The 1,153,433-nt window shown below is 47.9% G+C and overlaps 1 protein-coding gene and 3 long non-coding RNA genes across 7 annotated transcripts; 1 reads left to right on the top strand and 3 right to left on the bottom strand.

The window, feature by feature from the left end:
- Window positions 1-237,503: 237,503 nt before the first annotated feature.
- Window positions 237,504-240,067, top strand: LOC120968543 (uncharacterized). Its single transcript, XR_005763085.3, has 3 exons — window positions 237,504-237,745; window positions 238,572-238,617; window positions 239,789-240,067. It is a non-coding gene; the product is annotated as an uncharacterized lncRNA (long non-coding RNA).
- Window positions 240,068-264,537: 24,470 nt separating this feature from the next.
- LOC141028014 (uncharacterized) lies at window positions 264,538-268,319 on the bottom strand. The gene is made up of 3 exons (XR_012190130.1): window positions 267,961-268,319; window positions 267,515-267,681; window positions 264,538-264,917 (listed from the first exon to the last, which is right to left on the bottom strand). It is a non-coding gene; the product is annotated as an uncharacterized lncRNA (long non-coding RNA).
- Window positions 268,320-300,514: 32,195 nt separating this feature from the next.
- Window positions 300,515-303,810, bottom strand: LOC141026515 (uncharacterized). The gene is made up of 3 exons (XR_012188731.1): window positions 302,847-303,810; window positions 302,023-302,111; window positions 300,515-300,768 (listed from the first exon to the last, which is right to left on the bottom strand). It is a non-coding gene; the product is annotated as an uncharacterized lncRNA (long non-coding RNA).
- Window positions 303,811-1,004,069: 700,259 nt separating this feature from the next.
- LOC109770370 (uncharacterized) lies at window positions 1,004,070-1,024,082 on the bottom strand. Of its 4 annotated transcripts, none has more exons than XM_020329072.4 (15): window positions 1,023,928-1,024,081; window positions 1,023,786-1,023,832; window positions 1,023,552-1,023,669; window positions 1,022,730-1,022,827; window positions 1,006,436-1,006,532; window positions 1,006,263-1,006,352; window positions 1,006,047-1,006,109; window positions 1,005,871-1,005,948; window positions 1,005,725-1,005,790; window positions 1,005,570-1,005,647; window positions 1,005,301-1,005,411; window positions 1,004,995-1,005,072; window positions 1,004,775-1,004,894; window positions 1,004,620-1,004,663; window positions 1,004,070-1,004,543 (listed from the first exon to the last, which is right to left on the bottom strand). In XM_020329072.4, the coding sequence occupies exons 1-15, from the start codon at window positions 1,023,955-1,023,957 to the stop codon at window positions 1,004,480-1,004,482; spliced, it is 1,182 nt and encodes a 393-aa protein (XP_020184661.1). In that variant the 5' UTR covers window positions 1,023,958-1,024,081; the 3' UTR covers window positions 1,004,070-1,004,479. The 4 variants fall into 4 exon arrangements, with proteins under 4 accessions (XP_020184661.1, XP_020184662.1, XP_040252704.1 ...); XM_020329073.4 differs by having other exon boundaries at window positions 1,004,070-1,004,540; XM_040396770.3 differs by lacking the exon at window positions 1,004,995-1,005,072 and having other exon boundaries at window positions 1,023,928-1,024,082.
- Window positions 1,024,083-1,153,433: the final 129,351 nt, after the last annotated feature.

The raw sequence follows: 1,153,433 nt of genomic DNA, 5'->3' as shown, positions 1-1,153,433 counted from the left end.
CGGATGCATGAGACGAACAGGTATGAAAATGCAATGCACATGATGACATGATATGAGATGCATGACATGAACAAAATGCAAAACGAAAAACAAAAATCCGACCACGGAGGGAATATCATAACACATAGCCGAAAATGGCAAGAGTTGGAGTTACAAATATGGAAAGTTACATCCGGGGTGTTACACCCTCCTGCTCTGAATGTTGAAGATCAATCTGCTGTTACTGTCACAGTGGCTATGCACAATCAGGGCCTCCACTTTGGTCTGTCTACCCAAGGCAACGATTCGATCAACCTCTTGTTAGCGAACCCCATTCCAAGGCAGCAGCTCAACTCCACGATCTTCCATGCTTTACGCCCTGCGCTTGCTACTATTGGCCCCTGGCAATCTGGTTTCGGGTTCAGAGATAATGTCACCCAGGTGTCCATCACTGTGTCTACTGATACCCGCGGGCTCCACTTTACACAACCTGCTCTGCCCTCTTCCTCAGTGGTGCTCGAAGAAATCGAGGATAGCCCTCCTTCTCCAGTTGTGGTTCAGAACTTGGACTCCTCTGTCCCTCACACTGCCATCGAGCCTGTGTTACCACTGCAAGTCTTGGAGCCACAAAACTCTGACGATAATCTGCTGCTCGGCTCTGCTACTTTACCTTCTGATGCACCCTCGCCCAGGCTGGTAAGAGACAACCTCGGTCTAGCTGCTGTCAATGCCACTGAGAACTCTTCAGGCCCGCTTCTGACTCGTGGTCGTCGAGCTCGTGCTCCTGTTCCGGTCTCTACTGCTGAAGTTCGCCGCAGCAACCGTTCTACCAAGTATAATGGTTTCAGGGTGCCTCCGGTGTCTGATGCTCGTCCTGCCACTTCCAGGGTTAAACCAAGAATGATCCCCTCCATTGGCACATCTTCATCTGCTAGCGCTTCTGGGCATCAGTTCGAGGTGATTCCTCCAACTCCTATCAGCATCATACAAGATACTGCTGTTAACAGATGTGCTGTACCCGCTGAAGAGGTCACTGATGCACTCCTACTTGCTGAAGATACTGCTGCGCCATCCACGAACGCAGGCACTCCACCACCTGAAGATCATGTGGGCACTCCAGCTTCGCCCGCTGCTTAATTATTCTGCTCTTAATGGCTCTTTTGCGCAGTTGGAATGTTCTGTGTTGGAACATTCGGGGGCTTAATTCTGAAGACAAATAGTTTGCCCTTAATAATGCTCTTCACTCTAGTGGTTGCTCCATTGTCTGTCTGCAGGAGACGAAAAATACTTCTTTTGATTTGCATTTTATTAAGTTTTGTTGTCCTAGACAATTCGATCAGTTTGCCTTTGTTCCCTCGAATGGTGCGTCCGGGGGATTAATTACCATTTGGGAAAAGTTCTATTTTCTCTGGTTCTGTGGTGTCTTCTGAATCATACGCTCTGGTGATTGATTTTATTAGCACGCCATTTGCACAGAAATGGACGTTAGCTAATATTTATGGACCTTGCTCTGGTGATGCACGTACCAATTTCACTAATTGGTTATATGCTCTTGACATCCCAAGCGATCAAGATTGGCTCTTACTCGGGGATTTTAACTATATTCATGCCCCTGATAATCGAAACAAACCTGGGGGCTGCCCTAATGATATGATCACCTTCAATGATATTATCCGCACGCAAAATATCATTGAGCTCCCCATTAAAGGACGTTTGTTCACATGGAGCAACATGCAACAGGAACCCCTTTTGGAACAGCTCGACTGGTTTCTTACCTCACTTCACTGGACTAATGTTTACCCTAACACTACTGTCAAACCCTTGGGTAAGCCTGTTTCAGACCATGTGCCCTGCTCGGTATCCATCCAAACCTCTATCCCTCGTTGCAAGATGTTCCGTTTTGAACCACACTGGATTTTACACCCCGGTTTTTTTGACCTTGTTCAAGAGATGTGGAATAGACCTGTCCGATCCAACAATGCTGCCACCGTTCTCTCCCGTAAATTCAAAACGCTCAGACATGCCCTCAAAATTTGGAGCAAGAACATCTCTCGTCTCTCTGTGGCAATTGCTAACTATAATAAAACCTTAGCAGACTTGGATGAACTTGAAAACAATAGATTCCTCACCACACCAGAAACAAACTTCAGAAAGATCCTGAAAAAGCATCTACTACGGCTACTTAACTATCAGAAGCAGTATTGGAAAAAGCGATGCACCATTCGTTGGATCAAGTTCGGGGATGAAAATACCAAATTCTTTCAAGCAGTGGCCACGGAACGTTACAGAAAAAATAATATTGCCAATTTCCGAACTGAGGATGGCACGATCATGGAAGATCATCCAAGCAAGGAAGCCCTTCTGTTCCAAACTTATAAAGATCGCTTGGGTACTTCTACCCCGTTTGAAATGAAATTCAATCTCCAGGAAATAATCCATCACAATGGCAACCTTGATCACATGACATACCCCTTTACTCACGCTGAGATTGACGCCATTGTCAAAGAAATGCCGGCTGATCGCGCACCGGGTCCGGATGGTTTTAGTGGGGCTTTCTTAAAAGCTTGTTGGCCCATCATCAAACATGATTTCTATGCCCTCTGTGACCAGTTTCATGCTGGAGACCTTGATCTCACAAGTATAAATGATGGCCTCATCATACTCATTCCCAAGACAAACTCTCCGGAGACAGTCAATGATTATAGGCCGATCACATTGCTCAATTGCTGCCTCAAACTTATCACCAAGCTCCTTGCTAATCGCCTTCAACGTGTCATTCTCAAGCTCATTCACAGGAATCAGTATGGTTTCATCAAGGGGCGCACGATCCAAGATTGCCTTGCGTGGGCATTCCAATACATCCACCAATGCCATGCATCCAAACGAGCAATCATTCTCTTGAAACTCGATTTCGCGAAGGCCTTTGATACCATCGAGCATGCTCCTATGATCACTATCATGAAGCACATGGGGTTTAATGACAAGTGGCTCTCCTGGATCAAGTCCATCTTCTCCACTGGTCGCTCTTCTGTTCTCCTTAATGGCGTTCCCGGTCGACAATTCCACTGTCGTAGTGGCGTCCGGCAAGGTGACCCTCTATCGCCTCTAATATTTGTTCTTGCCGCCGATCTCCTACAAGCTGCCGTTAATGAGGCGTTCAGACAAGGCCGAATCCATCTACCCTTTCCATGTGCTGGGCAGACAGATTATCCGGTTATCCAGTACGCCGATGATACCATCTTAGTCTTACCCGCCTGTCCTCAGCAGGCTGCCACCGTCAAAGGGATTCTGACGGATTACGCGTCGTCCATCGGTTTGAAAATCAATTTCCATAAGTCTACTCTGGTACCGATCAACACACCTCTTGACGTGACTGCTGACCTGGCACGTGTTCTTGGTTGTTCTGTGGGCCAAATGCCTTTCACATACCTCGGCCTACCTCTTGGCACGTGTAAACCAACGATTCTGGATCTTATGCCGCTGGTTTGCTCTGTTGAAAGGCGCCTCACTTCGACGATAGCCATGATGTCTTATGGAGGCAAACTTTCCTGGCTCAACGCCACGGTCACTTCCCTCCTCATATATGCCATGTGTACATTGAAATTCCCTCCAAAATTGATTGAGCTGCTCGACAGGATAAGAAGAAGATGTCTTTGGACTAAAAAGACTGAACAAGGTGACAGGTGCATCTCTTTGGCTGCGTGGGAGATGGTTTGCAAGCCTAAAAAACACGGTGGTCTTGGGGTGATCAACATTAAGCTCTAGAACGAGGTGCTCATTTTGAAATTCTTACACAAATTTTATAACAGGATGGACGTCCCCTGGGTAAGCCTTCTTTGGGACAACTACTACACGGACAAAATCCCACACGCAGTTGAACCACTGGGCTCATTCTGGTGGCATGACATACTCAAACTCACGCCCATTTATAGAGGAGTCTCACATGTCCGGATAGTTACTGGCTCCACGGCCCTTTTTTGGAAAGACCTATGGAATGATAATGTGCTTGAGATCACCCACCCCCGTGCCTTCTCCTTTGCCACCAAAGAAGACGTGTCTATTGAAGATTTCTTGGGCAGCACGACACTGGATGAAAATTTCTATCTGCCCTTATCTCCACAAGCGTTGGATGAAGTCCACGATCTCCAGGAAATATCCATGCACTTGCAACCCTCCACCTCCCCGAACGATGTTTGGTCGTATGCGTGGGGAAAAACTGAATTCAAGGCATCAGATTATTATAAGTTCTGCTTCAGAGAGGCTGATGCACATCCTACCTTCTCGCACTTGTGGAAATCGCACTGCATTATGCGTATCAAAGTCTTCGGGTGGCTTCTCATTCATGATCGACTAAACACTAGGAATATGTTGAAAAGAAGGCATTTCAACATTGGCGATGATCACACGTGCCTACTTTGTGGGTTGCAAGTTGAGGAGACACTTGATCACATGATCTTCTCGTGTTCGTTTAGCCAAGCCTGTTGGAGCAAACTGGGTGTTGTTTGGCCCTCATATTCATGCAGACTACAACTCCTTCATGGGATGCACCAAACCTGGGATGGACCGTTATTCTTCTTCGATATATTTTTGACCGCTGCTTGGAGCCTATGGAAAGAAAGGAACAATAAACACTTCAGAGGCACCATACCCAGTATTGACACTTGGCTCAATAGGTTCATCCAGGATTTTAGCTTGCTGCAGCATAGAACCAAAGAGGCCCTTAGTGCCTCCATCGCCTCATTTGTACACTCTTTAGCCTAGCGTTTTTTCTCACTTTTTGATTGCTCACCCCACACTAGGGGATGGAGGTTGGCAACCTCCCCATTTGTACATGAATTGTGACTATGTAACACCCCCCATATATATATATATGAAAAAACAGTAGGAGCCTCTCCTACTGTCCAATTCTTCAAAAAAAGTTGATTTGCGTAGTGGGTACCATCAAATTCGTATGAAATTGGGGGATGAATGGAAAGCAGCATTTAAAACTAAGTTTGGATTATATGAGTGGTTAGTCATGCCTTTTGGGTTAACTAATGCACCTAATACTTTCATGAGATTAATGAACGAAGTTTTACGTGCTTTCATCGGACGATTTGTGGTAGTTTATTTTGATGATATACTGATTTATAGCAGATCTTTGGATGAACATTTGGAACATTTACGTGTTGTTTTTATTGCTTTACGTGATGCACGTTTGTTTGGTAACCTTGGGAAGTGCACCTTTTGCACCAACCGAGTATCTTTTCTTGGCTATGTTGTTACTCCACAGGGAATTGAAGTTGATAAAGCCAAGATTGAAGCTATTGAGAGTTGGCCGCAGCCCAAAACGGTCACACAAGTGAGGAGTTTTCTTGGACTCGCTGGTTTCTATAGGCGTTTTGTGAGAGATTTCAGCACCATTGCTGCACCTCTCAATGAGCTTACAAAGAAGGATGTGGCTTTTGTTTGGGGTACCGCACAGGAAGAAGCCTTCACGGTATTGAATGATAAGTTGACACATGCTCCTTTACTCCAACTTCCTGATTTTAATAAGACTTTTGAGCTTGAATGTGATGCTAGTAGAATTGGATTAGGAGGTGTGTTATTACAAGATGGCAAACCTGTTGCATACTTTCCTGAAAAATTGAGTGGGCCTAGTCTGAACTATTCTACTTATGATAAAGAATTATATGCTCTTGTTCGGACCTTAGAAACATGGCAACATTATTTATGGCCCAAAGAATTTGTTATACATTCTGATCATGAATCTTTGAAACATATTAAAAGTCAAGCAAAACTGAACCATAGACATGCTAAATGGGTTGAATTCATTGAGACTTTCCCTTATGTCATTAAACACAAGAAGGGTAAAGAAAATGTTATTGCTGATACATTGTCTCGTCGTTATACTATGCTTTCACAACTTGACTTTAAAATATTTGGTTTGGAGACCATCAAAGATCAATATGTGCATGATGCTGAATTTAAAGATGTATTGCAGAATTGTAAGGAAGGGAGAACATGGAACAAGTTCGTCGTTAACGATGGATTTGTGTTTCGTCCTAACATGCCATGCATTCCAACTAGCTCCATTCGTCTTTTGTTGTTGCAGGAGGCGCATGGAGGAGGATTAATGGGACACTTTGGCGTGAAGAAGACGGAGGATATACTTGCTACACATTTCTTTTAGCCAAAGATGAGACAGGATGTTGAGCTTTTTGTTGCTCGCTGCACTACATGTCAAAAAGCTAAGTCACGACTCAATCCTCATGGTTTATATATGCCTTTGCCTGTACCTAGTGTTCCTTGGGAGGATATATCTATGGACTTTTTTTAGGGTTACCTCGAACAAAGAAGGGGAGAGATAGCATATTTGTTGTCGTGGATAGGTTCTCGAAAATGGCACACTTTATACCATGTCATAAAAGCGATGATGCTGTCAATGTTGCTGATTTGTTCTTTCATGAAATTATTCGCTTGCATGGTGTGCCAAATACTATTGTTTCAGACCGTGATACTAAATTTCTTAGCCACTTCTAGAGATGTTTATGGGCTAAGTTGGGGACCAAACTGCTTTTTAGTACTACATGTCACCCCCAAACTGATGGACAAACTGAAGTTGTCAATAGAACATTGTCTACTATGCTTAGGGCTGTTTTGAAGAATAACAAGAAAATGTGGGAAGAATGCTTGCCTCATATTGAATTTGCTTATAATCGTTCATTGCATTCTACTACTAAGATGTGCCCTTTTGAAATTATGTATGGTTTCCTTCCTCGTGCACCTATTGATTTGTTGCCTCTTCCATCTTCAGAGAAGGTTAATTTTGACGCTAAACAACGTGCTGAATTGATCTTAAAAATGCATGAGTTAACTAAGGAGAACATTGAGCATATGAATGCTAAATATAAACTTGCTGGAGATAAGGGTAGAAAACGTGTTGTCTTTGCACCTGGAGATCTTGTTTGGTTACATTTGCGTAAGGATAGATTTCCGTATTTGCGCAAATAAAACCTAATGCCACATGCTGATGGTCCATTTAAGGTGTTAGAGAAAATAAATGATAATGCATATAGACTTGAGCTGCCTGCAGATTTTGGGGTTAGTCCCACTTTTAACATTGCAGATTTGAAGCCTTATTTGGGTAAGGAAGATGAGCTTCCATCGAGGACGACTTCATTTCAAGAAGGGGAGGATGATGAGGACATCAATACCATTGTTACACCCACAGTCCCTACTACTACATATACTGGACCAATTACTAGAGCTCGCGCACGCCAATTAAATTATCAGGTACTTTCGTTTCTTGGTAATGATTCTAATATTCATGAGAATATGATGCTGTCTAAATTGGATACATTTGTTTTGCTTACAAATGAAGGGCCTGGCATGGATAAGAGGGATGAACACTGGAGCAAGACCAAGCATGGAGATGATGGCATGCGCAAGGGGAAGAAGAACGGAGTTACAAGTGATGATTTCAGGACTTTGAAGCCACCATAATGAGTGCATGAAGCCTTGGACAAAATATACAAGATGCCACTTCATAAATTTTGTCCAGAGGCTATTCTAGGTGCTGCATCACCTTATTATTGGGCCAGGCCCATGTAATTTCGAAATACTGAAGTATAGGCTATTTTTGGAGTCCGTATGTGTGGGGAAACAAGAGTTCGGGTTGGTTTCGGACCCCTCTCCAAGGGCCACGAAATTCCCCCCTCTTCCTCCATATATACAACCCTTAGGGCATCGTTTAGACTTTGGGGGTTTTGTTTAGATTAGAAGTTCACCATAGCTGCAACTTCGCGTACTTCGTTTGTGTTCAACGACCAGACCAAGACGTCACAGAACCCCACCTTGATCAATAAAGCTGTCCTCTTATATTCGCAAAATCCTGATTGCAATCTTAGTTTCTTGCTTGTTCTTTGTTTGCTTGCAGGAAATAGACCCTCGTGGTCAGGTTGATCGTGCTCCGGTGTGGTCAGTAACCTCTCGGAGTTTGTTTAGCGATTGCTAAGGCGCGACGTCCTCGCACATTCGTAGTCGGATCGTCAAAGTCTACTCCCTCAAAAACGATAGCCACCATCTCATCGAAAGACGGGACACCTTTGCCTCTATCACTATATGATGCTCTCTTTGTGCTTCAGTTCTTGTCTTTCATGTGAGCATCATCGAAATTATCAATGCCTAGCTAAAAGGCTTTAAAGAAAAGCGCTTGTTGGGAGTCAACCCAATATTTTTATTTTCTAATTTTGAATAAATAATTCATCTAGCCTACGGTTAGATGTGGTTTTGTGTTTTAATTAGTGTTTGTGCCAAGTAAGACCTTTGGGATGGCTTACGGTGATAGTTGATTTGATCTTGCTGAAAAACAGAAACTTTTGCGCTCAGGAAAACAATTCTCATTTTTAACAGAAGCGTGATAAAAAACTGATTCTTTTTGCAGAAGATTAATAAACAAATTGCTCAGGTTGTGCTAATTTTTCGGAACTTTTGAAGTTACAGAAGTATTCGTGAGTTACATATTGCTACAGACTGTTCTGTTTTTGACAGATTTTGTTTTCTATGTGTTGTTTGCTTATTTTGATGAATCTATGGGTAGTATCGGGGTGTATGAACTATGGAAAAGTTGGAATACAGTAGATATTACACCAATATAAATAAATAATGAGTTCGCAACAGTACCAAAGGTGGTGATTTATTTTCTTATACTAACGGAGCTTATGAGATTTTCTGTTGAGTTTTGTGTTGTGAAGTTTTCAAGTTTTGGGTAAGGATTTGATGGACTCTGGAATAAGGAGTGGCAAGAGCCTAAGCTTGGGGATGCCCAAGGCAACCCAAGGTGATATTCAAGGACAACCAAGAGCCTAAGCTTGGGGATGCCCCGGAAGGCATCCCCTCTTTTATCTTCGTCTATCGGTAACTTTACTCGAGGCTATATTTTTATTCACCACATGATATGTGTTTTGCTTGGAGCGTATTGTATGATATGAGTCTTTGCTTTTTAGTTTGCCACAATCATCCTTGTTGTACACACCTTTTGAGAGGGACACGCATGAATCGTGATATATTAGAATACTCTATGTGCTTTGACGATGACATGTACCTAGGTTAGGGTCATAGGCCTGACCTAGACACCCTACCCAAGGACACTGCCCTAGAGTCAAAGACATACGAAGTTCTACAGAAGATACTGACTGAAATCACCCTGACGTGTAATCCACTCATCGAAAGATTCCACTCAGATATCCCAATTCCACTCGGCCTACTAATTAGACTCGACCATACAAAGAATCACTCGGAATGCAGAAGGCCTACAGTCACCCCGGGATGGCAACGGTCAGGCATTCACTCCGTTGTCTTAAAGATCATTAATAGCAAGCATTACCAGTAATGCCCCTGTCTTAACTCATATTGAACCCTGTGTAACCGAGGGCTGGAGGGGCTTGGCACAGTCTATATAAGCCACCCCCTCCTCCGGCACAAGGGGGCGCTATCGGTGTCAAAACCGGCGGATCTCGGGTAGGGGGTCCCGAACTGTGCGTCTAAGGTCGATGGTAACAGGAGACGGGGACACGATGTTTACCCAGGTTCGGGCCCTCTTGATGGAGGTAATACCCTACTTCCTGCTTGATTGATCTTGACGAATATGAGGATTACAAGAGTTGATCTACCACGAGATCGTAATGGCTAAACCCTAGAAGTCTAGCCTGTATGATTATGATTGCCTCTATGGACTAAACCCTCGGTTTATATAGACGCCGGAGGGGCCTAGGGTTGTACAGAGTCGGTTTATAGAGGAAGGAATCTTCATATCTGAACGCCAATCTTGCCATCCACGCAAAGGAGAGTCCCATCCAGACACGGGAGGAAGTCTTCTGTCTTGTATCTTCATGGCCCATCAGTCCGGCCCACGTCATATAGCCCGGACGCCCGAGGAACCCTTAATCCAGGACTCCCTCAGTAGCCCCTAAACCAGGCTTCAATGACGATGTGCCCGACGCGCAGATTGTCTTCAGAATTGCAAGGCGGGTTCCTCCTCCAAATATTTCAAAATAGTCCTCGAACATAGAGAACGTGTCCGGCTCTGCAAAACAAGCTTCATAAAGAGTATAACATTTATCAAGTCCCATCTACTGACATCTTCTGTAGTGGGACGCCACGTCTCCGCCCGGTCATTATTTCGAATCGTTTTTTAGCCTCCCGCTCCATGTTTTGAGATGCGGTTTCCATTGGCACGTCTTGTCGAAGAAGAGATCGTGTCCCCTTATCACAGGATTCTCATCAATACAGGCGTGGGTAATCCAACCACGCCGTCTGCACGACCCTTGGGGAATAGGCGAGTTTTAAGGCGAATGGGGAGGCGCTTGATATTCTTTGCCTTTATAAAGAGATAAGGATTCAACCCTTTCACCCACGCCTTCTTTCTCTCTGCCCACCCATTCTCGAGCTCCAGCGCCCAAGCTTCCATCCTTTCCGCCTCAAAAAAGCACTCCGGCCATGTCCGGATCTGGAGTGTAGGGCAAGTGGATGGCCTCCTCCGTCACGAAGAAGGACATTGCAAAGCTCCGGGAGGCGGGGTACTTGGCCCAGGAAATCGCCCACCGGCTACCGGCGAAGGGACAGATCGTCCCCACCCGAAGCCCCATGAGAGGGTGGTGTTCATTCCCCACTTTGTCTGCGGGTTAGGGTTTCCACTCCACCCATTCGTCCGCGGACTTATGTTCTACTACGAGCTAGATTTCCATGATCTGGCCCCAAATTCCTTCCTCAACATCTCAGCATTCATTGTCCTGTGCGAGGCCTTCCTCCGCATCCCACCCCACTTCGGATTGTGGCTGAAGATCTTTAATGTAAAGCCGAAAGTGGTGGGTGGTCAACACGCGGAGTGCCGAGGCGCTATGGTGAGCAAGCTGTCCAATGTCCCATGGCCCAAAGGTACCTTCGTGGAGACCGTCAAAGGGTGGCAGAAGTAGTGGTTTTATGTCACAAAGCCCCGCGACACCACCTGGGCCGCGGCCCCCGAATTCAAGTCCGGGGCCCCAATGCGGCTCACCTCCTGGCTAGAGAAGGGACTGGACTGGGCTTCGTCGGACAAGCTGACAGCGCTGCAGACGCGCATCAAGAGCATGGTGGACAAGAACATCAAGCTTGTCAATGTGATCCAGGTGATGCTTTTTCGCCGGATCCTTCCTTGCCAAAGCCGGACTTGCTATTTGTGGGAGTTCGATCCGGCCAAGCACCAGACCTTGCAACAGTTCTTCGTCGCTACACACGAAGGCATCTGGAAGGTGCTTTTTAAGGCCAATGAGACGTGGCCGAAGACGACCGAGGACTATGGGTACAACCTGACCCATCCCGCCAGTCCGGTAAGTTTTTCGTATTTCAAGGTGTATCCCTCACCCGTACATTCAAGGAAGGTGTCTAAGCTTCCCTATCTGTCTTTTCAGGGTTGGACAATGAAGGCGGAGTGGATCCAGTGTCCAGCTCCCCTGCCCGAAAACCCAGCAATCCCACTTCTGACGAAGATGCTAGTTCCGGTGCCCTACCAGGCGCCGGAGAAGAAGGCCAAGAAGAAGGTGAAGGAGACCAGAAGTGGCCTCCATCGTAAAGGCACATCGGACGCGACGTCTGAAGACACCGAAACCCGCTCCTCCCCCGCCACCGAGGACGACGAGGAGGAGGAGGAAAGCAACTCTTCCCCCGAGGGGGAAGAAAGAAAAGGGCGGCCTCCACAAATCTGGAGACAGAGGCGTCCAAGAGCGGGAGGGTCTCCCCCGTGGATAATCCCGCGCTGGATACTCATAGCAGCTCCGAGTGGCGTCCCAGGGATACGCCCCTGGCCGAATCGTAAGTACTCAAATGCACTCATACACACATATATCCAACTTCTTTACTTTGTGGTTTTAATATCTCGAATCATGCGCTGCTGTCCGGCCCACGCCCGCCCCCAGCGATCCTCATCTTCGTTGAATTCGCTGGATCCAAATGTGATGGACAGCGGGTCGCTTCCAACGGCCTCCTCTCCCAAGGCCACAGATGACGCCGGGGTGTTGTCCCGAAGGACCTTCCCAGGCCAGGGAGAGGTACATGAGGCCGTCAGGGTGGCGCCAGAGGGTGATACCTCGGCCGCCGGACACATGGGGGAGCAGACCCTCCTGGCAACTGGCGATGGGGGCCATATCCAATTCGGCCCCCAGCCGAATACTATTCCGAAGGCCCATACGGCTCTGGAATGAGGCAAGCATCCTCCTTCGAAAGAAGGAGGTGCACCTATTCCGCCGGTGACCTCTGTCCATCCAGAGGCACCGGATACTCTACTGGAAGCACTTCAAAGTGCTTCCATCGTTGAGGAACACCGTATCCTTATTGGTACGGTGGTTGAGAGGGTTCAGTCTGCTAAGAGCGGACTGACCGAAGCCTGCACTAGCCTTCTAACAGACTTTGAGGTATGCGATGTAATTATGCAAAAAGGAATGTCATAGTATAGATAGTAGCCCCTGAGACTCTGTCCAGTGTTCGAAAAGAAAAGCCGGACAGAGGATCAAATAATTTTCGGAGGAGACTAACCATACTTGTCTATGTGAATAAGCAGGCATCAATGCTGGCTGCGACCTCCCATTCTGCCGAAGTCTCCAAACTGAAGCAGAGTCTGGAGCGGGCCGAGGAAGAGCTCGGCCGTGTGAAAAAACAACTAGAGGACAAGCAAGGTATGCAATGACCTATTCAGATCTAGAAAGATATGAATTGCTTGTGTTGATCATGTTATCATGATATTTCGTAGGAGCTGCGACCGAGGTGGAGTCCCTCAAGAACGCGCTGGCCGAGGCCCAGAAGAGAGCGGCGAAGGAACAAGCCGCCCGCGAAAAACACGAGGCAAGGGTCGGGGGTCCAGTAGGAGCTTCAAGACGCCGTAAAGAAATGCGAGTCCTTGGAGCGCAAGATTTCGGACCAAGAGTCCGAACTTGCTAAGGCCCACGAAAGCGCACAAGAGGCCCGGGTTGAAGCCCAGGGCGCCCTCCAGGAAATCCAGGAGGCCAGGAAAATCGTGGCGGGTAAGGCCTTTATTATGCAGAGCAAATATGTGAGGAAAAGGTACCTCTTACTGACCCGGATTTGGAGTTCTCCAGGAGCGTTTGCGGATCTGCCGCGCAGTGTTGCTGATGCTGCGGAGTTCTTCCAAGCTGAAGAGGGGAGCTCAACGGAGAAGCTGTTCTGGTCGCAATACCTTACGCCAGAGCATCCGACGCCCTTTAGCGATCAGCTAAAACAGCTGACCGAACTGGATAGGGTGGCCATTGGCCATGAAGGATTTGATAATCCATCTATGGCCTGTCGAAGCCATTCCCAGCAGCTACTTCGGGCTCGTGAAGCGGCTGGTCGATGCCTGCCCTCGGCGTGATGCCATCAAGCGGTCGGTCTGCATCGAAGGTGCGTGGATGGCCTTCGCCCGTGTCAAGGTGCAGTGGGCGAAGATGAAAGCCATTAAGCTCGCGACCGAGGGACCGCCCGCGGGCAAGGAGCACCGTACGCCCGAGCGGTATTTTGATGATGTCCTGGAGGGATCCCGCATTGTAGAGGGCCAGTGCGCAAAAGCATTATCTTTGAATTAATACATTCATGTTATCCCGTCCAGTATTATGAAACAAAGCCGATATGTAATATAATGCTTGTTGTTTATTTAAAATTTCGCCTCCTGTGCAGCCGTTTTATTAAATCTAAGAGTTGGCCAGTCGTCGGCTTCAGCCCCCACGTAGGTAGTACGGGGGTGTTCGGTTTAAAACCTAAACACTCTTGATCCAAGAGTTTGGTCCTTGAAGGAGGTGTTTAGCGCAACGAACCAGGCAATCGGACTATGTGGCTTTATCACCCTCACTTAGCCATAGGAGTTTGACAATAGAAATGTAGGCGCAGCTCCTGGTTAGGATATGTTAATCCGGACTAGGGTGCTGTAGACACCTGATCGGGTGGAGGCCGATCCATCGCATAATGCGAGAAAAAGTCGCAAGAGATTTTAACCTCCGAATAGCTGACCAGCTCTCGCGCATCATGACAGTCAGTTTTTGGCTTTCTCTACTGAGGTGTTTACCCGGATAAACCAGAAACACAATCGTAGTAGTTCTCCCTTTACTACCCTAGCCGATAGGACGGAACGTAAGGTAGTAAGCTCAGGAGCTGGGAAACCCAACTATTGACGAAAGACATGATTCGGAGCCTATGCATATAATGCTAAATTCGGGGTGCTGAACTATACTATAAAAAGTGTTCAGACTTTGTTGCCGTAGTGCGGAGCGCAATGAAGCCCCTGGCGAATTAAAGCGTACCAAAGTGTATGGGTGCAATTGATAAGAATAGCGAAATAAAATGAAGTCGTAAGCCAGTGCCACATAAGTTGGGCCGCAAACTGTTTCCATTATAATTTGATGAATATGTCAAAGCGTATTTGTACAAATAGTGCGATAGGCAACATGGCTATTTAACATGCCGAGACCAAGGGGGAGCTGTGTGCGGGTCCTGAAAACAGGTAGAGTGATCATCAAGAAGACCACCTAGAGATTCCCCCACACGTCTATGCTGCTTGCCGCCTTGGTATATCCATCCTTCGAAAGGGTCAATGATCAGGCCGTCGTGAGGGGCCTGTGGAAAGGAAACCTAAAAAGGATAAAAAGAAAATGGAAAGTAAGTGTGCCCGAGGAAGGTCGAGTCGTATTATGGACCACAATCAAGTTGTGCCTCCGTCTTTGCCCATGGTATTCTGAGTGTGTAGTTATGTATGCGCGGTACGTACGCCGCCATTTGGTCAGGACTGAGACGGAGGCTGAATTGCTAGTCGAACTCCTGACGAGCTGGACTGTCAAGATGCGGAGTAGGCCGGACTCGGTTGACAGTGTCTGGGAGCTTGGTCGCTGAATTGATATTCTGCTTGATAAGGCCGCTCTGTACTTCCGCTGCCAGGGCTGCGGTGTGCTCCTCGGTACGGAGGGAGCGTTCTGTGTTTCCATTGACTGTTATGACACCGCGTGGTTCGGGCATCTTGAGTTTGAGATAACACTACTGGAATTAGCTAATTTGCCGTCTGCAAAGTCTTGCCGTCCGCTAGCTGACGGCAAAGAAGGTCTTTGCCGTCCGCTTGCAGAAAACGGACGGCAAAGAGTAGGCAGATGGCAAAGAACGGTCTTTGCCATCTGCCTACTCTTTGCCGTCAGCTAGCGGACGGCAAAGAATCTTTGCCGTCAGCTAGCAGATGACAAAGAGGGTGGTGGTCCCCACTAATGAGCTGATTAAAAAAAACTTAACGTCCCCCCTCTTTGCCGTCAGCTAGCGGACGGCAAAGAGGAAAAAAAAAGCTGACGACAAAGGTTTGGCGGACGGCAAAGAACTAACCTACCTAACAGCGAGACCCACCCTGCCCTGGATCCATCTCTCTGTTTCTCTCCTCTCTCCTCCCCGAGCCACCACGCCGCCGCCCCGCCGCCCCCACCCCGTGCTGCCGCTCCTGCCACCCGCCGCCACCCCCACCAGCCGCCCCCACCGCCTGCCGCCGCCCCTGCCACCCACCAGCCGCCCCCGCCACCCGCCGCCACCCCCACCACCCGCCGCCCCCGCCACCCGCCGCCGCCCCCACCCCGTGCCGCCGCCCCCGCCACCCGCCGCCACCCCCACCAGCCGCCCGCACCACCTGCCGCCGCCCCCGCCACCCACCAGCCGCCGCCGCCACCCGCCGCCACCCCCACCACCCACCGCCCCTGCCACCCGCCGGTGCCCCCACCCCGTGCCGTCGCCCCACCACCCCGCCGCCCCGGCGCCCCACCACCCCGGCGTCGCCGCCGCCCCCGCCACCCGCCACCGCGGTCCGGTGAGTTATTTTTTTCTTTTTTGCTGTTTAATTGTTAGTGTTAGGTTTAGTGCTAGATATATATGTGTTAGTGTTAGATTTAGTGCATGGGTTTTAGATAATTAGTCATATAATTAAAAGAAGTAGAAAAAAGATGAAAAAAGAAGAAGAAGAAAAGAAGAATATGTAGAAGGGGAAGAAGAAGAAGAAGAAGAAGAAGAAGAAGAGGAGGGGAGAAGAAGAAGAAGAAAGTGTAGGAGAAGAAGAGGAGGGGAGACGAAGAAGAAGAAAGTGTAGGAGAAGAAGAGGAGGGGAGAAGAAGAAGAAGAAGAAAGTGTAGGTGTAGGAGAAGAAGAGGAGGGAGAAGAAGAAGAAGAAAAGAAGAAAAGAAGAATATGTAGAAGGTGCTCTTTGGACCGCCACCCGCCGCCGCCCCCGCCACCAGCCACCCGCCGCCACCCCCACCACCCGCCGCCACCACCCGCCCACCCACCGCCTCTCGCCCCGTCGCCCCCCTTTCCCCGTCGCCCCACCACCCACCGCCGGCCCCTCGCCCCGTCGCCCCGCACCCCTCCCCTGTGGCGCCCCTTCCACGCCGGCCAGCCGCCCCTCCCCTCCCCTGCGTGGCCATCCCCGCCCCATCCCGCCGCGGCCTCCCCCTCCACTGGGCTGCCGCGGGGCGGGGACGGCCGCCGCGGTATTCAATTTTTTTATGTTGTACTTGATGATGATACATAAGTGATATACATATTATTATTCATGTCGGTATTTTTTTTATGTTGTACTAATTTCGTTTACTCTTTGTCATGGCAGGTGTTGAAAGATGATGGGTGCTGGTCGGGCGCGCTCCGAGGCCCCTTCTTCGTCGGCGCGTGGTGGGAGGTCTTCCATTCCACACGCACCTCTCCGCCGAGCGTTGTTGGACAGTATGGCGACACCGCCGGGCCCTTCTTCGTCGACATCGGTGCCCAGCAGGGGACGAGGTAAGGGAGGGAAGAAGAGAGGAGTTGGAGCACGTGGTCGCGGGAGAGGAGGTAGGGTGACTGCTAGGGCGCCTTCCTCGCCGCCACCCCCAGCTGTTTCACCCGAGCACGTGACTGCTAGGGTGGACTCGTCCGAGGAGGAGGCTACACGAACTCCGGTCCACGAGCCTTCGGCCCACGAGCCTCGGGTCGACGGGCCTTTGGGCCACGAGCCTTGGGTCGACGCGCCTTCAGCCCATGAGACCCCGGAGGAGCACACGTCTGGATGGGGTACCTGGCCGGATGAGCCTGAGGGGCCGAGTGGCCATGCTGATGATGGCGGGGAGCCGACTGATATTGAGGAGGAGGGGGGCACCGTCTACCAGCGTGGTTGTACACGGCTCCCATCCGTGCCGGTGACCCGCGAACAGAGGTGGTTGATTTTCCCTGATGGGGAGAGGTAAGTGCATTTAATCCTTTTGTACCTTATGCATTCACGTTTCTTCAAATATCTAATGCGTTGGCCTTGTCATGCTGTAGGGGTTGGGACCACCATCATAGTGTCCGCCGGCCCAACTCCGTCCTTGGAGTGCTTTGCCGGCAAAACTTCCCGGGGTTTGTCACGTTGCCTGGTGAGGGTCGGCTTCCAGAGCTTGGATTGAGCTGGGAGCACTACTTGGCTGCCCGGACCCGCCGGGTGAGATTATCGACGGTGTCTTGTGCGACACGAGGGAAGATGTGGTGATCAGAAAGTTCTGAGTAATTTCTCCTTTACACATTTAAAAATCTTCAACTAGCTAGTTATTAATTGTACCAATCAATATTGTCTCATTTGATTGCAGACATTCTACAGGTGTGAGGAGGGATACGAGGAGGAGGCGGCAAATGTTATCGAGAACGTGTGCAAGCGCCTACTACAGAACTTACGGCACGAGGCTCAGGTGCAGGCTGTTCGAGACTACTACGCCTTGCGTGGTATCAAGAAGCCCAAGCCGGCGTGCCGCGATAAGTTCCTGAGTAAGGAGCAGTACATGAAGGTTATTCTTAAGGCCTTGTACTTACTTCCTTCATTTAGTAATTCATAGCCGTAGCGCTCAAGTTTCTATTTGCTAACTTAGGCGCCTCGAGATGGTGTGCGGATCCGATGGATTGTTGGGAGGTGTTGGTCAATGAGTGGTGCTCAAAAGAATGGCTAGCCGTCCACAACGCGACCAAGGACAAATGTGCCCAAATGGAAGGTGTGCCACACCATCAAGGCAGCTCCAACTTATATCAGTTCGGGCGGAACTGGGTATGTGGTTTGCTTCATGATTCATGCAATTCATTCATCATGCTAGCTTGAGCCCTTTAATTACTAATTTACTTTGTTTCTCTCTTTCAGGCACGCTACAATAAGGCGGATAAGGTGCCAGAGGTGTACGACCTGTATGCCATGGCCCACACTGCCTCTTTCAAGAAAGTCAAGGCATTCTCTCCATCTGACCTTGATGATGCAAACAACTTCACCAACATCTCCTCCCACGACAAGCTCGTGAAATATAGAGATGAGGGGAAGGCGAGGAAAGGGGAGGACTTTAACCCGAGCCACGGTGCCATTGATCCAGAGCTGGTGATGATATCTGGTGGCGGGAGGTCCCATGGCTCCATAGCCATTGGAGATGGACTTATCCGTTGTCCTAGCACTCTCCCGGAGATCAAGGCGCGCCAGTCGAGCTCCGCTCCTGAGATAAGGCCTCGTGAACGGCCAGTCCAACTCGCCATCAAGGTTAGTTATACGTACTCAGTTATCTTTCTCCATTACATTGTCTGTGCTTCCATCAATGATTACAAATGGTAACGAGGAGTGGTGTTGCAGGCTGCTATACAGAGTGAGAGAGATAGAACGGAGAAACTTCTGGCGGAGGCGGCGGAGAGGCAGTGGGAGTTGGAGGAGAGGACGACAAGATGTTGGAGGAGGAGAGGGCACGAAATGACATGCAGGCAAGGGCCATGTACGAGCTCCTTGTGGTAAGTTTCTTCTGCAGATTAGCCAAAACATTCATGTAGTGTTTGTCTCATTACTAACTAGTATGACTGAGTCATCAAAGCCAAATGTGCAGTCTGTGTGCGAGAAGACCGGTCAGACCGCTTCGCCGATGCCAGTGATTGCTCCTGGGACCACGGTGAGTTTAATTTGAATGGACATTACTTGCCAGTCTTAACATTTGAGTGTCATCATGCTAACGAGACATTGGAAATGATCTTTGGTGCAGCGTAACTCCAGACAAGCATCGCACGATCCTTCTCCAGCTACCGGCACGAGCCTGCCCGCTCCTACACCTCCATGATCATGGTAAGTTTCTCTAGTGTTTTGCTTAACAAATGCCTAAAGACCTAGAATTAGCCTTATTTCCTCCAAAATGCTTACCACAATGACCTAGACTTAGCTTTATTTCCTCCAAAATGACTTAATAAGCTTACTAACCTCCAAAACCATCCATTTTACCTAAGTTAGCTCTAAAACGATCTATACTTAGCTTTGTTTCCTCCAAAATGAACAAAGTTAGCTCTAATATGCTTAGTTAACTAGGTTTGCCCAATAATGACATGTACTTAGCTTACTTATGTCAAAAATGGCATAATTAGCTTAGTTAGCTCATAAACGATCCATTTTACCTAAGTTAGTTCTAAAATGATCCATTTTACCTTAGTTAGCTCATAAACGATCCATTTTACCCAAGTTAGCTCTAAAATGACCCATTTTACCTTACTTAGCTCATAAATGATCCATTTTACCCAAGTTAGCTCTAAAATGACCCATTTTACCTTACTTAGCTCATAAATGATCCATCTTACCTAGGTTAGATCTAAAATGATGCATTTTACCTAAGTTAGCTCATAAGCGATCCATTTCACCTAGGTTAGCTCATAAACGATCCATTTCACCTAAGTTAGCTCACAAACGATCAATTTCACCTAAATTAGCTCATAAATGTCATATATTCTTCTTCTTCTTCTTCTTCTTCTTCTTCTTCTAATCTTCTTCTTCTAACTTTCTTATTTCCCATTTTGCAGAATTCATTCGCTTCACGGAAGCTAGCATAGATGGAGTGCTTGTTTGGATGAACTATGTTTCTTTTGTATCGATGAACTATGCATGTATGGTAGGATGACACTATTGTAATATGTATGGTTGGCTGCATGTATGTGGAACTTGCTATGTATGGTTGATGGAACTATGCATGTATGATGAAATTATATGTGTTGGATATCTCATATGTTTGCTGTGAACTTGCCAGGTGAAAAAATATATGTATCATCTATTTGCTGTGAAAATGGTTGGGTATAAGAAAAAACAAAAAAAAGAGGCAATGCAGGCTCTTTGCCGTCTGCCACCGACGGCAACGGGCTCTTTGCCGTCCGCGGCGGACGGCAAAGAAGCCACGTGGCAACCACCTGTGCTTCCTGGCAGCTGACCCATTTGGTCAGTTTGCCTACAGTGGCAGACGGCAAAGGCTTGAGGCTCTTTGCCGTCAGCCACGGACGGCAAAGACTGTCGTTAGCCACCTAATGGACTAACAACGAATTTATTGCCGTCCGCCGCTGATGGCAAAGGCCCCTTTGCCGTCCGCTTCAAAAAGCAGACGACAAAGAAGCTCTTTACTGTAGCCTACATTGCCGGAGCCTTTTGCCGTCTGCGGTAGATGGCAAAGGCCTTTGCCGTCCGCCATCCTTGCCTTTGCCGTCTGCCGTGGCAGACGGCGAAGTAGCTAATTCCTGTAGTGTAAGCATAGTGTGGCACCGCATTGAATCGAGCAAATGCAGTTCGTCTGAGCAGTGCATGATAGCCACTGCGGAAGGGGATGATATCGAAGATCAAGTCTTCGCTTCGGAAGTTGTCCGGGGATCCGAAGATGACTTCCAATGTGATTGAGCCCGTGCAGCGGGCCTCTACACCTGGTATAACTCCTTTAAATGTAGTTTTTGTGGGCTTGATCCTTGATGGATCGATGCGCATCTTGCGGACTGTATCCTGGTAGAGCAGGTTGAGGCAGCTGCCGCCGTCCATGAGGACTCGTGTGAGGTGGAATCCATCAATGATTGGGTTGAGGACCAGTGCAGCTGAACCGCCATGACGGATACTGGTCGGGTGGTCCCTGCGATCAAAGGTGATCGGCCAGGACGACCATGGGTTGGATTTTGGGGCGACTGGCTCTATCGCATAGACGTCCCTGAGCGCGCGTTTGCGCTCCCTCTTAGGAATGTGGGTAACGTATATCATGCTCACCATTTTAACCTGGGGGGACTTCTTCTGTCCCCCTGTGTTCGGCGGACGAGGCTCCTCGTCGTCGTCCTCACTTTGCGACCCCTTCTCCTTATTCTCGGTATTTAACTTGCCGGCCTGTTTAAAGACCCAACAGCTTCTGTTGTTATGATTGGCTGGCTTATCTGGGGTGCCGTGGATCTGACATGGACGATCGAGTATGCGGTCCAAGCTGGACAAGCCCGGATTGTTTCTTTTGAATGGCTTCTTCCGCTGGCCGGACTTGGAGCCACTGAATCCGGCGTTGACTGTCGTGTCATCGGTATTGTCACCGTTGCTTCGACGCTTGTGCCTGTTGCATCGGGGCTTGCCGTTGCTATTTCTGGCTTCAGAGGTGCCAGGTTCGCTTGCGGTGTTATTGCTATGGGCTAGCCAACTATCTTCGCCCACGCAAAAGCGGGTCATTAGTGCGGTGAGAGCTGCCATGGACTTGGGCTTTTCTTGGCCGAGGTGGCGAGCGAGCCACTCGTCGCGGATGCTATGTTTAAAGGCCGTGAGTGCTTCGGCATCCGGACAGTCAACAATTTGGTTCTTTTTAATTAGGAACGTAGTCCAGAGTTTCCTGGATGACTCTCTGGGCTGTTGAACTATGTGACTTAAGTCATCGGCATCCGGAGGTTGGACGTATGTACCTTGGAAGTTGTCGCGGAAGGCGTCTTCCAAGTCCTCCCAGCTGCCAATAGAGTTTTCTGGCAGGCTGTTTAACCAGTGTCGAGCTGGTCCCTTGAGTTTTAGTAGGAGGTATTTGATGGCATGAAGATCTTCACCGCGGGCCATATGAATATGGAGAAGAAAGTCCTCAATCCATACCGCGGGATCTGTTGTTCCATCATATGATTCAATATTCACGGGTTTAAACCCTTCTGGGAATTCGTGCTCCATTACTTCATCAGTGAAGCAGAGGGAGTGTGCGGCGCCTCTATATCGGGCCAAGTCGCGACATAGCTCGGATGGAGTCCGTCTACGGTTTTCGGTGCGGACGTGGTTATACTTGTCATGTCCGGCTAGATATCCGTCGTCGCGCGTCGGGGCACGCCCCCGCGATCCGTAGATCGATCTGGTCTGACCTGCCCTATTTTCCATGTCCTGCCGCAGGTCATATGTATATCCTCGAGCTATTGTGTCTCTACCTTTACGGCGAGGTGGTATGGGCTGGTGTTTGGCTTGAGTTGCCGTTTTGTCCCGGCCACGTGGTGGTCGGCCAGCCGTGTTACATGCTGATGGTACGGGCTCCAGTGCCTCGTCATCGAATTGAGGTAGCAGTTTACGCTTCGGGTAACTTTTGGTTGGGCACTCGAGGCCATATTCCTCGGCTGCCAGGACATTAGTCCACCTGTTGTTGAGTAGATCTTGATCAGCTTGAAGCTGCTGCTGCTGCTTCTTTTTCAGGCTCCTTGCAGTGGCTATTAGCCGGCGCTTAAAAGCGCTCCTGGTCGAGAGGTTCCTCCGGCACGATAAAGTCTTCGTACCGAGGCTCATCTCATCCTCGGAGAGTGGAAGATAATTGCTGTCCTCCGAGTCTTCGTTTACAGCCTGTTCATCAGGGCTAACTTGCCCATCTTCCCGATCGTCCTATTCGGAGGTTGGCTCGACGGGTTTTTCTTGGTCTTCGGCGTTGTCCAGAGTATTGTTATCTCTTGTGCCGGTATTGCTGTCTTTTCCATGGCATGATTTAGAGCGGCGCCGCTGACGTCGGTGATTTGGTTGTATTTCAGGAGGTTTATCCTCTACTGGATTTTTCTCGTTGTCACCATTACCCTCTTTGGGTGTATCCACCATGTACACGTCATACGAAGAGGTGGCCGTCCAACGTCCGGTAAACGGCGGGTTTTGGGCCTGCTCTTCTCCGGCATCGTCGTCCATACTATCGTGAATTTGTCACGGCAGATGTCCTGGTGTGAGGACTTAGTCGTGAGGCTAACGCATCTATGTGGTAGCTTGAGAGGAGTTGATCGGGATGAGAGACGCGAGACGGATCAACACACAAGACAAGGGTTTAGACAGCTTCGGGCCCCGGGAAACATCATCCGGTAATAGCCCTACATGTTGTTTGTGGCTAGTTCTCATTATGCTCATGAGGGAGTCGCCGCAGAAACCGGCTCTCCTCTAGTTGTGTCTAGCCTTAGAGATTATTTCTTCTCCTCTTAGGGTGCCCTGCCCCTCCTTATATAAGTTGAAGGGGCGGGTTACATGACTAGTCCTAGTAGGATTAGGATTACTCTATTACAAGTGGAGTCCTAGTCTTGCTTCCTTTGTAGGGGAATACTCCTTACGCTTTCCTCTTAAGCCAGCCCACCATAACATGAGCCGGCCTTCTGGGCCTTGGGCCTAGTCCTCTATCTAACCCGCCGTCGGGGTCATCCGTGAGTCGCCAGGCTCGTGAGTTGTCAGACCAGTGAGCCGCCAGACTCGTAAGTCACCAATCCTCCGGCGGCTTACCAATGAAACACCAAGTCCTAGCTAGGTCATATATCCGGCCGGGTCATACCGCGAGGTATATCCCCGACATTATCCCCCAGTTTAGCTTGGATTTATCCATGGTAAACTTATCCTGCAAAACAAGACCAACTTTGATAGATTATACGCCGGGTCAAAGGTTCTTCTGAGCCGGCACTTGATCATCATTAAGTCCTTGTCATTTCCTTGTTGATATACACATGTCCATGATCTCATAGCAAATCTTCCTTAGCAGATATGTTTCAAATTTGTCAATGCAAAAAATCCGAGCACTTCTTCTGAAAAATCCGGGTCAACAGGCCAGCTTCATAACCAATTTGCTGACATTGGTTTCTTGTAGATAAATATTACATGAAATAATCCATTTGAGTCCGTTTCCAAAGCTCCGGCTTAATGAAAATATTGGACTCAAGATATTCATCTGGTGATCCGCCGGCTTGAGGATGTAGAGGCTGGCGAGTTATAATTGCCAAAACTGCCGGCTTTTAAATATTGATAACACTGGGTCATAACTGTTGCTAACACCAAGCTTGAAAGTGTACCTCCCTTATATGCATATCACCTGTAGCCCCCAAGTCTTAAGAAGGGACCGTAGTAACAGCTTAAGACTTGCTTCAATATAAATGTTGCAACCTTTGAAGAAATCTAGGTTGTTCATCTCAATCACTAGTCAAAACTGAATATTCCACATATGTAGCCCCCAAGTGCCAGGTTGTCATGCTTGCAGCAACCTAAGACTTGTAATTGCTTTATGCTCATAAAAACTTCAACCAGTGTAGCCCCCAAGGGCCGGGTCATTATGCAATAATGAGCAGGGACTTTGTAGATATGATCATGTAGACTTGAACAACAACGTATAGCCCCTAAGGGCCGGCTCAGCAAGACAATACTGAGCTGGGACTTTGTAGATACTTCATTGAAAATAACATCATATGATGTAACCCCCACCATGGGGCTTGAACCCACGTCCACAAGGTTAAGAGCCTTGCGCTCTACCAACTGAGCAATGGACCCTTCAATATAATGGATTAAGGCTTATGTACTTTGAATTTTTGACAGGAGCAATTGGTAGCCCACAAGGGCCGGCTCATTATAATGCGATGAGTCGGGTCTTCAATAAGGCAAGTAAAAATGACCTTGCATTAGCCCCCAAGTGTCATGGTGCATGCTTGCAGCGACATGAGACTTGCATATTTGATGTAATCTCAACTTGAATAATGTAGCCCCCAAGTGTCGGGTCGTAAGCCTGCAGCGACTCGGGACTATTCCTTCCATTGTAGAATAAATTATATCCATTGATAAAATAATATCCATTCCGCTGAAGCGACTTTGAAAACCTCAATCATAATATTGGTTATTGATAACCATAATAAAAATCCAGCCATGTTGGCTATTTAAAGACTTGAATAATATAACCTGGTTTGAAAACCGGTTCCTGTGATATTTGATCATACTGCCGGTTTATCAAACCAATGCAGTAAGGGTGATAACCCAAAATTTTGAGCACTCTGATGCTCTGTAGAATTGCCAAAGCCGGGCCGGGTCAATAAACACCGGATATTAACTTATCATATACTGACGACTTATAGTCGAAAGCCAAGCCGGGTTAATAAACACCGGAATTTATCTTATCTCATACTGTCGACTTATAGTCAAAAACCAGGCCGGGTTAATAAACACCGGTGAATTATAATCATAAAACTTTATAAGCTTTCTCAAATAAACCTCAAAAGAAAGAATCCGTTGAATACAAAACAAACGAGAAGCGAGGCTTTTCATGGGCTGCCAGGCCGAAAAAACGAGGCTTTTCACGGGCTGCCAGGCCACTGAGTTAAACCGTTGTACAAACCTTATAAGATGGACCTCACATTAACCAATCATCGTTTTAACTTTGACAAGTTCAGGGTCTGTATAAGATTGACTTGTCAAACGTTCGGCGGGTCATTCCAGGAATACCTGGGCGGAGTGGCTTACTTAAAAAGGCAGGATAACCCGGGGTTTTACGTGAATACACCTGGCTTCCAAGCCTGGCTTTTAAGCCTATCACAAGGGTTATAACAACTCTTGTTCTTTAGAACAAAAGAGCCCCCAAGCAATATTTTGAGCTGTGTTCAAGGGGGATCTATGTTTGAGTTGTGCTTTCGCAACAGATTCTCTTTGGTCCCTTTAACTTGGGTATAAGCCCCCAAGCTTATTTTTTATTTTTTTATTTTTTCATGGCCTATAAGCCGGATCAAAGGGTAATCATAACTTCGCTCAATAAGCCGGAAGCCCCCCAAGTGATATATTTCTGAGCTGTGCTCGCCGGGTGCCTATGTTTGAGTTGTGCTGTGCAACAAACTCTCTTTGGTCCCTTGAGCCGGATTGTAGACCGGATATTGAGAGCTTCAGCGCTTTGTGGGAGACAGATTTCCCTTGAACCGGATTTTGAACCGGAATCCTTCTTTTTAAGCCGGAAATTTTCTGACGGCCTTTAAATATTCGCCAATAAGGCAGTAGCCTCCAGGGCCGAGTTACTTCTCCTCCAATGACTTGGAGTTATTGAATTCACTAAAACCGGCCAATTCTGCTGAGTTGTATTATTGTAGCCCCCGAGTCTCAAGGCGACTCGAGGAGTTGTCTTGAGATTCTCCATATTTGACCATAATATAAACCGGTATGAGTCAATCAATAGCTCAGTGATATAACTTGTCCTGCATTGGAGAACTGCTATCTTAAGCCAGAAATTATCCTCCGCGAGGTTGATGATTACCATGGTGAAGCTGAAATCAATGACGGATGAGTCGGCCGCGGGATCAGACAGATGAGTCGGTCGCGGCGTTATAAGCCATCACGGACGAGCGAGTTAAAATGAGTCAGTCGAGTGTGTTGATGTAGCAGGGGCGGCAACTTGCTCACGTATCCGTCCAGAAGCACGGCACGGACAAACGCTAATGCAAAAATAATATTGGCGCACCCCCCTTGCGACACCCTTTTTAACAAATAATGGTCCTGCGAAAAAATACCACAGACCAGAGTAATTGTTCTCAAACTATTTAATACGTGCTGATAAAATACACAGAAAGGATTGCACCTGATTTTTATTTGGCGAACGCGGATGTTGGTACTGCATAATGCTGGACTTACTCGGATCAAAAGATAGCCGGATAGGTGCATGTCTGATGTAGCACTAAGCACCCATGTGGGTCTTCGTTTGTCTTTTCCTCAAAGTGTTGAGAAAATTCCTTTGAAGTAAACACCATCAACACGTGCCAGGTTAGCATCAACCTGTTGGAGCTCATCCTCATTGTCAAATTTTGTCTGCACCTCTGTTCCTTTTAACAGCACAGGATTGATCTGCCTGTCCTCCCACCAAGCAGGTGCAACAAGGCGGAGGTGGCGGCTCACGGCAAGCACGGGTCAGCGAGCCACGACAGTGGCAGAGTTGAGGTCGCTCGGGGCATTCAGTGACCCGGAGCAGAGGCGGTCGGCAGCGTCCGGCGACTCAGCGTGCGGCAGCTGAGGCGGCCCGCGGCACCAAGACCCGGCAGGGCCACCGCCACGTGACGAAGCCAGCTCAGCCCAGCAAGTAGGCGACTCAGTAGGGCCGAAGCAGTGCATTTGACAATTTCTGACTGACATGGTTTGATGTCCATGGGCTAGATTCCATCGTCTGACTTTGCTAATCCCTGTCTTTTTTTCTTTTGACCACTTGCGTACTAGCCATCACATCTAGTACCAAGATGGACTTTTTGACCACGTGAGAGCTTTTCAGTCTTCCTGGTAGTATATACTCTGTGTATGAATTTTGCAAAGGCCGCTCCAATCTGGTCGCTTCCTCATGTAGCAGTTTTGGCCAATAATTTTTTTTTGAGTTGTAGATCAACCTGACCATCACGTGGCAGCGTACTAATTGAAGTAATACAATCGCTGTTGTTGTCTCGTACGAACAGAGGTGTCTTCCCATTGTTTTGCAGGCTTCACGTGAGGACACTGCAGGACCGATCCTCCTTGCATGTGCGTATATATGCTTGATCCATTGGAGGAAAACAAGGAACTATGGCGACTTAACCATGGTGTGGGGTTGCTTCGCGTCGGTTTCGGTGTATCCGTGATGACTCGAGGCTGATTAATTGTAGTCCTAAAACCAGATCGATCCGTTTGCTGCGCAGGAGTACTTGGCAGAAAATATCGGTGGTGCATGGGCCCATCCAATAGCTATACGGAATCGATCTGACGACCACTGTCCGGACTGATTTTTATAGCGACCACCTAACAGCGATCGGACCCGGCTATCGAATCCGTAGCAAAACTCATCAACAACCTCAATGGATTCCTGCAGTATACTTTGTGTGCGGCGGAAACACTCTGCCAATCTCGGCGACTTACGTCAGCGACCGCGCGCCTTCGAGATAATGCAAATCCTTCCACAATGAATCTTCTTAATCCGGCCGATCACAAGTTTCTCGATCCTTTGGAAATCTCCCTCCAAGAACTCAACACCACCGTGCGCAAGCCCCACGGTGGGCGCCAACTGTCGTGGATTTGTCACGGCAGATGTCCTGGTGTGAGGACTTAGTCATGAGGCCAACACATCTATGTGGTAGCTTGGGAGGAGTTGATCGGGATGAGAGACGCGAGACGGATCAACACACAAGACAAGGGTTTAGACAGCTTCGGGCCCCGGGAAACATCATCCGGTAATAGCCCTACATGATGTTTGTGGCTAGGTCTCATTATGCTCATGAGGGGGTCGCCGCATAAACCGGCTCTCCTCTAGTTGTGTCTAGCCTTAGAGATTATTTCTTCTCCTCTTAGGGTGCCCTGCCCCTCCTTATATAAGTTGAAGGGGCGGGTTACATGACCAGTCCTAGTAGGATTAGGATTACTCTATTACAAGTGGAGTCCTAGTCTTGCTTCCTTTGTAAGGGAATACTCCTTACGCTTTCCTCTTAAGTCGGCCCGCCATAACATGAGCAGGCCTTCTGGGCCTTGGGCCTAGTCCTCTATCTAACCCGCCGTCGGGGCCATCCGTGAGTCGCTAGGCTCGTGAGTCGTCAGACCAGTGAGCCGCCAGACTCGTAAGTCACCAATCCTCCAGCTTGTTACCAATGAAACGCCAAGTCCCAGCCGGGTCATATATCCGGCCGGGTCATACCGTGAGGTATATCCCCAACACATATCGTCGATGTCTTCGGAGCCGTAATCGAGCATGTCAGTTAAGTCCTCGACAATGGCTATGAAGTGGGTGGTGGGTGGGACGTGAAATTCCCTGCTCTCAGCCCCTAGTCTGGGTTGGGCGTAGTTCGGACGTTGCTCCTCTGTAATGACGAGGGATCGCATCAAGTCCAGAGCCTCGCTTAAAGGCGAGGTTTGGCCAGGGAGAAAAGAGTCCGTGAAGTACGGCGGGGAGGAGACTTCTTGGCCGAGCTCACACGATGCTGACTCCGAGGGTTCGGAGCCAGTGTCCGGAGAAGAGTCCGACTTCCTGATGGTTGCCAGCGACACTACTTCCTCCGGCTCTCCCATACTGGGCCTAGTGGCCGCAGATAGTCCGGCGGGCTTAGGAATCCCGTCTTCGGACCTGGCAATGCGCTCCGGGTCTAAGGCCAGAGCGGAGATTGGGGTCGTGAACCCTTGGAAGATCAAGTCTCCTCGGATATCAGCGACATAGTCCAAATTTCTAAAACTAATCTGGTGACCTAGGGTGTAGCTGTTGATCTGCTCTAGATGGCCAAGCGAGTTGGCCCGCAGTGCGAAGCCGCCGAATACGAAGATCTGGCCGGGGAGAAAAACCTCCCTCAGGGCAGCATCGTTGTAGATGGTTAACGGAGCCATCGAGCCTTCTGATGACGACACAGTGGAACTCTCAATAAAAGCACCAATGTCGGTGTCAAAACCGGCAGATCTCGGGTAGGGGGTCCCGAACTATGCGTCTAAGGTCGATGGTAACAGGAGACGGGGGACACGATGTTTACCCAGGTTCGGGCCCTCTTGATGGAGGTAATACCCTACTTCCTGCTTGATTGATCTTGACGAATATGAGGATTACAAGAGTTGATCTACCACGAGATCGTAATGGCTAAACCCTAGAAGTCTAGCATGTATGATTATGATTGCCTCTGCGGACTAAACCCTCCGGTTTATATAGACACTGGAGGGGCCTAGGGTTGTACATAGTCGGTTTACAGAGGAATGAATCTTCATATCCGGATGCCAAGCTTGCCATCCACGCAAAGGAGAGTCCCATCCGGACACGGGAGGAAGTCTTCTGTCTTGTATCTTCATGGCCCATCAGTCTGGCCCACGTCATATAGCTCGGACGCCCGAGGACCCCTTAATCCAGGACTCCCTCAGGCGCACCCCCTGTAACTTCAACACACATCAAGTTGACCAGCCTCAGCGACACCGAGACATAGGGCTTTTACCTCCTCCAAGAGGGGCCTGAACTCGTAAATCTGTGTGTACATCCTCGCCGTAGCTAGGATCCTGCCTCCTCTTTCGTACCCCCTACTCTTACTGTCAGACTCATTCCCACGACAGTTGGCTCCCACCGTGGGGTAGGCGTCTTAGTGACTTCCGGTGAGGTTGCAGTTTTTCAGTCTCCATCAACATGGTTTCTGGCGGTGGTTTGTCCCTGGGCCACGAGGTCCACCTCGGAGCGCTCGTTTTCATCGCCGACGACTCCGCCCGGCTCCAAGAAGTCCCCCTCGACGTCAAGACTCTCCCCGTCTGCGGGGCGACGCAATTTTGCGCGTGCGCTCGCGGCGTCCTCCTACGGGAGCCGTCGACCCAGTATCGGTCGGCTCCCGCGGCATCCTCGCTCCCCGCTGTTCGCCGTCGCAAGTGATCTGGTCGATCGCGGCTCCAGCGGTGGGTGAAGCATGCGGTGGCTCGACAGTCGACCACCCCTCAAGTCGCGGCAATCGAGCCCGACAAATCTCTTTACGGATTGTTCGATCTGCCAACTGGTCACTCGGACACTCTTTCCGAGTGCGAGAGCAATGACCCAGCGACGAAAGTTCTCATGGTCGACTCCCCGCGGAGCCCGCTCGGATTTCATCGCGGTGGCGGCGACGACCTGGCACACGATCATGACGAATACTATCCCCAAGCCCTCACTGCGGAGCAGAGGGAGGAGCTGCATCGCCACAACGTCCAGGCGCTCTAGACCCCAATCGTTGGGGAGACCTCCGAGGCTTGGGCCTTGGAGGCTGTGCGCTTAGCTACCTTGGTTGAGCATACGGGTCTGGAGAATCTCTAACACTCACTCGACGAACGCGCCCGTTAGTAGATCCCTGGATCCAGTCGACGACCACGACAACTGTTTCCGCCTGAACCTCAGGTATACCGTACTCTGATTCAGAATGTCGTAGGAGCGGCACGTATAGTAGAGTCAATTCAGCCGTCTCGTTCAGCAGTTGGTAGAGGTTTGTTGCAGATCCGAGCGCTGCTCCGGGCAGCAGGAGAACATAACTCGGCTGTTTCTCAGTCGCGTAACAGAATCCATAGCAGATCTGTGGTTGCAGACACAGTTCAGTCGGCGCATAGCCCGAGATCGCCTCCGCGGCATGAAGATCATGGTTACCGCCAAGATCAGTACCTTGGTCGGGGCCACAGACAGTTTGATCCTCGCGATGACCGCTGTCGAGTGCCTACGCCCCCTCCGAGGGGTGGGTCGTACGCGCCCCGGCGGTATGACGACAGGCGCCCATATGGTGACGAGCGGAGAGCTCCAGTTGACCCGAGAGAGCCCGGGTTCGATGCGAGGTCACTCCTCGTGCAAGGTTTGGTGGACAGAGGCTGAGCTAACAGAGAAGGACTTGATAAAGGTCGTCCAACTAGACGCAGACCTTCATTTCTGGTCCCGAGTGTTTCAGCGGAACCATCTGAGCCGTTGAGATCCATCCCAACTTCAGATTAGCCGCTGGTGTGAGCAAGTTTACCGGCGAGTTGAAGCTAGACACTTGGCTAGAAGATTACCGAGTGGCAGTACAGATTGGCGGAGGCAACGATGATGTGGCCATGAAGCATATCCCCTTGATGCTTGAAGGTTCGGCCAGAGCTTGGTTGAATCAGTTGGCTCCTGGAAGCATTTTCTGTTGGGAAGATTTGGCCCGAGTGTTCATCAAAACATTCGAGGGCACTTGCAAGCGACCAGCTGGGCTGACTGAATTACAGCACTGTGTTCAGAAGCCGAATGAGACTTTGAGAGACTTCATCCAGAGATGGACTACCCTTCACCATGTGGTGGAAAATGTGTCAGAGCACGAGGCAGTTTGCGCCTTCAAGGAGCGCGTCCGATACAGAGAGCTCATCCTGAAGTTCGTTTGTTTCGGAGACATGTCTCTGAGTCGAATGATGGAAATAGCCACTCGGTATGCAAACGGTGAAGAGGAAGACAGACTCCATAATGGTAAAGGGAAACCAGTCGACCAGGACACTGGAGGTGGAAACACCAGTCGGAAACAAAAACATAAAGCCGAAGTTGCAGGTCCCGCCGAGGCCGCAGTTCTGAATCAAGGAAAGTTCAAGGGAAAACCTAAGGGGCCGTGGGTGCCCAAAAAGGTGAAGGATCAGTCAGGCCAGGACATCCTGGATTTGCCGTGTCACATCCACACGAAAAAGGATGAAGAGGGTAACTTGATTCTGCCCAAGCATACCACTCGACAATGTCGACTCCTGATTTAGCAGTTCCGAGAGGGTCAGCCCACTGAGAAGGACTTTGATAAGGATGAAGAGAAAGAAGAAGACGATGGTTACCCCAATATCAACGCTACTTTGGTGATTTTTGCCTATGTCGAGAGTAAAAGTCGATTGAAGGTCATCAACAGAGAAGTGAATATGGTTGCTCCGACAACTACGACGTACTTGAAGTGGTAAAAGACTCCCATTATGTTTGACCAGTCTGATCACCCAGCGCACGTTGCTACCCCCGGGTGGCAAGTGTTAGTGGTCGACCCAGTCATTGGGGGCACCCGACTGACTAAAGTCCTTATGGATGGTGGCAGTGGTTTGAACATTCTGTACGCTGAGACCCTCCAAGGGATGGGCATTCCGATGTCCAAACTCAGTGAGAGCAACATGCAGTTCCACGGTGTCATCCCCGGAAAAAGGCAAATTCACTCGGACAGATTGCTCTTGATGTAGTTTTTGGTGATTCCAAGAATTACTGCAAGGAGAAGTTGATGTTTGAGGTGGTGGATTTCCTAGTGCCTTCACGCTATTCTGGGCAGGCCCGCCTATGCTCGTTTCATCTCGACCATGTTATGTATATCTCAAGTTGAAGATGCCTGGGACCAGAGGTGTGATCACAGTCACACGGAGTCGGCAGAGAGCAGAAGAGTGCCTCCAGAAAGGCTCAAAAATTGCTGACGAGCAGATGGAAGCATTAGAGATGGAAGAATACAAGAAGAATGCAGATCCGAGAGATTAGTTGTGAGCTAAGAAGCCAGCCTTGGAGTCTGCGTTTCAGTCGGCTGGAGAGACAAAACCTGTCCATATTCACCCGGAAGACCCCAATGCTGCTCCGACCCACATCTCAACAACACTCGATAGTAAATAGGAAGAAGCGCTCATCCAGTTCCTTCGTGAGAACTGGGACATCTTCGCATGGAAACCATTAGACATGCCGGGTGTACCCATGGGACTGGCTGAGCACCATTTACGTGTCGACCCAAAAGCAAACCTGTCAAAGAGCATCTCCATTGGTCCGCCGTGGAAAAGAGGAAGGTGATTGGCGAGGAAGTGGCTCGGCTCCTGTCAACTGAGTTCATCCGCGAGATATACCACTCTGAGTGGCTCGCCAACATCGTCATGGTCCCCAAGAAAGATGACTCACTTCGTATGTGCATTGACTTCAAGCATATCAATCGGGCCGGCCCGAAGGATCACTTTCCTCTCCCCCGCATCGATCAGATTGTCGACTCGACTGCGGGGTGTGAGCGTTTGTCCTTTTTGGAGGCATATTCCGGGTACCATCAGATCCGACTGTATGGGCCCGATGAAGTAAAAAACGACCTTCATCACTCCATTTCGGTGTTTTTGCTATGTTACCATGCCTTTTGGTCTCAAGAATGCCGGTGCCACGTTCATGAGCATGATTTAGAAGTGCCTGCTCACTCAAATCAGTCGAAACGTGGAAGCATACATGGATGATATCGTGGTCAAGTCGCGCAAGAGTTCGGACCTGCTGACTGACCTAGCCGAAACCTTTGCCAACCTAAGAAGATATGATATCAAGATCAATTCGTCGAAATGCACATTCGGAGTCCCAGGAGGAAAGTTACTCGGTTTTCTCGTTTCTAAACGAGGGATCGACGCAAACTCGGAAAAGATTGGAGCAATTCTCCAAATGAAACACCCTGTGTGTGTGCATGATGTTCGGAAGCTTACTGGTTGTTTGGCTGCATTGAGTCGATTCATTTCCCGTCGGTGAAAAGGCATAGCCTCTTTACCGACTGATGAAAAAATCTGATACATTCGAGTGGACTCCTGCAGCTGAAGCAGCGTTTGTTGAGCTCAAAGCCCTGCTTTCCACCTAACCGGTGCTTGCTGCCCAAGTCAGCAAAGAGCCTCTATTGTTGTATATGCAGCCACTGGACGGGTTGTCAGCACAGTGCTCATAGTCGAGCGGGAGGAAGAAGGTATAGCCTACAAAGTTCAACGCCTAGTGTATTACATTTCTGAAGTCTCGAGTCCGTCCAAGCAAAGGTATCCGCATTACCAGAAGCTTGTCTACGGAATTTATGCGACCACGAAGAAAGTTGCACATTACTTTGCGACCACTCGGTTTCAGTCGTCAGCGACGCTCCATTGTCAGAAACTTTGAACAATCGAGATGCAACCGGTCGAGTGGCTAAGTGGGCGATTGAACTTCTCCCTTTGGATATCAAGTTCAAAAAAGGCAATTAAATCTCAAGCAACCGCAAATTTCCTGGCCAAGTGGATTGAGCAACAGCAGCCGACTCAAGTTCACTCGGAACATTGGACCATGTTCTTTGATGGATCCAAGATGTTAAACGGTTCTGGTGCTGGAGTAGTTCTAGTATCCCCAAGAGGTGACAAGCTCAGTTATGTTCTCCAGATTCAGTTTGATTCCTCCAACAATGAAGCTGAGTACGAAGCACTTCTCTACGGGTTGCGTAAGGCCATTTCACTCGGCGTCCGTCGCCTGATGGTATACGGCGACTCAGATTTGGTGGCCAATCAAGTGATGAAAGAATGGGATGTCCGAAGCCCTGCCATGACCGGGTACTGCAATGCAGTAAGGAAGTTGGAAAAGAAGCTTAAAGGGTTAGAACTCCACCACGTTCCTCGACTCAAAAATTAAGCAGCTGATGATCTTACGAAAATAGGTTCCACTCGGAAGCCTATTCCCAGTAATGTGTTCTTGGAGCATCTCCGCACCCCATCAGTGCAAGAAGATCCCTTTACAGAGGAGCCCCCGCAACCAATAAGTGCTACAATTCCGACTGAACTTGAAGTACTAGCAGTAGTCGACTTAATCATGGAGGTTCTAGTAATCACTCCCGACTGGACAGTGCCATATATTGCATATCTGCTCAAGCAGGAGCTCCTAGAGGATGAGGATGAGGCCCATCAGATCGTCCGCAGATCCAAAGCCTTCACGGTAATAAGTGGACAGCTTTTCAGAGAGAGTGTTACTGGAGTAGCTCAGTGATGTATTTCTCCAGAAGAAGGTCAACTGATCTTAAATGAGATCCACTCAGGGACCTGTGGTCACGATGCGTCCTCTCGGACCATCGTGGCCAAAGCATATCGAGCGGGATTCTACTGGCCGTGAGCAAATGAAATGGCTAAGGAGATAGTCGAGAAGTGCGAAGGTTGCCAGTTTTACTCGAACATGTCCCACAAGCCCGCATCGGCCTTGAAGACTATTCCACTCGTCTGGCCATTTGCTGTTTGGGGACTGGACATGGTTGGGCCCCTGAGGACCGGCAGAAGTGGCTTCACCCATCTGCTCGTGGCAGTCGACAAGTTCACTAAGTGGATTGAAGCTAAACCCATCAAGAACCTCGACTCAAGCACAGCCATCAGTTTCATCAGAGAGTTAATATTCAGATATGGAGTTCCGCACATCATCATCACAGACAACGACTCAAACTTTGATTTCGACGAGTTCAGAGCTTTCTGCGCTTCCCAAGGCACTCGGGTCAACTACGCATCCGTCGCGCACCCGCACTCGAATGGGCAAGCTGAAAGAGCAAATGGTTTGATCCTCCAAGGGCTGAAACCCCGATTGATGCGCGACCTCAAGCATGCAGCAAGTGCTTGGGTGAGTGAGTTGTTGTCCGTTCTATGGGGATTGAGGACAACTCCCCACCGATCTACTGGTCGAACTCCTTTCTTCATGGTATATGGGGCTGAAGCTGTGCTTCTGAGTGACTTGCTCCACAATGCGCCCCGAGTAGAACTCTTTTGAGAAGCCGAAGCAGAGCAAGCACGTCAAGACGCTGTTGATCTTATGGAGAAAGAGAGAGAGAGAGATGGCTTTGATCTGGTCGACCATCTATCAGCAAGATCTTCGTCGATTCCACGCCCGAAACGTCAAAGGTCGAGCATTTCAAGAAGGGGACCTTGTGCTCCGAGTGGATCAGCAACGGCCTCATAAGCTCGCCCCTGCCTGGGAAGGCCCCTTCATCGTCACTAAGGTGCTCCACAACGGGGCATATCACCTTTACAACGTGGCCAAGAAGAAAGACGAGCTGCGCTCCTGGAACGCGGATCTGCTCTGCCGCTTTTACACCTAAACACTCGGATCGTCGAGATGTAATAAGAATAGTTTCAGATTGTTTATCAAAGACATGATTTCTGTAGTCTCCTAAATGGTTGTTATCGCATAAACGTGTGTTCAAATCCCCTAGTGGGTGGCTTAGCTGCGAACCTGATTCGCCTAAGTTTCAAAAAACACTCTGAGTGAAGAGCAACCCTCTCACTCGGGGGCTTAGCTACGAACCTGTTTCGCCTAAGTTAGAAAAAACATTATGAGTGGAGAAAAATCCTCCCACTCGGGGGCTTAGCTGCGATCCCGTACTCGCCTAAGTTTCAAAAACACTCCGAGTGAAGAGCAACCCTCTCACTCAGGGGCTTAGCTGCGATCCCGTACTCGCCTAAGTTTCAAAAACACTCCGAGTGAAGAGCAACCCTCTCACTCGGGGGCTTAGCTACGATCCCGTACTCGCCTAAGTTTCAAAACACTCCGAGTGAAGAGCAACCCTCTCACTCAGGGGCTTAGCTGCGATCCCGTACTCGCCTAAGTTTTAAAAACATTCTGAGTGAAGAGCAACCCTCTCACTCGGGGCCTTAGCTGCGATCCCGTACTCGCCTAAGTTTCAAAAACACTCCGAGTGAAGAGCAACCCTCTCACTCGGGGGCTTAGCTGTGATCCCATATTTGCCTAAGTTTTCGAAAACACTCCGAGTAAAGAGCAACCCTCTCACTCGGGGGCTTAGCTGCGATCCTGTACTCGCTTAAGTTTCAAAAACAAACTCCGAGTGGAGAGCAATCCTCCTACTCGGGGGCTTAGCTGCGATCCCGTACTCGCCGAAGTTCCAAAAACAATCTCCAAGTGGAGAGCAATCCTCCCACTCGGGGGCTTAGCTGCGATCCCGTACTCGCCTAAGTTCCAAAAACACTGAAGAGCAACCCTCTCACTCGGGGGCTTAGCTGTGATCCCGCATTCGTCTAAGTTTCACAAACACTCCGAGTGAAGAGCAACCCTCTCACTCGGGGACTTAGCTGCGAACCAGATTCGCCTAAGTTATAAACTACTCTGAGTGAAGAATGATCCTTTCACTCAGGGGCTTAGCTGCGACCCCATACCCGCCTAAGTTGTCAAAAAACATTCCGAGTGAAGAGCAACCCTCTCACTCGGAGACTTAGCTGTGAACCAGATTTGCCTAAGTTATAAAACACTCTGAGTGAAGAGCAACCCTCTCACTCGGGGGCTTAGCTGCGATCCCGTACTCGCCTAAGTTTCAAAAATACGCTGAGTGTAGAGCAATCCTCCCACTCGGAAGGAGGAATCCGCAAATACAACAGGGTGCACTACAAAAAAAATACACTTCCGTGATGATACGTGTTTGTCACAGTAGGTCGCATTTTTTGTCATGCATGTACATCCATGACAATTTTATGACAGAATCAAGATAGTCATACCTGTGCTGTCGTAGAAGTGTTCCATGACATTACCAAAATTATCATCACGGAAGTGTCCACTTCCATGACGATAAATGGGGATCCGATAACCCGTTAACAGCCCCGACCAATGGGGATTTTCCACGTGTAAAATCATCATTGGCTGGAGGAAACACGTGTCAGCTCACCGTTGGGACAGATGTCATCCACACATTGGACACAAAGCGCCTACGATACGTCGACACATGGCACGGCCCAACAGAGGCCCATTCCTGTGAAAAGGCCGGCCCATTTGACTTGGTGAAAAGGTGGCAGGCCGGCCCACCGCAAGCCTGTTAACGGCCTGTTCGCATATAGCCCATTTACAGCCCGCTAACCTAGGGCACATTTACGGCCTAACCGAATTAGGCCCAGTAGCGTCATCTGGGCCGTCAAATATAATTCCAGCCCATTTTAACTTCTGGCATGTATGGCCCATGACGTCTTTTGGCCCATATGAGGCCCTTATTACTCTCGGCCCATTAACGGCCCGTGGTAAAACTGGCCCGTAATAAAGAGTGTATCACTTTATACCCATTAACGGCCCATTATTCCGTTGGGCCGTTTCCAGCCCATGTTATCTTTCAGCCTTCTTAGGGCCCATTTATTCTTGGGCTCATTTCCAACATTCGTTTACTTTCGGCCCGTTACTATCATTTTCAGCTTGTGGGCCAAATACAGCCCGTGGTTACAGTCGGCCCATTTGTGGCCTGTTAATACGTTGGGCCGTTTTCATAGCATCATCAAATACGGCCTATTAACGATGGCCCGTTATGGTTGGCCCATGAACGGACGATTTCAACTGTAGCCCATTTACGGCCATAATGTGGTCTGTTATTGGCCCATGTTTGGCCAACCGATCATACGGCCCGTAGAAGGCCCATTGATGATATGGCCCGTAGAAGGCCCATTGTGTCTACGCCCCGTAGAAGGCCCATTGTGTCTACGGCCCTTAGAAGGCCCATTGTTTCTACGGCCCGTAGGAGGCCTACAGTAAATATGTAGCCCATTGTTAATGTGGCCTAGTTTAAAAAAATAGGTTATTCCGGCCACTAGCAAACCGCGGAAAAAGAACTGCACTGACTACAAGAAAACAAATAAACAAGACAACGGAAATAAATAAGCAAGTAACGTACGCTAGGCTATCAGGCTATTACACATATTACATCCACTGGGCATCAAAGTTCGCCACCAGTGCAAATATAGGGAACAAAGCAGCATATAAACGCCATAGCAAAACAAGTCCAGAACTGAAACCACTTCAGAAGAGCTCAAGAAACAATATCCTGGGTACCCATAATGCTGGCAAGATGCTTAGCAAGCTTATTAACTTTCTCTTGTTTGGCGCTTAAATCCTCCAGCACTTGTTGTTGCACCAGAAAGTATGCATCTGAATTCTGCAGGGACTTCCTCAGTCCTTTGGCTTCCTGTCGCATAACATCTGATCGATGTCTTTCAACTTGAAGTTGAGACTCAAGAAGCCGAACTGATTCAGGCAGCGAGTACGAAGAGCTGGTGCCAGCAGTAGTAGCCAGTAACTCGAACACTACATCAAGACATGACTTTGGGGTTGTCTCAGTGTCTTCAATATAATTTTATCAGCTTTCTTGGAGAACAACAGGGATGTCTCACTATCTTGAACCTGATCTGCATTACTTCCTTTACCATTGCATAACGGGGTACTCTTCTCCAATATTTTATCCGCGTTCTAAAGGAGAAACAAACAAACACATCACAGGTTTACAATGTAGTATATGAAACTCATTTTGGTAAACCAGTTCAGTAGTAAGGTGGACAGGATAACATCATGAAACAAACATATATCTATGTAGTATGGTCACTGTATGGTCTATATCATTCTAGTTTATGTTGCCAAATCAAGATAGATACAGTTCGAATCATATCTATTTAAGACAAAGCAGCATAGACAGAATATAAGTGTGGGAAACTACACAGCAATAACAACACTTGTAATGTGCATGGCATGAGAACATAACTGTTTATTCAATTGAAACTGAAATCAACATAGAGCAAGTTACAACAGCAAACACGTTAAAGAAACAGGTTTAAAACATACCTGTTGCACCATTGGAGTTTCAATTGCATCCTTCAAATTTGAAATTAGTTGGTATGAGTAAATACAATGATGCAAGAGCAAAGTAGTATGATCCATAGCTACGGAACCTGACCTGAGAACAATTCTTCTTCTGCTTTAAGCGTTGACTTGGGGTTTGGAGTGGTGGTCCTCGTGCTTTGGGCACTGCAGTTGCCTTACTAACTACTCGTGTTTGGGTGCTCTGTGGTGGAGATGGTGCTGTGTCAACGGGAACTGGGTTACTATCTGCTGGGGTTGGGGTTAGAAGGGGTGTAGCTGGTTCTCTGTCCAACTGGGTAGGGGTACAATCTGCGTGAGTCTGGGTTATGTGTGGTGGGGCTGGTTCTTGGGCAAGTACAACCGTGGTTCTATCTCCATCAACAGGTAGCACGATCTTTTCTGAAGACCGTGTTTTTACTCCCACAGATACTGCCATCACCCCCTCCAATTGAAATGGCTGATAAAAAAGAAAAGTAGTTGAATGTACATACATTGTAAGATAGACAGGTGCAATGGATAGTAGGGAAGAAAACATGGCATGAAATAATTCACATTTATGTTGTCTAACCAAACAGAATAGCAGGGCATAATTTCAAATATATGATGGCTAATTAAACAGGATAGCATGACACAATTTCACATGTATGATGGCTAACTAAACATGATAGAATGACATACTTCAAAATATGATGACTATGTAAACAGGATGACATGATATAACTATACGATGTGTCTATTAAAGTGGTTGGCATGCCATAAATCACAAACATGCCGTCGATGGAAACATGATGGCATGATATAATTCACGGATAGAATGACATAATTCAAAATATGATGACTATGTGAACAGGATGCGATGATATAACTATATTATGTCTTTAGAAAATGGGTTGGCATGCCATAATTCAGATACATGCTGTCTATGTAAACATCATGGCATGATATAATTCAAATATATGATTTATATACTAAGGAAGTGAGCAGAGGGCAATCGCATATATGATGTGTCAACTAAGGAGATGGCATTCAACATCGTGTATATGATGTAAAAACTAAGCATTGCAATACAACATATGCATGATATGAGTAATATAACCCTGCCAAGTTTGAGCATACACCTCAGGGGGATAATAGGACTGGCCATCTGCCTTTGAATCCTCCTCTGAAGAGCTATCTGTAAGCAGCAACATATCTGCTTCACCAGGTAGCATTGTCTGCTCTGAAGACCTTGTTTTCACTCCAGATTTCTCCATCACCAATTCAAATGGCTGATGCACAAGAAGAGCAGTTGAATATACAAACATTGTCGACAAAAGCAATGAGAAATACAAAAAAAGGACGGCATGATATAATTCAGATATATGACGCTTGGCTAAACAGCATGGCATTGCATAATTCACATATATAATGCCTTGCAACAAGATAGCATTGCATAATTCACATATATAATGTCTTGCAAAAAGATGACATTGCATAATTCACATATATGGTAATTAGACACTAAACAGGTGGCATTCACACAAATCATGTCTAAACTAAGCAAATGAAATAGCAATGCAAGATACCATACGCACGATATGAGCAACATAACCCTGCCAAGTTAGAGCATGCACCTCGGGGGGGGGGGATAGGACTGGTCATCTGTCTCTGAATCCTCCTCTGAGGAGCTATCCATAACCAGCGAGATATGCGCTTCGTCAGATAGCATAGTCTGCTCTGAAGACCTTGTTTTCACTCCAGAATTTTCCATCACCGTGTCAAATGGCTGATGCACACGAAGAGTAGTTGAATGTACTAACATTGTTGACAAATGTAATACGTAACGAAAAAAAGGATGGCCTAATATAATTCACATATAAGATGACTGGCTAAGCAGGATGGCATTGCAAAATTCACATATATGATGCCTGGATAAACAAGATGGCATTGCATAATTCACATAAACGATGAATAAACTAAACAGATGGCATTCACACAAAGCATGTCTAAACTAAGCAGTTGACATATTTGATGTATAAAGTAAGCAATGCAAGGCACCATATGCATGATATAACCAACATCAGCATGCCAAGTTAGAGCGAAGACCTCATGGGGTAAGTAGGAGTGGTCTTCTGCTTCTGAATCCCCCTCAGAACAGTTATCTTCCTCTTGATTACGATCCGAAATGGGTGGAGGGGGGCTGCCTTTGCGCCCACCATGGAGCGACGTCTGCATGAAATTTTATTGCCACGCAAGGCTCGTCTCTTTTGCTCTACATGTTCAGTTCCATTGTGTACAATAACTGTCATGCATAGGAATAAAACATAGCTAGAGTGATGGTAGCAAACTATGGATAGACCCAAAACCAATGATAGCAGGCAGATAATAGCTTTAGTTAAAAAATACAGATAATGGCTCCTTTAATGTTTGTTTGCACCCAACATGAAACTCATAGTAGACACCCGAGATTAACCAGATAGTAGATAGATAGTACTGATTGCTGCCCCAATATGTACCCCACAACCATTTAAAAACTCAAGTTTCAACATAAGTTTGGACCTGAGTTGGAGTCTAATAGGTGAACACAACGATAAAGTAGCATGTCATCATATTAAGCGATGCATAACATAAGTAGACACGAAAGAGTGCGACCTCTCTTGCGGACCCGTGTAGTCCTCAAGGTCATCTGCTCAGTTGATGATGGTAATGCAGTTGTCGTGGCTGCCGGCGGCGGGGAAGAAGATCTGAGGCGGCGAAAGACAGTCTGGAGAGCAGATCCCTGCTGTGGTGAACCCTTCCATCGTTGGAGCAGCTGAGCTGGGGTGGAACACAGCACCGCAGGAGCAGGACAAACCACACAAGGTTTTCTTTGACACATATCTGTAACAGAAGTAATTGTGTAAGGGCTTGTTTGAATTTGAGGATTCTAACAATGCAGGGATAGGAAATAGACATGAATAGGATAGGAATACACATGCAAAATAGAGAATTAAAAAACACAGGATTTCTGCCAATCTGGGTGTTTGGTTCACAAGAATTGGAAGATCACAGGATGCAAAGAATTATGGTGAGATTAAGTCAAACCACAAGAAGTGTACAACCTCTTTGGCGAAGCCATGTCGATCTCAGCGTGATTGGGTTGCCCGGTGAGGATGCTCCAGCTGACTTGGCTGTCGGAGGAGGGGAAGAAGATCTTAGGCGTCTGGAGATGGAGCCCGAGGTACTGCTACACTGTGATGGAGGGTTTCGTTGTTGGAGCAGCTCCGGTGAGTTGTACGACGCCGAGGCTGAAGCAGGACAAGAGAGACAACGTTAACCTGAGTGGAATTCTAATAGCATCTCCAATAGATGACGTAAAATACATAACCACAAAGTGCTAGATGTATACATCAGCCGCTCATCTCTGAACTTAACTGTCGAAACTGAATTTTACTATCAAAATTGAATGCACTAGAGGTGAGGCTACACGTCAGTCGACTGACTTTTTCATCTCTGGTCAGTCGATTTTGCAGCCGTTGGATACGAAATCAAGGGTCTGCAGTTCATCTTCAACCTCCACCCCCCTGAGCCGCCAGCCACCACCGGCCAAACAGCCGCCCCGCCCGCCCCGAAAACACTCCCCACCGCCGGTTCGCCGCCGCCCCGGCCATCCCTCTAGGCCCCCCCGTGCCGAGCTTTTTCTCCGGCGATCCCCACGCCACCGCCCCACCACCGCCGGTGACCACCAGCCCCACCTTGAACCCTAAGATAGATAGTGGGGTACTTCTCCGGTAAGCCCCCCTCCCCATCGCGACTAGTTCTTCCTTAACTCCGGCGAGCCCCCCACCCCCTGAAAATCGACTGACCCAAAAGTCGATTTAGTCGACTGAAGTGTAGCTAAATCGGAGCATCATCGCAAGCAAGAGCAAGAGTGAGAGCAGCAGCACGAGCAAGAGCAAGAGCAAGAGCAGACCCGGCAGGGGACAGAGAGCAAGAGCAGAGCAGCAGCGCGAGCGAGAGCTAAAGCAGCAGCATCTCCTACTGATGTGGACGTCGCTGCCGAGGGAGCGACACCGTGGAGGAAGTGGCCAGCGATGCCGCGGTGGATGGAGTCGCGCCGTGTCGGCTCGGGACCGAGCGCCGGCAGCACCGTGAGATCGAATCAAGAAGAAAATACGGTGATTAGTGTACAACCTCTTTGGTGGCGCCAATTAGGCCGCAACTTTATCCGAGGAAACGGTGATGCTGATGCTCTTCCTGTGGTGTAGGTGAAGACGGCGGTGTGGGAATGGAGGTGGCGTGAAAGACAAGGGGAACGTCGGGGCAGCTCCTTGGAGGTGGACGACGGGGTGGCTGAACCGGCGGGACGACCAGATCGACGACGGATCCTCATCCGGTACGGTGGATGAGGGACGTCAAGGTGTTGCTGTGGACGACGTCGTCGGGGAAGAGGCTCCGGCTGGGTGGCAGACGGAGGAGGGTGTGGGGCTTCGCGGGTTTTCCCGGCCTCGGTGTACGAATGGGTGGGCGGATGGGATGGGAGTGGGGAACCATGGCTTAGGGACGCGCTTGTCCGAAATGTGGGGTAAGTTACGAAAGTACCCCCACCGATTTGGGGCGGTTCTTTCGGTTCAGGGGTATCACGGGCATTTCGCGTGTCGGGATTTCACAGGAGGTGGGAGTTTTCGCACGCGTTGTAATTTTGGAATAGCAAGGCGCGGGTTGAGATGGAGGGAGTTGTCGGAGCACAACGAGACAAAGATATATCTTAAATATTTCGGGCTAACAAGGCGCAGGTTGAAATTTCCGGACAAGCCTAGCGTGTACTGTACCAAATCAATTCGCACTACAAATGTCATTCAAAACTTTGAATTCATGTTATGTTCAGTTAAAATATTTTGCTACGTGTATAATGCATGCAACCTAGTACTCAAATGAACGTTTTAGTGCATTCCAAACGTATATACTACTGCGTCAATATGAACTAAATTTGAATTCGTTTCTCTATTTGAATAAGATCTACAATAATGATTGTTGTGAAGTCAAAGCATTTGAATTCGTTTCTCTGTTTTAATAAGATCTACAATCGTCCTTATTGTCAAGTTAAACCATCGTTTGTGTATTATCTTCACAGCACACCACATGATTAGTCTCGAGTTACATATGAACTATGTGTACTATATGAACTCGAACTCGATTTTTTGAATCCACTTTATGTTTATTTCAAATCATAGTACATTTCAAGCTCTAGCTAGATCTTCACAAACTAAACCATGTCTCATATGTATAATGTGTTTATCACATTATGTATGGTGCCCCGCCCCTACGCCTACAAGTATTTAGATGTGAGTTGCAAACACCACACATTACCACAAATTCAAATAAAATGTGAGAATGTTCGATATATAGTATTGTTTAGATTGTTCAATATTTAGTTGTAAGTTGCAAACGCCACACATTATCACAAATTCAAATAAAATGTGAGATTGTTCGATGTATAGTATGGTTTAGATTGTTCGACATTTAGCTGTGAGTTGCAAACGCCATGCATTATCACATTATGGTATAACATGTGCAAAACCACAACACGCGTATCACCGCTATATTCATGCATGCATATGTTTAAAACACTATGATCTCCTATTCAAATATATGAATCCACTTTCATATCAAATTATGATCTTTGTTAGTCTCTTACATCCACACAATCCTCTAACCTTTGTAGCTACCACTAACTTTCTCTCGTGCATGCACACGCCCTCCTCGCCCTCCCCCTCCCTCAGCATTCTATCCATCGCGCACATTCATTTTCTTCTTCTTTAGGTCGTTCTCCCACAGTCTCCACAACTCCTTTCCGACACACACGGATCGATAAACCTCTCCAGCGATGTCTGCCTACAACATACACACGCACCTTCAATCTCCTCCTTTATGTGTCCTTGCCTCGTGTCTCTCATACAGTCCCACTCACGTGTAAAGTCTCGCCCCTCTTTTCATCGATCTCACAACCGCACATTCCTCCCCCTATCTAGCTAGTAGCTGGGCCTCTCACACCACCTCCTAGCTCCATTCTCTCTGTCTATCCGTTTCGTCAGGCCTTATTTGCCTCTAACAAATGGACGTACACCGACCGATCTCCCGCTATACATATAGCTAGCTAGGTCCTTATAACTCGTTTTTCCCACGCGCCGATCGATCTACCTCATTAGTTATGTCTCTCCCTTCCTCCGACAAACAACAATTGATCTACCGATCTAGTTAGGTTTGCTTACCAAACACATGGTTCCCCTTCATCATCCATGGATGTGTTCCGACAGATCTATCACACATAGGCACACACAAAAACACATCCACACTCTTATTGATAATATTGCAGTTCCACCCTCAGTTTGTCTAGTAGGCCTCTCCCACCATCTTCGAGAAGCAACTCCATCACCCATCCAACACTCTACCCCTCTCCCTCCCTCCCTCTCTATCCCATCCTATTTCCCGTCCTTCAGATATGTATGGATGTCGACCGATCTCCCTCAAGACATAGCTGGGTCTCTCCTTCTCAACACATATATGAGTCGTTCTACCTCTATAGTTAGGCCTCTGCCTACCCCTCCCCCCACCCCCTCGCACACACACACACACACACACACACACACACACCGATACATCGAGCGCTCTAGTCATGTCTCCCTGCCACACACAAACTTGACCTGTGCCCTCTGACATTCCGGTAGCTAGGTCAGTTGCCCTATATCTTTGACTTGCACACACACACACACAATTTCGATGGCTCTCTTCATCGATCTCGCACCCACCCACTTGATCCTCTCTTCGACTCTATTGATATCTATGACCCCTCCCTCTCTTCTCGTGGATCGCCCGACCCTCTATATATGATATGGATAGGCCTCCATTTCACACACATTGCATGCAAAATTTTGTTTGATATGTCATCGACACATATTCCCACAAATACATTCACGAAATCAACCTCCCCCCCCCAAAAAAACAAAAAACACTCACGAACGCACAAGCCATTTGTGTAGGTTTGTATCTCTCACACACACCCACGTAGGTGGGGGACGTGCACGAAGAGAAGAGGTGCACGCACGGCGCACGTACTCCCGTCTCTTTCCCAACAACACCCGCGCGGGTACACGGTGGAGCTCATTTCTGTACGAAAAGGCAGCCCACGTGGTAACTTGACACGTGTACTGGTTGTCCACTAGATGGAGGGAGGATCGTCTACCACGGTTGAACAAACAAATTGCGACTTGACGCGTTATGTTAAAAAAGAGGCAAACCATGTGGGGCCTACCTTAGAGGCAAGGCTCTATACACTGGAGAACTTTTGATGTGTCCCGTCAACACGCAGAACGAGGAGAAGCTTGCTTAGTATGCCGTCTCCCCCACCCACGGGCACGGTGGCTCGCAGGATGAGGTGAGGCTTGCTTACTACGCCTTACGCCCGCTCCCTCGCCCACGCGCACGGTGGCTCGCAGGACGAGGAGAAATTTTTACTAGTACTCCCTCCGTTTACTCCTCGTCCCTACTACCTTGGTTAGAGAGATTATCATATTGTTTGGAATATATGTCCTTTAGTAGATTTCAATATGAACTACTAGTACATACTCCAAACACTGATGTATATAGACGTATTTTAGAGTGTACATTCACTCATTTTGCTCCGTATGTAGTCCATATTGAAACGGACGTAATAGTATGCACTCTCCCTCGCCCCTCGACCCTCGCCACGTGGTGGACGTGTAGCAATTCATTCGGTCTCATATAGCCAGAACGATATATACTACAATACCATTATTGCTCGACTTCCCGAAGAGGCGAAGAGCCAATCGCAAGGTTAATAGTTTGGAGATGCCAAGCCCAAGGTTTATAGGAGAACGAGTAGTAGGTGCCGCGTCATTTATAAATAAAGTTTTTTTCTTCAGTGGCATGTACGCAATATAAATAGGTTCATATGGAGAGAAAAGGAAACCACTCCACTATATACATAGGCAGGACGAGCCTACATGGTTGCTTGCTGGGGTTGCTCTCTTCAGTTTTCACACTCTCTCACACAAAACCACTGTGGCCACATCTCTAACATCCCGGCGGATCACGTCCGCCGGGGGAAGGGGTGGATGCTTAGTGTAGATGCGGTCGCCGTCGGCGAAAACCCACTGTCGGCACGTCCCGATCAGGGGTCCCCGCCATTCTCTCACAAAGCCGGTGAGTTTGCCTTCGTCCATTGCTCACTACCGCGACGTGGGTAGTTGCCTCCTCCCGCCGCCCTCCTCTAGCTTGAGCTACGTCCCGACATCCCTCAGGTACAACTCCCTTTACAGCCGTCTTGCACCACTGCTCCAGCTGCCCACATCACTCCATGTGGATATTTATCTACTTCTTTGCCCCGCACATACCTCTACTGGCTTCTACGTACTGTATTTGTGATGAGTTTATGTCTCATCAACTAGTCCCAGTAATCTTATTCTAATCACGCATCTTCAATTTCTTTGCCACACGGATGCTCATCTCGATTTTGGTGAAACTGCACAAAATGATCCGATGGTCAAAGGGTTGCAAACTTCATTTCTTAGGAAGCGCCGACGTTGCCAGCAAATGAAAGCCTGGTTAGGGTTTACGGTTCAAGGGCTACGGACTGCATGGATCGTTTTTTTCTTTAGCTGTCTCTGTTTCAATGGCTAGGGACTGCATGAGTAGTAGTAGTACTGTACGCCTTACGCCCGCTCCCTCGCCCACGCGCGCGGTGGCTCGCAGGACGAGGAGAAAATTTTACTACTCACTCCGTTTACTCCTTGTCCCTACTACCTTGGTTAGAGAGATTATCATATTGTTTGGAATATATATGTCCTTTAGTAGATTTCAATATGAACTACTAGTACATACTCCAAACACTGATGTATATAGATGTATTTTAGAGTGTAGATTCACTCATTTTGCTCCGTATGTAGCATAAAGTTGAGACACTTATTTTGGAACGGAGGGAGTACATATTTGCTATGATCTGTCAATCATTGAGATGCAATAGCATGCATGTTAGTCTCCTTTGTATTTGATGAAATGTTGCAACGGGCAACCTTGGATGCAAGATACATGTAACAGAAGCTGGAAGCTTCATAGCATTGTACTATCTCGCTGATAAATTATAGTACGTACTATACAAGTAGTACCATGTAAAGAGTTAGGTGTCGCACGGTGTCCAGAAAATATGGTGATAGTGTGAGGTGGGCCATGTAATCACTGAGCCTGCGTGTTTTCACTCCTCTTGCACTCCTCCGCCGCAAGAATGGAGAAAATTGTAATCTAGTAGTACCTCCTTTCGCCGAAAGCGTGGGACATCCAGCAGTCCTACCACCTCAGTAATAATGACCAATGAGCCGTCAAATCACATAGACCCAGCAATAAGTTGGACGGACGAAGCAACCATCACTATTGAATCCGCTTCTCCCTTCAACGCAGGCGCCAGTGAGAGGTCGCGTCTGCTCTGCCCGGGCATGAATGCGGCACCGATTCTTTGGAGCGGCGCTGACCGTTTCGGGCGGGAAGCACGCACGGGCGATGGAGGGGCTTTGGGTGGGCCAGGCTGGTCAGGAGCGGGCATGGCAGCTGTCCGCCTGTCCCTACCGGACGCCCGGAAACGAGAGGATGCACCAAATCTCGTGGCTAAAATCATACACTACACACTATCTCTCTGTAGGAGTAGGTCGATCTGTCACTCTCTCTAACACACACATGTTGTTAAACACACACACGCACACGCACACGCACACACAGGTTCACAGAAAAGGAAAATCGTGTGAGTGCGAAGCCACAGGAAGTGAGATACAAATGGAGTACGTACAAGAAGAGAAGAGGCATCTCTTAGTTGTTTGGATTAATTGTTGCGTTTAGAGACAGAAAGCAGGGCTTTGATTGGAGGAATGACCAGTCAAGTTTCTCCTTCTCCTCCAATCTGCTTGCACCTTGGTCCCGTTGCACCTTCTAACGTGACTTATTACACCTAGATGGAGGGAGTCGTACGAGATACGGTGGCACACTAACTTAGGTCGAATACAAGTGCCCAAAATTGTGTGCATGTTATAATAAGGATTCACTTAAAATAGTACGTGAGTGAACAGAGGGATCAATTGGGCAGTGTTCCCGAGCAGTAGCGAGATGTGTGAGGTAAGATACACCGCTGGCGCTTTTAATTTTTCTTATTAATTTGTTTGTTTCACCCTCTGACTGGTGGGACCCAACGTACTACGTGGAGAGAGGTAAGGTGACTAAGGTTGCATTATTTCTGCACCACTGTGGATAGTCTTACCACCAAAGCCACATGACACGATTATGATTTAAATCCCAATGACTCCCACACACAAAAAACACGGCATGCTTGTCACACGAATGCAGGAATGTATAAAAGGTTATTTTACTCTCGTTGAACATAATGGGAGGGTTGTGTAGCTGGTTAGCCTGTTCGCTCATCAAACTTGAGGTCTCGGGTTCGATAACTACACTTGAGCATAATTTGTGCCAGGAGGATTCTTTGACTGGTCAAAATGGATGGATACAGAGCTATACGATCTCGTAATGACCGTATAATCACCTCATCACGTATAAGCTGCAGCCTCGGCGCTTGTTTTCTAGGGTTTGCACTCTTCACACTCTCTCCAGTATATATATACACGCTGGAGCATCGGCGCTTGTAGTTGCTCTCTTCACACTCTCTCACCCTCTCCAGATCTAAACAAGACTTCGTTGGCCTCTCTCTCTTCCCTCACTGCTGGTCTGCTTGTAGTTGCTTTCTTCACACTCTCTCACCCTCTCCAGATCTAAACAAGACTTCGCTGGCCTCTCTCTCTCCCCTCACTGCTGGTCAAAGAGCCATACACCAGGAAGGGAAGGAGGCTTAACGCTGTCGCCATCAGCGAGGGAGGGAATCCACTACCGGCGCAACCGTTCACTTTCACCTAGCGGCGGCGCGGGAGGGCCTCCGACCGCTTCTTCTTCGCCGCCGTACATAGTGTGGGTCGAACGGCCTCCGGTCGCCCATCGAACCACACCCCAAGAACCTTAAGGTATAATTTACTTATTCCACATGCATTGCTCTAGCTGCATGTGGGCTTTTTCCGCTTCTACACTCGAATCTAGGTGTTGGATCAAACAGGAAAGTAGTGGGGAAAGTTGTATACCATGAATCTAGGACGTGGTTCAAAGAGGAAAGGAATGGGGGAAAGTAGTGGGAAAAGTTGTATAGCATGAATCTAGGACATGGTTCAAAAAGGAAAGGAAGGGGGAAAGTAGTGGGGAAAGTTGTATCGCATGAATCTAAGACGTGGTTCAAAGAGGACAGGAATGGGGGAAAGTAGTGGGGAAAGTTGTATAGCATAAATCTAGGACATGGTTCACAGAGGAAAGGAAGTGGGGAAAGTACTAGTACAGACTGGCTATCCAGCACCTACGTTGGTTGAAAAGGGAAAACAATGACAAACGCAGTACGCACATCTGTAACGAACTGATCTTTTGTTTTGGGGGACAAGGCTGTAGAGTTTGAGCAGGACTAGATTTGTTGCGCTCACATAGGGAAAGGTGTCTAAAGATAACAAAACTGGGACCAACACAAATATGCTCCTTGGTTGTTTGTTCTTTGTTGCAACAGACTGTGCATCACCCCAGTACACCGGTAGATGCACATGGTGCTGGTGCGTCCACTGTCCCGTGCAACTCTTTAGCTGTTGTTAATCTAAGGCCCTGTTTGGTTAAAAACTCCCTAGTCCCTACCTGCTTGGTTCCAGGGACTAAACATGGACTAGAGGTTATTAAATGACTTGCTAAAAGACCATGTTACCCTTAGTAGTGAACTAATAGAGACAAGGTGCGATGCGTGGCAGGGGCAACTGTTGGAAAAAGTCCCAAAAAGACTCCCTTGGGGTCTTCTTTCTTTAGTCCCAAATGCCCACTTTTAGTCCCTAAAAGTCCCTCTTGTTTGGTTTAGATGGGTCTGACACGGAGTTTTTTTAGTCCCTCCACCAAAATGTCCCTGTAAACAAACACCCTCTAATAATGCCGCTGGAAAATTGATGCAATGCCACAGTTAAAAGCAAATTACATGTTTAATGAATTTTATTGTTAATATAATCTCTCTGTTAATATTAATCAATGCCACCGTTTGAGAAATGCTACTGTCTTGCTTTCTTTCCCGTTTAGATAAGGTAGATGCTTCTTTTTGTTGGCTTCTGTGTCATCCACCGTTATTGACCACTAATTGTTTCCTTTGCACCTCTGTGTAAACAAGGTTATCTACTTCACCTCGTTTCCATTGTGACCTTTTGTTGCACTGCACAAAACACTTTTGTTTTAAGAGTGTTATGTGCAGTTCAACCAAAATGTTACACCGACAACGTTGCTTGATTGCTTGATCTTAGTGGAACTGCACAAGAGGAGATCTTACTTCCTATCCGTGTTGGCAAATTTGGTTCAGATCTTCTTCTTGTGAGTTGTTTGAATTCCACGTCATGAGAGGTCAGTACTAGCCTTCTTTCACATGATTCTGCAGTGTGCTTTCATATGTTGTGCTACTTGTACGGTAATGTTGCTTGATTTTAGTGAACTGCACAAATGGAGACAAGACTTCCAATCTGTATGTGCACCGTAATATCCCATTGAGGTAAGATAAGGGTATTTCACAACTGTTGGCCTGTATTTTGCCACTTTCATCAGAAAATTAATGTCATTGTTTAGTGCTATACTTGTGCAACCTAATTGACATGCCAAATCTTAAATTGAAGGCGAAGCTTGTCTGTTATTGAACCAAGTGATGAAGGGGAAGAACAAGCGGAAGAAAAACAAAAATCAACTCCTGGTGCTGTAATGAAGCACTGGAACTGTGATGACACAAGTAATGATATAGTTTTGCATCTTAATTTATTGCTATGGCTGGAAAGAGCAATTTTTTTGCCACTGATTTGATGCCACTCTTAATGTAATACGTAATTATCTCTACTTGTGCAAATAGGGATCTTCTTTGAAGATACCATATATTTTAGTCGAACTACACAAGATGTTGGAAACATTAATCTAATCGAGGAGTATATAGTAAGCATGGCCACCACAGTAGATAGCAACTGATGGTTCCAGAGAAGTGCTTCATCTGTATGCTCTACACAATAAGCCTCCTGACAAAGGTTGGTACTCGCCCACTGATTTCATCCATACGATTGAGCTTTGTCATCTCTATTGGTGTTGTGCTACTGTTTAGATGCTGTCATCAAAAAGTGGTATTGTCCTTGAGAAGTGCTTCATCTGTGCTGTTTTAAATATTTCCTTTCCTTTTTTTCGAGCAAACAGGGATGCTAGCATTTAGTTATCCTCTTGTCTTTGCACAACAGGATCATCCTCCTCTGAAGAAGAATATGGAGTACGTGAAGTGACTAGTTCCGATTATGCCAGGATGAAGAAGCCCTGTCTATCTTCCCATCAGAAGGAGAAGTTGAAGGATGGTTACATTACCCCCCACAAGACCAAACTAACTTCAGCTCAGAAGGACTGAAAAATCTCCATTTTCTTGCTGTGATGCGCGAGTACAATGTTGTTCTAGGATTCTTTCCGGTGAGTTCCATTTTTGTAAAAGTGTGCTCTACATGGACCATAGGTGCCTGTTTAAACTATCAATTCATAGTACATTTTGCTTTATACTAATCACTTTTTTTGTATTTGTGCAAACAGGGGTGCTCAGCTTGATTTCAATGGGAACTGCACAAAATGTTCATGAATCCATCGAATCATTCATTTCCACCACAAGAAAGGAGGTGCCGATAAGTTCAAGGCGTTGCAACATATAAGGGCGAAATCATACAAGCTACGCGCGAATTTGGTTGATTTTGGTGGAACTGCACAAAAAGAACAGCTGGTTTATTTAGCACGAGGTGCCATGTCAATGTCCGAACTGATGGCAAACCCTGCCCATTCCACAATCGTAGGCATTTGATATTTTGGAATGGGAAAACCTTGTAAAATTTTGCTCATTGATTTTAGCAAGAAGACATGTGTTTGATATTTTCGAATGGGACGCCCTTTGCTGTCAGCAGCGTCGATCCATTTTTTCTTTATTCTTTAGTTGTGAAGTAAATATTGGCTCTGACATGTGAATCGCTGAGATGCATAATCATCGATTGTTTTGAATGTTCTCTATGACATGTGAATCGCTGTGATTGCAATGTACAGGAACACTAAAAAGCTGCTCAAACTCTTTGTACTCCTTCTGTTCCTTTTTACTTCGCACATTGTCCGGTAGCAAACAACTGAAGTGCTCAAGTTCTCTAGCAAATGACTGTATCTCATGAGCTTGCTCAACCACGGAGCACTCTTCAATCAGCCTGTAATCATAGAATTGCTCCATGATGTACAACTTAGTGCCAGCAACCGGAGGGTAGCAGCGGTGGCCTTACTTGGACCCGAGCGGCGGCGACCTACCGTGTTCTACTCTTCCTCGTTTTCTGTGTGGCGTGGCCTCGTTGGCAGCGGGGTGGGGCCTCGGTGGAGCTGGCGATGTCCTCTGTCACGTTGCCGGCGGGCGGCGCCTCGGTGGACCGGGGGAAAATCCTCCCCCTCGTTGCCGGCAGGGTGGGGCCTCGGCGGAGCCGGCGGTGTCCTCTGCCTCGTTGTTGGCGCCGCGGGGCCTCGGCAGAGCAGGGCCTCGTCGACACCAACGGAGCGGGGACTTGTCGGAGCCGGCATTGTCCTCTGCCTCGTCCTCGGTCTCGCCAAACAGAGCCTCGGCCGCTTCATCGCCCTCTTTGTAGGCGGCCGCAGCCTCCGCCACCCGCATGCGGTACCGCCAGCGCTCGAGGCGGCCCTCGCGGGCGGAGCGATATGAGTCGAGCAGCGCCTCCTGCTCCGCCCGCTCCGTGGCGATCTGCTCCTTCGCCTGCAGGTGCTCCTGGAGGAGATGGTGGTTGTAGGCGGCGTCAGCCTACGCCTCCCGGAACTGCTCCTCATGCTTCTGCCTCACCGTGTCCATATATTGGGCACGGGCCTCGCCGATGGTCATGGTGCAATGCACCGGCGAGGATGGCGCGGAGGAGGGGGTTCGCGCCGGATCGTCGACTACCATGTTCTCCATTGGGATGTCGTCGTCCTCCGGCTGCCTGCCGGCCAGCCAGTCGGTAGCAATGGCTACCATCTCCTTGTGGTCCGTCGTCTGCCCGTCCCGAAGAGCGCTGGAGCACGAGGAAGCCATGGTGGGCAATAGTGGTGTGGACAGGAGAATAGGAACGGATGCGGATGACTGCGGCTATGGCCGGCGCAGCAGTTTATATAGCAATGGTGGGCGGCGGAGGGACGGACGTGTGGCGCCGGAGTAGCCGCCTCGGCAACCGCGTATCATTAATGTGGGCGGCAGAAGGACGGACGGACGACACTTGTGTCGTTTGAAGGCGGAGCAATCGCATGCACCGGGAAGCGGGGCGGGCGGCGCTGACCGTTTCGGGAGGAAAGCGCGCGCGGGCGAGGGAGGCGGTCTGGGTGGGCCAGGGCAGTCAGACTCGTGCTTGGCAGCAGGTCGGTCCAGCAGCCGGACATGCTGGCTCGCCAGCTACCTCGCCGAGCTGAGCGATGACAATCAGACGATGGACGTAGCTTCTGACCAGGAGCCGGCGCCACTGTCCAAGCCGGTTCATGTCGTGTTCACCATAGAGCAGGTGCGGCCGCACTTCGACGCCCTAATGGCGGAAGAGCTACCAGCGCAGAAGGACCTGTGCTGCAATCTCCGTCTCCTCAACGAGCACCGGTGAACAAGCGAACGACAATGCCATCGCGGACATGTGGCCCTATGATCCTGGCTTCCCGAATGAGCAGCGGGCGCTGTATCAGACCATCCATAGGGCCCGCGAGGCCCTCTCCGTCGTGGCGCCGCCGTCTTGCGTTGTCAACATGGTCAACGGACATGAAGATGAGGAGATGATTTTACTTGGAGAGGATGACAGCAAGTGCCTCCTTATTAGTATATAAAACTATATTTTTTTGCTTCCTCCTGGTTTCCTGACATCACGGTCCCACAACATTGTGAACCTATGTAGTCAATAAACGAGAGAATTGCACAAGAAGCGGCCGACAGCTGGGACCAAGCAGCTCGAGCAGTATTTGTGTTTTTGAGGTGTGAGCACTGCAAGTTTTTCTTGAGTGATGTTTAGCCCAGATATTAATTTTTCTCCTCTGAACAACAACGAAAACATCGCTGCAGCTATTAACTGGGCGGGCTGTGGCCCGTCTAGCCCAGGCCAGATATCCAGCCCAGATATTAATTTTTTTCAAGCTGAAAATGGCTAGCCCAGCTATACTTTTTTTAGGAATACCCAGGCAAGGTCAAGTTGTTATTCGCCGCCCCGCTGGGCTGCAAATCTTTCCTAGGAGGGATGCATTAGGCTTAACAAGAAAATGGGCTTTAAGAAATAATAAATGGGATGTAATTATAAAAACTAGGCAGTAACTATAAAAAATGCACCAAAACGTAATTACTTTATAAAATATTATTTTTGGATATTGAAAATTTTAATTTCATTAATTGTTGCGTGCGCAATGTTTCATTGGATTTTTATGTAATATAAATTTATATTGAAATTGTATTTAATCTGACTAGAAATTTCGGGGTAAAAATATTTCGAATCCCATCAAAATGTGGGAAATTTTATTGAATTCTGTTTTGAATGGTTGGTTGAAATGGGCTGTAGTAAATTCCATTAGAATTCAAAAATTGGCTGCACATTCTTACAAATCACAAATGGGCTATAAGTTCTCTGCCACACACTTGTGGCCTTACTAAGTTGATGCGTCCCCTAAAAAAAGAGAGTTGACGCGTATGCAAGGCTTTGTCAACTTATAGTCAACACACGGTTCTAGCAGCAGTGGTCGTTAGATGTCCATCCAACGGATGCCGTGCTTCTTCTTCAATCTCGGATATTCTAGCTTCACCCGCCCAAAAAATGATTCCTCCCCCTGACATTTGGGGCGCACCGTTTCGGAAGCTGACCTGTGGGCCTACTAAGTTGACGGGGAGGGAGTGCTTTGTCAACTTAGTCAATATGAACGATTCTAGCTCCAGCGACCGTACGATGTCCATCCAACGGCCGTAGTGCTTCTTCAACCTCTGGTCTTGTTGCTCCAGCCGCCCAAAGCAACGCCGGTCGTGCCGCATGCTCCTGCCTCCCGTGGCCGGCTGTGCTGCCGCGGAGGCCTCACCACCCCCTACTATTCCCACCGCTGGCCAGGCCCTGCGGCGACGGCAACCTCACACCGCAGCCGAACCAGTGAACCCTCATACTCCTCTCGGTGCGGGCTTCCACTGCCGCGTCTTCCCCAGCTCCGCGACGTCCCCTTCCTAGGCCTCGCCAACGTCCACCGCTCTGATGCTCTTGGCGCGGCGTGGTCAATGTGGTCAAGGAACGACTTCCATCGGAAGAGTACTGTACGTGGAGAGGCTGACAGCTGGGTCCACGACGGCCGCAAGGAAGTGCCTCCTTATTACGCGCAAATTATTCCTCCACCTGACAGCAGGGACCCACCAGACGGGCAACTGCATTTCAGGAAAAAAACATTTCCCCCTGACTGCTGGGACCTACCAGCTACATCTTCGCACGCAAGGAAGTGCCTGACAGTCGGGACCCACCTGGTCGAAGCGTACGTAGCGTTGTCATTCTGGTCGCGAACGTGTACGTACATACTGGTCGATGTAGAGGCGCGCACGTAGCATGTACATATACGTACAGCGGCCAGTGTGCAAGAAAGAAAATACGGCCACATACGTACATACGGGCAAGGTCTCGAACGCCTACTCGCGCATACGTACGGCCAGGGCTCGTGTACATGGCTGGGTCGAAACGGAGAAACAACGTCGTCGTCGTGTTCATGGGGAGCCACCCGGCTGGGTCGGAACGGAATGCGTCGTCGTGTTCATCGGGAGGGCTTGGACGGAACAGCCGATGGAAACGAGGCCTGACGTACCGCAGAACGGAGGAAACGGCCTTGTGTTCGACCGGCCACGTTCGAAACGGGATCCTGTTCATTGGGAGGGGTCTGGCGTACCGCAAAATGGAGGAAACAGACCTCCTACGGTCGAAACGGGGGTCCTATTGATCGGGAGGGCTGTGGCGTACCGCAAAATGGAGGAAACAGACTTGTGTTGGAGCGCTACGGTCGAAACGGGGGTCCTATTCATCGGGAGGGGTGTGGCGTACCGCAAAACAGGACTCCACGGGATACTATTCATCTCCACCATCGACCCCCTCCAGCCTCCACGGGCTACTGTTCATCCACCGTCGACCTCCTCCAGCCTCCACCTGCGACTGTTCATCCCCGGGCTCCTGTTCATCCAGCCTCCACCGCCCGCTACTCCACCGGCTACTGTTCAACCAGCCCTCTCCACGGGCTCCTGTTCAACCACCCCTCCACGGGCTACTGTTCATCCTGCCCTCCATGGGGTGGTCCTGTTCATCCTGCCCTCCACGGGGTGGTCCTGTTCATCCTGCCCTCCACGGGGTGGTCCTGTTCATCCTGCCCCAACCGGCTCAAACGATCGGGGTCCTGTTCATCCAGAGGCAATGCCACGGGGTCCTGTTCATCCACCCCCACCGGGAACTGTTCATCCAAACCCCCCCAGCAACGCTCACTGTTCATCCAGAGGCAGCATCGATCGGCTTCAGTTAGCAGCAGTAGCGAAGGAATCGCTCGATCGGGTTCAGTTAACAGCCATCGATCGATCGCTCGGGTTCAGTAACGCGTAGCCTGCAGTGCAATCGCTCGGGTTCAGTTAGAGCCCAACGCCTCGCACACACGCGCGTACGTACGAGAGAAACGCGCATCGCTCGGCCCCGACCACCCACCATAACTGGGGACTCCCCGATATTTTCCGCGCCCTCGCTTCTACCACGATTTTCTCCGTCATGGACGGCCCAAAGAATGTCATGCAGCTGCGTCTCCGGCCCGTCCAGGACGAAAAGCCCATTTTCTGTCATGATTTTTTGTCATAGAAGTAGGACCCCACCACATCTATGATGATACCGTGTTTTGTCACAATTATCGTCATAGAAGTGTCATAAGTATGACAGAATTTTTTTCGTTTGGCCCAAAATGTCACGGATGTGTCTTTTTTTGTAGTGGTGCACCCTGAGCTGCGCCACAAGTACAACGTCTGGTTGCACTCTGAGCTGCGCCACAAGTACAACGTCTGGTTGCGCTCTGAGCTGTGCCGCAAGCACAACGTCTACTCAGTGGGAAGAGCAATCCTCTCACTCGGAGACTTAGCTGCGACCTCAGATTCGCCTAAGTCAAAAAATTCGAAAACATTGGAGACAAAGCAATTGCATTCAAATAAAACAACCAAGTTCGGATAAATCCAACGAGGTACAGAACCACGAGCAGAAGTACTCGGGCATCAGGCCCGAAAGAGTTTAACGATTACAAAATCACTCGGCATTCCGATGCAAATAAAGTCAAGTTATCAAGTTTTTCACTCGGCAGGAGGAGGACTTGCTGGCTCGATGAAAGTGTCCAGGTCGATGCCATCTGCAATGCGAGTGGCTGCGTCAATGAAGGTCTCCATAGAAGATTGAAATTGAAGCTTCTTGGTGTTGGCCACCTGAAGGGCTTTCAGCTTCTCTTCCTTGGCGTCCTTGCAATGAAAACGGACGAGTGATAGATCCACATCGGCGCCACAATGAGCAGCCGACTTCTTCCATGCCTGCACTCGGTCCGGGATGTCGTTGAGTCGAGTCATCAGTGACTCGAGGTCATTCAGAAGCACATCTTTCGGCCACAGCTCCTTGTCTATCCTCGTTAATGCAACTTTTAGTTGAGCGACATAGTCCAGGACACTGGCAAGGCGAGATTCCAGTCGCAACACGTTCATGGCAGCTTCATCCTTGATGGGAGAGTTGATGGGGTCCAGTCCTGTCTTGATTCGCCCAGTTTCCTCCTCAAAATTCTGGCAGAACTCTGCATGAAGAGAAAATGGTAAACTAATAGCAATATTGTGGGAGAGTTCTTTGAATCCAGTCGGACGAGGAGAAATACCTTCAAGCATGAGGAACATCTTCTTGGCAAGACCACCTAGATAAGCTTCCAATTCATCTCTCTTCCGAGTGAGAACATCCACTTTGTCAGCCAAGGCCACCTTCTCCTCCTTCAGCTGCATAACTTGTTTCTTCGCCTCGTCAAGAGAAGTTTTCAGCTTGGCGTTCTCCTCTTCCAACTTTCCGACTGAAGCCAGCTTCCTGTCAGCAAGTTTAGTCTTCTCACACGCTATCTTCTGCGCCCCCGCAAGATCAAGGTCCTTCTGCTCCAAAGCCTGCTTCATTTTGTCTAAAGAAATAACATTCCTCAGACGAGCTTGGAGTTGACGGTTTTCACTGCACATATGTTCGAGTGGAATCACTCGGTTCAAAGGATAGAAAGGAAAAAATGACAAGGCGAGTAGTCAGGAAGTTGTTACCTCACATGACAGCTACTTCATCTTGGGCTTTCTTCAGATTCTCCTTGGCAAGATCCAGGTCGAGCTTGAGTTGGATCTTCTCCTTCTCCAAATTAGCATACTGGGTCCCAAGTTCACAAGATTTCTGCAGATAAATCATTCGATGGAAACAAAGATCAGTTATTTCCGAATGGAAAAGTGCAAGATCATATTGTTATCACAAAAGAGTTCTAAGACTATCGCCGAATCTAACATTCAACAGTAGTATCGGGGACTACACCCAGTGGGTGCACTTAGCGTGCCCCCACTGGTTCAATTCCCCACTTAGCATGGTCCGCCCAGCCCGAGTGGAAGGAGTAAAAAGATCAGTTACTTCCGAGTGAAAAGGCGCAAGGTCAGATTGCTATGACAAAAGAGTTCTAAGACTGCAGCCGAATCTAATATTCAACAGCAGTCTCGGGGACTACACCAAGTGGGTGCACTCAGCGTGCCCCCATTGGTTCGATTTCCCACTTGGCGTGGTCAGCCCAGCCAGAGTGGAAGGAGTAAAAAAACCACATTTGTTCTAAGACCACAGTCGACTGCACGCAGTCGACTACGGTCTCGGGGACTACACCCAGTGGGTGCACTCGGCATGCCCCCACTAGACCAAGAACTCACTCGACACGACCTATCTAATTCAAGTGAAAGAGCTACACAGCTACAAGTGAAAGACCTACACAGCTACAAATAACACCCAGTGGGTGTGCAGATGCAAGGTTCAGACTGACATCTTACGAATAATAAAGCAGTAGTTTCCAGATAGCATATCCTAACAGAGCAAGAATCGAGCTGGAAAACCAATCAGAAATCAACTTACAATCCCACTTACTCGTACATTGGCTTGGAGGGCAGAGCTGGCGTCATAGGTGGCCTTGCTGGTGTCATACACCACCTTCATTCGATCCATCATCAGACCTGCCTGGATCATGGCCTCCTTGGCAGCTCCTACTTGGTCCTCCGGGACGTGATGCACAACAAATGAAAGAGATGACGGAACAAATGATGTGGCCAGTGGAGTTGAAGCTTGAGGTTGTGCAATCGGGTCAGGAGCCTGAGCAGTCAACGCTGTGGGTTGGTCAGTCGACACAGGATCAACAAAAGAGACTGTAGTCCGTACTGGATCATCAAGTTGTTGAACTACAGGTTCAGATGCCGAGCAAGGCGTTCTGTTGGCAGGCGCCCTTTTTCTCAAAGCTCTGCCTCTCCTCCCGGTATTCCTTGGAGGCACATCCTCATCGTCATCGTTAGGAAGCTGGAACATTTGTCGGTACTGCAAACACTTGACAGTGAGATTTTAGTCGACCAGAAAGTCAATTGACAGAGCATGAAAGCGGCTATGGTATCATACCTGCCCGAGAGGTGGCCGCATCCGCGGTCTCCGCATCACCACGCTCCTCGTCGATATCCATGGATGTTGCAGAAGTAGCAGCACTGAAAGTTCCAAAATTCACTCGGTCAAGCAAGCGAACGAGTCCACAATAACACAGAAGAACAAAGGAAAGAAACTCTTACGCTGAAGCAGCAGGCGCGGCCACCTTGATCCTGGGCAGAGCCTTTCGAGGTTTCGGTGGAACAACTTTGGCCTGCTCGCGGCCTTCTCTGATGGATCTGGGTCTGAAGTCCGAGTGCGCTTCAGGAATTTTGCACTCAGTGGGACTGCTTTGCCACGTCCTCCCGCAGGGTCCCGCAACTGCTTGGAACGCCGTTCAGAGCGGGGCGGCGAGTCGACTTCCTCGTTGCTGCCAGAGTCCTCACTGTCATCTTCACTATCATCTGTATACTCGTAATCAGTGCTCTCTCCATCACTCTCTACTCCTTCTTGGAGCTGCTCCCTGTTCGGCATCGAGTACATCCTGGTGAAAACCTACAAGACACAGGTTACAAGTATCAGTCGGATTTCAAGACAGTTGCATATCAAAGAAGTTATAAACACTCGACTAAAAATGCCTAACCTCTCCGGGTGCGTTCTGGGCGTCGAATGGCAAAATCCTCTTGGAACCCCTGGGGTTATCCTTGTTGCCAGTGATGCTCTTGAGCCACTTGGCCACCGTCTCCTCATCAACCTCCTCCAGGTGGGTTCGAGCGGTGTCTTCTGGACCCGAATACATCCACATAGGATGGTCACGGGCTTGCAAGGGCTGGATGCATCGACTGAGGAATACCTCCAACAGATCCATACCCATCACTCTGCGTTGAACCAATGCAACGATGGTGTCAACTAGCATGGACACTTCACCCTTCTCAGTCGCGGTTACTTTCAGTGAACAGGGCTGACGGAGTCTAGCTAGAGCAAAAGGAGGGAGGCCGGTCGACTGACCAGGAGTCGGGATGTCTTTGCAGTAAAACTATGTCGACTGCCATCCTCTAACTGACTCGGGAAAAGTCATGGGCGGAAAAGTACTCCTACCCCTCATTTGGATCCCTAACCCCCCGCACATTTGTATCACGTGCGTCTTTTCATCATCGGGGTTAGCCTTCTTCACGACTGAGAATGACAGGTGAAGATGTGTTTGAACAGACCCTAGTGCGGCTGGCACACAAAGAAGTTCTCGCACATTTAAATGAGAGCGACAAGATACGAGATTGTGTTGGGAGGAAAGTGGTGGATCTGAGCACTGAAGAAGTTTAAAAACCCCGAAAGAACGGATGTGGAGGAAAGGAAAAACCTCGCTCGACGTGGGTGGTGAAGAGAACACGCTCACTCTCGCGTGACTGGGGCTCGGATTCCCCCTCCGGCAATCTCCAGGACCCGTGAGCAATCAGGCCGTCATGGGTGATATTCTCCAAGTCCTCCTTCACGACACTGGTGCGGATCCAGTCCCCCTGGATCCAACCAGGCGACTGACTGGACCGAGACGATGAACCCCGAGCCATCTTCTTGCCTTCGCCATTGCCTTCTTCGCGCGCTCCAGTGTCGCGGTCTTCTCCTTCACCATGGTGGCGGAGCTCGAGAGGAACAGGCGAGGGCGTGGCGAGCAGGAGGAGACGAGGCGGAGAAGTGGAGCGAAAGGGGATCGAATGGGATGCACAACGCCTCGCATCGGCCTCGGTGCTTTTTATGGTCCCGCTTCCGAGTAGCTTACCCGTGGGCCCGAGTGATCCTATGTAGCGACCCGACCTCAGACGGTCAAGTCTCTGTGCTTAAGTGTCATCCCTGGATCGGTATGCTGACACACACAGTACTCGAGGATTTATAACAGAGGTAAATCACATGTATAAAATAATGTAAATACTATTACCTCAATCCAAATAGCGGAAGTATCCCATCAACACCAACGGCAAAGTTGAGTGTAGAAATCATAACCCTAACGTATCACTTACTCGTCGTAAGAAGTCCTGCAACATGAGACGTTGCAACCACAAAGGGTCAGTACATTGAATGTACTGGCAAATTCACACTGTAGAGCAATGATGAATAATGGCTATCACTACATGCATATATGGCTGGTGGAAAAGCTCTATGGTTATAATGTTTTTGCGAAAAGCCAATTTTTCCCTACTGCAAAGGAATATATTTTATTTAACTACAAAGTTTGTTGAAAACATTGAGAAGGTAAACCCCCTCTCAATCCCAATTAAATAGTTAACAACCCAACAAATTATTTAAGTAACGTGATGAGATCAATATGATAATCCAAGAACCAGATACTCAAGATGTCCATAACCGGGGACACGGCTAACCATGATTAGTTGTACACTCTGCAGAGGTTTGTGCACTTTTCCTCACAAGACTCGATCTCCTCCGTTGGATTTCTCGCACTACAAAATGTTTGAGAAACGGATGACTGAGACACAGTCTTTCAGAAGCGTTAGCACCTTACGATGGGGAGACCGGTACACCTACATCCCCTACATATGCTAGTCTACCACTGTAAGAGTTCACACAACTTAATCAACTATGCTAGAGCCCATAATAGCTTGTGGCTGCACACGGAAGTTTCTAGCATGAATAATCTTATGATCCCTTGAGCCTGGGTGGCAGTCCATAGGAGAATCACACGGTACCCCGGGATTTCCAAAAATACAGGCAATCACTGGAATTCCCCAGGTGCCTCAATCCACCCAGATGTGTATTAAAGTTGCCACCCTAAGTTGAACCATTAGTTAACAATACTCACATCTGTCATGAATACACTCAAACCCAATCCACGTCTACGAGCATAGCATGGCAATATAAACATAACGTAATAGTAACTCCCAAGGTTTGAATGCAGGGCAATAGGTTCCTACCTCATCAACTACTTTCCAGTACCCACATGTTATCAATCCTACTCATGTAATGTTTCAGGGTGAAACTAATGCATAAAAACTGGGTAGTAAAAGGGATATGATCAAAGTGTGAACTTGCGTGCAATGTTGATGAAGATGATTCGCACTCAAAACTCTTGATAGTTCTACTCGTCACACTCCAGTCAATCTATCGTAAGCAAGCAATACTAACCACACATAAGCAATCACTCAAAAGATCCGAAAGAACGAAGAAGACACTTCGGAAAACATCAAAACCAAGCAAATAACTCTTGCAACATAAAACAATTTCTAACAGTACCAAAATTATGTGAATTTAGTCTTATCAGAAATTTTAGGTCAAGAGCTTCGGTTTGCAAAAAGAATCGACTCAAACGGAGCTACGAAACTCAAGTTACGATCAAACGAAGTTTGAATATGAATCTGAACAAATTTTGAAATTTGAAAATTTCAAAAAGCTGATGTGACAGGTTCACTGGATAGGTGAAAACAAGACGAAGCTATAGGCCTGGTTTCATCTAATTTGGATAAACGAGTGAAAAGTTATGGCTATTCGAAAAATCAGGCCCAAGCTGTTTTACGGAAGAAAAATAGCTACGGCTAAGGTCTAATGTATAAATACGTAGACTAATTGATAATATAATTATTCTATCGTATTAGTCTAGAAATAATGAACTACGGAAGTATAAAAAGAAAAAAAACAAAGAAAGATACCTTTATAAGGGAGAGAAAAGATGACTTCGGAGAGAGGAGACAATTCCCAAAAGTCGCGCCGGAGAGGAAAAAAATATTTTTCTTTAAGGAATCTAGTCAAACCAAAATATTGATTTAACCCGAATCAGATGATTTTTGGAGGCTCTATGGGTCTATATTAATAGGTGGAAAAGAGGTTTAGGGGTCAAAGGCTAGGCAATGTGGGACTAAACATATATGTACATAGATGAAAAGAAAACGAAATAGAGAAGGCGCGTCGCATGGGCCCAAACGCGTAAGGCGGTTCGGCCGACCGCGCAGCTGCAGTTTTTTTTAAACAAAATTCGGCCAAAGAAAAAAAATGAAAACGCTGGCTGGGCCTGGCCCATATACGAAAAGAAAAAAAAAGATGGGGCGCCCGCTGGTACTATGATGTGCACCTGGGCGGCAGTTAGTGATGGGCCACATGTACAGTTTTTCTTATTTGTTTTTAAATAGAAACGGAAGGAAAACCGAATAAAGAAAAAATAAAATAAAATATTTATATAGGCATATTATATATCAAAATTTTCAAAAAAAGATTTCTACAACATGAACATTTTTCTAGCGTAAAATAAAATATAAAAAATTCAAATAAAGCAAAGAGTGCTACTGCTGCAATAAAACCTCATAAAAATCATTTTAAAAATACCAAAATGATTTCAAATTAAATTTTCTCCAATTTTCTATTGTAGGGAATCATGTTACCCTATTTTCCATATATTTTTATTTTAGAGAAAAATAATTTGAATAAAACCCAAATACTCCAAATTGAAAATAATTTCCAAAAGGACTTTAAATTAGATCCTTTTAAACTTCCAACTCATATTTCATATGTTTTGAAGAAGTCATTTTATCTTTTCTCATGAAAATCATTGAGTTGCTTGAAGTTTCTGAATTGGAAATATTTTCAAATGATATTCAAATATTTTCAACACCCCTTTTCATTTAAATAAATGGAAGAAGTCATGTCATCTTCTCTCCAGGGTTTTGTGATGAAAAGAATTTGAATTCATGGAGATCATAAAAGCAAAATGAAAGTTTGGGAAAGTCCTTTTATTCCCTCTCATTTAACTTTCAAAAGATTTCGAATTTACTCACTTTCAGTCAATCAATCAAACAATCAATCCAATCAATCTGTTTATTATAACATTTCAAAATTTAGAATTTTGGGATGTTACAAACCTACCACCCTTAAAATGAATCTCGTCCTCGAGATTCGGAGAGGCTAGCAAGAAATAGGTTAGGTTTGGGGTCTTCTCAAAATCCATCGATCATAACAGGGGGGTCTGGGGTGCTACCACCCTTAGAAACATGGTTACGGTTCTATCAAAACTTATATACTCCATCCTTTTTGTTGACGGGGTCGGTCTTATCAGATTCTCGGGAAAATTCCTTCTCTGGCCCTTCCGGTAGCGGCATAACCTTTTCCTCAATTCTTCTGTATCCTTTCTTTTTGGTAAGGTTATTCCGAGACTGGGTCTTCTGAGCTGACGAGTCTGACGCCCATACTAAACAACTATCGACATCTCATGGTGGTCAACAATTTATGGTTTCTCCTGCAGGAAAATGGGTCTCGCTGAACCTGACCATATATCCTACGATTGGCACAACTGCCTTGTACAAGGGAAAAATACTTATACCATTCTAAGGTTTAAACAAGGTTTAATATCATCGTCTCTCTACTATAGGTAAGTCACTCAGATTTACCATCCCATATAGCAAGGCGAACAATAAGAGTAAGTCGGTATGGTGATCAATCCATCCCGCACCCAAATCATTACCTTGTATATGGTTTAGCGAATCTCGTATTCTAACACTCGGTCATCCTCACAAGCATTGCAGAATTTCTCTTGTCGACGAACCAAGTTCGGATAAATCCATGGATTCTGCAAGCCAAACAAACATCTATCGTTCCTTCCCAACCCTCAGGTTTTGCGTAACTCCTATAAGATCGTCTGTCGATAAAATCGTGACTTCTTCCAGGGTTTTTCCTTCAGCAAGAATGTGCTTGCTTCTTGGCAGGTCCTGGGGCCGGCGGGTTATGGACCATCTCATCACTTGTAGTCCTTGAACTTATCCTCGGGCAACTGATCATTATTCCAACTTCCAACTTCCTAGTATTCTTAAATCCATCCAATTGTACCGTCTTCCTTCCTTCTATTGGAACCAAACTAGGACATGATTACTCAGACTCATCATGGAATTTCCATTGATCCATATTTCCAACATCATACCTCCTTTATATCCAATAGTAATTCATCTCTTCATCCTCGTGGGATATCTCACCTACCGAGATAAAAACTTATACTTATGAGTCCATACTCCACTTCGTGGAACATCATTATCCTTTCCAGGGTCAAGCGTCCTTATAGGGGAATATTGGCCATCTATGCATGGCACTTCTTCAACTGGGAAACGTGAAACACATCATGAACTCCTGACAGTCCTTCGGGTGACTCCAACTTGTTGGCCACTTCTCCCATACGCTCCAAAACTCGGTATGGTCCTACAAATCTCGGGGCTAACTTTCCCTTAACTCCAAATCGTTTAACTCCTCGCAGAGGGGACACACGAAGACATGCTCTGTCTCCAATTTCATAGACTACCTCCTTGCGTTTTTTAGTCTGCATAACTCTTCTGCCTGGACTAAGCTACCTTCAGTCTATCTCGAATCAACTTAACATTCTCTTCTGACTCCTTGATCACATTTGGTCCAAACAACTGACGGTCTCCAACTTCATCCCACATCAACGGTGTCTGGCTCCTTCTCCCATACAAAGCTTCAAAAGGGGCCATCTTCAAAATGGCTTGGTAACTGTTGTTGTATGAGAACTCCGCGTAAGGTAGATTATCATCCCTACTAGATCCATAATCTAGCGCACATGCTCTCAACATGTCCTCCAGAATCTGATTGACTCTCTCGGTCTATCCATCTGTCTGCGGATGGAAGGCTATACTAAACTCTAGCCTACTACCCAAAGTCTGGTGCAGCTAATTCCAAAACTTTGAGGTAAACTGTGTTCCTCTATCTGATACGATGGTCCTCGGAACTCCATGCAGACATACGGTCCTGGTCATATATATCTTGGCCAACTTCGCACTTGTATAGGTGGTTTTCACTCGGATAAAGTGAGCCACTTTGGTCAAGTGAATCAACTACTACCCAGATAGAATCATATCCCGATCGGGTTCTGGGAAATCCGGTAATGGAATCCATGCCAAGCTTATCCTACTTCCATTCGAGTATCGGCATAGGCTATGGTAATCCGGCTGGCTTCTGATACTCTGCCTTTACTCTCTGGCATACATCACCTACGACTACATACTATCCTTCTTCATACCAGTCCACCAGAAATGCTCCTTCAAATCCAAATACATCTTGGTGTTTCCAGGGCGAATCGAGTATGGTGAGTCATGAGCCTCCTGAAGTATTAACTTCCTGATCATTGCATTATTGGGCACATATACACGGTCCTCGAACCATAAGGTGTCGTGCTCATCCTTACAAAAACCTTTGGCCTTTCCTTTGCTCATCCTCTCTTTTACCTCAGTAATCTCTTTGTCATTCTTCTGAGCTTCACGGATCTTTCCCAACAATGTAGACTGAACTTCCATTGCTGCAACAAAACCCTTGGGAACAATCTCCAACCGAAGGTCCCTAAGATCCTCGGCTCACTCCTTTGGCAATCCTCCGCTTATGAGGGTATTCGTCCTTGTTTTCTTTATGGTTGTGTCCTATTTCTCCACAAAGCTTGTATGCACAAGGTTTCTTCATATCCTTTCCATAAGGCCTCAATTTCTGGGACACAAGCCAAGACTTTGGCAAAAGTCAACTTAAATTCTTTCCAAGTGGTTACTCCTTGCCATCCGTTGATGGTTTGGTACATCCTCCACCAAGTAGCAGCACCTCTTTCAAAACACTGAAGAGCATGCTGGGCCATATCTTTTCCGGCTATAGGGTTATTCTTCATGTGATCCTCCATGTTCTGAATCCATTGGTCCGTCTCCAATTGACTCATCAGTCCACAAAATATAAGCTCATCTCTATTCGTCCTCTATTGGGTCCATGGGTTTGGGGTGGGATAAGAGAGATAGAGAGAGATACACACAATACAAACAATAGTTTTGAAAAGTCAGGTTTTATTTTTTGGCTGTCGGAAAAACATCAAACAAATGATAGCTCACAAATGTCGCATCTAACGTAAGTGTATAACAGGGGTTTGGTCTTCTAAAGGTCAATAAATCTTCAAAGTCGCCAAACTCTTCGATTCTTATTCATGTCTCCGATGGCTTCTTCCGATCGTGCTTGTCCTTCTCAAGCTCTTTTGCCATATCATCTCTGTTGACGAGAATTCTCTCGTGACGTCCTTCAATATTTTGGAGTTGCATTCCAAACTTCCGGGTTTCAACATCCTTGGCATGAACCATGGTCCTACTGTCCTTTAGTTCCTGACGAATCTCCGGTATCTCGAAATTTTGCTCCTCCAGCTTGGCTACTTTCAGCTTCTAGGTCCTGAGTTCTTCATGAAATGCTTCCTTTCAAATACGGCTTCTTGTAGCTCCATCTTTACTTCTTGATGTAACACTCCAGATCCTGGTGATACACCGGCTAAGGTTAAAACTTCATCTTGCTGATAGGTGCTCCATCAGCCTTCTACCATCCAATCCTTCCATGCATATGCATGCTTAACTCAGCACGGTGACAATAGCATAAGCGGGCGATAACATCATGGATAGCCGTGTTTCTGCTCTTGTCATATCCATGAGCTATCTCTCCATAGTTGATATCTCCTGCCTTAGGGTTTTCCTTGACAGAACTTTGAGTTTTTTTAACTCTCCATGCTCCGGTCTTTCTCCGATACACCTTGATCTCGGGTATTGACAACTTCCATAGTCTGCCAAGTTCCATAAGGGTAGCCTTCATAGGTCATAAAAAATCTGGGAATTCTTTAGAGCCTTCAAATTCTCCTAGTCTTCGGAGTCTTCAACTGTTGTAGTTTCCATTATTCAGATGCACGGTAAAATCTCCTTCATTCCGTAATGGTCGTGGTTGTCCGATATCTTGTACTTCTTGGAGTGGTCTCGTCAGCCGAATCTTCGAGTGGTCAAAAGGGAAAAGGGGTATGGTCTCACTAAAATTGAATATTTGAATAAGCTCAAAAGAGAAGAGAGGTAAACGATCTTTTGAAAAAGAAAGTTTTAGAGAAAATCCTTCTTATGGGTTTGCCAGTTTCTAGGGGTCACGTCCTACAGTCAACATGTGCTCTGATACCATCTTGTAGCGACCCGACCTCAGACGGTCAAGTCTCTGTGCTTAAGTGTCATCCCTGGATCGGTATGCTGACACACACAGTACTCGAGGATTTATAACAGAGGTAAATCACATGTATAAAATAATGTAAATACTATTACCTCAATCCAAATAGCGGAAGTATCCCATCAACACCAACGGCAAAGTTGAGTGTAGAAATTGTAACCCTAATGTATCACTTACTCGTCGTAAGAAGTCCTGCAACATGAGACGTTGCAGCCACAAAGGGTCAGTACATTGAATGTACTGTCGAATTCACACTTTAGAGCAATGATGAATAATGGCTATCAATACATGCATGTATGGCTGGTGGAAAAGCTCTATGGTTATAATGTTTTTGCGAAAAGCCAATTTTCCCTACTGCAAAGGAATATATTTTATTTAACTACAAAGTTTGTTGAAAACATTGAGAAGGTAAACCCCCTCTCAATCCCAATTAAACAGTTAACAACCCAACAAATTATTTAAGTAACGTGATGAGATCAATATGATAATCCAAGAACCAGATACTCAAGATGTCCATAACCGGGGACACGGCTAACCATGATTAGTTTGTACACTCTGCAGAGGTTTGTGCACTTTTCCCCACAAGACTCGATCTCCTCCGTTGGATTTCTCGCACTACAAAATGTTTGAGAAACGGATGACCGAGACATAGTCTTTCAGAAGCGTTAGCACCTTACGATGGGGAGACCGGTACACCTACATCCCCTACATATGCTAGTCTACCACTGTAAGAGTTCACACAACTTAATCAACTATGCTAGAGCCCATAATAGCTTGTGGCTCCACACAGAAGTTTCTAGCATGAATAATCTTATGATCCCTTTGAGCCTGGGTGGCAGTCCATAGGAGAATCACACGGTACCCCGGGATTTCCAAAAATACAGGCAATCACTGGAATTCCCCAGGTGCCTCAATCCACCTAGATGTGTATTAAAGTTGCCACCTTAAGTTGAACCATTAATTAACAATACTCACATCTGTCATGAATACACTCAAACCCAATCCACGTCTACGAGCATAGCATGGCAATATAAACATAACGTAATAGTAACTCCCAAGGTTTGAATGCAGGGCAATAGGTTCCTACCTCATCAACTACTTTCCAGTACCCACATGTTATCAATCCTACTCATGTAATGTTTCAGGGTGAAACTAATGCATAAAAACTGGGTAGTAAAAGGGATATGATCAAAGTGTGAACTTGCGTGCAATGTTGATGAAGATGATTCGCACTCAAAACTCTTGATAGTTCTACTCGTCACACTCCAGTCAATCTATCGTAAGCAAGCAATAGTAACCACACATAAGCAATCACTCAAAAGATCCGAAAGAACGAAGAAGACACTTCGGAAAACATCAAAACCAAGAAAATAACTCTTGCAACATAAAACAATTTCTAACAGTACCAAAATTATGTGAATTTAGCCTTATCAGAAAGTTTAGGTCAAGAGCTTCGGTTTGCAAAAAGAATCAACTCAAACGGAGCTACGAAACTCAAGTTACGATCAAACGAAGTTTGAATATGAATCTGAACAAATTTCGAAATTTGAAAATTTCAAAAAGTTGATGTGACAGGTTCACTGGATAGGTGAAAACAAGACGAAGCTATAGGCCTGGTTTCATCTAATTTGGATAAACGAGTGAAAAGTTATGGCTATTCGAAAAATCAGGCCCAAGCTGTTTTACGGAAGAAAAATAGCTACGGCTAAGGTCTAATGTATAAATACGTAGACTAATTGATAATCTAATTATTCTATCATATTAGTCTAGAAATAATAAACTACGGAAGTATAAAAAGGAAAAAAACAAAGAAAGATACCAAGATGACTTCGGAGAGAGGAGACAATTCCCAAAAGTCGCGCCGGAGAGGAAAAAAAATATTTTTCTTTAAGGAATTTAGTCAAACCAAAATATTGATTTAACAAGAATCGGATGATTTTTGGAGGCTCTATGGGTCTATATTTATAGATGGAAAAGAGGTTTAGGGGTCAAAGGCTAGGCAATGTGGGACTAAAAATATATGTACGTAGATGAAAAGTAAACGAAATAGAGAAGGCGCGTCGCATGGGCCTAAACGCGTAAGGCGGTTCGGCCGGCCGCGGAGCTGCAATTTTTTTTAAACAAAATTCGGCCGAAGAAAAAAAATGAAAACGCTGGCTGGGCCTGCCCCATATAGGAAAAGAAAAAAAAGATGGGGCGCCCGCTGGTACTATGATGTGCACCTGGGCGGCAGTTAGTGATGGGCCACATGTACAGTTTTTCTTATTTGTTTTTAAATAGAAACAGAAGGAAAACCGAATAAAGGAAAAATAAAATAAAATATTTATATAGGCATATTATATATCAAAATTTTCCGAAAAAGATTTTCTACAACATGAACATTTTTCTAGCATCAAATAAAATATACAAAAATTCAAATAAAGCAAAGAGTGCTACTGCTGCAATAAAACCTCATAAAAATCATTTTAAAAATACCAAAATGATTTCAAATTAATTTTTCTCCAATTTTCTATTGTAGGGAATCATGTTACCCTATTTTCCATATATTTTGATTTTGGAGAAAAATAATTTGAATAAAACCCAAATACTCCAAATTGAAAATAATTTCCAAAAGGACTTTAAATTAGATCCTTTTAAACTTCCAACTCATATTTCATATGTTTTGAAGAAGTCATTTTATCTTTTCTTATGAAAATCATTGAGTTGCTTGAAGTTTCTGAATTGAAAATATTTTCAAATGATATTCAAATATTTTCAACACCCCTTTTCATTTAAATAAATGAAAGAAGTCATGTCATCTTCTCCCCAGGGTTTTGTGATGAAAAGAATTTGAATTCATGGAGATCATAAAAGCAAAATGAAAGTTTGGGAAAGTCCTTTTATTCCCTCTCATTTAACTTTCAAAAGATTTCGAATTCACTCACTTTCAGTCAATCAATCAAACAATCAATCCAATCTATCTGTTTATTATAACATTTCAAAATTTAGAATTTTGGGATGTTACATCCTATCGCATCCTGTAACAGGCGCTAGCCCGATACGTGGCGAAAAAGGCGGCACGGAAATTGAGGAGCCCCTGTCTACTCGTTCCGTTTACTGCGCCACGCCCCGTCCCGTGCGCTTCTCCTAAATTTTGAATCCCGTGAGATCCGGAGACCGTGGAGAAGTCAATCGCATCGAAGATATCGCATTACAATTCACTCAAAGATTTACAGCATAATTCACTCGATGATCTTAGAGGCCAGAACCGATCGAGGCGACTGACGCAAGGTTAAAGTACCAGCACGCTTTCAAGACATTGATGAAATGCCTCTGAAGGATTGAATTGATTCGGAGCCAACTTCAACCCTTCTTCACTCGGACCTCAATCCATTCGGGGGTTAATGATGATGACATGTACATAGGGTAGGGTCATAGGCCTGACCTAGACACCCTACCCAAGGACACTACCCTAGAGTCAAAGACATACGAAGTTCCACAGAAGATACCAACTGAAATCACCCTGACGTGTAATCCACTCGACGAAAGATTCCACTCGGATATCCCAATTCCACTCGACCTGCTAATTACACTCGACCATACAAAGAATCACTCGGAATGCAGAAGGCCTACAGTCACCCCAGGATGGCAACAGTCAGGCATTCACTCAGTAGTCTTAAAGATTATTAATAGCAGGCGTTACCAGTAACGCCCTTGTCTTAACTCACATTGAACCATGTGTAACCGAGGGCTGGAGGGGCCTGACGCACTCTATATAAGCCACCCCCTCCTCTGGCATAAGGGGGCACACCCCCTGTAGCTTCAACACACATCTAGTCGACCAGCCTCAGCGGCACCGAGACGTAGGGCTTTTACCTCCTCCGAGAGGGGCCTGAACTCGTAAATCTGTGTGTACATCCTCGCCGTAGCTAGGATCCTGCCTCCTCTTTCGTACCCCCTACTCTTACTGTTAGACTTGTTCCCATGACATGCTTCACTTATATCTTTTGAGCTAGGCAATTTTGCTCTAGTGCTTCACTTATATCTTTTTAGAGCACGGCGGTAGCTTTATTTTATAGAAATTATTGAACTCTCATGCTTCACTTATATTATTTTGAGAGTCCTTAAACAGCATGGTAATTTTCTTTGGTTATAAATTTAGTCCTAATATGATAGGCATCCAAGAGGGGTATAATAAAAACTTTCATATAAAGTGCATTGAATACTATGAGATGTTTGATTCCTTATGATTGTTTTGAGATATAAAGATGGTGATATTAGAGTCATGCTAGTGAGTAATTGTGAATTGTAGAAATACTTGTGTTAAAGTTTGTGATTCCCGTAGCATGCACGTATGGTGAACCATTATGTAACGGAGTTGGAGCATGAGCTATTTTTTGATTGTCTTCCTTATGAGTGCCGGTCGGGGACGAGCGATGGTCTTTTCCTACCAATCTATCCCCCTAGGAGCATGCATGTAGTACTTCATTTCAATAACTAATGGATTTTTGCAATAAGAATGTGAGTTCTTTATGACTAATGTTGAGTCGATGGATTATACGCACTCTCACCCTTCCACCATTGCTGGCCTCTCTAGTACCGCGCAACTTTCGTAGGTACCATACACCCACCATATACCTTCCTCAAAATAGCCACCACCTACCTATTATGGCATTTCCATAGCCATTCCGAGATATATTGCCATGCAAGTTTCCACCGTTCCATTTATTATGACATGTTCCATCATTGTCATATTGCTTTGCATGATCATGTAGTTGACATCGTATTTGTGGCAAAGCCACCATTCATAATTCTTTCATACATGTCACTCTTGATTCATTGCACATCCGGTACACCGCCGGAGGCATTCATATAGAGTCATACTTTGTTCGAAGTATCGAGTTGTAATTTTCGAGTTGTAAGTAAATAAAAGTGTGATGATCTTCATTATTAGAGCATTGGCCCATGTGAGGAAAAAAAGGGGAGGCCAAAGAATCCAAACAAAAAAATGAGAGAAAAGAGGGAAGGGGCAATGTTACTATCCTTTTTTCCACACTTGTGCTTCAAAGTAGCACCATGATCTTCATGATAGAGAGTCTCCTCTGTTGTCACTTTCATATACTAGTGGGAATTTTTCATTATAGAACTTGGCCTGTATATTCCAACGATGGGCTTCCTCAAATTGCCATAGGTCTTCATGAGCAAGCAAGTTGGATGCACACCCACTTAGTTTTCTTTTGAGCTTTCATAAACTTATAGCTCTAGTGCATCCGTTGCATGGCAATCCCTACTCACTCACATTGATATCTATTGATGGGCATCTCCATAGCCCGTTGATACACCTAGTTGATGTGAGACTATATCCTTCTTTTTGTCTTCTCCACAACCACCATATTCTATTCCACCTATAGTGCTATGTCCATGGCTCACGCTCATGTATTGCCTGAAAGTTGAAAAAGTTTGAGAACATCAAAAGTATGAAACAATTGCTTGGCTTGTCATCAGGGTTGTGGATTGTATGATGTGTGAATTGCACGATGTATTACCCAGGTGCAAACACACGTATATATGATGTACAAAGGTGGGCCACGACCTCAACTATACAAGGCAACTAGGAGGTGGGCCCAATACACAGATATGCACAACACATATACTCAACACCCCCCCCCCCCCCGCAGTCGAAGTGGCACCACTATTGACGCAAAGACTGGACCGGAACTCCTCAAATGACGCCGTAGGCAAGCCCTTGGTCATGATATCTGCAAATTGTTGGGAAGTAGGAACGTGTAGAACACGAATATAGCCAAGAGCCACCTGTTCCCGAACAAAATGAATATCTAACTCAATATGCTTGGTTAGATGATGATGTACCGGGTTAGCAGAGAGGTAGACCGCCGAGACGTTGTCGCAGTAGACCACCGTGGCATGATCCACAGGGCAAGAGAGCTCCTGAAGCAGCTGGCGAAGCCATGAACACTCGGCGACGACATTGGCCACAACAGGATACTCAGCCTCAGCACTGGAGCGAGAGACCGTAGGCTGCCGCTTGGACGACCACGAGATGAGCGAGGGTCCCAGGAAGACGCAGTAGCCCGAGGTGGAGCGACGAGTGTCAGGGCAGCCCGTCCAGTCTGCATCGGAGTAGGTGGTGACGGCGGTGTCGGCGGAGGCGTGGAGCGTGACGCCGAGGTCCATAGTGCCACAGACATAGCGGAGAATCCGCTTGACAATGGCCCAGTGGATGTCCCGAGGAGCATGCATATGAAGACACACCTGTTGGACGGCATACTGGATCTCCGGTCAAGTCAGAATGAGGTACTGAAGAGCACCATCGATAGACCGGTAGAAGGCAGCATCCGAAGCAGGAGAACCATCTGTGGCAGAGAGCTTGGCCTTCGTATCAATAGGCGTAGCAGTGGGCTTGCAGTTAAGCATGCCAGCACGATCCAGGAGCTCATGAGTGTACTTCCGCTGATGAAGGAAGAAGCCATCCGGACGTCGCACCACCTCAACACCGAGGAAGTAGTGCAAAGGACCCAAGTCCTTGATGGCGAACTCAGCGCGAAGATGAGTAGTGAGCTGACTGAGAAGACTAGCCGTACATGCCGTCAGGATGATGTCGTCGACATAAAGCAGCAAGTAAGCCATGTCAGAGCCCTGGTGATAGACGAAGAGCGATGCGTCCGAGCGGGTGGAGCGAAACCCGAGCTGGTGCAGAAATGCCGCGATGCGCTGGTACCAAGCGCGAGGAGCCTGCTTGAGTCCGTACAAGGACCGCGAAAGCAGGCACACGTGGTCGGGAAGTGCTGGATCAACAAACCCCATGGGCTGCTGATAGAAGACCTGCTACTCGAGGTGACCATAAAGGAAGGAAAGTGCTGGATCAACAAACCCCACTGGCCAAGCACGAGAGACCGCAAGGTGGAGAACCGTGCGAATCATGTCGGGCTTAACAACTGGAGCGAAGGTGTCGGTGAAGTCAACGCCAGCACGTTGTCGGAAACCACGGACAACCCAGCGCGCTTTATAGCGATCAAGGGTGCCATCAAGATGGAGCTTGTGTTTGAAGACCCACTTCCCGGTAATCACATTGGCTTGCCGGGGACGGGGAACAAGCTGCCATGTCCGGTTGCCCAGCAGGGCATCAAACTCCTCTTGCATCGCAGCCATCTAGAGTGGGTCACGAAGAGCGGCTCGAATGGAGGACATCAACGGCGATGGCGTAGAGGTGGATGCCACGTGGACGTACTCATCCGAGGCATAGCGCGCGCTCGGACGAAAAACACCCGTATGGGCGCGGGTGACCGGACCGACTGCGGATGGCTCGGCCGCAGGCGCCGGAGCCACAGGCGCCGAGGCCGCAGTCGAGGGGAGCGTCGGGGCTGAGGGAGCTAGTGCCGCGGGCGCTGGGGCCACGGGCGTCGAGGCCGCGGGCGCGGGAGGCGCAGGAGCCGCGGCTGCGGGAGCCGCGGGAATAGGGGGCGCGAGGGCACCAAGGCCGCGGGCACCTTGGCCCGGTTAGGGGAGGCGCTGCAGGCGGGGGCGCCGAGCCGAAAGGCGCCGGCGGGTGATGCGCCTCAAAGCCAGGGGACGGGCCAAGAGCGGCACACGAGCGCCCTGGGAGAGGCGTCGAGGTTCCCGCGTCATCAGTGGCGGGAGGAACAGCCGGGGGTACCTGCTGAAACAAAAACACATGCTCATCCAAGTAAACGTGACGGGAAGTGAACACACGGTGGGAGATGGGATCATAGCGCCGATAGCCCTTGGGGTTAGAAGGGTAGCCAATGAAGATGCATGCAACAGAACATGGTGCAAGTTTATGAGGAGCAGTGTCGGCAGTGCTAGGATAACAGAGGCACCCAAAAATACGCAAACCATCATAAGACGGTGGTGTACCAAAGAGAAGGTGATGAGGTGCGTAGTTCCACCGTGGGCGGCAGGGTCGAAGGTTAAGGAGAAGGGAAGCGGTAGCAAGTGCGTCGGGCCAGAAGCGGGCGGCACGTTAGCATGGAACAGGAGCGTGCGAACGCAGTCGTTCAGAGTGCGAAGGACACGTTTGGCTCGACCGTTCTGCTGTGAAGTATACGGGCATGTGAGACGAAAAACTGTGCCATGGTGCGACAAAAAAGTGCGGAAAGCAAGGTTGTCGAACTCTTTTCCATTGTTAGTCTGAAGAGCCAGAATGGGACTCTCAAACTGCATGCTGGCATACGAGTAAAAAGCCATCAAAGTGGAGAGTGCATCCGACTTTCGTCGCAAAGGAAAGGTCCACACATAATGAGAATAATCATCAAGAATAACCAGATAATATAAGTAGCCCGAATTACTAGGAACCGGAGAGGTTGACACATCGCTATGAATCAACTAAAAGGGAAAAGAAGCAATGGTGGTGGAGTTATTAAACGGAAGGCGAACATGTTTACTGACACGACATGCATGACAAGTGTGATCCTCTATCTTATTACAACTGAAACTGAAACTCCTAAGAATATGACGAAGTGTGATGGGGTTGGGATGACCCAAACGAGCGTGCCAGATATTGAAGCCAGCGGAGAGAGCAACCGATGCGGTGGTGGCGGATGAAGGCGAATGCACCGGATAGAGCTCGTTGGGGCTGTCACATCGGTGGAGTACCATCCTGGTTCGAGCGTCCTTAACACAAAAACCAAGCTAGTCAAATTCAACAGTGAAGGGATTTTCACGAGTAAAACAACGAATGGAAATAAGATTCTTAATAAGATGAGGAGACACAATTATGTTAGACAAAGATAAAGGCGTGTCATTAGAAGGAAAAGAAGTGTGCCCGACATGTGTGATAGGAAGTGTGGAACCGTCGCCGACAATGATGCGGCGGTCGTTGGTGGGAATGAAGGAGGCAAGATTACCAGGATGAGCAAACATGTGAGCCGTGGCCCCGGTGTCCATGTACTAATCATCGCCGCCAGTGTAGTTGTTCGGCGTAGGGGCGGTGTGCAGCGCGGCGAGGAGCACCGGATCCTAAGGCGTCGGCGGCAGTGCCGGCGAGGGGGACGAAGACGCCATCGGGAAGCCGTAACTGCCGCTCAGCTGCGGCGATGGGTACCCTCCATAGGGCTGCGGAGCCGCGTAGTACGCCTGATGTGCCGGCGGACGCAGCACAGGGAGGGTCGGCGCAAGGGGCCGTGGGATCGGCATGGTCTATGCATGAACGACACCGGTCCACGGGTTATATCCGGCCGCCCATGGAGGAGGCACTTGGAGTTGCTGCTGCTGCTGCTGACGAGGTGCGCCAGCGCCCTGCTGCTACTGCTGCTGACCGCCGCACCGGCCATCGTGCCGGCCCCCGCGGCGCTGTTCAGCGGGAGGGGCGGGAGGCCCGTACGGGAGGGGAAGCAGCCCCTGGTACGACGCGTGATGGCGCTGCGGAGGCGGCGCGGCCGGGGCAGCGGGGGCGGTTGAAGGAAATATGCCCTAGAGTAAATAATATAGTTGTTATTTACATTTTCTTATATCATGATAAATGTTTATCATTCATGCTAGAAATGTAGTAACTGGAAACTTAGTACATGTGTGAATACATAGACAAATAGAGTGTCCCTAGTATGCCTCTACTTGACTAGCTTGTTTATCAAAGATGGTTATGTTTCCTAGCCATAGACATGTGTTGTGATTTGATGAACGGGATCACATCATTAGAGAATGATGTGATGGACAAGACCCATCCATTAGCTTAGCACTATGAACGTTTAGTTTGTTGCTATTGCTTTCATCATGACTTATACATGTTCCTCTGACTATGAGATTATGCAACTCCCGAATACCGGAGGAACACTTAGTGTACTATCAAACGTCACAACGTAACTAGGTGATTATAAAGATGCTCTACAGGTGTCTCCGATGGTGTTTGTTGAGTTGGCATAGATCGAGATTAGGATTTGTCACTCCGATAGTCGCAGAGGTATCTCTGGGCCCTCTCGGTAATGCACATCACTATAAGCCTTGCAAGCAATGTGACTAATGAGTTAGTTGCGAGATGATGCATTACGGAATGAGTAAAGAGACTTGCCGGTAACGAGATTGAACTAGGTATGGTGATACCGACGATCGAATCTAGGACAAGTAACATACCGATGACAAAGGGAACAATGTATGTTGTTGTGTGGTTTGACCGATAAAGATCTTCGTAGAATATGTAGGAGCCAATATGAGCATCCAGGTTCGTGTATTGGTTATTGACTGGAGAGGTGTCTCGGTCATGTCTACATAGTTCTCGAACTCGTAGGGTCCGCACGCTTAATGTTCGATGACGATTGGTATTATGAGTTTATGTGATTTGATGTACCGAAGGTTGTTCGGAGTCCCGGATGTGATCACGGACATGACGAGGAGTCTCGAAATTGTCGAGACATAAAGATTGATATATTGGACCCTGATACTCGAACACCGGAAGTGTTCCTGATAGTTTCGGATAAAACCAGAGTGCTGGAGGGTTAGCAGAACCCCCCGGGAAGTTATGGGCCTTAGTGGGCCTTAGGGGAGAGAGAGGGCCGCAGCCAAGAGGTGGCGCCCCCCAAGGGGAGTCCGAATAGGACTAGGGGAGGGGGCGTGGCCCCTCTTTCCCTCTCCCTCTCCCTCTCCTTCCTTCTTCTCCTAGTTGGACTAGGAAGGGGGGAACCTATTCCTACTTGGAGTAGGATTCCCCACTTTGGGCGCGCCCCTTGTGGCCGGCCGACCTCCTCCTCCCCTCCTTTATATACGGGGGAGGGGGGCACCCCATAGACACACAAGTTGATCTTTTAGCCGTGTGCGATGCCCCCTCCACAGAAACACACCTCGGTCATATCGTCGTAGTGCTTAGGCGAAGCCCTGCGCCTGTAACTTCATCATCACCGTCACCACGCCGTCCTGCTGACGAAACTCTCCCTCGGCCTCAACTGGATCAAGATTTCGAGGGACGTCGCCGAGCTGAACGTGTGCAGATCGTGGAGGTGCCGTACGTTCGGTACTTGGATCGGTTGGATCGCGAAGACGTTCGACTACATCAGCCGCGTTACTAAATGCTTCCGCTTTCGGTCTATGAGGGTACATGGACACACTCTCCTTGCTCGTTTCTATGCTTCTCCTAGATAGATCTTGCGTGATCATAGGAACTTTTTTGAAATACTACGTTCCCCCAACAGTGGCATTCGAGCCAGTTCTTTGCGTAGATGTTATATGCACGAGTAGAACACAAAGAGTTGTGGGCGATAATAGTCATACTGCTTACCAGCATGTCATACTTTGATTCGCCGGTATTGTTGGATGAAGCGGCCCAGACCAATATTACATGACCGCGTTCATGAGACTGGTTCTGCCGCCGTGCTTCACACACAGGTGGCTAGTGGGTGTCTGTTTCTCCAACTTTAGTTGAATCGAGTGTGACTACGCCCGGTCCTTGTTGAAGGTTAAAACAACACACTTGACAAAAAAATCGTTGTGGTTTTGATGCGTAGGTAAGAACAGTTCTTGCTAGAAGCCCATAGCAGCCACGTAAAACTTGCAACAACAAAGTAGAGGACGTCTAGCTTGTTTTTGCAGGGCTTGCTGTGATGTGATATGGTCAAGACGTGATGATATATAATTTTTTGTATGAGATGATCATGTTTTGTAATAGTTATCAGCAACTGGCAGGAGCCATATGGTTGTCGCTTTATTGTATGAAATGCAATCGCCATGTAATTGCTTTACTTTATCACTAAGCGGTAGCGATAGTCGTAGAAGCAATAGTTGGCGAGACGACAACGATGCTTCGATGGAGATCAAGGTATCAAGCCGGTGACGATGGTGATCATGACGGCGCTTTGGAGATGGAGATCAAAGGCACAAGATGATGATGGCCATATCATATCACTTATTTGATTGCATGTGATGTTTATCTTTTTATGCATCTTATTTTGCTTAGTACGGTGGTAGCATTATAAGATGATCTCTCACTAAATTTACAGGTACAAGTGTTCTCCCAGGGTATGCACCGTTGCAACAGTTCGTCTTGCGAGAAACCACGTGATGATCGGGTGTGATAAGATCTACGTTCACATACAACGGCTGCAAGCCAGTTTTGCACACGCAGAATACTCGGGTTAAACTTGAAGAGCCTAGCATATGCAGATATGGCCTCGGAACACTGAGACCGAAAGGTCGAGCAGGAATCATATAGTAGATATGATCAACATAGTGATGTTCACCATTGAAAACTATTCCATCTCACGTGATGATCGGACATGGTTTACTTGATATGGATCATGTGATCACTTAGATGATTAGAGGGATGCTATCTAAGTGGGAGTCCTTAAGTAATATGATTAATTGAACTTTAATTTATCATGAACTTAGTACCTGATAGTATTTTTCATGTCTATGTTGTTGTAGATAAATGGCCCGTGCTACTGTTCCGTTGAATTTTAATCCGTTCCTAGAGAAAGCTAAGTTGAAAGATGATGGTAGCAACTACACAGACTGGGTCCGTAACTTGAGGATTATCCTCATTGCTGCACAGAAGAATTACGTCCTGGAAGCACCGCTAGATGTACCACCCGCGCCGGCAACTGCAGACATTGTGAATGCCTGACAGTCGCGTGTTGATGACTACTCGATAGTTCAGTGTGCCATGCTTTACGGCTTAGAACCGGGACTTCAACGACATTTTGAATGTCATGGAGCATATCAGATGTTCTAGGAGTTGAAGTTAATATTTCAAGCAAATGCCCGGATTGAGAGATATGGAGTCTCCAATATGTTCTACAGCTGCAAAATGGAGGAGAATAGTTTTGTCAGTGAACATATACTCAGAATGTCTGGGTACCGCAACCACTTGACTCAATTGGGAGTTAATCTTCCTGATGATAGTGTCATTGATAGAGTTCTTCAGTCACTGCCACCAAGCTACAAAAGGTTCGTGATGAACTATAATATGCAAGGGATGGATAAGACAATTCCCGAGCTCTTCGCAATGCTTAAGGCTGCGGAGGTAGAAATCAAGAAGGAGCATCAAGTGTTTATGGTCAACAAGACCACTAGTTTCAAGAAAAAGGATAAATGGAAGAAGGGGAACTTCAAGAAGAACGGCAAGCAAGTTGCTGCTCAAGTGAAGAAGCCCAAGTCTGGACCTAAGCCTGAAACCGAGTGCTTCTACTTCAAAGGGATTGGTCACTGGAAGCGGAACTGCCCCAAGTATTTGGCGGATAAGAAGGATGGCAAAGTGAAAGGTATATTTGATACACATGTTATTGATGTGTACCTTACCAATGCTCGCAGTAGTGCTTGGGTATTTGATACTGTTTATGTTGCTCATATTTGCAACTCGAAACAGGGGCTACAGATTAAGCGAAGATTGGCTAAGGACAAGGTGACGATGCGCGTGTGAAATGGTTCCAAAGTCGATGTGATCACCGTCGGCACGCTACCTCTACATCTACCTTCGGGATTAGTTTTAGACCTAAATAATTGTTATTTGGTGCCAGCGTTAAGCATGAACATTATATCTAGATCTTGTTTGATGCGAGACGGTTATTCATTTAAATCAGAGAATAATGGTTGTTCTATTTATATGAGTATCTTTTATGGTCATGCACCCTTGATGAGTGGTCTATTTTTATTGAATCTCGATAGTAGTGATACACATATTCATAGTGTTGAAGCCAAAAGATATAAGTTTAATAATGATAGTGCAACTTATTTGTGGCACTGCCGTCTAGGTCATATTGGTGTAAAGCACATGAAGAAACTCCATGCCGATGGGCTTTTGGAATCACTTGATTCTTGCGAACCATGCCTCATGGGCAAGATGACTAAGACTCCGTTCTCCGGAACAATGGAGCGAGCTACAGACTTGTTGGAAATAATACATACTGATGTATGCGGTCCAATGAGTGTTGAGGTTCGCGGCGGGTATTGTTATTTTCTGACCTTCACAGATGATTTGAGCAGAGATGGGTATATCTACTTGATGAAACATAAGTCTGAAACATTTGAAAAGTTCAAAGAATTTCAGAGTGAAGTGGAAAATCATCGTAACAAGAAAATAAAGTTTCTACGATCTGATCCTGGAGGTGAATATATGAGTTACGAGTTTGGTCTTCATTTGAAACAATGTGGAATAGTTTTGCAACTCACGCCACCCGGAACACCACAAAGTAATGGTGTGTCCAAACGTCGTAACCTCACTTTATTAGATATGGTGCGATCTATGATGTCTCTTACTGATTTACCGCTATCGTTTTGGGGTTATGCTTTAGAGATGGCTGCATTCACCTTAAATAGGGCACCATCTAAATCCGTTGAGACGACACCATATGAACTGTGGTTTGGCAAGAAACCCAAGTTGTCGTTTCTTAAAGTTTGGGGCTGCGATGCTTATGTGAAAAGCTTCAACCTGATAAGCTCGAACCCAAATCAAAGAAATGTGTCTTTGTAGGATACCCAAAGGAGACTATTGGGTACACATTCTATCACAGATCCAAAGGAAAAATATTCCTTGCTAAGAATGGATCCTTTCTAGAGAAGGAGTTTCTCTCGAAAGAAGTGAGTGGGAGGAAAGTAGAACTTGATGAGGTAATTGTAACTGCTCCCTCATTGGAAAGTAGTTCATCACAGAAATCGGTTCCAGTGATTCCTACACCAATTAGTGAGGAGGATAATGATGATGATCATGAAGGTTCTGATCAAGTTACTACCAAACCTCGTAGGTCAACCAGAGTAAGATCCGCACCAGAGTGGTACGGTAATCCGGTTCTGGACGTCATGTTACTTGACCATGACGAACCTACGAACTATGAGGAAGCGATGATGAGCCTAGATTCCGCGAAATGGCTTGATGCCATGAAATCTGAGATGGGATCCATGTATGAGAACAAAGTGTGGACTTTGGTTGACTTGCCCGATGATCAGCAAGCCATAGAGAATAAATGGATCTTCAAGAAGAAGACTCACGCTGACGGTAATGTTACTGTCTACAAAGCTCGACTTGTTGCGAAAGGTTTTTGACAAGTTCAAGGAGTTGACTATGATGAGACTTTCTCACCCGTAGCGATGCTTAAGTCTGTCCGAATCATGTTAGCAATTGCCGCATTTTATGATTATGAAATTTGGCAAATGGAAGTCAAAACTACATTCCTGAATGGATTTCTGGAAGAAGAGTTGTATATGATGCAACCAGAAGGTTTTATCGATCCAAAGGGTGCTAACAAAGTGTGCAAGCTCTAGCGATCCATTTATGGACTAGTGCAAGCCTCTCGGAGTTGGAATAAACGTTTTGATAGTGTGATCAAAGCATATGGTTTTATACAGACTTTTGGAGAAGCCAGTATTTACAAGAAAGTGAGTGGGAGCTCTGTAGCATTTCTAATATTATATGTGGATGACATATTGTTGATTGGAAATGATACCGAATTTCTGGATAGCATAAAAGGATACTTGAACAAGAGTTTTTCTATGAAAGACCTCGGTGAAGCTGCTTAAATATTGGGCATCAAGATCTATAGAGATAGATCAAGACGCTTAATTAGACTTTCACAAAGCACATACCTTGATAAGATTTTGAAGAAGTTCAAAATGGATCAGTCAAAGAAAGGGTTCTTGCCTGTGTTACAAGGTGTGAAGTTGAGTGAGACTCAATGCCCGACCACTGCAGAAGATAGAGACAAAATGAAAGTCATTCCCTATGCCTCAGCCATAGGTTCTATCATGTATGCAATGCTGTGTACCAGACCTGATGTGTGCCTTGCTATAAGTATAGTAGGGAGGTACCAAAGTAATCCAGGAGTGGATCACTGGACAGCGGTCAAGAACATCCTGACATACCTGAAAAGGACTAAGGATATGTTTCTTGTTTATGGAGGTGACAAAGAGCTCTTTGTAAATGGTTACGTCGGTGCAAGCTTTGCACTGATCCATATGACTCTAAGTCACAAACCGGATACGTATTTATATTGAATGGTGGAGCTGTCAGTTGGTGCAGTTCCAAACAGAGCGTCGTGGCGGGATCTACGTGTGAAGCGGAGTACATAGCTGCTTCGGAAGCAACAAATGAAGGAGTCTGGATGAAGGAGTTCATATCCGATCTAGGTGTCATACCTAGTGCATCGGGTCCAATGAAAATCTTTTGTGACAATACTGGTGCAATTGCCTTGGTAAAGGAATCCAGATTTCACAAGAAGACAAAGCACATCAAGAGACACTTCAATTCCATCCGTCATCAAGTGTGGGAAGGGGACATAGAGATTTGCAAGATACATACGGATCTGAATGTTGCAGACCCGTTGACTAAGCCTCTCTCACGAGCAAAACATGATCAGCACCAAGACTCCATGGGTGTTAGAATCATTACTATGTAATCTAGATTATTGACTCTAGTGCAAGTGGGAGACTGAAGGAAATGTGCCCTAGAGGCAATAATAAAGTTGTTATTTACATTTCCTTATATCATGATAAATGTTTATTATTCATGCTAGAATTGTATTAACTAGAGACTTAGTACATGTGTGAATACATAGACAAACAGAGTGTCCCTAGTATGCCTCTATTTGACTAGCTTGTTTATCAAAGATGGTTATGTTTCCTAGCCATAGACGTGTGTTGTCATTTGATGAATGGGATCACATCATTAGAGAATGATGTGATGGACAAGACCCATCCGTTAGCTTAGCACTATGATCATTTAGTTTGTTGCTATTGCTTTCATCATGACTTATACATGTTCCTCTGACTATGAGATTATGCAACTCCCGAATACCGGATGAGCACTTAGTGTGCTATCAAACGTCACAACGTAACTGGGTGATTATAAAGATGCTCTACAGGTGTCTCCGATGGTGTTTGTTGAGTTGGCATAGATCGAGATTAGGATTTGTCACTCCGATAGTCGAAGAGGTATCTCTGGGCCCTCTCGGTAATGCACATCACTATAAGCCTTGCAAGCAGTGTGACTAATGAGTTAGTTGCGAGATGATGCATTACAGAACGAGTAAAGAGACTTGCCGGTAACGAGATTGAACTAGGTATGGTGATACTGACGATTGAATCTCGGGCAAGTAACATACTGATGACAAAGGGAACAACGTATGTTGTTGTGCGGTTTGACCGATAAAGATCTTCGTATAATATGTAGGAGCCAATATGAGCATCCAGGTTCTGCTATTGGTTATTGACCGGAGAGGTGTCTCGGTCATGTCTACATAGTTCTCGAACCCGTAGGGTCCACACGCTTAACGTTCGATGACGATTGGTATTATGAGTTTATGTGATTTGATGTACCGAAGGTTGTTCGGAGTCCCGGATGTGATCACGGACATGATGAGGAGTCTCGAAATGGTCGAGACATAAATATTGATATATTGGACCATGTTATTCGGACACCGGAATTGTTCCGGATAGTTTCGGATAAAACAGGAGTGCCGAAGGGTTACCAGAGCCCCCCGGGAAGTTATGGGCCTTAGTGGGCCTTAGGGGAGAGAGAAGGCCGCAACCAAGAGGTGGCGCGCCCCCTAAGGGGAGTCCGAATAGGACTAGGGGAGGGGGGCGCGACCCCTCTCTCCCTCTCCCTCTCCCTCTCCTTCCTTCTTCTCCTAGTTGGACTAGGAAGGGGGGGAACCTATTCCTACTTGGAGTAGGATTCCCCCCTTTGGGCATGCCCCTTGTGGCCGGCTGGCCTCCTCCCCTCATTTATATACAGGGGAGGGGGGAACCCCATAGACACACAAGTTGATCTTTTAGCCATGTGCGGTGCCCCCTCCACAGAAACACACCTCGGTCATATCGTCGTAGTGCTTAGGAGAAGCCCTACCCCAGTAACTTCATCATAACCGTCACCACGCCGTCGTGCTGACGAAACTCTCCCTCGGCTTCAACTGGATTTAGAGTTAGAGGGATGTCACCGAGCTGAACGTGTGCAGATCGCGGAGGTGCCGTATGTTCGGTACTTGGATCAGTTGGATCGCGAAGACGTTTGACTACATCAACCGTGTTACTAAATGCTTCCACTTTCGGTCTACGAGGGTACGTGGACACACTCTGCCCGCTGGTTGCTATGCTTCTCCTAGATAGATCTTGCATGATCATAGGATTTTTTTTTTGAAATACAACGTTCCCCAACAGCGGTGGGGGCCCGCCGCGGGTGGTGCCGGCGGTGAGGGCGGTGTGGATGGCCTGCGCCTTCACCTGCTTCATTCGCCGCTCCTCCAGCAGGAGGTACGCAAAGAACTTGGAGAAGGAGGGCTCGGGGATGAGGGTGAGGTTCGCCGCGGCGTTGCCGAAGTCCTCGTTGAGCACGGCGATGAGCGTGCTGAGGAGGAGGTCATCATCGATCTTCGCGCCAATATCACGGAGCTCGTCAGCAAGAGTCTTGAGGCGGCGACAATAGTCGTCAACTGGGGAGTTGTCCAGGTGGCACCCAAAAAACTCTTGCCGCAAAAAAAACACGACGTTGGAGTTGATTGTCGGTGAAGAGCCCGTTCAACTTGGTCCACACGGTGTGGGCGTCATCACCGTCCTGCACGACCTTGTGAAAGAGGTCCGGCAAGATGGTGAGGAAGAACCACCGGATGATTGTGGTGTCGATGGTGGACCAGTCATGGAACTCAGGGACGAGGCTGGAGTCGACGGAGCCATCCACATGATCAATGAGGTGGTACTCCCGGAACACGAGGGAGAAGTACATCTTCCACGTGTAGTAGGAGGAGTCCGTCTAGGAGAGACGAACCGGCACCCGCTCGTAGATGTTGAGGTTGCGGATGTCGTTGACGTCGGGAGGGTTGACGTCGGCGAACGGGTTGGAGTTGGTGGACGCGGATGAAGTGACGAACGACATGGCGGCTAGGGTTCGGTTCCGGGTGGCGGGGGCGGATCGGCTAGGGGTGGGGCTCGGCTCAGGAGGGTTCGGACGGGGAGAGCCGGGGGCAGCAACGGCTGAAAGGAGCGGCAGTTGGGAGGGAGGTGGATGGCAGCGGCACTCGGGGTTGCTGCGGGTGGCGTGGCGGCAGCAGAGGGATGGCGACGCGCGGGCAGCGAGGGGGTGGAGCACGGTGGCCAGGAGGAGGGAGGAGCGGCGGCAGCGGGCGTAGGAGATGCACGGGCGGCGGGGCTGGGTAGCGGCAGTGGTGGCGACGCGGTGAAGGTAGGCGGCGGCGTAAGCTAGGCTTGAACCTAGGAAACTGATACCATGTATGATGTGTGAATTGCATGATGTATTACTCAGGTGCAAACGCACATATATATGATGTACAAAGGTGGGCCACGACCTCAACTATACAAGGCAACTAGGAGGTGGGCCCAATACACAGATATGCACAACACATATACTCAACATGGATGATTTGAATATTTTGTGTGATGAAGATGGAGCATACCCAGACTATATGATTTTGTAGGGTAAGCTTCCTTTGGCCATGTTATTTTGAGAAGACATAATTGCCTTGTTAGCATGCTTGAAGTATTATTGTTTTTATGCCAATATTATACTTTTGTTTTGAATCTTATAGATCTGAACATTCATGCCACAATAAAGAAAAATTACATGGATAAATATGTTAGGTAGCATTCCACATAAAAATTCTGTTTTTATCATTTACCCACTTGAGGACGAGCAGGAATTAAGCTTGGGGATGCTTGATACGTCTCCAACGTATCTATAATTTTTTATTGTTCTATGCTATTATATTATCTGTTTTGGATGTTTTATATACATTAATATGCTATTTTATATTATTTTTGGGACTAACCTATTAACCTAGAGCCCAGTGCCAGTTTCTGTTTTTTCCTTGTTTTTGAGTTTCGCAGAAAAGGAATACCAAACATAGTCCAAATGGAATAAAACCTTCGCGATGATTTTTCTTGGACCAGAAGGCACCCAGGAGACTTGGAGTGCAAGTCAGAAAATCCACGAGGCGACCACAAGGGTGGAGGGCGCGCCCATGGGGGTAGGGTGCTCCCCCTGCCTTGTGGGCCCTCATGACTCCCCTGACCTAATTCTTTTGCCTATATATTAACATATATATTCCCAAACCACCAGAAGTATCCACGAAAACACTCTTCCACTGCCGTAACCTTCTGTACCCGTGAGATCCCATCTAGGGGCCTTTTCCGGCATCCTGCCGAAGGGGGATTCGATCACGGAGGGCTTCTACATCAACTCTATTGCCCTTCCGATGAAGTGTGAGTAGTTTACCTCAGACCTACGGGTCCATAACTAGTAGCTAGATGGTTTCTTCTCTCTCTTTGATTCTCAATACCATGTTCTCCTTGATGTTCTTGGAGATCTATCCGATGTAATCTTCTTTTGCAGTGTGTTTGTCGAGATCCGATGAATTGTGGATTTATGATCATCTTATCTATGAATATTATTTGAATCTTCTCTGAATTCTTTATGCATGATTTGGTATCTTTGTAATTATCTTCGAACTATCGGTTTGGTTTGGCCAACTAGATTGGTTTTTCTTGCAATGGGAGAAGTGCTTAGCTTTTGGTTCAATATTGCGGTGTCCTTTCCCAGTGACAGTAGGGGCAGCAAGGCACGTATTGTATTGTTGCCATCGAGGATAAAAAGATGGGGTTTACATCATATTGCTTGAGTTTATTCCACTACATCATGTCATCTTACTTAATGCGTTACTCTGTTCTTCATGAACTTAATACTCTTGATGCAGGCAGGAGTTTGTCGATGTGTGGAGTAATAGTAGTAGATGCAGAATCATTTCGGTCTACTTGACACGGACGTGATGCCTATATTTCATAATCATTGCCTTAGATATCGTCATAACTTTGCGCTTTTCTATCAATTGCTCGACAGTATTATTTGCTATCTTGAGAGAAGCCTCTAGTGAAACCTGTGGCCCCCGGTCTATTTTTCATCATATAAGTTTCCGATCTACTATTTTGCAATCTTTTACTTTCCGATCTATAAACCGAAAATACCAAAAAAAATTACTTTATCGTTTGTTTAGTTTCATCTATCTCTATCAGATCTCACTTTTGCAAGTAACCGTGAAGGGATTGACAACCCCTTTATCGCGTTTGGTGCAAGTTGTTTGATTGTTTGTGCAGGTATTGGTGATTTGTGCGTTGTCTCCTACTGTATTGATACCTTGGTTCTCTAACCGAGGGAAATACTTATCTCTACTTTGCTGCATCACCCTTTCCTCTTCAAGGGAAAAACCAACGCAAGCTCAAGAAGTAGCACACCGCGTGACATTTCCTATAGGGATAGACACATGAGCAAATAAGGACATATGCCGGTCAATCCATGTGTTCTGGAGCAGTACCGAACTACCATGGCTCAGTGGACGCACCAGGAGGCATTTCCCCATAAGGAAGGCTACCAAGAATAAACAACTAGGTGTCGAATCCCACACATACCAAGCATGTTGATAACATGCACACAATATGCTTGATATGTGTAGATACAACATGGCATCACAACATAACTCTATGACCCAGGTATTTATTTAAAAGGCTCTAAGGAGCCATACATAACATGATATTTCAAACAGGGATCTCATGACCCGGCATACAAAGTCATACAAGCAACAAGCACATGCGGAAGCTTATCCTGTCTGAGTACAGACAGCTGGAAAGAAAGAAGGCTAGAAAGCCTGTCTATCTACAAGACCCTCCAAAGGAGTCGGACCTCTACCAAGGAATCCCAAGTTACTCATCGAAGCCCACGTGGAACTACCAGTGAGACTGAAGTCTCCTCAACAAAACATAAATTAAGCAAACGTGGGTACAAATGTACTCGGCAAGACTTACATCAGAATTAACTACTTATGCATCAGTATCAATAAGGGGGGGTGTGGAGTTTAATTGCAGCAAGCCAACTTTGACTCAGTGGCTATCCTGTACCACGACTACCGGTATTTTCTTTGAGGTGAGAAAGCGCACACAAATCCACATATTCACCACCTCAATACGCCACTATGGATCCGCTCTTGTCCCCCTATGAGAAGGCCATCCATAGCACTCACGATTATCTTGCGCGTTTTAGAGTATCCACTTCCAGTTATCTATGAACCATATAAGCTTTCCATGTAGCCCATATCCGCAAACGCAACTATTCAAATAGTTTAATAACCCTGCAGGAGTGTACTTCTTCACACATGCTCTCACCACTTATCGCCGTTTACACGACATGTACTCGCCAACCTTCAAGCGGAAGCCCAGCAAGGGTGTCGGCCACGACCTGACTAACCACACAAGTCTCTAGTCTATTGCCTATTTGAGTTCCATCCGCAAGGGAGTCTAGCCGGGTTTCCACTACGGCGCCAAACAATGTGTGCAGGGTTCCCAAGCCCACAAAACGGGTGCCTTGGTACACTGTGCCATGGTGTATCTACCGCATCATAGCCCATCCCTAGGCTCAGCTCTACGCACGGCCTCCAACACATATCCTACAAACACCAGAAACTAGTTGCAACTCCTAGACAAAGATCAAGGCGATTAATAAGCCGAGAGTCAATTAAGGATCCTAATGTGTGGTAGTAACTGATATGTCTCTGTCGTATCTATGATATTTTATTGTTCCATGTATTATACAAATTTTATATACTTTTGGCAACATTTTACATTATGTTTTTGGACTAACACATTGATCCAGTGCTCGTGCCAGTTCCTGTTTGTTGCATGTTTTTTTGTTTCATAGAATATCCATACCAAACGAAGTCCAAACGCGATAAAAATTTACGGAGATTTATTTTGGAATATATGTGATTTTTGGGAGGTGGAATCAACGCAGACGGAGGCCCACAACCTCCACTACCTACCAGGGCGCGACCCACACCCCCTGGCACGCGGTGGTGCCTAGTGGGCACCCTATAAGTCAGTTAGGGCCCTTCTTTCGCCGCAATAAATATAATTTGTGGAAAAAAATCGTGTTAAAATTCCAGCGCAATCGGAGTTATTGATCTTCGAGAATTTAAGAAACGGTGAAGGGCCAGAAAACTGGAGCGCGAAATAGAAGAGAATAGAGGGATAGATCCAATCTAGGAGGGGCTCCTGCCCTCTGCCGCCATGGAGGCCATGGACCAGAGGAGGGACTCTCCTCCCATCTAGGGGGAGGCCAAGGAAGAAGAAGACGGAGGGGGGATCTCTCCCCCTCTCTCCCGGTGGCGCCGGAGTGCCGCCGGGGCAAGGATCGTGACGGCGATCTACATCAACAACCTTGCTACCGTCAACACCAACTTTCTCCCCCTCTATGCAGCGGTGTAACCTCTCTATTCCCGTTGCAATTCCCTACTTAAACATGGTGCTCAACACTTATTATCCAATGATATGTGGTTATCATATGATGTTTGAGTATATCTTTTTTGTCCTATGGGTTGATTGATGACCATGATTGGTTTGAGTTGTATATTTTATTTTGGTGTTTTCCTATGGTGCGCCCTCTGTGTTGCGCAAACATGAAGGATCCCCGCTGTAGGGTGTTGCAATATGTTCATGATTCTTTTATGTTGTGTGGCTAGAGTGACAGAAGCTTACACCGGAGTAAGGGGGTTGTCGCGTATGGGACTAAAGAGGACTTGATACTTAATGTTGTGGTTGGGTTTTACCTTAATGATCTTTGGTAGTCGCGGATGCTTGCTAGAGTTCCAATCATAAGTGCATATGATCCAAGTATGGAAAGTATGTTAGCTCATGCCTCTCCCTCATATAAAATTGCAATAATAATTACCGGTTTAGTTATTGATTGCCTAGGTACAAATAACTTTCTTGTGTGACAAAAGCTTTCTACTAAATGACTAAATTTATTATGTTGCAATTTATTGGTAGTTTTATTCTTGTTCTAGGTAAAGCAAACGTTAAGTGTGCGTAGAGTTGTATCGGTGGTCGATAGAACTTGAGGGAATATTTGTTCTACCTTTAGCTCCTCGTTGGGTTCAACGCTCTTATTTATCGAAAAAGGCTACAAACGATCCCCTATACTTGTGGGTTATTAAGACCTTTTTCTGGCGCCGTTGCCGAGGAGCAATAGCGCGGGGTGAATATTCTCGTGTGTGTGCTTGTTTGCTTTATCACTAAGTAGTCTTTATTTTCTGTTCTAAGTTATATATATATATATATATATATATTTAGTTATGGATATGGAACACAAAATACCAAAAAAATCAGTTGTACTTGCTATTCATGGAGATGGGGAACCTCCTAAAACCCTCGATGCTTGTTATGTAAAAAATATTAAACACTACTTTGATAATCCTGAGAAAACCCCATTCAACTTGATAATGGGAGACACGTTGGATCAACATGAATACTTTAGGGATTACCGCTTTACTCAAAAAGGAAAACTGTTATGGGATCAAATTCATATGTTGCATTGGTATGCTCAGGATCTATGCTTGAGATATGATTATACTTGTTGCTCTAGCATGAAGGCTCGACACCTTCCTTTTTGCGATATAGAGTTGTGTGCTTTTATAAAGTTTATAAACAAAAAAATAGAGGGGAACCTATAAGTTTTTCAAAAAGAAAAGTGAAAGTGAGAGAGACGAGCATTGTTAAAGTGGGAGCTAGCCTTGAACTTTGTTCATGCCCATGGAAACTTTGTGAATCTTAATTAGAGAAAAATTCAAAAAAAATAATTATCCCCTTGTAAAAATCCATTGTATTATAAAAATAATGTGCCAAGATTTGCCTTTAGGATGATTAGATTGTTCGTTTGGTATGTGCGGTGCAAAAACAGACACATTTGCCGTAGTGCGTGAATTTAAATTTTTTATCGGAACGTGCAAAAATTCTGAAATTTTTACATAGTACTGCCATGATTTTCTTTATTTTTTCCTATTTTTTCTGGATTTTTAGAGTTATAGAAGTATAGTCAAAGTTCAGATTGCTACACACTGTTCTGCTTTTGACAGATTCTGTTTTTGATGCATTGTTTTGCTTGTTTTGATGGAACTATGGACTTTATCGGTGGTATAAGCCATGGAGAAGTTAGGATGCAGTAGAGATATTGAAAAATAAATAAATATGAATGGGTTTGCAACAACACTTAAAGTAGTAATTTGCTTTATTATACTAACAGATCTCACGAGGGTTTTGTTAAGTTTTGTTTGGATGAAGTGTTCGAGGATCGAGGAGGTCTCGGTATGACGAGAAGGAGGAGAGGCAAGAGTTCAAGCCTGGGGATGACTAAGGCACCACAAGTAAATATTCAAGGAGACTGAAGCGTCTAAGCTTGGTGATGCCCCGGAAGGCATCCCATCTTTCTTCAACAAGTATCGGTATGTCTCGGTTTTTGTTTTGTTCACATGATATGTGTAAATCTTGGAGCGTCGTGTGCTTTTTATTTTTCTTTTAATGCACCATGTTGGTATGACATAGTCCTTGGTTGATTTATAGAATGCTTATTGTACTTCACTTATATCTTTTGAGTATGGCTTTATAGAATGCCTCATGTGCTTCACTTATATCATTTGAAGTTTGGATTGCCTGTTTCTCTTCACATGGAAAACGTTATTTGTAGAATGCTCCTTTGCTTCACTTATATTTATTAGAGCGTGTGCAAGTCTTTTTTAGATGGAATTAAACTCTCATGCTTCACTTATATCTATTTAGAGAGTCAACACGAATTGGTCATTCACATGGTTAGTCAGAAAATCCTACATGAAACTTGAAGATCACTGAATATGATATGTTTGATTCCCTACAATAGTTTTGTGATATAGAGTTGATAATATGTGGGAGGTACTAGTAAATGGTTGTGGTCAGTAGGAATATTGGTGTTAAGGGTTTGTGATTCCCGAAGCATGCATGTATAGTCTCTCGTTATGCTATGAATTGGAGTATGATTTATTATTGATTGTCTTCCTTATGAGTGGCGGTCGAGGACGAGCAATGGTCTTTTCCTACCAATCTATCCCCCTAGGGGCATGCATAGTAGTACTTTTCTTTGAGGGCTACTAAAATTTTGCAATAAGTATGTATGTTTTTTTGACTAATGTGAGTGCATGGATTATACACACTCTCACCTTTCCGCAATTTGCTAGCCTCTTCGGTACCGTGCATTGCCCTTTCTCACCTCGAGAGTCGGTGGAAACTTTGCCGGTGCATCCAAACCCCGTGATATGATACACTCTGTCACACATAAGCCTTATTATATGTTCCTCAAAACAACCATCATACCTACCTATTATGGCATTTCCATAGCCATTCCGAGATATATTGCCCTGCAACTTCCACCTTTCCGTTTTTATGACCTGAGCTTTCATTGTGATATTGCTTTTCATGATCTTAAGATATCTAGCATGATATTTCCATGGCTTGTCCATTTTTTGATATCGTTGCTACACTAGATCATTGCACATCCTGGTACCCAGCCACAGGCATTCATATAGAGTCATACTTTGTTCTAGGTATCGAGTTGTAAGTAAATAAAGTGTGATGATCATCATTATTCATTATTAAAGCATGTCCCAGTGAGGAAAGGATGATGGAGACTATGATTACCCCACAAGTCGGGATGAGACTCCGGACAAAAAAAAAGGAAAAAAGGAAAAGAAAAAAAGTGAGGCCAAAAAGAGCCCAACAAAAAAATAAAAAGAGAAAAAGAAAGAAAAAATGAGAGAAAAAGAGAGAAGGGGCATGCTAATTCCACAATTGTGCTTCAAATTAGCATCATGTTTTTCATATAGAGAGTCTCCTATGTTGTCACTTTCATATACTAGTGGGAATTTTTCATTATAGAGTTAGATGCACACCCACTTAGTTTCCATGTTGAGCTTTCATACACTTATAGTTCTTAGTGCATCTGTTTCATGGCAATCCCTACTCCTCGCATTGATATCAATTGATGGGCATCTCCATAGCCCATTGATTAGCCGCATCGATGTGAGACTTTCTTACTTTTTTGTCTTCTCTATGTTTACCCCTATCATCATACTCTATTCCACCCATAGTGCTATGCACATGGCTTGCTCTCATGTATTGCGTGGAGGTTGAAAAAGCTGAAGCACGTTAAAAAGTATGAACCATTTGCTCGGCTTGTCATCGGGGTTGTGTATGATAAATACTTTGTGTTAAGAAGATGGAGCATGACAAGACTATATGATTTTGTAGGGATAGTGTTCTTTAGCATTGATATTCTGAAAGACATGATTGTTTGTTGGGATGCATGAGTATTGATGTCTTTATGTCAAATTATAGACTATTGCTTTGAATCACTCGTGTCTTAATATTCATGACATGACTAGATTATATGATCAAGAATATGCTAGGTAGCATTCCACATGAAAAATTATCTTTTCATCATTTACCTACTCGAGGACGAGCAGAAATTAAGCTTGGGGATGCTGATACGTCTCTTCGTATCTATAATTTTTTATTGTTCCATGCCAATATTATATAACTTTTATATACTTTTGGCCACATTTATATATTTTTTGGACTAACACATCGATCCAGTGCCCAGTGCCAGTTCCTGTTTGTTGCATGTTTTTTGTTTCGCAGAATATCCATATCAAATGAAGTCCAAACACGATAAAAATTTATGGAGATTTATTTTGGAATATATGTGATTTTTGGGAGGTGGAATCAAGGCAAACGGAGGCCCACGGCCTCCACTACCCGCCAGGGCGCGACCCACACCCCCTGGCGCGTGGTGGTGCCTAGTGGGCACCCCGTAAGTTGGTTGGGGCCCTTCTTTTGCCACAAGAAAGATAATTTATGGAAAAAAATCATGTTAAAATTTAAGCGCAATCAGAGTTACGAATCTCGGGGAATTTAGGAAACGGTGGAGGGCCAGAAAAAAGGAGCGCGAAACAGAAGAGAACAGAGGAATAGATCCAATCTAGGAGGGTCTCCTACCCCTCCGCCACCATGGAGGCCATGGACCAGAGGGGGAACACTGCTCCCATCTAGGGGGAGGCCAAGGAAGAAGGAGAAGGAGGGGGGCTCTCCCCCTCTCTCCCTGTGGCGCCGGAGTGCCGTCGGGGCAAGGATCATGACGACGATCGACATCAACAACCTTGCTACCGTCAACTCCAACTTTCTCCCCCTCTATGCAGCGGTGTAACCTCCCTATTCCCGCTGCAATTCTCTACTTAAACATGGTGTTCAACACTATATATTATCCAATGATATGTGGTTATCCTATGATGTTTGAGTAGATCTGTTTTGTCCCATGGGTTGATTGATGATCATGATTGGTTTGAGTTGTATATTTTATTTTGGTGTTGTCCTACGGTGCCCTCCATGTTGCGCAAACCCGAGGGATCCCCGCTGAAGGGTGTTGCAATATATTCATGATTCTTTTATGGTGGGTGGCTAGAGTGACAGAAGCTTACATCTGAGTAAGGGGGTTGTTGCGTATGGGAGTAAAGAGGACTTGATACTTAATGATATGGTTGGGTTTTACCTTAATGATCTTTGGTAGTTGCGGATGCTTGCTAGAGTTCCAATCATAAGTGCATATGATCCAAGTATGGAAAGCATGTTAACTCATGCCTCTCCCTCATATAAAATTGCAATAATGATTACCGATTTAGATATCGATCGCCTAGGGACAAATAACTTTCTTATGTGACAAAAGATTTCTACTAAACTACTAAATTTATTATCTTGCAAATTATTCAAAGTTTTATTCTCGCAAAGTACTTCTAGTTTTATTCTTGTTCTAGGTAAAGGAAACGTTAAGTTTGCGTAGAGTTGTATCAGTAGTCGATAGAACTTGAGGGAATATTTGTTCTACCTTTTGCTCCTCGTTGGGTTCGACACTCTTATTTATCAAAAAAAAACTACAAACGATCCCCTATACTCGTGGGTTATCAGTAACCGTCTTGGATCACAAACATAGAACTCAGTTCCTGAGGACGATCCCAATGAGACAACCCACCATGTACTCTGATACTTCTCCAACGTATCTATAATTTTTTATTGTTCCATGATGTTATATTATCATTCTTGGATGTTTTACAATCATTTTATAGCAACTTATATCATTTTTTGGGACTAACCTATTGACATAGTGCCCAGTGCCAGTTGCAGTTTTTTTCTTTCTTTTTTACTTCGTAGAAAATCAATACCAAACGGAGTCCAAACACAGCGAAACTTTTTGGAGATTTTTTCTAGACCAAAAGACACAAGTTGGGCCAAGGAAGTACCAGAGGGGGGCTCCGAGGGGAGCACAACCCACCTGGGCGCGCCTGAGGGCCCAGGCGCGCCATGGTGGGTTGTGCCCACCTCGGCCGCCTCCCGCACCGCCTCTTTGCTCTATAAATACCCCAATACTCCAAAAACCCTGGGGGAGTCGACGAAACACAATTCCAGCCGCCGCAAGTTCTAGAAACCACAGATCCAATCTAGACACCATCATGGAGGGGTTCATCATCCTCATTGGTGCCTCTCCGATGATGCGTGAGTAGTTCATTGTAGACCTACGGGTCTGTAGTGAGTAGCTAGATGGCTTCCTCTCTCTCTCTTTTGATTCTCAATACAATGGTCTCTTGGAGATCTATTTGATGTAACTCTTTTTGCGGTGTGTTTGCTGGGATCCGATGAACTTTGAGTTCATGATCAGATCTATTTTATCCATGAAAGTTATTTGTGTTTTGATCTCTTATATGCATGATTGCTTATAGCCTCGTATTTCTTCTTCTAATCTTTGGTTTAGTTAGGCTGACTAGATCGATTTTTCTTGCCATGGGAAGAGGTGCTTTGTGATGGGTTCGATCTTACGGTGCTCAATCCCAGTGACAGAAGGGGACATGACACGTATGTATCGTTGCTATTAAGGATAACAAGATGGGGTCTATTCCTACATGAATAGATCTTGTCTACATCATGTCATCGTTCTTATTGCATTACTCTATTTTTCCATGAACTTAATACACTAGATGCATGCTGGATAGTGGTCGATGTGTGGAGTAATAGTAGTATATGCAGGCAGGAGTTGGTCTACTAATCTTGAACGTGATGCCTATATAATGATCATTGCCCGGATATCGTCATAATTATTTGAAGTTCTATCAATTGCCCAACAGTAATTTGTTTACCCACCGTATGCTATTTTTCTCGAGAGAAGCCACTAGTGAAATCTACGGCCCCCGGGTCTGTTCTTTTTCATAATTGCCTTCAAGATATATTTTTATTCGCTTTTATTTTCAGATCTATTAATCCAAAAACCCAAAAATACCTTGCTGCATTTTTTTGTTATTTATTTTATCTCGCGTTCCCGCGAGATCTATTTATCCAATCTACTACAATTTTATCTGTCTTTTTATCCGGGAGGGATTGACAACCCTTCTTTCACATCGGATTGCAAGTATTTGTTCTTTGTGTGCAGGTACCGTTTACATAGTGTTGCGTGGTTCTCCTACTGGTTCGATAACCTTGATCTCATCACTGAGGGAAATACCTACCATAGCTATGCTGCATCATCCCTTCCTCTTTGGGAAAATACCGACGTAGTTCAAGCCGCATCATACTCCTACATGGCCTCTCATCGCTACCTTTACCAAATCGTGTTGACACACTTAGCTCTCAACAGTAGGGCATGTTCACCACCATCCCAATCCATCCCAGATGAATCAGACTTGACACAAATTCTAAGCAGAGCAGGCATAACAAGCAAGCATGAATGAGTAGGCGCATCATGGCTCAAACAACTCCTACTCATGCTAGTGGGTTTTACTAATTACTGTGGCGAAGACAGGTCATGCAGAGGAATGGGTTCAACTACCGCAACATGTAACAGTTGAATTGTTGTTGTCCTAATTCACTAAAAGAGAGCAAGAGTGAGAGAGTGGGATTGTATCAGAATGCTCAAAGGGGGTTTGCTTGCCTGACACTTCTGAAGATAGTATAGCTCTTCATCGGTGTCAACGATCACAACGTCGGAATCTTCTTCTACCGACAGGGGACAAACACCGACAAACAAGAAGGAACACAATCAATGCAATGCACAACCAACTGTATGCCATGACATTTTAAGGAACATAATTCACCTAATGTAATATTTAGCCAAGTTAATTGAAGTGGAATTCAAACAAGATCAAATTCCAACTTCAAATGTTATTTCATAAATTTCCCTAACCATGAATTGTCCTAGTGGGTGATGTTAACTTGTTCAAACATGCATGATTATGGTATAAACATATTCTTCATATTTGTCTGATCATTTTTCATATATAAATTATTTTCATCTGAGTGATGGCTGAATTTCTATGAATTTTCAAAGTATTAAACATTTTCTAGAATTTATTAAATAATTCCTGATTTATAAAAACCAAGAAAAGTGCTTATGATGTCAGTCTTACGTCAGCACTACATCAGCAGTCAAGATAGTGAAATCTGACCAGTGCCCCACTGGTCAGTAACTCATTTAACTGACAGGGTTAATTAGCATTAATTTTGAACCTAAACTAAAAACTGTCAGCAACCGGGCCCACATGTCATAGACTCACAGGAGTCTAATGGTGGTCAAACCCACCAGATTTAACCGGCGGTTGTCCGTCGGCGACAACAGTCATGGCGGAGGAGCACGGAAAACCTCCTCTGGTGACCAAACGAGCGGCGGTTTGGCTTTGCAAGACGCTGGTGCTCGTCCGCATCCAACGGAGCCACCAGGTCGTGCCGGGGTGGACCAGAACGGAGGCAGCGATGGCAAGTGCGGCGGCTGGAGCTCGGACCTCAACGAGAACGGCGATAGGGAGCATGTGGGGAGGAGCTGGTGCTAGGGTTAGGCACCTAGGAGCATGCTAAGCACGGGGCAACGCTCAGGCACAAGCTTCAGTGGCTGCAGCGACGGCAGTGACATGGCCGGCGGTGATGCGCCCTTGGGCTCGGCGGTGAAGCTAGCTAGGGCGCGTGAACGACAGCGAGAAGAGAGGGGGAAGAAGAGGTAGGCGCGGGGCGGGTCAGCGGGCTCGGGGACGCATGAACAGCGACGGAGCCATGGTGGCAATCTTGGCGGCCGAAGGAAGAAGACGAGGCCAAGGCGGTCGATGTAGGGCATTTTTGATCGCATGGCCCGGTGAGGTCGACGTGGAGGACTACGCGGAGCTCAGAGACAACACGGGGAGACAAGAGAGGCTCGATCGGCGCGGTGGTTACGGGGGAACGGCCATGGCGGCTTCGGCCATGAGGGGGAGAGCGAGGGAGCGAGAAGGAGAGTGAGCGAGGGAGTCAGCGGGATTCAGACAACAACGGGGAGGCGATCCCCAGCGTCGCCCTGGCCAGGGAGGGCCAGGCAGGCAGCTGCATGCCGGCACGCGCGGGCGCCGTGCTTAGCCTTGCCTGTGCCAGTAGGAAGAGGTCGAAGATAAGGTTGCCCCTGGTGGGATGGGCCTCCAGGAACAGTGCTGGGCCACGAGGTGGCTGCACAGGTATTCCTCTCTCTCTCTCTCTCTCTCTCTCTGTCCTTTTCTAATTTCTTTCTGTTTTGATTTAATTCTCTTTGTTTTGATTTGTTTAAAGTACACATCATTTTTAAAACTTCATGAAAATAATTGTGTGGGCTAATTGGGTCTGTCGAGAGCAACACAACATTTTTCAGAATTATTGGATTTATAAACTAACTATTATATATATATCTCCAACTCAAATAATATATGGATTGATTCAAAGGTCCAAGAAAATTGCTTTTAAGCCTCCAGAAATATTGGGTTGAATTATTCCTATTGCCAATATTTCCAAAGTTAAAAAGGAATATTTCCTTGGACTTGTTTGAAGAAATTTTTAGTGTTGATCATAAGGCTTTGAGAACTCCCTCAATTCGATTTCCTTGAATTTAAAATGATGCATGGATGCTTCTGATGCAACTAATTACAAGCAAATTCTAGGGTTGTGACACTTCACCATTTGACACCCCGACCATAAAGAAGGATGATAACTTTGTTGACATCTTAGTCCACTCCCTGGCCATTGCATTGTTAACCCCAAGCCTTTTGCATCACTTGCCTACCGAGACTAGACATTTGAGTATTGTCGGGCAATGCTACTTGTGCACTTCAGTGATAAATATTCGGCATAGCTTTCATTGTGTGCATATATCATCGTATCAGCTCTTGTGTCATCATTTGTTCCCACATATACATAATTGCTATCTTGGTTCGAGCATTTTGCATAGTGGCAAAAGAAAATATATGTAAAAAAAGAATAGAGCAAAGCTTTTAAGCAAAAAGGAAACAAAGAGCTTGTAAGCAATAGCAATAACATCACGCCACATTGCATCACATATTGACATCTTGATCATCTTGGATCATCGTGTGCGAGTTCATCAGGAATCATACATACATAGCATACTCGGAATAGAAAGATGACACACTTTTTTTCTAATAGGTTGTGCACAAGCTCGTATCTAGCCCTTTGAGCAATCGTGCTAGCGGCCCTCTAGCATTGTACAACACAAGCTTTTTCGTGGATAACACATTTTTTGCTCATTCCTTGGTTGCACAACCCCACTTGTCTATCTGTGTGTGTGTGTGTGTGTGTTTCCGTGTAACTCTTTGCTATTGGTCTATTTGCTTCACTTGTGAATATTTCTCAATATTGTTGATATCTTACTAACAAGTGCATCAATTTTGTGCCACTTATCCTCACCAACTACTCGAAAAGATTTATTTGTGTAGGTGTGAGATTGACAAGATCCGGTACCAATTGCCCTACTTCCATAATACCACATTGAGTGATCATTGATCCACTTCAACATTGGGAAACGTAAATTTGGTAGAGTTCTTATCTTTCTTCACTCACATTTTCTTGGGCATGATGGATAGGCCAATCACATCCAACCCACTCCCCGATGAGCAAGACGAACCGAACGACTATGTCACCAAGGTTCACCTCTTCGGCATTCAATGAGCTTTGCATCAAGAAAATGAAGCTTTCGGCGACCGCATCCAGCAACTCACCACCGACTTGCGCCAATCCGAAGCAAGAACACGGGACTACCTTGACGCCAAGCTATCCACCCAAATGTAATAGTTTCATGCCATGATGGTCAACCACGCTTCTTCCACATCTTCCTCATCAAGACGGTGACACTTGAGCCAACACTCTTCAGACACCTGTCCCGACGCAAGTCTTCCATGACCTTGTTCTCATCTTTGAGACGGCCATCAAGATCATCAAGCTTCACAAAAACCATTCCATGGAAATGGTTTGCAAGACTGCCTTCGGGATCACAAACAACATCATCACCAAGAACAAGATTCCATGGACCAAGAGCAAGCTCGACGACGCCAATGCCAAGAAGAGCAAGACGGCAAAGCCCTATGGCAAGAAAAACAACGTCATGAGGAGGAAGCGCTTGAAGCACAACGATCCCTACGTGAAGCCACTCGCATCGTCCCAGAGCGTAATCGACGCATGCAAGGAAGAAGAAGCACTCCAGCAAGAGCGGCAAGATGAAGATGTGCGCCTTGAGGAGCGCCAAGAAAGGAGGAACAGAGCGAGAATCCCTCACCCTCAATGTCAAGTTAATCATGAGGAGCAAGCGGTTGAGGATCCCCCTCCAAGACAAGAGCGACATCGCCATCACAACCATTATAGTGAAGAGTAATGCTACGACAAGATCAAGTTCAACATGCCTAAGTTCGCTGGTAGCACCGATCTAGAAGATTACCTCTCATGGGCCTTAAAAGTCGACAAGATATTCCGTCTTCACAACCACGAAGAGGAAAAGAAGATCGCAATGGCCTCCCTCGAATTCCAAGAATGTCCTCATTTGGTGGGAACAAGTGATAGCGACGAAGGGAAAAAGGCGAGCCATGGATCACGACTTGGAACCAAATGAAGGAAATTATGAGAGCTCGCTTCGTGCCTACCCACTACAACCGTGATCTCTTAAAGAAGCTACAACTCCAAAAACAAGGCACAAAGTCGGTTGAGGACTACTACCAAGAAATGGAGATTGCCATGATATGAGCGCGTCAAGGAAGATGAGGAGCAATGTATGACACACTTCTTGAACGGCCTCAACCACCAAATCAAGAAGATTGCAGATTTCTAACCCTTCTCCAACCTCTTCGAGCTAGTGCACCAAGCAACCAAAACGAAGCGACAAGTGCAAGATGACTTCAAGTACTCCACTCCTCCAAGACCTATGGCTCAACTACTCAAATCGATTACAACTTCGACGAACACTACTCGAGCTACACCCACTACCGATGAAACAACAAGCTCCAAGCAACCTACGGCATCTTCGAGTCGTCCTCCTACAAGAAAATACAGGCCAAGAGCCTCATCATCAACTCCTACAATGGATGCTACCGCCAAGACAATTTCAATCCAATATTTCACTTGCAAGGGCCGTGGCCATAAGACATTCGAGTGCGCCACACAGTGTACCATGATTGCAAATTATGACGGCACCTACGACTCCATGAGAGATGAAGAAATGGAAGCCTTCGAACATGTGGCCATGCATTGCCAAGTGAATGAAGATGAAGATGCACAAATCTTTTGTGACCATGATCCGAGCCCCGCTCTCATTGTCTCCAAGATCTTGACACTTCAACAACAACAAGATGAAGACTAACATTGTCATATCTTCCACACCAAAGCGGGCATCTAAGGACGTTTCATCAAGGTGATCATCAACGCGGAAGTTGCCACAATTTGGCAAGTGAAGAACTTTGCTCCAAGCTACAATTGGTCAAGAAGAAGCACCCACACCCTTAAAAAGTCCAATGGCTAAGCGACTCCAACACCATTCAAGTGCAGCACACCATTCAAGAGTCATTCAAGATTGGGGCATATGAGGACACCTTGGAGTGTGATGTAGGACATGGTCCATGTGCCATATCTTCTTAGGACAACTGATACGTCTCTGTCGTATCTACTTGTCGAACATTTTTGCTCTTGTTTTGGACTCTAATTTGCATGATTTGAATGAAACTAACCCAGACTGACGATGTTTTCAGCAAAACTACCATGGTGTTGTTTTTTGTGCAAAAATATAAGTTCTCGGAGTTGGACGAAACTTTTTGGAGATTTTTTGATGGAATATATAAAAAATACTAGAGCAAAGACCCACTAGGGGGCCACCTGCTGCCCACCCCCTGGCGCACCCTGGTGGCTTGTGGGGCACACGAGGGTCGGCTGCCGACCCTAATCTCAAGCCTATAAATTGCTATTTCCCAATAAAAAATTAAGAAAAGAAGTTTCGTCGCGTTTTATGATGCGGAGCCGCCACCACCTCATGTTCTTCATCGGAGGCTAGATCTGGAGGTCGGTTGGGGCTCCGGAGAGGAGGATCCATCAGCATCATCATCACCAACCCTTCTTCATCACCAATTTCATGATGCTCACTGCCGAGAGTGAGTAATTCCTTCGTAGGCTTGATGGACGGTGATGGGTTGGATGAGATTTATCATGTAATCAAGCTAGTTTTGTAAGGGCTTGATCCCTAGTATCCACTATGTTCTGAGATTGATGTTGCTATGACTTTGCTATGCTTAATGCTTGTCACTAGGGCCCGTGTGCCATGATCTCAGATCTGAACCCTTTATGTTTTCATGAATATATTTGTGTTCTTGATCCTATCTTGCAAGTTATATGCACCTATTACGTGTTATGATCCGCATACCCCAAGGTGACAATAATTGGGATTCTTTCTGGTGATTACCGTAGTTTGAGGAGTTCATCTATTCACTATGTGTTAATGCTTTGTTCCGGTTCTCTATTAAAAGGATACCTTAATATCCCTTAGTTTCCTTATGGACCCCGCAGCCATGGGAGGGTGGGACAAAAGATGTCATGCAAGTTCTTTTCCATAAGCACATATGAATATATATGAAATACATGCCTACATTACATTGATGAATTGGAGCTAGTTTTGTGGCGCCCTAGGTTATAACTGTTACATGATGAATGTCATCCAACATAATTATCCATCACCGATCCAATGCCTACGAGCTTTCCACAGATTGATCTTTGCTAAGTTACTGCGTCCGCTGCTGCTGTTACAATTGCTACAAAACCATTACTGCTACTGTTATCGTTAGTGTTGCTATCGTTGCTACCGCTATCAAACTATCATATTAAGGTGCTACTAATCACTCTGCTGCAAATATTTAGTTCTCCGGGTGTGTTTGAATCGACAACTCAACTGCTACACTATAAACAAAACACTTCCATGATGATACGTGTTTGTCACAGTAGGTCACGTTTCCTATCATCCGTGTACATCCATGACAATTTTATGACAGAATCAAGATAGTCATACATGTGCTGTCATAGAAGTGTTCCATGAGAAAACTCAAATTATCATCATGGAAGTGTCCACCTCCATTGAAGGAAATATGCCCTAGAGGCAATAATAAAGTTGTTATTTTATATTTCCTTATTCATGATAAATGTTTATTATTCATGCTAGAATTGTATTGATCGTAAACCTAAATACATGTGTGAATACATAAACAAACACCGTGTCCCTAGTGAGCCTCTACTTGACTAGCTCGTTGATCAAAGATGGTTAAGGTTTCCTAGCCATGGACATGAGTTGTCATTTGATAACGGGATCACATAACTAGGAGAATGATGTGATGGACAAGACCCATCCGTTAGCCTAGCATAATGATCATTCAGTTTTATTGCTATTGCTTTCTTCATGTCAAATACATATTCCTTCGACTATGACATTATGCAACTCCCGGATACCGGAGGAATGCCTTGTGTGCTATCAAACATCACAACGTAAATGGGTGATTATAAAGATACTCTACAGGTATCTCCAAAGGTATTTGTTGTGTTGGCATAGATCGAGATTAGGATTTGTCACTCTGAGTATCGAAGAGGTATCTCTGGGTCCTCTCAGTAATACACATCATAAGCTGGCAAGCAAATGACTAAGGAGTTAGTTACAACGTGATGTATTACGGAATGAGTAAAGAGATTTGCCGGTAACGAGATTGAACTAGGTATGAAGATACCGATGATCGAATCTCGGGCAAGTAACATACCGATGGACAAAGGGAATTACATATGTTTTCATAACGGTTCGACTGATAAAGATCTTTGTAGAATATGTAGAAGCCAATATGGGCATCCAGGTTCCGCTATTGTTTATTGACCAGAGAGGTGTCTTGGTCATGTCTACATAGTTCTCGAACACGCAGGGTCCGCACGCTTAACGTTTGATGACGATACAATGTTATATGAGTTATGTGATTTGGTGACCAAATGTTGTTCGGAGTCCTGGATGATATCACGAACATGACGAGGAGTCTCGAAATGGTCGAGAGGTAAAGATTGATATATAGGACGATGGTATTCAGACACCGGAAGTGTTTCGGGGAGTACCGGGTACTTATCGGGTCACCGAAAGGGGTTCTGGGCACCCCCGACAAAAGATATGGGCCTTATGGGCCAAGAGGGGAAATGCACCAGCCACAAGGGGATGGTGTGCCCCCCATATGGGCTGGCCTAAGGAAGAGAAGGAATGGGGAGAAGGGAAAGGAAGGTGTGGATTAGGATTCCCACTTCCTTCCCTCTCCCCCCTCTTTCCTTCACCGTCCGACAAACATGGCAGGGGGGCGGCCAAGGGCAGGAGCCCAATTAGGATTCAGACCTACTTGGGGCGCCCCTTGGCCTCTCCCCTCTCCCTCCCACCTATATATATGAGGAGGGGGGCTCCTAGCACACAACAGACAATTGCCTAGCCGTGTGTGGTGCCCCCCTCCACTGTTTACACCCCCAGTCATATTTTTGTAGTGCTTAGGCGAAGCCCTGCAGAGAGCACTTCACCATCACCGTCACCACGCCATCATGCTGCCGAACTCATCTACTACCTCGCCGTCTTGCTGGATCAAGAAGGCGGAGGACATCACCGAGCTGAACGTGTGCAGAACGCGGAGGTGTCGTGCGTTCGGTACTTGATCGGTTGGAGCGTGAAGAAGTTCGACTACATCAACCGCGTTGTTAAACACTTCCGATTACGGTCTACGAGGGTACGTAGACATACTCTCCCCTTCGTTGCTATGCATCTCCATGGATAGATCATTGCGTGTGCGTAGAAAATTCTTGTTTGCCATGCAACGTTTGCCAACAGTGGCATCATGAGCCAGGTCTATGCGTAGATGATATGCACGAGTAGAACACAAAGAGTTGTGGCCGGTGATAGTCATACTGCTTACCACCAATGTTTTTTTTTGATTTAGTGGTATTGTGGGATGAAGCGGCCTGGACCAACCTTACATGTCCACGCACATGAGACCAGTTCCACCGACAGACATGCAACTAGTTTTGCATAAAGGTGGCTGGCGGGTGTTTGTTTCTCCTACTTTAGTTGAATCGAATTTGACTATGGCCGGTCCTTGAAGAAGGTTAAAACAACAAACTTGATGAAACACCATTGTGGTTTTTTGCGTAGGTAAGAACGGTTCTTGCTAGAAGCCCGTAGCAGCCACGTAAAACTTGCGACAACAAAGTAGAGGACGTCTAACTTGTTTTTGCAGGGCATGCTGTGATGTGATATGGTCAAGAAATGATGTGATATACGTTATTGTATGAGATAATCATGTTTTGTAAGTTATCGGCAACCAGCAGGAGCCTTATGGGATTCTCTTTATTGTATGAAATGCAAACGCCATGTAATTGCTTTACTTTATCGCTATGTGTTAGCAATAGTTGGCGAGACGACCACGATGCAACGATGGAGATCAAGGTGCCGAGCCGGTGACGATGGAGATCATGACGATGCTTTGGAGATGGCGATCAAAAGCACAAGATGATGATGGCCACATCATGTCACATATTTTTGATCGAATGTGATGTTAATCTTTTATGCATCTTATTTTGCTTAGTATGGCGGTAGCATTATAAGATGACCCTTCACTAAATTTCAAGGGTAAAAGTGTTCTCCCTGAGTATGCACCGTTGCTACAGTTCATTGTTTCGAGACACCATGTGATGATCGGGTGTGATAGACTCTACGTTCACATACAACGGGTGTAAGACAGTTTTGCACATGCAGAATACTTGGGTTAAACTTGACGAGCCTAGCATGTATAGACATGGCCTTGGAACACTCGAGACCGAAAGGCCGAACATGAGTCATATAGTAAATATGATCAACATAGAGATGTTCACCATTGATGACTACCCCATCTCACGTGATGATCAGACATGGGTTAGTTGATTTGGATCATGTATCACTTAGATAAACTTGAGGGATGTTTATTTAAGTGGGAGTTCATTAGTAATTTGATTAATTGAACTTAATTTATCATGAACTTAGTCTTGATAGTTTTGCACATCTATGTTGTAGGTCAATAGCTTGTGATATTGCTCCTATATATTTTTGATATGTTCCTAGAGAAAACTAAGTTGAAAGATGATAGTAGCAATGATACGGACTGGGTCCGTGATCTGAGGATTATCCTCATTGCTACACAGAAGAATTATGTCCTTGATGCACCACTAGGTGACAAACCTGTTGCAGAAGCAGATGCAGACGTTATGAACATTTTGCAAGCTCGATATGATGACTACTTGATAGTCTAGTGCACCATGCTTTACGGCTTAGAACCAGGACTTCAAAAATGTTTTGAACACCACGGGGCATATGAGATGTTCTAAGAGCTGAAAATTGGTATTTCAGATTCATGCCCGTGTCAAGAGGTATGAGACCTCTGACAAGTACTTTGCCTACTAGATGGAGGAGAATAGCTCAGCCAGTGAGCATGTACTCAGAATGTCTGGGTACTACAATCGCTTGAATCAAGTGGGATTTAATCTTCCATATAAGATAGTGATTGATAGAGTTCTCTAGTCACTATCACCAAGCTACTAGAACTTCGTGATGAACTATAATATGCAAGGGATGACAAAAATGATTCCCAAGATCTTCGCGATGCTGAAATCGGCGAAGGTAGAAACCAAGAAAGAGCATCAAGTGTTGATGGTTAACAAGACCACTAGTTTCAAGAAAAAGGGTGTCGGTGTCAAAACCGGCGGATCTCGGGTAGGGGGTCCCGAACTGTGCATCTAAGGCTAATGGTAACAGGAGGCAGGGGACACAATGTTTACCCAGGTTCGGGCCCTCTCGATGGAGGTAATACCCTACTTCCTGCCTGATTGATCTTGATGATATGAGTATTACAAGAGTTGATCTACCACGAGATCGTAGAGGCTAAACCCTAGAAGCTAGCCTATGATTATGATTGTTGTTGTCCTACGGACTAAACCCTCCAGTTTATATAAACACCGGAGGGGGCTAGGGTTACACAGCGTCAGTTACAGAGAAGGAGATCTACATATCCGAATCGCCAAGCTTGCCTTCCACGCAAAGGAGAGTCCCACCCAGACACGGGACGAAGTCTTCAATCTTGTATCTCCATTGTCCAACAGTCCGGCCAAAGTATATAGTCCGGCTGTCCGAGGACCCCTTAATCCAGGACTCCCTCAGTAGCCCCTGAACCAGGTTTCAATGACGATGAGTCCGGCGCGCAGATTGTCTTCGACATTGCAAGGCGGGTTCCTTCTCCGAATACTCCATAGAAGATTTTGAACGCTAGGATCGTGTCCGGCTCTGTAAAACAAATTCCACATACCACCGTAGAGAGTATAATATTCCACAAATCTAATCTGCTGACAACTTTTCATAACGTGACATCCTGCCATGGTCCGGTCATTACGAACCATTTTTCCCAGCCTGCCACTGCACGTGTTGCGAGGCGGTTTTATTGGCACGTCTTGTCGAAGCAGAGATCGTGTTCCCCTTGTCACGGGATTTCTCATCAATACGGGTGTGGGTAACCCAATCGTGCTTGTTAGTATGACTCATCGATTTTAGGCAAGTTCCAAACGGTCACGCGGAGGGCGCTTGGTATTCACCCTCTTTATAAAGGGGCCAAGGCCTGTCCTTTTCTTCTCACGCCCGGTCCTTCCCTTCCCCCACCTCGAGTTCCAACACCCAAGGCTCAGGCTAAGCGCTTCGAATCTTCAACCATGTCCGGATCCAACCTTCAGGGTCGGTGGATGGCCTCCTCTGTCACAGAGGAGGACATCAAGAAGCTAAGGGAAGCTAGGTATCTGACCGCCGAAATCCCGCACAGGCTGCCCGCCCAAGGGCAAGTCATCCCCACTCCCGAACCCAACGAGAGCGTCGTATTTGTTTCCCACTTCCTTCGGGGGCTAGGATTTAGTCTTGATCCCTTTGTTAGAGGGCTTATGTTCTATTACGGGCTCGATTTCCACGATCTAGCTCCAGATTCCATCCTTCACATCTCGTTGTTTATCGTCGTGTGTGAGGCCTTCCTCCGCATCACCCCGCACTTCGGCCTATGGCTCAAGACCTTCAATGTGAAGCCGAAGACGATCGATGGGCGACACGCAGAATGCGGAGGTGCCATAATAAGCAAAGGCGTCGATGCTCTATGGCCAAAGGGTTCCTTCCCGGAGGTGTCCAACTTATGGCAGCGGGAGTTGTTTTACATCACAGCTCCCCGAGGTACAAAGTGGGCAGCTGCCCCCACCTTCCGCTCGGGCCCTCCGCCGCAACTGGCGTCATGGGTCAACAAGGGGCTGGACTGGGGGCCAGTTAATGACGTGCTGACATTGCAAAGCCGCATCCGAGATCTCTTCAAGAGGGATGTCAGTCTTGTCAAGGTAATGCAAGTTATGCTAGTTCGTCGGGTCCTGCCATGCCAACGTCGATCTCTTCGTATGTGGGAGTTCCACCCGGAAGGTCCGCGAACTATTCAGCAATTCTTCGGCATGACGCTCGAAGAGATGTATGGATTGTTCTTCGGATCACGAATAAAGTGTCCGGACACCACCGAGGATGCGGATCTCAACTGCAACCGTCTAGATACCCACGTAAGTAATTCTATGGCCGAACATGCTGTCTTTTTATTTGTCACAACATCGTTCTGAAAAAATCGCTCTCGGCCAGGACTGGATAAGAAAGGTGGAGAGGATCAGGTGTTCGTCCCCCCTTCCCGAAGGCTCACTGGATCCTGTACTAGCCAGGATGCTTGAGCACGCACCTTATCAAGTGCCATCAGGGGAAGATAAAGGGAGGAATAAAGAAGCCGAAAGCGGGCTTCACACATTATACATCCAAACTGGAGGAATTAGTGTCTCCATGAAGGAGGATAATCGGGGAGAAGAGTCAAGAATACCCTCCCCCAAGGAAGGAAAAGGACCGCCTCTGAAGACTTGGAAACGAAGGTTTCCAAACGAGGGAAGAAACCTTCGCCAGGGGGCCCTGCCCCGGAGGGCGTCCTTACCGCACAGCGCCCGCAAGGGGGCCAGCCCTCCACCGAGCTGTAAGTGAACAAGAGTACTTTGGTAAATATAACCCGCTTTCCCTCCGAGGACAATAACCGAGACATATATCTTGCAGTCCGGCTCGTAGCCCTTCTCGACAGAGCTCGTCTTCAGGGGATCTTCTTCCGGAGATGATGGAGAGCGAAACGCCTCCCCCTGTGTCCCCGCCTCATGTAGCGGACGACCCTGAGGTGTCATCACGGAGGATTTCTCCTGATCCGCCAAGGCCAGAAGGTAACCCTTCAGCCACCCGAAGCCCGGAGTATTCGGCTCCTAAGGAGAGCAACAGAAGGAGTCCAGGACTGCCCGGTGCACAACCGGACGCACTGATGGGTCTACTGGAGCAAGCGGCTATCTCAGAGGCGCATCATACTTTAATGGGTACGGTGGTTGAGAGGATTTCATCTGCCAAAAGCGGGTTGCATGAAGCTTTTACGAGTCTGCTAAGAGGCTTTGAGGTACGCAAAGTAATATATATATTTTGGACGGTACCGCACACGCTAGGTGTGCTCTATACAGATAGTAGCCCATGAGACTCTGGTTGCTGTCCAAAGGCGGCAAACAGAGGATCATAGTCCCAGGTAATGATCGTGCTGCTTTCATGTGCAGCCGGCTGCAGGTCCGGTGGCTGGCCGGACTGCTGAGTTTGCCGAACTGAGGCGGCAGCTTGACGCGGCAGATGCTGATATCTATAATTTTTGATTGCTCCATGCTATATTATATTCTGTTTGGACATTAATGGGCTGTATTATACACTTTTATATTATTTTTGGGACTAACCTATTAACCGGAGGCCCAGCCCAGAATTGCTGTTTTTTGCCTATTTCAGAGTTTCACAGAAAAAGAATATCAAACGGAGTCCAAACGGAATGAAACCTTCGGGAACGTGATTTTCGGAACGAACGTGATCCAGAGGACTTGGACCCTACATCAAGACATCAACCAGGAGGGCACGAGGTAGGGGGGCGCGCCTACCCCCCTGGGCGCGCCCTCCACCCTCGTGGGCCCCATGTTGCTCCACCGACGTACTTCTTCCTCCTATATATACCTACGTACCCCCAAACTACCAGATACGGAGCCAAAAACCTAATTCCAATGCCGAAACCTTCTGTACCCGTGAGATCCCATCCTGGGGCCTTTTCCGGAGCTCCGCCGGAGGGGGCATCGATCACGGAGGGCTTCTACATCAACACCATAGCCTCTCCGGTGATGTGTGAGTAGTTTACCTCAGACCTTCGGGTCCATAGTTATTAGCTAGATGGCTTCTTCTCTCTTTTTGGATCTCAATACAATGTTCTCCCCCTCTCTTGTGGAGATCTATTCGACGTAATCTTCTTTTGCGGTGTGTTTGTTGAGACCGATGAATTGTGGGTTTACGATCAAGTTTATCTATGAACAATATTTGAATCTTCTCTAAATTCTTTTATGTATGATTGGTTATCTTTGCAAGTCTCTTCGAATTATCAGTTTGGTTTGGCCTACTAGATTGATCTTCCTTGCAATGGGAGAAGTGCTTAGCTTTGCGTTCAATCTTGCGGTGTCCTATCCCAGTGACAGTAGGGGCAGCAAGGTACGTATTGTATTGTTGCCATCGAGGATAACAAGATGGGGTTTATATCATATTGCATGAGTTTATCCCTCTACATCATGTCATCTTGCTTAAAGCGTTACTCTGTTCTTATGAACTTAATACTCTAGATGCATGCTGGATAGCGGTCGATGTGTGGAGTAATAGTAGTAGATGTGGGCAGGAGTCGGTCTACTTGTCTCGGACGTGATGCCTATATACATGATCATACCTAGATATTCTCATAACTATGCTCAATTCTGTCAATTGCTCAACAGTAATTTGTTCACCCACCGTAATACTTATGCTCTCGAGAGAAGCCTCTAGTGAAACCTATGGCCCCCGGGTCTATTTTCTATCATATTAATCTTCCAACACTTAGCTATTTTTATTACCTTTTATTTTACTTTGCATCTTTATCATAAAAATACCAAAAATATTATCCTATCATATCTATCAGATCTCACTCTCGTAAGTGACTGTGAAGGGATTGACAACCCCTTTATTGTGTTGGTTGCGAGGATTTATTTGTTTGTGTAGGTGCGAGGGAATCGTGCGTGGTCTCCTACTGGATTGATACCTTGGTTCTCAAAAACTGAGGGAAATACTTACGCTACTTTGCTGCATCACCCTTTCCTCTTCAAGGAAAAACCAACGCAGTGCTCAAGAGGTAGCAAGAAGGATTTCTGGCGCCGTTGCCGGGGAGTCTACGCAAAAGTCAATATACCAAGTACCCATCACAAACCCTTATCTCCCGCATTACATTATTTTCCATTTGCCTCTCGTTTTCCTCTCCCCCACTTCACCCTTGTCGTTTTATTCGCCTCCCTCTTTCTTTTTGCTCCTCGCACTTTCTGCCGTTATGTCTGAAATTGGGGAAACTATTGTCGATATGGACAATAGTAATAACATGGAAAATTCTGATGCTCCTGCTGAAGAATCCCTACCTTACACACAAAAAATTCCGAATTGGTAGTGGTAATATTATTGGAAAAGGGGTTATTCAAGATTTCTTTACTTGTGCCGGTGCTTTGCCTTCTATGGGTAGTTCTATTCTTCATAAAACTAGTAGTCTTGCGGACGCTATTGCCATGCTTGTAGTTGAACTTGAAAGGCAATTTATGCTCATGCACCCTTGCATACAAAGGATTTTTCTAGAGTTTTCTAATATTGAGCATTCTTCTGTTAAGCATGCCGCTACTATGTTTTTGGCTCATGAGTTCAGATTTATAATAAAAGAGGCCAAAGAAATCTTTGCGCATTATAGGGTGGACGCTGGCCGTCCTCCCATAGAAACTATCTTATTTGGTCAAGAGGAAATAATGCGTTTTCAATCTCTAGATTATGTTGCTTTTAATGAATACCTTAGAAAAAAGGTTCCTACCAATGTTCTAGTTGATATAATTTCTGAACTTAATAATGATTTTGCTATTCGGAATGATGAGCTAGGATATTCTCTCGAATATAGGCTCACAAAGTTCTGTCAAAAGAATGCTTATAATGATGAATTGGTTGTGCAATACGAAGGGCCGAAGGAGGAACCTATACCTCCTAAAGTTGATCATGGGGACTTTTGTCCCATTAAATTTAGCCCTTTTGATTACTTTTGCTTGCCTCAAAGAAAACTTGCTGCTGAACGTAGAGAATACGAAATGAGTTTTAATGATCTATCCTATTATTATGGAAATACCTAGATCTATCCTTGCTTTTTAGGAATAAAACTTTGATCTAGCCTCAGGTTAGATGTGTTTTATGTTTTAATTAGTGTTTGTTCCACGTTAAACCTATAGGATCTTCTTGGATGATAGTTATTTGATCTTGCTGAAAATTGCAGAAACTTTCTGTTCACGAAAATAATTGTTAAAAATCACCAGAACGTGATAAAATATTGATTCCAATTGCTGCTGATCAATAAACAAATTTTCTAGGTCGTCCTATTTTCGCTGAATTTTTGGTGTTCCAGAAGTTTGCGTTAGTTACAGATTACTACAGACTGTTCTGTTTTTGACAGATTCTGTTTTTCGTGTGTTGTTTGCTTATTTTGATGAATCTATGGCTAATAAAATAGTTTATAAACCATAGAGAAGTTTGAATACAGTAGGTTTAACAACAATATAAATAAAGAATGAGTTCATTACAGTACCTTGAAGTGGTGTTTTGTCTTCTTTTGCTAACGGAGCTCACGAGATTTTCTGTTATGTTTTGTGTAGTGAAGTTTTCAAGTTTTGGGTGAAAGATTTGATGGATTATGGAACAAGGAGTGGCAAGAGCCTAAGCTTGGGGATGCCCATGGCACCCCAAGATAATTTAAGGACACCTAAAAGCCAAAGATTGGGGATGCCCCCGAAGGCATCCCCTCTTTCGTCTACTTCCATCAGTAACTTTACTTGGAGCTATATTTTTATTCACCACATGATATGTGTTTTGCTTGGAGCGTCTTTTATTATTTGAGTCTTTGCTTTTTAGTTTACCACAATCATCCTTGCTGTACACACCTTTTTAGAGACACACACTTGGTTCGGAAATTGTTAGAATACTCTATGTGCTTCACTTATATCTTTTGAGTTATATAGTTTTGGCTGTAGTGCTTCACTTATATTCTTTTAGAGCACGGTGGTGGATTTGTTTTATAGAAAATATTGTTCTCTCATGCTTCACTTAGATTATTTTGAGAGTACTACAAAACAGCATGGTAGTTTGCTTTAACAATGATAGGCATTCAAGATTAGATTTTTTTCTTATGAGTGTGTTGAATATTATGAGAAGTTTGATACTAGATAATTGTTTTGAGATATGGAGATGGTGATATTAGATTCATGCTAGTTGATTAGTTTTGAATTTGAGAAATACTTGTGTTAAAGTTTTTGATTCCCGTAGCATGCATGTATGGTGAACCGTTATGCGATGAAGTCGGAGCATGATTTATTTATTGATTGTCCTCCTTATGAGTGGCGGTCGGGGACGAGCGATGGTCTTTTCCTACCAATCTACCCCCCTAGGAGCATGCGCGTAATACTTTTCTTTGATAACTTGTAGATTTTTGCAATAAGTATATGAGTTCTTTATGACTAATGTTGAGTCCATGGATTATACGCACTCTCTTCCTTCCACCATTGCTAGCCTCTCTAATACCGCGCACTTTTCGCCGGTATCATACACCCACCATATACCTTCCTCAAAACAGCCACCATACCTACCTATCATGGCATTTCCATAGACATTCCGAGATATATTGCCATGCAACTTACCACCGTTTCGTTTACTATGACGCGCTCCATCATTGTCATATTGCCTTGCATGATCATGTAGTTGACATTGTATTTGTGGCAAAGCCACCGTTCATAATTCTTTCATACATGTCACTCTTGATTCATTGCATATCCCGGTATACCGCCGGAGGCATTCACATAGAGTCATATTTTGTTCTAAGTATTGAGTTGTAATTGTTGAGTTGTAAGTAAATAAAAGTGTGATGATCATCATTTTTAGAGCATTGTCCCAAGTGAGGAAAGGATGATGGAGACTATGATTCCCCCACAAGTCGGGATGAGACTCCGGACGAAAAAAAGGAGGCCATAAAAAAGAAGAAGAAAAGGCCCAAATAAAAAAAGAGAGAAAAAGAGAGAAGGGACAATGTTACTATCCTTATACCACACTTGTGCTTCAAAGTAGCACCATGATCTTCATGATAGAGTCTCTTATGATATCACTTTCATATACTAGTGGGAAACTTTTCATTATAGAACTTGGCTTGTATATTCCAATGATGGGCTTCCTCAAAATGCCCTAGGTCTTCGTGAGCAAGCGATTTGGATGCACACCCACTTAGTTCCTTTTGTTGAGCTTTCATATACTTATAGCTCTAGTGCATCTGTTGCATGGCAATCCCTACTCACTCACATTGATATCTATTGATCATCGCCATAGCCCGTTGGTACGCCTAGTTGATGTGAGACTATCTTCTCCCTTTTTTGTCTTCTCCACAACCACCATTCTATTCCACATATAGTGCTATGTCCATGGCTCACGCTCATGTATTGCGTGAAGATTGAAAAAGTTTTAGAACGTCAAAAGTATGAAACAATTGCTTGGCTTGTCATCGGGGTTGTGCATGACTTAAATATTTTGTGTGGTGAAGATAGAGCATAGCCAGACTATATGATTTTGTAGGGATAACTTTCTTTGGCCATGTTATTTTCAGAAGACATGATTGCTTAGTTAGTATGCTTGAAGTATTATTATTTTTATGTCAATATTAAACTTTTGTCTTGAATCTTTTGGATTTTAATATTCATACTATAATTAAGAGAATTACATTGAAATTATGCCAAGTAGCATTACACATCGAAATTTTTGTTTTTATCATTTACCTACTCGAGGACGAGCAGGAATTAAGCTTGGGGATGCTTGATACGTCTCCAACGATTCTATAATTTTTGATTGCTCCATGCTATATTATATTCTGTTTTGGGAATTAATGGGCTTTATTATACACTTTTATATTATTTTTGGGACTAACCTATTAACCGGAGGCCCAGCCCAGAATTGTTGTTTTTTGCCTATTTCAGAGTTTCACAGAAAAATAATATCAAACGGAGTCCAAACGGAATGAAACCTTCGGGAACGTGATTTTTGGAACGAACGTGATCCAGAGGACTTGGACCCTACGTCAAGACATCAACCAGGAGGGCACGAGGTAGGGGGCGCGCCTACCCCCCTGGGCGCGCCCTCCACCCTCGTGGGCCCCACGTTGCTCCACCGACGTACTCCTTCCTCCTATATATACCTACGTACCCCCAAACTACCAGATACGGAGCCAAAAACCTAATTCCACCGCCCCAACCTTCTGTACCCGTGAGATCCCATCTTGGGGCCTTTTCCGGAGCTCCGCCGGAGGGGGCATCGATCACGGAGGGCTTCTACATCAACACCATAGCCTCTCCGATGATGTGTGACTAGTTTACCTCAGACCCTCGGGTCCATAGTTATTAGCTAGATGGCTTCTTCTCTCTTTTTGGATCTCAATACAATGTTCTCCCCCTCTCTTGTGGAGATCTATTCGATGTAATCTTCTTTTGCGGTGTGTTTGTTGAGACCGATGAATTGTGGGTTTATGATCAAGTTTATCTATGAACGATATTTGAATCTTCTCTGAATTTTTTTATGTATGATTGGTTATCTTTGCAAGTCTCTTCGAATTATCAGTTTGGTTTGGCCTACTAAGTGCTTAGCTTTGGGTTCAATCTTGCGATGTCCTTTCCCAGTGACAGTAGGGGCAGCAAGGCACGTACTGTATTGTTGCCATCGAGGATAACAAGATGGGGTTTATATCATATTGCATGAGTTTATCCCTCTACATCATGCCATCTTGCTTAAAGTGTTACTCTGTTCTTATGAACTTAATACTCTAGATGCATGCTGGATAACGGTCGATGTGTGGAGTAATAGTAGTAGATGCAGGCGGGAGTCGGTCTACTTGTTTCGGACGTGATGCCTATATACATGATCATACCTAGATATTCTCATAACTATGCTCAATTCTGTCAATTGCTCAACAGTAATTTGTTCACCCACCGTAATACTTATGCTCTCGAGAGAAGCCTCTAGTGAAACCTATGGCCCCCGGGTCTATTTTCTATCATATTAATCTTCCAACACTTAGCTATTTTTATTACCTTTTATTTTACTTTGCATCTTTATCATAAAAATACCAAAAATATTATCCTATCATATCTATCAGATCTCACTCTCGTAAGTGACCGTGAAGGGATTGACAACCCCTTTATTGCGTTGGTTGCGAGGATTTATTTGTTTGTGTAGGTTCGAGGGACTCGTGCGTGGTCTCCTACTGAATTGATACCTTGGTTCTCAAAAACTGAGGGAAATACTTACGCTACATTGTTGCATCACCCTTTCCTCTTCAAGGGAAAACCAACGCAGTGCTCAAGAGGTAGCAAGAAGGATTTCTGGCGCCGTTGCCGGGGAGTCTACGCAAAAGTCAATATACCAAGTACCCATCACAAACCCTTATCTCCCGCATTACATTATTTTCCATTTGCCTCTCATTTTCCTCTCCCCCACTTCACCCTTGCCGTTTTATTGGCCTCCCTCTTTCTTTTTGCTCCTCGCACTTTCTGCCGTTATGTCTGAAATTGGGGAAACTATTGTCGATATGGACAATAGTAATAACATGGAAAATTCTGATGCTCCTGCTGAAGAACCCCCTACCTTACATACAAAAAAATTCCGAATTGGTAGTGGTAATATTATTGGAAAAGGGGTTATTCAAGATTTCTTTACTTGTGCCGGTGCTTTGCCTTCTATGGGTAGTTCTATTCTTCATAAAACTAGTAGTCTTGCGGACGCTATTGCCATGCTTGTAGTTGAACTTGAAAGGCAATTTATGCACATGCACCCTTGCATACAAAGGATTTTTCTTGAGTTTTCTAATATTGAGCATTCTTCTGTTAAGCGTGCCGCTACTATCTTTTTGGCTCATGAGTTCAGATTTATAATAAAAGAGGCCAAAGAAATCTTTGCGCATTATAGGGTGGACGCTGGCCGTCCTCCCATAGAAACTATCTTATTTGATCAAGACCAAATAATGTGTTTTCAATCTCTAGATTATGTTGCTTTTAATGAAAACCTTAGAAAAAAGGTTCCTACCAATGTTCTCGTTGATATAATTTCTGAACTTAACAATGATTTTGCTATTCGGAATGATGAGCTAGGATATTCTCTCGAATATAGGCTCACAAAGTTCTGTCAAAAGAATGCTTATAATGATGAATTGGTTGTGCAATACGAAGGGCCGAAGGAGGAACCTATACCTCCTAAAGTTGATCTTGGGGACTTTTGTCCCATTAAATTTAGCCCTTTTGATTACTTTTGCTTGCCTCAAAGAAAACTTGCTGCATGATACGTCTCCAACGTATCTATAATTTTTGATTGCTCCATGCTATATTATCTACTGTTTTGGACATTATTGGGCTTCATTATTCACTTTTATATTATTTTTGGGACTAACCTATTAACCGGAGGCCCAGCCCAGAATTGCTGTTTTTTGCCTATTTCAGAGTTTCGCAGAAAAGGAATATCAAACAGAGTCCAAACAGAATGAAACCTTCGGGAACGTGATTTTCATAATGAATATGATCTAGGAGACTTGGACCCTACGTCAAGAAACAAAAGAGGAGGCCACGAGGTAGGGGGCGTGCCTACCCCCCAGGGCGTGCCGTCCACCCTCGTGGGCCCCCTGTTGCTCCACCGATGTACTTCTTCCTCCTATATATACCTACGTACCCCCAAACGATCAGATACGGAGCAAAAAACCTAATTCCACCACCGCAACCTTCTATACCCACGAGATCCCATCTTGGGGCCTGTTCTAGAGCTTCGCCGGAGGGGGCATCGATCACGGAGGGCTTCTACATCAACACCATAGCCCCTCCGATGAAGTGTGAGTAGTTTACCTCAGACCTTCGGGTCCATAGTTAGTAGCTAGATGGCTTCTTCTCTCTTTTTGGATCTCAATACAATGTTCTCCCCCTCTCTCGTGGAGATCTATTCGATGTAATCTTCTTTTGCGGTGTGTTTGTTGAGACCGATGAATTGTGGGTTTATGATCAAGTTTATCTATGAACAATATTTGAATCTTCTGAATTCTTTTATGTATGATTGGTTATCTTTGCAAGTCTCTTCGAATTATCAGTTTGGTTTGGCCTACTAGATTGATCTTTCTTGCAATGGGAGAAGTGCTTAGCTTTGGGTTCAATCTTGCGGTGTCCTTTCCCAGTGACAGTAGGGGCAGAAAGGCACGTATTGTATTGTTGCCATCGAGGATAACAAGATGGGGTTTTTATCATATTGCATGAATTTATCCCTCTACATCATGTCATCTTGCTTAAGGCATTACTCTGTTTTTATGAACTTAATACTCAAGATGCATGCTGGATAGCGGTCGATGAGTGGAGTAATAGTAGTAGATGCAGGCAGGAGTCGGTCTACTTGTCTCGGACGTGATGCCTATATACATGATCATACCTAGATATTCTCATAACTATGCTCAATTTTGTCAATTGCTCAACAGTAATTCGTTCACCCACCGTAAAATACTTATGCTCTTGAGAGAAGCCACTAGTGAAACCTATGGCCCCCGGGTCTATCTTCATCATATTAATCTTCCAACACTTAGTTATTTCCTTTGCTTTTTTACTTTGCTTTTGTTTTGCTTTGCATGTTTATCATAAAATACCAAAAAATATTATCCTATCATATCTATGAGATCTCACTCTCGTAAGTGACCGTGAAGGGATTGACAACCCGTTATCGCGTTGGTTGCGAGGATTTATTTGTTTTGTGTAGGTGCGAGGGACTCGCGCGTAGCCTCCTACTGGATTGATACCTTGGTTCTAAAAAACTGAGGGAAATACTTACGCTACTTTGCTGCATCACCCTTTCCTCTTCAAGGGAAAACCAACGCAGTGCTCAAGAGGTGGCAAGAAGGATTTCTGGCGCCGTTGCCGGGAGGCTTACGCAAGGTCAAGTCAAGATTTGGACTCCCGACAACGAGCCATCTCTGGCGCCGTTGCCGGGGAGGTCTACGCAAAAGTCAACATACCAAGTACCCATCACAAACCCTTATCTCCCGCATTACATTATTTGCCATTTGCCTCTCGTTTTCCTCTCCCCCACTTCACCTTTGCCGTTTTTATTCGCCCTCCTTCCGTTCGATCTTGTGTTACCATGTGCCTTCTTTTTGCTTGCATCTTTGCTTGCTAAGAGTTTATGGATCCACATCCACTTGCTAATCTCTTTAAGAGATCCAATTATGATGAACCTATTGCTAGTGAGTTAAGTGCACTAGATTATCTTTATGAGGTTTTGCTTGAAATTCGTGAATCTGAAAATTGTGATGAAGTACTTTATGAAGCGATTCACGATAGATCTTTGAATAAAAAGAATGATTGCAATGATTTTACTATAAATTCTCTTGATGTTAATTGTGCTAATAATATGCAAAACCCTAACGTTGGGGATGCTAGTTTTGCTATGTCTACTAGTTGTTGCAATGATCATGATTGGGGTGATTCTTCATATGATCTTGAAAATTTATTTAAGCCCCATGATGAATATGAGATTAATAATAGTGTTTGCAATAATATTGAAAGTGGGTTTGGAAGAGTGTCAACTTTATATCCCACATATTTGGAGCATGTTCAATCTTATGAATTTTTTGATAAAAGTGGGTTTGGAGAGGTCATGACTTTATTTTATGATAATCCCACTATTTTGGAAGAGTGTCAACTTTGCATGCATGTCAATCATGAAGAGAAAATTTTATGTGATAGCTATTTTGTTGAATTTTCTTATGATCCCACATGTATTTATTATGAGAGAGTAAAATATGGTTGTAGAAATTTTCATGTTACAAAATTACCTCTCGTTATGTTGAGATTGCAATTGTTTCTTTCCACTTCCTTGCATATGCTAGTTTTTGCGTGCTATAATAATTTATTTGCCTATAAGATGCCTATGCATAGGAAGTATGTTAGACTTAGATGTGTTTGTCACGTGTTTCATGATGCTCTCTTTGTGCTTCAATTCTTGTCTTTCATGTGAGCATCATTAAAATTATAGATGCCTAGCTAGGGGCGTTAAACGATATCGCTTGTTGGGAGGCAACCCAATTTTATTTTTAGTTTTTTGCTTTTTGCTTCTGTTTAGGAATAAATATTTGATCTAGCCTCTGGTTAGATATGTTTTTATGTTTTAATTAGTGTTTGTGCCAAGTTAAACCTATAGGATCTTCTTGGATGATAGTTATTTGATCTTGCAGAAAATTCCAGAAACTTTCTTTTCACGAAAATAATTGTTAAAAATCACCAGAACGTGATAAAATATTGATTCCAATTGCTGCTGATCAATAAACAAATTGTCTAGGTCGTCCTATTTTGGCTGAGTTTTTGGAGTTCCAGAAGTTTGCGTTAGTTACAGATTACTACAGACTGTTCTGTTTTTGACAGATTCTGTTTTTCGTGTGTTGTTTGCTTATTTTGATGAACCTATGGCTAGTAAAATAGTTTATAAACCATAGAGAAGTTGGAATACAGTAGGTTTAACACCAATATAAATAAAGAATGAGTTCATTACAGTACCTTGAAGTGGTCTTTTGTTTTCTTTCGCTAACGGAGCTCACGAGATTTTCTGTTAAGTTTTGTGTTGTGAAGTTTTCAAGTTTTGGGTAAAAGATTTGATGGATTATGGAACAAGGAGTGGAAAGAGCCTAAGCTTGGGGATGCCAATGGCACCCCCAAGATAATCTAAGGACACATAAAAGCCAAAGCTTGGCGATGCCCCGGAAGGCATCCCCTCTTTCGTCTACTTCCATCGGTAACTTTACTTGGAGCTATATTTTTGTTCACCACATGATATGTGTTTTGCTTGGAGCGTCTTGTATGATTTGAGTCTTTGCGTTTTAGTTTACCACAATCATCCTTTCTGTACACACCTTTTGAGAGAGCCACACATGATTTGGAATTTGTTTGAATACTCTATGTGCTTCGCTTATATCTTTTGAGTTATATAGTTTTGCTCTAGTACTTCACTTATATCTTTTAGAGCACGGTGGTGGATTTGTTTTATAGAAACTATTGATCTCTCATGCTTCACTTAGATTATTTTGAGAGTCTTAAATAGCATGGTAATTTGCTTAAATAATCCTAATATGCTTGGTATTCAAGATTAGTAAAAACTTTCTTATGAGTGTGTTGAATACTAAGAAAAGTTTGATGCTTGATAATTGTTTTGAGATATAAAGATGGTGATATTAGAGTCATGCTAGTTGAGTAGTTGTGAATTTGAGAAATACTTGTGTTAAAGTTTGTGATTCCCGTAGCATGCACGTATGGTGAACTGTTATGTGATGAAGTCGGAGCATGATTTATTTATTGATTGTCTTCCTTATGAGTGGCGGTCGGGGACGAGCGATGGTCTTCTCCTACCAATCTATCCCCCTAGGAGCATGCGCGTAATACTTTGCTTTGATAACTTGTAGATCTTTGCAATAAGTATATGAGTTCTTTATGACTAATGTTGAGTCCATGGATTATACGCACTTTTCTTCCTCCCACCATTGCTAGCCTCTCTAATACCGCGCACTTTTCGCCAGTATCATACACCCACCATAAACCTTCCTCAAAGCAGCCACCATACCTACCTATCATGGCATTTCCATAGCCATTCCGAGATATATTTCCATGCAACTTTCCACCGTTCCATTTATTATGACACGCTCCATCATTGTCATATTGCTTTGCATGATCATGTAGTTGACATCGTATTTGTGGCAAAGCCACCGTTCATAATTCTTTCATACATGTCGCTCTTGATTCATTGCATATCCCGGTACAACGCCAGAGGCATTCATATAGAGTCATATTTTGTTCTAAGTATCGAGTTGTAATTGTTGAGTTGTAAGAAAATAAAAGTTTGGTGATCTTCATTTTTAGAGCATTGTCCCAAGTGAGGAAAAGGATGATGGAGACTATGATTCCCCCACAAGTCGGGATGAGACTCTGGACGAAAAATAAAAAAATAAAAAAAGAGGCCATAAAAAAAAGAGAAGGCCCAAATAAAAAAATGAGAGAAAAAGAGAGAAGGGACAATGTTACTATCCGTTTACCACACTTGTGCTTTAAAGTAGCACCATGATTTTCATGATAGAGAGTCTCTCATTTGGTCACTTTCATATACTAGTGGGAATTTTTCATTATAGAACTTGGCTTGTATATTCCAATGATGGGCTTCCTCAAAATGCCCTAGGTCTTCGTGATCAAGCGAGTTGGATGCACACCCACTTAGTTTGTTTTGTTGAGCTTTCATATACTTATAGCTCTAGTGCATCCGTTGCATGGCAATCCCTACTCCCTCACATTGATATCTATTGATGGGCATCTCCATAGCCCGTTGATATGCCTAGTTGATGTGAGACTATCTTCTCCTTTTTGTCTTCTCCACAACCACCATTCTATTCCACATATAGTGCTATGTCCATGGCTCACGCTCATGTATTGCGTGAAGATTGAAAAAGTTTTAGAACGTCAAAAGTATGAAAGAATTGTTTGGCTTGTCATCGGGGTTGTGCATGATTTAAATACTTTGTGTGGTGAAGAAAGAGCATAGCCAGACTATATGATTTTGTAGGGATAACTTTCTTTGGCCATGTTATTTTGAGAAGACATGATTGCTTAGTTAGTATGCTTGAAGTATTATTATTTTTATGTCAATATTAAACTTTTGTCTTGAATCTTTCGGATCTGAATATTCATACCACAATTAAGAAGAATTACATTGAAATTATGCCAAGTAGCACTCCGCATCAAAAAATTCTGTTTTTATCATTTACCAACTCGAGGACGAGCAGGAATTAAGCTTGGGGATGCTTGATACGTCTCCAACGTATCTATAATTTTTGATTGCTCCATGCTATATTATCTACTGTTTTGGACATTATTGGGCTTTATTATTCACTTTTATATTATTTTTGGGACTAACCTATTAACCGGAGGCCCAGCCCAGAATTGCTGTTTTTTTGCCTATTTCAGAGTTTCGCAGAAAAGGAATATCAAACGGAGTCCAAACGGAATGAAACCTTCGGGATCGTGATTTTCAGAGCGAATATGATCCACGAGACTTGGACCCTACGTCAAGAAACAAAAGAGGAGGCCACAAGGTAGGGGGGCGCGCCTACCCCCCCAGGGCGCGCCCTCCACCCTCGCGGGCCCCCTGTTGCTCCACCGACGTACTCCTTCCTCCTATATATACCTACGTACCCCCAAACGATCAGATACGGAGCCAAAAACCTAATTCCACCGCCACAACCTTCTGTACCCACGAGATCCCATCTTGGGGCCTGTTCCGGAGCTCCGCCAGAGGGGGCATCGATCACGGAGGGCTTCTACATCAACACCATAGCCCCTTCGATGAAGTGTGAGTAGTTTACCTCAGACCTTCGGGTCCATAGTTAGTAGCAAGATGGCTTCTTCTCTCTTTTTGGATCTCAATACAATGTTCTCCCCCTTTCTCGTGGAGATCTATTCGATGTAATCTTCTTTTGCAGTGTGTTTGTTGAGACCGATGAATTGTGGGTTTATGATCAAGTTTATCTATGAACAATATTTGAATCTTCTGAATTCTTTTATGTATGATTGGTTATCTTTGCAAGTCTCTTCGAATTATCAGTTTGGTTTGGCCTACTAGATTGATCTTTCTTGCAATGGGAGAAGTGCTTAGCTTTGGGTTCAATCTTGCGGTGTCCTTTCCAAGTGACAGTAGGGGCAGCAAGGCACGTATTGTATTGTTGCCATCGAGGATAACAAGATGGGGTTTTTATCATATTGCATGAATTTATCCCTCTACATCATGTCATATTGCTTAAGGCGTTACTCTGTTTTTATGAACTTAATACTCTAGATGCATGCTGGATAGCAGTTGATGAGTGGAGTAATAGTAGTAGATGCAGGCAGGAGTCGGCCTACTTGTCTCGGACGTGATGCCTATATACATGATCATACCTAGATATTCTCATAACTATGCTCAATTCTATCAATTGCTCAACAGTATTTCTTTCACCCACCGTGAAATACTTATGCTCTTGAGAGAAGCCACTAGTGAGACCTATGGCCCCCAGGTCTATCTTCATCATATTAATCTTCCAACACTTAGTTATTTCCTTTGCTTTTTACTTTGCTTTTATTTTACTTTGCATCTTTATCATAAAATACCAAAAAATATTATCCTATCATATCTACCAGATCTCACTCTCGTAAGTGACCGTGAAGGGATTGACAATCCCTTATCACGTTGGTTTGTAGGATTTATTTGTTTTGTGTAGGTGCGAGGGACTCGCGCGTAGCCTCCTACTGGATTGATACCTTGGTTCTCAAAAACTGAGGGAAATACTTACGCTACTTTGCTGCATCACCCTTCCCTCTTCAAGGGAAAACCAACACAGTGCTCAAGAGGTAGCACTGCTGAACGTAGAGAATACGAAATGAGTTTTAATGATCTATCCTATTATTATGGCAATACCTAGATCTATCCTTGCTTTTATGCCTAGCTAGGGGCGTTAAATGATAGCGCTTGTTGGGAGGCAACCAAATTTTTTTTAGTGTTTTTTTGCTTTTTGCTTCTGTTTAGGAATAAATCTTTGATCTAGCCTCTGGGTAGATGTGTTTTTATGTTTTAATTAGTGTTTGTGCCAAGTTAAACCTATAGGATCTTCTTGGATGATAGTTATTTGATCTTGCTGAAAATTGCAGAAACATTCTGTTCGCGAAAATAATTGTTAAAAATCACCAGAACGTGATAAAATATTGATTCCAATTGCTGCTGATCAATAAACAAATTGTCTAGGTCGTCCTACTAAGGTGCTCATCCAGATGAACCAGGGCACAATCGCAGTAGTTCTCCCGGTGCCACCTTAGCCGATAGAGCGAAACATAAGGTAGCAAAACACGGGAGCCGGGCAAACCCAACTATTGACCAAAGACATGATTCGGAGCTGATGCATATAAGGCCAAACTCACGACGCCGAACACTCCCTAAGGTATTCGGACTTTACAACATATGCTGGGCTGAGCAACGCCCTCGATAATGAACCCTGAATTGCCAGGTACGTGCATTAGTCTGACGTGACGAAATTCCAATAATGCCAGCATCCCTATCGGTTGTGTTGAGTATCCGGAGGGTGTGAAGCAACAAGAGACAGTAAAAAAGGTTTAGGCAGGGTCTTAATCTAAAAAGAAACCTTTGAGCGGGGCCCTGCTGCACGTCTGCGCCCATGTCTCCGTTTTGCCGTATCCTGGGAGGGTGTAGCACGATGATCATCTGTAAAAGAGAAAAACCCAGGTGAAAGTCTCCGTGCGAAAATTGGTTATTCTTAATGAACCATTAAAATGCAATCTAAATAGGGTCCAGCCGAACTGTAGCCTTTTTTACATGCGGGAAGCCCCTAGCACCACCTATGGGGGTATATCCATCGACCCAATCTCAGGTTTATCTGAGCTGTTACAGCTAGTGGTGCATCGGACTCGTCTAACCGTGTCCGCGGTCTTGACGACCGAGCATTTATTCTGGTTGGAGAGGCCATTCAGTGTTCGGCTGCTAGAGCCGCCACATATTCCTCCGCACGTAAGGAACACTCTGTGTTTCCGCTAACTATGATGATGCCACGTGGACCGGGCATCTTAAGCTTAAGATATGCGTAATGCGGTACTGCATTAAAACAAGCGAAGGCCGTTCTTCCAAGTAGTGCGTGATAGCCGCTTCGGAATGGAGCGATGTCGAAGGTTAATTCTTCGCTTCGGAAGTTGTCGGGAGAACCGAATACAACCTCTAGTACTAGAGAGCCCGTATAACGGGCCTCTGGGCCTGGTATTACTCCTTCAAAGGTAGTATTGCTTTGGCTGATTCTTGTCGGGTCTATCCCCATTTTGCGGACGGTGTCCTGATATATCAGATTAAGACTACTGCCGCCGTCCATAAGGACTCGGGTGAGATGGTATCCGTCGATTATTGAGTCTAGCACCAAGGCGGCCGATCCTCCATGCCGGATACTAGTCGGGTGATCCCTGCAATCAAAGGTGATCAGGTAGGCCGACCAAGGGCTGAACTTGGGGGTGACGGGCTCCACGGCGTATACGTCTCAGAGTGCGCGTTTGCGCCTCCTCTTCGGTATGTGAGTTGTGTAAATCATGTTCACTGTTTTGACCTCTGGTGGGAATTTTTTCTGTCTCCCAGTGTTCGGCTGGCGAGGCTCATCCTCGTCTTCGCTTGGTGTCTCCCTCCCCTTGTGTTCAACGTTTAGCTTGCCGGCCTACATGAAGATCCAGCATTCTCTGTTGGTGTGATTTGCAGGTTTGTCGGAGGTGCCATGAATCTGACATAATCTGTCTAGAATCTTGTTTAGGCTGGACGGTCCATCTCTGTTGCCTTTAAATGGCTTTTTCCATTGACCGGGTCGAGAGCCCTTGAATCCGGCGTTTACCGCCATGTTGTCTGGGCTGTCTTCATTGTTTTGATGCTTGCTTTTATTGCGTCGCGGTTTCCCGTTGCCATCCCTGACTTCAGATGTGCCAGGGTCGCTAGTGCCGCTACGGGCCAGCCAACTGTCTTCGCCCGCGCAAAAGCGGGTCATAAGGCTTGTTAGGGCTGTCATTGTCCTCGGTTTTTCCTGGCCGAGGTGTCTGGCGAGCCATTCGTCCTGGACACTGTGTTTGAAAGCCGCTAAGGCTTCGGCATCCGGGCAGTCGATGATTTGATTCTTCTTCGTGAGAAATCTGTTCCAAAGCTTTCGGGCTGACTCTCCGGGCTGTTGAATTATGTGACTTAAATCGTCTGCATCCGGAGGTCGGACATAGGTCCCTTGAAAATTAGCCTAAAAGCATCCTCAAGCTCTTCCCAACTTCCAATTGAGTTTTCAGGGAGGCTTTTCAGCCAGTGCCGAGCTGGTCCTTTCAACTTGAGGGGCAGGTATTTGATGGCGTGGAGGTCATCTCCGCGAGCCATGTGAATGTGAAGGATAAAGTCCTCAATCCAGACCCCAGGGTCTGTTGTTCCGTCGTATGCCTCTATGTTTACGGGTTTGAATCCTTCTGGAAATTCATGATCTAGCACCTCATCGGTGAAGCATAGGGGGTGCGCGGCACCCCTGTATTTGGATGTGTCATGGCATTCTTCTGACGGTTGTAGTGTTCGGTTTTGATTCTGAGCTGTTATTCGGTCAGTGTGGTCGTTTAGTCGGCCATGATTCCGTGCCAGAGCGCGCTTCCTAGATCCATAGATGGACCTGGCCATACCGGCTTTTTTGCGCGGGTCCTCGCGTAAATCGTGCGCTGACTTGTGTGCGACGTCGTTAGCTGCTCTGTCGCGGCCACGGGGTGGTCGATCCGGCTGATCGGCCATTTTATTTTTCGGCTCAATGGGCTCTAAAGCCTCCTCGTCGAATTCAGGCAGCAGCTTGCGCTTTATATAGCTCTTTGTGTGGCGACTGCCACCGTACTTTTCTTCAGTGTCAAGCACTTTGTTCCATCTGCTGTTGAGCGTATTCTGCGCGGCCTTAAGTCTTTGCTTCTGCTTCTTCAGGCTCCTCGCGGTGGCAATAAGCCTTCTATGGAGGTTCTCTTGTTCCGAGTGCCTTTTCGGGATGATGTGTGGATCGTCGTCTGGATTGTTCTCCTCTCCGGAGACAGGTTGATGAGCTTTACCCTCAGCGTCACCGTGATCGGACAGCGGCTCCGTACTATGTTCGCCATCCGCTGGCTCATCCTACTCTACCGCTGGGTCCATGTGGTCATCGTTTCCTTTGCAGTCGACCGGGGTATTGTTCTTTATTGCGCTGTTATCGCCCTTTTTGGTGAGGCGGGATTTGGAGCGGCGCCTGCGTCGTCGCTTTGGTTGCTTCTCGAGGGGGTTATCCTTTGCTGCATCCTTCCCTTCCTCGTCGTTGTTTTCTTTGGGTATGTCCACCATGTATATATCATATGATGAAGTGGCTGCCCAGCGCCCTGTGGGCGGTGGTTCCTGTTCCTCTCCTACATCGTCGTCCATACCGTCGATGTCTTTGGAGCCGAAATCAAGCATGTCGGTTAAGTCGTCGACAGTGGCTATTAAGTGGGTGGTGGGTAGGGAACGAATTTTTTCGTCGTCCGCTTCCCACTCGAGCCGGACATAGTTCGGCCCGAGGTCTCCTAACAAGGAGAGAGACCTTAATGAATTTAGCACGTCGCCCAAGGGCGAGTGCTGAAAGATATTTGCGGAGATAAACTCCGTGATCGGTGCCCAATCAGATTTGATAGGCACGGACGCAAGCGGTTTGGAGCCTGTGGCTGGGGATGAATCCAAGGGTCCGATGACACAGGTCTCATAGGAGGTGAAATCAGTATTCGGCTCTACCGCCGATGAGTGTGCGGCCTCCGTGGCGGGGTCCATCCACCCGTCCTTGGATGGCACGATCTGCTTCGGATTGAGGGCCGGAGTAGCCGCAGGTGTGGTCTCCAGAACACCGTCCGACGGCAGAGCTAAGTCATGCTCGTCGTGACTGTGCGGTGCACCTGACATGGGCTCGAGTCCGTCAAAGATCAAGTCCCTGCGGATGTCGGCAGTATAGTTCAAGCTTCCAAACCTGACCTAGTGGCCAGGGGCGTAGCTGTCGATTTGCTCCAGATGGCCAAGCGAGTTGGCCCGCAGTACGAAGCCGCCGAATACAAAGATCTGTCTGGGGAGAAAAACCTCACCCTGGATCGCATCGTTGCTGATGATCGAAGGAGCCATCAAGCCTTTACTGTGACGGCACAGTGGAACTCTCAATGAAAGCACCAATGTCGGTGTCAAAACCGGCTGATCTCGGGTAGGGGGTCCCAAACTATGCGTCTAAGGCTAATGGTAACAGGAGGCGGGGGACACAATGTTTACCCAGGTTCGGGCCCTCTCGATGGAGGTAATACCATACTTCCTGCTTGATTGATGTTGATGATATGAGTATTACAAGAGTTGATCTACCACGAGATCGTAGAGGCTAAACCCTAGAAGCTAGCCTATGATTATGATTGTTGTTGTCCTACGGACTAAACCCTCTAGTTTATATAGACACCGGAGGGGGCTAGGGTTACATAGAGTTGGTTACAGAGAAGGAGATCTACATATCCGAATCGCCAAGCTTGCCTTCCACGCAAAGGAGAGTCCCACCCGGACACGGGACGAAGTCTTCAATCTTGTATCTTCATAGTCCAACAGTCAGGCCAAAGTATATAGTCCGGCTGTCCGAGGACCCCTTAATCCAGGACTCCCTCAAAGGGCGAGGGAAAGAAAGGGAACTTCAAGAAGAATGGCAAGAAAGTTTCCACTCCCGTGAAGAAGCCCAAAGCTGGACCCAAGTCTGAAACTGACTGCTTCTACTGCGAAGAAAATGGTCATTGGAAGTGGAACTGCCCCAAATAGGCGGATAAGAAGGATGGCAAAGTGAACAAAGGTATATTTGATATACATGTTATTGATGTGTATTTTACTAGTGTTCGTAGTAACCCCTGGGTATATACCGGTTTCAGTTGCTAAGATTAGTAACTCGAAACAAGAGTTGCAAAATGAACAGACACTAGTTAAGGGCGAGGTGACGATGTGTGCTGGAAGTGATTCCAAGGTTGATAAGATCACCATCGCATACTCCCTCTACCTTTGGGATTAATGTTGAACCTAAATAAATGTTATTTGGTGTTTGCGTTGAGCATAAATATGATTGGATCATGTTTATTACAATACGGTTATTCATTTAAGTCAGAGAATAATTGTTGATCGGTTTACATGAATAAAACCTTCTATGGTCATACACCCAATGTAAATGGTTTATTGAATCTCGATCGTAGTGATACGCATATTCATAATATTGATGCCAAAAGATGCAAAGTTGATAATGATAGTGCAACATACTTGTGGCACTGCCGTTTTGGTCATATTGGTGTAAAGCGCATGAAGAAACTCCATGCAGATGGACTTTTGGAATCACTTGATTATGAATCATTTGATACTTGCGAATCATGCCTCATGGGCAAGATGACTAAAAACTCGGTTCTCCGGAACAATGGAGTGAGCTGATGACTTACTGGATATAATACATATCGATGTATGCGGTCCGATGAGTGTTGAAGCACGCGGCGGGTATCGTTATTTTCTGACATTCACAGATGATTTGAGTAGGTATGGGTATATCTACTTGATGAAACATGAGTCTGAAACATTTGAAAGGTTCAAAGAATTTCAGAGTGAAGTGGAGAATCATCGTAACAAGAAAATAAAGTTTCTACGATCTGATCACGGAGGCGAATATTAGAGTTACGAGTTTGGCCTTCATTTAAAACAAGGTGGAATCGTTTTACAACTCACGCCACCTGGAACACCACAGCGTAATGGTGTGTCCGAACGTCGTTACCATACTTTATTGGATATGGTGCGTTGCATGATGTCTCTTACCGATTTACCACTATCGTTTTGGGGTTATGCATTAGAGACAACCGCATTCGCGTTAAATAGGGCACCATCTAAATCCGTTGAGACAACACCATATGAACTATGGTTTGGCAAGAAACCTAAGCTGTCGTTTCTTAAAATTTGGATTGCAATACTTATGCCAAAAGGCTTCAGCCTGATAAGCTCGAACCCAAATCGGAGAAGTGTGTCTTCATAGGATACCCTAAGGAAACAAATGGGCACACCTTCTACCACAGATCCGAAAGGTAAGATCTTTGTTGCCAGAAATGGATCCTTTCTAGTGAAGGAGTTTCTCTCGAAAGAAGTGAGTGGGAGGAAAGTAGAACTTGATGAGGAAATTGTACCTTCTCTCGAATTGGAAAGTAGCACATCAAAGAAACCCGTTCCCGTGATGCCTACAACAACTAGAGAGGAAGCTAATGATGATGATCATGAAACTTCATATCAAGTTACTACTGAACCTCGTAGGTCGACCAGAGCACGATCCGCACCAGAGTGGTACGGTAATCCTGTCCTGGAAGTCATGTTACTAGACCAAGGCGAACCTACGAACTATGAAGAAGCTATGATAAGCCCAGATTCTGATAGATGGCTTGAGGCCATGAAATCTGAGATAGGATGCATGTATGAGAAGAAAGTGTGGACTTTGGTGGACTTGCCCGATGATCGGCAAGCCATAGAAAATAAATGGATCTTCAAGAAGAAAACTGATGCTAATGGTAATGTTACTGTCTACAAAGCTCGACTTGTCGTGAAACGTTTTCGACAAGTTCAAGGGATTGACTACGATGAGACTTTCTCACTCATAGCGATGCTTAAGTCCGTCCGAATCATGTTAGCAATTGCCGCATTTTATGATTATGAAATATGGCAAATGGACGTCAAAACTGCATTCCTTAATGGATTTCTTAAAGAAGAGTTGTATATGATGCAACCAGAAGGTTTTGTCGATCCTAAAGGTGGTAAAAAGTGTGCAAGCTCCAGCGATCCATCTATGGACTGGTGCAAGCATCTCGGAGTTGGAATATATGCTTTGATGAGGTGATCAAAGCATATGGTTTTATACAGACTTACAATGAAGCCTGTATTTACAAGAAAGTGAGTGGGATCTCTGTAGCATTTCTTATATTTTATGTGGATGACATATTGTTGATTGGAAATGATATAGAATTTCTGGATAGCATAAAAGGATACTTGAATAAGAATTTTTCAATGAAAGACCTCGATGAAGCTACTTATATATCGGGCATCAAGATCTATAGGGATAGATCGAGACGCTTAATAGGACTTTCACGAAGTACATACCGTGGCAAAATTTTGAAGAAGTTCAAAATAGATCAGTCAAAGAAAGGGTTCTTGCCTGTTTTGCAAGCTGTGAAGTTGAGTAAGACTCAAAAACCCGACCACAACAGAAGATAGAGAGATAATGAAAGTCATTCCCTATGCCTCAGCCATATGTTCTATAAAGTATGCCATGCTGTGTACCAAACCTGTTGTGTACCTTGCCATGTTTTTGGCAAGGGTGTACAATAGTGATCCAGGAGTAGATCACTGAACAGCGGTCACAATTATCCTTAGTTACCTAAGACGACTAAGGAAATATTTCTCGGTTATGGAGGTGATAAAGAGTTTGTCATAAAGGGTTACGTCGATGCAAGCTTTAACACTGATCCAGATGACTCTGAGTCTCAATCTGGATACGTATTGAAAGTGTGAGCAATTAGCTAGAGTAGCTCCATGCAAAGCATTGTAGACATAGAAATTTGCAAAATACATACGGATCTGAATGTGGCAGACCCATTGACTAAACTTCTCTCACAAGCAAAACATGATCACACCTTAGTACTCTTTGGGTGTTAATCACATGGCATTGTGAACTAGATTATTGACTCTAGTAAACTCCCTGGGTGTTGGTCACATGGCGACGTGAACTATGGGTGTTAATCACATGGTGATGTGAACTAGATTGTTGAATTTAGTGCAAGTGGGAGACTGAAGGAAATACTCCCTAGAGGCAATAATAAAGTTGTTATTTTATATTTCCTTATTCATGATAAAGGTTTATTATTCATGCTATAATTGTATTGATCGGAAACCTAAATACATGTGTGAATACATAAACAAACACCATGTCCCTAGTGAGCCTCTACTTGACTAGCTCGTTGATCAAAGATGGTTAAGGTTTCCTAGCCATGGACATGAGTTGTCATTAGATAACGGGACGACATCATTAGGAGAATGATGTGATGGACAAGACCCATCCGTTAGCTTAGCATAATGATTGTTCAGTTTTATTGCTATTGCTTTCTTCATGTCAAATACATATTCCTTTGACTATGAGATTATGCAACTCCCGGATACCGGAGGAATGCCTTGTGTGCTATCAAACATTACAACATAAATGGGTGATTATAAAGATGCTCTACATGTATCTCCAAAGGTATTTGTTGAGTTGGCATAGATCGAGATTAGGATTTGTCACTCCGAGTATCAGAGAGGTATCTCTAGGCCCTCTCGGTAATACACACCATAAGCTTGCAAGCAAATGATTAAGGAGTTAGTTATGAGGTGATGTATTACAGAATGAGTAAAGAGACTTGCCGGTAATGAGATTGAACTAGGTATGAAGATACCGACGATCGAATCTCGGGCAAGTAACATACCGATTGACAAAGGGAATTACATATGTTGTCAGAATGGTTCGACCAATAAAGATCTTTGTATAATATGTAGGAGCCAATATGGGCATCCAGGTTCCGCTATTGGTTATTGATCGGAGAGGTGTCTTAGTCATGTCTACATAGTTCTCAAACCCGTAGGGTCCGCACGCTTAACGTTCGATGACGATACAATGTTTTATGAGTTATGTGATTTGGTGACTGAATGTTGTTGGGAGTCCCGGATGAGATCACGGACATGACGAGGAGTCTTGAAATGGTCGAGAGGTAAAGATTGATATATAGGATGATGGTATTCGGACACCGGAAGTGTTTCGGGGGGTACCGGGTACTTATCGGGTCACTGGAAGGGGTTCCGGGCACCCCCGACAAAAGATATGGGCCTTACGGGCCAAGAGGGGAAATGCACCAGCCACAAGGGGCTGGTGCGCCCCCCATATGGGCCGGCGTAAGGAAGAGAAGGAAAGGGGAGAAGGGAAAGGAAGGTGTGGATTAGGATTCCCACTTCCTTCCCTCTCCCCCTCTTTCCTTCCCCCTTCGACGAACATGGCAGGGGGGGCAACGGCAGTAGCCCAAGTAGGATTCAGACCTACTTGGGGCGCCCCTTGGCCTCTCCCCTCTACCTCCCACCTATATATATGAGGAGGGGGGCGCCTAGCACACAACAGACAATTGCCTAGCCGTGTGCGGCGCCCCCCCTCCACCGTTTATACCCCCGGTCATATTTTTCGTACTGCTTAGGCGAAGCCCTGCGGAGATCACTTCACCATCACCGTCACAACACCGTCGTGCTGCCGGAACTCATCTACTACCTCGCCGTTTTGCTGGATCAAGAAGGCGGAGGACGTCACCGAGTTGAACGTGTGCAGAACGCGGAGGTGCCGTACGTTCGGTACTTGATCGGTTGGAGCGCGAAGAAGTTCGACTACATCAACCGTGTTGTTAAACGCTTCTGCTTACGGTCTATGAGGGTACGTAGACATACCCCCCCCCCCCTCATTGCTATACATCTCCATGGATAGATCGTTGCGTGTGCGTAGATTTTTTTATATTTTCCTTGCAACGTTTCCCAACATCCATGACGATAAATGGCGCGTCATGGAAGTGCTTTCGTCAAGGGTAACCGACACATGGCATCCATCATTATGAGTCACCGTTAAGCTATCGGGTCCAGTTTTGGATCCGATGACCCGTTAACAACCACGACCAATGGCAATTTCCACATGTAAAATTCTCATTGGCTGAAGGAACCACATGTCAGCTCCACATTGGGACAGATGTCAACCGTCCAATGGACAGGAGGCACCTATGATTCAAAGACACGTGGCATGGCCCAAAAGTGGCCCATTTAGGTTAAAAAGGCCGACCCATTTGACTTGGTCAAAAGTAAACGAGCCGGCCCATGTTGACGGCCTGTGCGCGTATAGCCCATTTGCGGCCCGTTATGGCCTTTTCCAATTTGGCCCATTAGCGTCAAGTGGATAATCCAATATAATTCGAGCATGTTGTCACTTTCGGCCCGTGTACGGACCATGACGTCTTTCGGCCCATATGAGGCCTTTTGTTTCTTTTGGCCCTTTAACGGCTCATGGTGACTCTGGCCCATAATAAACAGTAAATTGCTTTATACCATTAACGACCCATGATTCAGTTGGGCCGTTTCCAGCCCGTGTTATCTTTCGGCCTTCTAAGGCCCATATATTCTCGGGCTCATTTTCGACTTTCGATTACTCGTCTTCCGTTACTGGCCTGTTCCGCTAATGGGCCAAATTCGGCCCGTGGTTAGATCGGCCCGTCGGTGGCCCATTAACACTTGGGCCTTATTCTTCTTGTCATGTATTACGGCCCATTAACGACCCGTTAAGCCTATGCTGCTATATGACCTGTTAATGGTTCCAATTATTTCCGGAGCCCACATACGGTTCCAATTCGAACCCATTTACGACCCAAATTGCAATCAAACAGTGGTACACGATCAGTATGGCCCATGGATCCTGCGGCCCATAATAGGCCCATGGATCCTACGGCTCGTAAGAGGCCCATGGATCCTATGGCCCGTAGGAGGCCCATGGATCCTAAGGCCTGTAGGAGGCCCATGGATTCTAAGACCCGTAGGAGGCCCAAGGATCCTACGGCCGGTAGGAGGGCCATGGTTACAATGGCCCATATGTGGACCATTGTTATTTCGGCCACTAGGAAACCGAGGAAAAAGACCTATAGAACTACAAGTAAAACAAATAAATAAGACTACAAGAAAATAAATACGCAAGCAACTAACGCTAGGATATTATGACGATTACACAGATTACATCCACTGGGCATCAAAGTTCGCCACCAGTGCAAAGTACACTGGTTGTCAAAGTTGGCGACCAATGCAAATAAACGCAGCAGCAAAACAAGTCCATAACTGAAACCACTTCGGAAGAGCTCAAGAAACAATATCCTGGGTATCCACCATGCTGGCAAGAAACTTAGCAAGCTTATTAGAGCTTTCTCTTGTTTGGCGCTTAAACCCTCCAGCGCTTGCTATTGCACCAAAAAGCGTGCTGAATTCTATAGGGACTTCCTCAATCCTTCGGCTTCATGTCGCAGCACATCTGATCGATGTCTTTCAACTTGAAGTTGAGACTCAAGAAGCCGAACTGATTCAGGCAGCGAGTTTGAAGAGCTTGTGCCAGTAGTAGTGGCCAGTAACTCGAACACTACATCAAGACAGGACTTTGGGGTTGTCTCACTATCTTGAAATTAGTTTTTTATCAGCTTTCTTGGAGACCAACAGGGATGTCTCACTATCTTGAACCTTATCTACTTTACTTCCTTTACCATTGCATAATGGGGTACTCTTCTCCTATATTTTGTCGGCATTCTAAAAAATAAACAAGCGAACGCATCACAGGTTTTGCATGTTGTATATGAAACTCATTTTGGTAAACCAGTTTAGTAGTAAAATGGACAGGATAACATCATGAAACAAACATATATCTATGTACTATGGTCACTGTATGGTATATATCATTCGGAAACTACACAACACTAACAACACTTGTAATGTGCATGACATGAGAACATCACTATTTATACAATTGAAACTGAAATCAACATCGAGCAAGTAACAGAAGCAAACCAGTTAAAGAAATAGGTTTAAAACATACCTGTTGCGCCATTGGAGTTTGAATTGCATCCTTCAAATTTGAAATTAGTTGGTATGAGTAAATACAGTGATGCAAGAGCAAAGGAGTACGAGCCATAGCTACCGAACCTGACCTGAGAACAATTCTTATTCTGCTTAAGCATTGAGTTGGGGTTCGGAGTGGTGGTCCTTGTGCCTTGGGCACTACAGTTGCCTTACTAACTACTCGTGTTTGGGTGCTCTATGGTGGAGGCTGTGCTGTGTCAACTAGAACAGGGTTACTATCTGTTGGGGTTGGGGTTAGAAGGGGTGTAGCTGGCTCTCTGTCCAACTGGGTAGGGGTACAATATCCGAGAGTCTGGGTTATGTGTGGTGGGGCTGGTTCTTGGGCAAGTACAACCATGGTTCTATCTAGATCGATTTGTATCACTATAGTTTCTAAAGACCTTGATTTTACTCCCTTAGATACTGCCATCACCCCCTTCAATGTGAATGGCTGATAAACAAGAAAAGTAACTGAATGTACAAACATTGTATGATAGGCAGGTGCAATGGATAGTGGGGAATAAAAGAGGGCATGAAATAATTCACATTTATGTTGCCTAACCAAACAGGAGAGCTTGACACAATTTCACATATATGATGGCTAACTAAACAGGATAGCATGACACAATTTCACATACATGATAGCTAGCTAAACAGAATGACATAATTCAGAATATGATGACTATGTAAACATGATGACATGATATAACTATATGATGTGTTTATTAAATAGGTTGGCACGCCATAATTCACATACATGTCATCTATGGAAACATGATGGTATGATATAATTCATGGATAGAATGACATGATTCAAAATATGATGACTATGTAAACAAGATGAGATGATATAGCTATATGATGTCTTTATTAAATGGGTTGGCATGCCATAATTCAGATACGTGCTGTCTATGTAAACATGATGGCATTATATAATTCAAAATATGATTTATATACTAAGCAAGTAAGCAGACGACAATCACATATATGATGTCTAAACCAAGCATATGGCATTCAATACTGAGTATATGATGTAAAAACTAAGCAATGCAAGACAACATATGCATGATATGAATAATATAACCCTGCCAAGTTTGAGCATACACCTCAGGGGGGAATAGGACTGGTCATGTTTCTCTGAATCCTCCTCCGAGGAGCTATATGTAACCAGTAAGATATCTGCTTCAGCATGTAGCATTGTCTGCTCAGAAGACCTTCTTTTCACTCCAGATTTTTCCATCACCGATTCAAATGGCTGATGCAGAGGAAGAGTAGTTGAATATACAAACATTGTCGCCAAATACGTAATACAAAAAAAGATCGCATTATATAATTCACATATATGATGCTTGGCTAAACAACATGGCATTGCATAATTCACATATATAATGCCTTGCAACAAGATGTCATTGCATAATTCACATCGAAGAAGAAGAAACAAAGCACCCACCGAGCTCTCTCAGAGTTTAGCGACTCTCAGCCGTCGGATCTGTTTCTTGATGCGATTTCGGCCGACGGATCTCGCCCCCGATAGATCTCCGCCGTCAGATCGAAACTGAGACTGCTGCAATGAATAGTTTGCGCCCCGGTCGTGCATAACTATCCTGCCCAGCTGAGGGCATTCTCATCATTGCACCCATAGGCGTATAAACGTAGCACGCCCATGGTGAACCCTAGCCGCCCCCTCCTCTCCCCTCCCACCCGCCTCCTCTACCTCTCTCTTGTTCCCCTTCCCTCCTGCGCCCCTCCTCTCCTCCCGCCCACATCATCGCCGCCGCTGCCGCCGCCACCCGCCGCCTCGAACCACGCCGTCGGCATCCATCCACTGCTCCAACGGCAACCAGATGCATCACAACAGAGCCCCCCAGCCCTCTCTCTCTCCCACACGTCTGCTCCATGTACGCCACCTGATTCAGGTGAGCCCTGACATCTCCGCCACTGCGCAACACAGTGCGGAGCTCGCCTTGCTCCGCTGCGTCCTCTCCTCCTGCCAGATTCGCCGCTCACGGCCACCACCGTTCACCCGCGACCCTGCCCCGTGGTTAGGGTTTCGGGTGCTCGTCACTGGTGGCCATGGGGCTGTGCCTCCTCCTTGCCTCTGGTCAGTTCATCCCCTGCCCCTCCTTCCTCCTCCTCCTCCTCCTCATCCTCGTTATCTCTTTCTAATCTCTCTCTTCTTTTGTAGCAGCAGAGGGGAGGAGCGGGGACGAGCCTCCTCCCATTTACTCTATACGTGTGTGTGTGTTCATCCGCTCGAGAACTGGATCCTGAGGGGCAGAGGTGCAACCCTGCAGAGCTGCTGGATCCCAAAATTAAAGGTAATTTAAGGCATGCTTTGGGTCATTTCTGTTGCGTCTCAGATTCGTTTGCCATTTTCAGTTTCAGTTACTATTGTTTAGATGTGATTGGCATGGCAGTAGCTCTGGCCTGCTAAAGAACGAAGACGCAACAACAGGGGGAGGGAGAGGGAGACGGGGAAGACCATGTGCCGGTGTCAGCAACGGTTCACCAACAAGCTGGTTGTTCATCGCCTCTGACTCGGAGGATGGCAGAGGCGGGGTCGTTTTTCATACGTCACCACCAAGCTGCTGTAAGTAAGGAATTTTTTTTGGGTGGTGGTGGATGAGTATCCCCCATGATAGTGATGTATGCATATGTGTAAATATTTTGGTGGCCTTTGTTTGCTTCTTCCATCCATTCTACAAGATAATAAAAAGTACTGGCAGGTGAACCAGTGTGTTATATGTGCTCATGCTTGCCCATGCTAAATGCTCTCCTCTCGGTAATACTATGATTGCTTTATTCTTAGGTATCATGGTTAGCATCACTAGTACTTTCAGAATTCATAGTGCATGATGGATGCCAAGTTTTTTTGCTCTGTTTTTTATTATAAGTAATGGGGTTACTACGACTACCTTGCTACTTGAATATTCACTGTGTATTAGATGTGAGTGATCGCGCCCTTTTTTATTCTCCTTTTCATGTTTTTATCCCTAACTTTGTTTTGGTACACCTCAGCCTACTCACTCATCTTTCTGTTGTTGTCTTCCTGATCCAGATTATGCCCAGATCTCTACTGCCATCGGTGCTCCATCTCCGGAGTCATCCTGGTATTTTACTTTGCATGCTTCTTTTCTATGGCTCTGTTCTGTGCTTGGATTAATGCTAATTATGTTGTGCATTTTTGCATATCTAGCTCCTAATGGGAGCCACATTTTATTCCCTTTCAGTATTGTGAATGCTTGTGGTTGTAGATTGACATTATTGAAGCAAGGACCCTGTGTAAATAAATGTTACAAGTGACCACATGTGGGTAGGCTTGTTGGTTAGGAATTATGTAGCCTTAGTACCCTAGACCAATATATTCAATTAATCGATTTTTAATCTAGATACACCAAGCAAAATTATATATGCTAGCTCAGTTGTGTATAAATTTGTTTTTATAATAGTCAGATTTTTAATCGATTTTTAACCTTTGTATTTGCTTTGCTTGTTGTGCTTTGGTTAGAAGCAAATAATGTGATGTTGTCCTGTTGTGACATTCACACTATCAATATCAAAGTGTACATGTCTATTCCTTTTTTATCATTTTCACTTAATCTTCCCTACCCTGTTCAATTTTTAAACTGAGTATTGTATGGGGTTCGACACTCTTCCAGCTTGCTATATATTTTAAACACATACTGCAATGGTGGGTGTTTCTGTATTGTTGTTTAGTGCAGCAGCAACACTGATGGCAGTTCTACCAAACAATGTGTAGTAGTGTACTCATTAGTTAGCCCACTTGTGCCGGATAGTTTCTTGTTTTATTGCTTCTGCACTATCCTTGACAAATGAAATGTGCAGGAGGCTTTTGATATTTCAGTCCTCTGGCCTTGTATGGAGTACTTGGCTAGACTATTGCAGACAAATTGAAAGAACTGCAAATGTGTAGCTCCAGAATTAGGAGACTATAAATAATTGAGCTTTTTTGCCAAAAAACTAGGATTTTACATCACTAATTAGCCCTTCATTCTTATATGCTTTTGCATTTGCTGCATTCCCGCTTTCAGGTCTTTTCATTGTTTTCACACGTTAGCTCTAGGATGCCAAGTGTAATTCAATTCATATGTACATGTACTGTTTTCAGGTCGTTTCTTTGTCCTATTTGGTGCATGTTTTGTTTGGTTACCCTCTGTATACCAGTCATTTTAGAATGATGCAGGTTTTGTTCTTACAGAAATAGACATCACGAGTGGATTTCCTTTTACCTGAACACTTACAAAATTCAGTGCTCGGAGAAGTCTGCTATGCCAACTTGTGGGTTCAGAACTTCAGATCCTTATTATTAGATCATGTCACTCTTTCCAGTCCAAAACTGATGAGCTCTGGAAAACAGTATATCTCTACAGTCTCCTGTTCCTAGCACTACTCATTTATGAAACAATTCATTCCCTATACCGCATTTAAATATCTTGCATTTGCACACAATTTGTATTAGTAATTCGTGGCTTTTATGTAATAAGGTGAAACCTACTCTTGCAGGCTCCTGATTGTGTGTGTGTATTTCGTAGCTTCAGAATTATTTTATTTTTTGACTTATGGCAACAAGATGCAGCTACTCATATGATTTCATAGTTTGGCAAGTACCCCAGAATTTGTGGTTAACTGCTTACATACAAATTGGGGAATGTAGTATTTCAAAAAAAAATCCCACGATCACGCAAGATCTATCTAGGAGAAGCATAGCAACAAGCGGGGAGAGTGTGTCCACGTACCGTCGTAGAACGAAAGCGGAAGCGTTTAGTAACGCGGTTGATGTAGTCGAACGTCTTCGCTATCCAACCGATCCAAGCACCAAACGTACGACACCTCCGCGTTCAGCACATGTTCAGCTCGATGACGTCCCTCGAGCTCTTGATCCAGTTGAGGACGAGGGAGAGTTCCGTCAGCACGACGACGTGGTGACGGTGATGACGAAGTTACCGACGCAGGGCTTCGCCTAAGCACTACGACGATATGGCCGAGGTGTGTAACTGTGGAGGGGGGCACCGCACACGGTTAAGAGAAAACTTGTGTGTTCTGTATATAAAGGAGGGGAGGGGGAGGCCGGCCAGCCCCTGTCGGGCGCGCCAGGAGAGAGGAGTCCTACTAGGACTCCAAGTCCTAGTAGGATTCCACCTGGAGGAAGGGGGAAGAAGGAAGGGAGAGGGGGATGGGAAGGAAAGGGGGGTGCTGCCCCCTTCCCCTAGTCCAATTTGGACCCAAGGGGGGCGGGGGGCCCAGCCAGCCCCTTGTGGCCTTTCCTCTCTCCCCACTAAGGCCCATTAAGGCCCATTAGTTCCCTCGGGGGTTCCGATAACCCTCCAGCACTCCGATAATTATCCGGTACCTCTCGGAACACATCCGGTGTCCGAATAACATCGTCCAATATATCAATCTTTATGTATCGACCATTTCGAGACTCCTCGTCATGTCCGTGATCTCATCCGGGACTCCAAACAATCTTCGGTCATCAAATCATATAACTCAAAATACAAATCGTCATCGAACGTTAAGCGTGCGGACCCTACGGGTTCGAGAACTATGTAGACATGACCGAGACACATCTCCGGTCAATAACCAATAGCGGAACCTGGATGCTCATATTGGCTCCTACATATTCTATGAAGATCTTTATCGGTCAAACCGCATAACAACATACGTTGTTCCCTTTGTCATCGGTATGTTACTTGCCCGAGATTCGATCATCGGTATCATCATACCTAGTTCAATCTCGTTACCGGCAAGTCTCTTTACTCGTTCCATAATGCATTATCCTGCAACTAACTCATTCGTCACATTGCTTGCAAGTCTTATAGTGATGTGCATTACCGAGAGGGTCCAGAGATACCTCTCCGATACACAGAGTGAGAAATCCTAATCTCGATCTATGCCAACTCAACAAACACCATTGGAGACACATGTAGAGCATCTTTATAATCACCCAGTTACGTTGTGAAGTTTGATAGCACACAAGGTGTTCCTCTGGTATTCGGGAGTTGCATAATCTCATAGTCAGAGGAACATGTATAAGTCATGATGAAAGCAATAGCAATAAAACTAAACGATCATTAATGCTAAGCTAACGGATGGGTCTTGTCCATCACATCATTCTCTAATGATGTGATATCGTTCATCAAATGACAACACATGTCTATGGTTAGGAAACTTAACCATCTTTGATTAACGAGCTAGTCTAGTAGAGGCATACTAGGGACACTCTGTTTGTCTATGTATCCACAGATGTACTAAGTTTCCGGTTAATACAATTCTAGCATGAATAATAAACATTTATAATGATATAAGGAAATATAAATAACAACTCTATTATTTCCTCTAGGGCATATTTCCTTCAGTCTCCCACTTGCACTAGAGTCAATAATCTAGATTACATAGTAATGATTCTAACACCCATGGAGTCTTGGTGCTAATCATGTTATGCTCGTGAGAGAGGCTTAGTCAACGGGTCTGCAACATTCAGATCTGTATGTATCTTGCAAATCTCTATGTTTCCCTCCTTGACTTGATTGCAGATGGAATTGAAGCGTCTCTTGATGTGTTTGATTCTCTTGTGAAATCTGGATTCCTTCGCCAAGGCAATTGCTCCAGTATTGTCACAAAAGATTTTCATTGGACCCGATGCACTAGTTATTACACCTAGATCAGATATGAACTCCTTCATCCAGACTCCTTCATTTGCTGCTTCCGAAGCAGCTATGTACTCCGCTTCACACGTAGATCCCGCCACGATGCTCTGCTTGGAACTGCACCAACTGACAGCTCCACCATTCAATATAAATACGTATCCGGTTTGTGACTTAGAGTCATCCAGATCAGTGTCAAAGCTTGCATCGACGTAACCATTTACGACGAGCTCTTTGTCACCTCCATAAACGAGAAACATATCCTTAGTCCTTTTCAGGTATTTCAGGATGTTCTTGACCGCTGTCCAGTGATCCACTCCTGGATTACTTTGGTACCTCCCTACTAAACTAATAGCAAGGCACACATTAGGTCTGGTACACAGCGTTGCATACATGATAGAACCTATGGGTGAGGCATAGGGAATGACTTTCATTTTCTCTCTATCTTCTGCAGTGGTCGGGCATTGAGTCTGACTCAACTTCACACCTTGTAACACAGGCAAGAACCCTTTCTTTGACTGGTCCATTTTGAACTTCTTCAAAACTTTATCAAGGTATGTGCTTTGTGAAAGTCCAATTAAGCGTCTTGGTCTATCTCTATAGATCTTGATGCCCAAAATAAAACCAGCTTCACCGGGGTCTTTCATTGAAAAATTCTTATTTAAGTATCCTTTATGCTATTCAGAAATTCAGTATCATTTCCGATCAACAATATCTCATCCACATATAATATCAGAAATGCTACAGAGCTCCCACTCACTTTCTTGTAAATACAGGCTTCTCCAAAAGTCTATATAAAACCATATGCTTTGATCACACTATCAAAGCGTATATTCCAACTCCGAGAGGCTTGCACCAGTCCATAAATGGATCGCTGGAGCTTGCACACTTTGTTAGCACCTTTTGGATCGACAAAACCTTCTGGTTGCATCATATACAACTCTTCTTTAAAATATCCATTAAGGAATGCAGTTTTGACATCCATTTGCCAAATTTCATAATCATAAAATGCGGCAATTGCTAACATGGTTCGGACAGACTTAAGCATCGCTAAGGGTGAGAAGGTCTCATCGTAGTCAACTCCTTGAACTTGTCGAAAACCTTTCGCAACAAGTCGAGCTTTGTAGACAGTAACATTACCGTTAGCGTCAGTCTTCTTCTTGAAGATCCATTTATTCTCTATGGCTTGCCGATCATCGGGCAAGTCAACCAAAGTCCATACTTTGTTCTCATACATGGATCCCATCTCAGATTTCATGGCTCAAGCCATTTCACGGAATCTGGGCTCATCATCACTTCCTCATAGTTCGTAGGTTCATCATGGTCAAGTAACATGACCTCCAGAACAGGATTACCGTACCACTCTGGTGCGGATCTTACTCTGGTTGACCTACGAGGTTCAGTAGTAACTTGATTAGAAGTTTCATGATCATTATCATTAGCTTCCTCACTAATTGGTGTAGGAATCATTGGAACTGACTTCTGTGATGAACTACTTTCCAATTCCGGAGCAGGTACAATTACCTCATCAAGTTCTACTTTCCTCCCACTCACTTCTTTCGCGGGAAACTCCTTATCTAGAAAGGATCCATTCTTAGCAACAAATATCTTTCCTTCAGATATGTGATAGAAGGTGTACCCAACAGTTTCCTTTGGGTATCCTATGAAGACACATTTCTCCGATTTGGGTTCGAGCTTATCAGGTTGAAGCTTTTTCACATAAGCATCGCAGCCCCAAACTTTAAGAAACGACAACTTAGGTTTCTTGCCAAACCATAGTTCATATGGTGTCGTGTCAACGGATTTAGATGGTGCCCTATTTAACGTGAATGCAGTCGTCTCTAAAGCATAACCCCAAAACGATAGCGGTAAATCAGTAAGAGACATCATAGATCTCACCATATCTAATAAAGTGCAGTTACGACGTTCGGACACACCATTACGCTATGGTGTTCCAGGTGGCGTGAGTTGCGAAACTATTCCGCACTGTTTCAAATGAAGACTAAACTCATAACTCAAATATTCTCCTCCACGATCAGATCGTAGAAACTTCATTTTCTTGTTATGATGATTTTCCACTTCACTCTGAAATTCTTTGAACTTTTCAAATGTTTTAGACTTATGTTTCATTAAGTAGATATACCCATATCTGCTCAAACCATTTGTGAAGGTCAGAAAATAATGATACCCGCCGCGAGCCTCAACACTCATTGGACCGCATACATTCGTATGTACTATTTCCAACAAGTCTGTTGCTCGCTCCATTGTTCCGGAGAACTGAGTTCTAGTAATCTTGCCCATGAGGCATGGTTCGCAAGCATCAAGTGATTCATAATCAAGTGATTCCAAAAGCCCATCAACATGGAGTTTCTTCATGCGCTTTACACAAATATGACCTAAACGGCGGTGCCACAAATAAGTTGCACTATCATTATTAAACTTATATCTTTTGGCTTCAATACTATGAATATGTGTATCACTACTATCGAGATTCAACAAAAATAGACCACTCATCAAGGGTGCATGACCATAAAAGATATTACTCATATAAATAGAACAACCATTATTTGCTGATTTAAATGAATAACCGTCTCACATCAAACAAGATCCAGATATAATGTTCATGCTTAACGCTGGCACCAAATAACAATTATTCGGGTCTAAAACTAACCCTGAAGGTAGATGTAGAGGTAGCGTGCCGACGACGATCACATCGACTTTGGAACCATTTCCCACGTGCATCGTCACCTCGTCCTTAGCCAATCTTCGTTTAATCCATAGCCCCTGTTTCGAGTTGCAAATATGAGCAACAGAACCAGTATCAAATACCCAGGCGATTTCCGATCTGTTTTTCGTTTTAGTATAACTTTTCGCTCGTTTATCAGAATCAGGCGATTCAAGCGCCTAGAGTTTCATCTCGAAACCCTCTTTCTGTTGAACCAACTCAAACAAGTTATTGCTACTGTAAAATATGACTTAGGTCCAGATTAGTAAACGAAGCTTGTTTCTTTCACCGTTTGAGTTTCGTTGCTTCGTTCGATTTGATTCTTTTGCAAACCGGAGTTCTAAAGTTGAACTTTCTGGTTAGATCTCTTATTTTGAGTTTTATTCGTGCACCCTTGCTTGATTTCTTATGCATGTATTGTTTGTTTGCGATAGAGTACCCAGAGTGCGAAGCGTGCTACTACGAGTCTCTTGGTTTCATGGATCATCAGCAAGGCAAGTAACACTTTGATCATACCTCTTTACCACCCAGTTTTATTGCATTAGATCAATCCTCAAACTATTTCATGATTAGGACCTGAATAATATGTGGGCTTTGGGAAGTAGATGAGGTAGTACCTATTGCCCTGTTTACTATCAAACCTTTGGGAGTTACTTCTACGTTTGCTTATATTGCTATGCTATGCTGGTAGACGTGGATTGGGTTTGAGTGTATTTCATGACAGATGTGAGATTTTTAATTAATGGATCTTAAGATGGCTACTTTAATTTACATCTGGGTGGATTGAGGCACCTGGAGAACCCAGTGTAGCCTGTATTTTCGGATATCCCAGAGTACCCGTGTGATCATCCTATGGACCGCCACCCAGGCTCAAAGGGATCATGAGATTATTCATGATAGAAACTTCCGTGTGCAGCCACAAGCTATTATGGGCTCTAGCATAGTTGAGTAGGTTACATGATCTCTTGAAGAGGTGGGCTAGCAGATGTAGGGGAAAGTAGGTGTAACTGTCCACCCGGAGTAAAGAGTATTGTTTCTGAAAGACTGTGTCTCAGTCATCCGTTTCTCAAACACCATGTAGTGCGAGAAATCAAGCAGAGGCGATCGAGTCTTGTGGGGAAAAGTGCACAAACCTCTGCAGAGTGTACAATCTAATCATGGTTAGTCGTGTCCCCGGTTATGGACATCTTGAGTATCTAGTTCTTGGATTATCATGTGAATCTCATCATCATGTTACTTAATTTAATTTTATTGGGTTAATCACGTTCTTAATTGGGATTGAGTTGGAGGTACCTTCTCAATGTTTAACAACCACCATGATAGTTAAATAAAATTTATTCCTTTGTGGTAGGGAAAATTTGGCTTTTCGCAAAACTGTAACCATAGAGCTTTCCACCAGCCAAATATGCATGTAGTGATAGCATTATTCTGTTCATTACTCTCTATGTGTTACATTGCCAGATTATTCCATGTGCTGACCCATTTTCGGGCTGCAACGTATCATGTTGCAGACTTTTCAGACGACGAGTAAGGAGCCTTAGGTCGTGGTCCTATACTCAGTGATGCCGTTGGAGTTGATGGACTCACTTTATCTTCCAAGCCTTCCGCTGATCGTTTTTAGATGGCCTTAAGCCATATTTATTTGTATTGAGTTCTCTTGAACTATTCGATGTAATAAGTGTGTGATTGCTACTTTTTATAAATCCTTCAAAGTACTGTGCGTGTCAGCATTACCGATCCAGGGATGACACTGATGCACGGAGACTAGACTATTTGAGGTCTGGTCACTACACATGCTTTAGTATTCTCAAACTTTTTCAATCTTCATGCAATACATGAGCGTGAGCCATGTATATAGCACTATGGTGGAATAGAAGGGTGGTTGTGGAGAAGACAAAAAGGAGAAGATAGTCTCACATCAACTAGGCGTATCAACGAGCTATGGAGATGCCCATCAATAGATATCAATGTGAGTGAGTAGGGATTGCCATGCAACGGATGCACTAGAGCTTTAAGTTTATGAAAGCTCAAAAAGAAACTAAGTGGCTATGCATCCAAGTTGCTTGCTCATGAAGACCTAGGGCATTTGAGGAAGCCCATCATTGGAATATACAAGCCAAGTTCAATGATGAAAAATTCCCACTAGTATATGAAAGTGACAACATAGGAGACTCTCTATCATGAATATCATGGTGCTACTTTGAAGCACAAGTGTGGTAAAAGGATAGTAGCATTGCCCCTTCTCTCTTTTTCTCTCATTTTTTCTGTTTGTTTTTTTGGGCCTTCTCTTTTTTTGGCCTCTTTTATTTTTTTATTTTTCATTTTTCGTCCGGAGTCTCATCACGACTTGTGGGGGAATCATAGTCTCCATCATCCTTTCCTCACATGGGACAATGCTCTAATAATGAAGATCATCACACTTTTATTTACTTACAACTCAAGAATTACAACTCGATACTTAGAACAAAATATGACTCTATATGAATGCCTCCGGCGGTGTACCAAGAAGTGCAATGAATCAAGAGTGACATGTATGAAAGAATTATGAACGGTGGCTTTGCCACAAATACGATGTCAACTACATGATCATGCAAAGCAATATGACAATAATGATGCGTGTCATAATAAACTGAACGGCGGAAAGTTGCATGGCAATATATCTCGGAATGGCTATGGAAATTCCATAATAGGTAGGTATGGTGGCTGTTTTGAGGAAGGTATATGGTGGGTGTATAGTACCGGCGAAAGTTGCGCGATACTAGAGAGGCTAGCAATGGTGGAAGGGTGAGAGTGCGTATAATCCATGGACTCAATGTTAGTCATAAAGAACTCACATACTTATTGCAAAAATCTATTAGTCATTGAAACAAAGTACTACGTACATGCTCCTAGGGGAAGGGTTGGTAGTAGTTAACCATCGCTCGATCCCGACCTCCACTCATAAGGAAGACAATCAATAAATAAATCATGCTCCAACTTCATCACATAACGGTTCACCATACGTGCATGCTATGGGAATCACAAACTTTAACATAAGTATCTGTCAAATTCACAATTACTCCACTAGCATGACTCTAATATCACCATCTTCATATCTCAAAACAATCATAAAGAATCAAACTTCTCATAGTATTCAATGCACTTTATATGAAAGTTTTTATTATATCCCTCTTGGATGCCTATCATATTAGGACTAAATTTATAACCCAAGCAAATTACCATGCTGTTCTAAAGACTCTCAAAATAATATAAGTGAAGCATGAGATTTCATCAATTTCTTCAAAATAAAACCACCACCGTGCTCTAAAAAGATATAAGTGAAGCACTAGAGCAAACGACAAACTACTCCAAAAGATATAAGTGAAGATCAATGAGTAGTTGAATAATTATGCAACTATGTGAAGACTCTCTGAGATTTAAGAATTTCAGATCTTAATATTTTATTCAAACAACAAGCAAAACAAAATAAAATAAAATGATGCTCCAAGCAAAACACATATCATGTGGTGAATAAAAATATAGCTCCAAGTAAAGTTACCGATGAATGAAGACGAAAGAGGGGATGCCTTTCGGGGCATCCCCAAGCTTAGGATCTTGGTTGTCCTTGAATATTACCTTGGGGTGCATTGGGAATCCCCAAGATTAGGCTCTTGCCATTCCTGATTCCATACTCCATCGAATCTTTACCCAAAACTTGAAAACTTCACAACACAAAACTCAACAGAAAACTCGTAAGCTCCGTTAGTATAAGAAAATAAATCACCACTTAGGTACTGTTGTGAACTCATTATAAATTCATATTGGTGTAATATCTACTGTATTTCAACTTCTCTATGGTTCATACCCTCCAATACTACTCATAGATTCATCAAAATAACCACACAACACATAGAAAACAGAATCTGTCAAAAATAGAACAATCTGTGGTAATCTGTAACTCTCGAATACTTCTTTAACTCGATTTTTTTAAATAAATTGGTGGACGTGAGGAATTTGTCTATTAATCTTCTGCAAAAAGAATCAACTTAAAAGGACTCTTCTGTAAAAAATAACAGCTAATCTCGTGAGCACAAAGTTTCTGTTTTTACAGCAAGATCACATTAACTTTCACCCAAGTCTTCCCAAAGGTTCTACTTGGCACTTTATTGAAACAAAAGCTATAAAACATGATTACTACAGTAGCTTAATCATGTGAACACACAAAAACAGTAGGGGTAAATATTGGGTTGTTTCCCAACAAGCGCTTTTCTTTAATGCCTTTTTAGCTAGGCATAATGATTTCAATGATGCTCACATAAAAGATAAGAATTGAAACATAACGGGAGCATCATGAAGAATATGACTAGCACATTTAAGTCTAACCCACTTCCTATGCATAGGGATTTTTTTTAGCAAACAACTTATGGCAAGAATCAACTAGCATAGGAAAGCAAAACAAGCATAGCTTCAAGATTTTCAACACATAGAGAGGAAACTTGATATTATTGCAATTCCTACAAGCATATGTTCCTCCCTCATAATAATTTTCAGTAGCATCATGAATGAATTCAACAATATAACCATCACATAAATCATTATTTTCATGATCTACAAGCATAGAAATTTTGCTACTCTCCACATAAGCAAATTTCTTCCCATGAATAGAAGTGGGAGCAAACTCAACAAAATAACTATCATGCGAGGCATAATCCAATCAAAAATTAAAATCATGATGACAAGCTTCATGGTTATCATTATTCTTTATAGCATACATGTCATCACAATAATCATCATAAATAGGAGGCATGCTTTCATCATAATAAATTTTCTCATCAAGACATGGGGGACAAAAAATATCATCTTCATCAAACATAGCATCTCCAAGCTTATGGCTTTGCATATCATTAGCATCATGGATATTCAAATAATTCATACTAACAACATTGCAATCATTCTCATCATACAAAGATTTAGTGCCAAACATTTTAATACATTCTTCTTCTTAAACCAAATAACAAAGAGTCTCTTGTGTCCCCAACACACCCAATGCAATGGTAAATTGTCTAGGTGCACTAGTTTGGCGAAGAGATGGTGATACAAGTGCAATATGGATGGTAGATATAGGTTTTTGTAATCTGAAAATATAAAAACAGCAAGGTAACTAATGATAAAAGTGAGCACAAACGTATTGCAATGCTTCGAAACAAGGCCTAGGGTTCATACTTTCACTAGTGCAAGTTCTCTCAACAATAATAACATAATTGGATCATATAACAATCCCTCAACGTGCAACAAAGAGTCACTCCAAAGTCACAAATACTGGAGAACAAACAAAGAGATTATTGTAGGGTACGAAACCACCTCAAAATTATTCTTTCTTATCAATCCATTGGGCTATTCCTATAAGTGTCACAAACAGCCCTAGAGTTCGTAGTAAAATAACACCTTAAGACACAAATCAACCAAAACCCTAATGTCACCTAGATACTCCAATGTCACCTCAAGTATCCGTGGGTATGATTATACGATATGCATCACACAATCTCAGATTCATCTATTCAACCAACACAAAGAACTTCAAAGAGTGCCCCAAAGTTTCTACCGGAGAGTCAAGACGAAAACGTGTGCCAACCCCTATGCATAGATTCCAAGGTCACGGAACCCGCAAGTTGATCACCAAAACATACATCAAGTGAATCAATAGAATACCACATTGTCACCACGGGTATCCCATGCAAGACATACATCAAGTGTTCTCAAATCCTTAAAGACTCAATCTGATAAGATAACTTCAAAGGGAAAGTTCAATCCATTACAAGAAGATAGAGGGGGAGAAGCATCATAAGATCCAACTATAATAGAAAAGCTCGCAATACATCAAGATCGTGACATATCAAGAACACGAGAGAGAGAGAGAGAGAGAGAGAGAGAGAGAGAGATCAAACACATAGCTACTGGTACATACCCTCAGCCCCGAGGGTGAACTACTCCCTCCTCATCATGGAGAGCGCCGGGATGATGAAGATGGCCACTGATGATGGATCCCCCCTCCGGCAGGGTGCCGGAAGAGGGTCCCAATTGGTTTTTGGTGGCTACAGAGGCTTGCGGCGGCGGAACTCCTGATCTAGGTTATTTTCTGGAGGTTTGGGGATTTATAGGAGAGGTTGGCGTCGAGAACTAGTCAGGGGCCCCACGGAGAGTCCACGAGGCAGGGGGCGTGCCCTAGGGGGTGGGAGCACCCTCCACCCCCGTGGGGCCCACAGGACTCCCCTCTGGTAACTCTTCGTTCCAGTATTTTTTATATTTTCCAGAAAAATCTCCGTTGATTTTCAGCGCATTCCGAGAACTTTTATTTCTGCACAAAAACAACACCACGGTAGTTCTGCTGAAAACAGCGTCAGTCCGGGTTAGTTCTAATCAAATCATACCAAAATCATGTAAAAATATTGTAAACATGGCATGAATACATCAAAAATTACAGATACGTTGGAGACGTATCACGTACTAAGCAAAATAAGATGCATAAAAGATAAACATCACATGCAATCAAAATAAGTGATATGATATGGCCATCATCATCTTGTGCCTTTAATCTCCATCTCCAAAGCACCGTCATGATCACCATCGTCACCGGCTTGACACCTTGATCTCCATCGAAGCATCGTTGTCGTCTTGCCAACTATTGCTTCTACGACTATCGCTACCTCTTAGTGATAAATTAAAGCAATTGCATGGCAATTGCATTTCATACAATAAATCGACAACCATATGGCTCCTGCCAGTTGTCGATAACTATTACAAAACATGATTATCTCATACAAAAATTTATATCTCATCACGTCTTGACCATATCACATCACAGCAAGCCCTGCAAAAACAAGGTAGACGTCCTCTACTTTGCTGTTGCAAGTTTTACCTGGCTGCTACGGGCTTCTAGCAAGAACCGTTCTTACCTACGCATCAAAACCACAATGATTTTTCGTCAAGTGTGCTGTTTTAACCTTCAACAAGGACCGAGCGTAGTCAAACTCGATTCAACTAAAGTTGGAGAAACAGACACCCGCTAGCCACCTGTGTGTGAAGCACGTCGGTAGAACCAGTCTCATGAACGTTGTCATGTAATGTCGGTCCGGGCCGCTTCATCCAACAATACCACCGAATCAAAGTAAGACGTTGCTGGTAAGCAGTATGACTATTATCGCCCACAACTCTTTGTGTTCTACTCGTGCATATAACATCCACGCATAGACCTGGCTCGGATGCCACTATTGGGGAACATAGTATTTCAAAAAATTTCCTACGATCACGCAAGATCTATCTAGGAGAAGCATAGCAACGAGCAGGGAGAGTGTGTCCACGTACCCTCGTAGGCCGAAAGCGGAAGCGTTTAGTAACGCGGTTGATGTAGTCGAACGTCTTCGCTATCTAACCGATCTAAGCACCGAACGTACGGCACCTCCGCGTTCAGCACACGTTCAGCTCGATGACGTCCCTCGAGCTCTTGATCCAGTTGAGGACGAGGGAGAGCTCCTTCAGCACGATGGCGTCGCGACGGTGATGATGAAGTTACCGGCGAGGGCTTCGCCTAAGCACTATGATGATATGACCGAGGTGTGTAACTGTGGAGGGGGGCACCGCACACAGTTAAGAGAAAACTTGTGTGTTCTAGGGTGCCCCCTTGCCCCCGTATGTAAAGGAGGGGAGGGGGGCCGGCCGGCCCCTGTAGGGCGCGCCAGGAGAGAGGAGTCCTACTAGGACTCCAAGTCCTAGTAGGATTCCACCTGGAGGAAGGGGAAGAAGGAAGGGAGAGGGGGAAGGGAAGGAAAGGGGGACGCCGCCCCCTTCCCCTAGTCCAACTCAGACCCAGGGGGACGGCCAGCCCCTTGTGGCCGTTCCTCTCTCCCCAGTAAGGCCCATTAAAGCCCATTAGTTCCCCCGGGGGTTCCGATAACCCTCCGGAACTCCGATAATTATCCGGTACCTCTTGGAACTCATCCGGTGTCCGAATAACATCGTCCAATATATCAATCTTTATGTCTCGACCATTTCGAGACTCCTCATCATGTCCGTGATCTCATCCAGGACTCCGAACAATCTTCGGTCATCAAATCATATAACTCATAATGCAAATCATCATCGAACGTTAAGCGTGCGGACCCTATGGGTTCAAGAACTATGTAGACATGACCGAGACACATCTCCGGTCAATAACCAATAGCGGAACCTGGGTGCTCATATTGGCTCCTGCATATTCTACGAAGATCTTTATCGGTCAAACCGCATAACAACATACGTTGTTCCCTTTGTCATCGGTATGTTACTTGCGCGAGATTCGATCATCGGTATCATCATACCTAGTTCAATCTCATTACCAGCAAGTCTCTTTACTTGTTCCGTAATGTATTATCCCGCAACTAACTCATTAGTCACATTGCTTGCAAGGCTTATAGTGATGTGCATTACCGAGAGGGCCCAGAGATACCTCTCCGATACACGGAGTGACAAATCCTAATCTCGAGCTATGCCAACTCAACAAACACCATTGGAGACACCTGTAGAGCATATTTATAATCACCCAGTTACGTTGTGACATTTGATAGCACACAAGGTGTTCCTCCAGTATTCGGGAGTTGCATAATCTCATAGTCAGAGGAACATGTATAAGTCATAATGAAAGCAATAGCAATAAAACTAAATGATCATTAATGCTAAGCTAACAGATGGGTCTTGTCCATCACATCATTCTCTAATGATGTGATATCATTCATCAAATGGCAACACACGTCTATGGTTAGGAAACTTAACCATCTTTAATTAACGAGCTAGTCTAGTAGAGGCATACTAGGGACACTCTGTTTGTCTATGTATCCACACTTGTACTAAGTTTCCGGTTAATACAATTATAGCATGAATAATAAACATTTATCATGATATAAGGAAATATAAATAACAACTTTATTATTGCCTCTAGGGCATATTTCCTCCAACAAAATCATCATGTTAGTACTTAGTACTTGTTAAGAAAGCAACTTAATTTTATTGAAGGCACAAGGGGCATATATATATTACACATGACTTGAGGTTCAAGGAAACTAAACATAGACTAATAAGGACTCCTAGACTAATACTAATACTCCTTAACACCCCCCTCAAATGAAAAGCGTATGCAATAGCATTACATTTGAAGAAGTGTAATACTAAAAAAAATGATAATCCAAATGCGCGTCTTGAGAGTGTCGTCGTAGCATGAAGAGTCTTCAAAACCTGTCGAGTCGCCAAAGGGGATAACGAAGAGATGACACATCAGAGGATGACACCACATCAATAGAAGATACAAGAGAAGTATCAAGAGAAGATGGGTTGTCAAAAGAAGATGGCACATCAAGAGAATGAAGCATTTCTTAAAGAATCATGGCCCATGAAAACCGACGGTGAAAGAAGCACGGCGGCAAGAGAATGGGCGTAGATCAACAATTAAAAAAATGCCACAAAAATCCTAGTGAGAGGACAATGACCAGAAAAAGGTTGACGGACAAAAATTTAATGGACTCGCATGGCATGAGAAACACAAAATATCAATGAATTTGGTGGATGTAGCAGAAAATATAGAGAAGTAGAAGCCAGACTAATGCAATGACTAAAAGACTAGCGTCGGCAGCTAGCAATCAGGCTAGCAGGAACGCATCAACTAGCAAGTAGGCTAGCAGAACGCATCAGCTGAGCAGAGCAGCGGAATAGCAGCAGTACGCAGATGGACGTGCGGGAGCAGAGCAGGAGCCAGCCAACAGGGGCACACACGGTCTTGAGCTAGACGAGGCAACCCAAATTGCAATGGAGTAACCCGATCTGGTGCACGGGTTTGAACACGGCGCGGTAGGCAACCAGGTCGAGGCAGGGCTTTGACCCATCGGACGGATCGGGTCGGTAGCCTTCGTTCATAGCCCAGGGTTGACCCATCCGAAGAAGGCAGCAAGCAGCCCGAACGGAGCGGCGACCTGTAGCGAATGGCAATGGCGGCAGCCTTGAGGGCGGGACGGCTACGAGAGCCACGATCCAGACGTTGTCGAGCAGCCGGACGTGAGGTGGCCAGGGACGGTGGTCCGTGAACCTGCCTGCTGGAGACGGGCGGCGGAGAGCAGCGGGCGCATGCCAGGCGTCGGCTTGAACAGGCCCAGCCTGGGAGATCTTCCATAGGCATCCGCCGACCAGGCCTGACCCAACCATGGACGTGCTAGCGATCAGAGGCGCTAGCAACGAGATGAAGAATCGATCTGTTCGATCGAAGGGAGGTGGGGACCGAGAAAATAAAATTCGATCATGAGGATGAGTTGCAGCATCTGAAGGAGACCTCTATAATACCATGTTAGGAAAGCAACTTAACTTTATTGAAGGCCCAAGGGGCATATATATATTACACATCACTTGAGGTACAAGGAAACTAAACATAGGTTAATAAGGACTCCTATACCAATACTCCTATACTCCTTACTAAACACATGACTTGAGGTATAAGGACTCCTATACTCCTTAACAGTACTGAAGTTAATTTCTACATTGTTATTAGAGTTGCCTTGATGTTTCCCGTACTATAAAGATCTATCTATGCTCTATTTTTTAACCATCTAAAACTGTAGTCATTTATAATCCATGCAGCAACAATATATGTTGTTGTCGGTTTGCTGATCCATATTTATCTCTCCCAATTTGGTTTTACGTCTCTGCTCAAATTGCACAAGAAGCTGACATGTAAATATGGATCATGTAGCTTTATGGGCATGCATGAGATTCATATTATAATAAAGTTTTGCCTTCATACTATAAATCCATTAATTGGAGCTATTTATCATATGTCGTACCATTTAGTCTGGTTCATGAGTAAAATGGTGTTTCAATAAATTTAAGATCATTCTTTGTTTGCTTGTTGTTTGCTAGCACTAATGCTGATGTATGAACAAATATAGAGCTTCAGAAGAAAAGAAAGTATAGTTCATATTTTTTATCATTTATGTCCATATCATGTGATGCTAATGTATCGACTTTATATGGTTTGGTTTAAACGATATCAAATAAAAGAATATACATTCTGGAAATTAAATAAACCCTACAAATCAAATTAGGAAACTATTATTACTGGCAAAATGAATTTATAGAATTAGGGATTTGCAAGGCTTTCGTCTGCGCTGGAAATACTTTCACTAAGCGCTATATGAGTATTTTGATTTTTGTGCATTTCCTGATATTTGTAGGAATTGGCGATGATCAATTTACAGTCAATTATCAATTTGTGTTGTTCATTAAATAATCAAGATAACACATGGAGGCCCATTCTTCTTTGGGCCAGCAACCTTCTCGACAACGAAGGCATTTCTACTCGGTCCTTATCTTTTAGCCTGCTGCAGGGACCAAACACTATACGTTCTTCTTCGGTGAGCTCTTCTTCTCTTGCCTTTCTCCCTGCGCTGCTTATTCGGTCATGGTTGATCTCTCATTCGACCCTTTCTCTTTTGCCTAACTATTCTAACCTTTCCTAGGTCTTCAGCCTGTTTTCTTCCTCAATGAAGCTGACCACGACATCCTGCACATACTGCACCGTTCCCAGAGGTATCTTTCTCTCTTCCAGATCCAGTTCATTTTGCTCTGAGTTTAGTTATGCTTATGATTGTCTGTTGTGCCTATATTCGCTCGCCATCAGATGCCCGTGGTGCATGTCAGTGTTAATTATATTTGCACAATCAGATAGGAGTAGATGGCTTCCTGCCCTTGGTTGCTTCCCCTCCGCTTACTAACATACATGTACAGTTCTTATATTTTATATTTACAATCAGCGAAATTAATAGCCGTGATTCATTTAAGCTACTGTAGTCCATTTGATTTTGTGTATCTATAGATGTGTTTATATTCCTGAATCCATTTGATTTTATGCCTCCGTAGACATATTTATGTTCTTGTCAGCTCATGCTGACAGTTTGCAACATATTTACGGTCATGTCAGCTCATGCTGACAGTTTGCTCACATGGATTAATAGATTATCGATGTGTGTGCACGCATGCTAAGACTTTGTTACACATGAATTTTATTTTGTGCTTGCTTTATAGCTTGTGCTTAACCTTTAGATTTGTTTATCTTTTCATAGTGATCCCCATGGAGTTGGTTGAGTTGTTCCACAAGTTTCTGGCCGAGTTAATGTTTGGAAAGCTTGGCCTCCCTAAACCAGTCTACTTCATATGTAGGCCTGCACAGGGCATATATATATATATATATATATATATATATATATATATATATATATATATATATATATATATATATATATATATCAGTAGTTGAGTTTTACCCCACAAAAGCACTTCACCGATGGCCAAGTGATTTGTTCCCCTGCCTAGAGGTGCTGGTGTTTTCCTTTAGTTCTAGGTTTTCATGTTTTCATTGATTGTGCGTCAGATTTTTTTTCATAGGATTGTTGCTGTCTCGAGTTACGGACATGCCAGCGTCCGATTTATGTTTGTGGCCGCCTTCCTGCCATAGCTATGTCCACGAATCTGCAGGTTTAGCCCTCCTCTTTTTAATCCTCCTTTCTTTAACCCTTGATTCTTTCGGTCTATTCGATTCCTCAACAATATTTGTATGCATGCGTAGGGTTCTTTATTAAAGGCTAGACGATTTTCCGGTGTCTTGGTTGGTGGTCTATCTTGTTTTGGTTTCTTGTGTTGTTCCTGAGAGACCAAGCCTGCTGTTCTCTTTGGAGGAGAGGCTTTTGTTGCCTTGCTTAATTTTGTTTGGTAGTTCCCTTTGTGTTTGGTAGTGGGACATGTGTTGGTCTACACAGGTATTTCTTTTGTCAGTCAAATGCTACCGAACAAACCAGTGCCATGGTGACTAGGATGGGTCCTCTTAGATGTCCCTTTGGATTACAAATTGTGGAGGCACTGGTCAACATTTTTAGTCTTTTACTACATGGCTGCTAAATAATACATAGATTTAGGAAAACTACCTACGGTAATTTCTGCTCTGGCATGCGTTTCTCTTATGCATGTATGTATAGCTTATGAAAGGCATACATATAGTCATACTCTTGTAGGGTTGCTGCGTGCTAAAACATGGGATTGTTACTCATATTATCTTTACACACCTCATGGTAATTTTATATAGTACTCTGCGCAGGGTCATTATGATTTGATCATTTATTTGAGCAATCCCTCTTTCTCTATGTGCTGGAGTTCTCGATTTAGGCAATGAACTAGAATACTGTGTGTATTTTAGCTTAAGCAATGTTGGATTCAATAATGGATGTTAGAGTAACATCTTTGAGAAAGTAATTAATTTATTTTACTTCTCATGAAGAATATTTCGTTTGTTCCAATAAAAATTATGCACAACTCGATATTTAAAGGTGCATTTGTCTAAGTTTCTTTATTTCAAAACTGCATATGTAGGAGAGGCTCGCACCGAGGGAGGGCTAAATTGTGAGATATCCTTGTTTGGTCCTTCCATATACATACAAGAGTCGGTGTTCTGGGAACGGGGGTACCCAGACTTGACTGCCTGCGACCCACGGCGTGGCTCCATCGATGACCTGGTACAGCCCAGCTTCAACATCAACAGCTCAAGACCCTCGCGAGGCAGACGACATCAAGACCTCCACGAGGGGCGGCCTTCTCAGGCTGGCTCCCGAGGAGCAGAGATCTCTATGCAAGGCTCACCTCGTGAGGTCCAGATGACGTGAGCCATGACGACCAAGGCCAGGCGGGCGCGAGCGGGCGCAGTGTACCAGTTTCCTCTTTGGTGCTAAGGAGGCAAGCGCAGGCGCGGAGTCCTGAGGAATCAACCAATGGTTTCCATTCCGGTGCAACAGGACCAAGACCGCCCGGACGGAGGTCATCGCCGAGCCCACCACGGCATCACGACCAGAGGCTTTTGCAGGCGAAGACTACTTTTGTCAGGATAGCGTGTACTAGCTGTCCCCTTTCGAATTTGGCCGTTGTGGGATCCCTTCCCGCCTACATTTGGGAAGAGGACCAAGGCAACTATAAATAGGACCTAGCCACCACCATGGAGAAGGACGGATCATTCAGATCATCCTCACACCCACCAGCTCATCGAGCACAAGAACAGCTCTCCTCCTGAGGTTGTTCTCCCACTGTACTAGTTCACCCTCAGCCCCTCGAGGCCAATCCACCACAAAGCAGGAGTGGGGTTTTACACCGCAAGGTGGCCCAAACCTGGGTAAACTATTGTGTCCCTTTTCCATTCAGTTCGTTGAGCTAGGCCGTGAGATTAGCGAGCGGGCAGTCTGGGGAGGACGATTTCTTCGCACGCACCCTAGAGTTCGAACCTCTCAAGGGTCTGCGGAACTCGAAATCCGACATTTGGCGTGCCAGATAGGTGGTGCGTCAGAGCCTCTCTTCTGCGGTCGACTCGCCACCGTTCCACCGCTTCCATGGCCGACGCCCATCGAGCCCGTGCTGAGCGTCAGGCCGCCCTCGCCGCTCGCATCGCCTAGACGGTGCCTGCTGGCGGGCCTCTCCGTCGTTCTCCATCGCCTGCCGCCAACGCCGCTGCCGGCCTGGCGGGGCACGAACAGCAAACTTCGTCGCTGCACCCCTCTGTGCGGCGTGATGGGCGCACCGCCACGCCGTCGCTGACTCCGGCTGGTTTATCGTCCTATGCTCGTCAAGGCCCGGTGAACGCGCAGGCTGCGCTGCTCATGGCACGCGAGCTCCTGCGCTATCGCCCCATCGACGACCTCTACGAAGACTGGTTGGACCGCATCGCCGAGCTCGTTAGCGCCACCGGGGGATCTCCTACACCGTCTCTCTCGCTGCCTCGCCCGCCAACTGCTGCGGGTGAGGTAGCCCATGGAGCACCGCGTTCGCCTCCCCGTCAAGACGTCGCCCTCAGGCCGAGGCGCGAGGCCCCGCGGCGCGACCCGCCGTACAGGGTGCCGACGCATGAGGAAGAAAGATGCCAGGGGGTCCAGTGGCCGCAAGAAGATGCTCGTGCACTCCTAGCACCGTCACGTCAAGATCGTGCGCCGCCTGCAGCGGTGGCACGCGAGCTCCAGGATCAGGGTCCACCTCCACGATGGACTCGTGTGACCACAGCGGGTTGCCGCGCCTTCACCCCGAGCTACGCAGCGTCGTGTGGCCGGGGAAGTTCAAGCCTGACCTGCCTCCACGCTACGACGGCACCCCCTGACCCTACTGAGTTCCTGCAGCTCTACAAGCTGAGCATCGAGCCAGCCAACGGCGACGAGAAGGTTATGGCGAACTTGTTTCCCATGGCCCTCAAGGATGGAGCGCGTTCGTGCCTCCTGAACCTGCCCGTGGGATCGATCTCCTGCTGGGGCGGAATGTGAGAGCGTTTCATCTCCAACTTCCAGGGCACCCGCGACCGACCGCCGGCTGCGGGTGACCTGCTGCGCATCAAGCAGCAGCCAGGGAGACCTTGCAGACGTACATCCAGCGCTTCAACAGTGTTTTCCTCAAGATCCCCAAGGTATCGGACAAGGCCATCATCTCGGCATTCACTGATGGCGTCCATGACGTCAAGATGAAGGAGGATCTCATGATACACGAGGACCTATGCACGGCTCTGGAGATGTTCAACAAGGCAACAAAGTGTGCGAGAGCTGAGGAGGGTCGCCTCTCCCTCCTGGAGCTCCCGGGGGCTGACCCAAAAGCCAAGAAGGCCAAAGCCAAGGACGTGAAGCGCAAGGGACCGGCCGTGCTCGCGGCCGAACCAGAGATGCAGCGCGGCTGCGATCACCCGGAGTCATCCAAGGGCAGCCGCCCGTTCTGCGTCTTCCACAACATGCACAACCACAACACCAACGACTGTCGGGAGCTTAGGGCCATCCGCGACGGGCGCCCCGGTCGTCGCCCCGGGCGCAACGGTCGAGGCTACGGCAGCGGAGGAGGCCTGTAACACCCCAAAAATTCAACCATAATTTTATTAAGTAAAATTGGCCAGAAATAAAGTTTTGAATTATACTAGGTCATTTATTAATTTCACAGCCTTTTCTATTTTCTGTTTTACAAAATTCTCCCCTCTATAAAAGATTATTTCATAGAATGTTGTGGTCCTTGGTTGTTTTATAAACCTTTCCATTTGTATTATAAATAACAGTAGGAACTACTTTCATAATAAAATTTGCAACAAAATAATTCTTTTACTAACACTTTCAATATTTGAAATGGTTCTGTTGCACTACAGTTATTTTAAATAATTGTTTTAAAATCCCACAAAAATTATGAGAGGTCAGGTGATGCCTATATGTCACTTTTTTGCAAAAACCTAACTATGTCTTTTGAATATTTTGAGTGAAACATCCTCTTTTCATTTCTGCCCCATTCTTGAGTTATAACTGCAACCCCAATTTTCCTAGCTCCATTAATTATGAAACTTTGCCACCTTGTAGTCCTTCCAACCAAAACCTTAACTCCAGGAGATCAGCTCTATTTTCATCTTTCAAGTCCACCAAACATGCCATTGAAGTTTCTATCCAGAACTGAATTTTGGTAAAACTTGCACTAGCAAGTTTCTCATCTTGACAAACTAACTCCACCAACATCTCTAACATCCAAAGAGACCTCATCCTGCCAACTTTCATCATCAACATAATCTCCTAGCTAGCCCTAGCATTTTGTCAAACACCTTGTGGGCATGACAGAAATGTTGCCACTTTCTAACTTACACTGGACACTTGGTCATTTGGCCAAACCAGCATGTCCATCACTCCTCTCATACCTAGAAGCACCATCCTATTGATTTGTAGGTCATGCGTGTCCCTGTAGATGCCACTGGCAATTTGACAAACACCTAACGTGCGTGCACCAGGCGCGGCTAGAGCGTGTGTTTTGCACGTGTCGGCACCGAGCTCCTGCCGTGTCTCTGTTGCCTCCCCCTCTCATTCTGATCCTCCTCTGGATCAGCCCGACCACCAGGAACCTCACCGACACCCTCGCTTGGCCCCTAGCTGCCGTCCATGACGACCAGGACCGCCGCCCGACGAGTCCCGCACGACCACGTCTCTGCCCGAGCCCCTCTCACTTAATTGCCAACGGCTCGAGCTCATCCGCAGCTCACCGGCCACACTAGCGACACACCGCCTCGCCACCACCCACTCGCTCACCTTGAATGGCCGTCGCCGCCGTCAGCTCGGGCACGGCACCGCCCAGGCCACCCGAGCCCGCCAGCGTGACCCCGCGGTAAATACGGACAACCACCGTCTGTACCTAACCACGCCGGCCACGCATACCTCTCCACCGCCCACGCTTCTGTTAGGGATCGTAGCAGAATTTTCAAATTTTCCTATGCTCACCAAGATCCATCTATGGAGTATAAGCAACGAGGGGAAAGGAGTGCATCTACATACCCTTGTAGATCGCGAGCGGAAGCGTTCCAATGAACGTTGTTGACGGAGTCATACTCGTCGTGATTCAAATCACCGATGACCGAGTGCCGAACGGACGGCACCTCCGCGTTCAACACACGTACGGTGCAGCGACGTCTCCTCCTTCTTGATCCAGCAAGGGGGAAGGAGAGGTTGATGGAGATCCAGCAGCACGACGGCGTGGTGATGGACGTAGCGGGTCTCGGCAGGGCTTCGCCGAGCTTCTGCGAGAGGGAGAGGTGTAGCAGGGGAGGAGGGAGGCGCCCAAGGCTGTAATTACTACTGCCCTCCCTCCCCCCTTTATATAGGCCCCCTGGGAGCGGGGGCGCCGGCCAGGAGCCCATCTGGATGGGGGGGGCGGCGGCCAGGGGGGTAACTTACCACCCAAGTCAAGTGGGGCGCCCCCCCACCCTAGGGTTTCCAACCCTAGGCGCAGGGGGGAGGCCCATGGGGGGCGCCCCAGCCCACTATGGGCTGGTTCCCTTCCCACTTCAGCCCATGGGGCCCTCTGGGACAGGTGGCCCCACCCGGTGGACCCCCGGGACCCTTCCGGTGGTCCCGGTACAATACCGATAACCCCCGAAACTTTCCCGGTGGCCGAAACTGGACTTCCTATATATAATTCTTCACCTCCGGACCATTCCGGAACTCCTCGTGACGTCCGGGATCTCATCCGGGACTCCGAACAACTTTCGGGTTTCCACATACTCATATCTCTTCAACCCTAGCGTCACCGAACCTTAAGTGTGTAGACCCTACGGGTTCGGGAGACATGCAGACATGACCGAGACGCCTCTCCGGTCAATAACCAACAGCGGGATCTGGATACCCATGTTGGCTCCCACATGTTCCACGATGATCTCATCGGATGAACCATGATGTCGAGGATTCAATCAATCCCGTATACAATTCCCTTTGTCAATCGGTATGTTACTTGCCCGAGATTCGATCGTCGGTATCCCAATACCTTGTTCAATCTCGTTACCGGCAAGTCTCTTTACTCGTACCGCAATGCATGATCCCGTGACTAACGCCTTAGTCACATTGAGCTCATTATGATGATGCATTACCGAGTGGGCCCAGAGATACCTCTCCGTCATACGGAGTGACAAATCCCAGTCTCGATCCGTGCCAACCCAACAGACACTTTCAGAGATACCCATAGTGTACCTTTATAGTCACCCAGTTACGTTGTGACGTTTGGTGCACCCAAAGCACTCCTACGGTATCCGGGAGTTGCACGATCTCATGGTCTAAGGAAAAGATACTTGACATTGGAAAAGCTCTAGCAAACGAAACTACACGATCTTTTATGCTATGCTTAGGATTGGGTCTTGTCCATCACATCATTCTCCTAATGATGTGATCCCGTTATCAACGACATCCAATGTCCATAGTCAGGAAACCATGACTATCGGTTGATCAACGAGCTAGTCAACTAGAGGCTTACTAGGGACACGTTGTGGTCTATATATTCACACATGTATTACGATTTCCGGATAACACAATTATAGCATGAACAATAGACAATTATCATGAACAAAGAAATATAATAATAACCATTTATTATTGCCTCTAGGGCATATTTCCAACAGTCTCCCACTTGCACTAGAGTCAATAATCTAGTTACATTGTGATGAATCGAACACCCATTCCGTCCTGGTGTTGATCATGTTTTGCTCTAGGGAGAGGTTTAGTCAACGGATCTGCTACATTCAGGTCCGTATGTACTTTACAAATATCTATGTCTCCATTTTGAACACTTTCACGAATGGAGTTGAAGCGACGCTTGATATGCCTGGTCTTCCTGTGAAATCTGGGCTCCTTCGCAAGGGCAATAGCTCCAGTGTTGTCACAGAAGAGAGTCATCGGGCCCAACGCATTGGGAATCACCCCTAGGTCGATAATGAACTCCTTCATCCAGACTGCTTCCTGTGCTGCCTCCGAGGCCGCCATGTACTCCGCTTCACATGTAGATCCCGCCACGATGCTTTGCTTGCAACTGCACCAGCTTACTGCTCCTCCATTCAAAATATACACGTATCCGGTTTGTGACTTCGAGTCATCCAGATCTGTGTCGAAGCTAGCGTCGACGTAACCCTTTACAACGAGCTCTTCGTCACCTCCATAAACGAGAAACATATCCTTAGTCCTCTTCAGGTACTTCAGGATATTCTTGACCACTGTCCAGTGTTCCATGCCGGGATTACTTTGGTACCTTCCTACCAAACTCACGGCAAGGTTTACATCAGGTCTGGTACATAGCATGGCATACATAATAGACCCTATGGCCGAGGCATAGGGGATGACACTCATCTTTTCTCTATCTTCTGCTGTGGTCGGGCATTGAGCCGTGCTCAATTGCACATCTTGCAATACAGGCAAGAACCCCTTCTTGGACTGATCCATATTGAACTTCTTCAATATCTTGTCAAGGTATGTACTCTGTGAAAGACCAACGAGGCGTCTTGATCTATCTCTATAGATCTTGATGCCTAATATAGAAGCAGCTTCTCCAAGGTCCTTCATTGAAAAACACTTATTCAAATAGGCCTTTATACTTTCCAAGAATTCTATATCATTTCCCATTAATAGTATGTCATCCACATATAATATGAGAAATGCTACAGAGCTCCCACTCACTTTCTTGTAAACACAGGCTTCTCCATAAGTCTGTGTAAACCCAAACGCTTTGATCATCTCATCAAAGCGAATGTTCCAACTCCGAGATGCTTGCACCAGCCCATAGATTGAGCGCTGGAGCTTGCATACTTTGTTAGCATTCTTAGGATCGACAAAACCTTCCGGCTGCATCATATACAACTCTTCCTTAAGGAAGCCGTTAAGGAATGCCGTTTTGACGTCCATCTGCCATATCTCATAATCATAGTATGCGGCAATTGCTAACATGATTCGGACGGACTTCAGCTTCGCTACGGGTGAGAAAGTCTCATTGTAGTCAACCCCTTGAACTTGTCGATAACCCTTAGCGACAAGTCGAGCCTTATAGATGGTCACATTACCATCCGCGTATGTCTTCTTCTTAAAGATCCATTTGTTTTCTATGGCTCGCTGATCATCGGGCAAGTCAGTCAAAGTCCATACTTCGTTTTCATACATGGATCCTATCTCGGATTTCATGGCTTCTAGCCATTTGTCGGAATCCGGGCCCGCCATCGCTTCTTCATAGTTCGAAGGTTCACCGTTGTCTAACAACATGATTTCCAGGACAGGATTGCCGTACCACTCTGGTGCGGAACGTGTCCTTGTGGACCTACGAAGTTCAGTAACTTGATCCGAAGCTTCATGATCATCATCATTAACTTCCTCCCCAGTCGGTGTAGGCACCACAGGAACATCTTCCCGCGCTGTGCTACTTTCCGGTTCGGAAGGGGTGACTATCACCTCATCAAGTTCCACTTTCCTCCCACTCAATTCTTTCAAGAGAAACTCCTTCTCCAGAAAGGACCCGTTCTTGGCAAAGAAGATCTTGCCTTCGGATCTGAGGTAGAAGGTATACCCAATAGTTTCCTTAGGGTATCCTATGAAGACGCATTTTTCCGACTTGGGTTCGAGCTTTTCAGGTTGAAGTTTCTTGACATAAGCATCGCATCCCCAAACTTTTAGAAACGACAGCTTAGGTTTCTTCCCAAACCATAATTCATACGGTGCCGTCTCAACGGATTTTGACGAAGCCCTATTTAAAGTGAATGCGGCAGTCTCTAAAGCATAGCCCCAAAATGAGAGCGGTAAATCGGTAAGAGACATCATAGATCGCACCATATCCAATAGAGTGCGATTACGACGTTCGGACACACCATTTCGCTGAGGTGTTCCAGGCGGCGTGAGTTGTGAAACGATTCCACATTTCCTTAAGTGCGCACCAAATTCGTGACTTAAATATTCTCCACCACGATCTAATCGTAAGAATTTTATTCTCCTGTCACGTTGATTCTCAACCTCACTCTGAAATTCCTTGAACTTTTCAAAGGTTTCAGACTTGTGTTTCATTAGGTAGACATAGCCATATCTACTTAACTCATCAGTGAGAGTGAGAACATAACGATATCCTCCGCGAGCCTCAACACTCATTGGACCGCACACATCGGTATGTATGATTTCCAATAAGTTGGTTGCTCGTTCCATTGTTCCGGAGAACGGAGTCTTGGTCATCTTACCCATGAGGCATGGTTCGCACGTGTCAAATGATTCGTAATCAAGAGACTCCAAAAGTCCATCTGCATGGAGCTTCTTCATGCGCTTGACACCAATGTGACCAAGGCGGCAGTGCCACAAGTATGTGGGACTATCGTTATCAACTTTACATCTTTTGGTATTCACACTATGAATATGTGTAACATCACGTTCGAGATTCATCAAGAATAAACCATTAACCAGCGGGGCATGACCATAAAACATATCTCTCATATAAATAGAACAACCATTATTCTCGGATTTAAATGAGTAGCCATCTCGAATTAAACGAGATCCAGATACAATGTTCATGCTCAAAGCTGGCACTAAATAACAATTATTGAGGTTTAAGACTAATCCCGTAGGTAGATGCAGAGGTAGCGTGCCGACGGCGATCACATCGACCTTGGAACCATTCCCGACGCGCATCGTCACCTCGTCCTTCGCCAGTCTCCGTTTATTCCGTAGTTCATGTTTTGAGTTACAAATATGAGCAACCGCACCGGTATCAAATACCCAGGAGCTACTACGAGTACTGGTAAGGTACACATCAATTACATGTATATCACATATACCTTTGGTGTTGCCGGCCTTCTTGTCCGCTAAGTATTTGGGGCAGTTCCGCTTCCAGTGACCACTTCCCTTGCAATAAAAGCACTCAGTCTCAGGCTTGGGTCCATTCTTCGACTTCTTCCCAGTAACTAGCTTACCGGGCGCGGCAACTCCCTTGCCGTCCTTCTTGAAGTTCTTCTTACCCTTGCCCTTCTTGAACTTAGTGGTTTTATTCACCATCAACACTTGATGTTCTTTTCTGATCTCCACCTCCGCTGATTTCAGCATTGAATATACCTCAGGAATGGTCTTTTCCATCCCCTGCATATTGAAGTTCATCACAAAGCTCTTGTAGCTTGGTGGAAGCGACTGGAGGATTCTGTCAATGACCGCATCATCCGGGAGATTAACTCCCAGCTGAGACAAGCGGTTGTGCAACCCAGACATTCTGAGTATGTGCTCACTAACAAAACTATTCTCCTCCATTTTACAGCTGAAGAACTTGTCGGAGACTTCATATCTCTCGACCCGGGCATGAGCTTGGAAAACCATTTTCAGCTCCTCGAACATCTCATATGCTCCATGTTTCTCAAAACGCTTTTGGAGACCCGGTTCTAAGCTGTAAAGCATGCCGCACTGAACGAGGGAGTAATCATCAGCACGCTGCTGCCAAGCGTTCATAACGTCTTGGTTCTCTGGGATTGGTGCTTCACCTGGCGGTGCTTCTAAGACATAATCTTTCTTGGCTGCTATGAGGATGATCCTCAGGTTCCGGACCCAGTCCGTATAGTTGCTGTCATCATCTTTCAGCTTGGTTTTCTCTAGGAACGCGTTGAAATTGAGGACAACGTGGGCCATTTGATCTACAAGACATAGTGTAAAGATTTTAGACTAAGTTCATGATAATTAAGTTCATCTAATCAAATTACTCAATGAACTCCCACTCAGATAGACATCCCTCTAGTCATCTAAGTGAAACATGATCCGAGTTAACTAGGCCGTGTCCGATCATCACGTGAGACGGACTAGTCAAGATCGGTGAACATCTCCATGTTGATCGTATCTTCTATACGACTCATGCTCGACCTTTCGGTCCTCCGTGTTCCGAGGCCATGTCTGTACATGCTAGGCTCGTCAAGTCAACCTAAGTGTATTGCGTGTGTTCCGAGGCCATGTCTGTACATGCTAGGCTCGTCAACACCCGTTGTATGCGAACGTTAGAATCTATCACACCCGATCATCACGTGGTGCTTCGAAACAACGAACCTTCGCAACGGTGCACAGTTAGGGGGAACACTTTCTTGAAATTATCATAAGGGATCATCTTACTTACTACCGTCGTTCTAAGCAAATAAGATGCAAAAACATGATAAACATCACATGCAATCAAATAGTGACATGATATGGCCAATATCATTATGCTCCTTTGATCTCCATCTTCGGGGCACCATGATCATCTTCGTCACCGGCATGACACCATGATCTCCATCATCATGATCTCCATCATTGTGTCTTCATGAAGTCGTCACGCCAACGATTACTTCTACTTCTATGGCTAACGCGTTTAGCAACAAAGTAAAGTAATTTACATGGAGTTATTCAATGACACGCAGGTCATACAAAATAATAAAGACAACTCCTATGGCGCCTGCCGGTTGTCATACTCATCGACATGCAAGTCGTGATTCCTATTACAAGAATATGATCAATCTCATACATCACATATATCATTCATCACATCTTCTGGCCATATCACATCACATAGCACTTGCTGCAAAAACAAGTTAGACGTCCTCTAATTGTTGTTGCAAGTTTTTACGTGGCTTGTATAGGTTTCTAGCAAGAACGTTTCTTACCTACGTAAAACCACAACGTGATTTGCCAATTTCTATTTACCCTTCATAAGGACCCTTTTCATCGAGTCCGTTCCGACTAAAGTAGGAGAGACAGACACCCGCTAGCCACCTTATGCAACTAGTGCATGTCAGTCGGTGGAACCTGTCTCACGTAAGCGTAAGTGTAAGGTCGGTCCGGGCCGCTTCATCCCACAATACCGCCGAAACAAGACAAGACTAGTAGCGGCAAGAAGAATTGGCAACATCAACGCCCACAACTGCTTTGTGTTCTACTCGTGCATAGTAACTACGCATAGGCCTGGCTCATGATGCCACTGTTGGGGATCGTAGCAGAATTTTAAAATTTTCCTACGCTCACCAAGATCCATCTATGGAGTATACTAGCAACGAGGGGAAAGGAGTGCATCTACATACCCTTGTAGATCGTGAGCAGAAGCGTTCCAATGAACGTTGTTGACGGAGTCGTACTCGTCGTGATTCAAATCACCGATGACCGAGTGCCGAACGGACGGCACCTCCGCGTTCAACACACGTACGGTGCAGCGACGTCTCCTCCTTCTTGATCCAGCAAGGGGGAAGGAGAGGTTGATGGAGATCCAGCAGCACAACGGCGTGGTGATGGACGTAGCGGGTCTCGGCAGGGCTTCGCCGAGCTTCTGCGAGAGGGAGAGGTGTAGCAGGGAGGAGGGAGGCGCCCAAGGCTGTAATTACTACTGCCCTCCCTCCCCCCCCTTTATATAGGCCCCCTGGGAGGGGGGGCGCCGGCCAGGAGCCCATCTGGATGGGGGGGCGGCGGCCAGGGGGGTAACTTACCCCCCAAGTCAAGTGGGGCGCCCCCCCCACCCTAGGGTTTCCAACCCTAGGCGCAGGGGGGAGGCCCATGGGGGGCGCCCCAGCCCACTATGGTCTGGTTCCCTTCCCACTTCAGCCCATGGGGCCCTCCGGGACAGGTGGCCCAACCCGGTGGACCCCCGGGACCCTTCCGGTGGTCCCGGTACAATACCGATAACCCAGAAACTTTCCCGGTGGCCGAAACTGGACTTCCTATATATAATTCTTCACCTCCGGACCATTTCGGAACTCCTCGTGACGTCCGGGATCTCATCCGGGACTCCGAACAACTTTCGGGTTTCCGCATACTCATATCTCTTCAACCCTAGCGTCACCGAACCTTAAGTGTGTAGACCCTACGGGTTCGGGAGACATGCAGACATGACCGAGATGCCTCTCCGGTCAATAACCAACAGCGGGATCTGGATACCCATGTTGGCTCCCACATGTTCCACGATGATCTCATCGGATGAACCACGATGTCGAGGATTCAATCAATCCCGTATACAATTCCCTTTGTCAATCGGTATGTTACTTGCCCGAGATTCGATCGTCGGTATCCCAATACCTTGTTCAATCTCGTTACCGGCAAGTCTCTTTACTCGTACCGCAATGCATGATCTCGTGACTAACGCCTTAGTCACATTGAGATCATTATGATGATGCATTACCGAGTGGGCCCAGAGATACCTCTCCGTCATACGGAGTGACAAATCCCAGTCTCGATCCGTGCCAACCCAACAGACACTTTCAGAGATACCCGTAGTGTACCTTTATAGTCACCCAGTTACGTTGTGACGTTTGGTGCACCCAAAGCACTCCTACGGTATCCGGGAGTTGCACGATCTCATGGTCTAAGGAAAAGATACTTGACATTGGAAAAGCTCTAGCAAACGAAACTACACGATCTTTTATGCTATGCTTAGGATTGGGTCTTGTCCATCACATCATTCTCCTAATGATGTCATCCCGTTATCAACGACATCCAATGTCCATAGTCAGGAAACCATGACTATCGGTTGATCAACGAGCTAGTCAACTAGAGGCTTACTAGGGACACGTTGTGGTCTATATATTCACACATGTATTACGATTTCCGGATAACACAATTATAGCATGAACAATAGACAATTATCATGAACAAATAAATATAATAATAACCACTTATTCTTGCCTCTAGGGCATATTTCCAACAGCTTCGCCATTAATGTCCGTCGCCGATGTGTTCATCTCTGGAACCCGCAGGACTGCCCTCCCCTCGCGCTATAAAAGCTCACCCCGAGCCCTCTCAGTCCATCACCAGTCCTCTCCTCACTCTCTGAGCTCTCTCAACAGAAGAATGACCGGAAGCGGTCGTCTCCCTCACCTCCGATCGAGGTGGCCGCCGCCGCTGTTCGGTCGATTCCGACGCCACCAGAGCTTCCCCTCCTTCACTCTCCTCACCACACACCCCCTCCTCGCCCCACGAGTCCATCCCCACCTTAAATTAGCCCCGCGAGCCGCCGTAGGCGGAGCACCCCTTTCGCCCGATGCCGCCGTCCGCCGGAGAGCTCGCCGTCGGCGACTCCGTCCACTTCGGCGACCATGGCGGGTACCCACGGGACCGCCTCGACCTCCCTAGCTCGTGGGTGGCCTTGGTTTCCCGAACGGTGCTGCCGTTCGCCGGCGAGCCTCACCAAAGCCCCGCCTCTGTTCTACCGAGGTGGGAGGCGCGCGCCGCGATTGGTCAAACCTGACCAGTCGGCCAGACGGGCCCACTGTCAGTGTCCCAGCACCGCTGACCCGCCCGTAAGTGGAGGCGAACTCCGCTGTAGCCGCCTCCACGCGAGGAAGACGTACTAGGAGAATACGCCTTCGATGCCATCAGCCCTTCCTCGCCGCTGAGCAACTGGGCTCGGCACAGTAACGCCAGACGAGTAAAATGTTGCCCAACGTACATCTTGGTACTTTCACATTTTTCCTTTCCAGCGGATTTCAAATAAATCCACAGAAGACATTTCACATCCAAATTTGATGATTCAAATTTCTACATACTTCTAAATTCAAGCTCCATTTATCCAGATAGGGTGAACATTTTTCCTAAGCCTGGTTTTCGCTGGATCTAATAAATAGTCCATTTCCTTGATTATTCCAGCTTAGTAAATCCATAGGAAAATCATATGAACTCCAAATGACTTGATTCTTTTTTTGTTATTTCTCAAATTTCATCTAGTTTATTTTCGTATTTATTTCACAAATTTCCAAACAAATTTTATGTACTGTTTTAGAATTGTGTGGTAATTAAAATATTTTAAATGATAGGAAATGGAGGGGATATATAATTTTCAAAGTTTTGGAATGCACCCAACATTTCTGCATGCTCAAGGCAAGCATCTTGAACACATGATATGGTGAATGCATAGTGTTTGTTTGCATGTAGAATTGAATTACGAATATATTGAACTCATATGAAATTTGCATGCTATTGGTCATACATGCATGATTCCCCTTGGATGATATTTTATCTTCACTTAAACATGAAGTATAAGTGAGTACGGTTATTTTCATGTGCCATATGTGCCTGTGTTGGTCCAGGCTAATTTGCAGGAAGAATCAGTCATGAGAAAAGTGACCGTGAGACTGAAATCTCATTGTGACGAGAGTGATCAGTGAGGGTATGTTGGTACATACCAGGTGGTGACCCTGTTGGGTACCGCCAAGGATTTATATTGTGCTGACCACTGCAAGAAAACTTAAACCTCCTGAGTTGACCATAGATCGAGTCTTGTTCCGGTAACCCCCATACTGGTTTCGTGCTACCACTTGTCCCTGCCACAGGCAAGGTACGATTCAGTAAGTTGTTAACCCTTTCCTTGCACACACACCATATAGAGAGGCCACGATGAGGGTTTCCATGTACCGGCTGCAATGCCAGTCATTGGGCCAGGGGGCCTGGGTGTATCCGGCTGGGCCGAGAGGGGGGGCACCCCTTGTAATCCGCATGTGTTAATAGTGATCCCATGCTACTCGAGACAATGGTCTCCCCGCCTTAGAGTTTCTCTTGAACGATGCTTTGGGTGATTCCTGGCATCCGGAAAGTTAATCTGGTGTGTTTTCAATCCAAAGGCCGTAACGTGAATTAGTCAGCGTCTCGGTGCTGGCTAAAGAAATCCTATACTTGTGGGTAAAGAGTACACCCTCTGCAGAGTTATATCTATTCGAATAGTCGTGTCCATGGTTAAGACTACAGTCTGGGTTGGTCAAGTGTCAGTCTTCGGAGGAAATAACTAAATTGATCATGGATCGTTCTGCAGGGTAATTATTGTCACTACTGCTGCCATTTTGAATATTATTGCTGATATGAATATTGTTATGGACTAATCTTTTCCTCTTATGTTTAACCTTGAGTATCTCTTGGGATGGCTAGACTACTTGGATACTCAATTTTTTTTATTTCTGAGTATCACTTGGGATGGCTAGTCCACCTGGATACTCATGTTATTATTTTCTTATAAGCCCTTTATGAGGCGTCGCTCACACACCCGATTGTGGCATTTATGGCATTTCTTTTCAAGACCTCTCGTGGCGTCGCTTGAGTTCTCAGGCAGTCTTGTCTCGCCCGATTCTCTTTTAGACACCCGTTTGGCATTTCTCTTGGAATTTCACGGGTGGTCCAATGCCCAACGTTCCATTTCATTTCTTTGATTTACTAATAACATGACTTATTTTCTGTATGAATATTTGTCATGCCATGCTTTAATACTCAGTCTGCACATGCATGTAATTTAATTCATCATGAGCATATGCATCCGGTATATCTTTTGTTCTTGATGTTTGCGAGTACATTCAAATGTACTCACTGGCTTGTCCCTGGCTATTGTCTTGGCCAGATCATGATTCAGATAGGAGTACTACGACGACATCCCGCAACCTAGGATTCGGAGATAGCAGCCACGCGAGATAGGAGTTATCCAGGTCAGCTATTCCCGTGGGAATGGAGTTCCATCAACGTTGGAGATCCACGAGTCGCTTCCATCCTCTGCCACTAGAAATCATTGTTGTACTCAATGGACCTATAAGGTCTTGTAATCAAATCCTTGTAATTGCTTGGAATTCTGTATCAAGGAAATGTCCACCAGCAACAGTAATCCTAGGGCTGGTGGTGACATAAGGGTCATTTGCTGGGAATTTATGTCCCGGAAATCCGGCCCCAACAACCTTGGTATCAGAGCCAGGCTGACCACCGGCTAATCCTATCTTAGCCTGGTCACTATCCCTAGGTTTCCACACCGTCCATACCCTTTCTTATCCACCGTCAAGCCCATCCTATCCGATAGCCTGCACAGTGGTGAGCCGACATCTTTTTGACAGTCGGTGCCCAACCTATCGTCCTAGGCCATAGGCCATGCGCCCGTGGCTGACACCTGAGTTGTCCCATCCGCAAGCGTGTGATGGAAGACTCCGCTGGCTTATAAAGGAAGCCTTGCCCGAACTCAGCACATCACAACCCTCACTCGCATCCTGAGTTCCAAACCACCAAGATGCCTGGTCCCATCGTCCGCAACGAGACCACCGCATCCGAGCTTGGAGATTTAGTAGCAATCCTCGCCAATCTCACTCGTCGTGCTTTTTGCATAGACGAACCCCCAGAGTATGTTGTGTACCAGGAACACACAAGTGATTCCATCCATCACTTCTGGGCCACGGTACAAATCTACGGGAGGGGCACCACATCAGAGTGTCCCTACCGGTTCATCAGGAGGACGACCTCTGACGAGCCCCAAGCCATCCAACTTGCAGCCCGAGAAGGAATAGTTCATCTCAGGCATTTGTCGCCGAGGGTTAACACTCGCCCTTTCTTCTACTACCCTAGTCGTGAAGGCTATGGTAGCCCGACCCAGGTCGCCAACGGAGACCATGAGTCGGATCCTGCTTTAGTGCATCTGGTGCGCTACCTGAGGGCGCAAGAGGCACTATTCGATCAGGTCACTAATGACCTGATTGCGACCCGCAGGACGCTTGCTCTCCTGACACCGGTGAGAAGTGAAGCTACAACCGACACTGACGCCCCGATAATGCTGCTTGGGAGGCCAGTTGAGCCCCCAAGGTCTGCTCCTGTCATCTATCCGGGCAATGCCTTTGCCTCCCCAGGAGAACTCCGTCGTCTCTTGGAGACCTACTCAAATGGAATTGTGACCACGAGACCCCACGAGGGGTATCATCGCTATCCCAACACTGTAGCTCCCCATCCTACCCCGAACAACTCCAACACTGAAGCTCACGGAGAAGCCTCAACATCTACAAGACACGCCCGACTAGATGTCAACAAGGTGGACTGAGTCCACCAGGAGTGTTATCAAATCTTAGTAGTCCTGTTGTCTTGTATTTTCAAGGTAGCAATCATATGGCGTAGTGAGCTTGTCAACTACTTGTGTGCCATTGATGTAATGGTACTATGCGTGATCTAGCGTAAATTATTGGTGTATTGCGATAGAGTAAATGCTAGACGTGACTGCCGACACGCATAGTAATACGTCACACTCCTTTTGAGAAGTGGTGTCCGAGAATTTGACTTGGACAACCCTATGTCGGAGCCGATGCACAATTCGTACCAGCGCGGCATCGTGTTTCCTGACCGAGGCACCTTATAAGGGGCTGTATCCATGCACCACACCAGCCACCACCACACTTGAGCACCACTCTTCTGCATTCATTCTTCCATGTCTCACCCCGGAGCCTAACTACGAACTCCAGATGCAAGCCCTGGTAGTTTCGTTAAGGTTTTGTGGGATCTGACCCGCAATACACTTGGTTCCAGCCACCCACCCCAGTATGAGTTGTTCAAAATGAGGATCACCCCTGATTCCTCGAAATACTGGGTAGTTGTGCACATCCCACGAGAGGATTTAAATCAAAACTCTCCATATGTTGTCTTCATCGGGAGATCCATGCCAACCTCAGGCATGGCTATTGAGGCTGCTGCTTATGAAACAGTTACCCATCTTCGATTCACTGTACCCGCTGCCAGTGAAAGGAAATACTACTATTTCACGAGCCGCGTAGCTTCTGGAGCAGAAGCCACGTTCCGTTGTGAACATATAGAAAGAGATCCAGCTATGGCCAACCTCATTCAGTATGTGATGGCCCAGGAGCATCTAACCCAACAACTAATGGATTACCTCCATTATCTTGCTGTCCTGAATCCCCACATCGCCATTGGTGGACCACCATGGCCAACTCCGGAAGGGCGTGTTCTTCGTTTAGTTCCTTCACTTCCCCCGGAAATAGAAGAATGTGCTCCAGCACCGGGAACCCTTCCACAAGACCCGGTAGATCTCACCTTCGGACCGTAGACGGTCATTGTTGCTGTACCTAACACTAGTTTACGTGTTGCAACCGTTGTATTGTAATTTAGGGCGTATGTCATAAGTGCATTGCCATGACTGCATTCTGCATATGATAATTTTTGTGATTTGCATTCAGTTCTTCTGCCCTTAACAAATCTCGAGGACGAGATTTTTCTTAAGGGGGGTAGAGTTTGTAACACCCCAAAAATTCAACCATAGTTTTATTAAGTAAAATTGGCCAGAAATAAAATTTTGAATTATACTAGGTCATTTATTAATTTCACAGCCTTTTCTATTTTCTGTTTTACAAAATTCTCCCATCTATAGAAGATTATTTCGTAGAATGTTGTGGTCCTTGGTTGTTTTATAAACCTTTCCATTTGTATTATAAATAACAGTAGGAACTACTTTCATAATAAAATTTGCAACAAAATAATTCTTTTACTAGCATTTTCAATCTCTAAATGCTTCTGTTGCACGACAGTTATTTTAAATAATTGTTTTAAAATCCCACAAAAATTATGAGAGGTCAGGTGAAGCCTATATGTCACTTTTTTGCAAAAACCTAACTATGTCTTTTGAAAATTTTGAGTGAAACATCCTCTTTTCATTTCCGCCCCATTCTTGAGTTATTACTGCAACCCCAATTTTCCTAGCTCCATTAATTATGAAACTTTGCCACCTTGTAGTCCTTCCAACCAAAACCTTAACTCCAGGAGATCAGCTCTATTTTCATCTTTCAAGTCCACCAAACATGCCATTGAAGTTTCTGTTCAGAACTGAATTCTGGTAAAACTTGCACTAGCAAGTTTCCCATCTTGACAAACTAACTCCACCAACATCTCTAACATCCAAAGCGACCTCATCTTGCCAAATTTCATCATCAACAGAATCTCCTAGCTAGCCCTAGCATTTGTCATACACCTTGTGGGCATGACAGAAATGTTGCCACTTTCTAATTTACACTGGACACTTGGTCATTTGGCCAAACCGGCATGTCCATCACTCCTCTCATACCTAGAAGCACCATCCTGTTGATTTGTAGCTCGTGTGTGTCCCTGTAGATGCCACCAGCAACTTGACAAACACCTAACATTCGTGCACCGGGCACTGCCAGAGCGTGTGTTTTGCACGCATCGGCACCGAGCTGTTGCCGTGTCTCTGCTGCCTCCCCCTCTCATCCTGATCCTCCTCTGGATCAGCCCGACCACCAGGAACCTTGCCGACACCCTCGCTTGGCCCCTAGCACCGTCCACCGCCGTCCACGACGACCAGGACCGCCACCCGACGAGTCCCGCACGGCCACATCTCTGCCCGAGCCCCTCTCGCTTAATTGCCAATGGCTCGAGCTCATCCGCAGCTCACCGGCCACACTAGCGACACACCGGCCTCGCCACCACCCAGTCGTTCGCCTTGAATGGCCGCCACCGCGGTCAGCTCGGGCACGACACCGCCCAGGCCACCCGAGCCAGCCAGCATGACCCCGCGGTAAATACGGACGGCCACTATCCGTACCTAACCACGCCGGCCACGCCTACCTCGCCACCGCCCGCGCTTCGCCATGAATGTCCGCCGCCGACGTGTTCATCTCTAGAACCCGCGGCACTGCCCTCCCCTCGCGCTATAAAAGCTCACCCCGAGCCCTCTCAGTCCATCACCAGTCCTCTCCTTCCTCTTTGAGCTCTCTCAAACAGAAGAACGACCGGAAGCGGTCGTCTTCCTCACCTCCGACCGAGGTGGCCGCCACCGCTGTTCGGTCGATTCCGACGCCACCAGAGCTCCCCCTCCTCCACTCTCCTCACTGCACAGCCCCTCCTTGCCCTACGAGTCCATCCCCACCTTAAATTAGCACATGGAGCCGCCGTAGGCGGAGCACCCCTTTCACTCGATGCCGCCGTCCGATGGAGAGCTCGCCGTCGGCGACTCCGTCCACTTCGGCGACCATGGTGGGCACCCACGGGACCGCCTGGACCTCCCTAGCTCGTGGGTGGCCTCGGTTTCTCGAACGGTGTTGCCGTTCGCGGGCGAGCCTCACCGGAGCCCCGCCTCTGTTCTACCGAGGAGGGAGGCACGCGCGGCGACTGGTCAAACTTGACCAGTCGGCCAGACGGGCCCACTGTCAGTGTCCCAGCGCCGCTGACCTGCCCGTAAGTGGAGGCGAACTCCGCTGTAGCCGCCTCCGCGCGAGGAAGACGTACCAGGCGAATACGCCTTCGACGTCATCAGCCCTTCCTCATGGTTGAGCCGCTGGGCTCGGCCCAGTAACGCCAGACGGCTAAAATGTTGCCCAGGGTACATCTTGGCACTTTCACATTTTTCCTTTCCAGTGGATTTCAAATAAATCCACAGCAGCAATTTCACATCCAAATTCGATGATTCAAATTCCTACGTACTTCTAAATTCAAGCTCCATTTATCCAGACAGGGTGAACATTTTTCCTAAGCCTGGTTTTTGCTGGATCTAATAAATAGTCCATTTCCTTGATTATTCCAGCTTAGTAAATCCATAGGAAAATCATATGAACTCCAAATGACTTGATTCTTTTTCTGTTATTTCTTAAATTTCATCTAGTTTATTTTAATATTTATTTCACAAATTTCCAAACAACTTTTATGTACTGTTTTGGAATTGTCTGGTAATTAAAATATTTTGAAAAATAGGAAATGGAGGGGAGATATAATTTCAAAGTTTTGGAATGCACCCAACATTTTTGCATGCTCAAGGCAAGCATCTTGAACACATGATATGGTGAATGCATAGTGTTTGTTTGCATGTAGAATTGAATTATGAATATATTGAACTCATATGAAATTTGCATACTATTGGTCATACATGCATGATTCCCCTTTGATGATATTTTATCTTCACTTAAACATGAAGTATAAGTGAGTACGGTTATTTTCATGTGCCATATGTGCCTGTGTTGGTCCAGGCTAATTTGCGGGAAGAATCAGCACGAGAAAAGTGACCGCGAGACTGAAATCTCGTTGTGACGAGAGTGATCAGTGAGGGTATGTTGGGACATACCAGGTGGTGACCCTGTTGGGTACTGCCAAGGATTTATATTGTGCTGACCACTGCAGGAAAACTTAAACCTCCTGAGTTGACCGTAGATCGAGTCTTGTTCGAGTAACCCCCATACTGGTTTCATGCTACCACTTGTCCCTGCCACAGGCAGGGTACGGTTCAGTAAGTTGCTAACCCCTTTCCCTCCACACACCGTACAGAGAGGACACGATGAGGGTTTCCAGGTACCGGCTGCAATGCCAGTCATCGGGCCAGGGGGCATGGGTGTATCCGGCTGGGCCGAGAGGGGGGCACCCCTTGTAATCCGCGCGTGTTAATAGTGATCCCATGCTACTCGAGACGATGGTCTCCCCGCCTTAGAGTTTCTCTTGAATGATGCTTTGGGGGATTCCTTGCATCCGGGAAGTTAATCTGGTGTGTGCTGGTCACGTGTGTTTTCAATCCAAAGGCCGTAACGAGAATTAGTCAGTGTCTCGATGCTGGCTAAAGAAATCCTATACACGTTGGTAAAGAGTACACCCTCTGCAGAGTTATATCTATTCGAATAGCCGTGTCCATGGTTAAGACTACACTCTGGGTTGGTCAAGTGTCGGTCTTAGTGTCAGTCTCTAGAGGAAATAACTAAATTGATCATGGATTGTTCTGCAGGGTAATTATTGTCACTACTAGTGCCATTTTGAATATTATTGCTGATATGCATATTGTTGTGGACTAACCTTTTCCTCTTATGTTTAACCTTGTGTATCTCTTGGGATGGCTAGACTACCTGGGATACTCAAGTTTATTTTTATTTCTGAGTATCACTTGGGATGGCTAGTCCACCTGGATACTCATGTTATTATTTTCTTATAAGCCCATTATGAGGCGTCGCTCAGACACCCGACCGTGGCATTTATTTTCAAGACCTCTCGAGGCGTCGCTTTTAGACACCCGTTTGGCATTTCTTTTCAAGACCTCTCGCGGCGTCGCTTAAGTTCTCGGGCGGTCTTGTCTCGCCCGATTCTCTTTTAGACACCCGTTTGGCATTTCTCTTGGAATTTCTCGGGCGGTCCAACGCCCAACGTTCCATTTCATTTCTTTGATTTACTAATAACATGACTTATTTTCTGTATGAATATTTGTCACGCCATGCTTTAATACTCAGTCAGCACATGCATGTAATTTAATTCATCATGAGCATATGCATCCGGTATATCTTTTGTTCTTGATGTTTGCGAGTAGATTCAAACGTACTCAGTGGCTTGTCCCTGGCTATTGTCTTGGCCATATCATGATTCAGAGAGGAGTACTACGACGACATCCCGCAACCTAGGATTCGGAGATAGCAGCCACGCGAGATAGGAGTTATCCAAGTCAGCTTTTCCCGTGGGAATGGAGTTCCATCAACGTTGGAGATCCACGAGTCTCTTCCATCATCTGCCACTAGAAATCATTGTTGTACTCAATGGACCTATAAGGTCTTGTACTCAAATCCTTGTAATTGCTTGGAATTCTATATCAAGGAAATGTCCACCAGCAACAGTAATCCTAGGGCTGGTGGTGACATAAGGGTCGTTTGCTGGGAATTTATGTCCCGGAAATCTGGCCCCGACAAGGCCGAAGTGGAGGACGCTGGGATGACCATGGCCCCCGCCAGGAGTGGCGCGATCAGCCTCGTGAGGAATGCTGGCAGGGCCAGCCTCCCGAGGGTCCCTGGAGGGATCAGCGTCGTGAGGACCGTCCTCAGGGCAACGCTGGCCTCCCTCCGCTGCCACCACCACCAAGAAGGAACCACGACCACCACCAGGACGAGGGGCCTGGGGGCTTCCAGGATCCTCGTGCCATCGCGTGTATCCTGGGTGGCGCTCAGGCCCCTACCTCTCATCGCATCTTCAAGCAGTTTGCCTGTGAGGTGAATGCGGCCCTCCCGAAGCTCGAGGCTACGTGTCCGCTCAGGTGGTCCAAGTGCACCATCACCTTTAGCTCGTCCGACCAGCTCAAGTGCGCGGCAACTGCCGGTGCCCTCCCGATGCTCTGCTCGACCGTCATCAGCAGCGTCCTCGTCACCAAGACCCTCATCGATGGTGGTGCAGGGCTCAATGTTCTGTCCATCGAGACGTTCGACCGCCTCCAAGTGCCCTATGACCAGTTGCAGCCCACCAAGCCTTTCTCAGGGGGTACCGACGGCTCCACCACCCCGATAGGGCAGATCCGCCTCCCCGTCACCTTCGGCACCCGCGACAACTACCGCACCGAGCTATCGACTTCGACATCGCCCGCATCAGCCTCCCGTAAAATGCCATCCTCGGGTACCCAGCCCTGGCCAAGTTCATGGCAGCAACTCATCCTGCCTACAATCTCATGAAGATGCAGGGGAGCAGCGGCGTCCTCACTGTGGCTGGAGACACCAAGGAAGCCTTGTGGCCCTCAAGCTCGCCTTCAGGGCCGCGGCTGTCGCGCGGTCAAGTGAGGAAGGGGCCCAGAGGCTCCGGGGGCTGCGCCAGCAAAGAAGAGGCAACTGTTCTCCCAAGATCGTGCCGAGACGAAGCAGGTGCCGGTCGATGAAGATGGGGCATCAGGTGCCACCTTCACCATAGGCGCCAACCTCTCTCCAGATCAAGAAAAGGCGCTGGCCGACTTCCTACATGCGAACAAGGAAGTGTTCGCATGGGAGCCCAAGGATCTAGTTGGGATCCCGAGGGGAATAATCGAGCACCACCTAAGGGTGTGCCCTAATGCACGACCGGTGAAGCAGAAGGCGCGGCGGCAGTCCACGGAGAAGCAGCCGTTCATCGTCCAAGAGACCCGCAAGCTGCAAGATGCTGGTGTCATTCGGGAGGTGTGGTACCCAGAATGGTTGGCGAACCTGGTCATCGTCCCCAAGAAAGGCGGGAAGGAACGCATGTGCGTCGACTTCACCAACCTCAATAAGGCTTGCCCTCAAGACCCTTTCCCACTTCCGCGCATTGATCAGATCGTCGACTCCACCGCAGAGTGCGACCTACTGTGCTTTCTGGACGCCTTCACAGGTTACCACCAGATCAAGATGGTGGTGCAGGACGTCAAGAAGACAGCCTTCTTGACCCCATGCGGGGTGTATTGCTACACCTGCATGCCGTTTGGGCTGCGCAACGCCGCAGCGACTTTCCAGCGGCTGATGCACATCGCCCTGGGCCAGCAGCTCGGGAGGAATGCCGAGGCCTACGTCGACAACATAGTGGTGAAGTCTCGGGGGGCAAGGACCCTTATCGAAGACCTGGAAGAAACACTTGCCAGTCCGCGCAAAGTGGATCTGCGGCTCAACCCGGAGAAATCTGTGTTTGGCATCCCCTCCAGCAAGCTGCTAGGCTTTCTGGTGTCGCACAGAGGAATCGAGGCAACCCCAGAGAAGGTCAAGGCAATAGAAAGAATGAACCCGCCACAAACTCTCAAGGAAATGCAAAAGCTGGCGGGTTGTGTGACCTCGCTTGGGCGCTTCTGTAACGCCAACGATGCGGCTATATCTCCCACGTGTCGAGGCATGACTTAGACGCATAACTTCATGGTGGTTTGTCGCAAGAAGGGTCATCTTCACACAATCCCATGTAATGAACATGAATGGGATAAAGAGTTGGCTTACAATCGCCACTTCACACAATACATTAATTAAACATACATCATTCAGAGTACAATCAAGGTCCGACTAGGGAACTAAAATAAAAGAAGACAACCCCAAATGCTAGATCCCTGATCGTCCCAAATGGGCTCCACTACTGATCATCAGGAAACGAAACATAGTAACGACCAAGGTCCTCGTCGAACTCCCACTTGAGTTCGGTAGCATCATCTGCTCTGGTGTCATCGGCACCTGCAACTGTTTTGGTAGTATCTGTGAGTCACGAGGACTCAGCAATCTCAAAACCTGCTAGATCAAGACTATTTAAGCTTATGGGTAGGATAAGGTGATGAGGTGGAGCTGCAGCAAGCGCTAAGCAAATATGGTGGCTAACATACGCAAATATGACTAAGATGAGAAGCTACGCAACGGTCGAGAAGCTAGAAGTGATCAAGAAGTGATCCTGAGACTACTTACATTCGAACATAACCCAAACCGTGTTCACTTCCCGGACACCGCCGAAAAGAGACCATCACGGCTACACACGCGGTTGATGCATTTTAATTAAGTCAAGCGTCAAGTTCTCTACAACCGGATATTAACAAATTCCCATCTGCCACATAACCGTGGGCACGGCTTTCGAAAGTTTATACCCTGCAGGGGTGTCCCAACTTAGCCCATCACAAGCTCTCACGATCAACGAAGGATATTTCTTCTCCCGGAAAGACCCGATCAGTCTCGGAATCCCGGTTACAAGACATTTCGACAATAGTAAAACAAGACCAGCAAGACCACCCGACTGTGCCGACAAATCCCGATAGGAGCTGCACATATCTCGTTCTCAGGGCACACCAGATGAGCAATCTGTACAACTAAAACCAGCCCTCAAGTTTCCCCGAGGTGGCGCTGCAAAGGGCTCTAGTTTGGACCAACACTCAGAGGAGCACTGGCCCAGGGGGTAAATAAAGATGACCCTCGGGCTCGCGAAAACCCAAGGGAAAGGCTTAGGTGAGGCAAATGTAAAACCAAGGTTGGGCCTTGCTGGAGGAGTTTTATTCAAAGCGAACTGTCAAGGGGGTCCCATAACCCCAACTGCGTAAGGAACGCAAAATCAAGGAAGATAACACCGATATGACGGAAACTAGGGTGACAAGAGTGGAACAAAACACCAGGCAAAAGGCCGAGCCTTCCACCCTTTACCAAGTATATAGGTGCATTAATTAAATAAGAGATATTGTGATATCCCAACATATCCATGTTCCAACATGGAACCAGCTTCAACTTCACCTGCAACTAGCAATGCTATAAGAAGGGCTGAGCAAAAGCGGTAACTTAGCCAAACAACGGTTTGCTAGGAAGGATGATTAGAGGCTTGGCATGGCAATATGGGAAGCATGATAAACAAGTGGTAGGTAGCGCAACATAGCGATAGAGCGAACAACTAGCAAAGCAAAGATAGAAGTGATATCGAGGTTAATGGTCATCTTGCCTGAGATCCCGCAAGGAAGAAGAACGAGTCCATGAAGAAGACAAACGGACGTAGTCGAACGAATCCTCACATTCGCAACATAACCGGAACTATCAAGGAGAAGCGCAACCGGAAAGAAGCAAACAACATGGTAAACAACCATCACAAGCATAAAAATGGCATGATGCATAATCAAGTATGATGCATGTCCGGTTTAAAAGCATGGCAAAGTGCAACAAACAATACTACAAGTTAAGTGGAGCTCAATATGCAACAAGTTGCATATTGACGAAACACCACATTAGATTATTTAGTTTGCTCTTGTTTATGTACCCAACAATATTAAATGTTATTAAACATGGCAAGGGGGGAAACATATGAAAACTACCTATCTAGGCAAGTTTAAATGAGGCCGAAACAACAAACAACAATTCCGAAAAATCCTCATATGCATATTTCGAATTTGGTACTGTTCTGCCCTAAACCATATTTTAATGTTGTTAAACAGCAAAATAAAGTGCACCATGTTAAACTAGGCATTTTTCTACCCCATTTACATATAAAGTTTATTAAATTCGGAGCTATGGTTAATTTGTTATGAAATAAATCATTTTAACATGGCATTTAAGCAAATTAAAGCAAACAACAAGTTAAACATTTTAAACATGGATGAAAGTGGCATAATGTGAAACTAGAAGAAATTCTAAGCATTTGCATATATAAATCATTTTAATCTGATGCACAGTTTGTGAGATATTAAATGCATGAAGTGCAAGGGGTTTTCTATAAAACTGGCAGTCTCTGGATAATTAGCAAATTCACAGAACAGGGAAAAACCCTGACATGGGCCAAATCTGGAACAGGAAGCCCAACAGAGGAAAGGCCAGGGGGCTGCTCACATTGGGCCTAAAGGCCAAGGCAGAGGTGAAGCTGGGGCCGACAGGAGGGAGGCTAGCGCGCTGGGCCTTGGCGCGGGATGCAGCCAACGCGGGTCAACGCGCGGCGGCAGCGTGCGCTCGTTACTGAAGAACAGCAGCAGCAACAGGTTCAGGGTGACGGATGGCGGGAACGGCTGCCGGCGACGTGGGACTTGGCGCGACACTGGAGAGGAGGCAGGCTGCGGACGCGGCAGGAGGTGGGGCCCCGGGCTGACAGGGCGCAGACGCGGTCAACGCAGGCAGACGTTGTCGAAGCAGCGCCGGCGACAGAAACTTGGCGCGAGGCGAGGGACTTGGGCAAGGGAACTGGTTGCGCTGGTCACGTCGGACCAGAGCGACGGCGGCGGCCTTCGACGGGGAAGAGACTGATGGTGGCCGGGGTCGCCGGAGTGGTGGCCGGACGGCGCGACGGCTCCCACGGCGGCTACTGTTGCCTGAAGAAGGAGAGGACGGAGAGAATTGAGAGAAGAACAGGGGAATGAAAGCTGAGAGAGAGACAGCGGGGAAGTAGAAGGGGGCGAGGGGTCCCTGGAGGAGGTCATGGGGTCGAGGACGACGGATCCATCCGTTCCCGTGGTGGATCCGGCGCGAAACGACGGCTGTTGATGCCTGAACCTCCCTGGATGCCATGGCAGACTGCCTGGGAGGTCCCTGCGAGGAGAGGCTGGGATGGATCGGCACTGGGGCTTGCGGCTCGGCGCTCCTCTCGATCCAGATCGAGGCAGGGAGGAGCTACGTTCTTCATTGGCCGGGCACGGAAAACCGAGTGGAGTTGGGTGGGGGTGACGGCGCTGCGAGGGGATTTGCGCAGGTGGATGGCTGCAGTGATCTGGTCGACTGGAGATGAATCGGGAGGGATCCCGAGGTGGGAGATGAGTGCGGCGGCGGCGGCAGGGACAACTCCCCTAGAATTTAGGGTTGGTCTGTTTAAATAGGTAGGGGATTAGGGTAGGGATTAACTCGGTCCGTTCGATCGTAATCGGGCGGTCGAGAAAAAATAGGTTAGGTAGCCCAAATAAGAAAACGAAGATGTTTTAGGGATTTTAGGGGATGATCCGGACCCAACGGTAACGATAGTCCGGTTTGGGTTCGGGAAAGTTTCGGACACGGGCGAGGGGTCGATGCACTGTGCAAAGAGGGGTTAGGCGAACAAGGTCAAGTGTGTGGTTGGACTGAGAATGGTCAAGGAAGACAAGCGGTCTGACCACATGCCACGGAGACAAGGAGAAGCGGCAACTACGAACGACTACGAGTTTTTATGAAAACATGCGGATGCAATGCGTATGATGACATGATGAATGCAACAAACAAATAAAACACACACGACGAACTCGGAAAACATTGAAGGCGTCTAGAGCATCGGTCTCGGGGCGTCACAGGTTCATCTCCAAGCTGGGGGAACTCGCCCTCCCGTTCTTCAAGCTGATGAAAAAGAAGGGGCCGTTCGAGTGGACTCCGGAGGCTGATGCGGCATTCCAAGACCTGAAGAGATACCTCACCAGCCTACCAGTGATGGTGGCGCCGCGTCCTCTTGAGCCCCTGGTGCTTTACCTGGCCGCCACACCTCACTCTGCCAGCGCAGCGCTGGTGGCCGTCCGGGAGGAGCGCCAAGCCAAGGGCCTATCACGCGACGCCTCGCACCCGGTCAAGACGGCGCAGCTTCAGGACAACGCTCCTGAGGCCTTGGCGGCACCAACAGATGACCAGGCTCCTCAGGACGACACTCCTATGGCTCTGGCTGCCCCAACAAACGGCCAAGCTCCTTGATGTGAACTGGGGACCCGATCTTTCGATGAGAAGGAGATAACTACGATTTTGGGTGGGACTTGACCCTCACGATCCGGTTACCAACCGTACAGGGAGAACCGTACACGATTGATATCCACGGCAATCGCTGAACCAACTCCATGGTGTTATCGACCGAGCCAACGGCACGATCGACCTATCCACGAAGGATTTTTCCTGCAAGCAAATCGAAGAACATGCAAGAAAATAATAGCCAAGCAATCTGAAATTACAAATATGCTAGATGGAATAATCTCACAAGATGGGGTTCCGATAGGATGTCTTGATGGTCGCACTAGCCGCTACGAGCGAAGACAAATAAAAATAGCAATATAGCTAAACTTATTCTAAACAAAACCCGAGTCTAAATCCTAATAGATAGACTAATATTTATTAACAGAGACAACGACGAGGCGTAAATAGATGACCCGGCGGCAGCATCGGAATACTCGTGCTTGATGGCCTGCACACGGCCCAACTCCTTGTTGAGCCCACGCATGCAGTAGGGCCCATTAGATGGTTGACCGGCTGGGTGTCTTGATTGTACATGGCGTGCACAATTCCAGCGAGCATGCATACACGCCAACATGCATGCATGTGCATGGCTGGACTCCAATTTTTTGATGGACGTGCTGATCCATGATAACCATTTGACTTTCTTCAAAGAACTATGCTTTTCCTTAACTTTCTTTCTTGCCATGAACATCATTTTTTTATCAATTCTGTACAAAAGAAAACATGGGGTCGTAATTTTGTCCTGGACAACAAAATAATATATTGTGTACTCTTTAATTGAGATCACCTGAAAATATATCGTGTAATATTTGTAGATGTAACTATGATGCCTATGTCCACATCATCCTCCCTTCCTTGAAAACAAAGTCGTCCTCGACTTTTGTCTACCTGAAATGTGTCATAGTGCAAGGCAAAAATAGGTGCAGCATGTATATGTTCTCTCATAGGTGTTGGCTCATGAGGGGCAGGCAAAAGTTTAACACCGTAACAAATATCATGATAAATTCTCTCATGAGGCAACATAAAAATACCAAGTAAACAAGTCATTTTATCCCACACAGAGTGTATATATGAATTACGGGGATGCAAACAAACTATCTGAGCATGCGGTATGTCCAGTTTAGAAGTTGGAACACTCAACGGAAAAATTTCAGAATTGATAGGAAGCATATTATGCGTAGTATGATCCGTTGATTTAGTTTTCCCATCAATTATTATTTCATCGGGAGTCGTGGGAAGCAAGTTAATGGTTTTTCCTTCAAACACGAGAGTATATGAATTTGTTCTTCCATGGTGGATGACACTATTATCATATTGCCAAGGTCGCCCTAACAATAAAGAACAAGCTTCCATAGGTACAACGTCATAGTCAACGTAATCATGATATGAACCAAGTGTAAATTGTACTCGCAGACGACATGTTACCTTCAACTTACCACAGTCGTTGAGCCATTGGATGTAATATGGATGGAGGTGTCTCGTAGTGGTGAGGCAAAGTTTCTCGACCATTGATACGTCCATCTTGCATCATGCTTTTATATCGATATTTATTGCATTATGGGTTGTTATTACACGTTATGTCACAATTCTTATGTCTATTCTCTCTTATTTTACAAGGTTTACATAAGGAGGGAGAATGCCGGCAGCTGGAATTCTGGGCTGGAAAAGGAGCAAATATTAGAGACCTATTCTGCACAACTCCAAAAGTCCTGAAACTCCACGAAAGATATTTTTGAAAATAATAAAAAATACTGCGGAAGAAATACGTCAGGGGGCCACCACCTATCCACGAGGGTGGGGGCGCGCCCTACCTCCCAGGGCGCGCCCCCTACCTCATGGGCCCCCTGTTGGCTCTCCGGTGGCCATCTTCTGCTATATGAAGTCTTTCGTCCAGGGAAAATTCATAAGAAACCTTTCGGGACGAGACTCCGCCGCCACGAGGCGGAACCTTGGCGGAACCAATCTAGGGCTCCGGCATAGCTGTTCTGCCGGGGACACTTCCCTCTGGGAGGGGGAAATCATCGCCATCGTCATCACCAACGCTCCTCTCATCGGGAGAGGGCAATCTCCATCAACATCTTCACCAGCACCATCTCCTCTCAAAACCCTAGTTCATCTCTTGTATCCAATTCTTGTCTCCAAGTCCGGGATTGGTACTAGTAGGTTGCTAGTAGTGTTGATTACTCCTTGTAGTTGATGCTAGTTGGTTTATTTGGTGGAAGATCATATGTTCAGATCCTATATGCATATTAATACCCCTCTGATTATGAACATGAAAATGCTTTGTGAGTAGTTACATTTGTTCCTGAGGACATGGGAGAAGTCTTGCTATTAGTAGTCATGTGAATTTGGTATTCGTTCGATTTTTTGATGAGATGTATGTTGTCTATCCTCTAGTGGTGTTATGTGAACGTCGACTACATAACACTTCACCATTATTTGGGCCTAGAGGAAGGCATTGGGAAGTAATAAGTAGATGATGGGTTGCTAGAGTGACAGAAGCTTAAACCCTAGTTTATGCGTTGCTTCATAAGGGGCTGATTTGGATCCATATATTTCATGATATGGTTAGGTTTACCTTAATACTTTTGTTCTAGTTGCGGATGCTTGCAATAGAGGTTAATCATAAGTGGGATGCTTGTTCAAGTAAGAACAACACCCAAGCACCGGTCCACCCACATATCAAATTATCAAAGTACCGAACGCGAGTCATATGAACGTGATGAAAACTAGCTTGACGATAATTCCCATGTGTCCTCGGGAGCGCTTTTCTCTATATAAGAGTTTGTTCATGCTTGTCCTTTGCTACAAAAAGGATTGGGCCACCTTGCTGCACTTTATTTACTTTTGTTACTTGTTGCTCGTTACAAATTATCCTATCACAAAACTATCTATTACCACTTATTTCAGTACTTGCAGAGAATACCTTGCTGAAAACCGCTTATCATTTCTTTCTGCTCCTCGTTGGGTTCGACACTCTTACTTATCGAAAGTACTATGATAGATCCCCTATACTTGTGGGTCATCAAGACTCTTTTCTGGCGCCGTTGCCGGGGAGTGAAGCGCCTTTGGTAGGTGAAATTTGGTAAGGAAAATTTATATAGTGTTCTGAAATTTACTGTCACTTGTTACTATGGAAAGTAATCCTCTGAGGGGCTTGTACGGGGTATCTTCACCTCGACCAGTAGAGCAAAGAGTTTCTCCTCAACCCACTGAACCTACTGAAAATGAAAATGTCCCCTTTGAAGTTCCTTTGGGTATGTTAGAAAAACTGCTAGCTAATCCTTTTGCAGGAGATGGAACAAAGCATCCTGATGAGCACCTAATCTATGTGGATGAAGTTTGTGGATTATTTAAGCTTGCAGGTATACCCGGTGATGTTATTAAGAAGAAGGTCTTCCCTTTATATTTGAAGGGAGATGCATCGACATGGTATAGGCTATGTGATGATACGGGTCATGGAACTATAAACGATTGAAATTGGGATTTCATCAGAAACTTTATCCTATGCATCTTGTTCATCGTGATCGCAATTATATATATATAATTTTTGGCCTCGCGAAGGAGAAAGCATCGCTCAAGCTTGGGGGAGGCTTAAATCAATGTTATATTCATGCCCCAATCATGAGCTCTCAAGAGAAATAATTATTCAAAGTTTTTATGTTCGGCTTTCTGATAACAATCGCACCATGCTCGATACTTCTTGTGCTGGCTCTTTTATGATGAAGACTATTGAATTCAAATGGAATTTATTGGATAGAATTAAACGCAACTCTGAAGATTGGGATCTCGACAAAGGTAAGGAGTCAGGTATGACACCTAAGTTTGATTGTGTTAAATCCTTTATGGATACCGATGTTTTCCGTAAATTTAGCACTAAATATGGACTTGACTCTGAGATAGTAGCTTCATTCTATGAATCTTTTGCTACTTAGGTTGATCTCCCCAAGGAGAAGTGGTTTAAATATCATCCCCCTATAGAAGTAAAAGTAGCTGCACCTACCAAAGTTGAAGAAAAGACTATCACTTATAATGATCTTGTTGTTCCTACTTCTTATGTTGAGAAACCACCTTTCCCTATTAGGAGAAAGGATCATGCTAAAGCTTCAATTGTGGTTCGTAAAAGCAATATTAGACCTTATACACCTCCCGAGCAGATTAAAGTTGAACCTAATATTGCTATTGTTAAAGATCTCTTGTCTGATAATATTGATGGGCATGTTATTCATTTCTGTGATGAAACTGCTAGAATTGCCAAACCCTGTGCTAAAGATAAACATAGACATGTGGTAGGCATGCCTGTTATTTCTGTTAAAATAGCAGATCATTGTTATCATGGCTTATGTGATATGGGTGCTAGTGGTAGTGCCATACCTATTGGCTTATACAAAGAAATTAAGCATGATATTGCACCTGCTGAGTTAGAAGATATTGATGTCACAATTAAACTTGCTAATAGAGATATTATTTCACCAATGGGAATTGTTAGAGATGTCGAAGTCTTGTGTGGGAAAACCAAATATCCTGCTGATTTTCTTGTTCTTGGTTCCCCACAAGATAGCTTTTGTCCCATTATATTTGGTAGACCCTTCTTGAACACCGTTAATGCTCAGATAGACGGCGAAAAGGATGTTGTTACTATTGGTTTGGGTGATATGTCTCATGAGTTTAATTTCTCTAAATTTATAGACAACACCGTGAAGAGGAATTACATAGTAAGAATGAAATTATTGGTCTTGCTTCTATTGCCGTACCTCCTAGTGATCCTTTAGAACAATATTTGCTAGACCATGAAAATGATATGTTTATGAGTGAAAGAAGGGAAATAGATGAAGTATTCTTTAAACAGGAACCCATTCTGAAACACAATTTGCCTGTTGAAATCCTAGGGGATCCTCCTCCACCCAAGGGTGATCCCGTGTTTGAGCTTAAACCGTTGCCTGATACTCTTAAATATGCTTATCTTGATGAAAAGAAGATATATCCTGTTATTATTAGTGCTAACCTTTCAGAGCATGAAGAAGAGAGATTATTGAAAACTCTGAAGAAGCACCGTGCTGCTATTGGATATACTCTTGATGATCTTAAGGGCATTAGTCTCACTCTATGTCAACATAAAATAAATTTGGAAGAAGATGCCAAACCAGTTCGTGATCATCAACGAAGGCTGAATCCTAAGATGAAAGAAGTGGTAAGAAAGGAAATACTAAAGCTCCTTGAGGCAGGTATAATTTATCCCGTTGCTGATAGTCAGTGGGTAAGTCATGTCCATTGTGTCCCTAAGAAGGGAGGTATTACCGTCGTTCCTAATGATAAAGATGAATTGATTCCGCAAAGAATTATTACAGGTTATAGGATGGTAATTGATTTTCGCAAATTAAATAAGGCTACTAAGAAAGATCATTACCCCTTACCTTTTATCGATCAAATGCTAGAAAGATTATCCAAACATACACATTTTTGCTTTCTAGATGGTTATTCTGGTTTCTCTCAAATACCTGTGTCAGCCAATGATCAATCGAAAACTACTTTTACTTGCCCTTTTGGTACTTTTGCTTATAGACGTATGCCTTTTGGTTTATGTAATGCACCTGCTACCTTTCAAAGATGCATGATGGCTATATTCTCTGACTTTTGTGAAAAGATTTGTGAGGTTTTCATGGACGATTTTTCCATCTATGGATCCTTTTTTGATGATTGCTTGAGCAACCTTGATCGAGTTTTGCAGAGATGTGAAGAAACTAATCTTGTCTTGAATTGGGAAAAGTGTCACTTTATGGTTAATGAAGGTATTGTCTTGGGGCATAAAGTTTCTGAAAGAGGTATTGAAGTTGATAAAGCCAAGATTGATGCTATTGAAAAGATGCCATGTCCCAAGGACATCAAAGGTATAAGAAGTTTCCTTGGTCACGCCAGTTTTTATAGGAGGTTCATTAAGGACTTCTCAAAAATTTCTCGGCCTCTGACTAATTTATTACAAAAAGATATACCATTTGTCTTTGATGATGATTGTGTAGAAGCATTTGAAATACTTAAGAAAGCATTGATCTCTGCACCTATCATTCAGGCACCTGATTGGAATTTACCCTTTGAAATTATGTGTGATGCTAGTGATTATGCTGTAGGTGCTGTTCTAGGGCAAAGAGTTGATAAGAAATTAAATGTTATTCAATATGCTAGTAAAACTCTAGACAATGCTCAAAGAAATTATGCTACTACTGAAAAAGAATTTTTAGCAGTCGTATTTGCTTGTGATAAGTTCAGACCTTATATTGTTGATTCTAAAGTAACTATTCACACGGATCATGCTGCTATTAAATATCTTATGGAAAAGAAAGATGCTAAACCTAGACTTATTAGATGGGTTCTCTTGCTACAAGAATTTGGCTTGTATATTATTGATAGAAAGGGAGCTGAGAACCCCGTTGCAGACAACTTGTCTAGGTTAGAAAATGTTCTTGATGACCCACCGCCTATTGATGATAGATTTCCTGATGAACAATTAAATGTCATAAATGCTTCTCGTACTGCTCCATGGTATGCTGATTATGCTAATTACATTGTTGCCAAATTTATACCACCTAGTTTCACATACGAGCAAAAGAAAAAGTTTTTCTATGATTTGAGACATTACTTTTGGGATGACCCACATCTTTATAAAGAAGGAGTAGATGGTGTTATTAGACGTTGTGTACCTGAGCATGAACAGGAACAGATCCTACGCAAGTGTCACTCCGAAGCTTATGGAGGACACCACGCTGGAGATAGAACTGCACATAAGGTATTGCAATCCGGTTTTTATTGGCCTACTCTCTTCAAGGATGCCCGTAAGTTTGTCTTATCTTGTGATGAATGTCGAAGAATTGGTAATATTAGTAGACGTCAAGAAATGCCTATGAATTATTCACTTGTTATTGAACCATTTGATGTTTGGGGCTTTGATTATATGGGACCTTTTCCTACCTCTAATGGTTATACACATATTTTAGTTGCTATTGATTACGTTACTAAGTGGGTAGAAGCTATTCCAACTAGTAGTGCTGATCATAACACCTCTATTAAGATGCTTAAAGAAGTTATTTTTCCAAGGTTTGGAGTCCCTAGATATTTAATGACTGATGGTGGTTCACATTTTATTCATGGTGCTTTCCGTAAAATGCTTGCTAAGTATGATGTTAATCATAGAATTGCATCTCCTTATCACCCACAATCTAGTGGTCAAGTAGAATTGAGTAATAGAGAGCTCAAATTAATTTTGCAAAAGACTGTCAATAGATCTAGAAAGAATTGGTCCAAGAAATTTGATGATGCATTATGGGCCTATAGAACTGCATATAAAAATCCTATGGGTATGTCTCCGTATAAAATGGTTTATGAAAAAGCATGTCACTTACCTCTCGAACTAGAACATAAGGCATATTGGGCTATTAAAGAGCTCAATTATGATTTCAAACTTGCCGGTGAGAAGAGGTTATTTGATATTAGCTCACTTGATGAATGGAGAACCCAAGCTTATGAAAATGCCAAGTTGTTCAAGGAAAAAGTTAAAAGATGGCATGACAAAAGGATACAAAAGCGCGAGTTTAATGTAGGTGATTATGTATTGCTATACAACTCTCGTTTACGATTTTTTGCAGGAAAACTTCTCTCTAAATGGGAAGGCACCTACGTTATCGAGGAGGTCTATAGTTCCGGTGCCATAAAAATCAACAACTTTGAAGGCACAAATCCGAAGGTGGTGAACGGTCAAAGAATCAAACATTATATCTCAGGTAATCCCATAAATGTTGAAACCAATGTCATTGAAACCGTAACCCCGGAGGAATACATAAGGGACACTTTCCGGAACGCTTCAGACTCCGAAAAGGAATAGGTATGTGGTACGGTAAGTAAACCGACTCCAAAACTATTTTTATGGCAATATTTCTCCGTTTTGGAATATTTAGAAAATAGAAAAATAAGAAGCAGTCCCGGAAGGACACGAGGCCTCCACGAGGGTGGAGGGCGCGCCCTACCCTACTGGGCGCGCCCCCTACCTCGTGGGCACCTCGTGTGCTCTCCGGACTCCGTTTTCTTGCACGATATGTATTTTGGTCGGTAAAAATTCATTATATAGTCTCCCGAAGGTTTTGACCACCGTATCACGCAATTATCCTCTGTTCTTGTTTCGAGTTGTCCTGCTGCAGATTAGAGCAACATGTCGTCCCAGGATTCGGAAGGAGAAAGCTATGTGGACGATTACCTTGCAGATCCTAAGGTCTATGGAGATGTGGAGCATTGTGGTTGGACTACGGAGGAAGAAGAGGACTATGAACCCAAGAGGAAGGAGGAGACGAGCTCAGATGAAGATGAAGCCCCATTACCTCAACCTGGGGACATGCATGTGGAGTTCAAAAAGTCAAGCCTCCCTGATAGAGCAAAGAAACCTAAGATCGAGTTTATCCCTTTTCGTCTCTTGCAGGAAAACAAGCAGGAACTATGCAAAAAGATATTAATCCTGGAGCAGGAGATTGACGACTTGAGGGATCAAAATTCTGTCCTCAAGCGCAAATTAAGGAAGAAGCCTAGGCCATCAACCAAATCATCATCTTCTTCACCAACAAAGAAGGAGACATAATCACATGGGTATGGGCACTCCCCTTGGCAACTACCAAGCTTGGGGGAGGTGCCCCGGTATCGTATCACCATCACACTCCTATCCTTACCGTTTTTCTTAGTTCGATCCTATTAGTAGTATCTTGATCTAGTAGAATAAAGTTTATGGCATGATCTAGTTTTGAGTTTTGCTTTATGATCTCTCTATGTAATCAAGTCCATGAGCTATATAATAAAGATTAGTGTTGAGTCAAGGGCTTGATTATTTTGCTATGATCTTGAGTGAATAAAAGAAAAGAGAATAAAAGGAAATAAAGAGTTCATATTGATCTTATTGAGAGTAATGACTTCACATAGAAAGAGTATGATGATTAAAAGTTGTTGGGAGTTGGCAAACATAGTTTTGGTCATCGTTGCAATTAATAGGAAGTAATAAAGAAAGAGAGGTTTCACATATAAATATACTATCTTTGACATCTTTTATGATTGGGAGCACTCATTAAAATATGACATGCTAAAGAGTTGATGTTGGACAAGGAAGACAACGTAATGGGTTATGTTTTCTTATATCCGAGATAAAGTATATTGTCACGGATCATCCAACATGTTGAGCTTGCCTTTCCCCCTCATGCTAGCCAAATTCTTAGCATTAAGTAGAGATACTACTTGTGCTTCCGAAAACCCTTAAACCAGTTTTGCCATGAGAGTCCACCATATCTACCTATGGATTGAGTAAGATACTTCAAGTAAGTTGTCATCGGTGCAAGCAATAAAAATTGCTCTCTAAATATGTATGATTGATTGGTGTGGAGGAAATAAGCTTTATACGATCTTGTGATGTGGAAGAAATAAAAGTGACGGACTGCATAATAAAGGTTCATATCACAAGTGGCAATATAAAGTGACATTCTTTCGCATTAAGATTTTGTGCATCCAACCATAAAAGCGCATGGCAACCTCTGCTCCCCTCTGCGAAGGGCCTATCTTTTAGTATTATCTTCTACCTTATGCAAGAGTCATGGTGATCTTCACCTCTCCTTTTTACATGTTATCCTTTGGCAAGCACAGTGTGTTGGAAAGATCCTGATAGATATATCTAATTGGATGTAAGTTAGCATGAACTATTATTGTTGACATTACCCTTGATGTAAAAGGTTGGGAGGCGAAACTATAAGCCCCTATCTTTCTCTGTGTCCGATTAAAACTCCATAACCACAAGTATTGCGTGAGTGTTAGCAATTATGAAAGACTAAATGATAGTTGAGTATGTGGGCTTTCTAGAAAGCTCTGACATAGACTCTTTCTGATGTTATGATAAATTGCAATTGCTTCAATGACTAAGATTATAGTTTGTTAGTTCTCAATAAAATTTCTGATTCGTACCTTTGCATTGTGAATAGATTATTACTTGAGCATAAGAAATCATATGACAATATCTATATATGTTGTTGTTATGAGAATAATCATGATGCCCTCATGTCCGTATTTTATTTTATCGACCCCTCTACCTCTAAACATGTGGACATATTTATCGTTATCGGCTTCCGCTTGAGGACAAGCGAGGTCTAAGCTTGGGGGAGTTGATACGTCCATTTTGCATCATCCTTTCATATCGATATTTATTGCATTATGGGTTGTTATTACACGTTATGTCACAATACTTCTGTCTATTCTCTCTTATTTTACAAGGTTTACATAAGGAGGGAGAATGCCGACAGCTGGAATTCTGGGCTGGAAAAGGAGCAAATATTAGAGACCTATTCTGCACAACTCCAAAAGTCCTGAAACTCCACGAAAGTTATTTTTGGAAATAATAAAAAATACTGAGCGGAAGAAATACTTCAGGGGGGCCACCACCTGTCCACGAGGGTGGGGGGCGCGCGCGCCCCCTGCCTCGTGGGCCCCCTGTTGGCTCTCCGGTGGCCACCTTCTGCTATATGAAGTCTTTCGTCCAGGGAAAAATCATAAGTAACCTTTCGGGACGACACTCCGCCGCCACGAGGCAGAACCCTGGCGGAACCAATCTAGGGCTCCGGCAGAGCTGTTCTGCCGGGGACACTTCCCTCCGGGAGGGGGAAATCATCGCCATCGTCATCACCAACGCTCCTCTCATCGGGAGAGGGCAATCTCCATCAACATATTCACCAGCACCATCTCCTCTCAAAACCCTAGTTCATCTCTTGTATCCAATTCTTGTCTCCAAGTCCGGGATTGGTACTAGTAGGTTGCTAGTAGTGTTGATTACTCCTTGTAGTTGATGCTAGTTGGTTTATTTGGTGGAAGATCATATGTTCAGATCCTATATGCATATTAATACCCCTCTGATTATGAACATGAAAATACTTTGTGAGTATTTACGTTTGTTCTTGAGGACATGGGAGAAGTCTTGCTATTAGTAGTTATGTGAATTTGGTATTCGTTCGATATTTTGATGAGATGTATGTTGTCTATCCTCTAGTGGTGTTATGTGAACGTCGACTACATAACACTTCACCATTATTTGGGCCTAGAGGAAGGCATTGGGAAGTAATAAGTAGATGATGGGTTGCTAGAGTGACAGAAGCTTAAACCCTAGTTTATGCGTTGCTTCGTAAGGGGCTGATTTGGATCCATATGTTTCATGCTATGGTTAGGTTTACTTTAATACTTTTGTTGTAGTTGCGGATGCTTGCAATAGAGGTTAATCATAAGTGGGATGCTTGTTCAAGTAAGAACAACATCCAAGGACCGGTCCACCCACATATCAAATTATCAAAGTACCGAACGCGAGTCATATGAACGTGATGAAAACTAGCTTGACGAAAATTCCCATGTGTCCCCGGGAGCGCTTTTCTCTATATAAGAGTTTGTTCAGGCTTGTCCTTTGCTACAAAAAGGATTGGGCCACCTTGCTGCACTTTATTTACTTTTGTTACTTGTTGCTCGTTACAAATTATCCTATCACAAAACTATCTGTTACCACTTATTTCAGTACTTGCAGAGAATACCTTACTGAAAACCGCTTATCATTTCCTTCTGCTCCTCGTTGGGTTCGACACTCTTACTTATCGAAAGGACTACGATAGATCCCCTATACTTGTGGGTCATCAACCATCTCCATGCTCGCCAAATTATTGCAGCTTCCACCATCGATTATCACACGAACAGAATGCCCTTTGACAACAAACTTAGTTTGAAAAAGATTATGGCGTTGAGGCATCTCAGCATGCCGAACCTGGGCACTAAGTACTCGCATGGTGACAAGGCTTGGGTATTGATCTGCCATCGCAGCATTAACATGTATCGCCTCCATGTCATTCTTCTCAGTGTCACCTACATTATTAGCGGCAAGCATAGCACGTGTATCTTCATCCAAATCACTAGCAGAAGAGTACTCACCATCTTCCCGCACAATGAACGTACGTTTATTTGGGCAGTCCTTCATCAAGTGCCTGCCACCTTTGCATATATGACACTTCATGTCCCTTGTGCGTCCAGACGAAGTGGTGGGTTCTTGAGAAATTGCTTTCGAAGCTGCAGAGGATTGTGGAGCTGATTTTGAACTTGTTGGGAGTGCACCATTGTTCGAGATATGTGGTGTTTTCTTGGTAGTGGGTGGGACATTTGGAGAGCGTGTCCATGATGAATGTCGACCTGCAGAAAAGTTGCCTCATCTCTTGCTGTGTCGTCGTTGTACTTCCCTTTCAGCTTTACAAGCAAAATGAAACAAACGAGTAATAGAATTGTACTCCTTATAGTCCAATATATACTGAACATCACGATTCAAACCACCTAAAAATCTAGTCATCATAGCATCTTGGGTTTCAACTAATCCACATCGCACTAAGCCAGTTCGCAATTCTTGATAATAATCCTCTACAGAACTGCTACCTTGTTTTAAACGTTGCAATTCATTTAGTTTATCACGAGCATAATATGAAGGAACATAACGTTGTCGCATAGCTCGTTTTAAAGCATCCCAAGTAGCAGGTATATTATTCACATTAATACGACAATATTCACTCCACCACATAGAAGCAAAGTTTGTAAATTCACTAGTGGCTGCCCTAACTCTTTGGTTCTCAGGAATATCATGACATGCAAATTTTTGTTCAACGGAAAGTTCCCAGTCAAGATAAACATCTGGATAATACTTACCATTGAAAGCAGGCATAGTAAATTTAATTCTAGCACTTGAGTGGTCGTAGTCTCCAACATCATACCTATGCGGACCTCGTGCCATACCTTGACGGTTGAAACGCAGTTGCTGATGAGCACGGTCATTGTGGTGGTCGACCTCGGTGTCACCAGAATAATCCTCGTAATTGTCCCCATGTTCGTCAGTGATGTGGGGAGGAATTTGTTGGTACTAGTTTATGGTGGCAGCATCAGTGGCAGTAGCTGGGTGTTGTGGATGACCCATGCGCACACATCGAGCGCGTGAAATAGCGGCGCCTCCCGTGGAGTTGCGAGGATCAACGTTGTTGTTGACGGGGGTGCAGTCCGCAACTCGTCCAGACGTGACAAGATGTCCTTTAGCTGTGTGTTCGCAACACCCTGTGCATCCTCGACGGCCTTGAGCCTCTCTTCGGCCACAATCTGAGCACCCTCAAGTTGGGCGAGACGCTCGCTAGTGACTTTAACATCCGCGGTGAGGCCCTCAAGTGTGGGTTGATCCTGTGCCATTGTTAGCGAAAGAGAAAAAAACATAATGTATAATCCCTATCAACTAAAAGGATATGGTGGACAAAATTCGCTCACACTCAAACTTAGTATCAAATTCTTACTTGTTCTTACCAATGCAACAGGTGGTGATCGGCGCGTTGGTGTTGGCTTCAAATTGCCGATGAAGATTAGATGGAGCGATAACCAGGAATCAGTAGAGCCGGAACATGTACTTATTGGTAGAAAAAGAGTAGCTTGGCAAAGGCTTCTCAACTCACAATATTAGTGGCACAATTTAGCAAAAAACAATGCAAGTTGAATAATTGCTCAAACTCCTAACTAGTGCTGGCAGTCGATTAGTTAGAGATAAAACAACCTAAGCCCAGATACTGAATGAGGGGAGTGAAAACCGATGAAAATATGATAGCTCCAAATAGCTAGATATAAGTGAAGTATAAACACAGTGTATAACAAAGCTCAAAAATAGATGATATATGGAGTGGTGATCATGTAGGTACAGAAGTCTTTGTCCTGAAAAACAAACCGAAAAAATGGCATAAAACATATGCTTGCCGGCCTGAACTATGCAAATTTTTTAATCTTTTTTTCTTTTCTTTCTTTACTTTTCTCTCTTTTTTTGCTCTTTTTCGTCTTTGTTTTTTTCTTTTGATCAAGCCGGTAACAAGAACTCACGTATACGAAAGAGCCTAGCACAAAAAAACGTGAGGACACTTGTTGGAACTTGTGTGCTACTAGAGGTAAAAGTAATCACGTGCTGATGGTTGACCTGATGGAATTGGGATGCTCCCTCACTAGCGGCTGGAAGCTGGGACGTGCGCGCGGCAGCACCGGAACAATTTTGTAGGGCGGATGCGACGTGGGGTACAGGTGCAGCTGGGGCAAGCGCGTGTGCGAAACTGAACACACACGAAAAGCGGCAGATGAGTTACGCGGTGCGTGGAAGACGCGGCCGGCGGATGTGGAATTGTGTGGTGCGCAAGCGAACAGAGAAAGATTTGTCTTGTGTTTATCTTTCAACGAACTTGCGGCGAAAAATATGGTGGACAAAACAAAGTTCGATCTAGTAGATGATTTTCTCTCGGACTAATCTAGACCAGCACTAACTTTAGGATGAATGCAACCAAAAATTCAACAAAGCAAAAACTAGATGCAAAATTGCTAAAGGCTAAAAAGATAGGTGCAGCGGATGAACTAATCTAATGTTTTTTTGGTTTTTTGTGGGTTATAGGACAGAAAAAGATCTAATCTAATAAAACTATAAATCTCTCACCGATGAACCTGAAAACTGATACCACTTGATGTGAACTAGGGACCCGATCTTTCGATGAGAGGGAGATAACTACGATTTTGGGTGGGACTTGATCCTCACAATCCGGCTACCAACCGTACACGACTGATATCCACGACAATCGCTGAACCAACTCCATGGCGTCATCGACCGAGCCAACGGCATGATCGACCTATCTACGAATGATTTTTCCCGCAAGCAAATCGAATAACATGCAAGAAAATAATAGCCAAGCAATCTGACATTGCAAATATGCTAGATGGAATAATCTCACAAGATGGGGTTCCGATAGGATGACTTGATGGTCGCACAAGCCTCTACGAGCGAAGACAAATAAAAATAGCAATATAGCTAAACTTCTTCTAAACAAAACCCAAGTCTAAACCCTAATAGATAGACTGCTATTTATTAACGGAGACAACGACGAGGCGTGAACAGATGACCCGGCGGCAGCATCGGAATACTCGTGGCCTGCACACGGCCCAACTCCTTGTTGAGCCCACGCATGCAGTAGGGCCCACTAGATGGTTGACCGGCTGGGTGTCTTGTTGTACATGGCGTGCACAATTCCAGCGAGCATGCATACACGCCAACATGCATGCATGTGCATGGCTGGACTCCGATTTTTTGATGGACGTGCTGATGCATGATTACCATTTGACTTTCTTCAAAGAGCTATGCTTTTCCTTAACTTTCTTTCTTGCCGTGAACATCATTTTTTATTAAATTCTGTACAAAAGAAAACATGGTGTCGTAATTTTGTCCCGGACAACAAAATAATATATCGTGTAATCTTTAATTGAGATCATGTGAAAAATATATCGTGTAATATTTGTAGATGTAACTATGGTGCCTATGTCCACATCATTCTCCCTTCGTTGAAAACAAAGTCATCCTTGACTTTTGTCTACCTGACGCGGGGGGGGGGGGGGGGGGGGGGGGGGTGCAGTCCGCAACTCGTCCAGACGTGACAAGATGTCCTTTAGCTGTGTGTTCTCAACACCCTGTGCATCCTCGATGGCCTTGAGCCTCTCTTCGGCCACAATCTGAGTACTCTCAAGTTGGGCGAGACGCTCGTTCGTGAATTTCACATCCGCGGTGAGGCCCTCAAGTGTGGGTTGATCCTGTGCCATTGTTAGAGAAAGAGAAAAAACACAATGTATAATCCCTATCAACTAAAAGGATATGGTGGACAAAATTCGCTCACACCAAGTTAGTATCAAATTCTTACTTGTTCTTACCAATGCAACAGGTGGTGATCGGCGCATTGGTGTTGGCTTCAAACTGCCGACGAAGATTGGATGGAGCGATAATCAGGAATCAGTAGAGCCGGAACCTGTCCTTATTGGTAGAAAAAGTGTAGCTTGGCAAAGGCTTCTCAACTCACAATATTAGTGGCACAATTTAGCAAAAAGCAATGCAAGTTGAATAATTGCTCAAACTCCTAACTAGTGATGGCAGTCGACTAGTTAAAGATAAAACAACCTCAGCCCAAATACTGAATGAGGGGAGTGAAAACCGATGAAAATATGATAGCTCCAAATAGCTAGATATAAGTGAAGTATAAACATAGTGTATAACAAAGCTCAAAAATAGATGATATACGGAGTGGTGATCACGTAGGTACAGAAGTCTTTGTCCCCAAAAACAAACCGAACAAACCGGCTTAAAACATATGCTTGCCGGCCTGAACTATGCACTTTTTTTCTCTTTTTTTCTTCTTTTTCTTTTCTTTTCTCTCTTTTCTTTTGCTCTTTTTCGTCTCTGTTCTTTTTTCTTTTGATCAAGCCGGTAACAAGCAAGAACTCACGTATACGAAAGATGAGCCTGGCAAAAAAACGTGAGGACACTTGTTGGAACTTGTGTGCTACTAGAAGTAAAAGTAATCATGTGCTGATGGTTGACCTGATGGAACTGGGATGCTCCCTCGCTAGCGGCTGGAAGCTGGGAAGTGCGCGCGGCAACACCGGAACAATTTTGTAGGGCGGATGCGACGTGGGGTACAGGTGCAGCTGGGGCAAGCGCGTGTGCGAAACTGAACACACACGAAAAGCGGCGGATGAGTTACGCGGTGCGTGGAAGACGCGGCCGGCGGATGTGGACTTGTGTGGTGCGCAACCGAACATAGAAAGATTTGTCTTGTGTTTATCTTTCCAGATCACGAACGAACTTGCGGCAAAAAATATGGTGGACGAAACAAAGTTCGATCTAGTAGATGATTTTCTCTCGGACTAATCTAGACAAGCACTAACTTTAGGATAAATGCAACCAAAAATTCAACAAAGCAAAAACTAGATGCAAAATTGCTAAAGGCTAAAAAGGTAGGTGCAGCGGATGAACTAATATAATGTTTTTTGGTTTTTTTTGGGTTATAGGACAGAAAAAGATCTAATCTAATAAAACTATAAATCTCTCACCGATGAACCTGAAAACTGATACCACTTGATGTGAACTGGGGATCCGATCTTTTGATGAGTGGGAGATAACTATGATTTTGGGTGGGACTTGACCCTCACGATCCGGCTACCAACCGTACAGGAAGAACCGTACACGACTGATATCCACGGCAATTGCTGAACCAACTCCACGGCGTTATCGACCGTGCCAACGGATTTTTCCTGCAAGCAAATCGAAGAACATGCAAGAAAATAATAGCCAAGCAATCCGAAATTGCAAATATACTAGATGGAATAATCTCACAAAATGGGGTTCCGATAGGATGTGTTGATGGTCGCACTAGCCGCTACGAGCGAGGACAAATAAAAGTAGCAATATAGCTAAACTTTTTCTAAACAAAACACAAGTCTAAACCCTAATAGATAGACTCCTATTTATTAACGGAGACAACGACGAGGCGTGAACAGATGACCCGGCGGCAGCATCGGAATACTCGTGCTTGATGGCCTGCACACAGCCTAATTCCTTGTTGAGCCCACACATGCAGTAGGGCCCACTAGATGGTTGACCGGCTGGGTGTCTTGTTGTACATGGCGTGCACAATTCCAGCGAGCAAGCATACACGCCAACATGCATGCATGTGCATGGCTGGACTCCAATTTTTTGATGGACATGCTGATGCATGATAACCATTTGACTTTCTTCAAAGAGCTATGCTTTTCCTTAACTTTCTTTCTTGCCATGAACACAATTTTTTTATTAATTCTGTACAAAAGAAAACATGGTGTCGTAATTTTGTCCTGGACAACAAAATAATATATTGTGTAATCTTTAATTGAGATCACCTGAAAAATATATCGTGTAATATTTGTACATGTAACTATGATGCCTATGTCCACATCACTCTTGAGGTCCTCCAGCCCCAGGAGGTACAAGACCCCACCAGCACTTCTGCCCTCATCAAGCACCCGGTGTACTTCGTCAGCACGGTAATGCGTGACACGCGTGCACACTACCCCATGCCGCAAAAGCTCTTCCTCGCGCTCCTTGTCGCCTCCCGCAAGCTGCGTCACTACTTCCAAGGCCACCCCATCAAAGTCGTCTCGGCTTACCCACTGGAGAGAGTGCTCCGGAGCCCCAATGCTGCGGGAAGAGTCGCCAAATGGAACATTGAATTGCAGGCATTCCAGTTGGAGTTCAGCACCACCAAGGTCATCAAGGGTGCTGCACTCGCCGACTTCGTGGCGGAATGGACCAACGTTCCCAACCCCGAAGCAGGCGAGGACCGACCCCTCTCACCAGGAAGCGAGGCACCAGACGGCTGGGTCATGTACTTCGACGGCGCCTTCGCGCGTCAGGGCGCGGGGGCTGGAGCCGTGCTCATCTCGCCCACCCAGGACAAGCTCTACTACGCCGTGCAGCTCTGTTTCCAGCAGGGCGAAAAGGTCTCCAACAACATTGCGGAGTACGAAGGCTTGATCACCGGTCTCAAGGCTGCGGCAGGCTTGGGAGTGAAGCGCCTCACCATCAAGGGCGACTCCCAGCCCCTCGTCAACTTCTCCAACAAAGTATACGAGCCGAAGGACGAACACATGGAGGCATACCTTGCGGAGGTACGAAAAATTGAGAAACAATTCTTGGGCCTGGAACTGCAACATGTGCTGCACGGCACGAACAAGGAAGCAGAAAACATCGCCAAGAGGGCGTCCCGACGCCTGCCTCAGGAGCCTGGCGTCTTTGAGGAGTGGCTCTTCAAGCCTTCAGCAGCCCCTCCTGCTGCGGAACCAGCATCGCTTCAGGAGGAGCTCCCCCAGCACCCCCCTTGGGAGCCCCCGCTTGCGGGCCAACCTCGGGAGCGCGTCTACTCCTCGCACTCGAGCCTCAGGAGGGGTGCTGGACCGAAGAGTTCAAGGCGTACCTACTGTCGTGGAATTAACACGTCAGATGTCCTTAGTGTCAGGAATTAGTCGTGAGGCCAATGCATCTATGTGGTAGCTTGAGAGGGGTTGAGCGGAATTGAGAGACGCAACACAAGACAAGGATTTAGACAGCTTCGGGCCCCGGGAAACATCATCCGGTAACAACCCTACATGCTGTTTGAGGCTAGGTCTCATTATGATCACGGGAGAGTCGCCGGGAACCGGCTCTCGGTGTTTAGCCCTATCGATTGTTTTTCGTCCCCTCTTGGGGTGCCCTGCCCCTCCTTATATAAGTTAGAGGGGCGGGTTACATGTGGAGTCCTAGTAGGACTAGGACTAGTCTATCTTCTCTTACAAGTTAATTACAAGTCCGGGTCTTGCTTCCTCATAAAGGAAATATTCGTCATCCCTTTCTTCTTAAGCCGGCCCATCATAAACGTGAGCCGGCCTTCTGGGCCTTGGGCCTTGTCTTCTATCTGACCCGCCGTTGAGGTTATCAGTAAGTCACCAAATACTCGCCGGGTCTCTGTGAGCCGCCAAGTTCGGCCGGGTCATACCGCATGGTATATCCCCGACATTAGCCCCCAGTTTAATTTGGATTTATCCGTGTTAAACTGATCCTGCAATATAAACACAAGAACAAATTTGACAGGTTGTGCTCCGGGTTAAATATTCTTGTAAACCGGCACCTGATCATCCTTGAGTCCTTGACATTTTCTCCTGGAATATCCGGGTCAATCGGCCAGCTTCAGAGTCAATTTATTCACATCAGTCTCTTGTAGAGAAATATTGTAAAAAATAACCCACTTGAATCGGCTTCCAGAACGCCGGCTTAAAACATATTGGTCTTCAAATACCCATCTGACTTTCAGTCGGCTTGAAGAGGTAAAACTTGCCGGTTTATCGTAACCAAAATTGTCGGCTTGTAAATATTGATAGCACCGGGTCATAACTGTTGCCGACACCGGGTCATGATTATTGATGTCGCCGGGTTGTAGACACAGGGTCATAATGATTGGTGACGCCGGGTCAATCTGGTTTGCTCAAAACAAAGAATTTAAAAATATTTCTCCCTTATATCCATATTACCTGTAGCCCCCAAGGGCTGGTTTAATCAGCATGAATAAGCCGGGACTTATCACCATGGCTTTAAATAAAATCCAGTTGTGTAGCCCCCATGAATCGGCTATAGTCATAGTAGTGTAGCCGGGTCATCCTAGAATTGTCTTGAATTGTTGCCAGGAGCAATTGGTAGCCCCCAAGGGCCGGCTCATTTAGAATGTGATGAGTCGGGTCTTCAATGAAGTGAGCAAAAAATGACTTTGCATTAGCCCCCAAGTGCCATGGTGCCTGCTGGCAGTGACATGGGACTTGCATATTTGATGTAATCTCAACTTGAATAATGTAGCCCCCAAGTGCCGGGTTGTAAGCTTGCAGCGACTCGGGACTATTCCTTTCATTGTAGAATAAATCATATCCATTGATAAAATAATAGCCATTGCGCCAAAGCGACTTTGAAAACCTCAATCATAATATTAGTTACTGATAACCATAATAAAAATCCAGCCATGCTGGTTATTAAACATTTGAATAACCCGGTTTGAAACCTCAGTCATTCAATATCATAGTGAAAATCCAGCCAAGTTTGGCTATTTAAGGATTCAAATACCTTATCTGTTGACAAGTAAATCCGGAGGTTAAATACCCGGCGACTCTTGGCTGATGGCAATTTATTACGCCTCCATTGTAAGCCGGAAATTTTATAACCCGGCGGCTTATAACCTTTGAGAAAACCAAGAATTGACAACCCTTTTGAGACACCAATTTCAATCTTTGATGATGGGCTTGAATCTTAATCATTTATGTAAGTCATAGCCCTGTAAATCATATAACCACTGTGATATTGAATTTGTACTGCCGGTTTACATGACCTGTGCAGTAAGGGTGATAACCCAATCCTTAGAAGCCAATGCTTCCACATAGATGATGATTGTCATAAGCTGGCGATTTACCATTGAAAATCAAGCCGGGTTAAATAACAACCACTCATATACACTTTAGATATGAAAAAGAGCTTCAAATAAAATCCAAAAATTGTTTGCAAAAAGAGACTTCAAAATTTTTGAGGCTTCTGATTCGAATACGATCAGAAAACCGTCCCAAAGGGGTTAAGCTAAGATTCGAATACGATCATATAGCCCCCAGTGGCCTTGGCGTTGCCGATCAAGAGGGTACCGACAGCTATGTTCTCTTTGGTTCGAATACGACCTATGTTTGAACAGGAAGCCCCCAAATGACCTTGAGAGTTGTTTAACGACGCTGATTCGAATACGATCCACGTCGGTTCCCAAAGGGGGTTGAGCTACGGTTCAAATATGACCAAGAAACTCCCCAATGAGCTCAGCAGTGCGCCGATCAAAAGGGTATCGACAGCTATGTTCTCTTTGGTTCGAATACGACCTATGTTTGAACAGGAAGCCCCCTAGTGATCATGAGAATATTTAACGACTCTGATTCGAATACAATCAGGGTCATACCAAAAGGGTTAAGCTAAATTCGAATACGATCAGCTCCCAATGGTCATTAAAGCAGGGTACCTTGAGCCGGATGTTTGAACCGGATATAAAAGCTTCAAAACCTTGCGGGAGAGAGAAATCTCTTGAACCGGATTTTAAACCGGAATCATTATTTTGAACCGGCAATTTTCTGACGGCCTTTAAATTTTCATCAATATGGTAGCAGCCTCCGGAACCGGGTTATCATTCCCTCCAACGACCCGGGGTTCCCGAGTCATGCCATTGTAGCCCCCGAGTCTTAAGTCAACTCAAGGAGTTGGCTTAAGATTCTCCGTAGTTGACCGTGATATAGACCGGTTTGAGTCCTACATGGGAGAACTTGCAAGCCAAAGTAATTGCTCTTTTTAAAGAAAATAATATGCAATATAACATATACTGGATGGATTTCACCTGATATGCCAGGCTAGTGATTTATCCACCGCGGAATTGTAAGCCAGCGTGGACGGGAGAGTCGGCCGCAGAAGCGGACTGGTGAGTTATCTGTGGTATTGTAAACCGGCACAAATGGGAGAGCCGGCGCGGTGTTGTTGTTGCAGACTGAGCGGACGACAGATGATTTGGTCCACGCGCAGTCTGGCGCAGATACATGTACTTTGAACTCCGTACATTGTAATTAGTAGTATGTATCGAGGTATTTTTGTGTTGACCTGTGAGAATCCTGGCAGATACTGCCACAACTGACCAGCCACTGATTTTTGTCCTCATTAGAGCCAATGAACAATTTAATATTGTGCCCTTCGATGAAAACCTTATAGGGCCCGCCTTGTCTGGTGATATGCTAACAGTATTGTTACCAACAGCAAGCAGAATCTCCAATATATCCCTTGACTTCTTTTTCTCCTAACCCACCCCTCCTGTCCCTACCTTAATTCAGCAGAGGAGTGGGCGAGAGCAGGGACAAGCAGTTAAGCCGGCGGTGAGGGCGGTGACCAGGCGGAGGCAAAGCAGCGCAGCTGGACTCGGTGAGTTAGCAAGCACGGGCCCCGGTAGGTACAAGAGCCGGCGCTGGGAGGCAGTTCGGAAGCGCTGGCGACGTGAGGCCACATCGGTGAGACGGGGCCACAATCGCGACGGGTCACAGCGGCGGCAGATGTGGTTCAGTGGCCCGGGTCGCAGCGGGATGGCGGCTCAGATGGGCCATGGGATCAGCGGCTCGTCGGCAGCCGGCGACGGGTCGACGGAGTGATGACTGGTCAACAGAAACACAGCAGCAGCTCGGCGCCGGGGGGCGAGCTTAACGGCAGACAGGTCGGGTCACGGTGCAGCAACTTGATGGCGACTTAGAGACCGACAAGGCGGCTTACAGCAGGGGCTTGATCCGGCGGCGGTTCAAGGGAGCATGCGGCCGGAGTGGAGGTGGCAACGGGGAAGCCGGAGCCGGCCAATCAGGGGCGCGAGCCAGTGCGGTGATCCGGCGATGCGAAGATGGCAAATTAGCGGCAACGCGGCTGACAGGTGACGCAGGGCGTGCGGTAGCTGCAGCAACACCTCGCCTCCTCGCCTGGCAGCGCAACACGGCGGGTTAGTACGCCGGTGAAGGGGACTCCTGGTGCGGCACGAGGCCTTGGCGAATCGAAGACGGGTTGAGCTTTTGAACCGGCGGGTGCGGTTGACGGAGTGAGGCGGCGCTTGGCAGCTCGTCTCACAGTGGTAATTGCAGTAGAGGGCCGGCTCGGGGCTCAACAGCCGGCGGCGACGATGTAGGCGACTCTCCGGCGGTGGCGACTCGCGTCCAAAACCGAGGCGGTGACTCGGCGAAGGCAGGCGAGCGGCGGAAAGCCATGGCGGCTCAACCGCGGTGGAGATCAGGAGGCGACTCAATGGAGGCGGACGAGACGGAGATGGCGGAGATGAGCCGATGCGACGGCTCATAGTAGTTCTGCGAGGACGGCGACTTGAGGCCGGCGGTCTGAGGTTGTGGCGACTTGCGACACAAGCAGGCGGGTCGTGGCACTTGGCGGTTTGGGGACGCATCCAGGATGGCCCCGCGCCAGTTCATTGGCAGCGAGACGAGCAGGGCCGGCTCACGGGGCTCGGGAGCCGGGTCGCCTGAATGGAGGCGCGGCGCAGAGGACCACGGCGGTCTGCGCGTCGAGGGTTAAGAAGCCGGTGCAGAGCAAACCGGCGCCGTGGCAGAACAACAGAGGTCGGCGGCGGTTCAAGGGCGGTTCGTCCGGCCTGCAGGTGACGGCCGGGGCACGTGCACGACCCGCCGGTGTGGTGAAGCGGAGGCGATTCAAGCGCGGAGACCCGGCAGGATGCTGGAGGTCGAGCGCGGAGGCGATTCAGGCGCGGAGACCCGGCAGGGCGCTGGAGGTCGAGCGCGGGGCGGAGGCGCGAGGCCAGCCGCGGCCAGAGACGGCTGCGCGACCGGGCGGCTCACCGGCGGAACGGCTCAGGCGCGGAGAACCGGCAGGGCGCTGGAGGCCGAGCGCGGAGGCGGAGGCGCGAGGCCAGCCGCGGCCAGAGACGGCTGCGCGACCGGGCGGCTCACCGGCGGAACGGCTCAGGCGCGGAGAACCGGCAGGGCGCTGGAGGCCGAGCGCGGAGGCGGAGGCGCGAGGCCAGCCGCGGCCAAAGACGGCTGCGCGACCGGGCGGCTCACCGGCGGAACGGCTCAGGCGCGGAGAACCGGCGACTCACGGCGGCTCACTTGCGGTGGAGACAAGGCCGTCCGACGGCGGGCGGGTCAAGGCGACCCCAGCAGAGGCAAAGCAGCGGCGCAGCAACGACCCGGCGGGTTGGATGCGCGAACCGGCGACGGCGGGGGCGCAGTGGGTCGATGAGCCTGATGTTGGAGGAGTCCAAGCCCGTGGATCACCCGGGTCCGGGTCGCTGACTGATTTTGTTAATAGAGATGATGGTTACTGCCCATAAAATTTCTGATCTCAATCCAGTGAACTCGAAGTTGATGCAGATCCCTCCAAAAAATTGGTCTTTTCTTTATCCAGACGCGAACTTCTCAATCCCTAAGATGAAATCCCTTCAAGGACTCAACACCACCGTGCGCGAGCCCCACGGTGGGCGCCAACTGTCGTGGAATTAACACGTCAGATGTCCTTAGTGTCAGGAATTAGTCGTGAGGCCAATGCATCTATGTGGTAGCTTGAGAGGGGTTGAGCGGAATTGAGAGACGCAACACAAGACAAGGATTTAGACAGCTTCGGGCCCCGGGAAACATCATCCGGTAACAACCCTACATGCTGTTTGAGGCTAGGTCTCATTATGATCACGGGAGAGTCGCCGGGAACCGGCTCTCGGTGTTTAGCCCTATCGATTGTTTTTCGTCCCCTCTTGGGGTGCCCTGCCCCTCCTTATATAAGTTAGAGGGGCGGGTTACATGTGGAGTCCTAGTAGGACTAGGACTAGTCTATCTTCTCTTACAAGTTAATTACAAGTCCGGGTCTTGCTTCCTCATAAAGGAAATATTCGTCATCCCTTTCTTCTTAAGCCGGCCCATCATAAACGTGAGCCGGCCTTCTGGGCCTTGGGCCTTGTCTTCTATCTGACCCGCCGTTGAGGTTATCAGTAAGTCACCAAATACTCGCCGGGTCTCTGTGAGCCGCCAAGTTCGGCCGGGTCATACCGCATGGTATATCCCTGACACCTACTTCAGGGGACCTTGCCAGGCAAGGAGGAAGACACGGAGCGCGTGGCTCGACAGGCCACTGCCTACTGCATTTAGGATAGTGAGCTTTATCGAAAACGGCAAAACGATGTTTCTCTGCGATGCATCTCCAGGGAGGAGGGATACGAGCTGTTAGCCGACGTACACGGCCGGGAGTGCGGGCATCACTCGTCATCGTGCACCCTCGCGGGCAAGGCGTTCCGCAGTGGATTCTACTGGCCCACGGCGCTCAACGATGCCACCGAGCTGATGAGATCCTGTGAAGCCTGCCAGTACCATGCCAAGCAAATCCACCAGCCCGCTCAGGGTCTCTAGACCATCCCGCTCTCATGGCCATTCGCGGTCTGGGGGCTGGACATCTTGGGCCCATTCCTCGAGCGCCCGGGTGTCAGTGTCAAAACCGGCCGATCTCGGGTAGGGTGTCCCGAACTGTGCGTCTGAGGATCGAAGGTATCAAGAGACAATGGGGACACGATGTTTACCCAGGTTTGGGCCCTCTTAATGGAGGTAAAACCCTACTTCTTGCTTGATTGTCTTTGATGAATATAGGGGTTACAAGAGTTGATCTACCTCGAGACCGTAATGGCTAAACCCTAGAAGTCTAGCCTATATGAATTCTGATAGCCTCTAGTTTATATAGACAATGGAGGGGCCTAGGGTTGTACAGAGTCGGCTTGCAGAAGAAGGAAATTACATATCCGGACGCCAATCTTGCCATCTGTGACGCCCGGGTAATTAGGCTACAGTAATCCCACGCTAATGATGCCACATCACCACGGTTACTGTTGTTAACCTCACGATGATTCAGAACCGTTTAAAAATTCAAATTTAAAATCAAACAAACAATAGAAATTTTTAATTATTAAAACTAAAATGTTCGGAGAGAACCAAATATCCCATAGGTAATTATGGTGGAGAAACGACACTTTTATAGGATGCTTAAATACTCTAAGATGAATAAAACAGAAGAAAAAACTATTATTTAAATACTTTTAAATAATAATTAATTACAAACCTATTTTTCTTTGGGTAGAAAAATAAATGTGGCAATGGCATAATTGGTGACATCCATTTAGGTGCCACTTTGGTATATGGTTAACACTAGAATAAACAACAACTAAAGGAAACAGAAAAGGAATAAAACAAACAAAAGGAAAACGAAAAGGTTAAAAAAGGAAAAGGAGACATTGTGCACTAGGCCCAGCTGGCCCAACCCCGGGCCATCCCCTTCCTCCCCCTGTTCACCGTCACAGTGGACGCCGCACCCGCATCCATGGCGCGGATGGCCACACGTCGGCCATCCCGCGGTCGTCCCCGTCACCCCCGTCGACCTACAAGGGCACCCATGCCTTGGTTGAACTTAGCTGCCCTCCAGATCCCCCCTTTCTTCGCCCTTCTCCCACATGCCCGAGCTCGTCGGCGCTGCCGTCGCCATACCGCCGATGTAGGCGCGGCCACCGGCCTCTCGGCACCATCGGAGAATGCCCAGGAGCTCCGCCAGCCACGCCTTCTTCTACCTCGCCACTGGATCGGGGTCGGGGAGCTACAACCACGACAACCCCTTCGTCTCCGTCTCCATCGGCCGCCGTGAGCTCCGCCCGGTCCGCCGCCGTTCTGCAGCTTCTAAGCCATCGACGGGCCTCCGTGCGCCTGCTAGGTGAGCCCCGCGCCTTCCCTTCCCTCTCCGGCAACGCTTCCCCCGTAGCTCGCTCGCCGCTGCTGCCGAAGCTTGGCCCGCCGCGGAGCCCTTCTTCATCGCAACCGACGTCGTCGAGCTCAACCGAGCCTCGCGTCGCAGTCAGGGCCTCGCGGCAAAGCCGCCCGCGCCCTTAAATGTCTTGCCGCGCGCTGCGTCGTTGACCCCGTTGAACGGCCGAAGGCGCCGCCGCTGCAGCTAGTCGCCGGCGCCCTTCCCCGCCTCTCCAGCTGCCGCCGCGGCCATCCCTAGACGCAGCTCGTCGCCCCCTTTCGAACGCGCCCTTCCGCGCGTCAGATGGACGCTGGGGGGACGAATCCCGCCCGGCTCCGTCGTAGATCCGCCGCGGAAGAGGCTCACCGGAGCTCTCTCCGGCGCCACGCCGACGTGGCACCTGGGGCCACCCCACTGGGTCACTGACCAGTGGGCCCGGCCCTCCTGTTGACCAGTTGACTAAGTCAACTATGATGACTGGGCGGGCCCTGTCTATGACATGTGGGTCCCGCCTATTAAAATGATTTTTCATAAATAACTAAATCTGTTAATTAATTAAATTAATTAGTTGAAACACTTATTACCCACTGACCAGTAGGCCACCCCACTAATTAGATTAATTAGATTAAACTAACTCAGCTAATTAAACCACTGCCAATGACATGTGGGTCCCACTGGACCCACGGGTCAGTTTTGACTCTGGTCAGCGGACTGTTGACCGCTGATGTAACCTCTATGTCATGCTGACGTCACCAGACACTGTTCTGGATAATGCTGATTTGAAATAAATAAATAAATTCCAGAAATGTTTAAAATCTTTAGAAATTAATATAAAATAATCTATAACTCGGATGAAAATGTTCTATACATGAAAGTTGCTCAGAAAAATCCAACGAATCCGAATACGCGGTCTGTTCATCTATCACATGTCCCTAGCATGCTGAACATGGAACCGTCCCCTCTCTTTCGTTTGTCCGGAATCCGTCTAACGTGGGGAAATCATCCTCGGATGTTTCCCCCCTCCATCTACAACGTGTAGCACTACGTTAGGGCACACCCAGCACCGCGTATTGCCATGTTGCTTTGTGATGCTTTGATTGCTCTGTTATTTATTGTGTTCCCCCTCCGTTATTCCTTTCCGGTAGACCCCGATGCTGCCGACGATCCCCAGTTCGACTACGGTGTTGACGACCCGTCCTTCTTGCCAGAGCAACCAGGCAAGCCTATTCCTTCTCTATACTGCTTGCATTAGAGTAGCGTAGCATGTTACTGCTTTCCGTTAATCCTATTCTGCTGCATAGCCTGTGATTGTTGCTACAGTTGTTACCCTTACCTGCAATCCTAAATGCTTAGTATAGGATGTTAGTATTCCATCAGTGGCCCTACACTCTTGTCCATCTGCCATGCTATACTACTGGGCCGTGATCACTTCGGGAGGTGATCATGGGCATATGATATATACTTTATACTGTTACATTACTTATGATACTGTTCGGAGATGGGGGCTGAAGGGGCAGGTGGTTCCATCCCGGTAGAGGTGGGCCTGGATTCCCGACGGCCCCCGACTGTTACTTTGTGGCGGAGCGACAGGGCAGGTTGAGACCACCTAGGAGAGAGGTGGGCCTGGCCCTGGTCGGCGTCCGCGGATACATAAAAATAACACGCTTAACGACTTCTTGGTATTTGATCTGAGTCTGGCCATTTGGTCTATACACACTAACCAACTACGTGGGAAAGATATGGGAACTCGACGTCGTGGTATCAGCCGAAGCCTTTGTGACGTCAGCGAGTGAGCGGCGCGCGCCAGATTGGACCACGTAACGTGACTTCCTTTGTAATGGAGGTTGTTAGGTCTACTTCCGGCCGCCCACGCAACATGCAGGTGTGCAATGGGCGATGGGCCCAGACCCCTGCGCGCTTAGGATTAGACCGGCGTGCTGACCTCTCCGTTGTGCCTAGGTAGGGCTGCGACGTGTTGATCTTCCGAGGCCGGGCATGACCCAGAAAAGTGTGTCCGGCCAAATGGGATCGAGCGTGTTGGGTTATGTGGTGCACCCCTGCAGGGAAGTTTATCTATTCGAATAGCCGTGTCCCTCGGTAAAAGGACGACCCGGAGTTGTACCTTGACCTTATGACAACTAGAACCGGATACTTAATAAAACACACCCTTCCAAGTGCCAGATATAACCCGGTGATCGCTCTCTAACAGGGCGGCGAGGAGGGGATCGCCGGGTAGGATTATGCTATGCGATGCTACTTGGTGAACTTACCATGTACTCTCTTCTACATGCTGCAAGATGGAGGTGGCCAGAAGCGTAGTCTTCGACAGGACTAGCTATCCCCGTCTTATTCTGGCATTCTGCAGTTCAGTCCACCGATATTGCCCCTTTACACAGATACCCATGCATATGTAGTGTAGCTCCTTGCTTGCGAGTACTTTGGATGAGTACTCACGGTTGCTTTTCTCCCTCTTTTCCCCCTTTCCCTTCTACCTGGTTGTCGCAACCAGATGCTGGAGCCCAGGAGCCAGACGCCACCGTCGACGACGACTCCTACTACACCGGAGGTGCCTACTACTACGTTCAGGCCGCTGACGACGACCAAGAGTAGTTTAGGAGGATCCAAGGCAGGAGGCCTGCGCCTCTTTCGATCGGTATCCCAGTTTGTGCTAGCCATCTTATGGCAACTTGTTTAACTTATGTCTGTACTCAGATATTGTTGCTTCTGCTGACTCGTCTATGATCGAGCACTTGTATTCGAGCCCTCGAGGCCCCTGGCTTGTATTATGATGCTTGTATGACTTATTTATGTTTTAGAGTTGTGTTGTGATATCTTCCCGTGAGTCCCTGATCTTGATCGTACACGTTTGCATGCATGATTAGTGTACGATTGAATCGGGGGCGCCACAAGTTGGTATGAGAGCCGACTGCCTGTAGGAATCCCCCTTCCACACTCCTTGGCCGAAGTTGAGTCTAGACATTGAAAAACTTTTACCAACATGGCTGTGCGGCTTATGGGCCCACGTCGCCATTGCGTGGTATTAGGATCTTTTATTCCTTATCTATACTCTTTGACTCTTATCTCTCTTCTACTCGGGTTAAATGACTTTGCTAACTCTAACTCTAGGTTCTCGTAAATATTTTCTGCCGGAGAGCCCCCTTATTACAGATGATCGCCTGCTGCACCAGAAGATTCCGAAGATACTCTCCGATGTTTTCCCGAGACCCTTGTGCCCTTCGCCCTTGCAATCCCTTCCATCGATAAATCCTTATGGATAAATACTTACACCTGTCCTTCTTACTTTCATTCCCAGCTGCTCTTGTTATTACAAGATGCATCGGATTATTCTTCGACTTTTAATAATCTCTTCAGCCACCGCCTTACAGATCTTTCCACATGAATACCCCTACGGATAAATTCCTCGCATTTATCGAGTATTCGCTCATTCCCAGTTGTTCAGGTGTTTCACAAAAGTCTTCGAAATACTACCCGATCTTCCGGTAGTCCTTCTGCAAATACTTGTCTGCTTGCAGTTTGGACAATTCCATTTGACTAACAATAACCATTAAAATCCTTGTGATTGACATTCTGATCGTGTTGATTCAACATGTGTGTAAATGCACACAATCATCAGTTATTCCCTGGAAATTTCCTTCCAGCTCAGACATCATTTTAAACGTGAGCTGGTTCTCAAGCAATCCAATTGCCGTCGATTGTACCCTAAGCCTACTCAACTTATCCATCCTTAATCAGAGTTTTTGCCTCTGAGCCCTTGATTTGGAAATTATGATTCTTTGCCTTTGAGCTTTGAGTTAGTCAGTTGTTTCTATAATCTAAGGCCCTTGCCTTGATTCTTCCTCTGGTTGTGTGCCGATGCTCACATCAGCTCCGTTATGAACCATCAAGTCCTTTGTTGAATTATCATCTGACAGTGTCCTTCGTATACAAAAACCTCGAGAAGTTCTTTTCGGGATACATAACACCATTGGTAAATCCCGTTCTATGATTTGGCCAACCATGCTCTACTTTCGAGCTGGTGTTATTTACTATTGAAGCTTGTGGTATATGTTTCCATGATACCCTGACGGGTTGAACCTATGCCTTCCTTAATATGTGTGAACCGGAAAGTTTTCACAGGTTATACTCCTCTGGTAATTCACCAGGTAGGTTTTGACACTGAAATCATCTTTATCTAGAGCAGTGAATGAAAGGTTATGCATTGAAGAAGTGGGAGTCGACCTTGAACTTTGTGTTCATGCCCATGGACACGATGTAGATCTTATCATGAAAGCTTCTCTTAAATTAATTATTCCCTTGGTATAAGTTCATCTTATATCTGGGATCTGGCCTTTTGCAATAGTGGTTCCGACCATGTTCTCCTTTAAATACCATTTCTCGTGCAAGTGTAAGCACTTGTCTTCTATAGAGCAATACCCCAGTCCAACCTCTACTTTGATCTATCGTCGAGTATTACCCCCTGGTATCTCGAGGTTATCACGGAACATCATATCTTCTTATGAGTTCTTCATCAAGCACTACATTCTCACCAATTTCAATTTTTCCTGGGTTCTGAGTGGTTAGTCACTCGAGTACACCGATAACTAAATTGAGTCCGCATCGCGATTAGACAACTCTTAGTAATCTTCTTTACTTATGAGTTTGTACACGATCATGTTATTCCTAGCCGGATCGGCTATATCATTATCGTGCTGATTTTAACTCTGCTACCTGGTCCTTATTCCCGGAGCATAACTTTCTACGCTGAGCTAAGCTTACGTCGATCTTCCTCGCCTTATCATTCACCTCGAACATCAAGCTTGATTTCGAGTTGGTGTCATATCCATGGATCCAATAATCTATCACTGCATCAGTCCTTAAACTTGATGCCATCGCCGATCGATTACATCTTCATGAAATCTCTCGACAAATGTGTCGTGATCATCTTCAGCATTCGGAGTTCTTCCAGGACACCAATTGAATTCATGAAGAGAAATACCATCCTTGCCCTCGATGAGTTGTCTTATCATCGTCCACTTTATTGCCTTCCCTCCAACACAAAATTGTTTGTGTTTTGTGTTATACCTTGAGTTCCTTGCTACCCAACATTGTTCTTCTTTACCTTGGAGTATTACCACCTTTTATGTCAAGAATGTCATGGGAATTTCACCACCTCTTAAGAATTCTTGGTATAGTGATACTTCTCACCATCACCATTCTTTCTTGGTCCTCGTGTTGATTCCAACCGGGGTACCAACAAGTGAACGATGCTGTTTGGATTTTGCCCTTCTAGCAACCTTATTGCTTTGAAGTTAATGGTCGACATTCCATTCTTAGACCATCGGTTATCAAATCACCATTCTAACATCGGTGATGCTACCTGAGCCCATATTTCGGGTGCACCTTTCAACCAATGTTTAACTGTGTATGTTTTCCTCGAGCATACATCATCATATCATTTGATCTGACTAATGTTATCTCCTTGTTCACATAACTGTGGAAACCCATCTTTTGAAGTCTCGATGAATTGTCGCTGAGTTCATCAGCTACCTCCTTATCTCTTCATTGTTTTAATGATGAGCTTTTGTTTCGGAACTCGCTTCCGTAGTAAATTTCCCGAGAATCTTACAATGTCGTCTCGTCAATTTGTTTTGCACCTTTTCTTCTTAGGCATCCTGAGTCTGAGGTATCCAAACACCGACCAGATCTGAATCTCGGTCATATATGATGGTTGGAACATTTTTCCAAGAGTTATAACACTGATCTTTTATGACCCGGTAAGGTGATGGCATGCCCAGCACACCTGGCGGGATGACCTGTTGTTATAGTTTCCTTATTAGCAAGGTTATCCATTCTTCCATGGGAAAATTGTAAGACTTATTCTACAAGTTTTTCCTGATGGATCCTTCCTGTATCCAAAGTCTCATCTTTGCTTGAAGACCATGTCAATGCTATCTCGAAGCATGTCTGTGGTACTCCGATTTTCAATAAGAGCATTTGAAGAACAATGCTAAATTTTCTTTGTCCATTATCCAAACACCGTTGTATGGGTGATGTCATGAAATTTCTCTCCCCTTACCTAAAGGGTTTTCTACTTCTATCCAATCATGGATATGATGCTCTGCTTACTCTTGGGAAGGACATACCCCTGAAATATGTGTTTAAACACATTTCCTTTCCATTGTTCTATTAATTTGATAAACACCTTTTCCTTTCCATTGTTTTCTTTAACCTTTCTGGTGATCATTATGATCTAAGCAGTATTAATTCCCTCCTTATGTGAACACCTCGGTGTACAACCCTGTCAGTAAGACCCCGTTACTTTTGTTGATGACATTTCGGTAACCGCCGATGGACGAGAACTTTGCCTACTGGTCCGCCTCGTTTCAACGAGCAGGAAAATGGTTCTCTTCGTCCCTCGCCCTTGGTACCGACATTGTTGCCGACATAACTGATAGGCTACCCTCTGACATGTCTTGCTGTCATGACCGTGCAAGATGTCAATGCCCTTCCTACTTTTAACCACATGGTGGGCCCATAACCCACAGTTCCACAGGGTCGAATCCTGACTCTCCTGTACACCCCTGTTCCCAAAGTTATTCCTCCCGCGTGGCCTCGTATGTAATTCACGAGCCACCTTCCGATAAGATCATCAATTCTGGTATTAGACACAACACTTATTTCCATTACTCTGAACCCCTTCACGCCCTTTTTCAGGCATCGAACGATTGCCTATGCGCTTGAAACTTCTACTTTGCACCTTCTTACTTTGCTCCCGATAATTTCTTAAGTTTCAATCCGAGAGTTCCTTTTCGCCACGTTCCCTAATGATTATCTACTGGATAAGCAACCACGTAGAGTTCCATTCTTCCGGTATACCCCCTTATTCTTTCGTAAGTACGATGGAGTTTCCAAAGAGAGGATGCCAACTTCATCATGAGAACCTGAAGTAGAGAAATGAAGACATCAAGGTTATGGATCGGCCTTTTCGAGAAGAGCAACCAAGACCGGGAACACTCACTAGAAATTCGTAACCAGAACCTTCTCCCTCTACTCCGCCTCTTAAATCTCGGGACGAGATTTCTTGTAGTGGAGGAGATTTGTGACGCCCGGGTAATTAAGCTACAGTAATCCCACGCTAATGATGCCACGTCACCACGGTTACTGTTGTCAACCTTGCGATGATTCAGAACCGTTTCAAAATTCAAATTCAAAATCAAGCAAACAATAGAAGTTTTTAAATATTAAAACTAAAATGTTCGGAGAGAACCAAATATCCCATAGGTAATTATGGTGGAGAAACAACACTTTTATAGGATGCTTAAATACTCTAAGATGAATAAAACAGTAGCAAAAACTATTATTTAAATACTTTTAAAAAATAATTAATTACAAAACTATTTTTCTTTGGGTAGAAAAATAAATGTGGCAGTGGCATAATTGGTGACATCCATTTAGGTGCCACTTTGGTATATGGTTAACACTAGAATAAACAGCAACTAAAGGTAACAGAAAAGGAATAAAACAAACAAAGGGAAAACGAAAAGGTTAAAAAAAGGAAAAGGGGACATTGTGCACTAGGCCTAGTGCACAGTGCCGGCCCAACTGGCCCAGCTGGCCCAACCCTGGGCCATCCCCTTCCTCCCCCTGTTCACCGTCGCGGTGGACGCCGCACCCGCGTCCATGGCGCGAATGGCCGCGCGTCGGCCATCCCGCGGCTGTCCACGTCGCCCCCGTCGACCTACAAGGGCACCCATGCCCTGGTTGAACCCTAGCTGCCCTCCAGATCCCCCCTCTCTTCGCCCCTCTCCCACACGCCCGAGCTCGTCGGCGCTGCCGTCGCCATACCGCCGACGTTGGCGCGGCCACCGGCCTCTCGGCACCATCGGAGAATGCCTAGGAGCTCCGCCAGCCATGCCTTCTTCTACCTCGCCACTTGATCGGGGTCGGGGAGCTACAACCACGACAACCCCTTCGTCTCCGTCTCCGTCGGCCGCCGCGAGCTCCGCCCGGTCCGCCGCCGTTCTGCAGCTTCTAAGCCATCGATGGGCCTCCGTGCGCCTGCTAGGTGAGCCCCGCGCCTTCCCTTCCCTCTCCGGCAACGCTTCCCCCGTAGCTCGCTCGCCGCTGCTGCCGAAGCTTGGCCCCGCCGCGGAGCCCCTCTTCATCGCTACCGACGTCGTCGAGCTCAACCGAGTCTCGCGTCGCACACAGGGCCTCGTGGCGAAGCCCCCCGCGCCCTTAAATGTCTTGCCGCACGCTGCGACGTCGACCCCGTCAAACGGCCGAAGGCGCCGCCGCTGCAGCTAGTCGCCGGCGCCCTTCCCCGCCTCTCCAGCTCCTGCCGCGGCCATCCCTAGACGCGGCTCGTCGCCCCCTTTCGAATGCGCCCTTCCGCGCATTAGATGGACGCTGGGGGGACGAATCCCGCCCGGCTCCGTCGTAGATCCGCCGCAGAAGAGGCTCGCCGGAGCTCTCTCCGGCGCCACGCCGACGTGACCACCTGGGGCCACCCCACTGGATCACTGACCAGTGGGCCCGGCCCCCCTGTTGACCAGTTGACTAAGTCAACTATGATGACTGGGCGGGCCCTGTCTATGACATGTGGGTCCCGCCTGTTAAAATGATTTTTTCATAAATAACTAAATCTGTTAATTAATTAAATTAATTAGTTGAAACACTAATTACCCACTGACCAGTAGGCCACCCCACTAATTAGATTAATTAGATTAAACTAACTCAGCTAATTAAACCACTGTCAATGACATATGGGTCCCACTGGACCCACGGGTCAGTTTTGACTCCGGTCAGCGGACTGTTGACCGCTGACGTCTCCTCTATGTCATGCTGACGTCACCAGACACTGTTCTGGATAATGCTGATTTGAAATAAATAAATAAATTCTAGAAATGTTTAAAATCTTTAGAAATTAATCCGTATACGCGGTCCGTTCATCTGTCACATGTCCCTAGCATGCTGAACATGGAACCGTCCCCTCTCTTTCGTCTGTCCGGAATCCGTCTAACATGGGGAAATCATCCTCGGATATTTCCCCCCTCCATCTACAACGTGTAGCACTACGTTAGGGCACACGTAGCACCGCGTATTGCCATGTTATGCTTTGTGATGCTTTGATTGCTCTGTTATTTATTGTGTTCCCCCTCCGTTACTTCTTTCCGGTAGACCCCGAGGCTGCTGACGACCCCCAGTTCGACTACGGTGTTGACGACCCGTCCTTCTTGCCAGAGCTACCAGGCAAGCCCCCCCCCCTTGATCACCAGATATCGCCTATTCCTTCTCTATAATGCTTGCATTAGAGTAGCGTAGCATGTTACTGCTTTTCGTTAATCCTATTATGCTGCATAGCCTGTCATTGTTGCTACAGTTGTTACCCTTACCTGCAACCTTAAATGCTTAGTATAGGACGCTAGTATTCCATCAGTGGCCCTACACTCTTGTCCATCTGCCATGCTATACTACTGGGCCGTGATCACTTCGGGAGGTGATCACGTGCATATGATATATACTTTATACTGTTACATTACTTATGATACTGTTCGGTGATGGGGACTGAAGGGGCAGGTGGATCCGTCCCTGTAGAGGTGGGCCTGGGTTCCCGACGCCCCCCGACTGTTACTTTGTGGCGGAACGGCAGGGCAGGTTGAGACCACCTAGGAGAGAGGTGGGCCTGGCCCTGGTCGGCGTCCGCGAATACTTAAAAATAACACGCTTAACGAGTTCTTGGTATTTGATCTGAGTCTGGCCATTTGGTCTATACGCACTAACCAACTACGTGGGAAAGATATGGGCACTCGACGTCGTGGTATCAGCCGAAGCCTTCGTGACGTCAGCGACTGAGCGGCGCGCGCCATATTGGACCGCGTAACGTGACTTCCTTTGTAATGGAGGTTGTTAGGTCTGCTTCCGGCCGCCCACGCAATGTGCAGGTGAGCAATGGGCGATGGGCCTAGACCCCTGCGTGCTTAGGGTTAGACCGGCGTGCTATCCTCTCTGTTGTGCCTAGGTAGGGCTGCGACGTGTTGATCTTCCGAGGCCGGGCATGACCCAGAAAAGTGTGTTCGGCCAAATGGGATCGAGCGTGTTGGGTTATGTGGTGCACCCCTGCAGGGAAGTTTATCTATTCGAATAGCCGTGTCCCTCGGTAAAAGGACGACCCGGAGTTGTACCTTGACCTTATGACAACTAGAACCGGATACTTAATAAAACACACCCTTCCAAGTGCCAGATATAACCCGGTGATCGCTCTCTAACAGGGCGACGAGGAGGGGATCGCCGGGTAGGATTATGCTATGCGATGCTACTTGGTGAACTTACCATCTACTCTCTTCTACATGCTGCAAGATGGAGGTGGCCAGAAGTGTAGTCTTCGGCATGACTAGCTATCCCCCTCTTATTCTGGCATTCTGTAGTTCAGTCCACCGATATTGCCCCTTTACACAGATACCCATGCATATGTAGTGTAGCTCCTTGCTTGCGAGTACTTTGGATGAGTACTCACGGTTGCTTTTCTCCCTCTTTTCCCCCTTTCCCTTCTACCTGGTTGTCGCAACCAGATGCTGGAGCCCAGGAGCCAGACGCCACCGTCGATGACGACTCCTACTACACCGGAGGTGCCTACTACTACGTTCAGGCCGCTGACGACGACCAGGAGTAGTTTAGGAGGATCCCAGGCAGGAGGCCTGCGCCTCTTTCGATCGGTATCCCAGTTTGTGCTAGCCATCTTATGGCAACTTGTTGAACTTATGTCTGTACTCAGATATTGTTGCTTCCGCTGACTCGCCTATGATCGAGCACTTGTATTCGAGCCCTCGAGGCCCCTGGCTTGTATTATGATGCTTGTATGACTTATTTATGTTTTAGAGTTGTGTTGTGATATCTTCCCGTGAGTCCCTGATTTTGATCGTACACATTTGCGTGCATGATTATTGTACGATTGAATCGGGGGCGCCACACCATCCACGCATAGGAGAGTCCTATCCGGACACGGGAAAAGGTCTTCTACCTTGTATCTTCATGGCCCATCAGTCCGGCCCATATCACATAGCCCAGACACCCGAGGACCCCCTAATCTAGGACTCCCTCACCGGGGGCTACCGCTACCTCTACGTCGCCATCGACAAGTTCACCAAGTGGGCGGAGGTGGAGGCTGTCTGCACCATCCCAGCCGGCTCGGCAGTCAAGTTCATCAAGGGCCTTGTTAGCCGGTTCGGGGTCCCTAATCGTATCATCACCGACAACGGCTCGCAGTTCACTAGCAACCTCTTCAAAACATATTGTGCTAACCTTGGAACGCAGATATGCTACGCCTCAGTGGCACACCCTAGGAGCAATGGCCAGGCCGAGTGCACCAACGCGGAGGTCCTTTGAGGCCTCAAGACAAGAACCTTCAAGAAGAAGCTCGAGGCCTGCGGCAGGGGCTGGCTCGATGAGCTCCAGTCTATGCTGTGGTTCATCCGCACCACCACGACCAAGCCGATGGGCGAGACTCCATTCTTCCTCTTCTACGGAGCCGAAGCGGTTCTCCCTCACGAGGTCAAGCATCGCTCCACGCGGGTCTTCGCGTTTGACGAGGCATGCCAGGATGCCACACGGGGGATGGACCTCGTGCTGGGTGAGGAACGCTGCTGTCAAGCCTCGCTCCGAGCGGCAAGGTACGAGCAGGTGCTGCGGCGGTACCACTTCCGCAACATCCGCTCCAGGACGCTCGAGGTGAGTGATCTCGTCCTGAGGTGGGTGCTCTCTAGGGAGGGGCTGCATAAGCTCTCACCCATGTGGGAGGGCCCATTCAGGATAGCCCGTGTCTCCAAGCCCGCGCCGCACGCCTGGAGACGCAGGACGGGGTCCCCATCCAGAACGCCTGGAACATCCAGCACCTCCGGAAGTTCTACCCATGAAGCAAGGCTCCGTGCCTGTGAAGGTCTCCGCTCGTGACACTCTCACGTAATAATGAGTGGGGTTGTACACGCCCCGGAGTCACCTGAGTGTCGCCCGCGGGCCTCACGGGGGCTCCCTCCCATGTCCTAGTGGCAGCACTTAGCTCCACGCTGGTGAGAAGACTAGACTAGGTGCCGGACGCGGCTGTTCATTTGCTTGCTTTCTGTAGCTGGTTTGCAACTTCTTAATGGAATTTGGAGTTCTAGCGTTTCTCGATTGCCAAGTTGGATTTTCTCTTTTTGCTTCGCTCGCCTTTTTGTCCTGGCTCAGGGAGAGCAGTAGTTGCCCGTCGCTCCTCGTCGCGCGCCTCATGCGAGGGCTGGGCAGGTGTGCATGTGTTGGGCTTGCCCGCGCCGCGAACACACCTCGCCAAAGCCCTGTCGCCCTAGAGCTTCGGCTTCCTTGATCTTCGTGAGGCGCCCTCTGAGTCTAATGAGCTCGTGGATATGCGCACCCTCTGAAGTCCGTGCCCCCCGGGTAGCGCAACGCGGTGCACTAAGCCACGACTAGCCCATGCCTGAGGGCTCGCACAAGGAAGAACAAGGCACCCGTCAAGTTTTCTAACAACTCTGCAGCTTTACGATGTATCCTGAGGCTAATGGCTCCTAAGTCGGCAGCAAGGGGGCTTCACCAGATGCCGAGGGGCGCGCCCTCGCAAGGTGGGAAACTACCGCGAGCGTATCAAGCTAAGTTATCCTACCGCACCTACTCGGAACATGGATATCACGACATAACATCAGAACAATAAGCATAGCATGGTGGCATAAGTACCATGGTTCATTACACGCCCCTGCAGGGCCCTCTACTTTTTTCAAAATGCAGGAGAAAGGAAAGGTTAAACAAAATCAGCCCGCACGACCACAGCAGCTCCCGAGGCCTGGCTCCGGTAGCCCCTGGGCTCAGCCCGAGCCTTCCTCCCGCTTCACTGAAGCGCGGCGACGGGACAACCCGCCACCTTCCCCGATGCGAGCCTGGCGTTGTGGCGGCTGGTCGTAGCCCTTGCTGCTCGTGCTCTCGCCGGAGGAGGAGCCGCCACTGTTGGAGGAAGCGCGACCGTCGCCAAGGGCAACCTCACCCTCGGCGTCGTCGCAATTGTCGTCAAGGCCAAGCTCATCGTCGCCGCTGCCGTCTTCGGGGTAGCATCCTGCATGGCGGCCGTCTTCCCCTAACACCCTCACATAGAGAGTCACGAGGCCATCATACTTGAAGTGGAGGGTGCACCTCCTGCTCAGGCCACACGCGCGGGCAAACGCCAGCCAGCCACAGGCCAAGGACACGTTTCCGGCGGTGGCAACCTTGACCCCAACCCATGAAGCCTTGCTGCAGCAGCCGTCAGCCTGAAGCCAGAGTCCGTTAAGCCCCGCGGCCAGCAGCTCACCAACAAAGAAGAGCGGGAGCGGGGGCCAGGTGCCGGCCGGCCTCTCCGACCACACGACGAACTCCGGGAGCACCTCCGCCGAGTGGAAGCACGACAGGGGAGGCCGGGCAACCATGGCATGCCTCCCCTCGTCGTAGGAGCTGCCTCGCCCTTGGCGGCTCCCACCTCGAGAAGAAGCACCACCGCGGCCGCCCAAAGCGATGCCGCCCCCCAAAGGATTGCGCCCGCGCCCCTGAGGAGCCACCGCAGGGGTCGCAGCGTGCTTGCGGGGGCGGCCTCGCCCTCTCTTGGGCGCGGCAAGCCGGGTCCCTCCTTGGGGTGATAACCCACAAGTATAGGGGATCGCAACAGTTTTTGAGGGTAGAGTATTCAACCCAAATTTATTGATTCGACACAAGGGGAGCCAAAGAATATTCTCAAGTATTAGCAGTTGAGTTGTCAATTCAACCACACCTGGATAACTTAATATCTGCAGCAAAATATTTAGTAGCAAAGTAGTATGATATCAGCTAAGCATTGACTAGCAAACTTAGTAGGAGGGATTTCAGCTTTATCATATCTATAGAGAGAATTTACCTTTACTACCTGTGTCGGGTTATCAAGACCATGTGTTTCTTCAATAGGTGATAAATTAAGACCATGTATTTCTTCAACAGGAGGTAAATTCTTAACATCTTCCGCTTTTATACCCTTTTCTTTCATAGATTTCTTTGCCTCTTGCATATCTTCAGGACTGAGAAATAGAACATCCCTTTTCTTCGGAGTTGGCTTAGGAGTTGGTTCAGGAAGTGTCCAATTATTTTCATTTGTCAACATATTATTCAATAGAATTTCAGCTTCATCAGCTGTTCTTTCCCTGAAAACACAACCAGCACAACTATCTAGGTGGTCTCTGGAAGCATCGGTTAGTCCATTATAAAAGATATCAAGTACTTCATTTTTCTTGAGAGGATGATTAGGAAAAGCATTAAGTAATTGGAGAAGCCTCCCCCAAGCTTGTGGGAGACTCTCTTCTTTAATTTGCACAAAATTATATATTTCCTTTAAAGCAGCTTGTTTCTTATGAGCGGGGAAATATTTAGCAGAGAAGTAATAAATCATATCCTGGGGACTACGCACACAACCAGGATCAAGAGAATTAAGCCATATCTTAGCATCACCCTTTAATGAGAACGGAAATAATTTAAGGATATAATAGTAGCGAGTTTTCTCATCATTAGTGAACAGGGTGTCTATGTCATTTAATTTAGTAAGATGTGCCACAACAGTTTCAGATTCATAGCCATAAAAAGGATCAGATTCAACCAAAGTAATTATCTCAGTATCAACAGAGAAATCAAAATCGTTATCAGTAACAAAAATAGGTGAAGTAGCATAAGCAGGGTCATATTCATTCTAGCATTCAGAGATTTTTCTTTCAGCTTAGCTAATAATTTCTTAAGATCACTTCTATCATTGCAAGCAAGAAAGTCTCTAGCAGTTTCTTCATCCATAACATAACCCTCAGGCACAACAGGCAATTCATATCTAGGGGGAGAATCTTCATCATCACTTTCATCAATATTATCAGTTTCAATAATTTCATTCTCTCTAGCCCTAGCAAGTTGTTCATCAAGAAATTCACCAAGTGGCACAGCAGTATCAAGCATAGAAGTAGTTTCATCATAAGTATCATGCATAGCAGAAGTGGCATCATCAATAACATGCGACATATCAGAATTAATAGCAGAAGCAGGTTTAGGTGTCGCAAGCTTACTCAAAACAGAAGGTGAATCAAGTGGCGAGCTAGATGGAAGTTCCTTACCTCCCCTCGTAGTTGAGGATAAATTTTGGTTTTCTCGTCTTTCAAGTTCCTCATAGTGACCAGCAGATATAAATCCCAAGTGACTCAAAGAATAGAGCTATGCTCCCCGACAACGGCGCCAGAAAATAGTCTTGATAACCCACAAGTATAGGGGATCGCAACAGTTTTCGAGGGTAGAGTATTCAACCCAAATTTATTGATTCGACACAAGGGGAGCCAAAGAATATTCTCAAGTATTAGCAGTTGAGTTGTCAATTCAACCACAACTGGATAACTTAATATCTGCAGCAAAATATTTAGTAGCAAAGTAGTATGACAGTAGCGTAACGGTGACAAAAGTAACAGTGATAGTTTTGTAGTGATTGTAACAGTAGCAACGGTAAAGTAACTAAGCGAAGAACAATATGTGAAAAGCTTGTAGGCATTGGATTGGTGATGGAGAATTATGTCGGATACGATTATTCATGCAACAGTTATAACATAGGGTGACACAGAACTAGCTCCAATTCATCAATGTAATGTAGGCATGTATTCCGAATATAGTCATACGTGCTTATGGAAAAGAACTTGCATGACATCTTTTATCCTACCCCCCCCCCCCCCCCGGTGGCACCGGGGTCCTATTGGAAACGAAGGGATATTAAGGCCTCCTTTTAATAGAGTACCGGACCAAAGCATTAACACTTAGTGAATACATGAACTCCTCAAACTACGGTCATCACCGGGAGTGGTCCCGATTATTGTCACTTCGGGGTTGCCAGATCATAACACATAGTAGGTGACTATTGACTTGCAAGATATGATCAAGAACTCACATATATTCATGAAAACATAATAGGTTCAGATCTGAAATCATGGCACTCAGGCCCTAGTGACAAGCATTAAGCATGGCAAAGTCATAGCAACATCAATCTCAGAACATAGTGGATACAAGGGATCAAACCCTAACAAAACTAACTCGATTACATGATAAATCTCATCCAACCCATCACCGTCCAGCAAGCCTATGATGGAATTACTCACACACAGCGTGAGCATCATGAAATTGGTGATGGAGGATGGTTGATGATGACGACGGCGACGGATTCCCCTCTCCGGAGCCCCGAACGAGCTCCAGATCAGCGCTCCCGAGAGAGTTTAGGGCTTGGCGGCGGCTCCGTATCGTAAAACGTGATGGATCCTTCCCTCTGATTTTTTCTCCCTGAACGTGAATATAGAGTTGGAGTTGAGGTCGGTGGAGCACCAGGGGGCCCATGAGGTAGGGGACGCGCCTAGGGGGGTAGGCGCGCCCCCACCCTCGTGGACAGGGTGTGGGCCCCCTGGCCTTGATTCTTTCACCAGTATTTTTTATTATTTCCAAAAATAATCTCCATGAAGTTTCAGGTCATTCAGAGAACTTTTGTTTCTGCACAAAAATAACACCATGGCAATTCTGCTGAAAACAGCGTCAGTCCGGGTTAGTTCCATTCAAATCATGCAAGTTAGAGTCCAAAACAAGGGCAAAAGTGTTTGGAAAAGAAGATACGATGGAGACGTATCAGGGGGCCTTCCCCTTCTCGGCGGTGGAGAACTTTCTCGTCGGCGCCATGAGAACTACAACAAGATGGCAAGGCAAAGAGGAAGAAGAAGGAGCGGGTGGCGAGAAGATACAGATGAGCGAAGGGGGCTCCGCCCCTCTCCTCATTTATAGCCGGAGGGAGGCCAACCGCCGGCCTCCATGACCCCGCACAATGATGGTTTTCTTCTGCATGCAGCAGAGTCTCGTCAAGTCAAACAGATGCCGAGGCAGCGTGGGAAAGCGGAGACACCCATGTCCCATCGATCACCACACGTCGACCGAGGCTGCGGGCGATTAGGACTCGCGGCGCTCCGCACTTGCCCTTTGGTTTGCCTCGAAGCGAAGTCCGAGCGCGCCTTGGGCCCGGGGGCTACTGTCGGCCTTCTGGGAACGGGGGTACCCAGACTTGCCTGCCTGCGGCCCACGGCGTGGCTCCATCGACGGCTTGGTACGGCCCAGCTTCAACATCAACAGCTCAAGACCCTCGCAAGGGGCCAAGCCTCGCGAGGCGGACGACATCAAGACCTCCACGAGGGGCGGCCTACTTAGGCTGGCTCTCGAGTATCGGAGATCTCTATGCAAGGCTCACCTCGTGAGGTCCAGATGACATGAGCCATGACGACCAAGGCTAGGCGGGCACCAGCGAGCGCAGTGTACCAGTTTCCTCTTTGGTGGTAAGGAGGCAAGCGCAGGCGCGGAGTCCCGAGGAATCAGCCAAAGGTTTCCATTCTGGTGCAACAAGACCAAGACCGCCAGGACGGCAGGACGGAGGTCATCGCCGAGCCGACCATGGCGTCACGACCAGAGGCTTTTGTAGGTGAAGACTACTTTTGTCAGGATAGCATGTACTAGCTGTCCCCCTTCGAATTTGGTCGTTGTGGGATCCCTTCCCGTCTACATTTGGGAAGAGGACCAAGGCGACTATAAATAGGACGTAGCCACCACCATGGAGAAGGACGGATCATTCAGATCATCCTCGCACCCACCAGCTCATCCATCACAAGAACACCTCTCCTCCTGAGGTTGTTCTCCCACTGTACTAGTTCACCCTCAGCCCCTCGAGGCCAATCCACCACAAAGCAGGAGTAGGGTTTTACACTGCAAGGTGGGCCGAACTTGGGTAAACTGATGTGTCCCTTTTCCATTCAGTTCGTTGAGCTAGGCCGTGAGATTAGCGAGCAGGCAGACTGGGGACGATGAGTTCTTCGCACGCACCCTAGAGTTCGAACCTCTCAAGGGTCTGCGGAACCCGAAATCCGACAACAAGGCCTGAATCAAGATGGCATGGTTTATCACTGAACTGAATGCTTCAATGGAACTTTGATTCCAGGTGATAACATGAATAAATACTTTTTATGGTTTGGCTAGATGGTCCGTCTAGATTTTGTTTGATTGTGTATAAATAGTTGGGCTATGATTACCAAATTCTTATATTTTCGACCGTGGAAGTTACTACCTTAAACAAAGCTGATTTTTTATAGTACTACAGGTGTTGCCTACTGCCGCCGCGTCCGTTAAGCTAGTGCATCACATCTGCCACTTCTCCTCCATGGTGCTTAGCATAGGTAGCACGGGGGTTGTGCCTACGTGAGCCACGACGGCGCTGCTCACACCCCTGCCTCATTCGTGAGCATTACCTCACCCCTGCCCAATTTGCAAGGTAGACACTTTGTGGGAGGAAGGAGAGCTCTTCCGCTGTGGGAGCCATCGGGAATTGTTCGCTTGCCGGGTGTTGGCCACTTACCCGGTGGCTCCAACTAAGTTGAGGTGAGCAGACTAATCGAGGTTTTCTTCCACTTTTGGCGCATCGGATCTAGAGTCTTCCTTTCCTATTTCAGTTTTCTTGGATGGTAAGATGTCATGCTCGGATTTGAAGAGACTTACCTCCAAAGATTTGAGATCTTATAGAAATTAGAACCGAGGGTCTTTTAAAATGAATTATGCATAATAGTATTGCTCGGTGATGCATAATTTGTTGTTTGTCTCATAAGCTATAGTGCTAATTTACATATTGATTTCATCGTGATATGACTTGATTCTTAGACTAATTTGTTTTGTTTCAGCTGCAGAATATACCATATAGTTACATACAAATGGTTGGTTTAATTCTGGTTAAAAGTGTGAGGCTTTGGTGAAATTTTGGTTCCACCACTAGATGATTTTATTGTTAAGGTAGTGGTGGCCCTGATTATTTTAGCGGCACATGATGTTGTACTTGCTATTCCCTACGAGTTGTTGTTATTGTGTACACTTACAGGCTTCCAGACGCAAGTAACTACAATTCATATAGGAAATTATAGTTGTTGACGCAGTTGGAGCGCTTGGTGCCACGTCGAGTTCATCTTATTATGTATAATTGTTGGCATGCTTAGTTGATCCTATTGTGGTTACCCGATTGTTTTGGGTTGTGGACCCGGAACAAAGTGGAGTTATATTCTGTTTTTTTCCTACAACTCACATGAAAAATTGGAGTTTTGTTCATTTTCTGGATTTTGTTTCCCCATGTTATTTTTCTTACTCTTCTTTCTTTTGTTTTTCTTTGCTTCGCCTTCACCTGATTTATAATGTTGTTTATCTGTTTATTGTTTTGCAGGTGCTGGTTTTCATGTGAGCTGCTGGTGGTGGTTGCGCATTGATAGGTGGATGATCTTTTTGTTCATGCACAACCTTTGTGCCTACTTCCGCTGGTTACGATTTATGTGCCTATTTTGTGTATTTTTGTTTCTAGTAGTAATTATTCAAGTGGAGGTCAGATGTAGTGACATAGATGGCTGAGCAATATACGTGTTGCGCTGCTGCTGAATTAGGAGAAAAATAAATGTTGCTGGTAGTGGAATTATTTGTTTTGCTTTTGGCAACATATCCGATAGTCCCGTGTCCAGGCTATTCATAGAGTGTGGTCTAGGTGGTCTTCTGGGTGCATTTAGAAAGGTGCTCTATCTAAAAATAGGGAATGGTATCTAGATAAGTGTTTCCATAAATAATGTCACATTTCTTTTGCTAAAACACATATAAGAACATATTCACTGTCACATCTTTATAGCATCGATGTTCGTTCGTTAACACAAGTCCTTATTGTCAAATTTGTTGCTTAGTGTAATATTAATCAGATTTTGAATCTCGTGAAGCAAGAAGAGTATTTTGGTGGAGCACAATTTATGAAGGTATTTGTGTGATTAAAAAACCTGAAACTTCTTAATAGTTACTCCCTCTGTAAATTAATATAAGATCACCTAAATCATTACTTTAGTGATATAAAAGATTTTATATTAGCTTACAGAGGGAGTACTCAATTATTATGTAACACTTGATTTTCTCCATCTACGACTCTGTTCTGTTTTCTAACACCAGTGTAGTTTTTTTCTTATTCATCCTTGCACAAAATTTAGTCTTTAATGATTTGGTATAACCAATGTGCATACTATTCGATGTAGGCATTTAATTCGTTTTATTTTTTGTTCCATGATGAGATGATGGATTGTAACAGGGTAGCCATTTCCTTCTCTTTATAACTCTTCGAAAACAAAATGGTCTTGGTTATGTGGTTTATATCGATGCACTCTCGAGGATTAAGGATCTTTGCAATGCCAGCCTTTTGAATTCTTGTCTTAGTTTGATATAATTTAATTGCAATTATGTACAGATGTTTCATTTGGTCTGATATAAAAAGTACAATATGAGTGTCCATTGAACAATCCGAACTTAGATATGAGCATTGAGTTGCTGAATATGTCTATCTGAACTATACTTCTATTAAAATTAGAGTACTCTTAAATTATCTCAATGTTTCGTTTGGGTGTTTTTCTTCAGGAGCAACCTGGTTGGGTGGTGACGTTTCTGAGTGGCCAAGCAATAGCTACTTTTTGTCTACTACCTCTGCAGTGGCTACTTCTGCTATAATGCGCATCAACACCAGAACCACGTTTCCTATCATGGTATGAGGCTTAGCATCATCATCTGCTTCCAAAAGTTTGTGTTTTCAAATGCTACCTCATTTTGGGCTGAACGGCTTTCGATCTTCGGAATGCATCACTTTCTATGTACATGACTTGCTCTAATCTTGATCTATTAAACGTTTCTTTTGGTCTATTCCTTTGTGCCGAGCTTGATGTGAGTCAATTGTATTCTGTGATATTTATTTTGATTGGAAAATTCATGAGGTTAAAGATTTGGTGCATTGTTTTTGGTGTTGAACCGTGCATTGATTGCATACTACACTGAGTTGAATTTTACGTCTGGACCAGACAATGCGGCGCACGCTTCCTATCTATGTCTACAATTTTGGTTTCAAAGTTCCTATCGAATGGCTGCAATTTTGGTTTAGAAATTCCTGTCGAGTGGCTATTTTTTGTGGTCTTATAAACACATTGAAAGTGATTATGCCTTATAGCCTCATACGGGTATTAAATATCATGATGTCATACTTGTATCACAATTGAATGTTTCTTCTTCATTGTACTATTATTCTGTATGAATGCATATGGAAAACCTGGATTAACACTGACTTAGCATTATTTGCTTTACCAACGTTTGGACCGGCACCCCGCGTGAAGGCGCGATCCTGATCTAGTATATAATGTCTTGCAACAAGATGGCATTGCATCATTCACGTATAGGGTAATTAGACACTAAACAGGTGGCATTCACACAAAGCATGTCTAAACTAAGCAAATGACATAACAATGCAAGACACCATACGCACGATATGAGCAACATAACCCTGCCAAGTTAGAGCATACACCTCGGGGGGGGGGGGGGGGGTAGGACTGGTCATCTGTCTCTGAATCCTTCTCTGAGGAGCTATCCGTAACCAGCAAGATATCCGCTTCGTCAGATAGCATTGTCTGCTCTAGAGACCTTGTTTTCACTCCAGATTTTTCCATCACCGTGTCAAATGGCTAATGCACAGGAAGAGTAGTTGAATGTACTAACATTGTTGACAAATGTAATTTTTAATGAAAAACTGATGGCGTGATATAATTCACATATAAGATGACTGGATAAGCAGGATGGCATTGCAAAATTCACATATATGATGCCTGGCTAAACAAGATGGCATTGCATAATTCACATATACGATATAGAAACTAAACAGATGGCATTCACACGAAGCATGTCTAAACTAACCAGATGACATATTTCATGTATAAAGTAAGGAATATAAGGCACCATATGCATGATATGACCAACATCAACATGCCAAGTTAGAGCAAAGAGCTCAGGGGGTAAATAGGAGTGGCCTGCTCATTCTGAATACCCCTCTGAACAGTTATCTTCCTCTTGATTACAATCTGGAATGGGGGGAGGGGGGCTGCCTTTGCGCACACCATGGAGCGACGTCTGCATGAAATTTTATTGCCACGCAAGGCTCGTCTCTTTTGCTCTACATGTTCAGTACCATTGTGTACAATAACTGACATGCATAGGAATAAAACATAGTGAGATTATGTAAGGAGTGCATACAGAAATCCAAAGTGATGGTAGCAACCTGTGGATAGACCCAAAACCAATGATATCAGGCAGATAATAGCTTCAGTGAAAAAATACAGATAATGGCTCCTTTACTGTTTGTTTCCCACCCACCCGAGATTAACCAGATAGTAGACATGTATTATTCATTGCTTCCCCGTTATGTACCCCACAACCATTTAACATAATCAAGTTTGAGCATTAGTTTGGACCAAACTCAGAGTATAAGAGGTGAACACGACGATAAAGTAGCAGGTAATATTAAGCAATGCATAACGTAAGCAGACACGAAAGAGTGTGTCCTCTCTTGCGGAACCGTGTAGTCCTCAAGGTCATCTGCGCAGTTGATGATGGTAATGCAATTGTGGTGGTTGCCGGCAGCGGGGAAGAAGATCTGAGGCAACAAAAGACAGTCTGGAGGGCGGATCCCTGCAGTGGTGGACCCTTCCGTCATTGGAGCAGCTGAGCTGGGGTGAACGACGGCGCGGCAGGAGCGGGACAAATCACACAAGGTTTTCTTTGACACCTATCTGTAACAGAAGAATTCTGTAAGGGCTCGTTTGAATTGGAGGATTCTAACAACACAGGGATAGGAAATACACAGTAATAGGATAGGAATGCACGTGCAAAACAGAGAATTTAGCAAAACAGAGAATTTATAAAAATGAGATTTCTGTAAATCAGGGTGTTTGGTTCCCAGGAATTGGAAGATCACAGGAATGCAAAGAAGCATAGTGAAGAAAATGTACATTTATAATGCTATTATGCTACTATCACTTAGTCTTGTTCTTCATGAATAGGAATTTGAAAAGGAGGGCCAAGTGGATATTAGAATTCCTACATTTTTTCTTTGAAAGAGACACTAAAGAAACAAATCTTACAGTTTTGCTTTGCTCCTTTCCTTTGAACCAAATGCATGAATAGTAGTACCATAGGAAAGTTTACAATTCCTATGTTTTTCCTTCACTATTCCTTTCAACAAATGGCGATTCTAGTAGGCGGGCTTGAATAGGCAAAAGCCTACACTCCAAAATATTTTTGTGCTACTTCTAATACTTTGGGCCCATGCCACTGCCCTACTAGCTCAACTTCCAGGCCCATCTACACATGCACAGCTCCAACACGTAGAAATAAATAATGATGGCTTTCGAGAGAGTCCATCAGGATAGCTAACTTGCCCAGTACCTCACTGCTTGTCATATAGGAGAAACTAATCGTATTTCTCATTACTACGCGTGCTTAGTGGACAATATATATAACATGTAGAGTAAAAAGTGATGAAGCAAGTGTACAACCTCTTTGGTGAAGCCATGTCGATATCAACATCATTGGGTTGGTCGCTGAGGATGTTGCGGTTGATGTGGCTGTCGGAGGAGGGGAAGAAGATCCTAGGCATCTGGAGATGGAGCCAAGGGTACTGCTCCACTGTCATGGATGGTTTGGTCGTTGGAGCAGCTTCGGTGAGGTGTACGACGGTGAGGCTGAAGCGGGACAAGAGAGACAACGTTAAGCTCATCTCTAAACTTAACTGTCGAAACAGAATTTTACTGTCGAAACTCAATTTTGCTATCGTAACTGAATTTTTCTATCAAAACTGAACGCACTAGTAGCAGAAAAGCAATGCACTAATAGTTTTGGCTGCTCGAGCAATAGTGGCAGAGTAACAGTGATCTAAATCTGTAGCCGCTCCAGCAGGGAACGTACTACCAGAGAGCAGTCGGGGCAGCTAGTCATGCAACAGCAGCTGCGCCCGGAGCAACAACGCGTGCGAGAGCCGGGGCAGCTGGTCGTGTAGCAGCATCTCGGGTAGCAGCAGCAGGGGCTCAAGCGAGAGACGAAGCTGCTACTCGTGCAGCAGTAGGGGCTCGAGCGAGAGCCAGAGCTGCTGCTCATGCAGCAGCAGCGGGAGCAAGAGTAGAGCAGCAGCGCAAGCAAGAGCAAGAGCAAGAGCAAGAGCAGCAGCACGAGCAAGAGCAAGAGCAGACGATGCAGGGGACCGAGAGCAAGAGGAGAGAAGCAGCATGAGCGAGAGCCGAAGCAGCAGCAGGGAAAGCGAGAGCCGGAGCAGCAGCAACGACTCCTACTGATGTGGACGTCGCCGCTGGGGGAGCGACGTCATGAAGGAAGTGGCCTGCCACGCTGCCGTAGATGGAGCCGCGCCATGCCAGCTCGGGACTTAGCGCTGATACATCCATTTTGCATCATGCTTTTATATTGATATTTATTGCATTATGGGCTGTTATTACACATTATGGTACAATACTTATGCCTTTTCTCACTTACTTTACAAGATTTACATGAAGAGGGAGAATGACGGTAGGTGGAATTCTGGACCAGAAAGGAGCAAATCTGAGAGACCTATTCTGCACAACTCCAAAAGTCCTAAAAATTTACGGAGAATTATTTTGGAATAAATAAGAAATATTGGGCGAAGAAGTTACCAGAGGGGACCCACTAGGAGGCCACAAGCCTGGGGGGCACCCTATCCCGTGGGCGTGCCCCTAGGGCTTGTGGGCCCCTTGGCTGGCCTCCGGTGCCCATCTTCTGCTATTGACCTGGAAAAAATCATAAGAAAGCTTTCGGGATGAAGCGCCGCCGTCTCGAGGCGGAACCTGAGCAGAAGCAATCTAGGGCCTTGTTTGGTTATAGGGACTAGACTAGAAAAAGTCCCTTTTAGTCCCTATGTAACCAAACAGGAGGGCTTTTTTAGGGACTAGAAAAAGACTCTACTGGAGGGTCTTTTTCTTTAGTCCGTGGGACTAAAAAAAAGTCTAGTCCCTTGTAACCAAACACCCCCTAGGGCTCCGGCGGAGCTGTTCTGCCGGGGAAACTTCCCTCCTGGAAATGGAAATCGAAGCCATCGTCATCGCCAACGATCCTCTCATCGAGAGGGGGTCAATATCCATCAACATCTTCACCAACACCATCTCCTCTCAAACCCTAGTTCATATCTTGTATCCGATCTTTGTCTCAAAACCTCAGATTGGTATCCGTGGGTTGCTAGTAGTGTTGATTACTCCTTGTAGTTGATGCTAGTTAGTTTATTCGATGGAAGATCATATGTTCAGATCTTTAATGCTATTTAATACCCCCTCTGATAATGAATATGAATATGCTTTGTGAGTAGTTATGTTTGTTCCTGGGGACATGGGAGAAGTCTTGTTATAAGTAATCATGTGAATTTGTTATTCGTTCGATATCTTGATGAGATGCATGTTGTCTTTCCTCTAGTGGTGTTATGTGAATGTCAACTACATGAAACTTCACCATGATTTGGGCCTAGGGGAAGGCATTGGGAAGTAATAAGTTGATGATGGGTTGCTAGAGTGACAGAATCTTAAACCCTAGTTTATGTGTTGCTTCGCAAGGGCTGATTTGGATCCACATGTTTAATGCCATGGTTAGATTTATCTTAATTCTTCTTTCATAGTTGCGGATGCTCGCGAGAGGGGTTAATCATAAGTGGGAGGCTTGTCCAAGTAAGGACATCACCCAAGCACTGGTCCACCAACATATCAAATTATCAAAGTAACGAACGTGAATCATATGAGCATGATGAAAACTAACTTGACAATAATTCACACGTGTCCTCGGGAGCGCTTTGCTTTATATAAGAATTTGTCCAGGCCTGTCCTTTGCTACAAAAAGGATTAGGCAACCTTGCTGCACCGTAGTTACATTTGTTACTTGTTACCCGTTATGAATTATCTTATCACACAACTATCTGTTACCGATAATTTCAGTGCTTGCACAGAATACCATGCCGAAAACCGCTTGTCATTTCCTTCTGCTCCTCGTTGGGTTCGACACTTTTACTTATCGAAAGGACTATGATAGATCCCCTATACTCGTGGGTCATCAAGACTCTTTTCTGGTGCTGTTGCCAGGGAGTGAAGCGCCTTTGGTGAATGGAATTTGGTAAGGAAACATTAATATTACGTGTTGAAATTTACTGTCACTATGGAAAATAATCCTTTGAGGGGCTTGTTCGGGGTATCTTCACCCCGACTAGTAGAGCAAGAAGTTGCTCCTCAACCTACTGAACCTACTGAAAATATTTATTATGAAATTCCTTCGGGTATGATAGAGAAACTGCTAGCTAATCCTTATGCAGGAGATGGAACATTACATCCTGATATGCATCTAATCTATGTGGATGAAGTTTGTGGATTATTTAAGCTTGCAGGTTTGCCCGAGGATGAAGTCAAGAAGAAGGCCTTCCCTTTATCTTTGTAGGAGAAGGCATTGACATGGTATAGGCTATGCGATGATATTGGGACTTGGAATTACAACCGATTGAAATTGGAATTTCATCAGAAGTTTTATCCTATGCATCTGGTTCATCATGATCGGAATTATATATATAAGTTTGGGGGAGGCTTAAGTCAATGCTATATTCATGCCCCAATCATGAGCTCTCAAGATAAATTATTGTTCAGATTTTTTACGCTCGGCTTTCTCGTAATGATCAATCCATGCTCGATACTTCTTGTACTGGTTCTTTTATGAAGAAGACTATTGAATTTAATGGGATTTATTGGAAAGAATTAAATGCAACTCTAAAGGTTGGGAACTCGACGAAGGTAAGGAGTCAGGTATAAACCTTAAGTTTGACTGTGTTAAATCTTTTATGGACACCGATGCTTTTCGTGAATTTAGCATGAAATATGGGCTTGACTCTGAGATAGTAGCTTCTTTCTTTGCTACTCACGTTGATATCCCTAAGGAGAAGTGGTTTAAATATCATCCTCCCATTGAAGTGAAAGTAGTTGAACCTATTAAAGTTTAAGAAGAAACTATCACTTATAATGTTGATCCTGTTATCCCTACTGCTTACATTGAGAAACCACCATTTCCTGTTAGGATAAAAGATCATGCTAAAGCTTCAACTGTTTTTCGTAAGAGTTATACTAGAACACCTACACCCCTTGAACAAATTTGAGTTGAACCTAGTATTGCTATGGTTAAAGATCTCTTGGTCGATGGGCATGTTATTTATTTCTATGATGAGGCTGCTAGAATTGCTAGACCCGATAATAAAGATAAACATAGACATGTTGTTGGCATGCCTGTTGTTTCCGTTAAAATAGGAGATCTTTGTTATCATGGCTTATGTTATTTGGGTGCTAGTGTGAGTGCAATTCCCTTTACCTTATACCAATAAATTATGAATGATATTGCACCTGCTGAAATAGAATATATTGATGTTATTATTAAGCTTACCAATAGAGATACTATATCACCAATTGGGATTGTTAGAGATGTTGAAGTCTTGTGTGGGAAAATAAAATACCGTACTGATTTTCTTGTTCTTGGTTCCCCACAAGATGATTTTTGTCCCATTATATTTGGTAGACCTTTCTTGAACACTCTAAATGCTAAGATAGATTGCGAGAAAGAAATTGTTAGTGTAAGTTTTGGGGATGTGTCTCATGAGTTTAATTTCTCCAATTTTCGTAGACAACCCCACGATAAAGAATTGCCTAGTAAAGATGACATTATTGGTCTTGCTTCTATTGTCGTGCCTCCTATTGATCCTTTAGAACAATATTCACTAGACCATGAAAACGATATGTTCATGAATGAAAGAAGGGAATTAGATGAAATATTCTTTAAACAAATGCCTGTCTTGAAACACAATTTGCCTGTTGAGACTCTTGGAGATCCTCAAACACTCAAGAGTGATGTTGTGTTTGATCTTAAGCAATTACCCGATACTTTGAAATATGCTTATCTTGATGAAAAGAAGATATATCCTGTTATTATTAGTGCTAACCTTTCAGAGCATGAAGAAAAGAAATTATTGAAAACTCTGAAGAAGCACCATGCCGCTATTGGATATACTCTTGATGATCTGAAGGGCATTAGTCCCACTCTATGTCAGCACAAAATTAATATGGATCCTGATGCTAAACCGGCTGTTGATCATCAGCGACGGTTAAATCCTAAGATGAAGGAAGTGGTAAGAAATGAAATATTAAAGCTTCTGGAAGCAGGTATAATTTATCCTATTGCTGATAGTAGATGGGTAAGTCCTGTTCATTGTGTCCCTAAGAAGGGAGGTATTACTGTTGTTCCTAATGATAAGAATGAATTAATCCCACAAAGAATTGTTACAGGTTATAAAATGGTAATTGATTTTCGCAAATTAAACAAAGCTACTAGGAAAGATCATTACCCTCTACCTTATATTGATCAAATGCTAGAAAGACTATCAAAACATACACACTTTTGCTTTCTAGATGCTTATTCTGTTTTTTGTTCAAATACCTGTGTCATAAGAGGATCAAGAACAGACTACCTTTACTTGCCCTTTTGGTACTTTTGCTTATAGACGTATGCCTTTTGGTTTATGCAATGCACCTGCTACCTTTCAAAGATGTATGACTGCTATATTCTCTGACTTCTGTGAAAAGATTGTTGAGGTTTTCATGGATGATTTCTTCGTTTACGAAACTTCTTTTGACGATTGCTTAAGCAACCTTGATCGAGTTTTGCAGAGATGTGAGGAAACTAATCTTGTCTTGAATTGGGAGAAGTGCCACTTTATGGTTAATGAAGGTATTGTCTTGGGGCATAAAATTTCGGAAAGAGGTATTGGAGTTGATAAAGCTAAAGTTGATGCTATTGAAAAGATGTTGTGCCCTTAAGAAATCACACTAGAAAAAATACACTTCCGTGATGATACGTGTTTGTCACAGTAGGTCACTTTTTTTGTCATGCATGTACATCCATGATGATTTTATGATAGAATCAAGATAGTCATACCTATGCTGTCGTAGAAGTGTTCCATGACAATACCAAAATTATCATCATGGAAGTGTCCACTTCCATGATGATACATGGCGCGTCATGGAAGTGCTTTCATCAAGGGTAACCGGCATGTGGGATCCACCGTAACGGGTCGCTATTAGGCTATCGGGTCTAGTTTTGGATCCGATAACCCGTTAACAGCCCGGACCAAAGGGGATTTTCCACGTGTAAAATTTTCATTGGCCGAAGGAAACATGTGTCAGCTCATCATTGGGTCAGATAGGCACCTATGATATGTCGACACATGCGACGGCCCAACACTGGCCCATTTAGCTTACAAAGGCAGGCCCATTTGACTTGGTCAAAAACCAGTGGGCCGGCCCATGAAAAGCCTGTTAACGGTCTGTTCGCATATAGCCCATTTTACGGCCCGGTAACTCACGACCTGTTAGGGCCTTCCCGAAATCGGCCCAACAACATCATGTGAGCCCTTGAATATAACACCAGCCCATTCACTTTTCGCCCATTTATGGCCCATGACATCTTCCGGCCCATATGAGGCCTCTCGTATCTTTAGGCCCTTTAGTGGCCCACGGTGACTCTGGCCCGTAATGAATAGTAAATTTCTTTGTACCCGTTAACGGCCCATGATTCACATGGGCCATTTCCAGCCCGTGTTAGCTTTCGGCCTATTGACGACCAATACATTCTTGGTCTCCTTTCCGGCCCTCGATTACTTCTGGCCCGTTACTAGCCTATTCCCCTAATGGGCCAAATTAGGCTCGTGGTTAGAATCGGCCCATTTGTGGCTTCTTAACCCGTTGTGCCGTTTCCAGCCCGTCCTATATTCTGGCCCATTAACGACCCATTATGCCTGTGATAGAATTAAGCCTTTGCTGTCTTCTGGCCTGTTAACGCCCGTTACCGTGCTAGCCCGATACTAATTACTCTCGTTTATGGCCCATGTGGGCCCATTTATCCGACGACCCGAGACTGATTCTACGGCCCGTTGGAGGCCCATTTATCTGATGGCTCGTAGGAGGCCCATGGATCCTACGGCCTATAGCAGGCTCAAGGTTACCATGGTCCGTATATGGCCCATGGTTGTTGCGACCACTAGCAAACCAAGGAAAAAGAAGACTAGGAAATAAATAAGCCAGAAACTAACGCTAGGCTATTAAGGCGATTGCACAGATTACATTCACTGGGCATCAAAGTGCACCACCAGTGCAAATATAGGGAACACCCTACACTATACAAAAATGGCTTGCTGTTTTCTTCATCCGGTGGCTGCACGTTAAGAACAAATTTTGTATCGAAACAAAACAAATTACAACCATAAAACAAATGGAAGGTTGGCATAAAAGTTAAAAGTCTGGTAGATAAATGCACCACCAGAAGTTCAGAAGCTCAGTTCATTTGACCTGACTATTATCTTTTCATGTTGTACTGTCTGATGGAGCACCGTAACCTTCGCCTTCATTTCTCCTAGGCTTCTGAACAACACAACAAATGTCTAATAGTCTGGTTTCAAAACCATGCATATCTTGACGACATCGAACAATGGCTGTCCTTGTTTCACAAAGGGTCTCTGTTAGGGAATGGACTTGTGTCTGAGCGCAAATATAACATTGTTTTGAGCTTGCATATCTTGATCATGAGGCAGTTTTGACAAGATTGCCTTAACAACCAACCCAGTATTATGCAGAAATGTGCTTTTGGCACTATTAGTGGACAGGTACTGACCCACTGCAGCAAGAGGTGACATTGCGGTTATAGTTGCCTCCTCACCTTCAGAAGCTGGCGGTTCCACCATTTGTTCCATAGCTTGCTGAAAAGTTGAGCTTTTACATTAGTAGTACCAAAACAGAAGATATTAAGGAGGCAGCAAAACCAAACAAAATAGCTTTGGTCTATATACAGAACTTATTCTGGTGAACCCGTGTAAAATATTAGTTGTATTTTACTGCAAAGTACATAATAAAACCAGGTTCCAAACATATGACCATGTACCATGGCTAATGTATTGTCTATTTCTTCACATTGTATTGACAACTAAGGATAAAGAGACAAAGTTTATAATACGGTAAGCATAGTATGACATCATTCATATCACAAAACAACTGAGAATAGACAAACATGCAATTGTAACATTGTGTGGGCAAGTCCAACACGGAACTAGATTACAGATCAAGATCAAGGAACACCACTCCTCTCTTTTAAACCTTGTAAGGTGCAATGATACGCTAAGAATATTGTGTATAAAATTGAAAAGAGTAATAGACATTGGCTGCAAACCATGTAGTTCAATGCACAAGTCAGAGTAAGTAGTAGTTAAAAGGCATGAGGATTAAGGACTTACAACAGAGGCTTTTACTGGTGTAGCCATGCCCTTCGTCTTGCTGGTGTGACAGTCCTTGAAGATTTCCACATCATTTGGTTCAGGTACTTTTTGGTCCTTGCGGGCTTTCCTCTGCATTTGGAACAAGTCAATATAGATCTGATAATATGGCACAACAAAAAGAGTGCAAAAGTAGCTAACTACAAGAGCCTCACGGTGTGCAATATAGCTACGAGATCCCGTCGTCTGTTGGAATTTCACTTTCGTACGGTTGGCATTGTTCTTTGAATGATTCACCTACAAGAAGATAGATTTGTGAGGCACTTGCGTAAATAGGAGTTCAACATGTGATCTGATCAGACCAATGTTTAACGAGGCCTCTCCGGTCTTCATCCGATATATTTCCCACTGGAGATGTTTGGGCAAGTTCACTGTTAGGCTTGCCTTCAAAGTGAGTTTTCCTCAAGTTATACCGATACTGTCGCAGAGCAGACTTGAAAACATGGGTGCAAGCTTGTCTGGTTGCATCATCTTGGCTATCCAACTTGAACCTCATCTGTTGAAAATTATGGGAGTCTCATTATCAACAACCTAGAAAGTATGGGACAGAGCAAGACGATATTACTAGTTTCCATACATAACCATACTTATAGATAAATGGTTGAGCAAGGTGTTGAACTGGGTTTCATCTTTGTCATTCCTGTACTGAATCCATGTTGGGAGGATACGTGCATGACACCTAACGGCAACCGCCGCCTCTAATACTAACTTGGCTCACTCTGTAGCATCACGTGGCCTTTTTAATCCTGCCTCAAAACGGATCTTCATTGTTCCTCCTCTAGATTTAGTTAACCTATTGAGCATTATCCCTGATGTTTGTTTCCTCTTGCGCCTAGGTGCTAGTCCAACAACGAACATAGGAAGTGTTAGTGCACATCAAACTGTGAGACTACATATACATCAGCATGCAACTGTAACTTGACTCCAGCAACTACCTTCTTGCTGTTGAATCTCACAAGGTTCATCTGATCTTGCCAACTCGTCTTGTGTCAAGAGTGCTTCAGAAGTAGTGTCTGGTGGCAAGGGAGCTTGGGAACGTGCTACTAGCTGAGTTGACAAACGAGTAACTCATGCAGCTGGTGGTACTGTGGAAGGTGTTGCAACAACTAGGGCTGTCGCTGCTTGTTTGGTGGCAGCTATTAGTTTCTGTTTGGCTTGTTTTGCAACTCGTGTAGCACGGGATACCGCGTTTGTACAATTTCCCGGTGGACTTTGACCTTCTGTTGCACCATCAGTACCAGCAGAATCTGCATAATTCTTTCGTTTCCATTTCTGTGTGTCCTTGGTACGAACACCATCCCCTGCCATTCTGTGTTCCTTCCTCTTTCTTTGTGTCATGTCAAGTCAAGCCGACAAGAAAAAGGAATAAAAATTTAGTTCTTCAGAACAAATTGATCCGTGATACAGACGTACTGAACTTTGATGTTAGACAACCACATGGTAGGAGGATGTAATATGTACAAAAAACAGGACGGCATGAGATAATCAGAACTATGATGTGTAAACTAAGCAGAAGGCATTTCAATGAATTAGAAGCAATGCAATGGAAGGTAGAAACCATATGAAAGATGCTACAAATATCGCTCTGCCAAGTTAACAGTGTCTCGTCATAGCTGGCATTTAAACAAATGTGAAGCAGTACAAGAAATAAATCATATGCAAGATGCAAACAACATCACACTACCAAGTTAAAGGTCTCTCGTCATTAGTTCCATTGCATATTCACAGCTTTGCATATTCACAGCTTATGATGTGTAAACTAAGCAGAAGGCATTTCAACAAATTAGAAGCAATTAAAGCTAGACACCTGTAACATCCCAAAATTCTAAATTTTGGAATGTTATAATAAATAGATAGATTTGATTGATTGCTGAAAGTGAGTAAATTCGAAACTTTTTGAAAGTTAAATGAGAGGGAATAAAAGGACTTTCCCAAACTTTCATCTTTGCTTTCTGATCTCCATGAATTCAAATTCTTTTCATCACAAAACCCTGGAGAGAAGATGACATGACTTCTTCCATTTATTTAAATGAAAAGGGGTGTTGAAAATATTTGAATATCAGTTGAAAATATTTCCAATTCAGAAACTTCAAGCAACTCAATGATTTTCATGAGAGAAGATAAAATGACTTCTTCAAAACATATGAAATATGAGTTGGAAGTTTAAAAGGATCAAATTTAAAATCCTTTTGAAATTATTTTCAATCTGGAGTTATTTCTTTTTATTCAAATTATTTTTCTCCAAAAATAAAATATATGGAAAATAGGGTAACATGATTCCCTACAATAGAAAATTGGAGATAAATAAATTTGACATCATTTTGGTATTTTTTAAATGATTTTTACTTGATTTTAGTAGGGCAGTAGCACTCTTTGAATTATTTGAATTTTTCTCGATTTTATTTGACTTCACAAAAATGTCCACGTTGTAGAAAATCTTTTTCAGAAGATTTTGATATATTATATACCTATATAATATTTTGTTTTAATTTTCCTTTGTTTTTACTGTGTTTGTCTGTGTTTTAAAAACACAAAAAAAATCTCTCTTCCGCCGACTGGGCCGGCCCAGCTCCAATCGGGCCAGGCCAAGGCCCAGCCCAGCCGCGCCGCTCGTCCGCGAGCTCGGGACGGAGTCCCGAGCCGCCACGCCGCCGCGCCGCCATGAGAGGCCGTGCCGCCTCCGGCCTCCTCCTGTCCCCTTCTTCAAGCCTCGCGCAGGCCCCCCTCATAAAGCCGTCGCCCGGGACCCCCCTCTACTTTTCGCATCTCCGCCGCGCTCGCCGGAAGCCGCCGCCGCCGGCGAGATCCGTTGCCCTGCCCCGCACTCCACCGCCGCCGGCGCCACCATCGACTCCGCCGCACCGCGCCGCCCCTCCCCGACTGCTCCGCTGCCCTCCTCGACCACCGAAGCCGCCTCCCCGCACGCAGCCCACGCTGTCGCCGCCATCTTCCACGTCGCCGGCGATCGCCGTGGTAACCGCCGCCTCCCGTCCGTTGGATCTGGATCGAACGATCCAGATTTCGTTTTGTTTTTTAAACGTTTTTTTATTTGATGAATGTTCGTTAGTTAGGGTTTGCACCGAACGGTTTTTCGTTCGTTAGCGTTCTTTAGCAAACGTTTGTTAGATAGCCTTTTCGTTTTATTTTATTTCTGCCAGGGACCCATCTATGAATAATTTATTTACAGATTAGCCCCTGATCTTCAAACGTCTACAACTTTTTACTCGTTTATCCAAATCCAACGAAACCAATGCCCACTTCTCCATTATGATCTCCTCTATCCAGTAATCCAACTCAAACATGTTTTTGAAATTTTAAAATTTGAATTAGATCAGATTTGAATTTTAATCTTCTTTTGATCGTAACTTGAGTTTCGTAACTCCGATTTAGTTGATTCTTTTTGCAAATTAAAGATCTTGACCTAAACTTGACAAATTCACATAATTTTGGTACTGTTAGAAATTGTTTTATGTTGCAAGAGTTATTTTCTTGGTTTTGATGTTTTCCGAAGTATCTTCTTTCTGATCTTTTGAGTGATTGCTTATGTGTGGTTACTATTGCTTGCTCATGATAGATTGAACGGAGTGTGACGAGTAGAACTATCAAGAATCATCTTCATCAACATTGCAGGCAAGTTCACACTTTGATCATACCTCTTTACCACCCAGTTTTATTGCATTAGATCAATCCTCAAACAATTGCATGATTAGGATCTGATTAATATGTGGGTTTTGGGAAGTAGATGAGGTAGTACCTATTACCCTGTTTATTATCAAACCTTTGGGAGTTACTTCTACGTTTGCTTATATTGCTATGCTATGCTCGTAGACGTGGATTGGGTTTGAGTGAATTTCCATGACAGATGTGAGATTGTTAATTAATAGTTCAACTTAAGGTGGCTACTTAAATAAACATCTGGGTGGATTGAGGCACCTGGAGAACCCAGTGTTGCCTGTATTTTTGGATATCCAAGAGTACCCGTGTGATCATCCTATGGACCGCCACCCAGACTCAAAGGGATCATAAGATTATTCATGCTAGAAACTTCCGTGTGCAGCCACAAGCCATTATGGGCTCTGGCATAGTTGAGTAAGTTGTGTGAGCTCTTGAAGAGGTGGACTAGCAGATGTAGGGGGATTGTAGGTGTAACGGTCTGCCCGGAGTAGAGAGTAAATTCTTCTGAAAGACTGTGTCTCGATCATCCGTTTCTCAAACACCAAGTAGTGCGAGAAATCCAACGGAGGAGATCGAGTCTTGTGGGGAAAAGTGCGCAAACCTCTGCAGAGTGTACAAACTAATCATGATTAGCCGTGTCCCCGGTTATGGACATCTTGAGTATCTAGTTCTTGGATTATCATGTGAATCTCATCATCATGTTACTTTAATTAATTTTGTTGGGTTAATGATGATACTTAATTGGGATTGAGATGCTGTCAACCATCTCAATGTTTCACAACCACCATGATAGTTAAATAAAATTTATTCCTTTGCAGTAGGGAAAAATTGGCTTTTCGCAAAAACATTATAACCATAGAGCTTTTCCACCAGCCATATATGCATGTAGTGATAGCCTTTGTTCATCATTTCTCTATGGTGTGAATTTGCCAGTACATTCAATGTACTGACCCTTTGTGGCTGCAACGTCTCATGTTGCAGGATATCTTACGACGAGTAAGTGATACGTTAGGGTTACGATTTCTACACTCAACTTTGCCGTTGGTGTTGATGGGAATCCACAACCTTGTTACTTCCGCTATTTGGATTGAGGTAATAGTATTTACGTTACTTTATACATGTAATTTACCTCTATTATAAATCCTCGAGTACTGTGTGTGTCAGCATATCGATCCAGGGATGACACTTAAGCATAGAGACTTGACCGTCTGAGGTCGGGTCGCTACAAGATGGTATCAGAGCACATGTTGACTGTAGGACGTGACCCTAGAAACTGGCAAGCCCATAGGAAGGATTTTCTCTAAAACCTTCTTTTTCAAAAAGATCTTTTACCTCTTTTCTTTTCTGAGCTTATTCAAACATTCCCTTTAGTGAGACCATATCCCTTTCCCCTTTTGACCACTCGAAGATTCGACTGATGAGACCACTCCAAGAAGTACAAGATATCGGACAACTAAGATCACTTCGGAATGAAGAGGATTTTACCGTGTATTCTAATAATGGGAACTACAACTGTTGAAGACTCTGAAGACTAGGAGAATTGGAGACTCTGAAGAATTCCCAGATTTTTATGACCTAGGAAGGCTACCCTTATGGAACTTGGCAGACTATGGAAGATGTCAATACCCTAGATCAAGTTGTATCGGAGAAAGACCGGAGCATGGAGAGTTAAAAACTCAAAGTTCTGTCAAGGAAAACCCAAAGGCAGGAGATATCAACTATGGAGAGATATCTCATGGAAATGACAAGAGCAGAAACACAGCTATCCATGATGTTATCGCCCGCTTATGCTATTGCCACCGTGCTGAGTTAAGCATGCAGTTCGTCGTAAGGATTGGATGGTAGAGGGCTGATGGAGCACCTATCAGCAAGATGAAGTTTTAACCTTAGCCGGTGTATCACCAGGATCTGGAGTATTACATCAAGAAGTTAAGATGGACCTGCAGGAAACAGTATTTGATAAGGAAGTGTTTCGTGAAGAACTCAGGACCCAGAAGCTGAAAGTAGCCAAGCTAGAGGAGCAAAACCTTGAGACATCAAAGACTCGTCAGGAACTGAAGGACAGTAGTACCATGGTTCATGCCAAGGATGTTGAGACCCAGAAGTTTGGAACACAATTATTAAAGGACGTCACGAGAGACTTCGCGTCAACAGAGATGATCTGGCAAAAGAACTTGGGAAAGACAAGCATGATCGGAAGAAGCCATCGGAGACATGAACAAGACTTGAAGAGTTTGACGATTTTGAAGATTTATTGACCTTTAGAAGACCAAACCCCTGTTATATACCTACGTTAGATGCGACGATTGTGAGCTGTCACTTGTTTGATGTTTTTCCGACAGCCACAAATAAAACCTGTCTTTTCAAAACTATTGTTTGTATTGTGTGCATCCCTCTCTATCTCTCTTATCCCACCCCAAACCCATGGACCCAATAGAGGATGAATGGAGATGAGCTTATATTTTCTGGACCAATGACTCAATTGGAGACGGACTGATGGATTCAGAACATGGTGGATCACATGGAGAATAACCCTATAGCCGGGAAGGATATGACCCAGCATGCTCTTGAGTGCTTTGAAAGAGGTGCCACTACCTGGTAGAGGATGTACCAAACCATCAATGGATGGCAAGGAGTAACCACTTGGAAAGAATTTAAGTTGAATTTACCAAAGTCTCGAGTTGTGCCCCAGAAATTGAAGCCTTATGGAAGTTCAGTCTAGATTGTTGGGAAAGATCCGTGAAGCTCAGAAGGATGACAAAGAGATTGCTGAGATAAAAGTAAAAATGAGCAAAGGAAAGGCCAATGGTTTTCGTAAGGATGAGCACGACACCTTATGGTTCGAGGACCGTGTATATGTTCCCAATAATGCAAAGATCAGGAAGTAAATACTTCAGGAGGCTCATGACTCACCATACTCGATTCGCCCTGGAAACACCAAGATGTATTTGGATTTGAAGGAGCGTGTCTGGTGGACTGGTATGAAGAAGGATATTGCGGAGTATGTAGTCGTAGGTGATGTATGCCAGAGAGTAAAGGCAGAGTATCAGAAGCCAGCCGGATTACTACAGCCTATGCCGATACCCGAATGGAAGTAGGATAAGCTTGGCATGGATTCCATTACCGGATTTTCCAGAACCCGACCGGGATATGATTTTATCTGGGTAGTAGTTGATTCGCTTGACCAAAGTGGCTCCCTTTATCCCAGTGAAAACCACATATACAAGTGCGAAGTTGGCCAAGATATATATGACCAGGACCGTATGTCTGCATGGAGTTCTGAGGACCATCGTATCAGATAGAGGAACACAGTTACCTCAAAGTTTTGGAATTAGCTGCACCAGACTTTGGGTACTAGGCTAGAGTTCAGTACAGCCTTTCATCCGCAGACAGATGGATAGACCGAGAGAGTCAATCAGATTCTGGAGGACATGTTGAGAGCGTGTGCGCTAGATTATGGATCTAGTAGGGATGATAATCCACCTTACGCGGAGTTCTCATACAACAACAGTTACCAAGCCAGTTTGAAGATGGCCCCTTTTGAAGCTTTGTATGGGAGAAGGAGCCAGACACCGTTGATGTGGGATGAGGTTGGAGACCATCAGTTGTTTGGACCAAATGTGATCAAGGAGTCATAAGAGAATGTTAAGTTGATTCAAGATAGACTGAAGGTAGCTCAGTCCAGGCAGAAGAGTTATGCAGACTCAAAAACGCAAGGAGGTAGTCTATGAAATTGGAGACAGAGCATGTCTTCGTGTGTCCCCTCTGCGAGGAATTAAACGATTTGGAGTTAAGGGAAAGTTAGCCCCGAGATTTGTAGGACCATACCGAGTTTTGGAGCGTATGGGAGAAGTGGCCAACAAGTTGGAGTCACCCGAAGGACTGTCAGGAGTTCATGATGTGTTTCATGTTTCCCAGTTGAAGAAGTGCCATGCAGAGATGACCAATATTCCCCTATAAGGACGCTTGACCCTGGAAAGGATAATGATGTTCCACGAAGTGGAGTATGGACTTCATAAGTATAAGTTTTTTATCTCGGTATGTGGGATATTCCCCGAGGATGAAGAGATGAATTACTATTCGATATAAAGGAGGTATGATGTTGGAAATATGGATCAATGGAAATTCCATAATGAGTCTGAGTAATCATGTCCTAGTTTGGTGCCAATAGAAGGAAGGAAGACAGTACAATTGGATGGATTTAAGAATACTAGGAAGTTGGATGTAGGATTAAGGATCAGTTTCCCCAATGATGAGTTCAAGGTTTACCAGTGATGAGATGGGCCATAACCCACAGGCCCCAGGACCTGCCAGGAAGCAAGCACCCTCTTGCTAAAGGAGAAACCTTGGAAGAAGATACGACTTTATCAGCAGACGATTTCATAGGAGTAACGCAAAACCTGAGAGTTGTGAAGGAACGATAGATGTTTGTTTGGCTTGCAGAATCCACGGATTATCCGAACTTGGTTCGTCGACAAGAGAAATTCTGCAATGCTTGTGAGGATGACCGAGTGTTAGAATGCGAGATTCGCTAAACCATATACAAGGTAATGATTTGGGTGCGGGATGGATTGATCACCATACCGACTTACTCTTATTGTTCACCTTGCTATACGGGATGGTAAATCTGAGTGACTTGCCTATAGTGGAGAGACAATGATCAAAACCTTGTTTGAACCTTAGAATGGTATAAGTATTTTTCCCTTGTACAAGGCAGTTTTTGCCAACCGTAGGTTATACGGTGAGGATCAACCAGACCCATTTCCTACAGGAGAAACCATAAATCGTTGACCACCATGAGATATCGATAGTTGTTTAGTTTTGGCGCCAGACCCGTCAGCTATGAAGACCCAGTCTTGGAATAACCTTACCAAGATGAAAGGACAGAAGAATTGAGAAAAAGGTTATGCCACTACCTGAAGAGCAAGAGAAGGAATTATCTCAAGAATCTGAGAAGACCGGCCCTGTCAAGAATCAGGATGGAGTATATGAGTATTGATGGGACCGTAACGATGTTTCTAAGGGTGGTAGCACCCCAGACCCCCTGGGATGATCGATGGATTTTGAGGAGACCCCAAACCTAACCGATTTCTTGCTAGCCTCTCCGAATCTCGAGGACGAGATTCATTTTAAGGGTGGTAGGTTTGTAACATCCCAAAATTCTAAATTTTGGAATGTTATAATAAATAGATAGATTTGATTGATTGTTTGATTGATTGTCTGAAAGTGAGTAAATTCGAAACTTTTTGAAAGTTAAATGAGAGGGAATAAAAGGACTTTCCCAAACTTTCATCTTTGCTTTCTGATATCCATGAATTCAAATTCTTTTCATCACAAAACCCTGGAGAGAAGATGACATGACTTCTTCCATTTATTTAAATGAAAACGGGTGTTGAAAATATTTGTATATCATTTGAAAATATTTCGAACTCAGAAACTTCAAGCAACTCAATGATTTTCATGAGAGAAGATAAAATGACTTCTTCAAAACATATGAAATATGAGTTGGAAGTTAAAAGGATCAAATTTAAAATCCTTTTGAAATTATTTTCAATCTGGAGTTATTTGATTTTTATTCAAATTAGTTTTCTCCAAAAATAAAATATATGGAAAATAGGGTAACATGATTCCCTACAATAGAAAATTGGAGATAAATAAATTTGACATAATTTTGGTATTTTTTAAAAATGATTTTTACTGGATTTTAGTAGGGCAGTAGCACTCTTTGAATTATTTGAATTTTTCTCGATTTTATTTGACTTCACAGAATGTCCACGTTGTAGAAAATCTTTTTCTGAAGATTTTGATATATTATATACCTATATAATATTTTGTTTTAATTTTCCTTTGTTTTTACTGTGTTTGTTTGTGTTTTAGAAAAAAATCTCTCTTCCGCCGACTGGGCCGGCCCAGCTCCAATCGGGCCAGGCCAAGGCCCAGCCCAGCCGCGCCGCTCGTCCCCGAACTCGGGACGGAGTCCCGAGCCGCCACGCCGCCGCGCCGCCATGGGAGGCCGTGCCGCCTCCTCCTGTCCCCTTCTCCAAGCCTCGCGCAGGCCCCCCTCTCCTTTTCACATCTCCGCCACGCTCGTCGGAAGCCGCCGCCGCCGGCGAGATCCGTTGCCCTGCCCCGCACTCCACCGCCGCCGCCGACCGCCGCCGACCGCCGCCGGTGCCACCATCGACTCCGCCGCACCGCGCCGCCCCTTCCCGACTGCTCCGCTGCCCTCCTCGACTACCGGAGCCGCCTCCCCGCGCGCAGCCGACGTTGTCGCCGCCATCTTCCACGTCGCCGGTGATCGCCGTGGTAACCGCCGCTTCCCGTCCGTTGGATCTGGATCGAACGATCCAGATTTCGTTTTGTTTTTTTAAACGTTTTTTTATTTGATGAACGTTCATTAGTTAGGGTTTGCACCGAACGGTTTTTCATTCGTTTAGATAGCCTTTTCGTTTTATTTTATTTCTGCCAGGGACCCATCTGTGAATAATTTATTTACAGATTAGCCCCTGATCTTCAAACGTCTACAACTTTTTACTCGTTTATCCAAATCCAACGAAACCAACGCCCGCTTCTTCGTTATGATCTCCTCTATCCAGTAATCCAACTCAAACATGTTTTTGAAATTTTAAAATTAGAATTAGATCAGATTTTAATTTGAATCTTCTTTTGATCGTAACTTGAGTTTCGTAACTCCGATTTAGTTGATTCTTTTTGCAAATTAAAGCTCTTGACCTAAACTTTCTGATAAAGCAAAATTCACATAATTTTGGTACTGTTAGAAATTGTTTTATGTTGCAGGAGTTATTTTCTTGGTTTTGATGTTTTGCGAAGTATCTTCTTCATTCTTTCTGATCTTTTGAGTGATTGCTTATGTGTGGTTACTATTGCTTGCTCACGATAGATTGAACGGAGTGTGACGAGTAGAACTATCAAGAGTTTTGAGTGCGAATCATCTTCATCAACATTGCAGGCAAGTTCACACTTTGATCATACCTCTTTACCACCCAGTTTTATTGCATTAGATCAATCCTCAAACAATTGCATGATTAGGATCTGATTAATACGTGGGTTTTGGGAAGTAGATGAGGTAGTACCTATTGCCCTGTTTATTATCAAACCTTTGGGAGTTACTTCTACGTTTGCTTATATTGCTATGCTATGCTCGTAGACGTGGATTGGGTTTGAGTGAATTTCCATGACAGATGTGAGATTGTTAATTAATGGTTCAACTTAAGGTGGCTACTTAAATAAACATCTGGGTGGATTGAGGCACCTGGAGAACCCAGTGTTGCCTGTATTTTTGGATATCCCGGAGTACCCGTGTGATCATCCTATGGACCGCCACCCAGACTATAAGGGATCATAAGATTATTCATGCTAGAAACTTCCGTGCACAGCCACAAGCCATTATGGGCTCTGGCATAGTTGAGTAAGTTGTGTGAGCTCTTGAAGAGGTGGACTAGCAGATGTAGGGGGATTGTAGGTGTAACGGTCTGCCCGGAGTAGAGAGTAAATGCTTCTAAAAGACTGTGTCTCGATCATCCGTTTCTCAAACACCAAGTAGTGCGAGAAATCCAACGGAGGAGATCGAGTCTTGTGGGGAAAAGTGCGCAAACCTCTACAGAGTGTACAAACTAGTCATGATTAGCCGTGTCCCCGGTTATGGACATCTTGAGTATCTAGTTCTTGGATTATCATGTGAATCTCATCATCATGTTACTTTAATTAATTTTGTTGGGTTAATGATGATACTTAATTGGGATTGAGATGCTGTCAACCATCTCAATGTTTCACAACCACCATGATAGTTAAATAAAATTTATTCCTTTGCAGTAGGGAAAAATTGGCTTTTCGCAAAAACATTATAACCATAGAGCTTTTCCACCAGCCATATATGCATGTAGCACTACAGGAAACAGCTACTTTGCCGTCTGCCACGGCGGACGGCAAAGGCTCGAAAGGCGGACGGCAAAGACCTTTGCCGTCAGCCGCGGACGGCAAAAGGCTCCGGCAAAGAAGGCTCCGTCATGTCGGTCTCGGGGTGCCGTGTCGGGGTCGGGGTCTCGGGGTCGGGGTGTCGGGTCGGGGTGCCGGGTCGGGGTCGGGGTGCCGTGTCGGTGTCGGGGTCGGGGTGTCGGGTCAGGCTCGGGGTCGGGGTGTCGGGGTCGGGGTCGGGGTCGGGGTCGGGGTCTCGGGGTCGGGGTGCCGTGTCGGTGTCGGGGTCGGGGTGTCGGGTCAGGCTCGGGGTCGGGGTGTCGGGGTCGGGGTCGGGGTCGGGGTCTCGGGGTCGGTGTGTCGGGGTGTCGGGGGTGTCGTGTCGGGGGTCGGGGTGTCGTGTCGGTCTCGGGGTGCCGTGTCGGGGTCGGGGTGTCGTGTCGGTCTCGGGGTGCCTTGTCGGGGTCGGGGTCTCGGGGCCGGGGTGTCGGGTCGGGGTGCCGGGTCGGGGTCGGGGTGCCGTGTCGGTGTCGGGGTCGGGGTGTCGGGGTCGGGGTGTCGGGGTCGGGGTCGGGGTGTCGGGGGTGTCGTGTCGGGGGTCGGGGTGTCGTGTCGGTGTCGGGGTGCCGTGTCGGTGTCGGGGTGCCGTGTCGGGGTCGGGGTGCTGTTTCGGGGTCGGGGCTTCGGGGTGTCGTGTCGGGGTCAGGAGGTTAGGGGGTCGGGGGGTCGGGGTGTCGTGTCGGGGTCAGGGGGTTAGGGGGTCGGGTGTCGGGGTGGAGTCGGGGTCTTCTTCTTCTTCTTCTCCTCCTCCTCCTCCTCCTCTTCTTCTTCTTCTTCTTCCCCCTTCTACTTAACCTAAACCTAAACTAAAAACCTAAACTAATTAAAACCAAACTATTTAAACTAATTAAACCTAAACTAATTAAACTAAATAACCTACACTAATTAATTCTAAACTGAAAAAACTTAAACTAAAAAACCTTATCTAAACAGAAAAAAAACAAAAAAACAGGAAAAAAATGGGATCGAGGGGCTCACCGTGGGGGGCGGCGACGGGTCGGGGAGGGGCCGGCGACGGGGGGCCGGGGCGGGGCGGTGGAGGAGGCGGGGCGGCGGGGGCCCGGGCGGCGGGGGGCCGGGGCGGCGGGGGGCCGGGGCGGGGCGGTGGAGGAGGCGGGGCGGCAGGGGCCCGGCCGGCGGGGGGCCGGGGCGGCGGGGGGCCGGGGCGGGGCGGTAGAGGAGGCGGCGGGGGGCGCGGGGCGGCTGTGGGCCGGGGCGGCGGTGGGGCGCGGGGCGGCGGGGGGCCGGGGCAGGGGGGCGACGGGGCGGTGGGGCGGTGGGGCGGCGGGGAGCCGGGGCGGCGGGGCGACGGGGCGGCGGGGGCGACGGGGTGGCGGGCGGCGGCGGGGTCGGAGGAGAAGGGCGCGCGAGGACGAAGTGAGTAACGGGCGGGGGGGTACTTGCCGTTAGTCAAGTGCCCTCTTTGCCGTCCGCCAGCCTTTGCCGTCCGCCTTTTTGCCTCTTTGTCGTCTGCTAGCGGACGGCAAAGAGGTGGGCCGTTAACATTTTTTCAAATGAGCGGGGGTGGGGGCCACCACACTCTTTGCCGTCTGCCAGCGGACGGCAAAGATTCTTTGCCGTCTGCTGGCAGACGGCAAAGAGCTGGCAGATGGCAAAGAGCTTCTTTGCCGTCAGCCTTTTCTTTGCCGTCTGCTTATGCGTAGCTGATGGCAAAGAGCTGCTTTGCCGTCAGCTAGCAGACGGCAAAGAGCTGGCAGATGGCAAATTAGCTGATTCCAGTAGTGTAGTGATAGCCTTTGTTCATCATTTCTCTATGGTGTGAATTTGCCAGTACATTCAATGTACTGACCCTTTGTGGCTGCAACGTCTCATGTTGCAGGATATCTTACGACGAGTAAGTGATACGTTAGGGTTACGATTTCTATACTCAACTTTGCCGTTGGTGTTGATGGGAATCCACAACCTTGTTACTTCCGTTATTTGGATTGAGGTAATAGTATTTACGTTACTTTATACATGTGATTTACCTCTGTTATAAATCCTCGAGTACTGTGTGTGTCAGCATACCGATCCAGGGATGACACTTAAGCACAGAGACTTACCGTCTGAGGTCGGGTCGCTACAACACCATATGTAAGACGCAACGAATATCACTCTACCAAGTTAAAACTGGCTCGTCATTAGTGCCATTTCAACAAATTAGTAGTACAAGCTAGAAAATAATGCGAGATGTAAATTATATCAGACTCCCAAGTTAAAGGTGTCTTGTGAAAAGTGATTGTTGCAGGTTACACAATAGTAGTACTTTGATGTAAGAACATGGTGTGATAGATAGATATTGTATGTTCTAGAAACAGGAACACGTGTCTTATTCACAAGTATAATGTGTAAAGTAAGTAGATGGAATTCAACAAAATTAGAAGGCATACAAGCTAGACATCATACATAACATGCAACCACATATAACAGTGCCATGTTAGTGGGAGCACATGTGATGGTGGACAAGGGGGGACATGCTCATCATCAACACAACTACGTTGAGTGTCTATGCATGTGTTGTCTTCCAAATCTTGTTGGGGGATGGCAGAGTAGAATGTGTAGAGGCCCTCCGTTTAGAAGAAGCACCTTTATCCACTGCCTTGCTAATTTCCTTCTGCTTTATTGATTTTTCATTGTCAAGTAAAACTGACAAGAAAAAGCAATAAAATTCACTCTTCAGAACTCATTCATGCATGATACTGACAATCACTACCTTGATGTGAGGCAAACACATGATACGAGGATGGAATATGTACGAAAAACTGGACGACATGGCATATTCACAACTATTTGTGTAAACTAAGCAGAAGTAATTTAATCAAATTACAAGCAATACAAGCTAGACACCGTATGCAACATGCAAGATGATACGTCTCCAACGTATCTATAATTTTTGATTGTTCCATGCTATTATATTATCCATCTAGGATGTTTTATATGCATTTATATGCTATTATATATTATTTTTGGGACTAACCTATTAACCTAGAGCCCAGTGCCAGTTTCTGTTTTTTCCTTGTTTTTGAGTTTTACATAAAAGGAATACCAAACGGAGTCCAATTGACGTGCCAATTTTTGATGATTTTTTATGGACCAAAAGAAGCCCCCGGAGTAAAAGAGTTGGGCTAGAAGAGTCCCGAGCCGTCCACGAGAGTGGGGGGCGCGCCCTACCCCCCTGGGCGCGTCCCCCTATCTCGTGGACGACTCAGAGACCCCCCTGATGTGAGACCTACGCCAAAAATTCCTATAAATACAGAAACCTCCAGAAAATAATCTAGATCGGGAGTTCCGCCGCCGCAAGCCTCTATAGCCACCAAAACCAATCGGGACCCTGTTCCGGCACCCTGCCGGAGGGGGGATCCATCACCGGTGGCCATCTTCATCATCCCGACGCTCTCCATGATGAGGAGGGAGTAGTTCACCCTCGGGGCTGAGGGTATGTACCATTAGCTATGGGTTTGATCTCTCTCTCCCGCGTTCTTGATTCGGCACAATCTTGATGTGTCGCGAGCTTTGCTATTATAGTTGGATCTTATGATGTTTCTCCCCCTCTACTCTCTTGTAATGGATTGAGTTGTCCCTTTGAATTATCTTATCGGATTGAGTCTTTAAGGATTTGAGAACACTTGATGTATGTCTTGCATGTGCTTATCTGTGGTACAATGGGATATTCACGTGATCTACTTGATGTATGTTTTGGTGATCAACTTGCGGGTTCAGTGACCTTGTGAACTTATGCATGGGGGTTGGCACACGTTTTCGTCTTGACTCTCCGGTAGAAACTTTGGGGCACTCTTTGAAGTTCTTTGTGTTGGTTGAATAGATGAATCTGAGATTGTGTGATGCATATCGTATAATCATACCCACGGATACTTGAGGTGACATTGGAGTATCTAGGTGACATTAGGGTTTTGGTTGATTTGTGTCTTAAGGTGTTATTCTAGTACGAACTCTAGGATAGATCAAATGGAAAGAATAGCTTCGTGTTATTTTACTACGGACTCTTGAATAGATCGATCAGAAAGAATAACTTTGAGGTGGTTTCGTACCCTACAATAATTTCTTCGTTTGTTCTCCGCTATTAGTGACTTTGGAGTGACTCTTTGTTGCATGTTGAGGGATAGTTATATGATCCAATTATGTTATTATTGTTGAGAGAACTTGCACTAGTGAAAGTATGAACCCTAGGCCTTGTTTCAACTCATTGCAATACCATTTACGCTCACTTTTACCACTTGCTACCTTGCTATTTTTATATTTTCAGATTACACTTACCCATATCTATCATCCATATTGCACTTGTATCACCATCTCTTCGCCGAACTAGTGCACCTATACAATTTACCATTGTATTGGGTGTGTTGGGGAGACAAGAGACTCTTTGTTATTTGGTTGCAGGGTTGTTTGAGAGATACCATCTTCATCCTACGCCTCCCACGGATTGATAAACCTTAGGTCATCCACTTGAGGGAAATTTGCTACTGTCCTACAAACCTCTGCACTTGGAGGCCCAATAACGTCTATAAGAAGAAGGTTGCGTAGTAGACATCACAAGACAATATCACACGGCTAAGCTAGAGAAAGCACATGGGATGCCGGTTTCGCTGAAAGACCGCCATCAGTCCCTGCCATATTTTTCCTTACTCTTTCTTAATTGTATTGCCTTGTCAAGTCAAACCCATAAGAAAAATGAATAAAAATTCGTTTTTCAGAACTCCTTGATGCAGGATGCTGACGAGCACTACTTTAATGTAAGGCGACCACATGATAGGACGATTGACTGTGTAAGAAAAAAGGACAGCACTGCATATTCACATCTATGATGTGTAAACTAAGCAGAAGGCATTTCAACAAATTAGAAGCAATGAAAGCTAGACACCATATGGAAGATGCAACGAATATCACTCTACCAAGTTAAAACTGTCTCGTCATAAGTGCCATTTCAACAAATTAGAAGTAGTGCAAGCTAGAAAAGAATGCGAGATGTAACCTATATCACACTCCCAAGTTAAATGTGTCTTATGGTAAGTGATTGTTGCAGGTTACACAACAGTAGTACTTTGATGTAAGAACATGGTGCGATAGACAGATAGTGTATGTTCTAGAAACAGGAACACATGTCTTATTCACAAGTATAATGTGTAAATTAAGAAGATGGAATTCAACAAAATTAGAAGCAATACAAGCTAGACATCATACATAACATGCAACCACATATAAAAGTGCCAAGTTAGAGGGAGCACCTGTGATGGTGCACTAGGGGAGACGTGCTCATCATCAACACAACTACGTTGAGTGTCTATGCATGTGTTGTCTTCCAAATCTTCTTAGGGGGTGGCAGAGTAAAATCTGTAGAGGCCCTCCGTTTGAAAGGAGCACCTTTATCCACTGCCTTGCTAATTTCCTTCCGCTTTATTGATTTTGAATTATCAAGTAAAACCAACAAGAAAAAGCAATAAAATTCACTCTTCAGAACTCATTCATGCATGATACTGACAATCACTACCTTGATGTAAGGCAAACACATGATACGAGGATGGAATATGTATGAAAAACAGGATTGCATGGCATATTCACAACTATTTGTGTAAACTAAGTAGAAGTAATTTAATCAAATTATAAGCAATACAAGCTAGACACCTTATGCAACATGCAAGACAATATCACACTGCTAAGCTAGAAAAAGCACCTTGGATGCCGGTTTCGCCGGAAGACCGCCATCAGTCCCTGCCTTATCTTTTTCCTTCCTCTTTCTTAATTGTATTTCCATGTCAAGTGAAACCCACAAGAAAAATGAAAAAGTTTCGCTTTTCAGAACTCATTGATGTAGGATGCTGACGAGCACTACTTTAATGTAAGGCGACCGCATGATAGGACGATTGAATGTGTAAGAAAAAAGGACAACATTGCATATTCACAACTATGATGTGTAAACTAAGCAGAAGGCATTTCAACAAATTAGAAGCAATGAAAGCTAGACACCATATGAAAGATGCAACGAATATCACTCTACCAAGTTAAAACTGTCGGCGTCCTGGGAACGGAGGTCCCCAGACTTGCCTGCCTATGGCCCACGACGCGGCTCCATCAACGGCCTGGTACGGCCCATCTTCATCGGCAACCACTCAAGACCCTCGCTAGGGGCCAAGCCTCGCAAGGCGGACGACACCAAGACCTCCTGGGGGGCGGCCTCACTAGGCTGGCTCCCGAGGAGCGGAGATATCTATGCAAGGGGCACCTCATGAGGTGCGCGTGACGTGAGCCGTGATGATCAAGGCCAGGTGGGCGCCAGCGGGCGCAGAGTAATAGTTGCCTCTTTGGTGCTAAAGGGGCAAGCGCAGGCGAGGAGTCTCGTGGCATCCGGCAAAGGTTTCCATATCGGTGCAACAAGACCAAGACCAGCAGGACGGCAGGACGGAGGTCACCGCGGAGCCCACGACGGCGTCACCACCAGAGCCTTTGGCAGGCGAAGACCACCTTTTGTGAGGATAGCTTGTACTAGTTGTCTCCCTTCAAACTTGGCCATTGTGGGATCCCTTCCCGCCTAACATTTGGGAAGAGGACCAGGGCCTCTACAAATAGGACTAGCCACCGCCATGGGGAGGCACCTTATCTTGGATTGGACTCATTCCGCCAAGGCCAACTCAGCAGCTCACCGAGCTCTAGAACACCTCTCCTCAGGAGGCTGTGCTTAGCTTGTACTGTTCATCCTCAGCCTACAAGGCAATTGACCACACCACACTGGAGTAGGGTATTACACCGCAACGGTGGCCTGAACCAGTATAAACCCTCGTGTCTCTTGTTCTTTGGGTTCGTCGAGCTAGGCCTTGAGATTGTTGCGAGAGCGAGCTAGGGAGAGAGAGATCTTCGTGCACACCCCTTTGTTCGAACCTCAAGGGTTTGCCGGAACCCGTAATCCAACATTTGGCGCGCCAGGTAGGGGTGCGCTGAAGCCTTTCTTCCGTCAACTGACCCACCAACACCCCGTGGTTCCGATGTCTGGTGACCCAAGGACCAACGGCGACCATTGGGCTGCTTGGCCCATCAGGACGGCACCATCTGCCCAAGGAGACCTCAACTCTGCACTCTAGGTGGTCCGCACACCGCCGAACGCCGCAGGACACGGGCGGCGCGGACCGACGCCTTCCACCCTCACACCGCGGCGCGTGCGGGCCACCGCAAGATCCTCAAGCTACATAGCGGCGACGGCGCCGCACACCCGACGGGAACAAATGAACATGCGAGTCGCGCTCATAGTGGCGCGGGAGCTGCTGCGGTGCCGGCTGGCGGAGAGCGGCCGCGACGCGTTGCTGGAGCGTGTCACTGAGCTGTTGGAAGCTGCATCCAGGGGTATGCCGCCTTTCTGCTCCTTACCTACGTCTCAAGTTGTGGAATGATCGCACGGCGGGCCTCGTCGCACCCGTGTGCTCCCAGGCGCACCAGGAGGGTTCATCGGCGTCAGCACGGCCAACGGTGCCGAACATCGGGCCGTGCCTGCGCTTCCCCCGGGTGGCGCAGGTACGGGCGTTGCCCCATGTGGCCATAATGGGGCGCCACCCTACAGCCACCAGGGGGACGCGCTGGGCCCGGCGGCGCGGGGTGCAGGGCGCCTCGGCGGGGGTTCCGGAGCGACGACTCCGGAAGCCTATGTGCCCCGCATGGTGGATCGGGAGTACACGCCGGAGGATGGCCCCTACTCGTTTCTCGAGCCGGGCTGGGAAGAAGAGATGCTGGAAGTTGAGGCCTTCCACGAGCCACCCAGGAGCCTCGCCGACCCCGCCAACGAAAACAACCGCAGGGTACCACGGATATCTCAGGAGTAGGCTTACGCTAACCATGGGTCGCAGGTGGACCAGGCCACAGCGATGGACGAAGACCCCAGCGCGGCAGCCCTGCTCCAACCAGGGGTAGTGCACTGGGGGCTGCACAGGAGGGGTCTGGAGCTAGGCCCTCCCCCGTGTCACACAGAACAAGGCGTCGTCCGGAAGTCGGTCCTCTGCCGGGGAGACGCCGGCAAGCCCTCCCCCCGGCAGAGGGCCCGTGCGCCGAGGGTGCCGCTAGTGTCCCCTTTGCCCCTTGGCACCGTCCTGGTTTCCGGACGCCCCAATGGTGGTCGAGGGTGGCGCAGGGCGGACCCCTCGTTTGGCGATATGAAGCAAGGCTCACGTCTGTGAAGGTCTCCGCCCGTGACCCTCTCGCGTAACAATGAGTGGGGCTGTACACGCCCCGGAGTCTCCGGAGAGCCGCCCTCGGGCCTCGGGGGCTCCCGCCCACGTCCTAGTGGAAGCACCATGCTCCACGCTGGCCGTCGACACTGTCCCCCAATCTATGCTCACAGCCAGTGAAAGCACTTAGCTCCGCGCTGGTGGGAAGACAAGAAGCCTAGCTAGGTGCTGGACGCGGCCATTTGCCTTCAACCCCTTTTCTGTAGCTCGATTTGCCGCCTTTTGGATTTGAACTTGAAGTTGCATTTTTGTTGGCAAGTGTGGGGGGCATCTTTTCTCGTTCGTGTCAATTTTTCGAGTTTTCTGGTTCCGTGCCTTACTACAAGGCCCACGCCTGCTACCCCTTCCCTTGCGATCACCTCACGAGCAGGGGCTGGGCGTGGTATGTGCGCGCTACGCGCACATCCTGCCATGATCTGGCGCTCGCTTCTCGCGAGGCCCTCTCGAGTGGACTAGCAGGCTCCTCAGAAGCCCAAAACCTCGCGAGCCCGCAAAGGGCTCCCCTCGAGAGAAATGCACATCGGCGACTACAAGACCAGTTCGAGGCCTGCCTGGACTAAGGTAAGTTACAGCAGCAAGCCCGCGAAAGAGCTTGTGGGCTCGCAAAAGTGCGTTTCAAGTATGGCTTGAGGAATAAAACAGTAGTCTGATTACATGAGGGGCTCCCCCTCCCAAAACTGCTCTTACACCTTGAGGGACCGTGCCCAAGCTTTTGCGTGTAGGTTCAAAGCAAAGGAGTGTGGGCTCAATCGGACATGTCACTCGCAGCATCTTCTGAATCACTCCCAGACATGCTGCTGGCGCTGTCACCGGCGTCGTCTTCACCGTCATCAGTCGCGCCGCCTTCATCCGCCACGACCACCACCGCGTCGTCCTCGGAAGCGAAAGCCCTGACCAGAGCATCTACATTATCGTCCACCCAGCGCGCCAGGTTGTCCTCGATGGCTCCGGGCACTGGGGCGATGGCAGCGTCGAAGTTGAAGTGGGGATCAATGTTCTGAAGATGATTGAAGACACGGGAAAACGCGTGCCCAAGGAGGCCTCGGCTCTTTTCTTCAACAAGCTCGCGAGCCCTCTCGGCCCGGTCCTCCAGGCGCGTCACGACATCGGTGAAGAAGCGGAGATGGCTGGCATAGTCTTCTGCGTGGGGATGAGGGGCGTGTTCGTCGCAGATGGCACCCAGCGCCTGGTTGGCCCTCACCCTAAGGGCCCGGAGCATGGGAGTGTGCTCGCGTAGTAACGTCTGCCGGCGGAGCGCTTCCTCCCTGCTCCGCTGCGCGAGGGACTCAGCATCGGTGACCCGCCGCTAAAGCGGGAGCAATTCGGCATGGGCGGAGGCCAACTCGGCCTGGACAGAGATCAGGGCCACCGCAGCGGCCTTCTCGCACTGCTCCGCTTCATCCAGTCTTGACCTGAGGGCGGTGGTTCTACCCTCAGCTTCGGCTTCCATGAGCTTCAGCTTCAGGTCATGCCTGTTGGCGAGATCTGCACGAGCCTCCACCACTCTGCGGTCAACTTCCTCCTCGATCCTGGCCTCGCGCGCACTGGCGGCATCCTCCACCTAGGCGACCTAACGCTCCCTCGTTTCCAACCGTTCAAGATCGAGGCTGCGCTCCGTGGCCTCCAGCATCAGCACCTCCTCGCGCTTCAAGATCTCCCCCTCTTCGGAAGGCGCCCCCTTCATCGACGCCAAGGCAGCCCTGCGCGCCTCGACCTGCCGCTCCAGGGAGGCGTTCAGAGCTAGGAGCTCCCCTTCGCGCTTCTCTACGGCCTCGTGGCAGTGGTCAGCCTACCTGGCCTCCTCCAAGGCCTGGGCTGGCCTCGCGTGAGGTAGCAAGGGATGCCTCGGCCTTCGTGCTGGCGCGTTCGCGCTAGAGACGCCTGAATTCGATGGCCACCTTTAGCTGATGCCATTCGTCCGCCAGCCAAAGGCCTTCGGTTTCAAGGTGGGCGTCAACATCCACGAGCTTTTCCCCGAGCCGGCTCAGCGCGCCCATCGCCTCCCGAAAGAGCTCATGGCGGACGGCGCCGCACTCGCGTGCAAGCTTGAACGCGCGGCCATGTCCGTCCTCCGCACCAAGGGTTGTTGGAGAAGTTCGAAGTGGCGCGCCCGCTCTCGGCAGGGGGCTGGAGGCCGGCGCCTTTCCGGCCACCCTTCGGGCATCGGCGGAGGCCCGGTGGGGCGGGGCCTTGTTGCTCGAAGGAGAGGCCAGGGCCGAGGTCGCCCAGCCGCGGGCAAGGACCAGTGGTGGGGCCCTTGGCACACTCTCCGCACCCTAGGCAGGACCACGAACGAGGGATGACAAGAGCGCAGGTTCAAGACGCCAGGCCGGCGCGTCCGCCTCCCCGGCAGGCCTTGCACTGCGCGCGACAGGTCGACATGAGGCGCTCAGGGTCAGCGGAGAGCCCGAAGCAGGCGGAGGTTGCTTCTCGGGAGACTTCATCGCCCTAGCGGAAAGGACCCTAAGGAACTGCGGTAAGGAGGAGAAGCTGTGCTCAATAAATTACAAAGATAAGGTACTCACTCGTCAATAGCGATGTACTTCCTCTGCTTCAATGGCCGGAAGGCGTCGCCGCTGTAGCTTGGAGACCCCTTCCTCTTGCGAAGCGCTTCGAAGTTCGGTCAGAGCCGACCGAAGCCCTGGGTGCGGTCACCAATGCCGGGCGCGGCTGGTGTGGGTCCTGAGGAGGCAACCTCAGGGGTGCTGGGCTGCGTGGAGTCCTCGGTCTCCGCCTCGTGGCGACTCACCGGGGCCTCGGGGGCTTCAGCCTCAGGAGTATCGGACTGTGTCGTCCCCCCAGCCGCTTCCTCAGGACGGCTCTCTCGGGCCCCGGCGGACGACACTTCAGGAGCCCCGAGTGACGCCGGTTCGTCAGCAGCAGCGCCTCCATTGTTCGACAGCGACCGCCCCCTGCGCCCACTTCTGGGACGAGCATCGCGCTGGCGGCGGGCAAGGGGCCACAAAGACAAGGCCCTCACGAGGCCCTTCAAGGCCAACCGGGCGCAGTCCCCATTCGTCAAAGGGGGGCATCTGCTTCGCAAACTCCACCTTGTTCGAGCAGCAGTACAGAAGGCAGCCCTCCTCTGGCAGGTTGGCTGGCATCGGGTCGCCCGTCAGGAGCTCGAGCACCGTGCGCTGCGCCTCAGGGGGAAGAGCCGGCACCTGAAGCCTCATGCGGTCCCCGTAGCCAGAGAAGGTCCACATCGGCCGGGAGTGGCGCTGAAGCGGAGCAATGCGACACCGGATGTACTCCTTCACCACCTTAGGCGCCGTCACCCCGAGGCCCTTCAGCCTGGCCAGCCGGTGCCAGACATGGGCGAGCCACCGGTCGGTGAGCTTTGCGTGCCCCCAGCCAGAGCTTAGGGCAGCCGGAATCCGCGGGAGCAGCAGCAGGGGGCTATGCACACCAACATCCACAAACACCCACCGCTTCCGAAAATCTCCGACGACCAACGAGAGCTCGAAATCGATCCCCGAGCCGGCCGTCACCGCAACAGCCTGAAGGGATACACACCCAGAGCGCTGGAGAGCATCTGTCAGATGCAGCGAGAAGAAGTGGCGAAGCAAGGCCACGGAAGGAGCAATTCCCACCATGGCTTCGTAGACGAAGGCAAAGACAGCAAGGAGGATGATGGATTGGGGATCGAGGTGCAGTGCATTGATCTGATAATGCGAGAGCAACGCATTGAAGAAGTCGGATAAGGGAGGAATAGGACCAGCCCAGAGGGCATGAAGATGGATGGGGACCTCAGTGGCCGTCCTGTCAATTGCAGTGCGGGAAGCAGGCCAAGCCATGGTCGCCCCCCACTCATTGGAATCAAGGGAGAGCGCTGGGCTCACCTTGCCCATAGCTTCCTAGTTGAGCACCACCGACCGCTTGATGGCGGGCTAGAAGACCGATAGCGTGGGGGCCGAGGTACGAGACTCCTTCTTCCCCTTCTTCTTCTTCTTCCGGCTTGGTGCCATCACGGCGGGGAGAGTTGGTGTCAGATCGGACCGGGGGAAGGGATCCGCTGTCTTCCGAAAGATGAGGGAGCTATGGAGCGCGTTGCCTGTAATGGAGGCATAGCTGTGTAGACGACAGTGGCTGCCTAGCCAGGTGGAAATAGAGGCTGCGTGGGGAAGTGGAGGCGCCCACGTCCCGTCAACCGCCACACGTCAATCAAGGCCGCAGGCTGTTGGGGCCCGTGGCCCTCCGCACATGCCCTTCGGCTTCGCCTCGAAGCCAAGTCCGAGCGCACCTTGGGCCCAGGGGCTACTATCGGTGTCCTGGGAACGGGAGTCCCCAGACTTGCCTGCCTGTGGCCCACGACGCGGCTCCATCAATGGCCTGGTACGGCCCATCTTCATCAGCAACCACTCAAGACCCTCGCGAGGGGCCAAGCCTCACAGGGCGGACAACACCAAGACCTCCTGGGGGGGCTCACTAGGCTGGCTCCCGAGGAGCAGAGATATCTATGCAAGGGGCACCTCGTGAGGTGCGCGTGACGTGAGCCGTGACGACCAAGGCCAGGCGGGCGCCAGCGGGCGCAGAGTACCAGTTGCCTCTTTGGTGATAAAGGGGCAAGCGCAGGCGAGGAGTCCCGAGGCATCAGGCAAAGGTTTCCATATCGGTGCAACGAGACCAAGACCAGCAGGACGGCAGGACGGAGGTCACCGCGGAGCCCACGGCGGTGTCACCACGAGATCCTTTGACAGGCGAAGACCACCTTTTGTCAGGACAGCTTGTACTAGTTGTCTGCCTTCAAACTTGGCCGTTGTGGGATCCCTTCCCGCCTAACATTTGGGAAGAGGACCAGGGCCTCCATAAATAGGACTAGCCACCGCCATGGGGAGGCACCTTATCTTGGATTGGACTTATTCCGCCAAGGCCAACTCAGCAGCTCACCGAGCTCTAGAACACCTCTCCTCAGGAGGCTGTTCTTACCTTGTACTGTTCATCCTCAGCCTACAAGGCAATCCGCCACACCACACGGGAGTAGGGTATTACACCGCAACGGTGGCCCGAACTAGTATAAACCCTTGTGTCTCTTGTTCTTTGGATTCGTCGAGCTAGGACTTGAAATCGTTGCGAGAGCGAGCTAGGGAGAGAGAGAGATCTTCGTGCGCACCCCAGTGTTCGAACCTCAAGGGTTTGCCGAAACCCGTAATCCGACAAAAACTGTCTCGTCATAAGTGCTATTTCAACAAATTAGAAGTAGTGCAAGCTAGAAAAGAATGTGAGATGTAACCTATATCACACTCCCAAGTTAAATGTGTCTTATGATAATTGATTGTTGCAGGTTACACAATAGTAGTACTGTCGGCGTCCTGGGAACAGGGGTACCCAGACTTGCCTGCCTGCGGCACAGGGCGTGGCTCCACCAACAGCCTGGTACGGCCCATCTTCATCAACAACCACTCAAGACCCTCGTGAGGGGCCAAGCCTCGCGAGGCGGACGATGCAAGACCGCCTCAGGGGCGGCCTCCCTAGGCTGGCTCCCGAGGAGCGGAGATATCTATGCAAGGGGCACCTCGCAAGGGTCGCATGACGTGAGCCATGACGACCAAGGCCAGGCGGGCACCAGCGGGCGCAGTGTACTGGTTGCTCTTTGGTGCTAAAGGGGCAAGCACAAGCGAGGAGTCTCGAGGCATCAGGAAAAGGTTTCCGTATTGGTGCAACGAGACCGAGACCAGCAGGACAGCAGGATGGAGGTCATCACGGAGCCCACGACGGCGTCACCACCAGAGTCTTTGGCAGGCGAAGACCACCTTTTGTCAGGATAACTTGTACTAGTTGTCCCCCTTCAAATTGGCCGTTGTGGGATCCCTTCCCGCCTAATATTTGGGAAGAGGACCCGGGCCTCTATAAATAGGACTAGCCACCACAGTGGGCATCTCATCTTGGACCGGATCCATTCCACCAAGGCTAGCTCATAGGCTCCCTGCTCAAGAACACCTCTCCTCGGGAGGCTGTTCTTCCCTTGTACTTGTTCATCCTCAGCCTACAAGGCAATCCACCACACCACACTGGAGTAGGGTATTACACCACAACGGTGGCCCGAACCAGTATAAACCCTTGTGTCACTTGTTCTTTGGGTTCGGCGAGTTAGGCCTTGAGATCATTGCAAGAGAGAGATAGAGAGAGATATCTTCATGCGCACCCCAGTGTTCGAACCTCAAGGGTTTGCCGGAACCCATAATCCAACATTTGGCGCGCCAGGTAGGGGTGCGCTGAAGCCTTTCTTCTGTCGATCCGCGCTCCGCTGCTCCGCCGGATCCGTGGCTGACGCTCACCGAGTTCGTGCCGAGCGCCGCGGTGCCCTTGCGCCCGCGTCGCTCAGACGGCTCCCGTCGGCGGGCCTCCCCGACGTTCTCCATCACCTGCTACCAACGCCGCTACTGGCTCGACAGGGAATGAGCAGCAAGCTTCATCGCTGCACCCTTCAGTGCGGCGGGATAGACGCACCGCCACCCCGTTCCTGACTCCGGCCGGCTCGTCGTACCACACTCGTCGCGCGCCCACTGACGCGCAGGCTACTCTGCTCATGTCATCGTTGGTTCAGCAAGACCGAAGAAGAGTTCCTCTTAAATCTTACCCGTTCTTCCAAAGATTCATAGTTCTAGCTTATGCCATCCTCTCATAATTATTTTCGATTGTGAGAATTCCTTTCATACCCACCCGAAGCATTTCATGAGTTGTTTTCATTTCTAGATCATCCAAAGGCCATCATTTCAGAAGATTTCTTTGTTCTAAGTTTTCAGCCTCGTTCTCCAATTATTCTAAATTGATGTCTCTTCGTGCATCTCCATATTCTTATCGGTGCATCGTTCAAATATCCTCTAATCAATTCACGATCTCTTCGTTCTCATGTATCTAAATCCCCTCAAGTATCTTCATTCGTTTTCTAATTCTTCCCGGTGTTTCTTTATCTTTTCTTCGTTCATTTTCAATTCTTACGATGGTTCGTTCAAGAGTTCTCTTCCTTGGTTATCATATCAATTCATTCGTTCTTTCCAATCCTACCGGTGGATCGTTGAAGAATTTTCTCAAGTTTGCGCTATATCTCTCTTAATCCTTTCTACGAGAATAAGTAGTATGCAAAATCCGTTGCTTGTCATCAATCTAAATTGGTGAAGGCTAAGCATAATGTAATTCTTATTCTTGTTTCATCCAAGTGATTAATTCCTTATTCCGGAGATTCATCAAAAGTCTTGATCTCATTTGTTCATTTTTCTTTCCGGAGCTCCAAGTTATTTCAATTATATCATTTCAAAGCTTCATCTAATCATTGCAAGGCTTCTCCCGGAGTTCTTTTCAACTTTCCCTTTCGTTTGATCATTCTTTTATTATCAGAGTTCTTCATGGAGGATCAACATGGTGGCTCATCAAGGATTCCTTTCATTCTTCAATTGTTCTTCAAGAATTCTCTCGAAGTTATGATCCGCCAAGCTATACTCAAAGATAAACATGGTGTTCTACACATGTTTTGTTTTGAGGAGTTCAAGCATTCTTCATCTTGCATTCCGAAGTGCAATTCTTCCTACCTTATCTTTTGAGGTGGTGTTATGTCCTTCTTGACAATTTCCATCCATGTTCCATGTTTCACATGTTGTCAAGAATGAGGTATATTAAATCCTTTAATCTCTTTGTTGGAGTTATGTTGTGTCATATTTCACCTAAAGCCTTCCCTAAGGAATGTTGCTATTATGGTGCTTATCAATGATCCAAGTTTTCTCATAACCTCTTGGTGAAAGAAGTTTTTCATCTCGTAGGTGTTATCAGTTATATTAGTTGTTTCCGTAGTGGCAGAATTTCGCCTCTATCTTGAGAAGTTTTCCATGAGCCCACTACAAGCTTATTCGTTTCGTTGTTGGTTTTCCAACAACTCCGTTCTAACCTTCTTGGAAGGGTGCTTTCCAAGCGCATTTGTGGCAGAATTTGGCATTTTCTTCTCCATTCCTTTATTCCAATGATCTATCTTATATTTTCTTCCGGAGGCATGGTGATGTTGCTATCTTCACTCATCATCTCGATTTGTGAGGATCGTTTTCTTTTCATGCTTACCATTTAACCGGAGTGTTGTGTCATCTCTTCAAGTTCTTTTCATCTTATCAAGTTTTCCTTCTTCTTTCAGTCGGAATGCTGCCCAAATTATATCAATCTTATTCCTTCTCTACCTAATTTTAACTGGAGTCTCATCCAAGTGCTTTCATTTTGCCAAATTCAAATTCTATTCTTTTCATTTCCAATCGGAGCGTTATCGTAATTGATCCTTATCGTTCCTTGTAAATCTCGTTTCAACCGGAGTGCTTGCATGTACTTCTCGTCCATTGTTCTCGTCATTCATAGCTTTGCAAACTCCAAGGTTCACATGGTGTTCCTTGTTTCTCTTTTCTACCCGTGTGCTTTCATATTCCTTTTGATCCGTTAAGCTCTTGTTCCATATTCTTCAACCTACAAAGGTTCTCGCAATGTTCCTTGTTCCTCTTTGATAACGGAGTGTTTTCAACTTTGTTCGTCTTTGTTGTATTCTTTCTTTCAATCTGTTCAATCTCTCAAGGTTCGTGGTTTCACTCGTTTGTCGAAGAAGCAACTTTGTTTTACCTCTTCCTCTTCCGCTTTTCTCCGGTGCCATCCTAGATCTCGGGACGAGATCCTCTTGTAGTGGTGGAGTGTTGTAACGCTCCGAGACCGACGCTCCAGAAGCCTTCAATGTTCTACGTTGTTGCCGTGTATTTTATTTTATTTGTTGCATTCATCATTGCATCATCCGCATTGCATCCGCATGTTTTCTTAAAACTCTTAGTTCGTTCGTAGTTGCCGCGTCTCTCTGTTGTCCGTTCCGAGACCAACCGGGTTTTTCGAGTCCCTCTTGTTTGGCCGCTTAATCTCTTTGCTCAGTGCTCAAACCCCTCGCGTGCGCGTCCGAAACTTCTCCGAACCCGACCCGAGCTGTCGTTACCGATGTGTCCGGATCATCCCCAAACATCTATAAAACATCTCTGGTTTCTTATTTGAACTCCCTAGCCTATTTTATCTCGAACATCCGATTTCGATCGGATGATCCAAACCCCCTCTCTTTTCCCTATATATAGTCAAACCTTAATACATTTGAGACCAAACCCTAAAATCTAGGGGAGCTGTCCCATCTTCCCCGTCGTCCGCCGCCACCCCTGTCCAAATCCTCCTCGGAGTCCACATCGAGCCAACCATAGCCACCAACCTTCCTCCTCGTCCAGCCACCACCCAACCTCCAGAACCATCCATCTGGACCCTTGGATAGAGATACAACGTCCAGGAGGTGCTCCCTGCAACTCCCGCAAGCCCCCTCCTTCCATGGTTCCGCTCCACGCCCGAGCTCGTCCTCGAGCACGACGCCGCCCTTGCCGACCCCCGTCGACCAGGCCAGTGCTCCGCCGTCCTGCGCCCTTCCCTCTCCTTCCTTTTCCCCATCTTGTTTCTTCTCCCCCTCTCATGGTCTCTCTCCCGTGGATCACAGGGACCCTGCCGCCACCGTTCGAGCTCTCCCGCCGGATCTCCCTCTCTGCCGCCGGGAACGAGCTCCCCACGCCCGGATTCGCTCCTCCTTCGCCGCGCCAAGTACTGGAGCTGCACGTTGCCACCAGGGAGCTGTCGCCCCGCCAAGTTCGCTGCCGTCCTCTGCTTCGCCCGCACGATCCCGCTGTTGCCTGCTTTGCTCCATCGAGCAGTGCCACCACCGGAGTTCCTCGTCGCCGGGAACCGCCTCCCCGACCCTCGGACTGCCCGGATCCGCCGCGCCCGTGGGTCCCCTGCCTCTGCATCGCGCCTCTGCCCGTCTTTTGCATCGCCGTGTTCTGCTGCTGCTTCAGTTGGAAACGAGCAGTGCCAGCTCGCACGTTCGCCCGCGCTTTGCGTTGACCGCGACCACCTCCGCGCGCCTGGGCCATCTCCGCTTCACCCGGCCCCTCCAGCCTCTGCACCGAACTGGGCCTGGCCCATGGTGAGCGCCCCAGCAACCTGCAGATTCGGCCCGATGCATTTTTTTCCTCTGGACGATTTTAGCTATTAATCCAGAGAACGTCGGTTTTACAGAAAAGTCCCTAGTCTTCATGCATATAATAACTCATTAACCATGCATCGGTTTGAAAAACTTCATATATGAAAAATGTTAAGAAATCTGTCTTTTCATAATATGCTGCTTGCATCCTTGTTTAAAATGTTTAAATTGCTGCTTGCATTTAATTTGCTAAATGCCATGTTAAAATGATTTATTTCTTAACTAAATAACCGTAGCTCGGATTTAAATGAACTTTAGATGTAAATGGGGTGGAAAAATGCATAGATTAACATGGTGCGCTTTCTTATACTGTTTAATAACATTAAAATTGTGTTTATGGCAGAACAGTACCAAATCTAAAATATGCACATGGGGATTTCCCGGAATTGTCGCTTGTTGTTTCCGGCCTCATTTAAACTTGCATAGATAGATAGTTTATATATGTTTCACCTCTTGCCATGTTAATCAACATTTAATATTGTTGGGTACATAACCGAGAGAGAACTAAATAATTGATGTGGTGTCTCGTCAATATGCAACTCGTTGCATATTGAGCTCCATTTAATTTGTAGTGTTGTTTGTTGCACTTTGCCATGCCATGCTCATTAAAACGGACATGCATCATACTTGTTTGTGCATCATGCCATGTGTATGTGATGGTTGTTTACTATGTAGTTTGTTTCTTTCCGGGTTGCTTCTCTCATTAGCTTCGGTTTCGTTCCGGAGTTGTGAGGATTCGTTCGACTACATCCGTTTGTCTTCTTCATGGACTCGTTCTTCTTCCTTGCGGGATCTCAGGCAAGATGATCATACCCTCGAAATCACTTCTATCTTTTCTTGCTAGTTGTTCGCTCTGTCACTATGCTTGCGCTACCTACCACTTGTTTATCAAGCCTCCCAAATTGCCATGATAGCCTCTAACCTTTTTCACCCTTCCTAGCAAACCGTTGTTTGGCTATGTTACCGCTTTTGCTCAGCCCCTCTTATAGCGTTGCTAGTTGCAGGTGAAGATGAAGTTTGTTCCATGTTGGAACATGGATATGTTGGGATATCACAATATCTCTTATTTAATTAATGCATCTATATACTTGGAAAAGGGTGGAAGGCTCGGCCTTATGCCTGGTGTTTTGTTCCACTCTTGCCGCCCTAGTTTCCATCATACCGGTGTTATGTTCCTTGATTTTGCATTCCTTACGCGGTTGGGTGATTTATGGGACCCCCTTGACAGTTCGCTTTGAATAAAACTCCTCCAGCAAGGCCCAACCTTGGTTTTAACATTTGCCACCTAAGCCTTTTTCCCTTGGGTTCTGCAGACTCAAGGGTCATCTTTATTTTAAACCCCCGGGCCAGTGCTCCTTCGAGTGTTGGTCCAACCTGTCAGCCGCCGGTGGCCACCAGGGGCAACTCTGGGCTCGCCTATCGGAAGTTTGGACAATCCGATGTGCCCTGAGAACGAGATATGTGCAGCTCCTATCAGGATTTGTCGGCACATTCGGGCGGCTTTGTTGGTCTTGTTTTACCATTGTCGAAATGTCTTGTAAACCGGGATTCCAAGACTGATCGGGTCTTCCCGGGAGAAGGAATATCCTTCGTTGACCGTGAGAGCTTATAATGGGCTAAGTTGGGACACCCCTGCAAGGTATAAACTTTCGAGAGCCGTGCCCGCGGTTATGTGGTAGATGGGAATTTGTTAATATCCGGTTGTAGAGAACTTGACACTTGACTTAATTAAAATACATCAACCGCGTGTGTAGCCGTGATGGTCTCTTTTCGGCGGAGTCCGGGAAGAGAACACGGCTTTTGGGTTATGTTTGACGTAAGTAGGAGTTCAGGATCACTTCTTGATCATTACTAGTTGACGATCGTTCCGTTGCTCCTCTTCTCGCTCTTATTTGCGTATGTTAGCCACCATATATGCTAGTGCTTGCTGCAGCTCCAATACTTGGCGCGGCGAAGGAGGAGCGGATCCGGGCGTGGGGAGCTCGTTCCCGGCGGCAGAGAGGGAGATCCGGCGGGAGAGCTCGAACGGTGGCGGCGGGGTCCCTGTGATCCACGGGAAAGAGACCATGAGAGGGGGAGAAGAAACGAGATGGGGAAAAGGAAGGAGAGGGAAGGGCGCGGGACGGCGGAGCACTGGACTAGTCGACGGGGGTCGGCAAGGGCGGCGTCGTGCTCGAGGACGAGCTCGGGCGTGGAGCGGAACCATGGAAGGAGGGGGCTTGCGGGAGTTGCAGGGAGCACCTCCTGGACGTTGGATCTCTATCCAAGGGTCCAGATGGATGGATCTGGAGGTTGGGTGGTGGCTGGACGAGGAGGAAGGTTGGTGGCTGTGGTTGGCTCGATGTGGACTCCGAGGAGGATTTGGATAGGGGTGGCGGCGGACGACGGGGAAGATGGGACAGCTCCCCTAGATTTTAGGGTTTGGTCTCAAATGGATTAAGGTTTGACTATATGTAGGGAAAAGAGAGGGGGTTTGGATCATCCGATCGAAATCGGATGTTCGAGATAAAATAGGCTAGGGAGTTCAAATAAGAAACCGGAGATGTTTTATAGATGTTTGGGGATGATCCGGACACATCGATAACGACAGCTCGGGTCGGGTTCGGAGAAGTTTCGGACGCGCACGCGAGGGGTTTGAGCACTGAGAAAAGAGATTAAGCGGCCAAACAAGAGGGACTCGAAAAACCCGGTTGGTCTCGGAACGGACAACAGAGAGACGCGACAACTACGAACGAACTAAGAGTTTTAAGAAAACATGCGGATGCAATGCGGATGATGCAATGATGAATGCAACAAATAAAATAAAACACACGGCGACAACGAAGAACATTGAAGGCTTCTGGAGCGTCGGTCTCGGGGCGTTACACGCAGTGTCGTCTGGCCCGGCAAGTTCAAGCCGGACCTGCCTCCGCACTACGACGGCACCCCCGACCCCACAGAGTTCCTACAGCTCTATGAGCTAAGTATCGAGGCGGCCAATGACGGCGAGAAGGTCATGGCGAATTGGTTCCCTATGGCCCTCAAGGATGGCGCGCACTCGTGGCTCCTGAACCTGCCTGCGGGATCGATCTCCTCCTAGGGCGAGATGCACGAGCATTTCGTCGCCAACTTCCAGGGCACTCGCGACCGCCCGCCAGCCGCGGGTGACTTGCTGCGCATCAAGCAGCAGCCAGGGGAAACCCTGCAGAAGTACATCCAACGCTTCAACAATGTCCGCCTCAAGATCCCCAAGGTGACGGACGAAGCAATCATCTCCGCGTTCTTCGATGGCGTCCGCGACGTCAAGATGAAGGAGGAGCTCGCCATCCACGAGGAGCTATGCACGGCCCTGGAAATGTTTAACATGGCGACCAAGTGCGCGAGAGCTGAGGAGGGGCGCCTTTCCCTCCTCGAGCTCCCAGCTACCGACTAGGAGGACAAGAAGGCCAAGATCAAGGATGTGAAGCGCAAGGGGGTTGCCGTGCTTACGGAAGAGCCAAAGATGAAGCGCGACGGCGACCACCCCGAGTCGTCCAAGACCAACTGTGACAGCCTGGTTTTTGCCCTCTCTTCTTTTCCTGATTTTATTTGGTTTTGATTTGAATTTGGAGTTTTGAATCTCTTCAGTTGGACTTAAACACTTGGGCACCAACTTGACTTTCACCCAAGTGACTCATTTCTCTCTCTAGCCATCATTTCTTCTCTGTTCAACCTCAAAATAATATTATGAATATATTTCTTAAATGGAGAATATTCATTTTTCCCCTCTAAAACCCTAACCAGCCACTTGTGCTCCAAAGCAACCCCAATTTTTCTTGCCCACAAAAATCTGGGAAAATTCCCAAATATTCTTTGAACCCTAGGACACCTTCCTGAGCAAAAATATTGCATCACTTTTTGGAATATTTTTGGTACAGAAAATATTTTCTGTTCTGGACTGAAATGGTAGTTTCTACAGCAACTACCATTTTACTTGCTCCAATGCTGCTGAATTTTCTTGTGCATCACTACTCTCCTAGATGATTGCTAACCTCCAAAGCTCAGCTCCCAACTCTTAGTATTTTGACCACAGTAAGCTCTCAAACTTACTGTCGAGAAACTTACCTTGTAGTGAAACTCCATCTTACTGCACCTGAGCTCGACTCCAAGCATTGGCTCTACCCAAAATACTAAGGACTACACGCCAGACATGAAATTAGGGCCAGTCGTGGCTCTATGCCGAAGTTCATGCGGTGACCACGCGTGTGCACGGTGCCAACCTGCTTGTCGCCATGCTCTGGGTGCCGCCGAGCGCCCTGTTCGGTGCATGCTCGCTTCCCCGCCTGCCGCACCTCGCCAAACCTCGCCACCATCCCCGTCTCTACTCACTTGACTCTCTCCTAGCGCTCGCTGATGCCGGAGCACGCTGCAACGAGCACGGGTGCGGTCCGGCCAACCCAACAGTGCGCCGCGCACTATGTTCGTCGCCACCCTCTCGCTCCTGTGCTCGTCTCCGCCCGCCCACAGTGCTTGCGTGAGCTGCGCCGCCTTCCCCCTCGCTCACTGACGCCGTTCGTCGCCGGGCGCCGTGTCCAGGTGTCCTCCGGCGGAGCCCGAACCCCTCACCTCGCTCGGCTATAAATACAGCCCTCCCCAGCCCTCTCGAGCATCACCAAGCCCTCTCGCGCACTCCACAAACTAGTAGGAAGCCGTAGCCCAGCCGGGCAGGCGTCGGGCCACCGTCCCCGAGCTCGAGCTCGCCGGTGATCCCCTCGGGTTGTCCCCGCAGCTCTAGCCCTTCCCAAGCTCGGGCCACTCTTCCAGAGCCTTTGTCGTGTGTTAGTGGTACTGTCCGACCCGGTTGGGGCCACTGGTGCAGCCTCTGGTCGCCGTCATCTCCAACTCCGGCGACCTTCGCCCTCTGTCACCGCTAGAGAGGCCCGTTCTGACGCCGTCCGACCACCCCTAGCTAATCTACGGGTACGGGTAGGTGCGCCTTCATCTTCTCTTTCGATCCATCCCTTTAGCTTGGGCCAAGACGCCCTCCTCGCCGGCGTGAGCTCCGGAGAAGCTCCGCCAAGCGATATTTCGCTCTCACCTGACTAGCAGGGCCCGCTAGTCAGCCACTCTAGCCGCGCCCGAAGCGGTACGAGTGGAGGCGCCCCGCGGGTTGATGCCTTCGACGTCACCCCCCCAGTTCTTGTGACCGTTATACAAGAAGTATTATCGGATCCCTTCGTCAGAATTAGTGGAGCTAAAGAAACAGCTTGATGAGATGCTCCAGAAAGGGTATATCCGTCCCAGCTCTTCACCATGGGGATCACCTGCTATATTCGTGGATAAGAAAGATGGTAGTCTCCGTATGTGTGTGGATTACCGTCAGCTGAATGATGTCACCATCAAAAACAAATATCCACCGCCCAGGATCGATGACTTATTTGATCAACTCAGTGGGGCAAAGGTATTCTCCAAAATTGACTTAAGGACAGGGTACCACCAACTCAAAATTAAAAAGGAGGATATTCCTAAGACCGCGTTCACTACCCGGTACGGTCTTTATGAATATACCGTTATGTCCTTCGGCCTCACCAATGCCCCTGCTTTCTTCATGCATATGATGAACAAGGTGTTCATGGACTTCCTAGATAAATTTGTGGTGGTCTTCATCGATGACATTCTCATATACTCAAAAGGTGAAGAAGAGCACAAAGGACACCTCAGAGCTATACTGCAACGACTCTGCGACCATCAGCTGTACGCCAAATTCAGTAAATGCGAGTTCTGCATCAAGCGAGTTGGATTTCTTGGGCATGTGCTGTCCGCAGAAGGCATAGCCGTGGACCCGAGCAAAGTAAAGGACGTGCTCGATTGGTTGGCACCCACAACAGTACCCAATTCCAGAGTTTCCTTGGATTAGCTGGATACTACTGTCGTTTCATTGAAGGTTTCTCAAAGATTGCCAAACCAATGACGGAATTTCTCAAGAAAGATAAGAAGTTTGAATGGACTGAGGACTGTGAGAAAAATTTCAATGAGCTAAAAATCCGGCTGACAACAACACCTATGTTGACTCTTCCAGACATCTACCGCGGCTTTGATGTGTATTGTGACGCTTCCAGACAGGGCCTTGGATGCGTACTTATGCAAGATGGCAAGGTGGTAGCATATGCATCGTGACAGCTACGACCCCACGAAGGAAACTATCATACTCATGATCTAGAGTTAGCCGCGGTGGTTCATGCTCAAAAAATTTGGAGGCACTACCTCATTGGGAAGAGGTGCCAAATATTTACTGACCACAAAAGTCTCAAGTACATATTTACTCAGCCAGATTTAAATCTCCGCCAACGAAGATGGCTTGAGTTAGTCAAGGACTATGATCTTGGAATTAATTACCACCCGGGTAAGGCCAACATGGTTGCCGATGCACTCAGCCGAAAGCCTGTCAGCCTGAATATATTAATGGAATCCTTGCCTCCTGAACTTCAAGAAGAGATTGCTCAGCTCAACCTGGTCATAGTTGGTGCTGGTCTTGCTAATATTATTGAAGTTACTCCTACCCTCGAGGAAGAGATCCGCAAGGCCCAGCCACATGACACAGTCCTACAGAAACATGCCAGGAGTATGTTAGCAGGACAGACCTCAGATTTTTCTAAGGATCAACAAGGTACACTGCGATTCCGTGGAAGGATTTGTGTACCCAGGCAAGAATATTTAAGGAAGAGAATACTGTCAGAAGTACATGAATCTTCATATTCTATTCACCCCGGAGGTACTAAAATGTACGAAGACCTTCGACAAATATTCTAGTGGGATGGAATGAAGAAGGACATTGCCTCCTTTGTGGCCTGTTGCGACATATGCAACAAAGTGAAGGCAGAACACCAGAAACCAGCCGGACTCCTCCAACCATTGCTTGTTCCACAATGGAAGTGGGATGATGTTTGCATGGATTTTGTCACAGGGCTACCAAAGACTCAGCGAGGCAATGACGCAGTATGGGTCATAGTGGACACCTTAACCAAGGTAGCTCACTTTAGCCCCATCAAAACCACATACCGATCCGATCAGCTCACACAACTGTATGTGTCCAGAATAGTCAGTCTGCATGGAGTACCACGAACAATCACTTCCGACCGGGGGTCACTTTTTACCTCCACTTTCTGGTCACATCTCCACCAAGCCTTGGGGACATCACTAAAATATAGTAGCGCTTATCATCCTCAGAACGATGGACAGACTGAGCATGTAAACCAAATACTCGAATATATGCTTCGGGCATGTGCCTTGGCCCAAGGACCTAAATGGGAAGACTGTCTGCCGTATGCCGAGTTCTCCTACAACAACAGTTTCCAGACCAGTCTAAAGATGTCACCCTATGAGGCTTTGTATGGCCGTAAGTGCCGCACTCCGTTGAATTGGTCTCAAACTGGAGATAGCCGTATTTTCGGAACGGATCTCATGATGGAAGCTGAAAAGCAAGCCAAGGAAATCCGAGACAGATTGCAATTGGCTAAATCTCGACAGAAGAGTTATTATGATGCAAAGCACCGACAGATCGGTTTTGAACCCGGAGAACATGTATACCTGCGAGTCACTCCTGTGAAAGGAGTCAAGAGATTCCAAACTCGCGGAAAATTGGCACCCAGGTTTATTGGTCCATTCCTAGTTATGTCCAGGGTGGGTACTGTTGCATATTAGTTGGAACTGCCCCCAGAATTGTCAGAAGTGCACAATGTGTTCCATGTCTCACAGTTGAGGCGATGTATATCGCCGCCCGAGAAAAAGACTGCTATGACAGAAATAGAGTTGGCTAAGGATTTAACATATGAAGAGAGACCGTTCAGAATTTTGGATGTGATGGAAAGGGTCACTCGTAGTAAAACAAGAAAGTTTTACAAGGTTCAGTGGGGGCATCACACACAGGCAGAAGCCACTTGGGAACGAGAAGAATTTCTAAAGGCACATTATCCAGAATTGTTTTCCCGAGCAACCGAATCTCGAGGACGAGATTCATCCTAAGTGGGGGAGGTTTGTGATAGCCTGGTTTTTGCCCTCTCTTCTTTTTCTGATTTTATTTGGTTTTGATTTGAATTTGGAGTTTTGAATCTCTTCAGTTGGACTTAAACACTTGGGCACCACCTTGACTTTCACCCAAGTGACTCATTTCTCTCAGTAGCCACCATTTCTTCTCTGTTCAACCTCAAAATAATATTATGAATATTTTTCTTAAATGGAAAATATTCATTTTCCCCTCTAAAACCCTAACCAGCCACTTGTGTTCCAAAGCAACCCCAATTTTTCCTGCCCACAAAAATCTGGGAAAATTCCCAAATATTCTTTGAACCCTAGGACACCTTCCTGCGCAAAAATATTGCATCACTTTTTGGAATATTTTTTCTACAGAAAATATTTTATGTTCTTGACAGAAATGGTAGTTTCTACAGCAACTACCATTTTACTTGCTCCAATGCTGCTGAATTTTCTTGTGCATCACGACCCTCCTAGATGATTGCTAACCTCCAAAGCTCAACTCCCAACTCTTAGTATTTTGACCATAGTAAGCTCTCAAAGTTACTGTCCAGAAACTTACCATGTAGTGAAACTCCATCTTACTGCACCTGAGCTCGACTCCATGCATTGGCTCTACCCAAAACACTAAGGACTACACGCCAGACATGAAATTAGGGCCAGCCGTGGCTCTATGCCGAAGTTCACGTGGTGACCACGCGTGTGCACGGTGCGAACCTGCTTGTCGCCGCGCTCTGAGTGCCGCCGAGCGCTCTGTTCGGTGCGTGCTCGCTTCCCCGCCTGCCACACCTCGCCACCATCCCCGTCTCTACTCACTTAACTCTCTCCTGGTGCTCGCCGACGCCGGAGCTCGCCGCAGCGAGCGCAGGCGCGGTCCGGCCAACCCAACAGTGCGCCGCGCACTGTGTTCGTCGCCACCCCCTCGCTCCTGTGCTCGTCTCCGCCCGCCCATAGTGCTCGAGTGAGCTGCGTCGCCTTCCCCCTCGCTCACTGACGCCGTTCGTCGCTGGGCGCCGTGTCCAGGTGTCCTCCGGCGGAGCCCGAACCCCTCACCTCGCTCTACTATAAATACAGCCCTCCCCAGCCCTCTCGAGCATCACCAAGCCTTCTCGCACACTCCACAGACCAGTAGGAAGCCGCAGCCCGGCCGGGTAGGCCTCGGGCCGCCGTCACCGAGCTCGAGCTCGCCGGCGATCCCATCGGGTCGTCCCCGCAACTCCAGCCCTTTCCAAGCTCGGGCCACTCTTCCAGAGCCTCTGCCGTGTGTTAGTGGTGTCGTCCGACCCGGTTGGGGCCACTGGTGCAGCCTCTGGTCGCCGTCATCTCCAACTCCGGCAACCTCCGGCCCCTGTCGCCACTAGAGAGGCTCGTTCCGACGCCGTCCGACCACCCCTAGCTAATCTACGGGTACGGGCAGGTGCGCCTTCGTCTTCTCTTTTGATCCATCCCTTTAGCTCGGGCCAAGACGCGCTCCTCGCCGGCGTGAGCTCCGGCGAAGCTCCGCCATGCTCTGTTTCCCTCTCCCCCTCCCTCTCACCTGACTAGCGGGGCCCGCTAGTCAACCACTCTGGCCGCGCCCGAAGCGGTACGAGTGGAGGCGCCCCGCGGGTTGACGCCTTCGACGTCACCCCCCCAGTTCTGTTTTTTTATTTAATTCAAATTCAAATTATTCAGAGAGCTTCAAACAATCACAACTTTTTAACCATAAGTCCAAATGAATTGATTCTTTTTGCATTGTGTTCTTAATGAAAAGATCCAGCAGCTCACCAAAACTGAGATTTTTCTATGATGTCTAGATTTTCTGGTGAATTTTAGAGTGGTTCTTGATATTTTCTTTTTGTATTTATAATTGTTTTCAGAAGATGAAGCTTGTCTTGAGGATCACCAGGAGGAGTGTGAACCTCATCTGCACTAAGGCAAGCTAAAGGAACATTTTCGTGGTGTCATTGCAATAATTGTGATTTTTCAACTTGAAAAAATGATTTAATACATGCATTTAAATCACTAAAATATATATATATATTCTGTTGGATGCTTGTTTAAGTTGAAATGGTTAGGTTACAGAAGTGTAAAACTAACTAAGCTAGTTTAAGACATTAGAAGTAATATTTGCTTATGAAGAAGTAATTTGTTTATGAAAAAGAATTAGTTGGCTTAATATTTTCTTGAGTAAGGAAAGAATTTTGCTAAGATATTGTCATGGTTAATTTGCTAAGTAAACATAACCAGAGAGGTGTTATGAGTTATTGATATCTATGCTTAGTACTTGATGAGGTTGACCCAGTTATTTCCGATGATGTGTGGTGCATATTTTGTTAGTGTTGCATTCTCATGGCATATCATGACACCGATTACTTTCACTTTAAGTTGAACGTGACATTAACTCAACTTGAACATATCGTTGATCGGGTCATGGTGCCACTGAATCGAGTTTTCCCCCAGTGCAACCACATTTGCCTTTGTGGGAAGGCCTTTATTCGGTCCGTTGTCATGCCTCTGGTCGGTGCCTCCAACGAGGGAAGGTTATGGGCGTGCGTTACCCTGGCCCGATAAGCAGACATAACCTTGTGTGCCCGTTGTTGTTATGGTACCTTATCCCCGTTTGGGACGGTTTATGTTTTGCCATGACGATGGCCGTTGGTGTCTTTGGTAGGCACGGGGCCACCTAGGACTTAGCCCAGTGGGGAGTGAGTCGGAGTGGCCGGGAGAGTGTCATGGCAATGGAGGGGTTCTGTCGGAATGCCGTTGGTCCACCCAAATGGGAGTGCGAGGCCGTGGGTTCCATGGTGTGGGTACCGTGCGCTACCTCTGCAGAGTGTATTAAATCTATCGATAGCCGAGTCCACGGTTACGGACACACTCGAAATTAGGTCACACCATGGGTCAACATTTAAATAAATTTTGCACACTAAGATAATAACTTTGCACTGTTGGAAGGGATGGTTGAGAAATCATCTTGAAGTTGGAGGCCAAGTTTTTTGTCAGATTGTGATCCAAGTAAGATCACCGTTTGGTTACGAGGTAACCCGATTAAAGACCAAGATGTTGGTCCGTTTGTGATCAAAGAGAGATCACCATTTGGTAAGCAAGTCCGAGAGACTTAAGGCACGAGATTATGAGCACTGCATCCCTAGTATGATTTTGCATTAATGAGTTAATTGGTTAATTATCATGATATTGTTTGTCATTATGTTTATGCTTGTTGTGAGCTTGCAAGTACATTCAATGTACTGACCTGGCGTGTCATGCCAGCTTTCAGGAAAGTCTCGTTGGAAAGGAGTGCTGTCCGAGTCTAGATCGTGTCCACATCGGTGTCCCTGTGCTATGGAGTTCCGCTTCGTCGCCGTTCCGCTGCCGCGTAGTTGTCACGATCGAGGCCCCTTTATGTTCACTAAATAATGTACATATTGTTCACCCGCACCTTGTGTGCCGCTTGGCCTTGCAACTCGTTGTAATATGAACCATGTTCCGCTAGTATCAATAAAGCGGTTGCTTTCTGTACCAAGATGTTGTGTGTTGCCAGAAGACATGGTCTCTGGGCTGGCAATACAAGGTAAACCGGTTGCTCTGAGCCGGGGTGCCACACCAACCGCCCGTTCTGCGCCTTCCACAATGTTCACAGCCACAACACCAGCGACTGTCAGGAGCTCAGGGCCATTCGTGATGGACGCTTCGGTCGACGCCCTGAGCACAACGACCGGGGCTACGACCGGGAGGAGGACGAAGTGGGGGACGCTAGGACGACCGCGGCCCTCACCAAGAATGGCGCGACCGGCATCGTGAGGACCACTGGCAGGACCAGCCTCACGAGGGCGCCTGGAGAGACCAGCCTCGTGAGGACCGCCCTCAGGGCAACACCGGGCTCCCTCCACTGCCGCCACCGCCAAGGAGGAACGACGACCATCACCAGGGCGAGGGGGCTGGGGGCTTCCAAGAGCCTCGTGCCATCGCATGCATCTTGGGTGGCGCACAAGCCCCAGCCTCTCAGCGTATCTTCAAGCAGTTTGCTCGAGCGGTGAACGCGGCCATTCCCAGGCTCGAAGCCACGCGCCCACTCAGGTGGTCCAAATGCGCCATCACCTTCAGCTCATCAGAGCAGCTCAAGTGCGTGGCAACAGCTGGCGCCCTCCCGATGCTCTGCTCACCCGTCATCAGCAACGTCCAAGTCACCAAGACCCTCATCGACGGCGGCACAGGGATCAATGTCCTATTCGTCGAGACATTCGACAGTCTTCAAGTGCCATACGATCAACTGCAGCCTACCAAGCCCTTCTCAGGAGTGACCGATGGCTCCACCACCCCAATAGGGCGGGTCCGCCTCCCTGTCACCTTCGGCCAGCGTGACAACTACCGCACCGAACTCATCGACTTCGACGTCGCCCACATCCGCCTGCCGTACAACGCCATCCTTGGGTATCCAGCCTTGGCCAAGTTTATGGCAGTGAACCACCACGCTACAACGTCCTCAAGATGCCTGGTAGTGGCGGCATCATCACGGTTCCATGTGAAGAAAGAGATGTGGTGTGCTCCCTTGCGCGCGCCTACCAGGCTGCGGCATTCGAAAACCCCGACAACGAAGACATCATGTACCCTCCTGAGGCCATTCCCAAGAAGAAGAAGAAGTTGTTCCACCCAGGACCTCATGAGAATGGCGTTTCCAGCGGCACCATCTCAGGATCTGCGCCTGCTGCCTGGGCGCCTCCCTCCCTCGCATAGGAAGGCGCGCCCAGCGCCCTCCTCAGGCTGGGATCGGGGGCTCTCTTCTGGAGGGCCTCAGACCTAGCCAACGTCACGAGGGAGGCGCTCAGGCACCACGTGGAGGCGTGCTTCGCTGCACGTTTCCCTCAATAGGGCACGAGGCGTGGAGCGCCTAGTGCTTGGGAGTTCATCACCAAGGCGATCCAGGAGCTTCAAGAAGCAAGGACCATACGCAGCGACCGCCGCCCACCACCCGGTGCAGCTCCCCATCCTGACAATGACGGCGGGCTGCGCGTCTACATCGATATTCCAGGGCTCAACAGGGTCGCATCTCAGGGACGTTTCTGGCCTTCGCGCATTGGACGGTGCGTGGGTCCACCTCACAACTATGGTCGCATGCCATTCGACTTGCCGAACCCGACTGTCACCTTCCAGCGCCATCTGCGGAGCATCCTAGCGGCTCAGGAGGCCAGACATCACGCCATCCTGGAGGAGATCATGACGGTTCTCCAGGAGCCACCAGGGTCCGCGGAGCCTCCCGAGGCTCAGGACCCTGGTAGCTCGTGAGGAACAACTCTTCGGCATGCATCTTCGGCTACTCCAACGTCGATTCGGCTACGGTATCAGGTGACTCTTTCCAGTTCATTCAGTTGGGGGCGCCCCTCGGGCAACATTATCCCCAAGTCGCACGGGTCTGTCCCTGCAACGTGTATCCTTTTGCATCTTTAGCTTATTCTGCTGGGAGCGCCCCTCGGGCTGCATCTTCCCCAAGCCGGTCGGGTCCGTCCCAGTGGCATATATCGTTCTTGCATCTATCTGAGCTAACCTGCCTCTTTGCTTAAGTCATTTCACGGTTGTCACCTGCTTGATTGTTACCCATCACGGCCACCCGCGTTGCCGATCGGCCTCCTGCTCATCCCGCAACGAGGGCTACTCATGCTGGCACGGCGCTTGTGCTCGGGTCCATCCCCGCAACACTGACAAATCTAAGCGGTCGAGCTCTGGCTCGCGGCACGCCCCGCGCACGTCACCTCACCAGGCCCTTAGTGCCATCATCTTCTTGCGGAACGACCAACAGCACACCGGCAAGTGCGGTGGAGACCCGCATTTCTCCCTCGCGCTAACCTGCAGGAACCTTTGGAGGCTGGTGACGGGCGGCACCGCAGGCTCCTTATTTTTTCACGCAATTCGCTTGCGCGTTAAAGGGGGGCTCCTGAGCATCGCGACTCAGGAGATCTTACTGGCTCTCCAGCCCTCACCCCTTGGCCTTGACCATGGCATCGCGACCTGGCATACCAGCGGCGGCTGAGCTCGCTTAGGGGCCAGGACCCGAGGACGTAGAGGACACAGAAGAGCGTGAAGAAGAGGGGGAGGCTCACCTGGGCCTAACCCGGCTACGCCATGGCTATTGGCGCGCGAATCTGGCGCTGCACAAGGGATCGACTCAGGATCGCTAAGATAAGTCTCGCACTCGAATCGGCCAAGCGCTGCGACAGCACAGGATTCCCATCTCTTGCAGCCTTGCCACGGCGATGCCACCTTCCTTTCCTAGCTTCAGGTAGTTGCTTGCACGCTAAAGGGGACCTCTTGAGCATCGTGCCTCAGGAGCTCTTACTGGAACACGGGCCGCTCACCTCCAGGCCTTGACCATGGCATCGCGACGTGGCATACTAGCAACGGCCGCAGCCTGCCTGGGGACCGGGACCTGTGGGCGTAGAGCACCAAGCTACCGCGAGGTTGGAAAGGGGGGACTGAGCCGAAGCAAGACACACAATCGTAAATCTTCTTAATAAGGATAATATTAACAAAATACACTACAGATCCTTTACACGCCCCCACAGGGTTCATCTCGACTCCTCGCGGGGAACGAAAGAAGAAGGTTTCTAGGAGCCTTATCTACAAGCATCACTGCCGGCGCCATCATCAACAGTGGGCCACCGAGGGCCGGCGCCAACCCCATCGAGATCAACGGCGGCGACGGGTGGGCGCCGCTTCTACGCTCCGGGCACGGCGAGAGCTCGGGGGCACGTAGCTGTCGTCGCTCGTCTCCGGAGTCTCGTAGGGCTTGGGAGAGTCGTTGGACTCCCAAGCGCCGTCGCTGTTGTCGGTGGAGCTGCCAACGAAGCCAGTGGCGGGCCCGGCTCCTGCCGCTGCACCGTCCCGACGGCCCTTCCAGGGCAGCACGCCAGGCGGCGGCCTTCCCCGTCGAAGGCCTTGAAGAACATCGTGGAGGCGCCGTCGTATTCGAAGTGGATGGCGAGGGCACCCTCCGTGCGGCAAGCTCGGGCGACCTCGCCCCATCCGCGGGTCATGAAGATCTTGCCCGGGGAGACGACCTCAACCTCCACCCATGTTGCCTGAGCGTCACACTCGGCGTGCTGCAGCTACAGCTCGAGTGGCCCCCTCGGCAGCATCTCGGCGGAGAAGAACTGCGGGAAGCGGATCCAAGAGCGTGGTGGCATCGCCGCCCACACCACAAGCTCACGAGAAGAGCCCTCGGCGTGGGTTCCCGGGGCGGCAACGTGCACCGCCGCGGCACGGCCACCGCGGCCACGGCGTGGTCGGCGCCGGTTGTCGCCTCCTCCTCCGGAGCCCTCTGCCTGGGCGTACAGAGGCAGCGGATAGCCGGGGGGAGGCTGTTCATGCCAAGGCCTTGTCACCTCCTGCCTCACGACGACATCGCGGGAGCGGGCCAGCCTCTTCTTCGGCGGGAGTGGCACCGGCTCTTCGCGGGGGGCTTTCCCCTTTTCAGCGGCAGAGAACCTCCGTATCGGCACCATGAGTGTCGTGGCAAGAACGAAGAAGAAGCAGGTGGAATGGAGGAAGAGATGAGCGACGGGGGCTCTGCCCCTCTCCTCATTTATAGCCACAGGGAGGCCAACCGCCGGCCTCCACGATCGCAGGTAATGATGGTTTTTCTACATGCAGCAGGGACTCATCAAGTCGGGCAGTTGCCGAGGCAGCGTGGGGAAGCGGAGACGCCAACTTCCTGTTGATTGCCACGTGTCAATCAAGGCCACGGGCTATTGGGGCCCGCGGCGCTCCGCACCTGACCTTTGGCTTCGCCTCGAAGCCAAGTCTGAGCGCGCCTTGGGCCCGGGGGCTACTGTTGGCGTCCTGGGAATGGGGGTAGCCAGACTTTCCTGCCTGTGGCCCAGGGCATAGCTCCACCAGCGGCCTGGTACGGCCCATCTTCATCAACAACCACTCAAGACCCTCGCAAGGGGCCAAGCCTCGCGAGGCGGACGACACAAGACCCCCTCAGGGGCGGCCTCCCTAGGCTGGCTCCCGAGGAGCGAAGATATCTATGCAAGGGGCACCTCGCGAGGCTCGCGTGACGTGAGCCATGCGACCAAGGCCAGGCGGGCGCCAGTGGGCACAGTGTACTGGTTGCCTCTTTGGTGCTAAACGGGCAAGCGCAGGTGACGAGTCCCGAGGCATCAGGCAAAGGTTTCCATATTGGTGCAACGAGACCGAGACCAGCAGGACGGCAGGACAGAGGTCATCACGGAGCCCACGACGGCGTCACCACCAGAGTCTTTGCAGGCGAAGACCACCTTTTGTCGGGATAACTTGTACTAGTTGTGCCCCTTCAAATTGGCCATTGCGGGATCACTTCCCGCCTAATATTTGGGAAGAGGACCCGGGCCTCTATAAATAGGACTAGCCACCACCCAGTGGGCATCTCATCTTGGACCGGATCCATTCCACCAAGGCTAGCTCATAGGCTCCCCGAGCTCAAGAACACCTCTCCTCGGGAGGTTGTTCTTCCCTTGTACTTGTTCATCCTCAGCATACAAGGCAATCCACCACACCACACTGGAGTAGGGTATTACACCACAACAGTGGCCCGAACCAGTATAAACCCTTGTGTCACTTATTCTTTGGGTTCGGCGAGTTAGGCATTGGGATCATTGCGAGAGCGAGCTAGAGAGAGAGATCTTCATGCGCACCCCAGTGTTCGAACCTCAAGGGTTTGCCGGAACCCATAATCCGACAAGTACTTTGATGTAAGAACATGGTGTGATAGACATATACTGTATGTTCTAGAAACAGGAACACGTGTCTTATTCACAAGTATAATGTGTAAATTAAGCAGATGGAATTCAACAAAATTAGAAGCAATAGAAGCTATACATCATACATAACATGCAACCGCATATAACAGTGCCAAGTTAGAGGGAGCACCTGTGATGGTGCATTAGGGAAGACGTGCTCATCATCAACACAGCTACATTGAGTGTCTATGCATGTGTTTTCCTGCAAATCTTCTTGGGGTGGTGGAGTAGAATCTGCAGAGGCCCTCCGTTCGGAAGGAGCACCTTTATCCACTGCCTTGCTAATTTCCTTCTGCTTTATTGATTTTGAATTGTCAAGTAAAACCGACAAGAAAAAGCAATAAAATTCACTCTTCAGAACTCATTCATGCATGATATTGACAATCACTACTTTTATGTAAGGCAAACACATGATACCATGATGGAATATGTACGAAAAACAGGACATCATGGCATATTCACAACTATTTGTGTAAACTAAGCAGAAGCCATTTCAACAAATAAGAAGAATGCAAGCTAGACACCACATGAAAGATGCAACCAATATGACTCTGCCAAGTTAAAAGCGTCCCAACATAAATGGCGTTTCAACAAATTAGAAGTTGCGCATGCTATAAATCATATGAAAGATGCAACCAATATCACACAGCATACACTAAAGGTGTCTCGTCATATTGATTGATGCGGGATACAAAAATAGTAGTTTTATGTAAGGACATGCTTAATAGACAGATGTACTATGTACTAAAAACAGGAAAGCATGTCACGTTAACAGGTATAATGTATAAACTAAGCAGAATAGCACATGCTATTTGACCAGATTGGAAGAATTACAATCTACACACCATATGCAACATGCAACCACATATGACGCTGCCAAGTTAGAGCAAGAACCTGCGATGGTGGTGTAGGGGAAATGCGGTCATCAACTATAGAGCTACATTCACTATCTTAATCTAGCCTTGCTGATTCTTGAGAATCATGTGGGGAGGCTGACACGGCATTCTTTAAAAGAGGATCTTTTCTCACAGTAACCCACTGGGTGACTGTCTCATCATAAGTGATTGATGTGGGATACACAAGAACATTAGTTTGATGTAAGAACATGGTTAATAGACAGATGTACTAGTATGTACCAAAAACATGAAGGCATATAATATTCGAAAGTATAATGTGTAAGCTAAGCAGATGCAATTTAACCAAATTGGAAGCAATACAAGCTAGACATCCAGCTGGAGTGGGGAGCATGATCATCGAGGACCTAAGAGCCTGGTGGGAGGCGGGCTGCTTCACCACCATCGTGGCTTTTTAGTTGGCTTCCAGGTGATGCCTGTCTGTGCTGGGCTTGTCACTAGCTCGGCCAGTCCACTGACTAGCTATTTGTCTTCTGGTGCTCCCGGGATGGAGGTTCATGTAAAAAATATCTTTCCTTATCTTAATAAAGACCGACTTTGGCCTTTCGAATATAAGATAGACACCATATGCAGCATGCAACCACATATGACATCGCAAAGTTAAAGCAAGCACCTGGGATGGTGGTTCATGGCGAGCGAGATCATCAACTCTAGAGCTAACTTTACCATCTCCATCTGCTGACACTGCACCCTTTATAGCAAAGAAATGTGTCTTGCCTAAGCCCAAAGAAAGCTGGAGCTGCTTCTCTCTTTTATTTTGTGCTTCTATCAACCGGTTGGCAGAGGCTGAAACAACTATGCATAAAAAACAATAGTGAGAGTATGAGTGAAGTGTGTGCAGAACTAGTGCGCTGTAAAAGTAGCAGATAGCAGGTGGCTGAAAAATAAATGACAGGAGACATATGATAGCTATACAACATTACATGGCAAACAAAATTAGATTCTACTCCGCATGATTTCGTAATATATGAGCACAGGGATGGCTGGGAAATGCAGGTACTCCTCCAGCACACCACCACATGTGGTCCTATCAAAATAACAGTCGACTGAAAATAAATAGGCCAGTCAATTTTTTTTATGAACCGTCCGATCTACAAGGAATGGGCAGATGGCCTTCGTCTACCTCCCGCCAGTCACTGTTGACGATCTTCCTCGAACCACCAATGACCACCGGCCCAGACCCCTGCCTCCGCCACCCCGCCCTCCCCTCGACCTCACACCACCGCCGTGCTTGGCAGCGCCCCCCGACCATCCCTTTAAGCCCGGCCGACATCCAAATCGGGCGCCAGCAGCCCCTAGGCCCCACACACCCCTAAGATAAACACCGAGGTGTTGCTTCCCTGGCGTAATAGGTGGACTAGCGCCTGTTATGCTGGGGAATGCTTCCTTTAATTGGCAATCAACTGACCAGGAATTGAAATCCAAGGAGGCGACAAACCTCTAGTTAAGGTGAAATAGTATATGAGGAGAAACCTTGTGCATCCTGAGTTACTAAGAACATCTAATATCAGGAAGAAGGTGTAGGAAGAAGTGGTCAACTAGTGGCTTCTGTGGGATGAATACCGTGCAAGCAGACACGTAAGATTTGCACGAATAATGGAATAGGAGTACCATTTCCGGTTGCTAGTGCTGTGTCCTCATGATATCGCGGCGATGTTCTTCTTTTTATCGGGGGAACCAATGTTTTGGAGGAGGGTGGAGCCTTGGATGAACCCATGGCCAAATTGTTGACTGTGTTGCGGTGGCCGTCTGTTGGCGGAGGGGAAGCAGATCCGAGGTGGCGAAGGACGGCGTAGCAGGAACAACTCTGGTGCGGTGGACGGTGGCGACGTTGGAGCGGCAGCGGTGAGGTGCAGGACGGCATGGTGGAACTGGCTCGGGTATGGCGCACGTCGGCGTCCTGGAGGTAGCTCGGCCTCGACTTCAACTACTAGCAGTGGAGGGCGTTGTGGTTGCGGTTGTGGTGGACAACGACGTCGGGGTATCGGCTCCGGCGTGATGGAGGAGGGCGGCGGTTGATGGGTGGGATGGGGTGGCGGACGGAGGACGCCGGGGTTTCACGGCTGGTGTTGAGGTAGTTTTGGCGCCCACGGAGTACGAATGGGGAATCGGACGGGGGGGAGCTAAGGGGGAACCATGTTTCGGTCTAGGACGCGCTTGTTTTTTTTCAACAGATGGGACGCGCTTGTTTGAAATTTGGGGAAAGTACAAACTTTGCCCCCTCTTAAATTTCGGACCTACTGCGTGTCATGCCCAATATGCGATACTATCCTAAAGAGACTCGAAGGTCCCACCAAGGATAGAACCGCATATTGACATGCTTTTGCGAGGTGGATATCATTACATTGATCCATTACATAAATAGTTGGGGATACATACAAGGCATACGAATGCCGCAAGAATACATCAATACATCATACATAGAACAACATCCGGCTACGGATGAAACACAAACAGAAACTCAAACGACATCCACCCTGCTAGCCCAGGCTGCCGACCAGGAACCTAATCCAAGATCGACGAAGAAGGACTCCAAAACAATTAAACATCGCCCTCACGTCATGACCATCACATTACCTGTACCTGCAACTGTTGTTGTAGTAATCTGTGAGCCACGAGGGCTCAGCAATCCCATTACCATGGGTATCAAGACTAGCAAAGCTTAATGGGTATGGAAAGGATAAGTGGTGAGGTTGGAGCAACGGCTAAGCAAAGTATGATGGCTAACTTACGAGTACAAGAGTAAGATGAGAATCTACGCAAGCGGTCCCAGTCTAGTAATGATCACTAAGTGACCCTGAACTACTTACGTTCAAACATAACCCGACTGTGTTCTCCTCTCGAACTTCCCCGAAAAGAGACAATCACTGCTACGCAACGCGGTTGGTGTATTTTAATTAAGTTTACTTCAAGTCCTCTACAACCGGATATTAACAAATTCCCATCTGCCACATAACCGTGGGCACGGCTTTCGAAAGATTAAACCCTGCAGGGGTGTCCCAACTTAGCCCATGACAAGCTCACGATCCGCGGAGACAATCCTCCATCGCGGGAACCTCCGATCATACTCGGAATCCCGGTGCACAAGACATTTCGACAATGGTAAAACAAGTCCAACAAGACCTTCTGGCGTGCCGACACCCTGATAGTAGCCGCGCGTATCTCGTCTCAGGCCACGACCGGATGAGCACAGCGTACAGCAACTGAGACCCGAGTTTCCCCGGGGGAAGCCACACACGACTCTAGTTTGGACCAGCACCATCAGCACTGCCCCCCTGTATGTAGAAAAGAAACCTCGGGGACGCGACCCCCTATGCTAATTAATTAATTATCAGGTTTAGTTATTATGTTGAGCAAATGGTAAAACAAATGTTGGGCCTTGCTGGAAAAGTTTGATTCAAAGCGAAATGTCGAGAGGGTCCCATACCCCTCATCGTGTTAGGGACGCAAAATCAAGGAACATAACACTGGTATGATGGAAACTAGGGCGGCAAGTGGAACAAAACACCAGGCGTCAGGCCGAGCCTTCCACCCTTTACCAAATATATATGATGCATTAATTAAATAAAAGATATTGTGATATCCCATGATATCCATGAAATCCATGTCCCAACATGGAACAACCTGCAACCGCACCTGCAACTAGCAATGCTATAAGAGGGGCTGAGCAAAGCGGTAACATAGCCAAACAATGGTTTGCTATGAAGTGTGAAAAGGTTAGAGGCTATCATGGCAATTTGGGAGGCTTGATAAACAAGTGGTAGGTAGCGTGACATAGCGATAGCATCGAGACAACTAGCATAGCAATGATAGTAGTGAGATCCAAGGTGACGGTCATCTTGCCTGAAATCCCGCTATGAAGAAGATCGGGTCCTTGAAGAAGACGAACCAACATAGTCGAACGAATCCTCACAATCGCAACGTTACCGGAACTATCCAGAAGAAGCAACACCGGAAAGAAGCAAACAACATGGTAAACAACCATCACATAAACATGGCATGATGCACAATCAAGTATGATGCATGTCCGGTTCAATGATTCATGGCATGGCAAAGTGCAACAAACAATACTACAAAATAAGTGGAGCTCAATATGCAATGAGTTGCATATCGACGGAACCCCACATTCCAAATATTTATTTCTCTCCCATTTATGTACCCAACAATATTAAATGTTGTTAACCATGGCAAGAGGTGAAACATAAGTAAACTAACTATTTAGGCAAGTTTAAATGAGGCTGGAACAACAACAACAATCCGGAAAATCCCCATATGAAATTTAGCAATTTTAATGCAACCAACAATTTTAAACATTTTAAATGTTGTTATCATGATGCGGATGCCATACACAAGTTTTATGCAATATTTATGAAAATGTTGACATGAGCATGATATGAGTCATTCGTCGCCATGGCGGAAGGAAAAAGGGTGCCACAGCAACATATTAGTTCCGATAACTCGATTGAGATACCGATGCAAAAGAGAAGTGTGCGGATGTGCGGAACATGCTAGAAATGGTGGGGTGATCCCGGTTACCGGGTGTCCCACATGACGGTGGCAAGGAAACGAGTGACAACGTGCAACGAACAAGTCGGGCACGGTGCAAACGCGAGCAACTCATACAACACATGCATTCGTTCACGGGCGGTCGTTCTCGACCGTTATACCTTTGAAGTGTGCATTTTGGGGGGAGGGGGGTCGAGTTCGGCGGTAGAGGTACACGTGTCGAAGGGGAAGTAGTTGTTCACAGGGTCGTCGTGGGAAGTAGTCGTTCTTGCGACGGTAGTGGTACACGGTCGTCGTGGAAGTAGTTGTACACATTGTCTTGTCGAATCCACGGCGACGGTAGTGGTTCACTCGACGGTCTTTGGCAACGGCCGCCGTACACGGTTCGTAGACGTTCGGGTGACGCATCCCGGATGTGTAGTCGTACACGCGCGTAGATGAATTTGACGGCTCCCGTGAGTAGTCATACTCGGCGAATCCGCGTAGTTATACATATCTTTGTGTTGTTGCCGACTTTATGAAAAACCCACGACGACGGTAGATGTACACGGTCGGCTTGATGGAGCTTGGCGAAACCAAAACGTTTGGTCTTGGCGTACAGTGGCAGCAGCAGGCATCCCAGGAGTCAACGGGCGCGGTCGTCACTGGACTTGCGAAACAGGGAAGGAGCTGGGGGCTGCAGCGGGAGCGGCTGAAGATGGTTGCGGGTGCGGGTGCTCGCGGAGGACGGGGCGACGCTTGGGGCTCGAGGTGGCGCTGGGAACGGACCCGAAGAGGAGAAGGGAGGGGCGGAGCAGAGCAGCTCGGACGCGGAGGCAGCGCACGCCGGAGTTGATGGCCAGCGCGGCGGCAAGTGAAGGAGGAGTGGGAGAGGAGGTGGCTGTGGTGTGGAGGAGGAGCAGCGACTCGGGGCTGGAGGAAGGCCATGGCAGAGGCGGTCCGGCGAAGTAGGCATGGCTCCGGCGGAGCTGCTCGCTGGCGGCGGTCGGAGGCAGAGGCGGGGGCGATCCAGCGATGGGGTGCAGGAGAGGGAGGCGCGAGGAAGGAGGGGCCGGCGCGGGATCCGGGCAGCAGAGGGAGGAGGGCCATGGAGGAGGCACAGGGGTCCTACCAGCGAGGAGAAGCAGAGGCGGCAAGGCGACGCAAGGGGGCCATGGATCGGGAGGCGCGGGCGTGCGGTCCTCTTCGTCTCTCCTCCTGGCGGCGCGAGGAGGAACGAGAGGATAGAGACGAGGGGGGTGGAGAGGCTGCAAGGTTTGCTAGGGTTAGAATATGAGGGGGGGTCGGCTGGGCCTTGGCCTTGGGTCGTGAAGAAAGATGGGCCGGCCTGGCTGTTGGCCTTTCTACTCTTCTAAAAACCTCTTCCAAAAACAGAAAAACAAAGAAAGAAAAGAGAGAGAAAGAAATGAGTGGACAAGAATTTGGGCATGGGGATGATTTTCCCAGACTCAGAAAAATATGAGGAATTTGACAAAATGGCCTGAGGACTTTTAGAGGAAGTAAAATCCACACGCATTGGATTTAACTCGGCAAGTTTGAATTTTGAAACCCATTCAAATGAGCTCTAAATGGGTTGAAACTATAGGAGGTGACCCTACACAGCAGATGTGATTTATGGGAAGATTTGGAACATTTATGGAGAAGTAAAATTGCAACTCAATTTTACTAAAAAGGCCCCAAAGGAAGAATTGAAGTTGAGTTGGATAATGAAATTTGAAGAACAGAGCAAATGTGTTATGGGTGATTCCAAGCCAATGGAATGGTTTAGTATAGCTCCCTAAGTATTGGGAGGATATGTAATAAAGAGAAATCACCATGTGAATTCCCTCGATTTAAATGGATCGAAGATCCATACGGTTTATTTAGTTGAGCTTTCAAAAGGGGTTGCATGATGGCATGATGCAATGCAAATGATGCAATGATGAAAGCAACGAACAAAACAAATCACACGACGAATCTCGGAATCCATGGAAGGCATCTGGAGCGCCGGTCTTGGGGCGTCACAACTCTCCTCCACTTATAAGAGATCCCGACCTGAGATCTTAAGATGGCACCGGGGAGAAACGGAAGAGGAAGAGGTAAGACAAAGTTGCTTCTTTGACAAACAAGTGAAACCAATGAACCTTGAGAGGTTGAAAACTTGAAAGAAGAACACAACAGAGTTGAACGCAATTGAGAGCACTCCGGTAGAAAAGAGAAACAAGGAACAAATGTTATTCACAATGCCTCCGGAACAAATGTTAGATTGGAATCAAAAGAATGGAGAAGAAAACAACATGTTCTTCCTCAGATAAATTTGAGAGAGCATCCTTAAAAAGAAGGATTGAACGGAGTTGTTTGAAGATCAATACGAAAGGATATGATCCTCGTGGGCTTATGGAGACATCTCAAAATTTATGAGGTGACAACCAGCCACTACCAAAAGATTGATTAGCTGAGAGGAACGAAGAGATGGAGAAACTTCTTTCAGCGCGAGAATAGGAGGAAACTTGGATCATTGATAAACACCATAAATAGCAACATTCCCAATGGAAGGCTTTAGGTGAAATCTATACCAAGATAGCTCCAAGGAAGAAAATGATGGGTCTAAATATCTCATTCCTGACAACTTTTGAAATCATGAAACATGAAGGAAATTGTCAAAAATGACATAACACCACCTCCAAAGATAATGTAAAAGAATTGCACTTTGGAATGCAAGTTGAAGAATGCTTGAACTCCTCAAAACAAAACATGTGTTGAACACCATGTTTATTTTTTTAGTATAGCTTGGCGGTTCTTAACTCCGAGAGAAATCTTGAAGAACAATTGAAGAATGAAATGAATCTTGACGAACCACCATGTTGAGCCTTCGTGAGAACTCCGGTAATAAAAGAATGATAGAAAGGAAGAGAAGTTGAAAGAACAAGGTGAGCCTTGCAATGATTTAGATGGAGCTTCGCGCGAGTTAAGTGAGAGAGATTGGAACCCCGGAAACAAAAGATGAACAACCTAGCACTGACAAATTGATATCACGAATGAACTCCAAAAGAGGGGATTAAACACTTGGATGAAAGAAGAAATAAGAATTATGTTATGCTTATCCTTGATCAACTTAAATTGATGACTAATAATGGATTTTTGCACACCACTTATTCTCGTCGAAAAGGGTTAAGGAGAGATATAGCGCGAACTTGGGAAGGTCTTCAACAAACCACCGGTAGGATTTGGAAACAACGAATGAATGAATTGATATGAAAACAAAGGAATAGGAATCTTGAACGAACCACCGTAAGAATTAAAAAGAACGGACGAATATCCATAAGGGAATTCAGATACGGGAGAACGAAGAGATCATGAACTGATTAGAGGATACTTGAGCGAAGCAAGAGGCATCAATTTCGAATAATTGGAGAACGAAGCCGAATGAGAAGGGAGAGAAATCTTAAATGCAACACTAGAAGAATTGGAGAACAAGAGCTAAAAGCTGAGAATGGGTAATATTCAGAAATGATGGCCTTCGGATGATCGAGAAAGGAAAGCAACTCCTGAAATGCGTCGGATGGGTGAAAATAATTCTCACAATCGAAAACAATTATGAGAGGATGGCATCAATCTTGAACTACGCATCTTTGGAAGAACGGGTAAGGATTTAAGAGGAACTCTTCTTCGGTCTTCAAAATCCGAGAATGACGACGAGAAACACCACCATGATTTATTGAGACACTCCGGAATGAAGAATAGAAAGGTTGAACCAACGATGAAAAGAATTTGGAAGCGATCTTGGAGAAGGCATATGACTGATGGAATCCATTCTTACGTCACATTTTTTAAAAGAATTTGGGAATCGCTCCGGATAAATTAGAAGAGTCAGGTAAGATCCTGGAAAAGACCTGTGGGTTAGGGCCCACACAAGAGAAACAGCGTTGAAATTATTTTGAAAAGAGATGCACCGGTTGAATTAAGTGACTTGAATGAGATAATAATCTCCAAATGGCTTGAACGGATTAAGAATGGAAACGCGAATCTTCTGAGATATCTTGAGCACTCCGGAATAATTGAATAGCAAGCGGGAAATGATTAAGAGGTGCACCAGCATGAAAAAGCATTTGAAACGATGAAAGGAATGTGATCAACACTGAAGGCTTGAATTTGAATCCGCCGAAGAAGAAACAAGAACGAAGGACGATGAACTTGAAACTGTTGCGCATCTTCACGAGAAATCACCGGATAAGAGCATTGAAAGAAAAGAATGAAGAGACTTCTCACAAATAAAAGGATACATGATTAAGAAATCTGAGTCCTTGAAGAAAAAGGGTGGGAGGGCAGGAAAAACAAAGGCAACTTGGGGCGGATGAAACAGACCACGTTGAGAAAACTTAAAATTGATCTTGCAGATGTTGAAATGATCAGATCCACTTGAAGAGAAGCACGCCGATTGGAAAAGAATTAACATGACCATTCTGCATGATCAAAAGGATTAGTATTCCCATAGAAATATGGGAACACCGCTTAGGAAAAGTATGGATTCAACACTTGACATCAAAGCAACTCGAATACCACAACAAAAACAAAACAAGGATTTGGCTTGCAGAATAAGCGGGAAACAAACATATGATAGAGATTTCGCCCAAAGTGTTCCGATGAGGCCCCATGGGCACGACGTACAGCGGACGTCACGAATGACAAACAAGACGTCCCCGAATCAGCATAGCCAAGGATTCTTTAAGACGCCTCGTGACCACTGTAAATCGACCGTGAAAAACTAACCACTAGACGTTGGACCCCAATCTCAAATCATGCATCTGTCGGAAAGATATCCTAGGTAACTACTTGAATTCTCACCTATTAACTCATGAAACTTTCTGGTTATGCAATCTGGTGTTGGGGATACAGGGGAAGCACAATATCTCACCCAACTAACAATCCCTACATCCAGCTGTATCCATCCGTCAACACATAACCAAGAAAACTCCGAAAATCATGTACCTCAACCTTCGAAAAGCATCCGATATACGAGTTGTGGCAATACCCCCGAACTCCCGCCCCAGCACTGGGTGGCGTCGAGGTTATCTCACCACTAACTGCATATAAGAGATTTTCGATGTCGGTAAAAGCTCAGGTATACCGGAACTGCAACGATAAAATTGTGACGACAATACCTCGGAGCTCAACTCCCGGGGACACTGCCACAACCCCTAAATGTCAGGGGGCACCAAGAACAATGTTCTCTTTACAAGAATATCGGAATGATCCCAAGATACCCGCGTGATCCTAATTTTTTTTAGTGAAAATGAGGAGAGGAAAGAATAAACATCTACGTGAGGAGACCTCACCAGAGCGACGAAGGGGACTGAGGAGTAAAAAGAATCCTACTCTCCGATATATATATTCCTAAGACTCAAAATAGTTTTGTTCTAGACTCAACAACGCCAGCGATCAATCAAGGGGGCTCCTATGGTCAGTCGAGGCTCTGATACCAACTTGTCACGTCCAATATGCGATACTATCCTAAAGAGACTCGAAGGTCCCACCAAGGATAGAACCGCATATTGACACGCTTTTGCAAGGTGGATATCATTACATCGATTCATTATATAAATAGTTGGGGATACATACAAGGCATACAAATGCCGCAAGAATACATCAATACATCATACATGGAAAAACATCCGGCTACGTATGAAACACAAACATAAACTCAAACGACATCCACCCTGCTAGCCCAGGCTGCTGACCAGGAACCTAACCCAAGATCGACGACGAAGAAGGACTCCAAAACAAGTAAACATCACCCTCACGTCATGATCATCACATTACCTGTACCTGCAACTGTTGTTGTAGTAATCTGTGAGCCACGAGGACTCAGCAATCCCATTACCATGGGTATCAAGACTAACAAAGCTTAATGGGTATGGAAAGGATAAGTGGTGAGGTTGCAGCAGCGGCTAAGCAAAGTATGATGGCTAACTTACGAGTACAAGAGTAAGATGAGAATCTATGCAAGCGGTCGCAGTCTAGTAATTATCACTAAGTGACCCTGAACTACTTACGTTCAAACATAACCCAATCGTGTTCTCCTCTTGAACTTCCCCGAAAAGAGACAATCATGGCTACGCAACGCGGTTGGTGTATTTTAATTAAGTTTACTTCAAGTCCTCTACAACCAGATATTAACAAATTCCCATGTGCCACATAACCGCGGGCACGGCTTTCGAAAGATTAAACCCTGCAGGGGTGTCCCAACTTAGCCCATGACAAGCTCACGATCCGCGGAGACAATCCTCCATCGCGGGAATCTCCACTCAGACTCGGAATCTCGGTGCACAAGACATTTCGACAATGGTAAAACAAGTCCAGCAAGACCTCCCGGCGTGCCAACACCCTGATAGTAGCCGCGCGTATCTCGTCTCAGGCCACGACCGGATGAGCACAGCGTACAGCAACTGAGACCCGAGTTTCCCCGGGGGAAGCTGCACACGACTCTAGTTTGGACCAGCACTGGCCCCCCTGTATGTAGAAAAGAAACCTCGGGGACGCGACCCCCTATTCTAATTAATTAATTATCAGGTTTAGTTATTATGTTGAGCAAATGGTAAAACCAATGTTGGGCCTTGCTGGAAAAGTTTTATTCAAAGCGAAACGTCAAGAGGCTCCCATACCCCTCATCGTGTTAGGGACGCAAAATCAAGGAACATAACACCGGTATGACGAAAACTAGGGCGACAAGAGTGGAACAAAACACCAGGCATAAGGCCGAGCCTTCCACCCTTTGCCAAGTATATATGATGTATTAATTAAATAAGAGATATTGTGATATCCCATGATATCCATGAAATCCATGTCCCAACATGGAACAACCTGCAACTGCACCTGCAACTAGCAATGCTATAAGAGGGGCTGAGCAAACCGGTAACATAGCCAAACAACGGTTTGCTAGGAAATGTGAAAAGGTTAGAGGCTATCTGTAACGCCCGGATAATCATGCTACAGTAATCTCACGTTAATGATGGCACGTCACCTCTGTCACTGAAATTAATCTCGGGTTAATTCAAAACCGTTTCAAATTTAAATCCTAAATAAGTCAAACGACAAAAGTTTTCAAATATTATAATAAAAATGTTCGGGCCATGTCAATTATTGCATCGGTAATTATGGTGAAGTAATCACATTTTTATAAAATGCCTAAATGCTTTTAAATGAATTAAAACAGAAAAGAAAATAAATAAATAAAGAGAAAACAGAACAAAAAGAAAAAGAAAACAAACAAGAAAAGGAACCCCCCCTTCCCCCACTGGACCCTGGCCCAACTGGGCCGACCCCAGGCCCAGCCGGCCTGGCCCACCTCGCTCGACCGTGCCCTCCCCTTCCCTGTTCCCCCGACCGGGGTCGGAACAGGGGCAGGTCCCCGCCGCACCCCCTCGCCGGCGACGGGGGAGGATAAGGCCGCCCCGACGCCTCGGCCTCCGCCCATCCCTCCCACTTGCCCCTCTCGCTCGCCTCTGCGCCTCCCCTCCCCCAGATCCACCTCTCCCCTCACCCTCTCCTTCGTTCTGGAGAGGAGACCGACGCGGTCGCCGCCGTTCTCCGTCGTTCACGCGACCACCGTGCTTTCCTCGCGACCGCGACGTGTCCACGAGCTCCGCCGCGTCGAGCCCGTCCTCCCCGACCACCTGCTCGAGCCGGGACCCCCTACATCACCCCCAACGCCGTCGCCTTCTTCCTCGGGTCGCCGCCGTCTTCTTCGACTCCGGCGACTGCTGCTGCTACTAAGCCTCCCACGGGCCTTTCTTGCGCTGCGCGGTGAGCCCCTCATCCTCTCCCCTCGCTCTCCTGGCCTCTTGAGCTCTCGTAGCCGCCGCTCTGCTTGCGTCTGAACGCGTTGCCGCGGAGCTCGCCGCCGGCAAGGCTCCGGTGACCTTTTGGTCACGGGCTCAAGCCCGTTGCACTCCCCACAGCGCGTAGATACTCCCCAGCCCCTCCGTTTGCTCGATAGCACGCCGTAGCTCCGTTTTCGTCGAGCACCCGTGCACGCCGCCACCTCCGCCGCTCGCCGGCGCCGATTCCGGCCAAGTCCGGCGAAGCTACGGCCACCACTGGATGCGGCGCTGCGAGCTCGTTCGAATGAGACTAGCCCCGCTCCTCCCCGAGCCCCGTAGGCGAAATCTGGCGAGATCCGAGCCGCGCCGCCGCGTTTGGCGTCGCCGGCGTTGAGCCGCCGGCCGCGCTGAGCTGGCACACCTGGGGCCACCCCCTGGGTCGCTGCCAGTGGGTCCTGGTGGCCCAGTTGACTGGGTTGACCCTAGTCAACTGCTGACTGGGCAGGCCCCAGCCACTGACATGCGGGCCCCGCCGCATAATTAACAAAAAAAATGTTTTTATAAATAAAACTAATTAATTAATCTAAATAGGCACTGACAGGTGGGGCCTACCTGCTAATAACCTTATTTAAGTTAATTATAAAACTCTGTTAGTGCCCTGTCAATGACATGTGGGTCCCACTGGACCCACCTGTCTGGTTTGACTGGTCAGCCGACCTGTTGACCTGCTGACGTCAGCATTACCTCATGCTGACGTCATAATTCATTCTTGCTTAATTCAAATAATTCCAGAAATTCAAATAATCTTTGAAAATTCATATCTTTTAAACCGTAACTCGGATGAAAATGTTTTCTACATGAAAGTTGCTCAGAACGACGAGACGAATCCAAATACGCAGTCCGTTCGTCCACCACACCTCCCTAACCTATTGAACTAGCAACTTTCCCCCTCCGGTCCGTCTGTCCAAAAACGCGAAACATCGGGAATACTTCCCGGATGTTCCCCCCCTTCGCCGGTACCACCTACTGTCGCGTTAGGACACACCTAGCACTGCTCAGTGTCATGTCACGCATCGTCATGTTTATGTTTGCATTGTATTTACTGTTTCTTCCCCCTCTTCTCTCCGGTAGACTACGAGACCGACACTGCTGCTGCCCAGTTCGACTACGGAGTTGACGGCCCCTCCTACTTGCCAGAGCAACCAGGCAAGCCCCCCCTTGATCACCAGATATCGCCTATTCTTCTCTATACTGCTTGCATTAGAGTAGTGTAGCATGTTACTGCTTTCGATATCCTATCCTGATGCATAGCCTATCCTTGCTACTACTGTTGTTACCTTTACCTGCAATCCTACATGCTTAGTATAGGATGCTAGTTTTCCATCAGTGGCCCTACATTCTTGTCCGTCTGCTGTGCTATACTATCGGGCCGTGATCACCTGGGCGGTGATCATGGGTATATACTTATATACTATATACATGACACATGTGATGACTAAAGTCGGGTCGGCTCGTAGGAGTACCCGCGAGTGGATCTTTGTGGCGGAGCGACAGGGCAGGATGAGACCGCCTAGGTGAGAGGTGGGCCTGGCCCTGGTCGGCGTTCGCGGTTACTTAACACGCTTAACGAGATCTTGGTATTTGATCTGAGTCTGGCCATTTGGTCTATACGCACTAACCATCTACGTGGGAGTAGTTATGGGTATCCCGACATCGTGGTATCAGCCGAAGCTCTTTTGACGTCAGCAACTGAGTGGCGCGCGCCGCATTGGACCGTAAGCTCGCGCTTGTATTAAGGGGGCTAGGTCTGCTTCCGGCCGCGTACGCAACGTGCAGGTGTGCATAGGGCGATGGGCCCAGACCCCTGCGCGCATAGGTTTAGACCGGCGTGCTGACCTCTCTGTTGAGCCTAGGTGGGGCTGCGACGTGTTGATCTTACGAGGCCGGGCATGACCCAGAAAAGTGTGTCCGGCCAAATGGGATCGAGCGTGTTGGGTTATGTGGTGCACCCCTGCAGGGAAGTTTATCTATTCGAATAGCCGTGTCCCTCGGAAAAGGACGACCCGGAGTTGTACCTGGACCTTATGACAACTAGAACTGGATACTGAATAAAATACACCCTTCCAAGTGCCAGATACAACCCGGTGATCGCTCTCTAACAGGGCGACGAGGAGGGGATCGCCGGGTAGGATTATGCTATGCGATGCTACTTGGAGGACTTCAATCTACTCTCTTCTACATGCTGCAAGATGGAGATGGCCAGAAGCGTAGTCTTCGACAGGACTAGCTATCCCCCTTTTATTCTGGCATTCTGCAGTTCAGTCCACTGATATGCCCCTTTACACATATACCCATGCATATGTAGTATAGCTCCTTGCTTGCGAGTACTTTGGATGAGTACTCAGGGTTGCTTCTCTCCCTCTTTTCCCCCTTTCCTTTCTATCTGGTTGTCGTAATCAGATGTTGGAGTCCAGGAGCTAGACGCCACCATCGACGACAACACCTACGACACTGGAGGTGCCTACTACTATGTGCAGGCCGCTGACGACGACCAGGAGTAGTTAGGAGGATCCCAGGCAGGAGGCCTGCGCCTCGTTCGATCTGTATCCCAGTTTGTGCTAGCCTTCTTAAGGCAAACTTGTTTAACTTATTTCTGTACTCAGATATTGTTGCTTCCGCTGACTCGTCTGTGATCGAGCACTTGTATTCGAGCCCTCGAGGCCCCTAGCTTGTATTATGATGCTTGTATGACTTATTTATGTTTTAGAGTTGTGTTGTGATATCTTCCCGTGAGTCCCTGATCTTGATCGTACACATTTGCGTGCATGATTAGTGTACAGTCAAAATGGGGGCGTCACAAGTTGGTATCAGAGCCGACTGCCTGTAGGAATCCCCCCTTTCCACACTCCTTGGCCGAAGTCGAGTCTAGACATTACAAAACTTTTACTAACATGGCTGTGTGTCTTACGGGCCCACGTCGCCATTGGGTGGTACTAGGATCTTTTACTCCTCGACCTTTACTCTGGGACTCTGAACTCTCTTCTACTCGGGTTAAACGAATTTACTAACTCTAACACTAGGATCCCGTGACCGCATTCACCCCAAAGTTGGATAAGCCATAGTTGTTTCTTAGAATAGTATTTTGAACAATTCACACACTGTCATTTGACTCCTTTGAAACGTCTTTGCTTTCAGATGGAACCCACGAGGCAGGTCGTGCGCCACACGACGGCCATTGGTGCCTCGGGATCACCTGCGGTGCTAGCTGAGATGATGACCTATCTGGGTTATCGCTGGCACCCTGAGTACACCGTCTACGAGGAGTACCAGGACTTTAACGAGGAGCAGTACCATGCCATCGTCCACCTCTACTCGCGGGAGTATGACTCCACTACTGTGCTGCACACCGCACATGGTGTTGGTGTGACCATCGATATGGCTGTCCACGATGCTGCCTATGCTGCTCTGACACGTCTTCGTGGAGAGTATCGGGAGTTGGACACCTCCCCTTTCAGGCACATTGCTATCGCATCTGATGTTGGTGCGGAGGGATACTATACTGCTGCCTACTCCACTGTCACCCGAGAGCCCTTCTACCATCAGAACCTGGTTCTGCATGCTGATGGGCTGGATCGAGCTAACCGAGCTCTTCGCCACGAGATGTACACCACCCGTCAGCACCTTTACCGTGCTCTGACGCTGCTGCACCCCTTTGTCCGATCTGGACAGCTACCGCGTACTGCGATCTACCCAGCCAGGACCGTGATGCCCCACGGTGTCGGTTGGCCAGAGGTGGGAGGCTACTCCCCCGCACTTGGTCCTCTTCTGCCACCTGAGCGTCGGGCTCTACACCTGAGTATCCGCGGCCCCCAGTCTGCTGACGTGGAGGGCTATCCGTTGCCTCACTACCAGCTGTCGGGCTACGATTACCTCCACAGTACCTCTTGGGACTGATGTAGGCTTGCTTGTAGTGTTAGATGCATTCGCCGCGAGCCTGTGTGCCGCCTATGTTGTTTTAGTCCATGTACTGAACTCTGTGTACTGAACTCTATGCATGACCCCTTTGTAAGTTATGCCTACTACTATGTAGTAGCTATCGTGCTCCTTTCATTATGCATGTTTCATCATGAATGATTCTTGTCTTTGCAAATTTCTTAATGCTGAACTACCCCTGTTATATATAAGCAGGATGGTTAGACCAGGTGGTCGTGGTCGTGGTGGCGATGCCCCACCACCACCTGAGTACATGGCTGGTATAATCCAACAGTTTGAACTGAACCGCCAGTTCATGGAAAATATGATGGCTCAGTTTCCTCGCCCCAATATGAACCAGCAGCCAGCCCAAGTGACTCTTCAAGATTTCATACGCCTCAACCCAACCATCTACCGCAGCTCAACTCAGCCTCTGGATGCTGATGACTGGCTCCGTGACATCACCTATGAGATGGAGTCTGCTGATGTAGCCCCTGCCAGCTATGTCACCTTTGCTTCCTTCTTCTTGAAGGGACCCGCAGCTCAATGGTGGGACAGCCACAGGCGTACTCTGCCAGCTGGAACAATCATCACATGGCCAGACTTCCAAGCAGCTTTCCGTGCCTGCTTCATTCCTCAGGGAGTCATGGACCGGAAGAAGCGTGAGTTCCGCAACCTCACTCAAGGCAACAAAACTGTTGAAGCTTATCAGCGGGAGTTTCTGGACTTGTCTCGCTATGCTGAAGAGAACATTGCAACTGATGCACGCAGACAGGAGAAGTTCCGTGATGGCCTTCAAGCTGACATCAAGCTCGCACTTCTAGTGCATGACTTTGCTGATTTCGCCACCTTGGTGAACAAGGCCATCAATGTCGAAACTGGTCTGCAGGAATACCAGAGCTCTCACAGGCGCAACCGTGACACGGGCTCATCTTCGGGCTCGCCCTCACAGAAGCGTAAGATATGGATCCCGAACAGCATGTATCGTCCAAATGCATCTGCCCCAAGGCAGACCTATGCTGCACCGCGTCTGCCTCCTCCACCATCTAGGCAGTCAAAGCTACCAGCTCCCCCACCTAGGGCTCCTGTTCCCACTCCCAATAATGGCTTGTGCTTCAGGTGTGGTCAACCAGGACACCGTGCTAGAGAATGCAACCAGAACCAGAATCAACTGGCCCTTCCAGCAACTGGCCGTGGTAACAATCAGCCCCGCAACAACAATGCTAAGTCTTATGGTCGTGCTCATGCCAACCACGTTGATCTCAACGAAGCTCAAGACCAGCCTGCTACTGTGATGGGTACACTCCTCGTAAATTCAGTACCAGCATCCGTTTTATTTGATACAGGTGCATCGCATTCATTCATGTCAGAAGATTTTGCATACAAGCACGACGTTAAATGTGAGGAGATGAACACCTCTGTATTGGTCAAAACCCCCGCGGGACAGTGTCAAACCTCCTTGGTTGGCATCGATGTCCCCGTGAAAATCGAAGGGCTGGAATTCTATGCCTCTCCCATTATCCTGAAGTCGTCTAACATCGACCTCATTTTGGGTATGGATTGGTTGAAAGCGCATACTGCTTCTATAGTTTGCGCCACTAAGACCGTCCATCTGCTACACCCTTCAGATGAGATAGTTACTTACCAAGCCCATTTGGTGCAAAATGCCGAGGCAAGGCTCTAGCATTGAATGCATTGAATGCTGCACCACTCGAGGGCATTGAAAACATTCCCGTCGTGCGTGAATTCCTCGACGTCTTCCCTGAAGAACTTCCAGGGATTCCCCCTGCTAGAGCTGTCGAATTCATCATCGACTTGAAACCAGGCACCACTCCTATAGCCAAGCGACCCTACAAAATGCCGCCGCATGAACTCCTTGAGCTTAAGGAAGAAATCAACAAATCTCTTCGCAAAGGATTCATTCGCCCAAGTTGCTCTCCTTGGGGAGCACCTTCTCTCTTTGTCAAGAAGAAGGATGGGACAAACCGGTTAGTTCAAGACTACCGTCCTATAAACCAAGCTACCATTCAGAATAAATACCCTATTCCTCGGATCAATGATCTGTATGATCAACTGGCGGGTTCGTCAGTGTTCTCTAAGCTCGACTTGAGGTTGAGTTACCACCAGATCCATGTTCGCGAAGAGGATATCCTAAAGACCGCCTTCATGACTCGCTATGGTTCATACGAGTACACCGTCATGTCTTTCGGTTTAACCAATGCTCCAGCCACCTTCTCTCGACTGATGAACTATATATTCATGGATTACCTCGACAAGTTCTTGTGGTTTATCTGGATGATATCCTGGTATTTTCCAAGAACGAAGAAGAACATGCTGAACATCTTCGACTTGTGCTGGAAAAGCTACGAGAACATCAACTATATGCCAAGTTCTCCAAATGTGAATTCTGGCTACCGGAAGTAACCTATCTTGGGCATGTCATCTCTAAGGATGGTATTGCCGTCAACCCCGAGCGAGTTCAGGCTATTCTTGATTGGACCCCTCCCAAGAACGTTAAGCAAGTCAGAAGTTTTCTCGGTCTCGCCAACTATTGCCGTCGATTCGTCGAGAACTTCTCCAAGATCGCCAGACCTCTGACTAACCTGTTGCATAAGGGCGTCAAGTTCCAATGGACAGACAAATGTCAGGAAAGTTTCCAGGCACTCAAAGACAAGTTGACTTCTGCCCCAGTTCTAGCTCCACCGGATACTAAGAAGGACTTTGTCATTTACTGCGACGCTTCCCGTCAAGGATTAGGCTGTGTCCTAATGCAAGACCGCAAAGTGATTGCTTATGCCTCTCGGCAATTGCGCCCTCACGAAGAGAACTACCCAGTTCACGACCTCAAACTTGCTGCTGTCATTCATGCGCTGAAGCAGTGGCGACATTACCTTCTCGGTAATCGTTGCGAGATCTTCCCTGACCACCAAAGTCTGAAGTGTCTGTTTACTCAGCCAGATCTGAACCTCCGTCAACAGAGATGGATGGAGCTTGTTGCAGACTTTGACTTGGGTATTTCCTATACGCCAGGCAAGGCTAATGTAATGGCTGATGCCTTGAGCCGCAAGTCTTACTGCAACCACCTCCAGGTTCACAAAGTTCAGCCCTCGCTTGTTGAAGAATTCAGGAAGCTGAACCTCCATATTGTCCCTCCGGGTGCACTCGCTCCCCCTCCTAAGGAGTTTCGCAAGATGAACCTCCGTGTTTTTCCCCAGGGTTCCCTCAACACCCTGGCCGTCGAACCAGATCACCTGGACTCCATCAAGAGAATACAGGGATATGACTCTGAAGCCCACAAGATTAAGTGCTATCTCGCAGAAGGAAAGCCCTCATTCTTCACTATTGCTGAAGATGGCACCTTATACTTCAAGGGCCGCCTAGTGGTGCCATGTGCAGAGAAAAACCTGGATATGACACAGGAAGTTATGAAAGAAGCTCATGATACGCCTCTATGTATCCATCCTGGTAGTACAAAGATGTACCAAGATATCCGTCAGAGATTCTGGTGGTCTAATATGAAGCAAGACATTGCTCGTTATGTTGCTGAGTGTGACGTTTGCCGTCGTATCAAAGCAGAACATCAATGGCCTGCTGGAACTCTGCAACCTATCTCTATTCCTGAATGGAAATGGGACCATGTTGAGATGGACTTCGTCACTGGATTTCCCAAATCACAGAAAGGTAATGATGCTATTCTTGTCGTCATTGACCGGCTTTCCAAAGTTGCACATTTTCTGGCAGTCAAAGAAACAATCACTGCTAGTCAGCTGGCAACGCTCTATATGTCCAGGATTGTTTCACTCCACGGTATTCCATTGCTTATCAGCTCAGACCGTGGTAGCTTATTCACTTCAAGATTCTGGGCAAGTTTCCAAGAAGCCATGGGAACTCATCTGTCATTCAGTACTGTGTTTCATCCTCAGTCGCAAGGGCAAGTCGAACGCGTCAACCAAGTTCTCGAAGATATGCTTCGAGCTTGTGTTATTTCCTTCGGCAAGAAATGGGAGGAATCTCTCCCGTATGCTGAGTTCTCTTATAATAATAGCTATCAAGCTAGTCTGAAGATGGCCCCCTTCGAAGTGTTATATGGACGAATGTGCCGAACCCCTCTGAACTGGTCAGAAACTAGGGAACGTCCACTCTTTAGTCCGGATATTATCCATCATGCCAAAGAACAAGTCCGCATTATTCGCGAGAATCTCAAGACTGCTCAGTCACGTCAGAAGAGTCAGTATGACCGTCATCATAAAGACATGGTCTATCAACCAGGCGAAAAGGCTTATCTTCGAGTCACACCAATGAAGGGTGCTCACCGCTTCGGAATCAAGGGCAAACTAGCTCCTCGCTATATTGGCCCATTCACTATTCTCGAAAGGCCGCCGAACCTTTCTCAGGTACACGATGTGTTCCATGTGTCACAGCTCCGCCGTTGCTTCAAGGACCCAATCCGAGCTGTGGATCATGAAGTGCTTGAATTGCAGCAAGACCTCTCCTATAAGGAGCATCCAGTCCGCATTCTCGACCAAGCTGAACGCCGCACACGTCAGAAAGCGATCAAGTTTCTCAAAGTCCAGTGGTCGCACCATTCTGAAGATGAGGCCACTTGGGAACGAGAGGATCGTCTGCGCGAAGAATACCCCGCACTGTTTCCTTCTACCTCCTAAATCTCGGGACGAGATTTCTTGTAGTGGAGGAGATTTGTAACGCCCGGATAATCATGCTACAGTAATCTCACGTTAATGATGGCACGTCACCTCTGTCACTGAAATTAATCTCGGGTTAATTCAAAACCGTTTCAAATTTAAATCCTAAATAAGTCAAACGACAAAAGTTTTCAAATATTATAATAAAAATGTTCGGGCCATGTCAATTATTGCATCGGTAATTATGGTGAAGTAATCACATTTTTATAAAATGCCTAAATGCTTTTAAATGAATTAAAACAGAAAAGAAATAAATAAATAAAGAGAAAACAGAACAAAAAGAAAAAGAAAACAAACAAGAAAAGGAACCCCCCCTTCCGCCACTGGACCCTGGCCCAACTGGGCCGACCCCAGGCCCAGCCGGCCTGGCCCACCTCGCTCGACCGTGCCCTCCCCTTCCCTGTTCCCCCGACCGGGGTCGGAACAGGGGCAGGTCCCCGCCGCACCCCCTCGCCGGCGACGGGGGAGGATAAGGCCGCCCGACGCCCCGGCCTCCGCCCATCCCTCCCACTTGCCCCTCTCGCTCGCCTCTGCGCCTCCCCTCCCCCAGATCCACCTCTCCCCTCACCCTCTCCTTCGTTCTGGAGAGGAGACCGACGCGGTCGCCGCCGTTCTCCGTCGTTCACGCGACCACCGTGCTTTCCTCGTGACCTCGACGTGTCCACGAGCTCCGCCGCGTCGAGCCCGTCCTCCCCGACCACCTGCTCGAGCCGGGACCCCCTACATCACCCCCAACGCCATCGCCTTCTTCCCGTGGTCGCCGCCGTCTTCTTCGACTCCGGCGACTGCTGCTGCTACTAAGCCTCCCACGGGCCTTTCTTGCGCCGCGCGGTGAGCCCCTCATCCTCTCCCCTCGCTCTCCTGGCCTCTTGAGCTCTCGTAGCCGCCGCTCTGCTTGCGTCTGAACGCGTCGCCGCGGAGCTCGCCGCCGGCAAGGCTCCGGTGACCTTTTGGTCACGGGCTCAAGCCCGTTGCACTCCCCACAACGCGTAGATACTCCCCAGCCCCTCCGTTTGCTCGATAGCACGCCGTAGCTCCGTTTTCGTCGAGCACCCGTGCACGCCGCCACCTCCGCCGCTCGCCGGCGCCGATTCCGGCCAAGTCCGGCGAAGCTACGGCCACCACTGGATGCGGCGCTGCGAGCTCGTTCGAATGAGACTAGCCCCGCTCCTCCCCGAGCCCCGTAGGCGAAATCTGGCGAGATCCGAGCCGCGCCGCCGCGTTTGGCGTCGCCGGCGTTGAGCCGCCGGCCGCGCTGAGCTGGCACACCTGGGGCCACCCCCTGGGTCGCTGCCAGTGGGTCCTGGTGGCCCAGTTGACTGGGTTGACCCCAGTCAACTGCTGACTGGGCAGGCCCCAGCCACTGCAGGCCCCGCCGCATAATTAACAAAAAAATGTTTTTATAAATAAAACTAATTAATTAATCTAAATAGGCACTGACAGGTGGGGCCTACCTGCTAATAACCTTGTTTAAGTTAATTATAAAACTCTGTTAGTGCCCTGTCAATGACATGTGGGTCCCACTGGACCCACCTGTCTGGTTTGACTGGTCAGCCGACCCGTTGACCTGCTGACGTCAGCATTACCTCATGCTGACGTCATAATTCATTTTTGCTTAATTCAAATAATTCCAGAAATTCAAATAATCTTTGAAAATTCATATCTTTTAAACCGTAACTCGGATGAAAATGTTTTCTACATGAAAGTTGCTCAGAACGACGAGACAAATCCGAATACGCAGTCCGTTCGTCCACCACACCTCCCTAACCTATCGAACTAGCAACTTTCCCCCTCCGGTTCGTCTGTCCGAAAACGCGAAACATCGGGAATACTTACCGGATGTTCCCCCCTTCACCGGTACCACCTACTGTCGCGTTAGGACACACCTAGCACTGCTCAGTGTCATGTCACGCATCGTCATGTTTATGTTTGCATTGTATTTACTGTTTCTTCCCCCTCTTCTCTCCGGTAGACTACGAGACCGACACTGCTGCTGCCCAGTTCGACTACGGAGTTGACGACCCCTCCTACTTGCCAGAGCAACCAGGCAAGCCCCCCCCCCCCTTGATCACCAGATATCGCCTATTCTTCTCTATACTGCTTGCATTAGAGTAGTGTAGCATGTTACTGCTTTCGATATCCTATCCTGATGCATAGCCTATCCTTGCTACTACTGTTGTTACCTTTACCTGCAATCCTACATGCTTAGTATAGGATGCTAGTTTTCCATCAGTGGCCCTACATTCTTGTCCGTTTTCTGTGGTATACTATCGGGCCGTGATCACCTGGGCGGTGATCACGGGTATATACTTATATACTATATACATGACACATGTGATGACTAAAGTCGGGTCGGCTCGTAGGAGTACCCGCGAGTGGATCTTTGTGGCGGAGCGACAAGGCAGGATGAGACCGCCTAGGTGAGAGGTGGGCCTGGCCCTGGTCGGCGTTCGTGGTTACTTAACACGCTTAACGACATCTTGGTATTTGATCTGAGTCTGGCCATTTGGTCTATACGCACTAACCATCTACGTGGGAGTAGTTATGGGTATCCCGACATCGTGGTACCAGCCGAAGCTCTTTTGACGTCAGCAACTGAGTGGCGCGCGCCGCATTGGACCGTAAGCTCGCGCTTGTATTAAGGGGGCTAGGTCTGCTTCCGGCCGCGTACGCAACGTGCAGGTGTGCATAGGGCGATGGGCCCAGACCCCTGCGCGCATAGGTTTAGACCGGCGTGCTGACCTCTCTGTTGAGCCTAGGTGGGGCTGCGACGTGTTGATCTTACGAGGCCGGGCATGACCCAGAAAAGTGTGTCCGGCCAAATGGGATCGAGCGTGTTGGGTTATGTGGTGCACCCCTGCAGGGAAGTTTATCTATTCGAATAGCCGTGTCCCTCGGTAAAAGGACGGCCCGGAGTTGTACCTGGACCTTATGACAACTAGAACTGGATACTGAATAAAATACACTCTTCCAAGTGCCAGATACAACCCTGTGATCGCTCTCTAACAGGGCGACGAGGAGGGGATCGCCGGGTAGGATTATGCTATGCGATGCTACTTGGAGGACTTCAATCTACTCTCTTCTACATGCTGCAAAATGGAGATGGCCAGAAGCGTAGTCTTCGACAGGACTAGCTATCCCCCTTTTATTCTGGCATTCTGCAGTTCAGTCCACTGATATGCCCCTTTACACATATACCCATGCATATGTAGTATAGCTCCTTGCTTGCGAGTACTTTGGATGAGTACTCACGGTTGCTTCTCTCCCTCTTTTCCCCCTTTCCTTTCTATCTGGTTGTCGTAATCAGATGTTGGAGTCCAGGAGCCAGACGCCACCGTCGACGACGACACCTACGACACTGGAGGTGCCTACTACTACGTGCAGGCCGCTGACGACGACCAGGAGTAGTTAGGGGGATCCCAGGCAGGAGGCCTGCGCCTCGTTCGATCTGTATCCCAGTTTGTGCTAGTCTTCTTAAGGCAAACTTGTTTAACTTATTTCTGTACTCAGATATTGTTGCTTCCGCTGACTCGTCTGTGATCGAGCACTTGTATTCGAGCCCTCGAGTCCCCTGGCTTGTATTATGATGCTTGTATGACTTATTTATGTTTTAGAGTTGTGTTGTGATATCTTCCCGTGAGTCCCTGATCTTGATCGTACACATTTGCGTGCATGATTAGTGTACGGTCAAAATGGGGGCGTCACACTATCATGGCAATTTGGGAGGCTTGATAAACAAGTGGTAGTTAGCACGACATAGCGATAGCATCGAGACAACTAGCATAGCAATGATAGTAGTGAGATCCAAGGTGACGGTCATCTTGCCTGAAATCTCGCTAGGAAGAAGATCGGGTCCTTGAAAAAGACGAACCAACATAGTCGAACGAATCCTCACAATCGCAACGTTAACGGAACTATCAAGAAGAAGCAACACCAGAAAGAAGCAAACAACATGGTAAACAACCATCACATAAACATGGCATGATGCACAATCAAGTATGATGCATGTCCGGTTCAATGATTCATGGCATGGCAAAGTGCAACAAACAATACTACAAATTAAGTGGAGCTCAATATGCAATGAGTTGCATATCGATGGAACCCCACATTCCAAATATTTAGTTCTCTCTCGTTTATGTACCCAACAATATTAAATGTTGTTAAACATGGCAAGAGGTGAAACATAAGTAAACTAACTATTTAGGCAAGTTTAAATGAGGCCGGAACAACAACAACAATCCGGAAAATCCCCATATGAAATTTAGCAATTTTAATGCAAGCAACAATTTTAAACATTTTAAATGTTGTTATCATGCGGATGACATACACAAGTTTTATGCAATTTTTATGAAAATGTTGACATGAGCATGATATGAGGCATTCGTCGCCATGGCGGAAGGAAAAAGGGTGCCACGGCAACATATCGGTTCCGGTAACTCGACTGAGATACCGATGCAAAAGAGAAGTGTGCGTATGTGCGGAATATGCTAGAGATGGTGGGGTGATCCCGATTACCGGGTGTCCCACATGACGGTGGCAAGGAAACGAGTGACAACGTGCGACGAACAAGTCGGGCACGGTGCAAACGCGAGCAACTCTTACAACAGACATGCATTCGTTCACGGGCGGTCATTCTCGGCAGTTATACCTTTGAAGCATGCATTTCGGGGGGATGGGGGTTGAGTTCAGCGGTGGAGGTACACGTGTCGAAGGGGAAGTAGTTGTTCAAAGGGTCATCGTGGGAAGTAGTCGTTCTCGCGACGGTAGTGGTACACGGTCATTGTGGAAGTAGTTGTACACATTGTCTTGTCGAATCCACGGCGACGGTAGTGGTTCACTCGACGGTCTTTGGCAACGGTCGCCGTACACGGTTCCTAGACATTCGGGTCTTCTGTAGGGGAACTTGACGCATCCCGGATGTGTAGTCGTACACGCGCGTAGATGAACTTAACGGGTCCCGTGAGTAGTCATACTCGGCGAATCCGCATAGTTATACATATCTTTGTGTTGTAGCTGAACTTGATGAAAAACCCACGACGATGGTAGACGTACACGGTCGGCTTGATGGAGCTTGGCGAAACCAAAACGTTTGGTCTTGGCGTACAGTGGCAGCAGCAGGCATCCCAGGAGTCAACGGGCGCGGTCGTCGCTGGACTTCAAAACAGGGGAGGAGCTGGGGCTGCAGCGGGAGCGGCTGAAGATGGTTGCGGGCGCGGGTGCTCGCGGAGGACGGGGCGACGCTTGGGGCTCGAGGTGGCGATGGGAACGAACCCGAAGAGGAGAAGGGAGATGCGGAGCAGAGCAGCTCGGATGCGGAGGCAGCGCACGCCGGAGTTGATGGCCAGCGCGGCGACAAGCGAAGGAGGAGCGGGAGAGGAGGTGGCTGTGGCGTGGAGGAGGAGCAGCGACTCGGGGCTGGAGGAAGGCCATGGCAGAGGCGGTCCGGCGAGTAGGCATGGCTCTGGCGGAGCTGCTCGCTGGCGGTGGCCGGAGGCAGAGGCGGGGGCGATCCAGCGATGGGGTGCAGGAGAGGGAGGCGCGAGGAAGGAGGGGCTGGCGCGGGATCCAGGCAGCAGAGGGAGGAGGGCCATGGAGGAGGCACAGGGGTCCTGCCGGCGAGGAGAAGCAGAGGCGGCAATGCGACGCAAGGGGGCCACGGATGGGGAGGCGCGGGCGTGCGCTCCTCTCCGGCATTTCCTATTTAGCACCACAGGCGCCGGTGTTAGTTCATTCCGCAAAACCGCGGCTGCAGCGGTGCTAGGCAGGCCACCCCGTTTAGAATCTGATTCGCCCCCGTCCCGTGGTCGTCTAAGTCTTTCCCCCGACCCCCTGTTTCTTCTGTTTTCCCGTGGCGTCCTCTGTTTCCTCCTCTGCTTCTCCATCGACGACTTCTCTTCTTCCCCGAAGACTGAGTTCGAATCTCAGGCGAATCAGGCGGATCGACGAGGGAGCGCATCGACGAACCCTAATCCGTCTGCTTCGTTTGTGTTCTTCTTCCTCCGTCGCGTGATGGATTCATCTGGTTCGTTCTTCTTCTAACCCTAATCCCCCTCAAGTCTTTGGTTAGGGTTTGTGTTTTTCATGGTGCTCGTTCTTTCTGTTGCTGTTTGTTTAAGCATGGATCTGGACGTGTGCAATGATGGATGGTGTGTGTGGTATCTAGGGTTTGGGGTAGAAAATTTCGCCCCTTATTTTAGATCTTCTGTTTGCATGTGTATAAATGTATCCTGTTCATGCGTGTAAATCCATCTCATGTGACGGATGGCATCTCCCGTGTGTTGGTGCGTGTCCCTCTGCCATCTGTGTAACTGAATCTGTTGTATGATTTTATTGTCTTGTTGCGTCTGAATTCATCTCCCCTTTTGTTGTTCTGTCTGTTTTTGTGCCCATCGGCATGCATAACACAGTTGAAATTTACTAGGGGTTTTGTGATTATTAGGAAGATGTTGGCTCTGAGTATTAATCTTGTGGGATTGGAGAGTGGTTCTACATGTATTGGAGTATAAATCAATAGTAGATTGTGGAGTGTATTGTAATAATTTCGAGGGTATAGTGCATTTGTTTTTAGTTAGTGAACTTCAACTTGAGACATTTAGTTTGTCATGGTTTGTTGAAAAATTCTCCTTAGCACGTTTCTATTTGTTAGTTCACGTTTATGTCTGGTTCTAATCCTAGTTTTAGCACATCTGTATGCGACAGTCTCCTATATTTTCATTCATTCTTTTTGTTGACACTTGTCCAGTAATATTTCATATGTTCCCCATTCTGTCATAAGTTAGTTTATTCACATAGTCCATACCATGAGGTATTTGGTAATGCCCATAGCTATGTCTTCATCTAATACTAATAAGCTATGCCTAATTTAACTGGACATATATCCCATTGTGAATGCCTAGGTGCTGTACTTGGCGTGATTTTGTTTAGTCAAGTTATGATGTTTGATTGTTCCAGAAAGGGTTCTTGTATAATAATATAATGTTTTATAGTACTATATATATATATACCAATTTGTAGTTAGTGCATGGTGCGTGTAAAGTTGTCAAGTTGCAACATGTTAGGTTACGAGAGAATGATCAGCTAATTTCTAGAAGAAGCAATTGTCAATTTCAATTTCTGTAGTGGTACTATAGTACCTTATATAGCAAAAAGAACATAGAAAAAGATAACATAAACTGCCCGCTCAAATCTTCACATATAGAATCAGTGACCTAGGAATTAGAATGTGCTGTAGTTATGGCACATGTAGATGAGCTTTAACACAAATATTTTTGTTTTTCAACTAGGTTATTGAATTTGAAGGAAATTTCCTCTTAGTATTTTATGGTTTTCTTGTCCAATCCCTTTAGTATGTTATGGTTTTTTATATTATCTGCAATGTCATATATTCATAAGTAGTGCTCATTTGTTAATAGTTGTTGTTAATCTGTATTTGCAGCACACGAAGGAGGTGGGGTTGGCCAAGTTCATGAACCAGAAGGGGACAAACCAACTGAATACCCTCCACGAGATCTCCGAAATGTCTCAGGTGGTATGTTAGTTCTTCTCTTTTCAGTTTGTAGCTTTCAAATTTGCTATAGTACAAAACTAGATCAAATTGCTGGAAAAATTATTCTTATGTCAGCTTTTGGTCTTACCAGATGTTTTTGGCTATTTTACTTGTTAGTTTGTGCTGTTTGAATGTTAAGTCTGTGCCTTCTCTTAATTTATCTGTGGATCACATATTTTTCCTATGTAGTAACATGGTTTCTTTTCATATTTTTCTTGAAGTACATGCTCAACTAATCATTTTTATGTAAGTGCTTTTTTCGTGTGTGTACTCAAATCTAAGGCTAGAGGGTAGGGACATATTTATACTCAGTTTCCTGAAAATTCAAATATGTATCCGGATAGAATTCAGTTAGACTCCTAAACGAATTAACCAACCACAATCATAACCGACTAGTTTCGGAGTCAAATTCCTTCTTATCCCTTTGCACGTATGTGTGAGTCATACGCCATGTTTAAACTGTATCAATACATGTTCAAACATTTAGGCTTCTCAATACGTAGAGCTGATCCTACGCATAGCCCAGCTTCCCCAGTTTATACTGTTCCCGCGAATATTCCAACATGTATAAGAACATGAAGTGTTCCAGTATAACCGTGACCAGCACCTTGAGTTTAATTCCTCAAGTACAACAAATGAATGCAAACCCTTGATCAATTCCAATCAAACATAATTTCCACAATGAGGTATTGATAAAAATAAAACTGTAGTATCATGTTTGAAAGACACATAAATTCCTACAGATTTTGCTTTTCAAAGCTACTAAGTACACCACACGTGCACTATCTAATTCTAATCTCCTTTTTGTGTTCTTTGATTTGATTTATTCATGCTAACTAATCGCTTGTCCATCCAAATAGTGATGCCTCCCGCATCTAGCTACACGGAGATCTAATTCATGTGATAGTTTATTAGGCTACGCTTTTTTCATATTCCATCTTTATTGGTTAATTCTCTAGTTTTTCCACCGTCTTATCTGCTGTTATATTTTTTTTGTAGCCTGAGTGTTCCCTAGGAAATTATGCAAGCCAACATACATTACCAGACTGTCTTTCAAGCGTTGGAACAAAACTGTGAAGAAGTTTAGTGATATTCAGTTAGGCCATCTGAGAAAGTACAAATTGGAACCTCTGCTTCATATGCCAGAGAAACTTAAAATACCAATGAATCTGCTTGAATGGATAGATCAACATATGTTTGGAAGTAAAGAGCCATGTTTCAAGCACAAGAATAAAACTATCAAGATTACTAAAGATATGGTCAACAAAATCTTTGATTTTCCTGGTGGCACCGAGCCTTTTGTATTCAGTAGCGATGATCCCCAAGTGAAGGCAGAGGTTACAGAGTTAAGGAACAAGTATGTAGATTATCGGAACAAAATGCCGATCAACAAAATAGAGGAGGTGATGCTTAGTGACGAGACAAAAGATGGATTTATCAGGAGCTTTGCATTTTATTTCCTATCATCTATTCTGTGCACTGCCTCATACTGCTTTGGTAACATGAAGTTCTTATACTCTCTAAGAGATGTTTCTGTTATACCTTCACTTGACTTTGGGCAATTGGCACTGGATTTCATGCGTGAGGAGTCAGAGCGTCATTTTGAAATGATTATGAACAGACCAAGTGTTGAGGAAATGAACAAGCCTTCATATATTGGTGGATGTCTTCCTATTTGGGGAGTAAGTTCAATCTTCACTTCCAGTATTTTTTTATCTCTCTACTTTTTACTTTACTGACCTGATTATTTTTAAATGGAAGATCATTTATCTAGATTTTGTTGATTTTGATTTTATTGATAATCATCAGTGAACTGTGGATTATTCTCTTCCTCGGATATCTCATGTTAAGACTGAAGATTTCAAGTATCTCGCATTAGTTGATAGGAATTATGAGTCTAGGAAAGTTTTTGGGGTTTTACCAGTAAGCATCATATACTGTATATCGTTTCTTGAGTTATCTTCTTAGTTCCAGTAGTTTGTTTTCATCATTTGTTTAACTGTAATTTGTAGCTCCGAGACATATCATGCACACCATATTCCAATGTGGTCCCAGTTAACAGTGCTCCTGATGCTCCTGGTGTGTTTAATTCAGTTCCTTCTGTGGAGGTATTTCTTATGAGTAGAATCATTCATTTCTATTTGTTTTATTCTTTGTTGTCATTTTTTATCTTATATAGATAAACATTTATTCGTAATGTCAATTGTAGGTCAACAATGGTAATACTGTTCCTGAAGCTCTCAATGAAAACAAGTCAATTGATTCAAAAAGTCCAGATATCATTTCGGCAGTTACCAGTTGCAGTGCAAAAGTTGAACCAGATATAAAATTTAAACCAGAGTCACATTTGAAATCAGAGGTATTTTTTTTTGTGTTGTGCCTTTTTGTAGTTCCTATCTAAGTGTTTTCTTGAAAGGAGTGTCCTGTTAGTAATTTTTTTTATAATCCAGGCCCCCTCCAATGATGTAGTTAAGAACGAGCCAATCAGACCAAAATATGAGGTTTGCAAACGCACTTCAGAGCTTACATATTTGTCTCCTTTTCTTCATCTTGACTTCAGAGCTTAACAGTAACTCTAGTGCTTAGCATATTGTGTGATATGGATATTCAGTCAAGTAGCGATGTTTCTAAGTCTATTATATTCGCTCATCATTCGCAGTGCGTTTTCTAAATGGCCATTTTGAATGCAGCAGGAGTAATTTGATAATACCATTCAATTTTGTTTGTTATCACTTATCACGAGCAGCACTTATAATACTGGTTTTGCAAGTAAACTTAAGTGCAACATTTCTATTTTTGAGACAAATATTCCATGTAGCTTACTTTCGTTTGCTTTGTTGTTTGCCTGAATTCTGTGTGCTTCCTTTTCTCCAGAACATTTCTGTCCTGAATTCAGTGTACCAAACACCAATTTTTCCAGTCAAGGGTACACCTCTGAACACCAACCCTGTTGAGCATCCTACCACTTCACTACCTAAGGTCTGCTTGAAGTTTTTCAATTTTTTTTCCAATCATAATTTTGATTGAACTTACAACATCATTTCAATTTCCTTTCTCAGGATGAAGAAATTTTTCTATCGACTAAAGCACCTGATATCAATTTTTCTAGTGGAGTTGATGCAAAAAGAAGTTTTATATTGATTAGTTCTGCTTCTCCAAACGAAAGAGTGAAACACTTCGAAGGTAGTCCAATCATTATTCACGATGATTCCCCTATCACTCCTGCTGGTGTGACTAATGAAGACATACCAGCCTCTCACTGTGATACAAGTGTAGGAATGTCAATGAACATGGACTTTGCTGTCCAACAAGGCTATAATTCTTGCCTATTATGTTGTTTTCCCTTTATATGTTCGCCATTTTCTTGTATTATGAGTCTAGGCGCATTGCAACATTTAATGTTCAAACTTTTTACATATGTCTATATGGAGACTTTTCTACAATGAGTAATGCAGAAGCTGGACCGAGTACAGGAACTAACACAATGGAAAAGAAGAACAGAAAGAAAAAAGAAGCTAAAGTTCAATCCCCCGAACCACCAAAGAAACTCAAAATCTCTCACGAAGTGGATATCTTCTTTTCCAAATATCTGAGGAAGCCTATATTCCAAGAATAGTTAATTCGCTTATTCCTTTAGTTAGTTTATCATTTCTTTTTTCATTAAATTATGAGAACTTTTTTAGTCTACACATCTACCTAGAAAAATAATTGTAGGCATTTTCTAATCTGCAAGCAATTTTATGGACTAAATTGGTTGATAGACATTTTTCATCATATTTGTATTATGAAATCCGAACAAATTTATGGATCACCTCAAAGGTAGTTCAGATCAAAAACTTTGTAGTTCATACAATTTTAGACTAAAAAGAAATCATATGGATACCAAACTAATTTAGTTTACAGCTCAATGTTCATACCCCTATAAAAGGATGTTTAACTTTTTGTTTTGACCACCATAGCATTGAACTATATTTTTTTAATTGTTAAACTATATTTTTTAAGATCCTTTTTCTCAATTTAACGTTAGTTATGCTTGTTTATTCTGTCCAGCACTCTTTTTGTTGACATAGAGGGTTTTCCTGTAAGCTATGAGAATTACTTAAATTCATTTAAAAAGAGGGGTGAGATTGGAGATGAAGTGATGAACTCATTTATTCAAGTTCTTAACTATGAATCAAAGATGTCATCTGAAGTAAAGCCTTACGTGAAGAAGTACTGTTTCACTTCGTACTTCAGTGTGAGTTTTCCTTCTAACCTGCCTATTTGGTTCTCTTTTGACCAAATTTTCTTTTTACTTACATTCAATGTGAGATATTTACTAATTTTCATTTTGTTGTTCACAGAATAAATTGTTGGTTCCCCCTGAGTTATTTGATCCAGTTTTGTGCATACGAGATTTGACAGGATTAATTCAGAAGAAAGCCTTTGGAAGCCAGACTTGGTAAATCTTTTTCAACGCATCCAATATTAACCGAGATCTATTCTATTTGTTTTTTATACTCATTCTGGTTTTTCTTGTTGAACAGTTATACTTCCCTACTATAAAATCAAATCACTGGGTTGTACTTTCCATCATCTCTCTCTTTGAGATATCTCACTTTTTTGATCCCTGTGACACCATTCTGGGAACTACCCAGCAAGAACTTGTCTACAACTTGGTAAGTAATTATTGAGTCATAATATCCTTTGTTTTCAATGCAAACAAAATTCTTTTCTGATCTACCATTTGTGAATCTCTTTAACTGTGTTTATATTTATATTAAACAACTTTCCAACTACAACATGCTTTGCAAGCTGAGTAAAAAGCCATTCAAGAATGTATTCTCTTTCAAGCTTGAACCTGTGGAACCTTACCCAACAAACTGTCTAATGTAAGTCCTTTCTTCTTCTTTGTTTTTGTATATTTATTCAATTTTTCCAATTGCAACTTTATTCAACATACTTTTCTATAGTTATTACATTTTTTTCATCCTACTTGTTTGTTATCACAGTCGATACTCATTCTCATTTATTCCCATATTTGTTTTTCTTTATGCAGGCATGACTCAGGCCACTATCTGCCTCTGTACATCGAAAATTTCGAAGGCAAAGCTATGAAGACTTTCAGTGCGGTATATCTTGAAAAGTCTTTGCCTTATTATTATTTTTTCTGTTTATGCAAAACTGAATCCAAAGCAAACTAGTGAGCTAGGCCATTTGATATGTTCAAAGCCGGAAACAGCTGTTGGTTCTTTTTTTCTGCCAAATGAACACCATGAAGTCCGTTAAATTTCATGTGCTTTCTCCTTTTAGCTTACTAGGGAATGACCTGACTTATTGCATGCATGGTTGGAATTGATATTTATTCATTTTTTAAAGTGTTAGTTCGTTTTCTATCGATACTTCTTTTGCCGACAATATTTTAGGTCTTGTTATGCTCATATGACTTAGTCAAGCTTTTTTCAGCGTTTACTATCTCTGCAGCTTCCTGTAATAAATCAGTGATCTAGTACTGTATAGTACTTTTTTTCTAGTACTTTAAAAAGTTTTCTCAAGTTCTGTACTTCTATCTCTCACATTTTGTCTATATTGTCTTTATACCCAGGTGAACATTCCGAAGTACAGAATGATATCTGCGTTCAAGTTATTCAAAAGCACTTTGACCAAGCTCAAGGAAGAAGATCTGCCAATAGGAAATTGAGTTTCCCGCAACATCCATCTGCAAACATTTTGAATGTGTAATTGATCGGGAGAAAAGGATGCATTTTCATGTCTACAATAGTTTCATCTGTAATCATATGGTAGTACATAGTACTACTAGTTTAAACATATGTCACCCTTGAGCAACTGCTATACTCTTGGATATGTACTTTTTCTTTGAATCCAGATGGCGTACTATATTTTCCATGAACTATATAGTATCTATGTTGGTGTACTGAGCATATTTTTTTTCTAAAAGTGCAACTATAGTTTCTTCGTGACCTATAGTATCTTTGTCGCAATCTCTGTTTATACTAAGGGCCATTTCTTTTGGGCGGCTTAAGCTACCGCTCCCCGTCTTAAAAAATAAGCCGCCCTTTAAATTTGTTGAGACTTCTAAATTAGTTATCCCATAACTAGTTTAGAAGCCCCAATGAACAAAAGAGGAGGTTTATGGGAAAAGTTGGGGAGAAGGCGGCTTATTTTTTAAGCTGCCAAAAGAACTGGCTGAGTATCTCTGCGATGATACAGGAACTATATTTCCTGTATTAAAATTAGTTCACATGGATTCAAGTTTTTAGTTCACGCAAATCTAATTCAGTTCATGATTTCTGTATTGAAAACCAGGCCAGTTGTTTTTTTAATTTTAGTTAACTTTTTTAAAAATCCACTTTATAGTTCATGGAAAATAAAATTAGTTCAATCGAATTCAAAAATAGTTCATCAACAGTCAAGTTATAATGTACAAAAATCCATATTCGGTTCTACAACATTCAAAGTCCAGTTCACCAAGTTCAAATTCGGTTCATCAAATCACAATTCTAGTTCAGTAGATACATATATAGTTCACTTGAATACTCATCATAATCTCAAAGTTTAGTTCACTAAAAAACACCATCTAATTCAGTACATTAAAATTAGTTCACCTGGATTCAAGTTTTCAATTCACGCAAACCTAATTCAGTTCATGAATTCTGCAATGAAAACCAGGTCAGATGTTTTTTATTTTAGTTAACTTTTAAAAAAAATCCAAATTATAGTTGATGGAAAATACAATTAGTTCATTTGAATTCAAAAATAGTTCATCAACAACCAAATTATAATGAACCAAAATCCTTATTCAGTTCTCCAACATTCAAAGTCTAGTTCAACAAGTTCAAATTCGGTTCATCAAATCATAATTTTAATTCACTAGATTCACATTCAGTTCACTTCAATACTCATCATAATCTCAAAGATTAGTTCACTGAATTCAAATTCAGGTCATTATAATTAGTTCACTTGGATTCAAGTTGTTTTTTGTATTCAGTTCACTTGAATACTCATGATAATCTCAAAGTTTAGTTCAATGAATTCAAATTCATCTAAATTAGTTCATGGAAAATAAAATTAGTTCAATTGAATTCAAAAATAGTTCATCAACAGTGAAATTATAATGAACCAAAATCCTTATTAAGTTCTCCAACAAGCAAAGTCTACTTCACCTAGTTAAAAATCGATTCATCAAATCGTAATTTTAGTTCACAAGATTCACATTCAGTTCACTTCAATACTCATCATAATCTCAAAGTTTAGTTCACTGAATTCAAATTCCGTTCATTAAAATTAGGTCACCTGGATTCAAGTTTTTAGTTCACACAAACCTAATTCAGTTCATGATTTCTGTATTGAAAACCAGGTCAGTTGTTTTTTATTTTAGTCAACTTTTTTTAAAAATCCAAAATATAGTTCATGGAAAATAAAATTAGTTCAATCGAATTCAAAAATAGTTCATCAATAGTCAAATTATAATGTACCAAAATCCATATTCGGTTCTACAACATTCAAAGTCCAGTTCACCAAGTTCAAATTCTGTTCATCAAATCACAATTTTAGTTCAGTAGATTCATATTCAGTTCACTTGAATACTCATCATAATCTCGAAGTTTAGTTCCCTAAAAAACACCATCTAATTTAGTTCATTAAAATTAGTTCATCTGGATTCAAGTTTTTAGTTCACGCAAATCTAACTCAGTTCATGAAAATTGCAACGAAAACCATGTAAGTTGTTTTTTATTTTAATTAGATTTTTTTAAAATACAAATTATAGTTCATGGGAAATAAAAGTTGTTCAATCGAATTAAAAAATAGTTCATCAATAGTCAAATTATAATAAACCAAAATCCATATTCGGTTCTACAACACTGATAATCTAGTCCGGCAAGTTCAAATTCGGTTCATCAAATCATAATTTTAGCTCACTAGACTCATATTTAGTTCACTACAATACTCATCATAATCTCAAAGTTCAGTTCACTGAATTCAAATTCAGTTCATTAAAATTAGTTCACCTGGATTCAAGTTTTTAGTTCACGCAAGTTTTCAGTTCATGATTTCTGCAATGAAAACCAGGCCAGTTGTTTTTTTATTTTAGTTAGCTTTTTTAAAAAATCCAAATTATACATAGATAATCTAGTTCAGTTCATGATTTCTGTATTGAAAACCAGGTCAGTTGTTTTTTATTTTAGTTAACTTTTTTAAAAATCCAAATTATACTTCATCAAAAATAAAATTAGTTCAATCGAAATCAAAAATAGTTCATCAACAGTAAAATTATAATGTACCAAAATCCATATTCGGTTCTACAACATTCAAAGTCCTGTTCACAAGTTCAAATTTGGGTCATAAAATCACAAGTATAGTTCACTAGATTCATATTCAATTCAATTGAATACTCATCATAATTTCAAAATTTATTTCACTGAATTCAAATTCAGTTCATCAAACCTAGTTCATTTAGATTCAAATTTTTAGGTCACGCAATTCTAATTCAGTTCATGATATATACAATGAAAACCAGGCCAGTTGTTTTTCATTTTAGTGAAATTTTTTAAAAAATCCAAATTATACATTGATAATCTAGTTCACCAAGTTCAAATTCGATTCATTAAATCATAATTTTAGTTCACTAGATTCACATTCAGTTCACTTCAATACTCATCATAATCTCAAAGTCTAGTTCACTGAATTCAAATTCAGTTCATTAAAATTAGTTCACCTGGATTCAAGTTTTCAATTCACGCAAACCTAATTCAGTTCATGAATTCTGCAATGAAAACCAGGTCAGTTGTTTTTTTATATTTTAGTTAACTTTTTTAAAAATCCAAATTATAGTTCATGGAAAATACAATTAGTTCATTTGAATTCAAAGTCTACTTCACCAAGTTCAAATTCGTTTCATCAAATCATAATTTTAGTTCACTAGATTCACATTTAATTCACTTCAATACTCATCATAATCTCAAAGTTTAGTTCACTGAATTCAAATTCAGTTCATTAAAATTAGTTCACCTGGATTCAAGTTTTGAGTTCACGCAAATCTAATTCAGTTCATGATTTCTATATTGAAAACCAGGTAAGTTGTTTTTTATTTTAGTTAACTTTTTTTAAAATCGAAATTATACATTGATAATCTAGTTCACCATGTTCAAATTCAGTTCATTAAATCATAATTTTAGTTCACTAGATTCACATTCAGTTCAGTTCAATACTCATTATAATCTCAAAGTTTAGTTCACTGAATTCAAATTCAGTTCATTAAAATTAGTTCACCTGGATTCAAGTTTTTAGTTCACGCAAATCTAATTCAGTTCATGATTTCTATATTGAAAACCAGGTAAGTTGTTTTTTATTTTAGTTAAATTTTTTTAAAATCGAAATTATACATTGATAATCTAGTTCACCATGTTCAAATTCAGTTCATTAAATCATAATTTTAGTTCACTAGATTCACATTCAGTTCAGTTCAATACTCATCATAATCTCAAAGTTTAGTTCACTGAATTCAAATTCAGTTCATTAAAATTAGTTCACCTGGATTCAAGTTTTTAGTTCACGCAAATCTAATTCAATTCATGATTTCCGTATTCAAAACCAGGCCAGTTGTTTTTTTATTTTAGTTAACTTTTTAAAAATCCAAATTATATATTGATAATCTAGTTCAACAAGTTCAAATTCGGTTCATTAAATCATAATTTTAGTTCACTAGATTCACATTCAGTTCACTTCAATACTCATCATAATCTCAAAGTTTAGTTCACTGATTTCAAATTCAGTTCATTAAAATTAGTTCACCTGGATTCAAGTTTTTAGTTCACGCAAACCTTATTCAGTTCATGAATTCTGCAATGAAAACCAGGTCAGTTGTTTTTTATTTTAGTTAACTTTTTAAAAAATCCAAATTATAGTTCATGGAAAATACAATTAGTTCATTTGTATTCAAAGTCTACTTCACCAAGTTCAAATTCGGTTCATCAAATCACAAATATAGTTCACGAGATTTATATTCAATTCAATTGAATACTCATCATAACTTCAAAATTTATTTCACTAAATTCAAATTCAGTTCATTAAAATTAGTTCACGTGGATTCAAGTTTTTAGTTCACGCAAACCTAATTCAGTTCATGATATCTACAATGAAAACCAGGCCAGTTGTTTTTTTATTTTAGTTAACTTTTTTAAAAAATCCAAATTATACATTGATAATCTAGTTCACCAAGTTCAAATTTGGTTCATTAAATCATAATTTTAGTTTACTAGATTCACATTCAGTTCACTTCAATACTCATCATAATCTCAAAGTTTAGTTCACTAAATTCAAATTCAGTTCATTAAAATTAGTTCACCTGGATTCAAGTTTTCAATTCACGCAAACCTAATTGAGTTCATGGACTCTGCAATGAAAACCAGGTCAGTTGTTTTTTATTTTAGTTAACTTTTTAAAAAATTCAAATTATACATTCATAATCTAGTTCACCAAGTTCAAATTCGGTTCATTAAATCATAATTTTAGTTCACTAGATTCACATTCAGTTCACTTCATTACTCGTCATAATCTCAAAGTTTAGTTCACTGAATTCAAATTCAGTTCATTAAAATTAGTTCACCTAGATTCAAGTTTTTAGTTCACGCAAACCTTATTCAGTTCATGTTTTCTGTATTGAAAACCAGGTCAGTTGTTTTTATTTTAGTTAACTTTTTAAAAAATCCAAATTATACATTGATAATCTAGTTCACCAAGTTCGAATTCGGTTCATTAAATCATAATTTTAGTTCACTAGATTCACATTCAGTTCACTTCAATACTCATCATAATGTCAAAGTTTAGTTCACTGAATTCAAATTCAGTTCATTAAAATTAGTTCACCTAGATTCAAGTTTTTTGTTCACGCAAACCTTATTCAGTTCATGTTTTCTGTATTGAAAACCAGCTCAATTGTTTTTTATTTTAGTTCATCTGGATTCAAGTTTTTAGTTCACGCAAATCTAACTCAGTTCATGAAATTTGCAATGAAAACCTTGTCAGTTGTTTTTTATTTTAGTTAACTTTTTAAAAAATCCATTTTATATTTCATGGAAAATAATAGTTGAACAATCGAATTCTAAAATAGTTCATCAAGAGTCAAATTATAATGAACCAAAATCCATATTCGGTTCTACAACACTCATAATCTAGTTCACCAAGTTCAAATTTGGGTCATCAAATCACAAGTTTAGTTCACAAGATTCACATTCAATTCAATTGAATACTCATCATAATTTCATAATTTATTTCACTGAATTCAAATTCAGTTCATTAAAATTAGTTCATCTGGATTCAAGTTTTTAGTTCACGCAAATCTAACTCAGTTCATGAAATTTGCGATGAAAACCATGTCGGTTGTTTTTTATTTTAGTTCACTATTTTAAAAATCCATTTTGTAGTTCATGGAAAATAAAAGTTGTACAATAGAATTCAAAAATAGTTCATCAATAGTCAAATTACAATGAACTAAAATCCATATTCGGTTCTACAACACTGATAATCTAGTTCAGAAAGTTCAAATTTGGTTCATCAAATCATAATTTTAGTTCACTAGACTCATATTTAGTTCACTTCAATACTCATCATAATCTCAAAGTTTAGTTCACTGAAATCAAATTCAGTTCATTAAAATTAGTTCACCTGGATTCAAGTTTTCAGTTCACGCAAACCTAATTCAGTTCATGAATTTTGCAATGAAAACCAGGTCAGATGTTTTTTATTTTAGTTAATTTTTTTAAAAATCCAAATTATAGTTCATGGAAAATACAATTAGTTCATTTGAATTCAAAAATAGTTCATCAACAACCAAATTATAATGAACCAAAATCCTTATTCAGCTCTCCAACATTCAAAGTCTAGTTCAACAAGTTCAAATTCGGTTCATCAAATCATAATTTTAGTTCACTAGATTCACATTCAGTTCACTTCAATACTCATCGTAATCTCAAAGTTTAGTTCACTGAATTCAAATTCAGTTCATTATGATTAGTTCACCTGGATTCAAGTTTTTAGTTCATGCAAATCTATTTCAGTTCATGATTTTCTGTATTGAAAACCAGGTCAGCTGTTTTTTATTTTAGTTAATTTTTAAAAAAAATCCAAATTATAGTTCATGGAAAATAAAATTAGTTCAATCGAATTCAAAAATAGTTCATCAACAGTCAAATTATAATGTACCAAAATGCATATTCGGTTCTACAACATTCAAAGTCGAATTCACCAAGTTCAAATTCGGTTCATCAAAGCACAATTTTAGTTCGCTACATTCATATTCAATTCACTTGAATACTCATCATAATCTCAAAGTTTAGTTCACTAAAGAGCACCATGTAATTCAGTTCATTAAAATTAGTTCATCTAGATTCAAATTTTTAGTTCACGCAATTCTAATTCAGTTCATGATTTTTGCAATGAAAACCAGGTCAGTTGCTTTTTATTTTAGCTATTTTTTTAAAATCCAAATTATAGTTCATGGAAAATAAAAGTTGTACAATCGAATTCAATACTCATCATAATCTCAAAGTTTAGTTCACTGAATCCAAATTCATCTAAATTAGTTCATGGACAATAAAATTAGTTCAATCGAATCCAAAAATTGTTCATCAATAGTCAAATTATAATGAACGAAATACATATTCATTTCTCCAACATTCAAAGTCTAGTTCCCCAAGTTCAAATTTGGGTCGCCAAATCACAAGTTTAGTTCACTAGATTCATAATACAAGCCAGGGGCCTCGAGGGCTCAAATACAAGTGCTCGATCATAGACGAGTCAGCGGAAGCAATAATATCTGAGTACAGACATAAGTTAAACAAGTTTGCCTTAAGAATGCTAGCACAAACTGGGATACAGATCGAAAGAGGCGCAGGCCTACTGCCTGGGATCCTCCTAACTACTCCTGGTCGTCGTCAGCGGGCTGCACGTAGTAGTAGGCACCTCCGGTGTAGTAGGAGTCGTCGCGGACGGTGGCGTCTGGCTCCTGGGCTCCGACAACTGGTTGCGAGAACCAGGTAGAAGGGAAAGGGGGAAAAGAGGGAGAAAAGCAACCCTGAGTACTCATCCAAAGTACTCGCAAGCAAGGAGCTACACTACATATGCAAGGGTATATGTGTAAAGGGCCATATCGGTGGACTGAACTGCAGAATGCCAGAATAAGAGGGGGATAGCTAATCCTGTCGAAGACTACGCTTCTGGCCACCTCCATCTTGCAGCATGTAGGAGAGAGTAGATGGTAAGTTCACCAAGTAGCATCGTATAGCATAATCCTACCCGGCGATCCCCTCCTCGTCGCCCTGTTAGAGAGCGATCACCGGGTTATATCTCGGACTTGGAAGGGTGTGTTTTATTAAGTATCCAGTTCTAGTTGTCATAAGGTCAAAGTACAACTCCGGGTCGTCCTTTTACCGAGGGACACGGCTATTCGAATAGATAAACTTCACTGCAGGGGTGCACGACATAACCCAACACGCTCGATCCCATTCGGCCGGACACACTTTTCTGGGTCATGCCTGGCCTCGGAAGATCAACACGTCGCAGCCCCACCTAGGTTCAACAGAGAGGTCAGCACGCCGGTCTAAATCCTATGCGCGCAGAGGTCTGGGCCCATCGCCCATTGCACACCTGCACGTTGCGTACGCGGCCGGAAGCAGACCTAGCCCCTTAATACAAGCGCGAGCTTACGGTCCAATGCGGCGCGCGCCACTCAGTCGCTGACGTCAAAAAGAGCTTCGGCTGATACCACGACGCCGAGTGCCCATAACTCTTCCCGCGTAGTTGGTTAGTGCGTATAGACCAAATGGCCAGACTCAGATCAAATACCAAGAACTCGTTAAGCGTGTTATTTTTGAGTATCCGCGGACGCCGACCAGGGCCAGGCCCACCTCTCTCCTAGGTGGTCTCAACCTGCCCTGTCGCTCCGCCACAAAGTAACAGTCGGGGGCCGTCAGGAACCCAGGCCAACCTCTACCGGGATGGAGCCACCTGTCCTTTCAGCCCCCTCATCAGAATCACTTGCGGGTACTCAACGAGCTGACCCGACTTTAGTCACCACATGTGTCATGTATATAAAGTATATAGTATATACCCGCGATCACCTCCCGAAGTGATCACGGCCCAGTAGTATAGCATGGCAGACGGACAAGGGTGTAGGGCCACTGATTGAACACTAGCATCCTATACTAAGCAGTAGGATAGCAGGTAAGGGTAACAACTGTAGAAACAATGACAGGCTATGCAACAGAATAGGATTTACCGAAATCAGTAACATGCTACACTACTCTAATGCAAGCAGTATAGAGAAGAATAGGCGATATCTGGTGATCAAGGGGGGGCTTGCCTGGTTGCTCTGGCAAGGAGGGGTCGTCGACACCGTAATCGAACTGGGGGTCGCCGGCAGTCTTGGGTCTACCGGAAAGAAGTAACGGAGGGGGAACACAATAAATAACAAAGCAATCAGAGCATCACAAAACGTAACATGGCAATACGCGGTGCTAGAGGTGACCTAACGCAGTAGGAGGTGATACCGGCAAGCGGGGGAAACAGCCGGGAAAGTATCCCCGGTGTTCCGCGTTTTCGGGTAGATGAACCGGAGGAAGAAAGTTGTGTGTTTGCTATGCTAGGAATGTGTGGCGGACGAACGGGCTGCGTATTCGGATTCGTCTCGTCGTTCTGAGCAACTTTCATGTACAAAGTATTTTCATCCGAGTTATGGATTATTTTATATTAATTTTTTGAAGTTTTAATTCACTTTCTAAACTCCCTGAATTAACTTAAATCCAAAATAAAATGTGTAAAATGCTATGGGTACACAAAGAGTGTACCCAGAAGTTCATCTATGAGGCTGACTGGTGGGGTCTAGTTGACTGCCTAGTCAGCAGTCAACATGGACCAGTTGACTAGTCAATGGTCCTGCTAGGACCCACACGTCATACACTGATTGTCTAATAGTATTTAAATTAACCTAATTAAGTTTAATTAGGATGCGGGCCTGCAGTGACTTAGTTTAGTTAACAATTTTAATTAACAGGTTAATTATTTATAAAAACATTTTATTCGTGTGGTGTCCACATGTCAGTGGCTGGGGCTGCCCAGTCAGCTTAGTTGACTGGGTCAACTCAGTCAACTGGGGCCAGGGGACCCACTGGCAGCGACCTAGGGTGGGCCCCAGGGCCAGCCACGTCAGCGGCGTCGGCGTTTAGCCGCCGGCGGCCACAAACGCAGCGGCGGCGCACGGGAGGCCGCGGGATTTGGCTACAGGCCACCAAATTTGACGCAGGGGGTCATGTTCGAATGGGGAGTCGATGCCGCGTCGAGTGGTGCTGCCGGCCGGAGTTGGGGCCAACGGAGACGGCGTCGGCAATGAGCCCAGGCAACGGCCGAAGCACGGGCAGGTCGGAGCCGGTGCTAGGAGGCACGGGAGGGGAGCTGGGGGTCGCGTTGAGCTCCGGTGAGGCCCGGAAGCTCGAGGCACTGCTCGGGCGCGAGCTTGGAGGCCATTGGCCGCGATGGCGAGGCAAGCGACGGCGGTGAGGTTCGGCTACGATGGCTTGGGCGTCTAGGGGTGATTAGGAGGGGAGGAGCGCAACTGGCGCGTCGGCTCACAGTGGGGGTCGAGGAGCAGCTCGGGGAGGCCGGGGAGGTCGCGGTGGCGCGGATCGACGGCGACTCAGGGGAGGAGCGGCGATGGTGTCCGACGTGGTCATCCCGGTTGGCGGCGACGGTCGATCCGGGCGGCGTGGCTTGACGTAGGCCGACGAGGGAGAGGCGGGGACGGAGGAGCACGGCGTCGGGGGCGGCGGCCGATGACGGGGCTTGAGGCGGCGGTGGCGTCCGGCGAGGGCCACAGGAGACGACGGTGGGGCGGGCGTGAGCACCCCGATCCCGATCTGGATCGGGGGAGGGAGGGAGAGAGAAATGGGAGAGAGTGGGGGGATCGTGCGGAGTGAGTGGGGGCTGTGCGCTAGGGTTCCTGGGGATGGGGGCATGTAGGCCAGGCGCGGGGTGGGCCGGCTGGTCAGTTGGGCCGGCCGACTGGGCCGAGGTCCAGTTGACCATAGGGGGTTGTTGTTTCTTTCCTTTTTTTACTTTGCTTTTACTTTTCAATTTACTTTTCCTTATTTTCCTTTTACTGGTTTAATTTTATTTTGGTTTAGTAAAATATGATGATAGCTCCTAGAATAATGTTTCAGAATAACCCACTACCTTAAAACGTTTTACCCCGATATAAAACAATTTAGTATTTTATAAAATACCAAAGGCGTTTAAATAGTTGTTTTGCTACTGTTCAAATCATACTAGTGCATTTAAATATTTTATTTAAATGTGGGTTCTTCACCATAATTCTTTATGCATTATTTTTCACCTCTAGAACATTTTAGTTTTAAAGTTCGAAAACCTCTATCGTTAGACTTGATTTTGAATTTGGATTTGAATCGGTTTTGAACTAATGCGAGATTAGCAATAGTAATCGAGGTGACGTGGCATCATTAGTAGAGGGTTACTGTAGCTTAATTATCCGGGCGTCACAATTCTCCTCCACTACAAGAAATCTCGTCCCGAGATTTAAGAGGGGTGCAAGGGGGAAAGTTCTGGTTACGAAATTCTAATGGATCTTCTCGTCTTTGGTTGCTCTTCTCGAAGAGGTCGATCCATTACATTGACATCTTCATTTCTCTGCTTCAGGTCATCGTGGTGAAGTCGTGCTTTCCTTCGGGAACTCCATCGTACTTACTAATAGGTAAGGGGCAACATGACAATGATAGAATGCTATAGGGGTAATCATCTGTGGTTATCCCATGAATGAACACATGAGTATCTCTCGAGTTGAACAAATAAAACAAATCGAGAGCAAGGTAAGAAGGTGCAACAAGAATTTTCAAGTGGATAGGCAATCGTTCGTTGCCTGAAACAGAGTGTGAAAGGGGTACAGGGCAACGAGAATAAGTATTGCATCTAATACCAGAATAGATCACTAGGAAGGTGGCTCGCGAATTACACATGAAGCCAAGCGTGAGGATTAACCTTGGAAACGGGGTGTACACGAGAGTCAGGTTTCGATCCTGTGGAACTGTGGGTTATGGGCCCACCATGTGGTTAAAAGTAGGAAGGGCGTTGACACCTTGCACGGTCATGATAGCAAGACATGTCAGAGGCTAGCCTATCAGTTATGTCGGCAACAATGTTGGTACCAAGGGCGAGGGACGAAGAGAACCATTTTCCTGCTCGTTGAACGAGGCGGACCAATAGGCAAAGTTCTCGTCCATCGGTGGTTACCGGAATGTCATCAACAATAGTAACAGGATCTTACAGACAGAATGGTACAACAAGGTGCCTACCTAAGTAGGGAATTATCTCCGCTAGTTAAGTCAGATTCAGGAAAGGTTAAACAAAAGAATGGAAAGGAAAACGCGATTACCAGATTAAACAGAACAATGGAAAGGAAAATTGTGATTACACACAATTATTAGGAGTATATCCTTCCCATGTACAAGCAGAACATGGCATACAGGGTAGGAGAGCAAGTACCAAACCATTCAGATAAGAGGCAAGGATTAATCAAGATGTTACACATACAACGGTGTTTGGATAACTGACCAAGAAACATTTAGCATCGCACCTCCAATGTTCTTGTTGAAGAGCGGGGGGTATCATAGTCATGCTTCGAGGTAGCAATGATATGGTGTTTCAATCAAGGGCCAGACTTTGGATACACAAATGATCCATTAGGAGCAACTTATAAAATAAGTCTTACAATTTCCTCCAGGAAGAATGGTTATCCTTGCAAAAGAAATTATAATGATAGGTCCTCCAGCTAGGGGGGGGGGTGCTAGGCATGACATCATATTACCGGGTCATCTAAGAACCAACATCATAACTCCTGGAAAGTTGTCCCAACCAATATATCTGACCGAGATTCAGATCCGATTGGTGTCATGATACCTCAGACTCAGGATGTCCGAGAAGAAAAGGTGCAACACAAACAAACGAAATGACATTATAAGATTCTCGGGAAATGAACTATGGGAGCGGGTTCCTGAAACAATAGTTCATCATTAAACCAAGGAGAGGATGAGGAAGTGGTTGATGGACTCAGCGATAATTCAACGAGGTATCCAAAAAGATGCATCTCCACAATTATGTGGATAAGGAGATAGCATTTGTCAGATCAAATGATATAATGATGTATGCTCGAGGAAAACATACACAATTAAACATTGGTTGAAAGGTGCGCCCAAAATATGGGTTGGGTTGCACAGCCAATGTTAGAATGGTGACTTAATGAACAAAAGAATTAGAAGGAAACTATCGACCATTCACTTCAAAGCAATAGGGTTGCTAGAAGTTTTGAACTCACACATCAAAGTTCAATTGCCGGTATTCCGATTAGAAACAACACGGGGACTAAGAAATGAACAGAGATGGCGAGAAGTATTACTATATCAAGTATTCTTAAGAGGTGGTGAAATTCCCATGACATTCTTGACATAAAAGATGGTAATACTCCAAGGTAAAGAAGAACAGATGCTGGGTAGCAAGGAACTCAAGGTATAACACAAAACACGAACAAGTTTGTGTTGGAGGGAAGTCAATAAGTGGTCGATGACAACACAAATCATCGAGGGCAAGGATGGTATTTCTCATCATGAACTCAATTGATATACAGGAAGAGCTCCGAATGCCGATGATGATCACGACACATTTGTCGAGAGATTTCATGAAGATGTAATCGATTGGCGCTCACATCAAGTCAAAGGAATGATGAAGCGAAAGGATATTGGAACCACGGGTATGACAGAAATTCGAAATCAAGCTTGCTGCTCAAGGTGAAATGGTATTATGGGGAAGATCAACGTAAGCTTTGCTCACCGTCGAAAGTTGTGCTCCGGGAAGAAGGACCGGGTGGCACAGTTTAAAATTTAGCACGATAATGATATAGCCAATCTGGCTAGGAATGACGTGTTTGGGTACAAACTCGTAAGTAAAGAATATTACTAAAGTTGTTGAACCATAGTGCGGACTCGGTTCAGTTATCGGTGTCCTTGAGTGTTTAATAACTGAGAGCCTGTGAAAAATTGGAATCAGTGAGAATGTAGTACTTGATGAAGAACTCATAAGAAGTTATGATGTTTTGTGTTTATCTCGAGATACCAGGGGGTAATACTCGATGATAGATCAAAGTAAAGGTTGGAAAGGTGCAATGATCTGCAGAGGACAAGTGGTTTAACTTGTCTGAGAAATTGAATCAAGGGGAACAGTATGGTCAGAACCACATTTGTAAATTATCAAACCACGGATACAAGAACTTATAACAAGGGGGTAACTATTTTACGAGAAGCTTCCATGATAAGATTCGTGTCCATTGGCATGAATACAAAGTTCAAGGTCGACTCCCACTTCTTTAATGCATAACCTTTCATTCACTTCTCGCCTTCAACGAAGTTGTGTGTTGAAATTTTATCTGACATAACACCAGTAGAGTATGACCCGTAGTAGTTTCCGGGTTCACACAGATTAGAGAAAGCATATGTCCAACCCATCGGGGCCTCTTAGGAACATATACCACAAACTTCGAGAGTAATATAACTCAAGCTTGAATGCAGAGCATGGTTAACAAAAACAGAGGATACAATTTACAAAAGGCATTATATACCAGGGGAAGAACAGACAAGGTTATTGGATATGAAGGACACCGTCGGATAATAACCAAGCAATTGGTCTCGCGGACCACAAGGAATCTGATGTGAGTATCGATACTCAATCAGAAGGAATTAACAATGCAAAGGCATTGGATTATAGAAACAACTGACTAATCCAGAGCTCAAATGCAAAGGAATTATGATTTTCAAATCAAGGGATCAGAAGCAATGTTCTGATTAGGGATGGATAAGTTGAATAGTCTTAGGGGTACAATCAACGGTAATTGGATTGGTTGAGAACCAGCTCATGTTCAAAATGACATCTGAGCCGGATAGATAATTTAAAAGGATCAACCGATGATTGCGTGCATTCGCACTCATGTTTAATCAACAGGATCAAAATGACGGTGTCAAAGGAGACTAATGAATATTGCCAGATATATGGGAAGCATCCATAATGCAAGTAGACAAGTATTTGCAGAGCAATAAAGCTGCTAAGGATTTTTTGGAGGATTGAATAGTATTTCAAAGACTTTTGTGAAACACCTGAACAACTGGGGATGAGCGGATACTCGGAAGTGCGAGAAATTATTCTTAGGGGTATTCAGGTGGCAAAAACTGCAAGGCAGTAGGCACAAAATATTCTCGGGGTATCTTGTAATAACAAGATCGACTGGGAATAAAAGTAAGCACGACAGGTGTAAGTATTTATCCATAGGGATATTTCGGTGGAAGGGAATTGCAAAAGCAACGGGCACAAGGTCTCGAGAGAATATCACAGAGTATCTTCGAAATCTTCTGGTGCAGCCGGCGATCATCTGGACTGAAGGGGCTCTCCGGGAGAAAGTATTTTCGAGAACCTAAAGTTAGATTTTAGTAAAAATCATTTAACCCGAATAGAAGAGAGTTCAGAATCCCAGAGTAAAGATCGAGGAGTAAAAGATCCTAATACCACCCAATGGCGACGTGGGCCCATGGGCCGCACAGCCATGTTAGTAAAAGTTTTGCAATGTCTAGACTCGACTTCGGCCAAGGAGTATGGAAGGGGGATTCCTACAGGCAGTCGGCTCTGATACCAACTTGTGACGCCCCCGATTCAATCATACACTAATCATGCACGCAAATGTGTACGATCAAGATCTGGGACTCACGGGAAGATATCACAACACAACTCTAAAACATAAATAAGTCATACAAGCATCATAATACAAGCCAAGGGCCTCGAGGGCTCGAATACAAGTGCTCGATCATAGACGAGTCAGCGGAAGCAACAATATCTGAGTATAGACATAAGTTAAACAAGTTTGCCTTAAGAAGGCTAGCACAAACTGGGATACAGATCGAAAGAGGCACAAGCCTCCTGCCTGGGATCCTCCTAACTACTCCTGGTCGTCGTCAGCATGCTGCACGTAGTAGTAGGCACCTCCGGTGTAGTAGGAGTCGTCGTCAACGGTGGCGTCTGGCTCCTGGGCTCCGACATCTGGTTGCGACAACCAGGTAGAAGGGAAAGGGGGAAAAGAGGGAGAAAATCAACCATGAATACTCATCCAAAGTACTCGCAAGCAAGGAGCTACACTACATATGCAAGGGTATATGTGTAAAGGGCCATATCGGTGGACTGAACTATAGAATGCCAGAATAAGAGGGGGATAGCTAATCCTGTCGAAGACTATGCTTCTGGCCACCTCCATCTTGCAGCGTGTAGGAGAGAGTAGATGGTAAGTTCACCAAGTAGCATGGTATAGCATAATCCTACCCGGCGATCCCCTCCTCGTCGCCCTGTTAGAGAGCGATCACCGGGTTATATCTCGGACTTGGAAGGGTGTGTTTTATTAAGTATCCAGTTCTAGTTGTCATAAGGTCAAGGTACAACTCCGGGTCGTCCTTTTACCGAGGGACACGTCTATTCGAATAGATAAACTTCCCTGCAGGGGTGCACCACATAACCCAACACGCTCGATCCCATTTGGCCGGACACACTTTTCTGGGTCATGCCCAGCCTCGGAAGATCAACACGTCGCAGCCCCACCTAGGCTCAACAGAGAGGTCAGCACGCCGGTCTAAATCCTATGCGCGCAGGGGTTTGGGCCCATCGCCCATTGCACACCTGCACGTTGCGTACGCGGCCGGAAGCAGACCTAGCCCCCTTAATACAAGCGCGAGCTTACGGTCCAATGCGGCACGCGCCACTCAATCGCTGACGTCAAAAAGAGCTTCGGCTGATACCACGATGCTGAGTGCCCATAACTATTCCCCCGTAGTTGGTTAGTGCGTATAGACCAAATGGCCAGACTCAGATCAAATACCAAGAACTCGTTAAGCGTGTTATTTTTAAGTATCCGCGGACACCGACCAGGGCCAGGCCCACCTCTCTCCTAGGTGGTCTCAACCTGCCCTGTCGTTCCGCCACAAAGTAACAGTCGGGGGCCGTCAGGAACCCAGGCCACCTCTACTGGGATGGAGCCACCTGTCCTTTCAGCCCCCTCAGCAGAATCACTTGCGGGTACTCAACGAGCTGACCCGACTTTAGTCACCACATGTATCATGTATATAAAGTATATAGTATATACCCGTGATCACCTCCCGAAGTGATCACGGCCTAGTAGTATAGCAGGGCAGATGGACAAGAGTGTAGGGCCACTGATGGAACGCTAGCGTCCTATACTAAGCAGTTGGATAGCAGGTAAGGGTAACAACTATAGCAACAATGACATGCTATGCAACAAAATAGGATTAACCGAAATCAGTAACATGCTACACTACTCTAATGCAAGCAGTATAGAGAAGAATAGGCGATATCTGGTGATCAAGGGGGGGGCTTGCCTGGTTGCTCTGGCAAGAAGGAGGGGTCGTCGACACCGTAGTCGAACTGGGGGTCGCCGGCAGTCTTGGGGTCTATCGGAAAGAAGTAACGGAGGGGGAACACAATAAATAACAAAGCAATCAAAGCATCACAAAACGTAACATCGCAATACGCGGGGCTAGAGGTGACCTAACACAGTAGGAGGTGATACCGGCGAAGGGGGGGGAAACATCCGGGAAAGTATCCCCGGTGTTCCGCGTTTTCGGATAGATGAACCGGAGGAAGAAAGTTGCGTGTTTGCTATGCTAGGAATGTGTGGTGGACGAACGGGCTGCATATTTGCTATGCTAGGAATGTTTTATTAAGTATTTTCATCCGAGTTATGGATTATTTTATATTAATTTTTTGAAGTTTTAATTCACTTTCTAAACTCCCTGAATTAACTTAAATCCAAAATAAAATGTGTAAAATGCTATGGGTACACAGAGAGTGTACCCAGAAGTTCATCTATGAGGCTGACTGATGGGGTCTAGTTGACTGCCTAGTCAGCAGTCAACATGGACCAGTTGACTAGTCAATGGTCCTGCTGGGATGTGACACCCAAAATTTTGGCCTTGTTTTATTTATTTATTAAAATGTTGCCAGGAAATAAAACTTTTCCATTTGTCCAGTTTTATCTTTTATGATTTTTGGATTTTTGCTTCAAGTGGGAAAAAACCTTCAAAGAGTATTTTTGGACTTGTGTGCCCTCTTTATAAAATCCATCCTTTATCAGTGGATTTATTTGCATAATTATTTTTCATGAGTTTTAATTCTTTTAAAATGATCTTTCATAAATTTGGAGCTCCTTTTTGCACGGCAACCATTTGATAAATGCTTCTAAAAATTTCACCAAAATTTGGGGATGTCATGTGAGTTTTCCCCATCACTTTTATGCAAAAACATTTTTTTGGTCATTGGAGATTTTGAGCTCTACATCAATTTTTTCAAATCTGGTCCAGTAGGTATTTTACACTACAACCCATTTAAATATTTCTTTAAAATTTCTTCCAAGGGTTTGAAGATGTCAATGGATGCATACAATTCATCTTCAAGCAAAAACCCAGTAATGTTCTTTGAAAAATTTAAGTGAATCATCTTCATTTCCATTCTGGTCCAGTTTGGTGATTTGTACTGCAACCCATTTTTTATTTTGCTCTAATACCTTTGAGCTTTTTCCTACCTATAGTCCTCCCTACCAAACTCTTAAGTCCAGGAGATTGGACCCTTTGGCATATTTTTGGTGCATGCAATGTCAGCCTTTAGTTTCTGCCCAAAACTGGTTTTCTAAAATTCTTGCACTATCAACTTTCCGTTTTTGCCAAACTAATCTTACCACCATCTCCTGCATCTAAAGAGACACTGATCTGGAGATTTTGGCCACTCCAAGAGTTGCCGAAGTGCATATGACATTCTGTCGAACACCTGGTGTGCACAGTCATTTTTGGCAAGCTCTCGGGTTTGCATTGTGGACTTGAACCCCTGACCTACCCACCTTGTCCACTGAGTGCCTTGTTACCCCTACCTCCATCCTGTGCAGTGCCAGCTCCACCCTCGAGCTCTAGAGCGCGCTGGCATTTCGTCGAGCGGGTGCCGTGCGTGCTCTGGGCGCGCCCAGAGCGCACGTTTTGCACGCGCGCGCACTACGCCGACACGCCGCACTGCCGCCCTCGTCGCGTCCCATCTCTGACCCCTGCTCGCCTGCCGAACCCCGCCAGGCACTCGCCCTCTCTCCAGTACCCTCCAAGCTCCCCCTGGCACTCTGCAGCGCCGCCTTGGCAGCACGCCGGCGTCGGCAGCGGATTCCGCCGCGGGCGGCGCCGCCCAAACCACCAGCGCACGCCAGCTGCCCCGGAGCACAGGCCGTGCTTATCCTCCCGCTCGCCGGAATGCGTTCGTCGCCGCCACGATACCCTGCAACTACAGGAAAGTGGTCGCCGGCGATCTTATCTTCTGCCGCCGCGGAGCCAGCCTCGTCACGTTATAAAAGGGAACCCCGAGCTCGTTCAAGGCTTCAGGCGACATCAGACACTCCCCGTAGAGCTTCCCACGCAGTAGATCGACCCGTAGTGGCCATCTTCCTCAACTCCGGCAAGTTCGGTCGCCGCTGCAATCCAGTGCCGTTCGTCGCAGCCAAGCCCTCCCCCACCAATCCAACACCACCAGTCGCTCCCTCTGGTCCTTGCGGAGCTGCCCAGCTACTCAACTTCGATCGGAGACCACCGGAGCACCAAAGTCACTTCACCACCGTAGCTTTTCTCCGCCGCGGAGCTCGCCGCCGGCGATTCCTTCCACCTCCGACGACCCATCAACTACCCAAAGGACCGCCTCGGTCTAGCCATTCCATCCCCGCCCTTGGATGCCCGTGAGGCGCTGCCGTTCGTCGACGACGATCGCCGGAGCCCCGCTCCCGTCGGGCAGAAGAGAGGAGGAGGGAAGAAACGGTCAAAACTGACCAGTGGGCCCTCTAGACCCACTGTCAGCGACCCGCATGACTGCTCCCTCTGTCTAAGTGAAGGCGCAAACTCCCGAGTGCGTCTCCTCTACTGCGAAAGCGTATTTTCTTCTGAATCGTTTTCTTTTCTGGTTTTATTTAAAAACAGAGATTTGACCAAACTTTGACTGGCTATAACTTTTAAAATAAAACTCCAAATGAGTTGATTCTTTTTCCTACCTCTCTCAATTTTCATCTAGTTTATTTTAAGATTTATTTCAAAAATATTTGAGACAACTTTTGGTACTGTGTTTGAAATATTTGTTATTTGTATATTTGCAAAATAGGATTTTGGAGGAAAAGGGAAGCTTCCAAAAAGTGCATCCTATGCATACTCTTGAAGGCAAGCATTTCTGAACTCTGGCATAATATTTTGTTGTGGTGTTTGGATGCGATCACAACACCTTTTGACTTGGAGTATGTGATAGCTTTATGTATCGATATGGTCTCGTGCAGGAGTGCACTTTGGAGTTGTTTTGTGGTCAGCAATGGATACACTAGTGATTTGGGTCATCCTCGTGAGCTTCTCTTGCACACCGGTAGGAAGCCGGGAAAGTCGTGGTCTTGGGTAGACACGAGCTTGTCCCTAATCCCTCGTCGAGACGAGTATGCCCGGCATAGCATGGTGAGGCTCGAGGAGTGGTGATTTATTTCACTAGTGGTAATATTGTTGGTGGATACTTGGACCACCTGAGTCGGTTGTAGACCGAGTCTTGATCAATAGCTTCCTTCTTTGTCGGTACCCCACTTGTCCCTGCAGGGGACAGGGTATGGTTCAGTAGGTTGTCAACCCCTTTCCAAAGCACACACCGTACAGAGAGGCCGTGATGAGGGTCCCATGGCCATGGATTAAAGCCAGTCATCCGGTCCGGGGGCATGGGTGTTTCGGTTGTAGCCGAAGGGGTAGCTCCCCAGTTTGCGCGCGGTATAAATTTTGTGATCCCATGCTACGTCGAGGTTGTAGCCTCCCCACTTAGAGTTTTGCGTGGCAGGTGTCGTGGGTGATTCCAGACACTGGTGAGTTAAGCTGGTGTGTGCAGGTCAGGCGTGTTTTCAATCAAAAGACCGTAGACGGAATTAGTCCTAAGGGACTGAGTAATCCCGTTACTCGTGGAAAATGGTACTCCCTCTGCAGAGGATATATCCTGTTGGATAGTCATGTCCTTGAGTAAAAACCACAGTCTGAGTTGAGTCTCAGTAACGGTATTCGGATGGAGAACGATTTAACTATAACTCAGTAACGGTATTCGGATGGAGAACGATTTAACTGGAACGTAGTAACGGTGTTCGGATGGAGATACGGCTTGACTAAATTGTCGGTTTTTTTTGGATGGAGAAACGACTCTACTATATATTGTTTATGATTGTGGCACATGTGGATTTTGATCCTTATTTATTTTTGGACTAACCATTTATATTACGTATATTATTGAGTATCCCTGGGATGGTTCTACCTCCTGGATATTCACTGTGATTATTCTCTTATAAGCCCTTTATGTGGTGTCGCCCCGACGCCCGACTGCGGCATTATTATTTCTGCATTTTCCGCTCGAGGAGTCATTCAGACACTCGTTTGGCACTAGTATTACTATTCTGCATTTTCCGCTCGAGGAGTCATTCAGACACTCGTTTGGCACCCAGTATTTTGTTTTGGTATATTTTTAACCATATGTGTGCATCTTGGTCTTCCGTATATTTCGTGACAGACGTGTGATCATCTAATTAACCCGGAGCATGTTTGATATATTATACCCGTGTTCTTAATGTTTGCGAGTACATTCAAACGTACTCACTGGCTTGTCCCTGGCTATTGTCTTGGCCAGATTCCTTGCTTGGAGATGAGCATCGCGGTGACAACCTCGGAACCTACGCGTTGACGTTTGCAGCCTCGCGAAGATAGGAGTTATCCTGGTCAGCTGTTCTTGTGGGAAATGGAGTCCCATAGACGCAGATGTATCCAACCGCTTCCGCCCTCAACCACTAGTAACCAAGTGTTGTACTCTTAAGCCTAAATGGTCTTGTACTACATATTTTTTGTACTTGCTTGGAATTCTTGTATCAAGTTGGTACCTCATCAGCTAACAGTAATTTTAGGGCTGATGAGCGCACAGGCCGTTTTTCTGGGAATTTATATCCCAAAAATCCGGTCGTGACATGGGACCCACACATCATACACTGATTGTCTAACAGTATTTAAATTAACCTAATTAAGTTTAATTAGGATGCGGGCCTGGGCTATCAGTGACTTAGTTTAGTTATCAATTTTAATTAACAGGTTAATTATTTATAAAAACATTTTATTCGTGTGGTGTCCACATGTCAGTGGCTGGGGCTGCCCAGTCAGCTTAGTTGACTGGGTCAACTCAGTCAACTGGGCCAGGGGACCCACTGGCAGCGACCCAGGGTGGGTCCCAGGGCCAGCCATGTAAGCGGCGTCGGCGTTTAGCCGCCGGCGGCCACAAACGCGGCGGCGATGCACGGGAGGCCGCGGGATTTGGCTACAGGCCACCAAATTTGACGCGGGGGGTCGTGTTCGAATGGGGAGTCGATGCCGCGTCGAGTGGTGCTGCCGGCCGGAGTTGGGGCCACCAGAGACGGCGTCGGCAATGAGCCCAAGCACGGGCAGGTCGGAGCCGGCGCTAGGAGGCACGGGAGGGGAGCTGGGGGTCGCGTTGAGCTCCGGTGAGGCCCGGAAGCTCGAGGAACTGCTCGGGCGCGAGCTCGGAGGTCAGTGGCCGCTATGGCGAGGCAAGCGACGGCGGTGAGGTTCGGCTACGATGGCTTGGGCGTCTAGGGGCGATTAAGAGGGGAGAAGCGCAACCGGCGCGGCGGCTCACAGTGGGGGTCGAGGAGCAGCTCGGGGAGGCCGGGGAGGTCGCGGTGGCGCGGATCGATGGTGAGGCAGGGGAGGAGCGGCGATGGCGTCCGGCGTGGTCGTCCCGGTCGGCGGCGACGATCGATCCGGGCGGCGTGGCTTGACGTAGGCCGACGAGGGAGAGGCGGGGACGGAGGAGCGCGGCGGACGATGACGGGGCTCGAGGCGGCGGTGGCGTCCGGCGAGGGCCATGGGAGACGACGGTGGGGCGGGCGTGAGCACCCCGATCCCGATCTGGATCGGGGGAGGGAGGGAGAGAGACGTGGGAGAGAGTGGGGGGATCGTGCGGAGTGAGTGGGGGGTGTGCGCTAGGGTTCCTGGGGGTGGAGGGCATGTAGGCCAGGCGCTGGGTGGGCCGGCTGGTCAGTTGGGCCGCCGACTGGGCCGAGGTCCAGTTGACCATAGGCCGCCGACTGTTGTTTCTTTCCTTTTTTTACTTTGCTTTTACTTTTCAATTTACTTTTCCTTATTTTCCTTTTACTGGTTTAATTTTATTTTGGTTTAGTAAAATATGATGATAGCTCCTAGAATAATGTTTCAGAATAACCCACTACCTTAAAACGTTTTACCCCGATATAAATTTTTTTAGTATTTTATAAAATACCAAAGGCGTTTAAATAATTGTTTTGCTACTGTTCAAATCATACTAGTGCATTTAAATATTTTATTTAAATGTGGGTTCTTCACCATAATTCTTTATGCATTATTTTTCACCTCTAGAACATTTTAGTTTTAAAGTTCGAAAACCTTTATCGTTAGACTTGATTTTGAATTTGGATTTGAATCGGCTTTGAACTAACGCGAGATTAGCAATAGTAATCGAGGTGACGTGGCATCATTAGTAGAGGGTTACTATAGCTTAATTATCCGGGCGTCACTTCATATTCAATTCAATTGAATACTCATCATAATTTCAAAATTTATTTTACTGAATTTAAATTCAGTTCATCAAAATTAGTTCATCTAGATTCAAGTTTTCAGTTAAATATTTAGTTAAATTTTTGTGAAATCCAAATTATACATTGATAATCTAGTTCAACAAGTTCAAATTCGGTTCATTAAATCATAATTTTAGTTTACTAGATTCACATTCAGTTCACTTCAATACTCATCATAATCTCAAAGTTTAGTTCACTGAATTCGAATTCAGTTCATTAAAATTAGTTCACCTGGATTCAAGTTTTTAGTTCACGCAAATCAAATTCCATTCATGATTTCTGTATTCAAAACCAGGCCAGTTGTTTTTTATTTTAGTTAACTTTTTTAAAAATCCAAATTATACATTGATAATCTAGTTCACCAAGGTCAAATTCGGTTCATTAAATCATAATTTTAGTTCACTAGATTCACATTCAGTTCACTTCAATACTCATCATAATCTTAAAGTTTAGTTCACTGAATTCAAATTCAGTTCATTAAAATTAGTTCACCTGGATTCAAGTTTTCAGTTCACGCAAACCTAATTCAGTTCATGATTTCTGCAATGAAAACCAGGTCAGTTGTTTTTATTTTATTTTGGTTAACTTTTTAAAAAATCCAAATTATAGTTCATGGAAAATACAACTTGTTCAATCGAATTCAAAAATAGTTCATCAACAGTCAAGTTATAATGTACCAAAATCCATATTCGGTTCTACAAATTCAAAGTAGAGTTCACCAAGTTCAAATTCGGTTAATCAAATCACAAGTATAGTTCACTAGATTCGTATTCAATTCAATTGAATACTCATCATAATTTCAAAATTTATTTCACTGAATTCAAATTCAGTTCATTAAATTAGTTCACCTGGATTCAAGCTTTTAGTTCACGCTAACCTAATTCAGTTCATGATATCTACAATGAGAACCAGGCCAGTTGTTTTTTATTTTAGTTAACTTTTTAAAAAAATCCAAATTATACATTGATAATCTAGTTCACCAAGTTCAAATTCGGTTCATTAAATCATAATTTTTGTTTACTAGATTCACATTTAGTTCACTTCAATACGCATCATAATCTCAAAGTTTAGTTCACTGAATTCAAATTCAGTTCATTAAAATTAGTTCACCTGGATTCAAGTTTTCAGTTCACGCAAACCTAATTCAGTTCATGAATTCTGCAATGAAAACCAGGTCAGTTGTTTTTTATTTTAGTTAAGTTTTTTAAAAATCCAAATTATACATTGATAATCTAGTTCACCAAGTTCAAATTCGGTTCCTTAAATCATAATTTTAGTTCACTAGATTCACATTCAGTTCACTTCAATACTCATCATAATTTCAAAGTTTAGTTCACTGAATTCAAATTTAGTTCATTAAAATTAGTTCACCTAGATTCAAGTTTTTAGTTCACACAAACCTCATTCAGTTCATGTTTTCTGTATTGAAAACCAGGTCAGTTGTTTTTTATTTTAGTTAACTTTTAAAAAAATCCAAATTATACATTGATAATCTAGTTCACCAAGTTCAAATTCGGTTCATTAAATCGTAATTTTAGTTCACTAGATTCACATTCAGTTCACTTCAATACTCATCATAATCTCAAAGTTTAGTTCACTGAATTCAAATTCAGTTCATTAAAATTAGTTCACCTAGATTCAAGTTTTTAGTTCACGCAAACCTTATTCAGTTCATGTTTTCTGTACTGAAAACCAGGTCAATTGTTTTTTATATTAGTTCATCTGGATTCAAGTTTTTGGTTCACGTAAATCTAACTCAGTTCATGAAATTTGCAATGAAAACCTTGTCAGTTGTTTTTTATTTTAGTTAACTTTTATAGCACTTTTTTGCTCATGAAATTTACTCAGCTGAAAATCCACTTTCATATTTTTCCTCCAAACAAAAACAGATGAAGCACATAACAGCAACTCCATTCGCTGATTCCATCAATGAGTCACCTATGCAATTACCTGAATCAATTTTGCACTACATCAATAGCAAACTGCCATCGATTCACAACATACAGGTTTGCATATCTAATTCAGAAGCAAGAATACTTGTCTTTTACATACAAACTAGTAGGTTCATCTATTTTTTTTATGGTTTCTTTGAGCTCATTTTATTCTTTTTCAATTCTCATTTTCTTCAAATCAGTAAAGGATTAAGCTTCAGAGTTCCAGTCAGAAACTTTGGCAGACAGTTTTAACAAACTTTATTCCAACGCTGCAATCTTATGTTGACGATGTTCTCAGTTTATTATCCTCAAGTTATCCTTCTAAAGATCAACCTCAGTATCAACCTTCTACAGTTACAGCTCTTTCAAGAGTGCACTTGGGTAATGTTGTATCTAATGTTGATTCAACTCATTCCCTGATACCCATTAGTGTAATGCAGAAACATCCACACTTGGACTCATTCATGTATTCAATTGATTTCTTGGATTTTCCTGGCCCTCATTCATTTCCTCCAAGATTTGATTCAGAAAATACTTGAGAACTAATTGATTCAATGATTCTAAATTTCTCTGAACGCCTGCTTATTGATGAGCAAATAAATTTCGCTCCTCCAATATCTATTGGATCTCCAAGTTCCACAGATTTAGCGCTTCTAGAAGTTTTCAGCAGAGATGAAATTAATGAAAACTTTACCTATACAGTCATTTCTCCTAAAGAAGGTAATACAAACTTTTTATACAATAAAGCTTTTGTTCTGTCCAATTTTTCTTTATTTTGCAGTCCATAAATATTTTTCTTCATATTTAAACTACTTACAATATCTCCATTACTTTCTTATTATTAGTCAATAAATTTTCCTTTTTCTTTTTATTCGTTGTATAAATACCAGTTATTCTGGATTCGCTTAGAAACAAACCAACATGGGAAGACTTGAATTCAACAGTAAATCATAATTGGAGGCAAGAGAAATTTAGCTCTACTCACTGGAACTTTATCTCTGCTCATTCATCTGCCACAGGTACTTTCAATTTATTTTTCGTCTTCCTTAATTTTTATTTTCTCTTCCTTTTTATATTTTAATGTTCATACTAACATAATTTTTTTTCATCTTGTCTTAATGCCAGGAGACTCTTTTTACTGTGCACCAGATCATGTCAAACTAGAAGCATTAGAAGACAAGTCAATTATAATTAATTCACATCCCTACCATGAAACACTTCCAGAAAAATTTGAAACCAATCTACTGTCTCAACCAGCACCTCCACCTAATTCTTTCCCAGCAAACTACACTGAAGATGACATACCAAGTTTCAATGCAATAACCGATGCACTACAAGATACAGTCCCACCCTGTATGACTTCTTATCAAACAAGCATCTACTCTCATTTGGGTTCTTTGTCCAAACTTGACAAACCTGAGACTCATACATATCCTAGGTTCTTCAATGCTAATACTCCATTCTTGTATAGCAATAGTCCACTAAGGCCTTTCAAGATTAATTCTCCGCAGCAAGAAATTTCCTTTGGAACTCAACTTAACAATCTAGCATTGCTCAAACTGATGGAAGAATTTGAAGCTAAATCCAAAAGGAATCAGATAGAGGCAGGAAAGAAGTAGTTTCAAAACTTCTCTTCTGCAAAAATTATTCAGCAGCCCAACTTTTTGCAGTTCCAACAAGTTATCTTCTCAACACCAGTGCAAGTAGAATTCTACAAGACAATGAATGCAGCTCTTCCAGTTCTGGACTCAAGGTAATTTCTTTCCTAAGTCCATTCCTTTTAGTTGTACAAAACAGTCATAGTTTTCATCAAACTATACCATACAAACCATTTCTTCATTCGCACTTTTTTTACAAACTTATAGTTGAAAGTTTCTAACATTAATTCCAAAAAAATAGCCAAAGAATATTCCAAGTGAATGAAGTTTGGGTTGACCAGAAAACCTTAACTATTTCCTTAAGACCTGGTTGCTGGATGAATCCGCACTCTCTGGATTGTTACCCAAAGATGCTCAATACTGACCAACTAATCCGCGGTAGGCAAGGCCTAATACCAAATACTGATGTTATTAGGCACATTCTGCAAAGAGAAGATATGGTATGACACATTTAATTCTTTTTCTTTCTCTGTCTTCGAATGTTCTTCTGTGGTAACATATGCTAGTTTCACCAACCAAAAATTTCTCTTGTCTGTATTTATCAGGCAATACTCATGAGGCCTATGGTTGATCATTCAGACCCAATATGGAGAGACATTTTAAGTGAAGCAAGAGTTGGCTTCAGATTGGAAATAGCAAATTTTGTTACTACCTTTTCTTTTAAGCAAATTTTCTCTTACTGAGTTCTTCAACTGGAAAGTTGTGACAAGAACTAACCTACTATGAATTTTCACAGGTCCACTTGCCTTGCTTCAATGATAAGCAATGGATTCTAATAACAGCAAACCTACAGAGTGGAAGATTTTTTGATATTATGAATCCCGATGGGCCTGGACAAGACAGATTCACAACTATAATAAGCATTGTCTGTTACAACTTCAAGTCACTGTTTGCACTCACCTACCCTAACTGCAATGCATTCAGCATCAAAGACTTTGACTACATATTCATTGCAGTTCCTAGGACTCATTTCAGGTTAAGCAGTTTTACTTCCTACGTCATTAACTGTTTTTCCTCCATTTCATCCACATCAGTGCAACATAAATTTTGAAGTTATGGATTATTTGTTTTTTTTTTCTATCTGGATTTGATTCTAACATGCTAGTTAACCTGATTTCATTAATGCAGGTACGACACGGGTGTTTTCCTTCTTCAAATACTAAAAACATATCGTGGCATGGGAGTTCTTGGATTCTCTACTGTAAGAGTTTCTTATCTTCTAAACAACATATTCTAATTGCAATTCTTTCATCTCATAGAAGAAAAAATATTCAGATGATAATCACAACTATGCAAAATAGGTTGATCTCCAAGCTACGCGCGAAATATTTTTGTATGAGATTGCAAGCTACCAAACCAGCGAGGTCCAACTACCAGTCGTGAGGTCATTTCTTCAAAACCACGTAAGTTATAAACACCTCCTTGAATTTCATATTTGTCTTAAAGCAACTTTGTTATTAAGGGAAGTATATACCCAAAAATTCAATGAATCTTTTCTGCTTTTATTCTTCAGGGTTTCCGGTCTTTCAAATAAAAGGACTTCGCACAATCAAGAGAATGAACAGCTGAAAGGTACACTCTAGAAGAAGTGTGTAACTCAAAAGTAGTACACTTTTTTCACATGATCCAGTCCATATTTTATTAAAGAGAAAATGTACATACTAATTTATATTTATATTAAGAAACTAAATGTATTCTATTTTTGAATTTTTCAGGACCACTTGAGGGTGTAAAATGGATGAGATCATATTTTCGGCGAGCTTCACATTTCAATATCGAAACAAGGGTCAAGACCAACCATTCTTAAGTTGTTTCTGGCTTACACTAGTGTAGTTGTTCTAAGTAATACACCCCCTGCCAGTAGGAATTTACTTATGGAGAAGTGACTGTATTTTTTTTAAATTCAGTTGTACTACCTAGAATAAAATTCCCTTTCAAACAACTAAACTAGTGGAAGCCACTAACAAATTCTGAAAGAATTCATTCAGCAGCTTTTCTGTGATTTTATGGAGATTTTATATTGTTATGAAAATTCATACCATTTTTGGTTCATGCATTTTCTCCTATCAAACATAATCTGAGAGAAATTTCCAGTTCAAACTATATTGGCGAAACAGTAGAAGGAAACAGTGAACTAGCGCTGAAACAGTCCAAACAGTACAAACTATATTGGCGAAACAGTTGAAAGAAACAGTCCAAACCATGAACTAGCACTGAAACAGTCCAAATGCGCTAGAATTTGGGCCGAACAAAGAATCAGCCCAACAATTGGCTTCTACAGGCGCCAGTTATGCTAATCGGTGCAGAAGGCGCCGACTAGGAGCTCCCCTCCTCTCCGTCTCTCCTCCTAGCGGCGCGAGGAGGAACGAGAGGAGAGGGAGGCGCGAGGAAGGAGGGGTCGGCTGGGCCTTGGCCTTGGGACGTGAAGCAAGATGGGCCGGCCTGGCTGATGGGCTTTCTACTCTTCTACGAACCTTTTCCAAAAACAGAAAAACAAAGAAAGAAAAGAGAGAAAAAGAAATGAGTGGACAAGAATTTGGGCATGTGGATGATTTTCCCAGACTCACAAAAATATGAGGAATTTGACAACAATGGCCTGAGGACTTTTAGAGGAAGTAAAATCCACACGCATTGGATTTAACTCGGCAAGTTTGAATTTTGAAACCCATTCAAATGAGCTCTAAATGGGTTGAAACTATAGGAGGTGACCCTACACAGCAGATGTGATTTATGGGCAGATTTGGAACATTTATGGAGAAGTAAAATTGCAACTCAATTTTACTAAAAAGGCCCCAAAGGAAGAATTGAAGTTGAGTTGGATAATGAAATTTGAAGAACAGAGCAAATGTGTTATGGGTGATTCCAAGCCAATGGAATGGTTTAGTATAGCTCCCTAAGTATTGGGAGGATATGTTATAAAGAGAAATCACCATGTGAATTCCCTCGATTTAAATGGATCGAAGATCCATACGGTTTATGAAGTTGAGCTTTTAAAAGGGATTGCATGATGGCATGATGCAATGCAAATGATGCAATGATGAAAGCAATGAACAAAACAAATCACACGACGAATCTCGGAATCCATGGAAGGCATCTGGAGCGCCGGTCTTGGGGCGTCACACTGCGGGTCCGGGGTAGGATGGTAATCCGAGGTGTCCCAAATAGTGGACGGGAGCGATTTCGGCTGAGCGAATGTGTGTTTAGGCGGCCATGGTGTATGAATGTTTTTCGGAGGCGGTTTCGTGGCGTCTAGATGAAGTTACAAACCTACCACGGTTTAGACCTATAGACATCGGGCCGGTAGGCTTCATGGGTCGGAGTTAGAAAAGTAATTTCCTTCTACCAAACACTGGTCTCACGCGGTTTCGGGTGAGTAGAGGCTCTTTTGGCGCTTTGTTTGAAATTTTGAAACAGAAGCATTCACGTTTAGAGTACTGTTGAACTTTGAGGATTGACCTAAACAGACAACGTTAAATTTGACCTTGTATGCTTGAAAACCTCATTAAATTATGCGCATCTTTTTGAAATTTTGACACTTGAAAATCCTATAACTACGATTATTTTGGAATGGAGGAGGTAAATTTGAATCTATTTTGCACACGACTATATATGCTATTATGTACAAAAGCAGAGCAAAGGTTGGTGTCCCCATATTTTAGGTATTATTTACAAATGCCATGATCTCGAATTCAAATAATTGAATGGACTTCACGTTGAATTCAATTTTTTAAACCACCTTAAGTTGAATTCAAATGTATGCTAGTTCATAGCTAGCTATTTAGAATGTTCATTGTGTAACTTTTGTATGTATAATGTGCTTTACACAGACAACATGAACTATACTCATGTTTATATTCGATTGCTAAAGCGATGCATTGTCTGGAGTTCAAAATACTAATTTTGTGGATCAATTATGTCGAATTATAACATAGACATGCTCAAATTCGATAGAATATAGATGTCTGATGGATCAATGACCGTTCCTTACGCGAATTGCAAATATCATGATCCCATCCTAATATTTGGATACAATTTATATTTTTAATCAATGTGTACATCGGTCTTTTACATGTAGTTTCACTCTCCATAGGCCCCTCCTCACACACACGCTGACTTTCTCTCACACACATATGTGCACACGGTGCATATCCATCGGTGGTCTCTTACACATGCTCACACACTCTCTCCCAAGGTGTCTTTCTCGCAGACATGCACTCGATATAACCCTCCCTCCCTCTCGCAACCATTTATGACTGGTTTCACTAACCTTTATCAGAAGCACTCTTCCTCTCACAAGCATGCACACGCACAATCCCCATCGACCCTTTTTATATACTAGACCTGCCTACGTGTCTCCCGCACGCACATTATCTTTAGGCTTGTCTCGCACGCATTGTCTCCACCTCTCTTCCTAATTGACGAGTATGATTCTAGCAGAGGATTCTGTAGGAAGCCCCTTAAAGTTAGGTTGGGTGAATGGTAATATCAGAGATAAGGGGTTACCTTAGTCTGAAGATCTAGGGTTACAAATCCTAGCCGGCTTTGTCAGTGGACAAATAGTCCTTCATGACTCTGGTATCTTTGTCTTGTACGACTAGACCTTCATGGATCTCCCTAAATGCGTCATGGGCCGACCAATGTGGCGCAGGATGGAACCGAACCAAGGGCCTCACCTCGAACCACCGGACCTCACGCAGTGACACACCCTTTGCCCCTAGGGCTCGTTATCTTCTCACACCCACACATACGAACACAGACACCACACAAAATATTTTCTCCTCATGCCTCTATCCCCCCCTTGCATATACACACTCAAGGGCATCTCTTGCCATGACATCCTATTCGTCTCTCTCTCTAGACCTCTCTCATTCCTCGTGCTATCTCTCCCACGCCCACCCCCCCCGCCGGCCCGTTTATCCATGCCTCTCTCGAATACGTAATACATATACATACCTCTCTAGGCCCTGCCAAATACGTCAACTACACATTCACACATGTTACATCACGTACCCCATTGATCTAAAAAGCCCTGTCTTCACGGTTATTTTGCATACAACATTCCTTTTGAATAAAACCACACAAAGTGTGGCCAATTTTTTTAGAATTTCTACATATATACAATACAAAGTTATATGGAGGAGTATGAACGTTAATTTGCATTACATGGTGCATCCAATGATATTTATTCTGCACTTTGAATTTTTATATTTTTATACTATATATAAAGTTAGTCATAATAAAGAGAAACGAAGAGCATCTCTCTCTCCATCGGATACACCCCCTCTACGCCCCTTTCACGTACGCACACAAACTATATCCAGGTTCTTCCAATGATATTTATTCTGCTTTACGCTTGCCGCCGTTTCCATGACCCGCCGGGTTGTGGTGCTGCCCCTTGGCGTTGCCGCTCTTCTTTCCCTTCCCTGTCTTGTCATCGTCAGACTCGGGATCCTTGGTACTATCAGAGTCGGCATACTTCACCAGTGCAGCCATGAGGGTTCCCATGTCATTACAATGACGTTTGAGCCGTCCCAACTTCAACTTCAAGGGTTGAAACCGGCAATTGCCTTCCAATGTTAAAACTGCGGTGTCAGCGTTGATGCGGTCTGATGAATGTAAAATCTCCGAAACCCGGCGCACCCAATGGGTTGTTGACTCTCCTTCCTCCTGGACACAGGCAGCTAAGTCCACAATTGACATGGGCTGCTTGCATGTATCCTTGAAATTCTGAACAAACCGGGCTCTCAACTCAGCCCATGACCTGATAGAATTAGCCGGAAAACTCTTTAGCCAAGTGCGGGCCGTTCCTTCTAGCATCATGGTGAAGTACTTCGCACATGCCGCATCATCCACGTCCAGCATCTCCATGCCCATCTCGTAGCTTTCAACCCATGTTTCAGGGGATAAATCAGCGTTATAATTCGACACCTTGCGCGGGCCCTTGAAATCTTTGGGCAGGCGCACATTGCGCAACGCCGGGACAAGACATGGCACTCCCAAGGAACTAGAGGTAACTCCTGGTTCCACCGATGTGGTTGGACGAACCGGAGTAAGCTGACGGGCCTCATGCTGCGCCGCTAACTCGGCCTCTCTGCGTGCCCGAGCCCGGTCCACCACATCCTGAGCATCATCGGCACCACCCGCCGGGTTATGGCCATGGGGCGGATCACGGTTCCACGCATTGCTTGACACTGCCGGTTCATCCATACGCCTGCTGTAACTCCGGCTTGGATGGGAGTGGAATGAATCCGATCACGACTATATGAATAAGCCTCATGTTGAATCAAGGCTGTCTGAAGAAGCTCCTTGGCCCGACGCGTCTCGACCGCTGCTGGAGAATCGCCTTCGATCGGGATGGCCGCCAGCCGTGAAGCGGCAGCGACAATGTTGTCCATTGGGTTAGAGTAATGACCTGGTGGTGTGGGGACATGAGGTACCACAACGTTGTTCTGACGAGGCGGATCCGCCAAACATGGCTGAACCGGCGCTCCTGCTCCGGGTGCCTCTGCCTGGTTTACCACCGGCGGATTGCTGGTTCCTGCTCCTGGGGTGTTAAAGAGATTTCTAGCTTCATAAACCGGCGACAGGCGAGATCGGTGCCTCCTCTTCAGGACTTCGTTCGACGCACTCTGATCCAGCATAATCCGGTAAGCTTGTGCATCCAAAGCGGCCCGCTCCGCGGCTATCCTAGTATCCTCAGCTGCTAAGTCGGCTTTTGCCTGGGTGATCTGATCTTTCACTTTCACGATTTCCGCACTGTGTGTATCCTGATCCGCCGGGTTAACCTCCGCCATTAGCGTTGCCAACATATCAAACAAATCAGATAGAACCTGAGCCGGCGGTCGCACAGGGCCTCCTGCCCCAGCCGCTGCCGCCGCTGCTGATCCGGAAATCATCGCCGCTGCGGTTGAAGAGTGGAGCGCTGGTTGCGTGCCGGCCATGAAGATCGCCACCCGGTTTGGCAGATTAAAGGGGTCCGGAATACTGTCGCCATCGGAACAGCCCCCAATCCGGCCATCTTGTAATTGATATAACGAGTCGGTCTCTCCAGTCGATAACTCGTCGCTGGAATAAACGACGGTCTCACCACCAGATTCCGATCTATCCTCAGATTCACCTCCATGGATAACTCCCACGAAGGCACGCTTCATGATAGGCTTGACCCGGGCAGATCTTGCACGCTGAGCCATTTCGACGAGGTCGGTGCAGATGTCCGGCTCAGGGCCCGGTTCACCGATCTTGCCAATGAAAACGTGTATGCCACCAAAGGGGACCCGGTACCCGTACTCGATTGAGCCGGCCTCGGGGCCCCAGCCTGCATCGTCGATGTAGAGCTTGCCGCGATGACTCTTGGTCATCCGGCCCACAGCGTAACCCTTGAGTCCTTCGAAGCTGCCCTCCAAGAACTTGAAACCATCATGCGATAGCCCCACGGTGGGCGCCAACTGTCGTGGTTTTGTCACGGCAGATGTCCTAGAGAAAGGACTTAGTCGTGGAGCCATCGCTACGGGTTAGCTCGAAGGGGTTAAAGCGGACAAGGGACGCAAGAGAGTTTTATACTAGTTCGGCCCCTTCGATGAAGGTAAAAGCCTACGTCTAGTTGTGATGGAATTGATGGGGTTTCGATGACCAGGGAGCGAATACGATTTGCCTGAGTCTCGAGTTGTTGTCTGTTGTCCCTGAACCGCCGCCGGGTCATCCCCTTATATACATGGGTTGATGCCCGTCAGTTTACAGACTCCGAGGCCGGCTCATAATCGTGTCCGGCCCGGTCTCTGCTACGCATATCTTACAACACAAGTTTACATCTCAATGCCGATTTGTGTCTACATGCCTTAAACCGGCTTTGGGCCCTGGGCCTTCATGAAGCGTCACCGTCTGTCTTCATGGGCTTCAGATACAGATGAACTACTTATGAAGTTAACCCGGCCTCTCCTGGACGGTTTATGCCCAGTGGTAATATCCCCAACACCCCCAGCACATTCACACATGTTTCATCTTTCTCTCGCGATATATACAGTGACGACTTCAGAATCAACTCATTATGGTCACCATTTATGTTTTGTGGTTATTATACAGTCACGGGCTCACCGTACAACTCTATATTTGCCCAAGACATGACTAGTTGACCAGTTAAACGCTGAACATGGCACCTCTGGTGTTGCATCACATTATCTCACTACCATTGGGCCCACCTGTCAGCGTGTATAAGAATGAAAACAAATGATAAAAAATATTGGACGGTGGTTCAAAGCCATGACCGCGGGCACAACGGACAAGGTGGCCTTGTATTGGTATGCCGAGCCATCTGTTTTAACACAAATGAGCTAGTGTGGTGATTATACACACATGCACGCATGCACACGAACTGCATGCACGCAACACTCACATGAACACACGCAACCATGCATGCACGCAACACTCACACGTACACACATAGCCACGCACGCACACAACACTCACACGCACGCATGCATGCACACACCACACGACCAACACACACACTCATGCTCAAGTGTTCAACCTACACGTGCATGCGCACACATCAGGCCCTGACAGACACATACACAACCAGGTGGTTCCCGTGCACGGGTTGGAGTCTTGTCGCGCTTGCGTAAATTTGTGTTTATCTTACCTTTTTCCTATGCGAACTGAGAAGTGGGACCCACAAGGAAAATGGTCAATTTGAACCAGTCAACATAGTGCCACCCAGACTATTTGGCCGGTCAACAGAGTGCAATCTGATGCTGAACGATGAGCAAGTGACTGTATAATCACCGTAAAACATATATAGTGACCGCAATGAGCGTATTCTGAAGTCCGGTGACCGTATTACGCTTTTCGCTCGAAATACACTGACCGCCCATGCATTTATATCTTCTCTCGCTCTCTCTGTGGAGCCGAGTAGGCCAACGTGCCAGTGCCTAAATTGGCGCACGCCACCCATTATTGCTGTACTGGTTTTGTAAGAGCGAACAAGCATTCACATCTACTGTACAAACTGTAGATATGAGTTAAAAATGCTATGAAGACGAATACAAATATTTGAATCCACTTTATGTCCAATTTCTCTCTGTAGGCCCTCCAAAAGTACATCTCTACACGTTCTCGCATGTTACATCAAACAACTATGCAATACATCATTACTACTACACTCTAACACAATAAATCATATGTGTTTTTAGTTTTACTAGATCTCATATTGTTACTTAATTATTCAGTTTGCATACATTAAAATTGCGTTTGAAATGTATGGCTACTATCATATACCGCGCGGGAAAAATCCCTCCCTTGCCTATTTAATCGGGTTTGTATCGATGGATCATGCAAAACAGCAAAACTATAGTAGTACTACAATACAAGTAACGGTTCACTGGGCCGTCGTGTCGTGTACTCCTCCGTCGTAAGAGTGGAGCGCTCGCTTTCATAAATATTCTAGTCCCTTTCGCTGACATGTGGGACATCAAGCAACTAGGTCCACGTGCCATACTGAAATAACATCGCAGAGCAGCAAGGGTGAAGCACCCCAGTCATGGCGCCGGCGTAGTAATGAGCAAGGAGGCGTCAAATCACAAAGCTGCACCTTTCCTGCAGTTAAGTTGGAGGGACGAAGTAATGCTAAAAAAGGAAGTTGGAGGGACAAAGCAACCATCATTTCACTCGTTGCTGAATCCGCTTCTCCCTCATCTTCTTCAAGTTAACCACATGTTGCTTCTGCTATTGTTCTGCCTCATGTGGGACGCATATCAGCTTGGTAAAGCACTGACACATGTGGGACCACATGTTAGCAAACCGCCAGGCCAACGTCCTCCAAAAATAAGAAACCTCCCCCGCCTTCCGCGCGGCAAAATCACCTCCTTTTTACTAATCTTGATACTGTAAATTTTCAGATCAATATGATCGAGATTTGTATAGATAGCACACATGAGCAAAACCAAGTGGTACGGTTAAGGGCATCCACAATGTGTAGCCAAATGTGAAAATAGCTTTTGGCATCGATGGGAACCATTGTGGACGGTGCTGCCAAAGCGAAAAACATGGAACTAAAGCTCCCTAATTGATTGATTGAAGGAATAGAAAAATGCAACCTCTCTCCTCTTTCTCCTGTGCTTGGACGCATGTATAGTATAGATCATAGAGTCTACTCCCATGTCCCTTCTATCACAAATCACAAAGCAGTGAGGCGTCAAATCACAAAGCACAGACGAAGCAACCATCATTTCACTCTTCGCTGACTCCGCTTCTCCATTGTCTTCTTCGAGAAACCACCTTACCGCACTAAGCTGGACGGACGATGCTATTGTGTAGTACTAGAACATTTACGTGTCCTTTGGTTCAATGGACTTCCAACATGCAAAGAAGGCGGTTGTTACTCCTCAAAAAAAGAGAAGGCGGTTGACTCGGCTTGCAGGCGGCACTTGCGAACGACTTACCATGGTCCCCCTCAATGGTGTTCTCCGTCGAACGCACTTCGCCAAACCACAACGTTCGAGATATTGTCGATGTCACCGCAATGGGGAAGGAAGTCAAATAGTTACTACCTCCATTTTTTGTATACAAGACCAGTATCAAAATTACAATTTGTAGAAGGCCACTAATACTAATCGAGGCAAAATTGATGGGGTTGCCTCGTACTAGCAACCAAGGACATTAATATACCCTTGCATGCATGCGGAAGTGAGAAGGTTGGTTTGCATATCGCTGCATTAATCAAGCGATGAGGAGTGAGATGGTTAGCTCTTTGGGCGTTGGAGAAAAAATACGCATTAATTAACACGTCAAACGAGGATTTGTATCGATCAATCCTGCGAAGGAAAACCCTGCCTTTCTTTTTAACACAAGTAATATGTACGTACTTGTATCCTATTTGGGTCTAGGCCTTGCATTGCCATACTTCGCCACACATTTTGCCAAGCTTGCCTAAAGTTTTCAAAATGAAAATGAGGTACACTTGTGCACAGCTGTCGTGGTCGCGCCGCACCCTCACACAGTCGCTCCTGCACTCCGCAAACCCAACCAAGGGAATGCACCCTCACTGACACGTGCTACCGCATGTGATCAAACCAAACTTAGCCATCCTACCACTGACACATAATTTTCGTTCATACAGTATGTTTATCCAACCGCATGTTGGGGAAGATACGTACGGCCCGTGCGGTGGTGTGTTGGGGAAGAAGAAGAGGTGATGAAGAAGAAGGGTTAGCAGACGTAGGATATTCATCCAACCGCCTGAAATGACCGACTGACCCAAATGATGAAAGTCAGGTGACTTGCATAAATATATGTTTTTACACATCAAAAGATCCCTAAAAACAACAACATAAAGAAAAACTATCACTGCTCGCGGAACGAGACGGCCTCGTCGTCTTTGGCTGCCGGCACGAACCACCCGTAGTTGCCGACATGTGTCTCCGCACCGTGGTTGTCCTCGGCCTCCAGCTACTCGTTCACGTGGAGCGTGCGGGCACTCTTCACGGATGTGAGCACCGCCCGGTTCAAGTCCAGGACGTCTGGTTCCGCCTGCAGGAGGGCCTCGATGGCAGCTACATCCGCGCGCTCCGCGCCGAGTTGAGCCTCCACCGCCCGGTTCAAGTCTAGGACGTCCGGTTCCGCGTGCAGGAGGGCCTCGATGGCAGCGGTATCCGCGTGCTCCGTGTCAAGTTGAGCCTCCACTGCTCAGTTCACATCCACGACATCCGATTCCGCCTGCAGGAGGGCCTCGATAGCAGCGGCATCCGCACTCCCCACGTCGAGTTGAGCTTCCGCCTCCCGGTCCTCCTTTAGGATCACTAGGTTGAACTGTTGGTCCGCCTGCACCATGGGGGACCCGGACGCCAGCACGAAGTTGACGTCCATCGTCTCATACGCATCGGAGGCCTTCTGCGCCGCGACCTCCGCCATGAACATTGGATCGGCTTCCTCCTCCTCGGAGCTTGGCTCCAGAGAACTCGGTGATTTGCCCGCCGCAAAGCGATCTTGGGAACGGAGGTCTGTGGCGCCGACAGCCGCCGCGATTTCTGCGTGGCGCTGATACGTCTCGAACGTATCTATAATTTATGAAGTATTCATGCTATTATATTATCCTTCTAGGATTATTATACACTTTTATATGATTTTTGGGACTAACCTATTAACCCAGAGCCCAGTGCCAGTTTATGTTTTTTCCTTGTTTTTGAGTTTCGCAGAAAAGGAATATCAAACGGAGTCCAAACGGAATGAAACCTTCGGGAGAGTTATTTTTGGAACGGAAGCAATCCATGAGACTTGGAGTAGACGTCAGGGAAGCTTCGAGGAAGCCACGAGGCAGGGAGGCGCGCCCTACCCCCTGGGTGCGCCCCCCACCCTCGTGGGCCCCTCGTGGCTCCCCTGACCGACTTCTTTCGCCTATATATATATATATCCATATACCCTAAAAACATCGGGGAGCAGAATAGATCGGGAGTTCCGCCGCCGCAAGCCTCTGTAGCCACCAAAAACCAGTCGGGACCCTGTTCCGGCACCCTACCGGAGGGGGAATCCCTCACCGGTGGCCATCTTCATCATCCCGGCGGTCTCCATGATGAGGATGGAGTAGTTCATCCTCGGGGCTGAGGGTATGTACTAGTAGCTATGTGTTTGATCTCTCTCTCGTGTTCTTGATTTGGCACGATCTTGATGTATCGCGAGCTTTGCTATTATAGTTGGATCTTATGATGTTTCTCCCCTCTACTCTCTTGTAATGGATTGAGTTTTCCCTTCGAAGTTATCTTATTGGATTGAGTCTTTAAGGATTTGAGAACACTTGATGTATGTCTTGCATGTGCTTATCTGTGGTGACAATGGGATATGACGTGATTCACTTGATGTATGTTTTGGTGATCAACTTGCAGGTTCCGTGACCTCGTGAACTTATGCATAGGGATTGGCACACGTTTTCGTCTTGACTCTCCGGTAGAAACATTGGGGAACTCTTTGAAGTACTTTGTGTTGGTTGAATAGATGAATTTGAGATTGTTTGATGCATATCGTATAATCATACCCACGGATACTTGAGGTGACATTGGAGTATCTAGTTGACATTAGGGTTTTGGTTGATTTGTGTTTTAAGGTGTTATTCTAGTACGAACTCTATGACAGATCGATCCGAAAGAATAACTTTGAGGTGGTTTCGTACCCTACAATAATCTCTTCGTTTGGTCTCCGCTATTAGTGACTTTGGAGTGACTCTTTGTTGCATGTTGAGGGATAGTTATATGATCCAATTATGTTATTATTGTTGAGAGAACTTGCACTAGTGAAAGTATGAACCCTAGGCCTTGTTTCAATGCATTGCAATACCGTTTACGCTCACTTTTATCATTAGTTACCTTGCTGTTTTTATATTTTCAGATTACAAAAACCTATATCTACCATCCATATTGCACTTGTATCACCATCTCTTCGCCGAACTAGTGCACCTATACAATTTACCATTGTATTGGGTGTGTTGGGGACACAAGAGACTCTTTGTTATTTGGTTGCAGGGTTGTTTGAGAGAGACCATCTTCATCCTACGCCTCCCACGGATTGATAAACCTTAGGTCATCCACTTGAGGGAAATTTGCTACTATCCTACAAACCTCTGCACTTGGAGGCCCAACAACGTCTACAAGAAGAAGGTTGCGTAGTAGACATCAAGATCTTTTCTGGCGCCGTTGCCGGGGAGGTGAGTGATTGAAGGTATATCTTTAGATCTTATAATCGAATCTTTTAGTTTCTTGTTTTATCACTAGTTTAGTTTATAAAAGAAAACTACAAAAGAATGGAATTAAGTTTGCCTCATACGCTTCATCTTTTTAATATATTTCGTGAGAATGATGGAAAGAAAAATTATGCTCAAGTGCTAGAAGAAGAAGTCTATAAATTTTTTGGCACCAAATCTTTGAATGATGAGCATGATTGCAATGTTGTTAGTATGAACTCTTTGAATATCCATGGTTCTAATGATGATTGCACTAGTCATGATGAAAATGTCTCTTATAAGCATGTCAATTTTTGTGGAGTGCATAGAGTTTGCAAGTACACACCAAATAGGGAAGATTGATTTTGCAAGAGGCATAAGTATTTAGAAACCAAATGGTTGCAAGAAAGGCTAGATGCTTGTGCTGAAAATTGAAAATATCTTTGCCACACTTGTGAACTTTGCAATGAACATGGTCATTCAAATCTCCAATGCAAATTGTTTCATGATCGAATCGTGTCCAAAAATTGTGATGACTTGATTTCCCTTGCACATTATAATGAACTTAGTTTGCTTTTGGGTTATGAAGTAATGAAACGTATAACTAAGCATATTCCAAAATATAACCTTGAAAAATTCCTTGATATTGATCTAGAGGAAATTTATATGTATTGTGCGGTGAATTGCATTGAAAATCCTTACATTGACAATCACATAAAGAAAAGAAAGCAAATAGAAAATGAAGAGAATACTAATGAAAGGGAAGAGACTTCCCGATATACTCCTATTATTTCTTATGATGAATCAGGTAACGAGGAGGAGCCTTCTATTCAACCAATCTCATTAATAAGGTGCTCAAAAGAGAGGGTTAAACCCACACATGAAATGAAGAAGAAAATGAAAAGACAAAGAAGCAAAGGTAGAAAGGTATCCCTCCCAAATGATGTTGCTCCCACTACTCATTGTGATGATGATAATTGCTATACTATTGGTGCTATCCAAACTATTAATGATGAGAGTGATTATGCTTATGATGTGAAAAGGCCCAAGCTTGGGGATGCCATGTTTGATGAGAATGACATGTTTGAGAATATATTTGCTGCAATTAATGTTTGTCCCAAGCTTGGGGTGCTATGTTTAATGAAGATGGTATTTTTAGTCTCCTAAGTTTTGATTATGCAAATTTATTATGATGATAGCATGCCTCCTACTTATGATGATTATATTGATGAAAGTGGGTTTGGAAGAGTGTCAACTTTAGGAAGTAATGATCCCACTATTTTGGAGGGTGTTGAATCTTGTTGTGACAATTATGAAAGTGGATTTGGAGTGGTCATGACTTTATTTAGTAATGATTCCACTATCTTGGAAGAGGTTTCAATTGATTATGATGAGAACAAAGTTGCTACCTATGATGATTATTGTGATGATACTTATGCTATAAAGAGTAGTGATGATTATGTTTATAAAACTTGTCATGATTATGATTACCCTTTTTCTTAACACTACTCTTTTAACGTGGAAACAGTTTATAGTATTCAAGTTTCTTATGATACTCCCACTATTCCGAATGAGAAGAATTTTGCTTATGTGGAGAGTAGTAAATTTTCTATGCTTGTAGATTATGAAAGGAATGCTTTAGGTGCTGGTTATATTATTGAATTCATTCATGATGCTACTAAAAATTATTATGAGGGAGGAATATATGCTTGTAGGAATTGCAATAATATCAAGTTTCCTCTCTATGTGCTTAAAGTTTTGAAGTTATGCTTGTTTCGCCTTCCTATGCTAGTTGATTATTGTTCCCATAAGTTGTTTGCTCATAAAATCCCTATGCATAGGAAGTGGGTTAGACTTAAATGTGCTAGTCATATTCCTCACGATGCTCTCTTTATGTTTCAATTCTTATCTTTTATGAGAGCATCATTGAAATCATCATGCCTAGCTAGGGGCGTTAAACGTTAGCGCTTGTTGGGAGGCAACCCAATTTTATTTTTGTTTCTTGCTTTTTGGTTCTGTTTAGTAATAAATATTTGATCTAGCCTCTGGTTAGATGTGGTTTTATGTTTTAATTAGTGTTTGTGCCAAGTAAAACCTATAGTATGTTCTTGGATGATAGTTATTTGATCTTGCTGGAAAAATCAGAAACTTTCTGCTCACGAAAACAATGTTAAAAATCACCAGAATGTGATAAAATACTGATTCCAATTGCAGTAGATCAATAAAAACATTATCTAGGTCGTCCTATTTTGGTAGAAGTTGTTACAGAAAGTTTGCGTTTGATACAGATTACTACAGACTGTTCTGTTTTTGACAGATTCTATTTTTCTTGTGTTGTTTGCTTATTTTGATGAATCTATGGCTAGTATCGGAGGTTATGAACCATAGAGAAGTTAGAATACAGTAGGTTTAACATCAATATACATAAAGAATGAGTTCATTACAGTACCTTGAAGTGGTGTTTTGTTTTCTTTCGCTAATGGAACTCATGAGATTTTTCTGTTAAGTTTTGTGTTGTGAAGTTTTCAAGTTTTGGGTAAAGATTTGATGGATTACGGAACAAGGAGTGGCAAGAGCCTAAGCTTGGGGATGCCCAAGGCATCCCAAGGTAAAATCTCAGGACAACCAAGAGCCTAACCTTGGGGATGCCCTGGATGGCATCCCCTCTTTCGTCTTCGTTCATCGGTAACTTTACTTGGAGCTATATTTTTATTCACCACATAATATGTGTTTTGCTTGGAGCGTCATTTTATTTTCTTTTGTTTTGCTTGATGTATGAATAAAATACCAAGATCTGAAATTCTTAAATGGGAGAGAGTCTTCACATAGCTACATAATTATTTAACTACTCATTGATCTTCACTTATATCTTTTTGGAGTAGTTTGTCATTTACTCGTGTGCTTCACTAATATCCTATGAGTAAATGGTTGAATGATTTGAATGTCATAAATCTGAAATTATATATGTTTCATATGCCTTTTCCATGGGGAGTAATGCATTCACATATAAGAAGTAGAGGTGGTAAATGTTTTGAAGGTTAGCAAACATTGTACTGGTCACTTGAACAATTCATGAAATAGTATTGAAGGAAGAGAGATTTCACATATAAATATACTATCTTGGACATCTTTTGCAATTGTGAGCACTCATTAAAATATGACATGCTAAAAGGTTGATGTTGGACAAGGAAGACAACGTAATGGGTTATGTTTTCTTATATCCGAAGTAAAGTATATTGTCATGGATTATCCAACATGCTGAGCTTGCCTTTCCCCCTCATGCTAGCCAAACTCTTTGCACCAAGTAGAGATACTACTTGTGCTTCCAAACATCCCTTAAAACAATATTGCCATGAGAGTCCACCATACCTACCTATGGATTAAGTAAGATCCTTCAAGTAAGTTGTCATCGGTGCATGCAATAAAAAATTGCTCTCTAAATATGTATGATCTATTAGTGTGGAGAAAATAAGCTTTATACAATCTTGTCATGTGGAAGCAATAAAAGTGACGGACTGCATAATAAAGGCCCCTCTTTGGTCAAGGGCCGAAAAGTGTTATGTACTCCACCTGTCGAGAATATCGATGGTGTTTCCGATAACCAGGCAATCAGGCCATAAGGCTGTAACATACAAAGCGCGCTCAGGGAACTTATGCTATATTACTAACGAAGTGTAAGAAGCATCTTAGTAGAAAATAGTACCCCCACCGACACCTTTCTTTGGTTTCTCATTGTTACTATGAGACTTGTGCAATAGATTTTTTGTACTCATGAGTTCCGTTGTGTGCCGACCATGATTGAAAACAATAAGAGCGCTAGCTTCCGGCTTCACCCAGTCTGAGGTCCGAGCTCGGATGACCCGATCGTGACAATCGCAGAGGTGCTCCCTTTACACCCTAGCCGAACAATTGGGAACGTAGGGGTAAACACAGGAGCAAGGCAACCCAGCTTGCGGAACACTTAAGTTAACATGGTGCATATTGTGGCATAATACACGAACAAGGAACGAAGCCATACAAGTATAATCATATGCAAGAGGAAAAGCTTCATAAAGGAAGCCCCCAAATAAACGGGGTATTTGAATTTCTGTGTCACAAACAAAGTTTTGACAAGGAACTTTTTCATAAACAACTTTTTGCCAAAAAGTATAATGCTCGGTCGAACCGAACAAAATTTAAAACTGAAAGTTTTTGAGCATGAAAGCAACTTAGCTGGTTAATGTGCTCGGTGTTGATGACGCGATTCAGGCTTGTGGCGGGATGAAGACGCCCATTGATCTGTGATAGATCCAATAAGGTTCGCAGTCCTCGGCATGGCCGAGGTCCCAGCCACCAAGCCCGAGGTGGCCGAGCGAAGAGCTCAGCATTCCAAAGAGGTGAAACCCCCAGTCCGACCGCGGTGATAGAGCAGGTCGGCGGGTGACACCGGAGTTTACGACCGAGCGTGTTGATGAAGTGACGACGCGGGGTTGCCAACACAGGGCAGCATGTCAAGGTGACAACACAATTTGGTCGACGAAGGTGACAGCGTGTCCCGGTCTAAGTAAATTGACTGCACAGATAAAATAGTGCAAACCAAAAATGATAACAATAAAAAAATTGCATAGTTTATTTATGCAAAGTTGATAATTCAACGAATATAGCCTGGGTGCCGAGAACGTCCCGACAAAGTTGCCGCGAAGATGCTGACACGGGGACGCACGCTAAGGCGACGCCAGAACTTGATTGATGCAGGCAGGACGACGAAGTCGGGCCACACAGTTGACCACGTGACGCAGTCGAAGTTGATTTCCAGCACTCATAAAATAGTGCAAGCAAGAAATAGTAATTAAAGAAAGAAAGAAAAAAATTGCGTAATTAATTTATGCGAAGTGAATAATCCGATAAATATGGCCTCATCGCCAAGGTTCGACGAAGTTCCGACGCATAGGTTGGACATTTCCTGGTGATGTTGTGGCACGGGGATGTCAACACAGGTCGGCTAGACGAGGTGACGGCAAGAGGCTGGCCAGGTGTCGAACATCGGTAGAATATTTCTGCAAAAATAATGTAGTGCAACCCAGCAGAAAATATTCTGCATAATAATTTTAAGTACTAAACCAATAGTTTAGGAAAAATGAAACCTATTTGGTGGTGACGACCACCGCAGAAAAAAGCAAGCATAACTGATCCGTATTTTGAGTAATACCGAGAATCAGGTAGCTTCGATCTTTACAATAGGATTCACCAAAACGCGCGGCACTAGCACTAGTTGAATTACTAGTATTGGCCAACTAGATTAGGGAGACCGTGCTCGAGAGGGGTGCTTCCAATTAGTATTAGTACTAGTGGTAGCATTGTATGTATTCCAGCGGCCGTCACGGGAGACAACGCCAAGCTCCAAACCTTGGGTTACTTTAATCTGCAATGCACACGCATAGTAGCAACAATAGTATATTAGCAGTTTTGAGGAAATCCGTCAAGTGTAAAGGTTGATCTGATCTGCCCCGATTTGACAGGATGACGCCTGCTGCCCATGTTTGGCGTGCTGCCCTTGTACACATGCCCTAGCGCGTGGGTCCTCGGCCAGGAAGGCTGCTTCCTTTACGCCGGCCTTGCCCATGATCTACGCACTCGCATTGCCGCGTACGGAGACCGCCGCATAATTTTTCTTTCCGAGCTCAAATTCTGCAAGCAAAAATTGCACAAGCCGGCAGCAACAAATCTAGAAGAAAATAATTCACATAGAATAGATCTTGACAGAAAAAATATAACCTGATAATCCATCGATCCGTGGTGATCACCCAGCAGGCTCTCAATGAAAGCACCAATGTCAGTTCTATATCCGGTGTATCTCGTAGTAGGGGTCCTAAGCTAGGCGTCTTGGAGCGATGGTAACATGGACATGGGATTTTACCCAACTTCGGGATCTCTCGAAGAGATAATACCATACATGCTGCTTTTGATTGTGTTCATATGGTGTGTAGTACAGAGTACATGTATCTACCATGAGATTATAGTAATGAATATGAGATCGTACATTGACTAGCCTGGCCTCGGTTTATATATGCACCGTAGGCCTAGGGTTTAGGGGAGTCCTTGTCTTGCCCGCCAAGTCTTGTGGAATCCTCCTTGTATTCGACATGGGCTGCCCGAAGTGGCCCATTAGTGAATCATCATGGGGGTCCTCGGCCCGATCCAGCTGGTGGGAGACAACATGGTGAGTACCCCCTAGTCCAGGACACCGTCAATGACCCACACCTTTATAAAGAAGGAGTAGATGGTGTTATTAGACGTTGTGTACCTGAGCATGAACCGGGGCATATCTTACACAAGTGTCACTCTGAGGCCTACGGAGGACATCATGCTGGAGATAGAACTGGACACAAGGTATTATAATCTGGTTTTTATTGGCCTACTCTCTTCAAAGATGCTCGTAAGTATGTCTTGTCTTATGGTGAATATCAAAGGATTGGTAATATTAGTAGACGTCAGGAAATGCCGATGAATTATTCACTTGTTATTGAACCATTTGATGTTTGGGGCTTTGATTACATGGGACCTTTTCCTTCCTCTAACTGGTGTACACATATTTTAGTTGATGCTAATTACGTTACTAAGTAGGTAGAAGCTATTCCAACTAGTAGTGTTGATCATCACACTTCTATTAAAATGCTTAAAGAAGTTATTTTTTCGAGGTTTGGAGTCCCTAGATATTTGATGACTAATGGTGGTTCACACTTTATTCATGGTGCTTTCCGTAAATTTCTTGCTAAATATGATGTCAACCATAGAATTATATCACCTTATCATCCTCAGTCTACTGGTCGAGTAGAATTGAGCAATAGAGAGATTAAATTGATCTGGCAAAAGGCTGTCAATAGATCTAGAAAGAATTGGTCTAAGAAACTTGATGATGCATTATGGGCTTATAGAACTGCTAATAAAAACCCTATGGGTATATCTCCATATAAAATGGTTTATGGAAAGGCATGTCACTTACCTCTAGAACTAGAACATAAATCTTATTGGGAAATTCAAGAGCTCAACTATGATTTCAAACTTGCCGGTGAAAAGCGGTTATTTGACATAAGCTCACTTCATGAATGGAGAACCCAAGCCTACGAAAATGCCAAGTTGTTTAAAGAAAAAGTTAAAAGATGGCATGACAAAAGGATACAAAAGCGTGAATTTAATGCAGGTCACCATGTCTTGCTATACAACTCTCATTTAAGATTTTTTGCAGGAAAGCTTATCCCTAAATGGGAAGGTCCTTATATTATTGAGGAGGTTTACCATTCTGGTGCCATCGAGATCTACAACGCCGAAGGCACTAACCGGAAGGTGGTAAACGGGAAAAGAATCAAACATTATATCTCAGGTACTCCCATAAATGTTGAGACCAATATTATTAATACCATAACAACGGAGGAGTACATAAGGGAGACCTACCAAATCCTTTCAAACTCCAAAAAGGAATAGGTATGTGGTACGGTAAGTAAACCGACTCCAAAAATTTTCTAATGGCAATTTTAATCTGTTTTGGAATATTTAAAAAATTAGGAAAATAAAAAGTAGTCCGAAAAGTGCACGAGGAGGCGACAAGCCCTGGGGGCACGCCCCACCCCCTGGGCATGCCTCCTTCGCTTGTGGCCACCTCGTGTGCCCTCCGGACTCCGTTTTCTTGCACAACACTTCTTTTGGTCGGTAAAAATTCATTATATAATCTTCCGAAGGTTTTGACCATCGTACCGCGACAAAATCCTCTGTTTTAGTTTCGAGCTATTTCTGCAGCAGATTTAGAGCAAGATGTCTTCACGAGAGTCGGTCGGGGAGAGTCGTGTCTCTCACCCAGCACAGGACCCAAGGGCTTACAGTGAAGGTGAACCCTTTGGGTGGTCAACAGAGGAAGAGATGGAGGCTGACCTAAAAAGAGTAGATGCCATGGAGGAGGACCAAGAAGTCACTTCTCGCCCTCAACCTGGATTTATACTGGAGGAACTCCAGAGCTCAGCAATACCGAATTCGCTCATACCTCCGAATGCTAGATTTCTCTCTTATGATAACATGAAAAGGAGTGTTGCTTTTTCTCTCGCAGCCAAGAAGCATCCATGGGTGATCGGAGCCCTGGCCGTCATAGACAAACTCCGTAAGGAAATAATGGATCTCAAACAGCAAATTAATAGGCTCGAGGAAGAAAATCGCGTCCTGAAGGGTATTATTGCCAAGAACATTGCACCATCACCTCCAAAGAAGCAAAATAGAGTACATGGGTATGGGCACTCCCCTTGGAAACTGCCAAGCTTGGGGGAGGGGCCCCGGTATCGCATCACCACCACATCTTTACCTTTATCATTTTTCTTAGTTCAATCCTTTTGGTTACATCTTGATCTAGTAGAGTAAAAGTTTTAGTATGATTTAGTCTTTGAGTTTTGCTTTGTGATCTATCTATGTAATCGAGTCCGTGAGTTATATAATAAAGAGTAGTTTTGAGTTGACGGCTTTTCTTTCTTAATATGATCTTGAGAAAAAGAAAAGAATAAAAGAAGTAAAAAATTATATAATGATCTTATGGAGAGTGATGACTTAACATATAAAGAGTATGATGAATAATATTTGTTGGGAGTTGACAAACATAGTCTTGGTCATTGTTGCAATTAATAGGAAGTCATAAAGAAAGAGATGTTTCACATATAAATATATTATCTTGGACTTCTTTTGTGATTGTGACCACTCATTAAAATATTACATGCTAAAAAGTTGATATTGGGCAAGGAAGACAACATAATGGGTTATGTTTTCTTATATCCGAATAGAAGTTATGTCATGGATCCTCCAACATGTTGAGCTTGCTTCTCACCCCATGCTAGCCAAATCTTTCGCACCAAGTAGAGATACTACTTGCACATCTAGACATCCCTTAAACCAGTTTTGCCATGAGAGACCACTATATATACCTACCTATGGATTGAGTAGGATCCTTCAAGTAAGTTGTCATCGGGGCACACAATACAAATTTCTCTCTAAATATGTATGATCTTTTAGTGTAAAGAAAATAATCTTTATACAAACTTGTGATATGGAAGAAATAAAAGCGATGGACTGCATAATAAAGTTCTTTATCACAAGCGGCAATATAAAGTGACGTTCTTTTGCATTAAGATTTTGTGCACCCAACCATAAAAGCGCATGACAACCTCTGTTTCCCTTGCGAAGGGCCTATCTTTTACTTTTTACCTTCTACCCTTATACAAGAGTCATGGTGATCTTCACCTTTCGTTTTTACACTTTTTCTTTTTGGCAAGCACTATGTGTTGGAGAAAAATCTAGATATATATATCCACTTGGATGTAGGTTATCATAAAGTATTATTGTTGACATTATCCTTGAGGTAAGAGGTTGGGAGGTAAAATTATAAGCCCCTATCTTTATCTGTTTCCGATTGAGGCTTTGAACTCATAAGTATCGCGTGAGTGTTAGCAATTGTAAAAGACTAAAAGATGGTTGAGTATGTGGACTTGCTATACAAAAGCTCTTACATGGACTCTTTCTGATATTATGATAAATTGCAATTGCTTCAATGACTGAGATCATAGTTTGTTAGTTTTCAATGAAATTTTTGAGTCATACTTTACCTTGTGAATGAATTGTCACTTTAGCATAAGGAATTATATGTCATTATATATTGCTATTCTAAAGATGATCATGATCCCCTCATGTCCGTATTTTATTTTATCGACACCTCTATCTCTAAACATGTGGACATATTTTTTGATTTTGGCTTCCGCTTGAAGACAAGCTATGTCTAAGCTTGGGGGAATTGATACGTCCATTTTGCATCATGCTTTTACATTGATATTTATTGCATTATGGGCTGTTATTACACATTATGCTACAATACTTATGCCTTTTCTCTCTTATTTTACAAGATTTACATGAAGAGGGAGAATGCCGACACTGGAATTCTGGACCGGAAAGGAGCAAATCTGAGACACCTATTCTGCACAACTCCAAAAGTCCTGAAAATTTATGGAGAATTATTTTGGAATATATAAAAAATATTGGGCGAATAAGTTACCAGAGGGGTCCCACCAGGAGGCCAGAAGCCTGGGGGGCGCGCCCCTAGCGCTTGTAGGCCCCCTGGCTAGCCTCCGGTGCCCATCTTCTGCTATATGATGTTTTTTGACCTGGAAAAAATCATAAGAAAGCTTTCGGTATGAAGCGTTGCCATCTCGAGGCGGAACCTGGGCAGAAGCAATCTAGGGCTCTGGCAGAGCTGTTCGGCCGAGGAAACTTCCCCCCTAGAGGGGGAATCCAAGCCATCGTCATCACCAATGGTCCTCTCATCGAGAGGGGGTCAATCTCCATCAACATCTTTACCAGCACCATCTCCTCTAAAACCCTAGTTCATATCTTGTATCCGATCTTTGTCTCAAAACCTCAGATTGGTACCCGTGGGTTGCTAGTAGTGTTGATTACTCCTTGTAGTTGATGCTAGTTGGTTTATTTGGTGGAAGATCAGATGTTCAGATCCTTAATGCTATTTAATACCCCTCTGATTATGAACATGAATATGCTTTGTGAGTAGTTACGTTTGTTCCTGAGGACATGGGAGAAGTCTTGTTATAAGTAATCATGTGAATTTGGTATTCGTTCGATATTTTGATGAGATGTATGTTGTCTTTCCTCTAGTGGTGTTATGTGAACGTCGACTACATGACGCTCACCATGATTTGGGCCTAGGGGAAGGCATTGGGAAGTAATAAGTAGATGATGGGTTGCTAGAGTGATAGAAGCTTAAACCCTAGTTTATGCATTACTTCGTAAGGGGCTGATTTGGATCCACGTGTTTAATGCTATGGTTAGATTTATCTTAATTCTTCTTTTGTAGTTGCGCATGCTTGCGAGAGGGGTTAATCATAAGTGGGAGGCTTGTCCAAATATGGACATCACCCAAGCACCGCGAATCATATGAGCATGATGAAAACTAACTTGACAATAATTCCCATGTGTCCTCAGGAGCGCTTTGCTTTATATAACAGTTTGTCCAGGCCTGTCCTTTGCTACAAAAAGGATTGGGCCACCTTGCTGCACCTTAGTTAGATTTGTTACTTGTTACCCGTTACAAATTATATTATCACACAACTATCTGTTACCGATAATTTCAGTGCTTGTAGAGAATACCTTGCTGAAAACCGCTTGTCATTTCCTTCCGCTCCTCGTTGGGTGGACTATGATAAATCCCCTATATTTGTGGGTCATCAGCGCCAACAGCACCATGAGATCGAATCAAGAAAATGCAGCAATTAGTATAGAACCTCTTTGGTGGCGCCAATTAGGCTTCAACTTCATCCAAGGAATCGGTGATGGTGCTCCTCTTCCGCTGGTGCAGGTGAAGACGGTGATGTCAGAATGGAGGTTGCATGATAGACAAGGCAAACGTTGGGGAAGCTCCTTGGAGGTGCAGGACGGGGTGGCTGAACCGGCGGCACGATGATATGGACGACGGATCCTCATCCGGTGTGGTGCATGAGGGACGTTGAGCTGTTGGGGTGGACGATGTCGTCGGGGAAGAGGCTCCAGCTGGGCGGCGGTCGGGTGGCGGACGAAGGAGGGTGTGGGGCTTCGCGGGTTTTGGCGGCCTCGGTGTACGAATTGGGGGGGGGGGATGGGAGGGGGAACCATGGCTTAGTGAGCTCTTGTCTGAAATGTGGGTTGAGTTACGAAAGTACCCCCACCAATTTGAACTAGACGGTTCTTTCGGTTCAGGGGGTATAACAGGAATGTTGCATGTCAGGATTTCGCAGGATCTGGGAGTTTTCACGCGCATTGTAATTTTGGGATAGTAATGCGCGGGTTGAGATGGAGGGAGTTTTTGGAGCACAACGAGACAAAGAGATATCTTAAAATTTTGGGATAACAAGGCGGGTTGAAGAGGTGGGACAAGCCTAATGTCTGGTGTAGCAAATCAATTCGCACTTCCGTCGACGAAAAAACAAAAAAAATCAATTCGCACCACACAAGAGAGTCTAGTCCCGTTTTACTGTATGAGTTACTACAAATGCCATTCAAAACTTTGAATACATGTTATGTTCAATTAAAATATTTCGCTAGATGTATAATGCATGTAACCTACTACTCAAATGAACATTTTATTGCATTCCAAACGTATATACTACCGCTTCAATATGAACTACATTTGAATTTGTTTCTCTATTTGAATAAGATCTACAATCATGATCATTGTCAAGTTAAACCATCGTTAGTATATTATCTTCACAACACACCACATGATTATTGTCGAGTTAGATATGAACTATGTGTACTATGTGAACTCGAACTCAAATTTTTGAATCCACTTTATGGTGATTTCAAATCATAGTACATTTCAAGCTCTAGCTAGATCTTCATAATCTAAACCATGTCTCATATGTATAATGTGTTTATCACATAATGTATGGTGCCCCGCACCCTACGCCTAGAAGTATTTAGTTGTGAGTTGCAAACGCCACACATTATCACAAATTCAAATAAAATGTGAGATTGTTCGATATATGGTATGGTTTAGATTGTTCGATATTTAGCTGTGAGTTGCAAATGCCACGCATTATCACATTATAGTATAACATGTCCAAAACAACACCACGCGTATCACCGCTATATTCATGCATGCATAGGTTTAAAATACTATGATCTCTTATTCAAATATATGAATCAACTTTTATAAGGAATTATGATCTCTGTTAGTCTTCTACATACACAATCCTCATATCTTTGTAGCTAGCACTAACATGTCTCGTGCATGCACACACCCTCATCGCCCTCCCCCTCCTTCAACATTCTATTCATTAGCTCCATCCCTCTCTCTCTATCCGTCTCTCTGGGCCTTATTTACCTCTAACAAATGGATATACACCGACCGATCTCTCTCTATACATATAGCTAGCTAGGTCGTCTATAACTCATTTTCCCCACGTGCCGATCGACCTACCTCATTATTATGTCTCTCCCTTCCACCGACACACAACAATTGATCTACCGATCTAGTTAGGCCTGCTTACCAAACACATATGGTTCCCCCTTCATCATCCATTCATGCCTCCCGACACGTCTATCACGCATACGCACACGCACGCACGCACACACACACACACACACAGAAACACATCCCCTCTCTTCTTGATACCACAGTTGTACCCTCCGTTTGTCTAGTAGACCTATCCCACCATCTCCGAGAAGCAACTCCACCACCATCCCTCCGGCACTCTACCCCTCTCTCTCTCTCGCAACCTATTTCCAGTCCTACGCTTCTGTATGGATGTTCATCGATCTCCCTCAAGACATAGCTAGGTCTCTCCTTCTCCACACATATACGAGTCGATCTACCTCTCTAGTTAGGTCTCTGCCTCCCCCCACCCCACACACACTGATAGATCGAACACTCTAGTCATGTCTCCATGCCACACACAAACACTACTGCAGGATGCTGCTAACGCGACACTACAATCAGAGACCCTTCAACGAAACTGTGTGCGATGCATTAATCGCAAACGGTGATGTAAAAAACCATCAAAAAAAGATGCAAAACGTTTGCAATGGCGGATACATCAAACATGGTTCAGATTTTAGTTGCGTGTGTGATGCGGGGCATACGGTTCAGTTCAATGAACTATTTGCGATGAGGCAGAAGAACAGAAACGGGCAGCCAAATGAAGGCGTGTGCGATATACGACAGACAGTTCAGTCGAATTAACTATTGGTGATGAGGCGGAACAACAAAAGCGTGCAACCAGATAAAGGTGTGTGCAATTGAGGGCATACACTTCAGACGGATGAACTGTTTGCGATGAGGCAACACAACAGAAACGGTCAGCCAGATCAATGTGTCTCCGCTTGACAGCATACACTTCACACGAATGAACTATTTGCGATTAGCTACAACAAACAGAAACAGCTAGACATTTCAACGTGTGTGTGCTAGATGGGCACACATTCTAATTAAAAGAAGCGTGCGTGATGGTAATAACGAGCGCGCATGGTTGTTGGAACAAGACGTGTGCTGACATCGCCTATTGCGGTACACCCTATGGTGCAAACACCACGTACGCGGCCGAGAAAGTGTGCCCATGTTACGCCGTCCGAGAATAGTGCCACACTAAGAAATTATAGAACCGCCAATAAATTTTGTGCCTGCGTCCCGTCACATTCCAAATTACTACCAAGCTATATTTAATTCCACACCTATTCACATCGATCAAAACCTAAACGGTTTCCCACTTAGGAGCGTATTAGTACTCGGTTATAAATACTACTACTCCAAGATGACTGCACATTCCTCCTCAACTCCTCATCCACAAAAACAAACAAGTCATTCATCGTCGTTCCCTTGCGTCTGCCATGGCCTGCATGAGTTCTGGGTCGTGAGATTTCTACCAGGGAGAGGCGAGCATGGAAGCGGAAGCACGAGAGATGTCCCGCCTCGCCGCGAAAGCAGCTGACATGTCCCACCACGCGGCCGTAGCAGCACAAAGGTCGCGCCGCGCCACCGAAGTAGCACAGAGGTCCCGCCACGCCGTCGATGCAGCAGACTCTGACCAATTGAGAGGAGTACGGCACTTTCTGCCATAGAGAATCTCGAATGGGGCCTTGCCCGAACTCGCTTGGAAGCTGTTGTTGTAGGAGAACTCGGCATATGGAAGACAATCTTCCCACTTCATGCCAAAGGAAATGACACAGGCCCTGAGCATATCTTCAAGGATTTGTTGACTCGCTCGACTTGGCCACTAGTTTGAGGATGGAAAGCTGTGCTGAAGCGAATGTTGGTGCCCATGGCCTTCTGGAAGGAGTCCCAGAACTTAGAAGTGAAGATGCTTCCACGATCTGAAGATATCAATTGTGGAATGCCGTGCAAGGAGACAATCCTGGATGTGTATAGCTCTGCCAACTGAGCTGCTGTGATAGATTCTTTGATTGGAAGGAAATGAGCCACTTTAGTAAGCTTGTCGATGACAACGAAGATAGCATCATTTCCGCGCTTGGACTTAGGAAATCCAGTCACGAAGTCCATTTCGATATGATCAAACTTCCATTCTGGGATCGCAAGAGGTTGGAGGAGGCCAGCTGGTCGTTGGTGCTCTTCTTTCACCCTTCGACAGACATCACATTCATTCACGAATTGCGCGATTTCTCGCTTCATTCGAGTCCACCAATACGATTGCTTGAGGTCATGGTACATCTTCGTACTTCCAGGATGAATGGAAAGAAGAGAATTGTGTGCCTCGTTCATAATGACTTTCCTTAGATCACCTTTAGGAACCACAATCCGGTCCTCGAAGAATAAAGTGTCTCCGTCATCAATGCGATAGCACTTGTATTTGGAAAGACCCTTGTCGATACCACGTTTCACCTTCTTCACCATGACATCAAGAAGTTGTGCCTCATGAATTTGATATTCCAAAGTAGGAGAGACTAGGAGGTTGGCAATAAAGCCTTGAGGAACAACTTGGAGATTGAGTTTGCAGAAAGCTTCACAAAGGTCCGGTTGGAATGGCTTGAGAATTAGGCTGTTGCAATAAGCCTTCCTGCTCAAAGCATCTGCAATGACATTGGCTTTGCCTGGAGTATATTCAATACTCGGATTGTACTCTTGAATCATTTCGACCCATCGAGTTTGCCTGAGGTTGAGGTTGGGCTGAGTGAAGATGTACTTGAGACTCTTGTGATCGGTGAATATGTCCACTTTTCTTCCCAACAAGAGATGTCTCCATGTGATTAATGCATGGACAACTGCCGCCAACTCAAGATCGTGAGTGGGGTAGTTCTTTTCGTTGGGCTTCAACTGACGAGAGGTATAGGCCACAACTTTATTCTCTTCCATTAACACAGCATCGAGACCTTGAAGAGAAGCATCACAGAAAACTTCAAATGGCTTGGATTCGTCAGGAGGAGTTAAGACATGAGCTGTGACGAGTTTCTCTTTGAGAGTGTTGAAAGCAACGTCACACTCAGGAGACCAGACATACTTCACATGCTTCTGGAGGAGGTTGGAAAGAGGCTTTGCAAATCTTAGAGAAATTCTCCATGAATCTTCGGCAATAGCTTGCGAGACCAAGAAAACTGTGAAGCTGCTTGACATTCTGAGGAGGTTCCCAATTCACAATTGCAGGCACCTTCTCGGGATTAACAGCGATGGCCTTGGCAAAGATGATATGACCAAGGTAAAGAACTTCATCAAGCCAAAACTCACATTTGGAAAACTTTGCATAGAATTGATACTTCTGAGCTTGTCGAGCACCAATCGCAAATGTTTGGCATGATCCTTCTTATTCTTGGAGAAGACCAAGATATCATCGAGATACACCAAGACGAATTCATTGGTATAGGGGTTGAAGATGAAATTCATCATCCGAGAGAATGTTGGAGGAGCATTGACAAGGCCGAAAGACATGACAGTATATTCATAAGAACCAAAGCTTGTTCTGAATGCTGTCTTGGGAATATCTTCTTCACGAATGCGAATCTGATGGTAACCCATTCGAAGGTCAAGCTTGGAGAATACTTTAGCACCCTTGAGTTGCTCGAATAGCTCATTGATGTTGGGAAGTGGATACTTGTTCTTGATTGTCTTCTTGTTCAATGGACGGTAGTCGACACAAAGTCGGTCCGTACAATCCTTCTTTTGGACAAAAAGAACACCACAACCCCACGGAGATGAACTCGGTCTGATCAAACCCATACGCTCTTGTTCATCGAGCTGTTTCTTCAATTCCTTTAGCTCCTTGGGTCCAAGCTTGTAAGGACGCTTGCAAACGGGTTCAGTGCCGGGCTCAAGATCGATAACGAACTCAACTGGCCGGTGAGGAGGCATACCCGGAAGCTCTTCTGGAAAGACATCTTGATACTCACAAACGACTGGAATTTGAGAAATAGCATCCAAATCGCCCTTCTCATTGAGAGAAAACAACCGAATTGTTTCATCATGAGCGGCATAGATGATAACATCCTCAGATGAGTGTGTCAATTGAATTTCCCTGGCAGCACAATCAAGTTGAGCCTCGTGCTTAGAAAGCCAGTCCATCCCGAGAATTAGATCAATATCCGAGTCACCAAGAACAATTGGTTTAGACAGAAATTTATAGCTCCCCATGTTGATGGAAACATCCGGAACCATGTAGCTTGCGTTCATGCATTTGCCCGGAGAGACAACTGCTAACGTTCTAGGCAATTCTTGGAAATGCAACTCATGCTTAGATGCAAATGGTCTTGAGATGAAACTAAGCGATGCACCAGTGTCAAAAAGAACTTTTGCAGGAAAATCATTAACTGAGAGATTACCCATTATCACATCAGTTGATTCCTCCGCTTGATCTGCGTTCATCATGTTGACCTTTGCAAACTTGGGATTATGCTTGACCTCTTCATTGCTGGAAGATCTCACAGGAGGAGGAGGCGGAAGGCGCCTTTGATTGAAGCACTTGTTAGCATAGTGACCTTTCTGCTGACACTTGTTGCAAGTCACCTCCGAGAGCGGACGATGATAAGGAGCATTCGACTTTGGAGCTTGATTCTGAGACTTGTTATGATAGCCAGGGTTGGGTGGGTGGGAAGATCCATGGCCACCTTTGCTCTTCTGCTGGAAAGGCTGAACGGAGGAGGAGGAGGCAACCAGAACTTCTGTTGCTTAGCAACCATTAGTGAGGAAGAAGAAGACTGAACTGCATCCCTGACTCTCTTCTTAGAAGCCTCACACTTGAGCTGAGCAGCCTCTTGCTTCAGAGCCATATTGTAGAAATCATCATAGTTGGTCGGCTCAAAAAGCACGAGAGGTAATTGCAGATGTTCTCTAAGGCCACCTCTGAATTGATAGATCATGCTCTTCTCACCAGGAACGTCTTGCTTAGCGAAGCGAGCGAGTTTCTGAAACTGAGTATTGTATTGATACACGGACATGATGCCTTGCTTGAGATTGCGGAACTCCTCACGCTTGCTCTCAACAACACTTTGTGGAATGTGGTGAGCTTTGAAGTCTCGGCGGAAATCATCCCAGGTAATCACACGACCTCCTCTGGAATCTTTGTATTGTTGATACCACTCGGCAGCTTGATCCTTGAGTTGAAAAGAAGCGAACTTGACAAAGTCCTCAGGCCTGACATTGCTACATTCAAAATGCTTGTTGATGTCCACGAGCCAATCATCGGCGTCTGTGGCCTCCACACAGCAGCTGAAAGACTTCGACTGATTTGCGAGGAACTGGTTGAGGGTAGCAAAGTGAGGCTGATTGTTGCCTTGGCCTTGATTTCCTTGATTGCCTTGCCCCTGGGTGCGTTCTTGCAAGAGTTGCAAAATCATCTGAGCATTGGCATTGGTGGCTGCCATGATAGCTTGCCATGCCTCCAGAGGCGGAGGTGGTGGCGGAGGGTTCGCCTGACTCCCCTCATTGTGTTCCGGATTCTGACGCATTGGTGGAGCCATCCTGAAGAGGGTGACATCCGTTAGCATCTTGATAGACAAATAGACAAGTTGAATCGACGGATAGAAATTGCAACATATAGTCTTCACAATAAACATTCGAACAAGGATGAACGAATGAATTCCATAGTAAATCATCACACTTCCATAAGGTGAGAAGCCACTTGATAAGAGATTGGTGAATAAAATAACAAGGTGCAACTGGAACAAATAAGTGGTAAGGATTAGCCAATCACAAACCAAATATCTGCGGGAAGAAATGCTAAGAGCTACTTGAATCCCACCTATAAACTCCCAAAACTTTCTGGTTATGCAATCTGGTGTTGGGGATACAGGGGACACAAAATATATGACCCAAACTAGCAATCCCTAGATCCAGCTGTATCCATCCGTCAACACATAACCAAGAAACCTTCAGAAATCGTGTACCTCAACCTTCGAAAAGCATCCATTATACGGGTTATGGCAATACTCCCGAACTCCCGCCCCAGTACTGGGTGGCGTCGAGGTGATCTCACCAACAACTGCATAAGAGATTTTCGATGTTGGCGAAACTCAGGTATTCCAGAACTGCAACGATAAAATTGTGACGACAACACCTCGGAGCTCAACTCCCCGGGACACTGCCACAACCCCTAAATGTCAGGAGGCACCAAGAACAATGTTCTTGTCACAAAACCATCGGAACGATTCCAAGATACCCGCGTGATCCTCAATTTTTTTAGTGAAATTTGAGGAGAGAAGAGTCAAAACTTCTACGTCAGGAGGCCTCACCAGAGCGACAAAGGGACTGAGGAGTAAAAAGAATCCTACTCTCCGATATATATAATCCTAAGACTCAAAACATTTTGTTCTAGACTCAACAACGCCAGCGATTCGATCAAGCAGGGGGCTCCTAAGTCGGGGAAGGCTCTGATTACCAACTTGTAACGCCCATGATGCGGCTATGTCTCCCACGTGTCGAGGCACGACTTAGAGGCATAACCTCATTGTAGGTATTGTCGCAAGAAGGGTCATCTTCACACAATCCCATGTAATGAACAAGAATGGGATAACGAGAGTTGGCTTACCATCGCCACTTCACACAATACATAAATTATTTCATACATGATCCAAAATCCACACATAGACCGACTACGGTCAAATCCAAATGGAAATAAGATAACCCCAAATGCTAGATCCCCGATTGTCGTGGAATTGTCACGGTAGATGACCTTAGTGTCAGGACTTAGTCGCGAGGCCAATGCATCTATGTGGTAGCTTGAGAGGGGTTGAGCGGAATCGAGAGACGCAACACAAGACAAGGATTTAGACAACTTCGGGCCCCGGGAAACATCATCCAGTAACAACCCTACATACTGTTTGAGGCTAGATCTCATTATGATCACGGGAGAGTCGTCGGGAACCGGCTCTCGGTGTTTAACCCTAGAGATTGTTTCTTGTCTGTCTCTCTTTGGGGTGCCCTACCCCTCCTTATATAAGTTAGAGGGGCGGGTTACATGCGGAGTCCTAGTAGGACTAAGACTAGTCTATCTTTTCTTACAAGTTGAATACAAGTCCGGGTCTTGCTTCCTTGGTAGGAGAATATTCCTTATGCCTTTCCTCATAAATCGGCCCACCATAACATGAGCCGGCCTTCTGGGCCTTGGGCCTACTCTTCTATCTGACCCGCCGTCGGGGCCATCATTAAGTCGCCAGGCTCATGAGTCGCCAATTCTCCTTCAGGTTACGATGAAGCGCCAAGTCCGGCCGGATCATACTCCCGGCCGGGTCATACCGCGGGGTATATGCCCGACATTAGCCCCCAGTTTAATTTGGATTCATCCATGTTAAACTGATCCTGTAAAATAAACACAAGAACAAACTTGATAGGTTGTGCTCCGGGTTAAATATTTTCCTGAACCGGCACCTTATCATCTTTAAGTCCTTGTCATTTTCCTCCTGGATGCATACTCAAGATCTTATAGCAAATCTCTTTTAACAGATATGTCCAAACCTTGCCAATGCAAAAAAATCCAGGCACTTCTTCTAAAAAATCCGGGTCAATAGGCCAGCTTCATAACCAATCTGCTAACATTGGCTCTTGTAGAGAAATATTATAAGAAATAATCCATTTGATTCGGCCTTCAATGCTCTGACTTGACAAAAATATTGGTCTTGAAATATTCAACTGATATTCAGCCGGCTTAAAGATGTAGATCTTGCCGATGATTGCCAAAATTGCCGGGTTATAAATAACTGATGCCGGGTCATGATTGTTGCAGACACCGGGTTAATCTGGTCTACTCCAAACTGAGAGTTAGTCATAAACTGAATATTCCACATATGTAGCCCCCAAGTGCCGGGTTGTCATGCTTGCAGCAACCTAGGACATGTAATTGCCTTATGCTCATAAAAACTTCAACCGGTGTAGCCCCCAAGGGCCGGGTCATTATGCAATAATGAGCAGGGACTTCGTAGATATAACCATGTAAACTTGAATTTTTGACAGGAGCAATTGGTAGCCCCCAAGGGCCGGCTTAGTAAGATAATACTGAGCTGGGACTTTGTATAATTTATTGATAATAACATCATATAATATAATCTCCACCATGGGGCTTGAACCCACGTCCACAAGGTTAAGAGCTTTGTACTCTACCAACTGAATAGTGGACCGTTCAATATAACAGATTAATGCTTGTGTACCTTGAACTTTTGACAGGACCAATTGGTAGCCCCCAAGGGCCGGCTCATTTAGAATGTGATGAATCGGGTCTTCAATAAGTTGAGCAAAAAATGACTTTGCATTAGCCCCCAAGTGCCATGGTACATGCTGGCAGTGACATGGGACTTGCATATTCGATGTAATATCAATTTGAATAATGTAGCCCCCAAGTGCCGGGTCGTAAGCCTGCAGCGACTCGGGACTATTCTTTCCATTGTAGAATAAATCATATCCATTGATAAAATAATAGCCATTGCGCCAAAGCGACTTTGAATACCTCATCTGTTGATAATTAAATCCGGAGTTTAAATATCCGGCGACTCTTGGCCGGCGGCTTATAGCCTTTGAGAAAAACAAGAATTGATAACCATTTTGAGACACCAATTTCAATCTTTCATGATGGGCTTGAACTTAATCATTTATGTAAGTCATAGCTCTGTAAATCCTGCAGAGTTTAAACAACATAGGCCCTGGCGACTTAACGTCAAAAGCCAGGGCGGGTAACCACCCAAATGTAGTCTTATCCTGCACACAAGTAGATCACAAGATCCCTTGGCGGTTTACCACAGGGCGGGTCATAATATCTCACATATAACCACTGTGGAATTTGTACTGCCGGTTTACATGACCTGTGCAGTAAGGGTGATAACCCAATCCTTAGAAGCCAAACCTTCCAAGTATTAATATTGTCATATGCTGGCGACTTGTTCATCAAAAGCCAGGGCGGGTTAATAGAAACCACATATATATATATATGCTTCAGATATGAGCAAAAAGTCTCAAAACCCAAAAGATTGTGTTCAAAGAACTTAATCCAGACAAAAGAAAATCAAGGCTTCTGATTCGAATACGATCAGTAAACCGTTCCAAAGGGGTTAAGCTAGGATTCGAATACGATCATGTAGCCCCCAGTGGCTTCGGTGTTGCCGATCAAGAGGGTACCGACAGCTATGTTCTCTCTGGTTCGAATACGACCTATGTTTGAACAGGAAGCCCCCAAATGACCTTGAGAGTTGTTTAACAACGCTGATTCGAATACGATCCATGTCGGACCAAAAGGGGTTGAGCTATGATTCGAATACAATCAAGAAGCACCCTAGTGAGTTTGGCAGTGTGCCGATCAAAAGGGTACCGACAGCTATGTTCTCTTTGGTTCGAATACGACCTATGTTTGAACAGGAAGCCCCCTAGTGATCATGAGAATATTTAACGACTTTGATTCGAATACGATCAGGGTCACACCAAAAGGGTTAAGCTAAATTCGAATACGATCAGCTCCCAATGGTCATTAAAGCAGGGTACCTATGTTTGAGTTGTGCTTTGTAACATACTCTCTCTTGTCCCTTTAATTTTTTCCTGAGAACTCGAACTTTGCGAGAGATAAATTCTTTTTGAACCGGAAATTATTAAACCGGATACTGAAAGTTTCAAAGTTTTTGTAATAGACAAATTCACCTTGAACCGGATTTTGAACCGTACTTGAGAGCTTCAAAGCTTTGTGGCAGATAAATTTCCCTTGAACCGGATTTCAAATGGGATACTAAGAGCTTCAGTACCTTGTGGGAGATGTCAAGTCTCTTGAGCCGAATTTAAACCGGAATCCTTCTTTTTAAGCCGGAAATTTTTCTGACGGCCTTTAAATTTTCACCAATATGGCGGTAGCCTCCGGGACCGGGTTATTTTTTCCTCCAATGACCCAGAGTTCTTTGAATGCATTGAAACTGGCCAATGCTGCCGAGTCATATCATTGTAGCCCCCGAGTCTCAAGACGACTCGAGGAGTTGGCTTTGAGATTCTACATATTGACCATAGCATAAGGCGTATATCATTGGTGTTGATATCGCGATGTGAATCCACAGAAGGTTGAGGTGACTACGGCGGGTTTATAAATGATCCCGTAGAGCCGTGTCAGCAACTCGGCCAATGGTTCCTTCCAACTGGCTGTTTGATATTTAACCGAACTGTAGTGGCGGCGACTTGTGCGCCTGCCCATTGAGCCATCCAGTGCAGACGGCGGTTGATAATACATGATAATTTGCCTCCAATTTGTTGGAAGAAAACTGGGCTTCCTAAGCAGTGACTTGCTCATACTCAATAAACAACTCATGCAGACATGTGCGGCCCGGTGTATTGATGTAGACCAGGCCGCGAGAGACGGACGGTAAAGATGACCGCAACTTCTGAGGCGGCACAGACAGATGAACCGGCCGTGGCGTTGTAGGCCAGTGCGGACGGATAAGGTAGCCGCATCGACACATATATTCGTCAAGCATCTTGGTACAACCATTGCTCTTGCAATGAACAACTGTCCTGCATAAACAATATTGCATACCAAGGCAAAGATAAACTGCTCTTTTACAAAAATAATATGTGTTTAAGAAAATATATTTTAGATGGATATCACCTGATGTCCTAGGCCGGAAATTATCCGCCGTGGAGTTGATGGTTACCACAGTGATGCTAAAATTAATCACGGCCGAGTTAACCGTAGGAGCAGACAGATGAGTCGGCCCGGCGTTGTAAGCCGGTGCGGCCGAGCAAGTTGTCCTCCATGTTGTAAGCCGGCGCGTGAACCGGCCGCGAGGGCGGACAGACGAGTCGTTCGTGGCGTTGTAAGGCGGTGCGGACGGGCGAGTCAGCCGGTACGTTGACGTAAACCGGACTGCGACACCCTGTCCGTGAAGCCGTGTGATACAGCCGAACGTGCATCCGCGGTATAACACCACCCCTTTTTCTTTTAATAGTTGCCCTGCGTAAAAATATTACAGGCCAGAGTAATTGTTGTCGGATGAATTAACATGTACTGATAAAATACATAGAAAGGATAGCACCTGGTATTTTTTGCCGGATGCTGGCGCTGGATAATGCATAGTGCTGTTTTTGTTTTTGACAAAAGAGTTGATTGGTTCTGTGTCTTCTAGTGCCTGAACTCTCCACATAACCCGGCCGGTAGTTTTTGAGCCGGAATTTCTAGAACCAGGACCTCTTGATAATCCGGCCGGAACTTTTGATAATCCGGAACTTTTGAACCGGAACTTCTTGATAATCCGGCCAGAACTTTTTTTTAGGTTAGAACTCTTTGTTGATTCGGACGGAACCTTATGGTGATTCGGCTGGAGCCCTTTGACGATTCGGATAGAACTTTTCGTCGAGGCGATCGGAACCTTTTGGTGATTCAGACGGAACCTTGCATTTAGGCGGTCAGAACTTTCCAATGATCCGGCCTGAACTTTTCGACGAACCGGTGGAACCTCTCGATGAGCCTGACGGAACTTTTTCCGTCAGCCAGCTAGAACTCTCCGACGAACCGGCCGGAACTTCTTCATTGAGCCGGACGGAGCTTCTCGATCCCTGGGATAGCGCCCTCCAAGAAGTCAACACCACCGTGCGCAGGCCCCACGGTGGGCGCCAACTGTCATGGAATTGAGCGGAATCGAGAGACGCAACACAAGACAAGGATTTAGACAGCTTCCGGCCCCGGGAAACATCATCCGGTAACAACCCTACATGCTGTTTGAGGCTAGATCTCATTATGATCATGGGAGAGTCGCCGAGAACCGGCTCTCGGTGTTTAACCCTAGAGATTGTTTCTTGTCTGTCTCTCTTTGGGGTGCCCTGCCCCTCCTTATATAAGTTAGAGGGCCGGGTTACATGCGGAGTCCTAGTAGGACTAAGACTAGTCTATCTTTTCTTACAAGTTGAATACAAGTCCGGGTCTTGCTTCCTTGGTAGGAGAATATTCCTTAGGCCTTTCCTCGTAAACCGGCCCACCATAACATGAGCCGGCCTTCTGGGCCTTGGGCCTACTCTTCTTTCTGACCCGCCGTCGGGGCAATCATTAAGTCGCCAGGCTCATGAGTCGCCAATCCTCCGTCGGGTTACGATGAAGCGCCAAGTCCGGCCGGGTCATACTCCCGACAGGGTCATACCGCGGGGTATATCCCCGACACCGATCGTCCCAACTGGGCTCCTTTACTGATCATCAGGAAAAGAAACATAGTAACGACCATGTTCCTCGTCGAACTCCCACTTGAGCTCGGTTGCGTCATCCGCACTGGCATCGTCGGCACCTGCAGCTGTTTTGGTAGAAACTGTGAGTCACGAGGACTCAGCAATCTCACACCCGCGAGATCAAGACTATTTAAGCTTATAGGAAAGGATGGTGTAATGAGGTGGAGCTGTAGCAGGCACTAAGCATATATGGTGGCTAACATACGCAAATGAGAGCGAGAAGAGAAGCAACGCAACGGTCGCGAAGCTAGAAATGATCAAGAAGTGATCCTGAAAAAACTACTTACGTTCATGCATAACTCAAACCGTGTTCACTTCCCGGGCTCCGCCGAGAAGAGACCATCATGGCTACACACACGGTAGATGTATTTTAATTAAGTCAAGTGACAAGTTCTCTACAACTGGACATTAACAAATTCCCATCTGCCTCATAATCACGGGCACGGCTTTCGAAAGATAATACCCTACAGGGGTGTCCCAACTTAGCCCATTATAAGCTCTCACGGTCAACGAAGGATAAACCTTCTCCCGGAAAGACCCGATCAGTCTCGGAATCCCGGTTTACAAGACATTTCGACAATGGTAAAACAAGTCCAGCAAAGCCGCCCGATGTGCCGACAAATCCCAATAGGAGCTGCACATATCTCGTTCTCAGGCACAACGGATGAGACATCCTACGAGTAAAACCAGGCCTCAAGTTTCCCCGAGGTGGCCCCGCAGTCTACTCGGTTCGGACCAACACTTGAAGGAGCACTGGCCCGAGGGGGGGGGTTAAAATAAAGATGACCCTCGGGCTCGCGAAAACCCAAGGGAAAAAGGCTTAGGTGGCAAATGGTAAAACCAAGGTTGGGCCTTGCTGGAGTAGTTTTATTCAAGGCGAACTGTCAAGGGGGTCCCATAAATCACCCAACCGCGTAAGGAACGCAAACTCAAGGAACATAATACCGGTATGACGGAAACTAGGGCAGCAAGAGTGGAACAAAACACCAGGCATAAGGCCGAGCCTTCCACCCTTTACCAAATATATAGATGCATTAATTAAATAAGAGATATTGTGATATTCCAAAAATATCCATGTTCCAACATGGAACCAACTTCACTTCACCTGCAACTAGCAACGCTATAAGAAGGGCTGAGCAAAAGCGGTAACTTAGCCAAACAACGGTTTGCTAGGAAAGGATGGTTAGAGGCTGGACATGGCAATATGGGAGGCATGATATAGCAAGTGGTAGGTAGCGCAACATGGAAAATAGAGCGAACAACTAGCAAAGCAAAGATAGATGTGATTTCGAGGGTATGGTCATCTTGCCTGCAAGGTTCTCAGAGTTGTCGAAAGCTTGATCCTCGTAAGCGTACTCAACAGGTTCCTCGTTCACGAACTCGTCCCCCGGCTCTGCCCATAGCAAGAACACAAGCAATGGAACCACAATCAATCACGGGAAATGCACAAGCAACATGATGCAATACATGCATGATATGCGAGATATGATATGCGATGCGTATGCGTGCTCCGGAAGAAAAAGGATGAACAAGGTAGTAACTTGGCAAACCAAGTATGCCACTAGAAAGATGAGATGATTTCGGTCGAAATGGATATAAAGATCACCGGAAACGGATGCACGGTTTGCAAATGGCAAGCAAAACAAGAATGACACGAATCTACGATTTACAGCATGATAGCACTTACAATACATCAAGTAACTATGCTACAGCACCCTAACATAGCAAAAAAGCATATGGCAATAATCTACAGGAGATGCTTGACAAAAGATGAACACTAAGCTACGGCTAGATCACAATACAACAGGTTCAAACAAGCATGGCCAAAATGCAAAAGATATCAGGTTCACAGACTTGTGAAATTACTGAACATGGCTGAAACAACATCAGGTAGCAATGTTCAAAGCAAGCAAAACACATGCTACATGAACTTATCATAGCAAAACAAGGCATGGCATGAATGTACTAAATGCATAGAACAAAAGTCCCTTACTGACCATGAGTCAAAAAAGATCAGAAGATATGATGGCACTCATGTAAACATAGCAAGTTTCGTTAACAGGTTTCAGACTGGAGAAAACAGAACATGGCATTAACAGAGTTATGAAGGCTTGTTGGTGAGCTTGATTCACTCATCACAAAGCAATGCATGACAAAACAAGCATACCTACAGCAAGGTGGCATGTTTATGAAGCTAACCATGGCAAGAACAAATACATTGCATGAAAGGATCAACTACAACAACCTTGGAAAAATTGAATATCATGTTAACATTCTGCCAGAAACATTTTATAGCAAAAGTAGAGCAAGATTAAGACATGCTAGGGCACTCCATAATTGCGAACAGGGGCATGGATGGATCGAGCACAACTATATCTACAATACATCCTCTCTGAACATTCTCAAAATAAGCATGGATCTCACTGTAGCCACATGGATACATGGCAACAAAATAACAGCAGTCACAGACAGCAAAATTTTAAGTCCCTGGAAACAGAAACATCACACAGCCTAGTTTGCATGCTTGTGCTAGTCACCACATACATCACAAAAATACATGGCATACACCTCTGTAAATATGGCATGGCATAGATCAAAACACCTGTAGAACTCATGCCCATAAGATGCACCCATCAAATGCAACAAAAATAACAAAACCTCAAGTTCTGATAAGTAACAGCAGTAAACATCATATAGCACTCTTGCACCAGAGATTTGGGCATCAAGATGAACTCAAACGAGCATGGCACAATGGAACAAAATGAAGAGCATCTCAAGACGAACATTTCTATATATCATGCGCGCAAAACGGAGCAGTATGCAATGAGATACGATGCGATGAACCGAGCAATATTATGCAAAAACTTCGAGACTTGAGAATATTTCGCGGGGGGGGGGGGGGGGAGTCAACCCTCGGATCCAGCCCGATCTAGGGTTTGCCGGCGCGGTTGAGCTGGCCGTAGTCGGGGCGCGCGGCGACCGGAGCTAGAGAGGAGAGGGAGATGGTGGCCGGAGGAGCTCGAGGGAGGAGGCCGCCGGGGTCGGGCCGACCGGATCCGGCGAGGGGACGCCGGGCGCGCGGGCACGGGCGGCGACGAGGTCGAGGCGACGGGGCGGCGAGGTGGTCGGAGCGGCGGGCGGCGGCAGACGGTGGCGCGCAGCGCCCGGGCGGCGGGAGGCGACGGCTCCGGGCCGCGGGGGCCGAGGACGGGCGGAGCGGGCCGGCGGCGCGGGGAACGGCGGCGCGACACGTGTCGCCTCCCGGTTGTCTGCGGGCGGCGGCGGCTTTCGTCCGGCGCCGGGCGGACGTGTCCGGCGCGCGGAGGGAGCGGGGCTAGGGTTTCGGGACCCGGATTTTGGACGGGGAGGGTGTTTATATAGGCATAGGGAGCTAGGAGACTCCAAATGGAGTGCGGTTTTCGCCCACACGGTTGTGATAGAACGACCGAGAGCATGGAAGGGGCTTAGATGGGTTATTGGGCTGTTTGGAATGGGTTTTGCTGCAACACACAAAAGGACTTTGCGGTTACCCGGTTAACTGTTGGAGCATCAAACGACCTCCAAATGGAACGAAACTTGACAGATGGTCTACCGGTGGTATACCAAGGCTACTTGGCAAGACTCGGTCCATTCCGAGAACGTTCAACACCCGCTCACGAAAAGAAACAAGAGGGGTGCGCCGGTGCATGTGGGATTGCCGGATTGCAAAACGGACAACGGGGAAAATGCTCAGATGCATGAGACGCACGCGTATGCAAATGAGATGCACATGATGACATGATATGAGATGCATGACATGAACAAAATGCAAAACGAAAGACAAAACCCGACCACGAAGGGAATATCATAACACATAGCCGAAAATGGCAAGAGTTGGAGTTACAAATATGGAAAGTTACATCCGGGGTGTTACAGGGGGGGTTGTATTTGGTCAAAGCTACCAATGGCGCACCACCTACCAGTGCGCCATTAGTAACCCTGGTTACTAATGGCGCACCTGTTACGTGGTGCGCCATTACTAGTTTTGCAAAAAAAAATTAAAAAAAAATTGTTAGTAGTGGCGCACCGTGGTTGTGGTGCGCCATTACTAGTTTGAACTAGTAATGGCGCACTATACCCTGGTGCGCCATTACTAGTTTTGAAAAAAAAGTAAAAACAAAATTTGTTAGTAGTGGCGCACAGAGTGTGTGGTGCGCCATTACTAGTTAAAAAAATTAGTAGTGGCGCATCGTGGGTGTGGTGCGCCATTAGTGATATGGACACTAATGGCATACCTACACATGATGCGCCACTGCTATATAGCAGTGGCGCACCACATATGTGGTGCGCCATTAATGTCCATATTAGCTATAGCCCTTTTCCTAGTAGTGGAAAGAGCGGAGGCATTCATCCTCATATCCTTTCTCCTCCATCTTCTACTTTCTGCTGGTTATGCCGAAGAGGAGAGCCTGGGGCCAGGCCCCATGCACTAGTTTGAGGTTGGCGCCGCCAAATGTTTGTGTTGGTGCTTGGGGAGTGAGTCTGGTCCATGCTTGGAGAAGACGCGGCGGACGAGCCGCCCATGATGCGGGAGGTATCAAGCTTCCCCATTGTAGGGAAATGCTTGTCTCTTCTACAACGGTAGGTCGTCTGTCAGGTACGGTGGCATCTTGCCTGGTGCTGCTGCCGCTTGTTGGCTCGGCGACCAGGTTCTTGGCGCTTTCGATTCTCGCCTGGGAGGTAGGGCTAGGGAGCATCTGTAAGTTCAGTACTGCCCCTTCTGGAGAGCCCGGTGCTGATGCTGAAGGGAGGCACACCTTCCGGCCCGCCAAGGTGGGGAGCGGAGCGCCCCGAGCCCCCTGGTCGTCTTGGCCTTCGGCTGCTTCTCCGGGGAATGCAAGATCTCATTTGCCTCTGTTGCACATCCCAGAAGCAATGGACAAGATGAGAGGGAGAACACTGAAGTGCTGCAAGGACTCAAGCCAAGAACCTTTGATACGCTGCTGAAGCACGATAGGCAGTGGATCGATGAGCTGCCGGTAGTTCTCTGGTCCCTCAGAATGACACCAAATCGAGCTACCAGGCAGACTCCCTTCTCCCTGGTCTATGGGGCAGAAGTAGTTATCCCCACGGAACTCATTTACGGGTCGCCTCGGGTGCTTGCCTACGATGAAGTAGCGCAAGTTTAGCACCAACGTGACGACTCTGTGCTACTCGAGGAGAACCGTCTCCGAGCTGCGATGCGTGCTGCATGCTATCAGCAAGCCCAACATCACTATCATAGCCGCAGAGTTCATGCCCGGTATTTTGAGGAAGGCGACCTTGTCCTTAGGCGTGTTTAGTCCGCCAAGGGTACAAACAAGTTGACGCCGAAGTGGGAAGGTCCTTACCGGGTAGTACGAGTCTCCAGACCTGGCGTAGTCCGTCTGGAGATCAGAGATGGCATTGAGTTGCAAAACTCATGGAATATTGGGCATCTCCGCAAGTTCTACCCATAAGGCGCGGCCGTTGGGCCCTACCCGGCAGCCACCCTTTTGTACAGGCCTTGCCTCAGCTGCATGTAACCCCTTGTATGAAGCCAGGGCGATGACCCTATGCAAGAGAAAAATAAACGAAGCACTGTGGGGGGGCCCCGACCAATTTGCATGCATGCATGAGCATTCCAAGATCACTGCATAAGCATTTCATGAGCATTTGCATATCCATATAGATAGGATCACATCTTGCATCATTCTCATCTGCATGAAGCTGCATGTTCCTGCCGTGAACTTGGCCTCTACAAGGAGTTGGGAAGATGAACCAACGTTGCAATCTTCGGCAAGCCAAACATATAAGTTCTACGTCTTGTCCATTATTGTTCTGTAAGCAATAACTTGTGCATGAGAAAACATCACCACTCTTTTGAGACATAGGTGCTTCCATCCTTGACTCGCTTCGGCCTGGATGGTCGCAGTGGCCTTTGGTAAAAAGGAGTTGGCGGGGGGCTGGTCCCTTTATTTTTTGCCCGGTAGACACAGTTCTCCGGCAAACAAAAGGGTCTCGGCGGGATAGCCTGCTGTGGAAAACTCGTTTATTTACACCAAGGAGGCATCCCAACTCTGCATGGACATATACATGCACGGGTTCCCGGCAAGGTTCATCTTTTTCATTAATATGCAGATAATACAAGTACAAGCATTACAGAACACAAACATGGACTCGAGAGATTACATCATTTGAATTAAAATTTGGCAAGTGCCGGTAGGTTTAAGATTGAAAAAAAGATAAGTGCTCCGTAAACTCCTCTCCCTGTCCCTCTTGTCCCAGGTAGTGCGGTGGGAAGAGAAGAGGGCAGGGTGCACACCGGCACAACGCCACCCCGATCCCGTTAGGGCCTGCTGAACGCAGCCTGAAAAGATTGGGAGAGGCGAGGCTACGAAGGAGGAGGACGGGACGAGCACCACAGCGACCCCCTAGTCACCACCTCCCGGACCAGTCGGAAGACTCTAGCACAAGCTCCAGCGGACGAAGACGTCGAAGCCCAGCTGGAAGACCAGTGGAGGAAGCAGAAGCACCAGAGGGGCAAGCCTTTCCCCGACAGCTGGGAAAACAATGATGAAGGTGCCAGGGAAAGAGGGGGAGAGCCAGACAGATGGGCAACAGGTCGCCAGTACGAGACGAACGCGTAGGTGCTAGCGTACTCCGACTGGACCGCCTGTCTCCCACCTTCTCCCTCTCCCCTGGCTTCATATTCGTCAACACCATCCCTGGGGAGTGCCGGCCTCGCGGTCCGGCACCTTCTCCGGGGAGACGGCGAGCGACCAATACGACCAGGGGGCTCGAGGCGCACCGCTCCCTGCCTCGGCAGGCAGGAAGGTGCGCCTCTTGTCGACATCAGCCTCAAGACCTCCGGGAGGGGCAGTGCTGGGATTACCAATGATCTCCAACCCTGCCTCCCGTGCGAGCCCCGAAGACGTCAAGAGATTCACCGCAGCAAGGACCAGGCTCACTCCCCGAGCGCCAGTACCATTATTTGGCAACAAGCCTCAACCGAGAGCCCGGGGGCTGGCCCAGGCTCTCCCCTTCGACATAACCAGCAAGAAGCAGAAATCAGAAGAGGGGGAGTGCAAGGATGGATGGATCCAACCTCCCTTCGCCCCTCCTTTTATAAGCAGGCCGGGGAGGGGAGCCGCTCCCTCAATGGGCGACCATCGTCCTCCTCCGCCAATTCAAGAAGGCCGGGCCCTCGCCTTGACGCTCTCCCGCGCCACGTGCCTCCGTTACCTACCCCGCACGATGCATGCCGCATACGTGGCTGAGCATAAGGGCGTGGTGGGAAGAGTGAATTGGAAGTTTCCACCCCGTGCGTTCAAGTCATTCACGGGCCATTACAAGGGCGGCCCCACCACTATTGGCTTTACACGGTGCGCGGGGAAACCAGAAACTGGCCTAGACCCAAGATTAATGAAGAAGCAAGGAAGACCTCAAGAGACCAGCCTCTTCAGCACCCTAGCCTGTGCACTTATTAGGCCCTACCCCGACGACGCTCGGCAGCATGTTCGGGGCAGGCCCGGGGCTTTTGTCGGTGCAACAAACCCTGGGTCTGTTGCCCAGACTGTGGACATCACGGGAACAGGATTGAGGCACCGACCGAAGTCAGAGTACAAGAGACCAAGAGCTTTGAAGGACCAACATGCAGATCAAGAGGACCAAAGTCAAGCGATAGAAGCAAGATGCTGTCAAAAGAAGAGCCTCCCTTGCCGGGCAGGCAAGCTCGGCAGGGGCGAGGCCACCCCCAGAAGAAGGCGCCCAAGATGTCCCGACAGGGCCTGCCGGGACTCACGAGGACAAATCCACCTCATCCAACCACTCCACCACGACCCGCGTTGTCAATCAGTGCGGTGTCAAGCCACAAAGTGACTAAGTGGCAGCCATTCGCCACATGGCGGCTTTTCTCTACAGAAGACGCCTACAGACGACACCCGTCATGCGACATGTCAAGCGAGCAGGCGTGGAGCAGGTGAAACAGCCCGGCAAGGCTTGCCGGGCAACCAACGATGTGACGTTAAGTGGTGCATTTAATGCACCCTGTCAGCATGTAGAGTTAGGTATGATAGCATTGTTTGCTATCTTATGAGTGCATAATGACTACTTTGCCATTGTGGTAACCCCTTAATCTATAAATGGAGGCCCATGGCAACTGTAGAAAGGGATTGAAGGTTGGACAACTCACACGCATGCGTGCGTAGCCACTGCCGCCCTGGCCGGGCAAGTGTACTACGCTCCACCACCACTCTTCCACCATCAATCCGCCAAAGCAGGAGTAGGGTTTTACGCCTCACGGCGGCCCGAACCTGGGTAAAATTGCCTACCCGATCTCTGCCGTGCTGCGCCACGCTCGTCTGCTCTTTGTGCAACGCGACGTTCCCCTGCCGAACCAGCAAGGGACCCTCTGGTCCCATAGGTGCCGTGGTTTCCCACGACAGTGCGTGTTCCGCGCACACCCAACAGGGACGCCACACGCACTACACGAGGCCGGGGTCTGCGCTGCCGCCGCGGTGTAGCCTCCCAGCTGGAGCTGTCCTCTGATGACGGCGGAGTGGCTAAGCGACGACGACGGACCGGTTCCATTGGCGATTGTGGGAGAAGCAGACAAGATAAGCTACAGGGAAGGATGGGAAAATGCAACGCATGACTCGCCGACCGGAGGGTTTATATAGCAGGCCAGTAAGCATTGGGATTTTGGGGCATTTCACCGAGTCGGGTGGGAATCTTGCGTGGGAACCTGCGAGGTTGCACGGGAACGGGCTCACCGACTATTCATTGGCGCCACTTCGAGCCACCGTTTAGCCAAATGAACGCCCCCGCGCGCTGCGCAAGCTTGCGCTGTAAGCCGTCTGCGGCAGCAGGGTGACAAGTCGTGCGAGAGGAGGACAAAAGGCCATGTACACATATGGTTAATAACAAAAAACGTCTGCGGTTTAATTATCTACTATACCCCCATCTTGTTTTATAAGTAGGATTTAACTAATAAAATACGAATGCATTTCGCCAAAGATTATATAGTTGGATTCGTATTTGAACATAGTTTCCAATTATATAATTTTTATAACATGCATCAAAATTTGTCGGATTTCGGGTTCCGGCAAAACCCTCGAGGTTCGAACACTGGGGTGCGCATGAAGATCTCTCCTCCCCAAGCACTCTCCCTCACCGCAATCTCAAGGCTCAGCGCGTCGAACTCGCAGAACAAAGGGACACAAGATTTATACAGGTTCTGGCCACCGATGTGGTGTAATACCCTACTCCAGTGTGGTGTGGTGGATTGCCTCTTGGGCTGAGGATGAACAGTTACAAGGGAAGAACAACCTCCTGAGGAGAGGTGCTCTTGTGCTTGGTGGTTTTGCGTGGATGAGGATGATCTGAATGGTCCCCGGATCCGTTGCCTCCTACTGTGGTGGCTAGTCCTATTTATAGAGGCCTTGGTCCTCTTCCCAAATGCTAGCGAGAAGGGATGCCACAACGGCCAAATTTGAAGGGAGACAACTAGTACAAGTTATGATGACTAAAGGTGGTCTTCGCCTGCCAAAGGCCCTGGTGGTGACGCCGTCCTGGGCTCCACGGTGACCTCCGTCCCGCCGTCCTGCTGGTCTTGGTCTCGTTGCATTGATATGGAATCCTTTGCCTGATGCCTCGGGACTCCTTGCCTGCGCTTGCCTCTTTAGAAGCAAAGAGGTAACAAGGACACTGTGCGCGCTGGCGCCCGCGTGGCCCCGGTCGTCATGGCTTGCATCACAGGAACCTCGCGAGGTGCCCCTTGCCTTGATCTCTCGGGCCCTCGCGAACCGGCCTGGTGAGGCTGCCCCCGAGGAGGTCTTGCGTCGTTCGCCTCGCGAGGGTCTTGAGTGTTTGCCGGTGAAGATGGGCCGTACAGGGCCGCTGAAGGAGCCACGCTGTGGGCCGTAGGCAGGCAAGTCTAGGGAACCCCGTTCCCAGGATGCCGACCATAGCCCCCGGGCCCAAGGCGTGCTCGAACTTAGCTTCAAGGCAAAGCCAAGGGGCAAGTGCGGAGCGCCGCAGGCCCCAACAGCCTGCGGCCTCGGTTGACGCGTGGCGATTGACGGGACGTGGCGGCTCCGCTTCCCCATGCAACCTTGATATCTGCCTAGCTAGGCGGCCACCGTGACTTACACAGTTGTCGGATTTTGGGTTCCGACAAAACCCTTGAGGTTCGAACACTGGGGTGCGCACGAAGATCTCTCCTCCCCCTAGCTCACGCCCGCACTGCGATCTCAAAGCTCAGCGCGTCGAACTCATAGAACAAGAGACACAAGGTTTATACTGGTTCGGGCCACCGATGTGGTGTAATACCCTACTCCAGTGTGGTGTGGTGGATTGCCTCTTTGGCTGCAGAAGAACTAGTACAGGGGAACAACAGCCTCCTGAGGAGAGGTGCTCTTGTGCTCGGTGAGCTTGTGTGGTTGAGGGTGATCTGAATGACCCGTCCCTTGCTACTGTGGTGGCTAGCCCTATTTATAGAGGCCCTGGTCCTCTTCCCAAATGTAGGCGGGAAGGGATGCCAGAACGATCAAATTTGAAGGGAGACAACTAGTACAAGTTATCCTGACTAAAGGTCGTCTTCACCTGCCAAAGGCTCTAGTGGTGATGCCGTCTTGGGCTCCACAATGACCTCCGTCCTGCCGTCCTGCTGGTCTTGGTCTCGTTGCACTGATATGGAAACCTTTGCCTGATGCCACGGGACTCCTCGCCCGCGCTTGCCTCTTTAGCATCAAAGAGGAAACGAGGACACTGCGCGTGCGGGCGCTCGCCTGGCCCCGGTTGTCATGGCTTACATCACAGGAACCTCTCGAGGTGCCCCTTGCCTTGATCTCTCCACCCCTCGCGAGCCAGCCAGGTGAGGCCGCCCCCGAGGAGGTCTTGCGGCATCCGCCTCGCGAGGCTTGGCCCCTCGCGAGGGTCTTGAGTGTTTGCTGGTGAAGATGGGATGTACAGGGCTGCTGGTGGAGCCACGCCGTGGGCCGCAGGCAGGCAAGTCTGCGGACCCCCATTCCCAGGACACGAATAGTAGCCCCGGGCCCAAGGCACGCTCGGACTTAGCTTCGAGGCGAAGCCAAGGGGCAAGTGCGGAGCGCCACGAGCCCCAACAGCCCGCGGCCTCGCTTGACGCATGGTGATTGATTGGATGTGGGCGTCTCCTCTTCCCCACGCTGCCTTGGCAACTGCCCAACTTGACGAGTCCCTGCTGCATGCGGAGAAAAATCATCATTACCGGTGATCGTGGGGATCGCCGGTTGGCCTTCTCCCGCTATAAATAAGGAGGGGGGCGTAGCCCCCGTCGCTCATCTCTTCCTGCTCCGCTCGCTTCTTCTCCCTTGCTTCATTGCTAGTAATGACACTCATGGCGCCGATACGGAGGTTCTCGGCCGTAGAGAAGGGAAAAACCCCCGTGACGAGCCAGGGCCACTTCCGCTGAAGAAGAGGCTGGCCCACCGCCGTGACGTAGTTGTGAGGCCGGAGGTGTAGAGGCCTTGGTGCGAGCAGCCACCTCCCGAGTACCCGCTGCCTCTGTACGCCCAAGCCGAGGGCTCCGGAGGGAGAGGCGGCGAGCGGCGCTGCCCACGTCGTGGCCGTGGTCGCCGCGCCGTGGTAACGCACGCCGTCGCCCCAGGAGCCCACGCCGCGGACTCCTCGCGCGAACTCGTGATGTGGGCGGCGATGGCTCCGCGCACTTGGATTCGCTTTTCGCAGTTCTTCTCCGGCGAGATGCCGCCGAGATGTCCTCTCGAGCTTTGGCTGCAACACACCAACTGCGACGCCCCGGCGACTGGAGCAGAGGTTGAAGCCGTTTCCTCGGGCAAGATCTTCTTGACCCGTGGCTGGGGCGAGGTTGCTCGAGTCTGCCGTGCGGAAGGCGCCCTCGCCATCCATTTTGAGTACGACGGCGCCTCCATGATGCTCTTCAAAGTCTTCGACGAGGAAGGCCGCCGCCTGGAGTGCTGCCCCGGAGGGGGTCGTCGGGGCGGTGCAGCGGCCATCGACGAGCCTGCCGCTGACTTTGCCAGCAGCTCCTCCAGCAGTAGCGGCGGTGCTTGGGAGTCCAGCGAGTCTCCTGAGCCCTATGAGACCCCGGAAACGAGCGACGACAGCTACGTGCCCCCGAGCTCTCGCTGCGCCCGGAGCAAGGCCGCAGCGTCTGGCCGTCACCGTCGCTGATCTGGATGGGGTTGGCGCCGGCCTCCCATGTCCCACTGTTGATGATGGCGTCGGCCACGCTGGCGTGTGTAGATGGGGCTCCTAGAAACTCCCTTCTTTTGTTCCCTGCGAGGAATCGAGATGGACCCCGTGGGGGCGTGTAAAGGGTATGTAATGTCTTTTGTTGATATTATCCTTATAATGAAAATTTGCGAACGCATGTCTTGTTTCGGGTCGGTCTCCCCTTTCCAACCACGCGGAAACTTGCTGCTCTACGCCAACACGTCCCGGTCCCCAGGCAGGCTGCAGCCGTCGCTGGTATGCCAGGTCGCAATGCCGTGGTCAAGGCCAGGAGGTGAGCGGCCCGAGGTCCAGTAAGAGCTCCTGAGGCGCAATGCTAAAGAGGTCCCCTTTAGCGCGCAAGCAGCCGCCGAGAGGTAGGAAAGGGAGGCGTCATTGCCGTAACAAGGCTGCATGAGTGAGAATCCTATGCCGTAGCGCTTGGTCGACCCGGGCGCGAAACTTATCTTGGCAGTCCACAGTCGGTTCCTTGTGTTGCGCCAGACTCGTGCGTCGGCGGCCGTAGCGTAGCTAGGTTGGGCCCGTGCGAGCCTCCCCCTCTTCTCCACGCTCTTCTATGTGCTCTACATCCTCAGGTCCCGGCCCTCGAGCTAGCTCAGAGCCGCTGGTATGCCAGGTCGCGATGACGTGGTCAAGGCCAGGGGGTGAGGGTTGGATAGCCAGTAAGAGCTCCCGAGTCGCGATGCTCAGGAGCCCCCCTTTTAACGTGCAAGCAAATCACATGGGAGAAGAGGGAGCCCGCGGTACCGCCTGCTGTTGTCCTCGGGAGGTTCCTGCAGGTTAGCGCGAGGAGGGACACAAATTGCCACTACGATTGCTGATCTGCCACTGGTCGCTCCGCAAGAAGATGAAGGCACTGAGGGCCTGGTGAGGTGACGTGCGCGGGGCGAGCCGCGAGCCAGAGCTCGACCGCTCAGATTTGTCGGCGTTGCAGGGACGGACCCGAGCACAAGCGTCGTGCCAGCGTGAGTAGCTCCTGTTGCGGGATGAGCATGGGGCAGACCGGCGACGCGGGCGGTCATGATGGGTGACAATCAAGCAGGTGATAACCATAAATAACTCGTGCATGGGAAACAAACTAGCTTAGGTAAATGCAAGAACGATACATGCCACTGGGTCAGACCCGAGCGGCCTGGGGATGATGCAGCCCGTGGGGTGCCCCCAGCAGAGTAAGCTAAAGACGTAAAAGGATACATGCCGCAGGGATAGGCCCACGCGGCCTGGGAATGATGCAGCCCTGGGGGCGCTCCCAGCTAAATAAACTTGGAAAATGTCACCTGGTTCCGTTGTCGAAGGGATGTTGGGCTAGCTGAAGATGCGTGGCGTAGGGGTTGCTCCTCTTGAGCTACCGGGGCCCTGATCCTCGGGAGGCTCTGGGGGTGCAGGCGGTTCCTTGAGGACCGCCTCCATCTCCGCCAGGACCGACGCCTGGCCTCCTGGGTCGCCAGGATACTCCGCAGGTTGCGCTGTTAGGCGGCCGTCATGCTCGGCAGGCCGAATGGCATGCGAACATAGCTGTGAGGTGGGCCCTCGCAACGTCCCACGCGTGAAGGCCAGAAGCGCTCCTGAGATGCGGCCCTGTTGAGCCCTGGGATGTCGATGCATACGCGCAGCCTGCCATCCTCGCCTGGTGGGGAGCTGCGCCAGGTGGGCGGCGGTCGCCGCGCATGGCCCTTGCATCCTGCAGCTCCTGAATGGTCTTGGCGATGAACTCCTGAGCGCCGGGCACTCCTCGCCCGGTGTCCTCCTGAGGGAAACGTGCCGCAAAGCACGCCTCCACGTGGTGCCCGAGCGCCTCCCTCGTGATGTTGGATAGGTCTGAGGCCCTCCAGAAGAGAGCCCCCGAGCCCTGCCCGAGGATGGCGCCGGGCACGCCTTCCTATGCGAGGGAGGGAGGCGCCCCAGGTGCTGGCGCTGATCCTGATGTGGCACCGTTAGAGGCGCCGCTCCCCTGAGGCCCTGCACGGAGTAGTTGCTTCTTCTTCTTGGGGATGGCCTCAGGAGGGTATATGGTGCCTTGGTTGTCGGGGTCTTCGATTGCAGCGGCTTGGAAGGCGCGTTCGAGGGAACACACCGCATCTCTTTCTTCGCAGAGGACTGTGATGATCCCGCCGCTTCCTGGCATCTTGAGGATGTTGTAGCCGTGGTGGGTTACCGCCATGAACTTGGCCAGCGCTGGGTACTAGAGGATGGCATTGTATGGCTGATGGATGTGGGCGACGTCGAAGTCGATGAGCTCGTTGCGGTAGTTGTCGCGCTGTGCGAAGGTGACAAGGAGGCGGACCTGCCCTATCGGGGTGGTGGAGCCGTCGGTCACTCCTGAGAAGGGCTTAGTAGGCTGAAGCTGATCGTATGGCACTTGGAGGCCGTCGAATGTCTCGATGGACATGACGTTAAGCCCTGCGCCACCGTCAATGAGGGTCTTGGTGACTTGTACATTGCTGATGACGGGTGAGCAGAGCATCGGGAGGGCGCCAGCAGTGGCCGTGCACATGAGCTGGTCCGCCGAGCTGAAAGTGATGGCGCACTTGGACCACCTGAGCGGGCGCGTGGCCTCAAACCTGGGAAGGGTTGCGTTCACCTCGCGAGCAAACTGCTTGAAGATACGCTGAGATGCCGGGGCCTGAGCTCCGCCCAAGATGCAATCGATGGCACGATGTTCCTGGAAGCCCCCAGCCCCCTCGTCCTGATGGTGGTCGTTGTTCCTTCTTGGTGGTGGCGGCAGCGGAGGAAGACCAGCGTTGCCCTGAGGGCGGTCCTCGCGAGGCTGATCCCTGCAGGCGCCCTCCCGAGGCTGGTCCTGCCAGCGGTCCTCGCGAGGCCAGTCACGCCACTCCTGGCGAGGGCCGCGATTGTCCCAGCGTCCTCCGCCTCGTCCTCTTCCTCGGCCATAGCCCCGGTCGTTGCGCTCGGGGCGTCGACCGAAGCGTCCATCTCGAATGGCCCTGAGCTCTTGACAGTCGTTGGTGTTGTGGCTGTGTACGTTGTGGAAGGCGCAGAACGGTCGGCTGCTTTTGGACGACTCGGGATGGTCCCGGCCGCGCTTCGTATCTGGCTCTGCTGCGAGCACGGCCACTCCCTTGCGCTTCACGTCCTTGGCCTTAGCTTTCTTCTACTCCGGGTCGGTAGCTGGGTGCTCGAGGAGGGAAAAGCGCCTCTCCTCGGCACTCACGCACTTGGTCGCCATGTTGAACAGCTCCAGAGCCGTGCATAACTCCTCGTGGATGGCGAGCTCCTCCTTCATCTTTATGTCGCGGACGCCATCAGAAAACACGGAAATGATGGCCTCATCCGTCACCTTGGGGATCTTGAGATGAATGCTGTTGAAGCGCTGGATGTACTTCTGCAGGGTCTCTCCTGGCTGTTGCTTGATGCGGAGCAGGTCACCCGCGGCCGGAGGGCAGTCGCGAGTGCCCTGGAAACTGGTGACGAAGCGGTCACGCATCTCATCCCAGGAGGAGATCGAGCCCGGGGGCAGGTTCAGGAGCCACGAGCGAGCACCATCCTTGAGAGCCATGGGGAACCAGTTTGCCATGACTTTCTCATCGCCGTTGGCCGCCTCGATGCTCAGCTCGTAGAGCTGCAAGAACTCCGCAGGGTCGGGGGTGCCGTCGTGGCAAGGAGGCAAGTCCGGCTTGAACTTGCCCGGCCAGACGACGCTACGCAGGTCAGGAGTGAAGGCGCGGCAGCCTGCCGTGGCCACTGGGGCCCTTTGCAGAGGTGGGGCCTGCCCTTGGTGTCCGCGCACCGCCACCGCAGGCGGCAGACGGTCTTGTCGCGGTGGCGCTGGGAGCGCGGGAGCATTCTCTTATTGCCGGGGAACTTCTTGGCAACTTCCTTCTCCTCGCGTGGGCGCCCGACGCGGTGGGTCATGCCGGGGGACCGCGCGCCTTGGCGCGAGAGTGCCGTCTTGGTGCGGAGGTGGTGGAGGTGCTCTGCGAGCTACGTCGCCCGCAGCTAGTGGAGGGTGAGGCAACGAGAGGGAGGGTGCGGGGGAACCCCAGCGGCGCTGACGAGCTCGGCGATGCGGTCCAACAAGTCCTCATAGAGATCGTCGACCGGGCGGTAGCGCAGGAGCTCGCGTGCCATGAGCAGCGCGGCCTGCGCTTCCGTGGGAGCGCGACAAGCTTGAGACGATGAGCCAACTCTGGTCAGCGACGAAGTGGCGGTGCGGCCATCCCGCCGCACAGAAGGATGCAGCGAGGACACTTGATGCTCATTTCCCACCGGACCGGTGGCGGCTTTGGCGGTGGGCAATGGGGAACGACGGGGAGGCCTGCCGACAGGGGCTGTCTGAGTGACACGGGCGGCGAGGGCGGGCGGCGCTCAGCGCGGGCTTGACGCGCGTCTGCCATGGATGCGGTGGAGCGAAGGAAGCGGATCGGCGAAAGAAAAGCTTCGGCGCACCCCTACCTAGCGCGCCAAATGTCGGATTTCGGGTTCCGGCAAAACCCTTGAGGTTCGAACACTGGGGTGCACACGAAGATCTCTCCTCCCCTTAGCTCACGCCCTCACCGCAATCTCAAAGCTCAGCGCATCGAACTCACAGAACAAGCGACACAAGGATTATACTGGTTCGGGCCACCGATGTGGTGTAATACCCTACTCCAGTGTGGTGTGGTGGATTGCCTCTTGGGCTGAGGAAGAACTAGTACGGGGGAAGAACAACCTCCTGAGGAGAGGTGCTCTTGTGCTCAGTGAGCTTGTGTGTTTGAGGGTGATATGAATGATCCGTCCCTTGCTACTGTGGTGGCTAGCCCTTTTTATAGAGGCCTTGGTCCTCTTCCCAAATGTAGGCGGGAAGGGATGCCACAACAGCCAAATTTGAAGGGAGACAACTAGCACAAGTTATCCTGACTAAAGGTGGTCTTCGCCAGCCAAAGGCTCTGGTGGTGATGTCGTCTTGGGCTCCACGGTGACCTCCGTCCTGCCGTCCTGCTAGGCTTGGTCTCGTTGCACTGATATGGAAACCTTTGCCTCATGCCTCGAGACTCCTCGCCTGCGCTTGCCTCTTTAGCACCAAAGAGGAAACGAGGACACTGCGCGCTGGCGCCCGCCTGGCCCCGGTCGTCATGGCTTACATCATAGGAACCTCGCGAGGTGCCCCTTGCCTTGATCTCTCCGCCCCTCGCGAGCCAGCCTGGTGAGGCCGCCCCCGAGGAGGTCTTGCGTCTTCCGCCTCGTGAGGCTTGGCCCCTCGCGAGGGTCTTGAGTGTTTGCTGGTGAAGATGGGCCGTACAGGGCCGCTGGTGGAGCCACGCCGTGGGCCACAGGGAGGCAAGTCTGGGGACCCCCGTTCCCAGGATGCCGACAACAGTTATTCCCCAATTGCCGCTGACGCGCCCCTCCAACTCTCCTGCCTTTCCGAAACAAAAACCTCCTCTTCCAATCTGTCCCGAGCTTAGCCCTCCTTTTGGTCATGGCGCCCCGGCGTACGGATAAGGGGAAGAAGAAGTCTCAGTCTTCAGCCGGGCCACCCCCCGGCCATCGAACCCGCCTTGGGCAGGTCATTGGTGCTCAACCAGGAAGCCATGGACAAGGTGCGCCCTGCGCTCGCCACTGACTTCCATGAATGGGGGAGGACAGCGGCCTGGCCCGCATCCCGCGCCTCCGTCGACAGGACAGCCACCGAGGTCTAATTCTTCACCGATGCCCTATGGGCAGGCCTGGTTCCTCCCTTCTCCGCCTTCTTCAACGCCATGCTCTCCCACTATCAGATCCATATGCTGCACCTGGATCCCCAATCAGTCCCCCTTCTTGCCGTTTTTGCTTTCGTCTGCGAGGCCATGGTGAGCATTCCCCCTTCCGTGGCCCTATTGCGCCATTTCTTCTCGTTGCACCTGGCTGGCCCTCGGCAATGCTCGGGATGCTTGAGCTTCCAAGCCGTGGCTGCGACGGCCGGCTCAGGGATTGATTTTGAGCTTCCACCAACCACAAGCAAGTTTCGGACACGGTGGGTGTTTGTGGACGTCGGTGTGCTCAGCCCCCTGCTCTCGCCCCCTTTGGCGCCCGCCGCTCCCAGCTCCGGCTGGGGCCACAAGAAGCTCGCGGACCCACGCCTTGCCTTCGTCTGGCTCCGATTGAAGAGGCTGAAAGATCTCGGCGTGACTGCGCCCATGGTGATGAACGAGTTCCTCCGGCACCGGGTCGCCCCACTCCAGCGCCATTCCCGACCGATGTGGGCCCTGTCCAGCGACCAGGATCGCATGAGGCTCTAGGAGTCGGGGCTTCCGCACGAGGCGCGAAGAACAGACCTCGAGGTCCTGACGGGTGACCCCTCGCCAGGTGATATGCCGCAGGAGGGCTATCTTTTGTACTGCTGCTCAAACATGGTGGAGTTCGCGGGGCAAATGCCCCCCTTCAATGAATGGGGCTGCGTCCAGTCGGCCTTGAAGGGCCCCGTGAGAACCCTGTCTCCGTGGTTCCCCTCTTCGCCGTCAGCGCCGAACTCACCCCAAGAGTGGATGCAGGGGGCGAGCACTGCTGGAGACCGGAGGCGCGGGTGCTGAGGCGTCGACACCGCTCGAGGCTCCCGAGGTGCCATCCCCGGGAGCCTGTGACTCTTGCCCTAGGGTGACCGCTGAGGGGGCTAGGCGATCCGCTGCTCCCGAGGCCGAAGCCTCCGAGGGCTCAGCAGGCCATCACGAGGCGGAGCCCGACGGCTCCCCTCCGCCCAGCACTCCCGAGGTCGTCTCCTCGGGCGCCTCACCAGCCGCGCCCTGCGCTGTTCCCGCATCCAAGGCTTCGGCCGGCTACGCCTGGAATTCAATGCGCTCTGCAAGAGGAAAGGGTCTCCAAGCTGCAACAGTGATTCCCTTCGGCCGTTGAAGCAGAGGAAGTACATTGCCATAGACGAGTGAGCACCTTATCTTTGTAATGTCTTGAGTGCTGCTTCCCCTCCTGACTGTGTCTCCTCAGGGTCCCTTCTGCTAAGGCGGCGAAGTCTCTCGGGAGTCAACCTCCTCCGGCCTCGAATCCCCCGCTGGCCATGAGCGCCCTAAGCCGGCATGCCGCACCTGGCGCGAGGTCGGTCGGAGAGGCGAACACGTTAGCCCGGCGCCTCGAGCCCACGCCTTTGCCGTCTCTCCTTCGTGGCCTCGCCTGGGGTGCGGCAAGTGTGCCAAGGGCTCCTCCTCTGGTTATGGACGGTGGCTGGATGACTTCGATCCTGGCTTCTTCTTCGAACAACGGGCCTCAACCCATCTGGGCCCCTGCCGAAGCCTGGTCGGCGACCCGGAAGGTACCAGCCCCCAGCCCCCTGCCTAAAGGGGGTGAGCCGCTTCGGATCCCGTTGGCAACCCCCGCTGTGTGGGACGGACCCGGTCGCACGCTTAAGTTTGCGCACGAGCGGAGTGTCGTCCGCCACAAGCTCTTTCAGGAGGCAATGGGCGCGATGAGCCGGCTCGGCGGAGAACTCGTGGATGTTGACGTGCGCCTTGAAGCCGAGGGTCTCGGGCTGGTGGAGGAGTGGCATCAACTAAAGGTGGCCATCAATCTCGGGTGCCTCCAACGTGAGCACGCCAATGCGAAGGCCGAGTTATCCCTGGCAACCTCGCGCGAGGCCAGTGCCCGAGCCTTGGAGGAGGCCAGGGAGGCAGACTGTCGCCGTGCGATTGCCGAGGAGCGCAGGCCCGATCTCCAGGCCTTGAACGCCTCCTTGGAGCAGTAGGTGGAGGCGCGCAAAGCCGCCTTAGCGCCGATGAAGGGCACACCGTCCGACGAGGGGGAGATCTTGAAGCGCTAAGAAGCACTGCTGCTGGAGGCCACGAAGCGCAGCCCCTCGAGCTCGAGCGGTTGGAGACGAGGGAGCGCCAGGTCGCCCAAGGAGAGGATGTCGTCGGTGCGTGTGAGGCCAAGGCTCAGGAGGAGGTCGACCGCCGGGTGGCCGAGGCTCGCGCGGTCCTTGTTGGTAGGTACGACTTGAAGCTGGTGCTTGTGGGAGCCGAAGCTGTGGGCAGGACCACTGCCCTCAAGTCAGCGCCGGCTGAAGCAGAACAGCGCAAGAAAGCCGCCTCGGCCGCCCTGACCTCTGTGCAGGCCGAGCCGGCCTCCGCACGTGCTGAGCTGCTCTCTCTTCAGCAGCGGGTTGCCAGCGCCGAGTCCTTCACACAGCAGAGCAGGGAGGAGGCACTTCGCCGGCAGACAGCTACTGCGCGAGCACGCTCCCATGCTTCGAGACCTCGGGACGAAGGCCAACCAGGCGCTTGGTACCATCTGCGATGAGCATGCCCCTCATCCCCATGCCGAGGATTACGCCTGCCATCTCCGCTTCTTCACTGATGTTGTGACGTGCCTGGAGAGCCGTGCTGAGGGGGCTCGCGAGCTTGTGGACAAAAAGAGCCGAGGCCTTCTCGGGCGCGCATTCTCCCGCGTCTTCAGCCATCTCCTGAACACCAATCCTGACTTTGACTTTGACGCCGCTATTGCCCCAGTGCCTGAGGCCATGCGGGGCAACCTAGCCCGCTGGGTGAACGACAAGGTGGACGCTCTAGTTAGGGCCTTTGCTTCTGACAACGAAGCGGTGGTGGTTGCGGCAAACGAGGGCGCCGTGGTTAATGACGGCGAAGATAATGTCAGCAACGGCACCAACAGTCTATCCGGGAGCGGTTCGGGAGATGAGGTGGGCGCCATGTCCGACTGAGCCCGCGCTCCTTCGTTTTGAACCTGCACGCAATAGCTTGGGTCCGGCCCTTCACATTGTAAGAGCATTTTGGAAAGGGGGAGCCCCTTATGTAAAATAGACTACCATTTTATTCCTTAGGCCAGGTTAAAAAACATGCTCTTGTGTGCCTGCGAGCCCCTTGCGGGGTCGCTGCCATAACTTACTTTGGTTCGGTCGGGCTTCAAACTGATTTGGTGGCTGCAGATGTGCATTCCTTCTGAGGGGAGCCCCTCATGAGCTCGCGAGGTTTTGGTTGCCTGAGGGGTCCGCCGGTCCACCCGAGAGGGCCTCGCGAGGAGCAAGCACCAGTAATAGGGAGGTGCGCGCGTAGTGTGCGTGCGCCGCTACTAGCCCCCATTCGCGAGGTGCTCGGAGGGGCGGGGGAGATAGCGGACGCAAATCCCAAACGAAACGCGAATCGAGAAACTCACAAAATCAACACAAACGAAAAAGGATCCCCCCATGATTGCCAACCAAAAATACAAATTCAAATTCAAGATCAAAGGCTGCAAGTCTGAGCTACAGAAAAGAGGTCAAAAGCAAATGGCCGTGTCCGGCACCTAGCTAGTCTTCTTGTCTTCCCACCAGCACGGAGCTAAGTGCTTTCACTGGCTTTGACCATAGTCATTGGGGGACAGTGTCGACGGCCAGCGCGGAGCATGGTGCTTCCACTAGGACGTGGGCGGGAGCCCCCGAGGCCCGAGGGCGGCACTCCGGAGACTCCGGGGCATGTACAGCCCCACTCATTATTACGTGAGGGTGTCACGAGCGGAGACCTTCACAGGCGTGAGCATTGCTTCAGATCACCAGACGAGGGCCCTGCCTTGTGCCACCCTCGACCAGCGTTGGGACGTCCGGAAACTAGGACGATGCCAAGGGGCAAAGGGGACGCTAGCAGCGCCCTCGGCGACCACGCGCCCTCTGCCGGGGGGAAGGCTCGCCAGTGCCTCCCCGGCAGAGGACCTACCTCCGGGCGACGCCTTGCTCCGTGCGACGCGGGGAGGGGCCTTGCTCCTGGCTCCTCCCACGCAGCCCCTAGTGCACCTCCCCTGGTGAAAGGGGGGCTGCCATGCTCGGGCCGTCGTCCACCGCTCTGACCTGATTCACTGGAGACCCATGGTTAGCGTAAGCCTGCTCCTGGGAGATTAGTGGTACCAAGTAGCTGTTGTCATCGGCATGGTCGGCGAGGTTCCCGAGTAGCTCCTGGAAGGCCTCAACTTCTAGCGTCTCCTCTTCTCAACACGGCTCAAGGAACGTGCCGGGGTCATCTTCCGGCGTGTACTCCTGGTCCATCATACGGAGCACATAGGCCTCCGGAGCTGTCGCCCCGGAAACCTCCCTGAAGTGCCCCGCGCTACATGTCGCCTAGCCCGGCGCGCCGCTCTGAGGATGGTAGGGCGGGATCCTGCCGGGACCGTGGGTGGCAACACTCACGCCTGCGCCCATCGGGGGAGGCACAGGTGCGGTTGGGTGTCCGGTGCCACTGGTCGCGTTGATGCCGACCAAACCTCCTGGTGCACCCGGGAGCACGCGGGTGCGACGAGGCCCACCATGCAGTCTGGTCGTGACCTGAGGCGTAAGCAAGGAGCAGAAAGGCGACGTACCCCTGGCTGCGGCGTCCAACAGCTCAGCAACGTGCCCCAGCAGCGCATCTCGGCCACTCTTCATCAGTCGGCATCGCAGCAGCTCCCGCGCCGCAGTGAGAGCGGCCCTCATGTTTGCTTGTTCATGTCGGGTGTGCGGCACCGTCGCCACAGCGTAGCTTGAGGCCCTTGCGGTGGCCCGCGCGTGCCGCGGAGTAAGGGTGGACGACGTCGGACTGCGCCGCCCGCGCCCCGCAGCGTTTGCCAGTGCGCGTGCCGCCTGGAGCGCAGGGTTGAGGTCTTCTTGGGCGGACGACGCCGCCCGGGCTGGCCAAGCTGCCCAATGGCCGGCGTCGTCCCTCGGGTCGCCGGCATCGGTGCTGCAGAGTGCTGGTGGGTCTACTATGGAAGAGAGGCTTCAGCGCACCCCTACCTCGCGCGCCAAATGTTGGATTTCGGGTTCCGGCAAAACCCTCGAGGTTCGAACACTGGGGTGCGCATGAAGATCTCTCCTCCCCCAAGCACTCCCCCTCACCGCAATCTCAAGGCTCAGCGCGTCGAACTCGCAGAAAAAAGGGACATAAGATTTATACTGGTTCGGGCCACTGAAGTGGGGTAATACCCTACTCCAGTGTGGTGTGGTGGATTGCCTCTTGGGCTGAGGATGAACAGTTACAAGGGAAGAACAGCCTCCAGAGGAGTGGTGCTCTTGTGGTTGGTGAGTTTGTGTGGATGAGGATGATCTGAATGGTCATCGGATCCGTTGCCTCCTACTGTGCTGGCTAGTCCTATTTATAGAGGCCCTGGTCCTCTTCCCAAATACTGGTGGGAAGGGATGTCACAACAGCCAAATTTGAAGGGAGACAACTAGTACAAGTTATCCTGACTAAAGGTGGTCTTCGCCTGCCAAAGGCCCTGGTGGTGACGCCGTCCTGGGCTCCATGGTGACCTCCATCCTGCCGTCCTGCTGGTCTTGGTCTCGTTGCATTGATATGGAAACCTTTGCCTGATGCCTCGGGACTCCTCGCATGTGCTTGCCTGATTAGCACCAAAGAGGAAACGAGGACACTGTGCGCGCTGGCGCCCGCCTGGCCCCGGTCGCCATGGCTTGCGTCACAGGAACCTCGCGAGGTGCCCCTTTCCTTGATCTCTCCGCCCCTCGCCAGCCGGCCTGGTGAGGCCGCCCCCGAGGAGGTCTTGCGTCGTTCGCCTCGCGAGACTTGGCCCCTCGCGAGGGTCTTGAGTGTTTGCCGGTGACGATGGGCCGTACAGGGCCGCTGGTGGAGCCACGCCGTGGACCGCTGGCAGGCAAGTCTGGGGACCCCCATTCCCAGGATGCCGACAAATTTTGGTTGGTTAAATTTAAGGGCAAAGTATGGCACATAATATAAAGGGGACTATAGACCAAGACGGAGGTAGTAGCACACGGCCGCTCTCTACGCAGCGACGCAACTGTCAGCCGGCTTGTAGGCGACCATTTCCTGCGTGTTCAGCTGCTCTATGCGTGTGGTTACTTGCGGTTGAGGGGGCCGCGGCGCGCTCTGCTCGCATCCCGTCGCGCGCGCTCTGCTCTCGCGTCCCTCCGAGTGCTCTGCCGTCGTCCCTCCACCCGCGCTGCCAGTGTTTGGGGCCGGCTCATGATCATGCACATTCGTGTGCATGCGATTGCACCGGGCGCGGCGCGACGATGCAGTTACCCGCTGCAAAAAACTACATGCGGACGCGCCGAGAATCCAGGCCGTCCAGCCCCCTTTTATTCCTGCGGCCATTTACCTTCATCTCTCGTGTCAAACGACACAATAAGCACACCCATGACAACACATACAGAGAGGACATCCAGCGGGTCCAATGGCACTCCCTGTGGCTCCAATGGCGCTCCCAGGGGCCAACGACAACAACGGCGGGTAGTTCACCATGCATCACGTAGTGGACACCCACATGTGTCGGATTTCATGTTCCGCGGACCCTTGAGAGGTTCGAACTCTGGGGTGCGCGTGAAGAACTCGTCCTCCCCAATCTGCCTGCTCGCTAACCTCCTGGGCTAGCTCGACGAACTAAATGGAAAAGAGGCACAACAGTTTACCTAGGTTTGGGCCACCTTGCGGTGTAAAACCCTACTCCTGCTTTGTGGTGGATTGGCCTCGAGGGGCTGATGATGAACTAGTACAGTTGGAGAACAACCTCAGGAGGATAGGTGTTCTGGGGCTCAAGCCAGCTGGTGGGTGAGAGGATGATCTGAATGATCCGTCCCCTTCTATGGCGGTGGCTTAGTCCTATTTATAGTGGCCTTGGTCCTCTTCCCAAATGTAGGCGGGAAGGGATCCCACAACGGCGAAATTAAAAGGGGGACAACCAGTACATGCTATCCTGAAAAAAGTAGTCTTTGCCTGCAAAGGCCTCTGGTCGTGACACCATGGTGGGCTCGGCGATGACCTCCATCCTGCCGTCCTTGCGGTCTTGGTCTTGTTGCACCGGAATGGAAACCTTTGGCTGATGCCTCGGGACTCCGCGCTTGCGCTTGCCTCCTTAGCACCAAGGAGGAAACTGGTACACTGCGCCCGCTGGCGACCGCCTGGCCTTGGTCGTTATGGCTCACGTCATCTGGACCTCATAAGGTGAGCCTTGCATAGAGATCTCCGCTCCTCGGGAGCCATCATGAGGAAGCCGCCCCTCGTGGAGGTCTTGGTGTCGTCCGCCTCGCGAGGCTTGGCCCCTCGCGAGGATCTTGAGTTGTTGATGTCGAAGCTGGGCCGTACCAGGCCTTCGATGGAGCCACGCCGTGGGCTGCAGGCAGGCAAGTCTGGGTACCCCCGTTGTCAGAACGCCGACAGTATCCCCCGGGCCCAAGGCGCGCTCGGACTTGGCTTCAAGGCAAAGCCAAAGGGCAAGTGCGGAGCACCGTGGGCCCTAACCGCCTGTGGCATCGGTCGACGCATGGCGATTGATGGGACATGGGTGTCTCCACTTCCCCATGCTGCCTCGGCAACCGTTCGACTTGACGAGACTCAGCTGCATGCAGAGAAAAACCATCATTGCGCGGGGTCGTGGAGGCCGGCTGTTGGCCTCCTTCCGGCTATAAATGAGTAGAGGGGCGGAGCCCCCTCTGCTCATCAACATCTTCTTGCCACCCGCTCCTTCTTCTTCTTCAATGTCCCATCATATTGCTGCAGTATCCATGGCGCCGATCAGGAGATTCTTCGCAGCAGAGAAGGCAAAAACGCCCCGGCAGGAGCTGGGGCCGCTCCCACCAAAGAAGAGGCTCAGTCGCCCTCGTGATGCCTGCGAGAAGCCAGAGGTGACGCAACCTTGGTATGAGTGGCCTCCGCCTGGCTTCCCACTCCCTCTATATGCTCGCGCGCAAGGCTTCGGTGAGGGCAGCGGTGCCCAGCGCCGCGCGGGCCATGGCCTTGGTGGCCAGGCTGAGGCTGCACAGGCAGCCAGCCTGCGAACCCAGACCAAAGGCTCCTCGCGCGAATTCATGGTGTGGGCGGTGATGCCACTGCGCACGTGGATCCAGTTCCCGTGGTTCTTTGTCGAGGAGATGCCGCCGAGAGGGCCACTTGAGCTATGGCTGCAGCAAGCCGGGTACTGCAGTTTGGCCACGGGGGCGGAGGTCGAGGTTGTCCCCCCGGGAAAAATCTTCATGACCAGAGGATGGGGCGAGGTCGCCCGCGCTTGTCGTGCAGAGGGGCCCCTCTCCATCCACTTCGAGTACGATGGCGCCTCCACGTTCTTCTTCGAGGTCTTCGACGAGGAGGGCCGTCACCTGGAGTGCTGCCCTGGGGGAAGCAGCCTGCATGGAGCGGCTGCGGGCGTCGAGCCCGCCTTTGGTCTCGCCGATAGCTCCTCCAGCAGCAGTGACGACTCCTGGGAGTCCAGCGACTCTCCCGAGCCTAGAGATTCTCTAGAGTTGAGTGACGACAACTACGTGCCACCGAGCTCTCGCCGTGCCCAGAGCACGGCAGCGGCGTCCACTCAGCATCATCGGTGATACCCAGCAGCCGGGGTTCCTTGAAGCTTCCTTCTTTTGTTTCCCTGTGAGGAATTGAGACAAACCCCGTGGGGGTATGTATAGAAAAGTGTAATGCTTTTGCTCCGATGTTTACTACTCCTAGTATAGGGTTGCAGCTATGTGTCTCGCTTCGGCATTGTTCACCCTTTTCGTTCTCGTGGCAGCTTAGCGCTCTAGGCCGGCAGGTCCCAGTCCCCATGTAGGCTTCAGCCTTCGCTGGTATGCTAGGTCGCGATGCCGTGGTCAAGGCCAGGAGGTGGGCGGCCCAAGGTCCGGTAAGAGCTCTTGAGGCGCGATGTTCAAGAGGTCCCCTTTGGCGTGCAAGCAGCTCCCTAAAGGCCCAAAAGGAAAGTGGCATTGCCGGAGCGAGATTGCGAGAGTCGAAATTCCGGACAGCGGGTTCACGCTGATATGTATATGTGACTTATCTTAATGAGCCTGCGGTGATGCCCTTGCGCGACGCCTGATTGTGCTTTAGCGGTGATGCTTCCAGGTAGGGTTCACGCCGGCCTTCACTTTCCCCACTCATCTAAGTGCTCTACATCCTCGGGTCCTCACCCTCGAGCGAGGCTCAGCTGCCGCTGGTATGCCAGGTCGCTATGCCGTGGTCAAGGCCAGGGAGCGAGGGCTTGAGAGTCAGTAGGAGCTCCTGAGGCGTGGTGCTCAGGAGCCCCCCCTTTAACATGCGAGCGAATTGCGTGAAAAAGGGACGGCCGGCGGGGCCGCCTGCAGCCAAACTCCAGGGATTCCTGTGGGTTAGTCCGACAGGAGAGCATAACTAGTAAGCGTGCTTGCTGCCCTGCCGCTGATATTTCCGCAAGAAGATGAAGGCATTGAGGATCTGGTGAGGTGACGTGCGCGGGGCAGGCCGCGAGCCAGAGCTTCATCTCTCAGATTTGCCAGCGTTGCAGGGACACACCCGAGCACAAGCGCTGTGCCAGCATGTCTAGCCTCCGTTGCGGGATGAGCAAGAGGCTGGTCAGCAACGCGGGAGGCCGCGAAGGGCGATAAACACCAGGCAAGTGGGCGATAACATAAATCATCTCATGGATAGAGTAGAGCTAGTTTTGATAGACGCAAAACGATACATGCCGTAGGGACGGGCCCACGCGGCTTGGGAATAATGCAGCCCGAGGGCGCCCCCAACTGAATAAACCAGAAAATGTCACCTGGCACCATTGCTGAAGAGATGTTGAACTAGCTGAAGACACGTGCTGAAGAAGTCGCTCCTCATGAGTCGTCTAGGTCCTGAACCTCGGGAGGCTCTGGAGGCCGGGGAGGCTCGTGAAGAACCGTCACCATTTCCGTCAGGACCGCCTGGTCCCTGGCCTCCTGAGCCGCCAGGATGCTCCGCATGTGGCGCTGGAATGTAACAGCCACGTTCGGCAAGCCAAAAGGCATGCAAACGTAGCTGTGAGGGGGACCCTCACACCGGCTAGCACGTGATGGCCAGAAGCGCTCTTGAGATGCGGCCCTGTTGAGCCCAGGGATGTAGACACAGGCGCGCAGCTCGCTGTCCTTGCCAGGACAAGGAGTCGTGCCGGGTGGTGGGAGGCGGTCGCCGCGCATGGCTCTCGCCTCTGAAGCTCCTCGGTCGCCTTGGTGATGAACTCCTGAGCACCTGACACCCGTTGCCTTGTGCCCTCCTGGCAGAAGCGCGCGCTGAAGCATGCCTCCACATGGTGCCCGAGGGCCTCCCTCGTGACGTTGGCTAGGTCAGAGGCCCTCCAGAGGAGAGCCCCTGAGCTCAGCCTGAGAGGGGCGCCGGGCGCGCCTTCCTATGTGATAGAGGGAGGCGCCCTGTCCGTGGGCGCAGGTACTGAGGTGGTTCCACAGGACACCCCATTCTCTTGAGGCTCTTGGCGGAGCAGCTGCTTCTTCTTCTTGGGGACAGCCTCAGGAGGGTAGATGGCACCTTCATCATCTAGGTTTTCGACTGCCACATCCTGGTAGCCGCGCTCGAGAGAGCACACTCATCCTTCTCCTTGCAGGCGACCGTCATGACGTCGCGGCTTCCTGGCATCTTGAGGACATTGTAACCATAATGAGTCACTACCATGAACTTGGCCAGGGCCGGATAACCAAGGATGGCATTGTATGGAAGATGGATGTGGGCGACGTCGAAGTCGATGAGCTCCCTGCGGTAGTTGTCGCGCTTGCCGAAGGTGACAGGGAGGCGGATCTGCCCTATCGGGGTGGTGGAGCCGTGGGTTACCCCTGAGAAAGGCTTGGTGGGCTGCATCTGGTCATAGGGCACTTGGAGGCGGTCAAACATCTCCAAGTGCCCTATGACCGCTTCGCCATCGATGAGGGTCTTGGTGATGAGGACGTTGCTGATGACGGGTGAGCAGAGCATCGGGAGGGCACCAGCAGTTGCCGCACAGTTGAGCTGGTCGGATGAGCTGAATGTGATGGTGCACTTGGACCACCTGAGCGGATGCATAGCCTGGAGCTTGGGGAGGGCCTTCACCTCATGGGCAAACTGCTTGAAGATACGATGAGAGGCAGGGGCCTGAGCGCAGCCCAGGATGTAGGCGATGGCACAAGGCTCCTGGAAGCCCCCAGCCCCCTCGTCCTGGTGGTGGTCGTCGTTCCTTCTTGGTGGTGGTCGCAGCGGAGGGAGGCCATCGTTGCCCTGGGGACGGTCCTCATGAGGCTGGTCCCTCCAGGGGCCCTCGCGAGGCTGGCCCTACCAGCGTTCCTCACGAGGCTGATCGCGCCACTCCTAGGGAGGGCCGCGGTCATCCCAGCGTCCTCCACTTCGGCCTCCTCCACGGCCGTAGCCTCGATCGTTGTGCTCGGGGCGACGACCGAGGCACCCGTCGCAGATGGCCCTGAGCTCCTGACAGTTGTTGGTGTTTTGGCTGTGCATGTTGTGGAAGACGCGGAATGGGCGGCTGCCCTTGTATGGTTCCGGGTGGTCGCAGCCGCGCTTCATCTCTGGTTCGGATGCAAGCACGACCGGTCCCTTGCACTTCACGTCCTTGACTTTGGCATTCTTGTCTTCTGGGTCAGCCCCCAAGAGCTCCAGGAGGTAGAGGCGACCCTCCTCAGCTCTCGCACACTAGGTTGCCATGTTGAACATCTCTAGGGCCGTCCATATGTCCTCGTGTATGGCGAGCTCCTCCTTCATCTTGACATCGTGGACGCCATTAGTGAATGCCGAGATGATGGCCTCATCCGATACCTTGGGGATCTTGAGGTGAACACTGTTGAAGCGCTAGATGTACTTCTGCAAGGTCTCCCCTGGCTATTGCTTGATGCGCGGCAGGTCACCCGCAGCCGGCAGCCGGTCGCGGGTGCCCTAGAAGTTGGCGACGAAACGCTCTTGCATTTCACCCCCAGAGGAGATCGAGCAGGTTCAGGAGTCACGAGCGCGCGCCATCCTTAAGGGCCATGGGAAACCAGCTCGCCATAAACTTCTCATCACCGTTGGCCGCCTCGATGCTCAGCTCGTAGAGCTGCAGGAACTTAGCAGGTTCGGGGGTGCCATCGTAGCATGGAGGCAGGTCGGGCTTGAACTTCCCCGTCCAGATGATGTTGCGTAGCTCGGGAGTGAAGGCACGACAACCTACTGTTGTCACAGGAGTTCGTCGTGGAGGTGGAGCCTAATCCTGGCGCTCATGTGCCACCACTGCAAGCGGCGCACAGTCTTGACGTGGTGGTGCTGGGAGAGCACGAGCATCTTCTTGCGGCTGCTGGACCACCTGGAAGCTTTCTTCCTCACGCGCCGGTGCTCTGCGCGGCGGGTCGTGCCGCGGGGCCTCGCGCCTCGGCTCGAGGGCGACGTCTTGACGGGTAGGTGGAGGAGGTGCTCCGTGGGCCACGTCACCTGCAGCAGGCGGCGGGCGAGGCAGCGAGAGAGACGGTGAAAAAGAGCCCCCGGCGACGCTGACAAGCTCCGCGATGCGGTCCAGCCAGTCTTCGTAGAGGTCATCGACGAGGCGATAGTGCATGAGCTCGCACGCCATGAGCAATGCAGCCTGCGCGTCTGCCGGGCCACGACGAGCATGGGATGATGAATCAGCCGGAGTCATCGATGGGGTGGTGGTGCGGCCATCACACCGCACAGAGGGGTGCAGCGACGAAGCTTGCTGTTCGTGCCTCGCCGGGCCGGTAGCGGCGTTGGCGGCACGCGATGGAGAACAGCGGGGAGGCCCGCAAGTAGGCGCTGTCTGGGCGACGCGAGCTGCAAGGGTGGCCCGATGCTCAGCCATGGAAGCGGTGGAGCGGTGGCGAGTCGACCAGCGGAAGAGAGGCTCCGACGCACCCCTACCTGGCGCGCCAAATGTCAGATTTTGGGTTCCGCAGACCCTTGAGAGGTTCGAACGCTGGGGTTCTTGCGAAGAACTCATCCTCCCCAGTCTGCGTTCTCACTAATCTCCCGGCCTAGCTCGACGAATTGAATGGAAAAGAGACACAACAATTTACCCAGGTTCGGTCCACCTTGCGATGTAAAACCCTACTCCTGCATTGTGGTGGATTGGCCTCGAGGGGCCGAGGATGAACTAGTACAGTGGGAGAACAACCTCAAGAGGAGAGGTGTTCTTGGGCTCGAGCGAGGTTGTGGGTGAGAGGATGATCTGAACGATCTGCCCCCTTCTATGGTGGTGGCTAGGTCCTATTTATACTGGCCTTGGTCCTCTTCCCAAATGTAGGCGGGAAGGGATCCCACAATGGCCAAATTCAAAGGGGGACAGCCAGTACATGCTATCCTGACAAAAGTAGTCTTAGCCTGTAAAGGCCTCTGGTCATGACGCCGTGGTGGGCTCGGCGATGACCTCCGTCCTGCCGTCCTGGTGGTCTTGGTCTTGTTGCACCAGAATGGAAACCTTTGTCTGATTCCTCGGGACTCCGCTCCTGCGCTTGCCTCCTTAGCACCAAAGAGGAAACTGGTACACTACACCCGCTGGCGCCCGCCTGGCCTTGGTCGTCATGGCTCACGTCATCTGGACCTCACAAGGTGATCCTTACATTGAGATCTCCACTCCTCGGGAGTCAGCCTGAGGAGGCGGCCCCTCCTGGAGGTCTTGGTGTCATCCGCCTTGCGAGGCATGGCACCTCGCGAGGGTCTTGAGTTGTTGATGTCGAAGCTGGGCCGTACCAAGCCGTTGATGGAGCCACGCCGTGGGCCGCAGGTAGGCAAGTCTGGGTACCGCATTCCCAGAACGCCGACAACGTGAGGGGGGAAGGCCCTCTCTGTGGTTTACATGAACGATCTGATGTCGGTGGAGAGCTCCATCCAAACTATGGAGCAGTTCCTTGTCGAGGACAAGTACGAAGTGGTTGGCTTCGACCTCGAGTACACCATCGGTCGTGCCGGGCACGATCAAAAAGTTGACGTCGCCCAGTTGTGTGTGCGACATGATGTCCTCATCTACCACTACCACCTGGCCACAAGGCCTTGTGAGCATTTCTTCAGGTTTATCAACAGCTCCGACTATAGTTTCGCTATGGTGGACACCACCAACGATCTAAAAGCGCTCAAGGTTTCGGGCTTGAAATGCCCGAATCTTGTCAACATCCAGCACCACTACAAGATGTGGGGCAGCGACAATAACAAATTGAACTCGCTGGTTGACCTCGCCTCGGTCATCATCAACCCCTACTACATGAAGATGAAGGATGAGGGCAAGAAGGACGAGATCGCCTGGCACAGTGTTTGACATGAGAGACTGGATGAACAACATGTCAAGTACGCGGCCAAGGACGCGTACACAAGCAACGAGATGTACAGGAGGATCGTTGACATGAGGAAGTGTCTTGTTCCTGCCCCAGACGAGGGATCGAGCCACAGAGCAGTGGCGGGAGCGTCACAAGAAGTAGATAACTAGACGATCGTTTCTCCTACTTTAGAATGCATGCAATTTATTGAGGTGTGTGCAAATGATCTGTATAGTGACTTATGTAATTAGATGTTTATTTCAGTTATATATATACATGTTATTCTTCTGTAGACAAAGCAAATCACACGGCTTACTAGCAGCAATCGTCTGTGTTATTATATGTCTTCGCACACATTTCTGATTACAGACCTGTTTGCCGCGTATCACACACATCTTGTTCAGTTGAACTGTTTCCACTGTGTTGCCTAATCACACATAGTTCATCCTAGTGAACTGTATGCCATATATCGCACACAACCTCATCTGGCTGCCCGTTTCTGTTGTTCCGCATCATCGTAAACAGTTCTTCTGGATTAACCATTTGCCACTCATCACACATGCAAACCTAATATGAACCGTGTTTGATGTCGCTGCCATCGCAAACGTTTTGCACCTTTTTTGATGGTTTTTTACACCACCGTTTGCGATTATTGCATCGCACACAGTTTCGTCGAAGGGTCTCTGGTTCGACTGTCGCATTTGGACCATCCTGCAGTAGTGCTATATGCATATGCAATGCTCATGAAATGCTTATGCATGCATGCAACTTGTCAGGGGCCCCTAGCGCTTCATTTATTTCTCTGTTGCTCAGGGTCTGCACCTAGGTTTGTACAAGGGGTTACATGCAACTGAGGCAAGGCCTATACAAAAGGGTGGCTGCCAGGCAGGGCTCGACAGCCGCGCCTTACGGGTAGAACTTGTTGAAAGCACAAGTGCTCCCTTTGTGATTTTGGTAATTAATGTCAACATATCTCTTGTTGGACTAATACCTATATCTAGTATATTTCAGATGAGTTCAAAATTTGAGTGGCAGGACAAGAGGTTGTGGAACCCCTCAATGATGCTAAGGAAAAACATTGGCAAAAGCTCAAGACCCTACATTTTCATTTTAATGATCCAAGATCACATTGAGTCCATAGGAAAGCCAATACTATTAAAAGTGGATGAGGTGTTGCATAATGGCTTGCTTGCTCAAAGTGCTTAGTGATATGCTCCAAAGACCTCAACCACTTTCTCATTTCCACATATGTCCTAAACCTAAACTGAAACTCGGCCCCACCGATTTGATCTATCCACCGCCACCGAGTTCACTTGACATAGCCACTGCCAGAAACCCTAATTAGTTCGGTCTCACCGATGGGATCTCGGTCTCACCGAGATGGGCTTGCAAACTCTCTGTTGCCTGTTGCAACTATTTCGGTCTCACGGAGATATGCAGTCGGTCCCACCGAGTTTGCTTGACCAACTCTCTGTTTTGCTCATTACCAAAATCGGTCTCACCGAGTTTGTGTAATCGGTCAAACCGAGTTGAGGTTTTACCCTAACCCAAGCACATCGGTCCCACCGAGTTGATCATGTCGGTCCCACCGAAAACTCTAAAGTTCACATTTTGAACCATATCAGTCTGACCGAGTTTCTCGATTCGGTCCCACCGAGTTTGGTGAATTGTGTGTAACGGCTAGATTTTGTGTGCAGGCTATATATACCCCTCCACCCATCCTCCATCCATGGAGAGAGCCATCAGAACATGCCTACACTTCCACTACTCATTTTCTGGGAGAGAACCACTGTCGGCGTTCTGGGAACGGGGGTCCCTAGACTTGCCTGCCTGCGGCCCACGCCGTGGCTCCACCAGCGGACCCGTACGGCCCATCTTCACTAGCAAACACTCAAGACCCTCGCGAGGGGCCAAGCCTTGCGAGGCGGATGACACAAGACCTCCTCGGGGTAGCCTCACTAGGGTGGCACGCGAGGGGCGGCGAGATCAAGGCAAGGGGAACCTCGCGAGGTTCCTATGACATAAGCCATGACGACCAAGGCCAGGAGAGCGCCAGGAGGGCGCCAGCACGCACAGTGTCCTTGTTTCCTCTTTGGTGCTAAAGGGGAAAGCGGAGGCGAGGAGTCCCGAGGCATCAAGCAAAGGTTTCCATATCGGTGAAACAAGACCAAGACCAGAAGGACGGCAAGATGGAGGTCATTGTGGAGCCCAAGATGACGTCACCACCAGAGCCTTTGGCAGGCGAAGACTACTTTTGTCAGGATAACTTGTACTAGTTGTCCCCCATCAAACTTGGCTGTTGTGGGATCCCTTCCCGCTCAATATTTGGGAAGACGACCAGGGCCTCTATAAATAGTGCTAGCCACCACCGTAGCTAGCAACTGACCTGGGAGAGGAGTCGAACTGATTCAGATCATCTTCAGCCACACCAGCTCACCAAGCACAAGAACGCCTCTCCTCAGGAGGCTGTTCTTCCCTTGTAACTGTTCATCCATAGCCCAAGAGGCAATCCACCACACCACACTGGAGTAGGGTATTACACGACAATGGTGCCCCGAACCAGTATAAATCTTGTGTCCCCTTGTTCTTTGGGTTCGTCGAGCTAGGCCGTGAGATCATGATGCGTGCGAGCTAGAGGGAGGAGAGATCTTAGTGCGCACCCCAGTGTTCGAACCTCAAGGGTTTTGCCGGAACCCGTAATCCGATATTTGGCGCGCTAGGTAGGGGTGCGCCGAAGCTTCGCCCCCCCCGACGGCTTCGCTTCACCGACCCGCTCTCATGGATGCTGCCGCTTCTCCGACTGGATCGACGGGCGCCCTCAGCAGCGCCGTGGGGCTCCGAGCCTTCACCCCCGCCCTGCGGCGGGTGCGGTGGCCGCACAAGTTCAAGCCGGAGATGCTGCCGCGCTACGATGGTGCGGTGGATCCGGCGGCCTTCCTGCATGCGTACGAGGAGGCCGTCCTAGAGGCCGGGGGCAGTGATAATGCCATGGCCAACTGGCTCCCCATGGCCCTCGCTGGCGTGCCGCGCGCCTGGCTCCTCCATCTACCGAGATCTTCTGTGCCCTCCTCGGGGGAGATGCGCGACCTCTTCATCGCGCGCTTCGGGGGACCTGCACCCCTCGTCGCCGCGGATCTCCTCGGCGGCTCGCAAGCTCCGCCTCGGACCGTCACGCCAAGCCGTTCTTTCGCTAGATTGGCGCCGCCTCCATGCAGTAGGGGGCTCCCCCGGGTTGGGCGGCGCCCATGGCCGACCTGACCTTCGACTCGGAGGATCACCCAGCCACCACCGTCGGCTCGGGTGTGCTCCCAATGCTTTGCACGCCCACCGTCTACAGCGTAGCCGTTACCAAGACCCAGATCGATAGCGGCGCCGGCCTCAACGTGCTCTCTGTGGAGGCTTTTAGCCTCCTTCACGTACCACTTGAGCGGCTCCGCCCCAGCAATCCTTCTCCGAGGTCGGCGGCGGCTCCTCCAACCCCCTGGGGCAGATCCGTCTCCCCGTGACCTTCGGCACACGCGACAACTACCGCACCAATCTAATCGACTTTGACATCGCCCGCATCGACTTATTGTACAACGCCATCCTCGGGTACCCGGCGCTGGCCCAATTCATGGCAGCTACTTATCCTGCCTACAACCTCATGAAGATGCCAGGGAGGAAGGGTGTCCACACCGTGGCCGGAGACACCAAGGAAGCCTTGGCGGCGCTCAAACTCGCTTTCAGGGCCACGGCGGCAGCTTGCCCGGCCGACAAGGCCGTACCCAGGGCCAAGGGGGATGCGCCGACCAAGAAGAAGCAACTATTCACTCAAGGTAAAGCCAAGACGAAGCAAATACCGGTCGACGAGGACGGGGCCTCAGGCGCCACCTTTACTATAGGCGCTGACCTCGCCCCAGATCAAGAAAGGGAGTTGGTGGACTTCCTGCGGGCGAACAAGGAAGTGTTCGCCTGGGAGCCCAAGCAGCTAGTTGGGGTCCCGAGAGGAGTGATTGAGCATCATCTGAAGGTATGCCCTAACGTGCGCCCTGTGAAGCAGAGGGCGAGACGACAGTCCGCGAAGAAGCAGTCTTTCATCGTTCAGGAAACCTGCAAGCTGGAGGGAGCAGGTGTCATTCGCGAGGTCCGGTACCCAGGGTGGCTGGCGAACCCGGTCGTTGTGCCGAAGAAAGGTGGGAAGGAGCGCATGTGTTTCGACTTCACCAACCTCAACAAGGCCTGCCCTCAAGACTTATTCCCACTGCCGTGCATCGACCAGATTGTCGACTCCACCGCCAAGTGCAACCTGCTATGTTTCCTCGATGCGTTCTCAGGCTACCACCAGATCAAGATGGCAGTGGAAGATGTGGAGAAAACGGCCTTCTTGACCCCGTGCGGGGTATACTGCTACACTTGCATGCCATTCGGACTGCGCAACGCAGGAGCAACCTTCCAGCGGCTGATGCGCATTGCCTTGGGGCGGCAGCTCGGGAGAAATGCTGAGGCCTAACGACGACATTGTGGTGAAGTCTCGGGAGGCGAGAACTTTGATTCAGGACCTGGAGGAGACCTTCGCGAGCCTGCGCCAGGTGCACTTGCGGCTCAACCCGGATAAATGTGTGTTTGGTGTCCCTTCCGGCAAGCTGCTGGGCTTCCTCGTGTCCCACAGGGGGATCGAGGCCAACCCAGAGAAGGTCAAGGCAATCGAAGACCTGAGCCCACCAATAACCCTCAAGGAGATGCAGAAGCTTGCAGGCTGCGTGACATGACTAGGGCGCTTCATCTCCAGGCTGGGGGAGCGCGCCGTGCCGTTCTTAAAGCTGATGAAGAAGAAGGGTTCATTCGAGTGGACCCCCGAGGCCGACCTAGCATTTCAAGACCACAAGAGATATTTGACCAGACCGCCGGAGATGGTGGCGCCTCGTCCTCTCGAGCCCTTGGTACTCTACCTGTCTGCCACACCCCACTCCACCAGCGCGGCACTGGTGGCCCTCAGAGAGGAGCGCCAGGTCAAGGGCCCGCCAGGTGGAGCCGCCAAGCCGGACGAGGATGCACAACACCAATGCAATGCTCCTGAGACAGCGGCTGCCCCGGCAAGTCATCAAGCCCCTGAAGCTGGAGATCCATAGGAAACACCTCAGCCCCCGAGAGCCAAAGACTCCGCCAGCTCTCCCGCCCTCGTCGAGCACCCGGTGTACTTCGTCAGCACAGTGCTACGGGATGCGAGAGCACGATACCCCATGCCTCAGAAGCTCTGGCTCGCGCTCCTGGTAGCCTCGCGTAAGCTGTGCCACTACTTCTAGGGTCACCCCATCAAGGTCATCTCAGCTTACCCGTTGGAGAGAGTACCCAGGAGCCCCAATGCCGCGGGAAGGGCTGCCGAATTGAACATCGAGTTGCAAGCGTTTGACTTGGAGTTCAGCACAACCAGGGTCATCAAGGGGGCTGCACTCGCCGACTTTGTGGCAGAATGGACCGACACCCCGAAACTCAAAGCCGGCGAGAACCGATCCCTCTCGCTAGGGAGTGAAGCGCCGGATAGCTGGGTCGTGTACTTCGATGGCGCGTTCGCACAACAGGGCGCGGGGGCTGGAGCTGTGCTCATCTCGCCCACTCAGGACAAGCTTTACTACTCCGTGCAGCTCTGCTTCCAGCAGGGCGAGAAGGTCTCCATCAACATCGCAGAGTACGAAGGCCTCATCACCGGCCTCAGGGCTGTGGTGGCCGTGGGGGTGAAATGCCTCACCATCAAGGGAGACTCGCAGCTCCTCGTCAACTTCTCCAACAAGGTGTATGAGCCAAAGGATGAGCACATGGAGGCATACCTTGCGGAGGTACGCAAAATGGAGAAGCAGTTCCTGGGCCTGGAGCTACAACATTTGCCTCGTGGCACCAACAAGGAGGCCGATGACATCGCCAAAAGAGCATCCAAGCGGTTACCCCAAGAGCCCGGCGTCTTCGAGGAGCGGCTCTTCAAGCCTTCGGCAGCACCTCCGCCTGCGGAACGGGCGCCACCTCAGGGGGAACTCCCCCAGCCACCAGCCTCGGGAGCACTCGCTGGCGGCCCGACCTCAGCCTCAGGAGGGGTGCTGGATCGAGGAGTTAAGGGCATACCTGACGCAAGGCACGTTGTCGGAGAAGGAAGAAGATGCGGAGCGTATCCGGCAGGCTACGGCGTACTTCATCCAGGACGGTGAGCTATACAGAAAGCGGCCAAATGTTGTTTCTCTATGATGCATCTCCAGGGAACAGGGGAATGAGCTGCTAGCTGACATACATGGCGGAGACTGCGGGCACCACTCGTTGTCGCGCACCCTAGTCGGCAAGGATTTTCGCAGCGGGTTCTACTGGCCTACGGCACTCAACGACACGGCCGAGCTGGTGAAATCCTGCGAGGCCTGCCAATTCCATGCCAAGAAGATCCACCAGCCAGCTCAGGGCCTCCAGACTATCCCGCTCTCATGGCCGTTCGCGGTCTGGGGGCTGGATATCCTAGGCCCATTCCCTCGAGCGCCTGGAGGTTACCGCTACCTCTACGTCGCCATCCACAAATTCAGCAAGTTGGCTGAAGTGGAAGCCGTCCGCACCATCCCAGCCGGGTCGGTAGTCAAGTTCATCAAGGGCCTCGTAAGCCTATTTGGGGTTCCTAACCGCATCGTCATGGACAATGGCTCTCAGTTCACTAGCAATCTCTTCAAAACATATTGTGCTAACCTTGGAATGCAGATCTGCTATGCCTCCGTGGCGCACCCCAGGAGCAACGGCCAGGCCGAACGCGCCAACGCGAAAGTCCTGAGGGGTCTCAAGACCAGGACCTTCAAGAAGAAGCTCGAGGCCTGTGCCAGGGGCTGGCACAACGAGCTCCAGTCCGTGTTGTGGTCCATCCGCACCACCGCCACCAAGCCAAGAGGCGAGACCCCGTTCTACCTCATCTACGGAGCAGAAGCGGTTCTCCCACATGAGGTCGGGTATCGCTCCACGCGGGTCCTAGCGTTTGATGAAACGCAGCAGGACGCCATGCGGGGGATGGACCTCATGCTGGAGGAGGAAATCCGCTGTGAAGCCTCGCCCCAAGCTGCAAGGTACTAGGAGGCGCTGCGGCGGTACCACTGCCGCAGCGTCCGCTCCAGGACGCTCGAGGTGGGTGATCTCGTCCTGAGGCGGGTGCTCTCCAGGGAAGGGCTGCACAAGCTCTCACCCATGTGGGAGGGCCCGTTTCGGGTCGCCCATGTCTCCAGGCCTGGCGCCGCGCGCCTGGAGACGCAGGACAGGATCCCCATACAGAACGCCTGGAATATCCAGCACCTCCAGAAGTTCTACCCGTGAAGCAAGGCCCGACGCCTGTGAAGAAGGCCCAGTGCCTGTGAAGGTCTCCGCTCGTGACACTCTCACATAATAATGAGTGGGGTTGTACATGCCCCGGGGTCTTAGGAGTGCCGCCCTCGGGCCTCGAGGGCTCCCTCCCACGTCCTAGTGGCAGCACTTAGCTCCGCGCTGGTGAGAAGACAAGAAGACTAGACTAGGTGCCGGACGTGGCTTTTCATTTGCTTTCCACAGTTGGCTTGCCCCTCTTTAATGAGAATTTGCTTTCTGGTGTTCCTTGCTGGCTTGGTTCCCTTGCCTTTTTACCCCCTTTTCTGCCCTCGGTTCCTCGTTTTTGACCCATTCTCTCTCTCGCGTGCCTCGCGAGGGGGCTGGACAGGTGCCTCGTGAGCATTTTCTTGTTCTTTGCAAGGCACCCTCGCTCGAGCTCGCAAGCTGGTGCACCTCTCTCAATCCGTGCCCCTGAGTACCGCGATGCGGAGCGCTGGGTCATGGCCGGCCGCGCTGCGACCGAGGCTCGGAAGAACAAGAGTTTCCTAACGAATTTTTGCAGTTCCTAGACTCCTCCTATGCCAAGGAGGCCTCGCCAGATGCTGCGAAGTACACGCCTCACGAGGCGAAGACTACTTCAAGCGCATCAAGCTAAGTTATTCGTACGCGCCTACATAAAACATTGACGCTGCAACACGACATAGGAACGATAAACATAGCATAGCCACATGGAAATCATAGTTGTTGCACGCCCAGCGGGGCCCCATACTTGACTCTCTCTTAATGCAGGAAGGAACGGAAAAACGAAAAAAAAGTGGCACGTGCTCCCGCGGCAGTTCGCGAGGATGGGCCCATGGCGCTCTCCTGAGCTCAGCCAGACCCCTCCTTGCGCTTCACTGGAGCGCGGCGATGAGACAACCCGCTGCCACCTTCAAAGCGGGCGCGTCGGTGTGGTGGCTGGTCGTAGTCGCCGCTGCTGGAGCTGTCGCCGAAAGAAGAGCCATCGTAGCTGGACGAATCATGGCTGGCGTCGAGGGCAAGCTCGCCTTCACCCTCGTCGCGGCTGCCGCCGAGACTGAGCACATTGCCGCCATCGTTGTCCTCAGGGCAACACCCAACGCGGTGGCCATCTTCCCCGAACACCCTCACATAGAGGGTCGCGTTGCCATCGTACTTGAAGTGGAGGGAGCACCGCCGACCCAGGCCACGCATGGGCGAACGTCTGCCAGCCGCGGGCCAGGGCTGCGTTGCCTGCGACGGAGACCTCGACCGTGACCCACGACGCCTTGCTGCAGTAGCCGTCCGCCTGCAGCCAGAGATCGCTTGGACTCGTGGCTGGCAGCTCGCCGGCAAAGAAGCGCGGGAGCTAAAGCCAAGTACCGGCCGGGTTCTCCGACCGCACGACGAACTCCGGCAGCACCTCCGCCGAGTGGAAGCGCGGCCTGGGAAGCCGCACGACCATGGCGCGCCTCCCTTCATCGACGGGGCTGCCACGACCTGGGCGATTGCCACCATGCGAAGAGGCGCCGCGGCGGCCGTGAGAGGCCGTGGCGGGGGTCACGGTGTGCTTGCGGGGACGGCCGTGCCCCCCTTGGGCGGTGGTGAGCTAGGCCCCTCCTGGCGAGCCTTCCCTTTCTCTGCGGCCGAGAATCTCTTCGCAGGTGCCATGGGTGTCACTACCGGCGGCGAAGCAAGGGAGAAGAAACGAGCGGAGCAGGAAGAGATGAGCGACGGGGGCTCTACCCCCCTCCTCATTTATAGCAGGAGGAGGCCAACCTGCGATCCCCACGATCACGGGTAATGATGATTTTTCTCTGCATGCAGCAGGGACTCGTCAAGTCGGGCAGTTGCCGAGGCAGCGTGGGGAAGCGGAGACGCCCACGTCCAATCAGTCGCCACGTGTCAAGCGGGCCCGCAGGATGTTGGGGCCCGCGGCGCTCCGCACTTGCCCCTTGGTTTCGCCTCGAAGCCAAGTCCGAGCCCCCCTTGGGCCGGGGGGCTACTATCGGCGTTCTGGGGACGGGGGTCCCCAGACTTGCCTGCCTGCGGCCCACGGGGGTCCCCAGACTTGCCTGCCAGCGGCCTCGTACGGCCCATCTTCACCAGCAAACACTCAAGACCCTCGCGAGGGGCCATGCCTCGCGAGGCGGACGACAGAAGACCTCCTCGGGGGCAGCCTCATCAGGCTGGCTCGCGAGGGGCAGAGAGATCAACACAAGGGGAACCTCGCGAGGTTCCTATGACATAAGCCATGACGACCAAGGCCAGGCGAGCGCCAGCGCGCACAGTGTCCTCGTTTCCTCTTTGGTGCTAAAGGGGCAAGCGGAGACGAGGAGTCCCGAGGCATCAAGCAAAGGTTTCCATATCGGTGCAACAAGACCAAGACCAGAAGGACGGCAGGACGGAGGTCATCGTGGATCCCAAGACGGCGTCACCACCAGAGCCTTTGGCAGGCGAAGACTACTTTTGTTAGGATAACTTGTACTAGTTGTCCCCCTTCAAACTTGGCCGCTGTGGGATCCCTTCCCGCTCAATATTTGGGAAGAGGACCAGGGCCTCTATAAATAGGGCTAGCCACCACCGTAGCTGGTAACTGACCTAGGAGAGGACTCGAACGGATTCAGATCATCCTCAGCCACACCAGCTCACCAAGCACAACAATGCCTCTCCTCAGGAGGCTGTTCTTCCCTTGTAACTGTTCATCCTCAGCCCAAGAGGCAATCCACCACACCCCACTGGAGTAGGGTATTATACCACAACGGTGGCCTGAACCAGTATAAACCTTGTGTCCCCTTGTTCTTTGGGTTTGTCGAGCTAGGCCGTAAGATCATGATGCGTGCGAGCTAGAGGGAGGAGAGATCTTCGTGCGCACCCCAGTGTTTGAACCTCAAGGGTTTTGCCGGAACCCGTAATCCGACAACCACCTACTCATGTGTTGAGACCAAGATATTCCAATACAACCACAAGAATCTTGATCTCTAGCTTTCCCCAAGTTGCTTTCCACTCAAATCATCTTTCCACCAAATCCAAATCTGTGAGAGAGAGTTGAGAGTTGGGGACTCTATCATTTGAAGCACAAGAGCAAGGAGTTCATCATCAACACACCATCTATTACCTTTTGGAGAGTGGTGTCTCCTAGATTGGTTAGGTGTCACTTGGGAGCGTCCATCAAGATTGTGGAGTTGAACCAAGGAGTTTGTACGGTCAAGTAGATCGCCTACTTCATGAAGATCTACCCTAGTGAGGCAAGTCCTTCGTGGGCGATGGCCATGGTGGGATAGACAAGGTTGCTTCTTCATGGACCCTTCGTGGGCGGAGCCCTCCGTGGACTCGCGCAACCCTTACCCTTCGTGGGTTGAAGTCTCCACCAACGTGGATGTACGATAGCACCACCTATCGGAACCACTCAAAATCTCCGTGTCTATAATTGCGTTTGCACACTCCAATTCCATCCCTTTACTTTCTTGCAACTTGCATGCTTTACTTTCCGCTGCTCATATACTCTTGCCATGCTTGCTTGAAATGTATTGTGAATGTTTAAACTTGTGCTAAAACTCCACCTTAACTTGAAGAACTTAAAAACTGCTACCTTTCTTTGTTGAGGGTCTAATCACCCCCCTCTAGACACCTCTTCTCGATCCTTTAAATTGGTATCAGAGCCTTGGTCTCCATTGCTTTGGTTTAATCACCATTGGAGGAAGATGGATGAGTCTACGTTGGGGAGTCTTAGACGTAGAGTGCCTACACTTGATGGAGAGTTGTTTCATGTGTGGAAAAATGAGATGCTTGAGATTTTCAATGAATATCATTTGAAAAAGTACATTACTAGCCCTTGTGTGCCTCTTGTTGATCCTTTGCATCCTACTCCCGATGAGTCTCTTGACATGATCCGTAATCTTAGAACTGTCAATCTTATCACTAGAGGTTTGCCTAGAAATTTGATTGTTTGCTTGCCTACTCATGATTGTGCTTACACCATATGGAGATTTCTTGAGGAATGATTTCCAAACTATTCCTTGCAAAATGTAGATGTGATTCTTCATAAGTCTATTGCCTTAAGTAAGATGAGTTCCAATGATCCTAAGTTTGGTGATTATTTGTTTGAGCTTCGTGACCTTATAGCGAAAGGAGATGTTGGAATCATTAGCAACATTATTTCCGAAGTCATTAGAATTCATAAAGATAAATATTGTGATGATCACTTATCTAATGAATCACTCTCTCTAGGAAATGATCAATCACAAGACAATGTTGAACATGGATACTATGATGAGGATGATGATAGTGACTTTGATCTCGATGATTCTATGAGACACTTTGGTCTTATGGCTAATCTTCGCGGCTACATGGCTGGAGGAAAGGAATGGGTTCTTGACAGTGGATGTACCGATCACATGACTAGAGACAAGGATATGTTTCGTGAGCTTGCTGAAAATGACAGCCCTCGAAAGTATGTCACTTTTGGTGATAACTCAAAGGGTAAGGTGGTTGGCCTTGGTAAGGTGGCCATCTCACATGATAGCTCCATACAAAATGTCAAGCTCGTTGAATCTCTTGGCTACAATTTACTTTCCGTATCTAGACTAGCTGATTTCGGCTTCAATGTCCTATTTACTGAAGTAGATTGCCAAGTGTTTCGAAGAGATAATCACAATATGGTCTTTACCGATATACGTAGTGGTGATATATACATTGTTGACTTCACTAAAAAGGCTCAAACTAGAACTTGCTTAATTGCTAAATCTTCTAAAGGTTGGTTGTGGCATAGAAGGTTAGGTCATGTGGGCATGCGAAATCTTGATAAGCTTAGTAAAGGTGATCATATCCTTGGAGTGAAAGATGTTATATTTGACAAGGATTGATTGAGCAGTGCTTGCCAACCAGGAAAACAAGTTGGAGGAAGCCACCCCGTGAAGAACATCATGACCACGAGAAGACCGCTCGAGCTACTTCATATGGATCTCTTTGGTCCAAACGCCTATAAAAGTCTTGGTGGAAACTTGTTTGGTTTAGTCATAGTCAATGATTTTTCAAGATTTACGTGGGTGTTCTTTCTTGATGATAAATCGCAGGTCCAAAAGATCTTCACGAACTTCGCTAGGAAGGCCCAAAATCAATTTTAAGTAAAGATCAAGAAGGTTCGCAGCGATAATGAAACGGAGTTCAAGAACGCAAATGTGGATACCTTTCTTGACGCCATGGCCGAGGCGGGCACGACGGCCAATCAAGATAAATCAGTACCACCTGTGAGCAGTCAGATCCCGTCAGGAGAATGTCCATGATTCTCAGCATTTATTGAAACCGGAGGACATGCATTTGTTTGAGCAAACCCCTGGCAGAAGTAAAAAGGTTTTCGTGACAAAAGGAAAATTTATGCTTAGATCCATTGAATATCACCGCAGATATGGGAGAATCAATGTCAGCAAGTGGAATTAGAATATGAGCAAAAATCTGACACCATTTGGGAAAGGTGAAGCAAACCACCCCAGAGCAAGGTAAGTTGATCATCTGAAATTCTCGGGGGAACAATAAATAAAGGAAATGGATACCCAAGTTGGAAACGGTGTCCTCAAGTCATACTTGTTCCCTGAGCAACCAAATCTCGAGGACGAGATTTCTTTAAGGGGGGAAGGTTTGTAACACCCGGTTTTTGGCCCTTTTATTTTTCATTTGATTTATTTGATTTTTGCTCTGATTTTCTTTTTGGAGTGGATCTGTGGCCTTGCAACCTGGGAGATCATCATCATCTCTTATCCCAAGTGACTCATCACCCTCAAATCTTTCCCAAGATCATGTCATTTCCATTCTAGCCAAACCCAAAAATTCTATTTCTCGGGAATATTCCTTTTTCTATTAAGGGAATAGTCCTGTTTGCCCTAGGTTGTGAAGCAACCTATATTTCCGTCACTCCTAAAATTCCCAAATAATTCTCATAATTCCTTTGGGTCATATATTGCTCAAATATGCCCAAACTTTCCTGTCCTAGCCCAATAATTATTCTTCATTACTGTCCACTGTGCCTTTTTGTGAAGGAAGTGCCACCTATCTTTCCTTGTTTGCTCCCAAACTTTTTGGGCATTCTTTTATGTCCAAATTATTGCCTCATGAAAAAATTCAACTTCATTTGCCGCCTAGCCAATCTTCCTCTGTGAATTTTCAAAGTTTCTGTCAGACAAAAGGCATTGTGAATGAAGTACTAGCTAGGGCTATCCAAATGAGTTGAAATTTTGCACACCTCTTCATGTGCTCATATAATAATCCTCCTCCAATTTTCAGCTTCATCCAATCATCTGTGCGAGCATAGCTTCAAATCTTTGTTTCTGTCAATATTCTCAGGTTGTGAAGCAAGTATATTTTGTATTGCTTCATTTTGGCTGAAAATTTACCAGAGAACTGTCATGACCATAAAAGCTCTCTCCACCAAATTTGGGATCAATTCATCAAGCAAATATTTCTCTAGAATGTTCCCAACTTTCTGGACAGAGAGGATATTTGTTAAGCAAGTACCATTTTGGCTTGTCCATTTGGTATGAAAATTTTACAGCATCTTCGTATGCCAAAATCATGAGGCTTTGCCAAGTTTCGTTCCATTTCATCACTCCATGTGAGTGCATCATCCAAATCAAGCTTCTGGACCAAGTTTGAAGTTAAAAAGCAACTATGTTGTTTTGTGGTCCATTTCTCCTAAAACTCTCCAGGATCGTAGTACTTCCATAGATAATCACCCCAGACAACACCATTTACCCCAATCAACTCCCTGTTGATCACCAGTGCACAGCCAAGTTTGCTGCAGCAAACTTTCCTCGAATCCTCACGCCTCTCCTTGGCTCCTTGTCTTCATATTTAACTTCTGGGATGCCTTGGGGATCAAGGAGTAGCCACGAGACAAGGTTTGCAATCCTCTCGTGACCTCCCTGTGCACTGTCTCGTGGTGACCGCATGTATTTTTGCCCGTGCACGCGCTCTGGCTGCAGCAAGCGCGCTCTGGCGCCTCGGCCTCTTCCTCCCTACCAGTGCACTCGATCCCTCGTGCCCTAGCCATGTCCAGCATCTTCCTCTCATCGTCATCACCTCCCGGGACCCCTCTCCCCCTCCAGAAACTTCCTCGTCGGCGCTTGCCGCTACACACCCACGACAGCACAGTAGCTAAACGAGCATTAATGTCATCTGGCTTCTTCCTCCCAGTGGTCCCTTGGCCTACTCTGCCCTGTGAGACCGTCCACTGCTCCTTCCCCGTCGTCTACCAGCGAGCTCTGGTGCGTGCACATGCGTTCGCGGCGCCGGCCACGCATCTGCGGCGACGGCCAGCTCGGCCTCCTCGTCCCCGCATATTTAAAGGCCACCCGAGCCTCTCCCGAGCATCTCATCGTCATCCCCGCACTCCCCTAGCCCTCCCTAGCGACTCATTTGAGCTCGAGCGCCTCCCTTTCCTCCTCATTGGCCGCCATGCCTGCCTAGGCCTCGGCCTAAATTCGCTCAACGCCGAGCTCGTCCACCCCTCCCACCACCATCATCGTCTTCCTCGTGCTCCTGCGAGCCTCCCCAACCCCACGCCTTGCCGCCGGAGCAACAACATCTCCATGCCCGCATCTGCTCGAACCACCATCCGTCGGAGTTCATGCCGTCGTCACCTCGGTCCACCCCAAAGCCCGTGACCTCCACCGTCATGTGCGGCTCCTCCTGCTGAGCTCGTCCATAGGTCGAGGGAGGCGAGGGATGGCCGGAGCTGGCTGGACGAGCCCCCCCACCAGCGACCTCCCTCTGCTCCGCGGGCGAGCGCGAGAATAAGAAGGAGATGCCGACCCCTCCTTACCAGCTGGCCAGTGGGCCCCGAGGACCCCACAAGTCAGCCCCTCAGCCATTGACCCCACCTCGCCACGTCATCTAAGTGGAGATGTAATCCACCGAAATACGCTTTCCAGGTTACAAAGCGTACTTTTGTGCTTCTTTAGATCAAAATACGTTTTCTCTATATGAAGGTGTATTTCTGAAAAGGCGTTTTCCTTTTTCCAGCCGCCGGCCGAAACCCCTATTTGGTGAACGTTCGTCTATTTAGGGCACGAATGAATAATTTTTTTGTTTTCTGCCTAACGAACGAACGGCCGTATCGTTTCAACCATGACTCCAGATGAGGTGATCCCAAATCCCACTTCTTCGTATCGTCGAGACCATTCTATTTTTTTCATTTTCACTATGTGACAACATTCTGAAAATGACAATTATGCCCTTGCTCTTAATCAGCCCCCTACGAGAGAGAACTATTTCCGGCGATTCTTTCTGCGAGCTTCTTGCACTTTCTCCCGGTGAATCCATCCACCCAGGCAAGCCACACCCTCCATTTGCATGATTGAAATGCAATGACATGGTTTACTTATTTAAACTTATTTAAAATATTGCTTTTGCTACATATGATTTGTTCGTGGCATTTCTTGGAGTTATTTTGATCTTGCTATTGCCATGATATTGTTTGGAGTTCTAGGTTTAGTATTTTGCATTTTATGTGGATGACATGTTGCCTTTGGATTATTAGTGGCTTATATGTTGATTATTTTCATGATGGTATTTCATATTATGCTTTGGAGTATTACTTTGGATATCATGTTGCCTTTGGATTATTAGTGGCTAGAATTATTTCCATCATGATGCTAGTTGATATTATGTTTTCGAGTATGATTTCGGAGATGATGCTTGCATGTGGATCTTAGTTGGATAGCTTGTTCTTGCTATTGGAGTAGTAGTATTATCGTTCTTGGATTCATCATGATAGTAGTGCTATCCTCGGAGTAGTTTGATATGACGATATTATGCCTTGGATTAGTTGTTGGATATTGCTATCACTTGGATTACAGGTTGATAGATGATATCGGAGTATTAGTTATCGCAGAGATACTTTTGGGATAAATTCCATCATTTAGTTGGTCAGGTGCCACCAAACTGGGCTTTTCCAGTGCAACCACATTTGCCTTTTATGTGAAAGGCCCTAATGTGGTCTATTGTCATGTCTCTCACTGGTGCCTCCAATGAGGGAAGGTTATGGGCGCGCACTACCCTGATCAGGTAGGCGGACATAAGCCTTGTGTGCCCATTGTTGTTGTTGTACCCGGGTTGTCCCCATTTGGGACCGTTTTTTTGCCACGACGGTGGTTGTTGATGCCTTTGGTAGGCACGGGGCCACCCATGACTTAGCCCAGAAGGGAGTTGGTCGGAGTGGCCGGGAGAGTGTCATGGCGGTAGATCGGTTTTGTCGGAACACTGTTGGTCCACCCGAATGGGGGTGCGAGGCCTTGGGTTCTGTGGTGTGGGTAAAGTGTGCTACCTCTACAGAGTGTGTGTTTAATCTATCGATAGCCGCGTCCTCGGTCATGGGCACAAGTTCGTACTAGGTCACACCGATCGATCAACACTCACATGACGGAATGACTTATAGGTGATTTATATGTTGATATATTGTGAGAAGTAACAGTTTGGCCGGATGTTGATGATGATATTGGGATTATCTCGAGGATGATCATTCAGTTTGTGATGTGGTCATGAGGTGATCATGTGGATGTGATCAGGTGGATCGCGAGGTGATCGAGATGGTGTATTGCTTGGCCGGACAACCAAGAGTGAGATGTTTATTGAGATCTGAGACAGTGGTTTATCAGTAGTGTAGTAGTTTCATATCATGTTTAGTAGTTTCTTTCGGATCATAGTTGTTGTTAATTAATTAACCTGTTTAATGCTATGTTGTGCGAGCTTGCGAGTACATTCAATGTACTGACATGGCGTGTCATGCCAGATTGTAGGTGATGCCATGATTGATCGATTGCTTATCGAGGTTACCGTGCGTGCGAGCTAGATCATGTCCCAGCCAGAGTCCCTGCGGAGGGGAGTTCACCACCTTCGTCGTTGTTCCGCTACTAGAAGTATTCCGTTGCTACGTGTTTTTCCGCAGCTAGCATAGAGAAAGTGTAGTATCGCAGGCGTAGTGCCGCCATGCTGATGTGATTCGTTGTAACATCAGACTTGTGTATTTATTATCCTTTGTAATAAGAGCTGATTTGTTCTATGCCAAGCAGTGTCATATACCAGAAGAATTCATCTCGATCTCTGGGCTGGAATACGGGGCGTTCCGGTTTCTCTGGGCCGGGGAGCCACAGAAGTGCATCTGGACGTACTTCAAGTGCTCCCCTGTTGGAGCAACGAGAAACACGCCAGCCCCTGCACCTTGTAGGGAGAAGGCACCATCGAAATACATGATCCATTCTTGGGGCGCTTCCTTGCCGAGGACAACTGTTTCCAGCAGTTCTTCATCACGGGTTGGCGTCCATTCTACAATAAACTCTGCCAATGCCCTGCTCTGGATTGTTGATGTGCTCTCAAACTTCAGGCCAAGGCTCGATAACTCCAAAATCCACTCCACTATTCTGCAGGTAGCCTCAGGGGTTGCCCCTACTGTCGTGCTCTTCACTGTCTTGATCCTCAACCGACCCTGCCGGGCCTTGTTCACTCTCTGCTTCCTCTACTTCCCGCTGCGCTACTAAGGCTGCACTGACCACTTGATTGGTTGCCGCTAAGTATAGCAGCAACGACTCTCGTGGTTTGGGGGCAACCAAAGTGGGCACAGAGGACAAGTAGGCCTTCAACTCTTGTAAAGCTCTATCTGTTTCCGGGGTCCACTTCATGGGCCCTGGCTTCTTCAAAATTTTGAAGAACTATAGGGCGCGCTTGACAGACTTGGAGATGAATCTACTAAGCGCGGCAACGCACCCTATCAGACACCTCACATCCTTGACTATCTTGGGTTCCTGTATCTGCTCCATAGCCTTGATCTTGTCAGGGTTGGCTTCGATCCCCCGATGGGACACGAAGAACCCAAGTAGCTTGCTGGAGGGAATGCCAAACACAGACTTCTCCAGATTTAGCTTCAAGTTGATCTTGCGCAAATTAGCAAATGTCTCCTCCAAATCTCGAATGAGGGTTTGATCTGTCCTTGGTTTTGACCACAATATCATCCATATAAGCTTCAATGTTTCTGTGCAACTGTGGTTCAAAACCAATCTGGACTGCTGTTGCAAAAGTGGACCCGACACTTTTTAACCCGAAAGGTGTGCGCACAAAGCAGTACGTACCACATGGGGTGATGAACGAGGTCTTCTCTTCGTCTTCCTTGGACATGAAGATCAGATGATACCGAGAGTATGCATCCAAAAAGGAGAGCAAATCACAAACTAAAGTGGAGTCCACAATCTGGTTGATGCACGGCAAGGGAAATGGGTCCTTCGGGCAAACCTTGTTTAGATCTGTGAAATCTATGCAAAGCCTCCATTTCCCGTTAGCCTTGCGCACGACCACTAGGTTTGCTAACCATGTCGGATGCAATAGTCCTCTGACCAGACCAGCAGCTTCAAGCTTCTTGATCTCTTCTGCAATGAACTGCTGCCTCTCCAAGGTCTGCTTCCAAACCTTCTAGTTGACGGGTCGGGCATGTGGGCAGACATCAAGGTGGTGCGCGATTACCTCCCTGGGAACACCGGGGATATCAGATGGTTGCCAAGCAAACACATCGATATTCACCTGCAGGAAGGCAACGAGCGCGCTTTCCTATTTTTCATCAAGGGTGGCGCTGATAGTGAAGGTACCATCAACGCCATTCAGCCCTGTCGGGACCTTCTTCACATGTGGTGCAGGAACCTTGGATCTCTTGCTGTTAAAACTTTCTGGCAAATCATCAACAGGCGCAACACACTCCGAAGAGGTACGCTTCCCTGATTCCTTGCCGGTGTGCCCGCTATCCTTCTTCTTTCCTTTGTTTTCCTTGGTGGGAACTGCCGCTACCGTGGCCTCTGTCGCAACTGCGTCCCAGTACATCTTATCCACGCAAATGATTGCATCCTTCTCGTCTGATGGGATGGAAATGGCTCCTACCGGCCCTGGCATCTTCAAGGTGTTGTAGGCATAGTGAGATGCCGCCATGAATTTTGCCAGAGCTGGGCGTCCAAGGATCCCATTGTATGGCAGAGGGAGGTCGACCACATCAAACACAACCTTCTCAATCCGATAGTTTAGTTCTCCCCCAAATGTCACTGGCAACGTGATCTTTCCCTTAGGATGACTCCAGCCGGGATTAACTCCTTGAAACATGCATGTGATCTTTAGCTCTTCCTCTGCTATCTGAAGTTTGCTGATAACCTTTGGGGAAATCAGATTCAACCTGGCCCCGCCGTCAACCAACATCTTTGTGTCCTTGAGGTTGCGAATTGTTGGAGAGACCAACAATGGCAAACATCCTACCGCAATGGTGCGGTCAGGATTGTCCTCTTCGTCAAAGATGATGGGCGTGCGTGGCCATTTGAGCGGCTTCCGAGACTCTGCTGCCGACTCCATGACATTGGCCTCACGTGCCCACCGTTTAAGTTGGCGGTGAGAGGAGTGCAAAGACGCACCCCCATCAATGCACAGGGCGTCAGTGGCCTTCTGGAACTCCTGTTCACTGGTTTCCTCTTCATCCCCTCCATCACTCTCATCATTGCAAACTTCCTTTTCTCGGCCCCTGGTGGGTTTTCCCTGGTTCCGAAAAGCCTTTCCGGGATGATTCGCTTCACTGCACCGGCCCTTACCGCCAGTACCATTCTGACATTTTTCCTTGTCGCGCTTCTCATAATCAGCTCTCTGCCTCTTGACTAGCTGCTCGACCTGATGACACGCTTGGAGATCGTGGCCTTTGGTCCGATGGATCTTGCAGTATGGCCCATCGCCTTTCCCAGCCTCCTCGACAGCCGCAACCTCCCAGCAGTCAGCGCATGTGGCAGCTTCCTTGCCGGGGGCTTCGGCCCTGGCCTTCTTGCCGGTACCGAGCATGCCCGATCCCTCGACGGTCATCACTGCCTTATCTTTGCACCTCTTGTTGCGCTTCTTGATCTTCTTCTTCTGACTGATGGATTCATCGTCGTCCTCTGAGTCGATGTCAATGCAATCTTCCTCTCCAGGGAGTTTCCTTCCCTCCTCCATCCGCGCACACTTGTCCACCAAGGTGTAAAGCTCCTTCACAGTCTTGGGCAACCGTACATTCATCTTGGAACGTATCCTGTGGTTGCGCACATTGGACTGGAAGGCAGCTATCACAGCCGCTGGATGGATATTTTGGATATTCCCATGGACTCCAATGAATCTCTGTAAAAACTTGCGGAGGGTTTCTCCTTCATTCTGTTGGAGAAGCTGCAAGTTGCTGGGCCGTCCTGGTTCTTGATGGCCGCCTGTGAAGGCTCCAATGAACTCATGGCACAGGAAATGGAGTTCTCCGGCAGGTGCATCAGCCAAGACCTCAAATTGCACTTGAGTGCCAAAGGGAAGTAGTTGGCAAACATCTTCTCATCTCTTCCCCCGGTAGCCTAAACAACGATGGTGTAGATGCTCAGGAACTCTGTCAGGTTCAGCCTCCCATCATACTTCTCTGGTATCTCTGGCTTGAACGTACGAGCGGATGGCCAACGGACTTGCCGAAGCTCACAAGTAAAGGCAGGGCACCCAACCTCGAAAGGCAGGTACCCGCTGTCCTCAAGCGTAGGCTCGTCGACGTTGGGACCATCGCACCCACTGGTCTGGCAGCGGTCGTCGCGGCGCTGCTCGATGACCACGCACTCGTCTCCCCTCCGCATGTCCTCCAGGGCTTGCTGTAGGCCCGTACGTGCTCGAGGGTAGGAAGAGGCCATCAAAATGTCGTCGTGCTCTTGATTCTGTTGCGCCCGCGCTAGCTGCCGTGTTGGGAATTGCACCGTGGGGGTGGCTCCTTCCATACGGCCAGCAGCGTGAGCCGTTGTCGTCGCTTGGGGAGGCCACGACGGACCAGCTCGCTGTGAGCCCCCAGCCTCGGCGAAGCCAATCAGACTCTGAATGGTGACTCTACATTCATCCATCTGATCGACCGCCGGGGAAACCTCAACAGCAGCTGGGCACGTGCCATGGCCTCCGTAGCGGTGCTCGGCATTGGTGATGACGATGTAGACCGCACCTTCGCCTGGCTCGTGACGGTGTCGGTGGCAACGGCGTCGCACCCTTGCTGTTGGGAGCCAGCCACTTGGAGGGCATGGTGCCGCGGCGAAGGCGCTTGGGGGCCAGTGGCTCCATTGGGCGCAACGGTTGGGTCAGCCCGTCCCGGGGGAGGCGCGCGCCCTGCGGTTGCGCCCGTGGTGGGGGAGGCCGGAAGGTGGCGATTCGCCCCAGTCCGGGTGCCACCACTATGGTTTTGCCCTTCAGCGAGGGGAAGAGGGGCAGATGGAATAAACCCTTCACTCGTACCTCATGGAGCATGGCTGCTGGCATGATGCTGATGTTGCTCTCCTTCGGAGCCTCCCGCTCCCGTTTCGGCCGCGGGGGAGGTGGTGACGATGCCGCCTACGCCAACCGCGTCCATCGCGGCGCCCACATCCTCGTGCGCCTCCGCGCCCCCCATGGTGTTGGTGGCTGCGGGCGGTCGAGCCTTCGAGGTGGACATGTGAGCTGAAGCACCAGGCTTCTTCTTGGGCGCCATGGTCGATGGAGCCGCAAGATGACGAAGATGGTGATGAAGATGACGCGCTGCTCACGTCTCCAGGTTCACGCAAGGGATCCCCCTACCTGGCGAGCCCAAGATGTCATGGGAAACCACGACCACCTATGGGACCAAGAGTCCCTTGCTGGTTCGGCGGGGGGATGTCACGCTACACAAAGAGCAGAGGGGCGTCGAGCAGCACAACAAGGAACACACGGGCAATCTTTACCCAGGTTTGGGCCACTGCGACGTGTAAAATCCTACTCCTGCCTTGGTGGATTAATGATGGAAAAATGGTGGTGAACGCAACACACTTGCCTGGCAGGGTTGCCTCGGGGCAGAACGGCTACGCGCTGTCGGTGTACAAAAGTAGGGGCCTTCTGTACCCCTTTACTTGTGCACGGGCAGTTGTAGCTGCACCTGCGGCCACGCTTGGCGGGGTAGAGGAAGCAAAGATGCAAGACTACCAGAGTAGCGCTCGAGCCAGGGGCGCGAAGATTAAAGGGACAAGGTGGGCTTCCCCCGGCAAGAGCCTTGCCGGGGTGGCTTTGCCAGGGCAACTTGCCCAACAGCAGCAAGGCCGCCACCCTTGAGCCTAAGGGTTCCAACACCATCGACAACATTGGGACCAAGGCTCGGGAGGCGCCTACATGGTGGCATGCAGATCTTTGTGAAGACCGAAGGCCTGCAAGACTAGATGAGAACCAGAAGATGAAGGCCCCCGGCAAGATCCTTGCCGGGGACGACCACAAGAGCCCGGCGAGACCCTTGTCGGGACCCGGCAAGACACTTGCCGAGAACATCTGCAGGGCCGCAGCCAGGCCCACACCTACCAATGCTCTGCCGCCCCGCGGCCGTTCCAACATGGCGAGCGCCTGCGTGGCAGCATGCAGCTTCCAGGCCAACTAGGCATGCCCCTACGTGCTAGCAAGCCACCTCTAGGCCAAATAGCCAAGCACCTACGTGGTGGCATGCAGATCTTCGTGAAGGCTCTGCCACCGCACCAGCTCAGCAGCCAGCCAGCCAGCGTGGCGGAGCTCACCTTGTCAGCATGGACGCGCATCAGAGCGAGGCGAAGCGGCGAAAGACAGGACGAGCTTCTTTGCCATCCCCAATAAAGCAAGAGGGCACGTAGGCACCGCATTTAAGGCGTTTGTCCTACGGTTCCTGGAGATAAACTTGTAGACTGTACCCACTTTCCACCTCCTGTGTGCCACTTGGCAACCCCTTTGGCTATAAAAGGAGGCCCAAGGCGTACGAAGGAAGGATTCGGACTTTTTGGACTAGGCATGCACCGCAGCTAGTTCGAGAGCTCAAGAACACCAAATATACACCAAAGCAGGATTAGGGTATTACGCACAGATCGCGGCCCGAACCTGGATAAAATTCCTCCATGTTGGTCTTCTAAACCCGCTCTTTCCACAGCCCCGCGCCCTGTCAACTGAAGTAGGGATTCCCTGTGATCCCATAGGCGTCATTTCCCCGACATCTTTGGCGCACCAGGTAGGGGGAAGCGATGCTGTGAGAAATCCGGTTTTGGAGCCAACTCATCAATCTCCTCGTCGCGATGGCTCGAGAGAAGAAGGCGGCGTCGATCAGCCATGCTCCAGTGCCATCAGCTAGGCAAAGCGGTGTTGTCCGCAGCCGCAACAACCATCCGCGTGGCGACGAAAAAGGTAAGTCAAGCAAAACTTTGAGCAGTTCCTTTTTAATATAAGGCTATTCTCCTCGAAAGATCTAGCTCCTTGTATGGGAAACCTGCACGCGAGGAACCCTTCCGCTATTGGCAACGCCCTTGTCCTGTTTCGAGTCCGCTCAACAGTTCCAGCGGCCGCGCTAAGAACGGCAAGGGACCTTTCCATTATTGGCAACGCCCTTGTTCTGTTTTGAGTCCGCTCAACAGTTCAAGCGGCTGCGCTAAGAACGGCAAGGTGGCTTGCCCGGCAGCACTCCCCCGGCAGGGTGCTGAGGATCCGTCCTCAAGGCGCCATAGCATGGGTTTATGCGCCGGCGAGCCTATCCAACTAAGCGTAGGGTGTGTACATACAAGGAAAGATCGAATAGGAGAATAGCATGCATCATTTGAAAAGTACTGCAGAGTTATATTGCATCAATAATTGTTGCGGTTCTAACTTAAGATAAAATTGTCTTGGTCATGAACTCGCAGAGGCAATGAGAAACGGGGTGCCTAGTCCCGGCGCTGGCCCTCCACCCTCTTGACTCCGTCGACGCAGCTGATGATGGGCTCAATATGCTCCTCGAGCGCCGTGAGGTCCGCATCCTCCGGCAAGATCTCCAGCGCGTCGGCGAAGTCGATGCTGGGGTTCCAGAATGCCACCTTGGTGAGCACCTTGGTCAGGGCGCACTGGCAGAGCCTCCGGGACTCATTGGCCAGATAAACTGCTTGGTTGGAGCGGAGACGCTCCAGGGCTTCGAGGACGCCCTCGAAGAACAAGGTCAGCCTGGCATTGGGGCTCACATTCGGCTCTTGGGAGTACCTGACATCCGGCAGGCCCATGGCGGCTAGCTGCGCGGTGAGCCTCCCTGCAACGTCAACGAGACGGCTGATCCAGAGATTGACGCTGCCCACATACTCCTTGTGGGCGGTGGCGTTATCACTCCACAGCCGCTTTTCGGTCTCGAGGGCCTTGGTCAGGGTCCCTTCCCGGGCCCTGACCTCTGAGAGCGTCCCCTCCAAGCCGTCCACCTTTAGCTTCAGATCGTTAGTGGAGTCATTGGCCTCGGAGAGCAGCTTGGCCTTGTCGGAGACCGCGGCCCGCGCATCCGCCAAAGCGTGGTTGGCCGTGTCCCTCCCCTCCATCAGCTCCAAGACCTCCTTGTTCAGCCCATCCCGCTCCAGCTCCATCTCCTTCACCTTGCCGAGGGCCAGAGCATTGAGTGCATCCTTGTGCTTCTGCTCCAGCTCCTGGGTCCGCTGCACAACGATCTTCTCGATTTCCTCGTCCTTGCCATGGAGCATGGCGGTGAGCTCCTGCTCGCGAGCAACGACGTCCTCCTCCTGGGAATCTAGCAGGGCCTGCTGCTGCTGCCGAGCGGCTTCAACCTTGGTGGCCTGGTCCTTCGCCACCTCCCGGGCCTTCTCGATATCAGCCTGCTTCAGGATGAGCTCTCGCTTGCTCTCCTCCAGCTCACCCTGGGCAGCCCTCAATTCGTCCCGGGCCTCGCCAAACCAGACTTGCATCTGAGTGACGCGCTCCTCAAAATCTGCCTCCGCCTTGTCCACCGCCGCCATCCTGGATTTCGCCTTGTCTTGGCGGGCACGGTGGAGCGCCTGAAGCTTCTGGAAGTTGTCGCTCATGGCTCAGAGGAGTTACTCCTCCTGGGAACCGCCGCCGCCCGCGCTCGGCTCATCAACAACCTGGAGCCTGGCGGTGGCAAGCGCCTGATCATCAAACACCTCCCCTTCGGGCGGCGCTCTGGTGCTCGCCGTCCCTGGAAGGTGGACGAACAGGTCGTCACCCACTTTTAGGTACTTGCCCGGGGTAGGGGCTGCGGGGGAGGAAGGCTGGTCATTGTCCACCTCCTCCTCGGTGGGCCCCTTGGTGGCCTCCTCGGCAGCTGCCTCGCCAGACTCCCCGACAGGCCCCTTGGCGGCCTCCTCGGTGGCAGACTTGGTGGCTTCATCAGCCGCGATCTTGGTGGCCTCGGCTTTGGCATCCTTGGCGACCTCCCCGATGACGGTGTCGATATCCTCCTGGTCCATCAAGGGAGGGTGTGGAAACTATAAAAGAGAATGCAACAAGGCCAAGATCAAGGTTCAGAACAAAGAAAAGAAAGAAGACAGATACAAGAGGCAGGTCGCTTACCCATGCCGAGTTGGGAAAAGTGGTTCCCTCCACGCCAACGTCCGTTGCCGGGACGGAGCCGCCGACGCCCAAGCTCGCCTCCTCCTCCTCCATGCGCATGGGCTCGCCGGTGGTTGTCCTTGCCGGGGACGCCCCTCTGGGCGGCGTGGTCAATGGGGGCGGCGTGTCAGCGGTGGCCCTCAGCGGCTCCTCCTGTTGCTACTCCCCTCCTGCAAATCTGGCAAGGTCAGCACCAAGATTCATGCCCCAACGCCCATCGATGAGGAGTGAGTAATGAGCTCACGCTGGGGGTGGGGCTGCGTCGAGGGCTATTGTCCGGGCTGATCTTCACCACCACCGGCGTGCGCGGAGTGCTCGTCAGAGGCTTGTCTCCCGTTGAAGCCTCCCTCTTCGCCGCCCTCTGGGACAGTGTCTTCATGTCCCTTCAAAGAGGAGGTCAGGTCAGGGAAGATGGCGCAAGCTGAGAGTCAGAAATGACAAAGGCCGAGATGATCACTCATCCTCCTCCACCGGCCTCCTCTTCCTCTTCGGGCTGAAGGTCCCAAGGTCGAAGTCGGCGTTCGGGCCGCTGTCCGAAGTAGGAGGGGAAGGGGAAGGCGTCCTGCGCCGCTTGGACGAGAAAGAAATGGCGGCCGCTGCCTTCTTCTTCACTGCCGGGACCCTCATCTGGCGCACGGGCTGCGCCTGGGCCTGCTGCCGCTACGTGGTCCTGCCAGTCCGGACCGGCTCACCGGAGCTGGCCCGCCGTAAGACGCGTCTCCTCCCCGGGACCGAGGAGTCATCCGCCTCGGTCTCCTCTTCGGTCGACTCCTTAGCCACGTCTTCGACAAGGGGAGCCCCGGCGCCGACGCCGCTGGCCTCCCCGGCAGACCCCGCCCACTCGGTGAGCTCTCTCTCCTCTGCGGCCGCGCCGGCCTCGTCCTCCATGGTGCCGACGATGCCGGCCTCCTGGGCAAGTTCCGCCTCCTCCACCCTGGCAGCAATATATGCCAGCTCTTCCTTGGTGGTGTCCTGGACGAGCAGGGGTTCATCACGAATGTACCTCTCCGACAGGTTGTCGAAGAACTCCTGCACCAGCTCTGCTTCTGGCTTATCCCACGTTGGGTCGAGGCCATGCGCGTTGAAGTCCGGCATCATGGTGATGATGTCGGTCTGGCGAGAATTGTTGCTCAACGGGACCACCCCCACTGGCTACCCAAACAGAGACCCGCCGGCCTTGACGGCCTTGCTGGCCTTCTTGGCCTTGCCGGTCCTCTCGATCCCGCCGTCCTCATTCACCTTGATCTGAAAGAGCCTCTGGCAAAAATGGGCATGCCCCAACACCATGAAATTGTGCTTCAAGATAGGGCGGAGCCTCATGATGTCGTCCGCGTTCCTGAAGTCCCAGGCTGGCCTCCCCTTATTGTGCAGTGGGGCAATCCGGCGGCGGATGAAGTTGGCCCCAATCATCTCGATGGTGAGCCCGGCCGAGGTGAGGTGATGGATCCTGGTGGTGGCAACCGTGAGCTTCTTGTCGTTGGCGTCAACATCACCCCAGTCTTTCCTGTGGACCAGCGGCGCCCGACGGACCCAGTAGAACTCCTACGGATCTGCCTCCTCAATCCAGCACCACCGGCCCCGCCAATCTTCCCACCTCTCCTTCTGGGCACCCTCCGGGTATGTACCCTTCTCTTGGGTCCTCGAGATCCAGGTGATGCACCAAGAGACAGCGCCCCCTGGCTTGTTGCGAGGGTAGAAGTAATGGCGGAAGAGCACCGTGTTGGGGAGCACTCCGGCAAAGCCCTCGCAGAGATGGGCGAAGAAGGCCATGCACGCCACGGCATTCGGCGTGAGGTCTAGAAGACGGAAGTCGTAGGTGTGCATGACGTCGTTGAAGAAATTAGAGAAAGGGGGCAGAGCCCGCAAGAGAAGTAATCAACGAAGAAGGGGTACTGATTTGGACCAGCCTCAGCGAAATCGGCGGGGATGATGCACGTGGCAGGGTGCCCCGATGTCTCCCTCCCCCACAGAGGCCTGAAGTAGTCCATGAGGGTGACCACATCGACCGTCGAGGGGAAGAGGGCGTGGTGCGTCCGAAGCATCACCAACTCGCTCTCCGGCGCCTCCTTCTCCACCGCGTCCATGGCCGCTCCCTTACCCTTGCCTGTCTTGGGTGCCATGGTAGCTGAGAGGAGATAAGGGATCGATGGCAATGGGGGAGCGGCGGCGGTGAGCAGAGGCAAGAGCTTCGGCTTGCGCTTGAGGAGGAAGAGGAGGGGAATGGTGGTTCCGAGACTGGAAAAGCCACAGAGGGTAAATCAGCAGCGCGCCTGCGGTTTTGCCTCTTTACCATTTACAACAACGTGACACAAGCTGGTAGCAACAGCTCCGCGCACGACCCCCACGTCACGCATTCAACGCATGTCATGGGGAAGCGCAACTGGTGGAGGAGTTACCGCAATAAAGACTCTGCCACGCATGCCCGCGCACTATTCTGGGCCTGGCCCAACAACACTCTACACTTATGTGTGACCCAGGCCCGGGGGCTCCTGTCGGTGTACAAAAGTAGGGGCTTTCTGTACCCCTTTACTTGTGCACGGGTAGTTGTAGCCGCACCTGCGGCCACGCTTGGCGGGGCAGAGGAAGCGTAGACGCAAGACTACCAGAGATGCGCTCGAGCTAGGGGCACGAAGAGTAAAAGGGACAAGGTGGGCTTCCCCCGGCAAGAGCCTTGCCGGGGTGGCTTACAGCTCTTGACGGGGCAACTTGCCCAACACCAGCAAGGCCGCCACCCTTGAGCCTAAGGGTTCCAACACCATCGACAACATTGGAACCAAGGCTCGGGAGGCGCCTACATGGTGGCATGGAGATCTTTGTGAAGATCGAAGGCCTGGAAGACTAGATGAGAACCAGAAGACGAAGGCCCCCGGCAAGATCCTTGCCGGGGATGACCACAAGACCCCAGCGAGACCCTTGTTGGGACCCCGGCAAGGCCCTTGCCGGGAACATCTGCAGGGCCGCAGCCAGGCCCACACCTATCAAGGCTCCGCCGCCCCGCAGCCGTTCCAACATGGCGAGCGCTTGCGTGGCAGCATGCAGCTTCCAGGCCAACTAGGCAGGCCCCTACGTGCCAGCAAGCCACCTCTAGGCCAAATAGCCAAGCACCTGCGTGGTGGCATGCAGATCTTCCTGAAGGCTCTACCACCGCACCAGCTCAACAGCCAGCCAGCCAACGTGGCGCAGCACGCCTCGTCAGCATGGACGCGCGTCGGAGCGAGGCGAAGCGGCGACAGACAGGACGAGCTTCTTTGGCATCCCCGATAAAGCAAGAGGGCACGTCAGCAGCGCATTTAAGGCGTTTGTCCTACGATTCCTGTAGATAAACTTGTACACTGTACCCACTTTCCACCTCCTGTGTGCCAATCTGGCAACCCCTTTGACTATAAAAGGAGGCCCGAGGCGTACTGAGGAAGGATTCGGACCTTTTTGTACTAGGCATGCACCGCAGCTAGTCCGAGAGCTCAAGAACACCAAATATACACCAAAGCAGGATTAGGATATTACGTACCGATCGTGGCCCGAACATGGAGAAAATTCCTCCGTGTTGATCTTCTAATCCCGCTCTTTCCATAGCCCCATGCCCTGTCAACCGTAGTAGGGATTCCCTGTGATCCCATAGGTGTCGTTTCCCTGACACGTGCGTATGAATCTGTGAGGGGGGGGGGGTTTGCTAACCTTTTCTAAGGTTGCCTTGGGCCTCCGTTTATAGACAAAGGGGTCACCACACTGGAAAATCAGTCATTATGCACTGCTAAGATAGCAAACAGTGCTATCATACCTAACTCTGCGGGCTGACAGAGCGCATTAAATGTGTCACTCTACGTCACATCGTAGCTTGCCCGGCAGGCCTTGCCGGGCTGTTTTGCCAGCTTCGTACCTACTCACTCGACACGTTACAAGACGAGTGTCACATGTAGGTATTCCCTGCAGAAAGTGGCTACCATGTGGTGAATAACAACCACTTAGTCATCTTGGAGCTTGATACCGCACCGATTGACGACGTGCGTCGTGGCGAGGTGGTGTGGTGAGGTGGTTTTGCCTCCGTGAGTCCCGACAGGCCCTGCCGGGGTGTCTTGGAGGCTTGTTTCCGGGGGTGACCCCGCCCTTGTCTGGCTCACCTGCCCAGCAAGGGAAGTTTTTCCGTTAGCAGTATCCTGCTTCTCTGGCTAGTCTTGGTCTTCTGGTGTTGCACGTTGGTCCTTTTAAGAACAGATTCCTTGAGCTCCACTCCGATCGTGGTGCCGTAATCTTGGTCTCGTGCCTTTGCACAATCTAGGTAACATACCCAGGGTTTGTTGCACCGACAATGTATCAACGGGCTATGTGGATTCCCATCAATAGATATCAATGTGCGTGAGTAGGGATTGCCATGCAATGGATGCACTAGAGCTATAAGTTTATGAAAGCTCAAAAAGAAACTAAGTGGGTGTGCATCCAACTCGCTTGCTCATGAAGACCTAGGACAATTTGAGGAAGCCCGTCATTGGAATATACAAGCCAAGTTGTATAATGAAAAATTCCCACTAGTATATGAAAGTGACAACATATGAGACTCTCTATCATGAAGATCATGGTGCTACTTTGAAGCACAAGTGTGGAAAAAGGATAGTAACATTGTCCCTTCTCTCTTTTCTCTCATTTTTTTGGTGGACTTCTTTGGCCTCTTTTATTTTTTTGAAGTCCGGAGACTCATCCCAACTTGTGAGGGAATCATATCTTCCATCATCCTTTCCTCACATGGGACAATGCTCTAATAATGAAGATCATCACACTTTTATTTACTTACAACTCAAGAATTACAACTCGATACCTAGAACAAAATATGACTATATATGAATGCCTCCGGCGGTGTATTGGGATGTTTAATGATCTAGCGTAGCAAATGACATCAAAAAACAGACAAGCCATGAAAACATCATGCTAGCTATCTTACGATCATGCAAAGTAGTATGACAATGATGGTACGTGTCATAATAAAACGGAACGGTGGAAGTTGCATGGCAATATATCTCGGAATGGCTATGGAAATGCCATAATAGGTAGGTATGGTGGCTGTTTTGAGGAAGGTATATAGTGGGTGTAAGGCACCGACAAAAGTTGCGCGGCACTAGAGAGGCTAGCAATGGTGGAAGGGTGAGAGTGCATATAATCCATGGACTCAACATTAGTTATAAAGAACTCACATACTTATTGCAAAAATCTATTAGTCATTGAAACAAAGTACTACGCGCATGCTCCTAGGGGGATAGATTGATAGTAAAAGACAATCGCTCATCCTCGACCGCCAGTCATAAGGAAGACAATCAATAAATAAATCATGCTCCGACTTCATCACATAACGGTTCACCATACGTGCATGCTACGGGAATCACAAACTTTAACACAAGTATTTCTACAATCCACAATTACTCACTAGCATGACTCTAATATCACCATCTCTATATCTCAAAACAATCATAAGGAATCAAACTTCACATAATATTCAACACACTTGATATGAAAGTTTTTATTATATCCCTCTTGGATTCCCATCATATTAGGACTAAATTCGTAACCAAAGCAAATTACCATGCTGTTTAGGGAGACTCTCAAAATAATATAAGTGAAGCATGAGAGTTCGATAATTTTTATAAAATAAAGCCACCGCCGTGCTCTAAAAAGATATAAGTGAAGCACTAGAGCAAAATTGCCTAGCTCAAAAGATATAAGTGAAGCACATAGAGTATTCTAATAAATTCACGATTTATGCGTGCCCCTCTCAAAAGGAGTGTACAGCAAGGATCATTGTGGAAAACTAAAAAGCAAAGACTCATATCATACGAGATGCTCCAAGCAAAACACATATCATGTGGTGAATAAAAATATAGCCTCAAGTAAATTTACTGATAGATAAAGACGAAAGAGGGGATGCCATCTGGAGCATCCCCAAGCTTAGATCCTAGGTTGTCCTCGAATATGACCTTGGGGTGCCTTGGGCATGCCCAAGCTTAGGATCTTGCCACTCTTTATTCCGTAGTCCATCAAATCTTTACCCAAAACTTGAAAACTTCACAACACAAAACTCAACATAGAACTCATGAGATCCGTTAGTATAAGAAAATAAATCACCACTTTTTGGTACTGTTCTGAACTCATTATTTATTTATATTGGTGTAATATCTACTGTATTCCAACTTCTCCATGGTTCATACCTGTGGCACCTCGGCTCAGAGCAACCGGTTTACCTTGCTTTGCCAGCCCAGAGATCAAGTCTTCTGCCAACACACAACATCTTGGTATAGAAAACAACCACTTTATTGATGCTAGTGGAAACATAGTTCGATGTTACACCAAGTAGCGAGGCATAGCGGCACACACGGTGCGGCTGAACAATATGTACATTATTTAGTGAACATAAAGGGGCCTCGATCACGACAACTACACGGCAGCGGAACGACGACGAAGCGGAACTCCATGGCACAAGGACACCTATGTGGACACGATCTAGACACGGACAACACTTCGATCCAGTAAGACTTTCCTGAAATCTGGCATGACATGCCAGGTCAGTACATTGAATGTACTTGCAAGCTCACAAAAAGCATAAATATAATGGCAAACAATACCATGATATTTAATCAAGTTAAATGCAATACAATAACACACTACTGATGCAGTGAGAACAAACTTGTGCACCGAGTCCCTCGGACTCTCTTACCAACGGTTTACCTCGTAACCGAACGGTGATCATACCTGGATCAGAAACGAAAGCAAGACTTTGGTTCCCACAACAATCATTTTCACTTAACCAGTGCCAAGTATATAAATTTAGTGTGCAGGATTACTTATTAATGTTGATCCATGGTGTGACTTACTCACAAGTCATGTCTGTAACCGAGGACGCGGCTATCGATAGATTAAGTAACACTCTGCAGAGGTTAGCACACTGTACCCACATCACGCAATCCATGGCCTTGCACTCCCATTCGGGTGGACCAACGGCATTCCGACAGAACCCTCCCATTGTCATGACACTCTCCCGACCACTCTGACTAACTCCCCACTGGGCTAAGTCATGGGTGGCCCCGTTCCTACCAAAGGCATCAACGACCACCGTCGTGGCAAAACAAAAACGGTCCCAAACGGGGACAAGGTACTATAACAACAAACGGGAACACAAGGTTATGTCTGCTTACCGGGCCAGGGTACCGCACGCCCATAACCTTCCCTCGTTGGAGGTACCGACCAGAGGCATGACAACGGACCGAATAAAGGCCTTCCCATAAAGGCAAATGTGGTTGCACTGGGAAAAACTTGATTCAGTGGCACCATGACTCGATCAATGTTATGTTCAAGTGTAATTAACATCAGTTTTAACTTGAAATAAAATAACTTGAGTCAAGATATGCCATGAATATGGAACCATCCGACAAGCATCACATCACACTAAGAGTAAACAGATCAACATCATCAAATTTTCTACTTGCACTAGTCATCACCAACTTTACTGATTCTACTGCACTGTTTTTTAACTCGTCATTTTTAATTATGAAAATAACTTATTAAAATCAATTCCTCGCAAATGAAAATAATACGGATGCTAGTCATATCATAACCATATCATAATCACACAATCACAACTACTTCTACTACCTCATACTAGTCTAGATATTCAAACTCTACTGTAACTAAACATTTCAACCATAACAAAGTAACTAGCATAAGCAATATTTGTTTAAATAATTAAATGCATGAAATAACTCATATTCAAGTTGGAAAATCATAAATATTTAAATGACACCATGCAAATGTTGGTGTGGCTTGCCTTACTGCAGAGGAGGTTCACGCTCCTCCTGGTTATCTTCAAGACAAGCTTATCCCTCTGAAAATATTTAAAAACAGAAAAAGAAAATATCAAGAATCATTCTGAAAATCACCAGAAATTCTAGATAGCAGAGAAAAATCTCCATTTTCCAGTGCTGCTAGAACTTTTCAAAACAAACACGATGCAAAAAGAATCAATTCATTTGAACTTATAGTATAAAAGTTATGGCTGGTCAAAGTTTCTGGTCAAGATTTGAATTAAATTTGAATAAAAAGAAAATCAGAGGGGGGTGATGTCGATGGCGCATTCCTGGAATATGCCTCCACTAGTACCGCTCCGGGCGCGAGTGGTGAGGCTGTCAACAGGCCCCACATGTCAGGTCGGGGGGAGAGAAAACAGAGACGGGCAGCGCTTCGCCGGCGCTTTCCCCGTCGAGGAGAGTTCGGTGGCCAGATCGAGAGGGATGGTTGGATAGAGGAGACGCTCGCGCACATGCCTGTACCCGAGGCGTGGCTAGAGGTGGACGAACGAGGTTAGAAAGCGCTTCTCCAGCGGCTGCAGAAGGCGGAGCTCGTCGGGGTTGAAGAGGACGGCGACGTGGGGATGCACCAGGGGCTCCTACAGGTTTGGCCGGCACTAGAGGGCCACTAGTGAGTCGCCTGAGGAGTTGATTGAGCTCGCGGGGCACTGGAGTGAGGAGGAGGAGCTGAGGAGATCGCCGGCGAGCTCGGGTCGGGGACGGCAGCCAGAGGCCTGCCTGGCCGAGCTGCGGCTATCTACGGGGTCGTGGCAAGTGTGGGAGTGAGAGACGATGCACGGAAGGTCTGGGGAGGGGTCCAATTTATAGGCGAGGGAGGAGCGGGCTCTGGGCTCCGCCGGAGTTCTCTCGAGAGACGGCGCCCGACGATGAACGGCGTCAGTGAGAGGGGGAGAAGCATCCATGGCTCACATGGCCACTGTGGTCGAGCGAGGACGAGCACAGGAGGTGGGTGGCGACGAGAGCAGGGGCACAGGCGCACTGTACGCTTGGCCCCGTCGTACCTGTGCTCGCTGCAGCGACCTCCGGCATCAGCGAGCGCCAGGGGCGGAGTTAAGTGCATCAAGATGATGATGGTGGTGCAGTTTGGCAAGGAACGGCGAGCTGGGAAGCGAGCACGCGCGAAACAGGAACGTCGGTGGCATCTAGAGCGCATCGACAAGCAAGTTGGCACCGTGCACACGTGTGGTCACCACGTGAACTCTGGCATAGAGCCACGCCGTGCATTGAATTCATGTCTGGCGTGTAGTCCTTGATGGTTTGGGTTGCTCCATGGCTCTGAGTTGATCACAAGTGAGCTGCGCGAGTGGGTTTCTTCCTGGCATGTTTCTGGACAGAAACTTGTGAGGTTAACTGAGAGACATATAGGAGGAGTTTAGGGCTGATCTTTTGTGGTTAGTAGTTTCTTAGGACGGTAATGAAGCCCTAAAAATTTCAGCTCCATTGGATCAAAGAAAAATGCACTTCCTGTAGAAACTGCATTTTCTGACCAGAACAGAAATGATTTTCTGTGGCAAGAATATTCCAAAAACATATGCAATATTTTTGCTCAGCAAGGTGTGCCAAGGTTCAAAGAATATTTGGGAATTTTCTCAAATTTTTGTGGGCAAGAAAAATGAGGGTCGCTTTGGAGCATATGTTGCTGAAGTGAGGTTTTGAAGGGAAATATGAAAAATATTCCTATGGACATTTTGGGATATTTTAGGGAGTGATGGTTTTGAGAGGGAGATGCGTCACTTGGGTGAAAATCAAGGATATGCCCAAGTGTTTAAGTCCAAGTGAGTTGATTCAGAAACTCAAATTCAAATCAAATGGCAAGAAAATCCAGAAAAAGGAAGAGGGCAAAACCAGGTTGTCACAAACCTCCCCCACTTAGGATGAATATCGTCCTCGAGATTCGGTTGCTTGGGAAAACAACTCAGGATAGGCTGCCCTTAAAAATTCCTCTCTTTCCCAAGTTGCTTCTTCCTCAGTGTGGTGCTCCCTGATGTCGGCTAGGACTACGTCGGTATTTCCCCAAAGAGGAAGGGATGATGCAGCACAGCGACGGTAGGTATTTCCCTCAGTGATGAAACCAAGGTTATCGAACCAGTAGGAGAACCAAGCAACACAACGTAAACAGCCCCTGCACACAAATAACAACCACTCGCAACCCAGCGTGTTAAAGGGGTTGTCAATCCCTTTTGGGTAATGGCGCCACAAATTGATGCGTGGACGGAAGAAAGTTGTAATAGATTGAATAAATAGATCGCAAATAAAATAAAGTGCAGCAAAGTATTTTTGTATTTTTTGTTTAATAGATCTGAAAATAAATGCAAAGGAAAAGTAGATCGCAAAGGTAAATATATGAGAAAGAGACCCTGGGGCCGTAGGTTTTACTAGTGGCTTCTCTCGAGAAAAAAAGCAAATGGTGGGTGAACAAATTACTGTTGGGCAATTGATAGAACTTGAAATAATCATGATGATATCCAGGTAATGATCATTATATAGGCATAACGTCCAAGATTAGTAGACCGACTCCTGCCTGCATCTACTACTATTGCCTCACACATCGACCGCTATCCAGCATGCATCTAGTGTATTAAGTTCATGGAGAAACGGAGTAATGAAATAAGAACGATGACATGATGTAGACAAGATCTATCTATGTAGAGAAAGACCCCATCGTTTTATCCTTAGTAGCAATGATACATACGTGTCGGTTCCCCTTCTGTCACTGGGATCAAGCACCGTAAGATCGAACCCACTACAAAGCACCTCTTCCCATTGCAAGATAAATAGATCAAGTTGGCCAAACAAAACCCAAATATCAGAGAAGAAATACGAGGCTATAAGAGGTCATGCATAAAAGAGATCAAAGAAACTCAAATACTTTCATGGATATAAAAAGATATAACTGATCATAAATGCAAAGTTCATCAGATCCCAACAAACACACCGCAAAAAGAGTTACATCATATGGATCTCCAAGAGACCATTATATTGAGAATTCAACGAGAGAGAGGAAGCCATCTAGCTACTAACTACGGACCCGAAGGTCTAAAAAGAACTACTCACGCATCATCGGAGAGGCACCAATCCGAGATGGTGTCTAGATTGGATCTGGTGGTTCTGGACACTGCGGTGGCTGGATCAATATTTCGTCGACTCCCCTAGGGTTTTGGGAATATTGGGGTATTTATAGAGCAAAGAGGCGGTCCGCGGGGCACCCGAGGTGGGCACAACCCACCAGAGGGCGCCTGGGCCTCCTGGCGCGCCCTGGTGGGTTGTGCTCTCCTCGGAGCACCCCCCCATGTGCAGCCAGGGCCCATTAGGTGTCTTCTGGTCCCAAAAAAATCTCTGTGAAGTTTCGTTGCATTTGAACTCCGTTTGGTATTGATTTCCTGCAATGTAAAAAACATGCAGAAAACAGCAACTCGCACTTAGCACTATGTCAATTGGTTAGTACCAAAAAATGATATAAAATGACTATAAAATGATTATAAAACATCCAAGATTGATAATATAACAGCATGGAACAATCAAAGATTATAGATACGTTGGGGACATATCAGCATCCCCAGGCTTAACTCCTACTCGTCCTCGAGTAGGTAAGTGATAAAAACAGAATTTTTGATGTGGAATGCTGCCTATCATGTCATATCATAATCTTTTCTTTATAGCATGGACATTTGGATTTTTATGTGATTCAAAGCAATAGTCTAGTTTTGACATGATAATTTAAATACTCAAGCATATCAACAAGCAACCATTTCTTTCAAAATATCAATGCTAAAATAAGTTATCCCTAGCCCATCATGCTTAACCATCGATCCATTCATGAAACACACTCGCATATTAACTAGACCCAATACTCAAGTACGATAATATTGCCTCCTAGTTGGTGCTTTTATAAGAGAAGATGGAGACTCAAATTCAAAAATAAAAATTGCATAAAGTAAAAGAAAGGCCCTTCACAGAGGGAAGTAGGGATTTGTAGAGGTGTTAGAGCTCAAAGCGAAAAATTTAGAGATAAAAACATTTTGGGAGGTGTATCCTTCCCACCATCGAAAATGACTTAGAGTTCCCAACACTTTCCATGCTAGATATATCATAGGCGGTTCCCAAACAGAAAATAAAGTTTATTCCTTTTTCAACCATACATTCACTTTCCATGGCTAGCCGTATCCACGGTTGCCCTCCATACCAACACTTTCCAAGGAATTTATTATTTGACAACATAAAGTAAATTCATTTTTCATTTCGGGACTGGGCATCCCTAATACCTTTGCCTTACTCTCGTGCAATGACAAGTGAATAAACACTCATCGTGAGAATAACACATCTAGCATGGAAAATATTAGCCACCCCTCACTGCTCCGCGAGCGGAACGAACACACAAAAGAGAAGTTTATTTTGAAAATTAGAGATGGCACATACAAATTTGCTTAGAACGGTAGAGAATACCGCATATAGGTAGATATAGTGGACTGATGTGGCAAAACTGGTTTAAAGGATTTTGGATGCAAAAGTAGAGATCATACTTGGTGCAAAATGGAGGCTAGCAAAAGATTGAGAAGCGGCCAACCAAGAAACGAATAATCTCATAAGCGAGCATTAAGCATAATTAACACCGAATAATGCACCACAAGTAGGATATAATTTCATTGTATAATTATTGACTTTCGTGTTTGCATAGGGAATCCAAACCTTAACACCAATATTCTTACTAAAGCATAATTACTCATCAACATAACTCACATATCACATCATCATATCTCAAAACTATTACTAGGAATCAATTTTATTTTGTCCAATGATCTTCGTGAAAGTTTTTATTATATCTTTCTTGGATATCTATCACTTTGGAACTAATTTTCATATGTTGCTTTTGACAAGCTCAAACAAATATAAGTGAAGATCATGAGCATAATTTTTCTTTCTCTCAAAATAATTTAAGTGAAGCAAGAGAGAAATTCATGAAAATTTTATTAACTCTCAAATTAATCTAAGTGAAGCAAGAGAGCATTTCTTCAAAAATACAAAAGAACACCGTGCTCAAAAAGATATAGGTGAAGCACTAGAGCAAGTCCATAGCTCATAAAAGATTTAAGTGAAGCATAGAGAGCAATTCTAACAAGTTATGACATAATTTTGGCTCTCTCAAATAGGTGTGTCCAGCAAGGAATCAAGACATAAAACACAAAATAAAACAAGCAACGACTCATATCATACAAGACGCTCCAAGCAAAACACATAGTATGTGACAAATAAGAATATAGCTTCGAGTAAAATACCGATGGTCGTTAGAAGAAAGAGGGGATGCCACTCGGGGGCATCCCCAAGCTTAGTTGTTTGCTCATTTTTGGATAGCTTGGGATGCCGGGGCATCCCCAAGCTTAGGCTCTTCTTACTCCTTATTCCTTCATCCATCGTAAGATAACCCAAAACTTGAAAACTTCAATCACACAACACTCAACAAAACCTTCATGAGATCCGTTAGTGTAAGAAAAATAAATCACTACTATAAGTACTGTATCAAACCAATTCATATATTATTTATGCATTATATCTAATTTATTCCAACTTTTCTATGGCGAAAACTCATCAAAGAAAACCATAGAGCCATCAAAATAAGCACACAATGCAAAGAAAACAGAATCTGTCAAAACAGAACAGTCTGTAGCAATCTGATTTGTTCGAATACTTCTGGAACTCCAAAAATTCTGAAAAAATTAGGACGACCTGGGTAATTTGTGTATTAATCTATTGCGAAAACAGTTGGTATTTTATCATGCTCTGGTTAAAAATAAGAATTGTTTTCGTGAGCGCAAAAGTTTCTGTTTTCAGCAAGATCAAACAACTATCACCCAAGAAGATCCTAAAGGCTTTACTTGGCACAAACACTAATTAAAACACACAAAAACAATCATAACAGTAGCATAATTGTGTAAACACTCAAGAACATAAAGCAAAAAGCAAAAATAAATTTTATTCATTGGGTTGTCTCCCAACAAGCGCTATAGTTTTACGCCCTTAGCTAGGCATAAAGCAAGGATCTAAGTTTTGTCACCTTTGTCCAACTCCTCAATTAAACACTTAGGATCCTTCAGAGATTTAGCATAAAGATTTTCAATGATAATACTTCTAGGGACAACTTTAAAGAATTCATTTTTTCCAAAGGGATCCCTTATAACTTCAACCAAATCCGAGTGAATGCTAATCATCTTAAGTCTACATTATGATTACTAGAGGTTGCACCCTTCTTGGTAACTTGGGTCTTACCAATTTTTACGGGAGTTTTTTCAATAGTTTTAGCGGAAGAAAAAGCCGTGCTCAAATTACTAAAGATTTCTTCCAGTTTATCAATCTGAGACGGACTTTCTTCAATTCTTTCATGCATTACGGTTCCCTTTTCTTTTAACAACTTAAAAACTTCTCCCGTCTTTGACCAAATTTTAGTGGCAAGATTATGCATCTTTTTATCCAAATTTTCAATATGCTCTTCAGTAAGCATTTTCTTTTCAATAGCATCTAATCTTTCCATAACATGCTCAAGAGTCAAAGTTGTTTCATTAATGATAAGAGGTGGTGAGCCCACTAAATTTCCCATAGCATTAAAAGCGTCAAGAGAGGGACACATCAAGAAATTTCCACCGGTAATTGTATCAAGGACGAATCGATACCAAGTGGTGATGCCCACATAAAAGCAATGAAGAAGAACAATGGTAGATTGCTTATGGATAGATCTATCATGAGCATTGCAAATTCTATAACAAGCATCTTTCAGATTTTCTCCTCCCCTTTGTTTAAAGTTGAGAACGTCGTTCTCGGGAGTGCACACAATAGAGGAAGACTATCCATGATAATAACGGCAAGCAAGATTGCACACAAAACAGATCCGAAAAGAAGACGGCGAACGGGAACAGAGGGGTGAATAAAACTGCAAATTTTTGTGAAGTGGGGGAGAGGAAAACGAGAGGCAAATGGCAAATAATGTAAATTGCGAGGAGATGAGATTTGTGATTAGGAACCTGGTATATGTTGAAGATCCTCCCTGGCAATGGCGCCAGAAATTCCTTTTGATGTCGGCTAGGACTACGTGGTATTTCCCCAAAGAGGAAGGGATGATGCAGCACAGTGACGGTAGGTATTTCCCTCAGTGATGAAACCAAGGTTATCGAACTAGTAGGAGAACCAAGCAACACAACGTAAACAACCCCTGCACATAAATAACAACCACTCGCAACCCGGCATGTTAAAGGGGTTGTCAATCCCTTTCGGGTAACAGCGCCAAAAATTGGTGCGTGGACGGAAGAAAGTTGTAATAGATTGAATAAATATATCGCAAATAAAATAAAGTGCAGCAAAGTATTTTTTTTGTTTAATAGATCTGAAAATAAATGCAAAGAAAAAGTAGATCGCAAAGGCAAATATATGAGAAAAAGACCCGGGGGCCGTAGGTTTTACTAGTGGCTTCTCTCGAGAAAAAATAGCAAACGGTGGGTGAAGAAATTACTGTTGGGCAATTGATAGAACTTGAAATAATCATGACGATATCCAGGCAATGATCATTATATAGGCATCACATCCAAGATTAGTAGACCGACTCCTGCCTGCATCTACTACTATTACTTCACACATCGACCGCTATCCAGCATGCATCTAGTGTATTAAGTTCATGGAGAAATGGAGTAATGCTATAAGAACGATGACATGATGTAGATAAGATCTATGTATGTAGAGATAGACCCCATTGTTTTATCCTTAGTAGCAATGGTACATACATGTCGGTTCCCCTTCTGTCACTGGGATCAAGCACCGTAAGATCGAACCCACTACAAAGCACCTCTTCCCTTTGCAAGATAAATAGATCAAGTTGGCCAAACAAAACCCAAATATCGGAGTAGAAATACGAGGCTATAAGAGAGCATGCATAAAAGAGATCAAGGAAAGTCAAATACTTTCATGGATATAAAAAGATATAACTGATCATAAACTCAAAGTTCATCAGATCCCAACAAACACACCGCAAAAAGAGTTACATCATACGAATCTCCAAGAGACCATTGTATTGAGAATTCAGCGAGAGAGAGGAAGCCATCTAGCTACTAACTACTCATGCATCATCGGAGAGGCACCAATGGAGGTGGTGAACCCCATCTAAGATGGTGTCTAGATTGGATCTGGTGGTTCTGGACACTGCGGTGGCTGGATCAATATTTTGTCGACCCTCCTAGGGTTTTGGGAATATTGGGGTATTTATAGAGCCAAGAGGCGGTCCGCGGGGCACCCGAGGTGGGCACAACCCACCAGGGCACGCCTAGGCCTCCTGGCACACCCTGTTGGTTGTGCTCTCCTCGGAGCACCCCCAGGCGCAGCCAGGGCCCATTAGGTGTCTTCTGGTCCAAATAAATTCTCCGTGAAGTTTCGTTGCATTTGAACTCCGTTTGGTATTGATTTCCTGCGATGTAAAAAACATGCAGAAAACAGCAACTGGCACTTGGCACTATGTCAATAGGTTAGTACGAAAAAAGATATAAAATGACTATAAAATGATTATAAAACATCCAAGATTGATAATATAACAGCATGGAACAATCAAAAATTATAGATACGTTGGAGACGTATCACTCCCACTGAACCTTATAAAACTTTATCACTTTACTGCGAGTGACTCTTTCTATTTCATCCAAGATTCTGAACGGTTTCTCCTCATAGGTTAAATCCTTAGCAAGCTCTATCTCTGCCATATCAGTCCTTTTCTCCGGCAGCGAGATACACCTTCTTAGCTGTGAGACATGAAACACATTGTGCACTTCTGACAATTCCGGTGGCAATTCCAATTGATAAGCAACAGTACCAACTCTATACATAACTGGGAACGGACCAATATATCTAGGTGCCAATTTTCCGCGAGTCTGAAATCTCTTGACTCCTTTCATGGGTGTGACTCGGAGGTACACCTGCTCTTCGGGTTCAAACTGATCTGACGGTGCTTTCCATCATAATAACTCTTCTGTCAGGACTTAGCCAACTGTAGTCTATCTCGGATCTCCTTGACTTGCTTTTCGGCCTCCATCATTAAATCAGTTCCGAAAATGCGGCTATCTCCGGTTTGAGACAAGTTTAGCAGAGTGCGGCAATTATGGCCATACAGAGCTTCATAAGGTGACATCTTCAGGCTGGTCTGGAAGCTGTTGTTGTAAGAGAACTCGGCATACAGCAGACAATCTTCCCATTTGGGTCCTTGGACCAGAGCACATGCTCGAAGCATATCTTCAAGTATTTGATTTACTCACTCAGTCTGCCCGTCTGTCTGAGGATGATACGTTGGGCTGTATTTTAGCGCAGTCCCTAAAGCTTGATGGAGACATGACCAAAAAGCGGAGGTAAAGAGTGACCCTCTGTCGAAAGTGATAGTTCTTGGCACTCCATGCAAACTGACTATTATGGACACATATAACTGTGCGAGTTGATTGGCTCAGTAGGTGGTTCGGATGGGAATGAAGTGAGATACCTTGGTCAGCGTGTCCACCACGACCCATACTACATCATTGCCTCGGTGAGTCCTTGGTAGACCTGTGATGAAATCCATGCAGACATCATCCCACTTCCATTGCGGAATGGGTAGAGGTTGGAGAAGTCCGGCGGGTTTCTGGTGTTCCGCCTTCACTTTGTTGCATACATCGCAAGACAAAGTATGCGATGTCCTTCTTCATTCCATCCCACCAAAATATCTGCCGAAGGTCTTCGTTCATTTTGGTACCTCCTGGGTGAATTGAATATGAAGATTCATGCACTTCTGCCAGGATCTTCTTTCTCAGGTCTCCTTGCTCGGGTACGCAAATTCGTCCTCTAAACCTTAACATACCTTGTTGATCCTTACACAAATCATGGGTCTTTCCTTCTAGCATACGCTTGACATGGTGTTGTAGAGCTGAATCATCTGGCTGGGCCCTGTGGATCTCATCCTCAAGGGTAGGGGTAACTTCCAACATATTGGCAGGCCGGCATCAACAATAACGAAATTGAGCTGAGTGATCTCTTCCTGAAGTTCGGGAGGCAAGGCCTCCATGGCATTCAGACTGGCAGGCTTGCGACTGAGGGCATCGGCAACTACGTTGGCCTTACCCGGATGATAATTAATTCCAAGGTCATAATCCTTGACCAACTCGAGCCATCTTCGCTGTCGAAGGTTTAAGTCCGGTTGAGCGAATATATACTTGAGACTCTTGTGGTCGGTAAAAATCTGACACCTTTTTCCAATGAGGTAGTGTCTCCAAATTTTCAAAGCATGCACAACTTTGGCCAACTCCAAACCATGTGTAGGATAGTTCCCTTCGTGGGGTCGTAGCTGGCGGGATGCATATGCTACAACCTTGCCATCTTGCATGAGTACACACCCAATACCTCTCCTGGATGCTTCACAGTATACATCAAAGTTGCGGTATATGTCTGGAAGGGTCAACACAGGTGCTGTTGTCAGTCTAGTCTTCAACTCATTGAAACTTTTCTCGCAGTCCTCAGTCCATTCAAATTTCTTATCTTTCTTGAGGAGCTCTGTCATTGGCTTGGCAATCTTAGAGAAACCTTCGATGAAACAGTGGTAGTATCCGGCTAATCCAAGGAAACTCCGGATCTCGGATACTGTCATGGGTGCCGTCAATCAAGCACGTCCTTCACCTTACTTGGATCCACGGCTATCCCTTCCGCTGAAAGAACATGCCCTAAAAATTTAACTTGCTTGAGCCAAAACTCGCATTTGCTGAATTTTGCGTATAACTGAGGTGTCCCTTGTGCTTTTCTTCAACTTTTGAGTATATGAGGATGTCATCGATGAAGACCAGCACAAACTTATCCAAGAAATCCATGAATAATTTATTCATCATATGCATGAAGAAAGCAGGGGCATTGGTGAGGCCAAAAGACATAATTGTACATTCGTAAAGACCGTATCGGGTAGTGAACACGGTCTTAGGAATATCTTCCTTCTTGATCTTAAGCTGGTGGTATCCGATCCTTAAATCAATCTTGGAGAATACTTTTGCCCCACTGAGTTGATCAAACAAATCATCAATCCTCGGTAGTGGATATTTGTTCTTGATAGTGACATCATTCAGCTGACGGTAATCCATACACATCCGGAGACTGCCGTCTTTCTTGTCCACAAATATTGCGGGTGATCCCCATGGTGAAGAGCTCGGATGGATATAGCCTTTCTGAAGCATCTCATCAAGCTGTTTCTTTAATTCCACTAATTGTGACGAAGGCATCCGATAATACTTCTTGTATAACGGTGCGGTCCTGGGCACAAGATCAATTGCAAACTCAAGCTCCCGGTCTGGCGGCATTCCTGGTGATTCCTCAGGGAATACATCTGGAAACTCACTGACCATAGGAATTAATTCCAATTCTTCAGCTACAGCTGTGAAGACCATTTCTTTCTTGGGTATGTTTCTGCGGGCATAGAATTTTGTGGTTCAACCTTCCTGACTTGTCAAGGTGACTTCTCTGGTCACACAGTTGATGCATACTTGATATTGGGTCAACCATAATATCCAACTTGGCAGACTCGATGACTATCAAGGAAGTTGGGAAGCGGACTCCCTTGATATCAATTTCCAAATTACGGCAGACCAGATTGTTTCCGAGCACGGATCCCAGGGATTGTACCATCATACTTTTTCCAAAAATCAAGCAAGGAAATTTGTTTTGGGCAACAAAACTCCGCGAAATAAAAGAGTGGGAAACCCCAGAGTCAAATAAAATTATTGCAGGTAGGCTATTAACAGGAAACATACCAATGACGACTTCTGGGTCCTCTTTGGCTTCATCTGCGGAGTGGTGGTGAACTTTCCCTTGGGTGGTCCTCTGGATAGGGTATGGCTCCATGTGGTTGACTTGCTCCCTGAATGGAGCATTTGCCTTGCCGTTCTTGGGGCACTATCTGGCATAATGTCCGGTTTGTCCACAGTTGAAACACGAATTGTTGCACTGACATTCTTTGCGCACCGGGCTGGTCATGACATTTTGACTTGAGTAGTGGTCTTGTTAACATTCTGCTGCCAATTGGGTTTGTACTCAACCTGAGTCTGCTGTCAAGTACGAGCCTTCTGCATTGGCTATCCATCCTTCTTAGGCTCAAACTTGCGCTTGTGGTCATTATTAGCGGGTTTATTGTTGTGCACGAGCTTGTGTTCCCTTTCTGCAATGAGGGCCTTGTTTACCAGAGTTTGGAAATCCGGGAAATCAAACATACTGAGAGTGCATCTGAGGTGTTGGTTTAGTCCTCGAAGAAATCTGTCGATATTTCTTTCTTCTGTGGCCACATCATAGAGAGAATAACGGGCCAAATGGTTGAACTTATGCAGATACTCACTGATTGAAAGGCTTCCTTGGGTGAGAGCAAGGAATTCACGCTGCTTGACCTTCATAATACCAACAGGAATATGATATTTGCGGAAATGGTCCTTGAATTTAGTCCAAGTGATTTCTTCATCCGTAGGCCACATGGCTTTAGCATTATCCCACCATATAGCGGTAGCTCCTTCAAGATAATGCTTAGCGAATGGAACCTTGTCAGCTTCTTCAGTTTGAGCAATCTCAAGCTTTTTCTCAATAGTCCTTAACCAATCATCGGCTTCCAAAGGATCGATAACTTGACTGAAGCTGGGAGGCTTGGTACTTTGAAAATCTGACAGCTTGGAGTGATGACCATTCTGATTTCCATTCTGCCCAACCATAGCTTGCACACTTTTCAACAGCTCAATCAGAGCATTGTTCCTTCTTTCTTCAAACATGCGCATAATTTGTTCAGTGGAGGGCGAATGTGGCGGTGGAGGCGGTGGTGGAGGATATGGTTCGGGGAAATGTCCTTCCTATCTTGCTGAGTGACGAACAGGGACATCCTCACAAGCGTGACTACTGCTGCCTCCTCGCATCATCCTATTGTTTGTTTTTCCCAATATAAGCAACCGTGATCAGCAACATCAAAAAATGGGAAGAAAGCCAGCGACAAACCTGAAAGAAAAACAACGAGAAACAAAGAGAATAAAAAGTTCCAACATAATTATACATAGACTCATACATGAAAGATAAACATCTTGACGGGTTCGAATACTCTCATACATGAAATGAAACATCATGACTCGTATGAATACATCGGTACATCAACATGACAACTGTGGATAGTCAGACGCTCTAGTGCTCTGCCGGTCCTGCTGTGTCCTCTCCTGAAGTGGACTTGGATCCCGAACAGACGACGTTAACCGAGACCTCCGGCTTAAAGGTAACACGGCGGCACTGCCTCGAGGGCTCTCCCTCAGGAGCAGGTGCGGGATAGACGCTGTAGCATAGGGGCTGCGGGGGTAGCAAGAAGGGAAGCCCACTCAGCAGGGGCTCTATGGGGAGTCACGGTCGAGGTGCCCGAGCTACTCGGAGGAGTAACCGGGGGAATAGGAGAGCTAGAACCAGGTGCAATATAAGGAGTAAATCCCATGGAAGGGGGAGTGGGATAGGACCTAGCGGCTACTAAAGCAGTGCGAGCACGAGTCAGCTCTCGAGCCAGCTCATGAATCAGAAGATAACTAGCAGTGATGTATCGAGAAAGGTGGCTAGTAGCACTATTGGCCGCCGGATCAATGATAGGAAAATGGACATGACCATCGTCGTGCAGGGATGGATAGTAGTAAAAACCTGGGTGGGTCTGCATCTGGATCTCGTTATAGCCTAGCTCAACAAGGACAAGCAAACTGGACAACCTGAGCGGCGGTGGAAGCGAAACCACTCTTAGAGGTACGAGTGTAAGAGCCTGATGCTGAACGGGCGCGCAGAGTAACCACTGCATAATACTCGTATACTGAGTCTGCTAGACGCTCCCGGTACACCTGATACACTGGGTCGTCATCGTGAGGGTAGAGTCGATGCCATACATTCTGAAGAAGGTGCGGCGAAGTGTACGGTAGCAGCTCCAACTGTCACACATACGACACTGGAGCCATCTACACTCACAACCATTAGTCGGTTTGAAATAATAACAAACCAAGTGCATGCAATGCAACAATCAGATGCAAACACTACCGGCACGCAATTTATAACATAAGTAACGTTCAACTAACGCGTCGGTGGTCTAGCATGCCCTACAGTCAGCGTGGCTCTGATACCAAGCGTTGTGGCACCCCGGCTCAGAGCAACTGGTTTACCTTGCATTGCCAGCCTAGAGATCAAGTCTTCTGGCAACACACAACATCTTGGTATAGAAAACAACCGCTTTATTGATGCTAGCGGAAACATAGTTCGATGTCATCAGGTAGCGAGGCCAAGCGGCACACACGGTGCGGCTGAACAATATGTACATTTTTTAGTGAACATAAAGGGGCCTCGATCACGACAACTACGCGACAGCGGAACGACGAAGAAGCGGAACTCCATGGCACAGGCACACCGATGTGGACACGATCTAGACACACACAACACTTCAATCCAGTAAGACTTTCCTGAAATCTAGCTTGACATGCCAGGTCAGTACATTGAATGTACTTGCAAGCTCGCAAAAAGCATAAACATAATGGCAAACAATATCATGATATTTAATCAAGTTAAATGCAATGCAATAACACACTACTGATGCAGTGAGAACAAACTTGTGCACCGAGTCCCTCAGACTCTCTTACCAATGGGTTACCTCCTAACCGAACGGTGATCATACCTGGATCACAAATGAAATCAACACTTTGGTTCCCACAACAATCATTTTCATGATCTCACAAACGTCATCACTTAACCAGTGCCAAGTATATAAATTTAGTGTGCAGGATTACTTATTAATGTTGATCCATGGTGTGACTTACTCACGAGTTATGTCCGTAACCGAGGACGCGGCTATCGATAGATTAAATAACACTCTGCAGAGCTTAGCACACTGTACCCACATCACGGAATCCATGGCCTCGCACTCCCATTCGGGTGGACCAACGACATTCCGACAGAACCCTCCCATTGTCATGGAACTTGCCCAGCCACTCTGACTAACTGTAACACCCCGAATGTAACTTTCCATATTTGTAACTCCAACTCTTGCCATTTTCGGATATGTGTTATGATATTCCCTCTGTGGTCGGGTTTTGTTTTTCGTCTTGCATTTTGTTCATGTCATGCATCCCATATCATGTCATCATGTGCATCTCATTTGCATACGTGTCCGTCTCATGCATCCGAGCATTTTCCCCGTTGTCCGTTTTGCAATCCGACACTCCCACGTGCACCGGCGCACCCCTCTTGTTTCTTTTCGTGAGCGGGTGTTGAACGTTCTCGGAATGGACCGAGTCTTGTCAAGTGGCCTTGGTATACCATCGGTAGACCACCTGTCAGGTTTCGTTCCATTTGGAGGTCGATTGATGCTCCAACGGTTAACCGGGTAACCGCAAAGTCCTTTTGTGTGTTGCAGCTAAACCCCCCTCCAAACAGCCAAAAACCCACCTAAGTCACTTCCATGCTCTAGATCGTTCGATCACGATCGTGTGGGCGAAAATCGCACTCCATTTGGAGTCTCCTAGCTCCCTATGCCTATATAAACACCTCCCCCTCCGAAATTGCGGGCAAAACCACCCCTAACCATAGATCAAATCGTCCTCCGCGCTGCCGGACACGTCCACTCCGCGCCGGACGGAATCCCGCCGCCGCGCCCGGCCTATCCCGCGCTGACACGTGGCAGCCGCCGCCCGCAGCCCGCCCGGGCCCGTGGCCGGCCCCCGCGGCCCGCGCCTCGCCCGAGCCGCCGCCGCCCCGCGCGCGCCTCGTCCCCGCGGCGCCCCGCCGCCTCGCCGTGCTCCCGCGCCGGCGCCGCCGCGCCCCGCCACCGGCCGCCGCCGCCAGCGCCTGAGCGTGCGCCCCGCCGCCTCGCCGTCCTCGCCGCGCCTCCCTCCGGCGAGCTCCGCGCCTCCCCCGACCCGCGGCCCCTCTCCCCTGAGCTCCTCTCCGCTGGCCGCCGTCCCCTCCTTCTTCCCCAGCTCCGGCAGCCCGAGCCCGAGCCGCGCCAGATCCGATCTGGATCCACCACGGTTGACTTCCTCTTCTTCCCCCCGAAATTCTTCTAAGTCCTGATAATTTTTACATTATATGCTCCTGTTCATTGCATCATAACTCTCTGCTTATAGCTCCGTTTCGTGCGTGTAATATATCGAAATGTTCGCCTCGAGATGCTCTTCACTTTGTTCCATTATACCATATTCATTTGAGTCCAACTTGATGCCCAAATCTCTGGTGCAAGAGTGCTATATGCTGTTACCTGCTGTTACTTATCAGAACTTGAGGATTTGTTATTTTTGTTGCATTTAATGTGTGCATCTTATGAGTATGAGATCTACATGTGTTTTGATCTATGCCATGCCATCTTTACAGAGGTGTATGCCATGTATTTTTGTGATCTTTGTGGTGACTAGCACAAGCATGCAAACTAGGCTTCGTGATGTTTCTGTTTTTCAGAGACTTGGTAATTCCACCAAGTCTTTGTCTGCTGTTATTTTGTTACCATGTATCCATGTGTCTACAGAGAGATCGATGCTCCTTTTGGATATGTTCAGTAAGGATGTTTTGTAGATATAGTTGTGCTCTATCCATCCGTGCCCCCTGTTTGCAATTATGGAATGCCATAGCATGTCTTAATCTTGCTCTACTTTTGCTATAAAATATTTCTGGCAGATTGTTAACATGATATTCAATTTTGCCAAGGTTGGTGTAGTTGTTTCTTACATGCTATGAAATTTCTCTTGCCATGGATAGCTTCATAAACATGCTATCTTGCTGTATGTATGCTTGTTTTGTCATGCATTGCTTTGTGATGAGTGCATCAAGCTCACAAAGATGCCTTCATAATATTGTTTCTGCCATGCTCTGTTTTCTGCTAAGTCTGAAACCTGTTAACGAAACTTGCTATGTTTACATGGTTGCCATCATATCTTCTGATCCTTTTTGGCTTATGGTCAGTAAGGGACTTTTGTTCTATGCATTTAGTAGATACATTCCATGCCTTGTTTTGCTATGTTAAATTCTTGTAGCATGTTGACTGCTTGCTCTAAACATTGCTACCTGATGCTGTTTATGCCATGTCCAGTAATTTCACCAAGTCTGTGAACCTGATATTTTGTTGTTGCACTATTGTCGTGCTTGTTTGAACGTGTTATTGTGTGATCTAGCCATAGCTCAGTGTTCATATTTTGTCAAACATCTCCTGTAGATTACTTGCATATGCTTTGTTGCTATGTTGTGGTGCTGTAGCATAGTTACCTGTTGCATTCTAAGTGCTATCATGCTGTTAATCGCAGAATCGTGTCATTCTTGTTTTGCTTGCCATTTGCAAACCGTGCATCCGATTCCGGTGATCTTTATATCAATTTCGACCAAAATCATCTCGTCTTTCCAGTGGCATACTTGGTTTGCCAAGTTACTGCCTTGTTCATCCATTTTTCTTCCGGAGCACGCATACGCATCGCATATCATATCTCGCATATCATGCATGTATTGCATCATGTTGCTTATGCATTTCCCGTGATTGATTGTGGTTCCATTGCTTGTGTTCTTGCAGTGGTAGAGCCGGGTGACGAGTTCGTGAACGAGGAACCTATTGAGTATGCTTACGAGGATCAAGCTTTCGACAACTCTGAGAACCTTGCAGGCAAGATGATCATACCCTCGAAATCACTTCTATCTTTGCTTTGCTAGTTGTTCGTTCTATTGCCATGCTGCGCTACCTACCACTCGCTATATCATGCCTCCCATATTGCCATGTCAAGCTTCTAACCATCCTTTCCTAGCAAACCGTTGTTTGGCTAAGTTACCGCTTTTGCTCAGCCCTTCTTATAGCATTGCTAGTTGCAGGTGAAGTTGAAGTTGGTTCCATGTTGGAACATGGATATTTTGGAATATCACAATATCTCTTATTTAATTAATGCATCTATATATTTGGTAAAGGGTGGAAGGCTCGGCCTTATGCCTGGTGTTTTGTTCCACTCTTGCCGCCCTAGTTTCCGTCATACCGGTATTATGTTCCTTGAGTTTGCGTTCCTTACGCGGTTGGGTGATTTATGGGACCCCCTTGACAGTTCGCCTTGAATAAAACTCCTCCAGCAAGGCCCAACCTTGGTTTTACCATTTGCCACCTAAGCCTTTTCCCTTGGGTTTTCGCGAGCCCGAGGGTCATCTTTATTTAAACCCCCGGGCCAGTGTTCCTCTGAGTGCTGGTCCAAACTAGAGCCACTTGCAGCGCCACCTTGGGGAAACTCGAGGGCTGGTTCTAGTTGTACGTAGTGTTCATCCGGTGTGCCCTGAGAACGAGATATGTGCAGCTCCTATCAGGATTTGTCGGCACATTCGGGCGGCTTTGTTGGTCTTGTTTTACCATTGTCGAAATGTCTTGTAAACCGGGATTTCGAGACTGATCGGGTCTTCCCGGGAGAAAGTTTATCCTTCGTTGACCGTGAGAGCTTATAATGGGCTATGTTGGGACACTCCTGCAGGGTATTATCTTTCGAAAGCCGTGCCCGCGGTTATGAGGCAGATGGGAATTTGTTAATGTCCGGTTGTAGAGAACTTGTCACTTGACTTAATTAAAATACATCAACCGTGTGTGTAGCCGTGATGGTCTCTTCTCGTCGGAGTCCGGGAAGTGAACACGGTTTGAGTTATGCATGAACGTAAGTAGTTTCAAGATCACTTCTTGATCATTTCTAGCTTCGCGACCGTTGCGTTGCTTCTCTTCTCGCTCTCACTTGCGTATGTTAGCCACCATATATGCTTAGTGCCTGCTGCAGCTCCACCTCATTACACCATTCTTTCCTATAAGCTTAAATAGTCTTGATCTCGCGGGTGTGAGATTGCTGAGTCCTCGTGACTCACAGATTCTACCAAAACAGTTGCAGGTGCCGACGATGCCAATGCAGATGACGCAACCGAGCTCAAGTGGGAGTTCAACGAGGAACGTGGTTGTTACTATGTTTCTTTTCCTGATGATCAGTAGTGGAGCCCAGTTGGGACGATCGGGGATCTAGCATTTGGGGTTATCTTATTTTCATTTGGATTTTGACCGTAGTCGGTCTATGTGTGGATTTTGGATTATGTATGAATTATATTTATGTATTGTGTGAAGTGGCGATTGTAAGCCAACTCTCGTTATCCCATTCTTGTTCATTACATGGGATTGTGTGAAGATAACCCTTCTTGTGATAATACCACAATGCGGTTATGCCTCTAAGTCGTGCCTCGACACATGGGAGATATAGCCGCATCGTGGGCGTTACACTAACTCCCCACTGGGCTAAGTCATGGGTGGCCCCGTGCCTACCAAACGCATCAACGGCCACCGTCGTGGCAAAACATAAACGGTCCCAAACGGGGACAAGGTACCATAACAACAAACGGGCACACAAGTTTATGTATGCTTACTGGGCCAGGGTACCGCATGCCGATAACCTTTCCTCTTTGGAGGTACTGACCAGAGGCATGACAACAGACCGAATAAAGGCCTTCCCATAAAGGCAAATGTGGTTGCACTAGGAAAAACTCAATTCAGTGGCACCATGACTCGATCAACGTTATGTTCAAGTTGAATTAACATCAGTTTTAACTTGAAATAAAAATAACTTGAGTCATGATATGCTATGAATATGCAACCATCTGACATGCATCACATAACACTAAGAGTAAACGGATCAACGTCATCAAATTTTCTACTTGCAGTAGTCATCACCAACTTTACTGATTCTACTGCACTGTTTTTTAACACTCATCATTTATAGTTATGACAATAACTTACCGAAGTCAATTCCTCCAAATGAAAATACTGATGCTAGTCATATCATAACCATATCATAATCACACAATCACAACTACTTCTACTACCTCATACTAGTCTAGATATTCAAACTCTACTGTAAACTAAACATTTCAACAATAACAAAGTAACTAGCATAAGCAATACATTTAAATAATTAAATGCATGAAATAACTCATATTAAAGTTGGAAATCATAAATATTGAAATGACACCATGCAAATGTTGGTGTGGCTTGTCTTAGTGCTGAGGAGGTTCACACTCCTCCTGGTTATCTTCAAGACAAGCTTCTTCCTACGAAAATATTTAAAAACAGAAAAAGAAAATATCAAGAATCATTCTGAAAGTCACCAGAAATTCTAGACAGCAGAGAAAAATCTCCATTTTGCAGTGCTGCTAGAATTTTCAAAATAAACACAATGCAAAAAGAATCAATTCATTTGGACTTATAGTTTAAAAGTTATGGCTGGTCAAAGTTTCTGGTCAAGATTTGAATTAAATTTGAATAAAAAGAAAATCAGAGGGGGGGTGACGTCAAGATCCTTGAATATGCCTCCACTCATACCGCTTCGTGCGCGAGTGGTGAGGCTGACAACGGGCCCCACATGTCAGGTCGGGGGAGAGAGAGAGAAAACAGAGACGGGCGGTGCTTCGCCGGCGCTTTCTCCAGCGAGGAGAGCTCGGTGGCCAGATCGAGAGGGATGGCTGGATAGAGGAGACGCTCGCGCACCTACCTATACCAGAGGCGTGGCTGGAGCTTGACGGATGGGGTAGGAAAGGGCTTCTCCAGCGGCTGCAGAAGGCAGAGCTCGCCGGAGTTGAAGAAGATGGCGACGTGGTGCTGCACCGGGGGCTCCTACTGGTTTGGCCGGCACCAGACGGCCAGTAGTGAGTCGCCTGAGGAGTTGATTGAGCTCGCGGGTCATTGGAGTGAGGAGGAGGAGCTGAGGGGATCGCCGGCGAGCTCGGGTCCGGGACGGCGGCCAGAGGCCTGCCTGACGGTGGAAACGACACCTATGGGATCACTGGAATCCCTTCTACGGTTGGTGGGCGTGGGGTTGTAAGAAGAGCAGGTTTAGGAGCCAGCGCAAAGATCCTTTACCCAGGTTCGGGCCGCGAGGATGCGTAATACCCTAGTCCTGCTTTGGTGGATGTATTTCAGAGTGTTCCTGAGCTCTCGAACTAGCTACGGCGGCTGTGTAGTTCCAAAGAGCCGAATCCCTCTCCAGTATGCCTTGGGCCTCCTTTTATAGTCGAAAAGGTGTTGCCACAGTGGCACACAGGAGGTGGAAAGGCGTACAGTGCGCGAGCTTATCGCTCGGCATTACGGGACAAAGCACATTAAATGCGCTACGTAGGTGGCCATTAGCTTTATCGGGGACGGGAACGAGGCCCGTCCCGTCCTTCGCCGCTCCGCCTCGCTTCGACACGCGCCCAGGCCAGCAATGTGCGCGGCGCCATGTAGGCAGGCAGGCTGCTGAGGTGGCATGGTGGTGGAGCCTTCACGAAGATCTGTATGCCACCATGCATGTGCTTGCTGAGTTGGCCTGGAAGCCGCATGTTGCCACGCATGTGCCTGCCCAGCTGGTTGGGCTGGCATCTGCATGCGAACGGCGGCGGAGTCTTGGTTGATGCGGGCCTGGCCGTGGTCCCGCTAATGCCTTCGGCAAGGGTCTTGCCGGTGCCCCGGCAAGGGTCTTGCTGCGGCGTCGCAGTCGTCCCCGGCAAGGCGCTTGACGGGGGTCTTCTGCATTTCCTCGGCTAGGATCCCGCCGAGGGTCGCCATCTTCTGGTCCTCATCTGATCTGACATGTTTATGATCTTGACGAAGATCGGCATGCCACCACAGAGGCGCCTCCCGAGCCCTAGTTCCAGTGTAATTGTTGGCGGCGTTCGGAACCTTTGGGCTCAAGGGTGGCTCGCTCTGCTGGTGTTGGGCAAGCTGCCCCGGCAAGGCCCTTGCCGGGGCCGCAGAGGCCGCCCCGGAAAGGGTCTTGCCGGGGGGGGAGTCCACCTCGCCCCTTTGTCTTGTGTTTCTGGTCCTGGCGTTGTCTTGTTTATCTTGTGCTTTGGCTTCTCTCTGGCTTCCCTCCTCTGTCATGCTAAGTGTGGCCGTGGCGCGCGGCTCTGACTGCCCGTGCACAAGTAAAGGGGTCAAAAGGAGAGCCCCTACTTTTGTACACCGACAGGAGCCCCCGGGTCTGGGCCACACATAAGCGTGATGCATTGTTGGGCCAGGCCCAGAACGGTGCGCGGGCAGGCGGGGCGGATTTTTACTACAGTAACTTTTCGTCCGCTGCGCTTCCCCACGACCCGCGTTGAACGAGCGACATGGAGGGTCATGCGTGGGGCGGTTCGCGCACGCATGCGTCACATCGTGGTCAATGGGAAAAGAGGCGGGCTGCGCCTTCCCCGCCGCCTTCGCCGAAGCCGGCCCGAATCGGTACCCATTCTTCATCGATTACTTCTCATGTGAGCTCTGTTCCCCTTTCTCCGATTTCTTCAGCGACATCATGCACACCTATGGCTTCCACCTTCTGGATTTTACTCCGAATGATGTGGCGTGCATGGCCCTTTTCGCTCATCGAGGGAGAGCGCCCAGAAGGAGAGGTGGGAGGAGTGGCGAGGCTGGTGGTGCTGGATTGAAGAGGAGGATCAGCGGGACTTTTGCTGGGTCTGCCACGCACCGCCAGTCCGCAGGAGCGACTGGAGTGATGTTGACGTCAACGACAAGAAGCTCACGGTCCCCACCACCAGGATTCTTCGTCTCACCGAGGCCGGGCTCACCCTTGAGATCATCGGGGAGGATTTCATCCGCCGCCGAATCGCTCCGCTGCACAACAAGGGGAGGCCCGCCTGGCTCTTTACGAACACCGCCGACATCATGAGGCTCCGCCCCGGCCTGGACCACAACCTCATGGTGATGGGGCACGCCCACTTCTGCCAGCGGCTCTTCCAGCTCGACGTGAACCGCGACGGCGAGGTCGAGCAGTCCGGCAAGGCCGCGAAGGCCGCTGCGAAGGCCGGCAAGGTTGCCAAGGGGCCCTTGCTTAAGTTGACGGCGGGGGTGGTCCCGCTGAGCAACAACTCGCGTTGAAACGACATCATCGCCACGATGCCGGAGTTCAACACGCACGGCCTCGTCCCAAATTGGGCCGAGCCGCCGGAGGATCAGGTGCAGGAGTTTTTTGACACCCTGGAGGAGAAGTACGTCAGCGCCGAGCCGCGGCTCGTCCAGGACACCACCCAGGCAGAGCTGGACTACATCACCGCCAGGGCGGCGGAGGCGGAGTTTGCCAGGGAGGCCGGGATTGCCGGCAGCGTGGAGGACAAGGCCGCGGCGGAGGCGGAGGAAAAGGAGCTCACCCAGTTGGCGGAGTCCGCTGGAGAGGCCAGCAGCGCCGGCATCGGGCCCCTCTCGTCAAATATGTGGTCGACGAGTCTTCATCGGAGGAGGCCGAGGCCGTCGACCCTTCGGTCATGGGGAGAGGGCGAGTCCTGCGGCGGACCACCTATGGCGAGCATGTCCGGCCCGGCAGGGCCGTACAACCGCGGCAAGCCCAGGATGGGTCCGGGCGCCAGACAAGGGCCGTGGCAGCGAAGAAGTTGGTGAAGGCCGCGACGGCGAGGAAGAAAGCAACTGCCTCTTCTTCATCCAAGCGCCCTCGGACTCCATCAGCTTCCCCTCCTCCGGCAGACGTTGACGCGGAGGTCATCGTCGACTTCGGGTCCCGCAGCCCAAGGAGGAAGAGGAAGGCAGCAGAGGAGGAGGTGGAGGACGAGTAAGTATCTTGTCCCTTTCTGTCATCTCCATCCCCTCAGGCCGTGCCACATATCTTGATTCATTTTCATCTTTGCAAGGATGTGGAGACGCTAGCCCAGAGGGTAAAGAGGGCCAGGTCCTCGGCGGGTGGCCAGCCCCCGGCAGGCGCTGCCGACACACCACTGGTGGTGTTGAGCAGTCTGGACAGCAGCCCCCGGCACAGCCCCCAGCGTAAGTTCATCACTCGCCCCTTGTCAACGTGTGTTGGGGCTATGATTCCTTGGTGCTGACATTGCCGTGACTGTAGGAGGAGGACAGTAGCAGGAGGAGCCACAGATGGCTACTCCCAACACGCCGCCACCATCGACCACGCCGCCCTGAGGGGCGTCTCCGGCAAGGGCGCCAAGCACTGAGCCCATGCACACGGAGGAGGAGGAGGCGAACTAGGGCTCTGGTGGCTTCGCCTCGGTGCCAAACATTGGTGGGGAGGGGCCTCTTCTTCCCATCCCGGCACAGGTAAGTCGCTCGCCTTCCGTCCCTGTTCACTTTTTCTTCTTTCTGAATCCTGGTTTTGGCCTCGCCACATCCCCTTCTCGGTATCCAGATCTCCCCTCGGCGGACCCAGACGACATCGACACCGTCATCGAGGATGTCGCCAAGGCCGCCGAGGCGGAGGCCGAGAAGATCGCCGCCGAGGAGGCCGCCAAGGGCGCTGCTGAAGACGCCACCTAGGGGCCCGCCGGGGAGCCCGGCAAGGCTGCTGCCGAGGAGGCCGGCAAGGGGCCTGCCTAGGAGGCTGGCAAGGCCGCTGCCGAGGAGGAGGTGGTCGATGACCAGCCTTCCTCCTCCGCTACCTCTGGCTCCGGCAAGTATCTGAGGGTGAGCGACGACCTTTTCGTCCACCTTCCAGGGACGTCGAGCTCCAGGGCACCCATCGAGGGGGAGGTGTTCGACGAGGAGGTGCTTGCCACCGCCGGGCTCGAGGTTGTTGACGAGCCGAGCGCCGGTGGCAACGGTTCCCGGGAGGAGTGTCTTCTCCAAGCCATGGGCACCAACTTTCGGAAGCTCCAGGCGCTCAACCGCGCCCGGCTGGACAAGGCCAAGTCCAGGATGGCAACGGTGGACAAGGCAGAGGCGGACCTCAAGGGACGCGTCGCCAAGATGCAAACTTGGTTCCGCCAAGCTTGTGAGCAGCTAAAGGCCGCCAGGACGAGCTGGCCAAGCGCGAGGTGGAGCTCACCGTGAAGCGGGCCGACATCGAGAAGGCCTAGGAGACGGCGAAGAACCTGGCCGCCGAAGCCGAGGCTGCTCGAACCTAGCACCAGGCCATGCTGAACTCCGAGGAGGAGGACCTTGCCGCTCGCGAGGAGAAGCTTGCCGCAACGCTCCACTGCAAGGATGAGGAAGTGGAGAAGCTCGTCGTGCAGCGGACCCAGGAGCTGGAGCAGAGGCACAGGGAGGCACTCGATGCCCAGGCTCTGGTTCACGCCGACAAGGTGAAGTAGCTGGAGGTGGAGCCGGACGGGCTGAAAGACCAGGTCCTGAAGCTGTCCAAGGAGAAGGACACGCTCAACAGCGCTCTGCTTGAGGCGGAGGGCACGGCCCTCAGGAGGGCTGGGGAGCTCTCCGAGGCCAACAACTCCATCAAAGACCTCAAGCTGAAGCTGGAGGGTCTCGAGGGGATGTTGTCGGAGGGCAAGGCCCGAGAGGGGACCCTGGCCAAGGACCTGGAGACCAAGAAGCAGCTGCGGAAGAACGAGACCGGCAACCACAAAGACTTTGTGGAGGGTGAGAATCGCTGGATCGGGCGCCTCGAAGGCGTCGCCGGCAGGATCACCATGTAGCTGGCTACCATGGGGATGCCAAATGTGAGGTATACCTCGGAGCGCAACGTGAGCCCCAACACCAAGCTGACTGTCTTCTTCGAGGGCGTCCTCGGGGCCCTGGAGCAGCTCTACTCCAATCGGGCGGCCTCCCTGGCCGATGAGGCCATGACCAAGGTCCTCACCAAGGTGGCGCACTGGAATTCTGACCTCTACTTCGACGCCGCGCCGGAGAGCTTGCCGGAGGATGCGGACATCGCGACACTCAAGGAGCGTATCAAGCCCATCATCAACCGCATCGATGGAATCCAGAGGGTGCAGGGCCAGCGCCGGGATTATGCACCCCGTTTCTCATTGCCGCTGCAGGTTCATGACCAAGACAATTTCTATCTTTAGTTAGAACCATGGCAACAACTGATGTAATATAACTCTGCAGTACTTTTGATACAATGTATGTTATTTTCCTGTTCGATCTTCCTTTGTATGTCCACCCTACGTTAACCGGGTAGGCTTGCCGGCGCGTAAACCCAGGGCGGCATCTTGAGGACGGATCCCCAATGGCCTGCCGGGTGTGCTTGCTGCCGGGCGCGCCACATAACCGCTCTCAACGCGGCCGCTCGAACTGTCGAGCTTGACTCGAGTCAGAATCGAGAGCGTTGCCAATTGCGGAAGGCTACCCTGCCACTCTCGACGTGGCCGCTTGAGTTGTTGAGAGGACTCGAAATAGAACAAGGGCGTTGCCAATTGCGGAAGGGCCCCTTTGCGTGCAGGTTTTCCATACACAGGGCACGACCTTCGAGGATAATAACTATATATATAAAGAAATTGCCCAAAGTTTCACATGACTTAGCTTTTCTGTCGTTGCACTGGCGCCCTTCGCGCTTGCAGGCGGCGCCGTTCTCTTGGCCGTCTTCTTCTTTAGAAACCACGGCCGTGAGGAACTGCTAAGCTGGCTGCTAAAACAGATTCTCACAACTGCGCGCCCCTACCTGGCGAGCCAAAGATGTCGGTGGAAACGACACCTATGGGATCACTGGAATCACTTCTACGGCTTGCGGGCGCGGGGTTGTGAGAAGAGCAAGTTTAGGAGCTAGCACAAAGATCGTTTACCCAGGTTCGGGCCGCGAGGATGCGTAATACCCTAGTCCTGCTTTGGTGGATGTATTTCAGAGTGTTCCTGAGCTCTCGAACTAGCTACGGTGGCTGCGTAGTTCAAAAGAGCCGAATCCCTCTCCAGTATGCCTTGGGCCTCCTTTTATAGTCGAAAAGTGGTTGCTACAGTGGCACACAGGAGGTGGAAAGGTGTATAGTGCGCGAGCTTATCGCTCGGCATTACGGGACAAAGCACATTAAATGCGCTACTTAGGTGTCCATTAGCTTTATCGGGGACGGGAACGAGGCCCGTCCCGTCCGTTGCCGCTCCGCCTCGCTTCGACACGCGCCCAGGCCAGCGATGTGCACGGTGCCATGTAGGCAGGCAGGCTGCTGAGGTGGCGCGATGGTGGAGCCTTCATGAAGATATGTATGGCACCACGCAGGTGCTTGCTGAGTTGGCCTGGACGCCGCATGTTGCCATGCGGGTGCCTGCCCAGCTGGTTGGGCTGGCAGCTGCATGCAAACGGCGGCGGAGTCTTGGTTCATGCGGGCCTGGCTATGGCCCCGCTGATGCCTTCGGCAAGGGTCTTGCCGTGTCGTCGCAGTCGTCCCCGGCAAGGCGCTTGCCGGGGGTCTTGTGGATTTCCTCGGCTAGGATCCTGCTGAGGGTCTCATCTGATCTCACATGTTTATGATCTTGATGAAGATCTTCATGCCACCACAAAGGCGCCTCCTGAGCCCTAGTTCCAGTGAAGTTGTTGGTGGCGTTCGGAACTTTGGGCTCAAGGGTGGCTCGCTCTGCTCGTGTTGGGCAAGCTGCCCCGGCAAGGCCCTTGCCGGGGCCGCGGAGGCCGCCCCGGCAAGGGTCTTGCGGGGGGGGGGGGGGGGAGTCCACCTCGCCCCTTTGTCTTGTGTTTCTGGTCCTGGCGTTGTCTTGTTTGTCTTGTGCTTTGGCTTCTCTCTGGCTTCCCTCCCCTGCCATGCTAAGTGTGGACGTGGCGCACGGCTCTGACTGCCCGTGCACAAGTAAAGGGGTCAAAAGGAGAGCCCCTACTTTTGTACACCGACACTGCCCGGCCGGGCTGCGGCTATCTACGGGGTCACGGCAAGTGCGGGAGTGAGAGGCGATGCTCGGAAGGGCTGGGGAGGGGTCCTATTTAGAGGCGAGGGAGGAGCAGGCTCGGGGCTCCGCCAGAGTTCTCTGGAGATGGCGCCCAGCGACGAATGGCATCAGTGAGAGGGGGAGAAGCATCCATGGTTCACAAGGCCACTATGGGCGAGCGAGGATGAGCATAGGACGCGGGTGGCAACGAGAGTAGGGGTGCGGGCGCACTGTACGCTTGGCCGCTTCATGCCTGTGCTCGCTGCGGCTTGCTCCGGCGTCGGCGAGCGCCAGGGCGGAGTTAAGTGCATCAAGACGATGTTGGTGGCATAGTTTGGCAAGGCACGGCGAGCTAGGAAGCGAGCACGCGCGAAACAGGAGCGTCGGCGGCATCCAGAGCGCGTCCACAAGCAGGTTGGCACGATGCACACGCATGGTCACCGCTTGAACTCTGGCATAGAGCCTCTCCGTGCATTGAATTCATGTCAGGCGTGTAGTCCTTATTGGTTTGGGTTGCTCCATGGCTCTGAGTTGATCACAAGTGAGCTGTGCGAGTGGGTTTCTTCTTGGCAAGTTTCTGGACAGAAACTTGTGAGGTTAACTGAGAGAGATCTAGAGGAGTTTAGGGCTGATCTTTGGTGGTTAGTACTTTCTTAGGAGGGTAATGAAGCCCTAAAAATTTCAGCTACATTGGATCAAGGAAAAATGCACTTCCTGTAGAAACTGCATTTTTTGACCAGAACAGAAATGATTTTCTGTAGCAAAAATATTCCAAAAACCTATGCAATATTTTTTCTCAGGGAGGTGTGCCAAGGTTTAAAGAATATTTGGGAATTTTCTCAAATTTTTGTGGGCAATCTGAAACATCATGTAGCATGTGAAAAACAAGTTTAAGTCTAACTCCAAAAACAGAACAGTCTGTAGCAATCTGAAAACTTCGTATACTTATGTAACTCGAAAAATTCTGAAAAATTAGGACAACAGAGGAAATTTGGATATCAATCTTGTGTAAAAAATTCAGAGTTTTTCCGTGCTTTTGTGATTTTTAAAATTTCTGTGACTGGGCGCAAATATTTCTGTTTTTCAGCAAGATCAAATCAACTATCACCATAGAGCATCCCATAGGTCTTGCTTGGCTCAAACAGTAAATTAAAACACCAAAACACATCTAACCAGAGGCTATATGACAAAATTATTCAAAAATAGGAATAAAAAAGCAAGAACAAAAATAAAATTGGGTTGCCTCCCAACAAGCGCTATTGTTTAACACCCCGAGCTTGGCATTGACATTTCAATGACACTCACATGAAAGATAGCAATTGAAACACGACGAGAGCATCATGTAGCATGTGAAAAACAAGTTTAAGTCTAACATAATTCCTATGCATAGGCATTTTATAGGCAAACAAAATATCAAGGCAAGCAAAAACTAGCATTTGCAAAGAAGAAAAAAGAAACAATAGCAATCTCAACATAATGAGAGGTAATTTAGTAGCATGAGGATTTCTACAACCATATTTCCCTCTCTCATAATAATTACATGTAGGATCATAATCAAATTAACATTATAGCTATCACATAAAATTTTCTCTTTATGATCCTCATGCATGCAAAGTTGACACTCTTCCAAAATAGTGGGATCATCGTCAAATAAAGTCATGACTTCTCCAAGCCCACTCTTATCAAAAAATTCATAAGATTGATCAAACTCCAAAGTAGTGGGATCATTATTTCCTAAAGTTGACACTCTTCCAAACCCAGTTTGAATATTATAGCAAAAAATATTCATCATGAGGCTTGATTAAATTTTCAAGATCATAAGAAGCATTATCACCCCAATCATGATCATTACAATAAGTAGTGGACATAGCAAAATTAGCATCCCCAATCTTAGGGTTTTTCATATGATTAGCACAATTGACATTAATAGAATTTACAATAACATCATTGCAATCATGCTTTTGATTCAAGGAACTATCAAGTATGGGTGCAATAGCAACAATCTCATGTTTAACATAAGGGACTATAGCAAATTCATCTCCATAAGCATAATCAATATTGGCATCATGGCCATAAAAGTAGCAAGCATCATGTTCATCAAGGGAAGATATCTCAATCAAATCAACAGAATCATAATTATCTATAGATTCATGCATATCATTATTTTCTTCCAAAGCAACGGTCATTCTCTCAATAAATTCTTTGACATAGGCATTATGAGCATAGTTTTCATAGCAATATTTAAGTATGTAAAAAGTTTCATATTTGTAGAGAGTAATATCATACTTTTCAATCAAAGAAGCAACTTCATAAGCACCCTTAAAAGAAACAAATTCTTCAATTTGTTCGATATCATAGTAACTATAAACACCCTTTTCATAAGAAGATAAGATTTCATTATCATTGAACTCACATAGGTAGGGAAGTTATTTCTTAGGGTTCTTAGAGCAACAAGTAAAATCACAAAGTTCACAAAGATTCCAAGCATAACATAGCAAGCAATTTATTTGATTCCATAAGAGTCTCCCTTTTTCAGACAAACGGTGACGTACAAAATGAGCATGCTCATCTAAAGATTTTCCCTCAACTAAACTAGTTGGGTTTCAGCACGAGCACAAATGGACCGAAGATGATCCAAGTAGAAAACTTAAGTGGATCCGTACCAATAGATTTTTAGCAAGAAAATAGAAGGCACATGGCAACACAAGCAAATATAGCAAATGAGCAAAAAGGAATACGGAAAGAAGGTGAAAGGCAAATATTTTGTGTTTTTCTGAAAACGCTTTAGAAGTGGGGGAGAGGAAAACGAGAGGCAAATGGCAAATAATGTAATGCAAGAGATGAGAGTTTATGGTGGGTACTTGGTAGGCTTGCGTTGCTTTTTCCCATGAAGATGAAAGGGTGATGCAGCAAAGTAGAGATAAGTATTTCCCTCAGTTAAGAACCAAGGTATCAATCCAGTAGGAGAAACACGCAAGTCCCCAATATATGCACCTACACAAACAATCAAACACTTGCACCCAACACCAAAAAGGGTTGTCAAACCCTTCATGGTCACTTGCAAAGGTGAGATCTGATAGAGATAGATATAAAAGATTACTAAACATAAAAGAAAATAAAAATAACTAAATTGCAGCAAAGTACTTTTGGTATTTTTAGTATATAGATCTGAAAATATATGAAGGAAATCAGACCCGGGGGCCATAGGTTTCACTAGAGGCTTCTCTCTTGAAGGCAAATAATACGGTGGGTGAAGAAAGTACTATCGAGCAATTGATAGAAAAGCGCAAAGTTATGACGATATCTTAGGAAATGATTATGAATATATGCATCATGTCTGTGTCAAGTAGAAGGACTCCTGCCTGCATCTACTACTATTACTCCACACATTGACCGCTATCCAGCCCGCATCTAGAGTATTAAGTCCATAAAGAATGGAGTAACGCCTTAAGTAAGATGACATGATGTAGAGGAATAAACTAAAGCAATATGACGAAAACCCCATCTTTTTATCCTTGATGGCAACAATACAATGTGTGTCTCCCTACCCGTACTTTGTCACTGGGTGAAATCACGCAAGATTGAATCCAAAACTAAGCACCTCTCCCATTGCAAGAAAAACCAATCTAGTTGGCCAAACCAAACCGATAATTTGAAGAGAAATACAAAGATATCAGACCATGCATCTAAGAATTCAGAGAAGATTCAAATAATATTCATAGATAAGCTAATCATAAATCCACAATTCATCGATCTTGACAAACACACCTCAAAAGAAGATTAAATCGGATAGATCTCCATGAACATCGTGGAGAACATGGTATTGAGAATCAAAGAGAGAGAAGAAGCCATCTAGCTACTAGCTATGCACCCATAGGTCTGTGGTAAACTACTCACGCTTCATCGGAAGGGCAATAGGGTTGATGTAGATGCCCTCCATGATCGAATCTCCCTCGGGCAGGATGCAAGAAAAGGCCCCAAGATGGGATCTCACGGGAATAGAAGGTTACGGCGGCGGGAAATTATTTTGGTGGATGCTTCTGGTGGTTTGGGAATATTTGGGAATTTATAGGCCGGAGAATAGGGTTAAAGGAGCTCCGAGGGACCCACAAGGCAGGGGCACGCCCTGCACGCTTGTCGTCGCCTCGGGACTCTTCTGACTTGGTTTCCAAGTCCTACGTGTGTCTTCTAGTCCAAGAAAAATCATCGTAAAGTTTTATTCTGTTTGGACTCCGTTTGTTATTCCTTTTCTGCGAAAATCAAAAACAAGGAAAAAACTTAAACTGGCACTGGGCTCTAGGTTAATAAGTTAGTCCCAAAAATAATATAAAATAGCATATTAATGCATATAAAACATCCAAAACAAACAATATAATAGCATGGAACATTAAAAAAATTATAGATACGTTGGAGACGTGTCATGAACTCAAACAACCCACACAGTTTCTAGAAAGTAGGTGTGTTGGATCAACTAACAATCACACACGGCTTCCCGTAGAGAACTGTTTGCATTAGGACACCTTGCACAAAAGTTTCCACACAAAAAATTGTGTGTGACACTACGGGAATCAGGATCTTTGCCGTCAGCCAGTTCTGTGCAGTCTGCTAGCTGACAGCAAAGAAGGTCTCAGCCGTCAGCTTACAGAAAACAAACGGCAAAGAATTGGCTGATGGCAAAGGTCATATTTGCCGTCAGCCAGTTATTTGTCGTCTGCTAGAAGACGATAAAGCTTCTATGTCGTCTGCTAGCAGATGGCAAAAAAAATTGACCTAGCTAACGGTCGTTCCCCCCGGCCCCACCCCACTAGCTAGGCTCTTTTCCGTCCGTGAGCAAACGACAAAGCTAATATGCTGTCTGCTAGTAGACGGCAAAGAAATTTTACCTCGCTAAAATGGTCAGCGCCCCGCCCCACCCCTCTCTCTCTCTCTCTCCCTCTCTCTCTGCCCTCCCCTCACTAGCGCCGCCCCCATAGCCCGAGCCGCCGCTGGCCCGTGCCAACCCAGGAGCCCGAGGCGCCGCCGGCCAGCCCCGCCGCCCGGAGCCCGCCCCGTCGCCTGTCGGCCGGCCCGCCCCGCCCAGCGGACCCAGGCCGCGGCGACCGCCCTGCCCCGCCCCATCGTCGGAGCCGCGTCGCGCCGCCCCGCTCCCGGAGCCGCACCGCGCCCCGTCGCCCTTCCCCGCGGCCTTCCTCAACCCGCGCCCCCTCCTTGTGGCCTGCCTCCACGGGCCAACCTCGCGTGGAGGTGAGTCCTTGTGTTTTTTTTCTTCTGTTTTTTTAGATTTAGTTTAGGTTAGTTTAGTTTAGTTTAGGTTTAGGTATATATTTTGTTTAGTTTAGGTTTAGTTCAGTTTTTTCTATTTTTTAGGAATAAACAAGAAAGATGAAAAAAGAAGTAAAATAATAAGAGGAAGAAGAAGAAAAAGATGAAAAAAAGAACAATAAGTAGAAGAAGAGTAAAAAGGAGAAGGAGAAGAAGAAGAACAAAGAAGAAGATGAAAAAAGAAGTAGAAGAAGAAGATGAAAAAGTAGAAAAACAGGGTCGCTAAGGGTCGAGGGTCGCCGAGGGGTTGAGGGTCGCCGAGTGGTCGAGGGGTCGAGGATCGAGGGGAAAAGGCATCGAGGATCAAGGTGTCGAGGGTCGAGGGGAAAAGGGTTCGTTGGTCGAGGGGTCGAGGATCGAGGGTCGCCGAGGGGTCGAGGGGTCAAGGATTTGCCATCCCGACCCCGACACCCCGACCGCCTGACACCGACACCTCGAACCTGACACCCCGACCCCGACACGACACCCCGACACCCCGACCCCGACACAGCACCCCGACCCCGACACGGCACCTCCGACCCCGACACAGCACCCCGACCCCGAAACGACACCCCGACACCCGACCCCGACATTGGACCCCCGACCCCGACACAACACCCCGACCCCGACACCACACCCCCAACACCCTACACCATACACCTCCCGAAAACGTGCTCTTCGGCCTTCCAGAGGCCGACGGGGTCATATATTTGTGAATTATGAGTTAGGTCATATATATTTCGATTTTGTTATAAAAAACATCATATTTGTGTTGATCGGGTGGTTTTAAATGTGCAGTTGTTTCGTCGTTGCGAGGGTCTGGTGTTCGACGACCTCCCCGTGCGTTCGACGATCTCTGCCCCTACGTTCGTGGGTGAGTACAAATGACATCTCCTCCCCCCTTCATTTGCTCTGTTCCGGTCTTCGTGCTGATGAAGCTTGCTAGCTATAGGTGTCTTCAATCATCAGTATGCGTGACCACTATGCGTCTCCCGTTCGAAAGGGTTACATCTATAAATATGCATGCATTTGCATATTTATAACCGTGATTCTTTCGAATTGTCCAACTTTATCCATGGACAACCCGAGTATGTGTAGATTGGGTTCGTTTCCCATATGCTCTGCTCCGGATCTGATGCAGAATTTTGTCAGTGCCTCCCTATTGTTCTCTGGGTACAGATCCTCTCTTCTTATTGTCGAGACGTGTATCAGGAGAACAGCGGGGAGGTGCTTCCAAAATTTTGCGTTGGATCCGCAGTAGAGCATGCGAAAACGAACCCAATCTACACATACTCGGGTGGGATTAGGACATATCTTTACCTATTAGCTTCTAGGTTGCATGGATGTAATAAAATTGACAAACTCCATTAACTGATGGATATGGTTTGCTGAATTATGTATATATTTCTCGTGTGTCCAGTAGCTACGCAATATGAGTGATCGTGCGTGGATGTACACCGGTCACACTAGTTAGGAAGACATGACCGATGAATGGTTAACAAAAACCAAGGGGTTTGTGAGAGCTGCATTTGCAAATGGCCAGAGAAAAAGCTGGTGCCCCTGTGTCCGGTGCGACAACTATCATAGGAGGAATGAGCTTGAAATGAGTAAACACTTGCAGTAGTTTGGTTTTACGCCTGGTTATACTGGACATTTCATCGTGAGTCTGCCCAACGTGCCAAAGCCGAGGTGGTTCGTCGTCGCACCGACGGGCATGGTACCGGGATGGAAGTCACAGTGCAAAACTTTGATGATGCTCGGGACTTGGACAATGAGATGGAGGAATCTGCAAAGGCCTTCAATGAAATGTTGGAGTCTTCCAAACATCCTCTCCACGAGCACACTGAGCTTTGTCAGCTGGATGCCATCTCACAAATAATGGCTCTCAAGGCTCAATTCAACTTGGGCAGAGAATGCTACGATGCGATGATGACAGTATTTGGACGTTTTCTACCCAAAGGCCACGTACTACCTGCAAACCTGCACCAGACAGACAAAATCCTCCATGCTCTTAAGATGCCCTATGAGAAGATACATGTCTGTGAGAAAGGATGTGCCTTATTTAGGCTTCAGTATGCGGACTTGAACTATTGTCCCATTTGCAAGTCATCCAGGTATGTTGTGGTAGACAACTGTATGGGTGAGAAGACGTAGACCAACATCCCAGTTAATGTTCTTCGGTATATGCCTGTCGTACCAAGACTTCAATGTCTTTTCATGGTCAAAGAGACGGCCAGGCAGATGACATGGCAGAAAATGGGCAAAAGAACCCAACTAGATGCAGATGGGAAGCTGATGATGGTGCAAACATCGGATGGTGAAGCGTGGAAGCGCTTCGATGCATTACAAGCAGAAAAACGGCAGATCCAAGGCATCTGCAAGTCGCATCAACACGGATGGGTTTAGTGTGTTTGGTCTGACGGCAGCCCAATGGAGTTGTTGGCCCGTATTTGTCATTCCACTCAATCTCCCCCCGGACAGATTATGCAAAGAAAGAACATTTTCCTGACGTTGATAATTCCAGTGCCCAACTATCCGGGGAAGAATCTGAATGTGTACATGCAGCCGCTTAAGGACGAATTGCAAGAAGCCTGAGATAGTATGTTCAAGACATACGATGCCTTTAGCAAACAGAACTTCATAATGCGTGTCTGGTACATGTACCCGACACATGACTTGCCGGTGGATGCGCTATTCGTTGGCTGGTGTGTGCATGGAAGGTTCCCGTGCCCCACATGCAAGGGAGCTCTTGAGTTTCATTTGCTTCAGGCCAGTCGCAAGTTTTCTTGCTTCGACTTGCATAGATAGTTCCTGGATCCTCACCATAAGTTCTGGAAAGACAAGAAGAACTTCATCAAAGGTAGAGTTGTCAAAAACTCTACACCACCTGCGTTGACAGGCCAAGAGACCATGGATTAGTTAAATGCTCTCGAGCCAGATCCATAGCGTCCAGGGTATTTCAAGGGGTATAATTCAAAACATGCCTGGACTCACAAGACATGATTGTGGGATCTGCCTTACTTCAAAGACCTCCTTTGCCCACACAACATCGACGTGATGCACACTGAAAAGAATGTCACCGAGGCACTTTTTGGTACATTGTTCGGCATAGAGGGGAAGTCAAAGGATAATACTAAGGCCAGAGTCGATCAGGAGGCGCTATGTGATAAACCGTTACAAAACATGCAACCACCAAAAGGAAAGCAGAACTGGACAAAGCCAAAGCCATGGTTCAATCTTGGGAGGCCAGCTATGAGGGAAATTATCTTGTGGGTGAAAATGCAGTTGATATTCCCCGATGGGTATGCAGCGAATCTAAAGAGGGGACTGAATCTTGAAATATTAAAAATATTTGGTCTCAAGAGTCATGATTGGCACATATATATTGAGCGGGTAATGCCGGTGATGTTGCGTGGCATCATCCCTAAGGATGAATGGCTAGTACTGGCAGAGTTGAGCTATTTCTTCCGTGTTCTTTGTGCGAAAGAAATATCGCCTGGCCAGCTAGAAGAAATGAAAGAGTTGGAGCCGGAGTTGATCCGCAAGTTAGAGAAGATCTTTCCGTCGTGCTTCTTTAATCCAATGCAGCACTTGATTTTGCATCTCCAGACTGAGGCAAGATTGGGGGGCCCGTGCAAAATCGTTGGTGCTATGCAACTAAGAGGATGAAGAAGATGTTTTCAGGAAAATGTAAAAATAAACATAGAATTGAAGCATCGATGAAGATAAACATAGGATGAAGAAGATACTACAGGGGTTGGAAACACGCCCCTAGTGTCCATAGGCCCAACCATGTCCTTGGTGTGCTTTGCCGGCAGAACTTCCCGGGGTGGGTGAGGAGTCCTAGATTAGGGGGTCCTCGGGCGTCTGGGCTATGTGACATGGGCCGGAGTCATGGGCCATGAAGATACAAGATGGAAGGCTTTCCCCCGTGTCCGGATGGGACTCTCCTTGCCGTGGAAGGCAAGCTTGGCGTGCGGATATGAAGATTCCTTTCTCTGTAAACCGACTCTGTACAACCCTAGCCCCCTCTAGTGTCTATATAAACCGGAGGGTTTAGTCCGTAGAGGCAATCGTAATCATACATGCTAGAAATCTAGGGTTTAGCTACTACGATCTCGAGGTAGATCAACTCTTGTAACTCCTATACTCATCAAATCAATCGAGCAGGAAGTAGGGTATTACCTCCATCTAGAGGGCCCGAACCTGGGTCAACATTGTGTCCCCTACCTCCTGTTACCTTCGATCCTTAGACGCACATTTCGGGACCCCCTACCCGAGACCTGCCGGTTTTGACACCGACATTGGTGCTTTCATTGAGAGTTCTGCTGTGTCGTCGTCAAAAGGCTCGATGGCTCCATCGATCATCTACAGCAATGCTGCCGGGAGCGAGATTTTTCTCCCCAGACAGATCTTCGTATTCGGCGGCTTCGCACTGCGTGCCAACTCCGTTGGCCACCTGGAGCAGATCAACGCCCCTGGTTATCAGATCAGTTTCGGAAATCTTAATTATGTCGCTGATATCCGAGGAGACTTGATCTTCCAAGGGTTCGCGGCTACAACCACCACTCCGGCCTTAGATCCGGAGCGCGTCATCAGGTCCGAAGATGGGAGACTAGAGCCCGCCGGACTCTCTGCGGCTTCAGAGCTCAACATGGGAGAACCGGAGGGAATAGTGTCACCAACACTCATCATAAAGCCAGACTCTTTTCCAAACACTAGCCCTAGACCCTCGCAGCCCGCATCATGCGGGCTCGGCCAGGGAACTCCAGTCCCACCCAAACCTCTCTCTTGAACGAGGCTCTAGACTTAATGCGGTCGCTCGCCATCACAGAGGAACCGCTTCCAAATTGCACCTAGCCTGGAGTAGGGGCTGGAAATAGGGAACCTTACTTCCCACCCACACCCCACTTCATAGCCACTGTCGAAGATCTAACCAACATGCTCGACTATGCCTCCAAAGACATCGACGGTATGGACGACGATGCCGGAGAGGAGCAGGCCCAAAACCCGCCGTTCATCGGACGCTGGACGACCACTTCCTCATACGATGTATACATGGTGGACACACCTAATGCAGGCGACGGTGATGAGGGGAAGGAACCAATTGAGGATGAACTTCCTGATACCACCCAAGCGTCAACGTCACCGGCGCCGCTCTAAATCGCATCGCGGAAAAGACATCAATACCGGTACCGGACACAATGATACTTTGGAGAAAGACGAAGACCAAGAAGACCCCATCGAACCGATATCCGAACATGATGATCGGGAGGACGGGCAAATTAGCCCTGACGAGCAAAGACTCGGAGGATAGTAACTATCTACCACTCTCCGAGGATAAGCTGCTACCCCAATTCGACGACGAGGCGCTGGAGCCCATACCACCTGCGCGTAACGCGGCTGATGGACCTGACCGACCATCACCTGGCCTGGACTGAACGGCAACTCAAGCTGAACACCAGCCCGTGCCACCTCGCCGAAAAAGCAGAGAAACAACAGCTCGGGGATACAAATACGACCTACGACAGGACCTGGAAAATAGAGCAGGTCAGACAAGATCAATCTACGGATCACGGGGGCGTGCTGATACGTCTCCGTCGTATCTACTTCTCCAAACACTTTTGCCCTTGTTTTGGACTCTAACTTGCATGATTTGAATGGAACTAACCCGGACTGGCGTTGTTTTCAGCAGAAATGCCATGGTGTTATTTATGTGCCGAAACAAAAGTTCTCGGATTGACCTGAAACTCCACGGAACTAATTTTTGGAAAATATTAAAAATATTGGCGAAAGAATCAAGGCCAGGGGCCCACCACCTGTCCACGAGGGTGGGTGGCGCGTCCCCTGCCTCGTGGGCCCCTGTTGCTCCACCGACCTCAACTCCAACTTCATATATTCGTGTTCGGGGAGAAAAAAATCAGAGAGAAGGATTCATCGCGTTTTACGATATGGAGCCGCCGCCAAGCCCTAAACTCTCTTAGGAGGGCTAATCTAGAGTCCGTTCGGGGCTCCGGAGAGGGGAATCCATCGCCGTCGTCATCATCAACCATCCTCCATCACCAATTTCATGATGCTCACTGCCGTGCGTGAGTAATTCCATCGTAGGCTTGTTGGACGGTGATGGGTTGGATGAGATTTATCATGTAATCGAGTTAGTTTTGTTAGGCTTTGATCCCTAGTATCCAGTATGTTCTGAGATTGATGTTGCTATGACTTTGCTATGCTTAATGCTTGTCACTAGGGCCCGAGTGCCATGATTTCAGATCTGAACCTATTATGTTTTCATGAATATATGTGAGTTCTTGATCCTATCTTGCAAGTCTATAGTCACCTACTATGTGTTCTTTTCTATAAGCACGTATGACTATATTCGGAATACATGCCTACATTACATTGATGAATTGGAGCTAGTTCTATGTCACCCTATGTTATGATTGTTACATGATGAACCGCATCCGGCATAATTCTCCATCACCGATCCAATGCCTACGAGCTTTTCACATATTGGTCTTTGCTTATTTACTTTTCCGTTGCTACTGTTACAATCACTACAAAACCCAAAAATATAAATTTTGCTATCGTTTCCGTTACTTCCATATTACTTTGCTACTAATTATTTTGCTACAGATACTAAGTTATCCAGGTGTGGTTGAATTGACAACTCAACTGCTAATACTTGAGAATATTCTTTGGCTCCCCTTGTGTCGAATCAATAAATTTGGGTTGAATACTCTACCCTCGAAAACTGTTGCGATCCCATATACTTGTGGGTTATCAAGACTATTTTCTGGCGCCGTTGCCGGGGAGCATAGCTCTATTCTTTGAGTCACTTGGGATTTCTATCTGCTGGTCACTATGAAGAACTTGAAAGATGTGAAAACAACAATTTTTCCCTCAACTACGAGGGGAGGTAAGGAACTGCCATCTAGCTCTGCACTTGATTCACCTTCTGTTTTGAGTAAGCTTGCGACACCTAAACCTGCTTCTGCTATTAATTCTGATATGTCGCATGGTATTGATGTTGCCACTTCTGCTATGCATGATACTTATGATTAAACTACTTCTATGCTTGATACTACTGTGCCACTTGGTGAATTTCTTGATGAACAACTTGCTAGGGCTAGAGAGAATGAAATTATTGAAACTAATAATATTGAAGATAGTGATGATGAAGACTCTCCCCCTAATAAATATGAATTTCCTGTTGTGCCCGAGGGCTATGTTATGGATGAAGAAACTAAAAGAGACTTTCTTGCTTGCAATGATAGAAGTGATCTTAAGAAATTATTAGCTAAGCTGAAACAAAAAACTCTGAATGCTAGAATGAAATATGATCCTGCTTATGCTACTTCACCTATCTTTGTTACTGATAAGGATTATGAATTCTCTGTTGATCCTGATATAATTACTTTGGTTGAATCTGATCCTTTGATGGCTATGAATCTGAAACTATTGTGGCACATCTTACTAAATTAAATGATATAGCCACCCTGTTCACTAATGATGAGAGAACTCGCTACTTTTATATCCTTAAAATATTTCTGTTCTCATTAAAGGGTGATGCTAAGATATGGTTTAATTCTCTTGATCCTGGTTGTGTGCGTAGTCACCAGGATATGATTTATTACTTCTCTGCCAAATATTTCCCTGCTCATAATAAACAAGCTGCCTTAAGGGATATATATAATTTTGTGCAAATTAAAGAAGAGAGTCTCCCACAAGCTTGGGGGAGGCTTCTCCAATTACTTAATGCTTTGCCTGATCATCCTAAGAAAAATGAAATAGTTGATATCTTTTATAATGGACTAACCGATGCTTCTAGAGGCCACCTGGATAGTTGTGTTGGTTCTGTTTTCAGGGAAAGAACACCGGATGAAGCTGAAATTCTATTAAACAATATGTTGACCAATGAAAATAATTGGACACTTCCTGAGCCAGCTCTTGAGCCAACTCCTGAGCCTATTCCTAAACCAACTCCGAAGAAGAGGGGTGTTCTATTTCTCAATCCTGAAGATATGCTAGACGCAAAGAAATCTATGAAAGAAAAGGGTATTAAAGTTGAAGATGTTAAGAATTTACCTCCTATTGAAGAAATACATGGTCTTAATTTACCGTCTGTTGAAGAAATATATGATCTTAATTCATCACCTATTGAAGAAACTCATGGTCTTGATAACCCGACACAGGTAGTAAAGGCAAATTCTTTCTATAGATATGACAAAGTTGAAATACCTCCTACTAAGTTTGCTAGCCAATGTTTGGATGAGTTTGATAACTTTATTATTAAGCAAGAAGATTTTAATTCTTATTTTGGTAGACAATTAAAACAAAATGCTTATATGATTGAACACTTGGGTGATTATATGTCTAGAGTTAAAGGTGAACTTAAACTGATTAGTAAACATGCTTCTATGGTTACCACTCAACTAGAACAAGTACTTAAAGCTCAGAATGATTTGCTCAATGAATTGAATAATAAGAATAATGTCTATGCTGTTCGAGTGGCTACTAGAACTGGTAGAATGACTCAGGAACCTCTGTATCCTGAAGGCCATCCTAAGAGAATTGAGCAAGATTCTGAGAGAAATAATATAGATACACCTAGTCCTTCTAAAAAGAAGGAGAAGAAAAATGATAGGACTTTGCATGCTTCTAGTGAACCTATTGCCGAACCACCTGAGAATCCCAATGATATTTCTATTTCTGATGCTGAAACACAATCTGGAAATGAACATGAAACTACTGAAAATGTTAATGATAATGTTCATGATGATGCTCAACCTAGTAATGATAATGATGTAGAAATTGAACCTGTTGTTGATCTTGATAACCCACAATCAAAGAATCAACGTTATGATAAGAGAGACTTTGTTGCTAGGAAACACGGTAAAGAAAGGGAGCCATGGGTTCAGAAACCCATGCCTTTTCCTCCTAAACCATCCAAGAAAAAGGATGATGAGGATTTTGAGCACTTTGCTGAAATGATTAGACCTATCTTTTTGCGTATGCGATTGACTGATATGCTCAAAATGAATCCTTATGCTAAATATATGAAAGAAATTGTTACTAATAAAAGAAAGATACCGGAAGCTGAAATTTCCACCATGCTCGCTAATTACACTTTCAAGGGTGGAATACCTAAAAAGTTAGGAGATCTGGGAGCCGGTGTTAGTGTTATGCCTCTCTCTTTATATCGTAGACTTGACTTGAATAAGTTGACACCTACTGAAATATCTTTGCAAATGGCTGATAAATCAACTGCTATACCTGTCGGTATTTGTGAGGATGTGCCTATTGTGGTTGCAAATGTTACTATTTTAACGGACTTTGTTATTCTTGATATTCCCGAGGACGATAGTATGTCTATTATTCTTGGAAGACCCTTTTTGAATACTGCAGGGGCTGTTATTGATTGCAACAAAGGCAATGTCACTTTTCATGTTAATGGCAATGAGCATACGGTACACTTTCCGAGGAAACAACCTCAAGTTCATAGTATCAATTCTATTAGAAAAATTCCATCGATTATTTTTGGAGGTTTTGAATTTCCTCTTCCTACTGTCAAGAAGAAATATGATATTCTTATTATTGGGGATGTGCATATCCCCGTTGAGGTAACATAGTGTTATTCGAAATTTCTCCGGTTCAATGTTATTCAGAATGAGTTTGTTAACAAGACTTGATCAACCTTGTTAGTGGATTCCTTTCGATGAGCATGAGATGGATGAAGTTAGAAGGCACAACCTTCTGTGCCCTCCTTTTACTTTCTGTTATTTAGTTGAAATAAAGTAGAAATAGTATTTTTTTGGTCTATTTTCTTAATTATCGATGCAATATAAAAATACCCCGAAAATAAAAGTTCTCTTAATGCCCTGAAATTGAAATATGATTTTCTCTGGAATATTTGAGAATATCTGGCACTGAGAACACAGCAGGGGGAGCAAGCACCTGGCCACGAGGGTCCGGGGCGCGCCCCCTGCCTTGTGGGCCCATGGTGGCTCCCCTCCACTTATTCCTGCACCCACAGACTTCTTCTTCCTCCCAAAAAAATCACCATCCAGCTCAAGCACGAGTTCTAGCTCATTTTGCTGTGATTTTCGATCTCCTTGCTAAAAGCACCTCTCACAAAACTGCTTTGGGGGATTGTTCCTTGGTATGTGACTCCTCCATTGGTCCAATTAGTTTTTGTTCTAGTGCTTTATTCATTGCAAATTTGTGCTGCCTAGGTGACCATGTTCTTGAGATTGCATGTTAAATTTATATGGTTCTAAGTAGTTCTAATGCATGATATAGGCTCTAGGCACTTGTAGGAGTAGTTGCTATCAATTTTGTTGAGCTTGGTTGACTTTTATTGGAAGTTACTAAAAATTTCAGAAATTTTGCAGAGGAAGAAATATGTTTAGGAAAATGTACCAAGGTGGTCCTTCAAGGAAGCAAGGACCCAGGCTCGCAATGCGCGATGCCGATGATGAGCCACCAAGGAACGCTCCAGTGCGGCCTTGTGAATGGCCTTCAGAAGACTTTATGGATCAAGCGGGAATCAAGGAATAATTTAACGCATATTTGCGTAACGCTGATCTTGTGAGCTTTGAGGCAGAAAAGTGCCGCGAGTGCCACTATCTCACTAGTTCCGTTGTGAGGAGGTTCGAATTTTCATCTTCACGCAATTCTCAAACTGTCCTGTTTGATCTTTATGAAAATTCTTATACTATGGACTTAGAGGATTTTACCACTGCTTGCAAACTTCCACAATGGGGTAGTACTAGTGAACCTCACAAATCTGAATTTAGAGATTTTCTTGCTAGTATAACTATGGGGGAATCTAGAGATATAGCACAAGCTAACATAGGGAGCATTCATTTTCCTGCTATACATTATTTTCCTCTCTTCATAGGTAGGTGCACAAATGGTAAAGATGAAGCATGTCATATGTGTGTCCCTGACCTCAGTGTTCTCAGGAGCGCTGTGTTAGGAGATAAACGTTATAATTTGGGAGCCATTGTTGCACGTAGGTTGCATAATAATAGATTTAATGGAGATTTCTTTGGTGGAATTTATGCAACCCTCTTAGCTGATTTTCTTGGTGTAACCATACGCGATGATGATATTGAATTGCCTCCTGCTTATCTAGACTTTAATGCTTTGGTTCACCATCAGTTTGTCGAGAGGAATGAACCACCTCTCCAGTACCGACTAATCTTTGACAGGCGTCGCGCCGTCAATATTGTTCTCCCTGCCCCTACTCTCTTTGACTTTCAGGCAAAGGGGAGACATTTTATAACCAGGGAGGAGGCAAATGAGTACAAAAGGAGGACGAGGGCAGCTCGCCTCCAAGCTGCAGCCCACGATGCAATAGCCACTGCATCTCAGTACGACCCCAACTACAACTTTGGATATCCGCCAGGCCATCCGTGGCAATAAACCAACTTAGGCCAAAAGCCTAAGCTTGGGGGAGTACGTATTTCCCACCGACATTACATTTATGTTTACACACTCATTGCTAGTTGTCGGTGCTCATACTCTTTCATTGTAATATCCATGATAGTTTATTTTCTTTTTCTTGCTTTCTTCTTGTGTGTTTGATAAACCTTAAGAAAAACCAAAAAAATTAGTTGTAGCTTTTAGTTAGTTTACTTTCTTGCTGTAATAGTAATAATTAAAAAGAAACCCAAAAAGATTTCTTGTTCTTCTTTTTCTTGTTGGGAGCTTTCCCGTGTAAATAGTTTTATTTCTTTTCTTTTCTTTGGGGGTCGATAGGAGAAGACCATGATTAAATTGTTAAAGCGGCTCTTATATGCATTATTGTTGATTTAACAAAGAGCCCATATTGCCTTGTCTTCTCCTGTTTATTGAATGCTCGTAGATTCCAGCTTAGTCCAATGCACGTGCACTCTTACTATTATTCACATCATTCAGTCGTGCAAGTGAAAGGCAATTATGACGATATATGATGGACTGATCGAGATGAGAGAAGCTGGTATGAACTCGACCTCTCTTGTTTTTGTAAATATGATTAGTTCATCGTTCCTGATTCAGCTTATTATGAATAAACATGTTTGCAATGACAATTAGAGATTATAGTTGCTCATGCCATGCTTGATTAGCTATGAGTTATAATGGTTTACCTTGCATGCCAACATGCTATTAAAATGGTTGTGATGTGGTATAATAGGGTGGTATCCTCCTCTGAATGATTTAAGTGACTTGTCTTGGCACATGTTCACGCATGTAGTTGAAACAAATCAACATAGCCTTCACGATATTTATGTTCATGGTGGATTATATCCTACTCATGCTTGCACTCAATGTTTATTAATTTTAATGCATGTTCATGACTGTTGTCGCTCTCTAGTTGGTCGCTTCCCAGTCTTTTGCTAGCCTTCACTTGTACTAAGCGGGAATACTGCTTGTGCATCCAATCCCTTAAACCCCAAAGTTATTCCATATGAGTCCACTATACCTTCCTATATGCGGTATCTACCTACCGTTCCAAGTAAATTTATATGTGCCAAACTCTAAACCTTCAAATGAAATTTTGTTTTGTATGCTCGAATAGCTCATGTATCAACTAGGGCTATCTGTATCTTCCATGATAGGTGGGTTATTCTCAAGAGGAGTGGACTCCGTTCCTCACTCACGAGAAAATGGCTGGTCACCGGGATGCCCAGTCCCATGCTTTATGCAAATCAAATCAAAATAATTGCAAACAAAACTCCCCCTGGGACTGCTGTTTGTTGGAGGCACTCGTTGTTTCGAGCAAGCCATGGATTGATGCTTGTTGGTGGAGGGGGAGTATAAACATTACCATTCTGTTTGGGAACCGCCTATAATGTGTGTAGCATGGAAGATATCGCCATCTCTTGGTTGTTATCTTGACAATGAAAGTATGCCTCTCAAAATATTATTTATCCCTGCTTTAAAATCGAGCTCTGGCACCTCTACGAATCCCTGCTTCCCTCTGCGAAGGGCCTATCTATTTACTTTTATGTTGAGTCATCATCCTCTTATTAAAAAGTACTAGCTGGAGAGCGTTGCTGTCATTTGCATCCATTACTATTAATTTATATTGGGTGTGACTATGACTGGATCTCTTTTACCATGAATTACGATGTTTAGTCACTCCTTGATCTTTAAAGGTGCTTTGCATTTATGTTTTGCGGTCTCAGAAAGGGCTACCGAGATACCATCTTGTTATATCATATCATGATTGTTTTGAGAAAGTGTTGTCATCCGAGATTTATTATTATTGCTCGCTAGTTGATTCTGCCATTGACATGAGTAAACATGAGACCTAAATGTTATTGTGAATATGGTTAGTCATAATCTTTGCTGAAAACTTGAATGCCGGCTTTACATATTTACAACAACAAGAGCAAACAGAGTTTGTAAAAGTTTTTCTTTATCACTTTCAGTTTATCAACTGAATTGCTTGAGGACAAGCAAAGGTTTAAGCTTGGGGGAGTTGATACGTTTCCGTCGTATCTACATTTCCAAACACTATTGCCCTTGTTTTGGACTCTAACTTGCATGATTTGAATGGATCTAACCCGGATTGACGCTGTTTTCAGCAGAACTGCCATGGTGTTATTTATGTGCCGAAACAAAAGTTCTCGGAATGACCTGAAACTCCACGGAACTTATTTTTGGAAAATATTAAAATATTGGCGAAAGAATCAAGGCCAGGGGGCCCACCACCTGTCCACGAGGGTGGGGGGCGCGCCCCCTGCCTCGTGGGCCCCCCGTTGCTCCACCGACCTCAACTCCAACTCCATATATTCGTGTTCGGGGAGAAAAAAATCAGAGAGAAGGATTCATCTCGTTTTACGATACGGAGCCGCCGCCAAGCCCTAAACTCTCTCGGGAGGGCTGATCTGGAGTCCGTTCGGGGCTCCGGAGAGGGGAATCCGTCGCCGTCGTCATCATCAACCATCCTCCATCACCAATTTCATGATGCTCACCGGCGTGTGTCGTGGAATTGTCACGGCAGATGTCCTTGGGCTAGGACTTAGTCGTGGAGCCATCGCAACTAGGAAGCTTGAAGGGGTTATGCGGGACAAGGGACACGAGGGTTTATACTGGTTCGGCCCCTTACGGTGAAGGTAAAAGCCTACGTCCAGTTCGAGGTGTTATTGATTAGGGTTACGATCGCCAGGGAGCTAAACAGCTATGCCCGGCTCTCGGAGAGATCGTTGTCGCCCTTCAACCGCTGCCGGGTCGTCCCTTTATATAGGGAGGCTGACGCCCAGCAGCCCTTAGAGTCCTGGCCGGCTCATAAGAGTGTCCGGCTCGGACTCTAAACAATACTTGCCTTACACTACAAGCCTACTATAACAATGATTGTAACTACGGGCTTTAAGCCATATCCGGGTCTCAGCCCATCTCTGGCCCATTATCCTGAAACTTAGCTCCGGGCTTCTGGTAATGATCCTTGGAGTAACCCGGCCCTCCTGGCGGGTGACCCCCAGGTCTATATCCTCAACATTAGGCCCCAGATTGACTTGAGCCGGCTCGTGTCAATCTTCAGCTCTGCAGACAGAAAAATTCTCCGGCTTACCATTCATGTGAAGGTCATAACCCGGAGTGACGTCATCCTCCGGACTCCGGATAATCCGCCGTGACGTCATCCTCCATTAAGTCCGTTTTTTACTCCGCCAGATCCGCAACGGATCTTTGCTTTTACTGTCTTTGCAAAAATCGAGGCGCCGTGAGGGGGAGATAACCATGCCGTGGCTTCCTTGAATCCCGCGCCCACTTATGACTCGGCCTTATAAATAGGCCGGCCCGGCACTCTCTTCTCACACTCTCCTTCTTCTTCCTCGCGCTGCCGTTCCTCTGCCCGAGCTTCTGCCGCCGCCGCTGCCGTCGCGCCCCTGATCTTCACCGAGCCGGCCGCTGCATCACCCTGACCCGGACCAGATAACGGCGGCGACCTTCGCTCTTCCTCAACTCCGGTGAGTCTTCCCTGCCTTGCTAGAACAAATCTGTGGTAGGGTTCATCTTGTGTTCTTCGCGTTCTTCACCATTGCCGCAAGTTTCGGTAACCCCTGTAGCCACTGCCCCCGTTGATCTTAACTCCTCATAGACCCTTTGCGGTAACTGTTCGAGATCCATTCTATCTGCAAAAAATCCTCCTTTCACTGCTTAAAAACCATGTTCCACCTTAAGAACTTCTCCTGTTTCTGTTTCTTTAGGTCTAGAAAATTTTCATCTTGCCCGATCATTTTGATCCGAAAAAATTACTGTAATGTATGAAATCTGTTTTACCACACTTAGTAAAAACTGCAACCCTTGAATCTTGGCGGCTTATATTTCCGACTTAAAGAAAACACGCGCCGTAGAACTTTTCCGGTTTAAAGAGAACCATGCTCTGTAGTATATTCCGACTTAACCGCAGTAAGCCGCAGATGACCAACTCATCCTGAATGCTCTGACGGCTTAAATAACCCACCATGTCAATACATACCATTAGTCCCCTTCATAAGCCGTCATTGTAACTTGAATGATAAACCCCGGCTTATAATTAACCCGGACACTTTCCTCTTTATCATAGATCACCAACTGTCACCATGCCTCCCAAAGCTCCCATCACTTGCAACTGGATGAGATCCAACATCACTGATGAGACCCTGGCCAACTTTGTTAAGTCCGGATATCTGCCCGGGAAGGAACTGATGTCCTACCGTGCCCCTGACCCGTCCGAAGAGAGACCTCAGCCGAGGGATGGGGAGGTAGTGATCTTTGCAGACCATATGAGCCGGGGCTTTGCACCGCCCGGCTCAAAATTCTTCCGGGACGTGCTCAACTTCTTTGACCTTCGGCCTCAGGATATAGGACCCAATTCCGTATCCAATATCTGCAACTTTCAAGTTTTTTGTGAAGTATATCTTGGAGAAGAGCCGAGTCTGCTGCTCTTCAGAGAGATGTTTTATTTGAACCGCCAAACCGAGTGCACAAACGGCCAAGTCTGGAGTTAGGCGGCATCTCCATCAACGGCGCAGGGACTGCCTATTTCCTTACGCAGAACCGCCAAGTCACCCCAAGGACTGGAACATGACTTGGTTCTACTGCCAAGACACGTCCCCGGCTGATGAAAGCCCGCTGCCCGGCTTTCGCCCAACGCGCCTGGAGCTGACTCATCCGCTATCCGACAAGCTGTCTGCCGCGGAACGCCAGCCTCTGCTTCCAACGATCAATAAGATCAAGGCCCTGCTAGGAAACGGTCTGAACGGAATAGACCTGGTCCGGGTCTGGATCTCTTGGCGGGTGATCCCGCTGAGCCGCCGCCCCGGCTTAATGTGTGAATACACCGGGCGAAAGGATGACCCGCAGAGGCACAGTCGCAATGATCTTCCAGAAGACGTTGCTGAAGAAGAGACCAAGGCTCTGCTAAACGAGAGCCTGGCAGACTGTGGAAGAACCGGGCTAGCCCCGTTCTGCAAGACCAATCCAGCCCCAGCGGTAAGCCGCTGACTTTAACCTTTCCATTTTGTTTTACCTGTCCTTTTACTAAGAGCTCATTACTGTATTTCGCAGGCTGATGATAAATTCTGGCGGGTCAAGTATGACCACGAGGTGGCCAAGAAGGCCAGGAAAGCGAAGAAAGCCGCCAAGAGAGCCGCCCCTCGCAAAAAGGGAAACAGACCCACTGCTTCGGAGCTGCTGCAATTAAGCGATAGCTCCGAGTCAGAGGTAACCCTTAAACCGTTTAAATTCTTGCAGTATATGTTGTCTTATGCTGTCCGCCTTATCAACACTTGCTTATTGACAGGACGACACCGACGCCAGTAACCCGGTGGTCGAAGAGGTAACATCACTTTCCTCCGGCTCGGAGCTTTTGCCACAGCTGAAAGTCCGAAGGGTAACCCGGAAAGTAAGCTTTTCCCATCCATTAGCTCACCGAGACCCTCAATTTCTTTTGAAGCAGCAGGTTCACGAGAGCCGGCGTCACACCCGGGCCCGCAAGGACACCGACCTCTCCACCGGGTTACCCGACGCAACGAGGAAACGCCGCACAGAGGTTTTTTCTCACCTGTACCCTTTTCATCCGTTGGCGGGTGTCGTCCGTCAGCCACTCAACTCTTCTGACTCCAATTACCAGGAGACCTCCCCCTCTTCGGGTGACTCCATGCAGTCAAGTCTGCCGGCCTTCAAGACTGCCCCCGGGTAATAACTATCCCTTTACATTATCTATCTGTACTTACCCTTTGAATGCCTAACACTTCTGCCTTTTCAGTGCCCAGGCAAAGCTCACCAAAAGAGCAAAGAAGACAAGGTCAGCCGGAGTGCCAGACTTGCCTGAGCCGGAGACGACGGCTCAAGAGCCGCCAGCCGCCTCCGCCCCCGAAGCCACCATTCCCATGGACACGCCACCTGAAGCCCCTGCCCCGAGCACCAAGAGAACAACCGAAGCATCAGCTAACCCGGAGGCGTCCGGCTCAGCCCCACCAGCTAACGACCCGGACGTGGTAATTACCCGGACGGAGTATGTTGAGCCGGGGAGGCCGACCGCACTGGCCAAATGCTCCGCGAAGGGGGAGTTGCTGCAACCCCATCGGGTGAATCTGGATCTCTCCAGCTACACCGAGTTAAGCATTGGAGAGCTTGTCTCAGGCTATATCAGCCAGGTTCACAAGAGCCGAGACGCCGAGATCGCCATGGTCAACCAGATCCAACAGAAATCTGAGGTAACCTTCTGCTGTTTTCTTATTTCTGCATAGTGATCCTTGTCATTCTAGCCCCCAAGTCTAGGACTTATACTTGAACATGTTGTAGATTTTAAATTCCGGCTTACTGAACTGAGTCGGCCGTACATAGATAGATACGTTCAATACGCATTAGCCCCCAAGTGCAAAGTGCCTTTGCTTGGAAAGTGCTTGGGACTTTATAGAATGACTGTTAATAACCCGGAAATATATGCAGGCTGTTGGCAAGAAATTAGAGTCGGACCTGGCGGATCTCAAGAGCCGGCTGAAGGCACAAGAGATGGAGACCCGGAAGGCAAACGCCAAGTTTGTCTCCAGCATCGCCGCTCAGGAGAAATTGAAGACTGAATTCGACGCTGAGCGGAAGGCCTGGGCTGAGGAGAAAGCTGCACTGGTGACCCGGGCAGAACAGGCGGAGAAGGCCCTCACTGAGAAGACCGCTGAGCTCTCCGGTCTAAAACGCCAAGTGTCCCAAATGGTAGCTGCCATCTTCGGTAAGTCGCCTCACCGGCTTTCATTCACGTTGGAATGTTTACATCTCTTAACTCATCCTTATCACCGGGTCATTTGATGTTGTTAAACAGGTTCCAGAAGCGCCAACTTGAACCAGAGCGTGGTCACCAAGTTAAAGGCCGTGTACACCCAGGTGGAACAGCTCTACACCGGGTCACAGCGGGCCTTAGCTGTGGTGGCCCTGTCGAATGAAGTGCCGACTCATCTGGCCGAAGTCCTGCGCCGGCTCGCAGTTCTGCTGCAGCGGATCCAGGAGCTACGACGAGCATCCGCGAGATCCGGAGCCATTGCCGCACTGAGCCGGGCCAAAGCCTTCTTGCCGGAGCTAGACCCGGCAGACATCGCCCTGGGTTACCCCAGCCTGGAAGAAGACGGCTCAGAGTTCGACCAGAAGGACTTCGCGGCTTGTGTGAAGGCTGTGCGCCCGGTGGCCACCATCATCGGGAACGACACCGATTTAACGAAGTATCAGCCGGGATACAACGCGGAGAATCAGAGGATTCCAACCCCTCGCTATGAAGCTATCAATCTGATTCCCCCGGCTCGCCAGCACACCTTCGCCCCGGAGATTAACCCGGCCGGGTTAATTGACGAAGAAGCTCAGTTCGAAGCTCTCAGTGGCATCAACTGGAAGTCGTCGACCTTCGAAGCCTTGGGATCAGCCGAAGCAGAAGATGAGCCGGGGACTTCGACTCAGCAGGCGTCATAAACCGGCTAGCGGCTCACCAAACAACACTCCACCCTTGAAACTTTGAAAGATTTTTGTAATAGAATAGGTGCAACAATTTATCTCTGCCGTGCCATCGTGCACGTAATGAATGCTGAAACCCTTTGAAGTCATTCTTTTTGATGCCCCTCCGGGTTATAACTATCCTTCGTGCTTCTCAACCTTTTAAAAAGGTACCTTTAAATATCTGCATAAGAAGGCAAATCACAAGTCACAAGGCAGCTTACCGCCCTGAGAATCAGGTGTCTGAGACGGATAACCCGGAAATTCAAACCAAAAAGACTGATCCTTAACTATATTCCGAACATAGTCGTGATAACACACTCAACAGCTTGTAAGCATACTTCCGAGTTAAATAACCCGGGTAGCACGGTTAGTATCTGAACTCGAATTTGCTTGTCTTGATAACATCCATGATGCTCAACTAACAAGATAAACCAAAATTAAGCCGGCAAGTGAAACCCGGCAGTACATACTTTGACATGATCAGAGTAAACTTGTGGTAAAATGTAAAAATTTAAGGGCTTCCGGTTCGAATACGACCAGAACCTCGGTCCAAAGGGGTTAAGCTAAGATTCGGATACGATCATATAGCCCCCAGTGGGTTCGGCGATGCCAATCAAGAGGGTATCGACAGCTATGTTCTCTTGGGTTCGAATACGACCCATGTTTGAACAGGAAGCCCCCAAGTGATTCTGAAAATTGTTTAACGACGCTGATTCGAATACGATCCACGTCGGTTCTCAGAGGGGTTAAGCTATGATTCAAATATGACCAAAGGCAACCTCCCAATGAGCTCGGCACGTTGCCAATCAAATGGGTATCGACAGCTATGTTCTCTTTGGTTCGAATACGACCCATGTGTGAACAGGAAGCCCCCAAGTGACTTTATTGCTTACAGCTAGATTTGAAGCTGATCATAAGCCGGATCTTCTGTAAGTCAGCATGTAAAAAAACACACATACTTGGGAGAGAGCAAAGGACAGAGGTCCTGCTTTATTGCTTTATCATAATATATACATGGCTGAGATAAATATGTACATCACAAGAGCCGGTAGCTCAAGTGTAGTAAGGCCGAAGCTGAGCTATGTTCCACGGCCGACGGGTCTCCTCCTCAGATTTACGCGAGTCCTTATGCTCCCGGATATCAATGAGGTAATATGACCCGTTGTGCAAGTTCTTACTGACCACAAAAGGCCCTTCCCAAGGTGGGGATAACTTGTGTGCATCCGTTTGATCCTGGATGAGCCGGAGCACCAGGTCGCCTTCCTGAAAGACCCGTGACTTGACCCGGCGGCTATGATAACGGCGCAGGTCTTGTTGGTAAATCGCTGAACGGGCGGCTACCACATCACGCTGTTCGTCCAACAAGTCCAGAGCATCTTGGCGTGCCTGTTCATTATCCGTTGCAACATAAGCCGCCACACGAGGTGAATCATGACGGATGTCGCTGGGGAGAACGGCTTCTGCTCCATAAACCATGAAGAAAGGCGTGAAGCCTGTAGACCTGTTAGGAGTAGTGTTGATGCTCCATAAAACGGAGGGCAACTCCTCCACCCAACAACCCGGCGTCCGTTGCAAAGGGACCAAGAGCCGGGGTTTAATGCCCTTCAGAATCTCCTGGTTAGCTCTCTCAGCTTGACCATTGGATTGGGGGTGTGCCACTGAAGAGACATCAAGCCGGATATGCTCTCTTTGACAAAACTCCTCCATAGCGCCTTTGGACAGATTAGTGCCATTGTCTGTTATGATGCTATGTGGAAAGCCGAAGCGGAAGACCACCTTTTTCATAAATTGAACCGCCGTGGCTGCATCACACCTGCTAACTGGCTCAGCTTCCACCCACTTCATGAATTTGTCCACTGCCACCAAGAGGTGGGTCTTCTTATCCTCGGATCGTTTAAAAGGCCCGACCATATCAAGCCCCCAGACCGCAAAGGGCCAAGTGATCGGGATCATCCTCAATTCCTGAGCCGGCACATGAGCCCGTCGGGAGAACCTTTGGCAGCCATCACATTTGCTGACCAAGTCCTCTGCATCAGCGTGAGCCGTCAGCCAATAAAAACCATGACGGAAAGCCTTGGCCACAAGAGATTTTGAACCGGCATGATGGCCACAATCCCCTTCATGGATCTCACGCAAGATCTCTTGACCTTCCTCAGGGGAGATACAACGCTGGAATGCCCCTGAAACACTGCGATGATGCAACTCGCCATCGATAACAATCATTGACTTAGCCCGCCGGGTTATTTGCCTGGCCAGAATTTCATCCTCAGGCAACTCTCCCCGGGTTATATAAGCCAGATATGGCATTGTCCAGTCTGGTATGATATGAAGAGCCACCACCAGTCGTGCCTCCGGTCAGGGATAGCCAAGTCCTCCTCTGAAGGCAACTTGACCGAAGGGTTGTACAGGACATCCAGGAAGGTGTTAGGCGGCACCGGCTTTCGCTGAGAGCCTAGTCGGCTTAACGCGTCAGCCGCCTCGTTCCGCCTGCGATCAATATGCTCGACTTGGTATCCCTGGAAGTGCCCGGCAATGGCATCAACCTCGCGGAGATAAGCCGCCATTAGAGGATCCTTAGAATCCCAGGTGCCAGATACTTGTTGAGCCACCAAGTCCGAGTCACCAAAGCACCTCACCCGGCTTAAGCTCATCTCCTTAGCCACCCGAAGACCGTGGAGCAAAGCCTCGTATTCTGCCGCATTGTTAGTGCAAGGAAACATCAACCGTAGCACATAATGAAATTTGTCACCTTTAGGGGAAGCCAAGACAACACCAGCCCCCGAGCCCTCCAGCTGCCTGGACCCATCAAAGTGAATAGTCCAATAAGTGTTATCCGGCTTTTGCTCGGGTACTTGTGACTCTGTCCAATCATTGATGAAATCCACCAAGGCCTGAGACTTGACAGCAGTGCGTGGCACATATTTAAGGTCATGAGGTCCAAGTTCTATAGCCCACTTAGCGATTCTCCCTGTAGCCTCTCTGTTTTGGATAATATCACCAAGAGGGGCGGAACTGACCACAGTGATGGGATGACCCTGAAAATAATGCTTAAGCTTCCGGCTCGCCATAAACACCCCATACACAAGCTTCTGCCAATGTGGATACCTCTGCTTGGACTCAATGAGCACCTCACTGATATAATAAACCAGCCGCTGAACCGGATGCTCCTTACCCGCCTCCTTGCGCTCCGCCACAATAGCCACGCTGACGGCTCGTGCGTTTGCTGCCACATACAGTAGCAAGGGCTCCTTATCAACCGGAGCAGCAAGGACAGGGGGCTCTGCCAGTTGCTTTTTCAAATCCTCAAAAGCGGTATTAGCTGCATCATTCCAGATGAAGTTGTCAGTTTTCTTCATCAACTGATATAAGGGCATAGCCTTCTCACCCAAACGACTTATAAACCGGCTTAAAGCAGCGATGCGACCCGCCAAACGCTGAACGTCATTTACGCACGCCGGCCTAGCCAAGGAAGTGATGGCCTTGATCTTCTCCGGGTTAGCCTCAATGCCTCTGTCAGAAACCAAGAAACCCAATAGTTTGCCTGCCGGAACACCAAAAACACATTTGGCCGGGTTAAGCATCATCTTGTAGACCCGGAGATTGTCGAAGGTTTCCCTTAAGTCATCTATCAGGGTTTCCTCCTTGATGGATTTAACCACAATGTCGTCCACATAAGCGTGAACATTGCGCCCGATCTGTTTATGAAGACAATTCTGCACACAACGCTGGTAAGTCGCCTGTGCACACTTGAGTCCAAAGGGCATAGACACATAGCAGAAGGCTCCAAAGGGAGTGATGAACGCCGTCTTCTCCTGGTCCTTAACTGCCATCTTAATCTGATGATACCCGGAATAAGCATCCAAGAAACTTAAGCGTGCACAACCTGCCGTAGCATCAATGATTTGATCGATACGGGGGAGAGCAAAAGGATCAGCCGGACACGCCTTGTTCAAGTCCGTGTAATCCACACACATCCACCAGGTGCCGTTCTTTTTAAGTACAAGCACCGGGTTAGCCAACCACTCTGGGTGAAACACCTCAACAATGAACCCGGCCGCCAAAAGCCGGGCCACTTCTTCACCAATAGCCTTCCGCCTTTCTTCATTAAACCGTCGAAGGAACTGTCTGACCGGCTTAAATTTTGGATCAACATTGAGAGTGTGCTCAGCGAGTTCTCTAGGTACACCTGGCATGTCAGAAGGTTTCCATGCAAAGATGTCCCTGTTCTCACGGATGAACTCGATGAGCGCGCCTTCCTATTTCGGGTCCAGATTTGCACTGATGTTGAACTGCTGAGACGAGTCACCTGGAACAAAATCAACAAGTTTAGTCTCATCAGCTGATTTAAACTTCATTGCTGGTTCATTCTCTGTGGTTGGCTTTTTCAGAGAGGTCATATCTGTTGGGTCAACATTGTCTTTATAAAATTTCAACTCTTCTGTGGCACAAACAGACTCTGCATAAGCCGCGTCACCTTCCTCACACTCCAGAGCCACTTTCCGGCTGCCGTGAACCGTAATGGTCCCGTTGTGACCCGGCATCTTGAGTTGTAAGTACACATAACACGGCCGTGCCATGAACATGGCGTAAGCCGGCCGTCCGAATATAGCATGGTATGGACTTCTTATCTTGACCACCTCAAAGGTCAACTTTTCCACCCTGTAGTTGTTATCATCACCGAAGGCCACTTCCAATTCGATCTTGCCGACTGGATAAGCCGATTTGACTGGCTGAGGTTCTTATCAACTAGCCCCATACGACGGAAAGTCTCATAATAGAGGATGTTGATGCTGCTGCCTCCATCCATGAGTACCGTTGTGAACTTATAGCCTCCCACTTGAGGAGCCACCACTAAGGCCAGGTGGCCCGGGTTATCCACCCGGGGAGGGTGATCCTCCCTACTCCACACTATGGGCTGCTCCGACCACCGTAAGTAGCGTGGAACTGCCGGCGCGACAGCATTAACAACCCTCTTGTGAAGCTTTTCGTCTCGTTTGCACAAACTAGTGGTGAACACGTGATACTGTCCACCGCTAAGCTGCTTTGGGTTGGTCTGATAGCCCCCCTGTTGCTGTTGATGACCCTGACCAGACTGTTGATTAAAGCCCCCTTGGCCGTTCTGAGGATCGGAGTTTGACCCGCCGCCCGGGCCATGAAAGCCGCCAGCGCCTGAGCCGCCGCCCGGGCCATTGTAGTTTTTAAATGCCTTCATGATAGCACAATCCTTCCACAAGTGAGTCGTGTCTCAGACAAGATTCATTCAACAGCTGCTCCAGAGAAGGTCCTGACCCGCCGCCTCGGGGAGGGGGCCTCCCCTTGCGTCGCTGGTTGTTGCCTTGGGCGTTGGCTACGAACTCCAGGCTGCCATCGGCCTTACGCTTGCCTCCTCCTTGATTCCCTGGGTTAAACTGAGGACTCTTGCCATTGTCGTTCTTTTTTCCCTTCCCTATCCTTTCATCGTCTGAAGGGGGATCCTTGGTACCATCAGAATCGGCGTACTTGACAAGAGCCGCCATTAGTGTACCCATATCCGTGCAGTCGCGTTTAAGCCGCCCAAGCTTCATCTTTAGGGGCACAAAACGACAGTTCTGTTCTAACATCAAGACTGCAGAGCCGGCGTCCATCTTATCTGATGAATGTATGATCTCCTTGACCCGGCGAACCCAATGGGTCGTGGATTCACCCTCCTGCTGCTTACAGTTAGTCAAATCCACAATTGACATAGACTGCCTACAGGTATCCTTGAAGTTTTGAATGAACCGGGCCTTCAGCTCAGCCCAAGACCCAATGGAGTTCGGTGGCAGCCCTTTTAACCACGTGCGGGTAGTTCCATCTAACATCATGGTGAAATATTTGGCCATGGCCGCCTCGCTGACCTCTAGCAGTTCCATAGCCATCTCATAACTCTCAATCCAGGCCGCAGGCTGTAAGTCAGCTGTATAATTAGGCACCTTCCTAGGGCCCTTGAAATCCTTAGGTAGACGTTCATTACGGATGGCCGGCACCAAACAAGGGACACCCCCGGTCCTGGTAAAAATACCCACATCACCGGACGCCGTCGGATAAGCCGGGGGGGGGTCTGATAAGCCGTCAATTGCGGCACCTACTACGCCTCTTGCCGTGCTTGGTCTGCTGCGTAGAAGGCTCCAACATGAGCCGGGCCATGGCCAGGGGGTGGGTCATGGCGTCGGACATTACTTGAGCCGGTCGCTGAGACCATGTGCCGGCTGTAACTCGGGCTCTGGCCTGGGCGAGGAGTTGAGTGGATCCTGTCTCGGCTGTAGGAGTACGCCTCTTGCTGTGCTAGAGCCGTCTGCAGGAGTTCCCTGACCCGGCGGGTCTCGACGGCTGCCGGAGAATTGCCGTCAACGGGAAGAACCGCCAGTCGTGCTGCCGCAGCTACCATGTTCTCCAGCGGGTTATCGTAATGACCCGGGGGTATTGGCACATACTGAGGCGGGGCAGGGGGCACCTGAGGAGGCCCCATTACTAGTGGCTGAATAAGGGGTCCCGACCCGGGCGCAATGACCCCTGGTGGGTTACTGGATCCCGTACCCGGCGTGTTGAAGAGATTGCGCGGATCGTAAACCGGTGGGAGTCGAGACTGGGCCTTTTGATGCCTCCTTCTCATGACCTCGTTGGCCGCGTTCTGATCCATCGTGAGTTGGAAGGACTGCGCCTGAATCAACTGAGTCCGGGCGTCGAGAGCCGCCCGCTCTGCCGCCAGCCTGATCCCTTCTGCTGCAAGATCCTCTTTAGCTTTCATCAGATCCAATTTTAACTGTGCCACCTCCGCGTCATGCTGGGCTTGATCTGCCGGGTCAACCGTGGCAGTTAACAGGGCCGTCATCTTATCTGTGAGATCCATCAGCACCTGAGCCGGGGAAGGCTCCGGGTTTTCCGATCCGGTAGCGGGGTTCTGAACAGGCTGCGCACCAGCCATAAAAACTCCGACCTGACTTGGCGGCTCAAAAAGGTCCGGAATACTGTTGCCATCGGAATAACTCATGAGCCTGCCATCTTGAAGTTGGTACAACGAGTTTGACTCATCAGCGGCCGACTCGCCGTCAGAGCCGGCGGCCGCCTCATCCCCAGACCCAGATGGATCGGAGGGCCTTCCATGGATGCATCCCACAAAAGCGCGCTTTAAGGCAGGCCGGGCCCGGGCGGGTCGTGCGCGCTGAGCCGTTTCGATGAGATTGGCGCAGAGATCCGGCTCGGGGCCCGGCTCACCAACCTTGCCAATAAAGACATGAATTCCGCCAAAGGGGACCCGGTACCCGTACTCCACTGAGCCGGCGTCGGGGCCCCAGTCCGCATCGTCGATGTAGAGCTTGCCGCGACGACTCTTGGTCATCCGGCCCACAGCGTATCCCTTGAGCCCTTCGAAGCTGCCCTTCAAGAACTCAAATCCACCGTGCGCGAGCCCCACGGTGGGCGCCAACTGTCGTGGAATTGTCACGGCAGATGTCCTTGGGATAGGACTTAGTCGTGGAGCCATCGCAACTAGGAAGCTTGAAGGGGTTATGCGGGACAAGGGACACGAGGGTTTATACTGGTTCGGCCCCTTACGGTGAAGGTAAAAGCCTATGTCCAGTTCGAGGTGTTATTGATTAGGGTTACGATCGCCAGGGAGCTAAACAGCTATGCCCGGCTCTCGGAGAGATCGTTGTCGCCCTTCAACCGCTGCCGGGTCGTCCCTTTATATAGGGAGGCTGACGCCCAGCAGCCCTTAGAGTCCCGGCCGGCTCATAAGAGTGTCCGGCTCGGACTCTAAACAATACTTGCCTTACACTACAAGCCTACTATAACAATGATTGTAACTACGGGCTTTAAGCCATATCCGGGTCTCAGCCTATCTCTGGCCCATTATCCTGAAACTTAGCTCCAGGCTTCTGGTAATGATCCTTGGAGTAACCCGGCCCTCCTGGCGGGTGACCCCCAGGTCTATATCCTCAACAGCGTGCGTGAGAAATTCCACTGTAGGCTTGCTGGACGGTGATGGGTTGGATGAGATTTATCAAGTAATCGAGTTAGTTTTGTTAGGCTTTGATCCCTAGTATCCACTATGTTCTAAGATTGATGTTGCTATGACTTTGCTATGCTTAATGCTTGTCACTAGGGCCCGAGTGCCATGATTTCAGATCTGAACCTATTATGTTTTCATGAATATATGTGAGTTCTTGATCCTATCTTGCAAGTCTATAGTCACCTACTATGTGTTATGATCCGGCAACCCCGAAGTGACAATAATCGGGAAACTCCAGGTGATGAACATAGTTTGAGCAGTTCATGTATTCACTATGTGTTAATGCTTTGTTCCGGTACTCTATTAAAAGGAGGCCTTAATATCCCTTAGTTTCCATTAGGACCCCACTGCCATGGGAGGGTAGGACAAAAGATGTCATGGAAGTTCTTTTCCATAAGCACGCATGACTATATTCGGAATGCATGCCTACATTACGTTGATGAATTGGAGCTAGTTCTATGTCACCCTATGTTATGATTGTTACATGATGAACCGCACCCGGCATAATTCTCCATCAACGATCCAATGCCTACGAGCTTTTCACATATTGTTCTTTGCTTATTTACTTTTCCGTTGCTACTGTTACAATCACTACAAAACCCAAAAATATAACTTTTGCTATTGTTACCGTTACTTCCAAATTACTTTGCTACTAAATATTTTGCTGCAGATACTAACTTATCCAGGTGTGGTTGAATTGACAACTCAACTGCTAATACTTGAGAATATTCTTTGGCTCCCCTTGTGTCGAATCAATAAATTTGGGTTGAATACTCTACCCTCGAAAACTGTTGCGATCCCCTATACTTGTGGGTTATCACGTGCCCTGGCGCGTGAGGACAGCTATCAAGCCTAGCGCGACAAGCAACACCATGCCCGGGACGAAAACAGCATACGGACTTCGTCCGAACTGTGCCGTGATGTTGCCCGATACAGGGGCGTTGCACACCCCCTATGCTTCACCGATGAGGTACTGGAGCACGACTTCCCAGAAGGGTTTAAACCCGTGAATATTGAATCATACAATGGAACAACAGATCCCGTAGTATGGATTGAGGACTTCCTTCTCCATATTCACATGGCCCGCACTGACGATCTTCATGCCATCAAATATCTCCCAGCAAAATTAAAGAGACCAGCTCGGCACTGGCTAAATAGCCTACCAGAAAACTCCATTTGCAGCTGGGAGGACTTGGAAGATGCCTTCCGTGATAACTTCCAAGGTACATACGTCCGACCCCCGGACGCCGATGACTTGAGTCATATAGTCCAGCAGCCCGGAGAGTCGGCCAGGAAATTCTGGACTCGGTTCCTAATTAAAAAGAACCAGATTATCGATTGTCCGGATGCCGAAGCCCTAGCGGCCTTTAAACGTAGCATCCGCGATGAATGGCTCGCCCGACACCATGGCCAAGAGAAGCCGAAGTCCATGGCAGCCCTCACATCACTCATGACCCGCTTTTGCGCGGGCGAAGACAGCTGGCTAGCCCGTAGCAGCAACGATGCAAGCGAGCCTGGCACTTCCGAAGCCAGGAATAGCAACGGCAGGCCCCGACGCAAAAAACACAAGCGTCGCAGCAATAACGACAATACCGAGGACACGGTGGTTACCACCGGATTCAGTGGCCCCAAGCCCGGTCAGCGGAAGAAGCCACTCAAAAGGAACAAAGAGGGCTCATCCAGCTTGGACCGGATACTCGATCGACCCTGCCAGATTCATGGCACCCCGAACAAGCCTGCTAATCATACCAAGCGAAGTTGTTGGGTCTTCAAATAGGCCGGCAAATTAAATACCGAACATAAGGAGAAAGGGTCGCCCAACGAGGACAATGACGAGGAGCCTCGTCCACCAAACACAGGGGGTCAGAAGATATTTACCCCCGAGGTCAAAATGGTGAATATGATATACGTCACCCATATTGTAACGCCCATGATGCGGCTATATCTCCCACGTGTCGAGGCACGACTTAGAGGCATAACCGCATTGTGGTATTGTCGCAAGAAGGGTTATCTTCACACAATCCCATGTAATGAACAAGAATGGGATAACGAGAGTTGGCTTACAATCGCCACTTCACACAATACATAAATATAATTCATACATCATCCAAAATCCACACATAGACCGACTACGGTCAAATCCAAATGAAAATAAGATAACCCCAAATGCTAGATCCCCGATCGTCCCAACTGGGCTCCACTACTGATCATCAGGAAAAGACATAGTAACGACCACGTTCCTCATCGAACTCCCACTTGAGCTCGGTTGCGTCATCTGCAATGGCATCGTCGGTACCTGCAACTGTTTTGGTAGAATCTGTGAGTCACGAGGACTCAGCAATCTCACACCCGCGAGATCAAGACTATTTAAGCTTATAGGAAAGGATGGTGTAATGAGGTGGAGCTGCAGCAAGCACTAAGCATATATGGTGGCTAACATACGCAAATAAGAGCGAGAAGAGAAGCAACGGAACGGTCGTGAAGCTAGCAATGATCAAGAAGTGATCCTGAACTCCTACTTACGTCAAACATAACCCAAAAGCCGTGTTCACTTCCCGGACTCCGCCGAAAAGAGACCATCACGGCTACACACACGGTTGATGTATTTTAATTAAGTCAACTTTCAAGTTCTCTACAACCGGACATTAACAAATTCCCATCTGCCTCATAACCGCGGGCACGGCTTTCGAAAGATAGTACCCTGCAGGGGTGTCCCAACTTAGCCCATTATAGTATAAACCTTCTCCCAGGAAGACCCGATCAGTCTCGGAATCCCGGTTTACAAGACATTTCGACAATGGTAAAACAAGACCAGCAAAGCCACCGGAATGTGCCAACAAATCCCGATAGGAGTTGCACATATCTCGTTCTCAGGGCACACCGGATGATCAGTCCATACAACTAAAACCAGGCCTCAAGTTTCCCCGAGGTGGCACTGCAAAGGGCTCTAGTATGGACCAGCACTCAGAGGAACACTGGCCCGGGGGTTTAATACCCGGGGGAAAAGGCTTAGGTGGAAAATGGTAAAACCAAAGTTGGGCCTTGCTGGAGGAGTTTTATTCAAGGCGAACTGTCAAGGGGTTCCCATAAATCACCCAACCGCGTAAGGAACGCAAACTCAAGGAACATAATACCGGTATGACGGAAACTAGGGCGGCAAGAGTGGAACAAAACACCAAGCATAAGGCCGAGCCTTCCACCCTTTACCAAATATATATAGATGCATTAATTAAATAAGAGATATTGTGATATCCCAAAATATCGATGTTCCAACATGGAACCAACTTCAACTTCACCTGCAACTAGCAACAATATAAGAAGGGCTGAGCAAAAGCGGTAACTTAGCCAAACAACGGTTTGCTAGGAAAGGATGGTTAGAGGCTTGACATGGAAATATGGGAGGCATGATATAGCAAGTGGTAGGTAGCGCAGCATGGCAAATAGAGCGAACAACTAGCAAAGCAAAGATAGAAGTGATTTCGAGGGTATGGTCATCTTGCTTGCAAGGTTCTCGGAGTTGTCGAAAGCTTGATCTTCGTAAGCGTACTCAACATGTTCCTCATTCACGAACTCAAAACGGATACAAGTGAACGCAGAGATCCCGAGCTGACTAGATAATACTTGAATGATGCACTGGAAGAATTCGAGAACGAGAGCTGAAAGCTGAGAATGAATAATTCTGAGATGATGAGTTCCAGAGAATCAAACTGAAAAGACTCCTGAATTAACAAGGCAGTAACTTGGAAAACCAAGCATGCCACTGGAAGGATGAGATGATTTCGGTCGAAATCGATATAAAGATCACCGGAAACGGATGCACGGTTTGCAAATGGCAAGCAAAACAAGAATGACACGGATCTGTGATTAACAGCATGATAACACTTGGAATACATCCAGTAACTATGCTACAGCACACCAACATAGCAACAAAGCATATGGATGTAATATACAGGAGATGCTTGACAAAAGATGAACACTGAGCTACGACTAGATCACAGCATAACATGTTCAAACAAGCATGGCAAAAGTGCAAAAGATATCAGGTTCACAGACTTAGTGAAATTACTGGACATGGCAGAAACAGCATCAGGTAGCAATGTTCAGAGCAAGACAAACACATGCTACAGGAATCTAACATAGCAAAACAAGGCATGGCATGAATCTACTAAATTCATAGAACAAAAGTTCCTTACTGACCATAAACCAAAAAGGACCAGAAGATATGATGGTAACCATGTAAACATAGCAAGTTTCGTTACCAGCTTTCAGACAGCAGAAAACAGAGAATGACAGAAACAGACATTATGAGGGCATCTTTGTGAGCTTGATGCACTCATCACAAAGCAATGCATGACCAAACAAGCACACCTACAGCACTATGGCATGTTTATGAAGCTATCCATGGCAAGAGCAAATACATAGCATGTATGAAACAACTACAACAAGCTTGGCAAAATTGCATAACACGTAAACAATCTGCCAGAAACATTTTATAGCAAAAGTAGAGTAAGATTGAGTCATGCTATAGCACTCCATAATTGCAAACAGGGGCATGAATGGATAGAGCACAACTATATCTACAAAACATCCTTACTGAACATCTCCAAAAGGAGCATGTATCTCTCTATAGCCATATGGATACATAGCAATAAAATAACAGCAGGCACAGACTTAGTAAATTAGTAAGTCCCTGAAATCAGAAACATCACGAAGCCTAGTTTGCATGCTTGTCCTAGTCGCGACATAGATCAAAAAAATACATGGCATACACCTCTGTAAAGATGACATGGCATACATCAAAACACATATAGAGCTAATGCCCATCAGATGCACACATTAAATGCAACAAAAATAACAAATCCTCAAGTTCTGATAAGTAACAGCAGTTAACAGAAAATAGCACTCTTGCACCAGAGATTTAGGCATCAAGATGGACTCAAATGAACATGGCACAATGAAACAAAATGAAGAGCATCTCGAGACAAACATTTCAATATACTACACGCACGAAACGGAGCTATATGCAGAGAGTTATTATGCAATGAACAGAGCAAGATAATATAAAAACTTCAGGACTTGGAGATTACGGGGGAGGAGGAGAAAAGTCAACCGAGGCGTTTTAGATCAGATCGGGCCGAGGCTCGGGCTCGGGCTCGCCGGGCTGCTCGCCGGAGCCGAGGACGGGGACGCCGGTGGGGCGGCGTGCGGCGGCGGGGGGAGGCGCGGACGGCGAGGGAGAGGGACGGCGACCGGCGGGGAAGAGGAGGCGGCAGCGCGGCGACGCCGGAGGAAGGACGGCGGCGGCGCCGGCGAACGGGCGGTGGGGCGGCGCGAGGAGGTGGTGGCTAGGCAACGGGGAGCCGCGCGGCGTACGGGACGGCGGGCGCGGCGGCGCTGGCGAGGCGGCGGGGAGGCGCACGGGCTCGGGGCGCTCGGGAGGAGGAGGCGGAGGCGCGCGGGCTCCGCGGGCCAGGCGTGGGCTCGCGGGCCGCGGGCGTACGGGCGGCGGTGGAGGGACACGTGGCAGGCGGTGAGTGGGCGAGGGCGGCGGTGCAGTTCGTCCGGCTTGGGCCGGACGTGTCCGGCGGCACGAGGGGAGCGGGCTAGGGTTTGGAATGCGCGAAAACTTCGGGAGAGACACATATTTATAGGTAGAGGGAGCTAGGAGGCTCCAAATGGAGTGCGGTTTTCGCCCACACGATTGTGATCAAACGACCTAGAGCATGGAAGAGCCTTAGAGGGGTTTTTGGGCTGTTTGGAGGGGGGTTTCCTGCAACACACTAAAGGACTTTGCGGTTACCCGGTTAACCGTTGGAGCATCAAACGACCTCCAAATGGCACGAAACTTGACAGGTGGTCTACCGGTGGTATACCAAGGCCACTTGGCAAGCCTCGGTCCATTCTGAGAACGTTTAACACCCGCTCATGAAAAGAAACAAGAGGGGTGCGCCGGAGCATGTGGGAGTGTCGGATTGCAAAACGGACAACGGGGAAAATGCTCGGACGCATGAGACGAACACGTATGCAAATGAGATGAACATGATGACATGATATGAGATGCATGACATGAACAAAAATGCAAAATGAAAAACAACACCCGTCCACGGAGGGAAAATCATAACACATAGCCGAAAATGGCAAGAGTTGGAGTTACAATTATGGAAAGTTACATCCGGGGTGTTACAACACTCCACCACTACGAGGGGATCTCGTCCTGAGATCTAGGATGGCACCGGAGGGAAACGGAAGAGGAAAAGGTAAAACAAAGTTGCTTCTTTGACAAATGAGTGAAACCAAAGAACCTTGAGAGGTTAAACAATTTTTAGAAAAGAATACAACGGAGATGAACAAGATTACAAGCACTCCGTTAGAAAAGGAGAATAAGGAACATTATGAGAACCTTGTGGGTTGAAAGACATGAAACAAGGGCTTAAAGAACCAAAAGAATATGAAACCACACCGATATAACAAGATAGCCAAGGAACAAGAATGACATAATTTTGACAGCACTCCGGTTGAAAAAGAGAAGGAAACTTGATAAGATGAAAAGAAATTGAAGAGATGACACCACACTCCGGTTAAATGGATAAGCAAGGAAAGAAGATGATCTTGACAAAACGAGAAGATGGGTCGAAGAGAGCGATATCACAAAGCCTCTGGTAGAAATGAAAGAATGCAATGAAAAGAACGGGGAAGAGCGGAGTTGTTGAAAAATCAACAAAGAAAGGATATGATCTTCGTGGGCTTATGGAGATATCTCAAAGCTTGAGGTGAACTTATGCCACTAACGAAAAAAATTGCTTGCATGAGATCAACGAAGAGATGAAAACTTCTCTCGCCGAGAGGATAGGAGAAAACTTGGATCATTGATGAGCACGACAATAGAAACATTCCTTAGGGAAAGTTTTAGGTGAAATATAACCCAAGATAACTCCAATGAAGAAACGATGGGTTTAAATATCTCATTCTTGATAACTTATGAATCATGAAACATGAAGAAAAATTATCAAGAATGACATAACACCACCTCAAAAGATAAGAGAGAAAGAATTGCACTTTGGAATGCAGGAAGAAAAAATATTTGAGCTCTTCCAACAAGAATCTTGAGAACACTTCGAGAATGAATTAAATCCTTGATGAACCACTATGTAGAGCCTCCATGAAGAACTCCGATAATGAAAGGATGATAAAAAGAAAGAGAAGTTGCGAACACAAGGTGAAGCCTTGCAATGGTTTAGATGGAGCTTCGCGACGAGGTAATGCGGAAAACTTGGAACTCCGGAAGAAAGATGAACAACAAATAACTGAGAAATTTATCTCATGGACAAACTCCGGAAGAAGGAATTGAATTCACTTGGATGAAGCTGTTGGAAATATGCCCTAGAGGCAATAATAAAATGGTTATTATTATATTTCCTTGTTCATGATAATTGTCTATTGTTCATGCTATAATTGTGTTATCCGGAAATCATAATACATGTGTGAATACATAGACCACAACATGTCCCTAGTGAGCCTCTAGTTGACTAGCTCGTTGATCAACAGATAGTCATGGTTTCCTGACCATGGACATTGGATGTCATTGATAACGGGATCACATCATTAGGAGAATGATGTGATGGACAAGACCCAATCCTAAGCATAGCACAAGATCGTGTAGTTCGTTTGCCAGAGCTTTTCCAAATGTCAAGTATCATTTCCTTAGACCATGAGATTGTGCAATTCCCGGATACCATAGGAGTGCTTTGGGTGTGCCAAACGTCACAACGTAACTGGGTGGCTATAAAGGTGCACTACGGGTATCTCCGAAAGTGTCTGTTGGGTTGGCACGAATCGAGACTGGGATTTGTCACTCCGTATGACGGAGAGGTATCTCTGGGCCCACTCGGTAATGCATCATCATAATGAGCTCAATGTGACCAAGTGTTTGGTCATGGGATCATGCATTACGGTACGAGTAAAGTGACTTGCCGGTAACGAGATTGAACAAGGTATTGGGATACCGACGATCGAATCTCGGGCAAGTAACGTACCGATTGACAAAGGGAATTGTATACGGGATTGATTGAATCCTCGACATCGTGGTTCATCCGATGAGATCATCGTGGAACATGTGGGAGCCAACATGGGTATCCAGATCCCGTTGTTGGTTATTGACCGGAGAGTCGTCTCGGTCATGTCTGCATGTCTCCCGAACCCGTAGGGTTTACACACTTAAGGTTCGGTGACGCTAGGGTTGTAGAGATACTAGTATGCGGTAACACGAAAGTTGTTCGGAGTCCCGGATGAGATCCCGGACGTCACGAGGAGTTCCGGAATGGTCCGGAGGTGAAGAATTATATATAGGAAGTCCAGTTTCGGCCACCGGGAAAGTTTCGGGGGTCACCGGTATTGTACCGGGACCAGCGGAAGGGTCCCGGGGGTCCACCGGGTGGGGCCACATATCCTGGAGGGCCCCATGCGCTGAAGTGGGGAAGCGAACCAGCCCCTGGTGGGCTGGTGCGCCCCCCTTGGGCCTCCCCTGCGCCTAGGGTTGGAAACCCTAGGGGTGGGGGGCGCCCCACTTGACTTGGGGGGCAAGTCCCCCCCCCCTTGGCCGCCCCCCTTGAGATGGGATCTCTGGGGGCGGCGCCCCCCCTGAACCCCTATATAAAGAGGGGGGAGGGAGGGAAGCCGCACCCAAGCCCCTGGCGCTTCCCTCTCCCTCCCGTGACACCTCTCCCTCTCGCTGAGCTTGGCGAAGCCCTGCCGAGATCCCCGCTGCTTCCACCACCACGCCGTCGTGCTGCTGGATCTCCATCAACCTCTCCCTCCCCTTGTTGGATCAAGAAGGAGGAGACGTCTTCCCCAACCGTACGTGTGTTGAACGCGGAGGTGTCGTCCGTTCGGCGCTCGGTCATCGGTGATTTGGATCACGACGAGTACGACTCCATCAACCCCGTTCACTTGAACGCTTCCGCTCGCGATCTACAAGGGTATGTAGATGCACTCTTTTCCCTCTCATTGCTAGAAGACTCCATAGATTGTTCTTGGTGATGCATAGAAATTTTTTAATTTCTGCAACGATCTCCAACAGTGGCATCATGAGCTAGGTCTATGCGTAGTTTCTATGCACGAGTAGAACACAAACTTGTTGTGGGCGTAGATGTTGTCAATTTTCTTGCCACTACTAGTCTTATCTTGTTTCGGCGGCGTCATGGGATGAAGCGGCCCGGACCGACCTTACACGTACGCTTACGTTAGACAGGTTCCACCGACTGACATGCACTAGTTGCATAAGGTGGCTAGCAGGTGTCTGTCTCTCCCACTTTAGTCGGATCGGATTCGATGAAAAGGGTCCTTATGAAGGGTAAATGGAAATTGGCATATCACGTTGTGGTTTTGGCATAGGTAAGAAACGTTCTTATTAAGAAACCTATAGCAGCCACGTAAAAAACTTGCAACAACAATTAGAGGACGTCTAACTTGTTTTTGCAGCATATGCCGTGCGATGTTATATGGCCAAAAGGATGTGATGAATGATATATGTGATGTATGAGATTGATCATGTTCTTGTAATAGGAATCACGACTTGCATTTCAATGAGCATGACAACCGGCAGGAGCCATAGGAGTTGTCTTAATTTATTTAAGACCTGCGTGTCAACATATAACGTCATGTAAATTACTTTACTTTATTGCTAAACCGTTAGCCATAGTAGTAGAAGTAATAAATGACGAGACAACTTCATGAAGACACGATGATGGAGATCATGATGATGGAGATCATGGTGTCATGCCGGTGACGACGATGATCATGGCACCCCGAAGATGGAGATCAAAAGGAGCAAAATGATATTGGCCATATCATGTCACTATTTGATTGCATGTGATGTTTATCATGTTTTACATCTTATTTGCTGAGAACGACGGTAGCTTAAATAAGATGATCCCTCGCAACAATTTCAAGAAAGTGTTCCCCCTAACTGTGCACCGTTGCGAAGGTTCGTTGTTTCGAAGCACCACGTGATGATCGGGTGTGATAGATTCTAACGTTCGAATACAACGGGTGTAAGCCAGATTTACACACGCAATACACTTAGGTTGACTTGACGAACCTAGCATGTACAGACATGGCCTCGGAACACGAAAGACCGAAAGGTCGAGCATGAGTCGTATAGAAGATACGATCAACATGAAGATGTTCACCGATGTTGACTAGTCCGTCTCACGTGATGATCGGACACGGCCTAGTTGACTCGGATCATGTTTCACTTAGATGACTAGAGGGATGTCTATCTGAGTGGGAGTTCATTGAATAATTTGATTAGATGAACTTAATTATCATGAACTTAGTCTAAAATCTTTACAATATGTCTTGTAGATCAAATGGCCCATGCTAATGTTGCCCTCAACTTCAACGCGTTCCTAGAGAAAACCAAGCTGAAAGATGATGGCAGCAACTATACGGACTGGGTCCAGAACCTGAGGATCATCCTCATAGCTGCCAAGAAAGATTATGTCCTAGAAGCACCGCTAGGTGACGCACCCATCCCAGAGAACCAAGACATTATGAATGCTTGGCAGCAGCGTGCTGATGATTACTCCCTCGTTCAGTGCGGCATTCTTTACAGCTTAGAACCGGGGCTCCAAAAGCGTTTTGAGCAACACGGAGCATATGAGATGTTCGAAGAGCTGAAAATGGTTTTCCAAGCTCATGCCCGGGTCGAGAGATATGAAGTCTCCGACAAGTTCTTCAGTTGTAAGATGGAGGAAAATAGTTCTTTCAGTGAGCACATACTCAAAATTTCTGGGTTACACAACCGCTTGACTCAGCTGGGAGTTAATCTCCCGGATGACGCGGTCATTGACAGAATCCTTCAGTCGCTTCCACCGAGCTACAAGAGCTTTGTGATGAACTTCAATATGCAGGGAATGGAAAAGACCATTCCTGAGGTATATTCAATGCTGAAATCAGCGGAGGTGGAGATCAAAAAGGAACATCAAGTGTTGATGATTAATAAAACCACTAAGTTCAAGAAAGGCAAGGGTAAGAAGAACTTCAAGAAGGACAGCAAGGGAGTTGCCGCGCCCGGTAAGCCAGTTGCCGGGAAGAAGCCAAAGAATGGACCCAAGCCTGAGACTGAGTGCTTTTATTGCAAGGGAAGTGGTCACTGGAAGCGGAACTGCCCCAAGTATTTAGCGGACAAGAAGGCCGGCAACACCAAAGGTATATGTGATATACATGTTATTGATGTGTACCTTACCAGCACTCGTAGTAGCTCCTGGGTATTTGATACCGGTGCGGTTGCTCATATTTGTAACTCAAAGTAGGAGCTGCGGAATAAACGGAGACTGGCAAAGGACGAGGTGACGATGCGCGTCGGGAATGGTTCCAAGGTCGATGTGATCGCCGTCGGCACGCTACCTCTACATTTACCTACGGGATTAGTTTTAAACCTCAATAATTGTTATTTAGTGCCAGCTTTGAGCATGAACATTGTATCTGGATCTCGTTTAATGCGAGATGGCTACTCATTTAAATCCGAGAATAATGGTTGTTCTATTTAAATGAGAGATATGTTTTATGGTCATGCCCCGCTGGTCAATGGTTTATTCTTAATGAATCTTGAACGTGATGTTACACATATTCATAGTGTGAATACCAAAAGATGTAAAGTTGATAACGATAATCCCACATACTTGTGGCACTGCCGCCTTGGTCACATTGGTGTCAAGCGCATGAAGAAGCTCCTTGCTGATGGACTTTTAGAGTCTCTCGATTATGAATCATTTGACACATGTGAACCATGCCTCATGGGCAAAATGACCAAGACTCCGTTCTCCGGAACAATGGAGTGAGCAACCAACTTATTAGAAATCATACATACTGATGTGTGCGGTCCAATGAGTGTTGAGGCTCGCGGAGGCTATCGTTATGTTCTCACTCTCACTGATGACTTGAGTAGATATGGGTATGTCTACCTAATGAAACACGAGTCTGAGACCTTTGAAAAGTTCAAGTAATTTCAGAGTGAGGTTGAGAATCAACGTGACAGGAAAATAAAATTCTTACGATCAGATCGTGGAGGGGAATATTTGAGTCACGAATTTGGCACACACTTAAGGAAATGTGGGATAGTTTCACAACTCACGCCGCCTGGAACACCTCAGCGAAATGGTGTGTCCGAACGTCGTAATCGCACTCTATTGGATATGGTGTGATCTATGATGTCTCTTACCGATCTACCGCTCTCATTTTGGGGCTATGCTTTAGAGACTGCCGCATTCACTTTAAATAGGGCTCCGTCAAAATCCGTTGAGACGATACCGTATGAATTATGGTTTGGGAAGAAACCTAAGCTGTCGTTTCTAAAAGTTTGGGGATGCGATGCTTACGTCAAGAAACTTCAACCTGAAAAGCTCGAACCCAAGTCGGAAAAATCCGTCTTCATAGGATACCCTAAGGAAACCATTGGGTATATGTTGTGGAATTGTCACAGCAGATGTCCTCGGGTTAGGACTTAGTCGTGGAGCCATCGCAATTGGGAAGCTTGAAGGGGTTAAGTGGGACAAGAAACACGAGGGTTTATACTGGTTCGGCCCCTTACGGTGAAGGTAAAAGCCTACGTCCAGTTCAGGTGGTATTAATTAGGGTTTCGATAACCAAGGAGCTAAACAGCTATGCCTGGCTCTCGATCAGATTGTTGTCGCCCCTAAACCGCTACCGGGTCGTCCCTTTATATAGGGAGGTTGGCACCCAGCGGCCCTTAGAGTCCCGGCCGGCTCATAAGAGTGTCCGGCTCGGACTCTAAACAATACTTGCCTTACACTACAAGTCTACTATAACAATGATGATAACTATGGGCCTTAAGCCATCGCCGGGTCTCAGCCCATCTCTGGCCCATTATCTTGAAACTTAGCTCCGGGCTTCTGGCAATGACCCTTAGTGTAACCCGGCCCTCCTGGCGGGTGACTCCCAGGTCTATATCCTCAACATTAGGCCCCAGATTGACTTGAGCCGGCTTGTGTCAATCTTCAACTCTGCCGACAGAAAAATCTCCGGCTTACCGTTCGTGTGAAGGCCATAACCCGGAGTGACGTCATTCTCCGGACACCGGATAATCCGCCGTGACGTCATCCTCCATTAAGTCCGTTTTTTACTCCGCCAGATCCACAACGGATCTCTGCTTTTACTGTCTTTGCGAAAATCGAGGCATCGTGAGGGGGAGATAACCACGCCGTGGTCTCCTTGAATCTCGTGCCCACTTATGACTTACCTTATTAATAGGCCGGCCTGGCACTCTCTTCTCACACTCTCCTTCTTCTTCCTCGTGCTGTCGTTCCTCTGCCCGAGCTTCTGCCGCCGCCGCCGCCGCCGCCGTCGCGCCCCTGATCTTCATCGACCCGGCCGCTGCATCACCCTAACCCGGACCAGATAACGGCGGCGACCTTCGCTCTTCCTCAACTCCGGTGAGTCTTCTCTTCCTTGCTAGAACAGATCTGTGGTAGGTTTCCTCCCGTTCTTCGTGTTCGTCACCTTTGCCCAGAAACTCGGCAGTCCTCGTCACCACTGTAGTCGGTTGATCTTTATCCTTGCGTAAAACCACTGCGGTAGACGTTCGGAACTCATTTCATCTGCAAGAAATCCTCTTTTTACTGCATAAGAACTGTGTTCAACCTCAAGAACTTCTCCTGCCTCTGTTTTTTAGGTCTAGAAAATTTTCTCTGCTCCGACTATTTTGATCCAAAAAAAGTTACGGTAGTATGTGAAACCTGTTTACCACACTTAGTAAAAACGCAACCATTGAATCTCGGCGGCTTACATGTCCGGTTTAAAGAGAACCATGCTCTGTAAAATCCTCCAACTTAACTGCAGTAAGCCGTAGATGACCAACTTAACCTGAAAGCCCCGACAGCTTAGATAACCCACCATATCAATATATATCATTAGTCCCCTTCATAAGCCGTCACTGTAGTTTGAATGATAATCCCCGGCTTATAATTAACCCGGACACTTTTCTCTTCCTCATAGACCACCAACCGTCACCATGCCTCCCAAGGCTCCCATCACTTGCAACTGGATGAAATCCAACGTCACTGAAGAGACCCTGGCCAACTTTGTTAAGTCCGGATATCTGCCCAAGAAGGAAGTGATGTCCTACCGTGCCCCTGACCCGTCCGAAGAAAGACCTCAGCCGAGGGACGGGGAGGTAGTGATCTTTGCAGACCATATGAGCCGGGGCTTCGCACCGCCCGGCTCAAAATTCTTCCGGGACGTGCTCAACTTCTTGACCTTCGGCCTCAGGATATAGGACCCAATTCCATATCCAACATCTGCAACTTCCAAGTTTTTTGTGAAGTATATCTTGGAGAAGAGCCGAGTCTGCTGCTCTTCAGAGAGCTGTTTTATTTGAACCGCCAAACCGAGTGCCCAAACGGTCCAAGTCTAGAGTTAGGCGGCATCTCCATCCAACGGCGCAGGGACTGTCTATTTCCTTACGCAGAACCGCCAAGTCACCCCAAGGACTGGAACATGACTTGGTTCTACTGCCAAGACACGTCCCCGGCTGATGAGAGCCCGCTGCCCGGCTTTCGCCCAACGCGCCTGGAGCCGACTCATCCGCTATCTGACAAGCTGACTGCCGCGGAACGCCAGCCTCTGCTCCCAACGATCAACAAGATCAAGGCCCTGCTAGGCAACGGTCTGAACGGAATAGACCTGGTCGGGGTCTGGATCTCATGGCGGGTGATCCCATTGAGCCGCCGCCCCGGCTTAATGTGTGAGTACACCGGGCGAAAGGATGACCCGCAGAGGCACAGTCGCAATGATCTTCCAGAAGACGTTGCTGAAGAAGAGACCAAGGCTCTGTTAAACGAGAGCCTGGCAGACTGTGGAAGAACCGGGCTAGCCCCGTTCTGCAAGACCAATCCAGCCCCAGCGGTACGCCGCTGACTTTAACCTTTCCATTTTTTTACCTGTCATCTTACTAAGAACTCATTACTGTATTTCTCAGGCTGATGATAAATTCTGGCGGGTCAAGTATGACCATGAGGCGGCCAAGAAGGCCAGGAAGGCGAAGAATGCCGCCAAGAGAGCCGCCCCTCGCAAAAAGGGAAACAGACCCACTGCTTTGGAGCTGCTGCAATTAAGCGATAGCTCCGAGTCAGAGGTAACCCTTAAACCTTTAAACTCTTGCCATATTTGTTGTTTGTTGCTGTCCACTTTACCATCATTTTGTTTATTGACAGGATGACACCGGCGCCAGTAACCCGGTGATTGAAGAGGTAACATTACTCTCCTCCGACTCGGAGCCTTTGCCACAGCTGAAAGTCCGAAGGGTAACCCGGAAAGTAAGCTTTTCTAATCCATTAGCTCATCAAGACCCTCAATTTCTTTTGAAGCAGCAGGTTCACGAAAGCCGGCGTCTCACCTGGGCCCGCAAGGACATCGACCTCTCCGCCGGGTTACCCGACGCGACAAGGAAGCGTCGCACCGAGGTCTTTTCTCACTTGTACCCTATACATCCATTGGCGGGTGTTATCCGTCAACCACTTAATTCTTCTGACTCCAATTACCAGGAGACCTCCCCCTCTTCGGGTGACTCCATGCAGTCAAGTCTGCCGGCCTTCAAGACTGCACCCGGGTAATAACAATCACCTTACATTATCTGTCTGTATTTACTCTTTGTATGCCTAACACTTCTGTCTTTTCAGTGCCCAGGCAAAGCTCACCAAAAGAGCAAAGAAGACCAGGTCAGCCGGAGTGCCGGACTTGCCTGAGCCGGAGACGACGGCTCAAGATCCGCCAGCCGCCTCCGAGGCCACCATTCCCATGGATACGGCGCCTGAAGCCCCTGCCCCGAGCACCAAAACAACGACCGAAGCGTCAGCTAATCCGGAGGCCTCCGGCTCAACCCCACCGGCTAACGACCCGGACGTGGTAATTACTCGGAGTATGTTGAGCCGGGGAGGCCGACCGCACTGGCCCAATGCTCCGCGAAGGGGGAGCTGCTGCGACCCCACCGGGCGAATCTGGATCTCTCGGGCTACCCCGATTTGAGCATTGGAGAGCTCGTTTCTGGCTACATCAGCCAGGTTCACAAGAGCCGGGACGCGAAGATCGCCATGGTCAATCAGATCCAACAAAAGTCTGAGGTAACCTTCTGCTGTATTCTTACTTTCCGCATAGTGATCCTTGTCATGCTAGCCCCCAAGTCTATAACTTATACTTGGCATATGTTGTAGACTTAGAGTCCAGCTTACTTAATTGAACCAGCAGTACGTAGATAGACACGTTCAATATGCATTAGCCCCCAAGTGCCAAGTGTCTTTGCTTGGAAAGTGCTTGGGACTTATATAATGACTGTTTAATAACCCGGAAATATATACAGGCTACTGGCAAGAAATTTGAGTCGGACCTTGCGGATCTCAAGAACCGGTTAAAAACTCAAGAGATGGAGACCCGGAAGGCGAATGCCAAGTTTGTCTCCAGCATCGCCGCTCAGGAGAAATTGAAGACTGAATTCGACGCTGAGCGGAAGGCCTGGGCTGAGGAGAAAGCCGCACTGGTGACCCGGGCAGAACAGGCGGAGAAGGCCCTCACTGAGAAGACCGCTGAGCTCTCCGGTCTAAAGCACCAGGTTTCCCAAATGGTGGCTGCTATCTTCGGTAAGTCGCCTCACCGGCTTTCATCAAGTCTGCACATGTTACGATTCACCCTTGTCACCGGCTTACCTGACCTTTATTAAACAGGTCCCAGGAGTGCCAACCTCAACCAGAGCGTGGTCACCAAGCTAAAGGCCGTGTACACCCTGGTGGAACAACTCTACACCGGGTCACAGCGCGCCTTAGCTGTGGTGGCCCTATCCAATGAGGTGCCAACCCATCTGGCTGAAGTCCTGCGCCGGCTCGTAGTTTTGCCACAGCGAATCCAAGAGCTACGTCGAGCCTCCGCAAGATCCGGAGCAATTGCCGCGCTGAGCCGGGCCAAAGCCTTCTTGCCGGAGCTAGACCCGGCAGACATCGCCCTGGGTTACCCCAGCCTGAAGGAAGACGGCTCCACCTTCGACCAGAAGGATTTCGCGGCATGCGTGAAGGCTGTACGCCCGGTGGCCACCATCATCGGGAATGACACCGACTTAACCAAGTATCAGCCGAGGTACAACGCGGAGAATCAGAGGATTCCAACCCCTCGCTATGAAGCTCTTAGTCTGATTCCTCCGGCTCGCCAACACACCTACGCCCCCGAGATCGACCTGGCCGGGTTAATTGACGAAGAAGCTCAGTTCGAAGCCCTCAGCGGCATCAACTGGAAATCGTCGACCTTCGAAGCCTTGGGATTAGCCGGAGCAGAAGATGAGCCGGGGACTTCGACTCAGCAGGCGTCATAAACCGGCTAGCGGCTCACCAAACAACGCTCCACCCTTGAAACTTTGAAAGATTTTTGTAATAGAATAAGTGCAACAATTTATCTCTGCCGTGCCATCGTGCACATAATGAATGCTGAAATCCTTTTGAAATCATTCTTTTGATGCTCCTCCGGGTCATAATTATCCTTCGTGCTTCTCAACCTTTAAAAAAGTACCTTCAAGCATCTGCATAGAAAGGTAAATCACAAGTCTCAAGACGGCTTACCACCCTCCGGATTAAATGACCCGGGTAGCATGGTTGGTATCTTAACTCTAATGGACTTGTCTTGATGACATCCAGGATGTTCAATTAACAAGATAACTCCAAAATTAAGCCGGTCAAGCAAAACCCGGCCATGCACACGTTGTCATAATCAGAGTAGACTTTGCGATAAATCGGAACTTAGGGGCTTCCAGTTCGAATACGACCAGAGACCCGGCCCGAAAGGGGTTTAAGCCAAGATTCGGATACGATCATATAGCCCCCAATGGGTGTGGCGATGCCAATCAAGAGGGTACCGACAGCTATGTTCTCTTGGGTTCGAATACGACCCATGTTTGAATAGGAAGCCCCCAAGTGATTCTGAAAATTGTTTAACGACGCTGATTCGAATACGATCCACGTCGGTTCTCAGAGGGGTTACACTATGATTCAAATATGACCAAAGGCAACCTCCCAATGAGCTCGGCACTTTGCCAATCAAATGGGTATCGACAGCTATGTTCTCTTTGGTTCGAATACGACCCATGTTTGAACAGGAAGCCCCCAAGTGATCTTACTGCTTACGGCTAGACTCAAATGCGATCATAAGCCGGATCCTCCTTTCAAATTAGTATGACACGTATATTTGGAGGAGAAAAAAGGATAGAGGTCCTGCTTTATTGCTTATCATAATATATATATGTCTGAGATAAATATGTGCACCACAAGAGCCGGTAGCTCAAGTGTAATAAGGCCGAAGCTGAGCGATATTCCACGGCCGACGGGTCTCCTCCTCAGATTTACGCGAATCTTTACGCTCCCGAACATCAATGAGGTAATATGACCCGTTGTTCAAGTTCTTACTGACCACAAAGGGCCCTTCCCAAGGTGGGGATAATTTGTGTGCATCTGTTTGATCCTGGATGAGCCGGAGCACAAGGTCGCCTTCCTGGAAGACCCGGGTTTTGACCCGGCGGCTATGATAACGGCGCAGGTCTTGTTGGTAAATCGCTGAACGGGCTGCTGCCACATCACGCTGTTCATCCAACAAGTCCAAAGCAACTTGGCGCGCCTGTTCATTGTCCGTCTCAACATAAGCCGCCACACGAGGTGAATCGTGATGGATGTCGCTAGGGAGGACCGCTTCTGCCCCATAAACCATGAAGAAAGGCGTGAAGCCAGTAGACCTGTTAGGAGTAGTGTTGATGCTCCATAAGACGGAGGGCAACTCCTCCACCCAACAACCCGGCGTCCGTTGCAAAGGGACCAAAAGCCGGGGTTTGATGCCCTTCAGAATCTCCTGGTTAGCTCTCTCAGCTTGACCATTGGACTGGGGATGAGCCACTGAAGAAACATCAAGCCGGATATGCTCTCGTTGACAAAACTCCTCCATAGCGCCTTTGGACAGATTAGTGCCATTGTCTGTTATGATGCTGTGCGGAAAGCCGAAGCGGAAGATCACCTTTTTCATAAATTGAACCGCCGTGGCTGCATCACACTTGCTAACTGGCTCAGCTTCCACCCACTTCGTGAATTTGTCCACTGCCACCAAGAGGTGGGTCTTCTTATCCTTGGACCGTTTAAAAGGCCCGACCATATCAAGCCCCCAGACCGCAAAGGGCCAAGTGATCGGGATCATCCTCAATTCCTGAGCCGGCACATGAGCCCATCGGGAGAACCTCTGACAACCATCACACTTACTGACCAAGTCCTCCGCATCAGCGTGAGCCGTCAACCAATAAAAACCATGACGGAATGCCTTGGCCACAAGGGATTTTGAGCCGGCATGATGGCCGCAATCCCCTTCATGGATCTCGCGCAAGATCTCTTGACCTTCCTCAGGGGAAATACAACGCTGAAATACCCCTGAAACACTGCGATGATGCAACTCGCCGTTGATAACAATCATTGACTTGGCCCGCCGGATTATTTGCCTGGCCAAAGTTTCATCCTCAGGCAACTCTCCCCGGGTTATATAAACCAAGTACGGCATTGTCCAGTCTGGTATGACATGAAGAGCCGCCACCAGTCGTGCCTCCGGGTCAGGGATAGCCAAGTCCTCCTCTGTAGGCAACTTAACCGAAGGGTTATATAGGACATCCAGGAAAGTGTTAGGCGGCACCGGCTTTCGCTGAGAGCCGAGCCGGCTTAAAGCATCAGCCGCCTCGTTCTTCCTGCGATCAATGTGCTCCACTTGATATCCCTGAAAGTGCCCAGCAATGGCATCAACCTCGCGGCGATAAGCCGCCATGAGGGGATCCTTAGAATCCCAAGTGCCTGATACTTGTTGAACCACCAAATCTGAGTCCCCAAAGCACCGTACCCGGCTTAAACTCATCTCCTTAGCCACCCGAAGACCGTGGAGTAAGGCCTCGTATTCAGCCGCATTGTTAGTGCAAGGAAACATCAATTGTAGCACATACTGGAACTTGTCACCCCTAGGGGAAGCCAATACAACACCAGCCCCCGAGCCCTCCAGCTGCCTGGACCCATCAAAGTGAATAGTCCAATAGGTGTTATCCGGCTTCTGCTCGGGCACTTGCGACTCTGTCCAATCATTAATAAAATCCACCAAAGCCTGAGACTTAACAGCAGTGCGTGGCACATATTTGAGGCCATGAGGCCCAAGCTCAATAGCCCACTTAGCAATTCTCCCTGTAGCCTCTCGGTTCTGGATAATATCCCCAAGAGGGGCAGAACTGACCACAGTGATGGGATGACCCTGAAAATAATGCTTGAGTTTCCGGCTTGCCATGAACACACCATATACAAGCTTCTGCCAGTGCGGGTATCGCTGCTTGGACTCAATAAGCACCTCACTGACATAATAAACCGGCCGCTGAACCGAATGCTCCTTACCCGTCTCCTTACGCTCCACCACCATAGCCACACTGACGGCTCGTGTGTTTGCCGCCACATACAGTAGCAAGGGCTCCTTATCAACCGGAGCAGCAAGGACGGGGGGCTCTGCCAGTTGCTTTTTCAAATCCTCGAAGGCGGTATTAGCTGCATCATTCCAGACAAAGTTATCCGCTTTCTTCATCAACTGATATAAGGGCATAGCCTTCTCACCCAAGCGGCTTATGAACCGGCTTAAAGCAGCGATGCGACCTGCCAAACGCTGAACATCATTTATACATGCCGGCTTAGCTAGAGAAGTGATAGCTTTGATCTTCTCCGGGTTAGCTTCAATTCCTCTGTCAGAAACCAAGAAGCCCAATAGCTTGCCCGCAGGAACACCAAAAACACATTTGGCCGGGTTAAGCATCATCTTGTAGACCCGGAGATTATCGAAGGTTTCCCTTAAGTCATCTATCAGGGTTTCCTCCTTGATGGACTTAACCACAATATCGTCCACGTAAGCGTGAACATTGCGCCCGATCTGTTTATGGAGACAATTCTGTACACAACGCTGGTAAGTCGCCTGCGCACACTTTAGCCCAAAGGGCATAGAGACATAGCAGAAGGCTCCAAAGGGAGTGATGAACGCCGTCTTCTCCTGGTCCTTAACTGCCATCTTAATCTGATGATACCCGGAATAGGCATCCAAGAAACTTAAGCGTGCACAACCTGCCGTAGCATCAATGATCTGATCAATACGGGGGAGAGCAAAAGGATCAGCCGGACACGCCTTGTTCAAGTCCGTGTAGTCCATACACATCCGCCAGGTGCCATTCTTCTTAAGTACAAGCACCGGGTTAGCCAACCACTCTGGGTGAAAAACCTCAACAATGAACCCGGCCGCCAAAAGCCGGGCCACTTCTTCACCAATAGCCTTCCGCCTCTCTTCGTTAAACCGTCGAAGGAACTGTCTGACCGGCTTAAATTTTGGATCAACATTGAGAGTGTGCTCAGCGAGTTCTCTAGGTACACCTGGCATGTCAGAAGGTTTCCATGCGAAGATGTCCCTATTCTCACGGATGAACTCGATGAGCGCGCCTTCCTATTTCGGGTCCAGATTTGCACTAATGCTGAACTGCTGAGACGATTCACCTGGAACAAAATCAACAAGTTTACTCTCATCAGCTGATTTAAACTTCATTGCTGGTTCATTCTCCGTGGTTGGCTTTTTCAGAGAGGCCATATCTGTTGGGTCAACATTGTCTTTGTAAAATTTCAACTCTTCTGTGGCACAAACAGACTCTGCATAAGCCGCGTCACCTTCCTCACACTCCAGAGCCACTTTCCGGCTGCCGTGAACCGTAATGGTCCCGTTGTGACCCGGCATCTTGAGTTGTAAGTACACATAACACGGCCGTGCCATGAACTTGGCGTAAGCCGGCGGTCCAAATATGGCGTGGTAAGGACTTCTTATCTTGACCACCTCAAAGGTCAACTTCTCCACCCTGTAGTTGTTCTCATCACCGAAGGCCACTTCCAGTTCGATCTTGCCGACTGGATAAGCCGATTTACCGGGTACCACACCATGGAAGATAGTATTTGACTGGCTGAGGTTCTTATCAACTAGCCCCATACGACGGAAAGTCTCATAATAGAGGATGTTGATGCTGCTGCCTCCATCCATGAGTACCTTTGTGAACTTATAGCCAACCACTTGAGGAGCCACCACTAAGGCCAGGTGGCCCGGGTTATCCACCCGGGGAGGGTGATCCTCCCTACTCCACACTATGGGCTGCTCCGACCACCGTAAGTAGCGTGGAACCGCCGGCTCAACAGCATTAACAGCCCTCTTGTGAAGCTTCTCGTCTCGTTTGCACAAACTAGTGGTGAACACGTGATACTGTCCACCGCTAAGCTGCTTTGGGTTGGTCTGATAGCCCACCTGTTGCTGTTGATGACCCTGACCAGACTGTTGATTAAAGCCCCCTTGACCGTTCTGAGGACCGGAATTTGACCCGCCGCCCGGGCCATGAAAACCGCCGGCGCCTGAGCCGCCACCCGGACCATTGTAGTTTTTAAAGGCCTTCATGATAGCACAATCCTTCCACAGATGAGTCGCCGGCTTCTCTCTAGAACCGTGTCCCGGACAAGGTTCATTCAACAGCTGTTCCAGAGAAGGTCCTGACCCGCCGCCTCGGGGAGGGGGCCTCCCCTTGCGTCGCTGGTTATTACCTTGAGAGTTGGTGTTGGCTACAAACTCTAGGCTGCCATCGGCCTTGCGCTTGCCTCCTCCTTGGTTCCCCGGGCTAAACTGAGGACCCTTGCCGTTGCCGTTCTTCTTTCCCTTCCCTGCCCTTTCATCATCTGAAGGGGGATCCTTGGTACCATCGGAATCGGCGTACTTGACAAGAGCGGCCATCAGTGTACCCATATCAGTACAGTCACGCTTAAGCCGCCCGAGCTTCATCTTTAGGGGCACAAAGCGACATTTTTGTTCCAACATTAAGACTGCAGAGCCGGCATCCATCTTATCCGATGAATGTATGATCTCCTTGACCCGGCGAACCCAATGGGTCGTGGATTCACCCTCCTGCTGCTTACAGTTAGTCAGATCCACGATTGACATAGATTGCCTGCAGGTATCTTTGAAGTTTTGAATGAACCGGGCTTTCAGCTCAGCTCAAGACCCGATGGAGTTCGGCGGTAACCCTTTCAACCACGTGCGGGCAGTTCCATCTAACATCATGGTGAAATATTTGGCCATGGCCGCCTCGCTGACTTCCAGCAATTCCATAGCCATCTCATAACTCTCGATCCAGGCTGCCGGCGGTAAGTCTGCTGTATAGTTAGGCACCTTCCTAGGTCCTTTGAAGTCCTTGGGTAGACGTTCATTACGGATAGCTGGCATCAAACACGGGACACCCCCGGTTCTAGTAGGGATACCCGCATCAACGGACATCGTCGGATAAGCCGGGGGGGGGGGGGGGTCTAGTAAGCCATCACTTGAGGCGCCTGCTCCGCCTCCTGGCGTGCTTGGTCTGCTACGTAGAAGGCTCCATTATGAGCCGGGCCATGACCAGGGGGCGGGTCATGGCGTCGGACATTACTTGAGCCGGTCGCCGAGACCATGTGCCGGCTATAACTTGGGCTCTGCCCTGGACGAGGGGTTGAATGGATCCTATCCCGGCTATAGGAGTACGCCTCTTGCTGCGCCAGCGCTGTCTGGAGGAGTTCTCTGACCCGGCGGGTCTCAATAGCCGTCGGAGAGTCGCCATCTACGGGCAGAGCCGCCAGCCGTGCCGCTGCGGCGACCATGTTCTCCAGCGGGTTATTATAATGGCCGGGGGTATTGGCACATACTGAGGCGGGGCGGGGGGCCCCTGGGGAGGCCCCATCACTCGTGGTTGAATAAGGGGTCCAGATCCGGGTGCTACGACCCCCGGCGGGTGACTGGACCCTGCACCCGGTGTGTTGAAGAGGTTGCGCGGATCGTAAACCGGCGGGAGTCGAGATTGAGCCTTTTGATGCCTCCTTCTCATGACCTCATTGGCCGCGTTCTGATCCATCGTGAGTTGGAAGGACTGCGCCTGAATCAGCTGGGTCTGGGCATCGAGAGCCGCCCGCTCTGCAACCAGCCTGATCCCTTCCGCTGCAAGGTCCTCTTTAGCTTTTATCAGATCCAATTTTAGCTGTGCCACCGCCGCATCATGCTGAACTTGATCCGCCGGGTCGACCGTGGCGGTTAACAGGGCCATCATCTTACCCGTGAGATCCATCAGCACCTGAGCCGGGGAAGGCACCGGGTTTTCCGATCCGGCAGCGGGGTTCTGAACAGGCTGCGTACCAGCCATAAAAACTCCAACCTGACTTGGCGGCTCAAAAAGGTCCGGAATACTGCTGCCATCGGAATAACTCATGAGCCTGCTATCTTGAAGTTGGTACAACGAGTTTGACTCATCAGCGGCCGACTCGCCGTCAGAGCCGGCGGCCGCCTCATCCCCAGACCCAGATGGATCAGAGGGCCCTCCGTGGATGCATCCCACAAAAGCGCGCTTTAAGGCAGGCCGGGCCCGGGCGGGTCGTGCGCGCTGAGCCGTTTCGATGAGACCGGCGTGGAGATCCGGCTCGGGGCCCGGCTCTCCAATTTTGCCGATGAAGACATGAATTCCACCGAAGGGGACCCGGTACCCGTACTCCACCGAGCCGGCGTCGGGGCCCCAGTCCGCATCGTCGATGTAGAGCTTGCCGCGACGACTCTTGGTCATCTGGCCCACAGCGTATCCCTTGAGCCCTTCGAAGCTGCCCTTCAAGAACTCAAATCCACCGTGCGCCAGCCCCACGGTGGGCGCCAACTGTCGTGGAATTGTCACGGCAGATGTCCTCGGGTTAGGACTTAGTCGTGGAGCCATCGCAATTGGGAAGCTTGAAGGGGTTAAGTGGGACAAGGAACACGAGGGTTTATACTGGTTCGGCCCCTTACGGTGAAGGTAAAAGCCTACGTCCAGTTGAGGTGGTATTAATCAGGGTTTCGATAACCAGGGAGCTAAACAGCTATGCCTGGCTCTCGATCAGATTGTTGTCGCCCCTAAACCGCTGCCGGCTCGTCCCTTTATATAGGGAGGTTGGCACCCAGCGGCCCTTAGAGTCCCGGCCGGCTCATAAGAGTGTCCGGCTCGGACTCTAAACAATACTTGCCTTACACTACAAGTCTACTATAACAATGATGATAACTATGGGCCTTAAGCCATCGCCGGGTCTCAGCCCATCTCTGGCCCATTATCTTGAAACTTAGCTCCGGGCTTCTGGCAATGACCCTTAGTGTAACCCGGCCCTCCTGGCGGGTGACTCCCAGGTCTATATCCTCAACAGTATACCTTCTACCTCAGATCCGAAGGCAAGATCTTTGTTGCCAAGAACGGGTCCTTTCTGGAGAAAGAGTTTCTCTCGAAAGAAGTAAGTGGGAGGAAAGTGGAACTTGATGAAGTACTACCTCTTGAACTGGAAAGTAGCGCAGCTCAGGAAGATGTTCCTGTGGTGCCTGCACTGACTAGAGAGGAAGCTAATGATGATGATCAAGGTACTTCGGATCAAGTTACTACTGAACTTCGTAGGTCCACGAGGACACGTTCCACACCAGAGTGGTATGGCAACCCTGTCCTGGAATTCATGTTGTTAGACAACGGTGAACCTTCAAACTATGAAGAAGCAATGGCAGGCCCAGATTCCGACAAATGGCTAGAAGCCATGAAATCCGAGATAGGATCCATGCATGAAAACGAAGTATGGACTTTGACTGACTTGCCCGATGATCGGTGAGCCATAGAAAATAAATGGATCTTTAAGAAGAAGACAGACGCGGATGGTAATGTGACCATCTATAAGGCTCGACTTGTCGCTAAGGGTTATCGACAAGTTCAAGGGGTTGACTACAATGAGACTTTCTCACCCGTAGCGAAGCTGAAGTCCATCCGAATCATGTTAGCAATTGCCGCATTCTATGATTATGAGATATGGCAAATGGACGTCCAAACGGCATTCCTTAACGGCTTTCTTAAGGAAGAATTGTATATGATGCAGCCGGAAGGTTTTGTCGATCCTAAGAATGCTAACAAGGTATGCAAGCTCCAGTGCTCCATCTATGGGCTGGTGCAAGCATCTCAGAGTTGGAACATTCGATTTGATGAGATGATCAAAGCGTTTGGGTTTACACAGACTTATGGAGAAGCTTGTGTTTACAAGAAAGTGAGTGGGAGCTCTGTAGCATTTCTCATATTATATGTGGATGACATACTGTTGATGGGAAATGATATAGAATTCTTGGGAAGCATAAAGGCCTACTTGAACAAGTGTTTTACAATGAAGGACCTTGGAGAAGCTGCTTATATATTAGGCATCAAGATCTATAGAGATAGATCAAGACGCCTCATTGGTCTTTCACAAAGTACGTACCTTGACAAGATATTGAAGAAGTTCAATATGAATCAGTCCAAGAAGGGGTTCTTGCCTGTATTGCAAGGTGTGCAATTGAGCACGGCTCAATGCCCGACCACGGCGGAAGATAGAGAAAATATGAGTGTCGTCCCCTATGCCTCGGCCATAGGGTCTATTATGTATGCCATGCTGTGTACCAGACGTGATGTAAACCTTGCCGTAAGTTTGGTAGGAAGGTACCAAAGTAATCCCGGCATGGAACACTGGGCAGCGGTCAAGAATATCCTGAAGTACCTGAAGAGGACTAAGGATATGTTTCTCGTTTATGGAGGTGACGAAGAGCTTGTCGTAAAGGGTTACGTCAATGCTAGCTTCGACACAGATCTGGATGACTCTAAGTCACAAACCGGATACGTGTATATTTTGAATGGTGGGGCAGTAAGCTGGTGCAGTTGCAAGCAAAGCGTTGTGGCGGGATCTACATGTGAAGCGGAATACATGGCGGCCTCAGAGGCAGCACAAGAAGCAATCTGGGTGAAGGAGTTCATTACCGACCTAGGAGTTATTCCCAATGCGTCGGGCCCGATGACTCTCTTCTGTGACAACACTGGAGCTATTGCCCTTGCCAAGGAGCCCAGGTTTCACAGTAAGACCAGGCATATCAAGCGTCGCTTCAACTCCATTCGTGAAAATGTTCAAAATGGAGACATAGATATTTGTAAAGTACATACGGACCTGAATGTAGCAGATCCGTTGACTAAACCTCTCCCTAGGGCAAAACATGATCAACACCAGAACTCTATGGGTGTTCGATTCATCACAATGTAACTAGATTATTGACTCTAGTGCAAGTGGGAGACTGTTGGAAATATGCTCTAGAGGCAATAATAAAATGGTTATTATTATATTTCCTTGTTCATGATAATTGTCTATTGTTCATGCTATAATTGTGTTATCCGGAAATCGTAATACATGTGTGAATACATAGACCACAATATGTCCCTAGTGAGCCTCTAGTTGACTAGCTCATTGATCAACAGATAGTCATGGTTTCCTGACTATGGACATTGGATGTCATTGATAACGGGATCACATCATTGGGAGAATGATGTGATGGACAAGACGCATAGCACAAGATCGTGTAGTTCGTTTGCTAGAGCTTTTCCAAATGTCAAGTATCATTTCCTTAGACCATGAGATTGTGCAACTCCCGGATACCATAGGAGTGCTTTGGGTGTGCCAAACGTCACAACGTAACTGGGTGGCTATAAAGGTACACTACGGGTATCTCCGAAAGTGTCTGTTGGGTTGGCACGAATCGAGACTGGGATTTGTCACTCCGTATGACGGAGAGGTATCTCTGGGCCCACTCGGTAATGCATCATCATAATGAGCTCAATGTGACCAAGTGTTTGGTCACGGGATCATGCATTACGGTACGAGTAAGGTGACTTGCCGGTAACGAGATTGAACAAGGTATTGGGATACCGACGATCGAATCTCGGGCAAGTAACGTACCGATTGACAAAGGGAATTGTATACGGGATTGATTGAATCCTCGACATCGTGGTTCATCCGATGAGATCATCGTGGAACATGTGGGAGCCAACATGGGTATCCAGATCCCGTTGTTGGTTATTGACCGGAGAGTCGTCTCGGTCATGTCTGCATGTCTCCCGAACCCGTAGGGTCTACACACTTAAGGTTCGGTGACGCTAGGGTTGTAGAGATACTAGTATGCGGTAACACGAAAGTTGTTCGGAGTCCCGGATGAGATCCCGGACGTCACGAGGAGTTCCGGAATGGTCCGGAGGTGAAGAATTATATATAGGAAGTCCAGTTTCGGCCACCGGGAAAGTTTCGGGGGTCACCGGTATTGTAGCGGGACCAGCGGAAGGGTCCCGGGGGTCCACCGGGTGGGGCCACATATCCCGGAGGCCCCCATGGGCTGAAGTGGGGAAGCGAACCAGCCCCTGGTGGGCTGGTGCGCCCCCCTTGGGCCTCCCCCGTGCCTAGGGTTGGAAACCTTAGGGGTGGGGGCGCCCCACTTGACTTGGGGGGCAAGTCCCCCCCCCCTTGGCCGCCCCCCCTTGAGATGGGATCTCTGGGGGGCGGCGCCCCCCCTGAACCCCTATATAAAGAGGGGGGAGGGAGGGAAGCCGCACCCAAGCCCCTGGCGCTTCCCTCTCCCTCCCGTGACACCTCTCCCTCTCGCTGAGCTTGGCGAAGCCCTGCCGAGATCCCCGCTGTTTCCACCACCACGCCGTCGTGCTGTTGGATCTCCATCAACCTCTCCCTCCCCTTGCTGGATCAAGAAGGAGGAGACGTCTTCCCCAACCGTACGTGTGTTGAACGCGGAGGTGCCGTCCGTTCGGCGCTCGGTCATCGGTGATTTGGATCATGACGAGTACGACTCCATCAACCCCGTTCACTTGAACGCTTCCGCTCGCGATCTACAAGGGTATGTAGATGCACTCTTTTCCCTCTCGTTGCTAGAAGACTCCATAGATTGTTCTTGGTGATGCGTAGAAATTTTTTAATTTCTGCAACGATCTCCAACAGAAGCAAGAACAAGAATTATGTAATGCGTATCCTTCACCAATATAAAATTGATGACAAGCAACGGATTTTGCATACTACTTATTCTCGTAGAAAGGATTAAGATAGATATTGCGCAAACTTGGGAAGGTCTTCATCGAACCACCGGTAGGATTGAAACAACGAATAAATTGATATGATAACGAAGGAAGAGAAATCTTGAACGAACCACCGTAAGAATTGAAAATGAACGAAGAAAAGATAAGGAAACATCGGGGAGAATTAGAAAATGAACGAAGATACTTGAGAGGAAGGGTCGCCCAACGAGGACAATGACGAGGAGCATCGTCCACCAAACACAGGGGGTCAGAAGATATTTACCCCCGAGGTCAAAATGGTGAATACGATATACGTCACCCATATTGTAACGCCCATGATGCGGCTATATCTCCCACGTGTCGAGGCACGACTTAGAGGCATAACCGCATTGTGGTATTGTCGCAAGAAGGGTTATCTTCACACAATCCCATGTAATGAACAAGAATGGGATAATGAGAGTTGGCTTACAATCGCCACTTCACACAATACATAAATATAATTCATACATCATCCAAAATCCACACATAGACCGACTACGGTCAAATCCAAATGAAAATAAGATAACCCCAAATGCTAGATCCCCGATCGTCCCAACTGGGCTCCACTACTGATCATCAGGAAAAGACATAGTAACGACCACGTTCCTCATCGAACTCCCACTTGAGCTCGGTTGCGTCATCTGCACTGGCATCGTCGGTACCTGCAACTGTTTTGGTAGAATCTGTGAGTCACGAGGACTCAGCAATCTCACACCCGCGAGATCAAGACTATTTAAGCTTATAGGAAAGGATGGTGTAATGAGGTGGAGCTGCAGCAAGCACTAAGCATATATGGTGGCTAACATACGCAAATAAGAGCGAGAAGAGAAGCAACGGAACGGTCGTGAAGCTAGCAATGATCAAGAAGTGATCCTGAACTCCTACTTACGTCAAACATAAGCCAAAAGCCGTGTTCACTTCCCGGACTCCGCCGAAAAGAGACCATCACGGCTACACACACGGTTGATGTATTTTAATTAAGTCAACTTTCAAGTTCTCTACAACCGGACATTAACAAATTCCCATCTGCCTCATAACCGCGAGCACGGCTTTCGAAAGATAGTACCCTGCAGGGGTGTCCCAACTTAGCCCATTATAGTATAAACCTTCTCCCAGGAAGACCCGATCAGTCTCGGAATCCCGGTTTACAAGACATTTCGACAATGGTAAAACAAGACCAGCAAAGCCACCGGAATGTGCCAACAAATCCCGATAGGAGTTGCACATATCTCGTTCTCAGGGCACACCGGATGATCAGTCCATACAACTAAAACCAGGCCTCAAGTTTCCCCGAGGTGGCGCTGCAAAGGGCTCTAGTATGGACCAGCACTCAGAGGAACACTGGCCCGGGGGTTTAATACCCGGGGGAAAAGGCTTAGGTGGAAAATGGTAAAACCAAAGTTGGGCCTTGCTAGAGGAGTTTTATTCAAGGCGAACTGTCAAGGGGGTCCCATAAATCACCCAACCGCGTAAGGAACGCAAACTCAAGGAACATAATACCGGTATGACGGAAACTAGGGCGGCAAGAGTGGAACAAAACACCAAGCATAAGGCCGAGCCTTCCACCCTTTACCAAATATATATAGATGCATTAATTAAATAAGAGATATTGTGATATCCCAAAATATCGATGTTCCAACATGGAACCAACTTCAACTTCACCTGCAACTAGCAACAATATAAGAAGGGCTGAGCAAAAGCGGTAACTTAGCCAAACAACGGTTTGCTAGGAAAGGATGGTTAGAGGCTTGACATGGAAATATGGGAGGCATGATATAGCAAGTGGTAGGTAGCGCAGCATGGCAAATAGAGCGAACAACTAACAAAGCAAAGATAGAAGTGATTTCGAGGGTATGGTCATCTTGCTTGCAAGGTTCTCAGAGTTGTCGAAAGCTTGATCTTCGTAAGCGTACTCAACAGGTTCCTCGTTCACGAACTCAAAACGGATACAAGTGAACGCAGAGATCCCGAGCTGACTAGATAATACTTGAATGATGCAGTGGAAGAATTCGAGAACGAGAGCTGAAAGCTGAGAATGAATAATTCAGAGATGATGAGTTCCAGAGAATCAAACTGAAAGGACTCCTGAATTGCTCTGGATAGGTGAAAAGAATTCTCACACTCAAAACAATTATGAGAGGACGGCAACAAGTTAGAACCATGAATCTTCAAGAGAATGGACAAGATTTAGGAGAAATCCTTCTTCCGTCTTCAAGTGTTGAGAATGACGATGAGAAACACCACCATGAATTGTTAAGATACTCCGGGATGAACATTAGATAGGTTGAACAAAAAATGAAAAGAATTTGAAAGATCTGGAGAAAGACATTTGACTGATGATAATTCATTCTTACGACTAACTTTGAAATGAATTTGAGAATAACTCCAGAAAAATTAGAAGAGTCAGGTAAGATCCTGAGAAAAGACCTGTGGGTTAGGGCCCACTCAAAAGAAACACCGTTGGAATGATTTTTAAGAGAGACTGCACCGGTTGAATTAAGTGGCTTGAATGAGGTAACAACCTCGAAATAGTTAGAAAGGATTAATAATGGAGACACAAATCTTCTGAGATATCTTCGGCACTCCAGAACAAATGAATAGCGAGAAGTGGATGATTAAGAGGTACACCGGCATCAGAAAGCATTTGAAACGAGGAAAATATATGATCGAGAAAGCTTGAATTGAATCCACCGGAGAAGAAAAGAATGAAGAATGATAAACTTGAAGAACATCTTCATGAGAACCACCGGGTAAGAACATTGATTGATAAGAATGAAGGGACTTCACATAAATAAAATGGATACTTGATTAAGAAATCTGAGACCTTGAAGAAAAGGGTGGGAGGGTGGTAAAACAAAGGCAACTTGGGTCGGATGAAAAGAACACCGTTGGGAAAAGCTTATAATTGATCTTCCGGATGGGAAGAATGATGGGATCATCTCGAAGTGAAACGCACCGTTTGGAAATAGAATTAAGATGGCAAACTCGATGATCAAGAAGGATTAGTATCCACATAGGAATATGAGAACACCGCTTAGAATAAGGTATGGAATCAACATTTGACTTCGAAGCAACTCAAATACCACAACTTAAAACAAAACAAACGATTTGGCTTGCAGAATAAGCCGGAACAAACATATGATAGAGATTTCATCCGAAGTTTTCGTGGTGGGGCCCACACGGGCTCGATCATATAGCACCATCATGTACAAGGCAGTGCACATGACATACGAAGCGTCCCCGAGTCGGCATAGCCAAGGACTCTTTAAGACACTACGAGACCACTGTAAAACCAACCGTGGAAAGGCGGACCACTAGACGTCGAACCCCAATCTCATATCATGCATCTGTCGGAAAGATATCCTAGGAGCTACTTGAATCCCCACTTATAAACTCCTGAAACTTTCTGGTTATGCAATCTGGTGTTGGGGATACAGGGGACACAAAATATATCACCCAAACTAGCAATCCCTAGATCCAGCTGTATCCATCCGTCAACACATAACCAAGAAACCTTCGGAAATCGTGTACCTCAACCTTCGAAAAGCATCCGTTATACTAGTTATGGAAATACTCCCGAACTCCCGCCCCAGTACTGGGTGGCGTCGAGGTGATCTCACCAACAACTGCATAAAAGAGATTTCGATGTCGGCGAAACACAGGTATTCCAGAACTACAACGATAAAATTGTGACGACAACACCTCGGAGCTCAACTCCCCGGGACACTGCCACAACCCCTAAATGTCAGGAGGCACCAAGAACAATGTTCTCGTCACAAAACCATCGGAACGGTTCTATGATACCCGCGTGATCCTAAAAAAAATTTAGTGAAATTTGAGGAGAGAAAAGTCAAAACTTCTACGTCAGGAGTCCTCACCAGAGCGACGAAGGGAATGAGGAGTAAAAAGAATCCTACTCTCCGATATATATAATCCTAAGACTCAAAACAATTTTGTTCTAGACTCAACAACGCCAGCGATTCGATCAAGCAGGGGGCTCCTAAGTCGGGGATGGCTCTGATTACCAACTTGTAATGCCCGCGATGCGGCTATATCTCCCACGTGTCGAGGCACAACTTAGAGGCATAACCGCATTGTGGTATTGTCGCAAGAAGGGTTATCTTCACACAATCCCATGTAATGAACAAGAATGGGATAACGAGAGTTGGATTACAATCACCACTTCACACAATACATAAATATAATTCATACATCATCCAAAATCCACACATAGACCAACTACGGTCAAATCGAAATGAAAATAAGATAACCCCAAATGCTAGATCCCCGATCGTCCCAACTGGGCTCCACTACTGATCATCAGGAAAAGACACATAGTAACGACCACGTTCCTCATCGAACTCCCACTTGAGCTCGGTTGCGTCATCTGCACTGGCATCGTCGGTACCTGCAACTGTTTTGGTAGAATATGTGAGTCACGAGGACTCAGCAATCTCACACCCGCGAGATCAAGACTATTTAAGCTTATAGGAAAGGATGGTGTAATGAGGTGGAGCTGCAGCAAGCACTAAGCATATATGGTGGCTAACATACACAAATAAGAGCGAGAAGAGAAGAAACAGAACGGTCGTGAAGCTAGCAATGATCAAGAAGTAATCCTGAACTCCTACTTACGTCAAACATAACCCAAAAGCCGTGTTCACTTCCCGGACTCCACCGAAAGGAGACCATCACGGCTACACACACGGTTGATGTATTTTAATTAAGTCCAGTGTCAAGTTCTCTACAACCGGACATTAACAAATTCCCATCTGCCTCATAACCGCGGGCACGGCTTTCGAAAGATAATACCCTGCAGGGGTGTCCCAACTTAGCCCATTATAAACTCTCACGGTCAACGAAGGATAAACCTTCTCCCAGGAAGACCCGATCAGTCTCGGAATCCCGGTTTACAAGACATTTCGACAATGGTAAAACAAGACCAGCAAAGCCACCCGAATGTGCCGACAAATCCAGATAGGAGCTGCACATATCTCGTTCTCAGGGCACACCGGATGAGCAGTCCGTACAACTAAAACCAGGCCTCAAGTTTCCCCGAGGTGGCACTGCAAAGGGCTCTAGTTTGGTCCAGCACTCAGAGGAACACTGGCCCGGGGGTTTCAATAAAGATGACTCTCGGGCTCGCGAAAACCCGGGAGAAAAGGCTTAGGTGGCAAATGGTAAAACCAAAGTTGGGCCTTGCTGGAGGAGTTTTATTCAAGGCGAGCTGTCAAGGGGGTCCCATAAATCACCCAACCGCGTAAGGAACGCAAACTCAAGGAACATAATACCGGTATGACGGAAACTAGGGCGGCAAGAGTGGAACAAAACACCAGGCATAAGGCCGAGCCTTCCACCCTTTACCAAATATATATAGATGCATTAATTAAATAAAAGATATTGTGATATCCCAAAATATCCATGTTCCAACATGGAACCAACTTCAACTTCACCTGCAACTAGCAACGCTATAAGAAGGGCTGAGCAAAAGCGGTAACTTAGCCAAACAACGGTTTGCTAGGAAAGGATGGTTAGAGGCTTGACATGGCAATATGAGAGGCATGATATAGCAAGTGGTAGGTAGCGCAGCATGGAAAATAGAGCGAACAACTAGCAAAGCAAAGATAGAAGTGATTTCGAGGGTATGGTCATCTTGCCTGCAAAGGTTCTCGGAGTTGTCGAAAGCTTGATCCTCGTAAGCGTACTCAACAGGTTCCTCGTTCACGAACTCGTCTCCCGGCTCTACCCAAAACAAGAACACAAGCAACAGAACCACAATCAATCACGGGAAATGCACTAGCAACATGATGCAAAACATGAATGTTATGCAAGATATGATATGCGATGCATATGCGTGCTCCGGAAGAAAAATGATTAACAAGGCAGTAACTTGGAAAACCAAGCATGCCACTGGAAAGATGAGATGATTTCGGTCGAAATCGATATAAAGATCACCGGAAACGGATGCACGGTTTGCAAATGGCAAGCAAAACAAGAATGACACGAATCTGTGATTAACAGCATGATAACACTTGGAATACATCCAGTAACTATGCTACAGCACACCAACATAGCAACAAAGCATATGGAAGTAATCTACAGGAGATGCTTGACAAAAGATCAACACTGAGCTATGACTAGATCACAGCATAACAGGTTCAAACAAGCATGGCAAAAGTGCAAAAGATATCAGGTTCACAGACTTGGTGAAATTACTGGACATGGCAGAAACAGCATCAGGTAGCAATGTTCGGAGCAAGAAAAACACATGCTACCGGAACCTAACATAGCAAAACAAGGCATGGCATGAATCTACTAAATGCATAGAACAAAAGTCCCTTACTGACCATAAGCCAAAAAGGACCATAAGATATGATGGAAACCATGTAAACATAGTAAGTTTCGTTAACAGGTTTCAGACTTAGCAGAAAACAGAGAATGACAGAAACAGACATTATGAGGGCATCTTCGTGAGCTTGATGCACTCACCACAAAGCAATGCATGACAAAACAAGCACACCTACAGCAAGATGGCATGGTTATGAAGCTATCCATGGAAAGAGCAAATACATAGCATGTATGAAACAACTACAACAAGCTTGGCAAAATTGCAGAACACGTAAACAATCTGCCAGAAACATTTTATAGCAAAAGTTGAGCAAGATTGACTCATGCTATGGAGCTCCATATTTGCAAAAAGGGGCATGAATGAATAGAGCACAACTATATCTACAAAACATCCTTAATGAACATCTCGAAAAGGAGCATGGATCTCTCTGTAGCCACATGGATACATAGCAATAAAATAACAGCAGGCACAGACTTAGTAAATTACCGTCCCTGAAATCAGAAACATCACGAAGCCTAGTTTGCATGCTTGTGCTAGTCACCACATATATCAAAGAAATACAGGGCATACACCTCTGTAAGGATGACATGGTATACATCAAAACACATGTAGAACTCATGCCCATAAGATGCACACATTAAATACAACAAAAATAACAAATCCTCAAGTTCTGATAAGTAACAGCAGTTCACAGCAACTAGCACTCTTGCACCAGAGATTTGGGCATCAAGATGGACTCAAATGAACATGGCACACTGGAACAAAATGAAGAGCATCTTGAGACAAACACTTCGATATACTACACGCACGAAATGGAGTTATATCAAGAGAGTTATGATGCAATGAACAGAGCAAGATAATATAAAAACTTCAGGACTTGGAGATTTCGGGGGAGGAGGAGAAAAGTCAACCGAGGCGTTTCAGATCGGATCGGGCCGAGGCTCGGGCTCGGGCTCGCCGGGCTGCTCGGCGGAGCTGAGGACGGGGACGCCGGTGGGGCGGCGTGCGGCGGTGGGTGGAGGCGCGGCCGGCCGCGGACGGCGAGGGAGAGGCGCGGCGACCGGCGGGGAAGAGGAGGTGGCGGCGCGGCGGCACCGGAGGAAGGACGGCGGCAGCGCCGGCAAACGGGCGGTGGGGCGACGCGAGGAGGCGGTGGCTAGGTAGCGGGGAGCCGCGCGGCGTACGGGACGGCGGGCGCGGCGGTGCCGCCGAGGCGGCGGGGAGGCGCACGGGCTCGGGGCGCTTGGGAGGAGGAGGCGAAGGCGCGCGGGCTCGCGGGCCGCGGGCGTACGGGCGGCGGCGGAGGGACAAGTGGCAGGCGGTGAGTGGGCGAGGGTGGCGGCGCAGTTCGTCCGGCTCGGGCCGGACGTGTCCGGCGGCGCGAGGGGAGCGGGCTAGGGTTTGGACTGCGCGAAAACTTCGGGAGAGACACATATTTATAGGTAGAGAGAGCTAGGAGGCTCCAAATGGAGTGCGGTTTAAGCCCACACGATCGTGATCGAACGACCTAGAGTATGGAAGAGACTTAGAGGGGTTTTTGGGCTGTTTGGAAGGGGGTTTCCTGCAACACACAAAAGGACTTTGCGGTTACCCGGTTAACCGTTGGAGCATCAAACGACCTCCAAATGGCACGAAACTTGACAGGTGGTCTACCGGTGGTATACCAAGGCCACTTGGCAAGCCTCGGTCCATTCCGAGAACGTTTAACACCCGCTCACGAAAAGAAACAAGAGGGGTGCGCCGGAGCATGTGGGAGTGTCAGATTGCAAAACGGACAACGGGGAAAATGCTCGGACGCATGAGACGAACACGTATGCAAATGAGATGCACATGATGACATGATATGAGATGCATGACATGAACAAAAATGCAAAACGAAAAACAACACCCGACCACGGAGGGAAAATCATAACACATAGCCGAAAATGGCAAGAGTTGGAGTTACAATTATGGAAAGTTACATCCAGGGTGTTACACATATCCCCAAGCGGGAACGCAAGTGCGCGCTAAGGGACGTCTACGCGATAACTTTTGATCGTAGAGACCATCCGACCAGTATCCGTCACGGAGGTTCGGCCGCACTAGTCCTTGACCCAATCATCAATGGATTCTGCCTTACGTGAGTCCTCATGGACGGCGACAGCAGCCTTAACCTGATTTATCAGGACACAGTCCGCAAAATGGGTATTGATCCATCAAGGATCAAGCCCACCAAAACTACCTTTAAGGGAGTAATACCTGGCGTAGAGGCCCGCTGCACGGGCTCAATCACATTGGAGGTCATCTTCGGTTCACCGGACAACTTCCGAAGTGAAGACTTGATCTTCGACATCGTCCCGTTCCGTAGTGGCTATCACGCACTGCTCGAACGAACCGCCTTTGCTCGCTTCAATGCAGTCCCGCATTATGCTTATCTCAAACTCAAGATGCCTAGACCACACGGTGTTATAACAGTCAATGGAAACATGGAACACTCCCTCCATACTGAGGAGCACACCGCGGCCTTGGTAGCGGAAGTACAGGGCGGCCTTATCTTGCCAAATACTACGTCGGTGGCCAAGCCCCCGGACACTGTCAAACGAGTCCGGACTACACCGCAGGGCGGCAGCCCAGCTCGTCAGGAGCTCGATTAGCAATCCGGCCTCCATCTTAGCTCCAACCAAACTACGGACCATGCGCCACGCATACGTAACTATGCACTAAAGATACCATGGGAAAGGACGGAGGCATCATACAACTAAAGTTCACAATATGGCTCCACCATATCCGGACACTTATATTTTCTTTTTTACTTTTCTTTTTATTTCCTTCCAGTTTCCTTACAACCTACGTCACCTTTTCAACGGTGCCTAGACCCCTTTGCGAGGCCCATCATATCAACACTGAGCGATGATCCTCTCGAAGGACGATACACCCAGGAGAAAAGCAGTGCATAAGCATGGTAGAGTATTTAAACGGTCTTTAAAGACTACCTCGTCTGCTTATAGGACCTGGACGCAGCTTTCCCTCGTACCTGGCATGTAAAATAGCCTTGTTGCTTATTGCACTAGTTGTACCAATACATTTGGACGTATCAATTAGACTATAATGGGAACAGTTTCTAGCCCAGCCAATATGGGATTGGCTTACCTCTTAATCTGCGTTTCCCTCCTTTTTTATTATGTACACCTTGGTACGACTTAAATCGCCAGGGGCTCTATTGAGCCACGTACATTTTTCAAAATACCAAACAAAGTCCGAACAGTTTCACAATGTAATCCGCGTCCCGAATATAGCATTATATGAATCGGCTCAGAATCATGTCTTTGGTCAAAAGTTGGGTTGCCCGGCTCCTGTGGTTACTACCTTACGTTTTGTCTGTTCGGCTAAGTTAGTAAAGGGAGAACTACTGCAATCGTGTTTCTGGTTTACCCGGACAAACACCTCAGTAGAGAAAGCCGAAAACTAACTATCATGATGCGGCGAGAGCTGGTCAGCTATTCGGCGACTACATACACATCTCTTGCGATTTCTTTTCCGCATTACGCGGTAGGCCTTAACCCGGCCTGACACGCACAACACCCAACTATGGATAATCCAAAAAAACTAGGGGCTGCGCCTAATATAAAACTCCTATGGCTAATTAGAGAGATAAAGCCACATAGTCCGATTGCCTAGTTCGCCGTACTAACACCTCCTTCACGGACCAAATTGCTAGGTCAAGTGTGTTTAGGTACTATCCCGAACACCCCCGTACTACCTACGTGGGGGCTGAAGCCGACAACTGGCCAACTCTCAAATATCATAAACGGCCGCACAGGAGGAAATATTTTAATAAAAATAAGCAATATATCATACATAAGCCTGGTTTCATAACACAGGATCGGACAACATAGATACGTTCATTCAAAGATGATGTCCTTTGAGCACTGGCCCTCTACCATACGGGATCCTTCCAGGACATCATCGAAATACCGCTCCGGTGTACGATGCTCTTTGCCTGCAGGGGTCCCTCGGCCGCGAGCTTGACGGCGTTCATCTTTGCCCACTGCACCTTGACGCGGGCGAAGGCCATCCGCACCTTCGATGCAGGCCGATCGCTTCACGGCGTCAAGTCGAGGGCAGGCATTGATCAGCCGCTTCACAAGCCCGAAGTAGCTGCTAGGTATGGATTCGGCAGGCCATAGACGGATTATAAAATCCTTCATAGCCAGCTTGGCCATCCTATGCAGTTCGATCAGCTGTTTCAACTCATCACTGAGGGGCACTAGATGCTCTGGCGCAAGGTATTGCGACCAGAACAGTTTCTCTGTTGAGCTCCCCTCTTCGGCTCAGAAGAACTCCGCAGCATCAGCAACACTCCGGGGCAGATCTGCAAACACTCCTGGAGAACTCCAAACCCGGGTCAGTAAGATGTATTTCTCCCTCACAAATCTGCTCTGCATATTAAAGGCCTTACCAGCCGCAATTTTCTTCGCCTCTTGGATTTCTCGGCAGGTGTTTTGGGCTTCAGTCCGAGCCTCTTGAGCACTTTGGAGGGCCTTGGCAAGTTTCGATTTTTGATCCGAAACTTGGTGCTCTAAGGACTCACATTTGCTTATAGCATCCTTAAGCTCTTGCTAGGCTTCAGACACCCTTGACTCATGTTTTAGGCGGGCGGCTCGTTCCTCCTCCGCCTCTTTCTTGGCCTTGGCCAGTGCGCTCTTGAGGGCCTCGACCTCAGACACGGTAGCTGTGAGCAAAGTCAGAACACTTATTCAGCTGGAAAATTCTTGCTGATATTATTCTCAAAAGCATTTTCAGTATCACATACCTCGCTTTTCCGCTAACTTCCGCCTTAGCTCAGATGCCTCGGCGGCACAGGTAGCCGATGCATCCATTGCAGCCTGTTCGGCTCAAATAGATACGTATGTTAATACCCTGTATGAGTCATTAGATCCTCTTTTCGGCCTTTCCTTGTGCATACCGAATAGAGTCTCAGGGGCTACTATCTATACATAGATATTTTTCTTATATAACCAAAAGGCACTCTACATACCTCAAAGCCTCTTAGAAGGCTAGTGTAGGCCTTGTTCAATCCGCTTTTAGCGGATCGAACCCTTTCAACCACCGTAGCCATAAGGGTACGATGTTCTTCTACAATGATGGCGCTCTGAAGTGCTTCCATCAGAGTATCCGGCGCCTCTGGATTGATAGAGGTCATCGGGGGAATTTGCGCATCCCCTTCTTTTGAAGGAGGCTGCTCAGCTGATCCCGGAGCCATATGGGTCTTCGGAATAATATTCGGTCGGGGGCCGAATTGGACATGGCCCCCGTCGTCAGTCTCCATGGGGATCGATGCCCCCATGTTGTCGGCACCAGGGATATCGCCCTCTGGCGCCGCCTTGGCGGCTCCCCGCACCTCTCCCTGGCCCGGGAGGGCCTTTCAGGACAGCACTTCGGCAATGTCCGTAGCATGGGGGGAGGAGGCTGGTGGAGGTGACCCGCTGTCCGTCCCGTTTAGATCCAGCGAATTCCCCGAAGATGAGGATCGCTGGTGGTGGGTGTGAGTCGGACTGTAGCACGAAATTCGGTATATCAAAATCACAAGGCAGAGGGCCGGATAGATATGTATGAACATGTGCCATCGAGGGTACTTACGATCCGACCAGGGGCTTCGGCCTGGGGCGCCACTCATCGGCGTCCGATCCGGAGTCATCCGTGAGGGAGATTCTCCCCTTCTTGGACGCTTCCGCCTCCAGATCTGCGGAAGCCCCCCTCTTCTTCTTTCCCCCCTTAAGGGGGGAGTTACTCTCTTCCTCCTCCCCTTCGTCTTTGTCAGGGGAGGAGTGAGTCTCGGTGTCTGAAGCACCTCTACGTTGGAGGCCGCTTTTGGCCTCCTTGCCCTTCTTCTTGGCTTTCTTTTCCGGCGCCTGCTATGGTGCCGGAACCAGCATCCTCGTTAACAAAGGGATGGCTGGGTCTTCGGGTAGTAGAGCCGGACAGTGAATCCGCTCCGCCTTCTTCGTCTAGCCCTGTGAGAAGAATGGAAAGCTTAAGCATACCCCGTGGATTTGCAAGTAATAAAGTTATCATAAAAACTTACGGGAGACGCTGTGTCGGTACAGTTGAGACCGATGTTGTTGGTCGTTTTCGGCCACCTGTTTTGGGTCTTGAACAGCAGCTTCCACATCTCTTCATGCTTCGTACCGAAGAATCGCTGTAGGGTCCGGGGACCGGCCGGTTCGAACTCCCACATGTGCTGAGTCTGGCTTGGGCAGGGGAGAATCCGGCGAAAGAGCATCACCTCGATCACGCTGGCGAGACTTGTGTTCTTGTCCACCATACTCTTGATGCGCCTCTATAGCATCATCACCTCGTCGGACGATGCCCAGTCTAAGCCCTTATTGATCTAGGATGTAAGCTGCACTGCAGGCCCGGACTTGAACTCGGGGGAAGTGGCCCATGTGGAGGCGCGAGGTTCCGTGACATAGAACCACTCCTGCTGCCACCCCTTCTGAAGGAAATATGCCCTAGAGGAAATAATAAAGTTATTATTTATTTCCTTATATCATGATAAATGTTTATTATTCATGCTAGAATTGTATTAACCGGAAACATAATACATGTGTGAATACATAGACAAACAGAGTGTCACTAGTATGCCTCTACTTGACTAGCTCGTTGATCAAAGATGGTTAAGTTTCCTAGCCATTGACATGGGTTGTCATTTGATTAACGAGATCACATCATTAGGAGAATGATGTGATTGACTTGACCCATTCCGTTAGCTTAGCACTCGATCGTTTAGTATGTTGCTATTGCTTTCTTCATGACTTATACATGTTCCTATGACTATGAGATTATGCAACTCCCGTTTACCGGAGGAACACTTTGTGTGCTACCAAACGTCACAACGTAACTGGGTGATTATAAAGGTGCTCTACAGGTGCTTCCAAAGGTACTTGTTGGGTTGGCGTATTTCGAGATTAGGATTTGTCACTCCGATTGTCGGAGAGGTATCTCTGGGCCCACTCAGTAATGCACATCACTATAAGCCTTGCAAGCATTGTAACTAATGAGTTAGTTGCGGGATGATGTATTACGGAACGAGTAAAGAGACGCCGGTAACGCGATTGAACTAGGTATCGAGATACCGACGATCGAATCTCGGGCAAGTAACATACCGATGACAAAGGGAACAACGTATGTTGTTATGCGGTCTGACCGATAAAGATCTTCGTAGAATATGTGGGAACCAATATGAGCATCCAGGTTCCGCTATTGGTTATTGACCGGAGAGGTGTCTCGGTCATGTCTACATAGTTCTCGAACCCGTAGGGTCCGCACGCTTAACGTTACGATGACAGTTATATTATGAGTTTATATGTTTTGATGTACCGAAGGAGTTCGGAGTCCTGGATGAGATCAGGGACTTGACGAGGAGTCTCGAAATGGTCGAGATGTAAAGATCGATATATTGGACGACTATATTCGGACATCGGAAAGGTTCCGAGTGATTCGGGTATTTTTCGGAGTACCGGAGAGTTACGGGAATTCGTATTCGGCCTTAATGGGCCACACGGGAAAGGAGAGAAATGCCCCAAAGGGTGGCCGCACCCCTCCTCATGGACTAGTCCGAATTGGACTAGGGAGGGGGGGCGCCCCCTTCCTTCTTTCTCCTTCTCCCTTCCCTTTTCCTACTCCAACAAGGAAAGGAGGAGTCCTACTCCCGGTGGGAGTAGGACTCCCCCCTTGGCGCGCCCTCCTCCTAGGCCGGCCGCCTCCCCCTTGCTCCTTTATATACGGGGGCAGGGGGCACCCCATAGACACAACAATTGATCATTGATCTCTTAGCCGTGTGCGGTGCCCCCTCCACCATATTACACCTCGATAATATCGTAGCGGTGCTTAGGCGAAGCCCTGCGACGGTTGAACATCATCATTGTCACCACGCCGTTGTGCTGATGAAACTCTCCCTCAACACTCGGCTGGATCGGAGTTCGAGGGACGTCATCGAGCTGAACGTGTGCTGAACTCGGAGGTGCCGTGCGTTCGGTACTTGATCGGTCGGATCGTGAAGACGTACGACCACATTAACCGCGTTGTGTTAACGCTTCCGCTTTCGGTCTACGAGGGTACGTGGACAACACTCTCCCGTCTCGTTGCTATGCATCACCATGATCTTGCGTGTGCGTAGGAATTTTTTTGAAATTACTACGTTCCCCAACAGTGGTATCAGAGCCAGGTTTTATGTGTTGATGTTATATGCACGAGTAGAACACAAGTGAGTTGTGGGCGATATAAGTCATACTGCTTACCAGCATGTCATACTTTGGTTCGGCGGTATTGTGAGATGAAGCGGCCCGGACCGACATTACGCGAGACTGGTTTCACCGTTGCGAGCACTCGTTGCTTAAAGGTGACTGGCGGGTGTTTGTCTCTCTCACTTTAGTTGAACCGAGCGTGGCTACGCCTGGTCCTTGCGAAGGTTAAAACAACACCAACTTGACAAACTATCGTGGTGGTTTTGATGCGTAGGTAAGGACGGTTCTTGCTAAGCCTGTAGCAGCCACGTAAAACTTGCAACAACAAAGTAGAGGACGTCTAACTTGTTTTTGCAGGGCATGTTGTGATGTGATATGGTCAAGACATGATGCTGAATTTTATTGTATGAGATGATCATATTTTGTAACCGAGTTATCGGCAACTGGCAGGAGCCATATGGTTATCACTTTATTGTATGCAATGCAATCGCCATGTAATTGTTTTACTTTATCACTAAGCGGTAGCGATAGTCGTAGAAGCAATAGTTGGCGAGACGACAACGATGCTACGATGGAGATCAAGGTGTCGCGCCGGTGACGATGGTGATCATGACGGTGCTTCGGAGATGGAGATCAGAAGCACAAGATGATGATGGCCATATCATATCACTTATATTGATTGCATGTGATGTTTATCTTTTATGCATCTTATCTTGCTTTGATTGACGGTAGCATTACAAGATGATCTCTCACTAAATTTCAAGATAAAAGTGTTCTCCCTGAGTATGCACCGTTGCCAAAGTTCGTCGTGCCCAGACACCACGTGATGATCAGGTGTGATAAGCTCTACGTCCATCTACAACGGGTGCAAGCCAGTTTTGCACACGCAGAATACTCAGGTTAAACTTGACGAGCCTAGCATATGCAGATATGGCCTCGGAACACTGAGACCGAAAGGTCGAGCGTGAATCATATAGTAGATATGATCAACATAGTGATGTTCACCATTGAAAGCTACTCCATTTCACGTGATGATCGGTTATGGTTTAGTTGATATGGATCACGTGATCACTTAGAGGATTAGAGGGATGTCTATCTAAGTGGGAGTTCTTAAGTAATATGATTAATTGAACTTAAATTTATCATGAACTTAGTCCTGATAGTATTTTGCAAATTATATTGTAGATCAATAGCTCGTGTTGTTGCTTCCCTGTGTTTATTTTTGATATGTTCCTAGAGAAAAATTATGTTGAAAGATGTTAGTAGCAAAGATGCGGATTGGATCCGTGATCTGAGGATTATCCTCATTGCTGCACAGAAGAATTATGTCCTTGATGCACCGCTAGGTGACAGACCTATTATAGGAGCAGATGCAGACGTTATGAACGTTTGGCTAGCTCAGTATGATGACTACTTGATAGTTTAGTGCACCATGCTTAGCGGCTTAGAATCGGGACTTCAAAGACGTTTTGAACGTCATGGACCATATGAGATGTTCCAGGAGTTGAAGCTAATATTTCAAGAAAATACCCGAGTTGAGAGATATGAAGTCTCCAACAAGTTCTATAGCTAAAAGATGGAGGAGAATAGCTCAAGCAGTGAGCATGTGCTCAGATTGTCTGGGTACTACAATCGCTTGAATCAAGTGGGAGTTAATCTTCCAGATAAAATAGTGATTGACAGAATTCTCTAGTCACCATCACCAAGTTAGTAGAACTTCGTGATGAACTATAGTATGCAAGGGATGACGAAAGTAATTCCCGAGCTCTTCGTGATGTTGAAATCGACGAAGGTAGAAATCAAGAAAAACATCAAGTGTTGATGGTTGACGAGACCACTAGTTTCAAGAAAAGGGCAAAGGGAAGAACAGGAACTTCAAGAAGAACGGCAAGCAAGTTGCTGCTCAAGTGAAGAAGCCTAAGTCTGGTCCTAAGCCTGAGACTAAGTGCTTCTACTGCAAAGGGACTGGTCACTGGAAGCGGAACTACCCCAACTATTTGGTGGATAAGAAGGATGGCAAAGTGAACAAAGGTATATTGGATATACATGTTATTGATGTGTACTTTACTAGTGTTTATAGAAACCCCTCGGTATTTGATACTGGTTCAGTTGCTAAGAGTAGTAACTCGAAACGGGAGTTGCAGAATAAACAGAGACTAGTAAAAGGCGAGGTGACGATGTGTGTTGGAAGTAGTTCCAAGATTGATATGATCATCATCGCACACTCCCTATACTTTCGGGATTAGTGTTGAAACTAAATAAGTGTTATTTGGTGTTTGCGTTGAGCATGAATATGATTTGATCATGTTTGTTGCAATACGGTTATTCATTTAAATTAGAGAATAATTGTTGTTCTGTTTACATGAATAAAACCTTCTATGGTCATACACCCAATAAAATGGTTTGTTGGATCTCGATCGTAGTGATACACATATTCATAATAATGAAGCCAAAAGATGCAAAGTTAATAATGATAGTGCAACTTATTTGTGGCACTGCCGTTTAGGTCATATTGGTGTAAAGCGCATGAAGAAACTCCATACTGATGGGATTTTGGAATCACTTGATGCTTGCGAACCGTGCCTCATGGGCAAGATGACTAAAACGCCGTTCTCCGAAACTATGAAGAGAGCAACAGATTTGATGAAATCATACATACAAATGTATGTGGTCCGATGAATATTGAGGCTCGTAGCAGGTATCATTATTTTCTGACCTTCACAGATGATTTGAACAGATATGGGTATATCTACTTAATGAAATAGAAGTCTGAAACATTTGAAAAGTTCATAAAATTTCAGAGTGAAGCGGAAAATCATCGTAACAAGAAAATAAAGTTTCTACGATCTGATCGTGAAGAAGAGTATTTGAGTTACGAGTTTGGCCTTCAGTTAAAACAATGTGAAATAGTTTCACTACTCACGCCACCTGGAACACCACGTGTAATGGTGTGTCCGAACATCGTAACCGTACTTTATTAGATATGGTGCGATATATGATGTCTCTTACCGATCTACCACTATCGCTTTGGGGTTATGCATTAGAGACAGCTGCATTCACGTTAAATAGGGTACCATCTAAATCCGTTGAGACGACATCTTATGAACTGTGGTTTGGCAAGAAACCAAAGTTGTCGTTTCTTAAAGTTTGGGGTTGTGATGCTTATGTGAAAAGGTTTCATCCTGATAAGCTCAAACCCAAATCGGAGAAATGTGTCTTCATAGGATACCCAAAGGAGACAGTTGGGTACACCTTCTATCACAGATCCGAAGGCAAGACATTCGTTGCTAAGAATGGATCCTTTCTAGAGAAGGAGTTTCTCTCGAAAGAAGTGAGTGGGAGGAAAGTAGAACTTGATGAGGTAACTGTACCTGCTCCCTTATTGGAAAGTAGTTCATCACAGAAATCTGTTCCTGTGACTCCTACACCAATTAGTGAGGAAGTTAATGATGATGATCATGTAACTTCAGATCAAGTTACTACCAAACCTCGTAGGTAAACCAGAGTGAGATCCACACCAGAGTGGTACGGTAATCCTGTTCTGGAGGTCATGTTATTTGACCATGACGAACCTACGAACTATGAGGAAGCGATGATGAGCCAAGATTCCGCCGAATGGCTTGAGGCCATGAAATCTGAGATGAGATCCATATATGAGAACAAAGTATGGACTTTGATTGACTTGCCCAATGATCGGCGATCCATTGAGATTAAATGGATCTTCAAGAGGAAGACAGACAGTGATAGTAGTGTTACTGTCTACAAAGCTAGAATTATCGCAAAAAGGTTTTCGACAAGTTCAAAGTGTTGAATACGATGAGATTTTCTCACTCGCAGCGATGCTTAAGTCTGTCCGAATCATGTTAGCAATTGCCACATTTTATGAAATCTGGCAAATGGATAAACAAAACTGCATTCCTTAATGGATTCATTAAAGAAGAGTTGTATATGATGCAACCAGAAGGTTTTTTCAATCCTAAAGGTGCTAACAAAATATGCAAACTCCAGCGATCCATCTATGGACTGGTGCAAGCATCTCGGAGTTGGAATATACGCTTTGATAAGTTGATCAAAGCATATAGTTTTATACAGACTTGCGGTGAAGCCTGTATTTACAAGAAAGTGAGTGGGGGCACTAGAGCATTTTCTGATAAGTATATGTGAATGACATATTGTTGATCGGAAATAATGTAGAATTATTCTGCAAAGCATAAAGGAGTGTTTGAAAGGAGTTTTTCAAAGAAAGACCTCGGTGAAGCTGCTTACATATTGAGCATCAAGATCTATAGAGATAGATCAAGACGCTTGATAAGTTTTTTCAATGAGTACATACCTTAACAAGATTTTGAAGTAGTTCAAAATAGAACAGTCAAAGAAAGAGTTCTTGCCTGTGTTACAAGGTGTGAAATTGAGTAAGACTCAAAGCCCGACCACGGCAGAAGATAGAAAGAGAATGAAAGTCATTCCATATGCCTTGGCCATAGGTTCTATAAAGTATGCCATGCTGTGTACCAGATCTATTGTATACCCTACACTGATTTTGGCAAGGGAGTACAATAGTGATCTAGGAGTAGATCACTGGACAGCGGTCAAAATTATCCTTAGTGGAATAAGGATATGTTTCTCGATTATGGAAGTGACAAAAGGTTCGTCGTAAAGGGTTACGTCGATGCAAGTTTTGACACTAATCTAGATGACTCTAAGTCTTAGTCTAGATACATATTGAAAGTGGGAGCAATTAGCTAGATTAGCTCCGTGCAGAGCATTGTAGACATAGAAATTTGCAAAATACTTACGGATCTGAATGTGACAGACCCGTTGACTAAAATTATCTCACAATCAAAACATGATCACACCTTAGTACTCTTTGGGTGTTAATCACATAGCGATGTGAACTAGATTATTGACTCTAGTAAACCCTTTGGGTGTTGGTCACATGACAATGTGAACTATGGGTGTTAATCACATGGTGATGTGAATTATTGATGTTAAATCACATGGCGATGTGAACTAGATTATTGACTCTAGTGCAAGTGAGAGACTGAAGGAAATATGCCCTAGAGGCAATAATAAAGTTATTATTTATTTCCTTATATCATGATAAATGTTTATTATTCATGCTAGAATTGTATTAACCGGAAACATAATACATGTGTGAATACATAGACAAACAGAGTGTCACTAGTATGCCTCTACTTGACTAGCTCGTTGATCAAAGATGGTTAAGTTTCCTAGCCATTGACATGGGTTGTCATTTGATTAACGAGATCACATCATTAGGAGAATGATGTGATTGACTTGACCCATTCCGTTAGCTTAGCACTCGATCGTTTAGTATGTTGCTATTGCTTTCTTCATGACTTATACATGTTCCTATGACTATGAGATTATGCAACTCCCGTTTACCGGAGGAACACTTTGTGTGCTACCAAACGTCGCAACGTAACTGGGTGATTATAAAGGTGCTCTACAGGTGCTTCCAAAGGTACTTGTTGGGTTGGCGTATTTCGAGATTAGGATTTGTCACTCCGATTGTCGGAGAGGTATCTCTGGGCCCACTCAGTAATGCACATCACTATAAGCCTTGCAAGCATTGTAACTAATGAGTTAGTTGCGGGATGATGTATTACGGAACGAGTAAAGAGACGCCGGTAACGCGATTGAACTAGGTATCGAGATACCGACGATCGAATCTCGGGCAAGTAACATACCGATGACAAAGGGAACAACGTATGTTGTTATGCGGTCTGACCGATAAAGATCTTCGTAGAATATGTGGGAACCAATATGAGCATCCAGGTTCCGCTATTGGTTATTGACCGGAGAGGTGTCTCGGTCATGTCTACATAGTTCTCGAACCCGTAGGGTCCGCACGCTTAACGTTACGATGACAGTTATATTATGAGTTTATATGTTTTGATGTACCGAAGGAGTTCGGAGTCCCGGATGAGATCAGGGACTTGATGAGGAGTCTCGAAATGGTCGAGACGTAAAGATCAATATATTGGACGACTATATTCGGACATTGGAAAGGTTCCGAGTGATTCGGGTATTTTTTGGAGTACCGGAGAGTTACGGGAATTCGTATTCGGCCTTAATGGGCCATACGGGAAAGGAGAGAAAGGCCCCAAAGGGTGGCCGCACCCCTCCTCATGGACTAGTCCGAATTGGACTAGGGAGGGGGGCGCCCCTTTCCTTCTTTCTCCTTCTCCCTTCCCTTTTCCTACTCCAACAAGGAAAGGAGGAGTCCTACTCCCGGTGGGAGTAGGACTCCCCCCTTGGCGCGCCCTCCTCCTAGGCCGGCCGCCTCCCCCTTGCTCCTTTATATACGGGGGCAGGGGGCACCCCATAGACACAACAATTGATCATTGATCTCTTAGCCGTGTGCGGTGCCCCCTCCACCATATTACACCTCGATAATATCGTAGCGGTGCTTAGGCGAAGCCCTGCGACGGTTGAACATCATCATTGTCACCACGCCGTCGTGCTGATGAAACTCTCCCTCAACACTCGGCTGGATCGGAGTTCGAGGGACGTCATCGAGCTGAATGTGTGCTGAACTTGGAGGTGCCGTGCGTTCGGTACTTGATCGGTCGGATTGTGAAGACGTACGACTACATCAACCGCGTTGTGTTAACGTTTCCGCTTTCGGTCTACGAGGGTACGTGGACAACACTCTCCCCTCTCGTTGCTATGCATCACCATGATCTTGCGTGTGCGTAGGATTTTTTTTGAAATTACTACGTTCCCCAACACCTTCATGTTCTCCACAAAGGTGCCTTTGGGCCAAGTGACGTTGGGGAGCTTACTCACCATGGTGCCGCCGCACTCGGCATGTTAACCATCCACCACTTTTGGCTTCACATTGAAGACCTTGAGCCATAGGCCGAAGTGGGGAGGGATGCGGAGGAATGCCTCGCACACGACGATGAATGCCGAGATATTGAGGAAGGAATTTGGGGCTAGATCATGGAAGTCTAGCCCGTAGTAAAACATAAGGCCACGGACGAAAGGATGAAGGGTAAACCCTAATCCGCGGAGGAAATGGGGAATAAAAACTACCCTCTTGTGGGGCTTTGGAGTTGGGACGATCTGCTTCTTGGCCGGAAGCCGGTGGGCGATCTCATTGGCTAAGTACCCCGCTTCCCGGAGCTCCTTGATGTTTCCCTCCGTGACGGAGGAGGCCATCTACCTACCCTGCGCTCCAAATCCGGAAATGGCTGAAGTGCTTTCTGGGGATGAAAAGGATTGGACCTACGGCTCTAGAGCTCAAAGGCGGATGGGCTGAGGAGGAAGAAAGCATGGGGTGAAAAGGTGGATTCTTATCCCTTTATAAAGGCAGTGAATATAAAAATCCCCCCCACGAGCATTAAAACTGTCCTATTCCCAAGGGGGCGTGCGAACGGCACGGTTGGATTACCCAAACCTGTATTGATGGGAATCCCGTAATAAGGTTACACGATCTTTTGCTTTCACAAGACGTGTCACCGGAAACTGCATCTTGAAACGCGAAATGGGAGAAATAGTTCGGAATGATGGGGAGGCTGGTTGTGACATCTTGCCCGTGGAATTGTCAATAAAAGATGTGTCATGCTTTTTATTAAGTATTGTGCCCTAACAGTGAAGGGTTGTGGTTATTGTGCAATGCCGGATATAGTACTTGTAATCTACTGCTTTGAAGTGTTCGGAGGAGGAACCCGCCTTGCAATGTGGAAGACAGTCTGCACGCCGGATACATCATCATTGAAGCCAGGTTCAGGGGCTACTGAGGGAGTCCTGGATTAGGGGGTCCTCAGGCGTCCGGGCTATGTGACATGGGCCGGACTCATGGGCCGTGAAGATACAAGATGGAAGGCTTTCCCCCGTGTCCGGATGGGACTCTCCTTGGTGTGGAAGGCAAGCTTGGCGTGCAGATATGAAGATTCCTTTCTCTATAAACCGACTCTGTACAACCCTAGCCCCCTCTGGTGTCTATATAAGCCGGAGGGTTTAGTCCGTAGAGGCAATCGTAATCATACAGGCTAGACATCTAGGGTTTAGCTACTACGATCTCGAGGTAGATCAACTCTTGTAACCCCTATACTCATCAAAGTCAATCAAGCAGGCAGTAGGGTATTACCTCCATCAAGAGGGCCTGAACCTGGGTGAACATTGTGTCCCCTGCCTCCTATTACCTTCGATCCTTAGACGCATAGTTCGGGACCCCCTACCCGAGATCTGCCGGTTTTGACACCGAGAGTGGGTCACGTTGCCTGGTGAGGATCAGGTTCCACAGCTAGCACTGAGTTGGGAGCTGTAATTGGCAACCCCGGCCCCGCCGGAGGAGAAGGTCGACGGTGTCTTGTGCGAGTCGGTGCCCGACATTGTGATCCGCACGTTTTGGGTAATTTCTCCTTTACATAATTAAAAAACAACAGTACCTAGTGATTGTACTAATCAGTGTTGTCTTGTTTGATTGCAGACCTTCTACAGGTGCCTTCAGGAATAGGAGGAGGCCGCGTCTATGGTTGTCGAAGCCGAGTGCAAGCGCCTACTTCGAAACTTACGGCACGAGGCTCGGGTGCAGGCTATTTTCAAGACTACTACGCCTCGACTGGTATTGAGAGGTCCAAGACAAAGTGTCGCGTCAAGTTTCTGAGTAAGGAGAAGTACATGAAGGTAATTACCTATTCTTAAGTCCATGTACTTAGTTTTCTTTATTTGATTCATTGGCGTAGCGCTGAAATTTCTCTTGACTAACTTAGGTGCCCCCGAGATGGTGTGCGGATAGGATGGACTATTGGGAGGCGTTGGTGGATCAGTGGTGCTCTCCCCAATGGCTAGCCGTCCAGAACAAGGTCAAGGACAAGCATGCCTAAATGCAAGGTGTGCCACACCATCAAGGGAGCTCCAACCAGTTTGAGTATGGGGATAACTGGGTATGTGGTTTGCTTCATGATTCATGCAATTTCATTCTTCATGCTAGCTTGAGCCCTTAACTAATATTTTGTTCCTCTCTTTTAGGCACGACACAACAAGAAGGAGGTGCCAAGGGTGTTCGACCTCTATGCCATGACCCATACTGCCCCGTACAAGAAGGCCAAGGCATTCTCTGAGTGTCACCTCAATCATCCAGAGAGCTTCACCAACATCTCCTCCCACTACAAGCTCGTGAGGTACAGAGACGGGGGGAAGACAAGGAAATGGGAGGACTTCAACCCAAGCCAGAGTCCTTTTGATCCAGAGCTGGTGATGATATCTGGTGGCGGGAGGTCCCATGGCTCGGTAGCCATTGGGGATGGACTGATACATTCTCCTAGAACTCCCCCAGAGATCAAGAAGCGCCAGACGAGCTCCGATCCTGAGATAAGGCCTCGTCCACGGCCAATGGAGCTCGCCATCGAGGCTAGGGCCAAGGAGCTTCTGGCGGAGGAAATCAGGCAGGCAGAGCAGAGGGAAAGGGACATGGAGGAGAGGACGACTAGGCTGTTTGAGGAGGAGAGGAACCGGAACGACGCATCTCACCGGGCCCTATACGAGCTCCTCATGGTAAGTTTCTCCTACATATTAGCCAAACCATGCATGTAATGTTGGTTTCATTACTAACTAATATGACTGACTCATGAAAACCAATTGTGCAGTCCATGTGCCAGAGCAACGGTCAGACCCCTCCGCCGATGCCCCAGATTGGTATAGCGACCACGGTGAGTTTCATTTGAATGGTCATTAGTTACTAGTATTCACATTTGAGTTGCATCATGCTAACGAGACATTGCAAATGATCTTTGGTGCACCATGCCTCCCGATAAGCATCGACCGATCCTTCTCTGTCTGCCACTTGTGCAACCCCGACTGGTCCTTCACCTCCATGATGATGGTAAGTTTTCCCAAGTGTTTTTCTTAACCAATGCATACTTAGCTTAAGAAATGACCTATTTAGCTCCAAAATGACCTATACTTAGCTTATTTTCCTCGAAAATGACATAATAACCTTACTTAGCTCCAAAATGACATATTTTTCCTAGGATAGCTATAAAATGACCTATACTTAGCATTTTTTTCCTCCAATTAATATGCTTAGTTAACTAAAAATGGCACAACTACATAGGATAGCTCAATGATGATCTATACTTAGCTTAGCTAGTTCCTTTATGACATAATTAGCTTAATTAGGTCAAAATGGCATAATAACCTTGGTTTAGCTCCAAACTGTCATATAATTAGTTTATTTTCCTCCAAAATGACAAAATAACCTTACCTAGCTCCAAAATGACAGATTTTAACTAGGATAGCTCTAAAATGGCCTACACTTACCATTTTTTCCTCCAAAATGAATAAATATGCTTAGTTCGCTCAAAATGGCATAACTACCTAGGTTAGCTAAAAAATGACCTATACTTAGCTTCTTTAGTTCATTTATGACATACTTAGCATACTTAGGTAAAAATGGCATTATAAACTTGGTTTAACTCCAAACTATCATATCATTAGTTCATTTTCCTCCAAAATGACAAAATAACCTTACCTAGCTCCAAAATGACCGATTTTAACTAGGATAGCTCTAAAATGACCTACACTTACCATTTTGTCCTCCAAAATGAAAAATATGCTTAGTTAGCACAAAAATGGCATAACTACCTAGGTTAGCTAAAAAATGACCTATACTTAGCTTCTTTAGTTCATTTATGACATACTTAGCATAGTTAGGTAAAAATGGCATAATAATCTTGGTTACCTCCAAAATGACATATACTTAGCTTATTTTCCTCGAAAATGACATAATAACCTTACTAAGCTCCAAAATGACCTATTTACCTAGCTTAGCTCTAAAATGACCTACACTTAACATTTTTCCTCCAAAATGACTTAATATGCTTAGTCGGCTAAAAATGGCATAATTACCTAGGTTATCTTAGTTAGAAGAAGAAGAAGATAAAGAAGAGGAGAAAAGAAAGAGAAGAAAAATGCTTCTTCTTCTTCTTCTAGTCTTCTTCTTCTTCTAGTCTTCTTCTTCTTCTAACTTTCTTCTTTCCCAAATTGTAGATTTGCTTTAGATCACAAAAGCTTGCATTGGTGGAGTCTATTCTTCTCTTGTCCTTCCTTTTTGTTTTGATTTTGTAGGATGAACAATGTGAAACTTGCTACCTATATATGTATGTATGGATGAAACCATTGTATGCTTGTTGTTGGATGTATGTTGGCTATATATATGTTGGATATGGACTTTTGAGTTGGTATGTATATGTGTTGGATGATCATATCCATATGGAATTGATTGAATTTAAGAAAAAAACAGGGGCAATACAGGCGCTTTGCCTTCCGCTGGCAGACGGCAAAGAGGTTTGCTGTCTACCAGCAGACAGCAAAGTTGCCATGTGCCAGCTACCAATGCAACCTGGGGGCACTAGGCTGGCCTATTTGGTTGCTCTGCCGTCTGCTGGCAGACGACAAAGACCTTTGCATCTTTGCCATCTACCAGCAGACTGCATAGCATGCCATGTGGCAGCTACTTGGGGGTGCACCTGGGCTGGCCTATTTGGGCACTTCGCCGCTTGCTGGCAAACGACAAAGATGCAAAGGCCTTTATCGTCCACCAGCAGACGACAAAGCACGCCGTTAACCCCTTAACAGACCTAACCCTAACCTGTGCCGTCCATGCCCTTTGCCATCTACTGGCAGACGACAAAGTCCTTCGCATCTTTGCCGTCTGCTAGCAGATGGCAAAGTGCCCTTTGTCGTAGTTCGTTCAGCCAGACGTGGTGCTGTCTGCTGGCTGACGGCAAAGGCCTTTGCCGTCCGCCAGGAAGCCTTTGCCGTCAGCCATGGCAGACGGCAAATTGCCTGATTCCTGTAGTGTGATATACATACGAACAGAAACGTTTTTCTGGGATTCACTATGTGGGATGTACATATGAATGGAAACGATTGGGATTCGATGCCTCACCCAATCGCACACGAGCTCATTTTGTCCCTTCCTGTGTGGCCGGAGGGCCTATCCTTGACGGTTTCTGGGTTGTGTGGGAAGGACCCCCCTATCGCAGACACTCACTAGGCGACGGTTTAAAACTCCATCGCGGAAAGGGGGTAAAAACTGTTTGTATAGAAAATCTTTGCACCACTGAAACTTTCCCTCTCCCCTCTGACGTTCCGGTAGGTCAGTCGCCCTTCATCGATCTCACACCCACACACTTGATCCTCTCTTTGATTCTATCAATATCTCACGCCGATGATCCCTCCCTCTCTTCTCGTGGATCGGCCCCCTCTATATATGATATAGCTAGGCCTCTATTTCACACACATTGCATGTGTCACAATTTTTTGAGATATCATCGACACATATTCCCACAAATACACTCACGAAATCACCCCCCGCCCCACAAAAAACACTCAGGAACGCACACACCATTTTTTCGCAATTCCGCACACACCATCTCTCTCTAGGTTTGTATCTCTCTCACACACACCCACGTACATGGGGTACATGCACGAAGAGAAGAGGTGCACACACGATGCACATACTCCTGTCTCTTTCCCAACCACACCCACGCGGGTACATGGTCGAGCTCATTTCTGTACGAAAAGGCAGCCCACGTGGTAATTTGACACGTGTTGTGGTTGTCGACTTGATGGAGGATCGTGTACCACGCGTGAAGAAACAAAGTGCGACTTGATGCGTTGGTGCGTTATTTAAATAAGGTTGTATTCATCAATGGCACATGTACAGAATATAAACCAATTGTTATCGAGAGAAAAAAGAAAATCGCTCCACTATACTATTCTATATAATATAGGCAGGATCCTCAATGCTTGCATGCCGGGGTCGGTCTCTTCTACTCTCTCACACAAGATGCCAGTGGCCTCTCTCTCTCTCTCTCGCCCCGCTGGTACCTGATCCGACCGGATTTAGTCCACCGGCGGAAAGGGAGGATGTACAATGTTGCTCCGGTCGCCGGTGTCGACACAGAAAACCTACTGCTGGCGCATCGCGTTCTGCGGTACCCGCCATTCTCTCTAAGCAAGCTCCAGCGTGGTAGTGCCTTTGCACCTTGCTCGCTGCCATAGTATGGGAAGATCCCGCCTGCTGCCGCCCTCCTGGTTATATCCCGACTACCCTCAGGTATAGCTTCCATTGGAACCGACCTTGCTCCACCACCAGTCTTCCCATGTCACTGCATGTGGATGTTCTCTAGTTCTTTGCCTAAAATGTATTATAGCTCAGCCGGTGTACTTTCCATGTTACATCAATAGTGCCACTATTATTGTAATCACACTTATTCAATATCCTTGTCAACAAGGATGCTCAGCTCCATTTGAGCGGAACTGCACAAAATGATGGGATGGTGCATGCATCCAAGTGCTACATGTCTTGGCGAGCATCAATGAGCCGCGTGAAAGTGGCTACCAACATGTCCATCATGCCCAGTAAATGAAAGCATGCTTAGGGACCTGATCGATCATTTTTTCTTTATGTGTACACCTCACAACTTTGTCTTAAGTTGTGAAGTCAATATTGGGTCTGATATGTGAATCATTGATATGCATTAACATGCATGTTAGTTTCCTTTGTATTTGATGGAATGTTTTAACAAGAAAACCTTCAAGGCAAGACACATGAAAGAAAGTTGAAAGCTTCGTAGCATTGTACTGGTATAATTTTATCTCGCTGAGAAATTATATTTACTAGCACAGTATATATAAACAAATGCTGAAAGGTCGATAGCATTACGAGAAACAATTATAGGAGCACATAACTTCCTTTCCTCGACATGTGGGACATCCAGCATCTGGGTGCATGTGTCATGCACCAAATTATGAGTGCACAACCGCAAGGAATACTACTAATTGGCCGTCAAATCTCAAAGACACACCTTTCCAATAGTAAGTTGGACGCACAAACAACACATCATTTCACACATCATAGAATCCTCTCGTAATAATTTTCTAAGAAAAACACCACACATGAAGATTGGACGGTGTCGCTGCAGCAAAGGATATAACCCTTCTCCGAAACATCACGTATGGATGGTTCCAGAAAATAATATTCCCTCCCTTCTGGTTTATGGTCCTCAATTCCAAATAGAAACCAAGCAATAAACTAGTACTACTAGGTAGTGAGTGTTTACTATTGTATCATGTACGTACTAATTGCAACGCATGATGTGTTAGCAGTACAATGACCATGTGAATGGGCAGGACTACTACAACCCTTCCAAAAGAACTTTAGTACTAATGGTGTCCTACTCTCTCCGCTCACCGTCACATGTTCAGTACTTTTGCGAACTATGGTAGTAACAAATTTATTCCACCACTCATCATCTATTTTGGCCAGAGAGATTTCAGATCGAGCCATATAGACCGGAAAGTAGGAACTTATGTAGTACTTTTGATGTGTCCTGTCAACTCAAAAAACGAGGAGAAGCTTGCTTAGTACGCCCTCTACCCCGCCCACGGGCATGGTGGCTCACAGAGTCGCAGGACAAGGAGAATCTTGCTTACTACACGTATGCCCTCTCCCCCGCCCATGCGCGCGGTGGCTTACAGGGGGAGGAGAAAATTTCACTAATCCCTTCGTTAGACATATACTCCTCGTCCCTACCTTGGTTAGAGAGTTTATCATATTGTTTGAACTATATGTCTTTTAGTAGAATTTAGTATGAACTACATACTCCAAGTACTGATGTATATAGACATATTTTCGAGTGTAGATTCACTCATTTTGCTCCATATGTAGTCCATATTGAAACTGACGCAGTAGTACACACTCTCCCTGGCCCCTCACTAATGACCCACAAGTATAGGGGATCAATCTAGTCCTTTCGATAAGTAATAGTGTTGAACCCAACAAGGTGTACAAGGAAATGACTAGTGGTTTTCAGCAAGGAAATATCTGCGAGCAATGAAATTGTCAGTAACAGGTAGTTTGATAGCAAGATAATTTGTAACAAGTAACAAGTAACAATAGTAACAATAAGTGCAACAAGGTAGCCCAATCCTTTTTGTAGCAAAGGACAGGCCGAAACGATCTCAGATAATAAGTTAATCGTTCTTGAGGACACACGGGAATTTCATCTAGCCACTTTCATCATGTTGGTTTGATTCGCGTTTGCTACGTTGATAATTTGATATGTGGGTGGACCGGTGCTTGGATGTTGTTATTACTTGAACAAGCCTCCCACTTATGATTAACCCCCTCGCAAGCATCTGCAACTATGAAAGAACAATTAAGATAACAATCTAACAATAGCATTAAGCATATGGATCCAAGTCAGCCCCTTACGGAATAGCACATAAACTAGGGTTTAAGCTTCTGTCACTCTAGCAACCCATCACCTAATAACTACTCAACAATGCATCCCCTTAGGCCCAAAGATGGTGAAGTGTAATGTAGTCGACGTTCACATAACACCACTAGGGGAATCACAACATACATATCATCAAAATACTGAAGGAATACCAAATTCACATGATTACTTGGAACATGACTTCTCCTAAGGCCTCAAGAACAAGGGAACCTACTCAAAAATAATATTCATGCTCAAGATCAGAGGAGTAATAAATAGCATAATGGATCTTAGCATATGATCTTCCACCAAATAAACCATCTAGCATCAACTACAAGATGTAATCTGTTTGATTCAGGGTTCTGCAGACGCTTGAAAGGTTCAAACTCTGGGGTGCGTGCGAAGAAATCGTCCTCCCCAGTCCGCCTGCTCATCGAACCGACGGCCTAGCTCGACGAACCCATTGAACAAGAGACACAAAAATTTACCCAGGTTCGGGCCACCTTGCGGTGTAAAACCCTACTCCTGCTTTGTGGTGGATTATCCTCGAGGGGCAGTGGTTGAACTAGTACAATGGCCGAACAACCTCAGGAGGTGAGGTGTTCTTGTGCTCAATGAGCTGGCGAGCTGGTTAGGGTAAAATGGATCCGATCCCCTCTCGTCACCCCTCTATGGTGGTGGCTAGGTCCTATTTATAGTGGCCTTGGTCCTCTTCCCAAATGTAGGCGGGAAGGGATCCCACAACGGCCAATTTCAAAGGAGACAACTTTTACAAGTTATCCTGAAAAAAGAAGTCTTCGCCTCCAAAAGCATCTAGCGGTGACGCTGCAGTGGGTTCCGTGATGACCTCTGTCCTGCCGTCCTGGCGGTCTTGGTCTTGTTGCACCGAAATGGAAACCTTTGCTTGATTCCTCAGGACTCCGCTTCTACGCTTGCCTCCTTAGCACCAAAGAGGAAACGGGTACACTGCGCCCGCTGGCGCCCGCCTGGCCTTGGTCGTCACGGCTCACGTCATATGAACCTCGCAAGGTGTAGCTTGCATAGATATCTCTGCTCCTCAGGAGCCATCCTGGGGTGGCCGCCCCCAGGGAGGTCTTGGTGTCGCCCGCCTCGCGAGGCTTGGCCCCTCGCGAGGGTCTTGGGTTGTTGTTGCTGAAGTTGGGCCGTACCGGGCCATTGACGGAGCCATTGCGTGGGCCGCAAGCAGGCAAGTTTGGGTACCCCTGTTCCCAGAACGCCGACAGTAGCCCCCGGGCCCAAGGTGTGCTCGAACTTGGCTTCGAGGCGAAGCCAAAGGGCAAGTGCGGAGCGCCGCGGGCCCCAACCGCCTGCGGCCTTGGTTGACACGTGGTGATTGATGGGACTTGGGCGCCTCCGCTTCCCCGCGCTGCCTCGACAATGGTTCGACTTGACGAGACTCTGCTGCACGCAGAAGAAAATCATCATTGCGTGTGATCGTGGAGGCCGGCGGTTAGCCTTCCTCTGGCTATAAATGAGGAGAGAGGCAGAGCCCCCTTGCTCATCTTCGTCTTCTCGTCGCCCTCTCCTTCTTCCTTCTTGCCTCGCCATCTCGTTGTAGCACCCATGGCACCGATCAGGAGGTTCTCCGTAGCGTAGAAGGGGAAAGCCCCTCGTGATGAGCAGGGGCCACTTCCACCGAACAAGAGGCTCAGCCGTCCCCGCGACGCCGGCGAAAGGCCAGAGGTGACGCGGCCTTGGTGCACGCGGCCTCCACCTAGCTTCCCGCTCCCTCTGTGCGCCCGCGCACAAGCCTCTAGAGAAGGCGGCAGTGCCCAGCGCTGCGTGAGCCATGACCATGGTGGCGAAGCTGAGGCCGTGCAGCCTGTGAGTTTGCGAACACACGCCGAGGGTACCTCACGCGAGTTCGAGGTGTGGGAGGTGTTTCCACCAAGGATGTGGATCTAGTTCCCGCAGTTTTTTGCCGAGGATATGCCACCGAGGGGGCCACTTGAGCTGTGGCTGCAGCACGCCGGGCGCTGCAGTTTGGCCACGGGGGCGGAGGTCGAGGTCGTCCCCCCGGGCAAAATCTTCATGACCCGAGGATGGGGCGAGGTCACCCACGCCTGCCGCGCGGAGGGGGCCCTCGCCATCCATTTCGAGTACGACGGCGCCTCCACCTTGTTCTTCAAGGTCTTCGACGAGCAGGGCCGCCGCTTGGAGTGTTGCCCTGGAGGAAGCGGCCTACGTGGCGCGGCTGCGGGCACCGAGCCCGCCTCCGGTCCTGCCGACAGCTCCTCCAGCGACGACTCCTGGGAGTCCAGCAACTCTCCCAAGCCCAGCGATTCTCCGGAGTCAAGTGACGACAACTACGTGCCACTGAGCTCTCGCCGTGCCCGGAGCGCGGCAGCGGCGTCCGCCTGGCATCGTCGGTGATGCACAGTAGCCAGGGCTCCTAGAAGTTTTCTTTTTTTGTTTCCCTGCACGGAATCGTGACAAACCCCGTGGGTGTCGGCGTCCTGTGAATGGGGGTGCCCAGACTTGCTTGCCTGCGGCCCATGGCGTGGATCCACCAACGGCCTGGTACGACCCAGCTTCAGCAGCAACCACCCAAGACCCTCGCGAGGGGCCAAGCCTCGCGAGGCGGACGACACCAAGACCTCCCTGGGGGCGGCCTCGCTAGGCCTGCTCTCGAGGAGCGGAGATATCTATGCAGGGGGCACCTCGTGAGGTTCACCTGACATGAGCCGTGACGACAAAGGCAAGGCGGGCGGCAGCGGGCGCAGTGCACCAGTTTCCTCTTTTGTGCTAAAGACGCAAGCGCAGGCGAGGAGTGTCGGCCTTCTGGGAATGGGGGTCCCCAAACTTGCCTGCCTGCGGCCCACGGCGTGGCTAAGTCAGCAGGCCGTACGGCCCATCTTCATTAACGAGGCATCCAAGACCCTCGCGAGGGGCCAAGCCTCGCGAGGCGGACGACGCAAGACCTCCTCAGGAGCGGCCCCTTTAGGCGGGCTCACGAGGAGCGGAGATATCAAGGCAGGGCAAACCTCACGAGGCTCTCGTGACGTGAGCCATGACGACCGGCACCAGGCAGGCGCCAGCGCGCGCAGCGTCCTTGCTTCCTCTTTGGTGCTAAGGAGGCAAGTGCAGGCGAGGAGTACCGAGGCATCAGGCAAAGGTTGCCATATCGGTGCAACGAGACCAAGACCAAAAGGACGGCAGGACGGAGGTCATCGTGGAGCCCAAGACGGCGTCACCACCAGAGCCTTTAGCAGGCGAAGACCACTTTTGTCAGGATAGCTTGTACCAGCTGTCCCCCTTCAAATTTTCCCGCCGTTGTTGGCTCCCTTCCCGCTCAATATTTGGGGAGAGGACCAGGGCCTATATAAGTAGAACTAGCCACCACAGTAAGGGCGGCTCAACTTGATTCAATCTGATTGAGAGCCTACCCTAGCCACAAAAACGACTCAACCTCAGGAGGCTGTTCTTCCCCTTGTATTGTTCATCATCAGCCCAAGAGGCAATTCACCACACACACTGGAGTAGGGTATTACACCACAACGGTGGCCCGAACCAGCATAAATCTCGTGTCTTTCTGTGTATCGAGTTCGTCGAGTTCGTCCGCGAGGTCTTAGTGAGCTAGGGCGTGTTTAGGTAGGAGGGAAAGACTTCGCGCGCACCCCAGAGTTTGAACCTTAAGGGTTTGTCGTAACGCCACATCCGACATTTGGCGCGCCAGGTAGGGGTGCGCTGTAGCTCCTCTCCACCAGCCTACGCCCCGCGCCGCCGCACTTCGCCCCCATGGCAGGTGCCCCGCCATCCACCACGGCGGCCGACATCAACAGCGGAGCATCTGGGTACCGAGCCCTGGCCCCCGCCCTACGGCGGGTGCGGTGGCCGACCAAGTTCAAGCCCGAGATGCCGCCATGTTACGATGGCGCGGCAGACCCATCGCCGTTCCTGCTGGCGTACGAGGAGGCTGTCCTCGAGGCCGGAGGCGACAACAAGATCATGGCCAACTGGTTCCCCATGGCCCTCGCTGGCGAGCCACGCGCCTGGCTGCTCAACCTCCCTGGATCCACGGTGGCATCCTAGGGGGAGCTCCGCGACCTCTTCGCTGCCCGCTACGCGGTGCCAGCGCACCACACAGTCGCGGCCCTGCTGGGCGGCTCTCAAGCACCGCCTTCAGATCGCCATGTCAAACCGTTCCTCCATCAGATTGGGGCCACCTCCAGGCGCCCGGGGGCTCCGCCGGGTTGGGCTGCGCCAGAGGCCGACCTCACTTTCGCCTCAGAAGACCACCCCGACTCCACCGCCGGCTCGGGCATGCTCCCAATGCTCTGCACGCCCACCATCCGCAACATGGCTATTACCAAGACCCTCATCGACGGCGGTGCCGGCCTCAACTTGCACTCTGTAGAAGCCTTCAGCCTTCTTCACGTGTCGCTCGAGCGGCTCAGCCTCAGCAAGCCCTTCTCAGGAGTTGGTGGTGGAGCTGCCCACTCTCTGGGGCAGATCCGCCTCCCCATCACCTTCGGCACACGCGACAACTACCGCACCGAGCTGGTAGACTTCAACATCGCACGCATCGGTCTCCCGTACAAGGCCATCCTCGGGTACCCAGCTCTCGCTCAGTTCATGGCAGCGACTCACCCGGCCTACAACCTCATGAAGATGCCTGGGAGCAAAGGCGTCCTCACCATCAAGGGGGACACTAAGGAGGCCGTGACAGCATTCAGGCTTGCCTTCAAGACCGCGGCGGCAGCACAGCCCGCCGGCGCCGGTACCCCCGAGGCCATGGAGGCCGCACCTACCAAGAAGAAGCAGCTGTTCACCCAAGGCAAGGCGGAGACCAAGCAAGTGCCTCTCAACGAGGATGGGTCTTCGGGAGCCACCTTTACCATAGGCGCCGGCCTTGAACCGGGTCAGGAGGAGGCCTTGGTGAGGTTCTTGCGCGCAAACAAGGAGATATTCGCGTGGGAGCCCAATCAGCTGGTAGGGGTCCCGAGGGAGGTGATTCAGCATCATCTAAGGGTATGCCCCAACATACGCCCCGTGAAGCAGCGAGCGAGGCGGCAGTCCACTGAGAAGCGGGCCTTCATTGTCCAAGAGACCCGCAAGCTGGAGGCGGCGGGTGCCATTCGCGAAGTTCGATATCCCGAGTGGCTGGCGAACCCCGTCATAGTGCCAAAGAAAGGTGGGAAGGAACGGATGTGCGTCGACTTCACCAACCTTAATAAAGCCTGGGCCCAAGATCCGTTCCCGCTCCCGCGCATCGACCAGATCGTCGACTCCACCGCCGAGTGCGACCTGGTGTGCTTCCCGGAGGCGTTCTCAGGGTATCATCAGATCAAGATGGCGGTGCAAGATGTGGAGAAGACAGCCTTCCTGACACCATGTGGGGTGTACTTCTACACCTGCATGCCCTTCGGGCTGCGCAACGTGGGCGCGACTTTTCAGCGGCTGATGCACATCGCCCTGGGGCGGCAGCTCGGGAGAAACACAGAGGCCTACGTCGATGACATAGTGGTAAAGTCTCGCGAGGCGAGGACATTGATTCAAGACTTGGAGGAGACCTTCAAGAGCCTGCGCCAAGTGAACTTGAGGCTTAACCCGGAGAAGTGCGTGTTCGGCGTCCCCTCCGCCAAGCTGCTGGGATTCCTCGTGTCCCACAGGGGGATCGAGGCGAACCCGGAGAAGATCAAGGACATCAAGGACATGAGCCCTCCACAGACCCTCAAAGAGATGCAGAAGCTAGCAGGGCGGGTGACCGCATTGGGGCGTTCCATCTCCAAGCTGGGAGAGCGCGTGTTGAGGATATAAACCTTAGAGTCACCCGCCAGGAGGGGCCGGGTTACTCATAATGGTCATCGTACGAAGCCCGGCGCCAAGCATGAAGACGGCGGGCCAAAGATGGGCTTAAGACCCAGAGGTGGCCTAAGGCTCGTAGTTACAACCGCCATTATGGTAGAACTTGTAGTGTAAGACAAGAATAGTTGAGAGTCCGAGCCGGACGCTCTTATGAGCCGGCCGGGACTCTGAGAGCCGCTGGGCGTCAGCCTCTCTATATAAAGGGACGACCCGGCGGCGGTTCAGGACAAGTAAGATCTCATCGAGAGCCAGGCATGGCAATCAAGCTCCCTGCTCATGGAAACCCTAATCAATACCACCTCAACTGGACGTAGGCTTTTACCTTCACCGTAAGGGGCCGAACCAGTATAACCCTCGTGTTCCTTGTCCCGCTTAACCCCTTTAAGCTTCCTAGTTGCGATGGCCCCACGACTAAGTCCTAGCTCGAGGACATCTGCCGTGACAATTCCACGACAGTTGGCGCCCACCGTGGGGCCAGCGCACGGTGGATTTGAGTTCTTGAAGGGCAGCTTCGAATGGCTCAAGGGATACGCTGTGGGCCGGATGACCAAGAGTCGTCGTGGCAAGCTCTACATCGACGATGCAAACTGGGGCCCCGACGCCGGCTCAATTGAGTACGGGTACCGGGTCCCCTTCGGCGGAATTCATGTCTTCATTGGCAAGATTGGTGAGCCGGGCCCTGAGCCGGATCTCTGCGCCGATCTCATCGAGACGGCTCAACGTGCACGACCTGCCCGGGCTCTACCTGCCTTGAGGCATGCTTTTGTGGGATGTGTTCATGGAGGACTCTCTGTAGGGTCTGGATCTGGTGATGAGACGGCCGCCGGTTCTGACGGCGAGTCGTCCACAGATGAGTCAAACTCGTTGTATCAACTTCAAGATGGCAGGCTCAGGGGTTGTTCCGATGGTGACAGTATTCTGGATCCTTTTGAGCCGCCGAGCCGGGTTGGGATCTTCATGGCCGGTGCGCAGCCTGTTCAAAACCCTGCCGCTGGGTCAGGAAACCCGGTACCCTCGCCGGCTCAGGTGCTGATGGATCTCACGGACAAGATGACGGCCCTGTTGACCTCCACGGTTGACCCGGCGGATCAAGCTCAGCATGACGCGGAGGTGGCGCAGTTAAAGTTAGATCTAGTGAAGGCCAAGGAGGATCTGGAGGCGGAAGGGATCAGGATGGCCGCGGAGAGGGCGGCTCTCGACGCCCAGACTGAGTTGATTCAGGCGTAGTCCTTCCGGCTCACGATGGATCAGAACACGTCCAACGAGGTCATGAGAAGGAGGCATCAAAAGGCCCAGTCGCGACTCCCTCCGGTCTACGATCCTCGAAACCTCTTTAACACGCCAGGTGCAGGGTCTAGTAACCCGCCGGGGGTCATGGTGCCCGGGGCTGGGACACCTGTTCAGCCACAAGTGATGGGGCCTCCCCGGGTGAACCCTGCCCCACCTCAGTATGTGCCAATACCACCGGGTCATTATGCTAACCCGCTGGAAAACATGGTCGCCGCAGCAGCACGGCTGGTGGCTCTCCCAATTGACGGCGACTCTCCAACGGCTGTTGAAACCCGCCGGGTCAGAGAACTCCTTCAGACAGCGCTGGCGCAGCAAGAGGCGTACTCTTACAGCCGGGACAAGATACATTCAACCCCTCGTCCGGGCCGGAGCCCGAGTTATAGCAGACACATGGTTTCAGCGACCGGCTCAAGTAATGTCCGACGACATGACTTGCCCCCTGGCCATGGCCCGGCTCATAACGGGGCCTTTCACGCAACAGACCAAGACAAAGCGCGGCAAGAGGCGGAGCAGGTGCCTCAGTTGACGGCTTACCAGACACCCCCGGCTTATCCGACGACTTCCGTCGATGTGGGTATCCCTACGAGGACTGGAGGTGTCCCTTGCTTAGTGCCGGCTCTCCGCAATGAACGTCTACCCAAGGACTTCAAAGGGCCTAGGAAGGTGCCTAATTACACGGCTGATTTGCAACCCGGAGCCTGGATCGAGAGTTACGAGATGGCCATGGAATTGCTGGAGGTCAGTGAAGCGGCGCTGGCCAAGTACTTCACCATGATGTTAGATGGGACTGCCCACACTTGGTTGAAAGGGCTGCCGCCGAATTCCATCGGGTCTTGGGCTGAGCTGAAAGCCCGATTCATGCAAAACTTCAAAGATACCTGTAGACAGTCTATGTCAATTGTGGATTTGACTAACTGTAAGCAGCAGGAGGGTGAATCTACGACACATTGGGTTCGCCGGGTCAAAGAGATAATACATTCATCTGATAAGATGGATGCCGGCTAGTCTTAATGTTGGAGCAGAATTGTCGCTTCCTGCCCCTGAAGATGAAACTCGGGCGGCTTAAGCGCGGCTGCAATGATATGGGTACGCTGATGGCGGCTCTCGTCAAGTACGCTGACTCTGATAGTACCAAGGACCCCGCTTCAGATGATGAAAGGGCAGGGAAGGCAAAGAAGAACGGCAATGGCAAGGGTCCTCAGCATAACCCGGGGAACCAAGGAGGTGGCAAGCGTAAAGCCGATGGCAGCCTAGAGTTCATGGCCAACGCCAGCTCACAGGGTAATAACCAGCGACGCAAGGGGAGGCCACCTCCCCGAGCCGGCGGGTCAGGCCCGACACTGGAACGGCTGTTGAATGAGCCTTGTCCAAGGCATGGCTCTAGGGAGAAGCCAGCTACTCATCTATGGAAGGATTGTGCAATCATGAAGGCCTTTAAGAATTCCAATGCCTTTAATGGCAACAATGGCCCGGGCGGCGGCTCAGGCGCTGGCGGTTTTCATGGCCCGGGCGGCGGCTCAAATTCTAATCCACAGAACGGTCAAGGGGGCTTTAATCAGCAGTCTGGCCAGGGTCATCAACAGCAGCAGGGGGGTTATCAGACCAATCCAAAGCAGCTTAATGGTGGACAGTATCATGTATTTACCACCAGTCTGTGTAAGCGAGATCAGAAGCTTCATAAGAGGGTTGTGAATGCTGTTGAGCCGGCGGTTCCACGCTATTTAAGATGGTCTGAGCAGCCTATTGTGTGGAGTAGGGAGGATCACCCTCCCCGGGTTGATAATCCGGGTCACTTGGCCTTGGTGGTGGCTCCGCAGGTGGGAGGATATAAGTTCACCAAGGTGCTCATGGATGGAGGCAGCAGCATCAACATCCTCTATTATGAGACTTTCCGACGTATGGGGTTGATTGATAAGAACCTCAGCCAGTCCAACACTATTTTCCATGGTGTGGTGCCTGGTAAGTTGGCTTATCCAGTTGGCAAGATCGAGTTGGAAGTAGCCTTTGGAGACGAATACAACTACAGGGTGGAAAAATTGACCTTTGAGGTGGTCAAGATAAGGAGTCTGTATCATGCCATATTTGGGCGGCCGGCTTACGCCAAGTTCATGGCACGGCCATGTTACGTGTATTTACAGCTCAAGATGCCGGGTCACAATGGGACCATTACGGTTCATGGCAGCCGGAAGGTGGCCTTGGAGTGTGAGGAAGGCGATGCAGCTTATGCAGAATCTGTTTGTGCAGCAGAGGAGTTGAAATTTTACAAGGACAATGTTGACCCAACAGATATGACCTCTCTAAAAAAGCCGACTACGGAGAATGAGCCGGCAATAAAATTTAAGTCGGCTGATGAGACTAAACTTGTTGATTTCGTTCCAGGTGATTCATCTCAGCAGTTTAGCATCAGTGCCAATCTGGATCCAAAATAAGAAAGCGCGCTCATCGAGTTCATCCGTGAGAATAGGGACTTTTTTGCATGGAAACCTTCTGACATGCCAGGTGTACCTAGAGAACTCGCTGAGCACACTCTCAATGTTGATCCGAAATTTAAGCCGGTCAGGCAATTCCTTCGGCGGTTTAATGAAGAGAGGCGGAAAGCCATTGGTGAAGAGGTGGCCCGGCTCTTGGCGGCCGGGTTTATTGTTGAAGTCTTTCACCCAGAGTGGTTAGCTAACCTGGTGCTCGTGCTCAAGAAGAATGGCACCTGGCAGATGTGTGTGGACTACACGGACTTAAACAAGGCATGTCCGGCTGATCCTTTTGCCCTTCCCCGTATTGATCAAATCATTGATGCTACGGCGGGTTGCGAGCGCTTAAGTTTCTTGGATGCTTATTCTGGATACCATCAGATTAAAATGGCAGTTAAGGACCAGGAGAAGACGGCGTTTATCACTCCCTTTGGAGCCTTCTGTTATGTGTCTATGCCTTTTGGACTCAAGAGTGCACAGGCGACTTATCAGCGTTGCGTACAGAACTGTCTTCATAACCAGATTGAGCGCAATGTTCATGCCTATGTGGATGATATTGTGGTTAAGTCCAGGGAGAAGGAAACCTTGATAGATGATCTGAGGGAAACCTTTGATAATCTCCGGGTCTACAAGATGATGCTTAACCCGGCCAAGTGTGTTTTTGGTGTTCCTGCAGGCAAGCTCTTGGGTTTTCTGGAGAAGATCAAGGCAATCACCTCTCTGGCTAAGCCGGCGGGTATAAACGACGTCCAGCGCCTGGCGGGTCGTATTGCTGCTTTAAGCCGGTTTATAAGCCGATTGGGTGAGAAGGCCATGCCATTGTACCAGTTGATGAAGAAAACTGATGACTTTGTCTGGAATGATGCTGCTAATACTGCTTTTGAGGATTTGAAGAGATAGCTGGCAGAGCCCCCAGTCCTTGCTGCTCCGGTTGACAAGGAGCCTTTATTGCTGTATGTAGCTGCTAACACACGGGCCGTCAGTGTGGCTGTGGTGGTGGAGCGCAAGGAAGAGGGTAAGGAGCATCCGGTTTAGCGGCCGGTTTATTATGTCAGCGAAGTGCTCATCGAGTCCAAACAGCGGTATCCACATTGGCAGAAGCTTGTTTATGGTGTGTTCATGGCAAGCCAGAAGCTTAAGCATTATTTCCAGGGTCACCCTATCACTGTGGTTAGTTCTGCTCCCCTTGGAGATATCATCCAAAACAGAGAAGCCACAGGGAGAGTGGCTAAGTGGGCTATAGAGCTCGGGCCTCATGGTCTAAAATACGTACCACGCACTGCTGTAAAATCTCAAGCTTTGGTGGATTTCATCAATGATTGGACAGAGCTACAAGTGCCCGAAGAAAAGCCGGATAACACATATTGGACTATTCACTTCGATGGGTCCAGGCAATTGGAGGGCTCGGGGGCTGGAGTTGTATTGGCTTCCCCTAAAGGTGACAAGTTCCATTATGTGCTACGGTTGATGTTTCCTTGCACTAACAATGCGGCTGAGTACGAGGCTTTGCTCCATGGTCTTCGGATGGCTAAGGAGATGAGCTTGAGCCAGGTAAGGTGCTTCGGCGACTCAGACTTAGTGGCTCAACAAGTATCAGGCAAGTGGGATTCCAAGGACCCTCTCATGGTGGCTTATCAACGTGAAGTTGATGCCATTGCTGGACACTTTCAGGGTTACCAGGTAGAGCACATCGATCGCAGGAAGAACGAGGCGGCTGATGCTTTAAGCCGGCTGGGCTCTCAGCGAAAACCGGTGCCACCCAATACTTTCCTGGACGTCTTGCATAACCCTTCTGTTAAGTTGCCTACAGAGGAAGACTTGGCTGTCCCTGACCCGGAGGCACAATTGGTGGCGGCTCTCCACATCATCCCGGACTGGACAGTGCCCTATCTGGCTTACATGACCCGGGGAGATTTGCCTGAGGATGAAACTTTGGCCAGACAAATAACCCGGCGGTCTAAGTCAATGGTTGTTATCAATGGTGAGCTGCATCGCCGCAGTGTTACGGGAGCGTTCCAACGTTGTGTCTCCCCTGAGGAAGGTCAAGAAATCCTGCATGAGATTCACGAAGGGGATTGTGGCCATCATGCCGGCTCAAAATCCCTTGTGGCCAAGGCTTTTCGTCATGATTTTTATTGGCTGACGGCTCATGCTGATGCGGAGGACTTGGTCAGTAAATGTGATGGTTGCCAGAGGTTCTCGCGACGGGCTCATGTGCCGGCTCAGGAGCTGAGGATGATACCAATCACTTGGCCATTTGCGGTCTGGGGGCTTGATATGGTTGGGCCTTTTAAAAGGTCCAAGGACAAGAAGACCCACCTCTTGGTGGCAGTTGACAAGTTCACAAAGTGGGTTGAGGCAGAGCCCGTTAGCAAGTGTGACGCAGCCACGGCAGTTCAGTTCATGAAAAAGGTGATATTTCGCTTTGGCTTTCCACACAGCATTATAACTGACAACAGCACCAATCTATCTAAGGGTGCTATGGAGGAGTTTTGTCAACGAGAGCATATTCGACTTGATGTTTCATCAGTGGCTCACCCTTAATCCAAAGGTCAAGCTGAGAGAGCTAATCAGGAGATTCTGAAAGGCATCAAGCCCCGGCTTTTGGTCCCTTTGCAACGGACGCCGGGTTGTTGGGTGGAGGAGTTACCCTCAGTGTTATGGAGCATCAATACTACTCCTAACAGGTCTACGGGTTATACGCCTTTCTTCATGGTTTATGGAGCGGAAGCAGTCCTCCCCAGTGACATCCGTCATGACTCGCCTCGAGTGGCGGCTTATGTTGAGGCGGATAATGAACAGGCGCGCCAAGATGCTCTTGACTTGTTGGACGAACAGCGTGATGTGGCAGCAGCTCGCTCAGCGATTTACCAACAAGACCTGCGCCGTTATCACAGTCGCTGGGTTAAGTCCCGGGTCTTCTAGGAAGGTGATCTGGTGCTCCGGCTCATCCAAGATCAAACAGATGCGCACAAGTTATCCCCGCCTTGGTAAGGGCCCTTTGTGGTCAGCAAGAACTTGCACAACGGGTCATACTACCTTATTGACGTTCGAGAGCATAAAGATTCACGTAAGTCGGAGGAAGAGACCCGTCAGCCGTGGAACATAGCTCAGCTTCGGCCTTATTACACTTGAGCCACTGGCTCTCATAATGTATATATTTCTATAAGCCATGTATATATGATGATAAGCAATAAAGCAGGACCTCTGTCCTTTTTTCTCCTCCAAAGGTAAATGTGTTGTTTCCATTACAAGATCACATGGTAACTTGGGGGTGGATCCGGCTTATGATCGTATTCGGATCTAGCCGTACGCAATATAATCACTTGGGGGCTTCCTGTTCAAACATAGGTCGTATTCGAACCAAAGAGAACATAGCTGTCGATACCCATTTGATTGGCAAAGTGCCAAGCTCATTGGGGAATTTTCTTTGATCATATTTGAATCATAGCTCAACCCCCTTTGGGAACCGACGTGGATCGTATTCGAATCATCGTCGTTAAACAACTCTTAAGGTCATTTTGGGGCTTCCTATTCAAACATGGGTCGTATTCGAACCAAAGAGAACATAGCTGTCGGTACCCTCTTGATCGGCATCGCCAAACCCACTGGGGGCTGTATGATCGCGCTCGAATCTTAGCTTAACCCCTTTGGGACGGGTCTCTGGTCGTATTTGAACCGGAAGCCCCTAAGTTTTGATTTTCTGATTTACAACAAGTTCTTCTGGTTGTATCAACAGTGTACACGGCGGTTCTTATTCCGCCGGCTTAATTTTGATTCACAGTGCTAGTCGCGCACAATCAGCATTGTCAAGACTAGTAAGCCGGAGTTGAGGTACCAACCTTGTTATCTGGGTTAAATAAACCGGAAGTGTACTTGAAGGCCTGTAAGTGTGTTATTACGGTTATATCAAGGACATAATTGAGGACCAGTCTTTCGTGACTTAGATTCATATTCCGGGTTATATGTATGAGACTATGATTCTCAGTGCGGCAAGCCGCCTAGAGACTTGTGATTTGTTTTTCTATACAGGATAGTTAAAGACAGCTATTTGAGCTTAAGGAAAATGAATGATCAATTATGACCCGGAAGAATATAAGGATGCAACTTCAATGGACTTAAGCATTCAACACGTGCACGATGGCACGGCAAAGTTAAAATGTTGGTCCTATTCTATTACAAGACTCCCCGAGTCCAAAAGGGTGAAGCATTGTTTAACAAGCCGCCTAAAGAGTCAAGATGCTTGCCGGGTCGAAGCTTCCGGCTCATCCCTCTCCGCTCCTCCGGCTGTTCCCAAGACCTGGAAGGTTGACGATTTCTAGTCAATGCCGCTCAAAGCTTCAAATTGAGCTTCCTCGTCAATTAACCCGGCCGGGTCAATTTCCGGAGCAAAGGTGTGCTTACGAGTCGACGGGACTAAGCTGATGGCTTCATAACGCGGAGTGGGGATCCTCTGATTTTCTGCATCGTAGCCCGGCTAATACTTGGTCAGATCGGTGTCATTCCCAATCAGGGTGGCCACCGGGCGCACGATCTTCACGCAGGCAGCAAAGTCCTTTTGGTCGAAGGGGGTGCCGTCTTCCTTCAAGCTGGGGTAACCAAGTGCAATGTCAGCCGGGTCTAGCTCTGGAAGGAAAGCCTTGGCCCGGCTCAAAGCAGCTATGGCTCCGGCTCTTGCAGAGGCCCGTCGCAGCTCTTGGACACGTTGAGGAAGAACGGCAAGCCGGCGAAGTACTTCCGCCAGGTGAGTCGGAACCTCATTGGATAGGGCCACCACGGCCAAAGCGCGCTGTGACCCGGTGTAGAGTTTCTCCACCAGGGTGTACACGGCCTTCAGCTTGGTCAGCACATTCTGATTGAGGTTGGCGCTTCTGGGACCTGTTTAACAAAGTAAGATAAGCCGTTCTCAATGATGGGAGTTATGAGACATAAAGACTGTAAACTTGTTCAAAGCCTGCAGACGAACTTACCGAAGATTGCGGCGACCATTTGTGACACATGGCGTTTTAAGCCAGAGAGTTCGGCGGTTCTCTCCGTCAGAGCTTTCTCCGCCTGTTCGGCCCGGCTTACCAGAGCAGCCTTCTCTTCGGCCCAAGTTTTCCTCTCAACTTCAAACTTCTTCTTCAGCTTCTCTTGAGCAGCAATGCTGGATTCAAATTTGGCGTTGGCCTTCCGGGTCTCAGTTTCCTGAGTCTTCAGGCGGTTCTTAAGCTCTGAGATGTCAGCCTCGAATTTCTTGCAAGCAGCCTGCACAATTTCCGGGTTATAGTATGAACGATTATTATGCAACTTTAAAGTCCCAAGCACTTTCCAAGCAAAGACACTTGGCACTTGGGGGCTAATGCGTGTCGAAAGTTTCTATCTACAAATTACCGGTTCATGGAAGTAAGCCGGAAATTAAGTCTACAACATATTCTATCATAAGTCGTAGACTTGGGGGCTAGTATGGTAAAGATGATTATGCAGTAAGCAATAGAGTGGTACCTCAGACTTCTGTTGTATCTGCTTCACCATGTCAATCTCCAAGTCCCGGCTGCTGTGCACTTGATTGACATAGCCAGAGATGATGTCTCCAATGCTCAGGTTGGCGTAGTTGGTGATGTCCAGCTTGGCCCGGTGGCGCTCTAGCAACTCTTCCTTCGCAGAGCACTTAGCCAGCACAGTGGGTCTCCCCGGCTCGACAAACTCCGTCCGGGTGATTACCATGTCCGGGTCATCGGCCGGCTGAGCCGGGCTGGAGATATCCGGGTTGGTGGAAGTCTCCATGGCTGGTTCATCAGTTGGAGCGGTGGCTTCAGGAGCAGAGGCAGCTGGCGGCTCTTGAGCTGAAACCTCCGGATCAGGAAAGACCGGCTCTTCGACCGGCTTCTTCTTCTTTGCTCTTTTACTGAGCTTTGCTTGAGCACTGAAAGGACACAAGGTTAGTACAAAAGTATGAGTGAAGATAAGCACAACAAGAGATGATCATCATTACCCGGGTACGGTCTTGAAAGCCGGCAGGTTCGATTGCATAGAGTCGCCAGAGGAGGGTGAAGTTTCCTGATAATTCGAATCAGAAGAATTGAGCGGTTGATGTATAACACCCGCCAAAGGATGAAAAGGATATAAGTTGAAGATAACCTCGGTCTGGCGCTTCCTTGACGCCTCAGGTAAACTGGAGGAGAGGTCAGCATCCTTGTTGGTCCGGGTGTGCCGCCGGCTCTCATGAATCTGTTGCTTCAAAAGAAATTGAGGATCTTGATAAGCTAAAGGATGTGAAAATCTTACTTTCCGGGTTACTCTTCGGACTTTCAGCCTTGGCAAGGGCTCCGAGTCGGAGGAAAGTGTCATTACCTCTTCAGTCACCGGGTTACTTGCTCCGGTGTCATCCTGCTGATGATCAGTATCAATAAGGCAGACAAGAATAAACAAGAAATGCAACAAGAGCTTACAGGTTCAGGGGTTACCTCCGACTCGGAGCTGTCACTTAGTTGAAGCAGCTCTGAGGCAGTAGGCCTGCTTCCCTTCTTGCGGGGAGCGGCTCTCCTGGCGGCTTTCTTAGCCTTCCGGGCCTTCTTGGCCGCCTCATGGTCATACTTGACCTTCCAGAATTTATCATCAGCCTGAAAAATACAATGAAGATTTCTTAAGGTTCAGATGAAAACTATCTAAAGGAGAAAATATGATGTTCAGATCAGTGGCTTACCGCTGGGGCCGGGTTGGTCTTGCAGAAAGGGCTTAAACTGGTCCTCCCGCAGTCTGCCAAGCTCTCATTCAAGAGGGCCTTGGTCATATCTTCAACAACGTCTTTAGGAAGATCGTTGCGGCTATGTCGCAGGGGGTCATCTTTCCGGCCCGTGTAATCACACATTAAGCCGGGGCGGCGGCTCAAGGGGATCACCCGCCAGGAGATCCAAACCCGGACCAGATCAATGCTGTTGAGGCCGTTGCCCAGGAGAGCCTTGATCTTGTTGATGGTGGGGATCAGAGGTTGACGCTCCGCCTGAGATAGTTTGTCGGGCAGAGGGTGGTTTGGTTCCAAGCGCACGGCACGAAAGCCGGGCAGAGGGCTCTCGTCAGCCGGAGACGTGTCCTGGCAGTAAAACCACGTCTGGTTCCAGTCCTTTGGATGGCTGGGCGGCTCAGCGTAAGGAAAGAGGCAGTCTCTCCGGCGTTGAATGGAGATTCCACCAAGTTCCAGGATCGGTCCGTTGGCGCACTCATTCTGGCGGTTCAAATAGAATAGCTCTCTGAAGAGCAGAAGGCTGGGCTCTTCTCCAAGGTAGACTTCGCAGAACACTTGGAAGTTGCATATATTTGACACAGAGTTGGGTCCTATGTCTTGTGGCCGCAGATCAGAGAAACTCAGCATGTCTCTAAAGAATTTTGAGCCGGGCGGTGCAAAGCCCCGGCTCATGTGATCAGCAAAAATCACTACCTCACCCTCCCTTGGTTGCGGTCTCTCCTCTGATGGGTCAGGGGCACGGTAAGACATGACATCCTTTTTGGGCGGGTAGCCCGTCTTCACAAAGTCCGCTAAGGTTTCATCAGTGACGTTGGACCACAGCCAGTTGCACGTGATGGGTGCTTCGGGAGCTTTGGGAGGCATGGTGAAAGTCGAAAGCCTATGATAAAAGGAAATGTCCGGTTCAATTATAAGCTGGAGGAAGTTTTACAGTTCAATGCTTAAAATGGCGGCCTATGAAGGGGCCTAATGACATATGGCTAAGTGCATCGGGTTATGTAAGCCGCTGAAGGTAGCGAGAGTAATTCAAATTGTCTACAGCCTTATCATAAATGAGCCGGCAAATTTTACGGCGCGTGGCTTCTTTTGAGCCGGAAAGTTTTACGGCGCGTGGCTTCTTTGAGCCGGAAATGTAAGCCGCCATAGCTCAGCAGATGCAGTTTTTTTACTAAGTGTGGTGAAAACGAGTTTCACAGATCGCAGTGAATATTTTGGATCAAAATGGTCGACTAAAAGGAAAAGTTTCTAGACCTAAAACAGACGCAGAAGAAGTTCATAAGTTCGAGCGGAGCCTTTATGCAATGAGAAAGGATCTATGTACAATGGAAACGGGCGTGAAACAACTACCGCAACAGTTCTATACAGCCTAAAGATCAAGAAAGGTGGTAAAAATGAAATCTACCGAGAACTCGCAAGGCAGGGCGAAGAACACGGGAAGAACAGCCAAGAACCTAATGTGGATCTACTCTATGGAGTGGCGAGGGCTTACGGGTGCTGGTGAGTCGCGGAGGTCGCCGCCGTTTTCTCTGGACACGACAGGTTGATGCAGCAGCCGGAGTTGGTGAGGACGAGGAGATCCGCGGCGGCGGCGGCGGAGCTCGGGCAACAGCACAGTAGGCGAGAGGAGGAAGAAGATAGAGGCGACAAGTGACCAGAGGCTCATGGGCCGGGCTACTTATAAGGGGAAGCTCATAAGTGGACGCGAGAAACGAGGAGGCCACGGCGTGGTTATCTCGCCATTAAAACGCCTCGATTTTCAGGACGGCAGTTAAAGATAAGATCCGTTGCGGATATGGTGGAGTAAAAATGGACTTAATGGAAGATGACGTCACGGCGGGTTACCCGGAATCCAGAAGATGACGTCAGGACGGGTTATAGCCTTTACACAAATTGTAAGCCGGATATTTTCTATCAAAAGGATTGAAGATTGACATGAGCCGGCTCAAATCAATCTGGGGCCTAATGTTGAGGATATAAACCTTAGAGTCACCCGCCAGGAGGGGCCGGGTTACTCATAATGGTCATCGTACGAAGCCCGGCGCCAAGCATGAAGACGGCGGGCCAAAGATGGGCTTAAGACCCGGAGGTGGCCTAAGGCCCGTAGTTACAACCGCCATTATGGTAGAACTTGTAGTCTAAGACAAGAATAGTTGAGAGTCCGAGCCGGACGCTCTTATGAGCCGGCCGGGACTCTGAGAGCCGCTGGGCGTCAGCCTCTCTATATAAAGGGACGACCCGGCGGCGGTTCAGGACAAGTAAGATCTCATCGAGAGCCAGGCATAGCAATCAAGCTCCCTGCTCATCGAAACCCTAATCAATACCACCTCAACTGGACGTAGGCTTTTACCTTCACCGTAAGGGGCCGAACCAGTATAACCCTCGTGTTCCTTGTCCCGCTTAACCCCTTTAAGCTTCCTAGTTGCGATGGCTCCACGACTAAGTCCTAGCTCGAGGACATCTGCCGTGACAATTCCACGACAGCGCGCCTTACCCTTCTTCAAGCTCATGAAGAATAAGGGCCCGTTCGAGTGGACCCCGGAGGCCGACCAAGACTTCCAAGACCTCAAGAAATACCTTACCAGCCCTCCGGTGATGGTGGCACCACGGCCTCTCGAGCCCCTAGTACTCTACCTTGCCGCCACCCCGTACTCCGCCAGCGCGACGCTGGTGGCGGTTCGGGAGGAGCGCCAAGCCAAGGGTGCGCTGCGCCAGGCCGGAGCCAAAGTGGTCCAGGGTCAGGAAGGCATAACAAAGGCCTCGGCAGCAGAAGGCCAAGCTCGGCAGGGCGACGTCGCAGAAACTCCTGAAGACAGTCAGGTCTCAGGAACCCCTCCACCTCAGGAGATGCCCCAATCTCCGCAGGATCCGGGCCTCGACAGTGTGCCAGCCCTCGTCGAACACCCGGTGTACTTCGTCAGCACCATGCTGCGGGACGCGAGGGCACGCTACCCCATGCCTCAGAAACTCCTGCTCGCACTCTTGGTGGCCTCACACAAGCTGCGGCACTACTTCCAGGGCCACCCCATCAAGGTCGTCTCAGCCTACCCATTGGAGAGGGTGCTTAGGAGGCCCAACTCAGCTGGAAGGGTCGCTGAGTGGAACATTGAGCTGCAAGCATTCCAGTTGGAGTTCAACTCTACCAGGGTCATCCAGGGGGCTGCGCTCGCTGATTTTGTGGCAGAATGGACGGATGCCCCGACGCTTGAGGAAGGCGAAGATCGGTCCACCTCACCAGGGAGCGAGGCTCCAGATGGGTGGGTCATGTATTTCGATGGCGCCTTCGCGCACCAGGGCGCGGGGGCTGGAGCAGTGCTCATCTCGCCCACTCAGGACAAGCTCTACTACGCCGTGCAACTCTGCTTTCAGCACGGCGAGAAGGTGTCCAACAATATCGCAGAATATGAAGGCCTCATAGCTGGCCTGAAGGCTGCGGCAGCTCTAGGGGTGAAGCGCCTTACCGTCAGAGGCGACTCGCAACTCCTCGTCAATTTCTCCAACAAGGTATACGAGCCAAAGGACGAGCATATGGAGGCATACCTCGCGGACGTGCGCAAGATGGAAAAGCAGTTCTCGGGCCTGGAGCTGCAGCACGTGCCCTGGGGCACCAACAAGGAAGCCGACGACATCGCCAGGAGAGCATCCAAGCGGCAACCGCAAGATCCCGGTGTCTTTGAGGAGCGGCTCTTCAAGCCATCAGCTACACCACCACTTTCAAGCACGACTCAGCCTCGGGAGGAGCTCCCACAGCCTCCGGCCACGGGAGCCCCAGCCTGCTGCCCGACCTCAGGAGCTCGGCTGCTCTTGGCGTTCGAGCCCCAGGAGGAATGCTGGATCAATGAATTCAAGGAGTACCTGATGCAAGGGACGCTGCCGGAGAAGGAAGAGGACGCAGAGCGCGTGGCCCGGCAGGCCACGGCATACTGAATCCAAGACGGCGAGTTGTACATGAAACGACCGAACGATGTCACGCTGCGCTGCATCTCCAGTGATCAAGGGAGGGACTTGCTGGTTGACGTACACGGCGGGGACTGCGGGAACCATTCGTCGTCGCGGACCCTCGTCGGCAAGGTGTTCCGCGGCGGATTCTACTGGCCTATGGCACTCAACGACACAGCCGAGCTGGTGAAGTCTTGCGAGGCTTGCCAATTCCACGCCAAGCAAATTCACCAGCCAGCTCAGGGCCTCCAGACCATCCCGCTCACGTGGCCGTTCATGGTCTGGGGGCTGGACATCTTAGGCCCGTTCCCTCGGGCGCCAGGGGGCTACCGCTATCTCTACGTCGCCATCGACAAGTTCACCAAGTGGGCGGAAGTGGAAGTCGTCTGTACCATCCCGGTCGGCTCGGCTGTCAAGTTCATCAAGGGCCTCGTGAGCCGCTTTGGGGTCCCCAACCGCATCATCACAGATAACGGCTCGCAGTTTACTAGTAACCTCTTCAAAACCTACTGCGCTAACCTTGGAACGCGGATCTGCTACGCTTCAGTGACGCACCCCAGGAGCAATGGTCAGGCCGAACGTGCCAACGCGGAGGTCCTGAGGGGCCTCAAGACCAGAACCTTCAAGAAGAAGCTGGAGGCCTGCGGCAGGGGCTGGCACGACGAGCTCCAGTCCGTGCTATGGTCCATCCGCACCATCGCCACCAAGCCAACGGGCGAGACTCCATTCTTCCTCGTCTACGGAGCTAAAGCAGTCTGTAACGCCCACGATGCGGCTATATCTCCCAAGTGTCGAGACACGACTTAGAGGCATAACCGCATAGTGGTTTTGTCGCAAGAAGGGTCATCTTCACACAATCCCATGTAATGAACAAGCATGGGATAAAGAGTTAGCTTACAATCGCCACTTCACACAATACATAAATATAATTCATACATCAACCAAAATACAAACATATAGACCAACTACGGTCAAAATCCAGATGAAAATAAGATAACCCCAAATGCTAGATCCCCGATCGTCCCAACTGGGCTCCACTACTGATCATCAGGAAAAGACACATAGTAACGACCACGTTCCTCATCGAACTCCCACTTGAGATCGATCCCATCATCTGCACTGGCATCGTCGGCACCTGCAACTGTTTTGGTAGAATCTGTGAGTCACGAGGACTCAGCAATCTCACACCCGCGAGATCAAAACTATTTAAGCTTATAGGAGAGGATGGTGCAATGAGGTGGAGCTGCAGCGGCAATAAGCATATATGGTGGCTAACATACGCAAAAGAGAGCGAGAAGAGAAGCAACGGAATGGTCGTCAACTAGCAATGACCAAGAAGTGATCCTGAACTCCTACTTACGTCATCCATAACTCAGACTGTGTTCACCTCCCGGACTCCGCCGAGAAGAGACCATCACGGCTACACTCGCAGTTGATGTATTTTAATTGGGTCAAGTGACGAGTTCTCTACAACCGGACATTAACAAACTCCCATCTGCCTCATAACCGCGGGCACGGCTTTCGAAAGATAATACCCTGCAGGGGTGTCCCAACTTAGCCCATCATAAGCTCTCACGGTCAACGAAGGATAAACCTTCTCCCGGAAAGACCCGATCAGTCTCGGAATGCCGGTTTACAAGACATCTCGACAATGGTAAAACAAGACCAACAAAGCCCCCGAATGTGCCGACAAATCCCGATAGGAGCTGCACATATCTCGTTCTCAGGGCACAACGGATGAGCCAGACGTCGGGTTGGCATAGACCCTGGTTGCCCAGGGGGCGCCGGACATCGCTCGGTTTGGGCCAGCACTCGAAGGAGCACTGGTCCGGGGGTTTAAAATAAAGATGACCCTCGGGCTCGCGAAAACCCGGGGGAAAAGGCTTAAGTGGCAAATGGTAAAACCAAGGTTGGGCCTTGCTGGAGGAGTTTTATTCAAGGCGAACTGTCAAGGGGGTCCCATAAATCACCCGACCGCGTAAGGAACGCAAACTCATGGAACATAATACCGGTATGACAGAAACTAGGGCGGCAAAGGGTGGAACAAAACACCAGGCATAAGGCCGAGCCTTCCACCCTTTACCAAAATATATAGATGCATTAATTAAATAAGAGATATTGTGATATCCCAACATATCCATGTTCCGACAAGGAACAAACTTCAACTTCACCTACAACTAGCAACGCTATAAGAGGGGCTGAGCAAAAGCGGTAACATAGCCAAACAACGATTTGCTAGGAAAGGATGGTTAGGGGCTGACATGGCAATATGGGAGGCATGATATAGCAAGTGATAGGTAGCGCAGCATGGCAATAGAGCGAACAACTAGCAAAGCAAAGATAGAAGTGATTTCGAGGGGTGGTCATCTTGCCTGCAAGGTTCTCAGAGTTGTCGAAAGCTTGATCCTCGTAAGCGTAATCAATAGGTTCCTCATTCACGAACTCGTCTCCCGGATCTACCCAAGACAAGAACACAAGCAAACGGAACCACAATCAATCACGAGAAATGCACAAGCAACATGATGCAAAACATGTATGATATGCGAGATATGATATGCGATGCATATGCGTGCTCTGGGAGGAAAATGATGAACAAGGCAGTAACTTGGCAACCCAAGCATGCCACTGGAAAGATGAGATGATTTCGATCGAAATCGATATAAAGATCACCGGAAACGGATGCACGGTTTGCAAATGGCAAGCAAAACAAGAATGACACGAATCTGCGATTAACAGCATGATAGCACTTAGAGTGCAACAAGCAACAATGCTACAGCACTCCAACATAGCAACAAACCATATGGTAGTAATCTACAGGAGATGCTTGACAAAATATGAACACTGAGCTACGGCTAGATCACAACATATCAAGCTCAAATAAGCATGGCAAAAGTGCAAAAGATAACAGGTTCACAGACTTGGTGAAATTACTGGACATGGCAGAAAACAGCATCAGGTAGCAATGTTCAGAGCATGAAATCAACATGCTACAGGAACTTAACATAGAAAAACAAGGCATGGCAGTGTTCTACTAAATGCACAGGACAAAAGTCCCTTACTGACCATAAGCCAAAAAGGACAATAAGATATGATGGCAAGCATGTGAACATGGCAAGTTTCGTTATCAGGTTTCAGACTTAGCAGAAAACAGAGCATGGCAGAAATAATAATATGAAGGCATGCTTGTGACCTCGATGCACTCACTACAGAGCAATGCATGACATAACAAGCATATCTACAGTAAGATGGCATGTCTATGAAGCTATCCATGGCAAGAACAATTGCATAGCATGTGTGGATCAACTACAATAAGCTTGGCAAAATTGCATATCATGTTAAGAATCTGCCAGAAATATTTTATAGCAAAAGTAGAGCAAGATTAAATCATGCTATGTTACTCCATAATTGCAAACAATTGCAGTAATGGATCAATTACAACAATATCTACAAAACATCCCTACTGAACATCTCCAAAATATGCATGGATCTCTCTGTAGCATCAAGTTTACATGGCAACAAAATAACAGCAGACAAGGACTTAGAGAAATCACTAAGTCCCTGAAATCAGAAACATTACGGAGCCTACTTTGCATGCTTATGCTAGTCACCAAATAGATCACAAAAATACATGGCATACACCCTTGGAAAGATGGCATGGCATACAACAAAACACATGTAGAGCTCATGCCCATAAGATGCACAGATTAAATGATACAAAAATGACAAATCTCCAAGTTCTGTTAAGAACCAGGAGATAACAGCAACTAGCACTCTTGCAACAGAGATTTGGGCACCAAGATGGCCTCTAATGAACATGGTGCAATTGAACAACATGTAGAGCATCACGAGGCGAACAATTTGACATATTACACGCGTGAAAAGGAGCTACATGCAGAGAGTTATGCCATGATGAACAAATGCACATACCGTAAAAATTCACAGACTTAGGAATTACGGGGGGTGAGGAAAAAAGTCAACCTAGGTACTGTTGCTCCAGATCCGATCGGGGTGGTTGCCGGAGCTGCTCCTCGAGCTCGCCGGAGCTCGGGTGAGGGAGGTGGAGGAGAGGAGAGGGAGGCCGCGGGCGAGGGAGACCGGAGGGAGGAGGAGGCGGCGGACCTCGGGGCCGGCGACGGCGCCGGCCGGCGGCGGCGGAGGCAAGGCGGCGGCGCGGGTGGCCGCGGCGGCGGCGGCGGCGCTGCCCGGCGCGGCGGCGGCGCGGGTGGCCGGGACCGGCGGACGGGAGGCGAGGTGCGGCGGCGGAGCACGCGGGCCGGGAGGGCCCCGTACGGCCTCGCGGGCCGGCGGTGGCGGCGAGCGGTGGCGCGACACGTGGCGGCGGCGGTGGAGTCGGACGTGTCCGTCGGTGGCGAATTTGTCCGGCGGCGCGCGGTGGAGAATTTTAGGGTTTCGTCTGCGTGCGTTTTCGGGAGGGCTCACATATAAATAGGTAGAGGGAGCTAGGAGGCTCCAAATGAGGTGCGGTTTTCGCCCACACGGTCGTGATCGAACGACCTAGAGCATAGAAGAGAGTTTGGTGGGTTTTGGGCTGGTTTTGAGAGGGGGTTTTGCTGCAACACACAGAAGGCATCTGCGGTTACCCGGTTAACCGTTGGAGTACCAAACGACCTCCAAATGGAACGAAACTTGACCGGTGGTCTACCGGTAGTATACCAAGGCCACTTGACAAGCCTCGGTCCATTCCGAGAACGTTTGACACCCGCTCACAAAAGAAAACAAGAGGGGAACGCCGGAGGAGATAGGAGCGCCGGATTGCAAAACGGACAACGGGGAAAATGCTCGGATGCACGAGACGAACACGTATGCAAATGCAATGCACATGATGACATGATATGAAATGCATGACATGAACAAAATGCAAAACGAAAGACAAAACCCGACCACGGAGGGACTACCATAACACATAGCCGAAAATGGCAAGAGTCGGAGTTACAAATATGGCAAGTTACATGCGGGGTGTTACACAGTCCTTCCTCACGAGGTCAAGCATCACTCCGCACGGGTCCTGGCGTTTGACAAAACGCAGAAGGACGCAACGCGGGGGATGGATCTCGTGTTGGGGGAGGAACGCCGTCGCGAAGCTGCATTGAGGGCGGCAAGGTACCAACAAGTGATGTGGCGATACCACTGCCGCAACGTCCGCTCCAGGACGCTCGAGGTGGGCGACCTCGTCCTGAGACGGGTCCTCTCCAGGGAAGGGCTGCACAAGCTTTCGCCCATGTGGGAGGGCCCGCTCAAGGTCGTCCATGTCTCCAGGCCTAGTGCAGCACGCCTGGCGACACAGGAACGGATGCCCATCCAGAACGCATGGAACATCCTGCACCTCCGGAAGTTCTACCCATGAAGCAAGGCCCAGAGCTTGTGAAGAAAGGCCCAGAGCCTGTGAAGAAGGCCCGGTGCCTGTGAAGAATCGCCGCCCGTGACACTCTCACGTAATAATGAGTGGGGCCGTACACGCCCCGAAGTCTCAGGAGTGCCGGCCTCAGGCCCTGGGGCTCCCGCCCACGCCTAGTGGCAGCACTTAGCTCCGCGCTGGTGAGAAGACTTGAAGACTAGACTAGGTGCCGGACGCAGCTTTTCATTTTCTTTCCGTGGTTGGCTCACTTTTTCTTAAATCGAAGTTCGCCCTTGGTGTTCCTTGCTAATTCGGTTCCCTCGCCTCTTACTACATTTTCCGGCTCTGGTTCGCTTGTGTTCTTTCTCTCACATACCTCGCGAGGGGGCTAGGCAGGTGCCCTCGTGAGCATTTCTCTCCTCTCTGCCTTCTCGCGAGCCACCCTCATGCGAATCCAAAAACTAGCACATCCCTCCTAGTCCGTGCCCCTCGGGTACCGCGATGCAAAGCGCCAGGTCAAGGCACGGGTGAACGGAAAATCTTTCAGCGCACCTCCTAACGAATTTTCGCAGTTCCTGAGCAAACAGGTCAAGATGGGCACGAGGAAGTAAACGCCTCACAAGGAGGAGGGCGCCCCGAACGCACTAGGTTAAGTTATCTTTGCGCAGAATGGCCACACAACACTGAAACAACAAGCGTAGCATAATGGTTGATAGGTTATGATTCGATACATGCCCCTCTGGGCCCATGCCAGTTTCATTTCGATGCAGGAAGGAAAACGTAAACATAATAAAAGCGGCGCTCGCCCCTGCAGCGGCCGACGGGGGCAGGGTCACAGCGACGTCTCTAGTCCAGTCGGACCCCTATTCGCGCTTCGCCGATGCGCGGCGATGAGACAACCCGCTACCACCTTCGAGGCGGGCGCGGTGGCGTGGCGGCTGATCAAGGCCACCGCTGCTGGAACTGTCGCTAAGGGAGGAGTCACCATAGCCAGACGAGGCGCGGTCGGCAGGTTCGTCCTCCTCCTCGTCCCGACCATCGCCAAGGCCGAGCACCTCCTCGCCGTCATTCACCTCGGGGCAGCATCCGACGCGACGACCGTCTTCCCCGAACACCCTCACGAAGAGGGTCGCCTCGCTGTCGAACTTGAAGTGGAGGGTGCACCGCCTGCCCAGGCCGCGCGCGCACGCAAAGGTCTGCCAACCGCGGGCCAGAGCTATGTTGCCCGCGATGGAGACCTCGACCGCGACCCAAGAAGCCTGGCTGCAGCAACCGTCCGCCTGCAACCAAAGCCCGCCGGGGCCGGAGGCCGGCAGCTCGTCATCGAAGAAGCGAGGGAGCTGGAGCCAGTTGCCGGCCGGATTCTCCGACCAGACAACGAACTCCGGCAACACCTCTGGCGCATGGAACCGCGGTCGGGGGGTCGCGCAACCACAGCGTGCCTCCTTTTGTCGATAGAACTACCGCGACCAAAGCGAATCCTGCCACGCACTGCGGCGCCGCCCCGGGAGGCGGGAGCCACGGCGGGGGCGGGGCATGCTTGCAGGGATGGCCACGCCCTCGCTTGGGCGCCGGGGAGCCGGGCCCCTCCCGAGGGGCCTTGCCCTTCTCCGCAGCAGAGAAGCTCTTCGACGGCGCCATTGCAACTGGCGGTGGAGCGAGGTGGAAGAAGCAAGCAAGCAAGGAAGAGATGGGCGACGGGGGCTCCACCCCCCTTCCCGTTTATAGCAAAGGAAGGCCAACCGGCGCCTCGCACGATCACAGGTAATGATGGTTTTCCTTGCATGACGCAGGGACTTGTCAAGTCGTGCAGTTGCCAATGCAGCATGGGGAAGCAGAGACGCCCACGTCCAATCAACCGTCACGCGTCAACCGAGGCCGCAGGCTTTGGGGGCCCGCGGCGCTCCGTACTTGACCCTTGGCTTCGCCGCGAAGCCAAGCCCGAGCGCACTTTGGGCCCGGGGGCTACTGTCGGCATTCTGGGAACGGGGGTCCCCAGACTTGCCTACCTGCGGCCCGCGGCGTGGCTAAGTCGGCAGGCCGTACGGCCCATCTTCATCAACGAGGCATCCAAGACCCTCGCGAGGCGGATGACGTAAGACCTCCTCAGGAGTGGCCCCTTTAGGCGGGCTCAAGAGGAGCGGAGATATCAAGGCGGGGCAAACCTCACGAGGCTCTCGTGACGTGGCACGAGGCGGGCGCCAGCGCGCGCAGCGTCCTTGCTTCCTCTTTGGTGCTAAGGAGGCAAGCGCAGGCGAGGAGTACCGAGGCATTAGGCAAAGGTTGCCATATTGGTGCAACGAGACCAAGACCAGAAGGACGGCAGGACGGAGGTCATCGTGGAGCCCAAGATGGCGTCACCACCAGAGCCTTTAGCAGGCGAAGACCACTTTTGTCAGGATAGCTTGTACCAGCTGTCCCCCTTCAAATTTGCCCGCCGTTGTTGGCTCCCTTCCCGCTCAATATCTGGGGAGAGGACCAGAGCCCATATAAGTAGAACTAGCCACCACAGTAAGGGCGGCTCAACTTGATCCAATCTGATCGAGAGCCTACCGTTATTTTACTATTTTATTTAAAGGCTTTTTCTTAAGGCCAGAAATGGTCTTTAATAGGTTAAAATTATTTAAAAGCTTCAAATATATTTGAGAAAAATCAGGGAAACTCAGTGGACATATATTTACCATATATATGAGTTTCAACACATGGTCATGTTCAAAATATTGGACAAACCCCTCCAAAACCATTTCTGCTCATTTCAAGTATTTGAAATATTTCTGTGAGAAATATATTCAAATAAATCCAGGAAAATTCTAGCAAGTTACACATTGTTAATGTGATGATCTTGACAAGTTTCATTGCCATCCAAATAGTTTTGGTACACAAAAGTGCCCCAAAACCCTCTCTAACCAGATCCAAGTTTGAACAACTCTACATTGTAAAATGTCTTCTTTTGATCTATATTTTTGTGGACATTCTCAAATCTACAAATTATGACACTACACCAAGTGGTGAATCAAGGAGAAAAGATTTACATGACTAAATCTGGGAAAACCCCTTTCTGTTGATTTCTAGGGTTTGCCAAAGTTACATTGGCAACTTTATTCAAATGGACTAAAACATGGTGACCAACATAAATCCTATATACCATTTGATCCTGTTAAATATCATGTCAATGGAAATCTTTTGATTGCCCAAAACACCATCAAACACCTTTTGACATTTTACAAAAACCACTGTTTTGACCCCTTCCACTATTCTCCATGAGCTCAACTTTTTACCAGAGCTTCATCTAGTCACCTTCTACCTCCAGTAATTTCCCCCCTTCAACAGCTCAACTATTGGGGGGTGAAACCCTCACTTTCTCTCTCTGGACAACCTCTTTCTCTCTCTCTCCCTCAACCTCTCTCCTCTCCTTGTGGCTCTCCAAGGCATCCAAAGCTCCTTCCCACTTTTTTACTCCCCCTAGAGCTTCTGGACACTATTGGCCACGCCCAAGGCAACAAAATAATGGCCATGCCGACCAAAAACGCGCTCTGGAGCGTGCTACAGTGCGCCCTAGCACTGTAGCCGCTCTCTGCCGAGCCACCCGACCACCTAGGGCCTCCCCCTCGTGTCCCCCAAGGTCGCCTTGGCGTCTAGTACAGGGCTCGTTGCCGGCCCCCTCCAGAACCTCTCTCCTGTCCCCTCTGTAAGCTCGCCCGAGCGCGTCCGTGGACGCCGCCCACGGTGCACCACGGCCACGCCCATTTAAACCACCCCGACTCTCTCTCTCAAGTCGATCCAAACCTCCTCTCTTCCGTGAACCTCTCTGACACCCCCTCTCTCCCCCTCGTGCCCTCTTGCCCTCTCCATGGCCGCCACGGTCGCCGTCGGCCTCCACCCGGTTACGGCAAACCAGGGCCTCCCCTTCCATCCTTTGGCCACTAGGAGGACCGCAGCAGACCGTCGGAGCTCTCCCGCTCATTTTCTCCTACTCTGGTGCCCCGTGCCGCCGCAACCATCTTCTCCTGAAGCCTCGTCCGCCGGTGTCAGGTCGTCGTCGCCCTGGACCTCCCCAGCCTGCGTGGGGCCCATGGATGGGCGCGGCTCGGCTTCCCGAGTCCGCCGGTACGCCGTACCCGTCGGGGACGGCTGGAACCACCGGGGAGCGCGCCGGCGCCCCGCTCGGTCGACCTCCTCTGCTCTTGGCGCGAGGAAGAAGACAACCGGCGGGCGGGGCCTGCTCGTCAGCGGCCAGCCTCTAGGCTATGCTGGCAAGTGGAGACGGTTTCGGGAGTACCCGCGTGAAGGCATAATTCTGTCAAGCTGCCTCCGACGTGGCCCCTGCGCGCGTGCGGCCGAGCCGCTGGGCCGGCCCAGTGGCGCCCTACTGCTAAACCTCGCCCAGTGCGCGCTGCCACCGCCCAGATCCGGCCCATTTAGGTAAATCATTTGTCTTTTTCTTTTTCGGTAAACTTCAAAAATCCATAAACAATTCAAAGGATATCCAAATTGATGATTCAAATTTCTAGTAACTCCATAAATCTTTCCCTATCACATGGTGCTATTTACATATTTTTACAACAACATTTTCTTCACAAATATTTATCAAATCCTATTTTTCCATTTTTGTGATGAACCTTAGGAAATCACAGAGAGCCCATTTTTGATCCAAATGCCATGATTTGAATTCCTAGATACTTATAAGTTTAAAACTTAGTTTCTGAACATTTTTACCAATACTTTATATGCCACATGTAATATTGGTCCATTTCTCAATATATTGCCAACTTTGCAAATTCATAGGAAAATCATTTGAACTCCAAATCTATTAAAACCAACTCCTAAATGCTTCTAAAATCATTCCTTGTTAAATGGGTGCCTTTGCTCATTTTCAAAATAATTTTCCTGTACACTTCTTGCAAATCCATTAATCCCTTGATTCCATCATATTGAAATGTTCAGAGATATCCATTGATCAAATCCCAATGAAACCACCTTGGTCATTCCTCCTATGACCAAAGGAATCCTAGAAAAGTCCAACTCACATTTTTAGAGCACTTTTATTTTTGCCTTTTTGTGTTGCTTATTGTGACTGTTTCCGACGTTAGTTGATGAAGTAGACGGAATACTCGGAGATGGACCAGAAGGATCGAAAACTTTGCTGAGCCAGGCAAGCAGCCCTTTGACCATGTCTATGAAACCCCTTTTTATGCATGTCATATAGCACTTTATTATTGTTGCGTCGGAATCATGATGAGATGGTAGCCACTTTGGTGGGTTACCTTCATTTCCTCCTTGTTGATACTTGCATTGTGCATGACCCTACCTTCCTATGAGGGTTATGCCAGTGGGAGTAGATAGAATGCTAAGTAGAGCTACACAAAAAGGGGATGGGTATGTGCATGGTGATGGAAGCAAGATTGTTTTCAAAAACTTTTCGAAACCCCATCGGGTGCCACTTATGCCTGAGGGAGATAATGAGTTGGTTAACCACTTGATGACGAAGTGGTGTACCGAGGCAAGTGTGTGTGTTGTTTTCAAAATGGATTGGTTTAAGTTGCGACCGTTATTCCAACCTTACACGCGCAACCACTCTACCCTTATATGGGAAAGGGCATTATTGATTACCTAGGTCGATACTAGCATGGTGCCCACATTACTAGTGACGGGGGTGACATGAGGTCACTCTCAGGACGGGGTCGTGCCAGGTAGGGCGGCCATGACTATTTTTACAGGGCACCGGACACACCATTGGTACCTCGTGCTTGTGGTATGTGATGAATATGGGAGCGAGGCTCCACAATTTTAAGATGTGAAATGTTGGGCACGGGGGTTACTACAATCGAGTGGACTCTATGTTAGTGTCGTCTAGGGAAAGATAGTGATCGGGTGCTTACCCCGGGTACTTGAGGTACCGCGGGTCGTGGATGACACGGAAGTTCCCCGGATCTTGTGGGTAAAGTGTGCAACCTCTGCAGAGTGTAAAACTATTCGAATAGCCGTGTCCACGGTCAAGGACAATTGGGTAACCACTCTTAGGCTACGTCCACTTGTTTACAAACCAGTGTGTGTGTTTGGATAAGTGGGAAGAACTACTTGGGTCAAGTCAAAGGACTTGACATGATTGAGTTGGGTTGAAGCCCACCCCCTTTATGTTGATATCTGTAACCAGTCCCTATGGTTACTTGAATTCATATGATGCATGATTTAACAGTTGTTGAACGTGTCATCGCACAATAAAATTAGCTTTCTGCAACAATTTACCTATGTCATGCATTGTTGTATCTTGAGCCAAAACATGGGTTGCTTGCGAGTACATTCAAAGTACTCATTGGCTTGCACTGGTTATTTTATTGGTCAGGTTTGAAAGAACATGATATGATGAAGAATACGTCGGTGACGAACATGCGAGCTAGGACGCTTCCTAGTCAGAATGCCTGTAGGGTTAAGGCAGATGGCATGGGTCCATGTTGTCGACGAAGATTTCCGCTGCGATGATATACTCAAGACTTGACCATAGTGGTCCTACTTGTGTAATACGGTATGTATGGATGTAAGACTCTTGTTATTCAGCTTCTATGTGTTCAGTGAGCATTGATCTCTGGGATCACTATACACGTGCATTCGGTGATCACGACTTATGAGTCGGGGTCCCCACAGAGCTGGCATCAGAGCCATCCTGACTGTAGGAAGCCTTAGTTAGCATGGTAGGTAGTTAGGGTAAAACTATTTCCAAAACTATCACTAATTAAAAAAACTAAGGTATATTTTCCCTATCGATCTCTTCCCCTTCAAAACTATTGCAAACGGTTGCTAGCACCCTCAAGCCCCTGACCACGGAATTCCTTATAATCCTCGTGGATAGCCTAGATGGATTACGCCTTGCCAAACACTCACCCACCTCTTCTGAACACAAGATTGGCGACACCACAGCAAGACGATGCCAATAGAAGATATTCCTTCGAGGAATGAGGACATGAAGACCCAGAGGATGGTGACACCTTTGAATTTGCCCCAGGATGATGCAACCTTGTCCTATGACGATCAAGGTGTAAGACATGCAAGATCATGATATACATTGCTAATAGAGCAACCATGTCCTTATCGTTGTTGTATCGGCAACCACCAGTGGATGAGAACCTCGCCATTTGGTCTGCCTCACTATAGTGAGCAGGAAAGCGGTTCTCTTCATCCCCGCTCTTGGTGTCCATGTTGTCATCAACGTAACCGACATGTTGGACCTCTACTAAGCCTTGTTAATGTCATTGCATAAAGGATTACCTACCTGGTACCATCGACGCCTTAGAAGAAAAAAAGGGATCGTCATGATTAAGAAGACAACAGAAGCCCGAGTCAATGCCTGCTACGAGGAGCCACCTTCACCCCATCACTTCAACGGGCGAGAAGTTGTTGAAGAATCTTCAGGCCCAACCTTGATCGTTTCATCGAACAACTACAAGAGACGTAGCGACACCTGAGGAAAACCCAGATAACTGCACGAGGCACGGAGCAAAGCACGACTACTAAATCCGAGAACCCCTAGGTTAGGATGAGTCGTGTACCCCCTATGCGCAGTCGAGTCCGTATGATGGTTCGAATAGAACCATGATTCTGTGTTGCTTGTTTTTATTTGTTTGTGTTTTGATATAGGTCGCACTTTTGCCCTAGGCAACAAGTACGCGACTATACCACCTTCCTTACCTTGTTTCTTTTGTTTGGCCCTTTTTGGCACCCGTTTGTTTGCACCTGCACTATAGAACCCCCTTTAGGAATTCCCCTCCTCTATGCTACTTTTCCCTCTCCTCTCTTTCATCAACTAAAGACCAGCAAGACAGGATGCACAAAGGATTCCACCTCGGCAACCACCCAATACTAAACACTTTTGCTATGGCCTCCTCGACCAAGTGCAACCCCGTAGAGTTATGTTTACTCCTCCAGATTGGAAACCCATCCCTAGACCCTTCAAGACTTCACCGTGTGCTTAACCCACGGAATTGCAAGAGAACCTGTTAAGCCTCCATAACCGTGCGCGACACTGGGTTCATTATGGAACTAGTGGACATAGTGAACGAGCACATTGTCATTCTAATATAGCACAAGAACTGACGATCCCATAGGGAAGACCATGTTGAGGATATAGGAACAGAGGACGAATGACTTGATGAGTTTATATCAGTGACCTTGAGGAATTGTCTGAGACTTCTGGATTATGAGGCTTTCATATTGGTAAATGAACTTGGTGGGATCATGTTAATAGAGTAGCATAACTTTCATTACCCCTGAGTAAATTGGATTTAGTAGGACAATTATGATCGCAAGATGAAATTCTTGGAGGTATAAGGATTTGACTTAGCTAGGGGATATTGATAGAAGATAGTTGGCAATACGATAATGACTTGGAAGAATGGTAGGAATTCTCACAGGACATGAGATTTGGATTAAATAGGTTACCCTAGTGGAGTATGGATGCAGAGTAATTTTACATGGTTCGGAGTAAATTGGATTTAGACTGATGATCTTGATCATGATACCATGTTTCTCGGTGGACGATAAACTAGGAGATTGGATTAATTAAGAGTTTATTTAGGGATCTGTATGAGCTTCAGATTGAAGTTTATCAGATCATGATAATGGGAAATTGGTGGACTGACTATAGTAAGGACAACCCTTTCAAGTACTTGGGGATTATAGAGACTTTAGGAGATCATGTGGAACACCATAGGCATTGGATTTGTAGGATAAATGGATCATGTAGTGACTAATGGAAGTTAATGGGTTGTTGGAGTTGATTAATAGGAAGGAAACAAGATCTTGGAGTGGCTTACGACGTGTTTCCTTAGGATAGACATGCACTATCTTGGACCTTGGGAGAATAGGCTGAGCACTTGGATTGTCATGTTTAATTCAAGCTTGGAAGCTTGTATGCTCTACCCATGGATTTTTACATAGGGATAGCCATGCCTATGAGTTTGGGTATAGTTGAAATGTATGATTTTGTTAGATCCCCTCTCGGGAGCCATGAGTATATGAATAGCATGAGTGATGATTGGAGTTGACCTATACGAGGTGATTCTTTCGGTAATATGATGTGATTTGTTTGAAGGACAAGGTAGAACAATTGGCATCTCAGAAACCATGCTTAAGGATAAGATGATAAACGTTCACACGCACACTAGAATCCTTGAAACCCTTAAGCCCTACCAAGCCACAACATGGTCGGATCATGACCACAGGCTTTGGCTCTAGGACGAGAAGACCTTTGCCAATGCTCAACCGAGACCACCACCAATACCCCAACCTACTTTGCGTACCCCATAGACTTCATGGAGTACTTGGACAAGTTAGTTGTCATCTTTATTTGGCGACATACTTGTCTGCCCGAAAATGGAAGAAGAGTCGTTCAGCTGGATCGAAGACATTTTAAGACCGCCATGTACAGAAGGAAGAACTACACCAACCACCGTCATCAAGAAGTAAACCTCCGCGTCAAAGACTAGGTGTATGTAACACCCCGCATGTAACTTGCCATATTTGTAACTCCGACTCTTGCCATTTTCGGCTATGTGTTATGATATTCCCTTCGTGGTCAGGTTTTGTTTTTTTCGTTTTGTATTTTGTCATGTCATGCATTTTCATATCATGTCATCATGTGCATTGCATTTGCATACGTGTTCGTCTCATGCATCCGAGTATTTTCCCCGTTGTCCATTTTGCAATCCGGTGCTCCTATCTCCTCCGATGCACCCCTCTTGTTTTCTTTTGTGTGCGGGTGTCAAACTTTCTCGGAATGGACCGAGGCTTGTCAAGTGGCCTTAATACACCACCCGGAGACCACCGGTCAAGTTTCGTTCCATTTGGAGGTCGTTTGGTACTCCAACGGTTAAGCGGGCATCCGCAAAGTCCATTTGAGTGTCCAGCAAAACCCCGCTCAAAAACCTGCCCAAAACCCACAAAACTCTCTTCCATGCTCTAGGTCGTTCGATCACGATCGTGTGGGCGAAAACCGCACCTCATTTGGAGCCTCCTAGCTCCCTCTACCTATAAATATGTGGGCATCCCGAAATAACATTCGCAGTCTCCCGTAACCCTAAAAAATCCCTCCGCGCCGCGCCGGACGCGTCCGCTCCGGCCGGACAAGTCGCCGCCGCCCCCGCGGCCAACCCGCGGCTGCCACGTGGCAAGCCCGCCGCCGCCTCCGGAGCCCACCGGCCCAACGCCGGCCCCCGCGAGCCCGCTCGCCGCCCACGCCTCCGCCCGCCGCCGCCCGCCCGCACCGCCGCCGGCTCGGCCCCGCCTCGCCCCGCCGCCTCCGCACCGGCGCCGCGCCGCCCCGCCGCCGGCCGGCCACGCCGCTCGCCGCCGCCGACCCCGCGCCCGCCGGCGCCCCTCGCCGCCTCCCTCCACCAGCGCCGCCTCCCTCCGGCCGCCGCCTCCTCTTCCTCCCGTCGCCGGCGAGCAGTGCCACCGGAGCACGAGCACTCCCCGATGCAGATCCGGTCAACGCGCAGGTTGACCCCGAGCCCCCCTAATTTTCTCCAAGTCCTGGAGTTTGTACAGCATATGCCTATGTTCAATAGTGCATAACTCCTTGCATGTAGCTCCGATTCACGCGTGCAATATGTCAAATTGTTCAACTCGTGATGCTCTACATTTTATTCAATTGCACCATGTTCATTAGAGGTCATATTGATGCCCAAATATCTGTTGGAAGAGGGCTAGTTGCTGTTATCCTCTGGTTCTTAGCAGAACTTGGAGATTTGTCATTTTTGTATCATTTATTCTGTGCATCTTATGGGCATGAGCTCTACATGTGTTTTGAAGTATGCCATGCAATCTTTCCAAGGGTGTATGCCATGTATTTTTATGATCTCTGTGGTGACTAGCACAAGCATGCAAAGTAGGCCCCGTAATATTTCTGATTTCAGGGACTTGGTGATTTCTCGAAAGTCCTTGTCTGCTGTTATTTTGTTGCCATGTAAACTTGATGCTACAGAGAGATCCATGCATATTTTGGAGATGTTCAGTAAGGTTGTTTTGTAGCTATTGGTGTAATCGATCCATTCCTGCAATTGTTTGCAATTATGGAGTAGCATAGCATGACTCAATCTTGCTCTACTTTTGCTATAAAATATTTCTGGCAGCTTCTTAACATGATATGCAATTTTGCCAAGCTTATTGTAGTTGATCCACACATGCTATGCAATTGTTCTTGCCATGGATACCTTCATCAACATGCCATCGTACCGTAGGTATGCTTGTTTTGTCATGCATTGCTCTGTAGTGAGTGCATCGAGCTCACAAGCATGCCTTCATATTATTATTTCTGCCATGCTCTGTTTTCTGCTAAGTCTGAAACCTGATAACGAAACTTGCTATGTTTATATGCTTGCCACCATATCTTCTGGTCCTTTTTGGCTTATGGTCAGTAAGGGACTTTTGTCATATGCATTTAGTAGAATACTTCCATGCCTTGTTTTGCCATGTTAAGTTCTTGTAGCTTGTTGATTTCGTGCTCTGAACATTGCTACCTGATGCTGTTTTCTGCCATGTCCAGTAATTTCACCAAGTCTGTGAACCTGATATCTTTTGCACTTTTGCCATGCTTGTTTGAGCTTGATATGTTGCGATCTAGCCGTAGCTCAGTGTTCATCTTTTGTCAAGCATCTCCGGTAGATTACTGCCATATGGTTTGTTGCTATGTTGGAGTGCTTTAGCATTGCTACTTGTTGCATTTTAAGTGCTATCATGCTGTTAATCGCAGATTCGTGTCATTCTTGTTTTGCTTGCCATTTGCAAACCGTGCATCTGTTTCCGGTGATCTTTATATCGATTTCGACCGAAATCATCTCATCTTTCCAGTGGCATGCTTGGTTTGCCAAGTTAATGCCATGTTCATCATTTTCCTTACGGAGCACGCATATGCATCGCATATCATATCTTGCATATCATACATGTTTTGCATCATGTTGCTTGTGCATTTCTCGTGATTGATTGTGGTTCCGTTTGCTTGTGTTCTTGTCTTGGGTAGATCCGGGAGACGAGTTCGTGAACGAGGAACCTGTCGAGTACGCTTACGAGGGTCAAGCTTTCGACAACTCTGAGAACCTTGCAGGCAAGATGACCACCCCTCGAAATCACTTCTATCTTTGCTTTGCTAGTTGTTCGCTCTATTGCCATGCTCCGCTACCTATCAATTGCTATATCATGTCTCCCATTTTGCCATGTCAGCCTCTAACCATCCTTTTCTAGAAAACCGTTGTTTGGCTAAGTTACCGCTTTTGCTCAGCCCCTCTTATAGCGTTGCTAGTTGCAGGTGAAGTTGAAGTTTGTTCCATGTTGGAACATGGATATGTTGGGATATCACAATATCTCTTATTTAATTAATGCATCTATATATTTGGTAAAGGGTGGAAGGCTCGGCCTTATGCCTAGTGTTTTGTTCCCCTCTTGCCGCCCTAGTTACTGTTATACCGGGATTATGTTCCTTGAGTTTGCGTTCCTTACGCGGTCGGGTGATTTATGGGACCCCCTTGACAGTTCGCCTTGAATAAAACTCCTCCAGCAAGGCCCAACCTTGGTTTTACCATTTGCCGCCTAAGCCTTTTCCCCCGGGTTTTCGCGAGCCCGAGGGTCATCTTTATTTAAACCCCCGGGCCAGCGTTCCTCTGAGTGCTGGTCCAAACTAGAGCCACTTGCAGCGCCACCTTGGAGAAACTCGAGGATTGGTTTTAGCTGTACGTAGTGTTCATCCGGTGTGCCCTGAGAACGAGATATGTGCAGCTCCTATCGGGATTTGTCGGCACATTCGGGCGGCTTTCCTGGTCTTGTTTTACCATTGTCGAAATGTCTTGTAAACCGGGATTCCGAGACTGATCGGGTCTTTCCGGGAGAAGGTTTATCCTTCGTTGACCGTGAGAGCTTATGATGGGCTAAGTTGGGACACCCCTGCAGGGTATTATCTTTCGAAAGCCGTGCCCGCGGTTATGAGGCAGATGGGAATTTGTTAATATCCGGTTGTAGAGAACTTGTCACTTGACCCAATTAAAATACATCAACTGCGTGTGTAGCCGTGATGGTCTCTTCTCGGCGTAGTCCGGGAAGTGAACACGGTCTGAGTTATGTATGACGTAAGTAGGAGTTCAGGATCACTTCTTGGTCATTGCTAGATGACGACCGTTCCATTGCTTCTCTTCTCGCTCTCTCTTGCGTATGTTAGCCACCACATATGCTTATTGCCGCTGCAGCTCCACCTCTTTACACCATCCTTTCCTATAAGCTTAAATAGTCTTGATCTCGCGGGTGTGAGATTGCTGAGTCCCCGTGACTCACAGATTCTACCAAAACAGTTGCAGGTGCCGACAATGCCAGTGCAGATGATGGGGTCGATCTCAAGTGGGAGTTCGACGAGGAACGTGGTCGTTACTATGTGTCTTTTCCTGATGATCAGTTGTGGAGCCCAGTTGGGACGATCGGGGATCTAGCATTTGGGGTTGTCTTATTTTCATCTGGATCTTGACCGTAGTCGGTCTATATGTTTGTATTTTGGATGATGTATGAATTATATTGATGTATTGTGTGAAGTGGCGATTGTAAGCCAACTCTTTATCCCATTCTTGTTCATTACATGGGATTGTGTGAAGATGACCCTTCTTGCGACAAAACCACTATGCGGTTATGCCTCTAAGTCGTGCCTCGACACGTGGGAGATATAGCCGCATCGTGGGCGTTACAAGTTGGTAATCAGAGCCATCCCCGACTTAGGAGCCCCCTGCTTGATCGAATCGCCGGCGTTGTTGAGTCTAGAACAAAAATGTTTTGAGTCTTAGGATTATATATATCGGAGAGTAGGATTCTTTTTACTCCTCAGTCCCTTCGTCGCTCTGGTGAGGTCTCCTGACGTAGAAGTTTTGACTAATTCTCTCCTCAAATTTCACTAAAAAAAAATTTTAGGATCACGCGGGTATCTTGGAATCGTTCCGATGGTTTTGTGATGAGAACATTGTTCTTGGTGCCTCCTGACATTTAGGGGTTGTGGCAGTGTCCCGGGGAGTTGAGCTCCGAGGTGTTGTCGTCACAATTTTATCGTTGCAGTTCTGGAATACCTGAGTTTCGCCGACATCGAAATCTCTTTTATGCAGTTGTTGGTGAGATCACCTCGACGCCACCCAGTACTGGGGCGGGAGTTTGGGAGTATTGCCATAACTTGTATAACGGATGTTTTTCGAAGGTTGAGGTAAACGATTTCCGAAGGTTTCTTGGTTATGTGTTGACGGATGGATACAGCTGGATCTAGGGATTAATAGTTTGGGTGATATATTTTGTGTCCCTGTATCCCCAACACCAGATTGCATAACCAGAAAGTTTCGGGAGTTTATAAGTGGGAATTCTAGTAGCCTTAGGATATCTTTCCGACAGACGCATGATATGAGATTGGGGTTCGACGTGTAGTGGTCCGCCTGTACACGGTTGGTTTTACAGTGGTCTCGTAGTGTCTTAAAGAGTCCATGGCTATGCCGACTCGGGGACGCTTCGTATGTCATGTGCACAGCCTTGTACATGATGGTGCTGTACGATTGAGCCCGTGTGGGCCCCACCACGAAAACTTCGGACGAAATCTCTATCATATATGTGTTCCGGCTTATTATGCAAGCCAATACTTTGTTTTATTTTGTATTGTGGTATTCGAGTTGCTTCGAAGTCATATGTTGATTCCATATCTTTTTCAAGTGGCTTCTCAACTTATGGAAGTGTGATGATTTACTACGGATTTCATTCGTTCATCTTCGTTCGAATGTTATTGTGAAGACTATATGTCGCAATTTCTATCCGTTGATTCTACTTATCTATTTGTCTATCAAGATGCTAACGGATGTCACCCTCTTCAGGATGGCTCCACCAACGCGTCAGAATCCGGATCGCAATGAAGGGAGTCAAGCGAACCCTCCGCCACCACCTCCGCCTCCGGAGGCATGGCAGGCTATCATGGCAGCCACCAACGCCAATGCTCAGATGATTCTGCAACTCTTGCAAGAACGTACTCAAGGGCAAGGCAATCAAGGTCAAGGCAACAATCAGCTTCACTTCGCTACACTCAACCAGTTTCTCGCAAATCAGCCCAAGTCTTTCAGCTACTGTGCCGAGGCCACGGATGCCGATGATTGGCTCGTGGACATCAACAAGCATTTCGAATGTAGCAATGTCAGGCCTGAGGACTATGTCAAGTTCGCTTCTTTCCAGCTCAAGGACCAAGCTGCTGATTGGTATCAACAATACAAAGATTCCAGAGGAGGTCGTGTGATCACTTGGACTGACTTCTGTCGGGACTTCAAAGCGCACCACATTCCACAAAGTGTTGTTGAGAGCAAGCGTGAGGAGTTCCGCAATCTCAAGTAAGGCAACATGTCTGTGTATCAATACAACATCCAGTTTCAGAAACTTGCTCGCTTCGCTAAACAAGACGTTCCTGATGAAAAGAGCATGATCTATCACTTCAGAGGTGGCCTTAAAGAGGATCTACAGTTAGCTCTCGTTCTTGTTGAGCCTACTCAGTTTGATCAATTCTATAATATGGCACTGAAGCAAGAGGCTGCTCAACCAAGTGTGAGGCTTCTAAGAAGAGAGTCAGAGACGCAGTTCAGTCTTCTTCTTCCTCACTTGTGACAGCTAAGCAACAGATGTTCTGGTTGCCTCCTCCTCCTCCGTTTCGTCAGCCTTACCAGCAGAAGAACAAAGGTGGCCATGGTTCTTCCAACTCTTCCAACTCTGGCTATCAGAACAAGTCTCAGAATCAAGCTCCAAAGTCCAATGCTCCTTATCACCGTCCACTCTCAGAGGTGACTTGCAACAAGTGTCAGCAGAAAGGTCACTATGCTAACAAGTGCTTCAACCAAAGGCGCCTGCCTCCTCCTCCTCATGTCAGATCTTCTAGCAATGCAATGGTCAAGCATAATCCAAAGTCTGCAAAGGTGAACATGATGAATGCAGCTCAAGCAGAGGAGTCTACTGATGTGATAATGGGTAATCTTCCTGTTAATGATATTCCTGCAAAAGTTCTTTTTGATACTGGTGCATCTCTTTCTTTCATTTCAAGACCTTTTGTTGCCAAGCATGAATTTGTGACGGAAAAGATCCCTATCCCGTTGAAGGTTGTGTCTCCGGGCAAGCAAATGACATCTAATAATTGTGTCCCGGATGTTTCCATCAAGATGGGCGACTATAAATTTCTGTCTAAACCAGTTGTTCTTGGTGACTCGGATATTGATCTAATTCTCGGGATGGACTGGCTTTCTAAGCACAAGGCTCAACTCGATTGTGCTGCCAGGGAAATTCAATTGACACACTCGTCTGAGGATGTGATTATTTATGCCGCTCGTGATGAAACCATTCGGTTTTTCTCTCTCAATGAGAAGGGTGAATTGAATGCCATCTCTCAAATTCCAGTCGTTTGTGAGTACCAAGATGTCTTTCCAGAAGAGCTTTCGGGTATGCCTCCTCATCGGCCAGTTGAGTTCGTTATCGAACTAGAGCCAGGCACTGAACCCGTTTGCAAGCGTCCATAAGAGCTTGGACCCAACGAGCTGAAGGAATTGAAGAAACAGCTCGATGAACAAGAGCGTCTGGGTTTGATCAGACCGAGTTCTTCTCCATGGGGTTGTGGTGTTCTTTTTGTCAAGAAGAAGGATGGCACGGACCGACTTTGTGTCGACTACCGTCCATTGAACAAGAAGACAATCAAGAAAAAGTATCCACTTCCCAACATCAATGAGCTATTTGAGCAACTCAAAGGTGCTAAAGTATTCTCGAAGCTTGACCTTCGTATGGGTTATCATCAGATTCGCATTCGTGAAGAAGATATTCCCAAGACAGCATTCAGAACAAGCTTTGGTTCTTATGAATATACTGTCGTGTCTTTCGGCCTTGTCAATGCTCCTCCAGTTTTCTCTCGGATGATGAATTTCATCTTCAACCCCTATACCAATGAATTCGTCCTGGTGTATCTCGATGATATCTTGGTCTTCTCCAAGAATAAGCAGGATCATGCCAAACATTTGCGATTGGTGCTCGACAAGCTCAGAGAGTATCAATTCTATGCGAAGTTCTCCAAGTGTGAGTTTTGGCTTGATGAAGTTCTTTTCCGTGGTCACATCATCTCTGCCAAGGGCATCGCTGTTAACCTCGAGAAGGTGTCCGCAATTGTGAATTGGGAACCTCCTCAGAATGTCAAGCAGCTCCGCAGTTTTCTTGGTCTTGCAAGCTATTGCCGAAGATTCGTTGAGAATTTCTGGAAGATTGCAAAGCCTCTTTCCAACCTCCTCCAGAAGCATGCGAACTATGTCTGGTCTCCTGAGTGTGACGTTGCTTTCAACACTCTCAAAGAGAAACTTGTCACAGCTCCTGTCTTGACTCCTCCTGATGAATCCAAGCCGTTTGAAGTTTTCTGTGATGCTTCTCTCCAAGGTCTCGGTGCTGTGTTAATGCAAGAGAAGAAAGTTGTGGCCTATACCTCTCGTCAGTTGAAGCCCAACGAGAAGAACTACCCCACTCACGATCTTGAGTTGGCGGCAGTTGTCCATGCATTAATAACGTGGAGACATCTCTTGTTGGGAAGACAAGTGGACATTTTCACCGATCACAAGAGTCTCAAGTACATCTTCACTCAGCCCAACCTCAACCTCAGGCAGACTCGATGGGTCGAAATGATTCAAGAGTACAATCCGAGTATCGAATATACTCCAGGCAAGGCAAATGTCATTGCAGATGCTTTAAGCAGGAAGGCTTATTGCAACAGCTTAATTCTCAAGCCTTTCCAACCGGATCTTTATGAAGCTTTCCGCAAGATGAATCTCCAAGTTGTTCCTCAAGGCTTTCTTGCCAACCTCATAGTCTCTCCTACTTTGGAAGATCAAATTCGTGAGGCACAACTCCTTGATGCCATGGTGAAGAAGGTGAAACGTGGTATCGACAAGGGTCTTCCCAAATACAAGTGCTATCGCATTAGAGACACTTTGTTCTTCGAGGACCGGATCGTGGTTCCTAAAGGTGATCTAAGGAAAGTCATTATGAACGAGGCGCACAATTCTCTCCTATCCATTCATCCTGGAAGTACGAAGATGTATCATGACCTCAAGCAGTCGTATTGGTGGACTCGAATGAAGCGAGAAATTGCTAAATTCGTGAATGAATGTGATGTCTGTCGAAGAGTGAAAGCAGAACACCAACGACCAGCTGGTCTCCTCCAACCTCTTGCTATCCCAGAATGGAAGTTTGATCATATCGAAATGGACTTCGTGACTGGTTTTCCAAAGCCCAAGCGCGGAAATGATGATATCTTCGTTGTCATTGACAAGCTTTCTAAAGTGGCTCATTTCCTTCCAATCAAAGAATCCATCACAGCAGCTCAGCTGGCAGAGCTTTACACCTCCAGAATTGTCTCCTTGCACGGCGTTCCACAATTGATTTCTTCACATCGTGGAAGCATCTTCACCTCTAAGTTCTGGGACTCCTTCCAGAAGGCCATGGGCACTAACATTCGCTTCAGCACAGCTTTCCATCCTCAAACTAGTGGCCAAGTCGAGCGAGTCAATCAAATTCTTGAAGATATGCTCAGGGCTTGTGTCATTTCCTTTGGCATGAAATGGGAAAATTGTCTTCCATATGCTGAATTCTCCTACAACAACAGCTTTCAAGCGAGTTCGGGCAAGGCCCCATTCGAGATTCTCTATGGCAGAAAGTGCCGTACTCCTCTCAACTGGTCAGAGACTGGTGAACGCCAACTTCTTGGCAATGACTTAATCACTGAAGCTGAAGAAATGTGTAAAGTCATCCGTGATAATCTCAAAGCCGCGTAATCGCGCCAGAAGAGTTACTATGATAGTAAGCATCGTGATTTGGCCTTCGAGATCGGAGACCATGTCTACCTCCGCGTCTCTCCAATGAAAGGCACTCGTCGCTTCGGTATCAAAGGGAAGCTTGCCCCTAGATACGTGGGTCCTTTCAAGATCGTTGGCAAAAGAGGCGACCTCGCCTATCAACTTGAGCTTCCTTCCAACTTCGCGAACGTGCACGATGTGTTCCACGTGTCACAGCTCCGCAAGTGCTTCAAGACGCCTGAGCGCACCATCAAATTCGAAGAGATTGACCTCCAAGAAGATTTGTCTTATCATGAGCACCCCGTTGCTATTCTTGAAGAAACTGAGCGCAAGACTCGCAACAAGTCAATCAAATTCCTGAAAGTGAAGTGGTCGCACCATTCCGACCGGGAAGCCACCAGGGAACGCGAGGACCATCTCCGTTCCGAATACCCGGAGTTCTTTCAGTCCTAGATCTCGGGACGAGATCCTCTCGTAGTGGTGGAGTGTTGTAACACCCCGCATGTAACTTGCCATATTTGTAACTCCGACTCTTGCCATTTTCGGCTATGTGTTATGATATTCCCTTCGTGGTCGGGTTTGTTTTTTTCGTTTTGTATTTTGTCATGTCATGCATTTTCATATCATGTCATCATGTGCATTACATTTGCATACGTGTTCGTCTCATGCATCCGAGCATTTTCCCCGTTGTCCGTTTTGCAATCCGGCGCTCCTATCTCCTCCGGTGCACCCCTCTTGTTTTCTTTCGTGTGCGGGTGTCAAACTTTCTCAGAATGGACCGAGGCTTGTCAAGTGGCCTTAATACACCACCCGGAGACCACCGGTCAAGTTTCGTTCCATTTGGAGGTCGTTTGGTACTCCAACGGTTAAGCGGGCATCCGCAAAGTCCATTTGATTGTCCAGCAAAACCCCCCTCAAAAACCAGCCCAAAACCCACCAAACTCTCTTCCATGCTCTAGGTCGTTCGATCACGATCGTGTGGGCGAAAACCGCACCTCATTTGGAGCCTCCTAGCTCCCTCTACCTATAAATATGTGGGCATCCCGAAATAACATTCGCATTCTCCCGTAACCCTAAAATCCCTCCGCGCCGCGCCGGACGCGTCCGCTCCGGCCGGACAAGTCGCCGCCGCCCCGCGGCCAACCCGCGGCTGCCACGTGGCAAGCCCGTCGCCGCAGCCGCCGGAGCCCGCGGGCCCAACGCCGGCCCCCGCGAGCCCGCTCGCCGCCCACGCCTCCGCCCGCCGGCGCCGCCGCCGGCTCGGCCCCGCCTCGCCCCGCCGCCTCCGCACCGGCGCCGCGCCGCCCCGCCGCCGGCCGGCCCCGCCGCGGCTCGCCGCCGCCGACCCCGCGCCCGTCGGCGCCCCTAGCCGCCTCCGGCGCGCCACCGCCGCCTCCCCCCACCGGCGCCGCCTTCCTCCGGCCGCCGCCTCCTCTTCCTACCGTCGCCGGCGAGCAGTGCCACCGGAGCCCGAGCACGAGCACTCCCCGATGCAGATCCGGTCAACGCGGAGGTTGACCCCGAGCCCCCTAATTTTCTCCAAGTCCTGGATTTTGTACAGCATATGCCTATGTTCAATAGTGGATAACTCCTTGCATGTAGCTCCGATTCACGCGTGCAATATGTCAAATTGTTCGACTCGTGATGCTCTACATTTTATTCAATTGCACCATGTTCATTAGAGGTCATATTGATGCCCAAATATCTGTTGAAAGAGGGCTAGTTCCTGTTATCCTCTGATTCTTAGCAGAACTTGGAGATTTGTCATTTTTGTATCATTTATTCTGTGCATCTTATGGGCATGAGCTCTACATGTGTTTTGAAGTATGCCATGCAATCTTTCCAAGGGTGTATGCCATGTATTTTTATGATCTCTGTGGTGACTAGCACAAGCATGCAAAGTAGGCCCCGTAATATTTCTGATTTCATGGACTTGGTGATTTCTCTAAGTCCTTGTCTGCTGTTATTTTGTTGCCATGTAAACTTGATGCTACAGAGAGATCCATGCATATTTTCGAGATGTTCAGTAAGAATGTTTTGTAGATATTGTTGCAATTGATCCATTCCTGCAATTTTCGTAATTATGGAGTAGCATAGCATGACTCAATCTTGCTCTACTTTTGCTATAAAATATTTCTGGCAGATTCTTAACATGATATGCAATTTTGCCAAGCTTATTGTAGTTGATCCACACATGCTATGCAATGGTTCTTGCCATGGATAGCTTCATCAACATGCCATCTTACTGTAGGTATGCTTGTTTTGTCATGCATTGCTCTGTAGTGAGTGCATCGAGCTCACAAGCATGCCTTCATATTATTATTTCTGCCATGCTCTGTTTTCTGCTAAGTCTGAAACCTGATAACGAAACTTGCTATGTTTATATGCTTTCCACCATATCTTCTGGTCCTTTTTGGCTTATGGTCAGTAAGGGACTTTTGTCATATGCATACTGCCATGCCTTGTTTTGCCATGTTAAGTTCTTGTAGCTTGTTGATTTCGTGCTCTGAACATTGCTACCTGATGCTGTTTTCTGCCATGTCCAGTAATTTCACCAAGTCTGTGAACCTGATATCTTTTGCACTTTTGCCATGCTTGTTTGAGCTTGATATGTTGTGATCTAGCCGTATCTCAGTGTTCATCTTTTGTCAAGCATCTCCGGTAGATTACTACCATATGGTTTGTTGCTATGTTGGAGTGCTTTAGCATTGCTACTTGTTGCATTTTAAGTGCTATCATGCTGTTAATCGCAGATTCGTGTCATTCTTGTTTTGCTTGCCATTTGCAAACCGTGCATCCGTTTCCGGTGATCTTTATATCGATTTCGACCGAAATCATCTCATCTTTCCAGTGGCATACTTGGTTTGCCAAGTTACTGCCATGTTCATCATTTTCCTTACGGAGCACGCATATGCATCGCATATCATATATTGCATATCATACATGTTTTGCATCATGTTGCTTGTGCATTTCTCGTGATTGATTGTGGTTCCGTTTGCTTGTGTTCTTGTCTTGGGTAGATCCGGGAGACGAGTTCGTGAACGAGGAACCTGTCGAGTACGCTTACGAGGATCAAGCTTTCGACAACTCTGAGAACCTTGCAGGCAAGATGACCACCCCTCGAAATCACTTCTATCTTTGCTTTGCTAGTTGTTCGCTCTATTTCCATGCTCCGCTACCTATCACTTGCTATATCATGTCTCCCATTTTGCCATGTCAGCCTCTAACCATCCTTTCCTAGCAAACCGTTGTTTGGCTAAGTTACCGCTTTTGCTCAGCCCCTCTTATAGCGTTGCTAGTTGCTAGTTGCAGGTGAAGTTGAAGTTTGTTCCATGTTGGAACATGGATATGTTGGGATATCACTATATCTCTTATTTAATTAATGCATCTATATATTTGGTAAAGGGTGGAAGGCTCGGCCTTATGCCTGGTGTTTTGTTCCACTCTTGCCGCCCTAGTTACTGTTATACCGGGATTATGTTCCTTGAGTTTGCGTTCCTTACGCGGTCGGGTGATTTATGGGACCCCCTTGACAGTTCGCCTTGAATAAAACTCCTCCAGCAAGGCCCAACCTTGGTTTTACCATTTGCCGCCTAAGCCTTTTAACCCCGGGTTTTCGCGAGCCCGAGGGTCATCTTTATTTAAACCCCCGGGCCAGTGTTCCTCTGAGTGCTGGTCCAAACTAGAGCCACTTGCAGCGCCACCTTGGGGAAACTCGAGGATTGGTTTTAGCTGTACGTAGTGTTCATCCGGTGTGCCCTGAGAACGAGATATGTGCAGCTCCTATCGGGATTTGTCGGCACATTCGGGCGGCTTTCCTGGTCTTGTTTTACCATTGTCGAAATGTCTTGTAAACCGGGATTCCGAGACTGATCGGGTCTTTCCGGGAGAAGGTTTATCCTTCGTTGACCGTGAGAGCTTATGATGGGCTAAGTTGGGACACCCCTGCAGGGTATTATCTTTCGAAAGCCGTGCCCGTGGTTATGAGGCAGATGGGAATTTGTTAATGTCCGGTTGTAGAGAACTTGTCACTTGACCCAATTAAAATACATCAACTGCGTGTGTAGCCGTGATGGTCTCTTCTCGGCGGAGTCCGGGAAGTGAACACGGTCTGAGTTATGTATGACGTAAGTAGGAGTTCAGGATCACTTCTTGGTCATTGCTAGATGACGACCGTTCCATTGCTTCTCTTCTCGCTCTCTCTTGCGTATGTTAGCCACCACATATGCTTATTGCCGCTGCAGCTCCACCTCTTTACACCATCCTTTCCTATAAGCTTAAATAGTCTTGATCTCGCGGGTGTGAGATTGCTGAGTCCCTGTGACTCACAGATTCTACCAAAACAGTTGCAGGTGCCGACGATGCCAGTGCAGATGATGGGGTCGATCTCAAGTGGGAGTTCGACGAGGAACATGGTCGTTACTATGTGTCTTTTCATGATGATCAGTAGTGGAGCCCAGTTGGGACGATCGGGGATCTAGCATTTGGGGTTGTCTTATTTTCATCTGGATCTTGACCGTAGTCGGTCTATATGTTTGTATTTTGGATGATGTATGAATTATATTCATGTATTGTGTGAAGTGGCGATTGTAAGCCAACTCTTTATCCCATTCTTGTTCATTACATGGGATTGTGTGAAGATGACCCTTCTTGCGACAAAACCACTATGCGGTTATGCCTCTAAGTCGTGCCTCGACACGTGGGAGATATAGCCGCATCGTGGGCGTTACAGTGTATCTGCAAGCCACTTCTCTCAATGGAACCAAGCATTTCCATGTCAAAGGGAAGCTCACACCAAGATTTATCGGCCCTCTCCAAGGTCACTGCAAGACGAAGAATAGACGGCTACTAGCTAGAGTTACCACCTGAGTCACCCACTGTGCACAACGTTCTTCCACACGACACCACTCCGGAAACGTTTTCAACTTCCTAACAAGCACGATCTCTACAAGGACATCGAACAGCGAGCCATCGACCCCTAGCTTAGCCTGACCCACCATGAGAGACCCATTAGCAACCTAGATCAAGCAGAACGTTATATACGAAGCCACGCCATAGAGTACTTCAAGGTTCAATGGAGCACCACTCGGAAGCAGAAGCAGTATGAGGACGTGAAGACTACCCCAAACCTAAGTTTCCATATTCCCTTCCGCGCCTAGTTTGGGAATCTCGGGGACGAGATTCTTGTAAGGGGGTAGGTCTGTCACACCCTGATTTTCATGCCACAACACTTAAGCTAATAAATCATGATAAAGTGTGGTTTGACAAAAACTTTTGCATTATTTGGCTTTTTATGTGAGTTGGTTTTCTCTCTGTGATTTTCAAGTGCTCTTTAGGGTCAACACAACTCCACCTTCTATACTTCATATCCTTGCCCCAAACTTCTGCCCAATGATCATGCCATGTGTATAGTGCAATATAGTATTTTCTTAAAAAAATAATTTGGCCAAAAAGTATTTTCTAAAATTAGTTTTCCAAAAACCCCTGAATTGAGGTTTGCACTATAAGTACTTGATTTGGGGTATGCAAAATCTTTCAAAAAGTATATTTGACCCCTATTAGGTATAGGATTCCAATAAACCACAAAAATATAATTTTAAAAGTTATTTTCCTATTTTATTTAAAGGCTTTATCTTAAGGCCAGAAATGGTCTTTAATAGGTTAAAATTATTTAAAAGCTTCAAAAATATTTGAGAAAAATCAGGGAAACTCAGTGGATATATATTTACCATATATATGAGTTTCAACACATGGTCATGTTCAAAATATTGGACAAAACCCTCCAAAACCATTTCTGCTCATTTCAAGTATTTGAAATATTTTTGTGAGAAATATATTCAAATAAATCCAGGAAAATTCTGGCAAGTCACACATTCCTAATGTGATCATCTTGACAAGTTCCATTCCCATAAAAATAGTTTTGGTACACAAAAGTGCCCCAAAACCCTCTCTGACCAGATCCAAGTTTGAACAACTCTACATTTTAAACTATCTTATTTTGATCTATATTTTTGTGGACATTCCCAAATCTACAAATTATGACACTACACCAAGTGGTGAATCAAGGAGAAAATATTTACATCACTAAATCTTAGAAAACCCCTTTCTGTTGATTTCTAGGGTTTGCCAAAGTTACATTGGCAACTTTATTCAAATGGACTAAAACTTAGTGACCAACATAAATCCTATATACCATTTGATCATGTTAAATATCATGTCAAATGGAAATCTTTTGATTGCCCAAAACACCATCAAACACCTTCTGACATTTTACAAAAACCACTGTTTTGACCCCTTCCACTATTCTCCATGAGCTCAACTTTTTACCAGAGCTTCATCTAGTCACCTTCTACCTCCAGTAATTTCCCCCCTTCAACAGCTCAACTATTTGGGGGTGAAACCCTCACTTTCTCTTTCTGGACAGCCTCTTTCTCTCTCTCCCTCAACCTCTCTCCTCTCCTAGTGGCTCTCCAAGGCATCCAAAGCTCCTCCCCACTTGTTTACTCCCCCTAGAGCTGCTGGACACTATTGGCCACGCCCAAGGCGCCAAAAAAATGGCTATGCCGGCCAAAGACGCGCTCTGGGGCGCGCTACAGTGCGCCCTAGCACTGTAGCGGCTCTCTGCGCGAGCCACCCGACCACCTAGGGCCTCTCCCTCGTGTCCCCCGAGGTCGCCTCGGCGTCTAGTACAAGGCACGCTGCCGCCCGCTCCAGAACCTCTCTCCTCTCCCCTTTGTAGGCTCGCCCGAACGTGTCCGTTTAAACCACCCCGGCCATGCCCATTTAAACCACCCCGACTCTCTCTCTCGAGTCGATCCAAACCTCCTCTCTCCCGTGAACCTCTCTGACACCCCCTCTCTACCCCTCGTGCCCTCTTGCCCTCTCCATGGCCGCCATGGTCGCCGTCGGCCTCCAACCGGCTCCGGCAAACCAAGGCCTCCCCTTCCATCCTTTGGCCACCAGGAGGACCGCAGCAGACCGTCGGAGCTCTCCCGCTCATTTTCTCCTGCTCTTGTGCCCTGTGCCGCCGCAACCATCTTCTCCTGAAGCCTCATTCGCCGGCGTCAGGGTCGCCGTCGCCCTGGACCTCCCCAGCCTGCGTGGGGCCCATGGATGGGCGAGGCTCGGCCTCCCGAGTCCGCCGGTACGCCGGACGCCGTCGGGGACGGCCGGAGCCGCCGGCGCCCCGCTCGATCGACCTCCTCTGCTCCTGGCGGGAGGAAGGAGACAACCTGCGGGCGGGGCCTGCTCGTCAGCGGCCAGCCTCCAGGCCACGCTGGCAAGTGGAGACGGTTTCGGGAGTACCCGTCTCCCCCGCGTGAAGGCGGAATTATGTTACGCCGCCTCCGACGTGGCCCCTGCGCGCGTGCGGCCGAGCCGCTGGGCCGGCCCAGTGGCGCCCTACTGCTAAACCTCGCCCAATGCGCGCTGCCACCGCCCATATCCGGCCCATTTAGGTAATTCCTTTGTCTTTTTCTTTTTCGGTAAAATTCAAAAATCCATAAACAATTCAGAGGATATCCAAATTGATGATTCAAATTTCTAGTAACTCCATAAATCATTCCCTATCACATGGTGCTATTTACATATTTTTACAGAAGCATTTCCTTCACAAAAATTTATCAAATCCTATTTTTTCATTTCTGTGATGAACCTTAGGAAATCACAGAGAGCCCATTTTTGATCCAAATGCCATGATTCGAATTCCTAGATACTTATAAGTTTAAAACTTAGTTTCTGAACATTTTTACCAATTCTTTATATGCCACATGTAATATTGGTCCATTTCTCCATATATATTTCCAACTTTGCAAATTCATAGGAAATTCATTTGAACTCCAAATCCATTAAAACCAACTCCTAAATACTTCTAAAATAATTCCTTGTTAAATGGGTGCCTTTGCTCATTTTCAAAATAATTTTTCTGTACACTTCTTGCAAATCCATTAATCCCTTGATTCCATCATATTGAAATGTTCAGAGATATCCATTGATCAAATCCCAATGAAACCATTTTGGTCATTCCTCCTATGACCAAAGGAATCCTAGAAAAGTCCAACTCACATTTTTAGAGCACTTTTAGTTTTTCCTTGTTGTGTTGCTTATTGTGACTGTTTCCGACGTTAGTTCACGAAGTAGACTGAATATAGCACTTTGACCATGTCTATGAGACCCCTTTTTATGCATGTCATATAGCACTTTATTATTGTTGCATCGGAATCATGATGAGATGGTTGCCACTTTGGTGGGTTTCCTTCATTTCCTCCTTGTTGATACTTGCATTGTGCATGACCCTACCTTCCTATGAGGGTTATGCCTGTGGGAGTAGATAGGATGCTAAGTAGAGCTACGCAAAAAGGGGATGGGTATGTGCATGGTGATGGAAGCAAGATTGTTTTCAAAAACTTTTCGAAACCCCATCGGGTGCCACTTATGCCCGAGGGAGATAATGAGTTGGGTAACCACTTGATGATGAAGTGGTGTACTGAGGCAAGTGTGTGTGTTGTTTTCAAAACGGATTGGTTTAAGTTGCGACCGTTATTCGAACCTTACATGCGCAACCACTCTACCCTTATATGGGAAGGGGCATTATTAATTACCTAGGTCGATACTAGCATGGTGCCCACATTACTAGTGACGGGGGTGACATGAGGTCACTCTCGGTACGGGGTCGTGCCAGGTAGGGCGGCCATGACTATTTTTACAGGGCACCGGACACACCATTGGTTCCCCGTGCTTGTGGTATGTGATGAATATGGGAGCGAGGCTCCACAATTTGAAGATGTGAAATGTTGGGCACGGTGGTTACTACCAATCGAGTGGACTCTATGTTACTGTCTCCTAGGGAAAGATAGTGATCGGCTGCTTACCCCGGGTACTTGAGGTACCGCGGGTCGTGGATGACACGGAAGTTCCCCGGATCTTGTGGGTAAAGTGTGCAACCTCTGCAGAGTGTAAAACTATTCGAATAGCCATGTCCACGGTCAAGGACAATTGGGTAATTGCTCTTGGGCTACGTCCACTTGTTTACAAACCAGTGTGTGTTTGGATAAGTGGGAAGAACTACTCGGGTCCGTCGCTGCAACACTGATAAACCTGAGAGTTCGAGCTATGGCTCGCGGCTCGCCCCACGCACGTCACCTCACTAGACCCTCAGTGCCTTCATCTTCTTGCGAAAAGACCACCGGCAGGGCAGCAAGCGCGATTACAAGCTGTATTCTCCCCTCGCACTAACCCGCAGGAATCTCCGGAGCCTAACTACGAGTGGCCCCGCCAGCTCCTTCCTTTTCTCATGTAATTCGCTTGTGCATTAAAGGGGGAGCTCCTAAGCATCGCGCCTCAGGAGCTCTTACTGACTCTCCAGCCCTCACCCCTTGGCCTTGACCATGGCATCGCGACCTGGCATACCAGCGCGGCTGAGCTTCGCTCGAGGGTCGGGACCCGAGGACGTAGAGCACTTAGAAGAGCGTGAAACGGGGGGGGGGGAGCGGGCCTAACCTAGCCATACCACCGCCGTTGACGCGCAAATCGGGAGCTGCACAAGGAATCACCTCCGGCTCGCTAAGATAAGTCACGCATTCAAGCTAGCCCAGCACTGTGACTCGGGATTTTCGACCCTTGCAAACTTGCTCCGGCAATGCCGCCTTCCTTTTCTACCTTCAGGGAGCTTCTTTCATGCTAAAGGGGAACTCTTGAGAATCGCGCCTCAGGAGCTCTTACCGGACCTTGGGCCGCTCACCTCCTGGCCTTGACCACGACATCGCGACCTGGCATACCAGCGACGACTGAAGCCTGCTTGGGGACTGGGACCTGGCAGCGTAGAGCACTAAGCTACCGCGAGGACGAAAATGGAGGACAATGCCGCAGCAAGATGCGCAACCGCGAACATCATAATGGGAATTATATCGGTGCAAAAGCACTACAGATTATCTACACACCTCCACAGGGTTCATCTCGATTCCTCGCAGGGAACAAATGAAGAAGGCTTCCAGGAGTCATGTCTAAAGACGTCGCCGCCGACGCCATCTTCAATAGTGGGCCACGAGGGGCGGACGCCAACCCCATCCAGATCATCGACGACAGTGAGCAGATGCCTTCGCCACGGTCCGAGGACAGCAAGAGCTCGGGGGCACGTAGCTATCGTCAAGCTGAGGCGAGTTGTTGGACTCCCAGGAGTCGTCGCTGCTGCTGAGGAGCTGCCGGCAGGGCTGGGGGTGGGCTCGGCGCGTACCGCCGCATCGTCCTGGTGGCCCCCTCCAGGGCAGCACTCCAGGCGACGGCCACCCTTGTCGAAGTCCTTGAAGAACATCATGGAGGTGCCTTTGTACTCAAAGTGGATGGCGAGGGCCCCCTCCGCGCGGCAAGCACGGGCGACCTCGCCCCATCCACGAGTCATGAAGATCTTGCCTGGGGAGACAACCTCAACCTCCGCCCCCGTTGCCGGAGAGCTGCACTCGGCTTGCTGCAACCACAGCTCGAGCGGCCCTATCCGCGGCATCTCTTAGGCAAAGAACCACGCAAGCTTGATCCACTTGCGAGGCGGTATCGCCGCCCATACCATGAACTCGCGCGAGGAGCCCTCGGCATGGGTTTGTGGGCTGGCAGCTCGTGCGACCTCGGCATGGCCACCACGGCCGTAGCGTGGGCGACGAGGGGCGCTGCCTCCTCCTCTGGAGCCTGGCGCTTGGGCGTACAAGGGCAGCGGGTATCCAGGAGGAGGCCGCTCATACCAAGGCCTCGTCACCTCTAGCCTCACGCCGGCGTCGCGGGAGGTGCCAAGCCTCTTCTTCGGCGGAAGTGGCCCCTGCTCCTCGCGGGGAGCCTTGCCCTTCTCAGCAGCGGAGAATCTCCTTATCGGCGCCATGGGTGTCGCGGCAATACGACTAAGCAAGGAGGAGGAAGAAGGAGCGGGCAGCATGAAGAAGGAGATAAGCAACGGGGGCTCTTCCCCTCTCCCCATTTATAGCCCGAAGGAGGCCAAACGTCGACCTCCACGATCACACACAATGACGGTTTTCTTCTGCATGCAGCAGGGTCTTGTAAAGTCGAGGACGGTTGTCGAGGCAGTGTGGGGAAGCAGAGGCACCCGCGTGTCAGGACCCGAATCCTAAGTCACACCGATCTAGCATGTAACACATCATATCACTTTGCGGCCTCACGCATGGTATTCCCATGGGTGCCACCTTACCTGGCCCAGGACCGTTTGCGCCTTTTGGCTCACGTATATGATAGTGTTGCTAGCATCCATATGACAGAGAACCCGGGCCGACATGACTAGTCGTGAACCCAAAGTGGCACTAACTTATGGGGACAGGCATACATGAACCAACATCGAACGTGTCGGTCATCAGCGTGTGCATCCGGGCTGTAGCAACTGGGCTAACAGGACTCCGGGAACCCGGGCTGTAGCAGGCTAGCAGGACTCCGGAGGTCATCGCGTGACATTTCCTCGAAGGGACAAACACAGGAACGAAGTGGATCACAATTCGGCCAGTCTAAGTGTTCCAGAGCAGTAGCAACTGGGCTAGCAGGACTCCGGTAAACCGGGCTATAGCAGACTACCATGGCTCAGTGGAAGCACTAGACTACATTTCCCCATAAGAGATTCTACCAAGGATAGACAACTAGGTTGTCGGATCTCACACATACCAAGCATTTCAATCATACACACAATATGCTCGATATGTGCAAATACAACATGGCATCACAACATGACTCTACAACTCAAGTATTTATTCAATAGGCTCCGAGGAGCGAGATATTACAAACATGGGTCTCATGACCCAACATTCAGAGCATACAAGTCAAAGCACATGCGGAAGCTTAACATGTCTGAGTACAGACATCTAAAAATAAAAAGGCTGAGAAGCCTGACTATCTACCAGATCCTGCCGAGGGCACAAGATCATAGCTGAGGTATCAAGCTAAACGTCGAAGTCCACACGGAACTACTAGCGAGACTGAAGTCTCTATGCAAAAACATAAATTAAGCAAACGTGAGTACAAATGTACCCAACAAGACTTACATCAGAACTAACTACATATGCACAATTATCAACAAAGGGATGTTGGGGTTTAACTGCAGCAAGCTAGCTTAGACTCAGTGGCTAACCTGAAATACTACTGCAAGTAACTCTTTTGAGGTGGCGCACACGAGTCCACATATTCATTGTTTCAATACACCACTATGGATCCGCTCCCGTCTCCCTACGAGAACGCCATCCATAGCACTCACGCTTATCTTGCGCATTTTAGAGTATCCACTTTCACTTGTCTATGAACTGTACAGGCAACCCAGAAGTCCTTCACCGCGGACACGGCTATTTGAATAGATGATGTAAACCTTGCAGGGGTGTACTTCTTCACACACGCTCTCGCCACTTACCACCATGTACACGTCATGTATCTCGGCAACCTTCAAGCGGAAGCCTGGCGAGGGAGTCGGCCACGACCTAACTAACCACACAAGTCTCTAGTCCAGGTTTATCACCTATTCGGGTTCCATCCGCGAGGAGATCCGGCCGGGGTTTCGCTCACAGCCCCAATCGATGTGTGCAGGGTTCCTGAGACACCAAACGGGCGCCCGGTACACCGTGCCACGGTGTATCTACCTCATCATAGCCCAACCCTAGGGTTAGCGCTACGCATGGCCTCCGACACATATCCTACAAACACCAGAAACTAGTTGCAACTCCTGGACAGAGATCAAGGCGGTTAATAAGTCGAGAGGGTCCATTGGTTTCGGGCCCAACACGTGGTAGTAGCTGTTCATGGATCACAAACATAGAACTTAGTTCCTAAGGACGGTTTCAATGAGACAACCCACCATGTACTCATACATGGCCTCTCACCGCTACCTTTACCAAATCGTGTTCACACAGTTAGCTCACACAGTAGGACATGTTCATCACCATTCCAATTCATTCCCGATGAATCAGACCTGACTCAACTCTAAGCAGTAGCAGGCATGACAAACAAGCATGAATGAGTAGGCACATCTGGGCTCAAACAACTCCTACTCATGCTAGTGGGTTTCATCTTTTTACTGTGGCAATTGCAGGTCATGCAGAGGAAAAGGGGTTCAGCTACCGCAAGATGTAACAGTTGAATCGATGTTGTCCTAATGCAATAATAGAGAGCAAGAGCGAGAGAGTGGGATTGTATCGGAATGAACAAGGGGGTTTTCCTTGCCTGGCACTTCTGAAGATAGTATAACTCTTCATCGGTGTCATCGAACTCATCGTCGAAACCACGTCTACTGAGAGGGGACAAACACCGGCAATAGAGAAAGAACACAATCAATGCAATGCGACAATATGCTGCATGATCATGACATGGCAATATGATGTGATTTGAGCTAATGCATCTAGCAACCAGATTAAATGAAGTTGGTTTGAATCAAAGATTCAAATTCAACTCCATATGTGAAGATTAAAATGACATTTATTTCATTTGCCCTAAAGAGTAGTCATAAGTTATTCTAACATGCATGCAAATGGTACATATGGATAGATTGGATTTTTATGATAATTTTTCATATATAAATTATTTCATTTGGAGTTACGGTTGATTTTCTAAGATTTTTAGAAGTTTAAACATTTTTCTGGCTTTTATAATTCATTTTGGAAATTTTAAAATCGCCAGAAAATGATTATGAGGTCAGCATGATGTAAGCCTGGCATCAACAGGTCAACTGGGCTGCCCCTGGTCAAACCTGACCAGGGGGCCCAACTGGTCAGTGACTAACTAACTAACACAGTTAGTTAGTGCTAAGTTAAATACTAACCTGAGTTAGTGAGAGCCTAGGCCCACATGTTAGTGGCTCATCTAGTTAACTAGGTTAATTAACACTAATTAAGTCTAACACTAATTAAGTAGGGGCCTGGCCCACTTGTCTATGACCCAGGGGAGGTCAAATCCCTGGTCAGCGGGGTCAAACCCACCGGACCTGGTCCACGGCTCGTCGCCGGCGAAGCACGAGTCGGCGGAGGCGCTCGGGTTTTGCCCATGGTCGACCAAATCGACCGCGGTTTGGTCCTACGCATAGCTGGGGCTCGCGCCCATCTAGTAGGGCAAGCGGGAGGCACTGGGGTGGAGTGGGCTCGCCGGAGTCGAGCTCGTGGCGGCGGCCGGACTTCGGTTGCGCGCGGGATCACGTTTCAGTGCGTAGAAGAGCGGGGCAAGAGGCTAGGAGGGCGCTACGCATTGCGGGGAGTAGGTTGGACACTCCAGGGTGACCATTTGGTCACCGGAGCATCATCGACGGCGAGCTCAGGCGGCGGTGCATTTCGGTCATCAAGGGGCCGACGGCTACGGCGATCAAACTAAGCGGGGAAGAGGGGGAAACGGTGGCGGAGCTCACAGCGGTGCCGTAGGGATGGTTAGCGGGCTCGGGGACGTCCTGCGTGCGGCGGATCGATGATGATGGTGGCCGGAGCCCGAGGTGGAAGACGATGGCGATGGCAATGTTGCTGGCCTCCCGGGGTCGCGTGCTTTGGCGTGCGGCTCTATGGCGTCGAGGCGGAGCTCGTGGGGGCGCTGGCCGGGCGTGGGGATGCTGGTGACCACGGTAACGATGAGCGGCGGCGATGGCTCCACTCGGCTCCGGGAGAGAGAGCGAGAGAGGCGAGGCAGGGAGAGAGGGGAGCGCTCGAGGGGGTCCAGGGGTCTGTGTGGCAACGCCAGAGGCGTCCAGGGCGTCGAGGCAGCGGCGGGAAGTAGGAGGTAGCTCGGCGCGTGGCCAGCGCGCGACGAGCACGCGCTCGTCCTCCTGGCAGAGGAGGAAGACGACAGGGGAGGAGGCGGTGGTGGGCTAGGCCGGCCAGCTATAGTGCTAGGCCGGTTGGTGGGCTGCACAGGTGAGGCCAGGTAAGATTCTCTCTCTCTCTCTTTTATTTTCCGCTTTTATATTTCTTCTGTAACTTGGTGGCTTTTCTAAAAACACTAAAACTAACTCAAAAATCATGAAACTGCTCATGCCCAGTTTTTGGAATATTTCCAACACTAAACATTCTAGTTTATGATTATTTGGACATTTAATATATTTTATAGCATTTTAAATGCCCAAATGCAAATACCATATGATTTAATTCAGTGATCCAAGTTGTCCTAGAAAAATGTGCAATATTTTTGGCAGAGGTTCAAGACCAATCCAAAAATGATGAACATTTTGTGAAGGCTATTTTGGGTTCATTGAGGCAATTTTCAGTTGAAACTGTTATTACCAGAGAGGGTGCTGGGGTTTTGTTAATTCCCATTTCAAATTCATTTGAAATTAAACATGATGCACACCTAAAGCTGGCCTAGCCAGAACTAGGGATGTGACAACTCACCCCCACTAAACAGGAATCTTGTCCCGAGATTCAAGAGTAGGGTAAGAAGAAGTGGGGGACGCAGACTAACACAATCTTCACGATCTAGGTTGCACTTTGTAAGAACCTTGATTCGTCACCATCTTTGTCTTGACGTCTTGCTTCGGAAACTTCAACCAACACGACAACGGGAGAGAAAAAACGAAAACTCTAGAAGAATCGATCTTCTCGAGGATCGAACAATCAGGATCAACTCGAAATGAGATGTAGAAACATCTCTTGAGCTGAGAGACAAAACACATATGAGGTGCGATGGGAATAAGCGGATGACGAAGGTTCAAATTGGTAGGCAACAATTCCATGCTTAGGTAGGATGGTGAATGGTTTCAAGATAGCGATGAAATAATTGCCATGATTCCATTACGGGACACCTCGGGGGAGGTGACTCATAGAATTATTCCCTTAAGTGGCAAAAAGAATTACTTTTGATACAGAGATCATTGAAACACCCTATACCAGCCTAAGGAAAATCACAATTGATCGTTTCAAAGAGTTCGAAGAAAGGACATACTCAAACTAGAATGGATGATGTGGACTACCTTGTTGAAGACAACGCAATGGATGATTTTTGCTTATCATTGAAAATGGATGGGACCCATGGTAGGACCACTTTTGAAGATGATCCTGAATAACAGTTACTGAGAAGGCAGACCGTAGAAAAATGGCACAATGGCGGTGCAAGCTGGGAACAAAATGCAAAAGCTGGGAATGTTCCAACCATCATATCTGCCTGAGATTCAGATCTGGTTGGTAACAGAATATTTCAGACGTCATTTCTGGAAAAGAAAGTTTGCAACACAAACCAACGAGGTGACGTTGTGAGATTCTCGGGAAATGAACTACGATAGCAAGCTCCAAAACATGAGCTGGTTCTGCTACATACATGTGAGCATGTTGTCCAAGACAAGCTTGACCACATAGTAGTCTTATAATAAAACACTATCGAGTTCAGGTGGGGAACCATCATCAAGGATTTCGAAGTCTTTACGCAAGTCCATGGATTAGATCCCAAGCATAGACTTCTTTTCCTTGAACAAGTCAACTAGTGGCTTGGTGTGCTAGGGATTCATATAGAATGAAGGTTGCAAGTCTCGAGACCACAGAATACTTCGCACATGTGCATGACTGACTTGGGATGATTCCAGAGGAAGCGAAACAAACTTTCTCAAATTTATGGCGGCAAATTGCACCTAAAGCACGTGAACTTGGAGAAAATCACTTCTTACACCAAGCATATACTTCATGAACGGGACATGAAGATAATGCTTACAAAAGTTTCCAACACTAGCTTTAATGTTCAACATAATCATGGAGATGATAAATATGCTGCTGATGGGCTCAACAACAATTCATCGAGATATCCATATAGATGGAATCCCAATACTATGTGAGCAAAGTGATAGCATTGGTCAGACCAAAAGATATAATGATGTATGCTCGAGGGGTCAACCACGAGTAAGACAACATTATGGACATCATTGGTTCTGATTTGATTTGACGATAGCCCATACTCAAATCAAAGATTGGGTAAGACAATAGGTCTAACAACTGATCACGAGGACCAATTGATGGAGATATCATCTTTCTTCAACACACACACAGAAGATATCCCTTAGAGATGAACTAAGTTAAGCAAAGCTTTTACCTTCCAACTCTCCAAGTTGTTGTCTAGCTCAACCAACTAGCTCAGGGATATCCAACACAGATTCTTGGAGAAGGGGTGATTTATAAGAAAACCAACTTGATCACGAACTCAACATAGCGGTCAGGTGACAACCAGGTAATACCTCCGAGAAGATCTTCGGAAAATCACGAACCACCGATATGTCACTAAGGTTGAGAACAATCTTGCTTCTCAGGGCAAGACGATATGATCAAATAAGCAAGGATTGACACTATCCTAACTCATTGATCGAAAAGTGCACCGGAAATAAGGACTAGGTAGCACGATCAACCTTAGGGTGATGATTCAATAATCAACACGCTAAGGATAAGATTATTGTCCATTAACTACCAAGCAACACAGTTGCTAGGAGTATTGATTTCACACATCACGGTTCACTTGTCGGCATTCCGGTTGCGACAACACAGGGCCGAGGAATGAATAATGATGGCGAGAGGTATCATTGCATCAAGAATTCATAAGAGCTTGTGCAATTCCCATGACATTCTTGACATAAGATGGTAATACTCCAGGTAGAACAGAACAAAAGCTGGACTGGCATTTTGATCTATGGGGCACAACTGCTTTGACCCAATCTTAGATATGGATGAGGTGCTGAAGTTTGTTTCTCCTAGTCATTCCGGAATAGAATGGCTTGACGGACCTCAAGAGTAAAAGGCAACGATGAACATGAATGCACATCTACTCCTGACTATCAATTGATAGACGAGGGTCGGATAACAACTAAAGAGGGACAACTCAAAGGAACATATAACTTTATGAGTTGCGGATGCATAGACTAGTATGTCGAACCAAGTTCAACATGTTTCTTCCGGATAACCCATGCAGAAAAGGAAGGACTGGCAGATTCACAATGTAGAATGGAGAACTCATTAGGAGCGCTCTGGTTGTGATCCTTTGGTTCAAGAGAACTTCTGCCATATTGGTTCATGGTATTGGAAGAACGATGTACCACAGACCTCGAGGACTATCGCAAAGGTTACTAATATCCTAAAGGAACTAGCAAACACTATCAACACGAGGTAAGTAGAGTGAATCTCGGGTTCAAAAACCCAGGAATAGAATGCCTACTAACTAAATGGCATCACGAGATGCTTTCGAGAATAATGGCCAGAATAATCACACTGAGAATACAAAACATGGCTAGATTACTATGTGATCCTGTAAGACACCTAGGGTCATCATAATAGCTCCAACATATATACTGAGGCAATGAAGCACCTCAACTCACCGATTAGTGTGGTTAAACTGGCCCAAAGGGACATCGGGAATGGGAGGAAAGGATTTGCAAATGCATCAAACTATTTAGAAACCTGGGATGACTCGGACAGCATAACGACTGTAAATGCTCAAAAAGAGTTGAGACATCCTGAAAAATAGTGGCATGACCACTCAACATCACAATATCAAGGTTCCGAGATCAACTGTCAACACACGGAAGTAGTAGGAACAGAACTGAGGCTTGAGACCAACAATCCTAAGAGTCTACAGATTGGTAACACATGATCCTGATAGAAAGACGAGAAGCCTAGTTCTTAACCCCCGTAGAAAAGAAGAGGCTGACTCAAATCAGAAGGGCATAAGGTATAAGGAGTAAAAAGAGCCTTACGTTCCCTTCCACAAACAATTCCCTTATATAACTAAAGCATTTCTAGACTCAACTTCGACCAGTTTGGCTTGGTAATCCAACAGGCAGTCAGGCTCTGATACCAAAGCTGTCAGGACCCCGATCCTAAGTCACACCGATCTAGCATGTAACACATCATATCACTTTACGGCCTCACGCACGGTATTCCCACGGGTGCCACCTTACCTGGCCCGGGACCATTTGCGCCTTTTGGCTCACGTATATGATAGTGTCGCTAGCATCCATATGACACAGAACCCGGGCTGACATGACTAGTCGTGAACCCAAAGTGGCACTAACTTACGGGGACAGGCATACATGAACCAACATCGAACGTGTCGGTCATCAGCGTGTGAATTCGGGCTGTAGCAACTGGGCTAACAGGACTCCGGGAACTCGGGCTGTAGCAGGCTAGCAGGACTCCGGAGGTCACCGCGTGACATTTCCCCAAAGGGATAGACACAGGAACGAAGTGGATCACATGCCGGCCAGTCTAAGTGTTCTGGAGCAGTAGCAACTGGGCTAGAAGGACTCCGGTAAACCAGGCTATAGCAGACTACCATGGCTCAGTGGAAGCACTAGACTACATTTCCCCATAAGAGAGACTACCGAGGATAGACAACTAGGTTTTCGGATCCCACACATACCAAGCATTTCAATCATACACACAATATGCTCGATATGTGCAAATACAACATGGCATCACAACATGACTCTACAACTCAAGTATTTATTCAATAGGCTCCGAGGAGCGAGATATTACAAACATGGGTCTCATGACCCAACATTCAGAGCATACAAGTCAAAGCACATGCGGAAGCTTAACATGTCTGAGTACAGACATCTACAAATAAAAAGGCTGAGAAGCCTGACTATCTACCAGATCCTGCCGAGGGCACAAGATCATAGCTGAGGTATCAAGCTAAATGTCGAAGTCCACACGGAACTACTAGCGAGACTGAAGTCTCTATGCAAAAACATAAATTAAGCAAACGTGAGTACAAATGTACCCAGCAAGACTTACATCAGAACTAACTACATATGCATCATTATCAACAAAGGGATGTTGGGGTTTAACTGCAGCAAGCCAGCTTAGACTCAGTGGCTAACCTGAAATACTACTGCAAGTAACTCTTTTGAGGTGGCGCAGACGAGTCCACATATTCATCGTTTCAATACACCACTATGGATCCGCTCCCGTCTCCCTACGAGAACGCCATCCATAGCACTCACGCTTATCTTGCGCATTTTAGAGTATCCACTTTCACTTGTCTATGAACTGTACAGGCAACCCAGAAGTCCTTCACCGCGGACACGGCTATTTGAATAGATGATGTAAACCTTGCAGGGGTGTACTTCTTCACACACGCTCTCGCCACTTACCACCATGTACACGTCATGTATCTCGGCAACCTTCAAGCGGAAGCCTGGCGAGGGAGTCGGCCACGACCTAACTAACCACACAAGTCTCTAGTCCAGGTTTATCACCTATTCGGGTTCCATCCGCGAGGAGATCCGGCCGGGGTTTCGCTCACAGCCCCAATCGATGTGTGCAGGGTTCCCGAGACACCAAACGGGCGCCCGGTACACCGTGCCACGGTGTATCTACCTCATCATAGCCCAACCCTAGGGTTAGCGCTACGCATGGCCTCCGACACATATCCTACAAACACCAGAAACTAGTTGCAACTCCTGGACAGAGATCAAGGCGGTTAATAAGTCGAGAGGGTCCATTGGTTTCGGGCCCAACACGTGGTAGTAGCTGTTCATGGATCACAAACATAGAACTTAGTTCCTAAGGACGGTTTCAATGAGACAACCCACCATGTACTCCTACATGGCCTCTCACCGCTACCTTTACCAAATCGTGTTCACACAGTTAGCTCACACAGTAGGACGTGTTCATCACCATTCCAATTCATTCCCGATGAATCAGACCTGACTCAATTCTAAGCAGTAGCGGGCATGACAAACAAGCATGAATGAGTAGGCACATCTTGGCTCAAACAACTCCTACTCATGCTAGTGGGTTTCATCTTTTTACTGTGGCAATTGCAGGTCATGCAGAGGAAAAGGGGTTCAGCTACCGCAAGATGTAACAGTTGAATCGATGTTGTCCTAATGCAATAATAGAGAGCAAGAGCGAGAGAGTGGGATTGTATCGGAATGAACAAGGGGGTTTTCCTTGCCTGGCACTTCTGAAGATAGTATAACTCTTCATCGGTGTCATCGAACTCATCGTCGAAACCACGTCTACTGAGAGGGGACAAACACCGGCAACAGAGAAAGAACACAATCAATGCAATGCGACAATATGCTGCATGATCATGACATGGCAATATGATGTGATTTGAGCTAATGCATCTAGCAACCAGAATAAATGAAGTTGGTTTGAATCAAAGATTCAAATTCAACTCCATATGTGAAGATTAAAATGACATTTATTTCATTTGCCCTAAAGAGTAGTCATAAGTTATTCTAACATGCATGCAAATGGTACATATGGATAGATTGGATTTTTATGATAATTTTTCATATATAAATTATTTCATTTGGAGTTACGGTTGATTTTCTAAGATTTTTAGAAGTTTAAACATTTTTCTGGATTTTATAATTCACTTTGGAAATTTTAAAATCGCCAGAAAATGATTATGAGGTCAGCATGATGTAAGCCTGGCATCAACAGGTCAACTGGGCTGCCCCTGGTCAAACCTGACCAGGGGGGCCAACTGGTCAGTGACTAACTAACTAACAGAGTTAGTTAGTGCTAAGTTAAATACTAACCTGAGTTAGTGAGAGCCTAGGCCCACATGTTAGTGGCTCATCTAGTTAACTAGGTTAATTAACACTAATTAAGTCTAACACTAATTAAGTAGGGGCCTGGCCCACTTGTCTATGACCCAGGGGAGGTCAAACCCCTGGTCAGCGGGGTCAAACCCGCCGGACCTGGTCCACGGCTCGTCGCCGGTGAAGCACGAGACGGCGGAGGCGCTCGGGTTTTGCCCACGGTTGACCAAATCGACCGCGGTTTGGTCCTACGCGTAGCTGGGGCTCGCGCGCATCTAGTAGGGCAAGCGGGAGGCGCTGGAGTGGTGTGGGCTCGCCGGAGTCGAGCTCGTGGCGGCGGCCGGAGTTCGGTTGCACGCGGGATCGCGTTTCAGTACGTAGAAGAGTGGGGCAAGAGGTTAGGAGGGTGCTACACATTGCGGGGAGTAGGTTGGACACTCCAGGGTGACCATTTGGTCACCGAAGCATCGTCGACGGCGAGCTCAGGCGGCGGTGCATTTCGGTCATCAAGGGGGCGACGGCTACGGCGATCACACGAAGTGGGGAAGAGGGGGAAACGGTGGCGGAGCTCACAACGGTGTCGTAGGGATGGTTAGCGGGCTCGGGGACGTCCTGCGTGTGGCGGATCGACGACGATGGTGGCCGGAGCCCGAGGTGGAAGATGACGGCGATGGCGACGTTGCTGGCCTCCCAGGGTCGCGTGCTTTGGCGTGCGGCTCTACGGCGTCGAGGCGGAGCTCGTGGGGGTGTTGGCCGGGCGTGGGGATGCTGGTGGCCACGGTAACGACGAGCGGCGGCGACGGCTCCGCTTAGCTTCAGCAGCAACGACGAGCGAGAGAGGTGAGGCAGGGAGAGAGGGGAGCGCTCGAGGGGGTCCAGGGGTCTGTGTGGCAACGCCAGAGGCGTCTAGGGTGTCGAGGCAGCGGCGGGAAGCAGGAGGTGGCTTGGCACGTGGCCAGCGCGCGACGAGCACGCGCCCATCCTCCTGGAAGAGGAAGACGACAGGGGAGGAGGCGGTGGTGGGCTGGGCCGACCAGCTACAGTGCTGGGCCGGTTGGTGGGCTGCACACGTGAGGCCAGGTAAGATTCTCTCTCTCTCTCTCTCTTTTATTTTCCGCTTTTATATTTCTTCTGTAACTTTGTGGCTTTTCTAAAAACACTAAAACTAAGTCAAAAATCATGAAACTGCTCATGCCCACTTTTTGGAATATTTCCAATAGTAAACATTTTAGTTTATGATTATTTGGACATTTAAAATATTTTACAGCATTTTAAATGCCCAAATGCAAATACCATATGATTTAATTCAGTGATCCAAGTTGTCCTAGAAAAATGTGCAATATTTTTGGCAGAGGTTCAAGACCAATTCAAAAATGATGAACATTTTGTGAAGGCCATTTTGGGTTCATTGAGGCAATTTTCAGTTGAAACTGTTATTACCAGAGGGGGTGCTAGGGTTTTGTTAATCCCCATTTCAAATTCATTTGAAATTAAACATGATGCATACGTAACGCTGGCCTAGCTAGAACTAGGGATGTGACAACGCGTCCCGTCAATCACCATGCGTCGACCAAGGCTGTAGGCGGTTGGGGCCTGTGGTGCTCCGCACCTGCCCTTTGGCTTCATCTCGAAGCCAAGTTCAAGTGCGCCTTGGGCCCGGGGGCTACTGTCGGCGTCCTGGGAACGGCGGTACCCCGACTTGCCTGCCTTCGGCCAACGGCGTGGCTCAACCAATGGCCTGGTATGGCCCAGCTTCAGCAGCAACCACCCAAGACCCTCGGGTGGAGCCAATCCTCGCGAGCCGGATGACACCAAGACCTCCCTGGGGGCGGCCTCGCTAGGCCGGCTCCCGAGGAGCGGAGATATCTATGCAGGGGGCACCTCGCGAGCTTTACATGACATGAGCCGTGAAGACCAGGGCCAGGCGGGCGCCAGCGGCCGCAGTGCACCAGTTTCCTCTTTGGTGCTAAAGAGGCAAGCGCAGGCGAGGAGTCCCGAGGCATCAGGCAAAGGTTTCCTTATCGGTGCAACAAGATCAAGGCCAGCAGGACGGAGGTCATTGCGGAGCCCCTTCACCACTAGAGCCTTTTGCAGGTGAAGACTACCTTTTGTCAGGATAGCTTGTACTAGTTGTATCCCTTCAAAATTGGCCGTTCTGGGATCCCTTCCCGCCTAACATTTGGGAAGAGGACCGAGGCCACTATAAATAGGACCTAGTCACCACCATAGCGGAGGACGGATCATTCGGACCACCCTCGCACTCACCAGCTCATCGAGCTCAAGAACACCTCTCCTCCTAAGGCTGTTCATCCACTGTACTAGTTCATCCTCAGCCCCTTGAGGCAATCTACCACCACACTGGAGTAGGGTATTACACCACGCGGTGGCTCGAACCAGTATAAACCTCTGTGTCTCTTGTTCTTTGGGTTCATAGAGCTAGGCCGTGGGATCGTTGAGCGAGTGATCTAGGAAGAGAGAGTCCTTCATACGCACCCCAGAGGTCAAACCTCTCAAGGGTTTGCCGGAACCCGTAATCCGACAGTGGGGGTATGTAAAAAAACTGTAATGTTTTTAATGTGTACTACTCCTAGTATGAGGTTGCAGCTATGTGTCTCACTTCGGCATTGTTCCCCCTTTTCGTTCTCGCGGTAGCTTTGCGCTCTATGCCGGCAGGTCCTAGTCCCCAGTTAGGCTTCGACCATCGCTGGAATGCCAGGTCACGATGCCTTGGTCAAGGCCAGGAGGTGAGCGGCTCGAGGTCCGGTAAGAGCTCCTGAGGCGCGATGCTCAGGAGGTCCCCTTTGGCGTGCAAGCAGCTTCCTGGAGGCCGAAAAGGGAAGCAGCATTGCTAGAGCAAGATTGCGGATTCACACTGATATGCACCAGTGACTTATCTTTTAGCAGGCCTGAGGTGATTCCTTCGCGAGGCGCCTGGCAGTATCTAAGCGGCGATGCTTCAAGTAGGGCTCCTGCCGGCCTTCACTTTCCCGCTCTATGTGCTCGGGTCCCGACCCTCGAGCGAGGCTCAGCCGCCGCTGGTATGACAGGTCGCGATGTCGTGGTCAAGGCCAGGGGGTGAGGGCTGGAGAGTTAGTAGGAGCTCCTAAGTCGCGATGCTTAGGAGCCCCCCTTTAACGTGCAAGCGAATTGCGTGAAAAATGGATGGCCGGCAGGGCCGCCTGCAGCCAAACTCGGGGGCTCCTGTGGGTCAATCCAAGAAGAGAGCATAACTCCTAAGCGCACTTGCTATCCTGCTGCTAATCTTTCCACAAGAAGATGAAGGCACTGAGGATCTGGTGACGTGACGTGCGCGGGGCAGGCCGCAAGCCAGAGCTCGATCCCTCAGATTTGTAAGCGTTGTAGGTAAGGACCTGAGCACAAGCGTCGTGCCAGCATGTGTAGCCCCTATTGCGAGATGAGCAAGAGGCCGGTCAGCAGCGCGGGAGGCCACGAAGGGCGACAAGACATCAGGCAAGCAGGTGATAAACATTCAGCAATTCGTGGAAGCTGGTAAGCTAGCTCTAATAGATGCAAAGAACGATACATGCCACAGGGACAGACCCATGCGACCTGGGGATGATGCAGCCCGAGGGGTGCCCCAACAGAGTGAATCAAAGATGCGAAAGGATACATGTCGCAGGGACAGGCACATGCGATCTGGGGTTAATGCAGCCCGAGGGGCGCCCCCAACTGAATAAACCGGAAAATGTCACCTGGCACCATTGTTGAAGAGATGTTGAAGTAGCTGAAGACGCACGCTGAAGAAGTCGCTCCTCACGAGCCGCATGGGTCCTGAACCTCGGGGGGCCCTGGAGGCTCAGGGGGATCGTGAAGAACCGTCGCCATCTCCGCCAAGACCGCCTGGTACATGGCCTCCTGAGCTGCCACGATGCTCCACATGTGGCACTGAGATGCAACAGCCACGTTCGACAAGCCAAAGGGCATGCAACGTAGCTGTGAGGGGGGCCTTCACACCGGCCGACACGCGACGGCCAGTAGAGCCATTGAGAGGCAACCCTGTTGAGTCCTAGGAAGTTGATGCAGACGCGCAACTCACTGTCCTCGCCAGGACAAGGAGCCGCGCCAGGTGGTGGGCGGCGGTCGCCGCGCATGGCTCTCATCTCTTGAAGCTCCTCGGTTGCCTTGGTGATGAACTCCTGAGCACCTGGCGTCCCATGCCTCGTGCCCTCCTGGTGCAAATGTGCGATGAAGCATGCCTCCATGTGGTGCCCGAGCGCCTCCGTCGTGACATTGGTTAAGTCAGAGGCCCTCTAGAAGAGAGCCCCCGGGCCCAGCCTAAGGGGGGCGCCGAGCGCGCCTTCCTATGCAAGGGAGGGAGGCGCCCCATCCGTGGGCGCAGGTGCTGAGGTCGTGCCGCTGGACGCCTTGCTCCCCTGAGGTTCCTGGTGGAGCAGCTGCTTCTTCTTCTTGGGGACAACCTCAGGAGGGTATATGGCGCCTTCGTCATCGGGGTTCTCGACTGCTGCAGCCTGGTAGGCGCACCGAGGGAGCACACTGCATCCTTCTCCTCGCAAGCGACCGTGATGACGTCGTGGCTCCCTGGCATCTTGAGGACATTGTAACCATGATGAGTCACTGCCATGAACTTGGCCAGGGCTGGGTACCCAAGGATGGCGTTGTATGGAAGACGGATGTGGGTAACGTCGAAGTCGTTGAGCTCTGTGTGGTAGTTGTCGCGCTGGTCGAAGGTGACAGGGAGGTGAATCTGCCCTATCGGGGTGGTGGAGCCGTCGATCACTCCTGAGAAGGGTTTGGTGGGCTGTAGCTGGTCATAGGGCACCTGGAGTCGGTCAAATGTTTCGATGGACAGAACATTGAGACCCGCACCACCATCGAGGAGGGTTTTGGTGAATAGGACATTGCTAATGACGGGTGAGCAGAGCATTGGGAGGGCGCCGGCAGTTGCCGCGCACTTGAGCTGGTCGGCCGAGCTGAAGGTGATGGTGCACTTGGACCACCTGAGCGGACGCGTAGCCTTGAGCTTGGGAAGGGCTGCATTTACCTCGTGGGCAAACTGCTTGAAGATGCGATGAGAGGCTGGGGCCTGGGCGCCACCCAGCATGCAGGCTACGACACAAGGCTCCTAGAAGCCCCCAGGCCCCTCGTCTTGGTGGTGCTCGTCATTCCTCCTCAGCGCTGGTGGCAGCGGCAGGAGGCCAGCGTAGCCCTGTGGACGGTCCTCACGAGACTGGTCCCTCCAGGGACCCTCACGAGGCTAGCCCTACCAGCGTTCCTCACGAGGCTGATCGCGCCACTCCTGGCGGGGACCGCGGTCATCCCAGTGTCCTCCATTTCGGCCTCCTCTGCGGCCGTAGCCTCGATCGCTGCGCTCGGCGCGATGACCGAGGCGCCCGTCGCGGATGGCCCTGAGCTCCTGACAGTCATTGGTGTTGTGGTTGTGTACGTTGTGGAAGACGCAGAATGGACGAGTGCCCTTGGATGACTTCGGGTGGTCACAGCCGCGTTTCATTTCTTGTTCAGCCGCGAGCACGGCCGCCCCCTTGCGCTTCACATCCTTGGCCTTGGCCTTCTTGTCCTCTGGGTCGGTCTCTGGGAGCTCGAGGAGGGAGAGGCGTCCTTCCTCAGCTCTCGCGCACTTGGTTGCCATGTTGAACATCTCCAGAGCCATGCACATGTCCTCATGTATGGCGAGCTCTTCCTTCATCTTGACGTCACGGACACCATCAGAGAATGCGGAGATGATGGCCTCGTCCGACACCTTGGGGATGTTGAGACGAACGCTGTTGAAGCGCTGGATGTACTTTTGCAGGGTCTCCCCTAGCTGCTGCTTGATGCACCGCAGGTCACCCGCAGCAGGCGGGCGGTCGCCAGTGCCCTGGAAGTTGTCGACGAAATGCTCGCGCATATCGCCCCAGTAGGAGATCGATCCCACGGGCAGGTCCAGGAGCCACGAGCGCGCGCCTTCTTTGAGGGCCATGGGAAACCAGTTTGCCATGACCTTCTCATCGTCGTTGGCCGCCTCGATGCTCAGCTCGTAGAGCTGTTGGAACTTAGCAGGGTTGGTGGTGCCATCGTAGCGTGGAGGCAGGTCGTGCTTGAACTTCCCCGTCCAGATGACGCTGCATAGCTGTGGAGTGAAGGCGCGGCAACCCGCTGTGGTCAGCGTAGCCTGTCGTGGAGGTGGAACCTGATCTTGGCGCTCACATGCCACCACCGCAGGCGGCGCGCAATCTTGACGTGGTGGTGCTGGGAGCGTTGGTGCGTCTTCTTGCGGCCACTGGACCTCGTGGCAGCTTTCTTCTTCACGTGCGGGTACCCTGCGTGGCGGGTCACGCCGCGGGGCCGCGCGCCTTGGTCCGAGGGCGAGGTCTTGAGGGGGAGGTGGCGGAGGTGCTCAATGGGCTATGTCGCTCGCGGCAGGTGGCGGGCGAGGCAGCGAGAGAGATGGTGCAGGAGAGCCCCCAGCGGCGCTGACGAGCTCGGCGGTGCGATCCAGCCAGTCTTCGTAGAAGTCGCCGGCAGGGCGGTAGCGCAGGAGCTCGCACGCCATGAGCAGCGCAGCTTGCACGTCCGCCGGCCCGCGATGAGCGTGACATGACGAACCAGCCGGAGTCAGCGACGGGGTGGCTGTGCGTCCATCACGCTGCATGGAGGGGTGCAGTGATGAAGCTTGCTGCTCGTGCCACGCTGGGCCGGTGGCGGCGTTGGCGGGAGGCGATGGAGAGCGACGGGGAGGCCTGCCGGCAGGCGCCGTCTGGGCGACGCGGGCAGCGAGGGTGTCCCGACGCTCAGCACGGGCTCGACGGGCATCAGCCATGGAAGCTGTGGAGCGGTGGCGAGTCGACCGGCGGAAGAGAGGCTCCGACGCACCCCTACCTCGCGTGCCAAATGTCGGATTCAGGGTTCCGCAGACCCTTGAGAGGTTTGAACTCTGGGCTGCGTGCGAAGAACTCGTCCTCCCAGTCTGCCTGCTCACCGAACCCACGGCCTAGCTCGACGAACCCAATGAACAAGAGACACAACAATTTACCCAGTTTCGGGCCACGTTGCGGTGTAAAACCCTACTCCTGCTTTGTGGTGGATTGGCCTCGAGGGGCAGTGGATGAACTAGTACAATGGTCGAACAGCCTCAGGAGGTGAGCTGTTCTTGTGCTCAGTGAGCTGGTAAGCTGGTTAGGGTGGAATGGATCTGATCCCCTCTCGTCCCCCCTCTATGGTGGTAGCTAGGTCCTATTTATAGTGGCCTTGGTCCTCTTCCCAAATTTGGACGAGAAGGATCCCACAATGGCCAAATTCAAAGGGAGACAACTAGTACAAGTTATCCTGACAAAAGTAGTCTTCGCCTGCAAAAGCATCTAGTGGTGACGCCGCGGTGGGCTCCGCGATGACCTCCGTCCTGCCGTCCTGGCGGTCTTGGTCTTGTTGCACCGAAATGGAAGCCTTTGCTTGATTCCTCGGGACTCCGCGCCTGCGCTTGCCTCCTTAGAACCAAAGAGGAAACTGGTACACTGCGCCCGCTGGCGCCCGCCTGGCCTTAGTCGTCACGGCTCATGTCATATGAACCTCGCGATGTGCAGCTTGCCTATATATCTCCGCTCCTCGGGAGCCAGCCTGGGGAGTCTTCCCCCCCAGGGAGGTCTTGGTGTCGCCCGCCTTGCGAGGCTGGGCACCTCGCGAGGGTCTTGGGTTGTTGTTGCTGAAGCTGGGCCATACCGGGCCGTTGACGGAGCCACGCCGTGGGCCGCAGGCAGGAAAGTCTGGGTACCCCCATTCCCAGAACGCTGACATAATCAACACTACTAGCCACCACAGGTACCAATCTGAGGTTTTGATACAGAGATTGAACACAAGAGATGAACTAGGGTTTGAGATGAGATGGTGATGTTGATGATGATTGGCCTCCCAAAGATGAGAGGTTTGTTGGTGATGACGATGGCTTCGATTTCCCCCTCCCGAAGGGAATTTCCCCCGACGGAATCGCTCCGCCAGAGGGCAAAGTGCTCCTGCCCAAGTTCCGCTTCGAGACGGCGGCGCTCCGTCCCGAAAGTCCTCTCCGTATTTTTTGCTAGGTCAAAAGACCTTATGTACCAAAAAATGGGCATTGGAGGTGGGCTGAGGAGCCCGCTACCCATCAGGGCGCGCCAAGGGGGCAGGCGTACCCTGGTGCCTTGTGGGCACCTGGGTGGGCCCGTATGGTATTTATTTTCTCCAATATTTATTATATATTCCAAAATAATTCTCCATAAAATTTCAGCTCATTTGGAGTTGTGCAGAATAGGTAGCTGTGACATAGCTTTTTCAGGTCGAGAATTCCAGCTGCCAGTATTCTCCTTCTTTGTGTAAACCTTGCATATTATGAGAGAAAAGACATTAGAATTACTCCACAAAGTGTTATGATGCATAAAAACACTATAAATAACATTAGGAAAACCTGATGCAAAATGGACGCATCAACTCCCCCAACCTTAGACCTCGCTTGTCCTCAAGCAAAAGCCGATATAGAAGATCATGTCGACATGTTTAGAGAGAGAGGTGTCGATAAAAACAAATACGTACATAGTAGCATCATGCTTATTATTATAACAACAACAAACTTTATCATAAAACTTTATCATATAGCTTCTCATGAACAAGTAACAATTCATCACAACATCAAGGTAGAAAGCATAAACTTCATTGAAAACTAACAAACTATGTTCTCAGACAACTTTGCAACTCCAATTCATCATATTTTCAGGAAGGGCCTTGCATCGGAGCCTTTTGGCAAGTCAACATACTCAAACATCATTGAATCTTGTATGATTCTAACACTCACAACATGTATATGAGCAAAAAGTTTCAACCGGACACATAGAAAGATAGGGTTTTATAGTTTCACCTCCCAACTTATTCACCTCAAGGGTGATGTCAACAATAATAACTCATGATCACTGATATCCTACTAGATATATGTGCCTAGATCTTTCCCCACCACATGATGCTTGCCAAAGAGAAAATAAAAAGGAATACAGGAAACTACTTTGACTCTTACATAAAAGGTAAATACATAAAAGTAAAAGATAGGCCCTTCACAGAGGGAAGCAGAGGTTGTCATGCGCTTTTTGGTTTTGTATGCATCATCTTTTAATGCAAAAGAACGTCACGTCATATTTCCCCTTATGATACAACCTTTATTATGCAGTTTGTCGCTTTGATTACTTTTCCATCACAAGTTCGTACAACGCTTATTTTCCCTTACACTAAAAAATCAAACACATTTAGAAGCAAATTTTATTGCTCTTTTTGCACCGATGACAACTTACTTAAAGGATCTTACTCAATCCATAGGTAGGTATGGTGGACTCTCAAAACATGGATTTGGGTTTAAGGGTTTTGGATGCACAAGTAGTATCTCTACTTAGTGCAGATTTTTGGCTAGCAAAGGTATTGAGCAAGCACCACATGTTGAAGGATCTATGACAATATAACTTCTATCTGAATATGAACAAACATAAATCATTACGTTGTCTTCCTTGTCGAACATCAACAATTTGGCATAAGATATTTAATGGGGGCTCACAATCATAAAATATGTCCAAGATAGTGTATTTGCATGTGAATCTTCTCTTCCCTTATTAATTCTTTCATGAATTGCATCATTGACCAATGCCATGTTTGTCAACTTTCAATAAATTTTACCACTTACACTCTTCCTTATGTGATGTCATTACTTACCATAAGATTAGTATATGATATTTGTCATTATGTTCCTTTATTTTGATTGGAACATAAACATGAAGAAGCAAAAACTCAAACTAAACTTTATTATATAACTCTCACTCGATTACATAGATAGATAGATCGCGAAACTAGCACTCGAAAATAGATCATACTAAACTTTTATTAATCTAAGTCATGAAATAGCTAAGGATTGAACTAAGATAGGTAAAGGTAATAAAAGTGATGGTGATACGATACCGGCATCTCCCCAAGCTTGGCACAAGACAAGGGGAGTTCCCATACCCGTGTACTCAAGTGTCCTTATTTGGTGATGAAGATGATGGTGGTGGTGATGAGGCAGTGACCCGTCTTTTTCTCCAGCTTGCGTTTGAGGCTAAATTTTTCCTCCGTTAGATCATCATTCTCTAGCTCGACCTTTAATACCCTTTTGCATAATGTCGTGTTGCTCTCCTGCAGAAAACGATATGGGATAAATTGAACCTTAGGTTTGTTTGCTTTGTTAGGAAGGCTTGACTTCTTGAATCCCACATGCATATCTCCAGGTTGAGGTAGTGGATCTTCATCTTCATCAGAGCTATCATCCCTTGTTTTCTCCATGTTGACGTCTTCCTTCTCATCCGTGGTCCAACCGTATTGATCCACCTCCCCATAGACCTTAGGGTTTTTGATATAATCTGTCGTGGGAAACCATGGCCACCTATAGGACAAAGAGTCCCTTGCTGGTTCGGCGGGGGGATGACACGTTGCACAAAGAGCAGAGGGGCATCGAGCAGCACGGCCGGGATCAAGCAGGCAATCTTTACCCAGGTTCAGGCGGCACCGTGAGGCGTAAAACCCTACTCCTGCTTTGGTGGATTAATGGTGGAAAAATGGTGGTGAACGCAACACGCTTACCTAGCAGGGTTGCCTCGGGGCAGAACGGCTACACATGTATGAATCTGTGGGGGGGTGGATTCGCTAACCCTTTCTATGGTTGCATTGGGCCTCCTTTTAAAGAAAAGGGGTCACCACAGTGGCAAATCAGTCATTATGCACTGATAAGATAGCAAACAGTGCTACCATACCTAACTCTGCGGGCTGATAGAGCGCATTAAATGCGCCGCTCTATGTCACAACGTAGCTTGCCCGGAAGGCCTTGCCTTGCTGTTTTGGCAGCCTCGCAGCTGCTTGCTCGACACGTCGCAGGACTGGTGTCACCTGTAGGTATTCCCTGTTGAATGTGGCTGCCATGTGGCGAATAAAAGCCGCTTAGTCATCTTGGAGCTTGACACCACACCGATCGATGACGCGCGTCATGGTGAGGTGGTTTTGCCTCCGCGAGTCCCGGCAGGCCCTGCCAAGGTGTCTTGGAGGCTTGCTTCCGGGGGTGACCCCGCCCTTGCCTGGCTTGCCTGCCAGGCAAGGGAGGTTTTTCCCGGAGCAGTATCCTCCTTCTCTGGCTAGTCTTGGTCTTGTGGTGTTGCATGTTGGTCCTTTGAAAAACTGATTCCTTGTGCTCCACTCCGATCTTGGTGCCGTAATCTTGCTCTCGTGCCTGTGCACAGTCTGGGCAACAAACCCAGGGTTTGTTGCACTGACATAATCCCCAAGGCCTGGCCCGAACGCGTTGTCGGGCATCATCGGGGTAGGCCCTAAAAACTGTATAGGCAGGGCCGTGGGAGTGGTTGGCCCCTTGAGATCTTCTTGGCTTCTTCATTAATCTTGTGCCCGAGCCAGTTTCCGATTTTCCCGCGCGTCGTGCACAATGTTACGGAAAAACCCAGATCGTGGCCCATGGGTCTCCCACTGTCAGGACCCCGATCCTAAGTCACACCTATCTAGCATGTAACACATCATATCACTTTGTGGCCTCACGCACGGTATCCCCACGGGTGCCACCTTACCTGGCCCGGGACCGTTTGCGCCGTTTGGCTCACGTATACGATAGTGTTGCTAGCATCCATATGACAGAGAACCCGGGCCGACAAGACTAGTCGTGAACCCAAAGTGGCACTAACTTACCAAGACAGGCATCCATGACCCAGCAACTAACGTGTCGGTCATCAGCGAGTGAATCCGGGCTGTAGCAAGCTAACAGGACTCCGGTAGACACCGCGTGACATTTCCCTGTAGGAACAGACACATGAACGTACAAGGACACATGCCGGCCAACCTAAGTGTTCCGGAGCAGTAACAAGCTACCATGGCTCAATGGAAGCACTAGGAGACATTTCCTGGTAAGAGAGGCTACCAAGCATAAACAACTAGGTTGTCGGATCCCACACATACCAAGCATTTCAAATCATACAAACAATATTCTCGATATGTGCAAATACAACATGGCATCACAACAAAACTCTACAACTCAAAGTATTTATTCATTAGGCTACGAAGAGCCAGATATTACAAACATGGGTCTGATGACCTAGCATTCAAGTCATACAAGCAACAAGCACATGCAGAAGCTTAACTTCTCTGAGTACAGACAACTAGGCTAAGAAGCCTGACTATCTACAAGACCCTGCCGAGGGCACAAGATCGTAGCTGAGGTAACAAGCTAAACGTCGAAGTCCACGCGGAACTACTAGCGATACTGAAGCCTCTCTGCAAAAAAATAAATTAAGCAGACGTGAGTACAAATGTACCCAGCAAGACTTACATCAGAACTAACTACATATGCATCGGTATCAACAAAGGGGTGGTGGAGTTTAACTACAGCAAGCTAGCTTTGACTCAGTGGCTATCCTGAACTACGACTGCAAGTAACACTTTGAGGTGGCGCACACGAGTCCACATATTCACCATATCAATACACCACTATGGATCCGCTCCCGTCTCCCTACGAGAAGGCCATCCATAGCACTCACGCTTATCTTGCGCATTTTAGAGTATCCACTTTCACTTGTCTATGAACTGTATAGGCAACCCAGAGGTCCTTTAGCGCAGACGCGGCTATTGGAATAGATGATCTTAACCCTGCAGGGGTGTACTTCTTCACACACGCTCTCACCACTTACCGCCATGTACACGTTATGTATTTCGGCAACCTTCAAGCAGAAGCCTGGCGAGGGTGTCGGCCACGACCTGACTAACCACACAAGTCCCTAGTCCAGGTTTATCGCCTATTCAGGTTCCATCCGCAGGGAGTCCGGCCGAGGTTTCTACATACGGCCCCAAACGATGTGTGCAGGGTTCCCGAGTCACCAAACGGGCGTCTCGGTACACCGTGCCACGTGCCTACCGCATCACAACCCACCCCTCGGGTCAGTGCTGCGCACGGCCTCCAGCATATTACAAACACCAGAAACTACTTGCAACTCCCGGACAGAGGACAGGGGCGGTTAATAAGTCGAGAGGGTCCATTTGTTTCGGGCCCAACGCGTGGTAGTAGCTGTTCATGGATCACAAACACAGAACTCAGTTCCTGAGGATGGTTTCAATGAAACAACCCTCCATGTACTCCTACATGACTTTCACCGCTACCTTTACCAAATCATGTTCACAGACTTAGCTCACACACAGTAGGACATGTTCGTCACCATTCCAATTCATCCCCGATGAATCAGACCTGACTCAACTCTAAGCAGTAGCAGGCATGACAAACAAACATGAATGAGTAGGCACATCAGGGCTCAAACATCTCCTACTCATGCTAGTGGGTTTCATCTATTTACTGTAGCAATGACAGGTCATGCAGAGGAAAAGGGGTTCAACTACCGCAACATGTAACAGATGAATCGTTGTGTCCTAATGCAATAAAAGAGAGCAGGAGCAAGAGAGTGGGATTGTATCGGAATGAACAAGGGGGTTTGCTTGCGTGGCACTTCTGAAGATAGTATAGCTCTTCATCGGTGTCATCGAACTTATCGTCGAAACTACGTCCACTAAGAGGGAACAAATACCGACAAACAGAGAAAGAACACAATCAATGCAATGCCACAATATGATGCATGATCATGACATGGCAATATGCTATGATTTGAGCTAATGCAGCTAGCAGCGATTTAAATGGAGTTGGTTTGAACACTAGATTCAAATTCAAACTCCACATAAGGCATTTCAAATGCCATTAATTCAAATTTTTCATAAACAGTAGCTTTAAGTTGCGCAAACATGCATGAAAATGCCGTAAACAGATTCTTTGGATTTTTCTGATAATATTTCATATATAAATTATTTCAATCTGAGCTACGGTTGAATTTCCATGATTTTTTGAAGTTTATACCATTTTCTATAATTAATAAATCATTTCTGATTTATTCAAAACCCCATAAATTAGTTATGATGTCAGCCTTGCGTCATCACTGCATCAGCAGGTCAACGGGGTCAAACTGGTCAAACCTGACCAGTGGGGCCCACTGGTCAGTGACCCACTGGCTAATCCTTGTCAAATCTAGAGTTGACGGGGTTTGACCCTGCGATAGGGCCCGCTGTCAGTGACTGTGGGTGGTCTAGCTGGCGGGGATTAACACTAATCATGGCGCCATGTCGGCAGTCGCCGGAGTTAGGCCCGCGACGACCAACTGAGCGGCGGAGACGCGTCGGGTTCGTGCTACACTGCACGGTTTAGGCCGCGGTTGGGTTCTACGGCGAGCTGGGGCTCGTGCGCATCTAGCGGTTATGGTGGCTGGCGCTAGTGCGGGCTGTGGTGGCGGCGGTGGCGAGTTGGGCGGCGGCCGGAGTTGGATGCTGCACGGGTGCGGAGTTAGAGCGAGCGGGCGAGCAAAGGAGGCAGCGGGGAAGCAACTACGATGCTCCAGGAGCACGAAGAACAGCAGCACGGGTCGAGGGGGGCTCAGCAGCAGCAGGTCCAACAGCCATGGCTGATGGCGAGCTACGGCCATGGTGGAATCGGTGTTAGAGGACGCGCTAGAGGAAGGGGACAGGGGGGAAATGGAAAGGAGCTCACAGAGAACTCGCAGAGAAACCCAGCGTGCTTGGGAAGCGTCGGAGGCGACGGATTGACGATGGCGATCTCGGGCGCCCGTCAGCATAGATGATGACGATGGCGTCGCTGCGGTGCTTCCTGGCTTGCTTGGTTTGGTGGAGGTGAGGAGGACGACGGCGCGGAGCTCATGGGCACGTCGGAGGGGCGAGTGGGTGGCTGTGGGCATGGCAACGGCGAGCGGCGCGATGGGTGTGTTCGGGTGGCTGCGCGTGAGAGAGACACAGGAGGGGAGAGAGGGCAACGAGTGAGGGAGATGAGAGAGAGGGAGCCAGGGGGTATCGTGGCGTCATCCAGGGAGAGCCAGGGCAAGCAGGCACAGAAGAGGTGGCCGAGCGTGTGCGTGCGCGCCGCGGGCACACGCCCAGCGTCCTCCTGGCGCTGGGTTGAAGACGACTGGCAGCGCCAAGTGGGCTGGGCCGGCCAACTGGGCCACCAGGTAAGTCGGGCCATGTTGGGCAGTTAAGTTTCTTCTTTTTCACATTTTTTTGTTTCTCTTTTCTATTTTTTGTAGTTTGTTTGCGATTTATTTTTAACACCAAATCAACTTTAAACTTCATGAAAATAATTGTGCTAACTCAGTGGACTTATCCAAAGCCATACAACAATTTACAGAATTATTGAACATATATTTATTATATAATAAATTGAAGGAAATATGCCCTAGTGGCAATAATAAAGTTATTATTTATTTCCTTATTTCATGATAAATGTTTATTATTCATGCTAGAATTGTATTAACCGAAAACTTAGTACATGTGTGAATACATAGACAAACAAAGTGTCACTAGTATGCCTCTACTTCACTAGCTCGTTGAATCAAAGATGGTTAAGTTTCCTAGCCATAGACATGAGTTGTCATTTGATTAATCGGATCACATCATTAGAGAATGATGTCATTGACTTGATGCATTCCAATAGCTTAGCACTTGATCGTTTAGTATGTTGCTATCGCTTTCTTCATGACTTATACATGTTCCTATGACTATGAGATTATGCAACTCCCGAATACCGGAGGAACACTTTGTCTGCTATCAAACATCACAACATAACTGGGTGATTATAAAGATGCTCTACAGGTGTATCCAGTGGTGTTTGTTGAGTTGGCATAGATCGAGATTAGGATTTGTCACTCCGTGTATCGGAGAGGTATCTCTGGGCCCTCTCGGTAATGCACATCACTATAAGCCTTGCAAGCAATGTGACTAATGAGTTAGTTGCGGGATGATGCATTACGGAATGAGTAAAGAGACTTGCCGGTAACGAGATTGAAGTAGGTATTGAGATACCGACGATCGAATCTCAGGCAAGTAACATACCGATGACAAAGGGAACAACGTATGTTGTTATGCGGTTTGACCGATAAAGATCTTCGTAGAATATGTAGAAACCAATATGAGCATCCAGGTTCCGCTATTGGTTATTGACCGGAGGTGAGTCTCGATCATGTCTACATACTTCTCAAATCCGTAGGGTTCGCACGCTTAACGTTCTGTGATGATTTGTATTATGAGTTATGTGATTTGATGACCGAAGTTTGTTCGGAGTCCCGGATGAGATCGGAGACATGACGAGGAGTCTCGAAATGGTCGAGACGTAAAGATCGATATATTGGAAGCCTATATTCAGACATCGGAAAGGTTCCGAGTGATTCGGCTATTTTTCGGAGTACCGGAGAGTTACGGGAATTCATATTGGGCCTTAATGGGCCATACGGGAAAGGAGAGAAAGGCCTCAAGGGTGGCCGCGCCCCTTCCCCATGGACTGGTCCGAATTGGACTAGGGAAAGGGGGCGCCCCCTTCCTTCCTTCTCCTTCTCCCTTCCCTTTTTCCTATTCCATGTGGGAGGTGGAATCCTACTAGGACTAGGGAGTCCTAGTAGGACTCCACACTTTGGGCGCGCCCTAGAAGGGCCGGGCTCCTCCTCCCTCCATCCTTTATATACGTGGCCAAGGGGCACCCTATAGACACACAAGTTGATCATTGATCTCTTAGCTGTGTGCGGTTCCCCCCTCCACCATAATCCACCTCGGTCATATCGTTGCAGTGCTTAGGCGAAGCCCTGTGCCGGTAACTTCATCATCACCGTCATCACGCCGTCGTGCTGACGAAACTCTCCCTCGACACTCTGCTGGACCGTGAGTTCGTGGGACGTCACCGAGCCGAACGTGTGCAGATCGCAAAGGTGCCGTACTTTCGGTACTAGGATCGGTCGATCGTGAATACGTATGACTACATCAACCACGTTGTCATAACGCTTCCGCTTACGGTCTACGAGGGTACGTGGACAACACTCTCCCCTCTCATTGCTATGCATCACCATGATCTTGCATGTGTGTAGGAATTTTTTTGGAATTACTACGTTCCCCAACATAAATATAGAACCAATTCAAATAGTTATTGAATTAATTTTCAAATGCCCAAAATAAATATTTCTGAGTCTCCAAAAATATTGGTTTGAATTTTACCTCTTGCCATTAGTTTTATAGAATAACAGGAGCATTTTCTTGGACTCATTTGAAAAGATTTTAATGTTGATTATTTCTGAAGTGATTTCTAAGGGTTTCAACTAACCTCAATTCAACTTTCAGAATTTAGAAATGATGCATGATGCTCTCAAATGCAACTAATTACAAACAAATTCTAGGGCTGTGACACCCACGCCCCACGATCACGGGGCGGAAACTGCTATCCCACTTGCTCCCCGCTTCATGCAAACCTGCCACGTGTACTTCATTCTCTGGGTAGAGTAGGTGGTGGATGCGAGGAGCGCGGGGACGAGTGCCATGGCAGAAAACCAGGCATCGTCGGTTGGAGTAGAGGGTCGGCTCTGATTCCCCGAGTCACTGAAGGCGCAGGGAGACCGTATTGGGGGAGTGGGGTGGCCGATCCCTGAGTGAGAGGCCAGTCCGCTGCTTCGTCCCTCTATAAAAGGGGGCTGGAGTGGTGCATTTGCTTACATGTACTTCTCCCTTTCCCTTCTCAATCTTTCTTTGCTAGCCATGGTGAGAGGACGAGGGCGCGGTGGCACTCCAGCGGTGGCAACGAGAGCTTCTTGTAACACCCCGCATGTAACTTTCCATAATTGTAACTCCAACTCTTGCCATTTTCGGCTATGTGTTATGATATTCCCTTCGCGGTCGGGTTTTGTTTTTCGTTTTGCATTTTGTTCATGTCATGCATTTCATATCATGTCATCATGTACATTGCATTTGCATCCGTGTTCGTCTCATGCATCCGAGCATTTTCCCCGTTGTCCGTTTTGCAATCCGGCGCTCCTATCTCCTCCGGTGCACCCCTCTTGTTTTCTTTCGTGAGCGGGTGTCAAACATTCTCGGAATGGACCGAGGCTTGTCAAGTGGCCTTGGTATACTACCGGGAGACCACCGGTCAAGTTTCGTTCCATTTGGAGGTCGTTTGGTACTCCAACGGTTAACCGGGCATCCGCAAAGTCCATTTGTGTGTTCCAGCAAAACCCCATCTCTAAACAGCCCCAAACCCACCAAACTCTCTTCCATGCTGTAGGACGTTCGATCACGATCGTGTGGGCAAAAACCGCACCTCATTTGGAGCCTCCTAGCTCCCTCTACCTATTTATATGCCTCCCCTCCCGAAATCAATCGCACATGAAACCCTAAAATTCTCCCCGCCGCCGCCGGACAGATTCTCCACCGACGGACACGTTCATTTTTCCACCGCCGCCGTCACGTGTCGCCGCCGCCCGCGCCCGTACGCCGCGGCCCGCCGCGGGCCCGCGAGCCCGAGCCGCCGTCGCCTGTCTCCGCCCGCTCCCGCGAGCCGCCGCCGCCTGCGCGCCTCCCTCCGCCGCTCCCGCGCCTCCACCGCGCGCCGGCCGGCCCGCCGCCTCGCCGTCGCCCGCCGGTGCAACGCCGCCGCCGCCGCTCCACCGCGTCTGCTCCCGCCGGTCGCCGCCACCGCACCGTCCTCCTCCGGCGCCCTGCCGGCTCCGCCCGATGCCCGCCTCCTCCTCGCCGTCGCCTCCCCGCAGCTCCGGCGAGCTCCAACTCCGGCGGCCCCGGCCAGATCTGGATCGACAGTAATCCTAGGTTGACTTTTCCCGTTTACCCGAATTCCACGGTCTTTTATTTTTACAATATGCACCCCTGTTTATCATGGCATAACTCTCTACATGTAGCACCGTTTCGCGCGTGTAATATGTCAAATTATTCGACTCGTGATGCTCTACATTTTGTTCAATTGCACCATGTTCATTAGAGGCCATCTTGATGCCCAAATCTCTGGTGCAAAAGTGCTACTTGCTGTTATCTGCTGGTTCTTAACAGAACTTGGAGATTTGTCATTTTTGTATCATTTAATCTGTGCATCTTATGGGCATGAGCTTTACATGTGTTTTGTTGTATGCCATGCTATCTTTCCAGTGGTGTATGCCATGTATTTTTGTGATCTCTGTGGTGACTAGCACAAGCATGCAAACTAGGCTCCGTAATGTTTCTGATTTCAGAGACTTGGTAATTTCTCAGTCTTTGTCTGCTGTTATTTTGTTGGCATGTAAACTTGATGCTACAGAGATCCATGCATATTTTGGAGATGTTCATTAAGGATGTTTTGTAGATATTTTTGTAATTGATCCATTCCTGCCTTTGTTTGCAATTATGGAGTGCCATAGCATGACTCAATCTTGCTCTACTTTTGCTACAAAACATTTCTGGCAGATTCTTAACATGATATTCATTTTTGCCAAGCTTATTGTAGTTGATACATATATGCTATGTATTTGCTCTTGCCATGGATATCTAAATAAACATGCCATCTTGCTGTAGGTATGCTTGTTATGTCATGCATTGCCTTGTGGTGAGTGACTCAAGCTCACCAAAAGGCCCTCATATTATTATTTCTGCCATGCTCTGTTTTCTGCTAAGTCTGAAACCTGATAACGAAACTTGCTATGTTTACATGGTTGCCATCATATCTTCTGGTCCTTTTTGGCTTATGGTAAGTAAGGGCCTTTTGTCATATGCATTTATTAGAATACTGCCATGCCTTGTTTTGCCATGTTAATTTCTTGTAGCATGTTGATTTCGTGCTCTGAACATTGCTACGTGATGCTGTTTCAGCCATGTCCAGTAATTTCACCAAGTCTGTGAACCTGTTATCTTTTGCACTTTTGCCATGCTTGTTTGAGCTTGTTATGTTGTGATATAGCCATAGCTCAGTGTTCATATTTTGTCAAGCATCTCCTGTAGATTACTGCCATGTGCTTCGTTGCTATGTTGGAGTGCTGTAGAATTGTGACTTGTTGCATTCTAAGTGCTATCATGCTGTTAATCGCAGATTCGTGTCATTCTTATTTTGCTTGCCATTTGCAAACCGTGCATCCGTTTCCGGTGATCTTTATATCGATTTCGACCAAAATCATCTCATCTTTCCAGTGGCATGCTTGTTTTGCCAAGTTACTGCCTTGTTCATCATTTTCCTTCCGGAGCACGCATATGCATCGCATATCATATCTCGCATATCATACATGTTTTGCATCATGTTGCTTGTGCATTTCTCGTGATTGATTGTGGTTCCGTTGCTTGTGTTCTTGTCTTGGGTAGAGCCGGGAGACGAGTTCGTGAACGAGGAACCTGTTGAGTACGCTTACGAGGATCAAGCTTTCGACAACTCTGAGAACCTTGCAGGCAAGATGACCACCCCTCGAAATCACTTCTATCTTTGCTTTGCTAGTTGTTCGTTCTATTGCCATGCTACGCTACCTATCACTTGCTATATCATGCCTCCCATATTTCCATGTCAGCCTCTAACCATCCTTTCCTAGCAAACCGTTGTTTGGCTTTGTTACTGCTCTTGCTCAGCCCTTCTTATAGCGTTGCTAGTTGCAGGTGAAGTTGAAGTTTGTTCCATGTTGGAACATGGATATGTTGGGATATCACAATATATATTATTTAATTAATGCATCTATATATCTTGGTAAAGGGTGGAAGGCTCGGCCTTATGCCTGGTGTTTTGTTCCACTCTTGCCGCCCTAGTTTCTGTCTTACCGGTATTATGTTCCTTGTGTTTGTGTTCCTTACGCGGTTGGGTGATTTATGGGACCCCCTTGACAGTTCGCCTTGAATAAAACTCCTCCAGCAAGGCCCAACTTTGGTTTTACCATTTTCCACCTAAGCCTTTCCACCGGGTTTTCGCGAGCCCGAGGATCATCTTATTTTAACCCCCCCGAGCCAGTGCTCCTTCGAGTGTTGGTCCGAACTGAGTACACTGCGGGGCCCCCTCTTGGAAACTCGAGGTCTGGTTTTACTCATAGGATGTCTCATCCGGTGTGCCCTGAGAACAAGATATGTGCAGCTCCTATCGGGATTTGTCGGCACATTCGGGTGGCTTTGCTGGTCTTGTTTTACCATTGTCGAAATGTCTTGTAAACCGGGATTCCGAGACTGATCGGGTCTTTCCGGGAGAAGGTTTATCCTTCGTTGACCGTGAGAGCTTATGATGGGCTAAGTTGGGACACCCCTGCAGGGTATTATCTTTCGGAAGCCATGCCCGCGGTTATGAGGCAGATGGGAATTTGTTAATGGCCGGTTGTAGAGAACTTGTCACTTGACCCAATTAAAATACATCAACTGTGTGTGTAGCCGTGATGGTCTCTTCTCGGCGGAGTCCGGGAAGTGAACACGGTCTGAGTTATGAATGACGTAAGTAGGAGTTCAGGATCACTTCTTGGTCATTACTAGATGACGACCGTTCCGTTGCGTCTCTTCTCGCTCTCATTTGCGCAAGTTAGCCACTATATATGCTTATTGCCTGCTGCAGCTCCACCTCATTACACCATCCTTTCCTATAAGCTTAAATAGTCTTGATCTCGCGGGTGTGAGATTGCTGAGTCCTCGTGACTCACAGATTCTACCAAAACAGTTGCAGGTGCCGACGATGCCAATGCAGATGATGAGATCGATCTCAAGTGGGAGTTCGATGAGGAACGTGGTCGTTACTATGTGTCTTTTCCTGATGATCAGTAGTGGAGCCCAGTTGGGACGATCGGGGATCTAGCATTTGGAGTTATCTTATTTTCATTTGGATCTTGACCGTAGTCGGTCTATGTGTGTATTTTGGATGATGTATGAATTATATTTATGTATTGTGTGAAGTGGCGATTGTAAGCCAACTCTTTATCCCATTCTTGTTCATTACATGGGATTGTGTGAAGATGACCCTTCTTGCGACAAAACCACTATGCGGTTATGCCTCTAAGTCGTGCCTCGACACGTGGGAGATATAGCCGCATCGTGGGCGTTACACTTCTGCTCGACAGCGCATCCCTTCTCCTCCAGACCATGCGGTGGTGGAGCCCGCCATGAGAGAAGGAGGGAGAGGGTGAGGCCGAGGTCACCGCAGCGCCCGAGGAGGAAGAGGGCGGGGCGGCACTCTGGCCGCGCCCCCACTGGAGGCTCCTCCTCCTATGGAAGGCCACGTTGGGGACCAACCACGGGATTTTGTCGTCAGGCTATACAAACCTCTGTGCCGCTGAAAGTGCGTTATATCGACTAGTGGGGGTGAATAGGCGACCTTTTACAAATTTGTCACTCAGGAATTTCAAGGTGAGGAAATTTCTAAGTCACGAACAACTAGCAGTGGAATAAGTACTCAGATGCAAGCGTAACAGAGCAATAGCACAGTCATCATGATGAAATGAAAACAAGCATAGAGTACAAGTAGCGTGAACACAGGATAAGCAGGCTGAAGACAAAGTGACTGAAGAAATTGGATTGAGGAAATTGAGAAAGTCTTCAGTCAAAGTCTTCAAACAGTAACGATCAAGTATTTCAACACAAGAATGAGGAAATGAAAGGGTTGAGGAAATAGAACTAGTAGCTCGATGAAGACAGTGATTTGGTAGACTAGTTTCAACTGTTGTGACTGTTGTACGTCTGGTTAGAGCGGCTAGGTATTTAAACCCGAGGACACACAGTCCCGGACACATAGTCCTCACCGTATTCTCCTTGAGCTAAGATCACACAGACCTCGCCCAATCACTCGTGGTAAGTCCTCAAGTGACTTCCAAACCTTCACAGACTCAGTCACTCGGCGATCCACAATTTCCTCTTGGATGCTCTAGATCATGACGCCTAACAGTCTGGAGGATGCACAGTCCTTAAAGGTAACAAGCGTCGGTTCCACACAGGAACAATCTCTTCAATGATGCTCAATCACTTTGGGTTTGTAGGTGTTTGGGATTGGGTTTTCCTCGCTTAATGATTTTCGCTCAAAGTCCTCGGAGGATGGGATGCTCTCAATGACAAGTGTTAGTTTCTCTCGGAGCAGCCAACCAACTAGTGGTTGTAGGGGGCGGCTATTTATTGCCTAGGGAGCAGCCCGACATGATAAGACATAAATGCCCTTTAATGATATGATCGTTAGGTGGGTAGATATTTTGGGACAGCTGGCGCGTAGCACAACAACGGTCGGATATTTGAGTATCAAATTCCCCCGGGCTATCATGTTCCTCACTTGTAGGCAATCCGCACTGGCGAATTCCTAACTCCTCAGTCAGAACAAATTCCTCAGAGACCAGAAGATCTTCGTCTCTGTTACTGAAGAAATTGACTGAACTGTATGAGATTTCCAATGGGTTCACTCTAAAGGATTGGGTAGGTGTAGGATTTTGAGATGAGCATCACTTGGAAACTTTTCCTTAGTTTTACCTCGACCCCCTTTAACAGTACGGTGTTTCCTATGACTCAAGAAAGAGAAAATGAAACTACGAAAAGAAAAGTCATCACGCTTCATAATCCTCACATGAATATCTAGTCTTCACGGTCACACCAATTTCTTCACTTTCAAAGTCTTCAAGAAAACCAAAGTCTTCAGCTGAAGACGTCCATTTTTAGTGGTCGACTTTCATCGTAAATATCAAAATACTCATAGACTTATAGACCTGTGTACACTCACAAACTCATTAGTCCCTTAACCTATAAGTCTTCAATACACCAAAATCACTAAGGGGCACTAGATGCACTTACAATCTCCCCCTTTTTGGTGATTGATGACAATATAGGTTAAGTTTTCAACAGGGATAAACATATGAAATGTAAGTACTGATATTGAGGAATTTGATTGCAAGATATAGAAGAACTCCCCCTGAAGATGTGCATATTGAGGAATTTGCTTTGAATAGCAAATGCACATTGTAGAGTAGAATCATGGAGATCCCCCTATATCTTCTAATTCATACACGCACTTAACATATGATATGAAGAATTTGAAATGCATGATGGAATATGGTGTAATTCAGCATGCGTGCATTAACATACTTGAGGAAATAGCATGTAGAAAAACAGAGAAAAAGTATCGGACCACCATAGGACTTAAGTTTACAACTCGATCCAACAAAAATCTTCAGAAGAGCAAGAGTTTCAACTTAAAAAAACGCCCATATAAGAGACCCGCTTGAAGACTAACTCAAATTCCCCCCCCCCCTTTGTCATTGAATGACCAAAAGGGACGAAAAATGAGGACTAACGCCCGTGAAGAATATGATCAAGAAGTCGATGGAGGAGCGCCAGTGTTGTTCGGGTTGTTTGTTGGAGTAGGGCCTACCTCGGTGTCGTTCAAGTCTCCGGCTTCATCCATCTCGCATGATGAGGAATATGAACTCGCCACCAAGTGAGGAACTTTAACCTTCTTGAATTTCGTCGAAGGTGGCTGAAACCAGTCAAAGTCCTGTTGGAAGCCCATCTGCTTGAGATCTTCATCACCGTAGAGGTGAGACAATACATCCTAGGTGCGATCAAAAACTTCATGTAGGTAGTAATGGTTCTTCTTCATAGTGTTTTGCGTGATTGTCATATTCTGAAGAATTGAACCAAACTGTCACTTGACCCACTTGTGGTTGCGATCGACCTTCTGATGAAGACTGAGGAGAAGCTCACGATTAGTCATGACACGCGGAGCAGTGGCTTGAGGAAATTGCTTTGAAGTATTTGCGGCAGAATCATGTGTGGCAGAGTCATCATTGGTGGAATAGGGTGCAGCTTTGCGAAACTTTCCATCCAATGGACGAGTGCCTTCATCAATAACAGCGGTCTTGACCTTCTCATCAGCTGAGGAAATAGTCCGTTTGAGGACTTCTATTGGTGGCAAGTAGCTGAGATGATTTTGAAAGTCAGTCTTGTAATGAATTGAAGACCTTATTCTGATGAATCTCATAATCCAGGGAGCATAAGGCTTCAACTCAAACGGTGACAAAGCAGCATTGGCCAAAGTCCTCATGAAGAAATTGTGATAGTTGATAGGAATACCAAAGATGATATTGAATAGCAGATTCTTCATTATGCCAACAACCTCCTCTTCATCAGAGTTGTGGCCCTTAATCGGACTGAGGGTTTTGGTCAATATTCGGTAGATCGTCCTGGGCACATAATGCAATTCCTTTACTAGGAATGTGGTCCTTAGAGCTTGGCCTGGCTTCAAAGGCTTCATCAGCACTTGCGTCAGATGGTTGGAGAGCTCATGTTCAGCATAGATGAGCCTTGCACCTTCAGTGGGAGGACTGACTGGGATGGCATGAAGCAATTCAGAGGCCGGAGCTTTGTAGTGAGTGTTTTCAGTCATCCAGTCCGGCACCCATGAATTGACCTCTTCAACATTTACAGTAATGTGCAGCGTGGTGAAGAATTGAAGAATGAGTTCTTCATTCCAATCGCAGATGTCGGTGCAGAAGTTGAGCAGCCCAGCGTCATGAAGAACACTGAGGACTGGGGTGAAGCACGATAGAGACTCCGTATCCACATGAGGAAGTTGCTCATGGTCAAAAACTTTGTCCTTATCAAACAGCTATGAGGAATAGAAATTCATCTGGCTGCAGTCCAAAAACGCTTGCGTCGAAGACGAGCAGAGTCATATGGATTGTATTCAGAGAAGAAATGATGCTCAACAAAAGTCCACAGCCTTGAACTTCTGCTTCTTGGTGTGAGGATTCTGTGGCTTGGGCTGAAGATTTGCAGTAGAAGTCTTCACAGCCTCTTGAAGCACAACCTCTCGAGACACAGGCTGAGGAATTTCTGGAGCTGTATCATCAGCAGCCTTGGCCTCCATTTCTTCAGCAACATTTGCATCAGCGCTAGTGGCTGGAAATTCTTCTAGAACATAGAGAAGAGAAGCTTGACGTTCTTTAGAGCCCGTATGAATTTCTTCTGTTTGGATTGGGGACTGAGGAGGTTGATGCAGAGGAGTGGTCAGTGGTGAATTGGGGTGATGACTTTCCCAGTAGTCATCATTCTAAATAGGAGTTGTAGACCCAATATACACATCCTCGTCTTGTTCATCAATTTCTTCAACGCCTGCCTCTTTAGCTGTGAACTGAGGCATGGGCGATGATACCAGCGGAGTTGAAGGGGCATTATCCACTTCAATTTTTTCATCCAACTGTTCTGACGTAGCATCAGAAGGATCTTCTTCATTTGATTCACTAGGAATCACATATTCCTCACCAAACGGAACAATCTCCTTTGATGGCATGCTTGATATTGGAACAACATCGATTGGGTTTGCATAAGAGCTCGTCAATGTCTTCACTTTCTTTGGTGCTGAAGACTCTAAGGATGCAGATGCTTTCCTTTTCTTCACAGTTGGCGTGTCTGCAGCCTTGGTCTTCTTCGCTTCTGATGCAGAAGGAAGGTTAGAACTTGTCGTTTGTGTAGGAGGAGCAGAGGAAATTGGTGCAATTTCTTCAGGCACAACTGATGCAGTTCCCCTGGCATGTTCAGTTTCCTCAGGCTCACTAGCATATGCTTCAACTGTTCTGGTTTGTTCATCAGGTGAAATAGTGGAGGTTGCCCTGGCAATGTCTTCAGCGGCTGGAATTTCTTCATCAGCCCTGGTGCTTTCATTTTCTTCAACAACCTGATTTTCATCAGCTATGCTTGCATGTTCTTCAGTAGGCTGAGCAGATGCCTCAGCCTGAGGAATTTCATGCTGCGTTGAAGCTACAACATTTGAGGTAAATCCTGTTGCCATTCTGACGAATTTGACTTTGGCTCCTAGCCAATCTCCACGGTATGCGTCAACTTCATCACTGAGTGCTTTGATCTTAGTTTGCATGGCCACAAGTTCATCAGGAGTCATAGTGACAACATTCTTCTTCAGAAAACGCTCCTTCTTGTACTGAGCTTTCTTCAATTGCCTGGCCTTTTCAAACTTCCATTTTTCTTCGCCAATAAAGGCCTTCAACATATGACTTTGGCCAGGTGTGAGATTGAAATCAGGCATAGGAGTGTTAGGGTCCTTGTGCCAGAGATCTATGAACTCAAGGATCAACTTGGGATCCAGCAGAAGAGGCACATTATTGCCTTTGGCTCTAGCGGCCTTTTGCTATCTGTCTTTGATGATTTCAGCCAATTCATCATCATCAGCTTCGTCTTCAGTAGACGGTTCATGAAAGGCGACATGCTTCTTGTGAGGGCTTGGCCTCGAGCCTCGTCCAGCAATGGCCTTTGTCTTCAGCAAGGTCAGAGTTGTTGAAGACTGTGGAGGAGCTGAAGAACTTGCAGAAACTCCCGAAGCAATTGATATTCCCGTGGTCCTTTGGCAAGAGGCGAGATGCACAGGTGCCGAGGACTTTGCATCAGCAGCTGAGGATTTTTCCGTTGGGACTGGAGCTGCTTTGGAGGAAGTGGCATGAGGCATTGGCCGTGAGGGCTTTGAGGAACTTGGCCGTGAGGGCATTGCTGAGGAACTAGGCTTGTGAGCAGGCTTCTTGGGCATAGCCTTCTTGGGCTTGCTAGCAGAGGCCTCAGCAGCGGCAGCAGCAGAATCTTCATTGAATATGTTCACTGCTTCTTTGGCCATTTTGGCCAACTTGGCTTGCCGCTTTGCCTGTTCTTTTGGGAGTCCTCACCATGCCTTATGCTAGTGGGATCAGCTTCTTGGCCTGGTGCCAAAGGAGGTCTTGGGCATGGAGGGTGTACTGCGAATTTCTTCATGTACTTGGTAGTCACATATCTGTACTCCCTCCATTCTCTGGCCTATCTCCTCTCTATCCTTTGAATGCGGACTTTGTGCTCATTCTTTGCCTCGTTGCCATGAATTGCTTCATCAGGAGTGCAATACCCTGCATAGATATCATCAGGGATCTCAAAAGCAGTATTCACTTATGGTCTCTTGCCTCCCTTCTGTGGTCTTTTGCCATCAGCCATTTTCTTCAACCGAGGATTTTGAACAATAGAATTCTCTGATGAGGTATGCAATTTGTCTTCAAGGAACACTGCAAATGAGTTAAGTTGATGAGAACCTAGAGATTCAGCAGCGGACATGTGTACCTGTGAACAGAGTATAGGTGCGAAGAATTTGGAGAGGTCATATGCGTTCTCAAAAGTTTTTCAAAAGAATCAAGTTTGAGGAATTTGACAAGGAGTGTCTTGAGGAATTTGACTAAGCGGTCTTTGACTTAGGTTCCAGAGTTGTATACATTGAAAATCCACACAATTGAGGAATCTTGAAGAAAAACGTTGCTTAGAGAAACAAATCAAGAACAGATGCATGTGTGGTGTTTGAGAGTGTTGCAGTTGAAGAATAAACACCTTTTGAAGATTTTGTGGAAATCATCAGCGTCAACAAGGGCAGTAAAAATAGATTTTATTTACCCTTGACAAAGAACACGATGAACTGGGAGTAGAAGTTGAGAAGTTCGTTCGTTCAGATCTTCCACGCCCTAACTTGGTGACGGAAGATAGCTACGGCGACGGCGGAGTCAAGATTTTCGAAGCCGGCGCGAGTACGATGGCGACGAGGTTGAGGTAGTGAAGATCTTCCTCACTGGCGATGATGGAAAGTAGCGGCGGGGCTAGGTCAGAGAGCTCGAGCGAGGGGAGTGAGATCGAGCGAAGTAGATGAGGTCGGAGGAGGGTGAGGGGTATTTATAGCCGAGGTGAAAACCCGCTCGTCTGAGGAAAATGGACGAACGTGCCCCTGACCCTTCTCATCCTAGCGACATCTGTCACCCACGTACTGTGAAGTGGAGATCGCGTTAGATCCTGGGTGAATAGAATAATCTCATAGTGGGATGTGGAACGGTTTGAGCGGCAAAAACCAAAAATTCAGATAAGAATATTTTAAAGTTTTGTCCGCAAATTCTTCAGCTGACAAGGTCACAGTGAAGATTTTGAACGGGTTTCAAATAGAACGCACATGAAGAATTTGTGAACAGACTGGGTTGAGTTTAGCATAGAGGGGGACGGGTCCGATCACATTCACTTAGGAAAAAGTAAACTTGAAGAATTAGCAATAAGTGAATGCTGTAGAGGACAGAAAAACTCATATATATATATATGTATATATATATATGTATATATATAGTCAATGAAGAACACAGTCGGAAAGAGTGAAGACTGAACAAAGTTGAAGAATTCGAGCAATAGAGGAATTTCAAAAACTGAAGAAAAACTCAAATTGAAGATTTTCAACTTTTGTTGGTGGCGTGACCCACCGTATAATAATGATGATTTCAGACGCTGTGTACAATTGTCGTAGGGCTCTGAGAATCAAATTCTTCGTTAATTTCTTCACACTTAGAGGGTTAGTGTTCATTGATTGAAGAAAAACGTTACTTCGTGTGTTGCACATATAAGTCATCAATTTTGCGTAAGTGTTAGGATGTGTGTCCTTTTTCAAAGGACATTCGAAGATTCTAAGATATTTAGCTCACACGACAACTTGCTAAATCTCTTCTCATCCAAGGGGTTTGTGAAGATATCGGCTAGATGTTCTTCAGTCTTCACATGCTCGATAGATATGTTGTCCTTCAACACATGATCTCAAAGAAAATGATGACGAATGTGGATGTGCTTTGTCTTCGAGTGCTGAACTGGGTTGTGAGCAATCGTGATGGCACTCTCATTGTCACAGAAGAGTGGCACATTCTTCATATTGATGCCGTAGTCCTTGAGGGTTTGCTTCATCCATAGCAATTGAGCACATCACGAACCAACAACAATGTACTCAGCTTCAGCAGTAGAGAGTGATACACAGTTCTGCTTCTTCGAGGACCAACATACTAAGGATCGTCCGAGGAAATGGCATGTGCCTGATGTTCACTTGCGGTCCACACGATCACCAACATAGTCAGAGTCAGAATATCCAATGAGATCAAAAGCTGAGCCCTTGGGATACCATAATCCAAGTGTTGGAGTGTGAGCTAGATATCGAAGAATATGCTTCGCAGCCTTATGGTGTGATTCCTTCGGTGTAGCTTGAAAACGGGCACACATGCAAACACTAACCATAATATCTGGCCTAGATGCACACAGATACAATAAAGAGCCAATCATGGAGAGGTATACCATTTGATCGAAGTCTATACCATTTTAATCAGTGCATAGATGGCCATTTGTGGGAATAGGGATTTTGACGCCTTTGCAATCTTGCATGCCGAATTTCCTCAACACATCCTTGAGATATTTATCTTGAGATATGAAGATGTCGTTGCGCTATTGACGAATTTGAAGACCTAAGAAGAATTTCAATTCTCCCATCATAGACATTTGATATTCCACACTCATCATATAGGAAAATTCATCACTGTAACGTTGGTTAGTACAGCCAAAGATAATATCATCAACATATATTTGGCACAAGAATAATTCATCATCATAGGTTTTGGTGAAAAGAGTTGGGTCAAGTGAACCGGGTTTGAAGCCTCTCTTCATGAGGAATTCCTTCAAAGTATCATACCACGCCAGAGGGCCTGCTTGAGGCCATAGAGGGCCTTATTGAGTCTGAAGACTTTGTCAGGATGCTTTGGACTTCAAAACCTGGGGGTTGAGCAACATATACCTCTTCCTCAAGCTTACCATTGAGGAATTGACTTTTCACATCCATTTGATATAAGATGATATTATGATGGTTAGCATAAGCAAGCAATACGTGAATAACTTCAAGTCTAGCAACATGTGCAAAAGTTTCATCAAAATCAATTCCTTCAACCTGTGTGTAGCCTTGAGCTACTAGATGTGCCTTATTCCTCACCACAAGGCCATTTTCATGCGGTAGATCCATTTGGTGCCGATGATATTGTACTTGCATGGGTCTGGTCGCTTGACAAGTTCCCAGACATTGTTGAGCTTGAATTGATGTAATTCCTCTTGCATCGCTTGAATCCACTCAGGCTCCAGAAATGCCTCATCTACTTTGGTGGGCTCTATGATAGAGACAAAAGAAAAGTGCCCACAAAAGTTAGACAAATGTGAAGCCTTTGAGCGTGTGAGAGGACCTGGTGCTTTGATGTCGTCGATGATTCTCTCTATCTGCACTTCATTTGCAACACGAGGATGAGCGGGTTGACGACGTTGAGTGGGCTCAACATTTTCTTTAGAGCCATTTTCCTCAGGTGCACCGGCATGATGTTCGTTCTGGAATGACTTCTTCAGCAGATTCTTCGGTAGGAATGGCATCCTCAGTAGCCTTGAACTTAATGGATTCCTCAGGTGGCATTTCATCTAGCATAGGAGGTAGGTGCTCTCTTTGCGAGCCATTAGTTTCATCAAACCGCACATCTACAGTTTCAACAACCTTGTGGTGAACGGTGTTGAAGACTCTGTAGGTCTGCGAGTCCTTTCTATGACCAAGCATAAAACCTTCATGTGCTTTCGGTGCAAATTTAGAATTGTGATGAGGATCCCTAATCCAACATTTAGCACCGAAGACTTTGAAATAACGCACATTGGGTTTCTTGTCAGTGAGGGAGTTCATATGAGGTCTTTTTGAAGAATTTGTGAACATATACCCTGTTGATGATGTGGCACACAGTATCAATTGCCTCAGGCCAGAAGCAAGGAGGCGTCTTGTATTCATCAAGCATAGTGCGAGCCATCTCAACAAGAATCCTGTTCTTGCGCTCCACGACGCCATTCTGCTACGGAGTATAAGGAGCAGATAACTCGTGAGTAATACCAAGTTCATCAAGATGTCATCAAGACCAGTATTCTTGAACTCCGTCCCATTGTAACTTCTAATGTGCTTGATCTTCACACCGAAGTTTGTTGAATCCTCGAGGAAAATCGTTTGAAGACTTCCTGCACTTCAGTTTATTATGTGATGATATGCACCCATGTGTAACGAGAATAGTCATCAACAATAACAAAGCCATATAAAGATGCAGCATTTGTGAATGTGGCATAATGAGTAGGGCCAAAGAGATCCATGTGAAGCAATTCAAATGGACGAGTGGTAGTCATGATAGTCTTTGAGGGATGCTTGGCCTTGGTCATCTTTCCAGCTTCACAAGCTCCACACAGGTGATCCTTGAGGAATTTGACACCCTCGATGTCAATGACATGCTTCTTCTTCGTGAGCATGTGCAAGTTCCTCATGCCAGCATGACCTAGTCGTCGATGCCATAACCAGCCTTCTGAAGCTTTTGCATGTAGACACATGGCAGGTTGTGCTCCTGTAGAGAAATCAACAATATACAAGTCTTCTCTCCTAAAGCCTTCGAAGACTTTGGAATGGTCAGCTTCCATGATCACAACACAACGATACTTGCCAAAGACAACAACCATATCAAGATCACAAAGCATTGATACAGACATGAGGTTGTATCCTAAGGACTCGACAAGCATGACTTTGTCCATGTGTCGATCCTTTGAGATTGCAACCCTACCTAGACCCAATACCTTGCTTTTGCCTTTGTCAGCGTAGGTGATATGCTTTAGATGTGATGGAGATAAAGCAGTGTCCATCAATAGGTTCCTGTCACCAGTCATGTGATTTGTACATCCACTGTCGAGGACCCACTCAGTAGCTTTGGGTTGATCATCCTGCAGATGAATTAGGGCATCTTACGAACTCATATACTTCATGAGTGAAGAATATGACATCAAATTCATCAGATCAATTTCATCAAGCAATACAACAGATAAAGCAGTATAAGGACGTGAGAAATGAAAATACATTTCTTCATGATTAGCCCGCGTCCTCTCAAGCATATTCAGGTCTACAACAAATTCTTCAGACGTTTAAGTTTGTTTGGAGACCTGACCCTGCACAAGAGATTCATTCTTTTTCTTAACCACCCACATCTGGAGGGGTGGCAAAGAGTTCATCATTCTGCGAGCTCCATATGAGAAAGGGTGGCATAGAAGCTAGTCCACTTCGTTTCACATAAGAGGGGTTAGAGTAAGCATATGAATAAGCAGAGAAATTCTTCGAGGACTTATAAACATAATGATTTGAAGAATAATGCACATATTCATAGCCCTTAGATCTTCCCTGCAAAACAGAAGTGTTAGCACGATGATGTTCATATGAGGATTTTGATCCATATGAGGATTTTGATCCATGTGAGGAATTTGGTCCATATGAGGACTTGGATCCATATGAAGAATTTGATCTGGGGTTCCTATTCTTCACAGGTGGTGTCATGATGACATTCACCTGAAGACTTTCAAGGCACCTTTTGGGAACCCAGATTTTCTTCATAGGGGAATGTTCCTGCAATTAGTGCCAACATATCTAGCAAATACTTCACCATTCTGATTTTTGAACAGTTTATAGTTGGAGTCAAATGACTCATCAGAAGAATATGAAGATTCACATGTAAATCCAGATAAAGTGGATGGATCTACGGGAGGTCCCTTTGCAGCAACCCATGAGGTTTTGGGATACTGCTCAGGTTTCTAGTAGGTCCCCTCAACATTGACTTTCCTCTAAAGGCAATACCCTCTTTCCTAGGGGTCCTGTTGAGGATCTGCTTTTTAAGCACATCACAAAGAGCCTGATGCCCTTTGAGGCTTTTGTACATGCCTATCACATACAATTCCTTCAGCCCTGCATTGCCAGTGATACCAGTAGCATCCTTAGATGAGGAATTTGTGATAACAGAGACAGTTGAAGAATTTGCAGCAATAGAAGCATTTGAACTTTCAGGTGAAGAATTAGCAGATTCTCGTTCAATGCATTTCAAACATGGTGGAACGAATTCATCCTGAGCGGCACTGATATGTTGAGCAAGCAGTGAATCACGCTCCTTCTGAAGATCTTTATAGCTCACCCTTAGCTTCTCAAGATCTTGATTTCTTTGAAGGAATTCATAAGAAAGCTTCTCATGATCGGCTAAGAGAGTGTTATGATGATTTTGAAGTTTATCAAACTTAGACTAAAGTCTTTGAAGATTATCAGTCAGAGTTTGAGTACGATCCATTTCTTCACCCAACAGGTCATCGCTTTTGTCTAGCAAAATTTGAACCTTTTCAAAAGCCTTTCGTTGTTTCACAGCAATCTTAGCAAGTTTAGAATAACTAGGCTTGTGGTTTCCATCAGATTCATCCTCACTTGATTCAGAGGAGGGATATTTGAGTACCTTGGCACCTTTTGCCATGAAGCAATAGGTGGGAGCGTAGTCCTCATCGTCGTCGTCAGCAGTGTTGGGGAAGTCATTTTCCTCAGAGTTGAAGACGGACTTGCTGACAAAAGCAGTAGCGAGAGCTAGGCTCGCCACACCAGAGTCTGACTCCTCAGATGCCTCCTCTTCCTCTTTTTCCTTAGATTCAGCTTCAGAGTCCATTTCCTTGCCAATGAATGCCCGAGCCTTTTTCGAGCTTCTCTTCTTGTGAGATGAAGACTTTGAAGATTTTGACGATGAGGACTTTGAAGATTTCTTCTTCTTCTTTGAGTCATCGAAACTCTCATCCTTGTATTTCTTCTTCTTTGATTCCTTTTCCCACTGAGGACAGTCAGTAATGTAGAGACCAAGTTTCTTGCATTTGTGGCAATTTCTCTTCTTGTAGTCACGGGATGAGGAATCTGTCTCATGTCATCACCTCATGAGGATTTACCAAAGCGACCACGTCTTGAGAACTTCTGGAATTTCCTCACGAGCATTGCTAGCTGCTGACTTAGTTCTTCAGGATCACCAAGTCTGCTACCAGATTCCTCTTCTTCAGATTCAGAGACTACCTTGGCCTTCAGTGCGCGAGATCTACCATAGCTCGGTCCATAGAGATCTCTCTTCTCAACAAGTTGAAACTCATGAGTATTTAGCCTCTCGAGGATATCGGCAGGATCAAGTGACTTGTAGTCTCCACGCTCTTGAATCATCAGTGCAAGAGTGTCAAATGAGGAATCAAGCGATCTCAACAATTTCTTCACCACCTCATGGTCGGTGATGTCAGTGGCACCAAGTGCTTGAAGCTCATTTGAGATGTCAGTGGGGCGATCGAAGGTTTGCTGAACATTTTCATTGTCGAGTCTTTTGAAGCGGTTGAAGAGATTGCGAAGAACGTCAACTCGAGAGTCATGTTGTGTTGAGACTCCTTCGTTGACCTTGGATAGCCTATCCTAGTTAAGCTTTGTTGTCTCCAAAGCACTCACTCTGCCATACTGCCCTTTGCTCAGATGGCCACATATGATATTCTTCGCTTCAAAGTCGAGTTGCTTGAATCTCTTCACATCAGCAGCGTTCACGGAAGGAGTGATGCAGGGAATGCCATTTTCCACAACGTACCAGAGATCATTGTCAATTGCCTCAAGATGCATGCGCATCTTATTCTTCCAGTAGGGGTTGTCCATCCAATCGAAGGTAGGACACCCAGCAGAGACCTTGATCATGCCTGCGGTCGACATAACTAAATCTCTAGGTGGTTTAACCAAAATCACACAGAACAAGGGAGTACCTTGTCTGATACCAATTGAAAATGCGTTATATCGACTAGAGGGGGGTGAATAGGCGATTTTTACAAATTCTTCACTGAGGAATTTCAAGGTGAGGAAATTCCTAAGTGACGAACAACTAGCAGTGGAATAAGTACCCGGATGCAAGCGTAACAAAGCAATAGCACAGTCATCATGATGAAATGAAAACAAGCAAAGAGTACAAGTAGCGTGAACACATGATAAGCAGGCTGAAGACAAAGTGACTGAAGAAATTGGATTGAGGAAATAGAGAAAGTCTTCAGTCAAAGTCTTCAAACAGTAACGATCAAGTATTTCAACACAATAATGAGGAAATGAAAAGGTTGAGCAAATAGAACCAGTAGCTCGGTGAAGACAGTGATTTGGTAGACTAGTTCCAACTGCTATGACAGTTGTACGTCTGGTTGGAGCGGCTAGGTATTTAAACCTGAGGACACACAGTCCCGGACACACAGTCCTCACCGTATTCTCCTTGAGCTAAGATCACACATACCTCGCCCAATCACTCGTGGTAAGTCTTCAGGTGACTTCCAAACCTTCACAGACTCGGTCACTCGACGATCCACAATTTCCTCTTGGATGCTCTAGACCATGATGCCTAAACGTCTGGAGGATGCACAGTCCTCAAAGGTAACAAGCATTGGTTCCACACAGGAACAATCTCTTCAGTGATGATCAATCACTTTGGGTTTGTAGGTGTTTGGGATTGGGTTTTCCTCACTTGATCATTTTCGCTCAAAGTCCTTGGAGGATGGGATGCTCTGAATGACAACTGTCAGTTTCTCTCGGAGCAGCCAACCAACTAGTGGTTGTAGGGGGTGGCTATTTATAGCCTAGGGAGTAACCCGACATGATAAGACATGAATGCCCTTTAATGATATGACCGTTAGGTGGGTAGATATTTTGGGACAGCTGGCGCGTAGCACAGCAACCGTCGGATATTTGAGTATCAAATTCCCCAGGGCTATCATGTTCCTCACTTGTAGGCAATCCGCACTGGCGAATTCCTAACTCCTTAGTCAGAACAAATTCCTCAGAGACCAGAAGATCTTCGTCTCTTTTACTGAAGAAATTGACTGAATTGTATGAGATTTCCTATGGGTTCACTCGAAAGGATTGGGTTGGTGTAGGATTTTGAGATGAGCATCACTTGGAAACTTTTCCTTAGTTTTACCTCGACCCCCTTTAACAGTATGGTGTTTTCTATGACTCAAGAAAGAGAAAATGAAACTACGAAAACAAAAGTCTTCACGCTTCATAATCCTTGCATGAATATCAAGTCTTCACGGTCACACCAATTTCTTCACTTTCAAAGTCTTCAAGAAAACCAAAGTCTTCAGCTGAAGACATTCATTTTTAGGGGTCGACTTTCATCATAAATATCAAACTCCTCATAGACTTATAGACCTGTGTACACTCACAAACTCATTAGTCCCTTCACCTATAAGTCTTCAATACACCAAAATCACTAAGGGGCACTAGATGCACTTACAGCGGCCATATCCGCCTCCCCACTCCATTTGGACGGGTAATGATGCCCATACAGCCGCGTGCACAGAGGCTGCACATGAGGGGCTGTGGGAACGGCGGCATGTGGGTGGATGTCGACTTCCCTGCTCCTCATGTTATGTACCTTCGCTGTGGCTGGAAGACCTTTGCTCGAGCTCATAGCTTGTCGGAGGGGCACAGTCTCCAGTTTAAATTAATTGTGAGCGGCCTGCTTTCCGTCAAGATTTTTGGGCGCTCGGGAGCTCATTTAGGGTGCCGCGCGGAGAGCTCGACCGACGTCGAAAGCTCCTCCTCGAGCGATAGTGACGAGGAGGACAGTGACGGTGATGACGACGGCACCGACCGGCAGGGCGAGGCCTCTGACTCCAGTTGATCATCCGCCGCACCATCTTCATCAGGCGATGGCAGCACCATCTGCATCTCCATCTCCTCTCCGGCAAGGCAATTTGCCAGGGAGTTGGGAGCAGATGTGTGGGTGGTGTCTCCGGCTTCGTCCAGCAGCCTTCCAGCTGGACCCCGGCAGGCTTCCTCGCGGGCTGCAGCTCCATTAGCCCTGCCGCGTCCTGCTGGCCCTGGTGGTGGCGGTTGACGGGCTGCCTCCGCCATGCTCTCCATCAACACGTTCACCGTGCCCTCCCCCCCTGCCAGGCTACCTCTTCTGGAGCCTGACAGGGTTAGGCTGGGCTTCTGCCCAGGCGCCCCTTTTGCCCTCTTCACCTTCTGCCGCAGTGCCTAGGAGGATAGGGACAAGAAAGGGCATTACGGGGCACTTATCTTTTTTCAATCTTAAATCTGTAGGTACTTGCCAAATTTTAGTTCAAAAAATGTAACCTCTTGAGTCCATGTTTGTGACCTGTAAGGTCTGTACTTGTTTGATCAGCATATTAATGAAGAAGATGAACCTTGCCAGGGACTCGTGCATGTATATGTCCACGCAGAGGTGAAGTGCCTCTTTATTTATACATAAACAAGTTTCCCCTGGCAGGCTATCCTGCCGGTACCCTCTATTTTGCTGCCGGGGACCAAGCCTACCGGGCGAAAATTGTGATGAGGGACCAGCCCCCCGCCAATCTCTTTTCATCAAAGGCCACTGCGACCATCCTGATCGAAGCAACGTTCGTGTCAAGGGATGGGAGCACCTAGGTTTCAAAAAGTGGCGAGGTTTTCTTATGCACAAGTATTTACTTACAGAACACGTATGGACAAGAGAACTTATCTGTTTGGCTTGCCGGAGACCGCAGCGCTGGTTTATCTTTCCAGCTTTCTGTAGAGGCCAAGCTCACGGCAGGAACCTGCAGTTTTATGCAGATGGAAATGATGCAAGATGCGATCTTATCTATATGCTTATGCAATGCTCATGAAATGCTTATGCATGCCTGCAACTTGTCGGGGGGCCCCAGCGCTTCATTTATTCCACTGTTGCTCAGAGTCTGCACCTGGCTTTGTACAAGGGGTTACATGCAACTGAGGCAAGGCCTGTAAAAAAAGGTGGCTGCCGGGCAGGGCCCGACAGCCGCGCCTTATGGGTAGAACTTGCGGAGATGCTCAATATTCCATGAGTTTTTCAATTTAATGCCATCTCCGGTCTCTAGACGGACTGCGCTAGGTCTGGTGACTCGAACTACCCGGTAAAGGCCTTCCCACTTCAGCGTCAACTTTTTTGTACCCTTGGCGGACCGAACGCGCCTAAGGACAAGGTCGCCTTCCTCAAAACACCAGGCATGAACCCTGCGGCTGTGATAGCGACGAAGGGCTCACTAATAGCGTGCAGCACGCATAGCAGCCCGGAGACGGTTCTCATCGAGAAGCACATCATCGTCACGCCGGTGCTGATCTTGCGCTACTTCATCGTAGGCAAGAACTCGAGGTGAAATGAGTTCCGTGGGGATAGCTGCTTCCGCCCCATAGACTAGGGAGAAGGGAGTCTGCCCGGTAGCCTGGTTCAGTGTCGTTCTAAAGGACCAAAGGACTACCGGCAGCCCATCGATCCATCGCCTGCCGCACTTCTGCAGCGTATCAAAGGTTCTCGTCTTGAGTCCTTGCAGCACTTCAGTATTCACCCTCTCAGCTTGTCCATTGCTTCTAGGATGTGCAATAGAGGCAAATGAGATTTTGCTTCTGAGGGCATGGACATATTGCATGAAGGCGCGGCTCGTGAACTGGGTGCCGTTGTCGGTGATGATCCGGGCAGGGACCCCGAAGCGGCACACCAATTCTTTCAAGAACTTGATAGCTGACTGAGCTGTCACCTTTCTCACGGCAGCTACATCCGGCCTCTTTGTAAACTTGTCGATAGCAACAAACAAGAATTCAAAGTCCCCCGGCAGCTCAGGAGAAAGGGCTGAGGATATCAAGCCCCTAGACCGAAGAAGACCATGACAAAGGGATTGTCTGAAGTGCTTATGTAGGCAGATGTATGTTCTTGGAATGGAACTAGCACGCTTCACACTTGGTGACTAGCTCAACCGTATCTTGGAGGGCTGTGGGCCAATAGAATCCTTGTCAGAATGCTTTCCCAACTAATGCTCTTGATCCAATGTGGGAGCCGCACATGCCTTTGTGTATTTTCGCCAACAGTTCCTTCCCTTCTTCCCAGTAGATGCACTTCAATTTCACACCATTGGGCCTCCTTCTGTATAGAGTGTCATCGATAAACTGATAGATACTGGCCCTCCGGGCTACTCTTTCAGCTTCCTCTTACTCATCGGGAAGTTCTCCAGTTTGGAGGATATGGACTATGTGCCTTGCCCAAGATGGAGCCTAAGGCTCGGCAACGAGGACTAGCGGCACCTCCTCATCTGCGGGAGCGCGTACCTCGTCCACGGGGACCAGTGGACCGGCAGGAGAGCCCAGCCCGGCAGGCGACGAGGAGTTTCCGGCAGGGTCCCGACCAAGAGCCCCGGAAGGCTATACTAGGAGAGGCTTACCCGAGTCCAACTTCCTCCTCTTTCTGGCCATTGTTGCCGGGGATACGGAGGGCTGAGTAAGATGAAGAACAAAAGTTCCTGGTTCCACAGGAAGTTTTTGCGCAGCACACTTTGACAGATGATCAACTATGATGTTTTCTGCACGGGGTACGTGCTCTGTTTGCAATCCATCAAAGCACTCCTTCAATCTTCTCGCTTCCTCAACGTATGCCTCGATCAATGGACTTTGGTAAGCCTTGTTGACTTGTCTCACCAGAAGTTGTGAATCTCCTCGAATGATCAGCTTCTTGATTCCCAATTCTCTTACAATCCTGAGCCCGGCAAGGAGCCCTTCATACTTTGTTGTATTGTTGGTTGCCTCCTCTCGAGGGAAGTGCATCTGGGCGACGTACTTCAAGTGCTCCCCTATGGGAGCAACGAGAAGCACGCCAGCCCCTGCACCTTGTAGGGAGAAGGCACCATCGAAATACATGATGTATTCTTGGGGCGCTTCCTTGCCGGGGATAATTGTTTCCGACACTTCTTCATCAGGGGTTGGCATCCATTGTGCAATAAACTCTTGCCAATGCCCTGCTCTGGATTGTTGATGTGCTCTCAAACTTTAGGCCAAAGCTGGATAAATCAAAAGCCCATGTAACACCCCGCATGTAACTTTCCATATTTGTAACTCCAACTCTTGCCATTTCCGGCGATGTGTTATGATATTCCCTCCGTGGTCGGGTTTTGTCTTTCGCTTTGCATTTTGTTCTTGTCATGCATTTCATATCATGTCATCATGTGCATTGCATTTGCATACGTGTTCGTCTCATGCATCCGAGCATTTTCCCCGTTGTCCGTTTTGCAATCCGGCGCTCCCATCTCCTCCGGTGCACCCCTCTTGTTTTCTTTCGTGAGTGGGTGTCAAACGTTCTCGGAATGGACCGAGGCTTGTCAAGTGGCCTTGGTATACCACCGGGAGACCACCGGTCAAGTTTCGTTCCATTTGGAGGTCGTTTGGTACTCCAACGGTTAACCGGGCATCCGCAAAGTTTATTTGTGTTGCAGCAAAACCCCCCTAAAAACTAGCCCAAAACCCACCAAACTCTCTTCCATGCTATAGGTCGTTCGATCACGATCGTGTGGGCGAAAACCGCACCTCATTTGGACTCTCCTAGCTCCCTCTAGCTATATAAGTGCATCTCTCCCGAAAAACGAACGCAGACGAAACCCTAACCCACTCCTCGCGCCGCGCCGGACACGTCTGCCGCCGGCCGGACGCACCGGCCGCAACAAACCGGCGCTTGCCACGTGTCGCCCGCCGCCGGCCCGCGAAGCCCGCCGCGGGCCCTCCCGTGCCCCGACCCGGGCCGCGCCCGCGCGCCTCCCCGCCGCCGGCCTGCTCGCCTCCGACCGCCGCCCCGCCGCCTGCCGGACTTCGCCGCTCGCCGCCGGCGTCGCCGGCGCCTCGGCCGTCGCCGCCCGCAGGAGGCCGTGCGCCGCCGCCTCCCTCTGCCGGCGCCGCCCCGCCTCCGGCCTCCTCCTCCGGCGCCCCCGGCCTCCCTCCTCCTCTCCTCTGGCCACCGCCTCGCCTTCCCTCCATCGCCGCCGACGAGCACGAGCACGAGCTCGCCAGATCTCGATCCAGTACCGTACGTTGACTTTTCCCCGAGACCCCGAAATTTCACTCTTGATGATTTCACATTATATGCCCCTGTTCATCAGTGCATAACTCTCTGCATATAGCTCCGTTTCGTGCGTGTAATATGTCAAATTGTTTGCCTCCTGATGCTCTACATTTCGTTCAATTGCACCATGTTCATTAGAGGCCATCTTGATGCCCAAATCTCTGGTGCAAGAGTGCTAGTTGCTGTTATCTTCCGGTTCTTAGCAGAACTTGGAGATTTGTCATTTTTTTATCATTTAATTTGTGCATCTTATGGGCATGAGCTCTACATGTGTTTTGTTGTATGCCATGCCATCTTTCTAGTGGTGTATGCCTTGTATTTTTGTGATCTCTGTGGTGACTAGCACAACCATGCAAACTAGGCCCCATAATGTTCCTCATTTCAGGGACTTAGTGATTTCTCAATCTTGCTCTACTTTTGCTAAAAAATATTTCTGCCTTTGTTTGCAATTATGGAGTGCCATAGCATGACTCAATCTTGCTCTACTTTTGCTATAAAATATTTCTGGCAGATTCTTAACATGATATGCAATTTTGGCAAGCTTATTGTAGTTGATCCATACATGCTATGCTCTTGTTCTTGCCATGGATAGCTTCATAAGCTTTTCGTCTTGCTTTAGGAATGCTTGTTTTGTCATGCATTGCCTTGTGGTGAGTGCATCAAGCTCACCAAGATGCCTTCATATCATTATTTCTGCCATGCTCTGTTTTCTGCTAAGTCTAAAACCTGATAACGAAACTTGCTATGTTTACATGCTTGCCATCATATCTTCTGGTCCTTTTTGGCTTATGGTCAGTAAGGGCCTTTTGTCATATGCATTTAGTAGAACAATTCCATGGCTTGTTGTGCTATGTTAAGTTCTTATAGCTTGTTGTTTTCGTGCTCTGAACATTGCTACCTGATGCTGTTTCAGTCATGTCCAGTAATTTCACCAAGTCTGTGAACCTGATATCTTTTGCACTTTTGCCATGCTTGTTTGAGCTTGATATATTCTGATCTAGCCGTAGCTCAGTGTTCTTCTTTTGTCAAGCTTCTCTTGTAGATTACTTTCATATGCTTTGTTGCTATGTTGGAGTGCTGTAGCATTGTTGCTTGTTGCATTTTAAGTGCTATCATGCTGTTAATCGCAGATTCGTGTCATTCTTGTTTTGCTTGCCATTTGCAAACCGTGCATCCGTTTCCGGTGATCTTTATATTGTTTTCGACCGAAATCATCTCATCTTTCCAGTGGCATGCTTGATTTGCCAAGTTACTTCCTTGTTCATCATTTTCCTTCCGGAGCACGCATATGCATCGCATATCATATCTCGCATATCATACATGTTTTGCATCATGTTGTCGTGCATTTCTCGTGATTGATTGTGGTTCCGTTGCTTGTGTTCTTGTCTTGGGTAGAGCTGGGAGACGAGTTCGTGAACAAGGAACCTGTTGAGTACGCTTACGAGGATCAAGCTTTCGACAACTCTGAGAACCTTGCAGGCAAGATGGCCACCCCTCGAAATCACTTCTATCTTTGCTTTGCTAGTTGTTCGCTCTATTGCCATGCTGCGTTACCTATCACTTGCTATATCATGTCTCCCATATTGCCCTATCAGCCCCTAACCATCCTTTCCTAGCAAACCGTTGTTTGGCTAAGTTACCGCTTTTGCTCAGCCCTTCTTATAGCGTTGCTAGTTGCAGGTGAAGTTGAAGTTGGTTCCATGTTGGAGCATGGATATTTTGGGATATCACAATATCTTTTATTTAATTAATGCATCTATATATATATTTGGTAAAGGGTGGAAGGCTCGGCCTTATGCCTGGTGTTTTGTTCCACTCTTGCCGCCCTAGTTTCCGTCATACCGGGATTATGTTCCTTGAGTTTGCGTTCCTTACGCGGTTGGGTGATTTATGGGACCCCCTTGACAGTTCGCCTTGAATAAAACTCCTCCAGCAAGGCCCAACCTTGGTTTTACCATTTGCAACCTAAGCCTTTTCCCCCGGGTTTTCGCGAGCCCGAGGGTCATCTTTATTTTAACCCCCCCGGGCCAGTGCTCCTTCGAGGGTTGGTCCGAACCAAGCAGCCTGCGGGGCCACCTCGGGGAAAACCGAGGTATGGTTTTACTCGTAGCTTGACTTATCCGGTGTGACCTGAGAACGAGATAGGTGCAGCTCCTATCGGGATTTTGTCGGCACATTCGGGCGGCTTTGCTGGTCTTGTTTTACCATTGTCGAAATGTCTTGTAAACCGGGATTCCGAGACTGATCGGGTCTTTCCGGGAGAAGGTTTATCCTTCGTTGAACGTGAGAGCTTATGATGCGCTAAGTTGGGACACCCCTGCAGGGTATTATCTTTCGAAAGCCGTGCCCGTGGTTTTGAGGCAAATGGGAATTTGTTAATGTCCGGTTGTAGAGAACTTGTCACTTGACCCAATTAAAATACGTCAACTGCGTGTGTAGCCGTGATGGTCTCTTCTCGGCGGAGTCCGGGAAGTGAACACGGTCTGAGTTATGAATGATGTAAGTAGGAGTTCAGGATCACTTCTTGATCATTTCTAGATGACGACCGTTCCGTTGCTTCTCTTCTCGCTCTCTTTTGCGTATGTTAGCCACCATATATGCTTATTGCCGCTGCAGCTCCACCTCATTGCACCATCCTTTCCTAAGCTTAAATAGTATTGATCTCGCGGGTGTGAGATTGCTGAGTCCTCGCGACTCACAGATTCTACCAAAATATTTGCAGGTGCCGACGATGCCAGTGCAGATGATGGGATCGATCTCAAGTGGGAGTTCGATGAGGAACGTGGTCGTTACTATGTGTCTTTTCCTGATGATCAGTAGTGGAGCCCAGTTGGGATGATCGGGGATCTAGCATTTGGGGTTGTCTTATTTTCATCTGGATTTTGACCGTAGTCGGTCTATATGTTTGTATTTTGGATGATGTATGAATTATATTCATGTATTGTGTGAAGTGTCGATTGTAAGCCAACTCTTTATCCCATTCTTGTTCATTACATGGGATCGTGTGAAGATGACCCTCCTTGCGACAAAACCACTATGCGGTTATGCCTCTAAGTCGTGCCTCGACACGTGGGAGATATAGCCGCATCGTGGGCGTTACAGCCCACTCCACTATTCTGTCGGTAGCCTCAGGGTTTTGGAGTATCCTTTGCGACGGAAAACGGATGAAAATCGTGATCTCATGGGCTTGGAAATAGTGGCGCAGTTTCCTTGAGGCCATGATGAGGCCAAAAATCAACTTTTGCACGCTAGAGTACCTCAACCTAGCCCCTGTAACATGGAGCTAGCGAAGTACATTGGGCGCTGCACCACTTTCTTCCTTGTCGTGTCCTTGGGGTTGCCCCTACTACCATGCTCTTGTCTATCCTTATCCTCAACGACCCTGCTAGGCCTTGTTCACTCTCTGCTTCCTCTACTTCCCGCTGTGCTACTAAGGCTGCACTAACCACTTGATTGGTTGCCGCTAAGTATAGCAGCTACGACTCTCGTTTTTTGGGGGCAACCAATGTCGGATTTCGGGTTCCGGCAAAACCCTTGAGGTTCGAACACTGGGGTGCGCACAAAGATCTCTCCTCCCCCTAGCTCACGCCCTCACCGCAGTCTCAAGGCTCAGCACGTCGAACTCACAGAAAAAGGGATACAAGTGTTTATACTGGTTCGGGCCACCGATGTGGTGTAATATCCTACTCCAGCGTGGTGTGGTCGATTGCCTCTTGGTCTGAGGAAGAACTAGTACAGGGGAAGAATAGCCTCCTGAGGAGAGGTGCTCTTGTGCTCGGTGAGCTAGTGTGGTGGCTGGTGATCCGAATGATCCCTCCTTTGCTAAGGTGGTGGCTAGTCCTATTTATAGAGGCCCTGGTCCTCTTCCCAAATGTTTAGGCGGGAAGGGATCCCACAATGGCCATATTTGAAGGGAGACAACTAGTACAAGTTATCCTGACTAAAGGTGGTCTTCGCCTGCCAAAGGCTCTGGTGGTGACGCCGTCCTGGGCTCCACGGTGACCTCCATCCTGCCGTCCTACTGGTCTCGGTCTCGTTGCACTGATATGGAAACCTTTTCCTGATGCCTCGGGACTCCTCGCCTGCACTTGCCTCTTTAGCACCAAAGAGGAAACGAGGACACTGCGCGCTGGCGCCCGCCTGGCCCCGGTCGTCATGGCTTATGTCAGAAGAACCTCGCGAGGTGCCCCTTGCTTTGATCTCTCTGCCCCTCGCGAGCCAGCCTGGTGAGGCCGCCCCCGAGGAGGTCTTGCATCGTCCGCCTCGTGAGGCTTGGCCCCTCCTGAGGGTCTTGAGTGTTTGCTGGCGAAGATGGGCCGTACAGGGCCGCTGGTGGAGCCACGCCGAGGGCCGCAAGCAGGCAAGTCTGGGGACCCCCGTTCCAAGGACGCCGACAGTAGCCCCCGGGCCCAATGCGCGCTCGGACTTGGCTTCAAGGCGAAGCCAAGCAGCAAGTGCGGAGCGCCGCGGGCCCCAACAACTTGCGGCCTCGCTTGATGCGTGGCAATTGATTGGAGATGGGCGTCTCCGCTTCCCCACGTTGCCTCGACAACTGCCCGACTGAAAAAAGACTGGCGCGGGCTGTATTTGCCTTCATTGCCTTCCTTCGTCTTGCTCCAGATCCCCTTTCTTGCCCTTCGCTTCCAGAGACTCCAGATCTGCCCAGATCCTCCTTCGAGCTTGCCATCGATGGCGCCCAAGAAAGCTCGGGCTACTCCTCCGCCATCCTGGTACGAGCCCACGCTCGACGCGCCGAGCGTGTCAGAAAAGAACCTTTCCGCCGTGCGCCTGATGACGGCGGAGGGTGACGAGAAGAGGAAGACTGTGCTCCGGGTCGGCTCCGCCGAGCCTGAGGCCTCTGGCAGCACTTCCTACCCCTTCTTCATGAGCAGCATCATCGCCGGGTTGGTTCCCCCTTTGTCCGACTTCTTCTACTCCGTCCTCAGTCATTATAAGATCCATACCCTCCATCTTCATCCCAATTCCGTCCTCCCCTTGTCGATCTTCACCTTCTACTGCGAGGCGTATGTCGGTGTGATGCCGTCGGTGGCGCTGCTGCGCCACTTCTTCTTCCTTCGGATCAAGGAGGGCTACCATTCCGGGTGCGTTGGCTTTGTCGCGGCCAATAAGACCAATGCCATCATGAAGGCCGGGAAGAAGGCCGAGGGCTTTAGGAGCAAGTGAGTCCTGATGGATGCCAAGTGCTCCCACACCCGGCTGGTGCTGCCGACAGAGATGCCTATGTCCCAAGAGGGATGGCTTCGCACGAAGCTCACCGACCCTCGGGCGACGCAGGTGTTGGAGAGGATGACCGCCGACCTGAGGCCTGGTGACTCAAGGGCGGCGAAGCTGATAGGGGCCATGATCGTCAAAGAATTCATGGCGCAGCGCGTGGCTCCCCTCCAAGCGCGCCCGCGCCCACTTTGGAAGCTTGGAGACGAAGGGGATGACCTCCGCCTATGCCCGGAGCCCCTTTCTGATGAGGAATTGCGCTTGACTCTTCACTCCTTGGTTGGAGACGACCAAGGGTACCCACCTGATTGCTTTGTTCCCTTGTTCCGTCGCCCAGACGGGGCAGAGGATGCCGCCGCCATGCCCGTCTTTGACGGGCGCGGGCTTGTGCCGCCTGCGCCCTTGAGTGCTCCGGTGACGACGACCCCGGAGGACGTGTCTTCCGGCGAGTCTCGCGAGGAGGAAGAGGAGGAGGAGGAGGAGGAGCGCGACTCGGAGGCGACTCTCGAAGGGGCGGGCGAAACCTCCCCTTTTCGCAAGGCCGACATCCTCTGCACCCTGCCTGATGACGATGACGAGGCCGATGTATCCCTGGAGAGAGGGGAGCTGCCAGTGGCTGGAGGGTCCACAAGGTCCAAGGTCAGTCCCCGGAGGAGGCCACCGGCCGAGGTCCCGACGAGGGGTAGGTCAGCACTGATCTCCCGAGACGATGCCCCTGCTCTGACGCTGCCTGGAGCTGCTTCCAACTTGCCTGCTGTCCTCTCTTCTGTGCCTAGAGCCCTTGCGCCTGCGCCTCAGGTTGCGAGGCTCTCGGGCTTCAAGCTCAGGAAGCAGAGGGACTATGCCGCGGTGGACCAGTAAGTATTCTTGTCTTACCTTGTTCCTGCTTCTGCTGCTGATTCTTGACGCTTTCCGTTGCTTGACTAGGCCGACGCCCGCGGCGAAGAGGAGGAAGGAGGATACAACGGTACTGCTCGGGACCAAATCGCCTGCAGCGGCCGCACCCTCCTCCGCAGGGAAGGGCGGTGACGGTGCCCGCGCTTCCCCGGCCCGATCGTCCTCACGAAACTTGGGGGAGCATCCTCTGGAGGAGGCAGCCCCCATGGCCCTGCTGGCACCAAAGGCGCCGGCGTCCGGCTCGGCTGCTGAGGTCCCCAAAGCTCAGGCGCCCTCGGCCTCCCAGTCCATCGTGACGATGTTGCCTCTTCCTTCCTCCGCTGCTCTGCTGACCCCGGATCCTTCCGCCTCCCCCGACGTCCTGGAGCGCGCTCTTTCTGTACCGACCTTGCTATGGGAGGAGCTTCATGGCACCGACCGTCGCCTGGTGGCCGGGCGCCTGGAGCTGATCTCTGGCTGGCTCCACTCCGACGTGGCCGTTCGGGCGGCGCTGAGCCAGGCTGTGGTGGACTCCGAGAAGGACAAGCAGGCTGTCGCCCAAGCTATGGCTGCCCGCGAAGCTGCGCTGAAGGATGCCGGAGCCGCCCAAGATCGTTGCCAGTCACTAGAGGCCGAGCTGGAGACAATGCGCAATGAGCGGGCGGCCGAGGCGCGAGGCCACAAGGCGGAGGAGGAGAATATGAAGGCCCGGGAGGATGCCGTCAGGGGTCGCGATGCCGAGCTGGAGCAGTTGGGGAAGGCGCAGGCCACGGAGCACAGCCGGCTGGAGAAGCTGAAGCGGAAGATGGAAGCGGAGAAAGCCGAGCTTGACGCCAAGGCGAAGGTCCGGGTCGAAGACCACGTGGCCTTCAAGTCCCTCGAGGAGAGGTCTCGCAAGGCACTACGGTCACTCTACGAGAAGGAATTGGAGGAGCCGCTGGCTACCGATAACGAGGGCCCCACCCAGCTGCTTCCTTATCTGGTCGCAGCGCTTGAGGTAGTTGTGAGCGGTATCGGCCCCTTGGGAGAGGGAGAAGCCCGCATTCTTTCCTCAGCCGCATTGAGGCACGTCTTCAGCCACCTCCATCTTCGCGATCCTGCCGCCCACTTTGAGGAGCTGCTGGAGCCCGTGGACGTCGAGCACTGTGCAGCTGCTGCCAAAGCTGTGAAGGGTCAGATGGAGGCCCTGCTGAAGAGGTTCCGCGCCTTAGATCCCGCGCCGTCAATTGGCGGTGCTGCTGATCCTGCAACTCCGGTGGGTGGTGTAGGTGAGGGCAACACCGCTATGGAAGAAGCATCCCTAGCGAGCGACGGCGGCGTCCGGGGATGACGAGATGACTTGCTGGCGGCTCCATTCCTATTTAGCTTTTGCAATATGCACCATGCCTCGTGGAGGCATTTAAACTTGCGTTTGGTATCGGGAGAACAATATGTCTTGTAATATTTGCTTGACATTTTGCGATTTCCTTCCCATTTGCTTTACGTTCTACGTCGGCAGGGCCCGACCCCGCACATACCTCAGCCTCCGTTGGGTCGTCCGGATCACCAGGACAAGACCAAGGGGTGAGGGGCTACGTGGCTAGTTAGGATCCTGAGTCGCGATGCTCAGGTGTCCCCCTTGACGCGCAAACAGCTTATAGAAAGGAGACGCAGGAATAGGGCTAGTGTTCTACGTCTGCAGAGCCCGACCCCGCGCATACCTCAGCCGCCGTTGGGTCGTCCGGATCACCAGGACGAGACCAAGGGGTGAGGGGCTATGTGGCCAGTTAGGCTCCTGAGTCGCGATGCTCAGGAGTCCCCCTTGACGCTCAACAGACCTTCATACCTTTTCCCTCGCCGAGGCTCCGCTCAGGAGGGCGAGCGACGACCAGGCCTGAGGGACCTGGCGTGGTGGCGTACACTTGGGCGTGACCCGAGCGTAGCCCCCGTGCCCAGCCCCCTCGCGCGACTCTCCCGAGGGGAGGTGTTGCGATGAGGCCAGACACTGAGCTCGGAGGCTCCCTGAGGCTGATACAGCCATGGGGCCGCCCTCAGTTATTTATCACCAGCGCGGAGCATAGCGCTTCCGCACTTGCACGAGCATAGCCGCTCCTCGGCAGTGTCAACTACCAGGGTGGAGCATGGTGCTTCCACTGGTGCGTGGGTGAGGGCTCCCTCTGAGTGGAGCCCCCGGGGCGTGTACAGCCCCGCCCTGACACGTGGCTTGCACGACAGGGCTAGACGAGGTGTGTCTGGGCACTCGTGAGCCAGCACGGGACTCACGAGGCCCTACCTCAAGGCGGGTTGCGCCTGGTCTTGGTTCTTGTTGACTGCGGTGGTCCTGCAAGATGGTTAGGCAACCTGCGCCGAATGAATCTCCTGAGGTTATCGCATGAGAAGGCCAAGCACCAACGACTCCAGGAGGTGACGTGAACGGGACCAGCCCGCCAAACAGAGCTCAGCCGTTGGATTTATCGACGTTGCAGGGACGGACCCGAGCACAGACGCCGTGCCTAGCCTTCTTATGCGAAGGATCCTGAAGAAAGATGATCGGCGCGCGACTCCCGTGGTGGGTGATAATGAAGCAGGTGATAACCATAGATAGATTATGCATGGAAAGCGAATTAGCTTAGGTAAATGCAAGAACGATACATGCCACTGGGTCGGACCCGAGCGGCATGGGGATGATGCAGCCCGAGGGGAGCCCCCAACAGAGTAAGCTAAAGATGTAAAAGGATACATGCCGCAGGGACAGGCCCATGCGGCCTGGGAATGATGTAGCCCGATGGGCACTCCCAGCTAAATAAACTTGGAAAATGTCACCTGGTTCCGTTGTCGAAAGGATGTTGGGGTAGCTGAAGATGCGTGGCGAAGGGGTTGCTCCTCATGAGCCACCGGGGCCCTTAGCCTCGAGAGGCTCTGGGGGTCCAGGCCGTTCCTTGAGGACCATCTCCATGTCCGCCAGGACCGCGTGATGCCTGGCCTCCTGGGTCGCCAGGACGCTCAGCAGGTTGTGCTGGAAGGCGGCCGCCATGTTCGGCAGGCCGAATGGCAAGCGAACATAGCTGTGAGGTGGGCCCTTGCAACGTCCCATGCGCGAAGGCCAGAAGCGCTCCTGAGATGCGGCCCTATTGAGCCCTGGGATGTCGATGTAGACGTGCAACCCACCATCCACGCTAGGATGGGGAGCTGCGCCAGGTGGGCGGCGATCGCCGCACATGGCCCTTGCATCCTGCAGCTCCTGAGTGGTCTTGGCGATGAACTCCTGAGCGTCGGGCACTCCTCGCCCAGTGTCCTCCTGAGGGAAACGTGCCGCAAAGCACGCCTCCACGTGGTGCCCGAGCGCCTCCCTCGTGATGTTGGCTAGGTCTGAGGCCCTCCAGAAGAGAGCCCCCGAGCCTTGCCTGAGGAGGGCGTCGGGCGTGCCTTCTTATGCGAGGGAGGGAGGTGCCCCAGGTGCGGACGCCGATCCTGGTGTGGCACCGCTAGAGGCGCCGCTCCCCTGAGGCCCTGCATGGAGTAGTTGCTTCTTCTTCTTGGGGATGGCCTCCGGAGGGTATATGGTGCCTTGGTTGTCGGGGTCTTTGATTGCTGCGGCTTGGAAGGCGTGCGCGAGGGAACACACCGCATCCCTTTGTTTGCAGGGGACGTGATGATCCCGCCGCTTCCTGGCATCTTGAGGACGTTGTAGCCATGGTGGGTCACTGCCATGAACTTGGCCAGCGTTGGGTACCCGAGGATGGCATTGTATGGCAGGCGGATGTGGGCGACATCGAAGTCGATGAGCTCGGTGCGGTAGTTGTCGCGCTGTCCGAAGGTCATAGGGACGCGGACCTACCCTATCGGGGTGGTGGAGCCGTCAATCACTCCTGAGAAGGGCTTGGTGGGCTGAAGCTGATCGTACGACACTTGAAGGCTATCGAATGTCTCGACGGACATGATGTTAAGCCCTGTGCCAGCGTCGATGAGTGTCTTGGTGACTTGTACGTTGCTGATGACGGGTGAGTAGAGCATCGGGAGGGCGCCAGCAGTGGCCGCGCACTTGAGCTGGTCCGCCCAGCTGAAGGTGATCGCGCACTTGGACCACCTGAGCGGGCGCGTGGCCTCAAGCCTGGGAAGGGTTGCGTTCACCTCGCGAGCAAACTGCTTGAAGATACGCTGATATGCTGGGGCCTGAGCTCCGCCCAAGATGCAGGCGATAGCACGCGGTTCCTGGAAGCCCCCAGTCCCCTCGTCCTGATGGGGGTCGTCGTTCCTTCTTAGTGGTGGCGGCAGCGGAGGAAGACCAGCGTTGCCTGAGGATGGTCCTCGCAAGGATGATCCCTCCAGGCGCCCTCACGAGGCTGGTCCTGCCACCGGTCCTCGCGAGGCCGGTTGCGCCACTCCTGGCGGGGGCCGCGATCGTCCCAGTGTCCTCCACCTTGTCCTCCTCCTCGGTCGTAGCCCCGGTCATTGCGCTTGGGGCGTCGGCCGAAGCGTCCATCTCGCATGGCCCTGAGCTCTTGACAGTCCTTGGTGTTGTGGCTGTGTACATTGTGGAAGGCGCAAAACGGACGGCTGCTCTTGGATGACTCGGGGTGGTCCCGGCCGCGCTTCGTGTCAGGCTCCACCGCGAGCACCGCCACTCCTTGCGCTTCACGTCCTTGGCCTTCGCTTTCTTCTCCTCCGAGTCGGTAGCTGGGAGCTCGAGGAGGGAAAGGCGCCCTTCCTCAGCTCTAGCGCACTTGGTCGCCATGTTGAACAGCTCCAGAGCCGTGCATAACTCCTCGTGGATGCCGAGCTCCTCCTTCATCTTGACGTCGCGGACGCCATCGGAAAACGCGGAAATGATGGCCTCATCCATCACGTTGGGGATCTTGAGACGAACGTTGTTGAAGCGCTGGATGTACTTCTGCAGGGTCTCTCCTGGCTGCTGCTTAATGCGGCGCAGGTCACCTGCGGCCGGAGGGCGGTCGCGAGTGCCTTGGAAGTTGGCGACGAAGCGGTCGCGCATCTCATCCCAGGAGGAGATCAAGCCCGGGGGCAGGTTCAGGAGCCACGAGCGCGCACCATCCTCGAGAGTCATGGGGAACCAGTTCGCCATGACTTTCTCGTCGCCATTGGCCGCCTCGATGCTCAGCTCGTAGAGCTGCAAGAACTCCGTAGGGTCAGGGGTGCCGTCGTAGCGAGGAGGCAGGTCTGTCTTGAACTTGCCCGACCAGACAACACTACGCAGCTCCGAAGTGAAGGCGCGGCAGCCTGCTGTGGCCACCGGGGCCCTTTGCTGATGCGGAGCATGCCCCTGATGTCCGCGCGCCTCCACTTCAGGTGGCACGCGGTCTTGTCGCGGTGGCGCTGGGAGCGCGAGAGCATTCTCTTGCGGCCAGGGAACTTCTTGGCAGCTCCCTTCTTCTCGTGCGGGTGCCTGACGCGGTGGGTCACGCCGGGGGGCCGTGCGCCTTGGCGCCAGAGCGCTGTGTTGGTGCGGAGGTGGTGGAGGTGCTCCATGAGCTACGTCGCCCACAGCTGGCGGAGGGCGAGGCAGCAAGAGGGAGGGTACGGGGGAGCCCCTAGCGGCGCTGACGAGCTCGGCGATGTGGTCCAACCAGTCCTCGTAGAGGTCGTCGACCGTTCGGTAGTGCAGGAGCTCGCGTGCCATGAGCAGCACGGCCTGCGCGTCCGTGGGAGCGCGACGAGCGTGAGAGGAGGAGCCGGCTGGGGTCAGCGATGGTGTGGCGGTACGGCCATCCCGCCGCACCGAGGGGTGCAGCGAGGACGCCTGTTGCTTGTTTCCCGCCGGACCGGTGGCGGCGTTGGAGGCGGGCGACGGGGAACAACGTGGAGGCCCGCCGACAGGGGCTGTCTGAGCGACACGGGCAGCGAGGGCGGCCCGGCGCTCAGCGCGGGCTTGACGTGCTTCCGCATGGATGCGATGGAGCGATGGAATGCGGATCGGCGAATGGAAAGCTTCGGCGCACCCTTACCTGGCGCGCCAAATGTCGGATTTCGGGTTCTGGCAAAACCCTTGAGGTTCGAACACTGGGGTGCGCACGAAGATCTCTCCTCCCCCCTAGCTCACGCCCTCACCGTGGTCTCAAGGCTCAGCATGTCGAACTCACAGAACAAGGGACACAAGCGTTTATACTGGTTCGGGCAACCGATGTGGTGTAATACCCTACTCCAGTGTGGTGTGGTGGATTGCCTCTTGGGCTGAGGAAGAACTAGTACAGGGGAAGAACAGCCTCCTGAGGAGAGGTGCTCTTGTGCTTGGTGAGCTAGTGTGGTGGCTCATGATCCGAATGATCCCTCCTTTGCTAAGGTGGTGGCTAGTCCTATTTATAGAGGCCCTGGTCCTCTTCCCAAATGTTTAGGCAGGAAGGGATCCCACAATGGCCAAATTTGAAGGGAGACAACTACTACAAGTTATCCTGACAAAAGGTGGTATTCGCCTGCCAAACGCTCTGGTGGTGACGCCGTCTTGGGCTCCACGGTGACCTCCGTCCGGCTGTCCTGCTGGTCTCGGTCTCGTTGCACTGATATGGAAACCTTTGCCTGATGGTGTCGGCGTTCTGGGAACGGGGGTCCCCAGACTTGCCTGCCTGCAGCCCACGGCGTGGCTCCATAAGCGGGCCCGTACGGCCTTTCTTCGCCACCAAGCACTCAAGACCCTCGCGAGGGGCCAAGCCTCGCGAGGCGGACGAGACAAGACCTCCTCGGGAGCGGCCTCACTAGGCTGGCTCGCGAGGGGTGGGGAGATCAAGGCAAGGGGTACCTCGCGAGGTTTCCCGTGACGTAAGCCATGACGACCAAGGCCAGGTGTAACGCCCACGATGCGGCTATATCTCCCACGTGTCGAGGCACGACTTAGAGGCATAACCGCATAGTGGTTTTGTCGCAAGAAGGGTCATCTTCACACAATCCCATGTAATGAACAAGAATGGGATAAAGAGTTGGCTTACAATCGCCACTTCACACAATACATAAATATAATTCATACATCATTCAAAATACAAACATATAGACCGACTACGGCCAAAATCCAGATGAAAATAAGACAACCCCAAATGCTAGATCCCCGATCGTCCCGACTGGGCTCCACTACTGATCATCAGGAAAAGACACATAGTAACGACCACGTTCCTCATCGAACTCCCACTTGAGATCGATCCCATCATCTGCACTGGCATCGTCGGCACCTGCAACTGTTTTGGTAGAATCTGTGAGTCACGAGGACTCAGCAATCTCACACCCGCGAGATCAAGACTATTTATGCTTATAGGAAAGGATGGTGTAATGAGGTGGAGCTGCAGCAGGCAATAAGCATATATGGTGGCTAACATACGCAAAATAGAGCGAGAAGAGAGGCAACGGAACAGTCGTCAACTAGCAATGACCAAGAAGTGATCCTGAACTCCTACTTACGTCATACATAACTCAGACCGTGTTCACTTCCCGGACTCCGCCGAGAAGAGACCATCACGGCTACACACACAATTGATTATTTTAATTGGGTCAAGTGACAATTTCTCTACAGCCGGACATTAACAAATTCCCATCTGCCTCATAACCGCGGGCACGGCTTTCCAAAGATAATACCCTACAGGGGTGTCCCAACTTAGCCCATCATAAGCTCTCACGGTCAACGAAGGATAAACCTTCTCCCGGAAAGACCCGATCAGTCTCGGAATCCCGGTTTACAAGACATTTCGACAATGGTAAAACAAGACCAGCAAAGCCACCCGAATGTGCCGACAAATCTCGATAGGAGTTGCACATATCTCGTTCTCAGGGCACACCGGATGAGCAGTCCGTACAACTAAAACCAATCCTCGAGTTTCCCCAAGGCGGCGCTTCAAAGGGCTCTAGTTTGGACCAGCACTCAGAGGAACACTGGCCCGGGGGTTTAAAATAAAGATGACCCTCGGGCTCTAGAAAACCCGGGGAAAAAGGCTTAGGTGGCAAATGGTAAAACCAAGGTTGGGCCTTGCTGGAGGAGTTTTATGCAAGGCGAACTATCAAGGGGGTCCCATAAATCACCCGACCGCGTAAGGAATGCAAACTCAAGGAACATAATCCCGGTATAACAGAAACTAGGGCGGCAAGAGTGGAACAAAACACCAGGCATAAGGCCGAGCCTTCCACCCTTTACCAAAATATATAGATGCATTAATTAAATAAGAGATATTGTGATATCCCAACATATCCATGTTCCGACATGGAACAAACTTCAACTTCACCTGCAACTAGCAACGCTATAAGAAGGGCTGAGCAAAAGCGGTAACTTAGCCAAACAACGGTTTGCTAGGAAAGGATGGTTAGAGGCTAGCATGGCAATATGGGAGGCAGGATATAGCAAGTGATAGGTAGCGCAACATGGCAATAGAGCGAACAACTAGCAAAGCAAAGATAGAAGTGATTGCGAGGGGTGGTCATCTTGCCTGCAAGGTTCTCAGAGTTGTCGAAAGCTTGATCCTCGTAAGCGTACTCAACAGGTTCCTCATTCACAAACTCGTCTCCCGGCCTACCCAAGACAAGAACACAAGCAATGGAACCACAATCAATCACGAGAAGTGCACAAGCAACAGGATGCAAAACATGTATGATATGCGAGATATGATATGCTATGCATATGCGTGCTCCGGAAGGAAAATGATGAACAAGACAGTAACTTGGCAAACTAAGCATGCCACGGGAAAGATGAGATGATTTCGGTCGAAATCGATATAAAGATCTCCGGAAACGGATGCACGGTTTGCAAATGGCAAGCAAAACAACAATGACACGGATCTGCGATTAACAGCATGATAGCACTTAAAATGCAACAAATAACAATGCTACAGCACTCCAACATAGCAACAAAGCATATGGCAGTAATCTACAGGAGATGCTTGACAAAAGATGAACACTGAGTTACGGCTAGATCACAACATATGAAGCTCAAACAAGCATGGCAAAAGTGCAAAAGATATCAGATTCACAGACTTGGTGAAATTACTGGACATGGCTGAAACAGCATCACGTAGCAATGTTCAGAGCATGAAATCAACATGCTACAGGAACTTAACATGGCAAAACAAGGCATGGCAGTATTCTACTAAATGCATATGACAAAAGTCCCTTACTTACCATAAGCCCAAAAGGACCAGAAGATATGATGGAAACCATGTAAACATAGCAAGTTTCGTTATCAGGTTTCAGACTTAGCAGAAAACAGAGCATGGCAGAAATAATAATATGAGGGCCTTTTGGTGAGCTTGAGTCACTCACCACAAGGCAATGCATGACATAACAAGCATACCTACAGCAAGATGGCATGTTTATTTAGCTATCCATGGCAAGAGCAAATACATAGCATATATGGATCAACTACAATAAGCTTGGCAAAAATGAACATCATGTTAAGAATCTGCCGGAAATGTTTTGTAGCAAAAGTAGAGCAAGATTGAGTCATGCTATGGCACTCCATAATTGCAAACAAGGGCAGGAATGGATCAATTACAACAATATCTACAAAACATCCTTAATGAACATCTCCAAAATATGCATGGATCTCTCTGTAGCATCAAGTTTACATGCCAACAAAATAACAGCAGATGCTTGACAAAAGATGAACACTGAGCTACAGCTAGATCACAACATATCAAGCTCAAACAAGCATGGCAAAAGTGCAAAAGATATCAGGTTCACAGACTTGGTGAAATTACTGGACATGGCAGAAAACAGTATCGGGTAGCAATGTTCAGAGCACGAAATCAACAAGCTACAGGAACTTAACATGGCAAAACAAGTCATGGAAGTATTCTACTAAATGCGTATGACAAAAGTCCCTTACTGACCATAAGCCAAAAAGGACCAGAAGATATGGTGGCAAGCATGTAAACATAGCAAGTTTCGTTATCAGGTTTCAGACTTGGCAGAAAACAGAGCATGGCAGAAACAATAATATGAGGACATGTTGGTGAGCTTGATGCACTCACTAAAGAGCAATGCATGACAAAACAAGCATACCTACAGCAAGATGGCATGTTTATGAAGCTAACGATGGCAAGAACAAAAGCATAGCATGTATGGAACAACTACAACAAGCTTGGCAAAAATGAATATCACGTAAACAATCTGCCAGAAATATTTTATAGCAAAAGTAGAGCAGATTCAGTCATCCTATGGCACTCCATCATTGCAAACAAGGGAAGGAACGGATCAATTACAACAATATCTACAAAACATCCTTACTGAACATCTCCAAAATATGCATAGATCTCTCTGTAGCATCAAGTTTACATGACAACAAAATAACAGCAGACAAAGACAGAGAAATCACCAAGTCCCTGAAATCAGAAACATTACGGGGCCTAGTTTGCATGCTTGTGCTAGTCACCAAATAGATCACAAAAATACATGGCATACACCACTGGAAAGATGGCCTGGCATACCACAAAACCCATGTAGAGCTCATGCCCATAAGATGCACAGATTAAATGATACAAAAATGACAAATCTCCAAGTTCTGTTAAGAAACAGCAGATAACAGCAACTAGCACTCTTGCAACAGAGATTTGGGCATCAAGATGGCCTCTAATGAACATGGTGCAATTGAACAAAATGTAGAGCATCACGAGGCAAACAATTTGACATATTACACGCGCGAAACAGAGCTACATGGAAGGAGTTATGCACTGATGAACATGGGCACATGCTGTAGCAGAAAAAGACTTGGAAGAATTCTAGGGTTCGGGAAAGTCAACCTGCTACAGTAATGGATCGAGATCTGGCGATGGAGGCTCGAGCTACACGGGGCTTCGGCCCGAGCTGCTCGCCGGAGAAGGTGACGCCGGCGGGGAGAGGAGGGGGAGCGCCGGCGACGAGGGTTGGCGGCGACGGGCGGCGGGTGGCGGCGCGCGCCGGCAGCGGAGCGGCGGCGGGGCCCTGCGGTGGAGCGGCAGCGCGAGCGCGGCGCGGGTGATGATGGCCGGCCGCGGCGGCAGCGGGCGAGCGGCGGCGGAGGGAGGAGGCCGGCGAGGAGCGGGGAGCCTCGGGTGCGGGGCGGCGGCGATGCGGGCTCGGGCGGGCCCTCCTCGGGCTCGCCGGGCCGGCGGCGGTGGGAGGCCGGAGGCGCGACACGTGGCGGCGGCGGTGGAGTCGGACGTGTCCGTCGGTGGCAAATTTGTCCGGCGGCGCGCGGTGGAGAATTTTAGGTTTTCGTCTGCGTTCGTTTTTCGAGAGGGTCACATATAAATAGGTAGAGGGAGCTAGGAGGCTCAAAATGAGGTGCGGTTTTCGCCCACACGATCGTGATCGAACGACCTAGACCATAGAAGAGAGTTTGGTGGGTTTTGGGCTGGTTTTTTAGGGGGTTTTTGCTGCACACTCAAATGGCCTTTGCGGATGCCCGGTTAACCGTTGGAGTACCAAACGACCTCCAAATGGAACGAAAATTGACCGGTGGTCTCCCGGTGGTATACTAGGGCCACTTGACAAGCCTCGGTCCATTCCGAGAATGTTTGACACCCGCTCACGAAAGAAAACAAGAGGGGTGCACCGGATGAGATAGGAGCGCCGGATTGCAAAACGGACAACTGGGAAAATGCTCGGATGCATGAGACGAACACGTATGCAAATGCAATGCACATGATGACATGATATGAAATGCATGACATGAACAAAATGCAAAACAAAATACTAAAACCCGACCACGGAGGGAATATCATAACACAAAGCCGAAAATGGCAAGAGTCGGAGTTACAAATATGGAAAGTTACATGCGGGGTGTTACAACACTCCACCACTACGAGAGGATCTCGTCCCGAGATCTAGGACTGAAAGAACTCCGGATATTCGGAACGGAGATGGTCCTCGCGTTCCCAGGTGGCTTCCCGGTCGGAATGGTGCGACCACTTCACTTTCAGGAATTTGATTGACTTGTTGCAAGTCTTGCGCTCAGTTTCTTCAAGAATAGCAACGGGGTGCTCATGATAAGACAAATCTTCTTGGAGGTCAATCTCTTCGAAGTTGATAGTGCGCTCGGGCGTCTTGAAGCACTTGCGGAGCTGTGACACGTGAAACACATCGTGCACGTTCGCGAAGTTGGAAGGAAGCTCAAGTTGGTAGGCGAGGTCGCCTCTTTTGCCAGTGATCTTGAAAGGACCCACGTATCTAGGGGCAAGCTTCCCTTTGATACCGAAGCGACGAGTGCCTTTCATTGGAGAGACGTGGAGGTAGACATGGTCTCCGATATCGAAAGCCACATCACGATGCTTACTATCATAGTAACTCTTCTGACGCGATTGCGCGGCTTTGAGATTATCACGGATGACTTTACACATTTCTTCAGCTTCAGTGATTAAGTCATTTCCAAGAAGTTGGCGTTCACCTCTGACCAATTGAGAGGAGTACGACACTTTCTGCCATAGAGAATCTCGAATGGGGCCTTGCCCGAACTCGCTTGGAAGCTGTTGTTGTAGGAGTATTCGGCATATGGAAGACAATCTTCCCATTTCATGCCAAAGGAAATGACACAAGCCCTGAGCATATCTTCAAGAATTTGATTGACTTGCTCGACTTGGCCACTAGTTTGAGGATGGAAAGCTGTGCTGAAGCGAATGTTTGTGCCCATGGCCTTCTGGAAGGAGTCCCAGAACTTAGAGGTGAAGATGCTTCCACGATCAGAAGAAATCAATTGTGGAATGTCGTGCAAGGAGACAATTCTGGAGGAGTAAAGCTCTGCCAGCTGAGCTGCTGTGATGGATTCTTTGATTGGAAGGAAATGAACCACTTTAGAAAGCTTGTCGATGACAACGAAGATAGCATCATTTCCACGCTTGGACTTTGGAAAACCAGTCACGAAGTCCATTTCGATATGATCAAACTTCCATTCTGGGATAGCAAGAGGTTGGAGGAGACCAGCTGGTCGTTGGTGTTCTGCTTTCACTCTTCGACAGACATCACATTCATTCACGAATTGAGCAATTTCTCGCTTCATTCGAGTCCACCAATACGACTGCTTGAGGTCATGGTACATCTTCGTACTTCCAGGATGAATGGAAAGAAGAGAATTGTGTACCTCGTTCATAATGACTTTCCTTAGATCACCTTTAGGAACCACAATCCGGTCCTCGAAGAACAAAGTGTCTCTGTCATCAATGCGATAGCACTTGTATTTGGAAAGACCCTTGACGATACCACGTTTTACCTTCTTCACCATGGCATCAAGGAGTTGAGCCTCACGAATTTGATCTTCCAAAGTAGGAGAGACTAAGAGGTTGGCAAGAAAGCCTTGAGGAACAACTTGGAGATTCAGCTTACGGAAAGCTTCACAAAGATCCGGTTGGAAAGGCTTGAGAATTAAGCTGTTGCAATAAGCCTTCCTGCTTAAGGCATCTGCAATGACATTGGCCTTGCCTGGAGTATATTAAATACTTGGATTGTACTCTTGAATCATTTTGACCCATCGAGTCTGCCTGAGGTTGAGGTTGGGCTGAGTGAAGATGTACTTGAGACTCTTGTGATTGGTGAATATGTCCACTTGTCTTCCCAACAAGAGATGTCTCCACGTTATTAATGCATGGACAACTGCCGCCAACTCAAGATCGTGAGTGGGGTAGTTCTTCTCATTGGGCTTCAAGTGACGAGAGGTATAGGCCACAACTTTCTTCTCTTGCATTAACACAGCACCGAGACCTTGGAGAGAAGCATCACAGAAAACTTCAAATGGCTTGGATTCATCAGGAGGAGTCAAGACAGGAGCTGTGACTAGTTTCTCTTTGAGAGTGTTGAAAGCAACGTCACACTCAGGAGACCAGACATACTTCACATGCTTCTGGAGGAGGTTGGAAAGAGGCTTTGCAATCTTGGAGAAATTCTCAACGAATCTTCGGCAATAGCTTGCAAGACCGAGAAAACTGCGGAGCTGCTTGACATTCTGAGGAGGTTCCCAATTCACAATTGCGGACACCTTCTCGGGGTTAACAGCGATGCCCTTGGCAGAGATGATGTGACCAAGGAAAAGAACTTCATCGAGCCAAAACTCACATTTTGAGAACTTCGCATAGAATTGATACTCTCTGAGCTTGTCGAGCACCAATCGCAAATGTTTGGCATGGTCCTTCTTATTCTTGGAGAAGACCAAGATATCATCGAGATACACCAGAACGAATTCAATTGTATAGGGGTTGAAGATGAAATTCATCATCCGAGAGAATACTGGAGGAGCATTGACAAGGCCGAAAGACACGACTGTATATTCGTAAGAACCAAAGCTTGTTCTGAATGCTGTCTTGGGAATATCTTCTTCACGAATGCGAATCTGATGATAACCCATACGAAGGTCAAGCTTGGAGAATACTTTAGCACCCTTGAGTTGCTCGAATAGCTCATTGATGTTGGGAAGTGGATACTTGTTCTTGATTGTCTTCTTGTTCAATGGGCGGTAGTCGACACAAAGTCGGTCCGTGCCATCCTTCTTCTTGACAAAAAGAACACCACAACCCCATGGAGTTGAACTCGGTCTGATCAAACCCAGACGCTCTTGTTCATCGAGCTGTTTCTTCAATTCCTTAAGCTCGTTGGGTCCAAGCTTGTATGGACGCTTGGAAACGGGTTCAGTGCCAGGCTCTAGTTCGATAACGAACTCAACTGGCCGGTGAGGAGGCATACCCGGAAGCTCTTCTGGAAAAACATCTTGATACTCGCAAACGACTGGAATCTGAGAGATGGCATTCAATTCGCCCTTCTCATTGAGAGAAAATAACCGAATGGTTTCATCACGAGCGGCATAAATAATCACATCCTCAGAAGAGTGTGTCAATTGAATTTCCCTGGCAGCACAATCAAGTTGAGCCTTGTGCTTAGAAAGCCAGTCCATTCCGAGAATTAGATCAATATCCGAGTCACCAAGAACAATTGGAGAAGACAGAAATTCATAGTCGCCCATCTTGATTGCGGAATCTCGAACGAATGCTCGAGAAGTCAGTTGTCGAGCCGGAGAAACAATAGACAGAGGACTCGGCAATACTTCAGTAACCAGATCATGCATAGCCACAAAAGGTCTAGAAATGAAAGAATGCGATGCACCAGTATCAAAAATAACTTTTGCAGGAATATCATTAACAGGAAGATTACCCATTATCACATCAGTAGATTCCTCTGTTTGAGCTGCATTCATCATGTTCACCTTTGCAGACTTTGGATTATGCTTGACCACCGCATTGCTGGAAGATCTGACAGGAGGAGGAGGAGGCAGACGCCTTTGGTTGAAGCACTTGTTAGCATAGTGACCTTTCTGCTGACACTTGTTGCAAGTCACCTCTGAGAGTGGACGGTGATAAGGAGCATTGGACTTTGGAGCTTGATTCTGAGACTTGTTCTGATAGCCAGAGTTGGAAGAGTTGGAAGAACCATGGCCACCTTTGTTCTTCTGCTGGTAAGGCCGGCGAAACGGAGGAGGAGGCAACCAGAAGTTCTGTTGCTTAGCTGTCACAAGTGAGGAAGAAGAAGACTGAACTGCGTCTCTGACTCTCTTCTTAGAAGCCACACACTAGAGCTGAGCAGCCTCTTGCTTTAGTGCCATATTATAGAATTGATCAAACTAAGTAGGCTCAACAAGAATGAGAGCTAACTGCAGATCCTCTCTAAGGCCACCTCTGAAGTGATAGATCATGCTCTTTTCATCAGGAACGTCTTGTTTAGCGAAGCGAGCAAGTTTCTGAAACTGAATGTTGAATTGATACACAGACATGTTGCCTTGCTTGAGATTGCGGAATTCCTCACGCTTGCTCTCAACAACACTTTGTGGAATGTGGTGTGCTTTGAAATCCCGACAGAAGTCAGTCCAAGTGATCACACGACCTCCTCTGGAATCTTTGTATTGTTGATACCAATCAGCAGCTTGGTCCTTGAGCTGGAAAGAAGCGAACTTGACATAGTCCTCAGGCCCGACATTGCTACATTCAAAATGCTTGTTGATGTCCACGAGCCAATCATCGGCATCCGTGGCCTCGGCACAGTAGCTGAAAGACTTGGGCTGATTTGCGAGAAACTGGTTGAGTGTAGCGAAGTGAGGCTGATTGTTGCCTTGACCTTGATTGCCTTGATTGCCTTGCCCTTGGGTGCGTTCTTGCAAGAGTTGCAGAATCATCTGAGCATTGGCGTTGGTGGCTGCCATGATAGCTTGCCATGCCTCCGGAGGCGGAGGTGGTGGCGGAGGGTTCGCTTGACTCCCTTCATTGCGATCCGGATTCTGACGCGTTGGCGGAGCCATCCTGAAGAGGGTGACATCCGTTAGCATCTTGATAGACAAATAGATAAGTAGAATCAACGGATAGAAATTGCAACATATAGTCTTCACAATAAACATTCGAACGAGGATGAACGAATGAATTCCATAGTAAATCATCACACTTCCATAAGTTGAGAAGCCACTTAGAAAAATATATGGAATCAATAATTGATTTCGAAGCAACTCGAATACCACAATTTAAAACAAAACAAAGTATTGGCTTGCAGAATAAGCCGGAACAAACATATGATAGAGATTTCGTCCGAAGTTTTCGTGGTGGGGCCCACACGGGCTCAATCGTACAGCACCATCATGTACAAGGCTGTGCACATGACATACGAAGCGTCCCCGAGTCGGCATAGCCAAGGACTCTTTAAGACACTACGAGACCACTGTAAAACCAACCGTGTACAGGCGGACCACTAGACGTCGAACCCCAATCTCATATCATGCGTCTGTCGGAAAGATATCCTAAGGCTACTTGAATCCCACTTATAAACTCCCGAAACTTTCTGGTTATGCAATCTGGTGTTGGGGATACAGGGGACACAAAATATATCACCCAAACTAGCAATCCCTAGATCTAGCTGTATCCATCCGTCAACACATAACCAAGAAACCTTCGGAAATCGTTTACCTCAACCTTCGAAAAGCATCCGTTATACAAGTTATGGCAATACTCCCGAACTCCCGCCCTAGTACTGGGTGGCGTCGAGGTGATCTCACCAACAACTGCATAAAAGAGATTTTGATGTCGGCGAAACTCAGGTATTCCAGAACTGCAACGATAAAATTGTGACGACAACACCTCGGAGGTCAACTCCCCGGGACACTGCCACAACCCCTAAATGTCTGGAGGCACCAAGAACAATGTTCTCGTCAGAAAACCATCGGAACGATTCCAAGATACCCGCGTGATCCTAAATTTTTTTTTGTGAAATTTGAGGAGAGAATAGTCAAAACTTCTACGTCAGGAGACCTCACAAGAGCAACGAAGGGACTGAGGAGTAAAAAGAATCCTACTCTCCGATATATATAATCCTAAGACTCAAAACATTTTTGTTCTAGACTCAACAACGCTAGCGATTCGATCAAGCAGGGGGCTCCTAAGTCGGGGATGGCTTTGTTTACCAACTTGTAACGCCCACGATGCGGCTATATCTCCCACGTGTCGAGGCACGACTTAGAGGCATAACCGCATAGTGGTTTTGTCGCAAGAAGGGTCATCTTCACACAATCCCATGTAATGAATAAGAATGGGATAAAGAGTTGGCTTACAATCGCCACTTCACACAATACATAAATATAATTCATACATCATTCAAAATACAAACATATAGACCGACTACGGCCAAAATCCAGATGAAAATAAGACAACCCCAAATGCTAGATCCCCGATCGTCCCGACTGGGCTCCACTAATGATCATCAGGAAAAGACACATAGTAACGACCACGTTCCTCATCGAACTCCCACTTGAGATCGATCCCATCATCTGCACTGGCATCGTCGGCACCTGCAACTGTTTTGGTAGAATCTGTGAGTCACGAGGACTCAGCAATCTCACACCCGCGAGATCAAGACTATTTATGCTTATAGGAAAGGATGGTGTAATGAGGTGGAGCTGCAGCAGGCAATAAGCATATATGGTGGCTAACATACGCAAAAGAGAGCGAGAAGAGAAGTAACGGAACGGTCGTCAACTAGCAATGACCAAGAAGTGATCCTGAACTCCTACTTACGTCATACATAACTCAGACCGTGTTCACTTCCCGGACTCCGCCGAGAAGAGACCATCACGGCTACACACACAGTTGATGTATTTTAATTGGGTCAAGTGACAATTTCTCTACAACCAGACATTAATAAATTCCCATCTGCCTCATAACCGCGGGCACGGCTTTCGAAAGTTAATACCCTGCAGGGGTGTCCCAATTTAGCCCATCATAAGCTCTCACGGTCAACGAAGGATAAACCTTCTCCCGGAAAGACCCGATCAGTCTCGGAATCCTGGTTTACAAGACATTTCGACAATGGTAAAACAAGACCAGCAAAGCCGCCCGAATGTGCCGACAAATCCCGATAGGAGCTGCACATATCTCGGTCTCAGGGCACACCGGATGAGGAGTCCGTACAACTAAAACCAATCCTCGAGTTTCCACAAGGTGGTGCTGCAAAGGGCTCTAGTTTGGACCAGCACTCAGAGGAACACTGGCCCGGGGGTTTAAAATAAAGATGACCCTCGGGCTCTAGAAAACCCGGGGGAAAAAGGCTTAGGTGGCAAATGGTAAAACCAAGGTTGGGCCTTGCTGGAGGAGTTTTATTCAAGGCGAACTTTCAAGGGGTCCCATAAATCACCCGACCGTGTAAGGAACGCAAACTCAAGGAACATAATCCCGGTATAACAGAAACTAGGGCGGCAAGAGTGGAACAAAACACCAGTCATAAGGCCGAGCCTTCCACCCTTTACCAAAATATATAGATGCATTAATTAAATAAGAGATATTGTGATATCCCAACATATCCATGTTCCGACATGGAACAAACTTCAACTTCACCTGCAACTAGCAACGCTATAAGAAGGGCTGAGCAAAAGCGGTAACTTAGCCAAACAACGGTTTGCTAGGAAAGGATGGTTAGAGGCTGGCATGGCAATATGGGAGGCATGATATAGCAAGTGATAGGTAGCGCAACATGGCAATAGAGCGAACAACTAGCAAAGCAAAGATAGAAGTGATTTCGAGGGGTGGTCATCTTGCCTGCAAGGTTCTCAGAGTTGTCGAAAGCTTGATCCTCGTAAGCGTACTCAACAGGTTCCTCATTCACGAACTCGTCTCCCGGCTCTACCCAAGACAAGAACACAAGCAATGGAACCACAATCAATCACGAGAAATGCACAAGCAACATGATGCAAAACATGTATGATATGCGAGATATGGTATGCGATGCATATGCGTGCTCCGGAAAGAAAATGATGAACAAGGCAGTAACTTGGCAAACCAAGCATGCCACTGGAAAGATGAGATGATTTCGGTCGAAATCGATATAAAGATCACCGGAAACAGATGCACGGTTTGCAAATGGCAAGCAAAACAAGAATGACACGAATCTGCGATTAACAGCATGATAGCACTTAAAATGCAACAAGTAGCAATGCTGCAGCACTCCAACATAGCAACAAAGCATACGGCAGTAATCTACCGGAGATGCTTGACAAAAGATGAACAATGAGCTACGGCTAGATCACAACATATCAAGCTCAAACAAGCATGGCAAAAGTGCAAAAGATATCAGGTTCACAGACATGGTGAAATTACTGGACATGGCAGAAAACAGTATCAGGTAGCAATGTTCAGAGCACGAAATCAACAAGCTACAGGAACTTAACATGGCAAAACAAGGCATGGCAGTATTTTACTAAATGCATATGACAAACGTTCCTTAATGACCATAAGCCAAAAAGGACCAGAAGATATGGTGGCAAGCATATAAACATAGCAAGTTTCGTTATCAGGTTCCAGACTTGGCAGAAAACAGAGCATGGCAGAAACAATAATATGAGGAGATGTTGGTGAGCTTGATGCACTCACTACAGAGCAATTCATGACAAAACAAGCATACCTACAGCAAGATGGCATGTTTATGAAGCTAACGATGGTAAGAACAAAAGCATAGCATGTATGGAACAACTACAAAAAGCTTGGCAAAAATGAATATCACGTAAACAATCTGCCACAAATATTTTATAGCAAAAGTAGAGCAATATTAAGTCATCCTATGTCACTCCATAATTCCATACAAGGGCAGGTATGGATCAATTACAACAATAGCTACAAAACATCCTTACTGAACATCTCGAAAATATGCATAGATCTCTCTGTAGCATCAAGTTTACATGGCAACAAAATAACAGCAGACAAAGACTTAGAGAAATCACCAAGTCCCTGAAATCAGAAACATTACGGGGCCTAGTTTGCATGCTTGTGCTAGTCACCAAAGAGATCACGAAAATACATGGCATACACCACTTGAAATATGGCATGGCATACAACAAAACCCATGTAGAGCTCATGCCCATAAGATGCACAGATTAAATGACACAAAAATGACAAATCTCCAAGTTCTGTTAAGAACCAGCAGATAACAGCAACTAGCTCTCTTGCAACAGAGATTTGGGCATCAAGATGGCCTCTAATGAACATGGTGCAATTGAACAAAATGTAGAGCATCACGAGACGAACAATTTGACATATTACACGCGCGAAACGGAGGTAAATGCAAGGAGTTATGCACTCATGAACATGGGCACATGCTGTAGCAGAAAAAGACTTGGAAGAATTCTAGGGTTCGGGAAAGTCAACCTGCTACAGTAGTGGATCGAGATCTGGCGATGGAGGCTCGAGCTTGACGGGGCTTCGTCCCGAGCTGCTCGCCGGAGAGGGTGACGCCGGCGGGGAGAGGAGGGGGAGCGCCGGCGGCGAGGGTTGGCGGCGATGGGCGGCGGGTGGCGGCGCGCGCCGGCGGCGGAGCGGCGACGAGAGCGCGGCGTGGGTGACGATGGCTGGCGGCGGCGGCAGCGGGCGAGCGGCGGCGGAGGGAGGAGGCCGGCGAGAAGCGGGGAGCCTCGCGCGCGGGGCGGCGGCGATGCGTGCTCGGGCGGGCCCTCCTCGGGCTCGCCGGGCCGGCGGCGGTGGGAGGCGGGAGGCGCGACACGTGGCGGCGGCGGTGGAGTCGGACGTGTCCGTCCGTGGCAAATTTGTCCGGTGGCGCGCGGTGGAGAATTTTAGGGTTTCGTCTGCGTTCGTTTTTCGGGAGGGTCACATATAAATAGGTAGAGGGAGCTACGAGGCTCCAAATGAGGTGCGGTTTTCGCCCACACGATCGTGATCGAACGGCCTAGAGAATGGAAGAGAGTTTGGTGGGTTTTGGGCTGTTTTTTTGAGGGGGGTTTTGCTGCACACTTAAATGGCCTTTGCGGATGCCCGGTTAACCGTTGGAGTACCAAAGGACCTCCAAATGGAACGAAACTTGACTAGTGGTCTCCCGGTGGTATACTAGGGCCACTTGACAAGCCTCGGTCCATTCAGAGAATGTTTGACACCCGCTCACGAAAGAAACCAAGAGGGGTGCACCAGATGAGATAGGAGCGCCGAATTGCAAAACGGACAACGGGGAAAATGCTCGGATGCATGAGACGAACACGTATGCAAATGCAATGCACATGATGACATGATATGAAATGCATGACAAAAACAAAATGCAAAACGAAAGACTAAAACCCGACCACGGAGGGAATATCATAACACAAAGCCGAAAATGGCAAGAGTCGGAGTTACAAATATGGAAAGTTACATGCGGGGTGTTACACCAGGCGGGCGCCAGCGATCGCACCGTCCTCGTTTCCTCTTTGGTGCTAAGGAGGCAAGCGCAGGCGCAGAGTACCGAGGCATCAGGCAAAGGCTTCCATATCGGTGCAACGAGACCAAGACCAGCAGGACGGCAGGACGGAGGTCACCGTGCAGCCCAAGACGGCGTCACCACCAGAGCCTTTGGCAGGCGAAGCTACTTTTGTCAGGATAAGCTGTACTAGTTGTCCCCCTTCAAGCTTGGCCGTTGTGGCATCCCTTCCCGCTCAATATTTGGGAAGAGGACCAGGGCCTCTATAAATAGGACTAGCCACTACAGTAGGTGGGGATCGGTTCCATCTTCCATCCTCACACCCACATGTTCACCGAGCACAAGAACACCTCTCCACAGGAGGCTGTTCTTCCCTTGTACTGTTCATCCTCAGGCCAAGAGGCAATCCACCACCACCACACTGGAGTAGGGTATTACACCGCAACGGTGGCCCAAACCAGTATAAATCTTGTGTCCTCGTGCTCTTTGGGTTCGGCGAGCTAGTCCGTGAGATCGTGGAGTGCGAGAGTTTGGGAGGAGAGATCTTCGTGCGCACCCCAGTGTTCGAACCTCAAGGGTTTTGCCGGAACCCGAAATCCGACATTTGGCGCGCCAGGTAGGGGGTGCGCCGAAGCCTCTCTTCTGCCAGTTGATCCACTGACGCTCCGCGGTTCCGATGTCCGGTGACCCAAGAACCAATGCCGACCACTGGGCAGCTTGACCAGCCCGGGCGGCGTCGTCCACCCAGGAAGACCTCAACCCCGCACTCCAGGCGGCACGAGCGCCACCTAACGCTGCGGGGCGCGGGCGGCGCGGCCAGGCGCCGTCAACCCTTACTCCGCGACAGGCGCGAGCTGCTGCAAGGGCCGCAAGCCATGTCGCGGTGATGGCGCTGTACACCCAGCGGGAGCAGGCTAACATGCGAGCTGCACTCACGGTGGCACGGGAGCTGCTGCGGTGCTGACTCATGGAGAGTGGCCGGGATGCACTGCTGGAACGCGTCGCCGAGCTACTGGACGCGGCGGCCACGGGAGCGCCGCCCTTCTGCTACCAGCTCATGCCCCAGGTAGCGGTCGGATCCCACAGCGGGCCTCGCCGCGCCCGCGTGCCGCCGAGTCCGCCCGGGGGTCTCATCGACATCTGCGCGATCCACTGCGCCGGGCGCCCCATCGCACCCGCACCACCCGCGATGGGTGCGGGCACGAGCGTTGCCGCACACGGCCCCAGCAGGGCGCTACCCTACCATCCTCAGGACAGCGTGATGGGTCGGGCGACATGGAGCGTTGGGCACTTCAGCGAGGTCTTCGGGACAACGGCCTTGGAGGCCTACGTGCCCCGCATGATGAACCAGGAGTACACGCCGGAAGATGACCCCGACTCGTTCCTCGAGCCAGGCTGGGAAGAGGAGGCGCTAGGAGCTGAGGCCTTCCAGGAGCCGCCCGAGAGCCCCGCCAACCAGGCCGTCGACAACAGCTACAGGGTACCATTAATTTCCCAGGGGCAGGCTTACGCTAACCATGAATCGCAAGTGAATCTGGTCACAACGCCAGGCGATGGTTCCGGCACGGCGGTATCCGTCCCACCATGAGAGGCTCACTGGGGGCTACGTGGGAGGAGCCAAGAGCAAGGCCCCTCCCCTAGTCGCACGGAGCAAGGCGTTGCCCGGAGGTAGGCCCTCTGTCGAGGAGGTGCCAGCGAGCCTTCCCCCGGCAGAGGACCCGTGGTCGTCGAGGGCGCCGCTGGCGTCCCCTTTGCCCCCTTTGGCGCCGTCCTTGTTTTCGGTCGTCCCAACGGTGGTAGAGGGTGGCGCAAGGTGGGGCCCTCGTCTGGCGATATGAAGTAAGGCTCACGCCTGTGAAGGTCTCCGCTTGTGACACTCTCACGTAATAATGAGTGGGGCTATACACGCCCCGGAGCCTCAGGAGCGCCGCCCTCGGGCCTCGGGGGCTCCCTCCCATGTCCTAGTGGCAGCACTTAGCTCCGCGCTGGTGAGAAGAATCGAAGACAAGAAGAATAGAGTAGGCACCGGACGCGGCCATTGGCTTTTAACCTCTTTTCTGTAGCCCTGCTTTCTAGCTTTGGATTTAAGTTGGAGTTGAGTTTTCATTGATGCGCGCGGGGGGTGCCTTTTCTCGTTCATGCTATTTCTTACAATCTGGTTCTTGCCTTATTTCGGAGCTCGTGCTTACTGCCTCCCCCTTGTGAGCCCCTCGTGAGCGGGGCTGGGCATAACGCACGCGCACCACACGCGGGTCATGCCACGGCTGGCGCATGCCTCTTGCGAGGCCCTCTCAGGTGGATCATAAGGCTCCTCAGGAACTCACAACCTCATGAGTCAGTTCGGAACCTGCCCAGATTAAGGTAAATTACAACAGCAAACTCGCCACGGGACTCGTGAGCTCATGAAGGCACATATTCGGCTTGGCCCAAAAAGAATAGGGACACTAATCTGTTTACATGAGGGGCTCCCCCTCCCAAAATGCTCTTACAACCTCTGGGACCTCGCCCGAGCTTTTGCGTGCAGGATAAACAGCAGGGAAACACGGGATCAATCGGACATGTCGCTCACCGCGTCCCCTGGGTCGTCTTCGGACGCGTCGCTGGCGTCGTCGTCACCGTCGCTGGCATCACCATGACCTTCGACGGTGCCGCCATCACCATCGTCGACCACGCCGCCTTCGTCTGCCGCGACCACCACCGCGTCGTCCTCGGAAGCGAAGGCCCTGACTAGTGCGTCTACATTGTCTTCCACCCATCGCGCCAGGTCGCCCCGGATGGCCTCCGGTACTGGGGCGATGGCAGCGTCAAAGTCGAAGTTGGGGTAGGCGTTCTAGAGATGGCTGAAGATGCGGGAGAACGCGCGCCCGAGCTGACTGCGGCTCCTCTCTTCAACAAGCTGGCGAGCTCTCTTAGATCGGTTCTCCAGGCGCGTCACCACCTCGGTGAAGAAGCGGAGGTGACTGGCATACTCGTCCACGTGGGGATGAGGGGCATTTTCATCGCAGATGTGGCCCAGCGCAATGTTGGCCTTGTTCCTGAGGCCCTGGAGCATGGGGGCGCCCACGCGCTCCAGTGTTCGCCGCTGAAGCACTTCATCCCTGTTCTGTCGCGCGACGGACTCGGCGTCGGCAACCCGCTGCTAAAGAGGGACCAGGTCGGCGCGGGCGGAGGCTAGTTCAGCCTACGCCGAGACCAGGGCAGCTGCAGTGGCCTCCTCGTGCCGCTCCGCCTCAGCCAGCTTAGACTTGAGGGCAGCAGTCCTGCCCACAGCCTCGGCTTCAACGCGCTTCAGCTTCAAGTCGTACCTGCCCGCAAGATCTGCGCGAGCCTCGGCCACGCGGCGGTCGACCTCCCCCTGGACGCGAGCCTCGCGCGCGCCAACAGCGTCCTTCACTTGGGCGACTTGGCTCTCTCTCGTCTCCAACCGCTCAAGCTCAAGGCCGCGCTCCATGGCTTCTAGCACTAGCGCTTCCTCACGCTTCAGGATTTCTTCCTCCTCGGCAGGCGTCCCCCTCATTGATGCAAGGGTGGCTTGGCGCCCCTCCACCTGCTGCTCCAAGGAGGTGCTCCAGGCTTGGAGCACTCACAAGCGTTTCTCTGTGATCTCGCGGCGGTGGTTAGCTTCCCGGGCTTCTTCCAAGGCTTGGGAGCAGGCCTCGCGCGAGGTCGCGAGGGATGCCTTGGCCTTCGCATTGTCAAGCTCGCGCTGGTGGCACCCGAGGTTGATAGCCACTTTCAACTTGTGCTGCTCCTCCATCAGCCGAAGACCTTCGGCCACAAGGCGCGCGTCTACGTCTGCGAGTTCTTCACCGAGCTGGTTCATTGCGCCCATTGCAACCCAAAAGGGCTTGTGGCGGATGACACTCCGCTCGTGCACCGAGCTAAGCACGCTGCCGACTCCGTCCTCCACTGCGGGGGACGCGGACGGGGCCTGAAGCGGCTCGCCCCCTTTCAGCAGGGGGCTGGGGGCTGGCGCCCGCCCGGCTGCCGGCCAAGCCTCGTGAGGGGCCCAGATGAGCAGAGACTCGCTGCTTGAAGAGGATCCCAGGATCGAACCCAACCAGCCGCCGCCCAAGATCAGAGGAGGGGCCCTCGGCACACTGGCCGCGCTCTAAGCAAGGCCGCAAAGGGGAGACGGCGAAGGCACGAGCTCAAGGCGCACCGCTGGCAGGCTTGCTCCTCCGGCGGACCCCATGCCAGGGGCGGCGTGCAGACTTGGGGCGCTCAAAGCTGGCAGGGAGACGAAGCGAGGGGAGGATACCCCTCGGGAGGCCCCGCGGCCTTGGCGGAAGGGACCCTGGAGAACCACCGTAAGGAAGGGAGGTGGCACACAAGGAATGACAGAGATAAGGTACTTACCCATCAATGGCGATGTACTTCCTCCGCTTCAGCGGCCCGAAGGCGCCACTGCTGCAGCTTGGAGATCCCTTCCTCTTGCGGAGTTCCTCAAACTCCACGCAGAGCTGGCTGAAGCATTGGACGTGGCAACCATCGCGGGGGGCAACTGGAGAGGCACTCAAGAAGACCACCTCAGGTGCGCCAAGCTGGGGGGGGGGGGGAAGCTATCGGACTCCGCCTCGCGACGACCCGCTGAGGCCTCAGGAGCCTCGACCTCAGGAGTAGCAGACTGCGACGCCCCTTCAGCTGTCGCCCCAGCATGGGAATCGCGGGTTCCCGAGGATGAAGCCTCGGGAGCCTCAGGCAGCATCGACACCTCGGCACCCGCGTCCCCGCCTCCGACGGTGCTTGCCTCCCAGCGTCCACTCTTAGGGCAAGATCGGGGCTGGTGGCAAGGAGAGGAACCACGATGATGGGGTTCTCACGAGGCCCCACAAGGCCGACTGGACGCAGCCCCCACTCATCGAAGGAGGGCATCTGCTCCACAAATTCCACCTTGTTCAAGCAGCGGTATGAAAGACAACTCTTCCCTGGCATGTCATCTGGCAACGGGACGCCCGTCAGGACCTCGAGCACTGTTCGCCGTGCCTCAAGAGGGAGCACGGACTCCTGAAGTCTCATATGGCCCTTGCTGCTGAGCAAGGCCCACATCGGTCGAGAATGGCGCTGAAGCGGAGCGACTCGGCGCCAGACGAACTCCTTCACCACCATAGGCGCAGTCACGCCAAGGTCTTTCAGCCTCTTCAGCCTGAGCCAGACAGAGACAAGGCGCGAATCGGCGAGCCTTTGGTGGCACCAACCGGAGTAGGGAATGGCGCGCGCCAACAGAGAAGAGAGCAGGGGGCTGAGCACTCCGACATCAACAAATACCCACCGTGTCCGAAACTCGCTCGTGGATTGTGGAAGCTCGAAGTCAATCCCCGCGCCGGCCGTCGCCGCCACGGCCTAGAAGCTCAGGCATCCCGAGCTCTGCCGGGGATCAATCAGGTGCAACGAGAAGATGTGGCGGAGAAGGGCCATGGAAGGAGCAATACCCACCATGGCCTCGCAAACAAAGGCGAAGACGGCGAGAAGGGTCACGGATTGGGGATCGAGATGCAGCATGTGGATCTGATAATGGGCAAGCACTGCGTTGAAGAAGGCGGAGAAAGGAGGAACCAGGCCAGCCCAAAGGGTGTCGATGATGAATGGGACCTTGGTGGCTGTCATGTCGACGCGAGCTCGAGACGCAGGCCAGGCCACCGTCCCTCCCCACTCATTGAAGCTGTAGGTGAGCATGGGGCGCACCTTGTCCATGGCTTCTTGGTTGAGCACCAGCGACCTGCCAACGACAGGCTCAATGGACGGAGGTAGTTCGGCGGAGGATAGGGGATTCTTCCCTTTCTTCGTTCGATCCGGCGCCATGGCTATGGCAGGACTGAGCTCAGATCAGATTGGGAGAAGGGGCCGAGCTTCGAGGAAGCGGAAGAATTGGGGGAGTGCGCTGCAACAATGAGAGGGAAATCGTGTAGACCGTGGTGGCTGCCTAGCGAGGCGGGTATCAAGGCTGCATGGGGAAGCGGAGACGCCCAAGTCCAATCAACCGCCACGCGTCGACCAAGGCCGCAGGCTATTGGGGCCCGCGGCGCTCCGCACTTGCCCTTTGGCTTCGCCTCGAAGCCAAGTCCGAGCGCGCCTTGGGCCCGGGGGCTACTGTCGGCGTTCTGGGAACGGGGGTCCCCAGACTTGCCTGCCTGCGGCCCACGGCGTGGCTCCACAAGCGGGCCCGTACGGCCCATCTTCGCCAGCAAGCACTCAAGACCCTCGCGAGGGGCCAAGCCTCGCGAGGCGGACGACACAAGACCTCCTCGGGAGCGGCCTCACCAGGCTGGCTTGCGAGGGGCGAAGAGATCAAGGCAAGGGGTACCTCATGTGGTTTCCCATGACGTAAGCCATGACAACCAAGGCCAGGCGGGCGCCAGTGATCGTAGCGTCCTTGTTTCCTCTTTGGTGCTAAGGAGGCAAGCGCAGGCGAAGAGTACCGAGGCATCAGGCAAGGAGACCAAGATCAGCAGGACGGCAGGATGGAGGTCACCGTGGAGCCCAAGACGGCGTCACCACCAGAGCCTTTGGCAGGCGAAGACTACTTTTGTCAGGATAAGTTGTACTAGCTGTCCCCCTTCAAACATGGCCGTTGTGGCATCCCTTCCCGCTCAATATTTGGGAAGAGGACCAGGGCCTCTATAAATAGGACTAGCCACTACAGTAGGAGGGGATCGGTTCCATCTTCCATCCTCACACCCACAAGTTCACCGAGCACAAGAACACCTCTCCTTAGGAGGCTGTTCTTCCCTTGTACCGTTCATCGTCAGCCCAAGAGGCAATCCACCACCACCACACTGGAGTAGGGTATTACACCGCAACGGTGGCCCGAACCAGTATAAATCTTGTGTCCTCATGCTCTTTGGGTTCGGCGAGCTAGTCCGTGAGATCGTGGAGTGCGAGAGCTTGGGGGGAGAGCTCTTCGTGCGCACCCCAGTGTTCGAACCTCAAGGGTATTGCCAGAACCCGAAATCCGACAGTTGCATCGAGACTCCGCGCCTGCATTTGCCTCTTTAGCACCAAAGAGGAAACGGGGACACTCCGCACTGGTGCCCGCCTGGCCCCGGTCATCATGGCTTACGTCATAGGAACCTTGCGAGGTGCCCCTTGCCTTGATCTCTCCGGCCCTCGCGAGCCAGCCTGGTGAGGCTGTCCTCGGGGAGGTCTTGCATCGTCCGCCTCGCGAGGCTTGGCCCCTCGTGAGGGTCTTGAGTGTTTGCTGGCAAAGATGGGCCGTACAGGGCCGCTGGTGGAGCCACGCCGAGGGCTGCAGGCAGGCAAGTCTGGGGACCCCGTTCCAAGGACGCCGGCAACCAAAGTGCGTATAGAGGACAAGTAGGCCTTCAAATCTTGTAAAGATGTCTTTGCTTCCGGGGTCCGCTTCATGGGCCCTGCCTTTTTCAAAATTTTGAAGAATGGTAGGGAGCGCTCGACAGACTTGGAGATGAATTTGCTAAGTGCGGCAACGAACCCTGTCAGACGCTTCACATCCTTGACTATCTTGGGTGCCTGTATCTGCTTGATAGCCTTGATCTTGTCGAGGTTGGCTTCGATCCCCCGATGGGACACGAAGAACCCAAGTAGCTTGTCGGAGGGAACACCAAACACACACTTCTCTGGACTGAGCTTCAAGTTGGTCTTGCGCAAATTAGCAAATGTCTCCTCCAAATCTCGGATGAGGGTTGATCTGTCCTTGGTTTTGGCCACAATATCATCCATATAAGCTTCAATGTTTCTGTGCAACTGTGGTTCAAAACCAATCTGGGCTGCTCTTGCAAAAGTGGACCCGACACTTTTTAACCCGAAAGGCATGCACACAAAGCAGTACGTACCACATGGGGTGATGAATGAGGTCTTCTCTTCGTCTTCCTTGGACATGAAGATCTGATGATACCCAGAGTATGCATCCAAAAAGGAGAGCAAATACCAACCTAAACTGGAGTCCACAATCTGGTCGATGCGTGACAAGGGAAATGGGTCCTTTGGGCATGCCTTGTTGAGATCTGTGAAATCTATGCAAAGCCTCCATTTCCCGTTAGCCTTGCGCACGACCACTGGGTTTGCTAACCATGTTGAATGCAGTACTCCTCTTACGAGACTAGTTCCTTCAAGCTTCTTGATCTCTTCTGCAATGAACTGCTGCCTCTCCAAGGCCTGCTTCCGAACCTTCAACATGACGGGTCGGGCATGTGGGTAGGCGGCAAGGTGGTGCTCGATTACCTCCCTGGGAACACTGGGGATATTAGATGGTTGCCAAGCAAACACATTGATATTCGCCTGCAGGAAGGCAACGAGCACGCTTTCCTATTTGTCATCAAGGGTGGCGCTAATAGTGAAGGTACCATCAACGCCAGGCAGCCCTGCCGGGACCTTCTTTACATGTGGTGCAGCAACCTTAGATCTCTTGTTGTTGGAACTTTTCGGCAAATCATCAATAGGCGCAACGCACTCCGAAGAGGTATGCTTCACAGATTCCTTGCCTGTGTCCCTGCTATCCTTCTTGTTTCCTTTGTTTTCCTTGGCGAGAACTGCCGCTGCCACGGCCTCTCCCGCGACTTCGTCCCGGTAGATCGTATCCACAGAAATGAATGCGTCCTTGTCGTGTGATGGGATGCAAATGACTCCTACCGGCCCTGGCATCTTCATGGTGTTTTAGGCATAGTGATATGCCGCCATGAATTTTGCCAGAGCTGGCCGTCCAAGGATCCCATTGTATGGCAGGGGGAGGTCGACCGCATCAAACAAAAACTTCTCAGTCCGATAGTTCAGTTCTCCCCCAAATGTCACTGGCAACGTGATATTTCCCTTAGGATGACTCCGGCCGGGATTAATTCCTTGAAATGTGCCTATGACCTTTAGCTCTTCCTCTGCTATCTGAAGTTTGCTGACAACCTTTGGGGAAATTAGATTCAACCCAGCCCCACCGTCAACCAACATCTTTGTGACCTTGAGGTTGTGAATTGTTGGAGAGACCAACAATGGCAAACATCCTACCGCAGTGGTGCGTTCAGGATGGTCATCTTTGTCAAAGACGATGGGCGTGCGTGACCATTTGAGCGGCTTCCGAGACTCTGCTGCCAGCTCCACGGCATTGGCCTCACGCGCCCACTGTTTGAGTTGGCAGTGAGAGGAGTGCAAAGACGCACCCCCACCAATGCACAGGGCGTCGGTGGCCTTTTGGAACTCCTGCTCACTAGTTTCCTCTTCATCCCCTCCATCACTCTCATCATTGCAAACTTCCTTTTCTCAGCCCCTGGCGGGTTTCCCCTGGTTCCGAAAAGCCTTGCCTGGACGATTCGCTTCACCGCCCCGGCCCTTACCGCCAGTACCATTCTGACATGTTTCCTTGTCGCGCTTCTCATACTCAGCTCTTTGCCTCTTGACTAGCTGCTCGACCTGATGACACTCTTGGAGATTGTGGGCTTTGGTCTGATGGATCTTGCAGTACGGCCCATCGCCTTTCCCAGCCTTCTCGGCAGCCGCAGCCTCCCGGCAGTCAGCGCACGCGGCAGCTTCCTTACCGGGGGCTTCGGCCCTGGCCTTCTGGCCGGTACTAAGCATGCTCGATCCCTCGATGGTCATCACTGCCTTCTCTTTGCGCCTCTTGTTGCGCTTCTTGCTCCTCTTCTTCTGACTGGTGGATTCATCGTCGTCCTCTAAGTCGAGGGCGATGCAATCTTCCTCTCCAGGGAGTTTCCTTCCCTCCTCCATCCATGCACACTTGTCCACCAAGGTGTAAAGCTCCTTCACACTCTTGGGAAACTGTACAGTCATCTTGCAACATATCATGCGGTTGCGCACATTGAACTGGAAGGCAGCTATCACAGCCGATGGATGGATATTAGGGATATTCCCGTGGACTCTGCTGAATCTCTATAAATACTTGCAGAGGGTTTCTCCTTCTTTCTATTAGAGAAGCTGCAAGTCGCTGGGCCGTCTTGGTTCTTGATGGCCGCCTGTGAAGGCGCCAATGAACTCATGGCATAGGTCAGCCCATGAGGAAATGGAGTTCTCCAGCAGGTGCATCAGCCAAGACCTCACATTGGACATGAGTTCCAAAGGGAAGTAGTTGGAAAACACCTTCTCATCTCCTCCCCCGGCACCCTGAACAGCCATGGTGTAGATGCTCAGGAATTCTGCCAGGTTCTGCCTCCCATCATACTTCTCTGGTATCTCTAGCTTGAAGGTACGAGCGGATGGCCAACGGACTTGCCGCAGCTCACGAGTAAAGGCAGGGCACCCAACCTGGAAAGGCAGGTACCCGCTGTCCTCAAGCGCAGGCTCGTCGACACTGGGACCATCGCAACCATTGGGCTGGAGGCGCTCGTCGCAGCACTGCTCGATGACGATGGGTGCGTCTCCACTCTGCCTGTCCTCCGGGGCTCGCCGTAGGCCTGGACATGCTCGAGGGTCGGAAGAGGCCATCGAAACATCGTCGTGCTCTTGATTCTGCCGTGCCCGCCCTGGCTGCCGTAGTGAGGATTGCACCGTGGGGGTGGCCCCTTCCGTATGGCCAGCAGCGCGAGCCGTTGTCGTCGCTTGGGGAGGCAGCGACGGACCAGCTCGCTGTGAGACCCCAGCCTCGAGGAAGCCAATCAGACTGTGAATGGTGGCTCTCCATTCATCCATCTGATCGGCCATCGGGGGAAACCTCAACAGCAGCTGGGCCCGTGCCATGGCCTCCGTTGCGGTGCTCGGCACTGGTGATGATGATGTAGACTGCACAGTCGCCCGGTTCTTGACAGTGTCGGCGGCAACGATGTCGCGCCCTCGCTGTTGCGAGCCAGCCACTTGGAGGGCATGGTGCCACGGCGAAGGCGTTTGGGGGCCAGTCGCTCCATTGGGCGCAACGGTTGGGTCAGCCTGTCCCGGGGTAGGCGCGCGCCCTGCGGTCGCACCCATGGTGGGGGCGGCCGGAGGGTGGCGATTCGCCCCAGTCCAGGTGCCACCACTGTGGTTGTGCCCTTCAGCGAGGGGAAGAGGGGCAGATGGAATAGCCCCTTCACTCGTACGTCGTATGGCCACTGGAATGATGCTGATGTTGCTCTCCTCTGGTGCCTCCCGCTTCCGTTTTAGCTGCGGGGGAGGTGGTGACGATGCCGCCTGCGTCGACCACGTCCCCTGCGGCGTCCACATCCTCGTGCGCCTCCACGGGCCCCGCGACATTGGTTGCTGCGGGCAGCGGAGCCTTTGAGGTGGACGGGTGAGCTGAAGCACCGGGCTTCTTCTTGGGTGCCATGGTCGATGGAGCCGCAAGATGACGAAGATGGCGATGAAGATGACGCACTACTCATGCCTTCAGGTTCGCGCAGGGGATCCCCCTACCTGGCGCGCCAAAGATGTTGTGGGAAACCACGGCCACCTATGGGACCAAGAGTCCCTTGCTGGTTCGGCGGGGGGATGGCACGTTGCACAAAGAGCAGAGGGCGTCGAGCAGCATTGCAGGGATCATGCAGGCAATCTTTACCCAGGTTCAGGCTGCCGCGAGGCGTAAAACCCTACTCCTGCTTTGGTGGATTAATGGTGGAAAAATGGTGGTGAACGCAACACGCTTGCCCGACAGGGTTGCCTCGGGGCAGAACGGCTACGCGCGTATGAATCTGTGAGGGGGTGGATTCGCTAACCCTTTCTATGGTTGCCTTGGGCCTCCTTTTATAGAAAAATGAGTAACCAAATTGGCAAATCAGTCATTATGCACTGATAAGATAGCAAACAGTGCTACCATACCTAACTCTATGGGCTGACAGAGCGCAGTAAATGCGCCGCTTTATGTCACATCGTAGCTTGCCCGGCAGTCATTGATGGGCTGTTTTGCCAGCTTCGCACCTGCTCGCTCGACACATCGCAGGACGGGTGTCGCCTGTTGGTATTCCCTGTAGAAAGTGGCTGCCATGTGGCGAATAACAGCCACTTAGTTATCTTGGAGCTCTACACCGCACCGATCGACGACGTGCGTCGTGGTGAGGTGGTGTGGTGAGGTGGTTTGGCCTCCGCGAGTCCCGGCAGGCCCTGCCGGGGTGGCTTGGAGGCTTGCTTTCGGGGGTGATCCTGCCCTTGCCTGGCTCGCCTGCCCGACAAGGGAGGTTTTTCCCTTAGCAGTATCCTACTTCTCTGGCTAGTTTTGGTCTTCTGGTGTTGCATGTTGGTCCTTTGAAGAACTGATTCCTTGTGCTCCACTCCGATCCTGGTGTCGTAATCCTGCTCTCGTGCCTGGGCACAGTCTGGGCAACAAACCTAGGGTTTGTTGCACCGACATAATCAGCGACATAACTCTCTCCCCCTGAATCTTGAGACGACATATTTTCAGATCTGCCAGAAAAATAGCACGAAACAAGAACATAAGATTTCTCCGTGATACGGTGGTCAAATCATCCGGGGGTATATATAAAGAATTTTTATCTTGGGAAACAAGTATACGAAAGGAAAACAGAGTCAGGGAGGTGCCCGAGGGGCCCACTACCCACCAGGGTGCGCTAGGTGGGGCAGACGCGCCATGGTGCCTTGTGGGCACCTGGGTTGCCTTCCCGGTTGTTTCTTATTATTTTTTATTTTTTCTAATATTCCAAAACTGACAGAAAATATTTTTGCGGATTTTTTGGAGTCTGTTTACTTACTGTATCACATACCTCTTCCTTTTCATGGTTCTGGAGTGTTCTGGATGGTTTCTTTTATGTGATCCTCCGGTGTCATGGTTTGGATAATGTTAGTTTCAACATTAATAGGCGTACCTGAAATATAGTGCTTAATTCTTTGTCCAATGACCACCTTCGGATTGGTTCCTTCGACATTATTAATCTTGATAGATCCAGACCGATAAACTTCTTCGATGATGTATGGTCCTTCCCATTTGGAGAGAAGTTTTCTTGCAAAAAATCTAAAACGAGAATTGTATAATAGAACATATTCACCAACTTTGAATTCCCGCTTTTGGATTCTTTGTCGTGCCATCTTTTAACTTTTTCTTTGAATAGTTTGGCATTTTCATAAGCTTGGGTTCTCCATTCATCTAGTGAGCTAATACCAAATAACCTCTTTGCACCGGCAAGTTTGAAGTCATAATTGAGTTCTTTAATTGCCCAATATGCTTTATGTTCTAACTCAAGAGGCAAATGACAAGCTTTTCCATAAACCATTCTATATGGAGACATGCCCATAGGATTTTTATAAGCTGTTCTATAGGCCCAAAGTGCATCATCAAGTTTCTTAAACCAATTCTTTCGGGTCCTATTGACAATTTTTTGTAATATTAATCTTATTTCTCTATTTCTAAGTTCAACTTGACCACTAGATTGATGATTATAGGGTGATGCAATTCTATGGTTGACATCATATTTAGCAAGCAATTTGCGGAAAGCACCATGAATAAAATGTGAACCAACATCAGTCATTAAATATCTAGGGACTCCAAACCTTGGGAAGATAACTTCTTCAAGCATTTTGATGGAGGTGTTATGATCAACACTGCTAGTTGGAATAGCTTCTACCCACTTAGTGACATAATCAACAGAATATGTGTATACCCATTAGAGGAAGAAAAAAGTCCCATATAATCAAAGCCCCAAACATCAAATTGTTCAATAACAAGTGAATAATTCATAGGCATTTCCTGACGCTTACCAATATTACCAATTCTTTGGCCTTCATCACAAGATAAGACAAACTTACGGACATCTTTGAAAAGAGTAGGCCAATAAAAACCAGATTGTAATACCTTGTGCGTAGTTCTATCTCCCGCATGATGCCCTCCATAAGCTTCAGAGTGACATTTCCGTAGGATTTGTTCCAGTTCATGCTCAGGTATAGAACGTCTAATAATACCATATACTCCTTCTTTATAAAGATGTGGGTCATCCCAAAAGTAATGTCTTAAGTCATAGAAGATTTTTTCTTTTGTTGGTATGTGAGACTAGGTGGTATAAATTTAGCAACGATATAATTAACATAGTCATCATACCAAGGTTTATTATGAGAAGCATCTACTACAGCTAGTTGTTCATCAGGAAAGCTGCTGTCATCAATAGGTAGTGGGTCATCAAGAATATTTTCTAACCTAGACAAGTTATCAGCTACGGGGTTCTCACCTCCTTTCCTATCAGTAATATGCAAGTCAAATTCTTGTAGCAAGAGAACCCACCTAATGAGTCTAGGTTTAGCATCTTTCTTTTCCATAAGATATTTTATAGCAGCATGATCGGTGTGAATGATTACTTTGGAATCAACAATGTAAGATATGAACTTATCACAAGCAAACACAACTACTAAAAATTCTTTCTCAGTAGTAGCATAATTTCTTTTGGCACAGTCTAGAGTTTTACTAGCATAATGGATAACATTTAATTTCTTGTCAACTCTTTGTCCTAGAACAGCACCGAAAGCAAAATCACTAGCATTACGCATAATTCCAAAAGGCAAGTTCCAATCAGGTGGTTGAATAATAGGTTCAGAAGTTAAGGCTTTCTTAAGTGTTTAAAGGCTTCTACACAATCATCATAAAAAACAAATGAAACATCCTTCTGCAAAAGATTAGTAAGAGGCCTAGAAATATTAGAGAAATATTTAATAAACCTCCTATAGAAACCAGCATGACCCAGGAAACTAAAAATACCTTTAATGTCTTTAGAACATGGCATTTTCTGAATTGCATCAACTTTAGCTTTATCCACCTCAATACCTCGCTCTGAAATTTTATGCCCCAAGACAATACCTTCATTCACCATGAAGTGCCACTTCTCCCAATTCAAGACACAATTAGTTTGTTCACATCTCCGCAAAACTCAGTCAAGGTTGCTTAAGCAATCGTCAAAAGAAGTTCCGTAAACAGAGAAATCATCAATGAAAACCTCAACAATCTTTTCACAAAAGTCCGAGAATATAATAGTCATACATCTTTGAAAGGTAGCAGGTGCATTACGTAAACCAAAGGGCATATGTCTATAAGCATAATTTCAAAAAGGGCAAGTAAAGGTGGTTTTCTCTTCATCAGGTTGTGAAACAGGTATTTGAGAGAACCAGAATATCCATCAAGAAATCAAAAGTGTGTGTGCTTTGACAATATTTCTAGCATTTGATCAACAAAAGGCAGCGGGTAATGATCTTTTCTAGTAGCTTTGTTTAATTTTCTATAATCAATTACCATTCTATAACCAATCACTATTCTTTGTTGGATAATTTCATTTTTATTATTAGGAACAATAGTAATACCTCCTTTCTTAGGGACACAATGAACAGGACTTACCCGTCTACTATCAGCTATCAGAAAGATTATACCTGCTTCCAGAAGTTTTGGTATTTCAGTTCTTTACCACTTCTTTCATCTTAGGATTCAAACGTCGTTAATGATCAACAATGGGTTTAGCATCGGGCTCCATATTAATCTTGTGCTGACAAAGAGTGGGACTAATGCCCTTAAGATCATCAAGAGTATATCCAATAGCGGCATGGTGCTTCCTCAGAATTTTTAATAATATCTCTTCTTCATGTTCTGAAAGGTTAGCACTAATAATAACAGGATATATATTTTTCTCATCAAGATAAGCATTCTTTAGAGTGTCAGGAAATTGCTTTAATTTAAACACATGATCACCTTTAGGTGGAGGAGGACCTCCTATATTTTCAATAGGCAAATTGTGTTCAAGGATAGGTTGTTGTTCAAAGAATATTTTATCTATTTCATTTCTTTCACGAAAGTGCATATCATTTTCATTGTCTAGCAAATATTGTTCTAGTGGATCAGTAGGAGGTACAGCAACAGAAGCAAGACCAATTACTTCATCCTTAGTAGGTAATTCTTTATCATGAGGTTGTCTATGAAACTTAGAGAAATTAAATTCATGAGACACATAACCAAAATTGACACTGACTGTTTCTTTACGGCAATCTATCTTAGCATTGACAGTGTTCAAGAAAGGCCTACAAAAAATTATGGGACAAAAATCATCGTTTGGGGAACCAGGAACTAGAAAATAAGTAGGGTGTTTGATTTTCCCACATAAGAGTTCAACATCTCTAACAATCCCAAGTGGTATGATGGTATCTCTATTAGCGAGTTTAATAGTGACATCTATCTCTTCTATTTCAGCGGGTGCTATATCATTCATAATTTCTTGGTATAAGGTAAAAGGAATATATTTCACACTAGCACCCAAATCACATAAACCATGATAGCAATGATCTCCTATTTTAACTGAGACAAGAGGCATGTCAACAATAGGCTTGTTCTTATCTTTATTGTCGGGTTTGGCAATTCTAGCAGCTTCATCACAGAAGTAAATAACATGCCCATCAATATTTTTGACCAAGAGATCTTTAACCATAGCAACACTAGGTTCTACTTTAATTTGTTCAGAGGGTTTAGGTGCTTTAATATTACTTTTGCGAGCCACTGTTGACACCTTAGCATGTTCCTTTATCCTAACAAGGAAAGGTGGTTTTTGAATATAAGCAGTAGGAACTATTGGATTAACATTGTAAATGATAGTTTCATCTTTAACTATAACCGGTTCCTTAAATTCTTATTTAATAGGGGGATGATATTCAAACCACTTCTCCTTAGGGAGATCAACATTCGTAGCAAATGATTCACAAAAAGAGGCTACGATCTCAGAGTCAAGTCCATATTTAGTGATAAACTTGTGAAAAGCATCGGTATTCATAAAAGATTTAACACAATCAAACTCAAGCTTAATACCTGACTCTTTACCTTCGTCGAGTTCCTAATCTTTAGAGTTGCATTTAATTCTTTCTAAAAGATCCCACCTGAATTCAATAGTCTTCTTCATAAAAGAACCATTACAAGAAGTATCGAGAATGGATTGATCATTACGAGAAAGCCGAGCATAGAAATTCTGAATAATAATTTCTGTTGAGAGCTCATGATTGCGGCATGAATATAACATTGACTTAAGCCTCCCCCAAGCTAGAGCGATACTTTCTCCTTCACGTGGCCAAAAATTATATATATAATTCCAATCACGATGAACTACATGCATAGGATAAAACTTTTGGTGAAATTCCAATTTCAATCGATTCCAACTCCAAGCTCCAATATCATCGCGTAGCCTATACCATGATGATACGTCTCTAATGTATCTATATTTTTTATTGTTCCACGCTGTTATGTTATCATTGTTGGATGTTTTACAATCATTTTATAGCAACTTTATTTCATTTTTTGGGACTAACGTATTGACATAGTGCCAAGTGGCAGTTGCTATTTTTGCTTGTTTTTTACTTCGTAGAATATACCTACCAAATGTGCCAAATGCAAGGAAACTTTTTGGAGATTTTTTGGACCAAAAGACAACTTGGGAGCCAAGGAAGCACCTGGGGGGAGGCCCGTGGGGCCCACAAGACATCAGGGCGCGCCCTGATGGGTTGTGGGGCCCACGGGTGTCCCCTGCACCGCTTCTCAGCTCCATAAATACCCAAATATTCTAGAAACCCTAGGGGAGTTGACGAAACACAATTCCAGCGGCCACAAGTTCCGGAACCACGAGATCCAATCTAGAGTGCCGGAGGGGAACACGATCACGGAGGGGTACATCTTCCTCATTGGTGCTCCTCCGATGATGCGTGAGTAGTTCACCATAGACCTACGAATCCATAGGAAGTATCTATATGGCTTCTCTCTTTTTGATTCTCAGTACAATGGTCTCTTGGAGATCTATTTGATGTAATGACTTTTTGTGGTGTGTTTGTTGGGATCTGACGAAGTTCGAGTTTATGATCAGATTTTTATGCATGAATATTATTTGAGTCTTCTTTGATCTCTAATATGCATGATTATTTGTAGACTCACATTTCTTCTACGTATCTTTGGTTTAGTTAGGCCGACTAGATCAATTTTTCTTGCCATGGGAAGAGGTGCTTTGTGATGGGTTCGATCTTGCGGTGTCCTGTCCCAGTGACAAAAGGGGCAGCAAGGCACGCATGTATCGTTGCTATTAAGGATAACAAGATGGGTGCCATTCCTACATGAATATATCTTGCCTACATCGTGTCATTATTCTTATTGCATTACTCTATTTCAACATGAACTTAATACCACTACAAAAAAAAGATACATATGTGACATTTTGGGCCGAACGATTTTTTCCTGTCATGCTTATGACACTTCTATGAAGATAATTGTGAAAAAACCCGGTATCATCATAAATGTGGTGGGCTCCTACTTCTATCACAAAAAATCATGACAGAAAACGGGCTTTTCATCCTGGGCGGGCCGGAGACGCAGTTGCATGACATTCTTTGGGCCGTCCATGACGGAAAAAACCGTGGTATAAGCGAGGGCGAGGAATATATCGTTGAGTTCCCAGTTACGGTGGGTGGTCGGGGACGAGCGATGCATGGAGGAATTATGCATTTATCTCGTACACGTACGCGCGTGTGTGCGAGGCGTTGGGCTCTAACTGAACCCGAGCGAGGTGTTTGCCTACTGAACCCGAGCGATTGCACTGGCTGCGCGTTACTGAACCCGAGCGACTGATCGATCCCTGGCTGTAAACTAAACCCGATCGAGCGATTCCTTTGCTACTGCTGCTAACTGAAGCCGATCGAACCTGGTGCCTCTTGGTGAACAGTGAGCGTTGTTGGGGGTTGGATGAACAGTTCCTGGTGAGGGTTGGGTGAACATGACCCCGTGGTAGTAGAGGTCGTTGCCGCTAGATGAACAGGACCCCGATCGAGATGAGGTTGCCACACACCCGAGCCGGTTGGGGCTGGATGAACAGGACCCCGTGGAGGGCTGGTTGAGCAGGACCCCGTGTGGAGGGCTCGTTGAACATTAGCCGGTGGAGGCTGGTGTCAGATTACGGGTTCCGGCAAACCCTTGAGGTTCGAACACTGGAGTGTGCACGAAGATCTCTCTCTCTCTCTAGCTTTCTCTCGCAACGATCTCAAGGCCTAACTCGCCGAACCAAAAGAACAAGTGACACAATGGTTTATAATGGTTCGGGCCACCATTGTGGTGTAATACCCTACTCCAGTGTGGTGTGGTGGATTGCCTTGTAGGCTGAGGATGAACAAGTACAAGGGAAGAACAACCTCCTGGGGAGAGGTGTTCTTGAGCTCGGGGAGCTTATGAGCTAGCCTTGGTGGAATGGATCCGGTCCAAGATCCGATGCCCACTGTGGTGGTGGCTAGTCCTATTTATAGAGAAAGTATGTTAGCTTATGCCTCTCCCTCATATGAAATTGCAATGATGACTACCGGTCTTTTTAACGATTGCCTAGGATAATTTCGCACACCGACCCATCATTATCCCACACTCACTATTTATAATATTTAGTAATATATTCTAACTTTATGATAACAGCACCTACTTTTATATTTTAGCTCTCCAATACCATGCAAAGTTATCCTCTTCATACCCACAATGTAGTTTTATTTCTCGTTTCTAGTTGGAAGCAAACGTTCGGTGTACGTAGAGTCGTATCAGTGGCAGATAGGACTTGAGAGAATATTGATCTTACCTTTAGCTCCTTGTGGGTTCGACACTCCATACTTATCACTTCCACCTTTGGGAATTGCTATGATGATTCCCTGCACTTGGGGATTATCAGGACCCCACAACGGCCAATTTGAAGGGGGACAACTAGTACAAGTTATCCTGACAAAAGGTGGTCTTTGCCTGCCAAAGACTCCAGTGGTGACGCCGTCGTGGGCTCCGTGACGACCTCCGTCCTGCTGTCCTGCTGTTCTCAGTCTCATTGCACCAATATGGAAACCTTTGCCTGATGCGTCGAGACTCCTCGCCCGCGCTTTCCCCTTTAGCACCAAAGAGGCAACCAGTACACTGCACCCGCGGGCGCCCACCTGGCCTTGGTCGTCATGGCTCACATCACGCGAACCTCGCAAGGTGCCCCTTGCATAGATATCTCCGCTCCTCGGGAGCCAGCCTAGGGAGGCCGCCCCTGAGGAGGTCTTGCATCGTCCGCCTCATGAGGCTTGGCCCCTCGCGAGGGTCTTGAGTGGTTGTTGATGAAGATGGGCCATACCAGGCCGCTGGTGGAGCCACGCCCTGGGCCACAGGCAGGCAAGTCTGGGTAACCCCATTCCCAGGACACCGACAGTAGCCCCCGGGCCCAAGGCGCGCTCGAACTTGGCTTCGAGACAAAGCCAAAGGTCAAGTGCGGAGCGCCGCGGGCCCCAATAGCCTGCGGCCTTGATTGACGCGTGGCGATCGACATGACGTGGGCGTCTCCGCTTCCCCATGCTGCCTCGGCAACTGCCCGACCTGACGAGTCCCTGCTGCATGCAGAAAAACCATCATTACCTGTGATCATGGAGGCCGGCGGTTGGCCTCCTCTTGCTATAAATGAGGAGAGGGGCAGAGCCCCCGTTGCTCATCTCTTCCTCCATTCCGCCAGCTTCTTCTTCCTCCTCCTTGCCGCGACACTCATGGCGCCAGTGAAAAGGTTCTCGGCCGCCGAGAAGGGGAAAGCTCTCCAGGAGGGGCCTGGCTCGCCACCACCTAAGAGGGGGCGTGGTCGCCCCCGCAAGCATGCCGCAACCCCCGCTGTGGTCCCTCGTGGGCGTGGGCGAACTTCCTCGGGGTCCGGCGCCGTCGTTGGTGACCGCGGTGGCACCTCTTCACGCGGCGGGAGCCGCCTAGGTCGTGGCAGCCCCGTCAATGAAGGGAGGCGCGCCATTGTCGCTCGGCCTCCCCGGCCACGCTCCCACTCAGCGGAGGTGCTGCCGGAGTTCATCGTGTGGTCGGAGAACCCGACCGGCACCTGGCTTCAGCTTCCGCGCTCCTTTGCTCGCGAGCTGCCGGCCCCCGGTCCTGGCGGCCTCTAGCTGCAGGCCAACGGCTGCTGTAGCAAGGCTTCATGGGTCGCGGTGGAGGTCTCCGTTGCAGGCAACGTAGCCCTGGCCCGTGGCTGGAACACATTCTCCCACGCGCGTGGCCCAACCAGGCGGTGCCCCCTCCACTTCAAGTATGACGGCGCAGCGACCCTCTTCGTGAGGGTGTTCAGGGAAGACGGTCGCTGCACTGGATGCTGCCCTGAAGAAAACGACGGTGAAGAAGTGCTCGGCCTTGGCGACGGCTGTGACGAGGACGAGGGTGAACTCTCCCTTGACGAGGACCACGGCTCGTCCGGCGACGACGGCTCCTCCTCCGGTGGAATCCCCAGCAGCAGCGGCTACGACCAGCCGCCACGTCGTCGGGCTCACTTCGAGGACGGTGGCGGATCGTCCCGTTGCCGCGCCCCAGTGAGGCACGAGGAGGTCTCCGTCTGAGTCCGAGGGGCTGATCCTCGTGAGCAGCCGCGTTGTGGGAGCCACTTTTGCTTGTCCTTTCCTTCCCTTTCCTCCTGCATTGTCAGAAACGAGTATGGGCCCTGCGGGGGCGTGTGATGGACCATGGTGATTATGTTGCTTTTGTGGCGTGTTTATTGTTTCCGGGTTGTGTCGTGAGATCAGTGCCTTATACAGGTTTAGAGGGGTAACTTAGCTCTATGCATCCGGGGTAGCTTTGACCTCATGAGGGTGCGCGCCTCTGGGCACCTGGTGAGGTTTCCCCGCTGCTGATTCGGGCGATATCGCGAAGCTGCAAAAATTCGTTAAGAAATCCTTATCCCTTCTCGTGCGAGGCCTCAGGCATGGGCTGGTCATGGCCAAATGCTCCACATCGCGGTACCCGTGGGGCACGGACTAGAAAGGGATGTGTCGATCACAAGCCCAAACGAGGGCGCCTCGTGGAGACCAGGGGAGTGCGCATGCGCGTGTGCCTATCCAGCCCCCTCGCGAGGCGCAAGAGGGAGGGCGTCTGGCAACTGCCGCCCTCCCAGGCGCAAAACAAAGAATCGAGGGAAGAATCAGAGAGAAGAGGGGGTTCAACCAAACCATCGAGAAACACCAAAACCTCAAATTTCATTAAAAGAAAAAAAGGGGCACGCCAACTACAGAAAGCAAATGAACATCCGCGTCCGACACCTAGTCTAGTCTTAACACCAGCGCGGAGCTAAGTGCTGCCACTAGGACATGGGAGGGAGCCCCCGAGGCCCGAGGGCGGCACTCCGGAGACTCCGGCGTGTGTACAGCCCCACTCATTATTACGTGGGAGTGTCACGAGAAGAGACCTTCACAAGCACTGGGCCTCGCTTCATGGGTAGAACTTCCGAAGGTGCTGGATGTTCCAGGCGTTCTGGATGGGGATCCCGTCCTGTGTCTCCAGGCGCGCGGCGCCAGGCCTGGAGACGCGAGCGATGCTAAACGGGCCCTCCCACATGGGTGAGAGCTTATGCAGCTCTTCCCTGGAGAGCACCCGCCTCAGGACGAGATCACCCACCTCGAGCGTCTTGGAGCGGACACTGCGATAGTGGTACCATCGCAGCGCCTACTGGTATCTTGCCGCTTGGAGCGAGGCTTCACGGCGGTGTTCCTCCCCCAGCACAAGGTCCATCCCCCGCATGGCGTCCTGCTGCGTCTCATCAAACGCCAGGACCCGCGCGGAGCGATGCCTGACCTCGTGAAGGAGAACCGCTTCTGCTCCGTAGACGAGGAAGAACGGGGTCTCGCCTGTTGGCTTGGTGGCGATGGTGCGGATGGACCACAGCACAGACTGGAGCTCGTTGTGCCAGCCCCTGCCGCAGGCTTCAAGCTTCTTCTTGAAGGTCCGGGTCTTGAGGCCTCTCAAGACCTCGGCGTTGGCGCGCTCAGCTCGGCCATTGCTCCTGGGGTGTGCCACCGAAGCGTAGCAAATCTATGAGCCGTTGTTGGTGATGAGGCAGTTAGGGACCCCGAACCAGCTTACGAGGCCCTTGATGAACTTAACTGCCGACCCGGCTGGGATGGTGCGGACGGTTTCCACCTCTGCCCATTTGGTGAATTGTCGATGGCGACCTAGAGGTAGCGATAGCCCCCAGGCGCTCGCCGGAACGGACCCAGGATATGCAGCCCCCAGACCGTGAATGGCCATGAAAGTGGGATAGTCTGGAGGCCCTGGGCAAGCTGGTGGATTTGCTTGGCATGGAATTGGCAGGCCTCGCAGGACCTCACCAGCTCGGTCGCGTCGTTGTGTGCCGTGGGCCAGTAGAACCCGTTGTGGAACGCCTTGCCGACCAGGGTACGTGATGACGGGTGGTGCCTGCAGTCCCCGCCGTGTATGTCAGCCAGCACCTCGTTCCCTTGCTCCCTGGAGATGCATCGCAAGGAAACATCATTTGGTCATCTTCTGTACAGCTCACCGTCCTGGATGCAATATGTCGTAGCCTGCCGGGCCACACGCTCCGCGTCCTCCACTTTCTCCGGCAGCGTCCCTCGCACCAGGTATGCCTTGAACTCCTCGGTCCAGCACCCCTCCCGAGGCTCGAGTGCCAGGAGCAGACGTGCTCCTGAGGTCGGACCGCAAGCGGGGGCTCCCGAGGTTGGTGGCTGGGGGAGTTCCTCTCGAGATGGTGTAGTCTCCACGGCCGCGGGGGTCGCCGAAGGCTTGAAGGGTCACTCTTCGAAGACACCAGGTTCTTGGGGTAGACGCCTTGACGCCCTCTTGGCGATCTCGTCGGCCTCCTTGTTGGTGCCGCGTGGCACATGCTGTAGCTCTAGGCCTAAGAATTGCTTCACCATTCTTACGCACCTCCGCGAGGTACGCCTCCATGTGCTCGTCACTCGGTCCATATACCTTGTTGGACAAGTTGACGAGGAGCTGCGAGTCACCCTTGATGGTGAGATACTTCACCCCCAAGACTGCGGCGGCCTTGAGGCCGGCGATCAACCCTTCGTATTCCGCGATGTTGTTGGAGACCTTCTCACCCCTCTGGAAGCAGAGCTGCACGACGTAATATAGCTTGTCTTGGGTGGGCGAGATGAGCACAGCGCTAGCCCCCGCACCTTGTCGTGCGAAAGCGCCATCGAAGTACATGACCCAGCCATCCGATGCTTTATCTCCTAGCAAGAGGGATCGGCTCTCGCCCGCTTCGGGCTCCGAAGCGTCGGTCCATTCCGCAACGAAGTCAGCGAGCGCGGCTCCCTTGATGACCCTGGTCGTGCTGAACTCCAACTGAAACGCTTGCAGTTCAATGTTTTCAGCAACTCTCCCCGCGGCATTGGGGCTCCCGAGCACCCTCTCCAGGGGGTAGGCTGAGACAACCTTGATTGGGTGGTGTTGTAAATAATGGCATAGCTTGCGTGAGGCCACCAGGAGTGCGAGTAAGAGCTTCTGCGGCATGGGATACCGTGCTCTTGCGTCCCGTAATACTGTGCTGATCAAGTATACTGGGTGCTCGACGAGTGCGGGAGCGTCGATGGGGCCAGTGTCCTCCGGAGGTTGTGGTGCATCCTAAGGTGGGGGGACCTCAGGAGCCTGGTCGCCCATCGGGGCCTCCGCAGGCCCGGGAGCGCCATCTTGCAAGGCCTGACCATCAGCTGATGTCGTTGTGGCTTCGGTGGCGCTATCTTGATGCCGCACCATCCCTGCCGAGGGTGCGACGTTGCTCTGCAGGCTCTTGGCCTGGCGCTCCTCCCGTACAGCCACCAGCGCTGCACTGGCGGAGTGAGGTGTGGGAGCCAGATAGAGCACCAGAGGCTCGAGGGGACGCGGCGCTACCATCACTGGAGGGCTGGTCAAGTATCTCTTGAGGTCTTGGAACGCCAGGTCGGCTTCGGGGGTCCACTCGAACGGGCCCTTCTTCTTCATCAGCCTGAAGAACGGCAGGGTGTGCTCCCCTAGCTTGGAGATGAAGTGCCCCAACGAGGTCACGCAGCCTGCGAGCTTCTGCATTTCCTTGAGAGTTTGTGGTAGGCTCATGTCGTCTATCGCCTTGACCTTCTCTGGATTTGCCTCGATCCCCCTGTGCGACACGAGGAAGCCCAGCAGCTTGCGTGAGGGGACCCCAAATACACACTTCTCTGGGTTGAGCCGCAGGTCCACCTGGCCCAGGCTGGTGAAGGTCGCCTCCAGATCCTGAATGAGGGTCCTTGCCTCCCGAGATTTTACCACGACGTCGTCGACGTAGGCTTCGGCATTCCTCCCCAGCTGCTGGCCTAGGGCGATGTGCATCAGTCGCTGGAAGGGTGCCCCAGCGTTGCACAGCTCGAACGACATGCAGGTGTAGTAGTATACTCCGCACGGGGTCAAGAAGGTGGTCTTCTCCACGTCCTCCACCGCCATCTTGATCTGATGGTAGCCCGAGAACGCGTCCAGGAAACATAGCAGGTCGCACTCGGCGGTGGAGTCGACGATCTAGTTGATGTGCGGAAGCGGGAACGGGTCTTGGGGACAGGCCTTGTCGAGGTTGGTGAAGTCGACACACATGTGTTCCTTCCTGCCTTTCTTTGGCACGACGACGGGGTTCACCAGCCACTCCAGGTATTGGAACTCGCGAATGACGCCTGCCGCCTCCAACTTGCGAGTTTCCTGGATGATGAAGAACTGCTTCTCCGTGGACTATCACCGTGCCTTCTGCTTCACAGGGCGCACATTGGGGCACACCCTTAAGTGATGCTCGATTACCCCCTGGGGACCCCCACCAGTTGCTTGGGCTCCCAGGAAAATACCTCCTTGTTCGCGCACAGGAACTTCACCAATGCTTCCTCTTGATCTGTGTCGAGGTTGGCGCCTATGGTGAAGGTGGACCCCGAGGATCCATCTTCCTCGACCGGTACTTGCTTTGTTTTGGCCCGATCTTGAGTGAACAGCTGCTTCTTCTTTGCCGGCGCGGCCTCCTTAGCCCTTGGGGTAGCTTCACTGGCCGGGTGCGCTGCCGCTGCGGCCCTGAAGGCAAGCTTGAGGGCCATCATAGCCTCATTGGTGTCTCTAGCCACGGTGAGGACGCCACTGCTGCCCGGCATCTTCATGAGGTTGTAGGCCGGATGGGTCGCTGCCATGAACTGAGCTAAGGCAGGGTACCCGAGGATGGCATTGTACGGGAGTCCGATGCGGGCGATGTCGAAGTTGATGAGCTTGGTGCGGTAGTTGTCCAGGGTACCAAAGGTGTCCGGAAGGCGTATTTCCCCAGGGGGCTGGTGGATCCGCTACCGACTCCGGAAAAAAGGCCTGGTGGGACGGAGCTGGCTGTGCGGCACATGAAGCAAGCCGAAAGCTTCCATGAAGAGCACGTTGAGGCCCGCTCCGCCGTCGATGAATGTCTTGTCATGGCGACGTGGCAGATGGTGGGCGTGCAGAGCATTGGGAGCGTGCCTGAGCCGGCGGTGGCAGCGGGGTGATCCCCTGAGTTAAAGGTGAGGTCGGCCTTGAGCGCCGCCCATCTTGGAGGGGCTCCCCGTTGCACGAAGGCGGCGCCGATCTGACGGAAGAACTGCTAGATGTGGCGATCCGAGGGTGGCGCTTGCGAGCCGCCGAGGAGGGCCGCGACGGCGATAAGCACCGGCGCCGTGAAGCATGCGACGAAGAGGCCACGCAGCTCTTCCTGTCGGCGTTCTGGGAATGGGGGTCCCTAGACTTGCCTGCCTGCGGCCCACGGCGTGGCTATGCGAGCAGACCTATACGGCTCAGGAGGGGCCAAGCCTCGCGAGGCGGGCGAGGCAGGACCTCCTCAGGAGCGGCCTCTCCAGGCAGGCTCGCGAGGAGCGGAGATATCAAGGCGGGGCAAACCTCACGAGGCTCTTGTGACGTGAGCCATGACGATCAGGATCAGACGGGCGCCAGCGCGGGCAGCGTCCTTGTTTGCTCTTTGGTGCCAAGGGGGCAAGCGCAGGCGCGGAGTACCGAGGCGTCAAGCAAAGGTTTCCATATCAGTGCAACGAGACCAAGACCATGAGGATGGCAAGATGGAGGTCACCGTGGATCCCAAGACGGCGTCACCGCCAGAGCCTTTGCACGCAAAGACCGCTTTTGTCAGGATAGCTTGTACTAGCTGTCCCCCTTCAAATTGGCCGCCATTGTTGGCTCCCTTCCCGCTCAATATTTGGGGAGAGGACCAGGGCCCCTATAAGTAGAACCTGCCACCACAGTAGAGGCATCTGATCTTGAGCCAGTCCTTAGCCGCACACCAAAACACAAGAACACCTCAACCTCAGGAGGCTGTTTTCCCCCTTGTACTGTTCATCATCAGCCCAAGAGGCATTCCACCACCACACACTGGAGTAGGGTATTACACCAGAACGGTGGCCCGAACTAGTATAAATCTTGTGTCCCTTGTGTTGTGAGTTCGTCCGCGAGATTTTAGCGAGCTAGGGCGTTGATCGGTAAGAGGGAAAGAACTTCGCGCGCACCCCAGAGTTCGAACCTTAAGGGTTTTGCCGGAACCCGAGATATGACATTTGGCGCGCCAGGTAGGGGTGCGCCGAAGCTTCCCTTTCATCGATCTGCGCTCTTCCCGCATGGTAGGCGCCCCGTCATCGCCTTCGATGGCCAGCATCCACGACAGGGCCAGGGGGCTCCGAGCCCTGGCACCCACCCTGCGGCAGGTGCGGGGGCCAACCAAGTTCAAGCCGGATCTACCTCCTCGCTACGATGGCACCCTCGACCCCGCGGAGTTCCTGCAGCTCTACGAGGTGAGCATCGAAGCGGCCAACGGCGACGAGAAAGTCATGGCGAACTGGTTTCCTATGGCTCTCAAGGATGGTGCCCGCTCCTGGCTCCTGAACCTGCCGCAAGGCTCGATCTCCTCCTGGGACGAGATGCGCGACTGCTTCGTCGCCAACTTCCAGGGCACTCACGACCGCCCGCCGGCCGTGGGTGACCTGGGCTGCATCAAGCAAAAACCAGGATAGACCCTCCAGAAGTACATCCAGCGCTTCAACAACACCCGCCTCAAGATCCCCAAGGTGACGGATGAGGCCATCATCTCCGCGTTCTCCGATGGTGTCCGCGACATCAAGATGAAGGAAGAGCTCGCTATCCACGAGGAGTTGTGCACATCTCAGGAGCTGTTCAACCTGGCAACCAAGCGCGCAAGAGCTGAGGAGGGGCGCCTTTCCCTCCTCGAGCTGCCAGCCGCAGGTGCAGAGGAGAAGAAGGCCAAGGCCAAGGACGTGAAGTGCAAGGAAGCAGCTGTGCTCGCAGCGGAGCCGGACACCAAGCGAGGCAGAGACCAGACGAGTCGTCCAAGAACAGCCGACCGTTCTGCGCCTTCCACAACCTGAACACCCACAACACCAATGACTGTCAAGAGCTCAGAGCCATTTGTGAAGGACGCTTGGGCCGCCGCCCCGAACGCAGCGACCGGGGCTACGGTCGAGGAGGAGGACGTGGCAGCGGACGCTGGGACTACCGCGGTCCGCGCCAGGAGTGGCGCGACCGGCCACGTGAGGACCGCTGGGAGGATCATCCTCGCGAGGGCGCCTGGAGAGACCAGCCTCGTGAGGACCGTCCTCAGGGCAACGCCAGTCTTCCCCCACTGCCGCCACCGCCAAGAAGGAACGACGACCACCATCAGGACGAGGGGGCTAGGGGCTTCCAAGAGCCGTGCGCTATCGCCTGCATCTTGGGCGGAGCCCAGGCCCCAACCTCGCAGCGCATCTTGAAACAGTTTGCTCGTGAAGTGAATGCAGTCCTCCCCAAGCTCGAGGCCACGCGCCCGCTCAGGTGGTCCCAGTGCGCCATCACCTTCAACTCGGCAGACCAGCTCAAGTGCGCAGCCACCGCTGGCGCCCTCCCGATGCTTTGCTCACCAGTCATCAGCAACGTACAAGTCACCAAGACCCTCATCGACGGCGGCGTAGGGCTCAACGTCCTGTCCTTCGACACGTTCGACAACCTTCAAGTGCCCTATGAATAGCTTCAGCCTACCAAGCCTTTCTCAGGAGTGACCGATAGTTCCACCATACCGATAGGGTAGGTCCACCTCCCTGTCACCTTCGGGGAACGCAAGAACTACCGCACCGAGGTCGTTAACTTCGACGTCGCGCACATCCGCCTGCCATACAACACCATCCTTGGGTATCCAGCCCTGGCCAAGTTCATGGCGGTCACACACCACGGCTACAACGTCCTCAAGATGCCGGGAAGCGGCGGAATCATCACGGTCCCATGCAAAGAAAGAGATGTGGTATGCTCCCTCGAGCGTGCCTTCCAAGTTGCAGCAATCGATGACCCCGATAGCAAAGGCGAGGGCCCTCCTGAGGCCCTCCCCAAGAAGAAGAAGCAGCTACGCCGTGCAGGATCTCAGGAGGATGGCATCGTAACTCGAACTTCGACAGGATCAGCGCCCGCTCCAGGGGCGCCTCCCTCCATCGCATAGGAAGGCGCGCCCGGCGCCCTCCTCGGGCGGGGCTCGGGGGCTCTCTTCTGGAGGGCCTCAGACCTTGCCAACATCACGAGGGAGGCACTTGGGCACCACTTGGAGGCATGCTTCGCGGCACCTTTCCCTCAGGAAAACATAGGGCAAGGAGCGCCCGCCGCTCAAGAGTTCATCACCAAGACGACTCAGGAACTGCAAGACGCAAGGGCCATGCGCGGCGACCGCCGCTCACGAGGCGCAGCTCCCCATCCAGGCGAGGATGCTAGGCTGCACGTCTGCATCGACGTTCCAGGGCTCAACAGGGCCGCATCTCAGGAGCCTTTCTGGCCTTCGCGCGTGGGCTGTTGCGAGGGTCCACCACACAGCTATGTTCGCATGCCCTTCGGCTTGCCGAGCGTGTCGTCATCCTATCAGCGCAACCTGCGGCATGTCCTGGCAGCTCAGGAGGCCAGGCACCACGCCGTCCTAGTAGAGATGGAGACGGTCCTTAGGGAACTACCTGAGCCCCCAGAGGCTCCCGAGGCTCAGGGCCCCGGTGGCTCGTGAGGAGCCATTCCTCCACCGCGTACCTTCAGCTTCCCCAACTCTCCTTCGTCAACAGAACCAGGTGACATTTTCCAAGTTCGTTTAGCTGGGAGCGCCCCTCGGGCTGCATTATTCCCAGGCCGCGTGGGTCTGTCCCTGTGGCATGTATCCTTCTCTTATGTCTTTAGCTTACATTGCTGGGGGCGCCCCTCGGGCTGCATCATCCCCAAGCCGCTTGGGCCTAACCCAGTGGCATGTATCTTTCTGCATTTACCCAAGCTGATTTGCCTTCCATGCCTAATCTACCTGCGATTGTCACCTGCCCGATTACCACCTGCTCGGTCGTCGCTTCCCACAGGGCCTCCTCACACTGGCACGGCGCTGGTGCCTGGGTCCGTCCCTGCCACATCGACAAACCTGAGCGGTCGAGCTCTGGCTCGTGGCACGCCCCGTGCACGTCACCTCATCAGGCCCTCGGTGCCTTCATCTCCTCACGAAGCAACCAGCGGCAGGCTGGCAAGCATAACGGCAAAACTGTGTTTCTCCTTTTCTGGCTTGCAGGAATATCACGAGGATACCACCAGGCGGCACCGCGAGCTCCCACCTCTTCCAAGTAGTCCGCTTGCACGTTAAAAGGGGGGCTCCTGAGCATCGCGACTCAGGAGCTCTTACTGGCTCTCCAGCCCTCACCCCCTGGCCTTGACCACGGCATCGCGACCTGGCATACCAGCGGCGGCTGAGCTCGCTCGAGGGCCGGGACCTGAGGACGTAGAGCACGAAGGAAAGCATTGGAAGGGGGACCCGTACGGGCCTCACCTAGCTACGCTGCGGGTGGTTGCGTGCAGGCCTAGTGCACCACAAGGAATCGAATCGCAATCGGCAAGATAAGTCTCGCGTTCAGATTGGCTAGTTATTGGAGCCTAGGTGCTTGCGCTCGCCGCATCCCTGTTGCGGCCACGTCGGCTCCCTTTCTAGCCTTACCATGGCTGCTTGAGCTCTAAAGGGGACCTCTTGGGCATCACGCCTCAGGGGCTCTTACTGGACCTCGGGCCGCTCACCTCCTGGCCTTGACCACGGCACGCGACCTGGCATACCAGCGACGGCTGCAGCCTGCCTGGGGACCGGGACCTGTCAGCGTAGAGCAACAAGCTATTGCGAGGTTGGAAAGGGGAGACCGAGCCTGAACAGGACAAGCGTTCGCAAATTTTCATAACAGGGAATATATACGCAAAAGACATTACAGACCCTTTACACACCCCCACGGGGTACTTCATGATTCTTCGCAGGGAACAAAAACGAGAACTAAGAGGAATCCTATCTACACCCTCCTGTGGCGGACACCATCATTAACAGTGGGCCACGGGAGGCCGGCGCCAACCCCATCCAGATCAGCGGCGGCGGCGGCTGGATGCCGCGACCCTGCTTCGAGCCCGGCGAGAGCTCGGGGGCACGTAGCTATCGTCGCTCGTCTCCAGAGTCTCATAAAGCTCAGGACAATCGCTAGACTCCCAGGTGCTGCTGCTGCTGGAGTAGCCACGAGCGGAGCGCGCGTCAGCCTAGCGCTCCCCTCCAGGGCAACACACCAGGTGGCGGCCCTCCGTGTCGAAGACCTTGAAGAAGAGTGTGGAGGCGCCGTCGTACTCAAAGTGGATCGCGAGGGCGCCTTCCGCATGGCAAACCCGCGCAACCTCACCCCAGCCGCGGGTCATGAAGATCTTGCCGGTGGGGACCGCTTCGATCTCTGCTCCGGTCGCAGGAGCGTTGCAGTCGGCATGCTGCAGCCAAAGCTCGAGAGGCCCCCTCGGTGGCATCGCGTCGGAGAAGAACCGCAGGAAGCGGATCCAAGAGCTTGGGGGCAACAGCGCACATAGCACAAGCTCGTGCGAGGAATCCGCGGCATGGATTCCAGGAGCAATGGCACGCATCGCCATCGCACGGCGACGACGGGCGCGGCGCGGGCGGTGCCGCTCGTCGCTCCGCCCTCCCGAGCCCTCGGCTCGGGCGTACAAGGGAAGCGGATACCCTGGAGGAGGTCGCTCGCACCAAGGCCTCGTCACTACCTCCATCGCCGCTTCGTCTCGACGATGGACTGACCTCTTGTTCGGCGGGAGCGGCCCCGGATCGTCGCGGGCGGCCTTTCCTTTCTCGCCCGTGCAAAACCTTTGGATGGGCGCCATTGTTGCAAGCAAAGGAGCAAGGAGGAAAGAGGCAAGCAAGCCAGGAAGAGATGGGCGACGGGGGCTCCGCCTCCCTCCCCATTTAGAGCAAAAGAAGGCCAACCGGCGCCTTCCATGATCACAGGTAATGATGGTTTTCCTTGCATGTCACAGGGACTTGTCAAGTCGGGCAGTTGCCGAGGCAGCGTGGGGAAGTGGAGACGCCCACGTCCAATCAACCGCCACGCGTCGACCAAGGCCGCAGGCTTTTGGGGCCCGCGGCGCTACGCGCTTGGCCCTTGGCTTCGCCGCAAAGCCAAGACCGAGCGCACCTTGGGTCCGGGGGCTACTGTCGGTGTTCTGGGAATGGGGCTCCCCAGACTTGCCTGCCTACGGCCCACGGCGTGGCTATGCGAGCAGGCCTGTACGGCCCATCTTCATCAACAAGGCATACAAGACCCTCGTGAGGGGCCAAGCTTCGCGAGGGCGGTGACGCAGGACCTCCTCAGGAGCGGCCTCTCCTGGCAGGCTCGCGAGGAGCGGAGATATCAAGGCGGGGCAAACCTCACGAGGCTCTTGTGGCATGAGCCATGACGATCAGGATTAGATGGGCGCTAGGCGGGGCTAGCGCACGCAGCGTCCTTGTTTCCTCTTTGGTGCCAAGGGGGCAAGCGCAGGCGCAGTGTACCGAGGCATCAAGCAAAGGTTTCCATATCAGTGCAACGAGACCAAGACCATGAGGACGGCAAGACGGAGGTCACCGTGGAGCCCAAGATGGCGTCACCGCCAGAGCCTTTGCAGGTGAAGACCGCTTTTGTCAGGATAGCTTGTACTAGTTGTCCCCCTTCAAATTGGCCGCCGTTGTTGGCTCCCTTCCCGCTCAATATTTGGGGAGAGGACCAGGGCCCCTATAAGTAGAACCAGCCACCACAGTTGAGGCATCTGATCTTGAGCCAGTCCTTAGCTGCACACCAAAACACAAGAACACCTCAACCTCAGGAGGTTGTTTTTCCCCTTGTACTGTTCATCATCAGCCCAAGAGGCAATCCACCACCACACACTGAAGTAGGGTATTACACCACAACGGTGGCCCGAACCAGTATAAATCTTGTGTCCCTTGTGTTGTGAGTTCGTCGAGTTCGTCCGAGAGATCTTAGCGACCTGGGGTGTGGATCGGTAAGAGGGAAAGAACTTCGCGCGCACCCCAGAGTTCGAACCTTAAGGGTTTTGCCGGAACCCGAGGTCCGACACTTCCCAAGAAGCCACAGAGGATCCTGGCAGGTTGAGCAGCCAGGCGCGCGGCGCGCCAGCGAGGGCCATGGGGAACCAGTGGGCCATGACCCCGCCGTCGCCTCCTGCCTCTAGCACGGCCTCCTCGTAAGCCAGGAGGAAGATCAATGGATCCGTCGCGCCGTCGAAGCGGGGCGGCATCTCCGGCCTGAACTAGGGTGCCACTGCACTCACTGTAGGGCGAGGGTGAAGGCCCTAAGCCTCCTGGCACCGTCGTGGTCGCCCGTCGGTCCAGCCGGAGGAGCAGCGCCGACCATGGGGACCGAATAGAGGGGCGAAGCTGGCGGAAGAGCGGGACTCCGGCGCACCCCTAGCTGGCGCGCCAAATGTCGGATTATGGGTTCCGGCAAACCCTTGAGGTTCGAACATTCGGGTGCGCACGAAGATCTCTCTCTCTCTCTCTCTCTAGCTCGCTCTCGCAACGATCTCAAGGCCTAACTCGCCGAACCCAAAGAACAAGTGACACAAGGGTTTATACTGGTTCGGGCCACCGTTGTGGTGTAATACCCTACTCCAGTGTGGTGTGGTGGATTGCCTTGTAGGCTGAGGATGAACAAGTACAAAGGAAGAACAACCTCCTGAGGAGAGGTGTTCTTGAGCTCGGGGAGCTTATGAGCTTGCCTTGGTGGAATAGATCTGGTCCAAGATCCGATGCCCACTATGGTGGTGGCTAGTCCTATTTATAGAGGCCCGGGTCCTCTTCCCAAATATTAGGCGGGAAGGGATCTGATACGTCTCCAACGTATCTATAATTTATGAAGTATTCATGCTATGTTTATAATAGTTTTATATGATTTTGGTATGATTTGATTAGAACTAACCCGGACTGACACTGTTTTCAGCAGAACTACCGTGGTGTTGTTTTTGTGCAGAAATAAAAGTTCTCAGAATGCGATGAAAATCAACGGAGAATTTTTATGGAAAATATAAAAAATACTGGAACAAAGAGTTACCGAAGGGGAGGCCCATGGGCCCCACGAGGGTGGGGGCGCGCCCACCCCCCTAGGGCGCGCCCCTGTGCCTCGTGGACTTCCCGTGGGGCCCCCTGACTTGTTCTCGATGCTAACCTCTCCTATAAATACCCAAACCTCTAGAAAATAACCTAGATCGGAAGTTCCGCCGCTGCAAGCCTCTATAGCCACGAAAAATCAATCTAGGCCCTCTCTGGCACCCTGCCGGAGGGGGCCATCATCACCGGAGGCCATGTAGGAGGATCCCGGAGGGGCTATCATCGCCATGAAGGCCAAGGACCAGAGGGAGAACTTCTCCCCATCTAGGGGGAGGCCATGGAGGAGGAAGCACAAGGGGGAGAACCTCTACTCCTCTCTCTCGGTGGCGCCGGAGTGCCATCGGGAGGGGAATAATCGCCTCGGTGATCGTCTTCATCAACATAACCATCATCATCACCATCCTCATCTATTTTACGCGGTCCACTCTCCCGCACCCCGCTGTAATCTCTACTTGAACATGGTGCTTTATGCTACATATTATGATCCAATGATGTGTTGCCATCCTATGATGTTTCGAGTAGATATCCTTTGTCTTTGGGTTGATTGATGATCTAGATTGGTATGAGTTGTATGTTTTATTTTGGTGCTGTCCTATTGTGCCCCCTGTGTCGTGCAAGCCTGAGGGATTCCCACTGTGGGGTGTTGCAATATGTTCATGATTCGCTTATAGTGGGTTGCTTGAGTGACAGAAGCATAAACCCGAGTAAGGGGGTTGTTGCGTATGTGATAAAGGGGACTTGATATGTTAAAGCTATGGTTGGGTTTTACCTTAATGATCTTTAGTAGTTGCGGATGCTTGCTAGAGTTCCAATCATAAGTGCATATGATCCAAGAAGAGAAAGTATGTTAGCTTATGCATCTCCCTCATATGAAATTGTAATGACGACTACCGGTCTTTTTAACGATTGCCTAGGATAATTCCGCACACCGACCCATCATTATTCCACACTCGCTATTTATAATATTTAGTAAGATATTCTAACTTTATGATAACAGCACCTACTTTTATATTTTAGCTCTCCGATACCATGCAAAGTTATCCTCTTCATACCCACAACGTTGTTTTATTTCTCGTTTCTAGTTGGAAGCAAACGTTCGATGTACGTAGAGTCGTATCAGTGGCAGATAGGACTTGAGAGAATATTGATCTTACCTTTAGCTCCCTGTGGGTTCGACACTCCATACTTATCACTTCCACCTTTGGGAATTGCTACGATGATTCCCTGCACTTGGGGATTATCAAGCTCTTTTCTGGCACCGTTGCCGGGGAGCAATAGCGTGGGGTTGATAGTCTCATGTGTGCTTGTTTGATTTCTTCTCTAAGTAGATTTTGTTTTTCCTTTTTGTTTCTGTTTAGTTGTGGGTGAAACATACAAAAAAATTAAAAGAATGAAAATACAAAAAAATTACTACCCTATCTTGCCTAAAAAGTTTCTCAATAAGAGAAGTGATTGGAAGGTTATGCATTGGAGAAGTGAGGGTCGACCTTGAACACTTGTGTTCATGCTCATGGAAACAATGTAAAAAAATTCATGGAAGCTTCTCTGAAAATAATTATCCCCTTGTATATATCCATTGTATTATAAAAATAATGTGCCAAGCTTCGGTTTTAGGATGATTAGATTGCTTGTTTACTATGTGCAGTACAAAAACAGAAACTTTGGCTATTGCGCGTGAATTTACATTTTTTTACTGGAAAGTCAAATGGGTCTGAAACTTTTTGCACATTGCTTCTGTACAAATTGTTTAAATTGTCATATTTTTTAGAATTTGTTGGAGTTACAGAAGTTTACTAAACTTGATTACTACAGACTGTCCCATTTTTGACAGATTCTGTTTTCTATGCGGTGTTCGCTTATTTTGATGAATCTATGGGTAGTACCGGGGGGTATTAACCATGGTGAACTTGGAATAGAGTAGATAAAGTGCTAATATAAATTGGAATGAGTTTGCAACAGTACCTAAAGGTAGTGATTTGCTTTAGTATACTAACAGATCTCACAAAGTTTTTGTTAAGTTTTTGGGGATGAAGTGTTTGAAGAACGAGGAGTTACCAATGTGAGAAGAATAAAGAGAGGCAAGATTTCAATATTGGGGATGCCCAACGCACCCCAAGTAAATATTCCAAGGATACTCAAGCATCTAAGCTTCGAGATGCCCTGGTTGGCATCCCATCTTTCTTCTTCAACAATAATCGGTATACCTCGGTTTTTGTTTTGTTCACATGATTTGTGTCCTTTGTGTTTTTGTTTTTCTTTAAGAACCATGCGAGTATGAGATAGCCCTTCATCTATTTATAGAATGCTTCATGTGCTTCACTTATATCTTTTGAGTATGACCTTATAAAATGCTCTTGGTGCTTCACTTAAATCTTTTGAGTATGGTTTTATAGAATGCTTCGTGTGCTTCACTTATCTATTTAGAGCTTGGATATTGGTTAGTCTATATTAATTGTAGAATGCTCCATGAACTTCACCTATATCTTTTGGAGTATGAATAATACTATCATCTAAAGCGGGTTTGGAAGAGTGTCGACTTTAGTTAGTAATGATTCCACTATTTCGGAAGAGGATCCAATTGATTATGAGAACAAAGTTGCTATCTATGATGATTATTGTTATGACATGTATGCTACAAAAAATAATGTTAACCATGAAACTTGTCATCATGATTTTAATTTCCAATTGCATTACGCCTCACATGACAGTTATTTTGTTGAGTTTGCTCCCACTATTCCGAATGAGAACAATTTTGCTTATGTGGAGAGTAGTAAAATTTCTATGCTTGTAGATCATGAAAAGAATGCTTTATGTGATGGTTATATTGTTGAACTCATTCATGATGCTACCAAAAATTATTATGAGGGAGGAATACATGCTTGTAGGAGTTGCAATAATATCAAGTTTCCTCTCTATGTGCTTAAAGTTTTGAAGTTATACTTGTTTTGCCTTCCTATGCTAGTTGATTCTTGTTCCTATAAATTGTGTGCTCACAAAATCCCTAGGCATAGGAAATGGGTTATATTTAAATGTGCCAGTCATATTTTTCATGATGCTCTCTTTATGTTTCAATTCTTATCTTTTATGTGAGCATCATTGAAATCATCATGCCTAGCTAAAAGGCATTAAAGAAAAGCGCTTGTTGGGAGACAACCCAATATTTACCCTTACTGTTTTTGTGTGTTTACATGATTAAGATAATGTAGTAATCATGTTTTATAGCTTTTGTTTCAATAAAGTGCCTAGTAAGACCTTTGGGAAAACTTGGGTGAAAGCTAATGTGATCTTGCTGTAAAAATCAGAAACTTTGCGCTCACGATATTAGCTGTCATTTTTTACAGAAGAGTGCTTTTGAGTTGATTATTTTTGCAGAAGAGTAATAGACAAATTCCTCACGTCCACCAATTTATTTCATAATTTTTGGAGTAACATAAGTATGGTTGCTGTTCAGATTATACAGACTGTTCTGTTTCTGACAGATTCTGTTTTCATTGCATAGTTTGCTTGTTTTCTAGTTTCTATGGCTTATATTTCTCAATTTAAATTGTAGAAATGATATGGTACAGTAGGCATTGTGTGAGAACAATTATGAACCTTGTCTTTTACAGTACCAAAGTGAATGGTTTACTCTTTATCATACTAATCTATCTCACGAAGTTCCATTAAGTTTTGTGTGATTGAAGTTTTCAAGCTTTGGGTGAGATATCGATATGAGGAGAATAACGTGTGGAAAGACCCTAAGCTTGGGGATGCCACGGAAGGCATCCCCTCTTTCATCTTCAAAACTATCGGTATACCTTACTCGGAGCTATATTTTTATTCTTCACATGATATGTGTTTTGCTTGGAGTGTATTTTCAATTTTACTTGCTGTTTGAATAAAATCATTGGATCTGAAATCTTGAATGAAAAACAATCCTCACATGGCTAGTTGATTATTTGACTACTCAGTGTTCTTCACTTATATCTTTTTGGAGTAGTTTGTCATTTACTCATGTGCTTCACGTATATCCTATAAGTAAATGGTTGAATGCATTGAATATCATAAATCTGAATTTATATACGTTTCATATGCTTATAACATGGGGAGTAATGACTTCACACATAATATGTATAGGTAGAAACTTATTGAAAGTTAGCAAGCGCAGTATTGGTCACTTGAAAAATTCATGAAAGAATATTGAAGGAAGAGAGATTTCACATATAAATATACTGTCTTGGACATCTTTTGTAATTGTGAGCACTCATTAAAATATGACATGCTAAAAAGTTGATGTTGGACAAGGAAGACAACTTGATGGGTTATGTTTTCCTATATCCGAAACGTTATCTTGTCTTGGATCATCCAACATGTTGAGCTTGCCTTTCCCTCTCATGCTAGCCAAATTCTTTGCACCAAGTAGAGATACTACTTGTGCTTCCAAACATTCCTTAACCTAGTTTTGCCATGAGAGTCCACCATACCTACTTATGGATTGAGTAAGATCCTTCAAGTAAGTTGTCATCGGTGCATGCAATAAAAATTGCTCTCCAAATATGTATAATCTATTAGTGCGAAGAAAATAAGCTTTATACGAACTTGTGATAGGGAAGAAATAAAAGCGACGGACTACATAATAAAGGTCTTTATCACAAGCGACAATATAAAGTGACGTTCTTTTGCATTAAGATTCTGTGCATCCAACCATAAAAGCGCATGACAACCTCTGCTTCCGTCTGCGAAGGGCATATCTTTTACTTTTATCTTCTACCCTTATACAAGATTAATGGTGATCGTCACCTTTCCTTTTTACACTTTTTACTTTGGCAAGCACTATGTGTTGGAGCGATCCGGATATATATATATATATATATATATATATATATATATATATATATATATATATCCACTTGGATGTAGGTTTTCATAAACTATTATTGTTGACATTACCCTTGAGGTAAAAGGTTGGGAGGTGAAACTATAAGCCCCTATCTTTCTCTGTGTCCGATTAAAACTTTGAACCCATAAATATCACATGAGTGTTAGCAATTGTGAAAGATTAAATGATAGTTGAGTATGTGGAGTTTGCTGAATCAAAGCTCTTACATAGACCCTACCCGAAAATAAGATGAATTGCAATTGTTTGATGACTAAGAGCACAGTTTGTTAGTTTTCAAGAAAGTTTATGATCTATAATTTAACATGTGAATAGCTTGTTACTTGATCATGAGAAGTTATATGAGTTGAGCTACTGTTATGATATATAATGATGCTAGAAAAAGTGATTGCAACTATCATTGTTCAAACTTATGCACTTTCCAGCATTCACACTTCATAATTTTTTTTGTCATTTAACTACTCGAGGACGAGCAGGAATTAAGCTTGGGGATGCTGATACGTCTCCAACGTATCTAAAATTTATGAAGTATTCATGCCATGTTTCCAATAGTTTTATATGATATTGGTATGATTTGATTAGAACTAACCCGGACTGATGCTGTTTTCAGCAGAACTACCGTGGTGTTGTTTTTGTGTGGAAATAAAAGTTCTCGGAATGCGATGAAAATCAACGGAGAATTTTTCTGGAAAATATAAAAAAAACTGGAACAAAGAGTTACCGGAGGGGAGGCCCATGGGCCCCATGAGGGTGGGGGCGCGCCAACCCCCCTAGGGCGGGGCCCTGTGCCTCGTGGACTTCCCGTGGGGCCCCTGACTTGTTCTCGACGCCAACCACTCCTATAAATACCCAAACCTCTAGAAAATAACCTAGATCGGAAGTTCCGCCGCCGCAAGCCTCTGTAGCCACGAGAAATCAATCTAGGCCCTTTCTGGCACCCTGCCGGAGGGGGCCATCATCACCAGAGGCCATGGAGGAAGATCCCGGAGGGGACATCATCGCCATGAAGGCGAAAGACCAGAGGGAGAACCTCTCCCCATCTAGTGGGGAGGCCATGGAGGAGGAAGCACAAGGGGGAGAACCTCTCCTCCTCTCTCTCGGTGGCGTCGGAGTGCCAACGATAGGGGAATCATCGTCGCGGTGATCGTCTTCATCAACATCACCATCATCATCAACATCCTCCTCTATTTTACGTGGTCCACTCTCCCACACCCCGCTGTAATCCCTACTTGAACATGGTGCTTTATGCCACATATTATGATCCAAGGATGTGTTATCATCCTATGATGTTTTGAGTAGATATCCTTTGTCTTTGGGTTGATTGATGATCTAGATTGGTAAGAGTTGTATGTTTAATTTTGGTGATGTCCTATTGTGCCCTCCGTGTCGCGCAAGCGTGAGGGATTCCCGCTGTAGGGTGTTGCAATATGTTCATGATTCGCATATAGTGGGTTGCTTGAGTGACAGAAGCATAAACCCGAGTAAGGGGGTTGTTGCGTATGGGATAAAGGGGACTTGATATGTTAATGCTATGGTTGGGTTTTACCTTAATGATCTTTAGTAGTTGCGGATGCTTGCTAGAGTTCCAATCATAAGTGCATATGATCCAAGAAGAGAAAGTATGTTAGCTTATGCCTCTCCCTCATATGAAATTGCAATGACGACTACGGGTCTTGTTAACGATTGCCTAGGATAATTTTGCACACCGACCCATCATTATTCCACACTCGCTATTTATATTATTTAGTAAGATATTCTAACTTTATGATAACAGCACCTACTTTTATATTTTAGCTCTCCGATACCATGCAAAGTTATCCTCTTCATACCCACAACGTAGTTTTATTTCTCGTTTCTAGTTGGAAGCAAACGTTCGGTGTACGTAGAGTTGTATCAGTGGCAGATAGGACTTAAGAGAATATTGATCTTACCTTTAGCTCCTTGTGGGTTCGACACTCCATACTTATCACTTCCACCTTTGGGAATTGCTACGATGATTCCCTCCACTTGGGGATTATCAGGATGCCACAACGGCCAATTTGAAGGGGGGTAACTAGTACAAGTTATCCTGACAAAAGGTGGTCTTCGCCTGCCAAAGACTCCAGTGGTGACGCCGTCGTGGGCTCCGTGATGACCTCCGTCCTGTTGTCCTGCTGGTCTCGGTCTCATTGCACCAATATGGAAACCTTTGCCTGATGCGTCGGGACTCCTCGCCTGCGCTTGCCCCTTTAGCACCAAAGAGGCAACTAGTACACTGCGCCCGCTGGCGGCCACCTGGCCTAGGTCGTCATGGCTCACGTCACGCGAACCTCGCGAGGTGCCCCTTGCATAAATATCTCTGCTCCTTGGGAGACAGCCTAGGGAGGCCGCCCTTGAGGAGGTCTTGCTTCATCCGCCTCGCGAGGCTTGGCCCCTTGCGAGGGTCTTGAGTGGTTGTTGATGAAGATGGTCCGTACCAGGCCGCTGGTGGAGCCACGCCCTGGGCCGCAGGAAGGCAAGTCTGGGTATCCCCATGCCCAGGACGCCGACAGCTGGATGAACAAGACCCCGTGGTGAACAGTAGCTGGTGGAGGCTAGAGGAAGTCGACTGTGGATGAACAGTAGCAGGTGGAGGCTGGAGGAAGTCGACGGTGGATGAACAGTAGCAGGTGGAGGCTGGAGGAAGTTGATGGTGGATGAATAGTAGCCCGTGGTGGCTGGAGTGAGGCAATAGACGGTGGACGAATAGTAGCCCGTGGTGTCTTGTTTTGTGGTACGCCACACCCCTCCCGATGAACAAGACACCCATTTCGACCGTAGGTGCTCCAACACAAGTTCGTTTCCTCCGTTTTGCGGTATGCCACACCCCTCCCGATCAACAGCACCCCGTTTCGACTGTAGGAGCTCGAACACAATTTCGTTTGCTCCGTTTTGCAATACACTAGACCCTTCCCGATGAACAGGACCCCGTTTTGATCATATGCGTTCGAACAGAAGGTCATTTTCCTCCGTTTTTGCGGTACGCCAGACCCCGTTCCGGCTGTTCTCTCCAAGCCAGTTGGCTACTGTTGAACACGACCCATTCCGACCCAGTCTATTGCCTCCCGATGAACATGACGTGTTCCGACCCTGTCATTTGGCTCCTGGTGAACACGACGTTGTTTCCTCTGTTCCGACCCAGCCGGTTAGCTGTCGATGAACTGGACAACGTCGCTGCCATCTGTTGCCTCTCCATGTACACGAGCCTTGGCCATCCGTATGCGCGAGTACGCGTTTCGAGACCCCGCTCGTACGTACGTACGTGGCCGTATTTTTTGGCGTGTGGCTGTATGTACGTGTACAAGGTTTAGACGGGACAACCTGAACTGCTATGCGGGGGCCTCTATTATGACATGTGCCGCTACTTACTAGGCCAAGGTTCATCGTTGCTGAGTGACCGGTCGACCAGTATGTATGTAAATGTTCGCGACAAGACAGACAACGCTACGTATGCTTCGACCGGGTGGGTCCCACCTGTCGGGGAGGATAAGGATGCACTTCCTTGCATGTGAAGATATAGCTGCTAGGTCCCAGCTATCAGGGGGGAAATCATTTTTTTGCCCGCAATAAGGACGCACTTCCTTGCATGCGAAGATGTAGCTAGTGGGTCCCAGCTGTCAGGGGGAGAAAACATTATTTTTCAGGGTAAAAAGGATGCAGTTGCATGCATGTGTCCATGGGCGTAGTGCGTCCCCACTATCAGTCTCTCACATACGGTCATCTTCTGATGACTCTCTTTTGTTGACCATGTTGACCACACCCTGCCGAGCGCACCAAGGCCGGTGGACGATGGCGAGGCCCCAGACTGGAATGACCCAGAGATGGGGAAGACGCGTCAGTGGATTCGCGGATGGAGAGGAGGGGTAAACTTGATTGGTTCAAGTGCGCGGCAGCATCTGCCGCCCATGGGAGACAGGAGCAAGAACAGAGGTTGAAGAAGCAGCACGGCTGTTGCATTAACATCCAATGGTCCAGCTGTTAGAATCATTTGTTGATTATGTTCACAAAAGCATTGTGTACGTGTTAGATTAGTAGGCCCACAAGTCAGCCACCAAATCTGCTGGGTCCCAGCTGTGATCTGGAGGAATAGTTTTTTTGCATAACAAGGAGGCACTTCCTTCCGTCAGCCGGTGGGTCCCAGCTGTCAGGGGGAGGAAACATTTTTTCAGCTTAATAAGGAGGAACTTTCCTTGCGTGCGACCATGGACCTCCTGGGTCCCAGCTGTCAGGCTCTCCACGTACAATCCTCTTCCGATGACTCTCGTTTGTTGACCACGCTGCGCCGAGCGCAGCAAGGCAGTGGACGACGGCGAGGCCCCGGACGGGAATGACCCGGAGATGGGAAGACGCGGCAGTGGAGTATGTGGGGCGTGGGGCTGGTGCGGCGTGGGGCTACAGTCGGTGGGGAATAACAATAGGTGTCGAGGGGTGGAGGGATAGCCTGGTAGGCGGTGGGGTAGCGCTTCGCAGCGATGCATGCTAAGCAGAGCCGCTAGCCGCCGGAGGCCGGAGCAGGCGGTCTCAGTGACGCTGGAGGAAGAAGACGGGAGATTGAAGGTGCATGCCAGCCGTTGGATATAAATCCAATGGTTGTGGATGTCAGAATAATTTGCTGACTAAGTTGACAACGCCTTGCGTAGGCTTCGACCTATTGGCCCACATGTCAGCCTACAAAAATGTGGCATATATTTAACCCACGTTTTCTAGAATTTACAGTGCATTTGCTGGGCTGGGTGCACAAATAATTTTGCGTCAATGCGGCCCATTTAATATTTTCTAAGAAATTCCAGCCCATTTGCACTTTCTTGAAATACACGAATTAGCTGGGCTTGTTCTAAATTTAATGTTAGGTTAGAAGGAGAAACTAATATCAAAAAATAAACCAGAGCGACACATTTTTTATATGTAAAATTAACAAATTAGTGAGTTATTGCTCAAAAGAAAAATGAGCGCGTTATTATTACATTAGTCCTTAAAATCTTCGCAAGCTTTTGTACACAATCACCAGGATTTTCCTTGCCTGTAAGTCAAAAACAACCAGGATTTTCCTTGCCAACTTCTGTTAAACATTTACTTTTATAAGTTAATAAGACATGGGATGTTTTTATAATGTATATATAAGTCTCTATTAAATATATGATAATAGTAATAATATAAATTTATATAATTTGGTTAGAAGGGAAAACATAAATTGGACACTGCATTATTATTCTCATATATAGATAAATAGAACAAAGATCTGCGTTTTATTAAAAAAAGTGGGCTGCCGATGTTCAAGAAAAAGTAAAAACTACGCTGGGAGGCCCATAGGCCGGTACGTACATCATGGACCTCAAAAAATAAGTTGAAACCACTGTCTCGGTATGTCGTGGGCTACGCATGTTAAAAAACAAATCCTAGGCCTAGCTGATACTTGTTCGCCCTTCGGAAAAAAAATGATACCAGCTAGATCCCCGATACCCCTTTCCCGCAACAACAAAAAAAGATACCCGATACCCCTGGGAAAAAAGGTCCCCGATGACAGTCATCGTTGGAAATTTATTTCGTTTATTGACTAGGTTGAAAAGCCGATGGGCCCCAACTGTAGTATACAATTAGGAGGAAGTTTTTTTTCCAATGAGGCACTTGCTTGTGTATGGCTTGGACCTGGTGGGTCCCCACTGTCAGCCTCTCGGCGTACAGTCCTCTCCAGATTCCTCTCGTTTGTTGAGCATGTCAACAATGGAATATGGCGGTGCCATGACGAGCACACACGGGCGGGAAAGAACCGGCCGGGGAAGATGCCTTCATTCTTTCGAACATAACGCACTAGCCCGGTGGCTGCAGCCCACTCACCCAAAAGCTATACTGCCCGGGTTTGATTCCAACTGGTGCAGTTGAAAAATATCTAACACTTGCCAAAATTTTGTCCCTAGTTTACCCAGTTTTTCGCACACTCAACATTCTCTTGCCATTTTGAAAATAGCATATCTTTTTGACTTTGCATCATATGAAGATGTTAACTTGTTTTTAGTTCCATTTTTACCACAAATAAAATTTCCAACAATCTATTATCCATGTTTGAAAAGTGCTTGTTGATTTAAAAGCTCTGCCTCTGAAACATGCAGTTTCTTATCTGAAAATCACTTGGACAAGCAGCCATCACCGGTATTGGATAAACTCCGCAACACGAGGGGGAAATAAACTTCCGTCCCGTGCTGCTGGTTCGGGAATGGAGCGCACTGGATTAAAGAGGGGGTCGGCGGCACGACCAACTAAGCACATCAGACTCAATTTTTTTTCAGTGGATGGCTCTCGATGGCCTTTTTTACTTGCCTCTGCTCCATACAACTTGTATCTTTAGCCTCCCAGTCCGTGGTGGACCAGCAGCCCATTTGCTGTGCGGGCCAACCTACAGAAAGTAGCACTTGATTTTTCATCAAGACCCAAAACAACGCATTACTATGTTTGTTTTGAGGTGGAAAACATTACGGCAGGGTTGAGCGGGGGAGGGGGGAGACAGGGCAAAAAGATAAAAAAGAGCTGATACGCCGTTGCTACCCTAACAAGCAGGTGCAATTCTTCTCGAGAAGAAGGTGTGCCGTTGACACCCACACGTCACAATCCCACAGTAGACATTCTAACAAGTTCACACACAAGTACAACAGAAAAGGTAAACATTCGTATCAAACTCAGGTTCACAGGATAGATTCATATTCATAGCCAACATCAACAACTCAAAAGATTCATATATACAAAAGTTCAGCATGTCTATGCATCCAAATGATTGATAGATCACAAGAAAATATTCATAGATAATTCACAAAAAGATTCGGATATACACATGTTCAGTATGTTTATGCATCCAAATGCTTGAGATCACATCAAATATCATCCATGGACAAACATTAATTACCTAGGGTACAGATTGGTAAATGGTGTTCACTCGGTGGTACTTCTTGCTAAAATTAATGCTTGTACGAGTAAACTTTCGAGTACATAAGAGGCAGCACAGACAATCTGACCTTTGCTTGTAGGTTTATCCTCGAGATAGTGGCCTTGATGCCGAGGGAGGTTTGAGCAACTTGGCCACTACTTTCATCCAACTAGTTTACTGGCTCACCTTGGTCCCGTAGCTCGCGAAAATTCTACATTGCAGACAAGAAAGGAGGCGGTCGATAAAATGAACCACCCATATTTTTTGTGCAGTTCAACTGAAATGGAGCATCCTTGGCGTGCAGACTGATTAAGTGCCAGATGAATATACGCGTCAACCAACTTGTCTGGAATCTTTAGAATCCATGCCATACAGTTCGCTACCATATGTGCTGATAACCAAAAGGCACAAGTTGGGACCAAAGACTGAACTGTGTTTTTCTGGGCTATGCGCCCCGCAATATTGTTGGCGTTCACTCTGGCGCTTCTTCTTGTCAACATTGATGCTTGTCTGAGTGAACTTTGGAGTACATAGCAGCAACATAATTATCTCTCCATCTGATCTTTTTGTGCAATTCTACTGAAATTACCCAATGTAATGATTTGCTTGCGAGTTCAGGCTCCAAGTTACTCCTTTATGACATCGGCAAATAGTAGCACAATACCAAATTACCAATACATATGACAGGCACAATAATCAGGATAAAGACCGGTACCAACCTGTGTGAGGTAACATATCAATTACTATTTCCTTTGACTGGAAGCCGAGATAAGCGACTGACAGTAAAGGAAGGATGCAGTTGAGGCAATGAAGAACCTAAAGTTTTTGTGCAGTTCCACCAAAATCGAGCATCCCTGTTGGCACATATATTGAGAGAGTGAGATTACTGTAATAGTGGGACTAGTTGATGAAACATACACTAACAAATAGAAGCACCCTCGTTAGCCACATAGTAGTCTTTCTTAAAGAGAGGTATTAGTTTATTTAGTCGGTGCCAATTAGCTCAACACTCAAAGCATTGCCATGTATCATAGGTTGCAAAACTTTAATGTGCAAAGATAAAGGAGTTTCTCATGACAGTAGCAACACAGTAGCACGATCAAAATAGAGATGACAACAAACTAATATGGATGAAGGCCTTAGGTAGGAACAAGGTGATATACGTTGACACAACATGATACCTATTTGCACAAGTAGGAACAAGGTGAAACCTTCAATAGCTTAGTGAGAAAGGATAGAAAGACATTAGCATATTACTTTAATAGTAGCATCAAATTCATGATGGACAATACGCAAAACATTGCCTCATTGAACCAATGGCCATAAATTGACATGCAAAACAATAGCATTATTTGTCATGACACTAGCAAGATCCCTCCCTGCTCCACCACATGATTCACCTCGACAGACACACATACACATGTACATGATTCAGCATAGGGTGCTACTAAAGATTTGTTTAACTCCGACAGGAAAATTAGGCAGCAATAAATTAGTGCTACTTAAGTACTCCTAATTAATTAAGCGACCATGCAGGAGAGACAGCAGAAGTGGAAGGGCTCCTGGAGGATCGTCTCACATGTAAGGGAGACGTTGCCAGAGCCCTTGAATGGCCTCGACTGAGGCCTCGGCTTCAGCAAGATCACCTTGGCATTGTTGATCGTGTAGACCTGGGTCACACATGCATCCAGAATACAGTTAATTAGTATGATGTGTCGTCAAGCCAAGTACTACTCTGCTACATTTCTCTATCTATCTCCACTCGTATACTCTTATAAAAAACAGAGTTGGTGATGATGGTGTGCCTGCCATCCTGGCATATAGGCCGTCCGATTTATATCTGACGAATAGGAAGGAAACAATGGCAATTTTGCAAAAAGATACCCACACCCCTCTCCACATTTGCAAATAAGGTCTTCCCTTGTTCATCCTTTTCTTTCACAAGATAAACTACTCATACAAATGCATCTTGATGTTACATGCAACGCACGGGCATCTTGCTAGTCTTCCAAGTAAATTAAGACTAGTAGCAACACAGCAATACAATACCACTAGCAAGATGTCAGGATAACATAGGGCGGTGCCATCGTGTGATCTTCATTTCCTTCTTCTTCTTCTTCTTCTTCTTCTCCGTCTTCCTCTTCATGCTTTGTTTCTCTCTCTCCTCACCAGTTAGTGAAACCAAGTAAATGATTGGCCTTCTATTTCAGAATTGGTTTTGTCAGTGAGGGAGTACAAGTGTACTAGTAAACAATAGCATTATTTTCTCATGGCAGTCACAATATAGAGGTGAACACATGCATTAAATATCATTCTTACCTAAAGGAAGGTTATGGTGCTAAGATGGAGGATGAAGCTTGGAACACAGATTTTCCTTTGTGCAGTTCCACCGAAATGAACCAACGATTCTATTCTGACATTCTAGTTAAACAACACAAAAGTCACTTCTTTTAAGAAGTGTTTTGTGCAGTGCACCAAAAGTCGCAATAGCAACGAGGTGAAATGGATAACCCTGTTTGCAAAAAAGCTACAGAGGAAACAGTCAGAGTCTCAAACAATTACTAACAAAAACAATTGGTTAAACCTGTCATGGCTTATAACAGTGGCATGGCTTCATTTTACCAGGGGCATTAGATTAAGAATAGCTAAATATTTGCTATAAGGGCATGGGACAGTGGGTGCACCAGCAGTCCAGCACCATGTACCTAAACCGGGGCATAAAGTGGTGATTCAGAGTTTGTTGCCCCGAGAAACAAACATCCAAGAAACATATCTGGGTTGGTCCCATTTTTGTTCATTATAGCCACCTACTTGTATGTGTGGATGGCAAATCTAGTCCTGGTCATACCATTGTGTACATCGTTTCCCCTATATTTCCCTTTTCGACCAAGAGACCGGTTGGATGACCAGTCTGTACTACTTTCACCCCCTTTCTTTCATGTTTGTACCAAGTCTGATGTACATACTAAATTTCCCCCCTTTATTTCTTGTTTGAGCCAAGTACAAGAGCCGACTCCATGAAGTAGCTTTACCTCTAACAATAGAAACAAAATAGGTGACCTTGGACCATCCGATCGAGCCTGGCTACGAGGGGGGGCTGAGAGGTAGAAACTGATGCACGTGCAGCAACATAGCAAGCTGGGGAGCTAGAGCTAGGCCGGTTTCGAAGGAAGATATACCTGAAGGTCATCGGGATGTGGATAGGTGTGGGCGGCGGCCGGTGGGAGGCCGGATCCGCCCACAGTAGGGCATCGACGAAGGGATCGGAGGACCTCCCTTACCGGCGCTCGACCAGAGATAACAGTGCAGCCAGCTGTGGGTTTCCTCCCTCACTGTCGACAACGGCCTAAACGCTGCCCCTCCTCCCCTTCACCGGCGGAGGGGGATATGTCCGGATCTATAACCAGCGGTGAGGATAGAAAGACACTGCTACCACTACTATCTTGTTTACATCTGGAGAGGATGAGAGCGTGTGAATAGAGCAACCCTAGCAAGCAAGCGTGGAGGCTCCGGCCTATATATATATATATATATAACGTATAGTGGGGTAGTTTTCTTTTTCACTCCATCAAAATAGCCGTATAAAATTGTGTACGTGCCAGGTTGCCGTTTTCTTGAGTTGTTGATTGTTTTTTGAGATAGCTACCCGCTGATTCCAAGTGGTGTTACAGTGTGCCAGGTTGCACTTTGCATCATTCAAGTCTGGTACTAGACCCTCCATTAAGTGAACAACCACCGCCTCATAAAAATTGTGAACAAGCCCACAGCTAAAATTATCGGAAACGTGGGCTGCACCAACATGCATTATTATTTATATTTTCTATGTGGGAGTATCCTCAAAACAAAATGTGATAGTACAATCTTTATTGGGCCCCTCTGTAATTTGTGCTAAATTTTGACCAAAGATTTAACTGACAAAATGTTAGTGCATGTTACTCCCTTCGTCTAGGAAGAGCAGCGCGACCTAGGTAGCTGGAGATTGGACGAGGAGGAGCCCCTCGACCAGGAAACTTCCAATCACAACGTTGTTTTAAACGGAAGGAAAATCAACATTGATTCGCTAGTTATTAGATGCCGTTTGAGTTGTCCATGTAGGCCCGCGTGTGTAATTGCATGCAAAACCATTTCAATCTCTTGCCTAATCAACACCCAGCCACCATGCATGTAGTGGTCCTTTCCTTGCGGGCGCCTCCTCTTCCTGATTTTTGTGGGCAGCAGTACAAGTGTAAGAGGGAAACGAGGAAGAAATTTAATGTATTGCACCTAAGACTTTTGGGAATACCTGATTTTCGTGAAGTGACTTATACACCTAGACGGAGGGAGTAACAAAAATTATATCCTTGGATTCATATTTGAACATAGTTTTCAATGATGTATTTTTTTGTGACATTGATGAACATTTGGTTAGTTAAGTTTATAGTAAAAATTTCGCACAAATTATCATAGGGACCAATAAACCAGGACGGAGCTCCTCATCTGTCGTCCAAACTACTACTGTATATGACTAGTCGCTCTATTACATGCGGGACATCAAGCATCCGGGCCCGTGTGCCATCCACCAAATCACAGCGAGGTACTACAGTCGAGACTCACTAGTCACCCTGGTGTGGCCGTCATGACCCATCATATCACAAAACCCACACCTTTACCAGCAGTGGTAAAGTGGCCTCGAAGTTGGACTGGACGAAGCAACCATCATTTTACTAGAACGCTCGTTGAAGCCCTTCCCCCCCTTGAAGAAAACCTCACTCCAGGCTACTCACTTCTGCCATTTTTCTTCTGTACCGACGAAGGAAAGGTGGGCAAATCAGTGATGCTACTATATTTTCATTCCAAGAATCTTCTTTTTGCGAAGCACCGACCGATTCTCACAGCCTATTCTTTTCCCGTTTTCATTGTGATTGTGGTTTCCTTTCGATTGCTTTTTGTTTGTCAGTTTATTGATGGATCCTGGAGCACTAGGCAAAGAGTTGCCGGCGGACAACCCACTCGAGAAAGAGATCTCCAGGAAGCGAGCTCCGACCAAGGAGTTGGCCATGTTGGCGAGCAAACCCATGGAGACGAAGAACTCCAAGAAACAAGCACTGGCCAAAGAGTTGACTACGTTGGCGGACGAACTCCTCAAAGAAATCTGGAAGAACATCAAGGGCCCCATCGTGCCTACCTCAGAAACTCTAGTGGCCACCTATGAGAGGCTTAAGGCCGAGTTTGAGGAGATTGTCGCCGTTGAGAAGCAGTATTTCCCTGGCAAGGCGATGGCCCCCGGAGGGATGGGATCCCCCGGTGACCTGCACAAGGTAAAAAAAATGTCTTGCCATAGTTGTTGTTTTTTATTATTTGCAATGTGCTTGCTAATATGTTAGGGTTGGGCAGGTGCCGGTGGACGTCCTTGATGATTCCGATGTCACGGTCCGTCCTATGGACAACGCCCCAGAGATCATTTTTGATGTTGTGGTCCGTCCTGTGGACATCGCCCCGGAGATTGATTCCGATGCCGCAGTCCGTCCTGTGGACATCACCCCAGAGATCGATTCCGATGTCGTGGTCTGTCCTATGGACATCGCCCCAGAGATCGATTCCCATGCCGCTGTCCGTGATGTCATCATTGACCGAGAGATTGATGAGAAGAAATAGTTGGTCGCGCTAATCCTTCAAGGTAGTTTGCATTGTGTTTAATTACCAGAGTGAGGCATGTTATCAAACCATCTTAGGGCTAGTGCACTGTCTTGTGTGGGCGGTACTTGCTACTTTTGTTTGATAGTGAATCATGCGAACACTCTTTGAGTTATGGAAACAGATGTATCCTCGCCAGATTTTGATGTAATATATGGCATGCTTAGATGTAAGTTTGAACTGTTTATCAGATCAGCAGGGCTTGTTTGATGATTATTGGTGTTAGTAGGCTAGCTACTGTGCGGGCTATAGTACTTGCAAACACTCACCGAAGAGAAACATTGGGGCTGATGAGCTCGTGGTACGCTTATAGGTTTTATCCGTCGTCGATCAGCCAATAGCCCAAGCTCCTAAAATTGTAGGCTTAGCGATCGATCAGACAATAGTCCACAATTATACATTAATTCACATCATACTCAAAGAGTTGGTTCACGGATACATTCACATTAATAGCCAGCAAAATTGGCATGCACTTGTAACATGCATGAATGTGTAAAAAAATTTGGAAGCATGAATGTGTAGTGACGTCGTACTTTCGGAGTGGCTACAGAGAGTGTGTACGTGTGCTAGAGGGGTTGTGGGATGGAGAGAGATCTAGAGAGAGAGAAAGACCCTCCGGCCTCCTTTTGTTTGTAGGAATTTTGTAGGAACTCTATAGGATAGGATTTGCAAAGGAAAAATTCTTTTGAAGACCTTTGGTTTATAGGAATGGATTCCTATTCCTATGTAGGACAGGAATCAATCCTTCATATTTTGGAGGAAAAAAATTAGCCTAGAGTCAATGGAAAAAAAACCTATCCTATGCACAAAATAACATCTCTTTCTCTATAGGAATTGAGATGCATGTCATCTCACTTCCTATGATTTTCCTATTCCTATAAAATTCATATCCTATGAACCAAAGGTGGCCTCCATTTGTTTCTACTCCTAATCGTTAAATTGACAAAGGATATTTTTTAGAACACAAAATCATAGCAGTACAGAGATGTACAAATCCTAGGCGGGCTAGTTTGGCCTGGGTTTCAGTGATATGATGTGCTACAGTGCCGTTCAGTCTTCGCATGTGGTAGCAGTATTGCGGGTATAGTAAGTTTTATTGAAGAAGCGGAATTCAACGAAGTCATGATGGTTCCTTCGTCCGACCAACTTACAGCGGGAAAGGTTGGGCCTGCACTACGACCGGGGTAGACCAGGATAATTTTGTGCATGGCAAGTGGACCAGGATGATCGACGTCCCACATGTCGGCGAATGAAAGTATTCTTTACAATATCAAGGACGAGCAACGAGTATTCATTGTTTATTTTTTATGAAAGCTATTGTCTCCACTGTTACGACGGAGGAGTATGAAACACGGCAGCCCAGTGAACTTGGCATGTGCACAACTCCCTCCTTCCTCATGTACCATAGTGTTGACTATAAGGTTGGCTATAAGGTTAGAACTTTTTCTCACTTTCTCTCTATCGATTTCCTCTCAAATGTTTTTTACCTTCTTTTTTAGACACAATTGTTTTTTTGTACCTCTTTTTTTAGAATTAGATTTTTTATACCACTCCTTGACTTTGTCAATGCCTCTCTATCCTCCACATAAGTGGGCTTATAACCCAGTATTGTACTTGCTATGAATGTGGGCAGCTGGCGTCTGAGGGGGGAGTGCGCGAGGGAGGGGGAGGGGTTTTCTGGTGGGCCAGGGCGGTTAGAAGCGGGCTTGGAAGCGGTCCGGACTCCTGCATGGCCCACCTCACATTATCACCATATTTCTTGGAGTCCGTGCACGGCGGGCGGGCGATCTCTTCTCCCTCCCCCGTCTCTCTCTTCTCAGCCGACGCCCACCGAGCAATTAGATTTCGGCTATCGACGGTTTATTCAATTGCAGTCCCACATGTCAGTGAAAATGCAAGACAACGCGTGTCCCCTCTAGTGAGCGGCGTGCGAGCCGGACTGTCGGGGGTGCGACGTGAACGCGACAGGCGTGCTTTAAGTGTGCCGCCTCTTCCTTTTGAACTTGCAAAGTGTAACATTTTCGTGCGATCAATCGATAGAATCTAGAACAAAATGACGAGGGCGGGGTTTTCCCGCGTGTTAGGCGGGCTAGTTTGGCCTACTGGGTTTGAGTGATATGACGTGCTACAGTGCCGTCCACTTGCTCCATTTTTATGTAAGCAAGCATCTCCACTCTTACATGGGAGGAATGTGAAACACAGCGGATCCGATTTGGATCGAGGGATAACTGTTCCCTACAAAATAATGGAGCACTATTAGCGATCATAGCATGATAGTTAGGGCATCTCCAGCGCTGACCCACAAATTTACGCCGGCGTATGTCCGGGGACACTGATGCCACAAGATGCCATCCAATGCTACCCGCATACCTTTCGACAACTATATGAACTAACTGGACGAAATTCGTGCAAAACAAAGTAAATTTCAAATTAACAGGATGAAATTCCTTACATTTCAAAAACTTTTCCGATAAACTGGACGAAATTCATTACATATTTCGCACAAACCGTACTAAAACCTACTGTAAACCTAATCTAAACGATCGCCGGCGCCCGACCACCATTTCCGGCCATGAGCCCCGAGAACTAACGCTCCGGCTATAGCCTTTGCCTCCTGTTCATCCGCCTCAGCTTTGTCCCGCTCCGCCTGGATAACCTCCTCCTCCGGAGCAGGAGGTTCTGAATATTTCTGCCTCCATGTCGCCGTCAAGCAGCTAATCATCCGTTGATGTTTACTCCACGAAGCTTGGCGTCAACTAAGTGGAGGAGCGGTGGCCTTCCTGGGACTAGAGCGGTGGCGACCTACCATGTACTACTTTTCCTCGCTATCGGTTGCGCCCGCGCATGCATGCCGGCTTTATGGTCGTGGCGGCGGAGGGCGGCCGAGGGGGAGCCGGCGATGTCCTTCATCTGCTCCTGCAACAGTACATCCAAGAGAGCTTTGGAGTGCTCCAGGAGCGGAGCCGCCAATGTCCTTCGTCTGCTCCTGCGACAGTACGTCCAAGAGAGCTTTGGAGCGCGCCAGAAGTGGAGCAGCCAATGTCCTTCATCTGCTCCTGCGACAATATGTCCAAGAGAGCTTTGGAGCGCTAGGAGGCCCTGGTTGGAGTGGTGCCGACAGAAGGAAGGGACCAGAGGAGAATGACTGTGGGTCTTTGGCTATGGCTGGGAGCTGGGGCTAAAGTTAATATAGCAGGCGAATGGCAATGAGCCGCGGCAGACGGATGGACGGCTGGCGCAGGAGTAGGTTCATCAGTAGCCACATATCATTAATGTGGGTGGCGAACGGACGGATGGCTGTGTCATTAACGCGGAGCAGTCGCTTGAACCGGGATGCCCCGCGGGTTGCACTCTCTCGGCCGTCACGCTGCTGCAATGCCGGCACCAGTGAGAGGTCACATCGGGCGTGAATGTGGCATTGACGTTCTGGAGCGACAGTGACCGTTTCAGGCGGGAGGCGCACGCTAGCGATGGTAGGGGTATAGGCCAGGGCGGTCAGACGCTGGCGTGGTGGTAAATTATGTGAACTCATGGATGACAAGCCTTTTAAGCGTATGCGACACGTATTCACAACCAGGCGTCCATGCAACCGCTCTTGTCGGCAGCTAGCCTTCGACGACCACCATTAGACACCACACAACCATGCATAACTTACGAATAATGGATGAATCGATCCAACACGCACTCGTGTGCAGTGGCACTATGATCGGTCGCTCACGATACATATATAGGTACCATAGTACCCTCTCTAGATAGGTTGTTTAATAGATTGCCGTTGTTATGGATGATATACATGAGCAAGGCGCCGAGTCACGTCGTTGATCGTGTGCAGAGCCATGGCTAATGTCAAGCACTTGATGCCCAAGCACGCGTATGACATTGGTGTTGAGCCAGGTCAATACATGCTCGGTGTTCGCGGAGGCCGCCAGCAAACGTCTAAACAGTAATGTCATGCACCGCCGGGGCGCGCAGGTGACGGGCTCGCCGTTTGCGTTGTGCCATGAGCAGGACTTTGATTGAGAGGGCGACGTGCATGCATTACCATGGTTTGACAGCGTGAGGGATGAGTGTCTGCACGCGTACATGCTACTTGCGTCTATGGACGGTGTGCGCTAATGTGTGCATCACGTATAATATAAAAAATCAGTTTGTGCATTTAACGCAAAGTATTTCATTTTCATTTGGCTGACTAGTGTGCGTTGCAGCGATGAGTCTGTGATCTAATTCCTCACATACACATAATTTTGGTTTTTATTTCTTCCTCCGCTGACAGGTAGGCCCGCATAGATACATAGATACAGAACACGAGTTGATCAGGCGCATGTGGACCGTTTGACTGGTCAACCAGACAAATACGGAGCTATACGCTGAGCCAGCGATCATATAATCTCCATATCTCGTATATAATGACTGTATTGACTGTATTCTTAAGTACAATGATCAAAGTGAGCTATCAAGACAAGTTTGATGACCGCCAATGCATTTTACTCGGTAATAAATGACCAGGATTGAACGGGAATCCAAATTTCCTTCGTCGTCTGTCCTTGAGCTCTTGACAAACCAATGCACTATACAGTTGTCCGACCACTCCACCCCAGAGCTCTCACCAAGCGTCGTTCATGCCACCGGGACACACACTAACTGGTAAGGAAGCGATGGCATCCTGCCGCGCCGAGTTCCTCGCCACCTAGGACCGCAAAAAAATGGTAGGGAAGCGATGGCATCCCGCTGTGCCGAGTTCATTGCCACTCGCGACCTCACACCTACGTGGGCGGACTTTGAAGCTTCTAAGGCCGAATGGGCGGTAGAGCAAGAGGCGACCAAAGCCGCACAGAGGAAGCGACTCAAGAAAATAGAGGCCCGCCGCCGCAAGAAAGAAGAGGACGCATGCGCTATTGCGCAGAGCTCAGCTGAGATCCAAGTACGGTGGGTGTCGGTGCAACAGACCCCAGGTATGTTGCCCAACTGTGCACAAGCACAACATCAAGATGAAGCACCAGCTCAAGATAAGGATTGAAGGACCAAGAGACTTGAAGAACCAACATGCAGCTCAGAGAGATCGAGATCGAGCCAAAGGAGCAAGATATCAGCAAGAGAAAGGGCCTCCCTTGTTGGTCAGGCGAGCCCGGCAAGGGGCCAGGCCACCACCAGAAGCAAGCAACCAAGACTCCCCGGCAACGCCTTCCGGGGCTTGCGGGGCCTGAATCACCCCGCCAACCGCGCAAGTATGACCCACGTCGTCAATCAGTGCGGTGTCAAGCCGCAAGGTGATTAAGTGGCAGCATTTGCCACATGGCAGCCAAGTCCTACAGAAGAAACCCACAGGTGACACCCGTCCAGCCACGTGTCAGAGAACAGGTGCGGAGCTGGTGTGATAAGCCCGGCAGGCCTTGCCGGGCAGCTAGTGGTGTGACACTGAGTGGTGCATTTAATGCACCCTACTAGCCCGCAGAGTTAGGTATGATAGCACTGTTTGCTATACAAACCCAAGCCACCATACGCTTGTGGTCACCATAGCCCAGAGGCAGGCCTTGCCGGGCAAGTATACCACACACCACCACATTCATTTCCACCATCAATCCACCAAAGCAGGAGTAGGGTCTTACGCCTCGCGGCGGCCCGAACCTGGGTAAATTGCTTGTGTGCTCTCTCCCGTGCTGTCGTGTGCTGGTCTGCTCTTTATGCAATGCGACGTCCCCCGCCGAACCAGCAAGGGGCCACCCGGTCCCATTGGTGGCCGCGGATATCCCACGACATCTTTGGCGCGCTAGGTAGGGGGCTCGCTTGTGCGAACCTGAAAGCGTGCGCAGCGCGTCATCTTCATCACCATCTTCATCTTCAATGAGGCCATCGAGCATGGCGCCCAAGAAGAAGAAGTCTGGCCCTTCGGCCCAGCCATCCATCTCGAAGGCTCCGCCGCCCGCGGTCTCAGATGTCGCGGGGGATGCGGGGACAAGTGAGGACGTGAGCGCTGCTGGGGGCATGGCAGGAGCAGACGGCGCCATCGCCACTCCCCCTGTGGCCGACACAGGAGCAGAACAGCTTCAGCAGCGTCTCTACGGTCAAGCTCCGCAAGGTACGGACGGGAGGGTGACTCCGCTTACATCCCCTCCTCCCACCGCCGGGCGCGGCCATAGCAATGGCGCTCGGTCCAGGATGAGCCATCGTCCTTCGGCCGTCACTGCTATGGGGGCGTTCACGGTGCACATGTCTCCTCCCAGGCGAGCCGACCCAACCATTGCGCCCGACGGAGCCACGGGCCCTCGAGCGCCATTGACGCGCGACCCCGCTGCCCGGGTGTCCATCCCACCGCAGCACGGACACACCACCGCCACCATCGTCGCCGCAGGCACCGTTAGGAGCCAGGCGACGGTGCGGTCGAGGTCATCAACTTCCATGCCATGCTCGGCCACGGAGGCTATGGCGCGAGCCCAGCTGCTACTAAGGTTCCCGCCAGCGGCTGAGCAAATGGATGAGTGGCATGCCACTATCCAGAGTCTGCTCGGTTTCGCTGAGGCCGGGGGTTCGCGATGCGCTGGCCCGCCACGACCTCCCCAAGTGTTGATGACTGCCTGTATTGCTGGCCGAACGGAGGGGGTTGTCCCCACCGTGCAGTACCCACCACTGTAGCAGGCACGGGCGTAGCAAGATAAAGGCCCTGACGATGCCTCGATGGCCTTTTCCGACCCTCGAGCACGTCCGGGCTAACGGCGAACCCCGGAGGATAGGCGGCGGGGAGACGCGCGCGTCATCATGGGGCGGCCTCTTGACGACCCCCGCCAGACGAACGAGTGCGGCGGCCTTGACGTTGACGAGCCTGTGTTCGGTGTTGGCGGGTGCCTACCTTTCGAGTTCAGCTGTCCTACATTTACATGCGAGCTGCGGCAAGTCCGTTGGCCGTCCGGCCGCACGTTCAAGCCGGAGATACCCAAGAAGTACGACGGGAGGCTGAACCCGGCAGAGTTCCTGAGCATCTACACCATCGCTGTTTAGGCTGCCGGGGGGAAGAGATGAGAAGGTGTTCGCCAACTACTTCATGTTGGCTCTCAAGTCCAACGTGAGATCTTGGCTCATCCACCTGCTGGAGAACTCCATCTCATCATGGGCGGACCTGTGCCACGAGTTCATTGGTGCCTTCACCGGTGGCCATCAGGAGCCCGGCAGGCCCAGCGACCTACCGCTTCTTCAGCAGAAAGAAGGATAAACTCTCCATAAGTATTTACAAAGATTTAGTAAAGTCCATAGGAATATTCTGAATATCCATCCTGCAGCTGTTATAGCAGCCTTCCAGTCCAATGTGCGCAACCATTGCATTCGTTCTAAGATGAATGTGCGGTTTCCCAAGACTGTGAAGGAGTTGTACACACTAGTGGATAAGTGTGCTCGGATGGAGGAAGGAAGTTGCCCGGACAGGAGGTTTGCATCAATGTTGATTCAGAGGAAGAAGATGAATCAACCAGTCAAAGAAAGGGAAGGAAGCGCAACAAGAATCCAAGAGATAAGACAGTGATGACCGTGGAAGGTTCTGGCACGCCTAGTACTGGCAAGAAGGCCAAAGCTGAGGCCCCCGGCAAGGAAGTTGCCGCATGAACTGCCTGCTGAGAAGCTGCTACCACAGAGAAAGCCGGGAAAGGTGATGGGCCATACTGGAAGATCCACCGGACCAAGGGCCACGACCTCCATGAATGTTATCAGGTTGAACAGCTTGTCAAGAGACAGATAACAGAGTATGATAAGCATGATAAGGAGAAAGGTCAGAATGCTGCTAGCGGAAGGGCCGAGGCGGTGAAGCAAACCACCCCGGCAAACCCTTTCAGAAGCAAGGAAAACCCGCCAGGGGCCAAGAGAAGGAAACTTGTGGTGATTTGAGTGATGAAGGGAATGAAGAGGAAACCAGTGAGCGGGAATTTCAGAGGGCCACTGACGCCCTATGCATTGATGGGGGTGCGTCTTTGCACCCTCCCATCGCCAGCTCAAGCGATGGGCACTGGAGGCTAATGATGTGGAACAACCGCTAGAGGCCAGGCAGCCGCTCAAATGGTCCCGCATGCCCATAATCTTTGATGAGGAGGACCACCCTCACCGCACCACCGCGGTAGGGTGTTCGTCGTTGTTGGTCTCCTCAACAATTCGCAACCTCAAGGTCACAAAGATGTTAGTGGATGGCGGGGCCGGGTTGAATCTGATTTCCCCAGCAGTTATTAACAAGCTTCAGATAGGAGAGGAAGAGCTGGAGGTTACCGGCATGTTTCAAGTAGTCAATCCCGGTAGGAGCCGTCCCAAGGGAAAGATTACGTTGCCGGTGACGTTTAGGGGAGAGCTGAACTATAGGACTGAGAAGATTGTGTTTGATGTGGTTGAGCTCCCCCTGCCGTATAATGGGATTCTGGGACGACCGGCCTTGGCCAACTTCGTGGCAGCATCCCATTATGATTACAACACTCTGAAGATGCCTGGACCGTTGGGAGTCATCACCATCCCATCAGATGAGAAGGATGCAATTATCTGTCTGGACAAGATGTATCGGGATGTCATCGCAGGAGAGGTTGCAGTAGCAACGGTCCCTGCCAAGGAAAGCAAAGGAAAGAAGAGGGGTTGTAGGACCTCCGGCAAGGAGGACGGGAAGCGTGCCCCCTCCGAGTGCACGACACCCGTTGATGACGTGCCGGACTGTTCCAACAGCAAGAGATCCAAGGTTGCTGCACCCCAAGTGAAGAAGGTCCCGACAGGGCTGGCTGGTGTTGATGGTACTTTCACCATCAGCGCCACCCTTGATGATAAATAGGAAAGCGTGCTCGTTGCCTTCCTGTGGGCGAATATTGATGTGTTTTCCTGGCAACCATCTAATATCCTCGGTGTTCCCAGAGAGGTATTCGAGCACCACCTTGCTGTCTGCCCACATGCCCAACTCATCAAGCAGAAGGTTAGGAAGCAAGTCTTGGAGCGGCAATAGTTCATTGCTGAGGAAATCAAGAAGTGAGAAGCAGCTGGATTGATCAGAGGAGTACTGCACCCTACATGGTTGGCGAACCCAGTGGTAGTTCGGAAGGCGAATGGGAAATGGATGCTTTGCATTTATTTCACAGATCTCAATAAGGCTTGCCTAAAGGACCCATTCCCCTTGCCGCGCATCGATCAGATTGTGGATTCTTATCTCAGGCTGCGATCTGCTCTCCTTTTTGGATGCTTACTCTGGATATCACTAGATCTTCATGTCCAAAGAAGATGAGGAGAAAACATCATTCATCACTCCATGTGGTACCTACTGTTTTTTCTGCATGCCTTTCGGATTGAAGAGTGCCGGTCTACTTTCGCAAGAGCAGTCCAGATTGGTTTTGAGCCACAACTACACAGAAACATAGAAGCCTATATGGATGACATTGTGGTCAAGACCAAGGATAAGACTACCCTTATCCAGGATTTGGAGGAGACGTTTGCTAATTTGCGCAAGATCAACCTGAAGCTTAACACGGAGAAGTGCGTATTCGGTGTTCCCTCCGGCAAGCTACTTGGATTCTTCGTGTCCCATCAGGGGATTGAAGGCAACCCCGACAAGATCAAGACCATTTAGCAGATCCAAGTGCCAAGGACAGTTAAGGATCTGAGGCACTGGACGGGATGCGTTGCCGGGCTGAGTACGTTCATCTCCAAATATGCCGAGCGGGCCCTACCGTTCTTCAAAATTTTAAAGAAGGAAGGACCAATGAAGTGGACCCCGGAGGTAGATACAGCCTTGCAAGAGTTGAAGGCTTACCTATCATCTGTGCCCACCTTGGTTGTGCCCAAACGCCAAGAGTCGTTGTTACTCTACTTAGAGGCAACCAATCAAGTGGTCAGTGCAGCCTTGGTAGCATGGCGAGAGGTGGATGAAGCAGAGAGCAGCCAGACCGCGGCAGAATCAGAAGAGGATCAGGACAGTAGTAACCACGGCAACGAGTGAAATCCCAAGGATGCGGCAAGGAAGAAAGTGGTGCAGCGCCTAATGTACTTGTCAGCTCCTTGTTGCAGGGGGCTAGATCGAGGTACTCTGGTGTGCAAAAGTTGATCTGTGGCCTCATCATGGCCTAATGTATTTCGTCAGCTCCTTGTTGTCACTCGTTTTCCGTTGCAGAGGATACTCCGAAACCCTAAGGCTACTGGCAGAATAGTGGAGTGGGCTTTGGAATTATCCATCTTTGGTTTGAAGTTTGAGAGCACTTCAACCTCTGATGAGGAAGCAGGGCGCTGGCAGAGTTTATTGCAGAATGTACGCCAACCCCTGATGAGGAAGCAACAAAAACAGCTCTCCCTAGCAAGGAATCCCCCCCAAGAATGGATTATGTATTTTGATGGTGCTTTTTCCCTACAAGGTTCAGGAGCTGGCTTGCTTCTTGTTGCCCCCTCCAAGGAGCACCTGAAGTACGTCGTCCAAATGCACTTTGCCCAGGAAGAAGCCACCAACAATACTGCTGAGTATGAAGGACTCCTTGCCGGGCTCAGCATCGCAGCAGAGTTGGGAATCAAGAAGCTGATCATTCAAGGAGATTCATAGTTAGTGGTGAGACAAGTCAACAAAGATTACCAAAGCCCATTGATGGAAGCATACGTTGAGGAAGTAAGGAGGTTAGAGGAGCGCTTTGACGGGTTGCAAATAGAGCACATACCCCGTGCGGAAAATAGCATAGCTGATCACCTGTCAAAGTGTGTTGCGCAGGAGCTTCCTGTGGAACCAGGAACTTTTGTTCTCCACCTCTCCCAACCCTCCGTATCACCAACCACAATGGCCCGGAAAAGGAGAAAGTTGGACTACGGTAAGCCTCTCCCAATCGAGCCATCTGCTCCCGGGAGAGACCCTGCAGGGAACAACTCCTCACAGCCTACCGGACCACCCCCTCCAGCATGGCCTATGGACCCTGCAAACGAGGCTGGTGCTCCTGTAGCTGAGGAGGTGCCGCTAGTCCTTGTTGCCGAGCCTCAGGCTCCAACTTGGGCAAGGCACATTGTCCACTTCCTTCAAACCGGAGAACTCCCTAGCGACCCAGATGAAGCTGAGAAAGTAGCCCGGAGGGTCAGTATGTATCAGTTTGTCGATGACACTCTGTACAGAAGCAGGCCCAACGGTGTGAAATTGAAGTGTGTCTGCCGGGAGGACCGAAAGGAACTGCTGGCTGAGATTCATAGAGGAATGTGTGGCTCACATATTGGATCAAGGGCATTAGTTGGGAAAGCATTCCGGCAAGGATTCTATTGGCCCACAGCCCTCCAAGACGCAGTTGATCTCGTCACGGCATGTGAAGCCTGTCAGTTCCATTCCAAGAAAACACACCTGCCTGCCCAAGCTCTTCAGACAATCCCTCTGTCATGGCAATTTTCGGCCTCGGGGCTTGATATCCTCGGCTCGTTCCCCCAAGCAATCAGGGGCTTTGAATTCTTGTTCGTCGCCATCGACAAGTTTACAAAGTGGCCGGAAGTGACTGCCGTGAGGAAGCTGACTTTTCATTCAGCTATCAAGATCTTGAAAGAATTGGTGTGTCGTTTCGGAGTTCCGACAAGGATCATCACTGACAAAAGCACCCAATTCATGAGCCACGCCTTCATGTAATATGTTCAAACCCTCGAATGCAAGATCTCATTTGCCTCTGTGGCACACTCCCGGAGCAATGGACAAGCTGAGAGGGCGAACGCTGAAGTGCTTTGTGGACTCAAGACAAGGACTTTCGATACGCTGCAGAAGCACGAAAGGTGGTGGATCGAGGAGCTGCTGGTAGTTCTCTGGTCCCTCATAACGACACCTAATCGAGCTACCGGGCAGACTCCCTTCTCCCTGGTCTATGGGGCAGAAGTAGTGATCCCCACATAACTCATTTACGGGTCTCCTCGGGTGCTTGCCTATGATGAAGAAGCTCAAGATCAACACCGGCGTGACGACGATGTGCTACTCGAGGAGAACCGTCTCCAGGCCGCTACGCGTGTTGCACGCTATTAGCAAGCCCTGCGTCGCTATCACAGCCACAGGGTTCGTGCTCGGTGTTTTGAGGAAGGTGACCTTGTCCTTAGGCGCGTTCAGTCCGCCAAGGGTACACACAAGTTATCACCGAAGTGGGAAGGCTCTTACCGGGTGGTACGAGTCTCCAGACCCGGTGCAGTCCGTCTGGAGACCGGAGATGGCACACCATTGCAAAACTCATGGAACATTGAGCATCTCCGTAAGTTCTACCCGTAAGGCGCAGAGGCTGCCGGGCCCTGCCCGGCAGCCACCCATTGTACATGGCATTGCCGAAGTTGCATGTAACCCCTTGTACAAGCCGGGGCGATGACCCCGTGCAAGAGAAAATAAAGAAGCGCTGTAGGGGGGCCCAACTAAGATTGCATGCATGCACAAGCACACCCATATCATTGCATAAGCACTTCATGAGCATTTGCATATGCATATAGATAGGATTGCATCCTGCTTTCATTCTCATCTACATGGAGTTGCAGGTTCTTGCCGTGCACCTGGCTTCGACAATGGATGAGAAGATTGCACGGCACGGCGATCCTCGGCAAGCCAAACAGATAAGTTCACCTCTTGTCCATTACTATTATGGAAAGCTACAACTTTGCATGAGAAAACCTCGCCTCCCTCTTTGAAACTTAGGTGCTCCCATCAGTGACTCGAACGCTGCTTCGGTCAGGGTGGTCGCAGTGGCCTTTGGGAAAAAGGAGTTGGCGGGGGGGGGGGGGGGGCTGGCCCCTCTGTCTGTTCCCCGACAGACAGAGCTCTCCGACAGACAAAAGAGGGTGCCGGCAAGATATCCTGCCGGGGTAACTCATTTATTTTATTAAAGATACACTCCACCTCTGCATGGACATACACATGCACGGGTCCTCGGCAAGACTCATCTTTTTCATTCATATGCAGTTACAAGTACAAGCATTACAGAATACAAAGACGGACTCGAGAGATTACACTATTTCAATTAAAATTTTGCAATTGCCTACAGATTTAAGATTAAAAAATATAAGTGCCCCATTACGCCTTTGCCCCTGTCCATCCCTCACAGGAAAAGATCGAAGGGGACCGGAAGCGGACACCGCTGGGATTCGGTGCCTCCCCAAGATCAGTACAGCGCTGCTCCCCAGCAAGGAGGAAGAAACCGGAGGGCAGGCGTGAATGGTGACGCTGCCGGAGGACCAGATGGGATGCACAGAGTCACCGGCAAACATGACTCGTCGGAACGGTCGTCCCCGTTTTTGACGCGTCGTGGCTTGTCGCTGCCATCCGCATCACTAACAACCGAAGACCTCGGCGCGGCCACCACGCCGGACACCATGCTCACTATACTCTTCCACAGAGAGCATGGTCGTCCCTAGGAGCCCTGGCGTTTGAAGTTACCGCACGTCTTGAAGACGCGTGAGAAAACAAAAAGCCTCCCTGATCGACGGGGCAACCACACCCGAGGGGAGCCAGGTTTGCCCCCGTTAACAGCGAACGACTCCTACGAATCCTGCCCGACGCCAGCCGAAGAAAAAGAATGAAGAACGGACGGCTACCACACGCCGTGTCTGCCTCAAGCTGCGACATGGTTCCGACTACGTCCGCTCTCACTAAGGTCAAGGCTACGGGCGACACGTCGACAGATGCACCGGGATTGCCGCTCCCGGCCCCAGCACCGCGTCGCCCGAACATTCCTCTCAGATCCAAGGGAGACCCCAAGCAGAAGCCCGGGGGCTGGCCCCGGGCTCTTCTCGTCAACATCACAAGTGGAATCAGTGATCAAGAGAAGAGAAGGGAGAATGCAGGAATGAATGACTTCGCCCTCCTCCGCCCCTCCTTTTATTGGCAGGGCAGGGAAGGATAGCTACTCCATCAACGGGCAACCACCGCCCTCCTCCGCCAATTCAAGACGGATGGACCGACTTCAAGATGCTCTTCCGCACCACGCGCCTCCGTTACCTACCCCGCGCTATGCATGCGACATATGTGGCTAAGGATAAGAGTGCGTTGTGGGAAGAGTAATTTGGCGGTATCTACCCCGTGCGTTAAAGTCATTCATGGGCCACCACTGTCGCGACCCCACCACTGTTGGCTTTCCACCACGCGTGGGGGAATCGGAAGCCGCCCCCAAGATCGAAGCTAATGAAGCAGCTAAGGAAAACCTCAAGGGGCAACCCCTTCAGCAATTCTGCCAGTGCACTTATTAGGCCCTACCCTGTCGACGCTCTGCAGCGCGATCGGGGCAGGCCCGAGGGCTTCTGTCGGTGCAACAGACCCCTGGTATGTTGCCCAACTGTGCACAAGCACAAGATCAAGATTGAAGCAGCAGCTCAAGATAAGGATTGAAGGACCAAGAACCTTGAAGAACCAACATGCAGCTCAGAGAGATCGAGATCGAGCCAAAGGAGCAAGATATCGGCAAGAGAAAGGGCCTCCCTTGCTGGGATGGCGAGCCCAGAAAGGGGCCAGACCACCAGCAGAAGCAAGCAACCAAGACTCCCCGGCAGCGCCTGCCGGGGCTTGCGGGGCCTGAATCACCCCGCCAACTGCACAAATACGACCCACGTCGTCAATCAGTGCGGTGTCAAGCCGCAAGGTGATTAAGTGGCAGCATTTGCCACATGGCAGCCAACTCCTAGAGAAGAAACCCATAGGTGACACCCGTCCAGCAACGTGTCAAGAGAACAGGTGCGGAGCTAGCGAGATAAGCCCGGCAGGCCTTGCCGGGCAGCTAGGGATGTGACACTGAGCGATGCATTTAATGCACCCTGCCAGCCCGCAGAGTTAGGTATGATAGCACAGTTTGCTATCATATCAGTTGGTAATGACTGTTTTGCCACTCTGATGACTCCTTAATCTATAAAAGGAGGCCCATGGCATTCGTAGGAGGGGGTTAGAGGGTTCTAAACTTGACAAACCCAAGCCACCATATGCTTGTGGTCAGCATAGCCCGGAGGCAGGCCTTGCCGGGCAAGTGTACCACACACCACCACATTCATTTCCACCATCAATCCACCAAAGCAGGAGTAGAGTCTTACGCCTCGTGGCGGCCCGAACCTAGGTAAATTGCTTGTGTGCTCTCTTTTGTGCTGTCGTGCGCTGGTCTGCTCTTTGTGCAACTCGACGTCCTTGTCGAACCAGCAAGGGGCCACCCGGTCCCATAGGTGGCCATGGATATCCCACGACAGTGGGATGTCGTCGACAAAGCCGGGAAGGAGAGCGACGACGTCTGGCCAACATGTGAGAAGTAGTAGTACTAGTAGTTAGTGTGTGTGTCTATGTCGCCCGTACGTTTGTTTAATTAGTTACGAGCATGTAGCAGTACTAGTTACTACTGTAGTTTCTAGAGCAAATTACCAGTACATTAGCCTAGACTCAATGGAAAAATTCCTATCCTATGCATCAAATGGCATCTCTTTCTCTATGGGAATTGAGATGCATGTCATCTCACTTCCTATGATTTTCACACTCCTATAAAATTCCTATCCTATGAACCAAAGGAGGCCTCCGCTGGAGTACAGTATTACTGTAGCTAGCAGTATTGATGGTACATTAGATTTCTTCAAGAAGCGGAATTCAACGAAGTCATGATGGTTCCTTCGTCTGAGCAACTTTACAGTGAGAAAGGTTGGGCCTATGATTTGATGGCTCATTAGTCATTATTACTGTGGCGCGATGACCAGGGTGACTCTCCCTTGGAGTTCTGCGTGCATGGCAAGTGGACCGGGATGGTCGACGTCCCACATGTCGGCGAATAGAAGTATTCTTTCCGATATCGAGGAGCAAGGAAACCGCGTGGTATAGTATCACTGCTGATTTATATTTATTTTTTATTTTTGATGAAAGCTAGTGTGTCAATTCTTACGATGGAGTGCCAAACACGGTACGTGCTGGATGTCCCACACGTCAGCGAAAGGAGTGGGACATGAACAGCGTGGTAGAGCGTCTCCACTTCTTCCACTTCTAGGTCGAAGACCACACGTAGTACTAGTGGTATGAACGATACAAAGTGCGACCCAAAGAGAAAGACACGTCTAGTTGGAAGGTCTCAGGCCATACACGTAAACAACTATAAAACCTAATATGTGCCTCCAATTAATATAGTAGTGAGTACTTAGGCACGTACATCATAACATCACTGTGCATTTCATGTAGAGCATTTCGTGGCAGTAATAGACAAATGCCTATATGCCACACATGTTCATATTATTTGTGCCTTTCTACTTCACTTACTGCGCTACATTACTCAAGTTCGTACGTCCACTCCTGGGTACATAGATCCATAACGGTCTATAACGGTGTGCAACGGGAGTCCATATCATCGCAACTTCTTAGTGTGGCTCCCCATGATGGAGACTCATCCAAACTGAAGCGACATAGATCAGGGATAGGGGCGTTCAAGATATGTATCTGTCGGTGCGCAATGAAAACGCACCCGTTCTTCATGAATGGTAGGCCGTCGGCGTCGTGCACGGAAGGTGGCATCGTTTGCTGTTGGTGCAACAAACCTTGGGTCTGTTGCTAAGACTGTGCACAGGCACGAGAGCAAGATCACATCAAGGTCAGATTGGAGCACAAGAGACCAAACCTTTGAAGGGTCCAAGTACAGATTAGGAAGACCAAGAAGACCTAGAGAAGTAAGATATCACCAAGGGAAGGACCTCCCTTGCCGGGCAGGCGAGCCTGGTGAGGACGGGGTTACCCCCGGAAGCAAGTATCCAAATCATCCCGGCAGGCCTGCCGGGGCTCATGGAGGCCAATTACTCCACCACTCCACCTCACGTGCAACGCAAGTCATCGATTAGTGCGGTGTCAAGCCGCAAAGTGACTAAGTGGCTGCTATTTGCCACATGGCAGCCACTTTCTATAGAGAACACCTCCAATTGACACCCTGTCTTGAGACGTGTCAAGCAAGCAGGCGCGAAGCTGGCAAAATAGCCGGGCAGGGCCTGCCGGGCAGCTGTGATATGATGTTGAGCGACGCATTTAATGCGCTCTGTCAGCGTGCAGAGTTAGGTATGATAGCACTATTTGCTATCTAATCAGTGCATAATGACTAATTTGCCAGTGTGGTGACCCCTTTGCCTATAAAAGGAGGCCCATGGCAACCATAGAAAGGATTCTGACCCTCGCAGATCCTTATGCGCATAGCCATTCTCACTCCGAGCAAACCCTGCCAGGCAAGCACTAGGCAGGACTCCGGATGTCACCGCGTGACATTTCCCCGAAGGGACAGACACAGGAATGAAGTGAATCACATGCCCGCGAGTCAAGTGTTCCAGAGCAGTAGTGCTGGGCTAGCAGGACTCCGGTGAACCGGGCTGTAGCGGACTACTATGGCACATGGAAGCACAAGACTACATTTCCCCATAAGAGAGGCTACCAAGGATAAACAACTAGGTTGTCGGATCCCACACATACCAAGCATTTCAATCATACACACAATATGTTAGATATGTGTAAATACAACATGGCAACACAACATAACTCTACGACTCAAGTATGTATTCATTAGGCTCCGAGGAGCGAGATATTACAAACATGGGTCTCATGACCCAACATTCAGAGCATACAAGTCAAAGCACATGCGGAAGCTTAACATGTCTGAGTATAGACATCTACAAATGAAAAAGGCTGAGAAGCCTGACTATCTACCAGATCCTACCGAGGGCACAAGATCGTAGTTGAGGAATCAAGCTAAACGTTGAAGTCCAAACGGAACTACTAGCGAGACTGACGTCTCTCTGCAAAACATACAATAGGCAAACGTGAGTACAAATGTACCCAGCAAGACTTACATCAGAACTAGTTACATATGCATCAGTATGAACAAAGGGGGTGGTGGAGTTCGACTGCAGCAAGCCAGCTTTGACTCAGTGGCTATCCTAAACTATGACTGCAAGTAACTCTTTTGAGGTGGCGCACACGAGTCCACATATTCACCATATCAATACATCACTATGGATCGGCTCCCGTCTCCCTGCGAGAAGGCCATCCATAGCACTCACGCTTATCTTGCGAGTTTTAGAGTATCCACTTTCACTTGTCTATGAACTGTACAGGCAACCCAGAAGTCCTTTACCGCGGACACGGCTATTCGAATAGATCATTTATAACCCTGCAGGGGTGTACTTCTTCACACATGCTCTCGCCACTTACCACCATGTATAGGTCGTGTATCTCGGCAACCTTCAAGCGGAAGCCTGGCGAGGGAGTCGGCCACGACCTGACTAACCACACAAGTCTCTAGTCCAGGTTTATCGCCTATTCAGGTTCCATCCGCGAGGAGATCCGGCCGGGGTTTCGCTCACAGCCCCAAACGATGTGTCCAGGGTTCCCGTGACACCAAACGGGTGCCCGGTACACTGTGCGATGGTGTATCTACTGCATCATAGCCCACCCCTAGGGTCAGCGCTACGCACGGTCTCCAACACATATCCTACAAACACCAGAAACTAGTTGCAACTCCTGGACAGAGATCAAGGCAGTTAATAAGTCGAGAGGGTCCATTCGTTTCGGGCCCAACATGTGGTAGTAGCTGTTCATGGATCACAAACACAGAACTCAGTCCCTGAGGACGGTTTCAATGAGACAACCCACCATGTACTCCTACATGGCCTCTCACCGCTACCTTTACCAAATCGTGTTCACACACTTAGCCCACACACAGTAGGACATGTTCATCACCATTCCAATTCATTCCCGATGAATCAGACCTGACTCAACTCTAAGCAGTAGCAGGCATGACAAACAAGCATGAATGAGTAGGCACATCAGGGCTCAAACAACTCCTACTCATGCTGGTGGGTTTCATCTATTTACTGTGGCAATGACAGGTCATGCAGAGGAAAAGGGGTTCAGCTACCGCAGCATGTAACAGTTGAATCGATGTTGTCCTAATGCAGAAAAAGAGTGCAGGAGCGAGAGAGTGGGATTGTATCAGAATGAACAAGGGGGGTTTTGCTTGCCTGACAGAGTGGTAGTGGGATACTTCCCTTCAGCTGGATACTCGTGAATATCCTCAGAGGTAGAACCTACCACGAAAATCACATCAGAACACAATCATCACATGGCAATACGCAACAATATGATGCATGCTATGACATGGCTATATGGGTGTGTTTTGGCTAATGCATTCTAAAACAGGTTGGTTTGAGTCCATTTGAATCAAAGATTCAAATGAAAGCCCATGATATGAAGTCATATTAATGCATTAGCTTGTTTCACTTAAACAGCAAGGTTAAAGTGTTCTGACATGCATGAAACCATTACAAATGGAAAGATTGGATTTTTCTGATCATTTTTCATATATAAATCTTTGCATTTGGAGTTATAGATTAATTTCTATGAATTTTTGAAGTTTGTGATATTTTCTGGAATTTCCTGAATAAGAATAAATCCAGAAAAAGGTTAACTGCATCAGCATGACGTCGGGCTTATGTCAGCAGGTCAAAGGCGCCAGCCCAGGTCAAACCTGACGGCTGGGACCAACATGTCGGTGTAACAACTAACTAACAGAGTTAGTTAGTGTTAGGTTAGCACTAACCTAGGTTAATTAGGGCCTGGGCCCACTTGTTAATGACCCTTGGGGGTCAACCCTGGTCAACTCGGGTCAAACCCTCCGGAAACTCGACGCCGGCGAGGCCAGACGCGGCGGCGGGCTGCGGGATTGCTTCTCCGGTGACCAAATGAATGGCGGAGGGCTTCTACGCGACGAGGAGGCTCGTCCGCGTCGGGTGGTGCATGCAGCAGCAGCTCCGGTGGCCTAAGTCGACGGTAGCAGCGACTTGCGTGGCGGCCGGAGCTACGGGAACGGCAGGTTCAGCGCCACGGAGCTCGGGAAGGGAAACGGTTGGTGGCTACGGGTTCGTGGAGGGACGCTGAGCACGTTGATGTGCTCGCCCGTGAGCTACAACGTCTGAAACGACGGCGGCAACATGGCTGTGTGGCGGCGAGCTTCGGGCACGGCGGCGCTAGTGCTAGAGGATGTGCGGGGCGACGGGGATAGGGGAGAAACGAAGAGGGGCTCACCCCGTGTCGTTTGGAGGCGTCGGCGAGCTCGGGGGAGGTCCGAAGCGAGCGGGGCGGCGGAGGCGATCTCGTCGTCGGGAGGTTGAAGACGAGCTTGGTGCGGTCGTTCGGGGGCTTCCGGCGAAGCGTAGCTCGGTGAGGATGAAGAGAGGGACGAGGCGGAGCTCTGGGATGCGTCGGGGAGGTGAGGCGGTGGTTGTGGCCGCAGCAACAATGAGCGGCGGCGACGAGCTTCGCTCGGGCGGCGCGGAACAGAGACCAGAGGAGGGGGAAGGGGTCCAGGGAGAGTGAGAGGGGTCAGGGGTGTGTGTGGCGTCACGGGAGGCATCCAGGGCGACGAGGGGGCAGCCAGGCAGGGTGGAAGTGGCGCGCGCGGTGAGCACACGCCCTCCTGCCTACTGGCAGGAGGTTGAAGACGGTGCGGCGGCTGGGCTGGGCCAGGTGGGCTGGGCTAGGTAAATTGAGCAGGTAACCTCTCTCTCCCTCTCTTTTCTAATCTTTCTATTTTTCTATTTCTTTTGTCTGTTTCTGGATTTAGTAAAAATACTAAATCATTTTATATATTCCTGAAATAAATTGTGGGCACTGTTAGAATTATTTCCAACAACCCTCAACCACTTCCAGAATTATTTGGACATTTTAATATAGTTATAGCATTTAAATGCCCAAATTCAAATACTTTATGATTTAATTCAAAAATCCAAATTGATGTAGAAAAATGTGCACCATTTTTGTCAGAGGTGCTGCACCAATTCAAAAATGATGAACATTTCTAAAGGGCATTTTGGGATCATTGAAAAGATTTAAGTTTGAACCTAGTTGAATTTCATTTGCTGCTAGGGTTTATCATCCCCCATTTCAAGTTTCTGAGAAATTTCAACATGATGCACACATGAAGGGCTAGCCTAGTGCATACCAGAACTAGGGATGTGATAGCTTTGCATAGAGTAGGCGCAACACGTGCCAGAGATCATGCGCACAAATCAAGGAGCCACGCCCCCACATTACCACTAACGCACGATGTTACCGCTTCTGCACACGAACACATAAATTCAAATCCTGAGATTTCCGGGTCGAATTAATCCGATTGATTATCTGCGATCCCTTTCCTAAAGGGTGCGTGTCAGCTTGACTGACTACCTTCGCGGGGACCCGTGCACTCGGCCACGTTAAACACCCGACTGAAGTCTTCTTCAGGATCATTATGTGGCGAGTTTGACGCCCTTCCGCGGGTTCACTTGGCCCTCTAAGTAGGCTCCAAGGTGCATGACTCGTAAACCTAGACCCATAGAAGGCCCGCACTGGCGTTCCCTGGGATGAGTGGCATCTCTTTGGAGAGTCAGACCAAGCGCTGGAGTCGCCACTCGGGTTGTGATGGCATGCCCACACTCAGGCCCCTAGTCTATCTCCTCCAAGAGACCAAACGAATGCCACTGGATTTTTTCTCGACAATCGACAACACCTGGTCATCTGGGTAAACCTATAGTCCAGAATCCGTTGTGTTTTCATCCAAGGAACAACAAATCACGGTTCAGAAACGTATTCTGAGTGCCCTTGCAGCACTCAGACTCAACCGAAGGGTCGGTTTGTTTGTTCTACAAAATCTCAACCAATTCGAGGGCTAATGATGTGGTCACCTATTATGGGTAGGGTCAAGGAGCCATCATTTGGGACCCACATGGGGCCCATCACCATCATAGGTAGGTCCCTGGACCATGCCAACATTCAGATGCATACATCAGGAAGTTCACTCAGACGGCTCCGCGGTACTCGGACGATCGCATGTCACTCGGCTGATGGACCACCGCTCGAACATTGAGGACAGGGGGACATGGTGAGAGCTGCAACGGTCGAGGAATCCTAAGTCATCCACTAATTAGAGTTATAGCTACCATTACCTAAACTACTATAGTAGAGGCTCATTACACTAGTAACTGACTATTCGATGACATTTATTGCCTCGGCGGCATGGGAGACATCGGGCTGCAACACACTCTATATAAGCCGCACCCCTCTCTGTAGCCAGGCATGTTCAATATCTATAACCATACCCATCAAATCAAAGCAATCCTCTGGGCACGAGACGTAGGGTTGTTACCTCCGCAGAGAGGGGCCCGAACTCATTAAACACCAAGTGTTACACCTGCGCCGTAGCTAGGCTCTGCCCCTTATTCGTACCCCTAGTACTCATTGTCAGGATTGTAACCCTGACAGCAAGTGCCTCTTCATGAGTGGCAAGTTATTCTTCATGAGTGTCAAGGCCTACCTTGTGCTCATTTAACTTGGCATTGGCCGCCGCTATCATCTATGCGACCTCTTCTTGTGCCTTGTCGGCTATAGCCTTCTCCAAGATAAACTTATCCCACTTGATGGCGAGTTTCCTTTGGCGGTCTATCAAATCTTGAAGGTACTCTGAATACCAAATGTGCATCTCCTCCACACGCTTCTGGAACTCCTCTTCTGCCTTGCCGATGATGGTCACCCTGGAGTCCAAGTTCTACGTTCGGCTGCGATAGTGTGCTTGCAGTTCCGTGAAGTTGTCGCTCATGGCCTTGACGAGCTAGTATTCTTTGGATCCACTGCTGCTTGTGCGGGTTCATCAACAACTTCAAGCCCAGCCACAGTGATAACCTCGTCATCAAAAGCATCTCCTTCAGTGGGCGCATCGATGCTTGACGTCCTAGGTGTCGGTGTCAAAACCGGTGGATCTCGGGTAGGGGGTCCCGAGCTATGGATCTTGGATCGATGGGTAATAAAGGGCGCGGAGACAATGTTTACCCATGTTTGGGCCCTCTCAAAGAGATAAACCCTATGTCCTGCTTGTTTGTATTGATGTGTTTGTATGACAATTATAGAGTTGATCTACCACGAGATTGGAGAAACTAAGCTCTAGGTGGGTATGATGATGGTTCTACCCTCTACGGACTAAACCCTCTGGTTTATAGAGACACCAGGGGAAACTATGGTTACACATGATCAAATGCCGTCTTGGGATAAACATGTCATCTTCATTATCTTGACTTGGAGGATACACCAAGGCTTCGGAGGTTTCCTTCCTGAACACAAAGTCGCTTATAGCTCGGCCTTCCAATGACGGATCAAGAGCGGCCCACCTGTCAAGCCCATGAGAGATAGACTGGCAGCCTGAGAACCCCTTAGTCCGGGACACCCTCAGTAGGCCCAAACTAGTCTTCAAAGCCGAGGTATGTATCGAGATCATCGGCTTCGCGGACCAGTTCCTCCCCTTCTGTGGTGGCTTTAATAATCTCCAGTCGTATGTCCCCTGAGCTATGTCATATCTTCCGAGATGTACACGTAACTTAACCCCAAAGGCTAGTCGCCCAAGTGTGAATAGTGCCCATATCTGACAACTTTGGCTGAATGGTCACGACCTGCCATGACCACTAGCTAGTTATGAAAACTCGATTAGTGGTTTGAGGTGGTTTGTCCATTGGCATGTCCCATTAATATGGATATCGTGCCCCATTTTCAAGCGATATGATAAATGATTCACACTACCCCATGTGCGCACAACGACACGATTTAATTGAGAAGAGGCGAGGTATGTGGTGCAGTAGAAGGACTCTTGGTATTACGGCAGAACATAAAAGGGGAACAACCACCATTTTCACCGCACGCTCTCATTTCCTCCCTTGCCATTACCTTCCCAATATCTTGAGCTCCAGCGCCAGACCCATCCTTCCCTCCAAAGACTTCTCTGGCCATTTTCTCGATCGACCATGGCCGGCTCTGGCTCGAAGGGCAAGTGGGAGGCCTCCAGCGCCACTGAGGACGCGATCCAGGAGCTGGAAAGTGCAGGCTATTTCCCGGCTAACGTCGCTCACCGTGTCCCGGAGGAAGGTCACGTCATCCCCACTCTGCAGCTAGGTGAAAGGGTGGTGTTCATCCCCCACTTCATCCAGGGATTAGGTTTCCCTCTCATCCCCATCGTCAGGGGCCTGATGTTCTTCTATGGGCTAGACTTCCACGACCTCACCCCAAACTCCTTTCTGCACATTTCGGCCTTCATCATAATCTGCGAGGCCTTTCTTCGGGTCCGGCCACACTCCGACCTGTGGCTAAAGGTCTTCAACGTCAAGCCAAAGATAGTTGACGGCCAGCAGGCGGACCGCGCGGGGGGGGGGGGGGGCATGGTCAGCAAGCTCCCCCGGATCGAGTGGCCTGAAGGAACCTTTAGAGATACCATCAAGATCTGGCAGAAGGAGTGGTTTTACATCACAGAGCCGCTCAATGCAGATTGGGCGGCAATCCCCGCCTGCAGATCCGGGCCCCCCACGAGGCTGTTATCGTGGACCAGGAAAGGCCTTGACCGGGGCTCAGCCAAGGAGGTGGCATTTGCTCCAGGGCCGAACCTTGAAGATGATAAAGAAGAAGGTCAAACTGCCCAACATGGTTCAAATCATGCTTCGCCGTCGCCACCTTCCCTTCCAAGATCGGGCCACCCCCATGTGGTCCTACAAGCCCGAAGACCCAACCATCGTGCTCAAGTTCTACCGCACCTCCCACGCCAAGTTGTGGAAGGTGTTGTTCAAGCCTCAAAAGAACTAGCCGTCCGAGGACGAAGACATCGCCCTCGATGTCGCAACACCTCCTCGGGAGGTATGACAAGTTTTACCTTTATCTTTGCATTAAGTTCTTTTTTGAGAAAGCACTTAACCCCTTCCTCCTCCGTCCATAGAGCTGGTTGTAGAAGGCCGAGCAGATCAATAGCCCAGCCCTGCTAGCCGAGGGCACAAGGACGGCCTTGCTGACAGAGATGCTGGCCGTGGCGCCGTACCAGGCGCCTAAGAAGATGGAGAAGAAGGAAGGAAAGAAGAAGGCCAGACAAGGCCTCCGCCCTAGAGGACCCCCGGACACTAGATCCGGGGAAACCCAGGCCCCCTCCGCCCTTGATGGGGAGGCGAGGCAGGGTGATGACGGGGAGGAGAGTAACTCCTCCCGAACAAAGAAGAGGCGGCATCCGAAGACACCAAGGAGCATTAGCCTCCTCCTGGTCCAAAGAGGCGACGCAGGGCCAAGGTGGCCCTGTCTGATGATAGCTCGGAATCCGCCAAGGAGTCTGAGGCTTCTGGATAGGTTCCCAAAAGCAACCCCAGGGTCAAGCCCCAAGCCCAGAGGTATATATCCGAAGACACACCTGTGCATCTTAGCCGAACTAAGTTCATTACTAGCCATATGCCTATTTTAATATCGCAACCCGCCGCGCAACCTCCCAGCCAATCAGGTCTCGGGGGGGATTCTCCACCGGCCGAGCTGGCGGAGTGCGGGACCGCCTCATGTACCTTGCCTCTGGCGGTCGTAGAGGAGGCCGATGAGGTCCTGTCCAAGAAGATCCCTCCTGGGCCGAACACCGGGGGAGGAGAGGGCACCAATATGAACGAGGTGAATACCTTGGCTGCCGAAGACCATGAGGAGAGAACTCCTCTGGACAACAAGGAGGGGGAGCCCAGCCATCCCGAACTCTCCCCAAGGGTGGTTCCGGAGCCATCGAGGCCCCAAGAGCCCACCATTCTGGCTTCCACCACGGGAGGAACCGAGCTGCGACCGCCACCTCCACCTGCTACAGAGCGGATCTCACCGGGCTGGACGGACATGATGGAGGAGGCTTTGAATAGCTTCTCCATTGCCGAGGAACACCGCGCCTTAATGGGCGTAGTTTTGCAAAGTCTTTGGTCCATGAACAACGGACTGAAGGAGGCTTTCAGCAACCTTCTAACAGGCTTCAAGGTAAACCATGTAATGTCCTTGTTCTAAGAAATTATGCTACCACGCATCCTAGCATACAGCAGCCCCCAAGCCCTGAGTGAGTTTGAAAAACTTGTGCGGGGGTCGAATAACTTAGAAATGTGGATGATTGCAAAAAAGTGAGCCGCAGCCCCCGATACTCTTGCTGGGTAAAAGAAACCTGACAGAGGATCTAAAATCTATAGTTTGGGGATCTGATGAGCATAGTCTATTGCGCAGGCCTCATCTGCGTCGGCGGAGTTGGCCGAGTTAAATCGGAAGCTCGAGAGCTCCGATGACAAGCTCGATCTCGTGAATAAGCGGTTTGACGAGGTACAAGGCAAGTCCGAACTAAACTGTTGTGATACCGCTATTTGTGAAGGAAGTAAGCGATGTTAACCTAAACGAGATGCACCTTGTATTTTCTGCACCTATCACCGTGGAGGTCGAGAACCTCAAGGCCGAGTTGCGGAAGGCTCAGCAAGAATCTACGCAGCAGAAGGCGGCGTCCGAACATGCGGTCACCGAACTGGCGACGGTGAAGACCGCCACCCAGCAGCCGAGGCCAGATTGGCCGAGGTGCAGCAAGAGCTCAAGGATGCCGTCACAAAATGTGAGGACCTTGACCAAAAGAGTAAGGATCAGGCCTCTGAGCTGACCTCGTTGAGGTCGGCAATCAAGGAGGCCCGGGTGGAGGCTCGAGGCCACCAAGAAGAACTCCGCCAAGTCAAGCTGATTGCAAATGGTAAGCCATACTTACTAAAAAGTGTCTTTGGTGGTATAGGTTCACTTTGCTCACGCGAGTATGGCGTTCCCCAGGCGCATTTGTAGACCTCCCAAGGAGTGTGGCGATGCGGCGAGGTACTTTGCGTCCTGGGAGTGCAATGCCGAACGTACGCTATTTTGGGCGCAATTTCAGGCACCCAAGCACCCTCCCCTCCTCAACAATCAGCTGAAGCAGCTAATGGAGTTGCATCAGATAGCGGAGCCGTCCATGAAGGACCTCTGCATCAAGCTGTGGCCCTCAGATCCGCTACCAAGCAACTACTTTGGCTTGGTGCAGAAGTTGTGCAACACCATGCCCTGGATTCATGTCTAGAAGCGCTCTGTATGCATTGAGGGAGCTTGGATGGCCTTTGGCAAGTCTATGGTGCACTGGCCGAAGATCAAGCCAGCCGAGATGGCCACTGGACCCCGCCTCCTGGGAAAAGCATAGGTGCCCCGAGCAAGATTTTCCCATTGTGATGGATGATGATTGAGCAATAGAGGCCCAGTGCTCTAAGGATGTAATTTATGAGTGAATGTACTGTCGTTTACCCAAGCAAGTTGAATTTTTTTTGTGCTTTATAATGCAACTAGTTGTCATGGTGTACGATGCTCTATTAATTATTTTGACTCCTGTGTGACCATTTTAAACTGAAAGTTACTAGTCGTCGGCTTCGACCCCCTTCTAGATAATGTCATTTGCAAAAGTTTTTCTTTGTCACTTTCAGTTTGTCAACTGAATTGCTTGAGGACAAGTAATGGGTTAAGCTTGGGGGAGTTGATACGTCTCCATCGTATCTACATTTTCAAACACTTTTACCCTTGTTTTGGACGCTAATTTGCATGATTTGAATGAAACTAACCCGGACTGACGCTGTTTTCAACAAAATTGCCATAGTGTTATTTTTGTGCAGAAATCAAAGTTCGCGGATTGACCTAAAAATTTACGGAGAATATTTTTGGAATATATAAAAAATACTGGCGGAAAAAGATACCATAGGGGGCCACCCAGGAGCCACAAGCTCTGGGGGCGCGCCTACCAGGCTTGTGGGCCCCCTGGAGCTCCGGCAACCCTAACACCAACTCCATATATACCTATTCGCGGAGAAAAAAATCAGAGAGTAGGATTCATCACGTTTTATGATACGGAGCCGCCGCCGCCACCTCATGTTCTTCAACAGGAGGGCTGATCTGGATTCAGTTCGGGGCTCCGGAGGGTGGAATCCGTCGCCGTCGTCATCATCAACCTTCCTTCATCACCAATTCCATGATGCTCACAACCGGGAGTGAGTAATTCCTTCGTAGGCTTGCTGGATGGTGTTGGGTTGGATGAGATTTATCATGTAATCGAGTTAGTTTTGTTAGGGTTTGATCCCTAGTATCCACTATGTTCTGAGAATGATGTTGCTATGACTTTGCTATGCTTAATGCTTGTCACTAGGGCCCGAGTGCAATGATTTCAGATCTGAACCTATTATGTTTTCATGAATATATTTGTGTTCTTGATCCTATCTTGCAAGTTGTAGACACCTATTACGAGTTATGATCCGCATACCCCAAGGTGACATAATTGGGATCCTTTTCGGTTATTACCGTAGTTTGAGGAGTTCATGTATTCAATAAGTGCTAATGCTTTCTTCTGGTTCTCTATCAAAAGGAGGCCCTAATATCCCTTAGTTTCCTTATGTACCCTGCAGCCACGGGAGGGTGGGACAAAAGATGTCATGCAAGCTCTTTTCCATAAGCATGTATGACTATATAAGGAATACATGCCTACATTATATTGATGAATTGGAGCTAGTTCTGTGTCACCCTAGGTTATGATTGCTACACGATGAATATGATCCAACACAATTATCATTGCCGATCCAATGCCTATGAGCTTTGCACATATTGATCTTTGCTAAGTTACTTTCACCGTTGCTACTGTTACAATCACTACAAAATTGCTATTGTTACTATTACCACTGTTACCGTTATTATCATACTACTTTGCTACTAAATACTTTGCTGCAGATATTAAGTCTTTCAGGTGTGGTTGAATTGACAGCTCAACTACTAATACTTGCGAATATTCTTTGGCTCCCCTTGTGTCGAATCAATAAATTTAGGTTTAATACTCTACCCTCAAAAACTGTTTCGATCCCCTATAATTGTGGGTTATTGCCGCCGTCTCCCCCGGCCTCCACCTCCCCGCCACTGTTCTCCAGACCCCCTCCCCTCTGTAAGTCCCCCACCCCTCCTCTCTCTCATTTTCCTCTCTTTCTCTCTGCCTCGGTGGAGGTTCTAGGATTTAGAAATCATGTGGTTCTACAAAGATACTAGTTATAGGGTTCCTGTAGTTAAATGAATTTTTAGAAAATTGCAAAACCCAAAGTGATGATGATGATGATGATGAAACCCTACGTGAAATGATTAATGTGTGGTGATTATGTGTTGATGAAATACCTAGGTTTAATTTATAATTGCAAAAGAATAGAGAGCAGGAATTTACAATTGTAGTTTAATTTGGTACTGAATTTACAAAATAGCTAGGTCTGATTTTGGTACTGATTTTAAATGAAGAAAATGAAGTTTAGAGCACTGATCAATGAAGAAAATGAAGTTTAGAGCTTTAATTCTTAACATAGGATTAATTAAAATTGACTAACATATGTAAATTTGAATTAGTTCTGATGATCCCACTATTCAAGGTTGTACTGATTTTGTGAATTCAGAATTCAGAAAATTCATAGAATTTTTATGTTGGATGCTTGCTTTGAGAAGTAGGACAGAAAAATACTAAGTCTTTTGAAATAAAAATAGGTAAAATCATCCATATTTTGTTTATGCAGAAATCAAGTCAACTTTTTTGCACTTCTTGCACTCCACTAGCTAGCTTGCAGCAAATGTTTTCGTTTGATGGTGAACATATTTTGGAAACGTGAAGTGCCAAATGATGTTGTTGCCATATTTGATGTGGCATATGAGCATTTCTTTCTACTTAGGTACATCTTTGTAGGGAAAATGATCCGAGTGGCCTATGTGTTGCCGAAACATTGATTCATTTCCTTTCCGGTGAATTTCAAGCGCTCAATATGTCCACTTTTTAGCAAAGGTCATGCTGAAATTTCCCATGAATTTCGGCATGACTTGTGCTAGAAAGTAGAAAATATCGAGTGCCCAGGATTTGCCAAAACGGGAATGAAAAGGCATTCCGGCAACATAGACCTTATTATATCATTATTCATTTTATTATAGTTTGAGAATTAGACGAGCAGACTTAACCGTAGGAAACATGTCAAACAATGACGAAGCCGGGGCTTCTCGTCACGCCGACGACGCCTTACAGTATGAACACGATTACCTCAACTTTTTGTCTAGTCAGCAAGGACAAGGTTTGAAGGGTCCCCTTGTCATAGCGGGCGGTGGTACTATTGCTGACCCCGACACCGATGGTACCGGCACCGAGACTGGCACGGATGGTACCGGCGCCAAAGCTAGTAAAGAAACGAAGAAGGACACTGATAACCCACAAGTATAGGGGAACAATTATAGCCTCTTTCGATAAGTAAGAGTGTCAAACCCAATGAGGAGCTAAAGGTAGAACAAATATTCCCTCAAGTTCTATTGACCACCGATACAACTCTACGCACGCTTGACGTTCGCTTTACCTAGACAAGTATAAAACTAGAAGTACTTTGTAGGCGTTTTCGGATAGGTTTGCAAGATAATAAAGAGCGTGTAAATAAAATCTAAGGGGGTGTTTAGATAGAGAGGCAATAAAGTTAGTATAGCGAGTGTGGAAAAGTGGTGGTAGGAGTTGCGGAATTGTCCCTAAGAAATTGACTACTTTACTAGACCGATAGCAAGTTTTATGTGGGAGAGGCCACTGCTAGCATGTCATCCCTGAGTTGGAATTCTATGCACTTATGACTGGAACTATTAGCAAGCATCCGCAACTACTAACGTTCATTAAGGTAAAACCCAACCATAGCATTAAGATATATTGGTCCCCCTTCAATCCCGTATGCATCAATTTCTATGCTAGGTTGAAGCTTCTGTCACTCTTGCCCTCCAATACGTAATCCTATCAACATACAACTAACCCTATGGTGTGATCCACGCGCGCGCTCATATGATGGGCACCAAAGGACAACAACATAACCACAAGAAAATTAAACTAATCATCGCAATTCACCAATTACCGATAGGACAACGAAAATCTACTCAGACATCATAGGATGGCAACACATCATTGGATAATAATATGAAGCATAAAGCACCATGTTCAAGTAGAGGGTACAGCGGGTTGTGGGAGAGTGGACCACTGTAGATAGATGGGGGAAGGTGATGAAGATATTGGTGAACATGACGTAGGTGTTGGTGTAGATTGCGGTGACGATGATGGCCCCGGCGGCGTTCCGGCGCCACCTGAAGAGAGGGGGAGAGAGCCCCCCTTCTTCTTCTTCCTTGACCTTCTCCCTAGATGGGAGAAGGGTTTGCCCTCTGGTCCTTGGCTTCCATGGCATGGGAGGGGCGAGAGCCCCTCCGAGATTGGATATGTCTCTCTGTCTCTCTCTGTTTCTGCGCTCTTTGATTCTGGCCTTTCATCGTTTCTTATATTCCCGGAGATCCGTAACTCCGATTGGATTGAAATTTGAACACGATTGTTATCCGGATATTGGCTTTATTGCGGCGAAAGAAGGGCACCAACCGCCTTACGGGGTGTCCACGAGGGTCAGGGCGCGTGCCCCTGCCTCGTGGCCCCCTCGGGCATCATCTCACATTGATTCTTCCTCCCAAAAATCACATATATTCCAAAAAATCTTCGTCAGTTTTTATCCCGTTTGGACTCTGTTTGATATGGATTTTCTGCGGAATAAAAAACATGCAACAAACAGGAACTGGCACTGGGCACTGGATCAATATGTTAGTCCCAAAAATAGTATAAAAAGTTGCCAAAAGTATGTAAAAGTTGTAGAATATTGGCATGGAACAATAAAAAATTATAGATACGATGGAGACGTATCAGCATCCCCAAGCTTAATTCCTGCTCGTCCTCGAGTAGGTAAATGATAAAAAAAGATAATTTTTGATGTGGAATGCTACCTAGCATAATCTTGATCACATAATCTAATCACGGCATGAATATTAAGACACGAATGATTCAAAGCAATAGTCTATCATTTGACATTAAGACAATAATACTTCAAACATACTAATAAAGCAATCATGTCTTTTCAAAATAACATGGCCAAAGAAAGCTATCCCTACAAAATCATATAGTCTGGCTATGCTCCATCTTCACCACACAAATTTTCATATCATGCACAACCCCGATGACAAGCCAAGCAATTGTTTCATACTTTTGCCATTCCCAAACCTTTTCAACTTTCACGCAATAAATGAGCGTGAGCCATGGACATAGCACTATCACTACAGGAATCAGCTATTTTGCCGTCTGCCACGGCGGACGGCAAAGGCATGAACGGCGGACGGCAAAGACCTTTGCCGTCAGCCGCGGACGGCAAAAGGCTCCGGCAAAGTAGGCTACGGTAAAGAGCTACTTTCCCGTCTGCTTCCGGGCGGCTGACAGCAAAGGCCCTTTCCGTCTGCCGCGGACGGCAAAGAGAGCGGACGGCAATAATTGCGCTATCAGTCCGTTAAGTGGCTAACGGCAGGCCTTTGCCGTCCGCGCCAGACGGCAAACTTTCTAGTGTCATTTCCGTCCGCCGTATGATGTCATCTACACGTCACTACATGGCAGGTCTTTGCCGTCCGCCGCTGACGGCAAAATTGTTTACTCTTTGCCGTCTGCCACTGTAGGCAAACTGACCAAATGGGTCAGCTCCCAGGAAGCACAGCTGGATGCCACATGGCTTCTTTGCCGTCCGCGGCAGACGGCAAAGAGCCCGTTGCCGTCGGTGGCAGACGGCAAAGAGCCTGCATATTGGCTCTTTTTTCTGTTTTTTATTAAATCCAACAATTTTCACAGCAAATATATATGACATATATAGATATATTTCACAGGCATTCATATCACATATATCCAGCACATAAGTTCCATACATTCATACATAAGCAAGTTCAATCCATTCATACATAAGCAAGTTCCATCCATATATCCATATTACATAAGCAAGTTCCATCCATCAATTCATACATAAACAAGTTCCATCCATACATAAACAAGCACTCCATAGCAAGCTAGCTTCCATGAAGTGAATGAAATCTGCAAAATGGCAAAATAAGAAAGTTAGAAATAGGTGACTAGAATAGGAAGACTAGAACAAGAAGAGTAGAACAAGAAGAAGACTAGAACAAGAAGAAGACTAGAACAAGAAGAGTATGTCATTTATGAGCTAACTTACGTGAAATGGATCATATATGAGCTAACTAAATTGAAATGGGTCGTTTATGAGCTAGCTAAGGTGAAATGGATCATTTATGAGCTAACTTAGTTGAAATGGGTCGTTTATGAGCTAACTAAGGTCAAATGGATCGTTTTTGAGGTAACTAAGGTGAAATGGATCGTTTTTTAGCTAACTTAGGTGAAATGGATCATTTATGAGCTAACTTAGTTGAAATGGATCGTTTTTGAGCTAACTTAGGTGAAATGGATCATTTATGAGCTAATTTAGTTGAAATGGATCTTTTTGAGCTAACTTAGGTGAAATGGATCATTTAAGAGCTAATTTAGGTGAAATGGATCTTTTTTTAGCTAACTTGGTGAAATGGATCGTTTATGAGATAACCTAGGTAAGATGGGTCATTTTGGAGTTAACCTAGGTGAAATGGGTCATTTTAAAGCTAACGTAGGTAAAATGGATCATTTAGGAGCTAATCTAGGTAAAATGGGTCATTTTTTAGCTAACTTGGATGAACTGGATCATTTATAAGCTAACCAAGGTAAAATGGGTCATTTTAGAGCTAACTTAGGTAAAATGGATCGTTTATGAGCTAACTAAGCTAATTATGCAATTTTTGACATAAGTAAGCTAAGTACAGATCGTTTTAGAGCTAACTTAGGTAAAATGGATGGTTTTGGAGGTCAGTAAGCTTATTAAGTCATTTTGGAGGAGAAGAAGCTAAGTCTAGGTCATTATGGTAAGCATTGGAGGAAATAAAGCTAAGTCTAGGTCTTTATGCATGTGTTAAGCAAAACACTAGATAAACTTACCATGATCCAGGAGGTGTAGGAGCGGGCTGGCTCGTGTCAGTAGCTGGAGAAGGATCGTGCGATGCTTGTCTGGAGTTACGCTGCACCAAAGATCATTTCCAATGTCTTGTTAGCATGATGACACTCAAATGTTAAGACTAGCAAGTAATGTCCATTCAAATTAAACTCACCGTGGTCCCAGGAGCAATCACTGGCATCGGCGGAGCGGTCTGACCGGTCTTCTCGCACACAGACTGCACATTTGATTTTGACGACTCAGTCATAATTGTTAGTAATTAGACAAACACTACATGAATGTTTTGGCTAATCTGCTGAAGAAACTTACCACAAGGAGCTCGTACATGGCCCTTGCCTGCATGTCATTCCGTGCCCTCTCCTCCTCCAACATCTTTGTCGTCCTCTCCTCCAACTCCCGCTGCCTCTCCGCCGCCTCCGCCAGAAGTTTCTCCGTTCTATCTCTCTCACTCTGTATAGCAGCCTGCAACACCACTCACATGACCATTTGTAATCATTTATGGAAGCGCACACAATGTAATGGAGAAAGATAGCTGAGTACGTATCACTAACCTTGATGGCGAGTTGCACTGGCCGTTCACGAGGCCTTATCTCAGGAGCGGAGCTCGACTGGCGCGCCTTGATCTTCGGGAGAGTGCTAGGACAACGGATAAGTCCATCTCCAATGGCTATGGAGCCATGGGACCTCCCGCCACCAGATATCACCACCAGCTCTGGATCAATGGGACCCTGGCTCGGGTTAAAGTCCTCCCCTTTCCTCGCCTTCCCCTCATCTCTATATCTCATGAGCTTGTTGTGGGAGGAGATGTTGGTGAAGTTGTTTGCATCATCGAGGTCAGACTGAGAGAAAGCCTTGACTTTCTTGAAAGAGGCAGTGTGGGCCATGGCATACAGGTCGTACACCTCTGGCACCTTATCCACCTTATTGTGGCGTGCCTGAAAGAGAGAAACAATGTAAATTAGTAATTAAAGGGCTCAAGCTAGCATGATGAATGAATTGCATGAATCATGAAGCAAACCACATACCCAGTTCCGCCCGAACTGATATAAGTTGGAGCTGCCTTGATGGTGTGGCACACCTTCCATTTGGGCACGTTTGTCCTTGGCCTCGTTGTGGAGGGCTAGCCATTCTTTTGAGCACCACTCATTGACCAACACCTCCCAACAATCCATCCGATCCGCACACCATCTCGGAGGCGCCTAAGTTAGCAAATAGAAACTTGAGTGCTACGGCTAAGAATTACTAAATGAAGGAACTTAAGTAGAAGGCCTTAAGAATTACCTTCATGTACTGCTCCTTACTCAGGAACTTATCGCGGCACGCCGGCTTGGTCTTCTTGATACCACGCAAGGCGTAGTAGTCTCGAACAGCCTGCACCCGAGCCTCGTGCCGTAAGTTCTGTAGTAGGCGCTTGCAGACGTTCTCGATAACATGTGCCGCGTCCTCCTCGTATCCCTCCTCACACCTGTAGAATGTCTGCAATCAAATGAGACAATATTGATTATTACAATTAATAACTAGCTAGTTGAACATTTTTAAATGTGTAAAGGAGAAATTACCCAGAACTTTCTGATCACCATGTCTGCCCTCGTGTCGCACAAGACACCGTCGATAATCTCATCCGGCGGGGCCGGGGCAGCCAAGTAGTGCTCCTAGCTCAATCCAAGCTCTGGAAGCCGACCCTCACCAGGCAACGTGACAAACCTCGGGAAGTTTTGCCAGCAAAGAACTCCAAGGACGGAGTTGGGCCGGCGGACACTATGATGGTGGTCCCAACCCCTGCAGCATGACAAGGCCAACGCATTAGTTATTTGAAGAAACGTGAATGCAGAAGGTACAAAAATATTAAATGCACTTACGTACCTCTCCGCATCAGGGAAAATCAACCACCTCTGCTCGCGGGTCGCCGGCACGGACGGGAGCCGTGTAGCACCACGCTGGTAGATGGTGCCCCCCTCCTCCTCAATATCAGTCAGCTCCCCGCCATCATCAGCATGGCCACTCGGCTCCTCGGGCTGATCTGGCCAGGTACCCCATCCGGACGTGTGCTCCTCCGGGGTCTCGTGGGCCGAACTCTCGTGGGCCGAAGGCCAGTCGACCCGAGGCTCGTGGGCCCAAGACCCGTGGACCGGAGGCTCGTGGACCGGAGTCCGTGTAGCCTCCTCCTCGGACGAGTCCACCCTAGCAGTTACATGCTCGGGTGAAACAGCTGGGGGTGGCGGCGAGGAAGGCGCCGTAGCAGTCACCCTACCTCCTCTCCCGCGACCACGTACCCCACCTCCTCTCTTCCTACCTCGTCCCCTGCTGGGCACCGCGGTCGACGAACAAGGGCCCGACGGTGTCGCCATACTGTCCAGCAACGCTCGGCGGAGAGGTGCGTCTGGAATGGAAGACCTCAGACCACGCGCCGACGAAGAAGGGGCCTTGGCGCGCTCCCGACCAGCGCCCACCATCTCTCAACACCTGCCATGACAATCAGTAAACGAAATTAGTACAACATAAAAAAAAGACCGACATGAATAATAATATGTGTATCACTTAAGTGTATCATCATCAAGTACAACATAAAAAAATTTAATACCTGACACTACTAATAATCTCGATCAGTATCATCAATAAATGCATAATCATCATCATCATCACTATAATCAATGACGGGCTCATAGGGTTCAGTGGCATCAACATGTGGAAGGCCACCTTGACGTAATCGGTCAAGCAATGACAGGTCATCCGCAGCAGTAACCTCTTCTTGTTCCTCCTCTGGGGTGATGTCGGATTCACTGTTGCTGTCTACTTTAATGTTTTGGGGTGAAGTATAGCGGTTCTTGAAACGCTTTTTGGAAAGACGTGTCTCTTGGAAGAATTCTCCTTCATATGTGTCTGGGTTAATGTGAGGTTCATAATCCTCTTCCTTTGGGGGAGATAGTCTAGCACGTGGCGGCACTTCATAAACGACATCCCAACCTTTCAGATTTGGATTAGTTTGGCAGGCCCACGGTAGATAGAATACTTGGGTCGCCTGTTGAGCCGTAATATAGACATCAGGAACATCTAAATGGGTGCTTTGGTTGATTTCAACTAGCCCTATATCTTCATGAGTCCTTCTAGTCTCCTTCGGCTGAAACCAATAACATTTGAAGACTACGACATTCGGTGGGTTTTCACCATAGAATAGAAGTTCATAAATTGCTTCTACTCTCCCATAATACTCGGTACCTCCTTCGTCGATAGCAGATACACAACAATTTGTAGACTTTCGGTCGGCCATAGATAGCTCTTTGCCATAGGTACGAAAGCGATACCCGTTGATGTCGTATTTGTCAAATGAACGGACCTTATAGTCAAAACCATTAGCGACTTGTCTCAATTCGGCGTCCATAGACTCTGAATTAGCCTACAAGTTTAATATGAAAGGATTGTTGCATTACGCACAAATTAGCGAATGAAATGAAATTGTCTAATAGAAATTACCGTTTGTTTGAACCAAGAAATGAAACCGGGATAGCCACCTCCTTGCTTTGCGAGAAGCTCATACTCTTCGACAGAATCCTTTTGGATCACCGCTCCATACGAGAATAAGGCGACGTATCGACTGTATGAAATATCCAGGAATAAGAGCAGTTCAAAGGAAATAGAAGTTGCGAAACAATGTACCGAGAACTTACTTGATGTACGGCCGCACTTCTATCAGGTTGTTGAAGATATACAACGAAATGGTCCGCCATTGTTCGTTATCCAAAGATACTGGATTTGAAACACTGGCTGGTGCGAGATTCCCTTTGAATAGGCTGAGGTTGGATCCACCCTTTTTAGGGTCGTCAGCATTGTACCGAGGCTTCGGATTATGCAAATGACGATTTTTGGCTTCGTAGTGTGCTGTCACGAAGTTTGCCGCCTCCTCAGTGATGAATGCCTCAGCCATCGATGCTTCAATTCTACGTTTATTTTTACATTTTTGTCGAAGCGTCTTCTGCATCCTCTCAGTTGGGTAGCACCAACGATTTTGCACGGGCTCCCCCAATCTTGCCTGGTTGGGAGATGCAAAATCAAATGTTGCATTGGATTAAAGAAGCCCGGTGGAAAGATCTTCTCTAACTTGCAGATCAACTCCGGCGCCAACTCTTCCATTTCTTCTAGCACGCCAGGCGATAGTTCTTTCGCACAAAGAACACGGAGGAAATAGCTGAGTTCTGCCAGTACTAGCCATTCATCCTCAGGGATGAAGCCACGCAACATCACCGGCATTACCCGCTCAATCCATATGTGCCAATCATGACTCTTGAGACCAAATATCTTCAATTTATCAAGACTGGCTCCCCTCTTTAGGTTCGATGCATACCCATCGGGGAACATCAACTGCATTTTCACCCACAAGATAATTTCCCTCATAGCTGGCCTTCCAAGATTGAACCATGCCTTTGGCTTCGTCCAGTTCTGCTTTCCTTTCGGTTCTTTCATGTTTTGTAACGGCCTATCACATAGCGCCTCCAGATCGACTCTAGCCTTAGTATTATCCTTTGACTTTTCCCATCTATGCCGAACAATGTGCCAAAAAGTGCCTCGGCGATATTCTTCTCAGTGTGCATCGCGTCGATGTTGTGTGGGCAAAGGAGGTCTTTGAAGTAAGGCAGATCCCATAAGCATGTTTTGTGAGTCCAGGCGTGCTTAGAATTATACCCCTTGAAGAACCCTGGACGCTCTGGATCTGGCTCGAGAGCGTTTAACTGATCCAGGGTCTGTTGGCCTGTCAATGCAGGTGGTGCAGAGTTTTTGACAACTCTACCTCTGATGAAGTTCTTTTTGTCTTTCCTGAACTTATGGCGAGGATTCAGGAACTGTCTATGCATGTCGAAGCAAGAAAACTTGCGATCGGCCTGAAGCAAACGAAACTCAAGAGCTCCCTTGCGTGTGGGGCACAGGAACCTTCCATGCACACACCAGCCAACGAATAGCGCATACGCCGGCTAGTCATGCGTCGAGTACATGTACCAGACACGCATTATGATGTTCCGTTTGCTATAGGCGTCGTATGTCTTGAACCCATTATCCCAGGCTTCTTGCACTTCGTCCTTAAGCGGCTGCATGTACACATTCATATTTTTCCCCGGATAGTTGGGCCCTGGAATTATCAACGTCAGGAAAATGTTCTTTCTTTGCATAATCTGTCCGGGGGGGAGATTGAGTGGAAAGACAAATACGGGCCAACAACTGTATTGGGCTACCGTCATACCAAACACACTGAACCCATCCGTGTTGATGCCGACTCGAGGATGCCTCTGATCTGCCGCTTTGTCACCATGTAATTCATCAAACTTTTTCCACGCAACACCATCCGATGTGTGTACAATCATCAGATTCCCATCTGCATCTAGTTCGGTTCTTTTGCCCGTTTTGTGCCATGTGATCTGTCTGGCCGTCTCTTCGACCATGAAAAGACGTTGAAGTCTTGGTACGATTGGCATATACCGAAGAACACTAACGGGGATTTTGGTCTGTGTCTTCTCACCCATACTGTTGTCTACCACAACATACCTGGAAGACTTGCAAATGGGACAATAGTTCAAGTCCGCATAGTCAGGCCTAAACAAGACACATCCTTTCTCATAGGCATGTATCTTATCATAGGGCATCTTCAATGCACGGAGGATTTTGTCCGACTGGTACAGGTTTGCAGGCATTACATGGCCTTTGGGTAGAAAGCGTCCAAATACTGTCATCATTGCATCGTAGCATTCTCTGCCCAAGTTGAACTGAGCCTTCAGAGCCATTACTTGTGAGATGGCATCCAACTGACAAAGCTCAGTGTGCTCATGGAGCGGACGTTTTGAAGACTCCAACATTTCATTGAAGGCCTTTGCAGATTCCTCCATCTCCTCGCCCGAATCCCGAGCATCATCGAAGTCTTGCACCATGTTTTCCATCCCGGTACCATGCTCGTCGGTGCGACGACGATCCACCTCAGCTCGGTCACGTTGGGCAGACTCACCATGAAATGTCCACACCGTATAATCGGGCGTAAAACCACTCTTCTGCAGGTGTTTGCCCATTTCAGCCTCTGTCCTCTTTTCCCAATTGCCGCACCGTAAACAGGGGCACCAGGTTTTCCTCTGGCCATTTGCAAATGCGGCTCACACAAACCCCTTGGTTTTTGTGAACCATTCAGTGCTCCATTTGTTCTGACCAGTGTGACCGGTGTACATCCACGCACGATCACTCATCTTGACTTTCAGAGCTACTAGACACACAACAAATATATATATATATAATTCACCATGTATATATTCATCAGTTGATCTACTTTGTCAATTTTATTACGTCCATGCAACCTACACTCTAGTAGGTAATGATAGGTCCTAATCCCACCCGAGTATGTTTAGATTGGGTTCATTTTCCCATGCTATGCTCCGGATCCTACGCAAAATTTCGGCAGCACCTCCCCGCTGTTCTCCTGATACACGTCTCTGCAATAAATAGAGAGGATGTGTACCCGGAGAACAACAGGGGAGGCACAGACGAAACTTATGCGTCAGATCCGGAGCAAAGCATATGGGAAAACGAACCCAATCTAAACATACTCGGGCTGTCCATGGATAGCGTTGGACAATTCGAAAGAATCAAGGTTATAAATATGCAAATGCATGCATATTTATAACTATGACGCTTTCGAATGGGAGACACATATTGGTTACGCATACTGATGATTCAAGACACATATATAGCTAGCTATCAAGTTTCATCGGCACGAACACCGGAACAGAGCAAATAATTAACGGTGGAGGAGGACATGTCATTTGTGCTCACGCACGAACGAAGGGGCAGAGCTCGTCAAACACACGGCGAGGTCGTCGACCACCAAACCTCGCAGTGATGAAACAACTGCACATTTAAATCTACCCGATCAACACAATTATATATGATGTTTTCATAACAAAATCAAAAAATATATGACCTAACTAATAATTCACAAATATATGACCATGTCAGGGTGTCGGGGTCGGGGTCGGGGTGTGGGTCGGGGTGTGGTGTCAGGGTGTCGGTGGTCGGGGTAAGGGTGGGTGTGGTGTCAGGGTGTCGGGGTCAGGGTGTCGTGCCGGGGTCTCGTGTCGGGGTGTCGTGTCGGGGTCGGGGTGTCGTGTCGGGGTGTCGTGTCGGGGTCGGGGTGTCGTGTCGGGGTGTCGTGTCGTGTCGGGGTGTCGTGCCGGGGTGTCGTGTCGGGGTGTCGTGTCGGGGTGTCGCGCCGGGGTGGGGGTGTCGGTCGTCGGGGTCGGGGTGTCGGTGGTCGGGGTGTCAGGTGTCGGGGTGTCGTGTCGTGTCGGGGTGTCGTGTCGTGTCGGGGTGTCGTGCCGGGGTGTCGTGTCGGGGTCGGGGTGTCGTGTCGGGGTGTCGCGTCGGGGTGGGGGTTTCGGTCGTCGGGGTCGGGGTGTCGGTGGTCAGGGTGTCAGGTGTCGGGGTGTCGGTGGTCGGGGTCGGGGTGTCGGTGGTCTTCTTCTTCTCCTCCTCTCCTCTAGCTTTCTCCTCCTCGTCCTCCTCCTCTCCTGTTTCTTCTTCTTCTTCTTCTTTCTTCTCCTCCTCCTCCTCTTCTTCTTCTTCTTCTTCTTCTTCTCCTTTTTCCTCTTCTTAAACCTAGCACTAAGTAACCTAAAACAAAACAGGAAAAAACTACACCTAAACCTAACTACACCTAAAACTACACCTAAATCTAAACTAAACTAAATCTAAAACTAAACTAAAAGTAATCTAAACTAAAAAACAGAAAAACAGAAGAAAAAAAAGGAGAAGAGGGGTGCGACCGGGGCTCACCTGCGGCAGGGGTGGGAGGCCTGTGGCACGCTGGCAGGGCCCAGGGGCGCCGGGCGGTGGGGTTCCTGGCCGACGGAGGGGCGCTGGCCGGGCGATGGTGGCGACGGGGCCACAGCTCTGGGGCGGCAGGGTGGCGCTGGCCGGGCGGAGGGGTGGGGGGCGACGGGGTGGAGGGGGCGACGGGGCGGAGGGGTGGGGGGGCGACGGGGCGGAGGGGGCAACGGGGCGGAGGGGTGGGGGCGATGGGGCGGAGGGGGCGACGGGGCGGAGGGTTGGGGGGCGACGGGGCGGCGCCGGGCGGCGGGTGGCGGGGCGACGGGGCGGCGGCGGGCGGCGGCGGCGGCGTTGGGGTGGGATGTGGTGGCGGGGCGCGTCGGGAGGAGAGAGGGAGAGAAGACAGAGTAACGGGCGGGGGGGGTAGGGGCCGTTAGGTACTCTCCTCTTTGCCGTCCGCCAATCTTTGCCGTCCGCCTTTATGTCTCTTTGTCGTCTGCTAGCAGACGGCAAAGAGGTGGGGCGTTAAGTTTTTTCCAAACGGACGGGGGTGGGGGCCACCTCTCTCTTTGCCGTCTGCCAGCGGACGGCAAAGATTCTGCCTATACACTACTGGAATCAGCTAATTTGCCATCTGCCAGCTCTTTGCCATCTGCTAGCGGACGGCAAAGAGATTGTGTGGAGAAGACAAAAAAAGGAGAAAGTCTCACATCGACGCGGCTAATCAACGGGCTATGGAGATGCCCATCAATTGATGTCAATGTGAGGAGTAGGGATTGCCATGCAACGGATGCACTAAGAGCTATAAGTGTATGAAAGCTCAAACTGAAACTAAGTGGGTGTGCATCCAACTTGCTTGCTCATGAAGACCAAGGGAATTTGAGGAAGCCCATCCTCAGAATATACAAGCCAAGTTCTATAATGAAAATTCCCACTAGTATATGAAAGTGATAACTCAAGAGACTCTCTATATGAAGAACATGGTGCTACTCTGAAGCACAAGTGTGGTAAAAGGATAGTAACATTGCCCCTTCTCTCGTTTTTTTTTTGTTTTGTTTTTTTCTTTTTTTTGTTTTGGTGGGCTTCTTTGGCCTCTCTTTTTTATTTAGGCTTTTGTGGCCTCTTTTTTTTATGTCCGGAGTCTCATCCCGACTTGTGGGGGAATCATAGTCTCCATCATCCTTTCCTCACTGGGCAATGCTCTAATAATGATGATCATCACACTTTTATTTACTTACAACTCAATATTACAACTCGATACTAGAACAAAGATATGACTCTATATGAATGCCTCCGGTGGTGTACCGGGATGTGCAATGATCTAGCATTGTAATGACATCAAAAAACGGACAAGCCATGAAAACATCATGCTAGCTATCTTACAATCATACAAAGCAATATGACGATAAATGCTCAAGTCATGTATATGATGATGATGGAAGTTGCATGGCAATATATCTCGGAATGGCTATGGAAATGCCATGATAGGTAGGTATGGTGGTTGTTTTGAGGAAGATATAAGGAGGCTTATGTGTGATAGAGCATATCGTATCACGGGGTTTGGATGCACCGGCGAAGCTTGCACCAACTCTCGAGGTGAGAAAGGGCAATGCACGGTACCAAAGAGGCTAGCAATGATGGAAGGGTGAGAGTGCGTATAATCCATGGACTCAACATTAGTCCTAAAGAACTCACATACTTATTGCAAAAATCTATTAGTCATCAAAACAAAGTACTACGCGCATGCTCCTAGGGGGATAGATTGGTAGGAAAAGACCATCGCTCAACCCCGACCTCCACTCATAAGGAAGACAATCAATAAATACCTCATGCTCCAACTTCGTTACATAACGGTTCACCATACGTGCAAGCTACGGGAATCACAAACTTCAACACAAGTATTTCTACAATCCACAACTACCCAGTAGCATGACTCTAATATCACCATCTTTATATCGCAAAACTATTGCAAGGAATCAAACAATATCATATTCAGTGATCTACAAGTTCCTGACATCTCTCTAAATAGATATAAGTGAAGCAAGAGAGTTTAATTCTTTCTTCAAAAGATATGCCCATGCTCTAACAAATATAAGTGAAGCAAAAGAGCATTCTACAAGTGGCGGTTTTCTATGTGAAGAGAAACAGGCAATCCAAACTTCAAATGATATAAGTGAAGCACAGGAAGCATTCTATAAAGCCATACTCAAAGAATATAAGTGAAGTGCAATGAGCATTCTATAAATCAACCAAGGACTATCTCATACTAGCATGGTGCATAAAAGAAAAGTGAAAACTAAATGCAAAAGACGCTCCAAGATTTGCACATATCGGATGAACGAAACGAATCCGAAAACATACCGATACTTGTTGAAGAAAGATGGGATGCCTTCCGGGGCATCCCCAAGCTTAGACGCTTGAGTCTTCTTGAATATTTACTTGGGGTGCCTTGGGCATCCCCAATCTTGAGCTCTTGCCTCTCCTCCTTCTCCTCACATCGAGACATCCTCGATCTTCGAACACTTCATCCACACAAAACTCAACAGAAAGACTCTAAGTACTATTGCAAACCAATTAATATATATTTTTTCATTGAAGCTACTGTAATATAACTTTTCCATGGCTTAATCCACTGATAGAAATTGATAGTTTCATCAAAACAAGAAAACTATGCATCAAAAACAGAATCTGTCTTAAACAGGAAAGTCTGTAGTAATCTGAACATTCACCATACTTCTGGTACTCCAAAAATTCTGAAACAATTAGGAAAAATAAACAATTTGTATAGAAAGACAGTGCAAAATGTTTCAGAACCGTTTGACCTTCCAGTAAAAAATGTAAAATCGCGCACTACATGCAAAGTTTTTGTTTTGCACCGCACAAACCAACAAGCAATGTAAACATCCTAAAGGCAAATCTTGGCACATTATTTTTATAATATAATGGAATTGTAAAAGGGGATAATTATTTTGTTGAAAAGTTTCTGTAATTAAGATTCACAAAGTTTCCGTGAGCATGAACAAAGTTCAAGGAGCTCCCCCACTTCAACAATGCTTGTCTCTCTCACTTTCACTTTCCTTTTTGAAAATTTTTGGGTTCCCCTCTTTATTTTTTTTTGTTTTTAAACTTTATAAAAGCACTCAACAGAAATAAATGACTCTCTAAAACTTCCGGGTTGTCTCCCTGGCAGCGCTTTCTTTAAAGCCATTAAGCTAGGCATATAGTGCTCAAGTCATGGATCCGCCCGGATCCCAAGGTATATCAAAGCCAATTTTAATTAACAATGATTTGTAATTTAGTAGTGAGCACAAAGTAACATATATCATGCAACAACGAAGTCTAACTCTCTTTCTATGCATCGGCATGTCATAAAAGAACAATTCATGCACACATAATAAAGGCCAATACATAGCATAAGCAGTTTCTTGCAATTTTATCGTGTTGGAAACATGGAGAGGCGGAGATGTAGTTCCTCTCTCATAATAATTGCAAGTAGGAGCAGCAAGCACATGCATATTATATCTATCAAAATCATCATGTGTAGTAGTAAAACGCAACCCATCAATATAATCCTTAATAAGGGCAAACTTCTCCGATATAGTGTAGTCGGGAGAATTCAAAAACATAATAGGACTATCATGCATGGGTGCAATAGAAACAATTTCATTCTTAACATAAGGAACTATAGAAAGTTCATCTCCATAAGCATCATTCATATTGCCATCTTGGCCACAAGCATAGCAAACATCAAGTTCATCAAAAAGGGATATTTCAAACGAATTAAAGGGATCATAGCAATTATCATAGCAATCATCCTTCGGTAAGCACGAAGGGAAATTAAACAATGTATGAGTTGAAGAGTTACTCTCATTAGAAGGTGGACACGGGTGGCTAATCCGCTCTTCCTCCTTTTGTTCTTCGCTCTCCTCCTCATCTTTTTCATCCAATGAGCTCACAATTTCATCAATTTCTTCTTCCATAGACTCCTGCAAAATATTAGTTTCTTGTTGGACAGAGGAGACTCTCTCAATAAATTCATCAATATCGGAATTGAATTCATAATTCTCATAGCAATATTTAAGTATAGCAAAATTTTCAGGTCTGTAAACAGCATCATCAAGATTTTCACACTCTCTAAACAAAGATTCAATTTCATAAGCACCCATAAAAGCAACGAATTCTTCTATTTGTTCCACATCATAGTAATCATATATACCATTAGCATAAGAAGCCAAGGTTTTGTTATCATTAAATTTGCATGAAAAGGGAAGGTGTGGAGCCTTCATCCTAGAGCAACAAGTATAATCATATCTCAAGCATAGTTGCCTAGCATACCAATATAACATATAAATTTGATCCGATAATAGTTTCCCTTTTTGAGTCAACCGATAATCCATAAAGTATTCACGTTGATCCAATGTGTCTCCCATAACATAATTGAATGGGGTTTTCTCAGGATTATCAAAGTAGTACATAATATCTTTCACATAATGAGCATCGAGGGTTTTACGAGGTTCCCCATCTCCATGAGTAGCAAGTACACCTAATTTTTTTGGTATTTCATGTTCCATATCCATAACTAAAGATAGAGAACAACTTAGAACAGAAAATAAAATCTACTTAGTGATAAAGCAAACAAGCACACACGAGAATATTCACCCCACTCTATAACTCCCCGGCAACAGCGCCAGAAAAAGGTCTTGATAACCCACAAGTATAGGGGATCAATTGTAGCCTCTTTCGATAAGTAAGAGTGTCAAACCCAACGAGGAGCTAAAGGTAGAACAAATATTCCCTCAAGTTCTATTGACCACCGATACAACTCTATGCACGCTTGACGTTCGCTTTACCTAGAACAAGTATAAAACTAGAAGTACTTTGTAGGTGTTTTTGGATAGGTTTGCAAGATAATAAAAGAGCGCGTAAATAAAATCTAGGGGCTGTTTAGATAGAGAGGCAATAATGTTAGTATAGCGAGTGTGGAAAAGTGGTGGTAGGAGTTGCGAAATTGTCCCTAAGCAATTGACTACTTTACTAGACTGATAGCAAGTTTTATGTGGGAGAGGCCACTGGTAGCATGTCATCCCTGACTTGGAATTCTATGCACTTATGATTGGAACTATTAGCAAGCATCCGCAACTACTAACGTTCATTAAGGTAAACCCAACCATAGCATTAAGATATATTGGTCCCCCTTCAATCCCGTATGCATCAATTTCTATGCTAGGTTGAAGCTTCTGTCACTCTTGCCCTCCAATACATAGTCCGATCAACATACAACTAACACTATGGTGTGATCCATGCGCGCGCTCATATAATGGGCACCAAAGGACAGCAACATAACCACAAGCAAATTAAACCAATCATAGCAATTCACCAATTACCGATAGGACAACGAAAATCTACTCAGACATCATAGGATGGCAACACATCATTGGATAATAATATGAAGCATAAAGCACCATGTTCAAGTAGAGGGTACAGCGGGTTGCGGGAGAGTGGACCGCTGTAGATAGATGGGGGAAGGAGATGAAGATGTTGGTGAAGATGACAGAGGTGTTGGTGTAGATTGCGGTGACGATGATGGCCCCGGCGGCGTTCCGGCGCCACCGGAAGAGAGGGGGAGAGAGCCCCCCTTCTTCTTCTTCTTCCTTGACCTTCTCCCTAGATGGGAGAAGGGTTTCCCCTCTGGTCCTTGGCTTCCATGGCATGGGAGGGGCGAGAGCCCCTCCGAGATTGGATCTGTCTCTCTGTCTCTCTCCGTTTCTGCGCTCCCTGATTCTGGCTTTTCACCGTTTCTTATATTCTCGGAGATTCGTAACTCCGATTGGATTGAAATTTGAACATGGTTTTTATCCGGATATTGGCTTTCTTGCGGCGAAAGAAGGGCACCAACCACCTTACGGCGTGTCCACGAGGGTCAGGGGCGCCCCCACCCCCCTGGGGCGCGCCCCCCTACCTCGTGGCCCCCTCGGGCATCGTCTCGCATTGATTCTTCCTCCCAAAAATGACATATATTCCAAAAAAAACTCTGTCAGCTTTTATCCCGTTTGGACTCCGTTCGATATGGATTTTCTACGAAACAAAAAACATGCAACAAAGAGGAACTGACACTGGGCACTGGATCAATATGTTAGTCCCAAAATTAGTATGAAAAGTTGCCAAAAGTATGTAAAAGTTGTAGAATATTGGCATGGAACAATCAAAAATTATAGATACGACGGAGACGTATCAGACACGATGCCCTAACAAGCTCAACACTGCTACCTCTTGAGCATGCATTGGTTTTCCCTTGATGAGGAAAGGGTGATGCAGCAAAGTAGCGTAAGTATTTCCCTCAGTTTTTGAGAACCAAGGTATCAATCCAGTAGGAGGGCACACGCAAGTCCCTCGTACCTACAAAAACAAATAAGAACCTTGCAACCAACGCGATAAAGGGGTTGTCAATCCCTTCACGACCACTTGCAAAAGTGAGATCTGATAGAGATGATAAGATAATATTTTTGGTATTTTTATGATAAAGATTGAAAGTAAAGATTGCAAAATAAACGGCGACTGAAATAGCTTGTTGACCGGAGATTAATATGATGGAGAATAGACCCGGGGGCCATAGGTTTCACTAGTGGCTTCTCTCAAGATAGCATAAGTATTACGGTGGGTGAACAAATTACTCTCGAGCAATTGATAGAAAAGTGCATAATTATGAGAATATCTAGGCATGATCATGTATATAGGCATCACGTCTGCGACAAGTAGACCGACTCCTGCATCTATCTACTATTATTACTCCACACATCGACTGCTATCCAGCATGCATCTAGAGTACTATGTTCATAAGAATAGAGTAACGCATTAGGCCAGATGACATGATGTAGAGGGATAAAATCAAGCAATATGATATAAACCCCATCTTTTTATCCTCGATAGCAACAATACAATACGTGTCGTTTCCCTTTCTGTCACTAGGATCGAGCAAAGCAAGATTGAACCCAAAGCTAAGCACTTCTCCCATGGCAAGAAAGATCAATCTAGTAGGCCAAACCAAACTGATAATTCGAAGAGACTTGCAAAGATAACCAATCATACATAAAAGAATTCAGAGGAGATTCAAATATTGTTCATAGATAATCTTGATCATAAACCCACAATTCATCGAATCTCGACAAACGCACCGCAAAAAGAGTTACATCGAATAGATCTCCAAGAAGATCGAGGAGAACTTTGTATTGAGATCCAAAGAGAGAGAAGAAGCCATCTAGCTAATAACTATGGACCCGATGGTCTGAGGTAAACTACTCACACATCATCGGAGAGGCTATGGTGTTGATGTAGAAGCCCTCCATGATCGATTCCCCCTCCGGGGGAGCGCCGGAAAAGGCCCCAAGATGGGATCTCACTGGTATAGAAGGTTGCTGCGGTGGAAATAGGGTTTCGTGGTGCTCCTGGTTGGTTTTGGGGTACATGTGTATATATAGGAGGAAGAAGTAGGTCAGTGGAGCTGCGAGGGGTCCACGAGGGTGGGGGGCGCACCCAGGGGGGCAGGCGCGCCTCCCTGCCTCATGGCCTCCTCGTTGATTTCTTGACGTCCACTCCAAGTCCTCTGGATCACGTTTGTTCCAAAAATAACTCTCCCAAAGGTTTCATTCCGTTTGGGGTCCGTTGATATTCCTTTTCTGCGAAACAGTGAAATAGGCAAAAAAACAGCAATTTGCACTGGGCCTTGGGTTAGTAGGTTAGTCCCAAAAATAATATAAAAGTGCTTAGTAAAGCCCATTAAACATCCAAAACAGATAATATAATGTCATGGAACCATCAAAAATTATAGATACGTTGGAGACGTATCAAGCATCCCCAAGCTTAATTCCTGCTCGTCCTTGAGTAGGTAAATGATAAAAACAGAATTTTTGATGTGGAATGCTACCTAGCATATTTCTCAATGTAATTTTCTTTATTGTGGCATGAATGTTCAGATCCGAAAGATTCAAGACAAAATTTTAATATTGACATAAAATAATAATACTTCAAGCATACTAACAAAGCAATCATGTCTTCTCAAAATAACATGGCCAAAGAAAGTTATCCCTACAAAATCATATAGTCTGGCTATGCTCTATCTTCATCTCACAAAGTATTTAATCATGCACAACCCCGATGACAAGCCAAGCAATTGTTTCATACTTTTGATGTTCTCAAACTTTTTCAATCTTCACGCAATACATGAGCGTGAGCCATGGATATAGCACTATATGTGGAATAGAATGGTAGTTGTGGAGAAGTCAAAAAAGGAGAAGATAGTCTCACATCAACTAGGCGTATCAATGGGCTATGGAGATGTCCATCAATAGATATCAACATGAGTGAGTAGGGATTGCCATGCAACGGATGCACTAGAGCTATATGTGTATGAAAGCTCAACATAAGAAACTAAGTGGGTGTGCATCCAACTCGCTTGCTCACGAAGACCTAGGGCATTTTGAGGAAGCCCATCATCGGAATATACAAGCCAAGTTCTATAATGTAAAATTCCCACTAGTATATGAAAGTGACAACATTGGAGACTCTCTATCATGAAGATCATGGTGCTACTTTGAAGCACAAGTGTGGTAAAAGGATAGTAACATTGTCCCTTCTCTCTTTTTCTCTCATTTTTTATATTTTTTTATTTGGGCCTTCTTCTCTTTCTTTTTTTATGGCCTCTTTTCTTTCTTTCTTTTTTCTTTTCGTCCAGAGTCTCATCCCGAATTCTGGGGGAAACATAGTCTCCATCATACTTTCCTCACTTGGGACAATGCTCTAATAATGATGATCATCACACTTTTATTTACTTACAACTCAAAGATTACAACTCAATACTTAGAACAAAACATGACTCTATGTGAATGCCTCCGGCGGTGTACCGGGATATGCAATGATTCAAGAGTGACATGTATGAAATAATTATAAAGGTGGCTTTGCCACAAATACGATGTCAACTACATGATCATGCAAAGCAATATGACAATGATGAAGCGTGTCATACTAAACGGAACGGTGGTAAGTTGCATGGCAATGTATCTCGGAATGGCTACGGAAATGCCATAATAGGTAGGTATAGTGGCTGTTTTGAGGAAGGTATATGGTGGGTGTATTATACCGGCGAAAGGTGCGCAGTATTAGAGAGGCTAGCAATGGTGGAAGGGTGAGAGTGCGTATAATCCATGTACTCAACATTAGTCATAAAGAACTCACATACTTATTGCAAAAATCTATTAGTTATCAAAATGAAGTACTACGCACATGCTCCTAGGGGGATAGATTGGTAGGAAAAGACCATCGCTCGTCCCCGACCGCCACTCATAAGGAAGACAATCAATAAATAAATCATGCTCTGACTTCATCACATAACGGTTCACCATACGTGCATGCTACGGGAATCACAAACTTTAGAACAAGTATTTCTCAAATTCACAACTACTCAACTAGCATGACTCTAATATCACCATCTTCATATCTCAAAACAATCATCAAGTATCAAACTTCTCTTAGTATTCAATGCACTTATATGAAAGATTTTATTATATCCATCTTAGATGCCTATCATATTAGGACTAATTTTATAGCCAAAGCAAACTACCATGCTGTTCTAAGGGACTCTCAAAATAATATAAGTGAAGCATGAGAGATCAATAATTTCTATAAAATAAAACAACCACCGTGCTCTAAAAGATATAAGTGAAGCACTAGAGCAAAAATTATCTAGCTCAAAAGATATAAGTGAAGCACATAGAGTATTCTAATAAATTCCGATTAATGTGTGTCTCTCCCAAAACGTGTGTACAGCAAGGATGATTGTGGTGAACTAAAAAGCGAAGACTCAAATCATACAAGATGCTCCAAGCAAAACACATATCATGTGGTGAATAAAAATATAGCTCCAAGTAAAGTTACCGATAGATGAAGACGAAAGAGGGGATGCCTTCCGGGGCATCCCCAAGCTTAGGCTTTTTGGTTGTCCTTGGATTTTACCTTGGGGTGCCTTGGGCATCCCCAAGCTTAGGCTCTTGCCACTCCTTGTTCCATAATCCATCAAATCTTTACGCAAAACTTGAAAACTTCACAACACAAAACTTAACAGAAAATCTCATGAGCTCCGTTAGCGAAAGAAAACAAAACACCACTTCAAGGTACTGTAATGAACTCATTATTTATTTATATTGGTGTTAAACCTACTGTATTCCAACTTCTCTATGGTTCATAACCTCCGATACTAGCCATAGATTCATCAAAATAAGCAAACAACACATGAAAAACAGAATCTGTCAAAAACAGAACAGTCTGTAGTAATCTGTATCAAACGTATACTTATGGAACTCCAAAAATTATACCAAAATAGGAAGACCTAGATAATTTTTTTATTATCTTCAATTGGAATCATTATTTTATCACGTTCTGGTGATTGTTAACAATTGTTTTCGTGAGCAGAATGTTTCTGATTTTTTCCAGCAAGATCAAATAACTATCATCCAAGAAGATCCTATAGGTTTTACTTGGCACAAACACTAACTAAAACATAAAACCACATCTAACCAGAGGCTAGATCAATCATTTATTACTAAACAGAACCAAAAAAGCAAGAAACAAAAATAAAATTGGGTTGCCTCCCAACAAGCGCTATCGTTTAACGCCCCTAGCTAGGCATAAAGGCAAGGATAGATCTAGGTATTGTCATCTTTGGTATTCAATCCATAAGTGGCTCTCCTAATAGATTCATAAGGTAATTTTTTTCTAGGAAAGTGTTCCATGCCTTTCCTTAACGGAAATTGGAATCTAATATTCCGTTCTTTCATATCAATAATTGCACCAATCGTTCTAAGGAAAGGTCTACCAAGAATAATAGGACATGAAGGATTGCAATCTATATCAAGGACAATGAAATCTACGGGCACATAATTCCTATTTGCAACAATAAGAACATCATTAATTCTTCTCATAGGTTTCTTAATGGTGGAATCCACAAGGTGCAAGTTTAAAGAACAATCATCAAATTCACGGAAACCTAACATATCACACAAAGTTTTTGGAATCGTGGAAACACTAGCACCCAAATCACACAAAGCATAGCATTCATGATCGTTAATTTTAATTTTAATAGTAGGTTCCCACTCATCATAAAGTTTTCTAGGGATAGAAACTTCCAATTCAAGCTTTTCTTCATAAGGTTACATTAATGCATCAACGATATGTTTAGTAAAAGCCTTATTTTGACTATAAGCATGCGGAGAATTTAGCACGGATTGCAACAAGGAAATACAATCTATTAAAGAACAATTATCATAATTAAATTCCTTGAAATCCAAAATAGTGGGTTCATTGATATGTAAAGTTTTGACCTCTTCAATCCCACTTTTACCAATTTTTGCATCAAGATCTAAAAACTTCGAATCATTGGGACGCCTTTTAACTAAAGTTGAATCATCTCCAGTCCCATCATTATCAAGATTCATATTGCAAAACAAGGATTTAATAGGAGACACATCAATCACTTTTAGATCTTCATACTTATTATCATGAAAACTAGAAGAACACGCTTTCATAAAGCAATCTTTTTTAGCACGCATCCTAGCGGTTCTTTCTTTGCACTCATCAATGGAAATTCTCATATCTTTGAGACTCATTGATATCATGCTTAGGTGGAATAGATCTAAGTTTCAAAGAATCAACATCAAGATCAGAGGCAATTTTTCTTCAAGCAAAGCATTGAAATTCTTTTGAGAAATCATAAATTCTTTAACACTAGTCTCAAAATCAGAGGGCATCTTATTAAAATTTCCATAAGATTTGTTGTAGGAATTACCATAATTATTAGAGGAATTACTAGGATACGACCTAGGATTAAAGTTTCCTCTATAAGCGTTGTTACCAAAATTGTTCCTACCAACAAAATTCACATCCATAGATTCATTATTATTCTCAATCAAAGTAGACAAAGGCATATCATTAGGATCAGAAGAAACACTCTTATTAGCAAACAATTTCATAAGTTCATCCATCTTTCCACTCAAAACGTTAATCTCTTCAATTGCATGCACCTTTTTACTAGTAGATCTTTCAGTGTTCCATTGAGAATAATTAACCATAATATTATCTAGGACTTTAGTAACTTCTCCTAAAGTGATTTCCATAAAAGTGCCTCCCGCGGCCGAATCTAAAAGATTACTAGAAGCAAAATTCAGTCCGGCATAAAAAATTTGTATAATCATCCATAAGTTCAAACCATGTGTAGGGCAATTACGTATCATTAATTTCATTCTCTCCCAAGATTGTGCAACATGTTCATGATCAAGTTGCTTAAAATTCATAATATCGTTTCTAAGAGAGATGATCTTAGCGGGAGGAAAATACATAGAGATAAAAGCATCTTTGCACTTATTCCATGAATCGATACTATTTTTAGGCAAAGACGAAAACCAAGTTTTAGCACAATCTCTAAGAGAAAAAGGAAATAGCTTCAATTTAATAATATCATTATCAACATCTTTCTTCTTTTGCATATCACACAAATCAACAAAGTTGTTTAGATGGGTAGCGGCATCTTCACTAGGAAGGCCGGCGAATTGATCTTTCATGACAAGATTCTGCAAAGCAGCATTAATTTCACAAGATTCAGCATCGGTATGAGGAGCAATCGGAGTGCTAAGAAAATCATTGTTGTTGGTATTGGAAAAGTCACATAATTTAGTATTATCTTGAGCCATCGTGACAAGCAAGCAAGCAAACAAGAAGCAAGCGAAAAGAGACGAACGACAAAAGAGGGTGAATAAAACGGCAAGGGTGAAGTGGGGGAGAGGAAAACGAGAGGCAAATGGCAAATAATGTAATGCGAGGGATAAGAGTTTGTGATGGGTACTTTGTATGTCTTGACTTGTGCATAGACTCCCCGGCAACGGCGCCAGAAATCGCACGTTGGCGGGAGATCAAATCTTGACTTGACTTGGTGTAAGCCTCCCCGGCAACGGCACCAGAAATCCTTCTTGCTACCTCTTGAGCATGCGTTGGTTTTCCCTTGAAGAGGAAAGGGTGATGCGGCAAAGTAGCGTAAGTATTTCCCTCAGTTTTTTAGAAACAAGGTATCAATCTAGTAGGAGGCCACACGCAAGTCCCTCGTACCTACACAAACAAATAAGAACCTTGCAACCAACGTGATAAAGGGGTTGTCAATCCCTTCACGGTCACTTGCAAAAGTGAGATCTGATAGAGATGATAAGATAATATTTTTGGTATTTTTATGATAAAGATTGAAAGTAAAGATTGCAAAATAAACGGCGAATGAAATAGCTTGTTGACGGGAGATTAATATGATGGAGAATAGACACAAGGCCCATAGGTTTCACTAGTGGCTTCTCTCAAGATAGCATAAGTACTACGGTGGGAGAACAAATTATTGTCGAGCAATTGATAGAAAAGTGCATAATTATGAGAATATCTAGGCATGATCATGTATATGGGCATCACGTCCGCGACAAGTAGACCGACTCCTTCCTGCATCTACTACTATTACTCCACACATCGACCGCTATCCAGCATGCATCTAGAGTATTAAGTTCATAAGAAACGAGTAACGCATTAGGCAAGATGACATGATGTAGAGGGATAAACTCAAGCAATATGATATAAACCCCATCTTTTTATCCTCGATGGCAACAATACAATACATGTCGTTTCCCTTTCTGTCACTGGGATCGAGCAACGCAAGATTGAACCCAAAGCTAAGCACTTCTCCCATTGCAAGAAAGATCAATCTAGTAGGCCAAACCAAACTGATAATTCGAAGAGACTTGCAAAGATAACCAATCATACATAAAAGAATTCAGAGGAGATTCAAATATTGTTCGTAGATAATCTTGATCATAAACCCACAATTCATCGGATCTCGATAAATGCACCGCAAAAAGAGTTACGTCGAATAGATCTCCAAGAAGATCGAGGAGAACTTTGTATTGAGATCCAAAGAGAGAGAAGAAGCCATAAAGCTAATAACTATGGACCCGAAGGTCTGAGGTAAACTACTCACACATCATCGAAGAGGCTATGGTGTTGATGTAGAAGCCCTCCGTGATCGATTCCCCCTCCGGCGGAGCGCCGGAAAAGGCCCCAAGATGGGATCTCATGGGTACAGAAGGTTGCAGCGGTGGAAATAGGGTTTCGTGGTGCTCCTGGTTGGTTTTGGGGTACATGTGTATATATAGGAGGAAGAAGTAGGTCGGTGGACTTGCGAGGGGGCCACGAGGGTGGGGGCGCGCCCAGGGGGCCGGCGCGCCTCCCTGCCTCGCGGCCTCCTCGTTGATTTCTTGACGTCCACTCCAAGTCCTCTGGATCACGTTTGTTCCAAAAATAACTCTCCCGAAAGTTTCATTCCGTTTGGACTCCGTTTGATATTCCTTTTCTACGAAACACTGAAATAGGCAAAAAAAACAGCAATTTGCACTGGGCCTTGGGTTAGTACGTTAGTCCCAAAAATAATATAAAAGTTCTTAGTAAAGCCCATTAAACATCCAAAACAGATAATATAATAGCATGGAACAATCAAAAATTATAGATACGTTGGGGACGTATCAGTCACAGAGGTGCACCTCGGCAAATTCGAGCCAATAGCACCAGAGGAAGCTCATAAGTGCTAGGGCAACCAACTTGGATGCATCCTACGGGAAACAACGAGCATCAACGAGTCGGACTTAAGGAGTAACCAAATATGAAGCACTTCCTCCTAATGAAGTTGCACAACAGATTCAAGTTCCCCGGTCGGAATGATAGAAAACTTCCATGGGAATATGATGCCATGGTCAAGATAAACAACCACGCCATGGGCAAGTTCAGCAACGCATTGGCCGCCTGGAAAGTCAGGGTGAAACAACCGATTGAAGATAAAGAACCCAACTCCTAGATTTGTGCGTACAATCCAACACTTACGGAAGAGGAGTACAAAATATTCAAGGACACTTGTGATACCAAAGAAACCAAGCTTAAATCTGAGAAATTCACGGGGCTTCAAGAAAGCAACATGGGGAACCACTGATACATCTCCAACGTATCTATAATTTTTGGTTGTTCCATGCTATTATATTATCTGTTTTGGATGTTTAATGGGCTTTATTATGCACTTCTATATTATTTTTGGGACTAGCCTACTAACCAAAGGCCCAGTGCAAATTATTGTTTTTTGCCTATTTCAGTGTTTCGCAGAAAAGGAATATCAAACGGAATGAAACCTTCGGGAGAGTTATTTTTGGAACAAACACAATCTAGAATACTTGGACTGGACGTCAAGGAAGCAACGAGGCGGCCACGAGGTAGGGAGGCGCGCCCAGGGGGGTAGGCGCACCCCCACCCTCGTGGGCCCCTCGTGGCTCCACCGACCTACTTCTTTCGCCTATATATACTCATATACCCTGAAAATATCCGAGAGCACCATCTTGGGGCCTTTTTCGGCGCTCCGCCGGAGGGGGAATCTATCACAGAGGGCTTCTACATCAACACCATAGCCTCTCCGATGATGTGTGAGTAGTTTACCACAGACCTTCGGGTCCATAGTTATTAGCTAGATGGCTTCTTCTCTCTCTTTGGATCTCAATACAAAGTTCTCCTAGATTCTCTTCGAGATCTATTCGATGTAATTCTTTTTGCGGTCTGTTTGTCGAGATTTGATGAATTGTGGGTTTATGATCACGATTATCTATGAAAAATATTTGGTTCTTCTCTGAATTCTTATATGTATGATTTGATATCTTTGCAAGTCTCTTCGAATTATCAGTTTGGTTTGGCCTACTAGATTGATCTTTCTTGCAATGGGAGAAGTGCTTAGCTTTGGGTTCAATCTTGCGGTGTCCTTTCCCAGTGACAGTAGGGGCAGCAAGGCACGTATTGTATTGTTGCCATCGAGGATAAAAAGATGGGGTTTATATCATATTGCTTGAGTTTATCCCTCTACATTATGTCATCTTGCCTAATGCGCTACTCTGTTCTTATGAACTTAATACTCTAGATGCATGCTGGATAGCGGTCGATGTGTGGAGTAATAGTAGTAGATGCAGAATCATTTCGGTCTACTTGTCGCGGACGTGATGCCTATATACATGATCATGCCCAGATATTCTCATAACTATGCGCTTTTCTATCAATTGCTCGACAGTAATTTGTTCACCCACCATAGATTATGCTATCTTGAGAGAAGCCAGTAGTGAAACCTATGGCCCCCGTTTCTATTTTCCATCATATAAGTTTCCGATCTATTTTATTTTGCAATCTTTACTTTCCAATCTATATTATAAAAATACCAAAAATATTTATCTTATTATCTCTATCAAATCTCACTTTTGCAAGTGGCCGTGAAGGGATTGACAACCCCTTTATCGCGTTGGTTGCAAGGTTCTTATTTGTTTGTGAAGGTACAAGGCGACTTGTGTGTAACCTCCTACTGGATTGATACCTTGGTTCTCAAAAACCGAGGGAAATACTTGTGCTACTTTGCTTCATCACCCTTTCCTCTTCAAGGGAAAACCAACGCATGCTCAAGAGGTAGCAAGAAGGATTTCTGGCGCCGTTGCCGGGGAGGCTTACGCCAAGTCAAGTCAAGAGTTGATCTCCCAGCAACTAGCCATTTCTGGCGCCGTTGCCGGGGAGATCTACGCACAAGTCAAGACATACCAAGTACCCATCACAAACTCTTATCCCTCACATTACATTATTTTCCATTTGCCTCTCGTTTTCCTCTCCCCCGCTTCACCTTTGCCTTTTCTTCGCTTTCTTCCCGTATGAATTTTTGTTTGTGTTTCCATGTGCCTTCTATTTGCTTGCATCTTTGCTTGCTAAAAAATCTATTGATATGGATCCACTTAAAGTGTTCTACTTGGATCATCTTCGATCCATATGTGCTCGTGCTGAAACCCCAACTAGTTTAGTTGAGGGAAAATCTTTAGATGAGCATGCTCATTTTGTGCGTCATTGTTTGTCTGAAAAGGGGAAGCTCTTATGGTATCAAATAAATAGTTTTATATGCTATGCTTGGAATCTTTGTGAAATTATGACTTTACTTGTTGCTCTAAGAACCCTAAAAAACACCTTCCCTACCTATGTGAGTTCAATGATAATGAAATCTTATCTTCTTATGGAAAGGGTGTTTATAGTTAGTATGATATTGAACAAATTGAAGAATTTGTCATTTTTAAGGGTGCTCATGAAGTTGCTTCTTTGATTGAAAAGTATGATATTACTCTCTACAAATCTGAAAATTCCGACATACTTAAATATTGCTATGAAAACTATGCTCATAATGCCTATGTTAAGGAATTTATTGAGAGAATGACCGTTGCTTTGGAAGAAAATAATGATATGCACGAATCTATAGATAATTATGATTCCGATGATTTGATTGATATATCCCTTGATGAACAAGATGCTTGCTATTCTTATGGCCATGATGCCAATATTTATGGAGATGAATCTTCTATAGTTCCTTATGTTAAACATGAAATTATTGCTATTGCACCCATACTTGATAGTTCCTTGAATCAAAAGCATGATTGCAATGATGTTACTATAAATTCTCTTGATGTCAATTGTGCTAATAATATGCAAAACCCTAAGCTTGGGGATGCTAGTTTTGCTATGTCTACTACTTGTTGCAATGATCATGATTGGGGTGATTCTTCTTATGATCTTGAAAATTTATTTAAACCCCATGATGAATATGAGATTGATAATAGTGTTTGCAATAATATTGAAAGTGGGTTTGGAATAGTGTCAACTTTAGATCCCACATATTTGGAGAATGTTCAATCTTACGGTATTTTTGATAAAAGTGGGTTCGGAGAGGTCATGACTTTAGTTAATGTTAATCCCACTAAAGAGTGGCAACTTTGCATACATGTGGATCATGTTAAGAATATGTTTTGTGATAGCTATATTTTTGAATTTGCTTATGATTCTACATGTAATTATTATGAGAGAGGAAAATATGGTTGTAGAAATTTTCATGTCACTAAATTTCCTCTCGTTATGTTGAGATTGCTATTGTTTCTTTCTTCTTCCTTGCATATGCTAATTTTTGCTTGCTATGATAATTTGTTTGCTTATAAAATGCATATGCATAGGAAGTATGTTAGCCTTAGATGTGTTTATCACGTGTTCTATGATGCTCTCTTTGTGCTTTAATTCTTGTCTTTGATGTGAGCATCATTAAAATTATCAATGCCTAGCTAGGGGCGTTAAACGATAGCGCTTGTTGGGAGGCAACCCAATTTTATTTTTGTTTCTTGATTTTTTTAGTTCTGTTTAGTAATAAATAATTGATCTAGCCTCTGGTTAGATGTGGTTTTATGTTTTAATTAGTGTTTGTGCCAAGTAAAACCTATAGGATCTTCTTGGGTGATAATTATTTGATCTTGCTGAAAAACACAGAAACTTTCAGCTCACGGAAACAATTGTTAAAAATCACCAGAAAGTGATACAATAATGATTCCAATTGCAGTAGATCAATAAAAATAATTTAGGTCTTCCTATTTTGGAAGAATTTTTTACATAAGTTTGCGTTTGATACAGATTACTACAGACTGTTCTGTTTTTGACAGATTCTGTTTTTCGTCTGTTGTTTGCTTATTTTGATGAATCTATGGCTAGTATCGGGGGGTATGAACCATAGAGAAGTTGGAATACAGTAGGTTTAACACCAATATAAATAAAGAATGAGTTAATTAAAGTACCTTAAAGTGGTGATTTGTTTTCTTATACTAACGGAGCTCATGAGATTTTCTATTGAGTTTTGTGTTGTGAAGTTTTCAAGTTTTTGGGTAAAGATTTGATGGATTATGGAATAAGGAGTGGCAAGAGCCTAAGATTGGGGATGCCCAAGGAACCTCAAGGTAAAATTCAAGGACAACCAAAAGCCTAAGCTCGGGGATGCCCCGGAAGGCATCCCCTCTTTCGTCTTCGTCTATCGGTAACTTTACTTGAGGCTATATTTTTATACACCACATGATATGTGTTTTGCTTGGAGCGTCTTGTATGATTTGAGTCTTTTCTTTTTAGTTTACCACAATCATCGTTGCTGTACACACCTTTTGGAGAGACACACATGAATCGGAATTTATTAGAATACTCAATGTGCTTCACTTATATCTTTTGAGCTAGATAATTTTGCTCTAGTGCTTCGCTTATATCTTTTAGAGAACGGTGGTGGTTTTATTTTATAGAAATTATTGATCTCTCATGCTTCACTTATATTATTTTGAGAGTCCTATAAAACAGCATGGTAATTTGCTTTGGCTATAAAATTAGTCCTAATATGATGAACATCCAAGATGGGTATAATAAAAACTATCATATAAAGTGCATCGAATACTATGAGAAGTTTGATACTTGATAATTGTTTTGAGATATGAAGATGGAGATATTAGAGTCATGCTAGTTGAGTAGTTTTGAATTTGAGAAATACTTGTTGTAAAGTTTGTGATTCCCGTAGAATGCACGTATGGTGAACCGTTATGTGATGAAGTCGGAGCATGATTTATTTATTGATTGTCTTCCTTATGAGTGGCGGTCGGGGACGAGCGATGGTCTTTTCCTACCAATCTACCCCCCTAGGAGCATGCGTGTAGTACTTCGTTTCGATAACTAATAGAGTTTTTCAATAAGTATGTGAGTTCTTTATGACTAATGTTGAGTCCATGGATTATACGCACTCTCACCCTTCCACCATTGCTAGCCTCTCTAATACCGCGCACCTTTCGCCGGTATCATACACCCACCATATACCTTCCTCAAAACAGCCACCATACCTACCTATTAAGGCATTTCCATAGCCACTCCGAGATATATTCCATGCAACTTTCCACCGTTCCGTTTATTATGACACGTTTCATCATTTTCATATTGTTTTGCATGATCATGTAGTTGACATCGTATTTGTGGCAAAGCCACTTTTATAATTCTTTCATACATGTCACTCTCGATTCATTGCATATCCCGGTAGACCGCCGGAGGCATTCACATAGAGTCATATTTTGTTCTAAGTATTGAGTTGTAATTTTTGAGTTGTAAGTAAATAAAAGTGTGATGATCATCATTATTAGAGCATTGTCCCAAGTGAGGAAAGGATGATGGAGACTGTGATTCCCCCACAAGTCGGGATGAGACTCCAGACAAAAAGAAAAAAAGGAAAAAAAAGAGGCCATAAAAAAGGAGAAAAAGGCCCAAATAAAAAATGAGAGAAAAAGAGAGAAGGGACAATGTTACTATCCTTTTACCACACTTGTGCTTCAAAGTAGCACCATGATCTTCATGATAGAGAGTCTCCTATGTTGTCACTTTCATATACTAGTGGGAATTTTACATTATAGAACTTGGCTTGTATATTCCAATGATGGGCTTCCTCAAAATGCCCTAGGTCTTCGTGAGCAAGCGAGTTGGATGCACACCCGCTTATTTGTTTTGTTGAGCTTTCATACACTAATAGCTCTAGTGCATCCGTTGCATGGCAATCCCTACTCACTCACATTGATATCTATTGATGGGCATCTCCATAGCCCATTGATACGCCTAGTTGATGTGAGACTAACTTCTCCTTTTGTCTTCTCCACAACCACCCTTCTATTCCACATATAGTGCTATGTCCATGGCACACGCTCATGTATTGCGTGAAGATTGAAAAAGTTTGAGAACATCAAAAGTATGAAACAATTGCTTGGCTTGTCATCGGGGTTGTGCATGATTTAAATATTTTGTGTGATGAAGATAGAGCATAGCCAGACTATATGATTTTGTTGGGATAACATTCTTTGGCCATGTTATTTTGAGACATGATTGCTTTATTAGTATGCTTGCAGTATTATTATTTTTATGTCAATATTAAACTTTTATCTTGAACCTTTCAGATCTGAACATTCATGCCACAATAAAGAAAATTACATTGAGAATTATGCTAGGTAGCATTCCACATCAAAAATTCTGTTTTTATCATTTACCTACTCGAGGACGAGCAAGAATTAAGCTTGGGGATGCTTGATACGTCTCCAACGTATCTATAATTTTTGATTGTTCCATGCTATTATATTATCTGTTTTGGATGTTTAATGGGCTTTATTATGCACTTTTATATTATTTTTGGGACTAACCTACTAACCAAAGGCCCAGTGCAAATTGTTGTTTTTTTGCCTATTTCAGTGTTTCGTAGAAAAGGAATATCAAACGGAATCCAAATGGAATGAAACCTTTGGGAGAGTTATTTTTGGAACAAACTCAATCCAGAAGACTTGGAGTGGATGTCAAGGAAGCAACAAGGCGGCCACAAGGTAGGGAGGTGCGCCCAGGGGGGTAGGCGCGCCCCCACCCTCGTGGGCCCCTCGTGGCTCCACCGACCTACTTATTTTGCCTATATATACTCATATACCCTGAAAACATCCGAGAGCACCACGAAACCCTATTTCCACCGCCGCAACCTTCTGTACCCGTGAGATCCCATCTTTGGGCCTTTTCTGGCTCTCCGCCGGAGGGGGAATCGATCATGGAGGGCTTCTACATCAACACCATAGCCTCTCCGATGATGTGTGAGTAGTTTACCACAGACCTTCGGGTCCATAGTTATTAGCTAGATGGCTTCTTCTCTCTCTTTGGATCTCAATACAAAGTTCTCCTCGATTCTCTTGGAGATCTATTCGATGTAATTCTTTTTGCGGTGTGTTTGTCTAGTTCCGACGAATTATGGGTTTATGATCAAGATTATCTATGAACAATATTTGGTTCTTCTCTGAATTCTTATATGTATGATTTGATATCTTTGCAAGTCTCTTCGAATTATCGGTTTGGTTTGGTCTACAAGATTGATCTTTCTTGCAATGGGAGAAGTGCTTAGCTTTGGGTTCAATCTTGCGGTGTCCTTTCCCAGTGACAGTAGGGGCAGCAAGGCACGTATTGTATTGTTGCCATCGAGGATAAAAAGATGGGGTTTATATTATATTGCTTGAGTTTATCCCTCTACATCATGTCATCTTGCCTAATGTGTTACTCTGTTCTTATGAACTTAATACTCTAGATGCATGTTGGATAGCGGTCGATGTGTGGAGTAATAGTAGTAGATGCAGAATCGTTTCGGTCTACTTGTCGCGGATGTGATGCCTATATACATGATCATCCCTAGATATTCTCATAACTATGCGCTTTTCTATCAATTGCTCGACAGTAATTTGTGCACCCACCGTAGATTATGCTATCTTGATAGAATCCACTAGTGAAACCTATGGCCCCCGGGTCTATTTTCCATCATATAAGTTTCCGATCTATTTTATTTTGCAATCTTTACTTTCGAATCTATATCATAAAAATACCAAAAATATTTATCTTACTATCTCTATCAGATCTCACTTTTGCAAGTGGCCGTGAAGGGATTGACAACCCCTTTATCACGTTGGTTGCAAGGTTCTTCTTTGTTTGTGCAGGTACAAGGCGACTTGCGTGTAACCTCCTACTGGATTGATACCTTGGTTCTCAAAAACTGAGGGAAATACTTAGGCTACTTTGCTGCATCACCCTTTCCTCTTCAAGGGAAAACCAACGCATGCTCAAGAGGTAGCAACCACCGCCTCGAAAGCCGTGGTTACATTGGCAAGAGGCCCATATGGGATAAGGAGTACACGGAACATGAAACCCAGGGGATCCCAGACCCCTTGGCGGAGTTTACTGACCCGCAGGAGCATGACTTCATCAGGGCCCGGTACAGGTGGGACAAGGGGAAAAAGATTTACTACACGGACGAGCCCACAGGGCAGTTGATGAGGATACTGGTAATTATTATTTTACCACCTTATATTAGCTTCTGATTAATTCGACTACACTTTCTACTAGCATTTGTAAACGGTTCACATTCCTTTTGCAGAAAGAGCAACACAAGCTTGCGGCCAAAAGCGACTCATCATCTCAGTCATCGACGAGGCCCAAGTGGGACACCCCTCTCAACCGGGCCTTGAACATACTAAGGGGACTCCCTGTGGACAAGCAGCCGCAGTATGGAAATGTGCACACCATCGGAGATGGCGTCACGTGGAAGTAATACTACCACAAGGACCCAAAGGACAAAAGGCAAAGAAGGAAGTTCAGTCAGATGAACATCAACGAGAAGGTGGCACTTGCAGTCAAGAAAAAAGCATCTGAGACTGCAGAAGCGACCAAAGCTGAGTTGGTCCGCGAGGAGTCCAGGCAGCTTTAGCTTCTTGCAGAAATGATTTTCTAGCTTCGGTTAAGACCTTGATTCCGGCTGTTATCGACTGGATGAGGCAAAAATCTAGATAAAAGGGCAAAGCATTATCCCCTTCCCAACTTCGTCGAGAACAACAAGCTGAACATCGCACCAGCACCTGCTCTCGCAACTACACCTGCTCCCACACCCGCACCTGCTCCCGCAGCCGCTTATGGCAGCCCGTCCTCCGTCTCTGGCGTGCTAGGCGGGGCTTCGACTTTGGCTGACCTCGATGACCTCACGGTAATTACGCGTTGCACCAACATATCTATAATCTTCCATTTTCGTTGCCTTTCAGATGTCTGACGCCGCAAACATGTCTTTGCTGGCCGATGAAACCCCGTGCACCGTACTATATATGGTCAACAGCCAGAAGGTGGACCTGGGAAAGGTAACGATACAAAAGCCAAAGGAATGCTCATTCCACGGCTAGTCAATGCCCATTGGCACCTTTAGTGTTTCCTTGGTGAGTGTCTAAGCGGGCCACGGGGATTTGGCTCCTCCGGTACGAGTCAAGGGAGAGGACGACGAGACCCCGATGCGGCTTGGAAAATGCAAGAGTTGGATGTTGCTGTGGCCGAAGAGTTTTCTTTGTTTGGAGGCGGTCGGGAGCACACCAACGACAACACATCAGCAAGGTATGAACACCACCCCACCTACGCAATTACTAGAGCCTCTCGTGACGGCTGAGAGCGGCGGACGATGCAAGGAAGGGATCCAATAGTGGATGATGAAGCCGTCCCTGTGGAACAATCAATGGATGATGACATGGAGGAGGATGACCCTCTCCGGTGGCTCAATACCGGCTATGACGATGGATAAATGATGAGTCAGACATATGACTCAGGCTTTGAGCATGCGGATGAGGAGATGCCTGATGCACCAGAGCAGGAACGTCCTAGGGTTGGTTGCAAGAAGTCTCTCTTCTTGCAATCCTTACAGGACACGCCTCCAGATGCCGCCTCAGCCCAGCATGAACAAGGCGAGGGTCGTCGTGCAGTGCTAATCAGTGCGACAACACTGGGGCGGTGCTCAGGGAGGGTATGCTAAGCCCACAACCTCTAGGCAAGAAGAAGCACAGGAAGAGACCGACGAGGAAAGGCTCTGCTGCCACCAAAGCTGCCAAAGCTTCTAGCAGCCAATCGGCTCTGCTAACCGATTTTTTGGACCATGTATCGGTCAAAGGTGTGGTGTTGTTCCATTTCGCGGGTGAGCCAATCCTACTACTAAAACCACTAGAGGGCATATTAGGGGATCTCAGGAGACTGCACGACCATGTGTTGTTAGTAGAGAAAAGCCTTCTGAGCTCTAAGGCTCCAGGATACCCGCTTTATGCGGTTCGTGTACCTAAGGCCAAGTGCTACATCTGTAGAGTCCCCATGGAGGTGTTCTTCATGCAGTTTGATCACATCTTTGAGATGTTTCTCACGAGGCAGCTAGATTTTACGATCGTCCGCCTTTTTGCGCTACAAATGAACTTCATCATAAGGAGAGACCCAATCTCGCAAATCTCGGTGGCGGATCCATACTACATGCATGAGTCCTTCTTGAGTCTCGACAACTTTGAATGTCAAGATGCTAGGGAGTACATCGAAGACTTCATGGTAATGAATAAGGACAAGGAAATGGTTCTCCTGCCTTATCATCCAATGTAAGTCATTGCCGGATAGCCCTTTCGTACATTTCAATCATTCCTTCGCTCATATGGAGGCTAATTTGAGGTGTATTTATTTTGCGCAGCGAGGGGCGCGCAGTCCTTATCGTTCTTTTCCTGTGAGTCTCCCATGATGTGTATTTCGAATCGTCCAGAAACTTCTAGAAGAATGACTACACCTACATAATGATTGTTCTGGATGGTGCTCTCCACGGCTTCGGCGTGAGGGGTGGCCACATTGAGATCAGGAAACAAAGGAAGGGCAAGCCAGGTTTTTGACCATAAAACTAACTTCTGTTGCGTCCATCAACCACTAGCAAGTATGAACGATGGATTCTAAGTACTCCATCTCACAATGGAGTTTAGAAGGGATCACCAACAACTTCACATGACATCCAGAAACGATGACCATATCCGCAAATGGGCAGAATCCTTAGGAACCGAACCGAATTATAAACTCAGAGATGACTTATTTCGCATCTAGAAGGACATTGCAACGATCATCATGAAAGAAGTCGTCGAAGAGAACAGGATGTTCCACCGCGGCCCTATATCGCGAGCTGATGTTTGTACTCGCATAGGCCTACAATGTATGGACCTGATGTCAGGACCCCGATTCTAAGTCACACCGATCTAGCCTGTAACACCTCATATCACATTGCGGCCTCACGCACGGTACTCCCACGGGTGTCGCCTTACCATGGCCCGGGACCGTTTGCGCCTTTTGGCTCACGTATATGACAATGTCGCTAGCATCCATATGACAGAGAACCCGGGCCGACATGGCTAGTCGTGAACCCAAAGCGGCACTAACGTATGGGGACAGGCATACATGAATCAACATCGAACGTGTCGGTCAGCAGCGTGTGAATCCGGGCTGTAGCACTGGGCTAACAGGACTCTGGGAACCCGGGCTGTAGCAGGCTAGGCAGGACTCCGGATGTCACCGCGTGACATTTCCCCGAAGGGACAGACACAGGAACGATATGAAACACATGCCGGCCAGTCAAGTGTCCAGAGCAGTAGTGCTGGGCTAGCAGGACTCCGGTGAACCTGGCTGTAGCGGACTACTCTGGCTCAAGGAGGCACTAGACTACATTTCCCCATAAGAGAGGCTGCCAAGGATAAACAACTAGATTGTCGGATCCCACACATACCAAGCATTTCAATCATACACACAATATGCTCGATATGTGCAAATACAACATGGCATCACAACAAAACTCTACAACTCAAAGTACTTTATTTAAAGGGCTCCAGAGAGCCTTACATAACTTGTTCATACAGATAGGGGTCACAAGACCCGACACTCAAGTCATACAATCATACAAACACATGCGGAAGCAACTTGTCTGGGTACAGACACTAGAAAGAAAGAAGGCTTGACGAAGCCTGTCTATCTACGTAGGCCCTTCACAAGCCTAGATCACCACCTGGGTGGCAAGTCACTTGTCGTCGTCGAGTTCTACATAGAACCCATCGGAAGGGGCGGTGTTGTCGTCTGAAAACAGTAATTGAAGCAACATGAGTACAAAGGTACTCAGCAAGTCTTACAGCAGATCCTACTATACATGTTCATTCTCAAGAAGGTAGTGGGGTTATTGCAGCAAGCCAGCTTTGACTCTTGGCTAAGCTATCCTACGAGACACCACTTGTAAAATAGTTTTCGCACACGAGTCCACTAATCACCATTTCAATACTCCACCGTGGATCCTCCCTCGTCATCCCACAAGAGAGCCATCCGCGGTACTCACACTTATCTTGAGACTTTTAGTAGTATCCATTTACTTGTCTATGAACTGCATAAGCGACCAAGTAGTCCTTTACCGCGGACGCGGCTATTCGAATAGTTTTATACCCTGCAGGGGTGTACTTCGTCACACACGCTCTCACCACTTACCGTCGCTACACGACATGTACTTGGCAACCTTCAAGCGGAAGCCCAACGTGGGTGTCGGCCACAGCCTACCTAAACACTCAAGTCTCTAGTCCAGGGTTATCGCCTATTCAGGTTCCATCCGCAGGGAGTCCGGCCGAGGTTTCCACATACGGCCCCAAACGATGTGTGCAGGGTTCCCGGACACCAAACGGGCGACTCGGTACACCGTGCCACGAGCCTACCGCATCACAGCCCACCCCTTGGTCAGCGCTGTCCACGGCCTCCAGCTTACTACAAACACCAGAAACAACATGCAACTCCTGGACAGAGGACAAGGGTGATTAAGAAGCCGAGGGGGTCCATTGGTTTCGGGCCCAATGCGTGGTAGTAGCTGAATCTTAAATCACGCATACAGATCTCAGTTCTTAGGGACGGTCTCAATGAAACAACCCACCATGTACTCCTACATGGCCTCCCATCGATACCTTTACCAAATCGTATTCAACACCTCACTCTCATTACCGACACACGCTTTCACTCTAGTTCATCACCCTGATGAGCCAGACCTGACACGACTCTAAGCGTAGCAAGCATAGCATTGTAGGAACACAACATGGCTCAATCAACTCCTACACATGCTAGTTGGTTTCATCTAGTTACTGTGGCAATGACAGGTCATGCAAAGGAAAGTGGGTTCAACTACCGCAACACACAGCAGTTTGAATCGCGTTGTCTTAATGCAGTAAATGAGAGCAGAAGCGAGAAGATGGGTTTGTATCGAAATGATCAACGGGTTGCTTGCCTGACGGAGTGGTGGTGGGATACTGCCCTTCAGTTGGATACTCGTGAATATCCTCGGAGGCAGAACCTACCACAATGAACACATCGAAGCACAATCAACACCAAGCAAGTGCAACAATATGATGCATGCATGAGACATGGCAAAATGGATGTATTGGGCTAATGCAACTAAGACCAGATGGGTTTGGACTATTTTGAATCAAAGATTCAAATTCCAAGTTCATAAATGGCCCATGTTAGTGCTTTATCTTGTTCTGCATTAAACAGTAGGTTAACTTGCTTAAACATGCATGAAACCAGTACAGATGGATAGAATGGATTTTTCTGATCATTTTTCATATATAAATCTTTTCATTCTGAGCTATAGATTATTTTCTATGATTTTTTGAAGTTTGTGATAATTTCTGGAATTTCCTGTATAAGAATAATTCCAGTAATTAAGTTACTTATTACGTCAGCAGTGTGTCATGATGACGTCAGCGGTCAACGGGGTCGTCCAGGTCAAACCTGACGTGTGGGTCCCCTGTGTCAGTGTCACTGTTAGATAATTAACTAATTAGGATTAACTTAAATCTAACCCAGGTTAATTAGCAGGCGGGCCCCACTTGTCAGTGACTCTGGGGAGTCAACCCGTGGTCAAACCACGCTGACTCGCCGGCGACGTCCAGACGCGGCGGTGGGGTGCGGGATCCATGCTCCGGCGACCAAATGGGTGGCGGAGAGCATCTACACGCAGCTGGGAACGAGCCGCATCGACTGGTGGTGGTGGTGGAGCTCGGGGTCACCGGAATCGACGTCGGCGACGAGCCGTGCGGCTGCCGGGGTACGGGTGTAGTCGAACCCGTCGCTAGAGAGCACGGCGAGGGGCGTGCAATGGTGCTACGGGCTCCTGGCGATGCAGTGAAGCTAACGGCCATGGTGGTGCGACCGTTGGATGGCTGGAGCCTCTTCGGCGACGAGCTCATGCGGCGGTGTGTGCGGTGCTGCTGGTTACGGTCGACGCAAAGGGCGGCAGCGAGAATGAGAGGATGGGGAAGGGGCAGAAGCTCACGGCAGAGGCGATGAGCTAGGTGGCGCTGTCGGGGAAGAACTGCTGCGGTGGTGACGGCGAAGGGGATCTCAGGCGGTGGGCGGTGAAGGCGAGGTCGAAGCAGTGGCTTCGGGGCAAGCGAGTGCTCGGGGCTCGACTTGCTCGAAGGAGAAGGCGACGGCGGAGCTGCTGGACATGGTCAGGTGACGCTGGGACGGCGGTGGCTACGGCTACTCCGGCGAGGTGGCAGCGGCTGCGTCGGCCATGGTGAGAGAGAGCGAGGGAGAGGCGATGGGGGCGAATGGGGGTGTCCAGGGGCGCGACGTGGAGGTCGTCCAGCTCGTCCACGGGCGAGGCGGCAAGCAGGTGGCGCCGTGGCGAGCTCGCGCACGCCGACGTCACCTCTGTGCCTGCTCTGGCGGGAGCAAGCAGCTGACTGGCCATGGGCCAGCACAGTGCTGGGCCGCCAGGTGGGCTGCCAGGTAAGTTCCTTCTCTGCTTTCTGTTTTTCTTTTTATTTGTTTCTGTTCTGTGTTTTGAAATAGTAGAAATACTATTCCATTTAGGAAAAACCTGAAAATATTCAGAGGCACATTTGAAAATGTTCTCAACAGCCTAAAAATACCTTCAAGATTATTTGGGCATTTAAAAATATTTATAGGATTTAAATTGCCCAAATGCAAATACTTATGGCTTGGTGCAAAAATCCAGAATGGCCTCCAAAAATATGAAACCATTTTTGGCAGAGGTTTTAGCCAGGACCAAAGATGGTGAACATTTATGGAGGGCATTTCAGGTTCATTGAAAAGGATTTTAGTAAACCCTAGTTGTGTTCAGGGGGGCTGCTGGGGGTTTCTGGCATCCCCATTTCAAGTTTCTGTGAAAAGTAGACATGATGCAACACTCTAATGCATGAACTAGCTAGGATGTGACAACTCACCCCCACTCAAAAGAATCTCATCCCGAGATTTAGGATCCGTTGGGAAGAAGGTGGGGTACTCAAGTCGAAGACGATCCTCCCTTTCCCAAGTAGCTTCTTTCTCGGAATGGTGTGACCATTGAACCTTGAGAAACTTGATGTTTTGGCGTCGAGTGGTACGCTCGGCTTGATCAAGGATTCAAACGGGATATTCCCGATATGTGAGGTTATCTTGGAGATCAAGCGTTTCGTGGTCCACTCCACGGATAGGATCCGAGAAGCAACGCCTGAGTTGAGAAACGTGGAAGACGTCATGAACCTTGGAAAGATGCGGAGGTAGTTCCAATTGGTAAGCAACTTCTCCTCGCTTGGCAAGAATGCAAAAGGGTCCAATGTAACGAGGAGCCAATTTGCCTTTGATACCGAATCGATGGGTTCCCTTTAAAGGGGTAACCCGAAGGTAAGCCTTCTCGTCAACCTCAAAAGTCATAGCCTTATGTTTGCAGTCATAATGGCTCTTTTGGCGAGATTGGGCTGTTTTCAATTTCTCACGAATAATGCGAACCTGCTCTTCTGCTTCCTGAATCATATCCGGGCCAAAGAGTTGTCTTTCCCCGGTTTCTGACCAGTTAAGAGGCGTTCGACATTTTCGTCCATAGAGAACCTCGAAAGGAGCTTTGCCCAAGCTAGCTTGATAACTATTGTTATAAGCGAACTCGGCGAATGGAAGGCATTTCTCCCAATCCATGCCGAAAGAGATGACAGAAGCTCGGAGCATATCCTCCAGAATTTGATTAACTCGTTCTACCTGACCACTTGATAGAGGGTGGAAGGCGGTGCTAAAGGAGAAACGAGTTCCCATAGCATTCTGGAAACTTTCCCAAAATCGAGAGGTGAAGAGACTTCCACGGTCTGAGTTCATTTCCAATGGAACACCATGAAGAGACACTATTCGGGAGATGTACAAGTCAGCTAGCTGGCTCGCGGTTATACTCTCACGAACAGGTAGGAAGTGGGCTACTTTGGAAAGACAATCGACAACAACGAAGATAGCATTATTCCCTCTCTTGGTCCTGGGGAACCCGGTAATGAAATCCATACCGATTTTATCCCATTTCCATTCAGGAATAGCCAAAGGCTGAAGGGTGCCAGCAGGCCGTTGATGCTCTGCTTTAACACGACGGCAGACGTTGCAATTAACAATGTATTGAGCAATTTCTCTCTTCATCCTAGTCCACCAAAACCTCTGGCGTAGGTTTTGATACATTTTGGTACTACCGGGATGAATGGTGAGAGGAGATTCATGAGCTTCCTTAAGGATCAATCGCCTCAGGTTGCATACCTTCGGAACCACTAGACGGTCTCCAAAGAACACAACACCTTGGTCATCAATGGAGAAACAATCCGCAACTCCTTTCTTGATGTTTCTCTTAATACGGGAGATTCCCGGATCTACCTTCTGAGCTTTGATGATCTGATCCGTAAGGGTAGGTTTCGCCACTAGGGTGGATAGGAACCCCCGAGGAACAATGTGAAGGTTAAGCTTACAGAATTCCTCGTGGAGAAGTGGTTGACTTTGTTGTAACATCAAGTTGTTACAGTAAGATTTACGGCTTAGCGCATCAGCCATGACGTTGGCTTTGCGCGGGGTGTAAGTTATTCAAGTCGTAATCTGTGATCAACTCGACCCAACGTCTTTGCATGAGATTCAAATCCGGTTGGGTGAAGATGTATTTCAGACTTTGGTGATCAGTGAAAATCTCGCAACGATTACCGAGAAGGTAATGTCGCCATGTTTTGAGTGCATGGACTACGGCTGCAAGCTCTAGATCATGTGTGGGATAATTATCCTCATGTGGACGCAACTATCGGGAAGCGTAGGCAATCACGTGACGATCTTGCATGAGTATGCAACCTAGTCCTTGTCGCGAGGCGTCGCAATAGATAACAAAGTCCTTAGAAAAATCTGGTGGTATGAGTACGGGAGCAGATGTCAGGCGTCTTTTCAGTTCCTGAAAGCTGAACTCGCACTGTGGGGTCCACTCGAACTTTTTATCTTTCTTTAGGAGTTCAGTTAGAGGTTTAGCAACCTTGGAGAAATTCTCGACGAAGCGGCGACAGTAGCTCGCTAAGCCAAGGAAACTCCGAACTTGCTTGACCGATTCAGGTGGAGTCCAGTCAAGGATGGCTTGAACTCGCTCGGGATTGACAGCAATACCCTTACCAGAGATTACATGGCCTAGATAGGTCACTTCTGGCAACCAGAATTCACACTTAGAGAATTTAGCATAAAGGCGATGCTCTCGAAGTTTCGTCAATACTAGCCTTAGATGCTCGGCATGTTCTTCCTCATTCTTGGAGTAGATGAGTATATCATCGAGGTATACTACGACGAATTTATCCAAATACTCCATGAAGATTGAGTTCATTAACCGAGAGAAGGTGGCTGGAGCATTGGTTAAACCGAAAGACATGACGGTATACTCGTATTGGCCATAACGAGTAACAAAGGCCGTTTTAGGAATGTCCCCGTTCTTGATTTGATTTGATGGTAGCCCAACCTCAAATCCATTTTAGAGAAGACTGAGGATCCAGCGAGCTGATCATACAGGTCGTTGATCCTGGGGAGCGGATACTTGTTCTTGATAGTGACTAGGTTGACAGGTCGGTAATCTACAACCATCCGATCCATACCATCCTTCTTCTTGACGAAGAGGACGGGGCAAACCCACGGAGAAGAACTAGGACGGATGAAACCCTTTTTCAAGGACTCATCGAGTTGTTTCTTAAGCTCGGCTAGCTCTAGGGGTGCCATCTTATAAGGTCTTCTAGAGATTGGGACGGTTCCTGGAACAAGGTCTATCACGAACTCGACATCCCTGTCAGGTGGAATACCTGGCAGTTCTTCTGGAAAGACATCCGGGAAGTCGCGGACTACCGGAACATCTTCAAGGTCTGGAAGAGGGTTAGCATTTAATGAGTAAAGCTGACGCTTAGACACTCAGGTCAGAACATTGACTGTCTTGCCCGACGGATGGGTGAGTTGAACAGTTCTAGTAGAGCAATCAATCTTAGCATAATGAGCTGAAATCCAGTCCATACCCAAGATGATATTTATGTCCGAGGACTTGAGAGCTATTAGTGATGCAAGGAAGACCAATCTGTCGACAAGAATTTCATTTCCATGGCTTATCCTAGAGGTTTGCCATTTAGAACCAGGGGTTTGAATTACCATGGAGGTGGGCATGTCACAAAATGTGGTGTTGTGCAATCGAGCATAGCTCTCAGAGATAAATGAATGAGATGCTCCAGTATCGAAAAGAACAGTTGCCGGATGGCAATTAACAAGGAGCGTACCAAGGACGACGTTGGGATCCTCATGAGTTTCTTCAGCTGAAACATAGTTGACATGGCCACGTGCAGTGGTGGCTGGCTTGGCGTAGTAAGTCTTTCCTGCTGGCTTACCACGGCCAACGGACTGTCCAGGTTGATTGGGGTTGTTTCGGGGGCACTCACGCAAATAGTGACCCGTTTCTCCACACTTGAAGCATGTCACAACATTGGGGCGTGGAGCAGCATTAGCAGCGGGGCCACCATAGACCTTGGGCGGTGCATACTGCTGGTTGGGGAGAGGCGCCTCGAAGGATGGCCTCGGAGTGAACCTAGGTGGCAGAGCAGTGTTTGGAATCCAGACCCGGCGCTTCTGAGATCCGGAGCCGGATGAGGAACCAAAATCGTGAGAGTGCTTGCGTGTAGTGTCATAGTCAGTCTGTCCTGTCTCAGCACTGATGGCCTTATTGACCAATTTCTGGAAAGAGGTGCACTCGTGCAGACGAAGATCACGGCGAAGCTCGGGGCTAAGTCCCTTGCGGAACCTTGCCTGCTTCTTGGCGTCGGTGGATACCTCTTCAGGAGCATAGCGTGCTAGATTTCCAAACTCACGGCTGTATGCATCCACGGTCAGTCTGCCTTGGGTGAAGTTGCAGAATTCTTCCCGCTTATGATCTATGAGACCCTCCGGAATATGATGCTCACGGAAAGCCTCACTGAATTCAGCCCAAGTAGTGATTTGGCTGGCTGGGCGCATAGCCTCAAAGTTTTCCCACCAGAGGCTAGCAGGGCCTTCGAGGTGATAGGCAGCGTAGGTAACCTTATCAGCTTCGGCTACGTTGGCAGAACGTAGCTTATGGGTGATGCTGCGAAGCCAATCATCCGCATCGAGGGGCTCGACGGAATGGTTAAACTTCGGTGGGTACAACTTGATAAAGTCATTGATGGACACCAAGTCGTTCCTCTGATGACGTGCAGTATTCTGCTCGATTCGCTCTAGCAAGCGGTTAGTCTCACGCTTGTTTCTTTCTGCCTCCAGCATGACTTCGGCCAGAGAAGGCGGTTGAGGCAGATTCTCCCCCCTAACTGTATTGGCTTCACCCTGCGCCTGGACAGAAGGGTTGTTGCGGGTGTTAACCATCCTAGGAGAAACAAAACAACGGTTTAGACAAGGAGGGCTAAATCTTGGCAGGGAAATGCGGAATGTAATGGATAACACAGAATGCAGAGATGATCATCAGGATGACATGGTAATATAGAAACCGACATATATATACCAACGGTCATACACACCATACATAGTTTAGTACAAGCCCAGGCTAGAGTACGGCTACGATGAAAGACGATACATCTCATCAGAGGCATTCCAAGCTCCTATACATTATTTTTCTACACCTCCGGAACGTGATACACACCAAGTCGTATCCCACAAGACACGCAGGACTGTAGGGAATACAACTGTTACAATATTAGTGGAACTACTACCAACTCAGACGTCTCCGTAGTAATCTTCATAGAAGTCACCACCATGTCCTAGGAGCTGAACATGATCATCTGGAAACAGTCATCATGTGGAGCTTGCGGTCCATAAGGACTCGGGTGTGGCCTTGGTCCAACAAACAGTGGCAGATGGGGTCCACGAGGAGGGGTGATGCCTCCTACATCACGCCATTCCATACATTCTGGCAGACCAGACCGCACGGGGTACAAGCCCTCATGTCCATATACCTGGCCTGCACGGCAGGTGCAAACCGTGTCAGAGTGGCCCAGTGATCAGAACGGGCATTAAAGAGCTCCATTCGCAAGGCACGATTCTCACGGTCCCTGTCCTCAAGCATCTCGGTGGTGGTGCGGAGTAGTGAATCCTCATGGGTAGGATCACAGTAGGTAGCCTCATAGTACCCCTGTGCCCCAGGGAGTGATGCTGGCATATAGCGGAAGTCAGTGTTCTGAAGCAAGGCAGTTCTGGCTCGCATGATAGTCATCATCGAGTAAGCTGCGTCCTGCACGGACATCTCGATGGTAACCCCAAGTCCATAAGAGCAATGGAGGGGTTCAGTAGCTCCAGGATAGGAAGGGTAAATCCTGACTGTGCAAAAATATTAGCTTTGATTAAAGTCTCGAAACTGCTCCTCGACGGTATACTCGGGATACCACCGATAGCCTGTCTCAACCATCACTCGGACCAGCATGGCCGTGTGACCAGGTACGCCGAGGCACCGGGTCAGACGAACCACTTGATTTTGGGAACCGGTGGCCATCTGGAAGCACAGAATAATGCAAGGCATTAGTATTTCTAGGAGAATTCGGACAGCATAACGGCTGTAAATGCTCGGAAAAAGATTTGAGACATTAGCAACAGTTTGCAATACCACTCAACAACATCATATCAAGGTTCTGGTTCAACCGACAACATACTATGGTAGTGGAAACTGAACCGAAGCATGGAACCAACAATCCGATAAGTTACTACGGATCAGTAACACGTGAACCTGATAGAGAGAAGAGAGCCTAGTCCTTAACCCACGTAGAATGAGAAGAGAATGACTCAGATCAGAGGGCATAAGGTAAAGGAGTAAAAGCGCCTTACGTTCCCTCCCACAATCAATTCCCCTACATATAACTAAAGCATTTCTAGACTCGACATCGACCAGTTTGGCTTAACGCACCTACAGGCAGTCCGGCTCTGATGCCAACGCTATCAGGACCCCGATTCTAAGTCACACCGATCTAGCCTGTAACACCTCATACCACATTGCGGCCTCACGCACGGTACTCCCACGGGTGTCGCCTTACCATGGCCCAGGACCGTTTGCGCCTTTTGGCTCACGTATATGACAATGTCGCTAGCATCCATATGACAGAGAACCCGGGCCGACATGGCTAGTCGTGAACCCAAAGCGGCACTAACGTATGGGGACAGGCATACATGAATCAACATCGAACGTGTCGGTCAGCAGCGTGTGAATCCGGGCTGTAGCACTGGGCTAACAGGACTCCGGGAACCTGGGCTGTAGCAGGCTAGGCAGGACTCCGGATGTCACCGCGTGACATTTCCTCGAAGGGACAGACACAGGAACGATATGAAACACATGCCGGCCAGTCAAGTGTCCAGAGCAGTAGTGCTGGGCTAGCAGGACTCCGGTGAACCGGGCTGTAGCGGACTACTATGGCTCAAGGAGGCACTAGACTACATTTCCCCATAAGAGAGGCTGCCAAGGATAAACAACTAGATTGTCGGATCCCACACATACCAAGCATTTCAATCATACACATAATATGCTTGATATGTGCAAATACAACATGGCATCACAACAAAACTCTACAACTCAAAGTACTTTATTTAAAGGTCTCCAGAGAGCCTTACATAACTTGTTCATACAGATAGGGGTAACAAGACCCGACACTCAAGTCATACAATCATACAAACACATGCGGAAGCAACTTGTCTGGGTACAGACACTAGAAAGAAAGAAGGCTTGACGAAGCCTCTCTATCTACGTAGGCCCTTCACAAGCCTAGATCACCACCTGGGTGGCAAGTCACTCGCCGTCGTCGAGTTCTACATAGAACCCATCGGAAGGGGCGGTGTTGTCGTCTGAAAACAGTAATTGAAGCAACATGAGTACAAAGGTACTCAACAAGTCTTACAACAGATCCTACTATACATGTTCATTCTCAAGAAGGTAGTGGGGTTATTGCAGCAAGCCAGCTTTGACTCTTGGCTAAGCTATCCTACGAGACACCACTTGTAAAATAGTTTTCGCACACGAGTCCACTAATCACCATTTCAATACTCCACCGTGGATCCTCGCTCGTCATCCCACGAGAGAGCCATCCGCGGTACTCACACTTATCTTGAGACTTTTAGTAGTATCCATTTACTTGTCTATGAACTGCATAAGCGACCAAGTAGTCCTTTACCGCGGACGCGGCTATTCGAATAGTTTTATACCCTGCAGGGGTGTACTTCGTCACACACGCTCTCACCACTTACCGTCGCTACACGACATGTACTCGGCAACCTTCAAGCGGAAGCCCAACGTGGGTGTCGGCCACAGCCTACCTAAACACTCAAGTCTCTAGTCCAGGGTTATCGCCTATTCAGGTTCCATCCGCAGGGAGTCCGGCCGAGGTTTCCACATACGGCCCCAAACGATGTGTGCAGGGTTCCCGGACACCAAACGGGCGACTCGGTACACCGTGCCACGAGCCTACCGCATCACAACCCACCCCTTGGTCAGCGCTGTCCATGGCCTCCAGCTTACTACAAACACCAGAAATTACGTGCAACTCCTGGACAGAGGACAAGGGTGATTAAGAAGCCGAGGGGGTCCATTGGTTTCGGGCCCAATGCGTGGTAGTAATTGAATCTTAAATCACGCATACAGATCTCAGTTCTTAGGGACGGTCTCAATGAAACAACCCACCATGTACTCCTACATGGCCTCCCATCTATACCTTTACCAAATCGTATTCAACACCTCACTCTCATTACCGACACACGCTTTCACTCTAGTTCATCACCCTGATGAGCCAGACCTGACACGACTCTAAGCGTAGCAAGCATAGCATTGTAGGAACACAACATGGCTCAATCAACTCCTACACATGCTAGTGGGTTTCATCTAGTTATTGTGGCAATGACAGGTCATGCAAAGGAAAGTGGGTTCAACTACCGCAACACACAGCAGTTTGAATCGCGTTGTCTTAATGCAGTAAATGAGAGCAGAAGCGAGAAGATGGGTTTGTATCAAAATGATCAACGGGTTGCTTGCCTGACGGAGTGGTGGTGGGATACTGCCCTTCAGTTGGATACTCGTGAATATCCTCGGAGGCAGAACCTACCACAATGAACACATCGAAGCACAATCAACACCAAGCAAGTGCAACAATATGATGCATGCATGAGACATGTCAAAATGGATGTATTGGGCTAATGCAACTAAGACCAGATGGGTTTGGACTATTTTGAATCAAAGATTCAAATTCCAAGTTCATAAATGGCCCATGTTAGTGCTTTATCTTGTTCTGCATTAAACAGTAGGTTAACTTGCTTAAACATGCATGAAACCAGTACAGATGGATAGAATGGATTTTTCTGATCATTTTTCATATATAAATCTTTTCATTCTGAGCTATAGATTATTTTCTATGATTTTTTGAAGTTTGTGATAATTTCTGGAATTTCCTGTATAAGAATAATTCCAGTAATTAAGTTACTTATTACGTCAGCAGTGTGTCATGATGACGTCAGCGGTCAACGGGGTCGTCCAGGTCAAACCTGACGTGTGGGTCCCCTGTGTCAGTGTCACTGTTAGATAATTAACTAATTAGGATTAACTTAAATCTAACCCAGGTTAATTAGCAAGCGGGCCCCACTTGTCAGTGACTCTGGGGAGTCAACCCGTGGTCAAACCACGCTGACTCACCGGCGTTTAGCCGCCGGCGACGTCCAGACGCGGCGGTGGGGTGCGGGATCCGTGCTCCGGCGACCAAATGGGCGGCGGAGAGCATCTACACGCAGCTGGGAACGAGCCGCATCGACTGGTGGTGGTGGTGGTGGTGGAGCTCGGGGTCGCCGGAATCGACGCCGGCGACGAGCCGTGCGGCTGCCAGGGTATGGGTGTAGTCGAAACCGTCGCTAGAGAGCACGGCGAGGGGCATGCGATGGTGCTACGGGCTCCTGGCGATGCAGTGAAGCTAACGGCCATGGTGGTGCGACCGTTGGATGGCCGGAGCCTCGTCGGCTACGAGCTCGTGCGACGGCGTGTGCGGTGCTGCTGGTTACGGTCGACGCAAAGGGCGACAGCGAGAATGAGAGGATGGGGAAGGGGCAGAAGCTCACGACAGAGGCGATGAGCTAGGTGGCGCTGTCGGGGACGAACTGCTGCGGTGGTGACGGCGAAGGGGATCTCCGGCGGTGGGCGGTGAAGGCGAGGTCAAAGCAGTGGCTTCGGGGCAAGCGAGCGCTCGGGGCTCGACTTGCTCGAAGGAGAAGGCGACGGCGGAGCTGCTGGACACGGTCAGGTGATGCGGGGACGGCGGTGGCTACGGCTACTCCGGCGAGGTGGCAGCGGCTGCGTCGGCCATGGCGAGAGAGAGCGAGGGAGAGGCGATGGGGGCGAATGGGGGTGTCCAGGGGCTCGGGGGCGCGACGTGGAGGTTGTCCAGCTCGTCCACAGGCGAGGCGGCAAGCAGGTGGCGCTGTGGCGAGCTCGCGCACGCCGGCGTCACCTCTGTGCCTGCTCTGGCGGGAGCAAGCAGCTGACTGGCCATGGGCCAGCACAGTGCTGGGCCGCCAGGTGGGCTGCCAGGTAAGTTCCTTCTCTGCTTTCTGTTTTTCTTTTTATTTGTTTCTGTTCTGTGTTTTGAAATAGTAGAAATACTATTCCATTTAGGAAAAACCTGAAAATATTCAGAGGCACATTTGAAAATGTTCTCAACAGCCTAAAAATACCTTCAAGATTATTTGGGCATTTAAAAATATTTATAGGATTTAAATTGCCCAAATGCAAATACTTATGGCGTGGTGCAAAAATCCAGAATGGCCTCCAAAAATATGAAACCATTTTTGGCAGAGGTTTTAGCCAGGACCAAAGATGGTGAACATTTATGGAGGGCATTTCAGGTTCATTGAAAAGGATTTTAGTAAACCCTAGTTGTGTTCAGGGGGGGTGCTAGGGGTTTCTGGCATCCCCATTTCAAGTTTCTGTGAAAAGTAGACATGATGCAACACTCTAATGCATGAACTAGCTAGGATGTGACACCTGACGTCAACCATGAAGGTAGGGTGCATCCTCCCGTATTTGCATGGATGGAACTTCCCATGATTGGTTATGTCGAGGATGATGTGTCGGTTGAATTTGTACTTTTTGTAATCGATGAAACTTTGTGATGTAAACGGCCCTGTTGAACTTGGGTAACACTAGTTAATTAGTTTGGGTACGATAAACCTGCGTAGATTATGTTTACTATATGTTGCATCTATTTGCTAACTCTTTCTCTTCATGTTTCTCAAGTATATTATGTTGCATATTATTGTTGAATTCGCTTAATGAAGATGCATCTCTAACAGGTACATAGGTCATTGATGGCGAAGAAGTGCTATGTCGTGTACATAGGGAAGGTTCCGAGAGTGTACGACGAGTGGCCAGAGTGTCAGGCCCAAGTGTGAGGGTTCTTGGGCAGTAGCCAGAGAGGGTTCGATAGCAGACACGAAGTGGAAGCTAGTTACTTAAGGTTCACGCTAGCACGAGAGAGGAATCAGAACTGGCGCCTCATGAACTAGTACATAATTCCGCTCTTGCTCATAGTGATATCTCTTCCCTTGTATATCATAGTTTAGATGGATGATGAAACATGTGTATGGGGTGCCCATGTAGTTGCATGTATTCGAGACATGTGATAACTTGTATCGCTATTTCGAGATGATGACGAGACATCATTTGTGTTGGATCATAATGATGATGATGATGACATGATATGATATGAGACTACTGTATGTGTATGATATGATGAGATTTGTATGTGTATGATATGATGAGACTATTGTGTGTATGATATGATAGAGACTATTGTATAAAACTTGTACAAATATAGAGTAAATACATAGCATAAAGAATACACAAAATAATAACAGCAGTGCAGGGTATGTCTGTAGCAGCGACATTGATAGTAGTGTGTTTAGGACAATTTTACCGCTAATACCCAGTATTACCCAATATTCACCGAAACCCTTCCGGTGACCCTGAAACGCTTCCGGTTCCTCTCACAACTATTCTGAATATTAATGAAACAATACCACAAATATATTCACCGCACTCCCGTCCTAGTAACACTCAGCGGATCATGATTGCCTTAATCTTGTGACCATATGTCTCCAACGTATATATAATTTATGAAGTATCCATGCCATGTTTACAACAATTTTATATGGTTCTGGTATGATTTGCATGGAACTAACCCAAACTGACGATTTTTTCAGCAGAACTGTCGTGGTGTTGTTTTTTGTGCAGACATGAAAATTCTCCAAATGAGCTGAAACTTCTTGACGATTTTTTTGGGAACAAAAGAGGCACTCGAAGCTTCGTGGGAGGACCAGAAGAGCCATGAGGTGGCCACAACCCACCAGGGCGCGCCAGCCCCCTCTAGTGTGCCCTAGTGTCTTGTGGGCCCCTCGTGGCCCATCTTCACGTGAAACCGATGCCAAAAAATCCTATAAATACATAAACCCCTAGAAATAAACCTAGATTAGAAGTTTCGCAACCGCAATCCTCTATAGCCACGAAAAACCAATATAGACCCCGTTCTGGCACCCTGTCGCAGGGGGAAATCATCACCGGTGGCAATCTTCATCATCCCGGCGGCCACCAGGATAAGGAGGGAGTAGTTCATCCTGGGGATGAGGGTTTGTACCAGTAGCTATGTGTTTAATCTCTCTCTCTCTCTCTCTCTCTCGTGTTCTTGAGGTGGCACAATCTTGATGTATCGCGAGCTTTGTTAATATAGTTGGATCATATGGTGTTTTCCCCTCTCTATCTTGTTGTGATGAATTGAGTTTTCCTTTGAGATTTTGTTTTATCGGATAGAATACTTTCATGGATTTGAGAGCACTTGGTGTATGTCTTGCTATGAATACCCGTGGTGATAATGGGGTATCATATTGATTCACTTGATATATGTTTTGGCACTCAACTCGCGGATTCCCGAGGTGACATTGGGGTAATCTATGCATAAGGGGTTCATGCACGTTTTCGTCCTTGTTTCTCCGGTAGAAATCTTGGGGCACTCTTTGAGGTTCTTTGTGTTGGGTTGAGTATTATGAATCTGAAATTGTTTGATGCATATCGCATAATCAACTCACGGATACTCGCGGTGACATTGGAGTATCTAGGTGACATTAGAGTTGGTTGATGTGTATCATATCGTGTTATTTTAGTATGAACTCTTGGATAGATTGATCAGAAAGGATAACTTGGTGTTATTTTAGTACGAACTCTTAGATAGATTGATCGGAAAGGATAACTTTGAGGTGGTTTCGTACCCTACAAACAATTTCTTCTTATGTTCTCTGCTAGATAGGAACTTTGGAGTGATTCTTCATCGCACGTTGAGGGATGGTTATATGATCCAGTTATCTTAGAATTGTTGAGGGATTGCACTAGTGAAAGTACGGGCCCTAGGCCTCATTTTCAAGCATTGCAATACCGTTTGTGCTCCGTTTTATCAATTGTTACCTTGCTGATTTTTATTGTTCCTATTACAAAAATCAATATCTACTATCATTACTACGCTTGTATCACCATCTCTTCACTGAACTAGTGCACCTATACAAATTACCATTGTATTTGGTGTGTTGGGACACAAGAGGCCTTTTATTATTTGGTTGCAGGATTGTTTGAGGGAGACTATCTTCATCCTACGCCTCCCACTGATTGATAAACCTTAGGTCATCCACTTGAGAGAACTTTGCTACTGTCCTACGAAACTCTGCTGGGAAGGTGAGTGCTTGAAGGTATATCTTTAGATCTTGCAATTGAATCTTTTAGTTTCTTGTTTTATAAATAGTTTGGTTCGTAAAAGAAAACTAAAAATGGAATTGAGGTTGTTTCATATTGTTCATCTTTATCTTGTCTTTCTTGAAAATGATGGAAAGGAAAATTGTGCTCAATTGTTAGAAGAAAAATTCTATAAAATGTTTGGCATAAATTATTTGAATGATGAGAATGACTTAAATGTTTTTTGTATGAATTCTTTGAATATCCATGACTCCAATTATATGCAAAGCTACAAGCTTGGGGATGCTATATTTGATGAAGATGATATTTTTAGTCCCCCAAGTTTTGATGAGAAATTTATTATGATGAAAGCATGCCTCCTATCTATGATGATTATATTGATGAAAGTGGATTTGGAGAGGTCATGACTTTATTTAATGATAATTCCACTATTTTGGAAGAGGTTTCAATTGATTATGAAAACAAAGTTGCTATCTACGATGATTATTATGATGACATGTATGTTATATTGAATAATGATAACCATGTAACTTGTCATCATGATTTTAATTTTCAATCATATGATAGTTATTTTGTTGAGTTTGCTCCCACTACTATTCATGAGAATAAATTTGCTTATGTGGAGAGTAGTAAAATCTCTATGCTTATGGATCATGAAAAGAATGCTTTATGTGATAGTTATATTGTTGAATTCATTCATGATGCTACTGATAATCATTATGAGAGAGAAATATATGCTTCTACATATTTCAACAATATCAAGTTTCCTCTCTGTGTGTTGAAAATCTTGAAGTTATGTTTGTTTTGCCTTCCTATGCTAGTTGATTCTTGCTCCCATGAATTGTTTGCTCACAAAATCCCTATGCATAGGAAGTGTGTTAGGCTTAAATGTGCTTTCTAGTTGTTTCACGATGCTCTTGTTATGTTTCAATTCTTATCTTTTATGCGAGCATCATTGAAATCTTCATGCCTAGCTAAAAAGGCATTAAAGAAAAGCGCTTGTTGAGAGACAACCCAACATTTACCCCTACTCTTTTTGTGTGGTTACATGATTCAGGTATTGTAGTAATCATGTTTTATAGCATTTGTTTCAATAAGGTACCAAGTAAAGCCTTTGGGATAGTGTGGATGATAGTTGCTTGATTCTGTGCAAAAACAGAAACTTTTGCTTCCATTAACATAATTGTTTAAATTCACTGGAGCGTCGAAAAAATCTGATTTTTTTACAGATAATTGATATACAAATTTCTTACGTTGTCCTAATTTTTCAAAAAAAATTGGAGTTACAAAAGTATGGTCAACGTCCAGATCATTACAGACTGTTCTGTTTTTGATAGAAAATTCATATTCAAACTTCTCTATGGTTCATACCCTCCGATACTACTCATAGATTCATCAAAATAAGCAAACAACACATAGAAAACAGAATCTGTCCAAAACAGAACAGTCTGTAGTAATCTGTATCAAACGTAAACTTCTGGAACTCAGAAAAATCTGCCAAAATAGGACGACCTAGATAATTTGTTTATTGATCTACTGCAATTGGAATCAGTATTTTATCACGTTCTGGTGATTTTTAAGAATTGTTTTCGTGAGCAGAAAGTTTCTGACTTTTTCAGCAAGATCAAATAACTATCATCCAAGAAGAACCTATAGGTTTTACTTGGCACTTTATTGAAACAAAAGTTATAAAACATGATTACTACAGTAGCTTAATCATGTGAACACACAAAAACAGTAGGGGTATATATTGGGTTGTCTCCCAACAAGCGCTTTTCTTTAATGTCTTTTAGCTAGGCATGATGATTTCAATGATGCTCGTATAAAAGATAAGAATTGAAATGCAAAGAGAGCATCATGAAGAATATGACTAGCACATTTAAGTCTAACCCACTTCCTATGCATAGGGATGTTGTGAGCAAACAACTTATGGGAACAATAATCAACTAGCATAGGAAGGCAAAACAAGCATAACTTCAAAACTTTAAGCACATAGAGAGGAAACTTGGTATTGTTGCAATTCCTACAAGCATATATTCCTCCCTCATAATAATTTTCAGTAGCATCATGAATGAATTCAACAATATAACCATCACATAAAGCATTATTCTCATGATGCACAAGCATAGAATTTTTATTACTCTCCACATAAGCAAATTTCTTCTCATGAATAATAGTGGGAGCAAACTCAACAAAATAATTATCATGTGAGGCATAATCCAATTGAAAACTAAAATCATGATGACAAGTTTCATGGTTATCATTATTCTTAATAGCATACAAGTCATCACTATAATCATCATAGATAGCAACTTTGTTCTCATAATCAATTGGAACCTCTTCCGAAATAGTGGATTCATCACTAAATAAAGTCATGACCTCTCCAGATCCACTTTCATAATTATCACAATAATATTCAACATCCTCCAAAATAGTGGGATCATTACTTTCTAAAGTTGACACTCTTCCAAACCCACTTTCATCAATATAATCATCATAAATAGGAGGCATGCTTTCATCATAATAAATATTCTCATCAAAACTTGGGGGACTAAACAAATCATCTTCATCAAACATAGCATCCCCAAGCTTGTGGCTTTGCATATCATTAGCATCATGGGTATTCAAAGAATTCATACTAACAACATTGCAATCATACTCATCATTCACATATTTTATGCCAAGCATTCTACGTAATTCTTCTTGTAGTACTTGAGCACAATTTTCCTTCCCATCATTTTCACGAAAGACATTAAAAAGATGAAGCATATGAGGTACCCTTAATTCCATTTTTTGTAGTTTTCTTTTATAGACTAAACTACTGATAAAACAAGAAACTAAAAGATTCGATTGCAAGATCTAAAGATATACCTTCAAGCACTAACCTCCCCGGCAACGGTGCCAGAAAAGAGCTTGATGTCTACTACACAACCTTCTTCTTGTAGACGTTGTTGGGCCTCCAAGTGCAGTGGTTTGTAGGACAACAACAAATTTCCCTCAAGTGGATGACCTAAGGTTTATCAATCCGTGGGAGGCGTAGGTTGAAGATGGTCTCTCTCAAACAATCCTGCAACCAAATAACAAAGAGTCTCTTGTGTCCCCAACACACCCAATACAATGATAAATTGTATAGGTGCACTAGTTCGGCGAAGAGATGGTGATACAAGTGCAATATGAATGGTAGATATAGGTTTTTGTAATCTGAAAATATAAAAACAGCAAGGTAACTAATGATAAAAGTGAGCACAAATGATATTGCAATGCGTTGAAACAAGGCCTAGGGTTCATACTTTCACTAGTGCAAGTTCTCTCAACAATAATAACATAATTAGATCATATAGCTATCCCTCAACAGGTAACAAAGAGTCACTCCAAAGTCACTAATAGCGGAGAACAAACCAAGAGATTATTGTGGGGTACGAAACCACCTCAAAGTTATTCTTTCGGATTGATCTATTCAAGAGTTTGTACTAGAATAACACCTTAAGACACAAATCAACCAAAACCCTAATGTCACCTAGATACTCCAGTGTCACCTCAAGTATCCGTGGGTATGATTATACGATATGCATCACACAATCTCAGATTCATCTATTCAAACCAACACAAAGTACTTCAAAGAGTGCCCCAAAGTTTCTACCGGAGAGTCAACACGAAAACGTGTGCCAACCCCTATGCATAAGTTCACGAGGTCACGGAACCCGCAAGTTGATCACCAAAACATACATCAAGTAGATCACGTGAATATCCCATTGTCACCACATATAAGCACATGCAAGACATACATCAAGTGTTCTCAAATCCTTAAAGACTCAATCCGATAAGATAACTTCAAAGGGAAAACTCAATCCATTACAAGAGAGTAGAGGGGGAGAAACATCATAAGATCCAACTATAATAGCAAAGCTCGAGATACATTAAGATCATGCCGAATCAAGAACACAAGAGAGAGAGAGAGAGAGAGAGAGATCAAACACATAGCTACTGGTACATACCCTCAGCCCCGAGGGTGAACTACTCCCTCCTCGTCATGGAGAGCGCCGGGATGATGAAGATGGCCACCGGTGAGGGTTCCCCCCTCCGGCAAGGTGTCGGAACAGGGTCCCGATTGGTTTTTGGTGGCTACAGAGGCTTGCGGCGGCGGAACTCCCGATCTATTCTTCTCCTCAATGTTTTTAGGGTATATGGACATATATAGGCGAAAGAAGTCGGTCAGGGGAGCCACGAGGGGCCCACGAGGGTGGGGGCACGCCCAGGAGGGCAGGCGCGCCTCCCTGCCTCGTGGCCACCTCGAAGCTTCCCTGACGTCTACTCCAAGTCTCCTGGATTGCTTCCGTTTCAAAAATAACTCTCCCGAAGGTTTCATTCCGTTTGGAATCCGTTTGATATTCCTTTTCCTCGAAACACTAAAATAGGCAAGAAAACAACAATTTGGGTTGGGCCTCCGGCTAATAGGTTAGTCCCAAAAATAATATAAAAGTGTTTAGTAAAGCCCATAAACATCCAAAACAGATAATATAATAGCATGAATACTTCATAAATTATAGATACGTTGGAGACGTATCAATGCAGAATCGTTCCGGTCTACTTGTCGCCGACGTGATGCCTATATACATGATCATGCCTAGATATTCTCATAACTATGCACTTCTCTATCAATTGCTCGACAGTAATTTGTTCACCCACCGTAATACTTATGCTATCTTGAGAGAAGCCACTAATGAAACCTATGGCCCCCGAGTCTATTCTCCATCATATTAATCTCCCGCAAACTAGCTATTTCTGTCGCCGTTTATTTTGCAATCTTTACTTTCAATCTTTATCATAAAAATACCAAAAATACTATCTTATCATCTCTATCAGATCTCACTTTTGCAAGTGGCCGTGAAGGGATTGACAACCCCTTTATCGCGTTGGTTGCAAGGTTCTTATTTGTTTGTGTAGGTACGAGGGACTTGCGTGTGGCCTCCTACTGGATTGATACCTTGGTTTCTCAAAAACTGAGGGAAATACTTACGTGACTTTGTTGCATCACCCTTTCCTCTCAAGGGAAAACCAACACATGCTCAAGAGGTAGCAGCGCGCAGATTGTCTTCGACATTGCAAGGCGGGTTCCTCCTCCGAATACTTTAAAGTAGTCCCCGAACACAGAAAACGTGTCTGAATCTGCAAAACAAGCTCCACACACAGCCGCGAAGAATATAATATTTAACAAGTCCCATCTACTGACAACTTTTGTAGCGAGACATTTTATCCCTGCCCGATCATCATTTTGAACCGTTTTTCAGCCTCCCACTCCATATTTCAAGATGCGGTTTTCATTGGCACGTCTTGTCAAAGCAGAGATTGTGTCCCCTTATGGCGGGATTCTCATTAATACGGGCGTGGGTAATCCAACCATACCATCCGCATGACCCTTGGGGAATAGGCGAGTTTTAAGGCGAGTGGGGGCGCTTGATATTCGCCGCCTTTATAAGAGGATAAGGATCAACTCTTTCACCCACGCCTTCTTCCCCTCTGCCCATCTGCTCTCGAACTCCAGCGTCCAAGCTTCCATCCTTTCCGCCTCAAAAAGCACTCCAACCATGTCTGGATCTGGATCGCAGGGCAAGTGGATGGCCTCCTCCGTCACGGAGAAGGACATCTCGAAGCTCCAGGAGGCGGGGTACTTGGCCCAGGAAATCGCCCACCGGCTTCCGGCCAAGGGGCAGATCATTCCCACCCCGGAGCCCCAGACTTTCACGATCTAGCTCCAAATTCTTTCATCAACATTTCAGCATTCATTGTCGTGTGCGAGGCCTTCCTCCACATCCCACCCCACTTCGTATAGTAGCTAAAGATCTTCAATGTGAAGCCGAAGGTGCTGGGTGGTCAACACGCAGAGTGCGGAGGCGCTATGGTGAGCAAGCTGTCCAATGTCACATGGCCCAAAGGCACCTTCGTGGAGACCGTCAAAGGGTGGCAACAGCAGTGGTTCTACATCACAGAGCCCCGTGACACCACCTGGGCCGCGGCTCCTGAATTCAAGTCCGGGCCCCCGATGTGGCTCACCTCCTGGCTAGAGAAGGGCCTGGACTGGGCTTCGTCGGACGAGGTGACAACGCTGCAGATGCGCATCAAGAGCATGGTGGACAAGAACATTAAGCTCGTCAACGTGATCCAAGTGATGCTTTTTCGCCGGATCCTTCCTTGCCAAAGCCGGACTTGCCATTTGTGGGAGTTCAATCCGGCCAAGCACTAGACCTTGCAACGGTTCTTCGGCGCTACACACGAAGGCATCTCGAAGGTGCTTTTTAAGGCAAATGAGACGTGGCCGAAGACGACCGAGGACCGTGGGTACAACCTAACCCATCCAGCCAGTCCGGTAAGTTTTTCGTATTTCAAGGTGTATCCTTCACCTGTACATTCAAGGAAGATGTCTAAGCTTCCCCATTTCACTTTTCTGGGCTAGACAAAGAAGGCGGAGCGGATCCAGTGTCCGGCTCCGCTGCCCGAAAACCCAGCTATCCCACTTCTGACGAAGATGCTGGTTCCAGCGCCCTACCAGGTGCCGGAGAAGAAGGCCAAGAAGAAGGGCCAGGCGGGAAGAGGAGGCCTTCGCCGTAAAGGCACTTCGGACGTGACGTCCAAAGACGCCAAAACCCATTCCTCCCCCGCCGCCGAGGACGAGGAGGAGGAGGAGGAAAGCAACTCTCCCCCCGAGGGGGGAAGGGAGAAAAGGGCGGCCTCCATGGATCAAGAGGCAGAGGCGTCCAAGAAGGGGAGGGTCTCCCTTGCGGATGACTCCGTGTTGGACACCGATAGCAGCTCCGAGTGGCGTCCCAGGGAGAAGCCCCTGGCCAAATCATAAGTACTCAAGGGCACTTATAAACATATATATCCAGCTTCTTTACTTCATGGTTTTAATATGTTAAATCATGTGCTGCAGTCCGGCTCACGCCCGCCCCCAGCGATCCTCATCCTCGGGGAATTCGCTGGATCCAAATGTGATGGACAACGGGTCACTTCCGGCGGCCTCCTCTCCCAAGGCCACGGACGACGCCGAGGTGTTGTCCCAAAGGACCTTCCCAGGCCAGGGAGAGGTATAGGAGGCCGTCAGGGTGGCGCCAGAGGGTGATACCTCGGCCGCCGGACACATGGGGGAGCAGATCCCCCTGGAGACTGGCGATGGGGGCCATATCCAATTCGGCCCCTAGCCGAATACTATTTCGGAGGCCCATATGGCTCTGGAATCAGGTAAGCAACCTCCTTTGAAAGAAGGATGTGGACCTATTCCGCCGGTGACCTCTGTCCATCCAGAGGCACCGGATACTCTACTAGAAGCGCTGCAAAGTGCTTCCATTATTGACGAACACCGTATCCTTATGGGTACGGTGGTTGGGAGGGTTTAGTCCGCTAAGAGCGGACTGACCGAAGCTGCACCAGCCTTCTAACAGGCTTTGAGGTATGTAAAGCAATTACGCAAAAAGAATGTCGTAGTATAGATAGTAGCCCCTGAGACTCTGTCCAGTGTTCGAAAAGAAAGGCCGGACAGAGGATCGAATAATTTTCGCAGGAGACTAATCATATGTGTCTATGTGAATAAGTAGGCGTCGTTGCTGGCTGCGACCTCCCATGCTGCCAAAGTCTCCAAACTAAAGCAGAGCCTAGAGCAGGATGGCCTTCGCCCATGTCAAGGTATAGTGGGCGAAGATGAACGCCGTCAAGCTTGCGACCGAGGGACCTCCCGCGGGCAAGGAGCATCGCACGCCCGAGCGGTATTTTGATGATGTCCTGGAGGGATCCCGCATTGTGGAGGGCCAGTGCGCGAAGGACATTATCTTTGAATGAATACATTCATGTTATCCAGTCCTGTATTATGGAACAAATCCTATATGTAATATATTGCTTGTTACTTTTTGAAAAAAATTCCTCCTGAGCGGCCGTTTTATTAAATCTGAGAGTTGGCCAGTCGTCGGCTTCAGCCCCCACGTAGGTAGTACGGGGGTGTTCGGGTTGGAACCTAAACACACTTGACCCAAAAGTTTGGTCCTTGAAGGAGGTGTTTAGCGCAGTGAACCAGACAATCGGACTATGTGGCTTTATCACCCTCACTTAGCCATAGGAGTGTAGGCGTAGCCCCTAGTTAGTATTTGTTTATCCGAACTAGGGTGTTGTAGACACCTGATCGGGTGAAGGCCGATCCATCGCATAATAAAAATCGCAAGAGATTTAAGTTTAGCCTCCGAATAGCTGACCAGCTCTCGCCGCATCATGGCAGTCAGTTTTCGGCTTTCTCTACTGAGGTGTTTATCCGGATAAACCAGGAACACAATCTTAGTAATTCTCCCTTTACTATCCTATCCGATAAGATGGAACGTAAGGTAGCAAGCACAGGAGCCGGGCAACCCAACTATTGACCAAAGACATGATTCGGAGCCGATGCATATAATGCTATATTCGGGGCGCTGAACTATACTATAAAAAGTGTTCGGATTTGTTGCCAACGTATGGAGCGTGATGGAGCCCCTAGTGAGTTAAGTCGTACCAAGGTGTATGGGTGCAATCGATATAAATAGTGAAATATAATGAAGGAGTAAGCCAGTGCCACATAAGTTGGGCCGCAAACTGTTGCCATTATAATTTGATTGATACGTCAAAGCGTATTTGTACAAATAGTGCGATAAGCAACAGGGCTATTTAACATGCCGAGACTAGGGGGAGCTGCGTGCGGGTCCTGAAAACAGGTAAAGTGATCATCAAGAATACCATCTAAATATTCTACCGCACGTCTATGCAGCTTGCCGCCTTGGTACGTCCATCCTTCGAAAGAATCGATGATCAGGCCGTCTTGAGGGACCTGTGGAAAGGAAACCTGAAAAGGATGAAAAGAAAAGGGAAAGTATGTGTGCCCAAGGAAGATCGAGCCGCATTGTGGACCACGATCGAGTTATGCCTCCGTCTTTGTCCATGGTATTTTGAGTGCGTAGTTATGTACGCGTGGTACGTATGCCGCCATTCGGTCAGGACTGAGACGGAGGCCGAATTGCTACTCATGACCAGCTCGACTGTCATGATGCGGAGTAGTCCGGACTCTTTTAATAGTAACCGGGGGCTTGGCCGCTAAATTGATGTTCTGCTTGATCAGGCCGCCTTGTACTTCCGTTGCCAGGGCTTCGGAGTGCTCCTCGGTACGAAGGGAGCGTTCCATGTTTCCATTGACTGTTATGACACCGCGTGGTTCGGGCATCTTGAGTTTGAGATAGGCATAGTGTGACACCACATTGAAGCGAGCAAATGCGGTTCGTCCGAGTAGTGCGTGATACCCACTGCGGAAGGGGACAATATCGAAGATTAGGTCTTCACTTCAGAAGTTGTCTGGCGATCGAAAGACGACTTCCAATGTGATTGAGCCCGTGCAGCGGGCCTCTACACCTGGTATTACTCCTTTAAAGGTAGTTTTTGTGGGCTTGATCCTTGACGGATCGATGCCCATCTTGCGGACTGTGTCCTGATAGAGCAGGTTAAGGCTGCTGCCACCGTCCATGAGGACTCGCGTGAGGTGGAATCCATCAATGATTGGGTCGAGGACCAGTGCGGATGAACCGCCATGACAGATACTGGTCGGATGGTCCCTGCGATCGAAGGTGATCGGGCAGGATGACCATGGGTTGAATTTTGGGGCGACTGGCTCTATCGCATAGACGTCCCTGAGCGCGCGTTTGCGCTCCTTCTTGGGGATATGAGTAACGTATATCATGTTCACCGTTTTGACTTGGGGGGAAATTTCTTCTGTCCCCCTGTGTTCTGTGGACGGGGCTCCTCGTCGTCCTCCTCACTTGGCGACTCCTTCTCCTTATTCTCGGTATTTAACTTACCGGCCTGTTTTTTTTTTGAATATTTACTGTGAGGCAAAGCCCCACGGCCCTTTATTAAAAAAAGAACCACTGTACAAGTAAAACAAACTATACAAGGAAGGAAAACAAAAGGGGAAAGAGCCTACCTATTTGCTAACTAACTGTACTAGCTTTACAACAAAGAAGCAATCCAAGCCAAAAGTTTTGGCTTGTTACAGTCCTTCACCCTGTGAGCAAGCAAGGAAATGTCATGTATGAAATTACACTTCCAAGCACTGAAAGTAGCTCTCTCAGCTCTGAAAATTCTGCCATTTCGCCTGATCCAAATATTCCAGGCTGCTGTTAGTATAACTTCAACGAAGAAAGGGTGTGTGAAGTTAGACCTGGTGTGCAGGAGACATTGCAGGATATCTGAACCTCCAGACCAATCAATACCCAAATAGTTCCAGATTCTACAGCTGAAGGTGCAGTTAAAAAATAGATGTATCCTATTCTCATACGCCAACTCACTGCAGATGAGGCAAAGATTGTCATCCTGATTCGAGCGCCAGTGTCTCCTAACCAGCATATCCTTGGTGTTAAGTCTGTCAAAGAACAAAAGCCAGCCAAACACCTTGATCTTCATGGTGCATTTACTCTGCCAAAGCCATTTACAGGGTTGTATTGTAGGCAAGTGGGAGTGCATGATCCTGTAAAAACTTTTTGCAGTATACCCTCCTGATTGACCAGGCCATATCCAAACATCAGGTATGGTGGGGTCTCTGTCTAACTGCATGATCCAATTTTCCAATAGGTGCAACTCAGCAGCAGCTTCCTGAGAAAGAGGCAGATAAAACATGGAGAAGAGATCCTGGGATTGGAGAAATTCCCTCACAGAGATCCTGTCATTAATGACAAAAGAAAACAATCTTGGCAATCTCCAACAGAGGGGTCTAGCAGAGCCCCTAATGTGCCAGGATTTAGTCCAGAAAAGGGCAGAATCACCCATGTTGATGTGAACTGAAGCAATAGCAGTGTAAGCCTCATGCAGCTTCAGAATATCTCTCCACCAGAAAGATCCAACAGTAGCTGTTGCCTGTGGGACCCCATGATCATAGTAACTATTCCATATGAGGGTCACCCAAGGAACATCAACCTTGTTATAGAATTTGTGTAGATGCTTGAGAAGCAGCCCTTTGTTCTGGATGTTCAGATTAATAATGCCTAAACCACCCTTATCTCTTGGCCTGCAAACGAGCTCCCAAGCAGCCAGGGACTGTTTTGGAACATCATTATTACCCCTCCAAAGGCATTGCCTGAAGATCCTGTCCAGTTGCTTAATGATCCCGGCTGGGATATTGAGGCTACACAGAAAGTATATTGGCAGAGAGGTCAGGACAGAGGTGAGAAGCTGCAAACGAGAGCCTTGATTCAGCATAGAAGAGCTTGCAGTTAACCTCCTTTCAAGACTGTCAACTAAGGGCATGAGGTCAATGATCCTAGGCCTTGTAGTTCCCAAAGGCAATCCAAGATAAGTAAATGGAAGCTGGCCAATTTTACAACCAAGAATAGCAGCAAGTCTGTCAGCCTCCTCATTAGGAATATTCAGTGGGATCATGGAGGATTTAGCAAAGTTGACCTTTAAACCAGTGGATTGTTGGAATGTAAGCAGCATATTCTTGAGGGCAACAAGCTCATCATCCTTAGCTGCAAGAAATAGGATCGTGTCATCCGCATATTGAATGATGGGAAAATCCATGTCATGTGTCTGAAGAGGCAAAGAGAGGGTGCCAGACGCGAGCATTTGATTGACCACAGATTGCAACAGGTCGGCTGCGATGACGAACAACAAAGGAGAGAGTGGATCACCCTGCCTGACACCACACTTACACAAGAATTGCTTTCCAGGAATGCCATTTAACAGCACAGACGAAGAACCTGTAGACAACAGCTGTTTAACCCAAAGAACCCATTTGGCATCAAAACCTTTATGCTGCATCATCTGAAGAATAACCTCATGCTCAACTGTGTCAAAGGCCTTAGCAAAGTCCAACTTAAGGATTACAATTGGACGCTTGGATTGCTTACATTGATGAATATACTCAAAGCTCCAGGCCAGACAATCCTGAATCGACCGGCCCTTGAGGAACCCATACTGATATTTGTGGATGCACTTAAGGATCACCCGCTGCAATCTGTTGGCCAGTAATTTTGTGAGGAATTTAAGACATGTGTTGGTTAGGGAAATCGGCCGGAAATCATCCGGCCCTTCTGGTGACCTGATTTTGGGTATGAGCGTAATGAGGGAGGAGTTGATATTTTCCAACGAAAGCTTCCCCTCATAAAAATCCCGAATCATCCTCAAGAAATCCCCCTCAATTATAGGCCAACAGCGCTTGACGAACATCCCATTAAAGCCATCTGGGCCAGGTGCCCGATCCGCCGGCAAATCCTTCAAAACTTTGTGAATTTCTTCATCAGAAAAAGGCAAGGATAGCTCCTCCAGCCCCGGGATGGGTTGAATTAAATGATTCAAATCAAAGCCCATAGAGATCCCTTGGGCCCGGCCCATCCTAGATTTGAAAGAGGCCCAAAGGATTCCTGCCATCTGAGCATGATCAGTCACTGGATCAAGCATGGAGCTGGTTTTGAGACTGGAGATTGAGTTTCTCCTCATGCGCTCGGAGGCCATGGCATGAAAAAAATTTGAATTCTCCTCACCAACCTTGATGTACCTAATAGTGCACCGCTGCTTCCAATATATGTAGTGAAGTTTTAACAGATGTTCATAGTGAAACTTCACGAGTTTCCGGAAGTTGAATTCCGGCCGTGTTAAAGGTCGCACTTCCTCCAGCTGATCAAAGTGCAGAATCACCTTTGAACAATCGACAGTAAGCTTTTTGATGTACGATAATTTTTTGCTCCAAATTTTCAAATCGTACCGCAGTCGCTTAAATTTCCTTGTGATAACCGCGGAAGCAAAAAGATCAGAGAAAACAGGTGCATTCCAGGACTTGGAGACACAATCCATGAACCCCGGCATATCCAACCAGAAATTTTCAAACCGAAAAATCTTGGCCGCAGGAATGGTAGTGTCCATGGACACCACACAAGGCACGTGATCAGAGGAAGTTCTGGCTAGTGGTGTAACCACGGTGTTGGGTACTGTGAAATCCAATCAGCAGTAGTGAAGAACCAATCGAGTTGCTCAAGCAGGGGGTTCTGCTGCATATTAGACCAGGTAAAGCTCCGTCCCTTCAAGGGCAGCTCCAATAGTCCCATATGACCAATTATTTCGTTGAACAGAAAGATATCATTGGTATCACCACCCGGAAGGTTTCGGTTTTCCAAAGATCTGATGAAATTGAAGTCCCCCAACAAGAGCCAATTTTCGTCCGGTGGGATTTGTAGGTGATAAAGCCAACTAACAAAATCATCCCTAGGCTGGCCCTCACAGGGCCCATAGACAGAGGTTAGAGTCCATTTTTCAGAATTCTGCAATGACTGGAAAGAGACGATAACACCAAACCTCTGAATATCCACAAGCTGACCATGAAAGATCGAGGAGTTCCAAACAACGAGGATCCCACCAGAGGCTCCAACAGAAGGGGAGAACGCAAATTGATCAAACCGCCTAGGGCAGAAGGATCTAATCGTACGGAGATCAAAGCTCTCGCATTTAGTTTCTTGCAGACAAATAACAGAACATCTGCTCTCCTCAATCTTGGCACGGAGATCACGCTGTCGAGCCTCAGAATTGAGCCCTCGCACATTCCAACAGAGCACATTCCAGTTGCGAAAATAGCAATTATCCAGAAAAAAACAACGCAGGGGTATAGTTGCAGATCCAGCCGCTTAACAGCATGGATATAAACGGAACAGATGTTGCAATAACAGTAACCAAGTGTTGCAGACAGTCACTGAAAACAAAAAAAGAGCGCAAAAGCAAAAGCGCCCAACTCGCCAGGAATCTTCGTGGGCCGTCAAGCATCATGTGAACCATCACCTTCTTCAGCAGGATTGGGAGAAGCCATAAGCTTCTCCACTGATAACTCGGCTGGATCGATGCCCAAAGCCACTCCAATGGCCTGCAGCGTCGGAATAGGCGTCGAAGGTGGGAGAGGGAGCATGCTGGGCTCATTGCCAAGTCGAAGCTTCTTGGCCTTCGGGCGACGTTGGGGGGCAGACCTCGGAGGAATGGCAGAGACGGGCTTCATGCCTGTCCTCTTGGCAGCACTGCGCATCATGCGTCGAGTGGAGAAGTCAAAAACTGGCTCCACAAGCGTGATAGAGCGCCTTGAGCGTGCAGACTGACGTGGTCGCTTACCCAGCGGAGAAGGTGTAACCGATGAAAACTGAAAGTCCTCCTGAGAGACCTGGTAAGTGGAGCACGAGTGATCGTCAGATGCCAACTCCTCAATGACCACCGAGGAGTTGGGTCCAGGAACGGAGACATCAGGCGGAGCAGAAAAAAGCTGATACTTTGCTTGCAGATCAGCAGACCCAAATTTGATTTGTAGCAACAGCGCAGAAGAACTAGGGAGGCAGACTGGTATATCCTTGATGAAGAATTCAGGTAACAAAGTCTTGAAAGATCTCTCCCAGATCATGGCCGGCGGCAGAACTGGTCCATAAAAAACCCGGACCAGGCCAAGATGAATCGGCTCCAGCTGCACATTTGGTGGGGCTTGCAGGGGCTGCTGGACCTCAGCCATATCCTCATCGTCAGAAGAATCCGCAGATGGGTTCAGAATCATAGAATCCTGGTCTTGGACAGGTTGGACCTCTTAATGCTGCTGCTGATGGTCAGGCTGAATCTGCTCCTCCCATGGGCCCCATCCTGCTCCTTGCGGTACATTGTCAGCCCAGCCCGCCCCCTCATTCTGCCCTTGAGGAGGGCCCGGAGGAACAGCATTCCATCCCAAAGCAGGGTATGGAGGCATTGCCAAAAATGGCTGTGGCACTTGAACTCCAGGCAACGGGTGGGGGTTCCCATTTAGAGGCATTGGGTCCTCATCCGCTGGGATCATGGCACCAGCGAACTCCCCTGACAGGATATAGCAACCAGCAGACCAAGAAACCATGACGTCGCCCCAATTGGCAAATTCCCGAAAGGTGACCGAACGAGGAACTAGCGCATTGTCGAGGAACCAGGCACGGACAAAAGCTCGAACCTTGTGCTGGTCAGTACTATTCCAGTAGTGAAACTGCCCAAAAGAGCCAACCATATCAGCAATGCACTGCGTATTCCTGTAGTCTAAAGGGATGCCGATGAACATCAACCACCCCGTCCGTTGACCATGAATAGCACGAAAACCTTCACCCTGATTATGTGGAATAAAACGGACAAAAAACTCGTTGCCATCATCATCAATCCCCAAGGGAAACGGTGGATGCAGAGTAAAAGAGCCCCGGACAACTGGATCTTCCATCTCGAACAGACCAACTCCTTGATACCAAGTCTGAGCAGAAAGAACTGGAACATGCATCACTTGAACTAGAAAATCAAGAACCTGCTGGCGACAGACCCCAACTAGCTCTGGAGGCGGGATCGGCTCCACAATGGCCACCATGTACTGCTCATGCGCTCGGGGCGGCGGGACGGCCGGCGTGTAGAAGGTGCGAGGTAGACGATCTGCTCCGCCATCTTCAATGTCAAAGCCCGCAGGGATAAAGCGATGCGGGTCAATCTCAAACACCGCCATTGAAGGCTGCAGAGCAGGAGCCGGACCAGAGCTGGGGGAAGCGTGGGCGTGCTCGTGAGGGCGGTCCGGCGGCGATGGTGGCGGCGGAGAAGCAGATGGGGTTTTCTCTGGAGGCGTTTGGTCTCGGGAAACTGGAGAGGCAGGGGGAGAATCCTCTGTTCGGTCCCGCTTCCCAAAACCCGGCGATGGGACTTTAGGCACCCAGACGGATAAGTCAGGCGGCTTGCCGGTGCAATTTTTTTTAACGTGTCCCGAACGAAAACAATTACGGCACCGGACCGGATTCGTGCATGTCTCTGATGTGTGGCGCATAGCCAAGCAATTCTGACAGTCCCAATAGCTCGCAGCCATCTCTTCAATCATAACATCAAAACTTTGTAGGTCACGGATAATATCCTCAGGGGACGAAGCCCTAGAGGCCATAGGTGATGGGCTGCCACTCTCGTCATCTGACAGGCATATGGGCTGCACCCTGGAGCCCAACTGAGGAATATGGCCTGGTAGAGGCGGTTGAGCGGGTACGGTGGAATCCAAACCTTCCAATGTGAAAACTAAACGGCCACCCGAAGTTCCAGGGTTTAAACGGGCAGGAGATAAACCCTCTGGGGAAGGCGGGATTGTTCCAAACTGAATCGCTAGCCTTGCCGGCGGTGGGGTGGTCACCGGAGAAAGATCATCCGCATCCTCATGAGACGAGACACTATAGCCCGCTGCTCGGACCGTGGCCACCTCATCGGTAGACGGGCCATAGCTATAGCCCTTACGCGCTGGGTACTGCATGAACGTTGCAAACGTAGCATGCTTCTTAGGAAGAGATCTGGCCGCGCGAGCACGGAGAGAAGATTTGGCCGGAGGAAATTTCATGGCCTCTAAACCAATACGAGCTCTCCTCTTAGAGGGGCTGACTAAAACCCATTCCTCTTGGCATTCAGATTGCCAAAGACGGAATTCCTTCTGCCAATCCGGGCCACCATGACCCGAGAGGTGGAAAAAACACTTGAACTGATCGCAGACAAAACTCCGCTGGTGCAGAATGAAAAAACCCACCTCCTTGCAAGAAACGTTGAAAGAGTAGACGCCATGGTGAAGAAAAGATACCTTGAGGTGGGAGCAATAACCTCCGATGGCCGCCTCAAGAGTGAACCCCACAGTTTCCTCATCAAGCCGGAAGGTGTGTCGTGCAAAAGAGACGACCATAATGAAATGGCCCGTGTCTTCTGTGGGGTGCACCGATTTGTTGAAGGTGCGTTCGATCTCAGACGCCAACTTCATCCCCGGGGAGAAATCCAATCCCAAGGAGAGCGCAGCGTGAACCGCCATGAGGAAGATGACAACCAGAGGCGAGAGGAAGAGACGCCGGGAAAGATGAGCCGATCAGATGGCAAAACCCACGGAGGGATGTGGGGATCGCCGACGATGTGGGGTGGCTAGGGTTAGGGTGGCGGTGGGGAGGTGGGAGTCGCCATTTACTTCTACTACTTACCGGCCTGTTTAAAGACCAAACATCTTATGTTGGTATGATTGGCGGGTTTATCGGGGGTGGCGTGGATCTGACATGGTCGATCGAGGATTCGGTCCAAGCTGGATGAGCCCAGATTGTTTCTTTTGTATGGATTCTTCCGCTGGCCGGACTTGGAGCCGCTGAATCCGGCGTTGACCATCGTGTCATCGGTATTGTCATCGTTGCCTCGACGCTTGTGCCAGTTGCGTCGGGGCTTGCCGTTGCTATTTCTGGCTTCAGAGGTGCCAGGTTCGCTTGCATTATTATTGTTGCGGGCAAGCCAACTATCTTCGCCTGCGCAAAAGCGGGTCATAAGTGTCGTGAGGGTTGCCATAGACTTCGACTTCTCTTGGCCGAGGTGTCAGGTGAGCCATTCGTCGCAGATGCTATGCTTAAAGGCTGCTAGGGCTTCGGCATCCGGACAGTCGATGCTCTAATTCTTCTTAGTTAGGAACCTAGTCCAGAATTTCCTGGCCGACTCTCCGGGCTGTTGAACTATGTGACTTAAGTCATCGGCATCCGGAGGTCGGACGTATGTACCCTGGAAGTTTTCGCGAAAGGCGTCTTCCAGGTCCTCCTAGCTGCCAATGGAGTTCTCCGGCAGGCTGTTTAACCAGTGTTGAGCTGGTCCTTTGAGTTTTAGCAGGAGGTATTTGATGGCATGAAGATCATCGCCGCGAGCCATATGAATATGGAGAAGAAAATTCTCAATCCATACTGCGGGATCTGTTGTTCCATCATATGATTCGATATTCACGGGTTTAAAACCTTCTGGGAATTCGTGCTCCATTACTTCGTCAGTGAAGCAGAGGGGGCGTGCGGCGCCTCAATATCCGGCCAAGTCGCGATGCAGTTCGGATGGAGTCCGTCTGCAGTTTTCGGCCTGGATGTGGTTATGCTTGTCGCGCCCGGCAAGATAGACGTCCTCGCGCGTCGGGGCACGCCCCCGTGATCCGTAGATCGATCTGGTCTGACCTGCTCTATTTTCCAGGTCCTGCCGTAAGTCGTACGTATATCCCCGAGATGTTGTGTCTCTACCTTTACGGCGAGGTAGTGCGGGCTCGTGTTCAGCTTGAGCTGCCGTCTTGTCACGGCCACGTGGTGGTCGGTCCGCCGCATTACGCGCTGATGGTACGGGCTCCAGCGCCTCGTCGTCGAATTGAGGTAGCAGCTTACACTTTGGGTAATTCTCGGTTGGTGCGCGGATGGCCTTCGCCCATGTCAAGGTATAGTGGGCGAAGATGAACGCCGTCAAGCTTGCGACCGAGGGACCTCCCGCGGGCAAGGAGCATCGCACGCCCGAGCGGTATTTTGATGATGTCCTGGAGGGATCCCGCATTGTGGAGGGCCAGTGCACGAAGGACATTATCTTTGAATGAATACATTCATGTTATCCAGTCCTGTATTATGGAACAAAGCCTATATGTAATATATTGCTTGTTATTTTTTGAAAAAAAATTCCTCCTGTGCGGCCGTTTTATTAAATCTGAGAGTTGGCCAGTCGTCGGCTTCAGCCCCCACGTAGGTAGTACGGGGGTGTTCGGGTTGGAACCTAAACACACTTGACCCAAAAGTTTGGTCCTTGAAGGAGGTGTTTAGCGCAGTGAACCAGACAATCGGACTATGTGGCTTTATCACCCTCACTTAGCCATAGGAGTGTAGGCGTAGCCCCTAGTTAGTATTTGTTTATCCGAACTAGGGTGTTGTAGACACCTCATCGGGTGAAGGCCGATCCATCGCATAATAAAAATCGCAAGAGATTTAAGTTTAGCCTCCGAATAGCTGACCAGCTCTCGCCGCATCATGGCAGTCAGTTTTCGGCTTTCTCTACTGAGGTGTTTATCCGGATAAACCAGGAACACAATCTTAGTAGTTCTCCCTTTACTATCCTAGCCGATAAGACGGAACGTAAGGTAGCAAGCACAGGAGCCGGGCAACCCAACTATTGACCAAACACATGATTCGGAGCCGATGCATATAATGCTATATTCGGGGCGCTGAACTATACTGTAAAAAGTGTTCGGACTTGTTGCCAACGTATGGAGCGTGATGGAGCCCCTAGGGAGTTAAGTCGTACCAAGGTGTACGGGTGCAATCGATATAAATAGTGAAATATAATGAAGGAGTAAGCCAGTGCCACATAAGTTGGGCCGCAAACTGTTGCCATTATAATTTGATTGATACGTCAAAGCGTATTTGTACAAATAGTGCGATAAGCAACAGGGCTATTTAACATGCCGAGACCAGGGGGAGCTGCGTGCGGGTCCTGAAAACAGGTAAAGTGATCATCAAGAAGACCATCTAAATATTCTACCGCACGTCTATGCAGCTTGCCGCCTTGGTACGTCCATCCTTCAAAAGGATCGATGATCAGGCCGTCTTGAGGGACCTGTGGAAAGGAAACCTGAAAAGGATGAAAAGAAAAGGGAAAGTATGTGTGCCCAAGTAAGATCGAGCCGCATTGTGGACCATGATCGAGTTATGCCTCCGTCTTTGCCCATGGTATTTTGAGTGCGTAGTTATGTACGCGTGGTACGTATGCCGCCATTCGGTCAGGACTGAGACGGAGGCCGAATTGCTACTCATGACCAGCTGGACTGTCATGATGCGGAGTAGTCCTGACTCTTTTAATAGTAACTGGGGGCTTGGCCGCTAAATTGATGTTCTGCTTGATCAGGCCGCCTTGTACTTCCGTTGCCAGGGCTTCGGAGTGCTCCTCGGTACGAAGGGAGCGTTCCATGTTTCCATTGACTGTTATGACACCGCGTGGTTCGGGCATCTTGAGTTTGAGATAGGCATAGTGTGGCACCACATTGAAGCGAGCAAATGCGGTTCGTCCGAGTAGTGTGTGATACCCACTGCGGAAGGGGACAATATCGAAGATTAGGTCTTCGCTTCAGAAGTTGTCTGGCGATCGAAAGACGACTTCCAATGTGATTGAGCCCGTGCAGCGGGCCTCTACACCTGGTATTACTCCTTTAAAGGTAGTTCTTGTGGGCTTGATCCTTGACGGATCGATGCCCATCTTGCGGACTGTGTCCTGATAGAGCAGGTTAAGGCTGCTGCCACCGTCCATGAGGACTCGCGTGAGGTGGAATCCATCAATGATTGGGTCGAGGACCAGTGCGGATGAACCGCCATGACGGATACTGGTCGGATGGTCCCTGCGATCGAAGGTGATCGGGCAGGATGACCATGGGCTGAATTTTGGGGCGACTGGCTCTATCGCATAGACGTTCCTGAGCGCGCGTTTACGCTCCTTCTTGGGGATATGAGTAACGTATATCATGTTCACCATTTTGACTTGGGGGGAAATTTCTTCTGTCCCCCTGTGTTCTGTGGACGGGGCTCCTCGTCGTCCTCCTCACTTGGCGACTCCTTCTCCTTATTCTCGGTATTTAACTTACCGGCCTGTTTAAAGACCCAACAGCTTATGTTGGTATGATTGGCGGGTTTATCGGGGGTGGCGTGGATCTGACATGGTCGATCGAGGATTCGGTCCAAGCTGGATGAGCCCAGATTGTTTCTTTTGTATGGATTCTTCCGCTGGCCGGACTTGGAGCCGCTGAATCCGGCGTTGACCGCCGTGTCATCGGTATTGTCATTGTTGTCTCGACGCTTGTGCCAGTTGCGTCGGGGCTTGCCGTTGCTATTTCTGGCTTCAGAGGTGCCAGGTTCGCTTGCATTATTATTGTTGCAGGCTAGCCAACTATCTTCGCCTACGCAAAAGCGGGTCATAAGTGTCGTCAGGGTTGCCATAGACTTCGACTTCTCTTGGCCGAGGTGTCGGGTGAGCCATTCGTCGCGGATGCTATGCTTAAAGGTTGCTAGGGCTTCAGCATCCGGACAGTCGATGATCTAGTTCTTCTTAGTTAGGAACCTAGTCCAGAATTTCCTGGCCGACTCTCTGGGCTGTTGAACTATGTGACTTAAGTCATCGGCATCCGGAGGTCGGACGTATGTACCCTGGAAGTTTTCGCGAAAGGCGTCTTCCAGGTCCTACTAGCTGCCAATGGAGTTCTCCGGCAGGCTGTTTAACTAGTGTCGAGCTGGTCCTTTGAGTTTTAGCGGGAGGTATTTGATGGCATGAAGATCATCGCCGCGAGCCATATGAATATGGAGAAGAAAATGCTCAATCCATACTGCGGGGTCTGTTGTTCCATCATATGATTCGATATTCACGGGTTTAAAACCTTCTGGGAATTCGTGCTCCATTACTTCGTCAGTGAAGCAGAGGGGGTGTGCGGCGCCTCAATATCCGGCCAAGTCGCGATGCAGTTCGGATGGAGTCCGTCTGCGGTTTTCGGCCTGGATGTGGTTATGCTTGTCGCGCCCGGCTAGATAGACGTCCTCGCGCGTCGGGGCACGCCCCCGTGATCCGTAGATCGATCTGGTCTGACCTGCTCTATTTTCCAGGTCCTGGCGTAAGTCGTACGTATATCCTCGAGATGTTGTGTCTCTACCTTTACGGCGAGGTAGTGCGGGCTCGTGTTCAGCTTGAGCTGCCGTCTTGTCACGGCCACGTGGTGGTCGGTCTGCCGCATTACGCGCTAATGGTACGGGCTCCAGCGCCTCGTCGTCGAATTGAGGTAGCAGCTTACGCTTTGGGTAATTCTCGGTTGGTGCGCGGATGGCCTTCGCCCATGTCAAGGTATAGTGGGCGAAGATGAACGCTGTCAAGCTTGCGACCGAGGGACCTCCCGCGGGAAAGCAGCATCGCACGCCCGAGCGGTATTTTGATGATGTCCTGGAGGGATCCCGCATTGTGGAGGGCCAGTGCGCGAAGGACATTATCTTTGAATGAATACATTCATGTTATCCAGTGCTGTATTATGGAACAAAGCCTATATGTAATATATTGCTTGTTATTTTTTGAAAAAAATTCCTCCTGTGCGGCTGTTTTATTAAATCTAAGAGTTGGCCAGTCGTCGGCTTCAGCCCCCACGTAGGTAGTACGGGGGTGTTCGGGTTGGAACCTAAACACACTTGACCCAAAAGTTTGGTCCTTGAAGGAGGTGTTTAGTGCAGCGAACCAGACAATCGGACCATGTGGCTTTATCACCCTCACTTAGCCATAGGAGTGTAGGCGTAGCCCCTAGTTAGTATTTGTTTATCCGAACTAGGGTGTTGTAGACACCTGATCGGGTGAAGGCCGATCCATCGCATGATAAAAATCGCAAGAGATATAAGTTTAGCCTCCAAATAGCTGACCAGCTCTCGCCGCATCATGGCAGTCAGTTTTCGGCTTTCTCTACTGAGGTGTTTATCCGGATAAACCAGGAACACAATCTTAGTAGTTCTCCCTTTACTATCCTAGCCGATAAGACGGAACCTAAGGTAGAAAGCACAGGAGCCGGGCAACCCAACTATTGACCAAAGACATGATTCGGAGCCGATGCATATAATGCTATATTCGGGGCGCTGAACTATACTGCAAAAAGTGTTCGGACTTGTTGCCAACGTATGGAGCGTGATGGAGCCCCTAGCGAGTTAAGTCGTATGAAGGTGTACGGGTGCAATCGATCAAATAGTGAAATATAATGAAGGAGTAAGCCAGTGCCACATAAGTTGGGCCGCAAACTGTTGCCATTATAATTTGATTGATACGTCAAAGCGTATTTGTACAAATAGTGCGATAAGCAACAGGGCTATTTAACATGCCGAGACCAGGGGGAGCTGCGTGCGGTCCTGAAAACAGGTAAAGTGATCATCAAGAAGACCATCTAAATATTCTACCGCACGTCTATGCAGCTTGCCGCCTTGGTACGTCCATCCTTCGAAAGGATCGATGATCAGGCCGTCTTGAGGGACCTATGGAAAGGAAACCTGAAAAGGATGAAAAGAAAATGGAAAGTATGTGTGCCCAAGTAAGATCGAGCCGCATTGTGGACCACGATCGAGTTATGCCTCCGTCTTTGCCCATGGTATTTTGAGTGCGTAGTTATGTACGCGTGGTACGTATGCCGCCATTCGGTCAGGACTGAGACGGAGGCCGAATTCCTACTCATGACCAGCTGGACTGTCATGATGCGGAGTAGTCCGGACTCTTTTAATATTAACGAGGGGCTTGGCCGCTAAATTGATGTTCTGCTTGATCAGGCCACCTTGTACTTCCGCTGTCAGGGCTTCGGAGTGCTCCTCGGTACGAAGGGAGCGTTCCATGTTTCCATTGACTGTTATGACACCGCGTGGTTCGTGCATCTTGAGTTTGAGATAGGCATAGTGTGGCACCACATTGAAGCGAGCAAATGCGGTTCGTCCGAGTAGTGCATGATAGCCACTGCGGAAGGGGACAATATCGAAGATTAGGTCTTCGCTTCAGAAGTTGTCTGGCAATCCAAAGACGACTTCCAATGTGATTGAAGATTAGGTCTTCGCTTCAGAAGTTGTCTGGCGATCCAAAGACGACTTCCAATGTGATTGAGCCCGTGCAGCGGGCCTCTACACCTGGTATTACTCCTTTAAAGGTAGTTTTTGTGGGCTTGATCCTTGACGGATCGATGCCCATCTTGCGGACTGTGTCCTGATAGAGCAGGTTAAGGCTGCTGCCACCGTCCATGAGGACTCGTGTGAGGTGGAATCCATCAATGATTGGGTCGAGGACCAGTGCGGATGAACCGCCATGACGGATACTGGTCGGATGGTCCCTGCGATCGAAGGTGATCGGGCAGGATGACCATGGGTTGAATTTTGGGGTAGCTGGCTCTATCGCATAGACGTCCCTGAGCGCGCGTTTGCGCTCCTTCTTGGGGATATGAGTAACGTATATCATGTTCACCGTTTTGAATTGGGGGGAAATTTCTTCTGTCCCCCTGTGTTCTGTGGACGGGGCTCCTCGTCGTCCTCCTCACTTGGCGACTCCTTCTCCTTATTCTCGGTATTTAACTTACCGGCCTGTTTAAAGACCCAACAGCTTATGTTGGTATGATTGGCGGGTTTATCGGGGGTGGCGTGGATCTGACATGGTCGATCGAGGATTCGGTCCAAGCTGGATGAGCCCAGATTGTTTCTTTTGTATGGATTCTTCCGTTGGCCGGACTTGGAGCCGCTGAATCCGGCGTTGACCGCCGTGTCATCGGTATTGTCATCGTTGCCTCGACGCTTGTGCCAGTTGCGTCGGGGCTTGCCGTTGCTATTTCTGGCTTCAGAGGTGCCAAGTTCGCTTGCATTATTATTGTTGCGGGCTAGCCAACTATCTTCGCCTGCGCAAAAGCGGGTCATAAGTGTCGTGAGGGTTGCCATAGACTTTGACTTCTCTTGGCCGAGGTGTCGGGTGAGCCATTCGTCGCGGATGCTATGCTTAAAGGCTGCTAGGGCTTCGGCATCCGGACAGTCGATGATCTAGTTCTTCTTAGTTAGGAACCTAGTCCAGAATTTCCTGGCCGACTCTTCGGGCTGTTGAACTATGTGACTTAAGTCATCGGCATCCGGAGGTCGGACGTATGTACCCTGGAAGTTTTCGCGAAAGGCGTCTTCCAGGTCCTCTTAGCTGCCAATGGAGTTCTCCGGCAGGTTGTTTAACCAGTGTCGAGCTGGTCCTTTGAGTTTTAGCGGGAGGTATTTGATGGCATGAAGATCATCGCCGCGAGCCATATGAATATGGAGAAGAAAATCCTGCATCCATACTGCAGGATCTGTTGTTCCATCATATGATTCGATATTCACGGGTTTAAAACCTTCTGGGAATTCGTGCTCCATTACTTCGTCAGTGAAGCAGAGGGGGTGTGCGGTGCCTCAATATCCGTCCAAGTCGCGATGCAGTTCGGATGGAGTCCGTCTGCGGTTTTCGGCCTGGATGTGGTTATGCTTGTCGCGCCCGGCTAGATAGACGTCCTCGCACGTCGGGGCACGCCCCCGTGATGCGTAGATCGATCTGGTCTGACCTGCTCTATTTTCCAGGTCCTGCCGTAAGTCGTACGTATATCCCCGATATGTTGTGTCTCTACCTTTATGGCGAGGTAGTGCGGGCTCGTGTTCAGCTTGAGCTGCCGTCTTGTCACGGCCATGTGGTGGTCGGTCCGCCGCATTACGCGCTGATGGTACGGGCTCCAGCGCCTCGTCGTCGAATTGAGGTAGCAGCTTACGCTTTGGGTAATTCTCGGTTGGGCGCTCGAGGCCGTATTCTTCGGCTGCCAGGACATTAGTCCACCTGTCGTTGAGCAGATCTTGGTCAGCTTGAAGCTGCTGGTGTTTATTTTTCAGGCTCCTTGCAATGGCTATCAGCCGGCGCTTAAAGCGCTCCTGCTCAAGAGGTTCCTCAGGCACAATGAAGTCTTCGTCGCCGAGGCTCACCTCATCCTCGAAGAGTGGAAGGTAATTACTGTCCTCTGAGCCTTTGTTTGCAGCCTGTTCGTCGGGGCTAATTTGCCCATCTTCCCGATCGTCCTGTTCGGAGGTTGGCTCGACGGGGTTTTCTTGGTCTTCGGCGTTGTCCGGAGTATTATTATCTCTGGTGCCAGTATTGCTGTCTTTTCCGCGGCGTGATTTAGAGCGGTGCCACTGATGTCGGTGCTTTGGTTGTATCTCAGGAGGTGTATTCTCAACTGGATTTTTTTCGTTATCACCGTTACCTTCTTTGGGTGTATCCACCATGTACACGTCATACAAAAAGGTGGTCATCCAGCGTCCGGTAAACGGCGGGTTTTGGGCCTGCTCTTCTCCGGCATCGTCGTCCATACCGTTGACTTCTTCAGAGCCGTAATCGAGCATGTCGGTTAAGTCCTCGATAGTGGCTATGAAGTGGGTGCTGGGTGGGACGTAAAATTCCCCGCTCTCAGCCCCTAGTCCGGGCTGGGCGTAGTTCAGACGTCACCCCTCTGCAATGACGAGGGATCACATTAAGTCCAGGGCCTCGCTTAAAGGCGAGGTTTGGCCAGGGAGAAGGGAGTCCATGGAGTACGGGGGAAGGAGGCCCCTTGGCCGAGCTCATGCGGTACCGACTCTGAGGATTCGGAGCCAGTGTTCGGAGACAAGTCCGGTATCAAGATGATTGCCGGTGATGCTACTTCCTCCGATTCTCCCGTACTAGGCTCAACAGCCGCGCAGAGTACGGTGGGATCGGGGATCCCGTCTTCGGACTTGGTGATGCGCTCCGGATCTCAGGCCAGAGCGAAAGTCGGGGTCGCGAACCCTTGGAGGACCAAGTCTCCTCGGATATCAGCGACATAATCTAGATTTACGAAGCTAATCTGGTGACCTGGGCGTAGCTATCGATCTGCTCTAGATGGCCAAGCGAGTTGGCCTGCAGTGTGAAGCCGCCGAACACAAAGATCTGGCCGGGGAGGAAGACCTCCCTCAGGGCAGCATTGTTGTAGAGGACATATGGAGCCATCGAGCCTTTTGACGACGACACAGTGGAACTCTCAATGAAAGCACCAATGTCGGTGTCAAAACCGGCGGATCTCGGGTAGGGGGTCTCGAACTGTGCGTCTTAGGATCGATGGTAACAGGAGACAGGGACACAATGTTTACCCAGGTTCGGGCCCTCTTGATGGAGGTAATACCCTACTTCCTGCTTGATTATCTTGCAGGAATATGGGGTTACAAGAGTTGATCTACCTCGAGATCGTAATGGCTAAACCCTGGAGGTCTAACCTATATGATTATGATTTTGATCCTCTCTACGGACTAAACCCTCCGGTTTATATAGACACCGGAGGGACCTAGGGTTATACAGAGTCGGTTTACAGAGGAAGGAATCTTCATATCCGAACGCTAAGCTTGCCTTCCATGCAAAGGAGAGTCCCATCCGGACACGGGAGGAAGTCTTCTGTCTTGTATCTTTATGGCTGCTACCTCTTGAGCACTGCGTTGGTTTTCCCTTGAAGAGCAAAGGGTGATGCAGTAAAGCAGCGTAAGTATTTCCCTCAGTTTTTGAGAACCAAGGTATCAATCCAGTAGGAGGCCACGCACGAGTCCCTCGCACCTACACAAACAAATAAAATCCTCGCAACCAACGCAATAAAGGGGTTGTCAATCCCTTCACGGTCACTTATGAAAGTGAGATTTGATAGATATGATAAGATAATATTTTTGGTATTTTTATGATAAAGATGCAAAGTAAAATAAAAAGGCAATGAAAATAGCTAAGTAGTGGAAGATTAATATGATGGAAAATAGACCCGGAGGCCATATGTTTTGTAACACCCCAGATGTAAAACTTCCATATTTGGCAATATATCCATGTTGATCTCCATCCAATTCTTTTCGGGGTTCCATCTTTTGGTCTCATTTTGCTTTGTTATGTTGTTCTACTCATTTCATTGTCATGCTTACCTTGTCATATTGCATTTGTTCTTCTTGTCATATTCCTTTTAGCCATCATATGTTTGCATCACGTGCATATCAATGTTGTGTTGTGTTTATGTCTACTTGCATTTCCATGATATGCATGCATGATATGTTGTTGCATGACCTATGTGTGATCCATGCATCACCACCTTCATGCATCACCACCTCTCCTTCTCTTTCTTTCTTTTGCAAGTTCCATTTTACCCTCCTCCATTAATGTTCAACTTTCCCTCAATATTCTATCACCATGTCCTAAACCTCCCTGCCAAGTTTTCATCCCATTGGGAGTTGTTTTGGTTAGGTTAAAAATGCCTCAAGTTTGAATTTTATTCAAACTTGTTTTATTTTTCTACCTATAAAAATGTCCAACACAATTTATTCAAATTCTTCTTAAATCCAGGGTCCTGAGGATATTTTCATATATCTCACAAACCCCTCCAATCCTTCTGTGCTTTTCGCCCTTTTATTTCTGTTTGGAAATATAGAAAAGAGCCAGAGGGAGAGAGAGAGGGCAGCAGCCCATTGTAGCAGCCCTTCAACCAGCGCCTGCAGCCCAACCCACGCAGCGGTAGCAGCCCATCGAGCCCGTTAGCGCCAGGAGCATTGTCTCCCCTGTACGGCAGCTCATCCAGACGCGCCACGTCGACGTCCGGTATTTGACGGCCGGAGAAGCTCCCTAGACCCCTATAAAGTTGTGCCCGGTGCCCTAGGGTCTCCCCTCAACCGATCCCCCTCCTCTTCTTCCCTCACCGCCGCCAGGTAAGGCTAGCCACGCCAACGCCGTCGCCCTGCCCACCATGCTCCGGCCGAGCTTGAGCTCAAGCTCGGGGTAGCTCGTTGCCGCGCCTCCGAACCCATCGGCCACCGTGGAGAGGAACTCCAAGTACCTCTCCGTCTCCTACCTCGACGCACCCGACGCCACGGCCCCTGGTTCTACCTCCCCGTCGTCCTCTGCTTCCATCTTCTTCTCGGTCAGGACCGCGCCAAGGTTCAGAGGTCCACCGCGTTGCCGTCGGCTCGTCTCTGTCACCGTCTTCTTGTCCTAGGGTAAGGAGGTATACCCGGCTTCCTCAATCCTCTTTCTCAACGCTGGATGATCCACGTAGGAGATGCTAGGATCGCGCCTTCGCCATGGTCTTGATGCTCCGGAGAAGCCTGAATTTTGTTGTAGTTGTTGTTCTACCATAGCGTGCCCGAGTGTTCCCCGTTCTAGATCCCCTCGCGCACCACGACCTGCTCGCACCCTCGCAGAAGAGCAGCGTCCCGCATCCCGTATTTGTGCCGCAGCTCGCCTCCCCTTCGCCTCGCTTTCGCTTCGCCTCACTGCACCTAGCCGCCATGGACGCAAGCTCATGTGAGCGCACACCCACACATGCGCGCATGCACACGCACGATCAGTAGCAGCACTGCCTCCCAATCCCGCACCCCCGCCGGTGCTCCACTGCTCCGGTGGTCGCCGTCGTTGCCCGCCGGCGCCGTCACCATCTTCCCCGTGCGGTGGAGAAGAAGGCTCGTCCTTCCAATGCTTCAAAAGGGGCCGAACCCCTTCCTAGTCACCTACGCATGCTTAGCCCGACTGGTTGCTCCAGCGCACTCTGTAGCAGGAGGTCTCGGTTTCGATTCCCAGGCGCTGCATATTTTTTTGTCGGGGTCTTTTATTTGTTTTAGCGTGACACTGATCGCATGGCCCTACCTGTCATCCTCTAGTAGCCCCTCCCTCCTTTTTATTTTATTTTAGCCCAGCGAGTTTCCATTTATGGCAAGTCCCCGTATTCCATTTCGGGCAAGTCCATATCTGGAAATTCCAAATAAGGAAAATTCCATTTCTGTCATATTCCATTTAGGGCAGTTTCTAACTTATTGCACTTGTTATGATTTTTCTACAGCCACCCTAACATATTATATATGTTTTTGGGGTAGAAAAATCCCACCAATCCAGTGGTGTCATTAGTTTCTGCATTTGAGCAAGTTCATGAACATGTCATTTTACACCGTGTTGCTGTTTTGTCTTGTATGTGTATATTCGTGCAAATATGCTATGTGGTTGTTTTGCACATGGATAGCTTAATTTTCATGTATGCTTCATGCTAGAATTTGTTCCATGCCATGACATGCCTGGTAGTGAGTTAAACAAGCTTGTAAAGATGCCATGTTGAATCTGTTTCTGCTATGTCTAGCAATTTCACCAAGTCATTGCTCTGCTGATATTTTTATGCCATGTATCGATGTTGCTACAGTGAGCTCCATGCTTCTTTTGAGTATGTTCAGTAAGGATGTTTTGGACATATAGATGTTATCTATCCATCCATGCCCCTGTTTGCAATTATGGAGTGCCCTAGAATGTCTTAATCTTGCTCTACTTTTTCTATAAAATGTTCCTCGCAGAATGTTAGCATGATATTCAATTTTGCCAACGTTGTTGTAGTTGATCCATACATGCTATAAACTTTCTCTTGCCATGGGTAGCTTCTTGAACATGCCATCTTGCTGTAGGTATGCTTGTTTTGTCATGCATTTCTTTGTGATGAGTGAATCGAGCTCACAAAGATGCCTTCATAATTCTGTTAATGCCATGCTCTGTTTTCTGCTAAGTCTGAAAACTGTTGACGAAACTTGCTATGTTTACATGGGTGCCATCATATCTTCTGATCCTTTTTGGCTCATTATCAGTAAGGGACTTTTGTTTTTTGCCTCTAGTAGATTGACGCGACGCCTTGTTTTGCTATGTTAAGTTCCTGTAGCTTGTTGATTGCTTGCTCTGAACATTGCTACCTGATGCTGTTTCTGCCATGTCCAGTAATTTCACCAAGTCTGTGAACCTGATATCTTTTGCACTTTTGCCATGCTTGTTTGAACCTGTTATGATGTGATCTAGCCGTATCTCAGTGTTCATCTTTTGTCAAGCATCTCCTGTACGTTACTTCCATATGCTTTGTTGCTATGTTGGGGTGCTGTAGCATAGTTTCTTGATGTATTCTAAGTGCTATCATGCTGTTAATCGCATAATCGTGTCATTCTTGTTTTGCTTGCCATTTGCAAACCGTGTATCCGTTTCCGGTGATCTTTATATCGATTTCGACCGGAATCATCTCATCTTTCCAGTGGCATACTTGGTTTGCCAAGTTACTGCCTTGTTCATCCTTTTTCTTCCGGAGCACGCATACGCATCGCATATCATATCTCGCATAACATGCATCTATTGCATCATGTTGCTTGTGCATTTCCTGTGATTGATTGTGGTTCCATTGCTTGTGTTCTTTCTGTGGGTAGAGCCGGGAGACGAGTTCGTGAACGGGGAACCTGTTGAGTACGCTTACGAGGATCAAGCTTTCGACAACTCTGAGAACCTTGCAGGCAAGATGAGCATACCCTCGAAATCACTTCTACCTTTGCTTTGCTAGTTGTTCGTTCTATTGCTATGTTGCGCTACCTACCACTTGCTATATCATGCCTCCCATATTGCCATGTCAAGCCTCTAACCATCCTTTCCTAGCAAACCGTTGTTTGGCTAAGTTACCGCTTTTTCTCAGCCCTTCTTATAGCGTTGCTAGTTGCAGGTGAAGTTGAAGTTGGTTCCATGTTGGAACATGAATATTGGTGGAATATCACAATATCTCTTATTTAATTGATGCATCTATATATTTTGGTAAAGGGTGGAAGGCTCGGCCTTATGCCTGGTGGTTTGTTCCACTCTTGCCGCCCTAGTTTCCGTCATACCGGTATTATGTTACTTGAGTTTGCGTTCCTTACGCGGTTGGGTGATTTATGGGACCCCCTTGACAGTTCGCCTGGAATAAAACTCCTCCAGCAAGGCCCAACCTTGGTTTTACCATTTGCCTACCTAAGCCTTTTTCCCTTGGGTTTTCGCGAGCCCGAGGGTCATCTTTATTTTTAACCCCCAGACCAGTGCTCCTTCGAGTGCTGGCCCAAACCAAGCGATGTCCGGCGCCCCCTGGGCAACCAGCGTCTATGCCAACCCGACGTCTGGCTCATCCTGTGTGCCCTGAGAACGAGATATGTGCAGCTCCTATCGGGATTTGTCGGCACATTCGGGCGGCTTGGCTGGTCTTGTTTTACCATTGTCGAAATGTCTTGTAAACCGGGATTCCGAGACTGATCGGGTCTTCCCGGGAGAAGGTTTATCCTTCGTTGACCGTGAGAGCTTATAATGGGCTAAGTTTGGACACCCCTGCAGAGTATTATCTTTCGAAAAGCCGTGCCCGCGGTTATGAGGCAGATGGGAATTTGTTAATGTCCGGTTGTAGAGAACTTGTCACTTGACTTATTTAAAATACATCAACCGCGTGTGTAGCCGTGATGGTCTCTTCTCGGCGGAGTCCGGGAAGTGAACACGGTTTGAGTTATGCATGAAGGTAAGTAGTTTCAGGATCACCTCTTGATCATTTCTAGCTTCGCGACAGTTGTGTTGCTTCTCTTCTCGCTCTCTTTTGCGTATGTTAGCCACCATATGCTTAGTGCTTGCTGCAGCTCCACCTCATTACACCATCCTTTCCTATAAGCTTAAATAGTCTTGATCTCGCGGGTGTGGGATTGCTGAGTCCTCGTGACTCACAGATTTTACCAAAACAGTTGCAGGTGCCGACGATGCCAGTGCAGATGATGCAACCGAGCTCAAGTGGGAGTTCGACGAGGAACGTGGTCGTTACTATGTTTCTTTTCCTGATGATCAGTAGTGGAGCCCAGTTGGGACGATCGGGGATCTAGCAATTGGGGTTATCTTAGTTTCATTTGGGTTTGACCGTAGTCGGTCTATGTGTGGATTTTGGATGATGTATGAATTAATTTATGTATTGTGTGAAGTGGCGATTGTAAGCCAACTCTCGTTATCCCATTCTTGTTCATTACATGGGATTGTGTGAAGATGACCCTTCTTGCGACAATACCTACAATGCAGTTATGCCTCTAAGTCGTACCTCGACACATGGGAGATATAGCCGCATCGTGGGCGTTACAAGTTGGTAATCAGAGACATCCCCGACTTAGGAGCCCCCTGCTTGATCGAATCGCTGGCGTTGTTGAGTCTGGACCAAAAATGTTTTGAGTCTTAGGATTATATATATCGGAGAGTAGGATTCTTTTTACTCCTCAGTCCCTTCGTCGCTCTGGTGAGGCCTCCTGGCGTAGAAGTTTTGACTCTCCTCTCCTCAAATTTCACTAAAAAAAATTAGGATCACGCGGGTATCTTGGAATCATTCCGATGGTTTTGTGACGAGAACATTATTCTTGGTGCCTCCTGACATTTAGGGGTTGTGGCAGTGTCCCGGGGAGTTGAGCTCCGAGGTGTTGTCGTCACAATTTTATCGTTGCAGTTCTGGAATACCTGAGTTTCGCCGACATCGAAAATCTCTTTTATGCAGTTGTTGGTGAGATCACCTCGACGCCACCCAGTACTGGGGTGGGAGTTCAGGAGTATTGCCATAACTCGTATAACGGATGCTTTTCGAAGGTTGAGGTACACGATTTCCGAAGGTTTCTTGGTTATGTGTTGACGGATGGATACAGCTGGATCTAGGGATTGCTAGTTTGGGTGATATATTTTGTGTCCCCTGTATCCCCAACACCAGATTGCATAACCAGAAAGTTTCGGGAGTTTATAGGTGGGATTCAAGTAGCTCTTAGCATTTCTTCCCGCGGATAATTGGTTTGTGATTGGGTAATCCTTACCACTTATTTGTTCCAGTCGTACCTTGTTAATTTATTCATCAACCCTTTATCAAGTGGCTTCTCACCTTAATGGAAGTGTGATGATTTACTATGGAATTCATTCGTTCATCCTCGTTCGAATGTTTATTGTGAAGAATATATGTTGCGATTTATATCCGTTGATTCAACTTGTCTATCTGTCTATCAAGATGCTAACGGATGTCACCCTCTTCAGGATGGCTCCGGCAACGCGTCAGAATCCGGAACGCAATGAGGGGAGTTAGGCGAACCCTCCGCCACCACCTCCGCCTCCGGAGGCATGGCAAGCTATCATGGCAGCCACCAACGCTAATGCTCAGATGATGTTGCAACTCTTGCAAGAACGCACCCAAGGGCAAGGCAATCAAGGAAATCAAGGTCACGGCAACAATCAGCCTCACTTCGCTACCCTCGACCAGTTCCTCGCAAATCAGCCGAAGTCTTTCAGCTACTGTGCCGAGGCCACAGACGCCGATGATTGGCTCGTGGACATCAACAAGCATTTTGAATGTAGCAATGTCAGGCCTGAGGACTTTGTCAAGTTCGCTTCTTTTCAACTCAAGGATCAAGCTGCCGAGTGGTATCAACAATACAAAGATTCCAGAGGAGGTCGTGTGATTACCTGGGATGATTTCCGCCGAGACTTCAAAGCTCACCACATCCCACAAAGTGTAGTTGAGAGCAAGCGTGAGGAGTTCCGCAATCTCAAGCAAGGCAGCATGTCCGTGTATCAATACAATACCCAGTTTCAGAAACTCGCTCGCTTCGCTAAGCAAGACGTTCCTGATGAAAAGTGTATGATCTATCAATTCAGAGCTGGCCTCAGCGAAGATCTGCAATTACCTCTCGTGCTTTTTGAGCCGACCAAGTATGATGATTTCTACAACATGGCACTGAAGCAAGAGGCTGCTCAGCTCAAGTGTGAGGCTTCTAAGAAGAGAGTCAGGGACGCAGTTCAGTCTTCTTCTTCCTCACTAGTGGCTGCTAAGCAACAGAAGTTCTGGTTGCCTCCTCCTCCTCCGTTTCGTCAGCCTTTCCAGCAGAAGAACAAAGGTGGCCATGGATCTTCCCACCCACCCAACCCTGGCTATCAGAACAAGTCTCAGAATCAAGCTCCAAAGTCAAATGTTCCTTATCATCGTCCACTCTCGGAGGTGACTTGCAACAAGTGTCAGTAGAAAGGTTACTATGCTAACAAGTGCTTCAACCAAAGGCGCCTTCCGCCTCCTCCCCCTGTGAGATCTTCCAGCAATGTAGTGGTCAAGCATAATCCCAAGTCTGCAAAGGTGAACATGATGAATGCAGCTCAAGCGGAGGAATCTACTAATGTGATAATGGGTAATCTCTCAGTTAATGATATTCCTGCAAAAGTCTTATTTGATACTGGTGCATCTCTTTCTTTCATTTCAAGACCTTTTGCATCCAAGCATGAGTTGGTTTTTCAAGATTTGCCTAGACCGTTATCAGTTGTCTCTCCGGGGAAATTCATGAACGCAAGCTCCATGGTTCCGGATGTTTCCATCAAGATGGGAAATTATAAATTTCTGTCTTCTCCAATTGTTCTTGGTGACTCGGATATTGATCTAATTCTTGGGATGGACTGGCTTTCTAAGCACAAGGCTCAACTTGATTGTGCTGCCAGGGAAATTCAATTGACACACTCTTCTGAGGATGTTATCATCTATGCCGCTCGTGATGAAACCATTCGGTTGTTTCTCTCAATGAGAAGGGCGAGTTGGATGCCATCTCTCAGATTCCAGTCGTTTGTGAGTACCAAGATGTCTTTCCAGAAGAGCTTCCGGGTATGCCTCCTCACCGGCCAGTTGAGTTCGTTATCGATCTTGAGCCTGGCACGGAACCCGTTTGCAAGTGTCCATACAAGCTTGGACCCAAGGAGCTGAAGGAATTGAAGAAACAGCTCGATGAACAAGAGCGACTGGATCTGATCAGACCGAGTTCATCTCCGTGGGGTTGTGGTGTTCTTTTTGTCCAGAAGAAGGATGGCACAGACCGACTTTGTGTCGACTACCGTCCATTGAACAAGAAGACAATTAAGAATAAGTATCCACTTCCCAACATCAATGAGCTATTCAAGCAACTTAAAGGTGCTAATGTCTTCTCCAAGCTTGACCTTCGAATGGGTTATCATCAGATTCGCATTCGTGAAGAAGATATTCCCAAGACAGCATTCAGAACAAGCTTTGGTTCTTATGAATATACTGTCATGTCTTTCGGCCTTGTCAATGCTCCTCCAACATTCTCTCGGATGATGAAGTTCATTTTCAATCCCTATACCAATGAATTCGTCCTGGTGTATCTCGATGATATCTTGGTCTTCTCCAAGAATAAGAAGGATCATGCGAAACATTTGCGATTGGTGCTCGACAAGCTCAGAGAGTATCAATTCTATGCGAAGTTTTCCAAATGTGAGTTTTGGCTTGATGAAGTTCTTTACCTTGGTCATATCATCTCTGCCAAGGGCATCGCTGTTAATCCCGAGAAGGTGTCTGCAATTGTGAATCGGGAACCTCCTCAGAATGTCATGCAGCTCCGTAGTTTTCTTGGTCTTGCAAGCTATTGCCGAAGATTCGTTGAGAATTTCTCTAAGATTGCAAAGCCTCTTTCCAACCTCCTCCAGAAGCATGTGAAGTATGTCTGGGCTCCTGAGTGTGACGTTGCTTTCAACACTCTCAAAGAGAAACTCGTCACAGCTCCTGTCTTAATTCCTCCTAACGAATCCAAGCCATTTGAAGTTTTCTGTGATGCTTCTCTTCAAGGTCTCGGTGCTGTGTTAATGCAAGAGAAGAAAGTTGTGGCCTATACCTCTCGTCAGTTGAAGCCCAATGAAAAAAATGACCCCACTCACGATCTTGAGTTGGCGGCAGTTGTCCATGCATTAATAACATGGAGACATCTCTTGTTGGGAAGGAAAGTGGACATATTCACCGATCACAAGAGTCTCAAGTACATCTTCACTCAGCCCAACCTCAACCTCAGACAAACTCGATGGGTCGAAATGATTCAAGAGTACAACCCGAGTATTGAATACACTCCAGGCGAGGCCAACGTCATTGCAGATGCTTTGAGCAGGAAGGCTTATTGCAACAGCTGAATTCTCAAGCCATTTCAACCGGATCTTTGTGAAGCTTTCCGCAAACTGAATCTCCAAGTTGTTCCTCAAGGCTTTCTTGCCAACCTCCTAGTCTCTCCTACTTTGGAAGATCAAATTCGTGAGGCACAACTCCTGGATACCATGGTGAAGAAGGTGAAATGTGGTATAGACAAGGGCATTTCCAAATACAAGTGCTATCGCATTGATGACAGAGACACTTTATTCTTTGAGGACCGGATTGTGGTTCCTAAAGGTGATCTAAGGAAAGTCATTATGAACGAGGCGCACAATTCTCTTCTTTCCATTCATCCTGGAAGTACGAAGATGTACCATGACCTCAAGCAGTCGTATTGGTGGACTCGAATGAAGCGAGAAATCGCTCAATTCGTGAATGAATGTGATGTCTGTCGAAGGGTGAAAGCAGAACACCAACGACCAGCTGGTCTCCTCCAACCTCTTGCTATTCCAGAATGGAAGTTTGATCATATCGAAATGGACTTCGTAACTGGATTTCCTAAGTCCAAGCGCGGAAATGATGCTATCTTCGTTGTCATCGACAAGCTTACTAAAGTGGCTCATTTCCTTCCAATCAAAGAATCTATCACAGCAGCTCAGTTGGAAGAGTTATACACCTCCAGGATTGTCTCCTTGCATGGCATTCCACAATTGATTTCTTCAGATCATGGAAGCATCTTCACTTCTAAGTTCTGGGACTCCTTTCAGAAGGCCATGGGCACCAACATTCGCTTCAGCACAGCTTTCCATCCTCAAACTAGTGGCCAAGTCGAGCGAGTCAATCAAATCCTTGAAGATATGCTTAGGGCTTGTGTCATTTCCTTTGGCATGAAGTGGGAAGATTGTCTTCCATATGCCGAATTCTCCTACAACAACAGCTTCCAAGCGAGTTCGGGCAAGGCCCCATTCGAAATTCTCTATGGCAGAAAGTGTCGTACTCCTCTCAATTGGTCAGAGACTGGTGAACGCCAACTTCTTGGCAATGACTTAATCACAGAGGCTGAAGAAATGTGTAAAGTCATCCGTGAAAATCTCGAAGCAGCGCAATCGCGCCAGAAGAGTTACTCTGATAGCAAGCACCGTGATGTGGCTTTCGAGATCGGAGACCATGTCTACCTCCGCGTCTCTCCAATGAAAGGCACTCCTCGCTTCGGTATCAAAGGGAAGCTTGCCCCTAGATACGTGGGTCCTTTCAAGATCATTGGCAAAAGAGGCGACCTCGCCTATCAACTTGAGCTTCCCTCCAACTTCGCGAGCGTGCATGATGTGTTCCACGTGTCACAGCTTCGCAAGTGCTTCAAGACTCATGAGCGCACCGTCAACTTCGAAGAGGTTGACCTCCAAGAAGATCTGTCTTATCATGAGCACCCCATTGCTATTCTTGAAGAAACTGAGCGCAAGACTCGCAACAAGTCAATCAAATTCCTGAAAGTGAAGTGGTCGCACCATTCCGACCGAGAAGCCACCTCGGAACGCGAGGACCACCTCCGTTCCGAATATCTGGAGTTCTTTCAGTCCTAGATCTCGGGACGAGATCCTCTTGTAGTGGAGGAGAGTTGTAACACCCCAGATGTAAAACTTCCATATTTGGCAATATATCCATGTTGATCTCCATCCAATTCTTTTTGGGGTTCCATCTTTTGGTCTCATTTTGCTTTGTTATGTTGTTCTACTCATTTCATTGTCATGCTTACCTTGTCATATTGCATTTGTGCTTCTTGTCATATTCCTTTTAGCCATCATATGTTTGCATCACGTGCTTATCAATGTTGTGTTGTGTTTATGTCTACTTGCATTTCCATGATATGCATGCATGATATGTTGTTGCATGACCTATGTGTGATCCATGCATCACCACCTTCCTGCATCACCACCTCTCCTTCTCTTTCTTTCTTTTGCAAGTTCCATTTTACCCTCCTCCATTAATGTTCAACTTTCCCTCAATATTCTATCACCATGTCCTAAACCTCCCTGCCAAGTTTTCATCCCATTGGGAGTTGTTTTGGTTAGGTTAAAAATGCCTCAAGTTTGAATTTTATTCAAACTTGTTTTATTTTTCTACCTATAAAAATGTCCAGCACAATTTATTCAAATTCTTCTTAAATCCAGGGTCCTGAGGATATTTTCATATATCTCACAAACCCCTCCAATCCTTCTGTGCTTTTCGCCCTTTTATTTCTGTTTGGAAATATAGAAAAGAGGGAGAGGGAGAGAGAGAGGGCGGCAGCCCATTGTAGCAGCCCTTCAACCAGCGCCTGCAGCCCAACCCACGCAGCAGTAGCAGCCCATCGAGCCCGTTAGCGCCAGGAGCTTCGTCTCCCCTATACGGCAGCTCATCCAGACGCGCCACGTCGACGTCCGGTATTTGACGGCCGGAGAAGCTCCCTAGACCCCTATAAAGTTGTCCCCGGTGCCCTAGGGTCTCCCCTCAACCGATCCCCCTCCTCTTCTTCCCTCACCGCCGCCAGGTAAGGCTAGCCACGCCAACGCCGTCGCCCTGCCCACCATGCTCCGGCCGAGCTTGAGCTCGAGCTCGGAGTAGCTCGTTGCCGCGCCTCCGACCCCATCGGCCACCATGGAGAGGAACTCCAAGTACCTCTCTGTCTCCTACCTCGACGCACCCAACGCCACGGCCCCTGGTTCTACCTCCCCGTCGTCCTCTGCTTCCATCTTCTTCTCGGTCAGGACCGCGCCAAGGTGCAGAGGTCCACCGCGTCGCCATAGGCTCGTCTCTGTCACCGTCTTCTTGTCCTAGGGTAAGGAGGTATACCCGGCTTCCTCAATCCTCTTTCTCAACGCTGGATGATCCCCGTAGGAGATGCTAGGATCGCGCCTTCGCCATAATCTCGATCCTCCGGAGAAGCCTGAATTTTGTTGTTCTACCGTAGCGTGCCCGAGTGTTCCCTGTCCTGGATCCCCTCGCGCACCACGACCTGCTCGCACCCTCGCAGAAGAGCAGCGTCCCGCATCCCGTGCTTGTGCCGCAGCTCGCCTCCGCTTCGCCTCGCTTTCGCTTCGCCTCGCTGCACCTAGCCGCCATGGACGCAAGCTCATGTGAGCGCACACCCACACATGCGCGCATGCACACGCACGATCAGTAGCAGCACTGCCTCCCAATCCCGCACGCCCACGGGTGCTCCACTGCTCCGGTGGTCACCGTCGTTGCCCGCCGGCGCCGTCACCATCTTCCCCGTGCGGCGGAGAAGGAGGCTCGTCCTTCCAATGCTTCAAAAGGGGCCAAACCCCTTCCTAGTCACCTACGCATGCTTAGCCCGACTGGTTGCTCCAGCGCACTCTGTAGCAGGAGGTCTCGGTTTCGATTCCCAGGCAGTGCATATTTTTTTGTCGGGGTCTTGTATTTGTTTTAGCGTGACACTGATCGCAGGGCCCTACCTGTCATCCTCTAGTAGCCCCTCCCTCCTTTTTATTTTATTTTAGCCCAGCGAGTTTGCATTTATGGCAAGTACCCGTATTCCATTTCGGGCAAGTCCATATCTGGAAATTCCAAATAAGGAAAATTCCATTTCTGTCATATTCCATTTAGGGCAGTTTCTAACTTATTGCACTTGTTATGATTTTTCTACAGCAACCCTAACATATTATATATGTTTTTGGGGTAGAAAAATCCCACCAATCGAGTGGCGTCATTAGTTTCTGCATTTGAGCAAGTTCATGAACATGTCATTTTACATCGTGTTCCTGTTTTGTCTTGTATGTGTATATTCGTGCAAATATGCTATGTGGTTGTTTTGCACATGGATAGCTTAATTTTCATGTATGCTTCATGCTAGAATTTGTTCCATGCCATGACATGCCTGGTAGTGAGTTAAACAAGCTTGTAAAGATGCCATGTTGAATCTGTTTCTGCTATGTCTAGCAATTTCACCAAGTCATTGCTCTGCTGATATTTTTATGCCATGTATCCATGTTGCTACAGTGAGATCCATGCTTTTTTTGAGTATGTTCAGTAAGGATGTTTTGGACATGTAGATGTTATCTATCCATCCATGCCCCTGTTTGCAATTATGGAGTGCCCTAGCATGTCTTAATCTTGCTCTACGTTTGCTATAAAATGTTCCTGGCAGAATGTTAGCATGATATTCAATTTTGCCAAGGTTGTTGTAGTTGATCCATACATGCTATGAACTTTCTCTTGCCATGGGTAGCTTCTTGAACATGCCATCTTGCTGTAGGTATGCTTGTTTTGTCATGCGTTGCTTTGTGATGAGTGAATCGAGCTCACAAAGATGCCTTCATAATTCTGTTAATGCCATGCTCTGTTTTCTGCAGTCTGAAAACTGTTAACGAAACTTGCTATGTTTACATGGGTGCCATCATATCTTCTGATCCTTTTTGGCTCATGGTCAGTAAGGGACTTTTCTTCTTTGCATTTAGTAGATTCATGACATGCCTTGTTTTGCTATGTTAAGTTCCTGTAGCTTGTTGATTGCTTGCTCTGAACATTGCTATCTGATGCTGTTTCTTCCATGTCCAGTAATTTCACCGTCTGTGAACCTGATATCTTTTGCACTTTTGCCATGCTTGTTTGAACCTGTTATGGTGTGATCTAGCCGTATCTCAGTGTTCATCTTTTGTCAAGAATCTCCTGTAGATTAATTCCATATGCTTTCTTGCTATGTTGGGGTGATGTAGTATAGTTTCTTGATGTATTCTAAGTGCTATCATGCTGTTAATCGCAGAATCGTGTCATTCTTATTTTGCTTGCCATTTGCAAACCGTCTATCCGTTTCTGGTGATCTTTATATCGATTTCGACCGGAATCATCTAATCTTTCCAGTGGCATACTTGGTTTGCCAAGTTACTGCCTTGTTCATCCTTTTTCTTTCGGAGCACGCATACGCATCGCATATCATATCTCGCATATCATGCATCTATTGCATCATGTTGCTTGTGCATTTCCCGTGATTGATTGTGGTTCCATTGCTTGTGTTCTTGATGTGGGTTGATCCGGGAGACAAGTTCGTGAACGAGGAACCTGTTGAGTACGCTTACGAGGATCAAGCTTTCGACAACTCTGAGAATCTTGCAGGCAGGATGACCATACCCTCGAAATCACTTCTATCTTTGCTTTGCTAGTTGTTCGTTCTATTGCTATGCTGCGCTACCTACCACTTGCTATATCATGCCTCCCATATTGCCATGTCAAGCCTCTAACCATCCTTTCCTAGCAAACCGTTGTTTGGCTAAGTTACCGCTTTTGCTCAGCCCTTCTTATAGCGTTGCTAGTTGCAGGTGAAGTTGAAGTTGGTTCCATGTTGGAACATGAATATTGTTGGAATATCACAATATCTCTTATTTAATTAATGCATCTATATATTTTGGTAAAGGGTGGAAGGCTCGGCCTTATGCCTGGTGGTTTGTTCCACTCTTGCCGCCCTAGTTTCCGTCATACCGGTATTATGTTACTTGAGTTTGCGTTCCTTACGCAGTTGGTTGATTTATGGGACCCCCTTGACAGTTCGCCTTGAATAAAACTCCTCCAGCAAGGCCCAACCTTGGTTTTACCATTTGCCTACCTAAGCCCGAGTGTCATCTTTATTTTAACCCCCGGACCAGTGCTCCTTCGAGTGCTGGCCCAAACCGAGCGATGTCCGGCGCCCCCTGGGCAACCAGGGTCTATGCCAACCCGACGTCTGTCTCATCCGGTGTGCCCTGAGAACGAGATATGTGCAGCTCCTATCGGGATTTGTCGGCACATTCGGGCGGCTTTGCTGGTCTTGTTTTACCATTGTCGAAATGTCTTGTAAACCGGGATTCCGAGACTGATCGGGTCTTCCCGGGAGAAGGTTTATCCTTCGTTAACCGTGAGAGCTTATAATGGGCTAAGTTGGGACACCCCTGCAGGGTATTATCTTTCGAAAGCCGTGCCCGCGGTTATGAGGCAGATGGGAATTTGTTAATGTCCGGTTGTAGAGAACTTGTCACGTGACTTATTTAAAATACATCAACCGCGTGTGTAGCCGTGATGGTCTCTTCTCGGTGGAGTCCGGGAAGTGAACACGGTTTGAGTTATGCATGAACGTAAGTAGTTTCAGGATCACTTCTTGATCATTTCTAGCTTCGCGACCGTTGCGTTGCTTCTCTTCTCGCTCTCTTTTGCGTATGTTAGCCACCATATGCTTAGTGCTTGCTGCAGCTCCACCTCATTAAACCATCCTTTCCTATAAGCATAAATAGTCTTGATCTCGCGGGTGTGGGATTGCTGAGTCCTCGTGACTCACGGATTCTACCAAAACAGTTGCAGGTGCCGACAATGCCAGTGCAGATGATGCAACCGAGCTCAAGTGGGAGTTCGATGAGGAACATGGTCGTTACTATGTTTCTTTTCCTGATGATCAGTAGTGGAGCCCAGTTGGGACGATCGGGGATCTAGCAATTGGGGTTATCTTAGTTTCATTTGGGTTTGACCATAATCGGTCTATGTGTGGATTTGGATGATGTATGAATTAATTTATGTATTGTGTGAAGTGGCGATTGTAAGCCAACTCTCGTTATCCCATTCTTGTTCATTACATGGGATTGTGTGAAGATGACCCTTCTTGCGACAATACCTACAATGCGGTTATGCCTCTAAGTCGTGCCTCGACACGTGGGAGATATAGCCGCATCGTGGGCGTTACAAGTTGGTAATCAGAGACATCCCCGACTTAGGAGCCCCCTGCTTGATCGAATCGCTGGCATTGTTGAGTCTAGAACAGAAATGTTTTGAGTCTTAGGATTATATATATCGGAGAGTAGGATTCTTTTTACTCCTCAGTCCCTTCGTCGCTCTGGTGAGGCCTCCTGGCGTAGAAGTTTTGACTCTCCTCTCCTCCAATTTCACTAAAAAAAATTAGGATCACGCGGGTATCTTGGAATCGTTCCGATGGTTTTGTGATGAGAACATTGTTCTTGGTGCCTCCTGACATTTAGGGGTTGTGGCAGTGTCCCGGGGAGTTGAGCTCCGAGGTGTTGTCATCACAATTTTATCGTTGCAGTTTTGGAATACCTGAGTTTCGCCGACATCGAAAATCTCTTTTATGCAGTTGTTGGTGAGATCACCTCGACGCCACCCAGTACTGGGGCGGGAGATCGGGAGTATTGCCATAACTCGTATAACGGATGCTTTTCGAAGGTTGAGGTACACGATTTCCGAAGGTTTCTTGGTTATGTGTTGATGGATGGATACAGCTGGATCTAGGGATTGCTAGTTTGGGTGATATATTTTGTGTCCCCTGTATCCCCAACACCAGATTGCATAACCAAAAAGTTTCGGGAGTTTATAGGTGGGATTCAAGTAGCTCTTAGCATTTCTTCCCGCAGATAATTGGTTTGTGATTGGGTAATCCTTACCACTTATTTGTTCCAGTCGTACCTTGTTATTTTATTCATCAACCCTTTATCAAGTGGCTTCTCACCTTAATGGAAGTGTGATGATTTACTATGGAATTCATTCGTTCATCCTCGTTCGAATGTTTATTGTGAAGACTATATGTTGCAATTTCTATCCGTTGATTCAACTTGTCTATCTGTCTATCAAGATGCTAACGGATGTCACCCTCTTCAGGATGGCTCCGCCAACGCGTCAGAATCCGGAACGCAATGAGGGGAGTCAGGCGAACCCTCCGCCACCACCTCCGCCTCCGGAGGCATGGCAAGCTATCATGGCAGCCACCAATGCCAATGCTCAGATGATTTTCCAACTCTTGCAAGAACGCACCCAAGGGCAAGGCAATCAAGGAAATCAAGGTCAGGGCAACAATCAGCCTCACTTCGCTACCCTCAACCAGTTCCTCGCAAATCAGCCGAAGTCTTTTAGCTACTGTGCCGAGGCCACAGACGCCGATGATTGGCTCGTGGACATCAACAAGCATTTTGAATGTAGCAATGTCAGGCCTGAGGACTTTGTCAAGTTCGCTTCTTTTCAACTCAAGGATCAAGCTGCCGAGTGGTATCAACAATACAAAGATTCCAGAGGAGGTCGTGTGATTACCTGGGATGATTTCCGCCGAGACTTCAAAGCTCACCACATCCCACAAAGTGTTGTTGAGAGCAAGCGTGAGGAGTTCCGCAATCTCAAGCAAGGCAGCATGTCCGTGTATCAATACAATACCGAGTTTCAGAAACTCGCTCACTTCACTAAGCAAGATGTTCATGATGAAAAGAGTACGATCTATCAATTCAGAGGTGGCCTCAGAGAAGATCTGCAATTACCTCTCATGCTTTTTGAGCCGACCAAGTATGATGATTTCTACAACATGGCACTAAAGCAAGAGGCTGCTCAGCTCAAGTGTGAGGCTTCTAAGAAGAGAGTCAGGGACGCAGTTCAGTCTTCTTCTTCCTCACTAGTGGCTGCTAAGCAACAGAAGTTCTGGTTGCCTCCTCCTCCGTTTCGTCAGCCTTTCCAGCAGAAGAACAAAGGTGGCCATGGATCTTCCCACCCACCCAACCCTGGCTATCAGAACAAGTCTCAGAATCAAGCTCCAAAGTCGAATGCTCCTTATCATCGTCCACTCTCGGAGGTGACTTGCAACAAGTGTCAGCAGAAAGGTCACTATGCTAACAAGTGCTTCAACCTAAGGCGCCTTCCGCCTCCTCCCCCTGTGAGATCTTCCAGCAATGCAGTGGTCAAGCATAATCCCAAGTCTGCAAAGGTGAACATGATGAATGCAGCTCAAGCGGAGGAATCTACTAATGTGATAATGGGTAATCTCTCAGTTAATGATATTCCTGCAAAAGTCTTATTTGATACTGGTGCATCTCTTTCTTTCATTTCAAGACCTTTTGCATCCAAGCATGAGTTGGTTTTTCAAGATTTGCCTAGACCGTTATCAGTTGTCTCTCCGGGTAAATTCATGAACGCAAGCTCCATGGTTCCGGATGTTTCCATCAAGATGGGAAATTATAAATTTCTGTCTTCTCCAATTGTTCTTGGTGACTCGGATATTGATCTAATTCTTGGGATGGACTGGCTTTCTAAGCACAAGGCTCAACTTGATTGTGCTGCCAGGGAAATTCAATTGACACACTCTTCTAAGGATGTTATCATCTATGCCGCTTGTGATGAAACCATTCGGTTGTTTTCTCTCAATGAGAAGGGCGAGTTGGATGCCATCTCTCAGATTCCAGTCGTTTGTGAGTACCAAGATGTCTTTCCAGAAGAGCTTTCGGGTATGCCTCCTCACCGGCCAGTTGAGTTCGTTATCGATCTTGAGCCTGGCACGGAACCCATTTGCAAGCGTCCATACAAGCTTGGACCCAAGGAGCTGAAGGAATTGAAGAAACAGCTCGATGAACAAGAGCGACTGGGTCTGATCAGACCGAGTTCATCTCCGTGGGGTTGTGGTGTTCTTTTTGTCCAGAAGAAGGATGGCACAGACCGACTTTGTGTCGACTACCGTCCATTGAACAAGAAGACAATTAAGAATAAGTATCCACTTCCCAACATCAATGAGCTATTCAAGCAACTCAAAGGTGCTAATGTCTTCTCCAAGCTTGACCTTCGAATGGGTTATCATCAGATTCGCATTCATGAAGAAGATATTCCCAAGACAGCATTCAGAACAAGCTTTGGTTCTTATGAATATACTGTCATGTCTTTCGGCCTTGTCAATGCTCCTCCAACATTCTCTCGGATGATGAAGTTCATCTTCAATCCCTATACCATGAATTCGTCCTGGTGTATCTCGATGATATCTTGGTCTTCTCCAAGAATAAGAAGAATCATGCCAAACATTTGCGATTGGTGCTCGACAAGCTCAGAGAGTATCAATTCTATGCGAAGTTTTCCAAATGTGAGTTTTGGCTTGATGAAGTTCTTTACCTTGGTCATATCATCTCTGCCAAGGGCATCGCTGTTAATCCCGAGAAGGTGTCTGCAATTGTGAATTGGGAACCTCCTCAGAATGTCAAGCAGCTCCGCAGTTTTCTTGGTCTTGCAAGCTATTGCCGAAGATTCGTTGAGAATTTCTCTAAGATTGCAAAGCCTCTTTCCAACCTCCTCCAGAAGCATCTGAAGTATGTCTGGGCTCCTGAGTGTGACGTTGCTTTCAACACTCTCAAAGAGAAACTCGTCACAGCTCCTGTCTTAACTCCTCCTGACGAATCCAAGCCATTTGAAGTTTTATGTGATGCTTCTCTTCAAGGTCTCGGTGCTGTGTTAATGCAAGAGAAGAAAGTTGTGGCCTATACCTCTCGTTAGTTGAAGCCCAATGAAAAGAACGATCCCACTCACGATCTTGAGTTGGCGGCAGTTGTCCATGCATTAATAACATGGAGACATCTCTTGTTGGGAAGGAAAGTGGACATATTCACCGATCACAAGAGTCTCAAGTACATCTTCACTCAGCCCAACCTCAACCTCAGAAAAACTCGATGGGTCGAAATGATTCAAGAGTACAATCCGAGTATTGAATACACTCCAGGCAAGGCCAACGTCATTGCAGATGCTTTGAGCAGGAAGGCTTATTGCAACAGCTTAATTCTCAAGCCATTTCAACCGGATCTTTGTGAAGCTTTCCGCAAACTGAATCTCCAAGTTGTTCCTCAAGGCTTTCTTGCCAACCTCCTAGTCTCTCCTACTTTGGAAGATCAAATTCATGAGGCACAACTCCTGGATACCATGGTGAAGAAGGTGAAACGTGGTATCGACAAGGGAATTTCCAAATACAAGTGCTATCGCATTGATGACTGAGACACTTTATTCTTTGAGGACCGGATTGTGGTTCCTAAAGGTGATCTAAGGAAAGTCATTATGAACGAGGCGCACAATTCTCTTCTTTCCATTCATCCTGGAAGTACGAAGATGTACCATGACCTCAAGCAGTCGTATTGGTGGACTCGAATGAAGCGAGAAATCGCTCAATTCGTGAATGAATGTGATGTGTGTCGAAGGGTGAAAGCAGAACACCAACGACCAGCTGGTCTCCTCCAACCTCTTGCTATTCCAGAATGGAAGTTTGATCATATGTAAATGGACTTCGTAACTGGATTTCCTAAGTCCAAGCGCGGAAATGATGCTATCTTCGTTGTCATCGACAAGCTTACTAAAGTGGTTCATTTCCTTCCAATCAAAGAATCTATCACAGCAGCTCAGTTGGCAGAGCTATACACCTCCAGGATTGTCTCCTTGCATGGCATTCCACAATTGATTTCTTCAGATCGTGGAAGCATCTTCACTTCTAAGTTCTGGGACTCCTTTTAGAAGGCCATGGGCACCAACATTCGCTTCAGCACAGCTTTCCATCCTCAAACTAGTGGCCAAGTCGAGCGAGTCAATCAAATCCTTGAAGATATGCTCAGGGCTTGTGTCATTTCCTTTGGCATGAAGTGGGAAGATTGTCTTCCATATGCCGAATTCTCCTACAACAACAGCTTCCAAGCGAGTTCGGGCAAGGCCCCATTCGAAATTCTCTATGGCAGAAAGTGTTGTACTCCTCTCAATTGGTCAGAGACTGGTGAACGCCAACTTCTTGGCAATGATTTAATCGAAAAGGCTAAAGAAATGTGTAAAGTCATCCGTGAAAGTCTTGAAGCAGCGCAATCGCGCCAGAAGAGTTACTCTGATAGCAAGCACCGCGATGTGGCTTTCGAGATCGGAGACCATGTCTACCTCCGCGTCTCTCCAATGAAAGGCACTCCTCGCTTCGGTATCAAAGGGAAGCTTGCCCCTAGATACGTGGGTCCTTTCAAGATCATTGGCAAAAGAGGCGACCTCGCCTATCAACTTGAGCTCCCCTCCAAATTCGCGAACGTGCACGATGTGTTCCACGTGTCACAGCTTCGCAAGTGCTTCAAGACTCCTGAGCGCACCATCAACTTCGAAGAGGTTGACCTCCAAGAAGATCTGTCTTGTCATGAGCACCCCGTTGCTATTCTTGAAGAAACTGAGCGCAAGACTCACAACAAGTCAATCAAATTCCTGAAAGTGAAGTGGTCGCACCATTCCGACCGAGAAGCCACCTGGGAACGCGAGGACCACCTCCATTCCGAATATCCGGACTTCTTTCAGTCCTAGATCTCGGGACGAGATCCTCTTGTAGTGGAGGAGAGTTGTAACACCCCAGATGTAAAACTTCCATATTTTGCAATATATCCATGTTGATCTCCATCCAATTCTTTTTGGGGTTCCATCTTTTGGTCTCATTTTGCTTTGTTATGTTGTTCTACTCATTTCATTGTCATGCTTACCTTGTCATATTGCATTTGTGCTTCTTCTCATATTCCTTTTAGCCATCATATGTTTGCATCACGTGCATATCAATGTTGTGTTGTGTTTATGTCTACTTGCATTTCCATGATATGCATGCATGATATGTTGTTGCATGACCTATGTGTGATCCATGCATCACCACCTTCGTACATCACCACCTCTCCTTCTCTTTCTTTCTTTTGCAAGTTCCATTTTACCCTCCTCCATTAATGTTCAACTTTCCCTCAATATTCTATCACCATGTCCTAAACCTCCCTGCCAATTTTTTATCCCATTGGGAGTTGTTTTGGTTAGGTTAAAAATGCCTCAAGTTTGAATTTTATTCAAACTTGTTTTATTTTTCTACCTATAAAAATGTCCAGCACAATTTATTCAAATTCTTCTTAAATCCAGGGTCCTGAGGATATCTTCATATATCTCACAAACCCCTCCAATCCTTCTGTGCTTTTCGCCCTTTTATTTCTGTTTGGAAATATAGAAAAGAGCCAGAGGGAGAGAGAGAGAGGGCAGCAGCCCATTGTAGCAGCCCTTCAACCAGCGCCTGCAGCCCACCCACGCAGCAGTAGCAGCCCATCGAGCCCGTTAGCGCCAGGAGCTTCGTCTCCCCTGTACGGCAGCTCATCCAGACGCGCCACGTCGACGTCCGGTATTTGACGGCCGGAGAAGCTCCCTAGACCCCCTATAAAGTTGTCCCCGGTGCCCTAGGGTCTCCCCTCAACCGATCCCCCTCCTCTTCTTCCCTCATCGCCGCCAGGTAAGGCTAGCCACGCCAACGCCATCGCCCTGCCCACCATGCTCCGGCTGAGCTTGAGCTCGAGCTCGGGGTAGCTCGTTGCCGCGCCTCCGACCCCATCGGCCACCGTGGAGAGGAACTCCAAGTACCTCTCCGTCTCCTACCTCGACGCACCCGACGCCACGGCCCCTGGTTCTACCTCCCCGTCGCCCTCTACTTCCATCTTCTTCTCGGTCAGGACCGCGCCAAGGTGCAGAGGTCAACCGCGTCGCCGTAGGCTCGTCTCTGTCACCGTCTTCTTGTCCTAGGGTAAGGAGGTATACCCGGCTTCCTCAATCCTCTTTCTCAACGCTGGATGATCCCCGTAGGAGATGCTAGGATCGCGCCTTCGCCATGATCTCGATGCTCCGGAGAAGCCTGAATTTTGTTGTAGTTGTTGTTCTACCGTAGCGTGCCCGAGTGTTCCCTGTTCTGGATCCCCTCGCGCACCACGACCTGCTCGCACCCTCGCAGAAGAGCAGCGTCCCGCATCCCGTGCTTGTGCCGCAGCTCGCCTCCGCTTCGCCTCGCTTTCGCTTCGCCTCGCTGCACCTAGCCGCCATGGACGCAAGCTCATGTAAGCGCACACCCACACATGCGCGCATGCACACGCACGATCAGTAGCAGCACTGCCTCCCAATCCCGCACCCCCGCCGGTGCTCCACTGCTCCGGTGGTCGCCGTCGTTGCCCGTCGGCACGTCACCATCTTCCCCGTGCGGTGGAGAAGAAGGCTCGTCCTTCCAATGCTTCAAAAGGGGCCAAACCCCTTCCTAGTCACCTACGCATGCTTAGCCCGACTGGTTGCTCCAGCGCACTCTGTAGCAGGAGGTCTCGGTTTCGATTCCCAGGCGGTGCATATTTTTTTGTCGGGGTCTTTTATTTGTTTTAGCGTGACACTGATCGCAGGGCCCTACCTGTCATCCTCTAGTAGCCCCTCCCTCCTTTTTATTTTATTTTAGCCCAGCGAGTTTCCATTTATGGCAAGTCCCCGTATTCCATTTCGGGCAAGTCCATATCTGGAAATTCCAAATAAGGAAAATTCCATTTCTGTCATATTCCATTTAGGGCAGTTTCTAACTTATTGCACTTGTTATGATTTTTCTACAGCAACCCTAACATATTATATATGTTTTTTGGGTAGAAAAATCCCACCAATCCAATGGCGTCATTAGTTTCTGCATTTGAGCAAGTTCATGAGCATGTCATTTTACATCGTGTTCCTGTTTTGTCTTGTATGTGTATATTCGTGCAAATATGCTATGTGGTTGTTTTGCACATGGATAGCTTAATTTTCATGTATGCTTCATGCTAGAATTTGTTCCATGCCATGACATGCCTGGTAGTGAGTTAAACAAGCTTGTAAACAAGCTTCTTTTGAGTATGTTCATTAAGATTGTTTTGGACATATAGATGTTCTATATCCATCCATGCCCCTGTTTGCAATTATGGAGTTCCCTAGCATGTTTTAATCTTGCTCTACTTTTGCTATAAAATGTTCCTGGCAGAATGTTAGCATGATATTCAATTTTGCCAAGGTTGTTGTAGTTGATCCATACATGCTATGAACTTTCTCTTGCCATGGGTAGCTTCTTGAACATGCCATCTTGCTGTAGGTATGCTTGTTTTTTCATGCGTTGCTTTGTGATGAGTGAATCGAGCTCACAAAGATGCCTTCATAATTCTGTTAATGCCATGCTCTGTTTTCTGCAAAGTCTGGAAACTGTTAACGAAACTTGCTATGTTTACATGGGTGCCATCATATCTTCTAATCCTTTTTGGCTCATGGTCAGTAAGGGACTTTTGTTCTTTGCCTTTAGTAGATTCATGACATGCCTTGTTTTGCTATGTTAAGTTCCTGTAGCTTGTTTATTTCTTGCTCTGAACAATGCTACCTGATGCTGTTTCTACCATGTCCAGTAATTTCACCAAGTCTGTGAACCTGATATCTTTTGCACTTTTGCCATGCTTGTTTGAACCTGTTATGGTGTGATCTAGCCGTATCTCAGTGTTCATCTTTTGTCAAGAATCTCCTGTAGATTAATTCCATATGCTTTGTTGCTATGTTGGGGTGCTGTAGCATAGTTACTTGATGTATTCTAAGTGCTATCATGCTGTTAATCGCAGAATCGTGTCATTCTTGTTTTGCTTGCCATTTGCAAACCATGTATCCGTTTCTGGTGATCTTTATATCGATTTCGACCGGAATCATCTCATCTTTCCAGTGGCATACTTGGTTTGCCAAGTTATTGCCTTGTTCATCCTTTTTCTTCCGGAGCACGCATACGCATCGCATATCATATCTCGCATATCATGCATCTATTGCATCATGTTGCTTGTGCATTTCCCGTGATTGATTGTGGTTCCATTGCTTGTGTTCTTGATGTGGGTTGATCCGGGAGACAAGTTCGTGAACGAGGAACCTGTTGAGTACGCTTACGAGGATCAAGCTTTCGACAACTCTGAGAACCTTGCAGGCAGGATGACCATACCCTCGAAATCACTTCTATCTTTGTTGTGCTGGTTGTTCGTTCTATTGCTATGCTGCGCTACCTACCACTTGCTATATCATGCCTCCCATATTACCATGTCAAGCCTCTAACCATCCTTTCCTAGCAAACCGTTGTTTGGCTAAGTTACCGCTTTTGCTCAGCCCTTCTTATAGCGTTGCTAGTTGCAGGTGAAGTTGAAGTTGGTTCCATGTTGGAACATGAATATTGTTGGAATATCACAATATCTCTTATTTAATTAATGCATCTATATATTTTGGTAAAGGGTGGAAGGCTCGTCCTTATGCCTGGAAGGCTCGGTATTATGTTACTTGAGTTTGCGTTCCTTACGCGGTTGGGTGATTTATGGGACCCCTTTGACAGTTCGCCTTGAATAAAACTCCTCCAGCAAGGCCCAACCTTGGTTTTACCATTTGCCTACCTAAGCCTTTTTCCCTTGGGTTTTCGCGAGCCCGAGGGTCATCTTTATTTTAACCCCCGGACCAGTGCTCCTTCGAGTGCTGGCCCAAACCGAGCGATGTCCGGCGCACCCTGGGCAACCAGGGTCTATGCCAACCCGACGTCTGGCTCATCCGGTGTGCCCTGAGAACGAGATATGTGCAGCTCCTATCGGGATTTGTCGGCACATTCGGGCGGCTTTGCTGGTCTTGTTTTACCATTGTCGAAATGTCTTGTAAACCGGGATTCCGAGACTGATCGGGTCTTCCCGGGAGAAGGTTTATCCTTCGTTGACCGTGAGAGGTTATAATGGGCTAAGTTGGGACACCCCTACAGGGTATTATCTTTCAAAAGTCGTGCCCGCGGTTATGAGGTAGATGGGAATTTGTTAATGTCCGGTTGTAGAGAACTTGTCACTTGACTTATTTAAAATACATCAACCGCGTGTGTAGCCGTGATGGTCTCTTCTCGGCGGAGTCCGGGAAGTGAACACGGTTTGAGTTATGCATGAACGTAAGTAGTTTCAGGATCACTTCTTGATCATTTCTAGCTTCGCGACCGTTGCGTTGCTTCTCTTCTCGCTCTCTTTTGCGTATGTTAGCCACCATATGCTTAGTGCTTGCTGCAGCTCCACCTCATTACACCATCCTTTCCTATAAGCTTAAATAGTGTTGATCTCGCGGGTGTGGGATTGTTGAGTCCTCGTGACTCACAGATTCTACCAAAACAGTTGCAGGTGCCGACGATGCCAGTGCAGATGATGCAACCGAGCTCAAGTGGGAGTTCGATGAGGAACGTGGTCGTTACTATGTTTCTTTTCCTGATGATCAGTAGTGGAGCCCAGTTGGGACGATAGGGGATCTAGCAATTGGGGTTATCTTAGTTTCGTTTGGGTTTGACCGTAGTCGGTCTATGTGTGGATTTTGGATGATGTATGAATTAATTTATGTATTGTGTGAAGTGTCGATTGTAAGCCAACTCTCGTTATCCCATTCTTGTTCATTACATGGGATTGTGTGAAGATGACCCTTCTTGCGACAATACCTACAATGCGGTTATGCCTCTAAGTCATGCCTCGACACGTGGGAGATATAGCCGCATCGTGGGCGTTACAGGTTTCACTAGTGGCTTCTCTCGAGAGCATAAGTATTACGGTGGGTAAACAAATTACAGTTGAGCAATTGACAGAATTGAGCATAGTTATGAGAATATCTAGGTATGATCATGTATATAGGCATCACGTCCGCGACAAGTAGACCGACTCCTGCCTGCATCTACTACTATTACTCCACACATCGACCGCTATCCAGCATGCATCTAGAGTATTAAGTCCAAAAGAATAGAGTAACACTTTAAGTAAGATGACATGATGTAGAGGGATAAACTCATGCAATATGATATAAACCCCATCTTGTTATCCTCGATGGCAACAATACAATACGTGCCTTGCTGCCCCTGCTGTCACTGGGAAAGGACACCGCAAGATTGAACCCAAAGCTAAGCACTTCTCCCATTGCAAGAAAGATCAATCTAGTAGGCCAAATCAAACTGATAATTCGAAGAGACTTGCAAAGATAACCAATCATACATAAAAGAATTCAGAGAAGATTCAAATATTGTTCATAGATAAACTTGATCATAAACCCACAATTCATCGGTCTCAACAAACACACCGCAAAAGAAGATTACATTTAATAGATCTCCATGAGAATCGTGGAGAACTTTGTATTGAGATCCAAAGAGAGAGAAGAAGCCATCTAGCTAATAACTATGGACCCGAAGGTCTGAGGTAAACTACTCACACATCATCGGAGAGGCTATGGTGTTGATGTAGAAGCCCTCCGTGATCGATGCCCCCTCCGGCGGAGCTCCGCAAAAGGCCCCAAGATGGGATCTCACGGGTACAGAAGGTTGCGGCGGTGGAATTAGGTTTTTGGCTTCGTATCTGGTAGTTTGGGGGTACGTAGGTATATATAGGAGGAAGAAGTACGTCGGTGGAGCAACGTGGGCCCCATGAGGGTGGAGGGCGCGCCTGGGGGGTAGGCGCTCGCCCCTACCTCGTGCCTTCCTGGTAGCTTTCTTGACGTAGGGTCCAAGTCCTCTGAATCACGTTTGTTCCAAAAATCACGTTCCCGAAGGTTTCATTCTGTTTGGACTCCGTTTGATATTCTTTTTCTGTCAAACTCTGAAATAGGCAAAAAACAACAATTCTGGGTTGGGCCTCCGGTTAATAGGTTAGTCCCAAAAATAATATAAAAGTGTATAATAAAGCCCAATAATGTCCAAAACAGAATATAATATAGCATGGAACAATAAAAAATTATAGATACGTTGGAGACGTATCAAGCATCCCCAAGCTTAATTCCTGCTCGTCCTCGAGTAGGTAAATGATAAAAACAGAATTTTTTTATGTGGAATGCTACTTGGCATAATTTCAATGTAATTCTCTTAATTGTGGTATGAATATTCAGATCCGAAAGATTCAAGACAAAAGTTTAATATTGACATAAAGATAATAATACTTCAAGCATACTAACTAAGCAATAATGTCTTCTAAAAATAACATGGCCAAAGAAAGTTATCCCTACAAAATCATATAGTCTGGCTATGCTCTATCTTCACCACACAAAGTATTTAAATCATGCACAACCCCGATGACAAGCCAAGAAATTGTTTCATACTTTTGGTGTTCTCAAACTTTTTCAATCTTCACGCAATACATGAGCGTGAGCCATGGACATAGCACTATATGTGGAATAGAATGGTGGTTGTGGAGAAAAAAAAGGAGAAGATAGTCTCACATCAACTAGGCGTATCAATGGGCTATGGAGATGCCCATTAATAGATATCAATGTGAGTGAGTAGGGATTGCCATGCAACGGATGCACTAGAGCTATAAGTATATGAAAGCTCAACAAAAGGAACTAAGTGGGTGTGCATCCAACTCGCTTGCTCACAAAGACCTAGGGCATTTTGAGGAAGCCCAGCATTGGAATATACAAGCCAAGTTTTATAATGAAAAATTCCCACTAGTATATGAAAGTGATATCACAGGAGATTCTCTATCATGAAGATCATGGTGCTACTTTGAAGCACAAGTGTGGTAAAAGGATAGTAACATTGTCCCTTCTCTCTTTTTCTCTCAATTTTTTTTATTTGGGCCTTTTCTCTTTTTTATGGCCTCTTTTTTTTAGTCCGGAGTCCCATCCCGACTTGTGGGGGCATCATAGTCTCCATCATCCTTTCCTCACTTGGGACAATGCTCTAAAAATGATGATCATCGCACTTTTATTTACTTACAACTCAACAATTACAACTCAATACGTAGAACAAAATATGACTCTATGTGAATGCATCCGGCGGTGTACTGGGATGCAATGAATCAAGAGTGACATGTATGAAAGAATTATGAACGGTGGCTTTGCCACAAATACAATGTCAACTACATGATCATGCAAAGCAATATGACAATGATGGAGCGTGTCATAATAAACGGAACAGTGGTAAGTTGCATGGCAATATATCTCGGAATGGCTATGGAAATGCCATGATAGGTAGGTATGTTGGCTGTTTTGAGGAAGGTACATGGTGGGTGTATGATACCGGCGAAAAGTGCGCGGTATTAGAGAGGCTAGCAATGGTGGAAGGAAGAAAGTGCGTGTAATCCATGGACTCAACATTAGTCATAAAGAACTCATATACTTCTTGCAAAAATCTATAAGTTATCAAAGCAAAGTATTACGCGCATGCTCCTAGGGGGATAGATTGGTAGGAAAAGACCATCGCTCGTCCCCGACCGCCACTCATAAGGAAGACAATCAATAAATAAATCATGCTCCAACTTCATCACATAACGGTTCACCATACGTGCATGCTACGGGAATCACAAACTTTAACACAAGTATTTCTCAAATTCAAAACTACTCAACTAGCATGACTCTAATATCACCATCTTCATATCTCAAAACAATTATCTAGTATCAAACTTCTCATAGTATTCAACACACTCATAAGAAAAAAAAATACTAATCTTGAATGCCTAACATAATTAAAGCAAATTACCATGCTGTTTGTAGGACTCTCAAAATAATCTAAGTGAAGAATGAGAGAGCAATAGTTTCTATAAAACAAATCCACCACCATGCTCTAAAAGATATAAGTGAAGCACTAGAGCAAAAACTATATAACTCAAAAGATATAAGTGAAGCACATAGAGTATTCTAACAATTTCCGAATCATGTGTGTCTCTCTCAAAAGGTGTGTACAGCAAGGATGATTGTCGCAAACTAACAAATAAAGACTCAAATAATACAAGACACTCCAAGCAAAACACATATCATGTGGTGAATAAAAATATAGCTCCAAGTAAAGTTACCGATGGAAGTAGACGAAAAGAGGGGATGCCTTCCGGGGCATCCCCAAGCTTTGGCTTTTAGGTGTCCTTAGATTATCTTGGGGTGCCATGGGCATCCCCAAGCTTAGGCTCTTGCCACTCCTTGTTCCATAATCCATCAAATCTTTTACCCAAAACTTGAAAACTTCACAACACAAAACATAACAGAAAATCTCGTAAGCTCCGTTAGCGAAAGAAAACAAAACACCACTTCAAGGTACTTTAATGAACTCATTATTTATTTATATTGGTGTTAAACATACTGTATTCCAACTTCTCTATGGTTTATAAACTATTTTACTAGCCATAGATTCATCAAAATAAGCAAACAACACACTAAAAACAGAATCTGTCAAAAACAGAACAGTCTGTAGTAATCTGTAACTAACGCAAACTTCTGGAACTCCAAAAATTCAGAAAAAATAGGACGACCTAGACAATTTTTTATTGATCAGCAGAAATTGGAATCAATATTTATCACGTTCTGGTGATTTTTAACAATTATTTTCGTGAACAGAAAGTTTCTGGAATTTTCAGCAAGATCAAATAACTATCATCCAAGAAGATCCTATAGGTTAAACTTGGCACAAACACTAATTAAAACATAAAAACACATCTAGACAGAGGCTAGATCAAATATTTATTCCTAAACAGAAGCAAAAAGCAAAAAAACTAAAAAATAAAATTGGGTTGCCTCCCAACAAGCGCTATCGTTTAACGCCCCTAGCTAGGCATAATAGCAAGGATAGATCTAGGTATCGCCATAATAATAGGATAGATCATTAAAACTCATTTCATATTCTATACGTTCAGCAGCAAGTTTTCTTTGAGGCAAGCAAAAGTAATCAAAAGGGCTAAATTTAATGGGACAAAAGTCCCCAAGATCAACTTTAGGAGGTATAGGTTCCTCCTTCGGCCCTTCGTATTGCACAACCAATTCATCATTATAAGCATTCTTTTGACAGAACTTTGTGAGCCTATACTCGAGAGAATATCCTAGATCATTATTTCGAATAGCCAAATCATTATTAAGTTCAGAAATTCTATCAACTAGAACATTGGTAGGAACCCTTTTTCTAAGATTTTCATTGAAAGCAACATAGTCTAGAGATTGAAAACACATTATTTCTTCTTGATCAAAGAGAATAGCCTCTATGGGAGGACGACCAGCGTCCACCCTATGATGCGCAAAGATTTCTTTGGCCTCTTTTATTATAAATCTAAACTCATGAGCCAAAAAGATAGTAGCGGCACGCTTAACAGAAGAATGCTCAATATTAGAAAATTCTAGGAAAATCATTTGTATGCAAGGATGCATGTGCATAAATTGTCTTTCAAGTTCAACTACAAGCATGGCGATAGCGTCCGCAAGACTACTAGTTTTATGAAGAATAGAACTACCCATAGAAGGCAAAGCACCGGCACAAGTAAAGAAATCTTGGATAACTCCTTTTCCAATAATATTACCACTACCAATTCGTAATTTTTTTGTATGTAAGATAGGGGGTTCTTCAGCAGGAGCATCAGAATTTTCCATGATATTATTATTGTCCATATCGACAATAATTTCCCCAATTTCAGACATAACGGCAGAAAGTGCAAGGGGCAAAAAGGAGGAGGAAGGCGAACGGAAAGAGAGGGCGAATAAAACGGCAAGGGTGAAGTGGGGGAGAGGAAAACGAGAGACAAATGCCAGATAATGTAATGCGGGAGATAAGGGTTTGTGATAGGTACTTGGTATGTTGACTTTTGCGTAGACTCCCCGGCAACGGCGCCAGAAATCCTTCTTGCTACATCTTGAGCACTGCGTTGGTTTTCCCTTGAAGAGGAAAGGGTGATGTAGTAAAGCAGCGTAAGTATTTCCCTCGGTTTTTGACAACCAAGGTATCAATCCAGTAGGAGGCCACGCACGAGTCCCTCGCACCTACACAAACAAATAAAATCCTCGCAACCAACGCAATAAAGGGGTTGTCAATCCCTTCACGGTCACTTACGAAAATGAGATCTGATAGATATGATAAGATAATATTTTTGGTATTTTTATGATAAAGATGCAAAGTAAAATAAAAGGCAATGAAAATGGCTAAGTAGTGGAAGATTAATATGATGGAAAATAGACCCGGAGGCCATAGGTTTCACTAGTGGCTTCTCTCGAGAGCATAAGTATTACGGTGGGTAAACAAATTACTGTTGAGCAATTGACAGAATTGAGCATAGTTATGAGAATATCTAGGTATGATCATGTATATAGGCATCACGTCTGCGACAAGTAGACCGACTCCTGCCTGCATCTACTACTATTACTCCACACATCGACCGCTATCCGGCATGCATCTAGAGTATTAAGTCCAAAAGAACAGAGTAACGCTTTAAGTAAGATGACATGATGTAGAGGGATAAACTCGTGCAATATGATATAAACCCCATCTTTTTATCCTCGATGGCAAGAATACAATACGTGCCTTGATGCCCCTGCTGTCACTGGGAAAGGACACCGCAAGATTGAACCCAAAGCTAAGCACTTCTCCCATTGCAAGAAAGAACAATCTAGTAGGCCAAACCAAACTGATAATTCGAAGAGACTTGCAAAGATAACCAATCATACATAAAAGAATTCAGAGAAGATTCAAATATTTTTCATAGATAAACTTGATCATAAACCCACAATTCATCGGTCTGAACAAACACACCACAAAAGAAGATTACATCGAATAGATCTCCACGAGAATCATGGAGAACTTTGTATTGAGACCAAAGAGAGAGAAGAAGCCATCTAGCTAATAACTATGGACCCGAAGGTCTGAGGTAAACTACTCACACATCATCGGAGAGGCTATGGTGTTGATGTAGAAGCCCTCCGTGATCGATGCCCCCTCCGGCGGAGCTCCGCAAAAGGACCCAAGATGGGATCTCACGGGTACAGAAGGTTGCGGCGGTGGAATTAGGTTTTTGGCTCCGTATCTGGTAGTTTGGGGGTACGTAGGTATATATAGGAGGAAGAAGTACGTCGGTGGAGCAACGTGGGCCCCACGAGGGTGGAGGGCGCGCCTGGGCGGGTAGGCGCGCCCCCTACCTCGTGCCTTCCTGGTAGCTTTCTTAACGTAGGGTCCACGTTCTCTGGATCACGTTCGTTCCAAAAATCACATTCCCGAAAGTTTCATTCCGTTTCGACTCCATTTGACATTCTTTTTCTGTGAAACTCTGAAATAGGCAAAAACAGCAATTCTGGGTTGGGCCTCCGGTTAATAGGTTAGTCCCAAAAATAATATAAAAGTGTATAATAAAGCCCAATAATGTCCAAAACGGAATATAATATAGCATGGAACAATCAAAAATTATAGATACGTTGGAGACGTATCAATGGTCCATTAGTCCGGCCTACGTTACATAGCCCGGACGCCCGAGGACCCCTTAATCCAGGACTCCCTCAAACGCTGTCTATAGATTCCTCAGATCGTCCTCCACACCTTCGATAGCCACCTCTGCCTCAACTTCTTCAGTGACCAACCCAATGATGCTGAGGTCGACACGGCTACGGCAATTTTGTTGAAAGGAATGGAGCAAAACATCCACCTGGACCTACTTTTCAAAATCCTATGCATGAAAACAAGACCAAGTGCATTAGTGGCAGAATAACATTCTAACTATACACGCTTTCATATGGTTTCACTTTAATTTGGCCTTGTTTCTTTGCATTCCTCTGCTCTTCCAATTCATGTGAACCAAACACCCAAGTTGACAGAAATCCTGTGTTTATAATGCTCTGTTTACCACATGCATTCTTATCCTATTCCGATGTTTTTTCTATCCCTGCATTTTTAGAATCCTGCAAGCCAAAGGAGCTCTTACATAATTATTTCAGTTACAGGTAGGTGTCGAAGAAAACTTTGTGTGGTTTGTCCTGCTCCTGCCACGACGTCGTCCACCTCACCTGAGCTGCTCCATCAACAGAAGCATCCACCAAACCATACATCACGACTCTTGGCCATCTTTCGCCGCCTTAGATCTCCTTCCCTGCCGCCGGCACCCACCGCAACTGCATCACCATCATCGACTCAGCAGATGAACCTGAGGAGTACATGGGTCCACAAGAGAGGTCGCACTCTTTTGTTTCTGCTTATCTTATGCGTTGCTTAATATTACCTTCTACTTTATCGTCCTGTTCACCTCTTAGACTCCAAGTCAGGTCCAAATTAATGTTCAAACTTGAGTTTTAAAATTACTTGTGGGCATATCACGCCAGCAATGAATAGTATCTCTGTATATTATCTGGTTCAGCTAGGGTATGCCTATGTTGTTCATCTTGGGTAGGAAACAAATAGTAAAGCAATCATGATATGTCTTTTTATTAAATTAAAGCTATCATCAGCCTGCTAAATTATTTTTGGATCCATCCACTGGTTATTACCATCACTCTAGATTTCTGCATGCTCTCCTTACATAATCTCACTATATTTTTTTGTATGCATGTCAGATATTGTACACAGTCATGCTGAACATGTAGAGAAAAGGAGAAGAGTTTTGCACGGCAATACAATGTCTTGCAGACATCGCTCCATGGTGGGTTCAATGTCACACCCTCCCCCCCTCTCCAGATTGTAATCTAGAGGAAGATATCTGTTCTGAGGCGGATTCAGACGCAGCTGACCACTCCTATTTACCCCCCCCCCCAAGGTGTTTGCTCTAACTTGGCATGATGATGTTGGTCATATCATGCATATGTTGCCTTGCAGTGCCTACTTTCGACATCATATATGTCATCTGCTTAGTTTAGACATGTTATATAATGCCACCTATTTAGTTTCTATATCATATATGGGAATTATGCAGTCTCATCTCTTTTAGCCAGCCATAATATATGTGAAATATGCAATGCCATCACGTTTAACCAGGCATTATATATTTGAATGATATCTTGCCCATCCTTTTCTTCATTACATTTCCATTTGTCGACAATGTTTGTACATTAAACTACTCTTCCTGTGAATCATCCATTAGAGTGGGTGATGGAAAAATCTGGAGTGAAAACAAGGTCTTCAGGGCAGACAGTGCTACCTGTCGAAGCAAATCTCTTGCTGGGTCTCGATAGCTCCTCAGAGATGGATTCAGAGACAGATGACCAGTCCTATTCTCCCACCGAGGTGTATGCTCTAACTTGGCACGGTCATATACTGCTCATATCATGCATACGGTGTCTTGCATTGCATAGTTTAGACATCATATACACAATATTCGACACCATGTTCTTAGTTCAGACATCATATATGTGAATGCCCTCTGCTTAGCATATAAATCACATATGTGAATTAAATCATGCGATCCGATTACTTAGATAACATGTATGTGAATTCTGTCATGCGAACCTATATACTAAAGACATCATATAATTATCTCATATCATCTTGTTTAGTCAGTCATCATATCTTTGAATTATGTCATGCTATGCTATCCAGTTTAGATAGACATCATATATGTGAAATTATGTCAAATTATCCGTTTTAGTTAAATAATATACATGTCAACTATTTCATGCCCTCTTTTTTTCCACACTATCTATTGCACTTGTCTCTCATACAATGTCTGTACATTCAACTATGTTTCCTATTTATCAGTCATTTGAATTGGAGCGGGTGATGGCAGTATCTAGCGGAGTAAAACACGGTCTTCAAATAAAATAGCGCTACTTCTTGGTGGAGATAGCACCCCGGTTGTACATGCACGAGAACTAGCCCTACCACGCATAACCCAGACTCCCGCAGATTGTACCCCTACTGCGATGGACAGAGAACCAGCGTCACCCAATCTAACCCCAACCCCAGCAGATAGTAACCCAGTTCATGTTGACACAGCACCATCTCCACCATAGAGCTCCCAAACAAGAGCAGTTAGTAAGGAAGCTCCAGTGCCCAAAGCGCCAGTACTACCACGGCGAACCCCAACTCCACTAGTTAGTACACCTATTCCTGTGGAGGAAGCACAACCAGCCATTCGTAGTTTAGCATCTATCACATTTGATGTTGTTAAATCCTATGTGTGTATCTTCCCATCATGGAAATATTATACTCAAGATGAAGGAAAATGCCAGTTGCAGGTGTTTGTCCAGGAGTTATGTGTAAGTAATGTTATTCATGGCAATTACTTTGCTTTGTCCCATACATTCTACCTCCATGATGATTATAATACATCAAATTTTCCCATTTTCTCTATAGAAAAGGACCGATTTGGAAACTCAGGATGAGGTAACCTGTGCTAACACCTCTGCTATCTTCAAGAATGCTTGGTGGCAGTATCGAAATTACCTGAAGAAAACGTACTTCACTGGCAAAGAAAGTCATCAAATTCCCTTACGTTCTCCTCGGACGCATTTACTGGACGATGACTGGGAACGCCTTGTTCTGTACTGGTCTCGAACCAAGAATGTGGTAAGGTCTATGAGCTCATTTTTTTAAGTACTATATGCATGCGTCTTACTGTTCTCTGTTCATGTAGAACAAGTGCTTAAACCTGAAGAACAACTGTTCTCATTTAAGATTCCATTGCTATCGTGCATACTGCTTTACTCTTGTATCACTGTATTTACTCATGCAAACTTATTTTAAAATTGAAGGATCCAATCAAAACTCTAATGGCACAACAGGTATGTTTACGCATGTTTCTTTAATAGGTTTGCTCTTATAAATAGCTCTATTGATTTCAATTTCAATTGCGTATACAGTTGACTTCTCATATTATGCTCATTACTAGCATCACAGCAGAGCCAATAGTGTTGTTGTACATGTAAACCCGTGGTACCCATCTGAAATCTTGTTGTGTCGTGTAGTTTCCCATGCTTTTTATTCTTCCAGTGCTGCTTTGTCTTGAACTGATATGATTTGAACCGTGTCTCTATTTTGATTTGGCAAGACAATGCAGTGACCATAGGACATAGATATATGTTTGTTTGATGCTTTTTATTATGTACTACTTGGCAATAGAAGACTTGGTAGTTTAATCCTGTCCACCTTACTAATGAATTGATTCACCGAAATGAGTTTCATATACTAGTACATGCTAAACCTGTTATGTGTCCGGAACAGTGGACAGAATATTGGGGAAGAGTGCCTTATTAAGCAATGGTAAAGGAAGTAATGCAGATAAGGTTCAGGATGATGTGACATCCTTGTTGGTCTCCAACAAAGCTGATAAAATAGCTAAGGAAAACTATCTTGAAGATAGTGAGGCAACCCCAAAGTCCTGTCTTGGTGTAGTGTTCGATTTACTGGCCACTACCGCTGGCACAAGCTATTCAAACTCACTGTCTGAATCAGTTCGGTTTCTTGAGTCTCAACTACAAGCTGAAAGACATCGATCAGCTATGCTGCGACAAGAAGCCGAAGGACTGCGGAAGTCCTTGTAGCATTCAGATGCATAATTTCTGGTGCAACAGCAAGTGTTGGAAGATTTTAGCGCCAAACAGGTGAAAGCTAATAAGCTTGCTAAGCTTATTGCCAGCATGGTGGATACCCAGGATAATGTTTCTTGAGCTCTTCTGAAGTTGTTTCAGTTATGGACTTGTTTTGTTGCTGCGTTTATTTGCACTGGTGGAAAATTTAGATGGCCAGTGTATATAATATGCTGCTTTGTTCCCTATATTTGCACTAGTGGCGAACTTTGATGCCCAGTGGATGTAATATGTGTAAAGCTGTAATAGCCTAGCGTTAGTTGCTTGCTTATTTATTTCCTTATTATTGTCTTGTTTAGTTGTTTGCTTGTAGTCACTGCAGTTCTTTTTCCGCGTTTTTCTAGTGGCCACAATAACCTATTTTTATAAATAGGCGACAATAACCATGGCAACACACGGACTGTTGTAACCATGGTCCTGCTACCTGTTGTAGTGACCATGGGCCTCCTATGGGCCTTAGGATCCATGGGCCTTCTACGGGTCGTCTAATCTATGGGCCTTCTACGGGCCGTATAATCGTTTCGCCAAACATGGGTCATACTATTCGTGGACCAATAACGGTCCGCAAAATGGGTCGTAAACAGGCTAGAGTGGAAATCGTCTGTTTTATGGCCCGGCCATAACGGGCCATTAATAGGCCGTATTTGATGAAACTATGAAAACAGCCCAACAGGTTAACGGGCCACAAACGGGCCGACTGTAACCATGGGCTGAATTTGGCCCACAAACGGACCAGGCCAGTAACGGACCGTAAGTAACTGAATTCTGGAAATGAGCCCAAGAATAAATGGGCCCTTAGAAGGCTGAAAGTTGACACGGGCTGGAAACGGCCAACAGAATAATGGGCCGTTAATGGGTATAAAGCGATACACTGTTCATTATGGGCCAATTTCACCTCGGGCCTTTAATGGGCCCAGAGTTACAAAGGGCCTTGTATGGGCCGAAAGACGTCATGAGCCATACATGGGCCGGAAGTTACAACGGGCTAGAATCATATTGGATGGCCCAAATGATGCTATTGGGCATAATTCGGATAGGCCGTAAAGGGCTGTGAGTTAGCGGGTTCTAAATGGGCTATATGCGAACAGGTCGTTAACAGGCTTTCCATGGGCCGGCCCGCTACCTTTTGACCAAATCAAATGGGCCGGCCTTTTCACCGGAATGGGCCTCTGTTGGGCCGTGCCAGGTGTCGACGTATCATAGGCGCCTTCGGTCCAATGAGTGGATGACATATGTCCCAACGGTGAGCCGACACGTGGTTCCTCTGGCCATTGAGAATTTTACACGTGGAAAATCCCCATTGGTCTGGGCTGTTAACAGGTTATCGGATTCAAACCGGAACCCGATAGCTTAACGGCAACCCATTACGGTGGATGCACATGTTGGTTACCCTTGACGAAAGCACTTCCATGATGCGCCATTTATCATCATGGAAGTGGACACTTTCATAATGATAATTTTGGTATTGTCATGGAACACTTCTATGACAGCACAGGTATGTCTATCTTGATTCTGTCATAAAATCGTCATGGATGTACATGCATGACAGAAAACGTGACCTACTATGACAAACACGTATCATCACGGAAGTGTATTTTTTGTAGTGTATGCAACATTCCTTTTGCCTCACGATATTTGTTGTCGAGCTCAAGGCGATTACTTGTCACCCTTGTGGTAGCTCGGCCTCTCTTCTTGAAACCGTGATACAAATTCCTGAACTGGGTTAACACTTAACCCAAGTCGCATGGCCATGCTTTCTGAATCTAATCACTCAAGAGGGCCCAGAGAATATCTCTCCATATAGGAGGGGCAAATCCCATCTTGGTCAGCCATGTCCCGTGGCATCTCTCACGACTCACCCAAAAACTACCTTTACAACTACCCAGTTATGGAGTAGCGTTTCATAGACCCTAAGTGAGTCGATCCTCATCCCGAGAACATGCGAGGACCTCAGGTCTAGGACATGGCATAGAAATTATACTTGAGACTAACAGATGATAATATCTCGTTGCATCTCAAAGTGGGTCTGTCCGACTCAGTGATCTCCATCCCCGAGTCCATACTATCGGTTTAGCATCTCCATCCACATGACTTGTGAAACATAGTCATCAACCAAGTTGTATACTAGTCAAGGTATGTGTCCACATAACCTTATGAACTAGGGACCATTAGAACGATCATCATACAATACATAATTCCACAAACAAGTCACATACTTATTGATACATATCATTGATGATGTTCAAGGACAATACAAAGGACTCGTGAATACATGGGGAAATATCATCATCACATGATTGCCTCTAGGGCATATCTCCAACAGTCTCCCACTTGTACTAGAGTTAATCATTTAGGCATTGTATGCCGATGGAACTCATGTTCGCCTCATGCTTTGGCTGTGGGAGAGGCTTCGTCAATGGATCAGCAACATTTGCATCCTTGTGTACCTTGCATATGTTTACAGCACCTCTCTCAACAATGTCGCGAATAAGGTTAAAACACATGAGTTTGTGTTGGGTTTTATGATGGTTTCGTGGTTCCTTGACTTGCACGATGGCACCACTATTATCACAATAGAGGTCCAGTGGATCGGACGCGCTCTGAATCAGAGCAAGATCAGAAATAAAATTCTTCACCCAAACACCTTCTTTTGCATCTTCAGAAGCCGCAATGTACTCAGCCTCTATTGTAAAATCAGCTGCCGTATCTTGCTTGGAACTCCTCCAGCACACTGTTCCTCCGTTCAGAATGAACACAAACCCAGATTGCGGTCGACTGTCATCCCTATCGGTTTGGAAACTAGCATCGGTGTAACTCTTTACAACGAGCTCATCCTCACCTCCATAAACCAGGAACATATCCTTAGTCCTTCTCAAGTACTAAAGGATATTCTTAACCGCTGTCTAGTGATTCTCACCTGGATCAGCCTGGTATCTGCCCACCATGCTGAGAGCAAAGCTAACATCGGGACGAGTACATACCATAGCATACATGATGGACCCAACAGCCAAAGCGTATGGAAACCCATCCATGCGTCTTCGCTCATCGGGAGTCGAAGGACTCTGAGTCTTGCTAAGACTAATGCCATGTGACATGGGAAAGAAACCCTTCTTGGCATCTTGCGTGTTGAATCGCTTCAACACCTTGTCAATATATGCACTCTGGCTTAATCTAATAAGCCTTCTCGATCTATCTCTATAGATCTTGATTCCAAAAATGTAAGCCGCTTCTCCCAAGTCCTTCATCGAAAAACTATTTTTCAATGAGTCCTTGACATATTCAAGCATTTGAACATCATTTCCAATCAATAATATGCCATCCACATATAAGATCAGAAATGCAACTGAGCTCCCACTCACCTTCTTGAATACACAATGATCACAGTCATTCTTGATGAAGCCAAACTCTTTGACCGCTTCATTAAAACGAACGTTCCAATTCCGAGATGCCTGCCTGAATCCATAAATGGATCTTTGAAGCTTGCATACCATGTGCTACTTCTTGAGCTTGCGTTGGTTTTTCCCTTGAAGAGGAAAGGGTGATGCAGCACAGTAGAGATAAGTATTTCCCTCAGTTAAGAACCAAGGTATCAATCCAGTAGAAGAAACACGCAAGTCCCCAATAGATGTCGCCGCCTCATGGATCTTCTGACTTGCACTCCAAGTCCCCTGGGTGTCTTCTGGTCCAAGAAAAATCATCATGAAGTTTTATTCCGTTTGGACTCTGTTTAGTATTCCTTTTCTGCGAAGCTCAAAAAAAGGAAAAAACAGAAATTGGCATTAGGCTCTAGGTTAATAGGTTAGTCCCAAAAATAATATAAAATAGCATATTAATGCATATAAAATATCCAAAACAGATAATATAATAGCATGGAACAATCAAAAATTATAGATACGTTGGAGACGTGTCAAGCATCCCCAAGTTTAATTCCTACTCGTCCTCGAGTAGGTAAATGATAAAAACAGAATTTTTGATGTGGAATGCTACCTAACATATTCATCCATGTAATTTTCTTTATTGTGGCATGAATGTTCAGATCCATAACATTCAAAACAAAAGTTTAATATTGACATAAAAACAATAATACTTCAAGCATACTAATAAAGCAATCATGTCTTCTCAAAATAACATGGCCAAAGAAAGCTATCCCTGCAAAATCATATAGTCTGGCTATGCTCCATCTTCGTCACACAAAGTATTTAAATCATGCACAACCCCGATGACAAGCCAAGCAATTGTTTCATACTTCTGATGTTCTCAAACATTTTCAACTTTCACGCAATACATGAGCGTAAGCCATGGACATAGCGCTATAGGTGGAATAGAATATGGTGGTTGTGGAGAAGACAAAAGGAAGGAGATAGTCTCACATCAACTAGGCGTATCAATGGGCTATGGAGATGCCCATCAATATATATCAATGTGAGTGAGTAGGGATTGCCATGCAACGGATGCACTAGAGCTATAAGTTTATGAAAGCTCAAAAGAAACTAAGTGGGTGTGCATCCAACTTGCTTGATCACGAAGACCTAGGGCAATTTGAGGAAGCCCATTATTGGAATATACAAGCCAAGTTCTATAATGAAAAATTCCCACTAGTATATGAAAGTGACAACATAGGAGACTCTCTATCATGATGATCATGGTGCTACTTTGAAGCACAAGTGTGGAAAAAGGATAGTAACATTGCCCCCTTCTCTCTTTTCTCTCTTTTTTTGAAATGGCTTCTTTGGCCTCTTTTTTTGTTGGCTTCTTTGGCCTCTTTTATTTTTACTCAAATGGGGCAATGCTCTAATAATAAAGATCATCAAACTTTTATTTACTTACAACTCAAGAATTACAACTCGATACTTAGAACAAAATATGACTCTATATGCCTTCGGCAATGTACCGGCATGTGCAATGATTCAAGAGTGACATGTATGAAAATTATGAATGGTGGCTTTGCCACAAATACTATGTCAACTACATGATCATGCAAAGCAATATGACAATGATGGGACGTGTCATAGTAAAACGGAACGGTGGAAGTTGCATGGCAATATATCTCGGAATGGCTATGGAAATGCCATAATAGGTAGGTATGGTGGCTGTTCTGAGGAAGGTAAAAGGTGGGTGTAAGGCACCGGCTAAAGTTGTGCGGTACTAGAGAGGCTAGCAATGGTGGAAGGGTGAGAGTGTGTATAATCCATGGACTCAACATTAGTCATAAAGAACTCACATAATTATTGCAAAAACCTATTACTCATCGAAACAAGGTACTACACGCATGCTCCTAGGGGGATAGATTGGTAGGAAAAGAACATCGCTCGTCCCCGACCGCCACTCATAAGGAAGACAATCAATAAATAAATCATGCTCCAACTTCGTTGCATAATGGTTCACCATACGTGCATGCTACGGGAATCACAAAATTTAACACAAGTATTTCTACAATCCACAATTACTCACTAGCATGACTCTAATATCACCATCTTTATATCTCAAAACAATCATAAGGAATCAAACTTCTCATAGTATTCAATGCATTTTATATTAAAGTTTTTATTATATCCCTCTTGGATGCCTATCATATTAGGACTAAATTCATAACCAAAGCAAATTACCATGTTGTTTAGAGAGACTCTCAAAATAATATAAGTGAAGCATGAGCGTTCAATAATTTCTACAAAATAAAGCCACCGCCGTGCTCTAAAAAGATATAAGTGAAGCACTAGAGCAAAATTGCCTAGCTCAAAAGATATAAATAAAGCTCATAGAGTATTCTAATAAACCACGATGCATGCGTGTCCCTCTCAAAAGGTGTTTACAGCAAGGATGATTGTGGCAAACTAAAAGGTAAAGACTCATATCATACAATACGCTCCAAGCAAAACACATATCATGTGGTGAATAAAAATATAGCCTCAAGTAAATTTACCGATAGACGAAGACGAAAGAGGGAATGCCATCCGGGGCATCCCCAAGCTTAGGCTCTTGGTTGTCCTTGAATATTACCTTGGGGTGCCTTGGGCATCCCTAAGCTTACGCTCTTGCCACTACTTATTCCATAGTCCACCAAATCTTTACCCAAAACTTGAGAACTTCACAACACAAAACTCAACAGAAAATCTCATGCGATCCGTTAGTATAAGAAAAGAAAATCACCACTTTTGGTACTGTTGTGAACTCATTATTTATTTATATTGGTGTAATATCTACTCTATTCCAACTTCTCCATGGTTCGTACCCCCCGATACTACCCATAGATTCATCAAAATAAGCAAACAACACAGAGAAAACAGAATCTGTCAAAAACAGAACAGTCTGTAGCAATCTGTAAACTTCGAATACTTCTATAACTCCAGACATTCTGGAAAATTAGGACAATAGAGGTAATTTTTAAATCAATCTCCTGTAAAAAAAATTCAGAATTTTATCACGCTTCTGTGATTTTTAAAAATTCTGCGACTGGGCGCAAAAGTTTCTGTTTTTCAGCAAGATCAAATCAACTATCACCGTAAGCCATCCCAAAGGTATTACTTGGCACAAACACTAATTAAAACACAAAAACACATCTAACCAGAGGCTACATGAACTATTTATTGAAAAACAGAACCAAAAAAGCAAGAACAAAAATAAAATTGGGTTGCCTCCCAACAAGCGCTATTGTTTAACGCCCTTAGCTAGGCACAAAAACATAGATCTTGGTGTTGTCATCTTTGGTATGAAATCCATAGGTAGCTCTCATAATAGATTCATAAGGAAAATTAATTTTCTTTCAAGGAAAGTGTTCCATTCCCTTCCTTAACAGAAATTCAAATCTAATGTTTCCTTCTTTCATACCAATAATTGCACCAATCGTTCTAAGGAAAGGTCTACCAAGAATAATAGGACATGTAGGATTGCAATCTATGTCAAGAACAATGAAATCTATGGGAACATAATTCCTATTTGCAACAATAAGAACATCATTAATTCTTGCCATAGGTTTCTTAATAGTGGAATCTGCAAGATGAAAATTTAAAGAACAATCATCAAATTCACGGAAACCGAACACATCACATAAAGTTTTTGGAATCCTGGAAACGCTAGCACCCAAATCACACAAAGCATGGCACTCATAATATTTAATTTTAATCTTAATAGTAGGTTCCCACTCATCATAAAGTTTCCTAGGGATAGAAACTTCCAATTCAAACTTTTCTTCAAAAGATTTCATCATAGCATCAATGATATGTTTAGTAAAAGCTTTATTTTGATTATAAGCATGAGGAGAATTCTAGATGGAATGCAACAAGGAAATACAATATATTAAAGAACATATATCATAATTAAATTCCTTGAAATCCAAAAGAGTGGGTTCATCGCTACTTAAAGTTTTGACCTCCCCAATCCCACTTTGATCAATTTTTGCATCAAGATCTATAAACTCCAAATTATTGGGACGCCTTTTAACTAAAGTTGACTCATCTCCAGTCCCATCTTTATCAAGATTTATATTGGAAAACAAAGATTCAATAGGAGTCACATCAATCACTTTAAGATCTTCATCATTATTTTCACAAAAACTAGAAGAACACGCTTTTACGAACCAATCTCGCTTAGCATGCTTCTTAGCGGTTCTTTCTTTGCACCCATCAATGGAAATTCTCATAGATTTTAGATATTCATTGATATCATGCTTGGGTGTAATAGATCTAATTTTCAAAGAATCAATCTCAAGACAAAATCTATCAACGTTCCTAGCAAAATCATCAATCTTAAGCAATTTTTCTTCAACCAAAGCATTGAAATTCTTTTGCAAACTCATAAATTATTTAATAATATTGTCAGGATCAGAGGGCATCTTATTATAATTTCCATAAGAATTGTTATAGGAATTACCATAATTATTAGAGGAATTACTAGGAAACGGACTAGGATTAAAATTACCTCTATACGAGTTATTACCAAAATTGTTCCTACCAACAAAATTCACATCCATAGATTCATTGTTATTCTCAATCAAAGTAGACAAAGGCATATCATTGAGATCAGTAGGAGCACTCTTGCTAGCAAATAATTTCATAAGTTCATCCATCTTTCCACTCAAAACACTAATCTCTTCAATCACATGCACTTTTTTACTAGTAGAAGATCTTTTGGTATGTGTCAGCGTTCTGGGAACGGGGGTCCCCAGACTTGCCTTCCTGCGGCCCACGGCGTGGCTCTGCTAGCGGGCCCGTACGGCCCATCTTCACCAACAAGCATTCAAGACCCTCGCGAGGGGCAAAGCCTCGCGAGGCGAACGATGCAAGACCCCCTCGGGAGCGGCCTCACCAGGTAGGCTCGCGAGGGGCGGAGAGATCAAGGCAAGGCAAACCTCGCGAGGTTCTCGTGACGTGAGCCATGACGACTGAGACCAGGCGGGCGCCAGCGCGCACAGTGTCCTTGTTTCCTCTTTGGTTCTAAGGAAGCAAGCGCAGGCGCGGAGTACCGAGGCGTCAAGCAAAGGTTTCCATATCAGTGCAACGAGACCAAGACCAGCAGGACGGCAAGACGGAGGTCACCGTGGAGCCCAAGACGGCGTCACCACCAGATCCTTTTGCAGGCAAAGACTGCTTTTGTCAGGATAAGTTGTACTAGCTATCCCCTTCCAAAAAGTCCGTTGTTGGCTCCCTTCCCGCTCAATATTTGGGGAGAGGACCAGGGCCTCTATAAACAGGATTAGCCACAACAGTAGGAGGCAACGAGCCTCAAACTCATTCAGTTCATCCTCACACCCACCGAGCACAAGAACACCTCGCCTCAGGAGGCTGTTCTTCCCCTTGTACTGTTCATCCTCAGCCCAAGAGGCAATCCACCACCACCACACTGGAGTAGGGTATTACACCACAATGGTGGCCCGAACCAGTATAAATCTTGTGTCCCTTGTGTTGCGAGTTTGTCGAGTTAGCCCTTGAGATCTTAGCGAATCTAGGACGTGGATCGGTAGGGGGAGATCTTCGTGCGCACCCTAGTGTTCGAACCATGAGGGTTTTGCCGGAACCCGTGATCCGACATTTGGCGCGCCAGGTAGTGGTGCACCGAAGCTTCCCTTCCGTCGCTCCGCGTCCCGTTGCTTCATCGTCTCCACGGCGGATGCACGCCGCGCTCGCGCTGAGCGCCGAGCTGCCCTCGCCTCCCGCGTTACTCAGACAGCTCCCGTCGGCGGGCCAGCCCGTCGTTCTTCGTCGCCTGCCGCCAACGCCGCCACCGGCCCGGCGGGGAACGAGCAGCAAGCATCCTCGCTGCACCCCTCGGTGCGGCGGGATGGCCACACCGCCACTCCATCGCTGACCCTGGCCGGTTCGTCATCCCACGCTCGCCGCGCTCCCGTGGACGCGCAGGCCGCGCTGTGCATGGCACGCGAGCTCCTGCGCTACCGCCCCGTCGACGACCTCTACGAGGACTGGCTCGACCGCATCACTGAGCTTGTCAGCGCCGCAAGGGGCTCCCCTGCGCCGTCCCTCTCGCTGCCTCGCCCTCCGCCAGCCGCGGGCGACGTGGCCCATGGAGCGCCTCCACCACCTCTGCCCCAAGACGGAGTCTTGGCGCCAAGGCGCGTGGCCCCATGGCGCGACCTGCCGTGTCCGGCGCTCGTGCAAGAAGAAAGAAGCTGCCAAGAAGTCCCTCGGCCACGAGAAAACGCCCCCGCGCTCCCTGCGCCACCACGACAAGACCGCGTGCTGCCTGCGGCGGCGGTGCGCGGACCCCATCAAGGACCAGTTCTCCACCAGCACAGAGTCCCCGTGACCATGGCAGGCTGCCGTGCCTTCACCCCTGAGCTGCGTAGCGTCGCCTGGTCGGGCAAGTTCAAACCGGATCTGCCTCCTCGCTATGACGGCACCCCCGACCCCGCGAAGTTCCTGCAGCTCTACGAGCTGAGCATCGAGGCGGCCAACGGCGACGAGAAAGTCATGGCGAACTAGTTCCCATGGCTCTCAAGGATGGTGCCCGCTCCTGGCTCCTGAACCTGCCTCCAGGCTCGATCTCCTCCTGGAACGAGATGCGCGACCGTTTCGTCGCCAACTTCTAGGGCACTCGCGACAGCCCACCGGCAGCGCGTGACCTACGCCGCATCAAGCAACAACTAGGGGAGACCGTCCGGAAGTACATCCAGCGCTTCAACAACGTTCGCCTCAAGATCCCCAAGGTGACGGACGAGGCCATCATCTCCGCGTTCTCTGATGGCATCTGCGATGTCAAGATGGAGGAGGAGCTCGCCATCCACGAGGAGTTGTGCACGTCTCTGGAGCTGTTCAACCTGGCGACCAAGTGCGCAAGAGCCGAGGAGGGGTGACTCTCCCTCCTCGAGCTCCTGGCTGCGGACCCGGAGGAGAAGAAAGCCAAGGCCAAGGACGTGAAGCGCAAGGGAGCAGCCGTGCTCGCGGCGGAGCCGGACACCAAGCGCGGCAGAGACCAGCCCGAGTCATCCAAGAGCAGCCGACCGTTCTGCGCCTTCCATAAGCTGCATAGCCACGACACCAGCGACTGTCAAGAGCTTAGATCCATTCGAGAAGGAAGCTTCGGTCGACGTCCCGAGCGCAACGACCGGGGCTACAGCCGAGGAGGAGGACATGGTGGCGGACGCTGGGATGACCGTGGCCCGTGCCAGGAGTGGCCCGACCGGCCTCGTGAGGACCGCTGGCAGGATCAGTCTCGCGAGGGCGCCTGGAGGGATCAGCCTCGTGAGGATCGTCCTCAGGGCACCACTGGTCTCCCTCCACTACCTCCACCACCAAGAAGGAATGACGACCACCATCAAGACGAGGGGGCTGGGGGCTTCCAGGAGTCGCGTGCTATCGCCTGCATCTTGGGCGGAGCTCAAGCCCCAGCCTCACAGCATATCTTCAAACAGTTTGCTCATGAAGTGAATGTAGTCCTCCCCAAGCTCGAGGCCACGCGCCCGCTCAGATGGTCCAAGTGCGCCATCACTTTGAGCTCAGCAGATCATCTCAAGTGCGCGGCTACCGCTGGCGCCCTCCCGATGCTTTGTTCACCAGTCATCAGCAACGTGCAAGTCACCAAGACCCTCATCGATGGCGGCGCGGGGCTCAACGTCATGTCTGTCAACACGTTCGACAACCTCCAAGTGTCGTATGACCAGCTTCAGCCCACCAAGCCTTTCTCAGGAGTGACCGACGGCTCCACCACCCCGATCGGGCAGGTCCGCCTTCCCGTCACCTTCGGGCAGCGCGACAACTATCGCACCAAGCTCATCGACTTCGACATCGCCCATATCCGTCTGTCATACAATGCGATCCTCGGGTACCCAGCCCTGGCCAAGTTCGTGGCAGTGACCCATCACGGCTACAATATCCTCAAGATGCCAGGAAGCGGCGGAATCATCAAAGTCCCGTGCGAAGAAAGAGACGCGGTGTGCTCCCTCGAGCGTGCCTTCCAAGCTGCAGCAATCGAAGACCCAGACACCAAGAACGAGTACCCTCCTGAGGCCATCCCCAAGAAGAAGAAGCAGCTACTTCGTGCAGGACCTCAGGAGGGTGGCGTCGCAAGTGGTACCTCGTCAGGATCAGTGCCCGCACCTGGGGCGCCTCCCTCCCTTGCATAGGAAGGCGCGCCCGGCGCCCTCCTTGGGCAGGGCTCGGGGGCTCTCTTCTGGAGGGCCTCAAACCTTGCCAACGTCACGAGGGAGGCGCTCGGGCACCACTTGGAGGCGTGCTTCGCGGCACATCTCCCTCAGGAGGACACAGGGCGAGGAGCGCCACCGCTCAGGAGTTCATCATCAGGACAACCCAGGAACTGCAGGATGCAAGGGCCATGCACGGCGGCCGCCGCTCACCAGGCGCAGCTCCCCATCTAGGCGAGGATGCCGGGCTGCGCGTCTGCATCGACGTCCCAGGGCTCAACAGGGCCGCGTCTCAGGAGCTCTTCTGGCCTTCGCGCGTGGGACGCTGCAAGGGCCCACCACACAGCTATGTTCGCATGCCATTCGGCCTGCCGAACATGGCATCCGCTTATCAGCACAACTTGCGGCGCATCCTGGCGGCTCAGGAGGCCAGGCACCACGCCGTCCTGATGGAGATGGAGACGGTCCTCAAGGAACCGCCTGGACCCCCAGAGCCTCCTGAGGCTCAGGGTCCCGGAGGCTAGTGAGGAGCAACCCCTTCGCCACGCATCTTCAGCTGCCCCAACACCCCTTCATTAACAGAACCAGGTGACATTTTCCAAGTTTATTTAGCTGGGAGCGCCCCCCGGGCTGCATCATTCCCAGGCCACGTGGGTCCGTCCCTGTGGCATGTATCCCTTTTTATGTCTTTAGCTTACCTTGCTGGGGGCGCCCCTCAGGCTACATCATCCCCAAGCCGCTCGGGCCTGACCCAGTGGCATGTATCTTTCCTGCATTTACTTGAGCCAGTTTGCTTTCCATGCTTAATCTACCTATGACTATCACCTGCTTGATTCTCACCCGCCACGGGGGCTACTCACGCTGGCACGACGCTTCTGCTCGGGTCCGTCCCTGCAACGTCGACAAACCTGAGCGGTCGATCTCTGACTCGCGGCACGCCCCGCGCACGTCACCTCACCAGGCCCTCAGTGCCTTCATCTCTTCGCGGAGCAACCGGAGGCAGACCGGCAACCATAATGGCAAACTTGTGTCTCTCCTTGTGCTGGCTTGCAGGAATCTCCTGAGGATGATGGCAGGCAGCACCGCGAGCTCCCTCTTCCCCCATACAATCCGCCTGCGCGTTAAAAGGGGGCTCCTGAGCATCGCAACTCAGGAGCTCTTACTGGCTCTCCAGCCCTCACCCCCTGGCCTTGACCATGGCACGCGACCTGGCATACCAGCGGCGGCTGAGCTCGCTCGAGGGCTGGGACCTGAGGACGTAGGGCACAAAGGAGAGCGTGGAGAAGAGGGGAGGCTCGTATGGGCCTGGCCTAGCTATGCTACGGACACCTACGCACGAATCTGGCGCATCACGAGGAATTGACTCCGGACCGTCAAGATAAGTCCTGAGCCCGGGTTGCTAAACCGCTAAGGATTATGAACCATACTAACCGCAGCCCTGCTGCAGCAACGTCACCCCCTTTCTTACCTCTCGACGGCTGCTTGAGCGCTAAAGGGGACCTCCTGAGCATCGCGCCTCAGGAACTCTTACTGGACCTCGGGCCGCTCACCTCCTGGCCTTGACCACGGCACGCGACCTGGCATACCAGCGACGGCTGCAGCCTGCCTGGGGACCGGGACCTGTCAGCGTAGAGCACCAAATCATCGCGGGGTCGGAAAGGGGAGACCGAGTTGAAGCAGGACTCGCACTCGCGCAAGTTCATAATAAGGACAATATTGACAAGAGACATTACAAAACCTTTACACACCCCCACGGGGCACTTCTTGATTCCTTGCAGGGAACAAAAGGCAAGAACTTAGGGAATCCTATCTACACGCGCCCCTGTGGACGACGCCATCATCAACAGTGGGCCATGAGAGGCCGGTGCCAACCTCATCCAGATCAGCGGCGGCGGCGGCCAGACGCTGCAGCCCTGCTCCGGGCTCGGCGAGAGCTTGGGGGCACGTGGCTGTCGTCGCTCGTCTCCGGGGTCTCGTAGAGCTCGGGAGAATCGCTGGACTCCCAAGTGTCGTTGCGGCTTCCAGAGGAGCCGCTGGAGACGCGGGCAGCAGACCCTGCCCCCACCGCAGCACCAGCCTGGTGACTCCACCTGGGGCAACACTGTAGACGGCGGCCTTCGGCGTCGAAGACCTTGAATGACAGCGTGGAGGCGCCGTCTTACACGAAATGGATCACGAGGGCGTCCTCTGCGCGACACACTCGGGCGACCTCACCCCAGCCTCGGGTCATGAAGATCTTCCCCGAGGAGACGGCCTCAACCTCCGCTCCAGTCGTCGGCGTGTCGCAGTCGGCGTGCTGCAGCCAAAGCTCAAGGGGCCCCCTCGGCGGCATCTCAGCAGAGAAGAAGGAAGGGAAGCGGATCCAAGTGCTCGGGGGCATCACCACCCACAGCACGAGCTCGCGCGAGGAGTCCATGGCGTGGACTCCAGGGGCGGCGACGCGCGCCACCGCGACACGGCAACCATGGCCACGGCGTGCGCGCCGACGCTCGTCGCCTCTCCCTCCTGAGCCCCCGGCTTGAGTGTACAGGGGTAACGGATACCCAGGAGGAGGCCGCTCGCACCAAGGCCTCGTCACCACCTGCATCGTCGCCGCGTCACGACGGTGGCCCGGCCTCTTCTTCGGCGGGAGCGGCACCGGCCCGTCGAGGGGAGTCTTTCTCTTCTCTGCAGCGGAAAACCTTCGGATGGGCGCCATTGGTGTCGGCGATGGAGCAGAGGAGGAGAAGCAAGCTAAATGGGAAGAGATGGGCGACGGGGGCTCTACCCCCTCCTCATTTATAGCAGAAGAAGGCCAACCAGCGCCCCCCACGATCACAGGTAATGATGGTTTTTTCATTGCATATCGCAGGGACTTGTCAAGTCGGGCAGTTGCCGAGGCAGCGTGGGGAAGCGGAGACGCCCACGTCCAATCAACCACCACACGTCGACCAAGGCCGCGGGCTATTGGGGCCCGCGGCGCTCCGCACTTGACCTTTGGCTTCGCCTCGAAGCCAAGCACGAGCGCGCCTTGGGCCCGGGGGCTACTGCCAGCGTTCTGGGAACGGGGGTCCCCAGACTTGCCTGCCTACGGCCCACGGCGTGGCTCTGCTAGCGGGCCCGTACGGGACATCTTCACCAACAAGCATTCAAGACCCTCGCGAGGGGCCAAGCCTCACGAGGCGGACGACGCAAGACCCCCTCGGGAGCGGCCTCACCAGGTAGGCTCGCGAGGGGCGGAGAGATCAAGGCAAGGCAAACCTCGCGAGGTCCTCGTGACGTGAGCCATGACGACCGAGACCAGGCGGGCGCCAGGCGGGCATAGTGTCCTTGTTTCCTCTTTGGTGCTAAGGAATCAAGCGTAGGCACAAAGTACCGAGGCGTCAAGCAAAGGTTTCCATATCAGTGCAACGAGACCAAGACCAGCAGGACGGCAAGACGGAGGTCACCGTGGAGCCCAAGACGGCGTCACCACCAGAGCCTTTTGCAGGCGAAGACTACTTTTGTCAGGATAAGCTGTACTAGATGTCCCCTTTCAAATTGTCCGTTGTTGGCTCCCTTCCCGCTCAATATTTGGGGAGAGGACCAGGGCCTCTATAAATAGGATTAGCCACCACAATAGGAGGCAACGAGCCTTGAACTCATTCAGTTCATCCTCACACCCACCGAGCACAAGAACAGCTTGCCTCAGGAGGTTGTTCTTCCCCTTGTATTGTTCATCCTCAGCCCAAGAGGCAATCCACCACCACCACACTGGAGTAGGGTATTACACCACAACGGTGGCCCGAATCAATATAAATCTTATGTCCCTTGTGTTGCGAGTTCGTCGAGTTAGCCCTTGAGATCTTAGCAAATCTAGGACGTGGATCGGTAGGGGGAGATCTTCGTGCGCACCCCAGTGTTCGAACCTTGAGGGTTTTGCCGGAACCCGTGATCCGACAGTATGCCATTGAGAATAATTAACCATAATATTGTTTAGGGGTTTAGTGATGAGGGCATCAATACCACTGTTACATCCACAACCCCTGCTGCTATACATACTCGACCAATTCCTAGAGCTCGCGCACACCAATTGAACTACCAGGTACTTTCGTTTCTTGGTAACGATTCTAATGTTCATGAGAATATGATGCTGCCTAAATTGGATACATTTGTTTTGCTTACAAATGAAGGGCCTAGCTTGGACAAGAAAGATGAACCTTGGAGCAAGTTCAAGCATGGAGATGATGGCATGCGCAAGGGGAATAAGAACGGAGTTACTAGTGATGATTCCAAGACTTTGAAGCCACCATAATGAGTGCATGAAGCCTTGGACGAAATATACAAGATGCCACGTCATAAATTTCGTCTAGAGGCTATTCTAGGTGTTGCATCACCTTATTATTGGGCCAGGCCCATGTAATTTCGAAATACTTGATTATAGGTTGTTTTTAGAGTCCGTGTGTGTGGGGAAACAAGACTTAGGGTTGGTTTCGGACCCCTCCTCCAAGGGCCATGAAATTCCCCCCTCTTCTTCCATATATACAGCCCTTAGGGCATCGTTTAGACTTTGGGTTTTGTTTACATTAAAATTTTACCATAGCTGCAACTTCACGTACTTCGTTTGTGTTCAACATCCAGACCAAGACGTCACAGAACCCCACTTGATCAATAAAGTTTTCTTCTTTTATTCGCAATATCCAGATTGCAATTTCAGTTTCTTACTTGTTCTTCGTTTGCTTGCAGGAAATAGACCTTAGTGGTCAGGTTGATCGTGCTCCGGCGTGGTCAATAACCTCTCGGAGTTGGTTTAGCGATTGCTAAGGCGCGACGTCCTCGCACGTTCGTAGTGATCATCAAAGTCTACTCCATCAAAAACGATAGCCACCATCTCATCGAAAGATCGGGCCCCTTGCCTCTATCAAGTGGTATCAGATTTCTAGGTTGCTTGGTGAGATTTTACAGTTTTTGGTAGTTTAGATCGAATATGTTCTTCATACCTACAGTTCACGAAAAAGCCACACAAAAAATTAGGGTTAGTTCATCATGTTCAAACCAGTCTGAGCCTTTGCATAGTCTTTTTAGTATTTTGCTTTGTTGAATTTGCACTTGCATCGTCATGTCAAGTTGCTGGTCTTAGCGTCTACTCCTTTAGAGTTTCGAGTTCTGTCACAATTTTTCACGCCGACGCCGCACCATCTTCATCGCTGCTGCCATATACCACCACCGCTGCCATATCCTACCACCGCTGTCATAAACCACCACCGCTGCCATATCCTACCACCATATATCCACCAGCAATCCGAGTTCTTTTCATATTAGGTTTGTTTTCGAGATCCATCTATTTTCCGATTCGTGTTTCCTTGCCTGAGTAGGTTTCGGAAAAAAACAAAGTCTGGAGACCCCCGGGTAGTTTTGAGGCCAAAATTTCGGCGATCAAAAATATTTTTCCCTATCCTGTTTTTAGGCATTTCTGAGTCTTTTGAGACACGTGCCATCATAGTGATTTTTTTATCGCACTTTTTGGTCATCGCTGCCCTGATTTCCGAAAAAAAATCAGTCAAAAAAATTTCGTGCCTATCCTGTCAATTTGACTTGGGAAGAGTTTTGAGACACTCGCCGTTATAGTGATTTTTCGCAAAAAAAAAAGAGCGCCAAAAAAAGAGCGAAAAAAATTCCCACGGTGTGCTTTTCCCTTGTTTATGTGTCGCGTCATGATTTTCTTAGTGTTCTATGCTCGCGTCTCTAGTACGGTCTAGCCTAGGACCAGCACAGTATCGTCCTTGAGCGTTTATTCAACTTTGCATCTCTGAATTGATTATTGCTGACCTTTTTTGCTACCTTATTATAAGCCTTTCCAGCTCCACATACATCTACGTCATGTGTTTGACTCTCCCTGGTAATCGCTCTATCCAAACTTTGAGAGTTTTGACTACAAGGGTTGCCGATCACCACCTGCTGCTTGGTAAGAACTGGTAAGAATTTGAGATTCGCTTGATGGATTTGTGACATATTCTTGTGTTTTTCTCTTGCTGCTAACCATGCCAGGATCACAAGCAGATGAGCTGGACTGGGAGAACATGACAAACAAGGAGTTGCATGATAAATTTCAGCAAATGATGAGTGGCCAAGTGGGAGATGTGCTAAACAGATTTGAAGAGACCATGGAGAAGATAGATGGCATGGAGAAGTCGTTCGAGACAAAGTTGGATAACAAGTTTAATGAATTGCTCTCGCGTCTTCCACAACCACCATCGGCTGCACCTGTCGCACCTCTACAACGACAACAACAACGCCCCCTGCTGAATCAGTTCGGACGAGCGAAGCGTGTTCCTCTTGAGGACGGCCAAACTTCTGGTGCTGCTGTACCTACCGTTGATGCTTCTTCGGCTCATGCTACTGTTGTTTCTGGTGCTAAGGAGGATGACGATTACGAGGGAGGTTGATCAAAATCAGAACTACGTGCAACCACCAGCACCAGGTCATCCACATGCATATAATCGCAATGGTAGGGTTGCACTACCAGCTCAGGTACGAGATCATGACCATCTTCCTAAACTGAAATTGAACAATCCACCATTTGAGGGTAGATATGTTCCTGATATATATCTTACTTGGGAGTTAGAAACTGAACAACGCGTTACATGTTTACAATATCCCGAGGAGAGACGTGTTGCTGCTGCTGTTTGTGCTTTCACTAGTTTTGCATGTGTATGGTGGTCTGAACATTGTAGATTATATCCTATTCCAGCTACTTGGGCTACTTTGAAAAATGATATGCGTACTCGCTGGGTTCCACCATATTATCAACGTGAATTACTTCAAAAATTGCAGCGTTTGCGACAAGGAAAAAATTCTGTAGAAGAATATTATCAGTAATTACAAACTGGCATGATTAGATGTGGTATTGTTGAGGATAATGAAGCTATGCTTGCACGTTTTATGGGTGGATGAAATAGAGAGATTCAGACCATTCTAGAGTATAAGGAGTATAATAATATCACTCGTTTATTCCATCTTGCTTGTAAAGCTGAACGTGAAGTGCAGGATCGATAGGCATTGGCGCGAACTAACTTTTCTGCAGGTCGACCTTCATCATGGACACCGCGTGCATCCTCTACTTCCACACATTCTACTGCACCGACGCCTCCCTCGGCTGCCACCTCGAGCCGTGATACAAGAAAGCAGGCACAACCACCACTATCTGCCAAGAGCACACCTTCTGGGCCTGCACAGAGCTCTTCTTCATCCATGGCATCAATAGGGCAAACACATGATATTATTTGTCATCGTTGCAAGGATGGAGGTCATTATGCGAGAGAATATCCATCTAAGTGTGTGATGATTGCTACTGAGGATGGTTGAGGGAGTCCTGGACTAAGGGATCCTCGGGCGTCCAGCCTGTTAGCCATGGGCCGGACTGATGGGCTGTGAAGACATGAAGACCGAAGACTGCACCCGTGTCCGGATGGGACTCTCCTTCGCGTGGAAGGCAAGCTTGGCGACCAAATATGTAGATTCCCTTCCTTATAACCGACCTTGTGTAACCCTAGATCCTCCCGGTGTCTATATAAACCGAAGGACTTAGTCCGGAGAGGAGAAGACCTCATTATCATAGTCATACAGGCCAGACTTCTAGGGTTTAGCCATTACGATTTCGTGGTAGATCAACTCTTGTAATACTCATATTCATCAAGATCAATCAAGCAGGAAGTAGGGTATTACCTCCATAGAGAGGGCCCGAACCTGGGTAAACATCGTGTCCCCTGTCTCCTGTTACCATCGACCTTAGACGCACAGTTCGGGACCCCCTACCCGAGATCCGCCGGTTTTGACACTGACATTGGTGCTTTCATTGAGAGTCCACTATGATGTCCTCAAAAGGTTCGATGGCCCCTTCAATTGTCAACAATGACGATGTCCAAGGAGAAACCTTCCTCCCAGATAGATCTTCATGTTCGGTGGCTTCGCGCTGCGGGCCAACTCGCTTGGCTGTCTGGAGCAGATCGATAGCTACGCCCATGGCCATCAAGTCAGATTCGGGAGCTTGAACTACATCACGGACGTCCGTGGAGACTTGATCTTCGCTGGATTTGAGACCGCGGCGATCGCTCCTGGTCACCACAATGAACATGACCTAAATCTGTCATCGGACTGCATCCAGGAGATTTCTCCTGTAACTGCTCTGGCCGTAGATCCGGAGCATATTGTGCCATCCAAGGACGGGAGGCTCAATTCTACCGCAGAGGCCACAGATTCCACGGCGTTGGAGCCGAACATAGACCTAAAGTCACACTACGTCTTTGTCACCGGAACTCCGGACTTGTCTCTGGTCATAAATTCCGAGCCATGTGCATCCGCGGACGCCGAACTGGATCTCTTATCGATCTTTGAGTTTAGCGCCGCAGACATCTTCCAGCATTCGCCCTTGGGCGATGTGCTAAATTCGTTAAGAAATCTGTCCTTGGCAGGGGACTCACAGCCGAATTATGTCCGGTTCGAGCTGGAGGCTGATAATGGGGGAGAATTTCGCTTCCCACCCACCACCCACTTCATAGCCACTGTCGAAGACTTAACCGACACGCTTGACTATGACTCCGAAGACATCGACGGTATGGACGACGATGCCGGAGACGAGGAGGCCCGCCGTTCACTAGACGATGGACGGCCACCTCCTCATATGACGTATACATGGTAGATACGCCGAAAAATAATAGCAGCGATGACAAGGAAAACCCAGCAAAGGAGGACCCTCCTAAAACACAACCAAAGCGCCGGCGTCAGTGGCGCCGCTCTAAATCCCGCCGCAGTAGGGACATCAACACCGGCACAGGAGATGACAACACTCCGGATGGTGCCGAAGACACAGAAGAACCCGATGAACAAACTGCCGAACAAGACAATCGGGAATCAGGGCATGCCAGCCCTGGCGAACAGGCCATAGAAGAAGACTCGGAGGACGGTAGTTACCGTCCGCCCTCCAAGGAGGAGGTGAGCCTCGGCAACGAAGACTTCATCGTGCCTGAGGAGCCCCTGGAGCAGGAGCACTTTAAGCTTCAGCTAATAGCCACTACGAGGAGCCTGGAAAAGAAGCAGCAACAACTTCAAGCTGATCAAGACCTGCTCAATGACAGATGGACCGATGTCCTGGCAGCCGAGGAATACGGCCTTAAACGCACAGCCAAAAGTTACCCGAAGCACAGATTACTAACTCAGTTCGACGATGAGGCGCCAGATCCCGCACTAGCATCACGCAATGCGGTTGATCGGCCACCGCACGGTCGGGATAAAACTGCAACCCGAGCCGAAAACCAGACTGTCCCACCCCGCCGTAAAGGCAGGGATAAGACAGCTCGGGGCTATACATAAGACCTCCGTCAAGACCTGGACAGTAGAGCAGAACATACAAGATCGATCTACGGATCGCGAGGACGTGCCTTGACGCGCGGGGACAGCTATCTATTCGGGCGTGACAAACCTAGTCACGCCCGAGCCGAAAACCGCAGACGGGCTCCATCAGAGCTACGTCGCGACGCGGCCCGATATAGAGGCGCTGCACACCCTCTTTGCTTCACTGATGAAGTAATGGACCAGGAATTCCGAGAAGGGTTTAAACCCGTAAACATCGAATCATACGATGGAACAACCGACCCCGCGGTATTGATCGAGGATTTTATTCTCCACATCCACATGGCCCGCGGGGATGATCTTCATGCCATCAAATACCTCCCACTAATACTTAAAGGGCCAGCCCGGCACTGGCTAAACAGTCTGCCCGAGAATTCTATTGGCAGCTGGGAGGACCTGGAAGAAGCTTTTCTCGACAACTTCCAAGGTACATATGTTCGGCCACCAGATGCCGATGACTTAAGTCACATAGTTCAACAGCCCGGGGAGTCAGCCAGGAAGTTCTGGACTAGGTTCCTAACTAAAAAGAACCAGATCGTCGACTGTCCGGATGCCGAAGCCTTAGCATCCTTTAAACATAGCATCCGCGACGAATGGCTCGCCCGCCACCTCTGCCAAGAAAAGCCAAAATCTATGGCAGCCCTCACGGCACTCATGACCCGCTTTTGCGTGGGTGAGGATAGTTGGTTGGCTCTTAGCAAAAACACAGCCAGCAAGGCAGGCCCCTCTGAAGTTAAGAACAGTAACGGCAAGCTCTGCCGTAACAGACACAAACGCTGAAGCAATAGTGATAATATCGACGACACTACAGTCAACGCCGGATTTAGCGGCTCCAAGCAAGCCAGCGGAAGAAACCGTACAAGAGAAACAATCAGGGACCATCCAGCCTGGACTGCATACTCGATCGCCCGTGCCAGATACATGGCACCCCAGACAAACCAGCCAATCATACCAACAGAGATTGTTGGGATTTTAAACAGGTGGGCAAATTAAACACCGAGAACAGGGAAAAGGGATCGCAAAGCGAGGATGACGAGGAGGAGCCCCGGCAACCGAACACAGGGGAACAGAAGAAGTTTCCCCCTCAGGTCAAAACGGTGAACATGATACATGCTACACACATCCCCAAAAGGGAGCCGCAAGCGCGCACTAAGGGATGTCTATGCGATAGAGCCAGTCGCCCCAAAATTCAATCCATGGTCGTCATTCCCGATCTCCTTTGATCGTCGGGATCAGCCGACTAGTATCCGGCATGGCGGATCAGCCGCACAAGTCCTAGACCCAATCATTGATGGATTCCACCTAACGCGAGTCCTCATGGACGGTGGCAGCAGCCTCAATCTGCTCTATCAGGATACAGTGCGCAAAATGGGCATTAACCCATCACGGATCAAGCCCACAAGGACTACCTTTAAAGGAGTCATACCAGGTGTAGAGGCCCGCTGTACGGGCTCAATCACACTAGAGGTAGTCTTCGGATCTCCGGAAAACTTCCGAAGCGAGGAATCAATCTTCGATATCGTCCCCTTTCACAGCGGCTATCACGCACTGCTTGGACGAACCGCATTTGCTCGATTCAATGTGGTACCTCACTATGCTTATCTTAAGCTCAAGATGCCCGGTCCACGAGGCGTCATCACGGTCAACGGAAATACGGAACGCTCTCTCCATACACAGGAGCACACAGCTGCCTTAGCAGCAGAAGTATAGAGCGGCCTTCTCAAGCAGAACCCTAATTTGGCTGCCGAGCCCACCGACACCGTTAAGAGGGTCCAAACTACCCTGCAGCAGGACAGCTCGACTCGTTAGGAGCTCGATTCGCAATCCGGCCTCCGTCTCTGTAACACCCCAAAAATTTAACCATATTTTGTTTATTAAAATTTTGCCAGGAAATTAAATTTTTATTTTCTGGATTTATCTATTGATTTCAGAACCTCTCTTTTCTTTGATATTGTGAAGTTTTTACCCCAAGTGAAAACCTTCCAAAAATATTATTGGACTTGTATACCCTCTCAAGAAAACATTTCTTTTATAGTGGGTTTATTTGCATAATTGTTTTTCTTGAGCTTTATTCTTCTAAAAATGATTTTTCATAAGTTATGGAGCCTCTTTTGCACTGTAACCCTTTCAAATACTTCTTTAAAATTTCAACCAAAATTTGGGGATGTCATGTGATGTTTCCACATCACTTTTATGCAAAAATATCTTTTGGTCATTGGAGATTTTGAGCTCTACACCAAATTTTCAAATCTGGTCCAGTTGGTAATTTTGCACTACAACCTATTTAAATATTTCTTTAAAAATTCTTCCAAGTGTTTGGAGATGTCAGTAGATGCATATAATTCAACTTTATGCAAAAACTCATGAGTGTTCTTTGAAAAATTTGAGCAAATCATCCTCTTTTGCTCTCTAGTCCAGTTTGGCATTTTCTACTGTGACTCTATTTTTGTTTGCTCTGTTGCCCATGATTCTTTTTCCTGCTTATAGTCCACCCTGCAAAACCCTTAAGTCCAGGAGATTGGAGTAATTTTGGTCCATGCAAAGATAGCCTTTAGTTTTTGTCCAGATTTGGTTTTCTCAAAAGCTTACACTAACAAGCTTCTGGTGGTGCCCAACTAGCCTTGCCATCATCACCTACACCTAAAGAGACCCCAGCCTGGAAACTTTGGTGGCCAGCAAGAGGCCCTAGGTAGCCATGGCATTTCACCAAACAGTTTAAGTGCATGGCCAAATTTGGCATAATTTCTAGTTTACATTAGGAACCTGCTTGCTTTGCGTAACCAGCATGTCTCAGGGCTCTACACTAGTCTATAGCTCCACACTATTAAACCCCATGTGGATTGGAGCCCTCTATCACGCGTTGTCATTTCATCAAGCGCCTGGCGTGCGTGCTCTGGGTGCGCCCAGAGCGCACGTTTTGCACGCGCGCACCCGAGCCACCGCGTCCCGCGCCTGGCCCTTGCTCGCCTGCAGAGCCACGCCCGTCCTCGTCCACACATCAGAGCGCTCCAAGCTTCCCCCTGGCGCCCTACAGCGCCGCCGTCAGAGCCCCTTGGCAGCACGCCGGCGTCTGCGGCAGGCCCCTGCCATGGACGGCGCCGCCCGAGCCACAGCCGCTCGCCAGCTCGCCTCTGGAGCAGCCAAGCTTATCCGCGAGCTCGTCCACTAGCGCCCGTCGCCGCCACGTCGTCCTGCAGGCTACAGAACGTCGGTTCGCCGATCCTATCTCCGCCCACCGCGGAACTGACCTCGACTGCCTACATAAGGAGCCCCCGAGCTCGTACAGGCCCTCAAGCAGCCTCATACCTCCTCTCTAGAGCCCCCACTGTCAGTGATCGACGCGAGGAGGTCGTCTTCCTCACCTCCGGCAGGTTCGGCCGCCGCCACACTCCGGTGAAATCCGGCCAAGACCGAGGCCCTAACCCCCTCCCGTGCTCCCATCCTCCTCCCCTCGACAGTGCGGAGCTACCCAGCACCTCAGCCTCGATCGGGAGCCACCGTAGCTCGAAGCCCAAATCCACCAGAACCACCGTCTGCCGCGGAGCTCGCCGCCGGCAACCCCCTCCACACCCGCCAGCCTAGCAACCACCGGGAGGACCGCCCTGGACTGGCGGATCCATCCCCGCCATCAGAACCCCGCGAGGAGCCTCCGTTCGCCGACGGCGATCGCCGGAGCTCCGCCTCCGTTCGGCCAGAAGAGAGGAAGGCGGGGACGACTGGTCAAACCTGACCAGTGGACCCAAGGGGCCCACTGTCAGTGACCCACGGGTCGGCCCGCGCGGGTTAAGTGGAGGCGTAAAGCCCGAAGTACGTGTCCCCCTCTCCAAAGCGTATTTCGTCCGAAACGTTTTTTTTCTGTTTTCTATTAAAAACAGATTTTGACTAAACTTTGACTGGCTATAACTTTTTAAATATAAGTCCAATTGACTTGATTCTTTTTCTGTTGTTTCTCAAATTCTGTCTAGTTTATTTTCATATTTATTTGAAAATTTTCCAAACAACTTTTTGTACTGTTAGAAACTATGTGTTAATTTGAATTTTCTCAAAATAGGATTTTTGAAGAAGGAAGCAACTTTCAAAAAAATGCACCCCACTTGCATACTCTTGAAGGCAAGCATTCTGAACCCTGGCATAATACTGTTGTGCATTGTTTGATAACGGTTACAACACCACCGTCACACGGAGTATTCGTTATTTTATGTGATATGGTCATACCCATGAGTGCATATTGATGATTCCGTGCTGTTGGAATTTGATATGTTTGTGATAGTAATCACCCTCGTATACCTTTCATGCCTACCGGAAGGAATCCGGGAAAGCCTCTGTCTTGGGTAGACACGAGCTTCTCTCCAGTCTTCGTCGAGACGATTGTGTCCGGTACGGCATAGTGAGGTATGATGAGTGATGATTTTGTCTGTTGGTTGAAACATATTTGTTATGCTAACCATGCAGGGAATACTTAAACCTCCTGAGTCGACCATAAATCGAGTCTTGTTCCAGTAACCCACATACTTGTTTCATACTACCACTTGTCCCTGCCACAAGTAGCGTACGGTTCAGTAAGTTGTCAACCCCTTCCTAGCACACAGCGTACAGAGAGGCCATGGTGGAAGATACCGGAGGCCTCCGGTAGGCATGCCACCTGGTCCGGGGGCATGGGTGTTTTCGGTTGGAGCCGAAGGGGTAGCTCCCCTAGTTTGCGCGCGGTATAAATTTTGTGATCCCATGCTAATCGAGGTTGTAGCCTCCCCACTTAGAGTTTCGCTTAACGGGTGTCGTGGGTGATTCCAGACACCGGTAAGTTAGGCTGGTGTGTGCGGTTAGGTGTGTTTTCAATTAAAAGACCGTAGACGGAATTAGTCCCGATGGACTAAAAGAAATCCGTTACTCGTGGGTAAAGAGTACACCCTCTATAGAGATTATATCTATTCGAATAGCCGTGTCCATGGTTAAGGACTACAGTCTGGGATGGGTCAAGTGTCGGTCTTAGTGTCAGTCTTCGGAGGAAAAACTGCTAAACTAGAACATTGATTATGACCTGTGACATATGGGGATTATGATTATTATTATTGTGGACTAACCATTTACATTATTTGAATTATTGAGTATCCCTTGGACGGTTCTACCTCCTAGTTACTCACTACGATTATTCTCTTATAAGCCCTTTATGTGGTGTCGCTCAGACGCCCGACTGTGGCATGCCTTTTATTTAAATTACTTATAAGCCCTTTATGTGGTGTTGCTCAGACGCCCGACTGTGGCATGCTTGTTATATAAATTACTTATAAGCCCTTTATGTGGTGTCGCTCAGATGCCCGACTGTGGCATGCTTGTTATTTAATTTACTTATAAGCCCTTTATGGGGTGTCGCTCAGACGCCCGACTGTGGCATGCTTGTTATTTAATTTACCTATAAGCCCTTTATGCGGTGTCGCTCAGACACCCGACTGTGGCACGCTTGTTATTTTAAATTATTTATAAACCCTTTATGTGGTGTCGCTCAGACGCCCGACTGAGGCATGCTTTATATTATTATCCTTTCGAGGCGTCGCTTCAGACACCCGATCGGTGCATTCTATTTATGCTCCCTTATTGCATATTCATAGGAACAACCTGCTTGCGTGCATCATGGATTTTTATTTCGTGGCTGACGTTGTGATCATAGAATATTTCAGAGCATGATCATCATTTGTTATATTATACCTGTGTTCATAATGTTTGCGAGTACATGCAAAGTACTCACTGGCTTGTCCCTGGCTATTGTCTTGGCCAGATTTCATGCGTGGAGAGGAGTGTTGCAACGACAGCCCCAGAACCTACGCAATGATGATAGCAGCCTCGCGAAGATAGGAGTTATCCTGGTCAGCTGTTCCTGTGGGAAATGGAGTCCCATGGCCACTGATGAACCACAAACTGCTTCCGCCATCAACCACTAGAAACCATTCGTTGTACTCATAGGCCAGAATGGTCTTGTACCACATATTTTGTAATTTTGCTTGGAATCTCTGTATCAAGTTGGTGCCTCATCAGCTAACAGTAATCCTGGGGCTGGTGAGCACAAGGACCATTTTTGGGAAATTGATACCCCGAAAATCCGGTCCTGACAACCTTGGTACCAGAGCCAGGCTGACCATTGGCTAATCCTATCTTAGCCAGGTCAATAAACCTAGGTTAACCAACCCACTAGACCTTAACCTAAACCCCAGCCAAGCTTCTCGTGTAAGATAGCCACACAGTGACCCCGACACCTTTTGCAGTCGGTGCCCAATCTATCAGCCTAGCCTGTCGATCACGCGCCAGTGACCGGCACCTAAATAGTGTCTCATTCGCAAGCGTGCAAAGGAAGACTCCGTCCCCTTTTTTTATAAAAAGGGCACGCTAGCCTCAACCCAGCACAGCACAGCCTCTACCCCAAACCAAGCTATAATGCCTGGACCCATTGTTCACAATGAGACCACAGCAACCAACCTTGGAGGTTTTGTGACCGTGCTAGCAAACCTCACCCGCCGTGCCTTTGCATTAGAAGAGCCCCCAGTATATGTTGTGTACCAAGGGCCCATGAGCGGTGAGAGCCGTCAATTCTGGGCCACTGTGCACGTCTACGGTAGGGGTCTATCACAAGAACGCCCCTACAGGTTCACCGGAAGGACAACTTCCTTTGAGCCACAAGCCATCCAACTAGCTGCTCGAGAGGCTATAGTTCAACTCCGGCACTTGTCACCCAGAGTTAACTGTCGCTCGTTCTACTACTACCCCAGCCGTGACGGGTATGGTAGGCCACCCCAGGTTGCCAACGGAGATCACGAGACAGATCCTGCATTGTTGCATCTCGTGCGCTATGTAAGTGCACTAGAGGAACTGTTCGATCAAATCACCCTTGATCTGATCGCAGCTCGTGGAGAACTGATTCGCCGAGCCCCGGCAAGAAGAGAAGATGAGCCCGACGCCGACAACCCAGTCGTGCTGTTCGGACAACCGATCGAGTCCTTGAGGACTGCCCCAGCCATCGACCAAAATGCTTTGGTGTCCCCAGAAGTGCTTCGTCGCCTTTTGGGAACACGCTCCAACGGGATTGTGGCCAACAACCCCCGCGATGGTCATCATCGCTACCCCGACCCTGCAGTTCCTCAACCCCCTCCAGCTAACCCCGACGGTGAAACCCGTGGAGAAGCCTCGACGTCCACAAGGCAAGCCCGCTTAGATATTAACGAGGTAGACTAAGTCACTCGAGTAGTACCGAGCCTGATGTTTTTCTACGCCTCGTAATCGTGTGACCTTGTAGCACCATAATTAAATGTTGTCTGCTTGTGCGCCCTATTTTAAATAGTAGCCATGCATAAGTATGTTGATGTACGATCGTTTTTTTATTCCGGGCGTAGCTACCAAAAACCACCCCCGACGATACCCACAGCAATGCGTCACATTTATGAGATATGTGTATCTGTGGCATTGACCCCGACCCCAAGAGCAGAACCGACAAACTAGTTACCCTTCACCGCGATGAATGACCCCGCCCAGATGCTATATAAAAGGGCACCTCGTGACCTTGCCAAGTATCTCTCACCTTGTGCATAACTCTCACAGCCATTCCTTTGCCATGTCGAGCCCCAGTATTTATCTGAGAACTCCAGATGCCACCCCAGGTAGTTTTGTCAAAATATTGTGGGACTTTACCTGCAGTACCATGAGTGCCATCCATCCACCCCAGTATGAGTTGCGCAAATCGAGGATCACCCCATCCACCTCGAAATATTGGGCTGTAGTGCACATCCCTCCCGCAAACCCAAACCAAGACCCAACGGAAGTCTCCTTCGTGGGGAAATCTATGCCGACTCCGCATATGTCCATAGAAGCTGCTGCGTACGAAGCGCTTGCTCGCCTTCGATTCGCGGTGCCCTATGCCAGCGAACGAGGGTATTATTACTTCCCGAGTCGTGCAGCACTCGGAGAAGTAGCATCTTTCCCCAGTGGACGAATTGAGAGAGACCCAGTGCTGGCCAACCTTGCACAGTATGTCATCACTCAAGAGCGTTTAACCCAGCGAGTAATGGGTTATCTCCACAGCCTCGCTGATTTAAATCCTCAGATCGCCATTGGCAGACCACTGAGGCCCGACCAGGAGAGACGCATTCACCGACTAGTCAACCCGCTTCCCTCGATAGAAGAGGAGTGTGCCCCGATACCAGAGACGTTTTCTCAGGACCCTGTCTATTTACCGTTTTCAGTGTAGACATCACTGCTATGTTCATTGTCCCAGCATTTATTTATGCGTTGCAGCTTATGCGTCGTACCCTAAGTTTGTGCTATGAGTAAACTATTTGGTTTCAGCTAATAGGAGTATTTTTTTCAAAACAGCCCTTAGCAAATCTCGAGGACAAGATTTTTCTTAAGGGGGGTAGTGTTGTAACACCCCAAAAATTTAACCATATTTTGTTTATTAAAATTTTGCCAGGAAATTAAATTTTTATTTTCTGGATTTATCTATTGATTTCAGAACCTCTCTTTTCTTTGATATTGTGAAGTTTTTACCCCAAGTGAAAACCTTCCAAAAATATTATTGGACTTGTATACCCTCTCAAGAAAACATTTCTTTTATCAGTGGGTTTATTTGCATAATTGTTTTTCCTGAGCTTTATTCTTCTAAAAATGATTTTCCATAAGTTATGGAGCCTCTTTTGCACTGTAACCCTTTCAAATACTTCTTTAAAATTTCAACCAAAATTTGGGGATGTCATGTGATGTTTCCACATCACTTTTATGCAAAAATATCTTTTGGTCATTGGAGATTTTGAGCTCTACACCAAATTTTCAAATCTGGTCCAGTTGGTAATTTTGCACTACAACCTATTTAAATATTTCTTTAAAAATTCTTCCAAGTGTTTGGAGATGTCAGTAGATGCATATAATTCAACATTATGCAAAAACTCATGAGTGTTCTTTGAAAAATTTGAGCAAATCATCCTCTTTTGCTCTCTAGTCCAGTTTGGCATTTTCTACTGTGACTCTATTTTTGTTTGCTCTGTTGCCCATGATTCTTTTTCCTGCTTATAGTCCACCCTGCAAAACCCTTAAGTCCAGGAGATTGGAGTAATTTTGGTCCATGCAAAGATAGCCTTTAGTTTCTGTCCAGATTTGGTTTTCTCGAAAGCTTACACTAACAAGTTTCTGGTGGTGCCCAACTAGCCTTGCCATCATCACCTACACCTAAAGAGAACCCAGCCTGGAAACTTTGGTGGCCAGCAAGAGGCCCTAGGTAGCCATGGCATTTCACCAAACAGTTTAAGTGCATGGCCAGATTTGGCATAATTTCTAGTTTACATTAGGAACCTGCTTGCTTTGCGTAACCAGCATGTCTCAGGGCTCCACACTAGTCTATAGCTCCACACTGTTAAACCCCATGTGGATTGGAGCCCTCTATCACGCGTTGTCATTTCATCAAGCGCCTGGCGTGCGTGCTCTGGGCGCGCCCAGAGCGCACGTTTTGCACGCGCGCACCCGAGCCACCGCGTCCCGCCCCTGGCCCTTGCTCGCCTGCAGAGCCACGCCCGTCCTCGTCCACACATCAGAGCGCTCCAAGCTTCCCCCTGGCGCCCTACAGCGCCGCCGTCAGAGCCCCTTGGCGGCACGCCGGCATCTGCGGCAGGCCCCTGTCATGGACGGCCCGGCCCGAGCCACAGCCGCTCTCCAGCTCGCCTCTGGAGCAGTCCAAGCTTATCCGCGAGCTCATCCACTAGCGCCTGTCGCCGCCACGTCGTCCTGCAGGCTACAGAACGTCGGTTCGCCGATCATATCTCCGCCCGCCGTGGAACCGACCTCGACTGCCTACATAAGGAGCCCCCGAGCTCGTACATGCCCTCAAGCAGCCTCATACCTCCTCTCTAGAGCCCCCACAGTCAGCGATCGATGGGAGGAGGTCGTCTTCCTCACCTCCGGCAGGTTCGGCCGCCGCCACACTCCGGTGAAATCCGGCCAAGACCGAGGCCCTAACCCCCTCCCGTGCTCCCATCCTCCTCCCCTCGACCGTGCGGAGCTACCCAGCACCTCAGCCTCGATCGGGAGCCACCGTAGCTCGAAGCCCAAATCCACCAGAACCACCGTCCGCCGTGGAGCTCGCCGCCGGCGACCCCCTCTACACCCGCCAGTCTAGCAACCACCGGGAGGACCGCCCTGGACTGGCGGATCCATCCCCGCCATCAGAACCCCGCAAGGCGGGGACGACTGGTCAAACCTGACCAGTGGACCCAAGGGGCCCACTGTCAGTGACCCACGGGTCGGCCCGCGCGGGTTAAGTGGAGGCGTAAAGCCTGAAGTACGTGTCCCCCTCTCGAAAGCGTATTTCGTCCTAAATGTTTTCTTTTCTGTTTTCTATTAAAAACATATTTTGACTAATTTTTACTAGCTATAACTTTTTAAATATAAGTCCAATTGACTTGATTCTTTTTCTGTTGTTTCTCAAATTCTGTCTAGTTTATTTTCATATTTATTTGAAAATTTTCCAAACAACTTTTTGTACTGTTAGAAACTATGTGTTAATTTGAATTTTCTCAAAATAGGATTTTTGAAGAAGGAAGCAACTTTCAAAAAAATGCACCCCACTTGCATACTCTTGAAGGCAAGCATTCTGAACCCTGGCATAATACTGTTGTGCATTGTTTGATAACGGTTACAACACCACCGTCACACGGAGTATTCGTTATTTTATGTGATATGGTCATACCCATGAGTGCATATTGATGATTCCGTGCTGTTGGAATTTGATATGTTTGTGATAGTAATCACCCTCGTATACCTTTCATGCCTACCGGAAGGAATCCGGGAAAGCCTCTGTCTTGGGTAGACACGAGCTTCTCTCCAGTCTTCGTCGAGACGATTGTGTCCGGTACGGCATAGTGAGGTATGATGAGTGATGATTTTGTCTGTTGGTTGAAACATATTTGTTATGCTAACCATGCAGGGAATACTTAAACCTCCTGAGTCGACCATAAATCGAGTCTTGTTCCAGTAACCCACATACTTGTTTCATACTACCACTTGTCCCTGCCACAAGTAGCGTACGGTTCAGTAAGTTGTCAACCCCTTCCTAGCACACAGCGTACAGAGAGGCCATGGTGGAAGATACCGGAGGCCTCCGGTAGGCATGCCACCTGGTCCGGGGGCATGGGTGTTTTCGGTTGGAGCCGAAGGGGTAGCTCCCCTAGTTTGCGCGCGGTATAAATTTTGTGATCCCATGCTAATCGAGGTTGTAGCCTCCCCACTTAGAGTTTCGCTTAACGGGTGTCGTGGGTGATTCCAGACACCGGTAAGTTAGGCTGGTGTGTGCGGTTAGGTGTGTTTTCAATTAAAAGACCGTAGACGGAATTAGTCCCGATGGACTAAAAGAAATCCGTTACTCGTGGGTAAAGAGTACACCCTCTATAGAGATTATATCTATTCGAATAGCCGTGTCCATGGTTAAGGACTACAGTCTGGGATGGGTCAAGTGTCGGTCTTAGTGTCAGTCTTCGGAGGAAAAACTGCTAAACTAGAACATTGATTATGACCTGTGACATATGGGGATTATGATTATTATTATTGTGGACTAACCATTTACATTATTTGAATTATTGAGTATCCCTTGGACGGTTCTACCTCCTAGTTACTCACTACGATTATTCTCTTATAAGCCCTTTATGTGGTGTCGCTCAGACGCCCGACTGTGGCATGCCTTTTATTTAAATTACTTATAAGCCCTTTATGTGGTGTTGCTCAGACGCCCGACTGTGGCATGCTTGTTATATAAATTACTTATAAGCCCTTTATGTGGTGTCGCTCAGATGCCCGACTGTGGCATGCTTGTTATTTAATTTACTTATAAGCCCTTTATGGGGTGTCGCTCAGACGCCCGACTGTGGCATGCTTGTTATTTAATTTACCTATAAGCCCTTTATGCGGTGTCGCTCAGACACCCGACTGTGGCACGCTTGTTATTTTAAATTATTTATAAACCCTTTATGTGGTGTCGCTCAGACGCCCGACTGAGGCATGCTTTATATTATTATCCTTTCGAGGCGTCGCTTCAGACACCCGATCGGTGCATTCTATTTATGCTCCCTTATTGCATATTCATAGGAACAACCTGCTTGCGTGCATCATGGATTTTTATTTCGTGGCTGACGTTGTGATCATAGAATATTTCAGAGCATGATCATCATTTGTTATATTATACCTGTGTTCATAATGTTTGCGAGTACATGCAAAGTACTCACTGGCTTGTCCCTGGCTATTGTCTTGGCCAGATTTCATGCGTGGAGAGGAGTGTTGCAACGACAGCCCCAGAACCTACGCAATGATGATAGCAGCCTCGCGAAGATAGGAGTTATCCTGGTCAGCTGTTCCTGTGGGAAATGGAGTCCCATGGCCACTGATGAACCACAAACTGCTTCCGCCATCAACCACTAGAAACCATTCGTTGTACTCATAGGCCAGAATGGTCTTGTACCACATATTTTGTAATTTTGCTTGGAATCTCTGTATCAAGTTGGTGCCTCATCAGCTAACAGTAATCCTGGGGCTGGTGAGCACAAGGACCATTTTTGGGAAATTGATACCCCGAAAATCCGGTCCTGACAACCTTGGTACCAGAGCCAGGCTGACCATTGGCTAATCCTATCTTAGCCAGGTCAATAAACCTAGGTTAACCAACCCACTAGACCTTAACCTAAACCCCAGCCAAGCTTCTCGTGTAAGATAGCCACACAGTGACCCCGACACCTTTTGCAGTCGGTGCCCAATCTATCAGCCTAGCCTGTCGATCACGCGCCAGTGACCGGCACCTAAATAGTGTCTCATTCGCAAGCGTGCAAAGGAAGACTCCGTCCCCTTTTTTTATAAAAAGGGCACGCTAGCCTCAACCCAGCACAGCACAGCCTCTACCCCAAACCAAGCTATAATGCCTGGACCCATTGTTCACAATGAGACCACAGCAACCAACCTTGGAGGTTTTGTGACCGTGCTAGCAAACCTCACCCGCCGTGCCTTTGCATTAGAAGAGCCCCCAGTATATGTTGTGTACCAAGGGCCCATGAGCGGTGAGAGCCGTCAATTCTGGGCCACTGTGCACGTCTACGGTAGGGGTCTATCACAAGAACGCCCCTACAGGTTCACCGGAAGGACAACTTCCTTTGAGCCACAAGCCATCCAACTAGCTGCTCGAGAGGCTATAGTTCAACTCCGGCACTTGTCACCCAGAGTTAACTGTCGCTCGTTCTACTACTACCCCAGCCGTGACGGGTATGGTAGGCCACCCCAGGTTGCCAACGGAGATCACGAGACAGATCCTGCATTGTTGCATCTCGTGCGCTATGTAAGTGCACTAGAGGAACTGTTCGATCAAATCACCCTTGATCTGATCGCAGCTCGTGGAGAACTGATTCGCCGAGCCCCGGCAAGAAGAGAAGATGAGCCCGACGCCGACAACCCAGTCGTGCTGTTCGGACAACCGATCGAGTCCTTGAGGACTGCCCCAGCCATCGACCAAAATGCTTTGGTGTCCCCAGAAGTGCTTCGTCGCCTTTTGGGAACACGCTCCAACGGGATTGTGGCCAACAACCCCCGCGATGGTCATCATCGCTACCCCGACCCTGCAGTTCCTCAACCCCCTCCAGCTAACCCCGACGGTGAAACCCGTGGAGAAGCCTCGACGTCCACAAGGCAAGCCCGCTTAGATATTAACGAGGTAGACTAAGTCACTCGAGTAGTACCGAGCCTGATGTTTTTCTACGCCTCGTAATCGTGTGACCTTGTAGCACCATAATTAAATGTTGTCTGCTTGTGCGCCCTATTTTAAATAGTAGCCATGCATAAGTATGTTGATGTACGATCGTTTTTTTATTCCGGGCGTAGCTACCAAAAACCACCCCCGACGATACCCACAGCAATGCGTCACATTTATGAGATATGTGTATCTGTGGCATTGACCCCGACCCCAAGAGCAGAACCGACAAACTAGTTACCCTTCACCGCGATGAATGACCCCGCCCAGATGCTATATAAAAGGGCACCTCGTGACCTTGCCAAGTATCTCTCACCTTGTGCATAACTCTCACAGCCATTCCTTTGCCATGTCGAGCCCCAGTATTTATCTGAGAACTCCAGATGCCACCCCAGGTAGTTTTGTCAAAATATTGTGGGACTTTACCTGCAGTACCATGAGTGCCATCCATCCACCCCAGTATGAGTTGCGCAAATCGAGGATCACCCCATCCACCTCGAAATATTGGGCTGTAGTGCACATCCCTCCCGCAAACCCAAACCAAGACCCAACGGAAGTCTCCTTCGTGGGGAAATCTATGCCGACTCCGCATATGTCCATAGAAGCTGCTGCGTACGAAGCGCTTGCTCGCCTTCGATTCGCGGTGCCCTATGCCAGCGAACGAGGGTATTATTACTTCCCGAGTCGTGCAGCACTCGGAGAAGTAGCATCTTTCCCCAGTGGACGAATTGAGAGAGACCCAGTGCTGGCCAACCTTGCACAGTATGTCATCACTCAAGAGCGTTTAACCCAGCGAGTAATGGGTTATCTCCACAGCCTCGCTGATTTAAATCCTCAGATCGCCATTGGCAGACCACTGAGGCCCGACCAGGAGAGACGCATTCACCGACTAGTCAACCCGCTTCCCTCGATAGAAGAGGAGTGTGCCCCGATACCAGAGACGTTTTCTCAGGACCCTGTCTATTTACCGTTTTCAGTGTAGACATCACTGCTATGTTCATTGTCCCAGCATTTATTTATGCGTTGCAGCTTATGCGTCGTACCCTAAGTTTGTGCTATGAGTAAACTATTTGGTTTCAGCTAATAGGAGTATTTTTTTCAAAACAGCCCTTAGCAAATCTCGAGGACAAGATTTTTCTTAAGGGGGGTAGTGTTGTAACACCCCAAAAATTTAACCATATTTTGTTTATTAAAATTTTGCCAGGAAATTAAATTTTTATTTTCTGGATTTATCTATTGATTTCAGAACCTCTCTTTTCTTTGATATTGTGAAGTTTTTACCCCAAGTGAAAACCTTCCAAAAATATTATTGGACTTGTATACCCTCTCAAGAAAACATTTCTTTTATCAGTGGGTTTATTTGCATAATTGTTTTTCCTGAGCTTTATTCTTCTAAAAATGATTTTCCATAAGTTATGGAGCCTCTTTTGCACTGTAACCCTTTCAAATACTTCTTTAAAATTTCAACCAAAATTTGGGGATGTCATGTGATGTTTCCACATCACTTTTATGCAAAAATATCTTTTGGTCATTGGAGATTTTGAGCTCTACACCAAATTTTCAAATCTGGTCCAGTTGGTAATTTTGCACTACAACCTATTTAAATATTTCTTTAAAAATTCTTCCAAGTGTTTGGAGATGTCAGTAGATGCATATAATTCAACATTATGCAAAAACTCATGAGTGTTCTTTGAAAAATTTGAGCAAATCATCCTCTTTTGCTCTCTAGTCCAGTTTGGCATTTTCTACTGTGACTCTATTTTTGTTTGCTCTGTTGCCCATGATTCTTTTTCCTGCTTATAGTCCACCCTGCAAAACCCTTAAGTCCAGGAGATTGGAGTAATTTTGGTCCATGCAAAGATAGCCTTTAGTTTCTGTCCAGATTTGGTTTTCTCGAAAGCTTACACTAACAAGTTTCTGGTGGTGCCCAACTAGCCTTGCCATCATCACCTACACCTAAAGAGAACCCAGCCTGGAAACTTTGGTGGCCAGCAAGAGGCCCTAGGTAGCCATGGCATTTCACCAAACAGTTTAAGTGCATGGCCAGATTTGGCATAATTTCTAGTTTACATTAGGAACCTGCTTGCTTTGCGTAACCAGCATGTCTCAGGGCTCCACACTAGTCTATAGCTCCACACTGTTAAACCCCATGTGGATTGGAGCCCTCTATCACGCGTTGTCATTTCATCAAGCGCCTGGCGTGCGTGCTCTGGGCGCGCCCAGAGCGCACGTTTTGCACGCGCGCACCCGAGCCACCGCGTCCCGCCCCTGGCCCTTGCTCGCCTGCAGAGCCACGCCCGTCCTCGTCCACACATCAGAGCGCTCCAAGCTTCCCCCTGGCGCCCTACAGCGCCGCCGTCAGAGCCCCTTGGCGGCACGCCGGCATCTGCGGCAGGCCCCTGTCATGGACGGCCCGGCCCGAGCCACAGCCGCTCTCCAGCTCGCCTCTGGAGCAGTCCAAGCTTATCCGCGAGCTCATCCACTAGCGCCTGTCGCCGCCACGTCGTCCTGCAGGCTACAGAACGTCGGTTCGCCGATCATATCTCCGCCCGCCGTGGAACCGACCTCGACTGCCTACATAAGGAGCCCCCGAGCTCGTACATGCCCTCAAGCAGCCTCATACCTCCTCTCTAGAGCCCCCACAGTCAGCGATCGATGGGAGGAGGTCGTCTTCCTCACCTCCGGCAGGTTCGGCCGCCGCCACACTCCGGTGAAATCCGGCCAAGACCGAGGCCCTAACCCCCTCCCGTGCTCCCATCCTCCTCCCCTCGACCGTGCGGAGCTACCCAGCACCTCAGCCTCGATCGGGAGCCACCGTAGCTCGAAGCCCAAATCCACCAGAACCACCGTCCGCCGTGGAGCTCGCCGCCGGCGACCCCCTCTACACCCGCCAGTCTAGCAACCACCGGGAGGACCGCCCTGGACTGGCGGATCCATCCCCGCCATCAGAACCCCGCAAGGCGGGGACGACTGGTCAAACCTGACCAGTGGACCCAAGGGGCCCACTGTCAGTGACCCACGGGTCGGCCCGCGCGGGTTAAGTGGAGGCGTAAAGCCTGAAGTACGTGTCCCCCTCTCGAAAGCGTATTTCGTCCTAAATGTTTTCTTTTCTGTTTTCTATTAAAAACATATTTTGACTAATTTTTACTAGCTATAACTTTTTAAATATAAGTCCAATTGACTTGATTCTTTTTCTGTTGTTTCTCAAATTCTGTCTAGTTTATTTTCATATTTATTTGAAAATTTTCCAAACAACTTTTTGTACTGTTAGAAACTATGTGTTAATTTGAATTTTCTCAAAATAGGATTTTTGAAGAAGGAAGCAACTTTCAAAAAAATGCACCCCACTTGCATACTCTTGAAGGCAAGCATTCTGAACCCTGGCATAATACTGTTGTGCATTGTTTGATAACGGTTACAACACCACCGTCACACGGAGTATTCGTTATTTTATGTGATATGGTCATACCCATGAGTGCATATTGATGATTCCGTGCTGTTGGAATTTGATATGTTTGTGATAGTAATCACCCTCGTATACCTTTCATGCCTACCGGAAGGAATCCGGGAAAGCCTCTGTCTTGGGTAGACACGAGCTTCTCTCCAGTCTTCGTCGAGACGATTGTGTCCGGTACGGCATAGTGAGGTATGATGAGTGATGATTTTGTCTGTTGGTTGAAACATATTTGTTATGCTAACCATGCAGGGAATACTTAAACCTCCTGAGTCGACCATAAATCGAGTCTTGTTCCAGTAACCCACATACTTGTTTCATACTACCACTTGTCCCTGCCACAAGTAGCGTACGGTTCAGTAAGTTGTCAACCCCTTCCTAGCACACAGCGTACAGAGAGGCCATGGTGGAAGATACCGGAGGCCTCCGGTAGGCATGCCACCTGGTCCGGGGGCATGGGTGTTTTCGGTTGGAGCCGAAGGGGTAGCTCCCCTAGTTTGCGCGCGGTATAAATTTTGTGATCCCATGCTAATCGAGGTTGTAGCCTCCCCACTTAGAGTTTCGCTTAACGGGTGTCGTGGGTGATTCCAGACACCGGTAAGTTAGGCTGGTGTGTGCGGTTAGGTGTGTTTTCAATTAAAAGACCGTAGACGGAATTAGTCCCGATGGACTAAAAGAAATCCGTTACTCGTGGGTAAAGAGTACACCCTCTATAGAGATTATATCTATTCGAATAGCCGTGTCCATGGTTAAGGACTACAGTCTGGGATGGGTCAAGTGTCGGTCTTAGTGTCAGTCTTCGGAGGAAAAACTGCTAAACTAGAACATTGATTATGACCTGTGACATATGGGGATTATGATTATTATTATTGTGGACTAACCATTTACATTATTTGAATTATTGAGTATCCCTTGGACGGTTCTACCTCCTAGTTACTCACTACGATTATTCTCTTATAAGCCCTTTATGTGGTGTCGCTCAGACGCCCGACTGTGGCATGCCTTTTATTTAAATTACTTATAAGCCCTTTATGTGGTGTTGCTCAGACGCCCGACTGTGGCATGCTTGTTATATAAATTACTTATAAGCCCTTTATGTGGTGTCGCTCAGATGCCCGACTGTGGCATGCTTGTTATTTAATTTACTTATAAGCCCTTTATGGGGTGTCGCTCAGACGCCCGACTGTGGCATGCTTGTTATTTAATTTACCTATAAGCCCTTTATGCGGTGTCGCTCAGACACCCGACTGTGGCACGCTTGTTATTTTAAATTATTTATAAACCCTTTATGTGGTGTCGCTCAGACGCCCGACTGAGGCATGCTTTATATTATTATCCTTTCGAGGCGTCGCTTCAGACACCCGATCGGTGCATTCTATTTATGCTCCCTTATTGCATATTCATAGGAACAACCTGCTTGCGTGCATCATGGATTTTTATTTCGTGGCTGACGTTGTGATCATAGAATATTTCAGAGCATGATCATCATTTGTTATATTATACCTGTGTTCATAATGTTTGCGAGTACATGCAAAGTACTCACTGGCTTGTCCCTGGCTATTGTCTTGGCCAGATTTCATGCGTGGAGAGGAGTGTTGCAACGACAGCCCCAGAACCTACGCAATGATGATAGCAGCCTCGCGAAGATAGGAGTTATCCTGGTCAGCTGTTCCTGTGGGAAATGGAGTCCCATGGCCACTGATGAACCACAAACTGCTTCCGCCATCAACCACTAGAAACCATTCGTTGTACTCATAGGCCAGAATGGTCTTGTACCACATATTTTGTAATTTTGCTTGGAATCTCTGTATCAAGTTGGTGCCTCATCAGCTAACAGTAATCCTGGGGCTGGTGAGCACAAGGACCATTTTTGGGAAATTGATACCCCGAAAATCCGGTCCTGACAACCTTGGTACCAGAGCCAGGCTGACCATTGGCTAATCCTATCTTAGCCAGGTCAATAAACCTAGGTTAACCAACCCACTAGACCTTAACCTAAACCCCAGCCAAGCTTCTCGTGTAAGATAGCCACACAGTGACCCCGACACCTTTTGCAGTCGGTGCCCAATCTATCAGCCTAGCCTGTCGATCACGCGCCAGTGACCGGCACCTAAATAGTGTCTCATTCGCAAGCGTGCAAAGGAAGACTCCGTCCCCTTTTTTTATAAAAAGGGCACGCTAGCCTCAACCCAGCACAGCACAGCCTCTACCCCAAACCAAGCTATAATGCCTGGACCCATTGTTCACAATGAGACCACAGCAACCAACCTTGGAGGTTTTGTGACCGTGCTAGCAAACCTCACCCGCCGTGCCTTTGCATTAGAAGAGCCCCCAGTATATGTTGTGTACCAAGGGCCCATGAGCGGTGAGAGCCGTCAATTCTGGGCCACTGTGCACGTCTACGGTAGGGGTCTATCACAAGAACGCCCCTACAGGTTCACCGGAAGGACAACTTCCTTTGAGCCACAAGCCATCCAACTAGCTGCTCGAGAGGCTATAGTTCAACTCCGGCACTTGTCACCCAGAGTTAACTGTCGCTCGTTCTACTACTACCCCAGCCGTGACGGGTATGGTAGGCCACCCCAGGTTGCCAACGGAGATCACGAGACAGATCCTGCATTGTTGCATCTCGTGCGCTATGTAAGTGCACTAGAGGAACTGTTCGATCAAATCACCCTTGATCTGATCGCAGCTCGTGGAGAACTGATTCGCCGAGCCCCGGCAAGAAGAGAAGATGAGCCCGACGCCGACAACCCAGTCGTGCTGTTCGGACAACCGATCGAGTCCTTGAGGACTGCCCCAGCCATCGACCAAAATGCTTTGGTGTCCCCAGAAGTGCTTCGTCGCCTTTTGGGAACACGCTCCAACGGGATTGTGGCCAACAACCCCCGCGATGGTCATCATCGCTACCCCGACCCTGCAGTTCCTCAACCCCCTCCAGCTAACCCCGACGGTGAAACCCGTGGAGAAGCCTCGACGTCCACAAGGCAAGCCCGCTTAGATATTAACGAGGTAGACTAAGTCACTCGAGTAGTACCGAGCCTGATGTTTTTCTACGCCTCGTAATCGTGTGACCTTGTAGCACCATAATTAAATGTTGTCTGCTTGTGCGCCCTATTTTAAATAGTAGCCATGCATAAGTATGTTGATGTACGATCGTTTTTTTATTCCGGGCGTAGCTACCAAAAACCACCCCCGACGATACCCACAGCAATGCGTCACATTTATGAGATATGTGTATCTGTGGCATTGACCCCGACCCCAAGAGCAGAACCGACAAACTAGTTACCCTTCACCGCGATGAATGACCCCGCCCAGATGCTATATAAAAGGGCACCTCGTGACCTTGCCAAGTATCTCTCACCTTGTGCATAACTCTCACAGCCATTCCTTTGCCATGTCGAGCCCCAGTATTTATCTGAGAACTCCAGATGCCACCCCAGGTAGTTTTGTCAAAATATTGTGGGACTTTACCTGCAGTACCATGAGTGCCATCCATCCACCCCAGTATGAGTTGCGCAAATCGAGGATCACCCCATCCACCTCGAAATATTGGGCTGTAGTGCACATCCCTCCCGCAAACCCAAACCAAGACCCAACGGAAGTCTCCTTCGTGGGGAAATCTATGCCGACTCCGCATATGTCCATAGAAGCTGCTGCGTACGAAGCGCTTGCTCGCCTTCGATTCGCGGTGCCCTATGCCAGCGAACGAGGGTATTATTACTTCCCGAGTCGTGCAGCACTCGGAGAAGTAGCATCTTTCCCCAGTGGACGAATTGAGAGAGACCCAGTGCTGGCCAACCTTGCACAGTATGTCATCACTCAAGAGCGTTTAACCCAGCGAGTAATGGGTTATCTCCACAGCCTCGCTGATTTAAATCCTCAGATCGCCATTGGCAGACCACTGAGGCCCGACCAGGAGAGACGCATTCACCGACTAGTCAACCCGCTTCCCTCGATAGAAGAGGAGTGTGCCCCGATACCAGAGACGTTTTCTCAGGACCCTGTCTATTTACCGTTTTCAGTGTAGACATCACTGCTATGTTCATTGTCCCAGCATTTATTTATGCGTTGCAGCTTATGCGTCGTACCCTAAGTTTGTGCTATGAGTAAACTATTTGGTTTCAGCTAATAGGAGTATTTTTTTCAAAACAGCCCTTAGCAAATCTCGAGGACAAGATTTTTCTTAAGGGGGGTAGTGTTGTAACACCCCAAAAATTTAACCATATTTTGTTTATTAAAATTTTGCCAGGAAATTAAATTTTTATTTTCTGGATTTATCTATTGATTTCAGAACCTCTCTTTTCTTTGATATTGTGAAGTTTTTACCCCAAGTGAAAACCTTCCAAAAATATTATTGGACTTGTATACCCTCTCAAGAAAACATTTCTTTTATCAGTGGGTTTATTTGCATAATTGTTTTTCCTGAGCTTTATTCTTCTAAAAATGATTTTCCATAAGTTATGGAGCCTCTTTTGCACTGTAACCCTTTCAAATACTTCTTTAAAATTTCAACCAAAATTTGGGGATGTCATGTGATGTTTCCACATCACTTTTATGCAAAAATATCTTTTGGTCATTGGAGATTTTGAGCTCTACACCAAATTTTCAAATCTGGTCCACTTGGTAATTTTGCACTACAACCTATTTAAATATTTCTTTAAAAATTCTTCCAAGTGTTTGGAGATGTCAGTAGATGCATATAATTCAACATTATGCAAAAACTCATGAGTGTTCTTTGAAAAATTTGAGCAAATCATCCTCTTTTGCTCTCTAGTCCAGTTTGGCATTTTCTACTGTGACTCTATTTTTGTTTGCTCTGTTGCCCATGATTCTTTTTCCTGCTTATAGTCCACCCTGCAAAACCCTTAAGTCCAGGAGATTGGAGTAATTTTGGTCCATGCAAAGATAGCCTTTAGTTTCTGTCCAGATTTGGTTTTCTCGAAAGCTTACACTAACAAGTTTCTGGTGGTGCCCAACTAGCCTTGCCATCATCACCTACACCTAAAGAGAACCCAGCCTGGAAACTTTGGTGGCCAGCAAGAGGCCCTAGGTAGCCATGGCATTTCACCAAACAGTTTAAGTGCATGGCCAGATTTGGCATAATTTCTAGTTTACATTAGGAACCTGCTTGCTTTGCGTAACCAGCATGTCTCAGGGCTCCACACTAGTCTATAGCTCCACACTGTTAAACCCCATGTGGATTGGAGCCCTCTATCACGCGTTGTCATTTCATCAAGCGCCTGGCGTGCGTGCTCTGGGCGCGCCCAGAGCGCACGTTTTGCACGCGCGCACCCGAGCCACCGCGTCCCGCCCCTGGCCCTTGCTCGCCTGCAGAGCCACGCCCGTCCTCGTCCACACATCAGAGCGCTCCAAGCTTCCCCCTGGCGCCCTACAGCGCCGCCGTCAGAGCCCCTTGGCGGCACGCCGGCATCTGCGGCAGGCCCCTGTCATGGACGGCCCGGCCCGAGCCACAGCCGCTCTCCAGCTCGCCTCTGGAGCAGTCCAAGCTTATCCGCGAGCTCATCCACTAGCGCCTGTCGCCGCCACGTCGTCCTGCAGGCTACAGAACGTCGGTTCGCCGATCATATCTCCGCCCGCCGTGGAACCGACCTCGACTGCCTACATAAGGAGCCCCCGAGCTCGTACATGCCCTCAAGCAGCCTCATACCTCCTCTCTAGAGCCCCCACAGTCAGCGATCGATGGGAGGAGGTCGTCTTCCTCACCTCCGGCAGGTTCGGCCGCCGCCACACTCCGGTGAAATCCGGCCAAGACCGAGGCCCTAACCCCCTCCCGTGCTCCCATCCTCCTCCCCTCGACCGTGCGGAGCTACCCAGCACCTCAGCCTCGATCGGGAGCCACCGTAGCTCGAAGCCCAAATCCACCAGAACCACCGTCCGCCGTGGAGCTCGCCGCCGGCGACCCCCTCTACACCCGCCAGTCTAGCAACCACCGGGAGGACCGCCCTGGACTGGCGGATCCATCCCCGCCATCAGAACCCCGCAAGGCGGGGACGACTGGTCAAACCTGACCAGTGGACCCAAGGGGCCCACTGTCAGTGACCCACGGGTCGGCCCGCGCGGGTTAAGTGGAGGCGTAAAGCCTGAAGTACGTGTCCCCCTCTCGAAAGCGTATTTCGTCCTAAATGTTTTCTTTTCTGTTTTCTATTAAAAACATATTTTGACTAATTTTTACTAGCTATAACTTTTTAAATATAAGTCCAATTGACTTGATTCTTTTTCTGTTGTTTCTCAAATTCTGTCTAGTTTATTTTCATATTTATTTGAAAATTTTCCAAACAACTTTTTGTACTGTTAGAAACTATGTGTTAATTTGAATTTTCTCAAAATAGGATTTTTGAAGAAGGAAGCAACTTTCAAAAAAATGCACCCCACTTGCATACTCTTGAAGGCAAGCATTCTGAACCCTGGCATAATACTGTTGTGCGTTGTTTGATAACGGTTACAACACCACCGTCACACGGAGTATTCGTTATTTTATGTGATATGGTCATACCCATGAGTGCATATTGATGATTCCGTGCTGTTGGAATTTGATATGTTTGTGATAGTAATCACCCTCGTATACCTTTCATGCCTACCGGAAGGAATCCGGGAAAGCCTCTGTCTTGGGTAGACACGAGCTTGTCTCCAGTCTTTGTCGAGACGATTGTGTCCGGTACGGCATAGTGAGGTATGATGAGTGATGATTTTGTCTGTTGGTTGAAACATATTTGTTATGCTAACCATGCAGGGAATACTTAAACCTCCTGAGTCGACCATAAATCGAGTCTTGTTCCAGTAACCCCCATACTTGTTTCATACTACCACTTGTCCCTGCCACAAGTAGGGTACGGTTCAGTAAGTTGTCAACCCCTTCCTAGCACACAGCGTACAGAGAGGCCATGGTGGAAGATACTGGAGGCCTCCGGTAGGCATGCCACCTGGTCCGGGGGCATGGGTGTTTTCGGTTGGAGCCGAAGGGGTAGCTCCCCTAGTTTGCGCGCGGTATAAATTTTGTGATCCCGTGCTAATCGAGGTTGTAGTCTCCCCACTTAGAGTTTCGCTTAACGGGTGTCGTGGGTGATTCCAGACACCGGTAAGTTAGGCTGGTGTGTGCGGTTAGGTGTGTTTTCAATTAAAAGACCGTAGACGGAATTAGTCCCGATGGACTAAAAGAAATCTGTTACTCGTGGGTAAAGAGTACACCCTCTACAGAGATTATATCTATTCGAATAGCCGTGTCCATGTTTAAGGACTACAGTCTGGGATGGGTCAAGTGTCGGTCTTAGTGTCAGTCTTCGGAGGAAAAACTGCTAAACCAGAACATTGATTATGACCTGTGACATATGAGGATTATGATTATTATTATTGTGGACTAACCATTTACATTATTTGAATTATTGAGTATCCCTTGGACGGTTCTACCTCCTAGTTACTCACTACGATTATTCTCTTATAAGCCCTTTATGTGGTGTCGCTCAGACGCCCGACTGTGGCATGCTTTTTATTTAAATTACTTATAAGCCCTTTATGTGGTGTTGCTCAGACGCCCGACTGTGGCATGCTTGTTATTTAAATTACTTATAAGCCCTTTATGTGGTGTCGCTCAGACGCCCAACTGTGGCATGCTTGTTATTTAATTTACTTATAAGCCCTTTATGGGGTGTCGCTCAGACGCCCGACTGTGGCATGCTTGTTATTTAATTTACTTATAAGCCCTTTATGCGGTGTCTCTCAGACACCCGACTGTGGCACGCTTGTTATTTTAAATTATTTATAAACCCTTTATGTGGTGTCGCTCAGACGCCCGACTGAGGCATGCTTTATATTATTATCCTTTCGAGGCGTCGCTTCAGACACCCGATTGGTGCATTCTATTTCTGCTCCCTTATTGCATATTCATAGGAACAACCTGCTTGCGTGCATCATGGATTTTTATTTCGTGGCTGACGTTGTGATCATAGAATATTTCAGAGCATGATCATAATGTTTGCGAGTACATTCAAAGTACTCACTGGCTTGTCCCTGGCTATTGTCTTGGCCAGATTTCATGCGTGGAGAGGAGCGTTGCGACGACAGCCCCGGAACCTACGCAATGGTGATAGCAGCCTCGCGAAGATAGGAGTTATCCTGGTTAGCTGTTCCTGTGGGAAATGGAGTCCCATGGCCACTGATGAACCACAAACCGCTTCCGCCATCAACCACTAGAAACCATTTGTTGTACTCATAGGCCAGAATGGTCTTGTGCCACATATTTTGTAATTTTGCTTGGAATCTCTGTATCAAGTTGGTGCCTCATCAGCTAAGAGTAATCCTGGGGCTGGTGAGCACAAGGACCATTTTTGGGAAATTGATACCCCGAAAATCCGGTCCTGACAGTCTCAGTCCCGATCAAGCAGTGGCATCCGCGCCGCGCGTACATAACTACGCACTCGAAATTCCATGGGCATCGATAGAGGCACAGCTAGCTTGTGATCCACAGTGCGGCTCAATCAGCACCGGACACACACATACTTTCACTTTCACTTTTTCCTTTCAGGTCTCAATCCCGCAGACCTCATCCAATGGCCTGATCATGGATCCTCTCAAAGGACAAGCACACCAAGACGGCAAGAATAAGAGCAGTCAGTTGATTCTGTTGGATGGTATTATACAAGCTCGGCACGGGAGAGCCGCAGATATATGGGGGACTTCTCTAGGTGGTTTCGTTCAACGATCACTCTACCTGTTTCTCAGGATCCATACGCAGCTCTCTCTTGGTGAAGGCATAGTAAATAGCCTTTCTTCTTATTGCACCACTTGTATGAACGTGCTTTAACGCACCAATGAAATTATAATTGAAATAGTTTGCGGCCTAAATCTCCACGGCTTTAGCTTACCACTGGTTCTTCCCCTTTCTTTCTTTTTGCCTTTTTCCTTCCTGGTAATTCCACCTTGCCAGGGGCTTCATAGCACCCCACAACATGGCAACAAAAGTCCAAACACTTTTACAGTACAGTTCGGCACCCCGAATTTAGCATTATATGCATTGGCTCCGAATCATGTCTTTGGTCAATAGTTGGGTTGTCCGGCTCCTGTGCTTGCTACCTTACGTTCCGCTATATCGGCTAAGGTAGTAAAGGGAGAACTGTTGTGATTGTGCCCTGGTTTATCCAAAGAAGCACCTCGGTAGAGAAAGCCGAAAACTAACTGCCATGATACGGCGAGAGCCGGTCAGCTGTTCGAGAGGTTGCAAATCGTTGGAGATTTTTTCCACATTACGCGAAGGATCGGTACTTCCCGATCAGACGCTCATAGCACTCTGGTTCGAATACCAGGGGTTGCGCCCATGTTTTATTATAAAACTCCTATGGCTAAGTGAGGGCGTTTAAGCGCATAGTCTGATTGCCTAGTTCGTTGCGCTAAACAACTCCTTCAAGGACCATATAATTGGATCAAGATTGTTTAGATTCCATCCCGAACACCTCCGTACTACCTACGTGGGGGCAGAAGCCGATGACTGGCCAACCCTCAGATTTCATACAACACGGCTGCAAAGGAGGAAAAAATTATAACATAACAAGCATTATATTACAAACCGACTTTGTTTCATCATAAAAGGCAAAGACAACACGAATATATTCATTCAAAAATAATGTCTTGCCCACACTGCGTTGCCACAATGCGAGACCCCTCTAAGACATCCGCAAAATAGCGCTCGGGTGTGCGGTACTCCTTGCCCTCTGGCGCCCCCCTGGTCAGCTCGACGGCATCCATCTTCACCCACCACATATTGCAACGGGCGAAGGCCATGCGCGCACCTTCAATACAGGACGATCGCTTGACGACGTCCAGCCGAGGACAGGCGTTCACCAGCCGCTTCACGAGTCCGAAGTAGCTGCCGGGCATAGCTTCGGTTGGCCATAGCCAGATTATCAAATCCTTCATGGCTAGTTCGGCCACCCTATGCAACTCCACCAGCTGTTTCAGCTGATCGGTGAAGGGCACGGGATGCTCTGGCGCAAGATACTGTGACCAGAATAATTTCTCCGTGGAGCTCCCCTCTTCGGCTCGAAAGAACTCCGCGGCGTCGGACACACTACGCGGCAAATCTGGGTAGGCTCCTGGAGAACTCCGAATCCGAGTTAGTAAGAAATACTTCTTCTTCATATACTTGCTTTGCATACTAAATACCTTACCCGCCGCGATCTTCCTGGCCTCATGGATTTCTTGGAGGGTGCCCTGGACCTCATTCCGGGCCGTCTCCGCACTCTGTCGAGCCTTGGCGAGTTCGGTCTCTCGAACCAACACGTCACGCTCCAAGATCTCGCACTTCCTCACCGTGTTCTGGAGCTCTTGTTGAGCCTCGTTGACCCGGGCCTTGAGCTTCTTACAGGCGTCCTGCTCCTTGACAGCCTTCCCCTCGGCTTCGGCCAGGGCCTCTTTCAGGGCCTCGACCTCCGTCGTCGCTTCTATATACATCTTGACACTTCAGTCAATGCATATCATTTTACCTTCTTAATATAAAACGGGTTATCACATACCTTGTTTTTCTTGGAGCTGCCTCCTCACCTGACCGAGCTCCTCCTCGGCCTGCTTCAGTCTCTGCTTTAGTCTGGAGACTTCGGCAGTATGTGAGGCTGCGGCCAATAGCGACGCCTGCGTATTCATTTCAGACAAGTTTAGTTAGTTGCCTGCCATCAGGGATTGATCCTCTGTCCGGTTTTCCTTTCCGGACACCAGACAGTGTCTCAGGGGCTACTGTCTATATCGGGATTTTCTCCTTTCGCGTCGCTTACCTCAAAACCTGTCAGCAGGCTGCTGCAGGCTTCGGTCAGTCCACTCTTGGCGGACTGAACCCTTTCAATCACCGTGCCCATAAGAACACGGTGCTCGTCCACAATGGAAGCGCCTCGCAGCGCTTCCAGCGGATTATCTGGTGCCCCTGGTTGGACAGGGGTCACCGGTGGAATAGGCATACCCCCTTCTTTTGAAGCAGGTTGCGTGCCGGATCCCGAAGCCGTAACGGTCTCCGGAATTGAGTCCGGTTGAGGGCCGAATTGAATACGGCCCTCATCCCCAGTCTCCATGGGAATTGACTCCCCCTGGTGTTCGGCGACGGGGGATTCGCCTTCTGGTGCCCCTCCCCGGCCTGGGAAGGTCCGTTGGGAGAGCACCTCGTCGTCTCCCTTGGCCTTGGGAGAGTATGCGGCCGGCGGTGTCTCGCTGGCCATCTCCTTCGTGTCCAATGAACCCTCTGATGAGGATCGCTGGGAGCTGCCGTGGGCCGGACTGTAATAGCATGATTGACCATGTCAATACGACAAGGAGGAAAGGTTAGATCTATGGGCATGTACGAGTCTTAGCACTTATGATGCGGCCCGAGGCTTAGTGCGGGGGCGTCGCTCCGGACTACTGTCGACGTCCCATGCCGAGTTGCCCGCAAGCTGGCCTTTCCCATTCTTGGGCGCCTCCGTCTCCAGAATTGTGGGGGCCGTCCTCTTCTTCCTTCCCTCATCAGGAGGAGGGTTGTTCTCCTCCTCATCATCATCATCGTCGTCATCTTTGGCGGCGGAGGAGCAGGTCTTGTCTTCGGACGTCGCGTCCGAAGCGCCCTTGTGATGGGGGCCACTCCGGACCCCTTTGGCCTTCCCCTTGGCCTTCTTCGCCGGCGCCATATAGGGCGCCGGCACCAGCATCTTCGCTAGACGCGGAATGACTGGCTCTTCAGGCAGCAGAGCCGGGCACTGGATCTTCTTTGCCCTCTCCATCCATTCCGGAAGAAGCAATGATAGTAAAAGTTCAGATTTCCTCCTTGAAACAAACAAGTAGAGGACGCGTTAAAAACTTACCTTGCTGGCGGGGTGGTTAACATCATGCCCATGGCCTGAATCCGTGGTTGGCAGTATCTCGTTGCCCTTGAAGAGCAACCTCCAGGCAACTTTGTGAGTGGTCTCGAAGAGCCTCTTCAGGGCATGGTGCTTCTTCGGATTGAACTTCCATAGCGGGAGGCTTCGGCTTTGGCACGGGAGAATCCGGCAAACTAGCATCACCTGGATTATATCGACAAGTTTGACATTCTTGTCTACCATGCTCTGAACGCGCGTCTGCAGCGCTATCAGCTCGCCTGGCGAACACCAGTTCGGGCTCTTCTCGACCCAGGAGGTGAGCCGCATTGGAGCACCGAGGTTGAATTTGGCAGCCGCGGCCCAGTTGGTGCCGCGGGGTTCCGTAATGTAGAACCATTGTTTCTGTCATTCCTTGACAGTCTCCACGAAAGTGCCTTTCGGCCAGGAGACATTGGACAGCTTACTCACCATGGCTCCTCCACACTCCGTGCGCTGGCCATCCACCGTCTTCGGCTTCACGTTGAAGACTTTGAGCCACAGCCCGAAGAGGGGTTGGATGCGGAGGAAGGCCTCACACATGATGATGAACGCCGAGATGTTGAGGAAGGAGTTCGGGGATAGATCGTGAAAGTCTATCCCGTAATAGTACATCAGCCCACGGATGAGAGGGTGGAGTGGAAACCCTAGTCCGCGGAAGAAATGAGGGATGAATACCACCCTCTCGTTGGGCTTCGGCATGGGGACGACTTGTCCCTCGGCCGGCAGACGATGGGCGATTTCCTTCGCCAAGTACCCGGCCGCCCGAAGCTCAGTAATGTCTTTCTCCTTGACGGAGGAGACCATCCACTTGCCTTGGCCTCCGGATCCGGACATGGTTGAGTGCTAGATTAAGTGGGAAGAAGATGAGAACTTCGGCACTGGAGCTCAAAGGTGGAAGGGCGAAGGAAGAGAGAAAGCGTGGGAGAAGAGGGGGGAATCCTTATCCCCTTATAAAGGCAGTAAATATCGAACGCCTCCCCACTCACCCTTAAACTCGCCTATTCCCAAGGGCTGTGTAAACGGCACGGTTGGGTTACCCACGCCCACATTGATGAAAATCCCGCAATAAGGGGACACGATCTCTGCTTTGACAAGACGTGCCAATGGAAACCGCATCTCGAAACACGAAACGGTGGACAAAAACGGTTTGATATAGTGATCGAACAGATGTGATGTCATCTTGCAAAAAGTTGTCAGCAGATGGGGCTCGTGGGATATTATATTCCCTCCGCAATTGTGTGTGGTGCGTGTGTTACAGGTCCAGACACAATCAATACGTCTGAAGACTATCTTGGAGTTTGGAAGGAGGAACCCGCCTTGCAAGGCTGAAGACAGATCTACGCGCTGGACACCTTGTCATTGAAGCCAGGTTCAGGGGCTACTGAGGGAGTCCTGGACTAAGGGGTCCTCGGGCGTCCGGCCTGTTAGCCATGGGCCGGACTGATGGGCTGTGAAGACATGAAGACCGAAGACTGCACCCGTGTCCGGATGGGACTCTCCTTCGCGTGGAAGGCAAACTTGGCGACCAAATATGTAGATTCCCTTCCTTGTAACCGACCTTGTGTAACCCTAGATCCTCCCGGTGTCTATATAAATAGAAGGACTTAGTCCGGAGAGGAGAAGACCTCATTATCATAGTCATACAGGCCAGACTTCTAGGGTTTAGCCATTACGATCTCGTGGTAGATCAACTCTTGTAATACTCATATTCATCAAGATCAATCAAGCAGGAAGTAGGGTATTACCTCCATAGAGAGGGCCCGAACCTGGGTAAACATCGTGTCCCCTGTCTCCTGTTACCATCGACCTTAGATGCACAGTTCGGGACCCCCTACCCGAGATCCGCCGGTTTTGACACCGACAATGGTGGGTATGAGTCCGCTAGTGACTACGATGAGGAGACTTTGACTCTTATTACAAGTGAAGAACATAGTGGAGATGATTCTGAACAAGAGACGCAATAATTGGCTGCTGACGACGCTGACAGGTATGAAAGTTTAGTTGCTCAACGTGTTTTGAGTGTGCATGTCATGCAAGCTGAGCAAAATCAGAGGCACAATTTGTTCCACATAAAGGGAGTTGTGAAGGAACGCTCTGCTCGCGTCATCATTGATGGAGGGAGCTGCAACAACTTGGCTAGCATGGAGATGGTGGAGAAGCTATCTCTCACCACAAGACCACATCCACATCCTTACTACATCCAATGGTTCAACAACAGCGGCAAGGTTAAGGTAACACGTATTGTTCGTGTGCATTTTAGTATCTCTACATATGCTGATTATGTTGATTGTGATGTGGTCCCCATGCAAGCATGTTCCTTATTACTTGGTAGACCATGGCAATTTGATAAAAATTATGCACACCATGGTAGAAACAATCAGTATACTCTTGTTCATAAGGATAAACATATTACTTTGCTTCCTATGTCTCCTGATTCCATTTTGAAAGATCATATTAATAGAGCTAATAAAGCAAAACAGGAGAAAAATAAGAGTGAAAATCAGATTGTGGCCAAATTTGAGCAATAAATGAAGCCTCATAATAAACCATCTAGTGTTGCTTTTGAAATTAAATTGAAAAGTGCATGCTTACTTGCCACCAAATCTGATATTGATGATCTAGATGTGAGCAAATCTGTTTGCTATGCTTTTGTGTGCAAAGAGGCATTATTTTTCATTCGAGGACGTGCCTTCCTCTTTGCCTCCTGCTGTCACTAACATTTTGCAGGAGTTCGCTGACGTCTTTCCACAAGACGTGCCACCGGGATTACCACCTATTCGAGGGATTGAGCATCAGATTGACTTAATTCCCAGTGCTTCGTTGCCAAACCGTGCGCCATACCGTACCAATCTAGAGGAGATGAAGGAGATTATGCGTCAAGTACAGGAGCTGCTCGACAAAGGTTATATACGCGAATCTCTTAGTCCTTGTGTTGTTCCTATTATACTAGTGCCAAAAAAGGATGGTATGTCGCGTATGTGTGTTTATTGTAGAGGCAATAATAATATTACTATTCGTTATCGTCATCCTATTCCTAGGCTAGATGATATGCTTGATGAATTGAGTGGCTCTACTATATTCTCCAAAGTTGATTTGCGTAGTGGATACCATCAAATTCGTATGAAATTGGGAGATGAATGGAAAACAGCATTTAAAACTGAGTTTGGTTTATATGAGTGGTTTGTCATGCCCTCTGGGTTAACTAATGCACCTAGTACTTTCATGAGATTAATGAACGAAGTTTTACGTGCTTTCATTGGACGATTTGTGGTAGTCTATTTTGGTGATATACTGATTTATAGCTTATCTTTGGAAGAACATTTGGAACATTTATGTGTTGTTTTTACTGCTCTACGTGATGCACGTTTGTTTGGTAACCTTGGGAAGTGCACCTGTTGCACCGACCGAGTATCTTTTCTTGGCTATGTTGTTACTCCACAGGGAATTGAAGTTGATAAAGCCAAGATTGAAGCTATTGAGATTTGGCCGCAGCCCAAAAAGGTCACACAAGTGAGGAGTTTTCTGGGAATCGCTGGTTTCTATAGGCGTTTTGTGAGAGATTTCAGCACCATTGCTGCACCTCTCAATGAGCTTACGAAGAAGGGTGTGCCTTTTGTTTGGGGTACCGCACAGGAAGAAGCCTTCATGGTATTGAAAGATAAGTTGACACATGCTCCTTTACTCCAACTTCCTGATTTTAATAAGACTTTTGAGCTTGAATGTGATGCTAGTGGAATTGGATTAGGAGGTGTGTTATTACAAGATGGCAAACCTGTTGCATACTTTTCTGAAAAATTGAGTGGGCCTAGTCTGAACTATTCTACTTATGATAAAGAATTATATGCTCTTGTCGGACTTTAGAAACGTGGCAACATTATTTATGGCCCAAAGAATTTGTTATACATTCTGATCACGAGTCTTTGAAACATTAAAAGTCAAGCCAAACTGAATCGTAGACATGCTAAATGGGTTGAATTCATTGAGACTTTCCCTTATGTCATTAAACACAAGAAGGGTAAAGAAAATGTTCTTGTTGATGCATTGTCTCGTCGTTATACTATGCTTTCACAAATTGACTTTAAAATATTTGGTTTGGAGACCATCAAAGAACAATATGTGCATGATGCTGAATTTAAAGATGTGTTGCAGAATTTTAAAGAAGGGAGAACATGGAACAAGTTCGTCATTAATGATGGATATGTGTTTCATGCTAACAAGCTATGCATTCCAGCTAGCTCCGTTCGTCTTTTGTTGTTGCAGGAGGCGCATGGAGGAGGATTAATGGGACACTTTGGCATGAATAAGACGGAGGACGTGCTTGCTACACATTTCTTTTGGCCAAAGATGAGACGGGATGTTGAGCGTTTTGTTGCTCGCTGCACTACATGTCAAAAAGCTAAGACACGACTCAATCCTCATGGCTTATATATGCCTTTGTCTGTACCTAGTGTTCCTTGGGAGGATATATCTATGGACTTTGTTTTACATTTACCTCGAACAAAGAAGGGGAGGGATAGCATATTTGTTGTTGTGGATAGATTCTCGAAAATGGCACACTTTATACCATGTCATAAAAGCGATGATGCTGTTAATGTTGCTGATTTGTTCTTTCGTGAAATTATTTGCTTGCATGGTGTGCCAAATACTATTGTTTCCGATCGTGATACTAAATTTCTTAGCCACTTTTGGAGATGTTTATGGGCTAAGTTGGGGACTAAACTGCTTTTTAGTACTACTTGTCACCCCCAAACTGATGGACAAACTGAAGTAGTAAATAGAACATTGCCTACTATGCTTAGGGCTGTTTTGAAGAATAACAAGAAAATGTGGGAAGGATGCTTGCCTCATATTGAATTTGCTTGTAATCGTTTGCTGCATTCTACTACTAAGATGTGCCCTTTTGACATTGTGTATGGTTTCCTACCTCGTGCACCTATTGATTTGTTGCCTCTTCCATCTTCGGAGAAGGTTAATTTTGATGCTAAAAAACGTGCTGAATTAATCTTAAAAATGCATGAGTTAACTAAGGAAAACATTGAGCGTATGAAGGCTAAATATAAACTTGCTGGAGATAAAGGTAGAAAACATGTTGTGTTTGCACCTGGAGATCTTGTTTGGTTACATTTGCGTAAGGATAGATTTCCTAATTTGCGCAAATCAAAGCTAATGCCACGTGTTGATGGTCCTTTTAAGGTGTTAGAGAAAATAAATGATAATGCATATAAACTTGAGCCGCCTGCAGATTTTGGGGTTAGTCCCACTTTTAACATTGCAGATTTGAAGCCTTATTTGGGTGAGGAAGATGAGCTTCCGTCGAGGACGACTTCATTTCAAGAAGGGGAGGATGATGAGGACATCAATACCATTGTTACACCCACAGCCCCTGCTGCTATACATACTCGACCAATTACTAGAGCTGGCGCACGCCAATTGAATTACTAGGTACTTTGATTTCTTGGTAACAATTCTAATGTTCATGAGAATATGATGCTGCCTAAATTGGATACATTTGTTTTTCTTACAAATGAAGGGCCTACCTTGGACAAGAAAGATGAACCTTGGAGCAAGTTCAAGCATGGAGATGATGGCATGCGCAAGGGGAACAAGAACTGAAGGAAATATGCCCTAGAGGCAATAATAAAGTTATTATTTATTTCCTTATATCATGATAAGTGTTTATGATTCATGCTAGAATTGTATTAACCGGAAACTTAGTACATGTGTGAATACATAGACAAAACAAAGTGTCCCTAGTATGCCTCTACTTGACTAGCTCGTTTATCAAAGATGGTTATGTTTCCTAAACCATGGAGATGTGTTGTCATTTGATGAACGAGATCACATCATTAGGAGAATGATGTGATGGACAAGACCCATTCGTTAGCTTAGCATTATGATCGTTACAGTTTCATTGCTACTGCTTTCTTCATGACTTATACATGTTCCTCTGACTATGAGATTATGCAACTCCCGGATACCGGAGGAACACTTAGTGTGCTATCAAACATCACAACATAACTGGGTGATTGTAAAGATGCTCTACAGGTGTCTCCGATTGTGTTTGTTGAATTGGCATAGATCAAGATTAGGATTTGTCACTCTGTGTATCGGAGAGGTATCTCTGGGCCCTCTCGGTAATGCACATCACTATAAGCCTTGCAAGCAATGTGACTAATGAGTTAGTTACGGGATGATGCATTATGGAATGAGTAAAGAGACTTGCCAGTAACGAGATTGAACTAGGTATGATGATACCGACGATCAAATCTCGGCAAGTAACATACCGATAACAAAAGGGACAACGTATGTTGTTATGCGGTTTGACCGATAAAGATCTTCGTAGAATATGTAGGAGCCAATATGAGCATCCAAGTTCCGCTATTGGTTATTGGTCGGAGATGTGTCTCGGTCATGTCTACATAGTTCTTGAACCCGTAGGGTCCGCACGCTTAACGTTCGATGACGATTTGTATTATGAGTTATTTGATTTGATGACCGAAGTTTGTTTGGAGTCCCGGATGAGATCACGGACATGACGAGGAGTCTCGAAATGGTAGAGAGGTAAAGATCGATATATTGGAAGGCTATATTCGGACATTGGAAGGGTTCCGAGTGATTCGGGTATTTTTTGGAGTACCGGAGAGTTACGAGAATTCGCCGGGGGAAGTAGTGGGCCTTAATGGGCCATAAGGGAAAGGAGAGAAGGGTCTCAAGGGGTGCCCCCCCATGGGCTGGTCCAAATTGTACTAGGAGGGGGCGGCGCCCCCCCCCCCCCCCTTCCTTCTCCCATCTTCCTCCTTCCCTTCCTTCTCCTAGTTGGAATAGGAAAGGGGGGTCGAATCCTACTTGGACCGGGAGTCCAAGTAGGACTCCCCTCTTTGGCGCGCCCCCTCTAGGGACGGCCTCCTCTTCCTCCCTCCTTTATATACGTGGGCAGGGGGCACCCCAAAGGCACTCCAAGATTTGTCTTAGCCGTGTGCGGTGCCCCCTCCACAATTCCACACCATGATCATATCGTCGTAGTGCTTAGGCGAAGCCCTGCGCCGGTAACTTCATCATCACCGTCATCACGCTGTCATGCTGACGAAACTCTCCCTCGGCCTCAGCTGGATCAAGAGTACGAGGGACGTCACCGAGCTGAACATGTGCAGATTGCGGAGATGCCGTGCGTTCGGTACTTGGATCGGTTGGATCGCGAAGATGTTCGACTACATCAACCGCGTTACTAAACGCTTCCACTTTCGGTCTACGAGGGTACATGGACACACTCTCCCCGCTCGTTGCTATGCATCACCTAGATGGATCTTGCATGTGCGTAGGAATTTTTTTGAAATTACTGCATAACCCAACAGTGGCATCCGAGCCAGGTCTATGCGTAGATGTTATATGCATGAGTAGAACACAAAGAGTTGTGGGCGATAATAGTCATACTGCTTACCAGCATGTCATACTTTGATTCGGCGGTATTGTTGGATTAAGCGGCCCAGACCGACACTACATGACCGCGTTCATGAGACTGGTTCTACCACCGTTCTTCGCACACAGGTGGCAAGTGGGTGTCTGTTTCTCCAACTTTAGTTGAATCGAGTGTGACTACGCCCGGTCCTTGTTGAAGGTTAAAACAGCACACTTGACGAAAAATCGTTGTGGTTTTTGATGCCTAGGGCATGTTGTGATGTCATATGGTCAAGACGTGATGAGATATAAATTGTTGTATGAGATAATCATTTTTTGTTAAAGTTATCGGTAACTGGCAGGAGCCTTATGGTTGTCTCTTTATTGCATAAGATGCAAGTGCCATATAATTGCTTTACTTTATCACTATGCGATAGGAATAGTTGCAAAAGCAATAGTTGGCGAGACAATCATGTGACGACACATTGATAGAGATCAAGATGATGGAGATCATGACGGTACTTTGGAGATGGAGATCAAAGGCACAAGATAATGATGGCCATATCATGTCACATATTTTGATTGCATGTGATGTTTATCTTTTATGCATCTTATTTTACTTAGTACGACGGTAGCATTTAAGATGATCCCTTACTAAAAAAATTAAGGTATAAGTGTTCTCCCTGAGTATGCACCGTTGCGACAGTTCTTCGTGCTGAGACACCACGTGATGATCGGGTGTGATAAGCTCTGCGTTCACATACAACGGGTGCAAGCCAGTTTTGCACACGCAGAATACTCGGGTTAAACTTGACGAGCCTAGCATATGCAGATATGGCCTCAGGACACTGGAGACCGAAAGGTCGAGCGTGAATCATATAGAAGATATTATCAACATAGAGACATTCACCATTGAAAACTACTCCATCTCACGTGATGATCAGACATGGTTTAGTTGATATGGATCACGTGATCATTTAGATGACTAGATGGATGTCTATCTAAGTGGGAGTTCTTAAGTAATATGATTAATTGAACTTAAATTTATCATGAACTTAGTCCTGATAGTATTTGCATATCTATGTTGTAGATCAATAGCTCGCGTATAGCTCCCCTGTTTTATTTTTGATATGTTCCTAGAGAAAAATAAGTTGAAAGATGATAGTAGCAATGATGCGGACTTGGTCCGTGATCTGAGGATTATCCTCATTGCTGCACAGAAGAATTATGTCCTTGATGCACCGCTAGGTGACGGACCTACTGCGGGAGCAGATGTAGACGTTATGAATGTTTGACAAAGCTCGGTATGATGACTACTTGATAGTTTAGTGCACCATGCTTTACGGCTTAGAACCGGGACTTCAAAAACGTTTTGAACGCCATGGAGCATATGAGATGTTCCAAGAGCTGAAATTGGTATTTCAGACTCATGCCCGAGTCAAGAGGTATGAGACCTCTGACAAGCAAATTGCCTACAAGATGGAGGAGAATAGATCAACCAGTGAGCATGTGCTCAGAATGTCTGAGTACTACAATCGCTTGAATCAAGTGGGAGTTAATCTTCCAGATAAGATAGTGATTGACAAAGTTCTCTAGTTACTGGAACTTCGTGATGAACTATAATATGCAAGGGATGACAAAAACGATTCCCGGGCTCTTCGTGATGCTGAAATCAGCAAAGGTAGAAATCAAGAAAAGCATCAAGTGTTGATGGTTGACAAGACCACTAGTTTCAAGTAAAAGGACAAGGGAAAGAAAGGGAACTTCAAGAAGAATGGCAAGCCAGTTGCCACTCCCATGAAGAAGCCCAAAACTAGACCCAAGCTTGAAACTGAGTGCTTATACTTCAAATGAAATGGTCACTGGAAGTGGAACTGCCCTAGATACTTGGCGGATAAGAAGGATGGCAAAGTGAACAAAGGTATATTTGATATACATGTTATTGATGTGTACTTTACTAGTGTTTATAGCAACCCCTCGGTATTTGATACTGGTTCTGTTGCTAAGAGTAGTAACTCGAAACGGGAGTTGCAAAATAAACAGAGACTAGTTAAGGGCAAGGTGATGATGTGTGACGCCCCAAGACCGATGCTCCAGACGCCTGCCATGTTTTGCGTGACCGTCGTGTGTTTTATTTGTTTGTTGCATTTCATCATGTCATCATGAGCATTGCATCCGCATGTTTTTCGTAAAACTTATATCCGCTCATAGTTGCCGCTTCCTCCTTGTCCCTGTTAACCTCCTCTCAGATCAACCAGACCGGTCTCTTCTCTCTCTTCTTTGAGCCCATCAAACCCCCTTGTCTTTGTCCATCTCCCTTAGACCCCCCTCGCAACCTAGTCTGAAACTTCCCCGAACCCGAACCGAGCTGTCGTCATCATTGGGTCCGGGTCATCCCCAAACATCCCCAAAATATCATCGTTTTATTTATTGGACTCCCTAGCATACTTATTCTCGTCCATCGGATTTTGATCGGAAGATCCAAACTTCCCTCCTTTCCATATATATAGTCCACTCCTAGTCTAATTTGAGACCAAACCCTAAAACCTAGGGGATCTGTCCCATCCATTCAGTGTCCGCCGCCGCCACCAACTCACCATCTACCTCGGGATCCCTCCCGATCTCGAATCCACCAATCAACAGCCCCCTCCATCCACCAGCGCCTCCTCTGCTCGATCCCGAGGGGATCACGAGTAGCTCGCCACCGGCTGCAAGCAGCAGCACCACCAGGACCCCGTCGCCCCTTCCCCTTTTCTTCTCCTCCGTCCCTCCTCCCTCTGGTTCTCTCCCTCGTCTCTCATGCCTCTCCCTCTCTGTATCAGGAACAACCATGGTTGGCCGCAGCTCCCTCGCCGCCGTTTGCACCAGGCCCAGCCGGGAGACAGACGGATCCGTCCTCCCGCGTCCACCCCCGCGTCCCGCTCGTCCCAGAGCTCCCTTGCTTCGCCAAGTCCAACGCCGTGGGCGCCTCCTCTACCCAACCCCGTCTCTGTCTCGATTTCGCCATGGTCGTCCGTCCATGGAGATGAGCCGTGCCGCCCTGTTCACCTGCGACCTCGGGTCGCCTCTGCGTCGTCCTCACCGCTCGCTGGTGAGCTCCTTGCGTCGCCTCTGGCCCCTTTCTTTTCCTAGCGCCGTGCCGCTGCAGACTTCTCCGCCTCGCCGTCGTTTTGCTGCAGGAGCCGAGGCCGTCGCCTCCTCAGTTCGTCGCACCGCCTCCAGTTCCGCCGGATCCGCCGCCTGCAGGCCCTTCCTGGCCGGATCCCGCTGCCGCTCCTCGCCCACAGCTCCGCCCAGCCGCTGCCATCTTCTTCCCGGAGGTCCGCCGACGCTGCAAGTCCCGCTGCCGCCTGCTTCCTCTCGTCAGAGACGAACGAGCGCTCGCCCGCGTGCGTTGACCATGCCCGCGTGGACCAGGCCTCGATCGCCTCCAGCCCAGCAGCCCGCGTCCTGCGTCAGTAGACCAACCCAGCACCGACCGGGCCAAGAGCCCATGGTGAGGCACCCACATCCTACACCCAGTCCGCCCAACAGATTCGGCCCGTGTCATGTTTTTTTCCAGTTCTGCGAATATAGCATTATCCCAGGTTTTACTGTTTTGCAGAAAAACCCTTATGTTCATGCATTTAATAACTCCACAACCGTGCATCGGATTAAAATGAATTATATATGTAAAATGCTTAGAATTTTGTCTAGTTTGATAATATGCTGCTTGCATCCATGTTTAAAATGTTTAAAATGCTGTTTGTTTAATTTTGCTCAAATGCCATGCTAAAATGATTTATTTCATAACTAAATAACCGTATCTCCGAATTTAATAAACTTTATATGTAAATGGGGTGGAAAAATGCATAGAATAACTTGGTGCACTTTGTTTTACTGTTTAATAACATTAAAATATGGTTTAGGGCAGAACAGTACCAATTCCAAAATATGCATATGAGGATTTTCCGGAATTGTTATTTGTTGTTCCGACCTCATTTAAACTTGCCTAAATAGTCAGTTTAATTATGCTTCACCTCCTGCCATGTTAACCAACATTTAATCTTGTCTTGTTCATAAACGAGAGCAAACTAAATAACTTGAATGTGGTGTTTCGTCAATATGCAAGTCGTTGCATATTGAGCTCCACTTAATTTGTAGTATTGTTTGTGCACTTTGCCATGCCATGCCTCTTTAAACCGGACATGCATCATACTTGTTTGTGCATCATGTCATGATTATGCTTGTGTGTTTTACCATGTTGTTTGCTTCTTTCCGGTTTGCTTCTCTCGTTAGCTTCGGTTTCGTTCCGGAGTTGTGAGGATTCGTTCGACTACGTCTGTTTGTCTTCTGCATGGACTCGTTCTTCTTCCTTGCGGGATCTCAGGCAAGATGACCATACCCTCGAAATCACTTCTATCTTTGATTTGCTAGTTGTTCGCTCTATCGCTATGCTTGCGCTACCTACCACTTGTTTATCATGCCTCCCATATTGCCATGTCAAACCTCTAACCATCTTTTCCTAGAAAACTGTTGTTTGGCTAAGTTACTGCTTTTGCTCAGCCCTTCTTATAGCGTTGCTAGTTGCAGGTGAAGTTGAAGTTAGTTCCATGTTGGAACATGGATATTTTGGCATTCACAATATCTCTTATTTAATTAATGCATCTATATACTTGGTAAAGTGTGGAAGGCTCGGCCTTATGCCTGGTGTTTTGTTCCACTCTTGCCGCCCTAGTTTCTGTCATACCGGTGTTATGTTCCTTGATTTTGCGTCCCTTACGCGGTTGGGTGATTTATGGGACCCCCTTGGCAGTTCGCTTTGAATAAAACTCCTCCAGCAAGGCCCAACCTTGGTTTTACCATTTGACCACCTACCACCTATACTTTTCCCTTGGGTTTTCGCGAGCCCGAGGGTCATCTTTATTTCAGACCCCCCCCCCCCCCGGGCCAGTGCTCCTTCGAGTGTTGGTCCGAACCGAGCTGCCTGCGGGGCCACCTTGGGGAAACTTGAGGGCTGGTTTTACTCGTAGCTAGTCTCATCCGGTGTTGCCCTGAGAACGAGATATGTGCAGCTCCTATCGGGATTTGTCGGCACATCGGGCGGCTTTGCTGGTCTTGTTTTACCATTGTCGAAATGTCTTGTAAACCGGGATTCCGAGACTGATCGGGTCTTCCCGGGAGAAGGAATATCCTTCGTCGACCATGAGTGCTTATAATGGGCTAAGTTGGGACACCCCTGCAGGGTATTATCTTTCGAAAGCCATGCCCGCGGTTATGTGGTAGATGGGAATTTGTTAATGTCCGGTTGTAGAGAACTTGACACTTGACTTAATTAAAATGCATCAATCGCGTGTGTAACCGTGATGGTCTCTTTTTGGCGGAGTCCGGGAAGTGAACACGGTCTGGGTTATGTATGAACGTAAGTAGTTTCAGGATCACTTCTAGCTTCTCGACTGTTGCGTTGCTTCTCTTCTCGCTCTCATTTGCGTATGTTAGCCACCATATATGCTTAGTGCTTGCTGCAGCTCCACCTCACTACCCATTCCTACCCATAAGCTTAAATAGTCTTGATCTCGCGGGTGTGAGATTGCTGAGTCCTCGTGACTCACCAGATACTTCCAACAGTTGCAGGTGTCGATGATACCAGTGCAGGTGATGCAACCGAGCTCAAGTGGGAGTTCGACGAGGAACGTGGTCGTTACTATGTTTCGTTTCCTGATGATCAGTAGTGGAGCCCAGTTGGGACGATCGGGGATCTAGCATTTGGGGTTGTCTTCTTTTCTTTTGGTTCCGTAGTCGGACCTATGTGTGTACTCTGGTTGATGTATGTTTAATTAATGTATTGTGTGAAGTGGCGATTGTAAGCCAACTCTTTATCCCATTCTTGTTCATTACATGGGATTGTGTGAAGATGACCCTTCTTGCGACAATACCTACAATGCGGTTATGCCTCTAAGTCGTGCCTCGACACGTGGGAGATATAACCGCATCGTGGGTGTTACAAGTTGGTAATGAGAGCCATCCCCGACTTAGGAGCCCCCTGCTTGATCGAATCGCTGGCGTTGTTGAGTCTAGAACAAAAATGTTTTGAGTCTTAGGATTATATATATCGGAGAGTAGGATTCTTTTTACTCCTTAGTCCCTTCGTCGCTCTGGTGAGGCCCCCTGACGTAGAAGTTTTGACTTTTCTCTCCTCAAATTTCACTAAAAAAATTAGGATCACGCGGGTATCTTGGAATTGTTCCCATGGTTTTGTGACGAGAACATTGTTCTTGGTGCCTCCTGACATTTAGGGCTTGTGGAAGTGTCCCGGGGAGTTGAGCTCCGAGGTGTTGTCGTCACAATTTTATCGTTGCAGTTCTGGAATACCTGAGTTTCGCCGACATCGAAAATCTCTTTTATGTAGTTGTTGGTGAGATCACCTCGACGCCACCCAGTACTGGGGCGGGAGTTCGGGAGTATTGCCATAACTCGTATAACGGATGCTTTTCGAAGGTTGAGGTAAATGATTTCCGAAGGTTTCTTGGTTATGTGTTGAAGGATGGATACAGCTGGATCTAGGTATTGTTAGTTTGGGTGAGATATATTGTGTCCCATGTATCCCCAACACCAGATTGCATAACCGGAAAGTTTCGGGAGTTTATAAGTGGGAATTCAAGTATCTCGTAGGATATCTTTCCAACACACACATGATACGATATGGGATCTATCATATGTTTGTTTCCGGCTTATTCTGCGAGCCAATCCTTTGTTTTGTTTTAAGTTGTGGTATTCGAGTTGCTTCATTGTTAGGTGTTGATTCCCTACCTTTTCTAAGTGGTGTTCTCATATTCCTATGTGGATACTAATCCTTCTTGATCATCGAGTTTCCCATCTTAATTCTATTTCCAACCGGTGTGTTTCTCTTCGAGATGATCCCAAAATTCTCCCCATCCGGAAGATCAATTATAAGTTTTCTCAACGGTGTTTATTCCATCTGCCCCAAGTTGCCTTTGTTTTCCCGCCCTCCCACCCTTTTTCTTCAAGGACTCAGATTTCTTAATCAAGTATCCTTTTTGTTGATGCAAAGCCTCCTCATTCTTTTCTTTCAATGTTCTTATCCGGTGATTTCCCATGAAGATGCTAAGGAAGCTTCAAGTCTATTATTCTTCGTTCTATTCTTCTCCGGTGGACTCAAGTCAAGCTTTCAGTGTTGATCGTATTATTTTCCTCGTTTCAAATGCTTTCTCATGTCGGTGCATCTCTTAATCATCCACCTCTTGCTATTCATGTTATCTGGAGTGCTGAAGATATCTCAGAAGATTCGCATTTCCATTCCCAATCCGTCCAAGCTATCTCGAGGTTGTTATCTCTTTTGAGCCATTTAATTCAACCGGCGCAATCTTTCTTTTAATCATTGAAAGGTGTTTCTTTTGAGTGGGCCCATAACCCACAGGTCTTTTCCCAGGATCTTACCTGACTCTTCTAATTTTCCCGGAGCGATTCCCAAATTCCTTCAAAGTTTGACATAAGAATGATTTCTCATAAGTCAAATGTATCCTCCAAGTTCGCTTTCATATTCTTTTCATCGTTGGTTCAACCTTTCTAATTTTCATTATGGAGTGCCTCAACAATTCATGGTGGTGTTTATCGTCATTCTCGGATTTTGAAGACCGAGGAAGAGTTTCCTCCAAATCATATCCGTTCTCTTGAAGATTCATAGTTCTAGCTTTATGCCATCCTCTCATAATTGTTTTCGATTGTGAGAATTCTTTTCATACCCATCTGAAGCATTTCAGGAGTATTTTTCAGTTTGATTCTTCGGAGCCCATCATCTCAGAATTATTCATTCCAGCTTTCAGCTCTCATTCTCCAAATCTTACCGGTGCATCATTCAAGTATTCTCTAATCAGCTCGTGATCTTCATTCGTTTTCCAATTCTTCCCGGTGAATTGTGCCTTTGCTACTTTCATTTTCAATTCTTACGGTGGTTCATTCAAGAGTTCTCTTCCTTCGTTATCATATAGATTCATTCGTTCTTTCCAATCCTACCGGTGGTTCGTTGAAGACCTTCCCAAGTTTGCGCCATATCTATCTTAATCCTTTCTACGAGAATAAGTAGTATGCTAAACCCATTGCTTGTCATCAATTTAACTGGTGAAGGATGAGCATAATGTAATTCTTATTCTTGTTTCATCGAGTAAATTCAATTCCTTATTCCGGAGGTTCATCAAAATTCTTGATTTCATTTGTTCATCTTTCTTTCCGGAGTTCCAAGTTTTCTCGGTTATATCATTTCAGAGCTTCATCTTATCACTGCAAGGTTTCACCTTGTTCTTTCAACTTCTCTTTTCTTTCTACCATCCTTTTGTTTACCGGAGCTCTTCATGGAGGCTCTACATGGTGGTTCATCAAGGATTCCTTTCATTCTTCAATTGTTATTTTCAAGATTTCTCTCGAACTTATGATCCGCCAAGCTATACTCAAAGATAAACATAGTGTTCAACACATGTTTTGTTTTGAGGAGTTCAAGCATTCTTCATCTTGCATTCCGAAGTGCAATTCTTTCTACCTTATCTCTTGGGATGGTGTTATGTCATTCTTGAAAATTTCCCTTCGCGATTCAAGTTGTCAAGAATGAGATATTTTAAATCCATCATTTTCTCTTCGTTCAGGAGATGGTCTCAACCTATCAATCCCTCCATTGGAGTTATCTTGGTAAAGATTTCACCTAAAGCTTTCCCTAAGGAATGTTGCTATTGTGGTGTTATCCTAATGATCCAAGTTATCTCTCTATCACCTTGGTGGGAGAAGTGTTTCATCTCACTGGTGTTATCAATTATATTACTTGTTTTCGTTAGTGGAAGAATTGCAACTCAAATTTTGAGGTCTTAAGCCCACTACAAGCTTATCCTTTCGCTGTTGGTTTTCCAACAACTCCGTTCTAACCTTCTTGGAAGGGTGCTTTCCAAGATAATTTGTGGCAAAAGTTGGCATTTTCTTCTCCATTCCTTTATTCCAATGATCTATCTTCTATTTCTTCTTCCGGAGGCATGGTGATGTTGCTCTCTTCACTCATCATCTCGAATTGTGAGGATCGTGTTCTTTTCTTGCTTATCCATTTAACCGGAGTGGTCTCAATGTCTATCTTGTCACTTAAGCTCTTCTTTCTTGTCGTATTCCTTGTTCCTTGTCCAACGGAGTGTTTTCATTTCGTTCATCTCCATGGTATTCTTTCTTTCAATTTGTTCAACCTCTCAAGGTTCTTTGGTTTCACTCGTTTGTCAAAGAAGCAACTTTGTTTTACCTCTTCCTCTTCCGTTTCACTCCGGTGCCATCCTAGATCTCGGGACGAGATCCTCTTGTAGTGGTGGAGTGTTGTGACGCCCCAAGACCGACGCTCCAGACGCCTGCCATGTTTTGCGTGACCGTCGTGTGTTTTATTTGTTTGTTGCATTTCATCATGTCATCATGAGCATTGCATCCGCATGTTTTTCGTAAAACTTGTATCCGCTCATAGTTGCTGCTTCCTCCTTGTCCCTATTAACCTCCTCTCAGATCAACCAACCGCTCTCTTCTCTCCCTTCTTTGAGCCCATCAAACCCCCTTGTCTTTGTCGATCTCCCTCAGACCCCCCTCGCAACCTAGTCCGAAACTTCCCCGAACCCGAACCGAGCTGTCGTCATCGTTGGGTCCCGGTCATCCCCAAACATCCCCAAAATATCATCGTTTTATTTATTGGACTCCCTAGCATACTTATTCTCGTCAATCAGATTTTGATCGGAAGATCCAAACTTCCTTCCTTTCCATATATATAGTCCACTCCTAGTCTAATTTGAGACCAAACCCTAAAACCTAGGGGATCTGTCCCATCCATTCAGTGTCCGTCGCCGCCACCAACTCACCATCTACCTCGGGATCCCTCCCAATCTTGAATCCACCAATCAACAGCCCCCTCCATCCACCAGCGCCTCCTCTGCTCGATCCCGAGGGGATCACGAGCAGCTCACCACCGGCTGCAAGCAGCAGCACCACCAGGACCCCGTCGCCCCTTCCCCTTTTCTTCTCCTCCGTCCCTCCTCCCTCTGGTTCTCTCCCTCGTCTCTCATGCCTCTCCCTCTCTGTACCAGGAACAACCATGGTTGGCCGCAGCTCCCACGCCGCCGTTTGTACCAGGCCCAGCCGGGAGACTGACGGATCCGTCCTCCCACGTCCACCCCTGCGTCCCGCTCGTCCCGGAGCTCCCTTGCTTCGCCAAGTCCAACGCCGTGGGCGCCTCCTCTGCCCAACCCCGTCTCTGCCTCGATTTCACCATGGCCGTCCGTCCATGGAGATGAGCCGCGCCGCCCTGTTCATCTGCGACCTCGGGTCGCCTCTGCGTCGTCCTCACCGCCCGCTGGAGAGCTCCTTGCGTCGCCTCTGGCCCCTTTCTTTTCCTAGCGACGCGCCGCTGCAGACTTCTCCGCCTCGCCGTCGTTTTGCTGCAGGAGCCGAGGCCGTCGCCTCCTTAGTTCGTCGCGTCGCCTCCAGTTCCGCCGAATCCGCCACCTGCAGGCCCTTCCTGGTAGGATCCCGCCGCCGCGCTGCGGCTCCTCGCCCACAGCTCCGCCCAGCCGCCGCCATCTTCTTCCCGGAGGTCCGCCGACGCTGCAAGTCCCGCTGCCGCCTGCTTCCTCTCGTCAGAGACGAACGAGCACTCGCCCGCGTGCGTTGACCGCGCCCGCGTGGACCAGGCCTCGATCGCCTCCAGCCCAGCAGCCCGCGTCCTGCGCCAGTAGACCAACCCAGCACCAACCGGGCCAAGAGCCCATGGTGAGGCACCCACATCCTGCGCCCAGTCTGCCCAGCAGATTCGGCCCGTGTCATGTTTTTTTCCAGTTCTGCAAGTATAGCATTATACCAGGTTTTACTGTTTTGCAGAAAACCCTTATGTTCATGCATTTAATAACTCCACAACCGTGCATCGGATTAAAATGAATTATATATGTAAAATGCTTAGAATTTTATCTAGTTTGATAATATGCTGCTTGCATCCATGTTTAAAATGTTTAAAATGCTGTTTGTTTAATTTTGCTCAAATGCCATGCTAAAATGATTTATTTCATAACTAAATAACCGTATCTCCGAATTTAATGAACTTTATATGTAAATGGGGTGGAAAATGCATAGAATAACTTGGTGCACTTTGTTTTACTGTTTAATAACATTAAAATATGGTTTAGGGCAGAACAGTACCAATTCCAAAATATGCATATGAGGATTTTCCGGAATTGTTATTTGTTGTTCCGACCTCATTTAAACTTGCCTAAATAGTCAGTTTAATTATGCTTCTCCTCTTGCCATGTTAACCAACATTTAATCTTGTCTTGTTCATAAACGAGAGCAAACTAAATAACTTGAATGTGGTGTTTCGTCAATATGCAAGTCGTTGCATATTGAGCTCCACTTAATTTGTTGTATTGTTTGTGCACTTTGCCATGCCATGCCTCTTTAAACCGGACATGCATCATACTTGTTTGTGCATCATGTCATGATTATGCTTGTGTGTTTTACCATGTTGTTTGCTTCTTTCCGGTTTGCTTCTCTCGTTAGCTTCGGTTTCGCTCCGGAGTTGTGAGGATTCGTTCGACTACGTCCGTTTGTCTTCTGCATGGACTCGTTCTTCTTCCTTGCGGGATCTCAGGCAAGATGACCATACCCTCGAAATCACTTCTATCTTTGCTTTGCTAGTTGTTCGCTCTATCGCTATGCTTGCGCTACCTACCAATTGTTTATCATGCCTCCCATATTGCCATGTCAAGCCTCTAACCATCTTTTCCTAGCAAACCGTTGTTTGGCTAAGTTACCGCTTTTGCTCAGCCCTTCTTATAGCGTTGCTAGTTGCAGGTGAAGTTGAAGTTGGTTCCATGTTGGAACATGGATATTTTGGCATATCACAATATCTCTTATTTAATTAATGCATCTATATACTTGGTAAAGGGTGAAAGGCTCGGCCTTATGCCTGGTGTTTTGTTCCACTCTTGCCGCCCTAGTTTCCGTCATACCGGTGTTATGTTCCTTGATTTTGTGTCCCTTACGCGGTTGGGTGATTTATTGGACCCCCTTGACAGTTCGCTTTGAATAAAACTCCTCCAGCAAGGCCCAACCTTGGTTTTACCATTTGACCACCTACCACCTATACTTTTCCCTTGGGTTTTCGCGAGCCCGAGGGTCATCTTTATTTTAGACCCCCCCCCCCCCGGGGGCCAGTGCTCCTTCGAGTGGTGGTCCGAACCGAGCTGCCTGCGGGGCCACCTTGGGGAAACTTGAGGGCTGGTTTTACTCGTAGCTAGTCTCATCCGGTGTTGCCCTGAGAACAAGATATGTGTAGCTCCTATCGGGATTTGTCGGCACATCGGGTGGCTTTGCTGGTCTTGTTTTACCATTGTCAAAATGTCTTGTAAACCGGGATTCCGAGACTGATCGGGTCTTCCCGGGAGAAGGAATATCCTTCGTTGACCGTGAGAGCTTATAATGGGCTAAGTTGGGACACCCCTGCAGGGTATTATCTTTCGAAAGCCGTGCCCGTGGTTATGTGGCAGATGGGAATTTGTTAATGTCCGGTTGTAGAGAACTTGACACTTGACTTAATTAAAATGCATCAGTCGCGTGTGTAACCGTGATGGTCTCTTTTCGGCGGAGTCCGAGAAGTGAACACGATCTGGGTTATGTATGAACGTAAGTAGTTTCAGGATCACTTCTTGATCACTTCTAGCTTCTCGACCTTTGCGTTGCTTCTCTTCTCGCTCTCATTTGCGTATGTTAGCCACCATATATGCTTAGTGCTTGCTGCAGCTCCACCTCACTACCCTTTCCTACCCATAAGCTTAAATAGTCTTGATCTCGCGGGTGTGAGATTGCTGAGTCCTCGTGACTCACCAGATACTTCCAACAGTTGCAGGTGTCGATGATACCAGTGCAGGTGATGCAACCGAGCTCATGTGGGAGTTCGACGAGGAACGTGGTCGTTACTATGTTTCGTTTCCTGATGATCAGTAGTGGAGCCCAGTTGGGACGATCGGGGATCTAGCATTTGGGGTTGTCTTCTTTTCTTTTGGTTCCGTAGTCGGACCTATGTGTGTACTCTGGTTGATGTATGTTTAATTAATGTATTGTGTGAAGTGACAGTATGCCAACTCTTTATCCCATTCTTGTTCATTACATGGGATTGTGTGGAGATGACCCTTCTTGCGATAATACCTACAATGTGGTTATGCCTCTAAGTCGTGCCTCGACACGTGGGAGATATAACCGCATCGTGGGTGTTACATGATGTGAGTTGGAAGTGATTCCAAGGTTGATAAGATCACCATCGCACACTCCCTTTACCTTCGGGATTAATGTTGAACCTAAAATAAATGTTATTTGGTGTTTGCGTTGAGCATGAATATGATTGGATCATGTTTATTGCAATACGGTTATTCATTTAAGTCAAAGAATAATTGTTGTTCTATTTACATGAATAAAACCTTCTATGGTCATACACTCAATATAAATGGTTTATTGAATCTCGATCGTAGTGATACACATATTCGTAATATTGAAGCCAAAAGATGCAAAGTTAATAATGATAGTGAAACTTATATCTGGCACTGTCGTTTAGGTCATATTGGTGTAAAGCGCATGAAGAAACTCCATGCTGATGGACTTTTGGAATCACTTGATTATGAATCACTTGATGCTTGCGAACCATGCCTCATGGGCAAGATGACTAAAACTCCGTTCTCCGGTACAATGGAGCGAGCAACTGACTTATTGGAAATAATACATACTGATGTATGCGGTCCGATGAGTGTTGAGCTCGCGGCGGGTATCGTTATTTTCTGACCTTCAAAGATGATTTGAGCAGATATGGGTATATCTACTTGATGAAACATAAGTCTGAAACATTTGAAATGTTCAAAGAATTTCAGAGTGAAGTGGAAAATCATCGTAACAAGAAAATAAAAGTTTCTACAATCTGATCGTGGAGGTGAATATTTGAGTTATGAGGTTGGTCTTCATTTGAAACAATGTGGAACAGTTTCGCAACTCACGCCACCTGGAACACCACAGCGTAATGGTGTGTCCGAACATCGTAACCGTACTTTATTAGATATGGTGCGATTTATGATGTCTCTTATCAATTTACCACTACCATTTTAGGGTTATGCATTAGAGACAGCTGCATTCAGGTTAAATAGGGCACCATCTAAATCCGTTGAGACGACACTGTATGAACTGTGGTTTAGCAAGAAACCTAAGCTGTCGTTTCTTAAACTTTGGGGCTGCAATGCTTATGTGAAAAAGCTTCAACCTGATAAGCTTGAACCCAAATCGAAGAAATGCGTCTTCATAGGATACCCAAAGTAAACAGTTGGGTACACCTTCTATCACAGATCCGAAGGCAAGATATTCGTTGCTAAGAATGGATCCTTTCTAGAGAAGGAGTTTCTCTCGAAAGAAGTGAGTGGGAGGAAAGTAGAACTTGATGAGGTAATTGTACCTTCTCCCAAATTGGAAAGTAGTTCATCACATAAATCAGTTCCAGTGATGCCTACACTAATTAGTGAGGAAGTTAATGATGATGATCATGAAACTTCAGATCAAGTTACTACCAAACCTCATAGGTCAAACAGAATATGTTCCACACCAGAGTGGTACGGTAATCCTATTCTGGGAGTCATGTTACTAGACCATGACGAACCTACGAACTATGAGGAAGCGATGATGAGCCCAGATTCCGCGAAATTGTTTGAGGCCATGAAATCTGAGATGGGATCCATGTATGAGAACAAAGTATGGACTTCGATTGACTTGCCCAATGATCAGTGAGCCATTGAGAATAAATGGATCTTCAAGAGGAAGACAGACGCTGATAGTAGTGTTACTATCTACAAAGCTCGAATTGTCGCAAAAGGTTTTCGACAAGTTCAAGGTGTTGACTATGATGAGATTTTTTCACTCGTATCGATGCTTAAAGTCTGTCCGAATCATGTTAGCAATTACCGCATTTTATGAAATCTGGGAAATGAGTGTCAAAACTGTATTCCTTAATGGATTTCTTAAAGAAGAGTTGTATAAGATACAACCAGAAGGTTTTGTCAATCCTAAAGGTGCTAACAAAATGTGCAAGCTCCAGCGATCCATCTATGGACTGGTGCAAGCATCTCGGAGTTGGAATATAGGCTTTGATAAGTTGATCAAAGCATATAGTTTTATACAGACTTGCAGTAAAGCCTATATTTACAAGAGAGTGAGTGGGAGCACTACAACATTTTCTGATAAGTATATGTGAATGACATATTGTTGATCGGCAATAATGTAGAATTTTCTGGAAAGCATAAAGGAGTGTTTGAAAGGAGTTTTTTCAAAGAAATACCTCGGTGAAGCTGCTTACATATTGAGCATCAAGATCTATAAAAATAGATCAAGACGCTTGATAAGTTTTTTCAATGAGTACATACCTTGACAAGATTTTGAAGTAGTTCAAAATGGAACAGTCAAAGAAGGAGTTCTTGCCTATGTTGCAAGGTGTGAAGTTGAGTAAAGACTCAAAACTCGACCACGGCAGAAAATAGAAAGAGAATGAAAAGGCATTCCCTATGCCTCAGTCATAGGTTCTATAAAGTATGCTATGTTGTGTACCAGACCTATTGTGTACCTCACCATGAGTTTGGCAATAGGGTACAATAGTGATCCAGGAGTGGATCACTGGACAGCGGTCAAAATTATCCTTAGTAGAATAAGGATATGTTTCTCGGTTATGGTGGTGACAAAGAGTTCGTTGTAAAGATTTACGTCGATGCAAGCTTTTACACCGATTCGGGTGACTCTGAGTATCAATCTGGATACATATTGAAAGTGGGAGCAATTAGCTAGAGTAGCTCCATGCAGAGCATTGTAGACATAGAAAAATTTGCAAAATACATATGGCTCTGAATGTGACAGAACCCGTTGACTAAACTTCTCTCACAAGCAAAACATGATCACACCTTAGTACTCTTTGGGTGTTAATCACATTGTGATGTGAACTAGATTACTAACTCTAGTAAACCCTTTGGTTGTTAGTCACATGGCGATGTGAACTAATCACATAAAGATGTGAACTATTGGTGTTAAATCACATGACGATGTGAACTAGATTATTGACTCTAGTGCAAGTGGGAGACTGGAGGAAATATGCCCTAGAGGCAATAATAAAGTTATTATTTATTTCCTTATATCATGATAAGTGTTTATGATTCATGCTAGAATTGTATTAACCGGAAACTTAGTACATGTGTGAATACATAGACAAAACAAAGTGTCCCTAGTATGCCTCTACTTGACTAGCTCGTTTATCAAAGATGGTTATGTTTCCTAAACCATATACATGTGTTGTCATTTGATGAACGAGATCACATCATTAGGAGAATGATGTGATGGACAAGACCCATTCGTTAGCCTAGCATTGCGATCGTTACAGTTTCATTGCTACTGCTTTCTTCATGACTTATACATGTTCCTCTGACTATGAGATTATGCAACTCCCGGATACCGGAGGAACACTTAGTGTGCTATCAAATGTCACAACGTAACTGGGTGATTGTAACGATGATCTACAGGTGTCTCCGATTGTGTTTGTTGAGTTGGCATAGATCGAGATTAGGATTTGTCACTCCGTGTATCGGAGAGGTATCTCTGGGCCCTCTCGGTAATGCACATCATTATAAGCCTTGCAAGCAATATGACTAATGAGTTAGTTGCGAGATGATGCATTACGGAACGAGTAAAGAGACTTGCCAGTAACGAGATTGAACTAGGTATGATGATACCAATGATCAAATCTCGGCAAGTAACATACCGATGACAAAAGGGACAACGTATATTGTTATGCGGTTTGACCGATAAAGATCTTCGTAGAATATGTAGGAGCCAATATGAGAATCCAGGTTCCGCTATTGGTTATTGGCCGGAGATGTGTCTCGGTCATGTCTACATAGTTCTCGAACCCGTAGGGTCCGCACGCTTAACGTTCGATGACGATTTGTATTATGAGTTATGTGATTTGATGACCGAAGTTTGTTCGGAGTCCCGGATGAGATCACGGACATGACGAGGAGTCTCGAAATGGTCGAGAGGTAAAGATCGATATATTGGAAGGCTATATTCGGACATCGAAAGGGTTCCGAGTGATTCGGGTATTTTTCGGAGTACCGGAGAGTTACGAGAATTCGCCGGGGGAAGTAGTGGGCCTTAATGGGCCATACGGGAAAGGAGAGAAGGGCCTCAAGGGGTGCCCCCCCATGGGCTGGTCCAAATTGGACTAGGAGGGGGCGGCGCCCCCCTCCTTCCTTCTCCCCTCTTCCTCCTTCCCTTCCTTCTCCTAGTTGGAATAGGAAAGGGGGGCCGAATCCTACTTGGATCGGGAGTCCAAGTAGGACTCCCCTCTTTGGCGCGCCCCCTCTAGGGCCGGCCTCCTCTTCCTCCCTACTTTATATACGTGGGCAGGGGGGCCCAAAGGCACTCCAAGATTTGTCTTAGCCGTGTGCGGTGCCCCCCTCCGCAGTTACACACCTCGGTCATATCGTCGTAGTGCTTAGGCGAAGCCCTTCGCTGGTAACTTCATCATCACCGTCATCACGCCGTCGTGCTGACGAAACTCTCCCTCGGCCTCAGCTGGATCAAGAGTACGAGGGACGTCACCGAGCTGAACGTGTGCAGATCACGGAGGTGCCATGCGTTCGGTACTTGGATCGGTTGGATCGCGAAGACGTTCGACTACATCAACCACGTTAATAAACGCTTCCGCTTTCGGTCTACGAGGGTATGTGGACACACTCTCCCCGCTCGTTGCTATGCATCACCTAGATGGATCTTGCATGTGCGTAGGAAATGTTTTGAAATTACTGCATAACCCAACAAGAACGGAGTTACAAGTGATGATTCCAGGACTTTGAAGCCACCATAATGAGTGCAGGAAGCCTTGGACGAAATATACAAGATGTCGCGTCATAAATTTCTTCCAAAGGCTATTCTAGGTGATGCGTCACCTTATTATTGGGTCAGGCCCATGTAATTTCGAAATACTTGATTATAGGTTGTTTTTAGAGTCCGCATGTGTGGGGAAACAAGAGTTAGGGTTGGTTTCGGACCCCTCCTACAAGGGCCACGAAATTCCCCCCTCTTCCTCCATATATACAGCCCTTAGGGCATCGTTTAGACTTTGGGTTTTGTTTACATTAAAAGTTTGCCATAGCTGCAACTTCGCGTACTTCGTTTGTGTTCAACGACCAGACCAAGACGTCACAGAACCCCACTTGATCAATAAAGTTTTCCTCTTTTATTTGCAATATCCAGATTGCAATTTCAGTTTCTTGCTAGTTCTTCGTTTGCTTGCAGGAAATAGATCTTCGTGGTCAGGTTGATCGTGCTCCGGCATGGTCAATAACCTCTCAGAGTTGGTTTAGCGATTGCTAAGGCGCGACGTCCTCGCACGTTCGTAGTCGGATCGTCAAAGTCTACTTCATCAAAAACGATATCCACCATCTCATCGAAAGATCGGGCCCCTCGCCTCTATCATTTAATAGCTTCTCCTAAAGTAATTTCCATAAAAGTACCCCCCGCGGCCGAATCTAAAAAATTTCTAGAAGCAAAATTCAATCCAGCATAAAAAATTTGTATGATCATCCACAAGTTTAAACCATGAGTAGGGCAATTCCGTATCATCAATTCATCCTCTCCCAAGATTGTGCAACATGTTAGTGGTCAAGTTGCTTAAATTTCATAATATCGTTCCTAAGGGAGATGATCTTAGCGGGAGGAAAATACTTGGAAATAAAAGCATCTTTACACTTATTCCATGAATCAATACTATTTTTAGGCAAAGATGAAAACCAAGTTTTAGCACGATCTCATAGTGAGAACGGAAATAGCTTTAATTTAACAATATCATTATCCACATCTTTCTTCTTTTGCATATCACACAACTCAACAAAATTATATAGATGGGATGCGGCATCTTCGCTAGGAAGGCCGGAAAATTGATCTTTCATAACAAGATTCAGCAAAGCGGCATTAATTTCATAAGATTCCGCACTAGTGGCGGGAGCAATCGGAGTACTAATAAAATCATTATTATTAGTATTGGAAAAGTCACACAATTTGGTATTCTCTTGAGCCATCGTGACAAAGCAAGCAATCTGACACACGAGCAAACAAAAAGCAAACGAAAAGACGGATGGAAGAAGGGCGAATAAAAAGGCAAATCTTTTTGAAAATCGTTTTAGAAGTGGGGGAGAGGAAAACGAGAGGCGAATCGCGAATAATGTAATGCAAGAGATGAGAGTTTATGATGGGTACTTGGTAGGCTTGACGTAGATCTCCCCGGCAACGGCGCCAGAAATTCTTCCTGCTACTTCTTGAGCTTGCGTTGGTTTTTCCCTTGAAGAGGAAAGGGTGATGCAGCACAGTAGAGATAAGTATTTCCCTCAGTTAAGAACCAAGGTATAAATCCAGTAGGAGAAACGCGCAAGTCCCCAATAGATGCACCTGCACAAACAATCAAACACTTGCACCCAACGCGATAAAAGGGGTTGTCAATCCCTTCACGGTTACTTGCAAAGGTGAGATCTGATAGAGATAAATAGAATTAAACAAAAGATAAAATATTTTTGGGTTTTTTGGTTTATAGATCTGAAAATAAAAGATTGTAAAATAGTATATCGGAAACTAATATGATGGAAAATAGACCCGGGGGCCATAGGTTTCACTAGAGGCTTCTCTCATGAAGGCAAATAATACGATGGGTGAACAAATTACTGTCGAGCAATTGATAGAAAAGCGCAAAGTTACGACGATATCCAAAGCAATGATTATGTAATATAGGCATCACGTCCGTGTCAAGTAGACCGACTCCTGCCTGCATCTACTACTATTACTCCACACATCGACTGCTATCCAGCATGCATCTAGAGTATTAAGTTCATAAAGAATGGAGTAACGCCTTTAGTAAGATGGCATGATGTAGAGGAATAAACTCAAGCAATATGATGAAACCCCCATCTTTTTATCCTTGATGGCAACAATTCAATGCGTGTCTCGCTACCCCTACTTTGTCACTGGGTGAAATCACGCAAGATTGAACCCAAAGCTAAGCACCTCTCCCATTGCAAGAAAAACCAATCTAGTTGGCCAAACCAAACCGATAATTCGAAGAGAAATACAAAGATATCAAATCATGCATATAAGAATTCAGAGAAGGTTCAAATAATATCCATAGATAAGCTGATCATAAACCCACAATTCATCGGATCTCAACAAACACACCGCAAAAGAAGATTACATCGGATAGATCTCCAAGAACATCGAGGAGAACATGGTATTGAGAGTCAAAGAGAGAGAAGAAACCATCTAGCTACTAGCTATGGACCCGTAGGTCTGTGGTAAACTACTCACACTTCATCGGAAAGACAATAGAGTTGATGTAGATGCCCTCCGTGATCAAATCCCCCTCCGATAGGATGCCGGAAAAGGCCCCAAGATGGGATCTCACGGGAACAGAAGGTTGCGGCGGTGGAAAAGTGTTTTCGTGGATGCTTCTGGTGGTTCTGGAATATATGTGAATATATAGGAGGAAGAGCTAGGTCAGGGGGTCACCGAGGGGCCCACGAGGTAGGGGCGCGCCCTCCGCCCTTGCTGCCGCATCGTGGCTCTTTTGACTTACACTCCAAGTCCCTTGGGTGTCTTCTTGTCCAAGAAAAAATCATCGTGAAGTTTTATTCCGTTTGGACTCCGTTTAGTATTCCTTTTCTGCGAAGCTTAAAAACAAGGGAAAAAACAGAAACTGGCACTGGGCTCTAGGTTAATAGGTTAGTCCCAAAAATAATATAAAATAGCATATTAATGCATATAAAACATCCAAAACAGATAATATAATAGCATGGAACAATCAAAAATTATAGATATGTTGGAGACGTATCACCATGCTAGACTTCTTTGGATCGACATAACACTCGGGCTGTGTCATATACACATCCTCGGTTAAATTTCCATTAAGGAAAGTCGTTTTGACATCCATCTGCCATATCTCATAGTCGAAATATATGCTGCTATAGCAAGAATGATCTGAATTGATTTAGGCATCGCTACCGGTGAGTAAGTCTCATCGTAGTCAACTCCTTGAACTTGTCGATAACCTTTAGCGACAAGCCGAGCCTTATGGACTGTGACATTTCCGTCCACATCAGTTTTCTTCTTACAGATCCACTTGCACTTGATGGCTCGAACGCCATCTGGTAGATCAACCATGTTCCAAACTTGGTTTTCATCCATGGACTTTAATTCGGATCTGATGGCCTCAAGCCATAACTCGGAATTAGGGCTCTCCATCGCTTCTGCATATGTAGTCGGCTCATTCTTCTCCAAGAACAACACATTGCAGTCATGCATATTGCGCTACCTTTCCGACCTCCATGGAACTGGTGTCGACTCCACTACGGGTTCCCTGACTAACTCCGGTGTGACAGAATCACCTACAGGAACGTCCCCGTGTGGTTCTAGAATTTCTTCTAGTCGGACCGTCCTCCCACTAGCCTTCCGATTGAGAAACTCTTTCTCAAGGAAAACTCCATGTCGAGCGAGAAACACTTTGCCCTCTTCACGGTTATAGAAGTAATATCCCAAGGTTTCCCTTGGATATCCCACGAATATGCACTTGTCCGATTTGGGTGTGAGCTTGTCCGACTGGAGTCGCTTGACATATGCTTCACATCCCCAAACATTCAGAAAAGACAAACTGTGACTCTTCGCAGTCCATATCTCATATGGTGTCTTATCTACGAACTTAGATGGTACCCTATTTAGTGTGCAAGTTGCAGTTTCTAGAGCGTATCCCCAGAATGACAAGGGTAAATCTGATTGACTCATCATTGATCAGACCATGTCCAACAGAGTCCGGTTCCTCCATTCCGACACGCCATTTCTCTATGGCGTACCCAAAGGAGTCAGTTGTGGAACTATTCCACGACTCTTCAGATGATCATCAAACTCCTCGCTCATATACTCACCGCCACGATCAGATCGTAGAAATTTGATTCTCTTGCCGAGTTGATTTTCCACTTTGTTCTGAAACTCCTTGAACTTTTCAAAAGTTTCTAACTTGTGCCTCATCAAGTAGGCATATCCATATCTACTCAAGTCGTCGGTAAAAGTCACGAAGTATTGTAAACCACCTCTGGCTGTCGTGCTCATTGATCCACATACATCACTATGTATAAGTTCCAACAGCTCAGACACCCTCTCGCAACTCTTTGCAAAAGTAGTCTTAGTCATCTTGCCGAGTAGACAAGACTCGCATGTCTCGAATGATTCAGAATCAAACGAAGTTAGAATTCCATCATCATGGAGCTTCTTCATGTGCTTTTGACTAGTGTGTCCTAGTCGACAATGCCAGGTGTAAGTTGGATTTATCTCATTAGGCTTATGCCTTTTGACCTTTATGTTATAGACTAACTCACCTTCATGACCTAGGATAAATAACTCGTTCACAACGGGTGCAAAGACATGAAACATGTTATTTAAGTAAATAGAACAACCATTGTCCTTAATACTGAATTCATAACCTTGTCTCATCAAACATGAGGTAGAAATAATGGTTCGACTCAAAGCAGGAACATAATAACAATTATCAAGTTCCATTACAAATCCTGAAGGTAAATTAAGTTGCATAGTGCCGACAGCCAATGCAGCAACTCTTGCTTTATTCCCCACGCAAATGTCAACTTCTCCTCTTGCGACATTCCTAGTTCTGCTTAGCCCTTGCATCGAGTTGCATATGTGAACCGATCCGGTATCATATACCCAAGATTTACTAGAAACACCAGCAAGATAAATGTCTATAACATATACAACAAGTGTACCTGAAGAAGAAGTCATACTTCCAGTCTTCTTGCCCTTCTCGGCAAGCCACTTGCTGCAGTTCCTTTTCCAGTGTCCGGGTTCCTTGCAATGAAAGCAAATAGTCCCTGAGGTCGTCCCTGACTTAGACGCAGCGACGGCAGTTGGAGTTGCCTCCTTCTCCTTGCCCTTTGCCTTAGCCTTTTTCTTGGACCAGCTCTTCTTGAACTTAGTCGAGTTCTGCACCATCAACACTTGATGATGCATACCTTTCTTGATATCCAGCTCTGCCGCCTTGAGCATCCCATGCAATTCAGTGAGCTTCTTCTCCATCCCATGCATATGGTAGTTCAAGATGAACGGCCCATATCTATCCGGAAGAGAACCCAAAATTGTATCTGTGGAAAACTCATCCCCAGTGGGAAGCCCAACCGATCCAGAGCTTGCATGTACTCGGTCATTTTGATCACATGTGGGCTCAGTGGATATGTTGAACCTTTTGGTCCTAGCCTGCATTTGAAACATGCTTTTGAGGTTCTTGATCATATCGAAAGCCTCAATGTTTTAACTGCTACTGCAGATCGGGCTCCATAGAAGCCAGCATGAGACAGCTGATCTCGTTTGATTCATCGACGAGTTTCTGGTAGGCATTTCTGGTTGTGGCATTACCATTATCGGCAGGTTCCTCTGGAAGTGGATTCTCTAGAACTTGTTCCTTTTTCTCATGCCTAAGAACAATTTTCAGGTTTCTATACCATGTGATAAAGTCTGTTCCATTCAATTTATCCTTTTCCATGATTGATTTCAACGCAAAAGTGGTAACTTGAGCAGGTGATGGCATTGATCTACAACAGAAATATGCAAAACACTAAGACATGTATTCATGAAGAGTGGTTCATATTAAACATTTTAATAAGATCATTACTCCCACTAAATTCAACATCCGTCGGTTGATACTTGGTGATTCAAGATCTAAGATCAACATGTCAACTAGTGAGCTTTTGCAACACTGCTAGAAGACAAGATCACTCGGTAAGCGACTCTTGCTAATCGTATCTCCATACGACTCTTGTTGCTGGGGACATCTCATGCCTCACCAACTCCTATGCCTCTTGGCCCAAAATTGTTTTGATAGCCACGACAAGTCAACCAATGCTTCGCATGTAAGTGTCTGACACAAACCCATCACTTCAAGGAGATCTAGTGACACCCTAATTTTATAGGCCAACCACTAAATATACTTGACATGTGAAGGTGCAGCAATTGGGGAGGCATTTATACTTGACATTCTTTGAGGGATCGCCCTACTTAAAACATCTACCATGCAAAAGAAGGGTGCATAAAAGGGATAAACTTTCACATGCAATTTATATATGTGTGATATGGTATAGCCCCTTTTTACAACGCATGGTGATCTCCATCTCCATGCATGGTTGTCCTCGTGGTGATCTCTATCTCCACGCCATGGTGTCAACCGCCAAGTGTTACATAAGATGCTACGCTATTACAAACTAATAGCTATGAAAGTAAATTACATTACATGGCTTCTCATGTTGACACACAGATCATTAATACAATAATGAGACAACCATATGGCTCCTGCAGGTTGCCACACTCATGGCACGTGGGTCATGAAACAATAATGTACAAGCAACATTCATGGGCTATACCAAATCACAAGCATTCCCTGCAAAAACAAGTCAGGCATTCTACCGCCAAAGATAAAACCTCCCGAAACTCTATTTTCCAAGCGGATTTTGGCTAATCCAACTTCTCGTTAGCTTCAGTTTGACAGGTCATCGGGGTTTATATGCAAAAGTTATAGCCATTTTACCCTGACCTCTCCAACACATTTCGAAACTGCAGAAATCACATCTCCACGGTGTTAATCTATGTTCCGATTCGATCAATCTCATTGATCTTCGCGTGCTGCATCCGGATTTACGTTCCACTGTCTACCCCGATGGCGGAAACTGACCGGTAGGGGTAACTCTGCGTCACGATCACGGAAACAAGATCACGAAACCAACCTTCAACACTGACATGCATGACCGATCGATCTCATCGACTCGCACCAGAACCGATCTACATATCTCATATGCATATCAACGAATCTATCACCACACAGCGGAGGCTCTGATACCACTGTTGGAACATGCGGTATGCTAATCTAGTGCCAAATAAAAAAAATCTACCGCGCACCCAAGATCATGCTGCTGGAAATAGATCATGGGATCGGGTTTACCACTAGACGCATAGTCACCGCAGCGAAGTAGAGTTGGTGATGGTGTAGTCGATCTCCCAGGCCATCTCCTCCTCGCTTCGCCGATCTCCCGCGTACAGCGAAGACCCATGAACGGTGATCTACCGTGAACGGCGCCTCACGGTTCACTCAAATGGTTCGTCCAAGCATCGCAGGTGCGATGCCTCCAAGGTATCCACACGTACAGGGAGCAGCGTCGAGTGGCAGACTACTAGGTCCGGTCGCGCGGCATGGGCGTGGGGAGTGGCGACGGCGTCTCTTGCAGGGTGGGAAAAGGATCAACCCTAAGTGGTGCGCCCATTCCCCTTTATATAGACCCCCGAGGTGGGCTCAACACTTGAGCCCACTAGAAGTCTGCCTCCATTTTCCATTCGGATCCAATCCGAATGGGTTGCAGCCCCTTAAGAGTGCGACCCTATACATTCACGTACACATGGACACAACCAGAGTCGATAGTTGGTAGCGGCTCCTAGCAGAACGTGCCAACTCCCAAGTGTGCATAAAGTCGTTTGATGAACCTCGACAATGTGTCGTATGCAACATTCCTTTTGCCTCACGATATTTGTTGTCGAGCTCAAGGCGAGTACTTGTCACCCCTGTGGTAGCTCGACCTCCCTTCTCGAGACCGTGATACAAATTCCCGAACTGGTTAACACTTAACCCAAGTCGCATGGCCATGCTTTCTGAATCTAATCACTCGAGAGGGCCCAGAGAATATCTCTCCATATAGGAGGGGCAAATACCATCTTGGGCAACCATGTCTCGCGGCATGTCTCACGTCTCACCCAAAAGCTATCTTTATAACTACCCAGTTATGGAGTAGCGTTTGATAGACCCTAAGTGAGTCGATCCTCATCCCGAGAACATGCGAGGACCTCAGGTATAGGACATGGCATAGACATTGTATTTGAGACTAACAAATGACAATATCTCACTGCGTCTCAAAGTGGGTTTGTCTGACTCGGTGATCTCCATCCCCGAGTTCATACTATCGGTTTAGCATCTCCATGCACATGACTTGTGAAACATAGTCATCAACCGAGTCGTATACTAGTCAAGGTATGTGTCCGCATAACCTTATGAACTAGGGACCATTAGAACAATCATCATACAATACATAGTTCCACAAACAAGTCACATACTTATTGATACATATCATTAACGATGTTCAGGACAATACAAAGGACTCAAGAATACATGGGGAAATATCATCATCACATGATTGCCTCTAGGGCATATCTCCAACATGCATCAAGATCCAAGAACAACAAGGAAAATAAAGATACAAAGGTAGTTCATACAAATCTCATGGAGAGATGGGTATTGCATCCAAGATGGATCTTCCCGTGTAGGGGTCTTGTATCCCTAGATGGATCTTCCCATGTAGGTGTCTTGTATTCCTTGGAGTCTTCACTCTAGGAGGAATCCCACAAGGTGAGATACATGAGCTAAGCTCTATGATTTGTGATCTATTCTTAGCTATCCCTAGAATGGAGGAGGGGAAAGTTACATGGGCGCGCCCAACACAATGCTCGCAGGCAGGGCCAGACATTTCGGGTAAGCTTATGGGCAGGGTCCGGGTTTTTCAATGAGTTTGCACTTGTCAGAGACGTCATGGCCGGAAATTCCGGGCAGGGCTAGAAGTTCCAAGGTCGAGGCCGGAGGTTCCAGAAGCTTGTCCTTTCTTCTTCTTCCTTCTATTCCAAGCTTCCCTCACGGATGGTGTAGGCGTACTCTTGAGCTTGGACTCCTCCTCGAGGAATGTGTAGCTTCGCTCACACATACGCATGCACACGAGAGAGGCGTCAAGTAGTATACCATCCTTGAAGGGCACAAATAGACACATGTAGAAGGAGAAGATTCACCTTTGTATGTTTGAAGTGGACGTTGCATGTGTCTTTTGGCAAAGGTGCTCTCGACATGGTGATGTACGTAGGATGCTCCGCATCAACTTCTTTACATCAAATTTCAGCAGTGTATATATGCCTACGAGTAATGAGAATCAACAGGTTGGGCCATCAACAAACTTAGGATACGGTGTGGGTTCCGTTTACTCGAGGGAAACAAAGAAATTAAATTCATATGTGTGTTGAAGAAATGAATAAATTAAATTCGCCAGTGAACATGTCTGTGCCAATGAGATATTTCATGGGAATCTAGACAGAGTAAAAGCATCTGCACGAATTGTTTCAAAGTGGAAAAAACTAGCAGACAGGAAAGGCATACATGACGGATGCATAATAATCAAAGAGGTGTGTGCACTAACATCTTGGCCTCATGGAGGCGAGCTAGGAGTATATACATAATCCGATTCAACAGCCGCTTCAAAGATCCGTCCATTGTTGTTTGCGATCAGGGCTATCTCACCCGAGCACAACACTATGGTTGCCACGCAGCTCCCTTGCGAGTCGGTAAATCCTTCCAGTGTCCAAACAGGCTGCCAATTTATCTTCCAATTTCAATTATTAATCCAGTTTTTGATTTTTTTTATGAGAAAAACAAGTCTAGATCTTAGTGTCTGCCTGCCTGTCGGCTACCAAATTTGTCTTTAAAGTTAATTCGTCCGGAGTTTAAGTGTTGGATTATTAGTTTGATTTTTAATTTTTTTATGAGAAAAATAAGTCTAGATCATGGAGTCGCCTACCTGTCATCGCCGGGTGCCACTGTTCAGATGTTGTCATAACGCGCGGATGAACATTTTGATGGAGATGCTAATTTTCTTTCCCGTTACAACGCACGAGCATATGTGCTAGTGAATACATAAGAAAATAATCATCATCAATGATTGCCTCTTGGGCATATTTGCAATAGGAGCGTCGGTGGTGGCAAGGGTGGGTGTGGGCAATGCACCAGTTGTAGGGAGGGACACCGGTTAGATCGGGGTGGGTGGGCTCTGGTGCTCTGGTCTTGTGGGGGTCTTAGCATGACAACTTCCTAACTGTCTACTACAATAAGGTCAGATAGTCAACGATTTACCTTGTAGCTAAGTTTGCTCTCCTGATGATGTGTTTGATCTATGGGGAAGATGGATAGATACTACAAGATGAATGCTTTGATGCCATAGCGGGCTTGCCTCTTCCCGACAAGGCGCAAGGAGTTTCGCTAAAGCCATGAAAAGGACCAAGGGGTTGAGGGGTTGGAACTCATTTGGTTCGCCACCGTTAGAGTAGGTTAGGGCATCTCTAAAGCGAACCCTCAAACCTCCCTATACACGCGGACAACAGTGCCCGGACCACTTTTTTCATGCAATGGGGACTCGTCCGCTTAGCAGTCCGGACATACTGACTCCGGTATCCTATCAACAAACATGGGGGGCTTTGCCGAAGTCCGGACATCCACTTGACCAACCAAAAGTAACCACGTTATCCTCCTCTTTTTTCTCTCTCTTCACATGCATTGTCCCCCCTCTCCTTTCTCTCCCTCCAACAGGATTAATTTGGAAATAACATTGGATGACCGGCTCCTGCATCATGTCCGCGAACTACGTCCTAACATAAAAATGGACATTTAGGGTGTCCATTTGCGGGTGAGCACTAGAGATGCCCTTAGTTGGCATTGATGTATCTATGCCTTGTGGTTATGAACCATGCTTGTAGGCAAGAACTGTGTTGCCTTTATGTTTGTTTAGACCTCGGTTTCGAGTCAAACTATTTATAAGTTTGTCTTTTCAATATGGTGAAATGTTACATATATTGTCTGTATTTTAGATGAATATATTGTCTGAAATATGTTTAACATATATTGTTGAAATATTTCCAATATAGATTGCCTTCATTTAGATGGATATATTTGACATGTTTTCACTATGAATATAATGCTGACCAGATCTTTTTTATTTTGATTAGCAAAAAAATGTATATTTATTTCATTGTTTTTACATTGTAAATGTGTTAACTGTAAGGGGGGTGTTCATTGCTTATTAACAATAATTCAAAGTAGCAACCAAACAACATGTTTTTTCGGAAAGGGGATGACCCCCAGCCTCTGCATCAAGGCGATGCATGCAACCATTTTATTAATTATTCACCAAGACCGTACAAAGTAATACATCAATACATGTGAAGGCACCATCTCGCAACATATGTCGCTACTCCTATCAACTTGATGAAGGGTGCAGATTGTCTGAGCCACATACCCAAACCTGATAGCAAAGCCCAACATTTAAAGCCGGAGGCCCCAACCAAGCCGTAATGCCGGGTATGGGGCACATATCGGTCCGACTGACTGTGGTCACTGCCGCCGAAGACAATCCATCTTCAAAAAAGGTATTGACGCATCAACCTTGCGAGGACGCCACCACGACGCCAAACACAACCGCCCTGCGCTCTCCCATCCAGACGCATCCGCCGCCAAGACTGTGCGGCACCATGCCGCCAAGACCCGCCGACGTTGACACGATAGATGCCACGCCGCTTCATCTCTTGACTACTCCAACAAGCATTTGCTCCAAAACAATGCCCACATGAAGGAATACAGCACCGATAGCACCGTCGTTGTCCGATCTAGGATACCCAGATCAAGGGTTTCCCCTCGAAACAGTCTAAGCGAGGAGAAAATGACCACAAAAGCGATGTCTACAACAAGGTAACGGCGCGTAGACACCGCCAACGCCCGCCATGACCGAAGTCGGACTCGGTTTCCACGGCGGCCACAACTCCCCAACTCGGAGCCGGATGGAACATATTAGATTCATTTCATTTCACAAATCCATCTGGCAGCCAAACTGAAAACTTCCCACCAAAAGAAATATCCTATGATGAATGTGTTTTCGTTTCATTTCAAATGAAATGAAAGCCGAGGTGCCAAACGAGCTATAACAGTTTGCCACAAGATGAACCACATCATTGAACTAAAACGAGGCACAATTACATTCCGAAGACAGCAGGCTGCATAAGACTCCGCTCCATCAGAGAGGAATACCAGTAGCTAGGCAGCCATACCTACGGGATTATCAGCTAGCAACGGCAGGAGAGATGCTCCTGCACATCATGCTACATAGGCTGCCGCGGCACTAGTGCTACCATGGCGGGAAGAGGTTTATCAGTTATACTACAGCAGTTACAACACAAGAGACCTCCATCACAGACCAACATGATGTGCCTTGCAGCCTTCCAGAACAGAAATTCGCCATGAATATATCTTTACACATCTGTAGAAGCAGAATGAATCGCCTCACGCTCGGCATCCAGGCCACTTAACCTCCTGCTATTGTGTGAATCAGTAAAAGAATATAGTTTTGGATTAAACAGAAGAGAACTTTAGAGAATATGTATCAAACCACCTTGGTTTATCAGACTTGGAGAAGTGCTTAGACATGATGGACGCCTGTAAATTCAGTTCCCAAATGTAGGTTACTGAGCAGTTTGCGCACTAAAATATTTTGCCATTTCAATGCTATAGATAATTCTGATTTATGAGTGGTTAAACACCACATACCTGCTCTTGGATGATGCTTCTGGCTTCAACTAACTGAGCTTCAAGCTCAAGTTCACGCTCGGTAACTTCCGAGGTCACTTCAGCACCTTTTTGAGCATCTTGAAGTTGCGTCATTCGTGCCTGTGCAGTAATTTGTTTTACAAAGTTAAAGAGGACAGTGAGAGGGAGAACAGTTCGCATACTGAAACATCAAAAATAAGGACAATTCAGTGCTTGCTACCTTTACTGAAGCCATTTTAGTGCGCAAACTCTCCTCTATCTGGTCTCTGGCCATGTGAAAGGGCAAGTCAAAGACATCCTGGCAGGAGGAAGCCCAACAAAATAAAGGATGGATCTTGCGACTCCAACTGAGCAAATCATGTGACAGAAAAGAAGGAAACACATGACGACCAAATATTCCATTTTCCCCAATTTTATATTCTTTATGCTTCTGTTGTGATATCATACATGGCAGAAACAATGTGGATTTTTACGAGAAAAAAGTGAACCAACAAAAACCTCTGCAAAGAAGATTAGGCATGCATACCGTCTTGCCCCCAAGTGGGGACTGGGGAGACCCTGCCTCCTGTCTTCCATTACCAGCAACAGCAGGCTGTGATGATCCAGTTGGAGCATTAAGGAACTCACGCATATCCATCTGATATAGAACATTATTACTCAGATTAGAACACGGTGTATATACATCTATAATGAAAGGGATAATACAATGTGAATCCTATTAGCAACTTAGAATATTACACACCCATACATTAACAAACAACTAAGGAATGAAATGTGGAACATCGCAGTATTTACCTGCATCGAACGTAACAGTGCCCGCAAATCAGCATTCTCCTGGACTAGTTCTTGCTTCTTCACTTCATATGCATCAACCTGAATGCATTCAAGGTTTCCTTAGGATATATTCAACCAGCTACGTATCAGTTTTACAGAAGTGGCTCGCTACTTACAATCATTTTGTAGTAGTCATTGTCATTCTTTTTTCCAGTCCATGTTCCGCGCTGTCGTCCCTCTTTCTGTTAAACAAAATAACAACGTCATCAAGCAAAGCAAACCTTACACAACGTCATCAAGCAAAGTTTCGCTTACACAGCACCTGCAACAAGTTCATTATTTCCATTCCTGAACGTGATGATTCCTTTTTCTTCTCCATCAATACTTGGTTTAGCTTCTCCTGCAAATAGAAATAGTTCCGTCCAATAGCAACAATTCAGATTATATCTCCATGCTATGTTTGTTACATATCTTATGAGAAAAAATGCAACAGCTCACCTGCAATTTGATGTATTCCTTTTCTTTCTTCTTCGTTTCATGAATTTGTTGGGTGCGTACTTGCTGACAGAAGGAAGATAGTGAATCAGGACATGACATCATCGTCCCATAACAAGAATAGTTCGATCATCCATAAACAAATTAAACAAATAAAACAAACAAAACGAAAAGAAAAGAAATTTTTGCAAGTTAAGGAAAAGGATAAGACCATTTAACCTGATTTCCAATAACCATTTTTTGAAATTCGTCACGTTCCTGCTGCAGCTTCTCAATATGAGCTTTCAGAGCTGCGGTGTTTTTGGCCTCCTGGTAATTGCGGTTGGATTAGGGGTTAGTTTTAGAGTTTCAAAAGTGGTAAGGATCCAAACAGAGTTGACACGAGGACAAACCGTTCGGGTCAAAGTGGCCAACTCTCGATCTTTTGCTGCCAATTGGGCATCCATCCTTTCGATCTTGGCTTCCAGTCTTGAAATATCAGACTGCATACTGCACATTGTATAACACAAGCCGCCATTAGCCATATATAACATAGTGATTTAACAATATTCTATAAAACATTCCAAAGGCTGCAAACAATTGTGTTGATGTTGTTAGAAATATGCAATTTGTATTTCCTGGGGGCCAATGGCCAATATGTATACACATGTACAGGTGGTAAATATGCAGGAAACCCCTTATACTACAGGGAAATTATAAAGGGTACACATGAAACGTAATATAACTCTAAAACCCTTCCCCCCCTAAACTCAGGGTGGATCCACAACACTGAGTTTGGAGAGAGAAGAGCTCTAGTCTGCCCCTTCATAAAGAAATCCGCCAGCTGTAACTTGGAAGGCACATAAGCAATAACCAGATCTTGCACACCAGTACGCACAAAAGAAGCATCAACATCAATGTGTTTGGTGAGCTCATGCTTCACAAGGTCACGCACAACACTGATAGCACTTGTACTGTCGGACAAGAGTGTAGTAGGTGTAGTAACAGACACACCAAACTCCTGAAGTAACCAATAACCACCATAACCAGGTCACATCTGCCGTCAGAAGAGCCATAGCTCGCAACTCAGCCTCCACACTCGAACGGAAACTGCAGTCCGTTTCTTCGTCTTTTAGGCAACGAGTGAACAGCCAGGAAAAACACAGCAAGCAGAAAGTGAACGGCGTTCCAAGGGATCACTAGCCCACATACCATCTGAACAAGCCTGAAGCTGTAACGAACTGGATCAGGGAAAGAAAAGACAGCGAGATATGGAGAACACGAAGAAGGTGGCTATAGTGAACCGAACTGGGAACAAAAACAAACTGACTCAAAATATGAACAGGATAGGAGATATCCAGACGAGTGACAGCTAGATAGACAAGACTCTCAACAAGATGGTGATAACGCGTCAGATCAGACAAGGGGTCGCCATCACCATCAGAAGCATTGAGGTGAACATTGTGCTCCATGGGAATCTCAACAGTGCTCTCATTAGTAAGAGCAGCACAAGCAAGGAGATCCTGGATATAGTTTTCTTGGGAAATAAAGAAGCCAACAGAGGTAGAAGAAACCTCAATCCCAAGAATGTAGCGAAGAGGGCCAAGATCAGACATAAGAAACAGCTCACTAAGACGTGTCTTAACAAAGGCAGCTGGAGCCTCTGGGCCGAAGACCCTAGACAGAAGCACGCACCATCCAGCAGCCACATTGCGCCTTACTCTGCCAAGCGGCTGGAACCTCCAGCCTACATGGCCCGGAGTATCTGAAACACTGACTGACATAGTAAATGGGACGTCGGCCCTTGTATCCCTATCTCCCACTTACCCCTTCGTCCCTTACCTACATAAATCGTACCTAGGACCAGATCTAGGATTAGCAAAGTAGAGACTAATAACTTGAGATAGCTTTGCTCAATCTATCACCCCGTGTGGGATCAAGACCTCCCGAGGGAGAAGACTCCGAGCAGTATAAGGCCACCCATGGGTAAAGATTCTGAAATATAATCCCTCCATCTGTCAGGTGGTTGGTGCGACATATGCCAACGGATGGCTTATCATTGTGGGTGCCAATAAGACATCGCCGGTGCCTGAAAACGGGATGAGGCGAAGACATGCACGCCGGCGGATCTTACCCAGGTTCGAGGCTCTCCGAGGAGATAACACCCCTAGTCCTGCTCTGCGGGGTCTCCGCATGATCACTAGATCAAGGAAAGGTAGCTACAATCGCTCCTAGAGCTGTTGGGTTCAAGGGAGAAGAAGAACAAGGCCAGCTCTTGCTTCTCTCTATCTCTATGGTGTGTGTGCTGTGTTCAGAAGCTCACCCTTTGCATGGGTGCTCCGGGGGGTTTATATAGGCCTACCCCCGGGGGTACAATGGTAATCCGGCTGGGCACTGGTCCCAGCCGTCAGTGTCTACGCTCGCCGGCTTCTCCGCCGGCTGTTGGGTCCCGCCGACTGGTGGGTCCCGCCGGCTGCCGGCTTCTTGGTCGACAGGCCGGCCCCACCGCCTAGGGTCTTGTCGGTGGCTGCTTACTGTAGCCTCGCCTCTGATGACGAGGGCTTTGTCGAGGTAAGCGTGGCTACAGTGGGCCGCCTCGGGGGCTCTCACTGTAGCCTTACCTCGTCTTGTCTCCTTAATGGGGCTCCTGCTTCGAGGAAGGGGGTAGCCGGCTCCTGGGGACCGGCTACACCCTCGGTCGACTGGGGGAGGCCGGGCCGCCTCTGCGCCTCTCTCTGGACGGAAGGGGCCCGGCGCCTGCGGGCCGTACAGGAGTCGGTCGTGGATGACGTTGAGGCTGGCATGGCTACAGTGCCGAGCCGAACAGGAGACGGTCATCCCGTACGGCCTCCTGTGGCCATGCCTGCCTCGGGCCTCGGGGGTAGTGGGCCACACTGTGGCCACACCCCGTCTTGTCACCGTTATGTGGGTGTAGCTTTGGTGGTTGTGGTCTCGGCCGGCTTCTTGGAGTCGGCGTTCTTCTTGGCCGGCTTCTTGGAGTCGGCTACCCCGTAGTCGTCCCGGGGAGGGGTTGCTGAGGCTGGGTCGCCTTCCGGGAGTCGGCTTCAGAGGTAGCCGGCCAGGGAAGGCGGCCCAATGCTTGGAGTGCTTGGAGGCCCGAAGGCCTGATAATTTTTTCAAAAGAACCAGGGGCAGTCGGTTAGGCTACCCGTGGCCATTTACTCCGACAGTAGTCCCTGAAGCTGATTGGGCTTCGAGGTGGAGTAGGGGTTGAGAAGCTCGATCAGCTTCCTATCTTGACAAGTCGGCAGCTGGGAGCCGGCTTTAGTTAGGCGTGCCACCTTGGTCGAAAATTTCGGAGTCGAAGGGCGGGAGCTCGCTACCGTGTGCTCCGGGCCGCGGGCCGGCCACTTGCCGTCTGCGAACCACGTGGCCTCCCTCGGCTAGAAAGCCTGCCAGCCCACGCGCGTGACGGGACGTCGCCGCAGGGCGGGGGCCCGCCACGTCCGCGCCCGGGCCCAGGCGCGGATTCTCTGTATCCCGAAACCGCCCGCACGTCTCCTTGCGGCAGCTTCGGCTCGCTTTTAGGGCGCAATAATCGCGGGGCGTGGGGGGAATGGGTGCAGTTAATCCCACGTCTCCCCCCACGTCCGGCCTCTTCGGCCTCGCCTCGCGAAGCTATAAGTAGGGGGAAGTGGAGGGCGGCAGGCCCTCGCACGCTCCTACTTCCACCATCTTCTTCGCTCGCCGTTTCTTGCAACAGCGCCTCGCCGCCGCGATCTTCCACCGCACGTTCCTCCGCCGCCGCGCTAGTTTTTGCCATGCCTCCCGCCACGGAGCAGTATGGCGGAGATTGGGACGGCTCCAACGTGCACGAAGACCACGTCGAGTTCCTCCGCAATACTCGGCGGCTGCCGGCCGCGGACAAGGTGGAGGTCCGCCTTGCGCCGGCGAGGGAGATTACGCCGGAGCCGCGGGAGGGCGAGCGGGTGGTCTTCCGCTCGCACTTCTTGCGCGGCATCGGCCTGCCAGTGAGCGCCTTCTTCCGCTCCTGGCTTGATTTCTATCAGCTCCAGCCGCACCACCTCACCCCGAACACGGTGGTGCTACTATCAGCCTTCGTCACCCTGTGCGAGGGCTACCTCGGCGTCCTCCCCACCCTCGAGCTCTGGGGGGGGTTCTTCCAGTCCAAGCTGGGCACGCGCATGCAGGGCGTGCCAGCTCATACTGGCGCCTTCATCGCGTCGCGGAGGTCGGTCGCCGACAACCCCTTCCCCGTCATCACGCTGATCCAATCGGTGAAGAAATGGCAAAAATCGTACTTCTACGTGCGGAACATCGCCCCGCGGGGCGACTACATCAACCTGCCGGCTTACGTAGCCGGCCCTCCGGCGGGCAGGCGGCCCCAATGGTCCTTCCGGGCCGTGACTCTGACGCCGGCCGGGTCCGCCGCCGTCGCCCGAGTGCGAGAGCTGACCCAGTCGGAGGGCTTGACGGGGCCCGACCTGCTGGCCGCATTCGTCACGCGCCGGGTTCTTCCGCTCCAGAGCCGGCCTCATCTGATTTGTCAGATGAGCGGCCAGCTCGATCCGAGCCGAATGTGCACCAAGGAGATGCCGCGCGAGGAGGTCGCCTATATGGTGAACTACCTTGCGAACTGCAAACTCACCGAAGAGTGGCAGTTCGGTAAGGAGCCATATAGCCGAGCCAATCCGCCGCCTACGGTATCTTCTCCTTGTCTCTTTTTCTTTTTCCTTGCTTCGTTGCCGAGTTCCTCTTGGACGACTCTAACTTAGTCGGTTCGTTTTTCGACAGAGTCCTCTTCTTCGGCCGGCCAGCGGGTCAGACGCAGAGCGTCGATTCGTCCCCAACCGGACCGAACACGATCTGGAGGACCCCGACTTGGGGGCGGCCGGTATGGACGACAACATCGAGCCGGGCGGTGGCCAAGCCGGCGGCGAAGCATGCGGCTCCGGGCTCGGAGTCACCTTCGACGACTGGCCGGACGATGATGAGGCCGAAGTCGCCCCGCGCCGCCAGCCGGCGTCTAGACGCGGCGCGGGTTCCTCCGCTGTACCGCCTGCTCGGGGCGGAAGTCAAAAGCGTCGCGCCGCCCAGGGTTTGTTCGGTAGCCGGACGAAGAAACCCAGGGGCGGGGCGGCAGCCACCAGGCGGGAGGAGGCGGCCGCGAAGGCGGTTCGCTTCCGCAAGACGGTGAAGCAACCGCAGACCGTGTCGGCATAAGTTCACTTTCTTTCATATACTCTTTTTCTTTCTTTTCTCTGGTGGTTCCTGAACCCTTGTCTTTTCTCCAACGATCAGAGCTCCGCTGTCGCTTGAGCGGGCGGCTGCCGCCTCCCTCGTTGAGTCGCCGAGGGGCTCTGGGAGCACCACCCGCCGCGTGGACCCCCGTGCCGACCTTCAGGAGGCGACAGAAAGGAACGCGCGGGAGGAGCGAGAGGCGCGGGAGGCGGAGGCACGGAGGGCGGCCGCCGCCCAGGCGGCACGGGAGGAGGAGGCGGCGAAGGCACTCGCCGATGCCGCAGCCAGGGCCCAAGCAGAGGCTGCGGCCGCGACGGCGGCGGAGGAGGTTTTGATGGTCACCGCGCTGCGCGTCATGGCGCCTGGGAACATGGAGCCCTCGCCAGAGGGAGCCAGCGGCGACCAGCCAGGGCTGGGGGGAAGCGACGACGTCATCATCCTGGAGAGGGCGCCGGTGCCGACCCCGCCAACTGGGGCGGCTCAAGGCGGCCGGCCTGATCCGCCGCCTGCACAGTCGGCGGGGGGCGAGCCAGCCGCGAGGGCTGAGATGGCGGTCCGGATTCCGTCGACCGGCGCACGGGGAAGGCCGCGTCGAAGCCACAGAAGGCCGCGTCGGAGCCGCAGCCGGCCGTGGGCTCCAGCTCGTCGGCCCGTGATGCGGAGGCGGCCGGGGTGGACGCCAGGCGGAGGGACGGCCGTGGTGAACGTGGCTGCACAGGACGTCCGGACCCGGCTCCAGGGCCAAGCTGCGGCGCTGAGGCAGTTCACCGACGAGTTCCTCGCGACGCGGGCGGCCATCCGGGTTAGTATTCCCATCTTGCTTCTTCTCGATCTTGATTTCTTCTTGATCTTGATTTCTTCCGTGGGGCGCGTCAGCGCACCCACTGGGTGTAGTCCCCGAGTTCCGAGTCGGCTGCTGAGCAGGTGGCTTGAAACTTCTTGGTGGATTTGCATTTGCTATTCTTGTTCTTACTTCGATCTTCTGTCCATCTTACAGGATTACCACAACCTTCGAGCGGCCGCCTTCAACTCCCAGGCTCGGGAGCTGACTCAGAAGACCGCCGACCTTACTGAAAGCCGAGGTACGTGCTTTGTTCTTTATCTCATGTGGGGGCGCGTCACCCACTGGGTGTAGTCTCCGAGATTCGGGCCGATTGCTGAGCAGTCGGGTCGGATCTTCCTTGACGACTTCTTCTTACTGTTCTTTCTTTTTCTGCCGTCCCTGCAGCGGCCAACGCCAGTCTGCGGGCACAGCTGGAAGAGTCTCAGACTGCCCTTCGTGCCAAGGTGCCGAGCTCGCCGCCTTGGTGCAGGAGCGCGACCGCCTGGTCAAGAAGCTGGCCGACCAGGAGGAAGGCCACAAGGCGGCCCTGAAGGTGGTGCAGGACCGCGAAGCCGCCCTCCAGGCCGAGTACGAGACGGAGGCGGCTGGCTGGGCTGAGGCCAAGCAGACTTTGGTCTCTGGCTATAGCCAGATCGAAGATCTGGTTGACGGTAAGCCGCCTACCTCTTCGTCCTTTCTTGCCATCTGCCACTTTGGCTCTTTTTCTGATTTGGTGCTCTTTTCTCCTTGTCTTCTTCTTTCTTGCGCAGAATATTTCCCTGGCTATTCTACTGCCGCCAACCAGACCATCGAGGCCCGTCGCCAAGCGCGAAGGCAGGCTGGCTTTGAGATCTCGCCAACCGCCGGCCGCTCGCTGGAGGAGCAGCTCCTGGCGATCCAGGCCCGCATCCAGCCGACTCACCGACTGCTCCGTCGGCTTCAGCGTGCCGGGGCACAAGTCTTGGCCGCCCTCTGGCCCGGCCAAGTGGTTCCTCGCACCCCCAGTCGGACTGCCGACTGGCTGGAGGTGGCAGTCGGCCGCTTCGAGGCTTGGAAGGCCTCGGCGGCTCGCTCCGGCGCCAGGCGGGCGCTGGAGTTCGTCAAGGCCTGGTATCCCGGCTTGAGCCTGGATCAGCTGGCTACCTGGCGGCAGCAAGCCGACACAGAGCTGGAGCCGGCGCGGCCGGCTATCACCCGGCGGGCTTCGGCGATCGCCGATTACACCGACACCAGCGTCTTCGCCCCCGAGGTAGATGACAACGGTGTCGCCCAGCCGGAGGAGTGGTTCGGGCTGAACCCGGCGGACGGTGAGGACTCGGCGGAGGAGATCGACTCCAGCGACGAGGGCGAAGAGGAGGAGGAGGGTGAAGACGCCGAGCCGGCTGGTGGGGCAGCCGGCCAGCCTCAGCCTGACCGTACCTCCAGCACTACGTCGCGAGCGAGTGCGTCGCCTGCCGCTGGTGATGGTCAAGCCGAGACCCGCTAGGTGGCCACTCCTTCAGCCGGCGGGGCCGTCTCCCCCGACCAGCTCGGCCTCCGCGCCGCGCCCTAGTCTGTCATCTTTTGTTTTCCTGTCTTGTTACTTTTGGAACAATGTTTGGTTAAGTCTGCACAATTCCACCCACTGGGTGTATTCGAACTTATGTCTGTTGCCAGCTTGTTGGGGGCTTTATGTGTATATATAACTTATGCATTTGGCCTTTCCTTGTACTTTTGCTTTTTGTCCTTCTGCTGTTTCCTTTGCCGCCCTCCCTTGGTTGCCGCCTCCCCAGTCCAACAGTTGCTCTGCAATCTGTAGCTGGAGGAGTGCTTGGCCAATTGGGGGGGAGGAGTACTTTAGCTTTGCTGGACTAAAGCTAAGTGTTTAGGAAGCCGGCCAGCCGGCTGTTCTGGCAGCCGGCAGGCATGTTTGAGGCCGTCTCTTTGCTATATAGGTTCGTTGTTCCTTAGCCATTTTTCGTGTGGGCGTCCTTTCTGCCTTGCCTCTTGTTAGTCGGACAGTCGGTTCTTCGAGCTGCGACTTTCAACAAGAGGGGACTCGGGAGCCGGCACACTACTTTTCTGACTTCAGGTAGAACTTTCAATATAGCTCAAGGCGGCCAGTCCCCGGGCCGACTAGTCGAACCCGGTGCCAAACAAGAATTCAAAATGTAAAAATACATTCATGGATATGACACTTGTCATTCGTAGATAAACAAGGGCAGTCCCCGAGTACTGCTCGGGGGGCCTGTTGGTTTGTACTTAATACAAAAAAAGGGTAGCATGATACATACTGCTTTCAACTGTAAAATCGTCTCAGGAGGTTTGCGTTCCATGGTCGCTCCGACTCCTTGCCGGAGTCGTCTCTCTTGCGTGCTCTTGGTTTTTGCGCGCCGATCAAGTAGTAGGAGTCGTTGCCGAGTGCCTTGCTGACGACGAAGGGGCCTTCCCAAGGGGCCGAGAGCTTGTGCTGGCCGGCTGTTCGCTGGATCAGCCGGAGCACAAGGTCGCCCTCTTGGAAGGATCTTGGCTTGACCTTGCGGTTGTAGTAGCGGCGCAGCCCTTGCTGGTAGATGGCGGACCGGCTGAGTGCTAGCAGCCGGCCTTCTTCCAGTAGGTCCACGCCGTCTTCTCTAGCTTCTTTGGCCTCCTCCTCCGTGTACATGGTGATCCGAGGCGAGTCGAACTCGATGTCTGTTGGGATGACAGCCTCGGCACCGTACACGAGGAAAAATGAAGTGAAGCCGGTTGACTTGTTGGGTGTAGTGCGCAGGCTCCAGAGGACAGCCGGCAACTCTTCGAGCCAGCAGCCGGCCGATCGCTCCAGTGGTACAACCAGTCGGGGCTTGATGCCGGAGAGGATGAGTCCATTTGCTCGCTCGACCTGGCCGTTTGACTGCGGGTGGGCAACGAACGCTAAGTCCAGTCGGATGCCCTGAGTCGCGCAGAAACGTGCCAGTGCTCCTTTGGCGAAGTTCGTGCCGTTGTCGGTGATGATGCTGTGCGGCACGCCGTACCGAGTAGTGATGTCGGTGATGAATGTCACGGCAGTCGGCCCGTTCAGCTTTTTGATCGGCTTTGCTTCGATCCACTTTGTGAACTTGTCCACAGCGACAAGTAAATGCGTCAAGCCGCCGCGGGCTGTCTTGAAAGGGCCCACCATGTCCAGTCCCCAGACGGCAAAAGGCCAGGTGAGGGGAATGGTCTTGAGTGCAGAAGCCGGCAGGTGTTGCTTGGAACTAAAAACTTGGCATCCTCTGCAGCTCTTGACTATTTCTTTAGCATTCTCCAAGGCAGTCGGCCAGAAGAAACCATGGCGGAAAGCCTTGGCCACAAGTGATCTTGAGGCTGCGTGGTGGCCGCATTCGCCTTGGTGGATGTCTTTGAGGATTGCCACTCCTTTTTCTGGCTTGACACAACGCTGGAAGACTCCAATGACGCTGCGCTTCACAAGCTCTCTGTTGATTATTGTATATGCTGCGGCTCGTCGTTGCACTAGTCTTGCTGAGATCTCATCAGCCGGCAGCTCTCTGCTGACTAGGAACTTGAGGATGGGCTGGGCTCATGAGGGAGCTGTGACTTCTTCTGTTAATGTAGCCACCATGACTCGGGTGGGTGGGTTGGGTGAGTCGGCCACTGCTTCTTGTGTCGTTGTAGTCCCCGGGCCGACTGCTGCAGTCCCCGGGCCGGGTTCTGAAGTCCCCGGGCCGGGTGCGACTACAGCAGTCCCCGGGCCAGTTGTCGAAGTCCCCGTGCCGCCTGCGGGGTTTCTCCAGTCGGATCCGGCTGTATCTGGCGTAGGTGGTACGAAGATGGAATCCGACTCTAGAGACGGCTTGAGGAGGCGCGGGGCAGTGCATACGACCGTGATGGGGTGCTCTTGGAAGTAGGGCTTCAGTTTCTTGGCAGCGAAGTACACCCCATAGCACATCTTCTGGTAGTGCGGGTAGTTTTGCTTTGAGCTGGATAGCACTTCGCTGAGATAGTACACCGGCCTCTGGACTAGCTGGGCTCGGCCTTCCTCCAGGCGCTGGACCACAACAACAGTGCTGACGACTCGGCTAGTCACGGCGATGTAGAGGAGCATGGGCTCCTTCTCAGTCGGCGCCGCCAGGACAGGCGGAGTGGTCAGCATTTTCTTCAACTCATGGAAGGCTTGGTCGGCTTGGTCGTTCCACTCGAAGTGAGTGGACTTCTTCATGAGTCGGTACAGGGGGAGAGCCTTCTCTCCTAGTCGACTGATAAAACGATTCAGGGAGGCTAAGCAGCCAGTGAATTTCTGCACATCTCGCAGTTTGGTGGGAATCTCCATCCTCTCGATGGCCTTGATCTTGACAGGGTTGCATTCGATGCCGCGTTCGGAGACCAGGAAGCCCAGCAGCTGGCCGGCTGGCACTCCGAACACGCACTTCTCGGGGTTGAGCTTGATTTGGAATCGGCGCAAGTTGGCGAATGTTTCTTTCAGGTCTTCCAGCAAGGTACCGCGCTTCTCTGTCTTCACCACAATGTCGTCTACATAGACATGGGCATTTCTGCCGAGTTGTTTCAAAAGGCATTTCTGTATGCAACGCTGAAAAGTGGCACCGGCATTCCTCAAGCCGAATGTCATAGTCAGGTAGCAGAAAGCTCCAAAGGGTGTGATGAAGGCAGTCTTCAGGCGGTCAGCTGGGTCCAACTTGATCTGATGGTACCCTGAGTACGCATCCAAAAAACTTAACAGCTCGCATCCGGCTGTGGAGTCTATCACTTGGTCAATCCGTGGCAGAGCAAACGGATCCTTTGGGCAAGCCTTGTTCAAACTGGTGTAGTCTATACACATACGCCACTTGTTATTCTTCTTCAGAACCAGAACTGGGTTGGCAAGCCACTCTGGAAAGAACACTTCCATGATAAAGCCAGCGGCAAGGAGCCGGGCTATCTCTTCTCCCACAATTCTTCGCTTCTCTTCTGACAGTCGGCAGGGGCTGCTTGACCGGCTTCGCATCAGCTCGGACATGTAATTTGTGCTCGGCGAAATCCTTCGGGACACCCGGCATGTCCTTTGGGGACCATGCAAAGATGTCTCGATTCTCACGGAGGAAGTCGACGAGCTCGCCTTCCTATTTACTGTCCAAGTTCGCCCTAATGACAGCGAACCTCTCCGGGTTCTCCGGGTCCAGAGGTATCTTCTTTGTCTCTTTGGCAGGCTGGAAGGAGCCCTGCGCATCACAATCCTTGGGGTTGGGGGACAAGGCCGGCTGCTTGCCGGCCATGGCCACAACCCGTTCCAACATCTTCTTCTCTTCTGCCACCACGAGGGACTCGGCCAGCCGGCTACTGGCCATGGCGCACTCGATGGACTTCTTGTAGTCACCGATTACCGTGATGATCCCCTTTGAGCTCGGCATCTTCATCTTCAGGTAGGCGTAGTGGGGCACAGCCATGAACTTGGCCAGGGCAGGTCGGCCGAGTAGTGCATGATAGGGGCTCTCCAAATCCACTACCTCGAACCATCTTGCTTCTCGGCGAAAATGATCTTTGTCTCCGAAGAGAACATCCATTTTGATCTTGCCGATTGGGGAGCAAGACAGGCCAGGGACGATACCATGGAAGACGGTGCGGCTCGGCATGAGCTGCTTCGCTTTGACGTTCAGCTTCTCCATGGTATCGCGGTACAGTATGTTGATACTGCTTCCGCCGTCTATCAGGATGCGGGAAAATCTGGCAGCTCGCCTCTCCGTCGCGAGGGTGACATCCAAGACCATTGCATAGGAGCCAGGCGGAGGCATTACCTCTGGGTGGTCGGCCTGGCTCCAGCTGATTGGTTTTTCTGATTGGTTTTTCTGACCAGTGCATGAACTCGGGAGTGCTAGTGGCGACTGCATTCACTTCTTGATGTTGTCGGCGTCGGCTGCGCTTGTCGTCGGCTTGACTGGTGAAGACGACGTAGGCGGCGTGCTCTTCGGGAAATTCGTCTTGGATGGCGCCGACTGCCGGCCGAGCCGCCGGCTGCTGGGGGGCTGGAGGCGGCGGGCCGGAAGGCGGAGGCGGCAACATCCCCTCGCCCTTGGTGATGCGGGTGAGCCAGTGGCATTTCAAGGTTGTGTGGTTGGACGGCTTCGCGCCGCTGTGGAACTTGCAGGGGGCGTCGAGAGCTTGTTCGTAAGAGAAAGACGGCTGCCAAGCCGGCCTTCCACCCTTCTTCTTGGGAGCGGGCCGTTCTTCGGGCTACTCGTCTTCAACTGTGGCCACCTGCCGACTGGAGGAAGTCGGCATGGGGCCTTGCGCTTGTGGTCGTTCTGGTAGGGGCGCCGATTAGGGTCGCCAGCCGGCGTCTTAGGAGCCGGAGCAATCACTTTCCCCGAGGCGTCCACTCGAAGCTCCGTCTTCATTGAGGAGTCAGCGGTGGCGTACTTGTCCGCGATGACCAGTAACTCATCGAGGGTAGCCGGCTCGTCGCAGAGGAGTCGGTGCTTGAGGAGGGTGCCCTCTCGGCACCCGGCGGTGAAGTACTCGATGGCCTGGACCTCGTGCACCCCCTCGCAGGAGTTGCGGAGCTCGGCCCATCGCGTGAGGTAGTCGCGGGTCGACTCGTTGGGCCCTTGGACGCAGAGGGAGAGCTGGCGAGGCTTGGGAGGCCGCTTGTAGGTGCTGGTGAAGTTGCGGACGAAGACTTCGGTGAAGTCCAGCCAACTGTTGACGCTGTAGGGCTTGAGGCTGTTGAGCCATGTGCGCGCCGTGCCTTGCAGCATGAGGGGGACGTACTTCACGGCGACGCGCCGATTGCCGTTGGCTATGCTGACGGCCGTGGAGTAGTCGATGAGCCAATCTTCCGGCTTCACCGAGCCGTTGTACTTGGGCGTGTCTCTGGGGAGCGAGAACCCTTTGGGGAAGGGCTCGTCGCGGATGCGGGGGCCAAAGCATGGCGGGCCGACATCGTCTTCTTCTTCTAACGCCAAGGATCGAGCAAGGCGGTCGATCCTGTGGCGGGCGTCGTTCTCGCCGACTCCTTCTCGGCGGCCGAGTCGGTCGCCAAGAGTCGGGTGTGTGATAGGCGGCGAAGTGAAGCGTCTTTCTCTTCGAGGCGGGGGAGGAGGCAGATTTCCTTGGTGTTCAACCGCTCGAGGGCGGCCTTCCGCGTCGCGCTCGATGGTAATGCGAGTCCGGCTGCGGCTGGCAGCCGGCTCCTTGTCTTTCTTCTGGCGCGCGCCGCTCGCAGTCGGCGAGCGGGACGTCGCGGCGTGCTCCCGGCGCGGGGGATGACTATCAGCACGGGCGCCGGCTTCGTGCCGTTCTGCAGCCGCGTCGATCAGCTGCTGGATCCGTCTTGCCATGTAGGGGAGCTCATCGGCTCCCAGCCCATTGAGCTCTTCTGCAGCCGCCTGAGCAGCTCGCAGATTCTCGAGCGGGGTGGCGTAGACGGGGCGATCTGCCCCCAGCATGCTGGCGACGGCCAGAAGCCGGCTCGGCTCGGGCCGCTAGGCATCGGCGTACCGAAGGCGGCGCGGTCGACTTCGCGCTGGTGGGCCTCGGTGAGGCGTCTCATGAAGGCTATCTTCTGGCCCTCCGTGATGAGGGCAAGGCGGCGTGCCTCCAGGGTCTCGGCGTCGGCGTCGGCCGGGATGGGGACGGAGAGGTCGTGCATTGCCGCTTGCAGGGCGTCGTGGGCATTCTCGCCCGAGTTGGCGACGTGGCTGATGATCAGCACTTCGGTGACAGCGCTGCTGCCGCTGTCAGCTCGAGGGAGGAGGTCGTCGAAGACCACCACGTCGGAGGGGTAGGCGTCAAGCGATGCTGTGTCGGAGTCGATGAGCATCGGGTCGGTGGAGCCGACCGACTCCATGTCTGCAGCAGGCTTGCTGGAGACGTAAAGCTGGTCGAGGAGGCTGACGAGGCGGTTCTCGGGGTAGTCGGTGCCTGCGTCGGACGCAGGCTCGTCGGAGATGCGAGTCTCGCCGAGCAGATCGGCGAGGCAGCTCGCTGCGCAGGCGTCGTCGACGCCTTGCAGCGCGTCGAGGCAAATGCCATCGGGCGCAGCAGGCTGGCTGCGCTCGCGAGGAAGAGGGTTCCCGTCCAGAACAGGTCTCCGGACGACGGTGCACCTGGCCCCACGGTGGGCGCCAAATGTCGGGTGGTTGGTGCGACATATGCCAACGGATGGCTTATCATTGTGGGTGCCAATAAGACATCGCCGGTGCCTGAAAACGGGATGAGGCGAAGACATGCACGCCGGCGGATCTTACCCAGGTTCGGGGCTCTCAGAGGAGATAACACCCCTAGTCCTGCTCTGCGGGGTCTCCGCATGATCACTAGATCAAGGAAAGGTAGCTACAATCGCTCCTAGAGCTGTTGGGTTCAAGGGAGAAGAAGAACAAGGCTAGCTCTTGCTTCTCTCTATCTCTATGGTGTGTGTGCTGTGTTCAGAAGCTCACCCTTTGCATGGGTGCTCCGGGGGGTTTATAGGCCTACCCCCCGGGGTACAATGGTAATCCGGTTGGGCACTGGTCCCAGCCGTCAGTGTCTACGCTCGCCGGCTTCTCCGCCGGCTGTTGGGTCCCGCCGACTGGTGGGTCCCGCCGGCTGCCGGCTTCTTGGTCGACAGGCCGGCCCCACCGCCTAGGGTCTTGTCGGCGGCTGCTTACTGTAGCCTCGCCTCTGATGACGAGGGCTTTGTCGAGGTAAGCGTGGCTACAGTGGGCCGCCTCGGGGGCTCTCACTGTAGCCTTACCTCGTCTTGTCTCCTTAATGGGGCTCCTGCTTCGAGGAAGGGGGTAGCCGGCTCCTGGGGGCCGGCTACACCCTCGGTCGACTAGGGGAGGCCGGGCCGCCTCCGCGCCTCTCTGGCGGAAGGGGCCCGGCGCCTGCGGGCCGTACAGGAGTCGGTTGTGGATGACGTTGAGGCTGGCATGGCTACAGTGCCGAGCCGAACAGGAGACGGTCATCCCGTACGGCCTCCTGTGGCCATGCCTGCCTCGGGCCTCGGGGGTAGTGGGCCACACTGTGGCCACACCCCGTCTTGTCACCGTTATGTGGGTGTAGCTTTGGTGGTTGTGGTCTCGGCTGGCTTCTTGGAGTCGGCGTTCTTCTTGGCCGGCTTCTTGGAGTTGGCTACCCCGTAGTCGTCCCGGGGAGGGGTTGCTGAGGCTAGGTCGCCTTCCGGGAGTCGGCTTCAGAGGTAGCCGGCCAGGGAAGGCGGCCCAATGCTTGGAGTGCTTGGAGGCCCGAAGGCCTGATAATTTTTTCAGAAGAACCAGGGGCAGTCGGTTAGGCTACCTGTGGCCATTTACTCCGACACCATCTCTTTGGATTTAGGGAAGAACTCTCTCAAAACCCCTCTCCTTGGATTTGGCGATGAAATGCCTTTTGTTACCCTTCTCCCTTTGTGTGTTTGTTGGATCTAAGATGCACCTCTTGTATTGACTTTGTGCTATGAGTGAGTACTTGGTGGATCATCTTGTCCTTATGTGTGTTTTCCACTTGATTTCCCCTTTGTTTTCTTCTTGTTCTTCGTGTTCATCCGTGAATCCACCTCCAACCATGAAGAATACAAGGCTGTGTGGTATCAAGACTTCTCGAAGGAGAAGACTCCCAGGAGTACAAGGCCACCCATGGGTAAAGATTCCGTAATATAAGCCCTCCAACTCTTCGGATTTAGGGAAGGAACTATCTCTCAAAACCCCCATCTCCTTGGATTTGGGGATGAAATGCCTTTTGTTGGATCTAAGATGCACCTCTTGTATTGACTTTGTGCTGAGTGAGTACTTGGTGGTGAATCTTGTCCTGTGTGTGTTTTCCTTTTAATTTCCCCTTTGTTTTCTTCTTGTTCTTCGTGTTCATCAGTGAATCCACCTCCAATCGTGAAGATTGGGCCACCCCTAAGGTTTGGCCCGTATAAGATGATGTCAAAGGCAACAGTCTTATAGAATTACCATATCGAGTTTGATTCAACAGCAAAAATAAAATGCTCGGTGGATTAACATAACTCAAACTTCATATTCAAGCAAGATTGAAATTCAAACTCGAAGGATATAGTTATAAAGCTAAAGAGCAGGTGCTATACTGATGTCATCTCAAATCACTCAGTTCATTGTGGCAAACCTCATTTTCTTCATTATGTCTGTTTCCGAGCTATAGGCATTCGTTTGGCTCACAAAAAAAAGGACTCACATCGAGTACAAGAACTGGTTAAATTACACAAGAAAAATATGGAAACTGGGTTATTGGAGCCAATCGCAGCAGAAAATGCAAGGGGTCAAAGGGGGCAAAAGGGCAGGAACACAGAGAAATATGAAAGATTGCGCTTGAATTCTGTAGGACTGTCACACTCTAATAAAGAGTAAACTTCAGAAGGTGTTCACAAAGAATGGCATGCACTATCCGAAGTCACATTTTCAGGTCGCGTAACAGTGGCCTAATTCCCTGGTGCAAAACATTATGTCAATTAACCAAACAGAGTGATACATCATGTACATTCATGACAAAGCTTAAGGAAGTAAAAAATATGCGGTCACAATAATATCGTCCCAGAGCACGTGGCATCACGGACGACTATCAGTCTGTCCTTACAGGGCAGCATTGTGTGGTGTACTTTATTGCTAAACTGTACTACCCTGCAGATCTGGTGTGCAATGCATAACTAAACACTGCATATAGTACGTCCAAGTCATACCCCCAAATACAGATCAGGGAAATGGAAAGCTCACCGTTGTCGTAGATCATTGGTCGATTCCCGGAATTCGATGTCTCTCTGGCGCTGCTGCAGCAGTGCATACATGCAGTTGCATGTTCTTGCAATAGATACCTGCGCCACAGAGACAGAATACGGAAAATTTAGAAAAAGAAGCGCCTGAAAGATAACATTCACCCATTCACCACCAACACCACAAACGAAGGGAAGTTTGTTCTACGAAGAAGAAGAAGAAGAAGAAGAAGAAGATTCAAACAGACACAGTTTAGGGCCTCTTTGGATTGTGGGGTTTTATAGGAATATTAGAGGATTTGAATCCTAATGAAATTTTCCTATGAAAACCCTTCGGATCCTAGGATTAGGACTACTAAATTCCTATGAAATCTAAATTCCTATGAAATCCATTGCTATGCCCCCTATTTTATAGGGATCTCATCATGAGCTCAAACCTCTTTTTCTTTTTCTTTTGAGAAGTCTAATGCACCTTCACTCTATCTCTCTCTCCTCATCAATCCTCTAAAATTCCCGTGTTTATTTTATGTGCACCTTCCAAAGGCGTCTCTGGCAAAATTCATGTGTTTTAGAAAATCCTGTAGGAAGTACATGGCATCTGAATCCAGCGTTTTCCCTATTTCTTACGTTTTGAAATTTCTGAAATCCAAATATGCCCTTAATTGGAAAACGAGCAGAAAGAGCACCCGAAACTGCCATAAAATTAATACAATAGCATGCAAATGGCAAGTTAGATCCTAACAGAAAAGTCGACACAAAATTCACACCAATGCTTAGAGAAAAGGGACGACATTGTCTCGAAAGGCAGGAGACGTGAGCGACGGACCGGATCGGTGGCAAATAGGTCGAGCGAGGCCGGGAAACCGAAGGTAACGAGCGTCTGATTGAGGTACTTGGCGCAGTGCTCGAGGTTCCCCGCGTCGGCGAATGTCCCCACATCGCCGCTGCAACAACACAGCGACAAGTCGGCCCTCACAGCCATCAGAGAGGGGTGGCCAACCACTCTGAAAACCCCCCATCCATCGCATGAGGACAAAAACCTAGAAATCGTGGCGCTCACCTCATGCCGACGGGAGGCGGTGGCTGCTGGTGAAGGTTCGACGAGGCCTGCAATTGGAAGGAGAGGGGAGGTTAGGGGCGTCGCCAGCGAGGGGAGCTAGAGGGAGGGGGCGCGTCGATCTGCGGAGTAGCTAGGGTTTTACCCGGAGCTCGAAGCGCGATGACACAGACATGGGCGGAGGCCGGAGGGGGAGGCGGGGTAGAGAGAGATCTGGCGAGTGGGATGGGTGGGGAGGAGCAATGAGACGGTAGGATGGAATGGATTCGAGAAGGAGGGTTTTGCGTTTTTTCTTTTACGCCCAATTTCATCTCTTAGCATAATATATCTCATCGCGTTTTTAGGAATGACTAGTTATTGAAGATAAGACTAAGAGATAATCCATTATAGACATTTTTTTATCATCTTTAAATTACATGCAAAATTAAAGATAAAACTATTTTATCAACCATTATACATGCTCTTAGTAGTTGAGGAGAGAAGGTCCTACGCGTCGGGGGACGAAAAGATTGTGATCCAGCGTTGTAGCGCTCGGGCGCGTAAGAGTAAACTCCGATTCAGAGAGCTTTATTATTCAAAAACAAGGCATTCCTAGGACAATAAGTCGACCACAATAATGGCAAGTTTTTTTGGCTCAGGGCATCTCTAGCGCCCCGCAAACCTCCCGTAATCGTCCGGACCACGGAAGCCATCCAACGCGGTCTTGTATCGGTCTGCAGTGCGGTCTGAATGTGTTTTCTTCCGCAAACCGGAGACAAACATTGGGAGTCCAGACATGCGAAATGTTGCCCCCCCCCCGGGCCCATCCAAAAGGAAGGCGTAGCACGCGCTTTTGCAGCATCCCGCACTGTTTCCGCACCAAAGTCCCCACTCTCTTTTTTCCATTCCCCGCCGCTCTTCCTTCAATTCTCACTCTTTTCTCCCACCCTCTCTTTCTTTTCGTCGCCGACGCATGGAACCGTCGGAGAACCTGTCGGGGATGGAGCCGGCGGAGGTGCCGGAGGACCCGAGCATCGCTCGCCCGGAAGATCATCTTGGCGACGTGGCAGACTCGACGCGTCAAAGCGAAGGCCACAAAGGAGGAGAAGCTCAAGCAGCGGTTAGTCGCCGGTGGGACTGGTGGTGGCGATAGACGTGGAGGTCGTGGCGGATGAGGCGGTCAGCGCGGCCGTGGCGGACGCCGCCAGACGGGTGCGCCTACAGTACAGACAGCGCCGTGGCCGGAGCCTTATAAGCCTTTGTACTACTGCGCCGCCAAGAAGCTCAGAACCCCTGCAGGTATGGTGCCTTACATCGTCGATGTTAACGCAACACCGCTCTTCTTCGAATATTCTTCATCACGGCTCGTCCGGGCGCAGACAGCGACCGGGGAGCAGATGGGTGCTCGCACGCTGTTCGCTGCAATGCCTAGAGCGGGGGAGCCGATTGTAACATCCCAAATTTTCAATTTGAAATGTTATACATTAGATCATCATTGCATAGCATATTTTATTGCATTCTGGCAAATCCTCGAAAAAAATCCTAAGCAACTCAAGGACCCTCGGAGAGAGTTGGAGATTTTCGTGGTTTTCATATTTGATCTTTATCAAATAATGAAACAAGGATTTTGGTTTTAATTATTTTTCTCTCCGAAAATATTTCGTATTAAAATAAATGAGAGGAGAAAATATGACTTCTCCAAAATAATTGTAATATTGGAGGAAAAATATTAAAATCAAATATTGGATTTTATTCGGGTTTATTTGCAATTTTAATTGCATTAGAAAAATTGCACGTTTTCAAAACTGCATTTTTGGGCCAAGAAAATGTTCATCTTGTTCTAATTATTTTAATTAGACGGTGAAAATTTGTTTTAGCATTTTTCGATTTTTTATTTATTTTTCTATGATTTTTTTTAGATTCGGCGAAATTATTTAAAAAAAATCGCCCGAGCGCCGACTGGGCCGAAGCCCAGCCGACGGCCCAGCTTCCCCGCGTGGCCCAGCCGCTGTCGTCTCCCACCTGGAGTCGGACGCCGCCGCCGCCCGTGTCCCGCTAGGACACCGCCGCAGCCTTGCCCCCTCCCCCACGGCACCCCCTCCCCTCCTATAAGTATCCCACCCCGCCCCCTCTCCCTCAGCCCGTTCCCCGACCCGACGCCGCCCGCCGGAGCTCGAAGCCGCTGCCGCCGAGAGGAGCCGAAGCCCTCATCGCTCCTCGCCGCCCCCCGACGACCCCGCAGCCCCGCCGCCCCTCGCCGCACCTCGCCCGACCCACCGAAGCCCGTCCCGAGCCTCGCCGGAGGTTAGCCGGAGCCGCCGCCGTTCGCCGTCGGTTTTTTTAAAAAACCGCCTCTGTTTATTTTTTTTCTTGAAACCCTATATTTTTTAAAATAGATCGGTTTATTTTTTCGGTTTAATTAATTAGTGAACGTTCACCGATCCGTTCGTTTTAACGAACGTGTTCGTCGGTTAGTCGCTGTTAACGAACGTCCGTTCGTTTAACTGTTCGTCAGTTTTCTTTTTCGTCGAATTTTCCGCGATTATTCCAGATCGCGATTTCTGATCAGATTTTCGTTTTAGTTTATCTTTTCGCTCGTTTATCGGAATCAGGCAATTCAAGCGCCTAGAGTTTCGTCTCGAAATTCTCTTTCCTTTTAAACCTACTCAAACAAGTTTTTGCTACTATAAAATTGGACTTAGATCCAGATTAGTAAACGAAGCTTGTTTCTCTCGCCGTTTGACTTTCGTTGCTTCGTTCGATTTGATTCTTTTTGCAAACTGGAGTTCTTAAGTTGAACTTTCTGGTTAGATCTTTTATTTGAGTTTTACCTGTGCATTTGATGAGTGCTTATTGTATGCTTGTTTGTTTGCGATAGAGTACCCGGAGTGCGCCGCTTGCTACTTCGAATCTCTAAGTTTCACGGATCATCAGCAAGGCAAGTAACACTTTGAACATACCTTTTTACTACCCAGGTTTTTTGCATTAGACCAACCCTCAAACATTGCATGGTTAGGATCTAATTAAATTGTGGGTATTGGGATGTAGTTGAGGTAGTACCTATTACCTGTTTATTATCAAACCCTTGGGAGTTACTTCTACGTTTGCTTATATCGCTAGCTATGCTAGTAGACGTGGATTGGGTTTGAGAGATATTCACGACAGATGTGAGATTGTTAATTAATGGTTTACTTAAGGTGGCAACTAAAACTCACATCTGGGTGGATTGAGGCACCTGGAGAACCCAGTGTTGCCTGTTTTTCTAAGGACCGCCACCCAGGCTCGAAGGGATCATAAGATTATTCATGCTAGAAACTTCCGCGTGCAGCCACAAGCTATTATGGGCTCTAGCATAGTTGAGTAGGTTACATGATCTCTTGAAGAGGTGGGCTAGCAGATGTAGGGGAAAGTAGGTGTAACTGTCCACCCGGAGTAAAGAGTTATTGTTTCTGAAAGACTGTGTCTCGGTCATCCGTTTCTCAAACATCATGTAGTGCGAGAATCAAGCGGAGGCGATCGAGTCTTGTGGGGAAAAGTGCGCAAACCTCTGCAGAGTGTACAAATTAATCATGGTTAGCCGTGTCCCCGGTTATGGACATCTTGAGTATCTAGTACTTGGATTATCATGTGAATCTCATCACCGTGTTACTTTAATTAATTTTGTTGGGTTAACGATGATACTTAATTGGGATTGAGAATGTTGTCAACCATTCTCAATGTTTAACAACCACCATGATAGTTAAATAAAATTTATTCCTTTGCAGTAGGGAAAAATTGGCTTTTCGCAAAACTGTAACCATAGAGCCTTCTACCAGCCATATATGCATGTAGTATAGCATTATTATGTTCATTACTCTCTATGTGTTACATTGCCAGCATATTCCATGTGCTGACCCGTTTTCGGGCTGCAACGTTTTATGTTGCAGACTTTTCAGACGACGAGTAAGGTGCCTTAGGTCGTGGTCTTATACTCAGTGATGCCGTTGGAATTGATGGACTCACTATTCTTCCAAGTCTTCTGCTGTTATCGTATTAGATGGCCTTAAGCCATATTTATCATACTTATTTCTCTTTTGAGATACTCGATGTAATAAGTGTGTGATTGCTACTCTGTTATAAATCCTCCATTTGTACTGTGTGTGTCAGCATTACTGATCCAGGGATGACACTAAAGCACAGAGCACAGACTGTTTGAGGTCTGGTCGCTACACCGATGTACGACGCGGACAGGGAGATGCTCGACATCATCCACGATGGAGGCGAGGGAGGAAGCGGGGGCTATGAGGACGTGCAGGTGGAAGACTCATATCCCACCCAGTCTACCAGCAGCAGCAGTCCTACACCCAGACGGCCACACAACAATCCTACACCCAGACGGCCACACAACAATCCTACACCCAGGCCGGTGATGACACACAGCAATAGCAGCATTGGGCCGTCGGAGAGCAGCATCCGGAGGGGGAGGAGTAGGATGGCGACGACGATGATTGATATGTCTCCAATGTATCTATAATATTTGATTGTTTTATGCTATTATATTATCAATTTGGTATACTTTATTTGCAATTTTATATCTTTTTGGAATTAACCTATTAACCTAGTGCCCAGTGTCAGTTCTTGTTTTTGCCTATTATTTTGTTTCGTAAAAAATCAATACTAAACGAACTCCAAACACGATGAAACTTTACGGTGATTTTTTCTGGACCATAAGGGACCCTAGAAGCTTCGGGGGGGCAGAAGATGTACAAGAGGGCCACAAGCTCAAACGACATGCCCCCACGGGGGCGCCGCCTGAGCTTGTGGGCCCCTTTAACTCCGTTTGCCCTAATTCCACTTCTATAAATTTCCGTAAATCCCCAAAACACCAGAGCGAGACCCGAAACAATTATTCCACCGCCGCAAGCCTCTGTTCTTCCTCGAATCTGGAGGCCTCCGTTGGTACTCTGCCGGAGGGGGAATTGATCACGGAGGGCTTCTACATCAACCTTGTTGCACCTTCGATGATGTGTGAGTAGTTTGCCACGGACATACTGGTCCATAGTGATTAGCTAGATGGCTTTTTTTTCTCTTTGGTCCTCAATACAATGTTCTCCTCGGAGTTCTATCCGATCTAATCTTCTTTTGCGGTGTGTTTGTTATGATCCGATGAATTGTGGGTTTATGATCAGATTATTCATTGAAGGTAACTGAGTCTTTTCTGAACTTTATTATGTATGATTGTTATAGCTTTGTATTTCTCTCCGGTCTTGTAGCGCCCAAGATGCGATTCTATCCCGATCACGTGATGAATTCATGATTGGGGCACAAATCGCATTTCGAGCGCATAGCAAGGTGGATATCATTACAACATACCAAGTACTGAATAGATGAGAATACAAGATAAAGGCTTACACTCGCCATAAGCTACAACATCAATACAACGGTTCATAAATACATAGCAATCATCATACGGAAGAGCGGGATCCGACTACGGATGAAATCAAACAGAAAAGAAGAACGACATCCACCCTGCTAATCCCAGGCTCCCGACCCAGAACCTGTCCCTTGATCGAAGAAGAACTCCAAAACAAGCATGCGTCGCTCTCGCGTTAAAGCATCGCTTTACGTGTACCGCACCTGTTGTTGTAGTAATCTATGAGCCACGAGGACTCAGCAATCCCATTACCATGGGTGTCAAGACTAGCAAAGCTTAATGGGTATGGAATGGATAAGTGGTGAGGTAGCAGCAAGCACTAAGCATTGTATGGTGGCTAACTTACGAGTACAAGAGTAAGAAGAGTAACTACGCATACGGTCGCAAACTAGTAATGATCAATAAGTGATCCTGAACTACTTACATCCAAACATAACTCCACCATGTTCTCTTCTCGAACTCACTCGAAAAGAGACGATCACGGTTATGCACGCGGTTGGTGTATTTTATTTCGGATCTGGTGTCGAGTTCTCTACAACCGGATATCATAAATTTCAAATCTGCCACATAACCGCGGGCACGACATTTGAAAAGATTAAACCCTGCAAGGGTGTCCCAACTTAGTCCATCACAAACTCTCACGATCCGCAAAGGTAAAACCTCCATCTAGGAACAACCCGAGTGTTCTCGGAATCCCGGTGCACAAGTTCTTCGAAGAAAGGAAAACTATCCCAAGGAGATATCCCAGTGAGCCAGATCCGTATCCAGAGCCGCGAGTTCTCTATCTATGGGCTCATCCGTCTATGCGAAGTGGACGATAGCATGAATACCATCGAGTTGCCCCGAGGCGGCACCGCCGACTGCTAGGTAGGTGGACCAACACTCATGTCGAGCACTGGCCCAGGGTTGTTGATTAAGAATCCTCGGGTACCGGTAAGTCCCTATGCAAGTTTTAGTTGTTATTAGGCAAATGGTAAAACCAATGTTGGATCTCCTCGGGAAAGCTTTACTTTAGGCGAACAATCAAGGGGGGCCTATAAACTCCGACCGTGTTAGGAACGCAAAATCAAGGAACATAACACCGGTATGACAGAAACTAGGGTGGCAAGAGTGGAACAAAACACCAGGCAAAAGGCCGAGCCTTCCACCCTTTAACAAGTATATAGATGCATTAATTAAATAAGAGATATTGTGATATCCCATGATATCCATGTCCCAACATGGAACAACCTGAAATTGCACCTGCAACTAGCAACGCTATAAGAGGGGCTAGCAAAGCGGTAACATAGCCAAACAACGGTTTGCTAGGAAGGTGGAGAAGGTTAGAGGCTTATCATGGCAATTTGGAAGGCTTGGTAAACAAGTGGTAGGTAGCGCGACATAGCGATAGCATCGAGACAACTAGCAAAGCAAAGATAGTAGTGGTATCCAAGGTAATGGTCATCTTGCCTGAAATCCCACTAGGAAGAAGGCCGAGTCCATGAAGTAGACGAACCAACGTAGTCGAACGAATCCTCACAATCGCAATGAAACCAGGCTATCGAGAAGAAGCACAACCGGAAAGAAGCAAACAACATAGTAAACAAACAAGCATAACATGGTATGATGCACAATCAAGTATGATGCATGCCCGGTTTAATGAGGCATGGCATGACAAAGTGCAACAAACAATACTACAAGTTAAGTGGAGCTCAATATGCAACGTGTTGCATATTGACGAAACTCCACATTCGAATTATTTAGTTCGCTCTCGTTTATGAACAAGACAAGATTAAATGTTGGTTAACATGGCAAGAGGTGAAGCATGAGTAAACTATCTATCTAGGAAATTTAAATGAGGCCGGAAACAACAAACAACAATTCCCGAAAATCCTCATATGCAATTTTTTAATTTGGTATTGTTCTGCCCTATGCACAATTTTAGACTTGTGAAACATGCAAAGTAATGCCACCATGTTAATCTATACATTTTTCTACACCATTTACATATAAAGTTCATGTAATTCGGAGCTATGGTTAGTTAGTTATGAAATAAATCATTTTAACATGTCATCTATGCAAGTTTAATCAAACAACAATTTTAAACATTTTTAGCATGGATGAAAGTTGGAAATTATGAAACTAGATAAAATTCTAAGAATTTTACATGTATGACATGTTTAATTCCGATGCACGGTTAATGAGATATTAAATGCATGAAGTGCAAGGAGTTTTCTGCAAAACTAGTAATTCTCTAGATAATGCTAAATTCACAGAATTGAAAAAAAAACTACACTGGCCGAAACTACAACTGGAGCAGGCCCAACAGAAGGGAAAAAGGGTGGCGCTAGGCGGATCCGGGCGAGGAAGGCCTTGGACGGGCGCGGAGCAACGGATCAAGGCAACGGGAAGGTGGTGAAACTCCAAGGCCATGGCGGCTTCCTTCGGTTCCCTGTCCAAAATGAGACAGAGAGAGAGAGAGAGTTTGAGAACGGGGAAGGGAGAGAGATACGAAGGAGGAGGGAAGGGAATAATAAAGGAGCAGGGGTGCAGCAAGGACCTACTGGCCTCACCGGGCATGGTGCTGTTTGTTGGGGCGGGCGACGAACTTGAACTCCAAGGCAACGGCTTGGAAGCTTCATCCATGGCACTGCATCGGGAGAACGAGGTGAGGCAGGGAGTTGCAAGGAAAGTGGAGGAGCGACAACAGGGCATCTCACCGGTGGCTAGGAGGTGGTCTTGTGCGCCGGCGAGGTGGAACTCCGGTGTGGCACGCGAAGACGACGATGAGGCAGGGGACACGCGGGTGTGGGGAGACTCGCCAGTGGTCTCGATCCAGCCGGAAGCGGAGGCCTGGTGCCCGAGCGGCTGCTGCGCTCGTGCAGCTCGCGTAGCAAGGCGGGGAGGTTGTCGGCGTGGTGGATCGAAGGGCCTCTGGTTGGGTGGCTGGTTGGATGGGATGGATCAATGGAATTGGGTGGTGGCTGAAACAGGAGGGAGGTGGTTGGCTTGGTCGGTGGGGAAAGCAAGGAGGCTGGTGGATCCCGAGGAAGGAGATGGCCAGGGGTGGCGGTGGCAGAGGAACAAAGCTCCTAGATTTTAGGGTAGGTCTAAGTTTTGGTAGGGTTTTCATCTGCTATATATAGCAGGTAGGTAATAGGAGGGGCATTTGGATCATCGGATCGGGATCGGATGGTCGAGAATAAAAGGATAGGGAATCCAATAAATAAACTGTAGATATTTTAGGGATGTTTGGGGATGATCCGGACCCGTCGGTCACGACTACCCAGGTCGGGTTCAGGACAGCTTCCGGACGAGCGCGAGGGCACTACAAAAAAATACGCTTCCGTGATGATACGTGTTTATCACAGTAGGTCACGTTTTCTGTCATGCATGTACATCCATGACGATTTTATGACAGAATCAAGATAGTCATACATGTGTTGTCATAGAAGTGTTCCATGACATACCAAAATTATCATCATGGAAGTGTCCACTTCCATGAAGATAAATGTTGCGTCATGGAAGTGCTTTCGTCAAGGGTAACCGACACGTGGCATCCACCATAACGGGTCGCCGATAAGCTATCGGGTTCCGGTTTGGATCCGATAACCCGTTTAATAGCCCGGACCAATGGGGATTTTCCACATGTAAAATTCTCATTCGCCAGTGGATCCACATGTCGGCCCATCGTTGGAACAATTGTTATCTAGCGAATGGACGGGGCGCGCCTATGATACGTCGACACGTGGCTCGGCCCAATAGTGGCCCATTCAGGTCAAAAGGCCGACTCGTTTGACCTGGTCAAAAGGTAACGCCCGGCCCACTTAAAGCCTGCTAGCGGCCTGTTAGCATATAGCCCATTTACAACCCGCTAACTCACGGCCCATTATGGCATATCCGAATTAGGCCCAGTAGCGTCATCTCGGACCGTCCAATATGATTCCAGCCCGTTGTAACTTCCGGCCCATGTATGGCCCATGATGTCTTTCGGCCCATATGAAGCCCTTTGTAACTCTTGGCCCATTAACGGCCCATGGTGAAACTGGCCCGTAATGAACAGTGTATCATTTTATACCCATTAACGACCCATTATTCCATTGGCCGTTTCCAGCCCGTGTTATCTTTCGGCCTTCTCAGGGCCCATTTTATTCTTGGGCTGATTTGCAGCATTCGATTACTTACGGTCCGTTACTGTCATGTTCCGGTTGTGGGCCAAATTCAGCCTGTGGTTAAAGTCGGTGTGACGCCCCCGATTCAATCGTACACTAATCATGCACGCAAACGTGTACGATCAAGATCAGGGACTCACGGGAAGATATCACAACACAACTCTACAACATAAATAAGTCATACAAGCATCATAATACAAGCCAGGGGCCTCGAGGGCTCGAATACAAGTGCTCGATCATAGACGAGTCAGCGGAAGCAACAATATCTAAGTACAGACATAAGTTAAACAAGTTTTCCTTAAGAAGGCTAGCACAAACTGGGATACAGATCGAACGAGGCGCAGGCCTCCTGCCTGGGATCCTCCTAACTACTCCTGGTCGTCGTCAGCGGGCTGCACGTAGTAGTAGGCACCTCCAGTGTCGTAGGAGTCGTCGTCGATGGTGGCGTCTGGCTCCTGGACTCCAGCATCTGGTTGAGACAACCAGGTAGGAAGGAAAGGGGGAAAAGAGGAAGAAAAGCAACCGTGAGTACTCATCCAAAGTACTCGCAAGCAAGGAGCTACGCTACATATGCATGGGTATATGTGTAAAGGGCCATATCAGTGGACTGAACTGCAGAATGCCAGATTAAGAGGGGGATAGCTAGTCCTGTCGAAGACTACGCTTCTGGCAGCCTCCATCTTGCAGCATGTAGAAGAGAGTAGATTGAAGTCCTCCAAGTAGCATCGTATAGCATAATCCTACCCGGCGATCCCCTCCTCGTCGCCCTATTAGAGAGCGATCAACGGGTTGTATCTGGCACTTGGAAGGGTGTGTTTTATTAAGTATCCAGTTCTAGTTGTCATAAGGTCAAGGTACAACTCCGGGTCGTCCTTTTACCGAGGGACACGGCTATTCGAATAGATAAACTTCCCTGCAGGGGTGCACCACATAACCCAGCACGCTCGATCCCATTTGGCCGGACACACTTTTCTGGGTCATGCCCGGCCGCGGAAGATCAACACGTCGCAGCCCCACCTAGGCACAACAGAGAGGTCAGCACGCCGGTCAAAATCCTATGCGCGCAGGGGTCTGGGCCCATCACCCATTGCACACCTGCACGTTGCGTACGCGGCCGGAAGCAGACCTAGCCTAGTGGTGTTCCAGTCCAATCCGGCGCGCGCCGCTCAGTCGCTGACGTCACGAAGGCTTTGGCTGATACCACGACATCGAGTGCCCATAACTGTTCCCGCGTAGTTGGTTAGTGCGTATAGACCAAATGGCTAGACTCGGATCAAATACCAAGAACTCGTTAAGCGTGTTATTTTGAAGTAACCGCGGACGCCGTCCAGGGCCAGGCCCACCTCTCGCCTAGGTGGTCTCAACCTGCCCTGTCGCTCCGCCACAAAGATCCACTTGCGGGTACTCCTACGAGCCGACCCGACTTTAGTCACCATAGGTGTCATGTATAGAGTATATAAGTATATATCCGTGATCACCGCCCAAGTGATCACGGCCCGATAGTATAACACAGCAGACGGACAAGAATGTAGGGCCAATGATGGAAAACTAGCATCCTATACTAAGCATGTAGGATTGCAGGTAAAGGTAACAATAGTAGTAGCAAGGACAGGCTATGCATCAGGATAGGATTAACGGAAAGCAGTAACATGCTACACTACTCTAATGCAAGCAGTATAGAGAAGAATAGGCGATATTTGGTGATCAAGGGGGAGGGGGGCTTGCTTGATTGCTCTGGCAAGAAGGAGTGGTCGTCAACTCCGTAGTCGAACTGGACAGCAGCAGCGTCGATCTCGTAGTCTACCGGAGAGAAGAGGGGGAAGAAACAGTAAATACAATGCAAACAAATGCATGGGGATGCATGACATGACAAGGCGTGATGCTAGGTGTGCCCTATGCGGTAAGAGATGATACCGGCGAAGGGGGGAAACATCCGGGAAAGTATCCCCGGTGTTTCGCGTTTTCGGACAGATGAACCGGAGGGGGAAAGTTGCGAGTTCGATATGTTAGGGATGTGTGGCGGACGAACGGGCTGCGTATCCGGATTTTTCTCGTCATTCTGAGCAACTTTCATGTAGAAAGTATTTTCATCCGAGTTACGGATTATTTTATATGATTTACTAAAGTTTTAAATCATTTTTAGAATTTGTTTAATTAATTTAATTTAACATTATCCAGAACAGTGCATGCTGACGTCAGCATGACGTCAGCAGTCAACAGAGGTGTTGACTGGTCAAACTGACGTGTGGGCCCACTGGGACCCACCTGTCATACACTGGTAGGTTAATTAGGGTTTAGGTTAAACTAATTCCTGCTTAATTAAACTAACTAATTAATTAAACACGATTAATTAACTTAATTAATTCATTAATTAATTTTTATTAATTCATTTTATTTTTATTTACTTATTTATTAAAAAACGTTCTGGGCGGGGCCCACTGTCATAGGCCCTGGGGGCCTTATCGGGCACACGGGCGCGGGTGGGCGCCGGGACGTGCGGGTGCGGGCGCCCGAACTGGTCGCAGCAAGTCGGGGCCATGGCGAGGGGAAAAACGCCGGCGCGGCACCGGCGTGGCAGCAGCGAGGCCACGGCGAGGCCATGGCGGGACAACAGGGGATGAGCAGGGCGGCGGCCGGCGTGGAGCTCCGGCGGGAGGCAGAGGCGAGCACTGGGTCGGCGCCGGAGGGCGCGGGAAGCAACGGTCAACGACAGGCGCGGGAAGCAGCAGTCGACGGCAGCCAGGGCACGGCGAGGCTCAGGCGAGGTCAGGCAGTGGCCGAGCGTGGATGCGGGCGCGGGCAGGAGCGAGGTAGCAGGAGGGGAAGGGCGCACAGTCCTGGCGCGACGCGGGGAAGGAGGCCGCGGCCCCAGGGCAGCAGCAGGCGCTGGGCGCACGAGCACGCATGCGCTTCGGCGCAGGCAGGCGCGGCCAGGAGCAGGGGGCCGCGGGTGGGCGAGCCAGCGCGAGCTGCGGTGGGGCGACGAGCGGGCGCAGTGCGCGCGGAGGGAGCGGGGGGTCGCGGTGACTCAGGGACGACGCGGGCGCGCGTGGGTGACTGGGCGTGTGCGCTCGTGCGTACGGGGTCGGGGAAGCGAAGAGGCCTGGGGCCTCACCGTGCGTTTGTAGGGAACGGGGCAGCGGGGCGTGGGGAGGACGACGAGGACGACCGGGCGACGGGGGAAGCAGTCCGGCGAAGGCGTCCGGCGGGGCGGTCCTCGGGCGACGGCAACGAACGGTTCCCCCTCCTCGATCCCGATCCAATCGGGGGAAGAGGGGGGATATTTTGCGAGGGGAGTGTGGGGGTGTCGGTGGGTGAGTGGAGGGAGTGGGGGAGGTTATGGGGTGCCGGGTGGCCGCGTGGGCTGGTGGCTTGGCCAAGTTGGGCCTGTGGTCAGCTGGGCCGAAGCCCAGGGGGTTTCTCTTCGTTTTTTTTGGTCTTTTGTTTTTCTCTTTTGTATTTTCTTTCTTTTATTTATTTTCTCTTCTGTTTTAATTCAATTTAAAATATTTATGCATTTTATAAAACTGTGTCTTCTACACCATAATTATCTATGTAATATTTAGTACAAACCGAACATTTTTATTTTACTGTTTGAAAACTTTTATTATTTACCAAATTTTGAATTTGAATTTTTGGACCGGTTTTGATCTAACGATAGATTAGCAACAGTAACGGAGGTAACGTGGCACCATTAGCGTGGGATTACTGTAGCTTAGTTACCCGGGCGTTACAAATCTCCTCCACTACAAGAAATCTCGTCCCGAGATTTAGGAGGTAGAAGGAAACAGTGCGGGATATTCATCACGCAGGCGATCCTCGCGTTCCCAAGTGGCTTCATCTTCAGAATGGTGCGACCACTGGACTTTGAGGAACTTGATCGCCTTCTGACGTGTGCGGCGTTCAGCTTGGTCGAGAATGTGGACCGGATGCTCTTTATAGGAGAGGTCCTGCTGCAATTCGAGCACTTCATGATCCACTGCTCGGATTGGGTCCTTGAAGCAACGGCGGATCTGCGACACGTGGAACACATCGTGAACCTGAGAAAGGTTCGGCGGAAGCTCCAGTTGGTATGCCACTTTTCCACGCCTTTCGAGAATAGTGAATGGGCCAATATAGCGAGGAGCTAGTTTGCCCTTGATTCCGAAGCGGTGAGCACCCTTCATTGGTGTGACTCAAAGATAAGCCTTTTTGCCAGGTTGATAGAACATGTCTTTATGATGACGGTCATACTGACTCTTCTGATGCGACTGAGCAGTCTTGAGATTCTCGCGAATAATGCGGACTTGTTCTTCGGCGTGTTGGATAATATCCGGACCAAAGAGTGGACGTTCCCCAGTTTCTGACCAGTTCAGAGGGGTTCGGCACTTTCGTCCATATAACACTTCGAAGGGGGCCATCTTCAGACTAGCTTGATAGCTATTATTATAAGAGAACTCAACATACGGGAGAGATTCCTCCCATTTCTTGCCGAAGGAAATAACACAAGCTCGAAGCATGTCTTCGAGAACTTGGTTGACGCGTTCAACTTGCCCTTGCGACTGAGGATGAAACGCAGTACTGAATGACAGATGAGTTCCCATAGCTTCTTGGAAACTTGCCCAGAATCTTGAAGTGAATAAGCTGCCACGGTCTGAACTGATTACCAATGGAATACCGTGAAGTGAGACAATTCTAGACATGTAGAGAGTTGCCAGCTGACTAGCAGTGATCGTTTCTTTGACCGCCAGAAAATGTGCAACTTTGGAAAGCCGGTCAATGACGACAAGAATAGCATCATTACCTTTCTGTGATTTGGGAAATCCAGTGACGAAGTCCATCTCAACATGGTCCCATTTCCATTCAGGAATAGAGATAGGTTGCAGAGTTCCAGCAGGTCTTTGATGTTCTGCTTTGATACGACGGCAAACGTCACACTCAGCAACATAACGAGCAATGTCTTGCTTCATATTAGACCACCAGAACCTCTGACGGATGTCTTGGTACATCTTTGTACTACCAGGATGGATACATAGAGGCGTATCATGAGCTTCTTTCATAACTTCCTGAGTCATATCCAGGTTTTTCTCTGCACATGGCACCACTAGGCGGCCTTTGAAGTACAAAGTGCCATCATCAGCAATAGTGAAGAATGAGGGCTTTCCTTCTGCGAGGTAGCGCTTAATCTTGTGGGCTTCAGAGTCATATCCCTGTATTCTCTTCATGGAGTCCAAGAGATCTGGTTCGACGGCCAGGGTATTGAGGGAACCCTGGGAAACAACACGGAGGTTCATCTTGCGAAACTCCTTAGGAGGGGGAGCGAGTGCACCCGGAGGAACAATATGGAGGTTCAGCTTTCTGAATTCTTCAACAAGCGAGGGCTGAACTTTGTGAACCTAGAGGTGGTTGCAGTAAGACTTGCGGCTCAAGGCATCAGCCATTACATTAGCCTTGCCTGGCGTATAGGAAATACCCAAGTCAAAGTCTGCAACAATCTCCATCCATCTCTGCTGACGGAGGTTCAGGTCTAGCTGAGTAAACAGATGCTTCAGACTTTGGTGGTCAGTGAAGATCTCGCAACGATTACAGAGAAGGTAATGTCGCCACTGCTTCAGCGCATGAATGACAGCAGCAAGTTCGAGGTCGTGAACTGGGTAGTTCTCTTCATGAGGGCGCAATTGCCGAGAGGCATAAGCAATCACTTTGCGGTCTTGCATTAGGACACAGCCTAATCCTTGACGGGAAGCGTCACAGTAAATGACGAAGTCCTTCTTAGTATCAGGTGGAGCTAGCACTGGGGCAGAAGTCAACTTGTTTTTGAGTGCTTGGAAACTTTCTTGACATTTGTCTGTCCATTGGAACTTGACGCCCTTATGCAACAGGTTAGTCAGAGGCCTGGCGATCTTGGAGAAGTTCTCGACGAATCGACGGCAATAGCTGGCGAGACCGAGAAAACTTCTGACTTGGTTAACGTTCTTGGGAGGAGTCCAATCAAGGATGGCCTGGACTCGTTCAGGGTTGACGGCAATACCATCCTTAGAGATGACATGCCCAAGATAGGTTACTTCGGGTAGCCAGAATTCACATTTGGAGAACTTGGCATATAGTTGATGCTCTCGTAGCTTTTCCAGCACAAGCCGAAGATGTTCAGCATGTTCCTGTTCGTTCTTGGAAAATACCAGGATATCATCCAGATAAACCACGACGAACTTGTCGAGGTAATCCATGAATATATAGTTCATCAGACGAGAGAAGGTGGCTGGAGCATTGGTTAAACCGAAAGACATGACGGTGTACTCGTATGAACCATATCGAGTCACGAAGGCGGTCTTTGGGATATCCTCTTCGCGAACACGGATCTGGTGGTAACCCAACCTCAAGTCGAGCTTAGAGAACACTGATGAACCCGCCAGTTGATCATATAGATCATTGATCCGAGGAAGAGGGTATTTATTCTGAATGGTAGCTTGGTTTATAGGACGGTAGTCTTGAACTAATCGGTTTGTTCCATCCTTCTTCTTGACAAAGAGAGAAGGTGCTCCCCAAGGAGAGCAACTTGGGCGAATGAATCCTTTGCGAAGAGATTTGTCGATTTCCTCCTTAAGCTCAAGGAGTTCATGTGGCGGCATCTTATAGGGTCACTTGGCTATAGGAGTGGTGCCTGGTTTCAAGTCGATGATGAATTCGACAGCTCTAGCAGGGGGAATCCCTGGAAGTTCTTTAGGAAAGACGTTGAGGAATTCACGCACGACGGGAATGTTTTCAATGCCCTCGAGTGGTGCAGCGTTCAATGCATTCAATGCATAGAGCCTGGCCTCGGCATTTTGCACCAGATGAGCTTGGTAAGTAACTATTTCATCTGAAGGGTGAAGTAGATGGACGGTCTTAGTGGCGCAAACTATAGAAGCAGTATGCGCTTTCAACCAATCCATCCCCAAAGTGAGGTCGATGTTAGACGACTTCAGGATAATGGGAGAGGCATAGAATTCCAGCCCTTCGATTTCCGCGAGGACGTCGATGCCAACCAGGGAGGTTTGACACTGTCCCACGGGGGTTTTGACCACTACCGAGGTGTTCATCTCCTCACATTTAACGTCGTGCTTGTATGCAAAATCTTCTGACATGAATGAATGCGATGCACCTATATCAAATAAAACGGATGCTGGTACTGAATTTACGAGGAGTGTACCCATCACAGTAGCAGGCTGGTCTTGAGCTTCATTGAGATCAACGTGGTTGGCATGAACACGACCATAAGACTTGGCCTTGTTGCTGCGGGGCTGGTTGCTTCCATGGCTAGTTGCTGGAAGGGCCAGTTGATTCTGGTTCTGGTTGCATTCTCTAGCACGGTGTCCTGGTTTACCACACCTGAAGAAACATGCCATTATTGGGAGTGGGAACGGGAGCTTGGGGTGGTGGAGCTGGAAGTCTCGGCTGCCTAGATGGTGGTGGAGGCAGACGAGGTGCAGCATAGGTCTGCCTTGGGGCAGATGCATTTGGACGGCACATGCTGTTCGGGATCCATATCTTACGCTCTGTGAGGGCGGGCCCGAAGATGAGCCCGTGTCACGGTTGCGCCTGTGAGAGCTCTGGTATTCCTGCAGACCAGTTTCGACATTGATGGCCTTGTTCACCAAGGTGGCGAAATCAGCAAAGTCATGCACTAGAAGTGCGAGCTTGATGTCAGCTTGAAGGCCATCACGAAACTTCTCCTGTCTGCGTGCATCAGTTGCAATGTCCTCTTCAGCATAGCGAGACAAGTCCAGAAACTCCCGCTGATAAGCTTCAACAGTTTTGTTGCCTTGGGTGAGGTTGCGGAACTCACGCTTCTTCCGGTCCATGACTCCCTGAGGAATGAAGCGGGCACGGAAAGCAGCTTGGAAGTCTGGCCAGGTGATGATTGTTCCAGCTGGCAGAGTACGCCTGTGGCTGTCCCACCATTGAGCTGCGGGTCCCTTCAGGAAGAAGGAAGCAAAGGTGACATAGCTGGCAGGGGCTACATCGGCCGACTCCATCTCATAGGTGATGTCACGGAGCCAGTCATCAGCATCCAGAGGCTGAGTTGAGCTGCGGTACACAGTTGGGTTGAGGCGCATGAAATCCTGCAGAGTTACTGGGGTTGGTTGCTGGTCCATATTGGGGCGAGGAAACTGAGCCATCATATTTTCCATGAATTGGCGGTTCAGTTCGAACTGTTGGATCATACCAGCCATGTACTCAGGTGGTGATGGGGCATTGCCACCACTACCACGACCACCTGGTCTAACCATCCTGCTAATATATAACAGGGGTAGTTCAGCATTGAGAAATTTGCAAAGACAAGAATCATTCATGATGAAACATGCATAATGAAAGGAGCACGATAGCTACTACATAGTAGTCGGCATAACTTACAAAAGGGGCCATGCATAGATTTCAGTACACAGACTAAAACAACATAGGCGGCACACAGGCTTGCGGCGAATGCATCTAACACTAACAAGCAAGCCTACATCAGTCCCAAGAGGTACTGTGGAGGTAGGTGTAGCCTGAAAGCTGGTAGTGTCGCATCGGGAACTCCACGTCAGCAACCTGGGGTCCGCGAATACTCTGGTGCAGAACCTGACGCTCAGGTGGCAGAAGAGGTCCAAGTGCGGGAGAGTGGGCTCCCACATCTGGCCAACCGACACCCTGGGGCATCACAGTCCTGGCTGGGTAGATCGTAGAACGGGGCAGCTCCCTAGATCGGACAAAGGGGTGCAACAGCGTCAGAGCACGGTAAAGGTGCTGACGGGTGGTGTACAACTCATGGCGAAGAGCTCGGTTAGCTCGATCCAGCCCATCAGCATGCAGAACCAGGTTCTGATGGTAGAAGGGCTCTCGGGTGATAGTGGAGTAGGCAGCAGTATAGTATCCCTCCGCACCAACATCAGATGCGATAGCAATGTGCCTGTAAGGGGAGGTGTCCAACTCCCGATACTCTCCACGAAGACGTGTCAGAGCAGCATAAGCAGCATCGTGGACAGCCATATCGATGGTCACTCCAACACCATGAGCGGTGTGCAGCACAGTAGTGGAGTCATACTCCCGCGAGTAGAGGTGGACGATGGCACGGTACTGCTCCTGGTTAAAGTCCTGGTACTCCTCGTAGACGGTGTACTCAGGGTGCCAGCGATAACCCAGATAGGTCATCATCTCACCTAGCACAGCAGGTGATCCCGAGGCACCAATGGCCGTCGTGTGGCGCACGACCTGCCTCGTGGGTTCCATCTGAAAGCAAAGATGTTTCAAAGGAGTCAAATAACAGTGTGTGAATTGTTCAAAATACTATTCTAAGAAATAACTATGGCTTATCCAACTTTGGGGTGAATGCGGTCACGGGATCCTAGTGTTAGAGTTAGTAAATTCGTTTAACCTGAGTAGAAGAGAGTTCAGAGTCCCAGAGTTAAGGTCGAGGAGTAAAAGATCCTAGTACCACCCAATGGCGACGTGGGCCCGTAAGACACACAACCATGTTAGTAAAAGTTTTTGTAATGTCTAGACTCGACTTCGGCCAAGGAGTGTGGAAAGGGGGATTCCTACAGGTAGTCGGCTCTGATACCAACTTGTGACGCCCCCGATTCAATCGTACACTAATCATGCACGCAAACGTGTACGATCAAGATCAGGGACTCACGGGAAGATATCACAACACAACTCTACAACATAAATAAGTCATACAAGCATCATAATACAAGCCAGGGGCCTCGAGGGCTCGAATACAAGTGCTCGATCATAGACGAGTCAGCGGAAGCAACAATATCTGAGTACAGACATAAGTTAAACAAGTTTGCCTTAAGAAGGCTAGCACAAACTGGGATACAGATCGAACGAGGCGCAGGCCTCCTGCCTGGGATCCTCCTAACTACTCCTGGTCGTCGTCAGCGGGCTGCACGTAGTAGTAGGCACCTCCAGTGTCGTAGGAGTCATCGTCGACGGTGGCGTCTGGCTCCTGGACTCCAGCATCTGGTTGCGACAACCAGGTAGGAAGGAAAGGGGGAAAAGAGGAAGAAAAGCAACCATGAGTACTCATCCAAAGTACTCGCAAGCAAGGAGCTACGCTACATATGCATGGGTATATGTGTAAAGGGCCATATCAGTGGACTGAACTGCAGAATGCCAGATTAAGAGGGGGATAGCTAGTCCTGTCGAAGACTACGCTTCTGGCAGCCTCCATCTTGCAGCATGTAGAAGAGAGTAGATTGAAGTCCTCCAAGTAGCATCGTATAGCATAATCCTACCCGGCGATCCCCTCCTCGTCGCCCTGTTAGAGAGCGATCACCGGGTTGTATCTGGCACTTGGAAGGGTGTGTTTTATTAAGTATCCAATTCTAGTTGTCATAAGGTCAAGGTACAACTCCGGGTCGTCCTTTTACCGAGGGACACGGCTATTCGAATAGATAAACTTCCCTGCAGGGGTGCACCACATAACCCAACACGCTCGATCCCATTTGGCCGGACACACTTTTCTGGGTCATGCCCGGACGCGGAAGATCAACACGTCGCAGCCCCACCTAGGCACAACAGAGAGGTCAGCACGCCGGTCAAAATCCTATGCGCGCAGGGGTCTGGGCCCATCGCCCATTGCACACCTGCATGTTGCGTACGCGGCCAGAAGCAGACCTAGCCTAGTGGCGTTCCAGTCCAATCCGGCGCGTGCCGCTCAGTCGCTGACATCACGAAGGCTTCGGCTGATACCACGACATCGAGTGCCCATAACTGTTCCCGCGTAGTTGGTCAGTGCGTATAGATCAAATGGCTAGACTCGGATCAAATACCAAGACTCGTTAAGCGTGTTATTTTGAAGTAACCGCGGACGCCGTCCAGGGCCAGGCCCACCTCTCGCCTAGGTGGTCTCAACCTGCCCTGTCGCTCCGCCACAAAGATCCACTTGCGGGTACTCCTACGAGCCGACCCGACTTTAGTCACCACAGGTGTCATGTATAGAGTATATAAGTATATACCCGTGATCACCGCCCAAGTGATCACGTCCCGATAGTATAGCACAACAGACGGACAAGAATCTAGGGCCACTGATGGAAAACTAGCATCCTATACTAAGCATGTAGGATTGCAGGTAAAGGTAACAATAGTAGTAGCAAGGACAGGCTATGCATCAGGATAGGATTAATGGAAAGCAGTAACATGCTACACTACTCTAATGCAAGCAGTATAGAGAAGAATAGGCGATATCTGGTGATCAAGGGGAGGGCTTGCTTGATTGCTCTGGCAAGAAGGAGTGGTCGTCAACTTCGTAGTTGAACTGGGCAGCAGCAGCATCGGTCTCATAGTCTACCGGAGAGAAGAGGGGGAAGAAACAGTAAATACAATGCAAACAAATGCATGGGGATGCATGACATGACAAGGCGTGATGCTAGGTGTGCCCTACGCGGTAAGAGATGATACCGGCGAAGGGGGGGAAACATCCGGGAAAGTATCCTCGGTGTTTCGCGTTTTCGGACAGATGAACCGGAGGGGGAAAGTTGCGAGTTCGATATGTTAGGGATGTGTGGCGGACGAACGGGCTGCGTATCCGGATTTGTCTCGTCGTTCTGAGCAACTTTCATGTAGAAAGTATTTTCATCCGAGTTACGGATTATTTTATATGATTTACTAAAGTTTTAAATCATTTTTAGAATTTGTTTAATTAATTTAATTCAACATTATCCAGAAAAGTGCATGCTGACGTCAGCATGACATCAGCAGTCAACATAGGTGTTGACTGGTTAAACTGACGTGTGGGCCTAGTGGGACCCACCTGTCATACACTGTTAGGTTAATTAGGGTTTAGGTTAAACTAATTACTGCTTAATTAAACTAACTAATTAATTAAACACGATTAATTAACTTAATTAATTCATTAATTAATTAATAATTAATTTTTATTAATTCATTTTATTTTTATTTACTTATTTATTAAAAAAATGTTCTGGGTGGGGCCCCCTGTCATAGGCCGTGGGGGCCTTATCGGGCACACGGGCGCGGGTGGGCGCCGGGACGTGCGGGTGCGGGCGCCCGAACTGGTCGCAGCCAGTCGGGGCCACGACGAGGGGAAAAACGCCGGCGCGGGACCGGCGTGGCAGCAGCGAGGCCACGGCGGGGCAACAGGGGATGAGCAGGTCGGCGGCCGGCGTGGAGCTCCGGCGGGAGGCAGAGGCGAGCACTGGGGCGGCGCCGGAGGGCGCGGGAAGCAACGGTCGATGGCAGGCGCGGGAAGCAGCAGTCGGCGGCAGCCATGGCACGGCGAGGCTCAGGCGAGGTCGGGCAGTGGCCGAGCGCGGATGCGGGCGCGGGCAGGAGCGAGGTAGCAGGAGGGGAAGGGCGCACAGTCCAGGCGCGACGCTGGGAAGGAGGCCGCGGCCCCAGGGCAGCAGCAGGCGCTGGGCGCACACGCGTGCGCTTCGGCGCGGGCAGGCGTGGCCAGGAGCAGGGGGCCGCGGGTGGGCGAGCCAGCGCGAGCTGCGGTGGGGCGACGAGCGGGCGCAGTGCGCGCGGAGGGAGCGGGGGTCGCGGTGACTCAGGGATGACGCGGGCGCGCGTGGGTGACTGGGCGTGTGCGCTCGTGCGTACGGGGTCGGGGAAGCGAAGAGGCCTGGGGCCTCACCGTGCGTTTGTAGGGAATGGGGCAGCGGGGCATGGGGAGGACGACGGGGATGACCGGGCGACGGGGGAAGCAGTCCGGCGAAGGCGTCCAGCGACGGCGGGGCGGTCCTCGGGCGACGGCGACGAACGGTTCCCCCTCCTCGATCCCGATCCAATCGGGGGAAGAGGGGGGGGGATATTTTGCGGGGGGAGTGTGGGGGTGTCGGTGGGTGAGTGGGGGGAGTGGGGGAGGTTATGGGGTGCGGGGTGGCCGCGTGGGCTGGTGGCTTGGCCGAGTTGGGCGTGTGGTCAGCTGGGCCGAAGCCCGGGGGGGTTTCTCTTCTTTCTTTTTTTTGGTCTTTTGTTTTTCTCTTTTGTATTTTCTTTCTTTTATTTATTTTCTCTTCTATTTTAATTCAATTTAAAATATTTATGCATTTTATAAAATTGTGTCTTCTACACCATAATCATCTATGTAATATTTAGTACAAACTGAACATTTTTATTTTACTGTTTGAAAACTTTTATTATTTACCAAATTTTGAATTTGAATTTTTGGACCGGTTTTGATCTAACGATAGATTAGCAACAGTAACGGAGGTAACGTGGCACCATTAGCGTGGGATTACTGTAGCTTAGTTACCCGGGCGTTACAGTCGGCCCGTTTGTGGCCCGTTAATCCGTTGGGCCGTTTTCATAGTGTCATCAAATAAGGCCGATTAACGGTGGCCCGTTATGGTCGGCCCATGAATGAACGATTCCAACTCTAACCCGTTTACGGCCCATAATGTGGTCCGTTATTGGCCCATGTTTGGCCAATCGATCATACATATGGCCCGTAAAAGGCCCATTGTTTCTACGGCCCGTAGAAGGCCCATTGTTTCTACAGCCCGTAGGAGGCCCATGGTCACTACAGTAAATATGTAGCCCATGGTTATTGTGGCCTAGTTTCAAAAAATAGGTTATTGCGGCCACTAGCAAACCGCGGAAAAAGAACTGCACTGACTACAAGCAAACAAATAAACAAGACAACAAGGAAATAAATAAGCAAGCAACTTACGTTAGGCTATTATGGCTATTACAAATATTACATCCACCGGGCATCAAAGTTCGCCACTAGTGCAAATATAGTGAACAAAGCAGCATATTACATACACTGGGCGTGTAAATTGGCCACCAGTGAAAATAAACGCGGCAGTAAAACAAGTCCAGAACTGAAACCACTTCAGAAGAGCTCAAGAAACGATATCCTGGATACCCACCATGCTGGCAAGAAGCTTAGCAAGCTTATTAGTTTTCTCTTGTTTGGCGCTAAAATCGTCCAGCGTTTGCTGTTGCACCAGAAATTATGCATCTGAATTCCGCAGGGACTTCCTCGGTCCTTCGGCTTCTTGCCGCAGCACAGCTGACTGATACCTTTCAACTAGTAGCTGAGACTGAAGAAGCCAAAGTGATTCAGGCAGCGAGTTCGAAGAGCTTGTGCCAGCGGTAGTGGCCAGTAACTCGAACACTACATCAACGCAGGACTTTGGGGTTGTCTCACTGTCTACAAGATAGTTTTTATCCCCTTTCTTGGAGACCAACAGGGTTGTCCCACTATCTTGAACCTTATCTGCGTTACTTTCTCTACCATTGCATAATGGGGTGCTCTTCTCCAATATTCTGTTCGCATTCTACAAGAGAAACATGCAGACACATCACAGGCTTAGCATGTAGTATATGAAACTCATTTTGGTAAAACAGTTCAGTAGTAAGGTGGACAGGATAACAGCATGAAACAAACATATATCTATGTACTATGGTCACTGTATTGTCCATATCGTTCTAGTTTATGTTGCCAAATCAAGATAGAGACACAGTTCAAATCATATATTTTTAAGACACAACAGCATAGATAGAACATAAGTGTGGGAAACTACACAACACTGGCAACATTTGTAATGTGCATGACATGAGAACATAACTGTTTATACAACTGAAACTGAAATCAACATAGAGCAAGAAGTTAGAACAACAATCCAGTTAAAGAAATAGGTTTAAAACATACCTGTTGCGCCATTGGAGTTTCAATTGGATCCTTCAAATTCAAAATTAGTTGGTATGAGTAAATACAGTGATGCAAGAGCAAAGGAGTATAGACCATAGCTACAGAATCTAACCTAAGAATAGTTGCTCTTCTGCTTTAAACGTGGAGTTTGGGTTCGCTGTGGTGGTCTTCGTGCTTTGGGCACTGCAGTTGTTTTATAAACTGCTCGTGTGGGGGTACTCTGTGGTGGACATGGTGCTGTGTCAACTAGAAGTGGGTTACTATCCGCTGGGGTTGGGGTTAGATGTGGTGTAGCTGGTTCTCTGTCCAATGGTGTAAGTGTACAATCTGGAAGAGTCTCGATTATGTGTGGTGGGGCTAGTTTGTGGGCCAGTACAACCATGGTTCTATCTGTATCGACGGGTAGCACCGTCTTTTGTGAAGAACGGGTTTTTACTCCCGTAGATACTGCCATCACCCCCTCCAATTCAAATGGCTGATAAACAAGAAAAGAAACTGAAAGTACAGACATTGTATGATAGACAGATGTGGTAATTCACATATATGTTGTCTAACCAAGCATAACAGCATGACACAATTTCACATATATGATGGCTAACTAAACAGGATAGCATGACACAGTTTCAGATATATGATGGATAACTTAACATGATATAATGGCATACTTCAACATATGATGAGTGTCTAAACAGGATGACATGACAAAACTATATGATGTCATTCTAAAATAGGTTGGGATGAAATAATTCACATACATGTTGTCTAAGTATACAGGATGTCATGACATAATTCACATAATTGATTCATATACTAAGCAGCTGGCACTCACATGTATGATCTCTAATCTAAGAAGATGGCATTGAATATTGTGTATATGATGTCTAAACTAAGCAATGCAAGACACCATATGCATGATATGAGAAATATAAACATTGCAAGTTAGAGCATACACATCAGGTGGGATATAGGACTGGTCATCTGTCTCTGAATCCTCCTCTGAGGAGCTACCTGTAACCATCAAGATATATGCTTCAACAGGTACCATTGCCTGCTCTGAAGACCTTGTTTTCACTCCAGATTTTTCCATGACCTGCTCAAATGGCTGATACACATGAAGTAGTTCAATATACACAGATTGTCGACAAATGGAATATGTAATGCAAAAAAGGATGGCATGAGATAATTCACATATATGATGCCTGGCTACATGGCGGTGCATAATTCACATATATGATAACTGGCTGAAAAACATGGCATTGCATAATTCACATATCTGATATAGAAAGCAAACAGGAGGCATTCACACAAAGCATGTCTAATCTAAGCAGATGGCATGGCAATGCAAGACACCATATGCATGATATAAGCAATATAACCCTGCCAAGTTAGATCATACACCTCGTGGGGGGAATACGATTGGTCATCTGTCTCTGAATCCTCCTCTAAGGAGCTGACTGTAACCAGCAAGAAATCTGCATCGACAGGTAGCACTGACTGCTTAGAAGACCTTGTTTTCACTCCAGATTTTCCCATGACCAACTCAAATGGCTGGTGCACAGGAAGAGTAGATGAATGTATAAACATTGTTGACAAATGGAATACATTATGAAAAAAATATGGCACGATACAATTCACATATACGATGACTGGCTAAACAGGATGGCATTGCATGATTCACGTATATGATGTCTGGCTAAAGAAGATGGCATTGCATAATTCACATATACTCCCTCCGTCCCTAAATATCTGTCTTTTTAGAGATTTCAAATGGACTACCGCATACGGATGTATCTCCACTCTTATCTTAAACAGAGTTGGTGATGATGGTGTGCCTGCCATCCTACAATATAGGCCGTCCGATTTGTATCTAACGTATAGGAAGGAAACTATGGCAATTTTGCCAAAATATACCCACACCCCTCTCCACATTTGCAAATAAGGCCTTCCCTCGTTCATCCTTTTCTCTCACAAGATAAACTACTCGTACAAATGCATCTTGATGTTACGTGCAACGCATAGGCATCTTGCTAGTATAGACATATTTTAGAGTGTAGATTCACTCATTTTGCTCCGTATGTAGTCACTTGTTGAAATCTCTAAAAAGACAAATATTTAGGAACAGTGGGAGTATGATATAGAAACCAAACAGGTGGCACTCACACAAAGCAAATCTAAACTAAGCTGATGACATATAAGATGTATAATGTAAGCAATGTGAGGTGCCATATGCACGATATGACCAACATCAGCATGCCAGATTAGAGCAAACACCTCAGCGGGTAAATAGGAGTGGTCGGCTCCCTCTGAATCTCCCTCTGAATAGTTATCTTCCTCTGGAATACAATCTGGAATGGGGGGAGGGGGGCCCACTTTGCCCACCATGGAGCGGCGTCTGCATGACATTATATTCCGACGTAACGGTCTTCTCTTTTTCTCTACTTGTTCAGCACAATTGTGTACAATAACTGACATGCATAATAAAAAACATAGTTAGATTATGTAAGGCCTAAGGGGTGCATGCAGAAATCAAGACTGATGGTAGCAAACGAGTGGATAGATCCAAAACTAATGATAGAAGGCAGATTATAGCTTCAGTTTAAAAAGATAGACGATGGACCATCTACTGTTTGTTGCCCACCCAACATGAACCACATAGAAGACCCCAGATGAACCAGATAGTAGACAGATACTATCCGTTGCTGCCTCGATATGTGCCCCACAGGCATTTTAAAACTCAAGTTTGAACATTAGTTTGGACCTGACTCGGAGTCTAAGAGGTGAACAGGATGATAAAGTAGCAGGTAATAATAACCGATGTATAAAGTAAGCAGACACGAAAGAGTGTGACCTCTCTTCCGGAACTGTGTAGTCCTCAGGTTCATCTGCTCGGTCGATGATGTAATGCAGTTGGCGTGGCTGCCGGCGACGGGGAAGATGATCTGGGGTGGCGAAAGAAAGTCTGCAGGGGGAATCTCTGCTGCAGTGAACGCTTCCATCGATGGTGCACCTCATGTGGGGTGGATGACGGCACGGCAGGAGCAGGACATAACCCACAAAGTTTTCTTTGACACCTATCTGAAAATGAAGTAAATCTGTAAGGGCTCCTTAGAATTGGAGGATTCTATAAACACAGGGACAGGAAAAACACAGGAATAGGATAGGAATGCACGTGCAAAACAGAGCATTTGCAATCCGCCTGTACATGTCGTAGCTCGTGTACGCCTCCTTGGCCGCATACACGACATGAGCTTTGTCGAGTTTCTCCATCCAGGCCGAGTGCCAGGCATGCTTGTCCTTGTTGCATGAATCCTTCATGTCTCTTTAGTAGGGGTCGATGATGGCCTCGGCGAGGTGAACCAGTGAGTCCTTCTCATGCTCCTTGCTGCCCTAGATCTTGTATTGGCCCTAGATGTCGACAAGATTCTGGCAGGCGATGCCCGAACTCTCGAGCGCCTTTACATCGTTAGTGATGTCCACCGTAGCAAACATGTAGTGGGGGTTGTTGACAAACCTGGCGAAACGCTGGCAAGGCCTTGTGGCCAGGCAGTAGTGGTAGACGAGGACGTGGTGGCGCACGCACATTTGGGAGACGACGACCTTGGGACAAGACACAGCACGAGCACGTGTGTACTTGAGGTCGAACCCGACCACCTTGTACTTCTCCTCAGCAAGCAACAACTCCATGATGTGGATGGAGTGCTCCACCTAGACCGGGTCGTTGGTGTACATCACCGAGAGGTCCATGAACCTTCTGTGGGTATCCACCACGGCACGCATGGTGAACTGCTGCTCGTCGTCGGCAGTCGCTCGGAGCGCCATTGGAGCTGTGCAGGATACCCTCTAAGAATTTCTCGTGGTGGGTGTGCTTCTTGCAATCATGGGGCGCGATCGAAAGGTTGAAGAGACACAAGGGTAGATTAAATGTCCGCTGTAATAAATGGGGGCCGGCCGGCCTGTAATCGTCACGTCTTGTCACGGCATTCATAGCGAAGAATTCCAGAATCCAGTGCATGCTTGACAACACCGCACCGCACGCGTGGACTCGAAGAGGCGCCAAATGTATCGTTGGTGAGCCTGTTCCCGCGCTACCGCGCTGTTTACCGCGCAAGCTTCCCGCCCGGCTAGTTTGGCCACGCGTCGGCTAGAAGAGGGCCAAATCATGGGCTTTTATTGGCAAAAAGCTTTGTAAAAACGAAGTGTGTGGAATGACTTCGTTCATAAGTTTACCCTTGGGTGATGAGGTCAAAGTTACACAGAAGGGTGATGATGGACACTCGAGTGCGATAATTAATTCTGCGCTCTACAGTGCACACGGTGGAAGAAACCAACCGTTTGCAATAATGTCGAAGATCGCAGTCGAGTTAGCTATACAGATCGTGTGTTGTGAGATCGACAAGGTAAACTGATTCAAGAATGGTTAATAAAATCTAAGACCATTGCATATTAAGGTCAAAATAGTGCTAGCAATATACGAGTCTCATACAATGCCATTTCAATGATTGTACCACAAAAGCTCGAAATGTTCCAAGGTTCAAATTCCAGAGTTATATGGCTCAAATTCAAAGATTACAAGGTTCAAACTGATATTAGAAATGAAATTCAGCTCATCAGCTGCAAACGCTCGTGCTGATCCGCTGAACATGGATATCAGAGAGGTTCAAACTAATATTACCACTTCTAAGTCTGGTTTCGAAACATCACAATTTTTGCAAAGGGGTCAACCATTGAGAAGTCATTGTATGGGGTTGACACAATGACTTCCGATTACTCTGTCATCTGAAGTTCCAAAATGAAATTCAGCATTTTTGGAGCCTATTCCATTCTGCCACAGGCGCCGGCGCTGATCAACAAACCATTCATTTTTGCGAAATAAATGTAGGGAAAACCTCATTTCCTTCAGCACCCTTGCTCTGAGAACAAAGAACATGGCGAATATAATCTCCGGTAAGGTCCCTCAGTAGGAGTTCAAAGTAATTTCTGAGAGATGCAGATCTAGGCATTCGACGTGCACTACAAAAAATACACTTCCGTGATGATACGTGTTTGTCACAGTAGGTCACGTTTTCTGTCATGCATGTACATCCATGAAAAATTTATGACAGAATCAAGATAGTCATACCTGTGCTGTCGTAGAAGTGTTCCATGACATTACCAAAATTATCATCACGGAAGTGTCCACTTCCATGACGATAAATCGCGCGTCACAGAAGTGCTTTCGTCAAGGGTGACCGACATGTGGCATCCACCGTAACGGAACGCCGTGAAGCTATCGGGTCTGGTTTTGGATCCGATAACCCGTTAACAGCCTTGACCAATGGGGATTTTCCACGTGTAAAATCATCATTGGCTGGAGGAAACACGTGTCGGCTCACCGTTGGGACAGACATCATCCACTCATTGGACCCAAAGCGCCTATGATACACCGACACGTGGCACGGCCCAACAGAGGCCCATTCGTGTGAAAAGGCCGGCCCGTTTGACTTGGTCAAAAGGTGGCGGGCCGGCCCAAGGCAAGCCTGTTAACGGCCTGTTCACATATAGCCCATTTACAGCCCGCTATCCCAGGGCCCGTTTACGGCCTATCCGAATTAGGCCCAGTAGTGTCATCTGGGCCGTCCAATATAATTCCAGCCCGTTTTAACTTCCGGCCCATGTATGGCCCATGACGTCTTTTGGCCCATATGAGGCCCTTAGTAAACCTCGGCTCATTAACGGCCAGTGGAAAAACGGGCCTGTAATGAACAGTGTATCACTTTATACCCATTAACGGCCCATTATTCCGTTGGGCCGTTTCCAGCCCATGTTATCTTTCGGCCTTCTTAGGGCCCATTTATTCTTGGGCTCATTTCCAGCATTCGTTTACTTTCGGCCCGTTACTGTCATTTTCAGGTTGTGGGCCAAATACAGCCCGTGGTTACAGTCGACCCGTTTGTGGCCCGTTAATACGTTGGGTCATTTTCATAGCGTCATCAAATACGGCCTATTAACGACGGCCCGTTATGGTCGGCCCATGAACGGATGATTTCAACTCTAGCCCATTTACGGCCATAATGTGGTCTGTTATTGGCCCATGTTCGGCCAACCGATCATACGGCCTGTAGAAGGCCCATTGTGTCTATGCCCCGTAGAAGGCCCATTGTGTCTATGCCCCGTAGAAGGCCCATTGTGTCTACGGCCCTTAGAAGGCCCATTGTTTCTACGGCCCGTAGGAGGCCTACAGTAAATATGTAGCCCATTGTTAATGTGGCCTAGTTTAAAAAATAGGTTATTCCGGCCACTAGCAAGCCGCGGAAAAAGAACTGCACTGACTACAAGAAAACAAATAAACAAGACAACAAAAATAAATAAGCAAGTAACTTACGCTAGGCTATCACGACTATTACACATATTACATCCACTGGGCATCAAAGTTCGCCACCAGTGCAAATATAGGGAACAAAGCAGCATATAAACGCCGCAGCAAAGCAAGTCCAGAACTGAAACAACTTCAGAAGAGCTCAAGAAACAATATCCTGGGTACCCATAATGTTGGCAAGATGCTTAGCAAGCTTATTAACTTTCTCTTGTTTGGCGCTTAAATCCTCCAGCACTTGATGTTGCACCAGAAAGTATGCATCTGAATTCTGCAGGGACTTCCTCAGTCCTTCAGCTTCCTGTCGCATAACATCTGATCGATGTCTTTCAACTTGAAGTTGAGACTCAAGAAGCCGAACTGATTCAGGCAGCGAGTACGAAGAGCTGGTGCCAGCAGTAGTAGCCAGTAACTCGAACACTACATCAAGACAGGACTTTGGGGTTGTCTGAGTGTCTTCAATATAGTTTTTATCAGCTTTCTTGGAGAACAACAGGGATGTCTCACTATCTTGAACCTGATCTGCATTACTTCCTTTACCATTGCATAACGGGGTACTCTTCTCCAATATTTTATCCGCGTTCTAAAGGAGAAACAAACAAACACATCACAGGTTTACAATGTAGTATATGAAACTCATTTTGGTAAACCAGTTCAGTAGTAAGGTGGACAGGATAACAACATGAAACAAACATATATCTATGTAGTATGGTCACTATATGGTTTATATCATTCTAGTTTATGTTGCCAAATGAAGATAGATACAGTTCGAATCATATCTATTTAAGACAAAGCAGCATAGACAGAATATAAGTGTGGGAAACTACACAGCAATAACAACACTTGTAATGTGCATGGCATGAGAACATAACTGTTTATTCAATTGAAACTGAAATCAACATAGAGCAAGTTACAACAGCAAACACGTTAAAGAAACAGGTTTAAAACATACATGTTGCGCCATTGGAGTTTCAATTGCATCCTTCAAATTTGAAATTAGTTGGTATGAGTAAATAAAGTGATGCAAGAGCAAAGTAGTATGAACCATAGCTACGGAACCTGACCTGAGAACAATTCTTCTTCTGCTTTAAGCGTTGACTTCGGGTTCGGAGTGGTGGTCCTCGTGCTTTGGGCACTGCAGTTGCCTTACTAACTGCTTGTGTTTGGGTGCTCTGTGGTGGAGACGGTGTTGTGTCAACGGGAACTGGGTTACTATCTGCTGGGGTTGGGGTTAGCAGGGGTGTAGCTGGTTCTCTGTCCAACTGGGTAGGGGTACAATCTGCGTGAGTCTGGGTTATGTGTGGTGGGGCTGGTTCTTGGGCAAGTGCAACCGTGGTTCTATCTCCATCGACAGGTAGCACGATCTTTTCTGAAGACCGTGTTTTTACTCCCACAGATACCGCCATCACCCCTCCAATTGAAATGGCTGATAAACAAGAAAAGTAATTGAATGTACAGACATTGTAAGATAGACATGTGCAATGGATAGTAGGGAAGAAAACAGGGCATGAAATAATTCACATTTATGTTGTCTAACCAAACAGAATAGTAGGACATAATTTCAAATATATGATGGCTAATTAAACAGGATAGCATGAGACACTTTCACATGTATGATGGCTAACTAAACAGGATAGAATGACATACTTCAAAATATGATGACTATGTAAACAGGATGACATGATATAACTATACGATGTGTCTATTAAAGTGGTTGGTATGCCATAAATCACAAACATGCCGTCGATGGAAACATGATGGCATGATATAATTCACGGATAGAATGACATAATTCAAAATATGATGACTATGTGAACAGGATGAGATGATATAACTATATTATGTCTTTAGAAAATGGGTTGACATGCCATAATTCAGATACATGCTGTCTATGTAAACATCATGGCATGATATAATTCAAATATATGATTTATATACTAAGGAAGTGAGCAGAGGGCAATCGCATATATGATGTGTCAACTAAGGAGATGGCATTCAACATCGTGTATATGATGTAAAAACTAAGCATTGCAATAGAACATATGCATGATATGAGTAATATAACCCTGCCAAGTTTGAGCATACACCTCAGGGGGATAATAGGACTGGTCATCTGCCTCTGAATCCTCCTCTGAAGAGCTATCTGTAAGCAGCAACATATCTGCTTCACCAGGTAGCATTGTCTGCTCTGAAGACCTTGTTTTCACTCCAGATTTCTCCATCACCAATTCAAATGGCTGATGCACAGGAAGAGCAGTTGAATATACAAACATTGTCGACAAAAGCAATGAGAAATACAAAAAAGGACGGCATGATATAATTCACATATATGACGCTTGGTTAAACAACATGGCATTGCATAATTCACATATATAATGCCTTGCAACAAGATGGCATTGCATAATTCACATATATAATGTCTTGCAAAAAGATGGCATTGCATAATTCACATATATGGTAATTAGACACTAAACAGGTGGCATTCACACGAATCATGTCTAAACTAAGCAAATGACATAGCAATGCAAGATTCCATACGCACGATATGAGCAACATAACCCTGCCAAGTTAGAGCATGCACCTCGGGGGGGGGGGGAATAGGACTGGTCATCTGTCTCTGAATCCTCCTCTGAGGAGCTATCCGTAACCAGCGAGATATGCGCTTCGTCAGATAGCATAGTCTGCTCTGAAGACCTTGTTTTCACTCCAGAATTTTCCATCATCGTGTCAAATGGCTGATGCACACGAAGAGTAGTTGAATGTACTAACATTGTTGACAAATGTAATACGTAACGAAAAAAAGGATGGCCTGATATAATTCACATATAAGATGACTGGCTAAGCAGGATGGCATTGCAAAATTCACATATATGATGCCTGGCTAAACAAGATGGCATTGCATAATTCACATAAACGATGAATAAACTAAACAGATGACATTCACACAAAGCATGTCTAAACTAAGCAGCTGACATATTTGATGTATAAAGTAAGCAATGCAAGGCACCATATGCATGATATAACCAACACCAGCACGCCAAGTTAGAGCGAAGACCTCATGGGGTAAATAGGAGTGGTCTTCTGCTTCTGAATCCCCCTTAGAACAGTTATCTTCCTCTTGATTACGATCCGAAATGGGTGGAGGGGGGCTGCCTTTGCGCCCACCATGGAGTGACGTCTGCATGAAATTTTATTGCCACGCAAGGCTCGTCTCTTTTGCTCTACATGTTCAGTTCCATTGTGTACAATAACTGACATGCATAGGAATAAAACATAGTGAGATTATGTAAGGAGTGCATGCACAAATCCAGAGTGATGGTAGCAAACTGTGGATAGACCCAAAACCAATGATAGCATGCAGATAATAGCTTTAGTTAAAAAATACAGATAATGGCTCCTTTAATGTTTGTTTGCACCCAACATGAAACTCATAGTAGACACCCGAGATTAACCAGATAGTACTGATTGCTGCCCCAATATGTACCCCACAACCATTTAAAAACTCAAGTTTCAGCATAAGTTTGGACCTGAGTCGGAGTCTAATAGGTGAACACGACGATAAAGTAGCATGTCATCATATTAAGCCATGCATAACGTAAGCAGACACGGAAGAGTGCGACCTCTCTTGCAGACCCGTGTAGTCCTCAAGGTCATCTGCTCAGTTGATGATGGTAATGCAGTTGTCGTGGCTGCCGGCGGCGGGGAAGAAGATCTGAGGCGGCGAAAGACAGTCTAGAGAGCGGATCCCTGCTGTGGTGAACCCTTCTGTCGTTCGTGTTCGAGTAGCTGAGCTAGGGTGGAACACAACACCACAGGAGCAGGACAAACCACACAAGGTTTTCTTTGACACATATCTGTAACAGAAGTAATTGTGTAAGGGCTTGTTTGAATTTGAGGATTCTAACAATGCAGGGATAGGAAATAGACAGGAATAGGATAGGAATGCACGTGCAAAACAGAGAATTTAAAAACACAGGATTTCTGCCAATCTGGGTCTTTGGTTCACAAGAATTGGAAGATCACAGGATGCAAAGAAGTATGGTGAGATTAAGTCAAACCACAAGAAGTGTACAACCTCTTTGGCGAAGCCATGTCGATCTCAGCGTGACTGGGTTGGACGGTGAGGATGCTCCGGCTGACTTGGCTGTCGAAGGAGGGGAAGAAGATCTTAGGCGTCTGGAGATGGAGCCCGAGGTACTGCTCCACTGTGATGGAGGGTTTCGTCGTTGGAGCAGCTCCGGTGAGTTGTACGACGCCGAGGCTGAAGCAGGACAAGAGAGACAACGTTAACCTGAGTGGAATTCTAATAGCATCTCCAATAGATGACGTAAAATACATAACCACAAAGTGCTAGATGTATACATCAGCCGCTCATCTCTGAACTTAACTGTCGAAAGTGAATTTAACTGTCGAAACTGAACTTAACTGTCGAGACTGAATTTTGCTGTCGAAACTGAATTTTACTGTCGAAACTGAACGCACTAGAGGTGAGGCTACACGTCAGTCGACCGACTTTTTCATCTCTGGTCAGTCGATTTTGCAGCCGTTGGATACGAAATCAAGGGCCTGCAGTTCATCTTCAACCTCCAACCCCCCTGAGCCGCCAGCCACCACCGGCCAAACAGCCGCCCCGCCCGCCCCGAAAACACTCCCCACCGCCGGTCCGCCGCCACCCCGGCCATCACTCTAGGCCCCCCATGCCGAGCTTTTTCTCCGGCGATCCCCACGCCACCGCCGGCGACCACCGCCCCACCCTGAACCCTAAGATAGATAGTGGGGTACTTCTCCGACAAGCCCCCTCCCCGCTGCGGCTGGTTCTTCCTTAACTCCGGCGAGCCCCCCACCCCTTGAAAATCGACTGACCCAAAAGTCGATCCAGTCGACTCAAGTGTAGCTAAATCGGAGCAGCATCGCAAGCAAGAGCAAGAGCGAGAGCAGCAGCAAGAGCAAGAGCAAGAGCATACCAGGCAGGGGACTGAGAGCAAGAGCAGAGCAGCAGCGCGAGCGAGAGCTAAAGCAGCAACAACTCCTACTGATGTGGACGTCGCCGCCGAGGGAGCGACGCCGTGGAGGAAGTGGCCGGCGACGCCGCGGTGGATTGAGCCGCGCCGTGTCGGCTCGGGACCGAGCGCCAATAGCACCATGAGATCGAATCAAGAAGAAAATGCGGCGATTAGTGTACAACCTCTTTGGTGGCGCCGATTAGGCCGTAGCTTCATCCGAGGAAACAGTGATGCTGATGCTCTTCCGGTGGTGTAGGTGAAGACGGCGGTGTGGGAATGGAGGTGGCGCGAAAGACGAGGGGAACGTCGGGGCAGCTCCTTGGAGGTGGAGGACGGGGTGGCTGAACCGGCAGGACGACCAGATCGACGACGGATCCTCATCCGGTACGGTGGATGAGGGACGTCGAGGTGTTGCTGTGGACGACGTCGTCGAGGAAGAGGCTCCGGCTGGGTGGCGGACGGAGGAGGGTGTGGGGCTTCACGGGTTTTCCCGGCCTCGGTGTACGAATGGGTGAGCGGATGGGATGGGAGTGTGGAACCATGGCTTAGGGATGCGCTTGTCCGAAATGTGGGGTAAGTTACGAAAGTACCCCCACCGATTTGAGGCGGTTCTTTCGTTTCAGGGGTATCACGGGCATTTCACGTGTCGGGATTTCACAGGAGGTGGGAGTTTTCGCGCGCATTGTAATTTTGGAATAGCAAGGCGCGGGTTGAGATGGAGGGAGTTGTCGGAGCACAACGAGACAAAGATATATCTTAAATATTTCGGGCTAACAAGGCGCGGGTTGAAATTTCCGGACAAGCCTAACGTGTACTGTACCAAATCAATTCACACTACAAATGTCATTCAAAACTTTGAATTCATGTTATGTTCAATTAAAATATTTCGCTACGTGTATAATGCATGCAACCTAGTACTCAAATGAACGTTTTAGTGCATTCCAAATGTATATACTACCGCGTCAATATGAACTAAATTTGAATTCGTTTCTCTATTTGAATAAGATCTACAATAATGATTGTTGTGAAGTCAAAGCATTTGAATTCGTTTCTCTATTTTAATAAGATCTACAATCGTCATTATTATCAAGTTAAACCATCGTTTGTGTATTATCTTCACAGCACACCACATGATTAGTCTCGAGTTACATATGAACTATGTGTACTATATGAACTCGGACTCGATTTTTTGAATCCACTTTATGTTGATTTCAAATCATAGTACATTTCAAGCTCTAGCTAGATCTTCACAAACTAAACCATGTCTCATATGTATAATGTGTTTATCACATTATGTATGGTGCCCCGCCCCCTACACCTACAAGTATTTAGATGTGAGTTGCAAACACCACACATTACCACAAATTCAAATAAAATGTGAGAATGTTCGATATATAGTATTGTTTAGATTGTTCGATATTTAGTTGTAAGCTGCAAACGCCACACATTATCACAAATTCAAATAAAATGTGAGATTGTTCGATGTATAGTATGGTTTAGATTGTTTGACATTTAGCTGTGAGTTGCAAATGCCATGCATTATCACATTATGGTATAACATGTGCAAAACCACAACACGCGTATCACCGCTATATTCGTGCATGCATATGTTTAAAACACTATGATCTCCTATTCAAATATATGAATCCACTTTCATATCAAATTATGATCTTTTTTAGTCTCTTACACCCACACAATCCTCTAACCTTTGTAGCTACCACTAACTTTCTCTCGTGCATGCACACGCCCTCCTCGCCCTCCCCCTCCCTCAGCATTCTATCCATCACGAACATTCATTTTCTTCTTCTTTAGGTCGTTCTCCCACAGTCTCCACAACTCCTTTCCGACACACACCGATCGATAAACCTCTCCAGCGATGTCTGCCTACAACATACACACGCACCTTCAATCTCCTCATTTATGTGTCCTTGCCTTGTGTCTCTCATACGGTCCCACTCACGTGTAAACTCTCGCCCCTCTTTTCATCGATCTCACAACCGCACACTCCTCCCCCTATCTAGCTAGTAGCTAGGCCTCTCGCACCACCTCCTAGCTCCATTCTCTCTGTCTATCCATCTCGTCGAGCCTTATTTACCTCTAACAAATGGACGTACACCGATCGATCTCCCGCTATACATATAGCTAGCTAGGTCCTTATAACTCGTTTTCCCCACGCGTCGATCGATCTACCTCATTAGTTATGTCTCTCCCTTCCTCCGACAAACAACAATTGATCTACCGATCTAGTTAGGTTTGCTTACCAAACACATGGTTCCCCTTCATCATCCATGGATGTGTCCCGACAGATCTATCACGCACAGGCACACATAGAAACACATCCCCACTCTTATTGATAATATTGTAGTTCCACCCTCAGTTTGTCTAGTAGGCCTCTCCCACCATCTTCGAGAAGCAACTCCATCACCCATCCAGCACTCTACCCCTCTCCCTCCCTCTCTCTCTCCTCTCTCTCTGTCCCATCCTATTTTCCGTCCTTCAGTTATGTATGGATGTCGACCGATCTCCCTCAAGACATAGCTGGGTCTCTCCTTCTCAACACATATACGAGTCGTTCTACCTCTATAGTTAGGCCTCTGCCTACCCCTCCCCCACCCCCTCGCACACACGCACACACACACACCGATACATCAAGCGCTCTAGTCATGTCTCCCTGCCACACACGAACTTGACCTGTGCCCTCTGACGTTCCGGTAGCTAGGTCAGTCGCCCTATATCTTTGACTTGCACACACACACAATTTTGATGGCTCTCTTCATCGATCTCGCACCCACCCACTTGATCCTCTCTCCGACTCTATCGATATCTATGACCCCTCCCTCTCTTCTCGTGGATCGCCCGACCCTCTATATATGATATGGATAGGCCTCCATTTCACACACATTGCATGCAAAATTTTGTTTGAGATGTCATCGACACATATTCCCACAAATACATTCACGAAATCAACCTCCCCCCCAAAAAAAACAAAAAACACTCACGAACGCACAAGCCATTTGTCTAGGTTTGTATCTCTCACACACACCCACGTAGGTGGGGGACGTGCACGAAGAGAAGAGGTGCACGCACGGCGCACGTACTCTCGTCTCTTTCCCAACCACACCCATGCGTGTACACGGTGGAGCTCATTTCTGTACGAAAAGGCAGCCCACGTGGTAACTTGACACGTGTACTGGTTGTCCACTAGATGGAGGGAGGATCGTCTACCACAGGTGAACAAACAAATTGCGACTTGACGCGTTATGTTAAAAAAGAGGCAAACCATGTGGGGCCTACCTTAGAGGCAAGGCTCTATACACTGGAGTACTTTTGATGTGTCCCGTCAACTCGCAGAACAAGGAGAAGCTTGCTTAGTACACTGTCTCCCCTGCCCACGGGCGCGGTGGCTCGCAGGATGAGGTGAAGCTTGCTTACTACGCCTTACGCCCGCTCCCTCGCCCACGCGCGCGGTGGCTCGCAGGACGAGGAGAAATTTTTACTAGTACTCCGTCCGTTTACTCCTCGTCCCTACTACCTTGGTTAGAGAGATTATCATATTGTTTGGAATATATATGTCCTTTAGTAGATTTCCATATGAACTACTAGTACATACTCCAAACACTGATGTATATAGATGTATTTTAGAGTGTAGATTCACTCATTTTGCTCCGTATGTAGTCCATATTGAAACGGATGTAATAGTACGCACTCTCCCTCGCCCCTCGACCCTCGCCACGTGGTGGACGTGCAGCAATTCATTCGGTCTCATATAGCCAGAACGATATATACTGCAGTACCATTATTGCTCGACTTCCCGAAGAGGCGAAGAGCCAATCGCAAGGTTAATAGTTTGGAGATGCCAAGCGCAAGGTTTATAGGAGAACGAGTAGTAGGTGCCGCATCATTTATAAATAAAGTTTTTTTCTTCTTCAGTGGCACGTACGCAATATAAATAGGTTCATATGGAGAGAAAAGGAAACCGCTCCACTATATACATAGGCAGGACGAGCCTACATGGTTGCTTGCTGGGGTTGCTCTCTTCAGTTTTCACACTCTCTCGCACAAAACCACTGTGGCCACATCTCTAACATCTCGGCGGATCACATCCGCCGGGGAAAGGGGTGGATGCTTAGTGTAGATGCGGTCGCCGTCGCCGACGATGAAAACCCACTGTCGGCACGTCCCGATCAGGGGTCCCCGCCATTCTCTCTCACAAAGCCAGCGAGGTTGCCTTCGTCCATTGCTCACTGCCGCGACATGGGTAGTTGCCTCCTCCCGCCACCCTCCTCTAGGTTGAGCTACGTCCCGACATCCCTCAGGTACAACTCCCTTTACAGCCGGCTTGCACCACTGCTCCAGCTGCCCACATCACTCCATGTGGATATTTCTCTACTTCTTTACCCCGCACATACCTCTACTGGCTTCTACATACTGTATTTGTGATGAGTTTATGTCTCATCAACTAGTCCCAGTAATCTTATTCTAATCACGCTTCTTCAGTTTCTTTACTACAGGGATGCTCATCTCGATTTTGGTGAAACTGCACAAAATGATCCGATGGTCAAAGGGTTGCAAACTTCATTTCTTAGGAAGCGCCGACGTTGCCAGCAAATTAAAGCCTGGTTAGGGTTTATGGTTCAAGGGCTAGGGACTGCATGGATCTTTTTTTCTTTAGCTGTCTCTGTTTCAATGGCTAGGGACTGCATGAGTAGTAGTAGTATTGTACGCCTTACGCCCGCTCCGATCCCTCGCCCACGCGCGCGGTGGCTCGCAGGACGAGGAGAATTTTTTACTAGTACTCCCTCCGTTTACTCCTCGTCCCTACTACCTTGGTTAGAGAGATTATCATATTGTTTGGAATATATATGTCCTTTAGTAGATTTCAATATGAACTACTAGTACATACTCCAAACACTGATGTATATAGACGTATTTTAGAGTGTAGATTCACTCATTTTGCTCCGTATGTAGCATAAAGTTGAGACACTTATTTTGGAACGGAGGGATTACATATTTGCTATGATATGTCAATCATTGAGATGCAATAGCATGCATGTTAGTCTCCTTTGTATTTGATGAAATGTTGCAACGGGCAACCTTGGACGCAAGATACATGTAACAGAAGCTGGAAGCTTCATAGCATTGTACTATCTCGCTGATAAATTACAGTACGTACTATACAAGTAGTACTATGTAAAGAGTTAGGTGTCGCACGGTGTCCAGAAAATATGGTGATAGTGTGAGGTGGGCCATGTAATCACTGAGCCTGCATGTTTTCACTGCTCTTGCACTCCTCCGCCGTAAGAATGGAGAAAATTGTAATCTAGTAGTACCTCCTTTCGCCGAAAGCGTGGGACATCCAACAGTCCTACCACCTCAGTAATAATGACCAATGAGCCGTCAAATCACATAGACCCAGCAGTAAGTTGGACGGACGAAGCAACCATCACTCTTGAATCCGCTTCTCCCTTCAACGCAGGCGCCAGTGAGAGGTCGCGTCCGCTCTGCCCGGGCATGGATGCGGCACCGATTCTTTGGAGCGGCGCTGACCGTTTTGGGTAGGAAGCGCGCGCGGACGATGGAGGGGCTTTGGGTGGGCCAGGCTGGCCAGGAGCGGGCGTGGCAGCTGTCCGCCTGTCCCTACCGGACACCCGGAAACGAGAGGATGCACCGACTCTCGTGGCTAAAATCGTACACTACACACCATCTCTCTGTAGGAGTAGGTCGATCTGTCGCTCTCTCTAACACACACGTGCTGTTAAACACACACACGCACACGCGCGCACACACACACACACACAGGTTCATAGAATAGGAAAATCGTGTGAGTGCGAAGCCACAGGAAGTGAGATACAAATGGAGTACGTACAAGAAGAGAAGAGGCATCTCTTAGTTGTTTGGATTAATTGTTGCATTTAGAGACAGAAATCAGGGCTTTGATTGGAGGAATGACCGGTCAAGTTTCTCCTTCTCCTCCAATCTGCTTGCACCTTGGTCCCGCTGCACCTTCTAACGTGACTTATTACACCTAGACGGAGGGAGTCGTATGAGATACGGTGGCACACTGACTTAGGTCGAATACAAGTGCCCAAAATTGTGTGCATGTTATAATAAGGATTCACTTAAAATAGTACGTGAGCGAACAGAGGGATCAATTGGACAGTGTTCCCGAGCAGTAGCGAGATGTGTGAGGTAAGATACACCGCTGGCGCTTTCAATTTTTCTTATTAATTTTTTTGTTTCACCCTCTGACTGGTGGGACCCAACGTACTACGTGGAGAGAGGTAAGGTGACTAAGGCTGCATTATTTCTGCACCACTGTGGATAGTCTTACCACCAAAGCCACATGACACGATTATGATTTAAATCCCAATGACTCCCACACACAAAAAAAACACGACATGCTTGTCAGACGAATGCAGGAACGTATAAAAGGTTATTTTCCTCTCGTTGAACATAACGGGAGGGTTGTGTAGCTGGTTAGCCTGTTCGCTCATCAAACTTGAGGTCTCGGGTTCGATAACTACACTTGAGCATAATTCGTGCCAGGAGGATTCTTTGACTGGTCAAAATGGATGGATACGGAGCTATACGATCTCGTAGTGACCGTATAATCACCTCATCACATATAAGCTGCAGCCTCGGCGCTTGTTTTCTAGGATTTGCACTCTTCACACTCTCTCCAGTATATATATACACGCTGGAGCCTCAGCACTTGTAGTTGCTCTCTTCACACTCTCTCACCCTCTCCAGATCTAAACAAGACTTCGTTGGCCTCTCTCTCTCCCCTCACTGCTGGTCTGCTTGTAGTTGCTCTCTTCACACTCTCTCACCCTCTCCAGATCTAAACAATACTTCGCTGGCCTCTCTCTCTCCCCTCACTGCTGGTCAAAGAGCCGTCCGCCGGGAAGGGAAGGAGGCTTAACGCTGTCGCCGTCGGCGAGGGAGGGAATCCACTACCGGCGAGCTATTCACTTTCAACCAGCGGCGGCACGAGAGGGCCTCCGACCCCTTCTTCTTCGCCGCCGTACATAGTGTGGGTCGAACGGCCTCTGGTCGCCCACCGAACCACACCCCAAGAACCTTAAGGTATAATTTACTTATTCCACATGCATTGCTCTAGCTGCATGTGGGCTTTTCCCGCTTCTGCACTCGAATCTAGGTGTTGGATCAAACAGGAAAGTAGTGGGGAAAGTTGTATACCATGAATCTAGGATGTGGTTCAAAGAGGAAAGCAATGGGGGAAAGTGGTGGGAAAATTGTATAGCATGAATCTAGGACGTGGTTCAAAAAGGAAAGGAAGGGGGAAAGTAGTGGGGAAAGTTGTATCGCATGAATCTAAGACGTGGTTCAAAGAGGACAGGAATGGGGGAAAGTAGTGGGGAAAGTTGTATAGCATAAATCTAGGACGTGGTTCACAGAGGAAAGGAAGTGGGGAAAGTACTAGTACAGACTGTCTATCCAGCACCTACGTTGGTCGAAAAGGGAAAACAATGACAAATGCAGTACGCACATCTGTAACGAACTGATCTTTTGTTTTGGGGGACAAGGCTGTAGAGTTTGAGCAGGACTAGATTTGCTGCGCTCACATAGGGAAAGGTGTCTAAAGATAACAAAACTGGGACCAACACAAATATGCTCCTTGGTTGTTTGTTCTTTGTTGCAACAGACTGTGCATCACCCCAGTACATCGGTAGATGCACATGGTGCTGGTGCGTCCACTGTCCCGTGCAACTCTTTAGCTGTTGTTAATCTAAGGCCCTGTTTGGTTAAAAACTCCCTAGTCCCTACCTGCTTGGTTCCAGGGACTAAACATGGACTAGAGGTTATTAAATGACATGCTAAAAGACCATGTTACCCCTAGTAGTGAACTAATAGAGACAAGGTGTGATGCGTGGCAGGGGCAACTGTTGGAAAAAATCCCAAAAAGACTCCCTCAAGGTCTTCTTTCTTTAGTCCCAAATGCCCACTTTTAGTCCCTAAAAGTCCCTCCTGTTTGGTTTAAATGGGACTGACACGGAGTTTTTTAGTCCCTCCACCAAAATGTCCCTGTAAAAAAACACCCTCTAATAATGCCGCTGGAAAATTGATGCAATGCCACAGTTAAAAGCAAATTACATGTTTAACGAATTTTATTGTTAATATAATCTCTCTGTTAATATTAATCAATGCCACCATTTGAGAAATGCTACTGTCTTGCTTTCTTTCCCATTTAGATAAGGTAGATGCTTCTTTTTGTTGGCTTCTGTGTCATCCACCGTTATTGACCACTAGTTGTTTCCTTTGCACCTCTGTGTAAACAGGGTTATCTACTTCACCTCGTTGCCATTGTGACCTTTTGTTGCACTGCACAAAACACTTTTGTTTTAAGAGTGTTTTGTGCAGTTCAACCAAAATGTCACACCGACAATGTTCCTTGATTGCTTGATCTTAGTGGAACTGCACAAGAGGAGATCTTACTTCCTATCCGTGTTGGCAAATTTGGTTCAGAACTTCTTCTTGTGAGTTGTTTGAATTCCGCGTCATGAGAGGTCAGTACTAGCCTTCTTTCACGTGATTCTGCAGTGTGCTTTCATATGTTGTGCTACTTGTACGGTAATGTTGCTTGATTTTAGTGAACTGCACAAATGGACACAAGACTTCCAATCTGTATGTGCACCGTAATATCCCATTGAGGTAAGATAAGGGTATTTCACAACTGTTGGCCTGTATTTTGCCACTTTCATCAGAAAATTAATGTCATTGTTTAGTGCTATACTTGTGCAACCTAATTGACATGCCAAATCTTACATTGAAGGCGAAGCTTGTCTGTTATTGAACCAAGTGATGAAGGGGAAGAACAAGCGGAAGAAAAACAAAAATCAACTCATGGTGCTGTAATGAAGCACTGGACCTGTGATGACACAAGTAATGATATAGTTTTGCATCTTAATTTATTGCTATGGCTGGAACGAGCAATTGTTTTGCCACTGATTTGATGCCACTCTTAATGTAATACGTAATTATGTCTACTTGTGCAAACAGGGATCTTCTTTGAAGATACCATATATTTTAGTGGAACTGCACAAGAAGATGTTGGAAACATTAATCTAATCGAGGAGTATATAGTAAGCATGGCCACCACAGTAGATAGCAACAGATGGTTCTGGAGAAGTGCTTCATCTGTATGCTCTACACAATAAGCCTCCTGACAAAGGTTGGTACTCGCCCACTGATTTCATCCATATGATTGAGCTTTGTCATCTCTATTGGTGTTGTTCTACTGTTTAGATGCTGTCATCAAAAAGTGGTATTGTCCTTGAGAAGTGCTTCATCTGTGTTGTTTTAAATATTTCCTTTCCTTTTTTTCGAGCAAACAGGGATGCTAGCATTTAGTTATCCTCTTGTCTTTGCACAACAGGATCATCCTCCTTTGAAGAAGAATATGGAGCACGTGAAGTGACTAGTTCCGATTATGCCAGGATGAAGAAGCCCTGTCTATCTTCTCATCAGAAGGAGAAGTTGAAGGATGGTTACATTACCCCCCACAAGACCAAACTAACTTCAGCTCAGAAGGACTAACAAATCTCTATTTTCTTGCTGTGATGCACGAGTACAATGTTGTTCTAGGATTCTTTCCGGTGAGTTCCATTTTTGTAAAAGTGTGCTCTACATGGACCATGTAGGTGCCTGTTTAAACTGTCAATTCATAGTACAGTTTGCTTTATACTAATCACTTTTTTTGTATTTGTGCAAACAGGGGTGCTCAGCTTGATTTCAATGGGAACTGCACAAAATGTTCATGAATACATCGAATCATTCATTTCCACCACAAGAAAGGAGGTGCCGATAAGTTCAAGGCGTCGCAACATATAAGGGCGAAATCATACAAGCTACGCACGAATTTGGTTGATTTTGGTGGAACTGCACAAAAAGAACAGCTGGTTTATTTAGCACGAGGTGGCATGTCAATGTCTGAACTGATGGCAAACCCTGCCCATTCCACAATCATAGGCATTTGATATTTTGGAATGGGAAAACCTTGTCAAATTTTGCTCATTGATTTTAGCAAGAAGACATGCGTTTGATATTTTCGAATGGGACGCCCTTTGCTGTTAGCAGCGTCGATCCATTTTTTCTTTTTTCTTTAGTTGTGAAGTAAATATTGGCTCTGACATGTGAATCGCTTAGATGCATAATCATCGATTGTTTTGAATGTTCTCTATGACATGTGAATCGCTGTGATTGCAATGTACAGGAACGCTAAAAAGCTGCTCAAACTCTTTGTACTCCTTCTGTTCCTTTTTACTTCGCACATTGTCCGGTAGCATACAACTGAAGTGCTCAAGTTCTCTAGCAAATGACTATCTCATGAGCTTGCTCAACCACGGAGCGCTCTTCAATCAGCCTGTAATCATAGAATTGCTCCATGATGTACAATTCAGTGCCAGCAACCGGAGGGTAGCAGCGGTGGCCTTACTTGGACCCGAGCGGCGGCGACCTACCGTGTTCTACTCTTCCTCGTTTTCTGTGTGGCGCGGCCTCGTTGGCAGCGGGGCGGGGCCTCGGCGGAGTCGGCGATGTCCTCTGTCTCGTTGCCGGCGGGCGGCGCCTCGACGGAGCGGGGGAAAATCCTCCCCCTCGTTGCTGGCAGGGTGGGGCCTCGGCGGAGCCGGCGGTGTCCTCTGCCTCGTTGTTGGCGCCGCGAGGCCTCGGCGGAGCAGGGCCTCGTCGGAGCCGGCATTGTCCTCTGCCTCATCCTCGGTCTCGTCAAACAGCGCCTCGGCCGCTTCATCGCCCTCTTTGTAGGCGGCCGCAGCCTCCGCCACCCGCATGCGGTACCGCCAGTGCTCGAGGCGGCCCTCGCGGGCGGAGCGGTACGAGTCGAGCAGCGCCTCCTGCTCCGCCCGCTCCACGACAATCTGCACTCCGCCTGCAGGTGCTCCTGGAGGAGATGGTGGTTGTAGGCGGCGTTGGCCTGCGCCTCCCGGAACTGCTCCTCACGCTTCTGCCTCACTGTGTCCATATATTGGGCACGGGCCTCGCCGATGGTCATGGTGAAATGCACCGGCGAGGATGGCGCGGAGGAGCGGGTTGGCGCCGGATCGTCGACTACCATGTTCTCCATTGGGACGTCGTCGTCCTCCGGCTGCCTGTCGGCCAGCCAGTCGGCAGCAATGGCTGCCATCTCCTTGTGGTCTGTCGTCCGCCCGTCCCGAAGAGCGCTGGAGCACGAGGAAGCCATGGTGGGCAATAGTGGTGTGGACAGGAGAATATGAACGGATGCGGATGACTGTGGCTATGGCCGGCGCAACAGTTTATATAGCAATGGTGGGCGGCACAGGGACGGACATGTGGCGCCGGAGTAGCCGCCTTGGCAACCGTGTATCATTAATGTGGGCGGCAGAAGGACGGATGGACGGACGGCACTTGTGTCGTTTGAAGGCGGAGCAATCACATGCACCAGGAAGCGGGGCGGGCGGCGCTGACCGTTTCGGGCGGAAAGCAAGCGCGGGCGAGGGAGGCGGTCTGGGTGGGCCAGGGCAGTCAGACTCGTGCTTGGCAGCGGGTCGGTCCAACAGCCGGACATGCTGGCTCGCCAACTACCTCGCCGAGCTGAGCGACGACAATCAGACGATGGACGTAGCTTCCGACCAGGAGCTGGCACCATTGTCCAAGCCGGTTCATGCTGTGTTCACCATAGAGCAGGTGCAGCTGCACTTCGACGCCCTAATGGCGGAAGAGCTACCAGCGCAGGAGGACCTGTGCTGCAACCTCCGTCTCCTCAACGAGCACCGGTGAACAAGCGAACGCCAATGCCGTCGCGGACATGTGGCCCTATGATCCTGGCTTCCCGAATGAGCAGCGGGCGCTGTATCAGACCATCCGTAGGGCCCGCAAGGCCCTCTCCGTCGTCCTTCGAGTTGTTGCGCTCGCCGTGGCGCCGCCGTCTCGCGTTGTCAACATGGTCAATGGACATGAGGATGAGGAGATGACTTTACTTGGAGAGGATGACAGCAAGTGCCTCCTTATTAGTATATAAAATTATAATTTTTTTGCTTCCTCCTAGTTTCCTGACATCACGATCCCACACCATTGTGAACCTATGTAGTCAATAAATGAGAGAATTGCACAAGAAGCGGCCAACAGCTGGGACCAAGCAGCTCGAGCAGTATTTGTGTTTTTGAGGTGTGAGCACTGCAGAGTTTTTCTTGAGCGATGTTTAGCCCAGATATTATTTTTTCTCCTCTGAACAACAACGAAAACATCGTTGCAGCTATTAACTGGGCGGGTTGTGGCCCGTCTAGCCCAGGCCAGATATCCAGCCCAGATATTAATTTTTTTCAAGCTGAAAATGGCTAGCCCAGCTATACTTTTTTAGGAATACCCAGGCAAGGTCAAGTTGTTATTCTCCGCCCCGCTGGGCTGCAAATCTTTCCTAGGAGGGATGCATTAGGCTTAACAAGAAAATGGGCTTTAAGAAATAATAAATGGGATGTAATTATAAAAACTGGGCAGTAACTATAAAAAATGCACCAAACACGTAATTACTTTATAAAATATTATTTTTGGATATTGAAAATTTTAATTTCATTAATTGTTGCGTGCGCAATGTTTCGTTGGATTTTTATGTAATATAAATTTATATTGAAATTGTATTTAATCTGACTAGAAATTTCAGGATAAAAATATTTCGGATCCCATCAAAATGTGGGAAATTTTATTGAATTCTATTTTGAACGGTTGGTTGAAATGGGCTGTACTTTTAACAAACTGTAAATGGGCTGTAGTAAATTCCATTAGAATTAAAAAATGGGCTGTACATTCTTACAAATCGCAAATGGGCTATAAGTTCTCTCCCACACACTTGTGGGCCTACTAAGTTGACGCGTCCCCTAAAAAAAGAAGTTGACGCGTATGCAAGGCTTTGTCAACTTATTATAGTCAACACACGGTTCTAGCAGCAGTGGCCGTTGGATGTCCATCCAACGGATGCCGTGCTTCTTCTTCAATCTCGGATATTCTAGCTTCACCTGCCCAAAAAATGATTCCTCCCCCTGACATCTAGGGCGCACCGTTTCGGAAGCTGACCTGTGGGCCTACTAAGTTGACGCGTACCAAGGGCTTTGTCAACTTAGTCAATATGAACAATTCTAGCTCTAGTGATCGTACGATGTCCATCCAACGGCCGTAGTGTTTCTTCAACCTTTGGTCTTCTTGCTCCAGCCGCCCAAAGCAGCGCCGGTCGTGCCGCATGCTCCTGCTTCCCGTGGCCGGCTGTGCTGCCGCGGAGGCCTCACCGCCCCTACCATTCCCACCGCTGGCCAGGCCCTGCGGCGATGGCAGCCTCACACCGTAGCCGAACCAGTGAACCCTCGTACTCCTCTCCGCGCGGGCTTCCACTGCCGCGTCTTCCCCGGCTCCGTGTCGTCCCCTTCCTAGGCCTCGCCGTCATCCACCGCCCTGGTGCTCTTGGCGTGGCGTGGTCAACGTGGTCAAGGAACGACTTCCATCGGAAGAGTACTGTCGTGGAGAGGCTGACAGCTGGGTCCATGACCGCAGCAAGGAAGTGCCTCCTTATTACGCGCAAAATAATTATTCCTCCACCTGACAGCAGGGACCCATCGGACGGGCCACCGTATTTCACAAAAAAGAACATTTCCCCCTGACTGCTGGGACCCACCAGCTACATCTTCGCATGTAAGGAAGTGCGTCCGGGTAAAAAAAAACGATTCGCCCCCCTGACTGCTGGGACCCACCAGCTACATCTTCGCAGGCAAGGAAGTGCCTGACAGTCAGGACCCACCTGGTCAAAGCGTACGTAGCGTTGTCATTCTGGTCGCGAACGTGTACGTACATACTGGTCGATGTAGAGGCACGCACGTAGCATGTACACATACGTACAGCGGCCAGGGTGCAAGAAAGTAAATACGACCACGTACGTACATACGGGCGGGGTCTCGAACGCCTACTCGCGCGTACGTACGGCCAAGGCTCGTGTACATGGCTGGGTCGGAACGGAGAAACAACGTCATTGTCGTGTTCATGGGGAGGCAACGGAATGCGTCGTGTTCATCGGGAGGAAACGGAGCCAACCGGCTTGGACGGAATAGCCGATGGAAACGAGGCCTGGCGTACCGCAGAACGGAGGAAACGGCCTTGTGTTCGACCGGCCACGTTCAAAACGGGATCCTGTTCATCGGGAGGGGTCTGGCGTACCGCAAAACGGAGGAAACGGACCTCCTACGGTCGAAACGGGGGTCCTGTTGATCGGGAGGGGTGTGGCGTACTGCAAAACGGAGGAAACGGACTTGTGTTGGAGCGCTACAGTCGAAACGGGGGTCCTGTTCATCGGGAGGGGTGTGGCGTACCGCAAAATGGGACTCCACGGGATACTGTTCATCTCCACCGTCGACCCCCTCCAGCCTCCACGGGCTACTGTTCATCCACCGTCGACCTCCTCCAGCCTCCACCTGTGACTGTTCATCCACGGGCTGCTGTTCATCCAGCCTCCACCGGCTACTGTTCAACCAACCCTCTCCACGGGCTCCTATTCAACCACCCCTCCGCGGGCTACTGTTCATCCTGCCCTCCACCATCTACTGTTCATCCTGCCCCTCCACGGGGTGGTCCTATTGATCCTGCCCTCCACGGGGTCCTGTTCATCCAGCCCCAACCGTCTCGAACGATCGGGGTCCTGTTCATCCAGAGGCAACACCACGGGGTCCTGTTCATCCACCCCCACCGAGAACTGTTCATCCACCCCCCCGCAATGCTCACTGTTCATCCAGAGGCAGCATCGATCGGCTTCAGTTAGCAGCAGTAGCGAAGGAATCGCTTGATCGGGTTCAGTTAACAGCCATCGATCGATCGCTCGGGTTCAGTAACGCGTAGCCTACAGTGCAATCGCTCGGGTTCAGTTAGAGCCCAACACCTCGCTCGGGTTCAGTTAGAGCCCAACGCCTCGCACACACGCGCGTACGTATGAGAGAAACGCGCATCGCCCCCGACCACCCACCGTAACCGGGGACTCCCTGATATTTTCCGCGCCCTCGCTTCTACCATGGTTTTTTCCGTCATGGACGGCCCAAAGAATGTCATGCAGCTGCATCTCCGGCCCGCCCAGGACGAAAAGCCCATTTTCTGTCATGATTTTTTGTCATAGAAGTAGGACCCCACCACATCTATGATGATACCGGGTTTTGTCACAATTATCATCATAGAAGTGTCATAAGTATGACAAAAGATTTTCGTTCGGCCCAAAATGTCACGGATGTGTCTTTTTTTGTAGTGGTGATTGTTATATTGTATCACATTATCCACCACTGGGCCTAATCTTATCTGCAAAAGAAGAAAACGTGTTAGTGTCTACATGCAGTTTTGAACATTACGACATGCCTATTTGGTTTGCAGGATTTGTAAAATGCACTAACATGCCATCTTCGATCTAACATGATTAACATGGGAATTTGATTACATTCTAGAAAAATGTAGCCTTCTTCACAAGAGGTTGGAGTGGATGAAAAGTTCCCTAAGAAAACTAGTACAGATGAATCCAAAGGAGAAATGCTTATTGATTGTAACCATATGGATCAAGCAACCAATATGGGGGGGGGGACATGTATGTACTGAAATCCTCCAAAAGAACCTTCAGAATCGTAGTACATTGTCATTGTAAACTTGGAAAAAGGTGTCACAAATTGAACTCCCTTATGGTTAACATTTAACAGGAAAGGAACATCACCTTGATATATAGCTTCTCCATGCATGGAAAGCATCTCAGGAAACTGACAACTTGCTCCAGGTCGGGGCTGATAGATTCTAGTGCCAAGACCTTCACTATGTGCAGTTTCGGGGTCAAGCTTGTCGAAATCATTTTCTGAATGACAGACGAACAAACATCTTCAAAATTAGAAATAATGTTAATTTGTAGAAGGAGAGGTAGAAGGCGGCTGTTGTACCTGAACGGGTGTGGATCCAATAACAAGTTCGGAGTATTTGTCAGACGAGTAGCCCACCACTGTCAATTTCGGCGCAGAAATGACATTGATTCTTGTTGGACCTTCTTGATCAACTACAAGTAATCTCTCAAGTGCAGGTGTGTCCTCAATGACCATACCATGGTACACATCTTGTGATATCTTCCTGCCGCACCAGCAACACACATAAATAGTCTGGAGAGTCATGGAGGTGATGTGGTAGGTACTCAACCCATTGATCGCCTGAAGACGAAGGTACTCAAGTGCAGTACAATGACGAAGCAGACGACGACGAGCTCGAGGTGCTTCAGTCATGGTAGAATAAGAGCGGGCGCGTCATTAAGGGGCGGGAAATGGAAGTTTCTAAACTTGGCGACGTGCAGCGTGGGCGCAAGGCGGAGTGCGGACGTTGGCAGCGACCGCATATGCCCATCATTAAAAGTGAGCTCCTCGAGCTGATCTAGGGCGTGGGATCGGAACCACTCATCAAGCTTGGCTCGGTCCTTGCCGTTGGAACGGAACTTGCCCATTCTAAGGCCTTTGGTTGGGCCAAGGTGACTACCGAGGATCTTGGAGAACGCATCCAAGCTTTTGCGATAGCCATGGCAGAGCTCGTGGGTGTCAATGAGGTCGAGAGGGCTGGAGTTCCATAGGGGGCGCCACCGCCGGGAAAGGACGGTTGTCCGTGCCGCATATTTGATTGGGAGGAGGGAGATGATGACTCTCAACATATCATCGGGGAGGCTACTGATGAAGTCTAGGCCTGCTGGAGTCGCTTGCGGTTCTAGCTCGCCCCACCTCCGCTTGTTGGCAGCCCCATTCTACACCTCCGGAGTCTCCTTGTTAGCGGCGCTTTCTGATAGAAATGGGAGTACAGGGAATATTTAGTTAAAACAGGGCAATAGAAAAGTGTACTGGTAACTAGAAGTTATTAGGTAGGAATATAGTAAGAAAAGGGAATAACAATTGGTTGCTTAAATACTACACAATTCATTTGACATTACTGGGTAAGTCAACATATGCAGATAGTTGAAAAGAAAACTTACTCCGAACAAAGTCTGGACGGATGATTTTGTCGGGAAGTTAGCATATATCTCATGACCAGGCCCTTTTATGTGTAGTGCCAGCTTTCAGTCCATATAACTTTGCAATTTCTTTCCAAAAGCCAGTGGCAAAATAGGAGTCACCACATTCATCAAGTCTTACAGTAGCAACGATTGTAAATCCATGGTTTGTGCGTAGTATGACATCCGTGGAGCCTTGATCTATGTAAAGGGAAAAATTGTGCACTACATAATCTGTTGCATAGCAAGGGATGTTCTGCAGAAAATAGTAGGATTGTTAAAGAAAATACGGTAACATGCAAATATGGGCCCAAATTGAAAGAACTATATAGCAGTTGAAATCGAAGGACAAAAATCTATAATTAAACAGATAGGGTAAACATGATGTCATGGAAATATGAGAGTAATCGAAAGAACAATAATACATCATTAATTTGCCTAATATAGAAAGAAGAGGGAAAAAAAAATCCTCTTTGACGTATATGGTGCATGTGGCACCTTTTATCCAAATGTAGCAATATTTAGAATATGTTCAGGAAAGTAGGCCATGCCAACTGATTTAGGGTGAGATTGAACATACCGTGCGCGTCCTCAAGTTATCTGGTACGGCGAGATGGAATCTCTGGCGGCGGTCGCAAAGTCCTGAAGTGTCGGCGCACTGTACATTCTATGAATGAAAGAAAACCCTCAAATCAGCTCGAATAAAAATGAATTCACGGCGTTTTCCGCCGGGTGATTAAAGGAGGCAGATGAACTGGGATAAGAGATGAGATAATATCTCATTAAATTAGCTACCTTGTCGTCCATGAGAAAGAACCCTCAGTACGGCAGATTCCCCAATCGAGCGGAGCTTGGTTGACCTCGAGCAGCGTCGAGAAAGTCGATGGCGATAGGCGGCGGCAAGCAGAAGTGGCGAAATGCGGTGGGATTTTCCGGCAGCCTGGCGGCGGTGGCAGGCGTCAAGCTAAGTGTTTACCGCCACGATAGGCAGTGCCATGGCATAGACGCGGAGGAGCTTGTGCAGGTGTGAATGGAGAACATTCCGGAGGGGCCGAGGGGGTGGCGGGCGGGGTGAGGGTTTTTGTGACGTGGGGATGGTGAGGGTTTTCTTTTTTCTTTTTTGAATTGGGTGGTGAGGGTTTTCTATCCCACAAAGAATTGTGGGGGCGACGGTTTGCTAGAGCGAACCGTGTGTGATTGACGCAACAGGAAAAATGAAAGTCATTGCACACGGTTCCAATTTTGGGAACAGTGTGTGATTGACGTACTACCTCCGTCCTGGTTTATTGGTCGCCCTTTGTAATTTTTACCAAATTTTGACGAAATATTTAACATACTCAGCCATAGATAATAAGCGTACACGTACATAAACATAGTTCAACCATAAGTACATAGGTCAACCATCATTAAGCATACTCAAGCATACATAGTTCGATCCATCCCACATCTCATCTCACATGCGGCCGGCATGATCCTGAAGCTTCTCCAGGTACTCGGCGTACGCGCCGTGCGCCACCCTGCGAGAATACTTCTGCTTGAAGGAGCCAACGGCCCATCCTCTTGCATGCGCCAGAACACTTAGATACGCGCCATGAAGCTTGTGGTTGCAAAATGGGCATCCATAGCTGTCGTTCTAGGTCCTAATACGCCTGTTATGCATTCCTGCATAAAGCTCCCTCAGGATTCGCCTCTTGTACCTCCTCTGGGCATCTTCATCCGCGCTGTCCACATCGTCAGACAACACCTATACAAATAGTAAAACAAATTTGGCATCAAATCACTGATTACATGTCGTGAAGTAGGATTAGAAATTTATGGCTATTTATTTATACATATCCAGAGATTATGGTTCAATTTTTAAGCACAGTCGTATATGTGCAGACCAATCTTGAAGAAAATAATGGCACAAACATATGTAGGTCATTCAAAATCATTTGTCAAGTCCTGGCTAGGAATTATTAGCACGAACGCTAACCCTCGTCGGATTACTAGCAGAAATCATTTGCACAGATGAAACAACTAATCACTTATAACCTGTACCATTCAAACAATCAATACACTACACGGATCCAACGAAACTTACTCAGATTTCATGGATTGGGAGAACATAACCACATGATTTCTATTCCAAAAAGGGGACGGCAGGAGTAACCAGAGAAACCCTATGGTCTATTTGACACATAAATGGGTATAGATGACTAACCAGTTGTCCGTCGTCATCGGAGTCATCGCCGGAGTGGTCGTCGGAGTCGTCGCCGGAGTGGTCGTCGGAGTCGGTGTGGAACTCCGCCTCCGGCTGTGGAAGCTCGACGCCGTCGACGACGTCAGGGTGCAGCGATAACTCGCCGGCGGTGACGGCAACCTCTGTCTCCATCTCCATGCTGTGCTCTGGTGCTTTAGTAGCCCCTGCGTCGCCACTCCCTCCGATGGGGCGCTTCGGCGACATCCTCATACACTGACGGCTTTGAGGACTGAGAGAGCGCGGCGTCGAGGATGCAAGCGGAGAGAGAGGATTGTGTGTGTGTGGCGAGGATGGGGGTGCGGCCGCTCTAGCACACCATTAATATGGAGTAGTGGGAGTTGTGGGAGAGAGGCGGGCGGCGGTCAAACCAACGGCTCGCCTCCCAGTGAGCCTGCGCACCGGACTGCTGGCATGCCTACCAAAGTTTCACACAGCTACTCGCACGCTTCCCGATGACACTGCGCAGCCAGCACACCTCTGTCAATTCACACACCTGCACGCACGCCTCCCCGTCTGCCTGCGCGGCGAACTGCTCGCATGTGTCCCATCAACTCACGCCTGCTCGCACGGCACACGGGTCGCGCGGCGGCACGTATATTGTTTTTCTATTTGGATGATTAATGCTCCCGCTTTATTGCTTAACCAAAGCATGGCACGTATCCATTGTTGGTCTAACGCTCATGGTTCGAATAAATAATCTGTTTGGGATATTGGTTCCCAATTATTAATAATCTCTCATCTGTAATTAGATAAAGATTACATCAAAACTAGTCTCAAATTTGACAAAAAAAGTACAATGCCACTTTGTATTGGTGTCCATATGACAAAACGATAAGTTTCATGAACTTCAAATAAGTTTTGGATGTACTAGAATTTAAAAATCAAGATTCTCAATATTTGAAATTTGTTGCACGGGGAGTAAACATGCACCCAGTGAGACACATGTGTTTTTGCAATCCATTTAGGTGCATTGTCACGTGTGCATGTAGCTCAAATTTTATTTTTGCACATTATACCCGTAGAAAATCAATCAATTAATGTACTAAAACATCTTAATGATCTCTGTGATTTTTTTGAAATTAAAACGTCCCTCCTTTGGTAACATATATGTTCACCGCGGGATAATTAATTTAACATGCATCGTAGTTGCGGTGGATTCGCGGTGTGTGTGGGTGTGTGCGTCTGAGGGTGGCGGGTGGCTCGCACTACACTACGAGTTGTGAGCCACCGTGTGGGTTGGCCCTTTTGTTAGGCAGGCTGGTGCCACATTAGAGTCGTTAAATCGTTATTTAAAACATTACACAACCCTTTCATACATACATGTTTTGGCCACATGCAGTCGATGGTTGTCCTACACGACACTTGATACTCGCGTGTGACGCTTTCTGTGGGCCTGCAAGGTCGTCGTCCATCACTTTGACGAACAGCCGGTAGTGAGGTTAATTTGACCAGCAAGGTAGAATCTTTTTTGTTTGTGTTATGGTGGTATATAGTATGCGGCGAAGAGGTGGGAGGGGACTAGCATATATACTATACGTACGCGTCCGTGAACAAGTACACCTCACTCAGTGTCGGGACTTTTTGGTTTCCGAGGCACGTGCCACATCAAAATTGTGAAATTGGCTATTCAAACATCACACAACATCTTTTTGGGCCACATGCATATCCTAGCTAGGACACTCACATGTGACGCTTCCATCTGTGGGCCCACGAGGCCATCGTCGATGCATGCATGCATCACTTACCTACATCGGGAGAGGTTAATTAATTTCACCATCGATGAGGATTCTTTTGGGTTGTACATATATTACGGCAGGAGCATGTAGTATGCAGTGAAGAGGGGGAAGGGGACCATCATATGTAGTACGCTTGATGAACCTCGCTCTGTGTGGGTGCATGGTTTAGGTTTTTGAGGCATGTGGCACATCAAAGTTGTGCATTTTGGGTATTCAACATATATATGTTTGGCCCACATGCAAAGCAGTGGTGGTTGTCCTCTCGCACCCACTTAAGCGGTTATCAGCAATATCGATGCTTTCCATCTGTGGGCCCGCTTGGTCCATCACTACTTTTTGCTTGACAACAAGAGAGGTTAATTTGACTTAGGATGGGATTATTATTTTTGCTCTGGGATGAAATGCATGATACAGTTTGAGCACACACACATGCATGTGTACGCATGAATCCCTCCCATCGAGTCGAAGTGGCTAGTACAACGACACATCATGAACCGATCTCGCTGTGTGGGGAGCTAGTGTACGATTTTGGACGCACACGCCACATCAATGTTGTGTATTCAAACATGCATGCACGCATCACCTCCATACATATGCATGTAGTGGTTGCCTTCGAACGGTACACCCCCTCGCGTGGTTATCGGCGACAAGCCTATATATTCATGGGCCCGCGTGGACATCCATGATCACCTTGACCAACAACAAGATAGGTTACCATGGCGGATTCTTCATTTGGTTCGTGTTATCATAGTATAGGTCATGGTGAGATTCAGACCTTAAGTTTGAGCGCATATACTATGCACGCATGCATGCATGAATCCCCGTCGTTGGCTTGAAGTGTGGTGTAACATACATACGCATCGCCAACCTAACCGTCACTCAGTGTGGGGATTTCTAGTTCGAAATCACGGTGCCACATCAAAGTTGTTCCATTGTTACTCAAAAACACACCTCTCCTACATATGTTTGGGCCACACGCATGCAGTGGTTGTCTTCGGGGAATAGCTACTTGCGTGATTATTGGCAAGCTAGCCCATCTCCGGGGTCGCATGGACGGCCATCACTTTGACCAACAAGAGAGAGGTTGTACGACCAAGGTGGATTATTCTTGGTCCGTTTTACGATCCATCTTGGTGAGATATTCCTCTCTGGCCCACCGACTGAAAGTGTGTGTGTGGGGGTGGGGTTGCTATTTCGCACTTTGCTAGGTGAACCTCGGTTGGGGGGCATGCATTCATAGCTTAGGATTCCCTTTGTGGCGACACGAGGGGGGCTGCTAGCTACTTCGCACTTTGCTAGGTGAACCTCGGTTGGGGGGAGGGGGTATGCATTCATAGCTTAGGATTCCCTTCGTGCCCACACTAGGGGTGGGTGGGGGCTGCTAGCTACTTGGCACTTTGCTAGGTGAACCTCGGTTGGGGGGCATGCATTCATAGCTTAGGATTCCCTTCGTGCCGACACGAGGGAGGGGGGCTGCTAGCTACTTCGCACTTTGCTAGGTGAACCTCGGTTGGGGGGGCATGCATTCATAGCTTAGGATTCCCTTCGCGCCGACACGAGGGAGGGGGGCTGCTAGCTACTTCGCACTTTGCTAGGTGAACCTTGGTTGGGGGGGGCATGCATTCATAGCTTAGGATTCCCTTCGCGCCGACACGAGGGAGGGGGGCTGCTAGCTACTTCGCACTTTGCTAGGGTGAACCTCGGTTGGGGGGGCATGCATTCATAGCTTAGGATTCCCTTCGTGCCGACATGAGGGAGGGGGGGGGCTGCTAGCTACTTCGCACTTTGCTAGGTGAATGAACCTCGGTTGGGGGGGCATGCATTCATAGCTTAGGATTCCCTTCATGCCGACATGAGGGAGGATGGGGGCTGCTAGCTACTTCGCAGTTTGCTAGGTGAACCTCGGTTGGGGGGAGGGGGCATGCATTCATAGCGTAGGATTCCCTTCGTGCTGACATGAGGGGGGGGGGGGGTGGGGGCAAGCAATACCGTGCACTTTGCGAGAGAGGTTCCACATCGAAGTTGCATTTGGTATTTGAAAATCAAACCACCCTTTTGATACATAAATTTGGTCCACATCCAAGTGTGTTCATGTTCTGACCCTCTCCTGCACCATTTTTCGCCAAATTTATGAACATTAGACAAGTCAGATGACGCAACAGACACGGTTCACTCAAACTAACCGTGTGCCACGCCGGTGCCTATGTCACGCACACATCCACACAGTACATTGGGCTCCACGAGGCTCCCCCTCTCAAAAATATCTCCCCGCCACGAGGGTTTTTCTGTTTCATAACACACGGTTGTTATCTCCGGACCGTGTGCGACGTTTCTTGTTCCCAATCCCAATCCCGCCTACATGCCTAGAAAATATCTTCCCGCCTCGAGGGTTTTTCTGTTTCATAACACACAGTTGTTATCTCCGGACCGTGTGCGATGTTTCTTGTTCCCAATCCCGCCTGCATCCGTAGAAAATATCTGCCCGCCTCGAGGGTTTTTCTGTTTCATAACACACGGCTGTTATCTCCGGACCGTGTGCGATGCACTATCATCAAAATTTTCAATAGCCCGACATTTCACTCCCGCGTAGTAAAATTTTCAGTACCCGCGTCATTTCCTCAAACACCCCGCGCCCCCTCCACACACACACAACACACACACACACACACACACCAAAACCTCCTCGGGCGTGTGCGCACGCGCACACACGCACCCTCCCTCGCTCGAAACCCTAGCAAGGTCCCCGCCGCCGCCGCCGCAAGGCCTCCATTGTCAACATCTGCCGGTTTGCCCGTGCAGCTTACTCACAGATCTCCATACCCAGACCGCCCTAAGTTTCTTAGATGACGCCTACCAAACGCCCCCTTTCCCACAGATCCCCATCCCCCACTCCAGAGCGTCGCAGCCTAAGCCCGGCTACGCTTCCCGTGGAGCTCTAGGAGCGACTGGCCCAAAAGATGTGTATAGCGGTCTCTTCGCCCGACGTCGCCGAGGAAGCTGACGACCATTACTGGCGGCAGGCACTCAAGCAACGAGCTAGAGTATACGGGCATGTCTCGGCCACCGGCTACGACATCGAGGTCATCGATAGCGACGGCCTGAGGCGAGCTATACCACAGGTTAAGTGGCCCACCCCAACCCCTCGGTTTCAACCGCCGTCGATCTCATCCATGGCCCCGCCGCTAATCTCCTCTGGCTCGCTGTCAACAATTTGCCATTCTACATCGCCATAGAGCCCCTTTTGTCATTTCCGAAGGACATGTTCTATGACGCTGGCTTGGGATCCACAGCTTCCAAGTCAGACCTCATCGACGGCGACCATGAGGAGGGCACCCTCTCCGGCTCTTCCAAGGGGAAAGAGCCCATCTGTGACAGGTGAGGAAACCCATGATTTGTTTTGCAGTGCCTCTTCACAGGGGGAAACCCATGATTTGTTTTGTCGAGTCCCTTTTGTAGTGTAGTGAGAATATGTCCAGTTTTAATTGCTATATCTGGTTGTTTGCAGTATGCCTTGTTTATTTCAGTTGTTCACAATGTGATGCTCTATATGTGCAATTATTTACTGTGCAGTACATTTCATCAATCCAGTTTTAAACATACCGATAGGAATGCATATATTTGCTTGCTGTTAAGCCTGTTATAGCTAGCATATGCCTCTTTTAAAGTTTTTTGATTGTTCGGTTGTTTGTAGTTAGCATATGTCCAATTTCATATGCTATCTTTGGTTGTTCGTAGTATGCCTTGTTTATTCCAGTTATTCACAACGTGATGTTCTATATGTGCAAGTATGAACTGTGCTGTTCAATTTCATCAGTACCAGTTTCAACAATACCACTATGAATGACTACATTTGGTTACTGCATCTTGTAGTTAACACGCCTTTCCATTTTTATTTAACAATAACCAGTGTACTTAGACCGGCACAATACCAGTTTGAATGACTATGTTTGCTTGTTGTTAAATGTTAGGCCTGTTGCAGTTAGCACACCTTTCCACTTGTTTTGCTTTACTAGCATGCTTAAACCTGCATACTGAAGCTATCTTTTGGAGATTATTTTGTCTGCCATGTATAATTTTGGTTGATGTTTAGCCTGTTGTGCTTAACATGCTTCTCGATGTACCTACAGAGGACAATTTTGGGAACAACTGCTGTTTTCCATCGAGGTTAGTTTCATCCCATGGCTTATATCTGCTCACTGTTCAGGATATCGGTAGCTGGTACCATATAGGTCGGCGGCTGATAAGGGACTAATCGGTGAATCGGACTTTTAACTGAATATATCTGCAAACCATTTTTCATTAGGTTAACTAGGGCCATATGTAATATATCTGAGGCTACATAGCAACATGCACTGTACTTAATGTCTAAATATGCAATCCTAGGCTACATAGCAACAAGGAAGAGTGTTACATTAATGTTCTAATGATGTCTAGATATACGTAGAAGAGCAGCAGCAGCAACAACAACAACAACAAAGCCCTGTTTGAATACTCAACTTAGCTAGAGGTTAGAGTTAGTTTCGAGCTCATGACTAACCCTGAACTAACTCCATCCAAAGAGTTGTTTGGATGGCAGGGTTAGATTGACAATAAATGCACTAGGAGAACTAGCTCCAATTAGCACCTCTTGGGTTGGATATTTTTTTGGGTGGGTTATAGATGCAACTAGCTCAAACTAGCCCTCATGTTTAGATATACTTTAGGGCTATTTAAGCCCGAACTAGCTCAAACTAACTGTAACCCATGGATACAGCAGCAGTTAATCAGCCGATAATTTGTAAGAATGCACTAAACTCCTTCCGGCCCATAATATATAAGATGTTAATTCATCTAATATGTGAGCTATTTGGATGTTATAAGATATTCCCTCCGTTCCTAAATATTTGTCTTTTTAGAGATTTCAAATGGACTACCACATACGGATACACATAGACATATTATAAAAGAGTGTTGTACTATATCATTGTGCAATTGCTGTTTAGCTTCTAATATTAACTTGGTACTTTTAGGTACATATGTCATTGGTAAAGATCCGCGCTTCAACCCTTTCTGCGTATGGGGCAATGAGATATCGATGAACCAGCATCAAGTGAGGAAGCTGATAAAGATTGTTAGTAAAATGGGTCCAAAGATGGCAATTAAACTATTTGTTTACACTTTATCCAAGACAACAGCAAACTGCAGGATGGTAAGTAAGAACTGTGCAGCCTTCTTTTTACTGCCCATAATGAGTTGTGTTAGATGACAATGTCTGAATCTTTTTCCTTTGCAGTGGTTGCCAAAGCAATTTACTCAAGATTACCTCTCAAACTACATGATTGGTGGGCATGCATAGGTTAAAGTATTTCTACCAGAACACGATGATTATCTAGATGTTTTCATGAAGACCATGAAGGATGGGCGGTCGACCATCACAAGGGGTTGGACTAGAGTCGTGCGTGCCTTCTGCATGGAGGAGGGCACAATATGGGCATTCCGCTTCACCTTGTTCAGAACCAGAATACATTTCGCCTCTTTCTTTACCGTCTTTAATAGTACAAGTATACAACTGTGGTTCATCATTCTTTATTTGGTTCTTATGTAATTCTTGAACATATGTACCTATGAATCAACTAATGCATTGGTTGTTTGAACCTGATGGATATGAATAAAGTTGTAGCATACATTCAAATTCAAATCCGGTACAATTTGAAAAGGCAACAATTAAATATGGTGAAATTACGCTCTCCAGGTTGTTACGGCACACATGGTTGGTAAAACACAAACATTTGCGATATGCACCATAATCCGAGACGGTTCACAGATAGGAAACGTGTGCAAGCATGCACACAGTTGCCATTTGCAAAGCGTGTGCGATGTCAGACAATATCATAAATGGTGTGAGCAAACTAAACGTTTGTGTTAGTTGCCTTATCGTACACGATTCGCAACCATGAACTGTTTCTGATGAAGTATGCATCATAAACGTTGCACCATAGAATAGCGTGTGCGATAGTTGTTGTGTACGACGATGTTACGACGGTCCGACGTTTTGTAATCCTGTCCGACACTCATACGACGATTAGCTAATCTTCTTAACAGTGAACCGTTTGTGATGGGCCACGCATCATAAACGTAGCACCACAGAATACCGACTACGATGGCAATGCGAGCAGAAACGAGTAGGAGTATTGTAGGGGCCCTATCCTCGACGGTTTCTGGGTCGTGTGGGAAGGACCCCCCTATCGCCCACACTCACTCCGCGACGGTTCCAAATGCCATCGCGAAAAGGGGTTAAAAACCGTTTGTTTAGGACCGACGCGTACCAGTGCAAGTGAATCAATAGAACACCCCATTGTCACCACGGGTATTCCATGCAAGACATACATTAAGTGTTCTCGAATCCATAATAATATTCAATCCGATAATAGTGAAACCTCAAAGGTAAAACTCAATTCATCACAAGAAGGTAGAGGGGGAGAAACACCATATGATTCAACTATAGTAACAAAGCTCACGGTACATCAAGATAGTGCCAAATCAAGAACACGAGAGAGAGAGAGAGATCAAACACATAGCTACTGGTACATACCCTCAGCCCCGAGGGTGAACTACTCCCTCCTTGTCATGGAGAGCGCCGGGATGATGAAGATGGCCACCGGTGATGGTTTCCCCCTCCGGCAGGGTGCCAGAATGGGCTCCCAATTGGTTTTCCGTGGCTACAGAGGCTTGCGGCGGAACTCCCGATCTAGGTTTATTTCTGGAGGTTTCGGGATTTATAGGAATTTTTGGCGTCGGTTTCACGTCAGGGGGGTCCACGTGGCAGCGACAAGGTAGGGGCGTGCCCTAGGGGGGTGGGCGTGCCCTCCACCCTTGTCGTTGACTCGAGACTCTTCTGGCCCAACTCTTGTGCTTCGGGGGCTTTTTCTGGTCCATAAAAAATCATCGTAAATTTTCAGCTCGTTTGGACTCTGTTTGATATTCCTTTTCTGCAAAACTCAAAAACAAGGAAAAAACAGAAACTAGCACTGGGTTCTAGGTTAATAGCTTAGTCGCAAAAATAATATTAAATAGCATATAAATGCATATAAAACATCCAAGATGGATAATATAATAGCATGGAATAATAAAAAATTATAGATATGTTGGAGACGTATCAAGCATCCGCAAGCTTAATTCCTGCTCGTCCTCGAGTAGGTAAATGATAAAAACAGAATTTTTGGTGTGGAATGCTACCTAACATATTTATCCATGTAATTTTCTTTATTGTGGCATGAATATTCAGATCCATAAGATTCAGAACGAAAGTTTAATATTGACATAAAAACAATAATACTTCAAGCATACTAATAAAGTAATCATGTCTTCTCAAAATATCATGGCCAAAGAAAGTTATCCCTACAAAATCATATAGTCTGGCTATGCTCCATCTTCATCACACAAAATATTAAAATCATGCACAGCCCCGATGACAAGCCAAGCAATTGTTTCATACTTTTGATGTTCTCAAACCTTTTCAACTTTCACGCAATACATGAGCGTGAGCCATGGACATAGCATTATAGGTGGAATAAAATATGGTGGTTGTGGAGAAGACAAAAAGAAGGAGATAGTCTCACATCAACTAGGCGTATCAACGGCCTATGGAGATGCCCATCAATAGATATCAATGCGAGTGAGTAGGGATTACCATGCAATGGATGCACTAGAGCTATGAGTGTATGAAAGCTCAATAGAAAACTAAGTGGGTGTGCATCCAACTTGCTTGCTCACGAAGACCTAGGGCAATTTGAGGAAGCCCATCGAAGGAATATACAAGCCAAGTTCTATAATGAAAAATTCCCACTAGTATATGAAAGTGACAACATAGGAGAATCTTTATCGTGAAGATCATGGTGCTACTTTGAAGCACAAGTGTGGAAAAAGGATAGTAACATTGCCCCTTTCCGTCTTTTGTCTCTTTTTATTTTTTTGTTTGGCTTCTTTAGCCTCTCTCTCTCTCTCTCTCTCTCTCTCTCTCTCTCACTTTTGTTGGCTTCTTTGGCCTATTTTATTTTTTCTCACATGGGGCAATGCTCTAATAATGAAGATCATCACACTTTTATTTACTTACAACTCGATACTTAGAACAAAATATGTCTCTATATGAATGCCTCCGACAATGTACCGGGATGTGCAATGACTCAAGAGTGACATGTATAAAAATTATGAATGGTGGCTTTGCCACAAATACTATGTCAACTACATGATCATGTAAAGCATAATGACAATGATGAAGTGTGTCATAATAAACGGAATGGTGGAAGTTGCATGGCAATATATCTCAGAATGGCTATGGAAATGCCATAATAGGTAGGCATGGTGGCTGTTTTGAGGAAGGTATATGGTGGGTGTATGGTACCGGCGAAAGTTGCGCGGTACTAGAGAGGCTAGCAATGGTGGAAGGGTGAGAGTGCGTGTAATTCATGGACTCAACATTAGTCATAAAGAACTCACATACTCATTACAAAAATCTATTAGTCATCGAAACAAAGTACTACGCGCATGCTTCTAGGGGGATAGATTGGTAGGAAACGACCATCGCTCGTCCACGACCGCCACTCATAAGGAAGACAATCAATAAATAAATTATGCTCCAACTTCGTTACATAATGGTTCACCATACGTGCATGCTACAGGAATCACAAACTTCAACACAAGTATTTCTACAATCCACAATTACTCCTAGCATGGCTCTAATATCACCATCTTTATATCTCAAAACAATCATAAGGAATCAAACTTCTCATAGTATTCAATGCACTTTATATGAAAGTTTTTATTATATCCCTATTGGATGCTCATCATATTAGGACTAAATTCATAACCAAAGAAAATTACCATGCTGTTTAAAGACTCTCAAAATAATATAGGTGAAGCATGAGAGTTCATCAATTTCTTCAAAATAAAACCACCGCCGTGCTCTAAAAAGATATAAGTGAAGCACTAGAGCAAATGACAAACTACTCCAAAAGATATAAGCGAAGCACAATGAGTAGTTGAATAATTATGTAACTATGTGAAAACTCCTTCTCATAAATAAAATTTCAGATCTTAAGTACTTTATTCAAACAGCAAGCAAAACAAAATAAAATGACATTGCAAGGCTAGCACATATCATGTGGAGAAGCAAAAACTTAGGCTCAAACAAAACTGACCGATAGTTGTTGAAGAAGAAAGGTGGGATGCCTACCGGGGCATCCCCAAGCTTAGATGCTTGAGACTTCTTGGAATATTAACTAGGGATGCCTTGGGAATCCCCAAGCTTGAGCTTTTGTGTCTCCTTAATTCCTCTCATATCACGGTTTCCCTAATTCTTAAAAACTTCATCCACACAAAAATCAATAAGAACTCGTGAGATAAGTTAGTATAAATCCATGCAAAACCATATCATTCTCTCATGTAGAAAATCACTAAAATTATAATTTGACATTGCATACTAAATGCCTATGCACATTTAACACTCCTATCCTCAAATAGAATCACTAAACAAGCAAACATATGCAAACAATGCAATCATAACAGCAATCTGTCTAATCAGGATAGTCTGTAAAGAATGCAAGAGGAATCATACTTCTTTAACTCCAAAAATTCTGAAAACTTAGGATAACGTAGACAATTTGTATATCAATCTTGCACAAAAAGAATCAGTTTTTTATCATGTTCCAGTGAATTTTTAAAATTCCTGGACTGAGAGCAAAAGTTTCTGTTTTTGCACAGAATCAAGTCAACTATCATCCACACTGTCCCAAAGGCTTTACTTGGCACTTTATTGAAACAAAAGCTATGAAACATGATTACTACAGTAGCTTATTCATGTGGACACACAAAAACAGTAGGGGTAAATGTTGGGCTGTCTCCCAACAAGCGCTTTCCTTTAATGCCTTTCTAGCTAGGCATGATGATTTCAATGATGTTCACATAAAAGATAAGAATTGAAACATAATGGGAGCATCATGAAGCATATGACAAGCACATTTAAGTATAACCCACTTCCTATGCATAGGGATTTTGTGAGCAAACAACTTATGGGAGCAATAATCAACTAGCATTGGAAGGTAAAGCAAGCAAAACTTCAAGATTTTCAACATGTAGAGAGAAAACTTGATATTATTGCAATATGTAAGAGCACATGTTCCTCTCTCATAATAATCTTCAGTAGCATCATGAATGAATTCAACAATATAACCATCATGAGATACATAATCCAATGGAAAATTAAATCATGATGACAAGTTTCATGGTTATCATTATTCTTTATAGCATACATGTCATCACAATAATCATCATAGATAGCAACTTTGTTCTCATAATCAATTGGAACCTCTTCCAAAATAGTGGAATCATCATTAAATAAAGTCATGACCTCTCCAAATCCACTTTAATCAATATAATCATCATAAATAGGAGGCATGCTATCATCAAAATACATATTCTGATCAAAACTTGGGGAACTAAAAATATCATCTTCATCAAACATAGCATCCCCAAGCTTGTGGCTTTGCATATCATTAGCATCATGGACAATAAAAGAATTCATACCAACAACATTGCAATCGTGGTCATCATTCAAAGATTTTATGCCAAACATTTGATGAACTTCTTCTTCTAACACTTGAGCACAATTTTCCTTTCCATCATTTTCACGAAAGACATTAAATAGATGAAGCATATGAGGTAAGCTCTATTCCATTTTTTGTAGTTTTGTTTTAAAGACTAAACTAGTGATAAAACAAGAAACTAAAAGATTCAATTGCAAGATCTAAAGATATACCTTCAAGCACTCACCTCCCCGGCAACGGCGCCAGAAAAGTGCTTGATGTCTACTATGCAACTTTATCCTTGTAGACGTTGTTGGGCCTCCAAGTGCACAGTTTTGTAGGACAGTAGAAAATTTCCCTCAAGTGGATGACCTAAGGTTTATCAATCCGTGGGAGGCATAGGATGAAGATGGTCTCTCTCAAACAACCCTGCAACCAAATAACAAAGAGTCTCTTGTGTCCACAACACACCCAATACAATGGTATATTGTATAGGTGCACTAGTTCGGCGAAGAGATGGTGATACAAGTGTAATATGGATGGTAGATATAGGTTTTTGTAAACTAAAAATATAAAAACAGCAAGGTAGCAAGTGGTAAAAGTGAGCGAAAACGATATTGCAACGCTTGAAAACAAGGCCTAGGGTTCATACTTTCACTAGTGCAAGTTCTCTCAACAATGATAACATAACTAGATCATACGGCAATCCCTCAACATGCGACAAAGAGTCACTCCAAAGTTCCTATCGCGGAGAACATAAGATGAAATTGCTTGTAGGGTACGAAACCATCTCAAAGTTATTCCTTCCGATCAATCCATTGAGCTATTCATATAAGTGTCACAAACAGCCCTAGAGTTCGTAGTAAAATAACACCATATGATACACATCAATCAACCCTAATGTCACCTAGATACTCCAATGTCACCACAAGTATCTGTGGATCAATTATACAATATGCATCAAACAACTTCAGATTCATAATATTCAATCCAACACAAAGAACTTCAAAGAGTGCCCCAAGATTTCTAACCGAGAAACAAGGAAGAAAACATGCATCAACCCCTATGCATAGATTACCCCAATGTCACCTCGGGAATCCGTGAGTTGAGTGCCAAAACATACATCAAGTGAATCAATAGACCACCCCATTGTCACCACGGGTATTCCACGCAAGACATACATCAAGTGTTCTCAAATCCATAATAGTATTCAATCTGATAATAGCGAAACCTCAAAGGTAAAACTCAATTCATCACAATAAGTTAGAGGGGGAGAAACACCATATGATTCAACTATAATAACAAAGATCGCGATACATCAAGATCGTGCCAAATCAATAACACGAGAGAGAGAGATCAAACACATAGCTACTGGTACATGCCCTCAGCCTCGAGGGTGAACTACTCCCTCCTCGTCATGGAGAGCGCCACGATGATGAAGATGGCCACCAGTGATGGTTTCCTCCTCCGGCAGGGTGCCGGAACAGGCTCCCGATTGGTTTTTCATGGCTACAGCGGCTTGCGGCGGCGGAACTCCCGATCTAGGTTTATTTCTGGAGGTTTCGGGATTTATAGGAATTTTTGGCGTCGGTTTCACATCAGGGGGGTCCACGGAGCAGCGACAAGGTAGGGGGCGCGCCCTCCACCCTGTCATTGACTCGGGACTCTTCTGGCCCAACTCTTGTGCTTTGGGGGCTTCTTCTGGTCCATAAAAATCACCGTAAATTTTCAGCTTGTTTGGACTCCGTTTGATATTCTTTTTCTGCAAAACTCAAAAACAAGGAAAACACAGAAACTAGCACTGGGCTCTAGGTTAATAGGTTAGTCCCAAAAATAATATAAAATAGCATATAAAGATCCAAGATGGATAATATAATAGCATGGAACAATAAAAAATTATAGATACGTTGGAGACGTATCAACAACGTTAATCTAAATTGGGACTCTAATAGCATCTGCAATAGATGTTGTAAAATACATCACCAAAAAGTGCTAGATGTAAAATGCATCAGCTCCACCACGGCCGCTCCGAAAAATGCTGTAAATACTATTCACTCTGAACTTAACTGAAGAAACTAAACTTTATAGTCGAAACTGAATTTTACTGTCTAAACTTATTGAACTAGTAGCAAAGCATTGCAATAGAAGTTTAGGGCGTTCGAGCACTAGTAGCAGAAAAGCAGTGATCTAAATTAGCAGCCGCTCGAGCAGGGAATGCACTAGCAGAGAGCAACTCGTGCAACAACACTACAAGCGAGTGCTAAAGCAGCTACTCCTATAGCTGTCGCAGGGCGTGCAGCAGCAGTAGCGCGAGCGAGAGCAAGAGCAGAGCAGAGCAACAACACGAACAAGAGCAAGAGCGGAGCAGTAGCACCACCGACAGCAATAGCAGACCAGAGCAGCAGCACGAATGAAAGCAAGAGCAGTGCAGCAGCGCGACCGATAGCAACAACAGATTCGCGGCGCGAGCAAGAGCCGGAGCAGCAGCAGTGATACGTCTCCGTCGTATCTAGTTTTCCTAACGCTTTTCCTCTTGTTTTGGACTCTAATTTGCATGATTTGAATGAAACTAACCCGGACTGACGCTGTTCTCAGTAGAACTACCATGGTGTTGTTTTTGTGCAGAAATAAAAGTTCTTGGATTGGAACAAAACTTTGAGAGGAATTTTTATACAAATAAAGATAATTTCTGGAGCCAAGAACCACTGGTGGGGGGCACCTGGGTGGGCACAACCCACCAGGGCGCGCTAAGGGAGTCCTGGATTAGGGGGTCCTCGGGTGTCCGGGCTATTTGATATGGGCCGGATTGATGGGCCGTGAAGATACAAGGCGGAAGGCCTTCCCCCGTGTCCGGGTAGGACTCTCCTATGTGTGGACGACAAGATTGGTGTCTGGATTTGTAATTTCCTTCCTCCATAAACCGACTCTGTACAACCCTAGACCCCTTCGGTGTGTATATAAACCGGAGGGTTTAGTCCGTAGAGGCTATCAGAATTCACATAGGCTAGACAACTAGGGTTTAGCCATTATGATCTCGAGGTAGATCAACTCTTGTAACCCCTATACTCATCAAATTCAATCAAGCAGGACGTATGGTTTTACCTCCATTAAGAGGGCCCGAACCTGGGTAAACATTGTGTCCCCTTTGTCCCTTGTTACCTTCGATCCTCAGACGCACAGTTCAGGACCCCCTACCCGAGATCGGCCGGTTTTGACACCGACATTGGTGCTTTCATTGAGAGTTCCACTGTGTCGTCAGCAGAAGGTTCGATGGCTCGTTTGATCTTCGACAACGATGCTGTGTCCAGGGAAACCTTCCTTCCTGGCCAACTTTTCGTGTTTGGCGGCTTCGCTCTATGTGACAATTCAACTGGTCGCCTTGAACGGATCGACAGCTATGCTCCTGGTCATCAGATCAGGTTCGGAAGCCTGAATTATATCGCTGATATCCGAGGGGACTTGATCTTTGACGGATTCTCGGCCTCGACCGCCGTTCCTCATTTGCATGAAGGAAGCCCGTCGGATCCACCACCAGGCTACGTTCAAGGATCAACTATCGTTCCTGCCCTGGCCTTAGATCCATAGCGGACCACCCTATCCGAAGACGGGAGTATGAATCCCACCGGACCCTCTCCTACTACGGAGCTCCCTGCCGGAGACCCAGAGGTAACCATATTATCGGCAGACCTGGAATCAAACAGGGCTCTCCCTGTTGTCAGGAAGCCAGACTCACCTCTGGATGTTAACTCCAAACTCTTGAGGTCTGCGTCCATGGAGCACGGCCGAGCGGCGTTCACTAGGCCCAGCTCCGCAGATCTTCAGCCACCCATCCAGTTTTCACTTCTAAATGAAGCTCTGGACTTAATGCGATCTCTCGCCATCACAGAAGCGTCGCTTCTGAACTACGCCCAACTCGAACTACGGGCTGAGAGCGGGGAATTTTGCGTCCCACCCACCACCCACTTGGTAGCCACTGTCGAGGACTTAACCGACATGCTAGACTACGCCTCCGAAGACATCGACGATATGGATGACGATGACGGAGCCGACCAAGGCCAAAACCCGCCTATCATCGGGCGTTGGATGGCCACCTCTACATACGACGTGTACATGGTGGATACGCCCAAAAAGGACGACGACGGCACGCAGGACCCGATTGAGACAAGCCTGTCGAGGCACCACCAAAGCGCCGACGTCAACGGTGCCGCTCACGATCGCGTCGGGAAAAGGACAGTAATACCGGCATCGGAGACAATAACACCCCGGACAACACCGAAGACTCCGATCGCCCTGTCGAGCCTGCTCTCGAGCAGGATGAGTGGGATGAAGGACAAGTCAACCCAGACGAACCTGTCGATCGCGAGGATTCGGAGGATAGTAACTATCTACCTGTCTCCGAGGAGGATGTTATCCTCGGTAACAAAGATTTCATCATACCAGAGGTGTTGGGGAATGTAGTAATTTCAAAAATATTCCTACGCACACGCAAGATCATGGTGATGCATAGCAACGAGAGGGGAGAGTGTTGTCTACGTACCCTCGTAGACCGAAAGCGGAAGCGTTAACACAACGCGGTTGATGTAGTCGTACGTCTTCACGATCCGACCGATCAAGTACCGAACGCACGGCACCTCCGAGTTCAGCACACGTTCAGCTCGATGACGTCCCTCGAACTCCGATCCAGCCGAGTGTTGAGGGAGAGTTTCGTCAGCACGATGGCGTGGTGACGATGATGATGTTCTACCGACGCAGGGCTTCGCCTAAGCTCCACTACGATATTATCGAGGTGTAATATGGTGGAGGGGGCACCGCACACGGCTAAAAGATCGTTGATCAATTGTGTGTCGAGAGGTGCCCCCTGCCCCCGTATATAAAGGAGCAAGGGGGAGGCCGCCGGCCAAGGGAGGAGAGGCGCGCCAGGAGGAGTCCTACTCCTACCGGGAGTAGGACTCCCCCCTTTCCATGTTGGACTAGGAGAGGAAGGGGGAAAAGGTGGAGGGAAGGAAGGAAGGGGGCGCCGCCCCCCTCTCATTGTCCTATTCGGACTGGGGGGGAGGGGCGCGCGGCCCTGCCCTGGCCTCCTCTCCTCTCTTCCACCTAGGCCCAATAAGGCCCATTAGTTACCGGGGGGTTCCGGTAACCTCCCGGTACTCCGGAAAAATCCCTATTTCACCCGGAACACTTCCGATGTCCAAACATAGGCTTCCAATATATCAATCTTTATGTCTCGACCATTTCGAGACTCCTCGTCATGTCCGTGATCACATCCGAGACTCCGAACAACCTTCGGTACATCAAAACATATAAACTCATAATATAACTGTCATCGTAACGTTAAGCGTGCGGACCCTACGGGTTCGAGAACTATGTAGACATGACCGAGACACCTCTCCGGTCAATAACCAATAGCGGAACCTGGATGCTCATATTGGTTCCCACATATTCTACGAAGATCTTTATCGGTCAGACCGCATAACAACATACGTTGTTCCCTTTGTCATCGGTATGTTACTTGCCCGAGATTCGATCGTCGGTATCTCGATACCTAGTTCAATCTCGTTACCGGCAAGTCTCTTTACTCGTTCCGTAATACATCATCCCGCAAGTAACTCATTAGTTGCAATGCTTGCAAGGCTTATAGTGATGTGCATTACCGAGTGGGCCCAGAGATACCTCTCCGACAATCGGAGTGACAAATCCTAATCTCGAAATACGCCAACCCAACAAGTACCTTTGGAGACACCTGTAGAGCACCTTTATAATCACCCAGTTACGTTGTGACGTTTGGTAGCACACAAAGTGTTCCTCCGGTAAACGGGAGTTGCATAATCTCATAGTCATAGGAACATGTAAAGTCATGAAGAAAGCAATAGCAACATACTAAATGATCGAGTGCTAAGCTAACGGAATGGGTCAAGTCAATCACATCATTCTCCTAATGATGTGATCTCGTTAATCAAATGACAACTCATGTCTATGGCTAGGAAACATAACCATCTTTGATCAACGAGCTAGTCAAGTAGAGGCATACTAGTGACACTCTGTTTGTTTATGTATTCACACATGTATTATGTTTCCGGTTAATACAATTCTAGCATGAACAATAAACATTTATCATGATATAAGGAAATAAATAATAACTTTATTATTGCCTCTAGGGCATATTTCCTTCAGTCTCCCACTTGCACTAGAGTCAATAATCTAGATTACGCAGTAATGATTCTTACACCCATGGAGTCTTGGTGCTGATCATGTTTTGCTCGTGGAAGAGGCTTAGTCAATGGGTCTGCAACATTCAAATCCGTATGTATCTTGCAAATTTCTATGTCTCCCACCTGGACTAAATCCCGGATGGAATTGAAGCGTCTTTTGATGTGCTTGGTTCTCTTGGGAAATCTGGATTCCTTTGCTAAGGCAATTGCACCAGTATTGTCACAAAAGATTTTCATTGGTCCCGATGCACTAGGTATGACACCTAGATCGGATATGAACTCCTTCATCCAGACTCCTTCATTTGCTGCTTCCGAAGCGGCTATGTACTCTGCTTCACACGTAGATCCCGCCACGACACTTTGCTTAGAACTGCACCAACTGACAGCTCCATCGTTCAATGTAAATACGTATCCGGTTTGCGATTTAGAATCGTCCGGATCAGTGTCAAAGCTTGCATCAACGTAACCATTTATGATGAGCTCTTTGTCACCTCCATAAACGAGAAACATATCCTTAGTCCTTTTCAGGTATTTCAGGATGTTCTTGACCGCTGTCCAGTGATCCACTCCTGGATTACTTTGGTACCTCCCTGCTAAACTTATAGCAAGGCACACATCAGGTCTGGTACACAGCATTGCATACATGATAGAGCCTATGGCTGAAGCATAGGGAACATCTTTCATCTTCTCTCTATCTTCTGTAGTGGTCGGGCATTGAGTCTTACTCAATCTCACACCTTGTAGTACAGGAAAGAACCCTTTCTTTGCTTGATCCATTTTGAACTTCTTCAAAACTTTGTCAAGGTATGTGCTTTGTGAAAGTCCAATTAAGCGTCTTGATCTATCTCTATAGATCTTGATGCCCAATATATATGCAGCTTCACCGAGGTCTTTCATTGAAAAACTCTTATTCAAGTATCCCTTTATGCTATCCAGAAATTCTATATCATTTCCAATTAGCAATATGTCATCCACATATAATATCAGAAATGCTACTGAGCTCCCACTCACTTTCTTGTAAATACAGGCTTCTCCAAAAGTCTGTATAAAACCAAATGCTTTGATCACACTATCAAAGTGTTTATTCCAACTCCGAGAGGCTTGCACCAGTCCATAAATGGATCGCTGGAGCTTGCACACTTTGTTAGCTCCCTTTGGATCGACAAAACCTTCCGGTTGCATCATATACAACTCTTCTTCCAGAAATCCATTCAGGAATGCAGTTTTGACATCCATTTGCCAAATTTCATAATCATAAAATGCGGCAATTGCTAACATGATTCGGACAGACTTAAGCATCGCTACGGGTGAGAAGGTCTCATCGTAGTCAATCCCTTGAACTTGTCGAAAACCTTTCGCAACAAGTCGAGCTTTATAGACAGTAACATTACCATCAGCGTCAGTCTTCTTCTTGAAGATCCATTTATTTTCAATGGCTTGCCGATCATCGGGAAAGTCAACCAAAGTCCATACTTTGTTCTCATACATGGATCCCATCTCGGATTTCATGGCTTCAAGCCATTTTGCGGAATCTGGGCTCACCATCGCTTCTTCATAGTTCGTAGGTTCATCATGGTCTAGTAACATAACCTCCAGAACAGGATTACCGTACCACTCTGGTGCGGATCTTGATCTGGTTGACCTACGAGGTTCAGTAATAACTTGATCTAAAGTTTCATGATCATTATCATTAACTTCCTCACTAATTGGTGTAGGTGTCGCAGAAACTGGTTTCTGTGATGATCTACTTTCCAATAAGGGAGCAGGTACAGTTACCTCATCAAGTTCTACTTTCCTCCCACTCACTTCTTTCGAGAGAAACTCCTTCTCTAGAAAGGATCCATTCTTAGCAACGAATGTCTTGCCTTCGGATCTGTGATAGAAGGTATACCCAACAGTCTCCTTTGGGTATCCTATGAAGACACATTTCTCCGATTTAGGTTTGAGCTTATCAGGTTGAAGTTTCTTCACATAAGCATCGCAACCCCAAACTTTAAGATACGACAACTTTGGTTTCCTGCCAAACCATAGTTCATAAGGCGTCGTCTCAACGGATTTCGATGGTGTCCTATTTAGAGTGAATGCAGCCGTCTCTAAAGCATAACCCCAAAACGATAGCGGTAAATCAGTAAGAGACATCATAGATCGCACCATATCTAGTAAAGTACGATTACGACGTTCGGACACACCATTACGTTGTGGTGTTCTGGGTGGCGTGAGTTGCGAAACTATTCCGCATTGTTTCAAATGTAGGCCAAACTCGTAACTCAAATATTCTCCTCCACGATCTGATCGTAGAAACTTTAATTTCTTGTTACGATGATTTTCAACTTCGCTCTGAAATTCTTTGAACTTTTCAAATGTTTCAGACTTATGTTTCATTAAGTAGATATACCCATATCTGCTCAAATCATCTGTGAAGGTGAGAAAATAACGATATCCGCCACGAGCCTCAATATTCATCGGACCACATACATCTGTCTGTATGATTTCCAACAAATTTGTTGCTCTCTCCATAGTACCGGAGAACGGTGTTTTAGTCATCTTGCCCATGAGACACGGTTCGCAAGTACCAAGTGATTCATAATCAAGTGATTCCAAAAGTCCATCATTATGGAGTTTCTTCATGCACTTTACACCGATATGACCTAAACGGCAGTGCCACAAATAAGTTGCACTATCATTGTTAACTCTGCATCTTTTGGCTTCGACATTATGAATATGTGTGTCACTACTATCGAGATTCATTAAGAATAGACCACTCTTCAAGGGTGCGTGACCATAAAAGATATTACTCATATAAATAGAACAACCATTATTCTCTGATTTAAATAACCGTCTCGCATCAAACAAGATCCAGATATAATGTTCATGCTCAACGCTGGCACCAAATAACAATTATTTAGGTCTAATACTAATCCCGAAGGTAGATGTAGAGGTAGGTCCCGACCGCGATCACATCGACTTTGGAACCATTTCCCACGCGCATCGTCACCTCGTCCTTAGCCAATCTTCGCTTAATCCGGTGCCCCTGTTTCGAGTTGCAAATATTAGCAACAGAACCAGTATCAAATACCCAGGTGCTACTGCGAGCATTAGTAAGGTACACATCAATAACATGTATGTCGCATATACCTTTGTTCACCTTGCCATCCTTCTTATCCGCCAAATACTTGGGGCAGTTCCGCTTCCAGTGACCAGTCTGCTTGCAGTAGAAGCACTCAGTTTCAGGCTTAGGTCCAGACTTGGGTTTCTTCTCCTGAACAGCAACTTGCTTGCTGTTCTTCTTGAAGTTCCCCTTCTTCTTCCCTTTGCCCTTTTTCTTGAAACTAGTGGTCTTATTGACCATCAACACTTGATGCTCCTTTTTGATTTCTACCTCCGCTGCCTTTAGCATTGCGAAGAGCTCGGGAATTGTCTTATTCATCCCTTGCATGTTATAGTTCATCACAAAGCTCTTGTAGCTTGGTGGCAGTGATTGAAGAATTCTGTCAATGACGCTATCATCCGGAAGATTAACTCCCAGTTGAATCAAGTGATTATTATACCCAGACATTTTGAGTATATGCTCACTGACAGAACTATTCTCTTCCATCTTGCAGCTGTAGAACTTATTGGAGACTTCATATCTCTCAATCCGGGCATTTGCTTGAAATATTAACTTCAACTCCTGGAACATCTCATATGCTCCATGACGTTCAAAACGTCGTTGAAGACCCGGTTCTAAGCTGTAAAGCATGGCACACTGAACTATCGAGTAGTCATTAGCTTTGCTCTGCCAGACGTTCATAACTTCAGGTGTTGCTCTTGCAGGAGGCCTGGCACCCAGCGGTGCTTCCAGGACGTAATTCTTCTGTGCAGCAATGAGGATAATCCTCAAGTTACAGACCCAGTCCGTGTAATTGCTACCATCATCTTTCAACTTTGCAGCAATGAGGATAATCCTCAAGGAACGCATTAAAATTCAACAGAACAACAGCACGGGCCATCTATCTACAATTAACATAGACAAGCAAGATACTATCAGGTACTAAGTTCATGATAATTTTAAGTTCTATTAATCATATTACTTAAGAACTCCCACTTAGATAGACATCCCTCTAATCCTCTAAGTGATCACGTGATCCATATCAACTAAACCATGTCCGATCATCACGTGAGATGGAGTAGTTTCAATGGTGAACATCACTATGTTGATCATATCTACTATATGATTCACGCTCGACCTTTCGGTCTCCGTGTTCCGAGGCCATATTTTCATATGCTAGGCTCGTCAAGTTTAACCTGAGTATTCCGCGTGTGCAACTGTTTTGCACCCGTTGTATTTGAACGTAGAGCCTATCTGTCACGCCCCATATGCGACCCTATCCAAAAGGAACTCGAAGGTCCCACCAAGGATAGACCCGCATATTGAAACGCTTTTGCAAGGTGGATATCATTACATCAACATTACATAATATTTGGGGATACATACAAGGCATACAAATGCCTCAAGAATACATCAATACATCATACATGAGAACAACATCCGACTACGGATGAAACATAAACAGAAACTCAAAGGACAACCACCCTCCTAGCCCAGGCTGCCGACCTGGAACCTATCCCCTGAACGAAGAAGAAGCAGAAGAAGAACTCCGAACAAGTAAACATCGCTCTCGCGTCATGATCATCGCAAAACCTGAACCTGCAACTGGTGGTGTAGTAATCTGTGAGCCACGATGACTCAGCAATCCCATTACCATGGGTATCAAGACTAGCAAAGCTTAATGGGAAAGGAAGGGTTAAAGGTGGTGAGGTTGCAGCAGCGACTAAGCAATGTATGGTGGTTAACTTACGCACATAAGAGCGAGAAGAGAAGCAAAGGAACGGTCGTGAACTAGCAATGATCAAGAAGTGATCCTGAACTCCTACTTACGTCAAACATAACCCAGAAACCGTGTTCACTTCCCGGACTCCGCCGAGAAGAGACCATCACGGCTACACACGCGGTTGATGCGTTTTAATTAAAGTCAAGTGTCAAGTTATCTACAACCGGATATTAACAAATTCCCATCTGCCACATAACCGCGGGCACGGCTTTCGAAAGATAATACCCTGCAGGGGTGTCCCAACTTAGCCCATGATAAGCTCTCACGGTCAACGAAGGATATTCCTTCTCCCGGGAAGACCCGATCAGTCTCGGAATCCCGGTTACAAGACTTTTCGACAATGGTAAAACAAAACCAGCAAAGCCGCCCGATGCGCCGACATCCCGATAGGAGCTGCACATATCTCGTTCTCAGGGCAACACCGGATGAGCAATCCGTACAACTAAAACCAGACCTCAAGTTTCCCCGAGGTGGCGCTGCAAGGGGCTCTAGTTCGGACCAACACTTAGAGAAGCACTGGCCCGGGGGGGTTAAAATAAGATGACCCTCGAAAGAGCGACTCCCTAGGGAAAAGAAATAGGCTAGACAAATGGTAAAACCAAGGTTGGGCCTTGCTGGAAGAGTTTTATTCAAGGCGAACTGTCAAGGGGGTCCCATAAATCACCCGACCGTGTAAGGAACGCAAAATCCGGGAACATAACACCGGTATGACGGAATCTAGGGCGGCAAGAGTGGAACAAAACACCAGGCATAAGGCCGAGCCTTCAACCCTTTACCAAATATATAGATGCATTAATAATATAAGAGATATTGTGATATCCCATCATAAACATAATCCAACATGGAGCAATCTTCATCTTCACCTGCAGCTAGCAACGCTATAAGAGGGGCTGAGCAAGGCGGTAACATAGCCAAACAACGGTTTGCTAGGAAGGGTGTCAAAGGTTAGAGGTTCATGGCAATTTGGGAGGCTTGAGGAACAAGTGAATAGGTGGCGCAGCAAAGTGATAGAACGAAGCAACTAGCATAGCAATGATAGTAATGAGATCCAAGGTGACGGTCATCTTGCCTGAAATCCCACTAGGAAGAAGAACGAATCCATGAAGAAGATGAAGCCACGAGGACGAACGAATCCTCACGATCGCAACGACACGGGAACTATCGAGAAGAGGCACACAACAAGGTAAAAACACCACACAAGAACAAGGCATGATGCTCAACCAAGAATGATGCATGACAAGACTATATGAAGCTATTCATGACAAAAGATGATGCATACAAGAACAACACACCAAGGCAAGTTTAAATGAGGCTGGAATCAACATATAACAAATCCGGTAAGTCCTCATATGCAAATTTCGAAATTGGTCCAGAACTGAATAAACCTTACATTCAAGTTGTTAAACAGCAAGTTAAGAGCACCATGATGATCTACACGAAAATCTAGTCAAGTTACATATAAAGTTCATTAGATTCGGAGCTACGGCCTAGAAGATATGAGCAAAACAAGTTAAACATGGCATCGATGCAAAATGCATACAAACATCAAGCAAACACCTCAAAACAAGGATGCAACATGATAATATAAGACTACATGCAAAACTAAGCAAGTTTCATATGGAGCATGCTCAAAACGGAGCAACGGTGCAACACATACACTCCAAACAATACATAGCAACAATCTGTCCAAAACAGCAACTAGGCATAATGCAAGCATCAAAACAATATGCTACAGCAACTCCACATGAAAACAAAAGGCATGGGCATGATGTACAGGTAAAGCACAACAAAACATGAACACTGAGATATCTCCAGAAATTACTAGAACATGCTCAAAGAGACATGGCAAGATTGCAAAATAATAGCAGGTTCACAGACTTGGCAGAAATACTGGACATGACAGAAATAACAACAGGTAGCAATGTTTAGAGCACGAAATCAACATGCTACAGGAACTTAACATAGAAAAACAAGGCATGGCATGAATATACTCAAAGCATATGACAAACATCCCTTACTGACCATAAGCCAAAAAGGACCAGAAAATATGATGGCAAGCATGTAAACATAGCAAGTTTCGTTATCAGGTTTCAGACTTAGCAGAAAACAGAGCATGGCAGAAATAATAATATGTAGGCCTCTTTGTGAGCTGGATGCACTCACTACAGAGCAATGCATGACAAACCAAGCACACCTACAGCAAGATGGCATGTTTATGAAGCTATTCATGGCAAGAACAATAGCATAGCATGTATGGATCAACTACAATAAGCTTGGCAAGATTGCATATTATGTTAAGAATCTGCCAGAAATATTTTATAGCAAAAGTAGAGCAAGATTGAGTCATGCTATGGCACTCCATAATTGCACACAAGGGTAGGAATGGATCAATTACAATAATAGCTACAAAACATCCTTACTGAACATCTCCAAAATATGCACGGATCTCACTGTAGCATCAAGTTTACATGGCAACAAAATAACAGCAGACAAGGACTTAGAGAAATCACTAAGTCTCTGAAATCAGAAACATTACGGAGCCTACTTTGCATGCTTGTGCTAGTCACCACAGAGATCACAAAAAAAATGGCATACACCCTTGGAAGATGGCATGGCATACTTCAAAACACATGTAGAGCTCATGCTCAAAAGATGCACAGATTAAATGATACAAAAATGACAAATCTCCAAGTTCTGATAAGAACCAGAGAATAACAACAACTAGCCCTCTTCCAACGAAGATTTGGGCATCAAGATGACCTCTAATGAACATGGTGCAATTTAACAAAATGAAGAGCATCACGAGACGAACAATTTTACATATTACACGCGCGAATCGGAGCTACATGCAAGAAGTTATCGCATCGGGAACAGAGGCACATGCTGATGAATTTCCAGGACTTGGAAGAAAATTGGGGGGCGAGAAAGTCAACTCACGCAGAGAGAGAGAGAACCAGATCGGGGGAGCTCGGTGGCGGCGATGGAGCTGGAGCCGAGGGAGCTTGGGGGGGGAGGAAGGAGAGGCCGGCGAGGGGAGGGTCGGAGCCGTCCGGAGTCGAGGCGAGGAGCGGCGGCGGCGAGGCACCGGCGGCAGGCTCCGCGGCGGCGGCGGCCGAGGACGTCGGCGGCGAGGCGAGGCCAGACGGCGGCGGGGCGATGGCCGGCGGCCGGAGCGCCAGGCGGCGGCGGCAGAGGGACGGCGCGTCGGCGGGGCGGCGGCGGAGCGCGCCGGCGGGGAGGCGCGCCGGGCGGCGGCGCGCTGGGAGGCCGGAGGCGGCGAGGCGGACGGGCGGCCGCGCGGGCCTGGGCGGGCCGCGCCTGGGCCCGGCGGGCCGCGGCGACGGGGACGCGCGCGATGGACAGGTGGCGGCGGCGGATTCGCGGAGGACGGCGGCTGGACGTGTCCGACGGCGGCGCGGACATGTCCGGCGGCGCGAGGGGAGCGGATCTAGGGTTAGGGTGGAATTCATCCGCGAATTTCGGGGGAGGGGGTGTTTATATAGGTAGAGGGAGCTAGGAGAGTCCAAACGAGGAGCGGTTTTCGGCCACGCGATCGTGATCGAACGACTGAGAGCATGGCGGAGACTTAGAGGGGTTTTGGGGCTGCTTGAAAGGGGGTTTTGCTGCAATGTCAAAACGGACTTTGCGGTTACCCGGTTAACCGTTGGAGTACCAAACGACCTCCAAATGGAACGAAACTTGACCGGTAGTCTACCGGTAGTAAACCAAGGCCACTTGACAAGCCTCGGCCCATTCCGAGAAAGTTTGACACCCGCACACGAGAAGAAGACCAAAGGGGCCGCCGGGTGACATAGGAGTGCCGGAACACAAAACGGACAACGGGGAAAATGCTCGGATGCAAGAGACGAACACGTATGCCAATGCAATGCACATGATGACATGATATGAAATGCAGATGATGACATGGCGAAATGCAACACGCAAGCAGATGACATGGCAACGACAACGAATAACTGGCAGACACCTGGCACATCGGATCCGGGGCGTTACAACACTCCTCCACTAACAAGAGATCTCGTCCCGAGATCTTAGGACCGAGACGGAAGGAAAAAAGGATGAGGTGAAATAAGAACAAGACAAAGATGATGAACAAAGTCAAGAACACTCGAGAAGAAAAGAGGAATGTTGAATGAGACAAGACGCAAACGCTCAAGGAATAAGACTGAATTCGAAATCACTCGGGTTGGGAGAAGATAGGAAAAGGAATAAGAACGCAAGAGGAAATCAAAGAATCGAGAGCACTCGAGAAGAAAAGAACGACGAGAATGACGAGAATCGAATGCTCACGGAATCAGATAGACTCTGAAACCACTCCGATTAGAACGAGATAAGAAACCAATAAGACTGAAGGATTTAGACAGCACGAGCTCGAGAAATGGGATGATACTTGACTTGAGGAACAACACAAAATCTCCGGAGACTTGAATTAATAGAATGAGAAGGACGGTGAAGAAAAAGATAACTAGTAGCACGAATGAAATAGAAAGTAACTTTAGAAGAAAGGATTGACCGGGATTGTTGAGAAAAATCAACAATGAAAAGAATAAGCTTGTTGTGGACTTATGTTTAACATCTCAAAATTTATGAGGTGGTAACCTACCACAAGCGGAAAAGATAGAATAGCTGAGAGAGAACGAAGAAATGCAAAACTCCACTTCAAAAGAATACGGAGAATTTAATTGCACTTCGAAACACAAGAAGGAATGATTTTTAAGCTCCTTCGATAAGAATCTTGATGAACACTCGAAGAATGAATTAAATCATGACGAGCCACCGTGAAGATCTCCGGTAACAAAAGAATGCCGATAAAAATTGAAGGATGAAAGGGGTAAGATTAACTCCTTGCGATGATTTAGATGGAGGTTCCGACAAAATGGCCGAGGAAATTTAGAACTCCGGAAGACAAGATGATAACACTTTGAACCGAGAATTTATTCCTCAAGAACAAACTCCGAAGAAAAGGAATTTCTTGGCGACGATGAAATAAGAATAAGAATTTACGTTATGCTTATCCTTCATCAATTAAATTGATGAAACACAACGGATTTCGCATACTACTTATTCTCGTTGGAAAGATTAAAAGGAGATATAGCGCCAAAACTTGAGAAAGTCCTCGTGAGCCATCGGTAGGATTTGGAAAGAACGAATTAACTGATATGATAACAACAGAAGGAATCTTGAAAGAACCACCGTTAGAATTCAAAACTGACTGACGAAGTAGGATGACTCACCGGGAAAAAATAAGGAAAAGCACGAATATCCATGAGGGAAACAAGATGCAATTGAAAGAAGAGATCGCGAGCTTATTGAAGCGTACTTGAACGCAGCACCGGAAGAATACGGAGACGAACGAAAAGGCATGAATATAGAATAATCAGAAAACGGATTAGAAAACTTAGAACGACGAAATATTTTGAAAAGAAGACCTCCGGATAAATGAGACGGAAAAACAACTCCTGAAATACTCCGGATGGGTGAAAAGAAATGCACGACTAGAAACAATTGGATAGGCTAACATCGAGCTAGCACCGCGAATCTCCGTGAAAACGGACAAAATTTAGGGGAAACTCTACTTCGGTTCTCAGATGTTGAGAATGACGACGGGAAAGAACACTCAAAATTGTTGAGATACTTCGGGCTAATGAAAAGCGAAGAGGTTGATCCAACAATGAAAATAATTTGAAATTGGAAGGCGTCTGACTGATGAAATACATTCTTACATCAGACTTCAGAAAGGATTTGAGAAAAACACCGGAAAAATTAGAAGAGTCAGGTAAGATCCTGGGAAAAGACCTGTGGGTTAGGGCCCACCGAAAAGAAACACCGTTAAGAAAGGATTGTTGATCAAATAGATGATGCACCGGAATAATTGAAATATTTGAATGAGGTGGCAATCTCGAATTAATTCAAACACAGACGAATCTCCTGAGATGTCTTCATCACTCCGGAACGATTAAATGACGAGAGGGGGAACGAGCAGCGGGAAACATTTGAGCCGAGGAAAAAAATATGGTTACTACCGAAAATTGGAATTGAAACCACCGGAAAAGAAAGAGATGAAAGGATGTCGAACGAGGCAAAAATTCACCGGTTGAAATAAATGAGGAAAAACTGGAGAAACTCCGCACGAATGAAATAGATGCACGAATAGACTCAGGCTCCGAGAATAAAAGGGTGGGAGGGCGGGAAAAACAACGGCAACTTGAAAGGGGAATTCGACGAATAACTTTGAAGAGAAAAGCACCAGTTGAAATAATTGAGGAGAGAATGCAAAGATTTCGCACGAGTAGAATAGATACTCGATTACAGACTCCGGTTCCGAGAAGAAGAAGAGAGGGCGGGTGGAAAAACAAGGACGACTTCGGATGGGGAAAACGACATCGGAAGAGAAATAACTGAGGACTGATCTCGCAAAAGATGACGAGGACCGAAAACACTCGAAGAGAAATGCGCTGGATTGAAATGAGGATGGACAACGAACGAAAACTAACCACGTGATCCTAAGAAAAAATTTTGAAGGGGAAGAGGAATAGTACAAAACACCTACGTCAAGACTTCTCACCAGAGCGACGAAGGGGCAGAGGAGTAAAAAGAATTCCTACTCTCCGATATAACTAGACTCAGAAAAAGTTTTCTTCTAGACTCAACAACGGCCAAACTACACGATCAATCAAGGGGGGCTCCTAGGGTCGGTCGAGGCTCTGATACCAACTTGTCACGCCCAATATGCGACCCTATCCAAAAGGAACTCGAAGGTCCCACCAAGGATAGACCCGCATATTGAAACGCTTTTGCAAGGTGGATATCATTACATCAACATTACATAATATTTGGGGATACATACAAGGCATACAAATGCCGCAAGAATACATCGATACATCATACATGAGAACAACATCCGACTACGGATGAAACATAAACAGAAACTCAAACGACAACCACCCTGCTAGCCCAGGCTGCCGACCTGGAACCTATCCCCTGAACGAAGAAGAAGCAGAAGAAGAACTCCGAACAAGTAAACATCGCTCTCGCGTCATGATCATCGCAAAACCTGAACCTGCAACTGGTGGTGTAGTAATCTGTGAGCCACGATGACTCAGCAATCCCATTACCATGGGTATCAAGACTAGCAAAGCTTAATGGGAAAGGAAGGGTTAAAGGTGGTGAGGTTGCAGCAGCGACTAAGCAATGTATGGTGGTTAACTTACGCACATAAGAGCGAGAAGAGAAGCAAAGGAACGGTCGTGAACTAGCAATGATCAAGAAGTGATCCTGAACTCCTACTTACGTCAAACATAACCCAGAAACCGTGTTCACTTCCCGGACTCCGCCGAGAAGAGACCATCACGGCTACACACGCGGTTGATGCGTTTTAATTAAAGTCAAGTGTCAAGTTATCTACAACCGGATATTAACAAATTCCCATCTGCCACATAACCGCGGGCACGGCTTTCGAAAGATAATACCCTGCAGGGGTGTCCCAACTTAGCCCATGATAAGCTCTCACGGTCAACGAAGGATATTCCTTCTCCCGGGAAGACCCGATCAGTCTCGGAATCCCGGTTACAAGACTTTTCGACAATGGTAAAACAAAACCAGCAAAGCCGCCCGATGCGCCGACATCCCGATAGGAGCTGCACATATCTCGTTCTCAGGGCAACACCGGATGAGCAATCCGTACAACTAAAACCAGACCTCAAGTTTCCCCGAGGTGGCGCTGCAAGGGGCTCTAGTTCGGACCAACACTTAGAGAAGCACTGGCCCGGGGGGGTTAAAATAAGATGACCCTCGAAAGAGCGACTCCCTAGGGAAAAGAAATAGGCTAGACAAATGGTAAAACCAAGGTTGGGCCTTGCTGGAAGAGTTTTATTCAAGGCGAACTGTCAAGGGGGTCCCATAAATCACCCGACCGTGTAAGGAACGCAAAATCCGGGAACATAACACCGGTATGACGGAATCTAGGGCGGCAAGAGTGGAACAAAACACCAGGCATAAGGCCGAGCCTTCAACCCTTTACCAAATATATAGATGCATTAATAATATAAGAGATATTGTGATATCCCATCATAAACATAATCCAACATGGAGCAATCTTCATCTTCACCTGCAGCTAGCAACGCTATAAGAGGGGCTGAGCAAGGCGGTAACATAGCCAAACAACGGTTTGCTAGGAAGGGTGTCAAAGGTTAGAGGTTCATGGCAATTTGGGAGGCTTGAGGAACAAGTGAATAGGTGGCGAAGCAAAGTGATAGAACGAAGCAACTAGCATAGCAATGATAGTAATGAGATCCAAGGTGACGGTCATCTTGCCTGAAATCCCGCTAGGAAGAAGAACGAATCCATGAAGAAGATGAAGCCTCGAGGACGAACGAATCCTCACGATCGCAACGACACGGGAACTATCGAGAAGAGGCACACAACAAGGTAAAAACACCACACAAGAACAAGGCATGATGCTCAACCAAGAATGATGCATGACAAGACTATATGAAGCTATTCATGACAAAAGATGATGCATACAAGAACAACACACCAAGGCAAGTTTAAATGAGGCTGGAATCAACATATAACAAATCCGGTAAGTCCTCATATGCAAATTTCGAAATTGGTCCAGAACTGAATAAACCTTATATTCAAGTTGTTAAACAGCAAGTTAAGAGCACCATGATGATCTACACGAAAATCTAGTCAAGTTACATATAAAGTTCATTAGATTCGGAGCTACGGCCTAGAAGATATGAGCAAAACAAGTTAAACATGGCATCGATGCAAAATGCATACAAACATCAAGCAAACACCTCAAAACAAGGATGCAACATGATAATATAAGACTACATGCAAAACTAAGCAAATTTCATATGGAGCATGCTCAAAACGGAGCAACGGTGCAACACATACACTCCAAACAATACATAGCAACAATCTGTCCAAAACAGCAACTAGGCATAATGCAAGCATCAAAACAATATGCTACAGAAACTCCGCATGAAAACAAAAGGCATGGGCATGATGTACAGGTAAAGCAAAACAAAAAATGAACACTGAGCTATCTCCAGAAATTACTAGAACATGCTCAAAAAGACATGGCAAGATTGCAAAATAATAACAGGTTCACAGACTTGGCAGAAATACTGGACATGACAGAAATAACATCAGGTAGCAATGTTTAGAGCACGAAATCAACATGCTACAGGAATTTAACATAGCAAAACAAGGCATGGCATGAATATACTCAAAGCATATGACAAAAATTCCTTACTAACCATAAGCCAAAAAGGACCAGAAGATATGATGGCAAGCATGTAAACATAGCAAGTTTCGTTACCAGGTTTCAGACTTGGCAGAAAACAGAGCATGGCAGAAATAATAATATGTAGGCCTCTTTGTGAGCTTGATGCACTCACTACAGAGCAATGCATGACAAACCGAGCACACCTACAGCAAGATGGCATGTTTATGAAGCTATCCATGGCAAGAACAATAGCATAGCATGTATGGATCAACTACAATAAGCTTGGCAATATTGCATATTATGTTGAGAATCTGCCAGAAATATTTTATAGCAAAAGTAGAACAAGATTGAGTCATGCTATGGCACTCCATAATTGCAAGCAAGGGTAGGAATGGATCAATTACAAGAATAGCTACAAGACATCATTACTGAACATCTCCAAAATATGCATGGATCTCACTGTAGCATCAAGTTTACATGGCAACAAAATAACAGCAGACAAGGACTTAGAGAAATCACTAAGTCTCTGAAATCAGAAACATTACGGAGCCTACTTTGCATGCTTGTGCTAGTCACCACAGAGATCACAAAAAAAATGGCATACACCCTTGGAAAGATGGCATGGCATACTTCAAAACACATGTAGAGCTCATGCTCAAAAGATGCACAGATTAAATGATACAAAAATGACAAATCTCCAAGTTCTGATAAGAACCAGAGAATAACAGCAACTAGCCCTCTTCCAACGAAGATTTGGGCATCAAGATGACCTCTAATGAACATGGTGCAATTTAACAAAATGAATAGCATCACGAGGCGAACAAGTTTACATATTACACGCGCGAATCGGAGCTACATGCAAGAAGTTATCGCATCGGGAACAGAGGCACATGCTGATGAATTTCCAGGACTTGGAAGAAAATTGGGGGGCGAGAAAGTCAACTCACGCAGAGAGAGAGAGAACCAGATCGGGGGAGCTCGGTGGCGGCGATGGAGCTGGAGCCGAGGGAGCTTGGGGGGGAGGAAGGAGAGGCCGGCGAGGGGAGGGTCGGAGCCGGCCGGAGTCGAGGCGAGGAGCGGCGGCGGCGAGGCACCGGCGGCGGGCTCCGCGGCGGCGGCGGCCGAGGACGTCGGCGGCGAGGCGAGGCCAGACGGCGGCGGGGCGATGGCCGGCGGCCGGAGCGCCAGGCGGCGGCGGCAGAGGGACGGCGCGTCGGCGGGGCGGCGGCGGAGCGCGCCGGCGGGGAGGCGCGCCGGGCGGCGGCGCGCCGGGCGGCGGCGCGCTGGGAGGCCGGAGGTGGCGAGGCGGACGGGCGGCCGCGCGGGCCTGGGCGGGCCGCGCCTGGGCCCGGCGGGCCGCGGCGACGGGGACGCGCGCGATGGACAGGTGGCGGCGGCGGATTCGCGGAGGACGGCGGCTGGACGTGTCCGACGGCGGCGCGGACATGTCCGGCGGCGCGAGGGGAGCGGATCTAGGGTTAGGGTGGAATTCATCCGCGAATTTCGGGGGAGGGGGTGTTTATATAGGTAGAGGGAGCTAGGAGAGTCCAAACGAGGAGCGGTTTTCGCCCACGCGATCGTGATCGAACGACCGAGAGCATGGCGGAGACTTAGGGGGGTTTTGGGGCTGTTTGAAAGGGGGTTTTGCTGCAATGTCAAAACGGACTTTGCGGTTACCCGGTTAACCGTTGGAGTACCAAACGACCTCCAAATGGAACGAAACTTGACCGGTAGTCTACCGGTAGTAAACCAAGGCCACTTGACAAGCCTCGGCCCATTCCGAGAAAGTTTGACACCCGCACACGAGAAGAAGACAAAAGGGGCCGCCGGGTGACATAGGAGTGCCGGATTGCAAAACGGACAACGGGGAAAATGCTCGGATGCAAGAGACGAACACGTATGCCAATGCAATGCACATGATGACATGATATGAAATGCAGATGATGACATGGCGAAATGCAACACGCAAGCAGATGACATGGCAACGACAGCGAATAACTGGCAGACACCTGGCGCATCGGATCCGGGGCGTTACACTATCACACCCGATCATCACGTGGTGTCTCAGCACGAAGAACTTTCGCAACGGTGCATACTCAGGGAGAACACTTTTATCTTGAAATTTTAGTGAGAGATCATCTTATAATGCTATCGTCAATCAAAGCAAGATAAGATGCATAAAAGATAAACATCACATGCAATCAATATAAGTGATATGATATGGCCATCATCATCTTGTGCTTGTGATCTCCATCTCCGAAGCACCGTTATGATCACCATCGTCACCGGCGCGACACCTTGATCTCCATCGTAGCATCGTTGTCGTCTCGCCAACTATTGCTTTTACGACTATCGCTACCGCTTAGTGATAAAGTAAAACAATTACATGGCGATTGCATTTCATACAATAAAGCGACAACCATATGGCTCCTGCCAGTTGCCGATAACTCGGTTACAAAACATGATCATCTCATACAATAAAATATAGCATCATGTCTTGACCATATCACATCGCAACATGCCCTGCAAAAACAAGTTAGACGTCCTCTACTTTGTTGTTGCAAGTTTTACGTGGCTGCTACGGGCTTAGCAAGAACCGTTCTTACGTATGCATCAAAACCACAATGATAGTTTGTCAAGTTGGTGCTGTTTTAACCTTCGCAAGGACCGAGCGTAGCCACACTCGGTTCAACTAAAGTGAGAGAGACAGACACCCGCCAGTCACCTTTAAGCATCGAGTGCTCGCAACGGTGAAACCAGTCTCGCGTAAGCATACGCGTAATGTCGGTCCAGGCCGCTTCATCTCACAATACCGCCGAACCAAAGTAATGACATGCTGGTAAGCAGTATGACTTATATCGCCCACAACTCACTTGTGTTCTACTCGTGCATAACATCAACGCATAAAACCAGGCTCGGATGCCACTGTTGGGGAACATAGTAATTTCAAATAATTTCCTACGCACACGCAAGATCATGGTGATGCATAGCAACGAGAGGGGAGAGTGTTGTCTACGTACCCTCGTAGACCGAAAGCGGAAGCGTTAACACAACGCGGTTGATGTAGTCGTACGTCTTCACGATCCGACCGATCAAGTACCGAACGCACGGCACCTCCGAGTTCAGCACACGTTCAGCTCGATGACGTCCCTCGAACTCCGATCCAGCCGAGTGTTGAGGGAGAGTTTCGTCAGCACGACGGCGTGGTGACGATGATGATGTTCTACCGACGCAGGGCTTCGCCTAAGCTCCGCTACGATATTATCGAGGTGTAATATGGTGGAGGGGGGCACCGCACACGGCTAAAAGATCGTTGATCAATTGTGTCTCGAGAGGTGCCCCCTGCCCCCGTATATAAAGGAGCAAGGGGGAGGCCGCCGACCAAGGGAGGAGAGGCGCGCCAGGAGGAGTCCTACTCCTACCGGGAGTAGGACTCCCCCCTTTCCATGTTGGACTAGGAGAGGAAGGGGGAAAAGGTGGAGGGGAGGAAGGAAGGGGGGCGCCGCCCCCTCTCCTTGTCCTATTCGGACTGGGGGGGGGAGGGGTGCGCGGCCCTGCCCTGGCCTCCTCTCCTCTCTTCCACCTAGGCCCAATAAGGCCCATTAAGTTACCGGGGGGTTCCGGTAACCTCCCGGTACTCCGGAAAAATCCCGATTTCACCCGGAACACTTCCGATGTCCAAACATAGGCTTCCAATATATCAATCTTTATGTCTCGACCATTTCGAGACTCCTCGTCATGTCCGTGATCACATCCGAGACTCCGAACAACCTTCGGTACATCAAAACATATAAACTCATAATATAACTGTCATCGTAACGTTAAGCGTGCGGACCCTACGGGTTCGAGAACTATGTAGACATGATTGAGACACCTCTCCGGTCAATAACCAATAGCGGAACCTGGATGCTCATATTGGTTCCCACATATTCTACGAAGATCTTTATCGGTCAGACCGCATAACAACATACGTTGTTCCCTTTGTCATCGGTATGTTACTTGCCCGAGATTCGATCGTCGGTATCTCGATACCTAGTTCAATCTCGTTACCGGTAAGTCTCTTTACTCGTTCCGTAATACATCATCCCGCAAGTAACTCATTAGTTGCAATGCTTGCAAGGCTTATAGTGATATGCATTACCGAGTGGGCCGAGAGATACCTCTCCGACAATCGGAGTGACAAATCCTAATCTCGAAATACGCCAACCCAACAAGTACCTTTGGAGACACCTATAGAGCACCTTTATAATCACCCAGTTACGCTGTGACGTTTGGTAGCACACAAAGTGTTCCTCCGGTAAACAGGAGTTGCATAATCTCATAGTCATAGGAACATGTATAAGTCATGAAGAAAGCAATAGCAACATACTAAACGATCGAGTGCTAAGCTAACGGAATGGGTCAAGTCAATCACATCATTCTCATAATGATGTGATCCCGTTAATCAAATGAAAACTCATGTCTATGGCTAGGAAACATAACCATCTTTGATCAACGAACTAGTCAAGTAGAGGAATACTAGTGACACTCTGTTTGTTTATGTATTCACACATGTATTATGTTTCCGGTTAATACAATTCTAGCATGATAAATAAACATTTATCATGATATAAGGAAATAAATAATAACTTTATTATTGCCTCTAGGGCATATTTCCTTCAAGAGGAACCCCTCGAACAAGAACGCTTCAAGCGGCAGCTCATCGCCACTGCGAGGAGCCTGAAAAAGAAACAACAACAGGTTCAAGCCGAACAGGATACGCTCAACGACAGACGGACCAAGGTCCTGGCTGCCGAAGAATACGGCCTTGAGCATCCAACAAAGAGCTAACCAAAACGAAGGCTACTACCACAATTTGATGATGAGGTCCTTGAGCCAATACCGTCAAGATATAATCAGGCTGACGAACCAGACCGACCACCACGTGGACGGGACAAAGCGGCTACCGATGCCAAACACCAGCCCGCGCCACCTCATCGACGAGGCAAAGAGGTAGCGGCTCCAGGCTATACCTATGACCTATGACAGGACCTGGACAATAGAGCCGGTCAGACTAGATCAATCTACGAATCAAGGGGACGAGCTCCAACACGAGACGATGGCCATCAAGCTTGGCGTGACAAGCATAACCAAACTCGGGCCGAACACCAAACACGGATGTCATCCGAACTCCGTCGTGACGTTGCCCGATATAGAGGCGCCGCACACCCCTTGTGCTTTATCGATGAGGTAATGCAGCACCAGTTTCCAGAAGGGTTTAAACCCGTAAACGTTGAAGCATACGATGGAATGACAGATCCCGCTGTATGGATTGAAGATTTTCTTCTCCATTTCCACATGGCTCGCGGTGACGATCTCCACGCCATTAAATACCTCCCCCTAAAGCTAAAAGGACCAGCACGACACTGGTTGAATAGCCTCCCAGAGAACTCTATTGGCAGCTGGGAAGACTTGGAGGATGCTTTTCGAGACAACTTCCAAGGTACTTATATATGTCCGACCACCGGATGCTGATGACCTTACTCACATAGTCCAGCAACCCGGAGAGTTAGCCCGCAAACTATGGACTCGGTTCTTAATTAAAAAGAACCAAATCGTCGACTGTCCGGACGCCGAAGCCTTAGCGGCCTTTAAACACTGTGTCCGTGACGAATGGCTCGCCCGACACCTCGCTCACGAAAAACCGAAGACTATGGCAGCTCTCACTGCACTTATAACCCGCTTTTGCGCGGGCGAAGATAGCTAGTTGGCTCGTAGGAGCAACAGTACCAGCGACCCCGGCACCTCTGAAGCTAGGGGTGGCAACGGAAGGCCACGACGTAACAAAAACAAGCATCGGGACAACAATGAAGAAACTGATGATACGGCGGTCAACGCCGGATTCAGTGGCTCCAAACCCGGTCAGCGGAAGAAGCCATTCAAAGGAAATAGAGACGGTCCATCTAATTTGGATAAGATCCTAGACATGCCTTGCCAGATTCATGGCACCCCCGACAAGCCTGCCAACCACTCCAACATAAATTGCTGGGTTTTTAAACAGTCCGGTAAGTTAAATACCGAACACAAGGCGAAAGGGCCTCAAAGCGAGGAAGATGATGAGCCCCGTCCACCGAACACAAGGGGACAGAAGAAATTTCCCCCTGAGGTGAAAACAGTGAACAAGATATATGTCACACATATCCCCAAGCGGGAGCGCAAGTGCGCACTAAGGGACGTCTACGCCGTAGAGCCTGTCGCCCCAAAATTCAACCCATGGTCGGCTTTTCCGATCACCTTCGATCGCAGGGACCACCCAACTAGTATCCGTCATGGAGGTTCGGCGGCCCTAGTACTCAATCCAATCATTGATGGATACCATCTCAGTCGAGTCCTTATGGACGGCGGCAACAGTCTTAACCTGATTTATCAAGACACTGTCCGTAAGATGGGCATCGACTCGTCAAGAATCAAGCCCAGTACCACTACTTTTAAAGGAGTGATTCCCGGCGTAGAGGCCCACTGCACGGGCTCCTTAACATTGGAAGTAGTCTTCGGTTCGTCGGATAACTTCCGAAGTGAAGACTTGATCTTCGACATTGTCCCTTTTCGCAGTGGTTATCACCCGCTGCTCGGACGAACTGCTTTCACCCGTTTCAATGCAGTCCCCCACTATGCTTACTTAAAGCTCAAAATGCCTGGACCGCGCGGTGTTATCACAGTCAATGGAAATATGGAGCGCTCCCTCCGTACTGAGGAGTACACCGCAGCCCTTGCAGCCGAAGCACAGAGCGGCCTCATCAAGCCGAACAATCCATCGGTCATTAAGACCCCTGACACTGCCAAGCGAGTCCGGTACACTTTGCAGAACAATGGCTCGGTGGATCCAGAGCTTGAATAGCAGTTTCGCCTCCGCCGATCGCCCCATAAAACCACGGCATACATACCGCGCATGCATAATTACGCACTTAAAATACCTTGGGCAGCGACAGAGGCACACTGCAGAAAAGGTCTATAGTGCGGCTTGACCCTATTCGGACCTTAACCTTTTTATCCTTCTTTTCTCTCTCTCTCTCTCTCGTACTACAGGTTCATTAAAAACCTACCTACCCTACGGTCATGCAAGGGACCTTTTGAGGCCCCCCTCTTTTCATATAGACGACCATCGACTTCTCCTCTCAAAGGACACTTCACCAAGGAGAAACGGCGCAGACATGCGGCAGGGCAACACTGGGATCTTCAAGACTACCTTTTTCTTTTAGGCCCTGTATAACACTTCCCCTTGTGTGCAAATTCTTGGCATGTCAAATAGCCTCGATGTTCATGGCATTATCTGTAGCAGCACATCTTGACGTATTAATCAGGGCGTAAAGGAAATAGTTGATCGCCAACTTCTGTTCGGTGTTGGTTTATTTTACCATCTGTATTCCCTCCTTGCTTCAGATTGCCACATATGCTTTGGTGTAGGATCGGAAGTATGTCTAGAGGGGGGGTGATTAGACTACCTGACCAAATAAAAATCTATCCTTTTCCCAATTTTAAATCTTGGCAGATTTTAGCAACTTAGCACAAGTCAAGCAATCAACCTACACATGCAAGTCTAAGAGTATAGCAGCGGAATGTAAATCATTTGCATATGAAGGTAAAGGGAGGAGTTTGGAGGGAGCAAACACAATGTAGACACGGAGATTTTTGGCGTGGTTCCAATAGGTGGTGCTATCGTACATCCACGTTGATGGAGACTTCAACCCACGAAGGGTAATGGCTCCGCGAGTCCATGGAGGGCTCCACCCACGAAGGGTCCACGAAGAAGCAACCTTGTCTATCCCACCATGGCCATCGCCCATGAAGGACTTGCCTCACTAGGGTAGATCTTCATGAAGTAGGCGATCTTTTTGCCCGTACAAACTCCTTGGTTCAACTCCACAATCTCGACGGAGGCTCCCAAGTGACACCTAACCAATCTAGGAGACACCACTCTCCAAAGTTAATAGATGGTGTGTTGATGATGAACTCCTTGCTCTTGTGCTTCAAATGATAGTCTCCCCAACACTCAACTCTCTCTCACATATTTGGATTTGGTGGAAAGATGATTTGAGTGGAAAGCATCTTGGGGAAGGCTAGAGATCAAGATTCTTGCGGTTGGAATGGAATATCTTGGTCTTAACACATGAGTAGGTGGTTCTCTATTAGAAGATGTATGCTGGAAGTGTAGGCACGTTCTAATGGCTCTCTCCACGAATGAAGAGTGAGTGGAGGGGTATATATAGCCTCCACACAAAATCTAACCGTTACACACAATTTACCAAACTCGGTGAGACCGAATCATGAAACTCGGTCAGACCAATTTAGTTCAACATGTGAACGTTAGGCATTTCGGTGGGACTGACATGTCAACTCGGTGGGACCGATTTAATTAGGGTTAGGGCATGACGTAATCTCGGTGAGACCGATCACATAAACTCGGTAGGACCGATTTCTGTAATAGGCAAATAGAGAGTTGGTCAGGCAAACTCGGTGGGACCGATTTGCTCATTTCGGTGAGACCAAAACGTTATGAAAGGGAAACAGAGAGTTTGCATTGCGAACTCGGCGGGACCGATCGCTCATCTCGGTTAGACCGAAATGTTATGAAGGGAAACAGAGAATTTGCAATCCCATCTCGGTGGGACCGAACTGACTAGGGTTTCTGGCAGTGGCTATGTCAAATGAACTCGGTGGCGCCGGATAGATCAAATCGGTGGGGCCGAGTTTGACTTTTGGTTTGGGACATATGTGGAAATGAGAAAGTGGTTGAGCGCTTTTGGAGCATATCACTAAGCACTTTGAGCAAGCAAGCCATTAAGCAACACCTCATCCCCTCTAAATAGCATTGGCTTTTCCTATGGACTCAATGTGATCTTGGATCACTAAAATGAAAAAGTAGAGTGTTGAGCTTGAGCCAATATGTGTCCTTAGCATTTTGAGGGGTCCACATTCCTAGTCCATGCCATGCCAATCATTGAAATTTCTGAAATAATCATCTTGAAAAAGCATTAGTTCAATGAGCTATATGTTGTTAGGAATTACCAAAACCACCCAGGGATAGTTGCACTTTCAATCTCCCCCCTTTTGGTAATTGATGACAACATATAGATCAAAGCTTCGACAAATGATAATAAGATTGAAATGCATCGTCGCTTTGAGAAGTATGTGATAAGTAAGAGCTCCCCCTAAATTTGTGCATTATTTAAAATTTGCTTTTGAATGCAAATGCACAATCGATTAGGATCATGGGTTACTCTTCCATGTCACATACATCTTGGTGGAGCACTCAAATGATAGAAAGTAAAAACATTTAGGATATGATCAAACACATGGTCATACAAGTATCCCACACACATAGACATAAAGTATCAAGCAAGCACACAAAAGTATCAACCAAATAGCAAGGGAGACAAAAGAAGCAAAAACACTCTCTCTGGAAGCCTATGATCTATACATCCCCCCTTTGGCAACAAGTTACCAAAAATTTCGAAAATGCATAGTGCTATGCGTCTCTCTAGGCTTGATCTTCGGGAGGTGGTGTTGAGAGGACTCCAAGGACGAATGCATCTGTTGAAGTTGTTGGAGCTGGTGGAGTGGCAACTAGAGGTGGCACTGAAGCTGTGGCTGCAGGTGCCCATGTAGTAGATCTAGTGTCAGCCATGGGCACTGCAGCAGATCTCTGACCTCTTGGCACTCTTTGAAAGGCATCTGTGGTAGCCTGCCCTTTCCTCTCCTCAGCTTCTTCCTGGAGCTGCTCAACTGCTGTCTGCATCTCTGTCACTTTTAGATCAAGATCATAGAACTTAGTCTCAATGATCATTTCCAGGCTCTCCTGGTTCTGAGTCAGGGTGGCCAATCCTTTCTCAATCCTCAAGGTTTCTTGAATCAGATATTCAAGTTGATCTTGCTTGGTCTTTAGAAACTGTAACGCCCACGATGCGGCTATATCTCCCACGTGTCGAGGCACGACTTAGAGGCATAACCGCATTGTGGTTTTGTCGCAAGAAGGGTCATCTTCACACAATCCCATGTAATGAACAAGAATGGGATAACGAGAGTTGGCTTACAATCGCCACTTCACACAATACATAAATATAATTCGTACATCATCCAAAATCCACACATAGACAGACTACGGTCAAATCCAAATGAAAATAAGATAACCCCAAATGCTAGATCCCCGATCGTCCCAACTGGGCTCCACTACTGATCATCAGGAAAAGAAACATAGTAACGGCCACGTTCCTCGTCGAACTACCACTTGAGCTCGGTTGCGTCATCTGCACTGGCATCGTCGGCACCTGCAACTGTTTTGGTAGAATCTGTGAGTCACGAGGACTCAGCAATCTCACACCCGCGAGATCAAGACTATTTAAGCTTATAGGAAAAGGATGGTGTAATGAGGTGGAGCTGCAGCAAGCACTAAGCATATATGGTGGCTGACATACGCAAATGAGAGCGAGAAGAGAAACAACGGAACGGTCGTCAACTAGTAATGACCAAGAAGTGATCCTGAACTCCTACTTACGTCAAACATAACCCAGAAACCGTGTTCACTTCCCGGACTCCGCCGAGAAGAGACCATCACGGTTACACACACGGTTGATGTCAACCGGAAATTAACAAATTCCCATCTGCCTCATAACCGCGGGCACGGCTTTCGAAAGATAATACCCTGCAGGGGTGTCCCAACTTAGCCCATTATAAGCTCTCACGGTCAACGAAGGATAAACCTTCTCCCGGAAAGACCCGATCAGTCTCGGAATCCCGGTTTACAAGACATTTCGACAATGGTAAAACAAGACCAGCAAAGCCACCCGAATGTGCTAACAAATCCCGATAGGAGCTGCACATATCTCGTTCTCAGGGCACACCGGATGGGCAAGACGTCGAGTTGGCATAGACCCTGGTTGCCCAGGGTGCGCCGGACATCGCCCAGTTTGGGCCAGCACTCGAAGGAGCACTGGTCCGGGGGTTTAAATAAAGATGACCCTCGGGCTCGCGAAAACCCAAGGGAAAAAAGGCTTAGGTGGAAAATGGTAAAACCAAGGTTGAGCCTTGCTGTAGGAGTTTTATTCAAGGCGAACTGTCAAGGGGGTCCCATAAATCACCCAACCGCGTAAGGAACACAAACTCAAGGAACATAATACCGGTATGACGGAAACTAGGGCGGCAAGAGTGGAACAAAACACCAGGCATAAGGCCGAGCCTTCCACCCTTTACCAAATATATATAGATGCATTAATTAAATAAAAGATATTGTGATATTCCAAAATATCCATGTTCCAACATGGAACCAACTTCAACTTCACCTGCAACTAGCAACGCTATAAGAAGGGCTGAGCAAAAGCGGTAACTTAGCCAAACAACGGTTTGCTAGGAAAGGATGGTTAGAGGCTTGACATGGCAATATGGGAGGCATGATATAGCAAGTGGTAGGTAGCACAGCATGGCAATAGAACGAACAACTAGCAAAGCAAAGATAGAAGTGATTTCGAGGGTATGGTCATCTTGCCTGCGAGGTTCTCAGAGTTGTCGAAAGCTTGATTCTCATAAGCGTACTCAACAGGTTCCTCGTTCACGAACTCGTCTCCCGGCTCTACCCAAAACAAGAACACAAGCAACGGAACCACAATCAATCACGGGAAATGCACAAGCAACAAGATGCAAAACATGTAGGATATGCGAGATGTGGTATGCGATGCATATGCGTGCTCCGGAAGAAAAATGATGAACAAGGCAGTAACTTGGCAAACCAAGCATGCCGATGGAAAGATGAGATGATTTCGATTGAAATCGATATAAAGATCACCGGAAACGGATGCACGGTTTGCAAATGGCAAGCAAAACAAGAATGACACGATTCTGTGATTAACAGCATGATAGCACTTAGAATACATCAAGCAACTATGCTACAACACTCCAACATAGCAACCAAGCATATGGGAGTAATCTACAGGAGATGCTTTACAAAAGATGAACACTGAGATACGGCTAGATCACACCACAGCATGTTCGAACAAGCATGGCAAAAGTGCAAAAGATAACAGGTTCACAGACTTGGTGAAATTACTGGACATGGCAGAAACAGCATCAGGTAGCAATGTTCAGAGCAAGAAACACACATGCTACAGGAACCTAACAGGGCAAAACAAGGCATGGCATGAATTTACTAAATGCATAGAACAAAAGTCCCTTACTGACCATGAGCCAAAAAGGATCAGAAGATATGATGGCACCCATGTAAACATAGCAAGTTTCGTTAACAGGTTTCAGACTTAGCAGAAAACAGAGCATGGCAGAAACAGTATTATGAAGGCATCTTGGTGAGCTTGATGCACTCACCACAAGGCAATGCATGACAAAACAAAGAATACCTACAGCAATATGGCATGTTTATGAAGCTATCCATGGCAAGAACAAAGTCATATCATGAATGAAACAACTACAACAACCTTGTCAAAATTGAATAACACGTAAACAATCTGCCAGAAATATTTTATAGCAAAAGTAGAGCAAGATTGAGTCATGCTATGGCACTACATAATTGCAAACAGGGGCATGGATAGATAGAGCACAACTATATCTACAAAACATCCTTACTGAAAATACTCAAAATAAGCATGGATCTCTCAGTAGCCACAAGGATACATAGCAACTAAATAACAGCAGTCACAGACTTAGTAAAACTACTGTCCCTGAAATCAGAAACATCACGAAGCCTAGTTTGCATGCTTGTTCTAGTCACCACGTAGATCACAAAAATACATGGCATAAATCTCTGTAACGATGGCATGGCATACATCAAAACACATGTAGACCTCATGCCCATAAGATGCACACATCAAAAGCAACAAAAATAACAAATCCTCAAGTTCTGATAAGTAACAGCAGTTAACAACAATTAGCACTCTTGCACCAGAGATTTGGGCATCAAGATGGACTCAAATGAGCATGGCACAGTGGAACAAAATGAAGAGCCTCTCGAGACGAACATTTCGATATATTACACGCACGAAACGGAGCAGCATGCGATGAGTTATGCCAAGATGAACAGGAGCACATTATGCAAAAATTATGCGGGACTTGGAGAAAAAATCAGGGGAGAGGTCAACCGCTCGGTTTCCAGATCGGATCGGGCGCGTGGATCGCCGGAGTCGGGGCGCGCGGGGCCGGAGCTCGGGGCCGGCCTCGCCGGAGAGGGGAGAACGCCGGGCGCGTGGGGGCGGCGGTCGGCGACGGAGCCGCGGCGGCGGGAGGCGCCGGCGATGGCGCGACGGGCGGCCGGCGGGAGGTCGAGGCGGCGGGGCTCGGGGCTGGCGGCGCGGGGCGCGGGTTTTATCTGCGCGAGGATTTCGGGAGAGACACATATTTACAGGTAGAGGGAGCTAGGAGGCTCCAAATGGAGTGCGGTTTTCGCCCACACGATCGTGATCGAACGACCCAGAGCATGAAAGTGACTTAGAGGGGTTTTGGGCTGTTTGGAGGGGTTTTTTTGCTGCAACACATAAAAGGACTTGCGGTTACCCGGTTAACCGTTGGAGCATCAAACGACCTCCAAATGGCACGAAACTTGATAGTTGGTCTACCGGTGGTATACCAAGGCCACTTGACAAGACTCGGTCCATTCCGAGAACGTTCAACACCCGCTCACGAGAAGAAACAAGAGGGGTGCGCCGGAGGAGGTGGGAGTGCCGGATTGCAAAACGGACAACGGGGAAAATGCTCGGATGCAAAAGACAAACACGTATGCAAATGCAATGCACATGATGACATGATAAGAGATGCATGACATGAACAAAATGCAAAACGAAAATCAAAACCCGACCACGAAGTGAATATCATAACACATAGCCGAAAATGGCAAGAGTTGGAGTTACAAATATGGAAAGTTACATCCGGGGTGTTACAGAAACACTTGAGATGCCTCTTCAGCACTTGGCATCTTTGCAGCTTTCTCAGCCTTTGCTTTCTCTCTCTTTTCTTGTGCCTGTGCAGATGTAGGATCTTCTTCAGTCATGACAATAGTGTTGTCCTCAAAATCTGGTCTGAAGGGTAGATGTTCCTTGTCGAAAAGATAAGTGCATGTGCCCATCTTGGAGTTGATGAGCACCCGAATATGTGGAGCATACCCACAAGATCTCTTCTGATCTGCAACTGTCCTCTTAAATGTTTCCACAATCAGGCTCATGACTTTGAATTTTTGGGGCACATCAAACAATTGCAGCAAGTTGATGAAGTGGCCTCTGATCATCTTGTGATCTCCAGATTTGGGCAACAAGGTATGCCTCAATATAGTGTTGATTGTGGCCAAACCAGACAACAGATAGTGAACAGAGCCTAGCTTATGAGTTTCCAAGGCTTTGTCTGGAATTTCTTTGTACATGTTGGCCATTGAGTTGTGGTCTTTCTTCTTCTTGGCATAGACATCCAAGTCATCTTCATGCTCTTCAGGGGCATTGATCAATTTTGCCCACTCAGCAACTGTTGATTGGTACCTTGTACCCTCAGACATCCAAACAATTCTACCATCAGGATAGAAGTGTGTTGTGGAGTAGAATTGCATGATGAGTTCATCATTCCACTTGGTCAGCTTCTGACCCACAAATTTGTCTACTCCACATGATCTGAAACTTTCATGCACTCCTGGGAAATGATCTTCATTCTCATCCCAATCTGCCCACTTCATATCACAAACAATTGGCTTCTTGTCAAGCAAGATGGTCTCATAGAAATCCTGCTGCTCTTTGGTATGGAACCTGTAGTCCACATCAGTCCTTCTCCTCACAGCATATGGATCAGTTTGTCTTCATAGTCTGAGACATGCATCCTTTCTGATCTTCATGTCTTCTGCCAATGGATGATTATCATCATGATTAGGAATTTTAGATTTGAGCTTCCTAAGCACTTGGGCTTGAGCATCTTCTTCACCAATCTCAGGCACTGGGGCCTTGTTCTTTTTAGCAGCTGGAATGTTCCTTGTGCTCCTCTTGGGTGCAGTCTTTGGAGCTGGAGCAGAAGCTTTGGGAGCAATCTTGGCCTTTGAAGGGGCAGCCCCAGACTTGATGCCATCTCCCATCAGCTTTTGAGTCTTTGATGCTGGTGCAGCATCTTCTTCTTCTTCTTCTTCATCATCATCATCTTCTTCTTCTTCTTCTTCTTCTTCTTCTTCATCTTCAGCTGGATCTCTTATAATAGAGGATTTCCCAATGACTCTGGCAATGGTCTTCTGGACCCTCTCTTTCCTCTTCTTGCCTTCACCAGCCTCCTTTGGTTCAAGTGTGAACTCCATAGTTTCCTGAGTTGAGGATCTGGCCTTAGACATTGGAACTCTCTTGGTAGGTGCCTTCTTGTGCATGCCAGGCTTGGTGGATGCAGCTGAGCCAAACTCCTTCTTAATAACCCTTTTCTTGGAGCTCACTTCTTCCTCAGCAACCACATAATCCTCATCCTCTGAATCTGAGTTTCTCTTCTTCCTTGTCCTTGTAGCTGCCTTGGGCAAATTTCTTGGGGTACTCCTGCTACCCTCATCATAGCTTCTAGAGGGACTAGTGCCCTCACTCATGTTCACTTGCTCTTCTGACTTGTTCTGACTATCACTCTGATCTGAGATTCTGGCAAAGCAAACTGACAGCAGACCCTGTGAATGGATATAGATGAGGCAGAGTGGATAAGCATCACAAAGTGCAGAGTTTTTGCAAAACCAATGAGTCAAAAACTTAGTTTTAGTTTTCCACAGAAAGCATTTCAGAGCTACCGATTTTTTAAACTCGGTGACACCGAAGCAACTTTTGGAGTCTAAACTAGTGAAATCGGTCAGATCGAGACACCGTTCGGTGACTCCGAGATTGCTAGGGTTTCACAGAGAGTTGAACTCGGTCACACCGATTTGCAACTTTCGGTCAGACCGAAAAGTGCAAGTGCAATGGCCTAAGACAAATCGGTGAGACCGATTTCCACAACTCGGTCGGTCCGAGATGAGTTCGGCGGAAACCTAACCCTAAATTTTCGAATCAAATCTAATCTAAGGGATGTTCTTGCTGGACAGGATGATCTCATACGTGGTAAAGAACATGACATTTGCTTTGTGCTAAGAATCGGAGTAAGGAACATCACAAAGTTTCAAACTCATACCCTAGTTCGACGGTGAGTTCGCTACGGCGGCAACGACGGGGTTGATATCCGTTGACGGTGACGGAGACTAGCGGTGGGAGGTCGCTGGCGACGAGAGGATGATCCAGAGACCCGAGGCGGCAGAGCAGGACATGCGCGGGCTGAGAGGTTTTGGAGAAATTTCCAAAATTTGACCCGTCGGTATATATATCCTGACCCTGTCGGTGTTACCGAGTGGAACAACTCAGTGGCACCAAGATGCAAAATCGCAAGCGGTTACTGCAACTCGGTGTGACCGAAATGTTCTAATCGGTTGCACCGAGATTGAAAACCTAGATCAACTTGTCAGACCGAAAAGGATGAATCGGTCAGACCGAAATGCACAGAGAGGTTTTGGATGTTTAAGTCTATGACGAATCGGGGACTCCGAGTGCTCCTCACACAGAGTGTTTGAATCTGACTTGATCAAACTTTGTGATGTAGCATGAATAGAGTTTGAGAAGAGAAAAGCATAGATAGCTAGAGGAGGTTCTTAGGCATTCTTGTCCATCCATTTGGCAAAAGAAAAAGAGGCAAACAATGAAAGCAACAAATGGATGTCCTCGAATGACTAAAATATGCAATCAACATGCTCACACAACAAAATGGCAAATGAAATATGTGACAAAGCATGCACAAACACTCTAGCATCTATCAAGCAATTGGCGATGACTAGGTCATCTATATATGAGTATATTGACTTAGGAGTCAAATGAGAACATTTGATCATAGGTCATACTCATCGTTTAAGCGCAAGTGGGGTTACCACTTTTACATAAAGCATTGTTGTGTTCACACCATTAGAGTTGCTTTAGCTCAATATTTTGAGTAAAGCTCCCCCTAGATGTGATATCCCCCCTAAGAGGGATGAACTAACTTTGTGTTTTGTAGATGATGACTTCATGTAGATGTTGAAGATGTGGATGCTCAATGTTGATGTAGATCATTCAGAGCAATCCATTGGAGTGAGTTGCACTTTCAATAACTACATGGGTTAGTACCACAAGGAACAAACAAGGATATCCATGGACATAGCGTGAAGTTCACACAAGATGATGTCCATGAAAGCATTGGGTTACCTTGTCCCTTGTCTTACCAACAAGAGGGTTTGTGACTCCTTGAACTAGTGCAAGATGTGGAAGTTGTTTGCACTTGTCCTTGCCAAGATGATATGAGTGAAGTATGTTGCCGGAGTCACCCTCAAGAACTCTCTAGTTCTTCTTCTTCGGGATCCACATCAACTTGATGGGAATCCTTGGAGTTGTAGTCGTACTTGATGAAGTAGAACTTGATGTAGTCTTGGGAACCCACTTGACCAAGGCCTTGGGAGCTTCTTCAAATGCATAAATCTCTTCTTGAAGCTTGTCCTTGCCTTTTTGCTTGTGGTCTTGTGGTGGAAGATCATCTTGAGCTTGTGTCCCTTGGAAAGAAGTAGGATCATACTTCTCTTGTTGAGGAACAAACTTCGTCTTGGGGTATTGATTTTCTTCCCACTCAACTCCATTGGCATTGAACTTTCATTCAAAACCAATACCTTGATTCTTCCGGTGCCTTCCTTGCTTGCGTACAATTTCCTCAAATTGTTTACTTCTGGCAAGGCTCTTGTAAACACCTTTCTCTATAATTCCCTTCAATAAGCTATTTTCTTGCTCAAGGGTAACTTGGCTAAGAGTATCATTAGTGGAATCAAGAGAACTACTAGAAGTAACAACATTGGATTTAACAAGATTATTGTTACTACTAGAAGAAGAATCTTTCTTTCTCTTGTTGCTAGATTTTACTTGTGGCATGTAAGTAGACAAGAGTAAACACTTGGCAATGTAAGAAGAACTTTTCTTGTGAAGATTATCATTGATTTCTTTTAAGAACCCATGCTCTTGCTCAAGGTTGAGCTTTTCAAAGCGTAGCTTCTCATGAGTCTTTAAAAGTTCTCGACGATATCCCAAGGTAGTTTCATGAGCTAACTTAAGAGTGTTTAGTTCTTTAGTTAGACGCTCAATCTCCTTCTTATCATCATCATTCGTTTTATCTTGATTAGCATGATTAATAGCAATTTCATCATAGTTTTCATCACCAGAATTGTCAACAAGTAAATCATCATCACCTAGCAAATCATCTTCATCACTATTGAAATCAACATACTCGGGGTGTGATACCTTTGGGCCTTTAGCCATGAAGCATCTTCCAATTCCTTCATTTGGTGAGTCAAATATGTCATAGGAGTTGGTTGTCACAAGTGCTAGACCGGCAACACCTTCATCTTGAGTATATTCGGAGTCGGAGTGATAACTTCTTTCAGAGTGTTGGTCAGAGTCGGAGCCGGATACCCATTCACCAACATGAGCTTGATGTCTTCGTTTTGTGTAGCTCTTTGATGATTTGTCCTTCCTTTCCGAATCCTTGCTTCTCCAAGAGGTTCTTCATTCATAACGATCATCTCTACTCCTTCTCTCTCTTGGATGTGATTCTTCTCTTCTACTTCTCCTTTTGGGTGAATCTTCTCTTCATTTGTAGGGAGCCGTACACTCATTGGAGTAGTGTCCGGGTCTTCCACAATTGTAGCAATTACGCTCACGACTCGAAGATCTTTTGTCATTGTAGGACCTTGACTTGGAACTTCTTTCTTTGCTTCTATGCTTGTAGAACTTGTTGAAATTCTTCACCATTAGGCTCAATTCTTCATTGAAGGTTTGTTTATCACTTGACAATGTAGGAGCATCACATGAGGCTTTGTAAGCACCACTAGACTTGTTGTGAAGCTCTTCTTTATCCTTGAGTGACATCTCATGAGCAACAATTCTTCCAATGACTTCGGTTGGCTTGAGATCTTTGTAATTGGGCATCATTTGGATCAATGTTCACACGGTATCATATTTTCCATCCAAGGCTCTTAGGATCTTCTTGATGATGAATCTATCGGTCATCTCTTCACTTCCTAAGCCGGCAATCTCATTTGTGATGAGAGCAAGCCTAGAGTACATTTCAGCGACACTTTCACCATCCTTCATTTTGAACTTGTCAAGTTGGCTTTGAAGCACATCCAATTTGGATTCCTTGACAGAGTCGGTACCCTTGTGCATATCAATCAAAGTATCCCAAATTTCCTTAGCATTCTCAATACGGCTGATTTTGTTGAATTCTTCGGGGCACAATCCGTTGAAGAGGATATCGCAAGCTTGATCATTGTATTGCAGCATCTTCAACTCCTCCGCGGTAGCTTCACGGTTTGGTTCTCTCCCATCAAAGATATCACCTTGCAAGCCAATACAGACAATATCCCAAACGGCGGGGTTATGTCCAAGAATATGCATTTTCATCTTATGCTTCCAACTAGCAAAATTAGTACCATCAAAGTAAGGACCTCTACGGTGGTAATTTCCCTTGCTAGACGCCATACTCTCCTAGGTTGTGAAACCAAGGCAATGATCACCAAAAGCTATGGAAATCAAGGCAAATGGAGACCAAAGCTCTGATACCACTTGTAGGATCGAAAGTATGTCTAGAGGGGGGTGATTAGACTACTTGACCAAATAAAAATCTATCCTTTTCCCAATTTTAAGTCTTGGCAGATTTTAGCAACTTAGGACAAGTCAAGCAATCAACCTACACATACAAGTCTAAGAGTATAGCAGTGGAATGTAAATCATTTGCATATGAAGGTAAAGGGAGGAGTTTGGAGGGAGCACATGCAATGTAGACACGGAGATTTTTGGCGTGGTTCCGCTAGGTGGTGCTATCGTACATCCACGTTGATGGAGACTTCAACCCATGAAGGGTAACGGCTGCGCGAGTCCACAGAGGGCTCCACCCACAAAGGGTCCACGAAGAAGGAACCTTGTCTATCCAACCATGGCCATCGCCCACAAAGGACTTGCCTCAATAGGGTAGATCTTCACGAAGTAGGCAATCTCCTTGCCCGTACAAACTCCTTGGTTCCACTCCACAATCTCGACGGAGGCTCCCAAGTGACACCTAACCAATCTAGGAGACACCACTCTCCAAAAGTGTCAGAACCCCAATTCTAAGTCACACCGATCTAGCCTGTAACACCTCATATCACATTGCGGCCTCACGCACGGTACTCCCACGGGTGTCGCCTTACCATGGCCCGTGACCGTTTGCGCCTTTTGGCTCACGTATATGACAATGTCGCTAGCATCCATATGACAGAGAACCCGGGCCGACATGGCTAGTCATGAACCCAAAGCGGCACTAACGTATGGGGACAGGCATACATGAATCAACATCGAACGTGTCGGTCAGCAGCGTGTGAATCCGGGCTGTAGCACTGGGCTAACAGGACTCCGGGAACCCGGGCTGTAGCAGGCTAGGCAGGACACCGGATGTCACCGCGTGACATTTCCCCGAAGGGACAGACACAGGAACAATGTGAATCACATGCCGGCCAGTCAAGTGTCCAGAGCAGTAGTGCTGGGCTAGCAGGAATCCGGTGAACCGGGCTGTAGCGGACTACTATGGCTCAAGGAGGCACTAGACTACATTTCCCCATAAGAGAGGCTTCCAAGGATAGACAACTAGATAGTCGGATCCCACACATACCAAGCATTTCAATCATACACACAATATGCTCGATATGTGCAAATACAACATGGCATCACAACAAAACTCTACAACTCAAAGTACTTTATTTAAAGGGCTCCAGAGAGCCTTACATAACTTGTTCATACAGATAGGGGTCACAAGACCCGACACTCAAGTCATACAATCATACAAGCACATGCGGAAGCAACTTGTCTGGGTACAGACACTAGAAAGAAAGAAGGCTTGCCGAAGCCTATCTATCTACGTAGGCCCTTCACAAGCCTAGATCACCACCTGGGTGGCAAGTCACTCGTCGTCGTCGAGTTCTACGTAGAACCCATCGGAAAGGGCGGCGTTGTCGTCTGAAAACAGTAATTGAAGCAACATGAGTACAAAGGTACTCAGCAAGTCTTACAACAGATCCTACTATACATGTTCATTCTCAAGAAGGTAGTGGAGTTATTGCAGCAAGCCAGCTTTGACTCTTGGCTAAGCTATCCTACGAGACACCACTTGTGAAATAGTTTTCGCACACGAGTCCACTAATCACCATCTCAATACTCCACCGTGGATCCTCCCTCGTCATCCCACGAGAGAGCCATCCGCGGTACTCACACTTATCTTGAGGCTTTTAATAGTATCCATTTACTTGTCTATGAACTGCATAAGCGACCAAGTAGTCCTTTACCGCGGACGCGGCTATCCGAATAGTTTTATACCCTGCAGGGGTGTACTTCGTCACACACGCTCTCACCACTTACCGTCGCTACACGACGTGTACTCGACAACCTTCAAGCGGAAGCCCAACGTGGGTGTCGGCCACAGCCTACCCAAACACTCAAGTCTCTAGTCCAGGTTTATCGCCTATTTAGGTTCCATCCGCAGGGAGTCCGGCCGAGGTTTCCACATACGGCCCCAAACGATGTGTGCAGGGTTCCCGGACACCAAACGGGCGACTCGGTACACCGTGCCACGAGCCTATCGCATCACAGCCCACCCCTTGGTCAGCGCTGTCCACGGCCTCCAGCTTACTACAAATACTAGAAACTACGTGCAACTCCTGGACAGAGGACAAGGGTGATTAAGAAGCCGAGGGGGTCCATTGGTTTCGGGCCCAATGCGTGGTAGTAGCTGAATCTTAAATCACGCATACAGATCTCAGTTCTTAGGGACGGTCTCAATGAAACAACTCACCATGTACTCCTACATGGCCTCCCATCGATACCTTTACCAAAACGTATTCAACACCTCACTCTCATTACCGACACACGCTTTCACTCTAGTTCATCACCCTGATGAGCCAGACCTAACACGACTCTAAGCGTAGCAAGCATAGCATTGTAGGAACACAACATGGCTCAATCAACTCCTACACATGCTAGTGGGTTTCATCTAGTTACTGTGGCAATGACAGGTCATGCAAAGGAAAGTGGGTTCAACTACCGCAACACACAGCAGTTTGAATCGCGTTGTCTTAATGCAGTAAATGAGAGCAGAAGCGAGAAGATGGGTTTGTATCGAAATGATCAATGGGTTGCTTGCCTGACGGAGTGGTGGTGGGATGCTGCCCTTCAGTTGGATACTCGTAAATATCCTCGGAGGCAGGACCTACCACAATGGACACATCGAAGCACAATCAACACCAAGCAAGTGCAACGATATGATGCATGCATGAGACATGGAAAGAATGGATGTATTGGGCTAATGCAACTAAGAACAGATGGGTTTGGACTATTTTGAATCAAAGATTCATATTCCAAGTTCATAAATGGCCCATGTTAGTGCTTTATCTTGTTCTGCATAAACCAGTAGGTTAACTTGCTTAAACATGCATGAAACCAGTACAGATGGATAGAATGGATTTTTCTGATCATTTTTCATATATAAATCTTTTCATTCTGAGCTATAGATTATTTTCTATGATTTTTTGAAGTTTGTGATAATTTCTGGAATTTCCTGTATAAGAATAATTCCAGTAATTAAGTTACTTATTACGTCAGCAGTGTGTCATGATGACGTCAGCGGTCAGCGGGGTCGTCCAGGTCAAACCTGACGTGTGGGTCCCCTGTGTCAGTGTCACTGTTAGGTAATTAAACTAATTAGAATTAACTTAAACCTAACCCAGGTTAATTAGCAGGCAGGCCCCACTTGTCAGTGACTCTGGGGAGTCAACCCGTGGTCGAACCACGCTGACTTACCGGCGTTTAGCCGCTGGCGACGTCCAGACGCGGCGGTGGAGTGCGGGATTCCTCCTCCGGCGACCAAATGGACGGCGGAGAGCACCTACGTGTAGCTGGGAGCAAACCGCATCGACTGGTGGTGGTGGTGGAGCTCGGGGTCGCCGGAATCGACGCCGGCGACGAGCCGTGCGGCTGCCAGGGTACGGGTGTAGTCGAACCCATCGCTAGAGAGCACGGCGAGGGGCGTGCGATGGTGCTACGGGCTCCTGGCGATGCAGTGGAGATAACGACCATGGTGGTGCGACCGTTGGATGGCCGGAGCCTCGTCGGCGATGAGCTCGTGCGGCGGCGCGTGCGGGTGAGCTACGTGCAGTGGCTACGGAGCTCGAGAGGGAGAATGGAGAGGATAGGAAGGTGGCCAGGCTCACGGTGGTTGCGACGGAGCGGACGGCGAGGTCGGGGGCGAACTGCTGCGGTGGTGATGGCGGAGGGGATCTCCGACGGTGAGCGGCGAAGGCGAGGTCGGAGCGGTGGCTTCGGGGCAAGCGAGCGCTCGGGGCTCGACCTGCTCGAAGGGGAAGACGACGGCGGAGCTGCTGGACATGATGGGGCGGCGCGAGGACGACGGTGGCTACGGCTACTCCGGCGAGGTGGCAGCAGCTGCGTTGGCCATGGTGGAGGAAGGCGAGGGAGAGGCGATGGGGGAAAAAGGGGGTGTCCAGGGGCTCGAGGGCGCGTCGTGGAGGTCGTCCAGCTCGTCCACGGGCGAGGCGGCAAGCAGGTGGCGCCGTGGTGAGCTCGCGCACGCCGGCGTCACCTCTCTGCCTGCTCTGGCGAGAGCAAGCAACTGACTGGCGCGGGCCAGCACAGTGCTGGGCCGGCCAGTGGGCTGCCAGGTAAGTCCTTCTCTGCTTTCTGTTTTTCTCTTTTTATTTATTTCTGTTCTATGTTTTGAAATAGTAGTAATACTATTTCATTTAGGAAAATCCTGGAAATATTCAGAGGCACATTTGAAATTATTCTCAACAGCCTAAAAATACTTTCAAGATTATTTGGGAATTTTAAAATATTTGTAGGATTTAAATTGCCCAAATGCAAGTACTTATGGCTTGGTGCAAAAATCCAGAATAGCCTCCAAAAATATGAAACCATTTTTGGCAGAGGTTTTAGCCAGGACCAAAGATGGTGAACATTTATGGAGGGCATTTCAGGTTCATTGAAAAGGATTTTAGTAAACCCTAGTTGTGTTCAGGGGGGGTGCTGGGGGTTTCTGGCATCCCCATTTCAAGTTTCTGTGAAAAGTAGACATGATGCAACACTCTAATGCATGAACTAGCTAGGATGTGACAACAAGGTAATAGATGGTGGGTTGATGATGAACTCCTTGCTCTTGTGCTTCAAATGATAGTCTCCCCAACACTCAACTCTCTCTCACATATTTGGATTTGGTGGAAAGATGATTTGAGTGGAAAGCATCTGGGGGAAGGCTAGAGATCAAGATTCTTGTGGTTGGAATGGAATATCATGGTCTGAACACATGAGTAGGTGGTTCTCTCTCAGAAAATGTATGCTGGAAGTGTAGGCACGTTCAGATGGCTCTCTCCGCGAATGAAGAGTGGGTGGAGGGGTATATATAGCCTCCACACAAAATCTAACCGTTACACACAATTTACCAAACTCGGTGAGACCGAATCATGAAACTCGGTCAGACCGATTTAGTTCAAAATGTGAACGTTAGGCATTTCGGTGGGACCGACATGTCAACTCGGTGGGACCGATTCCATTAGGGTTAGGGCATAATGTAATCTTGGTGAGACCGATCACATAAACTCGGTAGGACCGATTTCTGTAATAGGCAAACAGAGAGTTGGCCAGGCAAACTCGGTGGGACCGATTCGCTCATTTCGGTGAGACCGAAACGTTACAAAAGGGAAACAGAGAGTTTGCATTGCGAACTCGGTGGGACCGATCGCTCATCTTGGTTAGACCAAAACATTATGAAGGGAAACATAGAGTTTGCAATCCCATCTCGGTGAGACCGAGATCCTATCGGTGAGACCGAACTGACTAGGGTTTCTGGCAGTGGCTATGTCAAATGAACTCGGTGGCGCCGGATAGATCAAATCGGTGGGGCCGAGTTTGACTTTTGGTTTGGGACATATGTGGAAATGAGGAAGTGGTTGAGGGCTTTTGGAGCATATCACTAAGCACTTTGAGCGCAAGCCATTAAGCAACACCTCATCCCCTTTTAATAGTATTGGCTTTTCCTATGGACTCAATGTGATCTTGGATCACTAAAATGAAAAAGTAGAGTCTTGAGCTTGATCCAGTATGTGTCCTTAGCATTTTGAGGGGTCCACATTCCTAGTCCATGCCGTGCCAATCATTGAACTTTCTCAAATAATCATCTTGAAAGAGCATTAGTTCAATGAGCTATATGTTGTTAGGAATTACCAAAACCACCCAGGGATAGTTGCACTTTCATTTGGTCCGGCCTAACTGCCGGGGGCTCTATCCGGCTACGTATATTTTCAAAAGTCCGAACACCTATAGGGTACTCTGGCATCCTGAGTATTGCATTATATGCATCAGCTTTGAATCATGTCTTTGGTCTATAGTTGGGTTGCCCGGCTCCTATGATTACCACCTTACATTCCGCTAGTTCGGCTAAGGTAGTAAAGGGAGAACTACTGCGATTGTATTTCTGGTTCATCTGGTCAAATACCTCAATAGAGAAAGCCGAAAACAGACTGTCATGATATAGCGAGAGTTGGTCGGCGATTCTCTAACTTACTACAAATCATTCGTGATTTACTCCGTGTTATACGAGGGGCTGGTCTTCGCCCAGTCATGCGACAAAGGCATCCTAGTTCGGATTGCCGCATACGCACCACGGGCTAGTACTTAGCCCCACCATCAAACTCCTATGGCTAAGTGAAAGTAATAAAGCCGCATAGTCTGATTGCCTGGTTCACTGTGCGGACACCTCCTTTACGGACCAAGATGTTGGATAAAGTGTGATCACGCGCTATACCGAACACCCCCGTAGCATCTACGTGGGGGCGGAAGCCAACGACTGGCAAACTTTCAGAATTAAAACTGGCTGCACAGGAGGAAAATAACTCAAGGTAAAAGTATAAATATATGACAAGCCTTGGTTCACAAAATAAAGTTTTGACAGCCCGGATACATTTACTCAAACATAACATCCTTTGAGCATTGGCCCTCTACTATTCGGGCACCCGCTAGGACATCTTTGAAGTATCTCTCCGGCTTGCGGTGGTCCTTGCATTCGGGCAGGCCTGCGGTCGCCACATCGGTGGCCTTCATCTTTGCCCAGTGCATTTTGACACGGGTAAAGGCCATCCGCGCCCTCTATGCACGCCGAGCGCTTCATAGCTTCAACTCGAGGCAGCGCATCGACGAGTCACCTCACCAAGCCAAAGTAGCTGCTAGTAATCGGTTCGGCTGGCTAAAGCCGGACTATGATATCCTTCATGGCCAAACCAGACATCCTATGCAGCTCTAACAGCTGCTTATCTAGTTGTTCAGAAGCGCTGGATGCTCCGGCACCAGGAACTGTGACCAGAACAACTTCTCGGTCGAGTTCCCCTCCTGGGCTCGAAAGAATTGTGCGGCGTCGGTGGCACTCCTCGGAAGATCCGCAAAGGCGTCTAGAGTACTCCACAGTCGAGTGAGCAAGGCATATCTTTGACCCCCAAATATACTCTACAAGAGAAAGGGCTTACCAGTCGCTATCTGTTCGGGCTGCCGGATCTCATCACGAGCACTTCGGGACTCGGTCCGTGCCTCTTTAGCCTCCTAGAGGGCTTTGGCGAGTTCGGCCGCTTGGGCCGAAGTCTTGTCCTCCAAGGCCTCACACTTGCCTATGGCGTCCTTCAGCTCTTGCTCCACTTCCGCCACTCTCTCTTCATGCTGGCGGCGGGCGACCTGTTCGGTCTTTAGTTTCATGGTCGTTTTGTCAGCGGCCGCTTTATTCGCCTTCGCCTCCTCCTTGGCCTGGGCAAGGGCGCTCTTGAGGGTCTCGACATCGGCCGCGCCAACTGCGCCCATAATCACAATAGTTCATGAGTTAAACTCTGAATTTACATATCACTTCAGATATATCATCAAACTCTTTAAAATACGCACATACCTTGCATCTTGTCGAATTGCTTGTTTATGCGATCTATTTCATCATCAAACAACTTTAATTTCCGATTGAGTTCAGAAACTTCAGCGGCCTGGGCGGTTGCCGCCAACGGGGAAGCCTGTTATACAATAGCAAAGTACGTCACCTCTTCCGAATACTATGTGATCCTCTGTCCGGTTTTTTCAAAACCAGACAGAGTCTCAGGGGCTACTATCTATGCACCGGTATATTGCTTTACAAAAGGAAAAAGCGTCTAGAGCATTACGTCGCATACCTCGAAGCCTGTCAGTAGGCCAGTGAAGGCTTCATTCAGCCCGCTCTTGGCAGACTGAACCTTCTCTACCACCACACCCATCAGGGTCCGGTGCTCCTCCATGATGGAAGCACGTTGCAGTGCTTCCACTAGAGTATTCGGCGCCTCCGGATTAGTGGAGGCCTGTCGGAGTAAATGGCCACGGGTAGCGTAACCGACTCCCACTGGCTCTTCAAAAAATTATCAGACCATTCGAGCCTTCAAGCATCTAGAGCATAGGGCCGCCTTCCCCCGGCCTACTATCCTCAGGGCCGACTACCAGAAGGCGACCCGGCCTCAGAAACCTTCCCAAAGAAAGCTACGAGATGGCCGACTCCAGGAAGCCGGCCCCAAGAGGACCGACTCCCAGAAGCCGGCCATGAAGAAAGCCGACTCCCAGAAGCCGGCCAAGACTGCACCCACCAAGACTGCATCCACATAACGGTGATAAGACGGGGCTTGGCCGCAGTACAGCCCACTACCCCCGAATCCCGGAACAAGCATGGCCACAGAGCGCCGTACGGGTCAGCCATCTCCCGTCCGACGCGACACTGTAGCCATGTTGACCTCGATGTCACCCACGACAGACGCCAGTACGGTCCGCGGGCGGCGGGCCCCTTTAGCCAGAGAGACGCTCGAAGGCGGCCCAGCCTCCCCTAGTCGGCCGGGGGCGTGGCCGGCTCCCAATAGCTGGCTACCTCCCTCCCTCGAAACATGTGCCTCATTAAGGAGACAAGACGAGGTGAGGCTACAGTGAGAGCCCGCAAGGCGGCGGCACTGTAGCCACGCTTACCTCGACAAAGCCCTCATCATCAGAGGCGAGGCAACAGTAACAAGCTGCCGACAAGGCCCCTAGGCGGTGGGGCCGGCCTGTCGGCCAAGAGGCCGACAGCCGGCGGGACCCACCAGTCGGCGGGCCCCAATGGCCGGCGGAGAAGCCGGCAAGCACAGACACTGACGGCTGGGACCCATGCCCAGCCGGATTACCATTGTACCCCTGGGGGGTAGGCCTATATAAACCCCCGGGACACCCATGCAAAGGGTTGATCTCATAGAGTTTAACACACCACATAGAGAAAAAAGGAGAGCTAGCCTTGCCCTTCTTCCTCCCCTAGCCAAACAGCTCAAGGAGCACTTGTAGCTACTTGTATTGATCTAGTGATCATGCGGAGACCCCGCAGAGCAGGACTAGGGGCGTTATCTCCACGGAGAGCCCCGAACCTCGGTAAGAGCCGCCGGCGTGCATGTCTTCGCCTTATCCCGTTTCCAGGCACCGGCGATGTCTTACTGGCTCCCACAATGATAAGCCACCCGTTGGCATATGTCGCACCTACCACCGGACATTTGGCGCCCACCGTGGGGCCAGGTGCACCGTCGTCCGGAGACCTATTCTTGACGGGAACACTTTTCCTCCCCCGTGAGCATAGCCAGCCTGCTACGCCCGATGGCGCTTGCCCTGACGCGCTGCAAGGCGTCGACGACGCCTGCGCGGTGAGCTGCCTCGCCGACCTTCTTGGCGAGACTCGCATCTCTGACGAGCCCGCGTCCGACGCGGGCACAGACTACCCCGAGAGCCGCCTCGTCAGCCTCCTCGACCAGCTTCACGTCTCCGGCGAGCTTGCTGTGGACTTGGAGTCGGTCGGCTCCACCGACCCGATGCTTGTCGACTCCGACACGGCATCGCTTGACGCCTACCCCACCGACATGGTAATCTTCGACGACCCTCTCCCTCGAGCCGACAGTGGCAGCAGCGCTGTCACTGAGGTGCTGGTCATCAGCCACGACGCCGACTCGGGCGAGAACGACCACGACGCCCTACAAGCGGCGATGCATGACTTGTTCGTCCCCATCCCGGCCGACGCCGACGCCGAGACTCTGGAGGCACGCCGCCTCGCCCTCATCTCGGAGGGCCAGAAGATAGCCTCCATGAGACGCCTCACTGAGGTCACCAACGGGAAGTCGACCATGCCGCCTTTGGTACGCCGCCTCATGGCGGGCCGAGCCGAGCCGGCCTCGTCAAGAAGCGCGGTGCGGCCATTGCCAGCATGCTGGGGGCAGACCGCCCAGTCTACACCACACCGCTCGAGAATCTGCGAGCCGCTCAGGCGGCCGCAGAAGAGCTGAACGGGCTAGGGGCTGATGAGCTCGCCTACATGACAAGGCGCATCCAGCAGCTGATTGACGCGGCCGCAGAACAACATGAAGCCGGCGCCCGCGCTGAGAATCCTCCCCCACGCCGAGAACACGCTGTGACATCCCGGTCGCCGAGTGCGAGCGGCGCCCGCACGAGGAAAGACAAGGAGCCGGCTGCTAGCCGCAGCCGGACTCGAATCACCATTGAGCGCGACGCAGAAGGCCGCCCCCGAGCGGTGGAGCGCCAAGGCAATCCGCCTCCTCCCCCGCCTCGTGGGGAGAGATATCCCACTCTGCCGCTTGTCACGCATCCGACTCTCGGTGGCCGACTAGGCCACCACGAGGGAGTCGGCGAGAACTACGCCCGCCACCGGATCGACCGCCTAGCACGATCCCTTGCGCTAGAAGAAGAAGACAATGTCGGCCCGCCTTGATTTGGGCCCCGCATCCGCGACGAGCCCTTCCCTAAAGGGTTCTCGCTCCCCAGAGACACGCCCAAGTACAATGACTCCGTGAAGCCGGAGGATTGGCTGATCGAATACTCTACCGCTGTCAACATAGCGAACGGCAACAGGCGCGTAGCCGTGCAGTACGCCCCTCTTATGCTTCAAGGCACGACACGCACCTGGCTGAACAGCCTCAAGCCCTACAGCGTCAACAGTTGGCTGGACTTCACGGAAGTCTTCGTCCGCAACTTCACCAGCACGTACAAGTGGCCTCCCAAGCCCCGCCAGCTCTCCTTGTGCGTTCAAGGGCCCAGCGAATTGACTCGCGACTACCTCACGCGGTGGGCCGAGCTCCGCAACTCCTGCGAGGGGGTGCACGAGGTTCAAGCCATAGAATACTTCACCGCCGGGTGCCGAGAGGGCACCCTCCTCAAGCACCGACTCCTCTGCGATGAGCCGGCTACCCTCGACGAGATGCTGGTCATAGCAGACAAGTACGCCACGACCGATTCCTCGATGAAGATCGAGCTTCGAGTGGACGCCTCTGGGAAGGTGCTCGCTCCAGCTCCCAACACGCCGGCTGGTGACTCCAACCGACGCCCCTACCAGAACGACCACAAGCGCAAGGCCCTTATGCCGCCTTCCACCAGTCGGCAGGTGGCCACTGTTGAAGACGAGCAGCCCGAAGAGCGGCCCGCTCCCAAGAAGAAGGGCGGCAGGCCGGCTTGGCAGCCGGCCTTCTCCTACGAGCAGACTCTCGGTGCCCCTGCAAGTTCCACAGCGGCGCGAAGCCGTCCGACTACACAACCCGGAAGTGCCACTGGCTCACACGAATCTCCAAGGGCGAGGGGCCGGTGCCGCCTCCGCCTCCCGGCCCGCCGCCTCCAGCCCCCCAGCAGCCGGCTGCTCGACCAGCAGTCGGAGCCATTCAGGATGAGTTCCCAGATGAGCACACCGCCTACGTCGTCTTCACGAGTCAGGTAGAAGACAAGCGCAGCCGGCGCCGACAGCACCAAGAGGTCAACGCGGTCGCCTCCAGCAACCCCGAGTTCATGCATTGGTCTGAAAGGCCTATCAGCTGGAGCCGGGCCGATCACCCAGAGGTGATGCCGTCTCCTGGATCCTACGCGTTGGTGTTGGACATCACCCTCGCGACAGAGAGGTGAGCTGCCCGATTCTCCCGCATGCTGATTGATGGCGGAAGCAGTATCAACATACTGTACCGCGACACCATGGAGAAGTTGAACCTCAAGGCGAAGCAGCTCATGCCAAGCCGGACCGTGTTCCATGGCATCGTACCCGGCCTGTCCTGTTCCCCAATCGGCAAGATCAAAATGGATGTTCTCTTCGGAGACAAGGATCACTTTCGCCGAGAAGCCATCTGGTTTGAAGTAGTGGACCTAGAGAGCCCTTACCACGCTTTGCTTGGCCGACCTGCCCTGGCCAAGTTCATGGCTGTGCCCCACTACGCCTACCTCAAGATGAAGATGCCGAGCTCGAAGGGGATCATCACTGTAGCCGGCGACTACAAGAAGTCCATCGAGTGCGCTGCAGCCAGCAGTCGACTGGCTGAGTCCCTCGTGGTTGCAGAAGAGAAGAAGATGCTAGAGCGAGTTGTGGCCATGGCCGGCAAGCAGCCGGCCTTGTCCCCCAACCCCAAGGAATATGATGCTCAGGGCTCCTTCCAGCCGGCCAAGGAGACAAAGAAGATACCTTTGGACCCGGAGAACCCGGAGAGGTTTGCTGCCATTGGTGCAAACCTGGATAGTAAATAGGAAGGCGAGCTCGTCGACTTCCTCCGTGGGAATCAAGACATCTTTGCATGGTCCCCAAAGGACATGCCGGGTGTTCTGAAGGATTTCGCCGAGCACAAGCTACACGTCCGAGCGGACGCGAAACTAGTCAAGCAGCCTCTCCGCCGACTGTCGGAGGAGAAGAGAAGAATCGTAGGAGAAGAGATAGCCCGGCTCCTGGCCGCCGACTTCATTATGGAAGTGTTTTTCCCAGAGTGGCTTGCCAACCCAGTCTTGGTGTTGAAGAAGAACAACAAATGGCGTATGTGTATAGACTACACTAGCCTCAACAAAGCCTGCCCCAAAGATCCGTTTGCCCTACCACGGATTGATCAAGTGATAGACTCCATAGCCGGATGCGAGCTGTTGAGTTTCTTGGATGCCTAGTCAGGATACCACCAGATCAAGTTGGACCCAGTTGACCGCCTGAAGACCGCCTTCATCACGCCATTCGGAGCTTTCTGTTACCTGACTATGACATTCGGCTTGAGGAATGCCGGTGCTACTTTTCAGCTTTGCATGCAGAAATGCCTCCTCAAGCAACTCGGCAGAAATGCCCACGTCTACGTGGACGATATTGTGGTGAAGACGGAGAAGCGCGGCACCCTGCTGGAGGACCTCAAAGAAACATTTGCCAACTGGCGCCAATTCCAGATCAAGCTCAACCCTGAGAAATGCGTGTTCAGAGTACCAGCCGGCCAACTTCTAGGCTTTCTGGTCTCCGAACGCGGCATTGAGTGCAACCCTGTAAAGATCAAGGCCATTGAGAGAATGGAGATTCCCACCAAGTTGCGAGATATACAGAAGTTCACTGGGTGCCTGGCCTCCCTAAACCGCTTTATCAGCCGGCTAGGGGAGAAGGCTCTCCCCCTGTACCAACTCATGAAGAAATCCACTCACTTCGAGTGGAACGACCAAGCAGACCAAGCCTGCCATGAGTTGAAGAAGATGCTGACCACTCCACCTATCCTGGCGGCACCGACTGAGAAGGAGCCCATGCTCCTCTACATTGCCGCGACTAGCCGAGTGGTCAGTATAGTCATCGTGGTCCAGCGCCAGAAGAAGGCCGAGCCCAATTAGTCTAGAGGTCGGTATATTATTTAAGCGAAGTACTGTCCACCTGAAAGCAAAACTACCCGCACTACCAGAAGATGTGCTATGGAGTGTACTTCGCCGCCAAGAGGCTGAAGCCCTACTTTCAAGAGCATCCCATCACGGTCGTATGCACCGCCCCGCTTGCCGAGATCATAGGCAGCCGGGATGCATCTGGCCGGGTGGCTAAGTGGGCCATTGCGCTGGATCCTTACACAATCTTCTACCAGCCCCGCACCGCCATCAAGTCCCAAGCATTGGCCGACTTCCTTGTCGACTGGGCCGAGACACAGTACCTACCGCCGGCTCCTGACTCCACTCATTGGTGGATGCACTTCGACGGGTCCAAGATGCGCACCGGCTTGGGAGCCGGCATCGTCCTCACCTCTCCCAAAGGCGACAAGCTCAGATACACGCTGCAAATCCATTTTGCCGCCTCCAACAATGTGGCTGAGTACGAGGCGCTCATACACGGGCTCCGGCTAGCCAAAGAGCTCGGCATACGCCGGATCCTGTGTTATGGCGACTCAGACTTGGTGGTCCAGCTGTCATCTGGCGACTGGGACGCCAAGGATGCAAACATGGCGAGCTATCGATTCCTTGTCCAGCGGATCAGTGGATACTTTGAAGGGTGCGAGTTCCTCCACGTGCCACGGGCCGACAACGACCATGCAGATGCCCCGGCACGGATCGGCTCCACCCGACAGGCTATACCAACCGGTGTCTCTCTCCAGCGCCTCCTCAAACCGCCTATCAAGCCGTCTCCAGAATCGGACTCTATCTTCGTACCGCCTGCCCCTGATGCAGTCGGATCCAACTGGAGGAACCCAGCAGGCGGCTCGGGGACTTCGACAAGCGGCCCGGGGACTGCCGTAGTCGCACCCGGCTCGGGGACTTCAGAACTCGGCCCGGGACTGCAGCAGTCGGCCCGGGGACTGCAGCGACACAAGAGGCGGTGGCCGACTCCAACTCTCCACCAACCAACCCACCCACCCGGGTCACATTGGCCGTACTGACAATAGAAGAAGTCACAGCTCCATCATGGGCCCAGCCCATCCTCAACTTCCTAGTAAACGGAGAGCTGCCGACTGATGAGATCTCGGCAAGACTAGTGCAACACCGAGCCGGCGCATACGCAATAATAAACAGAGAACTTGTCAAGCGTAGCGTCAGTGGAGTCTTCCAGCGCTGCGTCGAGCTAGAGAAGGGCATTGCAATCCTCAAAGATATCCACCACGGCGAATGCGGCCACCACGCATCCTCAAGATCACTTGTCGCCAAAGCTTTCCGCCATGGTTTCTTCTGGCCGACTGCTTTGGAAGATGCCAAGGAATTAGTCAAATGCTGCAAAGGATGCCAAGTCTTCAGTTCCAAGCAACACCTGCCGGCTTCTGCACTCAAGACCATCCCCCTCACCTGGCCCTTTGCCGTTTGGGGGCTGGACATGGTGGGCCCATTCAAGACAGCCCGCGGCGGCATGACACATCTGCTTGTCGCCGTGGACAAATTTACCAGGTGGATTGAAGCGAAGACGATCAAGAAGCTGAACGGGCCGACTGCCGTAACATTCATCGCAGACATCACTACTCGGTATGGTGTACCACAGAGCATCATCACCGACAACGGCACGAATTTTCCAAGAGAGCACTGGCACGTTTCTGCGCGACACAGGGCACCCGACTGGACTTAGCGTCCATTGCCCACCCGCAGTCAAACGGCCAGGTCAAGCGAGCAAACGGCCTCATCCTCTCCGGCATCAAGCCCCGACTGGTCGTACCACTGGAGCGTTCGGCCGGCTAATGGCTCGATGAGCTGCCGGCTGTCCTCTGGAGTCTGCGTACTACCCCAAACAAGTCAACCAGCTTCACTCTGTTCTTCCTTGTATATGGTGCCGAGGCTGTCATCCCAACTGACATCGAGTTTGACTCGCCTCGGGTCACCATGTACACGGAGGCGGAGGCCAAGGAAGCACGAGAAGACGGCGTCGACCTGCTGGAAGAAGGCCGGCTGTTAGCACTCAGCCGGTCCGCCATCTACCAGCAGGGTTTGCACCGTTACCACAACCGGAAGGTCAAGCCAAGATCCTTCCAAGAGGGCGATCTTGTGCTCCGGCTCATCCAGCGAACAGCCGGCCAGCACAAGCTCTCGGCCCCTTGGGAAGGCCCTTTCATCGTCAGCAAGGCACTAGGCAACGACTCCTACTACCTAATCGACGCACAGAAGCCAAGAGCACACAAGAGGGATCATTCCGGCAAGGAGTCGGAACGACCATGGAACGCCAACCTCCTGAGAAGATTTTACAGTTAAAAGCAGTATGTATCATGCTACCTTTTTGTATTAAGTACGAAACAACGGGCCCCCCGAGGCGCACTCGGGGACTGCCCTCCTTTATCTATGAATGACAAGTGTCATACCCATGAATGTATTTTTACATTTGATTTTCTATCTGGCACCGGGTTCGACTAGTCGGCCCGGGGACTGGCCGCCTTAAGTTATATTAAAAGTTCTACCTGAAGTCAGACAAGTAGTGTGCCAGCACCCGAGCCCTCTTTGTTGTAAGTCGCAGCTCGAAGAACCGACTGTCCAACTGGCAAGAGCCAAAGGCAGAAAGGATGCCCACACGAAAAACGGCTAAGGACTAACGAACTTATATAACGCAAGCCGGCCTCCAACCACGCCTACCGGCTGTCAAAACAGCCGGCTGGCCGGCTTCCCAGTCACTTCGTTACAATCCAACAAAGCTAGAGTACTTGCCCTCCCAACCGGCCAAGCACTTCTCCAGCCATAGACTGCAGAGCAGCTGTCCGGCTGGGAAGGCGGCAACCAAGGGAGGGCGGCAAAGGAAAGAGCCGAAGGATGAAAAGCAAAGAACAAGGGAAGGCCAAACGCATGCATGATTATATTTACACATAAGGCCCTCAACAGGCCGGCAGTCAATATAGTTCGAATACACCCCCAGTGGGTGGAACTGTGCAAACTTAACAAAATACTGTTCCGAGAGTAATAAAACAGGAAAGTAGAGGCAGCAGATTAGACTAAGGGCGCAGCAGGGGAGCCGGGATGGCCGGTGGAGACGGCGGCGCCGGCTGGAGGAGTGGCCGGCTGGCGAGTCTCGGCTTGATCATCACTGGCTGCAGGCGGTGCGCTCGCACACGCCTTGTTGCTGGACGCATGGTCAAGCTGAGGCTGACCGGCAGCTCCACCATCTGGCGCGTCGCCTTCACCCTCCTCCTCACCCTCGTCACTGGAGTTGATCTCCTCCGCCGAGTCCTCGCCATCTGCCGGGTTCAGCCCGAACCACTCCTCTGGCTGGGCAACGCCGTTGTCATCCACCTCAGGAGCAAAGGCGCTGGTGTCGGTGTAGTCGGCGATCGCCGAGGCACGCTGGATGATAGCCGGCCGCACCGGCTCCAGCTCCGTGTCGGCCTCCTGCCGCCAGGTGGCCAGCTGGTCCAAGCTCAGCTCAGGATACCAGGCCTTGACGAACTCCAACGCCCGCCTGGTGCCTGACCGAGCTGCAGAAGCCTTCCAGGCCTCGAAGCGGCCGGCCGCCACCTCCAGCCAGTCGGTAGTCCGACTGGGAGTGCGGGGAATCACCTCGCCGGGCCAGAGAGCGGCCAGCACCTGCGCCCCAACACGCTGAAGCCGGCGAAGCATGCGGTGAGCCGGCTGGAGGCGGGCTTGAATCGCCAAGAGCTGTTCCTCCAACGACCGGCGAGCGTTCGGCGTGATTTTGGCGCCAGCCTGCCTTTGCGCCTCGCGGTGGGCCTCAACGACCTGGTTGGCGGCAGTAGAGTAGCCAGGGAAGTACTCTGCGCAAGAAAGAAAGAGAAAGAAGAGAAAAAAAATACAAAGTCAGAAAGTGAACCACACGGCAAGCGGCAACCAAGGGACGAAGAAGAGGGCGGCCTACCGTCAACCAAGTCTTTGATCTGGCCGTAGCCGTTGATCAACGACTGCCTCGCCTCGGCCCAGCTCGCCGCCTCCATCTCATATTCAGCTTGAAGGGCGGCCTCGCTGTCCTGCACCGCCTTCAGGGCCGCCTTGTGGCTCTCCTACTGGTCGGCTAGCTTCTTGGCCAGGCGGTCACGCTCCTAGGCCAAGGCGTCAAACTCGGCTTCCTTAGCGCGAAGGGCGGCCTGAGTCCCACCCAGCTGCTCCCTCAGTTTGGCGTTGGCAGCTGCAGGCATAGCAGAGAAGAAAGAAGCAATAAGGAAGAAGTCGTCAAGAAAGATCCGACCCGACTGCTCAGCAGTCGGCCCGAATCTCGGGGACTACACCCAGTGGGTGCACTGACGCGCCCCCACATGAGATAAAAGATGAAGCACTTACCCCGGCCCTCAGATAGATCAACATTCTTCTGGGTCAGCTCCCGAGCCTGGGAGTTGAAGGCAGATGCGCGGAGGTTGTGATAGTCCTGCAAGACAGACGGAAAAGCGAATGAGAACAAGATAGCAAACAAAGCCCGCTAACAAGTTCCAAGCCGCCTGCTCAGCAGCCGACTCCGAACTCGGGGACTACACCCAGTGGGTGCGCTGACGCGCCCCCACGGAAGAAACCAAGGTCAAAAAGCAAAAACAGGAAGACTTACCCGAATGGCCGCCCGCGTCGCGAGGAACTCGTCATTGTATTGCCTCAGCACTGCAGCCTGGGACTGAAGCCGGTTCCGAACTTCTAGCGCCGTGTGACACCCCAAAATTTTGACCTTGTTTTATTAATTAATTTTTTTGCCAGGAAATAAAACTTTTCCATTTGTCTTGATTCACCCTCTTGATTTGTGTGGATTTTTTACCTCAAGTGGAAACTTTCCAAAAGGATTGTTGAATTTGTATACTCTCTATAATAAAACAATTCTTTATCAGTGATTTTAAATTGCAAGATTTGTTTTCTCAGAGCTTTGTTCTTTTAAAGTGATTTCTTTTGAATTTGGAGCCTGTTTTGCACTGTAACCAATTGATAAATGCTTTTAAATTTCCCACCAAAATTTGGGGATGTCATGTGATGTTTCCACATCACTTTTATGCAAAAATACCTTTTGGCCATTGGAGATTTTGAGCTCTACACCAACTTTTCCAATCTGATCCAGTAGGCACTTTTGCACTACAACCCATTTAAATATTTCTTTAAAAATTCTTCCAAGTGTTTGGAGATGTCAGTGGATGCATACAATTCAACTCTATGCAAAAACCCAGTGATGTTCTTTGAAAAACTTGAGTGAATCACCCCCTTTTGCATTCTGGTCCAATTTGGTGATTTGTACTGCAACCTTATTTTATTTTGCTCTAGTGACCCTGAGCTTTTTCCTACTTGTAGCCCTCCCTTCAAAACCCTTAAGTCCAGGAGAGTGGACTCATTGGAAGTTTTTAAGTGCATGCTATAAACCCTTTTTCTTGCTGTCCAAAACTGTGATTTTGCAAAATTTGCACTAACAAGTTTCTGGTTTTGCCCAAATGATCTTGCCTTCATCTTCCACACCTAAAGAGACCCTGGTCTGGAGATTTCGGCCACTCCAAGAGTTGCCTAAGTACACTTGGCATTCTGTCGAACACTTGGTGTGCACAGTCAGTTTTGGGCATGTTTCCTAGTTTGCACTGTGATCTTGCTCCAATGACCCAGCAACCATGTCCACTGAGCTCCTAGCTACCCCTACCCCTGTCCTGTTCATTGCCAGCTCCACCCTCGCGCTCTACACCGCCCTCGCATTTCGTCAAGCAGGTTCCGTGCGTGCTCTGGGCGCACCCAGAGCGCACGTTTTGCACGCGCGCGCACTGAGCCGCCGCGTCGCACTGCCACACTCGACGCGACCCGTCCCTGGCCCCTGCTCCACTGCTGAACCATGCACTACGCTCGCTCACTCCCCATGCCACCCCTGGCGCCCTGCAGCGCCGCTGGCAGAGCTCTTGGCGGCACGCCGGCGTCGGCAGCGAACCTCTGACATGGACGGCGCCGCCCAAGCCACCCCAGCGCGCCAGCTGCCTCCGTGAACAGCCCGGTCTTATCCCGAAGCTCGTCGGCACGCGCTCGTCGCTGCCACGTCGCCCTGTGGCTACAGCACGGCTGTCGCCGGCGATCTTATCCTCAGCCGCCGCGGCCCAACCCCGAGCGCCTATTTAAGGGACCCCCGAGCCCGCGCAAGACCTCAAGCGACCTCATACTTTCCCCCTGGTTCTTCCCTAGCCGTAGATTGACCGGATAGGGCCATCTTCCCCAACTCCGGCCAGTTCAGCCGCCACTGCGCTCCGGTGAAATACATCGCAGCCAACCACTCTCTTGCCCAACCAACGCCACCAGTAGCTTCCCCTTGTCCTTGCGGAGCTGCCCAGCAACCCAACCTCGATCGGAGACCATCGGAGCCCAAAACCCACTTCTCACCCGTAGCCCCCTCCGCCGCGGAGCTCGCCGCCGGCGACTCCTCCCACCTCCGACGACCCAGCGACCACCAAGAGGACCGCCTCGGTCTGGCCGGTCCATCCCTGCCCTCAGATGCCCTCGAGGATCCGCCGTTCGTCGCCGGCGATCGCCGGAGTCCCGCTCCCGTCGGGCAGAGGAGAGGAGAGAGAGAGGGAGGAACGGTCAAACCTGACCAGTGGGCCCCCTGGACCCACTGTCAGTGACCCAGCCCCGCCAACGCATGTTAAGTGGAAGCGTATAACCACGGAGTACGTCTCCCCTACCCCGAAAGCGTATTCCCCTCGAAGCGTTTTCCTTTTTCTAGTTTTATTAAAAACAGAGTTTTGACCAGACTTTGACCAGCTATTACTTTTAAAATAAAACTCAAAATGAGTTGATCCTTTTTCCTACCTCTCTCAAATTCCATCTAGTTTATTTTAAGATTTATTTCAAAAATATTTGAGACAACTTTTTGTACTGTGTTTGAAATATTTGTTATTTGAATATTTCTCAAAATAGGATTTTGGAGAAAAGGGAAGGCTTTCAAAAAGTGCATCCTTTGCATACTCTTGAAGGCAAGCATTTCTAAACTCTGCCATAATATTTTGTTGTGGTGTTCTGATACGATTACAACGCTATTTGACTTGGAGTATGCGTTATCTTTGTGTAACGATAAAGTTTCGTGCATGAGTGCTTTTTGGAGATATTTTGTGGTCAGCAATGGATACGCTAGTGTTTTGGATCATCCTCGTGAGCTCCTCATGCATACCAGAAGGAAGCCGGGAAAGTCGTGGTCTTGGGTAGACACGAGCTTGTCCCTAGTCCCTCGTCGAGACGAGTATGTCCGGTATGGCATGGTGAGGCTTGATGAGTGGTGATTTATTCCATTAATGGTAATATTGTTGGAGAATTCTTGGACCACCTGAGTCAGTCGTAGGTCGAGTCTTGATCAGCAACTTCCCTATATGTTTGTACTACCTCTTGTCCCTATCGCAGACGGGGTATGGTTCAGTAAGTTGTCAACCCCTTACCAAAGCACACACCGTACAGAGAGGCCATGGTGGAAGATACTGGGTGCATCCGGTAGGCATGCCACCTGGTCCGGGGGCATGGGTGTTTCCGGTTGGGACCGAGAGGGGGGCACCCCTTAGAGCGCGCGTATATAAATTTGATCCCATGCTACGTCGAGGTTGTAGCCTCCCCACTTAGAGTTTGTTTGACGGGTGTCGTGGGTGATTCCAGACACCGGTAAGTTAAGCTGGTGTGTGCAGGTCAGGCGTGTTTTCAATTAAAAGGCCGTAGAAGGAATTAGTCCCGAAGGACTAAATAAATCCGTTACTCGTGGGTGGAAAGTACACCCTCTGCAGAGGTCATATCCATTTGGATAGCCAGGTTCATGAGTAAGGACTACAGTCTAAGATGGATCATAGTAACGGTATTCGGATGGAGAACGAATTGATTAGAATCCAGTAACGGTATTCGGATGGAGAATGGCTTGATTAGAATCTAGTAACGGTCTTCGGATGGAGAACAGCTTGATTAGAATCTAGTAACGGTCTTCGGATGGAGAAACGGATATACCAGAACGTTATTTATGACCTATGTCATGAAAGGTCTATGATTTATTATTGTTGTGGACTAACCATTTACCTTATTTTCAATTATTGAGTATCCCTGGGACGGTTCTACCTCCTGGATATTCATTGTTTTTTTATCTTTTATTAGCCCTTTATGTGGTGTCGCTCAGACGCCCGACTGCGGCATTGTCATTTTATTTACAACCTTTCGAGGAGTCTTTTCAGACACTCGCTCAGTGCATTCCATCTTTACTCCCGTATTGCATACTCATGTTTAATCGCACGCCTGCATCACAGATTTTCGTTTACTTCATGGCAGGCTTTTCATCATAAATGTTTTCGGAGTATGATTATCTCTTATTATATTATACCCGTGTTCGGAATGTTTGCGAGTACATTCAAACGTACTCACTGGCTTGTCCCTGGCTTGTCTTGGCCAGATTTCGCGCATGGAGCTAAGTATCGCGGTGACTGTCCCGGAACCTAGGCAGTGTGGATAGCAGCCTCGCGAAGATAGGAGTTATCCTGGTCAGCTTTTCTTGTGGGAAATGGAGTCCCATAGACACAGATACACTAAACCGCTTCCGCCATCAACCACTAGAAACCAAATGTTGTACTCCTAGGCCACAATGGTCTTGTACTGCATATTTTTGTACCTTGCTTGGAATTCTTGTATCAAGTTGGTGTCTCATCAGCTAACTGTAATCCTGGGGCTGGTGAGCACAAAGGCTGTTTTCTGGGAAATTATATCCCGAAATTCCGGTCGTGGCAGACTTGGTATCAGAGCCAGGTTGACCATTGGCTAACCCTATCTTAGCCAGGTCAATAAACCTAGGTTAACCAGACCACCAGACCTTAGCCTAACCCCGGTCAAGCTTCCTGCGTAAGATAGCTCCACAGTGACCCGACGCCTTTCAGCGGACGGTGCCCAACCTATCAGCCTAGCCCGTCGATCACGCGCCAGTGACCGACACCCAACCCGTCTCTATCGCAAGCGTGCGGAGGAAGACTCCGTCCCCTTTCCCTATAAAAAGGGCACGCTAGCCTCAGCACAGCACAACCTCTTTCCCCAAACCAAGCCACGATGCCTGGCCCCATTGTTCATAATGAGACCACAGCAACCAACCTTGGAGGTTTTGTGACCGTGCTCGCAAACCCCACCCGCCGTGCCTGTGCATTAGAAGAGCCTCCTGAATATGTTGTGTACCAGGGACCCATGTACGATGAGAGCCGTCAGTACTGGGCTACTCTGCACATCTACGGTAGGGGTCTCTCGCGAGAACGCCCCTACAGGTTCACTGGAAGGACAACTTCCTTTGAGCCACAAGCCATCCAACTGGCAGCCCGAGAAGCTATAGTTCAACTCCGGCACTTGTCGCCCAGAGTTAACTGTCGCTCGTTCTACTACTAACCCAGTCGTGACGGGTATGGTAGGCCGCCCCAGGTTGCCAACGGAGATCACGAGACAGATCCTGCACTGT

This window comes from Aegilops tauschii, chromosome 7 (genome assembly GCF_002575655.3).
Source record: "Aegilops tauschii subsp. strangulata cultivar AL8/78 chromosome 7, Aet v6.0, whole genome shotgun sequence".
NCBI lineage: Eukaryota > Viridiplantae > Streptophyta > Magnoliopsida > Poales > Poaceae > Aegilops > Aegilops tauschii.
This window is presented reverse-complemented; position numbering and strand designations above follow the sequence as displayed.

What these genes read in the sequence shown, in the direction of transcription:
- LOC109770370 (XM_020329072.4), bottom strand. Translation starts at nt 1,023,957, where the DNA reads ATGTCTGTGTCATCGCGCTTCGAGCTCCGG. An exon ending in CATCGCGCTTCGAGCTCCGG is followed by an intron (nt 1,023,833 to 1,023,927) that starts GTAAAACCCTAG and finishes TTCCAATTGCAG; the next exon opens with GCCTCGTCGAACCTTCACCA. An exon ending in AAATAATGAACTTGTTGCAG is followed by an intron (nt 1,005,791 to 1,005,870) that starts GTGCTGTGTAAG and finishes TTTGTTTAACAG; the next exon opens with AAAGAGGGACGACAGCGCGG.